At 32.6% G+C, this 851,761-nt stretch overlaps 7 protein-coding genes and 1 long non-coding RNA gene across 9 annotated transcripts; 5 read left to right on the top strand and 3 right to left on the bottom strand.

The window, feature by feature from the left end:
• Window positions 1-5,179: 5,179 nt before the first annotated feature.
• Window positions 5,180-11,947, bottom strand: LOC147079547 (pupal cuticle protein 20-like). The gene is made up of 3 exons (XM_085941333.1): window positions 11,872-11,947; window positions 9,300-9,532; window positions 5,180-6,137 (listed from the first exon to the last, which is right to left on the bottom strand). The coding sequence occupies exons 1-3, from the start codon at window positions 11,878-11,880 to the stop codon at window positions 5,813-5,815; spliced, it is 567 nt and encodes a 188-aa protein (XP_085797459.1). The 5' UTR covers window positions 11,881-11,947; the 3' UTR covers window positions 5,180-5,812.
• Window positions 11,948-117,985: 106,038 nt separating this feature from the next.
• LOC147079546 (protein CFDP2-like) lies at window positions 117,986-118,588 on the top strand. Its single transcript, XM_085960886.1, has one exon. It carries the CDS (start codon window positions 117,986-117,988, stop codon window positions 118,586-118,588), a length of 603 nt encoding a protein of 200 aa, XP_085817012.1.
• A 73-nt stretch (window positions 118,589-118,661) lies between these two features.
• LOC147079545 (uncharacterized) lies at window positions 118,662-123,830 on the top strand. Its single transcript, XM_085960875.1, has 2 exons — window positions 118,662-119,169; window positions 123,790-123,830. Exons 1-2 carry the CDS (start codon window positions 118,662-118,664, stop codon window positions 123,828-123,830), a joined length of 549 nt encoding a protein of 182 aa, XP_085817001.1.
• Window positions 123,831-201,160: 77,330 nt separating this feature from the next.
• Window positions 201,161-206,752, top strand: LOC147079544 (uncharacterized). Its single transcript, XM_085941818.1, has 4 exons — window positions 201,161-201,206; window positions 201,679-202,610; window positions 203,798-204,037; window positions 205,148-206,752. The coding sequence occupies exons 1-4, from the start codon at window positions 201,195-201,197 to the stop codon at window positions 205,857-205,859; spliced, it is 1,896 nt and encodes a 631-aa protein (XP_085797944.1). The 5' UTR covers window positions 201,161-201,194; the 3' UTR covers window positions 205,860-206,752.
• A 1,094-nt stretch (window positions 206,753-207,846) lies between these two features.
• LOC147079543 (uncharacterized) lies at window positions 207,847-222,502 on the top strand. The gene is made up of 4 exons (XM_085960865.1): window positions 207,847-207,860; window positions 219,610-220,332; window positions 220,726-220,965; window positions 222,331-222,502. The coding sequence occupies exons 1-4, from the start codon at window positions 207,847-207,849 to the stop codon at window positions 222,500-222,502; spliced, it is 1,149 nt and encodes a 382-aa protein (XP_085816991.1).
• A 15,353-nt stretch (window positions 222,503-237,855) lies between these two features.
• Window positions 237,856-768,047, bottom strand: LOC147079542 (Krueppel-like factor 6). Its single transcript, XM_085941869.1, has 3 exons — window positions 767,478-768,047; window positions 241,144-241,759; window positions 237,856-239,082 (listed from the first exon to the last, which is right to left on the bottom strand). Exons 1-3 carry the CDS (start codon window positions 767,577-767,579, stop codon window positions 238,907-238,909), a joined length of 894 nt encoding a protein of 297 aa, XP_085797995.1. The 5' UTR covers window positions 767,580-768,047; the 3' UTR covers window positions 237,856-238,906.
• Window positions 768,048-798,727: 30,680 nt separating this feature from the next.
• Window positions 798,728-822,470, bottom strand: LOC147079541 (uncharacterized). Of its 2 annotated transcripts, XM_085941847.1 has the most exons (14): window positions 822,351-822,464; window positions 821,525-821,651; window positions 818,747-818,899; window positions 816,957-817,108; window positions 815,304-815,653; window positions 813,761-813,930; window positions 812,187-812,323; window positions 811,597-811,747; window positions 809,708-809,874; window positions 804,153-804,289; window positions 803,320-803,551; window positions 802,287-802,473; window positions 800,844-800,956; window positions 799,261-799,470 (listed from the first exon to the last, which is right to left on the bottom strand). In XM_085941847.1, exons 3-14 carry the CDS (start codon window positions 818,874-818,876, stop codon window positions 799,393-799,395), a joined length of 2,004 nt encoding a protein of 667 aa, XP_085797973.1. In that variant the 5' UTR covers window positions 818,877-818,899; window positions 821,525-821,651; window positions 822,351-822,464; the 3' UTR covers window positions 799,261-799,392. The 2 variants fall into 2 exon arrangements, with proteins under 2 accessions (XP_085797964.1, XP_085797973.1); XM_085941838.1 differs by lacking the exon at window positions 821,525-821,651 and having other exon boundaries at window positions 798,728-799,470; window positions 822,351-822,470.
• Window positions 822,471-828,780: 6,310 nt separating this feature from the next.
• On the top strand, window positions 828,781-850,199 carry LOC147079540 (uncharacterized). The gene is made up of 3 exons (XR_015069644.1): window positions 828,781-828,902; window positions 843,483-843,670; window positions 846,834-850,199. It is a non-coding gene; the product is annotated as an uncharacterized LOC147079540 (long non-coding RNA).
• Window positions 850,200-851,761: the final 1,562 nt, after the last annotated feature.

Below are 851,761 nucleotides of genomic sequence, written 5' to 3'. Positions count from 1 at the left end.
AAAATTAATAATTATAATTACTGATACTTTCTTGTCATTAATATTATTAAATTTACCATAAATAGGTAGATATATTATTTTAATGTTATTTTTAAATAATATGATTAATATAGTAATCTAAAAAAATAAGTCATTTAAAGATTAAATTATATTAGTAAAACGATGAACATCACTTGTTTTTCTGCTTCAATATTAAATTCATTGAATAATTTTGCTGAATAAATTCTCCATTTAAAAATTGAGACAATACTATCTATATAAACACATATTATCAAATGAATTTATTTATTTACTTAAATAGTTCAAATTGTAATGTCTTATGAATAATTTAAAAAAAAGTATTTTTATTTTCATTTATGGATTTAAATACCAATGGTAAAAAAAATCTCCTTAAGCTATAATGTGATAATATGTGAATAAATTTTATTTTATAAGCACATTATAATTATATATTGTGCAAGTATGTCATTATTGTTATTACTTTATTTATTATTACCTAAACAGGGTTTAAAATTAAGTTTCTTTATTGAACATAAAGACTTACTAAATTAGGAATACTTTTTAATACAGTTAATTTATTTTTAAAATTCATAAGTGCTATGTTAAATAAATACTATTTATAAAAAACGAATTTGGATATTAAGACCCTATCGGGGTTATTAATATATTGTATTTAATATGTTACATTTAAAGTATTGTACATTAGGTACTAAAAATATGTGTTATAAAAATCATTTTGGTTTTCAGGATTAAAAAATAGAACAGTTTGTGACAGTTTTCAGTTTTCAATATCTTTTTATGTGCATAAACTATTAGATTCATTATTATTCAATGTTGACTGTTAAATTATTGTAGCAGTAGAAATCAGAATAATTACATATAATAAAAGCATTGGTGTGTCAAATTTATAAATGTTGTACGAGTATCTTGCATTTTTTTTATTTAATAAACAATTGCAATTGCAATGCTACTGTTATTATTAATTTTTCTGAAAATAAATATAAAATTGGATGTAAAAATATCAATGTTTTATGGGTGGTTCTATTATTGTCAGTCACAATCTTGTCTAATGTAATAATATAATCAATACTGGGTGTTTAAAACATAGAATACCTACAACTAAAACTGATCACTATAATGTCACTATAATATTATGCAATAGTTAAAGTATACATTACACATTGAAAATAGTTGCATAACATGTACGTATATAAATAGTGGTACAACAACCCTTTACTCACTCTAAAATGCTGCATATGGCCTACCACACACTGTGGATCTATGTATCTAAGTATGTACTGCAAAGGACTGTAAACAGTTTAATTACGAAATAAACTAATCAGATCAGTAGTGCTACTAAAATGAGTTCCAATTTTAACTGAATATAATATGTAAGTTGAAATATAATACGTATGTATTTCTCTATATATCACTACTCCTCTATTACAAAATACAAATTTATGACATATTCCCAATAACAGTGAGGGCATTTAATAAGACAGTGTATTTCTTAATATTGTCGAATTATATTTTCAATGTGAAATGGATCATACAAAAACTCAAATTCATGTTAATAATAGGTATTATGTAACATGTTGATTAAATAAAATATTCTATATGTTAATCATTGAATGTCTTTAGAAATAATAATTATAAAAACACCCTTCAAATTTTAAACCTTACCTTATTTACTTAATTATTCAGAAAATAATTTAATAAACCTATTGATAACGCGTATATTATTTTCATTAATATGAGTGTTAAAAATGTAATGTTATTTTAAAATACTTATATTGAATTGCAAAATTGCGTAATTAAATCTTTTTTTTATATATTTTAATAAATAGAATAGAAAAAGTGATGGACTATTATCATAGAAATTATTTTTCTATGAAGGACTGAAGGAATAAAAAAATGTCGTATTGAATTTATTTATATTAACAATAATTTATTCCTCAATTATTTTAATCAATCATATTATTATAATGATTCAACATTATTTTTATCACAAAAAAAACTATGAACACATAAGTGAATGTTATATATAGCTTAAATGTTTGATATATATTTATTCATATCAACAAAAAAATATTGAATGTTTTACTGTGTAATCACGTTATTCAATACATAACATACCATTAATAGATAATAATTCACTGTTTATTGTTACAATACCCAATAAAAAGAATGTAAACTTTGTGAAAATCCGACATAATATAATGCATTAAAAACTACCAAAAGACAATTTTTTTCATGAGTTGGCAATATGAAAAAAATGTGAAGAAATTATTTTGTTGGAATTTCACAAATTTCCTGCGTTAAGTGTCTATATAATAATATATTCTTGGTCTTATCAATTATTATATTTTTGCATTCCAATTCAATATTATCATAAATTATATAAATACCCATGTCTTCATTATTATTCATGGGTTTGTTATATTAAATTTGTATTCTAACCTGACGAACTATACTAAATATATTAATTACTTATTATAATAATATTGTGATAAAATCACATGTAAGATAAAACAATGACTATGCTCAATTATTATTACTTTTTTTTAATTCTCCTTGGTCAATATAAATATTTAATTCATTATAATATGTTATTTACAAAGTAAAATGTCCATTTGTATCAATATTCCAGATGGCATCGATTATATACATCATAATATCAAAAATATATACTCATTGTTTTTTTGATAAAAGAAAAATCTACATGGTAGACAAGATCTTTGTTTTTTGTTGATTTTAACATAAATTATTAATAATTGATAAGTCTCCAACGAATACTTACTCACTTTAATATTAATCTTTTATAATAAATAAACTGACTGTTTAGAGAATTAAAATAAAACAGACAAAAGACTTACATCCATTTTGATGTGAAAATTAAATGAGTATTACAAGACGTAATCAGTATTCTTGTTATTGCAGAAAATTTACACACATACATAATATAATCAAGATTTTTACCTACTTCATAATATTATATTCTACGATTTTTATAAGAATTCATTTAAAATATAAATTTATCTATAATATATCGTGGGGCTACTGCCAAAAGTTGGTAAGTTTCGAAACCATGTTATGGAGTAATTGCAATTTGAAGATTCACATGCCCTTTAAAATCAGGAAATTGACCTTGATTATTTTCTAGGATACATAATTATATATAAACCCACAATTCACTGTTTACTTTAAATAACTAAATTATCGACTTACCAACTTTAGGCAGCAACCCCACGATGTATATTATGTATTTTTTAAATGTTAAATAGTAAACTGAAATCATAATAATTTAACATTAACATTAACATTCATTTAATTAATAACTTAATAAATATTTATAAATTAGTAACCTAATAAAAGTTTCTTACTTTCTGTTATAACAAGAATACCAAATTATATAGTCATTATAATTATAATACGTTCATATACAACTGACTACCTATTTATTATTGAAATCATCCTATTCATTTACAATAATACGAATGAAATATTATCGAATACTGAACTAAATGCTTTTCACATTTTTGTAACAAGTTTATTGTTAATAAGTACTTACCTACTTCAATTTGATATCCGAAAACTACTGAAAAATAATCGACTGAGTAATTAATAATCGGGGTAAGTAATTTATATATAAATACATTTTATTTAATGACTACTTTCTGTTGGCTATTTATTACGCAGTGCCTACTAAGATTTTAATTTCTATTACTATTTCATCAATATAGAAAAGCATTGCCTAATTATTTTCCTTGTAACTGCCATAATTTTGTGTGTGTTTTTACGGATTTAAAATGTACCTACCTATATAGAGGTATTTGCGATTAATATAATATACTTACTGACCGTAATACTTAAATGATAATATTTAAAGACATATAATATAAATACTTTACGTACATATCCTAACTAATCACTACGTATGGATGATTTCAATATAAATAGTTAGTGTTCTGTGGATATATTAAAAATAATCATATTGATTCGAAAAGCAGAGTTAAGAAATGTTCAAAATCACATGGTTTCAATAGTATGAGGGAAAAGATGTAACTACGGATTATTTATTATTATTAAATAAAATTAATAATCTGTTTTGGAGAATGTGATATGTTTGTAGCCATTGTCTATATACAATGTAGTTGATGGCGAATGTAGGGATGAGAATGTTTTTTGAAAAAAAATGGGATCAATATGTCAAAAAAATTAATTTATCTAAACTATTTCAATTGTGTTAACTAATATAAATGTTTAACATAATATATTTAACCACTTAGTCTAGATAAATGTAAAATTAAATAAAATCGTAAGCAAAACACACTTTGTTTCAATTTAAGACTGTCTCTTGATTATTTTATAATTTATGAGTAGAAAAATGTAAGAGAATTTCAGAAATTCTAAAAAATGAGTAGTGCAACGTAGCATGGAAAGGTGCATGTTGGGCATAACGCGTAAAGATCATAAAAGGGCAATGGGTCGAACATATCGCTCGGCGAGTGGACAACGGCTGGACAAAAATAAATGTCGTCAAACAGTGGTACTCAATGGGCATTAAGCGCCCACAGGGATGCCCTAAAACCTCTTTAATAGACAAGCTCATAAAGTTCAGTGGATGTGCATGGCAGCAAATAACTAGAGACAGAAAAGACTGGAGAGAGCTAAGGGCGGCATTCATCCAGCAGTGGATCGATCCCGGTTGGTGATGTAGAAAAATGGTTGCGGTGTTTGATATATGCGGGAAATAATAGTGGGCGTCCGCTGAACAATTGCCGTCTTACAGTAGCACCCAAGGGGTAGTAAACGACCACAAGGCCGCCCTAAAACCCGCTGAATAGACGAATTCATAAATTTCAAATGAGAGTGGGGAGTTATGGGAGGCCTTCATCCAGCAGTGGTTCAACTCCGGCTGATGATGATGAATAGTGTGACTGTGAAGGTTGTTACAAATCAATCTGTAATCTGAACTATCTTTTCAAATGTATTCTAATGAATACATTCGAAAACACTTTACACGAAAAAAATTGTAAACACGTTAATACGTGTTTACAATTTTCTTAAGTATATTATACATATGAGGTACATATATATGGGAAGAATAGCTCTCTTCAAGGTTTTTGACCAAGCAGTAAATACCGAAGTTATCGAAGTAAAAGAAACACATATATATCCAATACTAATAATCAACTTTATTAAATAAATTGTAAGCGTACATTTTAAACACTAAACAGGTATCAGATCCTTAAATATAATGGAAAGTAAATCATACTTCAAAGTCTTATTGGCAACGAGAATTTGTATTTAAATATAATAAATATTTAAAAACAAAAAGTGCATTCATCCTAACAAAAATGATAAATGGAAAGAAATAATAATTAGAAGAGAAGAACATAAGGTGCATAAATGATATAATCGTGATTTGTTTTTTTTTTAAATTATAAGAACACATAAAACAATTTGCAAAAAAATCAGCAAACATAAATAAGTAAGCAGTGGATGATTTTAGAAGCACATAGTGCTAAACTACATTCGTGCAATGGAAAATATATAATATCACCATTATTTTAGAATTCAAACCTTATAACTAAACGATAAATTCACGCAATCAATTATAAATGAAGAAAATGATAGCTTTAGCGTTTACGTTAACGTAATAATAAATATTTTTGAATTAAACGATGCAATAACGTTGTAACTACCAAACTTGAAGTGTTGGTTAGATCGTCATGCAACTGAGTGATTCGTCCAATATACATCGTCTCGATAGTCAAATAGCATGCAAGCAGTCGTGTGGTTGGCGGTTTTAATAGTTATATCCGGTTTGAGCATTGAAAGATGGCTTGTTAGGTCCTCCTTGGTTGTACTGTTGTTGGTATCCACCGGAAGCTTCCTCTCTCTGGTTGGCTTCAATGGACTTGAGGATGGCTTCTGGGATTGGGGGAGGTGTGGGTAAATGGGCACCTTCGGCATGGAATCCATTTTCATCAGCGGTGTACTTGACTGTGTATGTGACACCATCGGGCCCGGTGTATGAGTATGATCCTTGGACAACTTGTGCTTCATTTTGGGAACCGGCGTCTTTCAGGTATCCATTTTCATAAGCTTGAATTCCGTTTGAGGTCTCGTATCTAAAAAAATATTATGTAATTAATACTCCTGAATTCTTTGGTAGCCAAGTATGTGATTACATTTATGATTTCAAGGGAACATTAATAATATGATATCAGAATATATTATAAGATTTTCTTTTTTAATAAAAGAAACTTGTATTTTTAACTATCTAAGACCACCATCGCTTAGATGAAGTAAAAAATTCTAATCAATTTTAGGCTATATCAAGAGGAAATTATATAAACATTAAAGATAAAGCAGATTTTTAAATGTTTTTAATATGGTTGAATTGATTACTATGGAAAAAATAATGTTCTTTGGCAGCATTACCTGTAACTAAAAAGGAAAACGTAGATAATGATAATTCATTGTCGAATTTCTCACCCAAAGTTGCCATTTAAATGTTATCTATTGACCATATTGGGAACGAAGAATGTAATAAGTACACATTATCACGAATTAGGTACCTTATCTGTATTTTAATTGAAATGATTTTTAATTATTAATGGCTACCCAATTTTAATTTTAAAATTACTTGTAGAAGATTTACAAAACATATTGTAATAAATAAAATAGATTTTCCGAAATTTGCATAAACGAATTCGACTGCAATAAAAAAAATATACAAAAGAAAAATATTATCACGTTATGCCAAATAATTTATGATACTCGTACCTTACAAAATATTTTAAATTTTTAAATCTTGACCATTTGTGATTAATCTAAGTAAGTACCTATTTCAAAAATATATATTAATAACATTGGCAGACACGGGATAATTCTTAAAGTCTAAAAAATTCTCAAGTTTCTTACAAATAATAAATTAATAAGTAATGCTTAATGATTTCGGGTTACTTAAATCATTAGCCCCATTAGCATTTTCAATACATAAAACTTCTATCTGTACCTATACTTGAAGGTATTTCTTTTAAGATTTGAAGCAAATTATGTATTCAAAATTACCCGTAAGGATTTGTGAATAAATTGGTAGGCAGATATGTATGTATATACACATATGAAATTTAATATAAAGAAACACTTCTATATAAAATATTTTTTTCCACATTTCGGTTTTTAAATTATATGGCGAAAGATACTACATTTAATACAATCAAGCTCTCTTTAAACTAAGCAGGATTTTAAATGATAAATAATACTAAAAAAACTTTACTTTATAACTACATAATGTCATCTCGTAGAGACACAGACTCACACTTCTTATAATAGGGTTTTTTTTTGTAATTTATTTAATACTTATAAATATAGATGCTTTAAATCAATATTATACTTAATGATATATAATATGTAAACGCGGCTACACATCAAGCTTTGTAATGTCGTGGGTCCCGAGTTCGAATCTCTGGTCTGGCAAAAATTCGCATGTTTTTTACAACGTGTGTTTGGACATAATATGTTGAGCAAGTGACTAACATCCATTTCTCGTAAAACTGCTAAGAAACGTTTTCGTGAGGTGGCCCAGATCCACATAGGATTGTAGAGAAAATAATACTAATAAAATATAAGTAGGTATATGCATGAAAAATTTTAAAGCTCTCTATAATTATTATATTATATATAAAAATCAGTGACGTCTAAATCATATGAAAATTGTGATTAACTTACAATTCCAGTATAAATTGAAAATTAGTCACATAAGTACTTAGGTGTCGTAATATGAACTTTGAACTAAGTATTTGGTATTAGCTAAAAATATGGGCGTTCCTATTTGATCTACTTAAAAGTCCAATGAACTGAGAGATATAAAGTCCGATAAAGGCTTTACTTGGTAGACGAGTAACATGCAGACCGTGGGATCGAGACTTTTTGCAACTAACATAGACCAGACCGTTTTTAATATTAATAAAAATACTTTTTTGAAACATTACCTAGTGCCAATAACCGCACACAAAAGAATTCATTATAATTTGAAACGCTTTTTTTTTATTCTTTTATGATAAACTTTATCAGTGCGTATTGAATGTTAGGTAAATGAAGCTTAATGTTAATCAAACTATATAAAAATTGACCGCCACGGACAATTATTATTTGACGTAGACATAGAAACTTTTCATTCCACTTACTTAATACAGTTATTATTCATTTATTGATAAAAAATTAAATCTACTCGCTTTACTAAAAATTAATTCGAATTATTTGAAATACTTTTTGGTGAAACAATGCAGGTACCTATTCACAACAACAATTTTTGCATAGTGATAATATCATAATGATAATTAATTTCATTCATTACATTAAGTAGGTTGCAAACCTATCAATTGTCCAGGTACAGTTTTAAGCTCAATGAAAAACTTCTTTATGCAGAGAACCCTGGTTATTTTCGTATTTTATCCAACATTAAACTATGTAAATAAAGCAAACAATATATTTAAATAAATAACCATATTATTCAATAATAATCAGAGCATATGCGCCTTCACAGAGTGAATATTGTATTAACAGATTTTTACGAAAAACCATTTGCCCAACCCATTGATCAAATACACATTGATAAAAAAAAAACGTAACTACAAATAAACGTTGATTTATTTAAGCAAATACAATTATTAGTTAGGTATTTAAATACTGGAGTTAAATGTACAAACATTATCTAATTATCAAATTAACAATATTTTACTACTTTAGTCGTAACGGCAAAAATGGTTAGATACGCTTATCCATTATTGTTTTACTCTCAGAATGCACTTAACAATACTAATCGGTAAAAGATTTATTACACGCTGTATCCACCCACACTGGCTACATATTTACAATAATTATGTTTATGATGGAATCTGCATATGTACTGAAAATTTTATTTCCGGGCATAAGAATTAATTATATTGTACATAAGCCACTTTTTACAACGAATCAACGTAATAATACTGTTAATATAAAGATTTAATTAAATCTCTAATTTTTTTTTACAACTGATTAATCAAACAAAAATTAAGTAGGTTTAGGTCTCATGATCTAAGAAATGAATACATTAACAATTTTTTACATTTACCATATTGTCATAATAAAAATATAAAATCTTATTTTATATTAATATTAATTTGGTGTAGAATAATCAAGAGTATATGTATACATATGTTAATCCTCTGTATTCGTAACTACATAGCAATGGCTTTGAATGATCCACTTACAGTGTTACAGCTTCGAACATAAAAATGACTTACTTATAGTTGTAGCTTCCATCACCATTGTTGTTATTCTCCAGGGTTAGGATCTGATCATTGTTGGAGCTGTGTCCTCCAGAATACTGGTTCTGACCGAATCCTCCGGACCCGTGTCCGCCTCCCTGGTTTCCAGAGTACTGGTTTTGGCTATATCCACCGCTCTGGGGGGGAAGGTATTGGGTATCGAGACGACCGCATGAAGCCAGTCCGAAGAGAGCTAGTGAGACTACGATCTAGAAAATAAAGGTATTGTGAATTAGTTGCGACATTTCTAGTTACGTCGTGTTGCCTTAGTTTAATGCAATAGTTTTATGGCGTGCTATGATTTTTTTAAGGTCTATCACTGTCCAAATTTCAGGACTTTAGGTTATCTCTCTCAATCAGTTATAAGGGAGGGTAGGGGTGCTGATCTCTCAGTATTCAGCAATTGTTATGTATTTTCGTATTTGAAATTATTAGATTATTTAGTTAGACACTTTACTGTTTTTATTTTTGATTTTAAAACATTAAAATTATTGATAACGTCGGCTCATTGAAAGTATTATAGTTCAAGCAAAAATTAAGAATTTAATTGAAAATGTAGTCAGAATGTCATTATCTGTTGTAAATATATTATATATTTTTTTACAATAATTAAGTGTACAATCATGAATACGCGTCAATAATATTATATTAAATAGACTCATCCATATGCAATAAGATTGTAATCATTCATATAGCAAACATGTTTTTAATATACTATGGTAATTATCTAAAAAAGGTATTAAATAATGTTTGTGTAAGTATACAAAAAAATACGCACGAGTTAGCAAAAACAGAATCATTAAACAAATTTAGTAATAATTATAATATATGCAAGAAGTAAAATTCTGTAGCTTGTTATATAAATATAATATGTACAAAAAAAAATATGTAGCCATCATAACGAAAGATAGGTAAGCAATATCTAGTAATTTTTATTATTTAATGGTTAAAATATAATATTTAATTCAATAAAATGTATGTAAAACATTATAAAAAAATACGTGCAAATAGCTCTTATTAATAAATATATTAAAATAATGAATGGAGACTATGTGAGAATATTGTCAAGACAAAATATAATCAAATAAAAACAATAATAATAAACAGTTACCACAGATTACATGAAACTAAGTTATCAATAAATTTAATAATAAAAATAGTATACATACAACCTACAACGAAAGATAAAAATTTGTTTTAGTGGTTTTTAATTATACCGGTGCCTGTCAAAATGTCTGACACCATCCATGTGCGTGAGAAAAAAGTTTTTTTACAAAAGATTTTTACATAAAAGTAAGTATGTAATATTAATAATATATAATGTGCAAGCGCTGTGATAATCTCAATTTCAAATTTCACAATGTTCACAGCAAACTGTGGCTAAATTAAAATTATGTTAGGTAAGCGTTATTGTATATAAAATTAATTTATTGAGAAAATATTTGTAATTTTTTCCTCTCAAAACATATTAAAATAAGCTATAAATTTAACAAAAACGGCGTTTTGCATCTTCAATAAAGCATGATTTATTTCAATTAAAAGTAATTAGGTATAGGAAATAGTAATATATTTTAATATTATATAATATATAATATGCATACCTATTATTTAGATAGGAATTAGTTACATTTAAAGATACTAGATACGCGATGATTAAATTTGTTGAAAATAAAAAGACAATATGATTTTCAAGAGAGTAATAAAGAAAAGTGTAATAGATAGATAGATACCATTATCTTATTATTAAATTTAAAGGGGTAGATTAACATAAACACTTTAGGTATATGGTAAAACTACTGAAAAATATATTTTATTTATTACTAGGAAACCATATAGTTAAATAAGGTCCAGTAAATACACAAAACAAAATGATTAATGTATCTACTGTTTTTTTTTCATAAACCATCGCGTCTCTATAAAATATTAATATTAAGTAAATAAATACTACCTAATAAGAAAAACATGATAACTGTTAAATTATTTATTTATAAATGGTACTTACATATAATTATTTTAATCGAATTTTAAATTTTAGTTAAAAATTAGTTTGAAAAAATTAAAAATATTGATATTTGAGTTTCAATATTACTATATAAGTACCTAATAATACTCAATAATTATTATTGAAGAAAGTCGATTCACTAAATTGAACTGTACGATATTGGGATAAGTCGAATGAAGGCGAATTTGTTAAATATGCAATACTTATAACAATGTTATGACTATAACAAATAATATTATTGGTTTATAAGACAAACAATTGAACGACAACATGCAAATAGATAACTTACTATGTAAGTACATAAAATAATATAAAACACCGCCATATTAAAATGCAAATAATAGAGTTATTTATAAAATAAATGTATTATTTTGGAATAACTTAATTGTTACAAATTTATTAATGGGAATGGTAGTATGACAAATAAATAATTGTATATCATTTTTATACTGGTAAGTATATACTTTAATAACAACAATGCATATTATTGTTACAAAGGATATATAAAATAGGGGATGTTATGTTAGGAAATGAACTGTAACTTACGAATTTCATTTTGTAGGTAAATAATGTAGTGGTGATAGGGATAAGATGATGTTGTTTGCTGAATGAACTGCAGTGAGATTATGCTAGATGAGTCCTTTAATGATAAATATATACTAAGTCCCCCTCTATTCAGACCACAGTGGGTGTGATCCCCCATCGAGAAAAGTGAGTGAAGACGATCTCGATATTTTTTGTGGCCATCACCGGTACTCTTATTTTCACTTGATAGATGACAGGTAAGAGATCGCGCAGCGGCCGGAATGGGAATTCTCACGAGGTGGACCGGAGCGGTAATTCTCACTAACAATTTTTTTTCGAATCTCTCTAACTCTTTTGAGTCTTTACATTGTATAACAAATTTAATTAGCTTTACGTTATTGTAAAATCAATTAATGCTTTTTAAATTATAGAGTTTTATAGATTCTGTCATTTAGTTGTAAAATTTAACCATTTTGTTTTCTAATAATTATATTCATTTATTTCACCATACTGAAATCTAACAAGACTTTTACAGTAGTCCAATTTGATTTAAAAAAATTATATTACATACAATGACCAATATAAATTATAAATGACTTATATATAAACTAATCTCAGATATTTTTATCACTATAATCAATAATTTAACAGCTTATTTTAAGTCTAAAATTAGCAGTCATCTCAAGACAATGGCCGCACTACTTTATGTCTGCTACAATCTCTCTCCCTACACTAATGAAATTAAAGAAGGTTTTGATTCTTAGAGGCCAACCATAGATTGAAACCGTATGCGGTTTAGAACCGTGTGCCATACTAAGCTTATGATATCTGATCATGTAAATATATTTTCACAAAGTTTGTAAGTGTTTGGTATAAACAGATACGATCAGATGCTTAAAATATAGTTTTTAGAATATATTTCTATGAACAGAAATCGTAAGTTTAGTATGGCACACGGTTCTAAAAAGTTATTTCGTATACAGTAGTTACAATAAACCGTTCCGAAGATAGGTTTATAGCCCGAAACATCTGTCAACGTAAATGGCTCGATTAAAGTTGAATTAAGAAAAATAAATTTGTTTCAAAACTACCATCATAATGGAGTTCTGCCATGTAAATGTTGGTTCAATTAATATTAATTAAGGATGATGTATCTGCATTTATCATAAGTAAATATAAAAAAATAAATGAATACATACACAGCGAGCAAGCAGAGAGCAAGAAAACGTAAGTTAGATGTGTGTGTTTGTTTGTTGCTTTTTAGCGAGACTATGAAAGATATTATTTTAATATCTAAGTATAAAGGTTTGAAACAATATCAAGAATGCTTTTGAAAATAATATTATGTATGTTATCGAAAAATGTACATTTAAATACTTATTTTAAATGCTTATTATAACTACTCATTAAAATCTACTCCTTGATGCTTGGTAGGTATCAATTCGCCATTCCGGTAGACCCCCGTACAGCCCGAGCCCTGGGAGCGCATCACATACCTACTTACCTGCAATAAGACTTGGCAAATGTCGGCGTTACGTCACGACAAACTAGTTCTGTTGCATATTATCTTCGAGACGTCCTATTACTAAGTTATGGCTTAACGCGTTTGGTGCGGCTACTGGGGTTATTGGGAACAAATTATTTTGCATATCATTTTAATGCTAACTAACGCATGTTTTTCGGCCCAATTCTATCATTCGTGACTTGTAGGGTCGTAAAATGAGCATTTCAATAATAATTTAAAACAGTAAAACAAATACGACTCTACTCTCATATTATCATTATGTACCATCATTTGATTACAATCATTAAAGGTTTTACAAGATTTAACTATAATCATAAACAATTTCCTAACACATGATTTGATTATTAATATATTAAACAATAATAATAGTCAATTTTAAATGACAAAGGAAACCAGCACGATATTTTAATATTGGCTCTAATTTTAAAAATATTTATTTTCTTAACCTACCGTAAAAAACATAATAATAATCTAGTCCAACAATAAGACGTTATGGCTTAGTTATCATTGAAGCTTCATTATCATGTTATATTTTGTATTGTAAAATAAACAAAGATTATCCTCTTTCTTTCCTCGACGCTATGGGCACATTACAGAGGATAGTGTCATTATCTCTTAAGAAAATGTTATATTTGTTTATATTAAATTAAAACAAGAGCGCGACAATTTAATGTAGCTCGTGGATTACGCCTTCTCATAATATTGTCACCATCCAAAGGGGCGACTTCTGACGTTGGTACCCAAAACATACACGGCAGTCATCAGTATACTATACTAATACTTTGCTGATACTTTAATAGTCGGCGATCTCTTATCCTACCTCTTTTCATCCCCATTGATCGACAAAATGACATTATTCTTTTGCCAGTCGATTGTCGTTCATACGGTGTACGTGACCTAGTCAGCGCGTTCTTCCAATATTTGTGGATTAAACTATAGTGGAATATAGTAATTTACAGTATTTTTTCGTATTCTCCTATTACTTGCTCTTAGAATTAGCTCATAGATTCAGCAACTAATTTATATTCGAATAAAAATTTAGCTTTTTAATTTTGCAACGTTAATGTCCGTATGTTCAAGACGTCGGTAAGCACAAACTTTACAGGTGTCTTCCATTACAAAGGTTAACACAATAAAAAAATTGTCTTTAATTCTACGTCATTTGAGCGATTTAAGTATATGTTTTCATGCTTTAAACCCACATTCAGAATATAGTTGGATCCGTCTGTAAAACTACCTGTATAAATAACTATATCGGTTGCTTTTAATAATTTACAATAACGTCTATATTGTAGAATTCCAGAATTCTAAAATATCTGTGTTACATAATATTTAAAAGTTACCTATCTTATCTCCATTCTGAAGATACAAATTGATAAATAAAATGTTTTTAAAACCATTCAGCCCATGACTCTAGAGAATAGTTATAATTATTAATATGCACGGTTAGAACCATAATTATTATGTAACTGTAACATTTACTTTTAATAAACAATAGGTAAACTCTAAATTATATTGTATATATCCTTACACAATTATTTATTTTTTTGAGTAATATGTTTAATTTTAAATATTCGGCGTCTACTAAACTTATTAACAGAGAACATAATTAAGACAGTATGTATTTTAACTAAAATTTATATATTGTTAAAAATAATGCCACAATGCTAAAAACTAGATTATTTCATACAATGCAGTTAAAGTGTTAAGGTGCACAATGGAATGTACAAAATCGAAGAGTCATCTTCTGATTTATTTAGAAAATAGTCCAGGGCCAATAATTTTTGTAGCCTGTTATTATACCACTTAATACTGTTTATATTAAAAAGTTGTTTTTAAACGGTGAGTAAATGCTCTTCAACGTATTAGCAATAATTGTAATGTATATATGTAGGTATATGCGAGCGAGAAAAACTAAATTAGACATCTTTATATTTTAATGATTCCATTTTACTTTCCTTATCGTGTTTTAATAATTATAATTAACTTTGGCATAAATCATTAGATAATAATTTTTGAATAACATTTAGAGGCCAACACAATATGCAATTACTTTAAAAAAAATATAATCGATGGTACCAATATCCAAAGAATAAACTAAATTATATTTTTAATAGTTTAAACCAAAGATGTTGCATTTATATGATGGATTCTTTTGGGGTTTTTCTACCAAAAATTTCTGAAGCCAGTTCCAGCTTATAATAATAATTGCCATTTTCCTATGCAACAATCAGTTTTTATTAATTTCTTTTATTCAACGAATAATTCACAAGATATTAGATTGTAACATTCTATAATATATTGAACATACATAACTTGAAAACACTTCACCTACTAGAAAAAATCACATTTAAAAAAAATACGACGCTCGATGCGATTTGTACTGGATTTCCACTGCTATCGTGCCAATATGCTTTAACCGATTAAGCTATGGGCCCCCTACTTATTTACGATAATTTTAAATAGTAAATCCCATCGGGCATCATATTTTTCTCTTCTTCAATCAAATGTGATTTTTTCTATTGAGGTGTTTTCAAGTTATGTATGTTTAACAATCATTCTCTGTTCAAAGTATGTATGAAAAGTAATAGAACATGGGTCTTTTTTGCTTTACTTTACTTCAATATCGAAATATTCTTTATTGAAAGTGGAAACAAAATGTAAAAGGTTTAATAGGACAAACATCAGCATCCCTACCATATTTTACCTTTACATATTTTTTAAGGTTTATTTATACCTATGTATCTATTTAAATATTTTTGCAATAAAATATTAACATTTTAAAGAGATTGTTATACTTATCTATATTTATTGGTAGATACTTCTATTTTTTCCATAATAATTATATTTACATATTAATATCGGTTTTCAATAGGAAATACCGAAATAATGGTAGTGGTATTTTCATTCGGGATTGCAATCCCCAGTACGTAGGTACCTACCTATATATTATTTTAATAATTTATGAATATTAAATTATAAGCAGCCATTGATTGTATCCGAGTTGGTAGAGTGGCCGTTTAAGGCACCGTGAGTCATAAGATATATCCCGTAACATAACACAAAAATTAATAATATTTTTTCAACAGGTATTTATCCAATACAAAGACCCAATGGGTTCGTCAAATACAACAACTCCTCGTAAACAAAAAACTGTTAATACAACCTAATCTCCACCCTATGAATATGATCGAAATAGTAATTTACTGAGTAAATGTCAGTTAATTGCTGTAATTTCTAATCGATCGATACTGCCTTGGCATTACTTATATATTATATAATCCACCCACCCTCTTAATGTACAAGGGTTCATCAAATTCATATAGAACATATTTTTGCAAAGTTTTTGGAAATGGTGAAATCTACTTAACTGCTCTAGAGGGCTCAGTGAACGGTAAAAGGACGAATATCTTGTATTGAATATGAAGGACCGGACTTCTTAAAAGATGTCTTCAGATTATTCTACAATTTTTTGACCATATAGTTATATGGACGACAACAAAGTTCTTCATTATTGGCGGAAACATTGAGGGTAGCTTAACTCTCGATATCTGCATTTCACCATTTGGCCGGAAAAATACAAATAATGCTGGTGAGTCGTGAAATATATAATATGACGAACTTTTGAATGGACTCATGATCCTAAACAATAAGGAATAGGACAGCAAATATGAAATGAAACTAAATTTAGCATTTGTATTTATTGAAGTTATGCTTCTTTAGGCGCGTTTGGGAAAACAGATCAGGGTGTATTTTTGGCATGGGACGAAGTTGCGCGCGCAAATGTAACGCATTAATTTGGCGTGGGACGGAAGTTTTTTCCCGCCGATGCAACATAATTTATTTTGCGCGGCGACGTTCGGGTGTTCTAAATGCTGGAGATTTGTAATTTGAGGTTGAGTTGGTAAATAATTCAAACAATGGTATGTTGTATATTTACAATATTTAGACACTTCATACACAAAAATACATATTTTTACAGCTTAGGATAATATTTGTCGTATATTCCATGTCAATTTATTTATTAGCGGTTTATAATAATTGAAGACAATAATAATTGTTATGTTTCATCACAAAAGCCAATATCACGTTGCAGTTAAACCATTAAATAGGACATAGGCTATGTTTTACTTTTGATTTGTAATAAATTATTATTGTTAACGAAAATAGTTGTACAATCATCAGTTTAAGTAAAAATGATCGAAATAGCGGTTTGCTATATTTTACAAACACAGGTTTTGAGATTTTTTTCTTACAAAGTAGGTACATTCTGCAATAATATTTTGTTTTGTTACGCCAAAGAAGTATAACTTCTAACGCGCGTACACACACCGATTTTTTATGTATTCTGTAGTTACTTAAATATTTTATTCAGTTTACCGTATAATGTCTTCCTTATTATCAAAATGTAATTATAGTCAACTTTACACACCTTTACTGGTGATTTTGTACGTTGAAATCCTTATAATATTTTGATACATTGATCCGGTATAAGTTATTGAAATAGATTATTTTCATTTTTTAAATTCGTTCTAGGTATTTAATTGCCCCGAGCTACCGATGATACATTTCTGAACTTTAGATGCTATAAATTAGTATGTTACAATTTTAAATAGTTCAAATTATTATTTTAGTTTATGGGCTACCTTGAGCATCCTACACAGTAATTAAATATGTACATTCGAACAACTGAACAGAAATGAATAACTGCTTTCATAGAATACCTAATTATTATTTTATTTTCTACTGGCTTTGAATACATATTATCAACCACATCATAACATTACCAAAAAAACCATCACAAGGTCCTAAAATCTGCATTAATTATTATTATGGACCAGTTGTATACTATAATTTTAGATTTTCCAAATTTTGACAACTAAAATGTAGGTACACGAGTAGTCTCCGTGGCTCCAATTTTTAAAACATTATTTTGAAGTTGATTCATTCGAAATCATTCGCTTTACGCACTGCAAATTATTAATCAAATTATAATATGTACATATTCCGTTGAGGTTCATGTTTCGTACTCAAACATAGAGAGAAACAATATTTGAAAGCAGTATTCAACCTCTACACGCATTTGTTTATGTTATATGCTGTGTTGAAATGTATTGAATAAAATCGATGGAGATGCAGCCAAAATATATGAAAATTAACCCAAAAATAACAAAGAGATTAGATACTTTTACGTATATTTTTTCAGCGCTCGAAATGGATCGGGATGCACCAGAGCGCAGCTTTTGTTCGTGAATTCCTCGAGTTTATCGCTCCGTCTCGTGGAAAAATGAAAAATTGCATCATTTACATATTTAAATATAATTTTTTAAGTTTATACGAAACTGAAAACTTAACTCAATTTTCATCTACCTTGCCGACAACGTTATGCCCAAATCTTGCATGCCACAAAACTGTCCCATCAAACAGTCTAATCTTGATAGGTATATAACAAAAAATCTACTAAGTACAAACACTCTTTTCATATAATCTTACATAAATATTTCAATATTTTCGGAAAATTATCGAGCGCTCCGGTTCGTAGAATTGCCCATTTCTAACACTGTAATTTTTTTCATATTACACTTACGTCAAACTGGAATTTGCTTTAGCGATTTTGATAAGGAAACCACCGAAGGCTCTATCTGAAAGAAGATTTAACATCTCCGTCTCTGTCACCATTCTGGTGCATTTAAATAATTAGTGTGTAGATATTATTTCATAGCAATATCTTTTTTGGGACTACAATTATTCTTGGCGAACCTTGGTCTCTAGTGCGGCCCATTCCAGGTGTAGGTACTTGTGATATTTCTAATATATACATAATTGTTTCATTGATAATTGATACTCTTAATTATTGTTTTAGATGATTTAATTCATTAATTATTGTATTGAAAAAATAATACGATGTAACTAATAGTATTTTCTTAATTATTTGTTTTATTATTGTTTGTTTTATTACTATTAGGTATGAGAGTAAGCTAAACACTCAATGTGGAATATAATATGAGACTATCAGCTGTTGTTCTTCGTTAGAACGCATGCATACTAACTGGACCGCATATGGAGCAAGCCATGATAACTTACAAAAACTCAGAGTAGATATGCTAAGCTTCCAGAAGAGATGCTTGTAAAAAATACTGGAAAGATTTCTTCAGAAACTAAAAAATAATAATGTGCACGATACAGCCTCTCACCACATCTTAGCTGAAGATATGATATTGGATCTGACTCAATTATATTCTAGGATGATCCAATATAATCTCAAATGGGCCTGTCGTATTTAAAGCCAGCTGGAGTATGGCATACTAGAAAGAAGCTAAATACCATACAGGGGGTATATAGTTATCCGATGAAACTGCGGAATGCTTTGATGACCTGTGAAGTCTGGCAAATGACATTATATTGTAGTCACCGTGTATACTCCATCTAATAAGCGGACATGGATAAAAAAGACTAAGACATACTATACCTACATAAAATAAATAATATAAATTAAATATCTTTTCTTGTGTTTTGTATACTTACGTATATGGAAACAATCCTAATGTTTAATTTATTGTAAGGGATGGATTAAGGGTAGGTTGACTCCAATGAATAGAAAGATTGTGCGTGATAAAGTAAGACCCAATTTATTTCCCTTAACCATAAATGATACAATTTTAATACCGACACGTACATATTTAAGTGATTTTTACAGTCAATAATTACGGAGATGCGACGTGAGAAAATTACTAATCGTTAGATCGTAGATTCGACTGGATGTTAGAATTACTAAGAAGAACGCTTTTTTACAACCCAACATAGGTTCTAAGATACTTAAACAAACTATGACGATAACTTAAATATACACTCTGCTTGAAGATCGGTGAAGTACCCACAAATTTGTAATGAATATTACCAATGTGATGTAAGTATGTATACATGAAAACCACTTTGCACAAATAAGCTATAAATATATTTATAGCTTTTAAATTTGATAATCCTTTCTAAAGCGAATTATTTCATTATTATTTAACGATGCGAGTATATATCAAAATTAACGATTTATGACATATGACACAAAATTATTTTTAAACGATACTAAACTTTGCTAAATTATAGTTGTTCAAATGTTATATTTATGACTTTATTACAAATAATATGCAGTGTAAGTAACTAATTGTTTTGCCGTACATGCAATAATGTCTTGTTTCAAATAAGAATTTGAAATAATATAATGTGACAAAGAATGAATGAAATTACAAAATTTGCATTGCACATTAAAAAAATTAAACCATTTTATCTTGATATGTCTGAGCATATTACCCAGTAAAAATGTGGGATTTTATTTGAATTCCTGAGCAAAAATCGTTCATTGTTATTGCAAATTTAGCTAATTTTGTTTGGAAAGCAGCATAATCGAGTGAACGGAATCTCAAAATATTTTGCCACACTAATGTTGAAAGTAAATAAATTGTCAGTATGAATGACTATGTGAGCCATTGGTAAGTAACTGTAGTAATTATTATTCTAAAACTAGGAAGACCACCTGGGATGTACACGTTAAATCATTTCGATTTGTACTCAAAATTACATCGATCGGTGTCATAGGCCAACATAAATTATTGTAAAAAACCAACATGGATAATATATTTGATCATAATATAAACACACTGCTTTCTTCGTACCAATAAAATATTGGTCAATTGACCAATAATGATTAATTAAGCGGTTGTATGTAACAGTTTTCATATTATAAGTATATACATTTTGGTGTTTCTCGCAGTTAAGTATCGTGGCTCATTTATAATGTCCTCATCGATCCTCTCCAGCAATCTCTGCATTCCGCGATTCGCTTAACAGAAGTACCTTACTGCAAGGTAGTACCCACTTTTCCGAATTAACTTACTCGAATTTTCCTCCAACTATAAATCTCTCCAAATTGTAATTTTCGGTTGTGTATATTATTTCTCATGGTGGCCGAGCGGCTTAAGTCGTCTTGTAATGTCGTGGGTCTCAGGTTCGAATCTTCTTCTTTCTTTTGCCATATCCGCCTCTTAACTGGAGCATATGGACATCACACGGCGCCACAAGAATCCCTGTCGCTCGCCAGTCTTCTTGCTTCGTTCCAGGTCAAACCAGCATCCCGTAGCTCCACCGTATACACTCTGTAGATTGTATTAACGGCCTTTCAGGACGCCGGAATCCGGTTGGCTTGAAGAACAGGCAAGCCAGGTTGAAGTTATCTTCTGGCATCCGCAGCACGTGGCCGAGCCAGGTCCAACGTCGCCTCTTCACTTTCAGCGTGATGAGAGGCTGCTTGGTGCGTTCTCTTATCTCCTCGTTGCTCCTAAAGTCATACCACCACCGCACACCCAGTATTCGTCGCAAACATCTGTTTTCGAAGCTCAGTATACGGTTGCTCTGAGCCTTCGTGAGGTGCCATGATTCGCTACCGTAAAGCAGCACCGTCAGAATGCAAGCGTCGAATAGGCGGCATTTGGTTTTGACCGAGTACAATCGTGAGGTCCCAGACATTCGGATAGCTAGCTTTTTGCAAAATGCCATCTCCGGTGATGCGTATCCCCAGGTACGCGAAGAAGTACGCGGATGGGTGCGAATCTTGGGTCTGCAAATACGCATATTATTGTTTTTGGAGTAGTATGGACCTAATAGGTTGAGCAAGAGGCATTATATATTATGGATATGAAAATTGTATCGTGTAAGTCGTAGTGATTCTAATTTTATATAAAACTCCTTTATTCTAAAATAGTTTATAATCAACACAAACCTAAATATTTTTTTTTATTTTTCTTTACTTATTATTCTCTTTTTCTGTTCTCTCTTAAATTTTTTTAAGTTTAAATTTCAACAATACAACACACCTTGATCAACGAAAAGGTAACACACAAATTTTACCTTTTCGTTGATAATAATTATTCAATATTATTTTTCTTCTCTAAATTATTTATTTTTTGTGTTATCGCTATATTGTCAGGTTAGGTTAGGTTAGGCTACAATTGGATTGAGATATACGTAAATGACCCAACTAACGTTTCTATGTATTTTGAGTTATCTTTGAGATATCTATGTTACATTCGGTGTAGTTCCCATTTTATTTACATTATTATATTTCTGTTTAACGGACAGATATTCTAAACGTATAAATTTACATTACGATAAACGAACCAACTGTAAAATATCAAAGTAACATAAGATGCAAGAGGTCAAGGTTTTTATTTTGATAAAAATGGAGTACCTACTCTATTTTAACCTTGTAATTTTGCTAGAGTTAGGTACATATTAATTTATACGAAGATTTATTTTCAATTGGATATTTTATGATATATAGGAAATAGTTGACAACTTTGCTATGAATATGGAATAATAAAAAAGGAACCACCCGTTGGTTCCATTATGTAAAATAGTTTCTAGTGATTGTTTGTATGGAAAATGTCATAAAGTGAAAACTTAGCAACTGTATTATTGATAATTTATTATCCTCAGATATATTATGACATTTTGTATTCTTTAACTGGTAATAGAGATAGTAGCAGTATTTAATATTTTTTATGTTCACATCATTTCCATAAAGTATCTAAAAATGTATTAACTTTGAAACTCAATACCTCCATTTAACAAATTTTTAGTTGGGTCCTTTATGTTTCTTCTTCTTCGACCATATCCGCCCCTTAATTGGAGCATATGGACACCACGCGGCACCTCCAAGAATCCCTGTCACTCACCAGTCTTTTTGCTTCATTCCGGGTCAAACCAGCATCCCGTAGCTCCGCCGTATACACTCTATATATAGTATTTAGCAGCCTTCCAGGACGCCGGAATCCGGTCGGCTTAAAGAACATGCAAGCCAGATTGAGGTTCTTTGCTGGTATCCGCAGCACGTGGCCGAGCCAGATCCAATGTCGCCTTTTCACTCCCAATATGATGAGAGGCTGCTTGGTGCGTTCTCTTATCTCCTCGTTGCTCCTAAAATCATATCACCGCACACCCAGTATCCGTCGCAAACATCTGTTTCCGAATCTCGGTATACAGTTGTTTTGAGCCTTCGTAAGGCGCCATGATTCGCTACCGTAAAGCAGCACCGTCAGAATGTAAGCATCGAATAGACGGCATTTGGTTTAGACCGAGTACAATCGTAAGTCTCAGACATTCGAATAGCGATCTCTTTCTGCAAAATGCCATCTCCCGTGATGCGTATCCTCAGGTACTTGAAGCTGTCAACGCTCTCGATGTTTTGTCCGTCGCTAATCAGAGGGAAATCTGGATCAGCACAGGTGCATAGAATAGAATAGAATAGGTGCACACAAAACGTTGGTTTTCTTCGCATTTATTTTCAAACCAACGTGAGATGAGTTGTTATGCAACCTTTCGATTGTCTTTTGAATGCCCTCGATTGGGTTGTCGAATAGGACAGCGTCATCGGCGTATTCCAGGTCGCATAGCTTCACCGTGGGGGAAACAGGTATGCCTTGGTCAGGTGGTATTGACTTCCGTAATTAGAAGTTAAAGAGAATGATGAAGAAAAACAGTGCAAGGATACGTGACAGTGTCACCAATTCTGACACAGCATTCGCTATTCTCGTGCAGGCATTTGATTATGGCAATGATCTTCCTTTATGTTTACTCAATCCAATTTATATATGGAAACTTTTCTGGTTAGAATATTTCCTCTCTGATATATTTTTTCATAAGTATATTTATAATCAGTATCACTGTTTGTTTTGCTTAATAAAAAAAATATATGGCCTATACCAATATTTTGGATGGTCGACTACGTACATCGTCTATTCTTCCTTTTTACACTTTATAAAATCGTTGTATTGCGTTTCGAGCATTACACATCACTGATAATAATATTTCATTGTAAGTTCTTTTTGCGTTATGGTCCAAGTCTCAAAACTATAGAGAAGAATGAAGAAGACAAAACACACACGGACCATTTTGACTTATTTCAATATGGCAATGCTTTTTCATACTAATAAATTCAAACGTGTAATAATTGTTCCCTTTGCGATGTCTATTCTGCGAGTTGTAACATTTTATCAAACTCCAGTGCTTGTATTGCAAGAACCAATATATCTATTAAGTATACCCAGCCACGTCAAGTAAAAAATACTAATTTATCATTGTCGATTAAGTTTAAGTTATATTGTCAGACCTTTTTTACTATAAACGGTTAATAGCCATTTTCCCAACCCAATTGGATTCTTGCACTAGCAAACACAAATTGAAAAAAAAAACATCCATATTTTCCCATCCGTGGGATCGAACTTTACAGCTTCATAAACGGCCGCTCTACAATCCGGCTACTGTGGATGCACAATGATAATTATTCTCTTTTTTAAATTATTTATTTTTACTTACGTAGGTAAGCTCATTATATTTGTTAAATTGAAACATAAAAACATAATATGCTATCGTTATATGTAGGTAATCTATGTTAAATAAAATTGATCTTATTGTATCCTATATTTTTGGGAGACCTACATACTACACTCATGAAAAATATTTTTGTTCAGGAATTTAGATCTATATTTATTTTAAATCGATTATAATATTTTCCACGTGTGGAGATTTATTATGATAAATACAAACTGTAACCATGACTGAATAATTTTATATTACATACCAACATTTTATATAAACAGTGTAAAAAACGTATTTACTGAAGAATATGTCTTCCTGTCTCTTGCATCTTTAAACATATTTGATACAATCTGTAATAATATAATCAGGTGCATTTAGGTGGAATTCAATAACATTTTAGTTTAAAAAACAAAAAAAAAATATTCACCTTCCATTCATTAGAAGTTAAAACACAAGACCTTCAAGCAAAGAGGCCACTATTCGCTCAAGCTAAAAACTTTTAATCTCATTAACATCATAAAATATACAGATTTATTGTAGTAAAAAAAACTTTTGATTGAAAATGGATCAAAAGCCAAGCTAAACTTGTACCACCTCATATTTTATAAGAAAAATCACCTTGATTTATTTAAATATCTTTAATTATCTATGTAAGTATTTAATTATCTCATCTTTTAATTATTTACCCGGCTCTACACGTGAATGGTTCATAAAATATATAACATGTTATTCTATGATGTCTTTTTAAAAATAACTAAGTAGGTATGTAATTTAAATTAGCGCTACAATGATTTAATCACACGTGGAAATGATAGACATATTTGTTAAAATATCCACAAATTTAATTCTTACTTTAAAAGTTCAACGATCTCACTCTTCCTGTAGGTAGAAGAGAATATTTAATTATTAACCAACCATGTGTAGGTAATGTGTACCTAATTAACAGTAAAGTATGATGACAATTATTACATAATAATATATGACATAATATTTATTATAAAATAAATAGATATATTCAAATTACATAATAATTGTTATTAGTTATACGATATTTCATTTTCTAAATTATTAATCAAAGCATACAATTAAGTACCTTCGATACATTCAGCATGTCAGTAAAGTAATTAAAATTAACACTATGTTGCATGAAAACCCTATAAGACTAGTGTGTAGGTATCTTAATATATTTATAGTGTACGAGGCTTAGATGTTAGCCATTCACCTAACCCCCATGTTTCTAAGTCCAGGATTGAAATAGAATAAAACAGTAGCACGCATATTAAATAATAAAAATAACATTCAAAACTGTGACCCATATATCAGGTTTACGGTGTTTCAATATTCAAAAAACCTTTTCATATAACATCCGTCTATTCCTTAGAATAATATCTAACTATTTTTTTTTTTGTTTTTAATGTTTTGATAATATAATATATATATTATCAAAACATATATTATAAGATAATAAAATAAAATATATATTATAAGATATAAAAATATATATTATAAGATAATAAATGTCAGTCAGACATTTTTTGGTAGAATTTGAAATTTTCTTTGAGGAAGAAATAAAAGCAGTAATCACATATTTTTAATATTCAGATTAGTTAACTAAATAGTTTTTTTTAGTTTAGTTGCAAATGAATTTGATAAAAAAAACAAAATTTCAATCTAACAGACGTCATTAAAAACAATATATATTATTAAAATAGTAATGCTGCGTCAACACTTTGAAAGCCTTAAACTTAGTTAGTAATAAGAGTAAAAACCTGCATTTGGCAGCCTAAATAAATGGAGTTAGTCGCAAAAATCTAATTTTTAAATTGATCTTGTTGTTTATAAATTGGAATATGGCCTCATTTCACCTCCTGACTATGCCACGCCACCAAAAGATCATTAGTTTCAAAATTTACCACTACCTATTTCCATATTTTTCATAATGCTCTGCATTGTGGCCAAAGACTATATCCCTTAGTATGGTGACATTAGCACCCACGTTGGCCTAGTCTGCTGTCTTTGTATAAATACAAAGCCGTGTATTACGGGTTCAAACTCTCGGTTGGCAAAAAACACATGCTGTTTTTTTAACGTGTATTTGATCCAGTACCCAATGACTAACAACATAACCTCCACCTTGCGGAGGCTCATATGCTCAAAATTAACTTATTTACGTTGTGGTCAGATTATGTCTCTTGGTATGGAGATGAACAACTTTATGTTTTTAGATAGATATTAACATTGTGACTATTATGCCGGGTCCACACTGGCTACATGTCGCGCGACAACCTCGTTAAGAAATTTTACGATAATTATCATACTTATCGTAAAATTTAACGAGGTTGTCGCGCGACATGTTGCCAGTGTGGACCCGGCATTAGATACAAATGCAACAAAGAACCTAGTAGTCTTTGACATTAGACATTAGACTTTGTTACTTTTGCTTCCAATAACCTAAATTATTCCCAAATCGCTGCCAGATTTCCAGGTTGTTCTATATCACTTCCAGTAAAATTCTCAGGAGATCAATTTGAAAGTTCACATTGAAATAATTGCACAACCAATATATATATATATTATTAAAAACTGTGTTCTGCATATAAAAGAATAATACCCCGTTTACACGTGAATGGATTTACTGTGCACGGTAAGAAAATGTATGGGGAAACATGTTTTATCCTGCAGTTGGTAAGATTGCGTACATGAATCAAACAAGTTTGGAAGCTTCTGAATTGTTCTGATGTTTTATGCGCAAGTAAGTTCTGCACCTGCGCAGTAGAACGATAATGGCGAACCTGCCGGTAATAAAACGAACTACTCATTTTGAGATTAACCGATTTTCAATACGTCCTGTCAAAATAGTACTATAAAATGACAACTTCGCGTCTCGCTTACTCTTGAATAATGAGATTGGAGAGACAGTCAGCACTTTTACCTGTGAACAGTTATTGTCGCGATATTTTAAAATAAGCACTATTGCCGACAGTAATTTCATGCACGTCTACAGGCACTATTACTTATTGTCGACATTATCGACAAATCCGTTCATATTTTTTGTATTCTGACTAATAGGTTAAACAGAGATTTGGAAATAGAACAAAATGGCATTAACAGGTCAGTTTGCTAATAAAATATGATACCTATAGACATGGCCCCCATATCCTGAAGTGGGCCCCCAGGCTAGGATCTTTGGCGGGCCCCCCTACCTATCGCTAAAGATAACGGTAGTGTGACGCTATACAGTAGCGTTTTCCAAATGGTGTACGCGGTAAAATTAATGTTTTATTGTATATTTCAATACATCCATTTAAATTACTTATGGAGTTCTCCAGTACAGATATACAATTAAAAATTGTATTGTACAACTCCATAAATTTAAATATGGACATTATACCAGGAAAATAGCGCCGCAGGCACGAGTAAAGCAAATTTGTGATGTGTGTTTATCTCACTTATTTGGTCGACTCGCCTCACCGGACCCCTCCTGAGACCGGGCCCCTTGGCTAGAACCTTGTCGGCCCCCCCTTGTGGGGGCCATGCTTATAGAACAACCTGGAAATCTGGCAGCGAAATCTTGACCCATATGTACCTATTATGTTTGGTGACTAAAATGCACGATCATAAAAACGACATGATTGCTTTTTCATGCACTGCATTACCATAAAATAACATCGACAGTACCTATTTGAAATTGATTTAATAATCCAGTAAGTTGCCCAAGAACACATCATAAGCCATTTATTATTTTAATAAAAGCATCTCAGCAAGATGAAGCGCGTAAATACCAATAACGGTGTTTCAATTACCTCATTAATGCTATCATTACGCTTCCATCAAAGTTAATTCCACATTAAACTCTGCTACCTTCAATGCCTTTTACATTTTATTAGAGGTCAGCAACCATTTAAATTACTTTTACACCAAACAATTATTAATAAGTAACGTTTCAATATATTGTGATAATATTATGATTACTGCCATCAATCGACATTTCCATGGAACTATTTAGAATACTGAATGAAGGGATTTAGTAGCTTTATACCCTCAGTTTTTACTTTTTCGATACCATATAATATATCTGTCGAAGTTAATCAATTTTTCGACTAGTCAGTATTTTTAAAGGTTTCTCATATCTTTGATCCCACTGGATGATCGTATTTAAAGAAAGCGATCATCCACTTGCACCAATTAATGTTCAATTTTAATCAAAGCATGTATCAGCCTATATAGAGTGGAATCTGTATTAAGTAATAAACAATAAACATTTGTGAATTAATGGTAATATAATACGTTACTATATTGTATGCCTGCTTCTATCCCTCATAGCATAGAATACCATGTATTGCACTATGTATTCTGTATACAGATTCCACTATCGTAGTATATAGTAGTGCCTGGCTCAAATGAAGTAAAAATAAATACAGAGGAAGGACAAAATGGATTTATCAAATGACTACCACTTCACATAAAGATATCGGTTAAAAAACTACAATTTCGATCACATATCGTCTGATTTGGAGCATAATTGACATCTACCTAAAATAAATAATAAAATATAGTACCTATATGTTGGCTATTTTTTTCAATTAATAGGTGCCTACAAATTTTCGTGGTAGAGAAGCATTCTGATTGCTGTCACAAAAATCAAACTTACTTAAGTACACATATACCTAGATATTATAATACATAACCAAATGTACCTACGTCATATACATATTATTTACTTTGATCGAAAATCTTAATATTTTCCATCGAACATATTAATAAAAAGAATTCAGATAGGCTATACCACAATACTCTACATTTTGAAGCAATTACGAAAATGAAATCCACATTATACATAGACGTACAATAGTGTGTATACATATTTCAACCTTCAAATACACCAATATAGAATAAGCGTCAATGCATATACCGAGAGTAGTTGTCAGAACGAAGTACAAGCTTAGAATGACGTATTCTTGATACGTGTTTGAGTTTATCCCATAATCTTACACACTCGAGATCGGTTGCGTGTTACTCCACACCCGTTAGTTATTTCGGTTCCCATTAATTCTGTGTTTCCTGTTATTTTATGTATTAATTAATTGCATGTACCATGTACATATTTCCTCTATTTGTAACATAAAATAATTTTATATTTGGCACGCGCACCATAGTCTCCACCTACCTGACACATGCGATGTTTTCGATTATATGCATACATAGACTTGGTTGTTTCAATTATTTGGATGTGTAATAATATTTAGCGTTCAATGTATTCAATCATAATAGTATTTAATATTTATTATATGAATATATTATAAACATATCATCAAACATCCCGATAATATTCAAGTCGATACCAATTTAGAATTATTAATATTATGATGATTCTGTTTAAATATTTTTTTTATTATATTTAGTATAAGTATATATTTTATTATAAATTATGAAAAACCAGAAAAATATAATAATGATAAGATTGATAAGTGAACTGCATAATGTAGATAGAGTTTCCCAATATGTGTACCGTGTGTCGAAAGCAATTAGGTAATGTGTCGCAAGATTTTATACCCTTTACTTTTTAAGTCATAAGGTATATTACTTAAAACATTTTCTTACATTTTTTTCTCAAACATATTCCGCGCATATACAAGTAAAATAAAAACAACTCGAATACGGCGGAATTTCATTTGGTGTCGTTAAAATGTGCCTGTGATGTTTTTCACGGTTATTGTTTATCGGAAATTTAGTCTTTTTGTCCGGTTAATTATTATGATAGATCGTTTGACAGTGTCATCTCGTGGCTTAAGCGTCGGTTTATAACGTCGTGGATCCAAGGTTCGAATTCTGGATCTAGCATTTATTACACATATTGTTTTTGAGTCATAGTATGGAGATAATAGTTAGAGCAAGTGGCTAACATCCATTTCTCGTAATAAAAACAAAACAAAAAAAACTGTTAATACAAAACCTCCACTCGATGGAGGCCTATATTATCTATTAGGATCGGACATGGTCAAAAAAATATATGTTTTTTACATTTATAATTCACTGTTTTTGTGGAACATTCTTCTATAAACATTATTAGGCAACTCTAGCTGTCATGCGACTGCCAAATTATATGCTACGTATTATTTTGGATAAACAATATATAAAAACACAGTGTGTTATACGTATTTTATAACATAACAATAACTTTAAAATTCTTCTTCTTCCACCCTGTCACGTCCCAACATTGGGGCATAGGGCAAGCACAAGTTGGAGCCACTTCCCTCGGTCCATCGCCAACTCCTGCGCCTCCCGCCATGTCAGACCTGCAGCACGTAGGTCGCTTTTGTAGCATCGCTGCAGGGTGAGGGAGGGCCGGCCACGGCGACGTAACCCTTGAGGCTGTGCCACAAGGGTACGAAGTGCCGCACTCTTTGGCGGCATCCGGAATACGTGTCCCAGCCACGTAAATCGTCTCTTCGTGATAACTTCAATCACCGAAGGCTGTTGTGTCTGCTCACGAGCTCGGGTGTTTGTAACGCGGTCGTACCAATGTACCCCTAAGATTCGGCGGAGACATCGATTCTCAAAGCTCAAAAGCCGAGACTCTTGAAGCTTAGTAAGATGCCATGTCTCACAGCCATACAGGAGCACAGTTAGCATGCACGCGTTAAACAAACGACATTTGTTCCTCACAGAATACAGCCTTGACCTCCATGCGACTCCAAGTTGGTTGAACGCAGAGCCCGCTATACCCATGCGGATTCCAAGCTCACTAGAAATACCACCATCATCGGCAACCGTGGCACCCAAGTATTTGAATATGGACACCAGCTCGACGGGCAGACCGGAAACCCGCAGAGGAGTGTCGGCGTCGATGCATGCAGCACTGCACATGGATTTGGTCTTAGCGGCATTCAGATGAAGACTTACACGCTTCAAGTGTCAGAACTTCAAAATTAGTCACGACAAATGATGATTATAAACAGAATCGCCGTCTTAAATTATGCCAACATACATATTATTATTCATTTCCATAGTATGCCTACTAATTTACCTATACTAAAAACATAACAGTATCGCCATCAAATTATATAAACAACAAAAAATCATTTAATACCTTTAAAAATAATCCTAACTTTTTAATGTAGCTATTTTGTCAACAAAAATGTGCAATATATACTTATTTGAGAGTCTGAAAATGGTAGTTAAGTAGGTAAGTAGGGTATAATTAACTGGGAAAAATACTAGCCGGTTAACGGTTTTTTTTATAAATAACCGGTTTTGGGGAAACTTATTAATGACCGCTACGGTAGACTAGTCTCGGTAATTAAGATTATCGGTTAATTGTAGGATGGTAAGCGAATTTAGTAGATTATTTTATTTTTTGTCATGCCGAACTGCGAAGTTGTTGAAGTGTCTTTTCACATAATTCTATTTTTTTTGTTCCTATAAATACCTATTAAGAATTCGGTCGGTTAACTGTATAAAATTTTCCGGTCTTCGGTTAGTTTAGAAACGCGTGGTTACCCGGCTAACCAGTTTCGGTTTAAACCTGTTTGGATGCTCTAGTAGTAGCTCTAGTATTCTTCAGTGTGGCAGATTTTTTATACTATTTTTTTTATTTATTTAGGTCAAGCAACAGGATCAATCACAGAGGATAAGTATAAATATAATAAATATAGAAAAAAATAATAAGTGATGGTCCCAATAACAGGTGGACACATAAAGCATAATAAATCAAATTAAATTAGATCAAATATTATGTACATCTGTAATGAATATAATTGGAGAGTTATTGAAAATCGTTAAAAAAATAAAAGTAGTAATCATAAGAAAAATAGAGGTAAAAAAACAGAAAAACATGAAAAAAAGTATATGCACATAGATAAGACAGGCAATATAAGAAAAAAAATACAATAAATAGATCATTGAAATAACAGTTAAAATACGATCTCCGTCAAAAAAACAGACATAATATTTCATTATGTAAGTAGGTATATTCTTATTATTTGCAAATAAAAATACTTATTGGTTCGAAAATTTCAAAAATGAAGGCTAAGCAAATTACTGATCAAACTGACCGCATTGTCCAATTTTTTTTATTATAATACACAAATCGTTTATTGTAGGCGTGATTTTCGAAATCGGCCAAATAGGGCGAAAACCAATACATTTTCGAAAAGAAAAAAAGCTGTCTTAACTTATTCGTTGTGATGACATATTACGCAAAATTAATACTTGCAAAAAAAACCGTAATGTGTCGATATGTAAATTTGCCGACGAAATATATGCAAAAAAAAATATATTTAAAAATAATTACCATCATTATTTTTGGACGCACACTATCTGTATGGGTGTGATGATTTTGGCTAATTTAAAATTACAAATGGTGTACTCAATCGAAATTCTACGCCAATTTGAACAAATTATGCCCTAGACTCAGACAGGAGAGTATTTTCCATATGATTAATTTTACACGTAAAACATTATTTCTATTTCGTCATCTTTAATGAATCCGATAGTTTGTATAATTAATTTAATGGATTCCAGTTAGTTAGTCACCTATGGTGTAAACACATAAATAATAATTTAATATTATTAAAATTTATTAATGCTTCTTGATAAACTTTTTTTAAAGTCAACTTCACATGCGATAATATATTATATTTTTACAAAAGTATAACATTAAAAAAAAGAAGTAGGAGTAAAGATCTTTGACTTTTACCAGAACTATATAATTACATTATTATGTGAACTAAAATAGTCATAAAAACTTTTTTGTATTCAATTCAATTCAGTTCAATTTATTTTTTAACTTATTGTGGACATTACAAATTATAAGTTTAAAACGTTCACAACATGGCATGAAACATTATTATAAAGAAGAAAAAAATAATAAAGCGATAAAAATGAAAACATAAAAAGAGAACATATTATAAACATACAAAAGCAGTGAAAATACAACCATATTAAACCATAGAAGTTTAAGAAGTTCACCGAGTTTGCAAACCAGGCCCTATTTTAAGAATTTATAAAATAGCGTCCACCTAAACTCATCCCACGCAAGTGGAATATATAAACACCAGAAGCAAAAAATATGTGCTATGTATGCCTTAGTACAAAGTTTTGTAATCTTTTAAAGAGCCAAATATATGTCGCACAAGGATTTTTAAGGCCCATAGATTTTAGGATACTCAGATTCCTTCATAAACTTTATGGAGAGCTCTAGATCCATCGCGTCTAACACCGTGACTTGCCCATTTAAGTCTTGGTAACGTCAATACGTCATTTACTATTTATTAAATTGGGCTTGAATGTATTGAAACGCAAAACCAGATGATAATAATAATAATACTGCTATTATTATCAGAAATTTACTAGGTACGACTTGATACTTAGGAACATCACCTACTTTTCAATCATTCAGAACTATATATAATCATAATATATAATAATATAATTGTATTCCTAATTTACTTACCCACCTAACTATTTTCTTTTATTTTCCCTTGTTTTCCGGTGGTTTCGATTACGTATTTTTAATGTTTTATTTGGGTGCGAATTTTATCATGAATACGGCCATCGGTTTCCGATTCAGCATTTCGCGGTGAACTGTGATACTGCCAACTGCATACGTACATTTTTTTCGGACACGGTCATAACCATCAAAAGTAAGAAATAAAAAAAAAATAACATTTTGTCATAAATAATATAAAGTTTTGGTCTTTCCTCAGTAGGCTGGCACTGTTATATTATTTTGATCGGCAGTCTTACCAATCCGGAATTATTCTATTTTGCCCTAAATACTAATATTATTCGTTCATGATTGTCTCAATTTTTAAAATTTCACGTCATTTTATGATAGAACTTAAGTGACTATAAATTATATGAAAATGTAACAGTTAAATATCGCATATTTTTTATTAGATGGATACATTTATGTAAGTACTTAAATTATAATAAGAAAAACTCATAATATATTTTTTTCGAATATTTTTACGCTATCAAAGAAAGGGTACATAGAGAAAAACTCACAAATTTAAATAAGTAAATAAGTAAGTAAACGGTGTGCATAACGTACGAAAACAAAACAGTTATTTTGTATTTGACAAAGTAGATAGTTTTTATAGTAAATATTATTATCTACAGTTATTGCAATATTATAAAGAATACTTAATAATAATGAATAAATAAAATCAAACTGTAATAAATTATTGTGTTATTATTGGCTATAAATGATTGAATGTGCTATCAAAATATTGAAGCCAATCACCTTTCTTTACGAGGAAAATGTACCTATTTACGAAACATAATTATTAGATATATAAATTTGTTAGTTTATTGTATAAATTTATATAGTTGGTATGCCTAGATTAAGCATAAAACAAAAATTCGGTTATGTAACTAATGCGCCAATATTAACACTAAAGGAGAACAATATAACACTCGTCTCGTGTATTTTTTGTTCCAGTAACCTTACGAGGCTGCGATGTTATACAGATGAGAGTTATTAAATTGTCCGAATCAGCTGCTTTCAAACATAGAACATTGTTCATTCATATAATATAATCATAATTTACTAATTATTATTCAAACACATAAGTTATAATAGTGTAGATAATGTACTTATAAAATAACAGAAATTATACATGTGTGAAATTATATCATATGTAGATTATGCTATACGTATATATTTTGTTATATTTTTATTTGTAAAGAAAAAAATACGTGGGTAGTCAACCCATAATACGATACACAGTTAATCTATTGTAGATTAACTGCGAATAGTAGATTCTACGACGTAACATTTTATTCACATAGTAAAAAATAAAACGTGTATTTGGAATTTAATATTAACAATTTAGATATATTGGACGTATAAAAATCGCAAATAAGTTACAATTATTACAGTCAACTACTACTTCTTCTTCTTTTCTTCAACCATGTCCGATCCTAATAAGATCATATGGGCCTCCACAGAGTGGAGGTTTGTATTAACAGATTTTGTTTTTACGAGAAATGGATGTCAGCTCATGGATGATGCTCAACCTACTAGGTCCATACTCTGACTCATACACAAATTGAAAAACAATATAATGTGTATTTGCCAGACCCAGTATACGAACATGGGACCCACGACGCAATAGGTCGACGCTTAAGTCGCGCTATTTCAAATTAAAAGGTTACTTGGGTACCTATTTATTATTATTATTATAAATGATATTTACATTCACATAGTTTTCGATGTCCATTAAGTTACATTAAAAAAATATTCATTTAGTCAACACTGTCTGACAATAAACGCGGCCATGTTTATAGAGTAGGGATAGTGAATCTTTTTATACTTAAGTGCAAAAACACTACATGTTATTATGCGTGACATGCACAGGGGAAATATTGGTTTTCATTCCCATTCAGAATAAAATCGAGAAAATTTTATCGATTGACAACAGTACAGTATATTATGTAACACACGATATTCTTTTTGATGATTACGTTTGTTGATTTTTTTAGCCGTGTTTACAAACAATCAATAAAAAAAATAATTCATATGTGTTTCCTTAAACTGTGTTGTTTCAAATACACCTAGAAAGTACGAAAGGAGAATCGGGTATATAGTATACCATATTGTATATAGTTTACCATAAGTATATTGTTTAAATATTAGAATTTTTAAATAACGCCACTTTTAATAATACATATCGTATTTAATAGAATAGTTCAATATTTTCCGGTCAACTCTACTCATTCCTCGTAACAAATGACTTCAAAATAGCTTTAAATATATTTTTTTTAATATTAGTATTTTAAAAATAAAAAATAATAATTATGTATCGCAACAACAAATATAATTAATTGTATTTGTAAATACGTAGAATATTATTGAAAACTTTGTGAGTCTCTGTATAGATGATTTTTTTCCCAAGCGGTCGATCTGAGAACTCTTGAATATTTCACGACCTGAACGCCGAGCCGACAGAACGGTGTGGTCACTCTTTCGTCTCATTTGCTTCACTTACTCTCGTCTTCTACTTACCTCTTATATATAACTTCTCAAACTATACAGCTAATTTTTGTGTTTGTAAATGTTAAATTTATAATAATTTTGTAGTTATTATTTAACTATAATGAAGTAACAACCTACGTTACCAAGATCCCTTGTCGTCTCACACGTAAAAGTAGGGAAACTCCATTGGGAAGACCATGTCTCAAGAGTGAGAGAAATCCATCCTGATATGACAAAACAGAACATGAAAAAACAGAACATGACAAAACAGAACCGTAACAAAGCAGAACAACGATAAATATAACTATGACCTTTCAGGAAAAATATAAAATTAATATTGAGATTGTCCCATCTCCATTATGTTCATAGATTTTTAATAGCACAGATTTTCAATACGCCATAATAAATCAAATTATATACCTAATTCTTAATCGCTAGAAAGCCTCAAATAAACGGGACTTAACTCGGTGTTGCCGGCAAGCTTAGGATATCTCATCTTATTCCATATAATATGTTCAAAATGATTGGGTGACTAGGTACAACGAAATAATGACCTAACCTAACCTAAATAGTTTCCATAAAAAATAATGTTTCATTTTTCCCCTGGTTGTTCTGTTTTGTCATGTTCTGTTTTTTGGTTAATTATTTGGGATTAATTGGGTTAATAAATGGCGTCAAACGAATAATTGTTTAATCATAGGAATTTTTTCGCTAGTTGATCTAAATTGTATCAATATTGCTCCTAAAAACAGGAGGTATGTACCTAACTGCGAGTTCCTCACGAAATCAGTTATCACTACCTATCATTTTATTTTTCTAATTCTTGGGAAATTGGCTAGGAATAATTCCCGTACGTGGAAAATCCTCAATAGTCATCATTCTAATAATACGTATTTATTATTTCAGATTTATCAAGTAATAATGCATCTCTTGATAAATGTCACATAGGTAATATTATTGCTTGTATATTAAGTAGTTACTTAACTAACTTTTTGCTATTAAAAAATAATCTTTAAAAATAGACTGCTCGTAACCCTGGATTCGTCAATAATATTATTTTTTGCCAAGAAGGCAGCAGAGATTTTAAAGTTGCAGAATAACTTTTTCTTCTGTATAATCGCGGTGATTTTAATTTCATATGGTACTAACGTAATTTTTAGACGTCAGAGAAAAAAAAATCTATTAAGTACTTGAAACTGAAATCCCTTATGGCGTTTTACATAGTTTTTTGATTTAGAAACACTTCTCACTACTAATTAGTATGAGATGCGCACGATGAAACAACCTCTTATTTATAACTATACAAAATGGCACACAATTTTAATGTCTTCAATTTAGCTAGATATTTTTTAGCATAGCTCATGCCTCAGTTTGTAATCATTTTATTCGTCTACAAAAATATTAGCTATGCATTAAATATGTTATTATCATATTAAATAAGTGCTTATATTATTTAGCATGGAAATAAATAATGTGAACATTGATCATAATGAGAAATGTACATAATGCAGAAAGGAAATGAGTTGAAACGACGCTAAGTAATCAATAAAATAATTATAGCAGATAATCGTATAGATTTCTATACAAATTTGTAATAAACTCAATCTTCTTTTGGCTATCCTGGAAAATAATTATCTGAGAGTTAATTATCTCCTTTTTTTCGCATAAAATATTATTCATGTGTGTATTTTTAAGATGTCAATTCCGATGCAAATTTATGTTCTACATATTTATAATTTTCAACATTATTATAAACGCGTATCTCCATAATTTTAATGTTGAATAAAGCTTCAATACGAAAGAACCATATCAAAGAAGAATAGCAGAAAGTAATTTAACGTGGCAAATTCTGTTATTAATGCTCTGAATATAATAATATACATTGGCTACATAGCTCTTTAAATTCGTTTAAGTACTGATGCTTTAACCCTTAATTTGGCAACTATGTCAAAAATGAAATTGTAATGTTATGACTGTTTTATTGGGTTTCAGGGTTGATAGGAATCCAGGAAAAATATAAGAAAAAATCTGCTTTTTTTCAGATTTTCAGAAAAATAATGTTTATTACAGTGAACATTGCCAAAGTTACGGAATATAGCATTTAATGCAAATGTTCACTACGGTGAATAACGCCAAATGTAGGAGATCAAATTACATATGAATGAAAAATCTTAAAGAATGAAAGTGTAAAAAACTATTTCTTTGTTTTATTCCTGTCACAAAACATAGTTTGATCTGTAGTATTTTTTAGGCAAAATTTACATCGACTCATACATTTGTAATTTTTTATTTAATAAATTTAATTTAATTTGTTATTTTTAATGTATTTTTTATATTAATAGTATTTTTTCTGAATGTCCATCACAGTGCACAAAATCAAACTAAGGGTTAATATTATTATGTATAAGATTCTATATAATGTTTCTGATTTTGGAGTAAGTAGGTATACACTATACACGAGTAACGAGGGGTGAAGGTAGGCTCTTAAGATTTGACATTAATAGTGCACACTAAACTTTGTCAATCATACTTATTTGTTTTCATTGAAAGAGAACTCACAGAGCTGCTACACCGGGTAGAAGGTTAAACCAAGTTAATGGTTGTCGATCGGGCTAATCTTCTACCAACAGCAAATACACTCCAAAACATAGAAGCAGAGGATGAGTTTGTATATCTGGGATCGGCCATCAGTTGAAAGGACGGATGTGAAGCGAAAATTGAACAGATTGCAAAAAATGCGATGACACGTCTTACCACTATATGGAAGGATCGGGGAATTTCGATTGCCACAAAAATGATGCTTGTGCAAACATTAGTGTTTCCTATATTTTTAAACGGAGTCGAGTCATGGACTCTGAAGGCAAGGGAGCGGAAGGCAATCGATGCCTTTGAGATGTGGTGTTGGCGCCGAATGCTTCGTATTTCTTGGACGGATCACAGGACAAACCAGTCAATCAGTCAATCGCCCAGAGACTGCAGATAAAGGAACGGCTCTCGACAATATGTCTGAGACGAATTCTGATGTTTTTGGACATATTGTCCGGCGCGGACCGGACAACCTGGAGAGACTGGTGGTTTTCGATGGCCTCTAGGGTAAGCGAAGCTGAGGAAGAGCGCCTGCGTGCTAGAGCGACCAAGGGAAAAAGCTGACTGGAGGAACCATTCATTCTGCCCTGAGAGGAGCGGAAGATCGAGAAGGATGGGAAGTCTTGGTCCCTTAAAGGATGGCAAAATTAAAAACTGGTCACGACGGTCAGCCATGAGTGTATGACCAAGAAGTAGAAGAGTTTTCATTGAACTAATAATATGGTTTGCAGATGGTGGATGGATTGTGTTGTGTGCAGTGGTTGGATTTTTCAAAAAGATTTCTTCTATTGGATATAATACATTTTTTCAGAAGTGTTTTCAAAATAATGTATGTTCAATACTTAGAATATTACATTCTTAAATCTTGTGAATTATTCGTTGAATAAAAAAATAGTTAATTAGTTTTATTATTGCTTACCATTTACTATTTTTCAGTAACGAAGGAAGTAGTCATAACAGTAACTGTATCATGGAACGCAATGTATGTTATTACTAGAAAGATGCTAACTAAGTCCATTTCTAGTATTAATACAGATCGATCACAAAGTTTGGTCCTAAAACTCGATAGTCTTATTTTGTACTTAATGTACCTAATTTTGATTCTATATTTTTTTCTGACGCAGAATTGTTGATTTGCATTTATGGCTGGCTTGATACTCAATAGCTTAGTCTTATCACCGGTACAACGTCTCCATATGAAGGAGAAGTACAGGATGAAAACCACACCTCATAATTTCCTCAAATATGTACAGAAAGTTAAGGGTTTCTCAAGTCGATCTCATCGGATCATCCGAACTGGTCGCCACAAAATCCAATTGTATTGCATTTAGAAAGTTTTCAGTGCTATACAGTAAACCTGAAGATCTATCAACTTAGATTTTTCGCCAACTTTATATTAGTTTTTTATTTATATTTTATTAATGTCTGTTCTCCGTATTCCCCTTTCCCATGATTATACTCATTTCAAAGTTTATTTAAACTCAGTTAGAGCACACTTGAATGTATAGCAACCGGCGCCTTAGCAACCAATAATAGTCTTTTACTTTTGACCGATTTATCTGAAATAACTTTCCATACAAAACAGAATTAACTGAAAATGAATTCAATTCTGCTTAAAGATGGTTAAAAGTATTAAAAAAATGCATTGGCATCGTGTTCTGATATATTCTAAAAGTTTCAAATGTCTAGCTAGTCGGGTCAAGTTAGTTATAAATCGATTGCAAGATTTGTACCGGACAAACAACCACCGGACAAATAAGAATACGAGCTAAGAAAAACGTTGCAAAATATTATAGAGAATTTAAATAATCCGACTCAATAGTAATATTGTGCATAGTTTACTCCAAATACATTTTGTGAAATAATTATCTTCAAATATTTTTACGGTAGTCTCAAAAATTGTGTTATATGAGTATTTTAATATAATACAAAAACATGGTTAAATTATTTTTTGGTAAATCAAAACCTTATACATTTGGCGACAACCTTTATGCACGTTACGCAACTTGGAAAGCTCTTCCATCAAATGCTATACGCCCGAACGGGAGCAGATAGTTAAGAAGAGGGCGTGTAGAAAATATGGGGCATTATATATTCCAAGTTACATTTCCAGTCACCAAACGACGATAAAACTGAATTTCCTGCAGCTCCAACATTTCTTGGCAGCATTGGCACCTAGTGTCCTTTTGAAATGATTTCAGCATTCACAGGAACCTAATATAATGAAAGCCCTACGTAGAAATACACTTAAATCCAATGAAATAATAATATTGTTGTGTTTTAATTTAATCTTAAAATCAAGCCAAATATAGTTTGTCAGTATTATATAAAAATAATACCATTTTAATTATTAATAAGAGTAGGAATATGTCCTCTTCTAGAGACATTTAAGTCACGGGTTCAACCTAGTGCTGAAAAAAATATTTTATTGTATTTTAATGTGTGTTTGGTTTCGACCTTCTGAGTTGATCAAAAAATGTGTATTATGAATTTCTAGAAAAAAATCTGCTAATAAACCTCCTCTCACGCAATCAAGATCCACATCTGATTAATAGAGATAATGTAAAAAACAACATTACATATCTACATGAATAAAATTCAATACATATACCTAATAAAAGTTTTCGATTAGAATTTGACAAGTTGACAAACAAAATAATATATAAACGAAAAAGTTGTGTAAAACACACGACAAACGGCTGAGAAGAGTGCTTACAATGAAAAGTTTCGCGAATCCTTGACTGACTTATGATATTTCAAATTCAAACAAAGCTTTTTCTTAATGGCATTAAACTATTAATAAATTATTTATCAGTAATATTTATTTTGACCTAGACTTAGAAAATGTCTGTCGAGCATTGTTTAAAAGTACCTACCTATATCACTTACAATCACGACAAGTTTTTTTTTTTACATATTATTTGTTTCGCAATCCAAAACCTTTCGTGGTAAATCATTATGTTTTTAAACATTGACATTGGCACTACATCATTATTCGATAATTTATATTATGTATTTTCTCCTTGTCAAAATGTCACTTTAAAATAATTATTGTAATGGTTGCATCGCTGGCATTATATTGTATTTCGAGGTCACTATGGTACTTAAAATCAATAAAAATGACAACCTAATTTTTAATTTCAATCTTAATTCCTAATTATGTAAAGGTCATATAACAAACATGAAATATTTCTTGTAAAAGAGTATATGATATTTCTGGAATTTTGGAAGCCATGCCTCTTAATAATTATTGTTAGATAGTAGGCTCTAGTGGAAAAAAACAATAAATTACAATACCATTAACAACACAATAAGTACATATTTCGTACAAATATCATCATACGCTTCCTATTGACAGATTAACACTATATAACATTATATACTTAAAGAAAAGTCATAATATCATAAACTATGTCTTTTATACAACGAATAATTATAAAGAAATAAATAAAGATTTTGAGAATGTAGCATTTATCATATTATTGAACATGCATAATTTGAAAACACCACAGATATCTTATAACAATTTTTTTTTAAATATCACGTCTGACGAAACTTGGCCTGAAATCACTGAATTCATAATATCTAATTACGACGAAATTAACTACGAGGTATTAAAAGGTTTTTTTTTATCAAATCGGTTTTTGTGTTTCAAATTAAGGTATCAATTAAGTGGCCTAATTGGTAACCACATTGGCGCGAATCCAGTGGTTTAAGGTTCAAGTCCCGTTCGGGCGGCGTAATTTTTCAAAAAATATTTTTTCTAGTAGGTTTTAAAATTATATAAGTATGTTCATAATATCACCTTTACCATGTAGCCACTCTAAAATTGAACGTCTACCAAGGTATTATTTAAAATATGTTTGTTCTATTATTTCGAAATTTAGATTGATAAGAGAAAATAACATGGATTTTTTACATACACCTTTGTAGTTGTTTGTTTACTCTGCATGTTATCATTCTTATATAATTATAAAGGAACAAGCTTTCAATCAATTCAATATTTTTTTAGTTGCACAATACGTTGTGTGTAATATTGTTCTATCTTTGATATTGCATAAATGTAATCCGGTCTTTAGCATCATTAAACTCCTTATGCCACAAGCTATATTTTCTTTATTTAAAATAAATTAAATTACAATACAACATAATATGTTTCTTATTTTAAAAATCAATTTTACTCGATAAAGGATTACTCTATTATAATCTTCCGATGTAAAAATGGCCCAAATAGACTCGTTTTAGACGGGACACCGGTGTTAGTGCAGGATCCCATAGACTTTTCGTATACATAATATGCGGAACGCATTCTGACAATTGGAATAGGTTTTAGGGATCACCGAGATATATAATGTTGACGATGCCAGGCGATATTAGTGGTCAATTTTTTTTAATGATGTTTTAATTTTTTTTCTTATAACCCACCAAAAATTGTTCTGAATTCTACAATAAAACCAAGACCGAATCAGGAATTGATTGAAAATGCAATAATTGTACCATGCCATCGGCATGGTCGTAGAACAGTTCGTCCCATTTGAAAAAATAAAAAAGCGGGTAGTGCAATGTGATAAAAATTATCGATTCTTAGGATCCTCCATGGCTTAAATTATTTTATTTAGTAGCATTTTTGTATAGAATCACCCAGATTGGTTTCTTTACTATATCTATGCATATGACATTAGTTTTAGTATTATGGTTAATCCAGAAACAGTGTAGGTGGCATATAGAGGTAGGTGAATAAATGAAATAACGATAACCACTAACCACACTAAGTACACATTTATTAAAAAAAAAGAAACAGCAGGTCAAGTGTTCAAACTGCTTTAAGTAAAGTATCATGATCACAGTTTTTACAAACACTACCTACACATTTGCACAATGATATACATGTCAAAGCCGATTTCTTATAACTACATGATAATGTACGGCAGTTAGAATTACATTTGCATGGTTTAACTAAATAATTTGTTAGAGGTCCATTCGTGATTAATTGTCTTGGATACAAATTATTTTCTCGTAACTCATAGCCAAGTTGTAGGAATAAATAGGCTCAAATAGTGGATCAGGTGAGCTTTTCCATAAATAAACTTGTGCTGAAGCCTTTAAACAGTGTAAATACAATGAATCATATCACTCTTGACAAATTTAAACTAAATCCAATATTTTGGGAAATAAATTTATATCGAAGTTCATCCGATGTTGTTTTTTGTTTACATAATAAGTAAGTGCAAACTTTTTCCAGGTCTTGAAACTGCTGTGGTCTCCAACAATACATTTCCTAATGCTGAAAGTGCATCCTGAACAAAACTCATTGACGAGATGGTTAAAGCTTGTTGTTTTGTACCTATGCGACGAATGGTGTCGCAGCCGGTTAAAGAATGTAATGCTGGCAAAATATTACAAATATTTTCGCCAAGAGATTCAGCTGCCAAATGGCATCCTAAAACACGGGATTTCTTCTGAGATCCCTCAAACCATAATCCACGGCAACCAATCGTTTCAAGTTTATTCCAGAAATAAATGCGTAAGATTAATACATCTGTATCGGGAATGTGATAATCTCCAAATTTTGCATTTTTACAGCATGAAATATATGGCAGAATATTCTAGAATCTAGAGTCTGCTTCTAAATTATTTTGATTTTAAATCAATGGCGTCAGTGAAAATTGATCCATGCAATTTAAACCATTGTGTGGGGTTGTCAAATCCACCACAAATGTACAGCTCACTTTCTTCGTTGATTTTTGCAAATGTGGAAGCATTTTTGCAAATAATTTCAACAAGCTGTAATTTATTTTGAGGGCTCACAAAACAATCTTTGCAATTAATCCACCACATCTATGGGACAATCTCCAAGGCTTACATAATATTAAGAATTTAAATATAAGTATTTACATTGTTTAAGGGCTTCAGCACAAGTTAATCTATGGAAAGCTCATCTGATCCACTGTTTGAGCCTGTTGTTTTCCAACAACTTGGCTATGAGTTACGAGAAAATAATTTTTATCCAAGACAAATGACGAATGAACCTCTACCAAATTATTTAGTTAAACCATGCGAATGTAATTCTAACTGCCGTACATTATCATATAGCTATAAGAAATCGGCTTTGACATCTATATCATTGTGCAAATCTGTAAGTAGTGTTTGTAAAAACTGTGATCATGATACTTATAGCAGTTTGATCACTTGACTTGTTTCTTTGCACTTAGTGTGGTTAGTGGTTATCGTTATTTCATTTATTCACCTACCTATATGTGCAACCTACACTGTTTCTGGACTGACCATTATACTAAAAGTAATGTCATATGCATAATATATATGGTAAAGAAACCAATCTGGGTGATTCTATACAAAAATATTACTAAATAAAATAATTTAAGCCAAGGAGAATCCTAAAAATCGATAATTTTGAACACATTGCACTATCAATCCCTGATTCGGTCTTGGTTTTATTGAAGAACTCAGAACAATTTTTGGTGGATTATAAGAAAAAAAATTAAAACATCATTAAAAAAAATTTACCACTAATATCACCTGGCAACATCGACATTATATATCTTTGTGACCTCAAAAACCTATTCCAATTGTCAGAATGCGTTCCGCATATTATGTATACGAAAAGTCTATGGGATCCTGCACTAAAATAGACTCGTTTTAGACGGGACACCGGTGTCGCACTCGATATAATATAGGAGGCCTTTGTATTCGTATAAAAGGGCCTTTGAATTATGTTTATGAACGCCCCAGAGCTAATGAGTCAACGCATAATTTCGCGTTATAAATTAGAACATAAAACTGGCTGCGGTAATAAAAACAAGTGTATCGGCGGCTTGGGAACGTAGTGGCCGATGAAAAAGTGTACCGGACACTCGTTGACTCATTAGCTCTGGGGTATTGACACGAACAAAAACGCCGACCTTCAGTTAGTGTTTATGGCAGAGTATGGTTTAACGACATAACTATACAAATCTAGCCTTGTAGTCAATTCTACTTCTCAATAGCCTTGCGACAACCTCACGACACGGTTCAGACAGGATATATAAGTCCCATGGTTCTAAATTATGGAAGAAGCAGAGAAGAAATGGTCGAAAGAGACCTTGAACAGGTAACCAGTAACGTAATCGTTTAGTATTAGGAAGTAAAATGTATGTTGTTAACCTTTTCTTTGTAAATGTAATAAAATTTTACGTAAAAAATTTCGCCTCCAAGAATCGAGACTGCTCAAGTGTAATTGGAACGCTGTGACCACAGGCCTCGAGATGACACGTCGCGTAGATTTGGGCGCGATCTAATTTGGAAATAATTTCCGGGAAATCTCCATTAAACTTAGAAAATAAGTTATGGGAGAGATTGTTTACGTAAAATTTAGCAAGTACATGCTTCAATAACTTTTATAGCAATAATGGAAGTGTATGAAAATTGGAAAAGAAAATTGAATATTTATAAATTTATATACTGTATAATTGTGAATAAAGAATTTTAATACTAATTTTATCAATACAAAATAGAAGCTAACTACCGTTATAAAAATACTGTAAACGCGTACCTATATTTATAGACGCGTAATTATAATTATAGATTTTGTTAATGCTATAACTTACTGACTATAATGAATATTGTAAAAGTAACAATTGAAAAAACTTAAGATTCTGGTATAGATGGGTTTCTACCCATAAACAATAATAAATCTTAATCGCATCTTGGGTAAATAAAAGAATTAAATACTGCAACTAAAAATACAAATTGACGTGTGACCTTGAACTTTAACTGAATTCTGTCCGACTAGAATTTACGGCCCAGCTGTGCTGGCTCGCGAGGTAAAAATAGATTCAAGGTTACATCCATATTACTATATAAAAGTCACTGTGCAAGATTAAATAAGTTAGTAACTGCTCGTGTATAACATCTTGTTAGGATTAAGCATTTATATATTTAAGTTGAAATGTTAAGTATAATATTATAGTATTTTCAAGTAATAATGTTCGTCCGAAAGGTAAATATCGAATGAGAAAGTTTCTGCGGCTCCAAACAGTTTTATTAAAACTTAGTAAAATTCTATTGGCCTAAAAAGGCCGAGAGTGGTGGAAAAGACCAGAACGTGGGTGTCAACCTTTCGTTTTGACATTTTAAATTTAAAGACTGCCATTCCCTTATTTAGTACCCGAATACCTATTCCGATACCTCGTTGGAAAGCTAGAAATTTTCCCCTTCGTTTGAACACGAAAAATCATATAAAATCAACTATTTTGCTTACGTCATCGCAACGGCGTATTTAAGGGACTTGTTCTAGAGGGTGCTTGAAACACCCCTATTGAAACTTTATTGTGTGAAAATAAGGTAGAGTAAATTTAACCCGATTTAATTAGAAGATATCTCTATTAGAAAGTTGCCAGGAACGGGAGATATACGTAAATTTATCCCGTGAGAGAAAGATATACATCTGCTATCCCTTACGGACTGTTTCCTGTTAAACCTCTATCCGAAGGGTATAAAAGGCGACCACTTTTCCCGTAAAATCATTAGTTTCTACACTCTTCACCAGCGATCTTCAGCAAGCAGCAGTCCTCACTGCAAAGTTGTGAGACATGGTTCTCAGTACATTCGCGATTCCTACGTACCAGTAAGTCCCCCTTCGGCGGGCAAAACGTAACGCGAATAACACGTATCTGTCGGTAGTGACGTCGGCCGCTAAAACGCAGCGCGAATAGCACGTATCTGCCGGTAGTGACGTACACGCGGAGTAATTTTATTTTTCATTACTCATCCTACGAGGTGACGTAATCGAGATAAATTACGCGATCGGATTTGTTTTATAAAAACAAATTAATAAACTCAGTCTGTAATAATAAATTTTACAAATCTTTTCGGGATTATAAAATAAATTTTTGAAACTTTATTAAGTAAACATAATCATAAAATAAATTTTAGTAAACAAATTCATAAACATAAAAACAAATTTTAGTAAATAAATTTGTAAACATTAAGCAAACCTTTTGTAAACAAGTCTGTAAACACAAATAAATATTTGTAAATACACTGTGAACATAAATAAACTTTATAAACAACAATAAAATAATTCTATTCTTTTATAAACCTAATACTGTGTGACCAAAGAATAATTTATATTTTCTTTCTTATGGGAAAATATTTCATGAATTAAAAATATCCAAAGAATATCTGCGTATACATTCTCTGAATTAGGTGTGACTTTTTGGGAATTTGTGAAAGATTTCACAGAGATCCTATAGTGAACAAATAAATAGTTTACTGATACTTTAATGAGATTTAATTACGGGAACAATGACAGTTAACCTTATTGTGTGACCGTGAACTCTGGTACCTGGATAAATTCGGCACCACACCAGCTGAGAGTTTTATTCGGGAATTCAAAAGTTGTGATACTACAAAGGAGATCCACCTCTCCTAGTTCATCACTAGTCTCCTCAGTGACGGCCCGGTAGCATTATTGAGCTAGCCGTGAGCCGGGTCATGTCAGTATTCATAAATATAATACAAAGCCCCTTTATTCGAATACAAAGTCCTGCTATATTATATCGAGCGCGATACAAGTGTCCTTCGACTTAGGGCATCCTTAATTAAACTCCTGCATTCTTTTCCGTTTCTTGCAGTCCCCAGTAGAGGTGGGAAAACTGGTCGATTTTGAAGACTAAGTATACTTACTACCAGTATAAAAAAATACTTGGTATCTAAACTTGTTCCAAAATACTTACTAGTATTTGAAATATCAGCTTTAATAGAATCGTTAAAAATACGTCGGCTTTTTGAAATGTCCCATTTTCGAGACAGGTACAGCTAGAACTGTGGCGCTAGTCACTCATGTTTCAGTAGTTATCCATTTATACAATCACGCATATAATTTGAATTCAGTTTATGTTTACAAATTACAATTATAACACTAAAAAATCGAGAAACTTGACGTGACGAAACCAGATAAACGCGTAGTCAGTTAACTTTATCAGAACTCCGTTATTCCGGCTTGCGACTGACGTCAATTCGATGTAAATGTCTTACTCAACTAAAACTAAAATTAAAACCCGTCGCATACTAAACATACGCGAGTCGCGACGCCGAAGCGATGATTTCATACGTGGCAAGACTACGAACTAGCTAGCGGTCGGCGAGATCTCATACCATGTGTCGAACTCCTGGACTCGATAAAGTTTCATACTCAACTAAAACCAAAAACCAAAAACTCTTAAACCTAAAACCCTAAGGCGAACTCAAAAGTATCCTATAAAACGAACACGTGACCATTTCTGTCCTTCACTATACCAAATTTACAACAGAGGAGAAAGGGAGAACAATGACAGTTGAGTATAATATCACGGCTAGACATACGTGTATCATGATATCTCGCTCGCGCGCATTTAATATCAATAGCGCTGAATAGCGAGTCACGGCGCATATATTATCGAATGCGTTCGAATTCGAACATCTAATACGTTTCAAGTTTCTTGAAACAAGTTTATTGGGCAACAAATACTTAGTATGGGTATTTTCATCCGAAACTTAAGTACACAAACTTGTGACAGTATTTCCAACTCACCTCTAGTCCCCAGTCATCCATGGAAGCCACCCAACTAAAGCATGCCCTCACTCTTGATTAATCCATCAGCTTGCGTTATAGAGATATTGTACAGACCTCCATCATGTCTTATCACCGAGGTTCCTCTAACCTACTTGGGTCCACAAAATTTCCTTGGAAGTTTCTTCGACTTTGCGTAACAACTATTCCTATACAATTTTTATTTCTTATGACTCTGGACACTCTTCGACTTAATCACGGATAATAATAAGTACTATGTTTAATTTGCTAATATTAAGCTTTAAAGTATTTCATAGAGCTTGCTGCTATTGGATCACAGGTAAGTATGTACATTGTACAGTATTATCTACCAATAGTATCCTATTACTCGGTGTCAGTCACAGAAGAGATAATAAATAGAATACCGATAGGCTATATTCAATACGTTGCATCTTGATGCAGGGTTTTGAATGTGTGAGTGTCCTACAAAAATGAAGCACGCATCTTGCATGTGCAATAGTATGTGTAATACACCAACATTAAATGATCGTAAATGCATAAACCGAGAGCAGTTTTCAGTATTCGACGTAAAACGTATTCTTGACACGTGCGTAAGTTTAACCCGGATTATTCCTTACTCGAGTCAGTTACCTGCCATCGCCTTACCCGTTATGTATTTCAGTTCCCATTATTTCTGAGTTCCCTGGTGTCAGTATTATTTAGAATTTTTGACTGATTTACACATATGGTCACATATCGGACTAGGGATCCCGAGCTATTTTCGATACCTATGAATCCTGGGATTGATAAACATAATCCCAAAACTTTCGGGATAGATTTTTTTTATCAATGTTTATGGAAAATAACATAAAAACGAAAAGATAACGGAAAAAATACTTTTAATAACAAATAACTACATTAGAAATAAACTGAGTTTGAATGAAGTTTGATTTATACCCATGTGTAAGTTGCCGATTCATTTTATTTTTTCACATAAATTAATAAAAATGAGAAAGATTGGAAAAAAAATGCTTCGCACTATTAACAAAGTAATTCCATCATGATCTCATACGTTTCACGGCAGTTTCATATTTGGCTGACTAAATTAGACTATGAAGCGGAAAGGCCATAAGTACACCATGATTTGCTTTACTATTTTAAATCTCGCTAACCCATCATTAAGTCTTTACTATCAGAAATAGCAATCTCATATTAAATTCACATTATTATTTATATTACAATATTATTAACTCCATTAAACTTATGTATTTCCAAGATTGAACGTATACAATATTAACAATAAAATGTCTTAAATAGTATAAATTATACTAGATTTATTTTTGACCGATTTTATCAATTTTATTTGTAAATATAAAAATTTTATATAAACAATGGAAAAAATACCAATCCCGGGACCAGTCCCGGGATCCCAAGATTGTCAAATTGTAATCCCAAAATCCCGGGATCAGAATTTTGGTTCGGGATTGGATTCCCTATACCGGACAACACTTTATATTTAGTCTAAAAACGTGTTAGACCTCAGAGTAATGATATATAGAGAGGGCCTATTTTTCGGTAAAATGAATCCGTGTTCCTAGCGTATAACGCACAGTAGAACAACGACTTTATTATTATAAATTTAACTAAGAAACGTCATACCATCGTGTTGCTTCCTAGTACTTATTAGTTCCTAGTACGTATTAAATTTAAACACAACATAGTTAACCATATTATGTTCTATTAAAATAACTAAAAATAATTACCACTAACTTTATATTTAACACAAAATCAAATAAACTTCAGCAACACGTGCTCGTAGTTTTTAAATGCATGTAATCAGTCAAATCAATTTTTTCCGGTGACGTTTTCAATTTTTTTAAATTCAGCCATAGAAAATCTATCTAACTCTAACGCATAGAGCGGAGATATAAGCGTGCCGAATGCTTACTCAATCGCACTTATGGGTTATTTTTGTTCAGGCCTAATCTTAGACGGTTTTAATAAACTTTCCTACAATATTGCATGCGAGCTAGCCTGGCAATCACATTTTCCCGAAACCTATATGAATTTTGTAGAACTTTTCTAATGTAATGTTTTCATTTTACTTTTTCAAATCGATACATATTTGTGAAAATATGTAATGCATAATTAAAAGTTAACCCAGTAAACCCGATATAAATCTAGCCTGATAGTCCCCACAATAGTTCCTGCATATTATGATCCTTTCAATCTCTGAGAATTGATAGACCTAGGTAATTATTGCACCGCTTTCCCTTCTCTCCAGTCACCCGTATTATGGAGTTATTTCTGGATCCCAAAATGTATAAAAACTTTATGTAGTTACGTATATAATATAGTATATATCGTCTCTGTTCTGGCAGAACATACTAACTGGAGAATACTAGTTTTGAGTAATTAGACTTTGAAGTTGTTAAAATGTTTAAAATAGTCTATCATGTGAGTTTATTAAGTAATCGTAAAATGGATGACTTTAAAATTAAGACTGTTTATTTATTAAAAAGGTTTCCAGACTGTAAAGTTTTAAATAAGGAACATTTTGGTATAACTAACTCAATATGTCATTTTTTCGAATTAGTGTCTTCTGCCAGAACAGTGACGATATTATATCTATACCAACATTATTGCCGAGCGGCTGACGCGTCAGTTTATAATGTTTTGTATTCCAGGTTCGTATCCTAAATAATAATATACATATTACTTTTCAATTTGTGTTTGGAATCAGACCTAATAGTTTGAGCAAGTGGCCAACATACATTTTTCGTAAAAGCAAACATATGTTAATATAAATTCATAATATGATCTTATTAGGATCGGACACAGCAAAAAAATAATAAAAGAATTGATTTAAATTTTCTGACACTTTTCATTTATTATATAATTTTCCTTCATCATTATTGCTATCGGAATTATAACGTGATTATATTAAGTTACGGGTATGAGTATGTACTTAGATCTTAGATGTATGTACTTAGATCAATCACGGATTAACTCATGTCTATATAATATATTAATTTAATTATAAAATAAAATATCAATAACAAAGGAAGTAGGATATTAAATAAATACTCGCTAGCAAAATGATATATGAACAATAGTAATGGACCATAAAGAGTTAAACGATAATCGTGATATATCCAAGATCAGTAATTTAGCTTTTAGAACACCAAAATTAATTTATTACATCAAAGCTAACTTTAGAGTATTTTTGTTTTATTATAAATGACTGTCAAACATTTGTATTTTTACCCCTCCAAAGATAACGTCATATTAATTTTGAAAACTAAATAAGTAGGTGTAATGAATAATAATTTCAAATTGAAGTGTGTGTTTCGAGCACAATTTTCACCATATTTATATAATATAATAATAAATCTTATTTGATACCCTAGTTATATAGGGTAAGAATTGAAAATTTCAAGGTTTTGAATTAATAATACCATTCGATGTAAAAATGTCAATTCAACAAAAAAATAGTGAAATATTTCTTCTACGGATCATAAAATCGAATAAAGTTTTCTGGGATTTATCATTAATTCAATTATACACGGGATTGTCTCCGTTGATTATTTTTTAAACTGTAAAATTTCATTGAGCATTGCTAAGTTCATTTAAACTAAATAAAAATAAACACATTTATTTCAAAAATCGAGGCTTTAACATTTAAATGAGAATATGTCTAAAATTTGTGTGATGTTATGTTGAACGTCAATATCGTTTGTAAAAATACAATTAATTAAAAAGCAATACTTATAGGGAACAATGTAAAATATTTACTTGGTTATTCACCAAATTTTTATAAATTTACATAACCAGAAAATATGACCAAGTGAACGCTTAATCGATTGAAACGATTTTCTATATTCAATTGTCATATCGTCTCTGTTCTGGCAGAACACACTAACTGGAGAATACTAGTTTTGAGTAATTAGACTTTGAAGTTGTTAAATGTTTGAAATGGTCTATCATCTGAGTTTATTAAGTAATCGTAAAAAGGATGACTTTAAAATAAAGACTGTTTATTTATTAAGAAGGTTTCCAGACGGTTAAGTTTGAAATAAGGAACATTTTGGTATAATTAACTCAATATGTCATTTTTTCGAATTAGTGTCTTCTGCCGGAACAGTGACGATATGCGATTGCGAATATAATTAATACACACGTAATATGCAATGCCAAAACTAGAGAGCGCACTCTCGGTCATTTTTACGATTGCTTTTCACAGTCCCGGCTACGGAATTTCGGGATTGGATTCAAAATAATAATAATATAAAAAATCATTCTTCACATTTAGAGAAAAACGCTCTAATTTCCCATCTATAATATATATGCTTTAGAGTGAAAACTAATAATATTTCGAGAAATTTTACATGAATTAAAAAATCTGTATTAACTAGAACGAGATATAGCATAACCATCTCGTAAAATCTTAATTATATATAACGAGATTGACATAATTTTAAAGTAGTTTTTTTTATTTATTTGAAAACTGTCATTTTCTCTAAGGTTTATATTTCTTCTGTTCACAAAAATATACGCTACATTAAAATAATAATGTGTTATCCTAGTCAAAGCTTCCTTCATCTATGTTTGAGAATCAATGCGGTACACGGATGCTGTGGTGAACCTTCGTAGAAACCAGCAGGTTATGACCTTACAACTTCCATGACTATGAGCACATATTACTTTTTGTTCCTATCAACACTTTTGTTTTACAAAAAAAAAACGAACATTTTTTATTGTAATAACTGGTACCTAATTGTTAATTTATAACGTGTGTTGTATGGCCGGTACCGCGTACGAGCCTCGGTAGTACGTTAATGATTAAATAATAATTCAGGAGATGTACATTGACTGGAATGCTGTTTTTGTTCCTATTTATTGTTCGCAGTTTTGTGAATATCCTCATCGGATGGCTTTAAGACAATACAAGGACTAAACATAATTTACAATATAAATATAACAATAAACTGCGACTCCCTACTCGAAATACATATAATTATATAATTAGTTGCATTTAGGGGCCCCAGTTGTTCCATTTATACGAATATCCAGTCAGATACTAACGCGAGAATCACCATGAGTGAGTCCACGTAGTTGAAAACAGACGGATGTAGGTGCGCGTTCCTTTGCCTGCATCTAGCCCCAACAAGCTACCGCTTTTTTTAGACCACTTAACGTTGCAAGTGCGTTATTATCGAAAAGTTGTATATTTAACCTTTTGAGATATAAGAATAAAACCAAACTAAATGTAGTCTATAGTAAGTCTAGTAGTTTTTGGAATATAATAGAACCACAGAACAGATAATAAATAGAATTCAGACATATTCCGATGGCTATACCTCAATACACTACATTTTGACGCAGGGTTTTGAATGTGTGAGTGTCCTACGAAAATGAACCACACATTATAGACGTGTAATTGTGTGTGTTGCAACCTTCAAAAACACCAATATTGAATGAGCGTCAGTCCATAAAACGAGAACAGTTGTCAGAATGAATATCAAGTGTATTCTTAACACGTGTTCAAGTTTATCCCATATTCTTCCATACACGAGATCGTTTCCCTGTTACTCCACACCTTAGATAGTTCAGTTTCCATTATTGAACAGAACGCACATGATATGTGTTTAGGTTTCATTCAATTAAACCAGTGCTTTGCAACCGGTGTGCCGCGAGACGATGCTAGGTGTGCCGCGGCGCATTGTGTCAAAAAATTCTAATAATTTTGTACCTATATTATACAATACTGACTTAATGGCCAAATTTGCGTGCATGGCTGGTAATATATTTGAGCACCTGAATAAAATTAAAAAAAAAAATGCAAGGTCAGAATGAAAATATTGATATGCTTTACTACCATAGGGATATTAAATAAATTCACTACCATTGAAAAGAAGCAATGAATTTTGGGTCCGGCCCAAAACCTTATAACTTTGCTACAAAAGAAATTTCATCATTACTTTCATACAATCAATACGACTGGATTCGAAACCCTTTTGTAACCAATGCCGGAAATTCTATAGAAGCACTATAATTATATTCATGAGGAATTTTGTTGAATTGAGGAACGACTTGACGCTAAAAATGAATTTCGCCGATATTCCATTGGGTATTTTCTGGATGTTGGTTAATAAAGAATATCCTCGAATTTCCGACAAGGCTACCGCAGTTCAGCTCCCATTTATACGACATATACCTATGTGAGCAACTTTTTTCTACTCAAGCTATAATTAAAAATGATAAGCAGTCATACTTGATGGGTGATAAGAACTTCGGGTTTCTCTTACGTCAGAGCTCTAGTCTGGGGGCCCAGGCTCAGAAGGGGCGTGAAGGGGGGAATAAACACAAATTACAAATTTTCTCTAATGGTTAAAAAAATATATTACTGCGCTAATACTAATATTTTTAAATATCCGATTGGGGAGTGTTTGTATTAATAAATACAAAAAATAGCTAAACATACCTACAATGAATACCATTAATTTTATTTCGAATACCATTTGAAAAACACTACCTACTTTAGAGTATCACACTGTCTTTAACCTTATCGATAGGTAGGGGGCCCGCTTCAGCATGTGGGGTCCATATTTTGATGTATAAATTATTTTACCTGTGGTGTGCCGCGGAATTCTGGGAATACCTTTGGTGTGCCATGGGTGAGAAAAGGTTGCGGAGCACTGAATTAAACAATAGTCAAAATGCTGATTAAGGCGAACGTCAACTCTGTCAAAGGTATATAGCGGTAAAACATGAAATTTGAAATCGAGACAATTTATTGACAATTCATTTACAAAAACATTGCTTTTAAAATCTTGATTCGTTAAAATCTATAATCGTATTATACATTATTATTGTATAGCTGTGTGTATTATTGATGATTATATAAAAAAAACTATTAAATATTCTTAAAACTAAGTATACTGAATAAATACATATTCAGGAATACAGAATACATTTTAACTGGGTATTTTATCGATATATCATTTTACAGTAAATTTAATAATGCAGTGTACTAAATATGAATAAGTATTAAATTGTATTACCTAATTTCATTGTCAATACATAAACGTTAAATTATAAAAAGATTTCTATTTTGTTATATTTAAAAACTTGAGTTATTTATTTTATTTTAATTATAGTTTTGCTGCCTAATTGGCAAAAGATGCTAATTTTATTAAATTATCAGTTATACTGAACACGGAACGCTCGTGCTTTTCAAATTAATGCATGCGTCACATTATGGTTTTAGCCGTAAGTATTATTTTTGTAATGTTTATGCTCCAATCATGTGAAGCGTATCTTTATGACCACATCCATTCCCAAAAACTGACGTTTCAGCTCACGAACTCAAGTGCTTGTAACGCGGTCGTACAAGTCTATCCTTCAAATTTGGCGGATAAGTAGATTCTCAAAACTACCCAACCCTGCAGCAGTGGCGAAGGGTGGAGGTAGGCTTACGTTTAAGTAGATAACATATTGATGAGTGAATTCAAAATAAAAATAGACGTATTAGATTAGAGTACCTATAATTTGTAATACCCACAATAATAATATATGTTAAAATAAATAAATGTAATTGTATTATTTCCACAAATTACTATTATCCCTACAGTGAGACTACGAATTCATATTATCGACAGTGTTATCAACTGTCATTGACAAAAGCATGCCAGACGGGGTACGAAAACAAGTTATTTGGCAGGAAAAAATGATAGATTTTGTGAAAATAAAATTTCAATACATATCTCTTTTTGCCTATTGAACAAAAATGCAAAAAAATCACACCACATTTTCCCAGAAACTCATTTCAAAATTGGCAAAAAAATATTAATCAACCTAATAACCTAAGATAAGTAATAATTAGGTAATACCAGAGAGTGTAATCCCCGATAATCGTCAATCCGATGCCACATGCACAAGCATACATTAAATTATAATATCTGATACAATTTATATCACTATAACGCCAAGAATGCTTCTATTGCTTCATTGTGTCGTTTTATTTCTCAAGTACCGACCTAACTTCATTAAATATCTGAATAAATAAACTAAATATCTAGCTTATTTTCAGCACATTTAAAGCTGTTGAAGGTATCAAATAATGCTAATAAAAACGCCATAAACTAGATACATGTTTGCAAGCTAATATGCCTATAGAAAAATGCTAGATCTGACAAGAAAAAATTCTAAGTTGGTAACGCTGATTAGGTACCGACTGTTATCGGTTAAGTTTTTATAACGTGCTCTCTAAAGCTCAAATTACATTGGCAGATTCTCAGGCCAATCGTCTAGCCCAACGTCTCTCACGATCGTTCCCGATTGTGAAAAGTCACTTTTGAGTCGTTCCCAGAAGTCGTGACTGAATTAGAAAAAATCCTATTTTTTGTAGACGATCGTGTCGAAGATTACCGAGAACGTACGAAAATATCCGAATTAATCTTAAGCTTTCAAGTGTGGTCGCACAAACGTGTCCTGTCTTGCGTTTGACATAATAACACAGATTTGATGGGTACATAATGAAGGCTGCCTGACTTTATTCATTATTTTAACATAATTACAATAATAATACAAAACAAAAATAACACCCTAGTAAATACAATCAAAAACTCATTATATGTCTAAATTCCACATGTTGCTTGACTTGCGCAACTGTGCGTATATTATAAACCATTCAAATCAAGCGCCAACACGATTGAATTGGTAGCTGAATCGTTCCGCGTAATTACTATTTTTAAAGTCAACGATTGCTCACCACGATCGTTGAATTTGGTTGGATCTGCGTGTCTGCTGGTGTAATTAGGCATTAAGAAAGCAGGACCATCAAACATTTTATCAAGTACCTAGTTCATATTAATATTTCAAAATAATATCGCTGGTTGCTCAGCACTGCTAACAAAATCATGTTTGATGATAATAATAATAATTATAGCATATTGGATCCGAAATTTATTGATTCGTAATATATATAAGGAATAATAATGAAGAACATTTTTTCACATACATAAGTATTACAATTCTTTCATAATACGAAGATCCACATAACTAATATGTTAAAGTTCACCATAGAATTATCGCTCGACGTCAGTACCCACTTGTAAATTATTTTCGCTAAATATTATAATATTAAACCAGTTAAAATTTTAGACAGACAATTACGCAATACTAATTTTATTCAGGTCATTAGTGCAGTGCGAAACTAAATTTTCCTTTACATTTTTGTAACCAAACTAATTTTTAATGTTTTCTATTCAAACTGTGAACTCAATTTTAATTATTTACCAGTGGATTATTTTAATTTTAAAATCTTTTTAAAACCAGCTTAACCATAATATGTATAATTAAGATTTTGTATTAATATTAATTATTATGATGAAATTTTTATTATTATCAGATTATCAAATACGAAAGTGCTCATGTCATAAGTGGCTATCAAGAAAGCGATCAATTAAGCAAAAGGTATTAATAGAATTGTTTTTAAAATACGTATAAAAAAACCTTGCCGCTTCTTTATATAGGTACCTATATATAGCGAAATTATAAACTTTACTGTTGAGTAACCTCGTCATGCAATCTGTCATTTACCTACTTATTTATATAATATGTAGGAAACGTAAGAAATAAAATGTGTTTTATTAGTAGTTCAATTTAATTCAAAATAATTTATTTACTAGTAAACTTTACAAATCATAAATTTAAGATGTTCACAACATGAAATTTAAAAACAACGTAGTATTATAAAAACGGTATAAAGAGTAAGGATATGGAATGATGGAAGTACACCGAATGAGCTAAGTAGAACCTATTTTAAGAATTTATAAACAACACCCACCTATACTCATTCTCACGCTGGTGGAATGTATTAACATCCGAAGCGATATGGTTGAACAGAGTTATTGCCCTCCCAATTGGCATCACCGATGGCAGGTTATTCCTGCATCTTGGGAGAACAAACAACTGATGCTCTCTATTTCTAAAATAATTACCATTGATACACATATCAATACTACCAAGATTGATAGAGTTCTCATTTACACCGCGTATGTACCTATAAGTTGGAAAAAATACGTAAAAATATAGATATCATCTAGTATTGAACCTACCAGTGGCGAAGGCTCCATACTAAGCGATTATTTAAAGCTTACCTTCTATTTTCAAGTATTTAATTTATATAAATAAATATCTTTATTGTAGGACATTGTAGGTTATAATAAAAATATTGATTGCCATCTATCGTCGTTATTTATAAGTAGAGCTTTTAATTTAGTCATGTTTCGAATCAAAAATAAATGACGGAACGTCCAACGTGAGTGCTATTTTTAGAATTATTTCAACGATAATCCAAGCCGAATTTTCTACCGAAATTCAGTTGCCAACTCCATGCATGTCTGGGTTTTTGTTCGAGACTCAGAAGCGTTAACAGACAAGCTTATTCGAAATGTTGATTTGTTTATTGTCTTTGCTTATCTTTAAAAGCAAATAATAAGGATGATTAAAAAAAATTATAACTATTGTGTTCGATCACATATAATTTATAAATTGTTATTAAAAATAAATATTGTATTAATTCGCGATTATTATTTAGGTTACTTCAGTCATAGACAAACATAACATGCTATTCACAGTTTATGTCATTTTGACATGTCAAAGCGGTGGTAAAGGTTTATTTTATAATACAAAATTCATTGTGTTACTGTGAATGTGGATAAATTATCTCATATTGTACCGAAATCATTCGCCAGTGCTTTAAATATATAAGTATTTATTAAATTGTGTAGTGTCCCGGTAGAAAATGTGCGAACGATTGCATTTAAAAATTATCAAAGCTTGACCTTCCAAGGGTTCATTTAGATTTGAATACAGCAAAAAAACTTATATTAGACATTTTCACAACAATTTATAAATGATAAATATTTGTTTTTAACTGGCAGTTATACATTAAACAAACTTTTTTGTTGGCGATGCGTATTGTTTGGTAAAGAAAGTATGCGTGGAATTCTACTGCCATAAGTGATTTAAATAATTTGACAAATTCAGCGGTGAAACCTATGACCAGTGTGTCGTTGTCATTAGTGTGCACCTATTCATCAGTAGTAATATCGTAAGTATTATCTTCTTATTTCCCGTAAGTTACCTGACAAGTGTGCTCTTTTTCTCTGATCTCCACAGCTTACCTCTTTCCAAAAGTCACCCTTCGCCACTGGAACCTACAGTATGTTATCATACCTGAGAAAGCCAGATGAACAAAGCCACGAATAGTGGTCATACAACAGCAAGTTGGAGTCTCAAAAACTTATTGTCTTTATAAAAACTTAGGAATTATTATAAAGGATAATACCGTAACATCCGAAAAGACCTGGGAAGTGCGTATTATGATTCAATTACTGATCTAGGTTAAATTTTATTATCGATTTGTAGTTTTTTTTTTTTAATAATTTATAACTTTTTAAATATTATCAACTAGTAAAATGTAATTTAAACTATATCCTACAAATTATGGAAAATGGTAGCGTCTTTGCTAACATCTGGAACACAAGATACTTGTAGCCAATGACGATCCGGCAGAAGCGATTTTTAAAAAAAAATATGTAAGTAGGTACATAATATTATTATGTATTTAAAGTTGACTTTTATTATAATGTTATTTTATTAATACTATCGACCGAAGGAACTTAATGGCATTTGAATTTAAATCCATTAGAATATTTTTATTTATTATTTTTATTTATTAAATATTATAACATTAAAACTTTTATAATTCTCTATTGAAACGAGTATCTATCTGGGACCAGCATGCGAAATTTCCCTTTTTGGTGTCATTCGTGTTGAAAACTTTACTGTGTTGTGCAGTCAGGAGAAATAGACTCCTCGTTTAAAGATCTTCATTCCATACAATCACAATATGATTCCATCTTCAATTTATATGATGAGAAAATCGTAAAATCACAATTGATATTAAAGTAATAGCTAATTTTATTTGTTTTAATGAAACGATGGAAGTGCAGGCATATAACAATGGCCACATTCGATTTGCCGTAAAGATCGTTGTCACACTATTCAATACTATAAAACCAATAAACGCTGATAGATTTTGAAAACCACGATTGTTATTGTGCAAAATATTACCGCAATAAAACATTTCAGATTAAACTTACAGTTGTCTTAATACCCACTCAATTTACTCAAGTAAAATCAGTTGTTTGACTGCACCATAATAATAATTGTTGATTAGAAAATATAAGTAGGTATGTACTGGAATAGATATAGTTAGTAACTTTTATAAAATCAGTTTATCATTTGGTATTCACTACATACATACACAAGACGTGATAAACCCATTTTATAAATTACATGAAATTCCAACTAGGTAAATACTGATTTTTTTTAAATGAAATAATGGTACATAGGTATTAGGAATTTATACAACACCGCCCACCTAGCTATTACCGTGTCCAGAAACTTGTACGTATGCAGTTCGCCGTAACACACTTCACCGTGAAATGTTGTATCGGAAATATATGGCCGTATATTAAAGACCGCCCAACCTCTTTGGGTCGTGTAGTACTGACATAAAATTCATGTCTTAATAAAACACGGTTCTTGGCGATTTACGTTTACACTTTACAGTTTACAGGATGCCAGCAGTGCCTACACAAATTTTGAAAATAGCCGATATACTGGATTATTTGTTAGGTTTTCATTCTTGAATTCATGAATTTTGCCAAAATCAGCTAGCTATGCAAATTGAATTTAATGTTAATATTAAATCTAATAACATTGGAGACCGTATAGTATTCGGTCATCTCTTTCCGATAAGAAAGTTCACGGCAAAGTGTGCCACGGTGAAATGTGTTACATACAATTTACATATAACCAGCTATTTATTACTCATGCTCACGTAAGTGATTATCAACATCACGAACGAATCGGGTTGAACAAAGTTATTACCCTCCCAATTGGCATCATCAATGGCAGATTCATTCTGCACTTTGATAGAACAAACAACTGATGCTCCAGATTTATAATAAAAGTAGAGTCTGTCTTCTATAAGCTAGCGTGCTGGTTTCCTACCCGCTTCAGCATCCATCTAGTTACCACCATTGAAAAGATGCAGCAGTTGAACGCGAAGGCACAATGCTTTGCGTGTGACGTGTACGCCAGTTTATAGAATACAGACTCTAGTTTAGAAACTTAGAATAGTACCTATATATGGAATACAGACTCTAGTTTAGAAACTTAGAATAGTACGAATAGTATATGAAATGAAAATTCTGCACATTACGAGTAAGGATAAAAAAATCGGTGTGTGTACTTATGTACGCGCGATAGAAGATTTATACTTCTTTGGCGTAACAAAACAAAAACAAAACTTGTGATAACCTAGATTGTTCGACTAGCTCTTAATTATCATGTTAAATTACACACTCAAGAAAAAGAACCGCTTATTGGAACGCCGTTGGTTTATTTCTATACACTTTAACTTATTTATACTTAATATAATTTAACTTAATATTTATTTATCGTTGTTTTTATTTTTATAGTAACAACTGCCACTATGACGTTTAATAGTTTGTTTACGTAAGGAATTACAAATGGCCGACAATAATAAATTCGCTGCCTAGACAACGGAAGAATTCTAAACTATAATGTTATACTGTATAATCGACACGATTGGAGTATCATACTGTGGCGTAATGGTAGAACGCTGATAACCGAACAATCGGTGGTTCGAATCCAATCGAGTGCGTTTATTTTTGTGTGAAAAAAATAAATTATGTGTTACATGTCCCACGCCAAAAATACACTCTGATCTGATTTTTCAAACGCGCCTTAAAAAGTATAACTTCAAAAATCTTTTTAATGTTTTCAGAAACATATTTATTAATTAAATTAATACAGTCGAAATTGTAAACATCAAAAAAAAAGTTTCAAATTGCAAGCTTCATATTTTTCCGCTAGGTGCTTCTGTTGGTATAAGGATACCCCTTAAATCCCTCTATTATCGATACACAGCAAGAATAATCTAATTTAATATTTCAATATTTAAATATTATTTCACAATAATCGCAAGAAAATTAAATAACTAACTATTCTCAGTCCGATAATTTTAAATTAATTCATCAAATAAATGATAATAATTGCAGCGGTATTGAACTTATTTCGACGCTATTGAAATGTACAGGAAAAAAAACACCAATTGAAATTTTCGATTTAATTTCCTCGCGCTTAATTTCATTTTAATTTTTTGTGCATCGCTCCACAGTCTGAAATCACCGCAGTCTATACCTATGTACTAGGGCATATTGTATTCTCGGTATACCGAATCCAAAAATCCCGCGATTGAAAATATTGGAATCGCGCGTGTGATATAGGGATTACGTGTATTATATATTATTTTATAAGAAAAATACAGGTTTTTATCAGAAATATAAATATGAAATCTTGAATAAATACCATACGTCCCCAATCTTTCATGATATTACGGTATCGGAAATTATATTATGCATATCTAATTATAAAGATTCAGAACATATTAATAAATAGAATTCCGATAGGCTATTCACTAATATACTACATTTTGACGACGGGTTTTGAATGTGTGAGTGTCCTACGAAAATTAACCACACATTATACACGTGCAGTAATTTGTGTTGCAACCTTCAAATACACCAATATTGAATGAGCGTCAGCACATAAACCGAAATCAGTTGTCAGAACGAAGCATATTAATTCTTTAGACGTGTTTAAGTTTACCCCATTGTCTTCCACAGTCGAGATCGGTTGCCTGTTAATCCACACCCGTTACGTATTTCAGTTCCCATTATTTCTGAGTTCCCTGGTTTTATATAAACAATATCATCAATTACAAAGGTGTTATTAAATATTTCATTTTTCGTAATAGTTTTGGTATGTGACACCGACACTACACTTTTTCACAAATTTTGGTTGATTTTGTTTTTTGTAAAATTACTATTTCCGTAATACCGGGATTTTAAGCCCTAATCCATACCTGCGTTACAAAAAACTTGAACATTTAGATTGCTCACAATATAAATAATTGTTGGTACATCTGTTCGGTATAATATATTTAATTCGACCATTAAAATAAAACAGATTTTAAACTTTATCGATAATTTTTGCATCGTAAATCTTTATGCTATCTAAAGATTTTTTATGTAAGATTTATAAAAGTGCATAGTGCATTCTCTCTTATATTAAATCGCAAAACAAATAACTAGTTGATTAATATAATATACACATCACTAAATTATGAAAAGTGCAAGATTTTAGCCGGGTTCACGCCATTTTTGGCGGTAACTCGACCTGTGACCCAAGTGTTAACGCACTGATAATAAAGAAATCAAATAGATTTTTTATTGGCTAATGCTTAGCTCACTGATTGAAAGTAGGTATCGTGTAATATAGATTACTAATAACCGTAACAGCTGTGTGATTTTAACACTTTAAGACTTGCATCAATTTTAATATTTTGTGGTATATAATAAAGATGTTTTTATCACATTACTATCATCTGATTATTGACACCGATTACTATAATATTTGGAAATAACTGATATTAATTTCTTAACCATGCAAATGCACATTTAAACTAATCAAAAAAATCACCCTTCTTTCTAAAAATATTTGATCCAAGATTATTGTATAGTATTATGTATTTATTTATTAAACAAAGCATTGTGTACATAACAAATCAAAATTCAGGACATTTACAACTAGAGATTTATTTACATTATAGTAGCACTCACCTACCCATTGCTCAAAGTTACATCTCAAAATAAAAATTTGATTAAATAAGTTATGACGGTATATTACATGTTATATATCATAATAACATTATTACAAAGTTTTAACGATAATAATATATGATCACTGATCCTTTTTAACACGTAATTATTGTGAGTGGTTATTGATACCCACATTTGAGAAATATATATATCAAATTTAATGATATACATTGAGATTTGACGTCTTTAGTAAGCCAAAAAATTACGGGATTTGTAAAGATAACAAAGATGATGGTATAAAAGAAATATAACATATTATAACTAGATATATATAAATTTGGTAAGTAATAACTACACAATGAAAATTTATTATTTATACCTAAAATGTACCATAACGATTAGTTAAAAATTTTCTTTTGTAGCTTCACGTAGCTATTTACATAATTTTTGGTTAAAATTTGTAATGATAATAATATAGTTACAGATAAGTACCTGAATTATCAAATTGTATATAAATAATAGGTATATCTATAGCTGTGTAAATTTGTATGATTTCCGAATTACGTCAATAAATACTATTATAGTATATTAATACTCATCATCTCATTGATTTGACATAAATAAAAATAGTTTTATGGTGCCCACATTTTTAATATCTCACAGAATTCGTTTTAGGTATATCCTACAATAATTATTATGCAACCAATAATTTCATTGTATTTTTATTTCCACATATAAAATTATATGTAGTTGGACAGTATTGGCAAATAGTGCTTGGGTACTGCCTAATGGTAATTCAATATTATTGAAAACCTATTTTACTAGTTAAGAGTTAAGCTATAAATTGTGAATATGATTAAGAATATGACCTTTTAATGAAATAGCACAATATTTATTGTTTTAGTCTATCATTATTAATAGGTAACCCAAAAATAAGTTATGTGATAAATTATTTATATTTATTACATATCTATTGAGAAAATGATATAATCATAAGATATTATTAATTTGGCATTTACTATATAAAATGTAGGTATATACTAATTATAATTTGTACACACACGATGGTCGCGTGGCTTAAGCGTCGGCCTATAGTGTCACGACACTATAGGCCGACCACGGATCCCAGGTTCGAATCCTGGGTCTGACAAGTACACATATTGTTTTTCATTTATATGTCAATATGTTAATACAAACCTCCACTCTGTGAAGGCCCATAATATGATCTTATTAGGATCGGACATGGTCGGATATACTAATTTATATAAATTAAAATGTATGTTATTTAGTAGGTACGTAACGTGTTTCGTTCTCACCATAATATTATCAAGTATAATTATCAATTGTAGTGAATATGGTAGGGTGTAGTAAAATACATATACTATAATGTTGGGCTGCTAAATTTTCAAATTTCGGTCGCAATTTTATATCAATAATATTTAATGCGTTTTTATTTTTAATTAATTTTTAGATGTTTAAAGCTATTCATTTTATACCTACTATTTTATGAGGTTATAATAATTACCTTCAATGAAAAAATAGAAATTAAAATAAAATGACTTGTTTATAATTTCTGTTATTTATTTATTATTTATTAAGTAAATTGAACGATATTTAATTACTTACCTACGTAAATAGATAACGTCTACCTATTCGATTAAACGTTTAATAAATTAATATAACTTGTTCCATTTTATGATTGTGTAGTAAATAAAAGTATCCTACCTAATGTTAAATAAATACTGCACTTTTTAGACATTCAATTAAACATGTACAATATAATATCTAGGTAGATTATACCCCTAACATATTTTATTATTTTTTTGTAAAATGCTTAACATGTATCATGCAAATAATACAATTGATTATGTACCTGTTGGGTACTAAGAAAACTAAATAAATAACAATATTTTTAAAGAATAATATACTCACCCATTTCTTATATTCTTTACTAATTATTAATAATTTATTTAAATATTATTTACTTTGTAGAATTCCATTATATAACAGTATAAAATTATCATCACCATGATCGATCCTAACAGAGTCATTATAGGACTCCACAGAGTGGAGGTTGTATTAACAGAGTTTTGTTTTTTACGAAATATGGATGTTAGCCACTTGCTCAATTTAATATAAGATCGATATTCTGGAGTCGAAACATATTATGAAAGTAAAGCAATAAAAAGACCCCCCCCCCCGGTCTACTCATTTTTATACAAACTTGGAAAAGATCGTGAAACAAATCGTACATCATCAATAAGGTTTATTCAACATCTTTGATTTAATTATTATTTGATTTGATTTATTATTTTATAAATTTGAACTTCACTTCAACAAACACTTCTGAGAAAATATATTATAACCAATAGAAAAAATCTTTTTGAAAAAAGTAAGACAGGATCTGCCGGGTATCGCGCCCACGCACATAGATCACTATGCTAAAGGAGTCATACTTAATTGCGACAAATTTTAACTAATGGCTTTTAATACTTACTGAAGCATAAACAATGTTTTGTAAACTAAAAATGTCTTTTCTTTCCGTTTTTTTTTATGAAATTATATACAGACCTACTTATTGTCTTAATTACATAATAACCGAGTAATAATTTAATATTTAATCTGATTTATCTACAAATTAGTTACGTGTAGCGTTATTTCAGGTTTTAGATGACTATGAAAGATGGTATTGAGCGAAATAATTTAACATAAAAGTATATCAATTTTTACAATGTAAGTATACCTTTTTAATTTTTTTAACATTTATATGCGTTTCTTTTCTATGGTAAAATAATATCTATCCAATGTGTGTTATTTGTACTCATAATAGATATTTTAAATAAATTGTCTATTACCAAATGTATTTCTATATAAATGATATTAAGTAATTTGCCAACATTTTGGTATTTAGAATCATTTCCTTTCCGATATACAAGACTCAATAGATCAGTAATCTTTTTGTTATCCTAATTTCCTAATAATAAAATAGTATGTTATTAGAACGTGTAGTTTCCTAACTTTTACTATAACTGCATTACTAATTGGTTTATAACTCGTAAATGGAGGTCCCTTTCAGTGGCGTGCAAAGCGTTCATACCTCGAGGTGTTAGTTCAAAGTGTTAATAGCAGGGTGTTTTGCAATAGGCAGACAGAGACTGACTGACACCTTACGTAATTTTAACGGCTATAAGCTATTATAACACTTCCCACGCCTCCCCAAAATGAGAAGAGAACTCATAGCGGATTGATTCTCAAACCTATGTGTGTTACGTACACTGCGACCCATAAAATACTGAACTAACTCGAAATGAATATATAAAACTACACGATATTAATTATTAAAGTATGTATACAAGGCAACACATGCAGTATAATAGTGCTACTACAGACAATAATACAGTGACGGAATTAAATTAAGTACTAATTTTTTATTCAATAAAAAATATACATAATTTTAGAATGTAGCATTCGTTATTTATAGAACATACTTCATTTTGAACACCTCAAAAACGACGTACGTATTATAAAAAAAAATAATCGTAAATACCTACCTACTGAGCGGGACTCAACCTCCATTCGTCGAATTCCAGCCAATATGCTTTATCGATTAAGCCACATTGTTAGTATCTTACATATTTACGCATAGTTGTTAGTAAAGCTCGGTGTGATTAGGTATGGCACCGGTGGCTTACTTGGTAAAGCACATTGGTTGAAATCCATTGGACGCGACGTGTTCGAGTTCTACTCAGTATCAATATGTTTTCTTATATGTATGTTTCTGGTGTGTTTGTTCCAAATTATATGTAGGTATATAGAATTAAGAAACATACAATTTAATTTAATATAAAAGTATCTTAATTAATTAAAACAAACAAAGTATTGATTATGCACATATTTGTATGGTATTTTTTTATCACTAGAATGCCTAATTTGATAAGTTGTCTCAAACGCATAGAAAATATTTTTGAAACCCCATAGACATAATGTCACGGTTTTTTTATGAATTTGTAAATACATATTATATTTTTATGTAACTAATTTCTATTTCAAGAGATTCAATGTTTATTGTTTGTTAATTGTGATAATAATTTATAAACACTTGAAAGCTAAATACTTACATTTTACTGTTTATTTATTTATATCGAAATGGACAGTATTGTGATTTGTGACCATATTGAAGCTGGATTCGATATGCATAAGTATATATCGCACCGCGAGTGTAAAACCAAGAATTGTGCAACAGACATATTTTGGAGATATTAGGGTTTGAAGTCTTCGTTTTGTTAGGAGAAATAGAGTTTCTAAGAAAAATCATAATATGTGTTGTGCATGTTCTTTCAGTTACTTCAATTTTACATTATCAAGTTCACGGCTTTTGTAGTTGCTTCCCTTTATATCTCGAAATTTAAAAATTTGCACATGCCTTGGTTTTACACTCACGGTGCGATTGGGATTTCAATTAAAACCTTTTTTAAATCTATATTTTTCAAAATAAGTACAATAAAAATGTGAATTATAAAAAAATCTCTTCTATGCGTTACATATTTTTAATGGTAAAAATAAACGTTAAAAGGGTTTAATCAAACGGCTGATTGTTTTTAAAAAATATTCGTTATTTTTATAAATCTTACTGAGATTAAGATTTTGTTGCCATTCGGTACTTTTTATAGAGAAATTCACAGGATTTACTTACTTAGCACCCAGCGATAATTTGATTGGTTCCAAAAAATCCATGAGTCATATTAAGTCATAACATAACATAATATATGATCATTATTCCTTAAGTTGTGCCATTAAATTAATAATAAATATATAAAAACGATCACCGTGAAATTTATAATTTTTTCCTACATTTATGGATATTGCAAACCACTGAGATTATTTAATTAAGAAACACTGTTTATTGTTTTCTTATTTTTTTAATCGCCGTGTATAACCAAACCACGAAAAGATTGTAACCAAACCTTTAGATTTATGGATTAAAAAAATACATGTATATTTTGATATGTAATTTTTAATAAACAGCTAAAACCTCGTAGCTATCTACTCTATATACATCACATTATCATGTCGTTAAGATCTACTTAGGAACACTAAATTTAGTAATAATTTTCCACATACATGGTCGATACTGGAATCAAATTTTCTCATCCAACTGTTTTTTCGCGTCGATCATATGAGTCGTAATTTGGAAAGCCTTACGACTGATCAATACACTCCATAGAGATAAGTGACGCGGTATTTTTTTTACAATTCATTTTATATATTCATTGGTTATTTTTATGCGTCTTACTGTGTAAAAAGTTGTGTGATACTTTATACATTCTCCTGTTTGTTGTAGTAGAAATATATAAATAAATAATTGAATACTAACGCATTTTTTCTTTTCTTACTAACTTTATTATTATTTTTGTTAGTTTTATTATTGATTGTGCATTTATATTTAATAAAATATATCAATTAAAAATAGTTATTGTTGTAAGGAATCTAAAAAAATGTACACACACCGAAAATGATCAAAGTGTGGATAAGCAAATCATGCACCACTAAGGAGTGGTACATCCAATGGGGTGGCAAATAAAAGAAATAAAGATAATAAAGAGTTTCAAGAACGGGTTTCATGGAAAGGAGTTTTATTCACCTGCGGCGCTGACCTGACATCCTATACCTGATCTGAAAATCAGTACACTTATTTTTTTTTATTATTAATAACCATGCCCTTGTTTTTTCGTACAAGGTGGTTGGGTGGGTTAGTTGCATTGATGTAGGGCTAATTAGGTTCCTCCATTTATATCTTTAATTTTCTTTATGGCCAGGATTAAATATTTTGTGTAGTGTTCTTGTGTTGTTCTATTGCTTAGTACTTCGTGAGGCTTTTGGAGGTTAATTTCATGATTATGCTGTCTACACCGAGTCCTAAGAGTCCATCGCTCCCTTTCTAGTATAGGGCAGTCGTTGATGATATGCCACACAGTTGGAGATATGTTGCCGTCACATGGACAACAGTCATCATCCCTCAATTTAAATCTTTTTAGATAAGCTCGCACCGCTCCGTGGCCTGTTATCCGCTCTAGCTCCGTGGCCGTGTTTTCTGTGTGAGTTCGTGTGATATTTTTATGTTCCTGGCAAGAGTGATGGCAGAGTTTATGTTTGGAATAAATTTCTGTGTTATTGATCTTGTGGCGGATGTTGTGTATCTGTGGTTCCATAGCTCTATTGTGTCTTCATTTAGTTTTTGTTTTGCGTAACTTAGAGGGAAGTATGTGTAGGTTGAAGGTCTTTTATCTGTTGTGGCTTGTTTAGCGTATTTATCAGCTTCCTCGTTTCCGGCTATCCCTGTGTGAATTCTTATCCAGAAGAATCTAGGGATTTCCTAGTTCCTACCATTCGAAGCTGTGTTGATAGTGTTAAAATGTCCCTTACTAGTAGGTGTGTGGATGGTGGGTTTTGGAGAGCTACCAGACTGGATTGGTTATCTGAGAATATGTTAACATAGTTGTACCTGTGGAACTATAATATTTTCAGTGTCCACTCGAGAGATTCTCTGATAGCCAATATTTCTGCTTGGAAAACAGTGCAGTAACTTTCGAGCTTAAATTTTCGGGGGGTTATTAGTGTTCCATTTTCGTAGGCTACAAAAGCTGCCCCAACTTTGTCATCGATTAGACTGCCATCTGTGTAGATCTCCAATCCTGTGATGTGGTATTTTATTTTAGTGTCTTCGTCAACTGTTCCTATGTGTTCTATATTTTCTAGATGTCTGATACCAGGGTGTGGAAGTTGTGTATTTTGTTTTCGTATGTTCTGTCTGTAGGTAAGCGTCGGGGAAGTATGTGGCTTGTTTTAACTTGGTATATTCCTGTAAGTTCTTGTATTTTTATATCTATTGGCACTATGCCTGCCAGGACTTGTGCTGACGTTAGTGATATTGTGCGATATCCCTTTTACAAATTGATATTGCAAAAGGTCTTTTCGCAGAATTCAGTCTTTTTTGGATAGATTTTATATGAGTTGCTTTATTCCAGACCGATGCCGCGTAAGTTAAGGTTGGCTAGTACACATATTAGGTACATATTATTATTTACGCAATGTCACATGTTTAAATATTTGTATTAAATAGTGAGTTCATTGAGAATATTTGACGAAAAATAGTGTAGTATATCAGTATGAAATCAAATTACACAGAATTTGTAACCAAACGGAAGTGGCAGTATTTTAATTCTGTGAAGTGTGACTTTGCCTAGTGACGTCACTTACTATTCAGCACTTTGGTGGGATACTGTTAAGCTGTAAAAATGTTTTTACTTTATTAAATGAATACATAAATACGTGTTTATTTTATTAGTATACTTAATATACTTACTTGATTACCTAAATGACATAAATAATGCTCCTAAATTCAGTCATCGTTCAGTTTGTAAATACATAATTATTATCGTCTAATACAGTGGTCCACAACAGGTGTGCCGCGAGACGATGCTAGGTGTGCCGCATTGCATTGCAAAAAACAAAAACATTTTTTTTTATTAATTATACAATATGTACTCAGGTACTTAATAGCCGATTTGCGTACATGGCTGGTAATATATTTGAACACTTGCATGAACTTAATAAAATAATGGAAGGTCAGAATGGAAATATATTGACGTGCTCTGATAAATTAAAAAGAGTTAAGACAAGGATCTCTACAAATGTACAAAAGGACCTACCATTACCACAAACATTTAATTTTGTATCCGTCTCAAAAACATTTAACTTTGCTGCAAAAGAAATGTCGTCATTACTTTTATACAATCAATACGACTGGATTCGAACCCCTTTTGCAATCAATGCCGAAAATTCAATAGAAGCGCTTTCCCCATAAATTCGAGAGGAATTGGTTGAATTGAGAAACGACGCGATGCTAAAACTGAACTTCGCCAATGTTCCATTGGCTATTTTCTGGATTTCGGTTAATAAAGAATATCCTCGGATCTCCGACAAGGCTATTGTAGTTCAGCTCCCATTTTCTATGGCATATCTAGATGAGAAAAGTTTTTCAACTCCAGTTACACCTAATATAAAATAATAAGCAGTCTTGTTTGAAGGAGAACTTCGTGTTGCTCTAACAAATATCACCTCAAAATATATAAAACATGTACGTTCATTGAATCGAATTCAATTGAATGAAATGATAATACAAATACATGGAAATATGTACATTTAGCTCTTCGTCGTGTATTATGTTGTTTGTATATTTAATTATTTATCAATAAAAAAAACATAAATGAATGTAATTTTGGTACATGGCCCCCACAAGAGGGGCTGACAGGGCTATAGCCTGGGGACCCAAGCTCAGGGGAGGGCCGGCGTAGTAGGTCAACCAAATAAACGAGATAAACACAAATTACAATTTTTCTAATAGTAAAAAAAGTCGCCTGCGACGCTGTTTTGGTGCGTTGATGTATTAATAAATACAAAAAATCGCTAAACATACAATCAATATCATTAATTTTACCTCGAACACCATTTAACGCTAGAGACTGACATTATAAGAGGCCCTCTTGCTAATATTTTTCCTAACGGTGTTACAAATATTATAGCAAACATTGCAGGATTTTTTACAATATATTTTATTGTTGCGTGCATTTATTGATATACCTATTTACAGTCAGATTGTGAAAAAGTTATATCTTCCTAAGATGTACATACTTTCTGATAAAGCATCCGTTTCGTGGAAACTCATCGTTGACTCCTATCGCCATGATGAAATAATGTCCAAGAACCCGTGTCATTTCAGTCTCGTATCTCGTAAAAAACCAATTCACTGTACCTATATCCTGTGTAAGCACCGTAAAAAACCGTATAAATGTATGAAAGAACCCAATCGTAGAAAAATCACATAATCCTTTCAATGATCCAGTGACGTCCCTAGACAAAATGCCGCCCCATTTTTATACAGTATTTTTTACCATCATTTCATGACTCCAATATCTAAGAAATGTATTGTATTGATACATTAGTAACAAAATATATACCTACTGCTAAATTTAATTTAAATGCCATCTCTACTTCAGTAGATAATATTGCGGGTCACGGTTTCAGATACATTTAAAAATACATCTTGACAACTTTCAAATCTCGCGAGTGACTGGCAAAAATAGTGGATAAATTTATTAGATTATTATGTACCTACCTATAATTAAAATATATTTCGCAAATCTGCACGTGTCATTGCTGGTCATTAAGGACGTAACGTCCAAGAATAACGGAAGTAAACTAGACATCGCAAACTCTACAAAAAAAATACATTCCTGTTAAACCTTTCATGTTAATTAATACATTTTGTTTCCAACCAGTGAGCTCATTTTTTTAATGAAAGGATATTCCCGTTATTACTAAGTTTAGGTACCTATTTCTATATATACCTAATGATTCTCATCGATTTGCCGCCCTTCGAGCAGCTGCCGCCCCCAAGCGACGGTCAATATGCCTACCCCCACGGGACGTCACTACAATGATCCAACTGGTTCTTTGATGTTTCGGAGTTATCAAGTTTCTCATTCACGAGGAAAACAAAAATCATTAGAATATTTTTATCTTTGTATGTACCAAATAAGTCGTATTAAGGATTCAATATTCAGACTATGATAATATATTATTTTCATTTAAATTTATAATACGTTTCTCCTTGGCATCAATCATTTATTATAGTTAATACACCGTGACAAAAAAATAATGACCATTGCAATAGAAAGAAATGGTCATATTATGTAGTACCTAGAAGTTGCATCGGTATTTATCAATCGAAGATTATTTGTACTTAGATATTGTATTATATATTTTGAGAACGGTAGGTCATTGGTCTTATCTCGTTGGGTGAGAAAAATGATCATAATTATTTGGATAAAGAGAATTAGTGTTTGCAATGGTGTTGTATTCCTCCTGAATAGACCTTGGACAAATTGATAAAAATAATCCCTCACAAAAAGAATTATTTTTACCCATATCTAAACTCATGGGCCCCATGTCCTAAAGCGGGTTCCTCTACCTATCGGTACGGGTATGGTCAAGGGTGGTGCAATGTTCTACATTAGTGTTCTCCAGATAGTATTTCGCGGAACTCCAGGGTTCAAAAGTAAACTTATGGGTATTCCGTGAATGTCTTTTCAGTGATTTTTTTGTATTTCTAAATAAATCCTCTTGAGTTATTAAGCTTATTAACACTCGGCATCATATTATGAAGTACTGATCGCGACCTCTTTTTGTGATAGTCATGCGACCCTTCGCCATATTGGATAAATGATCATTTTTATTAATCAAGAAACACACTATTACTATTAGAACAATTTTGTGGTGTAAGTTTATCTCACTTAACTGGTCAACCCGCCATGCCGGGCCTCCAGGCTAGAACCCTGATAGCCCCCCTCCCCTTATGGGGGCCATGTAAACTACGAGGGTGGGTCAATAATTCCTTAGAAAAAAGCATTAAAACAGTTTTTATTTTTGTATTTTTTTTTATTTCTCAACATTATCTCCTTGGAGCTCAATACACTTGGTTAGACGTTTCTCAATTTTTTTTAAACCGTCAGAAAAATAAGTTTTCGGAAGGTCCTCAAAATAAGCATTTGTCCTATCGATGACTTCTTCATTTGAAAAAAAACGTTGTCCACTTAGCCTTTTTTTTAAGTTTGGGAAAAGGAAAAAGTCACTGGGGGCTAAATCTGGCGAATACGGTGGGTGGTCGACCAATTCGAACTTCAATTCTTCAATTTTAGCCATTGATCGTAAACATGTGTGAACAGTGTGAACACGGGCACTGTCCTGATGAAAGAGGATTTTTTTCCTGTTTAAATGAGGCCGTTTTTCTTCAATTTTGTTTTTTAGCTGGTCCAATAAAGTTGCAAAATAATCCCCTGTTATTGTTTTTCCTTTTTCCAAATAGTCAACGAAAATAATTCCACGTGCATCCCAAAATACAGTAGCCATAACCTTACCAGCTGATTTTACGGTTTTCGCCTTCTTTGGACATGGTTCGCCTTTCGCAATCCACTGCTTTGACTGTTCTTTCGTCTCGGGAGTATAGTGGTGTATCCATGTTTCATCTACAGTCACAAAGCGACGAAAAAATTCATCCGGATTGCGTTGCATGAGCGACAACAGGGCTTTAGAGGCCACCACCCTATTGCGTTTATTGTCGACTGTGAGCAAACGCGGCACCCATCTTGCAGAAATTTTTTTCATGCCCAATTTGTCATGTAAAATAGAAATGACGCTACCTTTTGAGATCCCTGTAACCTCAATTATCTCACTCAACTTTAATCTTCGGTCACTTAACACCATATCGTGGATTTTATTGATCATTTCTGGTGTAGTCACCTCTACAGGACGTCCTGAGCGTGGTTCATCTTTTGTTGATGTACGACCACGTTTAAATTCATTTAACCAGTTATAAATAGTTGCAAGTGAAGGAGCAGATGTGCCGTGAACTAAATCCAACTCATTTTTTATTTCCTTTGCTGTTAACCCTTTTATATTAAAATGTTTAATAACAGCTCTAAACTCAATTTTCTCCAATTTTGTATACAAGCAATTTTTTTTTTAAATGTACGAGAAACACACAACAACCCGACCAATCTGATTGAAACTTCGCAGCATACTGAATCGGTAGTGCCGCTGCATGAAAACAAACCGCTTACAGTACTAGTCGCGCCACCTCGTCGCTGTAGGATTGGTTTCCCGAATAGACCAAATGTTCAGGAGACGCAAAACAAATTTCATAATCCTATAGTTAAATACATGGAGATATTTAAATTGTTATTTTTACAGCATATGAATGATGTATTCATTACCATTACAAAGTAATTTAAAGAAAGGGATGGTTCTCGTCCAATTAGATACAAAAAAACATTCTGCATTAAGAGGTCGATTTCGACAAAAATGGATATTCGGGAAACCAATCCTATAGCGACGACCTGTCGGCTTTTCTAAGGACTTATTGACCCACCCTCGTACTTTAATAATATTCGTAATAAGGGGACCACAGTGGTCTTAGAGATTTGGAGCCCCCTTATGATGAAATTAAATAAAATAAAAACCATCCCTAAATTCTACCTGGTAAAATTACCTACTAAAAATAGCTCTCTTCACTCGTGACAGGATGACACGATATGATAATATTAGTGTTTAATTTTGTGTGTAGGTACAATTACGTACGCATCTATTTGAGTGATCATGCTATTGGTTTGTCGTGAGTTACAGGGATTTATACGCATATTTTTTAAGAATTTTGTTTATTTTAATAACTGTGTGACTGGTTTGAACCGTTTCGAGACCCCTTTTTAAATCTTCTGACGAATTGATTGCGTCACCTGCGTCACATAAACGCGCCGCTGGGTGACCATAGGCCACACAACCACATGTTGTTCAAATCTAAAATTAGATGTTTATTGTACATAAGTACGAGTAATAATTTATATTTGCCTTCTATTAATTTGGGCTGGATGACTATATTTTTTTTTTTTATAAAAAAGACCCTTTCGCATACCCTTAGTGCTCGTACAGCGTAGGCGCGTTCGGCGGAGCGTTGAACGGTGCGCGCAACTCAAACGTATAACCGTGTGTGAAAATATTCGTAGACAATGTATGTTTTTTTTTTGGTTATACGTTTATCATAACGTGTAGCCGTTTGAGTTGCGCGCACCGCTCAACGCTCCGCCGAACGCGCCTTCGCTTGACGGGGCCTTATTGTTATACAAATAGAATTTAAAGGGTACGTGGTTGAACGTATTTTTTCGAAATGACATCCAGAATTATATACATTACGAATGTGGTGTAATAATACCTAATTTCCTCTCTGCGCAGCTATTTTTCTCTGAATTTTGTATACGCCCATAAAAACAATATCTGCTCATGTTTCAAAAATGGTAAACAATGATCTAGTAGAATTACATGTAGCTAAGTACTGCCATTTTATTAATCTAGTTAATGTGATGCAATTCGCATAAGTAAATGCCAGCACAATTAGCATCATAAACTTGTTGTTGATTATTGTTTCACCGGTAATAACTTGGTTACATTATTTAAATCGAGAGAAAACAATTTTATTTACGTTTAATTTGACTGACATGAGACGGCTTCCATTTTGTTTTGATGGGTCGAGATTAATGGCAATAATTAATCACAACAATCTAGGCGATAGATCATTATTCATCAGTACTTATCGTGGAAGTCAAACAAAACCTGATGTATAATATTTAATTTCAAAAGATGTAATTGCTTATAACAACTACAAAAAAACAAACTCTTTTGTAATAGACTTGAGAAAATATTAATATTGATTGGCGAAGAAATGTAATTCTTCACATGGGAATATTAAGTATTTCTCAATAATCGTTTAAAATTATTGTAATGTTGATTGTTCAATGAACATGAAGATATTAATATTATATTGAAATTTCAACAACCACAACATTCCATTTGTAATAAAATAACATTACATATTATAACATAATTCGTAGGGTTACTGTCAAAAGTAGGTAAATCGCGAAATCATATTATAGAGTAATTTTATTGCAATTTGAAAGTGTGACATGCACCCTAAAATCAAGCATAATGCTAATTTCTTTGTGCTTTATAATGCATGTTCTATGTATCGGATAATCATGATTTTTTTTCTAGCATACACATTTATACAAAGACACGTATTGTGCGAAGAACCTTCAATAATTAAATCAAATCACACAACATGTAACCATCTCTAAAGTTTTAAGTGATTTTGTTGTTTTCATCAGACCTGACACCCACGATGGCCCAGCGGCTTACGCATCGGCTTATAATCGTGGCTTATAATCCTGGATCTAACAAAACACGTCGAGTATAGAAAGGAAAAAGGACGTAACTCTCCGTTTTTTAAATAGGTTTTATTGCATAATAACGTTGTACCTACACGACTAAATACACATTCTACCAAAGAATGTAAGCTGCAAATGCCGATTTATTATCGAAATTTAGCTACCAATTAAAAGAAAAAGAAGGAAGTGACATAGAAAAAAACGACTTAACCATCATATTTTTTGGTTTTCGTAACTCGATAATGAATATCAGATTAGGGATATAAAAAAAACCAATTATTGATTATCATGCACTTTACGGTTATTTAACTGAAACCCATAACAAAAACGTCCGTGCCTCCTGTAAAATATGATTTGTGATTATGATTTGTTTAGGCCCATATGATCCTATTACTATCGGACATAAATATGTATTAAAAGTGCTATCGGACATAGTCAAAAGAAGAAGAAAGAAAAAAAAAGAATTATACGAAGGCATTTAAACGTTAAGAATTATGACTAAGAGGTAAAGAACCTCTGTAATTCTAAAATTTCTATATTTTATGTATGTTATAATAATGAATAGAAAATATGTAGTGGATATCTAAACGAACCAATTGCACTTTATATATTTATAATATACAAATTTTATTTATTTCTAAAGTATATTATGAAGACGATATTTATATATATGTAAAAATATTGTTTAACAGAACTTAATTTAAAATGAAGAAAACTTTGTTCAAGATCATTGTTCATTCATTAATCACTTGTGTAAGTAATCATTGGCCTATAAATTTTACATCTGCATACCTACTGTAATTTATATCAATTTATATGTGATATATTTTTTCAAGTATTTATTTAATTAAATAGGTCGCTTACAACAATTATTATACACCATATAAGTAAGATATGCATTAAGTATTATGTAATGTTTATTTGAACATTAAAATTCGCCGAGTTTGTGGCCGAGTTGAAATCGAAAGCAAGTCATTCATCAATAATAATTTGTCAGAAAACGCTCACACAAATTAGTGAAATATCTACATGTAGGTACATGTTTACAATTCATATAAAATTTACAATAGATATCACAAATACATAATATATATATATATACCTATTTTTCCCTAGTATAATTGTTTTTTTTAGGTCGGCCAACATGATCAATTACAGAGAATATGTATAATTATAATATAGAATTCACTAATATGCGATGGTCCCAATAACAGGCGGACACAGAAAGCATAATAAATACAATTAAATCAAGTCAAATATTAGGTAGTAGGGGACAACTGAAAAGAATATAATTGGAGAGTTATTGAAAATGGTTAAAAAAAATAATGAAAAACAGATTACTAGTAATCATAAGAAAAATAGAAAAAAATACAGGAAAAACATAAAAAAGGTACTTAGATCTCTTCGAAAACAGGCAATTATAATATGACGCGCCTAATTTCAAAAGCCCCTAAAACGGTTTTTGAAAATTTTTGAGTTAGATATGTATTTAGACGGATATTTTTATTACCTATATGATGGTCAAAGATTGAACTTTAAAAAACGCTAAAAACCGTCAATACGTATGATCAAAAATAACAGTAAATTTCAAAACCCGCTAAAATGCTTGTGTGTGCCTTTCAAATACCCCTAAAACGGAAAGCCAAAATACTCTTTGGAATGTAACGAATTAAAAAATAAATACATAAAGTTCACAGATTTAATAGATATGATTTTTTCTCATTTTTCTCAAAACGACCTAAAATCGTTTTTCTCATTTTCTCAGAACTACCTAAAATCGTTTTAGGGGCTTTTGAAACTAGGCGCTTCATATATAGATAGTATAGATACCGGGTATCGTATTCAAAGAAAAATATCAAGACTTTTTTCACATTCCAAGTTATACATAAATTAAATTTATCAAAAACAACAGATGTCGTATAGGTATAATATGAAAAAGTTTTTTTAAGCAAAGACAAGAAAAAACATACAAATAAGTACTTATAATAAAAGTCATTGTATACGTTTTTTCACCTATTTTGATCATTAGAATATCATATGGGCCGCCTCCACAGAGGATATGGATATGGATAACGGATTATTTTTGTTTTTTACGAGAAATGGTAGTTAGCCACATGTTCAACTTATTAGGTTCATACTCTGTGTAAAAACACACATTAAAAAAACATGTGTGTTTGCGGGATTTGAACCCGGGACCCACGATATTATAAGCCTAATGCGTAACCGCTCAGCCATCGTAGGCGTAAAAATATAATATATACTTAAGTATACCTACTGGGAAAATTAGTAGGTACCTACATAAATAAATAAGCAGCAATTCACTAAAAATACCAATAACCGATAGGCATAACACTAATAAAAACTTTGCGTGATTAAGTAGTAGGTATATTATAAAGAAATTATCACTCCATGACTTTGATTTACCAAACCAGTAAAATACATATTTTACTCTTCATTCAAACTGTGATTAATTATTACATTATCATTATTATGTAATATACTTAGTATGTATCAAACAGGTCTATTTTTTGTAGTCTTCATTATATATTGCCAAAACATCCCAGAGGATAAACGTGACTGCAGTTTAAATATCTGGCCCAATATGTCACGCCCACTTGCGATGATTCCAATAATCTACCTGAACTTTTGCGTTCACCTGTCATCAATGTATGTAATGAGTGTGGCGGAGTAAGAAAAAATGGTACATTATAAGAAACTATAAGTAGTAAGTATATATTTTTTTAATGAATTATGAAGACATTTTTTTAACACTTATTATTTATTTTAAAAGAGTAATAGACGACCCATTAGTAACCGCGGCCGCGCTGGGGTAGTGAAATATTTATAATATATTTGTGGTTCAAAAGGGATAAACAATTCGTATTGTTCAGCCTCTATCAGTCATTGACATTAATTAAAACATTTTCTCGAGTCTCTTCCTCATGGATTCTCTTCTGGAGTCCCCCTGATATTCAAGAGTTTTATAAATGACACCAATGGTCATAACATGTTTTTGTTGTTCGCTGATAACTAGAAACTATACTTGTAAGTTATCTGCTTGGACAATAATTGTCGTCAACTCTATTTGTCAACAAACTTCATAATATTAGATTGGGCAGATGTAACAATCTGGACTTAATAAGATCGACAAATAATGCAATATTTAGTCGTCTAAAGGGTATTTTTTTCAATATTCATTGAATGGCTACAAAGGATCTTGCCATTACGTTTGACAGTAAACTCACATTATATTATAGTGGCTATATGGTTACCATTTTTTGTTAAAAGGCAGTACAAATATTGTGCTTTGTCTTGTGCATATCTCAGATTATTTTGGATGTTATGTAAATTTAAAATTCTTTAATTTGCTACAGATTTGAAATTGGGTCTATTTTTTGAAACGCACATCTATATCTATACATAGGTACGGCCTTATGTTGGAGAGGGTTCAATAGATTTTGTAAGACTGATTTACTTGGGGCTGTATGGATAATCCCCGTGGCTTTGTTTGACTTTTTCTTACTTATATAGTTAAAAACTAAAAAATATTTATATTTGTATATTTGTATTTTTCGACATAGCATACGCGGTATAAAAATGAGACATCATTGGTAGTATTACACTATGTTTCTCTGATATCTTATAAATCGTGAGCATCAGTAAGTTGTAGATTAATACATAAGGGTTTACTACAAGTCCATGTTTTAATATACAATCGATAGATAGTCCTTAATGGCAATTTTTCATTGATTTACATAATGATCATATTATACTTTACCATATCACGCTCTATCCTCGGCGTCGTGGCATTTACCTCGGTATTCAAACATTTTATACATAATATTGTATTGGCAACACTACCATTTTTTATAGATTACGATTATAGCACTGTCACAAGGCAAAAACGTAAAGATGTAATTTTCTATCGATATGTATAGTTTGATCAAGACTGTATAAGTTTTCAATATCCTCCTGATTCTTTCTTTCTATTTTCATCCTATAATAAGTGTATATATATATATATATATATATTACGACATGTATCTTCTCGAAGAATTGATGGTGGTCTACCAACCTTTTCTTTAAATCCTGTTTCATCTACGAAAGTTCATAATCATCAAAGCGATTGAAACCGTTGACTGGAACAACGAGGTTATGCTCTTATAAACCCATATCAACAGTTTCTTTAACAATGGTAATATTAATCTTCTACAATGATATTTTCAATTGGAGCTCTGCACTATTTGATAAATTTTACGACGTGGAAGATATCGAGGGCTTAGTGTCAAACAACACTATCTACAAAAATGCAACTTTACAGGAGAGCCAAAAATCCTTATTTTAGATTCTTGTTACTCAACAAGGGAAATGTTTATTTAAAACCTAATATTAATATTTTATAATTTATTGTGTATTGTACATTTATCTTGCTTATGATGATGTTAAAATTTATAGGGATAGTTTTAAAAAAATATGAAAACAAGGGTTACTTATGTAGTTGGCGTTAAACTTTACTGACGATTTTATAAGAAATTAGAAAAAATTGACATAACGTTGTTTGACTATCATGTAGCGGTAAATGTAAAATAACGTTATCTCAAAAAAAAAAAAACGCTTTTTTGTAGATAACGTTGTCTGACTTTAAGCACTCGATATATTCTACCACACATCACGCTTCCTAAATACAGCAGTTTTCTGCGTTTTATGATGCGCAATAGTAATTATTATAGATCCTTCAATTTTATTACATAACTTAGGTCAGTGGTTTCCAAACTTTGGCGCCTCCCCTCCCCTTTATTTCATTAAATAAGAGAGACACCTTTTTAAATAGTCAATATTGTACTACTTAACACAATGCTTACGGGCCCTTTTAATTCATTTTGTAATTAACGTGTTAATTTGCATTTGAAAAGTAATTAGCAAAAACACAATTTTTTGTGGCCAGTAAGCTATGGGTTAATACAAAAATGAAAAAAAATATAAGTATATAAATAAACAAGGTTTTACTACTTATATTATATTGATTTTTAAATTAATTTGTTATCCAAATTCATCATCGTTCATTGAAAATTGGGTTCTATCATGGATCTCACATCCTGAAGCGGGCCCCCATACCAGGATCTTTGGCGGTCCCACCTACCTATCGCTCAGGTTAAGGGTAGTGTGATGCTCTAATGTAGTGTTTCCTAAATTATACACAGGAGTTATCATTTAAGTATACCTATCAATCATCATATGTATCACATCAAATTGCAACGCACAACCACATATTGAAAATATTTAATATCCCTGAAATAAAGTAGCGCCGCAAGCGACTTTTTTTACTATTAATTAAATAATGTGAAAAGTGCATTAGCAAACTAACCAAGAACTCAGGAAACAGATTTTTGTTTGCCTCTATATATCTGGCGCAGAAATCATTTAAAAGTGTTTCCACATGGAGAACTTATATTATGAGCTAACCCTTTTATTTCGTTTTTTCACAAGATAGCCAGCGCGCTTCACAATAGTATAGAAGTGAGGTATTATAAAATTAGTCTCCATATTTTCAGACAGGTTTATAAACAACCTTTTATAGGACTGTTTTTTAATGTAGTTTATAACTAGCGGCTGTTTTATAAATTATGCATTTGCAAACTGCAAACCTGTGGCTACATTAATTATTGTGTTAAACTGTTCGCGCCTCCCTTTGCAACACTCCGCGCCTCCCAGTTTGGAAATCGCTGACTTAGGTAGTTAAATTTTCATATTATTTATAAATCTATATTAATATATAAGAACATACATTTTATTCATAACAGCTCCGCCCATGTACAATGCACCGCAGGCAAGATAATCTATCACATCGCTCGTCAAATTCAATCGAGGTAATTTTTGTTATGGATCCATTATCTTTTTATACATACAGATACTTTAGTGAAACAGTATTTTTTTTATGGTTTTAGCATAAATAGCCAAAACATAAGAAGTATGTAGGTATTATAATTTGAATTAAGTTTTTCAATGTGTGTTCGGACCAAAAGTATGGAGTTAATATGTTAAGCAAGTGGCTAACATCATACCATTAACATCTTAGATTATAGAAAAATATAGATGGAGCTATTGCATATGTTTGTCCTTCAAATCATGACGAACTTTTTCATGCACTTGCCTCGCCCCCTTCACGCTTCCTCCGCGACCCTTTCCTGGGTCATTCGAAAATATGTGTGACAGTCTGCGTGTCGTAGTGTTGCCAGATATCGAATATTTATTCCAATGTTATAATTTTACAAGCGATGTTTTTATAAATTATATTATGGCAACACTGACGTGTTGGCTATGCACTTGGTAAAACATTAGTCACTAAAATCGACTCATGCGGAGGGCTTGATTAACATACATCTGTCAACTTACACCCTGCGGAAGCCCATATCTTTTTATGATCTAACTCTAACATGATAAAAAAATGAACTGACGTTTACGTGATAAAAAATACATTACATAATATGGTTTTTAAATCTACATATTAATATTTTAAAAGCTCTACAATTATTCAGTCATTTTGATATGATTTGTTTCAGGCTACAATACAAACCTGTATTCAAAAATATCAATAAAAACGATTTTACAACGTTTTTCTTAGGTCGTATTCTTATTTGTCCGGTGGTTGTTTGTCCAGTAAAAATCTTGCAATCGATTTTTAACTAACTTCCCGACTAGCTAGACATTTGAAACTTTTAGAATATATCAGAACACGATGCCAATGCATTTTTTTTATACTTTTAGCCATCTTTAAGTAGAATTGAATTCATTTTTAGTTAATTCTGTTTTGTATGAAAAGTTATTTCGATACCATTATTGGTTGCTAGGGGGTCTAGCAACTAAATTATTAAATTCTATATACGTGCGTTACTATAGAAATCAATATGAAATGACATTTTTTTTATTCAGTATTTCTATCAAGTACAAAACAGAAAATTTAAAAACGGTGTATATAAAAAGTTCTTTTTATCTTGTAATTATTTATTATTTATACTTAAATATTGACCTAAGTCAATGTTATTGTTATATTTGTAATAATTTATGAATATTTCTACATAAGTAGATCATTAAAATATAGTTAATAGTTCATTAACGTTTATGTAAGTAACCGGTCGCCGTAGAGCAGAAGCAAAGATTTTTGCCTCATCTCCCATAGTTAATATTCTGAGTTGAGTTCATATAAGTACATATAGCTTTTTTGAATCGCATAATCTAAAAAAAAACAACAATAAAAACTAAATATTGCACAATACAGGCCAAAGACTACCGCTTTGGTTTAGTTTAGTTCTGTAAGTGGTTTCAAAATTAAAAAAAAAAAACCCGTAAGTATATATTTTGTTTCACCCACAGCAGGTGGAGCAGAAGTTAGCACAGCTTTCCTGACCTGTGGAATCGCGGGTTCAAGTCCCGCGGTTAGGTCATATTCGAATGTTGTTTTATTTATTTTTACAATCAATATTTATGTATTTGAATCCAGTGCATGTATCCAAAAAGTTGAACGTATGTCTTCCTACTAATAAATACTTGTAAAAAACATTTGTAAAGCTACCTCTATACTATGAAAGTTCACATTCATCTAGGTGCTTTTAAAAATAAAAAAATTAAATTTTATTCTTTTCGATTATTGCTTTGATTTTTTGCAAATCAATACACCTATATTTTGTTTTCTTGATTTACCTATATCGATTATCATTTTCTTATCCAATATTAATTTCAACTCAACATACTACCTAGGGATTTCAATAAGTATTTAAAAGTATTTCAGTATTTCAAAACCGGTATCCCAATACTTTTCGTTACCGAAATACCGGTTTTAAAAATCAGACAGTACCGATATTTTCGGTATTTACAGTGAAAATAAAATGTATTAATAAACAATAATTGCTTAACAGTACCAGTGATGCCAACTGTACTATAATTATAGTACAATTCTATAATTTTAAAGGATTCAAGACGAAAAATGTTCCTGTACTATATATTTTTCAGAAATATTATAATTTTTACACTTTTGTACTATAATCAGCATAGAAAAAGATGGCAACACTGAACAGTACTATCATTTTTTATCGGATTACACAATGTCTGGTTTAATTCCGTGGCCCTTCATCGTCCTTAGTGACCAAATGACATGCTATAAAATATTAATAGTTTAAAGAGATTTTTACATACTATATTGTGTTTATTGGTACTTGCATTCTTCTTTTTCGAATTATTTTACGAATACCGGTATTCAATAGGAAATACCGAAATACCGGTATTGATAATTATTTTCATTCGGTATTGCAATCCCTAAAACTACCCCTTCATGGGTGGGTTGGTGTATGCATGTTGTGTTACGGCTTCCTTCACTCACTCATGTTATTCTCGTTTTATATAATATGTATTGGCAGAACCTTGCGAATCATCACTCTGTGATAGATATTGTACTGCATTTATTTGGTGACACCACATCGAATCGACAGTTGATCGAATGATATTATCCAGTGGTACCCAAGATAAATTAAAATATAAATATTGGTTAATCAAGATTATCAGAAGTATATAGGATCTAAAATAATGGAGACAATGGGGAGAGGCCTTCATCCAGCAATGTATCTAGCTTAACTCGGACGATGATGATAATGATAACAGTAGATACATATTATTATATAAGAACAGTTTTTCTTTTTTTTTTTGTATATAAATCATTACTTTTTACCTTCATTGTTTGCCTAACCTTTGAAGTTAATTGCCCATATCAATTATCCCAAAAAAAAAAATCTGTTCGGTTGCATGACTGTGTAGAATTATTCTTCCTTATGGTAAATCGAGTTGAAAACACTTTCATAATCAAATTATTATTCAAGTAATGATATCATGAAATCATTAGTGAATGCTGGGCACACACGCCAACCCGTCTTTACAGCATCATGTTACATCGGATATCTTTTTCAATGAACTACTTAGTTAAATCTATACATACAATCTATAAATCACTGCGCACTTTGTAAGTATAGGTTATGTTATATACAAGCCGAATCACCTTACATAATTGATAATAAATTAATACTCGTTAATTTTACATAGATAATACTGACAAGCTGATGACATGTCTATTTGCTATTTTTTGCTGCAACTTATCATCTTTTACTCCATAACCCAGCACAGATCGTATCCCTTTTAAACAGTGGTCTACAACATGGCCCCCACATCCTGCAGCGGGCCCACAGACTAGAATCATTGGCGAGCCCCCCTACCTATCGCTAAATTTAAACGCAGTGTGACTATCTACAGTTGTATATTCCAAATAGTGTTCGAGGTAAAAATTAGGGTGTTTTAATAATGTTTAATGCACCTACTTGAATTATGGAGTTATCGAATATTGACAAACAATAATCAAAAATTGCATCGCACAACCACATAATTAAAATTTTTAATTATTGTACAAGTGAAATAGCGCCGCAGGCGTCATTTTTTTACAATTAGTGCAATTTTGTGATGTGTTTTCTCACTTGGCTGATCAATTCGCCAGGTTGGGCCCCCAGGCTAGAGCCCTGTCAGCCCCCCCCCACCTTGTAGGGGCCATAGTCTACAATCTGGCGACCCTCCGCTGGCAAGGGTATCACAAATTCCAATGCTCCTCCTAATGCCTACGTAGGCATTCAATAGTCATTATTCGTCTACCTACACGGATTCTTAGACCTGGTGAACTATATTAATTTTAATCCTAGCAGTTATTTTGTGTATTTTTTAAACATTCATACAGTTTCCTTTAAATTCAGTCGCCATCGCAGCTTATTCTAGTGAAAAATTCTTAACTTCTTCGAGGATCTCATTAATATCTCGGGAAATGAGAATTCTCAAAAATTCAGAAAAATAATTTCTCTCGATTCGAGAATTATTGAGACGACATTATTATTCATGACCACAACCCCTATACCTACACACTCAACGCATCTTAGACAACGTATATTCATATATATTTTTTTTAATATACTTACTATCGACCTTTCTAGTTTCAGCTTTATTGTAAAAAAAAAATAGGAAAACACTGTTGATTCATTCTGCTTAAATTTGTATAATTATTAATAGTGGTGTGTACTTAGCCAATATTACGACTACTGCTCTTTACCTTAAAAGGGCAGAAAGTTGTTTTCGCATTTAATAAGCTATGTCAAAATGAATCCAAACTCTAATGAAAGAGTAAAATGTTCATGTTTTTTTTTTGCAAATATCAAAATCATCTTTCTCTTTTATTGATTGGGATGATGCAAATAGATAAATTATGACTGAATATCGACTGGTCAATGATACAGATTTCAAAGATCTTCAAATCCTTTGTATATCGTAAATGGCAACAACCGGTTCGTTGCGAGCTGTAATACTTGCAAACAATGAGCACAATACGAAATATTAATAATAATTATTGTAGACTACAAGGAAATAATATTATGAAGATGATCCATAAACTTTATGGGAAAGTTGGTACATAAAGCTAAGCATAAATGCTAATATATTATACACCGATTTACGTTTTATTATAAATGCATTTAATATTATCTCATTCACATCGCAGTATTTAATTCATTGTAATCCTAATATCATCATCACTCATCAGCCAGTATCAATTCAATACTGAATGAAGGCCTCTCAAAACTCATTATCATATTCCTTACAGTCCTGTATGTTGCGTCGTTACCATTTATTTTATACATAACATCTCAATAATAAAATGGACACGTTCTGCAAAATGGAACAAATCAGTGCCATCTTTAGATTAATAAAGCCTGAGCATATCTTTTTGCACAAGCAACAAGTGGTCCACTATTCAGCTGTCAAAATCAGATCCCAGATTGCTTGACATATTGATCCGCCCTTTTTCGTTTCAAATTGAATTATAAGAAAATTCTCAAATCAAATATATTAACTACCAGTGTTATTTATAAATAATTTACATTCCTGTTATTCATCAGCTGCAAAGTCAGACTATTCCTTATCACAAAAACCGGTGGTAATATCGATTTCCAAAAAATACGTAGCATTGATCTATGCATTAGGTACATTTGTAGAAGGTGTGTTAATGCTAGTTAATGCTATCTAATGTTAATGTTAATCTGAAAGAAATCTGGAACTAAGAATACTCCGACAAGTGAACACGACAGACGCGTCAGTGTGAGCACTCTATAGAACAATGACAGGTCATCCATAGGCGACGGAAGGGGCGGAAAAGGCAGGACCAGTCGTGAATGTTTCGGCTTTCTACTTGAGTCGGCAATGAACAAATCCTTTTGGCAAAAATCTGAAACGAACACTTTTATGGCACTGTAGATATAGTTAATGTTGAATGACATACCAAGAATTTTAGGAGTAGTATCTTTTAGTCGTAGCGAATGCCAGGTCGTTTCAACTGGAAAGCGGTACGGGGAAAATTACTTCAAAGCAGGTAGAAAAAAACAATATGACTCGCATACACTGCCACAAGAATCTGATACCATTCTACCTACCTATTATTTTTCACAAACTGTTTCCATGCAATAATACGCCAACAGTTGCTACGTATATTCACAGAACTAGGACGTTTTCTACCTCGTTACCACTGGGTAGCCAGTCATGACGTGTCCAACGATTGTCTCATCTTCGAGCGACGTGACCTGCCAATTTCCATTTTTTTTAAATACCAAATCAGATCATGTTAATTAACTATGTCTTTTATTCGACGAATAATTCACAAGATTTAATAATGTACCATTCTAATTATTGAACATACATAATTTTGTAAAACACATTTACACTCAAAAACCGATCGCCAACAGTACCTTGATTTGGAAGAACGTTAATGAGCAGGTATTAAAAGGCCAATAGTTAAAGATTGTCATCATTAGTATGTCACCTCGTAGCATAGTGGATAATGCGCGGATTGGGGCGTAAACCCTGGATATGCAGGTTCGATCCTGCCGGGTGTCTTACTTTTTTCAAAAAGATTTTTTCTATTGGTTATAATATATTTTCTCAGAAGTGTTTTTCAAAATTATGTATCTTCAGATCATATCACTTTGTTATTTACCTTATTAAAGTTTTTAATGATCATGAATGACTTTATAAATCGATGACCATTGACACCTCGTATCTGACATACTTACATATTTTCGATAGGGGAATTGAAATGTTATAAAAAAATCTTGTTATCAAATTAAATAGAAAAACAAAAATAAAGTTACCTTAAAAATAAACTAAATTATTTTTACACTAGGTTTATTTTTGTTTTTTATGTAGGTAATTTCATTTAATAGTATTTTTATAACATGTTAGCTCCCCCCTGTCAAAAATATTGAATGTCAAATAGGAGGTGTCAATGTTAGAACTTTTTACTTCTTCATGGGTTCATGATACCTCGTCGCAGAATAGATGTGATGTTTCATGATTTTATGGCACCATTAAGATTGATTTGCTTTGTGTTAATTATATCATGTTTTTGGACGTGTTAAATAGCTTAAATTTATAATTGTATTTATCATTTTACTCTAATATCTGTAGATATGTATATACTACATTATCTACTGACTTTTTATACTAGTTGTTATTTTGTAATTTATTAATGTATTAATTATGTATTATGGCGCATTGGCCAATCGCTGTAATGCCGTAATACTATTTTCTAAATAAATAAATCTATAAATACATAAATAAATAAACGATGCTCTCCTTATCACAGACTCTTCAACGAAGTCGGTGCACATCAATTAAATATTACCCAATTTTATTAATTCGATCGGTTGTATGATAAATTTTGGGTTAAAGCCTAAGAAGTAACCCTTCGAAAACATAAAGTACTAACATACTTACAACAGTAGTAATTCAATGTATGAAGAAATAAATGGTTATATTATAATAAACCGCCAATTTGGATAGGATTAATAGTATTTCTTATGTAATATTTATATTTATTTATCTCAGAATAATATTCTTACCCAGAATCAATATTTTTACTGAATTTTGCAGTAATTAATAGCTTTGTTTATTTTATTCATTTTTAACGACTTCGTAAAATGAATCCGTGCAAATTTTATTCTTTCTGTCATAATGTAACATAATCCATCAGAAAACCAGTGAACAATCGTAAATAAATTTATTATCGTTACCTCGGTAGCTTAAAATTTCGACATAATAATTAGACACTAATTGTAATTGGATTTTCATTATTTAATGCCATTTTTATGGTCACATTGCTTTTTATTGTCAATTCTAGTATTTTAGTAGGTAGGCATACAGCATGCAAAATACGCATCTGGAATATGACATTAAATTTAGTATCTTTCACATGACACAGAAAATAGCTAAAAGTTTCTTCATCAGCTATAACAGCTATAGCATTATAGTATGTAGATTTTTAAGTGTTGATATAATTTCGTATTCACATTACGTTTAAGTTGTGTGACTTACGTAGGTACATACATGCTTTTCCCTTCTCACTCATTATGCAGATATGATATAATATACGTAAAGTACACGTTTTATAAATTTGCACTTTTTAAAAACTCAAATTCAAATTCAATTCCATGAAGAGTTAAAAGTCATCAGCAGACAACAAAAACATAGCATTTTTAATTACCAATGCTATGTCATTTATAAAAATCGTGCACAGCAATGGCCCCAAGTTTGAGCCCTGAAGTACACCAGAAAATGTTTCAAATGTCTGTGACTGATAAAGGCCGTACGATACGTACTGTTGACGATTCTTAAAATAACTCCCGAATAACCTGAGATATCGATCAGAGAATCCAATTATTTGGATTTTTTCCATTAGAATATCGCGATCGACTCTGTCAAAAGCTTTCGAGCCCTCTTTGCCTGATTACCTCGCATAAAATTAGATCAAATGATATTCACTTGTATTAATATAATATATAGCAATAAATAAATAGATTATATTATAAGTAAAAAAATTACAGTATATTACATCATTTTCATCCTAGAACCGGAGTGCATTATATTATTATTCTTGTAAAAAGAATGTTTTTTTATATAATTATATTTAAAATATTTTATTACCTATTTTTAAAACGTTATTATTTATTTTTATTTGGATACAATCTAACATATTTTTGCCTGGCATATTTTTTTATATAAGTACATACTTACTCTATTATTTACATCACGTCCTCAAACTGGATTATGAAATGGTGCCTACAGCATGTATTTGCAAAGCGAGCGGGCGTCAAGGAAGCAACACAAATACCGAAACACCCCAAATACGTAGGCATAGCATTAATTCAATAATTACGTAATGTGAAATATTTACCGCCGTCAAAAGAGAATCTTTGCTACTGGAAAATCATGAGAATAAAATAGAAGTTTAGTGTTTGACCTAACATCGTATTATGTATAGAACAGGGAATTTATTATTTAAGAAAAACAATCAATTTCCTTTTTAAAATTTAAAGATAGGTAAAATAGTGTTCTTGTTGTTGCATAATATGCCAATATTATTTAAAATATGAGTAACATAGTTCAATAATTTACATAAGTCGCCCCGATTATTTCTAACAATTGAATTAACATTTCGATACAGATTCCATATAAAGATTTCAATACTTATTACCCGATATTTCATGAAACTATTTGCAACACAGTCTATAAAAGAACCAAAGTTTCATTCCATAAAGGTTGTAATGATCCAAAAACCATTAGATTATCCGAAGATATCAATTTCGCAACTAAGCAAAAAAAAAAAAATCAGAAGTTCAGCATTTTTTGCAAGAAGTGTTGCATTTATTGAACACGGTCGCACTCGTAGTGCATCGAACGTGTTTGAAGATGACGAAATTTCCCAACGAGAAGGCAACCGATGAGCATTAGTCTGAAGAAGCGTTTCTCAAAGGTGCGTTCCGGTATGCCCTTATTTGATCACGATTAAAATACGCATTCCATTTCACCACTTCTGCATAATTATCATTATGAAATTAACGGATAAATAACTTTGCTTACTTAATATTATGTTTATTTCATTGACAGGAAATTAAAAGTTGATAATAATTGATAATAATTCTTAAAAGAAAATTAGAGTAAAATTCAGAAAGTATTTAAAACTTGATGTTGACGACAACTACTGAGGATATACCTATATAATGGACAAGACACATAACAAATGCGTCAATACTAAAATAACTGAAGATAGAGAACGATGAAGAAAGTTGCATCTACATCTGACCCTAAAGTGGCACTCGGTGGTTGGAAAAAAGGTTTACAAAGGACAGAAAAAGATGATCAAAGCTAATTCATAATTAGACGGTAATACAGAGATTTGTTATACCATTTTGTTTCGATAGCTCCACATTTTTTCAAAACTATCGAGATTATTTTTTACACGTATAATTTAGATTTATATAACACCGGTATATCTACCGTGGTGTGCGGTCCATAGATGCTGTGGATGCTGAGCATGTCTAGAAATAATTGATAACATATCATACAATAATATTGTGTATTTACCTACTTAACACCGACACACTGGGTAAGCCAGTTCCTGACCGGCCATGGTGACTTCGCAGCCAAGCTGCACGGTTTTCGTTTGATAGGACATGGGCCGGAATGCACATCCGGGCACGACCATCAAGACGCTGGGCACGTTCTCTGGGACTGCCCGCTGATGGGATCCGACGGAGCGGAACTGTTTTCCAGGGTCCGTCTACACATGGGCCCGATTGTCCACGCCGACTTGATATCAACCAAGGCCAACTTTGAGGCATTTGAAAAATTAGTCGTCGTATGGAGGACGGAATAATTCCAATACCTCGTTTCGGAAGAGTTTCAGTACACGGGTACAGAGGACACTTCATGTCATTAAAGATAAATGACGGCAGAGCAAGTCAAGATTCTTTTTAAATAAAAAGGGCTTAAAGAAAGCGTTGTAGAAAATTCTACAACGCTTTCTTTAAGCCCTAAGGTGCATGGTTGCATCGTTTCGGGACAAGGAAGTGTGGCACTAAAAACTTTTCATTATGTCACGTTTATAGCGTCATGGAAGGTGACCGTGCACAAACCGCGGCTGCATATACATGACAGGTGGAGATAGAGTAACTTAAATCATGTACCTACAATCAGGTGGCATATTTTATGTAACTTTTTAGGTATTAACTTAGTAGATAGGTACCTATCTATTGTAAATGTTGATTATGTAACACTGTATAATGTTATGTTACAAACCTTCATATTGACGTTCTGTCTCCCAAATGACGTAAATGAATTTAACAAACAATACCCAAAAATTTCAGGTTTGCTAAAATTTGTACTAAATAATGTGCAGGTATATATGGAAGCAAATCTCACCGCACGCCACTGCAGTATAGATATTTTAGTTCATTTAAATCAATTTAATTAATCATTTAATTAGTATACTTACTTTCGCATTACGGGTAGGTTTATTGATATTCACAATCCGAGTTTTGACTTTCGGTATCATCGGGCCACGTATATATAAGGGGTTTCTACTCGAAGACCATTGTTTACAATCGGTATAATAATATTCTAGTTCTACCTAATGGCACGAAATATATAGCGAATTAATTAATTAATAGTTAAATTACTGCTAATCGAATTAATATTAATGTACTTAACAAAATGATTTAGGATACGAAGTAAATAATATAAAGCGTAAACCTGTTTTTTATAAGAAGCAAAAATATTACATGCCTCATTAGTGGATTTTTTATATACTGGTAGTCACACTAGGTTGGTCGATTGACGATATAGGACGTAGGTATAGTATTTTTTTACCATGTCTAATCCTAATAAGATCTTTCTAAGAATCTAATAAACCAAAGATCTAATAAGAAGTTTAATAACAGGTATATAAAATAATGATTTCATTATGATTTATTAGAATGGATACTTAATCAATTAGTTGTTTCCGACAGATCGACCACTGTCTTTATAAAATTTTTCGTGTCTTTTCTAATGTTCTCTGGAATAATAATATCATGTATGTATGTGGATCATAAACTCATATTGGTAATAAATAATAAAAAAAATCGCAAATACATATCGCACCCGGGGAATAATAGTGGCACAAGTCCTAATTTGTCATTTTGAGTTAACGCTGGCCGAGTGGCTTAAATGCCGGCCTATAGAGTCGAGGGTCCCAGGTTCGAATCCTGGGTCTGGCAAGTAAACATATTGTTTTTCAATTTGTGTATGAGTCAGAGTATGGACCTAATAGGTTGAGCAAGTGGCTGACATCCATTTCTCGTAAAAACAAAATTCTGTCAATACAAACCTCCACTCTGTGGAGGCCCATATGATCCTATTAGGATCGGACATGGTCGAAAGAAAAAGATGCAGAAATATTCCAAAATATCATTTCTATCCGCACAAACAGCGGCATAATTCTTAAAAATATAATCGTGGCCTTAAAAGCACTTTTGTCATTATCATATTATAACATTTTACTTGAATTTAAGCAGAAATAGTGGCACAATGATCAATGTGCCATTGTTATTGCGGATAGCATTCAAAATGAGATGACGAGTGTGCCAAATTCACGCTATTATAAAGTAAATTAACAAAAAACTGATTTAACACACCAAAATAAAATATTCAAACTGCTCTCCTGCAAAAACAAGATTTTCGAGTTGTGCCACTATTATTCCCCAGGTGCGATATAAGTATATAATTATATAGTTTTGCGAGGTAAATAAACTCGGCACATTATTGTACCGCGAATGAAACCTAACAAGGAAGTAATTATTTTTGTCTAAATTTCTCAATACAATATGTTTGTCGTTATTTAGTCTATGTATGCAAGATGCAATTTAAAATTTCTGTAAGTTTAAAAACATTGTGAGTGTATCCGCCCATCTTAGAAGGGGAGTAGCGGTTTCATTTATTTTGAGAAGGTTCCAAAGTCAAATAACGTTGGGAAACCCGCCGGCAGACGCGGCGTGATGTGACATTTGTGTCGGATCAAATCGTCCGATCTGGTTCGGTTCGGTGTGAGGGAAACACAACAATGCCGGTCGGGTTCAGGCGTGAACGGGTTGAACCTTTATGAGGCCGCTCGCGGGTCCGGTTACCTCTGCCACCGCCAGTGGCGTACTAATTATTAATGTTTCTACAATAATTAATAATGTTATAAAATAAAATATATTATACATTACCGATGATTGATGCATTTTGAATATCTGTAATCTAAGTAAATAATATATTATATAATAAGGTTAAATAATAAATTAATGCAAGTGCGAGAGAAATCTTTCATATTCTTAATGTATCCTTTTCATACACCTATTAACTTACAAGTGTACCTACCATTAATGGGCCCATCATCATCATCATCATCGGCCTGAATCTATCCGCTGCTGAATGACGGCCTCTCCAAACTGATTCCACTTTTCTCGGTCCTGTGTGTTGCATTGCCACGTACTTCTGCAGAACTTAACAATTTCATCGATCCAGCAGCCTCTAGGTCTACCTTGCGGACGTTTTGTACCTCTTGGGTACCACTAGATGACTATATTTGCCCAGCGATTGTCCCTTCTCCGAGCTAAGTATCCAACCAATTTCCATTTGAGGTTTTTAGCGAACTCTATTACACCGCAAACCTTTGTCTGTTTTACAATCATTCCACTTTTTGTCCTTTCGCGTTATTCCCAGCATGCACCTCTTCATACCTTGCTGTGTTACTCTACGTTTCTGGATCTCTCTCTAATGGGCACATATTACTTAGATTAAAATGTCAATAATTACCAAAAGACAAGCTTATTTTTAAGCCTACAAAACTGATAATCAATATTACAGTGGCTGGTTGAGATATCAGGTACAAAATGCATTTTAAAGTATAGCCATAAACGTCCCAGATACGGCAATATTAGGGATTGCAATACCGAATGAAAACGTCAGTACCGGTTTTTCAAACATTAAAAAAGACATAATTAGGTGCTTATCAATATAGCCATTAAAATCTCTTTAAAATATTATTTTATAGCAAAAACCTATATACCTACATTTATTATGTTACTAAAGCCCTCAAAAGTTTATCAAGTGCAAATAAGTCCGGATGCAGGAAAAGCTTCTTAAATTCAACGCCTGTACAGTCATCATTCATCAATAATTATAGAATAACTGAAGATTTTTGTCACGGATGTTTTCTATTTCGAAATCTCTATATATATAAAAATCTCGTGTCACGATGTTTGTGGTCGAACTCCTCCGAAATGGCTCGACCGATTTTTATGAATTTTTTTATGTATATTTGCTAGGTATGAGAATAAGTCAACAAGTATATTTCATACCGCTAGGTGATAAGGGTATCTCTATCCAGAAAAATTTTCTTTTATTTTTTTGACAATTTTTTTTTTGTATTTTTTTTATTATTTGGTATAAAAAAATACCTATAACCTCAAATTTTCACTTTCCTACCCCCATCCTCCCATTTTTTAATCGCGATTTTATTATTTTTGTATGAGCAAATTTAACCGTCGTTCGTATTTCAAACAGAACGAAATTATTTATGTGGTTGAATGACAGATGGCACTACGTCCGAGAAGAATTCAAGAGAAGCGTCGCGTCATTTTGTCATTTCATTCGGCAAATCACAACGCAGTGCGTGCAAAATTTTGTACGATTTATTTTAATTTATCTATTTTTATGTGCGTGTATTACAGTGCACAATGCCAGCAAGACGCAAAGGGGGCCATTTGGGCCGTCAAACGAATAAAGCAACAAACATGCAAAATAGTAGAGTAGAAAGAACAGACGAACAAATCCAATAAGATAACAAAAACGTGCGTGTAAGCATGTCGCAATTGCGTGCATCTCAATCACAAGAGGCACGAGCTGAACGAAATCAACAACGACAATTGGAACGGAGCCAAGCGCGCCGGTTCGTAGTTAACACACGCAGAGCAAATGACCGACAACGCCAACAAGTACATCGAACATTTACATCCGCTTCGTTCCTTCGTCTCGCATTCGAGTACGAGCCAGATATTGAATATTCCACTCATCCGAAAGTGCTGATTGGTGCTATGGACAAAGAATGTCCACATTGTCATGCGCTCAAATTCAAACATGAGTCAGCCGAGATGTGTTGCGCATCAGGAAAAGTGCAACTACCAGAAATTGAGATACCACCAGAACCATTGAACAGCTTGCTCATTGGCACGGTTCCAAATTCAAACCTGTTCCTGAAGTCCATTCGCACATTCAATTCATGCTTCCAAATGACTTCGTCCGGAGCAACAGAAATAGTTCACAATACTGCGGCAAATGGTCAACAATTCCATTCTACGTTCAAAATCAAAGGTCAAGTATACCACAAAGTAGGCTCATTGCTGCTAATGCCAAATGAACCACATACATTTTTACAAATCTACTTCATGGGCGCGGCGGTGAGGACATCAATCATGTGGATGCACGTTGCGGCTACAATAGCCTCAATTCGCCTAATGCCAGGCGCATCGTTGGCGAACTGGACGCCCTGTTGAATGAGCACAATGAATTATTGAAATTCTTCAAAGCACACATGCACGAATTGCAAAGTGACAATCACGCTATTGTCATCAATCCTGATAAAACACCAGCTGGAGAGCACGTACGTCGATTCAGTGCGACTGTTGTTGACGACATTGCTGGAATCATGGTTGGCGACCGCACATCGACGCGAGAAATCGTGATTCGAAGAAGAAACAATAATCTGGAGTTCATCGCTGACACACACCGTTCATACGACGCTCTCCAATATCCGCTAATTTTCTGGAAGGGACAAGACGGATATTGCATAAACATTAAACAACGAGATCCTGTCACAGGTAATTCATTCATTATGAACATCATTACTCATTTTGAATTGAGAAAATGAATGGTTGATGTTTTTTTGTTTTTATCGGCGGTCATCGTCTACAGTGCTCTATTCCTCTTTCTGTCATAGACTTACGATACATTCGTTACTTTTTATTTAACAACCAAAATATTCACTAGAAATAATTTATATGGCAGAACAACGTTTGCCTGGTCAGCTAGTAACTTATAATTCATTTTCCAACACGTAAACGAGTGTGCTTTCTTTACCGAAAATTCCAGTATTTTGGATTTTTAAAACCGATATTTTGGTATTGATAAATGCTGGAATACCGGTATTGCAATCCCTATACAATATAAATAGTCTTTTCGGCGATGTTGCTGAGGTCACCAGTTTGGATGTGAGTGAAGGTGGATGAGCGATTTGGGAGTTATGTGATGAACTGAAATCTGAGGATGATGTAGATTGCTTGTTTATTTACGAGTTTGACAGAAGTACAGTGATACGGGATACAGGAATACAACGATACAATATAATAGAGAGGTAGGTATTGTCTGAGGCACTAAGTTCTCTAGCAAGATACAATGTGGAGTGAGTAAGAGATCGAGTGAACTATTTCGAGGGAGAATTACGAGTTCTAGCCTTTTTATTTAATTTTAACCCAACACGTTTAAAATAAAAGCTTACACAAGTATTTTGTGTGAATTTTTAAAAAATATGATAAACATTAATAATAATACTGAGATGAAAAAGTACTTACTGGCAAGAAGTAATTTGACTGTGTAAATGCAAAGGAATATAATTATGTAGTAATTAACTTATATTAATCCTTTCTTGCCGACTCGGCTTTATTGAAAACTGCTGATGGCCTGTGAATCATTAAATAAATAAATGACAATTAAATAAATGATATTTATTTGGCAAACTCGATCAATGGATATTAATTAGTTAACCATTAATTAGACTTAGCATAATATTAATTGGTAATTATTATGGATTAGTCACTGAACTGTGTGAATCAGAATCTCAAACATATATGTTGTGAATTTATAATAAGATGATAATCTCAAGGTCTCTTGATTTTCAGTTGAGCCGATTTAGCAATGACATCCCGTAAGGGTAGGCAGATCATGCTTTGGGCGGTAATTCAGCATAGTTAGAACAGAAGTTACAAGTGGCATATGAAGGCACGAATAGTAATATCATTACAACTTTTGGAAGCAGTGGCAGTTTTCCATGAAGTAGACTACACAGTCGTTTCATTAGAAAGTAGGTAAGTACCATTTTTTTTGTTTTAAAACATCACAAGGCGAACTCCGTACTACGCCTTTATCTACTATCTAATTCGCAGGAGACTGTGACTTGTTCGTATGTAATTTTGTTCAAAATTTTTATTTCATTTATCTGTTTAGTAAGTTTAGTTCAAGATGATAACATAGTTTGCATAAAATTTGAGACTACGGCATTCTTAGTCTGCCTAAGTGCGGCACTACTTAGGGACGTCGCTGCAGTGAACAAACAATACTAATAATTGATATTTTGTGGCGTTATAAATGATGTTTTTTATTTACTAATACCTCAACTTTATTGTTGTAAATGTAAATAAAATCTGATACGTTTTAGTGTACGACATCCTAACTAAGGAATTGGAAAGTTTTCCCCCGTGATGCTCATAGTACAAAGTTGAAGAATAACAATCATTCGTTGCTCTACGTCTTACGCCATATATCTTCAAAATTTTGAAAATAGTGATGTTGGGTATGGTAGATGAAAAGACATCCTTTTTATTTAAAAATAGTAGTGATACTTAAAGTTTGAACTTAAAACTTAAATTACTTGAATGCATTCGAAATAAATAACAATTAATCTTGATATTTCAAAATGCTCGTTTGATATGGAAAAAATGTAAAACACAGATTAGTATAAAACTTACAACTATTTTAATAAATAAAACTAAATAGTTTTCCCAATTGATACATTTACACTATTAAAATAACGATAGTATGTAAGTATTTTATTGTTACTTTTATATAATATATTATTTTCAGTTTCTTTCGTCGGTTTACATGGAGAAATTACAGTTATAATATCCTTAAATAATGAAACATGTTAGTTTTTCACTTATAATTGACCGAAGTCCAGACATATATTTTTATTTGTTCGCCACTGTACGCGGAAAGGTACCGACATGCACGATTTATGGTCAATTGCATTGGCAAATCGTTTCTTAAGCAACTTGCATAACCATGTGCGTTAGCCTATCTCTTCAGACCAGTGATCTACAATATTATAAACCACCCTATAGGCAGGCCGTCAAAAAACCATCGGTCCTTTGAAGGATTGACACTTTTCCCCTAGTTGGAATATGTAAATGCTGATTGACGATTACCATGCATTAGAATATTTACAATATTTTCCTCCAATTTTCAACTTAAATATGAGGTAGGTATTAAGTGTTTTTGTGTAACATGATTTGTTCGTTGTTCGCCAATAAATAGGAATATAGCATATCGAAAATAATATAAAACCGATTAATAAATACCAGTGCTGGATGGTGACTTTTGAAACGAGGTAGGTTTTGGAGATCAGAGAAAAAGAACACACTTGTCAGGTATATTTACGGGAAATAATAAGATAATTTATGATATTACTACTGATGGATAGGTACACACTAATTCGATAATATTTCAGTATCTCACTGACTACATAAAATAGAGCAATGAGTTTAAATTATGTATTTTCCTAAACATTTATACACATCAAAAATCATTTGATTAATCAAAATTATTTTGTATTTTTAAAAACGATCTAAATATATTTATTTATATGTGATTGAATACCATAGATTTTTTAAATTAGCTAATTATTAATTATTTTAATAATATATTATAAGCAAAGATTTTAGGCATTCGAATTAGAGCCTATCGTTTTGTACAGACTGCTCCAGACAAACTGAGGTCACGTGACATAAAGTTCATACAAGAAGTAGTTTTATAAGTAGGTACGTCAATATGCAATTAAAAATTATTTTTCTTAATGTAGCTATGCTTTAAATAATCATCCAGTATGAAGTTTTTGCCACTGATAAATACATAGTTTTGTTACTTTTACTTTACTTTTGTTACATAGTTAATAATTTGACACAGTGTGATCGGCAACCGAAGTATATTTTAATGCATAACGAAATAAAATAGGTTATGTGGAATACGAAATGAGGTGAGATTAGACCAATGCGATTTTCAAAACTTTTTGTACTTAATTAATATTTTCAGCCTTAAATCTCCTTATATAAATAATATTATAATAGTAACATATACCATAACAATGAATATTTTAAAATTAATACTATCGACTTTAAATTCTGATTGATTTTTTTTTACTATGCCATTTCAGTCGTCTCTGTGATCCGGGTCTCGGCTTTCGGAATCTTCAGGCACTATGCATACTCACCAAATGTAAATTCATACTGACAACGAATACAGTTAATTATTCTCACTTATATAATAAATTAATACAATAAAATAATGTACAAACTGTATTTACTACCTAATAAAAGGATCAAATATAAAAACTAATTTTGAATATTTGAAGTTTTTGTAAAAACCAGTCGTAGATATAATAAATGCATTCAGTAAACGCAATAAATTGTCATTATTCCTAAACAATGGAACTAGGTAATGTGTTAGAAATTTAATAAAATTATCTTATGAGAATTGTCACTAATTAATATACCGGAGTGAGTGAGAGTAATTGATTTATATGATAGTAATATATCTGGTGAGTGCGCATAGTGCCTGAAGATGCTAAAAGGCGAAACCCTGGTCATAAAAAAACGACCCAAATCTAATAGTACAAAACATAAATCAATCAGAATAAATCTTGTCATAACATCAGTCGGAACCAGTAAATAATTGTCCATCAAAATTGTTCCATTTTATTTTATACAAGTACCAAACATTGGCAATAAACAATAAATTAATAACAACGTTATTATTTTTCTTATGTATAAGTAAATTTTTATCATCACACTTCCTCCCTGCGTAAACTTTGAAAAGCACTGTTGACTTGGTGCGGATATGGTTTTGAAATACTTAGTCAATTCGCAGAAACTTTTACAAGTAAGTAAAAAAATGTTTTATAAAAAGGTTTTTTTTATCACACACCTATTTATAGAACGAATATCAAATAACCTTTAAACTAAATAGGTAGGTACATAATTATTTGAAACACCTACCGAGCGACTATCGTATATTGTATCTTGAAGACTGATAATATGATGACGACATCTATCTTCGACAACCGGACACTAAAGAAATCTTAGGAATCAAATAGTACTAGAATTTCCACTTAAATATAAGGTATTTTAAAATAAGATTTATAAAGATTGGTTGATAATCATTTGCTCAACTCATTGGATGAATGCCTAGTCTAAATCCTGACGGTTTTATTAAAAAAAAAAAAAACAACAACATTTTGAGTGTGACCATCGAATTTAAGAAATTCCTTTCAGCATTCAAATTCCATTCGGTTTTTAACTCCGGTTGCGTAGTGAAAAATTCTCGATTTCTCGAGAAATGAGAATTCTAGAATTTTCAGAAAGTTTATTTCTAGAGATTCAAGATTGGCCTTTTGCTGATTATTTCTGGAGAATTCTCGAGACGAGTATTTTTGTTCACGACCACTCATTCTGACTAGCTGGAATAACCAAGTGAGAGCCTCCTTGTGGGTAGTCCAGTCGGCATTTAGTACCTCTATGATACCACAATAATATGGTATTATATTATGAATATAATGATTATAAGATAAAAAGAACTTTTTACTTTACTTTTACTTTATTTACAAATTTTTAAATTTTCTGTTGAATTATTATGCTGAATATGCTCAAACTTGTACTTCATATGAAGTAAATAAAAAACAAACAAATAATATAGAATACTGAAATGTCATTTTTACATTTCATTTTGATTTCCATAGTAACGTACGTATATATTAATAATTTAGTTGCTAGAACACCCCCTTAACAACCAATAATAGTATTTTACTTTTTACGGATTTTTCTGAAATAACTTTCCATACAAAACAGAATTAGCTGAAAATGAATTCAATTCTGCTTAGAGATGGCTAAAAGTATTAAAAGAACGCATTGGCATCGTGTTCTGATATATTCTAAAAGTTTCAAATGTCTAGCTAATCGGGAAGTTAGTTAAAAATCGATTGCAAGATTTGTACTGGACAAACGACCACCGGACAAACAAGAATACGAGCTAATAAAAACGTTGTAAAAATGAATCTGGTGATTAGCTCTACATCGATTTGCGAAAATTCTAAACACTAACAACTATTTGATTCATTGGATGAAATTGCTGCATCGTTACTTTAATATTATAGGTATATCAAACGTTTAAGATTGTCTGAAGCATTTTGTAATATCGCCGACATAGCATAGGTATCTATAAATTTATATTTTATTACTAACTTATGGCATTGTTAGGCTGGTGGGTAATAAAAAATGAGCCGTTGCAGGATCTAGAACCTATTAATAGAAGGTGATTTATGATTACAAAAAGAAAAACCGAAAAACTCGGTTTTTACTAAGAGTCAAATCTCGTAATAGCGCATTTCGACCACTTAAATTTTTATAAACAAACCCAAATTGCGAATGAATGAATATAAAATAAAAAAACACTTTTTTTAAAGGCACTTCGTGACTTCACTATTAGTTAATCAATATTTTACGGATACAGCAGCCTTCGTGAACATTCAATGTTGGTGGAAGATTTTTTCCACACGTATTGGTTTTGAGCTACTTGCTTTATTTAAATTTTAAACTAAGCCCAAGGAAAAAACTACTAAACGTAAGATAATTAATCATTTTAGCAATCTTTGAAATCGGGATCGCTCGTTTTTAAATCAAATTAGTAGCGTTAATTATTATTTATTATATGAAATGCTTTCCATCAAAAATGCAAATAGTATATACCTACAGCATTTATCCCAATTACACATAAAATATAGATGATGATTAATTGGACGTATGTATTTAGGCACTACCAAAAAATCAATAAGTAGCAAAAAAAATCAATATTACTAATACGATCGATATTGGGATTTTGCAACTTTTGAGTATTTCATTAGTTAGACATCTTTCGTAGTGATTATTTATGAACTATTTAAAAAAAATATATACAAAGCGTATACACACAGAAAAAAATGCCATTTGTCTAATAAAATTTATCATAATATACATTATTTTTTGAGTGGATTGTTAATGTGAATTACCATTTTCCAGTTGCCAACTTTGTGATTCTAACGAAATTAAATTCGACATATTAAAAAAAAATAGTTTTACATTAATATAATGTTTTTTAGGTATTCACGAAAATACTCTCAAACCGTCTCGAAACAGTTCTAGACGAGAACCAACCAAGAGAGCAAGCCGGATTCAGAAGAGGCTACAGTACTATGGATCATATACAGGTCGTCAGGGAAATCATAGAGCGCTACCAGGAATACAAACTGCCATTATATCTTGGTTTTATAGACTATGAAAAGGCGTTTGATTCCATCAAAAAATTCTCAATTATAGACGCCCTTAGCAACCAAGGAATTTCCAGACGCTACATAAACATATTGAACAGTATATACAGTGATGCCACAGCATGCGTGAAACTCCACAAACGGTCGTGTAAATTCCCCATTAACAAAGGTGTCCGGCAAGGTGATACCATTTCACCTAAACTATTCACCGCTACTCTTGAGGACTTATTTAGGAAACTTGATTGGGAGGAAAAAGGTGTTCCAATTAATGGAGAGCACCTCAGTCACCTGCGCTTTGCAGATGATATTGTTATACTCTCACAAGACCCGAAAGACCTCCAAGGCAGAATGCAAGAACTCGCGGATGTCAGTCAAACGGTCGGTCTAAAGATAAATGTCTCAAAGACAAAAGTAATGAGGAACTGTTTTTCGGACCCTGCGGTTATCTGTATTTCTGGAACCCAACTCGAGCAAGTCAGCAGCTACGTCTATCTCGGACAGCAGGTGTCCATAGACGGAAGCATGCACGATGAAATTGCTCGAAGAACAAAGCTGGGATGGAGTGCTTTCGGACGTCTGAATAGTATCTTCAAGAGTGACCTACCATTATGTCTTAAGCGTAGGGTGTTCAACCAATGTGTGCTACCCGTGCTCACGTATGGCTGCGAGACGTGGACCCTCTACATGAGAGATGTCCAAAGGCTAAGAGTTACACAGCGAGGCATGGAGAGGTGCATGTTGGGCATCACGCGAAAGGACCGTAAGAGAAACGAATAGGTTAGGAAGCAGACAAGAGTACGCGATGTAATAGACGTTGCCAAACAGCTGAAATGGAGATGGGCGGGGCACATTGCTCGCCGAAAGGACGGCCGCTGGACAAATGCCGTCATCCAATGGTACCCAAGGGGTACGAAACGGCCACAGGGTCGCCCTAAAAGTCGCTGGATTGACGAACTGGTAAAGTTCGGCGGAAATACGTGGCAGCGAACGACACAGGACCGAGAGAGTTGGAGAAAGCTTGGGGAGGCCTTCATCCAGCAGTGGATTGACCCCGGCTGATGATGATGATGATGATGATGATGATAATATTCAAAAACATTTTTCTTGGAGAGTATAAATATTAATTAACTAAAGTTTAATTATCGACATAGTTAATCATAATAATATAATATGAAATAATAAGATGAGATCCTATAACGAGCTCACATTTGTACCGTTTTTTATTTATTCATTTATCTTTGTCTGCTAATGTTTTTATATATTATTATGTTGATTAATTAAAACACTTAAAAAGTAAATTATCAACAAGTTGACTCAAATTGTAACATTCGTATTTCTCCATTCGGTGCTTTTCGTTGGCACGGAGAATACACCTTATTAGCCAAACCAAACTTCATCCTCGCATCATACCCGGTCTTAATAACGCATATCACGGGATACTAAGTTTGAATATAAACCGCCAGTAATTATAGAAACGGTTAAATATTCGACTATCGTCCACAAAAATAAAATATCGACCTTGTTTAGGAAAAAGGGCGTAACCCACACAGAACACATTTCACAGGATGGAAAAAAACGTTTTTTGAATGATTTTAGTTTAATATTTTTTTTTTAATTAGGCACAGACATAGGGTGCATGATGATTGATAATTTGGTGCAATATATTTTCGATCTAATAATAATTAAATAAGTTATTACAGAAAAATCATTAAAATTGAGGGTAAATGCTTTTTTCCTTAAATTAAAACTTAATTAATCTCAATTAAAACCTGGATTTAGATAATAATTCGGCATTTGCGGCTTACTTCCTTTTTATAGAACGTGCATTTAGTTGTATACATTGTTAATATCTAATAAAACCACTTTTCGAAAAATCGTGGGTTACGCCCTTTTTCCTAAACACAGTCGATATATTATCCACACTCTACATCATTCATCTGACCAGTTCTTTCATATGGTTCTAAGTACTAAACTATAATGCTGGAACACACCTTTGAAGAGACGATTCGCCGAGCCGCTCGGCGAGACTTTCCCTGATACTATTTAGTCCACAAAGGGGAGCGAGCACGCCTACTACACTCCCACGCTCGACCTTGACCGGGTAGTTTCAGTGTTGCCAATTATTGTCATTCATAAAAATATTCCGGCATATAAGGACGGCAGAAAACATACTAGATTTTCTTAAAATTCATAAAGTGCCTAGAAACCAGTATTTCATTGTAAACATTGTTTTTACAAGAACAAAGATTGAATAATAATTTCAACTAAAAAATAAGTTCTAATGGATTTAAGTTTTGTACTATTCCATTTGAGTAAACAAAACTTAAATCCATTAGAATTTAAATTCAAATTCCATCAAGTACCTTTGGTCGATAGTATTAATAATAATATGATTAAAAAAAAAGTCATAAAATTATTGCAGGTGAGAAAAATTAGTCATCATTTAGCATTTATTGTGCATTAATTAAATGCAAATAGCAGCATTTATTAAATGCCATACGCCAGGTGTAAATTTTACAGACTCGATTCATAATATTTAAAAATTGTAATGATGTATTTATATTATTAACTTACTTTTCCCTACATTGTCAGCCACGCCTCGACAACCGTTATGTAAGCGGATACCATGGCGTAACGAACGATAGACGCCCTTCAATGTCGTGCTGAGAAAGAAACTTCCCATGACCTTGATCGGTGTGTACTAAAAGTGATTAATATTTTGATATAACAATATATTACGGTCAATCCTTGATGAGAAAAGACCTTCTTGCTCGCCGTAAAATGCCGCAAACTTTTTGAAGGCTGAGAAATTTTCTCTCATAGATACCAAGTCGTAATGGCCGACTTGAGAAGCTCTTCCATTTCAACCGACACATGGTGATACTCCCAGATGATGTGATCGGCATACTGCAATTCGTCACATAAGCAAATTGGAAATTCTATTAGGCCAAACTGACAGAGTTTCGAGGCAAAACCACTATGTTTTGTAAAATTCCATGTACTCTAAAAACTCTATACTTGCAAAAATATAAAAAAGGACATTTGTTAAACATTTAATGTTCTTCTTATAATGTATAAAAGACGTAGTAATCACTGGATGAATAAAAATATTTAATCAGTACAAATACATATTATTGTTACCTAACCTTCGCATTATTTATATCATTAAACATTATAAAGATGTATTTTTTCCAAACGTTGACAACAAAAATCTTATATTAAATATTCACTAAAACCTTATAAACAGCTTATTTGAATATAAACAAATAATATTTATAATATCACTGCTCAATCTATAGAACAAGATAAAATCTTGACCATGTAAGATGTCATTAGTTTGATTGATTACATTTATTTCATATTTTAAATTAATATTTTCTATGCACATAACTAACTCTTTTTTTCGTATTTATGTATTTATCAATCCTTCTTTTTATTAATAGTTTATACGGCTATGTAGCATTACAAAATCACATACAATCATGTAGATTGCAGATAGATATTTAATATTTTAGTGTGATGTGTAAACGGAACATGAAAAACATTTATTAACAGACAACACTATCTACCGATCTATCTATACATAGACTTTTTTGGATGCGCAAGATTTCTTTAGTAAGGACAAATTGATTTATATAAATAATAGATGGTAGTCATTATATACTCGTGTTACAGTAAGAGCCCGAAATTCGGCTAATCATAAAAGTGTCCAACTGCATACGTAAAAATCAAAGGCTTCAATGAAAGATCAAGGTGCATTGGGAGACCTGGGAACAGGACATAATTGTCGGGAAACAGGAGTGGAGGAGGACAAGCCTACTCTTGAACATTCTGCCGTGGAGTTGCTTGAAAGGTAAGATAACATAGAACAGATAATAAATAGAATTCTGGTAGGCTATATACTAATACAGTAAATTTTGACGCAGGGTTTTGAATGTATGAGTGTCTTACGAAAATGAACCACGCATTATAGACGTGCAATAGTGTATGTAATACATCAATATTAAATGAGCGTCAATGCATAAACCGAGAGCTGTTGTCAGTATTCGCCGTATGACGTATTCTTGACACGTGTTTGAATCTTACTTGAGATCGGCTGCCGGCTTTTTCTTACCCGTTAGGTATTTCAGTTCCCATTATAAGGGTAAGAGTCAAAAATTCAACCAACTGCTTTATTGCTGCTTGCATCCTCTTGGTATAGCCATAGATTATTTTAAGGCTATACCTCAGTTGAGGCATGGTCTAAAAAGATCGTGGCTAGGCGATGCGCGGATTGCGGATCGCGGGTGCAAATAACGCATGCCGAACGAAATATAATTTGTCATATAAATCCAACATCCGTCCATTTAATGCTCTGTTTAACGCGCTAGCGAGAAGGGCGTGGTCTCTTGCCTCACACGAGATCACGCAACTCTACAAAGAATGCATGAGTAGTGGCATATTCCCCGACTGCTGGAAAAAGGGTCATCTCACGGTGATCCCCAAAGCCGGCAGTTGCCCTCCTTGTGACCCGAAAGCGTATAGACCGATTACGCTCCTTCCCGTCTTCGGGAAGATATTGGAAAGATTGATAAACAGCAGGATTGAGTCCCACCTGTCGGAAAACTGTCCAATCTCGCAAAGACAATTTGGGTTTAGACCCGGAAAGTCCACCGAGGATGCGATTCGCTTTGTGATCGATTCTGTGGAGAGCTCTGGCAAGGACCTCGTTGCCGGGATTTTTCTCGACATAGCGGGCGCGTTTGATACTGCGTGGTGGCCCTTGGTTCTGGCAAAGCTTAGGCTGAAACAGATCCCCGGGGACCTCTTTGCCTTAGTTCAAAGCTACTTCAGCAATAGGGAGATAACCTACGACTCCGGCCCCAGCCTGATTCACAGGAGGACCACCATGGGGTGTCCTCAGGGCTCCGTCCTGGGACCCCTTCCGTGGAACATTCTGTTTGACGACGTTCTGTCCCTGCCACTGCCTCCGGGCTGCACGCTCGTTGCGTACGCCGACGACTTGCTCCTGCTTGTTGGGGCGACCAGCCGACCGGCACTTGAGCGTGCAGCCACGGACGCCTTGGGCAGAATCCTTAATTGGGGGTTGCTGAACAAGCTGACCTTTGCCCCGAGCAAAACGGAAGCTGTCCTCCTCAGGGGTAGTTCTCGGGTCAACATAACTCGACGGCCGCCCACGGTTCGTTTTGGCCAGACCTCAGTGCGTTTCTCCGAAAGGGTTACGTATCTGGGAGTAATTCTTGATGACAAGCTGTCTTTCGTTCACCACGCCAAGACGGCCGTCTCTAAGGCCAATTCGGCCTATCAGAGAATGGCCCGAATGGCGGGCAGCAATTGGGGACTTAAGCCTAGAGCCCTTAAGGTTGCATACGGCGCAATTTTCATGGGAATTGCCGGTTACGCCTCCAGCATTTGGCATTCTCGAGTAAACTCCTTAACTCTCGTGAGACGCGCACTATTAAGCGGGCAGCGACTTGCGCTGATCTCGCTTACCAAAGCCTACCGCACAACTTCTACTGACGCGCTTGCCGTACTCGCGGGGGTGCTACCCCTCGATCTGCACGTCCAAGTCAGAGGATCGATCACCCTCCTCTTGAGGGGGATCAGCACAATACTCGCCGGTGTCCATCTGACACCACCGTAGAGATCCGAGGACGTTCCTTACAGGAAGACTGTAAGTGACATTGTGTACAAGACCGCATTTGCGGCATGGCAGGCGAGGTGGACCGCCTCCCCCAAGGGGCGGCACACTTACCGTTTTTTTCCAGACGTATTCTGCAGGCACCAAACTAGAAGACTCCAACCTTCGCACTGGATTAGCCAGTTCCTCACCGGCCATGGCAACTTCGCCGCCAGACTCCACGAGTTTGGCTTGATAGTAGATGGGCCGGGTTGTACCTGTGGGCATGACCACCAAGATGTTGAACACATCCTCTAGGATTGCCCGCTTATGGAATTCGAACGAGCGGAGCTGTTTGCCAGGGACTGTTCTCACAGATCTGGTAGCAACCGAGGCCAACTTTGCGGCATTTGAGAAATTTGCAGCGTCGTATGGGGAGCGGGATAGTCCCGACTCTTCTGTAGACTCATACATTTCAATTCGTGACACTCAGTGTGCGGGTACACAAGGCGCTTAACGTCAGCGGACAGCAGAGCCAGTCCAAAAAACAAAAATTTTCTTTCTTAACTTTCTTCTTTAAGCACTACGGTGCATGGTTGCAGCATCAGTCCCATGCGGCTCCGTCTCGGGACGGAATGAGCACTTAAAATCACTTCTTTCAGACACGTTTAAAGCGTCATAGAAAGCGGCCGTGCATATATGACGGGTGGTGGTGGGCACTTTTTTTTTTTTTTGTTCTATTAGTAACAATAATAATATATTCATTGACATGTTTTCTTTTTCAAGTAAATGGGTAACGTTTTTAGTCATCTTTACACGATTTAAGAATTAATACCCCCGTCGCCATCACGAAACAAGTTGACGTATTCACACCTGGACGTTCGCTCTCCGATTGCCAGCGAGTTCAAAATTTCGTCGCGCCTATAGTTGAAAATTATTTGCCGTTTCACTGAAGTATCGTCTTAATACACATGTGACATGAAAACTAAATTTCAACAAATATGACGTTATGCACGTTAACCGGCATCCAGCTTTAACCGTTTGGTAAGTATTAATTTTTAAATATAAATTTACCGGATTTGTATTTTAGAATATTTTCAATTAATAATTGTTATGTATTATCGTAAGTCTTGTTAGGTTATGGTATGGATGTTTGATATTTATGTTTTTTGGATTAAGACTATTTTAAGTTTTGTGTATGTTTTGTCAAGATGGCCGAGCTGTTACTGCGTTGGCTTATAATGTCGAGGGTCCCGGGTTCAAATCCCGTGTCTGGCAAAAATTTACATGTTGTTTTCCAATGTGTGTTTGGATCCAGCGTATGGACCTAATATATTGAACAACAAACATGCTATCAAATAAATCATGAATTACAAATCAAACAATGAAACAATCGTTAAAATTGCACTAATATATATTTTTACACTTACAATTTTTTATATACTTAATTTAACTTCTTTGGTTCATAAATTCTGTTATATTCGATTTCAGGACGAACAAATTGAGCCGATGACAAATGAACTAAGCACATATTTGAATAGAGACCACCTATAACTATAAGGACTATAAGGAGTCAAGGTTCTCCCAAAGAGCAGAACTAACCTGCCATTGGTGATGCCAATTGGGAGGGCAATAACTCTGTTCAACCAAATCGCTTCGGATGTTGATATATTCTACCTACATGAGGATGAGTATAGAATAGATGGACGTTGTTTTATAATTTTTTTAAATACGGTCTGCTTAGCTCATTTTGTGTCTAATTCCTTGTAGGTATCTAATTTTTTTTTTTTGTATTTACACTTTTATATTGTTTAATAACTTAATACTGATATTTTTTATATATAATAGTGTTTTAATAATATTTCTTTGTTTCTAAATGTCATGTTGTGAACGTCTTAAATTAATAATTTGTAATGTTCACTACTACATATATGTAAAAAAAAAAATAGACATGAATTTGAAAAAAGGTGGTTTTCTAGGATGATAATATGTTAACACATCACACATTCTTCGAAGACGTGGTCGTCATGGATGTCAACAACGCAGGACTGAAAGGAGTGGAGGAGACAGGTGGATTCATAAGTATTAATGTGAGCGAAACCTGAGATAAAATTACAATGATGGAATCGTAAGATCTACTTGCCAAGGCTTGGATTAACTGAATTAAGAGTATTTACGGCAACATAAAATATAGATGAAATTATTTACGAAATATTCCATACAATCACGATGAACGCGCCAATTTCGCGACCGTTGTAATCGATTCAATGCCTGCTTTCATAAACACTATAATTTATGGACAAAAGTTATTAACTCGTCGACATTGACGTTATTATTTGGGCCAAATTGTATCGAAAGATAAAAACTCAATTTTAAAGTGCTGACATTTCATACTGAATAGAAGTAAGTATACTTACTAGCTGCAAAGTCTGTTATCTCCATTAACTGTGATTCCGAGATATTTACAACAAAAAAACTGCCCATCATACAAAATACTGCAAATAATACATTATTGTTTACACGAGTATAATATTATGTGTTCATAAGAGTGAGAGTGTCATAAGTCAAATTTTGCCGAAAAATAATTAGATACAGATTTTGTTCCTAAATTATCATATCGTCATTGTTCTGGCAGAAAACACTAATTCGAAAAAATTACATATTGAGTTAGTACCAAAATGTTCCTTATTTCAAGCTTTACCGTGTGGAAACCTTAATAAAGAAAGTCTTTATTTTAAAGTCATCCTTTTTACGATCACTTAATAAACTCACATGATAGACCATTATTTCAATGTCAAATTACTCAAATAGACTTACTCCATTTCCCCTTTTCTAATGATGCCATATGGTGAAAATCTATCCACATACTTTGGCACATTTTCTTTATAGCCTCATTCCAGTCCAGGTTTTCTGGTATCCACTGATAGTATTTATTGTTTTAAAAATGTCTAGTTTCTATCACTCCCACGATGACATTCAATTTGTGTATGAGTCAGAGTATGGACCGAATAGTATTCTCCAGTTAGTGTGTTCTGCCAGAACAGAGACGATACATTATTATATGTCCCAATAATATAAATTCTCTCTAGACCGTGTCCGATTCTAATAAGACCATATGAGCCTCGACAGAGTAGAGGTTTGTATTAACAGATTTAGTTTGTCGAGAAATGGATGTCAGCCACTTGCTCAACATATTAGGTCCATACTCTGACTCATACACAAATTGAATGTCATCGTGGGAGTGATAGAAACTAGACATTTTTAAAACAATAAATACTATCAGTGGATACCAGAAAACCTGGACTGGAATGAGGCTATAAAGAAAATGTGCCAAAGTATGTGGATAGATTTTCACCATATGGCATCATTAGAAAAGGGGAAATGGAGTAAGTCTATTCTACCATCACCACGAGAGGTGCCCTGGTTTGTAGAGTCTTCTTTAATGAGGAATGAGCTAAAGTTAATACTGAGGTTAAGAACAGGGCACACCATGGGCAAAAGATTTGATGAATGTCAGATGAAGATGAAGATGAAGATGCGATGAATGTCATGTTTTAGAGGACATTGTACATTATAGCACTACAATGCCCTAAATATGAACTTCACAGAGTACAGCTGCGAATTGCGGATATCTATAAGAATATCGACGAATTGAAGGGTGTCCTGGCGGTGGGTAAGACGGAAGAGCTAGGCAAAATTGTAAAGTTATTTAACAGAATAGGAGTGAGGACCTGATCGACGGATTCCCTTCTAGATAGGCGATATGACAGCGAGTCGCAGTCAAAGCCTCGGTAAAATCACAAAAAAAATACGTAAGTACCTGCTTACATTAAAGGCCATGAAAAATCTTAAATTGTGTTTTCTTTTTTACTTCATGTATTATAGTATGTAGTACAATAAAAAAAATAGTTAAATTCGACAGTTAATGAAATAATGTAGTACCCACGATATAAAAGTATCTACTCAACTAACAACAACAAAATATAAGAAATCACCTCATGTATCATTTATTATTATTTATTATCTTGCGATTTCTGATAATTTGACAAATGTAACTCAATTTTCACCTTTCAATTTTCCTAACAATTAAATTTTTTGCTCTTTTTTTATTTATTTTTTATTTTAATCCGAGAGGCCTGCCTTAGTGATATCGTAACAAATTTGAAAAGAATATGCCCACGATGGCCTAATGGTTGTGGTTGATTTGTTAATACAACCTCCACTTTGTGGAGGCCTATATGATCTTCTTAGGATCGGACATAAAATAAAATTGATTATAAAAAATTGCGAGTATCACATTTTATAAGTATCTCCATTGAACGATTTCGATGGGCAGAGTAGGTACAGCACACGGATACAATGCAAATATCAAAGACTTAAATGGGCCTAAGTAGGTACTATAAGTCATTAGAGTACCGTCGAGATTAAAATGATATATCAACTACATTAATACTCCAGGACTCTCTCTGGGCTACAATTCCAAAGATGATGATGATGATGATGATGATTCTATTTACATGCCCCATCGTGCGTGTACCCCTAAGGTGCAAAAAATCAGCAACTCACAGGCAATAATAAATCACTGTACACTCATGTGGTAATTTTACAGTGATATTTCTTTAACAAATTGTTAGGATAAAATGAAGTCATTCGAAACATAATAATTTTTGGCGTTAAATTTAAATGAACCAATCAGCAAATTTCAAATCTAGCGTGCAGTGATATCTGAATGTGTACAGAGCAAGTTATAAGTATTATATTATAATAAATAATTAATCTCTGTCCGAATGCTCTCTCTAATGAAGGAAAATTATCATTAGTTATTTTTTTAAATTATGAAATTGTTACTATATCATCGATGCTGGAAGGAGCGGATGCTCGGACAATTGACCTTACAAGAAATCATATAAACTTGACTTGACTAGGTTAAACGATCAAAAAAAATTGTACTTGATAGAAATAATACTGAAATATCATTTTGACATGTCATATTGATTTCCATAGTAACGCACGTATATATCAATAATTTAGTTGCTAGGACCCCAGACCCCTAGCAACCAATAATGGTGTCGAAATAACTTAGCTCAACTATAACTCAGAATTAACTGAAAATGAATTCAATTCTACTTGTAGATGGCTAAATGTATTAAAAAATGCATTGGCATCGTGTTCTGTTATATTCTAAAAGTTTCAAATGTCTAGCTAGTCGGGAAGATAATTAAAAATCGATTGCAAGATTTGTACAGGACAAAGAACCACCGGACAAATAAGAATACGAGCTAAGAAAAACGTTGTAAAAATAGGTGTGTTAGATTTTTTTTGTTATATGATCTCTTAACTAAGACGTTCAAATTATTTTTACACGTGACGGAGCGAGAATTTTGGGGATATTATGAATCGGAGAATTATGAATTGGGGCCAAAAGTTGGTATGACTTCAGTGGGGTATGCCTTGATACAAGTTAGATGTTCTCGGGATCAGTGAGTGTCGACTCACTGGCATTGGCGAGAAGTTTATTCGTGGGTTTCGTCTACTGTACTCCGGACACGCCACATTGCGACGTAGTGGAGTCGGATTGCTGATGTCCAAGGAAGCTTGCAAGTGCCTCACCAGCTGGGAACCTATCTCCGAACGTCTACTCCGTGCTACTTTCAAGACCAAGTCGGGCTCCATCACTTTTCTGCAGTGCTATGCTCCCACAGAGGCTGCTAGCGATGCAGATAAGGATACATTCTACGAAAGTTTGGCGGAAGCCGCTGGAAATATCCCCAGCTGTGATCATGCAGTTATCCTTGGTGATCTAAATGCCAATGTAGGATCTGACCCCTCGCGTGGACCCTTTGTGCTGGGAAAACATGGCCTTGGCCAAATGAATGATAATGGTTCCCGTCTGGTAGATTTTGCCTCAATGAATGGTCTTGTGATTGGTGGTAGTCTTTTCCCACATAAGACCATCCACAAATATACATGGACATCGCCAGACGGTAATACAAGAAACCAGATCGACCACATTTTGGTCAAAGCGAGATACCGGCATGAACTGCTAGACGTGCGGACATATAGAGGTGCAGACATCCACAGTGACCACGAACTCTTGGTCGGGAAATCCCGTATAGACCTCAAACGAGTCCCAAAACCCGCACAGGCCGGACTGGATGTCACCTCATACATGGGAGATGATTGAGAAGAGGAAGCTCCTGAGAGAATTGCAAGACAATGGTACATACGACCTACAGCGCAGCGCGGAATACCAGACAATGGACCGCGTGGTAAAGCGTTCTGCCCGCTGCGATAAGCGCCGACGCCTGGATGACCTCATTCGAGATGCGGAATCTGCTGCCTGCAAGAATAATCCAAGTGCTCTCTTCCGCATCACCAGAGCAATTTGCGGTAGGAAACGTCCAGTGGTCACTGCATTACGCAACTCAGACGGAGTGACAGTCACTGAACCTGCAAAGGTCCAGGAGCTATGGCGCCAACATTTCAGTGATGTCCTGAATCGCCCACCTCCATTGCATCCCTTCGATATTCCGTCGGAGATCACCGCCCTCGGAATCACTACTGCATCGGGATTCTGCGAAGATCCTCCAACAACTGCTGAAGTTAAAGAGGCTGTCAAAAGACTGAAGCGCAGGAAAGCTCCTGGAGATGATGGCATCCATGCAGAATTTCTGCTCTGCGGACTGAGCGCTGTATTGCCGTCCTTGTGTGACCTTCTGCACGAGGTGTGGGAAAGGGAGCAGTGCCCCAAAGCCTGGAGGGATGGTACCGTTGTTACTCTGCACAAAAAGGGTAACCCACAAGATTGTAATAATTACAGAGGAATCACTCTCCTCAGCGTTCCTGGGAAGGTGTTGGCACAGATTCTCCTGTACAGGATTAGAAGTCCCATGCTGGACGTTTTGCGTGCGCAGCAGAGTGGATTTGTCCCGGGGAAGTCCTGCTCAGAGCATATTTCAACTCTCCGATGCCTCCTGCAACAGTACCAAGAGATGAATATACCTGTCGCCTGCTGCTTCGTGGACTATGAAAAGGCATTTGACAGTCCTCATCGTGAATCTATGTGGCAAATTCTGCTAGGCTATGGTGTCCCACGGAAACTGGTCGCCGTGATAAGTGCTCTCTACACCAATACAGAGTGTCGCGTGAGAGCAGCCGGAACATCCTCTGACCTTTTTGAAATCACGTCAGGAGTCAAGCAAGGGTGTGTACTTGCGCCCTTTCTTTTTATCATCATGATGGATTTCATAATGCGTAAGACGGTTTGCCCCGACAGTGGGATACGCCTACATCATGATGACACAAGCGATCTATGCGAAGAAAGACTGTGCGACTTGGAGTATGCAGACGACGCAGTCGTGTTTGACTCGACGATCGAAAGGTTGGAGGTGACCGTGAACAGGCTAGCCGCGAACCCGATGCGTGTGGGTCTTCATCTGAAGGCCGCTAAGACCAAATCCATGTGCAGTGCTGCTTGCATCGACGCTGACACTCCTCTGCGGGTTTCTGGTCTGCCCGTCGAGCTGGTGTCCAGATTCAAATACTTGGGTGCCACGGTTGCCGATGATGGTGGTATTTCTAGTGAGCTTGGAATCCGCATGGGTGTGGCGGGCTCTGCGTTCAACCAACTTGGAGTCGCATGGAGGTCAAGGCTGTATTCTGTGAGGACCAAATGTCGTTTGTTTAACGCGTGCGTGCTACCTGTGCTCCTGTATGGCTGTGAGACATGGCATCTTACTAAGCTTCAAGAGTCTCGGCTTTTGAGCTTTGAGAATCGATGTCTTCGCAGAATCTTAGGGGTACATTGGTACGACCGCGTTACAAACACCCGAGTTCGTGAGCAGACACAACAGCCTTCGGTGATTGAAGTTATCACGAAGAGACGATTCACGTGGCTGGGACATGTATTCCGGATGCCGCCAAAGAGTGCGGCACTTCGTACCCTTGTGGCACAGCCTCAAGGGTTCCGTCGCCGTGGCCGGCCCTCCCTCACCCTGCAGCGATGCTACAAAAGCGACCTACGTGCTGCAGGTCTGACATGGCGGGAGGCACAGGAGTTGGCGATGGACCGAGGGAAGTGGCGCCAACTTGTGTTTGCCCTATGCCCCAATGTTGGGACGTGACAGGGTGAAAGAAGAAAAAAAAGAAGATGAATCGGAACGACTCTCCGGTGCGTTCCGGTCCATTTAGAGCCCTGTAGTATAAAGTTAAATAGCAAATTATAATATAAATGTAGTCGACTTATAGCCTTTTGGCCATCTGTGTATAGATTACTTACCCACTAACGTTGAATTGATGGTAGGTACGTCTTCGATCCAGGAAACGCTTTCATTTGAGTATCTCATTTCATTTACTTTCGTGTAAAGTTGAATCATTTATTCATTTATTGCATTCTTTGAGCGGATGCTGCTAGATAAATGCCAAGAAATAGATTTAATTATACAATAGGTTCGTAAAATTATTGCGAAACATTTTATTCGCTTCTCATGTTCTTCGCTTTTATTTTTTCGCAACGTCTCCATCTGTATAAACTTTAAATGTGTATTTATTTCAATACGTATAATCAAATTTTAATCTGCATTACGCGTCTTCATTAATTTTCAATAACTTATTGGTAATCCACACCGCCACTTAACTTAATGGCAGTGATGCACGTTTAATTCGTCGATAATAACATATTTGTATCAGAATATTCAAGGTGACCACAATATTTCATAAAAATCATGTTCACATAATAAATGAACTGTTGGGATAAGCAAAATATTACTATAAACACTAAAAAGCCGAACAAAATACCTGCCAATATAATCAAAAACCAGGCTGTAAACTCGAATAGGTATTTTAAATCTCTAACGAAGAAACTAGTATCGTAGTATTGCTGCCAAAAGTTTGTAAGTCGATAAATTATGTGTCTATATATGCTACAGAAAAAAATATCAAGGTCATTCGATATGTAGAACATGCACATATAGCACCAAAAAATTTGCCAGGAAAGACAGAATTAATGGGAACTGAAATACCTAACGGGTGTGGAGTAACAGGCAACCGTTATCTAGTGTGGAAGAATATGGGATAAACTTAAACACGTGTGAAGAATACGTTTGTTCTTTGTTCTGACAATTGCTCTCGGTGTATGCGCTGACGCTCATTCAATATTGTTTTATTCGAATGTTCAAATTCATTTTTTACATAATTAAGGTGTACATTACATTGGATTACATTTAAAAACAAAGAAATAGTATTAAAACAGTGTAAGGAAGAAATAAATATGCAATATTGCAAAAAATAATATGAAAAGTAAAGGAAAAGGTACAAAAATTATAAAAATTATAAAACATGGCACACCTTAAATGATCCAAGTGGACCCTATTTAAGGAATTTATAAAACAACGCCCACCTATATACTCATCTCACGTAGGTGGAATATATCAACATCCGAAGCGATTTGATTGATCAGAGTGATTGCCCTCCCAATTTGCATCACCCAGGGGCGACTCTACCTTATGGGTTCATAGGGACTATCCCCACATCGTTATCATGTCGAAAATTCATAAAAAACGTCCGATATTTTTATCATTGTCATAATATACCTACTTAATTAAATGATTAAATGAATTATTCAATTTATTTCATCTATCTAAACCCGTCGCAATTTTAGAGAGATATTTATTATTATTATACAAATAAATATAGCAATAATTGTAAATTATGTGATAACATAATGATGATTACGCGGTATTCAAATAACTTATTAAATTAAATACGGCTTATTTCACGGTGACACCTATGTACAAATTAAGAAAGCTATGGCGTCTATTGTTCGCTGATCGGGGTCACTCAGTCCCATCCCGTCACTACGGTACAAATCTTTTTCTACAAAGTATGTGAATGCATTTGCGTTACTATACGCATACTAGGGACCGAATCAAATGACCCCACGCTCGTTGTATGTTGTTGTTCAAGACTGATAATAGTAAATCTATAATAATTATTATTATTAATTAAGTTAATATTTTTAAGCACGATTTTAGATGTGATTAAGTAACGACTCAGATAATCATATTATTTATTCTAAAAAAATACTCATTTCCTTATTAATAAAATCATATCATTACAAGTTAATGTATAATAACGTTGTTTCCACTGCAAAATTACCTAACTGACAATTTTCACTATTTGGACTAATGATACAATATTGTATGCAATAATAACCCCTATGTCCGTGCAAAATTATACAACAAACAAAAATATGGTTTCTCTAAATAAATTCAAATACAAAATTACCTAACTGAACGCTCCCTTTTTGTGACTGCAAAATTATCTATCTGCAATTTTGTCTTGTGAATGTCGACGTATTGTGTTGGTGCCGTATTCAAACTCCGAAATTATCATTATAAATACAATTTACAATTAAAAGTGAACTGTCACAGAGATTTACAGTATTTATAAAACTAATTTACACACAAAATACACTTAGAACTAGTCAGTTATGTTTAAATATAACAATTTCTTGGACTTTCTTAAAATACTTGAACGTCTCATTATTCATATTATTGCAAGGGGTGCTCTACTAAACTCTATGTAGAGCCGATATTTGAATCTGAATTGTCGCTTTATAGAGTTTATAATGAAAGAAGCATAGAATTGGGTGCATATCTGATGAAAAAATCATTCTTTTTCGGTGAAATAGATAAGCAAAACCAAAGAAGGAACAGTGCGATTTATGTTTTGCTTTTAAACAGTCAAACCTCTCCAATGAACTATACGCAGAACACATAAAAGTGAAAGAAGAAGCGAGACAATCAAAGGCTGCAGATTAAAAAGAAGCAATGGAATTAATTACCTGCAGAGATAGCCATGTTCACTATCAATATGCAAGCTGTAAAACTGGCCCCTTTTTTGAAATCGAGTGCACTTTATTATAAAACAAAACTTTGTGCACACAATTATATTATTGATAACACGGTAACAAAGGATTGATTTTGCTACCTATGGGATGAGTGCGAAGGGAGTTTGACTGCCAATATATTTTCTTTAATACTAATATCATACATAGCAGCAAACATCCAAACCAAAAAAATAGTTTTGTACACAGATGGTTGTGGTTACCAAAACAAAAACTCAATTCTTTCAAACGCGTTCCTAAGATTAACTTTATCCCATATAAATTTAGAAATAGTCCATAACTATTTAGAAAAGGGTCATACCCAAATGGAAGTAAATAGCTGTGATAGCCTAATTGAACGAAAACTTAAAAATAACGAAATCTACTTACCAACTGAATATGTGTACGTGTGCAGAGAAGCTATAAATTCTCAACCCTTTATAGTTCAGTATTTAAGTTGACTATTTTTTTTTTAATTATGATGATATTAATGTCTTCAGTTCAATTCGTCCAAGTTTCAGAAGAGGTGACCCAACAGTAGCAGATTTACGATGCTTACAATATTCAGGTGGTAGTCTTAACTTTAAACTTAATTATTATAGTGATTCATAGAAGCTATTGGTAAAGCCAATTGCAACCTTAAATGAAGACGCAACCAGCCCAGCTGTACAAGAGAAAGCTAAAAATGAAACCAGAAAAATTCAAACACCTTCAAGATTTGAAAAATGTTCTTCCGAAATTCAGCTGGGAGTTATATGATAAACTTAACTTTTCCATTAATTATTATTTTAAGTGTCAAAGAACATTGTTATTTTTATACTATTATTTGATCATTGATATTTGATGGACATCTAAAGTTGTGTTTAAGAATATTTTTTTTGTTCAATTATGGTTTATTTAGTTTATTTTATTTTCATCAAGTATTAGCAAATGGTTATTAACTATTCCGTAAATCATAATTAATAATTACTAGGTAATAACTTTCATGTGCAAAATTCCATAAGTGACAATTGTTTTCAAAGCAAAAATTCATAACTCACACTGCCACTATACTGTTAAAAATTTTGAAGATTTAAAAAATTAAATGATTGTTAAAAAAATATTCATGATTTACGTGTTTTATTAAAATTAAAAAAATTAAGTTGTTTTAAAATGGGAAGGTTTTTTCACTTTCCTGCAAAAGTACATTTTTGCAGTTAGGTAATTTTGCGGTGGAAACAACGATAATCCTATATTTGATAATAATTAATGGCTAAACCCCACCACCTAGAAGGTCGTCGAGCCGCCACTGGCATCACCAATGGTAAGTTAGTTCTACACCTTGGGAGAACAAACAACTGATGCTCCCGATTTCTAAGATAGTTATCAGGGACACCCGTCAATACGATTAAGAACGACAGAGTTCTCATTTACCTACACCACAAAAATATACGTGGCCAAATAAAGGTTGCAACACACACTATTGCATATCTATAATGTGTGGTTAATTTTCGTAGGACACTCCTAACCTTTCGGCTGCCGGTTGCCTTCTAATATATGACAAAATGCTATGAGCTATGATTTTATTGTGGGTTGGAGTGGTAAATAATAACGAATTATTATTAATATGTCGAAAGTTTAAGATCAAAATTAAATTATAAGTACTTAATTAAATTAAGTGTGTTGACATTTTCGATCCTAAAAGAAGCTGTATATTTTTTATGAGAAATAGTCGTTAGCCATTCGCCCAACCCAATGTGTCCTCGCACTGGATCAAATACACTTTGAAAAAACAAAATGTATTTGTTTTAACTAATGGCGACTTTATTTATTATATCATTTATTATTTATCTAAAAATGACCGCTCTATGCGCTATACTGCTAGACTAGACCAGCGTGGATGCGATTTCCTTACAAAATGTCAAAAACTATGTAGGAATGCGTAAAGCCTATATAATTTATCTAAAAGCCTATTGTATGTGGTAAATCAATGACGAAAGGTCAGCGAAGGCGAACCTTTTTAAGCGTACGTGCCCAACATCGAATAAAATATAGGTACGTAAAGTTAGATGGCGTGCCAACGTCTATTTATGGGGTAAAATAATAAATCTTGAACAGCATTTAATTTTTGTTTGTATTATTGATTGATTATTGTGAATTTACATAAATATATAATAATATGTACTTCATCAGTCTTCATAGAGTTAGTCCAATGATATGCTTACTAAAATTAAATATATATGGCCACCAATATTATTGTACATACCTTCTAATTCTAGATCAATCAAGAGGGTTGGCATCCGCTACTCGATCCGTTTTTTTTTTACTGAAAAATAAAATTTTCTTGAGATACCGTAGTTTTTTTTTTAATTCCGGCCGCGGTTGTCAACTTTGCCTATTGACAATATCACCATTTCTCGAGATTCTCATTGAAAATTGTCAAAATGCTCGAAAATTTATTTCTCGAGATTCTAAATATTGGCCTTATCTTTTTATTTCTCGAGAATTCTCGAGTTGACATTTTTCAACCACAACTTCTGCTGGCAATAAAGGTCTTTACTATAGATCTATTCATGTCTTCACAGCAGTATTATATATTACAAACGCAGGTGTATTGCACTCTTATAAGAGAGTCCGGGATTGATCTCTGGTGAGGTTATATTAAAATAATACCTCTATTTTTTAAAACTGGAAGTTTTTGTGGTGTGTTTTACTACTGTTATTTAGTGTCATGGCGTCGGCGTGTTATGTAAAAAAAAAACAACCTAGTCTAATAGATATTTCAGTATGTCAGAATTTTGATCAGTAACGAACTTCTTAATAACAATCTTCTTTGCAAGTAAATCTATACCATATAACATGTATGATATTAATTGCCTGTCTATTAAACCATTTGACAAATTATTTCGGCACCTAACAAAGTAATAGTCTTAAAATGTCAACGTTTATTTTTCTTAATATATGATAGATTTAATTGTATAACAAAAAAAACTATAAATAATATCACTGTCAATATTAATGTACTGAAACGGCATTTAAATTCATTCAATAACTCCACGAATATCTATACCTACTATTAATAATAAAATGAAATAGATTTTTGATTACAAATTAATCTCATTTATTTAATGACTGCAGCATTTGATCGGACTGTATTTTGTAGCGTTTTTATAAGCAAAAAAGATAGTATCAGTAATTCAAATAAATTATTATTATTTACTATTTAAAATTTTTCAATACAATGTTTATCGTTAATTTTAATATTGATAAATATCTGTATTGATGATAAACCTTCGAATAATATACCGTAATTGTAATACAGGAAATAATATGCATAAGAACTCTTTCCAGTTACCTTCAAGTAATGTAGTCAGGCACGTACCTACAAAAAATGCATTGAATTTTTATTCTGTCTCATTTTCTTCATCGTTGAGGATCTCTTTTTAAAAAGATTTTTGCGTAGCATATCTCCAACAACTTCTTCATTCCGCCATACTTGTGACTCAATTCTTCATTTGACTGTCGATTATTTCAAATCAATCGAAAACAGACAGACTTTCTTACCCTTATAATATTGTGACAGCCAAATGTTCAATAAGAAAAAATCGCATGAATCATATACGTTCGAAAGTTTAGAAATGCTAAAGCACTCACACGGAAAATGAAAGACGTGAGCTAGAATCCCACTCAGTCCAACTTTTTTTCTAGGTGTAGATATTACATAGCAAATTAACACGTTATAACTGCCAAAAACGTTACTCTCCGTCCTCAAAGGGGGCTCAGAAGGCTGGTCCGGCTGTAGGAAAACAGTAAAGTAGACAAAGGTTTAAATTGAATCGTAGAGCATTCGATGAAGATGGTAGATACAAGGATACAAAATGCAAACTCCTCAATTTCAGCTCATTAGTGTTAAATGCCTGTTTAAGTATCTACCTATGAATCCCGGGATTTGTAAACATAATCCTGAAACCATCGGGATTGATTTTTTTATCAATAACAATCAATTAATATGTGTACCAAATTATGTTAGTGAAGTGTATGTACCTGCACATGTCACAGGGGGAATCGCCAGATGCTCACGGATAATATTTTTTGTTGTAATACGCAATCGTAAGAACATCAGAAAAATAATAATAAATTCGTTAATTTAAACTTCCAGCTAGACGCCACTGACGTTCTGGCACGTTAACGGCGTCTAACAGCCAGTGCCACGGACGTGTAGGCAGGCACTTGTTTCTGAGCCGAATTTTATGAATGTTATCTTTTGTTAAATAAATTTAAAATAACTGTTTTACTTTCACATTATTATCTATATTACAATATTATTTTTTCCATTAAACCCATGTATTTCCAAGATTGAACTTACCTACACAATATTAACATTAAATGTCATAAATAGAAGATATAAATTATAGTAGACATTTTTGACCGATTTATCAATACTATTTGTATAAAAAAAATATTAAGTATCGAAGAAAACGCCAATCCCGAGACCAGTCCCAGGATGCCGGAATTGTCAAATTGTAAGTCCGAAATACCGGGATCAAAATTTTGGCTCGGGATTGATTACCTAATATACAGTGGATTACATGCAAATACGTCATTGCTATACACGTTACCTAGTTGATTTATTGACCCTTCTTATATACCTACCTAATCAAGATGATCTAAATAAAACGATAAATTTATATTACGATATTATTCAATTTCAAAAATTAATTGTTATTTTTAAGATTTACTGTTACTTTTCAAAATATAATGAATATAGAAGAAAGCATTACGAACATACAAGAAGGTCGATGGAGTATTTTCGAATATATTTTAGGCACCACGACAAATAGGTTCCAGACGCTAAAAGACGAAGTATACATAAATAGCATCTCTTCTGATATCGCAAAATGAGTCTAGACCAGTGGTTCTCACATGAAATTTAACTGTGGCCGCACAATTGACATTGACAGTTCTATAGAAACGTCTGGTGGCCGCACCAAATTTCACTTTGTTGTGATTGAAAAAATTAAAGCTAAATTTTATTTACTAAAAAACTTGGTCAATTTATTTGGACAGGTCCATTTAATAAAAGACATTCGAACATTACATACGAGGGTGGGTCAATAATTCCTTAGAAAAAAGCATTAAAACAGTTTTTATTTTTGTATTTTTTTTTATTTCTCAACATAATCTCCTTGGAGCTCAATACATTTGGTTAGACGTTTCTCAATTTTTTTTAAACCGTCAGAAAAATAAGTTTTCGGAAGGTCCTCAAAATAAGCATTTGTCCGATCGATGACTTCTTCATTTGAAAAAAAACGTTGTCCACTTAGCCATTTTTTTAAGTTTGGGAAAAGGAAAAAGTCACTGGGGGCTAAATCTGGCGAATACGGTGGGTGGTCGACCAATTCGAACTTCAATTCTTCAATTTTAGCCATTGATCGTAAACATGTGTGAACACGGGCATTGTCCTGATGAAAGAGGATTTTTTTCCTGTTTAAATGAGGCCGTTTTTCTTCAATTTCGTTTTTTAGCTGGTCCAATAAAAATGCATAATAATCCCCTGTTATTGTTTTTCCTTTTTCCAAATAGTCAACGAAAATAATTCCACGTGCATCCCAAAATACAGTAGCCATAACCTTACCAGCTAATTTTACGGTTTTCGCCTTCTTTGGACATGGTTCGCCTTTCGCAATCCACTGTTTTGACTGTTCTTTCATCTCGGGAGTATAGTGGTGTATCCATGTTTCATCTACAGTCACAAAGCGACGAAAAAATTCATCCGGATTGCGTTGCATGAGCGACAACGGGGCTTTAGAGGCCACCACCCTATTGCGTTTATTGTCGACTGTGAGCAAACGCGGCACCCATCTTGCAGAAATTTTTTTCATGCCCAATTTGTCATGTAAAATAGAAATGACGCTACCTTTTGAGATCCCTGTAACCTCAATTATCTCACTCAACTTTAATCTTTGGTCACTTAATACCATATCGTGGATTTTATTGATCATTTCTGGTGTAGTCACCTCTACAGGACGTCCTGGGCGTGGTTCATCCTTTGTTGATGTACGACCACGTTTAAATTTATTTAACCAGTTATAAATAGTTGCAAGTGAAGGAGCAGATATGCGGTGAACTAAATCCAACTCATTTTTTATTTCCTTTGCTGTTAACCCTTTTATATTAAAATGTTTAATAACAGCTCTAAACTCAATTTTCTCCATTTTTGTAAACAAGCAAATTTTTTTTTTAAATGTACGAAAATAAAAAACAAAAACCCGACCAATCTGATTGAAACTTCGCAGCATACTGAATCGGTAGTGCCGCTGCATGAAAACAAACCGCTTACAGTACTAGTCGCGCCACCTGTCGGCTTTTCTAAGGACTTATTGACCCACCTTCGTAATTAATATACATTACATAAAGATAGGTATTATCTATTCATTTAAAAATAATGCAGATGGAAATTTCTCAATACTCTTTTTTTTCCAATGCGAACCGCATGGCTGCTTCTAAGTTTACATCTGTCAACTGGCTTCGATATTTATTTTTTATGAAGTTTATTACACTGAATGATCTTTCACGGTATACAGTAGTAAGTAAAATCGACAATATTATTCAAGTAATTGTTGCCAATTCTTTGAATTGAGTTGATTCTTGGTCAACGTATAACTTTGGCCAAAATTTTTTAACAGTGGTACTATTAAAATGGTTTTGAAGTACTTGGTCATGACTCATTTCTAATAACGCATATTTAACGTTAGCCCAGTTAATTAAATTAAATACTGAAAATGGTGTTGGTAGCCGTAGCAAAATCCTCTAATGGCCGCACATGAAAACCACTGGTTTAGACTAACGTGACTAACTAGGTGCTATTATAATAGATATATGTATAATAAGTTACAACACGTGTTAGCGAATGTAGATCGGTTTTAATATACATTTTTGAATTATAACACGCAATTAGAGAAAAGTAATATTCTCCGCGTTGGCAGCATTGCTTGTAAATAAAAATGAAAGTGACAGAATATATTGACCATTTTTTTTTATTTACTTACGTACTGCGTTTTCCGTGATTTTTCATCTAAATAATTATATTTACATTAAAATTAATATTAAGAAATTTTATCTCAATGCAGTGTAGAATAAAAAAAATAATTTAGAGCAAAAGTGTGAACCGTGAGTAAAAACAATTCTGAAATACTAAAATACTTGTAGCTAATTTAATCGTTGATCTTAGAAAAGGACATCGCCTTCTCCCCATACCATTTTCAGCATGGGCGCCAGGATCTGGTCGATATTAAAAACCGAAAAAGGATAACTGTAAAATTCAAACACATTTTCCTTACGCAGTTAAAAACATTTCATACCTACTTAAATAACATTTTTAAGCAACAGTAGATACTTACAAAAATTTCATTTTTTTTAAATGAAACAAAAATCCGATTCGTGTATTCTAACTAATTACTTGTAAAACCTAGTAAATATATTATAAGTGCATGAATTTTACGGATATAAGTTTATTCCCACAGATTAAAAAAAAAACAGTGAAGGACAATCGTACGAAAATCGTGGTAGGCTGTAGATATTATAAATAATTGCTTTCGTTTATACTACAAGTATAAAATTATTATAGTACAAGCTTATTCTGACAAGCGATAATAATATATTGTCAAAAACGAGAGTGCAAAATGTGTTGGTATTGCATCTGAGCTGCGATGAGTATGAAAGCGATTTGCAATACATACGAAAAATGGACCTCGTTGCAAAAAAAAACGCATCTCAAAGGCCAGATAGCTAGCTGTTAATTTCGGCACATTTCATTAGTGCAATTGAAAATCTAATCCCAATTATATACAAGGCAATAATTCATTATACTCATTTACATTCACAATATAATTTCATATAAATACATAATAGGTATAATCCCATGAATAAATTATAACTAAATATTACTAAATTTAATGCACAAAACAAATCACAAGAAAACAAAGCAAAGGTTTCACAATTCAGTATAATATTTCAATCAACTTTTTATTATTCAGATAAAGGAAATGTGAGTTTCCGAGTTCGCCCCCCCCCCCCCCCCCCCAACTTCTCCCTCTTCCAAACACATAATATAAAGAAGTTGACAGAAATATGTCATAAACAACCCTTATAAAACTTTGTTCACTTACTTGACCAATGCGGAATCCATAATAATATTCTATTCTATTCTATTACATTGTAGCTAGATTCTTTCCAATAATATTTTTTCAATATTTTTTCATTGTTTAATTATTTTGATCTAGTTCTAGATAATCTGTAGACTTTGCAAGAAAAACGTATATGTCATTATGATATCTTGTCTTTTCTCATCTTAGAAATTAATATTCATAATTATTACCATAAAAAATATTGACGCAAACTAATACGTCATACCACTGTCATAAAATATATACATCAAGGCAATTACGGAACACTAAATGAATGGGGGTCTGTAATGGAGGGAATGTAGGGTCTGTAATACCCCATTAAATAATTTACGGAATAGGTAAATTTACTATAATCTGGTAAATTTAATGAAAATTATTATGCGATAATATTATGCGTGTGTTGACATAATAATAATTTGTAAATTCCTATAACCATGGACATCTAAAATGTACCAAATATGACGCGAAATATATTGAAGTGCATGTCGCGTACTATCACGTGACGTCACAGTAAGCTCTACGGGAAAAAAGTGTGTAATGTCGTTTTCTTGGTGTTTAAAATGTTATCAGACTGATGTTCCCATCTCTTAGCACATTTTGAACCCTTGAAGGAACATTGTCAGTTAGCAACATATGCAGAAATCACCAGAATAACAATGAGGTCACCTCACGTAATACTGCACTGCATTGACACCTACATGACTCAATGAACGTTTTTTTATCATTCTCTACATGCCTACACATTTTCGAATCATGTCAAAATCGCGTGTTTTTTGTTTTTAGCGGTCGGCACTATGTATTTTCTCTAATAATGTTGTCTATTATCTATGGTCTATAGGTTGGGTTCTGTTCAAAATATTATTGAATTTACAGAGACTCGTTACTAGGTTACTCCATGATTGAATTTACAGATATCGTGTTCGTTCAAAATATTCTGCAAAATGACGAAACTATAATTCCCGTTTACATGATTCACTTTTGACGATCATCGCGGAGGAATCATCTCCAGTGACCCGTATAAACACACAATCATCGAAAGTGATCATCTGGAATCAAAAGTGAACGAAGTTCAAGTTGCTATACTTTTGATCATTTTTTTTATCACTACGGATGATTCCGCGCATGCTCACTGCGCCCCTGAGTACTGTCGTCATATTCCTTATGATATTCTACCCCAGTCTGTACCAGCCTTCAATATCACGAACGTCGCCGCGCAAAATAAATTATGTTACATCGGCGGGCAAAACTTCCATCCCACGCCAAATTAATGCGTTACATTTGCGCGCGCAACTTCGGCCCATGCCAAAAATACACTCTGATCTGTTTTCCCAAACGCGCCCAAAGAAGTACCTACCTACAACTATAAAAAAATATTGATTCTTGATGTCTTTGATTTTAATATCTATATATGGATAAACATTCTGCTTTTACCTGTGTATCCATACCAAAATAAGATTCAATATACATAAAAAGGATTTCAGGATTTCAGGACATATTTTATTTGTTCAAAAGAATGATTTTTAAATTAAATATAAAATACATTAAACACGTAAAATATGTTATTTTTAATAAAAATATTTTAGCTGCATTATAAAGTAAATATTTGTCGTAAATATAAATATAATGATACATATAAATACTATGTAATAAAACTAATATCATTTTATAACTGATCTTTGACATTAATGTTTTTAGATAGATAGGTATGCATTGATTAATTATAATATTTTTATTGTAAATTATTAATAAACTGTCTCATGCTGGTAATCAGAGCATTCACCTTAAATCCGAACTGATACATATTAAGGATCAAAAAGAAAAACGTACATGTAGGTCGTTTGAAAAAAAAACACTTTTACTACTCTCCTTGCTTTTTGTTCGATAAATCACTTAAGTCTAATAAATGTAACATTTCAAATTAATAACGTTAGAGGAAGTGACCATGATAGATGTTGATTAAGGTGATGGTGTTTTAAAATTCATGGCAATCTGGAGAAATACTTTTACCATACATTATGTAATAACTTTATTTTTCATGCGATATGGTTATTGATCATCCACGTTCAATCCTGCAATCAGTGTGCTAACTTATAATATAATATATAAAGCGTATTTCTTCCCAGATCTACCTTGTTTGTCAAGACATTTATTTACTTTGCAAAACACTCATCTGGCGGATGACATTAAATCAAGTGTTTAAGCGATCGCCAAATTTTCTACCTTTATTTTATTATTTTAAGTTATATGACTAGATAATATGACACATAATAAATATTTTACTCAATCTTTTTTCATCATAATATAAGCAGTGGTCATAATAATTATTTATTAAAAAAAATGTTGCTTGACATATTTTTGTCAATAACAGTTAGTTGATAACACTACGCATGGAAAATTAAAATCTTCTCATTTACCGCTAATAACTAGATAAGCTAATGCATCATAATAATATTAAACTAGGTAGAAAGTCCATCCAAGGATGTACTACTAAAAATATCTTAATTCTTTTTAACTATTATAAAGTTTATATCTATGATTTAGTTACGGGTGATTATGATGTAAAATATCAGAATAAACTATAAGGTTGATACCAAGCTCCTTCATTATTTTTTACCACCGCCCAGGAGGCATGCATGTTATTTTTACAATAATTTATTAATAGATAATGAAGTACCTAATGAAATGAAATAATAGAAATAATGATATTTGTCGTAAATATATAGAAATATATAGGAAGTCATTCAAGTGGCCGGGATGTTTTTAAAACCTCCAAATAAATCTTTTTAATATTTTAATACAAAATATTTTTTATAAAACTACCACAAAATGCGTACTGTGAACGACAGTAACGCTATTTTCATTTGTTTTATCCATTGGTCATCGATTTTTTTTTAATTTGAACTGCGCAGAAGACTCAAGCAAATTTCAAGCTACATTATAACATTATAAGACATGAATTGAATTGTATTTAATACAGTTATTTATCCAATATGACTAATATAGTTTTGGACTTAGGTGAGCAACAAGATGGGTCGTTATCTGATATTTTATGATACCTCCAAATGCCTCGTGACGACATGATTATCTCACCAAGTATTGTATTACTTACCTTTCTAGCCTAAGTTGTTGAGACGTTATACTGTACATTGTAAGTAATGGATCTACAACATTACAATATTATTAAACGACTCACTGATACACATTATTATGGGAATTATTTCAATCTTGCATTACTTAATAAACGATATATTGTAAAGCTCGCCTATTTAATATTCATAAAACAGCAGATTAAAAACAGAATTCATATATACAGTACACAACATAATAACTTGAAAGGGTACTATTGAATACACGACCACGGACATTTTGATACATTAAATAATATAATATATTATGTGTCGCTACATATTAAAATCAGGCAAGTCCACATTTAGGTATTTTTGACTTTTTTGTGAATTTCTGAAGAACTACTGCTTTCTAACATTTCTGCATTATCAAAATGTGAATTTATTAATTTTAAATATTCTATACTCGAAATAATATAAACTTTCACCCTTGTGACTGTGTATTTGAGAAAAAAAAAGCTGTTTTTCTCATATTCATCTATTATGGACTTGGCTGATTTTGAAATCTAACGACACATATCGCACAGTGAGTGTAAAACCATGGCATCTGCAAAATTTTCAATTTCGAGATTAAATGCAAAACAACTGCAAAAGTCGTCAACTTGATAATGTAAAAGTGAAGTAACTGAAAGAACATGCAATATAATGTAGATATAAACCAAATATTATGGTTTTTTTTAGAAACTCTATTTCTCCTAAGAAAACGAAGACTTCAAACCCTAATACATCCAAAATATATCTTTTGCAGATGCCTTGGTTTTACACTCACGGTGCGATATGGTCTTAAGTTTAGTATGAAAAGGTTAAAATAACTTTTATGGTTTAATATTTTTTATGTGATCATATTGATAAATGTTAAAGAAAAGGGCATCGCAATGATATAAGTATAGTATACAATATATTATTATCTTTCTTACAAAGTCTACAGATTATTTAGGCTTAAATCCCATATTCTTAATTTTCTACCTCACCCAGCAAGTGCGCTGAATAGGTGACATTTCAATTACACAAGAGAAATTGGGTGAAACTACATTTTAATTTTAGATATGAAAACGGGGATAGATTATACACTATACAGTGACTTCGTAGCCAAGACTTATTGAGATATAAATTATTATAATTTACACATTTATCAAGGCTAAAAACAGAAAGTTTACATGGCGATAACTATGTTTCTTGTTCTTGGAATTCACCCTTCGACACAGGCACGAAACTTTACTGATGCCACCATTTTAATACCTACTGAAATTGTCCCTCCTAGTAGTAAACTGATTTCAAAAATATTATTTCAGATTTTAAAATGTTATACCTACCAATAATTTATATTTATATTATTTTACTAGTCGTGGTATATATGTATAAAGATTAAATTTGATGTAGGTACATGGCAATTAACTAATTATTACCATATTTCTTATTTTTCAATAATAAATGTAACACAATTATTATTATTATTAATAATAATAATAATAGTGCAGTATGAATCACCGTCATGGAAAATCGTTTATATACTGTTTATTGTGCAAGATTGTATCATAGCATGGCGAACCAATGGGGCTAATACATAATAAACAATAATAAAATTGGCTCATATTGGGTGATAGTGCCTGCCCAGGTAGGTACTTATTTGTTTTGGGCATCTGTTGATACTGTATATTATAGGTAGATAATTGAAAATGCCAGCAATGTCTCTCATTCCATTGTTGTCCATTATTATTATAAATGAAAAGGTTCAATAATATTTTTTGAGAAATCGAATTGCTACTACGCGTAGGTATGCACATATTTACGGAGAATTTTCAAAAAAGCTAAATGTTCAAATTCAATAGGAATAGAAGTACGTAAGTTATAAATGGATATTCTTGATTGTATATAAAATAATGTAGATATATATAGTATGTAAAGTATTTACGATCTATTAAATAGTTACATCACAATATTTATACCGTATGATATTGGTCCGACATTTCTAATTAGTCTTGGTTGGATGTTTTATTTTAAATCATAAAATCTAGGTCATTTTGACCTTTAAAATAAACCGATATTGACGAATAATTAAATGAGTTCATATTATATTAGTAATAATTTCGCTTTCACAGTTTACAGATTTGAATCAGCACTTTGAGAAATATCCATAGAATCTCAGGTGACGTTAAGTGGCTTCATAGCCCAGAATATTGCTTTATGCATAATATCTAATTAAACACGTAGCTTCAGGCGTCATAATGAATTCAAACGTATTATAGAGGTACATATTATTTGATTGTTATAGTTATAAAATAACGTACCTAATACCGAATATCTACTGGTGTATATAGATAATAACATAATCGAATACAACATTGCAATAAAGCTATACCATAATCTGAAGTAAATTTGCAGTAACTAGGGATTGCAATAGCAGAATCCCATTTGATTTAAGTATATTATATTCTAAAATTTTGAGATTTTTTTTAGCACAAATATATATATATCGTGAGCTGGTAGTATATTTTTTTTATAAAAAAAAAACTGGTCTAGTTTAGTCTTTTTCCTGTGATCTGGGATGGCAATCTGTAGTTTGTACAATAAACACAATTATACAATAAACAATACACACATTATAAAGCATTTTAATTAATGGGGAAAATATTCCAAAAGTATCTATCTACTATTTAGAATTGTACACCATATTCGTACCTACGTCTTACTTTCGCAATTATGTAGAGTTGGTAATGATTTTTAAATACACACCTATCTATTATTTTTTGGCCGTATTTTACGAATGCCGTAGTGTACGAATATTATTATAATATACGCAATTAAACACACATACTATACAATACATTGCCTTATGGTTCACCTATTTATTTTCCAGCATACAATGTGGCTATATTAAATAATTGCCAATCAATATATGAAGAGAATGATTATTAATTTGTCAGTTAAAATGGCCAATTAAAAAGCAATTTTGATAATCGAATTGCAAACATAGGTTGACAGATTCAGGAAAAGTAATAGCTGGTCGCATTTTTGATGTTTCGACATTTTTAAATATAAATGTATCATACAAAGTAAATATCAAGGTAAACTCTAAATTTCGTAATATTAAATTCAATTGAAAAAAGACTACTCATCCGATGATCCATTTGTGATTTACATAAAATTTATAGCTCAGTCACAGTTGAGGTCAATATTTTTTTTATACTTACCTAATTTATATTTTTAAACAACAAAATGAATAAATTCCAAATATCACTTACTGACATATTTCTACTTAGCATGCTCCAGTATGTACTATCACCACTTCCTTTACTCCTTTATTTGAGGTTATATGGATACTATCCGTGGGTTTATCCAATTGAATTTCGCTTAGGTATGTTTATATACTGTAGTTTAAATGCTAGATTATATCAATATATCGTATTTTTTTCGACTTATACGTGGTGTAAATGAGTACTCTGTCATTCTTGGTAGAATTGGCATGTGTCCCTATCTTAGATAACTATCTTAGAAATTGGGAGCATCACTTGTTTTTTCTCCCAAGGTACATAACTAAATTGCCATTGGTGATGCCAATTGGGAGGGCAATAACTTTGTTCAAGCAAATCGCTTCGGATGTTGATATATTATTCCACCTACATGAGGATGAGTGTAGGTGGGCGTTGTTTCACAAATTCTTAAAATAAGCTCGACTTACTCATTCGGTGTGCTTCCATGTTTTATGATTTTCATAATTTTTGTATATATTTACTTTTCATGCTGTTTTTGTGATACTGCGTATATTTCTTTATTCCTTATACTGTTTTAATATATACCTACTATTTCTTTGTTTTTAAATGTCATATTGTGAACGTCTTAAATTTGTAATTTGTAATGTTCACCATATGTTAAAATGTTATTCCCTCAGTGCATCACCACGTTTGGCGCCTCCTGCCATGTGAGACACCACGTAACTCGGTTTCATTGTATTGTATTATTTTATTTAAGTGGTGATATAGTTAGATCGCATTGGCAAGCTCTGAAAACGTCTAAATAGTTATATATACCTATATAGATACACATTCGTGATTATCGACCGCACTCTGTACAGATCAGTACTATGTATTACCTCAGTAAATTATGTATTATTGCAACATAAAGGCAAGATGATTTGGATTCGCTCTCGACCGGCAACCGTCAAACTCCTGACGTGCGAAGGCCACACGTCTTCAAAATGTCAGTCGGCTTGACGTACAAATCGTTATCTCAATGCAGAAAAAGCACGAGTGCAATATTTTTGGGAAATCACATTTAACTAAGATTCGTATTAATTTGAATAAATAAATTAGTCTAAGTGTTTCGACATCCTCGACAGGGCTAAATGATCGCAATTATAGATAACTGCATGCTTGTCAAAGTAAATGTATTAGTTGCATTCGTTAAAAAATATTATTATTTATAACCTTACATTGTTCAAAATGCACATACAGTATTGACTATATCCGTAAAAATCTATTTGACCTTCATATAGTTAACAAAATTACATAAACTGAACTAGATTTTAGTAATTTATATTAGTAATTTAAATTATTATAGCTAAAACATTTAGCTTAAGTTATCTGGTTAAGCCTTAAACGCTTAAACCAAGTTCTATAAAATGGTAGATACACACTTAAGATAATATCAAGCAGTGACGTCCCGTGGGGGTAGGCAGATTGAGCGCCGCTTGGGGGCGGCAGTTACTTGAAGGGTGGCAATCGAAGAGAATCATTTGGCAATTATATAGAAATAGGTACCTAAACTGAGTACTTTATACATTGGACGTTAAAGAAGCGCCTTGCGCGTAACGATTAGGTGGCCATTCGATATAATTAGCATGCTATTTAAATGTGGTAATTAAAAAGTAATTATGTAGTCAGCAGTTAATGTGACAATAACGAAGATATCTTTCCTTTAAAAAAAATTAGCTTACTGGTTGGAAACAAAATGTATTAATTAACATAAAAGGCTTAACAGGATTTTTTTTCAGGTTTGCGATGTCTAGTTTACTTCCGTTGCCCTTCGATGTCCTTGATGACCAGAGACGACACCAGCATGGATGATAAAAAATATTTTATAAAAATATGCCTTAGGCATACTTCTTGACATTGCTGGTGGACACAATAGTTAGTGTCTAGTGCTGTGTACGCCCATTGTCATAATATCACCATAATGGCATCAGCGATGCGAATTTAGCGTTTATCTAGCATTTTTTCTTAGGCATCTAGCTTTCAAAAACGCATCAGGCTTGTGGCGTTTTTACTAGCATTTTTTATGCCTCCAACAGCTTTAAATGTGCTGAAAATACGCTAGATATTTAGTTTATTTATTTTTATGCGCATCAAACTTCTGATTAGTAGGTCGGTATCTATTTTAGTAGTGTGAGAAGCAATAGAAGCATTCATGGCCTTATAGTGAAAAATTTAGTTATGTGATAGTTATTTGACGATCATCGGAATGAATGGAAACTTGAACGCCGTTGACACAATATAATATATAGGCAGTTGTAAATTTTGAAATATATTTCTGTTAAAATGTGCGGTTTTTACACGTATATATATTTTTTCGTTTTTGCACTTTTTTGACACGCTAAAGGAAAGGTATTGACTTCGTTTTTGGTAGAATAAGTAAATTTACTTGCAATCTTATTTTCACAAAATCTAGCATTTTTTCCTGCCAAATAACTTGTTTTCGTACCCCGTCTGGCATCAACGACAGTTGTCAATACTGAATAGGATGCTTATTGGCTCCGTCTTAGGTCCCCTCTTCATTTTAACGTATTATACCTATTTTCCTTTTCTGATTATTTATATTAAATTTGTATATATATATATAATATATAGGTTATTTTATTTAACTTCACAATGAAAATCTTCTTATTCTCTATGAACTAATATTAGCCTAAAGCTCAGTTTGTTGCATCCAATAAGATGATCAACGATATTTTAAACTGACGTGATCATGACAGTAGTGAAGACGAGAACCAAAACAGCTGATGCGCATTTTTTTAATAGATACATATAAAGAAGAACCCTTTAAACATAATATTAGTTAATGAATAATTATAGTTTTTGGACATGAAAGCTTTTAAAAAGTTGTACATATTACTGGAATTACCTTATGGCCAGTTCTATCTATCAGGTTGTATTCGATTTGAAGACAAAAAGAATGCACACTTTTTAGTTCATCTAACTTTGGAATAGATTATGTATCGAAAATAAAATAATTTGATAAAATTTGAATGAACAGTTTGACCCGTAAGCTGTACTATACCTATGTGTAGGTGTGATACCTAATGTATTACCACTACTTACCTAATAATATTATATCAATATTATTTGCACTTAAAAAATGAAATACCGATTTAGTTTTTTGCAACAGCGGATTAACACAAAATATCTAGTTGATTCATAATTAAGCAATTATCAATTATTACCTGGCGGTATCTATTTATTAATAGACATAAAGTAATTTTATTACAATTACGTAACTAGTATACTGCACATCAATTCCAGTGATATATTATATACATAGTAAGATAACTAATATTACTTTTCATGTTCTATAATCTACTTTAAATTGAAAAGGTTGTTATAAAGTGTGTTAAAAATAATTAGGGATACATATGTTTAAAAATGAAAGGATCAACAAACATAATATTTAACCACTGTTATGTTGAATCTGTGTTATTATGAGTTACCTAGGTATGACTAGCAAACCATTATGTATTTACTTTATTAGACCATCACGATGACTGATGAATCTTTAAACGATTTTTCTAAACAGACAGGTTACGAAATAGCTTCATGCTTAAACATCGAATAATATTCAATCTAGATAAAAACAAAAATCCGTTCAAAATTTACTTCATCATTTGGCCATACATTTAAGGATTTTTAGAAAAATAACTACACAAAATTGAAAATATATCTATTACCTAGCTATATTTGCATCACAGGCGAGTTATAGATCGCATCTAATAGTTACTAACTGTGGTTTCAGGGTCAAAGTGCTGGAGTCAGTTTGGTTCCAACTGAGATAATCGGTTTTGAAATAAATCACAGTTTTCAAAATACTCTACAACTTAATACAAGTTAATAAAATTGGTGTATCTTTTACATTTTTTATGTATAATTAAGTTTTTGATATTGTGTTATATTCAATGTTTTGAATAAGTAATTTTACTTAGAGTTAAATTTTCTCAGTTTAAGGTATTTCTCCAATTTTAAATATCTATTTATTTTGCTTACATGTGACACACAAAAAATAATACAATTCTTTACGCACATTGGCATTAAAATCTTAATTTCGTTAAACCGAAACTTAATAACTTTTACCCTGAAAACACAGAATACTTTTTTACTTCACCCTGTCACGCCCTTTTTTCCTCATATTTTTCATATGTCTACTGTACTATACAACATATTGCTATGTGTGTATTCCTGTGTCGAGTTGGACTTTATAAAGTACAGTGTTTAAAATGAATATACAATCATAACGTATGTTATAAAATAATTTTATTATAGGATGCATATTGCCTATTTACTTCAATTACGTATTTTTATTATTAAAATGCTAATTAACGATTTGTTAAAGAGTGTTACCTACGTATGTCTAAATATATCACAAATACTTTCACAAAAGTTAAGGCGATACATGGTTTCAAAAAGTCTCTTCATTCGAGGAATACTGAATTGCAGGTGAAGAGCTGCTCACACTGAGAATAATCTGGATAAATTATCCGCCTCGACTCATCCCAGTCCTTAAATTTCTACGGTACAGTATTTAGAGATGATGACCTTGACATAATATATTTCACCTAATTCACCCACCTAACGTAGCTACCAAGCCCCTAATACCTCAATAATAATAATCACTCTCTCGACATAATATTGTATTCTGGATAGGTACACTTAGTCCAAACAAGTATTATTTTACTAAATACTTCTGACTTATCTTATTTTAAGCCGTTAGAGACTGTCTATGGAATGAGAAGCTCTTTCTTACCTTGTTACCAGGTAAGAGGTAATTGCAGAGGGAGCGAGACAAGCAGATACAATATAAATTATTTCGATACTATATATACCATAGTATACAATATAAAAAAATTCACCACACGTACCTCTTTTACATAACAAAAAAAATGTATCTGCGCACCTTACTCCCACTATAGTTAATAATTTTATACCTCCTTAACCTGGAGATCACAGGTAACTTTGCTGCCTAATTAGCGACATATAATAATTGGTGATGATCACTATAGTACCTACCTTCAACTTTTTAGGTCACAAAGTCACTGTTCACTGACTCGTCGTTGAAACAAAGTGGCTAAAAATTCAGACATAAACTAGCAAGAACAATGTGATTTTTAATCAGAAATTTATCGGCAGATTAGATGTATTAAAAAATCCTCAACCCAATGGCAGATCAGTATCATAAATTATAATAGTAGATATTAAAATGTTGCTTCCGGTTTAAGAATGCGGATATACTAATAGTCGGATTAGATTATTTCTGTATCAAAAATTTTTACATGAAAAATAGAAGTACCCATATACACATAGCGTGACCTTCATCTTTGAAATAGATGGATTATTATGCATAAAAAATGAGCGATTACTGATGACACCTCGTAGAAGGTTGGGTTGGCAGAATTAACAGGAAATAAAATACCTCTATAATTTGTATACTTACACGTAAACAGTAATAATGGTTATTTCACTCATCAGATTAGGTCACAAATAACTGAGAACTGTCTACAAAATATTACGGATTACAGATAAGTATAACTATTAAATTGTAGGTTTGTAAATAGTACTTGCGTAAAATATTTTGATGATTCAATATTTTAGTGAGGAATGTTACTATATATTTTTAACTGAATTGGGTACATTTTATCATCAAATTTACGAATTCCTAACATTTTCGACTAGTAAAGTAATCAGCGATCACTTGCAATATAATATTATTATGAAAAAAATGCTTCTTAATATGGTGTATAAAATACATTACAAATTAGTTTTATACTGAAAATTTAATATTATCGTTTAATGAAGTTCACGAGTATTTCTGCATATCATTTTATGAAACATAATGTTATGAAAATTGCCTTCCTCTTTATTTTGCCCCGTCAAGCCCTAGCATTGGGGCATAGGGCAAGTACAAGTACGCGTCACTTCCCTCAGTCCATCGCCAACTATCGCGCATCCCGCCATGCCAGACCTGCGGCGCCTAGATCGCTTTTGTAGGACAGCTGCAGGGTGTGGGAGAACCAGCCATATTTACAATTAAATAAATGTAATTTAATGTGAAATTCCATTAAAAAAAAGTGTAGGTACATTCATCCATTTAATATTTTTTATATTTAATAACATAGTTAATATTTATTTCATAAGAGGTACCTTCTGTTCACAGGCGATCCTCTGGGGTGAGAACGTATGCTCTTATTAAATAATATTATTTAATAGTACGTATTAGTAGGTAAATACTAAATAATGCGTCAAAGTTTCCAGAAGCATGCAAAAAAACTGGAAATAAAGATGAAAATATAATTTTATGAATAAGGAAGCCAGTAAAAATTTCCACATCTAGTCAAATAGGTATAGTTACAATAACAATAATATATATAATAATGAATTGTATTTAACTCATTACATCCAATAATTCATATGTCCAGAATGAATGACCGATCTATTATTACCCGTTGCTATGCCTCACCCCTTAAAAATAACTGAATTATTGTTTTGGCAAATTTATTATAGTTGACGATGATAAGAGTATGTATAAATGATATAGTATAGGTATAACAGGAACAAAATTTGAGTGAATTAACGTAATATATAAATAAAAATATTTTAAGGCTATATCAGTGAGGTTATGTTGCTACTGGATATAATATCAGTATCACACTGTGAAATTTAAATAATCTTTATGTAAGCATTTGAAAACTAACTCGTGATCTCACCCTATTAATTCTTAAATTACTAATTGTAACATAATAATTGAAGGTCTAACAATTTGTCATGTTTTCAATTGGTCATGTCACTTTATTAATGTTATCGAATCATAATAGAATCGAGTTAGAATTATCTCATTTTGACATTAGCTATTTTTTTCAGTAAATGCAGCATGATAATATGACATCGATTAAGAAATTTTATGATACCTTCCTAACTTAGTACCTACATACATGATATTGTGTCATCATCGAATGTCAATAGTAGGAATTATTTATGTACATTTTATTTTATATTCATGTTTCATCGTTGCTAGTAGAATTTATGATCGAGAAATCTCTTAAGAATTTTTCGAGGAAGGTAAGAAAATGCAAAGCCCGAATCTCGAGAAATGAATTTTCAGATATTTCGCAAATTACCATTTCTTAAGGGCGAACGTGCTCAGCGTGGGTCAAAATGGAGATTTTTTTCTATTTTCAAAGCATGATCTTGGACATACCTTAAACGTTGTAGATAATCTATTGATATAATTTTGAAGCCTTATTATCCGTTATATTTATTTTAAACATTTGCTGACTGCATAAAGTATTTTATTACATAAAATAGTATTCTTTTAAACCTCTCGCTCTAATGTTTTAGAATATAGTCATATTTCAGTACATAAATGTACAGTGGTGTTAAGATGTTTTACATTTATTAATTTTTAAACGCATTTATAAAACCATCAGTATAATTTATATCGACATTATTATAGTGAAATATTTACGATAAAAAATTATATTGATAATCTCTGTGATCCCAAATTTGACAAGAATTAGGCATTTTATTATTCAAAAAATGGGCAAGATTAACACATTTGAAGATAATTCTAAAGATACTAATTATAAGCTAAGTTTTTGACCATTCAAGTGTGATAAACATCCTACGAATAATGATTGCTTTATAATAATTATTTACCTAAGAATAAGGTAGTGTTTTTTTGAAATACGCCATTTCTTTTGGCATTCCCCAGTGGTTATGCTACAACATACGGCCGTAGCCATAAATTGACAAACTATAATTGAAGTAGTGAGTAAAATGATGTTAACGCGCGTGTTTTAACATGTACCTTACCGAATTTTGGTTTTTTTTAAACGGTACATGTTCAAACATAATATGTATTATTTTTTTCGGGTTGATCTATTTTTCATTGTCAATTATTTATAATACCTAACAATTTTTCATTGCTGTAGAATTATTGTAGGTTATAAGCATAGATTTATTGTGTGTAGGTATATTTTGTATTAGGTATGTGTTAAGTATCTCTACTTGTTGTTATATGCATATTCTGTTTGTAATCTTCCCGTCTTGTGGAATCCAGTGTGTTTTCAGTTGTGTGCGCGAAATCCTAATTTCGGCCATTTTCTTTTTGAGTTGTTTACATTTGATATTCATAATACCAGTATATCTACCTAAACATGGTATTCTCGGTGTGGTTTTGGATGACAATACAGCTATGTATTAAATTTCTATAACTACATATTATTATTATTAATTTTCTTAAGATACGTCACATACCTACTATTAATTTTAATATTACTTTCAGATTTAACTTTTAACAGTTATTTATTATGATAAATAATAGGTTAAATTAATTTCTATCCATATCGAGGATTTGTAAATACATATGACCTATCAAATAAAAAAAACATTTCTAAAATGAATATTGTTATTCTTTTCAGCAGGTAAGTAAATCAAAATGTGAGTAACTGAATGAAATAATATAATGTATCTAAGGTTAAAATATAAATTATGTAGCAGATTAAGAGAAGTCATGTCATCGATTTATCAAAATATTATTATGAAAAAAAATGTATTTCGTTAAGAAACACATTATTCGAATTAGTCAATTCACATATCGATTGTCAGACAACAATATAGTAGATTAGTGTTGATAGCTGTCAATATTATTTTAATCGTTACCTAATTATATAATTATTAATATTTTTGACCTATGCACGAAAATGGGGTTAGTAATATGTTTTGTATTATTTAAATTACAAACTAATATTAAACGAACAAAGCAGATGCCCTGGTAAATATTCAATTACATAGTACGGTTTATGTAAAAGGATTTAATTATAAATTAAATTTTGCAACGCATGCCGAATATTAGAATATTATGACATTGTTCTCATTAGTAACATACATACTTAAGAAAATATGTTTATAGATAGGTACATAATATTACTTAATGCTACATCTTATGTGCATAGTTAGCCGGTAATTTATTTGCATTGGCATGTAAAACTATTTTAAATAATTTACTGTGTTTGCACTCGTAAACCGAATTATTAAATGAGATTTTTATAGCCCTAGGCATCCATCTGAAATAATAATTAACATTTTGTAACCGAAAACTGTAATGAATAGATTCTAATGTTTATTTGGTGAATAATTTCAATTACAAATAGAAAAGATTCTTTATTAATTTATAAGGATTTTTTATCGTTGATTAGTCATGCTTATTTAAAATTATATTTTCGTTTTTGTAGAAATGTATCTATATCTTACCTATACAAATAAATATTCTTGCATTTATTATCTAGGCCATTAAAAATCTATTAAATATCATCAGTAGTTAATTAGATTGCGTTATAAATACATAGGTTACGACGTGTAACGAAACTGAGATAGGTACATTAAAAAATGTTATTAAATTCAAAAGATGTTGAAGAAAGGCTTTTGCTATACATGTGAAACCTAAACATAATGAAAATGAAGCAAAACTATTTATTGTGATAAGTTTAATACATTTATGTACCTATGTTCTTATGTGCTCCTGTATGGCTGTGTGGCGGCTTTTAAGTTTTGAGAATTGATGTATCCACCGAATCTTAGGGGTAAATTGGAACGACCGCGTTACAAACACTCGAGTTCGTGAGCGGACGCGGCAGCCCTTGATGATTAAAGTAATCACGAAGAGATGCTTTCCGGGGCAGGGATGTGTATTTCGGATGCCATCAGAAAGTGCAACACTACGTACTCTTGTGGCACAACATTAAGGGTTCCGTCCCGTGACTGGTCGTTCCTCACCCTGCAGCGGTACACGCTGCGGGCTTGGCATGGCGGGGGACGCGGTGCAATTGTAGTCATTATAACCACTCGAGTCCAGTCCCTGGGTCCTATTCATCTCTCAATAACATCAATCGCATCATTACCTTCGTGCTCGCGATAGTAACGATCATACGCCACCTGTATCACTGCATTTATTATTGCTGTATCGATAAACTCTTCGAAACCTCCACGTAACTACGACTATTCTCTCTACACACTTCATAATCCCTTCGATCTCATAATTAAGTTGTAAACCAAAACTGACTTCAAAGTATTGGTATATCATATTCTATAAGGACTGGCTTTCGGATTTCTACTTTACCTTACACTTGCACAGCTTAAATAGTACATTGTTGATGTATATCTCGAAAGCCCATTATAGAACGTGACCAAGTAGCAACTGTGAAGTGATGAGTTACGGTGAGACAAGGGCGGTGTGTGCTTGAAAGGTGATTGAATAACGCATCGTTGTTGATATAGCAGAGGTGGATTCGTGAGGTGAGGTGTGTGTAGAAAACTTGCGCAAAGTTCCAACCTTTGTCTGTATATTAAATAGTTACATTACATTACATTCGAATCGGTATATTTCTTCATTTTGTATTCATTCTTTCATGTGTACTTATACATTTTACAAAGTCGCAGGCTATTACTAGTAGGTATGTAATATTATAACACATTAATATATAGGTACTTACGGAAACGATTTTTATATAAAAATATACACATCATTGGTGATGTTTTCAGATTTTTTTATATACCTACAATAAAATAAGATTTTTTTTTAAATATTCACTGTACGTAGGTACCCAATTAATACTGTCGACTAAGAATAAGTAGGTCTTAGATGTACATTTAAATTACAAATAAAAAATCATATTTCTTTTTATTGAACTTAATTTTAATTTTATTTTCAATAATAAAAATATTGTTTACAGATTTAAGATACTGAAAGGCAATTCTGTACCGCGGATACCGATATGTATGGAAGTAGGTATATAAATCTTAAGGCTTTACTTCAGCTGAAGCATGGTCTAAAAAGATCGTGACTAGGCGATGCGCGGATTGTGCAAATGATGCGAGCCGAACGAAATATAATTTGTCATAAAAATTCAATATTCGTCCATTGAATATTATGTTTATTGTTATATTAGTAATAATAATAGTATATTCATTGACACGTTTTCTTTTTAATGTACATGCGTAACGTTTTTTAGTCATCTCTACACGATTTAAGAATATATTCCTCCGACGCCATCACAAAACAAATTGACGTGCTCACACCTCGACTATCGGTCTCCGATTGGCGACGACTAGTGCGAAATTTCGTTCCACCTACTGTTTAAAATTATTTGCCGTTTCACTTATGTACTATGCTCTTAAGGGAAAATATTAGGTTTTAATTGTACCTACCGCAATATTATTTTTAATTTTATTTTTATTTTATTTAAAATTTCTTCTTATTCTTAAAATTCTTATAAAATAAAATAGTAAAAAATATATTAAACGAAATAAACATAGGATTTTAAAAATGATTCTAACATGAATATCACTTTATTGATAAATTATAAGTAAGGCGTGTGATACTTTTGTATTTAAAAAAAGTGCTCATAGGTAAATTGTCTCCTGTCATTTTTTTATATAAAATTAGAATGAGATGAGAATATTAGAGTTCATTTAGTAGCCTATAAAGGCTTTATTATCTATATTCGTGTGCAACATATCCATGGTAAATTCACATTGTCGCTCATTCATATGGGTGACAATAAATTATTGTTATTTACTTATTTATTTATTTAATAATAGAAAACATTGTGGACATAACAAATCTAAATTCAAGACGTTCACAACATGAGATTGAATACATTCGACCAATCCAGTTTTCACTCTAGGTTTAGGTCAAACACGTATTTATGATTTTTTCCATCCTCAGTATTCGAACCCGTCAATTATAACTAGCCACAGTGATTGCAAAAAGAAATATTTTATCATTAAAACCTTGCATTTGTTTAAGTGTCATCATGCACAATATTATTATACCTAAGTAAATGCATATAAGGTCTCAAATACATAATTCGTCTCCTAGTAGTAGATAACTCTGAATACAATGTTGGAAAAATGAAATTTAAACTTTACTTGATTAACATAAATCTAGGCTATAATTATTATTTAAAATAAAAATGGTAAATTGTACTTGTCTATTTGGGTCTAAATGTTCAATTGTATAAAAAAATATTGTAGATATATTATTTTATTTATTTAATGCATTTATGGTTCAAAGTTATCTAATATTTTCAAACACAATATTTATACAATTCCCATTAACTTCTGACTTATCTAGTTTTATCATATCGTAGGGAAGGAAATGTAGAATAATATTCAATATCTAACTCAAAAACAGTGAAAATCAAGTTATCTAGTTGTAGTATTGAGATGACGATATTATCACTATAGGAATAGATCCAACACCTACATAACATACATTATATTTTCATATGTAAGTACCTACATAGGGTAATATTTTATTATTTAATTAAAATAAAATAACTGTGCATACATACGTAGTAAGCCAACGTGGACAGTGACGTCTTGAATAAAATTGTCAACAAAATAATATATTATAAATTAAATAGGTAAAATGAATTATGTTTGCATGTAGTATTTATTCTCTACAATCTGACATAGATTTGTGTGAGAAAGATTCTTTATACAATAAACTCGAATACAATTTTGAAATAGCACCCAAATAGGTGCAAATTCCATTTTAATGCTATTTGAAAATGTAGAAATAGTTATGTGTACCACCTTCAACGGTCAATCTCCAATCCACGCCGTTACGTTTATACTGAGTACTTGCCAGTGTGTTATTTAAATTTAAAAATTAATGTATGTTTTAAAAAAAATGTACAATATTTACTTAAAATAATTAGACAGTTGAACTTTAGCAAATCACACCTGCTACATAGCTACAAATAATATAAGATAATATCATTGTCTGAAATGCGTGCGACTAAGAAGTATCTGGCAAAACAGCTCGGCCCAATCATTAGCATGCGTAATTTTAGGTTAATATTCTAGTGCCTGAAGCCGTTAGGTATATTACGATCAAGAAAATTATTCAGTTCTAGTTTACCAAAAAAAAAAAACATCATGCATGTATCATCACCTCTCTGTGAGAACTCGGTCTAAATTCGTACGACCTTAACATTTGTTATTAAGCCTTAAAATAATATCTCACCTCAAATTAAACTTCCTAATAATTGTTGGCAAAAACTATAACTTAGATACCGAAATCACTGTGTAATTAGTAGATATCATTTTTGTAATATAAACTTACATCTGTGCTAATGCAAAATGAAAAGTGTTTTTACACTTTCGATATTTGATAAACGATAGCTTTAATATTTAAAAAAAACCACTTCTTTGGTCTAGACAATAATGAAATATTCAAATTAACGTCAAAAAAAGCGTTATTTTATTTTACTCATAGGTATGTGATAGGTAATATAAAAAGTACGGATATTTATTCAGTAAATGAGAGCCAAAGGTCAGATTTTAATTAATTTTGTTATTTTTATTGGCTTATAATAGAAACAATTTAAGCATAATTAATTATCCATTACTGTATGTACCTACTTAGGCATTGAAATGAAACGTTATATAATATTCTGCGTATATGTAGGTACCAGATAGGTATTTACTATTTTGCTTGCCTATAATTTGACGCGCAGTTCGTCATACATGACTGTTTGAATAATAATCGCTACCGGATGCTGGCATGACCTGCAAAAAGCAAAAAGATTGGCCTGCAGCTGGAATTCTTGAAGACAGCGCTTATTTACGCCTGAAGGGGTCCTGAACTATTATATCGGTGGTTACTTATTTTACGAAACTGTGTCTAGCCACTTTTCTAGTTATTTTATTCTAAAAATCATATTTTTTTATCAGAATCTATTCAAATTGATAAACACTTTTATCTTCGACAATAAATTTATTTTTAATGCTCCTGATCCCAGCCTATTAGGCTTCTAAGCCTATGTGGCCCTTTAATAAATCCAAGCCTGCAAATCGATGGCCGAGTGGCTTAAATGCCGGCCTATAGAGTCGAGGGTCCCAGGTTCGAATCCTGGGTCTGGCTAGTACACATATTGTTTTTCAATTTGTGTATGAGTCAGAGTATGGACCTAATAGGTTGAGCAAGTGGCTGACATCCATTTCTCGTAAAAACAAAAATCTGTCAATACAAACCTCCACTCTGTGGAGGCCCATATGATCCTATTAGGATCGGGCATGGTCGAAAGAAGAAGAAGAAAACCTGAGAAAAATATTTAATGTAGGTATATGACGTGTACTTTTTATATATTTTTAAATACTTACAATAAAATTAAAAGCTAGGTAAATAACCACGATGAAAATTGGTAACGTATCGGCCTGCAATGTCGCGTGTCCCGTATTCTAATCCCAGTCTGCCAAAAAATCAAATATTGTTTTTGGACTTAATAGGGTGGGCAGTGACCAACATCAATTTCTTCGCAAAAACCAAAATCTGTTAAAACTACCTCCACTCTATCACACTTAATCTTCGTGGACCGAACATTGTAAAGAATATGCGTCCAAATATTTGTATTTATTATTTGGTTATTATATTATAATACATTTAAATTGGTTCTTATCTATAAAATGTAGATTGTCTAAGTAGCTTTTTGACGTATCTTTAACAAAGGCGAAACCCGGGTCGCAAAAAATTACTCAAATGGAATAGTACAAAACTTAAATCCATTAAAATTTTAATTCAAATTCCATCAAGTACCTTCGATCGATAGTTTTAATATTTAACATTTTTGTTAATTTTCAACAAACTTAGCTTGTAAAAATATGATTAGTCGATAAGTAGGTAACTACATTGCATTCTGCACTTTTAATTGTACGCTTTGTGTTAAAGTCGTGCCATAGTCACATCTTCTAATACTTAGGTATCCAAAATGTCGTTTCCATATAATACAGGTATTATTCAGAATTGCGTATCTACTCGTAAGTGTTAATAATATGTAATTATTTAGAGTTGGTATGTAAGTTTGTGTACCCATATACGACACTGACATATTATTAATAAGTAACACTATATTCATCTGAGAAGTTATCGTGTAATACATAGGTATTATAGGTATATACACGTTTTTTTCTCTACTGGGATCAAGTTGTCTAACGTCCGAATTGTAGATCACAACATAGTTGTAATTAATGAAAAATAGGCTAGGGCTTTTAAGGGTTTTTGAGCTGATGAAAACTAAGTGAAGTGCAGATGGGGAATTAAGAAGGTCAAGACTCGATATGAGCTGCAGCGCCATCAAATAAGAAGAATTTTAGGTTTTTCAATGAGGTAGAGAACACAGCATAGCCATTCTGCCAGAATATTCAAACCAAAAACTAACGTAGAGTTTTTAGGTAAGTATTGAACTTTAATTATCTACTTATAATAATTGGATCGTTTTGAAGAGATAGATGTATTGCCGGAAACACCTATCAATAACCCAAAAATTATAGAATTAATTATTATTACTTTCGTATCTTTGAATAATTTCATACCTGAATAATTACATATTAAAATTGTATAATGTTAGTTATTTATTTTAATACTAAATGGTTTCGAATATAGGTATCTTCGTCTAACGGGAAGTAATTTATTGTATAAGCCAAATGACCATACATAAAATAAGTAGCCTTCCTATGTAGGTATTTACTGTTCACCCATGAAAGATATTGTGCAAGGTTATGTCTTCAATGCAATTTTCGCTATGATGATTACATTACTAATAATATATTATGTAGTGTACTAATAAAATTTTACATATTTACCTACTTAGGTATTTGTAATATATTTATAAATTCAAATAGATTCTACATATAGATAACTATCACAAGTAATTAAGGTAAGAACATTATATTAACGATCAATGAGCATTGACTATTTTAAAGATAGTTAACAATGTATTGGAATAATATATTAATAATATTGTTGCACAGTATAATATGTAGGTACTGTAATTGAATCATGCCCGCACCTAATTTCTGCAGTCATCGTGAATAAAAAAAATCAACTTTGTTTTATTAATTACATCTTAGCAATGTATGAGTTTTTTTCTTCGTTGAGATGACATCTTTGTGAAGTAATCAAATTAATGGAGGATTACATTTTTAAAGATTTACAGATGCTGTTGCGCTACTGTATATATTATTGAAAATATTTATATAGCGTCCAGGGATTCCTTGTTTTCTGAGTGCGTCGAGTATTGAACATTTCTTTATCGAATCAAACGCCTTCTCATAGTCTATAAAACCCATGCATAGTGGCAGTTTGTATTCCTGGTACCGCTCTATGATTTCTCTGACGACTTGGATATGGTCCATAGTGCTGTATCCTCCTCTAAATCCGGCTTGCTCTCTCGGTTGGTTCTCGTCTAGTACATTTTGCAGACGGTTTGAGAGAATTTTTGTGAACGTCTTGTAGAGAATAGGGAGTAGACTTATTGGACGATAATTTGCTAGGTCTTCTCTGTCACTTTTTTTGTGAAGAATGACAATGCCGGCATTTTTCCATACCTCTGGGACATCCTCTTTGCATATGCAGGCTGTGAACAATTGTGCAAGTACTTCATTTGCATCCTTTCCTGCTTTTTTGAGGATATCTATCGTTAAACCGTCTTCCCCGGGGGCTTTCCCACTTTTCATGTAATTTAAAGCATGGGTTACTTCCCAGGATGTAATTTCGGGAGTATGGTCTTCCGAATTTCCATTTCTCTGAAGATCTAAGTCTACAGTCGTATTGTCAGTGTCATCACTGTAGAGATCGCTGTAGAACTCTTCAACTCGGCTTAACAAGTGTTCCCAATTTCTGACGATAGAACCATCTTTTGCTTTTAGTGCTGTGATTTGACGTTTTCCTATAGACAAGCATTGCTTGTTTTTGTTTAAACTTCTGCCTGCTTTCACAATTGCTTGTATGAGGTTTACATTGAATTTACGAAGGTCTTCTTTAATCTTCCTTCGGAGGGTTTTGCAAAGTGATGAAAACTCCATATCGTTTTGTGCCTGTCTATCGCTCTTGGATTTCCTTCTCTGCTCCATAAGATTCAATGTTGCCTTCGAAAGCTTGGTGGAAGGTGTAACTTCTGAGTTTTTTACGCCTGTTTTTTCTGCACATTGTAGAATAATATTCGTTATATCCTCCGCGTTGGATAGGGAAACGGTTTCATTCTCATCTAAGAAAGCCGATAGTGCATTTTTGAGTTCATTTTGGAATTCAGTATTGTTCTGCAGGTATACGCGAGCATTTGACTTCTTCTGCAGTTTGGATCTTTCTGATTTGACGTTCAATCTTATCTTACATCTCACCATCCGGTGATCACTGCCGGTGTTAAACTGATTGATCACCTTACAGTTTAAAAATGTATATTTTCTGTCAGTGAGGATGTAATCGATTTCGCTGGTCCTTCCTGTCGGGCTTCTCCACGTCCATTTACGTGTAGGTTTATGTTGAAAAAAGGAATTCATGATGTGAAGATTGTTGGTTTCAGCAAACTCCACAAGCATGTCCCCTCTACCATCCCTTGAGCCATGTCCGAAATGTCCGACCGCTACGTCATCTCTTTGGTATGATCCAATACGTGCATTGAAATCTCCCAATATGATGTTGAAGTGGCATTTACTTTTATTTTTCAAGGATGTTATTTCCTCGTAAAACTCTTCCACTTTTTCATCAGGATAGCTCTGTGTCGGAGCATATACTTGCAAAATCTGAATCCGGTACCTAGCATTGATTTTAAGTATCACGCTTGCGACCCTGTCAGAAATGCAGTTGAACTCGACTATGCGGTCCCTCCAGGCTTTGTTGACAACAAATCCAACACCGCTCGTGCGTCCTTCATCGGTTCCTTTGGAGTACAGCACATGTCAGCAAAGGAGTCCGACAAGGTGATACAATCTCACCTAAACTATTTACAGCTACCCTTGAAGACTTATTCAGGCAACTTGACTGGAATGACAAAGGGATCCCCATAAATGGAGAATACCTGAGTCATCTGCGCTTTGCCGATGACATAGTAATTTTCTCGCAAGACTCAGAAGACCTCCAAAGCAGAATGCAGGAACTCGCTGAAGTAAGCAACAAAGTAGGTTTGAAAATAAATGTAACAAAGACGAAAGTCATGTTCAACTGCTTTGCAGGCCAAAAAGAGATCCTCATCAATGGCACTCAGCTCGAACAGGTGAAAAGCTACATCTATCTGGGACAACAAGTATCTATAGATGGATGTATATTTGATGAAATTGTTCGCAGAGTAAAGCTAGGCTGGAGTGCTTTTGGCCGCCTGAATAATGTCTTCAAAAGTGACCTTCTACTGTGCCTAAAGCACAAAGTGTTCAACCAGTGTGTGCTTCCCGTGATGACATATGCGTGTGAAACATGGACCCTAAGTAAAAGAGAGATCCAGAAACTTAGAGTAGCACAACGTGGTATGGAGAGGTGCATGCTGGGCATAACGCGAAAGGACAAAAAGAGGAATGAGTGGATAAGGAAGCAGACAAGGGTTTGCGATGTAATAGAGTTTATTAAAAGCCTTAAATGGAGATGGGCTGGACACATAGCTCGAAGAAGAGACAATCGTTGGACAAATCTAGTCATCCAGTGGTATCCAAGAAGTACAAAACGTCCACAAGGTAGACCTAGAGGCCGCTGGATCGATGAAATGATAAAGTTCTGCGGAAGTACGTGGCAACGCAATGCACAGGACCGAGAGAAGTGGAAGCAACTTGAAGAGGCCTTCATCCAGCAGTGGATAGATTCAGGCTGATGATGATGATGATGACATTTTTAAAACCAGATAGCATTACCAACCTATTAATATGAGCATTGTTTTGTGAAAAGGGCCAACGTGTTATGTAAAAGTCAAAAATTAAGAATGTGGTCCATTCTATGGGGTCTATAATATGATCCTATTAGGATCGAACATGGTCAAAAGAAAAAGAAGAAAAAGAAAAGAGCATTATTGTAAACGCCATGCATTGAAATTTTAAATATAGCTATATTTTAATCCCTAGTGATAGTACGAAAAGGTTGAAAAATGTCAACCGTGGGTATAATTAATATTTTTTTCTGAATTCCTCCTCTATCATATTTGCGTATCTAAGCATAAATAAAATAAATCGGTGTGTGTACTTATGTACGCGCGTTAGAAGTTATACTTCTTTGGCGTAACAAAACTTGTGATAAACTAGATTCTTTGATTAGTTCTTAATTATCTTGTTAAATTACACTCTCAAGAAAAAGAACCGCTTATTGGAACGCCGTTGGTTTATTTCTATACATTTTAACTTATATTACTAAATTATATAATGGTTTCTCGTTGTTTTTATTTTTAAAGTACCAACTGTCACTCTGACGTTTGTTGAATTTCAAATGGCTGACAATAATAAATTCGGCGTAGGCAACGGAACAATTCTAAACTATAATATTATACTGTATAATCGTCACGATTGCAGTATCATGCTGTGGCGTAAAGGTAGTGCGATCGGCTGATAACCAAACAATTGGTGGTTCGAATCCAATCGAGTGCGTTTTTTTTCGTGTGAAAAAATAAATTATGTGTTACATGTCACACGCCAAAAATACACTCTGATCTGATTTCCTAAACGCGCCAAAAGAAGTATAACTTCAAAAAGTTCGCCAATAAAACTGGATACCTTGTAACACAGAACAGGGAAATTGGATAGTATAATAATAAAAATATGTCTAATAACTAAGTAATAACAGTCTATTTGATTTCAGAAATGCGATGGGTGACGAATGTCAAAAGTTAAAGGTCCAATATCCAAATTATTAGGGTTGCGAATCTAGGAAGTTTAAAAGAAGGAAATCTATTCAACTATAATAAATTTATCACTTTTTATTATCAACATGACAAGCCTGGAAGAAAATACCTAATATAAACAACACATTAAATTTTGACAGAGAGTAATGAACCATGTATTATTTATATCAAAACAGCTAATAGCCTGTTTGGAATACGTTATTCTATTACAATGTATCTTCTCACAATATGTACCTATATCTTATCCAATCAGCTAATTAAATTTCGTGATATTGTTTATGAATCAGATATTCATCAAAGTTTAACCTTGTATAAAATGATTACTTACAAGATCGCCATAATTCACCAGATTGAGTTAGTTATTGGCACCATTTTTGTTTGATCTCAAAACAGGGGTACTCAATATGAATAAGTATTAAAGATCATATATTATTGATCAAACTAATTTGTATTACCTAATATAATACACGACCAGAATAAAGTATAATTTTATCCAATTATATATAATAGAATAATATAACATTTTTTTAATTCAATAGAAACCGACCGTTTTCTCGGTACAGGATTTATATTTAAAAAAAAAACAGTTTACGCTGGAGTTGAAAACATTATAAATATGGCAACTCGGTCTGACTTGCCGATTAAATATCGGAAAAATTAATAAATATGAAGATTTTATTAGCGTAAAAATCCATTAAAATAAACGCTGAAAGGTTAATTATTAATATGATAAATGTTATATTAAATTTTTAACTTATCAATGTATACACAGCTTAACAATCCACCAATATATTACTATGTAACTACTACTGTCCTTGTAAGTAAGCGTCTTAATGCATTGCTATTGTAGATTTCATGAAACTTTCGAAGCAAATTTAATGAATGTAAGTAGGTATCAATGCAATTTTGAAGCAAATAATTATGAAAATATTAGGTAGGTAATGCAAATATAAAAGAAATACGAACATATTGATACATTAATGAAATAAAATGATATAAAAATATTGATGTAAATAAATTAAGAAGGAAATATTAAAATGATGAAATCCTGGATATAAAAACTTATTGGTATTCGTGACTAATTATTCTTGTATACCCAAAGAAAATTATAAACCTGTTGGACCATACACTATTCAGGGTTGATTTTCTAGCAGCTAGCTGAATGTTTCTTCCGGTAATCAGCAGTTATCTAACATTTTTTTTACATTTGTTAAAATTTTAAGATTTTTTTTTTAAATATGGCGGACCACGGATTAAAATTTAGCATGGCCTGCATAGAAATAATTTCCATCCGGGTATTAACGCATTGGAGTCGCATGCACATTGTGTGACGTCACCCAGACCTTGGAGATGGTAATCACTCTTGCTTGTACACTATTAATTTTATTCAAAAATTTAAGTTCATTTTTTTAATATTAATAATAATTGATATACACGAAAAGACGTTGTATCGAAGATGTCCTGTTGTAATGATTAGTTATACCTACCTAAAACTAGTCCCATATTTTTTTTATTTGGGGCTCACACAAAATACACAGGTGAGAGATTTACGATTTGAACTTCGATATATTCAGAATAAACCAAATATTATCTATGTTGTACATTATGCTATAAATAACGTAATAATATTTATAACTATCTAGGTATATAATTTCGCATGTTGATTGGTAAATATAATAACTTATCATTTTCACACCGATACAAAGGTTAAATACGTTTTTTTTTGAGATAAATTATTGTTAACCATTCGCTCAACCCATTGAAATTAAATTTGGATCCAAATACACATTGGAAAGATTACCACCTAAATGTTATCCATTAAAAATCACGACCCATAGATTTAGATGCAGGTCTTTAATCCAATACAATCTCTTCAGGTGCATTTGTGATATAGGTGTTTCGTTCTACAGGGACACTGTTGTACGCTAAAAACGATTTGCAGTTGTGTTGGTGTTCTTTGGTAGTATTGACACAGGGTGTGCATGAATAATTACGGTAAATAAGCATATTTTTATGACTTATTAATTTAATAAAATATAGAATAAAAATGCCTACATTAGAACATAGTTACCTATATATTATTTACTTATACCGATAGTTACAATTCAATGAAAACGTCGTGTATTATTATTTATTTAGTTGGGATTAGGAATATACAATGTTTTGGAATTTATGAATAAGCCTTAACAATATCATTATCATTATTTAACAGATTAGTTATAAATTTATAGAGAACTAAGCAATTAAAAACAATTATAATACCGTAAAGACATACTTTTGTTGGCAATGTCATTTAATTATATATACAATCATTAAGACTTCGGAGAACAATTACTACCCTTTTTTAGGACTCGAAAAGGTCCCTGTTTTTTGTTTTTTCTCTTAAAACACGTCAAACCATTCTTAAACCAACTCCTGATGCATTCGAAACTTCTGTTACAACACTACTTTCACTACACATTTCGTTTTTATTTTTTACGTATGTATATATATTATAATATATAACTTCCTTCGTTTGGGTTCGTTTTAATTAAACGGGACATTATAATTCAGTATGCGTATCGTTTCGATAACAATCACTATATGAACACACTGTAGACGATTGCAAAGAATGAGTTTATGGTATGTTTATTACCAGCGACTGTCAATAACAATAGAAACTCCGCCTTTTATGCCCCTACACTACACGGATAACCAATTGGTGATAAGGTAATAATTGCAGGCGGTTCTAAGTAGGGTTTTATTACAGGGCTTAATGCATACACACAAATAATACCAAAACAGATGCGAAGCAGTTTTAGCGTACAACAGTGACTCTGTAAAGTGTTTCACCTATACCCGATCGTATTCAGTCGACCGTTTAATATTTGTCTTCATATTTCAGGATTAGTCCTGGTCACTTAGTAGCTTGAACTTCTGCCACTCCCGTTCGCCAATCCTAGAAACCGTTATTTCAAACATGCAACCCTATGTTGTAACTTGTGACATGAAGTCACCCGACGACATGACGTAATTGTGACGTATGCTCAATACACGCATCGAGGTGAGCCGCCCAATGTACACGGCTCACCATAGATATTATTATGCTGAAACACCTATTTGTGTATGGGGACAATTAATAACGCCAGTATTAGAGTAGCGTTAATTTCTCGAAGACTATTGACTCACTCCGGTAGTACGTCACAATGATGTCATATGGGCATTTTCGCCAAAGTTTGTACATGTTTGAAATTTAAGTAATATTATTTTTTCACTCAAATTCTACCATTTTATATAGCTAGCAGATTCCTTGTTCTATTGCTGAATTGGTGATAACAATTTTTCAGCAAAATATTGATTGATACAATATTTATATCATTTTTATTATGAAATTGGGCATAATAAGTTTCCGTTCCGTGACTACGAAACTAAGCTTATAAAACATGAATGAGATACTTTTTATCACTTAAAAGAGCTATATTAGATTAAAAAAACCATACACTTAAAAACAAAACTACAAATAGTCAAAAAATATTATTCCATTTTAATTCTTGGGCACATTTCGTTCCACTCCGTTACCTTATGTCTATAATGGCAGAGCATTTTTCCTTTAGTATTTTAAAAAACCAATCAATGTTCGTTCTGCTATTTTTTTAAAGACAGTAATCACTTTTACTAAATTTTATTGGAAAAATACATAAGTTTCGTTATTTAATAATCAAATGAAAAATAGTTAACGTTCAACTTTTTTGGGGACATTTTCGGAATGGAACGAAATGGTAACGGAATGTAATTTGTAAAGCTAAAGTTACATGTTACCATAAAAACAATTTTTTTTTTTATGAAATTTATTTGAATTTTTTGATAGTCAGATATATATTCAACTTGCGTCACAATAACCAAACAAATCAAACTTAATCACTAAAATAGACATATTTTATAATAAACAATACTAGTAAAATAAGGTAGGTAATAATTTTGACACACTATACATTACCGTAACTTTTATTTGGCATTTATATTATTTGTAACTCAGATAAAAAATATTTTAAAGCAAATTAACAATATATGAAAAAAATTAAATCAGCAAGGGATTCGGACGCGAGTTCCTAGCGTGGCACGGAGTATATAACTTTTACGAAAATAATTACAGTCGAACTCGGTTATTACGATCTCGGACATAGCGAGATCTCGGATGCAATAAGGAAACATTTGTTGACATTTGGTTTATGATTTTCGCCATACATTTAATTTATTCACTGTTATAACGAGCAACTTATCGGATATACCGAGCTAAAATACTGTTAATGTGTCGATCGTTTTAAAACATTTCGACCCTAAACAATAAAATCCGATTGGATAGGATGCCGCCGGGGTCGGATTACGTTTATGACACTAGTAAAGTGTCTAAGTACCTACCTTATTGGTGTTTCGCCGACAATAATAAAAAAGTATCCACGCATATGATTGAAAAATCCAAGGTTTGTGAAGTCCGTAGGTACCTACCAGCGTTCATTACAATAAACAACTTCTTTTGTAGTTTATGAATGCCATGCTCGTTTCGGGGATTTTTACGATGGTTTCCAAATTTTTTATTTTCGACTTTTTGTGTAATGTGACATGCTCATTTAAAAATACCTATTCTCTGATATAACGAGTAACACTTATAACAAGCAAATTCAGTCGGTCCCATCTTCCTCGTAATAACCAAGTTCGACTGTATGTTGTCTTGAAATTTACTTGTATTCATCAACATAAAATGTAGCTATACAGGTTGATTGTAATCAAGGCGTACTTTTCTGACATTTCGCGAATACCTACAGTTCCAGGTATTAAATCTAATAGGGTACACATTTCTGTTAAACGTGACAAAAAAATACATTTTTATAAATTTCTATGCCTAAAATGTATGGAGAAGTTTTAAAATTTTGGTGGCGTATAACAGAAAGAGTATGACAGAGCCAGTGCCTGTCTCGCAATTATTTCAGTTTGGTGTTTTTTCTTTTCCTTCTGTTGTTTTTTTATCTCTCCGTCTGCGCTAGTTTTGCGTATTCAGACATATTATCACATACTTTTTTAATCTTTATTATATAGTCAGGTTATTTTCTATATTTTTTAATAAAAATATTTTTGTTTTTCATACGAACAGACAATATAAAACTTTTTATAATCCATGAAGAACTAAACACACAATGTAAACCCAACTTTATGCATTCCATTTCGTTACTTTTACATTCCACATATACGTTACCACCAATATAGTTTCGGAATGGAAGTAACGGATTCTGTTTCAAAAGTCGTTAAAGCCAAAATTTAGCTTAGTTTTATTGTTAAACCTGCGATATGTTTTATTATATATGTAGTATGAAAGATAAGCTCCATATGTATAGTATGTGAAATGGAAATATGTGATTTTTTACCTTACAAATCGTGGTAACAGTAGTGGAACTTCTTAAATGACCAACCCAGAAAGCAACCTGTTCCGATAGCGATACCGACACACACCAACAATTTAAATTGTAAATGGCGATCATTGTTATACAAAAGTGTTGCTACATTAAAAAAATACATATTTATAGTGGAAATTTTTCGCCTTCATGCTAAAATCGTGGTAACGGAGTGTGGAATTCCACTTTTTCAAATATCTGGGACACACTTTAAACGTGATTTTTTTTCAATATTGGTCCAAATTTACGGAAAAACTGTATATTTTCCAAAAATATATAATGTAAGCTGTTGAAGACACTTCGAATTTAATTTTACACACTCAAAATTAATGACGAAATCAGACTTTGTTAATTGAATTTAGGGGTGGGACATGGTAAAAACACACTACCTTTCGATCTAAATAATCAATTAAAAATATATACAGGTCAGACAGTTATATTTAACTGATCGAATAAAGTAAATTAATAAATTTTCATGTTAAAAATACATAACTTTTCAATATTCTATAACATAATAACTATGAAAAATTCAATCAAAGTCATGGGACATGCCAAAAACGCAATGTACAAACTTTGGCGAAAATGCCCATATGACGTCATGACGCCGGGTGACTTCATGTCACAAGTTACAACATAGGGCTGATGGTCGCTAAATTCTGCTATATGGATTAATACAGTTGTAATTGATTTGAACAACTAGGTGATTAGAAAACTCTTCCTTCAATGAATTACTTTAATTATAGGACCATTGCTATAATCTCTAGAATCTAGCTAGAGGATAATGAGATGTCATATAAGATGTCATCAATAATAATGAATCGAGACAGCAGAACGCAGGTCTGTTCGGATTTGTTTTATCTGATAAACCGTGCCTTTACATTTTCAATTCCTTTAATGGTGTGACTGTCAATTCTTTGTAGAAATGTCTGGAATAATAACAATATAGTAATAAAAAAATCGGTGTGTGTACTTATGTATGCGCGTTAGAAGTTATACTTCTTTGGCGTAACAAAACAAAATAGGCCGTTACCTGACTTTATTAATGTTACAGTGGATTAGGTTGATGAAAACGTACGAGATTCATCTGTGTCTCATATATCACACGATAATTGTAATTTAATTATTGTATTAGACCAAAACTCATCTTTGCCATACAGCGGTTATAATCGATAATATAAATTAAAAGTGTAGAATTTTAGTCTCCAGAAATTTGTTTATAAACATACATATTTATTATGAAACAATATTGGTATGTTTACAACACGTGGCCTTTACTTGATTGTATTGAACGACTAACTAAATGACACTATGCACATGCGCATGTACCCTTGAGACCGAAATGAATATAATCATAATAATAAATTATGTGTAGCATCGGTGCGCGCAACTTCTTCACACGCCAAAAATACACTCTGATCTGTTTTCCCAAACGCGCCAAAAGAAGTATAACTTCAAAAACCTACCTTGGTTTAATATACAAAAATAGCCAACATTAATGCAATTTGATTAATATGTCATGTGCCAATATACTACCAGTTAAATTCGTCGTAATTTAGTAGGATGCTCGTAGTTTGATTGGAAAAGCACATTAGCACGAATGCTTTGGTTACAAAAGTGTGTTACGCGTAGGTATAGGAAAATACATAATTTATATTCATTGCTCAATTCTATATCGTCAGTGAGCTATTGAAATTTCATCGATTTAGTGTGACGTTGACATCAGTGTGTACCTATTCATCAGTAGTAATATCGTATTATCGTCTTATTTCCAGTGGGTATACCAGACAGGTGTGCTCTTTTTCTTTGATCTCGACAGCCTGCCTCTTCCCAAAAGTCACCCTTCGCCACTGGTATCTATATACTTGTATGAGCTTATATTCATAAAAATTCGTAATAGCTACTATTATTATTTGCCCGTGTTCATTGCTTAGGTGGATGATATGGACACCACGGATGTTATTTAGCAGCTTTTCATTGCACTGGAATCCGGTTGGCTTTAAAAGTAAAGTATTACAATATGTACATGGTACATAATATATGCAGTTTTCCATATCACAGTTCATCGTGATCTGTTGTGCCTACCAGAAACAAAGCGCCATATAGCATATGGCGAACTGCATATTATAATATCGTCTCTGTTCTGGCAGAACACACTAACTGGAAAATACTAGTTTTGAGTAATTTGAAATGCTTTTAAAATGTTTGAAATGGTCTATCATGTGAGTTTATTAAGTAATCGTCAAAAGAATGACTTTAAAATAAAGACTGTTTATTTATTAAGAAGGTTTCCAGACGGTAAAGTTTGAAATAAGGAACATTTTGGTATAACTAACTCAATATGTCATTTTTTCAAATTAGTGTCTTCTGCCAGAACAGTGACGATATTATGTACAATTTTCCTTACACGAAAGTAAAGGCACCCCAGGTTGTGACTATTTTAGTGCAGTACCACTGCACAGCCAATATTGCATAGCAAGGTGCAATGACTCGCCATCGTAAAGCAGCACTGACAGAATACAAGCATTGAACAAACGACATTTAGTTTAAATTGAGTGAGTACAGCTGATGCCCAAACTTTCCGCTATTGTGAGTGTACCTAATGAGTTTTTACTTATTATACTCCTGACCGTATTCTAGTAGCAAATTTTCTTTAAGATAAATAGTGTCCCGCGATGAGGGTGTATCTCAATCTATCGGCATAATCATCAAATGTAAATCCAGGACTATATTACCTTTACACAAAGTTGACTTTGTTTACTTACGTTGTTTTTCATGTCTATATTCATGCCCCCCACAAGGGGGGGACTGACAGGGATCCAGCCTGGCGGCCCGGGCTTAGGAGGGACCCGGCTTGGCAAGTCAACCAGTTAAGCGACATAAACACACACCACAAATTTTCTCTAATAGAAAAAAAGTCGCATGCGGCGCTATTACACCAGTAGAATTTTGTTTTATAATTACTTTTAGAGTATTTCCTGATTAAAAAATTACTAATATAAATTTAATATAAATTTATAATTATTAAAAATTGACTACCTATTTATCCAACATGGCAAAGGGTCAGATGTTACTTGGCTATCACAAAAGTGGGTCGCGATCAGTGCTGCATAATATGAGTGCCGACAATTCATGCAGATTTATTTAAAAATAACAAAAATCGCTAAAAATACACGGAATACCCTTTATTTTACATAGAACCCTGGAGTTCCGCGGAATGTCATTTGGGAAAAACTACTGTAGAACATTACACTGCCCTTATTCTTTGCGATATGTTAGGGCGCCCGCCAAACATCGTGGCCTGAGGGCCCGCTTCAGGATGTGGGGGCCATGTCTATATTATTATACCAGTGGCAAAAGTATTGGCTAAGCTGTTAATATCTGACATAAATAGTCCACAATGCCAGTCATACGTATTTGTTTTCATTGTTCAATTCAAAAATTCAATTAAATACTGCGAAAACCAAGCCAAAATAGATAATAGTCAAAAAATAATCGTCTATCTATAAATTATCTAAAATTATGCCATAGAACCATACATAATTTTGGATATTTTATAAATAGAATAATATTTGTATCTACTATGATTTGGTTAGGCAGGGCATAATGAATTTAAAACAAACAACATATTGTGTAATATGTATTCTTAATTCAAAGAAAATAAATAAGTATGAATGAAAAAGTGTGTACTATTTTGGCGAATCGCCCATAAACTATTTTGGTTTGGTTTATGTAAGGTTTATTTTATCTTTAAAAACTAACCAGCACCATCTATAAATTGTAGATCGTTTTCAATAAAAACAAATACGAGTGACTGACAAAGTTTAATGTCCACTATTTATATCGAATCTTAACAGCCTACCTCTACCTTTCGCTACTGCATTATACTAGTGAGGCTAATTAATAAATTAATATATTTTGATCAGGTGGTATTAACCAGAGCGTTGGAGCGGAGCTCGGAGCAGGAGCACGGAGCACTGGAGCAATGGGATTTTACCCGGAGCAGGAGCGGAGCCGTAGCACCGAAAATTAGTAGTGCTCCACTGCTCCGGATGTTTTTTTATTATTAAATTTTCGTCCTAAAATCCAATGAAAATAGTATATTTTGACACTTTGCAACACTGGAATTATTTTAAATATGGCTACACTGTCGAGTGATAAATAACCTCACTTTTTTGACAGAAGAGGCAAATAATGAGAGACGATTTGCTGTCAGTTTTGTTTAATATAATTAATAATGAAAATGACGATTATTTTAAAACTTTTTTTTATTTTTTTAACATTTTTGTATACTTACATAATATAATACTTATTAAAACTTTTTACCCGGAGCGGAGCAGACCCTGGAGCGGAGCCAGAGCAAGTATTAGGTCCCGGAACGGAGCAACTCAAAAAAGGGTCTGCTCCAACGCTCTGGTATTAACTCCCGTAGCGTCGAATATCAATATGAAGGGAAATGTATCAACAACAAATTTCCACGAAACTCCATTCTTAAAAAAATGTTAAAATCACGAATTTTTGTCCTTAAATCTTATTATAAATAATATAGAAAATACATAATTTGAAAACATCTCATCTCAAAAATACGACAATCGCCGGGACATGAACCTGTAACCGCTGGAGTGTGTTTTCCAATTAAGTTACAGTTTATCCTACGTAATTAATTATTAATAAATTTTAATCATTAAGAAGAATTGAATATATTTTTAGTTAATTCTGTTTTGTATGAAAAGTTATTTCAATACCATTATTGGTTGCTAGGGGGTCCTAGAAACTAAATTATTAAATAATGTATACGTGCGTTACTATGTAAATCAATATGAAATGACATTTAATTATTCAGTATTTCTATCAAGTACATTTTTTTTGATCCTTTAAGCTAGTTAAGTCAAGTTTATATGATTCAACAGAAAATTTAAAAACGTTGTATATAAAAAGTTATTTTTATCTTGTAATTATTTATATCTAAAAGACGTAATGAAGATGACGACGTCACATTTTGCGGCTTAAGAATCGTCGTGATTGGTACGAGTGCAGCTCCATTGATCTGTTCCGGGTAGCAGATGATAAGGCTGAGATCACCTTGATGTTGTCCGACCTCCGCTAGGAGGTTGGAACGATAAGAAGAAGATAGATACGACTTAAATCCTTTAGTGTGGTTAACTGCCAATTCTTGATGGAAATTTAGTTCCGACCATGTCCGAACCTAATAGCAGTGATCCGCAACCGGTGTGCCGCGAGACGATGCTAGGTGTGCCGCGGAGCATTGCTTCCAAAAAAAACACAAATAATATTGTATATTATACAATACTTACTTAATAGCCAAATTTACGTACATGGCTGGTAATAAATACATTTGAGCACTTGCATGAACTTAATAAAACAATGCAAGGTCAGAATGAAAATATATTGACGTGATCTAATAAATTAGAAAGATTTAAGACAAGGATCTCTACAAATGTACTCAAGAACCTACCAGACCACCAATGAAAACAAGCAATTAATTTTGTATCCGTCTCAAAAATATTTAACTTTGCTTCAAAAGAAATTTCATCATTACTTTCATACAATCAATACGACTGGATTCGAAAACCTTTTGCAACCTCTTATGGTATTTTCTGGATTTTGGTTAATAAAGAATATCTTCGTATTTCTGACAAGGCTACCAAACTAACTAAGTAAGGCTAAAAACTTGTGCAATCATTGTTATTGATAATACCAATACATGGGAATAATAATGTACATTTGGTTCTTCGTCGTGTGTTATGTTTATTTAATTATTTATCAAATAAGTAGGTATGTAATGTAATTTTGGTGCCCTGGGGGCCCAAGCTCTGGTGGGGTGGCGTGGCAGGTCAAGCAGATAAGTGAGATAAACACAATTTATTATTATTGTGTTAATACTCGACAAATAATTATTGTTCACCCGACAAGTAACCGTAGTTCAAGTGGATGAATTAATAAATACAAAAAATCGCTTAACATAGAATCAATACGATTTATTTTACTTCGAACATCATCTGTAAAACGCTATTTTAAAGTATCACACTATCTTTAACCTTAGCGATAGGTAGGGGGCGCCGAAGATTCTGGCCTGGGGTCCATGTTTTGGTGTAAAAATTGTTTTACGTGTGGTGTGCCGCGGAATTTTGGGAAGACCTTTTGTGTGCCGTGGGTGAGAAAAGGTTGCGGAGCACTGTTAATAGGATCATATGGGTCTCCACAGAGTAGATTTTTGTATTAACAGATTTTGTTTTTTACGAGAAATGGATGTCAGACACTTGCTCAACCTATTAGGTCCATATTCTGACTCACACACAAATTGAAATGATGATCTTGATGGAAATACATTGTACCTAATAATTAAAATAAATGACAAATAATTTCACTTCAAAAAGACATTTTCAACTGGTCACTGCCAGTTGAAAATGTCCCGTGATAAAACCGGCCTGGTTTATTTAGTAATTAATACATACGGTGTTTTTTTTATTTTGTTTAAGATCCGCCTTAAAAAATATATGTTTTTCTGTTGCACTATATAAATACATAATATATGAAACACGCCGTGAATGACAACATGAAAAATTGTTTTTTCTTCTTCTTTTATGTTGTATAAAAATAGATATTACATTTTTAATAATGCCACGATTATTCTTCATGTGCTTTTGTAAAACTTTCGGCCCGAGGGGGACATATCAAATTAGGTACGTACCTACCTATAAGTAGGTATTTGCAATATTGAATGATGTTTTTGGCCTTGCTTATTTGGGAGTTTTTATTGTTTTTTTAAGTATTTCGCTATAAGTAGGTACATGAAACACACATGAGTATGAAACAGCCTTAGGGCATTTTCGGAGGTAGGTAGGCATCACACACCAACTTAACAATATTTTTATTTATTAAGTATAGTATAGTATATAAGTAACCAAATATACTTCATGACTGATTAAACAATATTAACGTCACTTTACTAGGATAAGTTTTTTGTGCACAAATTTCAGTAAAATTAAGAAACGTCAATCGTGGAAAATTTACAATTAAAATAAAATTCAAATTTTATTTATTTTTACGTCATAGTGATCATTACAAATTATTAATTTAAGACGTTCACAATATGACATTTAGAAACAAAGAAATATTAATATAACAGTACCTATCTATTATATAAAAAAAAAGAATTAGATCAGTATTAAGTTCTATAGGTACTAACAAGGAACCGAATGAGCTAAGCAGACCCTATTTTAAGAATTTATAAAACAACGTCCACCTATACTCATCTCACGTAGGTGGAATATATCAACATCTGAAGCGATTTGGTTGAACAGAGTTATTGCCCTCCCAATTGGCATCACCAATGGCAGGTTAGTTCCGCTTCTTGGGAGAACAAACAACTGATGCTCCCGATTTCTAGGTTAGTTATCAGGGACACACAAGTCAATTATTGCTACCAAGAATGACAGAGTTCTCATTTACGCCACGTATAAGTCGAAAAAAATACGTCGCCAAGTATTGATATCTTCTAGCATTTAAACTACAGTTGTATGTAAGCATACCAAATAGAAAGCCAGTTGCATAAAGCCATGGATAGTATCCATTTAACCTCATTATTGAACTATAAATTGTTCGTGTAGGTAATTATTTTTCAATCTGGAATATTTTATTTATCATTTATCGATATGTACTCGTACATTATTATGTAACTATTACCCTACATATATAATATATTATACATTTCGACGTGGTGTGAGTATTTTGCAAACTGTTGAAATAGTTTCATTTTATAATATTACAATAGGTATACTTACGTAAATGAGCCGGTTAAATTGGTATCTAGTACGGATATTGCAATAAAAATGCAAGTCATGGACTTGTCACCCGACCAATATGTCCAAAGGCTGAGAGCTAGATTATGCAAACCGAAACCACATCATCTGGGAATGTCCAAGATTGTACTCCGAAAGTCCAACTAACTGTTGGGACCATCGGGCAGTCCGACCTGGTAGCCAAAAAGACCGAGTTTATAGCATTTGAAAAAATGCAGCATCTTATTGCAGGCGTAAAGATCTCTTCACATAGTTTTATATGACCGTACTGTATAAGCTTTGTTTTTTTTTAATTATATGATAAATAATTAGAATCATTTGATTATTGCTATTTTCCTTTCTCCCATGAACACTTTTAATTAAATTATGTTTCTGTCAACTCAGTCAAAGCACACTTCATGAGACATTGCCAGGCATACATGACTACTGATGTTTTACATCCAAATAGAGGACCTCATGATACGCTCGATTAAGGCCGAGTGTGGTGCGGAGCAGGGTAGTTTGAAGGCTCCATGTTTGTGGTGCCTATTAACTATTTGTAAAACGAATTAGGAAACGATGATATAGTTATTTAATTACATTAAAAATAATCGTATTTAGTATTAAGATATAAGCCAAATATCAGTTGTTCCGCTCCTATTTCCCCGGGGGCCGGGGGGAGGCGTGTCAAGCCCACGATATTCTCATATGAAGCAATTGGAAAAGTCTATTAAATTTAAATAAAACGTAGTTTGAACCTTTTCAAATCCATTATGCAAAATGTTGTTAAAATTGATAATGAAAAGTCATATTAAAAAAACTTGAAAATGCTTCATTTCTATCTCAAAAAATCCAATAACATAATTATCGCCATAGTCACGTCCAAAACACTAAGCTTACCATAATTACAATTGCAGTAATTTGTAGATATAATATAAAAATTTGTTACTTTTACATAATACTCACATAAGTACGTAGGTACATATCATGTCTAAACAGGTGACAGTTTCAATAAACAATAAGAAATATACAAACCAAAAGCCATATTATAAACAAATATTCAAATAATCATTTTCAATGTGAAAACTTTTTCTCTTTTTTTAAATTTATATTGTGCAAGATAACACCTCCAATATTATGCATTTGGAATTATCCATTTGAATAATCAAAATATTATTTTCAATATTATAGATGTTTAGGTGGTCTCATTGTAAAGGGACGAGACCGCTTTAGGAGTGATAGGTGTAAAGATGAGAGTCGGATTGGAGGTTGCTCAAGTGTATGGAGGGGCGAGAGTGTATTGCTGCGTAACAGTATACATTTGGTACAGGAATAAATGATACAGGAGAGATGCTAGCGGTCCGAGGCTCAGTGGAAGTGATGCTGTTATCCTAGACGGGACGCTGTTATGCTGTTATGCTGTTATCCCACACGAGACGTGACGAGAGGGTGCGCTGGTCCGAGGCTCGGTGGGAGAGATGCTGATACCGAGACTGTAACTGAGATCTGACACTAATATTACTGAACTGACTGAGCTAACACATCAACTATGACATATATACATAATTATTCGGAATAAATTGCGATAGTCATTTTTTATGTAGTTTGCATTATTGCAACTTCGAAACGTTTCGATGACCAAGCCTGAGGTAGGCTAACTTCATCGAAGTATGTCACGCCTGTAGAATATGCTGACTGTAGGTGCGATGATTGTGCGATATTTTCGCTGATTCTTCTATTAATAATGCTGACAAAGCCTGAAATCGTTGCCCGCTACATATTATCTAAATGCCAGCCAATTTAAATGTATATAAATCTAAATAAGTATGGATTGATACATAAATTAAAATCCATATTTTACTGACTGTCTAATTTAATATTGTCCTTCCATATAGTTAAATAAATATCTACACAATATAAGAAATTAGTCATAGTATGAGCTTATATATTCGAATTTTAAAATGGAATATGTTTTACATACTGACGTCGTACCATATTTTCTAGCATTGATTAGTGTACATTATTTGCTAATAATAGTATAAAAAAAACAGTTTTATAACAATATTATATAGATACCTATAATATAGTATATTGTATATTAAATATACAATATACATCATACTGACCCAATAAACTTTTTTATTCATTAAGATTGAACTCGAACATCCGATTTTTTATGCATTACGGTCACTATGTCAGACACAATAGAATATAATAAGTACCTACTATAAATTAAATAGGTACACAATAGTAAATTATTGTTTTTGAATCATACCTATATGATATGCGAATCTTTGATTCGAACGAGTTCATGAAAGTAAACGTGTGCTACTTAGACAATTAAGTAATATATCTACGAATGGAGAGACTAAAGAACAATACTACACATAATAGAAATAACGATGATATAATTTAATATAAGAACAGTGTTAAATGGTACATAAGTATTTATGTATTTACCATTATTTAATGGGCCGCCGATTCGCTTTCATAGTGATTGACAATACCTGTACTTTGGAATAGAAAATTACGTGATTTTCAATAAAATTTAATACGTGCGATATTTGGTAATAAAATAACGCATATTTTTGCGATCAGATCTTTCAAAAGGTGATGGAAGAGGCAAACATCGCGTGAATTCTTTAACACGTTGTAAAAGTCAATGTTCTATTTTGAACTTAACGAGGCAAAACGACAATACATAATTGAAAGAGTTTGAAATATACCTAGAAGGAATGATATTATACTTTATATAACTGTTTGTATTCCAATATTATTTGTCCATGGCGATATTTGTGTTGTTGAATTAAGAAAAAAGATATTATATTCACAAAAATTGTATTCATCTAATTATATAATGAGGACAAATTTTATAGAAATACTTTTTTAAGCTTTTAACATAAAAGCTAATCGTAATTAGATAGGAGAATTAACATTTTAACATGAAAAGTAAAGCGTAATTATATAGGAGGCTCATAGCATAATTGGTTAATGCACAGTTGGCGCGATACCAGTGGTCATACGGGTTCAAATCCCGTCGAGCATGGTATTTTTTTTCAAATATGATTTTTTCTAGTGGGTATATATATCTGAGGTGTTTTCGAGTTATGTATGTTCAATATATGGAATGTTGCATTCTCAAAATCATGTGAATTATTCGTTAAGCTAATCGTATTTATCTCTCAGCCTGAGCATGAATCTTTCTATACCTACGCAATGTCACTAACAGCTAATTTAACAATCTTCCTCTTTCTGTGTCATATCCATTATCAGGCTACGCGGCTTGGTTTTATATTAAAAACCACTCTCAGAAATTCTGCAGCCAAGATTTTCTTTTTCTACTTGGGCTATACTTACCGGAAATCCTCCCTTTAATTATTTGATACAGAAATTTGTATATCTCAGGATGTCGCGAGATCTGTTCAAAATATGCCAAAATTCTAGTTTTCACTCTTCTGATTATTTCTTTGGTATTTTACATTCTCGACATGACCTGGACATTCGTAACTTTATGTTTCCTGATACCAACTGATAATTACATCTGTACATCCACATTTCGAATAAGTACGTCAAGTTGTCTATGTGAGTATCCACGCCACCATTTCAAGTTAGTTCCAGATATAGGTCGTGGTTACATAGTATTTTCTTCAATCGTATCAAATCAGCCCTGGCTTATTGGACACGGCATTTCGGTTCAACAATATCGTTCCAATTATCATCCAGATTACAATCTAAATATACAATGGAACGTCTCCTCTTCAACGGTACTGCATTCACTTTACAGGTTTTGTCATCTGTATGAAACTTTAATTATAAACTTTATAATCTATGTCAGTGTTACTTGCATACCTTTTATAAGGAACGTTGCTACTAACTTTATGTATCCATTGATCAACAATACATACTAATACTTAGGTACCTATTATTTATAAAATATTACAGTTGTGTATTAATATTTTAGAAATCACTGTCTTTTGAGTAGTTAGATGGGTACTTACATCATATGAATCAGTTATTTGAGAAAAATATACATGTTTGTTATGTACCTGTTACTTATATATCATTATATTGGGCTAACCGAATAAAACATGTATATATTTAAGAATTTCAATTAGGTACCTACCTAAAGCTTTGACTATTATAACCTTTAACTTTAAAAATAATACAAAAACATTTTAAAATATTTTTGTACACTCCACATTCTACAATATAGTAAATTACTGAAAATGCCTTTTTCACCAACACTATCAAAATTGTCTTCTTTTCAAATATTTAATTCTCACCTTACTCGACTAAACTAATCAAACTATTGATTTACTTAGTAACCACATAAACAATAATTTAAATCAATTAAATATTATTTGACAAGCTACCAATAAATTCATTAAGTATATAAGATATAATTTTTAAAAAAAATCGATGATTTATAAAAAGGAATACATCGGAGCTATGAAATTGAGTAAAATGTATTTTAAGCTATTTCACTTTACCAGCAAATAATACTTAATACAAGCACTTAGTCGAACGTTCAACTTACGAAATTTTACTTTTATCATTCTATTAAACATACCGACTTATTCTATCACGTTTGCTAGTAGGTAAGTGCCTATTTAAAAAAAAATGGTTCGCTAGTACAGGTTATAATAGCTGATGCTGGTTGCAAGCTGAATTCATCGCATGAAAATAATGATACACCTGGCCGTTTTTTGAAACTAGATACACTTCTCTAGGTTCATCACATCTGCAACGGCCTTAGAGAAAAATTGCAGCTAGCACGATTTATTTATAGGTCGTCTTTGTAAACCACCAAATTGTAAAGATTGCGGTCTAATTCGGAACATTTCTAAGATATAACATGACCAATGATGTCTTCGAATATTGTTTTATCGGTAAATCGTGGATGCTCACATATAATAACAATTACAAAATTAATAATGTGAATATATTTAATATTCGTATCTATGATAAAAATATAAATATATTACATTTACATAATACGGTCTGCGTTAGGTATCGTGTATTTTATAACAACGTTAGTTAGAATTAAGTTGACTTAATGGCTTCTAATGGAAAAGACAGTGAAAATTTGAATACGTTTTTGACTTTCCCCAATTCATTTCCATTCCAAAGATTTATTCAAAAAATCAAAAGGACGTCAAATCAAAAAAAAATATTGATACCTGAGTGCTAAGTACCTAGGTACAATAACCTACAATATTTTAAAACTACCTCGACTTAAATATGTATAATTTGACCACAATCACTCCATAAGTGAAATATAAAACCAACACAAATTGTAGTCTGTAGTACTTGCGTTTGTCAACGAAGTGCTCTTGACCCTTCATCGTGGATCTGAGGGAAGAAAGAAATAACGTGAAACCATATTACTAAGTAAAGAAGCAAGTACATATAAATATATTATGGAGCCAAAGGTGATGACGTTACTAAAACCTCAATTTTATTATTATTAACTTAACTATGAAACGCTAAACCATTATGTTGCTTCTCAGTACGGCTACCAAATTTGAACACAATTATTATGTAAAATCATGAGTAGCCTTAAGAGCGGAGGTACTCAGCATTTACCCACTAACTAATTTTTTTTTCAAAATTGATTTTTTTACCCAGTCTCTCAAAATATTACCGACCATTGATGTAGATAATGTTTATTACTTTTTAAAAGTAAATTAAATTAAAGTCAGATAATAATCAAAAATATTCATTTATTTGTTAAATATCTAAAATTATGCTATTAAATGATTAAACCATACACAATTTTAGATATTTTATAAATAGAATAATAGTTTTGACCGTCAATTTTATACTAGTATTCACGTCTTATTAACGTATATTTGTCTTACTAATGATAAAAATATAAATTAATAATTTAAGAAATACCTTTATATTAGTTATAAAATAAAATATAAAAATATTTGTCGGAAGTTGGATTCGAACCCACGCCAACAGAACTTCAATTCATTTTTTATACAATTACCGCAGCCTTAGACCGTTCGGCCTCCGTGCTCGTTGCGATCTTGTGAAAAATTGTAATAAAATGAGTATCACAGTAAAATTTTGCGTTACACTCAAATTTGGTGCACAGAATTTTATTTTAATGTCACGGCGAGCGGTAAAACATAATATATACATGTTAAAAAAATAATAAGGAAAAATAGGGGGTTTGGTTTCTCTGTCAACACTGCATACAGATAATTCGCGTTTATATAATAATATTTTCAATGTATATTTGCCACTGGTGAGTGCACATCACTGTGTGAAAAAAAACAAAACCCGGGTGGCAAAAAATTACCCAAACGGAACAGAAAAAAATTTATACCAAACAAAACTTCAATTCAAATTCCACCAAATACCCTCAATCGAAAGTATTATTATTTTTTAACTTAATATTGAAATAAGTACGTAGTTTAAAACTTACAATAAGTAATATGTTTAATATCATTTATTTATTTAAGAAAACAAAACATTGTGAACTTAACAAATCTAAATTCAAGACGTACACAACATGAGATTTACATAATAACAAATATTACCCTCACAAGAGAGAAGAAAAGAATATAGAAAATAATAACAAAAAATAAATAAAATCAAAACATACTTAAGTACAATTTTATACAGAAAAATAAAATTTCGAATGCAAAATACATAGCACGTCACCGAAAATATCTACGTCTTTGGGGAGCGCATTGACTAGTCTTGCACCACTCGCTAATGGTGCCTGATAGGCTTGATACGAGGAAACGGTTCCGATCCAGAATAAATCATGGTTGCGACCACGTAGGTAATTGACAGGCGAATGAAAATTCAAATTCATTAGGACACCAGGATTGGAAACCACCCCTCGCGATAACAGGCAAAAGTGTTTCAAGAGCATAAGAGACCTACGAGATTCTAGAGAGTGAAAAGTAAGCATGCCTTGTAGAAAGGGAGTCGGAAAATAATCATTTCACGAATTATCGAAAGGAAAATAGCTATAATACATATGTCTTAAAATAAATACATCGAAGAAATATCTTCTAAAAAATAAGATTATTGGAAACCTCATAAGGACACCAGATAATCGACCAATATTCAAGAATGACCACTTCAAGTAGAGTAGGTGTATACATTAGAATAAACTAATAATTCTCAATTTTTTCATAAGGTAACTACTTAGGTATTACTTACCTACTTTTTGCCATATCGGGAGCCAAAAGTTTATTCTGTGAGAATCAACTACTGCTTATTCAATGGTATGGCTCCCAAGACTCGAAGGTCTCAACTTTCGAACTATGAAAATCGATGTCTCTGCTGAATTTTAGAGGTACCTACATGGGTACGACCGTGTTACAAACACTCGATATCGTGAGCTGACATGTCAGTTCTTGGTGTCAGATGTAATGATGAAGAGGCATTTCACTTGGCTTGGGCAACTGTTCCGTATGCTGCCAAACAGTACGATATCACCGACTCTTTCTAAACCTGACGTGGTGCTGCAAAAGTGATCTACCCGCTGCAGGTCTACATTGCAGGATATAGCGATATACCGAGGGAAGTGGTTCGATTTGAATTTTCTTGTGTGATACAGTAGTAGTAAATTAATTATCCTTTATTTCCTCTTTAATAAACCCGGTAAATTCATGAACCGGTCCAATTTATGAATTGATTGAATTAAACAATAATATCAACAACCTTCACAGCAAAATCCTACGTAGATGGTTATGGTTGTGATCAAAATGCAGCTGTATTAACTTATTGAATATTAGTCTCTGAAATTCTATTTGCTAGCAAATTTTCTTGGATTGGGGTTGGAGCAGTACTGTTTGGATGGAAACTCATGACGATTGAGGAGTCCATTGCTCTATTTAAGCTTTAGCATCTTCAGAAGCTAATTAACTTTAGTCACAAACTAAGTTATTAAGTTGAGTTATATTAATGAATTATTATTTTAATTGCTATTTAATATCTACAATATAGAATTTCACAATATTTTATTATACCTACTTTTCTACTTGGATATTATTATCTACATAGATTGATAAATAATTGAAGTATATACGTATTCATACCAATCACTTGTGATGATATGCATAATAAATAATATAATATAAATCATTGTAATGTGAAAGCGAAAGCTCACGGGGGCTGTTATGGCAATGAAAATAATCATTTCAGAGAACGCAAGTCTAATAATAATACATAATGTATGCGCTTGCCATTTGCGGTTATGTCTTTAGAATAAAGTATGCCAATGTGTTCCAGTTATACTTACTTCATAATTTTCATATCGCAAAGATGCTCTAGGTCAGCGGTGGCGAACCTATGGCCTGTGCCACCTGTTGGTACCCGTAAGAATTGGAGAACCACCTCCAATACTGGCATGCACAATGTCGGATTTTCTTTGGCAAATGCAGTTGATTTTCACCCAGGATTTAGACTGACTATATTGTACCGTTATGCAGTGCAGGGAAAACAAAAAATAAACGTCCGAATTCTTAGCGGAATTTATTGGATTCCCTGAGGATATAAAGTTTTTGACGAAAGAATAAAAAAATCTCTCAACTGATTCTGAAGAAAAATTAATGTAAAAGTCTGCTGAAATTTTTGGTAATAAAAAAGGTCTATTATTAAAAATATATTTTTGGTTTTTTTTGCTACCTCAATATAAAAAGGTTCACCACCCCTGCTCTAGGTATTATTCACAGTAAGTGTTCACAAACTCAAGTAGGTATGTACCCACTTACCTTATTATATTATATATTCGCAACAATCTCAACTATTATTATACAATTTATTCAATTCTTTTTTAAAGGTTTCGATTATCATTTTGCCAATATTCCATAAAATGTTTGGCATTTATGCATCAAATTACGCTTTTCACTTCAAATTACGTAACTATCGATAATTTAGTAGGTAAACATCTATCGATATTGGGGAAATGTGTTATTTTAATGCACGCGAATTGTCGCTAGACATTAATTGTCATTAGTTACTGGATAAATACAATAATCTAGTATTAATCGATACCCAAGTGACAAGAAGATACAAAAGTTGAGTTCAAAAATGAATTGATTAAGTTCCGTTAAATGTATGACAGTAAAAACCTAAATAGATAACGAACTGAATTTATGTATGGGACAGGAATCATCAAATAACTTTGTTGCGCGGTTGACCCCAACTGATAATGATGGGGTCACCTCAAAAAGCCTTTTCAGATCCAGAAGTATTGTATCCACACTGAGACAACTGGACGCCGGGACAAATGGGCGCCGCGCTGCCCAGTTAATTACTAGTTAATTACCACATTTAATTATCATGCAAATAGTATATAATGGCAACGCGCCAGTCGCGTTGTCAGCGCTAAATGAGTTAATGAAATATAATATATATAAGTTCGTTACGATTTGACACAGAATGTAGACGAGGAAGTTCAATAAGTGTCTATCTACTACGTAGTACATTTAATTATTTTTTTTCTCTTAACGGCCCACATTCCCAACGTAAGTCAAAATGGAGATTTTATGGTATTTTAAAATCATTAGCGTGAACATTCCTTAAACGTTGTAGATAATCTATTTATTTAATTTTGAAGCCTTATTATCCTTTATATTTATTTTAAACATTTGATGACTGCATAAAGTATTTTTATTACATAAAATAGTATTCTTTTAAACCTCTCGATCTAATGTTTTAGAATATAGTCATATTTCAGTACATCCATGAGCAGTGGTGTTTTAGATTTTTTAGATTTATTGATTTTTAAATGCATTTATAAAACCATTAGTAAAATTAATGTGAAAATTATGTAGTGAAATATTTACAATAAAAAAAATATATATTTGATGACTGCATATTGTTTGCATTGTTAAAAAAAAAAAACGATTTTTTTCGGTTAGGTACATGTTCAAACACGCGCGTTAACATCATTTTACTCCCTACTTCAATTATAGTTTGTCAATTTATGGCTACGGCCGTATGTTGTAGCTAAACCACTGGGAAATGCCAATAGAAAAATACTACCTTATTCTTAGGTAAATAATTATTATAGTACAATCATTATTCGTAGGACGATTTATTACATTTGAATGATCAAAGACATAGCTAATAATCAGTATCTTTAGAATTATCTTCAAATATGTTAATCGTGCCCATTTTTTTAATAACAATATGCCTAATTCATGTCAAATTTGGGATCACAGATATTATAAATATTTTTTTTTATCGTAAATATTTCACTACATAATGTTCACATTAATTAACTAATGGTTTTATAGATGAGTTTAAAAATTAATAAATCTAAAAAATTTAAAACACCACTGCTCATGGATGTACTGAAATATGACTTTATTCTAAAACATTAGATCGAGAGGTTTAAAAGAATATTATTTTATGTAATAAAAATACTTTATGCAGTCATCAAATGTTTAAAATAAATATAAAGGATAATAAGGCTTCAAAATTATATAAATAGATTATCTACAAAGTTTAAGGAATGTCCAGGCTTATGCTGTGAAAATACCATAAAATCTCTATTCTGACCTACGTGGCGCACGTGGGCCGTTAACATAGTGCTTTTTTATTGCGGTTTGAGAATTATTATGCCTGACGCTTCATATAAAAATAAAATAACTGTCTTCTCGTTGTAACTTAAACATATTATGCACAATTAAATCATTATTTACATGTGCATATTTAAATTTTCACTATCTAAGTATTAAATAATATAATAATATATAAGTATTAAATATATATTTTGAAAGTACCTGTAATTCACGAACGTCTATTTATTTTCGAATTTCATTCGATTGCGTAGCGCCCAGTTGTCCCGGCGCCGAATCGTCATAGACCCGGTGGGTACTTACCTACGCGTAGGCCGATACGAGCACCCGATGTAACACATGGCTTCCTACCAAGCTGTTATAAATTAGTTTTGTAACAATGTAGGTATGTATGTATCTATTGTGTAGATACTTAGTTACCAACATACTATTATTCTATTTTTTCTTACATACGATATAATATTCTTGTATGAAGCCGTGCACTTGCGTGTGATATGTTTAATTGGGTAAGGTCAGAATGAACAGGTATCTTTCTTAAGTGTAATTAAATACATATACAAAAATGAATACGAACTATTTTATTATGAGGTATATCACGTCTGTAGGACGGAAATAAACTGTTTTGACCAAAGATGTTGAAATTCTCCTTCTATATAGATAGCGCCTAAATGTATAAAGATAACTTGCAGATAACTTTACACAACTGCTATGACATTTATTTGCCAATTTGCAGGACGTAAAAAAAGACAATCCGTTACGACGAGTAGATGATTAGCTAATAGTAATAACACTTTTATTGTTTAGTAGAAAAATCCGATGAAAATTGTTTAAAACCTTTTATAACTGCACTTGAGTAAGTAATGACAATGAACATAAATTATTGTCCCCCATATTGCACGAATAAAAAAATCGTAATGGCAATTGAGGGACCGGAAACCGTGGTTTCAAATCTTGAGAACCTGAACCAGATTTAGAGCACATCAAAATATCGTATATCCGTACGTTTTTCTTATCTCGTATACTTATTTGTCCGGTGGTTCTTTGTCCGGTACAAATCTTGCAATCGATTTTTAACTAACTTCCCGACTAGCTAGACATTTGAAACTTTTAGAATATATCAAAACACGATGCCAATGCATTCTTTTAACATTCGACACCATTATCGGTTGCTAGGGGTCTGGGGTCCTAGCAACTAAATTAATAATATATACGTGCGTTACTATGGAAATCAATATGACATGTCAAAATGACATTTCAGTATTATTTCTATCAAGTACAAATTTTTTTGATCGTTTAAGCTAGTCAAGTCAAGTTCATATGATTCAACAGAAAATTTGAAAACGTTATATATAAAAAGTTCTTTTTCTCTTGTTATTATTTATAATTCTCATCATTTCAGCCAAATATTTAAAAAAAAAAAAATGCAATGCCTTTATACTTAGTACCTACGTATACCATTAGTTTTTTGTACTAATACGAATAGGTACTAACAAATTGTGATATTATCCACGTGGTCATGATATATTAAAAAAATAAGCAGAATCAACATAATCTAACTGCAATTGATAACTATAAACGGAAAACATTAAACCAAAATGCGTGAAGACGATTTGTAAAAATCGTTACAGGAATGCGATATTTTCGAACATAGTTGCCAGTACCTAAAATCAATTCATTATTTTAATTGCACTCTAAAACATCACCTTTTTAAAAAAGTCAATTAAATTTGATGTGTGATACCGATACCAGGTAAGGATTGCGATACCGGTACTCCAGTATTTATCAATACCGGTTTTAAAAATCCAAAATACCGGGATTTTCGGTATTCAGAAAGTACCTACACTCGTTTACGTTTTTGAAAATGAATTATAAGTTATGTGCTGCTAAAATGCAAATATATTGAGTGAATCCAACAGAGGTGAAAAAAAATAAAACAAATATCATCAAATATATTTACATAAGTAATTGAATACGAACAGAAGAAGATATAATAGAAGAAGATAGTTGTACTAATTCATAAACCTTCGCGGGCGTGCGTACAAAACCTCACCAAAATTTCATAGCAATCGGATAAATGGTATAAGAACCATACGAATAAAAAAATATGAGTGAAGAAAAAGATTTTTGTACTAATTCAGAACCTTTGCGGGTATGCACACAACAACTCACCAAAGTTTCACCGCAATCGGATGAATGGTATAGGAATCATACGAATAAAAGAAGATAGAATGAAGAAGAAGATGGCTAATTCAGGAATCTCGGCGGGTGTGCACACAAAAATTCACAAAAGTTTCATCGTAATTGGATGAATGTTATAGGAACGCATACGGGACAGACAGACAGACAGACAAACAAACATTATTTTTTTATATATAGATGTATTTAGACTAAGTAGATATATTATAAAGCATGCATATTTATTAATTATATTATTTTAAATTTTAGAATACTAATTTCCCAAATTTGTTTTAAAATTTTGACTTCAACATTATAGCGATTGTACAGGTTAAATGAAAGTATAAATAATTATTGTTAAGTACTTTACTTATTAAATGGGTATTTATCTAGTTAGTATTGGTAATATCTCAAATGTCCCATTTTATATGATTTCCGATTCATGAAGGTTCTACCCTAAATTGCAAACGGTAAAATTAAACGTAAAAGGGTACATTTTATAATATTTAAGGGTACATAATATGTTATTTAAACATATTATCATCCACTAATTCGAATTGGTTTGTTGTAATGATGCTAGCATACACGTTTTCTCCAAAGCAGAAAAATACAGTGCAAATCGCCATCACAATTATTATGAATATATTTCATATACGTTTCCAAAAATCTTTTATCGCAAAAATCTTCTAGAACACATATCGTTACATACTAGACACAAAATAAAGTACTTACCGTCCACTAGTTATATAAAAAATAAAGTGATTAATAGGTATTTCTATAACCAGGGAACACAAAATTAATGGTTGCCTACGAGGTGCTACGGATCTCGAATGTGGGAAAATATTGGATAAACTTAAACGCCTATATTATTATTCAATAGTTGCCTCAGTATCATAATGCATTAAAGCTTATCACGTAAATGTATCGTACATTCAATATTTAAGGACTGTCGGCACGCTTTGTATTACTTGGATAATATGGCCTGACCATCATAAAGTAGCCTATTTCAAAACCTTAGTCCATGGCAATGGCTTTTGCATGTATATTTTATTAAACCGTTCTGTGGATAGAACAGTGAAAAACGTGAGCATCTCCCAACTAAAACGAAGCTTGCAATTTGACAATTTTTTTTTAATTGTAAGTTTATCTTTGACTTTAAATAAAACATTTTTTTGTTTTTAGTGTTTTTAAAATGTTTTTTTTGTTCAAAAAAAAATGTAGATTATTAAAAAAAATGTCTCAAGTTGCATGTTTCGTATTTTTCAAATAAAACAATTGTTTGTTTTTAAAATGTAGATTATTAAAAAAAAGTCTCATGTTGCAAGTTTCTTATTTCTGCCCTAGGTACTCCTGCGCATCTATTATATACACAAGACTGCTGTCGGCCTCTATCTGCGGCTATCGAGGGTAATTTTTCATATTGTTGTATTGAAATATTATAGTTTTACCACGTTTTTATTAGCTCGTATTCTTGTTTATCCAGTACATTTTTTTTCTTGTTTGTCCAAGTTTGTATTGGACGATTGAAGATTTTTAACTAACTTCCCGACTGGTTAGACATTTGAAACTTTTAGAATACATCAGAACACGACGACAATGCATTTTTTTAATACTTTTTGCCATCTTAAAGCAGAATTTAATTCATTTTCAGTTAATTCTGTTTTCTAAGGGGGTCCTTGCAATTAAATTATTAATATATACGTGCGTTACTATGGAAATCAATATGAAATTTCAAAATGACATTTCAGTATTCTATAATTATTCAGTATTTTTATCACGTACAAAAAAAGTATTTATTAATACATAGAATCGTCAAGTTTATGTGATTAAACAGAAAATTAAAAAACGTGGTAAGTATATAAAAAGTTCTTTTTCTTGTAATTATTTACGATAAGTTAGTTTTAATTACTAGGGAGCGGATTTATATGAAACAAAAAACATGATTACATGCATACACATATGCACTTAAAATCATTGAAATATGCACTAAATCCAAAGAAATATGCAGTTAAAAATTTACATTTTTATGGATAAATATTGGAAATACCCACTTCACCCAATATTACCGATAAAAAATTGAAAAACAAATTAATAATCTTAAGCAATATAATACAATAACAAAAAAACACAAATAATCAATATAAAGTTGATCAAATACAATTTTTAAAATAGTTTGTTTACAAGTAGGTAGGTACAAATAATTCAACAAGAAATGCAAAAAGTAAATGCAAACTATGGAAACTAAGCACAACTTAAAAAAACAAAAACAACACACTTAACTATTCCCAAATACTATTTGCTGTTTTTTTGTCCGAAAAAATAAGTTACAATATTTTTTTCAATATTCTCTGGCATTACATTTTCCGCATATCTGTCAGTATTTTGTTTATATGCGGAAAATGATCTCTCAACGTCCACAGGGGTGATAGCGCAAATTTTAAATAAAGGTGCCCGAGTTGACTTCACTTTTTCTGATAAATTAATGAAATGCTCGGGGATGCCATTACAAATGCAAATGCATCTACCTGATTTAGTTATGTTTCGATAAAATTATAAATTTAAAAGCCCTAAAATATGCATTTATTAATGAAACATGCACTAATATCGTAAATATGCTCTAACGTCTCAAATATGCATTTATATGCACAATAAAATATTATTTTTGGATTCTGCGTCTTTCGAAACGGATTTCTGTGCGACTCCCATAGCTGTGCATACACCCTAACAAAACATGCACTAGCATATAAATCCGGGCCCTAGTAATTACAATAAGTGCTATGTTTTCACAGCACCTCTCTTGGCTGTGCTACCTTTTAGAGCGAGATAGACAGTTGTGACTATTTAGCTTTAGACGGCTAACTTATTGTAACAATTATAATACTTAAATACAAAAATATGATAAACTACTCGCGATAACTACCGATAGCGGCCGATAGCTGTCTTGTTTATAGAATAGATGCGCTGTTGGGCAACGTACTCACCTTAATGAATGCACGATAAAGGATTTTACATAAATACGTCGTTGTTGTCATCAACTGGTTCGATCTAATACTGGATGAGTTACTTTCCCCACCCGCTCAGTTACTTCTACTCTTATTGGTCCTTAGCCCTTCGCCGTCACATAGATACTTTTGCCAAACTTGACTTTTTAAGACGGCATTATGATTGTGGCTCTATGCGATGTACAAACAACCCTTTTCAAAGGTTAAGCCGGCGTTCCATTGGCACGCAAGTCAGACGATTTACAGTTTTCGGACTTTTTTTTCGCGTGGAGCACCCCATACCTGCGGACTTTTTAATCCGCAGACCAGGCTCGTTGGATTTCAAACATGTTTGATATTTTTGCCAGACTTCGTCAGTCGATCACTATGCAAATTCGATTTGACATTAATACGCTATCATTCGGACCGAAAAAAAATCTGTAATTGTTTTAAACATTTTCATTGATTAATTTGTTAATTTGTACATTAGAAAATGAGAGATTTACCAATTATTTTTTTATTTGTGTTTATGAAATTCATAAAAGAAATCGTAAAACTTTTGTTGTTTTCACTGCTATATTATTTTATGCAAGTCTACATATAAATAACACAAACTTATAGCATTATCGGAAGACCTTTTTTATTCGTTCGTTGATCAGTAGCAGAGCATAGACAAATCGGATGATTTATTGTCCTCGGACTTTTGGCTCGCCAATGGAGCGCTGGCATTAGTATATCTTACAAAATTATCAAAGTTAATATGTCAATAATACATACGCGATAAGGATAAGATATACCTACGTAGGTAAATGAGAATTTCTAGGTAAGTATTTTTACAGCGCTCGAAATGGAAAATTTTACGAACCGGAGCGCTTGATTATTTTTACATAGTTATCTAAATATTATACTTAAGTATGTATATTTATAAAAATGATTGTGTTGGATTTTTTTGTAATATAGCCTAGGCCCTAGATATTTAGCTCAAACAGTCAACTTCTTTTCCACGACACAAAGCGATAATTGTGGGGATTTCATAAACCGGAACGACGCTCCGGTCCATTTCGAGCCCTGGTATTTTAGGCATGTAATAATATTATTCCGAAGTAGGTAACTTGTAACGGTTCGTTTATTGTTCGCTTCACAAGCTGCCGCCATGAAATAATAATATGGCTTCTACCTATTATTAGCTTACTGTATGTAATCTTTCGATGCCTCGAATAGGTAATATCTAAACAAATATAGGTACCTGCATACTGTATACCTACATCCTACATAAATATTTAAAAGCATTCTTATTTACTAATGTAGGCATATAACTTCAATAGTAAAATAATAAAATGACATCATTCATTTCAGTTGTAATAATAACATTGATTTGTTTTATAGCTCATGTATTATGCAGATTTTCTAAATAATTATCAGAGTGCAGCCTCACCTTCCCACATATATTTGGTTTATTTTAGTTTATTTTTTATACAATTTATCTACTATCATAAATAAGTAGTGGTAATTCGTATATCTATATAACTCTAGAGCAGTGATATTGAAATGTGATCGTCGTGATTTTTTGTTTGGTAAAGAGCCATTTTGAAATAATTGTTTGTAACTAAATATTATATAGGGCGAAAGAGGAAGATGCTATTACTGTCAATCATTCTAAAATGGACTAAATGATATTAAATTTTCATTGATATTGTCTGATTCTCGCATAATGGCTGGCTGATCATTAATAATATTTATTTTAAAATTTTATTGATTGAGATTTTTTTTAAATAAAATATAAAATAATTCTACTGACATGAAGATCTAAAATATATCGGTTGTACTTTAAAAAAATTAGAAGTTATACTTGTTTGGCGTAACAAAACAAAAACAAAACTTGTGATAAACTAGATTCTTTGACTAGCTCTTAATTATCTTGTTAAATTACACACTCAAGAAAAAGGACCACTTATTGGAACGCCGTTGGTTTATTTCTATACACTTTAACTTATATTACTAAATTATATAATTATTTATCGTTGTTTTTATTTTTAAAGTAACAACTGCCACTATGACGTTTAATAGTTTGTTTACGTAAGGCATTGCAAATGGCCGACAATAATAAATTCGCTGCCTAGGCAACGGAACAATTCTAAACTATAATATTATACTGTATAATCGTCACGATCGGAGTATCATACTGTGGCGTAATGGTAGTGCGTTCGGCTGATAACCGAACAATCGGTGGTTCGAATCCAATCGAGTGCGTTTATTTCTGTGTAAAAAAATAAATTATGTGTTACATGTCACGCCAAAAATACACTCTGATCTGATTTTCCAAACGCGGAAAATCACGCGATTGAAAAAAGAAGAAAAGAAGAATAAACAAGAAATAACATTTCTAATTAAAACGGCGCGTTATCCATTTTTACAAAAAAGGTGTTTTGGCACGTCACCATAGAAAGGTTCGCCGTCGCTGTATTATCATTTAGTCTATATGTATATGAAAGTCCAGCTTAAAGAGGTTACGATGGCAACTGTTCTTTTTGTATTTCAGAATATTTTCTCTTCTAATACATAGGTATATCTTTTCTTCCAGTTATCGAGCTTTACACGTATTTTTATAAATATGGTTACAAAATCGAAGAAACAGAAAAATAGTATACGATATCGGTAAAAAAATATTTCAAATGCATTATTAAATATGATATCTACATACAGCTTGGTTGAAATTCACACTTTAATTAATGTCAGATTCATACTTACCTACCTTATTCGTGTTTTTACAGTACCTACCTAAGTTGTGTTAAAATTTCAAGATTTAAAATAAATGCAAAAAATAACAATAAACCTGTAATTAAAAACTTGATATTGTAAATATTATTTTAAGTATGTATACTTAATGTTCATTTGCTAAATTTAACAGTAATTTTATTTAAAAACACATTCGTTACTTTGACCAAATATTATATTATCCACGTGCCTAAAAAACTACTAATTACTAAATTAGATAATAGTCAATATTGTTTGTAGTACTTACATATTTTATTATTATATACTCATTTAGATTCATCTATTTTTTACATACACATATATATAAGGATACCTAAGTTCATAATATTATCTATTGCAATAATTTGTTTTCGTCGAATCATATTTTAATGTATTGTAGGAACGGTTCTATAAATATTCTTAGTTAATTTCATTTATAATAAATTAATGTATTTTGTAATTAAACACTTTTTTGGGACTCATTTTTGTGGGTTGTTTGTATTTTTTAAATATTTTTTATCATGTTAAAAAATACTTACCTATCAGGAAACATTACAACTGCCGATGAGTCCCAATGAGAGTAGGGTAGTGCAACAATCACTAACACCTAGACTATGAGAAAATCACATATATATATATATATATATATTGTGACCTCACCGAGTCGAACCCGGAGCCCCCAAATGAAAGGTCAGCGCATTACACTACGCAGTGGACTACAAGAACCACAATGTAGATATTGATGTTTAGCCGATTATATTGTGACTTTTTATATGACTAGTTCTGTGGTTTTTTTTTTCGCTTTTCTACTTAACCATTTAACTCGACAGTGATTAATATATTTATTTATTTAAAAAAAATATTTATCAGATATTGCAAATTATTGATTGAAAGTGTTCACAACGTGACATTTAAAAAATGTAAAAATGAGTACATGACACGCTGGAAGAGACAAGACATAGATGAGTAATATTTTCTTCGCGAGGGTCAAATTAAATACCTAAATCTTTTTAGGTTATTCCCATTTAGGTATATACTTACCACTTTATTTTTCCTATTATTTATCCAAATCGACTATTTTACACAACAATAAAATCTTATTCCTAGTTGGACATAATAAAAAATGTTAAAAACAATATTTAAATTTAAAAAAACGCAATGAAGAGTTGATTCAAAAATCATAATTAAAAAAAAAAAAAAAAACGTACACGGATCTCTTAGTACACCGAATGAGCTATTACAGTGATTAAAGAATCCTTGCTGGGTTTCATAAAATCACCACTATTAAAAGCTGAAGGGAATAAAAGGTTTTCTTGATATTCATAAAATAAGAAAACATAAGTTTCACTCGGCATTTTCTGTTTTGTTCTTGTTGGACTTCCCAATATAATTTCTATAAGGAAATGAATCAAAGAAAGTTGTATTAGTTAAGATATTAATGTATTGTTCCGTAAAATTGTCGGTTTCGCGTACCTTACCTATGTAGTGCAGGTTGACAGCGCGTTTAAGGGAGACCGTAATGCCCTCTGCGGGTAAGTGAATTTATTATATTATATTGATATTTTTCATAATCAATAATCAACATGTATAAAAAATTACTTTCAAACTAAAAACAAACTATACTTAAGTATACTTTAAATGTTTTTTGGAAGTCGGATTTTTATTAATACCTATATCATATTGTATAAATAATAATACCTATGTAAAGGTAAATGGGTACTGTTCGGTTATCAGGAATACAGCGGAAAACACATTTTGAAAATAGCCGATAAACTGGATTATTTGTTAGGTTAACCTAACCTAACCTAACCCGACCTAACCTAACCTAAACTAACCCAAACTAACAAATAATCCAGTATATCGGGTATTTTCAAAATGTATTTTCCGCTGTATTCCTGATAACCGAACAGTACCGGTAAATGTAGGTAATAGGTGACAAAACGAATTTTGAAAAATTAGTAGTTTAACTTGAAATCCTTTTTATTTATGTCGATTCGAGGTTTGTAATTGTGACCGCAGCAAAGATCGACTAGGCAATGATAAAGACACTTTAATAATGATAAAAACAACTAGGTAAACATAAAAACTTACACATTTTTATTTTTTGTAAAAATTGATAATTTAAAAATTTAAAAAAGAATAAGTACAAGTACTTATGTTAAAACTATAGAATTTTCAAAAAACATTCAACGTTATAAACATAAATATCGTTCATCCAAAAAAACGTAGGTACATTTTGTATAGTTTTTTTCAATGTGTAAGTTTATTTAATATATATAATACCTACGCGTGTATTGATTATTTAAAAGTACCTACTCTCTACCTAACTCTACGACAGCGTACGCTTTTCCTAACCCACGGCGCTGCCATCTGAAGATACAGCACAGTAGTAATTAAACCTAAATGTTCGACTGTAAATCGAAATGTTAGTATTGTCGTGTTAAATAATAGGTACATAACGAACTACATAAACAGAAAGTATATATTTTCGTAAATCTGAGCCTGGGAATGTAGCTCAGTCGTAAAGAATTCGACTATAGATTGAAAGACTAGTGTGGTGGTTGAAGTCCATCCGGGCGATTGACGCATTTTCGTTACATACTAGTTGGATTCATGCGATTTATTATTTGCGAAACAATATATTTTTTTAAAACGTTTGTGTCTCTATTATTCTTTGGTAAACCTGACACGAAGATATCTTTTCAAGCCAGTGTTTCGCTTGCTTGAGCCCCCCACTTGGAACCAAGTCATTACAGACCCAAAGGAGAAGATGGTAGAAACTGCCCGCCTTCTGTATATTAAACAAAAAAATATAAAATTATTTGTTTAAACTCGGTGATGAGGCGATCACCTCATATACCTACCTTACGGAAAACTGTCACTATTAGTTAGACAATCGAATTAACTAACTGAGTAAATGCTAACGTGAAATGGAAAGGAAATTAGCCACAGATAGATAAATCAAAATATGACGGAGTGAATGTACAGTCTTTTATAATACAATGAAATTGAATGAAGCCGACTTTTGAAAATATCCACAGTTAGTTAACAACACAACAAAAATATCGTGGTTACCCTGTAACAAACCGTCCTCTCACTCCGGACGAATACGGTGTAGAATTTTGAGAGCGAAGGGATTGAATATTTTTGATGTGGGGACGGAGGATAATTTCAATATGAACGTCGTAAATCTAGCACAATAGAAATTACTAAGTTGGTTTAAAATTAAAATAAATGTAGCTCGTGGCGTAGAGCGTTGGAACAATCTGTCATTTTTCTTGCATTAAGTACCTATACAACGCGTGTACGGAATAGTAGGATCGATTAATAACGCGTTTTACTGAATCTAGAAAACACTGTTCAGATGAGAGGAGTGAACTTTATGGAATCATTCATGGTATGTGGTAGGCCCAAAATAATGGTGAATCGACTATACGGGCGACAGCGGGACTTGAAATGCGTACATATTTGTGCACTTGTAGATAGACAATATTACTATGACGTGTTCACTGTATAACTATGATTATGTTTAACAATAATAATTTCTTGAATGTTTAAAATTAGTCATATCCTACATGATATCTAATTCGGTATTGTGATGGCAAACGATTATAACTGCTGTTTACACAATTTTACGGGAGAGCAAAAACACAGTTTTGAAATCAGTCTGACAAGAATAATTAGTTTATAAGATATTTTGAAGTATTGTATATCAAAATAAGCGAAATTAGCATCCCAACACACACCTCATTCCTTTAAAAAAAAGTTTCATTTATCTTGCATTTTACGCAGATATATCTATTTGCCATATCAATCTTTTTCACATTTGTTCAAATGTAGATATCTTTTAACGTGACGTTGCTGATCTAATATTTTGCCGCATCCAAGAATGTACAATTTGAAACATATTATAGAAGAAAACTAAAAATGTGAAAAACAGCAGTTATATGTACTCTATACTATAATTTCGAAAATATATTTGTTTGTACCGTCGTGTCGGTTTTTCTTTATACAAATCCACACGCGCAATCTGATTTCGACAAAATGGGGGTCTCGAATTTCAAATTTAACCCGTTGCACCCCAGGGACAGTTTTACGGTTTTTGCGGAAAATGCCGCCGCGCACAGGGAAGGGCCTTAAAACGCGGAATTTAATGCTGCAACCTCCATTTTTTATTGAAACTGTCGCTAGAATGTGTACATTTTAAAAATATTGGCGTTTATTTCAGCTCGATCGGAGGTCAAATGGCAAAGTTAGATGCAAATAATTGTGTTATTAGAATCGCTAATCGGCAGGGAGCCAACAGAGCCATCACGGCGTGGGCGACGCAGTGCTGCTGTATTAGATCGGAATGCTACACTCACGGACAATTGTATGTAGCGGCATCAAGAGTGGGGAGTAGTAAAAATCTATATATTTTGGCACCAAATGGAAAAGCCACAAATATTGTATATCGAAAAGCCCTGGAATAATGGATTGAATATTTATATTATGGATGGATATTTATATTATATAGAAAAGCCTTAAAATATTAAATTGAATATGTAGGTACTAATTTTTAAGTTTTTAAATTTTTAAATGCAATACATGTACAAAAATATACTAATATTATGTTAAATAAAAATCTCTAATATTATATTTTTTTACTTTTTTAAATGCAATCCTTTGCACCCTACGTGTTAAATTTAGAGTTTTTATTTTCAAATATTAAGTCATTCCACTCCTGGGCAGCGCCGGATGATACTGCTAGTTGATAATATATTGTCAAAATGTTGTATCTATCTCTCTGATTTCAAATGGCACTTTTGTCGACTGGTGTATCTCCTATATGCAATATGTAATTTATTTGAAAGCAATAATTGCAACACAGCGCTGATCAAAAAGCTGCCCCCGTAATCCAGTGCGTAAGACGCAGGATTTTTTTCCGGAGTCTGGAGGCTCCGGGTTCGACTCGGTGATGAAGCAATTATTTATGTGATTTTATCAAAGCTTGAGTATTTGTGTTTGTTTGTCTTCTATTACTAAGTAAACTATTATTTCAGTATACTACTGTAATTGGGATTTTTATTATATTTTGTTTTTTATGAGCTATCGTGACAATCCTAAGCAAACTGGATAGATACTTTTTCAATGTTTTACAGAATTAACGAATATTTATTGTTAACTCTTCCCCCAATCCCTGTGCAGTATTAATCTTGATGAAATAAAGAACCTTGAAATATAAAGTAGAAGAGAGGTACAACCACGAACTGTGTAGATGTAATAATGCCGTCACATGTAGGTAACTACTTAAATAAACATAGAAAGTAAAATGACTCCTTTGGGCTGACAATGTCTCAAAGATGGAAAACACACAACCACTCGGGCCACCAGAGCGGAAAAGACTTTTAAGTGACTTAAAGCGAAGTGGTTGAGCTAAGTAGAAAGTAACACAGCATCTAGAGGGCTGATGGCCAATACCCTGAAGGAAGCTTTCCTCAAATGATGACTTTAAGTGGCGGCGACCAAGAGCCACGTTGCATCGTGGTGTCAATAACAAATTGTCTGAAGCAGGCAGGAATAGAGATGCACTTTTTGATTTAGACCTTGATGTAATAAAAGAATCAAAGTAATAAACGGTGACAAATATAAATAATTAATGTCTTACAGATCCAGGGGTTGCATTGATAAAATCTTCTTCGTCTTGACCTCCGGCGAAGTCAAACTGGTGAAGGCAAATCTAGGATGATCTGTCTTGAATCTGGAGTTCGATGATGATGATTATGGATTAGTCAGTACTTACACTTATCCTACCTTATATGTTTATATACGTATATTAAATTTACATTTTAATCTAGTTGTAACATATATCCAGACGTTCAGTAATTATGAGGCATTTCTTCCGTGGAAAACTACAAAGAAAATGGCCATAATTTACAATTTGGAAAAAATATTTCTCATTTTATACAAATCTACAAAATAAACATCAGAATCACCAGTCAAATAATTTCCCAGGGTTTTTGCAAGGCAGCCTCACAGGCCCTGGTCAAATTCAAATTTACAATGCCCGATGCGGGAAGATGAATAATTTCCAATACGGCATTTTCTCAACCGTCATATTCCTCTGAATTAGCATCAAGTAGAATAGTTTGTTTCTTGCCAAAGTCGTTCTTGTCTTGTCAAACCTCGATAGTAAACGTGGAGTATTAATTATAAAAGTATACCTACATGAAAAAATCAGCCATGTCCACATTTAGGTATTATTGATTTTTTTGTGAATTGCTGAAGAACTACTGCTTTCTAACATGTGCAGACAGATTATAAAATGTGGAGTTTATTAATTTTAAATATTCTTTACTCGAAATAATATAAACTTTCACCCTTGTGACTGTGTATTTGATAAAACAAAAAGCTGTTTTTCTCCTATTCATCTATTATGGATTTGGCTGATTTTGAAATCTAGCGACACAATTACTCTTATTATTAAACGATACTCTTCAAAATAAGTTTTTGTTATCAAATAAAAAGTTCCTATGCAAAAGATTCCTTATGTATATATTAAATAATATATAAATATATTAGGATAATTCTGGGATGAACCGTATGCATAGCATATATTATTATGTACCGCATTTATGATATTTTATTACTGGCACTCAGTTAAAAACAAAATTAAATAATTGGCAAAAGCATTTGTACCAGGTATTTAATCAATTATTAATGGTTTACGAAAACGTTGACTAGGTTGTAAGGGTTGATTTTCTTATTTTTAGTCACTGTTAATTTACTGCCCTGTTAACGTGATTACGTTAAATCGAGAGTCATCCGTATTTACTAACTTGTTTAATTAATATCGTATTTTTCTTATTGTTTCTTATGTATCATCTATACGTATTACATAATTTATAACGTCAAATAACTATATTTATTGCTACCGCCCGTTTTTAATAAATTTAATACTGTATTTTAAAATCCATCATGACTGTACGTAATAATAATTATTATAATATTGCATTTTATTAAAAAAAAAACCCAGCTTTAATGCACGAATAAAACAGTAAACAAAATACGCAAAATGAATTACACATCCGTACCTACCTCCTTGGAACGTTTACATTTTGATAAACTTGTATTATTTTATTTTAAAAGTTAGTTATAAAAGAAATAACATGAAATAATAATTTATGCAATATGTACCTACTTATTACATTCGGAAAAAATATACTTTATCCTTTTTTCATTACTTAATGTCTCTCAACACATCACGTATTTTCAATATTATATTGTAAACATGTATGTAGGTACATAATAGGATATATAATCACACAACTTCCGCGAGTAATAATTATTTCGATGAATACTTTAAGGGTTTTTCTGTATAATAAATACCACGAGTTTTAAAAATATAGTTTATTGGTACAATTAAATTTCGAATGATTTCACCAATTTCATATCCGCGTTACTTAGTTGCGAATATTTTAAGAAAATAAATTATTGTTATGCAAAATTTTTCTCACTTGATGGTAATTAATATTATTTAATTATAGCGAAAATATAATGTTGCCTAGTGAATTTGGCGATCAGCAATTAATCATAGCGATAACTTGATATTTTTTTATATTTATATCTGTCAATAACAGTGCATTAAATAATAATATTATTACAAATAATTTATTATTTCTTCAAAAGTGGAAGCCAGCAATCAAGACGAGTAAAACAATTTAAGAAGCCTTTTATGCTATTAACATAATCACAATAAATGTAGATATACATAGAACATGATACACATATTAAGGTTCAAATACATTATGGTCACGTTATGTCCTGTCATGTGCTGTCACAGTAAGCTGCCGCTTCAGGGTAAAAAATATATAATGCCGTTTTTCTTAATATTTAAAATGTTATCAGACTGATGCTCCCATCCCGCAGCACATTTTGAACCTTTAAACGAACATTGTCACTCATCGTTTCGCAAAATCTGCCGAAATCCTCAGAAAAACAATGAGGCCACCTCACACGTACCGCACTACATCGACACCCGCATGACTCAATTAACACTTTGTTTTGTGACATTATGAACGTTTTTTACCATTTCTACATGCTTATACATTTTCGACTCATGTCAAAATCGCGTGTTCTTCGTCTGTAGTTCTGTTAAAGTTTTTATCTTTTATCTGCAGGTAGGGTTCTGTTCAAAATATTATCTATGGATGCAATATCGCAATTAACTTTAACGTACGCACAGATAGAAAATGTTAAAATTAATTGAAATTACCGTGAATAATAATTCAAAATACTAACACATTAGGTTGGCGCTCTTCACCATTGAATTTATAGAGATAGTGACCATTCAAAATATTCTACGGAATGACGAAACCATAGACTAAATTTGTCGCCGTACCAGCACGTGACAATACGTGACGTGATCATAATATAATTGCAGTATCCACTAAGCACTAAAGTGAAACCTACATCGTACTTAGTTCGTTACACAAGAATGTACTAACGTAAGTCAATCGAGATGGTAGATTAGAATTCCGAGTAACAATGACTTCATTCGTAGATCAAAATAAAGCAGTTTCTACCGCAAAAGAACCAAACTATACAAATTTATTATGTGATAAGATAATAATATATTATGTCCCTACGACAAATTAAATATAGATAACAAATTTACGATACCAGGTAACATTCAACTACGCGTGAAACAATAATATATTTTTATCATACCTACTTCTAGACTAGACGAAGCGCATTTTTTTTTAAATGTGAGTTAGGTATATAATATTATATTTGGCACTTCTTTTTTTTTAAATTAATAATTGAGGGGTTGGATTGAACCCTAAACTAAACGTGCATTTCACTCTTCAAAAATGATGTCTCAATATGACCAATGTATTCTTCCTCTTCTGCTTTCTGTAACAAATTCGTTATCAGAATGATGTCGAAGATGATTTCAATTTTTTGAAGTTATACCTACTTCTTTTGGCGCGTTTGGTAGAGGGTGAAATTGAGAGTTACGAAACACCGTTACGAAAGTGCGACACCATAACAAAGGATTAAACGTCAGAGTGATAGTTGTACTTTAAAAATAAAAACAACGAGAAAGAATTATATAATTTAGTAATATAAGTCAAAGTGTATTGAAATAAACCAGCGGCGCTCTAAAAAGTGGCCCTTTTTCTGAGTGTGTAATTTAACAAGATAGTTAATTAAAATAGAAATAGTAAATAATATTAATACATACGGAATGAAGCAACAAGGTAATTTTAAACCAGCGGCACTCCAATAAGTGGCCCATTTTCTCGAGTGTTTAATTTAAAATTACTCATTTCCTCAATAAAAAAATCATATTATTATAAGTTGTTTGGTAGGTACATAATGTTTAATATGAGAAAATAGGTAGGTATGTATATTTAATGATTAATGGCTAAACCCTAACACCTAGAAAGTTGTCGAGCCGCCACTGCTCTGACTCATACACAAATTGAAAAACAATATGTGCACTTGTTAGACATAGGATTCGAATCTGGGACCTACGAAGGCTATAGGCCGACGTTTAAGCCGCGCGGCCATCGTTTACTATAGAATATTATATCGTCATACAGAATTCCATGATGATTTTAGTCCACTATTTCATGATCAGCGTCTCCCGGGCTCGAAACACTCTTAAATTAAGGCCTTCCCCAGCTACTTCCACTCTTCTCGGTCTCTAATCGTTTACTGCCACGTAGGTACATCCACCAAACTTTATGAGTTCGTCAATCGCAATCTGGCATTATTTTGGTCATTTAGTGCCTCTTGTGTACCACTGTTTGACATCGGTATTTGTCCAGTGATTGTCTACTCGCCAATCAACATACCCAGATCATTATCATATTTCCATCTATTTAGTGGCTTCTATAAAATCGCGAACTATTGTATGCATCCTGATCGATTGGAGTATACTGTGGTCTTTCCGCTTTATGCCCAACGTGTACCTATCCATGCCACGTCGCACTACTTGATATTTTTGGATTAATAAGTAGGTACCTAACTATATATTGGCGTTTATTCTATCAATCACATCAATATGAAACATCGCTTGCTAGCTCATCATCATCATCAGCCGGGGTCGATTCACTGCTGTATGAAGGCTTTCTCTAGCTCCCTCCACTCTTCTTGGTCCCTAGTTCTTTGTTGCCACGTAGGTACGTCCACCATACTTTACGAGTTCGTCTATCCAGCTTGTTTCAGGGCGCCCCTGTGTAGGTTAAGTGCACATTTGGTACCACTATATGACGATGTACCAGTGGCGAAGGGTGGATGTAGGCTGTTAAGATCCGAGATAAATAGTGCACACTGAGCATTGTCAGTCAAGCGTATTTGTTTTCATTGAACTAATACTACAATGTGTAGATGGTGTTTAGGTTTGTTAGTTTTTAAAATTCAATTTAACCCTGCCTAATCCAAGCCATATTGGACAAAATTCGATATAGATAGAAGAATATTTTTTATCGATTATGGTTTGGTTTATGCGGGGCTTAATGAATTTACTAACTAACCGACACCATCTGCAATAAGTATTCTTTTTTCAATGGAATCAAATAAGTATGAGTGAAAAACTGTGCATTATTTCTGTCGGATCGACCATACCTAAACTATTGTGGTTTGATTTAGGCAGGGTGTAATTGAGTTTTAAAAACTAACCAGCACTATCTGCAAATTGTATTATTAGTTCAATGAAAACAAATAAGTATGACTGACAAAGTTTAGTGTGCACTTTTTATGTCGAATCTTAACAGTCTACCTCCCCCCTTCGTCACTGCGATGTACATACAATGAATGATGTCTACCTTGAAAAGTGCTTAAATATCCAAAACTAAGATCTTTATTTTGAGCTTAAAAAATACGCAAATCGCATAAGACCTATTCTATATGACCTTAAATCTAGTGTTTTTCGACAATGCAAACAGCTTTAAAATTCTCAACAAAGCTGGAATATTACACCATATTTACTTAAAACGCAAAATCCTGGTGTAACTATAAGTAAAAAAGCAATAAAATAAATGTAACATACAGTATTTTCAATGATGTCGAAATTTATTATTATCTACCTATCTATATTCATTTTTAGTTGTACCTATGGATTATTTGTTAGTTACCTACGAAAATATAATTTCTTCAATATTTTTAGTATCGTGAAAATAATATCCATAATAATTATGAGTTTCTTTTTGAAATGCTAGTTTTTTGTCTTTATGTGAAAATCTAGCATTTTTTCTGCAAACTAGTTTATTTTCTTTCCCTATATGGCATATTTTGTATGAATGACAGCTTATCTACTTTACGGAACTAGTGAAATAATGATAAAGGCCTGCAACCAACAGTGATTTATTAAGAGTTTAGTAACATTATGATGTTTTAAATCGATAACTAGTACGATTTGACGGTCAAATTAAAGATTTATTACTCTATAAAGTTTAATCTCTGTCACAATAATTATATTTATGAAAATAATATACTATTCATTTAAGTGCAAAATGACGTGATATGTGTTATAAGTATAATAAAACGATGGTAAATAATTAAGATGAAACTATATGGGTAACCTACATCATATTATTACGATGACTAATGCATACTATGACAATACCAAGTACTGGAATTATGTTACGTATTTCGAAATGTATTTTTAATGTGTCCGATTTTTATTATAATGTATAGTAAATAAAAAAAAATGCATTCTTATGCATGTAACGGTGCATAATATGTATATGTAGAAAAACATGACACATGCAAGTAAATAATCTCTATTTGATTTCAATGTCGGACCTGTAAAACGTCTTCCCTTTCACTTGCACCGCTGGGCGAATCTTTTCTGGCATATCGTTCGGTTTGAATTAATTTTGCTTATTTTTTTGTCTAGACTCTACTCGATGTTCCGCGGTGGGGCTAAGTCCTTGCTCCTATAAATAGTTCCCATCGCCTCTTCGGATCATCATTGAGTTAGTGCTTTCAAGTAGATTCACATCTAGTAACAATAACAAGATGCGATTCCTAGTAAGTCAAATCGTAAAACCTTTTATCTAACATTGCGCAAACGTAACAAGCGTTGTAAAATTCCCACAGTAATAGTATTATAATTATTGTTAACATTGCAATAGCTGTGAGAATCGCTTGTACTCTCATTTCTCTCGCCGGTTTTATTATATATTTTAAGTACAAATTTAATAATGATAATAACAATGGCAATGAAAAGTTTAATTATTAATTATTTTTTTAAAATTTCAACTGTTATTCGTTTAACGTTAACGCTTTCCGGTGTATTCATTGGAGTCATATTATTAAACATTACATCTCACAATACAATTTTCATACGTTTGTAAAAAAATATATTGTTTTTTGCATATAATAATGCGACTTTTTTGCAGCTTAAAAGTACTTTAATATTTATCTTTCAGTTAGTTAGGCATACTAATTAATTAGTCTACGTTTTAATACTTTTATGTGACAATATTAAATTGTGTTTCAGTCTGTATTCGCATTGTGCGCCTTGGCCGCAGTTTGCGCCGCCGACAAATTGGATAACACATACCTCCCTCCAAGCAATGCTTTGACCGCTGGTGGAAATGGTGGCTTCTTAGCAGCACCTTCCTTTGGAAATAAGCAAGGTGGAGGATCAGGATTCGGTGGTGGATTCGGATCAGGAAAGGGTGCATCAGGTTTCGGTTCCGGTGGTTCCGGTTCAGGATTCTCTCAAGGCGGTCAAGGAGGATTCGGTAAATCCCAAGGATTCAACCAGGGAGGACACGGTGGACAGGGCGGACATGGTGGACAATCTGGATTCGGAGGAAAGCAAGGAGGATTTGGAGGATCAGGATCCGGTTCATTCGGTAAAACTCAGGGATACAACCAAGGAGGTCAGGGAGGATATGGAGGTCAAGGAGGAGGACAATCTGGATTCGGAGGAAAGCAAAGCGGATTCGGAGGATCAGGTTCTGGTTCAGGATCTTACGGCCAATCACAGGGATATAACCAAGGAGGGCAGGGAGGTCAAGGGGGACACGGTGGTCAATCTGGTTATGGTCAAGGAGGATCATCAGGATTCGGTCAATCCCAGAAATTCCAAACTGGATCAGGATTCGGTGGACAGGGAGGTCATTCTGGATCTGGTTCCGGTGGACATGGAGGTCATTCTGGATCCGGATTTGGACAGGGTGGAAACTCAGGATCGTCTGCAGGATACTCTGCCTCAAATGGATACAAACATGGTGGTGGCAATAGCGGTTATACCGGATCTCAGTCGTTCAACGGCGGATACCAATCAGGATTCTCAGGATCTCAAGGTGGACATGGAGGTGGATCGGGAGCTTACAGCCAAGGAGGACACAAGTCACAAGGACAGGAAATCCCAATCTTAGCCTACACCAATGAAAACAATGGCGATGGCAGCTACAGCTTCAAGTAAGTATTGTTTTTTATCATCACAATAGAGCCAACCAACGGTCGCATTATCCATATAAAGCACATATAAAATACATCCATAGTATTATTACATCGGAATTTGCGTACATCAATAATAGTACCTATATTAACCGAACGAAATTATTTTCATGTAAATAAAAATAAATTAAATACATAATATCTATGCTGGTATCGTAGAATTAGTAGGTATAAAAATAAAGTTCATAAAATCATTTTATAGATCATTTGCAAACCTCAATAATTTAAAAGAATAATAGAAATTTGGAATAATATAAATATATCTATATTATATATTTTTTTAAATATTAATAACCATGCCCTTGCTTTTTCGTACAAGGTTTTTGTTAGTAATTTTGAACAATCACAAACACCCAGACTTTGATAAAAACACATAAATATTGTATATTGACCAGGAATCGAGCCCAGAACTCTCGGGTGGAAGGCAAGCACCTACGCACTGCACCACGAAAGCCGCATATATATTATAGTTATGATCAGGGGTCAATCTTTAAATAAAAATTCAAAAATATTTCAAAATAATATTATCTCCTTCATAACGTGTCGGACAAAACTAAACAAATTCACATGACCTTATTTGTACTTATTCAATTTCTACATCAAAATTAGCGCCAAAACATAAATTAAGTATAGTTAAATAAAAACCGATTTGTTTTTTAATTAACAAAAAAATACTATTATTGTTTTCCTTCGCCATTTGTCAGATGGCATCTAACGATGCCATCTTATAATGGCCAGGCTTATAATGTTGTGGGTCCCGGGTTCAAATCCCGGATCTAGCAAATTCACATGTTTATTTGGACCCAAAGTCTGAACCTAATTTAGGTTGAGCAAGTGGCTCTCTCGTAAATACATACACTCTGTGGATGCCTATATTATGATCTTCTTATAATCAGTAATATGGTTAAAAATGTTTATTTAGCAATGAAAATTGGTGAGCACTTAGGTACGTAACTTATTTCGGCATTCCATGATATGCATTTTAATTGAAATCGCATGCGTTTTAGATTAGCTGATATTTTCATTTTTTTACTCTACTGAAAAAATGGGATATTCGATGAACCCACTTTACCTATCGGTATATTATAGATATAATGTTTACGAATTATAATATATTTAATTTATATAATATATTTAATTCATTTTAGTTATGCCACTGGAAACGGAATCAAAGCTGAAGAGACCGGTCACCAACAGGGAGATTCCCAAGTTGCCCAGGGAGGATTCTCCTTTGTTGCCCCTGATGGTGGAGACTACTCTGTCTCCTACACCGCCGATGAAAATGGATTCCACCCACAAGGAGCTCATCTTCCCACTCCACCCCCAATTCCAGAAGCCATCTTGAAGTCAATTGAGCAGAACGAAAGGGAAGCCGCTAACCCCAACAGGTAAATAATATATTACGTAATTAGAGAGTCATTGTTCATATGTTATTGTTATTTGTCTTTAAATAGTCTTGACTCCGGATATGGATATTTCTGAATGTGAACCGAATGGCTAGCAACCAAACTTTATAAAAGCTTGTTTAAATACCAACATCCATATTTAAGATTTATTAAAAAGATTACGGTTTCCTTACCTTGAAGAATAGATAATTATCCGGCATAATTTTATTATGATAGCATAATCATCGTATTCTTTTAATGCAATATTCGTGACTTGTCACATATCTACTTTTCTTTGAATAATTAAAATCGTTTTGTTTGTAATTAATTATTGCATTTGTTTTGAAGGTAGGTTTTAACTTATAATAAACAATGCAAACGATCACTTAGATAGATAACATGAATTTCACTGGAAAATGATTAATACCTATATATACCTGACGATACTTGATTAAGTAAAGGATACAACTAAAACTAAAGTCACTGTAATGTAATAACAATTCAGAACTACACTATTTATCGAATAACTTAGTTATCGTTTAACAAACTCAAAACCTTATAAATCGTAGATAGGTTCATTATTTTATTTATGTTTCGAAACAACTACCAATAAGCTTCTCCTAAATGTCTAATCTTCTTATAAAATACCCAATATGAATAAATAGATATAAAATATTATAATAGATCTACAAGTACATATTATTATAAATACGTTATTATTTCAATAAAGGTCAACAAACACAACATACCTACTATTTAAACTAGTTTCCTCGAACAGTCACGTTTTACCCAAGTACCCACATAGTTTACATTCATATATAATAGGCTCTACACTTTTTCTTGTAGATTTCTACTTTATTGGCTGGGGGTGATTGATAAAGAGAAAAAATAATTGCGTAGGTAGGTACCTAGTACAGGTACTAGGTACCTATCTAACTATCATCTGTGTAGGTCTACACAGATGATAGCTACTTTTCTAGTAGCTAAATAATATTATGTATGTTTTCAAAACATTGATAATAATATGTCTATTATCTGTAGAATGATTAATTGTTTTACATTACCTAGGTCCTAATAAAGTTATTAAGACGTTATATTTTCATTTTATTTCAGTCAACATTCCGGCGGTGATGACGGTTCATACAGAGGTGAACAACAAAGCTTGACTGGACATGGATCCGGTTCTTATGGGTCCGGTTCAGGTTCTCACGGATCTGGATCAGGTGGTTATGGATCCGGGTCAGGCTCTGGATCAGGTGGTTATGGATCAGGATCAGGCTCTGGATCAGGTGGTTATGGATCAGGATCAGGCTCTGGATCTGGTGGTTATGGATCCGGATCAGGCTCTGGATCTTTCGGATCTGGTTCTCACGGATCTGGATCAGGCTCATTCGGAGGATCTCGTCCCTCTGGATCCGGTTCATTCGGGTCTGGATCAGGTTCTCATGGTTCCGGTTCATTCGGATCTGGATCAGGTTCTCATGGTTCCGGTTCATTCGGATCTGGATCAGGTTCTCATGGTTCCGGTTCATTCGGATCTGGATCAGGTTCTCATGGATCCGGTTCATTCGGATCTGGATCAGGTTCTCACGGATCCGGTTCATTCGGATCTGGGTCAGGTTCTCATGGATCCGGTTCATTCGGATCTGGATCAGGTTCTCACGGTTCCAGTTCGTTCGGATCAGGAGCAGGTTCATATGGATCCGGATCTCGTCCTTCTGGATCCGGTTCGTTCGGATCCAGTTCTCAGGGATCCGGAAAGGGATCTTTCGGTGGCCGTCCCGGAGGATCAGGCTCATTCGATAGTACCGGATATCATTATTAAGACAAGAACGACCGTGAGATGCCATTAATAATAAGACTATGTGCCAGATAAATAAAAAATAACTTGCATGCAGATTTACAACAAATCAAACGGTGCAATATTTAAAAATAAATAATTTATTATTAACAATTAACAAAACACGTTTATTTAATTATAAATGTATTTTTGCAATCCCCCTACCACAATAATAAATAAAATATTTATTATTAATCTATTTTATTAACTTCTTATATTTTCTAAAGTAATTGGATGTTGGCTTTATCAATTATCCTATTGAATGCTTCTGTTCCGAGCACATACTATAGAGTTCGACAAAATATATTTCTTTTATATTATTTTATTATATTATTATTGAATATTTATTTTGCTACTATTTAAAATTAAAACTTGATTGCCAGTATTTTTATTTATAAAATGTATACATAATGTCTTATATGAAATATATATGTGTTTATGAATTTAAGTATTTGCTGTCTTATTTTAAATAACTGTATTTCCTTTTCGCGCCAGCTTTATACTTGAGCATTGTTTTGCAGGACATATTATTATTATGGTGATACCAAAATGATGTGGTGAGGAGTTTTCTTATGAATTCACTTTTAGGGTCATATTTTCGGAAGGTTTATTTGCATTAAAGATGTCACAAGATTGCTTGCGATTTCATTATGTTACAAGTTGCATAAGTTTACGATAAATCTAAATAACTAAATCATAATTTAAATAATAACCAAAAATCATAATTTTGTATACACATAAAATACCAACGTTAGTTAGGCATATAGATTGCTTTTATTAAACTTTTTAAATAATAATTGTTTCCTGTTTAAATGTTTATTCAAAATAACATAGAAATATAGAAATAATTACATTAATATTTATATACCACGTTTTTAAATTTTCTGTTGAATCTTATAAACTATGACAATTCTATGTATTAATAAATATATAATACTGATATGTCATTTTGATATTTCATATTGATTTCTATAGTAACGCACTTATATATTAATAATTTAGTTGCTAGGACCTCCTTAGCAACCAATAATAGTGAGTAGTAAATATTACTTTTAACGATTTTTTCCGAAACATACAAAACAGAATTAACTGAAAATTAATTCAATTCTTCTTAAAGATGGATTAAAAAAAAGCATTCCCATCGTGTTCTGATATATTCTAAAAATTTCAAATGTCTAGCTAGTCGGGAAGTTAGTTAAAAATCTTGGACAAACAAAAAAAATCTGTACGGAACAAACAAGAATACGAGCTAATAAAAACATGGCAAAATAGGTTACATTAGATTTTGTTTTCTAAATGAAACATAATGTACTTATATCTAAACAGGTATTTATTGGTTTGTTATTGTTATTATCTTGGCTTAGACATACACCCTTTATCCATACCATACCTACTTATACAAATAAAGGACGCCATTTATTAAATTATATATTTTTTTTTATTAAAAATCCTTATAAGATGGCAGTCAGAAACCTACACTTAGTGATAAAAAATTATGTGTATTGTCGTAAATTAAGAAATCGTTCTTTTGGAAATCACTAAGATATATTATATTAAGTTAAAAAGGGATTCAACAAACTAATTAAAAGTTTTAATGATTTTTGGATTGATACTGTGTGCTTTTTCTTCTCCTTTCTTTCTCTGTTTTTGGGAATGGTATAGATATAAAGTACGAAACGTCAATGAAGGAGAAAATAAAGCATACGGTATCTGTAATTGTAATACCACAAAGGGTAACATTAAACCGAACCATAGAACTCTCAAGCAATACTGTTATCATATATACGTAATATGCAGCGTTCGAAATGTGCAATTTTAGGAACCGGAGCGCTCGATATTTTTCCGAAAATATTAAAATATTTATGTAAGATTATATGAAAAGAGTGTGTGTACTTAGTAGATTTTTTGTATATACCTGCCAAGATTAGATGGTTTGCTGGGACAGTTTTGTGGCATGCAAGATTTGGGCATAATGTTGTCGGCAAGGTATATGAAAATTGAGTTAAGTTTTCAGTTTCGTATAAACGTTAAAAATTATTTTTAAATAATATGTAAATGATTAATTCATGAAAATAAATGACTAATGCAATTTTTCATTTTTCCACGAGATGCAGCGATAATCTTGAGGAATTCACGAACAGGAGCTGCGCTCCGGTGCATTCCGGTCCATTTCGAGCGCTGGTAATATGGATTGCAATTTAGGATGGAATTGTAAATCCAGAGATTTCGGGATTAGCATTCTCGATCACAATCCTGGAGTCGATTAAAGTATCATTTTTGTTTAGTTTTTGTGCCATTGTAGATACTAGGTACCAAAATATACATAATTTATTAGATTTGGAAACATATTTCCATTATGATTCGGAAGTAGGGAGGAAGATTATATCATAGTTTATTGTGGTTGGGGAGTAAGGGTGAAGATTTATAATAATGAATGCTGTGATCCGCAGAAAATAAATCTCGATTTAAAAAAAAAATCTACAATCTTTATTATAACGATAAAAACCATTATGTCAACTAAAATTGTCTTACATTCGAAGAAAAAAAAATCAATATGGGTATATATTATATACATACATTTAGTGAAATAATTTTGACATAGGTATAAAATTATATAGATTGAAATATGTATTTTCCATAGATTTCAATATAGTTTTTATTCAGAAAACGGCACTATCTTTGAGTTACGTATTTTTATGAATTTCATAAAAATACAATATTTTTTTATCGAAATAACATATAAAAACTAATCCTCGGATTCCGGGATTCCCAAAAATATCAAACCTAGCACATCTATGAAGAACCTTTTTATGCTTACGTGTCAATATACTAAAACAATATTTGTAATAATGAGAGATGTGCCTAAGTACCTAAGAGGAAACAAATATTAATTAAGAACAACATTATAATTGTTTTAGTTTTCATTTCCAATTATTCTCCGCACGAGTGATTTTTCTCCCAAAAATAATTTGCCGTCCAAAATCGATTTTTATTTTTAAGCTTTTCTTATTTAGCAAAAAGTTTACTATTTTGCCTGGTCCATCGTTTTGAACCCTCTTAAAATTCCAAACTATTTACGCCCCGATTGTGGCTCAACCAGGATCCGGGACATGGACTTGTTTTCCTAGAATCTAGATGATCTCACTTGTATATAATTCTCACGGGTGCCAGCAAGATTTTCTCGCATGCCAAAGGTTCTCCATACAGACATACGAGTACGTATGATCAGAAAATGAGATACACCAAAATTTGGTAAAATTTTGGTAATTTGGTACCTATTTAATAAAGTCTCATTTCTTGTGATCCATATTCCTCTTTGACACTTTGAGAAACATTTGTATGAATGGATCATAATAGAATTTTACTCGATGGTTGGATGTTACTACTTGAATTCGTGCCCTGAATCAAGGTTCTTATGTTTTTTAATACAGCAAAATGTGCGATTATCATTATGAATTATTTCACGCGTTACTATAGTACGTATTCTATAGTGCAAAAATGGTGAGCCTTGACCTTCACCAGACTTTAAAATTATGTCACCAGTGGCGGCGGATGGTTTTAAAGGAAAGTTGACAAGATCATAAAATATTTGAAATTATATTAATGACTCGAGTTACCATAAATTGATTTAAAACCGACTTTATGATGTTGTCAACTCCAGTGTGTACGGTAGTTTAGGATACAAAATATAAGTATAATGCCGGGTCCACACTAGCAACATGTCGCGCGACAACCTCGATAAATTTTACGATAATTATCATACTTATCGTAAAATTTAACGAGGCTGTCGCGCGACATGTTGCCAGTGTGGACCCCCGGCATAATGTCCACCACTTTTTAAGATAAGATCTATTTAGCGTTATTTATGTAATCATTTTTCGTAAATGTATTAACAACTGAGTCATATACAAAATACTATCATGATCCCACGACTACGCATGTGTTTTTGTTATGTTTCCTTTTTGTGTACCTACGTAGCGTTATTGATGTCATATCAATGTGTATTAATAAGACTAAATCATATACCTTTTGTGTGAGGTATTTAATTGCTTTAGCTATCTACCTACTCGTGTATGTACATAGCAGTGGCGAAGGGTGGAGGCAAGTTGTTAAGATCCGACATAAATAATTCACACCTAACTTTGTCAGTCAAACTTAATTGATTTCATTGAAGTAAGACTACAATGTGTCGATAGTGTTTGTTGTTTTTTAAATTTCAATTAAACCCTGCTTAATCCAAGCCATAGTAGATAATAGTCAAAAAACATTCGTTTATCTTTTATTATATTTTAGATATTTTATAGATGGAAGAATATTTTTTATCGATTATGGTTTGGTTTGGGCGGGGATTAATGAAATTTAAAAAACTAATCTACACTATCAGTGTAATATGACGTATGCTTAACTCAACAAAAATAAAGAAGTATGGCTGAAACAATGTGCAATTTTTTTTCAGATCGCCATAGCATTCCTAAACTAGTATGACTTGATTTAAGCAAGGTCTAATTATTGAATTTTCGAAACTAACCAACTCATTCTGCAAATTATTTTATTCTTAGTTCAATGCAAACAAATAAGTACGATTTACAAAGTGTCGTGTTCACTATTTATGTCGAATCTTAACAACCTACCTCCACCCCTCGCCTTTGGTATCTACTTAAATATAGGTATGTATATTTATTAAAATAAAAATGTCGATTTAAAAAATAGAGTTTGGAAAATAATACACAAATAACCGCGATGATTTTATAATAATATTATGTATGCCTAAATAGTTATTATAACAATAATTTTAACTGGCACCCACTTGCTCTTCGAATTATTCTGAAAAGTTATTCTGAAATCACCTTTCATAATAATAGTATAAGAAACCTGATAAATCACTCAATGATGTGATTTTTAACACAACACAAGAAAATTTTAAATGGGTGAGTTGGTTACTACATTGTATCTACGTATTATTGAAGTACGCTTAAAATATAATCATGTTTAAATCCAAAGGGATACAATTACCTTGTACCAACATATAAATACATCAATTAAATCAAGCTGATAGTGAGTATACAATATATATATAATTATATATATTTCAAATGGATAATATCATCCAGTATGGATCTACTAGAAATCGTTGTTATTCACTGCGTCCAATGCAACTGGTGCGTTGCCCATCAGGTGGCCATTAGATATAATTAGCGTGTTATTTAAATGTGGTAATTAAATAATAATTAAAAGGTCAGCAGCGAATTGGTACACGTTGAAAATCCGGATGTGAATTTGACAGGCGCTCTTTGCATCCATGGGGTTGCTGCCAAAAGTTGGTAAGTCGATAATTTAAGTATTTTAAGTTAACAACGGATTATATGTCTATATTTAAATATTTACGCTAGAAAAAAAGGTCATATTATATGTAAGAATAGATTATAGAACATGCACATAAATCACAAATAAATTAGCATTATTCCTGATTTTAGCTGGCATGTCAAACTTTCAAATTGCAATCCCTAACTTTTGGCATTGTCATTGGCCAAAAGTTGGTAGATGTCGAAATCATGTTATAGAGTAATTATTATAAATTGAAGTTTGACATCCCCTCATTAGACATCGGATGACCTCGATTTTTTCTTCTAGCATACATATTTCTATAATATAGACACATAATCCGTTGTTAACTCTAAATGCCTAAATTATCTACTTACCAACTTTTGGCAGCCACCCCACGATATGGAAGTGTAGTAACCAATTTTGTTTAACTTAATTTATCTAAAAAAACTAATAGAACGTAACTATGAGAATTATAATAACACAGGTACAAATCAAAATCTTTAAAAATGTATAGGTATTAAACTCAGAACAAGATTTCAGCGAAAAAAATTCACGTCCACGGAATCCACTAAGACGCAGTTCTGCAGGTCTGTAATATTGAAAGATGTCTATACAATAGATATACCTACCTACATTTAGAATATGGCATATGTTATTCTCAAATAAGTTAATCAATTAGTATCGTCCCATAGTGTTTTATATTTTAATGTTATACTATTTTATCGATAAATAAAATTATTGGTTAATAATGAATAGTTTGATAGAAAATGGAAATGAAAGAGAATTAATAAATGGTTCATTTTGGTTTACTATCGGAATCTGTGATACTTCGACAAAGCTTAATGCTTCAATGACTAGTCGATAGAGTACCAGTTCTAAACAGAAAATGAAAATAAATTATTATGTCATGTAGGTACATAAAATAATACTATTCAATAAAAGTAGGTATCTACATTGCAACAAAAATGTTTTTGTTTTAATTCTAATGTGATTAATTATTAACAAAATATTTCATTTATTTATTACAGATGTTGTTTATAATAGAATATTACTGTAATTAGGTACTATAATTATTTTATTGCCATCGATTATTATAAAAATGGTTTGAGTATCTACTAAATTCTAATTATTATTTAGATAAATTCGATAACATCTTTTCAGCAAAAAAAAGATCAGCAACATCGATCAAAGTAAGCAGGTGTGCAGTAATAATGTGTAATAAGAATACTAACAAACATAATAAATTACAGACAATTTTGACTATCCAAATAACTAACAATAGATTGCGATATTACTCAGCATTTCGGAGATATACTTAGGTAAGTAGGTACTTACACAACTAGATGTAATAGCATCTCTAAAAAATACATACCTACACATAAGTAAGTGCAATTGCATATTACCCATATAATTATATTCTATTCCATGGATTTCAATTTATTTGTCCACCTTTTCTCATTTCAAAGTAGATGGGAAGTGGTAGAAATAAGGAATAAAAGAATACCACAAACCATAACCATGGTTCAAATCATGTTAATTCCATTAATCTGATATATTATGTACCTCTCATTTTGTATTTCTTGCTACTAAAATACAAAAGTTGGAATTTAACACAATAATAATCATTGGAGTATTTTAAATAATCAATATCTATCGAAAAACATTACTATGATTTTTTATTCCAAGATGTATCGTATGTGAATCATTGAACACACTATTTTTTGTGATTATTCTTTTCATTGCAATTTCGTTTGATAAATCCTTTAGCTAGAAAATTTGTAATGAGATTTTTAATTTAAAAATATTGATTTTTACAAAAATAAAGATTTACTTATTTAATTTGAAAAGTTTTTTATTTACTTACCTATATTATATTATATCAAATCAAGCTTCGGTAAGGCCACACAGATTCAAAATAATAATAATAATGTCGAAATTTAATGTTATTTCTGTGGCAGTTGACAATATACTCCTTTTAGCGAAAAAAACCGTTATAAAATTTTGAATTAAATAGGTACTTACTAACGATGCCGTTATATAACGATTCAGTAACATCTTCTCAATAACTATGTTCTATAATCTGTACAAAGTACGACAATCGGAAAACCGTTATTTTTTCCGGAACGAAAACCGGAACCGAAACGATATACTTACCTATATTTTTTTTAGTTGAGCGGGAACGAAAAAAATAACGGTTCGAAGCCCTGCTTGCATGTTTTATGTCTAGCTTTGTTAAGTCGGTTTCCGAAAAAATCGCAAAATATCGGTATTGAATCGAAAGAAAGTGTGCAAAGAGAGTGCCGATGTCAAAATATTGAATTATCGGTCAACTAGTATCATATACAATATGTTGACACCCCAAGCGCATGTGTCCGCCCTTGCAATAAAATTGTCCATGGCGAGCAATTAATATTCCAGTAGGTATAGCCAAAAAATGTGAAGAATTGCCAAAGTATTAAAATCATTGCAATAAAATAATCAGTACGTACTTATACATTTTTAGTAGTTATATTAAACAAGTAGGTATATTGAATGACAAGATGCAATAACACACCCAATGAAAATCGTCAGTCATATTTTTGCAATAACTTTATATGCACCTAAATAAACGAATACAAGTAAGTAATTATTTGGTACATAAAATTAATGTGAATCGATGTCGATGCGAAACAGAGATAATCGAGAGTAATTTTTGTCTTTTCATAAGTAGCTAATCGGCAATGACGAAACGAAGTGGAAAGAGTTAAAAAAGCCCTTCAGACAGCAGTGAAGCAACTCAGTCTCATGATGATACTGTATGATTAGCAATGAATATTAAAAAAAAAAACAAATAATGGATACAGGAATATATAATACCTATACATATTTAGGTACCTACACCTACCTAATAACAGATGAACGATGTTGGAAAATACCCAGGGGTCGAAATGAATCGGAACGCACCGGAGCGCCGTTCCGTTTCCTGAAATCGGTAAAATTATCGCTCCGTCTCGTGGAAAAAATAATTTGACCGTGTGAGCTAGATAGGTCATATAATAAAAAATCTAACACATTTATTTTTGTAAAATACTCAAAAAAATTAAAAACAACGAGTACCTAGGTTAATATCTTCAGAAAATAGTTGAGCGCTCCGGTTCGTTAACTTTTCCATTTCGAGCGCTGAAAATACCTTATTATATTATTATAAAGATAAAGCCTAAATATGAAAGTGAATTTGAAGGAAAGGTTACTGAGAGCGATGATAAAATTCGCTACCAATAATTTTGCTTTGGTGATTCACCTGCAGCAAGTTATACACATATTGTGCTTAGGGATTTATTCACCTGGCTTTTCATGCAATGAATCGTCTTTAAGTTTGATGATCACATACATATGATCATTCGTAAAATAGTACATGCGTAGGTACCTACTTCACCAAAACGAAACGTCAAAATACGTCGCCATTTTTTTTACAAATAATACTGCCAAAATTGCCAGAACTCCAAAGTTTAAACATTATATTAATTCCTTAGAAGAAAAGTGTTTTTCCATATTACTAAATTAATACTGCTAAATACACAAACACCGTTTCTCAATATTGACCATGTTCACTTCCTCTAATGTTAATAGTACCTATGTATTAAACATAATTTATGATGTTAAAAATAAAATAAGCAAATTTCAAAATACGTAACGACTATATTTTTATATTTAGATATAATATAATCATTTGTGCCCCCCCCCCCCCAATTATGATTATGACTGTCTAAAACAGTGGTCTCCAAACTCAATAATGATGTGAGCTACTTTCAGAAATTGAAATTGTCTGGCGAGCTACTTATACATATTCCTCCTATATATTTTTTTATCATCGTTCTTTGTCATACCATACATAATATTATTATATTACTTAAAATTAATAAATAAGGACATCAAACTTCTAATAAAACATAAAATTCGTATACATTTTAATTATTTATTTATAAACTAAATAATAGTTGAAAAATATTTTGAAATACGTGTGAGTAAAAGTAAAAATAATTATTTGTGAAAAGAATGGCATTCAATTTCCTCCACAATTTTTTCAATATACCTTGTCACTCAAATCCGAATGCAATTATCAAGATGTACATATATGAGTATGTTTCTATATTTACTTTTAAAAACCTTCGTAGTGGAAAACGTTGATTCACATAAAGTAGGTAGAACAAAACAATGCCTTCATTTTAAGTGCAAATCGAACTAAAATTGGATAGGTACTTTTCTGTTGGGACGAGAGGCCATACAGATTCTACAGTTGAGGCAACACTTTTAAGCGACACATCTCATTGAAATTCTGTCAATTTCATTTCTGATGAAGGGCCATCTTCTTAAAAATTTTCGACGATACAGCTGGATAGTTTTTCATTTCGGAGTCCAATAATAAAATTTGAGAGGCAAATTTATAAACGATAAAATATCCTACGCGAACTACCGAAAATGCCGCCGCGAGCGACCGTTTGACGATCACTGGTCTAAAATATTGTTGCATTCAAATTGACAACATCCTAAACCCAACTACTCATAAAGGTATAGAAAATAAATTACATTCTGATAATCGGTCACCTTTTCTGTGTGTGCACGTCTTTAGAATACAAAAATGCTCATATGACTCCATCTACGTATTTTTCCAAAGTCTGCATATTATTAAATAATGGCGACTAGTATGATGATGGTCTTGATGATGCACTTTCAATTTCAACCTATTTCGGACCGATCTAATTAGTTGGGCGTGCATAACTAATGTGTGTGAAATACTCACGTTCATCTGAATGCAGGTCACGATTTCAGAAAAATGGCTCAAACAATATTCTAAAAAACGGCGTTTAGTTGGTATATAATCTTTTTTTGCTAAATACTTTAAAAATGAAAGTGTTACGTTCGAGCCAGTGTTTATTTACCAGAGGGTTAATGCGGGTTTAGACCAGGGCTGTCAAAGGGCGCGAAAAACAAAATCTACTCAGCTTTTGTCAAAATCAATAATTAACGTCACTTATTGCAATGTCACCAAATACCGAATCGGTAAATTACTTATTAAATAAAAAGCAACAATTTATTTAAAAAATTGTTTCAATAATATTGTAAATATATGATAATATTACAGTGAGTTGAAAAGAACTTTATACAGTACCATAGCACACTTTAATTTTTGTCGTGTGAACGCATACATAGAATCTGAGTACAAAACTCTCATCATTTTGGATTTAAAAACAATTTCAATCAAGTACTCTAAGTAGATACGTATTAAGGCGAAGAGTAACGTTTTTGGCAAAGCCTTAATGTCATACATTATACAGATAACTTTCATTTTGAATAATCAATATGCATCCGACAAAACCAAAATATGGATTTTATTTTTTCTAAGTTGAAAGTAAACAGACCAATTAAAAAAAACTATATAAAATGCGTGTGATTTTTAATTGTTTTTCTATTAATAGAAACATCGTATTCTATGAATATTTATATTATCATTAAAATGTAGTTTGATAAGTTCTTTAAAGTGTCACAAAACAATTTTGGAAAACCTTTTTACTACTTTACATGACGTAATAAAAATAGATTAAATAAATAAAAAAATTCAAATTCACTCGCAGAAGCGTAATGCGTATAACATTAATAGGACCCAATATTTAACAGCAAGTAGGTATCTATAATATCGTTACCATATTTTTAACGTAACGTAAGATGATTTATAACTTCCAAAAATCATACAAAAACTTAATGACTTGCAGAAACTGATAAATTAAAATGATACAACATATTTATTGCAATTAAACATTCCCCGGCTAATGCGAATATATTTATATTTTAAAAATACAATACGATGGAAAAAAAAACAAATAAGATTAAAACAAATCATTTACCATCGAAGTAGTTACTATAACGGAGTTAACCACAAATTAATATTTAATTGTCGACATAATGAGTTTATGAAAAAAGAGACCGCATAAATTTATTGAAAAACTTTAGGCAGGTACTATTTATTCATATACAAAAAAAATATATGATGGTTTTCAATAACATTTCATTCGGTTTTGTTTAATAATAATTATGCTAAATTATCACAATGTAACAGCGCAAGCAATGACAAAATAAATTACTTAAACAGTGCAAAATATTATCAGACATAGCAATAAATATTTAGGAAACTATCAAATTTTAAATGTATCAAAAGCTATTAATTTACTAACTAATTACAATATAAAACGGTTAGACTACATTTAACAATAATTCAATTATTTAAATTTAAATAAACTGAATTTAATTAATCTACGACAATTTATACTTTACATAAGTATCAATATTTGATATAATTTAAACAATAAACGCATTGTGAGGCACTTAATAAATATAATGTAATTCAGAAGAAAGCCATGTATAATCTTTTCTTTTTTTCAATTCAAAATAGTTAATTGAATGGTACAGGTATATAATATAATATATAATGCAAACAATAATGTCAGTGTATCAACAATTAAAATAATTAAATAAACGCAGATTGCAAAAAAAATGAATTAGGGTAGTTAGTATTCATTCAATAATGAATTAAGAATGACTGATGAAATGCATTTTCCCCGATGATGAACCGCAATGCGATCATTCCCTTTCACTGAGATCACTGCACTGAATTAAAATTTCGCGGCATACCTACGTATCTATCACAGGAGTTATTCCGATCAATAATGCTGCTATTTTGTTTACGATTTTTTTAAATTTGAAATACCGCAGTGGGAGAGAAATGCTGTCAGTATAAATACTCCTCACCGCATCATCAAGTCATCATTCAGTCAACAGTTACATATAGATTAACATTATCTAGTTAAAAATAACATAGAAAATGCGATCTCTAGTAAGTAACTAGTTTAAATTTAATACATTGCGTGCATGTATACTTATTTTACAGTTTCTCACAGTTAGACATATTGATATTGCACCACGATTCTCAAAGTTTAAAAAAAACATATAAATCGCAATATTACATAGATACAATATAGTGAAATGTAAAAGGTCATGTGTATATTATTTTGTAATCGTTCATTTGCTCCAATTTCAAGTGTTTTTTTTTCATTTAAATTAAAAGTGGCGTCGAACTAGGTACCTAATTACTTAAAAATTTAAATTAAAATATGCTCCCTAAATTTCAAAGTTGCCTAAAATTCAAAGAACGTTTTCAAGTTTTTTTTTACTTCATCTGTCAACACCGCCACCAAGTTACTTTGATATATTTATTTATTATTCAAATAATATTTTTTCAAATTAATTTTATTTACATAAAATTATATGTACCTAGTGAACATGACAAATTCAAATAAACATAATATAATTAAGTGTGTATGTATGTAGATTAAATAATAAATACGAGATACACAACAATAATAATCGTACATATGAAAATAATTTGACAATTTAAATTAAAACAGACAGCATTTAAATAATTAATAAAATAACGAAACTATAATTTATCCTTTATTTAAATTAAGAGTCATTATAAACTAAAACCATTTTTATTATCATTGTTTTTTCATTAATATTTTGGATATAAAACAATTAATTTTAATTATGTTAGTTGTTACATTTTTTTTTTACTATTTTCACAATTCTATTTTTTTAATATTTCATAATATTGTCTTCTTTTTTATGGGACCTCATGACTAAGAATCTCGAAATACGTGGTTTCTATCGCAGGAATAATACAAAAATAATAAAAAAAAAATTGATACAATTAACTAAATAAACTAAGTCGATAAATGTGCCACTGTCTATGTTCATTGAGAAATTACGAATGGTTATTACGTATTACGCTATTAAGAAAAAATTGATAATTCGTAACTATGTCATGAATCTCATGATTGAAATGTCTAGAAGGAAATTTCAGACATCACGTACATCGGTTAATTATTATTGAGCCAAACCTGTCATTATCTTTATGAAATAAATTGAATGAAAAAAATACTTACACAAATTTTAATATGCAAGAAAAAAAATATTACATTTAATTTTCATGTATAACTTAACCCTAACCCTAACCAGCTTTCTTTGATTATTATAAATTTTCAATAATTAAAACTGATAGCTGGTACAATTTGATGGGTAATCAATAATTTCGATAATTAATTTGAAAAGTTTTATTTAAATGAAAAAAATGATTTAATTGTAAAACACTATTTCCACAGAATCTTATATTATAATACTTATTATGGATAATAGGAATAAGTATTGATTACATATTTTTACCAGTCGTATCTTAAATTCTTAAATATTAAGTACAACATTTTTTTAGAAATATACCTACATAATTAATATTTTTCTTACAGACTTTTATTGCTTTGTGCACGGTGGTGGCAATTTGTGCCGGTGACAAACTGGAAAATACTTACCTTCCTCCCAACAGTGCTCAAACTGCCGGTGGTAATGGAGCATTCTTAGCAGCACCTTCCTTCGGGAACAAGCAAGGAGGAGGGTTCTCTGGAAACGGTCAGTCTGGCCAATACAACCAAGGAGGACACGGAGGACATGGAGGACAAGGAGGAAACGGTGGAAATCATGGAGGTTTCGGAGGACATGGGGGACATGGTGGACAATCTGGATTCGGTGGAAACCAAGGAGGATCTGGAGGCTCAGGATCCGGTTCATTCGGTAAATCTCAAGGATACAACCAAGGTGGCCAAGGAGGACATGGAGGTCAAGGAGGATATGGTGGAAACCAGGGAGGATCTGGAAAAGGATACAACCAAGGAGGTTTCGGAGGATCAGGCTCTGGATCAGGATCATTCGGTAAATCTCAAGGATACAACCAGGGTGGCCAGGGAGGACATGGAGGACAAGGAGGAAATGGTGGACAAACTGGATTCGGTGGAAATCAAGGTGGTCACTCTGGATCCGGTTTCGGACAGGGTGGAAACTCTGGATCTGGATATTCTGGATCAAATGGATACAACCATGGTGGAAACAGTGGTAATTCTGGACCCTCAGGATCTCAAGGCGCCTACAACCAAGGTGGACATGGAGGCGCTTCAGGAGCTTACAGCCAAGGAGGATTCAAGTCCCAGGGACAAGATATTCCAATTCTTACATACAACAATGAAAACAACGGAGATGGAAGCTACCACTTCAAGTAAGAATATTTCATTCAACAATACTTACCCACTCTTTTAATTATTTTTTTTCATCAACGTGTTTTTAAACTGAGTATTTTTCATTTACCTACTAATATAAGATACCCTATATTATGTACCTAATTAATTGATGAGAATGAGAGTCCTTTCTTCTGATATTTTTAAACAATTACAAACAGTTTAATAAGTGAGAAATTGTATATTCCAGAATAGATTATGTACATACGTTAATCACCATTTATTGACGACTACCCCCTCCCTCCGCCCTATACAATATTTAATGCGCCGTAAAATAACTTGACGCCACCTACAAAATCATTGCAAACACGCGCGAATTTATATTTACTCTTAAGAGTGCTAATTATTGGTCTGACTATTTTTTTGTATTTCAGCTATGAAACCGGAAATGGCATCAAGGCTGAAGAGAGCGGTCACCTCCAGGGAGATGCCCAAGTTGCCCAAGGCGGTTTCTCCTTTGTCGCACCCGATGGCGGAGAATACTCAATCACTTACACTGCTGATGAAAACGGATTCCACGCAGAAGGAGCCCATCTTCCCACACCACCCCCAATCCCAGAAGCTATTTTGAAGTCCATTGAGCAAAACGCAAGGGAAGCTGCTGACCCCAACAGGTCAGACCAATTATTTTTATTGCGCCATTTAATGTGTTTTGCGTAGTTTTAAAATGTGTCTTGATCCAGGATATTAACGTTTACTGTGTTGTCACTTCTCTCGTATAGATAATCTCCCACTGAACAAAGGTTGAACAATAGCATGCATAGCTTCTCAAACATTTTGTACTACAGTCGCACTCAGTTATTACGATCACGGATATAGCGAGATCTCGGATGTAACGGGGAAACATTCGTTGACATTTTAGTTTATGATATTCTCCATACATTTGTTCACTTTTATAACGAGCTACTTATTGGATGCACCGAGCTAAAATATGGTCAAATTTTTTCTTAATACTGTTAATGTGTCGATTTCGAAACATTTCGACCCTAAGCAATAAAATCCGACCGGACAGGATGCCGCCGGAATCGGATTATGTTTATGACACTAGTTAAGTGTCTAAGTACCTACCTAATTGGTGTTTTCACCGACAATTTTGAAAAAGTATACACGCATATGGTTGAAATTGCATGTAAACAATCCCAAGGTTTGTGAAGTCGCTAGATACCTACCAGCGTTCATTACAATAAACATCATCTTTTGTAGTTTATGAATGCCATGCTTGTTTCGGGGAAAAATTCTAATTGTGTATTTTTGTTTGAATTGCGACTTTTTGTGTTTGTGACCAGTCATTTAAAAATACCTATTCTCTGATATAACGAGTAACGCTTATTACGAGCAAATTCAGTCGGTCCCATCTTCGTTTTAATAACCACGTTCGACTGTATATAAAACAAATTATCGCGGCCCATCAACTTGAATGTGAATAGAGATAGTTATTTATTTTAGTATAATAAAATATACCCATGCATGGCATCAGTTCATCATGCAAGAGAAGATAGGAAGTAAAGGGACCGGAAAAAGCACATTTCTTGGCTGAAGAATATGAGGTTTTACTAAAGCTGTAGTGAATAGAATATAAATTATCAAGAACCATTTTATTATATTTTAAATATATTAAATAAGAATACTTAAGCCTAGGAAAAACTGAAACGAAACAATCATTCGATCCAAAAACGATTCAGAACCAATTATAATAATGATATATTGGTATTATTTTTTATACGATTGTTATAAGTATATTAAATGTTTATGGTATTAATATACATAATCTGATCTCAGTTACCATGTTCTTCAGTTACTGTCTAAAATAATATGCCTGGAATCACCATTTTTCATTAAATTTCTCTATTTCCACTCCCGAATACGGATGGGTTGAGCGAACGACTGACAACCAACTGTACTGTAAAAATATATTTAAATACGATATATAATAATATGCATAACGAAATATTGTATTATTTGTGTTTTAATTGTTTTAGACAACACTCAGCTGATGGCGATGATGGTTCATACAGGGAGGATTACACCTCATCCGGTCCATCAGGATCCGGCTCATTCGGATCCCACTCTGGATCAGGTCCCTCCGGATCCCACTCTGGATCAGGACCCTCCGGATCAGGATCATTCGATAACTCCGGATACCATTATTAAAGATTATCGAAAAAGTATGCCATTTATATTTAATGAATGTCCAATGTGCCAAACAAATGAATAACAAGCAAACCGAAACAAACGGAATTCAATTGTGCAATAAATTATAATATATGTATTTAATTATAATAAGTAAGTTAAAGTCATATTTTTATATCGAAATATCTTTATTATTTATGTATCTTTTTATTTTTTTATGACTGATGAATATTTATTTTTCTAATCCATAAAAAACAATCTGAAATATATTTTCTTATAATATACAGAATCCTAAATTTACACTAAAATAATATTTAGGTATATATTTTTACCTACCACTATTATCATACAATAGTCAACATAATATACATATTGTGAAATATGAATTATTTATTACCTACCTATTGTAATTCCTCACTGAATGTTTTTACCAGTTTTATTATTTTTGTTTAATTTATCTGACTTTATATTACTGTACCTATTTGTACCTATGTCTTATAGTATTTAAGATATAACTAAATTTATCAATAAATTATTTTTTTAGAATATTTCTGGCTTTATAATTTCTTCAAACTATACCTATAAAATAAAGAATATACTTTTATCTACCTAAGTCATGGCCCCCTTTGTGGGCTCTAGCCTAGGGAGCCGAGCTTAGGGAGGGCCCGGCGTGGTGGGTAGAACAGTTAAGTGAGATAAGCGTACGTCACAAATTTCCTCTAACTCTAAAAAAGTCTTTATAGACAACTTATTAAAACTTATTAAAAACTATTTATTAACAATTTAAAATATGTGACAACGATGAAATTTGGTGTGATACGATGATTGATATAATTAAATGGTAATTCACGTATAGAGTTTTATTTTATAATTCTTTTTAGTGTGTTTCCTGACTAATAAAAATGACTAATCATCCAATATGACGATGGCCTCATGTTACTTGGATACCATGAAAGGGGGTTGCGAATACAAATCATCGCTAAAAATACATGGAATACCCTTAATTTTACGTCGAGGAACCCTGGGGTTCCGCAGTATACCATTCGGGGAACACTGCTGTAGAATATCACACCGCCTTTAACCTTAGCGATAGGTAGGGGGGCCCGCCAACAATCCTGGCCTGGGGGGCCACTACAAGTTATGGGGGTCATGACCTAAATACATACCAAGAAAGTAGTTAAAATTTATTAACACTTACTATAAGATGTCTACCTAAGTATACATTGATAACAACAAACAACACATTGCTGGACATTTTAATCAAAGTATATGGCGATAGGAGAAAAATATTTATTTTATATGATGACGAAGCGTTGATAATAATAATCTAAATGGCATTGTCTCCATGTTGTATCTTCGTAAGATGAACAGCAAATATTATGAATATTATAAAGTATAAAATGTTTGGTTTTATTGTATGCAAAAAATAAGTATTAGAGACATCTAGTAAAAGGACCTCTCGTCCGAATGGAGTGAATTTTCATTGCACTTTTATTTAAAGAGAACTTCACCCGTCTTGTATTTCTTCTACAGCCCATATGAAAAGACAATATGTAATGATGATTAGATAAGCAACCAATAATAAACACTTCAGTATTATTATTTAGTTGAAGAATCCTCTAAAATCATTTATATCTCCACTCGTGTTAGTAATATCAAAAAGTGGCAACATTGCTCGAGTTAGAAAATCTAGAATGAAAACATATTGAAAAAAATGAAAACATTTTGAATTCATTCGTTCGGAAAATTAATTCAAAATTCATTGGTAAAAACTTTAGTCAAACAAAACTAGAGGAATTAATCAACATTAACGGCCCACGTTCACCACGTAGGTTAAAATGGAGATTTTATGGTATTTTCAGAGCATAAGTCTGGACATTCCTTAAACGTTGTAGATAATCTATTTATATAATTTTGAACCCTTGTTATCCTTTATATTTATTTTAAACATTTGATGACTGCATAAAGTATTTTTATTACATAAAATAGTATTCTTTTGAACCTCTCGATCGAATCTTTTAGAATATAGTCATATTTCAGTACATCCATGTACACTGTACTGTGCAGTGGTACTTAGATTCTTTAGATGTATTAATTTCTAAACGCATTTATAAAACCATTAGTAAAATTGTTGTTAACATTATATAGTGAAATATTTACGATAGAAAATTATATTCATAATCTCTGTGATCCAAAATTTTACAAGAATTATGCATTTTATTATTCAAAAAATGGGCAAAATTAACACATTTGAAGATAATTTTAAAGATACTGATTATAAACTATGTCTTTGACCATTCAAATGTGACAAAACATCCTACGAATAATGATTGTTTTATAATAATTATTGACCTAAGAATAAGGTAATGAATAAATGAAATCTTATTTAGGTTAGGTCTAGGGATCCCGAGCTATTTTTGATAGGTACCTATAAATCCCGGGATTGATTTTTTATCAATTTTTATGGAACATAAAATAAAAGCGAAAATATAACAGAAAAAATACTTTTAATAAAAAATAACTACATTAGAAATAAACTGAGTTTGATTGAAGTTTGATTTATACCCATATGTAAGTTGATTAATTTTATTTTTTCACATAAATTATTAAAAATGAGAAAGATTGGCAAAAAACAATGCTTCGCACTTTTAACAAAGTAATTCCACCATGATCTCATACGTTTTACGGCAATTTCATATTTGGCTGACTAATTAGATTTATGGAGCGGAAAGGCCATAAATACGCCATGATTATTTGCTTTACTATTTTAAATCTCGCTAATCCATTCATTAAGTCTTTACTCTATCTCTATCAGAAACAGCAATCTCGTATTAAATTCACGATATTATATATATATATATATTTAATATTATTTAGTCCATTAAACTTATGTATTTCCAAGATTTAACGTAGATATACAATATTAATAATAAATGTCTTAAATATTATAAATTATACTAGATTTATTTTTGACCGATTTTATCAATGTTATGTGTAAATATAAATTTTTTCATATTAACAATGAAAAAAAATGCCAATCCCGGGACCAGTCCCGGGATCCCGGGATCGTCAAATTGTAATCCCGAAACCCCGGGATCAGAATTTTGGCTCGGGATTGGATTCCCTAGTTAGGTCCCAATATTTAAGCTCGATTTGATATAAATAAAAAAGGATTTCAAGTTATACACATTTATATTTTCTATAAAAATCGACGTTTTTCAAAATAGATATAAAAAATATTAAAACTATGAATTAGTCAAAAATCTAAACGGTTAAAAATTGAAAACTTAATTAACTAAATTTTAATAATAAATAAAACCATAAAAATTAGGTAATAATAACGTAACCTATGTACCAAATATGTGACAAATTCTTTTTTTTTACAATTGTAAGTTTCTCTTCGACTTAAAAAAAAGATACATATTTATTAATTAATACAGTTGAAATTGTAAATTATCAAAAAGAATTCTCAAATAGCAAGCTTCGTATTTTTCCGCTAGGTTTTCTGTTGGCATATAGGATCCCCCTTTTTATTTTATACAGAAGACTGGAATGCCGTAAAGTAAAATAGCGGGACTGCGTGCTGTCGATATTTAAACCATACGTCTGAAACGATATTTTTTTTTCAAAATGCATCTTATTATATTTTTAAATACACAATCTCCTAATAGACACGCATATATGACAACGTTTTTATTAGCTCGTATTCTTATTTGTCCAGTGGTTGTTTGTCCGGTACAAATCTTGTAATCGATTTTAGCTTACTTCCCGACTAGCCGTATTTGAAACTTTTAGAATATATCAGAACACGATGCCAATGCATTCTTTTAATACTTTTAGCCATCTTTAAATCGAATTGAATTCATTTTCAGTTAATTCTGTTTTGTATGAAAAGTTATTTCGGAAATAATCCGTAATCCAATCCACTATCATTGGTTGCTAAGGAGGTGGTCCTAGCAACTAAATTATTAATATATACGTGCGTTGCTATGGAAATCAAAATGACACGTCAGTATTCTATATTTGTTTGTTTGTTTGTTTGTTTTGTATTTACTTCATATCAAGTACAAGTTTGAGCATATTGAGCATAATAATTAAAACAGAAAATTTAAAAACTTTGTAGGTATATAAAAAGTTCTTTTTATCTTGTAATTATTTATTTTTTTAAATTTTAAAATGGCTTTTTTCAAGTTATCATCATTTATATTTTTATAAAAATCGATATTTTTTAAAATAAATATAAAAAATATTAAAACTATGAATTCGTCAAAAATCTCTTAGGGTCAGCATATAAGACTAAATAAACTAAATTTTAATAATAAATATGACCATAAAATATAATGTAATAATATGATGTGGTCCTGTGACAAATTCACATTTTATAACATATTTTTACAATTGTAAGTTCATCTCTGACTTAAAATTAAAAAAAAATCTTTTTGACGTTTTCAGATACATTATGTATTAATTCATACAGTTGAAATTGTAAATTAACAAAAAAAATTGTCTCAAATTAGAAGCTTCGTATTTTTCCGCTAGGTGCCTCTAGTAGGTAAAGACATCGTCTTAATTTAATTTAATAAAGTCTGTCGGTTTTTTAAAGACATTTTCGAAATATTAACACGATATCTACCGATTTTATTAGTGTATATAAATAAATTTAAAAAAACATAGTTTTCGACAGTCAAGTGGCTACCCTATCCAGTCGCGCACCCGGGGGGGCAAGGGGCCCTGGCACCCCCCAAACATAAAAATTATCAGAAAGATTTTAAACATTGAAATTGAAAGGCAATAAACTATACCTTAGGCTTAGACAAATAAAAGCACGGCAAAAAAAATGATTTGTAATTTTCCAGCACCCATTTTAGAAAAATGTCTTAGATTTCAATTTCTAACACAAAATTTCGAAACACTAATGTCGGGTTTTTTTAGAAACTCAATCCCTAATGGAACTGTCAAAAAATTCTCGGTGTCCATCCGAATTCCGGAGTGGTGTAGGTCATGGCTGGGGAGGGCTAACAGGGCTCTAGCCTGGGGCCCCGGGCTGTTAGGGGCCCGGCGTTTGGGGTTCACCAGATAAGTGAGATAAACACACAAATTAGCTTTAATAGTAAAAAAAGTCGCCTGCGGCGCTATTATACTTCATGGCCATGAAAATTTTAAATTATTTAATTGTGCAATATATTTTCTGATTATTATGTGTCAATACTCGACAGCTCCATTATTAAAGTAGATGTATTAAAAATCGCCAATAATTCAGTGTATAAGTACCCTGAATTTGAACTAAACCACAATTTGAAAAACGTTAATGTAGTGTTTCACACTGCCTTTACTCTTGGCGGTAGGTAGGGGACCAGCCAAATATCCTAGCCTGAGGGCCCGTTTCAGGATGTGGGGGGCCATGGTGTAGGTACACCGAGTGCAATAGACAAAATACCGATAAACGAGAAATTAGGCTGTGTTGTGTTGAGTAGGTTTGTGTATAAGTTAAATGCAATAATACTTTTTTGTCCATTTTCAATTAATATTTTTGGAACCTCAATATTAAAAAACCAAAAATTTACGATAAACATTCGGCAAAAAGAACGACTACACCCACTACAGTCGGTGGTGATGTAATTCAAAATAACATTTTTTTAGTGGAATTCGGCATAAATATTGTAGCTCTCTAGACCAAGCGGGTAGCACAGCCGATAGTATTTGAGTAATGTTTTAGCATACTAGGCGCACATGTCCAGCATAGTCGCTGTTAGTCACTTCCAATCCGCCAGTCGCTGAGGACACGCTCAACAGTTACCGCCACTATGCTTCCAATTTAGTAAAAACTAGGAGAAACTCTACAAATTTGCAGCCGTGTATTGTGAAAATATGTAAAAAAAATAATTATATGAAGAAGAAAAATAGCCTATGGGACTAATTTACTTTCTCCTCTTTGCCCCCTCCTCCATATTAAATCCTGGGTGCGCCACTGACCCCATCCATTCTTTAGATAAGTTTGTAGGTCTGTAGTCTGTACTTTATTACTTTTTCAAAAAATGACGAATAACTTCATCTATCGATTATTATTTGAAGCTTTAAGTAGAGTTATGCACCATACTACAGAATCGGTTGATAACCAAGGTAATAATATACAAAAACATATTGTAGTGATGGTTACCTACGAAAGATGCTGCTATAAGCAAGGTGTTTTAATAATATCGTTTCCCAACTGAATTTGGAATTTAAATTACTATTTCATCCAAAAACTATAAATTAAGTTTAATGATTTAGAAAAATCAATGTTTACAAAAATAAATACAAATACATTAAACTAATAAACATTACCATAAAATAATATTATGTACTTACACACTTTTATATATTTTTTTAATTGTAAAAAAATCTTTCAAACATAATTTTTCTTTTTTTTTTGATATTTGTATTGATTAATTAAAACACAATAACATACAATGTACTGATAAAATATGATTTTTAATGCATATTTTATACTGTTTTTCTTTAAATTGTAAGCACTATGCCCCCCCTTAATTTTGCAAAAAAAAAATGTATTACTTACCTATGAATATTTCTGGATGAACTCTCACTTGGAGGCTCTGTTATGATGCTCACTTGAAGGCAACTTGTACAGATCGTAATAATATTATGTTAGTTATAATAGAGTTATTGACTTTAAACCTAATTAATACCTTCAATTATTGTCCACTCACCACGATATGTAGACTCTGTTATCATTTCATCAGTTTAGTGACATTGTTTACTCTTGTCTGCCTCCTTCCAGTGCATAATAAATTATTAATAAACTATTTCGTCTCTGTTCTGGCAGAACACACTAACTGGAGAATACTAGTTTTGAGTAATTTGACTTTGAAGTTGTTGAAATGTTTTAAATGGTCTATCATGTGAGTTTATTAAGTAATCGTGAAAAGGATGACTTTAAAATAAAGACTGTTTATTTATTAAGAAGGTTTCCAGACGGTAAAGTTTGAAATAAGGAACATTTTGGTATAACTAACTCAATATGTAATTTTTTCGAATTAGTGTCTTCTGCCAGAACAGTGACGATTTGTTAACTCATTCTTTACATTTATCCAATATATCATACTCTTAGGACTTGGACGCACAGGCACTGTAGTTGTAGCGCATCGACACAGGTCTTACCTGATTCCAAATGCATCCAATTAGAATCTCCAGTTGGATAAAAAAATCCAATTTGAAATCACTGTCATGTATTGTGGTGTTTATTTGTGTAAAAATAAAACATAGGTGCAATTTTTAAACAGGAACATACGTTTATTCGAAATGAGTAGAATACAAAATGGTTTGAAGTGATCACCAGGAGTGTTGTTCAACCAGCCTTGGCAGAAACACATACAAATAAATTACATTTGTGCCTCAGCAAAATTCACAATTTGCCAAAAATCACTCATCCCACCATGTTCCCGAGATGGGGTCCCACTCATTCCCACAATTATATATTACATACTATTTTAATATTATAATAATTAGCAACATCTATATTAATATTCTTAATGGATAATGCCAATTCCACAGTAGAATATGGAATATATATATATTAAGGAATGATAAATTTAATGAAAAAAAGTGTTTTTCGAACCCACTATCCTGTGAAATCGCGAAGGAAGGTAAGATTCAAAAATACACCTTTGAAACACAAAGCGAGAAAATATTAAACTAGATAATATAGAACAGTAATATATTAAGATCTAATTTACACATGAAAAGTAATTTTAGAGAATAAATTTAATGATGATTAATGTGAAATTAGACATGTCCATCATTGACCTCAGAATCGACTCAGTTTTACAATATAGAGCTATTTCCGTTGCTCCAGCACCCAGTGTCGTCCCGTGAGGATAGGCAGGTCATGCAATACATAGGGGAGGCATATTATAAATGGCTGCGAATGATTACGAATTATGAATAAAGACAGTAGACATGTAAGGGATTGTGCGTGGACTTTTACGGTGCGATTACTTGCACGGTCTTTACCTCGTGAAAGCCTGTGCGCTCCGGGATGTACGTAGAAATGCCTACATGTAAAGTCCGCTTACGTTAATTTAAAGATTTTTGTTGCATTTGTCTATTTATGTTAGCCAACAATTAAAAAAAAAATAGTTACCCAACGAATTTGCGGATAATTTGAAACCAAAAATGAAAGGGGATGACATTCTTAGTCTGCCTATAGGCAGCACTTTGCCTAGGGATGTCATTGCCACGGGTGATTTCACGATGAGAGTGAATAAAATCCAACTCTCAGGCATCATCCGATGATATGCCCAAGTAGGTAACTAACGACATCCAGTAGAGATATTACTTCTCAAAACAAAAACAAAAAATCAAGACTTTTGAGTTATTAACATTATAATATTTTAGGCAAAAAAAAGTTAATTTGTTCCAAGAATATTCCAGGAATGTCACAAGACCACTGACAAGTAAAGGATACTTAAATGAATCCAATAAGTGACCTGATTATTTCTATAAAAATTTAGTTGAATTTACATGTCCATATTTAATCACTCCCTCTGCATGGGGGTCTAGAACGATTTGGCACCGGGACAACTGGACGCCACGCAATTCGAAAATAAATAGACGTTAGGTACTTATAGGTACTTTTAAAAAAAATATTTAATATTATTATTTAATATTAAATTATTATATTATGATTTAATAATTGGTAAGAATTTAAATATGCACACGTCAATAATGATTTAATCGTGCATATGTTTAAGTTCCAATGAAAAAAGAGTTCTTTATTTTTATATAAAGCCTTAGGCATGGTAATTCTCAGTCCGCAATAAAAAAAACATTATGTTAAGCGTAAGATGAATTAAAACTACTAAGTAGTAGATATAAACTGATTAAAATTCCTCGTCTACGTTCTGTATACGTGTCTACGACAAAGCGGCGTCCAATTGTCCTGGCGTCCAGTTGTCCCATTCCCTGTATAGTGCTCAATAATGATTTAATACTTTATTATTTTTTTAGATGATTTTTTCGATTTGATCAAATTAATTTCTATAGATTTACAAATAATTTTTAAACAATTTTTTACCTTCGTATTATGGTTAACAACCATTCTTTTTGCCTATAATTCAAATAGTGGCTTCTACAATGACTAACATAATAACCATCATAAAATGAAGAAACTCAGATGCATCGCTGTTAAAAATGTCGGTGATCATACAAGAAACGAAGATTACTGAGAAATTTGCAAAGTCGAGAATGTATGTGGTCAGATGAGGAAGACAAACAAAAAAAATTTAGAGTACACACGTGTGTAAAGGATGGGAGTAAGATTCTATACATTGTGATGTTGCGGTAGGTCGGTAGATTCGTTGAAAATATGGAATGATTACTGGAAGTCAATTACCAGAAACCTGAATAGAAACAGACTCAGTAAGATAAAGATACTGCTTTTACGTGGATTCCTGACTATATTCTATTTTGACTGAATATTTATCTCGCTTTATCTTTCAAACGTAGGCAATTTAAAAAATTTAATGCAGCAAACATCAAAGAGCTTATAAACTTAACATTAAAATTATTTGTGTACATTGGACAGCTCTATGAAGGCCCAAACGGGAACATAATAAAGCGAATTTGACAACAAAATATTACATCTATAGAGCCTTACATACTAAAAAATTAAAATGCGCATCGTTCTATACAAAAATCTCAACTTGTTATTGTATGTAGTTATATATTTTTTTTTATAAGTTCTACTAATAAATAACACATTCAGAATATCAACACTTTTAATGATGAAATTCTTTTTATGAAGAACAAATATTTTCTATTCACAGTTAGATTTATATAAGAATTACGTAAAAATGTGAACTATGTTTGTATGTTTATGCTAGAATTCAATTAAATATTTTTTTTGCTTAAAGCAATTTTCATTTTGAATATCCAATAGTTGGTAATCCAATGGAGACTTTAAAAGCCTTGAAATAATTTTTCAATTTATGATCGTACAATAACCAAGAGAAATTGCATGGCCCTTCTAGTAGCTGAATAATTAATTATCATGTATTTACACTTTAATTTATAACATTTTGACTAAGCATGAAATTTGCGTACAACTCCACAGATGAGAACCAGTTCTATTTTAAAATCAGTGACGAGTAAGTAGAATATATTATATTTATTTATATATTATATTATGTAGAAAATATGAAGCCTATATTTCCAATCTCCGCTAAATCCACAATAGACTGAATCAAAAATATTTTACTTCGTTGTTTAATTTTTTTTTTTTGTATAATTAAAACTTAATATTTTTATCGTACTTTTAGTGTAATTTTTTTTATGAAATATTCAAAATTAATTGTTATAAAAGATATCTATTATGAATCTGTAGAAAATGTTGTATTGAACATATTTTATCTATATGGATTAGTGGAGTTTTTAAATCTAAGCTTCATATACATATTATGCATTGAAATCTTTGAGAATAAAATAATGTCTAGTATCATCATCCCATAGATCTGAAAATGTTCAATCTAAGGTCACTTTCTCAAAAATATACTATATCAGGGAATATTTAATTAAAAAATTTACATTTATATTGGGTTTACACTAGTATAGCCCCTAGCTGAGACCAGATGGCATATCTACCCTCGGTAATGCTCTCTAGAGCCAGTCTTAGTATAATACTTTGACACATTATGCATATTGTGAATAAATTTGGGATACTAAACAAAATTTGGTAATAAATGCTTTCAACATTGTAAATATCTGAACAATTCTCTTAACACCTAATATTAGATGAATCTAGCACGACTCGCGTCGGCCATAATGTCAATCACAGGGTCAGAACAGCACTCCGAGTGAATAATTCTCCAAGCGTATTCCAATGCCAGACAGAGCTAAGTAACAATTCAAGTCATCGAACAAAAAAGGATCATAATGACAATTGAACAAAAAAACAATAGAAAACAAAATGTATGTCCTACTCCAAATTCGGTAAGATATAATTTTTTTTTAATTGATTATAAACACATGATTTCAACATAACACCTCAGAAAAAAAAAATAAAAAAATATAATGCCAGACAGAACGCAAACCTGCATACTGTATACCAATTTAGACACCAGCATCCTACCTAATTACGATGCTGTTAACTGACGATTTTGGCTACCGGCTTTTATGGTTTGAATCAAACTACAAATAACAGGTACCAACGTCAGGATCTCTCCAAATTTTAGTCTTAACATACTTGCGCTTTTTGATAATTTAATAATGAATAAAAAAAGTGGTTAATTATTGGATTATGACTTTTTAAATTTTTAAAAATATTTAAATAAATAATTTAAACTTATCAAAAAAAATCTATGCTAAAACTACCTTTAACTGAGTAGGTACGTTTGACCAAACACATTATAACAATATAGTAAAACATCTAGAAAACATGGTTTTTTTAAGATAAAAGAAATATTAATTCATTTACATACATGCTACAAAAAATGACATTTAGATCCTTTTTCGTTGCAAGGCTTCAATTTTATACTATCCTCGCGTTTAGCTTACAAGAAGACATAGTTTTACTATTAATAAATTGTTCATTCACAATCACAGATCAATTTCAGTATGGATAGTACATTATTTTTGATATTCCATAGAGAAGATTCAAAAACTTACCCAATGTGAAAAAGACCTTCTAACTTAAATGGTAACACTAATACATGGGAACACATATAACTGTGGTTTTATTTATCATCCAGTTGAGTCGCTTTCCTGGATCATCTCATCGAATAACATCGCACTCAAAGAGTAACGAAATGGGGGGGTTGTTACGTGATAACTCCTCCAATCTGGCAGTAGAAATTTTCAGACCGCATGTTCCAAATAACTATAATATACAATAATAGTGGTTCTTACATTAAACAGACAGTGTGCATACTACTTTATAGTTTTACAGGAGTGTTGGCTACCATATTCAAATATTATCAAAGACTTACTTTAATATGCCATACAAAAATTTGGAAAGTGACATTGGCACATATTGTTTTTTTTTTTAATTATTTGTATCTATTTACTTTCCCTTAAAGGAACAATCATAAACTTAATGACTTGGAAGCATGTATCTCATCTAAGTTATAAATACAAACATCACATTTAAATATTTATGACATTAATATTACAATATGTATAACTATTTTATTGGTTCATTACACATTATTTACAATTTAAAAAACGGGTTTCCATTACTCCTATGCAACGTAGAAATCCATTCGACATACCAAAGTAACAGGAGAATTTAAGTAGGTATGCAATAACTCACAGTCATTTTTCACTATGTAGATACAATATTTAAAATTATTTTTTACAAAAGTACAAAAAATTTACCTAAATACAAGGATTAATCTGAAACTATGAAACAATAATTAGGATGACATAATAATTCTAAATCAACACTATCCAATATTAATTCAGAGTTTCACAAGTGTAAAATAATATATTATCTCATTCTCATAACAAAAACTCAATGTACACCCGATCCTCTTTTTGCACAGCTTTTTTTTTGCATGGTTTCGAAATAACATGGTTTAAAAAAAGTAGTGATTATTTTTTATTTACACTGATTTTTTTGCTTTAACACAGTTTAAAAAAACTAAAAAGAAAAAAAATATGTATGTATATACATATTTATCAAAAAATTGCATTGCAATGGACCACATGCCACTGGTGCATACATATGTTGTCACCTGATGCCGCCTAGATATGCATACGTACATACATGGCGCCACTAGTTGGTCACTTCAGGTTCGATACGAGAGATGCGACGCGTGCTTCGGCGTCAGCGTCATTAAATTATCAGAGAGTAAATTTTCGCGTTTATTGTCAAGTAGCGACACTGAATGAATATATTTCTCTCTCTGCTAAATTTAATTTAAATCGAAAACTATGTATTTTTATGTATAAATAATAGATAAATTCGATTTATTTTTAAGTTCAAGAATTTCGTATTTTGAGTTAGTAATGCAACCTATCTACCATTTTTGTATGGGCACCTTATCTTTTTTTACACGGTTTTGTTTTGCATGGTAGACTTTGGAATGTATCCCCCTTACAAAAAGAGGATCTTGTGTATATTCGAAAATATTATGAAAATTCATTATAATTATATTTATATGATATATACATGAATAAATAAATGTTTATAATAATATTCTATTAGTATATTTTACTTATTAACATATCAGTCAAGAACTAAAGTCTTCTTTGCAAAAGAACCTTAGCTGTGTACTTAAGAATGCAATTGAGAACAAGCTGTTATCAAGAATCTATTCAATAAATTTAATTATGATTCCCCCAAAACAAATTTAAAAAATATAATTATGCATTTAAATAAGTACGTAGATATATTTAAAATAGGCAGTATCTTTTACAATTCAGTTCTGCAATTTACAATAGTTTACTGTGGTATCACGGAGTGACTACAATACTTTTACTTTCAAATATATAAAACTGGGATATCTACCAAAATAGCTGTTTTTGAATTAGCAGTTATTGGGTAATTTATGAATTTATAATATAAAATATATTAAATCTTACAGATTGGTTTATTAGTTGACTGCTATTTCGTTTGTCACACCATTATCAACAAAACTACAGATAATCTTGATAATAATGAGGTAAAGAGAAATGAATATAAACTATTATATTAAACCATTATGTATATTTTAAATATCTAATATAATTTATATTATTATTTTGTTATGGAATCACTAAAGAATCACCTTGGTGTGAAATAAAAATAATATAATGATAGGCCAAGTGAATAAAAATTAATAGGTAAGTATTTAATTTTATTTGATAATTTCACTTATGTTAAGCAACCATAAGTATTTACTGAAAAAATAACAAAAAAAGTATGTAAATGCTTATACACACATAACCCAATTTGAAGAATGTATATAAAAAACATATATGCCAGTCACAAATTGTCTTAAAATTAAAAATTTGTTGCATATCTCTGATAAAATATATAGTTCATAAGATGAAATTTTATATAGATATATATTAATATATTTTTTTTATATAGAATTTGATTATCTACCTACCTAATAAATAAAATCTGTAAATCTGTGATATATCACACCTGTGAATATTATGCGATATTGGATAGTGTCGATTTAAAACGCAGGATGAGGGATGAAAATGATGTCTTAAAACATATAAGATGTAGCCAACACTCGCCAAATGAAGCTCTTATAAAATAACATGGCTTAACAACCCAAACAATATTAAGTCACATTGTTTTCGCTGTTTCGCAAACTAATCCTAAACACTGACAAGTATAACAATAAAATAAAGCACGAGAAAATGGCGATAAAATAACATATGGCATTTAATACATGTATTTCAGATTGTGACTAACCTTCACATGTCTTTGATTCCCCTGTCATAGGTTCACTGCCCACTACGACAGCCAAGCGCAACCACAAATCACAAGAAGTACCAGTATAGGTTAACAATTCCTGGGCAGTACAAGCATGAGAACATTTCCGCGATTAAAAGAACTGTAATATCGCTGTGTCTGAAACGTCCATAAAAATTGTCACCTTTACTATTTTATATACAGCGATTTGTGGTTGCGCCTAGTCATCGTTAGGGGCTAACCTTAAGGGCCGACAAGTTTCTCCATACAATCTATCATATTATAAGTAAGTTTAAAAACAAGTTTCGATAATAAAATTATTATTAATTTGACAAATAAATTAAGGACAGTGAAACGTATAAAAGACAATATTTTTATGCCATTTTTGAGTCCTTAAATAAAAAAAATCATGTGCAATTTGGTCAGATACTATCAAGAAACTTTCATTATTCAATTTACAAACAGTAAAACATAACCTTATTCGCTCGGAGATTGCCAGTATTTTAAATGGTAGAAGTACTCTCTCTGCGACAATAATTATATACAGGAATATCTATTATTCAAACAGATCGTAAAATTATAAGATAATAAAACAACTGAATACTGACCCTACATTTAGAATACTGAACATATATAATATACTAACTGACATAATAAAATAATACATACCTAGTTTTTAAATAAATAAGAGCTGTGAGAGGTTTGCAAACTATCAATTGTACAAATTACCATTGTTATTATCATTAAAGATTGCTTTTCGAAAAGTCAAACCCATGAATCATTATTACGAAATCTGATATACTTTCCCCACAATGTGACAATAATTATTACAAAACCACAAAAGTACAATTTTACAGGACGAAACACTACAAATATATCAATCTTTAATCAAATCAGCAGACATCTTTTTCAAAATATCTAACAGTAATAAATATATTTTGTCACTAAATAATATTTTTGTATATTTTTTGAAGATTCTAAAATATCCCTTACAACAAACTGTATAAATAATATTTAAATATTTGGCATTTTATTATTATTCATAAAAACAAACACTTCAATAATTAAAATAATAATATCTGACCAATTGAACATTTTTTAAAGCACGGAAATTATATAACATTGAATATCTTAAATTAAGCTTTTTTTAGAAGAAATGTAAAAATTTCGCACCTAGAGACACAAAACATTAAAAATTACCACAGTACAATAAAAAAATTTGGCACATGAAGTCACAATAATGAATTATTCATTCAATATTTAATCAAAACATCTTGAAGGTCAGGATATTAGTTGATTTGAAGTATATTTAATTAATTTTTTAAAAATGGATATAAATGCAAACAAAAATATTTTGAATGGAATAGAGCAGCGTACCCTCAATATCCATATTCGATTATTATACAATCTATTGTACATACCATAAATATTTATTTAATCTTGATAATATATTTAATTTACCATCAATAATTTATTTATTACATAAACCACCTTGAGACATAAAACTTTACCCTTCTTTACAGTTTTTTCCCAAATACTACTGACTCTTTGTTTTTCGATAAACTTAAAATTATTGGAAAATATTATTGATCACCGATATTTTGAGAATACAATGTTCTCCACATTCCAAAATTTTATCCATAATACATGGTATAATAGTTTTAATGTTTTGGTCTGTTAAAAGTGCGCTGTTTTGACAGGTACCAAAAATAGATGTCAGCATTATTCAAGTTTTTGTTTAACAATTATGTAAATTATTTTTACAAAATGCACATTTTACTCATAAACGTACAGTTGTAAATAACTTGATAAGCTACATCAGAATATATCGGTGACTGGTGGAAACAATTTAGCGCTTTGACTTCCCTTGATTAATTTCAAGGTTTTTTCTCGTCAGCAGTGCTTTTTTCTGGCGAAGTAGAGTCGAGGCCTTTTCCTTTTGTTTGGCGAATAGATATTTTGGTTGTGTCAAACACCGCTGGGGCACCGTTGATGACGGGCGAGCGGTGTTGTTGGATCTCTCAAACATGCCGTTTCATGTGGAGGGCCAGATGGTCGGAGCGGGAAAAGCACCGGTCGCAGTTGCGGCATTTGAACGGCTTGGCCCCCGTATGCTTGCGATAATGCCGGGTCAACTCGTCAGACCTGGCGAACCGCCACTCGCACCCGTCCCACGAGCACTTGTATGGCTTTTCCCCTGAAACATTTATTTAGAAAATTAATGCATTGAAAAACCGTATAAACTCAAAAAGGACCCAATGAATAAAACAGTCAAACATTCACTGATAAATATCAAGTATCACCAGAAACAATTCATTAACAATCATTTCGCATTGCGCAAAGATTAGGTAATTTAAATAAATTCAGATTCATTATTTCAACAGCAATACAAACATTTAGAGAACTCAAGAAATAAAAACACGGATACCTATTAGTTTACGTACGCTACATTATCTGTGTACCTACATACCCAAGATGAGATTGATATAAGAAAAATGTAGGTACTTTATTATTATTATATTAAGTCATACTTATCCATGACCTATGCCCTACAAAATGTTATTTTATTTTAATCAAATCCATTTACAATTCACATTCTTCCTCTTCCTTGATGCATAATTAAGGTGTTTTAAATTAAAAAAATAAATAAATACCTAATATCACTGTTTTTTTAAGTTGTAATTTTATTAAAACTTACTAAAAATAAAGAAAATAAATTCCAATTAAATAAATATAGTCACTTGTCGGCAAATACGTATCCACCTAATTACTTATAAGACGTATAGATAGGTACTTACTTATGATGAGAAATTGGAATTACTTTCATTATTAATAATCAAAATCCAAAACCTGGTAATTGATAATCGTAAGGGTTGATCTTGATCTCGAGAAATCCACGTTGTTGTGTATGTATTGGGCGAGTCGATAGAAAATAAAAAAAAACATTTTTATAACAATGTTTTACAATCTTCACCTAACCTTAGATAATTAGGATGTATTGGCATGTCCATTCTCACAAGCTATTTATCGAAAGGTTTGTGTATTGTAGGTAGTAAATTAATAGTTATAACTTATAACAACAATAGGCAGTAGGACTAGTAGGTACAGCAATCAACTTTCAATATGAAATAATATTGTGTCATCAACGATTTAATTTATTTTAATGACCGCCAAAGGCAGAGATCGTAAAATATCCCGAAAAGAAGGGAAGATAATGTTATTTACTTATCGCTTGCGAATGAAGCGAATGAAAATATTGTAAGCTTTTGCGTATATACCAGTGGCATAGATGCTGTGGATGCGGCGCATGTCTCAAAAATTCCAAAATATTCATATTACAATAGTATAAGTATCCACAAAACCAATAAATAAATTCAATGACATACTAAATGTCAGGTACCGCTCCCTATAAGAGCAAATTTAGTGTTATATGGGACTTGTTATTTGGCAGTATTTTCCCAGTTCCCCATTATTTTTTATTGTAGGGTTGTCAACGTATATTTTACATTAAGAATTAATGACAGCACTGATACATATTTTATTCTGAAAATCTGTCATTCAGTAGAAATAATGTAGGTAGGTATTTCAAAATTAGAACATAATAAATAAATTCTAGGTACTTATAGATACCTCAAAATGCCCATAATAATTTCAATATAGGCTTATGCTTTTTAAGAATATGCCCAATCTCAAAAGACACCGCACGCCAATGGTAGATACTTATGTATTTTTTTTAAGTAAATTTATCTTCTTCGTACTAAAATTATCAAATAGGTAGTTAAAGTCAAGCAAACATTTTTATTCATATTAAGTTAGATAGGTATATTTGCTATTAACGTTTCAATGGTAGGATTAGATATTTTGTTCCTTAATATGTAGAGCACTAAATTATGAAATACGTAAACGCTATATGAAATCTTATAGAAACTAAAAAGGTTAAATAATAATGTATCAATCATATTCGCGTGCATCATATTAGCAAAATGTAAAAAAATATTGTAATCGAAAAGTGTGATAAATAACAATAAATGAAAACTAATTTTAGCGAATCTTTTGACAGTATGTAAGTAAATTATGTATATAATTCGGTCGTTAGTATTGTTGGCTTATGATAGTATTTGTGACAAGGCAAATATTACACTTTCACAATACAATAGTAAATATTTAATGATGACGAATAAAAAAGTCGCATAAAAAATACAAGCCAACGAGTCAAAAACTGTATTCTTATTTACTGTAAATTATGTTTTTAACGTACCGGTATGCGTCCGTTGGTGCGCTTTGAGGTGGGAGCTTTTTGTGTAGACCTTTTTGCAGCCTGGAAACTGGCACTTGTGTATCCGCCTCTTGGAGTCCGGTGACTCCAGCCTCGCGTGATGGTTAGCGGTGGGCTGCGCGGGCAACGTGGGTGGTGCTGGCGCCGTATATCCCTGAGTGGTAGATATGATCCTCGTGATACCGGGAGCATTCCTCGCAGCCGTGCGGACAATAGGACCTCTCGGTGACTGCTGGCGAGCTGTAGGGAGCGTGTCGTAGTCCGGACTGGATGGTGGCGTGAGGGTCGGTGCTACCAGTCTAACAGACAACGATCCACGGTCTTCGTATGAGTCTGTATCCTCATCATCAGAAGGTTCTCGATTCAGTAATAAGTCGTAGCTCACTGGAAGATCCCATAAGTCGGCTGGGGAACTGGCCGAGCTTGTACTCAAATTATCTACTCCCTGAATCATCATTGGGTCTGGCTCCAGTTTCCAAGACACTGTCGGGACTGGTGCCGTAAACATGTTCCATGGGCTGTCCATCTCTTTAGGTAGCTTCTTCGTCGGGTGGATGCGGGGTTCTTCCTTCAAGTATCGCTCCATTTCGTAGCAGTTCTGAAACAACCACATCATATCGTATGAGATTTTGATTTTGCACGCACGGGTGCGCTCAGAATATTATTAAATAAGTACATATTCATAATTATATACAATACATCATATCAATTGATTGAATCATTCATTCTTATAACCTCAACATAATATCTATTATGTATTAAACATCGCATTATTTATCATCAATCATCGTCAAACTTATCACGCATGCGCGGTTAAAAATATAAAAAAATAGCTATAAAAGCTTGCATCTAGTCGTGAAACGATCTGTAATACGCCACTGAAACTAATCGCAGTTTATCATCGTTATTTTCGCGCTGGGACAAAATAATTTATTCAATTGGAATTCTTTAATTTTGAGTGCAAGCATAGAGTTTTTTTAAATCGTGTTTTGTAATGTTATGTATGATTTAATCAATGAAAAAATGAGCGAGAAACGACCTGACCATGAAATTCCCGAAGATACTTATTTCCATAAAACTCTAAATATGACTGCTAAACAAATTTACACTCTTTTATAGACAGTTGAATATTATATAATATGATGATATAGTTAATAGTAAGTGTACAAAGTAACAATGTACTTAGATTAAACGAAAATTTAAAAAAAAATCAAAAGTTTTTATTCACAGAAATATATTTAATTTTCGAAAGAATCATTTTTATGCTCTATTTATTGGGTGTTTTCTACACAAAAAATGTTCTCGAACTGCGGCATTATTTTTCATTACACCGCAGCAAAAGTGACCCTATTATAGATATCACATAATTTACTTGTAAAGTTTCGCAGCAAATAATAGCGACATAATATTATATTTAAAGGAATAAATAAGAAATCGCGCAACAAAGTAGGTACCTAAGATGGAAAACGTATTGGCAAAGCACATCCAGTGTTTGATAAGTAATAAGTATAATATATACATTAGGTATATAGAAAAATCATAACGTATTTTTAGCATGACTAATATGAGATGATAAAGTGTATCATTGTGCACACATATGCAAAAATAGAGAATATAAAATTCTTACTAGGTATAATTTATCATATAAAATGTTAGTCAGTGGTATATGCCAATAAACTTTCCTTGTTACTAGAACCTACATAAGTAGATAATAATATCGAATAGCTATGGAAATTATAATTAATGACATAACAGATAATATTATTTTATATTTATATACACAAATTAAAATGGAATTTAAAATAAGCCCAATTTATTTTATTCGAAAGTATTATTCTGAAAAAGTCATGTTTTATTAAAATTTTCGACATTGATATAAATCCAATATCAATAATATTGTGCGAGAAACGAAATAATAAAACACAAAATTAAAATTGTTAAATAATATTATTATCTAGGTATTATGTAGATATGTTTAGGTATTCAGTATTTTAAAATGCATTAAATTCGCAAAATACGTCGCATTCGCCATTAAACAAAAACAGTAAAAATAAACCCTAAGAATATAATTTAATCTCGTCATAACTTGTTGTCTTCCTATCGAATATTTCCCATATTAATGTGGTCCATTTTATTAGTAATGTGATGACAGTTCAGGGGTCAACGAAGCTCACCCTTGTTAATTCAATCTTGATCCGTTGACCCTTACGTCCCAAGAAAATAAGATTCGATTAACATCGCTATATTTGTCAAGTGAAACCAAGCCCACGACATCCTTTAAAAAATAACTGTCGTCGTAAGGTACTGATGTAAGATCATTTTCAATTAAAAAATATGTAGAGAACGGCTAAGTATGCTAAATTTGATTCGATACGCGCTGTAACTACATAATAAGCCTATATAATAGTCAAACTAATATGCATTGTTATAAATATAAATTGAATGCAATTTCTTCACAGATTCGTACATCCTTTCTGTTGACAAAAAATGACGTGTAAGTAAGTAAGTAAGTTTAGTAGCATAACGCTATAATTATCTAATATAGGTACACGAAATTTCAATCGTTTTATGTCATATTCTATTAAATCTTATGTGAACCTTAACTTAAAGAAACACGCAATTAATTAGTAATAAAAATAAGACTAGTGTGATACAATGTTTTTCAACTTATACGCGGTGTAAATGAGAATTCTGCCATTCTATATAAATCTACAATATCTTAGAAATCGAGAGCATCAGTTGTTTGTCCTCCCAAGGCGTGAAACTAACTTGCCATTGGTAATACCAATTGGGAAGGCAATAAAACCAAAAAATCGATTCGGTTTTTGATATAAATTCCACTTGCGTGAGATGAATTTAGGTGGATGTTGTTTAATAAATTCCTTTTAGATCATTTACTCTGTCTTATCTAAATCTAATATGTACTACATATGTTTCTGAAGTTTTAAAACAATGTTTAATTAAGTAGCTATAACATTTATTTTATTATGTCGACAATCAACACTTATTTTCAATGCAAACAAACTTTTACGCGTCACAGATGCAAATAAAAATAATATTAGTTACATTATAATCCAAGTTCGATAAATGCTGCATGTAATTAATATAACTGCGCTATAAACTCTGCTGAAATTAGGTAATGTAGGTACATAATATACGTATATTATGTACTTACTGGATAGGATTGAAAAACGTGACATAATGAGCATTTTTTTTACCTTAATTTACAATTAAGGTGCTCGGGAACGTCTGCCTTACTTGATAATGCGAGAAAACTTCTCGTGCCGCTTGTTTGAAGGATTTTTCCACCATTTTAGAGCTTGCCAGATTAAAGGTTTAATCGAATCCACAGAAGTCTCGGCACGAACCGAAGAGGGTACAAACTTTTCTCAGAGTACGAGGGAACAAAATCTCCTGGAAACCATCATAATAACTTTTTCTTTCGATCATTATAAACGTCGAGCTTCTTTTAATATTGCGGTAAGTATTGCGTTTTATTAATATCGTAGCAGTGAGGTAGAATACCTTCTGCGTTGGGGTATTCGACCATTCGACTGCTTCTCAATCTGTAAGTCGCGGGTGCCAATTCTTCCCTATAACAAATTTCCACTGTCTGTGCTTTGAGACAACCAAGCAATAGATGATTGGGAATATTAGGATATTTATTTAGCTAATAATTTATTAAATATAGTATAAAATTTAGTTTATTTAAAGTTGTAAGTATTATAGATCTTACTCGTGCTGTTGGTAAATAATGTATTTTTTATAACCTTGCCGTATCTATACGGGGACTAAAAATACATGAAGTTAAAATTTCTAAGAATCCAATACTTCGCTTATTGACTAATTGACTATTGGCTAATACTGACTGAATTTGAAGACCATGACAAAAAATTAAAAAATAAACCATAAATCACATACCTACTTTCTTAAAACCATTATTAGTACCTACTAATGCCTCTATTTGAGTGGTTATATCACGTTCCCCTTTGGTATTAGTTTTAGGGACTTGGTTATTTTTTGAGTAATATTATTTTATACTCCGTTTATGAAAAATACACATCTTTTATAGATTTCGATATATGTAATAATTTCATGTAGGCACCTATGGTAGTTTTGAGGCCCCCTTTTGATTCTTTTAACGAATCCATTACCTCATCTGCGTCAAATAAAATCGCCACTAAGTAGTTTAAATCAGAAATACTATCACATAATAAAGAATTTAAATAAATATTGAAATCCATTTTAAATGTTTAAAAAAAATATTAACACATTGTAAATACACCCTGTCATAGATGGGGCTGATTCATTGTCCATTATCGACTAAATATAGTACCTATATGATTAATAACGGCAGTTTTATTCAATTCTGAATAATGTCATGACTCATGTGTTAATTATAAATACCTAAATATTGATATAAGTCAGTTTATTTAAAGCTCACATATAATACCATCAAATAACAAGGATATTCTGTTAAATTCATTGAAAACTACGTAATGATTTAATAAAAAAAAACCCCTGGTGAAAGCTATGAACAAAATATTTAGATATAATATTATACCAATTTGTATTTTACGCAATTTAGTTTTTTTCAGGCACTTTAGGAAATAGCTTCTAAAAAAATGACTGTCGCATACAGTCATAAATGTCGTACCAATTGAAGATACGCAAGACGTTTTTACAAAAATACTTATATATAATATTTAGGTATCTACGCTCTTTCACGTTTACGACTGAAGATGTTGCATTATGGTGAGTCGAACAACAAACCTACATTTTTCTCATCTGACAAAGATGAGACGCGATCATTAAAATATAACAAATGGCAAAATAGGATTTCCGATGGTTGTAAAGCTATCTTACAATAGATATCTACTGGGCTTAGTGGTTATGGGTTATCTTAGTTAAGCACTCGAAATGGAAAATTTTACGAAGCGGAGCGTTCGATAAATTTACGAAAATATTAACATACTTAGTTATCTAATGTTATATGTATTTTATAAAAAATAAGAGTGTTAGATTTTTTAAGTTATAGTTCTTTTTTTGTTATATGGCCTATCTAGCTCAGACAGTCGAATTATTTTTTTCACAAGACGAAGCGAAAAGTTTGGTGATTTTATGAACTGGAATGGCGATCCGGTGCGCCCCGGTCCATTTCGAGCCCTTTCTTAGTATGATTTAACATATTACTATAAACTATATATAGAGAAAACAGCTATAGGAACATATTATGTGACTTTGTGGCTAAGGGTGGAGATCCGACATGTTTTTTTTTTAATTTCCAGATAGTGTTTGGTTAATGTTGGTTAGTTTTTAAAATTCAATTAAATCCTTCCTAAACCAAACCATAATAGTTTTAGTATGCTGTGGGTGATGCAACAAAAATAGTGCACACTTTTTAGTCATACTTATTTGTCTTTGTTGAATTAAGAAAACAAATTATTATATATTATTATGGTAGGTATTGCTAATTTTTTTTTTAAATTCATTAAGCCCTGTCTAACTAAATCATAAAAGATAAAAAATATTATTCTATTTATAAAATATCCAAAATTATGTATGATTTAATTGCGTAATTTTAGATATTTTTATAGATAAAAGAATATTTTTTGACTATTATCTATTATGGCTTGATTTACGCGGGGTTTAATTGAATTTTAAAAACTAACCAACACCAAATGCAAATTGTAGTTTTAGTTCAACGAAAACTAATATGTATGACTGACAAACTATAGTGTGCAATATTTATATTGGATCTTATCGGGTAGGCACCCTTCGCCAGTGATGTGACATAATAATATTATTTAAATGATTTTGGCAAAAGAATGGCGGCACATAAATAACTTACATACTTATTTACTTACTTATTATAATTTATTCAGAAGTCATAAAATAAAACAGCTATTCTCTAAGATTGATGTTTAACTTACTAAATGAAAAATCTATAAGTATTAAAATATATCGTCAACTCAATACTACAACTAGATAACTCTGATTTGGTCTTTGTTGGGAAAATTAAATTTAAACTTTACATGATTGACATAAATGTAGGATATAATTAGTATTTAAAATAGAAATGGAAAACTGCTTGTCTAATTGGGTTAATGTTCAATTTTATGAAAAATTATTGTAGATATATTATTATGGTTTTAAAGTTATCTTATATTTTTAAACAAAACTTAATACAGATCCCATTAACTTCTGACTTGCCTAGTTTGATCATTTTGTAGAGAAGAAAATGTGGAATAATATTCAATAACGACAGTAACTATCTCAAAAACAGTGAAAATCAAAAGCTGTTTCATATTAATAATTATTCTTATCCCTATGTAGGAAATATATTACGGAGGTTTATACGCACATTACTCCGTTTTAGCACTATGTAAAATTAATATTCGTTTTAATGTTTCGGGGAAAAACTACGTATGTTTAATTTTAATGCATATTGTTCAATATTTCACTAAGTTTATCACATACGTATCTCGTTAAACAATGAGCTATATTTTTGAATTACGGTTTTCTTAGAAAATATCTGTCGTTAACATGCAATTGGATGACAATGCACTAAAACGCAAGTAGGTTTAAACATTAAGTATTGTTCTCGTGAATTTATAGTACCTAATTTACGCATTGTATTTGGAAACAAAACGTGTATGTGTAATCAGTAAGTAGGTATAATGTGTATAATATGAAAAACAGGTTGGTAGTGTTGATACATCTACAGTAGGTACAGATCACAAAAACCAATTTTGAAATTTAGTACAAACTACCCCCAAGTCATACCTATACGGTGAGAAAATTCTGTTTCACATTATATTTCGTTCCTTCAATGTGCCCCAAAATTATACTTTTTCCTCAAGTTAAATATGTTCATAGATTCTGGTAAAATATTGTCGCATGAAAATAATAAATTGGTAAGTGTTTATTATTAAAAAAACAAATTGTCATAATAATATTATATTGGTAGATACTCTCATCTGTTCATAAAACTAAAAAATATCATATTATTTAATTCAAAGACTATCTTTCATTGTTTCTGTGATAAATTAGGAATGAGGATCAACATCAATTATCTCAATAATCCTACAGACCATTTATTATTTCATTTCAAAAAGGTACTGACAAGCCACCCCTTGGCTCCGAACGAATACGCCGGGAAGATGTGGAATGTTTTTATGTAAGAGGGGAGGGGGTTGTGTCAGGTTAACAGATATTTTTAAAATCTGACGTACCTGTCTGGTATAATATAATGGTTATAATTAAACAATGCCGTCATATAATAATGGTATTTATAAATGATTACAATAAGAGTAGCTAAAAATATATCCCGCAATGTTTGTCACTGAGGAAAAAATAAGCATTCAAATATCAACACGATCGTCACCCTCTTCTTAACAATGCATCGTCACTTGGCCAATTAAAATAAAATTGTCGGTGATTCAGTCAGATGGAATGATTCTTTTATATTATTATTATTGCATTAATAAAACCACGTTGTTGATGACGATGAGCCAACCATGTCAGAATTTCACCTCTGTGAACTTCATCATGTGCCTACATTTTTATTTTTACACTTAAGAGCACTAATATTTCCAAATGAAAATGAATAACACACGTTTTTATTAAAACGGAGTTGTAATCATAAAATAGATTGATACGATAGAAATATGAAAGCCATAGATAATGCATCTCTAATGAATCAATCGCGATCTCGAGAATCTCGAGAATTCGACATTACCTACTATGAAATTATCTAGATTATTCTTGTTTTAACTTTTTCAGTCATATTCTTTAAATTCTGGTTGTGCACTTTTTCACCCAACAATTTCTCGATTTCTCGACAATCACATTGACATATCTCGAAATTTCTGAAAATTAATTTCTTGATATTGAGATTGGCCTTTTCTGATTATTTCTCGAGAGTTCTCGAGGTGGGATTTCTCGACCACAACCTTTATTTGGAACGTAACACAGAAGACCACGAACCGTACGCATTGTGCAGTGACCCTCTGGCGTGTAAAACGTGAGAGAGACAACCAATGACCGAGGATGATTCTATTCAATATACAGGAATGGAAAACGACGACCGGGAGACCTAGACTTGGTTGATTTGATCATGTGAAAAGGGAGACAGCATCCCTGAAACTATAACAGGAGAGGAAGCTTGCAGCAGATAGGGAGGAGTGCAGACTTTACACAATTAGGTTTTTATATACTTGATTATCTTCGGTATCAAATAATTGAATACACTACCCAAACAATTTGTCAAATAATATTATATTGACTAATTATGGAAGTAAAGACGTCTCATAATATTCGTAATTATAATTATTATTTACCGCGTGATAATTGGATGTCATTGAGGGTGAATTATTTTAAGAAACACTGGGGTAGACGGAGTCCCAACAACAACAATTATAAAGCAAATGGATCTATTCTAATTGGTGAATTAATATTTTAATTGTCGAATCAAAAGTGAAAGTACAATTAATTTTCGAGGACTTTTTACAATTATGCAATAATGCTACTAAATTATTATTGAAGGACAGAATTTTCAATTTATCAACAAGCAATGTCACACAACAAAATATATGACCTTCACAGAAAATCTGTCATTGTTTTTCGTTCACCATTTAGGGATGAATTAGCGGTATGGACGTACGTAATGGGTACAGGTGACTCAGGTCCAAATAAAATTATTGTTAATGTTATCGAATACATTGAAAATATATATTTGAGATTTATAAAATTTGTATAATACAGTACCTACAAATCGATAGGTTCATCCGTCAACAGACAATTTAAATTAAAAGGAAGATAAATTTAACAAAAAATATTTAGGTACTTAGAGATTCTCTTAGCTCTTCATTCCTAAAAATAAATCAGTCAAATTCAATCCGGATTTCCGAATCTATTTTTTATTATCGTAAAAATTCTCAAATTCTAGAGGAATGATGATTTCTCGAGAAAGGATATTCTCAAAATTTCCGAAAGAATCTCTTCGTGGAACGAAAATCAACTTTTCTGATTATTTCTCAAGACGACAAATCTCGATCGCAATCTCTATTCTCTAAATATATCTCACTAGTAATTTCATCTAAAACATTTAGGTGAATACCTACTAATCTAGCAATTTTTTAATTAACCAAACATTATAATTATTTTTTAAATGTATAAAATATCAATAAATGTTGAAGACCTTCAGTGAACTATAACTACTTTCTACTTAAATATTCCACAAAAAGACAACCAACCACACAATATGACGATTGTTTCTAGAAAACTTTATTTAAAATCTCAGCACTATCCTAGTTTATTATAGCATCAAAACAAACCTCAATATCTAGAAATAAAAACCGTGTATAAAAGCAATATTATTCCAATATACCTAAAATAGGATACTGCCCTTTAGCATTTTTTAAAAGATTGACAATGTATTATTAATGTTTAGAATAATCTATTTACATAGGTACCTACTACTCTAATGATTATTAGTAAATTTGAATGTTAGAAAATTCCCATTTCTGTGCACACGGTTTGACAAAATGCTATAGCGTTCGCTAATTTTAACATTAATTTAAACCTTTGTTGTTCAATGTAGCAAATTCTGAGTGAAACTACCTTATACGAAATCGCCCATTCTAAAGCTTTATTAAGCAATTAATTGGTCAATTACGCTAATTAAACAATACATTCCTACCTATGTACTACATATCTCACGCAGGATGCGTATTCTTACGTGAGCGGCGCTTTGGTACACTAATTAGATATCGGTTGTATGCGACAAATATGTTACCATTTTAACACTTGGGATCGCATACGCTTGCTGAATTTAAACACTTCAGACTTTGGTGGGTGTCACAAATAGAATGAAGATAATTAAACAATTATTGTAGATAACCGCATTGTTTATGGAATATCCGTGTTATTTCGGAGCAATAAAAATAACGGAAACGTGTTACCGTGTTAATTATTTTGAATAACAAAAGCATTATTGGGGCTGTTAAATAAAATGGTATTCTGAGGTTTAAATATAATGGAGCGTTATTTACTTTGTTGGGACGGGGGAAAAAACGAGGCGTATAAATACAAAGAAAAGGCTCGGTCAATATAAAATAGTTATTTAATTGTTTGTATATTTTATTTAAAAAGTGTGTTAGACTTTTTGTTATATGGGCTATCTAGCTCAAATGGTCAAAATATTTTTTCCACGAGACGAAGCGATAATTTTGAAGATTTCATGCACCGGAACGGCGCTGTGATGCGTACTTGTTGATTTCGAGCCCTGGACACATAGGATTTGAAGATGTCCAGAAAAATATTTGAAAGGCGGCGGTAAACGGATTGCCAGAAGTTTATGAATGGGGACAAGACCTACCAAGAGTTATACGCGTTGCAAAGACAATACTGTCAGACTTACGAAAAACTGATAATACAATAGTGGATTAATAATAATTACCGTTTGAAATTTTGTGGTTTAGGAAATTCGCCTGTTCTTGTGTGTCTAGGTATCCAATAATATAATATTTGCAGTTATTGGTAACCGACAATGTTCAATAATATTTCGTGTGGGACTGTTCGAGGGACTCGTCGATAGTCAGAAGATATTATTGCGTCAACCGATGTGCGAGGGAAATAAACAAACGCTCAATATGTATGTAGATACTTCAAACTCTTCGCCTGAAGCTTTCGACAATCCACACACTATTAAATTTAATACAACTGGAATAGAGGCAAATCGTATCGCACGAAATATGTCGAAATTCTCCAACATGTATTTACACACCACCCCCACTCAACACATCATTAAATGAAGCCGACATTATATTATATTATTATGTATTAGGTGCTGTTTACCTGATACACCAAATAGTCTTATTTGGAAAAGCAATAGTTGAACGTAAAATTAATTTTGAATGAATCGAGTAATATTATATTGAATTCTACTACATATGGATAATAATAGTAATATAATGAATGGCCAACTTACAGAAAGCGGATTATAATCAACGATATTGGAGAAGGTATATTTTATATATTCGTAAAATTTATCATTTCCACCACTGATAGCGTTAACACAATTTATATTACCTTCAATTTATGTTATAATGTAATTTCTCTCATTGAATTTTTTTCATTTTTTCATAAATTTGATTCAATTCAACTCATTGATTTATCTGACGTTTACGTGATAGATCTCCATTGGTTTTGAAACAAAGTTATTTTAGTAACAAGAAAAACGTTGTTTCATAAACATTATTCTCATAATAACTTAGAAGAAGGACAGATTCTTTTCTCATTGCGACGACGACGAAATCACTTTGCAATGGTGTTAGTGTCATTTGAAAGTAAGGATGCCAACACCTAAATGAGTCGCCTCCACTGCCAGAAGAATCTGACACCATTCTACTAAACAACATCGCACTAAAACATGAGTAACTATTTAAGTTTTAAGTGAATTACATTTACACATCATTGCATGATTAATTACTCAATTTTCACTTTCACTTCGTGCATTAGTACTCGCTTAGATAATAAATATTGTTTTTTTAATCATTGAAATTTCAAAATATAAAAAAAAAATAAGCAACAGTCTATTTGTGATATTATCAGCTTAGGTACGGTTTGAGAAAACAATATACACCTACAAAATAAAATATCGTTACTGTAGAGCATTTTTTTTCTTCGGGCCAAATACATATATTTGTAAAGTAACGCGGGCCGCATGACGACTGGTGTGACGAAAAAAATCATGAAACCCCCCCTTTTTTACAAAACATTTTTGAGATTTTAAAAATTATGCAGTTTTTTTTCACTTCTTGAACATCTTGATACTTGAGGGTTACGACAATAATAATTGACCTGTACAGTGACGATATGCAGGTATTTATAATAGTAGGTACGTATTAGTAATACCCTATTATACTAATTATGATCATGTAAAATAGCTTTAAATTAATAAAAACAAATAACGAAAGACATTTTTTGAAATATTGAAAAATTAAGTACCTGGGTGTGGTAGGTTTTCAATTTGATATTGCAGAAATAAGTTACTTTCTTATATAATTATTTCAAAACCAAAATTCACTATTTACGCAATTTTGTTGTTGAAAAATATTGCTTAAATACTGATTGTTTACGAAAAAACTTCATTTCAACTTCTCCCGAGTTTATTAAAATTCGGCTGTCCAAAACAGATTTTCTTTTAATAATGGTTTGATGTTTTTTTTTCGATAAAGTTTCACGGTGAGTTGAAGTTTTTACATCAATGTCTAAATAAAATTAAGATTTACCTTCTACTCCAGACGTATATGTAGGTAGGTACTGAAGAACTATCCGTGAACTTTTCCACGTTGCTAAAAACGCGCAGTAAAGAAGCTCTAACGTAATATTTTTTCGGTTTGTAATTAAATTATTTACACAACCCATATATAAACATTATTATACTGATACATTTATTTTATTATTATTTTGTTAATCGCCCATGAAACTTTATCAACACAGTATATATACAACCTACTATATTATCTTCTTTGTTTACGTGTTTTTCGGTGTTGAAAAGATCGCCACTTCTTTTAAATGTCATAATTATGAGTCTCCGACAATCCCCGATGATTTCATTTTTCAAAATTATTGTTTATCGTAATGACTATATTACCAAAAAACTTCAGAACTCTCTAAAGATATATTTTATATAGCCGATATTTAGTCTAGGATGATTCGACGCCGGGACAACTGGGCGCCACGCAATGGCATAACATTCGAAAATAGATAGACGTTCCTGAATTATATGTACCTACTTTTAAAATATGTATTTAATACTTGGTGAAAATTTAAATATGCACACGTAAATAATGATTTAATTGTGTATATGTTAAAGTTCCAAAGCCTCAGGGATGCTAATTTTCAATCCGCAATAAAAGCATTATATTAGGAGCAAAATGAATTAAAACTACTAATTAGTAGATAGAAACTTATTAAAATTCCTCGTCTACTTTCTGTATACAATCGTAACGAACGTCTATTTATTTCATTCCGACAGTATGGCGCCCAATTATCCTGGCGCCCAGTTGTCCCATTCCCAATATTTGATGTGTCTTTCTTTCGGGACGGAAAAACTCGTCCTTTTTGATGTTCACGTAATTCCTTTTAGTTTTATTACGGAATTGTGATTACTTCATATATAAATTTTAATCTATAAAATCTGTTATGTTTTTATTACGTATGTTGAAGAAATAAAACAGAGAATAATATCCAATGCAAAAAGTCATACTTGTCCATAGATATTATAAATATGTCCACAGAAAATCAAAGATTCATCTTACGACTTATACGCACAGTGATAGCATATGGAGTCGTGATTCATGGACACTAACGGTGAAACCAGCTGAACTAATTGACAATTGAGGGGAAGATTATACGGCAAATTGTCCTGACACATGAGCGAGGGTGTAATTGCAACAGAAATTGAAAATGTCTACCTTCATAAAACTCATGTGGCCAACAGGGCAGGAATGGCACATGCATATTTAAAAAAAAATACCAGTAGGAGTTGTAAACCAAGAATGTAGGCACCTAGTAAGAAGAAGATCGCGCCGGTGTTAAGACGTCAAGGTTCGAGTTAAACCATAGGTCAATCGGAAGAAGTCTTTATTGATTATTTTAATTTTTAAATTTGTCATAAAGGGGTATGAATTATCTACTTTAGATATGTACGAGTACATAGAAACCGAATCAATAATTTATATTTAAATAATAAATGATTAAGTAACGTTTATTCGGTATGAAATCAGCAATACATAATACTGGCAAATCTGAATATTTTGTACCACTTCAATCAGTGAAAAAAAACTTGATTTTCAGCGATTATCTAAAGTTTACTTTAACTCGTAAAATAGTTTAAATACTAGAACTGTCTAAACCTAAACACAATATCAACATTTATTCATTATTTCATACGTCAATAATGAATATACAAGGTGAGAAATTAGTACAGCAATTAGATACTATTCGAGACGTGATAAAATTGAGTATTATTAGCACCGGACTTTTTGTAATTTACAATAGTTCAATGGGCAGTCTTTATAAGAATATTATTTTGAATAGGAATTCCATTGGCGTGCATTTTTAAAGCAAGTATTAATAGACAATATTGAAAAGTTTTTAAATAACAACTGTCAGAATTTTAAATGAATGGTAAGTATTTATTTCAAAGTATCGGTATAAGCCCGCCAGTTTTAATGTTGAATGTAAAATAATGGTACAGCAAGAAATAATATTCAAAAATCAGTAGTAAAAATAAATAATCATTATTTAAATGACATGGGCCAATAGATAAAATCAATATCCATTATTATTTTGATAGTATGAAAAGTAAAAAACATTCAATGGGGCGCACGGCATTTTAGGGTTACCATTATCGCATATAAAGTATATTAGTCTATGCATTCATGAATATCGGTAAGAACAAACTATTTATGATTATATTATTATTAAAAGAAGATCAAATAAGAAGTCGCAGAGGTGCAGAAAAAAGAGCTAGATGGACATTTCACAGAATAAATGCGAATAACCTCAAAGATTAAATTAATAATTGATCAAAAATATAGGTTCTCTAGGTAGGTACTACAAATATTACAGAAATCATTTTTTTAAACTAAGTACATTTTTATTACCTATTATTGTCTAATTTTATAAAAAAAAATGAATCTCAGTTTGGATACAACAATAATTAATAGTATGATATTAAATTTATCTCAATTAAAATTGTATGCTAAATTAATTAGTTAGGGTTCGTGGATTTTTTATATTTTACATGTTTTTTACTCATCACTACAAAAAAGGTTTTTTTCAACGTCTTTTAAAATTACTAATTTAAGTAAGTATCCTAAATATTTATATAATATGTATATTATTATTTTTACTATTAGTGTAAATGCCGAATCAGATAATAATTTAATATTGTTAATTTATTACAGCATGTAATGTAAACAAGACCGTGAAACGTATTGCCATTGGCGAGCCAAAAGTCCGAGGACAATAATTAATAAGTCGACTCGTCCGATTTGTCTATGCTCTGATACTGATCAACGAACGAACAAAAAAATCGAGCTGTCAAAAGTTGCGATTATCGGAATGTTTTCCGATAATCCTAAAATGTTGTGTTATTTATATGTAGACTTGCATAAAATAATATAACAGTAAAAACAACACATATTTTATGTTTTCTTTTATGAATTTCATAAACGTTTTTAGTAATAGGTTGTACGTAATTGAAGGAAAAGATTTTTATGTTATCGTTTGACTGGGTGTGTATTCTAGATTATCATTTTCAATCATTCACATTGATCGACATCGGTCGTCTTTAGTAATAGGTTGTATGTAGTTGATATATCATTGAAGAAAACGTCTTATTCTGTCATATGTTTGTTACAATTGATTATTATTGTGAATTTTTGAACACAAGAAATACATTTATTGTAAATAACTGAAGTCTGTCTTATTATTTAATTCTGGTACTGAAAATAATATGTAATAAGCACTATACAAGTCTGAAGTATGTCTTGTTATTATTGCAAAGTTGAAAATGTATATAATAGACACTACAATTTATTTAACTCCGCGATGAAGTAGAGATTAAGGGTTTGAATCTCATAAGGTAAGGTTACATATATCTTTGAAGTGCGCTTAGATCAAGAGTGTATGCCTAACAGCTACCTACAACTGGTGGTTCGGAAGGTGCAGTTAAGTTAAGTTACAGCTGATAGTTAAAATGAAATAGTATCTTAAAGGCACTAGAAGCTTGCTCAGGAGACTCGCATTGCATCATTGAGCCATTTTATAGATACACAAATGCTGCTACACTAAATGGGCGTAAGGGATGAAATAATAGGGAAATACCATTCTAATAGTACAATCTGTTCTGGAGAGCCAGATAGAAAGAACAATACTATCCTACTAAATTTAACATAATAAGGAAGCTACTAAATAAGTTATTTCTGTAAAAGAAAAAATCTGTCCAAAATAGATTTTATACTGACAAATTGATATTTATACTTACCATTAATTATTTAAATAATTCCCGGAAATTGTTTAAATAATTCCCTATCATAATTTAAATACTTCCATTGTTATATTATAATACTTACCAATAATCATTTTTTACTTGCTGTTCATATTAAATAGTTCCCACCTTTTTAATAAAATACTTGCTCGATTTTTTATTAAAATACTTGCTGTTAATGCATATATATACTTACCAAATAATTTGAAGCCAATTCCATTACCGCTATTCTGAAATCGGGGATCCCGGTATTAATCGATACCGAAATACCGGTTTTGAAAAATCCAAAACACCGATTTCAGTAGTAAAAAAAAATAAAGAAATTGAATAAAATCTAAATCTGAAATATTTGAATCATTCAACAAAAGTGTAATATTATTAAAAATTTCACTGTGTGTATATTCATTTTGGTTGGAAAACCTCTCAAATTTTTTTCATTCCATACGTAAAGTGAACGGGACTGAGAACAAAATATATGGTAGGTACCTACCGTGAAAGAATTTTTTTGATATTATATTATTTTCAACGAATTCTCTGTTGAATTATTAATCAATTCAATTCAATTCATTTATTTTACATATTGTGGACATTACAAATCATAAGTTTAAGACGTTCACAACATGACATTTAGAAACAACGAAATATTATTAAAACAATATTAGGTACATAACAAAAGAGATAGATCAGTATTAAGTTATTCAACAGTATAAATGTGTAAATACAAAAAATTATATAGGTACAAGGAAGTACACCGGATGAGTTAAGCAGACCCTATTTTAAGAATTTATAAAATAACGTCCACCTATACTCATCCTCACGCAGATGGAATATATCAACATCCGAAGCGATTTGGTTGAACAGAGTTATTGGCCTCCCCAATTGGCATCACCAATGGCAGGTCTGGCAATCTCGGTATTGGTACCGGTATTCAATATGAAATATCGAAATACCGACATTAATGTTTTTATTCAATATTCCTATCCCTAATTTTTAAGAATTCAATATGAAAAAGGTTATACATATTTATAAATACTATAATTTTATACGTTTATATCACTCTTGTAAATCTTAAATAATCGAAGACAAAAATAGTAAGTAGGTATGTTAATTTAATTTTATGAAATAATAATAGATAAGATTTTAACTCCTTATATAACTGATTACTTTATACTTCATAAAAAGTAGACATGAATTTCAAAAATATGTCTGGGAATTTTGAGCCTAGATTAATAATAATTATTCTATGTATATCTAACAGTACGAACCCCAAAATATTCACGAATGCATCAAGAAACATAACGCCACACGTCGTAATAGTTATTACTATATATATATAGGTACCTACAATACATATTTACATGAATTTTCTTTTTGTGTGGATTAAATAATAAGAACCGGCATATATTAAGTAGTACCTACATATTTTCGTTGCTTGGCGGAAAGAGGTGTGGTAAATATTTATGAGGTAGTCCATTAAAAAGCTTCCTAAATATACGAAACGGTGTGTCATTTACGGCGAGTGATGGTATTGTATACCGATAATGATTGTTTATTGTATATAAAAGACCGAAGAATTACGAGCTTATGGCAAACAATCCCAAAATATATCGATTTTAACATTATACGCTACCTATCTGATAATGGAAAGCTCGGAGGACTTCTCAAATTAAAGCATAATAAACACCACAGGTAAATAATAATTCATCAGGATAAACTTTAGCTTTATATTATATAATTTACTTATGATTAGCCTAGTATATAAAAATTACAATCTGTCACTTAAATTATACCTATCTACCACTCCAAAACTTCAAGACAATATATAAATATATTATATATATTGTTGTGGTAACATGATTTTTTACATTCAGCCATAATGGTAGAGTAGGTACATGTGCCATTTATGTTTTATTCATCAAATTTTATATATTAAGTATTTAATAAATGACAATGTACCTATAAATAATTTATATATTATTGTTCACATGTCAGTACATATTATAACTTACTAAGTATATTTACATAATTCATTTGTCACTCATAAAAATGTACCTAGCTATTAATTGAACTATCGGCGTTCACGTGCCAAAACTATATTATTTTTAAATAATATCCCTCATTTTTTAAGTTATCAGCACTAATAAGTGTCGAGCCACACCGGGCGACTCTGGTAACTTCGGGCGATTTACTCGGGCGACCAGGAGATGCAGCCAAAAATAATAATAATAATGAATGTAGGTACACGCAAGCATGCAAAAATACGTTCTATCCGCGGCGTGGCTGCCGGCGACTGGTCGCCCGACTTTATTGCTTGAGCGACTACTGGGCGACCAGGGGCCCGATTTCCTAACTATCGTACACGAGACGATAGTTAGGAAATCGGGCCCCAGGTGTGGCTCGGCTCTAACTGATCGAGTGTAGATTGTTCTGGGGTGGTTTCATAGACCGGAACGCTGTCACATCAATAACTCAAAAATTGTTGAATTAACTACTTACTTAAAACTTTGTGTTAAAATAAAGTTATGTAGGTACATATTAACTGAACAAGTGGACTACATTAGATTATTTAACAGAATGAAAATATTCATATTCTACTTATACATTATCAATTGGTAAATGTTAGGTACAGTAAGATTAACCTTCAATAGTTCACCGTTTCCGGTTTCCAATATACTTATAGTGTTAGTGTAGGTAGTTTTTTGGGGAACCTACAATCTTTTGAGCCTATTTCAATTAAGTAGACAACGATACGAATAAGTTCTCGAGACACCGTTGCCTAAATTAAAACTTCTAACCAAACTAAAATCCAAGAGAGAAAATAACATTATAAGACATCCAATGCAAAAAAAAACAAAAGCAAACCCACAAATACTTCACCAAATAATATACGCTACGAAGTAGACATTCAATAAAATCAGTCACTATTTTTGTATGAAAAAACGTACGCCACTGTTAATCTGATCAATTTGACCGTACCATCCTGGTAATATAATTAACAATGTTCCACATAGGTACATAGCGTTCCTAAGCGACCCCTCAAATCAAAAAAGGCAAATGTAGGAGCTTTAGTGGATTAGTGGTAGTTGATATTCTTTTTGTTTTTTGTCGATCGAACGCCGTGAAAATACTGTGCCCGGCCGGTAGTAGGGGAGTTAATTTCTGGGGAGTTCATTTTTTTTCAAACAATTCAAATTATTTTATGTAAATAAGTAACTTCAATGGTTTGAACCTGTTTCGTTTCACAACCCCCTTTGCTGTAAGATTGTTTCACGGCATCCTAAAAATGTACTATCTGAGGTAGACAGAAAATTCGGAGTGAGATTCGCTTCTTTTTGTTTTAACTTTTTCCAGCCCAAATCGAAAGTTACTTTATCAGGAAAAACAAGTAAGGAGGATAAAGTAAAGGTTGTTTGTTTACAAGTTGTATTCGACTAAACAAAATAATCACCAAAGTAAGTATGCAGATATATCGTTGTAATAGTTTACACGTCATTTACTTATTACTAAAATTATTAATTATCGTCTGCATTTTTTTATTGCGGCGCACATTTGGCTACAGCGAAAGTAACGCTCCTTTCACATTATCCGGTTTTGACCGTACGGCAAAAAATCTAACGGCGACATTCTTTAAGTGGCCATTTTCACATTACACGGCGACGGTTAAAAACTGAAACGGCGCCGTATAGCAGCCATCCATTTCCACTGTATTCATAGCGCCCGGACGGCTACTGATGACTCAGTTGGTGTACGTAACCTAATGCACGCTTTCACATTAGACGGTTTTAAATCGACAACACTCAACCACAAACTGAGCTTGTAACGGGAAAAAAACTGTGCATAAACCGTATAGTGTGAAAAGAGCGTGAACGTGTCGCCGATTTGGATTTTTACCCTTTGATTTATTCCGTACGGTTAAAACCGTATAGTGGTAAATAAGGGTAACACAATAATAATGTTATCAATGATTACTTGTCTTATATTGTCTCGACAGATATTAATAAAACGTAAGTATTTCGTATTACTAAAATATCTTAAATTCTGACTTACACGAATATCATATTATAAACAACATACTATCAAATATTAGATTTAACCTTCCTAATTAAACCGTCGATAAAATACGCAAACATTTACGACCGGGAAACTTCGTAGCATCGATACCAAAGACAAAACTTTCCCAAATAACTCTGTGACTTTTGTAGTGAAGTTTGGCACAGAATTTTTTGCACCTAGTTATACTTTATACGCTGATACCTATATCAAGTATGCATAGGTAAGAGACATCGAGAGTCCGGTAGACTCACTAACGTTAGAGCAATCTGCTCAATTTTTTATGAAGCGTAGGAGTAGGGGTTAGGGGAGGGAATGAGGGAGTAATTTCGGAAAGTAAACAATCTCATTCCATCTAAAAAAAAGTCCCCTCGGAGAGGAGGGTCGCTTCCGGTGACCAAATCGGGGTGTTTTTTTTTTAATGTCCGGTGATATTTTATAAATCGAATAGGCAGACGAATTGAGTTCAAAATGACTTTCCGATTATTGACGTTCGCATTTTTACCATTTTGATATAGGTATAATATGTCATACCTACGTTTATATTAATTTCTTTTTAAATTAGGTAGATATTACGTTCAATGCATTGCAATACCTACTTAGGCAATTATAACATGGTTACATATTAGATGAGGTAACAATACTTGGTAGAATTACATTTTTCAATAGTGTAATAATAATAATATTTGATGCCGAGGATTAAACTAATACAAGTGCACCGGTAACGAAGTTGGCTAAATCGATTTTTTTTAATGCGACTGTTTCACACTATAAATTTATTATTGTTATTTATGTATTTTAATAATATTTTTAGCGTTCAAAGTAAGAAAGGTCAAATTGTTCAAATGATGTACGATTGCAAGGAAAAATATTAACGACATTGTATACAACAACCGACATTTATATGACATCGTGTTTTCCTATATTCTATCATACAAAGAAGTTAGTTACATGTTTGAATCCTGTTTCATATTATGCACCTATTATATTGATTGTATATCATATCAGCTTACTATTTGCTTACTATTATTTACTTACTTAGGGGAGAGTGGGTATGGCACAATTTTATTAAAAGTAGAAAATAAATATGTCCTTAATAGAATTTATTCGAAATAATTACATGATTATTATACTAATACCTTACACAACTTAACTAAATAATTTTATTTAAGTTATCATGTGTATTAAAAGACATTTTGGTAGCATGTTGACATTGTCCCATTCCTCTCCATAATGGGGTGGTATGGGACAGCTATGTAGGAGGTATGGGACATACTATGAAATGTAAACTGATTTAATTAACTTCACCAAAACGATCAAATCTTATTTCAAACGCATATATTTCTTTCATTCTTTATGTACCACCATGTTTTTGAGGTGGTGCAACACAAAAACTGCATCACTCGGTGCTACCAAAGAATGATCTTCCTGAATTGGAAAACTAAAATCTTCGAAGCCAACCCTCTTTCTCAGAAAATTCACACTTCAAAATTCCTTGTGTCGTGATATTTCCTCAATCTGACCTACATAATGAATAATTTTCTTTTTGCCTTCAAATTTCTTGGTATGGGACATGTCCCAAACCTCCTGCATTGAATTGTCCCAAACCATCTGCATACAGATTAAATGACAAAAGTCACAGGTTTAAATAATCCGCTTATAGGTCATGTAAACACAATCTGTAAATATATGAGGCATCATCATAGTTTTCAATAAAATTTATAAAATAATTTTACCTTTACTCAGCAGTCTCCCAGATGGATAAATTATTCACGTCAAATTTTACTTTTTATGCACAAAAACAAAGAGTAATGTTTATTTCGGCAACACTTACAAAACGTCTACTACTCTACTATAACTGATTTTTACACCATGCGGACAACAGCGACATCGTTTGACAAACATAAGAAGTTATAAAAGGCACCAAATTCAAAGTTATAGGTACTGTCTCATTCCGCCTGCGTCCCATACCTCCCCACTCACCCCTACTTATTATGTTACTATGTTACGTCAATTATTATGCAAAATTCTGAATTTAATAAATGATTTTGTCGTTTCCAACTTTATCAAAATAATTATTCATCATTGAATATTTTTTTCTTACGGAATAGAGACTACAATCCCGGACAAAATATCCGATCCCGGGATAGCGGGATTAGCATATTTTCTTTTTAATCCGAACATTAAACATAAACTCTTCTAAGAGTATGTACGAGTATCTACGTAATATAAATAGAAAATTCCCATTCAATTAAAAACTTTAATCTTATGATCTAAAGCTAGTTTGTGAAAATACTTACTTTTTTATATTAATTATTGTCAATTCAGTAATTCCAATTAAATTAAGATATGTCTACTTATACATTTATAATATTTATGAAATCGTTTATATGAAGTTATTTTTGGCAAAAATATAAATTGTAATCCAGCAATTTCAGCATTTTTGATCTCAGTATTTCTAAATCATGAAATTGAGAGAAATTCCAGGATCGTAAACTCCATACCCTGTAAGTGATTTGATAATATTGATTGTTATAGAATTCATTTAAAATGACAAATGCAGATTGTTATCTACTGAATAAAAATAATATTATTATTAACTATTGTATAACATGGTTACCCTAATCAGGTTCCAGTAATAAATTCGCAATGTATGTACACAGAGAGCCGAGCCTCTAATCGATTGTAGAGGGTCACGAAAATATGAAAATATGGTAATATGGAAATTTTCCACTGTGTAGCGAAAGATTGCAGAAGGATAGAGTAATTTATCACAGCGCGAGAAAACTTTTGCGAGAAATAGCAGTCTGGTTGTGCGATTTTAATTTCGTCGCCATATTTAAGAAAACGGCGCGCGTGCTCGCCAATAATAATTAAGTACCTAAAGTGATACTCGGAGATATAATTATTATAAGAAAACGTGCTTATAACCACTCGTCGTCATTTACATGCCTTTATGTTTATAATATAACATTTAGTATATCACTGGGTCTATTCTAAAGTGATAAATATTATCAAACTTAGGGTAGGTTTGTATCAAAGTATTAGCACTTATTGTAACAATTAAAATAAGATGTTTGTAATTATTGCAATAAACGCTATATTTTAACAGCAGCAAGATAGGTGCTTAATTGTTACAATAAGTGCTAATACTTTGATACAAACCTACCCTAAGTTTGATAATATTTATCACTTTAGCGGTCGATAAGTATTGAATAGACCCACATGAATACTTTTTTCTGTATTTCATTATGTACTTAGTACATGATTAGTGTTACATGATATTATCATGTTTGATCCTAAGCGGTCATATGGGCATATATAACATGGAGATTATATTAATAAACTTCGAGGAATAACCGTTAGTTATTCACTTTACTCATTTGTTACCATGACTGGATCAAACACATTTTAAAAAATAACATAATTTTTTCGTGATCAGCCGCGGGGTTAAGTTAGCGAGCAACCATGGCTTCAGAGAACTGATAGCCACTCTAACAATCATGACACTGTGAATCTCCCATTACAATGTACTTAATTTAATATTAATACTATCGACCGAAGGTACTTAATGGAATTTGAATTTAAATTCAAACGGATTTAAGTTTTGTACTATTCCATTTGAGTCGTTTTTTCGACCCGGGTTTCGCCTTTCGGCATCTTCAGGCACTATGTGCACCGACGAAAAATATTGTGTATTTACCTTTTGGTTTACTAAATTTAAATTATTAAAGCTGTCTTAATGTTATCTTCAACATTAGGTAAGTACGTGAAATTCTTGTTAAAAAATTACCTACCTATACATAATATATTATTATATATACAGGTAGATACTTTCTGACAAATACTTTTACGTAATACATTTCCAAATCTTCAAAAGATCGTATAAGCATATCTCCCTACAGTACCATCCTGCAATATTATGAATATACTAAATACTCTGCTCATTTCCATGGCGATGTTATCACTCAAGGAAACCAAACGAGGTTCTCCATTGGAAACCTGAAAACCCAGACATATTATAACACTCCCAGGAATGCATAAACCCTTTCCGTTTTCCAACTGAATAACGTCACGATTTCGGGGTAATAAAATAATATTAAACACGTAGAAAATTAACCAGGACATGAAAAAAGCACTGAACTTTTTTTAACCCGGGTTTGGGGTAAAACAATATTATGTTAGTAGGGTGCCTGGTGTCAACCCTTACACGGGTGGTAATTGAAGTGATAGAGAAACTGGCTAAGTTCATTTGCAATTTACATAATATCTTAACGTACACAATGCGATACGATGAACGACTAGACCGCAAAAAAATAATATCGTGTACAGACAGGCCAAGTAGCGTAACCTTCCAATATCAGTATGTTCAGGAAGTTAAAAAAAATGTGGGCATTAGATTTACGTATTATTTTATATTTATAGTATTGTATTACAAATTGAGTGGCTTACTCTGTACCTACTTGCCCTGTAGCTTACGTTTATAGAGGGTCACAGCATTTGGCTGGAATATTTTTTGTCAAGTTAGAAATGGCTTAAAAAATAGTTTTGAATTATTTTAATACGAAATATTTTTTTTGGGATTTATGAAAATGGTCAGTTCGTGTAAGAGTATGCAATAAGTCTACTATTACCATCAGAATGTCACTTTGGTGAAAAATGAGGGAAACGCTACTTGACCTGTACAGTGACGATAATACATAACTACATAATATTGTGTAACATATTCTACAAAATAGAATCTAATACATTTAAAAGATTTATCCATTACCATTACACAGAAATGGAGACAATCATTTATAATAAAGCATTGATAAAATGAACGAAGTACCTACACGCAAAATTAATTAATAAGGTACCTACAATATTTTACAATAATTTGGCGTCCCTTATACCTACTATCTTAGGCGTAGTTTTAAGATAACAATTTCTTTTCGACCATGTCCGATCCTAATAAGATCATATGGGCCTCCACAGAGTGGAGGTTTGTATTAACAGATTTTGTTTTTACGAGAAATGGAAGTCACCCACTAGCTCAACCTATTAGGTCCATACTCTGACTGACACACAAATTGAAAAACAATATGCGTACTTGTCAGATCCAGGATTCGAACCTGGGACCCACGACACTATAGGTCAGCGCTTAAGCCTCGTGGCCATCATGGCTGTATCATAAGATCACATTACAAGGAGATTAAGAGCAAAAATACATTAAAACCATCTATGAATCAAATATAAATCTTAAAAGTCTGCAATCAAAAATGTATGTACCTAGCCAAGTGTTTATACCCCTTGACAACGAGTGAAAGATTATAAATAATATTAAGTTTTAACTGTTAAATCTATTTTTACAGGATCCTCCATAGATTATTTTAGTAGGTACTTTAAATTCAAGCAATAGAGTTAGTGGTGTTGATAGCTGTTTCGCCATAATATACAGACACTATATTTCAGAGGATCGTGTTGTAATCAACAGACTGCGAACTATGGTAGGACACACTCAAGATTTCCATTTAATGTTATTTTTATTGTTATATTAGTAAAAATAATAATATATTCATTGTCATGTTTTCCTTTCCGTTTTTTAGTCATATTTACACGATATAATAATATATTCCTCCGACGCCAACACAAAACAAATTGTCGTGCTCACATCTCGACTGCCGCTCTCCGATTGGCGACGAGTGCGAAATTTCGTCCCACCTATTAATTGTTGAAAATTATTTGCCGTTTCACTTATGTATGCTCTTAATAATGTGACAGTATTAAGTAGTTTTTATTACCTACCGTACAGATTATTTAATGATTTTAGTATAGTGATAGTGGTAATAAAAGTAACAATTTACAAGTATTTTAATCATGAGTGGTTTAAATTAAAGTGTCGAACGAAACTATCATCTACGGACCCTTACAAAATTATTCATTCCAGTAACTTGATCCATAGGTTATAGGCCAGTGGAACTATGGCCTGCGGCATGCATGCAACCCGCTATGTATTTTTAATGGTCCCAACCGCAAGCTACAAATGTCTAAATGAGTTGTATAGAGAATATAAACCAGAGCTATCCAGAATTCAATTTGTGTAACTGTCAATAATAAAAATATGTATATTCTACAATATAATAAAATATTCTTATGACGTATGATTTAAATGGAATTTATCTATTTGTTTTTAAATTTTACCTAAACGATTATAATAACCCACAGTGTAGGTATGTTTAATTATAAATACGTTTACAGAATGCAATTTAATAAATTAATTCAGTTTATTTTTTAGTAATACAATAACGAGAATGTGGGATTTATTTATAGGTATTTACAATTTATTCATAATATCGTTTTTAATAACACGCTGTACTGATTTGTTTGTATTAGTATTGAATATTGTTAAAATACGTATGTAAGTAAGTACTAACATTGTTTGCGTAGTAACGTGTAAGGGGGGACATGCTCGTCGAAGGTCAAAATTGAGTTTTTATTGTATTTTCAAACCATGATCCTGGACACTCCTTAAACGTTGTAGATAATCTATTTATATAATTTTGAAGCCTTATTATCCTTTATAGTTATTTTAAACATTTGATGACTGCATAAAGTATTTTTGTTACATAAAATAGTATTCTTTTAAACCTCTCGCTCTAATGTTTTAGAATATAGTCATATTTCGGTACATAACTGTGCAGTGGTGTTAAGATTTTTTACATTTATTAATTTTTAAACGCATTTATAAAACCATTAGTATAATTTATTACGAGATAATTTTTGTAAAATATTCACGATAAAAAATTATATTGATAATCACTGTGATCCCAAATTTGACAAGAATTAGGCATTTTATTATTCAAAAAATCGGCAAGATTAACACATTTGAAGATGATTCTAAAGATATTTATTATAAGCTATGTCTTTGAACATTCAAGTGTGATAAATATCATATGAATAATGATTGCCTTATAATAATTATTGACCTAAGAATAAGGTAGTGTTTTTTTGAAATACGCCATTTCTTTTGTCATTCCCCAGTGGTTAAGCTACAACATACGGCCGTAGCCATAAATTGACAAACTATAATTAAAGTAGGGAGTAAAATTATGTTAACGCGCGTGTTTGAACATGTACCTAACCGATTTTTTTTTTAATTTTTTTTTAAACGGTACATGTTCAAACACGCGCGTCAATATCATTTTACTCCCTACTTTAAGTATAGTTTGTCAATTTATGGCTACAGCCGTATGTTGTAGCTTAACCACTGGGGAATGACAAAAGAAATGGCGTATTTCAAAAAAACACTACCTTATTCTTAGGTCAATAATTATTATAAAGCAATCATTATTCATATGATATTTATCACACTTGAATGTTCAAAGACATAGCTTATAATAAATATCTTTAGAATCATCTTCAAATGTGTTAATCTTGCCGATTTTTTGAATAATAAAATGCCTAATTCTTGTCAAATTTGGGATCACAGTGATTATCAATATAATTTTTTATCGTGAATATTTTACAAAAATTATCTCGTAATAAATTATACTAATGGTTTTATAAATGCGTTTAAAAATTAATAAATGTAAAAAATCTTAACACCATTGCACAGTTATGTACCGAAATATGACTATATTCTGAAACATTAGAGCGAGAGGTTTAAAAGAATACTATTTTATGTAATAAAAATACTTCATGCAGTCATCAAATGTTTAAAATAACTATAAAGAATAATAAGGCTTCAAAATTATATAAATAGATTATCTACAACGTTTAAGAAGTGTCCAGAATCATGGTTTGAAAATACAATAAAAACTCAATTTCGACCTACGACGAGCACGTGGGCCGTTAACAAATAATTCTATATTTATTCGTGTATTCATCATTCCCAATTTAAATAATTTATATATTCAATTTATGTATTTTTTTAAATATAGTACCTACCTACCTAATGGTGCATTTTATGAAACTGTTGAATGTTGATGTTCCAATGAAAAGGGATCGGTTCAATAATTATAATAATTAGATTAGTAGTTAATCACTCAATTACACCAATAACCTCACAAAAAATAACTTACAATAACTTACTCAACACAATATTATATAGTAAAGTATATAGATAAGATATACCTAATACTTATGATTGTTTGTCTGATGTCCATTTATTTATTCAGCGATCTTAATTAAAAACTTTTCTAATACTTAGGTATACCTTATCAAAATAATTAACAAAGTAGATTTTAAGAATTATCGTGTTCAAAAATATATCGACCTGACTGATGATTATGCTGATAACAATTTTATATACCGTATGCACATTTTTCATTAAATTCAACTACGGCCAAACCAAGTATTATTAAATTGTAATTATTGTTATAAATATGATTTTTTTTGTTATAAAATCCACGATTTCGTGCGAATTGTAAAATTTCAGCGATCAAAACAAAGCGTGGCAATAATGACGCAATTAAAAAAAATATGGTTGGAGTATTCTTGCATAACTCATTAGTCAAGTATAATTAGTTTCTACTGGTATGTCGTTTGCCAAGGTCGCTGCATCTATTGTGCATTCGTCAATTGTTCCTCAAGCATCCATTGTTCAATGGTGACGTTTCTGTGGTGATAAGTTTTATTGTTAATGATGAAAAGAACAAGTTTATGCTGAAAGTAACCCACTCACAATTTAAAAATGTCTGTAGAATACGCACGGTGATGGTGAAACTTAAGAAACGGATGAAGCCAAATTTTAATTCATTGTGTACTTTATTTAAGAATTCACTTGTTGCAATAATGCAATATCTATTTTGAAGTATTCAATTGGCATTTTTTTTTTAAATAAAGTTATAACTAAAATACAAAAATTACGTAAATCATCGATTGCAATTATGTATTATTAACATCTAGCAAATACTCCATAAATCACAGTCTACGTCATTCAAACCGTACCGATGTGCGATTTATATGTTAGCCACTCTCTCGACTGACTGATACTGCAGTGTGATACGGATGGAGCGCAATTCACTGTTATACGCACGGTTAAAATGGTACCACGATATATTTGAAAAATCTGAAAACAAGGAAAAATTTATCGAAGAAGAATAAAAAATATGCATTCGCTACCAGAAACACGATGAAAAATATAATCTGAACAACTCAATTGTAATTTTTAAACCTTTTTAATAGATTTCTTAAAAACTACTTTTTCATTCTTTCTTCCGGAAAAACTGGTCGGCACGTCAGATAGTCAAAAAAATATTATTTGGGAAATTTTGGCACGCGTACGTAAAAATGTTCGCCAAACCTGATCTAGATGATCGTTCTTTATTTTATATTTACATTACTTTTTCTTTTCTTTCGACCATGTCCGATCCTAATAGGATCATATGGGCCTCCACAGAGTGGAGGTTTGTATTAACAGATTTTATTTTTACGAGAAATGGATGTCAGCCACTTTCTCAACCTATTAGGTCCATACTCTGACTCATACACAAATTGAAAAACAATATGTGTACTTGCCAAACCCAGGATTCGAACCTGGGACCCTCGACTCTATAGGCCGGAATTTAAGCCACGCGGCCATTGTGGGTGTATTATTACAGTACATTACAGTACACTCCATATATCAGGGGATGTTTTAGCAGATAAGTTTAACATAATTAAAATTATTAATTGAACTGGCGTTTACGTGGTAAAACTCCATTATATGGAACAAAATTATTACCTACTATGTCTACTACATTTAAGTAACATATTGTGGCAGTGATTTCGTTCTACAAACCCATCGTCAAAATGTTTGAATCATCTTATATGATTTATTCTGATAAGTTTATAATGCGAAAAAGTTGTCGACATAATTAAATTACTCAAATATCAAAGAATTGCCAACACCTCAAAATAATTGTAATTGATATTACCAGTTTCTTTGGGTAACCTTGTGTTATATTAGTTACAAATGTGAGCTAGATGCTTCCTGCTTGAATAGGATCAAATTGTTTATAATCCAATAAAAAGTTTGTTTTTCGCTTCTCAGAGGTAGGAATGTCATTATTGTTTTTACATAAATATAAACATCCTCTTAATTAAGTGAGTCTTTATTAAACAATGATAAACACAGTAACATACCCACCAACTTACATAAAAAGACGAATTGAAAAGCATACTTGATTCGATGAGATGTGAGTAAAATTCACCACCACAGTGCTATTTTGTTGTATAAAAAAAAATCTATTTTCTGCTGCGTTATTATAAATAATATTTATAAAAACTCCTCAAATCTCATATTTTACACGAAAATGATTTAACCTTTTGCTGTTTGAGTACAATAATATAACATATGTATTGAAAAAAAAATATTTTATTTAATACACAAAGAGTTTCCGCTTTCCGCAAATTTCTACGTCTTCCATAGTACCTATCTGAGTTATTTAAAAAGCACGGCAGTCAGAATATAATACTCGTATGAGAGTAAATAATAAATTGAAAATACGTTTTCTCAAAATGCAAAGGATTCCGTTGTGAAGTAAATATCTATACACCTAGCTATTTACTCGGTTTATGTTTCGTTCATTTAGCATTAAATATATCACCTAAATGCACTAGGACTAGAGAATATCATAGGAATGTTACCTTCCATAAAGATTTTTTTAAACGAAATAATATCATTTATAATGCCCTCGTGGTCCAGTGCGTAAGGCACAGGTCTTCCTACTCAAGATTGAGCCGGTATTTATAGTACACCCGATCCGCTTTTTGCACGGTTTCTAAATACTTAACACGGTTTAAAAAAAGTACTGATTATTTTTTATTTACACTGATTTTTTTGGTTTAACACGGTTTAAAAAAACTAAAAATAATAAAAATACGTATGTATGTAACTACTTACATAATATCGAGGGTATACTGACAGAAAGCATTAACTCATTAAAACAAGTTCCGAGATAATCGCAAAAAGGACTTTAATTTTTTTTTCAAAGCGTTCACATTTTTTTTATGATTTAAAAACATTTTTTCTACATTATAAAGACTAACCTTTATGGCAAACACAATATGCGACATGTTATAAGTCCTGTATTTTGTATACGCAGAACGCATTAGGTCAATATCATGCTTTCTATCAGAATAAAAAAATAACAATATGATTTAATAATGTTTCTATTTTCTCACCATTATATCCTATGCCTTTGTGCGTTTTACCAGAACGTACAGCGTAAAATTGTATACATTTTGGCATTTAAAACAAAAAAACAGCAAAAACTGAAATAATGCGTTCTGTCAGTATACCCTCGATATGTTGTCACCGGATGCCGCCCAGATATATATACGTACATACATGGCGCCACTAGTCAGTCACTTCGGGTTCGATACGAGAGATTTTTCGCCAGCGAAAAACAGCAGTAAACGGGCACGTTTATTGTCAAGTAGCCACACTTAATGGACATATTTTTCTATGCTAAATTTAATTTAAATCGAAAACTATGTATTTTTATGTGTAAGTAAATAATAAATAAATTCGATTTATTTTTGAGTTCAAGAATTTCGTATTTTGAGTCGATTTTAAATAATGGAACCTATCTATCATTTTTGTATGGGCACTTTATCTTTTTTTACACAATAGTCTTTGGTACGTATCCCCCTGCAAAAAGAGGATCGGGTGTTCTTACATAAACCAACGTGTCCAAGTTTAATTTAAGTTCTTTTTGCTGTACTTACATTTTTACGCGCGACAGAGAAAATCCCGCCGGTTTGTAACACAAAAGCTAGAACTCTAGAACAGCGAAACGGACGGAAAATCTCGTACCGAATAAGGGATTGCAATACCGGTTTTCCAATATATATATATATATGTATATTGAAATACCGGCATTAAAAATCAGACAATACCGATACTATCGGTATTAAAAGTTGAAACAAAATTTATTAATTGGTTAACATAAAAGGTTTAACAGGACTGTATTTTTTTTCGGTATACGCGATGTCTAGTTTACTTCCGTTGCCTTTGGGTGTAATGGGTGAACAGCAATGACACGTGCAGATTTTCGAAATACATTTTCATTATAGGTTGTTACTTCCTAATTTTTAAATTTATCCTAGTGCTGTCTTGGGTATTTTACCACGTTTTTTTAGCTCGTATTCTTGTTTGTCCGGTACAGATTTTTTATTGAACAGTACAATTTTTTTCTTTATCCAAGATTTTTAACTAACTTCCCAACTAGCTAGACATTTGAAACTTTTAGAATATATCAGAACACGACAATCCATTCTTTTAATACTTTTGGCCATCTTTAAGCAGAATTGAATTCATTTTCAGTTAATTCTGTTTTGTATGTTTCGGAAAAAAATCGTTAAAAGTATTATTTACTATTCACTATTATTGGTTGATAAGTGGGTCCTAGCAACTAAATTATTAATAAATATACATGCGTTACTATGGAAATCAATATAAAATGTCAAAATGACATTTCTGTATTCTGTAATATTTATTCAGTATTTCTATCAAGTACAATAAAAAGTTTTTATTAATACATGGAATTGACAAATTTATATGATTTAACAGAAAATTTTAAAACGTGGTATATAAAAAGATGTTTTTATCTTGTAATTATTTAGATGTAGGTAGGTATCTGAAATCGCGGTAAAATACTATTCGTTTGCATAATCATAAGTAACCTCAGCCCTAGTGGCGAATGTCGTATGTGCCTATTTTTTATGTTTATCTATTAAAGAGTAGTTTTTACAGTAATGGAAAAATATAATTTTGTTTAACAAAAAAGTGAGCAACATTGTGTATAGTTTAATCCTAACGGGATATAAGTAAAGGTATTGCTGTAAAAGGTGTAAAAAGGAATTACCAGCTGGCCACATACATATTATCGAAGAACACTTCTTCATAATATAAGTTGATTGAAAGATTATTCGAAGAAGAAAATGCCAATAGTTCAACTACTAGGTATCTGTAAACATCAGCAATATCATAACTTACATTACCTATTTTTGAAGTTTTATATGTATGTACCTCATGGCCCCCACAAAGGGGGGCTGACAGGGCTCTAGCCTGAGGGCCCGGGCTCAGGAAGGGCCCGGCGTGGCAAATCGACTTGATAAGTGATTTAAACACACATCAAAAATTCTCTCAAATAGTAAAAAAAGTCGCCTGCGGCGCTATTTATCTTAAATATTAGTATCATTTAAAATTGTGTGGTTGTACGATACAATGTTTGATTGTGTATCGGTACACGACAACTCCATAATTCAAATAGATGAATACAAAAAACACTAAATATAGGTACACATTAATTTTACCGCGTACACCATTTGGAAAACGCTACTGTAGAGCGTCACACTGCCTTTATCTTTAGCGATAGGTAGGGGCCCGCTTCAGGATGTGGGGGCCATTATGTACCTATTTAGATAGTCTTGCTATAAAATATTAATATTTTAAAGATATTTATTTATATTGGTAGATGTTGTTTTTTCCATATATTTTTCGAATACCGTTTTTAATACCGGTATTGGTATTTTCATTCGGTATTGCAATCCCTAGCCCGAATAATGTCGGAAGTTCACCACAAGTCTGCATGCAATGTACCTAATTCACGTTGCTGTCCAGTGAATTACGCATTCATACGCTAGAAAAACTACACTTCGCCATGTGAAATTTAATAATATTACGTAAGTATAATGTTGTGTTGCTTGAAATTAGCTACATCACTGTCAATATAGAATCGCGAAAGAAAACTTGTGAACTTCTTAAAACTAACGCAACTCATAAAAATGACCGAGATATACAAACCCAAAACTTTCATTTAAATTATGTTATAGAAAACTGATTACATAATACATACTAGGTATAATTTTTTAAAGTTTCCTTTTGAAACGGTTTTAATAAAATCAATAATATTTAACGTCCACAACGATTTCTATTTTCAATTAATCACTACTTCCGAATATAGGCCGAGCCAATACCCGCCCATGCGACATACCTAATATAAGAATATTCATATTGCTATATTTGGGCATTCGACCTATCACTGTGGATAATTTATTTGACCAGACTTGGGCTCATTCGTTTTGCAGGAATATAATATTTTGTTAGGTATGATGTGTGTATAATTTGCACAGTGGGATAACCTCTCTTCCTGGAAATCTGGTACAAAACAAAATAAATTATACATTTTCGTCTTGTTTAAATTGTTTATAAATTATTGAACCACCTTAATATTTTAAAATACCTACCTATAAAATGTTTGCCACTTTCACAGTTGTTTGTCTGTCAAGTCTGTCCTGCACTCAATTGGACCGGTCGGCCATTGTGACTTGATATATATGAGGGAAAATTTCTCAGTCTTTAAAAAAAATTCGGCATTTTACGGCGTGCGAGAAGGTTTTTTCTCATCGAGAATTGACCGTAATACATTGTATCGAAGTAGGATTCAAGCACACTAGTGCACGCCAACCATGGTCTTAGGAAGTTGCTGGGACACAAGAGCGCCTAACGTTCGTTACGATACAGTAGACGCCTGCATAACGTGTGTGTAGACGTGGCGGATGGTGGAGAGAAAAGCAAGTTTTTTTACCATATTTATAAATTTTTGAGTTTTCACCGCGTGTTCTTTCTTTCATCGACATTTCGGGCTCGTTTACATACTGCACTTCATCATAACACATCTCTTGCGAATGGCCTTCACAACGAGTTCGAAACGTCGAGGAAAGAAGGAATAAATATGTGCGGTGAAAATCTAAAAATCTACAAATATCTATTACATTATTATAGATTACTAAAAAAATCCTCACAATAAATATTTAAATTCTACAAAATTAGTCTTTTAAACTATATGTATTGCAGTTTTACCACCAGTACTGATATTATTATAATGATATTACTTACAACTTACTACAGATAGACTAAAAATATAAAATGCTCGGTGTTTAATAAATAGAATTCTTCATAAAAGAATCCAAAAATTGTTGTGATGAGAAATCTAGTGATGGAAAAACTTTTCTTTTCGACCGTGAAATTTAAAGATAAGTAACAACTTTCAAACATAACATTGCGAGGAAAGTACCGGTAACTATAAACACCCCCAAACATTTACGACCGACTTTTTATAATAATATTATTCCGAGACTTTGTATTTATAGGTGTTTAGCGAAAATGTCAACAAAACCAAAATAAAAATAGTTCCGCGGACTAAAATAAAAACAGTCCCTCTGTAGTTTCCCCGAAATAGAGCCCCTTCATCTCTGTGCGTTTGGATTTCCCGGGACATGGCCGCCTTGCGTAGAGGCGGCGACCGCAAGGCGAGCCCAAATCGATCTAGCGGGCCCACCACCCCAAACCACCCCTGCCAATCTCACGCGCCACCCAACCACCCTACACATATTACCGTCAGTGGCGTGTCTACTAAAAACTCGATTAGCCCTTTTAAACGGTGATTAGATTTAAATTAAAGCAGTGACAATTTTCTGGACATGTTCTAGATTCTAGAACATGTTGAACTTTTAAATTAAAATATGCCGGTTTTCCTTTGTTACCAAGATTTTTATATATGTTTGTATGCTGGGCTAGATTAACCGGCAGTAGAAGGGTTCTCACTAATAAATTGGTATAATAAAAATAATACTTGCGGCAAACGTCGCTTACAATTAAGTTAGCAATGTGGTTTACCTTAATTGATTATAGCCGATCGCATTTCGATGTGTGGAATTTGAAGTAAGTATCTCAGATAAAACGCACCTAATTAATAAAAATATTAATTCGTACGATTCATAGATTGATCAATAGATTTGTGGTGGTCATCACTGTGGGAGTCATGGTGTGGTGGATGAAGAAGTTGAGATTTGGTGGTTGCTCCAATGGATGGAGGAGCGAATTTTATTTGCAGCGTAAACGATTGGTAGGTACAAGAGTATAATACAGTTTAGTTATGTTACAATACTAAACTTATGATACTGTTCCGAGGTCCGAATCTAGGTGGAATGAGATGTTGTGCGGAGCGAGACTGAGATACTAACAGACCGGGTACTTCAATGAATTATAATCCACTATTTATTGACGTACCTACTCACAATCAAAATAATATCTTAAAAAGAATATTTAGGAAACAATTATTATAATTGAGTAGCCACTGTGTGAAAAATGGATATCGTGGAAATTATCATGGCAGTCAGCTATTTATTGAGTTTTCCATAATTGAACAGTACGGGAAATGGATATTTAATATCGCCGTTCAATATGCTGACACGGATTGAGTTGTTTATCCCCATAGATGAATATCTAGGGCACTCACCCGGATAGTGAAATATCGACTGCTTAACCTTCAAACCAGCTAAATGCACTTTTTACCAAAGATGAGATTTTGATGGCATTTTGTTATAACGCATGTTTTATATTCTCACACAAAATTTCAAACTCTTAAACCTAAAAATAAATGCGTTATCGTTCTTAGCACAAAACAGATAATTTTCCAATATCATAAATTGAACAACTGCACTCTTTATATAATTTTTCTATATAATATATAAAATGGGAAGCTAAAATAGTGTATTAATTCATAGTGTAGTTTATTTGTAAAAAAAGAATCCAAGGGTATTTTTGGATTTGTTAAAATTCCGCTCGATTGTTAAATTATCAAGTTTTTTCTCCTTCCTGAAAAATTTGCCCAAATGGAGTTAGCCGGTTTGCGGATTAAGCAGTCGAATGTGAGTTTGAGTCCCGATCGGTGTAACTTTTTTTCTAATAATCATGTGACTTTCTGAGATGTTTCAAATTATGTATTTTCTATACTTAATAAAGATTATAATATCATTCTTAAAATTGTGTTTAGGGCAAAATAATAAAAATACTCTGTTACAAACCGATCGTCATAATATTATAATGTAGTCATGCTATGGTATTACAACCGAAATAATTATCGACTTAAAAAAAACCATGCAGTAAATTCAATATAATTCATAATATTATCATTTAAAATACATGAAATTCTATCAAGTAAATGCTAACTCATTTAACAACTAAATATTTTTCAAAATAGGGACATACCTAAATATATGAATTTCCGAACAACATTTTCATGAAATACGACCAGTAAAATGACTTGGTATTATAGCCTATTATCCCGGATATTGATTATTCATGATCAAATATTTTAAGCGATTTGCATATTTTTTACATATCTGCAATTCACGGTCATTTTGTGTTCTATTTTTTTGTAACCAGGATATCAAAGTGGCAAATAGCACTCATTAGGTACTAATACGTTATTGAATTTACGTACCCAAATGTGGAAACTAGTGTTCTACATTTCGTTCTCTAGATTCCATATAATGTACTTATATATAATGGCCTTGTGCCAAACGAAGCTGGAATTAATTAATAGAAAACGCAAAATTCAAGAATGAAAGTGAAAATACACGTTCAAACGCTTTTTCTTTTTATAATTAATATTATTGATTTACGTTGCTTTAATGTATTAAATTTCGAAATAATTAGGGGTTGTGTACTGTAGTGATCCCCTACGTGCCACTGCCACGCTTTAGCACTCCTCTCATCTCCCTCCCGAAATCCTCGTCGGCGGCTTGAACGAAAGGGGGATGAAAGAAGCCTCAGCTTTCAGATGGGTAGGTACTACGTAGTATCAACCCCTGAGGCGCAATATCCCTTGCCCCCCTCAGGCTTCGAATTGCGGACGCACTCGCCTATCATCTCGCACCTTTGACTACAATATGATAGTAGTAATAATAACACTTCTCTATAGCAGTGATCCACAATAATTGGAGGAATTGAGACATAAAGATAATTAGTAGGTGTGTTAATTATCGTTTTCAGATTACGACTGTAATGAAGGTAATCACATGGGAGTTATGTTAATAAATTTTAAATATTCAAAACGAAAATGTGCACTTGTTCGTACTGTGCTCTCACACCCTCATTATAGTTTAGTTAGTATGTAGCTATATTATAATATAAGAAATAAGCTTTTCAGAGTGTTGCAATATTGACAGTTATTTCGACCTATTAATCCATTATCATAAATTCAGACACTACCCATAGTGTAGGTAGATACTTATATTTATTGAACGTCCTATAAAAAGATAATGTTTACATATTAATTTATAAGTAAATCAATTAAAATTAAATTTTAACAAGAGACTAAAGTACCTAGTGTAATTATGTCCTTTTTTAATTTAGATTTTTATTAACATTTTATAGTAGATGTGCCAACTCAAAATGTATGGTACTTCATAATATTATTTAATGAGACCGCTTAACCCGTTATATTAAAATTAAATTGTTTGCACCCTTATTCTCCAAAAACACATACATAAACATATTAATAAGCATTATCCTGGAAAATATGTCCGATTTATTAGTTATCATATCACCTGTACGCAGAAAAATATGAATGTTTAGAATGCGAATGTTTAACAAAAATTAACATATCAAATCTTAGATAACTTTAAGCTGATAATTGTATTTTAATATTATTATAATGAAATTACGTATAAATTGTGATGATCCCCGTACGACGCCGTAAATCTATTTATAATTAGTATAATCATTTTAATTTTAATTTATTTATACACGAATCTGGCACGAGTGGCACGCGTCCCGCGCAATGCCGATCACTATTACATAGATTACGTAATAGTACGGTTTATTAAATTGGTTGCTGCACGATCACTATTTCTCAAATTTTCCGCCGATTTCAGAAAATTCTTACAAATAACGCTATCCAAAGTACTTAAGCCTAGTTTAGCCAATATAAGAGCAGACACAATTTATTAGGTACCCATTTTTTTCCGGATTAGATGAAAAAAAACAAATATCAATTGAAATTCATACATAATAATCAGCGCACGTGGATAACGGAACTGCGAATTTTTCTGAGAATTTAATAATATCAGTAAATAAATATTGAAAGATGAAAGAAAGGCTCGTAAGGTGAGGACCGTGTCCGGAAATTTGTACGTATGCAGTTCACCGTATCACACTAACTTCACTGTGAATTAATGTGGTATCGGAAATATTATATGGTCATATATTAAAGACCGTCCAACCACTTTGGATCTGTATAGTACCTACTTACTGAGATAAAACTCATGTCTAAATAAACACGGTTCTTGTCAGCCAACACGTTCACTGCTGACCAGTTAATAAATAATTAATTAGCACATTTAATTGTCATGCTAATAGTATCTTATGGCTATCTAATGGCCACGCGCCTAGCACGTCTTTAGCGTCGAAAGCCTTTTTAACAAATTTAAAAAATAGCCGATATACTGGATTATTTGTTAGGTTAGGTTAAGTTAATATAGGTTATGTTTTCATTCTTGAATTCGTGAATTTTGCCAAAATCAGCTATGAAAATTGAATTAATGTTCATACATAATAAAATAAAATTGGAGAACGTATAGTATACGGTCATCTCTTTCCGATAGAAAGCTGACGGCAAACTGTGCTACGGTGAAATGTTATACGTACAATTTACATGTAACCATTGAGGACAGTGTTGCCAACCGTACTTGAAGTACCGAAGATTAAACGAATTACAAATGAAAAATAACTAAAAAAAAATATGAAAAGATATAAACATTTTTTTTCGATCATTAAATTTGTATAATAATGTGTAATATTTATTTAATGTTATGTCCTCAACCAATTTGGATTAAGTATAAAAAAATAGTTTTTTATTTTCTGGCCCTGTTTTAATTAAGGGCTTTAGATTTTTAGACTGTCTGCAACTGACCGTCGATTTCCTAGTATATGTCGAAAAAATGATCGATATAATATTATGTAGTACCTATGGACAAAAGAAAATCTGATTTACAAAAAATGCGCCACATGGCGTCACCAGCGTGTGAAAAGTATAGGTATTTTCGCCACATGTCGGCAGTCAAACGGTTTTATATCCGAGATTTGAAAGTTTTTACCTCTATATTCGACACTAGTGATTTTTTGTCCGATTCCTGTTATATGAAAAATATAATATTAAACGAAAACCTTCCGAATGGTATATATTCCACAGTATGTATGTCAGTGGCGAAGGGTGGAGGTAGGCTGTTAAGAACCGACATAAATAGTGTACACTAAACTTTGTCATATATATTTGTTTTCATTGAATTAATACTACAATGTGTAGTTTGTATTTTTGTAAGTTTTTGAAAGTCAATCAACCCCTACCTAATCCAAGCCATAGTAGAGGATTGTCAAAAAATATTCATTTATTTATAAAATATCTAGAATGATCCATTAAATTAAACAATAAGAATTTAAAAAAAACAACACCACCTTAATATAATATACCAAGTCTTAATTCGACGAAATCAAATAAGTATGAATAAAAAAGTGTGCATTATTTTTGTCACGGGATAGCCCATAGCATACCTTAACTATCGTGGTTTAGTTTATGCAGGGCTTATGGCTATGATTTTTTTTAAACTAATGTTCAATGAAAATAAATATGAGTGACAAAGTTTAGGTAGTGTGTACTACTTATGGCGAATCTTAACAGCCTACCTTCATCCCTCGCCACTGATGCATGTCATAATAATATATAGTATTCATTATCCAACGCTCTCCTATTGAACGAGAAAACAAATGGACGTTTAACAACCCGCTTAATTGAAAATCGCATCGAACCGGTTGTGTGCTTACCGGTATAAAAACAGCAATAGCAGACTTCTATAGAAAACCGAATAAAAAAAAACAGAAAACGCTAAATACCTAAGTACCAGACAAAAAGATATCACTGTGTGATTAACATAACGAACAGAAGTTGCATCCCCAATACATAATGTCAAACTTAAGAAAAGCATGCGGCATCTGTTAAAATATTCATGTCAGTACATATATCATAATAATATATAACATAACATAAGGAACTATTTCTAGTGTTAATGATTAAAGAGAACATTGATGTTCGTACCGTGGTTCTCAACTGTGAACACGCTGTTCATGTGAACTATATTGTAACCGATTGAATAAAATAAAACCAAGAACATTTTAACTTTTAAAGTGTCTTAATTCATATAAATACTTGAACCTGTCCCGACTCTCGACTACTAAATCGAACCAGTTTAATTTTAAGTTTGTACTATCAGGAGTTCTAAAATATTACCATCCGAGCTAGCCCAATAGAATTCAAGTCAATTTCTACGAAAGACAAAACTAAATAAGATAATATTAATAATATCGGCCGAGAGTACTTGTACGTGAAATTTTAATTTAAAATCTAATAGATTTAAATTTTGTACTGTTAAATTTGAGTAATTTTTTGCGACTCGAATTTCGCCTTTCGTTATCTTCAAGCAGGTATATGCGTACTCTGAGTGCGAACCTTAAATCCATCATAATTGAAATAATATAATATTCTTGAAGTCTGTGTACGATAATCAATTCTGCCACTATTTTGTGGTGTCACTAGTAAAGTAAACGGCCGATTTTCGCCACCCAATGTTAAGCGCCAGTAAATTATGAAAAAGCAACGTGGTTACAATCAGTTCGGGTAACAAACACATAATAACATCGTATCAGATGTAAAATACATTTAGTGCAATGTTAACTTATTTTTTACCTTCGAAGTCATAGGTAATTTAATTGATAGACATAAATTGAGTCGCAACAGCTGTAATTTTCTTTCAGTTCTTTATTGAAACAACAAAATATCAAAACCTTTTTAATAGATTCGTGGTACCTACCTAAGTATACTAAGTCTAATGCGCGATATTTAAATAGTTTTTTGTATACTTCGTAAGCATTAACAATAAGTAGAAAAACGCCAAATATGAGTTTCAGTCATATTTTCAAAACTAATATTATGAAAGAAGAAAGATCCTGAAAGAAGCTGAAAAACTCCTAATATAAAAAAGCGTGAACTCAAAGTTTATTAAAACAAAAATAGTGTAAAGTTACTAACCCATTTATAAAGCGTTGATTAACAAGCTAATTAAAGAAACACATAGCAGAGTAGGTATATAATATACCTCCACCTATGGCGAGGTGTGGAGGTAGGTTATTAAGATTCGAGATAAATAGTTCACACTAAACTTTGTCAGTCATACTTATTTGTTTTTCGTTGAATTAAGAATGTCATATTACTGATAGAGTTGGTAATTTTTTTTAAATTCATTAAACCTGCTTAAACCAAACCATCATCGATAAAAAATATTCGTTTAGTTATCTATAACATATCTAAAATTCTGTATGGTTTAACGGCATAGATTTAGATATTTTATAGATAAACGAATATTTTTAGACTATTATATACATACTATGACTGGATTAGGCAGGAGTTAATTGAAGTCTTGTCGTCTTAGTTCAATGAAAACAAATACGTTTGACTGACATAGTTTAGTGTGCACTATTAATGTCGCGTAAACAGCTTACTTTCAAACCTCGCCACTGGCATCCCCAGATCTGAAGTCATATTGTCGAGAAATGACTGTTGGCCATTTGACCAAAAAAACAACACAGCACGACCATGGAATCCGCACTAACGGTTTCAGCGACGCGGCCTTTACCAATTACTCCACAGTGGGCTTAACTATGTATAAATATAGAAAGTCTTAGTATTGTATTATAACTGACGGACGCTGTTCCCTATCAATCGCAGCGGATTGATACCGGATTTGGCCATCTCAACTGTATTCTCAGTACGTTTCGTAATGATGTTATTGTCAAACTTATTCCCTATTATAAAGGATTCGTTTTGTCGAAGAGGATTTTGAATTGTATTATATGCGCGTTGTGAGTAATATTATGTTGTGGCGAAAGAAATCTTTGAAGTGGTATTACACGAAGTAAAGGGGTTTTTATGGAGAATGTCGTCGGTGGAAAATTGAATAGAATAAAAGAGAGAAATTGCAAAAGGAAAGGAAATTTTCGAAGAAAGTATGAAATTCAAGCTCATGGCGTAACGAATTGAATATACAAATGTGTATATAGATTTATTTTTTATCGGATACTATGGGCTTTAATATTTCGCATCTCCGATGTCAAAATATAACAAGAAATAAACACGTCTTGGAATTTTTGTTGTATTTGCAAAATACAATAAGGAAATATAATTTAAAACTGCTGAGTTTCGTTTAAAAGCATAAAAGTGACACTAGAATGATTATAGAAAATCAACATATAACTGCTTTATATGAAAATATATAAGAACTTTATGTAGGTACAACATATGAGTATATCCCATGGATATGGTACATAGATTAATATCGTTATAATAATTTGAATATTTTAACATGATTTTACTTCGTTCAAACACTAAAACATTTAATAAACTTAATACTCAATATATTTCATGGGATATTAATAAATGATCATTAGAGAACAATACCACTTTCACAGAATGTATAATGATATTGATGTAAAATTTACAAATACATAATTATTTAACATAGTAATCGATTTACCCAATTTGGTCATCGGTTCACTCTAAAGTCAATATTCAGCACCTCAATAATAATTATACCAATGAGTTAGGATTGAAAACACGAGGGTTTAGGTGAATTTACTGTACATATTATGTACTGCAATTGCAGTACGATTTTAATATTATTAATGTATTGGTAACTATCTATAGAAAATGTAATAATGTGTCATCTTAAATAAATGAAAATGGCGGCCTACTGTTAATATTTTACTTTGACTACTTATTTAAGTACCTACATAATCTGTCGCGATTTTAATAATCTTATAATACCAATGGAAAGGGTTATTATCTCTGTGTGACCTTGAAAAATTTGGGAATAAATCTCTAAGTAAATACAATGTTTGTTGTAAATTAATCTCTAGTGCAAAATAATTTGTAATGCATTAAATTAAAAGCCTTAGTAGGTATCGAAACATTTCAGGATCCATCTTAATAGAATAACGTTATCTTCAACGTCTTTAAATTATACACAGTTTGTGTGGGTAATCTACATTAATTAGATATATAGGTACTAAAATATGAAATGTCACAAAAAATACTAAGGTCCATAATCAAAATATTAAACATACATTTTTGAATGACACAAAATTGCTGAGTACGAACGGTATCTATTACGTCAGAAAAGACCTATAATTATACTTAATATAGAAATGTACGTTTTGTAAAGATTTGCATGATTGTCAGAAAATACCGTAACAGCACTGCAACAGTATAATACTGGTGGTGCGATTTGTTTTATTTGTATACAAACTTATTTACATTATTAAGTATTCGGCTTATAGTATAGGCATGCCTCTTTCTGCCATCTTAGCATTGTAAGCTCCCCAAGGAAGCGAAACATTCCTGATGAGACTTGGCAGAATGTCGATGTTTGTTTATCTTGGGAATTATAGAGGATTTGATGGAGTACCTATAGGTATATACTAATATAATCCAAGACCCACTTTTAAATTAGTTGTTACAATAAAAGCATTGATTATCATTCTGTCAAGTCTTCTATCAACAATGTTGCCATCTTTTTTCTATACTTATTATTTTCTTTTATTTTGTTAACTGTCAATTCATGGTGGAACTGCATTGTATTGTTGTTTTTATTTAATAAAACGCAATTTTTTTTTTTGTAGTACTTATTCCATTTTTAATCAATAGATTAAGGCCGGTTTCGTCCGCCTTGTTGAAAGAGTTGAAAATGTCCCTCTAAGGCGGACGAAACCGGTCCTAATCTATTGATTAAAAGTGGAATAAGTACTACAAAAAAAATGCGTTTTATTAAATAAAAACAACAATATACTTACTATAGTAGGTACTAAGTATTGTTGTTTGATTTAATGAAACGCATTTTTTTTGTAGTACTTATTCCATTTTAATAAATAAATTTGTACCGGTTTCGTCCGCCTCAGATGGACAACTGTTGATCAAACAACCTACTACAAAACAAAATACGTTTTATTAAATCAAACAACAATACAATGCAGTTCCACCATGAATTGACAGTTAACAAAATAAAAGAAATAGTACTAAGAAAAAAACATAGTAAGTACCGATTTCTGAAACAAACTATGGTATAATAAAACTTTTTTATTGCCTATTCAATCCTTCCAAATTGTAGTATTTTAGTACATATATCTTAAAAATATACTAGGTATTTTTACTAGTGGTGACCAAATGTACTATAATTATAGTAGGTAAGTACGGTTGACAACGCTGATCAAACCTCCATGCATTATATTATTATATTGGCTGAATGCCGTCTAACACCAATAAAAATTATGTACGCGTCAAACCTACGTATGCGAATTTTGTTAAAACCCATCGATGATACGTACCCGCTGAAGACATATTTACAACACAATTTACAGTATTTTAAAATTAACGTCAATGTTACATATGCAGTTGATATTTTATAAATATGGATGCCCGATGCGCTGACAGGTTTAGAGACCTCCGTGCAAAAATGATATATACGCGAGAAATCTAAATTATTTTGTATTGAAAATACACTTAATGTATGTTGCCAGATTTTTTTTATTTATTATCAATTTTCTACAGTAAAAACCGTGCATATTGTTAGGATTTTGGTACGATCTGATGAAGCGACCGCCTCACCTGCTTCACGTTCACAATATGTAATTTATTATTAATTAAAACCGTTATATTACATAGTGTGTACATATCTTAATAAAAAATTAGGAAATACAACTATGGAAGAAATAATGGGAACTGAAATACCTAAAGGATGTAAAGAAACTGGTAACTGATCTCGAGTGTGGAAGAAGATGAGATAAACTTAAATAGGTGTAAAGAATACTCTTGTACTCAGTTTTGACAACTGCTCTCATTTTATGCACTGACGCTCATTCAATATTGCTGCAGTTGAAGGTTACAACACACACTATTGCACGTCTATAATGTGTGGTTCATTTTCATAGAACACTTACACATTCAAAATCCTGCGTCAAAATGTAGTGTATTGGGGAATAGCCTATTGGAATTATATTTATTAAGGCTATACCTACCTCAGTTGAGGCATGGTCTAAAAAGATCGTGGCTAGGAGATGCGCGGATTGCGGGTCGCGGGTGCAAATGAAGCATGCCGAACGAAATATAATCTGTCATATAAATCCAAAATGCCTCTATTCAATGTTCTGTTTATTGTTCTATTAGTAACAATAATAATATATTCATTGACATGTTTTCTTTTTAAAGTAAATGGGCAACGTTTTTAGTCGTCTTTACACGATTGAAGAATTAATACCTCCGTCGCCATCACGAAACAAATTGACGTATTCACACCTCGACGTTTGGTCTCCGACTGACAGCGAGTCCAAAATTTCGTCGTATTTTGAGTAAAGAGTGGAAAAAACCATATCCTTCAATTAAAAGGTTCTCTATAAAAGGGGAAGGTATATATAGAACAATATTATATGCGCACGTTTCTACACTTCTTTAGTTCTCACCTAGAGACTAACGCACCTATGAGGCTTCTTATTAAATGATTATTAGTAATAACTGTTGAATCTAAAAACTATTAAAATATTTATAAAAGTTCTTTTGAATAACTACAACCCTTATGGAAATGACTCTAAGATCATTACTATGCAGATTGTTATTTAAGAACCCCCTTTAGAATAAGGGTGACATCACAGAACATCTTTCGAGTCACAAAACAAAGCATTATTGGACATTGTGTTATTCAGCAATAATTAGAGTCTACGATATAGCATACCTGCACGGCGTAGACAGGCGTCTTAAATATTAAATTCGGCGTGGCTTATTATTTGTGTAGCTACAGTAAATTGGTTGGTATTAAAACATCAACTAGATAAATAGGGCAAAGATATGTAGATACTGTTTATTATATATATATATATTATATTATCTTCGTTGCATACAATGTGTTACAGAAAATAATTACAAGATAAAAAGAACTTTTTATATACCTCCCACGTTTTTAAATTTTCTGTTGAATCATATTATAAACTTGACAATTCTATGTATTAATAAAAACTTTTTATTGTACTTGATAGAAATACTGAATAAATATAGAATACAGAAATGTCATTTTGACATTTCGTATTGATTTCCATAATAACGCACGTATATATTAATAATTTAGTTGCTAGGACCCCCTTAGCAACCAACAATAATAACTTTCCATATAAAACAGAATTAACTGAAAATGAATTCAATTCTGCTTAAAATGGCTAAAAGTATTAAAAAAATGCATTGTCGTCGTGTTCTGATATTTATTCTAAAAGTTTCAAATGTCTAGCTAGTCGGGAAGTTAGTAAAATCTTCAATCGTCATATACAAATCTTGGACAAACAAGAAAAAATATGTACTGGACACACAAGAAAAAAATAGTACTGGACAAGCAAGAATACGAGCTAATAAAACGTCGTAAAATAGTCTGATATGGATTGGAGGTATTGAAAATATACACAATATACTAACTTCTTCCAAGAGACATTTATATACCTATACAAAAATAGATATGGTGCCTAAGCAATGTAGGTACACATAGGTTAGTAATATGTCGACAGATTTTTTTAGAGAGATTAAAGGACTTTGATCTCCAGATGCAAAACTGATTTTAGGTCCAATAGTAACCGAAATCAATTCAAATGTTTAGCTTGCCATTGTTTCCTTCTTTTTAGGTATATACGGCAAGACAAGGATTCCACTCATCATTTTGGTATCCATTCACCATGTCTTTAGTTCACGTTTAACATACATGAACGTTTAACATACATATTGTCAAACACGTAGAAACATAATGAGAATCTTGACATGCTATGTTTTTTCAGTCCTTTTTTGTGGACGAAGGAATAGGAAGCATGGATCCTCATATTAAGTGTAGGTACACAATTAAAAAAAATAGTTTTTAGACAAGTTATGCACATGTCGATTATAAAAAAGGCTAAAGAAATCAGGGATTCGAACCGGAAAAACCGTTATTTTTGTCGGAACGAAAACCGGGACCGAACCGAAAAAAAAATCGGTTTTATCGGTTTTGTGCCTAAATGTTCAAACACGCGCGCTAACATGATTTTAGTGTCTCACTCCCACTTCAGTTGTCGTAGGCGCAGTACGTCTTATGATAAAATATATTTTGTTACTTGAACCGGAAGGAAAACTTAAGGAAAAAAAATAATGGTTCGGACCCCTGAAAGAAATAACCAGAAAAAGCTAGCATACTTTGTGACCTAGAGATGCAACAAACATCCCGAGAACTATCAACCTATGCATCGTATTTTCCAATTTTAGATTTCCCGGTAAACAATGCCCCGTTAGATGAAAAACATATTATTATTATTTGAGTCACCTCGGCACTCTTTCCTTGCACACAGAAGTGAGTGAAATAATCCGCACAATTGGTATTTTCATTTCAGCGTATTAAAGAGAATTCGAAATACTCGATCATATAAACGTCCTCGGTATTGGTATAGTAGAGTAATTGAATGGTTTGCCCTGCATTTCTAAGAATTTATCGTTGGACTGAGTTTCAGAGTGAAGTAAATACGCCAGTTATGTCGAATAAAATTTCATTATTTCTATTGATATATCGGTCAGGAAAGAAAAGAAAACATAGGTACCTATCGAACAAAGCGAAATTTGTACTGCAGTTATGGTTCTATGCGATTATATTCAAGTCCATAAACGTAGTATGCATGCTTTAAAAGTTTAAAGCCTAATTATTTATCAAGTTTTTTTCATTTCCACTAGATTACGTTGATGATCATTTCACCTTGGTCCAAGAATTGAAAAAAATGCAATGATAAGTATGATGACGTGAGATTATAATCGTGAGGTAATGATATACTGATGATATCGATATGATCAAGAGATTACTTATATGAATCAACTGAGCGACTTGATTCGAGTGGAATAACGGATGTACTATGTCGAGTGAAGAACTCGTGACAATAGCAGTACCTACGTCTCGTGACGGACTCGATGAGTGGAGTGTTAGTACTTAGATTGTTCTATCATTTATATTAAATGCAGTGAATATAATATATTGCCGTAATTATCAATCAATACAGACACTACTGGTCTAGTTATGTTTGAGGAAACGCTTACAATGATTTGAGTTTCCCCATCTCCACCCGCAACACGGTGGAAGATAGAATCTCAAGAACTCAATTATATTTTTTGAACATTTTCCATAGACTTCTCGAAAAGCATTATTCTTCGGCACGTCAGACAGTCGAAAAATAATATTTTGGAATATTTGGCACGCACAAGTAAAAAGGTTCGCTAACCCTAATATAATCGGTCTCAGTATCCAACTACTAGGTACCTCCTATTTGTAATTATTACAAGTAAAATAGTGTAACATGACAACGTCTAAATTCCGTAACCAATGAGATAGGTAGGTACTACATAAATAAGTCTATACCAACTTCATCAATTTGCAAATCTAGGAAATTAAAAATATATATATATCGAGTAACTAAGAAGCATTAAATCGTGACAAACATTATATTAATTATTAAGAATCATGGCAATATTTTAAAGAAATACCTATCTAATTCCTACGTATTTTATATCAGTTATCTAGATGTAGGTACCTACATATAGGCATGTCGTATTTTCGTGTGTTAATTCGAGTGACAGTAATACATTTTGTAGATAACAGATAATAATAAATTGCTAGAATGAAATTCATTTTTTTTATAAAATCCCTAGAAATTTCAGAATATGATAAATTGACTAGTCGTAAGTTATATAAAAAAAAACTATTGAGTTTACTGAAAAATATATATTTTTTGTAATGCTTAGTAATAGAAACTTGATATTACATACCAAGTCATGTGAGTGAATAATATTAATATAAACGTAAGTATGTTTTTTTTATAAAGTACACAGACGATACGATATATTACGGGGCATTAAACTATTTTCGATAACAATACATGAAACACAATTCGGACGGATAAACGATTTTTGTATTTTTTTTTTTTTGATCATGTCCGATCCTGAGAAGATCATAATTTATAAGGTTGTTTTAACAAATTTTTATTTTTACGAGAAATAGATGTTAGCCACTTGCTCAACTTATTAGTATCATACGTACTCTGAATCCAAACACACATCGAAAAACAATATGTATGTGTGTGCAATTTGCCAGATGCAGGATTCAAACCTGGTACTCTCGATATTCATTGTGGGTAGGTATTCAATATACATAATAAATTAATTTTGCACTAAAATATTAGCATTGTTTTTTTTGTATTAGGTACTACTACTAGCTTACTTACCACTAGCTTCATAATATTGTATTTTACCCAAGAAAATAAAACTAGGTAGGTACTTATATGTAATTAAAAGACGGATACATAGAATAAATTAAATTATTTAGGTATCTACTCATATATCTACTTATACCTGGTTATTGATAATTGCGTTAAATTATTAGTAATTCTATGTTAATTGATAAGAATAAAAATTTATACATTCAAAAATATGAATTCTTTTGTATGGGGATATTTAATATTCGATTTACAAACATATAGATACTAAAATTGTATTCACAGCTTTATTTCAATATAATATATGACTTATATTAAGTTTCTTACTATCATCCGTGATTGGTGTTACTATAAATAATAAACATTTAATCGCCAGTAAGTGTAATAAAATTACATATCATTATGTAAGTTAATCCTATCACTTTTTCTCCAACTCAAGTATATATTGCAGACGATAGACGTTATTGTAAACAGTGGAAGCCGGAATAATCAATTATGTAAATTTCGTTTGGGTTTCCAACCGTATGGTGAAAGCTCGGAGGGCTGACTTCGACGAGATCTTCGCTTCAGGGTTTCCTTACCACCGCGAGTTGCCCGTCTGTACCTAGTATAGGTACACGCAAACAACAGAGGTTTCGAGCTCAAATAGGTACTTGGTATCAGCGAAGCCTGTGCTAATAACTTTAGCTGAAAATATTTGACTGCGTAAAGCCGTAAAAAGTTTTTTTTGTAAACTCACATTAAAACTACATAGTCTACATAGGTACTTATCCCAAAGAGATAGGTATATTAATATTAAAACACTTTAACCGATTAAAAAGTGCTATAATAATGTATTCCATGCTAATTTGATATATGTACTGTTAGAGCATTCTTATTTCTTCTTATTTGACTGACCGAAATTCCAGAAAAAATCACAATAAGATTAATGAATTTTAATTTGGGAAAAATGTGTAGGTAATTTTTACATAGACTAATTTGAACCAATTGAACGTAAGTGTCATACTAATACTACATATTGGAACAGATTCAGCAGCGAATGGATATCAACCATTATTCTTATATTATTAAAACCTTCACAGGAGACGACTAAAATTCATACTGAATTGTAAAAAAATGTAAGTACAGTGACATCGATGCCAAAAAGGACATTAAGTTACTATTTCGTTCATTTCACGGTGAATACTGGTAAATAGGTACATATATTATACCTAATGTATTTCAAATAACTGTGCGCCTGTTTTAAAAGATTGTTTTGATTGTTTACCCTACCAGAATGGGGGATTTTCTCATAAAGCTCCTAGAATCAACACAAAAAAGTTTTTACTGTGCAATAGATACACAGTTAATGAATTTTTTTAATATGCCTACATATAATTAATTCATATTTCGAAATGCAGATTAGATGATTTTAACAATATTAAAATAGTAATAAGTTTGGTTTCAAAGCCCAGGATTTGGAAACAAATTTATCAATCTGAATTATTGAAAATAATATGTACTTTTACTTTTCCGTAGTTAAACAAATTTATCAATCTGAATTATTACAAATAATACGTACTGTTACTTTTCCGTAGTTGGCGCCCATATTCTTTTATAATAGTTTTTGCTAACGGGACTGTGGGACTTTGTTGTATTTGTTTATAATAGTTTCGCCTATTAAGTCGCTTAGTCGAACATCCAAAATATTCCACGCAGGTAACTATGCCATTTCTGGAATATCGTGGTGTGCATAAGTGTGGAGAGACCATGGAAAGGACTTTCCCGTGATGGTGACGGTTTAGTGGTAAAGAGACGTTATGTTCATATCAAAATTATTCGAATAAGTTTCAGTGACTATGGCACATTCCAAATATTTCACGCAACTATGTTATCTCCAGAATAGTGCGGTAAGTACAAAATGCCTGGCATTCGAGCAGTGTGCCGACGTCTACATTGTGTGGTAAAATGCCGACCTTCATGGTTACAACGGCGCTACGCTCTCAAAATTGTTCCTAAAATCTGCCCCGAGCCTTGCTGAAGTTGGCAGATCGATTTTTACTGTGTATCCTTCTGCCGTTCGCTCTTACCAGAATGTGCGAAGCCAAAGGACTGTACCTACATACATATTATATTATAATACAATGTACCTACGCTTTTATCATAGTACGTTAAGGGTAGATATATAATATAGGCTGTAGAACGAAATGTCTATTTACACAAACAATTGGTGGATTTATGTACGTCGATAGATATCTTATTATCATAACCGTAATCTATTATTTTATAATTTATATAACTAGATACCTACTTACCATAATACTTCCATAATTAAAATTAAACGAGAATTCATACTATTTGGAAATTAAAATATGAGTAAAATAGCAATATTTGACCATTAGGTACATTTATAAATAAAGTAACAGTAAAATATTACTGTGTTAATAATAAAATAATTCACTATTATGCTATAAAAGGTTACACGTTATTTATTATACCATTTCTTACCATTAATGTGATGAGAACAAGAAAAACAGTAAGTATGTAAATCATTTTTGACTGTATGATATATTATCTACCTTCTGTAGAAGTCAGTTGCTAATATTTTACATGACAAACTGGCACACGTTATGTATATGATGTTTTGAAGAACGTAAAGCGAGTTTTATTTCTCGTAGCGCGTAGCTCGTCTACGAATACTGCTTATTTATAAGGAGGCTGGGACCTATGAAAAAAGTCAGACTCACAGCTAAGGGTGAAGACGTCCCCTTTTTTAAAACAGTGTTTATGTGTAAGTATACAATTCTTCGCCGGACGCGATTCCATTGCACTTAGGTACTGTTTGCCGCATGCCTATTGGGAAATGATTCTCTCTTACACACCCATTATTAAAAATTAACAATAATTAGGGTGGATATAAGCTGGCTATCTTAAATACATATTGCATTCACGTGGTTAAGTAAAAAAATGGGTACAGTTTTACGATGCAATGTTGCATTTTATATCCCGTTCACGTAGGTTAAGTACAAACAACTACTTGCTAATGTATAAAGATGAGAGGGTATAGTTATTTTTCATTACGAAGGCTCACCGAATGAACACTGTTTTCGGAAGAATACACTGTAGAACAAAACCTAGTGTACGCTGCGTTTGCGTTATGTATTTTGGTCAATATCACTACCACCGGAAAATACTACACTATCAGAAAAGTCTCCGAGAAGTAAATATAGTTACCTACTGTGTGTAGGTGGCTAACTACTTTTATTGTAATTAATTTTTTTGGTGTAGCATAAAAAAATTACCACAGAAGAAAAATTACCTTTAACAACAAATTCATAAAAGAAAGCATTACTTCAAATGTCAGTTTGTCCACTTAACTTTAACTGAGCATTAATTACGTAATAATAGTATTTATGTATTACCTCTCAAATCTAATAAAATCTAAAACGAAAATATTTGATAAAATGAGAAAAGGATAGCTTGGATATGGTTCATAATTATTTTTTTTAAAACTACTTTTACTGACTATTTTTAGTACCTACCTAAATACTTTAAAAATAGGTTTTTATACATACATACTTATTCTGAACATTTTAATAATAAACAATAATAAATGTAACTACATCGAATGATACACAATACAAGTTTTGGGCATTTATGTTTATATTTTTTTCTGTAAGTAGTGTAGGTAGGTACCTACTTAGGTACTTACATATGAGAACTGTAAGTACAACTGTTTTATATTTATTACTTATTTAGATACAAACGGTAAATCTACCCTTTACCTGTTATTTATAATTCATTTGGCCCAGTGGTAAGAATAAATCGGCATTTACTTTTTTAAAAAAAAAGTAAGAATAACCTCATATTTTTATTAACTATGTCTATTATCTGAGGCAGAACATTCAGTGGTGCGTTTTGGATTTTGGGGAGAAGGGTGAAGCTAGAAAGCACAGAAAAGAGAAACGAAGGGAATACCGAATCGAAATAACAAAATCGAATTTGAAAGTCCCAAAATTGCCGTCTCTGCCCACTTTGATGAAGCGGCGACTCAAATTCTATTATATAATATACCAACGACCTACCTACCTATATTAAGTGCCAAAGATTTTATTTATTACTTCGGCAAAACGGAATGTATAGCGTAACAATTTGTCGAAAAGAGCCGTCTGGCAGAAAACACCGACTTCAAGTTTTATTACAACTAATCCTATTGAAAATACTTATACCTACATCATCCTTGATAGGTACCTATATAATATACATCAGCTTAATTGTTTTTGTTTTAATTTTGGTATTATAAGTTCGAGTTATAACGGCTGAACTTATATTTTAATAGACTACATCACAAAACTTAAGAAAACTCTATTACCAGTAGGTACCTAATTCTAATAGATACTTAGGTAGGTACTAGATTGGTACTACGTTCCGGCTTTTTCGAAATAGTTTTTAAAAGCTACACTAATTAATGTCTTTTTAAACTTACTACACTTAGACAATTAATATCATCATTTTTTATATCACTTGGTATTTATTAAGTATAGAAAAGAATATTTAAGTAGACAATATTGAAAGTGGATATAGGTACCTACATATTCCATATAATTTAATAACGGTCAAGACCAGTTTCATCCGCTTAAAATATTTTCAAAACATGAAACCGGTTCTGATCGTAATTGAATTAGATAAGTATGTATAATGAGTAGATACCGCATAAGTTTATGTGAGAGTGTCTTTCCATTAAGGTGACGCATCAGTGAAACGGCAAATAATTTTCAACTGTAGGCGCGACGAAATTTTGGACTCGCTCGCATTCAGTGAGAGAACGTCGAGCTAGAAACACGTCATTTTGCTTCGTGATGGCAACGGGCCAATTAATTCTTAAATCGTGTAAATATGACTAAAAACGTTACCCATTTACTTTAAAAAGAAAACATGTCAATGAATATATTATTATTGTTACTAATAGAACAATAAACAGAACATAAAATGGACGTATGTTGGATTTATATGACAAATAATATTTCGTTTGACAGGCGTCATTTGCACCCGCGACCCGCAATCCGCGCATCGCCTAGCAACGATCTTTTTAGACCGTGCCTCAACTGATGTACGGCCTTAAGAATTAACAGTTAACGACGAGAAGCCAGGGTGGCTTTCAGGGTCCCTGAGTTAATACATAGATATTGGGAGCCCCAGAAAGAATAATCATTAAAAAAGCTTACTATTGATGAAAATATTGCAGTATGCTTTTGCACGTCTTCAAACTAAGAATATTTTGGCTGGTGCGTGATAATTAAATTTGAGGGTATTGGGCAAGATTCAACATAAATACTACCAGCACACTAAACTTTATCAGTCATATTTATTTGTTTTCGTTGAACCAAGAATACAATAATTTGCAGATGGTACTGGTTAGTTTCTAAAATTCAATTAAACCCTGCCTATACCAAACTATAATAGTTGAGGTATGATATGGGTGATCCGACAAAAATAGTGCACACTTCTTCAGTCATAGGTACTTATTTGTTTTCGTTGAATTAAGTAAGAATAAGAACCTATTAGAGATAGTATTATAGTTTTTTTTATTCAGCTGTCGCCCTGTCTAACTAAACCATAACCGATTAAAAATATTCTTCAGTTTATATAATATCTAAAATTTTCTATGGTTTAATGACATAACTCTAGATATTTTACAAATAAACGAATATTTTTTCACTATTATCTACTTTGCCAAAAGGTTAGGCAGGGTTTAATTGAATTTGAAAAACTAATAAACACTATCTACACATCGTAGTCTTTTGTTCAATGAAAACAAATACGTTTGACTGACAAAATTTAGTGTGCACTATTTATGTCAGATCTCAACAACCTACTTCCACGCTTCGACCAAGCAGAAATCATAATCATAATGACCTAGATATATTCAATAAGTAGGTATATAAAATTATATAAATCTCATGAGATTTATAATAGGTACCACCATGGCCCCCATAAAGGGGGGCTGACAGGGCTCTAGCCTGGGGGCCCGGCGTGGCGAATCGATCAGATAAGTGATTTAAACACACATCACAAATTCTCTCGAATAGTAAAAAAAAGTCGCCTGCGGTGGTATTTATCTTCAATATTATTATTATTTAAACGTATGTGGTTGTACGATACCATTTTTAATTGTCTATCGATACTCGACAACGCCATAATTCAAATAGATGAATTCAAATATACAAAACATACTAAATATACACATTAATTTTTATTTTTTATTAAATTTACCGCGTACACCATTTGGAAAACGCTACTGTAGACCGTCACACTGCCTTTATCTTTAGCGATAGGTAGGGGTCCCGTAAAATATCCTAGCCTGGGGGCCCGCTTCAGGATGTGGGGGCCATGGGTACCACACAAAAAGGGCATAATATTAATTTCCAGCAATATCACTAATATGATAGATTTATTGTGAATAATTAATATTAACTGATGCCACGCGAAGGGTTATTAGATATATATGTAATGAAGTCAAAATACATGTTAATAGCTCGGAGATGTTTATGTGATTATGAAATGTAATATCTCGTTGGAGTTTCCCGTAATATTATGTTCAACTGGAGTTGGGCGCAAAGTAGCAATTTATGCATAGGTACCTAAGTATATCGTTTTGCAGAGAATAATAAGACATATTAATAACTTCGAGAGAGCAACGACCGTTTAACTCTACTTATTTCTATGGTGTAATGCCATTATGGGTTACGTGTAAAATTGTACGTAAAAAATTTCTCCGTGGCATAGTTTGCCGTGAGCTTTCGAATCGGAAAGAAATGACCGTTAATTAACATTAATTCAACTTTCATAGCTGATTTTAGCAAAATTCCTGAATTCAAGAATGAAAACCTAACCTAACCCAACAAGTAATCCAGTCTATCTTCATTTTATGTCAGTACTATACGGCCCAAAGAGGTTAGACCGTCTTTAATATACGGTCATATATTTCCGATACAATATTTCGCGGTGAAGTGTGATATGGCGAACTGCATACGTACAAGTTTACGGACATAGCCATTAAGTACTACGTTCTACGATGAAGAAAACTCTATGCAGACAAAGCATTACGAGCTTTCTGAAAACGGATTACACTGCTACTATGTCAGATGATAATAACTCTTTCCTGATGTATCAGTAATTATATTTCATACTTAAAAACAACAAACATAATATTATATTGTTCATGTAAAAATTAATGATCTATTTTTAAATACTAAAATGTAATTCTACCGAGTAAATAAAGGCTATTATATTATGTAAAAAACGATTCTGCATATTATTATACACAATATAGAATTTAATGTTCTATTTTTAAATACTAAAATGGAATTATACCGAATAAAATAAAGTCTATTATAAATTTTATAAAAAAGATTCTGTGCAGTACGTATGTACTTAAATACTAACTGAATTAGGCCGTGTCAAGATATTCTGAGTTATCCCACATTGTGTCGTTTGTTGATAATAAATACAGCCGCAGAAGAGTGTCTGTGTCGTAGTTTGCACAGTCATACCCCAAACCGTTGTTACAATGACGATCTACGTGATACAGGTCTGAGATAGCAAAAGTGCGGTATGAACTGATTAAAACGGGGGCAACCTATGCTTTGCTGCTGGACTGTGACAGAAAGAAGTAACCAATTATCATTTTATTAACTAGATGGTAGAAAATAATAATTTGAATGGTAGTCAATCTTAAAAGCGACATGACAAAGATCACGCAATTCGCTCATAATACAAATTTAGCTATTGCTTGACTCGTGAAGTAAAGTGATGCATGTGAAAAACACAAATTTCTCAGTGGCAGCGAAAAACATAACCCTGACATATATTTCGTTCTTCGAATTTTGGACAGGTACACACTCATTGCTTCAATTTTATTATTGAAGCCTCCTTCCTCCTCAATAATTGTCTATGTTACATTTGGGCATTTCGATATGATCAAATAAAACTATTTTGTTGAGAAGAAATAATTATTTACAATAAACAGGCGTCTCCCGAATTCCTTATCACTTATTTTTATTCCTCTTACAATTTTCCATGTGAATTTTTCTCTGTGAAGTCTTTTCTCTGTCCTCCATTTTGCAGATGCATAGATCATTATTGTAGGTAGGTCAACATAACGGATCAAAAACAGGTGACTTAATGTAGCTAGATCAATAAAATAAATATGCCAAAACAGTGGCAATGTGATATAGATCATTGTTGCACATTTAGTTAAAAACTGCCAAAATGGAACATAATATATAATTATTGAGGGGAGGCTCAATCTGTTAATGAGTATGCTTTTGTAAAATAAGCGACTTTAAAATCAAAACTCTATACTTACGAGAATCAAAGGTAAGTAAGTTTTGGACAACTTTATTTGTGAATTGATTTCGTAAAATTTACGTAATAGTAAAAATGGTTTATCTTGGACATATTTTGCTGGCTAAAAATAACCATGTTCTATAGGGCATATAGACGTAGTAATAACCCAATGCTTACGGGCCCTTTTAATTAATTTTGTAATTAACGTGTTAATTTGCATTTGAAAAGTCATTAGCAAAAACACAATTTTGTGCGGCCCGTAAACATTGGGTTAATGTACGTGCGGTAAGCTGGTAGAAGATTTCACCCTGGATAATAATATTCGAGAGTAGACTAGAATTAAATGAATTGAAGAATTATTCAATATAAAACAGGACAGAGATGACATCGCCAACATGACATGCCACAAAAAGAATAAACCGTACCTACATTTTCATTACGAACACAAATATAACTTGTTGACGGAAACATAACAATTGCATTTTTCACTTACATCACCCCGTCTCCCGAGTCTAAATATTATTACATCTCAGACTCCGGTAAAACAATAACCAAGCAGGAGACAGTTAGTACGACAGATGCATTTGCATAGTGAATTTCCACAGAAATACTATTCCCGGAAACATGTTTCTCAATATAATAATTTCAAACTAATGAATGACTTTCATATTTCTAAGCCTCGCTGGAAGTAATCAATTACCTACTATATTAAATACAAGTTACAATTCCTGTATGTACCTACCTACTTACTTATATATTATTATAATATGCTCTGCGTATTATGTAGTTCGTCACTTATCGAGGGACCACTTTATACGCTAAGTAAAGTCCTTTTTTATATAATTTCCAATTACGACATCATTTAGATTATACTTATCTGTACTCAAAATTTTTCCATTGCTACTTCATTAGCAATAAATGTTAGTAAGTATGATTGAAATAGAATATCTCCTTCTATATCTATGAAAGTAGCAATAATAAATAATTATTACTGTTTCTTTGTATCATTTATCGAAAGAACATTAATGAATTTGTGGAATAAAACTCAATTAGTTCACATATTAATTTTAAATGAAATTCTACTGCGTATGTTACGTACTTACATAAATATCCTAAATGCTGGCTCCATCAACACTTTTTGATCGGCCTTAGGCATAAAGCCCACCAAGACAGACAAGCGGGCGCAGTCGGCGTGAGAAGCGTATATTCATAACCATAATCACACGCCTCTTGCCGCGCATTACCCTTCACCTATGTAATAAGCGGCCCAAGAAGCACAAAATAATTATTATTACAGCGTCCTCATAACAAAGCAATAAAAATATTATATTATTTCGGAGCTTGTAATTAATATTCACGACGACATTATTCTACCAGCGAAATATAGGACACGCAATAAAATTAAACAATGAGTTCTCTGTTATTAAATAATGGCTTCTCGCCCGTCGATCGACGACGCTTCCAGAGCTCAATGCTCATTGATCAATGAGCAAATTTGCTCGCCGCGTTCAATGAATGGACTATGTTGTATTTTCGTTCATTCATATCGCCGAGAAGCCAAAAAACGATGACTCATGGGGCGGGCGCGCATAATGCGTCGTCAAATCCAGTGTGCGCTGGCGTATTTGATTACGTTGTATTTTCGATGATTCACATAGAATATGCGCTTCTCACGCCGACTGCGCACGCTCGTCCGTATTGGTGGGCTTTATGCCTTAGTGTAAATTTAATATTTTTCAGAAATGGTCCATAATATGTTAATGTTATTAAATATGATCGTTGTATTTTCCTATAGCAACGGTGGAGAATATTTAATTTGACCCAGTTGACAAGAATTGAACCCATACTACCAGTATCATTAGAGCACAATTCTACCAACCAGGCGATAGCTTACGGGATTAAATGTATATATACCTACCAGTGGCGAAGGGTGACTTTTGGAAAGAGGTAGGCTTTTTTGGAGTAACCACGCTTGTCAGGTATATTTACGGGAAATAAGAAGATAACCCAATATACTGATGAATAGGTAACACTAAATCGATGAAATTTCAAAAGCTCAATTAGTTTGATATAATTAGTTTATAAATAAGCAATTAGTTTGAATTATGTATTTTCCTAAACATTTATAAACGTAACATACCTACGCTCAAAATATATTACCATCTTTGAAAATATCCGTTGTTGTGTATATTATGTTCCATAACAATTTATAATTTAACCCGTAAAACTAGACATTTTAAAATACTTCTATATTTAAAACACAGACTTTGGTATAAATAACTGATAAATAAAAATCGCGAGATAAATATTTTATATTTTTATTTATATGTGATTGAATCCCATAGAAATTATTTTTTAAATTATCTTATTAATAATTATTATGAATAAATGTGCCCTAGCGATGTAAGCGCAAACTAAACAACTTATGATTTCGGAATAAAAAGCCAGACAGTGATTGGCGCCATGAGACTGAAGTCATACAAAACAGACCTGGAAAAGGGGTCAAATTAATTCATAATATAGTTGAATCCAGGCGGCGCTAGTATGGGTATATGGTTATAAACCTTATTAAATAAAATAAAACTTCTAAATTATGACGATAGATATCTCTCAATTGGGTAGATTTTTCTGTGTCTTTATTGTATTTCTCAAATTAAATAAGTTACTTGAAGATCTATTTTTCTTAGAAGGTAGGCTTTAAATAATCGCCAACTATGGAGCCTTCGCCACTGATATATACTATAATATTATGTTATTTTTTAATATATATATTTTTTAATCACATGTATCTTTTATTGAATTGGTGCGTACCTACGTACTGCTTAACTAGAAGTGGAATCAGTACAGCTAGTTGTTTAATATTATAAAATGTACATATTATATTTAATATTTCCCCCCGTAGTCACCATGTGGCGCCAAAATAAGAATTTTCTATATGCCAATGGCGCCGCGTGTAGTCCATTCAAAAATTATTCTGTAAGCAATGGTAAAATTACCAGTGTGAAATAACAAAACAATATTCTTGGATACTTTCTATGATTATAATTATTATAACATCTTAATTATCGAGGTCGGGAGATTTCAAGATCTTTGGTTCAATTTTATTTTTTGAACTCACAATTTATGTTTTCTAAATAATATTTCAAAACGGACTAATAAACGGAATGTAATTTTTCCACGTTTTAATGGATCGATAAATAGTGTCGAAATTTAGTACTAACGTATGAATCATGTTTTTGTTTAAAACGCATTATGTTTACAATCGATACATTCCAAAATGCACTAAAAGTTAATACGTAAAGTTTCTAAAACACTATGGTACCTACAAAAAGCTATAAAAATTTTAAATCATACATACAGTACAAGTACGTATACCAAAATCACAACTGACAACAGTACGAGTACTTTTGCAATCTTCTCTCTTATTATTAATAATATTTCTCTTCCAGTGAAAACATTGTATAAGTCAGACAAAAAGGAGACGTTTCACGAAAGCGGCTAAAGCCTGTTATGGGCTGTACTGCAGAGGATGCTTGTGAATAACTATTAAATCTAACCAGTGTAATTCAAAACATTCAGTGAATTTTTGAATTCTTTTATCGAAAGAAATGCGGCTTTGAAGCGAACAATTCATAGTTTGACTATATTTATATCCCCAGAGACAATATAATATCGTATAGGTAATACACACACAATAAAGTTAATAAAGTTCCAGAGTGATTGTACGACATCTGTAGAGTATAATAAAATAAAGCCACGTAGATTGTCTACAACTGGCAACATTTTTTTTAGTAAACAAGCATTCAAAGTTACGTATAGGGCACTGAAGGGCCGTACTGGTGCACTGAATTATGCCTAAATAATTATTACTGAATTCAATAATAATTAATTAACATATTTTTAAAAATAACAGCCCTGGTAAATATTGTCGTAGACATCTGGCTCTACTCATGTTAATTAATTCATTCATTTGTAAAACAGGTGCCTTTTCGGTTACATAACACAGACATAATATTATATTGATGTTGTTTTGTATATTTTATGTCAGCATTCATTAATTAGACAATTCCGATCACCAATCATGCAAATTACCACAAGTCAAAGAGTCTGATTAATTGTTGAACCATAGTGTCATAAAATATTAATATTAGATAATTCAAAATTACTGAGTCAAATGAACGTAAATGACAATGTACATGTACAACTTTGAAGGAGAGAAATTTAAAATAGTACCTAATTTTATTGTTTCTGCAGATATTTTTTATTAACAACCCTACACAAAAATAAGTGTATCTTCGTTACGGAATATATCTTGCAGACTCACTTGTACGACTCTTAAGATAGCATACTAAATAACCCAACTGCATTATAACTCATTTTCGTCATGACGTCCCTTACGCGGTTCTTGGTTAATATGACAAAGTTTTTCCCGTAGTATAATCATTCAAGAAACGGTTAATATCAAATGCGGCAGAAAAAGAAGTAGAGTTAAACCATATCTATGATGAATATAATATCCTCTATTAATGCAACTGCTGCTGCAACCTGCAAGCTGAGGTCCAATAGAACATGTCAGAAGGCAAGAAGGATTAGATCACTAGTATCCAGACAATTTGGAACAGTTGGTTTCATTACTGCACTGGCTTCTCATCCTACGACTCCGAGTTCAATTCCCGGTGAAGTCACAGTACATCAATTAAATTATTATTACTGATACTACTACAACCTTAAGCGCTCACGTTTTACTATTTAGTATAGTGGCCGTACCTATCTGTATATATGTGAAAATTGTCGTTTATGTTTTCAATTGGCATTTGATCAATGGGTTAGGCAAAAAAACATGCTTGTATAACATATTATACTACGAGTATGTGGAGACTGGAGGCCCGTGTGCTGCAATTCGGAGTGATAGGAATTTATTTGTATAACATATAGTTGCAGTATAAAAGAAGAAAATATTGAAATCGTAGGCATAACAAATTTATAAAAAATCGTCAGCAGATAACTTCTGTTTGTATATTCTCTAATTAAATTATTGAAGTTATACTTCTTTTGGGGCGAGAGTGAAATTGGGAGCTGCGCGCGCACACCGTTTCGACAGTATGAAAATAGCTGCGAATCAGTCAGCTGTATACAAACGCAAGTTTGATACTAGAATTGTTCCGTTGCTAAGGCAACGAATTTATTATTGTCGGCCGTTTGCAATTCCTTACGTAAACAAACGATTAAACGTCAGTGACATTTGTTACTTTAAACGAGAAATAACATAATTAAGAGCTAGTCCAAGAATCTAGGTTATCACAAGTTTTTTTTGTTTTGTTACGCCAAAGAAGTATAACTTCTAACGCGCGTACATAAGTACAAGCACCGATTTTTATTATTTAAAAAATATCAGTGGTAGGTCATTAAAAATCTTTTAATTATTAATCAGCTACCGATAGGGATTGCGATACCAGTATTTCAAAACCGGTATTCAATTATTTATCGATACCGAAATACCGGTTTCAAAAATCCAAAATATCGGTATTTTCAGTATGAATAAAGCATACCTACACCTCCAAATATATTAACTGAAAACAACAAAAATTAAATAATTTTAAAACAAAAAACTCAAATATACTTAAAGAATTAACATATTATTTCGAAAAAGAAAACATTCATGGCAAATATTTTCAATTATACTCTAACTATTGATCCAACGTTGATAGTCGATACATCCAACAGACGTTGAATTTCAGAGACATTTGTCTGTACCCGGGCTTTTGAAAAAATTAGCAGTTAAACTTAACTAGTTCAGTTCAAACTAACTCAGTTCAACTAAAATATTATGATTTATACATGTTTACAAAGGTCAACATAATAAATGTAGGTTTCCTATAACTTTCCTATAACTTCAAGTTGATAAATAAAATGGGGTTTTAAATAAATTTTGATATTTTAAGTGTACTTCTTTGTTTTTATAATATATTTTGCCGAATACCGGTATTCAATAAGAAATACCGAAATACCGGTATTGATATATTCATTCGGTATTGCAATCCCTAGCTACCGGGTATTCACAAGCAATATCAATGGATACCGCCTAGAAGTAGAAAAAGTAGAAAAATGATCACAAATGGGAGTGTTTGCGACGGCATGGGCTGGCAGTTGGGAACTCAAGTTGAATTTGAAAATCTTTGAAGACGGTATTCTGTCTGGAGAACTTAATTAGTTCCTTTATTTAAATGCCAAATTATTCAACGTAGCGCCACGACGCCGATGCCGACGCTCAGTTCGTTCATTTGACGACGTAGCATGTTACTCGACACTTGAACAGTCATAATAAACCATTTCTAAGATAACTCTGGCATCTGAATTGAAATAATGTATACTTACCACTAGAGTTACCTAGTAAATACGGGTAAAATTATATAGATAGCGTAATATAGTATCACCCAGTGGCGAAGGGTGATTTTTGGAGGGTAGGCTGTGGAGATCAAAGAAAAATAGCACACAAGTCAAAAATAAGACGATACTACGATATTACTACTGATGAATATAGCGTAATATATATCACCCAGCGGCGAAGAGTGACTTTTGGAAAGAGGTAGGCTGTGGAGATCAAAGAAAAGAGCACACTTGTCAGGTATACCCACGGGAAATAAGACGATAATACGATATTACTACTGAGAAATAGGTACACACTAATGTCAACGTCACACTATATCGATGCAATTTAAATAGCACACTGACGATATAGAATTGAACAAATGAATATAAATTATGTATTTTCCTATACCAACAAGTATGATACGCCTAAAATATATATTATCGGTAAATATAGCGGTATCAACAGGTCAATATGACAAACAACTAAACAAATAAATCGGTGAGTGTACATGGGTGTATGTACGCGCGTTAGAAGTTATACTTCTTTGGCATAACAAAACAAAATAAGCCGTTACTTGAGTCTATTAATATTACAGTGGATTAAGTTGATGAAAACGTACGCAATTCATCTGTGTCTCATATAGCACATGATAATTGTAATTTAATTATTGTATTGGACTAAAACTCATCTTTGCCTTACAGCGGTTAATGCATATTATGTCTCCCATTTAAAATGTCAATTAAATCATATTATATTACAACGGTTTCCTATTGAGTATAGACCTATGGTAATATTGTGGCGTTGGAAATGGCTACTATAGAACAACCTTTCTTCAACGTCTTTGAGTTTAGCGAATATCAGTTATTGAAACTATTTTCGTTATTAGCAACAAAGGTCTACAACCAATGTCTAGATCAGTGGTTCTCATGTACGGCCCTGGTTTTTGCTGCGTCCACCAGCGCTTTACTTTAAATAGATATGTACTAAATGTTCAAATGTCTTTTATTAAATGGACTTGTATATAAATAAATTGATCCATTTTTTTAAATAAATAAAATTTAGCTTTATTTTTTTCAATCACAACAAAAGTCAAATTTGGTGCGGCCACCAGACGTTTCCATAGAACTGTCAATTTCAATTGTGCGGACACAGTTAAAATTTCATGTGAGAACCACTGGTCTAGATCGGTACTGATTTTCCCTACTACCCATCTAAGAAGATTGTGTAATTAAAATAAGGACAATCGTAAACTAGAAAGAAGCGTTTGGTATCCAAGATATAAGTAGAAAATCCATTTTCCTTGCCCCAGTGACACTGTCGTCTGCCACGGTTTGAAACATGTAACACTTCGATAATTTAATGGCCACGATTAAATAGGGATGTGTTTGCCTCTAAGCCTACTGAATGTTTGAAAAGGGGTGGTGTTTTGCATTGTGTATTTGATCAAGACCAGAGTAAATGCTCGATGGGTTGAGCGAATTGCAAACAATCCTGCCTTGTAAAAAAAAAAACAACGACCTCCTTTCTGTGACATAATTATATACTCTGCTATCATTAGGATCATACATTTAAAGATAATTTACCTTTTTAATTCGATAATTATCAGTGATTTAAATACTTATTATTGTAGTACGTACCTACTTCTAATTCAAAGTGAAATCCTAGTGCAAGACTGTCAACACTTGAACTGTAGGTGCTCTGTGATATTTTCGGACTCAATCAAAATGGTTAATCGGGCTGGTGAGTCTATGATTAGTTTTGTTAGGTTGTGTACACAGTAATATATACGAGATTTTGGAACCCGGGAATGTACAAGATGAATAAATTTAATAATGTTGAGCGTGACTTCCGGATACTGGGAATTCAAAACTACGTGAACGGTTACCAGGACTGGAGTTCTAGAGGAAGCCAAGATACGCATGGGGCTGTAGTGGCACAAAAAAAGGAATACTTAAACGTAGAATAATTTAATATTATAAAACTAACGTTGAAACTTAAAATTTTACTGAAAAGTGTAGCTTATAAAGGAAATTTGCGAGATAATAATTTTCTGAGTAATGTGCGGAATATAATGATTTTATATATACTTAAGAATATATATAAAGAAGAACACCTAATATTCTCCACATTTATCAATACTTACCCATCATTTATATGGCTCCCTTTTTTGATAATTTGATAATAATACTATCACGGTGGTGATGATTTAAGTAATGTTTTTGAATATAATTACATAATATAATGTCATGATGCAAAGTCAGTACAACCATTAGTATAATTATATATAATATGTATATATATATATTTATATACTAATTTTATAAAATTAGTATATAGAATATAACTATTAGTATAATTATCCAACAACACGTTAAATAGATGTATTGAAAATTTTATGCATATTATTCGACGTTTTCGTAAAACTGAGATATTTAGCATTAAATGTTTACAATTGCTATCAATCCGTGAACCAGAACCGGAATCTTTAAATCGGTTATATATATTGATTGTATATTTTTTAATTGAATTAATATAACATTTTACTGGTTGCTACCAACCATGATGGTTTATTTGTATATAATGTTTAAAGCGATCAGATGGTTTTATATTTAAGCCAGTTTATGTGTAAGTGATCAATTTAGGTGCAGTGTGTAATATAATTAGGTAGGTATAATAAGTCCTTAAAGTTGGGTTGGATACGTCGCGGACGAGTGCGATAATCCAGTGGTAGCCAAGGGATATAGGTAAGACAACAGATAGGCCGCTACGATGTGTAGGTACTGGATTGATAGAGTATTAAGCTTCGTCGGAAATACGTGGTAGCAAAGGGAATGGTACCGAGAAGAGTGGAGAAAGCTTGAGGAAGCCCTAATAGGTACTTGAATTAAATAGGTTAATAATGATTGTGTTGATTTAAGTCACTGGACGAATTGCATAAACAAATGAAATAATTTACTTACATAATTTGTAAGTAAAGACAAAATTAATAATACTTACTGTAATTGATAAGATAAATTCATATTTTACAAAATACTTTCCATTACCATTGTTGATTTGTAGTTATCATCTAAATATCAGCAAATTTGTATAAATACGTAGTTCATATTTAATAATATTATTGTCTAAAACTAAAACTTACTCATTTTGTCCAGGAGGTTTTTGACGTTGGCAGAAACTTCAAAAAAAGCTTTACCTTGTGTTTTATTTGAGAAAATTCCAATCACTCGTTGAAGCACAATTTCACTGGTTTATCAATTTGTATTTACTCACCACTGAATGAGACTAATAATTTGTACCTATGTATCACATATGCTATTATCACTTGCAAACTTCACAGAATTTGACCATGACATCATAGTGCCCTTAATCAACAATAAACAACTTCATAGTATATAAGTATGAAAGTGAAGTAAAACAAAACTGGGCTGAAATGACAAAAAAAACATTCCACGTGGCAAAAGTTACCACGCGTTTATTTATCTATTTGATTCGCGGAAATCACTTTTCGGTTGACACGAAATAGTATATAAACTCGTTTTTTGCACGACTTTGCACTTCACAAAACACTGAAACGTACATGACACATTGTTATATCAGTAAAAAAAATATTTGGCTAGCGAATAAAATTTGCGATATCAATTTCATTGTTGAGCAGGCAAACGCAATTAGGGTGTGGCCATCAATTTTATAAACCTATGTTGATGCAATGAAATGCAATGGAATCTACGCGCTATATGATGGCAATTTTATGATAAAGGTATAGGGTCGAAAATAATCTACTAATAATTTATTTACTGACAAAATTATCAATCAAAAACCGCCATTTTCTGCTGTGCAGTAAATATAATATTATAATAATTATGCTCATCGATCTATTTTTTCCAAATCCGCTTAAGACGAATTATTAATTTTAAGTAAATGAACCATCAATTACTGCAATCGACATTATTTATAGAGTAAATATTTATTTTTTGTTATTAATTCGCTTTAAGTAATGGAAAAGGGAACTTACATGCACATAATATGTATATATTAATTAAATTGTATAATTAGAAATAACATTTTATTTAAATGTTTATTATTTAATAATAATTTATTTATTATATAATTGACCTAGTCATCTAAGTTTCTAAAAAATTGACATGTAAAGTTTCGTCACTATCAATTGATAATATTTTCCATCAGGACTAAACCATTTTCAAAAATTGTTAATTATTTCTAATAACAACATGTCTTTCCATCAATAATTAACAATATAATGTTTAATAATGAAATTAAATTATGTCTTAGTCGAGAATGAATATTAATAATACACATGACTTAAAAATGTAACTTCTTCATAAAAATACATACCTAACTAAGAACAATGTTAAAAATATTCTACCAGGTTCACATAATATTATATCGTATGCTGGGCGATTACTTGGACAATAAAATTATAAGACAAGATTTGAGAATGCAACATTATATATATATATATATAAAACATACCATGCATATACACACTAGAAAAATCTTTTTTTTTTAAATACGACACCCGGCGGGACATGAACCTGTATCTTTTATTATCTACGGGCATCTTAGTTATTTACCTCAAGTTTACATGAAATGCTTATCGAATTGCGTTATAATGTTGGCTATCGGTTTTGGTATATTAAATTAAGGTAGGTATCAATTAATTCCTTAATTACCAACAATTACTAACAATATTATTAGTTTTTGTACTTAGACGTGCTAATAATTTAATAAACTATTTACTAAACTAAATCAATAAATTATTTAATAAATTATTCAACGAATAAGACACAAGATTTGAGAATGTAACATTCTATAATATATTGAATACTTATACATGATTTGAAAATATCTCATACCTACAAATTCACACTAGAAAAAATCATTATTAGCTACCCACTGTTTTAAGTAGTATTTCATAGGTTGATGTACCAGTTGTTCTAATTGAAATAGTAACTAGGTATGTACCTAACTTCCGAGAAAATGATTTGATTGAATTCGTTTTAATTTACGGAAACACTCAAAACCCCTCTCAAAAATCATTGTATTAAAGAATGCAACATTACTGTTTATGTATTACGTGGATAGTGCCACATTTTTATTATAGATTCCCTCCCAAGACCCAATCGGTTTTAAAAGGACCACTGAGTCTCAAGTTAGGCTGATATTATTTACTAATCTCAGATCTTTGAAGTACTTAACTGTAGAACGAATATTAGTTAACTCACATAATTATATTATCTACATACTAGGTAGGTACCTACCAATCACTTAGTCTCATTTAAACTGTGGATAATTCATTATATACAACCATAAAGAAAGAAGCAATATATTCATAATTATTAATAATCCAATTTCACGAAATCGATCAATGGATTTCTTCAAAATGAATTAACTAATAACGAAGCAAAGTTTCACTTGCTTTTTCGAATGTTTATTGAAATTGCAGAAACAAATCCGGCGCGCTGTTTCGCGCGCGGAAAATTATAACAATCAAATACAAGAATAATAAACCCATCTGGACGAACCGACGGGACGTCGTCGACATAGTGAAAAATGTTTTTTACCATGCACAGTTTCCTCTCTGGTGCTACACTTCATTAAAAATAATTGACAACAGTAATAGTTAATGGAAACACATTTTCAATTTCCCGATAAAGTCAGAGGTAACTAACTAGTGTTGAAAGTTTTGAATTTTTTAAATAACCGTGTATCATTTTTTCAATCGACGAGATATGTACCTATCTAGTATCCGAGTCACCTTTCACGCAATAAAAAAGTAATATTAATTAATTATTAAGACCACAGGATACTACACTACATAATACATATCTTACTAGTATAATATCAAGGAGCAACTACTCTATTGCGAGAATAATTATTTTAATAACACTGTTGTAAAATGGATAAAGAATTTCGTAAGCAACTATGCACATTTCTACCAGGACCATATTTACCATTGGGCGAAAATGGGCTGTAGTCCAAGGCCCCCCCAATAGGTAGGGAGGAAATCCTTAAAAAAAATTTGGGACAGAAAAAGCAGTTGCTTCCACGTCAAGATCGACAAAAATTGGTCGGTAGATAAATTAAAATACAATTAAGTATATTGAAATTAATTGCAGCACAATATATTATTAAAGGAACGGCTCTCGACGATATGTCTGAGAAGAATTCTGCAGTTTTATGGACATATTGTCAGGCGCGGACCGGACAACCTGGAGAGACTGGTAGTTTTGGGTAGCCTCCAGGGAAGGCGAAGCAGAGGAAGAGCGTCTGCGTAATGGAGCGACCAAGTGAAAGAGCGGCACCATCCATTCTGCCCTGAGAGAAGCGGAAGATCGAGAAGGATGGAAAGTCTTTGTCGCTCAAAGGATGGCGAAATTTAAATGTGGTCACGATCACGATATTATTCAAGAATATTCGTGTTGCATTCCAGTTGTTATTGTTGCATTTTGACCATGCGCAATAAAAATACTATTAGTTTAGCAGCATACATAGAATAATGGAACAATTCTGTCATTACATTGATAACAATTCCTACGTTACAATTAAATTTAAAACCTTAAATTTTAGGTTTTTTCGGCCCCCGATACGTATTACTGTATATACTGATTTACTGTTTTATTTTCTTATCTATTAATAACTACTGCAATTTTAAAGTACAATACAAAATAAAAATTTCAATAAATATTACATAAAATACTTAATATAATATTAAAAGTTAATATTTATATGCGACGTTTATATTTGCTAAAATACTTAGGTTGATAACGACATTCTGCTGTGCATTCTGCATTTTTACAATTCTCTTTCCACATCTATAGCTTCAAAAGGAAAAATCTTCGTTCATTTATTGTGCTTCGCGGAGTCAACCGCAATAAAAATTGCAGAAATGTGATAATACATATTTATTCAAGAGGAAGGGTGTCAAAAGATTTGAGTTCATACTATGCAGAAATGAAAAACGTTTTCAAATCAGTAACGCTTGGATGATTTCTGCCATTTTGTATTTTCTGCAATTGAATAAATATCTCGGATTTATCTGGATATAAATTCTGCCCATGCAATAAGATTATCCTGAATGTAGCGAAGCTTGGTGCATAGAATTCAATAAAAAATATTTGCTTTGAAAACACGGCTCCAATCCAATACACAAGAAAATAAATTCTACTTCTGTTTTCTTACTACAGAATCAGATTATCCTGAAATGAAAACTGTAACAAATATAATAATATAAGTAAGTATATTATTTATTGAATATACATAATTTTGAAAATACTTCTGAGAAAATATATCACATAGAATAGATAACAAATAGAAAAAAACTTTTTTTGAAAAAGTAAACCCCGCATTAATCGAACCTGCATCTCTCGGGTTTCGCGCCCACCATTATCCTGGAGTAGGGAATCCAACCAAAATCCAGGGATTAGAAAACATAATCCCGAAACCTTCGGGATTGATTTTTTATCAATCACAATCAATTAGTATATTGTGTAAAAAAATATGTTAGTGAAGTGTATGTACCTGCCATGTCACAGAGGGAATCGCCGGATGCTAGCGGATAATAAATAATCATTTTTTGTTGTCATACGCAATCGCAAGATCAGAAAAATATTAAATTCGTTCATTTAACCAGCTAGAACCACTGCCGTTCTGGCACGCGAACGGCGTCTAACCGCCAGTGCCAAAGACGTGCAGGCAGGCACTTGTTTCTACGCCGTTTTTAAGAATGGTATCTTTTTTTAAATAAATAAAAAAAAACTGTTTTACTTTCACATTAATATCTATATCAATACTATTTGTATAAATAATAAAAAATAATATTAGCTGTCGAAAAAAACGCCTGGATTCCCTATGCTGACGTCGGTTAGTAATCAAAGTAGGCACCTACTACTTTGATTTAAAATACAAAAGCCGATCACCAATAGTAGCTCAATTTAGAAAGCGCTCCAAAGAGTATTAAGAGTCATTAGTTAAAATTTGTCGCAATTAAGAATGGTGCCTTTAGCATAGTAGTATATGTGCGTGGGCGCCAAACACGAGATAATAATATGTAGGTTAGATTCCTGCGGGGTGTCTTACTTTTTCAAAAAAAGATTTTTTCCATTGGTTATAGTGTTTATGGGTATGGGTATAGTGTATATAAGTGTTTCGCAAAATTATGTATGTTCGATAATTAGAATGTTACATTCTTAAATCTTGTGAATTATTCCTTAAATAAAAAAATAGCTAATTAAAAATATATTATTTATATTGTGAAGATACAGACAAACAAAAAGTATTTATAGTAGGTGTATATTATACAGATAGGTACAATAAGATTCTACGTATTTCCTTTTTTATGCCTATATCGATATGAATTAGTTACTTGGTATTCTAATGTACTTAACACACAAAGTGTTAACAAACTCTCTTATAAAATAACAGTTATCACATATTGTCAAAATAACGCAAAAATATTAATAAAAACTCGGCGGCTACCGTTAAAGTGTTCCGAAGCATTTGAATTTTCCAGTGGCGTCCGTTTGTAAAAGCTCTTTGTTTTTTTAAAACCCTGGGGAAAACTCAAGTATACAAAAGGCGAAAGAGAGATGGAAAGGCAAAAAAGAATTTTCTAAATAAATCAAAAGCTAGCCCTTTTTTAAGCGACTGCTTGGACATTCCGAGTCGGGATAGGAAAAAAAATGACAGTAAATTGTGGGACCGACTCCACTACATTCCTATTAATATTGGCTATAAAAGGGAAAAGAACGAAATCTTTTTCTACATACGATATGCGGGGTAGTATGTCACTTGCATATTTACAACATTTGATATTTTCATTTATTGTATCATATTAATCACAATTACTTAAATCGGCAATTTTCTTAGTTAAATTAAAAAAAAACCTAATTACCTATTATCAAAAACTAATTGTAAATATTCATTGAAAATCACGTTCTTTGCATATTTATAAATATGCTCACAATGTAGTGACAATAATGTTTCTTTCTACTCATACTTAGGTACATAGTAAGTAATTACCTACATTGTAAGATTTTTTATATGTGGAGGTACCCACCTACGGCCATGTAATGCTACATTTTCTTAGCTAAAATACTAAAAATATAAATAAAGTAGATGTAGGTACCATGGCCCCCACAAAGGGGGGCTGACAGGGCTCTGGGGGGGGGGGGGGGCACATGGCGAGTCTACCTTATAAGTGAGATAAACACAAACACATCACAACTTTCGTGATCGAACTGTCGCTTGCGGCGCTATTTTACTTTAAGAATATTTGATAACATTATATGTGATTGTGTGATGCAAATTTTGATTATTGTATGTCGATGTTTGCAAACTTCACAACTCAAGTAGATTTATTGAAAAATACCTAAAATCGCTAAAAATACACTGAATACCCTTAATTTTAACTGGAACACCATTTGAAAAACGTTTCTGTAGAGCGTCACACTGCTTTTAACCGTAGCAATAGGTAGGGGGGGGGCGAGAGAGATCCTGACCTGGGGGTCCGCTTCAGGATGTGAGGGCCATGGTAGGTACATAATGTTAACACTATGAGTTTCAGGTAAATACTGAATCTATTCAACATCAATAGAATTCACATCTTCAGACCAATAGATAATTTGAAGTTCAGAGATTAGACTATTACCTAATACCTACTAGAGGGGAATTATGAATTTGTTATAGCATATGCGATGTAATGATAGTTTATTTAAATATTGTTAATAATGATGGTTTGGTGAATTTTGCTGCACATCTATGTAGGTAAGTATATAAAAATAAATGACAGTCAGTCCATTCACATACTTATAGAAAAAAATCACATTAAATGTACGCGAAAGGGATCACCAATAATTTACACAAATGAACGACTGTAATAAAATATAAGTAGGTACTTATTTATTTAATAAAACTCTGTTGAAATGTTTGAGGTTTTAGATAAAATTGTTCCCTACAAATGGATCCACGATGCGGAATTACTTGCAGCTAATTTAAACGTTATACGACTAGTCCGTCTTTTGTGCATCACTTTCATATATTCGGACTTCGTCTAGTAGAGATGATTTTCTATAATCCTTTTGTTCTGGATATATTTTAGTGTTTATTTGAGATGGAAAAATATTTGAAAATAATGCTTGTTTAATAATTTCTTACAGCCAATTTTAAAACAATGGCGTGGGGTGAAATATAATATTGAGTGGCAAGCTGTCGTTTTGCAATTTTGAAAGAAAATCAATTGAAAGGAGAATAATGAGTTAGGATTACATTGCCTATTGATAAATTATTTTGAGAAATCGAACGAATCGTTGAAAATAATCAATCTAAGATTTTGCAAATTAGTGTTCAGAATAATTTTGTGGACATATTTATAGCTTTAGTTATTTATCAAATTTTAATGTGACTACAATGCAGTACAAAACTGAGCCGACAATCTTAATCCAATGCGCCAACGCACGATCACAAATATTTTAATATATTTGTATGGATCGGGCTGTTGCGAATGCGTATATTTAGTGACATTTCTCATTAACAGTTGTATTAAATTCCCAACACATTACCAGTTCCATAGTTCACAAGTAATAACAATGTAATGCGCTTACTGAATGTATTAATTTACACATTATCCACACTACCTATCGACATGACATAATATCCTTCATACTGAGTATACAAAATAAACAGAATAATAAATGAATATAACTTATAAGATAATTTACCTATCCTCAATAACAACAAGCTTTCTGTGAAATATTACCATTTATCTACAGATCTATCAACACACGTTCGCGACGGTTATCTTAATGTTTGTCGCAATGAAGTATAATAATTATAAGTTATATATCGCCTGTTCAGACTTGTTTTGTGGCTTGTTTAGTATTTAGTGAGAGGAGGTGGGCGTCGCTACTCGGCCGAAATAATAGAATAAAATGGATCGACTGGACTGGCGATTTTACTAAACTACTCGACTAAATTTGTCTGTTCAGACACGGTTTTTTACCAAATCACTCGCTACTCGACTAAATCACTGGAACAGTCCGATCAGGCTTTTAGACTGAATATTTTTTTGTAAACGCCGCCGGTAAATATGGAGTTGACTGATTACATTCATTTAAATTAAAAACTGCGAGCACGTGTCGCTGAAATTTATTGTTTTGGTGTTAAATATAAAGTGAGTGGTAATAATAATTGTTAGTTATTTTAGTAGAACATATTATAAACTGTGTTGTGTTTAAATTTGGTAGCCGTACTGAGAAGCTACACGATGGTATAACGTTTCATATATAAGTTGATAATAATAAAAGCGAGGTTCTACTGTTTCTAATACGCAAGAAACACGGCTTCATTTTGCAGAAAAATAGGCTCACTCTATATATTATGCTCTCTGATTGTTTCTACCGTATTTTATTTTATTGCATTAATTTATTATATGTATAAGTAAGAATTCACTGTATTTGTGAGTGGTGAGTGCGCATATTAATTACCTGAAGATGCCGAAAATCGAAACACGTGTAGCAAAAAAACGTATCAAATTAAATACTACAAAACGTTAATCAACTAGAACTTTTCGATCTGTTCTTTATTCCGGAATCTGTAGTTACTTTATTTTCGTTGAAGTTTTTTTTAAAACGGAATAAAAAATCCTGCGTATCGAATGACAAGAAAGTAAACTTCTTACGTCAGATTCTGATACGGAGACTTTCAATTGGTAGCTCGCAAAAGCTTTAAAAAGTTCTCAAATCTGATTAGGAAGGAAAATTTCGGATGGAATTGGATGGTCAGGCCATACATTTCTAAGGCACGTGAGATGAAACCGTTTGAAAATCACAGCAATAAAATGGAATGTAATTCAGCATAATAATATTTTGTACAGTAAAATCAAATAGAGATATTTTTGTCAAAATATTATCTATACTTAAATAAAAATTTTAATGCTCGGTTAATTTTATCTGGAGTAAAGATTACTTCATTATTAGATTTAAAGTGAGTTATGTAGTATACGTAAACGTTTTATAACTTTGCACTTTTTCACTTTTTACGACATTGATACGCCTCTTTGCCTGATTACCTCGCATAAAATTAGATCGAACGATATTCGCTTGTATATATAGATATAGGTATATAGTAATAAATAAATACATAGATAATATATGAAAAAAAAACATTTTTAGAATATTATATCATTTTAATCCTAGACCCGGACTGCAAAGTTATGAAGCGTATACTCTACTACAAACTGAACGGTAGTGTAGACAGTCAATAAATGGCGTCGATTGATAAATTATTCTCAATGGATTTGACGTCAAATCAAAATAGTGGGTACCTAATGTATAACAATTGCATTATTACGATAGTATTGCTATGTTATAAATTACCTTAAAACACTGGAAACGCATCAATACATAATTTTAAACAACAAAATAAAGAAACGTCAGCAACATAATATTATGACTATTTTTAAAAAATCATAGAAAAATAATGAGATTTGGTGGAACTTGAACATTAAATTAATATTGCAAGTCAGATTTTTTTTTATTTGTTATGGAAGGTTGTCACGTTTTTTTCTAACGCCGAGTTCCATTGACAATAATTCATTCGTTTAATGTAAAATACATATGAGAAAATTAATACTATCCGTCCGAGGGTGACTACTTAATGGAATTTGAATTTAAGTGCCTGAAGATTCCGAAAGGCGAAACTCCTAGGGTAGCAAAAAAAATACTCAAATGGAATAGTACAAAACTAAATCGATTATTATAATACGTACATACCGAGTAGCAATTCGATAAAATGTTAAGCATGACTTCATTTCCGAATTAGTAATAAGAGAGGTTTTTTTTTTATTTAGTTTCAATATTAAAATCCTCTGCTTTCACTCGGATAATTAAAAACGAATTTACATAAAAATCTTTTGTTAAAAAATATTTAATACTTTTAATGTAGATAGATATAATTAAATTCGGACGCAGCAAGAAGATGATTCGCAAACGATAGCGACTTTTTGAGGTGCCGCATGGTGTCCATACGCTCTACTTTGGGAGTATACACTGACGTAGAGGGTGAAGAAAAAAGGCGGAAAACAAGGGAATAAAATACCACCGCAATAAAAAATTCTATTGTGATCATAATTCTCTACAGAGGTCTGACAATCCTCACCCCTAAGAGAAGGTTCCCAAAAAAGAAAAACACATTAAAAAGTGTGTGCAATATTGAGCTAGGAATGTACATTCTAAATTTATATTAAATAAATAAGATATGTATTATGTACCGACACAAATGTAAGTACTACCTAAGGTAACCTAAGGTATTTAAAGTTCATACATGCGTGATGTACCTAAAGATGACTGTACATACTAGTATATAATTTAAGCGATTGTTGAAATCCTGCACGTTCATTTAGTGCTATGTTACATACCAAAATAGAACGAATACGTGTTCATTTGTATGCGACTTTGATTCACGTTAAAGTTTATGGCATACAATTAAGTTTTTTCACTCATATGTTTTGAGCATATGATTTAACTAGATATGCTCAGTGGCGGGTTTACGGACGTGGAGGCCCGACGCACCGACTGATTTTGAGCCCCGCCAACCCACGACAGAAAAATAAAATCCATAAATCACATCCTTCAACAAAAGTAATCAAAACCAAGGCTGACTGTGATGAGTCTGATGATGACACATAAGTAATAGGACATATTATTAGTTGTTATTTTATTTTGTGTACAAGTAGTACCTACGTATCTGTTTGTGCGGTTGTATTATGGGCTCCTTTGATGCCATTTACATGGATTATGGTATGTTATACACAATTTGTAAAGTTTAAGATTTTAATTTAATTATTTATTTTAATGTATGTCAAGTTTGAACCGTTTCGAGGCCCCCATTTGTGTCTTCTGATGAATCGATTGCGTCATCTGCATCATGAATACCTTGTAGTTATAGTAGGTAGGTATGTGTAGCATAATATTCAACTCAACATTAAGCTGCTGTTATCGGTACGTCATATAGGTACATTTTCAAATTTTTCACGGGCCGCAGTGGGTAAAAATGTTGAAAAATAATAATGTAACATTATACGAGACGAGATATATATACGTGTTATTATTTTAAATGTAATAGTTACAAATCAGCTGCTACTCTAATCACTCTCCACTCTGCATTACGTACATGTAGGTATTTGCACGAGAGAACTTTTTATATAGGAAATTAGAATTTTGTCGTATTCAATGAAAATTTTCGTGATTAGGTACTTGTTATTGTGGGTCACAGCAAATGCCATTCTGCGCCGCGCTTTGTGCATCACTGGCATAAGCCTTCAGGCGTCGTTATAACAAATAAAAGTCAACCGATAATGATGAACTTATTTAGTATGTACCTACTACCTACACAACATTACTTTGGTACAACGCTATCATAACATAACAAATGATACTGACTTAGGTATAAAATCTAATTGAGAAGTTTATAAAATGGATGTAGTAGATACTATACTTAAACAGGCTAGCAAAGTGGTCGAAAATTTAGGAACGTTTCCGACTGGCAGCTGATTAAATTGGTTGATATTTTATTTGAATAGATGCAAAATCGCATTTTGGGGACATTCTTAAAATACTGTGCTCACTAAAATTGTTAACATCGTAAGACAGCAACTCAGCTCGACTTACACATAAAATCCAGGAATATAACAATGAAAATTAGCCGGTTGTTAGCGCGACAACCCATTTCTATAAATATTATTTTATGATGTTATCAACTCTTTCTCTGTATGTACCTACACTGTAGACGACTTAATCAAACATTTGCATCATAGTAAATACCTACCTACCTAGGTACCTACTCGAAAAGATTACAATATTTTTTTTAAGTAGGTAGTATTGAAATTTATAATTTATTAATAAATAACTCATAGAATTCTGTTATTCAGCATTGATGATAAATTATTGTGGCCAATAGACGACACACACATGATGCAATGTAAAAAGAATATAATATTATTATCTCTCTTTATATCGCAGCAGTGGCCAATCAAATGAGCAAAGGATCGGCTGACAGCCTTTGAGTGGACATTTTGTCTGACTAATAGCTGAAAGAGTCACTCGCATGAAGACTTAACATTTCACAGTCACAATGATAATATGGTACATTTCCGCTTAAATATCGCTCAATATAGAATCAATGCAGCTTCGAATTTCCAATTTATCTTATATTTGAAAACTTTTACGAAAATGTTACGTCAGTCCATAGAAAATAAGCCACCAATCAAAAGGAAATACATATTGAACAACATACATCAAATGTGTACAGTTACATATTTATTTACCAGTAGTTCCATTCACCGTAGAGGATGAATACGTGCAATAAAGTTGAGTGGAATAATTGTGAAAATATCCATAGTTTATAAACATTTACGATACGTAGAATGATGTCAGATTATTCTGGCAGTGTAGGCGACTCATTCAGGTGTTAATATCGTTACTTTCAAATGAGACTAACACCGTTCCAAAGTGATTTTGTCGTGGCCGCAATGCCACAAGAATGTGTCCCTCCCTTTACCTATATTATAATGATGAAATAAGTTGAACAAAAAATATTACAGAGGTAGGTACACCACACCTTAAACATCAGGAACGAATAAAATGTTTACATCTTGCCTCAGATAGAACCTTCAACCGTAAGTGTTCTACCGTTTGCCGTAAGTGCAACTTTGCCGTTTACCATACTTTCATATAAGCTATACTTCTAGAAGTCTGACCTTTCAATATATTCTAGCTAATCAATACAAACGGTATGTAGAAAACTTATTAACGCACTATGAAGGTAAATCACTCAAGACTATACATTAATCAACGTTTCACGTATATTGGCTATTAAGTCATTTGTTTTCTATTTTGAGAATATGTAGATATACCATGCGTCCAAATATATCTACATGTTGATTGAAACAGCAATATGTGTACTTCCAAATCACTAAAGACTATAAATTAATCGTCTTTTCGCATATTATATTGGCTAGCCATTTGCTTGCTATTTTAAGAGTAGATATATATGTATACCATGCGTCCAAATGTCTACATATTGATTGAAAAAGCGACATGTGTACTTCGGCCACCCAATGACATCCGAACCTTTACATTTTACACATTGCCTCGCCACCCATCGCGGAGTACAAATTCAAATAAATTTTCATGAAACAACCAAATTACATAAATTTATTTAACATATCTAAGAATAAATAATTATTAGGTAGGTACAAAACACACTTACTATGTATAGTATTTCAATGTGATAAACATTTATTGATTACTGCAAATGAATATATTTTTACATCCGGTACGTAGTTCTTGTGTCAAAGTTATTTTAGTTTTGATCAATTTGTTCTCATATTAATGTGATATTAATAAAACGGTATCGCATACAATGAAGTGTTACGATCGTTTGGCTGTGAAGAGAAATAAAACTACATACTCTCGATATAAAGCATTTCGGATTGATAGTTGGAAACTCAGGCTTGTACTCTCGCGTAGTTGGCAGCTATTGATTCTATACGCGTGCAGTGAATGGAAATATAAATACAAAAAAGCTCCTGGCATAAAGCCATGGGAAAATACAAGTTTTGAAAGTAATACGCTTCGAAGAGTAAACTCGATACCAACGGAGATTTCTGAAAAAATGTACTTTATTTAAGCTTTATCTAAGTCTTTAAAAAGGTAAAAAAGTCCGGAAAAATCTAAACCCAAGACGCAGGCACCAAAGCTGTTAAGAGAAAAGCTTGATATTTTAAGTAGGATCAAAAAAAAGGAGCTGTTTCCTTTAAAACGCATATTATGCCATTCTGTGTGCAAAACTAAGTATTAGAAATATATATATATATTTAATTAACAATAAGGAAAAAGAACGAGCATAACAAGGCAGATAATTGAGTAAATAGTATATGGACACAATATTATCAAAACTTCAATTAAAATTAACCGGATTCAATGTTATATATTTAATTCAACCATTTTGCATTCAAAAAAATTAATAATGTAGCATTGGTTATTGACCACACATAATTCGGAACATCTGATGAACTAGGACAAGCGTCCATCGAATTAAAGCACACTGACCAATACCCGATAGCTGCTGGTTAGAGTCCCTCTTGGCACCATTTTTTTGTAATAGTTTTTAATATGTTTCGAATTATATAGATAAGTTAAATATTTAGGTCAATACAAAGTCACATGTTGTCATTCAATGAAATTCTATGAAAACCTGGCTAATACTTCCTATTCGACCATATCTCAGTTAGAGCATAATAATATATTAATAACTGGTGTTACTGCATCTTCTCAGAGCATGCCAGCATCTTGTAGCTGCACCGTATATACTCTGTGAATGGTATTAATCATTTCTATGCCGCAATTAGTTAATTGATAGTAAATAACATAAGAATTGGTGTAATTAGGGCGTCCAAAGACGCTTTGGGCACTTAACCGGTTAACCGGTTAAGTGCTTAAGCAGCCTTTCAAAACAAGCAAGCTAGGTTGAAATTCACTTGAGGCATCCGCAACGAGTGGCCGAGGCAGGTCCAACGTCGCCTCTTCACCCTAACCGTTACCCCTAAAGTTATGCCACCGCACACCCAGTAAGTATACATCACATACATCTATTCTTGAAGCTCAGTAGGTATTCGCTTGTTGTTGAGGCTGACAAATAAAATAACCTCCCGTAAAATAAATGACAGAAATACTTTGCTTTGTGGATCCGATTAAAAATCTTGGTGATCAATATATTTTTAGGGGTGACTCATGCAATGTAGGTAAGATTGAGATCTAGAAAAAAATCAGCAGGTGCTTTTCCGTAAAAAAATAAGAATAATATATTTTTCTTGATGTTTTGGATTAACCAGGATATTGACTATCAGGGCCAGGGGAATAGGTTTTCTCATCCACCCTGGCTAATATAAAGTCAACTGTACTTATATATTATATAAGCGATAATAAAATAGCAATATAGATAATATGAAGAGATGAAATAAGAGTGGAAAAGCTCAGCCAAAAAAGTAGGATAAGCTTTGATTCTTCCGACTTAACACGACCGTACTGGATTTAATAAATTCAGGCGTTTGTGAATAGTACAACTAGAGAGAAAGGGACAAAAAATGTTTTATACTTCAGGAAACCATTAATGAAAAATAATTTAGGTAATATTTTTTCTTTCACATTATCCGCGATTAAAAAATACGAGGAAAAAGAGATAATAATAACACCTACCTACTGTATTCGCGCGTCATTAAATAAGTAAGGGTAAGTACATGCTTCCGGGTAGAGAGGGGTGTGATGTGAACCTAATCCATTATGTGAATCGACTCGACGAATTACTTCCCCGCATTTATCTTATAACAAGCGCAGTGACTAACAAACTTGTATAAAAAATCATTCAATTTGCAAGTTAACCGACGGAACTTTAGTTAAATTTAACTACTACAAGTTAGAATATATCTACCATCTACCTACCTACCAATATATTTATATGCGAGTTAAATATCTATAACAACTACTTAAATAATTACTTTAGAATGATTATTTTTATTTTTTGTTATGGACAAGAAATTGTGAGAGAAATCATGACTGTTATAATGACTTGACGATTAAATAATTCTCGAGAAGGCTAACATTTTTTCACAAGTAGATACATTTTACGAAAAGTGTGTAAAATTAATTGACTTAAAATTCAGTACTTATAACTGTGTTATATTTTACGTGGAACTAAAACTAGTCTGTACCTAAAGTAATACAATAATTATTATAGTACTACTGGGAATAATATGTTAGCTTTGTATCTGCTCTGAGAGAACGTTATATGATTACTTGGATTTATATGAAGCATTTTATTACTGTTTTTATTGAAATAATTAATTTAAATAAAAAATGTCGCGTTGTAAACACAAACTAAGGCCCGTTTCAGACCGGTGTCGCGCTCGTATATAAGGAGGTCTTTGTATTCGAATAAAGGGGCCATTGTATTATGTTTATGAAAGCCCCAGAGCTAATGAGTCAACGCGTGTCCGGTACACTTTTCCGTCGACCGCTACATTCTCAAGCCGCCGATACACTTGTTTTTATTACCGCAGCCAGTTTTATGTTCTAATTTATAACGCGAAATTATACGTTGACTCATTAGCTCTGGGAGGTTCATAAACATAATACAAAGGCCTTCTATATTATATCGAGCGCGACACCGGTGTCTCGTCTGAAACGGGCTTAAGAGTACCTAGTGTTTACAAAACTGCCATAATATATACCACAGAACAGATAATAAATAGAATACCGATAGGCAATCTTCAATACGCCGCATGGTGAAGCAGGCTTTTGAATGTGTGAGTGTCCTACGAAAATGAAGCACGCATTATGCAATAGTGTGTGTTATACGCCAACATTAAATGAGCGTAAATGGATAAACCGAGAGCAGTTTTTAGTATTCGACGTTAAACGTATTCTTAACACGTGTGTAAGTTTAACCCGAATTCTTCCTTACTCGAGTCGGTTACTTGCTATCGCCTTACCCGTTGTGTATTTCAGTTCCCATTTATCTGAGTTCCCTGATATATACATACAGTGATAAGAGTATGCAAGCGAGTAGTGGACACTTTCTGTAAAAATAGCTGGATCAATTTAAGAGCAAGATTCTGCAGCGGATAAACGGATCCGTGAGTGAGAATGTGGTGTGTGGTGTGAAGAATCGGGTATGGTAACGAGTTTTCTGTATGTACCAGGGTCTTACATTCATAAGTCTGAACTAGAAGGTGCATACCAGAGACACTGTCACCAAAAATGGTCTGAAAGGGAAGGATTTACACGTCATGTATATGTAGCCGCAGTAATATACAATTATTGCTTTCTATTATGCTATAAACGAGTCCGAATGAGAATATTTTAGTGCCACCACTCTTTTAGAATTAAGGCCATTTCATGTGCAGTTTCGTTTGTAATCATTTTCAGAAGCAGCAATGAAAATATGTTACAATCATGCACAACGGTAATCGCAGTAAGAGTGTAGGTATTTAGAAAATGAAAATAAATAATCTCACTGTCATTTATCTTTACTAACATTAAGAGACCTATGTATCCATGTGAAACTCTGCCAAAACAGAGAAATCAGTAGTTGAAATTAATGTATCTAAGAACTAGGGATTGCAATACCGAATGAAAATGTAAATACCGGTTTTTCGGTATTTCTTAATGAATACCGGTATTAATACCAGTATTTCTTAAACATTAAAAAAAACAGAAGTAGGTGCTTAACAATGAATATAGCTATTAAAATCTTTTTAACATATTATTTTATAGCAAAAACCTACATACCTACATTTATTATGTTGACATTTAAAAATATGTATTGAACATAATTGTAGAACTAGTGATATTTCTTGAGTCAGAGGTTGGACCTAATAGGTTGAGCAAGTGGCTGACATCCATTTCTCGTAAAAACAATTTGTCGATACAAACCTCCACTCTGTGGAGGCCCACATGATGTTATTTTATTAGGACCGGACATGATCGAAAGAAAGAAGTGATTTTTTTTACAAATAATTTGAATATATTGGTAATTTTAACTTAAAGCCCACAAAAGTTCATCAAGTGCAAATAACTCCGGCTGCAGGAAAAGCTTCTAAAATTCAAAGCTTGTACAGTCATCAATAGTTATAGAATAATTGAACATTTTTCTCACGGATGTTTTTATTTCGAAATAATATTATGATAATAAATTCATCGCGAGAATTACTTACTTATATAAATATATTTGATGAAATTTGTTTCATTATTTTTTCACCTCTGTTGGATTCACTTAAAATCTTTACATTTTAGCAGCACATTACTTATAATTCATTTTCAAAAACGTAAACGATTGTGATTTCTTAATACTGAAAATTCCGGTAATTTGGATTTTTAAAACCGGTATTTCGGTATTGATGAATACTGGAATACCGGTTTTGAAAAACCGGTATTGCAATCCCTACTAAGAACGAATCGTAATTATTCCATTTTCATACGATACAACAAACTTTTCAAACACTTCAAAGTTACCTGGGTTGAAATCAAGACCCACGCAAATAGCTCCGCTAATTCAGATCCCAGCGCGGCGTGTTCATGGGGAAAAGGTGATGAAGAGCAATACAAGAACCCTTGTCATCGTCTATGACTAGCGTTATCGGTAGAAGATGTTGAATAATAATAATATTACAAATTTCTTTTTTGTCGAAAACTATTGTTACTGATAATACAAAACAATGTAATTTTACATTGGTTTAATTATTTAACAGATATAATGAAGTGATCAAGGTGTCCTAAGTATTAGTTTAATTGATACCCGGTTAGTTAAACGCTCAGTGTAAATAGTAATTAAGAGTAAAGAATTCAATTTAATTATAATCCTTCGTCACGTACAAATTTAGTTCATTACCCGTATATTACAGTTCAAAAAATCGTTAAAACCAAAGCCTTTTAGGCACGAAGTTTAAAGTTGGCATTTTTTTATTTCCAGTAAATGAAACCCGGAGCTGGTGCAAAATATCTACTGCTTCCAACGACTCAAATGAATGAGCTAATGGGGTGGTAACGTTTTGTCTTTTTCGGATCAAATCCAACTAATCGGATTTTCTTCTATTGACAATGTCGAATCACTCCGAGGGTAAGTACATAATGCCTATACATACAATACGATTTAATTAGTTAAATAAGGAATACGCCTTTATTATTAATGAAGTTTGTCGTCGATGGAAGTCTACTGTAGCCAAATTAGTACTATTTGCAAATTTATTTCCATGATTTTGATTCGGTAGATACTATTTTGAATTCGTCAAGTCAAATAATGCTCGAAATTTAACTTTACTAATTTTTATTTGCTTCTCATTTAAAATTAAAAATATTTATGCATTCAAAAAATAATTATTTGAACCCTATAATTTTAAAATTCTTTTAACAAGTGCCTACCATCCAATAGTTTTTCAATACTGGTAGCGATTACAGCCTGTTAGAAGTAAAAAACGATGAACAGAAAATATCAGTAACTAATCAATGTGTTATATTAGATAACGTAACAATGATTTGTTCTGGCGTATAGCTAACATAAACTAAATTATCATTATGATATTATTTTCATTATATTATAATATTACCTACTTTTATTTAAACTTTCTAGTTACGATTACCTATATAGGTACCTACTAATAATTTTATATTAGGTAGGTAGGTACCTATTTAAAGATTTCAATACTTTCTCACGTTGTAATTTGAATGCTTGCGGATGGAGTAGGTATGTAGATACATGATTCATAAAATTGCACAGTTCCTATCAATTGCGTTGTATTAGATAAGCATATTCTAGTATTTAAACGTCAGTGTAAACGTTAGCATTCCATTCATACCTACTTAAATGCAACCTAAGTAGCCATATTTAAAAAAAAGTACCTAATGGCCGCACTATTGATAAAACAATTAAACTAAGTATGTATGTGGTAGGTTACACAGTTTTATTGAGAAAATATGATGAATGGTTTCACTGACAAAATATTGATTTTCAACTCATGAAAATGCCCCATGTAATAACCGAAACCATATACAAATATAACATATAGGGGTAGTTGGAAATTATTTGTTTTGTTGATGCATTATACTTAGGTACTGAATTACTTTCCAATAAGGATTGATAGCAGTGACAGATGATTAGGTACATAGTCACATGAGGCGCACATCACACGAGTTTCACAGGGGCATATGGTCCGCGAAAATATTTAATAGCTACGAAATAAAAAAAGACCAGAGGGACAATAAATGTCCTTGTATGTTTACGTCAGCATTCAAAATACTGTATGTACCTAATCATTTCATTTTGTCAACTTACAAATATTTTTCAGGAATATAATAGTTTTGAGTTACCTAATCGAGATTCGATATTTAATCCAAATACATATATGCTATGTTTATTCCAAAATAATAATAATATAGTTTCCAATGTAGGTACTAGGTATATTATTATTTCTAAATAACAAAATTCTTACGTCCGGGGGTCAAAATGTAGTATTTTACTACGCACATATTTTGTGATAATTTTTAGCAATTAAAAAAGTATTTTTTCCCTCACGTGAACTGTTTTTGTGTTAATAACGGAGTGATGAAATGTGTTACAGTATGGCTTTCTCAGTAAACTCAGTCAAACCATACTCGAGTGCGTGGTGACCTCAGTCTTAGACATCTGCTCCTGAGACATTCCCAGGCATAAACAACTGCTAATGCTTAATATCAAACGGATGGCCTCGTGATAGCTTGATTAAGAACGTGTGGTGCTTTTAAATTAGGCATTTTTACTACAGGACTTCATTATGTACGTATATACCTACTTTACGGCGAGGGTTTATAAGCCACTAAGTAGGTACCTATTTGACTAATTTAGCGTAGTAAGACATTACTCGTTTGTTGTCACCGAATACAGTTTAAAATTTATAATAAAAACATAGGAATATTACACCAAATTAACATTGCAACATTTTGTACATTATATACATACATTTGAGAAATGTTTCAAATTCACATTTTAGACATTTTTTTTTTTTGGTTGGAAGATTTTTTTTGAGTTACAAAACAATATTTTTTTCTTCAATCATTCATTATACTCGTGAAAAATACGGTATAATAGCGTAACATATTTTTCTAAATGCCGGTACATAGGTACTTACTTATAGTTTTTTTCTACCAATTACTTACTGCTCATTAGGTGAGTACCTAACTACATAGGTACTAGCGTTTTTTGACACCGAATACAGCTTTAAATTTTAATAAAAAGAACAATGCTAGAATATTACAACAGATTTAGTCGGAAATGAACATGCATTTAGGTAGGTAGATATATATTGTAGGAATTGTTAATTAAAATAATAAATTCTCCTCCAATCGATTGTTCTCGTGAATACAGTGTGGCTATTTTTATATTGTCAATAGATTTTTTGGTTCTATACGTTTGTCCTGGATACAGCGGAAAATACATTTTGAAAATAACCGATATACTGGATTATTTGTTAGTTTGGGTTAGGTTAGGTTATCCTAATAAATATTCCAGTATATCGACTATTTTCATAATGTGTTTGCCGCTGTATCCAGGATAAACGAATAGTACCGATTTTTCTGTTTACTTCGAATCCAGTCTGGCCTATTTCTGTAAACGGAATACAGCTGGCAACACTAGTGCCGGCACTTTCGTTGCAAAGTTGTAAAATACATTCTCCCGGTTTGGCAATAATAACAAAAAGGAGCAGAGAGCGCGTCGCACAGATCGATGCTTCTACGCACGGAGCAAGAGTAAGCATGCTTTGCTTCCATTTTCGCGAGAATAGGACCGGCGGAAAATGGCGAATCGTTCGAATCGCAGAGCCGAAAGCGCCGTAGCGGGTGGCTGGCCTATCTATCACCCTATACAGAACCGCTTCGCCGATAATTCATTGGATAACATTCATACCCATGTAAATATACATTAGGTAACGAATATCGGCGATGTACCTACCCAATGATACTAACAAAATTTCTAATAATTTTGAATTACATAATTCGGTAGATTGGGTAAATACTAGTCGTTTATCTCGGATACAGCGGTAAACACATTTTTAAAATACCTAGCCGATATACTGGATTATTTGTCAGGATAACCTAACCCAAACTAACCCAAACTAACAAATAATCCAGTATATCGGCTATTTTAAAAAATGTGTTTGACGCTGTATCCTGGATAACCGACTAGTACCTATAATTCATTGGAAAATACAAAAAATAGGGTGTCGAAGGCGGATCGATTTTTTTTAAAATTCAATGCGATGATTCACATACTTATACTAGGTAAAATAATTTCGTTTGCATCGGTGGCTAAACTACTATTGCCATGGTTAGAATATCTCGGAAAAACAAAAAAAGTCTTCTGAATTTAATCACAAGTGGAAAAATTTAATTGGCAGACCAAAAAAGTAAACATTAACGCAAATTGATAAGCATTTCATGTAAGAATTACTAGTTAAATTCGTCGTAATTAAGTAGGCCGCAAGGAGATTAATTAGTTAAAGCCATATAGGTATTAAATTGGCACGAATTCAGTGGTTGCAGGTCCCGTCGGGTGTGGTATTTTTTCTAATGGGTATATTATATATAATATATCTGAGGTATTTTCAAATAATGTATATTTTTAAAAAAAGTTGCAAATTTAAAATGTCTGCTAAGAAAACATCATTAATTTAGGGGTAGTGGAATAATATTTACACTAAGGGCGCCATGAAACGACGAGGTTTTAAAACTACTGACCTGCACGATAGTTCATATTAAATATCAAATTTTGATATCGCTATAAATAGGTAGGCATTAGGGACAAGACTATAACTAGATTGCTTTTTTTGCTTAAAATAATATAAAGTACCTAAATGTGAATATAACCAGTAATTGATAACCAGATTACTAATAAGTACCTACCTAATACGCTCGTATATCACTATATCTATCAATATGACCACGACCATAAATTGTCTGAAACGATTTTAATATCACATTCTTCTATACCTCTACACCGATGACACATTGAATAGTACACATACTTACATAATTCTATGAATTACTTAAAAGTATTATAATTCTAATATGTTTATACCTTAAGCACCCTATATTCCTCTGATAATAAATAATTTATTAATATCATTAAAAGGTTTACAGTAAATATAGGTCTACATATATATGCGTTCTTTGACATTGTGTAATTCTCTAAAAGATAATCGCAAATATTAATGAAAGTTATAGAATACATTGGACGCATAGTTCGAATCTAGTCGTGATTGGTAAACATTTCACCGGTTACTTAATTTGGATGCAGATTCGATATTTTTCGAAAAATGTTTTTTCGAATATGTACGAAAGAAGATACCTACCTACTTTGTTTCTAGGATATTCAAAATGATGTAGTTATTAATGCATGATGTAGGTAAGTATTAATGAGACTAATATCATTGCTGGAAGTAGATATCGACTCAAGAATTTATAAATAACAAGACTAAATTCATGAAAATAAACAAAGCTTCTTAGAATTCAGCTGATATGAAGTCTATACATATATACCTACTTATAAGTATATAGAAACGAAAATGCGGATATAATTGGTACAACAATTCATATTAAATCAATGTTAAATAAACAATGAAACATTTGTATATGAAACATAGGAAGTTTATATATGAAATAAATATATTTAGTAGGTATAATACTTACCTAATAAACATGAAAGTGTAAAATCATCAAGCATATATTAAAATGGATTTACAATAAACTGCTTGACCTAAATTCTTTAATAAATAAACACTTAAGTGCCTGTAATAAATCATCTTATAAATAATATTAGGGAATGCATCTCGGAGATTAATAATGACTGATGTCGTAGCTGCACAATTTATAATATAAATGGTTAGATAATGTGGATGCGAATATATATATATATATATATATATATATATATATACCGACGTGGTATGTATCAATGTAATCAGTAATCACGGCAATATAACCCATGTCATCATAGTCAAAAATATAAATATCGATTACCGGATTAACTAAATTGTGTGCATATGTTAGATTATGAATAATAACAGACAAAACCACACCAAATTATACAAAGATATTTATATATCTTTGGATATATTATGATGGAATAAGATACATCGTTATAATACGTATATGTTTTATGTTATCTTGAATTACATTTTTAATATGTCTGTATGCTAATAGATTGTGTGAATATAATGTATACACAAATCAAAAATAGAAAGCTATAATGTTATTATATATTGTAATGAATCTAAACTTTGACATGAGATTTTGGTAAAGATGTAATGGCGGATTTGGGCGCATGCGCTGTGACTCTGCGATAAACTTCTTGCCAAAAAGGTTTGCCATCTTTAGCAAAGCTTATTTGGGGGTATAGCCCATTTATTTGGGGATTGAAATAATTTTCTGCCATTTATAATGTAGAATGACAAATGTACAGCTTGAAAGCCAAGCCCCATTACCGAAAACGATATAAAATGCATTGCAGCACACATTACATAAATTTAAACATATTTTTGATTTACCACGTGGTCTTAATATGAAATATACCGTATAATGTTTAACGTAAATTTGACTTGACTTGTTATACCTATTATTTGAATTGAAGATATATTTATTAAGTTATTAATTATGTGCTGGAAAACTTTATTAGGAATTTTAAACTATATTTATTGGATAGGTACTTATTAAGGTTTATTGCTAATACTTTTTACTAACAGTGATTAATGTTTAATTATTCATATACCTAACTAATCTTCTGAACCATCAAGTTAAACTAGATATGTACCTACACAATTACCTAAGATGAAATGATTTCTCAAGAATTTCACAATCTAAATGACAGAAATATACCTAGTATCCGCCTAGATATTTTAATTGGCTTTAAAAAATCTCGGCATCAAAGCCAGGTATTAATTGTATAATTTTATTAAATAGTATTCTGGTACCTACTTAGTACTTATGTATATAAATATCTAAATGTTTTCCATTCCCTTATAACTATTTCCAAGCGATATTAATATTTATTCTCGTTGTACCATCATCCTCACATAAGTCGAATGATGTATTTTCAATTAGCCAATTAAAATGTTTCCACAATATGAAAACGTAAACATGCAAATCACAGAGCCACTTATTTCTTTGAAGTCGTATAATTAATAGATGCACTTCCTGTGAAACTCGAACGAAGTATGTAGCACTGATAAAACCTATTGTGTTTATAATTTTATATCATCGAGGACACATTTTTCCCGACAATCGGTTTGAATAGCGATGAGATTGTATATGTTGCATATAGGTATATGTTGTCACTGCAATAAAACTCGAGTTTTCTTTCTCAATAATAAATACTTAACGCTTTCGCTGCTGAAGAGATAATGAGATTTTAATTGCCCCCTTTAAAATGCACGTTAATTACATCGATCGGCCGCCTGGTCATTACGCGCCGTGTGCGTCTTCCGCGTCCAAAGTATTAATATTATTACTGGGCTTTTCATTGAAATTCGTCCAGCGGAACTAGAAATCGTATTTCGTAGAACTGATATAGTGAGAATGTACTTTACGTTAGCTCTTAAGTGTATAATCCGACAATCCGTGAAATATCGATTTAGTGTAGGTATGTATGTGTATATATTAACGTAAGGAGGTTTCACATGGAATAATTGGTTACGTAGATGGCTTTGATCTGCATATCATTATATTATATATTATATATAATATTATAAATATCTAGTACGTATAGCCAAGTGAATATGTACAAATAATGTCATTTATTTAATGCCAATTAGCTATCTAAGGTGCAGTATTTATACGAGTATATTGATTAACGTTATCATGTAAAAGGGCAGTAATGAAAAAAACTTCATTTAAAAAGAAAAATATTTACTTATACACAGTTAATTAATAAATTCGACTAAGGGCGATTGAAAGAAAATAATTTGAATTATGGTAAAAATATTTTGTACTATACCTACTTATTTATATATTATATGTGTATACTGTCATACTTATATAGATTCTTATTAACCTATTGGCCTTGTCAGGTATTATTAATTTATAAAAACATTAGAAGTCGATCATATAGGTACATCATAGGCCTTGTAGTTGAATGCGTACCGATAGCACGGGTTTCTAATCCGGGGATTCGGGTTCGATTTCCGACTAGGTCACAACACATAATGAAATATTCTCAAAGCATGTACGAGTACGAGCATGTCGTATGTTTTGTGATTGCTTCATTGCTACTACCACACTACCAACTGCCATTTGGTAGATATGTAGCCTGTTATATTTTTATTAAAAAATATTATCGTTTATTTTCCTGACAATGCCGAAAAGTGTAGATAGATTATACAAATGTACAATAATGTTAGATATAGATAGTCATTTGAAAACTTAATTTTAGTGTCAAGCCATCTACCTATTGAGAAATAAATTTAAAAAGCGGTAATTAAAAGGAAATTATTACCTACTTATTAACTGACAGATTGAAAATGGAGATTGGATTTAGACACTATTTCCTGAAAGTTTTGTACTTCTGAGAGACTAACTATATGAGTAGGAATTTAACCAATCTATTTGAATCGTGTTAATTTATTAATTCCTTTATAATACATAGTAGATAACAATAGTAGATGAGTACGTTGTGATCGACCAGAAATAGTCAGAAAAGGTGAATCTCAAGAAACAGATTTTCCGAAAATTCGTGAATTCCCATTTTTGGAGAAATCATCAACGTGAATCTTGAAAATTCGAGAAATTCACTGAAGGGAAAAAAAAGGACTAAACCGGAATAAAATTTCATATACACCGGAATGGCACGGCTTTCGCGACATTAAAGGTGAAAAAAATACTAGAGAAAAGCCTAAATAAGGTTCTTCAATTTGATCTCAAACGGATGTCACCAGCAAAAAAATTTGGGCCGGATGAGTTTAAAAAAAAACTAAATAAAGATAAGTAGATATATCTCGAGAATCAATAAACTAATCGCCAATTCTTGTAGACGAAAAAAGTCAAGAAGTCACAAGCTTTAATATTATTATGAATGAATTTAAAAAAAATGCATGATTACAATATAATATAATGAATGCGTTTGTATTGGGATATTTAAGCAAGATTACATTATTTTAATAATTAAATAAGTACCTACCTACAAACTTTTAACTGAGTAGCAATCTTGACTAAACTTATTCATTTTTGTTAATTTAACATGGAAGGTACCTAGTTATGTATTTAATAAAAAAAGTGACTATGAACTTTATCTGTACTGTGGTTTAGGACCAAAATATTCACACGTGCATATCGAAATAAACGATAAATGGTGGCCCAACCCCTTGTAAATTCCAAACAGTAATTGCATGCATCGGGCTTATTAAATATTAACTTGAGAAAATAGTATATAATGAAATGAAACGTTGTACTGAAAATAAACATCAGTCAATAAGTAAAGTTTATTAATAACTGAGCGGGTAGTCACTATGAGGCACTATTGTAACGTACCTACAAACGAATAAAAGCTGTTGATAAATTATATAGGTACTTACGGATTGTTTCAAAAACTATTCCTATTATAAAGGTACGTTACGATTATATACATATTATGTAGTAATATTACAAACAGATTGTTTTCCCAATTTAGTATGCACCTATACCTGATCAGGGACAAAATACACATTACTCTAACAATATTTAAGAAACAATGGTAATGGTGACTCCGGCATATAAAACAAACATCATTTACCAGCACGTACACGATAGGTGTGTTACATTCGCATTTACAGAAAAAGGGTTTGATGCATATTCAGTGAGTAGGTAGGTATATGCCGCGCTATTTATTCGCATATACCTCACCAAATATGTGTCGAGAGCCCTCACTGTAAATGCGCACATACTTATTGGATACACTTCGAAAATCTATTGTCAATCAAATTAATGTCGATAATGCGCTGCAAAATAATAAATACATAAATTAATATTACGAATGATAGCCATATGAAACAAATATAAAATATAATATAGTTATCTATAGCAATACAATAAGTTATAAATTTAATGTACTATTCTAAACGCAATTTTCAAAGACAATGTAGGAATGCGTCCTTCGCAAGCGCATTCGCGTATTTCTGCATATTTTACTTATATATATTATTATGTATTTAATATACTTACCTAGCGAATCTGACTACATATTTGCTTTGCAACAACCGAACATTTCTCGACATTCTTACCTGAAACATAAAAAAAACAAAAATAGTCAGATATTATGTTAGGTACGAGGGTGGGTCAATAATTCCTTAGAAAAAAGCATTAAAACAGTTTTTATTTTTGTATTTTTTTTTTATTTCTCAACATAATCTCCTTGGAGCTCAATACACCTGGTTAGACGTTTCTCAATATTTTTTAAACCGTCAGAAAAATAAGTTTTCGGAAGGTCCTCAAAATAAGCATTTGTCCGATCGATGACTTCTTCATTTGAAAAAAAACGTTGTCCACTTAGCCATTTTTTTAAGTTTGGGAAAAGGAAAAAGTCACTGGGGGCTAAATCTGGCGAATACGGTGGGTGGTCGACCAATTCGAACTTCAATTCTTCAATTTTAGCCATTGATCGTAAACATGTGTGAACACGGGCATTGTCCTGATGAAAGAAGATTTTTTTCCTGTTTAAATGAGGCCGTTTTTCTTCAATTTTGTTTTTTAGCTAGTCCAATAAAGATGCATAATAATCCCCTGTTATTGTTTTTCCTTTTTCCAAATAGTCAACGAAAATAATTTCACGTGCATCCCAAAATACAGTAGCCATAACCTTACCAGCTGATTTTACGGTTTTCGCCTTCTTTGGACATGGTTTGTCTTCGCAATCCACTGCTTTGACTGTTCTTTCGTCTCGGGAGTATAGTGGTGTATCTATGTTTCATCTACAGTCACAAAGCGACGAAAAAATTCATCCGGATTGCGTTGCATGAGCGACAACAGGGCTTTAGAGGCCACCACCCTATTGCGTTTATTGTCGACTGTGAGCAAACCCGGCACCCATCTTGCAGAAATATTTTTCATGCCCAATTTGTCATGTAAAATAAAAAAGACGCTACCTTTTGAGATCCCTGTAACCTCAATTATCTCACTCAACTTTAATCTTCGGTCACTTAACACCATATCGTGGATTTTATTGATCATTTCTGGTGTGGTCACCTCTACAGGACGTCCTGAGCGTGGTTCATCCTTTGTTGATGTACGACCACGTTTAAATTCATTTAACCAGTTATAAATAGTTGCAAGTGAAGGAGCAGATATGCCGTGAACTAAATCCAACTCATTTTTTATTTCCTTTGCTGTTAACCCTTTTATATTAAAATGTTTAATAACAGCTCTAAACTCAATTTTCTCCATTTTCCATTTTTCCATTTTCTAAAAGCAATTTTTTTTTAAATGTACGAGAAACACACAACAACCCGACCGATCTGATTGAAACTTCGCAGCATACTGAATCGGTAGTGCCGCTGCATGAAAACAAACCGCTTACAGTACAATTCGCGCCACCTGTCGGCTTTTCTAAGGACTTATTGACCCACCCTTGTACATTAAAGCTGAAAAATAAAATAATATTTCTCCACAAGAAAATACGTGTCAGAACTGAAGGATATTAGAAACCTATAGGTATATGAAACACCTATATATATATATATATTATATATTTTATAGGTATTAAGTATATACTTAGGCAATATCTGAACTAGGTACAAATTGCGAAGTAAAAGTTTTTATTAATTCTAAAAATTGTAAAATTAACAAAAACTTTATTTCAGAGTATTATTAAAGAGAGCTCTACCCATGGCTAGGGAATCCAATCCCGGGATCCCGAGCTATTTTCGATACCTATGAATCCCGGGATTGATAAACATAATCCCGGGATTTCGGGATTGATTTTTTTATCAATTTTTATGGAAAATATAACAGAAAAAATACTTTTAATACAAAATAACTGCATTAGAAATAAACTGAGTTTGAATGAAGTTTGATGTGTAGGTTGCCAATTCATTTTATTTTTTCACATAGATTATTAAAAATGAGAAAGATTGGTAAAAAAACAATGCTTCGCACTTTTAACAAAGTAATTCCACCATGATATTATACGTTTTACGGCAGTTTCATATTTGGCTGACTAATTAGATTTATGAAGCGGAAAGGCCATAAGTACGCCATGATTATTTGCTTTACTATTTTAAATCTCGCTGATCTATTCATTATGTCTTTACTATCAGAAATAGCAATCTCATATTAAATTCACATTATTTTTTATATTACAATATTATTTACTCCATTAAACTTGTGTATTTCCAAGATTTAACGTATATAATATTAACAATAAATGTCTTAAATAGTATAAATTATACTAGATTTATTTTTGACCGATTTTATCAATGTTATTTGTAAATATAAAAATTTTATATTAACAATGGAAAAAAATCCCAATCCCGGGACCAGTCCCGGGATCCCGGGATTGTCAAATTGTAATCCCGAAATCCCGGGATCAGAATTTTGGCTCGGGATTGGATTCCCTACCCATGGCCCCCACTCTTGAAGCGGACCCCCTAACTATCGCTTATGTTAAGGGCAGTGTGATGTTCTACAGTAGTCTTCCTTAAATGGTGTTACTCTGATCCCTGACGGTAAAATTAAGGCCATTCCGTGTATTTTCAACGATTTTTTTGTATTTCTAAATAAATCCACTTGTTTTATTGAGTTCTCGGCACCCGGCATCTTATTATGAAGCACTGATCACGACCCCTTTTTGTGGTAGCCAAGAAGCCAAGTACCATGTGACCCGTCGCCATATTTGATAAATAGTCATTTTTATTAGTCAGGAAACACAATTATCTTTTAATTATATCAATTATAATATCACATCGCACTGCATCACAAAACCACATACTTAATGATAAAATGTTTTAATGCCGTAGGCGACTTTTTACTACAAAAGCAAATTTCTGGTGTATTGTGCCGGACCCCCAGGCTAGAGCCCTGTGAGCCCCGGCCATGGCTCTACCATGTAACAACGCCAGTTAAATTAATTTACTTAGTAAGTATTATAGATTATTGTAGATACCTATATAAATGTTCGAAGGGTTTTAGATATCTAAAATTTAGTAATTACAATAAATATTAATGACCAAAAGTACATATCAGTATTTTGTATTACAATAATTAATGAGTAACGATCAGAGACACCTATATTAATACTTCAATTATGGTTATTAAACAGTAAAGTTGTCGCAATGGACCGCCTACACATAATATTATGTGCCGTACCAGAGTGTGGAAACCACAGATCTATACAGGCGATTTGTACCTAAGATATAAGGTACCACCTATCGGGAGTAGTATATCATAATTATCAAAGCTGATCAGCAAAATGTATAAACCGTCGGTTGAAAGTCATGCTTCAAATTACCTTTCAAAAAATATTTAAATAAAAAAAACTTTTTTGCACCATTAAATCACATACATACCTAACTATAACGTTAGGTTTTTAAAAATATTTTTTCATCTATTTTAGGTAGGGTTTAATTGAATTTTAAAAACGAACTACAACCATCTGCAATTTGTAAATGAAGTTCAATGAAAAGAAATAAGTATGACTGAAAAAGTGTGCACTATATTTTTAGATTCCACAGCCTACCTCCTTCTAAGAGTCACCCTTTGCCACTGCAATTCGTAGTACATCTAATTGTTCATTACATTTTTTCTTAATACAAATAATTATTTAACTTACTAGTTTAAACACGCAATAGCAGTGATACTCATGTATTTTTAATGTATTTATTCTCAAATTATTAATACAAATATTTGCAATATAAAAATATCAAATCAAAATTATACAAACAGTAGCTCAGTGTAAATTCGAATGGTAACAGTGTAAACGTATATATTGCAATATTGATGCATATTCACGTTTGCAATAGGTATATGAGTAGTCCAAGCCGATTGTAAATATGAAGTAGGTACCTATTTACTAACGACTAAATGAAAATCAAACCGAGCACATACAAACAAACATCCCGTTAAAACAAAACCGCTTTTAACACAAACGACTGCAATCGAATACCATTATCAAACGATCGACAAATGGTGAATAATTCACAGGAAGTTTGGAAAGCACGTTGGCCAAACAAAACTTTCACGGCTTGTCCGCTAGAATGCGTATTCTACAATCCAATCGAGCACTCCCACAGAAAGGCGATCTCCAGAATATATACCTAAGTATTTACCTAATTAATTGTAAAAGACGTTATACAAAACTTTTACCGAATGTATTTGTGCAAGCATAATACACAGTAGGTACTCTGAGATGTACCTACCTACTTGTTAGATAAAAACGTCTTAGGGCTAAAACACACGGCGCTCCAAAATTATGCGGATTGTACCAGATATGATTAGATTCGGCAATTGCAGTGCCACGTGTTTGTTTCCTTTCATGCTTATTAGAGTTATATTCATCTTGGTATCAGTGGCTCTTATGAAAGAAAATCACGTAAAATCACGTAAAATCACAAATTACAAAATACAGATGGTAGTATTTTTATTTTTTTATTTACAAATACTGCATTCAACGATACCAACGCACAAAAGGTTAATATATTTTTTAAATAACATTCTGTAATCTCTATCATATGTCAATAATATAAATAGTACCTACGTACTATCCCCGCTATTATAGTAATTGATTTATCATTGATTAGGTATAACTAAGAGTATATATAATATATATATACCTACCATAAGCCACCATATTGTCTACTCTACTAAATTATAATCTGCTACTTTGAAAACCTAATTGTCATCCAACGATATGAAAAATAAATTTAAAGATAAAGGAAATTCGAATACGGAATTTTATTTATATTAGTGAATTTTTAAAAGTACCTGTATACCTACTCTAACTGCATTAAAAGCAGTAGGTATACATTGAATAAATAATTGTGGGTACGTATAATTAATACAGCTAAAATAAAATACTGTCAATATGTAAAATCTAAGGTAGGTTCTTGACCGGATACAATGATCAAACTTTTCAAGTTGGCTAAGTTATACCTTTATCTGCATACATAGTTGTTAATAAAAATTAGGTACTATTTTCAAAATACGTACTTAGCTACATATTATTGGTATCATCCTTTTCTAGTGGATTACACTATAGTATCATATTGACTGCCGGACTGTTCTATGAATAATGCAACTTTATGTGAAACGTAGGTAGGTGTATTTATCACACCTCACATAGGTGTGTAATAAATCCAATGATTCGAAAATTTGTCAACAATAAATAATTTAATTGTTACTGTATTGCATTGTTTTAGTCATGTTACTTTGCAGCAGAATTATTTTTTCTAAGTCAAATGTTGCCACATTCACGGAATTTGAAATAACACCTTAATTATTGTTTTTATTTATATGAGATTTCGTGTTGCTACGTAACCCCTTTCAGACGGGACACCGATGTCTCGCTCGTATATAATAAGGAGGCCTTTGTATTATGTTTATGAACGCCCAGAGCTAATGAGTCAACGCATAATTTTGCGATATAAATTAGAATATAAAACTGGCTGCTGTCATAAAAACATGTGTATCGGCGGCTTGAGAATGTAGCGGCCGACGGAAAAGTGTATCGGACACGCTTTGACTCATTAGCTCGGGGCGTTCATAAACATAACACAAAGGCCCTTTTATTCGAATACAATGGCCTCCTTATTATATACGAGCGCGACACCGGTGTCCCGTCTGAAACGGGCCTTGTATCGCTCGGAATATGATGGGTATGGGTTATGTCCCATTCAACGTAAATATTGATTTTCATATATAAAGTATTTATAAAAAAATAAACAACTTTTGAAAATGATTAATTATAAATTTATTCGTACCTATTCCATAATACATATAATTAAGATCCAATACGGGTTCCGATCCAATAAGAATAAACAGTTAAAAGAACTAATTATATTATTATGTTTATAACATGTAAAACCAGTGGTTACGTTAAAATCTGGTATTGGCGAGCTAGGATAATAATATCTACTCTGTAGTACCTAAGTATATTTAGGTACCTATATCAAATGCATTTTTGTTACGTAACCTTATTTAAATCGGCAGTAGCCATCAGTAATTTTATCGATACACATAAAAATATTGGGAATGCGAATACCGAAGTATTTATCTATTTACTATTAATATCCACAAAAATATAAATCTAAAGTAGGTATAGAACAGTGTAGGTAGATAGATAGTGACGTAATAATATTCTATCTGTTTTTATTTTTTGGTATAGGTAGCTACCTTCTTATTTTTTGTATATAAAGTTCTCTATGTGACGCAATCAAAATAAACAGGTACTTAGGTAATAATGGAGCAAACCAAGCAGATATTCAAGCGCTCTAGCTGAAGTAGATAAAGCTATGTAGCAGGTCAGTGTGAGAAATTTTCTGCCGTAAAACTCACTTCCGGTCTTTCTTTGCTATACGCCTCAGTGGAAAAGCGAATACACAATGAACAGCCAAGTGTTGAATTAGGCAAGGTTGACCCTACTGAGACAAACCGCTGATTTTAGCGGTGAATAGTGTTTTTAGAACAGGCATAAAAATGCTGCTTTTCACTGGCAGTACGAATCGATTGCAAAATAGGTAAAAAAATATTATTTCAAGAGAATAAAGGCACCATAGTACCTAATCTAGTCTAGCGAATATAATTTATTGTTTGGTAATTCTATAGAAAATAATTAAAGGAAACTTTGCGTCTACAATCACTGTTAATTTTATTTATAAACATTTTTAAACATCATCGAACTAAATGTAAATAATTATTATATTTACATATTATTATCTACTGAACGGAGCAACACGAAAAAATATGGGTCTAAATCTATATAATAATCAATCGCTTTGTATGTGAAACCTGTATCCTAACGGAGAAACAAGCGAATGAAAAAAACAAAATTCTATGAAAGAATTATTTGGACTAAGTTATCGCATCTGCACGAATGCAAGGTTCTTCGAACAATATAATCCCATGGTACTTAGTGTCTTGGGGGCGCGAAGACTCAGTTGGGCTGGTCACGGTGTTAGATGCAATGGATCTAGAGCTCTCGTCCATTTGGCCGTCCAAAGAGATAGACGGAACACGTCAAGAAGAACGCGGAGATTGTGACATACTGAAGAGAGTCAGGGCTCGGGATAGAAAAACCTAGAAGACAGTTGTACGTGAATGGGCTATAGCGCTAACGTGACTAAGTAAGTAAACGGAGCATATTATTATGACGGCACTATATTTAGAACATCTATGCGGCACACATTCAAACATTACAATCACCCGGTTATAGTAACTACTATTCTAGTAGGTACTTGATTGATTGTTAATAATTTAATTTTTGTAAGCCGTTATGCTTTGAAATTAAATCATCATTGGTAACATCATCATTAACCGGGGTCAAACCACTGCTGGGTGAAGACCTCTGTCAACTCATTCCACTTTTCTCGGTCACTTGTTCTTCATCCACCGAACTTTATGGATTCGTCTATCCAGCGGGTTTAAATGGGTTCTTGTGGTCGTTTAGTGGTCCTTTCTTAAATACCACTATATGACGGCAATTATCCAGTGGTTATCCACTCGCTGAGAGACATGCAATTGCAATTGCATTTGCTTGGCGACCTCTACCGCATCGCGTACCCTTGTCTACCTCCTTAACCATTGGTTCCTATTGTGATCTTGTCCAACCTGCGTCCTTCCATGCCACGTTGCCATACTTGTAATTTTTGGATTTATCTTACATTACCGAGCCATGTTTCACAAGTATACGTGAGCACTGGTACAACACATTAATTATTGATACTGCACACATTGATATTACACGCTTAAAACACAATAGGAGGTTACTTTTAAAAACGTTCACCAATCAGACAACCAAATCCACTCCATGTCGGTTTCGTTCTACATAATAAATACTTAAAATATATTATTGTCACCAGTTATCATATTATGTTTGTAGCTTTGATCTGTCTTCAGTAGGCATCGCTATATTAATATGATCAATCACCCCAAGTCTTTCTTCGTCACCCAAGATATAATATAACATGGTTAGGTAGGTATACCAAATATTTAGATAATAGTCTTAAACATCTCGATCAACACAAAAACTAATAAAACGCAATGGATTTGAAACAAAGTTATTTCTGTTAATTTTACTTTAATTGAGTTATTTACATTGACAGCTGTTTCGGGCTATAAACCTAATTATAAACAAAAACCTTTACGCCAATGCAATCAATAATTAATCGCACCTTAGTAAGATATGGAGTTATAAATTAAAATGTTAGATAAACATAAAATGAAGTAGATACAATTAATTTACTGTGTGAGAATTCACGTTATTATTTAAAAAAAAAAAATCATATATATACTTATGTCAAAGTAACACGGAAACAGTTTTCGTAAGTCCTCTACTCTAGTTCTTTAATATCCGGAAACGGATTGTTACTTGAAATCTTATCAAATGAATCGTCCTGTAATTCCTATAATGATCCCTAGTCAAAAGTTAAATTATTATTCTAAATTATTTCAATGTCAAGTAGGACGTAAGAATCTCAAACAGAAGATAGCAGAGTTGAATCACTTTCCGCAGTTTTCAACAAGTTTTGTTTCGGAAGATAAAGTTTCTCGCAGTGCTATAACTAAAGGTTAAAACTTATCCGTTTAATTTATCCCCTTATTTCCCTTATAAGATATAAGTAATTTCTTAACTCAAAAGATTATTTTAGGTAGGTACTATCGCCCTTTACTGTAATTAACATAAGGATTCTACGATACGTAGGTACTATAGAAAGTAATTACGTGAGTACCTACTATCTTTTTTTTATTATTTTTTGCAAGAAATATTCTCTCTAATCCAGTCGTTAACATTATAATAATATTATCTAGGCCGAAGTGTTTCTCAAACTGTCCAACCGAAAGATTTGAAGTGGTACCCACCCATTTTTTTATATAAAACAATTACAAGATAATTTTTTTAACAACTTTTTTAAATTTTCTGTTGAATTATTTATTATGCTCAATATGCTCAATTTTTACTTGATATGAAGTAAATAAAAAACAAACAAACAATTAATATAGAATAGGTAGGTACTGAAATGTCATTTTGACATTTAATTTTGATTTCCATAGTAACGCACCTAAATATTAATAATTTAGTTGGCTAGGACCACCCCCTTAGCAACCAATATTAGTGGATCGGATTACGGATTTCTTCCGAAATAACTTTTCATACAAAACAGAATTAACTGAAAATGAATTCAATTCTAATTAAAGATGGCTAAAAGTATTAAAAGAATGCATTGGCATCGTGTTCTGATATATTCTAAAAGTTTCAAATGTCTAGCTAGTCGGGAAGTTAGTTAAAAATCGATTGCAAGATTTGTACTGGACAAACAAGAATACGAGCTAATAAAAACGTTGTAAAATATTATTTGTTTTATTGTATGCACGCCTGAACATCAAAACAATAAGAAACAAATTCAAGTATTAAATTAAAACCCCAATTAGTCTTAACATCACAAATATCGAACTAGTCATCGCTGCGGTAATATCTTCTTCTTCGTCTACTTATTGTGCCATCCCCAAGCGGAGGTCGGCCACCATCAGGGAGATCTTAACTTAGTCATCTGCTACCCAGAAAAGTTCAGTGGAGCTGCACTCGTACCAATCACAGAGGTTCTTAAAATTCGTTTACCGTTGATCTTTCCTCGGATGACAAGTTGGGAAATGCTGTACTGTTGTCCACTCTTATAATGTGACCGAGATAATGTAGATTTTCTGGTTTTGACACTAATAATTTGAGAAACCAGTGACAAATTTAAAATATTTTTTTAAGCTAATATCTATTGTTTACGACAGTTTTAACCACAATAAATTATACGTCATATTGTGTAACTCTGAAGAGGTACGAAATATCATAATCATTTTAATCAATACTAGATAAAACTTATGTCTCTAAAAAGGTACGAACATGTTGCACGTTTGAGAAACACTGATTTAAAAGGAATAGATGATAAAAACTGTGTAGTCTTTCGCTCGCATTTTAAATAATTATAAGTTCGTAAAGTTAAAGTTCACGAAGAAAAAATGCAGACATTGGATAGAAAGATTTTTATTTTGTTATGTTTTGAGATACTTTGCGAATTATTCATTAATTTATATTCGTATTTTTTTACCTTCTATAAATTTGGAATCGCTAAATTAATTTAGAAAATAATATTGGGAGGGGGAATCTCGTAAATGGATATTTAATCTCGAATCGTCGAACGAAGAAAATTCGCTTTTCCACGAAATCAGATCCAATTTTTAATATGTGATTGAAACTGAAAACATAATCATTTATCTTTCATAATATGTAATATATGTATATATGATAAGTAGGTAGTCGATAGCTACCTACGTGATATTTAAATTACACAATTTTCAAACAGATGTACAGAATCTAGAATCATTGATCATTAACAATAAAAAAATAATTTAAATATAAATAACGTCATACATAATTTGAAAACTGCTCATGCATATACATACGCACTACAAAAAATCCATTTTAGAAAAAATACGACATCCGACGGGATTTGAAACTGTAACCTGCGGATTCGCATCATTGTGCTTTTCAAATTAAGTTACGGGCATCATAAGTACTTGATTACGACAATTTTAACTATTATATCTTACATGAAAAATGCTTATTAAATTGCATTAATAGTGTTGGCTATCGGTTTTTGTAAATTAAATAAAGGTAGGTATCAATTAAATGCCTCAATCAATAACTGACGTCGCGCATCACGTATTTGGTTTTTATACCATAGGGTACGTAGATACTTGTGTAAATGCATGAGGTATTTTCAAATTATGTATGTTCAATATATGGAATATTACATTGTCAAATCTAATGAATTATTCGTTTAATAAAAGAAGTAGTTTGTTAAATATAAAGAAATAATAATTTATCTTTAATTAACATTTTATGGCCATGTATTATAATTATATTATTATTTTTATAATTCTAACTGAACTAACGTTTCCTCTGAAATATATGTGAAGTTTATTTTAAAGGAAACGATACATGATTGTTCTGACGGTAACCGGATAAAACAGAACACGATATAAAATAACAAAGAGTAAACAGATCATGAAGAAATAGAACGGTGACAAAACTGTCCATGAAAAAACAGAACAGTGAAATAGTTAAATTAAAAGTTATTCTGTTATATTTGTATCTGTAGAAGTAACAGTAAGTAGATAGTACCTGATTTGGCATCTTATTTCCGAAATAAAAAGTTACAGGTTAGGTGGGACAAAGTAAAGTACCATATTCGATTCTAATCGGAGTATATTTATAGGCCTCCATAAAGTAGAGTTTTATCAACAGTATTTTTAAGAAGTAGTTGTTAACCATTAGCCGTTAGTCATTCTGTTACTGTTTTCGTCGACTTATCATTTATTTAGGGATGAAAACATAAAAATTTCCTTATCGTCCCATAAGACATTATACATAATGGTATTATAATTAAATTGGTAGGTTTTCTGCACAATGATATCTTTTCGTGTGACATAGGTACCTACAATAAAACATTCTATAAAATGGAACATTCGAAATTCTGTAAAGTGGAATATTAAACAATCTATAAAATCTATATAAAAATAACTTGTTACGGAATAATATTACATAATATTCATTTCAATTAAAACTATCTTAGTTGTCTTCAAATTTTTGAATTAGATGACTAAAATAACCCAGTTTGCATCTCTATTCAGATACTTAATATATAATTATTTATCAATTTTTAAATCTGTGTAAACTTAGAGGCGAGGCACCTCTCATAATTTTAGCACAGTATCTTATAAGCAATATTGAGATACGAAGAGCTGAAATAATAAATTTTCTTAAAAAGACTACGCTACCACATCTTGAGTGGTAGTGTAGTTTTAAGCATCTAATTAACAAGCATTCAAAATGCTCGTTGGAAAAATTGCTAAAAGTATAGTGTTTTAATTATCAATAGGTATTACAACTGAACTGTGTAGATATTGTCCGAATGATTAGCAACTAAGTCCCCCTAACCCCTTTATCCTTAGCAATAGAATCTATTTGTTACGTACCTACTTAGGCAGAAATATTCCGGAAATGTTTTATATCTATCCCTATCCCCAGCACAGTGAGTAAATTTATGGAAATCCTTCGGTATAGAAACAGTTTACTTCGCAAGTTGGTATATCATACGACAAGAGAATTGGATTTTAAGTTAGCGTCTCTCTTTGAATAATATGACAAAATTCGTTTTTGTCTCCGAGGAATATTCTTCAAAGCCTGCCTAAAGTGAACCGAAGTCGGCCCCTTTTACACTAAGTAACTAAATTGCTGTAGGATTCGTATTATTTTTGTCTGTGATACTTCAAAAGTTTAATATAGCATCTTCATTTGAAACTTTGTTATTATTCATATCACCTTCAGAGCAATTGCATATACATATTACACACCTACACACGTATAGATCTACCATAATATATTATACACATTTAACGTTATTTATTTTGGGCTTCTTGAGTGTATAACGTAATTAAGAACATACATATGCCAAAACCTTTGAATGGTGATGGGCAGAAAAACATAATACCTCACAGGACAGGATACCCGCGAATGCGATATTCTATTGGTAATCAAGGGATATAAGACCGCCATAACGAATCCTGGAGGACGCCTTCATTTAGCAGTAGATTGAAACAGGCTTATAATGATAATTTTGAATCACGTTGATATAATATCTACGTATATATACGCCTACAGTATTTACAATATTTAGGTACATAATATAATATTACTGATATGATCATATTAAAACTAAGTTCTTACCTATATATAAACGCCACATACGTTTTAGTCACAATACGTATTTTCAGTGGCGGCTCGACGACTTTCTAGGTGGTGGGGTTTAGCCATTAATTATTAAATATACATGCCTACCTACTTTCTCATACTATACATTATGTACCAAGCTACTTATAATAATAAATGCTTTTATGAACGAAGAAATTAGTAATTTTCCAGAATAAAGAATATAGATTTGTACCGCGGCGAAGGGATGGGACTGAGGGACTGGGATCAGCGAAAAATAGACGCCATAACTTTCTTAATTTGTACATAGGTGTCACCGTGAAATAATGCGTATTTAATTTAATTAATTCTTTATTACCACGTAATCATCATTATGTTATTACATAATTTACAATCATTTGATTTACAATTATTTATTGTATGATAATAATAATAAATATCTCTATAAAATTGCGACGGATTTAGATGGATGAAATAAATTAAAAAGTTCATTTAATGATGCAATTAAGTAGGTATATTATGACAATGATAAAAATGTCAAACGTGTATTTTTGAGATAATAACGATGTGGGGACGGTCCCTACGAGCCCTTAAGGTAGGCCGCCCCTGCGTATTTTTACAAGAATAAAAGTAGAGTAGGTGACAGGAGCAAATCGGGCGCCATGACAACTATCAGATACAAGAGAACGTTGTCACTCTTGTCAAAATTGGTGAAAGGAGAGAAGTTATACGAAAGCGACATGAAAAAAACGAAATATTATATTGTTAGTATTCTTGTACTAAAACGCAATCCAGAGGTATAGTATTCACGATCTCGTGCCCCAAAATCCAATTATTGAGAAAAGGTGCTTGTTATTTTTTCCACAAGACAGCGGAACGGCGCTCCAGTGTGCTCCTGCCCATTTCGAGCCCTGGGTTGTACGTAGAATAATTATGGATTTTTCAATCCTACTTTCCTTTGCTCGGTTATGCCGGTAACAACACCCTACTCCAATCTCTCTCCTGACATTCAAGCGATAAAGAGAAAATGAACACGTAAGTCCTTCAAATATCGAGACAATAGGTATATATTTTGTATCTCGTGAGGGTACATCCCCCACCCATTGAACCACGTGTGCGGACTAATTAGAAATTATTTCTCCGGGTGCCGAAGAAAGGTCAACAATGAAATATTTGGTAGATATGTTAGAGATCTAAGCTTTTATATTATAGAAAAGATATGTATGTCATTCTGATTGTCTATCTTTTTAAATCATTATAATACGATAACATATAATGTTTCTGTGAGTAGTATTATTTCAAAGGTTTTTGTTCTAAAATAATGTCATATTTCGATTCATAAGATTGCCGTGGTTATAGCATTTTCCCAAAGTAATTCTTTAATCAACACGATCAGTACCTAGACATCTAATTTACCTGTTTTCTTAATGTTACAGAAATATATATAAAAATATCGGTACTTATCGTAAAACTTTGTATTGGTATTTGCAATTGTCTCGTAATTTGAGGATAATTGCAACATTCAGCAATTTGCATTTGTCATGATATAGGTATACTATAACTATAACATCTTCTTGGCTACGTATTAAAACTGTGAACTAACATGCTCCTCCCATTTTTAACCACACTTCCATTATAAACTGCCAAGCTCCTCCCATTTAGTCGGCAACAGCGCCTTCCTTCATGTAGCCAAGAAGATGTTGTCGTACAATACATACATAGAGATATTTATAAAGGTTTAATATAGTGTTATTTGAATGATGGTTCATTCAAATTCAATAAATGTGCCAATCATTCCGATGATTAGTAAATTGGTAACATTACCATCAATAGATGTAGAATTTTAACGATAGGTTGTTGACTTTGAGCGTGTTGTCAAATAATGTTTACAAAGGGTTAGTAATCAACGGAGGTTCCTCGGGGTAAGTCCCTCCCTACATATAATCCGGAGTGAAGAGTTTGGTAATTTTATTGTCACGTGTCACAGGGTGTGGAAGGGCTTATTTTGCTGTCCCCGCGTGTCTCGTTGACCCTCATTTTGTCCCTGCAGACTCACAAAACTCGCAGCGTACGGAAACCAGAATCATACCGCCATACTAGAAATGGGGATTGTTAAATTCACAGCTGTTCACGATCAAGCGTTGCCAACTTAGCGTTTTTCTTGCCAGCTTTACTATATTCACCACCTACCTAATCATTTAGCATACAAAAATCGCATCTGGCATGTGGCGTTAAATCCAACATTTTTCGATGTTGAAACTAGCATCAAAGTTTTCATAAAAACACGTTTAATATCTACTTTCGTTTATACGTAAAATTTGAAAGTAGGAGTATATATTTTTAATACTGCTACAAGGAATTGAATTGCATACTTAAACACTCATATTAATGTTTTAAGTAAGTATCACCTACTTCTATACATATACAAGAAAAAATGTATTTTTTTCGGACAGAATTAAAACAAAGATCACAGTTGTAAAATTTAAAAATTAACTTGGCGAGTTTTAACCGGTAGACCTAACAAAAGATATAAGTATATAGTTCTCAAAGATTTTCCAAGGAGGATAAATTTAATGATGGTTGAAATTTTTTCTTTTAAGAATTCTATCATTTATTCACCCGAATGGCTTCTTTTCCTTACCCCCCCCCCCCCCCCCCCACCCGTCTCTGGCATATTTTTATCAAAGAGAGTTGACAATACTGTTTGTCAATATTTAATTACAGAGTAAATGGATTTTGTTTTTACTTACGACCTTACGTTTTCTAAGTTATCCCTTATGTAATTCACATAAATATTACCAACATTATAAAAATTGTTTAGTTAATATATTGCTACATGAAAAAAAATAGTGAGATAAAGTGAATTAATCGATTTTTAGATAAATAACCCAACGATTGCTGAAAACTATACATACATAATAAATTGCTGAGATAAAATTGTGATACCCAATTTAAAAGAAAAATGCCAATGTAGCATTTATTTAAAAAATATCCTGTAATTTCAAATCAACAGTGGGATAACTGAAATAACCCATTGTTAATATTGTTATACAACAAATAATCCTACTATTACCTATCATCTTTTATAGACCGCTAAAAAAACAGAAGAAACATATTATATTTTACAGAACAGTTTAATAAAAATTAATATAAATGTAAAAACAATCGCTGTGGACCAAACTTCTTAAGCAGAGTAAGCCAGTTCACATTACTTTTGTGTTTCCTGATATATTTAAAGATTTGATTTAAATGAAAAAAAAATATCTCTAACTAACTAAATTATCTCTATCTCTGCTAAAAAATTAGCTAAATTATCTCGAAACTAGTAATTTTGACATGCTTTCAAGTAGCGATATGTATATTATTGATACAATAGTTAAAAGGATGTTTTGTTTTATTCGTTAGGAATTTGCTACGTGGATATATTGTGTCCTGCAATGCTACGATAGTTTGCATCTAGTTTACTGAAGTTACCGAATAAGGATAATGTCAGTAGTATTAAATCGAAATAAACAAATTCCGACTGGAGGAATTAATAATGTAGGTATAGTTTGAAGTGAGTTATTCGAGTATTGGATGTTCGTACATTAATAGCCTTATGGCGTGGCGTGCCCACACGACACAGGCTTAGCAATAAGTTTTCTTATTTGACAGTGGGCGCGAAAAAACAATGCCAACTCAACTCGAAAGCACAAAATGGCGACAGTGCAGGGATCGAAAACTAAATTTAGTCTGAATAATTTATAAGTATCGTAAGTTGAATATTTCGAGATAATAATATATAGTAATTGCAGTTTTTATCATAATATAGAATTAAATGTAAGCACATAAAAAAGTGCTAGGAGATGACCGGTTTAATTAATATTTAATTTTTAATATCAAAAGTTTTTTTTAACAATTCGGAATAATAATGCTAAAACTTTCGTTTATTCTCTTTATTTTGCAAATTAAATTATAGTGAACTATTTAATCTAATGTTTCGCTGCAAATACCACATGGAACCAAAAAGGTCCTAATTTTTTTTGAAAATAAATATTTCAACGAGATTTTATGTGCTTTTATTAAAACACATATCGTGGAGCACAATATCGTTAAAACGTTTTGATGGGAGTTGTTGCTCAAAATGTATGTAAAGTTAAAAAAATATCTCATCAAACAATTAAGTATGCAAAATATTTTAAATCTACAAAAAAAAAGCAATTTTATGAAAAATATATGAAAATGCATTGGTATATAATCGTTTACCACCGTCTAACACTAACAGATGGTATTCGCCACAGTTAGGTCGTATTAATACAGCTTCGATTGATAATCAGAAAAGTTTCGCTTCCCCTGATATGAGGAATATCCCGGGAATGTAATAAATGCCACATAAGTTGACAAAGGTGTCCTCGTCCAAAGACCTTAACGACCGGATAGAGCATCCAGCTAGCTCCCTTGCATAAGAAATACTTAATAGTAAAAAATAAAATATATTAAAAACCATTGTGAACTTTTCTGTTTCAGTGAATTACAATTTCTGCGTGGAAAATCAGTGCTCTTTGCTCCGGGATTTATATTTGTATGTTACTCGATTTACGCAAAGTATTTAATGTCTACTTATTTTGTTTCATTTATTTCATCATTTGTAGTACTTATTGGATTACACATAGTATGTACTTAACTGAATAAACAATATGAAAGAAAACTTTGTGTCTTTGGAAGGAAGCTAATGAAAACGATCTACGGTGCCGCTGCACGAGGAAGTAGCATCCAAGAACTAAATATTAATTAATACATGTTTTACAGCAACCCTCATGATGTATCTAACGTGACAATGGTACAACACCGTCGGGCAAGTTAAAACCAACGGATATAAGACAGCCAAAGACGCCATAAGCTTCTCTTCTATAGACCAGAAGAAAACAGAGTGTCTGGAAATATATAGGTAATACAGCAGTTTGACTATGTAGTATCAAGTTGGTCCGTTTTTTCATCGCTCAACCTTTACTTAGAAAAAGAACAAATACATATTTCTCATTTAAGATAAATCATTTATTAGGATTCACCAGGAGCAATAATTAATATTGTCGTAATTACCATATTGTTTTCCTAAGTAGCCTTCTGGCTTAGATACAATTTAATCAATATAGGTCGTCACTAGCCAACCGTATTAATTTGAGGTTAAAAGTCTGATTATATTAGAAGCTAGATACAAATTTATTAATTATTCCAGACGCTACGAATACATAATGTATACTTATATTATATAGAAATGATATAAACCAATGCCGACAGAAAATGTTAATATTTACCCCACTTAAGTCAGGATCATATTATATTATTAAAACAGTGTCTCGTATTATTTTGTTGAATTTAACAAGGTTTAACTTACTAAGAAGATCATTATTCTGTTTGAGCAAATAAGGCAGAAATATTTTCCAGGTCATTATTTTTTTCATGTAAAATATTACCCGTTCTATATATTTTTATCCATATTATGATGACAGAGTTCACTTACCCCACGTTAAGGGTAGTTAATGAACTTCGCTTGTTTCGAAGACCGTGATTTATAGTATCGTATAGTATCCTAGTTTGCTTTGATAAAAGTAAGTATATGTAGGTATATACCTAATAAAAAAACGTGACGTGTCATTTTTATCGATACGTGGTGATTATACTCGTTGATAATACTCGTAGATATTAACGCCTAATTAAGTTTATTGGAAACTTGACATTAAAAATCACATTTTAACACACTATTTTTCAATGCAAACATCTTATGGTTCAACATACAAAATATGGTTCTTTTGAAATATACCTACATAAGGAAATAAAAATAGTAAGTAAATATTGTTTCAAATTGGGTTCTAGGTGGAATTTGAATTTAAATTCTAATTCATTTAAGGTCACTCAACTGGAATAGCCAGTGAACTCAGAAATAATGGGAACTGAAATACCCAACGGGTAAGGAGAAGCAGGTAACCGATCGTGAGTAAGGAAGAATATGGGATAAATTTAATCATGTGTCAAGGATACGTCTTACGTCGAATACTGACAAATGGTCTCGATTTATTCATTGACGCTCATTTAATATTGGTGTATTACACACACTATTGCACATCTATAATGCGTGGTTCATTTTCGTAGGACACACAGATTCAAAACCCTGCGTCAAACTTTACTGTATTGGATACTTATAGCATATCGGAATTCTATTTATTATCTGTTCTGTGAGAATAGCACAAAACTTAAATCAATTAAAATATTGTCTCAAGTATGCATGTGTTTATATTATATTCAATTTTTACATGTGTCTTTATAAATTATGGAAATCGAAGTTTACGTCAAAATATCGCAAAATTTATAGCAATAATTCTCTCATTTTAAAGGTAAATACATACATGAAATTATAAAGTTAGATAGATAATATTTTGAGAATATTTACACCTGATGTTTAAATTGCACTACTTTTATCATTTTCGTCAGTGACGTCGGTGAATTAGAGACGCTAGACGTCAATATATACCCATTTTTTTTGTTCAAGCATTTTACTGCAAATTTAATAGTAAAATTACAAAACTTTATGCTTGCACTTGAAAAATAAATCAATCAAATGAATATTCGTTTACACTTTTACAGCACACGAAAAATTAAGATTTAAGTAACCATTATAATATTGTGTCGTGTATTTATTTCAACTGCTTAATGTTTTGGCCGTTGTTGGATCACTGCGGATCATTTCGCGACTAGTATTAATAGACTGAACACAACAATTTGAGATGAAGCGGAATCGATTTCAAAATAGTGTTTTTGTAAAAAAATTAAAAATTTTCTTATTCCGTTGTTTTTATTATGTGTAGGTAATCTTAATTAGAAATACTGACCAATAATTTCATACCATTCACAGGTACACATATATACCTACCAACTAGGGAATCCAATCCCGGGATCCCGAACAATTTTCGATACCTATCTATGAATCCCGGGATTAGTAAATATAATCCCGACAGTTTCGGGATTGATTTTTTATCATTCAAAATCAAATTGGTATGAGTACAAAATCATTATTTTAGTTTTGTGTATATACCTGCACATGTTTCAGGGGGAATTGGGGGATGCTCACGGATAATAAATAACCATTTTTTGCTGCCATACGCAATCGTAACTATCGTATCGTAAGTAAATCAGAAAATAATAAATCCGTTTATTATAGTTAGATGCCACCGACGTGCTGGCACGCGAACAGCGTCTGACCGCCAGTGACACGGACGTGCAGGCATGCACTTGTTTCTACGCCGAATTATATGAATGTATGTTTTAATTTTCTCATTGAATTTAACACAAAAACATCCAAGCAATTGTTATGCCGGGTCCACATTGGCAACATGTCACCGGCAACCTCGTTAAATTTTACGATAATTATCATACTTATCGTAAAATTTAACGAGGTTGCCGGCGACATGTTGCCAGTGTGGACCCGGCATTAGTATCTCGGAATGTTTGTGGATTTTATTATGTATTGTCTTCATTGTCAACACGATGTTATTTTTTTAATTTTAATTGAACTTGTATTTGTATTTGTTATCTGTTCATACATAAATAAAACTGATTATTGAACATTATATAATTTTAGAAAAACACTAACTGAGAGAGTATATCACAACCAATAGAAAAAACTTTTTTGAAAAAAGTAAGCCAACCGGTCGGGAATCGAACCCGGCATCTCCAACGGGTAAACGCCCTAAACTCGTCGCATTCAACCATTATGCTACGGAAGACATACTAATGACGACAATATTTAAGCTATTGGCTATTAAATACCTACCACTCAGCGCTCTTCGAAATCATGTTACTTCGGCAATCGATTTTTGTTTATTAAATCAAAGTAGGTAGCTATTTTACTATTACAAATGATTACTAACCGACGTCTAGGAATTTCTCCAATATTTTTTAAGCAACTTCTTGTACTTGCTAATAATTTTTAATTAACTATTTCTTTTATTCAAACGAATAATTCACAAGATTTAAGAATATATCATTCTGATTATTGAACATTATATAATTTTAGAAAAACACTAACTGAGAGAGTACCTATATCACAACCAATAGAAAAAACTTTTTTGAAAAAAAGTAAGCCAACCGGTCGGGAATCGAGCCCGGCATCTCCAACGGGTAAACGCCCCAAACTCGTCGCATTCAACCATTATGCTACGGAAGACATACTAATGACGACAATATTTAAGCTATTGGCTATTAAATACCTAACTAAAAGAAATAGTTAATTAAAAATAAATAAAACTGTTTTACTTTCACACTATTAGTTACATTACAATATTATTTACCCATTAAACCTATGTATTTCCAAGATTGAACGTACACAATGTTAACAATAAAATATGTCTTAAATAATATAAATAATACTAAATATTTTTGACCGATTTATCAATGCTATTTGTACATATATAACAATTTAATATTAACTATCGAAAAAAATGACAATCCCGGGATCGTCAAATTGTAATCCCGGGATCAAAAATTTTGCTCGGGATTGGATTCCCTAGTACCAACATAATATGGTACCTACTACGAGACAAAAATTAACAGCACTCTCAATAATTGTTTCAACGCTGGCAAACAATATTGCCGTACCCATTGTTCCACTGAAGAATGATTTTAGTTGACACTCGACTATCTTTCTTCAAACATTATTAAAAAAAGTCTTGTCGATTAAAAGTAGATTTTATTTGAGTATGTCCTAAATTCAAAAATTTTACTACATATTAATATAATATCAGTAGCACCCGGCGCTACCCGGGAGTGGAATGGTTTAATATTTTAAAATAAAAATTCTAAATTTAATTCATAGAGTGCAAAGGATTGAATTTAAAAAAAGTAAAAAAATAATAATATTAGAGATTTTTATTTTTAACATAATAAGTATACTAGTATATTTTTGTACATTTCTTGCATTTAAATATCTTATAAAAGTAGTTAGTACATATTCAATTTATTGTTGTAAAACTGTCCCTTGGTGCGACGGGTTATCAGAAATTCGAGACCCCGACCACGCACTCCGGCTCGTCGGCCTCCGTCTACTCTCCAAATTTTACAAAAAGCTTAGTTATAGCACGGAAACGCGATGGCAATGTTTACGTCAAATCATCAGATCATTTATTTATGCAATCTGTCAGAGCTGAAAATTGCACCTAGGGTGAGTCTCGCTGAGCCTCGCTCCGCGCCTGCGATTAGCGGTTCTAATAACACAATTATTTACATCTTACTTTGCCATTTGACCTTCGATCGAGCTGAAATAAATGCCAATATATTTTAAATGTACACATTCTAGCGACATTTTCAATAAAAATGGGGGTTGCAGCATTAACTTCCGCGTTTCAAGGCCCTGTACGCGGCGCCCTTTTTTCATAAAAACAGTAAAACTGTCCCCGGGGTGTAACGATATGAAGATTTTGAGATAATCCATCAACAATATTTATGAATGTCAATAAAAGAGGAAGAAATAATACTAGTATTGTCAACATATTTTTATTTTTTAATTGGAAAGCATACTGGTGCAAATCCAGCAGATACGGGTTCAAGTCCCGTTGGGTGTCGTATTTTTTCAACAAAATGATTTTTTTTAGTGTGTATATGCATGAGATGTCTTCAAATTATATATATATCCAATATACATTTACTCATTTATAATGTACCTATTATATCTCTTATTAGGATAACTAGTTATAAAACTTAATACGAATTAAAATTTCGTTTTAGATACGACGTACACAAAATCATTCGATTCTGACCTGTATATCGAACACAAAAACTGAGCATCCTGTTTCATATGAAACTAAAAATAAATCAATAAAAATGTATTTATAGCGATGTTTGTCGGGAACAAATCTCTTTTACTGACACTCGTAGTGGAAAAACATCGATCAATTCGCTTGAGAATTTTTATACAAACAATTTTACGGTACGATTCGCTTTACGAATAACAATTTAAGATATGAGTGTATATTACGATATGTTACCGTTTGATGTACAAAACGTTCAACGTTGGATTAAGGATTTAGTTTAATACACATAAGGACATAAGGCTACTTAAGGAATGCAAATAAACAGAGAAATTTCCATTAAAGGCATATCTAACGACCAACAAGTTAATATAATATAATCTCGAAATCATAACAGCCTGCTGCTTTTTATTGCTAATGGCAATATTCGATATCTTTTGTTCACTTTTTACAGATGTTTGATTTTTTTTGTGAAAATGAATAATATTCAGCAGTGCTCCATGATTACATATTTTTTTATCAAAGTCAAAAATTTCCCTTATAAACCACATACAATAATGTCAATAATAGTGTCGAATATACCCCACGGTGTACGGCGAGTGATTACTGACACAAAAAATACATTATATTTAATATAAATTCTGAGAAGAAAAAAACAACTCGTGGTATATTATATAAAATGTTTTTCTAAGGGTTTTATATAAACCGCGATCATTCATGCCAGCTTTAAGGGCTACATGTTAAGTTTATTACTTCGTATATGTAATGAGGTTTATTCGTCAACTGTCCGAAGAAACCGGATATCCACGTATATAAATGACTATACCATATTATGAAAAGACTGGAGAAGCAGGGCATAATAATATTATATTATGTTAGTTATGTTGACTTATTCGATTCTAGACTTCGCATTTTAAATTTCAGTAAATTAGAGTATCAGATAAACCGGTAGCAAATTGGTAAAGGAAAATCATGGACGAAGTAAGTACGAAAATCTATTTTTATTTCAATTGCATAGGAAGGTACACCAGATTTATAGAAGTAGATGAGAAAATGTATTCTCCGATAACCGATAATTCTCTGGTAACAGATATTATCAATGAAAATATTCCAAACTATTACATACTTACTTACTTATTATACTACTTACCTAAATATTCGTATGTAAGTTCAATACACCTATTATTTTATTTCATTGCAACTTGCAACGTTTACAGAACAATTTCGTAGTCAGAAAAAGAGTCACACGAAATATATGACAATAATAGTGGAGCACGCATCAACTTTCATTATTACAAACACCAAATTCAATAAGTCAAGTGGATAAAATTTATTTTCAACAATATACATAATATCTATCCCACTTAGATAACGCGATTTTAACAATTTTTCGAAGTGCAAAACGATAAATGAGATTAATATTTTCTTTTATTCTATTATTTCATTACGGTCAAAAGACGATGCGAAATCGAGAGTTAGCTGTATAATCATGACGTTTTTTTATAAAATAACTATTAATAACCATGTCATTGCCTTTTCGTTTCTACAAGGTGGTTGTTAGTAATTTTGAACAATCACAAACAACCAGGCTTCAAGAAAATCACATTAATATATTGTGTCCTCACAGAGCTCCCGGATGAAAGGCCAGCGCATTACGAACTGCACCACAAAAGCCGCTTAATCATGGCGTTAGACTATGAAGACGATTACAGCTATGCCCATTTTTTGTTTTCGTCCCGTATGTAGGTACCTACTAGGAACTTAAAAACGTTGTGGTGAAGAAAATGTGATTGGTAGATATCTATTATTTCATAATGTAACATGACGTAAAAAAAAACTATTTAAAATGACATAGTTTTACATAGTTTTTTTTCTCAGTGGTTAACTGCTAAAAGGGTCATAGTATAAAGATGTGTCAAATTGCTAGTAGTTATGGAAATATAACTGTTTGAAACTGGTGTGTTTATCTCCGATGCACACGTAGCTCTCTGTAAATCAGGTGAACAGTACGCAATTTTAACATTATGCGATTTGATATTTGTATGTGAATTCAAGAACCTAATATGCTGAAAATTATGGTGATACCCATTTACGATTTTTGTAATGAAGGTACGGTCACTGCATAAAGCTTCGATGGTTTCCTAAAAGCTGAATGTCTCACTGGATTCAATAGTGTTTATTTAGCTACCAGCGTTTATAACAAATTTCGGGAAAATGTGAATAGGTAATGCTAAGACAAGAATGGTTAGTTCGCACGATGGATAGTGTTATCCACAGAACAGATTTCATTGATGTAGAATGTAGATTGTAGAAGGTCAAGACGACCCCAGAAAAACATCGCGCTGATGTACGGTATCGAATGGTGGTACATTATGAAAACTAAAGAATATATTGGGTAATATGACTTTGTGGGTAAAGCGGAGATACGTCAGAGTATCGTGTAACCATTGATATACTACTAAATGAGCAGTTCCCATACAAGTGTCATTTTATAAATGTACCACAAAAGATATAACGAATATCGTCTTATAATATTTCCTTGTAGGTATAATGCGTTAAGACCGTTAACATGGATTCCCGAATTTCACCCGTATTGCCCTGGCTGTAAAACTAAATTTGCGTTCTTGGAATAGTGAACCTAAGGGTGGCTGCAACGCAAAACAGACAGAGCAAGTCGTCATGCGCTGACTATTAGTTAGAGTAAGATGCAAGCTAGACCGGGCTTACTCAGTAAGTTTTAACAAAGGCCGAGTCGCTGAAAATCGGGCGTCATTTTAAGAAGCATATGATTCATCCAGTAGTATATCAATGCGTGTAACCTCTAATCACATCGACGGAGAAGCAGCGACGTTGAACCAGGCTTGGTCGCGTGCTAGTGTTTTAACCTGTCTTGCCTGTCTTCCACCTAATCGGATTCCGGCGTTCTGGAAGGCCGCTAAATACCATCCGCATGGTGTATATGGGATGCTGGGATGACCTGGGAAGAAGTAAGGTGACTGTGAAGCTACAGGTACCTACTCTTGGAGGAGTCCATATGCTAAAACTAAGGAGCAGAAATTAATTAAGAAGAAGTAAACTATATACCTACTAACAGATAATTTCAGAGGGATGGAGCGGACCCTTTTTTTAGTTTCTCCACTCCAGCTCCGCTCCGGGTAAAAAGTTATAATAAGTATACCTACATACAAATGTTAAAATTTTAAAAAAATAAATAGTTTTAAAACTAAGTTCTACTAATTCTACTAAACAAAATATCTGCGAACTTATTAACGTGGTGTTTCCAAAGTATCAAAAAAGTGGAGTTATTTATCACTTGGCAATTTTGCTGTGACTTCAATAATTTCAGTGTTGCAAATTAGTGTCAAATATAATATTTTCATTGGATTTTAGGACGAAATTTCAATATTAATAAAATAAACATCCGGAGCAGTCGAGCACTACAAATTTTCGGTGCTCCGGCTCCGCTCCAATGCTCTGGATAATTTAACCAGTTAATAAATAAACAATAGGTCATATTGTGCTGTTCTTATATACCTCTCATAATTGCTTCTTACATACCAGTATCAAACAGCTGAATCTATCTCTATAAATAGGTATCGACAATTTTTTACACAGCTGATATGATAAATTGATATTTTTTACTATATTAATCCTGAAATACTTTGTTTTATTACGTAAGTAAAACATATTTTTAGACAGTGGCGTAAAATAATGCAATTTTTCTTCGTGCAGCCAACACAAAATCAACATGGCTATTATTCTGTAAAAAATCTTTATTTAGCATAATTACTGTTGCAATAATATATGTTGTGAAGGCTGCAGAAGCATAAATACCTACATTCATAAGTAAGTGTGCACGTAAATGGTCCCACCAAGATGTTATTCTAATAGCTCGCTGTCCAATAAAAATGACATGGCCTTGTATATAATATAAGTAGTTAGCACAACGGGCAAACTCATTTAGCACGAATTAATTTGTGAAAATTGCTCTCAAATTGAAGAAATCACATAAATCTTATTATATGACAACAATGTAGTATCTAATATAGTTTGAGACTTTATTATTTGCAACTTTATAAAACAACATCATTGTACTACAGTAAGAATAGAGAATAGATTTGGTTTTTTCAAAAACATTTTTTAATGTTTTAGCATTTTATGTGCTACATAATCTTAAAAAATGACGTGCTTTTTAATGAGGGGAGTGTTTTTCGGACAGGGCCGGCTGACTCCCGTGGGTTGAGTCTGAGTAGCTACTAGCTACATAAAATGTTTATAAGGGAAGTCTTTGAAAATCGATGGATGTTAGGAGAAAGAGGTTGACAAAGAAGACATTTTGGCTAGAGCCGAGGCATTCAGGCGAAGAAAGCGGAAAGATTACGCGTATATGGAACAAATACATAAGATGTATGTACTCACTTATAATATATCATAGGTCTTAGTGTTATATTAAGTATACCTACCCTCCTTCTATTGCCGTTAAAAACCCTTGTACAAACCGCTAGATATATTTACAATATTTTACTAAACGCTACTCAAGAATGAAAAGGTACTAGGTACGTACCATTTAAATTTACAGATAGGTATCAGATCTCGACTCACTAGTATCAGCGGTGGCAAACCGAAATAACTCAACTTAATTGTTAATTTTAAAGAAACAGACGATAATATGTAGCACTTGCCAAAACTCGGATTCTCAGACGTAAAAAATGGGACGAAAAGCTTAAATAAAAAAAGCATTTGACTTGCTTATAGGCAGAAATTTATTTGGGAAGAAAACTGTTGAAACAGATAAAAGTTATCTGCCAGGACCAGCCAAAAATATGTTAAAATGGAAAGCACTTGTGCAAACAAAATAGAAAAATCGTAATCATAAAAAGGTTCGCCGCCTCTGCACTAGGACAAATTTATAAGTACCTATCTTACAATTCAAAGCAAAGGGGGGTAATGAAAGCTGACATGATTAATTTGATCACGTACTTAAAACATTTATTTATAGAGTACCTACCTACTTAATCGAAATATACATCGTACCTACCTACCTAATACCTAATATTTTTTTGAATAAGTATTTTAATATGGCAAAAAAGACATACTTACCAATTATCTACAAACAAAACTGTCAAAAAGTATAACTTATTATTATCTAACAGCACCATAAGTATTATTGAAACAGCCTGTAGCTACTTACAAGCTATTAGGTAGCATTGATTTAAATTTATCTTCATTTGTTACATATACCTAAGATATTACGGTAGGTATATATACCTCCGTTTCCACCCCATAACACCTCTTTCAACACTTCTATTCCGGTCAATAGGACATTATTTATATTGCGGCACCCCCGGTTTGAAACCATTCAGTTAATAATATATTATATTAGGTACTTATGTATTATATCATGCCTAACACATTTAATATTGGTACTTACCTAGATATTATAAGTACCATACGCATTGATTTATAAGTAGGTATGTTAACATATTAGGTACCTACATATAATATTGGACTATCTCGTAAGTAATTTAACTAAAACGTTAATATGTGTAGGTACTACAAAAATGTACGTAAATAAACTCATTTAAATAAATAAAAGTAGGTAGGTACTTATTTTCCCGATAAATACCTACCGCATCTTATTCTGCTGTATTTACATTACCTTTGGGTCTATTCTATACTTTTCGACCGCTAAAGTGATAAAGTGATAGATATTATCAAACTTGGGGTAGGTTTGTATTAAAGTATTAGCACTTATTGTAACAATGACAATAAGTTGGTTGTAATACTTGTAATTGTTGCAATAACTGCTATATTTTAACAGCAGCAAGAGAGGTGCTGTTAAAATGTAGCGCTTATTGCAACAATTACAAGCGACGTATTGTAATTGTTGCAATAAGTGCTAATACTTTGATACAAACCTACCCTAAGTTTGAAAATATATATCACTTTATCACTTTAGCGGTCGATAAGTACAGAATAGACCCACTTATCATCTAATCAGGGCTCGAAATGGACCAGAGCGCACCGGAGCCCCGTTCCTGTCCGTGAAATCGGTAAAATTATCGCTCCGTCTCGTGGAAAAAATAATTTGAGCGTCTGAGCTAGATAGGCCATATGTTAGAAAATCTAATACACTTATTTTTATAAAGTAGGTACGCATTTCGAGCGCTGCCTATGTTTATTAGCTACATACCTTATGCTTATATTTTCAAAAAAATGTTATTATAACGACACAAAATTAATACAAGGTGGATAAAAAAATACACAATTAAATTATTTCTCACCATTTTTTCCCCAATCAATATATTAGTGCCGTTTAAGATAAGTAGGTATAAATAATATACAAGTAAGTTTACTTAGAGAATAAATGGTATATGTAGCATCATTATATCATTAGGGATTGTCCTTTATCCGTCAATATATAAGAGAGTTGGTATTATAGGTATTAGCGACAGAATGGGGATACCTATAAATAAACGGAACCAAACTTTGACGCGTGCCTACCATCGATCACGGAAAATGAATTGATCACATTATGACGAGTAAATACACTAAAGCGCTATACAATTTCTAAGCACAGAGCGATTGGTTTACAAACATTAATAAAAAGTAAATACGTAAGTATACGAGTATAATACAATATCTGCTATGTTCCCTACTACTACACACGGACATGAATTCTGGCAAAAGTAAGTAAATTGGTACATAACATTATATTGTTGCAATTAAAACAGATTTGATGGCGGCAATCGTCATTGCTGGTAATATTCGTAGTCCAATAATACGGGCGAAAATTTTAAATTATCTGCTTTCCAAAATCTAAATATAAACGTTAACGTAGGTATCTACCTACCTAAAGTTATACACAGCACATATTTATGCTGAAAGCCACAAAAAATACAATTGAGTAGGTACCTACATCAATATTTTATTACGTCGTTTTGTTTGTGTGTTTTGACATAATGTTTTCAGCAGTGATTCCCTTTCATTTATCATTAATAACCAGCTGTCATTCGAATTGACTATCATGATTCATGACAAAAAAAAATATTATAGAAACTATAAAAACAGTTTTCATGCAGGTGGGTACTTTGGTACCAGATCTATATTATTACTATCTGAAGTACCCGGCTTTGCCCAGGGTCGCTTCGTGGATACATTTATATTAAATCTCTCTATTATTAGAATATCTGTGTAATACAATATGACATTGTGAAAATAATTCTAATAGGAGTAAAGGTCAAACAAAAGAACACCAAATTAAAATCGAATCCAAAATATGCAAACGTTATAAATAGTAAGTATTAATATGAAGTAAAAAATTCAAAATTGGATGGAACAAACAAACATACTTTATATTTTATATAATAGTAATTCAGAAACCTTTGCCGGTGTGCACACAACAACTCACCAAAGTTTCATCGCAATCAGATGAATGGTATAGGAACCATACGAATAAAAGAAGATATAATGATGAAGAAGAATATATTTTTTCTAAATCAGAAACCTTTGCAGGTGTGCTCACAACAACTCACGAAAGTTACATCGCAATCGGATGAAAGGTATAGGAACCATGCGAATAAAAGAAGATAGAATGAAGAAGAAGAAGGTAGTTTTTCTAACAATTTTATTGAATAGATTACCTAATAGATTACCTCCCCTAGACATAAAATTTCATAACTTTAAACACTATCGCTATAATTAGGTACCTACATACATAAATATTCGACTATGTATATCTACCCAAGTACTATATAAATATACCTAAGTATTAGTGTATAGATAGATAAATCATTATACACCAAACGCACACTATAATCAGGCTGTGACACAAAACTGTAAACAACGATGGTAGTGTTAGTTATTGATCATACTTCGAATGCAATATTGTGAACTCTTCATTTACTGCAAACAGGGTACACCGCATTGCATTCAAAGATAACCAATAGCTAGCACTACCATCGTAATTCGCAATTCAGTGTCACAGCCTGAATATAATCGGCATTAGTGGAACACAGGTACAGCAAAAAACGGCTTGCAGTTGTACCTAGTTGTGTTGTTTGCTAGCATTGAAAAGGACATTGCAGCAAACAATTTCAACACATCCGCAAATCGCCTATGGTCCGGCTCAAAATGTACGGAAGTTAAATATATATATAATATATTGTATATAGTGTTTATAATTATATGTCAAAATACTATATTTTGGAATTACTTCCACGTATCTACTTAAGAAAACCATACGTATACCAGTTAAAATTAACGCTATAATAAAACAAAGATGTGGTTCATGAACCGTTTCTACTCGACTGCTATTCTATAATCATTTTCTAATTCTGCCACAAGTTTCCAAATAAAATATTTGATTAGATAGATAGGTTCTAATCCAACAATTCTTTCCACTTGGATAAATATAAGAATATATCTGGACGATATACCTACTCGTGAAATACACATGCGTAAATCTTCTTAGTGTAGGTATTCTATTTTATATCACAATTCAAGCCAATGTACACAATATGGTCGATGGGAAAACAAGTGGATACTTGTATAATTAAAGAAAGGTTTTGTATCGTATGCAAGCATATATACCTACGTACCGAAAATATCGTAAATATGTATGTGGGGTAACGGGATATGAATAATTATCGTGGGTAGATTGGATACATAACCCACGTGTATTCACTTAATATGTAAGTATAGTAGGTACCCACATATGATTTCGGCGCAAAGTAAACATTTTTATTCAAAAGAATAAAGTCCTAATAAATACAGTGCATTTTTAATCCGCCAAGCCACCAATCACTATATTGTATTTTATGTAAATAAGAAATATTATAATGTCTTATCCACACTGGCAATAAGTTGCTGGCAACTTCATTAAATTTTACGATATTTATCGTAAAATCTAATGAGGTTGCCAGCAACTTGTTGCCAGTGTGGACCCGGCATTAGATATTATTATGCAAGAAGGTAGGTAGAAAAACCTACTACTAATTGGTTAATTATTAAATTTAATCATCAAACAGAATCCATTTTTAAATTTGTTGTAGTAAAGGTATATTTTTTGCACTATTTTATTGTTTTCACAAAATATAGATTATTTTCAGTAGGTATTCTAAATAATAAGTAATAGGTACCTACCTAAAAACAAAATATTATTTAAAAAATAACTTATGTGTGTATACAGATGTCAAAGAGTGAAAAACTGGTTTCATCGCATTAAGTGATTTTTTAAAAATAATATTCGCCCTCTTAAAAGCCCGATTTAAATCCCACATTGTTATTTTATTACAAATGTGGAAAAATAGTATACGTAAAGTACACACTTATTGTACGACAACATCTTCTTGGCTACGTGAAGGAAGGTGCTGTTGCCGACTAAATGGGAGAAGCTTGTTAGTTTATAATGGAAGTGCGGTTACAAATGGGAGGAGCATGTTAGTTCACAGTTTTAACACGTAGCCAAGAAGGTGTTGTCATCACATTTTCATCACCATGTTGTCATCACCATCATATTTTAACAACTACAGAGAACTGCAAGTTTTTAAATAAAATTTCATCCACCCAAAAAAATATAAAGCATAATACAGTGTGTTACTGAAAGGCAACACAATGCAATAAAGGGTTAAGAATAAGTGAATTACATATCTCTAGTGTCAGAATATTAAAAAAAAAACTGCAGTAATAAGTACACTAACAAGAGACCTGAGAGGAGGCATATATTAGAAAAAGATTTTCATTTTTCATCCGTATATTTTTATCATCGCATACAAACTTTGACTATATATTATATCATTATGCGTGTACGTACCAGCATGTATTTATAGGTGGGTCCTACATACTTCCCTAAAAAAATACTCGTTTTGTTATATTATGGCTTTTGATATGATGCAACCATGCCACGGAAGCCTACGTTCCAACTTAACCAATGAATTACTATCCAACGCGACACATGTTCCAAAAGATATTTCATATTATACATAATTTATTCAGTCCCTCAGAGATCTGTTTACATACAACACAAAAAAACAACCATCACCATATATAGTTAGTATGTATATTGTGCCCAATACCTATACATGCATACGTGAGAATAATATGTGCCATACCTATACCACCTGAGTGACGTAACCCACCGGTATTCATTTGTTGGGTGGAATGAGAGTTGTATCATTTCTGTAAACATCAAACGACTTTTTTTTGTTTGATCAAAATGAAGGTACCTAGAGCTTATACAGAGTATGAACAAATTTATAATATACTTATGTAACGATGATCTAAAAATTCCCTGAGGATAGATATTTGGTTAACATGTGCATGCAAGCGGATAATGCTCGATTAAAATGTAAATGTACCTACCTACTATACCTACTTATACAACATATAAATTTTACATAACCACCAATGAACTGATCATTAATATTTATTAAGTACTTAATTATAAAAAAGTTTTTAATTAAGAATGCCTATTTACTAAATAAAATTTTAAATTGCATACCTAATATTGAAGTTATTTATACATACCTAAGTTTTCCAGTTGAGTAAAAAAAACTCCAATGGCAAACAAATTTTACTATGGTTTGAAAAGGGAAGAAGGAAAAAATAATGAAAAGATAGCTCGTGGCGAGGAAAACTACAACCATGAACTATAAAGCATGCAGTGTACAGTGATTCCATCTCTTATCAAAAGTGAAGGTGAGGTGCCACTTTTAGGCAGGACATAATATTATCTAAACGATGAAGGTACACAACCACCGAAGAGGTTACAACTCTTCAATATACTGGAAGGGAAAAGACGGCTTGGTAAAAGTAGAAAGAAACACAACATACCCGAGGCAGACATAGAGAAGTGAGAGATGTTTCTTTGAGGCAACCAAAATCCACATTGAGTTGCAGTGCCGGTGATAATACCTAATTGGTATAATGGGACATAATATCTTTAATAGTATATTATTATGGTGCATGTATATAAATATTCGCTTACCTACATTATTAAATTAAATGCGACAAAATGAAAAGTATGTCCTCACATGAGTCCATACAGTTTAAAAGTTGCTGACGTAATAATAATATGAAAAACTCTGTTGAACTGCGCGTACTATGAAATTCTTATGCGCGACGAAGAATTCCCAATCAAATCCATCGCTAATAATATTATGCACAGTTGAATCTCAATGATTTGTACGATAGCGCAGTGGCGTATTTTTTAAAAAATCACTAAGGGTAACAACCATCGGGCATTCGTCCTTTATTTGGGCATGTGTTCTATAGGTTTATTATATTTTAAAAAAAACCCAGGATTATCCTTAATTTTGAAAATCTTTTACTTTTAACGAAGCAAAAAAAAATCCTGCTCCTTATACCCTATAGAGATTGCCATCTTTTGAGTAAGGGGATTTTAGGTTAGTAAGGAAAATGCACCTATTATTTTTAAGGAAAATCTTTTTAGGTAAGAAAACAGGGTCGAGTCTGCATTACGACTGAATATAAAATATTTAAGTGAACGTTCTGTTGACGACTTGATGGATAATAATGTAATATCTGAAATAATAATAATACTTATCAATATTTAACAATGAAGATTTACATAAAATTTCTTTTTATGTGTTAACCGTTAATTCATCGTGGAAATGCATTATATTATCAATTTAAATAAAACCCAAATTGTATCGTAGGTACTGATTCCTTTTTTGTTAAATCACTAGACCGGAAATGTGAGTGCCATAATTACATAAATGTGTTTGTGAATGTTTTTGTCTCTTTGAATTTGTTTGTTATAAATGTCTGTTTTATTGTATGTTCTCTTAGTTGAAAATATCCCTCTAAGGTGGACGAAACCGGTTCAGTTATTTAATAAAAGTAGAATCAGTGTGTAGCGGTCAACAACCTCGGCCCTTGCCAGCTCAATTAAGACAACGCAGGAATCCGCGAGTCATTCAACTATCATACAATTGCCGCATCTATTATCAGCATATTCTACAGGTGACATACTTCGATTGAGAGTCGACCACCTCGGGCTTTGTCATCGAAACGACTCGAAGTTGCAATGAAGCGACGGTCAGAAAATTTCCCAACAATTGCAAACTACATCAACAATGACTCTCGCAATTTACCGATTATTTATATACATAAATAGCGAGTCATAAATGATAGGTTATCTCGGATCAGACTGAGATTCGGTCTCAGTATCACACCGCACAGTACTCATTTACTCAGCACTACTAATCAAGGCATCAGACCAGCGCATTCTCTCGATATACCTCGCCCGGAAGCATTCTCTCACCGTGCCTGGAACTCACGCATCCCTTCCACCGAGCCTCAGACCGCTCTGCATTATTTATTCTTATAGCACCTGTACCTATACTGTTTAAACTCTCGCTCCTCCATTCATCCGAGCAAGCTCCAACCGTCTCTTTTTTCATCTCAATACCTGTGACCCCGGAGTGGTTCTCGTCCCTTTACAACTAGAACCCTTTTGGGTGCATACGATAAAATTTTCGTTTAATTAAAATTAATATTAATATTACATAAAATTATTACCATTTCTTACAAAGATAAATAGTCAAATCCTACTTTAATTTAAAACTCACTTTCATGTGAGCTTTTTATCACGTGAATTAATTCGAAAGAAAAATAAAAATGTGATAATGGTACGTGGTACCTACCTACATGGCATTTGAAATGCTTTATTAAATACTAATGTCTGCGTTTATCGCGTTAATGCGAGCGTAAAAAATATTGTACAATTGTAAGTAAAAAGGGTATTTTTAATTCATATTTATAATGTGACACCTATTTTTGGACCAAATGAGGATTAAGAGGAAATAATAAAATAATCATTACATTTATTACTCTCCCTGTTTACATTTTGGAAAAATATCGTACGCCAGTGAATATTTTTTTGTTTATCCGAAGCCACGACTTCTGACAGTTAAAATGTTAATTTTATCATATGCCGACCAGGCTTTTTGTTTCTGTATTGAAATTTATAAAAGCGGCAACAAAATATTTTTTTTATGCCCGGTCATGATTTTTTCTGTTCGTTATTTATGCAAATAGGTGCGCATTTTTGAAGAAAGAAATTAAAAGTGTTTCCATTCTAGCAGCTGACGCGTTTTCGCGCAAAAATTATCATTGAGTCGCTGCATATCGATAAGGTTATCCAATATACGAAAAGTATGAATTTCCATAATATAACGACCAATCAAAATTCAATCAATTTATTTAATACTGGGTAATATATTAAAAAATATATATATATAACTACATTAGCTGCATTAACTACATCTATATATATATAACTTCACTAGCATTGTTAACTTTAACAATTATTCCTCTAAAATTAATTGTAGAGGTACTTACACATAATTTTAAGGATTTGTCATATTTTTACGTTTCGATAAAATACTACGCTGATTACTGTGGAATGAAAAAAATACATTAAAAAGAGTATATTATTTTGTATACTTAATTAATTGCAGTTTATCGTCATTTAATTTCAATGGAATAATCATTTAATAAGTAGTACTATCCATTACTTACATAATATTGATAAATACTTTGGCATAAAAATACTAAAATGAGTTAATGGCGAGACGTAACACTGACATAACTATTAACTACCCACATTAAAAATATACCTACATACAGTGAGATTGTATTATTATATACATGCATCTATGAATCTTTAGTTTACAAAAACTTATGAATGATTAATTTAATATGCCTCTGCATTCTTGAACGCCCACAATATCCACACATTCTTTTCGTATATAGCGATAATTACATGATTATGCGACTCTACAAGATGAAATTCACAGTAGGCCGTACCTACGTTAGGTACGTGGGTACGATAATTTGATAAACCAATACACTTTGACCAATATTTTGGTATCTATATTAATTATCCTATTCAAGTATTAGGTACACACTCCGTCTACGCGTGCATGGATTTACAGTGCGAATTATCGCGGCCATAAAAAACAATGCACGTGTAAACACAATATTATCGTGTAAATTGTAAGATTGCATGCATGAATCAAAATTTCAGACGCTTCTGAATGTTCACGCAACAATTGGACCGTACAATATCTCCGCGAGCGCAGTAAAACGATAGTAACGAATCTGCCGGTAAAAAATGAACTATCCGCGCAGACTCATTTTGAGGTTAACCGATTTTCACGACCTGTCAAATAGTATCTACCATAAAATGACTACATCGCGTCTCGTTTACTATTGATAATGATATTAGCAAGACAATCAGCACTTTTACGTGTAAACAGTTATTATCGCGATTGTTTAAAATACACACTATTGGTGCAAATAAATCGATGCACGTGTAGGTACAGACAGGTGCTATTAATTATTTCGTTGGCCACGATATTGATACCAAGTTATTAAATTCTGTACTCTTTCTTTCGGTCCATAGCAATACGCTAGTGTTCATTCGTTCGAACTATTAATGTGTTCACAGATTAGTATCCATAGTCAAAACAAAGTGTAGAACTTAATCATTGTTTTAAGAAAATTGCTTTCTTTGTTTCTCAACAATATTTGGAAGGCCGTTTGCTTATATACTTCATACTATATTATTACATATAGTGTATGACTGTTGGTATTTGGCTAAGCTAAGTAAATGATTTGAGAAGGTGCAAGCTGCAGCAATCTGATTACAGATAGGTAGGTATTCATGGATTCAAAACGTCGTGGTGCCCACGCACTCTACTGATGGAACGAATATTATCAAAGAAATACTCCTTTATAGGTACTTATCATGAATTAATAAAACCTTTCAAACAAAATTAATCAAATTTAACGTTCAACATGTACCTATAATTATATTTATTACTTATATTAAAATAATCCAAATCAAAGCCGTAGTCAAATATTCGATATATTATTTACCATGAACTTGAGATGAACGAAATAATTCAGTTATGTACCTTTTAACGTAATGACGAAATGTCGATAATTAATTAGAATCTGCACTATACGGGGACAATAATACAGTACTCTCTAAGTAATCCGCCACCCAAAAAACCAGACAAGTGTCCAATTAGTGAAAGCGAAATAATTTTCATTTTGAGAAATTTGTACCAGCAAATTACGGTTTTATTTATAATCAAAATCAAGTATTTGCTAAATTATACATATTTATAAACTAAGTTTATTAACTAAATATTAAACAGTAAATCACTTGACACAACCAGTTGTTCAATGAAGCAGATAATCTTGAATGGCTTTGGATTCCTGGCTTTCCCTATGACCAAAAGCTTCAGCTTTTGTGTCCCGGTTGCATTGGACCACGGCATAATTTTATTGTGATGCGGTCCTTGGGTACTGTCCTCCCTGGTACATTAACTTCTTCGCGATGAACGTACGTTTTACGAAGGAGAAGTTTCCAAAAAAAAACACGTCTCATCTCCGTTGCATACCTACTTGTACTCGGCGGACTACTGAATTTGACAATCGAATACCGGCGAATTGTAGAGCTTGATTTTGTGCTTTCAACTAGTAAAAATAACGGCGGATTATAGTAGTTGTCGGATAATCGAGCGGCGGATTACTTAGAGTGTACATATGAACTTCTACAGAGTAGAGGTTACGTAAACAAAAAATACAAGAAAACGTTGATAACCATTCGCCCAAATCGGATAAAGGATGCGAGGATTGAACCCGCTGACAAGGATCCAAAGACAGGCACTCTACCACTACTCCTCCACGATAATATAATATATTATACCTAAGTATACCTCAAACTTTATATTGATATAATCAATTTTAATGTTTACGTCAAAAATTATATATCCCAAGAAAACAATAATTATACGTACGGAATAAATATATACCTACACCTTAAGAAAGTCTATTTACAGATCAGAAAGAGTCTGAAAGCATTTTAATCAATCACATTGCGAAATTACATGTTATATTATTGGCATCTCGATCAATTAGAACTAAACATAAACATATTTTCGTATATTAAATTCGTTCTATTTTTGTTTTAGTGAGTATTGCGAAACATAGCTACGAGGAATATTTTTGTCTATTGAAACACGCTCACACGTTCCTTCATATTATTTTACGCCGAGCACATACCAATATTATAACAGTATCGTGCATTAAAAATACTTCGAATTTCGTAAGTATTTCTATAGATATAATGGATTAAGTATAATGTAATTAAAAAACTATAAATAGAAATTCGATTTGAAGAAAAAATGTAAATTGCAATATTTCGTAGCTTAATAAGAACATCCGTGATTGGTACGATTGCAGCTCCACCGAACTGTACCGGGTAGCAGACGATAGAACAAATGGCATGTCACGATAAGAAGAAGATAAATAATTAACCAATAATGACCATTTGTTAAAAAATCTATGTTGTTTAAAATGGGTTATAAATTTTACGAATTCTTATCACATCGTATCCCATTCAATTAAAACATTTTTTTTTATTCAACATAGTTCACAAGATTTAAGAATCGAACATTATTTTGTTGAACATACATAATTTGAAAACACTTCTGAGAAATATAAATATAGAAAAAACAATTTTGAAAAAGAATGTCCCATTTTTAAATCTTGTGAATTATTCGTTGAATAATAAGAAAATATTTAACTATTAGTACCAAATGAAATTACGTATACTTAACAAAAATTTTGATTGATCCCGACATTAATTACTTTAGGTTACTAATTAAGGTAAGTAATTCAATATTTTGATTTAAAACACAAACGCCGTTTGTCAATAAGTAGATACTAATGTAATTTAGAAAGCCCTTCAGTGAGTATTGTAAAAACACTAAAAACCATCAGTTAACTTTGTCGCAATTAAATAGGACACATATAGCATAATAGTCGGTGGCACATAGATGCAAATTCCGAGGGGCGCAGGTTGGAACCTGCTGGGTGTTGTATTTTTTTCAAAACGATTTGTTATATATTTTAGTAGAGTTTCAAATCAAGTAATATGTAATAAGTATATATTTAATTACTGAATATTCAAAGTATTGATAAAATATACGTATTATTTGAAATTTTTGAAAGTATTTAACTCCTTCACCTTTGGCACAGCACTGGTTAACAGAGCGCAGGCTTTAAAACACCTGTAACTGGCTCTAGTGATGATATCACAATCGACCAAGCGATTGTTGTGTCATACTTACATACACAGCATGGTGTTTGTTATTTACTACAAAATAATACTACGTTTAAAGTATAAACGCTCGTTAGCTCTTGCTAGCTATAGGTATATACTTATTACAGCATATCAAACATCGACAAAACAGCTGAATGACATAATGGCGCATATTTAATGTGTTTACTGCTAAGTAGTAAAATTATTATTTGGGATACACCTAGGTACCTACATCGCTATTTCAAAACATTTCGTCAAAACAAAACTAAGGTTAGCCATTTAATCTTGGAATACCTACCCTTTTATTATATTTAATAAAATATGAATACTTACAGACACACTATATCAAACATTAACTATCATATATTTCATATTTCAGGTAGGTAGGTACTATATTAAGTATCCTAGCGGCTACCCACGTATTTATAGTCAGACGCAGTTATTAATAGATATACCTACCTATGATTTATTTGAAGTGTGATGTAATGATAATAATCCACCGTGGGAATTTTTCAACATGGTGTGAAGTTATAAAGATATTTGACAATTTTGATTTATGTATCTAAAGAAAAATTTGCCATAATTTTGTATTATATAATTTATTTATAACATACTTAATATACTTTTAAGTATTTATCTATTTAGTATCTATTTACCAAAATTATAATAAAGCTCAGTACCTACATATTATTATATCTGTCTAAAAAACTTGACGTAAATTAGTCTTGTAAGGGCGTGAGAATTCTCGAATCTCGACAATCGAAAATAGAAAAATCACAAGTTTTACGAAATAACAAAGAAATATTTGTTAGTTATTGTTAGTACCTGAAATACATCTAGGTATCTATTATCAGCTATTATCTATTATTACTATTAGCAAATGCCCATATTTATTATTTGATTAAGCAGTGATTTTTTTGTTGCATACCCAAATACACTTTTTATTTTTTTTATAAATACCTAATCACTATGCCCTTCATCATTGGCATAATATTTTCTTTCGTTCTACTACAACCAGGAACATTCCATACAAGGAGTAATTAAGTAGCTATAGGTACCACGAAAGTTTAATAAAGTTTTACAGGATATATTATAGGTATATTTAAATACATTCAGTTTTTTTTAAATCAGAGGAAATTTTATTTGTCTTTAGCATAATAAATAAATAAATAAATAAATAGGTACCGAATGAAAGATTTTATTTTAAAGACTAATTTAATCAGAGGTATTATTGTTATGGGAAAACAATAGATAGCGGAGGTTTCAAATATCAGTCAAAGATATCTGAGACGACATTATTGTGCCTCAAGTTTATAAATATAATATTAATATATTTTAACAAACCAAGGATTTTATACATTAATTATGTTTCGCTGATATTTGATAATATGACACCACCATCCGGCAGAAGAGCGTATAGCATTATAAGTAGACACCGGATATCTGGAGTCCTTTTTTTTTTGGGACGGACTCGAATATTACAACATTTTTTAATTAAAAAATGCGTTAATAATTTATGGAACCTATGTTTTTCAGAAAAATAAGTTGTACGATGTAGTAGGTACAATGAAATATGAAATAAATGATATTGATAATATGTGCAAGAGACTTTATCGATACTTAATTATATAGAAACGCTGCTATTAGTAGGTAGATATACTATACTATTTAGAGAAATTAATGAAGCGCTTACGTATAGAGTGGAAAAATTAGTTGTTAATAGTAATATCTATAATATTTAATAATATTCCACTTTTTATATACATACCTATTATTGTAATCAAAGTTTAAAATTTCTACTAAACTACTTTTATTTTCACTATCAAATAACAAATCACACTTGCTCCCATAATGAGAAGGACCTGACAGCTAGTGTATTATTAAAATCGTACCAAATCTGAATGATTTCGTATATTATGTTGATACTACGAAAATATATAATATGAAAACATATTATTATATTATATGGATTTATGGATGGGTAAAATGGGGAATATCGGACCTATGTGGTTAATGAAACCCTTTAGAAAAAGTTTCGTACGAAAGATACTTCAAATCGTACTTTTGTGTTTCAAGCAAGTGGTTGGACATATTGAGATATTCAATTTTAATATATAGGTACCGATGTTGTAATGTTTTTTTTGACATTTTATAGGCCATTTTCAAAAACTTTATATTCATCATGCAAAATATGTAAGTACATGCGTTTTCTGTTAATTGCTACTCCCTAATACTATAAATTATATATCATAGTATTATTTCAATGAAATATATAAACCCGATATAATTATTTATTTCGGAAGTTATCAAAATGATACAATCATAATTAGTCGACATTGATACATTGTGTATATATAGTACCTAATACCATTGATAATAAATTATTTTATCAAGAAAATATTAGATATAAATAGGTATAACACAGTTGCAGTGCCTACCATTTGCCTTAACAAGTTGACCTTGGTTCTAATAGTTCATTGATTTATCCAATCTGGGAGTTCACACATGAAACTATAATTTGATGTTATAGTAATATGGTAGAAAAAACAAAAAAAACTTAACCTGCGCGTTTGTTAACTGATCTACGTATTTTCTTAAAATCCGAGATCACTTCAGTTTTAACGATTATGGATTATAGCTTAAAATTGTTTATTTGTTTTTATTTAGTGAGTAGGTATATTTTGTGATATTTCACATTAGCTGGTTCCATTGTTTACGGGAAATGACGATTTAACGGGCTTACCTATTGAATGTATTAATAGTATGTAATATATTCATTACGAGTTTTTCACAAACACTTCAGATAATCAAAATTTGTTTTTTACTTGATCCTTTACTAATAGGTAAGAAGGTTTTAACAATCTTTTATTATGTCAATGTGCATTTACGATCGGTGAGTGCGCATAGTGCACGAAGAAGCCAGAAGGCCATAAGCCAGAAGGCATAAGCCGGGACGTAAATAATGACTAATAGAATACCTAGTACAAAACATAAATCAATTAGAATTTATTGATTAATATTTTTGCCACTCGTACCCGTTAGATATAGGGACCATTATACCACTTTCCTCTAGAAGGTGTATAAGGTACTTTTAAACACTTTGTACATTTTGCATTTTTGTTTATTGTTATTAAATCTTAGTTGATATTATTCTTTTGACTTATTAACTTAAAAATAACAACAATGGATGAAATATAATATTCCTAAATATTATAATATGTCACATATATAATATTGTGTAAGTATATAATATATAATTATCAAGCCTCGATAGCGAAGGCTGCGTGACTAGCAAATGCACTTACGACCTATGTAAACCTGCCGCTTTGTAATTTTATTCTTGTAAATCCACGGTATTATAGATGGTTGCACTATTATATCTAAAATGTAAACATAAATTTATATGCAATATTGGTATATACTACAGCTGATGATGATACATACTATCGTATGGAAAATAATTCATTTTTAAGTTGTGGGTTTCTTGTACGTATCATGCGACAAAAGCAATAAAATCGTCTTCAAGTTTTTGTCATTGGTCGGGAACCTTTTTTGATACATACACCTACGGCAGGTGAATTTTAAACACAGCAAATTTTTCACAGTTTTGAAGTTACGCTATTTCTTAATGTATATAAACCAGTCATTTAATAAATAAGGACAAATATCACCAACAAGTTAGTTCAAGTAAACAATCGACTCCCACGTCCTCTATACTTAATTGACTTTTTATGCAATAATATGTACCTACCTATATTTTGTACTGTTATTCAATTGAAAATGTCCATTAGGATAAAATCGATTGAATATCAACATTATGGAATAAATGTGGAAAAAGTACGAAAGTACATATTATAAAGTGTTTTAATGAAATATGTATCTAGGTACCAGTCGTTTTATGTGATGAATAGTTCTTTACACTTTATAATATGTAAGTATTTAAATCAAATACATAATATAATCATATATCAGATAATTTCTTTTTAATAACAACATTTAAATATAATGCTAATTATGTCGAATGGTCACCTAATCGGCGCGCCTTTAGCGTACAATGTATTAAATGGGACGGCGGGACTTTTTTTAATGTTACACACCTACAAACTTACCTGTAGAATGGCCAAAAATGGAACTACGAATTACCATAGGACGCCATTTTGAAAATTTCATTCGAATGTCAGATTTTGTCCAGTTACTAGTCTTGATTGGGTAGTTTTCGACAATGGCTCCATTTTTTTTGTAGTACTTATTCCACTTTTAATCAATAAATTAGGACCGGTTTCATCCGCCTCAGAGGGACATTTTCAACTGAATCTTCCCTTGTTCGGTTGAAAATGTCCCTATGATGCGAACGAAACCGGTCCTAATTTATTGATTAAAAGTGGAATAAGTACTACAAAAAAATGCGTTTTTTTAATTAAACAACAATAAATATTAACGTAATACAATCACTAAGTGAAAATCTGAAGTATTACATGGGACGGCGGGACTTTTTTTTAACGTTACACACCTACAAACTTACCTGTAGAATGGCCAAAAATGGAACTACGAACTACCATAGGACGCCATTTTGAAAATTTCATTCGAATGTCAGATTTTGTCCAGTTACGAGTCTTGATTGGGTAGTTTTCGACAATGGCTCCATTTTTTTTGTAGTACTTATTCCACTTTTAATCTATAAATTAGGACCGGTTTCGTCCGCCTCAGAGGGACATTTTCAACTGAATCTTCCCTTGTTCAGTTGAAAATGTCCCTCTGATGCGAACGAAACTGGTCCTAATTTATTGATTAAAAGTGGAATAAGTACTACAAAAAAATGCGTTTTATTAAATTAAACAACAATAAATATTAACGTAATACAATGACTAAGTGAAAATCTGAAGCAATATTATATTGAAAAACCTTTAGAAGAATGCAATTACGGCTTACGCAATACATAATATTATAATAGTAGGTTCAAACGAATATTTTCAGGGATGTCTCGCATCTTCAGATGTACGCCACTGGTATTTTGAAGATGAAATTTCTTACGATCGATTTGATGAAATTCTTCAATGTCAATAGTTTATAATCAAATAGACCAGTTTGGGCAGAGCATCCTCAAAATACTTAAATATCTAAAGAAATAAACAAGTAGGTATGTGACTTTTTTATCGATATGTAGGTACGGTATTGTTGCTTGTAATACTAATAGGTATCAATATGATACATTTAGAACATAAAACGGGTCAGCGGACAAAATCTTCCAATATTTGTATTTATATTAGTGGTAGGTACGCAAAAGCTATTCGATATTTAATTATGAAAAAACATATTCTACACGCATTTTATAAAAATGGTTTACCATTACTTACCTGCAATAAAACAAACCATCAATTTTGTAATGCGATCTTTTTAATTGCATTTTGCGAATTTGAATTCGTTTGTCGTAGCCGCAAGTCGCGTTATAATATTGGCAAGACGATTATCTTAATTACAATAATTACCATCGCACCTGAGCTGCCAGAAAAAACAACTGACAAATTGTAGAAATCCATACTAAGAATCATTTGGGCAAAAGTCTCCTTAGGATATTGGATTCGTCCACCATTTTAATGTGTTTTTTTATGGGTTGACGGTTAAAAACTTGAAAGATCCGGCCTTTAATTATAAGTAAAGGCCGGATCTTTCAGGTTTTTAACCGTCAAGCCATAAAAAAACACATTAAAATGGTGGACGAATCCAATATTCTAAGGAGACTTTTGCCCAAATGATTTTTAGTATGGATTTCTACAATTAGTCAGTTGTTTTTTCTGGCAGCTCAGGTGCGATGGTAATTATTGTAATTAAAATAATCGTCTTGCCAATAGCTAACGCGACGTGCGGGCCACGCCAAACGAATTCAAATTCGCAAACTGTAATTAAAAAGGTCGCATTTCATAATTGATGGTTTGTTTTATTGCAGGTAAGTAATGGTAAACCATTTTTATAAAATGCGTGTAGAATATGTTTTTTCATAATTAAATATCGAATAGCTTTTGCGTACCTACCACTAATATAAGTACAAATATTGAAAGATTTTGTCCGCTAACCCGTTTTATGTTCTAAATGTATCATATTGATACCTATTAGTATTACCAAGCAACAATACCGTACCTACATATCGATAAAAAAATCACATACCTACTTGTTTATTTCTTTAGATATTTAAGTATTTTGAGGATGCTCTGCCCAAACTGGTCTATTTGATTATAAACTATTGACATTGAAGAATTTCATCAAATCGATCGTAAGAAATTTCATCTTCAAAATACCAGTGGCGTACATCTGTAGATGCGAGACATCCCTGAAAATATTAGTTTGAGCCTACTATTATAATATCATGTATTGCGTAAGCCGTAATTGCATTCTTCTAATGGTTTTGCAATATAATATTGCTTCAGATTTTCACTTAGTCATTGTATTACGTTAATATTTATTGTTGTTTAATTTGATAAAACGCATTTTTTTGTAGTACTTATTCCACTTTTAATCAATAAATTAGGACCGGTTTCGTTTGCATCAGAGGGACATTTTCAACTGAACAAGGGAAGATTCAGTTGAAAATGTCCCTCTGAGGCGGACGAAACCGGTCCTAATTTATTGATTAAAAGTGGAATAAGTACTACAAAAAAATGGAGCCATTGTCGAAAACTACCCAATCAAGACTCGTAACTGGACAAAATCTGACATTCGAATGAAATTTTCAAAATGGCGTCCTATGGTAGTTCGTAGTTCCATTTTTGTCTATTCTACAGGTAAGTTTGTAGGTGTGTAACGTTAAAAAAGTCCCGCCGTCCCATTTAATACATTGTACGCTAAAGGCGCGCCGATTAGGTGGCCATTCGACACAATTAGCATTATATTTAAATGTTGTTATTAAAAAGAAATTATCTGATATATGATTATATTATGTATTTGATTTAAATACTTACATATTATAAAGTGTAAAGAACTATTCATCACATAAAACGACTGGTACCTAGATACATATTTCATTAAAACACTTTATAATATGTACTTTCGTACTTTTTCCACATTTATTTCATAATTTTGATATTTAACCGATTTTATCCTAATGGACATTTTCAATTGAATAACATTACAAAAATAGGTAGGTACATATTGCATAAAAAGTCAATTAATTAAGTATAGATAACGTGGGAGTCGTTGTTTACTTGAACTAACTTGTTGGTGATATTTGTCCTTATTTATTAAATGACTGATTTATAATATAGATTATGAAATAGCGTAAATTCATCACTGAAAAATTTTCTGTGTTTAAAATTCACCTACCTCAGATATTAAAAAAGGTTCCCTACCAATGACAAATTTTGAATGTGGTTTTATTGTTTTCAATCGCATGATGAATACAAAAAGTCCACTACTTAAAAATGAATTATTTTCCATACGATAGTATGTATCATCATCAGCTGTAGTATATACCAATATTGTATATAAATTTATGTTTACCGTGGATTTACAAGAATAAAATTACAAAGCAAGGGATAATCTTAAAAAAATAACAATGCAATGTGCTTTTAAAAGAATATTATTAGCAGGTTTACATAGCATTTGATAGTCACGCAGCCTTCACTATCGAGGTTTGATAATTATATATTGTATGTGCCATATTATAATTTTTAGGAATATTATATTTCATCCATTATTGTTATTTTTAAGTTAATAAGTCAAAAGAATAATATCAACTAAGATTTAATAACAATAAACAAAAATGCAAAATGTACAATAACCATCGTAAGTTGTGATAGTTGTGTGACGTCTCAATATAAAGTGATTTTGTGGACAAAAAATCAGTTCAAAAGTGTTTAAAAGTACCTTATATACCTTCTAGAGGAAAACGTGGTATAATGGTCCCTATATCTAACGGGTACGAGTGGCAAAAACATTAATCAATAAATTCTAATTGATTTATGTTTTGTACTAGGTATTCTATTTAAGTCATTATTTACGACCCGGCGTATGCCTTCTTTGTGCACTATGCGCACTCACCGATCGTAAATGCACATTGACATTTAATATAATAGAAGAATGTGAAAACCTTCTTACCTATTAGTAAAGGATCAAGTAAAAAACAAATTTTGATTATCTGAAGTGTTTGTGAAAATCCGTAAGGAATATCTTACATACTATTAATACAGTCAATAAGTAAGCCAGTTAAATCGTCATTTCCCGTAAACAATGGAACCAGCTAATGTGAAATATCACGAAATATACCTACTCACTAAATAAAAAACAAATAAACAATTTTAAGCTATAATCTATAATCGTTAAAACTGAAGTGATGTCGGATTTTAAGAAAATACGTAGATCAGTTAACAAGCGCGCAGGTTAAGTTTTTTTTGTTTTTTCTACCATATTACTATAACATCAAATTATAGTTTCATGTGTGAACTCCCAGATTGGATAAAGCAATGAGCTATTAGGGAAGGTCAACTTGTTAAGAAATGGTAGGCACTGCAACTGTGTTATACCTATTTATATCTAATATTTCTTGATAAAATAATTTATTATCAATGGTATTATGTACTATATATAAACAATGTGTCAATGTCGACTAATTATGATTGTATCATTTAATAGTTCGATTTTAATAATACACTAGCTGTCCGGTCCTTCTCATCATGGGAGCAAGTTTGATTTGTTATTTGATAGTGAAAATAGAAGTAGTTTAGTGGAAATTTTAAACTTTGGTTTCAATAATAGGTATATAAAAAGTGGAATATTATTAAATATTATAGATATTACTATTAACAACTAATTCTTCCACTCTATACGTAAGCGCTTCATTAATTTCTCTAAATAGTATAGTATATCTACTAATAACAGCGTTTCTATATAATTAAGTATCGATAAAGTCTCTTGCACATATTATCAATATCATTTATTTCATATTTCATTGTACCTACTACATCGTACAACTTATTTTTCTGAAAAACATAGGTTCCATAAATTATTAACGCATTTTTTAATTAAAAAATGTTGTAATATTCGAGTCCGTCCCAAAAAAAAAAGGACTCCAGATATCCGGTGTCTAAATTTATAAGTAAAATACATAGATAAATAATTTAAATGTGTACCTACCTATCTATCTATAATCTACAACTCTACACCTACAGGTATCCATTGATTTACATTATTTAATATAAGCCAATTTCAAGTAGGGGTAGATACTTAAAATATACAAAGTAATTAATTCTTATACATAGAAAAGGCATTATTGTAGAATGTAGCAAAGTATGAAAGAGTTACGTACCTGCTTAAATAAAATATTCAAATAATTATAGGGAGGTTGCTCACCCAACAAGTAAAGTGATATTTTTTTACTAGTTTTGTCATATGCACATTTTTACCAACTACTCTATCAAAATTATATAACTATGATGTTGCACTTTGGCACGCTATAGGGCAGGGATTGCGAACCTTTTTACGTACACGTGTCACAATTTCCCAAATATTATTTTTTGACGTGTCTCTGACGTGACAGTTTTTCGAGTAGTACGAGCAGGAAAAACTTTACTATAATACCTACTTAGTTTGGTTCCTTACGCACAAATTGACGTCAATGAGGCATCCTCTCGCTACGGTGGTCTCAAGCATTGTAAAATGATTGTAAATCGATCAAAATCAAAGGTTCGCGACACGGCTTATCCCGCCACCTGGTGAGGTCAGTGCTATAATATTATGTGTGACGCATAAAACCTTAGAACCCATCTATGTATTTTAAACTAAGTATAATGCTTCTTCTTCAAGAGTATCAGCTGCCTGATTTTTTTATACAATGCGATCTGTCCATTTATGCATGAATTTCGTCGCTTCCGTTTGCGCATGGATTGATAAATATTATTGGTAAAAATATTATTTAAAACGAAGAAAATATGCATTTTTTATATTATATAGTACTTATATAATATTTAGGTATTTAAGCATTTATAAAACTTTTTGTAAAAAAAATATCTTTTAAATTATATATCTATTTTTTTTCTCTTCAACACAAAACATTCGCGTGCCATAGGTTCGCATCCTTGCTATAGGGAGATGAAATTATTAATAATCCAACACCATAAATGACTCATTTATATTGCAATTTTAAGTATTGCCATTCTAAACACATTGACATAAATATGATACCACTGACACACCTACTAAAGATTATCGCCTGTGTATTACAAGATGTGACAACCGCGTGTTTGAACATGTACCGTTAATTTTTTTTTTTAAATCGGTTAGGTACATGTTCAAACACGCGCGTTAACATCATTCTACTCCCTACTTTAATTATAGTTTGTCAATTTATGGCTACGGCCGTATGTTGTAGCTTAACCACTGGGGAATGCCAAAAGAAACGGCGTATTTAAAAAAAACACTACCTTATTCTTAGGTCAATAATTATTATAAAGCAATCATTATTCGTACGATATTTATCATCCTTCAATGGTCAAAAACATAGATTATAATTAGTATCTTTAGAATTATCTTCAAATGTGTTAATCTTGCCCATTTTTTGAATAATAAAATGCCTAATTCTTGTCAAATTTGGGATCACAGAGATTATCAATATAATTTTTTATCGTAAATATTTCACTATAATAATGTCAACATAAATTATACTGATGGTTTTATAAATGCGTTTAAAAATTAATAAATGTAAAAAATCTTAACACCACTGCACATTTATGTACTGAAATATGACTATATTCTAAAACATTGGAGCGAGAGGTTTAAAAGAATACTATTTTATGTAATAAAAATACTTTATGCAGTCATCAAATGTTTAAAATAAATATAAAGGATAATAAAGCTTCAAAATTATATACATAGATTATCTACAACGTTTAAGGAATGTCCAGAATCATGCTTTCAATATCGAAAAAAAGCTCCATTTTGACCCACGCTGAGCACGTCAATATTATAGTGCATTTCCACTATGAAATGACAGTTAACACAATAAAATAAATATTTTCTAAGTTTACGTCTACACTATATCCTGTCACCATAGAAGTGAATGAATAAGTTATTTCCCTGGTATAACTATAGCTATAAACATCACGTAGGTATTTAATTAAACCACTAAAGACCATACCTAACAATGTAGCCAATATTTGTGATTTCTAAAAGAAAACACAAGGGATTTAGAATCGAACATTAGATTAAAAGGGATACGATCGACATTGTACCCAATTACGCATTCCCCAGTTAAAACCATCAACTAAAGATGTAACAATAAGGAAACGCATGGCTAAGAATAGGATCTTTTTAGAAAATACCCGGATCGCATGGTGAATTTTAATTACCTATCGTATAATCCAATAATTGCCCAATGTTCAATGATTAATAATTAACATGGATATAGGAAAACATTATAAGTTACACGTCACAACTGTTTGCTTTAAATTAAACTGAACACAACACAATTATTGATTCACAGAATTGAAAATTATACGTCATCTGTATATTTCAATAGTGACACAATTATATTTTATAAACCTGTAATATTTACAGATTTCAAGCAATTTACATTTTTAATAGCAGTATTTTTTGGTATATAAGTAAATAATATAAGTATATATCTTTATATGTTATATCTATATTAAATAGATATTAATAATGCAGTGTTAAGATTTAGTTCCACTTGTTCATAAAGCACCGTGATGACGTGTACGCCATCTTATAGAAATCGGTCTCTAAGGTAAATGTACCAGTGGTCGACATCGTCTCAGTTATTGAAACTTTTGTCTTTGAAAGTTTATAATAATCGTCGTCATAGTCGTTATAAAAATAAGGATTATTTTAATAAAAAGAAGGAACAATTATATTTTTAGGTTTATAACATTTTACCAGTAGCGCCTATATATTGTTTAAAAAGAAAATACTGATGTGTAGCTGCGACAAATTGTAACGATTTGCAGAAAGAGAGCGATATCATAGCTTGGTTTAGTATTGTGAACACCAGGTGTAGCTTTACTTGTTTTTGGTGAATCGTAATAATATTTTAGTATCAAATTTAAGCATGTTGAATACTGGAACTAACATACATTTGAAAATCCAAGTGATCGACACTATTTCATCATTTTTCTTAATATCATTATTTTCTAACACACTTAATAAGTCAGTTTCATTTAACACACCCCCAAAAGCGTTAGAAGAACCGTCCAACAAACTAAAGAAAATATGAACATGACAATGTCAATGAAACTTACACAAAATATGTGTAATGTTAATTATTCTACATGGTAAGTACCTACCTACATCTCGTTATCTCAAAAGTTAAGATAAAACTTCTCTAAAATAGCGTAGGTACCTACTTGTATCAAAAATTCATCACGACTATGTAAAATGGTTAGATAGCATCGGCGTAATGGTGATGTGAAGTGCATTTAAAAGGGCGTGTGGTTGCATCTCACCATTGTCGATCGGTTCTGTCGGATAACCTAATAATAAAATGTAATTACGAATAGGTGAACTGGTCATATAACAGCGATGGAGTGCTGACTTGTGTGGTGAGCTGAAGTGCGGGGCAAGAGGCTAACGGCTCGCTCCAACCGTTGTCTATCGCGTTAAATATTAAAAAAAAATGTCATCTGGTATCTACGCAGGTATTATACCCTATATTAATTAAGAAGTCTTACTAAATTTGCGCCGGAAATGTCTACTATTTATAGTATGAATAAATATTTAAATAGTGCACCTACATAATTATATTATGTACGTTTATGAACGCGTTTATGTTGTTACTTATGTTTGCTAAGTAAACATTGATTTAATAATATTATTCATTCGGAAATATATATTATATTTCCAAAAATAAAAATTATATAAAGTAATACGTGCTACAGCACAATATACACACTAGCCTCATTTGACTTTTAAAATGGAGGCGCCTTATTAATTTTATTGTTTGTATAGTCCGCAGTTAATCACGTATGGCGAATGCTTTTATCCAAGGCCTTACTTCCATTAAATAAATACATACATTTTAATAAACTCTCCGTTTAGGTAGGTACCTACCTCCTATTATAAAACAGTGTTGGGTAGGTATTAATATGTACAGTATAATTATTATTTCTAGGTGTTATGAGATTATATTATGTAAGTATTATGATTATTGATTGATTACATACGAAATAATTATTGAATTTGTAATATAATCTATTTTAATTTTGTCACCTATCTATTTTCCTAAGATACTTAAAGTAAGTATTATAACTACCGATTATTTTTTAAATAATTTTAATCAAGAATCGTAGATAAAGATCTATATTCTATAGGAAAGATAAAAATCATTTTTTTGTCGATTACAATTATTACTAACCTATTCGTTAGTACTCACCTGAAAAATATATTATTCCTTTAAATTGTAGATAAATAATAAGTATTGTCGATGTGTTAAGTTAGATAATACCTAGTTGTATGTGAAATAGGTGCAAAAAGATACCTAAGTATACCAACTATAAAATTGTATATCTACTTAAACTGAGTGTGATATAAAATAGTTGGTGTTGCAGGGATTAGATACATACCTAAAGGCTGTAGGTACATAGTATCCTTCCAATATGTAATATAATACAACACAATTAGAGTAGAACCTCATTACATGCATTTTTTGATGGTCGAACAAAATAATTGATGATCGTAATGACGTTCGATTGAGTAAGCGTGTGTAATACATACTTATGTACCTACGTTTTTAGGTAGTCTGTAAAATTAGACACTATAGCAGCTGTACTGTAGCTCTATGTAGAATATGGGTACGACTAGGACGTGTATATGTTCATGATTGTTACGAAATATCTAGAATTGCATTCTAAACTAGACGGCTTGAGCAACGGTCAACATTCAATACATCCCAAGTATGGCAATGAGTATCGGTACCACAGTAAGTTGTTAGTGCTAAGTACCTACTAGAAAAAACACAATAATACTGGAAAGGTGGGGAGTAGCGCATTGTCGCTATTAACACCGCAAAGCAATATTACATTTATGTCCACAAGAAGCAACGCTACTCTAGGGTAAATTATTAAAAATCAGCAACTAGTGTAGTGCTATATGTATATTATCATCCATACATCATTAATTAATATATTTATTTAAATGATTAACATATCGTCGTTAAGCTGTTTACTTTCGATGCGATAATATTGAAATTTTACAAGAGAGACAAAATTCTGTTTTATTGGCAGAACAATTTAATTTATATAAAAAACAGGTAATCGGAAGCTACTCATCATCAGCATGTTAATACATAGCTCCGATGTGATGATGAGGTATCGCGGTGTTGTTTTTTCTATTCATTTGGGTCAACCGACAGGATCAATATCAGAAAATAATTACAATGAGAATATAGAATAAAATAATAGATATATAATAAATAGTCCCAATAAGAGGACACAAAAAGAATAATAAATGCAAATGAAATTAGATCAAATCGTCACTGTTCCGGCAGAAGACACTAATTCGAAAAAATGACATATTGAGTTAGTTATACCAAAATGTTCCTTATTTCAAACTTTACCGTCTGGAAACCTTCTTAATAAAAATAAACAGTCTTTATTTTAAAGTCATCCTTTTTACGATTACTTAATAAACTCACATGATAGACCATTTCAAACATTTTAACAACTTCAAAGTCAAATTAGTCAAAACTAGTATTCTCCAGATAGTGTGTTCTGCCAGAACGGAGACGAAATATTAAGTACAGTTATACAGAATATATTGGAGAGTTAATGAAAAAGGAAAATAAAAACACATAAGTAGTAATCATAATAAATATTGAAAAACTTCAATATAGAAGACAGGCAATATAAAAAAAATGTTAAACGTTGTTAAATCTTAGGTTTCTATAATTAATATTTTGTTAAATTTTAGTGGTAAGTATATCTACATATAGAACGAACATTGAAGATTTTACTATACATACTATAGGTATATTATTTTTTTAAATGAGAAAAATTGTCACATCGGAGGTTTTAACATCTCAGCGACGATATTATTATAATTTTACAGAAGTACATATTTTTTCAAAATACTTATAATTAATATGTTACCTACAATGTAAATGTAAATAAGTTTCTCAACTATAACATTAATATGATTCCAATATTAAATATTACTTCAGAATTATTACTAATTAACATTTAATAGGGTAAGAAGATTAAAATTCTCTATAAATTACCGCAAACATAACACAAATAGCGCAACAAAAATGTTGCACATAAAACTTCGCAATTGCATGTCAACTCCATTTCCAATTACAGGAAAAGTTTACAGAGTGTTCACTCAATACTTTTAATTTTGTTCTTACGTACACTTTTAAGTAGAAACATTCTCGAGACATATTCCCAATATGCAATACAAAATTTAACTGTCCATGTTTTGAAAATGGTAGGTACAGTTGCATATCGACATTAATTAATATTAATGTTGTAGACCTACCACAATATAAATTGTTTACTAAGGTCGGCGGCGATTTTCTTTGACGCAGATGACGCAATCGATTCATTAGAAAAATTAAAAAGGGGCTAAGAAACAACAAAAACCAGTCATACATTTATTAAAATATAACAAGATCTCAAAAAAACATGTATTTCTCACAACTTGAGTAGGTACCTACCTACCGATAAAATATTCCTGCCAATAACATTAAAATACTTGTAGCCTTGTAGGTACACAAAAAAATAAACTACTACAAATAAACATTAATATAAATATGTGTTATCACTTTCATCTTAGAATTTAGATAATAATTATTTTAAGTTACAGGGTGTGGTTCTAGAAACGGCGTACCTTCATTGATACTACTGCTAGATTGGTACGTTGCGGTTTGGAGTTTGTGGGTTTTGTTTTATTTTTTATCGTGGATGCCTCAAAACCAGTCAGTGCCTCGTTAAGCCCAGCACTGACTAAAGTTTACTTTATCAATGGGGTTTACTTTACAAAGTTTACTTTATCAATCTATAAGGGTCGAAAATTAATAATCCGGCGTATCTTTGAATATCTTTGAGAGCTAAGTCTGAATAATCTGTAGACTTTACCCCAGTCTCTTAGTCCCAGTACGGTAAAGGTAAAAAAATGACAATTTGAGGTGTTTTTGAAAGTTTAGCCCAGCAATATATAGACGTTGTAGGATAAATGTATATGTCATTATTATGCCCCATCGTTTCTCGTCATAAAAACTAATATTTCATTATCATCCAAAATATTTTAATAACATAGCTATAAAGAGGATTATTGAATATGTATAGATATATCTATTAATGAATGTATTGCATTATCATGAAATGTTTAATTTATATTATTATAAAATATGCGATATACGGTATACCTAATAATTACATACCTATACAGTCACTGTACAGTATACACTTTTCCTACAACGTCTAAAGATTGATCAGGCTAAGCTTCCAAAAATACATACTCTAAACTGACATTTTTACCTTTATAATAGGTACTGGCCTACGGGCCTGCAAGTGTTCAAATACAGTAGTAATAAAAACTATCGTGTTATTAATTTTATATATCGATAATTGGTATGTATTATAGATTATAACATAAAGTAAAGTAAACAATTACCAATTAGGTATTATAAGATTATTATCGATCTCAAAATAAACGAACCTCAAAATTCAACGCATGAGTAGGTACCTACCTACAGTAAAAATGCAAGAAATATTTAATACGTTTTGTTATTTTTGTCTGCAATCAATAATAGATTATTGATCGCGGCGATTTTCCGTGAGTTGTGCCCACACGAGAAGACGTTTTGTTAGTAAAATTACTAAGACTAAGTTTTATATTTCTCAACGAACAGCAAAGTAGCAAAGACATCTTCTAACCAGACAGTCACGTCTTCCCAGCACAATTTGCACTTTCATAATTACTGCATTAAGATTTGGATACTTTTAAATATTTAGATGAACGTGTCGTCACAGACATATATATATATATATATTTATATAATATACGTAGATGGAAGCAGAATATTTTAATTAACATAGCCGTAACATATTTATGTCACGTATATTCGGCCATGAAACAATTTCAGACAACAATCGCGAGAAGAACCTTATTAGGAAATACAACTCCGATGCAAAGATGATCACACTATTATGATTCAATAGCTTTTATTTTTTTTTATATGAAGCATTGACTTTTACTTTTATACATCGGTAGTTGTTTTAAAAGAATTCAAATTCGTCTATATCAGTGATTTATTAAATGGGTGCTACAAGACTCAATGTCGACGTTGGAAAGCAATTGGGAGATTTGGGGTGCTCGAAAGGGGCAAATAATACAAATCGACACAGTCAACTTTCATACATTGTAAACTTAAATCACCGTATGCGATTATTGTTAACAAACACTTCCAGTATGTGTAATTTTATGTTTTTTAAGTAGTAAAATATTGTGGTTTTTATGAACAAACGTCCCGTATAAACCACTGCTCACCAATGTGTGTAATTTTGTATAATTCGTTCTACTTTCTACTTTAATAAGAACTAATACTATCACATTTTAAAATAGTCAAATTTCATTTTTAACTGACTCGATGTATGGGGCGGGGTGCTTAATTATGAAATAATATACCTATGCTCCAAAGACAGCTAGAGAAGGTTTGGAAAACTTGACCCATTATAATTTATTAAACCTAAACACAGTCATATAGTTTTAGTTGTAATAATTATAATGATTTAACGTAACCCAATTACTTACAGGTCAACTTGGATTATTAAAATTCCCTATTGCAATTTATGTAAGCTTAGATTTAGATGGCACTGGGACGCCAGTACAAGTGGGCGCCGCACTGTCGAATGAAATAACATTCATTAATTAAATAAATAGACGTTCGTTACGACTTGATACAGAGCGTAGACGAGGAAGTTTAATAAATGTCTATCTACTACTTTATTTTACCGCTTTATATAAAAAGATAAAAAGAACTCACTTGTCGTTGGAACTTAAACATTATTTACATGTTCATATTTAAATTCTCACTAAGTACACATTAAATATATATTTTAAAAGCACTTATAATTCGCGAACGTCTATTTATTTTCGAATTTCATTCAATTACATAGCGCCCAGTTGTTCCGGCGCCGTATCGTGCTAGACCAGTCTTTCTCAAAGTGGGGGCCTGTGGGCGCTGGAGGTTTTCAGGGGGGCAGTAGAAGGCTCAGAGAAAACTAGGGGGCGTTAAGGAAATCTAGAGGGGTGATGGCAGACAAATTATATCTCTAAAAATCTGACGGAATCTAGACACGGCACCATTTGAGATGCGATTTCGAGTCCCAGTTAGATGAACTTATAGAACTGACAACAAACGAAGAATTAAAAATTAAATTCAAGAACGGCTACCAAGAATTTTGGCTGCAGAAGCGAATCTCTTAACTGTAACCCTGGGTTATGATTGGTTGTTGAACGATTTCTGATAGCATTCCCATCGCCAAACCTTCTTTTAATGTTAATAAAAATACTTGAATATGATTAAGTATGGGTTTTATTTCCTCTCACCGTAACAATCTTTGATCTCAGAAACATGATATGGGTCACACCATATCTATCGTATCCATATAATAATGCATGTTTAAAAATTATATTCGCAATAACTGTTTTTTAGATACGCAACAGATGGTAATGTAAAAGGGTAAGTTGAACAATATGGGGGCACTAGATTTTTTTTTAAATCTCAAAGTAGGCGGTGGTCGAAATAAGTTTGAGAGCCTGTGTGCTAGACCATCTATAGTCTAAGGCAGGGATGGCGAACCTATGACCAGCGGGTCAGACACTGACCCACGCAGGCTTTTTAAATGACACATGCGTTGATTTTTATAAACTTATTTTTTTATATCATAAAAGTAAGAACAGACAATCAAAAATATTAAAAACATAAAGTACATAATCTATCTGATGTAGAATTTATAAAAAAATATTTCCAGGTGGACATTGGCTAGCTAATTTTCTATCGTATCACTGCACCTTTGTATGAGGTCGTAAAACGTTGTGCTTCGTCCTTTTGTCGCGAAGCGTGTATGGGCTCATAACAGATAGTTAAAAACTTGACGCGCATATTATATTATATTCGTTGCATCGTAAAACAGGGAGAGATGTACCAGTGCTGAACTAAATGGCAGCCTTATCGTATCCGTCTAGAAGTGTTTAATAATTCAATATTATTAGGTATTATTTTTTATTATTAAAGTTTCTCATCTACCTACATATTAACATGTATGTATATCTAGTACATTAATAAGTAATTTCTTCTCAAATTATTGTGTTCTAAATATAAATATTTTTAGTTGTAGCCCTGTAGGTACTATGTCGGGCGTTAAAAAATAAAAACGAACGTTACAAGTTCCAGACCATATCAAACAGAATGGTTTGATAAATATGGTATGATATAAACAATTTTATCATAATTCAGGACCGAATTCGTCAGATTAAATGAACATTCTTAAATAAATCATTTTGTATCCAAGTGGATAGTAACCAAGTTAAGTAAAGCGACATTAAAGATAAACTTGCGTTTATTTATTTTATTCTACACAATTATTTTAAGCAATCGGTAAATGAAGTTTTGTACTTAAATAATACATTATTCCTATATCGACAAATACTATATATTTTTATAATATATTTTTTAGTATTCGGAGGGGTACAGATAGGGGCGCTGACAGGGCTCTAAGCCTAGAGGCCCGGCATGAACGGTCGACTAGTAAAGTGAGATAAACACACCACAAATCTTCTCTAATAATTTAACTATTTTCTGTTATGGATATATTTTAAAATATGTGACTTGGTGACCCACGAGCTAGTGCTAAAAAAAATAATGAACAAAATTAGACCCACTTCTCAAAAAGGTTCGCCATCCCTGGTCTAAGGCTAGACCAGGTCAGTTACCAATATTGGTTCATAATTTACTTTGCACCTGTGAGATAATAGTATTATGCATGAGGCCAAAATTATTAATGAAGTGTCAATCTACTGACCAGGTATTATAATATGAATTTCACTGTTTCACTTTAGCTAAACATACTATATAAATATACAATATAGTATGTTAAACACACTATTAATTAACTAGCTGTTACATACAATAGAGAGAATGCAATATTATAATTTATAATAATATATACTTCCATAACTTTTTAGTACATAATATAAACTAGAAACGTGATATAAATGAATATTGTGTACATTGCCATTTTGTTTTGGTTACCTTATGTCATGGCCCCCACAAGAGGGGGGCTGAAAGAGCCCTAGCCTGGAGGCACGATATTTAGGGGGGGGGGGGTGGCGTAACGGGTCGTCTTGATAAGTGAGATAAACATTCATCACAAATTTGCTCGAATGGGAGAAAAGTCGCCTGCGACGCTATTTTACTTGACGAGTATTAACATTTTTAAATATCTAGTTATGTGATACTCGTACAATTTTTGATTATTGTATGTTGATAATTATTGACAACTCCATAATTCAAGTGAATTTATTCAATACATAATTAATATTATTAATTGGCTCCACAATCCAGGGTGGATCTTGACAGTAACAATGTTACGATGAGGTTTGTAACATTATATTTTTACGAGAAATGGATGTTAACGATTTGCTCAACCTATTAGGTCCATGCTTTGGATTCAAACACACTATGAACAACAATAAGTACTTATGTGAATTTTACCAGACCCGGAATTTGGACCCAAGACCCTCGACTTACAAAGCGGATACATTACCACTCGGCCATCGCGGGCTAAAAATAATTTTACATGAAACACCATTATAAAAACGCTTATGTAGAGCGTCACAATGCCTTAAAGCTTAGCTATGGACAGGGGGCACGCCAAAAATCCTGGCCTGGGGACCCGCTTCAAGATGTGGGGGCCATGCCTTATGTACTTATAGTTTACCAGTTACCTATTGGTAAAGTTCCGTGATTTTCCATCGAAATAATGGTTGTGCATTTTATAAAAATAAACTTATTTTTGTAATTCTTTCGACCATGTCCGATCCTAACAGGATCATATGGGCCTCCACAGAGTGGAGGTTTGTATTGACAGATTTTGTTTTTACGAGAAATGGATGTCAGCCACTTGCTCAACCTATTAGGTCCATACTCTGACTCATACACAAATTGAAAAAAAATATGTGTACTTGTCAGACCCAGGATTCGAACCTGGGACCCACGACGCAATAGGCCAACGCTTAAGCCGCGCGGCTATTAATCCAATAACTTTTTATCCGGGCATTCGCAAATAAATCTCAGGTCACGCGTTGGAGGTTTGCTATAAATGAGTTCGCCGAGCGAAATGATTTGCATCCAAATTCATGATCAACTTTCTTGTGAAAAGCTACGTCTACATAAAAAAAATATAAAAGGGTGCTTTTATTGAAGAAGAAGATGTTGTATGTTGCTTTATTGTATAATAATGTACTTTTAATATAATGGATATGGTAAGTACATAGAATAGTTTAAATCGTGTTATGAATTACAGATAAATCAACAAATTAATTTTCTTTATGGTCAATCCTTTATGGAAAAACATGATTGTTTAAAGAAATACCAACACGATTATAAGGTATGTTTTATTAAGGTTTTATAATCGATTCGCAATTTTGGAGAAATTGCAACATGTTGCGGTTCCATTTTTTCCGTTTATACATGTATAATATATATATCTATTATTATCAGAGGTGTATATTGTATTTTTACTTTAGGTCAAAAAACGCTAAAATAATTAGAGAAAAGAATATTTTTCATTTCAAAATATTTTAATAAATCTTAATTACTAAGATGAGAAAAATCAAGGACATACACATTTTTCCAACAAAGTCTGCAAACTATCTTGGGCCTAGGCTAGGCAAAGATCGCAAATATTTATATACTTACACAAAATTCTTAATTAAACTCCAGAAGGCTATGGCCGCTTACATTTGGCGACAATATCAAAAATAATGATAAACTTCTTTTTTAGATGAAATGTTTAGGTAAATCAATTAATTTAACCTAAACCAAAGCCTCTCCAAGGTAACAATAAAAATTGTCACCAATAAATAGGTAACAGTTAAGAATATTACGGTAGATAAACTGTCGACAAATAAAAACCATTCGATCCATCATACTTCTGGACAGTTAAATTAAGCTTTCGATCTATTATTAATGCATAACGTCGTCCAATCGTTACATTGTGATTGAAACAGCTGGCTGTACTATGTTTATGTATTTTTTACACATAACACCTACTACCAATGCAAAATATAGACTTCACATACTTCATATAAAATGTAGTTAGGTACCTAAATATAATAGTATTTTAGGTGTAGGTACCTATTTATAGAAATTTGACTGCGTTCAAAATAAAATTGTTATAGGGACAATTTGAATACATTCGCGGCATCTTTGACGATATAAACAGGTAAATAACAATTTCATTTGTGTCATGTTTGTAATTTTTAAAACATCACGTAGGTAATTGTAGTAGACAATGGCTTAAAATGTTTAAAGAAAGTTTTTTTAGAACTCGTTGTCAATATCATTTGGACGTGACTTTTGAGGATCTTTACGATTAGAGTCAGGTAAATCCGACAATTCTCGTGACAATTATAGAGTAGGTAGCACAATGGTATCACACTAAATTTTGTCGTTGAATTTGTATCTACATATCTACAATAATTTAATGAATGATTTGTTTTCATAAAAACTTTTTTGACTGGTAGATAACTACTAAAAATTGAAATTGATATAAAATATGTTTGTATGTACCTACTACATAGATATTTAGGTACTACGAAAGTTTCCATGTCGGGTATGGCTATATTGCTATATATCAAGAAATTCTGACTTAATATAAAATTAAATGTATCTATCTATTAAAAATAAGTAGGTCATAGATACGTAGGTGCAAAAATACTTATGTTATTAAAATGTTTACCCAACAAACATAGAACGTACAAAATATATTAAGTTACTTACAGGTAGTAAAGTAATGCATAATAATTACATATGTTTAAGTATTGTACAACGATTTCCGACTGTAAATGTAATTTGTTAATATTTTTTAATGTATTACGAGGAAGTACATTGGAACATGTATAATATTTTTTACCCAGTCTCTCAAAAGGTTACCGACCACTGATGTAGATAGTGTTTGTTACTTTTTAAAATTCAATTAAATCCCAAATCCAGGTCATATTAGATAATAGTCGAAAAATATTCATTTATTTAATAAATAAGTATCTAAAATTATGCCATTAAACCATACACAATTTTAGATATTTTATAAATAGAAGAATACTTTTATTGTCAATTTGTTGAAGTGAATACTAGACTATAGTACTTATTCACGTACTAACGTATATTTGGTTAAAATATTAATTAATAATTTAAGAAATACATAGGTAGGTAATAAAATATAAAAATATTTGTCGGAAGTTGGATTCGAACCCTTAATAATTTAAGAAATACATATTTGTAATAAATATTGTCAATTTGTTTAGTCTAGTATTCACTTATTAACGTATATTTGTCTTACTAAGGTTAAAAATATAAATCAATAATTTAAGAAATACATAGATATTAGAAATAAAATAAAATATAAAAATATTTGTCGGAAGTTGGATTCGAACCCACGCCAACAGAACATCAATTCAAAATTAGACCGCTTGGCCACCGTGCTTGTCGCGATGATGTGAAAAATTGTACCTAATAAAATAGTAATGGTAACATTTTTGCGTTACACTCGAATTTGTGCACACAATTTTAACATCACGGCGAGCGGTAATACATACTACTTATACATGTTAATATATTACATATCAATACCACTTTATTAGGGATTCTTGAATGTTAGTAGTTAACCTAACATAACCATTTATAGGTAACGTTAAAATCAATTATGGTGAACCAGATTAAGACAACTTAATACAAGAATATTTTTGATTATTTTCTTCTTTTCTTGTTTTGACCATGTCCGATCCTAATAGGATCATAATATGGACCTCCACAGGGTGGAAGTTTGTATTAACAGATTTTTATTTTTATGAGAAATGGTTGCTACCTATTATGTCCATACTCTGACTGCAAACCCAAAATGAAAAACAATATGTAGTAGGTATATTTGCCAGACCCAGAATTCGAACCTGGGACCCACCACATTATAAGCCGAGGCATAAGCCGCTCGGCGATTATGGGCCCTTTAGATTAATATGTACTATGTAGGTATACAAAACATTTGATGGGAACCATATTTCATTCGGAACTGCATACAATATCATAGAATCAACAGATCTTAGAAATAAATATAAGGCTATTGAAATATATCAAATCAATGGTAAATCAATTTAAATTCTCAATATTCCATAATAGTCACGAACCTGGGTCATAAACCACGTGGAATCAACGGAGAAGAGATGAATATAATATGCCGTCTCGCATTTGCTTACCTGTAATATAAGAAAAATACAATTTAATATAAATTGTTAACAATATAAATAGTAGATAGGTAATATGTAGGTACTATGTACATATAACATTCAAATTATATTCAAGTACCTATAATATAAATATAAATAATGATAGCAATGATAGTAATTGCACGATAGAGAGATAATAAATAATAATATACTAACTATGCAAGCCAAAACATTTGGTTAGTTAAACTAGTTGAAACGCCTATCGGGTCAATTTATAATAGTTATCTACTTATTAAATCGGTGCATTAAAAGGAACAAGCACGGGTAGGAACATACAAAATACTTATGTATACCTTATCAAAAAGTCAGGATAGGCTTAGTTAGGTTCTAAACTCGTAGATTGTAGTACTTACATAAAATCCACTGATAAGTTTTTTTATTTATTTATTTGAAAAGGACACGTTGAGGACATAATAAATTATTAATTCAAGACATTCACATTCACAACATAACATTTAGAATATTAAATACAAGTAAATCAACTAGAGAAAAATCAAGTTGACTGAACTTATACATAAAATTATACTATGTCCTTCAAAGGTTGTTATTGCAAACGGAAATGCGCTCGCCGTTAGGTTGGCAACAAACAATGTTAAATAAGGCTATCTTTGGAATCGTCAATGCGACTTTTACAAAGTAATTTTGTACGTCGAAGTTTTATATAATTTATTAAATAATTTATTCCAAAAAATATTATTTATTCATTCAGCGATCACTAATCTATTCATTTCAATAAAATAAATAAGAAATTATTATCTTATTATTACAAATATAATAAACGAATATCTTATAGGTAGATATAGTAGGCTCCTAATTAGTTGATCTAAAAAAGCTTGAAATTATTTTGATTGTTTTTCAATACTACATCATTATGTAGGCATTAAGAACCTACATATTTGCACCCACGCTGGTCAACTGTGTAGAGAGTTCGTCTTTGTATAAATACGAAGCCGTGGCTAGACAAAAATACGCATTTTGTTTTTTTTTTTCAATATTGTCATAATCCAGTGCAAGGACTCAATAGGTTGGGCGAATGGCTAACGACTATTTTGGCAATACAACTTCTAATCTGTAGAGACCCACATATCCGGATAGGGTTGAACGTCATGGTAATTTGGTTAGGTACCTAATTATTAGTGTTACATGACAAAAGTTTTATAACTGTGATAGTACCATGTACCTACCCACCAATCAATACCTATCAATCTTATCTGTATGGTGTATATTTATATAAACTGCACATATATTTAATAACTTGTGTAAACAGTGTGTACCTATGTAGGTACTTACATCGTATAATAATTATTAATGTAATCACCTATGTATTAAGCAACATTGTGGGAAAAGGCAGAACATTGCTGTGAAATTAAAAAAAAAACACTCGTCAGGCAGTCGACCCTGACATAACTTAGGTACTGTAAACTTTATATAGTGACGTTATTTTACTTGTATTACAATGGGAGAGCGATGACCGCCTACTATCTTTAAATAATATGATAATTATTATATAATAATAACAAAATATTCAGCTAATTGCATATAAGTACATAAATACCTACTAAATAACTAGGTGAAGTGCTTATATACAGTATACACTATGCAGAATGTTTATGAAATAGTTGACCATGAAATTTTAGCTAATGACGTAATGAGTAATGAGCAGTGAGAGAGTCGCTGAGAACATCGGACACGTCACTACTATCAATGTCAGTCAATGTAATCGGCACAATTATTTTCAATTGATCTGCACAATTGATGATTCACGACTAAATTGTATGAAAGCTTAACTAGCAGGTAATTTTGTCGTTATGATTGTAGCTTGTAATAATTGAATTAATATAAGTACTATCCATATTACCAATGCTGATAGGTAAATATTAATATAAACAACCCACGTAAATTGTATTGTATCTCGAACAGAAGGTGTTTACGGTTGGGCGAGAAAAAAGGCGCGAATAACGATGATGTCGAAACAGACAAAAAATAATTCGAAATTCAAATTCTCGATCCCTGACCTAAGCAGATTCCGCCACATGGCTAAACCGGCATCTAAATTTAGCTCTCTTGTAATTGTCGATCTCCTTTCTCTTTTCCATTCAATAATGCTTAATTAGCCCCGTCCCGCTTTATTTGATAGCACTGCCGCCACGGCAATGGCATCCGAGCTATGTGCACATTTTGTTAAGAATATTAATTTATCTCGAGCGAGTGGCAGATAAGCGAGATTTGTCACATAGGCGATTTGTTAAGATTATGAATGGCAGACGGGAAAGATTAAGCTCTGACAAATTCTCCCTTTTAATCTATTAACAAAAATACATCCCCCACATACTTTTTCATGATAATTTATTACCAATAAAAGTAAAAATAAAATAGGTACCTACCTACAACATACCGAGGTGTTAAAAAAAACTACAAGCAACAAATAATGGCGATATTTAGTTATAAGTATTATATTGAACGTGATTGTTTGGATTAAAATGTCATTCATATTCAGCGGCCCAAAAGTGAATCAGCAAGATTCAATAAGTGATGAAGTTTAAATATTATTTGGTAATGTAAATAGATTGTAAAAAACCAATAAATTCTTATTTTAAAAAGTTCTCATATAAAGTAGCAATTTGTCGCACTATTCGGAGTCTGATTTACTATTGACTAAAGACTTTGAAAGTTTATGAATATCATCGGTAGAATAATATGAAATAATTAAATTGATATTTCGAATATTATGTGTCGTTTTTGCGTTACGTTAAACAGAAGGTAGGCAAGTGTGCCGCCTTGTCTAAGACCATTAGAAGATAGTACAATTTGAATTCGCACGCTTGGTTAAGGGAAAAGGGGTTTGGGTCGAAATCCCGAAGGCCGGAATCCCGAAGGCCGAAATCCCGAATGCTGAAATCCCGAATGGCCGAAATCCCGAAAGCCGAAATCCCGAATACCAAAATCCCGAACGCTGAAATCCCGAATGGCCGGAATCCTGAAGGCCGAAAACCCGAAAAATAAAAAATACAAACATCAATAATTGCGCAATCTTGAATTGCGCCATTTTTACAAGAAAGACAAAAGCCATTTTTTTCTGGAAATATAAAAAAAAATATAAACCAATTTTTTGCAGGAGAGACAATTTTGTAGAACAAATGGATTTTGTCTCTTTATATTTAAAAAAAGGGGTTTTGTCTATCTTGTAAAAATTGCGCAATCCGAGATTGCGCAATTATTGGTGTTTGTATTTTTTTATTTTTTCGGGATTCCGGCCATTCGGGATTTCAGCGTTTGGGATTTTGGTATTCGGGATTTCGGCTTTCGGGATTTCGGCCTTCGGGATTTCGTCCGGCACCCCCTTAAAAGTAGCGGGCGTTAAAAGTGTTGGCGGAAGGAGATTCTCTTGGTTATGGAATCTCCGCAAGTGGCTCAATGTTCATGGCGTTGATGATCTGATACAAATTCTCCCTCGATATGGATATGTTCTGAAAATGATAGTCAAACTTCGATTTAAAGGCTCCGTGAGAAGAATAGTGGAATACAGCCTTGGTAAATAGGAGAACTGGCAAAGCGTTGAAAAATATAAAAAATCATTTTACTATTTTCGAAAAACATTATGATTTCTATTTTGCTAACACGAAAATTGGTTTGAAACATTTTTCCATCGCTTTCCTTAAATATTGAGGCAATTTTACCGGTAGGGAGTCTCGTTTATAACGAAAAATAAACATTATTATGTGCGCGATAGTAAACAAAATAGGGACCCGTAAACATTTATTATATATTTACAAATAAATGGAAGTGTTTTTTAAATGTCAATTATTGATACAATTAAATATTTATGATAATTATTATTGCAAATATTTAGAAATAAGTACTAAATAATAGATTAATTGAAATTTATTAGATAAACATATAGGCTTACTATTCGAGATACTCGTACTAAACATATCAATCAGTCGTTAAATGTTTAAGATTCAATTAGGATATAGGTACCTTACCTACGTATGACATATTATGTAATATTGTAATAGGTACTGTAATACCGTAGAACGTAGGTAGTTCCTACGTTTTGTTTATGTGTGAGTGCGACCCAGTGTAGTTTATATTATTCATCAGTACCAATTCGATACATCTTCAAAATAAATAATATTCTACTACATTCTCAAAAAACTTTAAAATACACCATTTGGTGGGTCACGAGGTACATATTTATAAAATGTTCACGAAAATATATTAGGTAGATGTAGGTACTGTACTTTACATAACAATTATGTGGGTTGGTACCAATTTTATGGTTCAATTGCAAATTATTATCAAAAATACATTATATCTAATAAAATAAAATTTATATTTAGGTAGGCATGCCATACTTTGTTAATTCACATAATTGAATAACAAGCATTATCCGTAGTTTTCATTAGAATGGTTTTCAATTAAATATTATTATACAGGTATCCCATACGAAAGATCAAATAAGTAGATAGTAGGTATACAATATTTCGATAGAATATTTTATTTTATTTTTGCCATGTGTCTCAATTATTATGGTTGCTACATCATTCAAGAACAATCCAGGGGTGTAGGAATGTACCTACTAATTGGTTTAATTTTGCGTAAACTTGAATTATTTGATTTTATAGAGACGCCCAAAAACAACCATTAAATGGACGTAATTAAACATTATAAAACAGGAAATACACAAAAATATTTCAACTTTCTGTGGTGATTAATAATTTTCTTCAATAGCATAGTGAGTACCTACATTGTAGGAAAGTAAATAATTTAATTTCATAAGTTTTTGAATCTATCCGCATGTACTCTCCAGCAAGAAGATTTAGGCAAAAGCCGGAAGGCGCTGTTGTCGACTAAATGGAAGGAGCTTGTTAGTTCACAGTTTTAACACGTAGCCAAGAAGATGTTGTTCGAGTATACTTAGGTAAGTTATTTTATTACTATAAGTTTGAATCACGATGACTTTAATGTGACCATATTGTTTTCGCAAAATGGTATATTGTGGAATTAATTAAGCATTAATTTAAGCATTTGGGTATAACAGATTGCCAATATAGTATGTACCTACCTACGAGTATTATAAATAAACGCGTATACATTATTAGAACATCGAATAGCGGTCATATTGACGAGATATTTACAGAGGCTATAAGAACAAGTATAAACATTAACTTTAATTCTTTATTTATAAAATGCATACCGGCTCGCCCTCAAATAGGGAAATATTATTAGACAGGTGTGGTAGGTACCAGATAAGGAGTTATTTATGTAAAGCTGTAATAGTTATGTCAAGTAAAGATAAATATTTTTATTCACTTGGCCAGGCAAACTTAATGTCATGTATGCTGTGGTCCACTTATACAGTATTAAAATTAGTAGTGATCTACCCATGGCCCCTATATATTAAAGGGGTCCCCAGGCCAGGATTTTTGACCGCCCCCCCTGCTGATCGCTAAGGTTATAAAGGCAGTGAATGCGACGCTCAACAGTAGCGTGTATGAGGTAAAACCATATATTACCATACTATATACCATATATTTGGCTGAGAGAACTGGTGCGTTATAAATTAACCAAGATATATTTCACTATAACAAATAAATACTCAGATTTTCATTCAACATGAAAATTATAAGTTTTGGTCTTCTCATTGACACTGATTGCAAAGTGTAAGGTAGGCTTAGTAGGGTAGCAGCGTTTTGCAGAGTGGTGCGTGCAGCGTACATGTTAAACAAGTGCACACAATATGCACGCTCCGCATCGCAAACCGGTGCAACTGTGGCATTACACTTAGGGTTGAGACACACGACAACGCAGGCGGCGTCAACTTCAAAACTAGGTTATTCCGAATGTATCCTATTATAATCAATGCATCCAATTGGAACGGTAATACCCGATTCCAATTGTATACATTAGGTATCAAATAATACTTAAGTTGCTATGTTTTCGCCAAGTAGCGCAGGGAGGGATTCACATCTTCTCTACCTTTCACGCCTGCGGCAGGCCGTGTTATGCATTACGATCAAGTGATACAAGAAATTCACAGGGGCTTCTTTTTAGTTATTTTAAAAACGTCTTTCATTTAAACTCGTTAATAAAATAAACATACAAATGATTACATAATGCTTTTCTTTCAAAATTTTAATGAAATTAAATTATTATTGGAACTTGATGTTTACTCTTTTTGGTTTTTGATGCAATCTACTCGTTTGGCATAATATCTCATGTAGACAATACTTCTTAAATTGATTAAAAATATATAGGTACATACGTGAAATTAATTACAATTATATTTTTTAATTAAGGAATTACGCAAAAAAATGAAATAGTTATCAACTATTCACATTATTCATAATAGCTATAAATATCAGTAGCGAAGGTTGGAGATAGGCTATTAAGATCCGCCATAAATAGTGCACATTAAACTTTGTTAGTCATACGTAATTGTTTTTATTAAACTAAGACTACAATTTACAGATGGTGTTGGTTAGTTTTTAAAAATCAATTATTCCCTGCCTAAACCAAAACATAATAGTTTTGGTATATTTTGGGCGATACGACAAAATTGTGGACACTTTTTCATTCATACTTATCTGTTTTTGTTGGTATCTACCTATCTACATATTACAAATATTGTTGGTTCATTTTCTTAAATTCATTAAGCCCTGCGTAAACCAAACTATAATAGATAAAATATATTATTCTATCTATAAAATATCCAAAGTTATGTATGATTTAATTGCATAATTTATATATATATAGGTATTATAGATAAACGAGTATTTTTTGACTATTATCTATTATGGCATGGTTTTAGCAGGGTTTAATTGAATTTTAAAAACTAACCAACACCATCATTCTGTAAATGGTATTCTTATTTCAACGAAAACAAATACGTATGACTGATAAAGTTTAATGTGCACTATTTATGGCGGATCTTCATAGCCTACCTCCACCCTTCGCCCTTGATAAATATTAGATGGGATAAATAAAATTCATGTTAGGTACTAATGAAGCGCCTAGGTTCAAATCCCCCTAAAACGGTTTTTGAAAATTTTTGAGTTAGATATAATTATACCTATTTAGATTGATATTCTTGTAACCTATATGATGTCCAAAGATTGAACTTTAAAAAACGCCAACAGCCGTCAATACGTATGATCAAAAATTAGGGTAAATTTCAAAACCCGCTAAAATGGTTAGGTGTGCTTTTAAAATAGGTACCCCTAAAATGAAAAGCGAAAATACTCTTTAGAAAATGTAATGACACACATTTAATAAATACGAGTTTTTCTCATTTCTCTCAAAACTACCTAAAATCGTTTTTCTTATTTTTCTCAGAACTACCTAAAATTGTTTTAGGGGCTTTTGAAACTAGGAGCTTCAAATACTAGATTTGATAAAAAGATATCAGTTGTTCTCGCTACAATATTTTATACAACAGATGTTTTCTTTTTGAATTAAAAACCACAAATACCTGAGCTAAAAATGAGAACAGATTAAAGCGATTGCATAAAATGTTTATAACTCCAATAAATAACAGCAAACATCATAAACTGTAATACCAAGCGTATTATTTATTAACTGGTGTATCAATCGACCAGTTTTTGTTCGTTCAGAGACAACAAACTGCGTAATATTTAACGTACCAAAGATACCTATTTAGGACAAACTTCTTTTGTAAAGACGGAGCCGAAATACCTACATGAAAGTGAAATTGTAAAAGGGGTTTTTAAAGGTATTATTAGCTGCAATTAATGTCGCATTGCAGATTCTTTTGTAACAAGTTTCACATATAAGCCCGCGCAATGTTAAACCTGTTAGTTTTACACAGTAACAGGTCATGCGTTGCATAGGGGCAGTACATTATAAAGGGCGGCGAATGAAGGAACGAATACAAATATTACAACTTATGAGAGGAGTGGCGGTTTTCCACAAAGCGGACAAGGCGGTCGCTTCATTACAAAGTAGTTTACAAAATAATCGAAAATTGAAAAATCCTGACAACATAACTACTATTCTTGTACCTATTGTAATTAGGGGTTGGAGCGGACCTTTTTTTGAGTTGCTCCGGTCCAGGATCTGCTCCGCTCCGGGTAAAAAGTTTTAATAGGTAAGTAGGTATTACTTATATTATGTATCTATACAAATGTTAAAAAATTAACCTACCTACCTATCCATTCCAAAAATCATAAAACTTAGAAATTCAAATAATTGGGTACACGTTGTGCCAAATTGCTCCGAATATTGATAAATTCCATTTACGTGAGTGACTATAGATATCAAATATTTTTAGGCAAAAACGTCATGTGTACAAAACAGAGAGGTAAGAAGGTGCGGTTGGCATTTATGGTTCTGCGCCTAATTATATTTTATGTATATTATAAATTATAAGCCAAATATGTCAAAAATACCATAATTTTGACTGACTTACTTTTTCTTACAATAGAAAATCGCTTAGCCACTTCTTTGATTTGTGTGAAAAATATATCGTATAAGAACTTGACTGCATTTTTCGTACATCATCATGTTGTACGGTCAAGTGCGCTACCTACCCGCAATACCCCCAAGAATTCATGTCACTATAGCCCCACCCTTCTACCATCAACTATTTAGGTACCAGAGAACACAGACATAATGGTAAGTGAAATATCTAACGGGTGTGTAACAGGCAACCGATCTCTAGAGTGGAATAATATGGGATAAACTTAAACACGTGTCAAATATACGTCATCCTAAGCTTCTCCTTCGTTCTGACAACTGCTCTCTGTTTATGCACTGACGCTCATTCAATATTGGTGTAGGTATTTGAATGTTGCAATACACACTATTGCACGTCTATACCTAATGTGTGTTTCATTTTCGTAAGACACTCACGCATTCAAAGCCCTGCTTTAAAACGTAGTGTATTGGGGTATAGCCTATCTGAATTCAACTTATTAAGAGCATAGTTCAGTGAAACGGCAAATAATTTTCAACTCTATAGTTGACGCACCTATGTGCGACGAAATTTTGGACACGCTGGCAATCGGAGAGCGGAAGTCGAGTTGTGAACACGTCAATTTGTTTCGTGATGGCGACGGGGGTATTTATTCTTAAATCGTGTAAAGATGACTAAAAAACGTTACGCATGTACTTGAAAAAGAAAAGATGTCAATGAATATATTATTATTGTTACAAATAGAACAATAAACAGAACATTAAATGGACGCATGTTGAATTTTTATGAAAAATTATGTTTTGTTCTGCATGCGTCGTTTGCACAATTTTCGCGTCGCGTAGTCACGATCGTTTTAGACCGTGCCCCAGCTGAAGTATAGCCTTAATCTGTTTTTTGTTATTTATCTACAGTCATTGTCATAATAAAATCATATTATTATTACGATAACTAAAAACGATATTAGCAACTAATAATGTCAATGAAAGACAAAAGATCATTTTATTATTATAACACGACTTATTATGAAAGTTGTGCAATCGCATAATAATGGACATAAATGGCACTTGATTTCCTGAACATAAAGGAGCAAATGATGAGACCGGAAAACAGCAAATTGCAAACGGAAATGGAAATGCTATGACTGCAGTTTTCCGCTTTGTCCTTTTTATTCCTTTGTCTGATAGAAATAAATATACATTGTTTCCTAATAATTGTTTTAAAATAATCTCAGTAGTGATTTTAGATAATATGTGGTTTCCCGACGAGCAGATGGGTTTGAAGCAACCGTAGCGAAAATTTACCAAATCCGATAAGGCACCATTGAGTGGTTAACTTAACATAATATTATATTATATACAAGGATTTTGTATGCTTTGATTGATTTTTAACACCATGGTTGTGAAAGATACGTATCATAAGGCCATACTTATCTGATTTTTGGCTCATGAAAAACGGCAACTGTAGAATATAATTTAACATCTGCGCCAGTATTACCTAACTACGTACAGAGTATGTTATCATTATCAAAAACCCAGAGTTTTAAATTCCAGCTGGAGAAATTTCAAATAGTATTGTGTGTGTGCATGTAAAACCCGCGATTTTCATATTTTATATGGGTAAATGGAAAAGGGAAAATCATGGGTAGTACCTAAAGTTTTGTTGGTTATATGATGGAGTTTCTCATATACCTATTCAATAACTGGTTTTCATTCATTAGACCCATTCTCTGGACCCATCAACGTAATTTGGTAGAAATGTTTTGGCTTCAGAAATTCATTCCGCATTCATTGCGTTGGTAGTCCAAATACCATTATTTACCTGCCAACATAGTTGCATTTAAACTGCTACTTACTGATTATGTAATGCTCACTTTGTCCTACTCCTTTTCCCACTCCCTAAAATTCGGTTGAGGGATTGGTCTGTCAATTATCCTACCTAATATTATAACTTATACCAATAAAGATAACAATTTCAACACGTCATAATAATATTTACATGGATCTATTTTACATCAATTTTTTTATTTTTATTTATTATTTTTATTTATTATTTTTATTTATATTTTTATTTATTATTATAGTTATTTATTTTATGTTTACATTAATGTAGGTAGGTATTTATATAATATGTCCGCAAAATAAAAGTTGCCGGTGGAAGATAATATAATAAAAGTAAGATCGGAGACGACTGGGAACTGCTGGGTTGGCCGAAAGATCTAAAAAATGGAAAAATATCGGAACTTCGTAATATCGATTTCTCGAGAATTCTCAAGAAATCCATAAAAAAATCTCGAATTTTCGAGAAAACTGATACATATTGATTTCGATAATAATAGTCGAAACTAAAGAAATGAAGTCTAGAAATCAAATGCTCTACTTATAATAATATAAGTATTATATTAAATTCTCTATTTATTCTTAGCCATAATTTCTTAAATTTGGCAACACCTCCCCCTTGGGCTCTCGAGGGATATTAGATAAATTTCGTTGAAGTTAGTGGTGATGAGCAAGTGTGAAACAAAATATTTTATCTTTGTCATTTAATTTTACTAATTTGGTTATTAACAATGTCGTTTATGGGTAATTTTATTTGTGTTATTTATTTATTTATTTTAATTAGTTGAGACCTAAACCTCTTTGGTTGAGACGGAATTTTACTGGGGTAAGCTTAAAATTTTATCTTTGAATAAGAGGCGGTGAGTCAAAAAAAGATTGGGAAACTATCATCAATCAATCTAAACTAATAAATTACTTATACATAATATATTAATAATATATAAATATAACTGGGGTGATGACGACTGACGATATATGAAAGCATCTGTACCAAAGTAAGATATCTAAATATTTAGGGCAGTAAAAGTAAAAGTAGGGCATAGGTAAGACACACTTTATGACTTTATGAGACATGTTATTAAATTTCACTAACAATAAATTTATTTTAGTATTTCAGTCAGACGGAGTCAGTTTGTTTGTAGATAAATAAAATTATTGTGTTATTAAATTATTAACTTCTTTATTACGCAACTTTGTTCTGTTTCAAATGTGTTATTTTTACTTTTATAGCCTATTTATTAGATGTATATCTCGAAAGATTCATCCGGGAATGTAAAATTGCAATCATAATGTTCAACCGCCGGATTTCATAACCATGAAAACCTGATTTTAGTACCTAAATAAAGCACCGTGCCAAAAAAGAAATAAAACTGAAATATAGAACCAATTATATAGGATAAGTCAAAAAATACGAGTAGCTCAACGTGGCATGGAAAGGTGGACATAACACGAAAAGATCACAATATAATCCGATGGATAAGGAAGCATACAAGAGTACGCGATGTGATCGATGTCGCTAAGCAAATGGAATGGTAATTTACTGGACGTATTGCATGGCGAGTGGACAACCACTGGACAAATGCCAGTCATACAGAGGTACCCAAGAGGCACTAAACGCCCACAGGGACGCCCTAAAAACCGCTGGATAATCTTGTAAAGTTCGTTGGATGTACGGGGCAACGAATAACTATTGACTAAGAGTGGAGGAAGCTATGGGGAGGCATTGGACAGATCCCGTTTGATAACTATGATAGAGCTTTAAATGAATAAACATTTAAAATATTTAAAAACAATCATCTTCATCTAGGTATATTAGATTTCTTGCAAACGACCACAATATGTAATTCTATGTATTTTTATACAAAATATGATTGCCGAGCTGTCCGGCACGTAGAGCCTTTCGTATCAAAATATACATTGGCAGTAGATTGCATATGTTAATTATTTCTCTTGTGCCGGTATTACTATATAAAATTCCTTTAACAAATACATTTTATGAAGAATATTTTATAAAATCTTAAACACGGTAATAGTCTATTTTTTATAAAAAAATTCACGATATTAGGTTTTGAAAAAGATCAATGTATTTGTTTTCGTTAGTTGTTAGAATTTCTCAATGTAACATGATGTAAATTTAAAAAAATTGTCAAAATCAACGATTTTACTTGATGAAAAATATATAAGTGGCCTTCAAAGCGTGATATTGTTATAATCTCACAAGTATTATAAAAAAAAACACGTACATAAGCGACATTTAATCCAATATAAAATATCAGTGTATCTACTAAAATTTCAGTAAACATGGCTACACTAGGTCACTCTTTTGACAATCAAAATGTAAAACGGGAACTAAATTATTGACTGTAGAATGTAGGTAGATGCTATATAAAACTCGCCAGATTACATAAATATAAAAAAAGACACTGAAAATATGTAAACGTTAACTAGATAAATTCCAGTGGTGAAGAGTCGGGGTCAAAAATGAGAAAATATTGAATAAGTTAAATTAATGTGATTCGATTTACAGAAATCTATTTAACTAATTAAAAAAGTTTACGCAATACATTAATATGTGATTAACTAACTGTGGTGTATATATTTAAATACCTAACTTCATACAGTGTCTGCAGAAAATATTAATATATCCATAAAATATGTAATAAAATTGATCTATAAAAAATATAGACGCTATTAAACGTATCTTCGTATAGATTGCCAAGTCTATTTTGAAGAATCGTGACGTCACGCCACGGATTGGCAACTTTTTATCGGATAAAAAAAGAATTAAATATACTTTGAGCAACAACACAAATACACGAAAAAAAGAGTTTACTAAAATAGTACGAATAGTATCGTTTTTTTATTTATATTATATTTATTTATCAAGATTTTTCTTTTTGACATATAAGAGCGCGATGCTCAATCGTCTGTCATAATTACAACAAAATTACAACAAAACACTATCCAGAAAGCCTTTCATAGTTATGATCGAGTTGTCTATGGTCCACCAGATCTGCAATAGCTTCGTTCTGTTTTTCTATTGAAAATATTACCATATATAAAAATTCTCTTTTTCATAATTTAGGTAAATTATTTTGTAATTGTTAAACGATGACAAAAATATGAAAAATATACAAAATAAATTCAATAACTATAAATACACAATTAATATTTAATTAAAATGATTAAATGTCTCCGCAATTAGTGAATAATATAAGTTATTTTTTGACCCATGTTTTTCCCAATACGGTAACACTTGCCGTTGAAATGTCAGATTTTGTCATTTACAATTAATACAAATATGCCATGATGTGAATAATTATATAGAGTGATTAAAACTAATATTACCATGTTGGTGTGTAGGTAACTAAGTACTTATATATTTCAACTACCTATCTATTGGTTTAATATTACATAAATATCTAAATCTGAATAAGAAAAGTTAATTCATAATTCATTGACACTGACATTTCAATTCGATAATCGGTTTTACTAAATTAAGACATGTACAGAATCAAGAAAGTAAAGGAAAATATGTCGTATTAAATGTCACGGATATTTAATAGTTGTTCAATACCCATATTGAGATCAATTGTTAAATGAATTTGAGTGTATTGGCCGTTTTAAAGACACGTAAATGTATTTTGACAGCAGCTGTCAGTGGTAAATGGAAATACAGAAGGGGGGCAAGGGGGCGAGTTCATAACAAAAGTAGTCTATGGTTAAGGATTCCTTATCTCTATAATCTATAGTTAACAGATGGATTTCGGCTATTTACCAATTTTACTGTAAGTTTGTGGTAAGTACGAATTGAGCATTACGCCCTAAGTGTGCATTGGTATTACAAGCGAAAAATAAGTCTGTTATGCTATGAACCATCATTATTTTTATGAACTATCACATAAAATTACAAACATGATTAACAGTATCGTAGTAGATTTTTGGGTTTCTACCGAGTGTCCTTCTTCCTTCTTTACTCGACGTTACAGCAACGTTTACATTCACATACCTACTGACATGACCCGGCTCACGGCTAGCTCAATAATGCTACCGGGCCGTCACTGAGGAGACTAGTGATGAACTAGGAGAGGTGGATCTCCTTTGTAGTATCACAACTTTTGAATTCCCGAATAAAACTCTCAGCTGGTGTGGTGCCGAATTTATTCAGGTACTAGAGTTCACGGTCACACAATAAGGTTAACTGTCATTGTTCCCGTAATTAAATCTCATTAAAGTATCAGCAAACTATTTATTTGTTCACTATAGGATCTCTGTGAAATCTTTCACAAGTTCCCAAAAAGTCACACCTAATTCAGAGAATGTATACGCAGATATTCTTTGGATATTTTTAATTCATGAAATATTTTCCCATAAGAAAGAAAATATAAATTATTCTTTGGTCACACAGTATTAGGTTTATAAAAGAATAGAATTATTTTATTGTTGTTTATAAAGTTTATTTATGTTCACAGTGTATTTACAAATATTTATTTGTGTTTACAGACTTGTTTACAAAAGGTTTGCTTAATGTTTACAAATTTATTTACTAAAATTTGTTTTTATGTTTATGAATTTGTTTACTAAAATTTATTTTATGATTATGTTTACTTAATAAAGTTTCAAAAATTTATTTTATAATCCCGAAAAGATTTGTAAAATTTATTATTACAGACTGAGTTTATTAATTTGTTTTTATAAAACAAATCCGATCGCGTAATTTATCCCGATTACGTCACCTCGTAGGATGAGTAATGAAAAATAAAATTACTCCGCGTGTACGTCACTACCGGCAGATACGTGCTATTCGCGCTGCGTTTTAGCGGCCGACGTCACTACCGACAGATACGTGTTATTCGCGTTACGTTTTGCCCGCCGAAGGGGGACTTACTGGTACGTAGGAATCGCGAATGTACTGAGAACCATGTCTCACAACTTTGCAGTGAGGACTGCTGCTTGCTGAAGATCGCTGGTGAAGAGTGTAGAAACTAATGATTTTACGGGAAAAGTGGTCGCCTTTTATACCCTTCGGATAGAGGTTTAACAGGAAACAGTCCGTAAGGGATAGCAGATGTATATCTTTCTCTCACGGGATAAATTTACGTATATCTCCCGTTCCTGGCAACTTTCTAATAGAGATATCTTCTAATTTAGTCGGGTTAAATTTACTCTACTTTATTTTCGCAAAATTAAGACTTAATAGGGGTGTTTCAAGCACCCTCTAGAACATGTCCCTTAAATGCGCAGTTAGGATGACGTAAGCAAAATAGTTGATTTTATATGATTTTTCGTGTTCAAACGAAGGGGAAAGTTTCTAGCTTTCCAACGAGGTATCGGAATAAGTATTCGGGTACTAAATAAGGGAATGGCAGTCTTTAAATTTAAAATGTCAAAATGAAAGGTTGACACCCACGTACTAGTCCTTTCCACCACTCTTGGCCTTTTTAGGCCAATAGAATTTTACTAAGTTTTAATAAAACTGTTTGGAGCCGCAGAAACTTTCTCATTCGATATTTACTTTTCGGACGAATATTATTACGAGAAAATACTATAATATTATACTTAACATTTCAACTTAAATATATAAATGCTTAATCCTAACAAGATGTTATACACGAGCATTTACTAACTTATTCAATCTTGCATAGTGACTTTTATATAGTAATATGGATGTAACCTTGAATCTATTTTTACCTCGCGAGCCAGCACAGCTGGGCCGTAAATTCTAGTCGGACAGAATTCAGTTAAAGTTCAAGGTCACACGTAAATTTGTATTTTTAGTTGCAGTATTTAATTCTTTTATTTACCCAAGATGCGATTAAGATTTATTATTATTTATGGGTAGAAACCCATCTATGCCAGAATCTTAAGTTTTTCCAATTGTTACTTTTACAATATTCGTTATAGTCAGTAAGTTATAGCATTAACAAAATCTATAATTATAATTACGCGTCTATAAATATAGGTACGCGTTTACAGTATTTTTATAACGGTAGTTAGCTTCTATCTTGTATTGATAAAATTAGTATTAAAATTCTTTATTCACAATTATACAGTATATAAATTTATAAATATTCAATTTTCTTTTTCAATTTTCATACATTTCCATTATTGCTATAAAAGTTATTGAAGCATGTACTTGCTAAATTTTACGTAAACAATCTCTTCCATAACTTATTTTCTAAGTTTAATGGAGATTTCCCGGAAATTTATATTAAAAAATACATCGCGCTGATATTTCACGACGTGACATTTCGAGGTCTGTGGTCACAGCGTTCCAATTACACTGGAGCACTCTTGATTTTCGGAGGCGAAAATTTTTTACGTAAAATTTTATTACATTTACAAAGAAAAGGTTAACAACATACATTTTACTTCCTAATACTAAACGATTACGCTAGTGGTTACCTGTTCATGGTCTTTTTGACCATTTCATTCTTGATTCTTCCATAGTTTAGAACCATGGGACTTATATATCCTGTCTGAACCGCGTCGTGAGGTTGTCGCAAGGCTATTGAGAAGTAGAATTGACTACAAGGCTAGATTTGTATAGTTATGTCGTTAAACCATACTCTGCCACAAACACTAACTGAAGGTCGGCGTTTCTGCTCGTGTCACTACACTACATTTTCATCATAAAACATCTCATATCTTGATAACAGCCTCTGCAACGAGCCCGAAACGTCGAGTAAAGAAGGGCACACGGTGGAAACCCAAAAATCTACTACGATAACAAAAACAACCGTGAAAGCCTCAAATATGATTAACAGTACTTAAATCTTTTCATGAAAACCGAAATAGCTATGGATAACTTATCCACGTACCTACCTGTTTAAACGGTACCTTAAAATTAGTATAAAACCTTTTTCTAAAATGCCTTTTTGGAGCTGTTTCAAAAACAGTAAATAAATACTATTTTTTAATTATCTATTTCTTTTATTCAACGAATAATTCACAAGATTTAAGAGTGTAATTTTGAAAAACACTTCTGAGAAAATATATTATAACCAATAGAAAAAATCTTTTTGAAAAAAGTAAGACAGCCGACAGGAATTTGCTACGAATAATAATTAATGTTGAATAATATATGACAATAGTGGTTAATTTTGTTAGTTAGGTTTTTTTCGTAATTTATTAATTATCGTCATCGGTCATCGCTCAACATTCATAAAACATATCTTCTCAACGGACGGATGAATGCCTTTTTGTAGTACCTAGTGACCAGTTTTTCCATTGATAATCAAAAGTAACAAAGTTTACATCAGTTTTATACGAAGTTAGGGACAGTTGGACGTTAATTTAATTTATATCCTACGTGACGATAATGCAGTGATTCTCAACCTTTTTTTTTTATTTGACGGCACCTTTGACACGTTTTGTAAGACCTAGGGGGCTTCCGAGGGTCTAGAAAGGGCTACATTAGGAATTTAAAATGAACGGCGGGCCGCAAGTAAAATACTATTTAAAGACATCCTACATTATTTATTATCATATTAAAAGAAATTCAATATAAAAAAATAAATGATTTTCTAATAGCCAACAATTTGAGAACATTTTTTTTGTATTTCAGGTGATAATTTTGCAGTAGATATTACTTGTCAATGTTCATCGGTGATACTTGATCTGTTGTTTTTTGATATTCACACTTGAAATTAATGTATGTTGACATATTATGTAGTTTAATCCAAAAATAATCAACATTTTTCGAGCAGAATCTTGAAGTTGTTCGAATGTGTCTGAATTAAGAGTGTTGTAAAATATGCAGATATTTTCTCGGCGATGCAATTCGTATTTATTCAAATTATATTTTTGAAAGGGCGTTAAAGTGTAGAAAACAGTAGTTTTTTTCAAAAATTCTTACGCAAATCTATGATACGATACGCAAAGCGTCCGGATCACCTCCCCCAGGAACAAAATTGTACAAATTATTAAGGGAAATATAGAATCTATTAATTATTCTTCTTCGTCAAAACCTCATGACTGAGGATCGCGACCAGGTTGATTTGGCTATCGTATAACCTTCTCTACGTGTTCCTCGTACTCATCTAGGCGTTCTACTACACGCGAGACCTGTGTCAGTGAAACTCTTGAATTAATGAAATCAACTAAGGCATCAAATTTTTGCTTTAATATTCTGAAACGACATGTCAAAAATACAAGACAGCGCGGACGACACAAATGAACACTAATGATCCTAAAAACTATGACCGTTAGGCCACGTGCATTCGATAACCACTTATGGATGCGAAAGGTCGCAATATAACCCGTAGTTACAGCTGCAGGCCTGGAGCTTATCACTAAACTCAAAAATCTGAGGCTGAGGTTGATGTGATGACAGTGATACTTGCTAAATTTTGTTAATGCAGCCCCCTCCCAGCTGTCTTAAAAATGGAGAATAAATAATTGTAATAGATATTTTCGAAATGGACCCCGCCCCCATAAACCATATTTCTGTGTGAGATCCTGTTTACGACACCTGTTTCGCTCGCATAGTGAAGTAAATAATATGTGCAGGCGATTAATTCATTAGCTTTACTTTGTTTCAGCTTATATGCTATTTATACTCTATCTGACCGGACGATAGAAGGTTTTCCCTATATACCTACCTATATATAATATATATTCATATATATAGGCACTAAAACTAAATGTTCGTAAACTTGGCAATCAATATCGCATCGAAGAAACGTTTGTGCGCTATAACCCCGTTTAATAATAAGCTTAGGAGTGGTGGACTTTCACAGAGGACTTTTATTATCGTTTTGTTGGCTTATAGTTCGACTTGTAAATAAATTATTGTGATTCTGATTTAGTACTATTTATTCTTTTAATGTGAGCCAACAAAGTATATAGATAAGAAATAATGCATTCTGAAAATTTAATAGTGCTCTGAAGCTCAGATTTATATTATTTAACCCAGACAAAATATACAAATGAATCAGATCGATATTCGATATAACATTTTTACACATACATATATGTAAATCTACTCTATTTTAAGTTTCGCTTTCCTTATAATAGGTACGTATATAATTATTATAATCTACTCTAGCTTCAGCGGAAATTTATAACCATACTTCATCAATCACTATTATCTTAGCCTCTTTCGTTCAACTGCTAGATGAAAATAATCTCTTATTTTTTTCTCCACACTTCTCAGTTTATAGTATTTCATAATAATTCTGGTGCCAAATTAACATTTTCGCAAAGGCCGGACCAAATAATTAAATTAAATAAATTAATATTAAATGAATTAAAACAAGTTGCTATTTCTTATTTCATTATACTCATAATTGACACCATAACATTAATATTTACTGAGAAGCAGTGGCGAAGGGTAGAGATAGGCGGTTAAGATCCGGCATAAATAGTACCTACACTAAACTCTGTCAGTCAAATGTATTTGTTTTCATTGAACTAATACTACAATTTGCAAATAGTGTTGGTTAGTTTTTCAAAATCAATTAAGCCCTGCCTAAGCCGAACTATAATAGATTTGGTATGCTATAGGCAATCCGATAAAAATATTGCACACTTTTTCAGTCATAGATACTTATTTGCAGCATTTTTTCGAAATGGAAAAAATTACGAACCGGAGCGCTTCACAGTTTTATGAAGATTTTTACATGGTAAAGTTATCAAAGTTTATGTGTTTTTTTTCATAAAAATAAGTGTGTTAGATTTTCTATTATATGGCCTATCCAGCTCAGCACGAGACGGAGCGATAATTTTACCGATTTCACGAACAGGAACGGCACTCCGGTGCGTTCCGGTCCATTTCGAGCCCTGCTTATTTGTCTTCGTTGAATTAAGAATACGTCATATTATTGATTAAAATTCATTAAGCCTGATTAAACCAAGCCACCATAAGAGCTCAAAAAATTTTCATATATACTCAGGATGTAGGTTGTTATCTTTATAGATAGACAACTATTTTTTGACTATTATCTATTAGTGTGCACTATTTATGTCGGATCTCAACAGCCTACCTCCACCCTTCGCCAGTGGTATTTCATTGTTATTTACTTTTACTAAACTTGATTACCTTCCTCGTAGATTCAGGCGTCGTCTTTTAGGTATTAATATCTTTCAAGTACCTACAACTCACTACTGGGTAATGAGATTTTCCCAGTAATGTAATTCAATCCTACTGCGAAGTATTTACGCCTGTTTATGTCAAACATTTCCCTATCCATTTAGATCAGTGGTGCACAAACGCGGCCCGAAATGGTATTTGTTGCGGTCCAAAATAATAAGTACTTCATCACCAAATTTTCAATTTAATATGATAAAAATCTGTGTTCGATATGTGAACAAATTATGCAGTAGCAACGGTATATAATCTGAATCGTCACTGATAAAAAACCTAATGCTATTTTTTATTATTTAATATGATTATATTTTCACGGGTAGGTCTAGATTTCGATAGATTTTAGAGTCACACCATCTGTGGTGCAGTCTACTTTTAGATAATTTTTTTCAAAACACGCATTTTACTGTTAGTTCTCCAGGAATTTTGTCAGTGCACGACGTTTGTGAATCGATATTAAAAAATCATCGTAAATAATAATAAAAAAACTATTGAAATCGTGTTCTTACTAATTTATCGATTGTCTTAACAGAAAAAATACAGTTCGATTATGAAACATTTGTTTATGTATATAGTGCGTGTATAAAGTTCTTTATGTAGTTTTATTATTTTCTAACAAATTAATCGTGTCTGAACTAATTCTCTACCCATTTATTTATAATGGCAGTAAACATTAAAAAACGAAGAAGAATCGAGAGAAGGACGGACAAGTACTGTTTCATTGAATATAAAAAATCGTATGTTTGATGTATATCTCATCTAGTATAATATATCATTATTTTTTCAGGCCTTTGCGGCCCGTGAATAATTAGAAAATGGATAAATTGGCCCTTCTTTCAAAAAGCTTGTGCACCACTGATTTACCTACACCAATTTCTATCCCAGTTCTTTATGTACAACACAAACTTCTATATTATATTATCATTTCATTCTCATTTAGTGCTAACACCGCGAATGGCGCGTTCGGAGTCGTTGGCCATTAAACATAATTAACGTGTTATTTAAACGTCGTAATTAAAAGGTTAGCAGTGATTGTGTTACGTAATGTATATTACCTTAATTTAATATAAGTACCTACTAAACACGATAGCCGACAATATAACGCAATTCGTTTAACATTTCATGTATCAACAACTAGTTAAAATCGTCGTAATTTAAAAAGATGTCCGTAACTTAATTGTATAAGCATACTGGCGCAAATACAGCTTCATGTCCTGTCGGGTATTGTATTTTTTCTACAAAATGATTTTTTCTAGTGTGTATATGCATGAGATGTTTAAAAAATTATCGTATCTCTCGTATACTTAATAATAGTATGTAGTATAATATACTTGATATACATACTTATAGAAATCTTATGCCACACAATGACGGTAAGAAAATAAAAGATATACTTATTTCTTTTTTGGCGTATTAAAACAGTGGATGAAAAAAATATTAAGTATATCCATTTGCTTATTGTTACACGCGCAACCAAGTGAAGTCGTAAGAAACGCGATGCAAGAAGTGAGTAGATCCATCGGAAATAGAAAAAGTGTCAGGTCCTAGTACGTGCCGGTGGTAACAATATTATTTATTATCTTCATTGTAAGCCTGCGCCAAGGAATCTTTATTTTCAGAGGGCATTTTAATATTTGTTATGCATAACGAGCCCTTGCTGAGAATACCAACATAGCTTACCCGCCCCGCACACGAACTGTATGTATTGTTAGATTTTTAAAACGTATTAGTAAATAAATATAAAATAATTTTATTCGATATTAAATTCTAATATACGAATACTACATTGTAGAGGTGTATTGACTGGATTGTTTGTTGACCATTCATTTAAACCTGGCATGGGTAACCTTTCATAATTCTGGGACCAAATAATTAAATTAAATAAATTAATATAAAATGAATTAAGACAGGTTGCTATTTCATATGTACTTATATAATTAAATAGATTAAAATTAGGTACTACTCGATACATGGCAGTCGAAGTGGTCGGCATCCACCAAAGGACAACAAACGTACCTGTTCAAGATGTGCGCTTCAGATGAGACGACCAAGACCAATACACTGGGTAAGCCAGTTTCTGACCGGCCATGGTGCTTCGCAGCCAAGTTACGCGGTTTTCGTTTGATAGGACATGGGCACGACCATTAAGACGCTGAACATGTCCCCTGGGACTGCCCGCTGATAGGATGCGACCGATCGGACCTGTTTGCCAGGATCTTTTCACAGACGGGCCCGATTGGCTACGTGGTCCATTAAGTGTGGTCTTTTGAATGAATCTAAATTTTAAAAAAAGATGATCTTTTATTTTAATATGTTTTAGTTCGTCCTTTATTTTTTGTAGTTTAACCTTAAAATAAAGCAAGGTATTCAAATTATTTCTTCGTCCGAACAGAGTCATTAAAAGAATACTTTTTATACCTACGTTAAATTACGAAAATAAATTAGCCGAAAGCTATAAAAATAATTTGTGTAGGACTATTTATTGGTCCTAAAACCAACTATGTATATCACAATTTTTCCCCATCTGTTTCTAGACCAGTTAGCACATATCTACACAGTAACTACCTAGTTGGATTATTAAAAAATAATGTACCTAGAAACATAAGTATATCTTTAAGTGCATCTAATTGAAGTTGCTCACATGCGATCTCATTCGGTTATAGATAACTTATTAAATGAACTGGCGTTTATGTGGTAGAACAAGGGTTTTGTAACAAAGTTTTTTGTTAATTCTACGTATACTGAGCATCACCGAAGGGTGGAGGTAGGCTCTTAAAATCCGACATAAATTTGTCAGACAAACGTCCTGGTTATCATTGAACTATTTCATTCATTGAACATTGAACTAAGACTTTTTTTAATGTGTCATTTACGATGGCAGCTCTTTTGGGTTAAAAATCCATCATAGGAACGGTTGACTATAATTTATTGAAGTTGAAGATTCGGACAACCTGTTTCCAATCTCGGACGGTTGTGATAGAGCGAGAGGATATATGTCAGTATCTGTTTCTCTTCTCACTCACAACAGCGGGGTAGTCCTCGTTCATCTTATTTATCCAAGTTTTTTTATGTTTCATTAAAATTAGTTTTTTGGACATATTGTCAGGCGCGGACCGGACAACCTGGAGAGACTGGTAGTTTTGGGTAGCCTCCAGGGAAGGCGAAGCAGAGGAAGAGCGTCTGCGCGATGGAGCGACCAAGTGAAAGGGCTGACTGGGGGCACCATCCATTCTGCCCTGAGAGAAGCGGAAGATCGAGAAGGATGGAAAGTCTTGGTCGCTCAAAGGATGGCGAAATTTAAATGTGGTCACGATCCTCAGCCATGAGTACACGACCAAGAAGAAGAGAAAATTGGATACTGAAATATAGTGGAAATTAAGTCAGCCGCCGCGTGATCGAGGTATACCAATATAACAGTCATTGTCGGCCATTTGCAATACTTCACGTCAAAAAAAATTTGAAATAAATTATTAGTGGTGAAATGTCAGTGAAATGTTAGTGACAATGGTCAATAAATAATAATTTTCACTGTTCAATGGGGATTATTAATTTTCTTTAAATTATCAGTTATTAGGTAACAGTACTTTTAATATGCTTGAGAATGCGCATTATAGCATATTACTACCATATTATGATACCCTGCCACTAAAATACTTGATTTAGTTATGTAGTGCAGATCTTTTATGATAGTTTTATGTCAGGTAACTGAATGCAAGAACTGCGATGGTAAATGACAGTTAAGTCATAAAACGTAAACGTAGATGGATAGAAAGAGTGAGCGCTATCTGCTGAATACAATAAAACATCACTCAATAAAATTATTCCACGATTTGTGGTAGGTTCAACAATGAATATTAAAACTCAATTTGTGGTTTCCGAAGAACCTAAACGATGATAATATGAACAATCAAAAATCATCGACGCATGTGTTTGATGAATAAAACGTGCCTAATAAACCATTTCGTATTGTAACTAAAAGAAGATTGTGCGTAAAGGTTCAAATACATTATGATCACGCTATGTGCTATCACGTGCTGTCACAGTAAGCTGCCGCTACGAGAGAAAGTGTGTAGTGTCGTTTTTCCTGGTATTTAAAATGTTATCAGACTGATGCTCCCATTCCGTAGCACATTTTGAACCTTTAAACAGTTTAAACTTTAAACGAACATTAGTTAGCAAACTCTGCCGAAATCCCAGAACAGGAATGAGGTCACCTCACGCGTACCTCATTGCATCGACACCCGCATGACTTTTTTGATTTGAACGTTTTTTTGTCATTTTCTACGTGCCTACACATTTTCAACTCATGTCAAAATCGCGTGTTCTTTGTTTTTAGTGGTTTTCTATGGATTTCTATTAAATAATTATCTATTATTTATGGTCTGCAGGTTGGGTTCTGTTCAAAATATTATCTATGGATGCAATATCGCAAGTAATGTCAACGTACACACATGTAGAAACTGTTAAAATTAATTGAAATTAGCATCAATAATGAATAATAATTCAAAATAGTAATACTTGAGTTGGCACTCTTCATCATTCAATTTATAGAGATAGTTATCATTCAAAATATTCTGCGGAATGACAAAACCATAGACCAATTTTTTTGCCGTACCAGCATGTGACAGTACCTACGTGATGTGATCATAATGTTTTTGAACCCTTAAGCGTTTAAGGGAACACAATAAGTGAACTATGGTATTCAATTAAAAAAAACAATTCTTGGTTGATTCAGAAGTAGTTAATGCTTTTTTGAATTAAAATATGGCATATATTATCTTTTTTGGATCGTACTAGAATAAGTTTAAGATACCTAGCAGTACCTAAGTATTGATTGTTGGTCTGGTTCTTTACTTTCGAAGGTTTGAGGCAATTTTGAACACCCCAATCGTGGTAACATTCTTAAACTTCCTGATCCCAAATGATTCCTTTCACCGCAACTGAAATTACGATTTAACCACCTTTTCCATTGTCCATCTGTTTAGTCTTGCAGTCAGCCTATCTGCAAGCCTAGAGAGTGTTCGATAAAAAAATGTCAATGAAATGTCATACCGTAATTGAATATAGTAAATATATCCGCGAATGCAATATTATTAAATTATTTTCTTATCTGTGCGGTCACAGATTTAAAAGCTAGTGTGCTGGCCACTACTGCACTCCTTCAGTGTATGCGGTTTTTTAAAGTTACATTCCTATTGCACCATAAACTCAATTTACACACATTGAGTTCATTGATAGAGTATTGGTATAAATACGCAAATCAAAAATACCTAGTTCAGCAAAATACAGAGTAATAATAATAATTACCAGTGACGTCCCACGCGAGTAGGCAGGTCATGCGTTGCTTAGGGGCGGAAAATTATAAAGGGCGGCAAATGAAAGAACAAATACGATGATTACAACTATCAAGCAGTGGCAATGTATAAGCAGTGGTAGACGATGCGGTCGTTTCGTAAGAAAGTACCAACATCTTAGTTTTTTTTTTTAAATCACATAGCGGCCTGCAAATTTGAAACGCCGCAGATATGTACTTGCAACCAGAGCGTTGGAGCGGAGCACTGAGCAGTGGAGCAATTGGGTTTTACCCCGAGCAGGAGCGGAGCCGGAGCACGGAAAAATTGTAGTGCTCCACTGCTCCGGATGTTTTCTAAAATCCATTGAAAATATTAAGTATATTTGAAAAATTGCAACACTGGAAATATCTGCCGAGTGATAAATAACTTCCCATTTTGACAGACGAGGTAGCTGGTAGACAATGAAAGCCGATTTGCTGTCGGTTTTGTTTAATAGAATTAATAATGAAAAGGACGAATAATCCTATACCTTATTACAAAACTACTTATTTTTTTATTGTTTTACATTTGTATACAAATAAAAGTTTTTACCGGGTGAGGAGCAGACCCTGGAGCGGAGCTGGAGCAAATATCATGCCCCGGAGCGGAGCAACTCAAAAAAGGGTTACCTCCAACCTCTGCTTGAAACCACTGTTTGCCAGTGAAAATTCATAGAAATGCTCTAATCCTCAGTAGATATGTATGTACCTATATAGTTTTTTTCCAAGATTTCTGATGCATTTATCTCTTTACGATTATAAAATAGGTAGGTACGTATATACCGAACAACTTTGTATACAATTTGAGATTAAAAATGAAAGGGAACGGTCTGCCCAAGGACGGCACTTTGGCTAGGGACGTCACTGATAATTATTATGCCTAAGTAGCCAAAAATATTTTCAACTACGTAATATTGTAACATACTAATATGTGAGTGTTGGAATGTGATGGAATGACACGTCTCTAGTACCTACATATAATTTTACCACGACAATGACGAGGTAAAATTCCATAAAGTAATATGCACTTATTACATTATTATTACGTAAGTATTTCACAAAGGTTAATTAGCAGTGTAAGTTGAAATTCTACCTACATACATTTTATCGAGTACCTTTATTTGTAGATGTTCTCAAAATTAATGTTGAAATTTCAACATTCTCAGTGTGAAAAATGTGTTTGCTAACGGGGATGAAGTCGACTCCGATCTTGATTAAAAATTATGCGTAATAAGCATTATATAATATTCTACTGTGTTTTACTTATTTATGTTGTATTATAGCCCGTTTACACGTGTATGGATTTACTGCTGACAGTACATATTATCGCGGCCATAACAAGAAAATGCAAGTGTAAACACGTATTATCGTGCAAGTTGCAAGATTGCGTGCATGGAAAAAAAGTCTGTACTGCGGTTCAGGCGTAAAAAATACAAACTACACAGCGCAGAGCATTTTGACGTTTACCAATTTTCACATCAAATAGCACTATACAATTATAACAATGCTTGAAGAATGAGAATGACGAGATAGGCAGCACTTTTGCGTGTAAACAGTTAGTATTGGCGCCAGTAAATCCATGCAAATTTACAGGCGCTATTAGTTTTGAAAGTCGTATTATTTCACTTATCATATCGGTTTCCCTAAATAATAAACAAATAAAGGTTAACACTTATTTATATGTTCACTGCCCGAACCCGTGGCAACCCTGTCATCGCTGTACATGCAATATGGCGAAGACAAGTGTATGTGAAATATTGGCCATAGATTTTAGCCAAGAGCGGGGAAAGCGTCGGCCTTTCCGGTCAACGAACGCTGCATTTTTTTTATATTATCAGAACGTCAACGCAGAGCTGATTCGCCTATTAAAGACATTGTGAAACGTGGGTACATAACAGTTTTCACCGCCGAGGCATTCCTCATTGGATCGTGCATCAAAAATAAAATAACCTTTCATAGGACATAATATGATAATATGCATAATGTGCCGCGGAGGTATTTAACAATGGCGACTAACAGCTTACTTAAACTTAAATAGGTATAATTAAATTTTAAAATAAAATCGTTATTAACATTTTCAAAAAAAAATACAACTGTGGTTACTATGTCATCTGTATTAAGTCATAAACATTGTGAGAGTTGTATAATTATTGATGTTCTGCTGATTAAACCAGTGCTCGAAATCGAAAATTTTATGAACCGGACGATCGATATTTTTGAAATTATACTTCTTTTGGCGCATTTAGAAAAACAGATCAGAGTGTATTTTTGGCGTGTGACGCCGATGTAACGCATTTGGCGTGTGACGGAAGTTGCGCACGCCGATGCAAAATATTTCAATTTTTGCTATATACAGTACCTAATACCCCACCCCCAACGTATACGAACTCTTAGTCACGTGGTTATTTATCCAACACTTCATACCCAGTTCCACCAGAAAAGCACATGACAATTTTATTGCAAGCTTGAAAGAAGGTCTCGGCTCAATTGAATGGTACAAACAAAATATGTTATGTATGTAGGTACTATGGAAAAAAGCATCTGATAGCATGGAGGATCCATGAAATATATATAATCCAATGTTGGAATAGTTATATTTAATCTATGGTTCTTTTTTTACGCAAAAAATGAATGAAATATACTACAGATTTTTTGTGCTTCATTCAATTAGGTATATCATTTCAACTGATCCTACATTCGAATAAGTATTATGTTTCATTGTGTATTAGTGTAAGTATTATTTAATTAAAAAAATAAGAGACGAAAGGTCGAATACTTTAAAATACGTGCGTACATTGAATTTTATGTCGATGTAATGTTAAATAAGTATTTTCGTACACTTTGATATAAACCAGGGGAGGGGGCAAACTTTTTGGATGGAGGGCCAAATTCAATAATTCAACATGAGTGAAATAAGTAAAATACCATTTTTAGATATACACTACTTATTATCACGAAAAATAAACATTACAAAAAAATAATGGGAAGTATGAAACTGTTGTACATTTTTGAACATTTTTTTTAAATTCAGGTGTTAATTTTGTAGTTGATATTCTCAAAACTGCTTCTAAATGGGCATCGGAGATATTTGATCGTAAAGAATTTTTATTAATTCATGATCGAAAATGTTTGTTCACATATACAGGTTGATCTAAAAATAACGAATTTCTTGCATAATCTTTAAGTTGGTCAAATTTGTTTGAATTAAGGGCATTGTAAAATTTGGAGATTTCTTCACGACGATGCAATTCTTTTAAATCAGTGTCACACTGCATATCAATAATCTCAAGTTGTAGCTCTGTCGGTACACTATCAATATCTATTGATCTACATACAATATCTACATCCAGAGCAAGAATACAATCCGAAATTTCTTTCCATTCATTTCCAATCGATGTTCAACGTAGAAAATAGTGGTTACATAGTGTGAGACGAGACGCAAGGAAGACGTACTGAGATAATACATTTACGAAACAACAAATTCTTCAAATTTTAATCTATTGTTAATATTTTTAAAAAAAATATATAAAAAAAGTTATTCGTAATCAGAAGTACAATAATGAATAATGGCGGGCCGCAAAAAAATTCCCGGCGGGCCGCAGTTTGCCCCCCCCTTATATAAACTGTAAAGCCATAAACAGTGATTCTCTGCCGTTTTAGCATCCCTATTCTCTTCCCACTTTGAGAAAAATCAATTTCGTGTCGCGCCTCTAATGATACTTTCACTGTCTTAATGACTAACCTCCTCTACAACTATCGTATAAAATATCTACAGATGATGTTTATGATAAAATGTGTGAACATACTTTATAGTTTAGATAGAGTTAAAAGATTAAAATGGAGCATTCTGTATCGTATACGACAATCGCTAGACGTTGCGACAACTCGGAGTAAACTGGAGATCAGGCTACCAGGTTTTCATTCCAGGGTCGGTTTGGCTTGAGGATATAATAAGAGGATATTATACGAGACAGTTCAGTGGAAAATGGTCGTACCATATTACGATGTAAATTGTAAAGCAAACTATACGGCACTAATAAATATAGGTAGGTGCACGAATAAAACAGGTAAATGAAAACTTCCTTAATTGTCAAAATTCAATAAAATACTAATTTTAAAGATGTATTTTAAAAAAGATTTTGTTACTTAAATAATTTGTCAAAAAATAGATAGGTACCTACGTCATAATATGATCCTGTGAGTGTAATTAATGTTTAAAAGATATCTTATCAATTGTCACGAAATATACGCGTTACTTAATAAATAGATTATAAGTTTAATTTTATATCATATCAGTTACATCAATAGGTAAACATCTCGTATCCGATATAATTAATTGTATGTAAACTGAAACTAAATACGAACCTGTTAAACAGTATCTGTCCAAGCTAATCTTACTATTTACATTACACATATTCGTTAAAAGTATATAATTAAGGAGTGTGCTATATTCTAGTTATATGTACAATTATTGTACGCATATGTACCTAGGTACTAGTGTCAGTGGCCAAGGGTGAAGGTAGGCTGTTATAATCCGACATAAATAGTGCACACTAAACTTTTTCAGTCATATGTATTTATTTTCATTGAAATAAGACTAAAATTTACAGATGGTATTGGTTAGTTAACCTAACCAATACCACTATCTGTAAATTGTAGTTTTAGTTCAATAAAAACAAATGCGTATGACTAACAAAGTTCAATGTGCACTATTTATGGCGGATCTGAACAGCCTACCTCCACCCTTCGCTACTGACTAGTGTTGTAGACCTACATAGATCTTGCCTCAAACGAAGTATAAGTACAATACTAATTTATTTTTTGAAAACTTTTTCCACCTACACAAATGCCCATGCACAACAATTTGTCTGAACGTTCTGTCAGGTAGCAGAAAGTTGCAGACAAGGTGTCCATTACAGGGACGATTTGACATGAGGATATTAGGCTGGGAGATGATGGGGTGGGGTGGGGTGGCACGACTATTCTACATTTTACAATACATTGCAGGTGAACGAACAATCAAAAGTATCAATGGATTCCATTATTACAAGATGTGTCGCTAAGTGCTCAAAGGGGTAATACCTACCATGCCCTAGACCAGTGTCTGCCAAACTTTTTTATTTCACGGCACACTGGTGAATGGGATTTGTTCCGCGGCACACCAAATAATAATGCCTTAAAAAGGGAAATGTACTGTATTAATATGAATAAAGGAAATATCATAGTGTAGGTAACAATTTTTTTTAATATTGTATCAACATTGGTGTGTAACAACATATTATGTACATAATATTTTTATTAGTAAGAAGGATGCAATTGATTTCTAGAATAAATTTTGATAAAACGCGGATCTAAATTAGATAAACAAACACGTAACTCCTCATCTACCATATGTAACCGCTCTCGTTTGTTTGATTTAATTTCCAAGAGCGTTGAAAACCCACATTCGCAAAGATGCGACGATCTAAACGGCAACGGAGATTTAATTGCTGCTGTAATCGAGGATATTGACTCCAAAGCGATATCCAAAATGCTAACAACTCCAAATAAGAAAATGAGGCTTTTTCTTCCTCTGTTTGTGTCAGGTGTGTACTGTCGAACCTTGCGAATGGATTGATGACCCACTGGTACATTTGATAATCAAGTGATGGAAAATACTTGGAAAATGACGCAGAAAGGAGTTCTAATGTCCTCTGCACTTCTGGAAAAATATTAAATGTGTTTGAGGATTCGTCTACACCTGGGAAGCAATCAATCTAAGTTTTTAACTCACACTCACTACCAGGGAACTCAGAAATAATCTTTTCTGTGCTCACTACGCAGCATATATACCAGCGCCACTGTATTCCTGTGTCGCGTCGACCACTATGTACGAACGTGACAAATATTTATTTGAATATTATCAAGATGTTGAACTTATTTCAAATTGAAGAAAATTTAAATGAATAGGCATTATTTAAAATGTTTAAACAGTTTTGAGGCTTCGTCCTTCGCGGCACACCAGAGACTTCTTGCGGCACATAGTTTGGCAGACGCTGCCCTAGAGCCAACAAGGTGATTGCCAAGTCAATCTGAATCATGAGATCTAGAAGAACCTATGGTTTAAAAGTAAAGTTATATAATAAAGTAAAGTTATAAAAGTAAGTTTATATGTGGCGCCTCTGGGAAAAGTGTAAAGTGCAATAAAAGGGCGAATATTTCAATTTTTAGTTTCGTATTATAGTACCTATTAATTCTTTCCTTTTTCGTTTCGGTTATCTTAAATGGAAAATAAAATTTAAAAAATCTGACATGCATACTGATGTTTAATGCCAAAGGAGAAATGAATTCTCCTTTCCACAATACTTACTAAAAAACTGTATTCAGATATCACACAAATTAATAATGCCGAGGAACTTATTATCTTCATTTATTTACCATGCCAAAACAGTAAATACCTACCTACATTACCTGGCATCCCCCAACTGAAGTTAATAATTATACTTGGGTGTAATTAAGAATTTAATTTACGACAGAGTATGACCTTAATCATTTATAATAATTACAAATCAAAGATGTTGACAGAATTCTCATATTAGGTATATACATATTATATTTTTCCTAAAATGAGTTGTTCGTATGTTTACAGTACATTGGTAGTGCTTTTATTTTAGATAAATAAGTAACAAAATATAAATGTCAGTACCTATCAATGTATTAATGTATATTGTGTAGAATGTAGATATTACGTTTAAGTTATAAACTTAGTTGACTCCAAAAAGGCTATTCGATAAAACAACTCGAGGCAATGTGCCAAAAGCGATATTACCCCTTATAATACAATCTCCAATTTATGTGAGTCAACCTGCAAAGGCTGACGAATAATGTGACTTTTAAAAAAGGGTTAACATAATATACATACATACATACACAATGATAAATAAATGGGGGAGTATCTACCTACCTCTTAAAAATACGTGGAATAGTCGATACAATTTTTCCCCTTATACTATGTGTTTTTCCAGTGAGTAGGTAGGAACCTATGTACAATGTAGATAATAATTCGTATACATTTTTGATATGACTGTTTATTTTTATGAAAATGTAAAAACTGTATCCAACGAAAAACATTTTCCAATGAGTGACACCGGGAATTATTATTACGGCAATGTCGTAAAAATGTAAATAAGGAGCATTGTCTGAAAAATCGAAACAAGTAGATACTTTTTTACCATACAGGATAATATATATCTATATATATATAATATATTATAATATAGTCATTTATATTTACAAAGGGGTTGTGACAGAATTGTATTGTAAAACGCTAGGTCGTGAAACAGCTATTAGGTTCCAACCATGGGCATTATGTACTTCAAAGTAATATATTATTTATATATTCATTATATTTATATAAACTATATTTTGAGAATTAATAATATCGACAGACGGTATTTCACTTTTTCTTTACTATTATATATAAATCTGTTTTAGCGACACGTTATGTTTGTCATTTATGGTCATTCTGACTTTACAAAAAGTATGTAAATGTATACAACAATATAACAGACAAACATAAAAGTTTGTTATTGTTACCGAAATTATATTAAATGAGCTCATTTAAATATATTAAAAATAACACTAATTATAAGCATAAAAAAATTGTCTATGTTTGAAAAATTATAAATATTGATTGACTATTTATTGACAATAATTTAATTAAATTGGCATAGGTATATACAATTATTATATGGCATATTAAGGTTACGTTTATTTTATTATGTACGACTGAAAATTACATTTTCATCGAAGATTGTATAGGTACGTTATATAATATATTTGTAACGGATGAGAGAAAACATATTATGTAAATGTGTAGGAGAGAGCAAGAAAAGGAAAAGACGTATTGATGTAAACGCAAAATCTAATTTTGAAAAATAAATTGACATGAAAATAAAGGAATCTTTTATTTTAAACGGGTCGTGAAAGAAAACAAGGATACTCTCATAATAGTTTCATAAATACAATACTAGAATATTGTGTAAGTATATGAAAAGTAAACGACATTACAATTTAAATTGTGACAGATTGACGGAAAGGTAAGGCAGTAAGTAATAAAGTTTAAATATAAATTGGTTTATATTGCAGAACTTAGCCACAAACAACGACATCCCGTGGGTATAGGCAGGCCATGCGTTGCTTAAAGGCGGCATATTTTAAAGGGCGGCAAATGAAGGAACGGACACGAATATTACAACTTTTGAGAGCAGTGGCGGTTTTCCATGAAGAAGACGATGCGCTAGATTCGTTAAACACCTTCGTTTAAAAAATAATAGAAGCATTAAAAATCCTGATAAGAGATAGGTAACTTATCCTATTATTTCTATACCCAACCGTGGTGTATAACTACACAACAAATTTGCATACAATTTAAGACTAAAAAGGAAGAGAATGGCCTGGGAACACAAAAAATATGGGATAAATTTAAACACGTGTTAAGGGGGGACATGCTCGTCGAAGGTCAAAATTGAGTTTTTATTGTATTTTCAAACCATGATCCTGGACACTCCTTAAACGTTGTAGATAATCTATTTATATAATTTTGAAGCCTTATTATCCTTTATAGTTATTTTAAACATTTGATGACTGCATGAAGTATTTTTGTTACATAAAATAGTATTCTTTTAAACCTCTCGCTCTAATGTTTTAGAATATAGTCATATTTCAGTACATAACTGTGCAGTGGTGTTAAGATTTTTTACATTTATTAATTTTTAAACGCATTTATAAAACCATTAGCATAATTTATTACGAGATAATTTTTGTAAAATATTCACGATAAAAAATTATTTTGATAATCTCTGTGATCCCAAATTTGACAAGAATTAGGCATTTTATTATTCAAAAAATCGGCAAGATTAACACATTTGAAGATAATTCTAAAGATACTTATTATAAGCTATGTCTTTGACCATTCAAGTGTGATAAACATCTTATGCATAATGATTGCTTTATAATAATTATTGACCTAAGAATAAGGTAGTGTTTTTTTGAAATACGCCATTTATTTTGTCATTCCCCAGTGGTTAAGCTACAACATACGGCAGTAGCCATAAATTGACAAACTATAATTGAAGTAGGGAGTAAAATGATATTGACGCGCGTGTTTGAACATGTACCGTTTAAAAAAAAATAAAAAATAAATCGGTTAGGTACATGTTCAAACACGCGCGTTAACATAATTTTACTTCCTACTTTAATTATAGTTTGTCATTTTATGGCTACGGCCGTATGTTGTAGCTTAACCACTGGGGAATGACAAAAGAAATGGCGTATTTCAAAAAAACACTACCTTATTCTTAGGTCAATAATTATTATAAAGCAATCATTATTCATATGATGTTTATCACACTTGAATGGTCAAAGACATAGCTTATAATAAATATCTTTAGAATCATCTTCAAATGTGTTAATCTTGCCGATTTTTTGAATAATAAAATGCCTAATTCTTGTCAAATTTGGGATCACAGAGATTAGCAATATAATTTTTTATCGTGAATATTTTACAAAAATTATCTCGTAATAAATTATGCTAATGGTTTATTAAATGCGTTTAAAAATTAATAAATGTAAAAAATCTTAACACCACTGCACAGTTATGTACCGAAATATGACTATATTCTAAAATATTAGAGCGAGAGGTTTAAAAGAATACTATTTTATGTAACAAAAATACTTCATGCAGTCATCAAATGTTTAAAATAACTATAAAGGATAATAAGGCTTCAAAATTCTATAAATAGATCATCTACAACGTTTAAGGAGTGTCCAGGATCATGGTTTGAAAATACAATAAAAACTCAATTTTGACCTTCGACGAGCATGTACCCCCTTAAAGTATATACTATTTTCAATAGTTAATAATATGTAGTTTATTTTGTCGCGTTAATGTTAAGTGATTTCAATCTTTGGGAACAGTCGACGCCAGAGCTCTATGTGGACTGGAACACCGTTTCGGTTCAAAAATCCTCAAAATTATCACTCGTGGAAAAATTAATTTAACCGTCTGGGCTATGTAACAAATCTAGCACTTATTTTCATAAAATACACACAATTAAATAACATTACTATGTTAATATTTTCGTAAAATTATCGAGCGCTCCGGTTTGTATTTTTTTTTCATTTCGGGCCCTAGTCGACGTGGTTTTTTTCACTTTGGTTTTATTGCGGTCAGGCAGTTACCCTGCTTCAGAACTTTGGTCCATGGCGATGGTTTTTACATTTCTATTTAGAAATCTGTTCTGTGGGGATGACATTCTAAGTCTGCCTAGGGGGGGGACTTCGTCTATGGACAGCACTCGCTACATCCAATGTTGACAGGTGGCACTGAACGAATGACGCGGCATTCATTGCTTTGAAGATAATTGACGATAAAGACCAGTAGCGAAGGGTGGAGGTAGGCTGTTCTGATCCGCCATAAATAGTGCACATTGAACTTTGTTAGTTATACGCATTTGTTTTTATTGAACTAAAACTACAATTTACAGGTGGTGTTGGTTAGTTTTAAAAAAATCAATTTAATCCTACCTAAACCAAACCATAATAATTTTTGTATACAACGAAATTGTACACACTTTTTCATTCATACTTATTTGTTTTCGTTGAATTACGAATACATATTACACATATTGTTGGTTATTTTTTTTTAATTCATTAGGCCCTGCCTAAACCAAACTTTTTTTTTTTTTTTTTTAAAACCAAACTACAATAGATAAAAAAATATTATTCTTATAAGATATCCAAAGTTATGTATGATTTAATTGCATAATTTTAGATATTTTATAGATATACGAGTATTTTTTTACTATTATCTATTATGGCTTGGTTTCGCAGCGTTTAATTAAATTTTAAGAACTAACCAATAATACCATCTGTAAATTGTACTCTTATTTCAATGAAAATAAATACGTATTGACAAAGTTTAGTGTATACTATTTATGTCGTATTGTAAGAGCCTAACTCCACCCTTCGACGCTGATAAAGACAATAGGTGTTAAATAGAGGAAGAATCGCAGCCATGAACCTATTTTTACGACGGTAATAGGTCGGCAATACAAATGTCCGAAACTCTTAAATTCTTTAATATATTAATTACTTTAATAATTTAAACATCAAGAACACTAAAAACATCTTTTAACGATATCACTTACGTTCTTTTCAGACAGAATTAATGGCTCGAATTTTTATGAAATAATCGAGATAGCGCTCTAATAGTCGATTCACTTGAGACACTTCAGTTTACTTGAAATGTGTTTGTGATGTTGTGGTAATTTCAAGAACAATGGAGTCGTTAATTGGTATAGTTTTTTTGAACATTCCACGTCTTCAAATCACATAAGAAGTATCTTAATTGACGGTGTAAAACTGTAAAATATATAGTGCGAAAAGTTTACGGTGATGGACAGTGGCTTGGAGAACTAGATCCCCTCCTCTCGCGTTTCAGTATTCATTCCCCTCACCTTGAACGCATTTGACGTTTGTTATAAGTGCGCGGTATCAGCCATTTAGACGTGTTAATAGTGGCAAAAGTTATGAAAAGTGACAGCACGAAGTTTATAAGTCATCTTATCTCCTACCTACTGTGAAGAAGAAAAACGACAAAATAACCTCATTCGGCTCTTCAACAACGTTATCGAAAGAGTTGCCGCGATGACAGCCACAAAACACACTTAAAATTTAATGTTGCCATATAAAATATTTTATCCTAAGTTATTCGGAAACAATGTACTTATAGCATTATTTGAAATTTGTGAAAATATATACCTATTTAAGGAAGTGGGAAATAATATCTTCCAACCCTGGCAATACTCACAATACTTCTAAATCGAAAATTATTTTTAGATGTTTTTATTTGTGTTTCTGCCATTTTAATGAATGAAATAAATGTAAATTTAAAAAAATTATACTTACGTATGGATGATAGAGAATGATCTGAGAGTGTAAGAGTCCAAGGGCCAAGACCCAAGACGTAAGATGTATTGCGCCTATGACAACTGAACAAAAATGACAGTGAAACCGAAACCAAAAAAACTGATATTTTTTCCGGTTTTCGGTTGAGTTCTGGTACGAAGCCGTTGGTACAGAGTGTGTAAAACAATGGTTTTAGAGCAACAATTCACGTCGATAGCTAGTTCAGTTTGTACACTAATTATAAAAACATAATTAATATAATAAGACAAATTGTTTATCGTTAGTACTTCTTAACAATGTGATATTATATTTAAAGTACTTACTATTAATATTAGTTAATTGGCATTAAGATCGAAATAACTATGATATATACCTCACGTACTTATGATCTGACCCTCAAATTTTAATAATAATAACACTCAATTGAAAACATTTGGCAACATCAAATATCCACCATACAACAAAGCCTTCATCCAACAGTGTAGGTACCTATATACTATACATATAATATACTATAGAGAATGAGTGACGTATTAAACAAAATAAACGTGCTGCTCTTGTTTAAGAAGTTCAAAATCTATTCAAAATTTTAATTGTTTTCTTCCGGCTTCCATGCAATGAAGTTTCCACGAGCTGTTCCCACAAAAGGTACAGCTTAATTGAGACGCCTTAAGCAAAACCAAAGTAACTAGTTTTGGTTTCGGCTTGGCTGCTGCATCGACAACAGTAACCCCACGTTGAAATGCCATAGTCGCGGATAACTGTACCAACAGTGTTTCAAACAAGTATTTTTTATAGAATATTATTAATGTTTTTTTCTTTTAAATCAAATATTTGCTTTAAATTTATTTCCAATTTTAAACTAATCTCCAAAAAAACATGATACAAAGCTGATCCAGTGCTAGATAATACAGAGGTCAAAAATGTACAAAATGCACCAAGCGCAGACCTACCTGAAAACCACTAGATAGTTATATCCCGCGTACGTGGCGACATATACGACCGAGATCAATTAAATGAACTTGGAAAAGCTTTTCTTCAGCAGTGGATTGAACTATGCTGATGAAAATAAATAGAAATCTTCACGCAGAATTGATGATAATTATGATAACAAAAGTAAATATTTTTAATTAACTATTTCTTTCATTCGACGAATAATTCACAAGATTTAAGAATGTACCATTCCAATTATTGAACATACATTTTGAAAAACATTTTCTGAGAAAATATATTTATAATAACTAGGGAATCCAATCCCGAGCCAAAATTCTGATCCCGGGATTTCGGGATTACAATTTGACAATCCCGGGATCCCGGGACTGGTCCCGGGATTGGCATTTTTTCCATTGTTTATATAAAATTTTTATATTTACAAATAACATTGATCAAATCGGTCAAAAATAAATCTATAATTTATACTATTTAAGACATTTATTGTTAATAATGTATACGTTCAATCTTGGAAATACACAAGTTTAACGGAGTAAATAATATTGTAATATAAATAATAATGTGAATGTAATAGGAGATTGCTGTTTCTGATAGTAAAAACTTAATGAATGGATTAGCGAGATTTAAAATAGTATAGCAAATAATCATGGCGTACTTATGGCCTTTCCGCTTCATAAATCTAATTAGTCAGCCAAATCTGAAACTGCCGTAAAACGTATGGATATCATGGTGGAATAACTTTGTTAATAGTGCGAAGCATTGTTTTTTTTCCAATCTTTCAATTTTTAATAATTTATAAATATGTTAAGTATAAATAAATTTATAAAGTGTATAAATCACACTTCATTCAAACTAAGTTTATTTCTACTATAGTTATTTTTTATTGAAAGTATTTTTTCTGTTATATTTTCGTTTTTATTTTATTTTCCATAAAAAACCGATTGCCAAAGTAGCTTGATTTAGAAGAGCGCTGATGAGTGGGTATTAAAAGTGGCCAATAGTTAAAATTTGTCGCAATTAGTATGTCACTGCTGCGTAGCATAGAGGTAATGCGCGGATGGGACGTAAACCCGGGGTTCGATTCCCTGCCGGGGTGGCTTACTTTTTTCAAAAAAGATTTTTTCTATTGGTTTTAATATATTTTCTCAGAAAGTGTTTTTCAAAATTATCTATGTTCAAATATTTTTAATATTTCATAAAATCATCTAAGTCAAACGCCATTACCATGCATAATATAAAAGTTAACTCTGGTTGCATCTCTGTACAATTGAAGTTTTTTTAATACGAAATAAAAATTTAATACTTGTTCTACATAATTTTGTTAATAAAATTCATAAAATATGTACTTACTGTAAGTATAATAACAAAAGATTTACCCAGAAGTAAAAAAAAAAGTAACAAATACTAACAAGTTTTACTCTACTACCGTGGTATATAAAAACGCACTCGCTTTTATGCCATAATTAATATACTTAGTATTTTTCTTTTGAAATCATCCTGTCTGATACATAAAACTTACGATGAAACTATTAAAACAGTTTCAAGCGCAGCTGTATTAGGGGTGGTAGGTACCTATCTACTTTAGATTTTCAGTCGTAAAGTTAAGATTTCAGAAAGTTTTATTTTTATTGCCCTGAAGACTATTTGATTACAGTCAAAGGCATTTGCTTTGGTTTATTTACATAAAATTAAACGCCAGATCAAGCCACTTTGACCAAAGAAACTAAATGAAACAATATAGGTCAAATGAAAATATTTTACTATTCATTATGAAGCAGAGAATTACACTGCTAAATTAAGTTGAGTATACGCTTCATAATTTTGTACTCCAGCTCTAGGATGAAAATTTGAAAATAATGTACTTAATTTTATATTCTAAAAATATTTTTTTTACATATATTATGTCCATATCATTGCTAATTTTATGCGTGGTAATCAGGCAAAGAGGCGTATCAGTATAGTAAAGAGTGCAAAAAGGTGCAAAGTTATAAAACGTATACTCTACTCTTCCAGCTGTTTTCACTCTTCTCGGTCCTAGTTTTCGCTACCACGTAAATCCGCCAAACTTGATGAGTTCGTCTATTTTTTACAGACTAAACTGTATGTACCCATAGTCCTGATTGAAATGCCGAACCTATTGATATTTCATCAGCTGGGTGACCGTTACGTACGCTTTCTTGTCCGCGTCTGTTTAGTACATCCGGATAATATTTCCAGGTTATGCATTTTTTATTTGTACACTGACCACCGTCATTGAAAAAGATTTTTTTTATACATTAATCTTGATTGATGGTTGCTTCTCGTGCAAAAAAAAAATCAAGAAAGAGTCCCTATGTTGGTTCGTATTTTTTCACTCACTTGTATGGCACCATAATATTGTAATGAGAACATAAAAATACACAGAGAAACAATTCCTCAGTCACAAAATATAACTCAATCCATATTCCATGCAGGCCCGTTTATATCAACTAAGCGGGTGGCAGAGAGTTTCCCGGGAATGACAAACAGTAGGTACCTGAAGATTTCAACGATATTATTAGTGGTTTGGATTTCTCCGCAGTCACAAAAATTAAGAGGTAGGTATAAGATGTTATGGACAGTATAGGCACGCATGCTATGTACTCGTAATATTAGGTAATCTATTGGGTAACAATATGTAAATTGTAAATTGTCCGTAAAATATTTCACCGCGGCACAGTTCGCCGTGAGCTTTCTTATCGGAAAGAGATGACCGTATACTACTATACGATCTCCAATTTTATTAGATTCAATATGATCACTAGTAATTCAATCTTCATAGCTGATTTTGGCAAAATTCATGAATTCAAGAATGAAAACCTAACCTAACGTAAAAAATAATCCAGTACACCGGCTATTTTCAAAATTTGATTGCTGCTGCTGGCTTCCTGTAAAGTAAACCGACAAGAACCGTGTTTTATTTAAACGTGAATTTTATGTCAGTACCTACTTACTATATGACGCAAAGAGGTTGGACGGTCCTTAATATACGGCCATATATTTCCGATACAACATTTCACGGTAAAGTGTGATACGGCGAATTGCATACGTACAAGTTTCCGGACTGGAATCTATTATACTAAAAAAGGTAAACAGTAAAATATTGTTTTTTTTTTAATAAATTAGAAAGAAATCTGGATATGCGTTTCTAGCTCGAAACCACTGTCAAAATAAATAACTGAAATATCGTAGGAATTCACAACATTGTTTTTAAAACAATTATTGTAATCCATTAAATAATAATTTATAAATAATTGTTGTTGTACCAAAAATATTGGAAAGACTCCTCTGAAACTTGTATAGACATTGACTTCATAATAAGTAACCTAACAATGTAAAAACAAATACTTAATTTTTATTCAATGCGCCTGTAATATTATAATCATATTAGGATACTATTTTATTATCTAATTATATATTTTCATTGGTGGTACCTATCTACAGTTTAAAAACACAGTTATAAGTTGTACATAATAAAATGTTTTAGATAATATGCTTAAAATTGGTAAACGACGGTTATAATGCGTAACGATTTTAGGACTCATTTTCTTGCTCGTTGTAGTATACTCGCCATTTTGGGAAAAGCGATTTGGGAGGACAGTGGAGGGCCAGGGGGGAGGAGGTCGGAAAAACTTGGGATCGTGCTCCGCCAGAGGGTTGTTTAACTCATTTAGGCCCAGTAATACCTTGCGATATCATTGAGTTTGCGAGTGGTTATGACGTACTAAGTGCTTTTTGTCGTGGTTGTAAACCTTGATACATTTCCGATCGGCGATATACAACAATAATTGAGACAGGAACTATCCTGTAAAATGTCAAACGTCGCTTTGTTATCATTGATTTTTTTTTCAGAAGTACTGAAGGATACCCACTCATATATCATCGGTTTTCCCTAAAAAACTACTAATTTCAAAAATCGAATAAAATTGAGTAACATGGTGGCATTACATGTTTTTCTTAAACTATAAATAGATTTCTTTAATATTGCTATGTCAAACAATGCCAAAAAAACTTTGGGCAGAAGAATATTACCAAGATTGTCACAGAGATACGCCTATTTTGGTAGGGTCGTTACGTTAGTAAAACATACAATATGACAAAACCAATCAAATTCTTTTTTTCAAATTGCCTTCCTCGTTTGGTATATTCGCATATTAACAAATTTAGATAACTTGATGATTAGGCTTTTCTATACGTAAGTTAAAGACAGTGTTCAAGTTAGTATTAATAATATTAATACTAATGACTGAAGGTACTTGATGGACTTTGAATTTAAATTTTAATGGATTTCAAGCTCTGTACTATTCCATTTAAGTACTTAAATGGAATAGTACAAAGCTTGATTCCATTAGAATTTAGTGTTAATAATTGTTAAGTTCAAATAATCGTATTATTTTTTTTTAATTATGCTATCTAACTTCTTATGAACGAATGCTACATTATGTACTTAAATTATATGAGCTAGGAAACATGTTGTGTTGGATGGCCTCATTGAATTACCAGGACCTAATACAGTTGCGTTCAAGAAAGTTCAATTAAGTTTTACCGTACAAGCAGTTTTCCATTAAAAATATTTTCCCGCCCAGTATTAAATTGAAAAGTTTATTTTGTCATTACGTTTCATTTCCAAAAGAAGACATACATTTTAAGTAGTCAACCTATGTGACCAACTACAATATAAAAAAGAGTTTTGGAATATGAGTTTGAAATGAGTTTTATTGCTGATGATTAACTATTAATTTTGACGAAAGAAAAATATATTCGCTTGTAACGAACCACCAAGAAACCGGCAAAAATAGTTTGGTATTTATTCATTAAAAAAAACACATTGAAGACATAACAAATTATTAATTCAAGACGTTAACAACATGACATTTAGAATAAAAATCAAATTAGTGGAGACAAAACAAACCAAAGAATTATTTTATAGCAAAGGAAATAAAATATAATTATATCGTTAATATAAGTTCGTTATAAGTGATCAGTAAAAAAGTTTATAGTCGATTTTTTTTTGTTTCACTTTTAATAAAGAAATAAACAAAAAAACAGAAAATAAAAATATATGTGGTAGGTATTTACCTAATATCAACAGAAGAGCGAATATACCTAAGCGTTATTATAGACGGGCGGTACATAATTTATGATGATTGAATTATTCCCCTATCTCCGATATAACAATATAGGTAGGTACCTACTGCAACTGTTCGAATATATTCATATATTATGAAGGATTGTACTAAATTTGTCAAGACTTGAGGGCGGTCCGGACTCCAGTTGACTGTGTACGGGCCTGATTGGTAAACAGTACAATTATCATTACTCTCACGCATGCAAAAGTGCACTGTCTAATACCTACCTACCCTGATTATTACGCACAGTATTAACTCTACTTCAACGTCTATTCTCGTACCTCCAAGCAGGAGATAAAAATACATCGGCACTGAAAGGGCTGGCGGGAGATGGGAGAAGGGAGGTGACTGTGGGTCGGATAGGCATGGACCCAAAAGTGGGAAAAGGAAGAAGATACTTTTCGTCGAGTCAACGCACGAGGGCAGGATTGTAGGGTGGGTGTGGAAGGGAGCAATCGTGCAGCGCGTGCGCACTACTATTGTTTTTTTTCAGCTACACATTTCTCACCCTTGAAGAATGTTCAGGGAATCGTTCGCTCTAAGAGTCTGCGGATGGTGGATTATTTTTTACACTTCTTCGTATCGGATTCTCAATTCACACGCCAGCTTCTGTGGTCTGATCGAGAATGCTGTAGGATTATATTTCGTCTTAAGAGTATATTGCACGCGTATAGTAAAAAAAACAGCTAATTGGGTACCTAATTCAATTTCAATGAAACGATATCTTTACAGAATGGTAAATATACATAATAAAACGTAGGGACAAATGAAATTAATTATTAAACATTCTTAAAAAAAATCATAATGAGAACACGGTTAGAATGTTTTAAAATGTTCTGAGATAATCTACCTAGAAGCAGTGGAAAATTACAATGAAATGAAGAAGAGACTCTTTATTTGAGCGAGCTGCTGAAACTATTATTTTCAAAATACACAGTTATTTGCCAATGCGTCATATTATATAATAAAATACAATGCAAAATTATAAACAGTATAAAATTATAATAAGAGTTTTAATATAATAAAAAATTATAATAAGAGATTTTGATACAAGTCGGTTATGGGGAAGCCAGGCGGGAACCGCGCAAATAGTCATAGCCGATTTTGGGGAAAAAATCATGAATTTAAGAATGAAAACCTAACCTAACCTAACATCCCCATAACCGACTTGTACCTACCGAGATTCATATATATATAGGTACCTATATACTATATATCTATATGTAGACACTGTTTTCTTCCCATATATTTCACGAATACCGGTATTCAATAGGAAATACCGAAATACTGGAATTGGTATTTTCATTCGTTATTACAATCCCTACTGATGGTGCGATATGTAAATAAAAGTCTGTTTCCTCCAATGCCATTAAAATTTGTCTCTGTTGTCAGTGATATTACAAGTTACTGCTATTTAAGTAACATGACATTACAACATTATTGCAGTACTTAATAACTTTTATCAATTTGCACGTAAGTATTGTAGTTTATTTCTAGAATACAAAATCAGTAGTGTGAAGGTATATAATTTCGTACCCAAAACGAAATTCCGCGAAAACCATTGTGCTGATTTCGATGAATGATGGTTTAAAATTTTAAATGAAAACCTGGATCCCAAAATGAGTCCAAAAATACATTAAAAATACAATAAACTTGGATTGGATAATATAGTGTCCCAACAAATCACTTTTACAATTTTTTCATGGTAAAATGTCTACAAGAGTATCGGCCCCTTTACAGAATCCCGTGGGCCTAATACTGCATCTATACGTGTGTAAAAAAAATATACAGTTTGTAATGATTACCGAGTAATAAAAACTTACCCTTTACTATTTGAATGTTGCTTCAATGTCACTTATCGATTTACAGGTATAAGTATAGAGCTCCATTTGTTGACACATACCTGGAAAGATAAATAAAACCATACGTTATTTATTATAAATAATAATTTAAAATGTTTATGAAAAATAAATACACTTTGGTAAACCTATTTGCCTTATCAAGTTATCAAGTCATGTTACTATTTATTCAATATGATTTGAATGGACAAAATAAGTTCTTATAAAAGATAACATTTAATATTTGCCTTCAATAGGCCTAGATTTGTACGTATGCAGTTCGCCGTAACACAGTTCATCGTGAGATGTTCTATCGGAAATAGATGACCGTATAAAATATTGAAATCAATTCCTCACCTAAATAAACCACTTACAAATACATTATAAAAACCACCGGAATACAAGGAAAACACAGAAAAAATAGATACGTAAGTAAATTAGAAAATCAATCATAATATCGTATATTTATATAAAATTCTGGTAGCTTCTCGTATCAAGTCGTAACTATCAAATGTTTGTTTATAATGACAGTGTTATTATCAAACATTTGATGCCAATCAATATCAAATTAAAGTTCTTATTTAATCTAATAAAACTGGAACAGCACTGTAAGCAATGTTCCACGACCAACGGATTTTTTTTATCACAATGGTATACAGGAATTTCTTTCCGGTAAGATAGCTCATGGTAAACTGTGCTACGGCGAAATGCAATACGTATAATGTAGATGTAACCTAGTTATATCATAATCGTTATTATATTTCAAAAATATTCAATACACCTATTTTGACCTTATGCTTATTCCTATTTCAGAATTTCGGTTGCTTTCAAATAAAAAGAAAACGGAAGCAATAAAATTACAGAAGAAAATAAAAACATTGAAACTCTACACTTATCGTACACACAGGAAACATTTGGTTTATTTAATATTGCCCAAAACTAATTTTTCGCATTCAGTCGCCTCTGTTCAAGAATCACCGATTATGGACAGAGATGTGTCCCGATTTTTATAAGAACCAATTCAAGACAGTCCTGAATAAATAGAAAACATCAGAGAAGAATTAAATTACACGACATACCTATAACTTCATCAACGCAGACTAATCAATAAGCACATCAGTTACCCCGAATTATGTTTTACAGCGCGAGTCTACTACAACGTCTGGCCGTCGGGACTTGACCCCTTTATACTAAATGTAAAATACAATAGGCGCGGTATGCCTGCGCGGGGCTTAGAGGGACACAAGTATAGATACATAAAAATGCAACCTTTTATAAGTAACGGATTAAGCATTCCAAACAGGCGTATTGATTTATTAAACTTTAGTGAGAGTTAATTATGTGAATATTATTATATTAATAATTCTTAATATAGGTGAAATTTAACTTGCTTACTGTAACGTCAGTATATTATTATAATGCCACGTATTTTTAAGTAGGTACATATGGATAGATTTTAATAATAAAATTATCACCTTTTTTTCTTATCATGTTGTGAACAACTTATAGTTGTTATCATTAATTTAATAATATTCGGTGATGATAATAAATAATAATGAATTTTAAACTTTCAGTACAATCCACCGAATTTAAAAAAAATAAATAATCGTGGGAAGATTGTTCCACGCCACTTGGCGAGACTACCTATAGAATTTTACAATAATACAATTAGAAGGCAACATTAAACATACTTATATTTTTAATAACAAACAAAATAATGGGTAACTATATATTATAAAGTATCTACATATATTATTGGTTAAATGGCGCTCGAAATGAAAAATGTATATTATACCGGAGCGCTCGATATTCATATTATTAAACTCTAAGAAAAAATATGTAATGTACCTAATTAAATTTAATTGACGAAGCAAAACCAATTTATAATTTTCCACCAACTAAACAGTTCCCGAGAATTTCACGAACCGGAGATGCGTTTGGGTCTCTTTCAATGCATTTAAAACAACCTTTCGACTGCAGCCAACATGTAAGGGCTCAGACACACAACACTACAGTTGTATCGCGTATACATAGGTCTTAATGAATTCTAATTTCATCCGATTAGAATATCCATTTGGGTAAAAAAAAATAGTCGATATCTATTTTGGTTGCAACACAAACAATGATAACTAATAAAGTAATAACCTACTAAACCCATCGCAGTCACACAACAATTGAAACAACATACAATTTTGATGAGCCACGGAGCCACGGAGCCACTCGTGAGGACTACACACATAGGACGACGTTTATATTTTAGTCGACACGTCAGAACGCTGTATGCAGTCGTAAGAACTAGTGGAGGGTTTAGTTCCCCAGAGCCACTAGCACCACTAGGTCGACGTTTCAGACAAATTTAAAGTATGTTATTCAATCTATTAATCCCATGCTTTGGGTCCAAAAAGTCGTTTCAAAACAACATACGAAATTGAATAAAATATTTAATATATTCCGGACCAAATCCGATTAAAAACGTGGTAACTTTTAGCATACCATGGGCACAGTTCGTGTCTTTTTATAAAGAATAAAAATAATAAGTAGCAAAATGATGTGTCGATTCTTTGTATTAATTACCTATCAGTGTTAATGTATAGCAGGCGCGTACACATATTTTTTTATAGAGGGGTCCATTTCAAAAAAATACCATTCCATAATAAGTAATTATTGATTTTTCAAAGACGGCAGGAGGAATTGGGGTAACAAAATCTAACAGGCGGCACTCACATCCACACTTATACCGCCTTCTGTTTATAGCTTCTCGTCACTTAATCTGTAAACCCACGTTCATACAACCCATCCGGATACATTCCCCATACTCAGACACTCCGCATGCTCAGCCTAGTGACACTTGGTCGGCAGCTTTAACTATATGTTCACTTACGAGTTATTGCGACGGTCGCATCAATTATTCGCGGTCAATTATTAGGATAGTCAGTGTCCGTTTGTGTCGTACACGCTATCTGGTCTCTTAGATATACGCCATCAGAGTACTCAGATAGTTGAATCAATTCATTAGTTTCACTGACACTGGATTTGCGTGTCGTCGTATACCGAAAAGCCCTAGGGGGTAGTCCGTTATGAAGGTTGTGTGTTCAGTCAAATAATCTAAATAATCCGGGTCACCATCCTCAGGCATGAGACGAAAGAAGAAGTAATACTGTGTAAGAAATGTGTATGCCTGATGTCATGGCCACCACAAAGGGAGGCTGACAGGGCTCTAGCCTGGGGGCCCGGGCTTAGGAGGGGCCCGGCTTAGCAGGTCAACCAGTTAAGTGAGATAAACACATCGTAAATTTATAAGCTTTAATAGTAAAAAAACCGCCTGCGGCGCTATAAGACGGGTAGAATTTTATTTTATAATTAATGTTAGTGTGTTTCCTAACTAATATAAATGATTATTTATCCAATATGGCGAAGGGTCACAATATGTAACTTGGCTATCACAAAAAAGGGTCGCGTTCAGTGTTTCATAATATGATGCTGAGTGCTGACTTATTCAAGCAAATTTATTTAAAATACCAAAAATCGCTAAAAAAAATACACGGAATACCCTTTATTTTCATTTTCAAATTAAAAAATACACGGAATATCATTTGGGAAACACTACTATATAACATTACACTTCCCTTAACCTTAGCGATAGGTTGGGGGGGGGGGCGTCAAATATCGTAGCCTGGGGGCCCGCTTCAGGGTGTGGGGGCCATGCCTGATGTATAGAAACACTACAATGTTTATTTCTGTATCTATGTACCGATATTCCAACCAAAATCTTTAATTCCTATAGTACCTACCTACTATAACAATGGGAAAGGAATTTAGACAAAATTAATTGTATATTTTAAATCAAATAGAACGAGCGCGAAACAAAATAAATACAGTCTACGCGTGATAAGTTCCAATTATTGAGATTATCAATATGTATTGTTTATTATTAATTGGACAAACGAATAGTTGAAATGGTTTCTCGGTCTGTTTTCATTAGGAAGTTTACGCAGTTGTATAGAAATGTTATTTCCGGACGGTAAATATAATTGCAATCCAATTCCACGAAAAGGAATTCATCTGGCCGGGAGAATGTTTAGTAAAGAAATATCACGTTTATCTGCAATAAAAATGAACGGACGGACGGAAGTGGTTCGGAAAACTTCATAAACCAAGACTAGATGTACATAAGTACTTATTTAATTTTCATTGGTATTTCATTATAAACATAAAACCATTGCAATTGCAGATGCATATTGCTTTTCATTTGCCGAGTTATCAAATGCAATTCAAAAAATACTTTTTCATCTCGGTTGCAGACTAGACAGAGAGAAAAAAACTCACTTTCTCGTTACACTATAAATAAGATACATAACTTACAAATTCCCTATGTATACTCATCTACACATTATAGATAATATAATACCTAGGATATTTCCTACTTATATTTGCCTAAGAATTAAAAATATATTATGTAGGTCCAATTTTCCAAATAATATTTTTCGACTGTCTGACGTGCCATGCAGTTCATTGCGAAATTTTTTTTTTTAAGTTTTCTAAGAAAAAGGTTTTAAAGAATTATCTGTTCCATTGAAAAAAATTACAATTGAGTATTTTTCCTCGTTTCCAAAATTCTGAAAGAGATCGTAGAAGCATTTAAACCACTCTTCTTTCATATTATATTCTCCATCACTAAACGGTTTTTCATTTTTACAGATTATGTTTGAGGCAAAATAACAATCAATTATTATATTTGAATTACTGAGGATAATTATTTTCATAAGGTTTGCTGATTGAATATTTTTATTTTTAATTGCCCGATCCTAAAGACCGACCTATGTAATTGTATATTTACCTATATTAAACGTAATGATTATTATTGAAAAGGATTTGCCTGATATTTTTTATACAATGTAACCTGTCTGATGCGTGAAATTCGTCGTTTCCGTTTGCGCATCGATTAGTAAACATAATACGAAAAACCCAAGAAAATACCCATATCCATGTAGTCATTATTATAGTATTATATATATATATAAGTAAGTACTCACTTATATATTTATTTGTAAAACTTTTTATAAAAAATCATTTTTTCAATATATATAAAATAATAATTTCCTTTCTCTTCAAAATGAAACATTCGCGTGCCATGCAAAATCATCTCGCGAGCCACCAGTGGCACGCGTGCCATAGGTTCGCCATTCCTGATGTAGGTAGTAGGTACCGATTCTGCCCCTTTACACTTTGAAACCACAGGTCTTGTGTAAAAACAGATAATTTTAGTGGGTACTTACTAGGATATGTTACATTACTTTATTACTTACAACGTAATTCCTTTTATATAATATGGTTAGCTATTTATGTAAATGAATTAGTAGACGGAAATTTATCTACACCGTGTATTCCGTGATGTTTCTTCTATGCACATGTACCTAACCTATTTGGGGGTGGGTCAAAGTACAAAGGCCACGTATTATCTACATAATATGTTACTACCGTTAGTACATATAAGTAATGAATGTATGTGTATCATTATATGATAGCTTTATTAAATTAAAAATGCACGCCCGGTCGCGTAAATATATTTTAATTGCTCAGTATCTAAGTCTACAATCTATAGTTACCCCTTCGCAATGTACATTAATAGGGGAAGAAATCAATGACTATAAAGGTACTGAAGCTAAGTAACTACACACACAATATAATATATACTCGGCATATGAACGAATAAGTACAATTTGAAACTACGTTCCCTACTAATAAACAGATAAAAATATGATTTAATGAATACGATTTACTATGCTGACAGCACATCATTAAAACAAATATATAGATAGTTTTGTTACAATAATGTATTAAGTAACAAGCGCCGCCTATTCGTTGCTTGCATTCTTGCTGCTTGTGTTAGGGAGTCATGGCGACTTATAAAGGCTTAAAGCGATAGTATACTGAACTTCAAGAACAATTAGTGTTTCCGCCGGATATTGGCGGTGGTATAATTTTCGGCGTAACGAGGAGATAAGGGAGCGAACCAATCAGCCTCTCATCACGCTGGGAGTAAAGAGGCGACGTTGGACACTTTCCAGCCATTTGCTGCATACAGCTCAAGAGAATTTCAACCTGATTGGATGCGGTGGAGTTTATATGGCGGAGCTATACAAGACTGACGAGCGACAGGGATTCTTGGGGACACCGTGTGGCATCCACATACTTCAACTAAGGACTGGACATGATCGAAGAAGAAGAATCAATCTACTCGGTTGTTTAAAACTACCATGTTCTATTGCACAGTGCAATTCAAAATCCAGGATATCTTACTGATTATCGCAACAGATGAGATAAGACAACAAAACAAATCAACCAATTGACAAGGAGGCAGACAAGACTTCGAGAAGAGGTTGCGAAGCTGTTAAAATGCCAATGGGCGCAATAACAAACAGCTGCACAAATGCAGTCACACAGTGGTACACATGTTACGTTTATAATTCAATATAAAAGTTCTACTGATAAATAAATTTTAACTGTGATTTTAACTAAGTATAAAATAAAATTAAAAAACAAAAACAAATTTAATATAAGTACTTTTAGTTAGCGATAATAATATATTAAATTGCTTTTGCGTAACGTAGCAAACTGGCCAATATTGACAGAGAACTATAAAGACTAGATACTGAAAAAATGTTTGGAGTAAAACGCTGTAAAATTAATTAATTTTGCTTTTAGTCAAATGCCTTATTTCTGATGCGAGTCGTGTGATATAAAATCTTCTATAAATATATGATTTTCTTCCCATATTTAATAAATTTCTCTCTCATTCTTTGTCTATATCAGCGATTTCCAAACTGGGAGGCACGGAGTGTTGCAAAGGGAGGCGCGAAAAGTTGAACACAAACGTAGCCGCAGGTTTGCAATTTGCATTTAGTTTATAAAGTGCCTGGGGGCCCGGGCATCACACACATCACAATTTACTCTAATAGTTTTAAAAAAAGTCGCCTGCGGCGCTACTATGTTTCAGGACTATTAAATACTTTAAATAAGTGGTTATGTGTTGCAATTTGATGTAATACCTATATTTTGATTGCAATACTTAAAATGATAACTCCCGTGTATAATTTAGGAAACACTATTTCAAAGCACCACACCACCCTTAACTACAGCGATAGGTATCCATTTGTCAATGAACGATGATGAGTTTGGATTGACTACTATTGAAAAGGAAAAAAATGATAGAATTATCATGCGATTAATTAATTGAAACAAAAACCCTAGTTCAATTTTGGTTGAACCGAAGTGAAGAATGATACAATACTTTGTGAATAAAAGTAATAGGTAGGTACAAGTTGTAAGTAAAGTACTGCTACCATTGATTCGTAATATCATATTTATCCGAAACGGGATTTTCTGCATTAGCTGCAATGAAATCCAAATATCGATCCCGTTTAGTAGAAAAAGATCACTTTGTGCTGATAAACAAGCACATCCATCGCATGAAAAATAAATTAATTTAAAAATGAATATAATACCTATAAGTAGTAAAATCTTGTTTACTTTTATAATTAAGTTTTTTTTCAGTCTTGTATTACTTTGTACATTTTGGGCTATTTAAAAAGGTGTCTGTCTTATTTAATGAAATAAAGGAGGGGGAGGCACCAAGATTAGATTTTTTTAAAGGGAGGCGTAGTACCATAAAGTTTGGAAACCACTGATCTATATCATATTACTACGTTATGAATTTATGTAACAATGCATTTTGATCTTTCTAAAGCCACAATAATAATTAAGCCAAGTAATTATGGTAAATAATATTAAATATACCTCCTGTCAAGCTATGTACGTTTTATGTTTAATAATTAAATATGTCAAAATTTGACATGGCGTGTTAATTAAAACAATCTCTTACGTGGCAAATAAAGAATGATTTTAAAATTTTCATGAATTACCACCGAAAACATGCTAATCGCATTGAAAGAATACTAGGTATTCATATTATTACCATCACAAAAACCGCAAAAATATACAGAATTTAATAATTTGTCAAAATGTTACATATTTAATTTATTGTCATTTTATTCACAACTATGTTCGTTTTTCGTTAGCGGAATGACAACACAACCACCGACCAACAAACACACTTACATGTACTACCTATATTCATACCGGTCGCGCGCGGCCACTTTTAAAATAGCATTAGCAAAAAAACTTACTCAATAAATTCAATTCTGTAAAGAGATCAGGTGTTCTGAGTGGAGAAAATAAATGGAAAAATGAATAGGTGATATTAAGACAAATTGGAAGAGTATTCTTTTGTAATAAAATATTGATCCAAAAGCACTGCTGTGTAGGTAGGTACATACTTTCAATGCACACCTGTTTCCGTTTTTAACACGTAGGATATTTAAAAATAAAACCAATCATCAGCATTATGGCACATACAATAAATTACTAAAAATATTTTTAAAAAATTGCGACCATTTTTGATGACCACAATAATTTGGGGGTGCTCGGGGAAAAATGTGTCAGAGAAGTTAAGACGGCGAAAATAAATTGGTAACAGGGTTAAATTATTTACAATGTCATCTTCAGCGTCACATTTATGTGTCAACAAGAATTATTGAATGACGAAGTTTATATTATGACAACGTTTTAAAATAATGTTTAACGAAAAGTGATAATTTCAGGATTGTTTCTTTCCGGAATGCAGTGTGGGTGGAATAATTAAGCGTGGTAGAGTTGAACGTTGTTTTTTAAAGATCAAGACAATTATCTATTATCGGATCCCACCATAGGGTAGCATGGCCTGGTACATGCAGTCTGCTTCCCGGAACTACCTAATCTAGGCAGTTAGTTTACTAGGAACAATTCTTATAGCTAATTTGTAAACAAGATAAATACAGTTTAATATTCGTAGTAGATTTTTGGGTGTCCACCGTGTGTCCTTCTTCCTTCATTACTCGACGTTTCGGGCTCGTTGCAGAAGCCATTATCAAGAGATGATATGTTTTATGATGAAAATGTAGTGTAGGTATGTGAATGTAAACGTTGCTCCAAGAATGCCAAAAGGAATCCGATTAGCTAAGAGCAAACGTTGCTCAGAGTAATCTGTCAATCGTTACGACCAGGGATAATGGCTTGAATATTGGATTTTGCTGATAGTGCCGGAAGCCATGACGTTTTTAACCTCTGATAATGGCCTCTGCAACGAGCCCGAAACGTCGAGTAAAGAAGGAAGAAGGACACACGGTGGACACCCAAAAATCTACTACGATAAAAAACAACCGTGAAAGCCTCAAATTATTATATACAGTTTAATTTTGTCTTCGGTTACCTGCATATAATATTTAGATACATTTTTTTATTTCTTTCTTCGATATTTCAGTTATTTATGCTGACAGCTATTGCCGACTGATGAGGTGACAGCCCATTTATGGCGGATCTTAAAGGCGTACTTCCTCCCTTCGCCACTGAAAAAACTATATATCGGACGTACAAGTGACAATCATTTCAAAGAATGGACATTTAATATATATATATACCTTTAGCTGCTGTGAGGCTTTTAAAATTTCCAAGGAAAATATTATCATTTATAATAAGAATAATTTATTGTTGATAAAAAAATATATTATTTATAATCTTTTAATTGATTATGCAACATCAGAATATTATTTTCACACATTGAATAACAACAACACAGTAATAAAAAATACAACCAATTTTAAGTATTTCAGCCCAAGCTTGGTAACAATAATGACTCACTCCACGCGCGTAATTATTTTTATCGTTTTTACTAACAATTGGATGTTTTATAGCGAGGTAGGTATCTGCTTAGATTTACCCATCTATTTAAGTGTAATTTCCGATAAATAAATTATCAAACCTGCAAAAAAGTGTTATTAAATGTGCAAAACAATCAAAATAAAAACCATCTCGATAATGTCGCGTAGGAAGTTCTCAAAATAATTTACCAATTCAAGAATTGTGACGGCAACAAAAATCGTTGTTGGATTTCTCTCGCTGTTGTTATATAACAAGGATATATTATGGTTGTTTAGCATTCAATTAATAATATGAACACTTCTAAACGATTAGTTGGATAAGATTTTTGATGTAATCCGGAGCTTTCATCAAAGTTTCATAAGACGACGCTTAGTAGAAAAGTAAAGATACTTTTTTTTAATAATACTTACTTAGCTTTTTTTAATTTATTTTTTTGTTAAAATGTGCAACCGGATAAATATTCCGGAATTTTGACATACGGGATTCAAACCTTAATCTTTAATCACAATGCTATAATTAAGTAGGTAAGCATGATGAAATATTACCCGTGAAATAAAATTGCAAATAGGTATTATTTTATATACAGATGGATGAAAACATAGAAAGTAACTATGTACCTATGTCATGAGTCACCATCATTATCATCTCACCCATTATTTTCCATCCATTGCTGGACGAAAGAAAGCCTCTCCTACTCTTTTGTCGCCTCGTATTTCCGGTAAACTTGATTATGTCAACGATCCAGCGAACTTTTGGTCACCCATTAAATCTTTCAATATCTCTTGGTGTAATTGCAGGGCTCGAAATGAACCGGTGCGTACCGAAGCACCGTTCCGGTTCATGAAATCGGTAAAATTATTGCTCTAGTCACCGGTGGAAAAAATAATTTGACCGTCCGAGGTAAATAGGCCACATAACAAAGAAAAAAACATTTTTATAAAATATACTTACATGAAATTAGATAACTACTCTCCAAGAAGATTTAGGCAAAAGCCGGAAGACGCTGTTGTCGACTAAATGGGAGGAGCTAGTTAGTTCACAGTTTTAGCACGTAGCCAAGAAGATGTTGTTCGAGTATGGATATGATTCGAGCGCTGTAGAGTAACTGTTCTTCGAGAGATGTGACCTGCCAATATCTACTTAGAGGTTTTGACGCATTATATTATGTCTGCCAATTTTATTTTTTCCCTTACTTACCCATTTTTTATTTTTTTAAATTTATATTTTTTTTTTAACTTTAGGTCATATGTTAACACATTGGTTAAACGCTTTATGCTTCAGGGATAGTGTGAGTGAATTTGGAATAATATGTCAAGTACTTGGGTAGTTATTTTTACCCTTACTTACCCATTTTTTATTTTTTTAAATTTATATTTTTTTAAACTTTAGGTCATATGTTAACACATTGGTTAAACGCTTTATGCTTCAGGGATAGTGTGAGTGAATTTGGAATAATATGTCAAGTACTTGGGTAGTTACATACCATGATATTATTTTATTCACCGGTAATATTAAATTAAAATATTACAAAATATAGAACGAAATAAATGCAGCAAGAGCAAATTATGCAGTAATTCGCATTGGTACATACTAAGTACATATACTTACCTAATTGCGTCAGCGCTCGAAATGGAAAATTTCACGAACCGGATCGTTAAAAATATTCAGAAAATTTTAACACATTTATCTAATTATATATATATATATTTATTATAAAAATAGGTATGTTATATTTTTTTCTATTTGGCCTATCTAGCTCAGATGATCAAAATATTTTTTCCTCGAGACGGAGCGATTATTTTGGGGATTTCATGTACCGGAACGGTGCTCCAGTACGGTCCGGTCAATTTCGAGCCCTGTTGTTTATACAGAAATGCTGAAATTTTGCTTCGTCATCAACTCGAAATTATTAAAATTGTAACTTATAGAATCACTTTTTGATTTTACCATTTACGTTTGTCGAAAATAAATGAACATACTTTATCTAATAAGACGTATTTATTTGAGTTACACGTACCTTTTTGTATTGCCTTTTCCCGGCACTTTCGCCCGATGTTATCAAAAAGATTGATTCAACAATAGAATATTGATTATCTCCGTTCTATTGGTCGCCTTTCTGTTCCAAACTAACACCATTTATCTTACTCCGATTCATCCCCACTTCACCCTTTTCGATCACCAAACAAAATAATAAATAATAATATATAGACATACACCAAACACTGAATGCTCGGATAAATAAAGTTTTTTTTAACGAATCGCCGGAGCATTTTCATAATGTAAACATGTGTAACTATTTATATCTAATTTAGTTACGTTTTAGTGTAGTGTTTTTTTTTTGTCAAAAACGCCGTAATAAAGTTGGAATTATAATTATAATAAAATCTACAATCTCCCCTGGTTGAATACAGTCGGTATGAATTCTAAAAAAATGTATAACATAATAATATACAGATACCGAGAGTATAAAAGTGCATCATTCATGAAACGTGTCTGAATCAACCTTTAGAAAATATTAAACGTTTCCATGCTGCTGTATTTTATGCACTTGCACGGTTTGATAGGAAAATTGATAATTTCAACTACTGGAAAATACGAACGATTCCAATATTCCATCTTTAAAGCTAAAATGCGAAGTAATGGTACCCTATACATATCGTCACATCAATTTATTACAACTAGATAACTTGATTTTAATTGTTTTTGAGATAGTTATTGAATATGATTCTACATTTCCTTCTCTACAAAATGATAAAATTGGAACTGTATTATCATAGTAGATTTTTGGGTTTCCACCGTGTGTCCTTCTTCCTTCTTTACTCGACGTTTCGGGGTCGTTGCAGGGGCCATTATCAAGAGATGATATGTTTTATGATGAAAATATAGTGTAGGTATGTGAATGTAAACGTTGCTCTATGAATGTCAAAAGGAATCCGATTAGCTAAGAGCAAACATTGCTCAGAGTAATCTGTCAATCGTTACGACCAGGGATACCGGCTCGAATATTGGATTTTGCTAATAGTGCCGGAAGCCATGCAGTTTTTAACCGTAATCCTCCCTTATAAATATTTTCAGGGTTTTTATGGATTTGAAATCCATAGAAACCTCTAAAAAAATAAAACTATTAATAATACTGCTGTATCCAATCATTTAAAAATTAATTAAATAATTTATATGTATTGGTTGCTTTCCAATCACGTAAATAAACTGAGTACTCATTTGCTGATTGATCCCTAGAAAATCGTGGTAAATAAATGGTTTTATAACATTATTAATACCAACTGGGTGGTGGGTGGGTATTTCGAACAAAAATGTATTTGTTTTATATGAGGAAATATGCACCTATCAAATAATAAATATCTATCCAATCACTGGAATTTATTTATTCAAACGAAAAATGCTAAGGATCAACAATAGAAAACATTCATTATTATGAATTATTGTTATTTTTACATTTCAAATGAAATAAAAACGTTATTCGAATAATTGAATTCTGCAGATATTTTAAAAATAAAATCCATCATAACGATGGAATTTAACGAACAGAAAAAATGCAGGCAAGTGCTTAAAAGTTTTTCCATTGAAATAAATTCCACATCGAAAAATAATATCCTTTCACAATAACGATGTTTTGATTTTTTTAATAATAGAGTACATACTCTATTCGTCGGGCAATTATTTTATGCAAACGTAAACAATAAAAGGCAGCAGGAACGTTTATATTTATATGCACATAATATAAAAATGGAGTGCATGCTATCTTACTACTTTCGTCATCACCATCTACTATTTGGTATTATCATTCTTTCTTCATAATCATCCGAAGATGATTCAGCGCTATATAAAGACTCCTTCCACTCTTCTGCGTCTCTAGCTCTCCCTACAAATCAAACGGCATTCGTCGGGTTTTAGGATGGTCGTGCATTTTACTTGCATTTGGCCAGCTGTTATTTAATCAACAAACGACATTGAAGTTAATGACCCCACCAAGCCACACCCGGTCTTAATCGGGCGTATCACGGAACCATACGTTTGGTTGAGAAGCATCATTTTTTTATGACTGGGCATGTCTCAAGAACAGTTACCCAAGACAGATCGCTATTCACGCAAATGTGATTTGACTGAATTTACGTGACTTTAGGTTAAGAGTACCTACCCATGGGAGAAATGAGTACCTACGTATAAACAATATTAAAAATTGTAGTAAGTAACAAAAGCTAATACAAAACTGCCGAACATTCTAAATGAAGAGATCTTCACGTCGGCAGTATGACGCCGCATATTTTCTAAATGCAACAAAATTGGCCTTTGTAGCGTCAACAAACGACATGCCGATCTATTACGAACTCCATTGTCTGCTCTATTGCGGTCTTTCCGCGTTATGCCTAACACGAACCATTCGATCAGAGGTTGCGCTATTCTTACATGTTGGATTTCTTTTACATTAAACCCAGCCGCACATAAAAAATCGACTCGACTGGGGTGGGGTATGGTCATAAATTAAAACTGGGAGCAACGTTGCAACTCTCGTTCGCGCGCACATACAAGGCCATACTGGGTCAGTGACGTCGCGCGGCTATCCTAAACGAATTAAAAAGTAACTTCTGCACACGCGTCACATTTGCTATTCTACCCGCGCCCTATGTCGGGTGATATTTGTTACACGCGACAAGCAATGTCTTTCTCTACAAAAAAAAATGGGGCAGTACATTAGGCTACATGTGTATTGTGAATGACAACAAATTCAACATGTTGCAGTCGGACGACATTCTATGTGCCACGGGTTTAGTTTCCGTGTTTCACATTCGTAAATTCTTATTTTGGTTTATGTGATCTATATCTACGCATCTTTTCTAAATTTTCATAATCTCTTAAGCGACCGTCTCGTCTGCTGCGTACGTTAGCACTCGTAGCACAAATTGGTTTTATTCGTTTCATCACAGATTCACTGATAAACAAGTTTATTCTCGTAGTGGGGTATCAGAATTCTTATACATACATACATTCCTATAAAGTATAAAAATAATATACGTAGGTACTACAATTTAGTATGCATTCCATAAAATAAACAGTCTATAGAAGTTATTTTTTCTCTCAAGTAAAGTGTGCACTTATTGGCCTTTTTGAGTTGTAGCCACCCTCCCGCCGTACCGATTGTTATTCATCGGAAAATCTTTTCCGATTTTCCAATTTCAATAAATGTTTCCATTTTCAATAGTCTTTGTTCACAAAGCATTGAATAAATATCTACTCTGTACGGATGTTCAGTTCATTAGCGCAGGAAAGAAAAACTAAGCTAAACGAGCGCACAGCATTTAATCAGTGACCTATCCTACGGCGAAGGCCAATGGCGTACCTACCAAACACATAGTCAATTAATTAATTTATATACCCTGCCTGGTAGTCACCATTGTAGGTATTATTTTGAAAATGTCCAGAGGTTGCGATCGATCTTGAATCTTGTCTCAAGAATTCTCGATAAATTACTTTTTCCAAATTTCGAGAGTTCTCTTTTGTCGAGAAATCATCAACGAGGTTCTCGAGTAATGGAGAAATTGTCACCAGGCTAAGCTTCCGACCGCAACGGGAATTTAAAAAACCGAAGCGAATTTTTCACGAAAGAACACCTTATTTTCCAAAAAAAAATCCCCAAAAAACCTAAATATTTGGCAAAAATATCGTTTTCTTGACAATCTTGAAAAATCTCGAGATATCAAAAAACCAATCTCGCATTCTCGAGAAATCAAATATTCTTAATTTAGAGAATTCTCGAATCTCGAGAAATCAGAAGCTTTAAATTATGTCTAATCCATATGTACACATAATTGAACTGCGGTATAAATCAACAGGTGCAACAAAATATTACGAAAAAAATTTAAGCCAAGAATGTTAACTGCTAGTAAAACATTATATTACGAAAAATGGAAAAATAATACATTTCGTCTTTTCTGTGACCCTGCAACAATATGTAGCCCATGGCTCCTACACCCTCTTCCATCTATGTATATCTAAAGCTGCTGTCTATACTATAGTGTTAGAGTTAGACTATCAAGATCTTCAAAATCTACTCGACACTATTATTCCACTTTGTATGAGGTACACAATAGGTCTAAATCCACATAAATTCATTCTTTCTCTCGTATAGAGGCAGAATACAGCGACAATGGTAATAATAAATGAGCAAGCTTGCGGCAACATTCAGCAACATTGTAGTGCTTGTGTCGAAGATACAGACCATAGTGAATGTGTAGCTCTTCGAACGACATTATTTTATCGTGGGATGATGAATATTGGAGTGGTTGCAGTGATACCTACACCTACCAAATATGATACTTACATTGGAGATGGATAAGTCATTTATTGCCGATAAAAGACATTAGGTACTATATTTAAATTAACACAATAATTAATACCTACCATATACCCACTTAATACTAATATACGTAATAATATTATTTATTTGTCGTTAAACTGTTGGTCTAATATTTATGTGAGGTCGGGTAAATTAATATAATTAATCAGTTGCAAATAATTCAAGCCGTTAATGAAATATTATACCTACATCAAACTAGATGCATATTGCAGAAGTAGAAGACGATTCTCATCTGACGCTTGCGAGCATAGAATTATTGTTATTCTATGTTGCTTTGAGCATACGTAACTATTGTTTGGAATACCTTGGCACGCCATGGCCGGAGCAGAGGGGCAAGAACCAACCCCTAACAGTATAATACTCGTGCAGTGTTATTGTGTGAATCAGCGTTTCCCAAACAGGTATCAATGGAAAATTGTGTTGAGTTTCATGTAAGGAAGTGTTGCATAAAACGTATTAATTAATAATGGTTTAATAATAAATCAGTTAATATAAAGTGTCGTAGGATTAACTATTATAATGGAGTTGTCCTATATAAACGCCAGCTCAATTAATAAGTAAGTAGGTAAGAATCAATTAAAACTAAATAACATTAGTCCCAGTGTTATTCGCCACTGTATCAAAATAGTAATGTATGTATAAATATATTATATATATAGGTACCTAAATATATGAATTATCTTTATCGCGAATCACGCTTCTTTATTACGATAACATTATTATACATAAAAATAAATAAAAGTACCGTAAAGTAGCATGGCAAGGTACATGTCAAGGAAAGATCATTAAATTACCCGATGCATAAGGAAGCAGACAAGAAGAAGCAATGTGTTAGAAAAAGCCAAGCTGAGCAATGGAAAGGGGCGGTACATGTCCGTCGGCGAGTGGATAATCATTGGACAAATGTAATCTAATCATACTCGGTGGATACCAAACATCGTCAGGATCGCCTTAAAGTCGCTGGATCGATTAACAAACACACGAGGAGAACTTTAGCCAGCAGTAGATCGTCCCAGGAAGATATTAATAATAATAGAAAACTACGCGTGGATACGAATGACAGTGTACAACGACTCGTAGCTCATCATTCCGTCAGTAGTTAGGCCCGTTTCAGACAGTCTCCCGGTTTCGGTGCCCCTTCTGAAACGGGCCTTATAGCCAAGCTTAACTATTAATTACTATATTCTCAATTAAAAATAACCACATTAGCGTGTATAATTCGGCTTATGTATGACAATTCAGACAATTAGTGGAGAATCAGACAGAGCTAGAACGATCTGCACTAAAATTGAATCCAGTCTAAATCATGAAACTTTAAATACGCTAAAGGCTTATTTCAATTCCTCTTCCGAAAAATAGTTTTGTAAATAAATGGTTACGATAGTGTAATATTCTTTATATCATTTAAATCAATTTTTGTACCAAGAGTTTTACATTATGTATTAATTATCGGTAAACGGTTTAATATTATTACCGATAATCGGTAATGCTATATCGCTTACGCAATAACATCAATATCATCATGAGTAGTTTTACAGAGGTTTCTCAGCGTATATATATGGGGAAATGGTTGTTAAACATTTGCTACATATACATATATCAGCCGAATCCACACCGACAAAACAACGCATGCTTAAAAGCACCCGTCTGAGTTTATTTCAACAGATTAACCATAACGATTTGTAATAATATATTGTGAGATATAAAAAGTTTGGGAGACGCTGAACTGTATCAATACCGATCGCTGAAGAGTTGGTCATGTCTCGCACAGACTATTGTGAGATTTTTTTTGCTTTGTTTAAAAACAGGAGTTTTTGATGCAAACCGATGAATGTTTTATAAAAAACAAAACAACGGACGATTAGACAAAAGGACGTGGAAACCAAAACAAAACGTTGTGCCATTCTGATTGCTTTCAGAATGATATTATTTTGGATTTGGAAAATAATAAACAAAGTATCCAATGCAGACACAGAGAAGTAAACCGTTATGTACGTACTTACTACACACTACTGAGGGCAAAGTGTAAAAAATCATTTATATGACCTGCGCTAGTATATATTGGTTACGTGTCGTTTTTACTGATTCTTATTTTATTGCTTCAAAAACCATTTATGTAATAATTAGTTACTATTTCACCATAATTAAATAATTTATAATAATCACACAATTGATACCTATTAGATCATATGAACAAATGGACCAATGGTGTTCAAAACAAAACGTTGTGCCATTCTGATTGCTTTCAGAATGATATTATTTTGGATTTGGAAAATAATAAACAAAGTATCCAATGCAGACACAGAGAAGTAAACCGTTATGTACGTACTTACTACACACTACTGAGGGCAAAGTGTAAAAAATCATTTATATGACCTGCGCTAGTATATATTGGTTACGTGTCGTTTTTACTGATTCTTATTTTATTGCTTCAAAAACCATTTATGTAATAATTAGTTACTATTTCACCATAATTAAATAATTTATAATAATCACACAATTGATACCTATTAGATCATATGAACAAATGGACCAATGGTGTTGCGTAAATAACTTTGCATGATATGAAAACCGCAAAAAGACCTTTCGTTTGCCATTCTTATAGTTCATAATATAGGTACCTAATGCATGTCCTTTGATCGATCGCACCATAGGAATTTAATTGTAAAACTGTAAAAAACGTGTACATTCAGTTATAATATAATTTTCATTACGATTGTTGTCAAGGCGAAAAACTAACCATTTTTATTTGTTTAACAGCAGGAGTAAGGGAAAGAGACGATGTGAATCCCATCGGCTCAAACTGAAGCATAGTTTCCTATAATCATCACGCAGTTGGCTCTTTGAGCGGTAGTAGAATATTTATGGCGATCTCTATACAACGTTTCGGAGTATGTTACTGCCACTACTTCGGGTGAAACTTACATGCCTATTTAAAATTAAAATAAATGAATTCTATAACGATTAAAGTACCATAAAAAGACCTTATTTATCTTAAACAATAATAATATAAACTATATAGGTACTTCCATATTCTTATGGAGGATAATTCTAGTTATATTTATTACGTTATATAATAATAATTACTATGCCTAAATACATATGCTATCAACTAAGGTTTAGTAGTAACCGTAATTGAAAGCCGATAAAAACAACATAGAAGTGACTACAACTTTATTTTCATCCCTGATCAACGATAACCCTTCTCAAAAAACGTCACTTAATAAAAAAAAATTACATTCCAATTACATACTTATATTTATAAAAGTCTCGTTGCGGGATGCTAATAATTATAAGTGTTGAAAACTAAGTTTCAAATAAATATAATTCTAAAATCAAAACATAACTTTGTGAGCACATTGACAATCTTCTCTATATTAATTGCACAAAGTTTGTAACAATAATTATTTTAAATATCGTGCTTCACGGAAAATCTCCATACCGTCCGCCAGCAATTTGGGGACGCTGATATGTTGTAGGAAAATTTTCCTCTACATTCTAGACTGGTGGAAAAGTGACAACGGATGGGGGGGGGAGAGAGGGAGGGTCGTTTGACGCGGACCCTACCTACAAACGCCACTAGAATGCCTTTGAACGCTGAATTGTTGGGACGGTTCGTACGTACAAGTACGGTATGTTTTTTTAAAAAAGCTCGTGTAATAAATATTATAACGAAGGCAAATCCTAACGCAAATTACTGGAAATAGCAACACATTTACTCTATTATTCCATAAAGCTTGTGTGTACACATTAATGTTAGTGTACATATTTTCAATATAAATGGCGGAGAATTTTTTTAACTTCAGATTTTTAACAGGTATATATATATTTAATAACGTTTGGGGAAGGATGTACTTTTAAAATTGATCTTTCATAACCATTAATCGACTTTCTTTGACAGATAAGTGAAGTAATAATATTTTTTTTCATTTTCTTTAAAATGGATACTTATATTAATTTAAATAAAATGCAAATTTCATCGTAATGATTCCATTTTTATTAAATATATCTGGACTGATTTCGTCCTCCTTAGACGGACATTTTCAACTGATACTAATGTCCCTCTGCGACGGAAGAAACCGGTTTAGTTACATTTAATAAAATTAGAATCAATACGATATCATTTGCGTTTTATTTAAATTAATAATACAAAATGCAGTTCCACCATGAATAAACAGTCAACACAACAAAAGTTTCTTTAGAGTCTTTTAGAATTTTCCCTGGCCATTATAAGAATTATTAACAATTATTATTACCTACTTATAAAAGGCTTGGATAACTTTGGACGAAAATTGTTTTAAATACGACGGGTAGTTTCGGATTTAATAGCAGCTACCACATTGTTAAAGGTTGTTAAAATCATGATAAAATCAGACATGTAATAAATATAAACAAAGTGACAATATGATATTTTCAGTTTGGCTTTAGTGTTGCTGTTACTTCGTCATCGTAGTTGACAAGCTGCAGCCATATGAATATACAATAATGTACATAATCGTAATCAAATCATATTATGTTTACTGTTGTTTCAGACAAGATAGGTACTTGTGAACGACTTGCAAAAAATAAGCACGAAATCAGTCGTGTAACACCGAATATATTTATATATTTAGTACGTATTAATAATATCTTGCAATTATTATACAATGGTAGATAGTCAATTGTGCTAAGTATTATTACGTATGTGCCTTATGGGCAGCGTACACCTAGTTTACATAAATCATTCGAAGGATGCTTCAAAATGTAGGTACTCACTATTTAAGCCGGCTCTCACATCAAAACTCGTCTCGCTCGCAACGTGTCTAATACGTCGATGTGACGTCATCGTTATTCACAAAACACTTTGCCAAATGGAGCTCCGCAGATTGGTTGAAAGCGACTTTTTAATTTGAAAAAACATTTGGAGGCACATGCAACTATTTTCACCCGACATGCAGCGCAGGTATAAGCCCAAAATGTCGCAATTCGTCATTCATTTTTGCTTGGCGAGTGACGTCATTCTCCTCGCAAGGCCTTGCTATACGCACATAAGAAAGTTGCATGTTGCGCTCAGTTTTGATTTATGACTATTATCCTGGACGTGACGATTTTCAATGTGCGATTGGACAGACGTTATAGAAAAGCCTATAAATAATTAAAATAATAAATTAAAGAAAGTACATAAGTACTATACCTATGTATCTAACAGCAGTGTATTTTCAGTACAAAAAGAACACTTTTCTCAAAACACATTGTAATATATTTTAGTAGTTAAATGTTAATGGAAAAAAAGAAACCATAATGATAAGGGAATAGGCAAGAGTACGCGATGTTATAGAGATCGCTATGCAGATGAAATGGCAAGGGGGGTGGACAACTGCTGGACAAATGCCGCCATACGATGGTATCCAGGGGACACAAGGTACAGTGGATGTACGTGACAGCGAAGAACTAGGGACCGAGATGAGGCCTTCATTCATCGATGGATCGACCGCGGCTGTTATATGCACATATTATTATATTTGTAGGACTTTAGTTGCCGGGTATCAATAAACTATTTTTGTTAAGAGTAAAGCATTCGCGAAATCGCGAAGCGAAAAGTCACTTGTACCTATAACTCTATTGCATTATTATTAATAAAAAAGATATTTATTAAGTTACAATAACGCAACCTGAAAGCAACAATGGAATAAGTCAAAAATACTAGTTTTTAGATAATTAAACATTAATGTTTGTTTCACGCATAGTTAACTATAAGTAAATTTTGTTTTTTTCTGCGGTTTATAATAGATGATAATGGTAAGTTTTTTTATACAACATTATTAGCAATGGGTTATATTCTCACTTATTCCAATGTTGCTTTGAAGTTACAAGACATTTTTAACAAATGCGAAATTGACAGTTTTCTTTTAAATGGGGTAAGTTTTACATTTTTTTTTAATTTCAGTGTTTCATTGTGCAATTGATTGTCACACTAATCTCAAAATCGACTAATGAATGTAATGAATATAAACATAAATATGTCGATAACTTTGAGATACTTTTTATTACAATATTAATAGTATGTAGGTATATACATCTTGTCCTGCCCAAACAGATTTTATGGAATCTGGGTCGAAGCAGTCAGACTGACTTACTTAAAGTATGGTATTTAAGTAGTTTAAGGAGCGCTGTTCTACACTGATGCATTTAACATTATCCAATTAAACTGAGAAACTGCTATCAACGTCGAGATGGAGAGCCGCAGACTCTTGTATTACGCTGCATATTCATATTATTCAGACCTTTCTGCACATGAATTATAATAAATTATAACATTTTAGATAGGAAACGGAAGTTTCGCCACCCCGTTCGTGTTCACATTTTTATTAAACCAAAACAGTATTATGACAGTCACATTAGGATACAGATTCATGCATACAAATGCAATAAATAATACCAATATTCATATTATTTATACCTAATAACTTCTAATAATGTCTTATACTGATAGGGAGACGGAAGCTCCGGGTTATAATAAAATATTATATAGTAATATTCCAATTGGATGGGGAAAAGATATTCTCGTAAAAATAAAAATTCTGTCAAGATATATAATAGGTATATCCGTATTATTATTATGAGGTCCATATTGAGTTCTGCTTCGAGCGGAAATGATGAAAATATACATTTGACTTTCACATTGGTATCTATTTACAGTACTCTCCTATCCAGAAAAACATTCTTTTACAGCGATATTAGGAATATATATCATCATCGTAAGCCCAGAGTCGATTCACTGCTGGACGAAGACTCCCCTATCTCCCTGCACTCTTCTTGGTCGCTAGTTCTTCAGCCATAGAACGTGTTAAGTTTGTATATCCAGCGGGTTTTAGGACATCCCTATGGGCGTACAGTGCCCCTATATGATGGCATGCAACCACTCAAATGGTTGTCCCGTCGCCGAGCAACATGCCCGGTGCATTGTCACTTCTTGGCGACCTATATGTACCTATCTCTCGTCACGTAGTCTTGTCTGTTGCCCTTATTCATTAGTTTCTTTTGTTAATTGTCCTTGTTATGCGCGTAATTTTTGGATTTCTCTTAGATTAAGAGTCCATGTTTCGCACAACATACGTGAACGTTGGTAGAACACTTTACGGTTAGAACAGAGTGGGAGGTCACTTTTGAAGATACTATCCAAGCGCCCAAATGCACTCCAAGCCAATTTGGTTCTGCAAGCAATCTCGTCATACATACAACTATCAATTGAGATTTGTTGTCCAAGATAGACGTAGTTGTTGTCTCGGTTGATTTGAATGCCATTGATACGCATTGCTATTGTTCAGCAAAGCAGTTTATGAAAGCAGAATAATAAAACAAGCAGGCATAAATAATAAAAAATATATTTATTTTCTCAACAATGATATAACAAAGGTTATATTATATAATTATTGACGTAGATTTAGATACATATGTATATAAATAGTAAAAGTTAAATACCTTTCTCTTGCCTAAACGAAGAACGAAAGCCTCCAGAGATTAGAGGTTATAATATAAACCAAGATATTTTCACGAGAACTGCACATTCGCCTCAACCAATAGGTTCTTGCTCTGAATCAAAGAAACATTAAAAAACAGCTTGCCATTATCGCCAGATACGAACACTACGGTTTCAGATAAGGCACTCCAGCATGGAATTAAATATTGTTTCCTTCATCACCCCTGGGTGAATAATATGTTGGTCCACTACAGAACGAAGTTCTATGTTCTCCACTTCCTATGGGCCAGCGGAACTCAAATACTACCCAATGATAATTTAAATTATTTGAATAATATTAGATACTAGTGAAAAATGCGCCGCTTTAAAAAGCATTGAATGTAGCAAGATAGATACACTGCATTTGATTAGATCTTGAGAAAGCATGTGAGTCGATGGGACACCTCCGAGCACCACACACAATATAGATAGGTACATACATTTGGAAGAGTGGCGGGGATACTCACAAGTACCTACTTACGTATATATTATTTATTTAATTTTATTAATTCAAACACAAATAATTACCTATCAAGAGTACTAAATTTGTATTGATATGTTTTCATAAATTGTCTATCACAAGGTGCGTAAGTATAATATGTTACGTAAAAAAACGAATAGAGCTATAGAACAACAGATATATAGCAAAATACATATATTATAATCTCTACCAGATCAGACTCTTGCCAGGAACATAAAAGCATCATACGAGGTCACACATATACCAACTGGCCACGGGGTACTGAGAACTTATCTAAAAAAAATGAGGGACGATGACTGCTATCCATGTGACCGCTACTCATTTTAAAATGTCTGGCATGTCATCAGCGACTTCCCAATAGGTACTAGAAAAACAGCATTGGGCTCTCGGAGCTGTGTAGACAATATAATCAGAAAATTGATTTCCAAACGCATCACGAAATACTAAACAACACAAGAGCCACTACACATATTGAATTATGGCCGAAAGATAATTAGCTGCACAATTAACCAAACATTGTAATCGAGTACATTTTTCAATATTTACCATAAATGGAAATATATAAATAACTCTCTTAACCACTTTGTACGAAAAAGCAATGGCATGGTTTTTTTTTTTAAAAACGTGTAAGTATATGAATACTGACTAATAACTATAGGTAATAATAATAAATATTAGTCGTCGGAACTGTATGCTATGAAGATAGCACGTAGCCAGGAAGGTATAACCATTAGCATCGTACAGTAATACATTTATATTATCATCTCATACGTGAAAATAGTATAATAACTCTTTAGACAGGCCATGTATCTAAGATTGAAAACACAGATCAACCAAGAGGCTTATTGTCAATAAACAGGTAGAAAAATAAATGGTTGAAATATCAAGACTAAGGTACCTACTTGAACTTGGCAAAAAACGATACAGCATCCACGAGGATAAACAAGTGAAGGAATTTTGTAGCTTAAAGTGGAGGCGATAGAAGAATGATTTTTAAAATTTATTTTTACTGTTGTTTTTCTAAAAAATAAAATTTTGTTACCCATGGTATGTGCGGTTTTATACATTTGATGATTTCATGCTAAATATTTTATAAACTTAATTAACAACTGGTTATAATACTTATGTATATTTTATTGCATATCATTATCACAAGACACGTGTTTAAATCTACTACGCTACTATAAAGTTTATTATGGTAGGTACTTATCAACTAAGTTTGGCGCGTTTAGAAATAATGCCATTCATTTCATTTGTAGAAACATATATAAATATAATATTGGATTCTTACAAGAACAAAAAATTAGTTTGCTGAAAACACCAAGTTCACGGTGAGTGGTGAGTATCCCCCTAAACCTCTAAGGAATATTTCTGTTTTGGAGAAGAACATGGAATAGCGTCGGTTGGCGTCGGGTCCCGATCAATATTTCCCAACGTACGCTGCCCGAACGAACGAACTCGACTCATTCTTACTCCTGCTAAACACACATTCCGAGCTTTAGTAGAAACCTTGTACAAACCTATTATTCACAGAGAAATACGCTACTATTATATACTATGAAAGCTCTCTCATTTTACAATTTACGCAAAGAAATGAAGCAGAGTAATGTTCCGTTATTGGTTGGCAAATAATAACACAATTCTACACTATGAGTGCAATGAATGAGACTGATTTCATATACGTTAATGTTGACATTCATAATCAATGTACATATAATAAAAATAATTGCATACTACGAAAGCTCATTCACTTTACCGTTTGCGTATGGAAATGGAGTGGACTAATTTTAATGTCTTCGCTATAAAACAATATTAAAATAATATTATCTCGTCTGCAGTGTTAATGCAATGACTGATTTGTATACATTGGTGATTCACAAACTATTCGTACTTGTATAACGAAAGTTCGTTCGTTTTATATGTAATTATGTAAATATACGTAAAGGCGAATACCTAGATATCTTCCTACGTACATCTAAAAATAAGCACTACCTATATCTATATTATACCGTTATTATTATTATGTAGAAACGTGGCGATATTGGTTAGAAAATAATAACAGACTCGTGGGCGTTTTAATATTAATTTTATATGAATGGGTAGACAAGTAATGTCACACATGTTGAAATTATATTGTCAAATATGTACAAAAATATGTTTTTTTCTCTTAATAATTATATATTAAATACATACGATGTAAAAATAAGATTGATTGAAGTGTTTTCTACAACATATACTAACATATGATTGACTAAACAAATTATTTAACTTCATAGTATTATAAGACAAATAAATGTCTCACTCGTTTTTTTCTCTCCATCTATGTAAATAGGTATGTACTGATTTTCTAAAAAGATATTGTCAGAATGTCATAGAATCTATTTATACACATATTATTATAAAAGAATACATAATATTTATATGTATGATTACGTATATCCAAAATAATTTATTAAATGGATATATATGGATTAGCACATTATTCCGTTCATTAGTGTAGCAGTCGCGTAGACGTTCGTAGCACTTATTTAATTATAAAATTGTCTTACAATTGTATAATTTTGTGTAACACAGAATTATGAAAAACGCTTCAATACAAAACATTATGATGTGTCTAAATATAAATCGTTGACTGCTTTGCTTATATGTGTCATGATTTAAAACATAAAGATGAATTTATGAAATCATAATAAATCTACGTATACCTAATGATTGTATATATTAAACTGTAGATATACTCATAGTTTCAACTACGTGACCCTCTAAGAGTAAATATTTTATTAAGGCCCTAAAAACAACTTTCGGCATATACTTATTCAAATACAAAGTTATTTTAGTAGGTATCTTGAAATTTAATAACTAATTATAACAACAGACACACCATACAGGTACATATACATACGAGGCAAGCATATTTTTATTTCCCATTTTAAAAATAGACATTTAAAAATTTTATAAAATATATATTAAAATGTATTCACGTACATAATATCTCTATATATATAAAAATCTCGTGTCACGATGTTTGTGGTCGAACTCCTCCGAAATGGCTCGACCGATTTTTATGAATTTTTTTATGTATATTTGTTAGGTATGAGAATAGGTCAACAAGTATATTTCATACCGCTAGGTGATTAGGGTATCTCTATCCAGAAAAATTTTCTTTTATTTTTTTGACAATTTTTTATTTGTATTTTTTTTATTATTTGGCATAGAAAAATACCTATAACCCCAAATTTTAACTCTCCTACCCCACCCTCCCATTTTTAATCGCGATTTTATTATTTTTGTATGTACAAATTTAACCGTCGTTCGTATTTCAAACAGAACGAAATCATTTATGTTGTTGAATGACAGATGGCGCTACGTCCGAGAAGAATTTAAGAGAAGCGTCGCGTCATTTTGACATTTTATTCGGCATATCACAACGCAGTGCGTGCAAAATTTTGTACGATTTATATTAATTTATCTATTTTTATGTGCGTGTATTACAGTGCACAATGCCAGCAAGACGCAAGAGGGGCCATTTGAGCCGTCGAACGAATAAAGCAACAAACATGCGAAATAGTAGAGCAGAAAGAACAGACGAAAAAATCCAACAAGAGAACAAAAACGTGCGTGTAAGCATGTCGCAATTGCGTGCATCTCGATCATAAGAGGCACGAGCTGAACGAAATCAACAAAGACAATTGGAACGGAGCCAAGCGCACCGGTTCGTAGTTAACACACGCAGAGCAAATGACCGACAACGCCAACAAGTACATCGAGCATTTACATCCGCTTCGTTCCTTCGTCTCGCATTCGAGTACGAGCCAGATATTGAATATTCCGCTCATCCAAAAGTGCTGATTGGTGCTATGGACAAAGAATGTCCCCATTGTCATGCGCTCAAATTCAAACATGAGTCAGCCAGGATGTGTTGCGCATCAGGAAAAGTGCAACTACCATAAATTGAGATACCACCAGAACCATTGAACGGCTTGCTCATCGGCACGGTTCCAGATTCAAACCTGTTCCTGAAGTCCATCCGCACATTCAATTCATGCTTCCAAATGACTTCGTTCGGAGCAATAGAAATAGTTCACAATACTGCGGCAAATGGTCAACAATTCCATTCTACGTTCAAAATCAAAGGCCAAGTATACCACAAAGTAGGCTCATTGCTGCCAATGCCAAACGAACCACATATTTTTTTACAAATCTACTTCATGGGCGTTGAGGACATCAATCATGTGGATGCACGTTGCGGCTACAATGGCCTCAATTCGCCTATTTCCAGGCGCATCGTCGGCGAACTGGACGCCCTGTTGAATGAGCACAATGAATTATTGAAATTCTTCAAAGCACACATGCACAAATTGCAAAGTGACAATCACGCTATTGTCATTAATCCTGATAAAAACACCAGCTGGAGAGCACGTGCGTCGATTCAATGCACCTGTTGTTGACGACATTGCGGGAATCATGGTTGGCGACCGCACATCGACGCGAGAAATCGTGATTCGAAGAAGAAACAATAATCTGGAGTTCATCGCTGACACACACCGTTCATACGACGCTCTCCAATATCCGCTAATTTTCTGGAAGGGACAAGGCGGATATTGCATAAACATTAAACAACGAGATCCTGTCACAGGTAATTCATTCATTATGAACATCATTAGTCATTTTGAATTGAGAAAATGAATGGTTGATGTTTTTTTGTTTTTATCGGCGGTCATCGTCTACAGCGCTCTATTCATCTTTCTGTCATAGATCCCATCCCCACACACTTACGATACATTCGTTATTTTTTATTTAACAACCAAAATATTCACTAGAAATAATTTATATGGCAGAACAACGTTTGCCGAGTCAGCTAGTAAGTATAATAATAACTATTTGCGTATTCTCAGTCAATTAATAATAAATTAATGTATAATAATATTATTAGAATACAGTTTTGCCGGGTGGTTTTGAATTAGAGATTCTGTGATATATAAGTATACAGCTTCTTTACATTAGAATAATGAAATAATATTTTGGGTATGCATCTCTCTGGATTCTGGGTAGATATGTAAATTTCTCGCAGAGCCAAACTTGTATGAAGCGCATTTGAACGTCGGAATAATATCTTCAAAAGAGACCTCCGATTGTGTCTTAAGCGATAAGTGTTCAACCAACGTGTGATACCAGTGCTCACGTATCTACATATCGTCGTCCCAAAAGAAAAAGGGCACTTGTGCATAAATTGAGTTTTGAGAAAAACGCATTGTAAGTGTTTTTGGAGTGAAAAAAAATCGTGGAGAGGTTATTACTTAATATTTTGAAATGAATTTTGGAACCCATATGACCTAATTACTCAAGATTGAAATGCAATTTTTATTTTTTAAGTCACATGTTACCTTTTTCCTATATGCATTTATGAATAGCTTTATCTTCATTTTATGATTTGCGAGCGTCCACTTTACGCTTATTGTGATCTTCCAAAATATTTATTTCGGCCTCTTTGTCCGCTCCCAACATGTTTTTAAATTTTTTACAAATTTCACAAGTGCCCTTTTTCTGCAACGAAATTATATTTTTTTGTACAAAGGCCCTTACTCACTTTTAAATAATTACACTTGTTACCTTTTTCCTATATTGCTTTTGTATACATTGCACATAGTTACTAAAATCGTGTAGCTACATGTTACCTTTTTCATATACATTAAATGAAGATCAGTTTACAAATACACAAGTAACCTTTATTTTCTTTGCTCAATTGTGAATTCATGGGGTTTGCTTCACAAATGCCGTTTTGCCCATAATGTAGAGAAAAAAATTACGAAGAAAACTGCATTCATAACTCAAAACCGTTAAAATTGCACTGTGCCCTTTTGCTTTTAGGGCGACGATATGTCAACCATGGAGCCATAATGTAAGAAAAATCGTGAAAAAAAAATTACGAGTTGCGCAACGTGGCATGGAAATGTGCATGTCGGGCATAACGCAGAAAGACCACAAAAGAAACCAATGGATAAGGAAACGGACAAGAGTACATAATGTGTACTAAAATGTAAACATAGCTCAACGATTAATCAATCGCTGAACAAATGCCGGCATACAGTGGTACCCAAGTGGCACTAAACGTCCACAAGAACGTACTTAAACCCGGTGGAGAGATGAACTCATTAAGTTTGGTGGATGTCCGTGGCAGCGAAAAATTAGTAACATCTAATGGAGGCCTACATCCAGCAGTGGCTCTACTCCGCTTATGATAATTATAATGAAAATCAAATATTTAATATAGATAAAAGGTGTTTTGAAATATTAAAATACATAATTTGAAATACTATTATCGTCGATTAGATTTATATATATTCAGGTGTTTTATTTGGATATAAAAACCGAAAAGTTATTATTTTATTCTCAATGTCATTAATACTTTTGTGAAAATGATCCCTATTCATTCATCCGTTAAATACGGATTCAAAAAGTATCTTTTAATACAAAAAAAAATATATAAAAAAGCGACAAACTCGTTATAATAGGAAAGTAAATCACCGGTGTAACTGATATTGGATTTTCGGAATATCTTTATTCTTCTTCAAGGTGGGTTTCACTTTGACACGTTGACGCCTACAAGTCTATTTAATGTACATTCATAGAAATATATTTATTAACCTCTTGGTATAAGTAGATACTTTGTATACACTTGGTATTCATTTATATATTAAAGAAATAACAACAGAAACTGGTGGATAATTACGGAAAAGTATTTTTGTTTAATTAGACGGAACCAGGACAATCTGTGGTTAGAGACTGTAACAGGGAATTCGTGGGAATTGAAATACCTAACGGGTGTGGAGAACCAGGCAACCAAAAATCCAAAAATGGAATAAACTTAAACACGTATCAAGAATACGCATGTATTTCGTTCTGACAACTGCTCTCGTTTTATGCACCGATGCTCATTCAATATTGCTGTATAACACACTATTACACGTCTATAATGTATGGTTAATTTTCGTAGAACACTCACACATTCAAAAACCGGCGTCAAAATATAGTGTATTGGAATATAGCCTATCGAAATTCCATATATTAATCTGTTCTGTGGACTGTATTCATAATTCATTAAATTTATATATATGAAATTAAGAATGTTACATTCTTAAATATTTTGAAAACTCGGCCTTGAATAAAAAATATTAGTAAATGCCACGTTAAAACCACAAATTTCAGGGTTTTTTTTATATATATACATATAGGTATATTTCTAACTTCTGTGATCGTTTCAAATTACGCACATATGTGCCTAAATTTTTTATATAACTTGTTATAAAAATACGTTCCAAAATAATTCCTATAAGTTGGTAGGTAAATATTTACTTAGTCATGGTGAATCAGACCCAACATAGCTACTGATTCATTATATGTATTATAACTAAAAAAACATTTTTATAATCCATTTCACCGTTCCAATAATAATTTTAATACAAATGAAATTTATGTGAAGCAATTTTGTAATCGAAATGAGAAAAATAGTATTTCGTATATATAGGTACTGTGCAAGGTGGTAAACGCGTGTAGACACCTTTGGATTGATTGATTCGTATAATATTTTACAAACTGTATAAAAAAAATTGTAAACTTATTGTAGATTTGTGGTGGTTAAATGTATGTGGAAACTTGGCTTGGAGGCCACATGAGAAGAATTTACTTATGCGATAAACTTCCAAAGTTAAGTGCAGCAATAATTCTAATGGATTTAAGTTTTGTACTATTCCATTTGAGTCGTTTTTTGAGACTCGGGTTTCGCCTCTCGGCATCTTCAGGCACTATGCGCACTCACCAATGGTAAATATACACTGACAGTGTGTATAGTACAACACTTAAATCAATTAGAATTTAAATTAGAATTCCATCAAGTACATACCCCTCGGACGATAGTATTAATATTACAGCAATAATGTTGTCAGATTTTTTACACTAAAATAGTTAGGATCTTTATACTTTCTGGTGAAGCGATCGCTGACACCGGTATAGCAAACTGTATTCAAATTCAACTATTCATACAATTTTAATTATATCTAATAAATTATACCTACGACATACAACTGATTGTACAATTTAATTTAATTATCTACCGACAGATTTGGCTGTAGATAAAAAAAATTAAAACATATAAACCGAATTGTTACGCATCCACCGGTAGCGCGATAATCCGGGTGTGTGTTCTTTATAAAAATAAAAAGTTTTTTTATCAAAAAAAGATTGTTTAAAAAAAAATCAGAAATCGTTATGACTCCTTCTAAAGAACTTATCAAACTACATTTTTAATGATACATAAATATTCATAAAATACCGTGTACTATACTACTATAAAAGCGCACAATTTAATATAGTTATAACTAAATTATACTAAAAATATACTATATTATAACTATACTATAACTAATATACTATAACTAAAAAAAAAATCTCTAATGTTTATTTAAAATAACAATTATCAAATCGCAGAGGCATTACCATCACCCGTAAGCAGACGAAAACAGAGATGATTGTTTTTAATTATGTGGAATAATAATTATTATTCTCGATATTCATATAAACAGGAACAATTATTTTATTCTTGTTTATGTTAAGCTTATACTTCATATATCTAAGTAATTAAAAACAGGAAGTACATTCATTTGCAGTAATTGTGAAATAAATTATAGAATGGGGTGAGTAATCTGAAAGGATACCGAGGTTATCTCTTTCTTTATGACCAAAAGTAGGTATATCACAAGTATAGAGTATGTACATACTTTGTATATGTATTTATTTATTTAAAATATAAACATTAACCACATAACACATCATTAATTCAAGACGTTCACAACATAGCATTTAGGATAAGTACAGGTAAATCAAAGCAGTAGAGAAAAATACAAATTAAACAATAAAATAAAATTTTAAAAACAAAATACATGTGTCGCTACATTTCAAAATCAGCCAAGTCCACCTTTAGGTATTTTTTACTTTTTTGTGAATTGCTGAAGAACTGCTGCTTTCTAACATTTCTGCATTATCAAAATTTGGAATTTATTAATTTTAAATATTCTATACTCGAAATAATATAAACTTTTACCCTTGTGACTGTGTATTTGAGAAAACAAAAAACTGTTTTTCTCCTATTTATCTATTATGGACTTGGCTGATTTTGATTTTGAATCTAGCGACACACATAATATTGCATCGCTAAAAGTGTCTACAACTCTAGAGAGTGCATTTGCCAGCCCGCACAGCCCTCGCTATTGGTGCCTGGTGAGTTTATAACTAGGGACGGCAACTCATATGAAAGTATGGTGAGGCAGGCTGGTAATCAAGTTATGGTAGCACTTCAACGTGCGTCACATTGACGTTCAGTTTGCATTGGTAAATCAACGTGGAAGTTTCACCTGAGCTAGGTAATATTCAGTAAAAATGGTTGTGTGTAGTGTGTTAAATTGTAAAAACGACAGTAATGAAAAGAATAAACGCTTAGGAGCCGTGACGTATCACAAATGAGTATATTTAATTAATTTTATACATGTTAAAATAATAATCTAAAATAATCTCGGCTGCATAACGCATGCTTAAATTCGTTCCGAATTACTCTGTTTACATACCATTACACAGCAGTCGTTTTTGTATTGCTCAGGACCACATTTAAGTGAACGCATTGATTATTAATATTATAATTGAATATAAGTAACACATTTTGATTGTATCGTATATTTGAGCATTGTTATATCATTGTATGCGTTGATACTTTGATATTATTCACTGTTAATTCTTCGTGGAATACCAGTACACAAGATTTTTAAAAATTGTAAATAACGTGATATATATTTATTTATTTATTTATTTTGTTTACAATATTAATTGATTATGAGACGTGTTTGTGTTCAGATATTTATAATCCATATACCTACCTATAGAAATGTACGTACTATATATTATATAAGTTAGGAAAGGAAAGTTGTTTATATATTATATATATTGTAGGTATATATATATTATATTGTAGTATAACTTAATTAAACCCCAACTAATTACAAATGTGTAAGTTAAACTTAATTAAGGCTGAATTAATTACAGTGATGGGATATTTGCAAGAATTTAATAATGTTTTTTCTATATCTTTATGTAAACTTTATTTTTGATTAATATAATATGACATAATATATATTATAACCTTTTATAATTTTATTTTATTTAATTACTTTATTGCTATTATTATAATTACTTTATTACTTGTATTACTTTTGAAAGACATATAGAGTAAGTACCTAAATAACCTACCTATCTTTTCATAAATTCCCAACATTCAAATATAATTATACTAAAATCCTAACAGTGTTGTTATTTTAAACCTTCCTTCGCTGAACATTATTATATTATATGAGTACGTAGTAACTACGTAAGGTACTACGGTCAAAGGGCCAACGTAAATCCTCAGTGATGCCCTGCATTTTTTTATCGCGTCGCTTTTTCTCGTAAGTTGTCAGCTGTCGTCGACATGCTTCATTTGGTTGCATGAGTAACCCGCTTCGTTGCCTATCTCTATATTTAGAACATCTATGGTTTATAATCATTAATAAAGATATAGTCGATAACGGTATAAACCCCAAACTAATTCAATGTTTAACAGGAATCTCTAGACGAAACTGTGTCTACTATCCAAGTTTACCCGGGCCGCGCAATGTAAAATTTCCAATATTATTTGGCTTTGATGGAATTCAAAAAACGGATAAAATCCTATTATTTATTTGGACTGACGCTACCGGTTAACCCGTGTGACAGCTAATACGTAGCAGGTGATTGATGCCGCAGGGGATGTGATCGGAACTCGCCTCACACGATGGATTAGCGTAGGAAAAACCCTCCCCTAAAAAATCAAACATGACGCACGACAAGTTTTTTGTACTATTATCATCATTGTTTTATGATTACAGCGACGGCGAAACAAAATATCACTGTCAAATTAAACCGCACCCCTAAGTCAATCATTGTAATAAAAATCTTAGGTATTTTCACTGAATTTGATAAATATTTATACCAGTCCCAAACATAGAACACATTTATATATTGTACAACATAACGAAACACACGTTCATCTAATTTATTTTGTTAATTATTTGATCCAAAGTTCCATCTAACGAGGCAGTAGAAATATTATAACTTTCGCATATTTTTAGGTAGATGCTAAGGTCCGTTTCAGACGGGACACCGGTGTCGCGCTTTTATATAATAAGGAGGCCTGACATTAGCTCTGGGGCATTCATAAACATAATACAAAGGCCTCCTATATTACATACGAACGCGACACCGGTGTCCCGTCTGAAACGGCTGAAAGTGTACGTGTAAGTGACTCATTAGCTCTGGGGCGTTCATAAAAATAATACAAAGGCCTCCTATATTATATCAAACGTGACACCGGTGTCCCGTCTGAAACGGGCCTTAGAGTGCGATTGTTTTCGTACTTACAAACATTTTTCATTTAATTTTATTGGTAAGATATGAAATTTTGTATACTTACATAATATTAAATAATATTAAAGAACATGAAAAGTTTGTTGATAAGGTTATTCGAAATTTATGATCCAGGAAATATGCCAATAATTTGGTTTTATTAATAATTCATGTCACAGTTTAAACATTCTAATGAGAGCTTTTCTCGTAATTGACTTTTGAGTACAAATTGTGTGGTGTGGAACTCCTATTTTCTCATATAATTTTAAATTACAGTGACTGTGCATACCTCCTAATGGTCGACTTTTATTAAAATTAATAATCCGGACCGCTTCTTTTAGCACAGTTTTAAGTATGATTGAAATATTTTTAGTCTCTTCACTTCCTTTGTCAAAATCATATTATTATCTTAAAACACTACCAACACTCATATTGCCTTGCGGAGCGTGTTTTGAAAATGCTAGTTTAAACGTCAGAAAATATATAATATTATGACGAGCGAAAACACATCGAGATGTAGGTACAAATTGTGTCGTACAAATCAATTCATTGAACCGATAATAAAATTAATAATAAACCATTTCTTTTAATTAGGAAAAATTCACAAGATTTGAGATTGTAACATTCCATATCGTCACTGTACATGCCCACTGCCGTAACCCTCGCTTTTCACCAAAGTTACATTTTGATGGTAATGGCCTTTGGCCCTGTCATAAATCCTAAAAAAAATATTTTAAGCCATATTTGTAACTTGACAAAGAATATTCTAGCCAAATGCTGTAACCCTGTCTAAACGTAAGCCACAGGGTAGGTACAGAGTAAGCCACTCAATCTGTAATAAAATAATAAATAAATATTATACAAAATAATAAGTAAATCCAATGCCCACAGTTTTTTCACTTCCTGAACATATTTGAGGGTTACCTATAACAGTGACGATATAATATTGAACATATATAAGTTATTATGGCAATTAATATACCTTGATTTAAAACACAAAAACCGATAGTCCAAAATATCTCATAATTCATGCAGGTTCTACTAGTTTAAATTATCGTAATTAAGTAGGAGGCATGTCGCTTAATTGGTTAGAGCATATTGGCGTGATACCAGTGGATTTACGGGGTAAAATCCCGTCATGCGTCGTATTTTTTCAAATGTGATTTTTTCTAGTAGGTACCTATATATCTAAGGTGTTTTCAAGTTATGTATGTTCAATATATGGAAAATTAATAAATTTATTTATTTCGTATGTTCTAAATTTAAAATGTGTCTTCATATTTTTCAAGTGCAATGAATCGAATACTTCTTTACAAATTCAAGTTAATTTTATATACTTAATTTAATGAACATGACAAATTATCAATTCAAAGCGTTCACGACATGGCGTAAAGTAAGTGTTGACAATTTTCATATGAAAATACAGAGTAATGTGAGTAAATAATAAAATAAGAAAAATAAAATTACATAGAAGCATGCAGGGTGAATTAGGTTGCTAGACCATATCTTGTTAAAACTTATAAAACAACGTCCATCTAAATTCACTCTCACGTAAGTGGAACATATGAATACCCGAAGCAATTTGATTAAACATAGTTATTGGCATTTCTATGATGCCCCCAATTTCTAAGATAATAATTATATTATCAGAGACACACAAGCCAATAAATACTACCAAGAATGGTATAGTTTCCATTTACGCCGCGTATAAGTCGGAAAAAATATGTAGCAAAATAATGATCCCTTCTAAACTTATACACAATGTGCTGCCCTTGTACTTTGTTATAAATCATTATACATTTTGGTCTCACATTATTTTCTTTCAGGTGGTTTTACAATCTTCGGCCATATCCCACCCCTTAGTTGGAGCATATGGACACCACGCGGCGCCTCCTCCTGCCGACCGCAGCTAAATAAATTTTACTTCAAAATTATATTACGAAGCGCACAATGATTTAAGGTTTAAAATTACATCGAAGTCATATTGAATATTAGCTTTGCATGTTTAATTAATTATTCTAAATAATTATTATTAATCGATTAAACGTCAGCGGCAAACAGAGCGGCTAGCCTAGTCCCGTCACAATGCCCACATCGTAATTTGAAAGAATTGAAAACACACACTGTTTTATTTTGCATCCGGTCAATCCGGAAGGCATTGATATTAATATGACTTATCGTTTCAATTCTTTTTATTCTCTTAAACTCTTTCTTTAAGCACTAAGGTGCATGGTTGCTACATCAGTCCCGTGCAGCATCGCTTCGGGACAAGGAAGTGTGGCACTAAAATCTTTTCATTCTGATACGTTTATAGCGTCATGGAAGGCGGCCGTGCACAAACCGCGGCTGCATATACATGGCGGGTGGAAATGGGGAAACTCAAATCATCATTATCGTTTCAATGTGAAGTCAATTGTGTGCTTAAATTTATTTTTAAAATGCCGAAAAATAATAATTATTATTTGACTATTTAATTTGTTATGGTCGATTTTATATATTCACTCCCTTAATAAATTATAATTAGCTACCTACAGACCTGCAAACTTATCTGAAGAATGGGATGGGGGAGCCACTGTCGAACTACCCAATCAAGACTCGTAATTGGACAAAATCTGACATTCGAATGAAATTTTCAAAATGGCGTCTTTTGGTAGATAAAACTATGTATGATTCAATAGCATAACTTTAAATATTTTATAGATATAACAATAGTTTTTATCTAATATCTGTTATGATTTGCTTTAGGCAGGCTTCAATTCAATAAAAACTAGCCAATACTATCTGCAATTTACATTCTTTTTTTTTTCGACCATGTCCGATCCTAATATGATCATATGGGCCTCAACAGAGCAGAGGTTTGTATTAACAGATTTTGTTTTTTACGAGAAATGGATGTCAGCCACTTGCTCAGCCTATTAGGTCCATACCCTGACTCAACACAAATTGAAAAAACAATATGTGTACTTGCCATACACAGGATTCGAACCTGAAAACCACGGCGTGATAGTCCAACGCTTAAGCCGCACGGCCACCGTGGGTTTAAATGAAAATAAATAAGTGTTGCTGACAAAGTTTAATGTGCACTATTTATGTCGGATCATCATAGCCTACTTCCACCCTTCGCCACCGAATTATTGTCACACTATGAATCTTGTTAATGGTATGATCACAAAAATATCTATCGAATACAAAAAACTAACGTTTATTTTAATGAGATGCTGTCCTAAAATAACTACCTAACATGTAAAACCATTAGAATCTTGAATGATATATTTTCAATAAAGAGAGCTGCAAACTTAAGTCTTTGGTATATTCTGATTGTAAATTATTAATTGGTACAATTGGGAAATGGAATTCGATTAAGCAAATGCTATCTCAATCAAAAAGTTAAAAATGTGGCAGAAAATTTTCGAAAATTGCCGTTCGTCGTCCGAAAACTGACATGTGCAGATAATCGTTTTGTTCATGCTGTGTGCAAAACAATCTTCGTGTAGGTACTTACTTTTTAGGCTCGACGAACACGTCTGGGAGCCGGAGTGACGTCATCGCCGAATATATTATTTCCTATTTCATTTCGATGGCCCGCCACCAATACAGTCTCGTCGCGAGCTGATGTCAAAAAAAAGTATTGATACTTTGATAGCTATCGGTACTTTCATTTTGGTGGGGTGTCAATATTTTTGTTCCCAATACAGATCGCAGACAAATTCTTTACATTCATTTTAATACGTATCATAATTATTATTATATCTCTAGATTCTAGACCCACGACTAATACCTCGTTTAAACGTGCACAGATTTACGCTGACAGTACGTATTATCGCGGCCATAACAAGAAAATACACGTGTAAACACGTATATTCGTGCAAGTTACAAGATTGCATGCATGCATCCAAAAAGTTCAGAAGATTAGGAATTTTCACGCGACAATTGGACCGTGCAATATCTGCGCCTGTGCAGTATACCCATAGTAGCGAACATGCCGGTAAAAAAATGAGCTACATTTTGAGGTTAACCGATTTACACGACCTATCAAATAGTACCATAAATTTACAACATCGCTTTTTGCTAACTTTTGAAGAATGAGATTGGCGAGACAGTCAGTACTTTTACTTGTAAACAGTTAAAATCGCGATAGTTTAAAACACACATTACTGGTGCAAGTAAATCCATGCACGTGTAAAGCCGCTATTATCAAGCAAATTGCAAGATTGCATGCATGTATCAAAAAGATTCAGAACCTTCTAAACTTTCACGCAATAATTGGTACTTGCATGGCGGTGCGCATGCGCATAGAACGATAGTGGCGAACCTGCCGGAAGAAATACGAACTACACAGCACAGAATATTTTGACGTCTACCGATTATGTACGAACTTGTCCGAACTCGTCAGAGCCTGTCTGAATCTGACAAATAGCAACATACGATGACAACCATCTCGCTTACACTAGAAGAATGAAGAATTGAAGGACGAATAAACAGTTATTATCGTGATAATTTAAAATACACACTATTGGTGCAACTAAATCCATGCATGTGCGCATGTGCTATTAGATTAGATACAACTATACATACATTTACTACATTCGAAAATAATATTATTATGCGATAGATACTTGATAATATTACCAAGACTTTTCTTTCAGTGCGATAGACACTTTTCCTTTCGTTAAGACACCCCTAGCCGTAGGTACTGGCCACAGCACAGGCGGAGTTGCGCGCGAAAACTAACAAGGTCACGTGACATTCGACGCCTGATTTTTACAGCCAACGCACGTTTTTTACGACACCCCAACAAAAGCGACAATCCCAAAAATAGACCCATAACAAGATATCCGTGTTTGATACTGCACACGTCCCGTATCCTGCCGCATATACTTTATAATTTATATTTATCACAATATTATGCCTGCCATGCGTGTGTACGAAATGCTTTCGAGAGTAAATACAATTATTTATTAGGATGTTATGTGATAATAATAACATTGCCGACAAAGCAAATTTCAATATCAGTAAGGGGCACAAGTGAATTTGGGCAATTGCCAATTAGGCATATTGTGTTCAATAAATAAAATGGCCCATTTTCACAGGTATGTAGGTACCATTTTCCTCAATTTCTTTCCGTGAATATAATTAAAACATACATGTTGTACATAATAATATAATATAACAATAATAATTAAAGTATCTATTAATTGTGTTGCAAACATATATGTAGGTACTTACTTCATAGATTTCCACCGTTTTAATAAGATTAAAACTTACATTTTTTTGTTAGTTTAGTAATTAAATACCAACCTTATAAAAATTAATTTTATTAAATCGTCGATATTAATCTGAATGATTTCGAATTCTCAAATGTAAACATTATCTCAATTAATTAGCAGTTTTTATAACAATGTGGCTCTTAAATGGGTGTCGAGCAGTGGCGAAGGGTGGAGGTAGGCTGTTAATATCCGCCATAAATAGTGCACACTAAACTTTGTCGGTCATACGTATTTGTTTTCATTGAAATAAGACTACAATTTACAGATGGCGTTGGTCAGTTTTTAAAAATCAATGAAACCTTGCCAAAAACCAAGTTGTAATAAATGATAAGTCAAAAAATACTCGTCTATCTATAAAATATCTAAAATTATGCAATTAAATCATACATAACTTTGGATATTTTATAGATAGATTAATATTTTTTATCTATTATAGTTTGGTTTAGGCAGTTTTTAATGAATTTAAAAAACGAAAACCGCCGACGATGTGTGTAATTTGTATTCTTAATCCAACGAAAACAAATAAGTAGGAATGAAAAATTGCACACAATTTTATCGTATCGTCTAAAGTATACCAAAAGTATTATGGTTTGGTGTTTGGTGAGGCACGGTTTAATCGATTTTTAAAAACTATCCAACATCATCTGTAAATTGCAGTCTTAGTTCAATAAAAACAAATACGTATGACTAACATAGTTTAACGTGCACTATTTATGGCGGATCTTAACAGCCTACCTCCATCATTCGCTACTGGTGTCGAGTTAATAAGAAATGTTGTGAAAATCAGTGTGTTAAACTTTAAACAATGCGTTACATCTGAAACGAATACAACGCAAGTGTTAAATCGAATTAACCTTAATAATTTCAACGTCATATTCGGTATTTATACAAAATATTAGTAAAACGGTCTTTAGTTTGTGACAGGATTTGTTTATAAATAAATGCACAGATTGGCGCATCGCTACACCGAGTTTATCACTTTATACACTATAAAGTTCTTTTTCATGCATGTGCATTTAATTCAAATGCAAATAGTATAATTAGTAGATGTCCTACGAAATATTTTTGAATAAAAATACTGCATATTCATAAAATGTCATGTTTAAATATTTGCTTTATAAAAAAATATTAACAAGGAAAGCTTTGACAGAGAATGGGCAACGTTTGAAATGCAAATAAATCTCGCTGAACATAAAATGGTATTTGAAAAGAATTCGCAAGAATTTAATAAAACACACTTGCTAGAATGTTAATATAAATTTATTTAGCCGTAAAGGACTAATCGCATTATCACGACGTGGACGGCGAGATAAGTAATTCCTTCCGTATATTAGATAAATGGAAAGCGAGCGGTGGAAGAATGGTAGAATATCCGCCTGTAAATCCGCATTCGGAAAATACGTAAGTAGTTTTTAAAACAAGTGTTAATCCAAATATCCTGATGCACTAAACTTTGGTGTTTAACTTTAACCAAGGGCGAAGATCACACGCTTGATGTATTCGAGAGATATGATATTATGGCCACATTCTAGAATAAGGCGAATGATGTACCTATACGACAACTTTGAGCTCAAAAACCTCTTTCATGAATATCTTTACATTCGCTAAATTCGATACGACTCCAATGGACGGGCCATGTATAAAGAATGGACAATTGCAAACAATCCAGAAGTATCCAGGATAATGGGTTAGACGGTCGCAGATCGACTGGCAAAGCTTAAACTTTGGTGATTGGACTGTGTCAACAAGGATGCTAAAGCAGCTTAGGAGGAGATAGATGAGGCTAGGACCCGCTCTGGCTTGTTAAGCCACTGATGATAATGATATCAATGTGATACTTAAATGGCCAACAGCCATAATTCTTAAAACCTGTTAGGTTATGTTATTTGAAAACGTGTCACTCAATGGACGAGTTACATAATGTATGCTTCTTAGGTAACAAGTAAGATTTCCGCGGACGAAATCTAGCGAGACAGCTGTGGCGCATATTATTGTTTTTCGATGTTTGAATCGTCTATAACGGTTTTTTGTTTCATTATCCTGATTCTGCTGCTTAAAATGGCTATACAATGCGTAAAACCCTTAATTTCGAAAATAAATAAAATAGTGATTTATACCTATAGATACCTTTATATTTTGCATTTCTATATGAAATTGGTAATCAAACGATCTGAATTTTGTAAAAGGAGAAAAACCTCTGATATAAAAAAGCATCGTAAATCCTGAAACATCTATGAACACAACAAAAAATCTAACTACTACATGCTCAACCTTAACTTTCCATTGAAACTTAGGGCGCAAGATTACTTAGACTGCTTTTAGCATCAATTGTTCCGTGGCGTGTCAGGAATTATCTAGCGATTATTTCCACGTAAGAAAGGAAATCGTTTTATCACGAGGTGTTGTGAAACGTCTGGAAAACACCACCCTTGAATGAAGCGTCCCACCTATCCTGTCATACTTTAAGGAAGCGCTGTTTCTCGCACTACCGAGAAAACAATAAGACAGGGGATTTAATAAACCAAGAGTATATGAACATAATATTTACTTGCAATTCTCTTTGGCGTTTAATTAAATTAACACGATGAATTTATAAGAAACTTACCAAGCGAGTAATAATTATTTGATTATTATTGTAGATGGGACGATTCGAAACGGTACATACCTGAAAAAGAAAAAATAAACACTTGGTTATTTTATTTTAAAAGAATAATAAGTACATTGAATATAATATAATGACTGCAGTAGTGATAGGGTCGTATATTAATAAGTCGATGATAATACTTTATTTACGTAGAAGTTAGTTCTTTCAGTTTCTTCAGTTCAGCAACTGCATTATTGTATTTATATGCAGATATATTCACTGTTTTATGAACGCCACTTATGGCCCCCACAAGGGGAGGGCGGCTAACAGGGCTCTAGCCTAGGAGCCCGGACTCATGGGGGGCCCGGCGTGGCGAGTCGACCAGATAAGTGAGATAAACACACATCACAAATTTGCTCTTATAGTAAAAAAAAAAGTTGCCTGCAGCGCTATTTTCCTTCAATAACGTTATTATTTTAAATTATGTGGTTTTATACGATATGGTTTTTAATTGTGTATCGGTACTCGACAACTCCACAATTCAAATGAATGTATTAGTATACAACAAACACTAAATAAACACATTAATTTAACCTCGTACACCAGTGTTTCCCAAAGTGGGGTACGGGTAGATTTTGGTGGGGGTACGCGCTGCACCGGGCTTTGGCTGCACCTGGTGCAACAATCATTAATACGACATCAATACAACATTCACACTAGAAGGTTTATCGCATGCGGAATAAGAGCAATTGTTGGAATTAGCTTTAGACGGATTCTTGAAAAATAAATACATAGGTATAAGGAGTGTACTTTAACATCATTCTGGTTGCAAATGCAACATGTGTATCCAGTTTTAATAGAGAAAATCCTGAAATACATCTTGCCTTTTCAAACTTCATATCTATGTGAAGTTGCTTTTTCAGCATTTGTAGGCATTAAGTCAAAAAAGGGAACAGGCTTTTGGATGTGGAACCGCAACTCAGATTAAAATTAACAACCAGGTAACCAAAGTATCGACGGCCCCAGGAAAAACCGGTGTAAGTCTAAAATCACAAATGTTCAGGAGAGCGAAAAAACTAAAATATTTACGCTATTAAATTCATCATATAAAATGAGTGAGTTTTTTCTAATCTTATTTAAGTAAATCAGATAGACCATTTTATGGTCTATATTTCTATCAAAATTTAATGGTGATTAATTGATTAACAGCTAAGATAATGACCAAAAATCGTTTTTATTTGGAATAATATTACGCGCTTGATGTTTTGACTCGGTTCAACATGCTTTTGCGCGGACAAAATAGATCACTGACTCCGCACAGCAGACTTATATTCTGGCATAGAACGGTTTTTTACGTCGCGTTTTTCTTACTCTATACGATTTTATTAAACACAACCATAGTTATCGTGCTCTTGTACGGAACAACCATTATAGCGCATTATTTAGCTCGAAATAGGACAGCGTGAATACAAAATAATGACAAAGAGTAAGGAGACATATTGACATACAGTTTTTTTGTACGAAGTTTTTATTACAGAAAAGTATCTAAGTATGATAATTTTTAAAAAATCAAAAAAAAAATGTAAATTATTTTAGTTATTTATATAAATATTGTTAATATGTACAATAAGTAATATAAATTATTCAGGAAAATGGTAATTATGGAAGGATAAGAAATTAAAATATAACGCAAGTAACTACGAGAGAGAAAAAATGTTTATTTTTATACATAATAACACAATTTACATTAAAAATATGGAAAGAACAATCATAATTTTAATAAATATTTTATGTTAATACAAATAAATCACATTTTATTCATTTTATTGGATTATTGATAACACAATTTATATTAAAAATATGGAAAGAACAATCATAATGTCAATAATTATTTTATGCTAATACAAATAAATCACATTTTATTGGATTATTGATAACACAATTTACATTAAAAATATGGAAAGAACAATCGTAATGTTAATAATTATTTTATATTAATACAAATAAATCACATTTTATACATTTTATTGGATTATTGATAACACAATTTATATTAAAAATATGGAAAGAACAATCATATTGTTCATAATTATTTTATGTTAATACAAATAAATCACATTTAATTAATTTTATTGGATTATAATTGATAACACAATTTAAATTAAAAATATGGAAAGAACAATCATAATGTTATTAATTATTTTATGCTAATACAAATATCTCACATTTTATTACTTTTATTGGATAGTTTATACACCAATCGACTATTTTTCCTGCCTTCGAAATATATGTGGAGCCAGTATTGATTGATGTTTTCAAAATATTTTTTTTCCAATTAATTTCTTGTCGTCTTCTCTCTGCACCTTTAGATGGAGAATACGTTGATCGTACATCATTTTCATCATGTGTAGTCGAATTGGGATTATTTGATTTTTCATTTGTCAAGGTATCATTGTCCATTATGATTTATGGAATGGCGATTATGTCATTACAATGCACTGAAGTGGACGGAATCGCAATATCTTGATAATCATTGCGGTATGTTTGTATTGAATCACTTTGCGGTTTCGATATTTCATCCATTAAGTAATCCAAAACTTCAGGAGATGCGCATTTAAAATATTCGTCAATATCTGGAGCACTTGATGTAAACGAAATTATACTGGGACAGTATTCTGAATAGCTAGAATTGTAATCCTTACCTGTCGTATCGTTAGAATCTGTAAAAACAAAATATAAAATTAAAATTTAATACTCCAATGTATATACCCTATGATTAAAAAAGTAGATAACAGAGTGATACCAGTAAAAAACATTCCTAAAGATGAGTTTACAGTACCTAAACTTATAGAATTGCTTATTTTTCAGAAATATTAAAACTTAAATGTTTTCTAACATCTCAATATTTCGTGGTATTCAGAAAATACATAGATCGTCTGCTACATATATAACAAAAAAATAGGTTTTATCAATATAAAACGCAATATAATTCAAATACTTATTCCCCATAATTTACTACCTATGAGGGTTTGTTTCTTCTACTTTGATTGGATAGTGTTATAAAACTTATAAACCAACACAAAATCTTTAAAAAAATAAAATTTTCTATTGAAGCATAAAAAAACGGTTTGTTGTGAAATTATGTCAAATAATATTAAATAAATTGTATTATATTTTAATAAGTGGTTAATATACACACAGTCTCTTCACCAAGAATCGAATAATATTTTAATAGTCTTACGTTGTTATAGTGGTTATATCATATTATGCTTACCTATGACTTCATCGTTGTCAAGGGATTCTTCATTCACCATGTTTTTCACATTGCAGAATACGCCACTTGCTTCATCCAATATACAAGTATAATCTTTAAATCAATACACAAGCACATTAGATACCATGATTTGGTAGATATTCATAAAATATCTCATTTAAATAGTAAAGTAGTTAAATATATAAAAATACAGATAAGTATGAATTACAATGAAGAAATGTACAAAATAAAATTATTTTAGAGGGTTGGCGCAAACCAGCAATCATTGCGTTATGCATTAAATTTATAAATTAATCAACTTAATATTAACATAAGCTAATTGGTTATCAAATAGTATTTTCTTTAAATAGTGGATTTCATTATCTAAGCGTTTCATTATGAACTTTCAAAGAAACAGGGTTTAATATCAATTTTCATTCATATCTAATTCTTTTTTATTTAGGTAATTATACAAAATGTAAACTCTGTCCAATTTTACTAGGATTAAATAGCTAATAACTTTCATAATAATAAAACAATCATAATCAATAAGTAAAAAGTATGTAAATGTATGTACTTACCACTCTCACCACTACTAGATTTTTCAAAATTAATTGATAATTTATTTTGAAGTCCACCCGATGCTAAATGCAATATATGTTTTGCGCGATCAGATATGGTATAAGTACTAATTAAATTTTAAAGAAAATAACGATAATTATAAACCGTTGATCATAACATCATATAAATAATACCAATTAGGTCACTAGTCATAAACACAAAGATTGCATAGGTAGGTACTTAATACTTATTTGTAATTAATGATAAAAATTCTCAGTCGCTAATCAATGGGAAAGTTAAACGAAGAAATTATTCTGTGAACATTTCACCATCTACACGACGTTTTATTTGTTTCATCTTTTCCTAAATTTCTATTATAATAATATATAGGTATAATATAAGGCACCAAGCTCAAAAATTTAAAATTAAAAGAAATTCTTCAATATTTATGTAGAAACGAATAAATGCTTCTTTGACTGCATTTTGTATATTTTTGTTAATGTTTTATTGCGGCCAATAAATGCGTCTCTGTGAAAGCCCGCCTAATCCTTTTAGGACATCCCGCCAAATAAAATTATTTTCCCAGGATACTTAGAAGTGAGTAAATTTAATGATTTTGTCTACGAGACATATTTAAAGTGATAATATAATAACAATACTGGCTACATTGTCATATTTGCAAAAATATTATGTACATGTGCTGTACTTAGGCCCACATTCAATAATTTAATGTTTGAATTTATTTTGATCTTAGCCGAAGTCATAATATTATTATAAAAAGGTAATATTCCCACAAAATTTTATCGATCTTTTGTAAAAACTCACTATTTTGAAGTGTCATAAAAAGGATTACCTATTTAACTTGTTTGTGTCATAAATATCAGTCCAAAATTACTATGTATTCCATTACACAAATAATAAAATTAAGTATCTTCACTAGGTATTTGTTTTCTATTAAATAATGAAAATTGTCAAAATTAGAAATAACATTACCGACTATTTTTGTAGGAATTTGTAATAATTTCAAGAGCAATTTGTTTTATTAGTGTATATTATGTTTTCCTACTAGGATACATGGTGGTATAATACGTATCGAAATTATCGGCAGAGTGCATAAAACGTTTGAACTGAACCTTGTGTTGAGTTTAAATAGCAGGGTGTTTAGTCAACGTGTGTTTCAGTCTCCAATGTAAGCATTCAAATTTTTATGTCTTGTTAATTAATAGAAAATCCGAAAAATTAAGATTCTTACAATCTGTAGCAATAATGACGTATATGTTGACGAACACACACAAATACAGAAAAAGGATCGAATGAATAAATGAGCAATCAAGAGTCTGCGGCGTATTTAGGTATGTCCAACCCTTAAATTGAGATGGGCCGGACATAATATATTGCAGATGAAACGACCGCTGAATGAATGCAATAATCCAGTAGTTTTAGAGGAACGTAAGATAATTAGAATTATAATAATAATGCTATATTGACAAGATATTTAAGTTCGATGAAATCACGTGCCCGTGAAAAATAATTAACCAAAAAGAATGGAGAAAGCGTGAGGAGGCCTTTACCACAGTGAATAGAAACAGGTGATGAAATAATATAGTTTCACAAATTTTAATGCAAATTAATTTGTTTTCTACGAGGAATTTATTTTATATTAAGTAATATAATATTTTCACATTCGGATATAATACTACTGACCAGTTTTTAATTATTAATGCGTATAAATTCTGAAAATATCAATCTTTTTCGAAGATATACAAAAACAAATTACGAGTCTTATGTGATACATCAATATAAAACATGGTGTCTATTCAGATATCCGTGAAAGAGCGTAATAGCAAGTATTATGAGCCTCTTATTCGAAAGAAAGAGCGCACGACACGTTGCTTATTTAGATATGACTATACTTTTCGGAAATTTCTGTGAACACAAATTTAGTCGACGCAATATGTTGATATATTGCACAATCGTCGAAAACCTAGCTAACCCGAATGCTAGAGACCTGAAATTTTTACAGGACATGCACAAAAAATATGATATTATAAAAAGCTAATAAAACTTAATACGCTATTTTCAGACTTATAATGGTTTTTCTAGGGCACGTCGGTATGATGAACTATCGTCACAACATAAACAATTTCATCCTTCTCATTGATTATAATAAATGTTATTTATAATACATATGTATAACTTTTATTTATTTTATTTATATTTCATTAAGAATGAATTTTATTTTTCGTTTATTATTATTTTGTTTATGTAGTGAAAAAAATATAAATTTTAATTGTTATTAAAGTATATACATTTTTTGACGAGGTGTACTCAGTGTTACGAAAATTATAGAAGGGGTACACAGTCGAACATTTGGGAAACACTGGCGTACACAATTTGGAAACGCTACTGTGGAGCATCACAGTGCCTTTATCCTTAGCGATAGGTAGGAGGGGCGCCACAGATCCTAGCCTGGGGGACCGCTTCAGGATGTGGGGGCCATAACGTCACTTACTGGTATTGTTGGCCTAACAACGATTAAACTTTATAAGCCAAGTATCCAATACTAAAACAAAACTGTTATACAATAAGATAAAATACTTACAATACATATGTAGGTACACTACTGATATGATACTATTATGTATAATGGTTATTATATAGAGTTATTGAAATTTTATTATACGACACTGATCTTGTTTTAAAATAAATGTGTGAATAACAGATTAAACAAAAGACGTTTTTTAAGGTGCCGTCAACATATGACGTCACGACATAATCTGATGATTTGTGACGAAGGGGGAGGGGTCAGAGTTAATGTGACGTCATAAAGTAAACAGAAAATAAATAAGGTGTTGTTATGCAGCTTTAAGCCTATCTTTACTTATCAAGTATTAATAAGCATACATAATGAATGGCTGGGAGCAATAGCGGCTGGTCCATTAGGTCAATTGGTCAATGACCCTCCAAAAATAAACATCTTACAATCTATGTAGGTTATAATCTAAGATGTAGGTACAATGTATTATAATAATTATCGGCTAACACGTCAAGGCGAGACGCACACGGACGAACGAACTGTGTGTATAAAATTCAAACAAAATGAATCCGCTCGGTCGCTATAATTTGGGCATTTGGAAATATGCCGGAATAAAATATTTCTACCTATTTCTCTTTCTCTCTCATTTTCCATATGTGAAATGGAGAAAACACACATTTCGCCAGTCTTTTTTTTAATTTGTTTTTACGATGCATAGGCAAGATTTTCGTCATTGTCCCAGAAAGAGATAACAATACATTTTTCAGTGTGTTAAAGGAAACAGGTATAAAACGTTGTTCTGTTATTAATTATTATTGCCTCGCGATTTCATCGAGCATGTATTATATTACCTACTAAGCATGAGCATGTATTATATTACCTACCAAACATGGTTTCAACCGTATTATTTTTTATATTTTTATTATTTCAAACTTCCTATTGTTGTCTGAAAGTTTCATATTATGCAATGTCATTGTTTGTTTTGTAATATTATAGTACTCAACCAAAAATAGCTTTTTAGTTTAGTTTAAATACAACCTTTGACTAAAACGCATCGACTGCATTCATTGTATTAAACAGTTAAACCATTGTATAAAAGTTACCCTTTAAAATGTAATCTGCTATATTAATCGTAAAAGTTACCTTCTAATAAAATCAGTGGAAATATAAAAAGTGTTTATATATACATGATCCCGCCATTTCATAACAGTACACAACACTTTTTCTGATAGTGATAGTTTAATGAAAAAGCTACGGAGTTTTTATTAAATATTTTTGATTGTTTGATGTGAAAATAGACATTTTTTTTAAGGTTAAGTAGGTATCTATCTTTTTAATCTAACTATCTAACAATTTATATCACTTCTTTTATAATGTATAAAAAGCCAATTTGCTATACGTATTTTAAGTGTACAACGAAAAGGCAAATTAAAATAATATAAAACTGACCTACCAAATCATCGAGCATAGAGCCGCCAATGGCTGGGAGTGCATTTGATAAAGATTTTCTTTATCACACCATTGTTCTTATCAATCACTTAAGATTGTCGCGCCCCTTATGATGATGATGATGGTATTATCTATCAAATCGACTGGAATACAATGCATCTTTATCGCTCAAAATATAATAAAAATAGCTTTTAAATTCAGTTCAAATTCAACCATAAAAAAAGGAAGCATTGACTGAATTCAATCACTGTATCAAATCAGGCTGTTAACAAGTTATTGTTTAAAAATGTGACGTAATATAGACAGGGTGTAAACGTTTATGGGACGAAATGTGACAATGAGGGGAGGTTTAAAAAATAGCCAAAATCGTGTGACGTCATATGTGGGCGGCCCGGCCCCTAAACGGGAAAGAAAACAAAAAGCTCGATACGACAATGAACTTAACTTTAATGAAACCTAATACTCAATGAATCTCTTTTTTTTAAATTTCCTTCTCTTTATTAATAATATTATTATTGTCACTTTTTCGCAAGATACGAATCGAATGAAAAATGCCTCATTATATTATGTATTATACTGATACAAAAAGCCCACGCATTATTTACAAATTTTAATACAATTCATTTAAATTAGCACCTTTGTACCTAATTACATGTCTCTGGATACACGGCAGGTGGTCTACAAGTTGTTTACGATGTGTAGAAAGTAAAACAAGTTAACAAGGCGAGTCAAAACGTATTAGTATTTAATTACTGTGGGATTAACATAGAGTAGGTACTAACAATAATTATTAACGAAATTAATTATGCAAAAGCGTGAAAATGTATTATATATACGTAAATAGGATATTATATTATATCTATTCATATTATATTCTAGTTACTTGTACTTATATGTGCCTACTTCATGTTTTACAATATGTGGTGAGTGCGAGTGTGAAACTTGATTGTACTGTAATATAACATGACCGCTGGCACTTCATTGGTGACTGCAGACACTAGACAGTGAGATAAAACGAGTGAATGAATGAATGAATGAATTTATTTCAGCGATTGCCAATCAATACTCATGTGGCTATGAGACCAGGTTAAACATACATGACATTTAGCGTTTTTCTGAGAAAACTTATTATTTTACAACGTTTTTATTAGGTCGTATTCTTATTTGTCCGGTGGTTGTTTGTCCGGTACAAATCTTGCAATCGATTTTTAACCAACTTCCTGACTAGCTAGACATTTGAAACTTTTAGAATATATCAGAACACGATGCCAATGCATTTTTTTAATACTTTAAGTAGAATTGAATTCATTTTTAGTTAATTCTGTTTTGTATGAAAAGTTATTTCGATACCATTATTGGTTGTTAGGGTGTCCATGCAACTAAATTATTAAATAATATATACGTGCGTTACTATGAAAATCAATATGGAATGACATTTCATTATTCAGTATTTCTATCACGTACAATTTTTTTTGATCGTTTAAGCTAGTCAAGTCAAGTTTATATGATTCAACAGAAAATTTAAAAACGTTGTAAGTATATAAAAAGTTATTTTTATCTTGTAATTATTTAAATTATAAAATAGATATTTAATAAATTTAGGTATGGATTATCGATCGGATTAAGCGATAGTAGATACACTAAGAAAGGTGTATTTTTTATTTCGCATGAACCTACACAGTCATATCAAATTATTATTCGTGATCTTATTAAAGTGTATTGTTGTAATATCAGTTATCTCTCCCTTTTATATAAGTACTTGCAAAAAGAGCAGTTACCCAAGACTGAGGTCGCCATGTACTCAAATCTCCTTTGACTGAATTTACATGACTTTAAGTTAAGAGTACCTATGGGAGAGATGAGCACATAGAGGTTATATTAAAAATTGTAGTAAGTAACAAAAGCTAATACAAAACCGCCATCACAAAGCAAATTGACGTGTTCACAGCTCGATTTTCGTTCTCCGATTGGCAGCGAGTCGAGCGAAATTTCGTCGCACCTATTTATTATTTATTATTATTTATTTTATATACCCGAAAATTATTTGCCGTTTCACTGAAGTATGCTCTTAAAAAAAACACTAAAAATCAATTAAAATTTGTATTACTTCGGTAACTACGTGTGTGCAGAATAAAAATTAAAGAGATTGACACAGGCATTATTCGTATCGCAACTAACTTAACAACTAACTAAGTTTTCATATAAATGTAACACTTTTTTGATAAATAAATTTAGCGGCCTTTCACTTTTATGTAAATTTAGAAAGTACCATTTTTTGTCCGTAAAAAAGTTTCTAACTTCGATCGATCGTAATAGGAACTTTTGAAATACACCCTATAAAAAAAATCAGCGACGATTTTTGTCGGGCTTTTAATAGAAACTCTTACTTTTCATAAGAGGAACATTTTTAATTCCACTAGCTGTCTTAAAAAATGTTTTTTTTCGACGAAGCTAAATGACAATAATAAATTTACATATTAATAACTAAGCCATCGCTGTCTCGCGAGTCGAAAGTTTGTAACCACTGCCTTGTTGGCGATTTAAATTATTTGGCCTATTGTGCAGATAGTGCTCAATCTTCCAAGCAAATTCCGTTTAGAAGACATGACCATCCTACCTTGTAATTCACTTGGCGATCTTCCAAAGTATCATTCAGAGGCGTCATATTGTATCTAATCTACCAACTCAGTTTGTGAGACGTCAGGTTAAACTGACTAGGACTATTATACTCGACAAGCGAAAGCAAAAATTAAATTGAGAAGAAAATTGGAAAAGAAAACACAATTTTTTTTAACCTCTTACCTATGGTGTTATAAATTAAGTATTGAAATAGGGTATGAATGAGCCAGTTTGGCATCTTTTTATTTAAACGGAGCGCTCTCCAGAACACTTTCCAACATTTTTCATACATCTTTTACAGATTAAAATATAGGTACTGTATTACAGAAAATAGTGTAGTTATATAATACTTTAAATTAAAAAAAAAAAAAAAATAACATACACATAATTTCTAGATTTACCTAGATGTAAGGCCTTATGCACATTCAAATAAATACAAAAGAAGCAAGTACAATGTTCAATAATCAGGATTTAATTGTACTTACATGTTTAATCATTTTCTTTTAAATCTAATCGTGCACAAGGCCGTGAAACGAACTTCGAAACTTCGATGATAGTAAGTGCTAGTTATTGCTCATACTTCGAATGAAACATGAGTAACTGCGTGTAGAAAATATGTAGGACCTATTGAAATATATCAAAATAAATGGTAATAATTTGAACGAAATGTTCAATCGACAATATTCATTTATTGCGAACAGGTTTCCGCGTTGCATTTGAAGATAATCAATAACTAGTAATTGGCAATTCTGCGATACGGCCTGAACATAGTCGGCTATGGTTGTGATAAACGAGGAAAGTTGAGGAAATTTAATAAAATAATAAACAGTGCCCATGCACTTTTTAATTAAACACAAGTAACACTACACCACTTCATAAAAAATCTCATTCATAAACACGACAAGAGGTGTAGCTCACACCGGTATTTTTAATATGAAAAGCAACATGAGACAAGTCCGCATTAAGTTACGTAAATTGATAGATCCGTACACCATACAGAAATAAAGAAATAGTATGTACCTATATACTTTTGAAGGGAAATTAATTTTTTTCCGAGGTGATACGATACGCGAATTATTAAAATAACTACTGTTTGGAATGCATGCAAAAATAAATTCTGAACCATCCAAGTAAGGTCGGTCGCTAACATTAATTTCCACACCAACTTCATAATCAACAAGTGAATTTGAATCCATGACATGAGTTTGAGGGATTGATTGAGCCGAAACCGAATGGTGAACAACCATTATTCTTAAAATGACTGTTTTAAAGTATTTCCTTACTGCGGAATTGCATTATATGATATTCTGGCTATGTGGTAACAGTACCTACTGAGTACCTAATAAAAATAATATTTTATAGGTACTCTGAACATTTTTTTGTGGATAAAGGTTTTCAGGTTACCGTCATGTATACCGTCATAATATTCTTATTGCCAAGAATATATGAATACTCTAGGTAGAGTTTTCCCGAGACCCCAAGGTCGTGTACATAGTAGATAATATTATACGAGACCAGGTATCGGATAGCAATATAATTCCGTCGCGCTGTCACTTGATATTGTTAGGGAATTATCGTCTTTAAAGAAAATGTTATTTACTTAAAGTAATAATAATAAACTAGAAGAATATATTTTTAGCCCGGCTCGTGCCCATTGTACCTAATGAAATAACGCTAATTAAATCGCACCCTCGCAAGTAAACTTCCACAAGTCCAAACGTACGTGAATTGAATTGAGAGCTGCATTTCATTGTAAGTATATCTGTCATTCATAATTTGAAAACAACTCAGAGAAATAAATAACCACTAGAAAACATATTTTTGAAAAAAAATATACCGTAAGTACCTAGCGGAATTTGAACCCGCCCCCCTGTGATTCGCGCCCATGTGCCTAATCAGTAACTATGTGCGTCCTATCTAATTGTGACAAAATTACCTAGTAGTTTACAATTCTCTCTGAAGCGCTTTCTAAATTGCATTGGTAGAGCACATGTGCGCGAATCACAGCGGCGCGGCGCGGGTTTGAATACCGTTGGCCGTCGCATTTTTTTTTCAAAAAGATTGTTTTTATTGGTTATTTAATTCTCTGATGTGTTTTCAAATTATGTAAGTTTTATTATTATGTATTTTGCGAAGCTTTTTTTTTAGCAGGCAATGTAATTTTAAGGTAATGTGTAAGTTATATCTGTAAATAATAAAAATATGAAAATATGTAAGTACTTACCTACATAGTAATTATGTAACTACAATGTATTAATTCATTATAGATAATGAGAAAATTCATTAATAATTAATCATAAGAAAACAATCAATCATATCAAATAATAACATAAAAGACTACTATTTTTGAAGTTATACTTCGTTAGGCGCGTTTGGAAAATCAGATCGGAGTGTATTTTTGGCGTGTTACATGTCACACAAAAATAAACGCACTCGATTGGATTCGAACCACCGATTGTTCGGTTATCAGCCGAACGCACTACCATTAAGTACGCCACATTATGATACTCCAATCGTGACGATTATACAGTATAATATTATAGTTTAGAATTGTTCCGTTGCCTAGGCAGCGAATTTATTATTGTCGGCCATTTGCAATTCCTTGCGTAAACAAACTATTAAACGTCATTGTGGCAGTTGTTACTTTAAAAATAAAAACAACGATAAATAATTATATAATTTAGTAATATAAGTTAAAGTGTATAGAAATAAACCAACGGCGTTCTAATAAGCGGTCATTTTTCTTGAGTGTGTAATTTAACAAGATAATTAAGAGCTAGTCGAAGAATCTAGGTTATCACAAGTTTTGTTTTTGTTTTGTTACGCCAAAGAAGTGTAACTTCTAACGCGCGTACATAAGTACCTACACACATCGATCTTTTTTTCATAGCATGATGTACCTTCCTAATTATTTAATATTCTGCTATCATTACAAGCTTTAACATGTTATACATAGTAATTATATGTGATAGATGATAGGTAACTGCTTATAGTGGTACCAGTCTAAGTTTAATGTCAAACTATAAATAATATTCTGAGGCCAATGACTCCAAATTGAAACTAAACTTAACTATCACGTTGATCCAGCGGCCCCCGGGTCTACTACCTACATTTTCTATCTTAGTTTACGCCGTTTACGGGTACCATTGAATGAATAGATATGTCGAGTGATTATCTTTACTTCAAGCTGTGTCCCGTTTCCATTTGTTAAATACATAATTTTATTACATAGTAATAATATAATAATATGCTTGTTTCTTCACTTATATCCGAAGTATACAAAAGTATATTATATTATATTATTATTTTTAAAAATAGGCACTTTCGTACCGTACCATTCATTACATATGCAGGCAAAAATCGAAATAATATTTACCTACTTACTATTATTACACTGCTACGTGTTATTTACACATCTACAATCTTTGATATAATATCTGTGACTTTGGTTAATTTAATGACGATATTTTTTTATTCCTGTGGCAAGCGGTTACATGTAAATTGTACGTATTGCATTTCACCGTCGGACAGTTTGACGTGAGCTTTCTTATCGGAAAGTGATGATACGGTCATCTCCATAGCATCGAGATGAAAAAATTACACGTTGTTCGTGGAGCATTGCAGACAATAATGTTCCAATTTTATTAGATCCTACCCTAACCTAAACCAACCTAACTTAACCTAACCTAACCTAACAAATAATCCAGTATATTTTGAAAATTTGTTTGCCGCTGGCTTCTTGTAAGCCTACAAGAACCGTGTTTTATGTAGACATGAATTTTATCTCAGTACTATACGACCCAAAGAGGTTGGACGGTCTTTAATATATGACCATATAATTCCTATACAACATTTCACGGTGAAGTGTGATACGGCGAACTGCATACATACGTACAAATTTCCGGATACGGTGCCAAGATATCATTACTCTGAGGTAGCAAGCAAATGTGTGCGTAGCTATATTTTTTAAGCGTAGGTTCTATTCATTCACTCAGCGACTGATTATTATGAGCCAAGAACGAGAGTGATTGGCATAATATAAAATACAAATTATGGAATAGTGTCAAATTATTTGGGTCAGAAATTTTAATTAAATCGATAATATGTTGTAAAATTCGCTTCATTTTCCTCTGTATTATTTTTAAATTGTAAATGTTGACGGCTCAACCGTCGAAAGTTCAACATGTTTTTGATACGTCATGTTGACATGTAATTTTCCTGAATTACAATTGCGTGGAATAATAATACGGTCTATGAAATTATTTGCGTAAATTAAATAAAATTAACGATTACAGTCATATGTCATTATGTAGGTACATATTGGCGTAAATGTTTTTATGTATTTTGACGCTGTTAGTTACTGTTGACATATTAAGTAAAATGTAGGTATCTAGGTACACTCCCCACCGCAGATTATATTTATTTATACACACATAAAATTTATGGTTGATTGGCATTTTAGCGAACGATTAATTTTGAAACAAACACAAATACTGAATTGTAGTTCGTGGCAACAAAAATGAATTTTATCACACCGTATTAGCCGATATATATTAGTAAGTAATGCAATTTCGAAATCCAGAAACCCAGGACACCCTCTGTTTGTTAATATGTAATATTTTTAGTCTCTTAAAAATCTTAACTATAGTAAAGAGTAAATGTTAGGGATTTCAATACCGAATGAAAATATCAGTACCGAGTGTTGCGGTATTCGTAAAAAATGGAAAAAACTGAAGTATGGGTACTAACACCGACAGAACTGTCTGCCTTCAGCAAACGGCCCCTCTAGGGTACGAAAAGACCGGATCATCGCCCTCCAGTATATTAGTCAGCTGGTCTTCAATAAGTAAGTAACCCTCCTCCTAGCTACCATTCAAACATAATGAAAATATTAACTATGTAATTTTAATAATATTAAGTAACCTTAAAGGGTTAAAGACGTGGCGTGTCATGCAGGTCGATCCGTATTGGATGAGAGACCTCGTACGATGTGTTCGGTCAGCCTATCGGTCCTTCAAGGTCGAAATCGACAGGAAGCAAACAGGAGAAATAAAATCAAAAAATAGGCAGTAGGGAAATGTAAAACCAAGGCATCTGTAAATTTTTCAATTTCGAGATTAAATGCATAACAACTGCAAAAGTCGTGAACTTGATAAACCAAATATTATGGTTTTTTTAGAAACTCTATTTCTCCTAACAAAACGAAGACTTCAAACCCTAATATATCCAAAATATGTCTTTTGCAGATGCCTTGGTTACTCACGGTGCGAAATGTTACAAGATAAAGCCATTATATTTAAATTAAGTTATTGTAAATGAATTTTATTTTATTAAAAGGAAATTTTACGATAATTATATTATCATACTTATCGTAAAATGTAACGAGGTTGCCGGTGACATGTTGCCAGTGTGGACCCGGCATAAGAGACTTAGTGAATAATATATCAGTTAACTTACGCTATGAGCTATTTATTATGAACCCTTTCCTACTCCCGGTCGAGTTAAGAAGTGAAAAAGTATTAAATAAATGTGATGAAATGTACGGAGGATGAATGTACCAATAAATAGGTATATATAATAAGTATATTATGTAATTTTTTTAAATATTAATATTTTATAGCATGTGCCATTGCTGGTCACCAAGGACGATGGAGAGCCACGGAAGTAAACCAGGCATCGCGTAACCCGACAAACAAAATACAGTCCTGTTCAGCCTTTTATGCTAATTAATACATTTTGTTTCCACTTTCAATACTATTGATACTGATATTGTCTGATTTTTAAAACCGGTATTTTGGTATCGACGAGTACCTACTGCGATACCGGTTTCGAAATACCGGTATTACAATCCCTAGCGGATGTTACTACTTACTAATCTCAAAATAGAAAGTTCTGGTCGTAATTGCAATCCATTACTAGGTACTTATGGTTGACAATATTTTGTATAATATATTATTTATATGCATTGCGGTCATCGCGATGAACAGCTGCCGTGTAGTGTCAAGGTAACATTATTAAGTCATCGTCAGAAACAATGGAAATCGTGCCTGGGGAATAATGCAAGTTTTTTGAGATTTATCAGAACGATAAGACTACAGAAAAGAGAACAGACAATGGTAATTCCAAATGACACATTAAGTAGTTACCTACTCTGAAGAGATGCAAAAATATATTAATATGCCACTTCAACACGGGGGCCCACTACAGAATTTTAAATAGGGGCGGTCCGAACTTTTGTTTGTCAGATGAGAAAGTGGTTAGTTCTGAAAATTGCTTAAATTTATTTGCATCGACTATATTAATGATTTTACATTAGCAAACGTCGTAATATTGTCTCGCCACAAACTCAGTGGTTAGAGTTAGAGTGAAGTCGATATGTTTGCTTCATTGGGCATAAAGTCCACTAAAGCAGGCTTGCGGGGCGCTCGCGCATTTTCTATGTGAATCATCGAAAATACAACGTAATCAAATACGCCAGCGCACACTGGATTTGACGACGCCTTGTGCCCGCCTGCCCTATGAGTCACCGTTTTTCGATTCTCAGCGATACGAATTAACGAAAATACAACGTAGTCCATTCATTGAACACGGCAAGCAAAATCACGCTCCTCGAAGCGTCGTCGATAGACGAGCGAGAAGCCATTATATAAGAACAGTGAACTCTTTGTTTAGTTATTGCGTGTCCGATATTAATTACAAGCCCCGAGAAATTAAATAATATTTTTATTGCTTTGTTATGAGAGACGCTGATAATAATAATTATTTTGTGCTCCTTGAGCCCCTTATTACATTGGTGAAGGGTAATGCGCGGGTGGGAGGGGGCCTACTCAGTAGTGAGCGCACCGAACGCTTTTTTGGTGGGCTTTATGCCTTGGATATACAACATAAACGTCGGCGCGCTGATAGGATCGTTGATGGCGACCGAAATGGTGTACCAGTTTATAATGGTCGCCCGAATGATAGTTCACTGTGCCCGGAGTAGTCACTATGCGTTGGCATCCGTGCATATCATGACATTTCATCCGGAGGATACCATCGAGCCTTTGGACCATGTACTCTTTTGTGCATGGCAATGAGCAGTATAAGGAATTAACTACGTCCTCCGGGGAGGCGATTTCAGTACAAGCGACTAATAGCAGAGTTGACATATCAAGTGAGAACCAGGAGACCTCATTTGTCTTGGAAACCAGTCGAGACGTTCATGCACACAGGAATATGCCGTTGTCCATGTTCAACTACAATCTACATGAAGGAAAACATCACGTAAACATCACATAGTCTGTCATTGATCTCTTGCGCAGCTCGGAATGTTGCCTAACTGGGTGGATGGCAGTGGGGAAGTCTCCATACTTGGCGATTCTTTAAAGCCTACCTTTGTCAGAAAAATATTTTTAATTGCATATTAACATAATATTTATGTGAATGTGAATTGTGATTTTTTTTCGAATGGACTTTACGTCACGTAACCTCAGTTAGTCTATTGAATTGTATGAAATAAGGTAGGCTCCTGTCGCAGATCCTAAAACTTTCGCACATAATAATATTATGTGGCTTTTAACGGGAAGTGACTTTACCAACAATTGCTTGTGTAAAATTTGCATTAAAGTACTTACCGATAAAATAAATTGCTATTTTTGACAAACTGAAATAAAAATTGCACCTACTGAGTTAATCCAGACGAAGACTTGATACCCAAAAATCTCACTGTACACTTAACTCATTTTTCTCAATTTTGTCACCCACCAACTTCTGCCAGTACGGTGATGATATTGTCGTCATGACCGCAGTTTATCAAAAATAATTAATATTTAAATAATTAAAAAAAAAACCAATTTCTATAGCGTTTAATCGCAAATTAATAAATAAAAAAGAAAGTTTATCTAATATTTTTTGTCTTGAAAAATACGTTATTTAAACTCATTGCCTAATTTTATGTCGTCAGTGAGTTTTTGAAGTTTCATTGAATTAGTGTGTCGTCATAAGTGTGTACCTACCTATTTATTTGTAGTAATATCGTATTATCTTCTTATTTCTCGTAAGTACCTATACCTGACAAGCTTTTTTCTCAGATCTCCACAGCCTACCTCTTTCCAAAAGTCACCCTTCGCCACTGGTGGATGGATCGGATTAATTGTTGGCTGCCTGTGCTTCAAATAGGCTACGCAATCTGAAAGAATCTCCGTGTTTTCAAGTTTTAAAGTTTTCAATCGACCAGACTCGATGTTTCAAAAATCCCATAGGAACACTACTACGATGCGTCATGAACACAGAACAGATAATATTTTATTATTTCTGAGTTCCCTGGTCATGCACTCTTAAATAAGTTACGTCGATCATTGGTGAGGAATGTAAACATTACATTTTGCTTTAAGTGGTTTATCCGCTACGGATACCATCCGAGAGACTCCGTCATCGCAGACAACCCTCACTTACCCTGTAGTAGTGGTGGCACAAACTAGGCGCTCGATGTGCTTACCCTATGCTCTGAACATGACAGGGCGAGGTAAAATACCAGATACCTACAATGGGATATAGTATTATATACTTTGTAGTCCTGCTGCTTTGTAGGCAGAATTCGAAATTCATCTAATGAAAATATGAATAGGCACTGTCTCGCGGCATACAGTTTAATCAAAACGTTATATGGTCATACATACATTAGAATATTAGATAATAAATTGGTTAAATAAATAATTCAATATTGTATGTTCCTGTCCATATTATACCTAGTAGGTATTTCCGTAAAATATGATTCTAATATAAGTCTGTATTTAACCATAACTCATGCGGGAGGGGCCATAGACTTTTAATCCTCTATCACTCAATACATAATAAATTGATTAGCTTATCTGTTTGATATTATAAATATAGTAAATTTTAGTTTGTTGAAATATGAAGAATTTAAATAAAGATTTATTAAAAATGTAATCTGTTCGATAAATATTTTTATCTATATACGACTATGTCACCAATCACACAACAATCACAATAGGTACGTTGTTAATAAATAATACCTACTTTCATAATTAAAAGTAAATACAAAAATATGTTGATAAAATTATCTATTCTTTAGGTGAAAGAGGATTACATAATTCTAAAAACCAGAGAAATGAGTTTAATAATATGTTAAATATGAAAAGGGAATAATTCGAATAAACGTATTAAATTATCATTAAATTTCATATAGGTAGATAAACTTTTCCAAAGTCAATATTCTGTTGGGTCTCTTGAAGAGCTTATGTAAATCAATCGACAGTGGCTCCCATCTCCCATTTCCTTTCGCACACAGTATTATTGTAGAAAATAAGTTCGCAATTTTAATCACAGAAAATATCTACATAATATTATTATAAAGATTATTCTGCGAGAATCGATTGTGAACCATGTCATTCAAATAACCCAAGTTCAAGAATGCAAGCATAAGATAAATGAAGGGATGGAAAGATACAGGCAATATGTACAAATAAATAGCGAGGACTGCAAGACCAATCAATGTGCCCCCAACAGACATAGATATTTTTAGTGAGGATTGTCTATTTTTTTTTCTAAGAATAATGTTTACTTTGTGTTTATATCTTTTATTTAAATATGTTTTGACCGTATTAAATTAATAATTTATAATAATTGCAAATAAGTGAACATGATAAGTAGAGTAGGTCTAACAAAACGTCAAAAATATACCGCTCCGCAGTTTAAACCATGGAATGTTTTTATGGCTACCAATTCAACAACTTTATGGACTCGCAATCGCATTTAGCACCGCGCATTTATTTTTAAGTAAACTTCACTGAGATATTGCCAACATCCAAAGGTCACAACGTCAACAAGCAGGAGTATTTAATAAAATTATAAATTTTCTCAATCATTCAAAAATAACGTACAAAATATTAACAAGATAAACCCTGAAACTGTTTTTTTATGAATGTGAATCATTATAGTTCAAATGAACATTCACAAATATGTCGACCATGTCCGCCCATTATCTGGAGCATAATATGGACGCTACGCGGTGCCTCCAAGAATCTATGTAGTCTTTTTACGTCATCCCAGGCATGGGACATACGATAGCGTACACTCCGTAGATAGTATTTACCGGCCTTTAGGACCCCGGAATCAAGTTGTTCTGAAAAACAGGAAAGCCAGGTTGAAGTTCTCATCAAATATCCGCAGCACATGGTCGAGCCAGGTCCAATGTCTCCTCTTTACTCCCAGCGTAATGAGAGGCTGTTTGATTCGCTCTCTTATCTCCTCATTCCTCCTAAAGTCATATCCAGTATCCGTCACAAACATCAGCTGTTCTTAAACCTCAGTATACGGATGCTTTTAGACTTCGTCAGGTGTAATGATTCGCTACCGTAAGGTGGCATTTAGTTTTAACACAATTAACATCATATACGTAAAAATGTTGAAACATGTCAGCAACTCGGTGCCCCACCGAACAGAATAATATATATATTTTTATATTACTACCAATTTAACCACACTAACTGTGTTATACTTATAACACTGAGTGTATATAATATGCCTCTCTCTAGATCTAGGTATAGTCGAAACTATTGGTTTCATAATTATTAATGCACTTAATATTTTGAACATATCTAGAATGCTTCAGGTGAGTGATAGGTAGGCCGTATCACACTGTTGCAGGCGGCGAAGTACTATTTCGCACTTAGTTTGTGGCGGTGAAAGTCCTATAAGCCCCCTAAAAGCCTTTGAGACCTCTTCAGGGAGTTACGGTTGAGTAGTCACTCCACCATAATGTACCTATAAGTACATATATTTCAAATTGTAAGTAGGTACACTTTACTTATGAACTAAGGGTTCCAAATTTACGGGCTCTCGCTGTATGTAATACTTATTTAATTAATTCTTTATGTAGAAATAAATGTATAACAACCACGAGGACCGAAAAGAGAGAAACATACACATGCAAATATTGGATACAGTTGTACAATTTTAAAATATAAAACCTTATTAAAACCTAAAAGCCTAAAATCATGATAAATTAGCCTATCACACCCAGCGCTCCAAGGTACGAGTATGTTTGTAGACCATTATGTACCCGAAGCCGTAGTGTTTTTCATTTGTGACCGTTAAACGTGAGGTTTCTCCATATCCACACGTGATGTAGCTGGCCCATTACAGACGTAGATCCGTTATAAATCAGACGACATTTCCTCATCAAACCCTAAATCAAACTAAACATGAGTAGCCGTATGATGAGTACCTACCTCCGCTACACGGAAGTACATTGGAACATGTATATGCCTGAGAGCGATTGAAGACACACATCCACATTCCAATGAACTTCCATGTAGCGGAGGTAATCAGCATTTACCCTCTAACCAAATATTCTTTTCATAATTGATTTTTTTAACCCATCTCTCAAAAGGTAACCGACCCCACTGATGTAGACAGTGTTTGTTACTTTTAATAATTAAATTAAGTCCTAAATCTAAGTCATATTAGATAAAAGTCAAAAAATATTCATTTATTTATTAAATATCCTAAAATTATGCCATTTAACCATACACAATATTAGATATTTTATAAAAATAAAAGAATATTTTTCATCGTCAATTTGTTTTGTCTAATATTCACTTATTAACGTATATTTGTCTTACTAAGGTTAAAAATATAAATTAATAATTTAAGAAATACATATTAGTAAAAAAATAAAATATAAAAATATTTGTCGGAAGTTGGATTCGAGCCCACGCTAACAGAACTTCAATTCAATTTTTATACAATTACTACAGCCTTAGACCGCTCGGGCACCGTGCTTGTCGCGATATTGTGAAAAATTGTAATAAAATGAGTATCACCGTAACATTTTCCGTTACACTTGAATTTGGTGCACAGAATTTTATTTTTATGTCACGGCGAGCGGTAAGACATATAGGTACATGTTAAAACAAAATCGATATAGAAGAGAAGATTAGATGTTAAATATATAAATATTCATCAGTATCATTCTATATAAGTGTTTGAATAAGTGTCAAAGTTGGGTGTATCGGTGTAGGTCGTGGAAAATTTCCGTTGTTCGCAAGTCTGAGTTCCGAAGATTCAGATCCTTCCTCACCACACGGTAACTACAAGAACAATCTACAAATTTGTCAACAGTTATAGTGGAAAATTTTAACCTTGAACATAATAAGATGCAATTTCTTTTAGTGTGCATGAATTAAGCAGGGTGAATAATATAATTGTAACAGTTGCTATTCTAAACTGCATTTACACCAAGCATATTGCATCGCTTTCTCTCACTCGGTACCGCTCCGAATGTCTTGTTTTCTGCCAAAACAATCCGACTCCATGCTAATATGGTATATTTATAACTTAGTAAATAGTGTTGATTGTGAAAAATAGTTTTAACTTTCAAATAATTTATAGAGTTGCTTTCGCCTAAAATTACCCGATATGCGTTACATTTGTTTTGCTCTTCAATCCGGTGTGGATCTTGGCCGCCTCACGAAGAGGTTTCGTAATATTACACTGTAAAACAATATGTGAATTTTGCCAAACCTGGGATTTGAACCCAAGACGACTTACCGAGCGGATACGTTACAAGTCGGCCGTTGCGGATGACGTGGGCGGGTAATGAATATAGTTTAAACATACTAATGCATTATATGATAATGGCTAATTAATAATATGTTCTTCATACAAAAAGTTGAGAAATATATTATTTTTCAGATAATTGAAAGATGCACTCAATATTTCCGCTTATCTAATTTGGCAAAATCATCACCTCATTGAATGATGACACATTTTTGCAATGACGTTTGAGTCAGTTCAATTGTTATACATTAGAGTCAATACCAATGTTTTGCATATATATCACACCTGTGAACAATTCGCACCTGTGTGCGAGATAGGATACGTGATTACGTCGAATTTTAGATTTAGTTGAGTGTAAATTCTCCATGTGAGTGGCCGTCAAGTTTCAACTGTACTCCACAGTGCAACACACTCGTGCATTAAAAATCAAAATATGTTTGTTACGCAAGGTATGACCATCTATGTCAGCGCACCTGTTTTTAACATTTCGAAGCGGTCATCGATCGGCAAGGGTCAGGTGTAGGCAAACATGAGATTAACAAAGATTCGAATTTGTCTATGTGGGTATTTTCGTTTTATCACATTATTTATTTAATTGAATGAATTCTTTATTGTACAAAAAAAAGACTTACTAAATGTCCTGTGATCACTTTAATGGTAACTGTTACTTCTTCACTAAGAGAAAACAAAGGATATAACACTTAATCTATACAACTTAATTACCACCGGCTTCATCCGATTAAAGTCATCTTTTGATAGTATCCCCATAAACTAGTGTCGGCCAATATTTTTTAACTGACAGCACACTGAGGAATTAAATTTTTTCGTTGCACACCAAATAAAAAATCTCCCAAAAAACATATTAATAAGTACTTAAAAATAAATAAAAATCAAATCTTAGTACATATAAGTAACAATAAAATAATATTGACTTATCAACATACACAATAAAGGGTGTCCACGCTTCACGCAAGAAGTAGGTAATTTTGATATAAAACACAACGGTCATGGAAATTTTAGACAAAAGAGTGCGTATGTGCCAGCAAAGCCGTGGAGGCCATTTACCCAATATGCTATTGCATACATAACCCCAGGGATTTTTGTCATATTGCGTTCAGGCACCTTTTTTCACAGTATTTTTAATGTTTTAAAAGCAATTAGACGAAACAATGTTCGCGCTTACATAGTACAAGTTAATTTTCCTGAATCATCTCATATAAAAAGACAAAGGTATCTGAAAAACTATCGCGTTTGATATATCGTCTCTGTTCTGGCAGAACACACTAACTGGAGAATACTAGTTTTGAGTAATTTGACTTTGAAGTTGTTAAAATGTTAATGGTCTATCATGTGAGTTTATTAAGTAATCGTAAAAAGGATGACTTTAAAATAAAGACTGTTTATTTATTAAAAAGGTTTCCAGACGGTAAAGTTTGAAATAAGGAACATTTTGGTATAACTAACTCAATATGTCATTTTTTCGAATTAGTGTCTTCTGCCAGAACAGTAATGTAATGCATATCGCATTGAATTCTATTACCATTTCTTCAAGTTATTGTGAACGCGAATTTTCGCAAATGAATCTAATTATTAACTCAATAGGAGCTTCGTTGACGACCAAAAAAGTTTCGGCACTTTTGTTCAACAAACTCGTCGAATCACCTTAGACACTTTTCAATCCTTCCAAGTACATTGATCGGTGGTTACTCAGTGGAAGACATTCGGCCATAGACTCCAATGCTAAGAAAAGGAATCGAGACAATTTGCCCGACGAAAATTCGACTGAACTAACACGACTGGGCTAACAGGGCTCTAGCCTGGGGGATCGGCCAGATAGTGAGATAAACGCACATCACAAATTTGCTCTAATCGTTAAAAAAAATCGCCTGCGGCTGTAATTTCCTTCAGACATATTAACATTTTAAAATATGTGGTGGTGTAATTCGATTTTTTGGTCAATGTTAGAAATAATGCAGAGAGGTTTCCTTCCGTCTTTTGCACTTCTGACAAAATTACAGATTCACAGACTTCTTCCTTTACACTAGGAATCTCTTACATAATTCAGTAAGTACGAATCCGCATCATTTGTATTATTGGGACAAACCTTTCAAAAACAACTCTAAGTACCTACATATTATTATTTTACTAGTCTTATAGATATAGGTATTACAAATAAAATATATATTTTCCGTACTGTCAAATTATAGCAAGCTCGAAGAGAAGCTGACCGCAATAATAAATTCCGCATATCTTTTTTTGCACTTAGTCAGTCATCCATTGACGCAAACCCCAGATAATAGCTCACTCGATTATTTCAATAAAAAGAATATTATTTTAATTGTATAAATAGCGAATAATATTTCATCGGAAATGTCACTCGACTTACGTCTCACATCGACATCTTACGTCATCTCAATCTCCGTATCGTCCCGCATATCACCTCATTGTACCGAGATGCGGACCTCGGATCCGTATCATAAGTTTAGTATAGTGATATACTATTGTAACATACTATTGTACCGACCGCTACGCCGCAAATAAAACTCTCTCCCGCATCCATATTCGACTTCTTCATCATCATCCTCAACACCATAACCTACAACACGTCGACGACTCCCATAGTGGTAACTCAAATCGAACCCCACAGACTCTTGAAGATGCAACTAATCCATAACCTTCCCTCTACGTCCTTGCGCATTATGCCTTCCCTCGAACATTCACGTCTCCGCGCAATTTATTGGAGCGTATAGGTACCTTGAGAGTGTTACAGAAGCGACCTCCCAAAACCTTGTTTCGCACTTCTTACAACGTGTTACGTGCGTGGTTACAGTCTTTTATTTATATATTAACTACCATGAAACACCCACATCTTAATCCGTGGGTCGTGGGTTTGGATACAGAGGCTAGATGAAATTTACATTTTTTCCCCAACTATTTATTTATTAAAAAAAAAACACATTAAGCACATAACAAATTATTAATTCAGGACGTTCACAACATGAAATTTAGAATAAAAAGTACAAGTAAATCAATTAGAGAAAAAACAAGGTAGAGGAAAATAAGCAAAAAAATATTTTATAGAAGAGAAATAAAATAAAAAAACAACAGTAATTCAAAAAAAATGCAAATTCAACTATAAAATAGAATACATAATGCATCGCTAATCTCTAGGGAGTGCATTGACCAGCCGCACAGCCCTCGCTATTGGTGCCTGGTGAACCTGACATGAGGAAACAGCTTTCGCCCAAAATAGATATGGCTGCGACCACGTATCTAATTGACGGGTACATAAAAATTCAAATTATCTAGAATATCGGGATTGGAAAGTATACCACGTGAGAGCAGGGAAAAATACTTTAAGAGCAGAAGTGACCTGCGGACTGAGTGTGATGTGTGAGCAGATGTGAGTATGGATCTAAGGTTATTATTGACGATAATCCTAGTAAAATAATTCCCCACTCTGATGGTTTATTTATAATATCCTCCACCTTGCAGCGGAAACGATGGTTAATATAATACATAAATTATTTACTTAAGTATTCATGTAGGTACCTAAAAGTGTATGCTATTACTGAATAAATTATGTAATACCTACATCATTTTGCACAACATTAGTTATGTTAAAATTCAGCCCGTTGTGGCGTAATTGATAAAAGACCCTGTTTCTTAAATCGTAAGAGAGGGTCCAATCCAGTGTCTTACTAAAAAACCAGGGAAATGTGTTGAACTATATTAGCCATCTATCGTAAAAATAACTGTAAATATAGCATCTACAATCTACATGGATGACATAGTAAAAAAAATATATAGGTATATATTGTTACAGAATCATTAATAACAAACAAAAATTGCAATGTCAGAATAATCAACGCAGTCAATAATTAATTCTATTAAGTAATCAGAGACTTTGTTCGGATGATTATAGTATAAAACGAAAGCCGATTTGATCTTTAATTACAAAATTGAAAGCATTAATCCATTTAATTATCTGCGGACTTTTATGAAATCTACATTAAGCAGTGGCAGATCATCCTGGAGGCGAAATAAGACTGCGTCGCAGGCAGGGTTATTTACCATTTGGCTGCGTAGGCTATAGATAGGCCAAAGCCTCCAAATTAGGAGGGGCCCTGGGGACCAAAAAGGAAATAGAAGAAAAAACAATGAAAAAACCTTAAGGCAGCGGAAGCGACCGCCTTCGCGCCAATGAATTTGAGGGGTCCGAGAGCTCGAGAAAAAAAAATACGCAAGTACTAAATCAGAAGAAATATTTTATACTTGATATATTCAGCGCTCGAAATGGACTGGAACGCACCAGTGCGCAGCTCCTGTTCTTGAAATTCTCGAGATTATCGCTCCGTCTCGTGGAAAAATTAAATCTTGTATTACGATTCGTAAATTAATAAAAAGTGATAAAATAATTTACTTTAAATATATAATTAAAGTTTATACGAAACTTATCGGAATCATATTAAAAACAATATTTATGACGTGCTGTATGTACACTTCAATTTTCAGCTGCAGCGCCGACAACATTTTGCCCTAATCTTGAATTCCACAAAATTGTTATCTTATTTGACCATCTTATATTGGTAGGTATGAGTAGAACGGAAAATCTAATATACTTATTTTTATATATTACACGAAAACATTACCTTCTTAAACATGTTCATATTTTCGGAAAATTATCGAGCGATTCGGTTCATAAAATTGTACATTTCGAACGCTAGATGTATTATAATGTAGAATAAGCTGCCCCTGTTTTCCCACAATATTTACCTACCATATTACACACTGAGATGATAATAAATGCAAAAATAACAAGTGTTTTTCAAACATTGCAGCAAGAATTATTTTATAAATTAAGTTTTTAAGTTTTTTTTCGTTGGTGTCTAATATGTCGGTATTACCAACCGTAAACCTGGCTCTAGCCCCACTATGTCGCATTCAAAGTGGCCTTAATCATAGTTTATACCAGCGCCCGGCAAGCTATGCCACGCGTGCCACGTAGTGGCACGCGAAACGATTTTTGGTGGCACGCCTCGAAAATGACTTATTAAAATTTTCGGTAGGTACTTTAAAATATGTACCCTAATATTATGTGATGATATACTTTGTAATAATATGGTAAGGACTTACAAAAACATTCACCCATATTTAAATATATTTTGCAGCCTGACATTTAAATATATATACAGTTACAAAAATGATAAAGATTATTTTGAATTTTTGAACATTGAGTATGTTAATGTTATTTAGAGTTAATCGAATTTAACAATTCTGAAATTTAACCTCAAAACTGCCAGAGATGAAATTATGAAAAACGAAAACAATTATGATGATATTAATGAACTCCCAGAGAGATTTTATTGTATGAAAAAAGTCGCAATCGTTATTTTAAGTGTTTTCGGTACAACGTAGGACTACTGTGAGCAAACATTCTCATTTAAGAAATATATTATAAAGCTGTATCGAAATCGTTTAACCGAACAAAATTCGGAAATGTGCATAAAATTTAAAACATCAAACTATGAACCAAATATTGAGGTGTTAGCTTCTAAAATTGAACCTAATGGGAGTCACTAATGTTTAAATATTGTAATTTTTATGATGTTTTTATGTAGCGTGTATTATTTATAGTCAAATAAAAGTGTCTAGTTTACTTACTAGTTACTAGTTTTATTTCAGTGGCACGCGGAGTGTCCAGTACTTTGAATTACCTGTTTTGTGGCACGCCAATGCATTTGGGTTGCCGACCGCTGGTCTATACTATAGAATATGTTAAATTAGAACTTATATGTCACAAAATGAGCCCCAAAATTAAATTGGCGGATGATCAAATTTGCAAATACGCGATTTCACTGCATGCAGCTGCTTAATGTTAACATTATATAGTGAAATATTTACGATAAAAAAATATATTTTATAATCTCTGTGATGCCAAATTTGACAAGAATTAGGCATTTTATTATTCAAAAAAATAGGCACGATTAACACATTTGAAGATAGTTCTAAAGATACTGAATATAAGCTATTTCTTTTATCATTTAAATGTGATAAACATCCTACGAATGAGTCGTATAGTATCAAAAGTAGAACTGTCGCAAATATATCGAAATTTAACTAAGTATGCCAAATTATTCTTCTGACCATAATGTACGACTAGCAATATAATATTCGAATCAAAATCATATCTGTGTGGTATAAAATTGTGATGGTAAATAGGGCTTGGTATCAGAATTAGAACTGTTCCATACTTTGGAAACAAAAGTAGAACTGTTGAATTGAATTTCTAATTTCTAAATGTATAAACATATTTCATGCTATTATAACACTAAAAACCCAATAAAACATTTTTCATTTTCTCAAAATGATGAATAACGCACATATCTACTTTTGATACTACACGACTCGAATAATGATTGTTTTATAATCATTATTGACCTAAGAATAAGGTAGTATTTTCTTGAAATACGCCATTTCTATTGGCATTTCCCAGTGGTTAAGTTACAACATACGGTCGTAGCCATTAATTGACAAACGATAAATGAAGTAGGGAGTAAGATGATGTAAACTCGCGCGTTTAAAAATGTACTTAACCGAAAAAAAACATTAAAAAAAAAACGGTACCTACATGTTCAAACACGCGCGATAATTAACATGAACTTAATCCATAAGGAGGAGAAAAAAAATATTTCCTGAAAAGTATATTTTAACAAAATTTAGAATGCTTTACTCTCAAATAAATAAACGTTTATATAGGCAATATAAATAAAGAGGTAACTGCTTAGAAATAACTAGAAATGGCTGGGGAAATTTCTCGAAACATAGTAAATTTTATAACAATATTACACCGAATTAATAAGGGATGGCGGAAGGGAATGAATAAGTATAGAACGAGAGGGGGGTAGTGAAAATGTTTGTTTCGGTCGTTTTCTTTCTTGAATGTATCCTGCTAAAAACTCGAGCATTGTTTTCCGAAAAACAATTAAAATAAAGCATTAATTAAAACTTGACGTTACAGTCATTTATATTAACCGCCTTGATAAAAAAGAAATAATTTGGATAAACATAAATACAATTCTAAATTAATTACGCTCCCACTGCAATAGTCATTATAATAATTTAAACAAAAATGTAATAAAATTGATATAGATGAAAATTTTAAACTACAACATTAATAGGTTGAATTTCATAATGGCAAATTATATTTAATAATAAGTAAGCCACATGCATATCCAGAGTGAAACATAAAAAATTACTTTCCTTTATGCCTCTTTCCAGGTAGCAAAGTATGTTAACTATAAATATTGAACAAAATATTATTCGTAACTATTGTACGACAGCATCTTCTTGGCTACGCTTCTAGCCGCTGCTGTCTACTAAATGAGAGGAGCTTGTTAGTTTATAATGGAATTCCGCGTAAAAATGGGCGGAGCATGTTAGTTCACAGTTTTAACACGTAGCCAAAAAGATGTTGTCGTACAATACCACAGAACAGATTAATAAATATAATTTCGATAGGCTATACCCAATACATTACATATTCACCCAGGGTTTTGAATGTATGAGTGTCATATGAAAATGAGCCACACATTATAGACGTGCAATATAGTGTGGGTTGCAGTCTACAACTATATTGCATTAGTGCCAGTCAGTGCATAAACCGAGAGCAGTTATCAGAACGAAGAACAAGCGTGTTTAAGTTTATCCCATATTCTTGCATCATACTCGAGATCGGTTGCCTGTTACTCCACATCCGTTAGTTATTTCAGTTCATATTATTTCTGAGTTCCCTGGTAACTTACCTATGTTAGTTTAAAATAAATTACAGAAAAATTGCAGTAAATATACATCGTCCTTCAGGAATTGGCTATAGGATAGGTATATGTATATCTACATATACAATAGTGGGCCTTTGCCCCCTGGACATCTCCGGATCCCGCCGCCGCCAGAACCCACCCTTCGTCACACGTACACAAAGGACAATATATACTAAAAGATTCTATAAGTTCTATCATCTCGAAATGTATATCGACGACATCCATGTTTTTATTTTATATTTATATCTGGAAAACGTTCATGATTTAAACCTACCTACCTATGCGAAACAGCATTTTCATCCTTACTGGTAATAAAAAATAAACCCAGGTCGTGTCTTTCAACAGAGACTTTGCAGCAAACCCTGCGAATTAGCATTGAAAAACATTGTACCGGATATTTATTTATTATGTAAAATTATGCAATCACCCCCCTCTCATTAAATTGTTTTTGTAGGATGAAGCCATAATTAATGTGAAGTTAATTTTCTTTTTAATTTTTGCTTTACAAAGAAGTAAATGAAATGTTGTATTATTAATAATAAAACTGTACCTATAATAATAATTAATGTTAAATAAAGTACTGTTGGTCAGTAAAGACTAAAATATTTGGGGAGGGGAGCCTTGGATTTATTTTTTCTGATTTAGGGGGCCGTGGTATGAAAAAGATTGAGAAGGACTGACTTACGATACATTGCACAAATATAGACAGCACATTGTAGAGCCAATCCAAAAATAAACGAAGCACGTGGAGTAGGTATATTGTTGAAACAATTCATTACCACGTGTAAGTGAGACTATTAATGTATTATTATAAGCTATACTCATTTAATCTAATCGACATGAAAATGGCAGAGCTGTCGTGCAGAGTAGATGTAGATAGTACATAATATACAGACTGTATACAAATACTAATACAACAAAACGTATGATCGTAATCGTGGATAGAGCATGTCTACTGCAAGAAAGTAGCATGTTAAAACTTCAAAAAAATACATAACAGATATAGGTGCCTAATGTATTACAGCTAGTTCGAGAAATAAGTGAAATGTAAAGCGACAATAAACAAATCTGGTATTATAATATCTCAAGAAATAAAAATATATGTCTGGTGCAATCCTTGGTGTTTTCTTTTTTCGTTACAGGGTGGTTTGCACATTACGATCCAAAGGTAAAGAAAACGCCTGACGTTTTTGTGATGCGGTGCTGGCAATGACTGATGAGGTTTTCTGGACGGAATACAGATTCAATACCTCAGTACTGCAGCGAGAGACTATCATATTATGTATGATTATTTGGACATACTGTTCGCCATGGCCCAGAAAGCATCGACAGATTTTGGCTAAAGTATCTGGAAAAGGGGGCAGAATACTAACACCGTTTCATTGCAAAACCGATCAAATCCATGACTATGTTCGATAAGGTAAATGGATAAAGCTGATCCCGCAGTACCTGTTCCGAATTGATCACGTTCCTCAGTCATAGAGGTTACGACGAAGAATAGATTATAAAAAATTTCTCTTTGATAAATCTCAGTTAGTTAAAATGTGTTAGGTACATACATAGGTACATTTTAATGTAATACGTTAACTACTAATTAAATACATTACTATGTTGCAAATAGGTCCACAGAAATTAATGTCTGTTAGTGACTTCAGTGGAATCCTTTTTAATAGCGATTGTGCAACGTGTGCAGAAAATTAACACAGACGTCAAACAATTTGAAAAGTTTTACGCTACATAAAACGACTCCATTATTTTATTATCTCGACGCATCACAAACACAAGGGATATGCGAGCTTAATATAATTAATGTTGGGAAACAGTTCAACGCGTGGAAGCGAAATTTACAGGTGCATTATTTCTGAAAGGTTTATAAATTGCATTAGCATTTCTAACGCTCTTGATAATTCCCCTATATGCACTTGTGAAAACTTTTTTCGGACCAATATTGTTTAACGTGTGTAGTTAGCATTTTAAATGTTTTTACTTAAAAATCGTAACGAAAATTTCTGTTTGCAACATATAATTAATTATCAGTAGTTGTTCCATAAATACGGTAAATACAAAAACGAGAGGTAGATAAATTTCAATATAAATGAAAGGAATAATTATAAAAATCGTAGATAACTTATTGTTTGCTGCCCACTCACCCACGATAACCGCGTGGCTTAAGCGCCGGTCTATAGTGTCGAGGGTCCCAGGTTCGAATCCTGGGTCTGGCAAGTACACATATTGTTTTTCAATTTGTGTATGAGTCAGAGTATGGACCTAATAGGTTGAGCAAGTGGCTGACATCCATTTCTCGTGTAAAATAAAATCTGTTAATATAAACCTTCACTCTGTGGGGGCCCATATGATCCTATTAGGATCGGACATGGTCGAAAGAGAGGAAGAATATTTTAAAATTTAAATCTGTGGTACTGTTCAGTTATCAGGAATACAGCGGAAAACACATTTTGAAAATAGCCGATGAACTTGGATTATTTGTTAGGTTAACCCAGTGGTCGGCAAACCGCGGCTCGTGAGCCACATGCGGCTCTTTGACCCCTTGAGTGCGGCTCTGCCACAAATGCCCTCTGCCATATTTGACATTGCTACAAAGAGGCAAAGAAAATGGAAAACGAAAATTGTGAATTTAAAGTTGAACGGACTGAGACATTGTGTTTATTCAAAATTTAAATGGCTTACCGACCTGTATTATTTGTCGGGATAAATTGGCGCATTCAAATTTAGAGAGACACTTTACAACTAAACAAGCGTCGTTTCGCACTAAATATCCTGTCGGTGATGCAAGGAAGAAAGCAGTTGAGGAGAAGAGTCCAGAAAAATCAAGTTCCGTATTTAATTAGGTACCTACCAATTACAATCTTTCAACAATGTTAATATTGCAAGTTTTGTGATGTGAGGTAAGAGATTTCTAAGAGAGGAAATCAAGAGTAAATTGAGAAGTCGATTTATTGATGAGAACCTGGAATCGTGCTTAAAATTAAAACAACATACAAACCTGACTTACCCAAACTTTCCAAGGGGATGCAAGGCCATTATTCACATGGTGAGTGTTTGTCAGTCATTGTCATGATTCAATTGTATGGATACCTAACTTACAATTTAATTTTTATCAATAAATAAGATCATTATTACGTATGATACCTATTCAGTTTTATTTAGTGTACCTATAGTTTAATTAAGACTTAAAAGTTTAACTAAAGTTTATTGAGTTAATAAAAAGTCTACCTACATAATAAATATTTTAAATTTAGGAATTTGGCTCTCCAAAGATATCTTAATCGTTGTACCTACTGTTGATATTTGGCTCTATTGACTAATGAGTTTGCCGACCACTGGGTTAATCTAACCTAACCAAACCTAACCTAAACTAACCCAAACTAACAAATAATCCAGTATATCGGGTATTTTCAAAATGTGTTTTCCGCTGTATTCCTGATAACCGAACAGTACAGTTGTTTGTTAAAAATAACACAAACATATACCTACCAAACCAACCCTCTCCGTACCACACTCGGTCTTATTACGAGGCCATACGTTTGATGTGAAGTGCATTTTTTTAATGTATAAGGAATGTCTCAGGAGTTGTACCCTAATGCCGAGTACCTACTCATTAGCGAGCCGTAACTGTGATCGTTTCAGATACAGTAACTAGTATGGACACAACAAATTGGTTCGTTAGGCTAATAAATAATTATTTCGCATATAGAGCAGTGGCGCTCCCTGACGATTTTGCTGCGGCCACCAGCGCTTTACAGAATATTATTATTTCAAAAATTTATTTATTAACATGATTATGACTTGATTATTGAACGATATTATGACTTGTAAATTTCTTTCCACGCTCAAATGATCCATAATGTGTTCTTGTGATTATATATTATATCATGTGTGAAATACTCCGTTTCTGACTACGAAATTTTTGCCGGTAAGTATTCAATATCACGCATTTATTTAAATGTCTTTGGCGGCTCGCATTGGAAAAAAGAAGTATTGAGGAATTTCCATTTGCATTATTTTTAAATAAATAGATATGTACTAAAATATTCAAATGTCTTTTATTAAACGGACTTGTCAAAAATAAATTGATCCATTTTTTAGTAAATAAAATTTAGCTTTAATATTTCACAACAAAAGAGAAATTTGGGGCGGCCACCAGACGTTCCCATAGAACTGTCAATGTCAATTGTGCGGCCACAGTTAAATTTCACGTGATAACAACTGATCTAGAGTTGGCTACAGTTACGGCTCGCTAATGAGTAGGACCCAGCTTGATGTCGCCAATAACTCAAGAGTGCTTTGATTGAGTTTAAATCGGCTTCTTTATTAAAATGTCAATGGAGCATGGAGAACTAAGAGACCAATAAACATATAAAAATTGGTTACTGACTGACGAGCAAGAAGGATTCTTGTGGTCTGAAGATCCATATGATCTACTTAAGGAACGTACATGAATAAAGAAAAATAAGAATTTTATAAAAAAAAGAAAAAGAAGAAAATATTAGGAAAAATGAATTTAATGTTGTATAAAATCAGTCGGCTGTCAAAACTTTAAATGCTAACAGAAACATTAGTGGAAAGAAAATGGTGACTGGGGGGAATTTATTGAATTATTTTTCTCGGCAGAAATTTTAACGACTCAAAGTGAAAAGTTTTCAACGGGAAAACAATAGATGCAGAAAATTTTTCGCAGAACTAATAAGATAGGGGTGAATAAATAAATTCTCCGACGAGAAAAAAACAAGAAAGTGTTCGCGTTGACAATAGTTCTGTCAACAATGTCGCAGTAAAATAATAAAATGCGAAATGTTTACAACACAAATACATTATGTAACTATGGCAACATGGAAACTTTTCCGAGGAATAGCTCCGTTGAATGAACACCTAGATTTCAATTACCTGTATACATTGACAGGACACAGTACGCAACCTTCCATGAAAAAATATCAAGCTGGTGTTCAAAAACACCGCTATGTACAGGTTTACAATATGTACTATAGTTTTAAATCTTTTAAAGATGCTGTATTTACTTATGTAAATATGCCTCAAAACATTGAGCAACTAAAAGATTAAATTCCGATTGAAGTGGCGAACAATTGCATTGCGGCCGTCGGCCCGCATTTAGCCGAAGTAATTGTCAAGAATTGAATGTTAAAAAAATATGAATATAATATTAATATTATATAAGTATATTAGATATAATTTGAAAACACTTCATATACATACCAACTAGAAAAAATCACATTTGAAGAAAATACGATGCTCAATAGGATTTGAACCCGCATATCCACTGGTATTGTGCCAATGGGCATTTTCGCCAAAGTTTGTACATGTTTGAAATTTGGGTAATATTATTTTTTCACTCAAATTAACCATTTTTATATAGCTAGCAGATTCCTTGTTCTATTGCTGAATTGGTGATAGCAATTTTTCAGCAAAATATTGATTAATACAATATTTATATCATTTTTTTTATGACATTGGGCATAATAAGTTTCCGTTCCGTGACTACGAAACTAAGCTTATAAAACATGAATGAGACACTTTTTATCACTTAAAAGAGCTTTATTAGATTAAAAAAACCATACACTTAAAAATAAAAGTACAAATAGTCAAAAAATATTATTGAATTTTAATTCATGGGCACATTTCGATCCACTCCGTTATCCTATGTCTATAATGGCAGAGCATTTTTCCTTTAGTATTTGAAAAAAACAATCAATGTTCATTCTGCTATTTTTTTAAAGACAGTTATCACTTTTACTAAATTTTATTGGAAAAATATATATGTTTCGTTATTTAATAATCAAATGAAAAATAGTTAACGTTCAACTTTTTTGGGGACATTTTCGGAATGGAACGAAATGGTAACGGAGTGTAATTTGTAAAGCTAAAGTTACATGTTACCATAAAAACAAATTTTTGTTTTATGAAATTTATTTGAATTTTTTGATAGTCAGATATATATTCAACGTGCGTCACAATAACAAAACGAATCAAACTTAATCACTAAAATAGACATATTTTATAATAAATTTCACAATACTAGTAAAATAAGGTAGGTAATAATTTTGACACACTATACATTGCCATAACTTTTATTTGGCATTTATATTATTTGCAACTCAGATAAAAAATATTTTAAAGCAAATTAACAATATATGAAAAAAATTAAATCAGCAAGGGATTCGGACGCGAGTTTCTAGCGCGGCACGGAGTATATAACTTTTACGAAAATAATTACAGTCGAACTCGGTTATTACGATCTTGGACATAGCGAGATCTCGGATGTAATAAGGAAACATTTGTTGACATTTGGTTTATGATTTTCGCCATACATTTAATTTATTCACTGTTATAACGAGCAACTTATCGGATATACCGAGCTAAAATACTGTTAATGTGTCGATCGTTTTAAAACATTTCGACCCTAAGCAATAAAATCCGATTGGACAGGATGCCGCCGGGGTCGGATTACGTTTATGACACTAGTAAAGTGTCTAAGTACCTACCTTATTGGTGTTTCGCCGACAATAATAAAAAAGTATCCACGCATATGGTTGAAAAATCCAAGGTTTGTGAAGTTCGTAGATACCTACCAGAGTTCGTTACAATAAACAACTTCTTTTGTAGTTTATGAATGCCATGCTCGTTTCGGGGATTTTTACGATGGTTTCCAATTTTTTTATTTTCGACTTTTTGTGTAATGTGACATGCTCATTTAAAAATACCTATTCTCTGATATAACGAGTAACGCTTATAACAAGAAAATTCAGTCGGTCCCATCTTCCTCGTAATAACCAAGTTCGACTGTATGTTGTCTTGAAATTTACTTGTATTCATCAACATAAAATGTAGCTATATAGGTTGATTGTAATCAGGTCGTACTTTTCTGACATTTCGCGAATACCTACATTTCCAGGTATTAAATCTAATAGGGTACACATTTCTGTTAAACGTGACAAAAAAATAATTTTTCATACATTTTTATAAATTTCTATGCCTAAAATGTATGGAGAAGTTTTAAAATTTTGGTGGCGTATAACAGAAAGAGTATGACAGAGCCAGTGCTTGTCTCGCAATTATTTCAGTCTGGTGTTTTTTCTTTTCCTTCTGTTGTTTTTGTATCTCTCCATACTTTTATCTGCGCTAGTTTTGCGTATTCAGACATATCACATACTTTTTTAATCTTTATTATATAGTCAGGTTATTTTCTATATTTTTTAATGAAAATATTTTTGTTTTTCATACGAACAGACAATATAAAACTTTTTATAATCTATGAAGCACTAAACACACAATGTAAACCCAACTTTATGCATTCTATTTCGTTACTTTTACATTCCACATATACGTTACCACCAATATAGTTTCGGAGTGGAAGTAACGGATTCTGTTTTAGAAGTGGTTGAAGCCAAAATTTAGCTTAGTTTTATTGTTAAACCTGCGATATGTTATATATATCTGTAGTATGAAAGATAAGCTCCATATGTATAGTATGTGAAATAGAAATATGTGATTTCTTACCTTACAAATCGTGGTAACAGTAGTGGAACTTCTTAAATGACCAACCCAGAAAGCAACCTGTTCCGATATCGATACCGACACACACCAACATATTAAATTGTAAATGGCGGTCAGTGTTATACAAAAGTGTTGCTACATTAAAAAAATACATATTTATAGTGGAAATTTTTCGCCTTCATGCTAAAATCATGGTAACGGAATGTGGAATTCTACTTTTTCAAATATCCTGGGACACACTTTAAACGTGATTTTTTTTCAATATTGCTCAAAATTTACGGAAAAACTGTATATTTTCCAAAAATATATAATGTAATCTGTTGAAGACACTACGAATTTAATTTTACACACTCAGAATTAATGACGAAATCAGACTTTGCTTATTTGAATTTAGGAGTGGGACACGGTAAAAACACACTACCTTTCGATCTAAATAATCAATTAAAAATATATACAGGTCAGACAGTTGTATTTAACTGATCGAATAAAGTAAATTAATAAATTTTCATGTTAAAAATACATAACTTTCCAATATTCTATAATATAATAACTATGAAAAAATCAATCAAAGTCATGGGACATGCCAAAAATGCAATGTACAAACTTTGGCGAAAATGCCCCAATATGCTTTAACCAATTAAGCTATGAGCCTCATACCTAATTACGATAATTTAAACTAGTAGGTACTACATGAAATGTTTATCAAATTGCGTTATTATTGACTATCGTTTTTTGTGTTTTAAATCAATCACGGGGTTCAATAAGCGTTATAATACACTAATAATAAGTGTTTTCAAGTTATGTATGTTCAATACCTATATGGAATGTTACGTTCGATGAATAAAAAAAATGGTTTTTATATTATATACTTTGTCTATTTTATTTCTACACAAACTCTTTAGACATAGAAATGGTATTGTAGGTCTTTTGCTCTACCGAAGTAACAATATGATTCCAACTGCAATTTATATGTTGAGAAAATCGTAAAATCACAATTAATATTTAAAGTAGGTAATAGCTTATTTTATTTGTTTTAGTGAAACTATGGAGGTGCAGGCATATAACAATGGCCACATTCGATTTGCCGTAAAGTTCGTTGACACGGTATGCAATACTATAAAACCAATAAACGCTGATAGAATTTGAAAACCACGATTGTTATTGTGCAAAATATTAGCGCAATAAAACATTTTAGATTAAACTTACAGTTGTCTTAATACCCACTCAATTTACTCGAGTGAAATCAGTCACTTGAATGCACCATAAGAATTGTTGATTAGAAAATAGAAGTATGTACTGGAATAGAAATAGTTAGTAACTTTTATAAAATGAGTTTATCATTTGGTATTCACTACATACACATACACAAGTCGTGATAAACCCATTTTATAAATTATCATGAAATTCCAACTAGGTAAATACTGATTTTTTTAAATGAAATAACGGCACATGGGTATTAGGAATTTATACAACACCGCCCACCTAGCTATTACCGTGTCCAGAAACTTGTACGTATGCAGTTCGCCGTAACACATTTCACCGTGAAATGTTGTATCGGAAATATATGGCCGTATAAAAGACCGTCCAACCTCTTTGGGTCGTGTAGTACTGACATAAAATTCATGTCTAAATAAAAAACGGTTCTTGTCGGTTTACGTTTACACTTTTAACTACACAAATTTTGAAAATAGCCGATATACTGGATTATTTGTTAGGTTTTCTTTCTTGAATTCATGAATTTTGCCAAAATCAGCTAGCTATGCAAATTGAATTTAATGTTCATCTCTTTCCGATAAGAAAGCTCACGGCGAACTGTGCCACGGTGAAATGTGTTACGTACAATTTGCATGTAACTAGCACGTAAGTGATTATCAACATCACGAACGAATTGGGTTGAACAAAGTTATTACCCTCCCAATTGGCATCATCAATGGCATTCGTTCTGCACCTTGATAGAACAAACAACTGATGCTCCAGATTTATAATAAAAGTAGAATCTGTCTTCTATAAGCTGGCGTGCCGGTCCCCCCCCCCCCCCCTTCAGCATCCATCTCATTCCCACCCATTGAAAATATGCAACAGTTGAACGCGGTGGCACAATGCTTTCCGTGTGACGTGTACGCCAGTTTATAGAATACAGACTCTAATTTAGAAACTTAGAATAGTATGTATGAAATGAAAATTCTGCACATAACGAGTAGGGATAAAAAACGGTGTGTGTACTTATGTACGCGCGTTAGAATTTATATTTCTTTGGCGTAACAAAAAAACAAAACTTGTGATATTCTAGATTCTTCGACTAGCTCTTAAATATCTTGTTAAATTACACACTCAAGAAAAAGAACCGCTTATTGGAACGCCGTTGGTTTATTTCTATACACTTTAACTTATATTACTAAATTATATAATTATTTATCGTTATTTTTATTTTTAAAGTAACAACCGCCACTATGACGTTTAATAGTTAGTTTACGTAAGGAATCGCAAATGGCCGACAATAATAAATTCGCTGCCTAGGCAACGGAACAATTCTAAACTATAATATTATACTGTGTAATCGTCACGATTGGAGTATCATATTGTGGAGTATCATATTGTGGCGTAATGGTAGCGCGTTCGAATCCAATCGAGTGCGTTTATTTTCCAAACGCGCCTAAAGAAGTATATCTTGAAAAAACAATTGGATAAGGAAAAACTTTTTATAGTCAGTTATCAATGAATATTCTATACATATAATATATTATATATAATAATTATATAACATAAATAAAAACTTAGAACTGAGCTGAGCCATCGACTAATCTTATAATGATGTTTCGTCCCTCTTCAACGTAAATGTAAAGATGTGTAATTTTAAATCAATTTAGGTACCTATTCAATAAATACATGACGATTTATATGTGGAGTCTACAAATTTTAATGTTGACGTACATGGAACTTACTAATTATTTTTAACTAAATTATTTTCATGTAATATTTGAGAATATAACATTCTTCATTGAGCATGGATATAGGTATTATTAAGAAGATAGAATGATGTCACTAGGGAATCCAATCCCGAGCCAAAATTCTGATCCCGGGATTTCGGGATTACAATTTGACAATTCCGGGATCCCGGGACTGGTCCCGGGATTGGCATTTTTTTCCATTGTTAATATAAAAATTTTATATTTACAAATAACATTGATAAAATCGGTCAAAAATAAATCTAGTATAATTTATACTATTTAAGACATTTATTGTTAATATTGTATACGTTCAATCTTGGAAATACATAAGTTTAATGGAGTAAATAATATTGTAATAAAAATAATAATGTGAATTTAATATGAGATTGCCGTTTCTGATAGTAAAGACTTAATGAATGGGTTAGCTAGATTTAAAATAGTAAAGCAAATCATGGTGTACTTATGGCCTTTCCGCTTCATAAATCTAATTAGTCAGCCAAATATGAAACTGCCGTAAAACGTATTAGATCATGGTGGAATTGCTTTGTTAATAGTGCGAAGCATTGTTTTTTTCCAATCTTTCTCATTTTTATTAATTTATGTGAAAAAATAAAATGAATCGGCAACTTACACACGGGTATAAATCAAACTTCATTCAAACTCAGTTTATTTCTAATGTAGTTATTTGTTATTAAAAGTATTTTTTTCTGTTATATTTTCGTTTTTATTTTATTTTCCATAAACATTGATTAAAAAAATCAATCCCGAAAGTTTCGGGATTATGTTTATCAATCCCTGGATTCATAGGTATCGAAAATAGCTCGGGATCCCGGGATCCCGGGATTGGAATCCCTAGATGTCACAATAAATTTGAATCAAATGTGAATTTAAATTTGATACACAAAATGGTAGAAGGCAGCATACTAAGTCTGCTTATGGACACCGCTATGCCAGATGGAGTTTAACGTCAGCATCAAACAGTGGAGAAATAAGGTTTCCACTCAGACCATGGCTTCTACAATAACCATTTAAACGCAAACTATGTTAGGTATTATGTTCGATTATCAATTTATATAGTAGATAGAATCAACTTACTTAGAATTGAATGCTTTCAGCTTGATTAAACTATTCAAACGATTCGTGGAATACCTACCAATTACAACCGATAAACGGAATAATTATTAATACGGCTATTCTCTCACTTCTAGGGATGTTGTATTTTATTGTGTATTGTTCCAGAGTTTTTGGAAAGAAATTCCTGCTACCTAATATTTCCTTCCAAACCCACCCGCCCCACACCACACGTTTTATCAGGCGTATCACGAGGCCCTACGTTTGGTGTGAAGCATCAGCAGTTGTTTACGCCTGGGAATGTCTGTCAGACTGAATTTACTGAGATATAATTTAATCAAAGTGCCCGCAGGAAAAGGGAGCGCGGAGAATTAACCAAAATAAATGGTTGTAGGTAATAAATTTATATATACTATGTAAAAACAAAGGAAAAATAATAGATATACATACATATTTCAAGAGATCTTCACGTCCGCAATAAGACGCCGCAATTTTTTAAAGAATTAGGTACCTATAGTTGGCCTTTGTGGCGACGAGGTTGGACAAAAATGGGCCCAACAACTATGTAGTTGGACTGACATGAGTATTTCTTACCTTTCTGAATACATTGTCTGGAATTCCTGCTAGCAAATCCGTTGTTTTTCAATCATATACATACTATATCAAGCCCAAAAATTGCTATTAATTTCACAATAATTCATACATAGAACGCCGAAGGAGCTATCTACCGTCAAGGTGTGCTATATACAATGTACATTTCCCCCGACAACAAGCGAACTACGCCACGAAGTTTTGACAATTAGTTACGGCAACTGATAGTCCAGGATGGAGAAAGTCAACGCCATGATGATAATGGCCCAGTTTGCGATATATGATTAATGTGTACTGAACATTATCAATTCAAAAGTTCTATAATTTAAAACAAACCAACCAAACAACAAACCAAACAAACAAATGGTTTCAAATCCATTATCATGAAGTTCTATCACGGAAAGGACAGTTATGTTTATAAAAAGATTATGTTTTCCGCTCGAATAATTTATTGATGAAAGCATCAAAACGTGAATATATCGTAGAATAACCGCTGTACAAATTTACTTCGCTAACTAGTTCTGAATATGCTAACCAATGGCACGTTACATCGTTATAGAGCATGCTCGTACTTGGTTTAAGTACTTCAGCGGTCGCTCAACTTTTTAAATCGTTCACTCCTATTTCCGAGGAGACAAAGAGTATGCATTTCCGATACTCACAATCCAATTTATAAAAAAATACAACCCCTAAATCAAGTAAGAAGTTTAAAATTTAACAGACTACGTAAAATTAAAAAAAAAAACCTATAAACAGGTACTATTCAATGAATAGGAAGGGTTTCATCAGATTAAAATTAAATTGCTATTAAATAAATATTATTAATATTCACGATTTGTAATATACTTAAGTACATTTTTTTTAAATATGTAGATTCTTATTCGTTATTCATGTTTAACATAGTTCAAATAAGAAATCTTAATTATCTTATTGAACATACATAAGGTGAAAACACCTCTGATAAATATATAACCACTAGAAAAAACACCCAGCAGGATTCGAACCTGAGCCCCCCGGTAATCGTGCCCATGTGCGATGACCACTAAGCTATACGTGTCATATCTAATTGATTAATGATTATGTATGTTCAATACATTCTTAATTCTTGTAAATTATTCGTTGAATAAAAAAAATAGTTTGTTAATTCTCTTACTTTATTAAGTAATTACTTTAAGTACTAAAATAACAAATTCATTATTGTTAGTCGATAGCTATTCCAGTTGTCACAGTTTCTGTTGAATCATATAAACTTGACTAGCTTAAACGATCAAAAAAAATTGTACTTGATAGAAATATTGAAATGTCATTTCATATTGATTTCCATAGTAACGCACGTATATAGTATTTAATAATTTAGTTGCTAGGACCCCCTAGCAACCAATAATGGTATCGAAATAACTTTTCATACAAAACAGAATTAACTAAAAATTCAATTCTACTTAAAGATGGCTAAAAGTATTTTAAAAAAATGCATTGGCATCGTGTTCTGTTATATTCTAAAAGTTTCAAATGTCTAGCTAGTCGGAAAGTTAGTTAAAAATCGATTGCAAGATTTGTACCGGACAAATAAGAATACGACCTAAGAAAAACGTTGTAATAAAATGGTGTCACACTAATATACTTTTTAATATAAAAATAGCATTATTAATTATTGATATTTCCCATATTTCGTATTTTTCAATTTAAGAGTAACACCTGGCAGATTTTTTGACAGCTATCGAATTATGGATCTGAAATAAAAATTTCGATTTTCATTTTATGTATGTATCATTTTGGTTTTAATATTTTGCATTTATGTACAACGTTAATCTGGCTTCGCGTACCATAGTTAGGGTATCACTGACATTTGTTACGAAATTAATGCAACTATGTACGTAGATTGAGTAGCAATTCCTATTAATAATTGGATAGTAGGATGTTTAGTTACCGCCACGTAGGTATTGCCAACGTGAACTCTAGCATAATTAAAACAGCTGCAGTAGTATCGTCAGTATGAAAACTTTATATTATCGAAAAACACACATTAAACTCGAACCCAGCTTACGTGCAATTCATAATCTCAAACATAAACAAAACTCAACATATACGTAGGTATATGCATATTTAGCTACGTAGTTTTAAATGTTTTGATCATATAACCAATATTATTAGGAAGTAGTTGAGATTTAAAAACATTTAAAATAATCACTCGTCAGCGATGACACTGCGGCATACATCATTTGCATACAGCTCAGAAATAAATACGCTTGACAAAATAAGAACCAGCATCCATCCATCGTATACGGGTTAAGGCTCGGAATGGCACGAAAAATAATTTGACCATCTGAAAATAGGCTATATAACTTATAATTAAAATATACATAATGCTTATATACAATTATGTTAATATTTTCGGAAAATTATTTAGCGCTCCTTTTCGTAAATATTTTTATTTCGAGCGCTGGATAAGGGCCAATATGCTATATCAATTTAAACACCTGCACCCTACCTAATTACGGCCAGATTAACTAAAATTTCGATAATATTAGCTAGCGGCTTCTGTGAGTTGAATCAAGGTACCTATAAACACATCACATAAGCGTGAAGTTCGATAGTTTTGATAGAAAATATGACGGAGTTGAAACTACGCCGAGCAAGAGAATCAAAGGCTTCATGTAAAAGTATGAAGAAATAGTATCAGTGACAATAATTAAAATCGCGCATGTAAATTCGTGCGTACTAGTAGTTGTTCCACTAAAATAATAGGTGGGATAATAGATCTTAGGTATTCGATTGTTCGAAAAAAATGTATGATTCTACTGTACCTACACACTTTTAAATGAATAATTCTCCATTCATTCAAACATTGATAATAAACTACTTACTACGTATTTGTTTGAATTTAGGATACCAAAGATCTGTATGTAACACACCATAATATTATGACGAAAATATGCGCATTAATAACTGTATTTCGATCAGATGTAGGGATTGCAATACCGGTATTTCAAAACCGCTATTCAATTATTTATTGATACCGAAATAATAGTTTCGAAAATTCAAAATATCGGTATTTTCGGTATTAAGAAATCGTACACGTTTATGTTTTCCGAAAATGAATTTACTTAATGTTATTTTTTCATTACATACAAAGTAGGTACTATATTGTACTTATATTAAATTAATATAAGTTTTATGATGCCAGAACGCAAATATATTGACTGAAACCAATGACATTAATATGGACGAAGCATGTAGACAAAAAAATGACACTCACTTTTTTGTCGGGTCTGACGAATGGTTCGGTTCGAACGGGTTCGCTCAAATGAACATTGACACTAGAAATACTGTTCTAACGCCATTACAATAAAGATGATATTGCTATAAATTCCCGATGCGTGATATCGCATAATGCAAATTGCGTGACGTCTACCTATACATGTGCGAATGTCGCTACGCTATATTTACTTGCTAGCTACTGTACTGAGTGCGTTGTCCATTAATAATGTCATTGACTGAAACCAACAAAAGTAAAATATTAATAAAAATAAAATCCCTCAAATATAGGTAGGAACCTGACAAAACATGCGTGGCAAATATGTCCAATTAGTCGATATAACTATTGATCCACGTTGATAGTACATCCAACAAGCATTGACGGAAGAAATTTTCCTACACTCAGTAATAAATGTATGTGGGTACTAGGTTGTTATAAAATAATATTTTAATAGCTTTATTTATTGATAAGTACTTCTTTTTTTCGATATGTTTTAACGAATAGCTTTAGTAGGAAATACTATTCAATAAGTAATACCGAATTACCCGTATTGATATATTTATTCGGTATTGCAATTCCTAATCAGATGGTTAACAACCAGTTTTTGGAACAGAAAAATGTGTTTAAACTTCGGACATAATTTTCTCCATCTTGGAGGGAATGATCATTCACTTTTAATAATGGACGTATAAAAAGATATATATATATATTATTATACTGTGTATTAATTTTTATCATTATTCTTTTAATCTTCACAAAGCCGGGTATTATTAAAGCAAGCATATTATTTACAATCTGGGGTAAGCGACGGGTAGAGGGGTTCGGCTATTCGTAAATTATTTTTATCCGTTTTTCGCGCAAATCTGTTTGCCCGCGAAAAGTTTATCCTGTAAATGCATTAATCTTGCTCATCCGACGCGTGTCACAATAATAAATGAAGCGCCATTTTGTTCAGGGATTGTTCTTTTTACAAAAAATGTAATTTCCTACGAAATGTTTTCAATTAGTCCGACATCTTCGTATTGATTCGGACCAAAGTTGAGATGTAATTATAATGTATGACAGACAGATACTATAATGTAAACTATAATGTAGGTAATGACAAGAAATAACTATCGTATTGAAAAAAAAATTGAACTTAATAATATTATATAAAATGATATTTAGCACAGAAATACGAGGGTGGGTCAATAAGTCCTTAGAAAAGCCGACAGGTGGCGCGACTAGTACTGTAAGCGGTTTGTTTTCATGCAGCGGCACTACCGATTCAGTATGCTGCGAAGTTTCAATCAGATTGGTCGGGTTGTTGTTTTTTATTTTCGTACATTTAAAAAAAAATTTGCTTGTTTACAAAAATGGAGAAAATTGAGTTTAGAGCTGTTATTAAACATTTTAATATAAAAGGGTTAACAGCAAAGGAAATAAAAAATGAGTTGGATTTAGTTCACGGCATATCTGCTCCTTCACTTGCAACTATTTATAACTGGTTAAATGAATTTAAACGTGATCGTACATCAACAAAGGATGAACCACGCTCAGGACGTCCTGTAGAGGTGACTACACCAGAAATGATCAATAAAATCCACGATATGGTGTTAAGTGACCGAAGATTAAAGTTGAGTGAGATAATTGAGGTTACAGGGATCTCAAAAGGTAGCGTCATTTCTATTTTACATGACAAATTGGGCATGAAAAAAGTTTCTGCAAGATGTGTGCCGCGTTTGCTCACAGTCGACAATAAACGCAATAGGGTGGTGGCATCTAAAGCCCTGTTGTCGCTCATGCAACGCAATCCGGATGAATTTTTTCGTCGCTTTGTGACTGTAGATGAAACATGGATACACCACTATACTCCCGAGACGAAAGAACAGTCAAAGCAGTGGATTGCGAAAGGCGAACCATGTCCAAAGAAGGCGAAAACCGTAAAATCAGCTGGTAAGGTTATGGCTACTGTATTTTGGGATGCACGTGGAATTATTTTCGTTGACTATTTGGAAAAAGGAAAAACAATAACAGGGGATTATTATGCATTTTTATTGGACCAGCTAAAACACGAAATTGAAGAAAAACGGCCTCATTTAAACAGGAAAAAAAATCCTCTTTCATCAGGACAATGCCCGTGTTCACACATGTTTACGACCAATGGCTAAAATTGAAGAATTGAAGTTCGAATTGGTCGACCACCCACCGTATTCGCCAGATTTAGCCCCCAGTGACTTTTTCCTTTTCCCAAACTTAAAAAAATGGCTAAGTGGACAACGTTTTTTTTCAAATGAAGAAGTCATCGATCGGACAAATACTTATTTTGAGGACCTTCCGAAAACTTATTTTTCTGACGGTTTAAAAAAAATTGAGAAACGTCTAACCAAGTGTATTGAGCTCCAAGGAGATTATGTTGAGAAATAAAAAAAAAATACAAAAATAAAAACTGTTTTAATGCTTTTTTCTAAGGAATTATTGACCCACCCTCGTATTATAACCATAATATAAGTTAATGTATAATGTTATAATACACTAGTGGCGAAGGGCGTAAGTAGGCTGTTAACACGTTAATCGCCATGGGGGTCACCGGTGACCGGCAAAGAAGACCTGCCTTAGAGTTGTTCTACAGCGCCGGCGGGCACGCTCGCAGTGCATTTTTCGATACGCGGTGACCGGCATGGCCCTTCTGTATATTACTGCCACTTGGCCTGAAAATATGTCTTCCCAGTCACAAAATATAGGCTCACTAATGTAAAGAATGTACATAATGAAAAAAAAAGTTTTCCTTTTAAATTTTAAATGTGTTTTTATTGATATAAAAATAAAAATTAAATAGATTATAAAAATGTAAGTTATAAAAAATATGTAAATAATAAAAAAATAGAATAACAAAAATGATTATAAGGTATGTATACGTATATTTCCAGTTTATGTGTATCCAGGTATGATACTACCCAATTTGAAAACTTTTATTCCGTATTTGTGCCTTTTCTGTTTATTATACTATCTAAATCTAAATATAATTCGACCGCGAAATGGCACCATGCTCTCGTCAACACATATGGACAGGTGACCGGCGAAATGGCCGGCACGGCGCAATAGAATAAATTAACTTGTTGGCGCCGCGACGGACACATGTGGCCGGCACATCATAAAAACCAATATTTACATAGAAAAATCATCAAAATGAAAAAAAAACATTATATTCTTTCATAACCTATCAAATAATACCTTAAAAACAAATAATCATTTTTTAACTATTTTATGTAAAACTAGTTGGCGATCAATGTGTTAAGATTCGATAAAAATAATGAATACGTAACGTTGTCAGTCAAACGTATTTGTTTTCATTGACATTAGACTACAATGTGTAGATAGTGCTTGTTAGTTTTAAAAATGCAATTAAACCCTACCACTAAACTAGTAAAACATTATCGACTGATTTTATCAGTGAAGCTTTAAAATTGAATAAATGTCTGATGATTGACCTTACCGACAATCGAACTCGGAGCTCCCGGATGAGAAACCAGTGTATTGGATATGTAAAAGTAGTAATTTTAAACATGGAGTTAAATTCTAAAATCTACCCAATTTAAGCTTTCATTATTATTAAATTTGTAAAATACAATAATGTACCTGTAATTAATTATTTGGTTCATAAAAAGTGATATAATAATTTAAAATAACTATGTGTGCGATTGAAATAAAAAAAGTTACTGGAAACAGTCCGCAGATCGGTTAATCAAAACGACAAAGTATTCAGCCAACAGCCAAAGCAAGGATGGACGTCGAATGTAACTGCACACAAAAACTCGAACGTGAAAACCTCGATTCCAAAAAGAACTGAAAATGCGAAGAGGGTGGTGTGATTGTACGTGGAGCGAGGAAACCTCGTTTAAAATGTCACGTGTAGTCACTGCGAGAGCAAAAGAAAGGGATGATATTCGAATAACTGAGTTTTCCACGTCTATCTACTTAGGTATATACTTACCTAGGTGTTTCCCTTTTATCCGTTTTTTACGAATAAATGGGAAGCGGCGATCTTATATAAACCATTATATTTTGTCATTTTTACGTTAAAAAAAACTCTCACTCATGACAGCTGTATTTTGATTGTGGGATTAATATTTAAAATATCTACTTATATAGTATTCAACTATCTAATGAACGTCAATAATTATAAACCGTTGAAAAAATTTATTTGAACATGCAAATACATAATATCTAACATAACTATTGTATAAAAATAGCTGCATTAATTGAACGGCGCATGCATTCTTTCAAAACACTCAAAATTAGATATGTTTACCTCTTTAGCGATTTCTTATTGTAAGTTGAATTATTATGTTCCCAGCAGCTGGCATTTATTATGTCGCTTGATCTGTTCATATATAACACGATACAAATGGGTGATAGGGTGAGGTTCAAGTCCCGTCGGTCGTCGTTTTTTTTTCTAAAAAAAACGATATTTTTCTAGTGTGTGCTTATATACATGAGATGTTTTCAAATTATATATATTCAGTATATAGAATGTTACATTCTGAAATATTGTGTCTTATTCGTTGAATAAAAAAAATAGTTTATTAAAATTATTAGCAAGTATAAGTACGTTATAAAAATTAAATAACGGAGTACCTACCTAATTCCGCGATGTCGGTTAGTAATTAAGGAATTAATCAATATCTACCTTAATTTAATATACCAAAACCGATAGCCAACTTTATAACGCAATTCCAAACCCATTTCATGTAACAACTACTAGTTAAAATCGTCGTAATTATCTAAGGCAGCTGTAGTTTAATGGTAAAACATACTGGCGCGAATCCAGCAGATACAGGTTCACGTCCCGTCGGTCGTCGTATTTTTCTCTACAAAAATGATTTTTTCTAGTGTGTATATGCATGAGATGTTTTAAAATTATGTATATTCAGTATATAGAATGTTACATTCTGAAATCTTGTGTCTAACTCTAGGGTATTCGTTGAATAAAAAAAATAGTTTAATAAAATATAATACATAGATAGGTACATACCCTACAGCGCGTAGAAAATTGGAACCAAGCAGACCAACTTATATTACACAAAATCACAGGAATATGCTGAAGAATTTACCTGAAAGAAAATAAAACATAATTTGTCAGTTAAGTTTTTTTACATTTTTGTGATTCATTTCTGATAGTGATTTTGTAATGAAGTATATCATGATAATAATATATTATGCATCGTATAATATTACAACATATATTATTTAAGTGGCGAACATTATGTGACCAATCGAAAAAAATAGGTAGGTACATAATAAGCTGTATATAATATTCATAAATCCATTTTCCGAGTTAATCCTTTTTAAATAAAAACTACAATATTTTATGAAAGCACATGGTTACGGATCGAACAAAGTCTGGTTTTCAAATAAATTATATTTTAAATTGTAATGGCAAAATTAACCATATTTTCAAAATGGCATTGTTCCTGCCAATTCAATAACATGGACTTACTATTAGGCTTTATGAGAGCTAATTATTTAAATGGATTTTGGTTAAATTTAATTGGAAATTGTATTTATTTATTAAATATTTATAGAAATATTGTGCCGATTGATATTGTGATATTTATAAATTCATTAATTATGATCAAATAATAACCTATTCATAATCACATTTAAAATAAAGTTTTTAGTATTTCATCAATGCTTTGTGTTAATTAATTACAAATTAACGTATTTGAAATAATTAGTAATCGGGAAAACAAAGTGAAGTATATTAATACTATCGGGAATTTGAATTTAAATTCTAATTGATTTAAAGAGAAGTTTATTCATTTCTAGCTGTTGGAATTGTTGTGTAAACCGCTCAGGGCGGGTTTGAATCATATATCTATCATAATATCCATAAAAAAAACAGTAGACAAGATGATAAATTAACGTGTAAGAAAAAAAGAAAAAATCACAAAATTTAGTTAAAATTATTTTGTTCTTAGAAAATGGCATTTTAATATTTTTTGATTTAGAAAATTAATTTGGATTGGCAAACAAGGGAGGATTTCGGGTTCCCGTAATCGAAGATTCCGGTATTGTAGCCCCTAAAAGTTGTAAAATATCCACAATAAATTCTCAGCATATAATTAAATTATGGTAGAGTTACGGATTACCTATATAGATTGTGAGTATGTACAATGTACATAGATATCAAAAACTACTAAAAGAAAAAGCTTTTATATTATTAAGCCATTTTATAGTGAAGTATGTACCTGACCTGGCAAGTGCAAAGCAAATACGTCGTTGTTGAAGACTCCTGAGAAATTCCCAGCATAAAGATGATAAAACGTTCTATAGTTAGGTACCCAACGGGTACGCCATGTAATAAAAATGTTATCCGTAGCAAGAAGGTGGGTGGTTACGTCGTTAAACAACATTGGGTTTTTAAAAAGTGTTGATATTTTCAGTCTGTATCCCCGGTATACAGTGGTTTAAAATCGATTTTTTTTATTATCTACCTATGGGTAGTTTTTTGTTTTTATTATATACCTAACTTGATGAGATTTTTGACCACATTTCAAACACTTTCAGCACGATCCTGCATCTGGTTCTTAAGGCCCAGAATTCCACACCATCAAGGAACTAATATAATATAATAAGCTATACATTTCGAGAATGCTAACCTAAAAGGCTTAAAAAGGCATCCGAAAAGTGCCGTAATCAAGAATTATTCCGTGACGAAGTGACAAATATTTTTTAATATTGCGCACTTTCCCATGTGCGAAACTAGAGCTTATGATTTCTCGACCATTTTTTATGATTCTCGAGAATTCGAGATAAGTTTATAGGTTTCTTGAAATCTCTATAATTCCCGAGAAAATGACGTAACCAAAGAATTTTTTTTCGAGTCAAGAGCTTATTATGTGTTCTCCTCGAAAAATTATCCGCACTTACATGAAACACAAATTATACAAGACGTTTTGCTTTCTGTTGGATACTCAGCTTCCGAATTTCACATTTTGTTGATGATTTATCGAGAAATGAAAATCTCCAAATTTCTGGAAAAACTCTGGAGAAAGATATGAGTATTAACACTATTAACTTTACTGTTCTCATTATTTTTAAATCTTGATTTAATTTAATTTTGCTGTTCTGTAAACTTGCAAATTGTCCAATAAGATGTTATTTTGGGTTTCCAACTTCCATTATGTATAGTTATTATTATGTACATTATTCCTATTTCTACGAATAATATTGAACTTTATAAATTAACACGCATTACATTAACTGTCTTCTTCTAAATAGGTAGGTACTTCGTGTTCTTCATAAGCAGTTAGTACTCCGTACAACACGTCGGGCAGGTCATTGCCGATATCAGTGGCGCTCCTCCCTTGAGAGCGCTGGAGCGGTGCACACCCACCCACTCAATTTATGCGAAAAGACTTTTTTTAAATGAGTATTTAATTTATATTTGATTAATTAAAAGTGTTCTGATCTATTACCGTAGTCATTAATTCATATACAAAAACAAATTCTAATATGTGTTTTTAACCGGCTATTTTAAATAATAATATTATATGTTGATGTGAGCGATATTCGCCATCGCTCGACCAAAGCGCCCAGTAATCTAATTTCGATTTCTTTGCAATGAGAAAGAGCGTCGTCTGTCGCGTGGGATAGCAATACGTAAATATTTTTTCTACGTGCTCGGGAGCGACAGTTTCAGTCGCTCTCGGCCCGAACGCAGATTCATCGGTTTTAAAACAATACAGCCCGTATTACACGTACAATTATTGTTTGACAATTTTTATTCAATATTATTATAAAAATAAATTCTTTTCACAGTACGCATTTAAATTTTCGCACATGTTGACAACATTTCTCAAATTTAGGCGAAGTACAATTTAAAAATAAACTTCAAGTTTTTTTTCAGTTTGATAACTAAATTCACAATGTTTATCAATTATGATATCTCTCCAAACTAGCTCTGTAATACGTCTGACTTTTTAGATAAAAATAAACTCAAAAATGAATTGTCTGTTATTTACAGCTTGGATAATTTTTATAATGCTGACACATTTACGGAAACGGTTTTACTATTAAATTTAATTTTTACTATTCCGATGACATCAGTGGAAAGCGAAAGATGTTTTTTCACACTCAAACGGATCAAGTGTTTTAGTAGAAACGCCATCGCGCAATCAAGATTGAACGCATTATGTACGCTCAGTATCGAAAAAAGAATGATACAAGAGATTCCTGACTTCAACAAACGCGTAATTGAAAAATTTGTGTCGATGAAAAACAGAAGAATGGATTTCTCATACAAATGAACAATAAATCCCGTTCACTGCCAGATACGAGATATTTCGGTAGTACTAATAATTCGGTCAAAACAAAATAGTTCGTGTCAACCAGTTTGTGTTAAAGTTTAAAATCCATTTTTTTCAAGAAAAACTGTTTTTAGAGGTACAACAAATAATAAATAGTGAGTTATTTATGATTTCTTTTAAATGTACTAAATTAAAAAAACCAGTAGTTTTTTTTTTGATTTTTCGGTGAAGTTTTGATGAAGGCAAATGCCTTTTTACGGCAGTCAAAAGGTGAAAAAAGTGAACTCCCAGTAAAATAACTCACCGGTCGCCACTGGCCGATATTATACCAATATACTTAGATACTTTCTTTCTCACATACGCCCTAGTCCAGGGATGGCGGACCTTTTTACGTACACGTGCCAAAATTTCCCAAAAAAAAATTTTTTACTGTCTGACGTGCCGAGCAGTTTGTCGAGTAGTTCGAGAAGGGAAAAAAATGTCAAAAAATAGTTATATATAAAAATTCTATTAAAAAAGTTCAAAATTATAAGCGATTGAGTTCTTGAGTATTATTACTAAAATACCTACTTAGTTTGGTTGTTTACGCACAAATTGACGCCAAAATTTCTCGGATCAGATGAGGCTCGCTACAGTGGTCACAATCATTGTAAAATGATTTTAAATCGATCAAAATCAGAGGTTCGCGACTCGGCTTACCCCGCCGCCTGATGAGGTCAGTGCTATAATATTATTATTTGTGTCGCATAGCAGCTAAGGACCCATTTATGCAATTTAAATTTTTTACAATGCTTATTCTTCAAGAGTATTAGCTGCCTGTTATTTTTTATACAATGCGATCTGTCATTTATGCATGAATTTCGTCGTTTCCGTTTGCGCTTGATTGATAAATATTATTAAAAACCGAAGAAAATACTTACGCATTTTAAATATTATAGATATAAGTTGTAAAACTTTTTGTAAAAAAATATCTTTTAAATTACTTATATACTTATCTATTTTTTTTCGCGTGCCATGCAAAATCATCTCGCGTGCCATAGGTTCGCCATCCCTGCCCTAGTCTAACCCAAATAATTTAATACATTATATATATTATCTCGTGGAGTCTACAAACGTTACATACTAACATAATAAAATCAATATTCACGTACTTAGTTATCTAAAAGAAGAATATCTTATTACAGATATATTATTATATATTTATAGTCTGTAGGCACATGACATTATTACGCATTCGGAAGTTCTTGTTTCAACAATTCCAAAAATGTTTGCCGTGTTACACGCAAACTTCTACCTACCTACTTCAAACTTTTATAATACCTACCTATTACCGAATTTCCGCGCAAAACAAAGAAGAAATCCCTCTTTTCATTGTTTTACCTGATTTATTATTACGGTCATTGTTTAAACAGGTTAATCTCGTTATATTATTCATAACTTGAATAAGTTCCCAACCGAATTTGCATTGTAGGTAATATTCCTGCCAGTTGTATTTTATAACATAATTAGTATGAAAGAATTTATGCAAAAATAAACCAACATTTTGACAAATAATATCATTTGTGGTAAATTATAAATCTGTACATAAGTATTATAGTGGTATTTATCATGTTTATTCATCTACTTATAGTTAACTCAACATAATATGCAGAACTCAATAATATGACAGTAGAAAAATAAACTACAATATATACTCATACTTACTTAAGAACATATTTTAATAATATTTTTTTAAAACAATTTATATTTAACATACCTACGTGAAAATTTTGATTTTGGGTATTTCAATTGCTTGGAGTGGATGTATTCTCAATAATGAATATATGAAACGATTGGATGCTTGGGTGATACCAGGGAATACAGAATCAATGGGAACTAAAATACCTAACGGATGTATAACAGTGTGGAAGAATATGGGATAAACCTAAACACGTGTCAATAATATGTCATTTATGGTTGTCCTTCGTCCTGACAACTGCTTTCAGTTTATGCACTGACGCTCATTCAATATTGGTGTATTTGAACTACATATTTGAAGGTCTATAATGTGTGTTTCATTTTCGTAGGACACTCACACATTCAAAACCCTGCATCAAAATATAGCGTATAGGGGTATAGCCTGTCTGAATAATTATATTTATATATACATAGCGGCGGCAAAGTGCAATTAAGAAATTTCCACAAATCAAATGCAATTTTAGTGCAAGATACTTTCTCGTAACATATATATATATATATCGACACTGCAATTATTATTTGTTGTAAGCAAGATATTTAAGTTAATCGTGTTTTAAGATTATATCCAAATATAACCATAGGTACTTAAGTATGTAAACGCCCACGGTAGCCGAGCCACTAACGAGCCGGCTTATAATGTCGTGGGTTCCAGGTTCCAATCCTGGGTCTGGCAAATACACATATTGTTTTTCAATGTGTGTTTGGAGTCAGAGTGTGGACCTAATACCTAGATTGAGCAAGTAAAAATAAAAATCTGTAATAGGTATATATACAATTCATTTTCACACTATGGAGGCCCATATGATTTTCTTGACAAAAAGATGTAGGAATATAATATTATGTTGATAGTGTTATATAAAGCAGAGTAGAATTTTGAGCAGCCAAGACTTGATATGATAAGTAAAATATGGCAACACTTCCTGAAGAGAAACCAAAGCTACACACATTTATAATAACTGACAATTAAAATAATAAAATGCTTTAGTTACAAAAAGTTATAAACAGGCAAACGTGAATAGCATAGCGTTTGTGAGAAAATGTACCATCTAAGGCGATATTTTTAAAATCATCGACAAAATCTTCTTAAAAACATGTACCTACTTAGAGTTGGGTATTTCCCGAGAAAATCTCAATCTCGAGATTCGGGATTTCAAGAAAAGAATTCTCGAGATATCGGGAAAATTTAAAACTAAAATCAGTGTAAAAACAGACAAATACGAGTACCAAAAATATATGATTTTTTTTATTTAAGCAAGAAGACAAACAAATATAAGTCCACCACGGTCCACGACCATGTCCGATCCTAATAGGATCATAATATGGGCCTCCACGGAGTAGAGGTTTGTATTAACAGATTTTGTTTTTTACGAGAAATGGATGTCAGCCACTTGCTCAACCTAATTAGGTCCATACCCTGACTCATACACAAATTGAAAAACAATATGTGTACCTACAGGATTCGAACCTGAGACCCACGGCATGATAGTCCAACGCTTAAGCCGCGCGGCCACCGTGGGTGGGGGTAGGAAAACAAAAATAATTCAAAACACTACCTACTTATTAAAATAGAATTTCAAAAAACACAGACTGTCAATGACAATGAATTTTGAGTCTACGTTTTCTGTTTTCTGTCCACTTTTTTCATACACAATTAGTTCGTTAGTCGCATGTTGTGCAATGTTTGCGTTTGGTTTTGAGTATTGCTGGACATATTTTTCAAGTTGTTTCGCCATATCTTCTTCTTAATATCTTCTTATAAGAAAAGACGTAATCGTATATCTATTTAAGGAACTAAAATCACACGATCGCACACACTCGAACTCAAATTTTGTTAATTTATTTTAATTAAAAAAAATCGTTTTTCAATTGATATTTGATAATAAAGAAATCCCGATAAAAGATTCTCGAGATCCGCGATTTCCCGAAATGTTAAACATTTAATTCTCGAGATTCGGGATGGAAAATCTCGAAAATTTCCCGAGTATTCCCGTCGGGAAAATCCCGAAACCCAACTCTAAAAGTACTTAATGAAATAAATATGTGAAAATAATATGGTACTTTTCTATTCTTTAAAAAAATATTTAGTACTTATATGCCCACATATATTTAAAAGTTGGGTTTGTCCGAATGAACTTTTAAGTTTTTAATATAAAATATTAGTAATAACATGTTCACTCCAAAGCGATTCATATGAGCGCATCCATAGAATTTAAATCAACACGTTTTTTTAATGTTGCATGGTTATCTAATTGTTCCACACATTGGATCCGTGCACTGGATCAAACACAAATTGCACAACAAAACAATACATACGATTTTTTACCCCAACCGCGGGATCGAATACGCCCCCGAAGGCTTCAGAGACGGTCACTCTACCAGGCCATTGGGGGCGCTATATAAGTTTTGTTTTAAGATCTTTTAAATTAAATTATTATTCAATTTCTTAAGTCAAAATATAGTGGGTACATTAATAAACCATAACAATATATATATAGGTATACATATTGTGTTGATATAAGGAAATATTTAATCTACGTGATTTAATTATTATTATGTTCATAACAGTATTTATTATACAGCTTGCTTCAAGAAATCGAAGTAAATAAACAAACACTTTCCATTGCAATAATAATCGATTTTCCGAGGGTAATGTGCTTTGTGAAAAGCGTCGGAAAATATACTCCGGTGCATCGTAAATGGCTTTACCGGAAAGTTCAAATGAAAACATAACGCCCGCTCGCTTTACAAAACAAATAAAACGCTTCACTCTTTCGATCGGCGGTTCTCTAACTGCATCACGTAATTAAAAAATAATCGAATAAAAAAAGTAGTCCGAGGAGTCTGTGATTTTGTTATTAGTTAAAAGAGGAAAAGAAGCATCAGTATTTTGACAAACCGGTTTTGACCACGCGGTGCGACATCCTGAAAAATACCAAACGTCTACAATAATTGCCTAATTATCAACCTACATTTAATACCGGCTGTAATACCACTATTAATACTAGAACATTACTAAGTATGAATATGAATCTCAATATCGAATGGTGTTCCAGCCATAATAATTATCAAATAAAAAAAATTATCGGTGTCATTTAATATTGTTAATATCATACTATTTATAACGAAATTCAAAAAAGTATATAGTTTTTTTAATTTATTCATCCTGTAAAAAATCGGAGAGATCGCAACGAGAATTTAAATGTTTGAAACGATTTTTATAAAACGTAATTCTAATAAAAGTTTATTAGGATGTATAATAAAAGCAGCGGCTCGATAATTAGTATTTATATTGAAAAACGATCCAATGCTCTGTAATTCCAATTATAAAACGGATTATTTAAACATGTATTTGAAGTGAAGCGAAAATTCCCTGTATTTAATATTTTCTGTGTCATGATCGTCCAGATTATAACAAGAATATTGCATTCAGAAACTATCTACACGGGGTTTCAGCGGAAAATTCCTGGAAAGTTCATTCAAGAGTTTTGTTTTCCTAGACAAGCTATAAACAATCGTGAAACAAAATGCCAGGAAGGCACTCAGGATGAGGTTTGCTTACAACTTATGTTCTACGAGCAAAATAAATAATGTTTACACGTGAATTGGAGTGTTTTAAGCCGAGTACTTATCTACTTCCTGTTGCATTTTTGGAATAATACGATTTATGCGATATACATTTCTCGCCTCTGTCAATTCCTTTATATAAACTATGATCAATGGCTGAAGAAATCTAAACCTAACATACTATTTTATGTATTTATACAAAAAAAAATATGAAACATATTTTTTCCCCAACCCTTTGTATTGGGGTTATGAAAAGAACCCCGGCATTCTTGATTTAGTCCGTCCATTTGGAGGAAGCTTTTGCTCGTCCTCTCCGACCTTGAAATCCTGACGAAATATAGACAGTTTTCCAGGTTGACATTCTCCCTACAGGCCATATGACCAAAATAAGGATAGTCCATAGGAGGCAAACCGAGGAGATTATGGAGTTCATTGATTATGGAATAGTTTTCAATGAACTATACACAGGATTAAAAAAATGTAGTATTCGTTATTAAACATAGGTTTAATAACGAATACATTTGGATTATGTCAAAAATTAATATACAAAATATGTATGTAGGTCAGAATTTTAACCCACAAGCATCGATCGTATTCCAAACAATATCATTTACGTCTTACGACATTTACGTAATACTAAAATCACATACATACAATATGTCCGAGGTTTAAAATACATGTTACTGTCACCAATATTTAATTCGATGGGTACCTACTTGAGTTTAGTATTTGGGAATAAGAAGGGTGTAAGTGGCAACTATCAACGAAAAAATGTACTTACACCTTTTAGTGTTTTTAATCCACATAAATTTTAACCACAGCGGTACTTGTAGTCATCTGACCTATCCCTCTCTACCCACATGTCAATTTTAGTAAATAAACGTCAATAATAATGAAGTAGATGACGTATTTAGTATTTCGATATAGGTACCTAAGTAGGTAGATATATTACAATAATTATGTATCGTTTGTCATTTCGGATTTAACACAATATCCAAAACACTCTTAACATGATTACAATTATGTATATGACTAATTAACTAGGAAATGATTAATGCAATCATACTTAATTATCGTTACCCAACGTAGAACGTTAGATTATAGTATTACGTGCATACTGCATAGATACTTACGTTTACTATGCAATGTTATGAGATATGTGCATACGTACATAAAATCGCGTGTAATTCAAACGATAAACTCGTATACTTATATTCAAGTCAATATCAATTCCCAGAGAACCCTTGAAATAAGCATGTTATTCCTAGCGTTCAAAGTAGAGGAAAAAGCATTTACAACTGCACTTCAATAGTGTATAGTATGAAGCTACCTACACGACCACATATGTATTACGCTTTAATGTATATGTACGTACATCATACATGTCCCGTAATTCGCACGGGACCGTAATAAAGCTTTATTAGGATTTATCCCGACACAAGCTAAAAGGTAGTGTTTCTGTTAAAGAGTTAAAGTATAAACAGAAATTTAATGTTTTCCAAGGCTTTAATTATACGCCGACACACTACATAATTCACAAAAAACTATGTACATAGGTACGTACAATGTATGTTAATCATAATGCTAGTGATCATACCAATTATCAGAATATACTTAATATAATATCAGCGGCGAAGAGTCAATAGCCAAATTTTTGATCCCGGGATTTTGGGATTACAATTTGACGATCCCGAGACCGGCATTTTTTCGATAGTTAATATTAAATTTTTAAAAAATCAATTTCAAATAAAATAAAAAAAATAACATTGTGTTGACAATGAATACTATACCTATAAAAATAATAAAGATTTAAGTAATTAAAACATAGACTATAGATACATACAAAACATTATTCTGAATAATATGCCCGAAGTAATACCAAAGCATGAAGTGTTAGTTTTTTTAATTTTTTTCTGATGTTGTTACGTTTGCGTAAGGCAGCAGAAATGGTTATTTATCATCCGGTGATTCCCCCTGTGACCAATGGGTCTCCAGAATAGCATTTTCTGGTAGAAACGTCTAACTAAATGTTTATTGATTTATTTATTCTATTTCTCAAATTCATATCACGGATGTTACCAGAATCGTACATATTATGTGGAATTTTTAATTTATGTTACATTATTTACAAATCTAAACGATTTTCATTTATAAAATTTCGTAGAATCAATATTGTGTTAAGTGTTTACATTTATTATACGAGGTGCTGTTTCTAATAGTAAAGATTTAATGAATGGGTTAGCGAGATTAAAAATAGTAAAGTAAATCATGGTTTATGGCATTTCCGCTTCATAAATCTAATTAGTCAGCCAAATAAGAAACTGTCGTAAAAAGTATGAGATCTTGGTAGAATCACTTTGTTAAAAGTGCGAAGCATTGTTTTTTCCAATCTTTCTCATTTTTATAAATATATGTGAAAAAATAAAATGAATTGGCAACACATGGGTAATAAATCAAACTTCATTCAAACTCAGTTTATTTCTAATGTACCTACTTATAAGTTATTAAAATTATTTTTTCTATTATATTTTCGTTTTTATTTTATTTTCCATAAAAATTGATAAAAAAATCAATCCCGAAAGTTTCGGGATTATGTTTACCAATCCCGGGATTCATAGGTATCAGAAAATAGCGATTGGAATCCCTACTTCGGATACCTATTGATATATTACACCTACGTAAGGATGAGTATAGGTAGACGTTGTTTTGTAAGTTCTTAAAATAGGGTGTAGGTAGGTACTTAGCTCGTTTGGCGTATTATTAAGTATTCATGTATGTACGTAGGTAGGTACTTACTAATTTTCGTATTTACTCTGAACTATATAATATATTATACTGGTTTTCTAATACTGCTTCCAATTCTTTGTTTTTTCATGCCATTTTTAGAGCGTCTTGAATTTATAATAATTATTCACTATATGTGAATAAATAAATTTTAATATTTACATTAATTAAGCTGATGAATTTAAGTGAATTTAAAATAATCTCTAAGGACGATCAGTGAATACTAATATGTTCTATTGGATGACATATCCATTACCAGGCGTTAGCAATGACTACGGCGTGGAACTCCTTATCGGTTGCTGCCATGAACAGGAACGGAGGGCTGACGTCAGACCAGCCTCTGAAATTAACGTTCTTCTACCAAGAAATCGTTCGTTAAAATTCAAATTTGAAATGAAGTACAAAATTTTTAATTAGTTTACAGAGCTAGGTAATAAATTAATTTTGTGTCTATTTAATAATAAGCTACCAAGAGATACCTACATAGTTTTTTTATTGTGAAGGCACTCTTTGGTGAAAACTGTGAATAGGGTAGGTAATAAGTTTCTTTGATATAAGTAAATTGTATTAATCGGTCACTTAGTAAAACTATTACTGTTTTGAAAGAATGTTTTGAAATAATTTAAAAATATATTTGAAAAATTACATAATATACAACAGCCAGTACAATATTAATTATACTTAATTAAACACATATGAAGTTTTAACACGATAGCTATTTCGATTGTCACACCATTATCAAGAATGTTGTGGATAATCAGATGCATTTACGCGATTCTCGAAAGGGTTTCCACTTTCACAAAACTTCTGAGGCATAACTGGGAAGGCTGTGTCCAGTGCATTGATCATCGCTGGAAACCAAGGAGGAAGTATGCCATTCGGAAGGCCTCGGGTACGCAGCTGGGAAGAAGGGATGAAGAGTAATGCAAAAGTCCTCCTCTCAACGACAGACAACACACGAAGGAGAACCGAAAAGTATCACACTAAATATATATATATTTCAAATAATAAATTAAATGTACTTACGAATTAAAAATTATAGAATTAACAAAAAGCTTAAAGTCCATTAAAACGTAACATCGTGATACACTTATCATGTGTGACAAAAATACATATTATAAATAACAAACCAACATGTGAATAATTCTCGAACCTCCACAAGATTAAAACAAGTACATAGGTACCTATTAAACTGTTCGGTCAGTATGCACTGCGGTTGTCTTCAAGTCAGGATTTTCAAACTATACGTGACCTCACTGTTCAGCAATAAATAAATACAACACCGTTTCCTCTCCAGCCGGAGTACTTTAATGATAATTTTAAGACTTGCTCCTTCCTTTATTTGCGGCACTGGCATTTGGCGTTAACATTTAGAAAAAATGACATACATAATGCAGTTTTGATAATTAAAAGCTATATATTCGCTTACGATGGACGAGTGGCAGATTGTCTGGTTGTGATTAGCTTCGTTCTTTAATTTAATAAACAAGTAGGTTCATTTTCTTTTTAGTAATTTCCATGTGCTTTTCTCTCCCTGGCACTTTGCACTAGAGTAAACTCAGTAAACTCAGTCACAGCTCACTTTGAGCGTAGCAATCTAAGTCTTGGGCATCTTCTCCCAGGACACTCCCAGGCCAATTCTTAGATGCTTCACATCACCAATTGATGGGTCCCGTGATACTCTCGATTAAGACCGAGGGTGGTACGGGGCGGGTTTGGTGGAGGGACTTTAACTTCAATGTCTGGTTGTGAAGTCATTCTGTCTCGGGTTCGAATACCGGGTATGACAAATTCACCATGTTTTTTTCAATGTGTTTGAATCCAAAGGATAAGATAAGATAATACCAGGATAAGATGATTTTACTAACGAAATATCATAAAAATTATAGTAAATGAATCCTTTGAATTAAAATAGTCAAAAAACCTACATCCGGTGCTATTCAGAGATTGACAATAAGGATTGCAATCGCAGACAATACTTTCATTCCCGATATTTTAGGATTAGGATTTCCGATACTGATCTCGGGTTTGGCGTAAATATAATATAACATGTTTAAAAACAGTGTTGCTAATGTCTAGTCTAGATCCATCACATAATCTACAGAATATGTTCTTGATCTGAGCTAGTCCTAATAGGAAAAATGACCTATATTAAACAGTTGTTAAACCATTATGTGTCTAAATAATATATATTTATTAAAATAAATAATCAATATTTATACATAATTACTTTAATGTTAATATATAACTAATTATAATAATAAGTTAAATAACAAGAAAAGTAGATTTTTCATGTTTCATTAGATAATTAGAAAATGGTAGATACATATAATAGTATGTAATTGTCTTAACACATTTACCAACAGTGGAAAAGCGATAGATCGTAGAGTATAGACCAGTGATTCCCAACGTGGGGCGTACGCCCCACCAGGGGGCAATTTGAATGTTTTGGGGGGCAAAAGGGTCATCTTGAAAATCATTTAAAGACGAAGCATAGTACAAGGATCGCACCATTTTTTTACCGAGTTTGTACATGTAACGTAATAAACATATTTACTTACGAAAGTTGAATTAAAAATAGTATGCTTATGTGCATTTTTTATTTGAAACAATTCATTTTCTTTCAGAACTAGTTAGGTAACAATAAAATTTGGGGGTCATGGAGGTTTCTGAAAAGTTGGAGTGGGGCTTGGCAGAAATAAGGTTGGGAAATACTGTAGACTGAGGGTAGGTATAAGTCACGGGTTAGAATCCTGAGTTCGGCACAAATCAAGTGTCTTATAAAAGTGCTACTGTAACCACCATTTTGTGGAGGCTCTATGCGGTGTGATTATAACCAAAGATATAAATTTACTTTTTTGTATTGAGAAATAAGTCATTTAAAAAATCGTTACCAATTTTATTTTAAAATCCTTTAATTGCGTGATTTTAACATTTTGAATTACGGGAACAACGGACAGAGCGACTTCCAGTATTGTAAATGTTACATTGCTCCCATGAATTTAAGTCGAAGTTGTTATCAATAATTTAGTAATAGTAGTACGTAAAATTTTGGTCATTTATTATTTGATTATACTTGTATCAAAACGTCACCAGATCTCTAATTGCATATAAATTCAAATATATGTATGGGAAAGAGCACCTACAAATTAATATCAAAAATATTTTACATAACAGTGGCGGTTAATGTTTTGAGAAACGCTGTGTTTTCTGTTATATCCATCGAACAAGAGTTTGATTGTGGGCGGCCTAATGTGGTGTAGTAGGAAAAAAGCAAAAAGAGAGACGAAACGATGCCAACGCAAGCGGATATGTTCACGAAGGGTTGATTAACTTTTTTTTTTTTTTTTTGTTTTATGAACGTTGGAAGGGTTAACTACCAGAAGACTTATAAATTATTTTATTGTAATCTTATTTACGTAGGGACTGGTTCGTTTCACAAACAAAAATGGAGTTTATTTAAGTATATTTAAGCGATTCGAAATATAGAAAATGATAAAAATAATAATCTGCATTAAAAAAAAAAAAAAAATTTTATCCGAAAAGAAAAGTCTAAAATGACTTTTTTTATGAGAACCAAAAGAGGTTTGAGTTATACACAATTTCGTTGGTATATGAATTTATATGTATGCATTTATTACGGTTAATTTGACATATTCCCATTATTCCTTACCATATAAACAAAAATATTATTGATAATTTGTTTTGGAATAATTCATAGGGATGTATTTTAGCGATCCTATTTTCACTTCATGGGGATTGACATCAGTTGCCTCTAAGATAATTTAATATTGTCTTCAAACAACTGATAAAGCTTAGAATACTGTTTTGTTTGTAACACTTACTAAATTATCCAAATAAGATAAAGTTTAATTACAGATGAATTACAATTATAAATATTATATTTCGTGGTATTGAGGCCGGATTTATCATAGGGCCAAAGAGGCCATAATACCCCAGGATACCCGAATTTGTAGGAGCCCCTCCCCCGTACACTGAAGAATAAACTGAAAAAAAATTATAAAAATCCAAGGCAAGGTACTTGTATATGCTGCCTCCGCGCCAATTTCGACAAAAGAAGAAAGGTAATTTTATTAAAATAGAGTATAACAAAAATCGATCGCAGCTAAAATAAAAGAAAATAAATATTTACAATACATTAAATATATTAGACGCCGCCCCTGTTGATATGTCACAAAAATAAAAGAAAATACAGGTACAATATTTGAGTGAATCAAATAATTGAGGAAGACTCGTTGCTCGTGCTGCATTTTATTTGTTATTTTTGCAACTTGGGCATGCATACAACTACTATTAACTATAATAGTTTGGTGGTGGCATGCAACAATGGAATAATTACATTAGACCGATAAAAAGGCGCATGTTTTTTGGGCTCCTCAATTCGTACGGTTACATATAAATTGTACGTAAAACATTTCACCATGGCACAGTTCGCCGTGAGCTTTCTCATCGGAAAGAGATGACCGTATATTATACGGTCTCCAATTTTAATAAATTCAATATAAACATTAATTCGTGTCAAAAATCGTGAATTCAACAATGAAAACCTTACCTAACAGATAATATAGTATTCGGCTATTTTCAAAAAAAAAATGCTGCTGGCTTCCTTTAAAGTGTAAACCGACAAGAACCGTGTTTTATTTAGATACGAATTTTATGTCAGTACTAAACGATCCAAAGAGGTTGGGCGGTCTTTAATGTTCGGCTATATATTTCCACACCCACTTACACCCTTATACACCCACGATGACCGCGTGACTTAAGCGTTGGACTTCCTGGTTCGAATCCTGGGTCTGGCAAATACACATACTGTTTTTCAATTTGTGTGTGAGTCAGGGTATGGACCTAATAGGTTGAGCAAGTGGCTGACATCCATTTCATAAAAAACAAAATCTGTTAATACAAACCCCCTACTCTGTGGAGGCCCGTATGATCCTGTTAGGATCGGACATGGTCGGAATATATATTTCCGACATTTTTGACACCCACGATGGCCGCGCGGCTTAAGCGTTGGCCTATTGCGTCGTCGGTCCCAGGTTCGAATCCCGGGTCTGGCAAGTACACAATTATATTGTTTTTCAATTAGTGTATGAGTCAGAGTATCGACCTAATAGGTTGAGCAAGTGGCTGACATCCATTTCTCGTAAAAAAAAAACTATGTTACTCCACGCTGTGGTAATCCATATCCATATGATCCTATTAGGATCGGACATGGTTGAAAAAAAATATATACTTATATATATATATTGTATATGGGCATTTTCGCCAAAGTTTGTACATTGCGTTTTTGGCATGTCCCATGACTTTGATTGATTTTTTCATAGTTATTATATTATAAAATGTTGGAAAGTTATGTACTTTTAACATGCAAATTTATTAATTTACTCTATTCAATCAGTTAAATACAACTATCTGACCTGTATATATTTTTAATTGATTATTTAGATCGAAAGGTAGTGCGTTTTTACCATGTCCCACCCATAAATTCAAATAAACAAAGTCTGATTTCGTCATTAATTTTGAGTGTGTAAAATTAAATTCGTAGTGTTTTCAACAGCTTACATTATATATTTTTGGAAAATATATAGTTTTTTCGTAAATTTGTACCAATATTGAAAAAAAATCACGTTTAAAGTGTGTCCCAGGATATTTGAAAAAGTGGAACTCCACATTCCGTTACCACGATTTTAGCATGAAGGCGAAAAATTTTCACTATAAATATGTTTTTTTTTAATGTAGCAACATTTTTGTATAACACTGATCGCCATGTACACTTTAAATTGTTGGTGTGTGTCGGTATCGCTATCGGAACAGGTTGCTTTCTGGGTTGGTCATTTAAGAAGTTCCACTACTGTTACCACGATTTATAAGGTAAGAAAACACATATTTCTATTTCACATACTACACATATGGAGCTTATCTTTCATACTACAGATATAATAAAACATATCGCAGGTTTAACAATAAAACTAAGCTAAATTTTGGCTTCAAACACTTCTGAAACAGAATCCGTTACTTCCACTCCGAAACTATATTGGTGGTAACGTATATGTGGAATGTAAAAGTAACGAAATGGCATGCATAAAGTTGGGTTTACAGTGTGTGTTTAGTTCTTCATAGATTATAAAAAAAATTATTTTGTCTGTTCGTATGAAAAACAAAAATATTTTCATTAAAAAATATAAAAAATAACCTGACTATAATATAATAATATAATAAAGATTAAAAAAGTATGTGATATGTCTGAATACGCAAAAATAGCGCACATAAAAGTATGGAGATAAAAAAAAACAACAGAAGGAAAAGAAAAAACACCAGACTGAAATAATTGCGAGACAGGCACTGGCTCTGTCATACTCTTTCTGTTATACGCCACCAAAATTTTAAAACTTCTCCATACATTTTAGGCATAGAAATTTATAAAAATGTATGAAAAAGTATTTTTTTGTCACGTTTAACAGAAATGTGTACTCTCGATTAGATTTAATACCTAGAACTGTAGGTATTCACGAAATGTCAGAAAAGTACGTCTTGATTACAATCAACCTGTATAGCTACATTTTATGTTGATGAATACAATTAAATTTCAAGACAACATAAAGTCGAACTTGGTTATTACGAGGAAGATGGGACCGACTGAATTTGCTTGTTATAAGCGTTACTCGTTATATCAGAGAATAGGTATTTTTAAATGAGCATGTCACATTACACAAAAAGCCGAAAATAAAAAATTTGGAAACCATCGTAAAAATCCCCGAAACGAGCATGGCATTCATAAACTACAAAAGAAGTTGTTTATTGTAATTAACGCTGGTAGGTACCTACGGACTTCACAAACCTTGGATTTTTCAACCATATGCGTGGATACTTTTTTATTATTGTCGGTGAAACACCAATAAGGTAGGTACTTAGACACTTTACTAGTGTCATAAACGTAATCCGACCCCGGCGGCATCCTGTCCAATCGGATTTTATTGCTTAGGGTCGAAATGTTTTAAAACGGTCGACACATTAACAGTATTTTAGCTCGGTATATCCGATAAGTTGCTCGTTATAACAGTGAAAGAATTAAATGTATGGCGAAAATCATAAACCAATTGTCAACAAATGTTTCGTTATTACATCCGAGATCTCGCTATGTCAGAGATCGTAATAACCGAGTTTGACTATAATTATTTTCGTAAAAGTTATATACTCCGTGCCGCGCTAGGAACTCGCGTCTGAATCCCTTGCTGATTTTTTTTTTCATATATTGTTAATTTGCTTAAAAATATTTTTTATCTGAGTTACAAATAATATAAATGCCAAATAAAGTTATGGTAATGTATAGTGTGTCAAAATTATTACCTACCTTATTTTACAAGTATTGTGAAATTTATTATAAAATATGTCTATTTTAGTGATTAAGTTTGATTTGTTTTGTTATTTTGACGCACGTTGAATATTTATCTGTCTATCAAAAAATTCAAATAAATTTCATAAAACAAAAATTTGTTTTTATGGTAACATGTAACTTAAGCTTTACAAATTACACTCCGTTACCATTTCGTTCCATTCCGAAAATGTCCCCAAAAAAGTTGAACGTTAACTATTTTTCATTTGATTATTAAATAACGAAACTTATTTATTTTTCCAATAAAATTTAGTAAAAGTGATTATTGTCTTTAAAAAAATAGCAGAACGAACATTGATTGGTTTTTTCAAATACTAAAGGAAAAATGCTCTGCCATTATAGACATAGGGTAACGGAGGGGAACGAAATGTGCCCAAGAATTAAAATTCAATAATATTTTTTGACTATTTGTAGTTTTATTTTGAAGTGTATGGTTTTTTTAATCTAATAGAGCTCTTTTAAGTGATAAAAAGTGTTTCATTCATGTTTTAAAAGCTAAGTTTCGTAGTCACGGAACGGAAACTTATTATGCCCAATTTCATAATAAAAATGATATAAATATTGTATTAATCAATATTTTGCTGAAAAATTGCTATCACCAATTCAGCAATAGAACAAGGAATCTGCTAGCTATATAAAAATGGTTAATTTGAGTGAAAAAATAATATTACCCAAATTTCAAACATGTACAAACTTTGGCGAAAATGCCCATATATATTTTCCCATACAACATTTCACGGTGAACTGCATACATAGGTACAAGATTCCGGATTCGAATCCGTATGAGCCTAAGGCCTCTTTAAGAGTAAATGAGGTAGGTACTACATAAAAGTGTAAACCAAACATTGAACGACAAAATATAAGTAAGACGTGGGTAGGTAACTACTAAAATATACCTGCCAAAAATCAATTTTGTATAAATAAAATATCGTTGTACCTCAGACTATGTCTACCTATTAGCATATAGATGGGTTTATTACATCAAATCTTATTAATTGAATTTCCCTCAATTCCCTCTAATTCAACTTGTTCTTTTGCATTTCTGCCAATAAAATGAAGTGTGCTTCTTACTAAGCATTAAATTTTATTGCAGGGTATTAAATTTAAATCAACGTCAGTTGAAGCACGCTATCTAATAAGAAAAGAATACGAATGTCGATAGCAGTAGGAGTGAGAATCGCTCGAAGAATACGAATGTCGATAGCAGTAGGAGTGAGAATCGCTCGACAGAGAAGAAATATCTGATTTAAAATTCGGTCTCGGGCCCTGTGGAAAATCCAATCTCTCATCCAATATGCACGCGAAATGCACTTCTGTCGTCGTCTCGTGGTAAGTGCCTATTTGTCGACAGCAGGATGATCCTGCCAGAAACATGCTATGTAACTTGATTTTATCCATTAGGATTAGAGTATCCTATTGTACAAACACATTATACTTCATATTCTAAGAATAATCTTATTTTAATAACGAAAATCGTATCTATAACATGGTTAATAATATGATGATGATGTTTGCAAATACATAGATAGATGAATCCCACATTTAAATCAGTTTTATTTCGCCTCATAGGATCATTCAGATATATTTGATTTTTAAATGTACCTACATAATTATTATCTGATGTTATATCGATATTGTAATCGAGAAATCTGGTTCTCGAGAATTCTCGATAATTAGAAAAGGTGAATCTCAAATCTCAAGAAATAAATTTTCATTAATGAGAATTTGCTTCTAAAAAAAATAAGGGAATTTGAAACGGAATAAGAAAGCTGCCGACTTTGATCGAAAATAAATTATAATTCGCCATTGATTTTTTTGTAATAAAAGCCTTAAAAGGGGTATTGAGTTAAATCTCAAACTGCATCGTATGGCAGACATTTTTGGCAGAATTAACTCGAGAAATTAACAAAACAATCTCGAATTCTCTAGAAAAATCAGAATTCGAAATTCTCGAAAAACGAAAAATCGAGGAATGAAAAATATCGAGAAATCACAAGCTCTAATTTATCCATACTTTCAACATTTCCATACTTGAGAGAAATGCGACATAAAACACTTAGGGATGCACGTAAATATTTCCACATACCTACTTGAAAATTGAAATGAAAATGAAAGAATGAAAATTGTAGATCCAGGCTAGAGATTTGAACCTAATACCTTCCGGGAGGTACGTTGTTGCCTTGTTGGTCATACTATAATTCACTTCTAACACAGCAAAGTAGACAAAATGATTGGTATCTTATCAGACATGTAAAAAGATTGAACGTTTAGTATTCTGCTTGCCAAGTAACTTTTAATTTAGTTTCAAAAGCTCAAAACAGCTTTTGTTACTTTTACATGACATATTAAGCCTGCGCGCCCATTAACACCGCCTGTGGTTGCGTTTTATGTATGTATTCCATTCTATACCCCGCGCAGGCATACCGCGCCGACTGTCTTCTACATTTACAGGTTAGAACTACTGCAATCGACGACTTTCCTTGCTGTCGGAATATCACACGATCAAATATATAGATCAGACGGTCCGGGTCTAACAACGATTTAATTAAAATTTATGCAAAATTTATATTGTACAAAAATTATAATACGTCTTGCAACCTTGAAGTTATTTCGTGCACTTTTAATTTAAAACAATAAAAATGACTCTTATTAAAAGTCATTGTGGAATTATTACCTATGTACCCGGCACTTTTGAATAGGAACTTAAGACCAGCAAATAATTCGAGAAAACTGATATCTAGTTATATCAATAATGCAAATCAGCTTGTAGGAAAACACACAATAAGACGTAAATATAATGAACATGCCCACATAAGTTGAGAGCTGACAGGGCTCTAGCCTGGAAGCCCGGCGTGGCGGGTCGACCAGTTAAGTGAGGTAAACTCACACCACAAAATGTGCTCTAATAGTAAAGAAAAGTCGTCTGCAGTGTTATTTTACTCGAAGAATGGTAACATTAAAAATATGTGGATGTACGATGCAATTAGATGCAATGAAATGCGATATGGTGACTGATACAACTAAATGATAATTCACGTGTAGGATTTTTTAGTGGTTTCCTGACTGATAAAAATGGCTATTTATCCAAAATTTATATTATGGCAAAGGGCGCGTGTTACTTGGCTACCAAAGGGGGTTGCGATCAGTGCTTCATAATTTGATACCGATTGCTGACAACTGAATTCAAATGGATTTATTTATAACACAAAAAGTCGCTACAAATACACGGAATACCCTTAATTTTACCTCGCAGTACTCTGGGGATTGACGGAATACCAGATAAGGAACACTACTGTAGAACACTACACTACCCTTAACATTAGCGATAGGTAAGGGGGCCGCCAAACATCCTGGTCTGGGGGCCCACAGGTTGTGGGGCCAATGAGAATGAGGTTATATTCATGTTTCGCTCAACATCTAGGATGCTAGAAATTTATACAACTGGTACTAGCAATAGGTACTTGATAAAATACTGACACCAAAATAGAAACATTAATATCAGTAGAAGGTCCAATTTCTATTGTTGACCGAAGTAACTGTAAAATCATATCAGTATGCTGGTAACTAATTCTATTATTACATGAAATAAATAACAGGTATATAGGCAGCAGTTAGGTAATAATTTACAGATAAATTAACGGAAAACCCATTGATTTAAACCATTATGAAATTTAAATGATCATTTACAGTGTAACAATATCACTATATACCTATTAACAAATATAACACATCGACTGCATAATTTGCACCCAGCTAACTGCACATTTGAACAAAAATGGCATTTTGTTATAAACAATATTTTCTATACCCACACAAAATTTCAAATTCCTAACCCTATAAATAAATGCGTTATCGTTCTTCAAACAAAACAGCCAACTGCAGGTCCCAAATTTCCAATATCATAAATGGAACAACTCCGCTCTTCATATAAATTGTCTTTATATATAAAAGGGAAGTTAAATAGCGTATGATTTCACAGTGCAGCATATTTGTAGAAAAAAATCCAAGTGTATTTTTGGAATTATTAAATTCCGCTCGATAGTTAAATTATTAAGTTTTTATCTCCTTTCTGAACAAATTGCCCAAATGGAAGTTAGCCGGTTTGCAGATTAAACAGTCCACATGTCGAAAGCATATTAATTATATTAGGAACTTATGAAGGTCCATTGATAATATCCACCTAACGAATTGTTTGAAAGGAGGTAGGTAAAAACCAATTTGATTTCTAAAATTGAGATCATAAAATATCGATACAAATGAACACAAGAGAAGTAGAAGAAGAAGAAGTAAAATAAGAAGAAGCGAACTAGAAAATTAATTACATGTGTAACTGAGGACAACATAAAATGTATATAATATTTTAAACAACCGGACGGTGATATGATTTTGTAGATTAACTACATTTCCAAAAAAATGACTTAGTACCTACCAACTATCAATAAACAATTAAATTGAATATCACAGATAGACACACTACGTAAGTAGGTACGCAATGTGATAAGAGGTCGGCAAACTGACGCTCGGCGAGCGGACAATCACTGATTGTTTTAATATTTTTTAATATATATATTTTATCAATACCCCATTTCAATTAAGGAAACTCAAAATTTTAGGATTTTGCGTTAATAATGCCATTCGATGTAGAAACGTCTTCTCTTTACAATTCAGTAAAAAAAAGTAAACAATTTGGCAATAAACAGTGTGTCATAAAATCGAAAAACCCTTTCTGAGGTTAATCATTAATTCAGTTATTTCCTGAAATTTCTAGGTTGTAAAATTTCCATTAAACTAAACATACATATAAAAAACATATATTTTCCTCAAAATCAAGACTTTAAAATTAAAATGAGAATTTCTGCAAAAAAATCAAACGCCATTAACTCGGAACAAGGTTTTTTGAGTTGTTTCCCTATTGAACTGTGGTATCGATATATATTTTTTAACACTGCAACAAGTCTAGAAGAGCAATGACAATAATGTAGTTTAACAGTAGTTTATTTAGCAATAGAAGTGAAAAAAAAATACAAACACCCAAGCTTTGAAAAAATCACATAAATATATTGTGTCCTCCACGGGGATCTAACCCGGAGCTCCCGGCTGAAAGGCCAGCGCCGTATGCGCTGTACCTACTACGAAAGCCGCTATATAGTTCTACAGTGGTAAGCAAGAGGCATTAACATTAAACGACCACCGGGTTGCCCTAAAACCGGCTGGATCGACAAACTCATAAAATTCTGCAGATATATGTGGCAGTAAAGAACCAAGGAGGCCTTCTTCCAACAGCGAATCTGACTGACCCTGACTGATGATGAGACATTATAAAATAGGGAAAAAATAATCCATGATTGTTTTAAAGAAGTGCGATAGTAGCGATTGCATTTTTATTCAGTCCAATAATTATTATATCAGTTTAACAAAAACGTTTGTACGAAGCCGTTCAGACGGATAATAATATTATTACAAAAAATAGCTCCGCAAACAATTCCGCAAAGCATTTAAAAAAGTTGTAAGAGATTTGCAGATTATTTTTCATTTAGTTGTGTACGGTAATATTTCCTCACGAGAAATAAATTATTAGTTGTAGATATAGTTTCATACATTCAATTTACAATTATCACAAAATATATTAAGGAATATTATATATTATATTTATTTTAACGACTTTTGTGTTATTATATTATACCTATATTAATTAATTATGGTAAATAAAATGTTTATTTTTCTATTTACGTCGTTACTGGCTAACTCCGCATATTACTATGAAAATAATTTATTGTAAACCAACTAACATCTAAATTTGACAATAAAACTAAAATGAGAATGTTTTCTATATCCATATCATTTAATATAAATATAATATGTTTATCAAGTTGTTATACATTACTAAGTTAGTAAGTTTATAATACCTATTCTATTATATTTATATAAATTGCTTAATATCTATTTTCAATGTTTGTTGCGTCAGAACCAGCGTTCGAGTCAGGGTTGGTGGAAAACCGCTGGAAACCGAGAAGTATGAAGGACTAGATTAAATTTAAGAGTCTGAAAAAGGGTGTTACCACTCGATAACCGGTAGGCAAATGCCATCATATATATGGTATTGAAGAGGCCAATTAAGTCGCTAGATCGACGAATTTATTACATACAGCAAAAATACGCAACAACAAAAAAAAATACACCTTCATTCAGCAGGTTGATGATGATAGTAATAATATAGATACCAAATATAATGCTCTTATCTTAATCTCACCTACACCACAGTGCACGAAATGGAAAATTTTACAAACCGGAGCGCTCAATATTTTCTGTTCAATAAGTCATATTATGTATCATACGGATGTCCGAAATAAACCCGGTTGCCAATATTGCCATAGAGCGTCTAGAACAGTGGTTTTCAAACTGGTCCGCGGTCCCTTAGGGGGCCGCGAAGCGGTTTCGGTAGGACCGCGAAAAACGAACGCATATTATTTATGCTATTTATATTTTTATAATTATGGCCCCGAAGATATAACAGGTGAGTCACATTTATCCCAAATATATTTTTATAGCTTTGCATTATTTAGTCAAATGAATAAAGATCTTTATTGGACATTCATTCTGGGTATAAGATAATATAAGGTTTAGTTTTATCGGGAGCCTTATCATTTTTTTTCAGATTTATAATGCCCCCAAAAAAGATTATGAGATTATAAAGTTTTATATTTGAAATATGGTTTTACTGTAACAAATTCGAACGGGGAAGAGAAACCATAGTGTGTTTTGTGTTCTGATGTGCTGGCATCCACTTCTCTTAAGCCCAGCAAGTTAAAGAGACACGTCAAAGCGAAGCATCCCAGCTCAATAACCAAAGATGTAGACTTCTTTAAACGCCAAGCCGAACGACTGCACAACTCCAGGATTGATGATACAAGAATCTGGTCGCAGAGCATTAAGCCTCCTATGAGGTTTCAAGGAAAATAGCTGCAGCCAAAAAAATCCTACAATATCGCAAAGTATTTGGCGCCCCCGATTTATTTAAAATAATATAGATTTTCTTCTTTAATTAAAGGGGTCCGCGAGCCATCGAACAATTTTTAAAGGGACCGTCACGCAGGAAATTTTAAAAAGTTTGATAACCGCTGGCTAGAAGAAAAACAGTGTTACCGTATGTTTATTACTAGTCAGTCTCATATTGCCGTGGCTATTCCGCTATGACGGAATATTAAATAGCCGTGACTTGCATACACGAACGATACTCACAACCAAGCGCGCACTGCATTTCAGCTAGATCTTGGGTGTGATCACTTTTTCACTGAACTAAATAATATAATTAAAATTTAACCGATTCAGCCGACTATGAAACATAATATAATATACTAATTGAAAAATTAGGTATATTATAAATCAACTTAGACATCGATCTTATTTATGTGACGCAACATTTAAGCGCAGTGACGTCCCTAGGCAAAGTACCGCCCTTAAGCAAATTTAAAATGCTGTCCCCTTACATTTTTAGTTACAAATTGTCTGTAAATTTTTTTTCAAAATTTTCTTACATCAGACAAATACATACTTATACGAAAAATCACACACACCATATAATGAGAATTAGAGAATTTCCACGAAACCTACTCTCAAACAGTGGTGGTTTTTGGTGCGTGGAGGTCTGTGGCGCTGACAGGTTTGGAGGCACCCTTGTGAATAATAATATGTGTGCAATGGTTATTACAATCTGAGGGTTGGAGCGGACCCTTATTTGAGTTGCTCTGCTCCGGGACGTAATACTTTCTCCAGCTCCGCTGCAGGGTCTGCTCAGCTCCGGGTAAAACATATTAATATTAAATAAGTATACAAATATTAAAAAATTTAAATAAATAATTAGTCTTTAAATAAGGTTTATTATTCGTCCTTTTCATTATTAATTATATTTAACTTCAATTTCCATTTTTAATTTCCAACAGTAAACCGTCTCTCATTATATTATGCCTCTTCTGTCAAAAATGTGAGTTTATTTATCACTCGGCAGTGTTGCCGTATTTGAAATTTAATAATTCCAGTGTTCCGAAGTGTCAAATATGATATTTTCTTTGAATTTTAGGACGAAAATTTAATACCTAATCAAAAAAAACATCCGGAGCAGTGGAGCACTACAAATTGTTGGTGCTCCGGCTCCACTCCTGCTCCGGGTAAAACTCCATTGCTCCACTGCTCCGTGCTCCTGCTTCGGGCTCCGCTTCAATGCTCTGATTACAATACATACAACAATGAAAAAAAAAATTATGCTTCGATTTTTTCAAACTAAGATATCGTTACATTCTAATGAAACGATCGCATCCTTAGCTTCATTGAAAACCGCCAATGCCCTCAAAAATTGTAATATTTGTGATCGTTCGTTCATCCGGCGCCCTTTAAAATATGCCGCTCCTATGCAACGCATGACCTCCGTACCCCCACGGTATGACACCGCTCAAACATACAATGATAAGCTCTACCACCTGTACAAAGATTGTTGTGCAATGCAATCAGTTAAGGTTGGGAATCTGCGATGACAAATCATGTGCACCGTATAAATAACAAGCATTGTGTTGTGACTGCCTGGGTATGAATATACAGAAAGTGGATTAACGCGGAGGGTACCATGTCGGAAGTCGTCAAGTATGGGTATTCTATATCTATCCATCAGCGGTTGCGACGTGTTTCAGTTGCTGCCCGTCGTAGTGGGTGCGAGCTCTAAGTGGGGAGAATTGTTAATGGAAGCCAGAACGCACTCCAAATTATAGGACTTCTATCGATGATACCGAACGTTAAGAAGATTTAATCACTATCACTTCAATAATAAGACACCTAATGCCGGGTCCACACTGGCAACATGTCGCGCGACAACCTCGTTAAATTTTACGATAATTATCATACTTATCGTAAAATTTAACGAGGTTGTCGCGCGACATATTGCCAGTGTGGACCCGGCATAACGTTCATCGATTTTGGCTATACTAAAGTAAAAATCCTTCTGGGTTGTACAAGTAAAATCAATAATGCATAATAATATATTGGATTTTCCGATAATATGTACAAAATAGGCTTATCTGTACACTGCCCTTCCAAAGAAGAAGGCTCTCACGCACTTTCGAGATAAATGACATACTTAATATGTTTTTTCAAATTTTAGTTACTGTGAATTAATAAAAAAACGGTGATATTTTTATTAGTACGAGGGTGGGTCAATAATTCCTTGGAAAAAAGCATTAAAAAAGTTTTTATTTTTGTATTTTTTTTTTATTTCTCAACATAATCTCCTTGGAGCTCAATACACTTGGTTAGACGTTTCTCAATATTTTTTAAACCGTCAGAAAAATAAGTTTTCGGAAGGTCCTCAAAATAAGCATTTGTCCGATCTTTGGACATGGTTTGCCTTCGCAATCCACTGCTTTGACTGTTCTTTCGTCTCGGGAGTATAGTGGTGTATCCATGTTTCATCTACAGTCACAAAGCGACGAAAAAATTCATCCGGATTGCGTTGCATGAGCGACAACAGGGCTTTAGAGGCCACCACCCTATTGCGTTTATTGTCGACTGTGAGCAAACGCGGCACCCATCTTGCAGAAATATTTTTCATGCCCAATTTGTCATGTAAAATAGAAATGACGCTACCTTTTGAGATCCCTGTAACCTCAATTATCTCACTCAACTTTAATCTTCGGTCACTTAACACCATATCGTGGATTTTATTGATCATTTCTGGTGTAGTCACCTCTACAGGACGTCCTGAGCGTGGTTCACCCTTTGTTGATGTACGACCACGTTTAAATTCATTTAACCAGTTATAAATAGTTGCAAGTGAAGGAGCAGATATGCCGTGAACTAAATCCAACTCATTTTTTATTTCCTTTGCTGTTAACCCTTTTATATTAAAATGTTTAATAACAGCTCTAAACTCAATTTTCTCCATTTTCCACAAGCAATTTTTTTTAAATGTACGAGAAACACACAACAACCCGACCAATCTGATTGAAACTACGCAGCATACTGAATCGGTAGTGCCGCTGCATGAAAACAAACCGCTTACAGTACTAGTCGCGCCACCTGTCGGCTTTTCTAAGGACTTATTGACCCACCCTCGTAAGATGTTAAAATACAAACAAAGTAATAATAAAAAAGCAGTAATAGTAAGTAAGTAAGCAGTATAAATAGGTGCAATGGCTGCCTTTTTGCTAAGAAATGTGTATCATTTTAGCAGAGGTCCATTTTTTCACTAAGGATTTTAACGGTATTTTAGTGATAATACTGATTTTAAAGTGAACAGAATATATAGCTTTCAAATTACCTAACGGATGGCATTCATAACTCAATTTCACAAACTTCTTCCATGGAAGGGCAGTATAAATATGGGTATATTATCCACGTCGCACATCTAAACTCGTCCGACTGCAACACGTCGAATTTTATGTCGGTTTGTTTGTATTCACAGAACACATTGTACTCTACTGAACCTGCGCGAACTCAGCTCGAATACGACATTTTGGTTTGAAATAAAACAGCTGGTGTCGCAAACAACAGATGTCCCTCGGCACGGAGCCACATTATCACTTATTTAGGCTAGCTGCGTGACGTCACTGTTCCAACACGGATTCACCTATGCCCACGGAATAAAGTTGCAACACTGCGTCCAGTTTTGATTTATGACAATATCCCAGTCGATACGGTTTTTAATGTGAGACCTGGCTTAGTTTAAAGTTTAGTTGGTGCAATGAGTAGGTACATACCCAACCTGGTGGAAAAAAGCGCAGCTGACACAAAAGGGTGGCACCGACACCCTAGTCATTTAAATAATTCAACGTCTTCGGCAAAGTTCTAAGCACAACAGCGGTGGTATTATTATGCAAACCAAGTTATCATATTGACTCTCTCATTAAGGCACTACGAGCTTAGCTTTTGCTGCACGTCATTCGCGCTCGGGTTGATTTCAAACCCGGCAAAATGTACGCGGATATCAGAGACGTGCATCTGATACCGATTTTGTACTGAAAACCCAATTAAAAAAAAAAACAATCCGACACTTGGCACTGTAAATTTTCAGCTAACTTATTATAGTCAGGTACATAATTAGAATTACCTGCCCTTAAGCAATTATCCAAGTGAGGGTCTGCGAGTCTTGATAGATATTTCGATTTTAAGTATTTCATGTTCACAAATAGAGACTCGCAAGAATATTTCGTAGCACAGTATCAAGATATATTTAATGCACATTGTCCTAAATTAGAATAACTATCCTCTTGGGCTAAATTACAAAACATTTTATCATTATAATTGTGCTTTTAGTGTAGTATCATTTTGTATATTTATTATTTCCAATTCTAGGTCATTAGAATTATTTATTTCAAAATATGTTGAAATCATACAGGGTATATCATTTTCAGTAATAATAAATGGATTTATGAAAAAAATCTCACTACTGGTTCTAATAACATAAATACTTCAAAGCTAGAAGAAAACTCTTTTATGAGAGTATCCGTAATCTTTGTAATGTACAAAAAGGGTTTTCTTCCCCAAATTCTCAGTACATAATATGTTTAAGATTTAGAAAATGTGATATTGATTTTTTTATTAGATCATCTTGAGGGCGCATCAATTATTCTCCGAGGGCGCACTGGCGGCCGCGGGCGCCGCGTTGCCGATGCCTGCCCTGATTTACGCAGATTAATTAGTTAAGAAATTAATTGAATTTAAAAATATTAACCACTATCTACAATTATCTGTATAATTAGTTCAATGAAAACAAATAAGTTAGTCTGACAAAGTTTAGTGTGCACTATTTATGGAGGATCTTAAAACAGACTACATCCACCCTTCGCCACTGGGTCATGATGCATAGGTAGGTATATAGGTAGATGCTGGATAGTAAAATTATGTTATTACTATTGATAAATAAGTACACAATAATGTAAATAATGTATAATAGTAAAATGACCGTAGTATAGATAAAATTAATAAAATAGATTGTGTTAGTTATGTTATTATAGTTATGTTAATAGTGTCCATGATGAAATAATAAAAAATCAAATTTTAATATATTTTTTGAATTATTTACCAACTCAACATTCACAAAATTTATTTATTTATTGATATATAGTGTTACAATACTTACATAAATATAGCCTCAAATCTGGATACACAATCTTTAAAATGAAAAATTCATATACACTCCAATATAAATAAAGTTTTATGAATATAAATTAACAGTGTAGAATGTTAGTCTCCAGAAATTTGTTTATAAACATATATAGTTATTATGACAATTATGACACAATATTGGTTATGTTTAGAACACGTGCTCTTTACTTGGTTGTATTGAACGACTGACTAAATGACACTATACGCATGCGCATGTACCCTTGAGACCGAAATGAATATAAGTATAATAATAAATTATATATTACATCGGCGGGCGCATCTTCGTCATACGCCAAAATACACTCTGATCTGTTTTCCCAAACGCGCCAAAAGTATAACTTCAAAAACATTTTTTTTGAAATGATCTAATTTTAAATGATATGCAGGCTCGTAATGAAAAGCCTTCAACTGTTATGCAATTTTCCGATATGTTACGATAATTTGCTGGTAGATGTCACGATAGTCTATACAAAAACATGATACATTTACATTTACGCACGAATTATTACAGTGTTTGAATGCACACGGGTGTGTTAAATATAAGACGCAGTTCATCTGTATGTAGGTATATATATATATTACGACAATATTGCATTAGATTACGGTGGCGTGGACACTCACAGAAGAAAAAACGCTCGGAAAACTTGAAGATTTCTAAGTGTGGGTGTATTGGCGGATGTTCCGTATCAGCTGGAAAAACAAAGCTACGAATATCAACAATGAAAAATATCAAATAATTAATAAATAATGGAAGAAATAAACACCAGAAAGTTGGCATAGTTTGACCACACCTGGGCATCCCGAAAAATATCAAATTCTTCATCAATCATGCAAGGGAAGATCTCCAGTCAGTGAGGACATGGATGAATCAAAACGTTCTGGCTATAGATATAAAATATTATAGTAAGTACACACGCACGTTTTTGCTCGATGGTTTTAGGCTGATTCCAACATGTTTCAACGTGTGTACCATCTGGCTCGATGGTTTTTTGTTCGATATCGAACAAATTGCGCTATCCGAAAAAGATTTAAGGTCCGTAATTCTTGCGCGATGTAATTTGACTGAGGGAGTGAGGACGCACCGGCAAGGCTAGTGTGGCCTCGCTCTGACTCGTAGTCGAAGTCGTGGCGGTGCGACGGTGGCCTCACAGCGTCTTGTGTCGAGTTGCTCCACTGTGTGGACGCAACGACGAGCATGCTTCCAAATCAACATGCTCGATCGAGCAAGAACGTACGTGGGTACTAGGCTTTAGAGGCTGGTTTGAGTTCAATATTATTAAGAGTAGCGACAGACGGGAAAGGCGAAATTATCGCCGACGTTTGATAACGAATATGGCGCAGAAAGAAGAAGAGTACTTATGTATACAATCGTGACATAATTAAGTATATACGTAATAATAAATGATGATATTTTCTACCATCATTGGCGTTGTTATTTTTACTCGTAACTCGATGAAACTTATCTTCATTCGCAAAAAAGTGTTAAAACAGAACACCAATTATTTTTGAAAGTACAAAATTAACAAAAACGTTAGTCAATAATGTAGGTACGTTGAAGGTTTTTTTTTTAGAAAACGTTGGGTTTCAGGGTTACTTAATTAACATTAACCCCCTTTGATCGTAAGGCTGAACTTTATTAACGAGAGAAAATTGAATAACGGGGCAATATTTAAATTGGAAATAATTAAGCGATGGTAAATTATAGTCTGCTTACAGAATAAAATGTTGAGAATGTCATGTTTTTACAGACAGGCAAGGTCGAACAAAGTTGATAAAATGAAATAATAGAGTTTTATAAAATAGCATCCAACGGTCTCTGATCCAGATGAATGGGTCGGTGCGCTGATCTGCGGATTGTATATAACGTTACCTATATATAACTGCACTAATAGCGGGCATTCCATTGAGGTGAGAATCGCTGGTATAGAGATTTATAAAGTAAATAAATACTCACAGGCAAACAAAACGTTTCAATCGGTGTTTCTCAAAATAGTTAGAAATATATAAACATTATAGAAAATATTGGCCCGTTATAATTATTTTTATATTATATTATACTTGTTTCCTATTCGGGTATTAAATTCGGTAATCTGTGTACGGAGTCGGTTATCAAGTGTTTAAAAACTAATAAATAGACGAATTATTATACGTTAGGTTAAACATCAAGAAACGGGGAGGCACTGTCCAGCAGTGGATTGATACTGCTTGCTAATTAGTAGTATAACAATTATATTAGATAAATTATAATTATTATTGATAATAGGGAATGCGTAATTTGGAATGACGTCAACAACATATTACAAAACATCCTAGTTACACCGAATGGTATATGTGCATATATAAAAATCGGAAGCCAATACGAAAAACAATAAAAGTGACATTGGCAAATTCCATTTACGTTTGGGTTAATTTAGAATTTACATTAAAGCTTTATTACAATTTATAAAATATGGTGTGTTCAATAAACTTGGTAGACTGAATCTACATAAAATTATTTACACGCCTTATGCAAACCTGCGCTATCTAAAAACTTGGACATTGTCAATGATGCATTATGTATTTTGATTTTAAGCTTTTCTTTTATTTTTCATTTTTGACTTACCTGTTCGGTTTCCCAAACTATGTTCCACGGAACGTGAATAGGTATTTCGTGAAAATATCAGGAGATTGCCTCATTTTGTCAAAACTTTTATTTGTTTTAAAACCTCCGTTTACTTAAGTTTACTAGGACATATTAATGTGAATGTTTCTTATTAGGTATGCTGCAACGAAGTCTAAGCCCATGAAAAGGCTCACGCAACACCAGATATATTATATAAGCTATATATAATTCAACTGAATAATATAGTAATATCAAGAAGATTTATAATTATGCAAGGACCCAAAATCAGCCAAAGCCAAAGTCATTAAGAACTTCATTTTCTTATATGTGTTATGTTTTAAAATGAATTACTAAATACGTAGATACTTCAGTACATAATTATGGTTTTTTTCTCATTTTTTCAAATTTATTGATTATGTATTATTTACCAACAATTCAAAATAAACTAGGTGTTCCGGTAAAATTTGAGGATTTGCGAAGTATTCCATCGCAGAAAAGGTTTGGAAAACCCGGCGTAGAGTATCACACTGCCTTTTTGGCAATATATAGGGGGGACCGTTTCAGGGTATGTGCTTGATGAGTATTTTATACAACGTAGTACGTATATCAGCTTCCGTTAAAATAATGCTTAATTGAACTAACAATATTACAATTAATATAAGTGTACTTACTCACCAGAGAATAAACAACATGATGCTCAGCGTCATTTTATAGGTAGTTCTACAGGTATACAAAAACAAGGTCATCTGATTCACCTTTTAAATTCATTGCTTACCTGTAAAAAAAAGAAAAATTTTCATTACAATATGATAAGTACGTAATACCTACTTACATAATTATACAATAAATAATAATTACAATAAAAGTACAAAATTGGCTAGCAGTGCACTTTGGAATTTAATAAAATAGCAATTAATAGGTATTAATAAGTATTAACCGGCTTGCGAAAAAAACAGTGAGTAGGTATTACCTGTAATCATTTATGAAACAGTGATATTTACTGCATTGTTGGGATAATAAATACAATTTTTATTATTTATACCTGCTTATTTTATTATTCCGCTTTCATAAACTGCTTTGTTGAGCAATCGTCGCTGTAGGATTGGTTTGTCGAATAGACCACATGTATAATGTTCAGGAGATGAAAAAAAAATTACATTATCGATGTATCTTTAGTCTATGACATTATCCTATATTTAAATACATGGAGGTATTTAAATTTCTGTTTTTACAGCATATGAATGCAGTTTTTATTACAAAGCAATTTAAAGAAAAGGATGATTCTGGTCCATTTAGATACAAAAAATCATTCTGCATTAAAAGGTCGATTTCGACAAAAACGGATATTCGACAAACCAATACTATAGCGACTCAATAGCAATGCTTATCAATGGCATTCAAATTAAACGAGACAACAACTACGTCTATGTCGTCCATGTTGGACAAGTGTCAATTTTATTATTGACGGTGTTATGTATGACGAGATTGCTAGCAGAATCAAATAGGCAAGGAGTACATTTGGACGCCTGAAAAGTATGTTCAAAACTGACCACCCACTGTGTCCTAAGCGTTAATTGTTCAACCAATGTGTAATATCTGTGCTTACGCATGCATTTGAAAGCTGAACTCTCAGTGTAAGAGAAATCCAACAATTATGAATAGCGCAACGTGGTATGGAACGGTGCATATTGGGGCTAATGCAGAAAGACCACAAAAGAAAAGGATAAGGAAGCAGACAAGAGTACGCGATATGAAAGAGGTCGCTAAGCAGATGAAATGGCAATGAGCTGGAATGTTGCTCGGCGAATGGACAACTGCTGGATAAATGCCGTCATACGGTGGTACCCTAGGCCTGGGACACTAAACGACCACAAGGACATCCCAAAACCAGCTGCATAGTCGAATTCATAAAGTTTGGCGAATTTCCGTGGCAGCGAAAGACTAGAGACCGATAAAAGTGGAGTAAACTACGGAAGGCCTTCATCGACCTGATGATGATAACTTATTTTAAAATTTTAATTAGGTACCTACATAAATAATTCAGTTATATAATATAAGTTAATATAATATGCAATTCAGTGTTTATTGCAAATGGGTCAGTGAAAAATATGTTAATTATTGGTTTAGCTTTACCCATTGTTTGCAGTAAATAATGTGTACGTCAATAAAATAATCGTAAATACACTGTACTAACTCACCTCTCGGTTTCCTTTGTTCGCCATCTAGGATCTAGAACCTTAAATAATGACAATTTAAGTGGAATACTCGTAAACGTAAAGGAGGTAACTTAAAACACACGTAACTCCAACGTTAAAATATCGTTATGGCCGAAAGAAGTGATAGATACGGCACGTAACAAACTAAATAATGTATAGTAGATACGTGTGAAATAACTAGGTACTTGAGGGGCGCAATATGTTAAGATACGTTTGCTTACACAAGTAATACTAACGCCTACAATATATGCCTAAATAAATAATCTTACATGACACGATTTGTACATACCCATTATTATAGTGTGGCAAGGCGAAAGCATTTTGTAAAATTAATACTTACCAACATAGAAATAAAAAGAAATTTCATCATTGCCAGCAAATTTAATTACCTACAAAAGTCTTTGTTTTTACAGAGGTGTGTTATTTTATTACACATCTATAAAATAATGTGTAGGTATATGTTGTGATTAAATTCCACCCTCACATTATGTTAGGACGTTAGCAGCGTGCTCATGAATTTTTCATGACACATTCCACCAAATTGTTTCAAAACATGAATCCGTCGTTCAAAGCAATCACGGACTACACAGGTATTGGATTAGTGTACTATGTATAATTATATAAAGGTAATTAGGAAGGGGTGAGCTTTACCAGAAATAATGAATTCTACTTCTGACAATAAATTACCGTCATTATAAAAATATATTCGTCATATCTATATGTACAGGTAAAGCAATTATTTTATGTAAATCAAAAAAGGAAGATAAAATGAAATTCAATGAAATATAATTGTATTCAAGCCTTACGCATCCATTAAAAAACATATAGATTCTCGTTAACAAAAATGACAGAAAATGTTATTCAATAAGATCTAAAAAATATACATTTTTTATGTACTTATAGGTAACTTAATCTGAGCCTATGAATTGTTCGACAGATTTTGACGAAAATCAAAAAAATATTCTCTGACTATAGTATTCTTTCATTAATTTATTCAGTGTGAGCTGTAGACATAATTTAATTTAATTTTAAGTGGGTACAAGATAATTGTCTAATCTAATAATATATTATACTAATCGGCATAGGTATAATATATGTTTTGCAATAGCCATGTCATCATATGTAACAGAGACAAATAAATAGATTTTAGTACGACCTTATCATTTATGTTTGATATACTACGTATTTACACCCCTACCCTTATGTCCAGCTGTCCAGCACACATTAAGCCCACAATTCACCAATAAACGTATAATATAATAATATATTTTAACGGTGAATTAAAAAAAAATCGTGTGTAATAAAGTAATACAAAATACAATTGGTATTAGTCTAAACACCCTAAACTATACGATTGAAACGCTTACCTAATCTAATTGTATATGATTTTGATAACTCAGTCGTCATTAGTAGTAGGTACAGTAATGATAATAATTGTAAATTTGCTCGGTAACCTACAATGTGTTAGGTATAATTATAAGATGTAGAGGGTTACTTTAGGAACTTTGAATTTCTTTCACTTCTCCGAAATGCGACAGTAGTTCAGTGCTCGAAATGGAAAATGTCACGAACAGGAACGCTCTATAATTTTCCGAAAAAACGGTAAGTATGCTTAATTTTTTTCTTTACATACGTACGTACGTTGGATGTATAAATGCAACAATAAACTTTGAACTTCTTACGTGAATGTATATTGAGCAAGTGGGCAAGGATTGTCAGCGCCGCAGGCGAAAGAACCTCATCTCAACAAAGTATACAGTCAAGAATTATATTATTCTTTACTCTTACTTTATCTACCACCCATAATCAGCAGGCATGTTACTTCTACCACCACTCGTCACTGCTTATTACTTATATTACTGTCTCATTTGGGATATTTCAGTTTGTTAATTAATTAAACTTAAAAAACAACATATCCATATACCTACCATAAAGATTCAAATTAAAAATTAATTTACATATAACAAATTTTACAGATTAGGTATAGATTCAAGACGAGCACAGAATATTTTTTAAAAAATCAAAGAAATAGTATTAAAATAGTGTTTAAAAAATAAAGAAATAGATGCAGCAACTATTAGAAAAAATAGTAAGTACCTATACAGAGACGAGTAAATACAAAATTTATATAGTACATATCTGTACACCGATAGAGCTAACTACGCCATTTAATTATTTAAGAAGTTATAAAACAAAGAATTTATAAATCGTTCACATAAACTCGTTCTCACGCAGGAGGAATATACCAATATCCGAAGCGATTTGGTTGAACACAGTGTGTAAGCGTTCTTAAGATAAATCAATCGGATAAAGCCATGGATGGCATCCACACAGCTTCAAACAAAGGATCCTCAAAGATTTCTTTTGAACCTTCTCCACCATAAGGGCCATTAGGCCATACTTACTTCTAAGAAAAGCTTCAAGCCATCATCACCAAACTACGTAATTGTAGCATTTTAAATTACCAATGGTGTATCATTAATTATCGGCTTTTGAGCTTTGAGAATCGATGTCTCTGCCGAATCTTAGGGGTACATTGGTACGACCGCGTTACAAATACCCGAGTTCGTGAGCACAGCAGCCTTCGGTGATTGAAGTTATCACGAAGAGACGATTTACGTGGCTGGGACACGTATTCCGGATGCCGCCAAAGAGTGCGGCACTTCGTACCATTCTGGCACAGCCTCAAGGGTTCCATCGCCGTGGCCGCCTCTCCCTCACCCTGCAGCGGTGCTACAAAAGCGACCTATTTGCTGCAGGTCTGACATGGCGGGAGGCGCATGGCGATGGACCGAGGGAAGTGGCGCCAATGCTTGCCCTATGCCCCAATATTAGGACATGACAGGGTAGAAGAAGAAGTATCATTAATTATATAAGATAAAACATGACGGAAGGTGCAACTCGAGTTGCTAAACACGTTTCCTATAGAATAATATAAAATTGTCATTAATCAGTAGGTACCTACCTATATTCAACATTATAATGACTAATATTGTAGTGTATGTATATACCTATACCATAGGCCACACATCGTGAAGCTGGCCCCCAGGCTATGATCTTTGGTGGGGCCCCCTTCTTATCGCTAAGAATAAAGGCAGTATGTACGGGGTAACAATAATATGTATATTTAGTGTTTTATTGTATATTTTAAAACATCCATACGAATTATGGAGATGTCGAGTATTGATAAACAATTAAGAATTGTTTCGTATAACCACATAACTATAAATAATAGTATTGTAAGAAAATTCTTTTTTTTACTATTAAAGCAAATTTGTGATGTGTGTTTATCTCACTTATCTGGTCGATTCGCCTCGCCGGGCTCCTCATGAGCACGGGCTCCCAGGCTAGAGCCCTCTCAGCCCCTCGTTGTGGAGTCCATGACCTATATGTTACAATGATGATGCTTTGGTTACCATTATTGTAATATACGTACACTTACCACCTCAGATTAAAGAACTTACCACCGTATTTATTTAATCTATGACTACCATCTAAAATTATTTGTTGTCCGCGCTGAACACGTACCTACCTAATTTGTGAGTGTATTTTAAACTAAACGATTCAATTTGTGATGTTTGTCCTTACCTAGTCTCATTAGTCATTATTATTGCCACGGTGATGAATAATGATAATACAGAACAATAATTCATTATTATGATAGTAATAAAATTTTATTGGAGGATATTCCTTTTTTTTTTTAAACAAATTTACAAACAAAAATTAACTAAAAGTTCTCTACATAGTAGGTATCTATTATTTCTATTAATTTTAAAGTAGCAAGTTACAACGTATGTAATTATAACACAATAGAAACGTCCCTTAAAAATAAACTAATTACGGTAGGCTATTCAATAGTTTCATACCAAAAACATGTTTGTAGGAAAATGGCATAATGGTGCATTCATTTATTATTCATTGTAAAAATAAGGGTTTACGACACGTCATAAATATTTTTTAACACGTCGAGTCAATTGTCGAAATGACATTGAATCAGAAAACCCTGTTTCAACTGTATTGTCGATCTTAAATGCTTATCGGAGTGAATTCTTAATGTTTTAGAAGATTTACACGAAGTACCTACTACTTAATTAAACCTTCATAAAATTTATAAATATTCACTCATATTTATCATTTTCAAAACGAAAAAATTCTGCTTGTGGCCACTGGTCAACAGCATTATATGTTAAATCAGTTTGGATACTAACGACAAAAAATATACTTATATGTAATATATAGAAAGGTATCGCCTGCTGAGATGTTTAACCAAAATTTAAGAGAACAAATATAAATAATACAAAATGTTTTAAAAAACAAGCGATTATCACTAATAAGTATATTTTAGCGGAATTGTACGATTTAAATTACCAAACTTTATCATATTAATTTTACCACCGAAAATTTTGCCCGCAAAAATAGACGTGGGTATAAAATTAACACGGCGATTAGATGGCGATGAAAATAAATAAGTTTTATCACTCACAATAAAATATAAGTAATAAATTAGTAGGTAAGTAAATTCGCAATGCATACCAGTCAAAGGTAAAAGCGAGACTGTACTGAGATGTTTCATACTTTAGAAATTATTATACAAATATGTAGGTGCCAACTTTATTTTTCATTGAATTTAAGTTATTTAAGTACAAAAGGTTTTCAAACAATGTCAGCAAAGGCACAATTCTTTTGTAGCTTGCAGCTGTAGTTACTTTTTTTTATGTTAGTATGCAATTATTTGGAGTGTTTAGACAATGCATTTAGACACGAATGTATCGACACAAAAAAGAAAATTGAAAGAAATTTAGGGATGTCATAAATTTTATTTTTAACCCTTGCACGCCCGGCATGACATAACTTCGTTAATTTTTAATTTTGAGAAAAACTTTAAAAGATACATTCACACATAAATATCTCAACCTAACGAACCGCAACGCAATTTTAAATGAATCCACGAGCCGGAACGGTATATTTTGGAATTCCACGAACCACAACGGCGCTCCGGTGAGTTCCTGTCCATTTCGAGCGCTGATTTTATTGAAATATAACTTACTATACGAGTTACGATTGCGAACCAATAATTCTACATTATTTAAATATTATATCGCTAGTTTTTAACGCTCTGATGTAAATGCTTCCGAGCTTACATATGAAATAATAGATCAATTTACAATAAATATTTGTAAAAATGACATTGTATTTGGTTAAACAACAAAAGTATACGTTTAGAGTCGAGTGTACGCCATTGATTCACATTGTATTTTGTTGGCTATATAATTAACATTCAATATTTCGTAGGAAATTCGGTCCAACATAAAGCTCAAATAATGAATTTGTTATCTTGGTTTGATACTAGGTTTAACGAAAAAGGGAATGGTCAATTAAAAAAAATAGAACCAGTACATATCTAAAAATATTAGCAAATTATCAATAATTGTTGCGTACGTAGATTACCATAATATGTTTAAACCAGTGTTTCCAAACGTGGGGCGTACGCCCCACCGGGGGGCAATTTGAATGTTTTGTGGGGCAATGTCCAAATCATTAATATTTAGAAATTGCTTTCCCACCTTATATAACTCAAACGTTGTTGCTAGATATAACTGATGTGACAATGCAGCATTAAGAAGATCTCTTAGAATTGCAAGATGATGAATCTTTTAAAACACTATTAATAAACATAAAAAATATAATGGCGCTGTTTTGTGTCCAGACAGAAACAAAATACCCAATTATGACAAATTTAGCAAGAAAATTACTGTTGCCCTTCACATCATAATAAAAATAACCATTCAAATTTAATAGAAGGGGCATAGAGATTTTTGAAGCGTTGAAGGGATGGCACAAATAAGGTTGGGAACCACTAGTTTAAACCTAACCTGAGCATATGGGTGAAAATATTGTGAGCAAAGAAAATGTGTATATGGAAATTAAAAAGGTTAGCTTAGCAATAGATATTTGTTGAGAAAGTGCTCATACGGTTAAAGCACGGTAAATTAAATAGCAGACTGTTAAATCGCGCCGTCACGTAGAAGATCAACAATAAAATAATTAACTATACCTATATAACTACATAACTACGTAAATATAAATTAATTGCAGTAGCAATATAAGAGTTATTAATTATAAATATGCTGTAAGTAAGTATATGAATAATATAGACGCCAAGTGTTACATATCTTTAAAATGTGTACACAATTGAATAATGCAGATGTTAAATAAAACACGCCTTGTGATTCAGGTGAGATGACAATTATTTATTACAAGATTCAATACAAGTATTGCAAAATGATTATATAAATCTAATTAAAAATGAAGGGAAATGGTATTTTTAACAATTGAGACTTGTGATGAAGAAACTGAAAGGATGCCGTCCAAAGGCAACCGTCGAGTTAAACTAATTAGCGAAGAAGCTGTGAAGTCAAGATAAAGTGGTCAATCAATGAGGCGGTACATTTTAGACTTTTAGAGTGAATTAGAAAATCAACCGTGTCTTTTTTCTTTTATATCAACCCTATACCTAGTTTTGATGTACATTTATGTAACGTGACAATATGCAAACGACGAAAGCGGTCTTGTTTCTTTTAAGTAAGTATGAAAAAAATTTGTGTTTATTATTAAATTAATATCGTCACCCGTAATGCAGAAAAACCGCTATGGATTTTTTTTTCCGGAAATAAAACATCAAAGTATCTAATAGGTGTTTATTAAAGTAGTGATACTCTATTAAAATTATGTTTCATTTTTAAATTCCGAATAGTAAAACATTGAGGCGTAGGTATATAAGTTTATTATTCAAAATAAAAACTATTTTATTTACTGAAAAATATTTACAATGGAATGAAACAGCATTCAGACGGTAAACGTGTAAAAGTGTACATCTTACTGCTGGAGTTACGAGGTATGTAATCCGCTTGAATCGTAACATTAATCACTTACGACCTACTTAAATCATATTTACCCTTTTTATTAATTCAATAAATGAAAGTACCTATGTAATGAATGTAATGATCCTAAATACTTTTCCATGAAAAATACTTATGTTTTAGTAAAATGTGTTACTTACGAGGTCGATTTATTCGGGTGACAATGTGGCAGTACGACACTATGTGCGATTTGCAACATGTTTATGTACCTACGTAGTTCCATGTGACGCCGCTATCCGCTCTGAATAATTGCATGACGAGGACACAATGATCAAAGGATATATGATGGCGTTTGAACAAGCGTCAACATGAGTGTGAAAGGCCAAAATCCCGAATTCACTTCTGTGCGCAATGGACCAATCCGACAGTTCTCTCCGTACAAAGCCACTATTATCTGTTTGACCATTTAATTCATATTATAATTTACAGAAGTCAAGCTCAACGCGTATTGGCTACCTCGGGAGCACGAGAATTATAGCGACAGACTGGCAATTGAACCAATTCGACTATACTAAATTACAGTAAAAGTTAAATGATAAATTAAAGGTTAAGAGTTTATTTTGGCAACATATTATGCAGGTAAACTTATTCTAAGATGCTTATGGCATAATAAAGATATTTTGGGGACACAGAATACATCACATTTTCTTAAAATCGGTAAATTTTGTGAAATTGTTTAGAATTTCTTCTTCGGTATCACAATAAATATAATTACTGAAATGATTTAAATTAGTAGCTACTATTATTACTGACATTAATATTTTACTTGTAACGTAAATGGATTTGTAACCAGTTTTTTGTGTATAAAAAAATTGATAAACGAGGCCGACAATGTTTCGTGAAGCGCTGGTGTCAGAATTAGTTGTGGGTAAAAATAGAATGTTACGCAGGATGAGCATAAGTGATGAAAGTGAAGTGGCAGAATTGGTAACAATAATTAGAGTGCAAAGGGTAAATTGTTTAATTAGTGCCGGACTGTAAAATGGTTACGTTTATGTACAAAAATTTGTTATTTTTAATGTTTCCATCACATTATTTTTTTTTTTACAAAAGTGATGTAAAGTCTTAATTATTATCTATTAGATAGAAACTGTGGGATCAAAATGTTAATTACCAAGGGATTTTAGTGTTTTTATAAGTAATTTAAAACTGTTTTGGTGTCAGAATACGCTAGATTTAACTCTTTCCATTTTGCAGGCCAGACAGTCTGACCCGAAAGATTCCAATAGGACCTAGTTTATTTAGCTAATATGATAGTAACGTTCTACAAACGTTTTTGTTTTTTTAGTATTAAATATTATAAAAAAATAAAGATTATTTTGAAAGTCATTTATTAAACCCAAATCTATCGACGTTTTTCACTCAATGAACCGGCAATTAATTATCGTTTTATAAATACGTCACCAATATTATACTATTTACAATTTTGTTCCAGAAACCTAATAGGTTACAGAATAGATCACAGTGTAAAATAATGATTCCTATAGGTACGCCATATTATATCAATTTAGGTCAGTAATTCCCAACCGGGTTCCACGAGAATTCGCAAAAGTATGACTGAAAACATTTTGGTAATTATAAGTATATAAAGTATAAAAAGGTTTTCAATTTTCACGTAAAAGTAGGTACATATACGTTATTTTGTCGTTTAATCATTTAGAACTTAATGCGTGTCAAACAAATAAGGCTTCCTAGAGATTTTGCAAAGTGTTTCAAGACCCATCACTGATCTAGGTTGGCGAATGCCATAAAATGCAAGATTTGGCAAAACTAATAAGTTAGAATCACTGACAGTCATATGTGGGACCCAGCTGGTGAGACGAGTTATATACCGTATGTCTTCCAAGATAGTGATGTTTAAATTTATTTTCCCACAAATTGTGATCCAAATTTAAAAACCGACAGTTTTCACTTAATAATAAGATATCAACTAACATTTCCATATAGAACACAAATAATGATTAATTCCAAAAATGGTTAAGTATTCAATTTTCAATTTAATGACACATTCAAGGATTTTTTAAACTGAATTATAAAGAAAGAAAAAATCATTAACATAACAAACCTTGAAGACCCAGGAATTGGTTACCAAGCACTCTATGATACATTTCCATTTGAGTACAAATACATACATAATAGTACAAAACTTAAATACATTAGAATTTAAATTCAAATTCCATCAAGTACCTTCGGTCGATAGTATGAATATAGTATAGGTATTTCAAGGGTTGCCCAAACCAAAAAAAAAGGTTATTATTCACTATAGTAGGTATTTATTATTAATATGAGTACCCACCTAATAGCCATCGTATGCGGATACCTATAGTACCTCTCTACTCCCAGTTTTGTTATGCTTGACACGAGATCCTCGCTCGCCTATTTGTTTGCATGTGACCTGCTCGACGCATCAAAAGGGTTAATTAGCACTGTGAACATTGTGGTAAGACCGCCAACGCGAATAAAGGACGAGATGCAGAGATATGACGTCACAGACGACCAGAAATTTGTGGGCGCGTCGAATCGAATATACGACTATTGGTATAAAATAATTTCGTACCTAATATTAACTCTCTCACCTAAATAATTTTCAACCAAAGTATGTACTAAAATCATTAATTATAATTTAGGTATTCCAAATAATTAGGGATAAATAAATAATTGTAAGAAACATTAAATAAATAGATCATGTACCATTGGCGAAGGGTGGAGGAGGTAAGCTGTGGAGATTCGACATAAATAGACCACACAACACTTCCGACATTTTGTTTCATTGAATTAAGAAGAAAAATTACAGATAGTTTTTAAAATTCAATTAAAACCTGCCTAGACCAAACAAACCATAGATCTCCACAGCCTAACTTCAACCTTCGCCACTAACAGGTATCTACCATAACAACTATATAAAAACGCTTATAAACTAGCACTAAGAAAAAAACTATCGAAAAACCAAAGCTCGAAACAGAAAAGGATTTCAAGTTAGGTACCAATACACTATTTTTTGATAGGTAGAAATGTGATTGTTTCACTTCTAATTGCAATACACTAAAGTCATTCGTCCTGTTGACCTGTCACTACACTGTATGTAAATATTTTTTTTTTAATTTTCAAAATAAGTCGTGTCATCAAAGTGGAGTCGTTCGATAATTAGAGAATATCTTGGATGTATTCACAAGCTTATTATATTCTTTTTTGATAATATGATATTCTGAAGTCATGACGTTAGAGTACCTACATAAGTGGCGTACGATAATACAGTATGCTTAAGGATCAACTTATAAATCCATTAATTTCAATTCAGCACAAGCTGCCAGTTCCTATACCAACGCACTCTCAAGCCCGTCACATAAGAGGGTGGATTGATATTAAATTGGTAACTACATACGATCACTATTATTACTTTATGTTTACATACGCTAATAGTAAAGCTTTCGTCTGTATAAAACAGTTTGCAATGCGACAAAGTGGAATGTAAATGAGCAAGTTAGGTAAACATACAGACGCCATTTTTTGTACCTATTCGGTACCAATAATATATTATCACTGTAGCGACAGACTGATTAGTGACATTTCGAGATTCGAGATTCGAGTTTAGGTTTTAGAATATTTTATTTTAATTTGGATTTTTTTTTGGATTATATATTGTTGTTTTTTATTTTATTGCTTTTGTATAAAACTATATTTTGCTTTGTTTTTTTTCTCTACCTTATTATTTTATTCTCTAACTGATTACTTGTACTTTATATTCTAAATGTCATGTTGTGAATGTCCTGAATTAATAATTTGTTATGCACTCAACGTGTCTTTTTTAAATTAATAAATAAATAATGTTGACAATCCGACAACATTCCGATTTTGACAATTCCGACAACATTGAAAAGTTTAGTTTGTTGAGAATTTACAAACATTTTACTGACATTTAAAAACATAATATAATCTGATTTACCACAGAAAGCCAAACGTACAAACAGATAGATGCCCTCAGAATTGATGTTTTTAGACTTATCACATAATAATTGGTATTATTTTCATAGCTACTGGGCTCTAAATTGACCGGAGCGCACCGGAACGCCGTTCCGGTTCGTATCGGTATAGTTATCGCTCCGTCTCGTGAAAAAAATAATTTGATCGTCTGAGCTTGATATGCCATGTAACAAAAAATCTAACATACTTATTTTTATAAAATACATATAAAATTTAAAAACTATGTTAATACCTTCAGAAAAATGTCGAGCGCTCCGGTTCGTAAACTTTTCGATTTCGAGCGCTGTCATAGCAGTAGGTGGCACACTTTAACGCAAGTGGGTAGTAAGTTATTCGTGAATAGTTAGTTTTGATTCCAAAAAATCTATGTAATAAACACATAATGTTTAAATATTATTGTTTATCTAACGTCTAATGAAAAGGTTTAGTCAATTTAGTGTGATGTAATGCGATGCAATGCAATGCAATATAACATACATAATTAGACACTTATATTTACTATACCTACCACTTATATAGTCAACTAAATTTACTACTTATAGTAAATTTTTAGCGATTTTTGCATTATTAAAATCCACTTAAATTATTAAGTTATCGGCACTGATCGTGGCCCCAGCCAAGTAACATGCAACCCTTCGTCATATTGAAAACAAATTGGTCAGAAAATACAATAAAAATATAATTAAATTATACCTACACGTTAATTATCATTTAATTATATCAATCATCATTATTGCAAAAAAAATCGCACAACCACACATTTCAAAAATTTTATTTACCATTGAATTAAAATAGTGCCTTTTTTACAAACAGAGAAAATTTGCAACGTGTGTTTATCTCACTTTACTGGTCGATCCACCACGCCGGGCATCACCTAACTCCGAACCCCCAGGTTAGAGCCCTGTCAGCCTTCGCTTGTGGGGGTCATGTATTTGTGACTTCTAATTACCTCATACCTGCTACCAGACAACTGGTGCATCTTTAGAATAGAATAATATAAATGTAATATAGGTACTTACCTACTAAAGGACTCAGGTGTACAATTGCTCAAAATTAATAGTAGGTTGGTGTTGACTTTTAAATTCTTTAATATCGTCACATTCGTCACTATTACTGCAATTTCGTAATTTCAATTAATTGACAGCTACATTATTTTCACAAGGACTTTAAATATTTAATTTATTTTGATACCGACAAAAAGGCTGTGTAATCTAAAATTCATTGAAAAATCCATATGCGCACTGTCGTGGCGGCGATCAGGTCATATTGATTATTCTTGAATCAAATATAAGTACAATGTATAATATCAAATTGCTTTTAAAAAAATAGGTATGTACATTCTTATATGGAGGTTAAATTGTATGTACCTACAATCAACGTTGCCAGACATCCCGATTTTAGCGGGACGTCCCGCTTTTTAAGCAAAAATAAATTGTCCTGCGTGGGACATCTAAATTCACGATTATTCAACAAGTAAGACGTTTAGGTTAAGACAAAAGAACGCGATGGATGCGTTATGCACAAAATATTTTAAGCTAATTTAATTTATTTTAGTCATACCAAAATCTAATTTCTATACCGAACGGATATTTTCTCAGATGAATTTAAAATGGTCAGGTGCAAGAAACAGATGTTATATTGAGTAAAATCGGAATAACTTGTTTAATTTAACGTGACATACTAATATCCTGAATTTTACCAATACAAGAAGCAGAAAGAAACTCTTCAGGAAGTAAAATCTTCAGCCATGTTTAATATTATTATTTTGATAGAGTGTCGTAGATTTTGATGTGTCATTTATGATTGATACTACACAATATAGAAATACACATTAGAAATAATGTCCCGCGTTTTGCACCCAAATCCCGATTTTTTTTTTCATATATGGTAAAAATCCAGATTTGGTAAAAATAATTATCTGGCCACGCTGACTTGCGCCGGCTGGACGGCAGCGACTTGCCTGCGCGGTATAGTTTGTGCAAAAAATACGGAACACATTTAACAGAGCTTTTCGGTTTGCGCAAACTACAGTTTTCCCGTCCGTACACACGGGCTTCCCGATACAAATCGGTTTGCGCAGGTGTGCTTGTGGCAAAGCATGAGCGTCTAGCCGGCGCTAATATCTGGTTGGGCTGATAATTATAGGTAGGTACCTACCTAAATGTAAAACAACAATAAAACATATTTAAAGGGTAGATTAAGACACACGGCACAGCAGTCTACGAAGATGGCGGTGCATCAACACAAATCTTACTTGATACCATATTACGCATTTTAGAATCTCCTACCCTCACACTTCGCCACTACCCAACGGTCATAATTATTAGGATCGTTAACGTCCGTTTGTGTCATCTGCGCAGTCTCGTCTTTTGACAAGCTACGTCAGATTATAAAAAGCAAACATTGGGTGCTCCAGATGGTCGCACCAAATTATCAGTACCACGGGTATCGGTTACATGCAAATTGTACGTATTACATTTCGCCGCATCACAATTCACCGTGAGCTATCGTACCGGAAAGAGATGGCCGTATAGCATTGAGATTTAAAAAAACAATGTGCCAATTTTATTAGATTCAATGAAAACATTTATTTAATATTGATTGCTATCAAATATTTGATAATAACGCTCTCATTATTATCATTAATTTATATAAATACTTTTCTACCTTAATTTACTTATCAACCTATTTTCTTATGCAATTCTTTTTTATTCCGGTTTTTTATACAGTGCCTACGTATTTTGTAAGTGTTTTATTTAGAAATGTGGGGGGGACAACTCGTAATAACTCGTATCTGAACACCCTTAATTATACCTGCATGCCAGGTGTTAATCTCTAACATACCTAGAGTGCGGAGTGTCTGGGTATAAGTAATGTACATATCAAAGTATGGTTTTCTGCGGTTGAAGCGACGTGAACCTATAAGTAGTAAAGTACAGTAGAAGTGGTACTTGCTAGATTTTGTTAACCCCACCTCCTTTAGTCGCCTTAAAAATCAATAAAAAAATTTAGATTAAAAGATTGTTTTTCAAAATTGACCTTTGATGTTTGACCTCCAAACCATTTTTCCGTGTGCGAGCCTGCAACATTTTAATGAAATCGAAAGGTGTAATTTGGGTTTTAGAGTTTGATCATTTTATATATCTTTTTAACATGGGTGTGTAGGTATTTTGTTATAAGTATTTCAATTACCATTTATTAGTTAGGTAGGTACACTTGAAAATAAATACGTATATTATTAAAAAGCATTTTCTGAGCTTTTATTCCGATGATCATACTTTGTTTGACAGCTAGCAGGGTCTTGTATAATAAAACTACAAATTGCCAAATTAAACAAAACACACATCAGAGATGGTGATGTCAACCAATGGTGGTCATCGTTCGCGTGTGTGGGTGTGCACAATCAAATGGCACACGTGCATGTGTGAGTAGGCATTTTTTAAGTTAACTTTCGCTTCGTAGTGTGAGTGGCGCGGCACACGTTCGCTGTGATGATGTCATATGGCAAGAATGGGCATTATCATTCATTTTATCATACGTTCATTATTTTCTATGGCAAATGAAAAATAGACTCTATGTAGATACCGACTTGGTTGCCATCTAACTAAATAGTTGAAGCAAAAGCGCCTAAATGAAATCAAAAGTTAGCACCCACCTGCAAATAAAGAGAGCCAAAACATATAGGTACATATCATCACAAGATTGTACATCACTTAGTAATTAGGTAGGTATAAATTTAATTACGTGATATATCAGTGTTTCTCAACCGGTGGTCCACATAAAGTTTCTGGTGTTCCGCGTATCTTTGGCGTTCAAATGCCAGTCCTTAAAATTCCAACAAAAACTTAAAAACCGGTGCACCCAGCGCTCGGAATGGAGCGGAACGCCCCGGAGCGCCGTTCCGGTTCGTGAATACCTCGAAAATTCCGTTCCGTCTCGTGGAATCCTCGAATCTACCGTTCCTTCTCGTGGAATCCTGATAGCGAGATGTCTCGTAAAATTTTCGAGCCTCATCAGACTATTTGATATGGCGTTCCGGTTCAGAATGTGTTGAAATTGAGGAATATAAATTAGTATAATATATTTTTTTTTAAATCTTTCTATTAAACAATGATTTTACTTGTTGACTACCCCTGTTAATACTTCGTACATGTCGATAGAAATTGGTGCCACAGGAAGCCAAATTTCTTCTTAGAAATGCATCTAGGTATATTTTTTTCCTAACAATGCATTTCTAGACAACCCATGTGTCTGATAATAAAAAATACAGTTTTTATTGAAGAAAGAACCCTTACATTTATTGCTCTCTTCCGTTTTCTTTAAGACAATATGAGATAATAGTACCTACTTATAGGTATTATTCTATTCTATAGTAATATTTAACAAGTTGTTTTTTGCTTGAAGACAAAATCACAGAATACATCATTTATTTAGGGTACCTACTACTAATAACGATAATAACGTAAAATTATTACGTACCTAATAATTGTAATACACACTGGTAGGTACGGTTTGATTTTCAATTAAAACACATAAAATATCTACATAACATTATTGTGAAAAATATTTAATTTGTTAATTAAAGTTTTATGAATAATTAAATTACCTCAGTGTAGGTATCTACTAAGGCTTGGATTTTCGACCCTTTGGTATCAAACGCGGAGCTTAGCTGACTTGGATAAGACTGGTAAGAGTGTAAATCGCGGGTTCCCAAACAGTTTTTATTTTGAGTACATTTGTAATCAATATGGGAGTGGAAGTCACAATGTTTTATGGAGTGAAATGAATGGGAGAAACAAAATCATAACTGTCCGATTGACGATTGCGCAAAATATAGGATATAGTATAGCTAACTTTACATAGGTAGGTTTGACGCATTAATAGTTTTGACAATACATCACAAGACAATCGAGGCCGTTCATTAGTCGACCTGTTGATGTTGGTGTTCAGCAACTATGCCCTTTTTATGGATTTTAGGGTCTCTCATATTGTCCGAATTATTGCGTCAGTAAAACAAAAGCACCGGACGCGCGCTGACCGCCCGTCATCCAGGCAAACAATAGTGATTTATTGCAGACAGCTTGCATTTATTTTACTTGCATTGTTTGTAAAGTTTTTGTTTAAACTGTTTTGTAAAAATTTTGAAAAAATAAAGCACTTATTTGGTCATTTTTAAAGGATGACATATGTCCCAAAGTTAGTACCTATGGTTAGTACGTATCTTCTTTCTCTCTGAACTGGTCGCATTATTTCCTTGTAATTTAATATTTCCTATAATAAATCTCAATACAAAATATTTTTAACGTAGATATATAACATAAGTGACAATAAAATATCATCCAAATGTTTTTGATGATAAAATTAATATTAATATTGATACGTTTGAAAATTAAAAGCGTATACCTATTTCTCGTTGATATATATTCGTGTTTTTTGCTTGACTTTTTAATTATTATTTTATATATCAACTTACCTACAAATCCGTTTATTAAGAAATATCTGTTATCTTAGTGTAAATTATTATTGATTGTACGGTACTTAGTGTAGTGAAATATTAGTGTCGTGTCATATAATTACTAAGTATCTATAATATACCGACCACAAGAGAAATTAAGTGCTTCAATAGTGGAACTAAAATGATTTTTTTTTATAATATTTTTATTTTATAGCGGTTTAGTTTTGTGTTACCTACCCAGTAAAAATCTCAAAATTACTATGCCTGTGGTGAGTTTCGTATTTTATTTTGTAAATAGTTCATAAAAATGGTTCTCTTTATCGCTCCAAATAAAAAGTAGACATATTAACATACATATTATAAAAATAACGGTACTTATATTAAAACTTATCGAATTACCTTCAGGTTCTTAATATTTCACTAGGTAGTTTTTTTGTTGATAATGCTACTGAAACCACCATTCGTATTTTGTATTCTTGATTATATATTAATTGATCCTGGTCCAATTATTAAGTATCGTTATAGCCATATATGAAAAGATTTGTGCTTAATTAGGAATCCCAATGAGCCAAGGAAAACCAATGCCAATCGAATCGAGTAGAGATAATAACTAGATCTGTGCATATCAGTCAAAATGAAAATATGCACTAGGAAAACAATTTATAACACGAATTATAGAGGATAGAAGAATAATGGAGAGTAAAAATTAACACAAACCAATTAATGGTGAGGCGGAAATACATAATATTATGTCATATGGAGACGTTAAATTTTCCTCATATTACTAGTAGGTATATTAAAACAAAATAGTAGAAGTGCGACATCTTTTTAATACAATCCAATGAAACCGAGTTATCATAAAAATTGGGATGGCCATTAACTCTGGCTAGGGGCGATATTTTCTTTAGTGATACCATAGAGCAGTCACGTCTTGAAGGGTAGATAGGTAATGCACTGTTTATGTGTTCCATACGTTAAGGAGCGGCAAACAGACAATGAATAAAAAGAGGATAATATAATTTTTCGAAGAACTATTTCGTGGGAAAAAAAATTCGCCTGCGATATATTTATATTATTGATTATTTGATTTGTCCTACAAAGGCCTATAATATAGTATAGGCTGTTCGGACTTCAGATCTGCCCCAAATTTGCAATTGTTTACCTTTACAAGCAGGGCTGAATTCACCAAAGGGCTACAGGTCCGGGACCCTAATTTAGTAGGTCTCTGGAACCAGAAAAATAATTTGAAATCACAAAAGAACCTTGCAGCAAAAAAATACGCAAATGTACGAGCTTCTAGAATTTTGAAGATAAGAGCTCAATTATAAGAACATTGATGACAAATAAGTGATTTTGCAAAAATTGAGTAGGTATTTAAAAAAAAACTACATTTAATATATGGTATTGAGGGGGGGGGGTAATGTGTATTAGCGCTGGGCCCCTTCAAGCGTAAATGAAACCCTGATTACTAGGCATATCGCCCTTATGATATCCGAAAAATATCTAACCCAATTTGATATTTTTTGATTATTCAGCGCTCCGGCTCGTAAGATTTTCTATTTCGAGCACTGGGTGCACCTACAACTTGTGGGCTACAAGTATTTGTCTATTATGATGTTGTTATTACAATATATATTAATGGTTTCAAAAACCGTTTTTGGCCGGCATTTTACCAAGATGGCGATTGCCCAAGGATACAGAGCCGGCAGATTCGTAAGTAGCAGAAAAAACTGAGTCAAAATCGGTCAAAAAAACCTTTGTCCTTCGACAATCCCGGTCATGGTACGTTTCTAGCTTTGCTGGCGACCAGACTTTATTATAAAAACCAATCATGAATATTTGCACCGAAACACGTTTCCAGCTATTTCGTAGCTATCAAATCCTTTTAATTTTAATTGAAAATCAATTGTTAAACCAGAGTTTGTATTTATTGAATCGTAATATTACATAAAGCACACATTTTTAGATGTCGTGTTGTAAACGTCTTGAATTAGTAATTTGTAAAGTTCACTATATTAGGTACGTAAAATAAATACCTACATACAATTTGATTTGATTTGAAATTAAAAATAAAGTTTTTAATGATAATTGATGCTCAAATTGTAGGTAGGTATTTGAATTTTAATTAGCTTGACTATTTAAATTCTTCACATAGGCATATAGTAATATTTGTTTTTATTTTTGTTAAATAAATAACTATGTAGGTATCTATATTTTAAAACATTTGGTAAGAAAAATATGTAAAAGTAATTAATAAATAAATAATGTCTTACGATTAATTAAATGATTATAATTAGTCAACTGTATTTTTTTACGTTTTTCTGTCTGAGAAATTATAATTAGACGTGGCATTTGACATTGGGAACAATTTTTCAGCAGACATAAATTAAGACTATTTTGAATCATTTCTAAATATCACCGACGCCCTTTTGGACGAAAAATAATGTAATCAATGCGCGAAGCGGTTATGTCATTTAAGCACTTAGTGCTTCAAATAACTTAACTTGACCAATAGGAACACCTTAAAGATGACATTTGACGTCTTAGCCGTTGTGAAATAAAAATACAAACCTAGAGCGGAATGCAGAAACATTTGTCATAACTAAAATTTCCTTAGCAGAAAACACTATGCAGAAACATTGTCATTAGTTAAGATCATTTCTATTGAAAATAATACCATATTTAAAAATTCTCGTTAGGTAAATTAGGTAAATTATTTTATAATTGTTAAGCGATGACAAAAATATGACAACTGCATTTTATAAATGCAATAACTATAAATACATATTAATATTTAATTATAATACTCTTATGTTTCCGTTATAAGTCATTATACGTGATTCCACAGGCACCACAAGATTTTTTTTTAACATGGTAACACTAGCGTCAATTGTCATTCTTCATCTGGTATTTTGTATTTCTGCGGGCTGGCGTATAAAAATAAAATAATATTCAGCAAGTACATGCCAAACGAATTAACGCTATCAATATCCATATTGAGATACATTGTTAAATGAATTTGAGTGTATGGACTGTGTTATAGACATGCGAATTTATTTTGACAGCAGCTGTCAGTGGTAAATGGTAATACAGAAGGGGGCGTGTTCATAACAAAAGTAGTCTATGGTTAAGGATTCCTTAACTCTATACTCAGGATTGTCTATAGTTAAGTCATGCTTTTCGGCGACTTATCCTTAGGAACGAAATCTTAGATTGTGCATTCCGCTCCTAGGTATTATTTATTTTGTTGATTTCTGACTTCACCTACCTACTTATTTACTAGAGACGTAAAGAGGACAACAGAAATGTCTTTATTTTTCATTTTTTTATATTACTTGTCACTTTTTATGTAATATTGTGTACTCAACTGGATTTTTAATACAGTTCAAATAAACAATAATATTATGAAGTACCTACATGTACCTACTTAAAGATTAATATAATACTTAGTGAGTGCCTACAAAAATTAATTTTGTAAATGGCTAAAACTCGGAAACACGTCCGTATGGTGTGTATTAATATTTCTTCCAACATAGACATAGGGAGAACGCCCATTAGTCCAGTCATTCGGTAGTTTCACCAAGAAAGTTGAGCTATAGTTTTCTATACTTTGTTAAGGCTATACCTCAGTTGAGGCATGGTCTAAAAAATCATGGCTAGGCGACGCGCGGATTGCGGGTCGCGGGTGCAAATGACGCATGCCGAACGAAATATAATCAGTCATATAAATCCAACATGCGTCCATTTAATGTTCTGTGTATTGTTCTATTCGTAACAATAATAACATATTCATTGACATTGTTTCTTTTGCAAGTAAATGGGTAACGTTTTTAGTCATCTATACACGATTAAAGAATTAATACCCCCGTCGCCATCACGAAACAAATTGACGTGTTCCCAACTCGACGTTCGCTCTCCGAATGCCAGCGAGTCCAAAATTTCGTCGCGCCTATAGTTGAAAATTATATTCCGTTTCACTGATGTATCGTCTTAAATACAGTGCGCAATGAGAAGTCGGCATGATTTACATTAGCTCACAATGCAGAGAAAGGTTGAAAGCAGCAGAAGCAGATTATAAAGAAGAAGCAAAAGAAGAAGATTGTATTATTTATTAACAATTGATTTCATCCTGAAGGTACGGTATTTAAGTATTTGTTTTTTTTCTATTACTGTTTGCCCGTATGTCTACATTAAAAACCGTATTCTCTAATAGTCACAGTGAAGTCGAAAGTTTGTTGTGTGCTCCTGCGCCTGAACCACTTACAAAAATATGTTAGCATATAAGTTACAGGAATGTTGTCTAGTTTATTTAACTACCTACATAACCATTTTTATCACAAATTAGATACACCAAAAAAAGTTATAATCAGAATACTTTTTAAAAAGTATTTATTTCCCAACTTTTCAGCCAACAACGGCGCGAGTGAAAAAAATCCGACGTGGCAAAGTGAAAATTCAAAAAATACATAAAAATTCGCAATAATACATAAAAATTAAAAAAATATATATATAAAATCTTCTGTGAAACTTTCTAGGTAAATTTCCTTTATGACACGTAATGACTGGACTATTATAATGAACAGTATAATTAATTATTGTAAGTCCCTGATACGTTAGGTAGAATTTCCACTTCATAATTTTGATAATATCGATGGATCAGTTCCATAGTACAAGTAAAAAATTTCAAGTTTTGAGTTATGTTAGCCATTATATTTGTATATAGGTTCTTCTTCAGTTCCATAAAATTACCAACTGTTGATTATATACAATCCTTAATACAAGCCAATCCTTAATACAAGCTTACAATAACATTGATTCAGTTTTTACATAGAATCCGTATTGTTTTAACCGCCATATGGTTCTTATCGTATGCAATGACAGCATGGGTGAAGAAAACTCTAAATTCCCTAAAAACAGAGACAATGTTTCAACATGATGTTTATTTGTAAACATTAACATGCAATGCCGATAATGTTATATTATAACGAATCCATTGTGTATTGTTAGTTAGTTGTAAGTAAGAAAAATATTACTATTTCAACAAACATTTTCAAAGATTTTTTTATTATTTTAGTAAAGGTGCTACAACGAGTTGAGTATGCATAATATTATGGAAGCAGTTTCTTTTCTGATTCGTTCACTTAAGACGATACTATAGGTACATATACAAAAAGTCATGGTGTCAGCCCTGGACGTGGTCGTGACTGCAACTCATCATCTCTGTACATTTGTACCTACTTCAAGGACACTGCGTGCAAGCCTCGATTTCAAATGGATAATATGAGAGACGCGGTTTCTTTTGTGATTCGTCTGCCTGAGACGACACTACATACGAAAAGTGAAAGCTATTAATATTCAAGAATATTTAGAAGGGATTAAAATAGGGCTACGTTAAAAGGTTGAAGTAAAAAAACATGTCAAGTTTTCTTAACAAAAATTAAATTATTTAAATAACAACGCAAGTTCTTTGTATACCTATACAGTTTACTCAACATTGAATTGAAGTGGGTTACCTTCTGACTGAGGCTGTAAGTATGTATAATTCTTGTGGAGGAATATAGAATAAGTTAAAGCATGTGTTGAAGAATATGTTATTTCTGTAATAGTTATGTTAAGTTTGTCACTAGTAATAAACCAATACTGGCTTCAAAGGCAAAAACTTGTTATCTGCCCTATGACGTCTGGCTTTCATATTTGCTTCTTATTAGACTGTTCTATGGCCAAAACCGTTAATAAAATTAAGGTAAGAACGTATAAAAAATAGAACTAGACGAGTTAAATGTTGACGCCAAATAAATAAATATACTATATAATTAAATTTATTTCAAATTGTACGTTATGACATGTTAAATTAATTATATTCATATTACCTCTATTTCACTTCGAAAGGTTTGCTGTGAAGTGAACATTGATTGAGATAATTAATAGGCTCCAATGTTTTTTTCTATTTCGCTAAAACTTTAATTTCTGAGTTGAAATCAAGCAGTAGAAAATCGACCAATTTCCACTACGATTTCAATTTACGTAGAAACGTTTCTATCCAAAAATGAATTACATTTAGTTCGAAATTCGTAAAATGATGTAAACAAGAGTGCTTCATTTAAACTTTCAAGAAAGCTAATTAGAAGGTGAATCATTATTAATTATAGTTTTAATTAAAATAAATACGTATGTATCAGTACCGAAAGGTGGAGGTAGGCTGTGGAGATTCGACATAAATAGAGCAAACGAAACTTTGTCAGTCATACGTATGTGTTATCATTGAACTATGCATACAAATTATTTATTTATTTAGAAAAAGAGTATTACGACACTACAGCGATTGGCCAATGCGCCATAATACATAATAAATACAAAATTATAAAAATATCTTAATTACAAATAACAACTAATAGGTATAACAAGAAAGTTGAAAATACAGCATGTGTAGGTAGGGATTCCAATCCCGAGATATTTTCGATACCTATGAATCCCGGGATTGGTAAACATAATCCCGGGATTTCGGGATAGACTTTTTATCAATTTTTATGGAAAATAAAATAAAAACTAAAATATAACAGAAAAAATACTTTTAATAACAAATAACTAAATTAGAAATAAACTGAGTTTGAATGAAGTTTGATTTATACCCATATGTAAGTTGCCGATTCATTTTATTTTTTCACATAAATCAATAAAAATGAGAAAGATTGGAAAAAAACAATTCTTCGCACTTTTAACAAAGTAATTCCACCATGATCTTATAAGTTTTACGGCAGTTTCATATTTGGCTGATTAATTAGATTTATGAAGCGAAAAGGCCATACACCACGATTTGCATTACTATTTTAAATCTAGCTAACCCATTAATTAAGTCTTTACTACCAGAAACAGCAATCTCATATTAAATTCACATTATTATTTATATTACATTACTCCATTAAACTTATGTATCTTCAAGATTGAACAATTAACATAATTAACAATAATAATTTCAAAATAAAAAGAACTTTTATATACAACGTTTTTAAATTTTCTGTTGAATTATTATAATAAATATGCTCAAACTTGTACTTGATATGAATTAAATAAAAAATCAAACAAATGTAAAATACTGAAATGTCATTTTGATTTCCATAGTAACGCACGTATTTTTTTTTTAGTTAACTTTAACTTTTAACTTTTTACGGATTTTTCTGAAATAACTTTCTATACAAAACAGAATTAATTGAAAATGAATTCGATTCTGCTTAAAGATGGCTAAAAGTATTAAAAGAATGCATTGGCATCGTGTTCTGATATATTTAAAATGTGTAGCTAGCCGGGAAGTTAGTTAAAAATCGATTGCAAGATATGTACCGGACAAACAACTACCGGACAAATAAGAATACGAGCTAATGAAAACGTTGCATAAAAATGTCTTAAATAGTATAAATTATACTAGATTTATTTTTGCCCGATTTTATCAATGTTATTTGTAAATATTTAAAAAAATGTATTAAGTATGGAAAAATGCCAATCCCGGGATCCCGGGATTATCAAATTGTAATCCCGAAATCCCGGGATCAGAATTTTGGCTCGGGATTGGATTCCCTATGTGTAGGTATATGTAAATATTAAAGAAACATGATAATATTTACAATTATAAATTGATATATATATATATAGATGGAATTGGTTAGTTTTTTTAAATCCAATTAAACCCTGCCTAACACGAACCATAAGACATTAGACAAAAAATATTCTTCCATCCTAAAATATCTAAAATAATGTCATTAAATCATACATCATTTTATAGATGCTACCGACTGATCGACTCGAGCTGCTAAACTACCTATATTATTTAAATTAATTAAAAAATATAATAAAAAAACGAGAATCTGTCAGACAATAAGTAAGATTTAGGTATACATAATATTTTTTTACGAACGGTACAAATATGTAAACAAAAATATATAAGTACAAAATAAATACAAAAGTATAAACAAAATGCAAACATTATACTCGTATGTAAAATAAATAAATAAATTTGATTTGATTTGAAAGTATCGAATTATTAACACTTATTGAAACAATTACAATAATTTAGTTATAATTAATACAATAAGTACTATGTTTTAACAGCAACTCTCTTGGCTGTGATAAATTTTAGACCGAAATAGACAGTCTTGACAGTTCAGACGGTTAACTTATTGTAATTGTTACAATACGTGTTAATAATTGGATACGTTAATACCCTATTTAGCTGCCGTAGCGGACCGAAAGCAGGCTTGTGTATCATTGATATATTACATCAATGTTGTGTATAGAATAGACCCGCTGGAAAGGTTTAAGAAACCTTTAGAAAGTTTAGGAAACAACTAAAGCTATATTTACAGTCGACGATAACCGAATGAATTTTGATAATCGATACTATATACAAATGCACTAGTGTGTGCACTGGCCGCACACTACAAACTTTTTACGAGGAATGTTTGTTGCTGACCACCATTGAGTACTTACTACCCTATAAAGATGTCATTTTTGTTAACTTCTGTATGGAACCGGCGCCAACGGCTACAGGGTAGGGCGCACACTACGCCACTGTGAGGTTCAAAGACAAGAAATGTACCTTAAGTGAAGAAAATTACTTCGGCTTGAGGAACACATATCTGAACAATGCTGCAGTAATCATTTATTTTGATTGTGCTCGGTACTACTCGGCAAGCAGTGGTGGATGCTGTGGAAACAGAAAGTGAGTCGCCGCAGATGACCTAAGAAGTAGGTAAATACCTACGGATTGAGTCGATCTAGCGGTTGGTTCGCTATTAGCAGAGGTCGATTGCGTCGGCTAGTTGTTATGTAGAGACCGTGCCGGCGAAGCGCAGTCGGCCGCTTCCATAGCGGTTGTGTGTGCACAACGGTTGCCGGTGTTGCCAAGTGGCGTATAGTATAATAACAAACTTGACCAGGTAACCACTGATATTTACATGCTACAAGCATAGATAACGATAACATAATAGACAAAGTACGGCGTTTATAGTACAATGACTCGATCCTGACTGAAAAAAACGTAAGCGCAGCTCAGGTTCAATATGATATCCATCTATAGTCTATGGATATCCCCAATATTATCGCTCAAAAATAATATGACCTTCTAAGCTAGAATCTAGCTAGCTAGGATCTAGCTAGGAAGCTAGCCTTATAACAAAAATCGAACATATTTATTTGGTTCTTGTCAGTTTAAGGCAGAGGTCAGCAAACCGCGGCTTTTGGGGGGTATTTGCGGGCGGCTCTTTTTTTGCCAAATTCCCAATTCACAATATTTACAAAAACTTTTGCAAAATTCACAATTTCAATTTTTACTCATTGCTATGTAGGTACCTACACTTGTCTTATTATATTATATAATGACATTATCGCGAGCCTAATTATTCCTCTGTGATGCTGGATGCAAAATGGGAAGATTGATAGTTTACTTTATGTCTCGTTTTTTGGAACGCAAAAAGGTCACGTACAACACATACAGTGCAAAATTTTCCTAAATAATATAATATTTTTCGCTAAGATTTTTATAAACATATAAAAAAATATATAAACAGTAGATAATAATAATTCAATCCCTGATTATTTTAGGATAGCAATATTCATATATATATACATTAGCTAATATAATATTATGCGAAGATTCCAAGTATAATGTAATGCAATGCAATGCAATGTAATGTAATATATAGTAGATACAATATAATATAATATGTTATGTTTTATTTTAATACCGTACATATTTATTGCATAAAACACGCATTTTTCCCCTACGTTTGTGTCTTTAAATAATACAAGGAGTGTATAACAATTATTATTTTTGTCAAAAATATGGCAGTCGCCAAATAAAAGGCAAAGAGATGCTAATCCTGCGCGCCCATTACGCCGAAAAATCGTCGTAATGATACAGGCCCTTCGTAATAGACGGCGGCTCTAAATTGCATCACTTGCTGTACTATGAGGAAGCCCACGTGACTTGATCGTATGAATTGATTGGTGTTACTAACTCACTCACTGGAATCCCCGTGTTTTAAACTGAGGCGTAGTCCGCTTACCGTCGCGTAGAGGACTCTTTGCATAGTATGATAACTTGATAACACTTTGACGATGAGTAAAATGAGTGCCTAAAAGAAGACTAAAACTTTTTACTACGATTGGTATTTCTTTATGACGGTACAATAATTGTTATTTAATTTGGAACACCTCAGTGTCTTCAAACAAAGATAATGCGTTTGTGTAAGTTAAAAAAAATCAATGGGAGATTGCGGTAGAACACTGCCAGTTTTGAATGGCTACACTAGGAAATAGAATTATATGTCATAGGCAACAAAAAATATTCTAATACTAAATAATATTTTTTACTCGTAGCAATAACGAAAACTAATAGGCACATGTTGGCAACATTCGCGATACTCGCGGTGACATAATAATAAACGTCGAAACTACAAACCGGTTCCGCAACGTTGTCCGACGTAAAGTGAACACTCGCGGCGGAAATGTGCCACAGTTCACCAGACACGAGTGATGGCTCAATGTATTATTCACCAAAAAACAAAGAAAATATAGCCGCGAATAATTGAACAACGTGGACAATAATTGACTGCAGCAAGACATTTACCGTAACAAATGCGTGACATAAACGGAAAATAAGGTTATATTATTTGAATCCTAAGACCTTATTACCATTGTTTACGTTACCTATTATTACATGCAATATGCAAACAAAATTATTAAATGCACTTAAGTGAAATTCTTGCATTGAGCACAATACCGATGCCAGAATCACATACGAATTACCACAGAACAGATTGATAAATACCTCTGATTCAGATAGACTATACCCCAAATACACTAAATTTTCAAGCAGGGTTTTGAATGCGAGTGTCCTACAAAAATAAAATTATAGACGTGCAATAGTGTGCATGGCAACCTTCAAATAGATCAATATTGAATGAGCATTGAGCATCAGTGCATAAACCGAGAGCAGTTGTCAGAACGAAGGACAATTTTAGAATTACGTATTCTTGACATGTCTTCTAATTTATCCCATATTCTTCGACACTCGAGATTGGTTACCTGTTACTCCACATCCGTTAGGTATTTCAGTTCCCATTCATTCTATGTTCCCTGCGATTTACATACGGCGTGCTAAACAAAGCACATGACCAAGATTCCGTTGCAATACGAAGCATATCGCGTTATATATGACATGATATGCAAACATTATGTTACTATCTATAGGTACTTAATAATATTGGTAACAAGCAAATAACTTACCCCTAGAAAGAGATGGTGATAAAGTGGTCAATAAGGGTTAAATTAGTTGCAAGTAATTAATTTTCATTGCAGATTGAATTGTAGTAAAACTCACTTATGGTTACTGGTTTATGTGCCATATCCGCAGTGAGATAAACACGCAATATATTCATGTTGCAAGTATAAAAAAATCATTGTAGCGAACCATAATTATTCAAATGAATAAACACACAAAATACGCCAATAATAATTTATTATATTTACAAACAATGTATGTAATGCCGGGTCCACACTGGCAACAAACCTCTACTTTAGGGAAATTATTTGCATACGAATGGACCAATATGCGCAATAGCATCAGAAATTTGCACCATGGAAATTTTATATTATATAGATAATAATTGTCAAGACACCGAATAAATATAACCAAAATATTATGAATGTAGAGATGACGTAAATCTTGGTAACCGTGTGGTCGCCCATAATAAAGTAAATGATTTAGATTATCGCTCTTCTATCACAAATTATCTTTCACCAGATGATTCAAACAGAAAAACTCAAATCATCGAAACATTTTAAGACGTGCAATCATCGATATTTTGATAGCAATGCACGCCGTTTTGTTTTGCAACTACAAAGTAACCGAGGAAGAGTATTGAGTATTAAATATTTTCGAATAACAAACAAACACACCGGTAAAATAATGTTTTGCTATTGTAGTACCGAATGATTTCATTCTAATTGTCCAACACTAATCGTAACATAAATAATGTATATTTTGTAGTTGAGGTAGTGTGACGTATGGATAGGTACTGTTTATACTAGATACCTAGGTACTATTTTGGTGCCAGATGATTGACATTAACACGATCTGAAACACGCACTCGGATCAAGGTAACGAGTTGATGACTTAATGACCATATAAACGATGACAATATATTGTAACCTGAACGAAAACACTTGTATGAATACAACAATTGGCTGCAGCCACGAGGAAGATTTAAAAAAGGCATAAAAGCACTCGGACAGAATGGAGATTTCATCGGTCAACTCTTTGATGAAGTGGTAGTTTGTACGAATTATTTGAGAGACATGATCTCAATGATATTTCACTTCGATTAAATTCGGAAAGTCAACAATAATAATTAGAAACGATACGAATGTTTAACAATCTTTATAATTAGTGCCTACTTACTTAGATACCGTTACAATTTTATTAATGATGAATGTTTCTGACAATTTGAAATGATTTTCTTAATGCATGTAAAATGTACACAAATCTATAAGTACGGTGTGGTCTGTCCAAACTACATTTAATTTGATAGCAATATTTTGAGGATCGAATGTATATTGTTTCAAAGAAATGTTTATCCTCATGATTTTATGTAGCAGCGACAGTTTATAAACAAATATGTCGTATATACCAACGCCAATAGATAATTAGGTATTATTTCAACATTTTAAAAATATAAGAAACATGTCGACAATATGTAGCACCGTTAAATCGTCCAGGCGACGTTAGTAATGGACTTCGAAATTTAAAATTGTAATAATATTATGTCAAATATCAAAAACACTTAATGCCCTCAAATGGGGAGTATAAAATTCCTGAATAGGCTTTCTCATCTACCTCGTACTGCACAGATGTTGTATTGAAAAACAAAATTTGTGAAAACAGCTCTGTAAATAAATTCTAAATGCTTTGTAAATTAAAGCTTTTGATGAAAATTTTATATGGAAATTACTTTGGTCTTATGAAAACAAATATTTTTGTACAGACAGTTTAAAGTGCCCACCACCACCCGTCATATATGCACAACCGTGGATATGCACGGCCGCTTTCTATGACGCTTTAAACGTGTCTGAAAGAAGTGATTTTAAGTGCTCATTCCGTCCCGAGACGGAGCCGCACGGGACTGATGCTGCAACCATGCACCGTAGTGCTTAAAGAAGAAAGTTAAGAAAGAAAATTTTTTGTTTTTTGGACTGGCTCTGCTGTCCGCTGACGTTAAGCGCTTTGTGTACCCGCATACTGAGTGTCACGAATTGAAATGGATGAGTCTACAGAAGAGTCGGGACTATCCCGCTCCCCATACGACACTGCAAATTTCTCAAATGCCGCAAAGTTGGCCTCGGTTGCTACCAGATCTCCATGACCAATTGGGCCCGTGTGAGGACGGACCCTGGCAAACAGCTCCGCTCGTTCGAATTCCATAAGCGGGCAATCCCAGAGGATGTGTTCAACATCTTGGTGGTCATGCCCGCAGGTACAACCCGGCCCATCTACTATCAAGCCAAACTCGTGGAGTCTGGCGGCGAAGTTGCCATGGCCGGTGAGGAACTGGCTAATCCAGTGCGAAGGTTGGAGTCTTCTAGTTTGGTGCCTGCAGAATACGTCTGGAAAAAAATGGTAAGTGTGCCGCCCCTTGGGGGAGGCGGTCTACCTCGCCTGCCATGCCGCAAATGCGGTCTTGTACACAATGTCACTTACAGTCTTCCTGTAAGGAAAGTCCTCGGATCTCTGCGGTGGTGTCAGATGGACACCGGCGAGTGTTGTGCTGATCCCCCTCAAGAGGAGGGTGATCGATCCTCTGACTTGGACGTGCAGATCGAGGGGTAGCACCCCCGCGAGTACGGCAAGCGCGTCAGTAGAAGTTGTGCGGTAGGCTTTGGTAAGCGAGATCAGCGCAAGTCGCTGCCCGCTTAGTAGTGCGCGTCTCACGAGAGTTAAGGAGTTTACTCGGGAATGCCAAATGCTGGAGGCGTAACCGGCAATTCCCATGAAAATTGCGCCGTATGCAACCTTAAGGGCTCTAGGCTTAAGTCCCCAATTGCTGCCTGCCATTCGGGCCATTCTCTGATAGGCCGAATTGGCCTTAGAGACGGCCGTCTTGGCATGGTGAACGAAAGACAGCTTGTCATCAAGAATTACTCCCAGATACGTAACCCTTTCGGAGAAACGCACTGAGGTCTGGCCAAAACGAACCGTGGGTGGCCGTCGAGTTATGTTGACCCGAGAACTACCCCTGAGGAGGACAGCTTCCGTCTTGCTCGGGGCAAAGGTCAGCTTGTTCAGCAACCCCCAATTAAGGATTCTGCCCAAGGCGTCCGTGGCTGCACGCTCAAGTGCCGGTCGGCTCGTCGCCCCAACAAGCAGGAGCAAGTCGTCGGCGTACGCAACGAGCGTGCAGCCCGGAGGCAGTGGCAGGGACAGAACGTCGTCAAACAGTATGTTCCACAAAAGGGGACCCAGGACGGAGCTCTGGGGACACCCCATGGTGGTCCTCCTGTGAATCAGGTTGGGGCCGGAGTCGTAGGTTATCTCCCTATTGCTGAAGTAGCTTTGAACCAAGGCAAAGAGGTCCCCGAGGATCTGTTTCAGCCGAAGCTTTGCCAGAACCAAGGGCCACCACGCAGTATCAAACGCGCCCGCGATGTCGAGAAAAATCCCGGCAACGAGGTCCTTGCCAGAGCTCTCCACAGAGTCGATCACAAAGCGAATCGCATCCTCTGACCGAACCGAATCATTGAATCGAATAATCCGTTCGGTTCCGCTCCTGTGTCATTGCGTACTTGCGCGCTGGGCAATCAGGGTCGATCGCAGCATGTTGGTGCGGCTTCTTGTGCCTGGCGCAGGCCGGGCACTTTCCGGGGGCCTTAATGTTAGGGCATTCAGCCCTATCGTGTCCTTCCTCGGTGCAATGACCGCATGTAGCGCTTCTCGCCGAACAATTCTTTGCCATGTGGCCGTATAAGTGACACCTTGTGCACTTGACGACGCCACAAAAGTCTTTGGTTGGGAAGGATTCCCATCCCATATATATGCGCCCGTCATTGATGAGCGCTTCCCTCACCTTTGCCGGGACCGATATCACCATGTGACATTTCCCGATTCTGGGGCCTGCCCTGTGGCTCAGTTTAACATGGCGGTATGCTTCCGAGGGGAGACCCGTGACCTCTTGAGTGTTGGCCTTAATGGCTTCCTTAAGGTCGTCCTCTGTCGTCTTGACCGGCACGTTGAATACAATAATCCGCGGCAGCCTTTTTCCTGCGATTTCAGCCCGGAGACCGGCCTCCTTTAGACCGGGAGCGGCGGCCAGTCGACAGACAAACTGAAATTGCAGGATTTTGTAGGTATTGGGGGCAATGATATCAAATCAATTATTCAAATGTTGGTAGGTACCAGCGACCTATCGCAGAATTTCTGAGTATTATATTCCTACGTATATCGTGTTATGCTTATATACCTACAGTATGGTGCGAACATTAAGAATGTACTATGAATTTAACATCAATTTCCAAAATGTTAACAGAATCTATTATGTACCTACCTTGATATCGGCCATGATTACAAGTGTTTTCGTGTATTTTAGGATCGTGTAAGCAGTTCTTTCGAAAGGTACGAAAAACGTAAATAACATACTATTTTTACCGCGAAACTGAATATAACAACATTATATAATACAATATCAATATAATACGGTGGCGAAGGGTGCCTGTTGAAGGTAGGTATGCCGTGGAAGATAACTCAAAACAAGTAGGTACCTCCTACTTGAATTTAAATTGTGTCCAATATTTTACTGAACAAAAATATTATATTTTAACAAAAAGACAACAAGCACTAATATATATTTTTAAAAAATAATCCCCAATCGCCTCAACCGAAATGTGACCTCGAGCTAGAAAATTGTGCCATCACGAGAGTCGGATGCTCAGACCACGACACCACGGGACGAATCCAGTACCTACGCCGAACCTGTACCAGTACCTTTATGATGAAGTGACACAGTCATCTGCTGTGTAGAAAACCGTCACTCTTAGAAAGCATGGGTTAAGCGACCACTACACTGCAAGCCACTCCACCGATAATATTAATAAAGATGTGAAAATGATACTTTAATTAGAAGATATCCTATAGGTACGTACCTACCTAGCATAAAGCCCGTAAAGCCATAAAGATGTATGAAGATCTACTTAAAACATTTGGTATTGGAGGAAATTTCCTTCCTTCAGGTTCAATAATTTTTCATCATTTCCTAATCCATTTTAGTACCTATTACTTAGCACTTATGGAACTCAGAATTAATAGGAACTGAAATACCCAACGGGTGTGGTGTAACACGCAACCGATCTCGTGAATACTGACAACTGCTTTCGGTTTATGCAATGACACTCATTCAATATCGGTGTATTTGAAGGTTACAACGCACACTGTTGCACGTCTATAATGCGTGATTCATTTTCGTAGGACACTCACACAGTCAAAACCCTGCTTCAAAATGTAGTGTATTGGGTATATACCTATACCCAATATATATCTATAGCCTATCGGAATTTTATTTATTAATCTGTACTGTGTTAGCACCTCTTTTTCTTAAATCTAGTAGGACCTATAGGTACCTGCGAGTACATTACAAATGTATAATGCACACATTTACACAATTTACAGTAGGTATGCATTAATCTGGAGGAAGAGGTTTTTATCTAGTGATACAAAGATAACAGAACGATTAGTTATCCTTGATATTGTATGTTAAATAATATCATAGTTAGGTTGCCATTTTAGCAGAGTAAATTTATTCTAGGTCAGGGATGGCGAACAATTTTCCAGGTGCCATTTTTTTTTTTTTTAAATCATGGCAATAATGAAAAGCACGCTGGCAAAGCGATTTTGAAGCGAAATGTAAGCGAAAAGATTTGTCCCGTTCCATCAGCGTTTTCACATACTTAAAAAGATATCGATCTAAAATCCTAATCGATTTCTCACGTTTTCAAGTCTAAAAAATCTTTCGCGTGCCATAGGTTAGCCACAACTGATCTAGGTACATAACTGAATATCCACATACTCACGCACTGGGTCGAAAGGATGTGGTATTTTTTAGAATTTAGGTGATTCAAATGACTGATGTAGGTATGAAGTTATATTTAAGTATAATTATAATAAATTATGTATCGTCAATTAGGTAAGTATATTATTTTTGTTCTTTATCTACCAATGAGAAACCATTTTAGTTTTAAGGACGTAGTAAGATTAAGATTACTATTTCTGAGCTTAAGCACTGTGTTCCATCGTAGAAAAGTATAATAATATTATTTAAGTATGTACCCGCTTACCTTATACATAATATAAGTAATATCCTTATTTGACAGTAATTATATCGCGTGTACGGACATTTTACGTATGCAGTTGGACGAATTACAGCTCATCTTGGGATAATATTGTATAAGAAATAGATGACTGTACAGTATTGAGATACAATTCATATTTAAATAAAACACTTAAGAGCATACTTCAGTGAAACGGCAAATAACTTCCAACTATAGGTGCGACGAAATTTCGGACTAGATGCAAATCGGAGAGCGAAAGTCGAGCTGTGAACACGTAAGTTTGTTTTGTGATGGCGTTGGGAGAATTAATTCTTAAATCGTGTAAAGATGACTAAAAAACGTTACCCATTTACTTGAAAAAGGAAACTTGTCAATAAATATATTATAGACCAATAAAAAAAACCATTAAATGGACGAATGTTGAATTTTTATGACAAATTATTTTTGTTCTGCACGTGTCGTTTGCACAATCTTGGCGTCGCGTAGTCACGATCGTTTTGAGACCGTGCCCCAGCTGAAATATAGCCTTAAGAGTGAGGGAAACGTAACCACGAATTGAGCCGTAGCAAATTAGATATACCTATATTATATAAGCAATCTCTTCTGAAACTTAATTACTGTTTCTATTTCAAAATCAACAAACATTTGCACGTTTAGATAGGACCTATACGTAGGGTTGCCACCGTGATTACTTGTCTCGAGCAATAATGAGAGAATTTGATTCCATTTGTTCGATATTTTTTTCCGAAACTTCGAGATTTTTTTAAAACTGAATACGTATACGTATAAGTTAAAAAAATAAATAAAATATCTTGACTTTGATTCTGGACTGAACAAGATTTTTTTTCTAATGTTTTTCTAATGTAGGCTTTCATTTCCAACAGAATATTTTGTTAATTCGAACGGGATTTTAAGAAAAGAAAAGAAAAGAGATCGTGGTAGAAAATTCACGAAAATTTTCTTACATAATAAATAATCTTATATAAAAAAAATCTCAAGATATCCTTAAAAACCAAGCTAAAATTTTTGATAAATATTATTGAATTCAAGATTCCCGAACCTCCAAAGACAAAAAAGTCCGCAAATCACAATCTATACAATATGTTATGAAATAATTGATAGGTACCTACTTAACACGAAATATTATAACTGTATATACCTAGGTAATGGCGGGGAAATTTTAAACGCCTCAATATATTGTGTTTAAAATAAAGACATGACTCTTTAAAACAATCAGCGGAAAGGCATAACCACAAAAAAATGCGGTAGATAATATCCATTATCTGATTAGCACATGAAATTCTTCGTTTGGTATTTGAATTAATAATTAATTAATAAATACTGACGTATATATCCTTACATCTTATAACATTACAGTATAAATAACCACCTAAGTAAAATTGGCAATAGGTACATTGCTACTATAGAATAACATGATGATAGATTGGGAATAATAATAATTGGTTGTAGCTGTGAAGCTATTCGACAGTACAGAGTGTGGTAATTACAAGTAGCGTCTACTTATCTCAATATTATATTATATTATTGCTATCAGACGTATATTGGAAAATAACTATACATACCTACATGTTTAAAGCAACCGAAGGCATGTTACAATACATTCGCATGTAGGTATAACACCGCATATTGGTTTTTGTCAATTGTTTATTTGTAATGTTTACTATTGATATACCTATATCGTTGGTTTCAACTCACAATTCTTGCCAAAAAATCAATAAGTTAAAATAACAAATCGATTATTACAAATAATTATTACAATGCTTTTTTGAAATGTTTAAATAATAGTATAACCTAGGGGCGGCAGGTTGTATGAAAGTATGGTGAAGCCGGCTATTGTGGCGAAAAAGTATGATGGGGCGAACTGGTAATCAATTTGTGGCAAAATTTGAACGTTGACATTATATTATATGGGTACGTTATAATGACCAAAGTAAATCCTCTGTGATGCACTGCTTTTTTTTTATCGCGTCGCTATTTTTCGTAAGTTATCGGCTATTGTTGGCCTGCTTCATTCAGCTGTATGAGAAAGCCGATTCTTTGCCCCTCTTTAAGTTAATACCTCTATGAGTATAACTGTGCCTAGCTACTTTTATTAACTGAGAAGGCAGATAGTGAAAGATGATTTGCTGTCGAAAATTTTAAACAGGATTAATAATTAAAATGACGAATAATGCTTTAAAACTATTTTTTTTTAATTTATTAACATATACATAATAATAATATGTACCTATTAAAACTTTTTACCCGGAGCGGAGCAACTCAAGAAAGGGTCCGCTCAAACCTCTTGTTTATTGGCTTCGTTGTCATTTATACCTACATACCATTAGGCACATGGGCCCAAAGCGTATTAGTATTTTGGTTGTGAATCAATTTTTTTTTTGTAAATTCTACGATAAATACCTAGTATTATTTTTATCTGGGCTAAGAGAGCCCGTTACGTAGGTTACGTTTGCTGTTTTCGCTTTTTTAATAGGTATGCTTATCAAATACATATTATAAAGGTAAAGTAGGTAGCTAGCTATGTATTGTTAATGCCTACGCGCAGTAACATTTTAATCGGCAAACAAAAACAATGGCCTATGTACAATCGCGAGACCGCAAGCTGCCAGAACAATGGTTAAAAAAATTGTATTCACGTAACGGAAAGAAACTACCGCGAAATTAATGTACCTAAGTCCCCTATTATAATATTACCTGCATTCATATAAAATAAGCGTTTATGTCGTAATATTATAGGTCACTATAACAAAAATAAATATTTTTGCTATGCTGCCTAATTTTGTGTTTTTTTTATTGTTATGAAAACAAAAACTTATTTAACATAGGTAAAAAATTTTTAAAAACACTTCTGAGAAAATATATTAAAACCAATAGAAAAAATCTTTTTGAAAACAAAAGTAAAACACCCCACCCCGTAGGAATCCATTACGGAAAAAGTAAGTAATTAATTAAAACTTATTTGTTTGCTAATCAGAAAAATGATAGGTACCTACCTATACGCAATTTATTTCCGACGCAGACAATTTAACGCAGAAGAAGTACCTACTAAGTTATTTTTTAATTCCAAGATTCCTTTTATCATTAATTTATTTGTTTAATTTATCGTTGCTGCTTTATTTATGAATGGATAAAAAGAAAAGACTACTAACCTAATCAAAATAAAGGCTCAAAGCAGCCGATTTCTGAGCATCGTGAACAGATGTTTGCAGTGGAAACTGGAAGTAACGTGACGATAAGCAAGTGGTCCATGCAGCCTCCCATCACACTGAGAATGAATAAGCTACGTTGGACCTGGCTTGCCTGTTCTTCAAGTCAATCTGATCTAGAAGGCCACAGTGTGTAGTTGTACGGTGGAGCTACTGAATTCTGACATGCCCCGGAAAGATGCAAGAAGACTAATGAGCAACAGGGATTCTTGGACGCACCGTGTATGTGGTGTTCATACCCTCTGACTGAGGATCGAATATAGCGAAAGAAAGAAGAAGAAATAACACCAGATGATTCACAGTTCCAAAGTAGACACTCCAATTCTTAAACGTTATTTGTGATTAGACAATTTAGTGGTCAATGCACAAGCACATACCCTTTATTTTTTGGTGACAAAGTCATTATTAATAATTTCATAGTGTAAAATAAATAGTAACGATTTTTTTAAATAAGCATAATGAACCTGTCCGCGCTGTCAATTATTCGGATACGGTCAGTATTACCAACTGGCATTGACAAAAATATGCCAGATAGTTTATATATGTAGTAAGAAAATAAACTAGTTGGCAGGAAAAACACTATGGCTAGACTTTCTTATAATTAAAATAATGTCTAGAGCAGTGGTTCTTAACCTTGTTGGAGGTACTGACCGCCACCAGTTTCATATGCGCATTCACCGAACCCTTCTTAATTGGAAAAATAAAATATGATTTTTTTCAAATTCAAAACATATGTAAGTATATTTTTTACTGGTGCACAAAATGAACCGTGCATCAACATCACTGTTCAAGGAACAAAACCATTAAAACATGATTTTCACACAAAAACAAAAACATAATAATGAATATTTACTGCAAATCAGTGTGACTTCTGCTGTTTTTTGCAGCCTTTTAGAGACCAGTTCAGAAATGCGCGGCTTCACCTTGGCAAGGGCCACTCTCATGTCATTTTCGCAACAAAGTCTGCTCCTTTTCTTCGTTTTTATGTCCAGCATCCTTGAAAAGGATTGCTCGCAAAGATATGTTGTAACAAACGGTATGAAAATCTCCAGAGCTTTCTTAGCAATAACAGGGTACGTTACCGTTTGTTAACACCAAAACGTTGAGAGCGTTGTTGTTCTGAATAGTTACTGTTGAACCTTGCTCTGCTGAATTTCAATGATTTCATCGAGGTATTCAGCACAGATAGGCCAAGCGATGTTGCGTGATCACCTGCAGCCAATGATGGCCAAGCGGGGCGTGTTATCACGAATCATATGAGTCGGGTGTGTCTTGACCTCCGCCGAACCCCTGAGACTGACTCACCGAACCATGTTAAGAACCACTGGTCTAGAGACTACCACTAACGCTAACTGTTTTGTGAGAATACAATAATATTGAATAAGAATTAATTATTGGCATACAATCAAAAAATAATCAGGTGCGATTTTTTGTCACTTATATTTATATATGTATGTTATGCCAGGTCCACACTGGCAACATGTCGCCGGCAACCTCGTTAAATTTTACGATAATTATCATAATAGCTTACGAAATTTTACGATAATTATCATACTTATCGTAAAATTTGGCGAGGTTGCCGGCGACATGTTGCCAGTGTGGACCCGGCATTAGATTTAATACCTATATTGGTAAAATATTATGAGGCATGTATATTCTTGCTTTTTTAATAAGCTGATGATGTTGTCGAAAAACGCTAGATTTAACGCCATTTGCCTATTGAACCATAAACTGAAACGAACAACATTCGATTTAAATTTGAATCGTAAAAATTGTAGAATTGATGGATAATAAGATTTATTATTAACTAATGCAGTCCAAAACATTAAAAAAAATGCTAATTTGCTCCATTAATTTATTATTTTACAACTTCACAGACCCTCTGTTAAGCCCAGAGCTTCGAACCGTTATTCGGTTCAGGTTAAAAAAATATATTGGTCGCAAGCAGTGTTGCCAACCGTACTATAATTATAGTACAATACTTTAATTTTGATTCTGCAAAATACTATAATTTTACGCCGAATATGCCAAAATACTATAATTTTAAAGGATTCGAGCCGAAAAATGTTCCTGTACTATATTTTTTACAGAAATACTATAATTTTTAGGCCTTTGTACAATAATCAGCATAGAAAAATATGGCAACACTGGTCGCAAGCAACAAATTTCATCTGAGTTGCTTTGTCAATGATTTCGGCTAACCATGTGATGGAAGAGATTTGCAACATTGCGCCCTATTTTGATTAATGACTATATCCCAGTCGAGACGATATTCAATGTGCGACTGTGCTTACATAATATCGGCGATCGCGGTATCAGACTTTCACGCTACCTATACTTAAACTAGATAAATGAACGATATATCACTTGAAAGGTAAAGAATATTCTTACACGATAAAAAAAGAATAACTGAAGAATATTGGAAACCGCAGATGACATCGATACTGAAAACGGCAAAAGGAAACAGGGAGGGTTCACAGAGGCAAAAAAAGATTACCAACATTTAACTTTTCGGCGTGACGTTTTACGTATTATTTGCGGTTCAGTCATAACTCGACCTAGAGCAATTGATATACTACTAGATGTGGAGTTCCCATATACAAGTGTCATTTTAAGAATGTACCACAAAAGAAGATATTACGAATATCGTCTTATAATATTTCCTTGTAGGTATAATGCGTTAAGACCGTTAACATGGATTCCCGAATTTCACCCGTATTGCCCTGGCTGTAAAACTAAATTTGCGTTCTTGGAATAGTGACCCTAATGGTGCTGCAACCCAAAGCTTGCAAGCTAATAAAAATTCATGTCTGAGCGGACAGAGCAAGTCGTCATGCGCTGACTATTAGTTAGAGTAAGATGCAAGCTAGATCGGGCTTACTCATAATTATTGCCAGGTCGTTTTCGAGACAAATATTAAGTGAGCTTATATCGAGTAAAGTCCGCTGATATTAAAACAGTAAGTTTTAACACTGGCCGAGTCGCTGAAAATCGGGCGTCATTTTAAGAAGCATATGATTCATCCAGTAGTATATCAATGCCTGGAGCGATATTTTACATAACTTGATTCTCTGGAACTAATCGATACATGCACAATAATTAGATATAATAATTACTTGCATGGGTAACAAGGAAACTAATGTATTATTCCTCCATGCTTAAGTAGCTTTTTACATCTACAAAAACAAAACTTAAATGGTGCGATTCACAGATTTATAGATATGTACTCCTAGTAGGTGCGTATCTTCACAAATCATATATAAGTAGATATTAGATACCCAATATAATATCGGTGATATATTTGCTATTAAGCCGTGTCTTGTATATGTATGCATAATAATATGCTATTCGAAATGCGATACCAACCTTGAATATGAATATACTTTTGACATAGTACTGGGCTTGAATATAAAAAAACACGAATATTTAAACTTGATAGGAGTTATAATAATATATAATATGCCCAAACATAGGCGGCTAAGAACAATATTTCCAAATTACGTACAAGGTACCTAGTTATATAGAGGAATAACATTAATAGCAACTCTTTTAACGATAAAAAATGGAAATAGAAAGCTTAGTGCGACATGAAACAGGTGAACCGGCAAAATCCGAACAAAGTAGAGCCAATTTAAACGCAGGGAAATAAATTACCGAGTTTCATAACTTTTGACAGCTCGCTGGTACCCTAAAATCTCCGCTTTTCTTTCGCCAACTTTAAGTTTTATGCTCAAATAATGTGACAGCCAGATATTACAGGCGGAGCTTATTTTATTTTTTTAATATCCATCAAGCATTCTCACGCAGCAGTAATATTGAAAGAAAACATGAACCTACGGGTATTAAATTACTTAAAAATTCTTCACAACTACAAAGCACAAAATTCACCAATCAGGCATAAAATATTTTACTGCTCAGTTGATTCACCGTTTACATGATTGGTAGGTACATAATTCATAATAATAATATAATATTTATATATATACATATATATAAATTAACACTGTTAAATTAAACTTTAAAAACATTGTACCTACAAACGCCACTGATATATACTATCATATACTATCAGATATATGAACATCCAAATATATTCTTCAAATTATTTGAAGAATATATTTGGATGTTCATATGTTTGTGCCGTCCTTCGGTTTTTCTTTATCCAAATCCACACGCGCAGTCGGATTTTGACAAAATTTGGAGAGTAGACGGAGGCCGACGAGCCGGAGTGCGTCTCGAATTTAACCCGTTGCACCCCGGGGACAGTTTTACGGTATTTTCGGAAAAAGGCGCCGCGTACAGGGCCTTGAAACGCGGAAGTTAATGCTGTATCCCCCATTTTTTATTGAAAATGTCGCTAGAAAATATTGACGTTTATTTCACGATCGGAGGTCAAATGGCAAAGTTAGATGCAAATACTTGTGTTATTAGAATCGCTAATCGGCAGGTTGGTACGGGCGACGCGTTACGCGTGCTGCCATATTAGATCGAAATGCTTCACTCACAGACAATTGTATATAGCGGCATCAAGAGTGGGGAGTAGTAAAAAAAAACTACAATAAAGTAGGTAAAAACTCCATTACCTACTTTATCAAGTCAAAGGTCACAAAAAATACAATAAACAAATTATGAATAGTTGAAGTGTCAGTAAAAAACCTATCTTATTAATAACAATACACTCGATAGCATATTATAATAAATCGTCAAACCTAATAATAGATCATTATTCTTTATAAACAATAAAAATAGTACACTCAAGAGGTGTAAATCGTTTAATAATCGTTGTAATCGTTTAGAATTTAAATTCAAATTCTATCAAGTACCTACCTTCAGTCGATGGTATTAATAATAACAATCTATGTATTTTGGTACCAAATGGAAAAGACACAAATATGGTATATCGAAAAGCCCTAGTATGATGGATTGGATATTTATATTATGGGTGGATATTTATATTATTATATAGAAAAGCCTTAAAATAATAAATTGAATATGTACTTCTTTTTAAGATATTTAAATACAATAAAACGTACAAAAATATACTAACCATATTATATTAAAAATAAAAATCTCTAATATTATATTTTTTTACTTTTTTAAATTCAATCCTTTGCACTCTACGTGTTATTTAGAATTTTTATTTTCAAATATTAAACCATTCCACTCCCGGGCAGCACCGGGTGATGCTGCTGGTTATCAATGCATACATAATATTATCATACTCGGTCAATTAAGGCAGAATTTTTATATTATTAATAATTAGATAAGCATATTAAATAAATCGACTGGACTGTAATAAAAAACAATCCAGTGTGAATCAGAAGATGTGTTCTAAGAAACTTTTGCTTGAATAATGAATGAATGGTTTGAATAATCGGCGAGTCAACAAGTCGGTCGACCGCAGAGATTGTGATTCTGATTCATCAAGACTGCACTTCGTAAAAGTGCGCGTTTGTAAATTGCGCCACACCACGTAGACCCGTGAACTCGCAAACTGTGGGCCATAAACTGTAGTTATACTCAGGGCATCTCATCTCATCAGTAAAATCTCACTAATCCGGGACTAAAATAAAACATGGTGTTTTACCTATATACCGGATCACTGGAAAATAAACATAAAAAACATGAAAATGTTTTCTACCTATATACCTACAAGTGGATTTATTTAAAATTTATTTACGGAAAACCAAAATATTTGTAGTTTTCATTTTCACCATTTTTTTTTTGCTCAAGTAATGTAGGTCGTAGGAGTTAAGCTTGATAAAGCAAACTTTTTATTATAATGGAAACCTCTCAGTTTATATTTTGCTATTGCCCCAAGTCGCCTGTGTACAGAAATACGTTTTCAATGACCATGATTAATGACTTTTTGCCTATGCAATATTGAGAAACTCTGGCGCAAATGCATTCATTACCTACCTATATAATATTACCACTGACGCAATATGGGACAACGTCACAGTATGGCAGGTAAGTACTTGGTTACTGTATCAAATGGAATTTTAAAGACGATAAATTGCTCCTGAGACAATCGACAGAAGTGGAGTTAAAGATGTATGCTATCATGACTAATGTTACATACATGGATCTACTCACGTTTACAACAGAGTACACGGTAACTAACGTAGGCGAAAAAAAGCAACTTTTTGGTGGGGGGGGAGAAAAAAACACAATAATATATTTAAAGTAGATGCACTGTTATTTAAAATATAGTTTACCTATATCTTTTCAGTGGTGGTTTTAGATACGGACCGACAGAATTTTTAACCAGTAATGATTTTGTTCCCTATATAATAAATCTCTATTGAGCGTTAAAAATAGATAAATGTTTATAAGATTTTTTCTTTGTACCTAGTTTCTGAAAATTCATTAATTTCTTCATGGATCGCCACTATACCTACATACGTCGTAGTATCTACAAGGGAAATTGAATTGGCGTTTCGTAGATAACTAAAATTTTATAAATAAGACGTTCTACTTGTTTGTTATTAATCTTGGCGTAGCGTATAGGCAACTGATTGATCTACTACTGATCAATCTTGTCACAACATCATATTATGTAGGTTCTTATATGAAAAGGTGTGGATGTGTAATGAATTAAATAATATTTATCTTATTTGTTCAATTTTAGTGTTGGGCGCGATGCACCATATAGCGTTTTGTTAATTTCTACTAGACTAAACAAGAAAGTATAAACATAACAGTATACGTACATACGTAAACTTTTATTTTTCGACATTAAAATAAGCTATATTATCATATAAATGAACTTTAACTAAATAAATGAGTAGGTGTATTATAGAAAATAAGTTTAATTATGATGCCCATAAAAATGGTGGAAATTAGCTAGACATTTTGGCTAGACATATTACTCGTCGTGCATTATTATTGTGTTACAGAAGTATAAGTAGTGCATTATGTTTGAGCGTGTGTAATCGCTGGAAAAATCCAGTCGTAGATAATAAATAAATAATGAAGAGATTGAAAACAGTTCTTCGAAATTCTCTTTGCTACTAGATTAGTTAAATAATTAAGTCGTGCGTAAAATATTCGTGTAAAACGAGAGAAAATTAGACGTCCTCGAGAAAAAAATGATCAAGAGTAAAAAAAAAAACGATTACATAATACATTATAATTGAATGACAAATTCTACATATATATTTGAGAGATTGATTATCAGCGCTTATATTGTCCATTAGGTAGATATTGTAATCACTGCTGTAAGGTGAAGTTTCCTTTGCCACAAAATAAACTGACATAACTTGCCAAATCAAACGTGACAAGTAGTAAGTTATTCCTTTTTCAGCTAGTCATAAGAAAAATATAATAATATCTAATATCTATGATAAATACGAATATATATATAATAATAGAATAATAATGTGCCAACGTTATTTACAAAGGACTAAATGCTATTTTGGATTATATGGATTATGTTGAAATTGACAGGTCTGAAAAAAGACAAACTAAAATGGGTTAGAAAAAAGGATAAAAATTAAGCACGGTTATAAAATTCATAAATAATTATTGTTTTAATGCATTTACATGATACATAGATATGTTATAGTCATTGTTATGATTGATATGTATTTCTATATTCATCACATTATGTTTACACAAAATAATTATTCCTCACCGATAAATAATTTATAAACTGTTATGTTGCGAAAAATATAGTTAATTAATAACAATTAACCTAGTTGGTAAATTCCAATTCAAAAAAATATTATCTGCTGTACAAAAAATAATAAATTTATTTATATGTAATTAAAACTAATGAAAAATATGCGAATATGCTTAACTATTAAATTAACATGTTCCGTCAGAGTGAAGGGTGTATTAAAACAGATTTTTGTTTTTATGAGAAATGGATGTTAGACACTTGCTCAAAGATCAAAGGTCCTTATAACTTAAATTGAAAAATGATAGATACATGTGATTCGAACCTAGGGTTTAACCTTAGAAAAATATTACTTTACTAATAATATAATAAAATATAATATTATGTATCACTGATATAAAATCTTTAGAATAAGTATCCGTACAATTTCACAATAAATACCTACATAAGATTATTTATTACATAGTATGTCCTTTTCAGATTATTTAGATTTTAGGATAAGCTCCGTATCTACATCATCTATGGACCGCATTACACTGGTAGTAGGTACCTACCTACTCAAATATTCTATCGTGTATAACTATATAAAATTATATTATGTTGGTGGGTATGTACGAAATTACAGTTTACATAAAAGACTGTAGGTAAAATTATGTACGGTGGGGTACAGATTAAAAGTAGAAACAACTACGTTAACATTTATTATATAAATTAAGATTCTTGTACATAAACTTCCAAGTTTATTTTTACCAATAGAGGCTACTGCAGTAGGTATATGACATAATGACGTTATATCTAAGAAAATTCTAAAGTAGACTTCGGTTAAGTGAGTCTTTCTTGCAAGATGGAAAGTTGAAAGCAGAAAATTGTATTAAATCGCCAAAGTAGACTCGATTCAAGATTGGATATAAAATCTAATCAAGTCTGAATAGAAATATTCCCACCGACCTTTCAATACTAAAGCTCAAATAACACCGGCAGACTCTCAAGCTGATCTCTGCCCTGACTACCCCCGCCCGATCGTCTGCGCCGACTTACCCCGATCGCGAATCGTTCGCTAGAATAGATTCACATCTAACGCGCATAACTGAATCGACGTTGGGTCGATGATTACCGTACCGACCCAACTATCGACGATCGTTGATTGAGTTATGCTCGAAAAATATGAATTAAATATTCTAATATGGCCACGACTCAAGTGAACAATCCAAAGTGACATTTTATTATCGGGGACGATCGGCGCAGACAACCGGCGTGAGAATTTTCCAGTGTAATTTTGTCCTTTATAATATATTAAAATTGATTTTTCTCAGATAAGTCGGTACTACCTATAAGTATGTAGGCATTATCCTACATCTTAAATTAATTGATAGTAAGTACAGCAAATTAAACCTATCTACTATTGGCTAACTATCTAACGACATATCGATTATTAATTAGATATGTACCTACGTACTGTATCTTTAGATATTTAAATTATTGGAGAAATAAAGTTTACGGAGGGAGTTAGGCAGACATCCATAATTATATCGACCCTAAGCAATGAGATATTATATAATATGCGGTTTACGTATTGCTAATTCAAAGTCGAACAATAGTTATATTCCTCTTACCAGTTTACGATGGCGTGGTTCCCAGGTTCGAATCTTAGGTCTGGCAATAATACACCTATTGTTCTTCAACGTGTGTTTTGAGTCAGAGTATGGACCTAATATGTTGAGAAAGTGGTTAATATCAATTTCTCGTAAAAACAAAAATTTGATAGTAAAAACCTCCACTCTGTGGAGCCTCATGTGATCTTCTAATGTTATGGTAAAAAAAACATTAAGTAGGTAGGTAGGTACCCACGATGGCCGCGCGGCTTAAGCGTCGTGGGTCCCATGTTCGAATCCTGGGGCTGGCAAATACACATATTGTTTTTCAATTTGTGTTTGAGTCAGGGTAGGGACCTAATAGGTTGAGCAAGTGGCTGACATCCATTTCTCGTAAAAATAATAACTGTTAGGTAATACAAACCTCCACTTTGTGGAGGCCCATATGATCTTATTAGGATCGGACATGGTCAAATAAAAAATAAAAGGTACGTTTGTCACATAGATACATTTTGAAATTGCTCTGCAAAGAAAAAAGAAAAAATGGCCAACCTACAACATAATATGAAATATCGTTACCCTTATACAATAATCATTATGTATTAGAAGGATAATCTAGATACCTAATGTTCGTAGTAAGTAGGTATCTAGGTATTATTTTTATTTTTAGGATTCATAGGCTGACTTAGTTTTGTGTATTCCTATTTATAAATTAATAATCTTCACGAATATTCTATAATATACGTACAATACCTTATATAAAATAAAGTACACAAATACAACATAAATTGAGAAAGCATGTAGATAAATAAGGTCCGTCGACTGTTGCGAAGGTAACAACCTTTTTTATTTTTACTGCCAGTATAAAAAGGGGTAAATCGCCACTACAAGGTGTGGGCGTAAAATATTTTTCTGATCCCCAATCAATAAATTTATTTGACGCACGTCTACATACCTACATAATAAACAGTAGTACCGACTTAAGAATTAGGTACCTAAGCATAATTCGCAAAATATTCATCAAGAAATCGACTACAGTCGTTATTATACCGGGTGAAGTGGTTAGGTATTTTATTGATAAAGAAATAATTTTATGGAATATTACAAGATAATTGTTGTTATTATTTATGACTCTAAAATTATATATAAATATACTTACTCTTATAAAAAATAATATATTTTTTAATAAGGTAACATCAAATTTGTTTCATAAACCATTTTAATGAAGTTCTAACGCATAAACATCAATTAAATTAATAGAATTAATGAAAGGTGTGCAAATGCATCAATCATAAATAATAGTAAGTAGGTACCTTCATGGTCTAGTCATGGTGAGAAATGAGTCACATAAATTTAAACATAAGTCTTGGCAATCTTGGAATCAATTAATTACATGTCATGCCTCATTCTTACTGATTCGGTCATTCGAATCGCGAATGACAAAAATTCTCATCAAACGCATTCACGAAGAATAATCGGGACTTGCTTCTGTCTTCAGAGCGTTCAATTGTATCGTCCGAGTCATTCCGTTTACACAAACGTACACTTACTCATGGCAATAAAAATATTGTCTCAACCATAACAATAAAATGCAGACGTTTACACTTTTATTATCGTGTAAGTTGCAACACCGCGTGCATGGATCAAAAAAGTTTAGCGGATTCTGAATGCTATACGAACTACACCACGCAGCACACAAAATGTGCGCGCAAAACAACATCGCTGACACTCGAAAAATGATATCGGTGCGACAATCAGCATTTCTGTGTGTAAACAGTTATTTTTGCGATCTTTTATTCTACACGCTTTTGCTGGCAGTAAATCTCTGCACGTGTACAGGCACTATTAAATAAGTAACTAAAATATAATGACTATTAAATTGTTAGTAGCTGATACACACTCACATATTTTCGAGCAATAAAAGTGAAGTAAGTCAAGTTATAAAATACCTACCTATAAAGTTATTATTAATTTGTTTCTCGGTAACTGTCAACATTATTACTCATAGATATGTTCTTGGAGTTTTAACATTGATGGAATCATAGACTCGTCATTAGGCAAGCAATAGTCTAATCACAGAAAGGAGTATTCTGATAAATAATTAATATGCTATCTCACCACTCTTATCTCATCTTATCTTATCACTATCAGTGATAAGTTATCGGTTAACACTATAACTAATATTATCATTCGCGTTATCACACCTAGACATTACCAATACAATGCCGATTGAAAGATTCCCATTTTTTAGTCCTAATAATATTATATATCATTAGTCTTAAATGATACAGAAGATAGGTTACCCACCTAAATGCATAATGCATTCTGAATAATTAATTACTTTATTAAAATAATGTGCCTCGTTAATAAGGAAGCTTTTTTTTAAATATTTTTGTTGTAGTGATGGCGCTTTTCGGCTTTACTACAAGTTCCAGTCTAAAAAAAATCGGTGTGTGTAAACGTATGTACGCGCGTTAGAAGTTATACTTCTTTGGCGTAACAAAACAAAAACAAAACTTGTGTTAACATAGATTCTTCGACTAGCTCTTAATTATCTTGTTAAATTACACACTCAAGAAAAAGGACCGCTTATTGGAACGCCGTTGGTTTATTTATATACACTTTAACTTATATTACTAAATTATATAATGGTTTCTCGTTGTTTTTATTTTTAAAGTACCAACTGTCACTCTGATGTTTAATCGTTTGTTTACGTAAGGAATTGCTAATGGCTGACAATATTAAATTCGCTGCCAAGGCAACGGAACAATTATAAACTATAATATTATACTGTATAATCGACACGATTGCAGTATCATAGTGTGGCGTAAAGGTAGTGCGTTCGGCTGATAACCGAACAATCGGTGGTTCGAATCTAATCGAGTGCGTTTTTTTTCGTGTGAAAAAATAAATTACGCCAAAACTACACTCTCAATCTGATTTCCCAAACGCGCCAAAATAAGTAGGTATAACTTCAAAAAATATATGGAGGTGTGAAGCAAGAGCAGGCACAAACATGAACGTTTGCTCGAAAGTAAATAGTCATCTTAAAGAACTTTCTCTGAAAGTTGGCACGCGTCCTGGAGAATGTCTGGAAAATTAGTGATAATGGTGAAAATGACCAGCCGGAACACTCACTATGAGCGTTGCGATCCTCAGTCGTGATTAGTGATGTGATATTAAAGAAAAATAACAATTCCTACATGGTATTGTATCGAGAGAAATATATATGTCACTATAGTATCTATCGGGGCTAAGTCGGTGGTGTCATGCACGGTTTACTGATGGCACATTCTAACTAAAAGATAATATGTATGCATAGAACAGATTAATAATATAGAAATGTAAAAGCCAGTCGCCATGGACAAATTCTTTCAAGACAGATACGGTTTATTACTTTGTGACGCCCAGGCCATAATACACAAAGAAAACATATAAAGCGCGCCGAGTGGTGTCTAATATTACCAATATTGAATGCGCGTGTCGTTTAAGTGGCAAGCTTCTATGCATATTACGATACAATATGTGACGTTAAAAAACAAACGTGGCCATCTCCAGTCACTGACTTTTGTGAGATTTTTGGTTGGTATGACTGCTTGTGTTGTTTTATATAATAATATTCACTTCAGACATGTATATCTCCTTATTTTCTGCTTAAAAAATCAAACTTACGGGTTCAAATTAACCACAAAAACAAAAAAGTTGATTTACTCAGTTTCACTTGTGATGGAGATGGCCACGTTTGTTTTTTAGCGTCACATATAGATAGATGTAGGTAATTATAGAAAAATAACATATTATTCATACGTGTTCAAGTTTATCTTATATTTCTCCACACCCTAGAATTAAATCTTGTTACACCATCACTACGAAGGCAACCCTTTTTCCATTATTGTTGCCTTATCTGTATATATGTGTACTTATTTCAGAACTTTTGAGATTGCTATTAGATACATCAGTGGCGAAGGGTGACTTTTGGAAAGAGGTAAGCTGTGGAGATCAGAGAAAAAGAGCACACTTGTCAGGTAACTTACGGGAAATAAGAAGATAATACTTACGATATTACTACTGATGAATAGGTGCACACTAATGACAACGACACACTGGTCATAGGTTTCACCGCCGAATTTGTCAAATTATTTAAATCACTTATGGCAGTAGAATTCCACGCATACTTTCTTTACCAAACAATACGCATCGCCAACAAAAAAGTTTGTTTAATGTATAACTGCCAGTTAAAAACAAATATTTATCATTTATAAATTGTTGTGAAAATGTCTAATATAAGTTTTTTTGCTGTATTCAAATCTAAATAAACCCTTGGAAGGTCAAGCTTTGATAATTTTTAAATGCAATCGTTCGCACATTTTCTACCGGGACACTACACAATTTAATAAATACTTATATATTTAAAGCACTGGCGAATGATTTCGGTACAATATGAGACAATTTATCCACATTCACAGTAACACAATGAATTTTGTATTGTAAAATAAACCTTTACCACCGCTTTGAAATGTCAAAATGACATAAACTGTGAATAGCATGTTATGTCTGTCTATGACTGAAGTAACCTAAATAATAATCGCGAATTAATACAATATTTATTTTTAATAACAATTTATAAATTATATGTGATCGAACACAATAGTTATTATTATTTTTAATCATCCTTATTATTTATTATTTGCTTTTAAAGATAAGCAAAGACAATAAACAAATCAACATTTCGAATAAGCTTGTCTGAGACATGCATGAAGTTGGCAACTGAATTTCGGTAGAAAATTCGGCTTGGATTATCGTTGAAATAATTCTAAAAATAGCACTCACGTTGGACGTTCCGTCATTTATTTTTGATTCGAAACATGACTAAATTAAAAGCTCTACTTATAAATAACGACGATAGATGGCAATCAATATTTTTATTATAAACTACAATGTCCTACAATATAGATATTTATTTATATAAATTAAATACTTGAAAATAGAAGGTAAGCTTTAAATAATCGCTTAGTATGGAGCCTTCGCCACTGAGATACATACTGTAGGAGTTTATGATAAACGAGAATATAATAGGTTATGAATTTACAGAAAAATTGGAAAAAAATAAGGAGGCGGCATTTTTTCTCTGGACGTCACTGGGGAATGTACCGACATAGTTTGCAAGAATATTATCGGAAGAATTAAAATTGTCCGCGATATTTTATTGGTTCTCTAGAACAGATAGCTAAGTATTATGTGTATAAGTATAACAAATTAATGCATATGTTTACCTAGACAATAAGTACTTACATCATATTATTACGCTTACATTTTAATGAAAAAATATTAACCTACTATTAATGTATACTTAATTATTGTGGGGTATGTTTATCGTCGTTCCATTAGAAACGTGTGGTAAGGGGAAAAATTTCATTACTCATCACACGTGTGTGTCATTGGCGTCATCGCCATATTTTATCAATCGGTGTAACTAGAGTTGGGTTTCGGGAATTTCCCGACGGGAATTCTCGAGAAATTTTCGAGATTTTCAATCCCGAATCTCGAGAATTGAAATTTTTAACATTTCGGGAAATCCCGGATCTCGAGAATCATTTCTCGGGATTCGGGATTTCTTTATTATCAAATATTAATTGAAAAACCGATTTTCTATATGAAAAAAGTGGACATAAAACACAAAACATTAAAAGACACAAAAAAGATTTAGCACTTAAGCCAACGTCGACTCAAAATGTGCGCAATTTTTGCAACATCGGGGAATTTTGTGTCTTAAAAGCGTACGCGATTGTCACACAGCGGTTGACATTCGGTGTTTTTTTTAAATTACATTTTAAGGAGTTATGTTTTGAATTATTTTTGTTTTCCTACTTCTATTTTGTTTGTCTTCTTAAATAAATAAATAAAATCGTATTTTTTGGAATTTGTCTGTTTTTACACTGATTTTAGGATTTTTACAGGTTTTTTTCTTAAATTTCCCGATATCTCGAGAATTCTTTTCTGGAAATCCCGAATCTCGAGAATTCAAAATTTTATCATTTCGGGAAATCCCGAATCTCGAGATTGAGATTTTCTCGGGAAATGCCCAACTCTAGGTGTAACTATATACTACCCAGAATTCTAATTTACTGTACCTATAAGTAACCAACAATGCATATTATTTAGATTCTATCTGAAAACTCGATTAACTCAAAACTAATAAATCGCACTTAGGTACACCAAGTTAGGACTGGGGAGACGGACGGCGTTATGTATATACCTACGTCAGTGGCGAAGTTCCAAACTAGGCGATTATTTAAAGACTACCTTCTTAAGAAAAATACTTTTTATTTTATATTGACATATTAAATAACATAATCACATAATAATATATTCAATATGCCCAACGACATCTATCGTATAATTGTCCTAATAATTTTACGATCTTTTCCACTATTTCAATAAGCACCATGTATGGCATCTCTCGAAGATTTAAAAAAATAAGCGACATCTCGTTTCGCTTCACATATTGTATGGATTACGTTCGCGGAAATCGAAAACTTTTTTTTATATGAAGTTTGATTCTCATAATTTCAAGACGTCTGCGGCGGCCCATATAAATTGGTAAGCTATTTAAGGAGCGCTTACATTTTACGTAAGTGCACATTTATTCAGAATAATTTATAAGATAATTTTAAGAAATAATTTATCTCGTGATTTTTATTTGTCAGTTAGTTTATTCCTAGACTAAGCCAATTATGTAAGTTGAAATCTGATATTGTATCTATGTATGCGTTTTAAATATATAAGTATTTTAAAATGTCTAGTTTACGGGTTAAATTATAAATTGTTATGGAACAGATTCACAGCAACAGATATTTTCAATATATTTTGAGCGTATCTTGCGTTTATATTTAAGAAAATACATAATTCAAATTAATTGCTTAATTTTATACCATCAGTGAGCTTTTGAAATTTTATCGGTTTTTGTGTACCTATCTATTCATCAGTAGTTATGTCAGATTATCTTCTTATTTCCCGTAAATACATCTAACAAGTGTGCTTTCTCCACAGCCTACCTGTTTCCAAAAGTCACCTTTCGCCACTGATATACGTATATCTGAAGTGTGAAATCAATGCAAGCACAATACATTGATTAAATAATATAAAAATCATAATATATAAAATAATAATGTATAATGCAAATAAAATATAAAGATAACAATTATATACCCAAGTATATAAGATCAGTAAATACTTATCGCTGATGTGATTCAAGATTATATAATTATAATAAACTATTGTTTTTTTTCAAATAGCTACACGTTTCGTATAATATCTATCGATATTAATATGTAGGTAACTACTTACCTAAATTCATCGTCGAAGTAATACAAAATGCACGTTATGAAATTGATTTTACAAACTAGAAACGTGAGACGAATGACCTCAGAAAATTCATTAATTCATTAAATCATTTCATTACAGTAGAGATATGAGTCATTTGTGAGGAATTAGAAAAAAATAATATGCATCAATTACCATAAATAAATAATAATTATTTTTGAAATGCCTACTTCAAATACAATAAAGATTGATATAAAATGTACCTACAGTATTGAACCTCGATTATCGCGGTTTCAATACGATTGTTTCTAATGATTCGTGATTCAAAAAAAAGTTAATGCTATTAATAAAAACTTTGAATTATTGCTATATATTTTTTTGGCTTAGGAAGTAAATAAAGTTGTGATTATATTGAGATGCACGTCGCGTACTATCACGTGACGTCACAGTAAGCTACCGTTACGGGAAAAAAGTGTGTAGGTAATGTTGTTTTTCTTGGTGTTAAAAATGATGCACCCTTCCCGTATGACATTTTGCACCTTTAAACGAACATTGTCAGTTAGCAAAATCTGCCGAAATCACCAGAAGAACAATGAGGTCACCTCACGTTGTAGATACTGTATCTACTGTACATGCCTACACATTTTCGATTCATGTCAAAATCGCGTATTTTTTGTTTTTAGTGGTTGGGAGGGACTATGTATTTTCTATAAGAATATTGTCTATTATCTATGATCTGCAGGTTGGGTTCTGTTCAAAATATTATCTATGGATATTATATCGCAAATAATTTTAAACGTACGCACACGTAGAAACTGTTGAAATTAATTGTGATTAGCATGAATGTTGAATAATAATGCAAATGACGAAACCATAGACTAAATTTGTCGCCGTAACAGCGTGCCAGTACGCGTCGTGCGTCTCAATATAAGTACAGCTCAATAGTTGTTTTCCTATTATCCGGATTCATCGATAACCGGAAAATCATCGTCCCAAATTAAGCAATAATTAGGGTAATCATGATTCTAAACCTATATGTATAATATTAAGTACCTATATGATCTATGAATTGGACGCTGTTTTACCAAATGATAATTATAATTATTTCTTACCTCTAAATAAACACGTGCACCTGTTGTATATATCTGATTGGGTAAAAAGTGGGAGTAGCTCACCTGAAAACAAAATAAAAATAGCAATTAGAACAAAGCGTCATAAGTCAATAACAGAATATGTCAAAAACGCAATATTTTAGATTCACTCAATCAGTCAATTCCATGCTTAAATTATTAAATGCGCACACCTATATTGCTAAAATAATCCCAGAACCATTAATGATTTAATATATTTTATCACCTAATTAATAATCTGCTCTGATTCTAGTACCTAGGTATGTAAATTAAATACATAATAGCATCAAAACAGTTTTGTCAACTTTAAAAACTCCACCTTATAAAAAAAATATTTGTCTAAGGACACTAATTCAACCACATTAAAAACGATGTGGAATCCCCATGAAGTGATTGGTTGCAATACATACAGCTCATAATATTATGAATTCCGCCAGTTAGGTATACCTACAGGTAATCTAAACTCAGCAATATTCAATTATGTCATTATTAAATAATTATTTAGTAATATAATAGTAGGTAATAGTATTGTAGATACGAGTACCTACTTGCCTATTTAAAAATTACATAATGGGTATGGTATACCGCTTTTGCTAAACCGATAGAAATATGTATGTATTTATAAGAATTGGGCCGGTATATTATAATATTTGTTTGGTATTATATTATTATCTATAAATTTAACATTTTAGTCAGCAAACGATTTAGAAATAGGAGTAACTGGTGATCTGGTTTCACTATCATCGGCGTTTAAAATGTATTTTGTGATATTTTTTTAATATAAGAATGACGATAAATAAACAAAATCTAAGTATTATAAATTATCCTCTACTTATTCTAATAAAATATTGTATTATATATTTTTTTTTCTTCTAATCTTCTAATCTTCCATATAATACTTATAGGTATATATATATTTTTTTGTTTTTATATATTTTTTCTATTGTTCTTATTACTAGATTAAGATTTAGATACACATGTGTTTTTCTTTTTTAATCATTTTCAATAACCCTCCAATATATTCTTTATAACTGTACTGTAATCTAATTTAATTTGATTTACTTTTTGTTTCCGCCTGTTATTGGGTCCAGCACATATTCTCAGTATACCTATTCTTTGTAATTGATCCTGTTGGTTGACCTAACTAAGTAATAAAAATAAATAATAAATTGCCAACTCAACATTCACAAAATTTATTTATTTATTGATAGGTATATAATTTTACTCATAAATAATACTTACATAAATATAGCCTCAAATCTTGATACACAATCTTGACAATTAAACATAAATATACACTCCAATATAAATAAAGTTTTATGAATATAAATTAACAGTGTAGATTGTTAGTCTCCAGAAATTTGTTTATAAACATATATATTTATTATGACACAATATTGGTTATGTTTACAACACGTGCTGTTTACTTGGTTGGAATAAACGACAAACTAAATGACACCATACGCATGTACCCCTGAGACTGAAATGAATATAATCCTAATAATAAATTATGTGCTGCACCGGCGCGCGCAACTTCCGTCACACGCCAAACGTGTTACAACGGCGCGCGCAATTCGTCACACGCCAAAAATACACTCTGATCTGTTTTCCCAAACGCGCCAAAAGAAGTATAACTTCAAAAAAATATTAAAAATAAATCGTATTTTTTTAATACTACAGTGGAATAACAATATGTCAAATAAATGCACAGTAACGTCATAACATAGCGGTGATGCAATCGCGAGAAACAATAATATTGAAGATACGTCACACGTATTGTGATGGCACAATTCACCCAAAGAGATGATTTCATTTTGTTTAATTTTCGATATGATTTTTGTTGACCGCAAAAAAAAATTAATTAGGTAGTTGATTATTTGTATCATACATCCCGTGGCCTAACCTAACCTAAACAATCGACGACGAAAATCTTTGTAATCGATAGTTTGCTGACGACTGAACTGTAATACCTCAAAACAGCCTAGAAAATTTACATCATCAAACATCACTTTGGCAAATGGCCTTGCACGAAAGTAAATTAATTGTTTTAAATTTTAAACGAATACGGTTTCCAAGTAAGTTTTCATTAATCTTGAATAGTCACAGATTGTGAGAGAGAGATCATTTCGACTCATTTGTTTTATAGTAAGCTTAGATAAATCGTTTATTATATTTGTATCTAGTCTTGATAATGCTGTTATGACCGAAATACAAATTTAATTAAAAAAAACATTTCAACTGGTCGGCCCCTAGACTGGAGCCCTATCAGCCCGCTCTTTGTGGGAGCCATGGTCGACACAATACCGATACTTACCAAAATATCTATACTTTTTCTTTCGATATGACATCCCTAGGCACACTTCGTTCATTCATATTGTAACTTGAGATGCCGATGTCAGTCGCATGTAATTTGCTACTGGAAATGATAAGATAATGAAGTAAGTAGTAACAATAATTTTTAGTTAGAATCAAATGACATACAATTTATTTTAAAATTGCATGTTTATTTATTTAATATTCATTGATATGAATGAAATCTGGCTTTAAAGCCAGATGTTAAATACACGCAAATTTCATTAGTCACTTAAATAATTTTAATTTGAATACGTAGAAAATAAAAATAGTAAGGTAAATGATATTTTATTCCTACTAATATTGCCGAACGACCGTTTATTTTTAATAATTATATTATTTTAGACGTTTAAGGAACTATTTTTTGCGTTATTATAAATTATAAATATTATATTTTTCCGCTCGTTAAATCGCCACGCGACGCAAATCACAATATAATTGTATCGTTAATAGATACTTATCTTATAATATTTATAATTAAATATAATCATACTTATATAAAATTATATATAAACTGTATTTATGGATCAAGCGACTTTCTCATGATACTGCTATAAACAGCTTAGCTTTATTAGAATAAGAAGGTACCTAAGTATGTCTTTTGCATACGCTATTTAATTTATTTTGTACAACGTTTTTATTAGCTCGTATTCTTGTTCGTCCGGTGGTTGTTTATCCAGTACAAATCTTGCAATCGATTTTTAACTAACTTCCCGACTAGCTAGACATTTGAAACTTTTAGAATATATCAGAACACGATGCCAATGCATTCTTTTAATACTTTTAGCCATCTTTAAGCAGAATTGAATTCATTTTCAGTTAATTCTATTTTGTATGGAAAGTTATTTCAGAAAAATCCGTAAAAACTAAAAGACTATTATTGGTTGCTAAGAGGGTGGTCCTAGCAACTAAAATATTAATATATACGTGCGTTACTATGGAAATCAAAATGAAATGTCAAAATGACATTTCAGTATTCTATATTTGTGTATAGGTATTTAGGTACTTCATATCAAGTACAAGTTTGAGCATATTGAGCATAATAATTCAACATAAAATTATAAAACGTTGTATATAAAAAGTCTTCACTAGTTTTTACTACCTAGCAATTTTATTGTTGACTCATTGGATAAACTTGTCGCACGATCTGTAAACTCATATCGCGGTCAAATAAATAGCAAACAATAAAGACCGGGTGAATTTTAATGACATTGAAGAATAACGGTATTTAAGTACCTACCTACCTACCTAGATACATTTCTCGATGTTAAAGTTAAATCCACAAACCATTTCATTATGGTGAGTATTGATATTACCTAAGCACTACCCCTTTTTATGGCGGCACCAATCTGGACGCTTCCCGTTTGCGCAAGGTATTCTGGTAAGTCCTATACATTAAAAAAAATGAATGTCACTTTTAATGTCACCTGCATACTATTCACCAGTGGCGAAGGGTAGAGGTAGGCTGTTAAGATTCGACATAAATATTGCACACTAAACTTTGTTACCTAGTCATACTAATTTGTTTTCATTGAACCAAGAAGACAATTTGTAGATGCTCGATATGTTTTAGAGTTCAATTAAACCCTGCCTAAACCAAACGATAATAGTTTAGTTATGCTATGGGTGTCCGACAAAATAGTGTACACTTTTTTCAGTCATACCTACTTTGTTTTCGTTGAATAATTAAGAATGGATACGTCCTATTACAGATGGTGGTGGTGAATCTTATAAAATTAATTAAACCCTGCCAAGCCAAACCATAACCGATATGAAATATGCTTCTTCCTATAAAATATCTAAAATTATAACTGGTTTATGGCATAGTTTAAAATATTTTATAGATAAACGAATATTTGAGCTATTATCGACTAGTATGCCTTAGATTAGGTAATTTTTATTGAATTTTAAACACAAACATTATCTACACATCTTCAATGCAAAAAATTACATTTGACTGACAAAGTTTAGTGTTAGTGTGCACTATTTACTATATATTTACTACATGTACTATTTATTACGCCACTGCTATCCACTCATCGTATTCATACAAGATTAAAAAAAAAAAAAAAACAACGATCATCTACTGTCACTTGCATACATTCTACGATTATATGACAATTTATTAACTAATATCAGAAAGTGTTATTTTTAAGACGTATTTTAATTTAATGATTGTTGCGATTTTTAAAACCTATTTTTGATGTATTTGATACTTCAATACTTTGATATATAATACCGACAACAGGTATGATATTTTTTTTCTTTTTATACGACGGCTCTAGCCTAGCCACAAACACATCTTCATATCGCTCTATCACAAGCATTTTTCGATTTAGTTTGCGATATATCATTCATCATATTGACAGTTTTATAACCAGAAACAGCTTTCCATCACCCAATCGAAAAGGTGTGGAGTTTTAGCAAAACTCTTGTTTCGAATCCATTTCCTAAATAAGTACTAACTAGAGGTGAGTTGGAAATACGGTCACCAGTTTGTGTACTCAAGTTTCGGATGAAACTACCCATACTCAGTATGAGTGGCCCAATAAACTTATTCCAAAAAACTTGTGATGATATCATCGCGAGTCGCTGTTCTGTACACTCGCCAGTTGGTAGACTTTCAACACCATTGATATTAAATGCGCGCGAACGAGATATAACTTGAATATATGAATAATAGGTCATAAATTTTGTGTCGCAGCACAGTGGTAAGATGACGCACAGGCTTATGCTTGTTATATGACTGCTCAAAACATGTTTAATTTTTTTTAAATCACTGTTATTCTTTTTGTTAACAAGAATATTGTAACCTAATAAAAAAACAACTCATAAATTTAAAATGTGTTTAAAATTTTATAATAAATGGGACTCGACAAGCAGAGCTCAGCGTATTTTTAGCGATTCTATTGAAGCCGATACACAGTCAGAGTTCCCTGAGCCGATACGTATTTCAAATGCTAATATGGAGTTGGTTTTAGTTTCAGTTGAGTATGAAACTTTTGTCGCATACGCACGCCAAACGTTCAATACAGTATTCCAAATACTAGTAAGTATTTTGGAACAAATTTCTATACTAAGTATTTTTTTATACTGGTAGTAAGTATACTTAGTCTTCAAAATCGACCAGTTTTCCCATCTCTAGTACTAACGTATACCTATATGAGCTAGCTCTACTTATTAATAATAATAGTAGGTATATTCGTTCTGGTAATTAGGAATTAATTTCCCAACACCTAACTAAACCGCCTTCGCGGATACATATTGATAACTTGTGTTACTTGTAAATTAATTTTCTCAGTTCGCTCGAGATCACCGTTTTGAAATCAATTCAGAGGCGAACTGTCCGTTCATTTACACAAAAGTTTTCTATTAATAAATATACTTATATTTTATAGAATCCACCAAGTATTTGATCACAATAAAATATTTAACAAAAATTTAAAAAAATCATTCATTTGAATAAAGGGCCATATACCTACCTATTAATTATTACCCTGATCTTAGATTCGTAATTACATACCTAAGTATATCTATTAATTGATCTAGGAAGCATAACGTGATCAAATTGCGACTATGTATAATGGATAAATTATGATAAATATTAGGCTCTTAATTAAGTTAAAAATACTAGTTTTGAGATAATCGAGTTTGAAAGTTTGCGTGGTCTTAACTTTTTTATATATATAAAAGGTCATGTAGTTATGGATTTCAAATTATAGATCCTTTTATTGGCTACAAATTTCTTAATGTGTCACTAAAAATAACCGCAGGTATGCTACTTTTAGGAAAAAATATGAAGGTATTGAAATATAAGTATCCACATTATTTCGCTGGCGTTCGTTCGCTCGCTAGAATTTCATTTTACAAAATGATAATAATAAAATTTATATTAAATTCTTCAGGTAGGTTAATTAGCCGATAGTTAGTTTGCTTGTTAGAATGTAATATAATATACCGTATACTGATGTTATTAATTTTTGAGCATTTCCTTGCTTATAAAATAATACCTATTATTAGCTACATAGTTACCAATTGTATGGTTATTTTTATGAATATTATGCTCCTCTCGTGCAACAAAGATCGAGTGAGTGTTGCCATGTTCAATGCTTATAGTGTTATAGTGAATATGAATGTCTTAAATGAATAGCATTTTGAAAAAAAAACTGTAGGTACGAGGAATATTTAACTTTTGAACCCGAAATAATAAGTAGGTATACTATTTGGGCATATTTGGCGTCATGTGGAACTAATTACATAGGTATTACGCATGCCCTCGACAAGGGGGAAGGGCTGACAGGGCTCTAGCCTGGGGGGCTGGACTCAGGGGGGGGGGCGGCGTAGCGAGTCGACCAGATAAGTGAGATAAACACATATCACAAACTTCCTTTAATAGCAAGAAAACTCGCCTGCGGTGCTATTTAACTACAACATTTTAAAATATGTGGTTGTGAGATGAATGTTTGTAATTATTGTTTGTTGATATTTGACAACTCCATAATTCAAGTAGGTGTATTAAAAATACAAAAAATCACTAAAAAATACACTGAATACCCTTAATTTTACCTCAATCACCATTTGGAAAATGCTACTCTGGACTCTAGACTCTAGAGCGTCACTCACACTGACTTTAAGCTTAGCGACAGGTAGGGGGGGGCACCAAAGATCCTAGCCTGGTGGCCCGCTTCAGGATGTGGGGGCCATGGTATTACGATTCATCATATTAATCACCAACTACACGGATGCGTCAAAAATATATCAATTTATATCAATGCTAGGTAACAAATCCCTTATTAGTTTTTTCAATATATTGGCTTTTTATGAATTCCGGAATGCGGCTCTGTGAATGAAGTGGAGCATTCCCGGCATCAATGATTCCCTCTTTCAGTAGGGTATTTCCCGTTTTGTTTATGAATCCCGTAACAGCTCCACGTACTGGAAATATCGGAGAATGTATGCTTCATTAGCCAGCACGAGGTTTGATTTCGCAAAGCGATATTGAAATGTAATAATTTTCTGATTTATAGTTAAAAATAAGTCAAACGAAACGAATGGAACATTAAATACATTTTCTGAGCACGGCTTTAATGAATTGTATGTAATGCAAATTGCTTGAATGAATATGCGAATACCGTCACTTAGTACGTTATTACGATCAACAGATTATAATATTTCAAGTATTTCATTAGCTATTATTTTCATTATATTTCCATGCTGCCAATAATATTAGACAAAACTCATCGCCTATCGTGTACCTGTACACGTAGGTAGGAGGAGATACATTATTTATATTGTTCCCACTAGCGCCATACGAGTGAATGAGTCAAAAACATCTATATTTTGACGAGGTGTGAACACAAAGAGAACAATTACCCACAATCCTGTTCACTGTGTGTAAATTAAAATTATAATAAATATTAAGTAGGTATCTAGTATCTACATAGGTATATTGCATACAAAGTATATGTTAAAGAGGGATAGTATGTATACAAGAGACGATTATTATTAACCCAGAACATATTAATAAAATAGAATTCGATTAGACACCCAATACAATACATTTTGATGTAGGGTTTTGAATGTGAGTGTCCTACGACAATAAACCACAAATTATAGACGTGCAATAGTGTGTGTTGCAAGCTTCAAATACACCAATATTGAATGAGCGTCAGTGAATATACCGAACGAACGACAAGCGTGTTCTTGACACGTGTTTAAGTGTATTCCATATTCTTCCACACTCGAAATCGGTTGCATGTTACTCTGCACCCATTAGTTATTTCAGTTCCCATCATTTCTGAGTTTCCTGATTATAAGCCATGTTCTCCAATATATTGTAGATACCAATAAATTTCCATCAAACATAATATAATATGTAACGTTATTATTAATATAATGTAAATTGAACCGTGTTTAAAAGTTAATGTTCATGATGCTCTAAGTTAAGCCAAAATGGTAGGACAGGGCCAATAACCCCATAGTAAGCAGCATGCCCATATACAACATATTCCTATTGATGTACCTACGGACATAATATGGACGTGAGTGGATGTTTGCATTGTATGATAATAATTAAATATTCGCTGCTATCCTAGACGAAACCGGTAACAATGCAATTGTAGCGCCGTATTGTCGGAATATGCAGTCCGTGATTGGATCTGATGATAGGTAGATACGATGACAATCATTATGTACATTCATATTAGAAACATTGCATTCGATTCGACACCACCTTTCCGAACCACCTTTAGGCGATCAATACCTGTCGTATCACGATGCATTTATCAGATATAGGTACATCTAGTAGTTTTTTTATTCAGTTTAGTTTAAGACTTCAGTATAGGTACATTTTAAAAATAATAAGTTATATAATTAATAATAACGAATGCATGCGTACGGATATTAGGTACCTAACACTGACATAGGTGTGTTGCAATGTTCATCATATATGTTCAACCCCTAAATGGCCTACACGCCCTCGGTGACAGTGATAGGTAATATAAAATATGTATAACTTGTTAAAAGATCCACATTACATTTAGTCTGAAGCGTAAATGGTGATTTAGTGTTTTTGCAGTTAGTATAATCATTCCCCCCACCACAAGGGTGTGGGGCTGACAAGGCTCTAGCCTGGGGGCCTGGCATGGCGGGTCAACCAAATAAGTGAGATAAACACAGATCACACATTTGCTCTAATAGTAATATGTGGTTGTGCGATGTAATTTTTAATTGCGTCATTACTTGATAACTCCATAATTCAAGTGGATGTAAGTATTCTTAATTTTACCGTGAACGCCGTAAAACGTCACACTGCCTTTAACGTTGGCGATAGGTAGGGAGGCCCGACAAAGAGTCTAGCCAGAGGGCCCGCTTTAGGATGTGGGGGCCATGCCTTGAATACTGCCAAGTTATACAGATATTTTGTGTTTCATGACCTACGTCCTACGCTCATCCATTAGGAATTAGTCCAAATACAAGTTCTATGGAAATATTGAAGATATCTCTGAAGACTCGCCGCAATATAGCAGTTATGGAAGGCAAGGCCCATAAACGCACATTCGGATACCTTCCGGCGGCCATGCCAGCTTAGGCCGGAAACCAGTCAACATATTGGTGCATCGGCTGGACTCCGTGAGGCGCATAATGATGTCCGCTGCGGACACGGTCACAGTATTACACCCGAAGTATCGTAATTCACTAGACATCATATTTTTGTTTATTCAATGTACACACGTAGAGATATTAGATAACTATTGTAAATACCTATGATAACATTATCCAAACTCACCTAGGAAACGAATTTAACTACAAAATGAATAATATATTAAATATCATCATAATATGAAGTTTGATTGTTATTATTTACAGGAAGCGATGTTAATCACTCTCATTATTTAGTTTTAGTTATAGCTACTGGACCCAATAAATAAACTGGGCATTCAAGTTAATGGCCCCACCAAACTACACCCAGTCTTAATCAGGCGTATCATGGAACCTACGTTTGGTGTGAAACATTATTTTTTTATGACTGGGAATGTCTCACGAGCAGTTACCCAAGACTAAGGTCGCCATGCATTCAAATGTGTTTTGACCGCATTTACATAACTTTAAGTTAAGAGTACCCATGGGAGAGAAGCGTATGTAGAAGTAAAATTAAAAATTGTAGTAAAAGCGAATAAATTTTCCCATTGGTATTATGACGCCGTAAATTTTCTAAATGCAACAAATTGACCTTTGTGGCGACCAGGTCGGACAGTTCGATGGGCCCAACAGCTGTTTGAACCGACTTGAGCAGGTCTTTCTTCTCCGTACACATTTTAGGACATTCCCAGAGGATGTGAATAAGCTGGGCAATTCGAAAATCTTAACCACAGAATAATTAATAAATTTTAACTTTTTCGATCGACAAAAAACGAAACTACCTATCGCATTTTAAATGTATGAAACGTAAATATGTTCTGTTTTTTTTACCTTATTGAAATAAATACGTTTTTATTACAATCGTCCATAGGTACCTATATCAAGAATGCAGGTAATGTTATTATATTTGAAATAAAGTAAAATTAATGACATACCATATCTATAAAATTTAATAATGATTAGGATTAGATCAATGATACTCAACCTTTTTTTTCTTCGGGCCAAATACATATATTTGTAAAGTAACGCGGGCCGCATCACTACTGGTGTGACGAAAAAAATCATGAAACCCCCCCTTTTTTACAAAACATTTTTGAGATTTTAAAAATTAATCGTGTGCAATAGCAACAGTCTATACCAGATCTGATGTGGACCATAATGACAATCCTCTTCGGATGTCACTATCTGTGCGTCAAAGTCGAAACGAATCTCAAGATATACGAAATTCCTGATAATAAATGTGTTTCGGGCCGCACATGAAAGCTTAAAGGGCCGCAGGTTGAGTATCGCTGGATTAGATAGTAATGATTCCTAAATGTATTATTATTATTTTTATAAACCTTTTTAAAGTGTTTAGTTACTAAGTATATTTAATATACACTACCATCTTAGAAATGTCTCCATTTTGACAAAACAAGTAGGTAAGTTTAATTATTTATATAAGACGTTCTATCATGCAGTGTATTGATTGGTCCAGACTGATGATGACCGATAATTATGCATATAATTTGCATAATATGTGAAAATAAGAACGTCCCTATTTAAAGTTGAAGCAAAAATGTAAATAGGTACCTAGCTACTTACACAATCTGTTTGTATAATTAGGTATGCTTGAAAGATTAAAATATGGGATGTGTTGAGGCAGGGGTTGATATTCAAAATTTAAGGTAATTTGAAGTAAAAGTAGGTTTAAAAATAATAATAAAAAAAACATTTATAGATACAGTAGTTGTTGTAAAATAGTTGGCAGCATTTGGATACAATAAAAAAATATACGTAGGTAAAAATATTATTCTCCGGGAAATATTGAGAAAAATATTTATATTATGTATTGTATATTTTTATACAGATTCGAGACATGGACCCTGAAGGCAAGAGGGCGGAAGGTAATTGATTCCTTCGAGATATGGTGTTGGCGCCGAATGCTTCGAATTTATTGGACAGAACACAGGACGAACCAGTTAATCATCCAGACACTGCAGATAAAGGAACGGTTCTCGAGAATATGTCTGAGACGTATTCTGCAGTTTTTTGAAGATTTTGTCCGGGGCGGACCGGTCGACTTGGAGAGACTGGTGGTTTTGAGTGGCCTCCAGGGAAGGCGAAGCATAGGAAGAGCGTCGGCGCATTGATCGTACTAGGGCTAGCCTTCACTCTGCCCTGAGAGAAGATGAAGATCGAGAGGGATGGAAAGTCTTGGTCGCTCAAAGGATGGCAAAATTCAAAGGTAGCCACGATCCTCAGCCATGAGGGTACGACCAAGAAGAGAGATTGTAGATATAATCTGATGTATAATGTCATTTAGATAATTCATTTACTAAAGGTAGGTATTTGAGGAGTCAAATAACAATAACCTATAACCCCACTATTCATTATTAATGGGAAATTAGGTTTTTGTACGTCAGGCGTAAATAGTTGGTTTTAACATTAATTTCTTTTTTTATCGTATTTTATTTTCGAACTATATTAATTATGCATATTTTCTATGGGTTGATTAATCCTCTTTTTCCAATATATCAATGAAAGATAAAAACGTATGATCATCTAAATATTCTAAATAATCTGTTTCTCTAAATCATTAGGTTTCAAACATATTGTATTCGTGTGATTTTAGGGCAATATATCTACCAATTACTTATAGTGTAAAATTGGGTATTCAATGACCGTATTTTTTGTTGGATATTGAGCATAATATGTGGACATATCAGCTGTTGTTATTAGACGCCTAATTTTTCAAATAACATGGCAATGATCTTAGGTTTGATGAAAATGTTTTCGAGCAATGAATGAACATTTTGCTGTACAGTGGCGCAAATGGATAAACAGTACAGCTTTGTTTTCTTACTGCCTGTATTTTGCGGTGGCAATATTGCATGTGGATATGATTATGTATCTGAGTAAATAGATATAAGTATAGTATACCTACATACAAAGAATCCTTTCAAAAGACAGCGGCAAGCCTCTCGGTATAGTTATTTCTGTTATTATTTAGGTATATTATATAATATGGTATAGGACTATAGGTACAGCAGTAGCGGGTATGGCAATCATGGACTATTATCGTAAATACAGTAGTATATAGTTGTCATTAATCATTCATTATACCAGGTAAAACATTACATTATTCACAATTCACAATCTTTATATCGAAATAATACCTTTTTAATTTAAAAAAAAATTATCAGCAAGAAGTATCTATGTGACCTTGGCAATTTTTAATTATTATTGAATTATGCCCTACACGAGAAGCGATTGTGACATCTGATATAGATCATATCGTCACTGTTCTGGCAGAAGACACTAATTCGAAAAAATGACATATTGAGTTAGTTATACCAAAATGTTCCTTATTTCAAACTTTACCGTCTGGAAAAACACACTAATTTTTATAAAATATACATTTACCTAAAAACAGTTTTCTGCAAACGCACTAAATGAAAAATTACGAAATGTTGCCTGGAAATAACAACTAATTGAGTTAGTGTTTTCTGCCAGGACCATTTTTGCTTTTCACCTTATACTGGCAAGCGACTTAGTGTCTATATTCTCTACAATTCTACAACAATATTATGATCTGAGAGATTGACAGAGCCTGATTAGCAATTATAAATATTGCTTTTAATCATCATAGTCCTTTTATTTATACATTTATTATTTTATAATCAAAATCGACAACAAGCCACTGATGTATAAAATACATTAAAAAGATTATTTACATGTAGTCCAGGTGCGTTACCTAACAAACCGTATACATAATCATAGAGACATACTTTTGTGATTTGTCTACTCGAAATGATAGTATACACGAAAGGTTATGGTACCAGGTTGGGAAGTGGTCGTGACTCCCAATCCTCACCTCCCTAACTTGGTACTTGATGAGAATCCCGCGCGTACATCGGATTCTTCGGAATCATATAAAGTTTGTTTTGCAATTTGTCTACCTGAGACGATAGTACATATACACGAAAAGATATAGCACCATGCCAAGGAGTCGACGTGGCTCTCACTCCTCACATTCTCGATGGGCACCGCGAACGCACCTCTGATTCACCTGCACAATATGATATACCTACACGGTCTATTTTGTAATTCGTCTACCTAAGACGATAGCAAGTAATACACGAAAAGTCACGGTAGCAGCATCGGAAGTAGTCGTGAATCCAACTCCTCACCACTTAACTTGGAACTACAATTACACAGTGTGAGCATCTTAGTTTCGTATGTATATGAGAGATGCAGTATGACTTTGTATATTATTTAACGCTGGCCATTGTCAAGAATATAGGCATGGTGCCATTGTATCCAGCCAGTGTATTGGTTACTTTGGTGTTAGCATCATTCTTCTTCTTCATAGTAGGAACCTCATGGCCGAAGGTCTTGACTCATATGGGCTCCACCCCTCTGTACACCCAACTTCGTGTTCAAATTAACTACGAATTTAATATGTGCTTCTACTAACAAAGCTCACGTGACTCTTCTAACATGAAAGACGCAATTGTTTCATTTGTGATATATCTACCCGAGGCAATAGGAAACCAGGAAAGTCATGTTTCCAGTCGTAGAAGTGGTCATGCCTTTCACGAATCACCACGTAACTTGACTACATGCACAAGGTTGATTTTCTATTAAGCCACTGCTGAAACACTTTTTCGTAATAATTATGAGAGATGCAATTTATTTTATGATTCGTCTGCAAGAGCCATATGCACAGTGACTTCTCGTAGGGGTAGGCAGATTGAGCGTCGCTTGGGGGCGGCAGTTACCCGAAGAGCGGACAATCGAGGAGAATCATTAGGTATATATAGAAATAGCTACCTAAACTTAGTTATAACGGAAATATCTTTCCCTAAAAAAAATCAGCTCACTGGTTGGAAACAAAGTGTAATCATAATTACTAAAAAGGTTTAATAGGACTGTAATTTTTTGCCGGGTTCGCGATGTCTCGCGATGCCTAGTTTACTTCCGTTGTCCTTGGACGTCACGTCCTTGCGCACATGCGCAGATTAGCGAATTGCATTTGAATTATAGGTAGGTACCTACATACTTACATACCCTAATTTAAAAAAAAAAACAAATATTTTTGCCAGTCATTCGCTAGCTTTGGAAGTTGTTACGTGTATTTTAAAATGTATCTGAAACCGTGGACTCACAATATTTTTTGTCTATTGAAGTAGACATGTATTTAGTGGTATAGGTATTGTTAGTAATGTATCCATACAACACATTTCTTAGATATTGGTGTCAGGAAAGGATGATAAAAAATACGGTAGGTATAAAAAAAATGAGGCGGCATTTCGGCACTGCTTAGGGGCGGCATTTTGTCTTGGAACGTCACTGCATATGCAGTAACTCAATTGATATTTTCTGGGACAACAAGGTCTCTGTAGGTGGATGTATTTTCGATGAAATTGTTCGCCAAGTGAAGCTGGGCTGAAAAACTTTTGATCGTCTGAATAATGTCTTCAAAAATGACCCGTGCCCTAAGCGCAAAATGTTAAACCAGTGTTTGCTTCCCGTAGTTACAAGTGCGTGTGAAACATGGACCCTAAGTAAAGGAAAGACCCAGACACTTATAGTAGCACAGCGTGGTATAGAGAGGTGCATGCTGGGCATAACGCGAAATGACCAAAAAGCGGAATGATTGTATAAGAGAACAGACAAGGGTTTGCGATGTAATAGTGTTCTCTAAAAACCACAAATGGAAATGGGATGGATACATAGCTCGAAAAAGGGACAACCGATGGACAAATGTAGTCATCCAGAGGTTAAGAGGTACAAAACGTCTGCAAAATAGACCTAGAGGCCGCTGGATCGATGAAATGGTTAATTACTGCGGAAGTACGTGGCAACGCAACGCACAGGGCAGAGAGAAGTGGAATCAGCTTGGAGAGGGCTTCATCCAGCAGTGTATTGATTCAGACTGATGATGATGACTCTAACGATGCTATTTTTCCACCAATGATAGTAAATCCCTTAATTAATATGTCTTCTGCAAGTCACTATTTACACATGTACCTACTTATAATCTCTACGCTCTATAAGAATATACTATTGCAGTATGTATTTATCTCATTTTTTTTATAAAAATACCTAGATAATTTTACGTACTAAAATTTTTCCCTAAAACTATGACAATAGCTTGAGAATATTCTGCATTTTTCTCCTGGCAGAAAACACTAAATAACACTTAGTGTAATCAGTACCGCTTAAAAAGACAAAATGTGTTCTGGCAAAAAACACTAATTCGTTTTTTTCTAAACAAATAAGAAAATAAACATAAAAAAAGAAAATTTTACTTTTTTTTAAACTTTAACATTCTTAATAAATAAACAGTTTTTATTTTAAAGTCATCATTTTTACGATTACTTAATAAACTCACATGATAGACCATTTCAAACATTTTAAAAACTTCAAAGTCAAATTACTCGAAACTAGTATTCTCGAATTAGTATTTTCTGCCAGAACAGAGACGATATTATGTTATAATATAAATTTCGTCGTAGCATAGTAAAAATATACTTTGATTATATTAAGACATCACAGGAAATTTCAAAAAAATCATTGCCAACCGTTATATCAGAATAACTTGACGACGATACATTAAATTGGCTAGGTATGAACTCATTGATAATAGATATCATGATTTGTGACTACCTATGTGTGTTGATGTTCCTGGTCATAATATCGTATATATTTGTATTTTTCTTATGATCTCTGGCGTCAAAATTGAATAGCAGGTAGGCAAAAATCCTTCGATTGTAGGTATATTATGTAAACGAAATTGTTAACATTGTAGTAGGTACTTATAATATAAAATGACTCACGATGATCTCCAGTAAACGAAGTGTTTACTGGATACTAATAATATGCTTTAATGGAAACCAGTCGAGCGAGTAAAATGATATCAATGTTTTCCGATGTTTTCTTTTTGATATACCTACTTAATACTTATAGTGACGCAGTTCTCAGTTAGTTGTTTAGAAATATTTTTGTCATGACTCATGAATCACAGCTCAATTATCGTGAAGTATTGCATAGTGAGTATGCACTTGTGTTCAAACGGAAATGGTAGTGAGATAAAAGAATATTCCACAAAAAGCTATAAAACACGATAACCCATTAGTTTGAAAGTGACCGTTGATTATTTTAATATATTATTATAAAAGCATTTTATTTAATATCCGGTATTTTTGGATGTTCCAATAGATAGTAGGTAAAGTAAACGCGTGCAAATATTTGAAAATTTGCGAACAATTAATTTAGAAACAGAAACTGCTTTATTAACGACAAATTTATATTATATTCAATTTATTTTGTTCATATAGTAAGTAAGTTGATATTATGCCATATAAACAGCAGCCAAATAATAAATAAGTAGGTGTGTAGGTACCTAATATTATTAAATGTACCAAACAGATAGTTTAAAAATTTACCGTGATATTATATTTCGGTTAACTATCGGTAGAATTCGGCGGGTTAAAAGTATCATAAAAATGGTTATTTTTGATATTTTTGTAATGTTGACGCTCCAAGACTAGACCCATCATAATAATTATCTTGATTACGATATTGTGTATGCAGTGTTAACAGCGTTGCCGGCTTGGCGTTTTTCATGTCATATACAGTATTTCTTGATTGACATCTTTCTAGCTTGCAAAATACGCATTTGGCATACGGCGTTAAATTTAACGTTTTTCGACACCGCAGACAGCTTAAAATCGTCAACAAAAAAGCTAGAATATAACACAAATTTGCTTGAAACTCAACATTATTGAACCTTATAATATCTTACTAATAATTTTAATGTAATGTACGATAGGTAGGTATTTAAGTTATGAATGATGACTGATGATCAAAAGTGTCGTAGCTGATTATTTTTGGTTGTGAGACTTAATGAATTTATTATTTGCATAACAATTAATTCTACTTCAATATAGGTATTCTGTTGTCGCAAAACAATGTTTAAAATTATGACTTACTGTTTTGATATCTTTGAAATCTAGCGTTTTTTTCTGCCACCTAATTCATTTTCTGATCGTGTCTGCCATATGTTTTTGAATGACAGTTGGCAACACTGAGTATTACGGGTTAATAACGGGGGTCGGGGGCGCATATTTACACCTGAAAGTGCAGGGGGTCCGTATTTTCTCTGATCACCATTATGACGTCTGTAACCAAGATAAAATAATTGTAAATCTATAAGTAATAGTAGCTATTTATCATACAGGCGCGAGAGGCGCCTGCTTCAAAATATGTCCATATTGAGGGCGCCTGATATTTTCAACAGACAGAATTTCAGTTTCAGGTTAGAGATTACACAAAACAGACACAAACTTGTTAGGTAGTCGTTTTGTCACAGTAGAAATGCCTCAAAATCAATTTGTGATTGAACCTTCAGTTTCCACGGGATTTTCGACAGGTTTAACATATCCACGTGATTACCAATGTTTTTGTTGGAAACTAGAATACGTGGGTAGTTTACACACTCGAATACTAAAAAGTGTAAGGATAAAATAACATTTAAATAAATTCTTTTGTAATAATCTGTATGAATTATTTATATTTAAGATGAAACTGATTAGGGGCAATTTGACAACTTTCCATTAAGGTATAAAATGAAGGACATATTATTGGCATACATTATTTTACATTATATACACATACACCATAATAAACAAATTAAGACTCGCAGATGATACTACGCAAATCGTGGCTGATGAAAGGGAACCAAGAGAGTTGCTACACCAGGTAGAGGAAGAGAGTCGCAAATATGGCCTCCTCATTAATATAAATAAGACCTAATAAATGGTTACTGGTCAGGCAACCCTTCTACCAGCAGCAAGTACCTACTCTATAACCTAAAAACAGTGGACGAGTTTGTGTATCTGTGATCGACCATTAGTGGACAAGGTGGATTTGAAGCAGAGATAAGAAGGCGCACACAGATTGCAAAAAATGTGATGACACGTCTTACCACTATATGGAAGGATAGAGGAATTTCAATTAGGTACTACAAAAATGATGCTTGTGAAAAGATCTGTGTTCTCCATATAGGTACAGTGTTGACTCATGGACCCTGAGGGCAAGGGATCGGAAGATAATATTGATACCTTCGAAATGTGCTATTGGCACCGAATGCTCGGTGCGAACACATAGCAAACCAGTTAATCATCCAGATTCCAGAGACTTAAAGATAAAGGAACGGCTCTGGACAATATGTTTGAGACTAGGGAATCCAATCCCGGGATCCCGAGCTATTTTCGATACCTATGAATCCCGGGATTGATAAACATAATCCCGGGATTTCGGGATTGATTTTTTTATCAATTTTTATGGAAAATATAACAGAAAAAATACTTTTAATATAAAATAACTACATTAGAAATAAACTGAGTTTGAATGAAGTTTGATGTGTAGGTTGCCGATTCATTTTATTTTTTCACATAGATTATTAAAAATGAGAAAGATTGGTAAAAAAACAATGCTTCGCACTTTTAACAAAGTAATTCCACCATGATATCATACGTTTTACGGCAGTTTCATATTTGGCTGACTAATTAGATTTATGAAGCGGAAAGGCCATAAGTACGCCATGATTATTTGCTTTACTATTTTAAATCTCGCTGATCTATTCATTATGTCTTTACTATCAGAAATAGCAATCTCATATTAAATTCACATTATTATTTATATTACAATATTATTTACTCCATTAAACTTGTGTATTTCCAAGATTTAACGTATACAATATTAACAATAAATGTCTTAAATAGTATAAATTATACTAGATTTATTTTTGACCGATTTTATCAATGTTATTTGTAAATATAAAAATTTTATATTAACAATGGAAAAAAATCCCAATCCCGGGACCAGGGGATTGTCAAATTGTAATCCCGAAATCCCGGGATCAGAATTTTGGCTCGGGATTGGATTCCCTATTTGAGACAGATTCTATAGTATTTTGGACATATTATTATTCGATGCGGACCGGATAACCTGGAGAAACTGGTGCTTTTGGGTGTGAAGGAGCATACTGGGGGCAGCCTTCACTCTGCCCTAAGAGCAGCAGAGGAACGCGAAGGGTGGAAATTCGCTCAAAAGATTATGAAATTTCACGGAAGTCACGAGGGAACATGACCAAGATGAGAGACATCATGAAACAATGCAGTATGGAATAACTACGAGTAATAATAAATTTGACAGGGTTTAATGAGGATGGGCAGCGAGGCGGGTCAGTCGACTGAATAAGATTAAGTAACAGAAGACAAAAAACTTTATTTATAAAATATTGACCTTTGTATTGGTAGTCTAACTATCATTTCATTTATTGCATTATAAGCAACACGTGCCTGTTTTGATATTTTTAAAAAGAAAATCACCAACTTTTTAATTAAAATTTTTTGGATCGAAAATGAATTCGTTAAGCAAATTAATTTTATAGAAATTATTGAAAATCTAAAAAATATACCCAGATGCCTACCTAGTATAGTATATTTTTTTCTGCGAACCAAAGATCACATGTCTCAATAATTATTAAAAATAACATGAATCTTCTTTTTGCATTGATTTTAATTAGACTTAGGTATATAGCTTTCATCTCGTAATAAATGTTTGTCAACTTACCGATATTACAGTGTTTTCTTTAACATCTGCATTACCCATTTCATTATGTACCTATAGATTTAAAAGATAACACTTGGCTCCCATACTGCCCTGCTAAGTAAAAAGACAATGTTTTTAGTTTTAATGAAATGAGAACCCAAATTTTAAACTACCCTTTATCATATACCTAATATGTAAAATTATTAGATTGTTTTGACAGAACTTTTAAAATGTACTCTTGTCTATTTGTATATTTAGAGATTATGTCAAAACAATCTAATAATTATTTTACATAACTACTATAAAAGAAAATATAGAAAATTTGGGTTCTCATTTCACTACAATAAAAAAAAACACTGTCTTTTTACTTATCAGGACAACATATGTATTATTCATATATGTACTTAGGTACAATACATTCATATTTAATAACCTTTGTTGTGTAAGTGTCAAATATGATTTCCTTTCATATTTCACTGTTAGTCAAATTTACGTGACAGCTCGATTTCACGGCTTGATTTATGAAGAATCAATTAATTTAATCGTTGCTTTACCGTAAGAGCATGTTTCTAACTTATAATATGTATTGCAAACTTTTCTATTTCTATTTTATATACATTTCTCTGTTTACAATAAGCATATTTTAAAAAAACTAGCTGTATCCAGTAAGACTATATTTATGTGCGATACATTAAACAAACACAGACAGTAAGTGAAATTTTAGTTTCATTCTGCTACCAAAAATCAAGAAAGCATTCCTCTTTTTGTTATCAATAAGTAAAACAATGCGCCTGACAGGATAATAGGAAGAGTAGTGAAAGAATGTCAACCATGTCAACGATATAAGCACTTAAGCCGGGGCTAATGGTCAAAATAATCTAACTTATTTTAAGTCAGGATACCTATAAACGAAACGTACAAAACAAATTTCCAGATTTCTTTAATGATAACATCTTTATTTATTTTTTGAATGACAGCATATTAAATTATTTGTCAACATTTAGCACAATCGCTTAAAACAGGCACGTACAACGATTACGTGTTAGATATATTTGTCGGTCTTAATAATATAGTCTCATATAAATTTAATAGGCGAAGGCATTTAGTAATAATATACCTACATAAATATGATTTCAATTAGATTTTGAAGGGAACAAATTAACCATTCTTATGTTTCATAGTTCATTGATCATTTTCTTCCTTTCTTAACTTTCTTCTTTAATAAGCACAGTGGTGCATGGTTGTAGCATCAGTCCCGTGCGGCTCCGTTTCGGGACAGAATGACCACTTAAAATCACTTCTTTTAGACACGTTAATAGCGTGATGGAAGGCGGCCGTGCATATACACGGCTGTACATACATGACGGGTGGTGGTGGGAAAACAAAGTAGTTATTGATCAGCTGACTTGAAACCTCATTACATCACTTGATTCGTACTGCATCAAATAGAGTCTCCCGCAGGAGTTAGAGAAAGAGAATATATAAATATCCACGCTTTAAACAATGGCGTGGTTTCTCTTGCCGTCGCGCATTAGGTATTTTTCTTCAGTATAATAATAGTTTGAATATGAGTGTCCAAAATACACATACTTACAAATAATTTTCACAACGAATGGGAAATTCAGTATCTTGAGTACCTAATGGTGAACGACAAATAGGTATTGTTATTCATATAGCGCCTGAGTGTCATCAGCTAAATACTATAATACATTTGTTGAAGTTGAAAAATGGTAGTGTGTCTTTGTAGATAACAGCCTACTTCAATTTGGACATGCCTGGCAAAGAATATACAAGCTAAGTACTTATTGTGAGATTAAAAAAAAAATATCGATACAAATCGGAAACGCTGTAATAGCAAAAACATTCGATGATTGATCAGTTTCCGTTGCATACACATATGTCCGAAAATTTGTACGTATGCAGTTAGCCGTATGACAGTTCATCTTTCGATGTTGTATCGGAAATAGATTTCCGTATTATATTGAGCTCAAATTCATTCAAAGATAGAAGAAAATAGGTAGATATGCAAGTAAATTATAAATACAATCATATCGCATATTTTTTTTTTTTTTTTTGTGATTTTACCGAGGCTTTGACTGCGACTCGCTGTCATATCGCCTCTTCTCTTCTAGAAGGGGATCCTTCGATCAGGTCCTCACTCCTATTCTGTTAAATGGCTTTATAATTATTTTGTCTAGCTCTTCCGTCTTTCTTTCTTTCTTCTTTAGACGCCAGTGTTTTATGCACCAGAATCGCTCTCCTCCGTATCCATCCCTTCTGTATTTTCGATACATCGTGTAATCATTGAATTTCAGATAGTCTAATTCAGACCTCAGCCAAGTCTCTGAGATTAATGCTATTGAAATTTTTTGTCTTATTAAGTAGAGTTCTATATCATCCTTTTTTTGCTTCATACTTCTGGCATTCCATTGTAAAATCCTAATTTGTTTTTTATTATCCATTTTGCTCCAGAACCTCCCCTAGAATTTCCTTTAAGTGTCCTTCTTTGAATTGTTTGCATACCCAGTCCACTGCTTTAATTATTAGTTGTTTAATGATCTGCTGCCAGTCTCCCCCTTTCAGCAAGACTTTCATAATTTCTCCCATCGCGTTAACCTCTGTCTTCCCCTTTGAATTTTTCTTATTTTTTGTAGGCTTTACGCTACTACCTGTATATATTATTGTTGAGCCTGAAGCTTCTACCACCGCTTCTTCTTTCTTTTTGTTTTCCTTAGTTTTTTGAATTGTTTCGCTTTCATCTCTTTCTACGATTTTTTTTTGTTTTAATATGTCAGCATAGCTATTATTTAACATATTTTTTTTTGCTTCCTTGAAAGGTATGTTCATTTTTTTCATTGCTTCTTTGCAATTCTTTTCCTCTTGCCACTTTGGGCATTTTTGGCTGTTTGCCGCGTGGTTACCTTTGCAATTGATGCACGTAATTTCCTCATTTTTTTCGCAGGTTTTGTGGTTTTCACCACACTTAGGGCACGTTTCTACTGTACGTCCGCAATTGTTCGCGATATGCCCATATCGCCAGCATTTGTAGCATTGCATAACCCTGAATACATACGGTTCTACAGCAAAAGAGACTCCATATATGTAAATTGTTCTCGGCAATATTTTCTCCCCAAATTTAATACTGACTGACGAGGTCTTTGTCAGCTCTCCTGTATCACCTTTTCTTGTCAACCTCTTAAGGTTGATTACTTTTGCATCACTTTTGATTTCCATTTGCAGTTCTTGGAGGTCCATATCAATATCGACTTTTCTTATTACTCCATAAGAGCAGGAGTCATTCTCTTTGGTCACAAAACCGAGATCTTTGAGTTCTCCAGCTTGTTTCACTTTATCTGCTTCTTTTTCGTCTTCTACTTGGATGTACGTCTTTAAATTTTTATTGTAAATTTTCTGTACTTTTACTCCTGCCTTATGCAGCATCTGCGCTATTTTCAATTTTAATGGAATTTTACTTCCCGTCGCTATCATGACGATGTTTTGGTTTCCCTTTGGAGTGACCCCAGAGTCTCTTCTGGGTTTTTTTCCAGAGGTCACCGTCTGCCATTCTTCTTCTTTTTCTCCAACCACTTCCTCTTCATCATCGTTTCTTTTCTTCTTCGTTTTTTTGGTTTCATTCACTTCCATCGTGGTGTTTTCCATTTTATTGCTTTTGCCGTTCACGCGGTCTTGGAATTCGCGCAACAGTGTGAACAAAAAACAGTGTGGACAACCCCTCGCTTCACAGCGTTTGACGCACTCCCCGCACAAAGTGCACTATCCGTGCAACAATAAATATTTTTCACTTTTTCTCAAGCACTGGCACTGATTGTCAAAATCACATGGGACCACACATGTTGAGTTTATTGTCAAATTCATTTACAAACAATATTATTTTTGTTGTATCCCGTATTTATAACCGTTCGCGAGTAACCAGGCGAATAGCGTCCCGAATCCGCAAGCGAAGTTGTACAACCTCACTCCACCGCTGTTGGCTTCCGACTCCTTCGCATATTATATTAATATACATGTGCTCGAGAGCATCAAGTCATGCCTATCAAATAACAAATTAATGTTTTTATTGAATCTGATAAAATTGGAACAATATATAAAGACAACTTTAACTTTAATCACGGTGACATGTGCTACGGCGAAATGTAATATTATGTAACTACATACAATTTATTTGATTACTCAACGAAAAAGTTGTGTTATCTTTCCAGTCGCCGATTTAATAAGTAGTTCACGATGACTAATAAATAAAAATTATTACAATAAATAAAATAAACTCTGAACTCGAGAGGTGAGATGAGTCGACTAAATTTTTTTTTTTATACCAATTTACATTATACCTAACAAAATTATCTACCAGTTGATTGGCGAACGAAAATAATACCATCGTTAAATTTTGTCTTTTATTATTTACTTAACTATGTTAAATATCATCACACTATTTTGCAATTGGTTTTCACTATCTAAAACTAAAACTATAGGAATAATTACCAAGCCTATCTGGACTTTCTCGTAATAATGTCGGTGTTTTAATGTCTCCCACACGTGGTTATTTATAGTACCTACCTATGTATTCTTGGTGCGGTTGTGTTCTAATTACCATGTACGGAAACCAGTCGAAGATTGAGTAAGAAATGTATTAAAGTTTGCTAAAGGTCCTAAGAATAGGTAGTTATTCTTTCAACATAACAGTTTGTAGGTACCCGGCCTAACCAAGAATATTAAAATCATATACGTAGATACCTACTAAAAGTATTTATTTCCCATAAACAGAATCAATTTATACATATCCACCGAACTTTTAAGATGATTGTAGACAGTCGCAAACCACAATCAACGGTGGTTATAATGCCGTGTCCACACTGAAACAAGTTGCTGGCAACCTCATTAAACTTTACGATAATTATCATTATAAAATAAAAATTATCGTAAAATCTAACGAGGTTGCCAGCAACTTGTTGCCAGTGTGGACACGGAATTACGCACTGAGGACTGCATTTCACATTCGTACACTACGTAGCGTGCAACGGACTACTACGAAAATCGACAGGTCGTTCCCCACTTACTACATGACCGCGCCTCATCTCTATCACAGCAAACCATTAATTTATTTATTTAAATATACAGTATAGATTGTTTCATGACTTCATAAATAATACAGATAACTTTATTGTGTTTTGAGTTATTGGTGTTAATAACTGTTTCAGACTATAGACCTACCATAAGATCGATCCATATATTATAACTAGTAGTAAATACACAGCCAGAAATATGTAGCAAAACAAATAATCAATATTAGTAAGCCAAAAAGAATTAAAAAAAACTTTATTCCTAAACCGATGTTCTTACCTACTTACTTATTAATAACTTAATAATATCGTCTCTGTTCTGGCAGAACACACTAACTGGAGAATACTAGTTTCTAGTAATTTGACTTTGAAGTTGTTAAAATGTTTGAAATGGTCTATCATGTCAGTGAGTTTATTAAGTAATCGTAAAAAGGATGACTTTAAAATAAAGACTGTTTATTTATTAAGAAGGTTTCCAGACGGTAAAGTTTGAAATAAGGAACATTTTGGTATAACTAACTCAATATGTCATTTTTTAGAATAAGTGTCTTCTGCCAGAACAGTGACGATATATTCTACTAAATTAACTAAAAATAATTACCACTAACTTTATATATGAAACAAAAACAATAAATTTGAGCAACACGTGCTCGCAATTTTTAAATGACCATAGTCATCCAAATCACTATTTACCGGCAACGTGTACCAGAAATATTTAATTAAGGCGTAGAAATTATATTTTACTCTAACGCATATTGCGGAGATATAAGCGTGACGAATGCTCTCTCACTCGTATTATGGTTCGTTTTTGTTAAGGCCTTGACAAGAACCGATTTTTTGTATACCATTAATGTGAACGTTCCTACTGCTTTATTGTTTTAAGAATATCGGTGTTATGTTATAAATATACTCAAAACTCAAAGAAAAAGATTAAGTATCTTTTTCTTTGAGTTTTGAGTATTATGACAAACAATGTCATATTATGACAATTCGTACAAAATCTGTATTTAGCTTATTTTTGAAAACAATTGGGCCTAAGACATGGTTGATTTGGTGTTCAATAAGAATTTTTGGTCTCAGGACATTGTTAACTGATACGAAATGGCATTTTTAAATATATCACAAACAACAAAAACGAAATTATTACGTACCTCGTTGCTATTTTTTTTTTATTAACCTTCATTTTAGATCACAATAAAAATTATTATCTATCATGGCAAGTAACCAACAAAACTAAACAAATAAAACATGTCAAATATATTTTTCAATGAACTTCGAACACAATTAATATCCTAAGGGTACATTCTATGTGGCTTAAACGATTTAATTTTAACAATTGAATCACATACAAATTTGTATTGTGTTGTGTTAAAATTGTTTCACATCAAAATTCTCATTTTAGACATACCTACATACATATTATTTTAATATCGTTTGTATTCATAATGGCAACTATTTTATAAACCCGAGTCATACCTATTTGTTTAAGTACATAATAGTATTTAGTATTACAAACCATGTTAGAATAATATAAAGCATCTACCTATATTTCTTTGGTTAAATTATTTTGATTCATTTCAGGTAAATAAATTACATAGTAGGTACCTATTACATACAAGGAAAATCACATGTTATAAGTTGGTAGCTAAACACCACTTAGGTACTTTTACAACTGTTACAATGTGTATTTTTATACACATATTTATTTACTAACATTAAAACCTACTAAAAATGTTTTGACTAACTAAACAGTTTTATTGATGAATTATAGCTATTCCATGATATACATATCTATCTGTGTGTACCTAATAAATCCTACTTAATTATGTACAACAAAAAATTGCAATATTTTAAGTATTACATACGAAAACACGTGTACCTATACTTATTAGGAAAATTGAATAGTTTCATATACTTAAATAAAAATAAAAAAATTTCGTCTCGAGAATTCTCGAGAAATAACCAGGAAAGGTCAGTCTCCAGCCTCAGGAAATGAATTTTACGAAATTTCGATAATTCTCATTTCTGATGTTGAATCTTGACAAGTGCTATCCATTTTACGATATACGATTAGTAAAAGTTAAAAATATCTAGGTAAGTACCCACTTAATTGTGGGTATTTTTAGTTTATTGATATTTCCAGCATCGCACGGGTCTAGCATAAAAATTCTCCTAACATGACATGAACTGTTTTGTCAATAGATCATGTTGACGTGTCCACTAACCAGTTAGGAGTGGGCTTTCTCGCAGTAACTTTACATTTGCTGTCGCTAATGGCAAAACAAGCAAAGTTAAAAGAATTCATAATGTTTTGAATACGAGAATTTCCACCAGTGACATGAAAAAAAATGAACCGCATTGAAAATAAACGAGTTAACCATAGTTCAACTAATAAAATGAGACATAGGTACCTCTCTCCTCGTAAGAGTTGCGCTTTTCAAAACTGGCTACGCTCGTAATGCAATAATATGAGACAAATAAAGTACTATACTTATTATTGAAAATTACATACCTACATTTGGTAAAAACTATTATAACTAGTGCTGATGGTGTATTTAAGTAAAAAAAATAGAATTGACAATGACATGTGGTAGTTATCTTATTAATGAATATTTGAAAGTAGATATAAAGTCAGACAACTACAATTCTACCAAAAGTATGTAATTATGAAAAAATATAATAATGTGTAGGTACTTAAATAAATTGTGAAAAAGTATTTATAATATTCTATGAATTTCAGGTGTCTAGTAAGCGCCAGTCTATAGTGTCGAGGGTCCCAGGTTCGAATCCTGGGTCTGGCAAGTACACAGTCATATTGTTTTTCAATCTGTATATGAGTCAGAGTATGGACCTAATAGGTTGAGCAAGTGGCCGACATCCATTTCTCGTAAAAATAAAATCTGTTAATACAAAACCTCCACTCTGTGGAGGCCCATATGATCGGACATGCTCGAAAGAAAAATAAGTAATAAAGCAGCACCGTCAGCACGTGCTGCTTTACGGTAGCGAATCATGGCCCCTTACGAAGGCTCAGAGCAACTGTATACTGAGCTTCGAAAACAGATGTTTCCGACGGATAATGGGTGAGCGGGTGGTATGACTTTAGGAGCAACAAGGAGATAAGAGAACGCACCAAGCAGCCTCTCATCACGCTGAGAGTAAAGAGGCGACGTTGGACCTGGCTCGGCCACGTGCTGCGGATGCCAAAAGAGAACCTCAACCTGGCTTGACTGTTCTTTCGACCGGATTCCGGCGTCCTAGAAGGCCGCTAAATACTATCTATAGAGTATATACGACGGAGCTACGTGATGCTGGTTTGACCTGGAACGAAGCAAGAAGAGTGGGATTCTTGGAGGCGCCGCGTGGTGTCCATATTCTCCAACTAAGGGGCAGATATGGCCGAGGAAGAAATAAGAATTAATAAAAATATGGAAGTTCTAAAAATTCTTACATCGAATAGTTCTGTAAAATTGTGTTTTTGTAAATGTCCGAGTTTAACGTAGGGACCGTCGACTGATAATTTTTTTGCTGTCGTTTTAACTGTATGTTTATAAATGATACTTATTATATTTAGAGGCATGTAGATATCTAGATAATATGTTAATGGTGGTGTTTGACATACATAAATACAATGTATTTATTAATAGGATTACCTATATTAAACTTATCGTTATTCGTATTGTATGCAACAAACGAAATAGACATTTTGAGATAGAATTTTGGTCACATACCCCGCAAGACAATCTGGATATGCTAACTCCAGTTGAACGGGCTAAATCAAGAGTGCCACGGGGTTTTCATTAGACACTATTGACTGTGGAAATGGTGGAACCAGGCCAAATGGGACGTTCGTTAACTTCTGGTTGTGGTAGTTAACAATGTTTAATTCTCGAGTGGGAGAAACATGAAATAAACGTAAAGACGTATTAAAGAATGTTATTTAAAATACTTAAGTTTGTACACCTATGCATTAAAAGTTTGTCATGTCACCAAAACGCACATTCAATATTGGTGATATTTGAACATATGAGGTATTTCAAGCATTTTATGGCCTCATTGGCTTCAATATTTGGATTTATATCTTATTAATTTGTTATGTGGGTGGAATCAAGGTGTGGAGGGAAATATCCGATATCCAAATCACACTAACCACGATTCCTCAGTCGTGACGTCCCACAAAGGAAAATTATATACAGTCACATTTTACCATGAAATAAACGATTATACTTATAAATTATTTTTTAGTAAATAAAAAAATAGCTTAGTTAAATATTTTTCAATGAGCTTCGCATAGACAGTTTTCTAAATACGTAACTGTGTGAAAGGTTCACTCACATTATTCTATGTTGCGTTAAAGATGTGTGTGAAAAAGTTTCTAAACAAACAGTTAGCAAGTATTTGACACCATTTTCTTTCAAACACAATAATTATAACTATTCCATACTAACTTACTTGCTTGCCATCTAAAATTATTAGGTATGTTCTAAAATTTCATCGCATTTGATGAGAACAAAATTGACTGCAGTTGTCAACACAACTGTTTTTATTTGTTTATCAATTTGCTACTGCGGACCAATAGATTGTGTAAATCTCATAACTTGATGTATATATCTATATTTAGTACTTACTTTAGTATTTGAAGTAACTAATAAGCAGATTCACCTAACAATAATATTTACCTACACACCTACAAAATATTAAGCACTTTGCCTAGTAAGATGCAATTAGTGTGAGCTAAAAAGGGTAAGTATGTTATTAAAGTAAATTATTAAATAAATATGTAGGTACCTACTCAAATATACATTTTCACATTGGTAAGTAGATACATATTATACACATTCGTATTTTACTTCCTATACTTCCAATGATTTAATTGAGCTCGTTCTCTCTCTTTATATATTATTTCTCTCAAGAAATAATTAAGACATCGTGGGATTAAGCATAATAACATAAATATAATTACTTAACTGGATATGTAGGTAAATGTGTAAATACATCAAATAACATAAGATATGTTGAGTAAGTATTAGCGTAAATATTGAGTACCTACATGGTTTATAGTGAGAACTGGAAATATAGGTAACATGAAATCTGACACTTGTGGCAAATACATAGGTAAGTTTCATTTGTGGAAAGTGTTTTCAATTAGGTACTTAATAATAATTAAAATCATTGGAGGCGCGGTATAGAAGGGGGTGACAGTATATTACAGCATTGAGTGAAATTATTATCTTAGCCGCAGTTTGAATTCTCTGTAATAAAACAATATATCGTCGTAAGACTTTATTTTATGTAAAGAGCGTAATAAATATCAGGTAAATATTATTACAAGAAGTACTGATATTTAATTTAATATACTTTACACATTACCTAGCTAAGTTAGCTAGAATCGGTTTTATATTACAAACAGTACGAGAACATGCACATATCACATATAAGTAAGTACCTCCTAGCCAAATTACAAAATAATTAATTAAGTGTTTCCTCATCAAGTACCTAATAAGTATTAAAATATGTAGGTATATGAAGCAATATAATAATATATAAATGAATGAGTAAAAACGACGTACGTATGCGTGACATCTATCACATAGAAAATAAGCACTGCAGTCCAATCAATATGCTATCAAAAGTCTAATTGGATACTTATTATACCTTACTTAATCCATTTTCACTCTACTAGAAGTGATTAAATTTATGTTTGAATGGTCCATTTCATACTGTAACAAACACATCGTAATATCAATTAAAATTTCAATACTTATCTAAATTCTAAGCCCTTTTAAAAGCCTGGTCACAGTAATTAATAATGATTATTAAAACACATTTTAATAAAATGCCTCTGAAACACATCAGCTGTTGACAACGGTCGTTCAACTCAATTAGTACTAAGTCAACTTTAAAATTATTACATGAACAAAATGAAATGTCAAAAGAATCGTACACATAGATACATTACAGTTTAGGTATATTATAATTATTTTCTTTTTACTTCATCGTGGGTTCATTTACAATCCGTCTATACTGGCAAATATTAATTTTCTTGTTCCCACCAATATTACTCGTAACTCTGCAGTATTCATGATACCCCGTCGCAGGACGGATGTGATGTTTCATGATGCTGTGTATCGTGCGATTAACCTATTTGATTGTTTTTTTTTATAACTAGGTACCTATATCATTAATCATAATTGTGGACATGTTTAATAAGTTAAATTTATAATTGTATTATTTATCATTTCATTTTAATATATACATACGTAAGCATATACTCTCCCTTCTACTTTATTGTAATATTGGTTGTTATTTGTACCTAATTAAGTAATTTTTATAATTTGTCTTTATTATGTGTGTTATGGGAACGGCGGGATCATTTTCGTCTAAAAACCTTCTATATTTATTTAAACTGAGTTTATTAAAAGCTAAATAATATATGTAATAAGTATATAATATAGGTATATAGCAGATTATATTATTTTAGAGAATAACTTTTTGCAATCTGATTTGATACACTGAATGCAGTCGATGCGTCTTTCCCTAAGGTTGAATTTAAATTGAATTGAAAAGGTATTTTGATTCTAAATAGGTAAAACCAAATATGACGCATGGCATTATTATACATTTACTTTGATGAGGAAAGTGGATACATATAAAACAATATCCGTTAGGAAGAAGTTTGAAATAATGAGCGGTAAAAATGCATTGCATTCCGGAAGTTTTCGATTGATAGATCAATGGTGCGATAAATGAAATCTTTATCAAACACATTTCCAGATATTCATTATGCTGCTTATTAATACTTGATAAGAATAATATAAAGATATGCTTAAATTGCGGGGCTATAACATGTATTATAGCGTATTGACCGATCGTTGTAATGCCATAATACTCTTTTTTCTAAATAAATAATTTTAGTACGTACGTATCAATTCCGTGAATTTTATAGATATCCCTAGTTCAGACCAAGAACATCTGTACGTGAACAATGTTTTCCATCCACGATGGAGTAGAAAACAACACGGACACTTGTATCAGAACATTTTAAATGGTCTCCAATTGTTTTATACAACCTTAGAACAGTTTTTATATAATATTCATTATTTGTTCATGCATATAATATGTAGGTACTTATTAATATTCATTTGTACTTGGCATTACGAAGGTAGTTTCACATTTCTAGATAACTATGTCTAAATACCAGTGCGAGTATTTAGTAAGATTGAGTACGTACCTACAAGTAAATACTTAACTAAACATAGGTCTTTCGTGGGTAGTGAACATTTATCAATGACATCAGTTACATCGTTCCAAACTACATAATAATATGTACCTATCTACTGTAGATTATGACGTGTTCAAATTTGAATTTGATATACCAACCTAGGTACAAAATACTTTTTTCAAAATGTCGTCTGGTCAGCAATAATATTAGTGGGTACTCTTACATCAACACAAAAAATCTCCTAAAATATTCCCTATTCCATAAAATAAAGACAATTTAAAAAGGAATCATGATGATATTGTAGGTAGGTAGGTACTTACCAATTTACAAATGTAGTCGTAGGCCTTTATAAGTATTATTACATAGTATAAAAATAACATAATAAATCTTTCAATTTATCGATTTTATTTAAGCTTTTCTCGAATAAACTATGTACGGCAATCAGCTTCTCATATACACTCCTCCCTGAAGCATGTGTGCGTGCGCAAAAATATTATTGAAAGAAAGTTTAGTCCATAAAATCTGTGCATGATGCATTCATTTACATGCCATTAGCAGAAGAGAGAGAGAGAGAGAGACTAAATATAATCATTCGACAATGTTCTGGATTATGTTATAAAGATTCAAGATGTATTTTATTCCAAGAAATTCTCAGTTCAATAGCCGTGGGAAAACACTATCAACGAAATGAAACAAAATATCAATCTATGAGCCAATGTTGTGTTAGAGACTTATGAGTATAATCTTTAATCTTTTATTAAATAAAACTAGTTACCTAGAAAAGTATATAGGCAGACGCCGTATACGGTAGTTCTATTAAAATCTAAATTGTTTTACTTTTAATTTACATTTACAGAAACCCTATAATGTGGCGTATTACCAACGCATGTTTATATACGCATACCAAAATGTTTTCGTCTACTTATGTAATAAATTGGCATTATTTTACGTGGTTTCTTTGTTAGCTTGGTACCTACGTAATCAAATCAAACCCTGCTCAAAGCGACAGAGCAAATGGTGATTGAACCAAGAATACAACTTGTACATGGCGTTGGTTAGTTTTTAAACTTCAATTATTAAACCCTGCCCCAACTAAAACATCATCTGCAATGTGTATTCTCATTTAAATGAAAACAAATAAGTAAGTCTGCAAAGTTTAGTATGCACCGGTAGGGAGGGGTGCAGGTAGGCTGTAGAGCACTTTATTATGTGCCGTTCCAATGCAACGCACGCCCTATCTACTCCCACGGGACGTCACTGCATCCAAAATACATTACAGTATATATCTAGGAAGTTTAGTATTGACGATATAAAACCATAATTAGATACATGCATACATGTATACTCTGCATAGTACTTTAGGAGGCCTTCACCGGACAGAAGAATAATGATTGTGAGATTCTGATTTACGCATTACGTACATTCGTATTCTATTACAACACAACAGAAATGTCCTGCATTCTTAAATTACACGTTAGATACTTGTTTTCCCACTCGGCGAGTTAAGCAGAACTTGTTTAGCAAGGTAGGTATGTAGGTAATAGGTGTGTATTATATATATAATATGTACATATGTGCATCCCACGCTTTGAGATGCACTCATCTCGCACAACAGTCTACTCAGCGTCGACTCAAAACTCAGACTCACACGAGTCAAAAGTAGCTTGTAACAATTTAACCAAGATTTCTCTAGGCACTAATGTCAACAGTTTGCGTTTTAAAAGCTTTCGAATTAACATACCCATATAGACACACATATTTCATTATATGATTATCAGTACCAAAATAATATATTTACATAGCTAAATGCTACAAGTATAACGATTACAATAATCGTGTAGTGCAGATATACATACTATTAGTTAATACGGTTTACATTACGTGGTTTAAAATGTGGTTAACTATTCGTCACAATTCTACCGATTAGGTACCCAGCAACGTTAACTATATAATATACTAGGTACATTACATTGTAAAACACTGTGCAATCTTATGGAAAGTTATATTAGATTAGATTAGAATATCAGCTATCATTACTAGATGGCATAACATTGTGGGTAACATAATTTATAATAGTGCTCAGTGCACATAGTTATACGATGATATAGGTGAGTGATGTAATTTACCAGCAATATATAAGAATATACAGGTAAACATATGCTTTTGAGGCTAAAACCACACAATCAAATACATTAATTATAGATGAACGTCAATAAAATTGATTTAACGGGAACTTGTGCAGTCAAATATGATTTCAAATTAAAACTTGGTAGGTCCCTACTATTACAAATTTCATTATAAACATGAATTATTCATGATTACTCAAGATGTTTATAAGTCTGTAAGTCGCATAGACTGCGGTGGGGGGGGGGGGTGGTTATATTGAAAGAATGCCAGACGACAAGACACCAAACATAATAGCCAGGTGGATACCACATTGGAAATGTCGTATGGGTAAACCACGAATAAGTTGGATTGACTGTGGATGAGAACTGGAACAGGATGGAAAAGTCTGGAAGATGAAAACAGGAGAAGATTATAACAAGACAGCACAAACATGACGTTTTTGAAGTTCGGGTGGGTTCGAAAGTTTTCAGTCTAACAATATTTTATCATGCTTGTCTTTGTAAAGGTTTTTTGTAAAACCCGATAGAGATGGGGTATTCATTTTAAAACTGTAAATATACTATTGTATCGTGTAAAACAGACTTTTCATACACAGCGACGCAGCGATTGGTGTTCTATATGCGCACGAAAGTAAGTTGCTTCTGCGCAGGTCAGTGCTGCGTTGTTTAGCTATTAGCAGGCGAATCTAGCCGAGGACTATGGGCCGAAAAGGTTTTTTTTAAGTTGTAACATGCTGGATATTGGGTCTGTCATTTTGAAAAAACAGTAGATTTTGGGATTTTTTATTTTAGAATTCTGTTATTCTATGCGTATTTATATGCATTTAAATAGCATGGATGAAAATACATTAATATCAGGAATATAATAATAATCTGTATTGTATATTGTTTCTAATATTTTTAGGCAATTATTTTATTATGAGACAGTACTTATTTATTGTTTTTTCACTGACACCAGTTAAAAATGTGAAGACTATCATACCATGAAATAATAAATATATTTGATTATTATCTGTCATAGTTCGGTTTTCGCAGCGTTTAAATAAATTTTAAAAACTGACTACTACCATCTGTAAATTGTAGTCTTAGTTCAATGAAAACAAATATCTATGTATGACTGACAAAGTTTAGTATGCACTATTTATGGTAGATTTTAACAGCCTACCTCCACCCTTCGCCACTGCTACCTATATAGACCATATTGAATAACAATATGTTCAGATACTTAGGTTCTTCAAAATAAATACATAGGTATAGCTGATAACAGGTGATAGGCCGAATCTACCAAAATATACTCAGGTTAATAGAGCTGATAACGACAGTATGATTAAACATATCATCCAAAATTAGCAAATACTTGAAATTTTATGATATTTATTTATTCATTTTTTAAACGCACCTATGTGAAGCGTTATCTTGATCCAATGACAATCTTGGGCACCGAACTACTTGTGGTCGTATCTATGTCACCGTTTTTTATTAAAATGGTATCTAATAATATATTTAATATAAATATATGCAATATCCCATATATTTACTTAGGCCCTACTTATATAGGTATATATATATATTGCTGATGTTTGATTAACAAATAGCTACCGCTAACTTGACAGGATATGCGTAGAAAATAATGTATGGAATCATATAAAGGTCTGTTAAAATATTTCAGTTTTACATAGAAACATTTTTGAACGCCTAATTTTGAAAATATTTAGTATAGTGAAAGAATAGGTACTAGTGAGCTACCTACTAAACAGAATTGTGCCATACTAACAATGAACAAATTGGTATGAAATTATCTTTTTATCAAAAGTAGACGATGAAACGGAAATACTTTTTTTCTTTTGACCATGTCCGATCCTAAGAAGATCGTATGGGCCTCTACACTGTGGAGGAGATTTGTATTAACATATTTTTTTATGAGAAATGGATGTTAGCCACTTGCTCCACCTAAGGTCCATACTCCAAACATAAATTGAAAAACAATATGTATATTTGTCAGACCCAGGATTCGAACCTAGGACCCATCACGTCATTATTAACCGACGCGTAAGCAGATCGGCCATCGTGTAATAATAACAATATCCGTTTTTTCAAGTTAGTTCTGGGTGGTTGCATAGTAGAATATTACATAGGTATTTTTCATAACTTCGCGAAATCATTGATGAGGTTTGGTATTTAAGGGTTAAAATCGCTTGATTATTATCACACGATAATATCATTTTATCGATTCGCTATTATTAGTAGCGACCAGGTTGTCAGTGCCCATTGGCAATATTGTGTATACAAAAGTAACGGACAGGACTCAGGAGGCTTACAAGAGTTAGAATGTTATGTGTAAGTATGAATAAATATGTAAATCGGCGAATGGAATATGTTTGAGCACGTGTCCCATGGGAAATAACCCCCGGCAAAAATTTTGCATGGGAACCACCATAAAATATTAATATTCACATGTACCTATGTATTATTTAATATAATATAGGTACAAGAGAATGTGATGTTACTAAGGGGTACTAATATAAGAATACGATTTAAGCGAAAATAGCCGCTTTTCATTAACCTATATACCACATTTATTTTGAAATGTCGTTATTTTAATTTATTTAACTACAAAACAATCAACCTATTTTAAATATTTATTTATGTTGATAGCGTATTATAATATCATCTTTAAAGCTTCACAAGACGTGTATCTGCGATAGTTAGGTATTCCGTGGCGAGTCTAGGACGATTCGGCGTCTGGACAACTGGGCGCCACGCAATCGAATGAAATTCAAAAACCACATTCGTGAAATATGGGTATTTTTAGAATATATATATATATATTATTTAATACTTGGAGTGAATTTAAATATGAACACGTAAATAAGGATTTAGTTGTGCATATGTTAGAAGTTCCAACGAGAAGAGACTTCTTTTATTTCTATATAAAGCCTCAGGCATGATAATTGTCAATCCGCAATAAAAAACATAAAGTAATATGAATTAAAACTACTAATTAGTACCTAGACAAAAATCGATTACAATTCCTCGTCTAATTTCTATATAATAATCGTAACGAATTGTCCTGGCATCCAGTTGTCCTATTCCCCTACATATAGATAATTTGGCAAATCTTCGTCAATAATCAATAAACGTTTGTTGTCCAAGAATCTTGTAAAATCCAAAGTAGACGTAGTTGCTGATTTTCTCGATTGAAGTTACGACTATTGTGGTAGGTAGTAAGAAACATAAGTATTATGCAGAAAACAATAAAAAATATAGTATTTTAAATATACTGGTTCAGCAAACTCGATACGTACTATATTTAATTATAATAAATAGATACGATGAAACTTATTCGATAAACTCTGCCACCATAGTTATATTAATGAACTTAGACACTTTGGCTATTCAATTATTAGGGACCATTTACGCTAGGATCAAGACTTATCTCTACTATCGTATCGCAACGTACTTAAGTAGGTATATTCTGATAATAGCGACCGAAAGATTGTCATATCAACAAACGTTGATAAAATAGATATATCTGTAACAGAGGCCACCAACCTTTTATAATATTGATCTGTCGTTAAAAATGTCTTTAAAAATTGAAAATATTTTGAAATTAATTGTGTCAATATTATTATAACATCTGTAGCTATGTTATCATATTATAAACGCAAACATTAAATATTTAGATACCTATATATTATATAAAGTCTAAACATGGGTGCATATGAGAATCGTATACTATACCTAAGTTTTGTAAGTTAGTAGAGGTGCATTTTTATAGTTTTCACTCCTGAAACATTTTGTCCATTCGACAATCACGTCAGAATATGTATTTTTCTTTTTAAAAAAAATATTTAATTGCACTAGGTACCTACTACATTTTTTCCCTGTATAGCGCATATCATTTCGCGTATTTTCACAAAAAATTACAAAAGTATGGTATTTCCAAGGAATATTATAAGTATCTACAGTACGGAAATAGTATTTTTAACGTAGGTACCGATTGTATATATAATTTTTTATAATGTACATCAGTGGTGAAGGGTAGGGGTAGGTTGTTAAGATCGGACATAAATAGTGAACATTAAACTTTAATAGTACTACGTATCTATTTTCGTTGAAATAAGAATATAATTTGCAAATAGTGCTGGTTAGTTTTTTTTTAATTCATAGCCCTAGCCAAACCATAATCGATAAAAAATATTCTTCCATCTGTAAAATATTTAAAAATATTTAATGGGATAATTTTAGATTTTTATAGATAAACGTATATTTTTTTACTATGATTTACTATTACTTAGAGGTACTATGCAGGGTTTTAAAAACTAACAAACACTATTTACGTATTTCATTCTTAGTTCAATGAAAGCAAATTCGTTTGAATGACATAGTTTAGTGTGCACAATTCAACTGACCTTCACCCTTCGCCACTGTTGTACATGGTAACACGGACTAAAGGTACCTACATACAATACATTAAAAATGTATACCTATAATTAATACGACTATTATTATATTAGGACAATAAAAAACATTTCCTTGTTTTACATTACATTGTTGTGAAGACCTATTTGTAAATAAAATTTAATATATACATTAAATTATTATATTCGTCTGATCAAGATAAGACAACTTGCATTACATTAAAATATATTTACCCTTTTACTGTTTTATATATAGAAAGATACATACGACTTAAACTAGATGTAAATGTCCGACATACCGAATTGTTTATTGTAAATCTAAACCATTACTTATTGAATCTTTTGTTTCTATCTTTTTATTATGACCATATCCGATCCTAATAAGATAATATATTATATGGGCCTCGACAGAGTGGAGATTTGTATTTATATTTTTTTTTTGTTTTTACGAGAAATGAATGTTAGCTACTTGCTCAACTATTAGATCGATACTCTGACACCAAACAAAAATTGAAAAACAATATGTACTTATACTTATTTGCCAGACCCATGATTTGAACCTAGGACCCACGACATTAAAAAAGCATAAGCTGACGCGAAAGCCGCTCGGCCAACGTGGGCGTTGTTTAGTGCTTTTCATATTTTGGTATTGTTTAGGTAGTTTTTAGTGCTACGAAATAATATTATAGAGTGGGTTTAACGATAAAATGCGACAGGTAACTAACTACTCGTAAATATAAGTGAGTAAAGATGATTTAAGTAATATTCCAATCCCCGCTCACCCCCTGACACAACCTCGTAAACGCCTGTATGTAGGTACTAAATGTAGCTACTTTTAATAGATTAAATAGTAGGTACAATAATTAAACACTCTGATCTGGGCAGGTCTCTAAATTTACAGAGAGTTTTGTAGTCACATATCTAAAAGAGAAAACGACAATTTGCATAAGCTCGTTGTGGAAGATGTTCCGACTAAGTTAAACAAGCCATGGGCTTTTCAATCTAAGCGGACGGCGAAATAGTGAGAACACTAGAAAGATAAATGTGTAACGGAAACATTTAAAAGGTAGATATTACGATCGCAAAACGAAGGAAAAAATAAATCTTCCACGATGGAATTATAGGGATTTTTTTATTATTAATATTTCAATGGTTGTGAATTACTGAAAGTCGCATGCATAAATATACCTATACATGCAAGCGCACTACTACATTAATAAGACGCATGTGTGTTCCTTGCGTAACCTGTTCAATTTAAAATGTTTTTGGTTTTCAGGCAAGAGCAAATAATACATACACTCATATGCTTAGAAACTTCAATATCGATGCCGACTGTTTATTTGCTAACTTATCTTTAGACAGATATTTTCTTTCAAAGTGATATGTGGTGTGGAAATACCTAACGATATTCTATTTTATATCAACACACCCCTGTAAATATTTGGATAGTATGAAATATACTGGCAATAAATTTTGTTTATAATCATGAAAAATAACAAAACTAAGTAGGTATAATCTGACTATAAACAAAACTATATCTAGGTATGTAGGTATATTATTTATTTTGCTATAGGTAGTGTATACTTATCCAATTCGAAGTGTGTTTAATCTAATGGGAGTACATACAACATCTAATTCTAAATATTAAAAAGGAGATAATCCGCAGTATATGCATCGCAAGGTTAGCAACGACAGTGAAGGTGTCATAAATTATACACATCCATTCAAGTCTCTGATCTGTTCCATATTTTTGCGATGTGGTGTTAAAGGGGGATGCTAAGGGTTCCATGGACGGATAAAAATTGTATAATCTTGATTAAATCAAACTGAAGAATAGACTCTCTAAATATATGATGATATTTCTGCAGTGCTTTGGAAAAGCTCTTTCTTTAATAGTGATGTTACTCGATGGTTTGAACAAGGGCGCTACATGATACCCAATGCAGGACGAGTCCTACCCTCGGGCGAATGCGGGAGAAATAAGAAAAACAAGGAAAAATATTTGTGTATGGCTTCAGCTCTATTTTACTCTGAAAAACCCTTGTCATCTATATTTAAAATCGTTATTTATGATAGCCAAATCCTAGGAAACATCTAGCATCATTGGAAAATAATGATTTTATGGGAGCAAAGGAGAATATGGCAAAACAGGGAGTACGAGAAATTTTTGGGATAGTTTTAAGTTAAAAAAACCCTCGACTTGGATTCTTGACGGAAAAGCTGATCGTACTGAATAAATTACTTTTGGGAGAACCTAAAAAACTCTAGAGCCTGACGACTTGTAGAAGAAATTTATTATGTTGTTTGAAAAACTGAATAGATGATTTTTTTTGTTGATAGGAGAGCTGAATAAAGAAGCCCTCGGATATATTATGTGCTGCGTAAGGAAATTCGTCTAAGTAGCATATCGAAGATAAGGTTAGACAATATCGACAGCTATACAGATGGCGGAATGCAGGGATTGTCGGAGAGATATAACTTGGTCATTTAAAAGGAGTCACGATATTAAAAAATCTCGAAAACGAAGGACGCCTATTAAGTTTTCAGTTAGCTCTGTGGATGATAAAAGTACCTACATAAATTTTAAATTTAGCTAGGTAGATAATCAAAATAGCTACATTTATTATATAAGTACATACTTCATACCACATAGTATTCTACTAAACATAAGGCGAATGTGTAATATTTCTACAATTTAGTCAGCGCTAATCTCATATTTTACCGAAGACACTTTCGGATTAAGATTTTTCTAGAGATACCTCATAAATCATAATATTAGACTTTTTACACATCATGCGAACAGGTACATATTTACTTAAGTAGGATGGAACCCTACATTTTTACCTCCAGCATCCTTTTAGGGTACCTGTATAATGTACCTGTACACAGTGTTTTAAATCAGTAGTTCTCAAGTTAAACTTTTCATGCACTATAGTGCTTATATGATAATATGTACCTAGATATTAACTCTCAACTATAAAATTTTGTACGTAGGGACCTACCTAGTTTTGGATACAGTATACAAATTAATAGCAAGAGTACCAAGGTAGAGGAAGGACAAATTCTTTTTGTATTGCAGCCACGACAACATTACTTTGGAAAGGTGTTGGTGTCGTTTTAAATTTTAAAGTTTAAAGTAACGATATTAACACCAAAATGAGTCGACAACACTGCCAGAAAAATCAGACACCCTTCTACCTACCTACATTAACAGTTTTAAAACAATAAGAATAATAATATGAACCCAACGGCGTGGATATAAGTAGGTATACTTGATCAAATTTTATAGTAGATAGGTCTTTCACATTCCCTTAATGCATTTAATATTATAAATACATTTTTCTAAATGTGTTGTTAAGTACTTATAATTAATTGGTAAATGTTATTGTTGTTATACAGAAAAAATCGCTTGTAAATATTTTGTGTTGTGCAGTAGTGTGTTTTATCCAGGGCTCGAAATGGACCGGAACTGTCCGGTTCGTGAAATCGGTAAAATAATCGCTCCGTTTCGTGGAAAAAATATGTTGATGTCTGAGCTAGAAAAGACATAGGTATAACAAGAAAATCTAACACACTTATTTTTATAAAATTCACACAAACTTTGATAGCTAGGTACCTATGTAAATATCTTCAGAAAATTGCCAAGCTCTAGTTTCATCGCGGAGTTTTTTATTATTTATCTCTCACAAACTGCCATCGTATTAAATAAATCATTTATTATAATAAAATGTCATGATAGATTAAGTAAAATTATAGGAAGTGCTAAAACATAAAGGCGTGTGTGTGTAAGGGCGTCAAAAAGTATCAATACTTAGAGCCCTATGCACAATCGTCTGTCATAATTACAACAAAATTACAACAAAACACTATCCAGAAAGCCTTTCATAGTTATGATCGAGTTGTCTATGGTCCACCAAATCTGCAATAGCTTCGTTCTATTTTTCTATTGAAAATATTACCATATATAAAAATTCTCTTTTTCATAATTTAGGTAAATTATTTTGTAATTGTTAAACGATGACAAAAATATGAAAAATATACAAAATAAATTCAATAAATATAAATACACAATTAATATTTAATAAAAATGATTAAATGTCTCCGCAATTAGTGAATAATATAAGTTATTTTTTGACCATGTTTTTCCCGATACGGTAACACTTGCCGTTGAAATGTCAGATTTTGTCATTTACAATTATTACAAATATATACCATGATGTGAATAATTATATAGAGTGATTAAAACTAATATTACCATGTTGGTGTGTAGGTAACTAAGTACTTATATATTTCAACTACCTATCTATTGGTTTAATATTACATAAATATCTAAATCTGAATAAGAAAAGTTAATTCATAATTCATTGACACTGACATTTCAATTCGATAATCGGTTTTACTAAATTAAGACATGTACAGAATCAAGAAAGTAAAGGAAAATATGTCGTATTAAATGTCACGGATATTTAATAGTTGTTCAATACCCATATTGAGATCAATTGTTAAATGAATTTGAGTGTATTGGCCGTTTTAAAGACACGTCAATTTATTTTGACAGCAGCTGTCAGTGGTAAATGGCAATACGGAAGGGGGGCAAGGGAGCGAGTTCATAACAAAAGTAGTCTATGGTTAAAGATTCCTTATCTCTATAATCTATAGTTAACAGATGGATTTCGGCTACTTACAATTTTTACTGTTATTTTATGGTAAGTACGATTTGAGCATCGCGCGCTTAGATAGGATAGTTTTCTTTAGATGGAATACCGATACCGGGTATTGATAATTTTTATTCCTGTATGACGTCGTCTCCAGGCATAGCTGACTATACATAACCTCTCAGGAGAGCAATTTGAAATAATAATCGTGTATGTTCAATAACACCTTATCATAAAATAGTTGTAGTTAAAGTAAACTCTAAACAGTCTAAACAATCCAATATTTAACCCATAAATATTTAACTACCTTTCACCAAGTTGTCCTTTTGGCTTAGCAACCTCGATAAAGTTAATACAGTATTTTTATAATAAAATCTACTGAAGAAATTTCCCGTGTTTTATTATTTTATTTCGTACCAAATGGTTAGCACACATTTTTTCTGACATTCTGACTATGTTTGGGGAGCGCTATTATAATAAAGGACCACTTCCATTGTAAACGCGCCCATGGAGATTAATCCAAGGATGCTGTCCATTTTTTATTCAGGTATAAGACGGCTTTCGTGTTATATTACACAATAAAAGATATTATTTGGGCAGGGAGACTTATAAATCCTTACGTAATACCTACCCCCCTACGGTAAAACCAGATCAGGTATTTTGTCATCGAGCGGCTGTTTGATATTCTATTATTAGATACCTAGTGACTTATTTACTACAGATAGTCAATGACACATTAAATAAATATTCATAACATAAGCAAATAATATTTATAATATTTTCTCAATTGCTAGCTGTACCTAGAAAAAAATGATAGGTACTTCTGTTTTGTCAAATAACGTTGAGATAGGTTATAGTCAAAACGACCGTAAAAATATTTATAAAATATAATTTAGAATGTAATATAGAATACCGTAAAAATATTAAAAAAAAAAAAAACAATGTATAATGCTTAGAGAAGTGATTCCCAACCGGGGCTCCACGAAGCGTGTTAGGGGATCCGCGAGAATACAAACCATCTACAACTTGATACATTTTAGTAATAGAATAATAAAAAAAAGGTTTAACGCTTAAACTATAGATACCTACTCGTTTAACGTGATCTATTTTTAATCAATTAATAATTTTTAAAGTTTAAAGTAAAATCGAGGATTCAAGTTGTCAGTAATGAGGATCACCGCCTACTGCTTTACGTCTACCAACCTATAATTTATAATTTCTTGAGTTTCTATAAAATGTCCGAGGGTTCTGCGAAACAAAAAAAGCTTGGAATCACTGGCTTAGAGAGTATTAATTAATCTGCTGTATTATTTCTACTTTTTTACTACATCTTCAGCCTTGATGAGAACACCAGCAACTAATTCCATTTCTCTTGATTGTATATGTGTTGCGTTGCTGCGCCCGTCCACAATATCTCGTCGATATAACGACGTCTATGTCTACCTAGCGTGTTTAATAACGTAGCATCCCAACACACAGACTGATGTTGAGGTCACCTACGATAAAAAAATAACTATGAAACATAAAAAAAAATACAAAATTGATATTGGAGGGATTACTTATTTTTTAAGTAATAATTTAAACCGAATTTGTTGGAAATAAGCATTTTTTTAGATTGTAGTATAAGTCATTAACTTTATGAACAATATAGAACGCCCTTTGAAATTTTCTGACGAATCGGTTACGTCATTTGGGTCGAAGTACCGTGAAGTACCTACCTACCACTGAATGAATAGATTTATCCAGCAACTGTATTTTCTTCGCGTTATGTGTCTAGCCCTTATCCATCCATGTAGGGTTTTTATCAATCACAATTGCATCGCATTCGCATACCCTTGTTTGGTCCCTCTATTACAAATATGTATTGAATGCTTTTCGGAACCTCCCTTTTAATAAAAGTATATTTTTAACAAAATAAAACATAAACACGTGCCTACTTCCTATGAAACATTTCGTGTGTATTTACATTTTTTAAATGATACCTACACCATAATTTCAAAATTTTTGCTTTTGTACTTTTACTTTTAAAACACATAATAAATTGTTATGAACTGATATTACATAAACAAGATAAACACAACAATTTTATTGCAATTTATTTGGAAGCCCTAAAATAACGGAAATTATTATTTAAGCAGGTAGAACTTGCTACCACAAAATCAGTCAAAAATTAAATCAAACAAAGCCGCCCCGTGGCTCACGTTTGCGTGTTCTGTGGTTTATATCGCTTGCTGGATAAATTTCACATATTATTTTTTCAATCAACCCATTCATTATTATCCGGATGGATGACATAGATTTTCGTTATGTATTTCTCATCCCCACTTTTCTTACGCCCTGAATAGTGAATAGTAATAGTAGGTAGCGGAGGTTGATACGTAGGTATCTATAAATTAATTATTCCAATTGAGATTTCTATATGTACCTATTTATTCCATATGAATTAGTTTTAGCTCTTCCGGTTTCGCCTTTCGACATATCCATATCGATATGCTCTACCAATGTGATGTTAATCGACACAGCGACGCGTTTGTTTGGCGCAAATGACGCATTCGATTTGACAGTTAAAGGGGGGTCTCATTAAATAAAATTTCATTTTAAAAAAATACGCAATTCGCACGAACTGAGTGTAAAATTTGACCCAAAGCTTAACAAAATTTCATCATTTATTATATTGACAATTTTAAAAACATTGTCATCCCACTGAATAGACATCTGTGGGTCTATTCTACACACAAGGTGGCTATCGGCGGCTATTGACGATAATTTATCATATTAATGTATTTAGGTATTATAATAATTGAGTCGTATAGTATCAAAGTAGAACTGTCGCAAATATATCAAAATTTAACTAAGTATGCCAAATTATTCTTATGACCATAATGTACGACTAGCAATATAATATTCGAATCAAAATCATATCTGTGTAGTATAAAATTGTGAAAATAGGGCTTGGTATCAGAATTAGAACTGTTCAATACTTATGAAACAAAAGTAGAACTGTTGAATTTCAATTGAATTTCTAATTTCTAAATGTAGAAACATATTTCATGCTAGTATAACACTAAAAAACCCAACAAAACGTTTTTCGTCATTTTCTCAAAATGATGAATAACGCACAAATCTACTTTTGATACTATACGACTCAATTGTTACAATATGTTTGCCGTATAAACTGCCAAAACTGTTGTCAAATTGTCTATAAACTGTATCTCACAGCCAAGAGAGGGGTTGTTAAAACATATCACTTTTTGACAGTTTAGAGTCTAGGACCTTTAAACGGTTATATTATTGTAACAATTAACCGTCTCAATATACATATGATAAACTACCGTCGATAGACGCCGATAACCGCCTAGGCCCTAGTCCTAGTGTATAGAATAGACGCACTGATATAGATTAAGATTAAAATGTTATATTAAGTATAATTTATTATACTATAGTATACAGTATACATAATAAGTACATACATTTTATGTGACATTATTATTAAGTACCTGCAGGTAGGGATGTCCAAAAAGTATAGATACTTTCTTTCGATAGGTAGTGACACTGATTTTGCGAATTTTTCGGAAATTCTATTACTTATATACTTATAGTATAGGTATAATTAATATGAGGCACCAATACCAAACGGCCTTTTATCGTAGTACTCGTGTTTGTAGGTATATCTATTAACGATAAGCTCATGACCCTTCGTCATGGGTCTGCAATAAGAAAAAAATAACAAGGAAAATAGGTTATACCTCCAGTGATTTTTCCTTTAAATTGACGGAGTCACTGCAAAATATATTTTTTATATATGTATACTTACAGATAGAGAGAGAATCAAATTGGCCACTACTTTATCTCTTATTATAGGGAGGAAAATAATATACACTAAGGAGGCTTTACGAGCAATATTGCTCGTGGTCTCGAAAATTCGGTGGGGATGGCTGGGTCGTAATAATTGTTAATAAAATCTTTGATCGACTGGTTTGGCAAGTCTGCCATCATTATGGAGCTGTAGAACTTTTAGACAGTTTTAAAACGTGGTCTTAGATTGTTACCACGTTCTAGTATTTATTGAGGAATAAATCACTCGTGGACAAGTATCATTTGATACAGATACTTGCGAGTATTGATACTTTACTTCCAGGAATCACGAGTGATTGGGATCCCAGAAAAGAAGAGGATAGACTAGAATGGGACGGATGACTTGAACTTACCCCAGACTGTTGCGGTATGAATGGCGATGTCAACGTTAGTAATACCCCGTTTACATGTGCATGAATTTACTGCTGACAGTACGTATTATCGCGGCCATATCAAAAAAAGGACATGTAAACACATATAATCGAGCAAATTGCAAGATTGCATGCATGGATCAAAAAAGTTCAGAAGCTTCTGAATTTTCACGCAACAATTGGACTGTGCGATATCTGTGCCTGCCGGTAAAAAAATGAACTACACCGCGCAGAGACTCACTTTGAGGTTAACCGATTTTCACGACCTGTCAAATAGAACCATACAATGACAACATCACGTCTCATTCACTCTCGAAGAATGAGACTGGCAACACATTCAGCACTTTGTAAACAATTAGTATCGTGATAGGTTAAAATACACGCTATTGGTGCAAGTAAATCGATACACGTGTGACACTGTAAAGCTCAGTGGCGAATAATGGAAACTAACGGGGTATTATGATGTAGTGCGAAAGCTTCTGAGGCTAATGAGTACAGTGAACAGTGGGTAACAGATTACTAAGTATTATGCACGTGGAGGTAAGTATGCATTGATTACTTAACGTTCAACAGTATGGTAAAGTAAAACCGCAGTAACTAACGAGACCCGCAGGCGGCGTGTAGCAGTCGTCAACCAAGTGCAGGGTGCAGAAACTTTGCATAAAAATTATATTTAAGAAATGTTTGATTACATCACTCAACGTACATACATAATAATATATAAGCACATAATAATATAAATAATATAAACATGATGCGATTGTATTAATTAGTAGATATGCCCACTTACCCATTAGTTTGGACACACTAAATACACTATACAGGCTTTATTTAATTGATTGGCAAAAGATAGATGCGAAACTGGGTGCAAAAAATTTTTTTTTACTATTATCTACTATGGCTTGGATAAGGCAGTGTTTAATTAAATTTAAAAAAAAACTAACAAACACTATATGCACATTTCAGTCTTAGTACAATGAAACCAAATACGTCTGACTAACGAAGTTTAGTGTGCACTATTAATGTCGGATCTTAACAGCATGGCCCCCACAAGGGTTGACAGGACTCTAGCCTGTGGGGTCCTGCGTGGTGAGTCTACCAGATAAGTGAGATAAACACACAAGTCACAAATTTCCTTTAATAATAAACGGCCCGTTTTCCCTTCAAAACGCTACTCTAGGGCATCATACTGTCTTTAACCTTGACGATAGGTATGGGGGGGCCGCCAAAAATCCTAGAACGGGGGCCTGCTTCAGGATGTGGGGGCCATGCTTAACAGCCTACCTCCACCCTTGGCCACTACTACATAACATATAGGTACAAAATGCGATTACATTAATAATTAGTGTGCCCAATAAATAGTTATGTTTTTGGACTCAGGCTTTATATAATTAAATGGAAAAATATAGGTTTGACCATGTTCAAATCCGTGCGAAACTAGGTACAAAAGTTACATGTACAAATCGCGTTATTATGATCAAACATTAGATGGCATAATGCATACTACATCGGCCAACAGCAGTTTGCGAAACTGAGATACCTACTTAATTGATTTGAAGTCTTGCCTTTCTTTAAAAAAAATATTTATGGTGACATAATAATATATTATCGCAAAACAGATAATAAATAGAATTCCGATAGGCTATATACCAATACAGTAAATTTTGACGCAGGGTTTCGAATGTGTGAGTGTCTTACGAAAATGAACCACGCATTCATTATAGACGTGCAATAGTGTATGTAATACACCAATATTAAATGAGCGTCAATACGTCATAAACCGGGAGCAGTTGTCAGTATTCGACGTATGATTCTTGACATGTGTTTAAATGTATCCCGTATTCTTCCTTACTCGAGATCGCTTGCCTGCTTCTCCTTGCACGTTAGGTATTTCAGTGACCATTATTTCTGAGTTCCCTGTATATTATATCACTTTATGATAGTCGACGATCCCTGCTTATTGCAGCCAGCCACCATTCCTGCAATCTAACGAATGACAACGCACAGGTACATAAGTAGAGATATGTATATATAAGTATATTATTATTATTAAACTGGCGCTAGGGGCCGTTCAGGTCCATGGCCGACTGCACAACGTTTTTCCAGGCATCTCTGTCCAGCGCTCTCTCTTCCCAGTTGACTATCCCCAGCCTTTCCGCATCCCTTTGAATGTTGTCCGCCCATCTCCGTCGAGGGCGGCCAAGAGGTCGAGTGCCAGCTGGTGTGCCTTTGTAAATCCTATAGAGAGTTCTAGATCGTTCAGATCGTACAACGTGGCCCGCCCATCTGAGCCTTCTTGACCTCAGAATATTAGTGATTCTAGGTTGGTATCGGTCGAAGAGCTCAGCGTTTGTGCGGATGCGCCACCGGTGGTTCTCATTGACGGGTCCAAGTATTCTCCGGAGGATTCTGTTTTCAAACACTTGGAGCGCCTTTTCTTGTTTTTCTGTTAAACCCCACGTTTCACATCCATACATGACGATTGGCTTGATGACCACGTTATACACCCGGAATTTCGTTTTGATGGACAGCATTTTGGACCTGAACAGACGACTCAGCGCGAAGTACGCTGCATTTCCACTTCTCAGTCGGTCAGAGAGCTCTAGGGACATTTCATTTTTAGAGGTAATGTTGGAGCCCAAGTACTTGAAGAGAGAGGTTCTCTCGAACGAGGAGTTTCTTATTCCAATGTTTCCAGAGGGTTCAATGCCTCTTGTCATTTTCAAATACTTGGTCTTTCCCACATTTACTCGTAGATTCAACCTTTTCGCTGTGTCCTCCAGAGGAGTGAAAATATCTCTGACTTCTTCTTCAGATTCTCCGAGCACCACCAAATCATCTGCGTAGCCCAATATTTTATGGGACCCATTCAGGGTAACTCCACCTTCTGCTTTCAGAGCTTCTCTAACGGCTTTCTATATATATTGTAAATATAAACCTACGATTCAAGCATGCAGCATGCCCCACGCTAGTAATCTATGACACGCTAATATGTATGTATATTATGATAATACTTTCAGTTTCCATAGATTCAAGCGACTGTCAACCCACGAGCTACGGGCTTTACAAAATCATCTGTAGGTTATATACAATTAACAATAGATGTTTTCTTAACGTCCACTATCAGAGAGAACATCTGCTTACCACTGATAAGCAAAAAATATTATTTATATATTATTTACTAGGTTGCTGTTAGATTCGCAAAATATTGAAAAAACTGGGAATATGATATCAACATAGTTAGCATAAAATCCGTACAATCTTTTATAATGCAGTGTTAGTACCCATAAGCCAGTGGCGAGGGGTGGGGATAGGCTGTTAAAATACGATATAAATAGTGCACACTAAACATTGTTAGCCATGGGTACCTACAGACCTACAAACGTATCTGGAGAATGGCCAAAAATGGAACTACGAACTACCATAGGACGCCATATTGAAAAACGTCATTTTGAATGTCAGATTTTGCCAGTTACTCGTGATTTAGTTTTCGACAGTGGCTCCCCCATTTCATTCTCCAGATAAGAGCTGTATATATATTTTAAGATTCTAATTAAGCCCTGCCTGAGCCAAACCATATTAGTTTAGGTATGCTATGGGCGATCCGACAAAAATATTGCACATTTTTTCAGTCATACTCATTTGTTTCCATTGAATTAAGCCATGCCTACTAATACCAAATCATAATCGATAAAAAATATTTTATAGATAAATGAATATCTTTTGGCTTATTATCTACTATGACTTGGGTTAGGCGGGGTTGAAATTTAAAAACTAACAAACGCTACTCATGGTTCAATGAAAACAAATACTTTTGACTGACAAAGTTTAATGTGCACAATTTATGTCGGACCTGAACAGCCTACCTCCACAGTTCGCCACCGCAATAAGCATACCCTAAATGGCCTAAATAAATATACAGTTTTACAAGTAACCGTTGTTAGCCATTACGTTTAGGTATAACTATTATGTTTTACAACCTGACCTTTCCAGCAGGTTAACATAGATGTAAAATTAATGATTCACCTTCATAGAATAAGGTGTTATTTAGTATCTTTGGACCTATTATATATTGGTTAGGTAATTTACAACGGCCTTCCATCGATAATTGAGAGCAAACAACATGAATTTCGAGAATAATATAATTAACTATTGCGGTAGGTAATAGGTACGTAGGTAGATATGTGAAAATCTGCTTACACAATAATGCAGTCGTAACAATAATAACCAAAAAAATAATAACAACAAAATTTGTCAACATGACAAAAATAATTATATACCTAGATAAGTGTTATTTACCGCTGACGAAATGGTGCAAGCCATAATGCAGTTCTCGCGTGTGTAGGCAAGCTACCGCGTACATTTTTTTTCAAAATGTCAAATAAATATGCTTTAATTACACCCTATAGAGTATAGACAGTCACAGTCCATTCTCAATGCGCCTTTCAATGAAAATCCCTCCCAAAGCATCCTTGTAAAATACTTACGCCAAATTACAACACGCAAGGCGTAACCATGCACCGAACGATTTAATTAATGTAATACCCAATACTGAAACTGGTGCATAGTATAATATTATTATTTTGTCATCGAGTTCTGCGTTACATATACCAAGATAACTAGACCTCATATTATAATAATATTATATGCTTGCAAAAAAGATGGTTTGTGGTCGCCGTGTATTCAATTATTTCAATAATTGAATATGTACACAAAATGTACAGTACTGTAATCGTAGATATACAGTATTTTTTATGTTTTCAGTTTTTTTGAAACCTTCGTAATATAAGTAGGTATTATTTTTGACAACATTAATATGTGATTAATTAGGTACTTCATGACGACAATAATTACCTATCTGGCTATAGAATAAAATGTATAAATGGGAACATACGTTATAATATGTCTCTTTACAGGTTTTCCTGCACGTACCTTATACCATCAATGTTCTTTTGTGCTTTTCTTACAAGATACTTATAACTATGTAATAATATGATCTTCACAACATTGTATTTAGTGATCTGAGTGAGCTATTTTGTTGAACAGTAATTTAATTTATTTGCATGATTTAAAAGTCGCTGAAATCATCGCAACAGTTTTACCCTGTGCACCCTCGCTTACCAAAATGTTTTTTTGTAGCTGAGTAAATGTTAAGTATGTGGTGAATATCGAATTATAAACATATTTTAAAAATTATCATGAATTAGGTATCGACCTACCACATTTTCACTCTGGTGGATGAGCCAAACTAAAAATTGAGAAAATTGAGAAAACCATGTACTTATTTAAGAGAGTCACCCAAGAAACATTTTGGTGAGTAACTTGACCATGGCCCCACATCCTGAAATGGGCCACCCATGTCAAGGTTAAGGAAAATGTGTTTCCCAATTTCTACCTTAGAAATTATCATTTAAGTATATCAATCATCATATTATCACATCAAATTTCAATGCACAACCATATATTTAAAATAATTAATAACCCTGAAGTAAAGAAGACTTTTTTTTTTAAACTATTAGAGTAAATTTGTGATTTGTGTTAATCTCACTTAGCTGGTCAACCCGCCACATCGGGTCTCCATGCTTAACCGCTGCCAGCCCCAATTCCCCATGTGGGGGCTATGAACTTGACATTCGAAAGCATCGCTGTTTTTAAGTGCTTGGGAACCAACATCTCTCAAAAGAACGAGATGAACATCGAACTTGCCAACTCCAAGCTATTGTCGAAAAGGACAAAAATCCGAAAAAACGTGATCGTGAAACCAATCGCTGTATATGGGGTGTGGAACATGGAGCCTAAGTAATAAACAAGACAAGGCTATCCAAATAAATAATCATGAGTAGGTACATGTTAAATAGCAGAGGTGACAATATACACCCCTGAGTTACACCGCGACGAATTTTCACCTCTCCACTGATTTCGTTTTAGATCTTAATATTTGTTGTTTGATTCCAATATAAGTAAGCTATCAGTTGAATGTCTCTTGCATCGATGCATTTCTCCTGTCTGAGCTCGAGAAGTTTAGGATGCAGTATCGAATGCTTTCTCGTAATCGATGAAACACATATAAACATTAACATCTATGCATCTTTGCACTAGAATCTATAGATCTCCATAAAGTGAAGGAACCCCGATAGGCAGACGGCCCCTGAGGAGATGGGCGGATAACGTCAAGAGGGAGTGTGACTGACTGAGGAGAGAGATTGAAGGAGAGAGCTCGGGATAGAGATTCTAGAAGACAGTTCTGCAGTCGGACATAGACCTGAATGGTCTGTAGCGCCAGCTCAAGTAAGTTTAGAGTCCCGTCTTGTATTTTTTTTAAACTAAGATGTCGGTAGGTAGGTACTTTCTAACAAAATGACCGCATTGCATTGCCTACTTCATGGCCAATCACCACTGCTTTCAAAAATTGTAATGATCGTATTCGTTCCTTCATTTGCTGCTTACCACAATATTATTTACTATGTGGGTAATGTTTACGTCGTTATGACGTACCTAATCGGTAATCACTGATAACTTAAGTTATTGTCGCAATTCTCTCAGGTAAGAATATCATCTCTTCGTCCCCTAACTCTCAACGCAATCGATATAAGATAATACCAAACGATTTGCCAGTCGGTAGGTTTAAGTCTGTACCCACGTCCTGCAATAAAATAACGTATCGATGTTAAAGCATAAGTTCCCAAGCCGACAATCCGTTTATGTGTACAATAATAAAGTATATCTACAACATTATAACACGATAAAAGACAAAACTGAAGAAAAGACAACCTCAACAACTAGGAAAAAGAAAAGGATTGATTTTTTATTAGTTAAAATATTTATTATGTTACCGACATTTGATTGATCAATCATTAAGACAAGGATTTAAACCTACTACATATTAACATCATCGTAAGTTGGTTAGTATTTCCGCTCGAAGTTATAAAACTAATATATACTTATATTAAAATGCTTAAAGTAAGGCAGGCATCCACTTACTACATTTCTTCGAACTACAGTATAAAGAATGTATCAATACACTTAAAATTTTTGATAATTACTTAATAACAAAGTACTAATGTATACGTGTATAGTTATGTAGGTATCGTACCAAATTCTACAAATACGAAATTGAAAGTAAAAAACTGAATTTTATATTATGTTCAAATATAATATCATCAAAACATTTTGAGAATCACTGTATTGTGGTAATTTACATACGAAATCCATTTAAATGGAATTTTAAGCATTACTATTAATTGTCAGACGTTGCTGTAGCGATTACATCATCCTAGGTAGAATGAATAACCACGGTGAGTTTATCTGGTCGAGATAGATTGTTACTCTTTCGACATAAATATAAATAAATATACTTAATTATGTTATTGCTGAACACAGGTTCAATTAATGTTCCTATAGATAGCTAAGCGCATTTGATTTAGTTCAATTAAAACATACCTAAATATATGCAAATATATAGGTGCAAGACTGCAAATATATTTAATTTTTATCTGGTATAACTATATTCATATTGACGTAAGGGTCAGAATGCTGGGCATTTTCAAAAAAAATATGAGAGGAAACTAGACATATTCGAAAGGCATTTTGGCATTTTACGGTAATTAGACAAGCCATGTCTCAAAGATGGAAAACACCAAATCACCAAAACGGCTCCTCTTCAACATACTAGAAGGAAAGGGAGTATCGGGCGACCTAGACTGCAATTAATAGTGGTCTTTATAGAAAGAAACAAACATCATTGAGGCGAAGGTGGTGGAGGGAGTTTGCGGCAGACAAAATTGAGTAGAGACCTTTTCCATCAATTTATTACCAATGAACTGGTGGTGTACATTGTATAAAACTTTGGTGCGAATGTCGGTACTTATTATTTCTTTTTATATTTACTAATTAGTAATGAAAGGTTATCATATCACTTATCAGACTATAATTATAAGTTGGTAATTATTACGACTTTCTTATCGTTGTGTACAAAGCAATTGCTCACGCTACATACATAATATGTGTACATTTGACATATCTACCTTACTTCCTTTTACCTGACGACGGAATCTTAAATGATAAGTACATTAATCAGAAACGGGGTACGGGTGAGAATAGAGGAAATAGACGTCTTTTGAGATTTACATAATATGTATTTACTATTAATAAACAATAGTGTGACATATTATAACGTAGTTACTCTAGGTTAACGCATTACATAGTTACTTCAACTAGTCAAAAACAAAAAATCTCTTGGCTGCTGCACTAGAATTTAATAATAATTCCTACCTACCTATGTCTAAACTTAACTAGGTACTTATCTAAACTTCCCGTGGTTTTTTTTCTTTTGATTTTATCAGGGGCTATCAATAATGACCTGGGGACATATTGATGTGACTGGTAAAAAGGGGTATACATTATGCCAGATAGCTGATAGTTGCACTGAGATACTAAAAAACGGCCTGCTTTAAAGTTACAATCCTATAAATAAGACTTATTTTTAAGATGCTAGTAGCAGTAACAGTGGTAACCAAATCAAACTATATCAAACTATTGCAATGTTGCAATACAGTTAGGTATAGGTATTTTCCTATATAAACTTTCATCATACGAATAATAAATCTTCACGAATCCCTTTAAATATTGTAATAATGACCCCCACATAATGAAACAGACCCCGGCTAGGAGGATCTTTGTCGCCCCCCCACATATCGCTAAGGTTAAAGGCAGTATGTTGAACTATAGTAGCGCTTTCCAAATGGTATTCACGATAAAACTATGTGTTTTTAGTGTATTTTAGTACTTAAATCCACTTGAACCATGGAGTTGTCGAGTACCGACACACAAATAAAAATTACATCGCATCACCACATATTTTAAAACATTAACATTACATTACATAAGCAAATAAGTGCCGCAGGCGACTTTTTTACCATTAGAGCAAAATTTGTGATGTGTGTTTATCTCACTTATCTGGTCGACTCACCACGCCGGGCCCCCAGGCTAGAGCCCTGTCAGCCTCCCTCCTTGTGGAGGCCATGATTGTAATACATAATGTTCGTATTATTATTCTCTCCAATATAATTGTCCAACCTCTTTGAAGCCTATCTATTTATTCTCTCAGCACATTACGTTCTTACTAGGTAGCACAGTAATTCGATAAAGTGCTAATACTAATAATATAATATGCTTCGCGTTATACCTATGTTCGACTGCCAGTTTTCAATGTCAGTATATAGGTACTTAAGGAACTGGTATGTACCGTCATATTTGACAACATCACTGATTTTAGCATGTAAATGTTAATTCAAGAAGAGTGAAAAGTAGGTACTCACACATTTATTTAATAATAGATATAATACAGTGATAGTCTATTGAGCAAATAACTACCTAACCATAATATTATTTCACTAGATCGTTTATAGTATATTTATAGTCAATTAATAGAGAGCTTACTGTTGTATAAAGTTTCGATTTCATTCGCTCGTGTGGCGTGGCGTAAGGGTGTAGAATACAATTTAAGAATCAACCTACATATTATTACATTACATACAAAATTACATTGTCTATATTGTCTGATATTTGTCCGAAAAAAATCGCAAAATATCGGTGTCGGCATCGAAAGAAAGTATCGTTAGTTTCTTGACGGCTCTAATTAGTCATAAATTATAAACCAGCGATTTCCAAACTGGGAGGCGCGAAAATTTAAACACAAATGTAGCCACAGGTTCGCAGTTTGCTAATGGATAGTTTATAAAGAGCCTGGGGGCCCGGGCATAACAGAACATCACAAATTTACTCTAATAGTTAAAAAAAAAAGTCGCCTGTGGCGGTACTTTGTTTCAAGTCTATTAAATACTTTAAATATGTGGTTGTGCGTTGTAATTTGATGTGATACCTATATGATGATTGCTATATTATGTATCTACTTAAATGATAGCTCCCGTGTATAATTTAGGAAACACTACTTTAGAGCACCACATTGCTCTTAAACCTCAGCGATAGGATGTGGGGCCCATGATAGAATCCATTTGACAATTAACGATGATGAATTTGGATCGACTACTATATTGAAAAGGAAAAAAAGATAGAATTATCATGCGATAATTCATTGAAAGTAACGTAAAGTACTGCTACAGTTCGTAACATCATATTTATGCGAAACGGGATTTTCTGCATTAGCTGTAATGAAATCCAAATATCGACCCCGTTCAGTACAAAAAGAGCAATTTGTGCTAATAAACAAGCACATCCATTGCATGAAAAACAAATTAATTAAAAAATGATTATAATAAAAGTAGTAAAATCTTGTTTATTTTTACAATTAATTTTTTTCATTGTTGTAATTAGTACATTTTTGGCTATTTAAAAGGGTGTTTATATTATTTAATGAAATAAAGGGGGGGAGGCGCCAAGATTTTTTTATATGGAGGCGTAGTAAAGTTAGGAAACCACTGGTCTAAGCACTCTAAACTCTAAGCTTAACCGAAATGGCCAATGACAAAATACAACATTTTTGTGGAAATTAAGACTTAAACATTATTAATAATAATAACACTATACTATTTATTGTACAGTGGAATTATTCTATTAAGTTTAATTAAATTTTATCACGTATTAATTAATTGTTAGTATCTATGTACATTACGTGAATATTATTTTTCTGTGCCTAATTGTACAATATAGATATGATGCTGTGCTGTTATTTTGAATCGCTGTAAATTATTGTAAATTAAACACCAAAAATTATAAAATAAATTGACTAAAACCAGTTTCGCGGCATGTGAATAATAACTAGGAAGGACAACAATATTATTCGCGAATTTGGTAACGCCTGCTTTTGACCTTGAAATTCACAAAAATGAGATAATGCGAGTGTTGTATGCACATAAATTTTGCAACCGACCGGAATGTTAGAATATTATTAGATTCTAAACGTGTTTAAACAATACCTAAAAAATCCATTGTGCGTTTTATATAATGTTTGCGGCTATTGTTTCTGAACATTGTTCACGTAGGTATTCTCTCACACAGGTAAAGGCGCGCCAAAAATAATTTTAATGGCCAATCTTCAGTCATCACAACACATAGGTAGGTACCTAACTAAGTGTTAAAATAGTAATAGGTTTTGCAAATTTTCAACCCACACAAATAAAAAAAACTAACCAGTAAAGCAACCTAGCGTTCAGGAGGTAAGAGTCAAAATTCATACTTATTATGGCAAGACTTTTAATAATTATAGTACGAGTACCTACGTAATTTTAGATCGAAGCCTAGTACCTACCATGATAATTATAATTTTAATAAGTATATAATATGTTACACCGAATGCGTAAAATCGTGTATTACATGAAATCGGCAAAATCTTGCCTAATTCATGAAAAATGCAAGCCCGTTGCCTTGTTCATGAATTAGGCAAATTATATGCCGAGTGCGTGAATTCGGTAGGGTATGGAATTCTTAAACTGTCAAAATGACAGTAGAAAAAGTAAATTTAATACGGGTGGTTTTATTAGTTATAATTGGACATCATATAATTATAACATAATATAAGGTTAGGTTAGGTTTTGTAATACTGAATTCAACTGAATGTCCGTTTTGAGGTTAGCTAACAACTGTCAACAAACTATCAAATCATACTATCACAAACAAACAATCGACCATTGCAAGATTGATACCCAAGCACGAATCAAATCGCGAAAATACCTTTTAATAAAATTCTTCGGTTATCATATTATTATAGTGCTAGATTTTGAATGACATTTGACACATTTGGTTAGTTTGATTAGTTTCAAAAAACACCACCGGAGCGCGCCACTATATATGTTGACCAATGCATGAGCATTTGATACATTTGGTTTAGTTGCAAAAAACACCACAAGAGCGGCACTATCTAATTTGCCCAATGCATGAACATAATATACATATACAATATATGCTGGATAGGCCCTGTGTGTTTCTGCTTCTATATTATGATGATGTAAGTAGGTACATAATAATATTATGTATACCTAAAGTCTAAGCCTTTCAACTACTCTTAATGTTATTAATTCTGAAACGGTCATATAAGTATACAGTATACCTATAATCATACTGCATTACTGCAATCAATATATTCTGTGTCAGTGCGTCAGTTCGACAGGTACTTATATTTGCCATCGGTGAATGTGCATAATGTCTGAAGAAACCGAAAGACGAAACCCTGGTAGCTAAAAACTATTAGAAACTATTATAAGCTAATATATTGCTGAATTTGTTTTGTGATTTTGAATTAATAAGCGTAGGAATTAACAATTAATAGGTAGGTATATTACCTTGGTTCTGGGACGGCGTTAGTAACTCTCAATAATTTAATTTTAACGTAATTAAAAATATTTTTTAATCAAACTATGCATTTTTAATAATATCTATGTGCCGACTCCCGTGGTGCAGTACGTAAGGCGCTTGCCTTCCACCCGAGAGTTCTGGTTTCGATTCCCGGTCAGGACACAATATTTATGTGTTTTTCTCAAAGCCTGTGTGTTTGTGATTGTTCAAAATTACTAACAACCACATTGTACGAAAAAGCAAGAACATGGTTATTAATAATTCTAAAAAAAATATCTATGTAAGCTTTCACTCTCCAACAAGAAGATATTTAGGCAAAAGCCGGAAGGCGCTGTTGTCGACTAAATGAGAGGAGCTTGTTAGTTCACAGTTTTAACACGTAGCCAAGAAGATGTTCAAGTATAGAATGTAACATCCGTAAACATGTAAGAATAGCAAAAATATAGTTTAGTAAATCTAATTACAAAATAATAAGTAGGTGCAAAAGTAATGCAATCAACAAACATCCGATATCGTATAAGTACCAACCCAAGTGAAGATATCAATGTACAACGGATAGAATTGCAGACGTTTGTCGAATCTTGCCGTACTGAATTTTGTGGGTAACACAAGTACCTACACTTAATCAAAGAGTCTCACATCCATTCTATCGAGTTGTATAGTCATTATTTATTGTACGAATAGAAGTCAACATGTTGTTATTATTTATATTTTACTGTCCCAAAGACGCAAGATCATATTTATATATCTACTAACAGACGTAGCAACTTCATAATAAAGGGGCTTTCGTTATCTACCCTTTACTTAGACTCCTGTTTGCTCATACATTTTTTACAGTTTATTGTCCGATTCTAAAAAAAATCATTGTAGGTATATTAGACTATTAGGTACTTAACGGCCCACATGCTCAGCGTACGTCAAAATGGAGCTTTTATGCTATTTTCAAAGCATGATCCTGGACATTCCTTAAACGTTGTAGATAATCTATTTACATAATTTTGAAGCCTTATTATCCTTTATATTTATTTTAAACATTTGATGACTGCATAAAGTATTTTTATTACATAAAATAGTATTCTTTTAAACCTCTCGCTCTAATGTTTTAGAATATAGTTATATTTCAGTACGTCCATGTGAATTTGATTGTGATTTTTTATATTTATTAATTTTTAAAAGCATTTATAAAAACATTAGTAAAATTTATGTCGACATTATTATAGTGAAATATTTACAATAAAAAATTATATTGATAATCTCTGTGATCCCAAATTTGACAAGAATTAGGCATTTTATTATTCAAAAAATGGGCCAGATTTACACATTTAAAGATAATTTTAAAGATACTGATTATAAGCTATGTCTTTGGCCATTCAAATGTATTAAACATTCTACGAATAATGTTTGCTTTATAACAATTATTGACCTAAGAATAAGGTAGTATTTTTTTTGAAATACGCCATTTCTATTGACATTTCCCTGTGGCTAAGATACAACATACGGCCATAGCCATAAATTGACAAACGATAAATGAAGTAGGGAGTAAGATCATGTTAACGCGCGTGTTTGAACATGTACAGTTTTAAAAAAAATCAGTTAGGAAGGTCAGGAGGTTAAAAACTATTGAGATTTTTCATTCGTCGTACATATTATTGGTACCTACTTAGGTACGCAATAAGAAAACCAAATGCCATTAATCTGATTGTTGCGGCAAATAACTGCATCAAAAGCTAAACCAATGTCAACTTACTGCTCGCTTTGATTACATCACGTACCTACTAATGAAACTTTTGATTCCAGTGTACCTAATATAAATAACAATAATTAATATTATTTACCTAGATGGCAGCACGCACACGGCTCGTTAGTAAAGCACGCGACAACGAAAGGAAAACAATGTCGTGTTTGGATTATATAAAAAATAAATGACAATAAAAAATTACATCGACGACCTTTTTACATGATCACGAAAACTTTTCAGAAGCCCAACTGAAATCATAACATTATTTACTATTATTATGTGCAGTACCTATGCAAACTTCCTAGACACCAATTAGTAGTAAGCAGGTAACCTAACGTGAAATATGCATTTTCAGTGGAGATAAATATGGCGGAAAATGTATAGGTACCTATTACTTATTATACGTCACAAAATATTGTCCTACTGTTTCACGTACTTCCTTCACGGTCTTTTCAGTTGTCATTGTATTACAAAGTCTTTATTTCATAAATTAGAAGCCAACTTGAGAGTGGGTCGATTGCTTGGGTCCCGCATCAGTTGAATAGCGACGTTATAGTGAAGCGAGTTCAAAAGAAATTTGTAAGACTCATTTACTTGAGCGTGTATATATACTTATATTATGGCTTTAGATTAGGTATACATACTGTAGTCTAAACGCTAACTAGAAGATATTATATATTTGGTGATGTATTTTTTCCGACTAATGAGCGGTGTAAATGAGAACTCTGCCATTATTGGTAGTCTTGACCGGCGTTTGCCTGATAGAGAGGTAGGGAGAAATGAAATAGGAACCACCAGTTGCTTGTTCTCCCAAGTTGCAGAACTAACCAGCTATTGGTGATGCCAATTAAGAGGGCCATAACTCTATTCAACCAAATCGCTTCAAATATTGTTGATATATTACATCTAAGTGAGCGTTGTTTAATAAATTCTTAAAATAGTGTACCTACTTCCATCTCCATGTATCTCGCTACTTTTGAATTTACTCTTTATAATGCGTATGTATATTTCTTTGTTTTTAATTGTCATGTTGTAAACGTATTGAATTTGTAAAGTTCACTATGTAAATAAATAAATTTTAATTTTAATTATAATCTAGAAACTAAATGTTCGCATGCACCAACACAGCTTACCGTACGAAGTTAATTAATGCAAGATGCTAATGCGCTACATACATAATTTCATAATATTCTTTTTTAATTCGGTTTATTTTAATTCGGTTATTGAAGTTTATGTTACCGATAATTTTACTGAGCAATAAGCTTCTCAGTACGGATCTGTCATTTGAGTTAGAAAAAGATACATTTTTTATGAGGTAGCAAATTAAAAAAGATTCCATTCTGATTAGTGATTCTGATTATATAGAAATTGGTCAAATAAATGGTAGGTACTTATGCATCGTATCGTGTCGCCTCGATTTACCTACCTACCTAACTGTAGCGTGGTTAATTTATTTAATGTGTTTGATTTTAATTCCGTGATGTTGAATCGACTCCCAGTCCTACAGTGTCGTACCCACGCGGTAAAAATCGAAAGTAACAAAAACATCAGCTGTGGAATAAATTAATCATTTATAACAGATTTTATTGTTCCGTCTTTTTGTGTGGCAATTACTGGCAATGCAATGGTTGATTTTGTCATATAATTATTATAATGGGGGTATACAATACAAATAACTATCTAAGTTTGGTAATTATGGTGCTGTCGCTTAGCTGCAGAGTAGATAACTACAAGTAGATGTACATATTATTCTTAGTAGTTGTAAAATCTATTAGTGATTGGCTATTTAAAATATTTTGACTTGGTAACTAACTATACAGATGTCTGAAAGTATGCCGCCCTTAGGCAGACTTTAGAATGCAGTCCCCTTTCATTTTTAGTCTAAAATTTTATGCAAGATTGTTAGATGCATACCTACCAATATTGTCATCTCAAACTAAATGGAAATCTACTGGGGATTAGAGCATTTCCACGAAACCTACTCCCAAACAGCGGTGGTTTTAGGTACGTGAAAGTCTGAGACAAGTATGGAGGCCCTTTGTGATGTTTTAAAATTAATATGTCGGTACTTTCCAACGAAGCGACCGCATCGTCTGCTGCTTTCAAAAGTTGTAATGATCGTAATAGTAGTATTAAGCAATGTATAACCTGCATACCCTCCACGAGACGTTACAAGGATACACGCTCACATAACTACTGAAAACATATTTCCATGAACAGAAATCATAGATTTAATATGGCACAATAGTAAATAGTAAAATCACATTCGGTTTCAGTCTACGGGAGGCCTCTAATCCGCAAATAGCCGCCTCAGAATTGATACTTCATATCAATGGATGAACGCCTATTTTATGCATACTTACATAAAATTTTTGAAAAGCTTATAAATATTCAGTCAATTACCTACCACTATTACTAACGAATAGCGAGCGATCCACGAAAAACTTTGCACATTCACCGTGTAGCAGTCAGTGGTTTCCAAACTTTATGTTACAACGCCTCCCTTTAAAAAAAATCTAATCTTGGCGCCTACCCCCCTTTATTTCATTAAATAATACAGACACCTATTCAAATAGTCAACAATGTAGTACTAATACAAAAATTAATAAAAAAATATATAAAAATAAACAAGGTTTTACTACTTATATTATGTTCAAATATATATTAATTTGTGCTTCATGCGATGAATGTGATTTTTATTAGCACAATCAATTTCAATAGTAGTCAATCCAAATTCATCATCGTTAATTGACAAATGGATTCCATCGTGGGCCCCACATCCTGAAGCGGGCCCTCAGGCCAGGATCTTTGGCGGACCCACCTACCTATCGCTGAGGTTAAGGGCAGTGTGGTGCTCTAATGTAGTGTTTCCTATATTATAAACGGGAGTTATGCTTTATAAATATCAATAATCAAATATGATGATATAGGTATCACGTCAAATTGCAACGCACTTTTTTTCAAGCGACTTTTTTTACTATTAATAAAATAATGTGAAAAGTGCATTAGCAAACCAACCAAGAAATTAGTAAATAGATTTTTGTTTGCTTCAATAAATTATCTGTCGCAGAAATCATTTGAAAGTGGAAACAAGGCGAACCTATTTTTTTGTAATTTTGATTTCCAAAGCTCCAATTTTTTATGAATGCCTTCACTTTGTCTCTTTTAATCAGTGAATGCGTTAGTGGTCCTTGCATTGATATATTCACTCATTTTTTTTTAATTTCAACCAAATAGACAAGTTTAACAACAAAATTATCGTTCCTAAACAAATTTGCCTCAAATTTCAAGATTACGATTCGACCCTTTTATTTTATTTTTTCATAAGATAGCTAGCGCGCTTCACAATTGTATTGAAGTGAGGTATTATAAAATTAGTCTCCATATTTTCAGACAGGTTTGCGAACAACCTTTTATAGGACTGTTTTTTTTATGTAGTTTATAACTAGCGGCCGTTTTATAAACTATGCATTTACAAACTGCAAACCTGTGGCTACATTAATTAATTAATTGCCTCTCAGTTTGGAAATCGCTGGTGTACTCGTAGCTAATAATACAGTTGACTTGTTTACTTTTGGTAATACCAATTACTTCTCGATTCAGTCAATACAAAAATAGCTTAAAGCAGGAATTCTCAATCAGTACTTTATTAGGCGCCTCAACTAAAAAAAGTAGTACCTACATAAATAAGTTGTTTGTCGTTTAATACTTTCACAGTTGTTTGTTATCGTACAAGGATTTTGGTTGTTACCGCGTGTTCTTCCTCTTCACATAATGAGGAACAACACACGATATCATGGCGGCAAGTACAGAAAGCACTAGTTTCCCATCTGGGGGCTCGATTCGATATTCAGGATTCGCCCGGGATTCGATACCCGGAGAGGTCACACTATTTATAAATATAGGTACGTGTGTGATTTTCTTAAGGCATGGTTATTTATGTAATCCTTACGTTGGAAATGGGCCTAATGCCGGGTCCACACCGAAAACAAGTCGCGCGACAACTCGTTAAATTTTACGATAAGCATGATAATTATCGTAAAATTTCTTAAGCAATTATGATAATTATCGTAAAATTTAACGAGTTGTCGCGCGACTTGTTGCCGGTGTGGCCGCACTTTAATGGTCTAAATAATAATTACTAATGAATAGACTGTAATAATGAATTATTATTGAATTACTTATTAATTTTATTATTTATAATACCGTCCAACTCTTTTGCCATACCCTGTACTTTTCCACCTGTTTTCTGCCTTTGACCGTATCAGTTGAAAATGTTTATTTTACTGATGAAAATGGTCCGGTTAAAAATTATATTTTGTATGTACCTATGTATGTAGGTTGTACAAAATATATATACCTATACTCAATAATTTATGATAGTTCAATGAATAAACAATTTAATAATGTTTTTTTAAACCCAAACATGTTGAGAACCATTTCTAAAACACTTTCAAACTGGTATTTAATTCAACACTATAAATCTAAGAATGTCGTTATCTACTTCAAAACTTGTTTAAATATGATTTTTTCCAGTGTTTATTTATATATTTTATTGCCGGTATATCTTTAGATATATCTGATATCCGATTGATATCCTATTGGAGGTAGAAAACAGCAACACGCTCATTGTAATACATATTGTAAATTGATATACTTACTGTAAGTAACTTACTTAAACAAGTATTTAGCCCTGTGTTCTTATGAAGAAAGTATATTTTTTTTAATAACGTCCTATTTTCTTTATAGTTCATACGTGCTGTTAATTGAATAGGTACGTATAAAACAAAAGCAATGAAAAATTGTGTCATTATTATGTCATTCTTGTGATTCTCAAACGTACGAACAAAGTGTACGGCAGCGATTTCCAAACTGGGAGGCGCGGAGTGTTGCAAAGGGAGGCGCGAAAAGTTCAACACAAGTAATGTAGCTACATGTAGCCATTTCTGCGCCAGATATATTGAAGTCAAACAAAAATATATTTACTGAGTTCTTGGTTAGTATGTTAACGCACTTTTCACATAATTTTATTAATAGTAAAAAAAAGTGCTGCTTTGTTTCGGGGCTGTTCAATATTTCCAATATGTGGTTGTGCGTTGCAATTTGATATGATACCTATATGATGATTGATATACTTAAATAACTCCCGTGTATAATTAAGGAAACACTACATTAGAGCACTACACTGCCCTTAACCTCAGCGATAGGTAGGTGGGCCCGCTTCAGGATGTGGGGCCCATGATAGAATCCATTTGTCAATGAACGATGATGAATTTTGCTTGACTAGTATTGAAATTGATTGTGCTAATAAAAAATCACATTCATCGCATGAAAAACAAAATAATTTATAAATTAATATAAGTAGTAAAACCTTGTTTATTTTTATAATTATTTTTTTTAATTCTTGCATTAGTACATTGTTGACTATTTGAAAAGGTGTCTGTATTATTTAATGAAATAAAGGGTAGGAGGCGCCAAGATTAGTTTTTTTTAAAAAGGAGGCGTAGTAAACATAAAGTTTGGAAACCACTGGTGTACGGAATTAACGACAACATAATATCCACTGTTGTACGAGTCCGTGACAGGAATGTGATTGTATTGTGGAGTTTTGATGAGTCAAATCCACCGAACGAAGAAGAATGACTCCTCGCAATCCTCGCCCATGCAATGTTGGGTCGGCTTTATAATGTCAGATTACTCTCACCGAACCAACCCACATGGCCGTCGAGATGAAGTGGTGTGTGTTATGCCCTATAACCAACTACTTAATCTTACTAATACCTACTGCCTGCGATATTATAGATTTCTATTGCCTACTTATATTAATATAATAATCATAGATATGTACCTACCTACATACATATCTACTTACACTTCATATTCATCAAGTTAGTGACATAATAACAGAGCCGTATTTCCAAAAAAAAATACTGAGCAAGTGGAAACATCCGTTTAATTTTAATCTTTAATCAGATGACATATTATTATAAATTTAATAGTCAAAAAGTCTGAAAAATGAAAGCGCACTCAAGTTGCCAAGTTAGTTTTTAATATTAAAAAAAACAAGCCATGAATCAATGAGATTTACGTATAATATCAGAAGAATTAAATTAGAAATTAAAATCTGCCATCTGGCAGTACTATGGTTGACTAGTCAAAAAAGATTTTTTATGCGATTGTGTGAATGTTTTTGTATGTTATAATTTGTATAAAATAAGTACTAGTATGTAGGTAGGTATACTGGAAGCCAGGTGGGAACAACGGAAATTTTCTTTCCCGATTTCGGCAAAATTCATGAATTCAAGAATGATAACCTAACCTAACCTAACAAATAATCCAGCAAATCGGCTGTTTGTTTTCTAAATTCGGCAAGAGCCGAAAAATATTGTATTTAAAGCCATTTAAAATTTTGGTAGTGTATGTAGTTAGTAGTGCATAGTGTACATAGCCTATCTATATACCATATACATAGGCAGTTTAAGATGATGAATATGATCTGGATTACCTTATGGGTGTGACTGGAAGAGGGTACAATTCTCGAGTGTGGAGGTAAATATTGGATAAACAACACGTGTTTAAGAATATGATATTTTCAATACTAACGTCATTACCATCACTATCATATGATGCATTAAAGTTTGTCACGTAAACGAAACGCGTATTCAATATTGGTAAAAAATAAGGTCATTTCGGAAGCGTATTGCATTTTATTGTCTGGCCGTCATTAAGTCAAAAACTAATTCTGGCTTCAAAGTATTAGTCTATGGCGACTGGCTTTACATTAAATGTTATATCCTTATAATCTATGATATGATAAAAATAGTTTTATTTTGATTTTTATAATTATTATCGTAATTACTGAGATATCACGGAATGTTTTTCGGAAATATACTCTAGTTCTGCAAGTCAAATATTATTATGTACGGATTGAAAGCTATCTTTTTTCACGTGTCCTCGTTTTTGCCTCTTGGACTTTCTTATTGCTGGATAGAATTTAAAATATTTAGTAAGGGGTTCCCGCAATGCACGTTGAATTGGCGAAATATTAAGCTTCGGCGGATAAAATAACAAGTAACCGAGAAGCTTGAGGGAGCTTGAGAATGCATTGATCAAGCATATAATTGAAACAGGCTGATGATGATAATGATTCATAAAATTATTAGGTACATATATAGGAAGTGTTACCCCAGATACCTAACGACGATTGGTGAACGAATATACCTAAATATATATATATATATATATATATATATATATATATATATATTCATTCCTTTGTTGATATCAGCTGCAGCTAATGAGATTATGCAGATGACATTTTTATGATTTCTCCAGTGATGCGACTCTGGAGATTTTAATCTGTGGGCAACGAGCGCGTGGGAACTTACATTGGCTGCAGTTATTTATTTTATTGCACCAACACCAACCAAATGAATCTGATGACGGTTGATAACTTGACGATCGAGCTAGATATAATGTCAATAAAAAATTTAAACATTTTGTAACTCATGTGGTAGGTATTTAAAAAAATATATATAGACATTTAACTATGTACCTACTTAATGTATGAACGGTACTGTATCTTGCATGTTATTTTACTATTCGATTAGGCTTCGGCCACATATGCAGGTGCCTTGCTTGGTGGCTACGTGCTAGGTGACATATCCTAGTGAACGAACGCACACTATTCTATCGCAATGGCCACACTGCACGCCTCGCGCTTCGCTACGTGATTATGAGTCACCTCGTGAGTCTCCCGGCGAACAAACGTGTTGGTTATTTTTATTGTGTCACCTAGTGATTTTTCCATTGTCTATGGATTTTGCTAGATGGTGGATGTTTCTTCAGTATGACATACATCAAACACCGTATAATTTGAGGTTATGAATAATGACGCATGGGATGAATTGACAGAACGTATCCAACAAGTTCGAATTTGCGACTTTCGAAATTTTAAACTTAAATTCTCTGTAAGAAGTAGTTTTCTGGGTAGTTTTGAGAGTGACATATCGTTGTTGACTAGTTGACTCGAGCGCTCGCAAATGTCAAATGAATTTGTACCTAAGCACGTAGCCTGCAATGTGGCATTAATGTTTTTAGTAGACAAGCATAGAATCTAGCTCAGGACTAGCGAAACACCTGCGTACGTAGCCGAAGCCTTATTCTTTATAAGTTTATGGAACTCCCTACTACTCTTATTATGTACTCGTAGCAAGTTGCTTTGAAATATTTTTATAACAAACAGTTTCATATTCACTTATCTTATAATATGTTGAGTAAACATATTATAAGTGAATATGAAAGGAAGGCTGGAGTGCTTTTGGCCGCCTAAATGTCTTCAAAAGTGACCTTCCACTGTGCCTAAAGCGCAAAGTGTTCAACCAGTGTGTGCTTCCCGTGATCACATATGCGTGTGAAACATGGACCTTAAGCAAAAGAGAGATCCAGAAACTTTGAGTAGCACAACGTGGTATGGAGAGGTACATGCTGGGCATAACGCGAAAGGACAAAAAGAGGAATGAGTGGATAAAGAAGCAGACAAGGGTTTGCGATGTAATAGAGTTTATTAAAAGCCTTAAATGGAGATGGGCTGGACACATCGCTCGAAGAAGAGACAATCGTTGGACAAATCTAGTCATCCAGTGGTATCCAAGAAGTAAAAAACGTCCGCAAGGTAGACCTAGAGGCCGCTGGATCGATGAAATGATAAAGTTCTGCGGAAGTATGTGGCAACGCAATGCACAGGACCGAAAGAAGTGGAAGCAACTTGAAGAGGCCTTCATCCAGCAGTGGATAGATTCAGGCTGATGATGATGATGAAAGGAAATTTTTGACATTACGACGTTCCTTGATAAGAATTTTAGAACATTTTTACTGTGGTTGACCTATGTAGGTACCTTATACATAAGCATATAAATCAACCGAATAGCGTATGCACAGTGTTGCTAACTATATTTGACAAAAACATACCAAACAGGGTACAAAAACAAGCTATTTGGCAGGAAAAAACGCTTAAATTTGTAAAAATTTAATTGCCAGTATTTTTTTTATCAAAAACGATTTTTTTTTCGCCTATCGAAAAAAAATGCAAAATTCTATAAATAATTGACTATACCTATACCTACGGGAAAAGTTCATACTACATTTTCTGAGAAACTTATTTAAAATTTGACAAAAATATCTCGTCCTAACCTATTATTTGTAGGTATACATTCAATATGTACAACACTATAAAAATATATACGAATTTCAACTAGACACTTGACAATTGACTTATATTTTATAAACGCTAATTCAAAATAATACCTAAAATATATATAAACTAAACAATACTTATCTAGCGTATTCTCAAAATATTTAGAGCTGTTTGGGGCATCAAAAAAGGATAGTAAAAACGCCACAAGCTAGATGTGTTTTTTGCAAGCTGTGGAAAAATGCTATATCTGGCAAGAAAAACGCCAAGTTGGCAATGCTGCGTATGCGTTCGCAGCATTATATTTTAATATCATCGTACCTACCCTATTTTGATGCTTTAAGTACTTAGTACATATTAGGTAGGTTGGTCGGTATAAATGCATGTTTTTATCACTGATCTTATAATTAATAAATATTCTAAAAAATAATCATGATGCTAAAAATTGTTTTATGACTGTTACATGTTACATGTAAGCGTACCCCAGGAACACAAACCCCATGACATGAACGTGTGACTTTAATCATTAGCCTTAGTTAACTTTCCTTCTTCAACATCTTTCGATAACGCATTCAGAGTAACTTCTTTGAATTGAAGCCAACCACTATCAACTTTAAATAATTATTCATTAATTAAGATTTTCTCTATAATCAATCATATTTTTAGGTAAGTAGTTATCAATAAATCGATCAACACTGCCACCAGTACAAAGAATATGAACCTACTTGTAGGTCCCGAGAAATTATAAAAAAAAGTTTTTAAATATGTACCTACTGCCCCAACCATAATATCTAACCAGAACCTGCCCAGGATTTCTTTAGATTACCCCAGTTATCTTTACATTTTCCGAATAACCAATACATTTATATGCAAATACAAGTTTCCTCATGTTTATTAACACAACACTTCTTAAATATTGTTTAATAAATTGTACCTAAATACCTATAAATAACGTTTTCATTAGTGGAATATAAAAATATACAATCTACATTAATTACTGAAAAAGGTAGCGCAAAGCACTCTAGAAACTTAACCACCCACAAATGTGTGATATAATAAAAATATATAGGTAGATATAAAACTGTAAAAGCTCTCCGGATACAAATATTCCGGTCCGAAAATTTAATTGAAGTGATCATACGCCTGCCTATCAATTTAAAAAAGCTTTTTCGTGTGTTTTCATAACAGTTGGATTGAGCGTTTAATTTTGTTAATGCTTTTAGCAATCGATTCGGAATATCGATAGTCTAACATTGACACTTCGTAGCTGGCATTCAATATTTTTGGCAGGGAAGAGTGAAAATTCTATACAAAAACTATTAAATAAAAACAAAAATACTCTTAGTCCAAAAATAGTTTGGTTAATTTTGTTTAGGTAACTGTATTTTTGTTTTTACCTAATTTAATTAAGTACCTGATTTTATATAACATTTTAAATCTCCCCTATCAATATTATTCGTTATTATTAAACATCGATATTCAGTTTTCTTTTACTATACTATCGTAGCTTGGAATCACTCCAAACCTAAAGCAATCAATAACGTCGAGAATGAGCCATTAATGTCGGTAACTATATAACTGATATACTAATAATAATACATATAATATAAAATAAAGATCATGTGTGTCGTCTATTGGCTACGTACTTCTATCCCCTTTCGCTATGTAGATATTCATAATTATAGGTAATATAATACATATTATATACATAGCTAATAAAATTATAGATAATATAATATCTACTTAACCAAATACGTAGAAAATTAATTTCACTGTTGTGTTACACTAGTATACAATATAGTATCATTAAATTTGTAGGTATACATAGGGAGAACTTGTACATTGTTTGATGTGGGAAGAATTAAGTCCAGAAGCTGAGCAGATATTCTATTTTGGTAAATAATGTTCACAAAGCAAAAAAGCACTGTAGTCATTCAAAGGAATTAGAAAAATGTTAATTCTTATCCAATACCAAGCAATGATACTTAACCTAACGAACATATTATTGGCTACGCATAACTTTCATAGCTTACTTATAATATACCTATTACCTATCACCGCCCTACCCTACAAAGTTACGCAGATGTGTTTTGCATTTTAAGAACAAGGGAGTCATGGATATTTTGTAGTGTGAAAGAGTTCTGTAACAATGTTTATTATTTTCATTTGATTTTTTCCAAGAAATACAACGTTTACTTTAAGTAAATTCATAATTTATAAAAAAAATATTTGGCATTCAGCACATTCAATGATTATTTTACGACACGTATTTTACTCACGTGGTGAGCATTATCAAATATTAGCACCGAATTTTCCGTAATGTTATACCTATGTAATTATTATCAATACTGTTTAGTGGTGATAGAAAAGAACATATTATACAAGTGGGAAAGGAATAGATAGTTGTGAAAATAATTGAGGAGAGGGAGGTAGAAATTTTAAATGGAAAAATCGTAAGGAATGCGGAGCAATTAGGTTTTAAAATATTCTTAATTAATATGTTATTGCTGTTTGGAATTTGGTTGACTGCTTGGATACTATATACTATATATTGACATTCGCATTGATGAAGCGATATAGCCTTCTAAATAATGACTTCAGTAACATTTACATTTTACACCCATAGATAGAGTGGGTGCAGATTGAAAAATATTATGCATGACAAAAGAAAATAATTTATAAAATAATATAAAATATAACTTAGATACCTACTTAAATTATTATTATATGGCACAATTTATGATGTGGTTTAATTACCCATATAATGTAAATGATCTAGCAAGCTAGAGGTATATTTACCACATCTTATGACATTCTTACAATTTATTTATATAATAATACAGGGAAATTGAAATATCGGAAGCAGTAAGAGACTATATTGCGAATTTTTTTTTTAACTTGTAGCATTTTAAAAGTATATTATATTATTATAACATAACGTACGTACCTATGTGGTAATTCTCTAATGAATAGGTCCATAAAACTTCGACGTTCTTCGATTAGAGTTTTCTTAGAGATTCTTTAGAGTATCCGCGTAGACTTGTAAGGAGAGAGATACGTGACATGATTTCAACAGATTACATCGATCACCGTTTGTTCCGTGAAATATCTCGTACGAATCAATAAATTGCTAGCATTTACTGGTATATCAATCCAGAATATCTAACAATAATGTAATTATTAGTTATTACTATATGATAGTAGTAACCCTGAAGCATGCCTAGAACCAGAAGGTATGCGCGCCGGCATGTGTACCCTGTATTTCTCACTCCACGGCGCTAAAAATAGTCCGATTCTGCCACATACTTCAAACGTTCAAACATTCGAGAAAAAATAATATTATTATATCGACGCTATGCTATCCCGGGCGGAATATTAAATGCTAGCGATGATCTAAGATAGTGATGGACTAACTTTTATCCCAAATTCATTAAAAATAATCTTCAGAACCTAAATATCCATTCAACAGTAAATGTATATATGTATTTCTACGTGCATCGCACGAAGGCAGCCATAAAGATTTTCGTTTCTGTTTCCATTTTATATGAAAATATTCAAAGTGAGTAATAATCACCGTCGACGATGATATCTTCCAAGCAAAACAGAAATTACGATAAAATTGTATAGAAACTACATACTTCACCAAACGTAAAGCATTTGCTTTAGCAGGCGCTAATATAATAAACATAAGACATACCTACATTAATACTAGACTGTTTTCACTAAGCGTCGACAACATTGACAAAAATTGAAAGTCATATCGGAAATGGATGGTATTCACAAATAATGAGAGACAACTGTCAAAATATTGTATGTCAGATTGTTGAATCGATGGAAAATACATAATATCACTCTTCTTAACGGTTAAATTAATTATAACAATATTTTAAGAAGAGCATAATAGTAGAGTACTTACATATTATCATATTCGGATATATTATATATTATAATATATTATATTAGTGCAGTAGTAGGTATATGTACCTAAATCCTAATTAAACATATATATGTTTCTCTTATATTAGATTTTATTGATATGGGGATACTAAAACGAATATAATATTCCTTAAACGATTACAATTAAATTTAAGGATTTTAGATGGGTAGGTATATTTATTATTTACTAAGATGAACATATTGCATGTGTTTATTTTAGTTTGCAATTTCGTGGGACAACCCTGGGTATGTACGTAGATACCTTTACGTAAATTAATGGAATGCAATAAAATCTAATTTTAATATAAAATAATAATGATTTGTTTAATTTCTATCGTCGGGTGCTCAACATCAAATTAGCGGCCAATGCATCTGTGTACCACCGCTACAGAGCACAGGTATGTAGTATCTAAATAACGGCTATTCCCAAGCATTCAATTAATAATAATAATAATATCTACTAATTGGCTTGTCTCCTGAAATGAGTCTATCATAAGCCTGCCTCGATGGACATACACGGCCTAGTTTCGACAGCCCAGTTCAATATCAAAGGAAAATTGAATAGGTACATCGAATAAGCCAGTAGGACGATGATTCAGTTGTGACTGAAATTTGATTTACCTCATGGTTACATTGAGTGCACTATATATGAAATCTAAGGCATTGTGCACAAGACATGTAACAACACTGTTTCCAGCATAACAACTATTGTTACAGTGCCGACTAATTTATATATCGAAAAAAAGTAAGTAATCACTCCTAAAGTTGACACCAGCCAATAAAATATAAAACTATATAGGTACCAACTAGTAAATAAAACGGTTTACTCTACGGCGGTTTACAGAACCACTTGATCAAGGCTCCGCTTCAATAAAACTAAGTCATGTCCCTATGGAAGACATCCAAGTACAGAGGACTACCTCCGATATACTAGAAAGGGGAAACGACGTGTAAGGATTGTGAAGAAAACATAGCATCCTTGAGTATAGTGTAAGGAGCTTGCGGTAGACAAAATCAATTAGAAACGTTTCTCATACTGGCGAGTGGCGACTATGGGTATGTTACAAATACGGCAAACACATTATTTTATTATTGACAAAATCATTATAAACATTTTAATAATGCATAATAATATGATAATTAAAATTGAAGTTGACAGTGTAGGTAGGTATATAATATTATAATCCATCGATCTACGTTTCCTACCGAGATATTATGAATGTTTTTATAAAAAAAAACAGTGTGTGTTAGAAGTTATACTTCTTTGTCGTAACCAAACAAAATAAGCCGTTACCTGAGTATAATATTACAGTGGATTAGGTTGATGAACACGTACGCGATTCTTCTGTGTCTCATATAGCCCATGATAATTTTTATTTAATTTTTGGACCTAAACTCATCTTTGCCATACAGCGGTTATAATCGATTTAGAAGTGCCCATGACTAATTAATAAAAAATCAAATTTTTATACATTTTTTGAATTATCTACAAACTCAACACTCACAAAATTTATTTATTTATTGATATATAATTTTACTCATAAATAATACTTACATAAATATAGCCTCAAATCTTGATACATGATCTTTACAATGAAAACTGAATATACACTCCAATATAAATAAAGTTTTATGAATATAAATTAACAGTGTAGAATGTTAGTCTCCAGAAAACTGTTTATAAACATATACCTATATTTATGATGACACAATATTGGTAATGTTTACAACACGTGCTGTTTATTTGGTTGTATTGAACGACTAACTAAATGACACTATGCGCATGCGCATGTACCCTCGAGACGGAAATGAATATAGTAATCATAATAAATTCTGTTGCATCCGCGCGCAACTTCATCACACGCCGAAAATACACTCTGATCTGTTTTCCCAAACCCGCCAAAAGAAGTATAACTTCAAAAATCATTACATAGCTAAGCAGTTTGTTTTCTATGGACTACGAGAAAAAACACACAAGTCATGTAGGTATCACTTAAATTAAATAGTACGATCATACCTTTATGCAGAATATAATTTGACATGTAGGTACATTACAACGTATTAAACTTGACGTCGTTCCTGTAGTAGAACTGTAGTTTCTTACCTGAAAGAAAAAGAAAAATATTTAATTAAATATTATTATTTATAAAAAATACAACATTGTAAATAGGGTAAATTAAACAACAAATTTGATCTATATTAAAATTATTGTCATTCTTGGACGATGTGTGGGGAGATTTCAAATACACGATGATGACAGGCGATAATAAATATTTACACATATCCATCACCAGTGGAATTTCCAGTTTCAACCTTAACAATGCACCCAAGCACTCAAAGAGGATAATATCCGGTCAAAATCAATGGGGAGGAAAAATACATAATAAATGTACTTTTTAATTATTTTTTTGTCTAGGAAATATTTGCATATTGTACCTACACAAAATATTGTCTTGATATGGGAAAAACCACATTGATTCATAATGTCACAAAGTGTCGCTAACGCCAATCACTAATCTTATAGTAGTAGGTATATAATACGTTAATTTTAAGTTTGTTCACTTCATCAAGATTGATTTCGCATCAGTAGGTATATTGTAAATTTGATTGTAACTAATTGAATACGAGTGTTGTGATTTTTTTCATTTTAAGAGACAGCTCTTAAATCGCATGAAAAATAACGACACCGGAAACATATAATTTTCCCAGTCACAAAAATATCGATAGATCGTCGCTTTAGGATTGGTTTGTCGAATATCTGTTTTTGTCGAAATCGACCTTTTAAAACAGAATGATTTTATGTATCTAAATCAGGAGGGGGCAAACTTTTTGGATGGAGGGCCAAATTTAATAATTCAAAATGAGCGGCGGGCCGCAAGTAAAATATTCGGGTGTTAATTTTGTAGTTGATATTCTCAAAACTCGTAAAGATCGTAAAGAATTTTTATTGAGGTTCATGATCGAAAATGTTTGTTCCCATATAGAGGTTGATCCAAAAATAACGAACATTTTTCTTGCATAATCTTTAAGTTGGTCGAATTTTTCTGAATTAGGAGCATTGTAAAATTTGGAGATTTCTTTACGATGCAATTCTCTTAAATCAGTGTCACACTGCAGATCAATAATCTCAAGTTGTAGCTCTGTCGGTACACTATCAATATCTATTGAAAATGGATCGCGTACTATTGCTAAACTTGTCTCAATTTTTCGGAAGCCACCAAATCTTTGTGAAAAATCGTCATTCAGAGCTTTAATAATTTTACCATATTCTTCAAGTTTATATTCTGGTATATTCAGCAACTTCAAAGTTGGAAAGTGGTCCACGTTGTTATTCGATATTTGTCGAAGGAATAAAAGTTTTAATTGAAATCCATTCAAACTTTTTACCATATCATGGGCATATATTTTTTTTCCTTGCAACGCGGAATTAAAAGTATTTAAATGTGTGACGATGTTCAACGTAGAAAATAGTGGTTACATAGTGTGAGACGAGACGCAAGGAAGACGTACTGAGATAATACATTTACGAAACAACAAATTCTTAAAATTTTAATCTATTGTCAATATTTTTAAAAAAATTATAAAAAAGTTATCCGTAATCAGAAGTACAATTAATGATGGCGGGCCGCAAAAAAATACCCGGCGGGCCGCAGTTTGCCCCCCCCCCCCCTGATCTAAATAGACCAGAACCATCTTTTTCTTTAAATTGCTTTGTAATGAATACAGGATTCATATGATGTAAAAACAACAATTTAATAAATACCTCCATGTATTTAATTATAGGATAATGAAATTTGTTTTTCGTCTCCTGAACATTTGACATTTGGTCTATTCGACAAACCAATCCTACAGCGACGAGATGTCAACAATAATAAGTGACGAAAACGCGGCATTATTAAAACTATTTTGAAAAATGATTTTGGCAATGTTATCAAAAAATCCCAGTTCAAAATCACTGCAAATTCACGAAGAAACCGCATCTATAAACACTGGCAATTTAACTCGGAAGCTCGGAAGAAATTACTATCTAATTCTAATACCATTTCGTAAATGTAAATCGTTTCTAGTCTACTTTGATCCGATATTCGCATGTATCCATATAATACTGTACTGTACATATTAATATTAATTATAAGTAGATACCTTGTTAAACACCATAAGTAAGACATACGGACAGTATGAATGGATAATATGCAAAAAAAACTCCGTTTTTTAAGTTTGTCATAATAATATGATAGGGAGGTATACTGCAAGTTGGTCGCCAACCTTCGATAGAAAACGACACCAAACGAAGAAGTTAAAACTAGTAATAACTGTCGTCCACGATGGCCGAACGGCTAACGAGTCTGCTTATAATGTCCTTTTCCCAAGTTCGAATACTGGGTCTGGCGAATACACATATTGTTTTTCAATGTGTATTTGGAGTCAAGAGTATGGACATGATAGATTGAGCAATTGGCCAATATACCTACAGTTTTCTCGAAAAAAATCAGTTCTGTGGATGCCCATTTATGACCGGACATTGTCAAAAAACAAATTAGATACTTAATATAAAAAATAATCTTTGAAGTAATGCTAAAAATGGCACCTATTTAGCACCGAAGCAGCCAGACATTTTTTTAATAAAGTTAACTTTAATTTACACCAGTTAATTAATATCATAAACTGTTTTACATTTTCAACATTTTTTTAATTTCAGGTGTTAATTTTGTGGTTGAAATTCTTAAAACTGGTTGTAAATGTTCATCGGTGATGCTTGATCGTAAATAGTTTATATTGATATTCATAATTATTGAAAATGTTTATTAAGTACCTTAGGTAGGTTGATCGAAAAACAGCCAACATTTTTCGAGCAGAATCTTTAAAGTTTTCGAATATACCACCATTTTTACATTATGTAGTTAGTAGACGAATATGATGCTAAAAGGTAACAAAAGTCCATTAAATTTTGCCTATACTCCGAATAGCCAATTTTTTTAAATATCACGAAAACGTAATTTTCAATTACTTAGTGAGACATCAAAACACCTGTTAGACAAAAATGAGAAATACAAAATGATGGCAGAACAAGTAGGTAGGTACATCACCTTAAATAATACTAGATCTAATTCGTATTCTAGCTGCCTACTGTGGCTATGCTTTGAATCACTCCTTCGCTAGTTTCATCCTTTTGTTTTAATAAAAAGCCGCCTAATTTAAAAAAAAATGAATTAAAAGAAATGTTTGAATAGCGCAAACCTGTATTTAGTTTGCATCGCGGCGGTGAGCCATCCAGAAAGATGCTTTGTTCGAAACACAAAGACTTCGCGCCCTTTTTATTTTTAATTCACGAAAAGCATACGTTTCCAAAACGTTTGTTATCATCAACAATAATAATGGTGACGTCACGTACGATTATGTATCTACAGCCTTAACGCAGGGGTAACGCAATAAAAAGCACAAACAGGTGTAGGTAAATACTTTGTTAAAAATGTCGGTACCTAGATATTTCTTTTAGGGGTGTATAATAAATATTCGCACAATAAAATATACTGTTGAATAATGAGAAGAATGGAATTCACATCGGAAATGGATGGTTTTCACAAATGATCGATAACCACTGTCAAATGATAGATTTTCACTATGGAAAGAAATATTTCTCACTTTTCAATAGATTATTGTAACACTCAAAAAAGAATAGATGTATCGACGGAAAATACATGTCGCTCTTCTTTGCGGTTAAATTAATTTAAAAAAAAAACTCGGGTTTCGCCTTTCGGCATCTTCAGGCACTGTGCGCACTCACCAAAAGGTAAACACACACTGACAATGAATACAACTAATCCTAACTTATTTTTTTTTACCTATGAAGTCAAGGATCACAATAAAAAATATAACAAACAAATCATGAATAGTTCGAGTATTTGTAAAAAACCGATATAACTAATAATACAATCAATAGGCGTATGCATCGTGAAAACCCTAATAATAAATCATTAAATAGAAAGGCGAATCCCGGGTCGCAAAAAATGACTAAAATGGAATAGTAGTACAAAACTTAAATCCATTAGATTTTAAATTGTAATTCCTACAAGTACCCTCGGTCGATAGTATTAATAATATGTTAACATGTTGAGTATACCTAGTACTTAATACTATTAAGTTAATAGTATGGTAGGTACCTACATGTCATTTTCAGATAATATAATAGTATAGGTATATAAGTATTTAAGTCTACGAATAAACGCATTCAAATAAAAATGTTCAATTTAATGAATGGTTACAATTTTATTATTATATGCATAGAGCAGATATAAATGGTATTTTATTTGTCTTCAAAATATTATAAATATTCTCATTTTAAGGTTAATTAGCTAAAAACCATTATTATCTTTAAAATTACAATCAATCCAATAAGATACTCACTATCTGACACATTGTTGGAAAATAAAACATGGATTGCATTGTTTATTATTACATATCTCATTTTTACATATAAATAATGTCAAATGTTAAAATAAAATAGGTACAATAATTATTATCAATTCATATTATATTCCTATATTTTAACGACAATTTCTACAGTAATATCATTCTTTATTTGACAGATCTAAAATAGGTACTTATGTCGTGACCTTAGCGGACCATATCCACATAGAATTATTTTGCTTGGTGAAAAATATTGTCAAAACAAAACTAAGTTTACTCATATTTTTTTTAAATTTGATCTATTACTTTTGTTTGCTATTTATTAATTAGTTTATGTGAAAACTATATTCCAAATGTTTCAAATTTTTTTTGTTAATGTGAATTTTGACTAACGCGATGTGCGATTAATTCCAACCCTTTATTTTATGTAGTCATATATTAGATGTATATGTCATCGGCAAAGCGCAGATGACTCAGGTATTCTCCATTTATGGGGATCCCTTTGTCATTCCAGTCAAGTTGCCTGAATAAGTCTTCAAGGGTAGCTGTAAATAGTTTAGGTGAGATTGTATCACCTTGTCGGACTCCTTTGCTGATAGGAAATCTGCGCGATGGTTTATGGAGATTTACAGATGCTGTTGCGCTACTGTATATATTATTGAAAATATTTATATAGCGTCCAGGGATTCCTTGTTTTCTGAGTGCGTCGAGTATTGAACATTTCTTTATCGAATCAAACGCCTTCTCATAGTCTATAAAACCCATGCATAGTGGCAGTTTGTATTCCTGGTACCGCTCTATGATTTCTCTGACGACTTGGATATGGTCCATAGTGCTGTATCCTCCTCTAAATCCGGCTTGTTCTCTCGGTTGGTTCTCGTCTAGTACATTTTGCAGACGGTTTGAGAGAATTTTTGTAAACGTCTTGTAGAGAATAGGGAGTAGACTTATTGGGCGATAATTTGCTAGGTCTTCTCTGTCACCTTTTTTGTGAAGAATGACAATGCTGGCATTTTTCCATACGTCTGGGACATCCTCTTTGCATATGCAGGCTGTGAATAATTGTGCAAGTACTTCATTTGCATCCTTTCCTGCTTTTTTGAGGATATCTATCGTTAAACCGTCTTCCCCGGGGGCTTTCCCACTTTTCACGTAATTTAAAGCATGGGTTACTTCCCAGGATGTAATTTCGGGAGTATGGTCTTCCGAATTTCCATTTCTCTGAAGATCTAAGTCTATAGTCGTATTGTCAGTGTCATCACTGTAGAGATCGCTGTAGAACTCTTCAACTCGGCTTAACAAGTGTTCCCAATTTCTGACGATAGAACCATCTTTTGCTTTTAGTGCTGTGATTTGACGTTTTCCTATCGACAAGCATTGCTTGTTTTTGTTTAAACTTCTGCCTGCTTTCACAATTGCTTGTATGAGGTTTACATTGAATTTACGAAGGTCTTCTCTAATCTTCCTTCGGAGGGTTTAGCAAAGGGATGAAAACTCCATATCGTTTTGTGCCTGTCTATCGCTCTTGGTTTTCCTTCTCTGCTCCATAAGATTCAATGTTGCCTTCGAAAGCTTGGTGGAAGGTGTAACTTCTGAGCTTTTTACGCCTGTTTTTTCTGCACATTGTAGAATAATATTCGTTATATCCTCCGCGTTGGATAGGGAAACGGTTTCGTTCTCATCTAAGAAAGCCGATAGTGCATTTTTGAGTTCATTTTGGAATTCAGTATTGTTCTGCAGGTATACGCGAGCATTTGACTTCTTTTGCAGTTTACGTTCAATCTTATCTTACATCTCACCATCCGGTGATCACTGCCGGTGTTAAACTGATTGATCACCTTACAGTTTAAAAATGTATATTTTCTGTCAGTGAGGATGTAATCGATTTCGCTGGTCCTTCCTGTCGGGCTTCTCCACGTCCATTTACGTGTAGGTTTATGTTGAAAAAAGGAATTCATGATGTGAAGATTGTTGGTTTCAGCAAACTCCACAAGCATGTCCCATCTACCATCCCTTGAGCCGTGTCCGAAATGTCCGACCGCTACGTCATCTCTTTGGTATGATCCAATACGTGCATTGAAATCTCCCATTATGATGTTGAAGTGGCATTTACTTTTAATTTTCTCGCAAGACTCAGAAGACCTCCAAAGCAGAATGCAGGAACTCGCTGAAGTAAGCAACAAAGTAGGTTTGAAAATAAATGTAACAAAGACGAAAGTCATGTTCAACTGCTTTGCAGGCCAAAAAGAGATCCTCATCAATGGCACTCAGCTCGAACAGGTGAAAAGCTATATCTATCTGGGACAACAAGTATCTATAGATGGATGTATATTTGATGAAATTGTTCGCAGAGTAAAGCTAGGCTGGAGTGCTTTTGGCCGCCTGAATAATGTCTTCAAAAGTGACCTTCCACTGTGCCTAAAGCGCAAAGTGTTCAACCAGTGTGTGCTTCCCGTGATGACATATGCGTGTGAAACATGGACCCTAAGTAAAAGAGAGATCCAGAAACTTAGAGTAGCACAACGTGGTATGGAGAGGTGCATGCTGGGCATAACGCGAAAGGACAAAAAGAGGAATGAGTGGATAAGGAAGCAGACAAGGGTTTGCGATGTAATAGAGTTTATTAAAAGCCTTAAATGGAGATGGGCTGGACACATAGCTCGAAGAAGAGACAATCGTTGGACAAATCTAGTCATCCAGTGGTATCCAAGAAGTACAAAACGTCCACAAGGTAGACCTAGAGGCCGCTGGATCGATGAAATGATAAAGTTCTGCGGAAGTACGTGGCAACGCAATGCACAGGACCGAGAGAAGTGGAAGCAACTTGAAGAGGCCTTCATCCAGCAGTGGATAGATTCAGGCTGATGATGATGATGATATTAGATGTATAATATATCGACTACCTAGTTTTGTAAAACTAATGTTTTGTACATAATGAAATTAATGTTGTGTATTTATTAAGAAAACTCAGGCAATTGGCTTTAAACGCGAATCATTTATAGCGGCACGAAATAATCCGTAATTTATCGTAAAGGTCGTCTCGACAGCCAATCCATAATTGCCAATGTCATAGTAAAATCTAATTTTCTTCAATATATTAGTGACTACTAACTTATCTACTTAACTACATTATAATATAGGTATATTATTTTGAATAAGTTACTGAATCTTTCCGCGCGTTCAGATATCCGGGTAAAACTTTTCTCTTGTGGTTTAAGTAGGTACTCTGGTACCTATATCTTGGAGATTTTTTTAAAATGTGTAGCTAAGTATACAAAAAGTTTAGGAATTCAAACACTTGGTAGTAGGTGAAGTAAGTACATATACTTATAAATAAATATAATACCTAAATGACTACCGCCTTAACCATCTTATATAATTCTCTGTCAACATAGAAATATTAATAACGCCATAATGAATGCATCGACATTCCTTGCATTATTACCATCACCATCTTTGTCTCCACGACCTAGAGGGGTGTTAAAGTAGGTATCAAATTCCAATCTCGATGGTTACTGACAGCAGTTCATTGAAGCCTCGCTTGCATGGATCGTCATCATTCATGGAACATCCCACCGACCGAAGTCGACCAATCGAGAAATGGCATGAAAGTGATGAAATCACAGAACAGTTATTTCTGAGTTCCCTGGATGAAATACTCTACATCTTGTATATTGTATACAATTCATGGTTATACCTACCTACTAATTGTCCACAAGCAAAATAAGAACGGTTATGATTTCATAGCGCTGGATGTAGTGCAGCGGGTGTCGGGATCGTAAATATGTCGTATGCAAAAAACGGGGGACGTGTTGTTCTGCAGATGCTGCTAATTCTTAAGTCAGAATATAATGGTATAACGTCACACTTCATCGACCAGAGTTGGGTTTCTACCATAGATGTTATAAGTTTTTACCAAGTCGTTTCAAAAAAGAAGAATGATTATTGGTTGAAAAATGGGTCTTGGGTCTGATAAGTACACATCTTGTTTTTCAATTTATGTATGAGTCACGTTATGGACCTAATAGGTTGAGCAAGTGGCTGATATTCATTTCTCATAAAAACAAAATCTGTCAACACAAACCTCCACTCCGTGGAGGCCCTTATGATCTTATTAGGATCGGACATGGGAATTTTTTTTAAATGTTTAATTTGAAATATAATAAAGGCAATAAAAACATATCCTACAGTTTTGTGCGGTTTTATACACAATTTTTTTCATGACTGCAAGTTCTTCTCCTTTCATTTATGAAGCAATGGAATTGATTATACATCCATTCTTGAGCACTTCCTTTGTTGAACAAATTGTCATTTAAATCTCAAAAATAAAAAAAATGCGATGAGCCTGTTTCTGCTGTGTATTTATCCTTCATATTATTTCATTCATCAATTAACGTAGGTATTACCATTTTTTCAATATGAAACAATCATCATTTTCTACCAAACAGTTTACATATTATTGTTGTTTTAATTTAATAAAACGGATTTTTTTGTAGTACCTACTTATTCCACTTTTAATCAATAAATGAGGACTGGTTTTGTCCGCCTCAGAGGGACATTTTCAACTGAATACATTTTTTTATAAAACAATATTTATCAAACAAAATCTAAAGCGACAGAAATAATATAACAATAGGTACATAAATTATCCGTCCAATTTCAAATACTTCAAAAAATAAATAAGCAATAACTGAGCTATGATCGAAATTCACACCTTCATGCCGGGTGTTTGTTTACCTAACTGTTTCGCATGACTTTTCTCTCGAAAACAGCCAGCGAATTCTCAATCGCCATAGTTGTTGCCCAGCGCTTTGAGTCGAATGAAAGACCTAACCGAGTGAGTGTTTTGTAAATCGGTTCTATTGTTTATCTGGATTCTGGACCGTAGGCGGGATTTTACCCGGTTTAGGCGGAGAATTTAAGTCATTAGTAAAAATAATTACAAAATGCAGAAAGTGAACGTTATTTAATCTAAAGAAAGCTCCATTGATGGCTGCAATGTAATGTATGCAGGGATAAAATAAATTTACAAAAAGGGAAAAGAACCGGAAAGACATTCAACTCTATAAATAGAGCGACACACATGGCGCACGAATTACTAACCCCCCCAGCACAAGATTTTAAACATTATTCCAGCTTCAGTTTTCTCCAGTCTAGCGACCGTACCAATGATCGCAGGATTGCCACAAAATATTAATGTTTTATTATTCTTAATTTATCGAATTAAGTATTGCCCAACTAGGTGTAAAATTATACGGGTAGCTACTCACTGAGAAATTACATTAAATTTATAATCATTATCACTTTTTTTCAAAAAAAGATTTTTTCCATTGGTTACAATATATCTTCTCAGTTTTCAAAATTATTTATGTTAAATCATTACTACATCACAAAATATTATTTTAGCATTGTTTGTTTCAACAAAAATAATAATGTTTAATAAATACATAGTATAAATATTTTTTACCATGTTCGATCCTACGAAGATCATTATGGCCCTCCATAGAGTAGATTTTTGTTTTTACGAGAAATGGATGTTAGCCACTTTTACTCAACCAATTAGATCCATCCAAACATTGACGCGTAAGCGCTCGGCCACCGTGGGTGTTTAATAAATTATGGACAAATAACTTTGGATAACCCTAGTTGTAAGGTTGTACTACCTGTATGAGTTACACTACTTAGTGAATTTTTTATTACATCATCTGTTCTTGAATAAACAAACATAAAGTAAACAAAAAAACCTGCAATTATAATGTAGGTATACCTACACTCAATTATTACTTGCTGCGATTAATTTTCCATGTAACAACTTAGGCATAAAGCCCACCAAAAAAAGCGTTCGTTGCGCTCACTACTGAGTAGGCCCCCTCCCACCCGCGCATTACCCTTCACCTATGTAATAAGGGGCTCAAGGAGCACAAAATAAATATTATTATCAGCGTCTCTCATAACAAAGCAATAAAAATATTATTAAATTTCTCGGGGCTTGTAATTAATATCGGACACGCAATAACTAAACAAAGAGTTCACTGTTCTTAAATAATGGCTTCTCGCCCGTCTATTGACGACGCTTCGAGGAGCGTGATTTTGCTTGCCGTGTTCAATAAATGGACTACGTTGTATTTTCGTTAATTCGTATCGCTGAGAAGCGAAAAACGGTGACTCATGAAACAGGCGGGCACAATGCGTCGTCAAATCCAGTGTGCGCTGGCGTATTTGATTATGTTGTATTTTCGATGATTCACATAGAAAATGCGCGAGCGCCCCGCAAGCCTGCTTTAGTGGACTTTATGCCTTAAGATTAACTTTACCCTGCATTTAGTTTTCACTAATTCATATCCCTACAATTCTAGAAATATATATATGTAGAAGATATACATAGGTACATTCCATGAAACGCAGTTACTTGCTTCAGTCCTTTCTCATGAATAAATAGGTACATAGTATTATGTGGTGATGTGAAAATTGTTTTTATTATTTTTTTTACTTACACATAACCTCCCTCATGATAAAAACAATACCTCATATACCAGACAACACGTATTTCACTTTGTATTTCACTAAGAAATATAATATGTTCAATATTAACAATTGAATACACAATTTGATGCATTAATAGTGAATATAGTAAAATTCGTGTTATCAATAGGTAGGTACATAATATCAATGATCGTTCAATAAAAAAATACTAAACATTGTTAGTTATAATAATTAATCAGTAATATACTTGACTAAACAATGGGTGTGTACCTAAATAGAAAGTAACAAAGTATTTTACATGTCCGTAATGTGGAAAGGGTAACAAGCACTACTAATAAATGGGCGAATAGAAATAAATATTCTCTTTCAATTAAGCATCCACAAAGCTAATTACTTCACCATGTACAATGGTTGGGGTCAAAACAAAAATATATAATTCTATTAAGCTATAAGCGGTATGTATGTTCATTAGAAATAACAGAATAAACTCGACATGAATGTAGATTAATGAGAATATGTGAAAATGGTGTTCTTCACGATGAAAAGAAAACGTAAAATGAGTTTGTTTTTGTATGCGGGGGATTAAAGTAAAATGTAAATTTAATTACAGAACGTAAAAATTACAATGTGAAATGTAATCCTGCAGCCCTGGTTAACGCAATTACGGGGGCCGCACAAAACGGAGTAAAACAGATTCCGGGCACAATAATAAGTACACATGGCAGTAGGCTGGAACACTTCTCGGTGTATAAGCACGGAACATTCATTGCATCGCATCGTTCGGATCGCTCGACAAATCTCAACCGGAAGGTCGGCGGGTCGGTTGTGCATCACTGCCGATGAATATTACAACTCGTGTTAAAAACAAAGAACAATACGTTTTACATACTATATTATAATATAATATGCTTGCCATGAGATAATAATTTGTTTATATATGAAGAGGGAATTGGGCCAACCACTGTACCATATAAGTATAGAGATATGACTAGAAAGAAAGCCATTTCTCAACTAACCAATCGTCGGGATAGTCAGTAAAATACTACACAAATATGTAGGTAAAATGCACACTTATCATACAGTGGTGTAACAAACGAGAAGCGGCCATCAAACTTATGCTGGAACTGTCCCAGAAAGAAGTTCCCAAAACCCTGGTCGTGAATAGCTTTCACTGCAGTAGGCAAGACAATGTATTTTGAGTTCAAAGAAAAGTACAGGGAACTGACAATTTTAACGAAAGTTCATATGTAGATGTGGAAAAGTAAATACTGATTATAGCAATATGTAGTATAACATCGTCATTTTTATGGTTTAATTAGTCAAAAACTTTGTTCATGGCCGAGCGGTAACGTATCGACCTATAATATCGTGGGTTCAAATCCTGAGTCTGGCAAAAAAATATATCTCGTTTATTTCTAATGTGTACCTATTTGGACCCAAAGTATGGACTAATTGAATAAGTTGAACAATAATCTGTTTTTCATAAAAACAAAAACAACATGTTAATACAACCCATATGAACTTCTTAAGATCGAACTAGGTTAAAAGAAAACTAATACCTACAATAATAATTAAATTCACATTTCAATAGAGGTCTATCTTAACATTATCGTCTTATTTAGGACTTTTACCCCATATTTTATTTTACGCATGAAGGAACCACGGACGTCTTCTTCCCATGACCCTCAGGTCGCAAGCCTAGTGATAAATAAAGGCTTCAAATTATATGGTAAGTATATATATGCATTAACAGCAAGTATTTTAATAAAAAATCGAGCAAGTATTTTATTAAAAAGGTGGGAACTATTTAATATGAACAGCAAGTAAAAAATGATTATTGTAAGTATTATAATATAAAAATGAAAGTATTTTAATTATGATAGGGAATTATTTAAATAATTTTTAGTAAGTATAAATATCAATTTGTCAGTATAAAATCTATTTTGGACAGATTTTTTCTTTTACAGAAATAACTTATTTAGTAGCTTCCTTATTATGTTAAATTTAGTAGGATAGTATTGTTCTTTCTATCTGGCTCTCCAGAACAGATTCTACTATTAGAATGGTATTTCTCTATTATTTCATCCCTTACGCCCATTTAGTGTAGCAGCATTTGTGTATCTATAAAAAGGCTCAATGATGCAATGCGAGTCTCCTGAGCAAGCTTCTAGTGCTTTTAAGATACTATTTCATTTTAACTATCAGCTGTAACTTAACTTAACTGCACCTTCCAAACCATCAGTTGTAGGTGGCTCTTAAGCATACACTCTTGATCTAAGCGCACTTCAAAAATATATGTAACCTTACCTTATGATATTAATACTTTCGACCGAAGGTACTTGATGGAATTTGAATTTAAATTCTAATGGATTCAAGCTCTGTACTATTCCATTTAAGTCGTTTTTTGCGACCCGGGTTTCGCCTTTCGGCATCTTCAGGCGTCGTGTACAGTCACCAAAGGCAAACACACACTGACAACGAACACCCTTAACTCTACCTTATATAGTAAAACAATACAATAAAGTAGGTAAAAACTCCATTACCTACCTATTTAGTCAGAAATTACAACAAAAAGTACAATAAACAAATTATGAATAGCTGAAGTGTCAGTAAAAAACCCAATTAGTAAAAACCCTATCTTATTAATAACAATACACTGGACAGCATATTATTATAATAAATCGTCAAACCTAATAATAGGTCAAAATTCTTTATAACAATAAAAAATACTACACTCAAGAGGTGTAAATCGTCAATTCTAAGAAAAATAATTAATCGAGTTAACTAATGAGATGTCTATAATAATACTACTTACAAGGTACCTACTTTTATTTTTATAACATTATTTTTTAACAAAAACAAAATTATACATATAAACTCGCTTAATATAATATAATATATAACTCACCTAACAAACCCTTAATCTCTACTTCATTGCGGAGTTAAATAAATTGTAGTGTCTATTATATACATTTTCAACTTTGCAATAATAACAAGACATACTTCTTGTATAGTGCTTATTACATATTATTTTCAGTATCAGAATTAAATAATAAGACAGACTTCAGTTGTTTACAATGTATTTCTTGTGTTCAAAAATTCACAATAATAATCAATGGTAACAGACATAATATGCAGAATAAGACGTTTAATAAGAATAAAGGAATGTAGTACACGGTTACAAGGACGGATAGCTCACTAATACTAACATTATCATAAAATGTGCTCAACCCCTGATCAACGTATTCAAACCAAAGAGAATTTAAAGTAGGTAGGTCTAGGTGCCCACTAATACTGCGAGATTGTATTACGCTGCGCTCGCGTGCCACGCGTCATGAAGGCCTCCCCATCCTCTTGTCGACTGGATGTGTTTACATTGCGTTGCCGATCGCTTAAGAATGATCGCGTTGAGATGTCTTTACAACTCTCTGGTAAACTTTGTCGTCCATGGTATAGTATTAAGTACTTATATTATTTAATGTTAGGCCGACGATTGAATAACTTTTTCAGATATGTTATGTTACTTTACAGACCGACCCCAAAGCGATGGGATATAGCTCAGAGTTGGAGTGGCAAGAAGCAATGTTGCAATTACAAGAAATATCTTTTCCGCAGTGTAGATAAGGATCAGGGAACTCATAAATAATGGGAAGCAGGCAACCTATCTCGAGTGCGGAAGAATACGGGATATACTTTAACACGTGTCACGAATACGTCGTACGTCGAATACTGACAACTGCTCTCGGTTTATATATTGACGCTAATTTAATATTGGTGTATTATACACGCTTTGCATGTCCATTATGCGTGGTTCATTTTCGTAGGACACTCACACATTCAAAACCCTGCGCCAAATTTTTGTGTAGTGAATTAATACAGCCCATCGGAATTATATTTATAAATCTGTTCCGTTATAAGGATCTAGGAACCCGATATAGGACGACCAGATGCTACATTGTATTCGTATTGGTCTACATACTCGGTACAATGGATGGACCATCAGAAGAGAGAAAGCTTTTGAGATATGTCTGTATCGTCGTATGATGAGGGTTTCCAAGATCACCACAGAGCAACGCAAACGAGGACCATCCCGTACCACACGCGGTCTTAATCAAGCGTATCACGAAGCGGTACGCTTGGTCGTGAAGCATCAGCAGTTGTTTACGCCTGGGAATGTCTCAGGAGAAGATACCCAAGACTACGATCGCCAAGCTCTCAAGTGAGCTTTGACCGAGTTTACTGAAAGACGTAATTTAATAAAAAGTGCCATGGGAGAGAAAGGCACAGAGAGGACCGACTTAGATACCTCTTCCCTCTCGGACCACATTGTCGGACATCCACCACCATGCCACCACAGAAGAGATTAATAAGAATATAAATGCGAAAGTCAGTCGCTATAGATAGCAGTGGCGAAGACTCCATAATAGGCGATTATTTGAAGCCTACCTTCTTAAGAAAAATATTGTTTAATTGCATATTGACTTATTTATATAATCACTTGATTATATATTCTATAAAATAATTTATTTTGCCAACAAGAGATGCCGTATGTGTAGGAATGTATTACACAGATAATTACAAAACGATCTGCAAAGGTTTTAAAAAATATACCACAGCGCGCCATCTGTCTTGACGTAAATAAAGATAGGATTATGTTTCAAATAATTCTCAATTTTTTTCATATGGACTTTAGGTCACGTAGGAAGAGCCCCGCCCAGTCTGTCGAATTGTATGAACTAAGGTAAGCTCCGATCGCAGAGCCTAAAACTAAATAATTAATAATTTGATAATTTAAAAACAATCTATGGCGTTTAATGGAATATTAATAAATATAGACTGTTTTTTAAAATAAAAAGAACTTTTATCTAATGATTTTTGATGTGTAGGTATAAATGTTTTGAAAAAATACATAAGTTACTTAATTTAAACTGATCGCTTAATTTTATGTTGTCAGTGAGTTTTTGAAGTTTCATTAAATTGGTGTGTCGTTGTCATTAGTGTGTACATATTCATTAGTAGTAATATCGTATTATCTTCTTATTTCTAGTAAGTATACCTGACAAGTGTGTTCTTTTTATCAGATATCCACAGCCTACCTCTTTCCAAAAGTCACCCTTCGCCACTGATAGATAGACGAAGGCTTTAACGGTAATTTTTAGTTTACGAATTAATGATGGGCAAACCACTTTATCTTTAATAATTAACGAACTTATCAAGTTTGCTGAATTTACGTAGCAACTAAATAAGGAAAGAAAAGAGTGGAAGGTGATAGGGTTCGCATTTATCCAGCAATGGATCAACCCTGATGATGATAATTTAAAAACGTACTTACTACACATAATCAAAGTCGCGGATATATTTCTTGTAGGTTTATAATGATATTGAAACTACATAATTATATGTACTTGCTATACTTAAAATGTTATGTTAAGTTTTAGTGAAATAATTACAAGATAAAAAGAACTTTTTATACACCACGTTTTTAACTTCCATCGAATCATATAAACTTGACAATTCTATGTATTAATAAATACTTTTTTTTGTACTTGATAGAAATACTGAATAAAAATATAGAATACCGAAATGTCATTTTGACATTTCATATTGATTTCCATAGTAACGCACGTATATATTAATAATTTAGTTGCCAGGACTCCCTTAGCAACCAATAATAGTGTTTTACTTTTTACAATTTTTTTCTGAAATAACTTTCCGTACAAGACAGAATTAACTGAAAATGAATTTAATTCTGCTTAAAGATGGCTAAAAGTATTAAAAGAATGCGTTGTCGTCGTGTTCTGATATATTCTAAAAGTTTCAAATGTCTAGCTAGTCGGGAAGTTAGTTAAAAATCTTCAATCATCCAATACAAATCTTGGGCACACAAGAAAAAATTTGTACTGGACAAACAAGAATACGAGCTAATTAAAAAAGTGGTAAAGTATCGTTGCTTTGTTGTAACCCATAAATCCAACACAAAAACTTTCTTTTGAAACTGCGTAGAACCATATGTTTACAAAAACGTTCACCTGTCTTGTAGTGATGATGAACAGGTATAAAAATTATATATGTATACACAACATTTTTTAATAAATCGTCATTCCGGTCAATAGGATACCTACCTTGCAATATAACGCCACATGTTTCCCCCTTTTTATAGTACCTAAGTATAAAAAATATGACAACATTTTAACAGTTCAAAATAGGGCTGCGCCATCGATACGGGTTTAATTGATATTTTACAGTCGATAGATATCGGTAGCGAATAACATTGGTTGCTAAAAATATAATATCTCAAAATAAAATGTAATTCATTTTTCAAATTGATCTCCTACAAAGTTGCAAATTGTCACCGACAAATTTTTGGATGAATACCTATTTATTATTTCGATACGATATACCTACTTCGGTGGGTACAGTTTTTTATTTAAACTATATTAGGTACAATATTAATACTTCTAATGTATTAAATTAAATTTGATAGAACCCTAATCATTCCATCCTACCGACATACATTATGCTGATGTCATGTGTATGTTTAAATGCATTAAGGTTCAAAATACACTATAATGACAATCGGGGACATATATTCTAAGAGCGATTTAGTGTCTATGATTATATATATGCCATTCCGATATATTATACATACATATTGTATGACAGCTATGACGTCGTATTTATACTCTGTGACACCCTGTGACACAGGACGCCAATATAAAAAACGGGTTTTTCGGCATTTATATGACCAATCGTCATAGAGTCTATTTGAGCCTTAAGTCAGGGAACACAGAATTAATGGGAACTAAAATACCTAACGGGTTTGGAGTAACTGGCAACCGATCTCAGTCTGGAAGAATATGGGATAAACTGAAACACGTGTCGAGAATACGTCATTCAAGCTTGTCCTTCGCTGACGCTTATTCAATATTGGAGTACTTGAAGGTTGCAACACACACTATTATACGTCTATAATGTGTGTTTCATTTTCGTAGGACAAGGACACATACGTTCAAAACCCTGCTTCAAAATGTAGTATATTGGGGTATACCTACATTGACTATCTGAATTCTATTTATTACTTTGTTTTCTGGCAAATCCATCTGATAAACCCGATACATACTCAAGTACAGCTAGTTAATTCAAATATATTATATCGAACCGTCACGATTGATACTGAACTGGAATTTGGACACAACCCTATTTCCAGCTTAACAACCCTTGATATAAGCCACATGGCATTACAAAAATATACATATTTAAGTAGTTAGACAGGAACAAAAATATAATAGGTATCGTATATGTACAGTTATACGAGTATTGTGATACCTATGATTATTGAAACAAAACAACCAATGAGGAAACAACATAATATTACGGCTCATGATTTTTTAGGGTGAACTGTTTGATAGTAGGTAGGGTAGATTGTATTTAAAGATTTATTCGAGGTTTAGAACTAGTCTAATAGTTAAATACCAATATATAATAATAGTTAATGATAGACGATATGTTATGGATAATTTAGTTGGATATCCAAATAGTTTACCTTAGTATCTACATTAAAATTAAAATATAGTAATCTTCGCTTGCATAGAGGGTGGCCGCTAGAGCTAGACGAATGTGATAATCCGGTGAGAACAAGGAACCATGACCCTGGGGAATCCTCAATTCAGCAACTGATTGATACAAGATAATTGATTATGATATTCATCAACAAGATTTTTTTTACACCTTTCAACACAAATAGGTACATTAGTATTATTATAATTTATTTAAGTATCGCAAACACGATTTAAAAATATACGGGTTTACAGAAAATTGACGCAATTGGGCGCAAACGAAAAACTAAGATTTATTTTAAATCCAGTATTTTTTACCATTTTTTTTTTTGTTTTGATGACATGTCATAGGTACATGCTGGAAGGGATTCGTTCGGAATTATTCTGGAATGGATACCTAAAAGAATTTAAATAAAATGTTGATTAGATTTTTTGAATGTACTTAATTTAATCAAATTACCTGTTACGTGCATGCCTCCGTGAAACGGTTCCATGTAAATTGTACGTAAAAAATTTCACCGTGGCACAGTTCACCATGAACTTTCTTATCGAAACAAGATAAAATAACATTCATTATAATAAATGATAAGAGTGAAATTGTTTATGTTGAGACAGATCATCATAATTTGGTTCCCTGGTTGTTAATTTTAATCTGAGATGCGGTTCCACATCCAAAACCCTTTTCCTTTTTTTTTTTTACTTAATCGTCTCTATTTATCAATGCATTTTTATATTATTATTTTAACCTCGTTGATACGTCCCGTGGTTCACAGGTTGGACACTTCTGGTCTACAATAATGCTGAAAAAAGCAACTTCACATAGATAAGGACTTGGAAAAGGCAAGATGTATTTCAGGACTTTTTCTGTTAAAATTGGAAACACATGTTGCATTTGCAACCAGAATGATATTAAAGTACACTCTCTATATTTATTTTTCAAGAATCCGTCTGAAGCTAATTCCAATAATTGCTCTTCTAGCATGGATGTAATGCTTGTTGCACCGGGCGCAGCCAAAGCCCGGTGCAGCGTGTACCCCCATCAAACTCTTCCCGTACCCCAGAGGGTACACGTAGTACACTTTGGGAAACACTGCATAGGCCATAAGGTCTCCAATTTTATTAGATTCAATATGAACATTAATTCAATTTGCATAGCTGATTTTGGCAAAATTCATGAATAATTCTAGAATGAAAACCTAACCTAACAAATATTCCCGTATATCGGTTATTTTAAAAATTTGTTTGCTACTGGCTTCCTGTAATGTGTAAATCGACAAGAACCGTGTTTTATTTAGACATGAATTTTATGTCAGTAGATAGGTCCTACTATACGACCCAAAGAGGTTGGACGGTCTTTAATATACGGCCATATATTTCCGATACAACAATTCACGGTGAAGTGTGACACAGCAGAATTGCATACGTACAGTTTCCGGACACGCAGTGAAACAGAAAATAATCGCATTACACATAATAAAATTGTACATGAAGTAAATGAAGTCAATGTTCTAATTCTACTAAATACAATAAACAATTATGATTTGGAAAAGGTGAAATTTAATATTCTCTTCCGTAGTAAATATTTTTTTTTTAATTTTAATTTAGTCATAAGAGTTTTCAAAGGTTTCGCCTTAGATTATGGTTTCGCAAAATCAACATTTTGTACATTCAAATGGTCTTTTTCAAAAAAATAAAAGCGGTTGTGATGATATAATATTTTCTCTCGAATCATTCAAAATTCTAAAGCTGCTATTATATATTGGTGAATTTACAATTCGACCGATAAATAAAGACGATCAAAGACCAAATGAGGATTGAGGAAATATTAAGATTCGGCGGAATTAAAACTTATAATGTACTTAGGATAGTATACTTAGTTAGTTCAGAATAACGTTCAATATTATTTAACCCCTCCGAGCACGACGATGACAACGTAATTAAGTATTAAAATCCTTAAGGCCATGCATTAGTTGAGGCACGGTCTAAAAAGATCGTTGCCAGGCGATGTGCGGATTGCGGGTCGCGGGTGCAAAAGACGCCTGTCAAACGAAATATTATTTCTCATATAAATCCAACATACGTCCATTTTATGTTCTGTTTATTATTCTATTAGTAACAATAATAATAAATTCATTGACATGTTTTCTTTTTAAAGTAAATGGGTAACGTTTTTAGTCATCTTTACACGATTTTAGAATTAATTGGCCCGTCGCTATTCACGCAGCAAAGTGACAAATGTCTGACTCGACGTTCCCTCCATGAATGCGAAGCGAGTACAAAATTTCGTAGCGCGTACAGTTGGAAATTATTTGGCGTTTCACTGATGCGTCACCTTAACAAGTTGAATACGTAGTAAACCCCTTGAAGATTTTCACTGATGACATCAATATAGGTAACTATTTTCTGACGCTAATAATTATGCAGTGCATGGAAAGACGTAAGTAGTTTAATAATTAATCATAATTTTAATCTTTCCTGCCGAAGACAGCAATGTCTTTATTAACAGACGAGATTTTTTTTCAATAAAACTAAATTCATACCGCGATAATGATAATTTGGTTAGGTTTAAAACCAAAATTTACACCTTATAAATCCTTGAGTGAATTTTAATTAAGTGGAAATCTTATCTATTATAATAGTCATAATATTATTATAAGAATATCAATTGGAAATTATCACAATGTCTATTTTGTTAAATTATACATACTTTCATTCAAAATCTCAACTAAGCATTTCGTTAATTGAAAAAGACCCGAATCAACTGTCACCGGGATTGTCAAATTTAATGTTCATAGCAAAATGGTTTAACCCAGTGGTATTTAAAGTGTGCGCCGTTGGCTGTCCAACCTTTTTAATATGTTCCTAATCCTTGACAATTATAATTCAATGCGTATATGAGCGGTTACAAAGTATATCAAATTAGATATAGGTAGAGTTGGGTTTCGGGAATCTTTTCTCGGGATTCGGGATTTCTTTATTATCAAATATTAATTTAAAAAAAAAAACGATTTTCTATATGAAAAAAGTGGACAAAAATACAAAACGTTCAAAGACTGATCGGGGCATTAAACACAATTAAGCCAACGTTGGCTCAAAATGAGGGCAATTTTTGCAACATCGGGGAGTTTTGTGTCACAAAAACGTACGCGATTGTCTGACGTCTGAGAGTCTGTGTTTTTTGAAATTCCATTTTAATAGGTAATGTTTTGAATTATTTTTGTTTTCCTACTTCTATTTGTTTGTCTTATTTTATAGTCATATTATAAAAAAAAATCATATTTTTTTGAAATTTGTCTACACTGATTTTAGGATTTTTACAGTTTTTTTTTAAATTTCCCGATATCTCGAGAATTCTTTTCTGGACATCCCGAATCTCGAGAATTCAAAATTTCAGCATTTCGGGAAATACCGAATCTCGAAATTGATATTTTCTCGGGAAATACCCAACTTTAGAATCTAGATATAGGTATACATTTCGCGATATCTCGAGAATTCTCGAGAATTCAAAATTTCAGCATTTCGGGAATTACCGAATCTCGAAATTGATATTTTATCGGGAAATACCCAACTTTAGAATCTAGATATAGGTATACTTACATATAGATTTATAGACATATATTTTTTAACACTACAATAGCCTTGACAGTAGTGTAGTAGGTAATAGAAGTGAAACAATCACAACAACTGTCTCCATCTATAACTGAACTAAATAAGTTAATATGGAAAAATTCATGTGGATTCCAGATCTAAGAGAAATTAGGGTAGCGTGACATCACGTGTGGGTAAGCAGGTTGTTCGTTGTTTGGGGATGGCAACTTAAGGAAGGAATGTTAATATATTTTGAGAGTAGACTCTATGGTATTGACAAAACACACTGTTTGCTTTTAAACCAAAAATCTTGTAAAGTAGTAAGAGGTGACGTTTCTTTCTACTTAAATGGCTACTTTGCCTCTTTATATCACTAATTACTGCTTCACGTCTATATTTTATAACATTCCATTGGGACCTTAATATGTGTCGGCCAGGTCCTCAAATTTCTACGAAATTTTCATAAGGTTCCACAAAAAAAGGTTGAGAATCTTGATTGATCATTGATTAAAGGCTGTAAATTTATGAAAATGTTTATAATAAATTTATAATATTTATCAGTACCTACTGACAAATTCAACATTTTCGTGAGACTTTCGAGGGCCTCGTGAATAAGAGGCCCTGAGATGAGCGACTTAGATAAACAACAACACTGTACCTGCCTAATACTTTAATACCATTGTTTGATGTACCTTAATGAGGCGCGTTAATGGTTCTCATTGTAGTCTCTGGAACATCTTCCTACAAGTACCTACGGCTTAAAGTGCTTAGACAACATACATACATATTATTATATACTTGTGCGGTATTAATAATATAATGTGCCTACTCTGAACGATTGCACGAAAGTCATTGTTGATAATATTGCGGAGGAATAATCTTTTTCAATGCCTAACAACTATCCAAATATTAGTTGTTGTTAATATAATATTCTTGGAATGATCAATTTTAATGTGAAAATAGCATTTTAATGGTGGGCGTAGGTACCTACTATATACCTAATATTGTAACCCTACGTATACTTACGAGTATATAACATGATAATATGTAGGGATTTATACTTTTGTGCTTTTCGGTTTTTTTTTATATTTTTCTTACGATTACTACTTACTAATGTGTTTTTCTTTTTTAACCATTTTTAATAACTCTCTATAGTCTATCTATGTTATCATTATACTTATTCTGTGTGATTGTTCCTGTTGGTTGACCTAAATAATACATAAATCAAGGGATTGCTGCTAAAAGTTGGTAAGTCGATAATTTAGGTATTTAGAGTTAGTTAAAAACGGATTAATCAAGATCATTCAATATATTTCACACAAAGCACAAATAAATTAGCATGATTCCATGGTAGATAGTTAACTAGGTTGTTGCCAAAGGCAGTAACCCCACTATATAATATATTATATATAAGACGTAGGTGTAATGTGGACATTAATACTAATTTGTACATGTTTAAGATGACATAAACCTCATCGAATAAACCACGGGTTCCCAACCAATAGGTTGCGACTCACCGGCTGAAACAATTAACATAATAATATTGATTTTTAACCAAATCGCACCCCTTACTAGTGTGACAAGGTCCAGGGGCGGCTCTACTTTAAGGGTTCGTAGGGACCATCCCCACATAGTTATCATGTCAAAAATAAACGTCCGATATTTTTATAATTATAATAATTAAATTACATCATTTACAAGTACATCATTAAATCAACTATTTAATTTATTTTATCCATATAAACCCGTTGTAATATATAGAGATAGATTAAGTAACGACTCAGATAATGACATTATTTATTCTGAAAAATTACTCATTTCTTCATTAATAAAATCATATTATTATAAGTAGCTTGGTATATAATGTATAATATGAGAAAGTAGGTAGGTGTCTATATTTAATAATTTATGGCTAAACCCCACCATCTAGAAAGTCGTTGAGCCGCCACTGACAAGGTCCAACTGACAAGGTCCAACCAACAAAATTGACATTTTGAGTTAGTGTTGGTTTCTCTTATCCACAATTACGTCATATTTTATTTTAACTAGGTAATATTTTAAGATTTAAAAAAAATTTGAATCGTTTCTGATGTGATATGTATCAGTCATATCCAAATAAGCTTGCTTCAACTTATCTATGCGAAAGTGGATTTTCAATGCTTCTTCATTTGTAAACCGAAACAAGAAACAAATTAAATGTTGAGAATGACATAAGGTTGGCATTAACGAAAACTCAACAGCGAATTTTGAAGCTGGTTAACGAGTTTCAATTTCAACCATTGCATTAAATATGTCGTTAGTTAAACTTATATTTAATTACATTATACTGAAAAATCTATTTTCAGTGCATTCATTATTATCTTTACCCTATTGATGAAGCTTTTTTTAATACAAATTTATCTAATACAATTGGCTACTATAAAATGGGGTCACGATCCGAAAAAAGTTGGGAATGTGTGGTATAAGCGATGCCTTATTAGCAACCCCCTAGATAGGTTGCATTTGATGAAAAAGAATTCCTGTAAAGTTTCAACTCGACCGAATGGGGGGAAATCTGGCTCGGCAAGACATGTAAATAAAATATGAATCTGTAATTTATGATTTGACATATTCTTAGATAAATCAATATTTTTAAAAGATGTTCATTTAAATGGCTAAGGGCACTGGGGCACCATTTCTCTTCATCCGATCGAGCTGAAACTTTACGGAAACCAATGGGCCCGTGGGTGCCGCGAAATAAAATTAATACCAAATAAAGGCCACATTAAAAACATATTACATAACTACTATTATTATTGAGTATGTAATATGTTTTTACTGTAGTACGACGGGTAGTTTCTAACTGTACCCACAATACATGGTGTCTGGTACTGATCAGTTAATGTAGGCATGGGCCCCACATCGTGAAGCGGGCCCCCAGGCTAGGATCTTTGGCGGCCCCCCTACCTATCGCTAAGGATAAAGGCAATGTGACGCTCTACAGTAGCGTTTTCCAAATGGTGTAAGCGGTAAAATTATGGGTATGTTTAGTGTTTTATTGTATATTTTAATACACCCATTTGAATTATGGAGATGTCGAGTATTAATACACAATTAAAAATTGTATCGTACAACCACATAACTTTGAAAAATAATAATGTTGAATCAAAATAGCCGCAGGCGACTTTTTTACTATTCAAGCAAATTTTTGATGTGTGTTTATCTCATTTACCTGATCTCGCCTCGTTGGGCCCCTCCTGAGCCCGGCCCCCAGGCTAGAGCCCTGTCAGCCCCCCCCCCCCCCCTTGTGGGGGCCATGAACGTAGGTATAATATAATAACATAATACATGCAATTAGTTTCAATTGACAATATTGTGGGTTTTTATTCAACCGGTATATTGTTAGAACTACAGTATTGTTTAGGTAAAAATAAATAAGCCGAATATACCAACTTCCAATGAGAGTATCTAGTTTTCCGAAATAAACAAATTTTAAATATTCCTTTAGGGGCAATTAAATCCAAATAAACACATTCATATCTACATGAAAAACTACTCCTAATTAATATATTGAAATTGATATATGCAAGCTCTATTTTATTTGTGCTTTCACGTCAATTTCAGCAGGTTAAAATTTACATGACTCTTATTTACGGATGCCTCAAGAATTCTATCAAGACAGTTTCAACCTCAACCAAGTCCGCACTTTTCAAGCCAACCGGATTCTGGAGTCCTGGAATGATGCTAAATTCCATTCGCAGTGTGTATACGGTGGAGGTACAGAATGCCAACATGGTATTATGGTAAAACGCTAAAAGATTATTGAGCGACAAGGATTCCTATTCTTGCTCTTAGCGAGTACCCGGCATGCGTTATGCCGGGTCCACACTGGTAACATGTCGCGCGACAACCTCGTTAAATTTTACGATAATTATCATAATTGCTTAAGAAATTTTACGATAATTATCATACTTATCGTAAAATTTAACGAGGTTGTCGCGCGACATGTTGCCAGTTTGGACCCGGCATTACAATGCCACTAAAAGAAAGAAAGTGTTTGTGTTTTAATTCTGTTTATTGAAGTGCTTTTGAATACACAATATTTTATGTTTTTTCGTTCGAGTACGCACTGCTCAAGCCCGTTCGCCTGAAACAGATTATCAACGGGAAGCAAGACTGGAAACTGCTTGTTTTTTCTTTTTTTTTTTAATTGTATTAATTTAAAACTTAAAAAGTATTAATATTTTTAGAAACCTTCGCGGGTGTGCGCACAACTCATGAAAGTTTCATCGCAATCGGACGAATGGTATAGGAACGCATACGGGACGGACAGACGAACAAACAAACATTCATTTTTATGTATACCTATACTATAGATACAGATAAAATAACTTCAAATTTAATGTAGACCTAAAAACGGTATCAAATGGTTTTTAAATCAAATTTTCAAACCTAAAATAGACTAACAACATAGATAATCGTGGGGTTGCTGCCAAAAGTCGATAATTGATGTATTTAGAGTTAACAACGGATTATCTGTCGGTATACAAGCGGCCCTCGACTTTCGCACGTAATTGATTTCTAAAAATGAGTTTGAAAGTTGAACGTTCGAAAGTAGAGAGATGTCAAAAAAAATCCTCAAAAAGTATCTATCGATGGTTATACTAGCGGCGTATTAGCAATCAGGTGTTTTGTTTATAAACTTGTCAAGAGATCGTTGAATATCACCCTTTTACGTATTTGATAAGGTGACGAGGAGCGGAGGAAAGGATAACGACTGCAACAATTTTTGTATTATCAACAAAAATTTAAATTATAAGAAATGTACGAAATAATGAATTGTGTGAAAGTGGAATGTTCTAAAGTCAAGGGCCGCAAGGTCATTCGATATAATATATAATGCCGGGTCCACACCGAAAACAAGTCGCGCGACAACTCGTTAAATTTTACGATAAGCATGATAATTATCGTAAAATTTAACGAGTTGTCGCGCGACTTGTTGCCGGTGTGGACCAGGCATAATATAGAACATGCACATAAAGCACAAATAAAGTAGAATTATACCTGATTTTAGAGGGCATGTCAAACTACAAATTGCAATTAGGTAGGTACACCATAAAATGATTTCGAGACTTACCAACATTTGGCAGTAACATTTAGTTAACTTAGTATAACAATATTGCATTGACCTTACCACAATGTTTAAGTATTATTAAATCGAAATAATACTTATCTAGTTGATTATTTGTTTGTAAATAATTGGTTACAATTTATATTTGTAAAGTTTATTCATATCATGACAATCATAACATTCATAACAAATGAGCGCAATTTATTTTGGTCGGCTTTGTTACAAATTCGATGTCGATGTGCTGAAGAAGGGGGTGCGTTCCATTATTTTTAATTAAATTCTATTTAATTTACACACATTTTATGTGTCTACTTGCGGATGCGTGCTTCTTTTATTGGAATTGAAACACATACACACGAACCCGCATGACGGGATAATACCAACCTACATAAATTTCAAACGACACTCACAACATTTATTTAGTAGAATATTTACATTAAACGTTGTCTTTTATAAAAAGGAATCCTCTAAATCTGTATTGTTTCTTTCTGGCTATCGTCAATATATAAATATTCATTGCAGAAAGGGAACTCAGAAAATAATGGGAACTAAAATACTTAACGGGTGTGGAGTAACAGTCAACCAATCTCGAGTGTGGAAGAATATGAGATAAACTTAAACACGTGCCAATAATACGTTATTCTAAGCTTGTCCTAAGATAATAATAGTTTATAATACAGTGCACTAATGATTTTACATTTTATAAATTGTGATTATACATAATAGTGAAAGATTTCAACAACCTTGAGTAATAAAGCATGCCTAGTAAAATTATACATTTTTAAAATACATAATAATTGTATAAATGTGTATTCATCATACAACCTCTATAAATATATATTATACGTAAATATATATAAATCAGGGAACTCAGAAATAATGGGAACTGAAATACCTAACGGGCGTGGAGTAACAGGCAACCGATCTCGAATGTGGAAGAATAAGGGATAAACTTTAACACGTGTAAAAATACGCTTGTCCGTCATTTTGACAACTGCTCTCGGTGTATGCGCTGACGCTCATTCAATATTGGTGTATTTGAAGGTTGCAACACACACTATTACATGTCTATAGTGTCTGGTTCATTTTCGTAGGACCTTCACACATTCAAAACCCTGCGCCAAAATATAGTGTATTGGGGAATAGCCTATCGGAATTCCATTTATTATTCTGTTCTGTGATTGCAGCTCTGGAAGAAGATTTTTCGCATTATTCCTGGATTAATTTCTCCCTTTATCTTCCCTGTATGATTAACTGTAACAGTGTTCTTGTCTCCCATTTCTTTCACATGGTGTGGCATCAATTTACAAAGTTGGAATAGGTACTTACACAAAACATAATTTAAGCCCATGGGCTATCTATCTAGCCAGCCAGCTCGTGCTGAACAAATCCGGGTAAATAGGTACGTTGTAACATTACATTATAATAGGTACACAACGTGTTAAGTGAACCGAGCTATCTAAACATCAAGCTTTTGACTGGTGGGTACAGGTGCTTATTTTCACATAAACATTGAACACACCATTCACGAACTCGAAACAGAATTTATGGTTGAATATTACAAATAAACTATAAAAATCAACGATGCACACCCACACAGAATGCATACGGTGCCAGACGCGCACACAAGGGGGGTTTTCGGGTCCGGTCCCCCAGTAGGTCTATTCTTAACAGTTATCACTTTAGCACGTTTCCGTTATTATCATTGGTCAAAAATAGCACGTTAGGAATTTTATTCTTTACACTAAACGTGATTAAACGGTTAGCGGCGGCTATCTTTAAGGTGATTCATCAGTGAAACGGCAAATAATTTTCAACCATAGGCGCGACGATATTTTGCACTCGCTCCCATTCGGAGAGAGAATGTAGAGCTGGAAACACATCATTTTGCTTCGCGATGGCGACGGCCGTAATAATTCTTAAATCGTGTAAAGATGACTTAAAACGTTACCCTTTTACTTTAAAAAGAAAACATGTCAATGAATATATTATTATTGTTACTGATAAAACAATAAACAGAACATTAAATGGACACATGTTGGATTTATAAGACAAATTATATTTGGTTTGACATGCCTCATTTGCACCCGCGACCCGCAATCCGCGCATCGCCTAGCGACGATCTTTTTAGACCGTGTCTCGACTGAGGTATGGCCTTAATAATTGGTAGACATGTCGGTCAAATTCGGATATGTTCGTGCGGCTGAACGCGAGCGGATAAAGCCGCTAATCGGTAATGCGTCGAACCACCGCCATTTTTAGATTAATAATTTTGTATTGACACGTCCGACATATCAACATAACCTACAATTTTATTGGTCATGTCATGGTTTTGGTTCCCAAACGTCGAAATGCGTGACATTTTTTCAATAAACATTAAACCTGAAACAGTTAACATAACCTACAATTTTGCAAGTCATGTCAGCCGGACACGGAGATGTTGACGTACCTAATTATTTTTCGAAACATCTTGCATCTCAATTCTCAATATGTAAAATTGACGCACTTACTCTGTCTCATTCTCACGTTAGCACGCCCAACACAAGCGCAGTTAAAAGATATCAACTTTTGACAGTTCAGACGGTTAACTTGTTTACATAATTATCCGCCAGAATATGTAAAGTGATAAATGTGATAAATATTAATCACAATTAGCTCTTTTTCGATTTTAAGTGATATGTTAGAATAAGCTTGCAGAAACACTAATTTCAACCATCTTTGATCAAATACTAAATAAGTTTTACCATATTTATTATAATATTCAACCACATGTGTTTATATTATGTAGCTAAGTAGATACATATATCTTATTATATTGGATTTTTCTTTTTAAAGTATCATTGATCTCTGTGGTTTTAAAACGTTTTTGTTTCCACGGCCTCTAAAAATACGAATTGCATCTCACCAAGGTGAACCTGTTGTTTACACTTTACCGTACAGTTTCATAAATCCAATATCGAATCGAAGCATATCTATCGATTTAAGATTCTCTGCACTATAATTCAGAATGTTATATTATTTAATAATATGTTAAATAATGTTATATTTTTGTAATACATTTTTATGATAATAAAAGAATTGTTTCAACATTTTTTTAACTTCTTTCAGATTTCCAGTAAAAAATATTTATTTTATTTAGGGAGGCGGGAATCTTGGGGTGGCACCCTAACAACAGTCATTTTTGGGGCGTTTTTGATGATCGCAATAGATCATATTCAATTTTTTTTATTGATAACTAAAACCAACTATTTCCATTATTCAATCGATACTTACTTAGTTATACTGCACGTGTTAATAAAGATCCGTTAATTTAATGAAGTCCCTCGCTCAGAAGTATATAGGTACCTCAGAGCGTGTAATGAGATAATGCCTGACGATGCGAAAGGGTGCGGTCGGTTTCTACTTACCCACCGCAAGGGAATGTTCAATTCACGTGACTCAACATATAGGGGTGTGATGGGATCACATAACTACAATAATATTATTGACGTACGAAATTTGCGTGGCGTACATATTATAATAATTAATAATCTAACTGATAGCTTACCCACCCATGACCCAATAGTGGAGGAGCCGAGCATCAGCGAGAGACTGACCTCGTGTGTGACTGCGATTCTTCGGATTCGGACACACTGTTCGCGGACCAGAAAGCTTCGAAAGGTTTCTTGTTTTGGCCAGTATGCCAGGTATACGGGACAGAGGGCAAACGCCAATGAGGTTAAGTGACTAGATTAATGAATTCACTGGTAAACCAAGAGACAGGTTTAATCATTCAGGGACCTTACAGTACATTCTTCTCAATACACCTTTACTCAAAAGCTGCTTTCATTTTTCGACAATAATTTTATTCTACAGGCATGCTACATGGCCATTATTTCTTGATTCCGTAAAATCTACAAATTCTAAGGTGGAAAGATCGTCGAACATGCGGATGCCATACGACGAGGAAGAAGTATATCCAAATGACACATTGGTGATTTCACTTAGGCAGCTTAGCTTGTGCACTCTTGTGTATTTTGTAAAAACTATATTGTATAATAATATTATAGATATATCTATTCCTTAAACCGTCAACGACACCAGTAAAAAAGATCTCTTTTGTTATTTTACATACTATTTTTACCACTAGGTTATACCTACTTGTCATTCGCTTACATTTAACAAGATCTAAAGTAGTAAAACATGTAAAACAACTGTTTTACCACATCCTGTGACAAAAAAAAGATATTTTAAACACGATTTATTATTATAATACGATTGCATTAAATGTCGTAAAATAGGGACAATAGGCGTAATAATATGTTGGATTCCTACGTTGGCAATAATTTTCAGCCTCTATTATTTTCCTTAGCGAAACTCTAAAATAACTATGACATTGGAAATTCGTTACTATGGAATGGTAATAAATATTAGAAGATAGTATCATTATAACATAACGCTTCACACAAAAAGTAGGTATTTAATATTACTGATGAATTAAACTTTTAAAGAATAAAAACTACAGATCTGATAAATAATATTACACAAGTAGGTGTCAGGTGTAAGTACCCACTTACAATAAAATTATTTATACATACTCGTACATTGAAATTGTAGTTTATAATTATTATATAAGATTGTACATATTCTTAGTAGATACCTAATACTTACTAACTGAAAATTCAACGTTTGCTTTGCTTTAAAGACAAGTAGGTACCTACCTATAAATTTGTACAAAATGAATAATGAGCGCTCCAAGTTTCATCGTCTTTAATGCTTGAAGTGGCTAGTGAGTAAGTAGGTAGTCCCTGGAATTTCTCAACAAGTTCACCATAATTTACTTAAACCTACTATTAAAACGAAAACTACTGGAAAGCAACTAGTCAGTATAATAAATAGCTGGTAAGAGTTTGAAAACAGTCAAACACTATTATTATTCTCGAATGCAAGTTGGTTTCGTATTTACGTGATAAAAGCTCTATTGGTAAGTTTGCGCAGGCGGTGGGTGGGGAAAAGCTTTAAAGGGGGTAAGTGGGGGAGGGTGGTGTAGGCTATTGGGAGGGCGAGTGAGGGGCATTCACACGCGAGTCTACTTTGCGGCGCGATTACAATGCCGAGGTGCTTGTCCGAGTCATTGCTGTGTAGTGTCGTGTAAGTGACTCGGCTAAGCCCGTTTCAGACGGGACACCGGTGTCGCGCTCGATATAATATAGGAGGCCTTTGTATTTGAATAAAGTCATTTGAATACGTGTATTAATTAAGGCTCTAAGTACCAAAAAGTAGTATTGCCTGTAGATACAAAATACCGAGTCATTGCAGTAAAATTTCATGAAGCAGACCTTTTGAAAAATGTGGTTTTACAGTGTGAAGCAATCACGGCAGCTTCTATAATTTTAGGTATTAGGAAGTCGCAAGTGTCAACACATCATCGTCAGCCATTTTATATTGAATGAAGTTGACCACTGTAGTGCTATTTACACCATTATACATAAAACAGGCCAATGGACTTACAACGTCAACAGGTTTAAATATTTTGCTGTATTTTTTTGACTTGCTTGAGGCACTTAGACCATAGCTGAAGTTATTGGCGTTAGTATGTAGAACACTCTTCTATAAAAATGTCAGTTTTTTTGTTTTTGGTACTTAGAGCCTTAATTAATACACGTATTCATTTGTATTATGTTTATGAACGCCCCAGAGCTAACGAGTCAACTCATAATTTCGCGTTATAAATTAGAACATAAAACTGGCTGCGGTAATAAAGGCATGAGAATGTAGCGGCCGACGGAAAAGTGTACCGGACATGCGTTGACTCATTAGCTCTGGGGCATTCATAAACATAATACAAAGGCCCTTTTATTCGAATACAAAGGCCTCCTATATTATATCGAGCGCGACACCGGTGACCCGTCTGAAACGGGCCTAAGTTGCGATGCGTCGACTGCTCTCTGCCCACAGAGTGTCCGCAATCAAAGGTGACAACTCAACTGCATTGTGTCGCGTCGCGATTGAAAATACCTGAACACTCACCTTTTCAAGAGATTCAACGCTCACTCGATCGTATTTCACAAAACATCTTATAAAACAAATCTGTCATAATCACAAAAGAAAAGATAAGTAGGAGTAATAAGTATGAAATTTCAGAAATTAATTGATGAAAAGCGTTCGTTAGTAAAATATTATATTTTACTTTTTTATAAACATTATTTTACCAAAAAAAGACAACACTTAATAGATATTTTACAAAAAAAGTGAATGCATACCTATTTTTATATCACAAAATCTAATTTTCCAAGGTTTGTAAACTTTCAATTGCAGTTTTCTCAATATTATGATTTATGGAGATACAATATTTTAACTCTAAGTCATCGATATTGTGTTAGTAGCAGATTCCCTTTATACCTTTAAATTGTCTATATGTTATTTAAATGAAAATAATCAGCTAGTATGGAGTCTTCATCACTGGGTTATATATTATGAAATTATGAACATGGAAAGACTAGTCAAATTGGCAGCGTAAACGGTTGAAAAGCCTCAATGAATCATATTAATAAAATTAACAATAAATTATACTTAGGTATATAATTTACACAATATGTATTTATATTTGTTTGATTCATTCTGTATCGCTTACTCGGCCAATCGACTGGTAAAAATAATATAGAATCGTAATAATATTATGTATTGTCTACGTTGGCATTTTAAGTTTGATAGGGGTCTAATCACGTTGTAGCTTTGAAGTAAAGTGATTGATTGTTGAATCGATTTAATATTCCTTCTGCCTTTGTGTGAAGGATCTGTGACCCGTACATATGTCGGGGTCACTCTTCAATAATGCACGCACTCCAAACACTGTTGCATTTATTCAATAACCAACCATCAATGAATCCGGGATGAATTATTGAAATTTGAAATATATTCTTTGCATAAGTAGGTATCTTATGTATCTAAAGAGCTGTACATGGGTTGCTATTGCTATTTTCTTTGAAAATTTTATACGATCGCCTCCCATACTACCTTGGGTCAAATTCATATAAACAGAGACGTCTCGTGGGGGTAGGCAGGTCGTGCGTTGCATAAGGGAGGCACATAATAAAGGACGGTGAAAAAAATAAGGAATACAAAAAGTACCTACTACATCTTTTTAAAGCAGTGACGACGTGGTTACTTCATTAGAAAGTATCGACATATTAGCAGAAAATAATCGGAGCATAAAAATCGTAACAACACATCTATTGTTGTATTGTAAAATCCATTGTAATACATATTGTTATGACGGTTTATCGCATAGCCAAAATTTCACACAAAGGTGCCGCCGAACCAGTCAGTGCAACAGACATCCATGCACCTAAAACCACCACCGTTTAAGAGTAGGTTTCGTGGAAATGCTCTAATTTTCAGTAGGTACAGTGTTTGTCAATTTAAATCCTCTTGATGTATTTATTTGTCTGTTTAAGTTAATAACCGAAAATAATAAATAAAATATGTACCTAAGTATGTACCTAACGACAACATTTGCAACTAAACATGAAAGGGGACGACATTCCAAGTCTGCTTAAGGGCTGCACTTTTCCTAGGGACGTCACTGCATGTAAGTACCTACGTCTTATTGTGTATTTCGATCCGCTGCATGAACATTACAACTGACAATTTGAACGAATGGATTACAGCGAATCATTGTAAAAACGTATGATAGGATACATCCACAACGTGGACACTGACAAACTTAGAGCACCACTCGTTTACATACACCCAAAGGTAAAAGGTACACTGTACTACATTATCTCTTGAGAACTGACTCTACAACGAGCCCGAAATGTCGAAGGAAAAAGATTACTAACGCACCGGTGACAGATCAAAAATCAAAGTGTCAAGCAAAGTCATTTACCTTCATTACACGGATCTGTGACACTCGTCGGGCTTAATGCATAATGCAGAAACAAGGTCGCGCAAATCAGAGACAGTAATGATAGGTTGACTTTATTAGGTATATCGATCATAGAAAAATTAGACTCGCATAGTACGTACAATACTTACCTAAGTAGTGACTAAAATGACGTTTTATTTGTTCTTTTTAAATACTTTTCATAAACCATTCGATTAAATAATATATTTTAGATTAATAGGAAATATGTATTTGGGCATTATGATTCTCTATCTTTAATGATCTTAAAAATTTACATTTAATGATTTTATTAAATATTAATATATAAGAGTATCTATTAGTAAACGTTGTCGTGTTAAAGTTGTGAATAAAGCCCTATTAAATTTGGTACAACAGATGTCCGTGGGTGAAGCATTTTTTCAAAATAATAGGTTTTTATTACCGAATATATTAATTTGACTATTATCGGTTTGAAGATATTATACAGAACCCAAATTGTTGCAGTTCTTCAAACTTACGAGTCAATTACAAACTCTAATATAAAGTTAGTAGGAATATATTTTTTTACTATAAATATAATTTATTCAAAAATTATAATTGAAGTTGATAAAATAATACTTTGAAAAAATTCTAAGTACGTATATGTCCGTGGACATCTTATGTACGACAGCGTTTACAATAATATGTACTATGTTACGGTATTAATATATTTCATACAATCGTGATTGAATGTTGAATTTCTATGATAAGAAAATAAGTTACTATGTACAGGCATAAGCCGTGACGTCCCGGGGAGAACTACCCAACGTAGTGAATGTGTACCTACCTCAGTGATGCCAACCGTACTATAATTATAGTACAATACTATAATTTTAATTCCGTGGAAAATGTAAAATACTATAATTTTACGCAAAATATAATAAAATACTATAATTTTAAAGGATGCAACACGAAAAATGTTCCTGTACTATATATTTTTCAGAAATACTATAATTTTTACGACTTTGTACTATAATCAGCATAGAAAAATATGGCAACACTGACCTACCTACTAGAATTTTGTGATAGATTTTGATGTCCACTACTACTACTTTAGTTATTCTCTCTCTCCGTATGACTCCACAAATTTACTGTCATTCGTGGAAACCGGATCGACCCAACTGAATGTCCTTAAGCTTTATTTGTTTGACACATTAGTGTTGTAAGCTGTTGTTTATTTTGTATTCGCCAGACGTGATTAAAAATTGGTGAATTTGTCACAACATTTTGATTGTACGCGCGCGAGACGAGAGAGCGATGGAGCGATGTCAGTGTCCAAGGCGGTCGAAAAATTGCATCCAATGTCAATAAAAATAAAAGCGAACGGAGGGGAAATTGTGGCGGCGAGCCAAAACAAATTCTGTGAGCTGCTGAATGAATCACCTGCGCTGCGGAAGCGAGGATCCGTCAACAGAATAACGGTGCGCCGCCACTGGCGAAATAAACTGCTGCAATTAAAATTACTACGCCACTGTCTACTCGCTACTATTAAATTGACACAACGAATGTCTAACTAAGTAGACACATTTTTTAAAACTATTTAAAAGCCTTTTAAGTAAATCTCACATGTTGTGATAGTATATTACAGCGATTAGTAGTAGGGCACATTGTGAAACGTCGTAAATAGGTCTGGAAAAGAAATATTTAAAACATATTTTTAGCATAATAATGACAATCATATAGTACGTGCATACATTATAACTTTTATCTGTTTCAAAAATAAATCTATTACACTGCACTATTATATATTTAGTGTTTCACATATTTTAATATATCTATATTATTAGGGGTGTCTGTGTGTGGTTATTTAAGTACATAGAGTCCGATTTCTATAAGCTGGCCGACACGTCATAACGGTTCTTTTATGAACTAGTGGAACTAAATTCCTAAGTTCCCCCCGCTTCAGCACCTTAACACTGCATTAAAAAACTGTTTAAAAAAACCGATTTTTTCGGTTAGGTACATGTTCAAACACGCGCGTTAACATGATCTTACTCCCTACTTCATTTATCGTTTGTCAATTTATGGCTACGGCCGTATGTTGTAGCTTAATCACTGGGGAATGCCAATAGAAATGGCGTATTTCAAAAAAATACTACCTTAATCTTAGGTCAATAATTATTATAACACAATCATTATTCATAGGATGTTTATTACATTTGAATGGTCAAAGACATAGCTTATAATCAGTATCTTTAGAATTATCTTCAAATTTGTTAATCGTGCCCATTTTTTGAATAATAAAATGACTAAGTAATTTGTCAAATTTGGGATCAGAGATTATAAAAAATATTTTTTTATCGTAAATATTTCGCTATAAGTATAATGTTAACATAAATTCTACTAATGGTTTTGTAAATGCGTTTACAAATTAATAAATCTAAAAAATCTTAACACCTTTGCACATGGATGTACTGAAATATAGTTATATTCTAAAACATTAGATCGAGAGGTTTAAAGAATACTATTTTATATAATAAAAATATTTCATGCTGTCATCAAATGTTTAAAATAAATATAAAGGATAAAGGCTTCAAAAACAGCTGGAGTCAGATGCAACTATTTTCAGCCGACATGCAGCGCATGTATAATCCTGAAATGTCGCACTTCGTCATTTATTTTGGCTTGCCAAGTGACGTCACTGTCCTCACAAGGCCTTGCCTATACGCACATAAAAAGTTGCATATTGCGATCAGTTTTGATTTATGACTATTAGCCCAGTCGAAACGATTTTCAATGTGCGACTGGGTTAATAGTTTATGACGTTTAGGTATACTATGGGTGATCGGACAAAAATAGTGCACACTTTTTCAGCCAGACTTATTTGTTTTCGTTGAGTGCAGAATAATGCATATTACGGATGGTGTTGGTTAGTTTTTTTAAATTTATTAAGCCCTGCCTAAGCCAAACTACAATCGATGAAAATATTCTTCTATCTTCTTTCTATCTATAAAATATCTAAAATTATGCTATTAAGCCACACATAGGTATTAAACGAATATGTTTTACTATTATCTAATGTGCCTTGAATTAGGCAGGGTTTAATTCAATTTAAAAAAAAACTGACAAACACTATCAACACTACACATTGTAGTCTTACTGGCGTATGCATATAACAGCAAACTGCATTCAAGCTATTTACTGCAAATTTGCATGCATAAACCTAATTTGAATCTGTCGAATAGTGACGTCACGTCACTGACGTAATACGTGTCATGCCGTGGCGAATTTTACCAACTTTTAAATTTAAATTTCCCGATAATTAATTTAAATTTTTGAAATTGTGAATAGGTGTAAAAATGTGCAAACGGTACCATATAAATTTATTAATTATAAATGAATAATTATCATGAACTTTAAATAATTTATTTGTTATAAAACCATATTTATTTTATACTTCTTAATGCACAAAATGATAAAGTATATACCCATTAAATATTTCCATAATATGGCAATACAGCTTCGCGGGCTCATTGTCAATATTACATACATCTCCATCGATCCACGATCTGTATACATTTTTACAAGCATTTAGCATCATCATGAATCCGATTATAGCACAATGACGACGGGCAGTTTCTTCTCCTTTCTGTTTCACACACATTTTTACAATAATCTATAAAACCTACGAAGGTTCCAAGTCTCCTACTAAACGCTTGTTGTGATGAACTCATTTTAGACGTATATTAAAGTGACACTGACAGCTCTCGCAGATCGCCGTCATTTTAAGTTTGGTGCGCATTCCTGTACGCATCTTCGTGACGTATGCATTTTTTATAGTTTTCTTATTCGGCCGATAAGCCGCTTACTGCGTTGAATGCGGTTCAAAAGTGTATGAATGCGGCAGTTAGTTCAATGAAAACAAATACGTTTGACTGACAAAGTTTAGTGTGTACTATTTATGTGAGATCTTAATAACCTACTCCCGCCCTTCGCCACTGCAAGTACCAATAATAGAAATTATTGTTTAATTTAATAAAACGCAATTTTTTGTTGTAGTACTTATTCCACTTTTTATCAATAAATTAGGACCAGTTTCGTCCGCCTCAGAGGGACATTTTCAACTGAATACATTTTTTTAAAACAATATTTATCAAACAAAATCCAAAGCGACAGAAATAATATAACAATAGGTACATAAATTATCCGTCCAATAATACCTTCCCAATGGCGGCTCTTGTGGTGCAGTGCGCAAGGCGCTTGCCTTCCACCCGAGAGTTCCTGGGTTCGATCCCGGTCAGGACACAATATTTATGTGTTTTTCTCAAAACCTGGATGTTTGTGATTGTTCAAAATTACTAACAACCACCTTGTACGAAAAAGCAAAGATATGGTTATTAATTATTCTAAAAAACAAAATACCTTCCCATTAACGAATCAATTTAAAATTAATGAGGTTGGACCACAGAGATATTAACTAAAAAGAGGGGCAAAGAATCGGCTTTCTCATACAACTGAATGAAGCAGGCCAACAATAGTCGACAACTTACGAGAAATAGCGACGCGATAAAAAAAAATCAGGGCATCACGGAGGATTTACTTTGGTCATTATAACCTACCCATATAATATTATGTTAACGTGGTAATTTTGCCGCAACTTGATTATCAGCACGCTTCACCATACTTTTTCACCATTCTTGGTGCATTTCACGCTTCGCAATACTTTCATATAACATGCCGCCCCTAGGGTTGGACATTAATATTTCATACTACACCAGGGGCACTAACTAAACAAATTATTTTAAAACTTAAAATTTACAATGCAGTTCCACCACGAATTGACAGTTAACAAAATAAAATAAAATAATAGAAATCTTTAAAAGACCTATATAAAGTTATTTATACCTACTAAAGGGACTAATTTTATAAGCTATATTATATTTCTAAGCTATACGAGATTGAAAGAATATTGCGTAGGTATCTAGTACCTCCTACAGTTTAGATTAAATTTACATTTGTAGGTAGTTAAACTAATTTTCAAACTGAAAGCGTACTACAGCTATCTCCGTAAACATGGGACTACTCAAAGGCCACGCATCAAAGTTGGAAGATACCGAACCACCGAAGAGGCTTCTCTGCAATATTCTCAAATGACGGGAAGGCTTACAATGAGGTGGTTCAATTGTGTAGAAAGAGGCTCATAAATTTTGCGTCTAGAAAATCAGTCTTAGGAGGGAGCTTGTGGCAGACAGAGGGAGTAGACTTTTCCTGAAGGAGGCCAATACCCACATGTAGTAATCATACATACAAAAATAAAATGTTCAATTTATAATATAGTGGTCTTCAATGAAGGTGTCTTTATTATATTATTCGATACATATATGTATATAAACCGCAATTGCCCACCCTCGGGAAAATCGTAACTGCCCCTATTGAGTAATTTGATCAATTCCATTATCTCGTCATTCGAAACATTATATAATACACGAAGTAATACTATTATTAAAATAATATGTGTCTACATACTACATAGGTACAATGTGCAATAACGAATAAAAAAATACTTGTAGATATATCAATCTGGTGCTTAGTGAAATTATTCATTATAACGTAGATGACTAGGTACTAGGTGCTTACTTTTTCAATAGAAAAAGAAAAGAATAATATAGGTCGAGATTCTTCTGGCATTGCGGCCACGACGAAATCGCTTTGGAACGATGTAGTGTAATTTGAAAGTAACGATACCAACACCTAAATGAGTCGCCTACACTGCCAGAAGAATCTGACACTATTCCACCTACATAGATAATGATACCAATTATTTTACACAGTTTTAGGAGGCCGTACATTTTTTAAATACTTCTATTTGTTATTTAATCCGTATAATTTAATTCTGTTACTGATGGATTCTATTAATGATTAATGACTGGACACTACAAGTTTTGTATTGCGTAAGGGGCGCATTTTTCGTTATTATACTCTGATAAATTATTTTTTGTTTTTACCATAGATTAAAAAAGTAGTTTTTACCATTTCCGATCCTAATACGATCATAATGATCACGGAGTGGAGGTTTGTATTAAGATTTTTGTTTTTACGAGAAATTAATGTCAGCCACTTGCTCAACCATTAAGGTCCATACTAAGACTCCAAACACAAATTGAAAAACAATACTTATGTGTAGTTGCCAGACCCAGGATTCGAACCTGGAAATCATCGTGGATCATAATTGTGTAAAATATTTTATTGAACAATAACCATGCCGCCACATGGTTGAAGTATTAACATGGGTTCTGAGTTTTTTGTGAGTACAGAGGGGCGAAAATTTATTTTCCAAGCACAGCTCGCGTCCGCAACAAAAATAGATTTTTGTTTATAACGGAATGCATAAATACGTTGCTGAGCATGCATGCCAAAGGTTGTCCAACATCAATTAGAAGCATTGTGTTTAAAACTTTTAGCAATAATACATTATTAATTAACTATTTTTTTTTATTCAACGAATAATTCACAAGATTTAAGAATGTAACATTCTAATTATTGAACATACATCATTTTGAAACCACGTTTGAGAAAATATGTTATAACCAATAGCAAAAATCTTTTTAAAAAAAGTAAACCCTGCAGGAATCGAATCTTTGATTTAAAATTCAAAAGCCGATCGCCAATATAGTAGCTCGATTGTTGTTTTTATTTAATAAAACGCAATTTTTTTGTAGTATTTATTCCACTTTTAGTCAATAGATTAGGACCGGTTTCGTCCGCCTCAGAGGGAAATTTTCGAAACCGGTCCTAATCTATTGATTAAAAGTGGAATAAGTACTACAAAAAAATTGCGTTTTATTAAATAAAAACAACAATACAATGCAGTTCCACCATGAATTGACAGTTAACAAAATAATAAATAAAAAAAAAAAAAATAGTAGCTCCATTTAGAAAGCGCTTCAGTGAGTATTAAAAAGGCCAATAGTTAAAGTTTGTCTCGATTAAGTATGACTCCTTTAGCATAGTGGACTATGTGCGTGGGCGCGATACCCGAGAGATGCAGGTTCGATTCCTGCGGGGATTTTTTCTATTGGTTATAATATATTTTCTCAGACGTATTTTCAAAATTATTATGTATGTTCAATAATACATAAATTTTCATACGTCACTAAATGAAGGCCTTCACAATCTTGCTATCAGAAAATTGCGGTATCGAAGCATTCAGATCATACAATACTACAAAATGGTTAGGTATTCCGAGCAAAAATCAGCAAAATCGAAGTATGTACTTTGAATAATAATATGTACATACAGCAAATGACGCAGTATTTGATGACTAAAAGACCTCTCGGAAGCGAGCCTGATCATAGACACCTGTGAGTTTATTCTGTACTTATCGACCGCTAAAGTGATAAAGTGATAAATATTATCAAACTTAGGGTAGGTTTGTATCAAAGTATTAGCACTTATTGTAACAATTACAATACGTTGGTTGCAGTGCTCGAAATGGAAAATTTCACGAACAGGAACGCTCGACAATTTTCCAAAAATGTGTGATATTAGATATAATAATATCTGTAACATAAAAATATCTTTTAGTTTTACATGATGTACTTTTTTAATCATCATCTTCGCCCAATACGCTATCGGCTATAACAATTAGTGGTAACATACAAATATAGAGTCATTTTAGTTTACGAAATCGTTTTCTAAAAAATACATTAATAATAATTATACAAATATAAATTACTAAACGTATATGAATCTAATTGGAGTGGGAAACATTATTAAAATACATGAAATAATAGACAAACTAATCGCAATTTCCCATTGGTTTCGTTAGCAGTTTGAATAAAAATATTCAATGAAGAGTGGATAGAAATATGAGAGAAGATACTTCGGTTTAAACAAAATACATGCCGCTTTAGCTCTGATTTTTCGTAAATTCGAAATATTTTGATTATGGTAAACTATTTTTTAATCAAATTAAAATCCATCGTATACGAAAAAGCAAGGGCATGATTTTTAATAAATTAATTTAAAAAATATGTAATACGCAAGATTTACAAATGTACTCTTAGCATTCTTTATTAAATATGAATCATTTTAAACAACCTCAGAAGTATAGGTACATATTATTAGAAAAAAAATATTTACATCATGTGGACATGTAGGATAATTTATTCTAATAGATTTCCAATGTTATAGAAATTGTTATATACAGGGAAATTTTTCATATATTTATCCGATTGGATTCTGATTGATTTATTTTAATATTTTTATTTCGTATTGTACCTTAAACAATACAAAATTTTTTAACATGCATACGATGTTCACGAATATGTATCTATATTAATTATGGAATTATTTGATTTAAGTTATTAAATCTATTATTATATTAGTTTAACCATAAGAAACACAGTTCATTCAACCCGAAAAATATCCATATAAAATTAAAACAATAAAAATATATGAGGAAATGATTTTTTTTTGTCACTCAATGTAAAATATTATAATAGATTAGGATAAATAATTATTATCTGGCGATTCCGTAACGTTGAGTAGGTAGGTAAAACAGCAAATACGTATTTTCTGGTCACAGGGAAAAGCATGACCATATTTACTATTTAATATTAAATATTTGACCCCCTTAGAAATTATTAAACAACAATTTAAGCTATTAAGTACCTACAAAGAGTTTTTAAACGATGTCAGAGCACAAGTTTTTCGGAAATTTAAAAATTTAGCAAAGCAGCTGCAATAGTTAGGTTTTTTCATGTATGCAATAATAATTATTTAGAACCCAACCCATCAACCTTGGTCGATCCAGTGCTGGATGAAGGCCTCCCTTAGTTTATTCCATCTCTCTCGGTACCTACTTAGTTTTTCACTGCAAAGTATTTCCGCCGAACTTCATCAATTCATCAATAATGTAAGAAATATAAAAAAATAAATTAGTGTAGAGCAGCAAAGCATGGGGGTTAGGTAATGGGAAACCAAAAAAACATAACTTAAAATGATTAAATTTGGAAAAATAAGGAGTCTAATTTTGTCGCTTCCTCTGATGAAAACGCTTATCATTGGCTGCATACAACTTAATATTGATAAACGACCAATAAACGACCCCGATTGCATTATGAAATACAAAAACTATGAACGCGTCAAACCCATGTAAATTTTGCTAACATAATAATATGATAAATGGACAATTCGGTCAATTATGGTTGTCTCGATACAAAATTTAAAGTTTCATTACAAAAAACAATTGCCTATCACTGCCGTAATGATCATAAACGTAATCAAGAATTTTAACCCTCGGTAGGACAGATATAGTATACCTATCTCGGTAGATACTATATTCACACTATTTTTACTATGTTATTTTTGTGCAATATTTAACAAATTAATTAAGTCATTTATACAGTAAAGATAATATATTTATTTAATGTGTTTCATTTAAAAGTTTAAAAGTTCCAGTGTGCATTATAACTATTACGTTATTAACTCACTATATTTAGGCATGTACCTTAACCTTAACTGTGTTAAAATAGTATGTATGAACTTGCAAAAAAATAAGTGTCTCGTTTTATAAATTAATACTACAGTAAATCTATAATATTCCAATGTAAAATAGCTTCCAACGTTTCCTTACAATCATAAAAACCTTTTTTTCAAAATACATTATTGTCCCATACCGTGCGACAATGCAATAAATCTTACTAATAGCCCCAGTGCATTTCTTTGTATACAATTTTATTGTTTTATCACCATTGACGCAAAAGGGTCTGTCTATTTGTGCATTCAAGGCTAAATTCGTTGAAACAGGTTAGTTCTCAAATACGTTGTCTTACACTTACTCTATCACTATTTCAAAAAAACTTAAGTACATTATGTACGGGTCATAGAAAATTCAGTGGTTCTAAACCAGTAAAATTATTAAAAAAAAAAAAATATGTTTTTGTACCTATCAATTCATTTTCGTAAATTTTAAATCTAACCCGGAACGTAATAATATTAAGTATGACGCTTGTGGATTTTACTAGACGACTCGCTGTCCGTCGGATATTTTACGAACCGGTACGCCATTTTCGAGGTTTTAACGAACAGGAACGCCATCCTTGGAAATCCCACGAACAGGAACGGCGCTCCGGGGCGTTCCGCTCCATTTCGAGCGCTGGTTGGTTGTAACTGTTGCAAAAAACGCTACATTTTAACAGGGCCTCTCTTGCTGCTGTTAAAATCTAGCATTTATTGCAACAATACAACCGACGTATTGTAATTGTTACAATAAGTGCTAATACTTTGATACAAACCTACCCTAAGTTTGATAATATTTACACTTTATCACTTTAGCGGTCGATTAGTATAGAATAGACTCACTGGGCATGCTAATATAAATTTAATTCTTTCGTAAAGATAAACCCCACTGTGAATCATATTGCAAATCAAGGCGGCCGCTTAAATATCCACATATGCATAAAATGCATTTGGATGTATGAAAAAGTTTTAAAAGGTCTACTTACAATAAAGTTGAATAATGCATATTCACGTTAATGTCATTGAAATATTCTGCAGACGTGTTTACTTTAATAATGGTATTTCATATATAAGCATATGTTCCGACATATATATTTTGATCATGTTCCATCATAAGAAAATTATATATGGGCTTCCATTGAGTGAAGGTTTTTTTACGCGAAATGTAATTTGGACACGTGCTCAATTTATTAGGTCTATAATCTGACGCAAATACACACATTTTAAAAAAAACATAATTATGACGTGTATTTGCCAGACCCAGGATTCAAACCTGGGACCCCTGACATTATAAGTCAACGCGTTAGCCGCTCGGTCGTTATGGGCGTATATTATAATATTATGTGAATGTATAAAGTACATTTTAAATATTGATATATTCATTATAGGTAAGTATTTTTCCCAATTTCGATCACTCATTCTCTGGTCGGCGCGATAGCTGTCGACTAAAAGGTGATGGACCTTCTTTCAAGGAAAAAAAGACAGAAGAATGTATCTTATAATGAAATAAAAACACATGTAATGTTTAATTTTAATAAATTTGATGTTAATAGTAAAATATAATCCAAATAAACATTTATTTTTATTTTTTATCAACCGCAGCACCCCCGGATATAATATCCACGAGCCGCCACTGCATATACATAAACTATATAGGTATATATATATATCATTTGGTATATAGAAATAGCGACCTAAACTTAGTAATAACGAAAATATCCTTCCATTAAAAAATTTAGTTCACCGATTGGAATCAAAATATATTAACTTAACATAAAAGGTTTAACAGGACTGTAGATTTTTTTGTCGGTTCGCGATGTCTAGTTTACTTCAGTTGCCCTTCGATGTCCTTGGTGACCAAAAACGTCACGTGCACGGATGATAAAAAATACTGTATGAAAAATGGGGCGGCATTTTGTCTAATGCGCCTGTAAAATATGAACTAATCTAGTTATTATAATTGAAATAACAATCATTTAGTATCCAGGATAATCTCAGATTAAGAGACGGAATTTTTGCTATCGCATCATACAATTGCATGCGTAAGTGTGACAGCTTAGATGTGATCATAGAGCAACCTTATCGATACGATTTTTGCCAGGGATTATGTGCTGGCAACGTCCGTTTAATTTTATCACTTAAAAGTTTGACTTCAGAATTGACAATAATTTTGCCAGGTTAATTTACCGAAGTAAGGAACTTACTGTACCTAACTGCCAGTGGATAGTATTCAAAGCTTAAAAGGAATACTGACTAAAATATATACATAACTATGTAGGTAGGTATAACAAATACTTTATAAGTTATCTGTAACTCTGTGAATAAATAAGACACTTTAAGAAAGGATGGTTACTAACTTATCTTAAAAGATTTATTACAAAATAAACAATAAAGTTGTTCGAACTGAAAGCAGCGCAATCTTCTTTTATATGAAGCCGGATATATCTCATCCTATATGTAAGGATATAAGAGAGATATTTTCACAAGATAATAGATAGTACATACGTACGTAAGTAAATAGGTATATAATATGTTGGTTATTTCTGAATCATAATTATTGAGATTTATTTTTATGCCTCCTTTTGCAATAGTGTAGGTATGTGATGAATATTTGAATAAAAATTAGTTGTTTTGCGTTATTTAGGTAAAATACCAATTAAAAAACTGTAATTTAGAAGTGTCTATCTATTTAGTTAGCAGTGATAGTTTTTCAGGAAACTGAAAGTCAGTCGCTTTGTTGGAAAGAAGATGAACATTTTTCGCAGTATGAAAAATCAACTTTAAAATAAAAATATTATATATTAACTTGTTAATTAATATTTGCTAACTATTCACTCAATAAAATTTAATAAGCAAAAGGTTATATCTTTTTAATTTAATGTGTTTAGTTATTTAAATGGATAGTTACGTGAAAGCGATGCTTTCGTTATTAAATTGAGTATTAAAATAATATTGATAAATTCTTTGATAGTCTTAAAAAATCTAGGCGTTTCGACGGCAGCGTTCCCAACTTTGCGTTTTTCTTGCCAGATCTCACATTTTTTTGAATAGGCATCTATCTAGCTTGAAAAAAATCTGGCGTATGGCGTTAAATCTAGAGTTTTTTGACACCGCAAACAGCTTAAAACTTCTCATAATAAAGCGGGAATATTACACCAGATTTGCTGGAAAATCTTACATATTTTAGGCATAATAATATATTATTATGAAGAAATATCAGATGGCAGTGCTATCTGTCAACGTTATTGTCGATACGCTCAATGCGTTCAGTGTATTCAATGCGCGCGCGCCTGTATGCTTGCGCTGCGTTGCAGACAACTATAATACTATAAGTAAATCCTATAATTATTAATACAAATACACTAAATGTTACATACAAAAATGTGACAAAATTTTTTACCCTTCATTAATGCTAAATTATATGACGTATTCTATTAGTTGTAAAATACTAAATCCTTTTTCAATCTTTGTGTTTGTAAAAACGATGTTTCTGCATAGGTAATTGTGACACATTAAAAAAAGACTTTTTCACATTTGATTCTGCCATCTATCTTATTTTCTAATTATTTTTGTGAATGACAGTAGTTGGCAACGCTGCTCGACAGTGCATATATATTTTAATACAGTAGAGTTCCGATTATCTGACCTAAAAGTTTACAGTTTGCGTCAATTTTCAGCGCAGTGTGGTTTGGCTCTAAACAGGGTTCCGTCAAGGTCGGATATTTGAGACTCTGCTACACAAGTGAATTTATATATATTTCTAGTTAGCCATTCACTGAAAAATCACATATGTTTCACTCGGTCCTGACCCAATCACATATATTTATTGCAAAAATATGACCCATAATCCGATCTGATTCAATATAAGCCGCTTAGTGTAAGGTTAATCCCGCATACTATCTCGCCGAACTAAAAGCTTTAAACTTACACTTGTAAAGCCAGTGCTCACCTACGCATCGGAAACGTGGACATTAACTCTGCGAAATGAACGAGTCCTGAACATCTTTGAAAGAAAAATTCTCCGCCGTATATATGGACCGATCAGGGACGGCACCAATTGGAGGAGAATATAATATAACGCTGAGCTCTACGGGCTGTACGAAGATTGCAGCGCAGTTCAATCAATTAAGATTGGGAGACTGCGATGGCTAGGTCATGTGCACCGTATGAATGACAATGAACCGGCAAAGAGAGTGATGTCCAGCAATCCAATAGGACGTAGAAGAAGAGGGAGGCCAAAGATTCGCTGGTTGGATGGAGCTGCCAGTGACTGCCGTATTCTGGGGGTACCAAATTGGAAAGCGGCCACACTGGATATGGACAGGTGGAGGGAGCTGTTGGAGGCGTCCAGGACCCACACCGGGTTGTCGCGCCCCCGATGATGATGATGAGTGTAAGGTTAATCATAGATATATCTATCTATAGATACATCGTCAAAATATCATGATATTATTGATTAGGTAAAAAGACAACCAATTCATAATTTATTATTCTTAGTTGCTCCCTAGATTGATATGATAAAGGGGTTCTATAGGGTAAGAACATAATATATTAGAAAATACCTCACCCGCTCTCTCGAAATATATCGTCATCGTCCGATATAGTAGATAGATATATACCTCCGTTGTAATCCCGTAATGAAACAGCGCACCTCAAACATTATTAGGTACCTAAATCTATAAGTATTGGTGCGTGGTGGCATGTTGCAATACCATTTACTCGATTAAAGTACAATGAGAATCAAATCAAAAAAAGAAAAATATTTTCTGCCGAATAATTAAATATATTTTGTATCGAGCGCTCGTCGTAAAATATTTTCTGCTCTTAGAGCAAAGAACCCTCTGGCTTTCACGCAGATGGTAGAATAGACTAGCCATCGGGTGTCCGATAGAACAGGGGAGTACCTACAGTAAATTACAATATATAATAATCTATTGAAGGGACTGGAAAAGGTATGTGCGATATTTATGTAAATTTTAATTTATAAGAATTAAACTTTACTGTAAGATTTGTATTTACTTTCCTAAAATTCTCAATTCTTACTAAGCATAAATACTTTCTACCTAAGTTGTATGACAATATCACGCGATAGTAGAGCACCTGTTTTTGAAGCTGCGGGTGTATGTTCGAACGCGTGTTTGATTCTGAGCAAAAACCTAAAAAATCTGATAATACTCGTATCACGTATTCACGTTTCACTTGTGAAAAAGAATGTTAACCAACTTACTTTAGACATTTACTGATGGTTAATTCAGTAAATGCATTGTAGGTAGGTACCTACATATACCTACCTATATATAGGAGTTGAATTGAAATCGAAAAATCACCACAGTCTGAGAAGCGTTCGTTTAATATTGTGATAACAATTTCCCGCGTGCGAATTTTCACTAACACTGCGTAAATGTGTGCAAACATATAGAAAATACCACAATACCTACATGTCTATTAATTTTTCTCCGCATTGGTGTTAGTAAAAGTAAAGTAACATCAATACACACAAGATAGATTATGGCGCCAAGAACCGGAAAATGACGAAACATCGTGAGAAAGCATTATTTTTTTTGTTATGTACTTACTTAAAAGTATGTAGGTAACTCTTCATCGTTTTTTAAACAGTTGTCACATTGATATAATCATAGGCCAAGTTTAGTCATACTAACCTAACCTAACCTAATACTATTGGACCAATTGTATAGGCCCATGCGATGAGTTAAATGTGTACCAAACAATTACCTATTAATAATTAATGTACTTCTACGAATTGGAACCTAATTAGTTGACACTCACTTAGTGATTAATAACGTCATGATTTAATTGTTTTTATCATTGGTACCTAGTTATAATGTTTAACATGTCGTCGAATTCATTAGGTAACTTAAAATTCGAGAGGCTCTTCTCGATTTACCTGCGATGACAACCTGTAAAAAGTGATTATTTGGTCAGGTCGAATGACGGAAAGGATTAGAAACAGCTCCCTTCAGATGTACAGACCAAATCATCAGTGCCACTGGGTTTCCAATGACATCTGAGAAAACCTGCAAAGAAGTCTAAACTTCAGTCATGAGGTCATAGCGAGGAAAAAGAGCAAGTAGTTTAGGTTTGTAATAATCGCTATTATGTATGCAATCATACTCACTACTAATAATTTTTAATACATAGTATTTTTAACCTAATCGCAAATACCATTGGTTATACTTTGGTGTACATATTATAATAATGATAGATTACATTATTTATTATGTATTACAGTTACATGGTTCACTTATTAGTTATTACATTAATTGGGCATAATAAAATTGTGTCATTTAGGCAGTAAGTGAGATAACCTATGTATTTTAGAGGCATTTATCGTCTGACCCTGTATTTTAAATAAATAATAACAAAACTGCCATTATCCCAGAAAACTGCATTTTAAACAAAATATTTAGGTATGTATGTAAGTATTTGTTATTATAAGTATTAGGTATTAAGGTCAACCAACAGGATAAATTACATAAGTATATGATAATGATCACTAATTGATCAGTAGGTATCTAAGTAGAAAGTATAAGATATTTAAAAAAATAAAATAAGAGATAGTCCCAGTACAGGCGGACAGGTGAATCATAATTAAATCAAACTAATAATGTATTTGTTAAATAGGTACTATTCACAGTGTAGTTGGCAACATAATAAAAGTGACAACTGAGCTCGACTTGCCCATTAAATTTCCCACTAATAAAGCAATGAAATGGAGCTCTTGCTAGAGCAACAATCCATTTAATTGAATAATTTCTTGTAATAATTATTATTACTCTAGGTACTCAATAGGTACATTTTGTATCAGGTTGTCATGTCTCTCCGCATGTATATAATATAGACACAGCTTTAGAGTTGTCCACTTCATTTGTGCAAATCAAACTATGTTACTCGTATTTATCCAAGTACCTATATCTATAACTAGTGAATTTCATTGTTCAGCAATACAACAAATTTATTATTCTAAGTTAGTCTTATCTTTGAATAACAAAAATTGAGAGGTGTACTAATGCTAAGGTGCGTATCCATTAGTGGCGAGGGGTGGAGGTAGGCTGTTAAGATTCGACATCAATAGTGGACACTAAACTTTGTCAGTCATGTTTATTTGTTATCATTGAACTACTATAAGAAGACCGTTTGAAGATGGTGCTGGTTACTTTTTAAAACTCAATTAAACCCCGCCTAAGCCAAAACATAATAGTTCAGGTATTCCATGGGCGATCCGACAAAATAGTGCCAACTTTCAGTCCTATTTATTTGTTTTCGTTGAATTAAGAATACATATTACAGATGGTGTCTATTAGTTTTTTTTAAATTCATGAAAAATATCCTTATCTTATCTTTAAAATATCAAAATTTATGTATGGTTTAATGTCATAATTTTAGATATTTTATAAATAAACGAATATTTTTTGACTATTTAAGTACTATGGCTTGGATTAGGCAGGGTTCAATTGAATTTAAAAAACTAACAAATACTATCTACAGCTACACATTGTAGTCTTAGTTTAATTAAAAAACAAATACGTTTGACTGACAAATTTTAGTGTGTACTATTTATATCGGCTCTTGACAGCCTACCTCCACCCTTCGCCACTGGTATCTATTATGGCAGCAGAGCAGATATGGTGTAATAATAGTATTTACATTGTGAGGAAAGTACTAAATTATTATGCATATAATATTATATTACGTATTATTGCGATTCCTACCAATATTATACGTTATTAATATACCTAATCAACGTTTATATAGGTAGAAGAATACTTTACAGATTTATAAATAAACATTTTTTTCGCATTAGCATCCCAATATGAGTATCTATAATTAATTATGTATTCATATATGTCTACTGTCTTACATTGTTTTCTTTTTTGTAAAGATACTTACCTGTTCAGATGCAATTCAAAAACAATGACTGAAAATGGGACAGGTAAAAAAACTCACATACATAATGGTTATAGTTTGTTGGTAACTTTCACCATTGAATATTATAAGCACACGACTACTAGGGTTTTCAATACCGGGATCCCGTTTGATTTATTCTCGTCCCGGTATTAAAACTGATGCGAATCTAGCTGGGAGTGGCTAATTTCTAAATAAGTAGTACAAAAACGTATATATACGTAATATGTACCTACCTACTTCACACGTAAAAACTTATTTTGGCACTGTTCGGTTATACGGAATACAGCGGAAAACGCATTTTGAAAATAGCCGATAAACTGGATTATTTGTTAGATTAACCTAACCAAACCAAACCTAACCAAACCTAACCTAACCCAAACTAACAAATAATCCAGTTTATCGGCTATTTTCAAAATGCGTTTTCCGCTGTATTCCGTATAACCGAACAGTACCCTTATTTTTTTATAGTATAATAATTAATAAGTATAGTATAAGCGACCTACTTGCTGCAGGTCTGACATGCGGGAGGCGCGAGAGTTGGCGATGGGCCTAGGGAAGTGGCGCGAACTTGTGCTTGCCCTATGCTCCAATGCTGGGTCGTGACAGGGTGGAAGAAGATAGTATAAAGACATTCACTTATATAATAATATTTCAAGAGATTAAAAATCGTTAGTAGGTACCTAGTTCGGTAGATACCTACTATAAAGTGTATAAAGTGGGTACATAATATTAGGTATGTCCATATGTTTCGTTATATAGGATCTCGTAAACGTTTCTATCATAATAATACAGTGAAGATTGTTTTTAGATTGTTCGTTAAAAATAAAACAGATTCATTCGCACACATGGGGAAATTTTTATGAGAAGACAACTACTTGAGAATTGGGATAATTGCGTCGCTGTTGAAGGTAAAAATCTCTCCAATTTGAAATGGCCGAATGACAAACTGTTCATTGAAAAATCACCTGAAAAGATGGCCACCTTGTTCTAACGGTCGATGGGACTAGATTTAATGATACGATACCCAATAATCATAGGTACCCAATACGTAACTGCTGGTCATAGATCATAATAACATGCCAAAATGCCTAAAACCCAGTATGTTGCTGAAAGACAGCGGTATTTAAAGAATTTGTTTATCTCGGGTCGACCATCTCTGATAAAGGTGAATGCAAGACTAATCATCGTTCCTGAAGGATGGACCACATCAATAATTCCGCGAGGTTTTTACTAATACATTTCCAATGTGAGGTCAAATATCGAGAAGGATGGAGCCATATAGAAGGATGTGATGGCCAAATTATCTGGATCACGTTCATCAGCCATGAGGCTGTAACAAAGAAGAAGAATCTCATCGAGAATAAGTCTTCAATTAAAAAAAACCTGTGTTGGTATTTACCTAACCCATAATTTTCTTATTACTATGGGTCGGCAAAAAATACTTACTTGCATCTAAAATTGTATGAAATACAATTTTACAAATATCTTTTTATTACCAAGTACCTACTGAAAAATTACATTGTGTTTCTCCGATTGAATTCTCTGGATTGAATATGTCCGGGATTACAATCACGAACGCCTACCCACACCCACTAATATGACTAATATATACGTCGATTTGTTTCGTTAGAGACCGAAGTGCAAAAATACAATAAATTTATAATGAGAATAAGTTATAACATTTTAAGAGACTTTAATATCATATTTAATACCAGTTGACATTGTTTTACTACGGTTTTTACTCGAATACCAACCTCAATATTATGTAGTTATGTAGGTATATCTAGTAGATATTATTATCTACTAACTTGAATTTTGAACCTGGTTAACATCATTATAATCATTAATTCATTACATTACATCATTAAAGATTATCAGATACACATCTGATAATCTTTGATGATTATGTCTCTGAAAGAAGTCATTCGTCACTAAACAATAGCAGCCAAGGATGTCAACGACAGGTGGCTAGATCAGAACCAGTCCTAAGAGACCTATATATCATACTGGAATAAGCTGCCAAGATAATAGTTCACCATGTAAGTAAATAACACAAAGAATAGATACCTATATACTTGCGAAAGAAGCTTATTTGAGCTCATCATCACTAACGATCAATCATTGGTTAAGCATAGAACAAAATGGATGAAGTCATATATTTGGGATCACATTACTCCATAAAATAACTCTAGTCAAAAGGTTCGTCGAAGAATTCCACTCAAGAACAGACGCTAGTTCTGTTTACAAAAACACTTCAGATCAAAACTACTCAAAAGTAAAACTTAAATAAAACTCTCAAGATGCCTACCTGACCTATGAAATGATTCGCTGGGAGTTATCAAAAGTATGTACCTATATGAGATGAACATTTTTGATAGAATATTGTAATTATTATTAAAGCCTCAATTACATTGAGCTTCTTTACGAGCTGTTTGTTGGCGAATTTATAATCTGCCTGTAAAGTCGCCCAGTGTAATCATCGAACATGTTAGCTTGTTCGATGATTACACTGGGCGACTTTACAGGCAGATTATAAATTCGCCAACACACAGCTCGTAAAGAAGCTCAATGTAATTGAGGCTTAAGGAGGTGTTCGGAGATGCTTGTATCAAGAAAAATACAACCACGAAATAGGTGTTTTCTAGTGTCTTTTTATCTCACATTATGCTACGAAAGTAGGATGAATTCGCTTGGCAGAATTTCAAGGATAAAATAATACAACTAAACACAAAAGAGACTTATCTCGAATTATTTGGGGAATAGGGGTCGAGAAAACTAAACCGAGCTAGAATGACATTGTACCTACTGTGTAAAAAGAGACAGCGTCCAGTAGACTATTGAGGTACAGAAAATGGAAGGAGCTTTCCTCGAAGCGACCAAGGAGTGGATTTGGCTAAAATACCGAAAATTATGAACAGGCTATGTATTTTATTTATTTTTATCGTTAAACAGTATTTTGTTGTCCTCAAACTTGATTTTTTATAAAAATGAGTAGGTAACATAAAATATAATAGTATCCACTTTAGAAACGTAGGTACTTCATCTAATTGAAATTTTGTTGGTACGAATGGGTACCTACCCAACACAAAACATATGTTCCAAGTAGTATAATAGTTTTTAATATTATGTACTTACCTACGTACATTATTAAAAAAATATCCATGTTAAGCAACAATGTTGCAAATTCACAATATTTTTTCTCTTTTTTTTTAATATTGGTAAAAATTTTGTTTTAAACCAAATAAAAGTTACATAAAAAGGAACGTTTTAAAAGGCCACGAATAAGCCATTGTCCACATGGGTTCCATGCTCATCCGATTTCTTTTTTTCAAGATGTTTAAATTATTACATCTTTAAAATTAAGCCCTGTGCGCCGTATAATAATAATAGCGAGCAAGATAAAAATTTACATACAAACGCGTTGCAATAATGTATGTCGGATGTTAGTAGGTGTCTCCTTCAAAAATAACCGTTGAAAAATGTATTCGTCTCAGTTAAAGTGAAGTAGGTATGCAGATGGTCCTACATTCAGCTTTTTATGTTTGATTTTACATATTATAAACTACACACTCGATCAAATAACTTATTAATTATACGAAAATTAGGAACAATATTTTACAGGTAGGTACTCACGTTTAACAAATGTACCGATATAATATCGGGATCAAAATAAAATGAATGCTTTATCAAGTGCCAATAAATTCACTTAATTGATAGGTAGATAAATAATGTAATGTAATCTTGTAAATAGATTGTCAACAAAGTAGATATGTATCTACTTTATTAAATATATTAGTTGCAAGGCGCCGTCTATAAACAGTCCATAATCAGATTGGCAGACTATATCTACCAATCAGAAATAATAACAATTTACCGAATCATTACCTATGTGTACGCAAGGTAAATGAGTCTGAAAATTGTATGTAGGCATGTCAAATTTACGATAATGCATATTATTATGGTAACGTTCGTAAAGGAGACATGTGTCGAATCAACTGCGGTGAATTAGTAAAAACAAAAAAAAGTTGCCTGTTTTGAAAAGCACTGTGTGAAAAAAATAAATTAATCCCTGTAACGGAAGAAGATGGGTTATCTCAGGCATGTTTTGTCAGTGGAAAATAAACATCTTCCACGGGTTATACTGAAAGGGGGAAATGAGGCAATGATGACCTGGTAAAGGGTGAACATCCAAACCGGGGAATATCTGTTACTAGACTGTCAGAGGAATCGGCCAAAATATTCTACATAGTGAAAAACAAGACGCCTTCGCCAAAGGAAGAAGAAGTAATATAGGTAGATACACCTATCAACCCACCCTTTCTAAAATTGGGTTACAGTGGTTATACAATACGACGTGGATCTTGTCTGCCTCTCGAGGGAGGTTTTAACGAGATTTTTTGCTTGTTATATATTCGCTAACATAATTATAACCCAAACTGAAAAAAAACAACATGTAAAATTGCCAGACGCGGTATTCGAAGTCGCGACCCACGTGCATTAGAAGCGGTTATTCTGCCATCCACTGCGGCCTCTACTCCGCCGTCCACGAACATTCAAAGTTTAATTAATTACAAATATTTTCAGTAATTACATCTACCCACTGTTAGAACTTAATTATATATAAATAATGTGATGTATTTTACAATGTACCTGCCTAAAAATATAATTACAAATCAGGCTGCTTTTCTGCCACAAGCGAATCGAGGCAGAAGAAAATGATAATTATTGTCAGAATGCGGTGCGACTGGTAGTACGAGAACGGTCGATATTCGCGCGCGCTGGTGTTGTGTTTTATTTTGGAGGGGAGAGAATTCCGTTTGACTCACTATTTGACCAATTTGTAATCAGCTGTTATTCATTCATCTGTTACATTGTATATGTAAGTATATGGATTGGAAACTAATTGAATATTTTTTGTTACGGTGACTAATCTAAAACGACATCTCTGGACCTAATGAATTGTGGTGGTGCGGCGCGTTCATTTCATGAGATATGGACGAATAAATAGATAACAACTTTAAGATGCCACTTAGCTGTATCAGTTCGCTAATTACTAAACGCCTACCACAAACGCAGATAGGCACACGTAGATAGCAATTATTTTATTTGTCAGTACAACGAGTACATACTAAGCTCAAAATAGATTTTTTTAAATACTTCGATCAAACATGATGTCTAATAATCCAAAGTAAAAACATAATTTACCTATTCCGTCAATGAGCGGTGTCTTCTGGGGATAGGTAGATTGTCGTTATATTAACATTTTTTTTTCAAAGCTAGCTAGTTTTGTTTGCCAGACGCAGAATTCACCACGCGGCTTCAGAAACGGTCTATTAAATTACTCACAATAGGTACCTACCTACTAATTATAATTATACTTTAATTATTAATAATAAGTATTCCAGGGTTCTCTTTTATCCGTCAGAATGATAGATAGCAAATACCTACATGTTGTGTACCATTTATCAACTGGTAAATTATTCTTTAGATATCTGAAGAAATCAAAAAAAATACTTACCACTACAGATTTAATTTATTAGTAAGTAACTACGCATTGCTAAATTTACCAATCACGGAAAAAATGTGCAGTAAGTAAATAAAAAATGCTGTCTGTTTAAAAATTGCGAAATGCTCATATGAAACTTGTTAGAATCCAATTTGAGAAAAAATACGCACATCAGCTAGAATATAAATTGTTGAACGAATTAAACTAAAAAAAAGTATCACAAAATAAATAAAATATCCTAATTAAGTACAAATATCTACACAAAAATATCTACTTATTTGGAGAAATCATTAAGTTTTTACACAACCGGCATTTTGTAATGAAAATCAACTTGAATAATAATTATTACATACAAAACTAACTTACACTAGATAGGTACTCGGTTAATTATTTTAAAGAGAGTCATCTGAATTAATTGATTTAAGTATAAAATTGTTTTTATTTAAGAACAAAATATCAAATAAGTATCAAAGTATATTTTATTGAAAAATTGTAAACCTGGGTTTTGAAATAGGTACCAAATAAAAATACTTGATATAAAAAAGACACATCGGGAATCATTTAAATTAACTGTATTTCCAATTTTCGCATAGCTTGTGACAATATATTAAATGCGAAATATACAACTTTCTATTTCTGAGTTGTTTGAATGCACCGCAAAATTAATGATGTTAACAATATACAAGTTATTGATATATTAAGTCGATTACAACGACTCTCGGCCAATCAAGTTGAGTAATTGATTATGAATAAAATTGATAAGAGCCAAGTGATTATTTATCAGTCACCTGGTCAGGTATAAAGTAAAAACATGAAAAACAAGTGCGCGAATATGTTGATAAAATGTGATGGTTTAAATACCTGCTGCCAATGATCCTCCAGTGAAGTCGTGGATGAGAAGTATCCGGTGTCGTGCACATCCTGGAGCTCCCGAAAGATGTTTCCACTCGGCAGGATATCCATCTTAGTGAGGATATGGATCTTCCACGAACAAAAATAATTGGCACAAAAACAGTAATCGTTTATTAACAAACGAACCTTATAAACTATAAACACTTTTATGTATGTAAAAAATATTATGTACTTAACACAGTTAGATTGTTTGTTTACACCACGTAAGACTGTTATATTTATTGTACATAGGCTCACGCAAGTTTAAATTAAGTTCGAATGAACACCAACGGAATATCGTATTTATTATTATAATATAAGTCTTGTATTTTGACGATGTTAAACTTTTAAAAGTTGCTTTAACTCGGAACACACTTTATGCATCACATAATTGAACGGGATATAATTGTAAATTGAGTTATTGTATTATGCGGTCACTTCTGTTTCCTGCAAAAGTATTTTGTTAGTGTTGTGTTTAAGGCCCACACCGGCCGGGATTCGGCGTCGACGTGCACAACGACAGCTTTCCTACTTGAAACTGGTTGAATTGCGCGCGCTCGGCTCATGATGACCTCACAGAAACCAGTCGCCAGTGATGGGGCAAATTCAGATTTTTACTCGTGACTCGATAGCCTTTTCGAATGTGGATACATATTAAAGTGAGCAATACTATATAACGGCAGAGTACACACACACTCTAAAAATGCTGAAATTTACAATTTATTACAAACTGTTTCTATTACAAGCAGTAGTGCCATCTTTTTGTTACAGGGCCAATACATTTTAGTACTTATTTTGGGAAAAAAAATATAATACTTATGTATTATTTCGGTTGAAAATGTATAGGTTTTGTGTTTTTCACAATAAATAAATAAATAACGGAGGATTTGCGAAATTCCTTTTCAAATCAAATTCGAGGACTGTTTACTTACCCTATCTGAATATTTTACAACTTTTCTTAGCTCGTATTCTTATTTGTCCGGTGGTTCTTTGTCCAGTACAAATCTTGCAATCGATTTTTAACCAACTTCCCGACTAGCTAGACATTTGAAACTTTTAGATTATATCAGAACACGATGCCAATGCATTCTTTTAACATTCGACAACATTATTGGTTGCTAGGGGTCTGGGGTCCTAGCAACTAAAATATTAATATATACGTGCGTTACTATGGAAATAAATATGACATTTCAGTATTATTTCTATCAAGTACAAATTTTTTTGATCGTTTAAGCTAGTCAAGTCAAGTTTATATGATTCAACAGAAAAATTTAAAACGTTGTAATTAAAAAAATATTTTTATCTTGTAATTATTTCATTAAAACTTAACATAACATTTTAAGCATAGGAAGTACATACAATTATGTAGTTTCAATATCCTTATAAACGTACAAGAAATATATCCGCGACTTTGATTATGTGGAGTACGTTTTTTAAATTATCATCATCATCAGGCGGGGATGATCCATTGCTGGATAAATACGCACCCTAGCGCCTTCGACTCCTTTCTTTCCTTAGTTCTTTGCTACGTAAATTGGCAAACTTGATAAGTTCGTTAATTATTAAAGATAAAGTGGTTTGCCCATCATTAATTTGTAAACTAAAACTTACTGTTAAAGTCTTTGTCTATCTATCAGTGGTGAAGGGTGACTTTTGGAAAGAGGTAGGCTGTGGATATCTGACAAAAAGAACACACTTCTCAGGTATACTTACGAGGGTACTGTTTGGTTATACGGATTACAGCGGAGAACGCATTTTGAAAATGGCCGATAAACTGGATTATTTGTTAGGTTAACCTAACCAAACCTAACCTAACCTAACCTAAATTAACCCAAACTAACTAATAATCCAGTTTATCGGCTATTTTCAAAATGCGTTTTCCGCTGTATTCCGTATAACCGAACAGTACCCTTACGAGAAATAAGAAGATAATACGATATTACTACTAATGAATATGTACACACTAATGACAACGACACACTAATTTAACTAAATTTCAAAAACTCACTGACGACATAAAATAAAATTAAGCGATCAGTATAATCAGTTACTGTGGTCCGGTTCATTTCAAGCCCCGTAAGTAAGTGAGAATTGCAACCCATTCGGTCATATGAAAATGATATTCTCTCATTTAAAACGTACCTATTCACCATTTCACATTCTATCGAGATCAAGAAGAGCGCCAAGATGAAATACCTCTACCACTACCCTAAACCAATTATGTATCTATTATCAACCACGTGTTACTTGACATATAACATCGCGAAATATAATATATGACTCCATATAATATTATAAAAACATATAGAAGCATTAGCAGCATTTAGTAATGGAGTACCAAAACAAGTAATTTAATAAAATATATGAAAATTCACATCCAATAGTATTTCAATTCAGTTATGAAAAAATATTGTTAAACATAAGAGAAAACTTAATAAACTAAATGTTAATGATAAACATAACAATAACATAATAAGATTGGATCCTTTAAGGCTATACCTCAGTTGAGGCATGGTCTAAAAAGATCGTGGCTAGGCGATGCGTGGATGCCGAACGAAATATAATTTGTCATATAAATCCAACATGCGTCCATTTAATGTTCTGTTTATTGTTCTATTAGTAATATTTTATATTTTCTTTCTTAACTTTCTTCTTTAAGCACTACGGTGCATGGTTGCAGCATCAGTCCCGTGCGGCTCCGTCTTGGGACGGAATGAGCACTTAAAATCACTTCTTTCAGACACGTTTAAAGCGTCATAGAAAGCAGCCGTGCATATCCACGGTTGAGCATATATGACGGGTGGTGGTGGGTACTTTAACGCATGTTCTATTAGTAACCATAATAATATATTCATTGACATGTTTTCTTGTTCAAGTAAATGGGTATCGTTTTTAGTCATCTTTACACGATTTAAGAATTAATACCCCCGTCGCCATCACGTAACAAATTGACGAATCTACACCTCGACGTTCGCTCTCCGAATGCCAGCGAGTCCAAAATTTCGTCGCGCCTATAGTTGACAATTATTTGCCGTTAAACTGATGTATCGTCTTAACAATTCCATAATTCGTCAAATATATTGTTATAAACATAAATTATTGGTTTAGTATGAAACTCGGAAAAAAACGTAGAAAATATCAATTAAAAAAAATCATGCATTAAAAAGTTGGACCGTTGGGACTCCATCTCACATCTTTCATTATCCATGTGAGTGTTTTCGCCTCTTCTGAGTTATTTTTTTACTTAAAAAAAATAATTATATTTTAAATGTTTTTAGATATTTATTGATTAATCAAAACGTTTTAAAATGTAAATTATCAATTAATTATGTAAGTATTGCTTTGATACTTTTTCTTCATTTTGCGATTTGCAAAACGATGATGACATTGCCGTCAATCTTCCCGCTTTCGAATTGACAGTTTAACTTAAAATATCTGAATAAGTATCGATAGATAGTAATTTGGAAGTACCGGTGGTGTAAGCCCATCACTATTATTTCGAAGTATACATTTTGATTGCAAGTTACAATCGCCCGCGGAAAGTTGAGTGATACGATATCACGATTTACGCGGTAAACGGCTTTTTAAAAGCATAACGTCCAACTTTAATGACAAAATAATGGAGTACCTAATACTTAGTTATTGTGTTAGTTCTGTCACCCCAGCCTACGACTACTTTTAAGTGGTAAATATAACCACGAAGTATTTATTTTACATAGTTTACAGGAAAGTTCTTAGCAGATATTTGGTCACGTAACTAGAAGGGAAAACGATACTTTGGAAAGCCTCATCGTTATCGAAGGTGGACGCCAAAGAGGAGGGTCGACTAATTAATGATCCAACCGAGTAAAGGACGGTACATGCATATCAATCAAAACATTCACCTACTCCAGGGGCGCATGCAGTAAAATGGTATGGGGGGTTCCATATACAATAATTTATATTTGACTGCGGTGGGAGGGGGACCGGTTACCAAAATCTAGCCGTCTTCATAGACTTTCGAGTATATTCCCCATACATAGATACTCCTAGCTATGGCTACGCCATTAAAGAATGCGGAAAATAGTCTAGAGGGTGGCCATTCAATTTGAAAGTGTAATTAACCAAAAATGTGATTGTAAATAAAATGTCAATCTACATATTCTACACTCTACGCCTGGCAGGGTTTCCCAAACTTTTACTGAGATGGCACACTTCGCAAATCATGAATTTTTAACGGAACAACTTGTTTATTTTATAGGGTAAGTTAATAGGTACATAATCAATAAAAAAAAAAATGAGAAAAAACAATTATTTATTTAGCAATTATTTTTAAAACGTAACACATAAAAATATACTTATGTGAATTAAGTTCTCAATGACTTCGATGAATATGGGTCCATGAATAATTACAAATCTACAAATCAAGTAGGTACAATATTAGAAAGCTGAATTCCTGAATTATTTTATGCCTCCAGGAAAACTAAAAACTCACAACGAAGTTTATAAAGTCTCAATAATGCTTTTCCTCTAAATAGCTTTCTCACTTCAGTATGTCATAAATGTGCGTTATGTTCACTACCCATTTCATCACAGAAATAAAATCGAAATTTTACGCGGAACACATATTCTCGTTCCGCGGAACATAGTTTGGGAAACCCTGCGGTACGATATAATGTTCCATTCCATCCATATTAGTCACCTAAAATATTAAATATAGGTTCATAAAAGTTTAGTTAACGTTATAAGAGAAACGAATGAAAATACGACCCTCTACTTCTACTAGATTGCAAGAGTAAATAATATAAAATTCTAATATGTTGTCATTAGGGACGTATGGGCATGGCCCCATAAGCGGGGGGGGGGGGTTGACAAGGCTCTAGCCTGGGGGCCCGGCGTTCAAGTCGACCAGATAAGTGATATAAACACACATCACAAATTTGCTTCAATAGGAAAAAAAATTGCCAGCGTCGCTATTATTTTAGTTCAATAATGTTGCTATTTTAAAACATGTGATTATGCAATGGAATTTTAATTGTGTCGATACTCGACAACTCCATAATTCAAAAGGATTTAGTCGGATGAGTCGACCAGATGAGAGTTAGATAAATGCACATAAAAAATCGCCTGCATTTTACTTAAAAATACTAATATTTTAGAATATATTGTGGTCATGCGAGACAATTTTTCAATTTTTTAATTTTTTTCAATCAATTTTTGATTATTGTGTGTCAATACTCGACAACTCCATAATTCAAGTAGGTAGGTGTTTTCAAAAATACAAAAATCGCTAAACAATTTTACTTCGAACACCATTTAGAAAATGCTTGTATAGTGTCACATTGCCTTTAACCTTAGCGATAGGTAGGGGGCCCGCCAGAAATTGTAGCCTGGGGGGCCGTTTCAGGATGTGGGGGTCATGGTGTACAAACAGTGTAGGTACACCATTTGGAAAACGCTACGGCGTGGTGGCGGCGTGGCAAGTGGACCTAATTTACAAAAAATTATACTACCTACTACTTTTTCGGGCCTAAGGCCGCCAATGATAGGTACCCAAATATTTTATCTCAGCTAGTAGCTACCCTACTCAATAGTATACAAGATAATGACGTGTATGGCATGAGAACAATAAGGAAGGCCTTGAACGACTGAATATTCAATGAATATTCCTCAGATCTACAACTAATATATTACGGATGAAGCGATGAAGGCCTCCCTCACAGGGGACTGTTACATAGTGTGATGATCCGTGCGGGTAGGCAGGGTATGCGTTGCTCAGGGCGTCACATTACAAAGGGCGGCAAATGATGGAACAAATATAAATATTACAACTTTTGAGAGCAGTGGCGTTGTTCCATGAAGCAGGTCATGCTGTCACTTAATTAGAAAGTATGGACATCTTAGATAAAAAATCATGCAAACATATTTATTTATTTATTTATAATGCATCGCTAAAAATATCAAAATCTCTAGGGAGTGCATTGATCAGCCACACATCCCTCGCTATCTCCCTGGGTGATGGGTGATGGGTGGTGAGCCTGACATGAGGAAACACCTTTCACCCAAAATGGGTCATGGCTGCGACCACGCATGTAATTTACGGGTGCGTAAAAATTCAAATTTTCTAGAATATCGGGATTGAAAATGATACCACGTGAGAGCAGGGAAAAATGCTTTAAGAGCAGAAGTGACCTACGAGCTTCAAGAGAATGAAAGGCGAGCATGCCTTGAAGAAAGTAAGTCGGAAAACACTCGTTTGAGAAGGTGTCAAAAGGAAAATAATTATTAACTTTAAAATAGAGATGACGAAGAAATTTTTTCTGAACACGCAATAAAACAATCTTATAGGAAACCTCATAAGGACTCCAGATAATGTTTCTCAATTTGAATGCTTTTGTTGTATTAATTGTCTGTTTACGTTAGCGGCCGACAATAATTAATAAAATATGTAAGTAGGTAGGTTCCTAACGAATTTGCATACAATTTGAAACGAAAATTGAAAGAGGGCGGCATTCTGTCTGCTTAAAGACGACACTTTGCCTTGAGACGTCACTTCTTACATAATATTGTGTTACCTAATTGTTTCCACTTGTATTTTTTTTAAATGGTCCGAAGTCGTCTGTAGGTATCATTGAATTCTTAGTTAGGTTACACGACTGTCTTATGGACAGTATTCGAGATCATCTATATAGCTACCTATACCTGCTCTAGAATATTGTAAATTCGCAATTCGACTAAACATACTTAACATGATAATAATTCTAAAACCATTAAATGAATGAGAATTCAATATAATATTGCAAGAAGAACATTATAGTGTTTTTTAAACTTTAATTGAAAGGGAGGGGTTGTCATCGCGGAGCCCAACTTCTGCGCGCTCTCAGTTTCTACCTACCAATAAATCCGCCCTTCAACTGGATCGTCTAAATCAGGGGTAGTCAACCTTTTTATACCTACCGCCCACTTTGTATTTGTTAGGTTAGTAGTAAAATTTTCTAACCGCCCACTGGTTCCACAGTAATGGCGATTTATAAAGTAGGAAAGTAACTTTACTTCATAAAATTTATAAAGCAGAGTTACAGGAAGACAAGTTAAGGCATATAATAATAATTACTTACCAATTACTTCATGTCAGACATTCGCTAAGTTTGGCAGAATAAATCTTTATAGTTCAATGTACTGTGGTTAATCTATCTTTTTATTTATACTTTGCATTCATAGAAGCATGAAGTCTGATGAAATTACATTTAATTAATTAAATTATTAATGTATGTATATTTTGAAACCCATACCACCCACCATGAAAGCTGGAACGCCCACTAGTGAGCGGTAGGGACCAGGTTGACTACCCCTGATCTAAATAAATAAGTCTAAATAAAAATCTAAAAGTTCTGCAAAATTATGTCGCAGCGCAACGCACAGGACCAGTAGGAATGGAATCGGCTTGGAAAGCCTCCAGCGGTAGGATTGATCTAGGACAGGGATCAGCAAACCGCGGCTCGCGAGCCACATGCGGCTCTTTGGGTATTGGCGTGCGGCTCTTTGCCAAATTCCCAATTCATATTTTTTACAAAAAAAGGTATGATTGTTGTCGTTTTAAATCCTCCCACTGCAATAGTCGACAAATTAAATTTTTCTCCATTTCATATTGACACGAGCACTTTTGAAATATATTTTTTTTGGTGGATTTAACAAGCAAAGAATTATGAAGCTCCAAATTTGTAGGTCTTGCCACCAAAATTGAGGATTTGGAGAGAGAAAAATGCAATTTAATTTCACAACACAGCTAAAGCACTAACAACAAACACTAAAAGATCTACATAATAAGGTAGATACTACGATGAACAATATAAATAGCATTTAGAGAAGCCAAATAACCGATGAAAATTTGGAGTCACGCCTAAAATTGAAAACTACAAGTTACATACCAAACATACACACTCTCCAAAGAAATTCAAGGAAGATCGTTCACATTAGTTTTAAGGAATGCGTGAAAATTGTATGTAATTCATTTTCTGTAAAAATTATATTAATAATGTCAACAATAAAAAAACTTATATTTGCTTTAGGTTTATTCGCAAAATCTTCTTCACTTGATAATAAATAAACAATAACATTCACTGAAATAAATCATATTTACAAAAATATATGTATGGCTCTCGAAAATTTTTTTAACCGTTGTCATACTCATATTTGGCTCTTTTGGTCCAAGAGTTTGCCGACCCCTGATCTAGGATGATGATGATGAAAAACTCGCAAAAATAAAACACTAACTAGGCAAAACGTTACGCGACTTTTATGAAGATAGTCTTGGCTATAGTATTTTAAAGTAAATGTATGGTATTTATGCTAAAGTGTATGATGTGAGAATGAAAACTACATGGTTATTCTAAATAGCAAAGTTAACACGCTATGTATCACGCTTACATTATTTTTATAGCTCGAAACAGCACGGATATCACTCGGAGCAATTACATAAACAAGGCGCTTATCTACAATAATTGTTAATGGGTACAAATTTGACTTTTTTTTATTCAATCTGAGATTCTAATTTGGTGCGCATGGAATCAAGTTATGATGTGTTAAAATATTTTACATTTGACAGCTCGCTGTTAACGCGCCCATGACTGGCCGTGTTAAAAACACACGCCTGACAGTTCCCGGGATAATTAACTGCCCGAATACGACATTTTTATCACAATATTAACTTGTTTTGTTGATTTTAGAGTCGGTTAAGCGATGTGTTAGAATGACATATGCAAACAATACTCGTGTAGTAGCTATAAGAAGTTATTGTAAAATATATCTACTTATCACATTCCACTATAATTTTTGCGAAGTACTTTAATCGTGTCAACTGTCCGCGACCAGTGACGTCCCCTTTCATTTTTAGTTTCAAATTGTCTGCAAATTCGTTAGGTATTGCTTACTTATCTTATTATTTAATTTCGGTTATATTAGACAAGTACCTAAACCATACATCTTTAAATTGTCATACACACCATCTATTGAAAATTGGAGCATTTACATGAAACCTACTCTGAAACAGTGATTATTTTAACAATGTGGAGGTCACTGGTGCTGACTGGTTTGAAGACACCCTTATGAAAATGTTGCCCGTGCGATAAACCGCCATTACAATATGTATTACCATGGGCACTACAGTAGTACTACAATAGTTGTGTAGTCAGGATCTTTAATGCTTCGATCATTTTTTTTAAACTAAGATGTCGATACTTTCTAATAAAGCGGCGGCATCGTCTGTTTTATAGAAAACGACCACTGCTCTCAAAAGTTATAATATGTTGTATTCGTTCCTTCATTGCCCGCCCTTTATAATGTGCCGCCCCTATGCAACGCATGACCTGGCTGCCCTCACGGGACGTCACTGCCGCGACTAACCTATTAACGTTCCATGAAAAAATAATACCTATGACGTAGGTAACAATTACTAATTTTGCGTCCTTACGTTTTATATAAATTTTACATATGGATCTGCCCCTATCCAACATAACCATACAAAAACTCTTGTATAATATTGTATTCTATCTATATTCTATACAATAATATAACATTCATTGTAAAGAATAACTTGTTGAAAGATTTTTAAACAGGTAAACCCGAATTCATAAAGGTTTACCGTAAACCTTTATGAATTCGTCAAAAATAATAGGCTCTCGAGACAGTGGGTCTTTATTAAACCAACATTTAAAAAGGTATGTTCCTATTTGTCGATATAATATCGATTCGGTCCTAGAAAATGCCAAAGGAAGAATTTATGCGAGGCCCCTCCTCTAGGTACGGAGAGCAAATAACGAGCGGTTGGGGAGGGGAGGTTTCTTAGCAGCGCGAATATTTATTTAAAAAAGCTATTTTCTTGAAAATCTTATTTTTGTATAGTACCTATATGACTATTAAAAACTACTTATATAGTCAGGATATTATTTATAGTGCCTTTTATCGAAAACAAATCATTCATTCTGACGCAAATTCGCTATTTTTCGTATTATGTTTTCCTGAATATCTTTAGTAGCCGCATCTGAAAGATGTGATCAATTTTTTCCGCGATTTATATAATTCTACTTAGAACTTGTTTCGACACATCTCGAGAAACTAATGAGAGAAGTTGATTCTCGTTCATCGGTTTTTTTTTCAGAAATTTTGAGACTCCTCATGGCTCCAGAAATCATCAATGATAATCTCGGGAATTCTCACCAAGAGTATAAACATAAAATGTGAGATTCGGAAGCAGTGTTGCCAACAAAAATAAAAAAGTCTTGTTCAACTTACTTACCTTTCCCAGTAGGGCGGTTTGTTTTTCGGGGACACCTAAATAAGCCGGTGACTAATAATTCTAAACGGAATTTGATAAAAACGTGGAAGATTTTTTTCACCGGAAGGCGGGAAAACCAATCATCAAATAATGTCGACGGATTTTTTTGAGGTGATTTAAAAAAAATTGCTCTTTCACTTTTTTAGAGAATTCTCTAAATATCGTGAAATCAATAATTTTATCTCGAATTCTTGAGGATCAAAACATATTCTTGGATTCCAGAATCTTGAGAATCGATTATAGTCGAAAAATCATAAACTGAAGTGCCCTGCGTTTTGAATGTTGACTCTCTTTTCGGTCGTTTACTCATGACTGAGGATCGTGACCACCCTGAATTGTAGCCGAATTTTGAATGAAGACATGAACATATTATTATCATCACGTCTCGTAGCATGTCAGTTCATATGCAAGAACCATCAGAATATTCAATATTAAAAACTAAAACAACCTTAAAAACATTGTGTCAATCACCTTCCAAACCACTAAAATAAAGATCATGCCAGTCAAAGATGGTTACTTACATTTACAGAAAATAAAAAGTGTTCTATACTGCGTGAAGTTGGTGGTGTGGCATAATACGCGGGCGGTGACTTCAGTATGGTTCTGATATAAAATTCAAAATTACACACATTTTTCTGGTGACGCGAGCTTACCATGAGCACACGTAACGTGATAATAATATGATTCTAGGGGAGTCCCCACCCCTCACGGTCCGCTGCTTCTCACAGGGCATAGTGAAGGCTATCGGGACTGACCCCCAGTCACGAAGACTCCATACTAGGTGATTATTTAAAGCCTACGCTTTTAAGAAAAATATTTTTAAATTTCATATTGACGTTTTTAAAAATAGTATATAAAAAATAATTTATTTAATATGCCAACGACATCTATCGCGTTATTATGTAGGAATTTCTCACCAATTTCAATAAGCACCGTCTATAGCAGCGATACTCAACCTGCGGGCCTTTAAGCTTTTATGTGCGACCTGAAACACATTTATTATCAGGAACTTCGTATATCTTGAGATTCGTTTCGACTTTGACGCACAGATAGTGACACCCGAAGAGGATTGTCATTACGGTCCACATCAGATCTGGTATAAGAGTGTTGCTATTGCACACGATTAATTTAAAAAACACGAATAATTTTTAAAATCTCAAAAATGTTTTGTAAGAAAGGGGGGGGGGGGTTTCATGATTTTTTCGTCACACCAGTAGTGATGCGGCCCACGTTACTTTACAGATATATGTATTTGGCCCGAAGAAAAAAAAGGTTGAGTATCATTGGTCTATAGCGTCTGTTGAAAGTTTAACAAAATACGCCACATCGCGTCTCTCTTCAACATTGTATTGTATCGATTATTTGCTGGTAAATCCGGGCGTTTTTTGTATTGAGTTTTTTGTCATGTGATCTCAAGTGTCAAATACATAGGTACATATCTACATACAAATCGGTAGGCTGTCGAAGCAGCGACTAATACATCTGCCCATAATATTATTATCTATGGCTGCACATTTGTTCAAAATATTTAATAATAAGATTGGTAATTTAAAAAAAAATCTATGGGATTCAATCACATATAAATATTGATTGTTGTTAAAAATAAAAAATAATTTATCTCGTGATGTTTATTTAAGTATCGGTTAGTTAAGTCATAGACTAAGATTTTTTTTTCAGTCAGTTATGTCAGTTGAGATCTGATACTCATTCGTCAGTGTTTTAAAAATAGGCGTTAAGTATTTTAAAATGTATAGTTTTACGGGTAAAATTATAAATTGTTATGAAACAGATACACAACTAACAACGGATTTTTTCAAAGATGACAATATATTTTGAGCGTATGTTATTTAAGTTCATAAATATTTAGGAAGATACATAATTCAAATTCATTGCTTAATTTGGTACTGTTCGTTTATACGGAATACAGCGGAAAACGCATTTTGAAAATAGCCGATAAACTGGATTATTTGTTAGGTTAACCTAACCAAACCTAACCTAAACTAACCCAAACTAACAAATAATCCGGTTTATCGGCTATTTTCAAAATGCGTTTTCCGCTGTATTACGTATAACCGAACAGTACATACCCTTAATTTTATATCGTCAGTGAGCTTTTGAAATTTCATCGATTTAGTATGTCGTTGTTATTAGTGTGTACCTATTCATCGGTAGTAATATCGGATTATCTTCTTATTTCCCGTAAGTATACCTGACAAGTGTGCTTTCTCCACAGCCTACCTCTTTCCAAAAGTCACCCTTCGCCACTACTGAGTGTCACTGAGAGTGATTGAAAGAATGGAATCATTTTTTCAATACTTTTCAAATGAAGGTTCCAGTCACCAGTTCGTTCGGCCTGAATAAAGTGTTTGAATGAGCGTTGTCATTCGAAAATACTGTAACCATCAGTTACGTCCCTAGACAAAATGCCACCCCTACGCAGTGCCAAAATGCCGCCACTTTTTTTATACAGTACTTTTTATCATTATTTCATCACTCAAATATCTAAGCAATATATTGTATGGACACATTACTATCAAGATAATATATCTCTGCGTCAATAGACAATATTGCCAGTCTACGATTTCAGATAGGTACAGTTAAAAATACTGGCAAATAGGTATATTTGGATAAATTTTAAATTAGGCATGCACGTGTCATTGCTATTCACCAAAAACGTGACGTCCAAGGACAACGGAAGTAAACTAGACATCGCGAACACGACAAAAAAATAAAGTCCTGTTAAAACTTTTATAGTCCTTCTTAATTAATACATCTTGTTTCCAACCAGTGAGCTGATGTTTTTAATGGACGGGACGTCACTGGTAACTATAGCTTTGCAGTGGGACCATTATTTTCTAGCAAATACATAGCTTTTTCAAATTTATTTATGAGCATTTTGAAGACAGTATCATTGAAATGAGCGTTTGATAACTCCGTTCGATCAATACTACTAGTACGGTGCTGTAGTGCACCTATTTCTTCTTCTTCTTCGGTAAGTTCAATTGTATCTCAAATCAAACAGCCCAAAACAAGGTGAACTAAGAGATGTGCACGCACAGCTCTAGCATACGCGACGTGTCTCTACATTATTTTGTCGACGCTGTTCTCAGCATAAATTATTATTTTAACATTCAAACCACTTCCATCGACTATCTCATGCCTATTGTTCCCATGAATGACATTAGAGTGTGGAAACCTCCTAGTCTAACTACAATATTATCAAGTTCAGGGTGATGCTCCACAATATCTCTTGCTTTATAATATAAATCAGCGATACTCAACCTGCGGCCCTTTAAGCTTTTATGTGCGGCCCGAAACACATTTATTATCAGGAATTTCGTATATCTTGAGATTCGTTTCGACTTTTTCGACACTCGAAGAGAATAGTCATTATGGTCCACATCAGATCTGGTATAAGAGTGTTGCACACGATTAATTTAAAAAACAAGCATAACTTTTAAAATCTCAAAAATGTTTTGTAAAAAAGGGGGGGGGGGGTTCATGATTTTTTTCGTCACACCAGTAGTGATGCGGCCCGCGTTACTTTACAAATATATTATATGACCACAATGTCTAGTTTGTATCCCCAAACTGTTTATTTGTAAGATCTTAAATTCAATGTTACTTAATCTTAAATTAAATTTAATTTTAATTTAATTTAAAACCTTATCTTAAAATGGTATTTCTTCTCATTAGAGTTTGATTTTTACTAAAACGCGTGTTTTCGAATACATATACTGTTTTCAACAGCAAATACCTATCTCATAAACGGTTAGAGATAGAAAAAAACGTATTATTTAAACATTTTAGGAAATCTAATAAGCTTTAATTCTGTATATAACAATATTTTTTCTACGATTAACCGTTTTTTGAGATATAAACGAAAAACCAAAAAAAAAATCCCAAAATTATGCGGTTTTTTACCCGCCAAAAGATGTGCCGAAGTCATCCGAATTGGCAAACTCGTTTTTTGCTCACTCATTACCATAAAAAATATCTTCTACCCCACCTTTTGCAACCATAAAGTACAGATTGACTGGACTATAGTGGCAGTTCTTACTTTAAAAATAAAAACAACGATAAATAATTATATAATTTAGTAATATAAGTTAAAGTGTATAGAAATAAACCAACGGCGAGTATGTAATTCAACAAGATAATTAAGAGCTAGCCGAAGAATCTAGTTTATCACAAGTTTTGTTTTTGTTTTGTTACGCGCGTACATAAATACACACACCGATTTTTTTTGTTTTTCTCACTTAACTGGTTGACCCGCCACGCCGGCCCCCCAGGCTAGAGCCCTGTCACCCCCCCCTTGTGGGGACCATGGTCGTAGCTCAATACCTATGTCTTGTTTGTTTGTTTGTTTTCTCTGTGATTGTTTAAAATTACTAACAACCACCTTGTACGAAAAAGCAAGGACATGGTTATTAATAATTCTAAAAAAAAAAAAAAATACATGTCTTAAATTAGGATAACTATTCACTTCGACTAAATTCCAAAACATTTTATCATTATAATGTCCTTTTAATATGGTTTTTTACAACAGTTTTTTCACAATTTTTGTTTTTGTTTTGTTACGCCAAAGAAGTATAACTACCAACGCGCGTACATAAGTACACACACCGATTTTTTTTTTACATATACGAACCAAAAATTTTGCTGAATCTATGAGTAATTGGGAATTGCTTAACTAGAACTAAAATTGTTTGATTTGGAATTGCGAATCTAAGAACAAATCTAATATGATGTGAATAAAATTCAAAAACACTCAAAAAGGTGTAAAGGGAACATTAAAATCGTTTTTTTTAAATACTGAACAATTTGCATTTCTGGATAGTGGTGGTTATGCTTTTATGCCCCTGAAATGGCGGTGGGCCGAGCATATCGCACGGCGAGCGGACAACCGCTGGACGAATACAGTCATTCAGTGGTACCCGAGGGGCACTAAGCGGCCACGGGGTGCCCCGAAACCCGCTGGATTGACGAACTTGTCAGGTTTGGTGGAAGTAGGTGAGAGAAAAGCAAGGAACCGATAAGAGTGGAGGGAGCTGGGGTGGCCTTCATCCAGCAGTGGATCGACACCGGCTGAAAAAATATATGCTTATATATAATATTATTATATTATAATAATGGGTATCACCTGTCTTGCAGGTTTAAAAAAAATACTAAAATGGCTATCATCTATTCTTTACAGTTTATAATCATACTAATGATTTTCAATCGGTAGGTTGCGGAAACTTGGTAGCCCGCGAAACTATTGAAAGTAGCCATTGATGAATATTCAATAATTACAATTCGACTGCTTAATCCGCAAACCAGCCAACTGCACTTTTGACCAAAAATGAGATTTTGATAGCATTTTGTTATAAAGCATGTTTTCTATGCTCACACAAAATATCAAACTCCTAAATGACCTAAACCTATAAATAAATTCGATATCGTTCTTCAAACAAAACAGCCAACTGCAGGTGTCAAATTTCCAATATCGTAAATGGAACAACTCCGCTCTTTATATAAATATCTTTATAAATAAAAGGGAAGCTAAAAATAGTGTATTAATTAATTGATAGTGCAGCTCATGGCCCCCACCCTGGGGGGCTAACAGGGGGCCCGGGCTCAGGAGGAACCCGGCGTGGTGACTCGACCAGATAAGTGAGATAAACACACATCACAAATTTACTCTTATAGTAAAAAAAGGTATTTTCCTTCAATAACATTATTATTTAAAATTATGTGCTTGCACGATACAATTTTTAATTGTGTATCGATACTCGACAGCTCCACAATTCAAATGGATGTATTAAACTATACAAAAAAACACTGAATATACACATTAATTTTACTGCGTACACCATTTGGAAAACGGCTACTGTAGAGCATCACAGTGCCTTTATCCTTAGCGATAGGTAGGGGGGCCCGCTAAAGATCCTAGTCTGGGGGCCCGCTTCAGGATGAGGGGGCCATGGTGCAGCTTATTTGTAACAAAAAATCTTAAGTGGATTTTTGGAATTGTTAAATTCCGCTCGATAGTCAAATTATTGTATTTTCTCCTTCCTGTGAACAATTTGAATTTTTGTTCACTTTCATTTTTTAACACAATAATTACGTACCTATTCATTCATTATCAGTCGGGGTCGATCTACTGCTGGATGAATGCCTCCCTCTTCTCGGTTCCTAGTTCTTCGCTGCCACGTACATCCACCGAACTTTATGAGTTCGTCTATCCTGCGGGTTTTAGGGCGTCCCAATTTGTCCATTTACCGAACGACATTCCAGCCCATTCCCATTTCATCTGCTTAGCGATCTCTATCACTACATTATAATCTTTCATTTTTGGAATGAATGAGATTTTGGGGTTTTATGTAACTCCCTCACCAAAATGGTTTGACAACTTTTTACAATATCATACAGTAGGTAAGTATAGATAATAAAAAATAAAATCTATTTTCGGCGATGTCTTTTTCTATTTTCAAATTGAATGGCCACACCCCTTGATCATTTTCTAAATACTGGTGTGAATGTGTACATTATTTTCAGTTTATTTAAGTTTTTGCACCTTGTTTCAATGAAGCAAAAGTATCTAAGGAACATCCTAATACCTACAGCAGCGTCACAAACGTGATTGTTGCGTTATTTCGTGGCGATTTTTGTCATTCAACTATTTATGTTGAATGACAGATAAGTCAATTGTTAAGTGGGAACCATATTTTAACTAAGTTGGGGTCCTGTCTAATTTTAGTAAATTCAGCAGTGAATTATCACCCTAGTTCAGTGGTCGCAAACCGCGGCTCGCGAGCCATATGTGGCTCTTTGGCCCCTTGAGTGTGGCTCTGCCACAAATGACCACGTATGGGCTAAAACAGCGAAAGGTAGAACAGTTAAAATGTCTTCGAATGTAACCAACCAGCAAATCCAAGATCTTAAATTGGTTTCAGCTTTATCAAAAGTCTTGCGACTTAAACTTGTGACACGTTTTGTACGATTTATTTCATCTACAGGTCCTAAAGAAGAACTTGTATCAAACACATGGAGAGGATATTGCAAATGCTAAAACATCATATACCACTCGATAAAATTTTGTCAATTTCAACAGACAGGGGCGTAACAAAAGGGGTTGTTGCTATTTTGAAAGAAAAAAAATCACTAGATACTTGCTTACCATTGCATCATCCGTCAAGAAGAGCTTTGTGCGCAGACATTTGCAAAGTTATGGAATTGGTTATTAAGATTATCAACTCTATTATAGATAAAGCTTATTGGATAAAGAATTATGGAGCTCTAAATTTGAACATCTCCATGCTGATATGGATATATTGGAGAAAAACAAATGTGAAAATGTTTCACAGCACAAATTTAGTAGTCTGCTTTGAAAGACCTGGAGAAGGAAGACATGATGATTTTTAATACCTGGAATAGTATTCCTCATATGATCTCGCATGACTCATATGATCAGTTGAAAAAACTAGCGTTTGCTGTTCTTTCCCTTTCCGGTTCTATATATTCATGCGAACAATCTTTTTCAAGCATGAACCTTATCAAGAGTAAATTGAGAAGTCGTTTTATTGATGAGAACCTGGAATCGTGCCTAAAATTAAAAACAACATACAAACCTGACTTAACCAAACTTTTCAAGGAGATGCAAGGCCATTGTTCATATTAAGTGTTTGTCAGTCATTGTCATGATTTAATTTTGTGGATACTTTACCTACAATTTAATTTTTATCAATAAATAAGATCGTTATGTATAAAGAATGATATCACGTTAACAGTTTACCTACAGATATAGAAAGCTTAAGAAATTTGGCTCTCAAAAAAAATCTCAATCGTTGTACTGTTGATATTTGGCTCTCTTGACTAATGAGATTGCCGACCACTGCCCTAGTTAACTATAATAGGTGATACAGCAAACACAGTGATAACAACTAGCACCGGGACGTGCGTGGATCGCCAGACGTGCATGGATTTAGTGGCAACAATAGTGTGTAAATTAAACTTCTGTGGCAATAACTGTTACACACAAATATGCTGACTGTCTTGTCAATCTCATTCTTCAAGCGTAAGCGAACACGTTTGTTGTTATTGTGTGGTGCTATTTAACAGGTTCGGGTAAGTCGTGAAAATCGGTAAACATCAAAATGTTCTGCGCGGTGTAGATCATATTTTTTCCGGATATTTTGGTGATACCTGCCAGAAAAATATGTGAAGTACACCGCGCAGAGCATTTTGTCGTTAATCGATATTCGAAACCTGTCAAATAGCACGACACAACAAACATGTTCATTTACGCTTAAAGAATGAGATTAGCGAGACAGTCAGCACTTTTGTGACTAGTTATTGTCGCGATATTTAATTTACACGCTATTGTTGACAGTACATTCATGCATATATACAGGCTCTATTATATACCCACTTTCTTTCAATGTATGTTTCTGAGGTTTTTTTTAAGTTATCTTAAGTTTAATAGAAATTAGCAATGCTCAATGAAAGATCAATTAGATAAGGTATCAACCCAGTAATTGAGGGTTATTCGATTTTATGTATCAAGAAATTTTTGTTTTATTTTTTTAATGAATTATAAAGAATAGATCTTTTTACATCGAATGACATGAAGTTTTGTTGTTGTTGCTGTATAATTTCTTAAAAAAATCTTTAGGTAGGTACTCGTATATTGAAAAAGGACTGTTTAGGGAGAAATTAATGGTAAAATAAAATTCAATCATGGTAAAACCATGAATAAATAAATATTTAGTCTTTTTATTATAACTAGTCGAAAGGATAATAACATATTTCATCAGATGTTATTCGGCGCACAAGAATTAAAAAACCACTGGTAGCAATATTACATTCAAATGATAGATTGAAGTTTCGCATTTCAAGTAAAATTAATCACTTTCTTCATAATCATGTACCTACATTCTACAGATCTCAAATCCATTTTACATTTTTTTGTTCAGAGCAATGAGCCAACTGTAGATAGACCTTAAAATTTATTATTAAAACAATTAATTCAGTGCTTACGGACTCTTTTCATTAATTCTGCAATTAATGTGTTATTTGCATTTGAAAATCAATTAGCAAAAACACGATTTTTTGCGCCTCGTAAACATTGAATTAATTGCACAGATGAGACATAAGGATTATTACAATGATTTTGTGGAAATAAAAATATAAATCTATTTTATAGAGTAAGTGTACTCTAAAATAATTCATAGTAGGTACCTATAAATATATCTTAATAATTATTGTGGTAATTAACGTGGACTGTTTTTATTACTTTTTGACATTATATTTTTTGTTTATACCTATCTCGTTAATTTGGAATAATAAATAAAGTTACACATAAATAAAATAAGTTTCAGTAAGTCTACAAATTATATGGGAATTATGCAATATCGGTGAATTAAACTACTTTTACAATATTGCAATGGCTGTGTTGTGATCTTTGTCTTACCTTGCCAGTAACTGAACATTTAATATTATATATCATGATAATTAAATGAATTGTACTGTAAGAATGTTACGGAGAGTTGAAGCTTTCAAGATGTGGCTGTATAGATTCATCCTAAAAATTCCTTGGACTGAACGGGTGACAAATGTTGACGTTCTCAATCGGATGGGAAAGAACCGAGTAGTTATGTGTTGTATTAAACCAGAAAACTACAGAACCTCAGTAACATTATGAGAGGACAAATGTACAGCATTACCCAATCTGTCATCTAATCAATGGTGAATGTAGCAGAGGACGACGCCGCATTTCATGACATAAGAACCTCCTTGATTGGTACATGTGCAGCTCCACCAAACTGTTTCGGGTAGCAGATAAAGCAATCTCCGTTAGGGGATGGCACAATAAGAAGATTGAGTATTGTTAAGAAAAATGTTATTGGCATTACTACCTGATAAGGTCAAATATATACAAAAAATAAATTTAATCACTTGATAACTACACAAAATTATGGGAAAAAAATTATACAATGGGTACATAATAACAATGCACGCGTCTTTTCTTGCTATTTGTAAATGAGAATAAATCAAAAAAAATTTATCACTCGATAACCTATGCAAAATTATGGGAAAAACATTACACAGTAGATACGTTAATACGATAATAACAATGAATGCATCTTTTCATGCAGTTTGTAAAAGAGAATAAGTCACGCAAGTTGATAAATAAGGTCAGATATATACAAAAAAAACTTATCGATAACCTACGCAAAATTATGGGTAAAAAAATTACACAGTAGGTACATTAAAACAATGAATGCGTCTTTTCTTAACACAGTTGGTAATGAAAATTAATAAATGAATTGCGAGCAAAAGCTGAATCTTTTAACAGGGTAAAAAATAAATCAAAATAATATGTTAACATTCACAAATCATGTAAAAATTTGATTTAATCACTCTATTACATAAACAAAAATTATGGGGAAAAAATTTACACAGCAGGAACATAATAACAATGAATTTATCTTTTCTTATACGAAGTAAAAAATAAATCTAAATATTGCATCTATGTGACTTAATAATATATTATGTGTGAACAGACAAAAACCAATTCAGGTGGTTTGGTGGTGTTTAAAAACTCAATCAGATCAAAGATCACTGATCTTGATATTCGTTTAAATTTAACTAAAACATATTTTATTCAATGGTTTCTATTTCCATTGATTTGAATGTACAAGTGAAAAAATAATTGACACTTTAATTAATATAAAATTTAATCATTATAACATCGCGAAGTTATCATTCAGTATACTAACTAAAAATAAAAACTGAATCAATTCAGAAAAAAATATTTAAAAAAAGCACGTGACTCTCATCATTAAAAGAATATTGGTATATAAAAAATGTTGAGGGTGCCTAAATTTAATATGCTCCCTACAATATGGTTTTTAAGTAGCTTAAGCCGGCTCTGCAAGTTTTATTAAAAAAACATTTCCATAGAATAAAAATTGCAGTATAATAATTTAACATTATACTTATTCCTACTGTAAGTCAGGGTTTCCCGAACCTGAATAGGTGTTCGGCGACAATTTGGAAAGGTTTTATACACTTTTGCAATATTTTCTGACATCTAGTAAGGACGATTCCTGGGTTCGGAATCCATTTTCCGTGACAGCTAAACCAGTAGGCTTAAGCGCAAGCGACTATGAAAATCTTATTGATTAATTAGTGACTCTGATTTGAAGATCAGCCTTTAAATGTTTTTCGTGGGCGAGTTTGTCAGAAGCTATTATTGTTTTCATGGCCTCCACAAGGGGGGGGGGGGGGCTGACAGGGCTTTAGCCTGGGAGCTCGGGCTCTGGGTGGGCCCGGCGTGGCGGGTTGATCAGATAAGTATGATAAGCACACATCACAAATTTGCTTTAATATTTAAAAAGTGTCTCCGGCGCTATTATACTTCATGACTATTAACATTTGTTAATTTTAAATTATATAATTATTGAATGATGTAATTTTTGATTATTGCGTATTGATACTCGACAACTCCATGATGAAAGTAGATGTATTAAAAATAGAAAAATGATAATGTGATGTGTCACACTGCCTTTAACATTAGAGGTAGGTAGGGGGCCCGCTTCAGGATGATGAGGGCCATGATTGTTTTACTTCCGTTTTCTACTACCTATTTATCCGAAGCAGGATATTCTATTTATGCTGCAACGAAGTCAGCAGGAACAGGCTCGACGCCACACCAGATATTAGAGTGCAACTTACCAATATTGTGCCTGATAGCAAGAAGATATGGAATTAAAGGACTCAAAATTATCAGTCATTATTTTTTTTTAAATTTTAACTAGTAGAAATCAATCTAAAAAATAAGCCGTGTTCCGTTAAAATTTCCGGGTTTGCGAAGTGTTCCATTGCAGAAAAAGTTTGGGAAACCCTGCTGTAAATAATATCTGAATTTAAAAATTACAATCACTAATTATTAATATGTTTATTATTTAACAAAATTTGCATGGTGATGAAAAATAAAATAAAATTCAGTATGTGCTTGTTATGCCCAAACTCCGAAAACGCTCAGTAAGCAAAAACAGCAGCTAGAATGCGTTGTGGCCAATTTAGAATAAACCGATATTTTTAATTTATTAAAAAAAATATTAGTAATATTCTAAAATATCTATTATTTAATAATACGAGATACAAAACAAAAAAAGCAAATAAATTAAATTGCGATAATCGCAGTGATTAACCTGTGCACGGTTATCACCAAATCATGACTTAAATTATTAGAATTAATTCTAATGAGTCCATAGCTTAAAGGATAAGAGCACTGATCCGAACAATGAAGGAATACAATCAAAATATTTTTTTGTATCCCATATTATTCAATAATAAATGTCAGTCGGATATTAGGAACATTTTCAAACTAGCAAAAGTAAGATCAATATTTGTGACATGTGGTCGCATTGTGGCACGACCATACATCGAAAAAATATTTGATTATTAAGCCGTTTTGATGTTTGTAACTTAATATGTCATATTATAATTCATAAAATACTGTTCTCTGACATTATGCGTTAGAGATAACAGAAATGCATTATATGACAATAAATTGCCATATTTAAAAAAAGTTCATCATATTTTGAAATTTATATCCAATCTCAAAAAAATCAATAAAAGTGTTGATGCAATTTCTGATAGACTGAAATAATATTTTTATTGGCTATTGGCTATTATATGGCGTTATAGTTGGGCATACATATAGTAAAATAAATAAGCGATCCACAAATTAAGACAAAATATTTGCAGATATGAATTAAAAATAATTGCAAGAATCAGATGTATTGCATATAAAATATTTCTAATAACATATATAATATAGCAGGGGTCAGCACCCTTTCGTTGTAAAGGGAATATTTAAAAAAAAAAAAAAAAACCGGGAATATTATACTATCGATAGTCCCGTAAAATAGAATTAAAATTATAATAAAGTTTACTCCCTCTCGAATTATTACCGTTTAACATTAACGGCCCACATGCTCGTCGTAGGTCAAAATTGAGTTTTTATTGTATTTTCAAACCATGATCCTGGACAAACCTTAAACGTTGTAGATAATCTATTTATATAATTTTGAAGCCTTATTATCCTTTATAGTTATTTTAAACATTTAATGACTGCATAAAGTATTTTTGTTACATAAAATAGTATTCTTTTAAACCTCTCGCTCTAATGTTTTAGAATATAGTCATATTTCGGTACATAACTGTGCAGTGGTGTTAAGATTTTTTACATTTATTAATTTTTAAACGCATTTATTAAACCATTAGTATAATTTATTACGAGATAATTTTTGTAAAATATTCACGATAAAAAATTATATTGATAATCTCTGTGATCCCAAATTTGACAAGTATTAGGCATTTTATTATTCAAAAAATCGGCAAGATTAACACATTTGAAGATGATTCTAAAGATACTTATTATAAGCTATGTCTTTGACCATTCAAGTGTGATAAACATCATATGAATAATGATTGCTTTATAATAATTATTGACCTAAGAATAAGGTAGTGTTTTTTTGAAATACGCCATTTCTTTTGTCATTCCCCAGTGGTTAAGCTACAACATACGGCCGTAGCCATAAATTGACAAACTATAATTGAAGTAGGGAGTAAAATGATATTGACGCGCGTGTTTGAACATGTACCGTTTAAAAAAAAAATCGGTTAGGTACATGTTCAAACACGCGCGCTAACATAATAGCTTATAATAAGTATCTTTAGAATCATCTTCAAATGTGTTAATCTTGTCGATTTTTTGAATAATAAAATGCCTAATTCTTGTCAAATTTGGGATCACAGAGATTATCAATATAATTTTTTATCGTGAATATTTTACAAAAATTATCTCGTAATAAATTATACTAATGGTTTCATAACTGCGTTTAAAAATTAATAAATGTAAAAAATCTTAACACCACTGCACAGTTATGTACCGAAATATGACTATATTCTAAAACATTAGAGCGAGAGGTTTAAAAGAATACTATTTTATGTAACAAAAATACTTTATGCAGTCATCAAATGTTTAAAATAACTATAAAGGATAATAAGGCTTCAAAATTATATAAATAGATTATCTACAACGTTTAAGGTTTGTCCAGGATCATGGTTTGAAAATACAATAAAAACTCAATTTTGACCTTCGACGAGCATGTCCCCCCTTAAGTTAACTACAAAATTGATAGTGTTGTCTTCTATATTATGAGCTGTATGCATTATGCTTTTAATATTTTATCAATGATATTATTGTGAGTTTCTTGTTTAGATGATTCCAAATTCATTTTTTTTTTTATTATATAAATAAATTATTTAAAACTAACCATAATAATATAATATTATATAAACTCAGTGCCTTGAGTAATATTAATTAAAATAAATATGAAAATTAAATTATAAGACATTTGAATTTTTTTTTCTTCTTCTGAGCAAGTGACAGTAAACAATGACATTGTAGTTAAAGGTTGTAATCGAGAAACCATGAGAAATTAATTTTCCGAAATTTTGAGAATTCTTATTTCCCGAGAAATAGTTACTGGTAAAAAAAATGGAATTCCTTAAATTTCTAGAGATTTTTTTTTTGGCAGGTGAGCTAATAAAAAACTGTAGTAAATCCAGTGGAAAAACTACAGTGCGTAAAGAGAATATTATGAAAAATGTTTAAAATAAATCACGATGTTGCAACGATCTACTATCTGTATTTATAAGTTGAAAGTTAAAACATAAGAAAAAGTGTTTTACTCTAGAACGAAAAGACATCATGTAGTTCATTTGAATAAATCCTCACTACTTTTAAAGTATTTTGAACATTTAGTGTATAATTTTGTCTCCTTCTCAACCTTAAAGTTAACATTTATAATTTTATGCACTTACGTTGGAATATTAATATTACTTGCTTATAAATCGAAAGTAACCTCCGAATATATATGTACACAAATTTATATGCTTCTACTCCAAAGAGTGCAACAGTAATTCACAATACTCTACTTAAAACTTATAAAAATTAAACAATAATACAATATGTGACTTCGATCAATACAACTATAATGAGTACAAAATAACTAGGGGCAATGAAAATTAATTAAGAGGGCGTACCTACCGTCAAGTCTTTGTTATTCTTAAAGTTAGAGTAAATAATATATTTTTTATTTATTTTTAGTTAGTTTACTACGTCTTGCTTGTTTGCAATGTTTTAAAAATAATATTTGTAAATGACAAAATAGATAATCTGAATACATTCAATTCATTTGAAAACTTGATGGCAGTTTGATACAAATAGATATAATCAAGGATTTTATATCACGATATTATATATATCAATTGCTAGTGACAGATACTATTCATTTTCTATAATGATATAATAAGTTGTCAGAGTGTAAGACAGTTTTCAGTGTGACAAAAACTATTAGCGAGTACATATGCGCATCTATTCTATGCACAAGACTACTATCGGCGGCTATCGAGGGTAGTTTTTCATATGTTTGTATCGAAGTATTATAATTGTTACAATAAGTTAGCTGTCTAAACAGTCTATCTCACTCTAAAATTTAGCACACCCGAGAGGTGAAGAGAGTAACATTTATTCTAACAATTACAACTAACTTATTGCAATTGTTACAATAAGTGTTAATACTTCAATACGAAACTACCCTCAATGGCTGCCGATAGCGGCTGACAACAGTCTTGCGTATAGAATAGATGCGGTGAAATAGATTTAAGTTAGCTCGTTGACACCTTCATCATACAGTACTGAAATAAGGTACAATAAACACTATTTCAAATCACAGAAAATATGTATGTGGAATTAATGCAGGATGATATAATTAAAATTGATTGTAAATAATATAAATATTAAAGAAACTCAAGAGGACTGTGCGAGGTCTCGTCGGCTCAAAAGATAACTGTATTTCAGAACGGTCAGGTTCCTCAACCATCAAGAAAAAAGTAACAAGAAACTATATAGATGGTATCATGTGATAATTGGTATAAGTAAATAATTATAAACCATTTAGTAGGTAGTATTAATTAAATTTAAGGAACTACAAAGTAATATAACTTATTGTCTTGCCAAGTAAAGTAGGATTAAATTGATAAACTGTATATAAATAAAACAATAAAATTAATAATTACCGTGTGATTGACTTGATACCAGCTATTTTTTTGTACTCTTAAAAGCGTAATGAAAATTTAGGGACTTATTGAGAACATGATTATATAAATTGATTTATTCATTATATACCAAGCAGTGTTGCCAACCGCACTATAATTATAGTATTTGTACTATATTTTTGATCCGCGTACTATGAACTATATTAACCGGATAACTGCCGCCAGCGTGCTAGCATGCTTTTCTATTCCGAGAACAGAGGGCCAGCCAGGCAAAATGCGCGTGCAAAAACGCTCCACTTGAAACGCAATATATCGGCCGAGGTCAATGTTTTGAATAATTCAATAACATTGCCCACACAGCGACATCTCTTGGGATCATGGTGTAATACTTACAATTGTCATTTTCTATATTATCATCAACGAAACGTCAATTTTAAACAAACCTTTCTATAGTTACCGAAACGCGTCGCTAGTAGGGTTGTGCCACGGATCCGATATTTATCAAATCACACGCCGCGATTCCCGTTTACTTATAGTAGATGCAATCGAAATTATGATTCGCTTATGCATACAAGAAACGGGGAATACTATGATTCCTGAATATAAACAACTACTCAATAGGAGTGACACATCTTGGAATATATACCAGTTGAATATTCGTAGTCGTATTTGACGTATCTAATTCGGTTTCGCGGCTGAAATATTTTCACTTTATAATTCATTTCTTTTATAATAATTACTTTTAGACTTTTGGCATTTTTATTCGTAATTTACGGGTACGATTTCGTAATTTTTAAACCTTCGTAATCTGTTTTGTGTTTATTTTATTTTTTATTTAAGATATTAGTGTCGGGATTTTATTCGCACAGTGCTTATTTGAATTTTTGTATTATATCTTTTTATAATAAGTCAAGTTTCTGGGATAGTTGAACTTTTTTACTTATAAACCTTTTGATCTTCTTCCTAATCAAAATGGAAGGAACACAAAGTATATCAGAAAATGCCGAACAGGTCGAAGATTTGATGTACAGGTTGGCCTAAATGTTGAATCGGATGACAGTGATTTTGATGAAGATGAACAAAATGTTTTCATTCCCAGTGCATATGAAGCTGCACAAATTGATGAATCTGTACCGGCTGATGAATCTGTTCCAGTTTTCGAATGGGAAACCGATGATTTTGTCCCCAAAATAAATTCATTTGATAGCTCGAGGTCAGGAGCGGATGTAAACAATGTTGATAGCAGAGAATCGGGGTTTTTCAAGCTGTTCATAACCAGCACGCTCATGGATTTCATTGCCATTGAAACCAATAAACAATACCAATACGTCAAAAATCACTGTAATGAGTTGAGTTGGAGATTGAAACAATGGGTAGACGTAACAGTAGGAGAATTGTATCTCTTTTTGGCAATATGTCTTTTGATGGCCTGTAATTCGAGAAATAAAATACAAGACCACTGGTCTACAGATATTTTACTATTTTCTCCGATTTACTCAGATACGATGTCCCGCAATAGATTTCAAATCATTCTTCGCATGCTCCACTTTTGTGACAATACGCAGCAAATAAGTGGGGACAAGATTTTCAAAATTAGATTCCTTGTGGACTATTTCAAAAAAAAGTTTGCGGATTGCATATATCCTTACATGAATGTGTGCATCGATGAAAGTTTGCTACTTTTCAAAGGCAATTTGTCATTTCGCCAGTATATCCCATCAAAAGCAAGCCGTGTTGGCATTAAATTTTTTGTGATATGTGACTGTGCCACCGGAAAAACCACCGAATATGTAACACACATGCACATGGGTATTTTAGGAAGTGTAGTCTTGACTCTCATGGAACCATATTTGGGCAGGGAACATACCCTGTATGTCGACAATTGGTATACTAGCCCAATTTTGTTCCAAAAACTACATGACCGGAAAACGAATGCTTGCGGTACTGTAAGGAGAAATCGAAAGGGAATGCCAAAGCATACGGAGAAAATGAAAAAAGGAGAAATAAAAGCGTACCACACAGACCCTATTTCGGCACAAATCTGGAAAGATAAAAGGGAAGTGTCCATGCTGACGACTCTTCATCCTGCCCAGCTCATCGACACAGGCAAAAGAACGTATCGGAACGAACCGATAATAAAACCGGAATGTGACCAAGATTACAATAAAAATATGGGTGCAGTTGACAAATCAGACATGATTCTGTCAAGTGTACACTCGACGCGCAAAACAATGAGGTGGTACAAAGAAATGTTCTTCCATCTAATCAACCTCTCACTGTTGAACAGACACACACTGTTTTGCCAAAAAACTGGAAAACGTGTACCGTTAGCACAATTTCAATTAGAGGTCATTCGACAATTAATTAATGAATACAAATGTGTTGTGCCTTCCAAATGTTCAGTTAGGAAAGGACATTCAGAATTGCCATCGCGTCGTAACACTTACACAGTAAAGATGAGAAAGTGATAATGTATGAGAAGTAATTCTACAATATGCTACTTTAATCTTAAAACCATATAAAAATATAACGAATTAAAAAAAAAATTAATAGTCTTCTACCGTGTGGTACGTCTCAAAACAAGATTCAACGCAGAGAGCCACTTTGCAGTGTTTGCACTCATACCTTGATTCTCTTCGAAGTTTCGTGGATAAACACACCACACATCTTACCATTGTTTTGACTTTTTTTGCACTTGGAGGTGATTTTGCCATAAAATGCCTCTCTGTGAGACGCGAAATGTATTTTTATCCTAAAGATTTACTTTTAACATTACAAGATACGCCAAAAGTACTAAAATTTTGATATTTCCGGACAATAAAAACGTCCAAAGAGGTAAAAAAAAAGCCGTCGACTGATCTAAAATGAAATTTCTTGAATTAGCCAGTAAATCTAGTCGAAGGCCGCTAAGCATTTTGGTCGGAAGATGTACCTACATACCTAATAAAAATAGCCTCGGAATATGATAAATTCTTTCGTTTTCTTTTCGTGAGAAACCAAAAACCTATACATTATTAACAAACAACAACGCATACTGCTCTACCCGAAATACTACTAAATACTATAATTTCTTGGACCGCGTACTATAATTCGATGACATAAGAATGGCAACACTGATACCAAAGCATTCCCGGTTATTAAAATGTCGATAAATCAGTGAGGGGGGGGTGGTCAAATTATAAAAATTTTGGTGTTTTGTCCTGCACTAATTACCACAAACAACTACCCAAACATAACTCAGAATGCCTTCGGTCACTAAGACTAGGCGGTGCAACACATCAATAACTAATCCCCGCGTGCACCACACGCGCAGACAGCATACGAGTGAAGCTCTAAATCAAAATTAAACGGTTGCCACCATATATTGTGCCTCACTGAAATCAGTCTACAAAATCACATAGTCATCAAAAGTTATAAAATTATGAAGGTAGTATTATGATAGGGAAATAATACTATAATAGATATAATCAAAGGAAATTTTAAAGTATAATTATACTGGCTTTTTTTACTATGGTGCTGCTTTACACTTACTATACATTAATATAATAATAAGCATATCGTCGCTTAAGAAATACCGCTCCGCGGAAGTCAATTAATTAAAATTTTCAGGGGCAAACAAAAACTGTCTTTGAGACGGTTTTTGTTTGCCCCTGAAAATTTTAATTAATTGACTTCCGCGGTGTTGTTTCTTAAGCGACGATATGTAGTTATTCTGAATTATCATTATCACATCATACTGTCAGTGGAAAACAAGCCCATATAATTCATATATTTTCTTTCCTATGGTAAGTTATTCATTAAGTCTCTATAATATGTCCCTAAATAAAAGGAGATAATGTCAAATAAGTATTGACATATTAACAGATAAATTAAACGAACAATACTAGAATAATTATGCAATAATAATTAATCTGGAATAGTGATCTGAATTGATTTAAATGATCTATTATGCAATTATTAGTAAAATGTGTTCATTGTAAAAGTGAACTCCTAAACTGAGAATAAGTAGCGTAATATATTTTTGGGTTGTCATCATTTTCTCGACGTTTCAGTTTCGTTGCAGAGGCCATTATCAAGAAATGAAGTAAAGGAGCAAGAATCTGCTTTGATAGTGCAAAAATATATTACGATAACAAATAATCGTGAGTGTCTCAAACATTGAGCTAAAGTACGTTTTTGTAGGTTAATTTTTTGTTAATGAATATTATATTAGGCCATCATATATCAGTTTGATTGGTCAGAATATCCAAGGGACGCGACGAATTTATGAGTACCGTCTGCATATTATCACACAACACTTTGGCTATCCATCTAATGCTGGCTCTATTAAAAATTGTTGGTATAATCAGTGGCGGCCGGTGGTCTTCAGAATAGCATTTTCTGGCAATGGTTTACCTTCTACACTCTACACTTTGTTAAAAGTGCAAAGCGGTATGTTTATTTTTTAAATCTTTCACATTTTGATTAATTTACGTGAAATTTATATTATATATCAATCTTCATTGAAACTCAGTTTTTTTCTGATGTATTTATGTCATTAAAAGTATGTTTCTCTTATATTATCTTTCTTATTTACTCGTGTAGTACTGTTGTGTTCTTTTATTATAATGAATGTATTTGAGTGGTTTAGAAATAAATGCGCCAGTTTGTATTTTCATAAAATGTTGGTGATTCATTAAAAATGTCTCATATCTTTCTTATAGGTACAATTTCTGAAAAATGTATTTATAAATATTGTTTATATTATACATACTAATAATATAAGAGATTTTATAATATATTTTTTATTAACTCGCCAACATTGTTATAAAACACAAACTGGCATTTTTGTTTCTAGAGTCCTAATTTCGTGCGCCGATCTAAAGTGTGTAAAAAATGCTAAACAAAACGCCACTACAGGAACATAAGACCACCCACCATTTATATAGTATACAATGACCCCACTGTAATCCTGTGCAAACCGAAAATGTGTTTGGATCGCAATCACAGCGCGCATGAAAGGAGTATTGTTCATAATACTGCTACATGTGCTACTTCGCAAAGTGAGTGATACACATATGAATAACAATGAAAAGTTGAGCCATGTCTTAAAAAATGCAGGTAGTGCGTAGCACTTACATGGTATTAGAGGTGCTGCCGCTGGGTATAATTTATTCATACAAATACATTAAGGACGTTTTGGTGACATTTCACAATATTATTGCATAACCATTCTAAACGTAACATTTAATAAACCAAGGACAAATATATACATAAAAGAATTGACAGAGTAAAACATGTTTTTAGTTGTCAGAAGAGTGTTACAATGTCGCTAGTGTTTCAAGTGTTACTGTAAAATTCAATAAAACTATATTTGGTAATTATTCCCCAGTCAATGCCATTCTTGAGGAATCTACATTTCATAAAAATATACTTTAAAATTAATAAAACCTAATATTATAAAAAAAACTATTTTTAGTCAATTGGGATGAGTTTTAAGGATTCCAGATGGTCCTCATCCTCCGAATCTTCTTCCTCATCTGCTTCCTCATCCTGAAATTGTAAGGAAATTAAATATTAAATTAAATAAAAACATCTCTATACAAAATTGATACTATTGACCAAGGGTAATTTATAGAATTTGAATTAAAATCCTAATTGATGAAAGTATTCCTTAGAAATCAGTTTCAGTGTCTGGATTTTGCCTTTTGGAATCTTTAGGTTGTACGCTATGGTATAGATCCAGTAAAGATAAACTACGAGCACATTACAAGATTGTAAAAATTATAATATTTATAAGCAGCCCTCAAATTTCTCTATTTCTTCAGCGATTCCCAACCAAGTCCGCGAGAATTCACAAAAGTCTTGGGAAAGGGGTAAAACCGTCCTTGTAATACAGCAAAAATAATATGACCAATTTTTAAACAATGAAGCGTTTTGAAAATAATATTGTGTCATAAATATTATTGTAGTAGTGAGAATTTTACGTGGGAGGGAAATTTTCATAGCAGAAAATAATGAAGAAATTTAGTTTTCAGTAATGAATGTTACCGCCTACTATGCAATGTTTACCTCATTTCTGTCAAAGTTTTCAGAGCTTGAATGCTTACATTACAGTACGGTAAAGCATTAATTGTGTGTTAATTGATATTGTATTGATGTGTGTTATATTCAAACAAAACAAAGATAACTCAGATAAACTATACATAACTATAGGTGACAATAACTTCAAAGATTATCTTTGGATGTGTCCATTAAATTTCTAAGTAAATATAGTAAGTGACAGGGTGTTTAAGGTTGGTACTTTATGCATTTTCACAAGAAATGTGACTTCTTTAGCTGCAATAATTACCGAGGCATTACACTACTCAGTGTTCTGGGAAAGATTTTAGCAGAAATTTTCTTGATGAAAATAAGGGACCCGATAATGCGTGGGCTAAGAAAAAATGAGGCTGAATTTCTATCTTCATCATCCTCTTTGACTTAATATTAAGAAAGTCAATACCACCTGACTGAGGCATGCACGTCACCCTTACGGTGAAGCTGTGCAACCTAGAATAGACCGATGATGGGTGTCCTATTCGATAACTCAATTGATAACATTCAAGGGACAATCGATAGACTACATGACAATAATTAGTCTCTTGAAGAAGAAAACTAACGTTTTGTGCTGAACCAGATTTACCCCTGATTAGCGACAGGCAAAACATCGAGACTGTCGTCAGTTTCAAATACCTTGGGTTAGTAATAAATGAGTCATACAACTAAAAAATAATGCATGTAACATTTATATTACGTTGGAAAGGTAAATAAAAGACCAGATACAAATTTGAAAGCTAATTCAAAAATGCTGGCTCTGACAAGAAAAATACAAGTTGGCGACGGTATACCAGTTATTTTTTTATACATATAATAATTACCCTTACATCAAAACCAAAGCAGTTTTCCATGTCCTTCTCTGATGTAATATGTTTTATTTGAGCCATGTCTGACTTCTTTAAGCGTAGTGAGGATTCATTGCTTGATTCATCCAAGTCACCTAATAAAAAACAAAATGTACAATGTACTAAGAACAATGGAAAAATTATCTGTATTGCGCGACACAACTTTCTTGCTTACATTATGCCATTCTCTCTTTTTAATTCACACTTTAAATACCACTCCCGCCACTGTGGCGTTCTGTTGTAGGCAAACACAAAGCATCTGGGATGCCAATGCGGTGTCTATGGACATGTGCAATTTCGTGATTCAAAAGAAATTCAATATGTCCCATCAAACCCTGCTAGCATGGGGATCGTCGTCATCGGGCATAATGTTCATACAGTAAGAAATAATATTTTTTTAATATGGTCATAAACAATGGCAAGTAAAATGGATGTTAAATCGTATACTGAAACTGTCATTCTTTCCATGAATAGACTTGTTTTGAAATCTTTGATTTATATCTTCGATTTAATAGTTCAATGACAATACATATTTCAAATTTCATTGAAATTAATCGGGTGGTTCAAGTTGTGTAATTTTTAATTTTGCGATGACAATTTGCTGATCTTTATCAAAACACTACCAGTATATTATGCAATTTTCGCGGTAGGTAATGTATGTAAATATTTTGCATCTATAAATATAATTTGATACCGCTATGAAAAGAACAAAGCAAATGACATCAATATTAAGTGGCAAGATTACGATGCAAAATTGGAATATATAAATAAATAGCTTAAAATAATGCTCTACACACTTTTCATTCTGTGGCACAGTTTGAGATACCTACTTAGAATTAATGCAAAATATGCTACCTACTCTATAATGTGTTAACAGTTAAGCACTCGGTCCAACACTAATGCGGAATTTATCATATTACGTTTACACTTATCAGGTGCCTGAGTGTTAAGAATGTGACATCAAAAGAAAAAAGTAACGCTCGAGTGCCAATGCTAGCTTGACAATATTATTTTAAGTTAACGGCGCATGCAATTTTTTTAATATAAAGTACTCTTTGCAAAAAAAATATTGAATATCGAGAGTTCTAAGCTAAAAGGTGTTGAAATAAGAATTTTAATGGTTTTGTCATATATTTTTCAATACCCTACCAAAAAAATTGTTCTAACTTCATCACAAAATAACTCTTGTCGGTACAGTTTTGGGATGCTGAAGATGACATTTTAAACAATCTAACGCAATAACTTACTTTCACCAAATCCTCCCCTATGCCCTTTGTCTTAGGACCCTCGATATATAGAAACATACGCTTAAATTTTTACAAAATCAGTACAAAATTATAACAAAAGTTAATGAAAAGATAAATTACCTATGGCAAATCAACTTAGATATTCTCTCATTAAAATGTTTACGACAGATTAACTAACCATGGATGAAATTTTCTTCGCCATAATTATCGGAGACCACTGCCATCTGCTCTTCCCCGCCTTCTCCCGTAAGTTCAATAACCTCCAGCACGACATACTGCTGCATGTCACTTGATGACATACCTGTACCACTGTCGGGATCCATCTCTTCTTCTTCAGATTCCAACCCGCTCTGCATCACTTCAACCTACAAACATAATCACAAGTTATGCTGATACTTCATATTGGTGATTTTATGGGTCATGTGACATAATATGCACTCCACGACTGAAATATTGAAGTTTCATGAAATTCTGGAGCTCGAAATTTGAGAAACAAAATTTAGGAGGGAATTAAGAAACGTGGGTTGTCTCTGTGCGCTTTAGACATGTATAATTTTTTACACCTTTAAATTCCTTGTATTTAATAGAGGAATATTAACAGCTCGTTAGTTTTGTTAAGTGAAACTTATTTACGTGCAATACAGCAATTCTACGAGTAGAGCGAATCCGGCTGATGCGGAACAAAAATCAATCACAAATTAAAAATCGAAAAATAAAAAATGTTCATGGTTTGCCTCAAACTAACAACCTTTCATTGCACACAAGAGTGTGGATAGAGCGACAATATAAAAAAAAATACATAAAACTACTTTACAAGGTAGAATGGTTTAATATTGCTATATAATATGTACATCAGGCAAATAGCAGTCTGTTGCACATATTTCTGCGATAGCTTGAACGTTTAGAAATACTGTGTTTGTCTGCCATTAGGTAATACATATCCATATTATGGGTAGATATCGAACCATAATTTTTTCACCACTTAATTTAAAGCTGTTTCACTTCTATCATGCATGCCTTGCACACACGACATACACATCATCATCAGAAAGACAATCTAATTCACATCCATCTTCCAATGGTACCTATTTGTTAATGTCATCAAGTTTTATTATTTATACATAAAGTTTGCTGTGATTTCTTGAACTAGTTTTTTTTCACGGAAGCGATGAGACAGCTTAATAGAATTGGGATAATCAACGAATACACACCGATTGTCCATCAATGATGTGAATCTTCTTCTGACGCCCAAGCTTAAGGGCGAGACTCTTCTCGTGTATGGCAGACTCAGGGTCATGCACCGCTAAGTGCCGGATCAGGTTACCCTTGTGCCGGAACTGCCTCCTGCACTCCACACATTCATGGCTCTTTTCTTTTGGACTAGGCGGGATGTACTCGGGGTTGTGGTAGAGGTTCTGATGACGCTTCAATAACTGCTTTTGTCTAAAGAAAACATTAATATTATTAGAATTAAATCAGATACATAGAAGTCTTACTAAATAACATACAATAACACAATATTTTATATCGAATCTGTAAAAATACCAATTTATTAATCTGCCTCATCACAAATAAAATAGCAATAAAAGTCAAAATTTACTTTTAATAGAGAAACTAAGATATAGAAAGATCACATACTGAAAATTATATAAAAATATTTAAAATACAGTACCATTTTTATTATCTATTTTTAAAATCCAATACACTTGTACTGGTTGGTAAGTATCCCTGCTATTTAATAAATTAACTCTGTGGGGCATTTCTTTCGAAACACATTTAATACCAGAAATTTTCAATAGATGCCCTAATACAGTGTAAAACTAACACGAGAATTTCTTTACGTTACGGTTACTGTACGAAAACTTCTTCTTGGCTACGTATTAATACTGTGAACTAACATGCTCCGCCCATTTTTAACCGCATCTCCATTAAAGCTCTTCCCATTTAGTAAACAACAGAGCCTGGAAGTGTAGCCAACATGTTTTCATATAGTACGTCACATAGTGGCTGAAAAGGGACATGAAAAAGTCCAAGTAATTGTTACCTGAATGTTTGATCGCACTGTTCACATGCAAATGGTTTCTCATCAGTGTGGATGAGCATGTGCGAGTTGAGGTGGCGCATTGATACCGATGCGTAAGGACACATTTCGCACTTGAAGCACTTCTCCCCCTCGTGAGTCTGCCGACAAACAAGAATAACATTTTGTGAGTTATGGTAAATAATGTAGAAGAAATATGTAACAGTAATATCACAATGTCTTTCTAATACCACCACAAACTGAACATTTTTGAGCAAGACCCTTTTAAATGGAAAATATGAATCACTGGTCAGTTTTGTCAATTCCAGGTTAGATACTGATACAGTGAAAGTCTCTAGAGCCGGGGTGGGGTCATGGAATAACATTAAATTACCCAAAATAAGGTACACATGTTTTTATTATTCCTATTTGTGTTTACAGAGTGTGTGATTTTTAATTCTTGACCTTGAGATGTTTATTCTTTACATTAAGGCTCAGCTGCATTACAATGGTGTTTTTCCCTGCCGAATAGGTTCTATATCCATGTATTATGGCAGAAGGGTCGACAGGCGAACTCGGGTAAATCACTACACTACACTCAAAGATTCATGTCAGCGGAGACTCTCAGAACAATTACCTATTTTTGGACATTTTATTTATTAACTTTTATTAACAGTAGCTAACTCAAAAACAACAAAAACTGAATGGCAGTTTTGCTTGTAATTAAAATAGCGCCTGTACACGTTCATGGATTTACTTGCGGCAATAGTGTGTATTTTAAACTTTCACAAAAATAACTGTTCACACGTAAAAGTGCCGACTTTCTCACCAATCTCATTCTTCAAGAGTAAGCGAGATGCGATGTCATTTTATAGTACTATTTGACAGGTGGTGAAAATCGATTAACCTCAAAATGAGTCTCTGCGCGGTTTAGTTTGCTTTTTTAACGGCAGGTTCACCACTATCGTTCTACTGCGCAGGTGCAAAAAAGGCGCAACTATCGAACAAATCCTAAACTATCGCGTGGAAACTCAGAAGCTTCCGAACTTTTTTGATTCATACATGCAATCTTGCAACTTGCATGATAATACGTGTTTACACATGCATTTTCTTGTTATGGCCGCGATAATGCGTATTGTCAGCAGTAAATCCATGCACGTGTAAACGGGGTATAATGCCTTCATATACATTGCAGTAAAATTGATTTGTATTCAGATACACTGTTGAAATAGAAGGGAATGAAAAAAACACTATTATATATAAATGATTACCCACTAGAACAGAATCAGACCAGGCATAGAATTTGATAGCACGTACGCATAGCCAATAGTATTAGTCTTATCGGCAGCCCATACGAACGTAGCATGATATGGTATTGTCAGAGGCCAAATGTTTTTTGACTGATTCTAACACAGTTTTTTTTTTGCCGATTACCCTTGGTCAAACGACCCTATCTTGATAAAATGGTGGCCAATAACGGTTTATGGGTAATATTTCATTAACCGTTATCCTCACAGAATTTTTATTCCGAGATGAACGAAAGTTTGTTAAATTCTACACAAAAAAAGATTTTTATATAAATTAAATAAATTTTATATAAGTTCCCAACTGTTTTATCACAATTTTTTGAAATCAACATTTACTTATCTTCTCACTTTATTGAACTGCAATAATAATTATTTTTTATAATGGGTGGCCTCAAAATAATTCAGTGCAAAGGGCTTCCACACCCCTAAACTGATACAAATAATTCCATGATGACATAATACCCAAGAATTATTTTTCCTATAAAAAGTTATAGGTTAAAGGTAGTTAAATAAATTTCATGACGGTAATAGCCACTACCCGCAATAGCATGTAATTTAAACTATTATGATAACTGTTTACACACGAAAATGCAAATTGTCGCGCCAATCTCGTTTTCCAAGTGTCAGTGAGACACGTTGGTTGTTACGTGCATGTTTTCTGTGCTGCACCGCAGATTTTGTTTGGGCAGGTTTGCCATTATTGTTCTACTGCGCTTGCGCAAATATCGCTATCATGTGAAAATTCAAAACGGCTAATCTTTTTTGATCCATGCATCTTGCAACTTGCATGATAATACATATTATTTACAATTGCATTTTATTGTTTTTTATTTATTGGTTGTAATAATACGTACTGCCAGCAGAAAATACATGCCCCTCCCCAGTAAGCAGGCTATAATGACACACTGCACTGCATACTTGCATAGAAAAGAAATTCCCAGAAATAAAACAAGACAAGTCAAGACCAATGACAGGATACTTCCGATTGATCTATCTTGATAAATCAAAATAGGTTACAGCGAACAAAGTATTTTTCAAACAAAAATATTTTATTCGCAAAATATTCTAAATAGGTAACTTATTCTGTAACTTCATTCGGTTTAAATTCTAATGGATTTAAATTTTGTACTATTCCATTAGAATTTAAATTCAAATTCCATCAAGTCGCCTCCCTCGGTCGATAGTATTAATTTCATTGCATTGCAGAGCCCACTAAGTGACAGGATTCGCTCAGTTTTCACTGCTAGAGGCTTGGTTAAGCGGCGACACCATCCGTTACACTCGTCTATCTTTGATATTAGTGGTCTTGTTTATCCGAAATTATGATACAAATGTATGGATCGAAATGGGATATGATGATAATGAAAATAATATCAATTTAGCAATATATTCCAATTACATTTATAGGAAATAATATAATAAATCATATTTAAGTCATGTTTCGCAAGCAATAAATCTGACAGTTAATGCAATAGTATAACAAATAAAACCTTCAATTGTTTCTTGTCAATTACGCAACGCATTATGCAAAATTCTAATAACCAAGAGATATTACAACATCGCCACTGATAAGCGGGTATTAAATCTGCAACCTTCCCCACGGTGATGGTGCCAGAGTTCCAGCCACTGAAACCATAGGTGAAAGAGTTTGAATTCTTTATCTGACAAAAATATGTTTGATCCAGAACATTGACTTATACCAAAACACAGTAAATGTGCCAACAAAGTAAACAAAAAAATATAAAAGGATCTGAAAAGACAATATTGGGATTAGGGATTTAAGGGTGAACATAAAAAAAACATTTTTTCTATTTTTTAACGTTTAGAAAGGGAGGGAGTTAAAAAAATAGACAAAATCGTGTGAAGTCATATGTGGACGGCCTCTTAGCGGAATTGGTCAATATATTTATTTGCTTTTTCATATTTGTATATTGAGGTTACATTGCTGTAAAAATGTGAATATAGATTTGCAATACGATTGTCATTTGTAGTTAATTTGTCAACCACATTTATCTGCTTAGGAAAAAATTAAATTTTCATTAGCAGACCAAGATATCTACGAGCAGGCTCGTTTATGCATTATTTGCACGCTACATTCACAAGTCAATGCAGAGCAATGGTAAAGCGAGGTTAATAACTGTTACTCACAGAAAAGTTAGTTAATCTGGTCGTCTCACTGTGGAGGCCCATATGTTCTGTTTAGGAGTGAAATGGTAATTTACACTTTTTTCTTGCGCAATATTTAATAGAAATTTCCAAAAAGTTTCAGTGTCTGTCTTCAAATTTTCATAGAAAACATTAGCATCTTTTAAGAGTTCATTACATATAACACAGTGAAAACTTATTTTTGGTTTTAAGATAAGATTTAATTGAATGTGGAGCAAAAATTTGTTGAAGAAATGTTGAGTAGAGCAAAACTGACTACTATAAATGTATTAATCATGTCAAACTATGTTTTTGTATAATATACACAATAAAAAGAGGCATATATTTAATATAATTATTTTAAATATGCCTCCTATTTTTTTACGTGCAAACATATTATTCATATAAACATGAAAATATTACTTACTCAATTAAGCTGGCGTTACACACCGTTTACTTCCATGGCTGACTGCACAACCTTCATCCAGGAAACTCTATCCTGAGCACTCTCTCGCCAGTCGGTCACACTCAGCCCCTGCGCCCCTCTCGACGTTATCCGCCAATCTCCTCCGGAGGCGGCCCAGGAGCCGAGTGCCTACAGGGGTTCCTTCATAAACTTTATGGAGAGCCCTAGATCCATCAAATCTAACAATGTGACTGGTTCACCTGATTCTTCGCACCCTCAAGACATTTGTTTATATTGGCTTTAATTGTTTCCGGAGCTTAACATTCGTACAAATGCGCTACCTTCGGTTTTCTTTAACCAGTCTAAGTACTCTTCGGAGAATTTTTGTTTTCTCATGTTTCTCCGTTAGGCTCCAGGTTTCACACTCATACAAAACGATTGGTTTCACTGTCATGTTGCATACCCAGAATTTTGTCATTTTTTTTAGGTCAACCAATAGAATCAATCACAGAAGGATACACATAATAAGAGATATAAAATAAAAGAATGAGTGATGGTCCCAATAACAGGCAGAGACAGAAATAACATGCAGGCATTGGACACTTTTGATAGATGTTGGTAACAAAGTAGTTACAAAACAACGGCGCTTTTGAATAAACCAAACGTTTCCTGGGTCTCTATTTTTCCTTGACACTCTTAATTACATGGTCTTCTCAGTGTTAATTTTTAGATTTATTCATTTTACCGCATTAAATAGGAGAAAAAATATCCCGTATACATGTTTCTTTTTTCCCTGAGCACCACTAGATCATCGGCATAGCCTAATAATTTATGGGATCTGTTTAGGATGGCTCTATCTCTTTTTGGATTTGGAATTCTTTCAATATGCTCCAAAGAGTTTCTCTATGCAGTCACATGCAGTTTTGAAATCCACAAAGAGACAGTGAACATCATAGTTGTATGACCACTTCTTTTCCAGTATCCATCGTAGTATGAAAATCTGATCGATAGTGCCGTGGTTTCTCCTGAATTCTCACTAATAATCCCCAAAACTATTTTTCGCATAAGGCAATAACCGCTCTAAAATAATGTTTGAGAGAATATTGCTACAGTATGATTTTTCTATCGCAATTAGTGTGTAGCCAGTGAAATAACATGATTTTTAAATTCCCTCGTCTAAAAGCAAACGCACTCCTATTTCACCCTATAACATCACATTACAAATTAAAAAAAAACATTACTGCTGTTGCCAATACGCCAATCGCATGCCAATAACCAAAAATATTATTCAAAATAAACTGAAAAACATAAATTAATGCCCAAATGAAATAAATGTTGCTGCAATAGAATTGCCCTTATTGACTATAATTCTTAGAATCATTTTCTTGGGTCTTGACCGCCTAATCAGAAAGTTTCTTAACAGATTTTTTAATACGATAAATGGTTGTTAGCCATTCCATCAACCTATTAGGATGATCTGGTTCCAAAGACAAATTAAAAAAACAATTTGACATTTGCACAGACACTGGATTCAAACGGCAAACAAAAATTCATGACTGCAGAAGCGGATATTCTGTACATAATCCATTGCGGGATACATCCTATTATTAGATAACGTAATTGAAAAAATTGCTCTTCAGATCGGATAGAAACAAAAATATTTTCTAACCTTCAGAAACGTTCTGGCTCCGCACTAATAAATACGATTTGTATATAAATACCTTATTATGCAGTTTATAACTGTATCTGTCTGGGAACGATTTCCCACATCGTTTGCATTTGAGGGGTTTCTCCGATGTGTGCAGCTTTTGTACATGTATTCTCAAATCAGTCTTCCGACCACAGGTCGTTGGGCACAGTTCACACGGGAATATCGGCTTCTCGCCAACTGCAATACAATAAAAAAGTTAGTGTCAATTCGGGTAGACAACTATGGTGACTCCTTATCCGTTATATTCTTTTTAATTTTGCTCTAAATGAGGTTGTAAGAGAAGCTCTCAAAACAGAAATAATAGCTAAATCTAAATGCTAACATTGAGAAGACCGCGTACTTAAGCTTCAAGGAAGAATAGAATAAAATATTTTGGTGGTTAACTCGACATTCGAAAACACCGCTGTTTTTAAGTACTTAAGAACCAACATCACCCAAAAGAACGAGATGAACCTTGAACTTGCCAGCAGACTGAAGAGTGGAAATGCAGCATTCTTCGCACTAAAGAGTTCATTCTGTTTCAAACAAGAGGTGTATCTTCCATACAGCTATCATGATCCCTTATGTTCAGTCACCCACATAGATGGCACTACGGTAATACACAAAGTCGCAATGACACGGCCAGTTCAATAACCAATCAGAGCGCAGTGCGTATTAAACACAAATCTTGTCACTGTGTACAATTGCAAAGTTACGTGGCGGATACTATACTTAAAATTATTGTTTCAGAATTTACATGTAACATCGACCATCATGGGTTTTGTGCTGCGCAGAATAACAGCAAACGATGAAAATTTACAATGAAATCTTCAGCCTTCATATAAGAAATTAATGAATTCATCAATTTGACAAGAAGTGCAAATAATTACCACTAATGGTCGGAGTATGTTACGATTATTATTATGCCATATATCGAGTGCTTAAAGTCAGACAACGTTATCTACAAAAAAGTGTTTTTTTTTTTTTTTGAGATAACCTTATTTTACATTTACGGCTACATGATAGTCAAACAACGTTATGTCAATCTCTTCTAATTTCTTATTAAATCGTCAGTAAAGTTTAACACTAACTACATAAGTTACCTTGTTTTCATATTTTTTTTAAACTATCCCTATAAATTTTAACATCATCATAAGCAAGATAAATGTACAATACACAATAAATTATAAAACATTAACATTAGGTTTTAAATAAACATTTCCCTTGTTAAGTTACAAGAATCTAAAATAACGAATTTTGGCTCTCCTGTAAAGTTGCACTTTTGTAGATAGTGTTGTTTGACACTAAGCCCTCGATATGTATCCCCATAAACTTATGTTGTTAATGTCAATACTGTTGCAATAAACTGAATAAACTGTATCTAACATGAAATAATATTCTTTTATTTATCTTTGCCACAATTTCGATTTTATATTTATGAATACGTTTTTGAGCTCCGGGGCTCACATAGTCAAAATGCAGTCATACCAAGAGATGGGAGCACTTGTGGCGGGCATCCTCTTGTATGGAACTTACGAACGTAGTATATATACGTCCAAACTACTGTCCACAGAAACAAAATTCCAAGTATATAAAGTAACAGTGAAACCTGGAGCCAAACAGAGAAACAAGAGAAGGCTATCCAAGTATTGAAAACAAAATTCTCCGAAGAATACTTTGATCGGTTAAAGAAAACCAAAGGTGGCATATCCGTATGAAAGCTGTGCTCAGTGAACAATTTAAGCCCAATATAGTCAATGACTTGCGGGCGCACGTTGTTAGATGCAATGGATCTAGAGCTCTCCATAAAGTTTATATAGGAACATCTGTAAGTAGTTGGCCCGTGGAGGAGATGGGCGGATTATATGAATGGTGTGTAGCGTCAGCTTAAGTAAGTAAGATGAAAGAATTTATGCATACCATTATGGGTAAGTTTGTGCGCCTTTAGGGAGTTTGACTGGGTGAAACACATGTGACAAGCATCACATTCATAGGGTTTTTCTCCGGTGTGCGTTCTCAGATGACGTTTCAATTTGAAAGTATCGGGTGACGCATATGTGCAATGTTGACACTGTAATAATATAAAAAGATATGTTATAACATGTGCACAATAAGAATGTATGTAATACGGTCTGATTCATCATTCAAATTTACATCTTCAGATAATTGAATGATTTGCAGACCACAATTTAATCCATCTGTTAGTAACAGACACTCCCTACTTCTACATAAACAAAGAAATTCCAATTTATCCTGTGTATCAGACACAATTTATTTTATTATTTGGTCGAGGATTCATTACTTTTCTTTATATTCCTCAGTAATGCCATCCATATCACTCACCATTTCCTTAATGCACAAACGGACAGTGGGTCACGATGACTCAAATACTTATTCATTATGGATGTTGACGAGAGCCCTATAGATGGCATTGTTGGGTTCCTAAGAACAAATTTATTGTAGATTAAGCTTCTGAGAGTTAAATAAAAAATCTAGTCCTAAAGATTTACCTGGTAAGGCCGTTCACCGGTGTGGCAGCGTACGTGGCGTTTAAGCTTGGATAGTTCCACCGAAGCGTAGTCACACTCGTGGCATTTGTGTGGTCTTTCATGGGTGTGACGGTACCGTACATGTCTCACAAGTTCTCCTGTTAACCAGCAAACAAACAGTTCGATAATCATTCATAATAAAAATACATGTTGGCTATAGATGTAACAATATAAATTGAATGACACAGTTTCGGTGCAGAGCCGTTACTTATTGTCAATGTATATTTTCCTCATTAAAGAATTAAACGCAGCACTAAAAACCTATAAAAATACCTCATGGAGTATGTTGTGTGAATGTGAATGAGTTTTTACAGTGAGAACTTCGAATTCATGTTGAGAAAGTCAAAACCACCATGAGGCATAGCTTGTACCCATGGTAAAGCAGAGACCTGGAGTACGATGATAACACTGTCCCATTTGACAACTCAACAGACGGCTTTCAAGAGACAATCATCTGTCTGCTCAACAGTTCGTCCCATGTCAGTTTGAAAATCAATGCACAGAATACCAACTTTTTGTGAAATAGCATCTGTTGCGATCTAGATTCCCCCGGATTAGCAACGGTCTTACATGCCTGTAATTGAATAACGTAGGAGATAGCACTTCGCAAAGAAAGCTCACTATTCAAACTAGAATGGTTGGTGCAACATCAAACTCAATGCGTAATATCTAGGACGCATGGCTGTACTAGCTTAAAATTCAATGTCGCCTTTTCGAATCTTTATAGCGCCTGTACACGTGCATGGAATTACTGTCGGCAATAGTGCTTATTTTAAACTATTAAGACAATAACTGTTTACAAGTAAAAGTGCTGACTGTATCTCCTACTCATTCTTCAAGAGTAAGCGAGACGTGATGTTGTCATTTTATACTACTATATGACGGGACGTATTGATAATCGGTTAACCTCAAATGAGTAGTTCGTTCCAAACTTGTTTGATTCATGCACGCAATCTTGCCAACTGCAGGATAATACATGTTTCCCCATACATTTTCTTACTGCGCACAGTACATCCATGCACGTGTAAACGGGGTATTACATTCCAACGATGCTGCTTTACAGTAATGAGTCATGACACCTTACAGAGGTTCAGAGCAGACGGATACTCAGCTTCGGGAACAGATATAGATGCTTGGGGTGAATCGATAGATACTGGGTTGTGCGATATGACTTTAAGAGTAATGAGGATCATAACTGTCTGGATTACCTTCATCCCCAATAAGTCTGGATAATCAAGGTTCTACTGTATATATTTCACTTTCAATTATCAATACATATGTTGAACGCTTGTTCACATACGTACCCTAGAATAATTCTATAGCCAAGAGGTGAAGACAGCAGTGGTGAAAGATGGAAGTAGGCTGTGGAAATTCGACAAAAATAGTGCACACTACACTTTGTCAATTAAACTTATTTGTTTTCATTGAACTAAGAATACAAATTGCAGGACAGTAAAATGAAGCTATTACCTCTTCAATAAAGAAATATTGAATAGTGATGGACGTACCTATGATAGAAACAAATAATTATTTACCTGATGTTGTGAAGGCGCTTTCGCAAGACCTGCACTTGTGGGGTTTGGTCCCAGTGTGAGTATTCACATGGTTTTGTAGGGACGCCATCGTTTTGAACCCCCTCTCGCAAACTGAACATTTGTGTGGCCTTTCTTCTGAGTGGGACTTCATGTGTCTAGATAACAGGTACCTGCGGGAAAGAATGTGAACTTAGTTTGCAGGCGAAAAGAAAGAAACGAAAGTGACTAAGCGTATTGGGATACAGGAAACATGAACAATGCAGAAATTGAAATGATTGTTACATATCTACCAGCATTCTAAAATAGCAATGATCTCTCTTTCTTCATACCCTTCGCTTCATTACTGAGGATGATGATCAGTGAATTTAAAAATGTTACCAAGTTGTCATGTTCATACGACGACACCAGAGATCAACCTTCGTTCCAGGCTGTTTGGATTGCCTCCTACCACGATAATTATCATCGTATCATTCGTGACATTTGCAGCTTTTCTTTTTTAAAAATCCATTTTAAAACACATTTAAAAAAAAAAAAAAAAAAAATAGATTATACTGTTTCATTTTTTTATTCAATTTTATAGAATAAATTTCGGATTATAGAATGTCAAATTCTTATTATTCAAAATACGCAGTTTGAAAAACTTCAAAAAACAGAAAAAAACAAGAAAAAAAATTGTTTAGACTTGATTTGTCAATTGTCTACTGTCAATTAACTACTTGTCATAGCTTTGACATATACAATAATGCACGCGTGCGTGAGCACAAACTGCAACGATGAATCTGCCTTCCATAAGCCGGCAGCTGCCATTTTTATATAACAATCTCATAATTTTAAATCGAATTAAACATCAAATGTTGTATCAACATATTTTTATTTTTATGATAAATGGATCTTAGCCACTTGCTCAACCTATTAGGTACATACTCTAAACACACATTGAAAAACAACATGTAAATCTGCCTTGTATTTAAACTCGGGAACCACAAAGTTATAAACTGGCTCGGCCATCATAGGCATACATAGTGAATTCAAATCACACTCAGTCCAACTTTATTTCTAGGATTTTTTTTCACTAACATGTATTTTCAACAAAAAGAATCTTACATTCTTAATCTTACGTATATTCAGTATTGGATAAAAAAATCATTAAATTACTATTATTACTATATTTCGAAGAACTGCTCAATTACTGTCAGTATGGCGGTAAATGTAAATGCACATCATACAGTGAACTTGGGTAAGGATATTATAATTTGGGTAATTTTGAATATTATAGAACTTGGATTAACCATGAAATTGATATTATATTTACCCATCTACCATGGTAAATCAAGAGTTAATTTTAGATTCAATGTTGTAAAGCAGTTGTCTGCCAAATTTTTTGATTGCATACCCCTAAACGAGAAAAAATAAATTACATGCACCACAGTGTAATATTATGTATATGCGATTTAATTGAGTAGAAATCCACTTTAGCGTATGCCCATGGATCAACTCATGCACCCCACTTTGGAGACCACTATTCTGAAGAAAAAATACCAACCTTTTGGGACTGGTGTAATTGCAATAATTGCACATGTGCTGCGTCGCAACTGTTTGGGCTTTTTTCATAGGTATTCTAATAATTTTGGATTTATCATCCTCTGCGCCAGAATCCAACTCCTGTGGTTCCTCCATCTCCTCATTCTCATCGAAATCATACACTGTCATGTTTGCATCTCCGTCAGGAAGAACCTTTTCTTCATGACCCTGTTCCTTGCCGTCTGGCTGCTGCACAATCAAGACATAACAGACTTCCCCATTCAAGGTTTCTGATGGCATTATGGTTACCGTTTGAAAAGATTCACCGTTATTAGCGATAATTTGCCCACTACCATCCTCCGGTAGAGTGATCTGAAAACAATTCAAAGATATAAAGATATTATTGTATACAGCCGAAATAACTATTATTAACATATTTTCTATTCAATGAATAATACACAAGATTTAACCTGATCACTGCCAAATACGAGATATCTCGTCAAATGATCCAAGTTCGCTACGCCAGATACGAGATATCTCGATAGTACTAATAATTCGGTCAAAACAAATAATTTCAAAATAGGACACATACTGACATCTATCAGAATGTTCCTAAAACATTTTATCATATTAGTTAATGATTTTACTATCGATTTACCTTGAATTTTGTCAAGTGTTACAATGAGATTTTAGAGATGTCATAGTTTTTAGATTTTTTCGCAAATTATATTTGGCCTGTTAGGTACTGCCAAGGCCTTTTTTTACGGCAACTAGTAGGGAGTTTATGACAGCTAATAGGGAGCTAACGGGAGTTAATAGCATGGCGGAACCCGGCGGGCGAATTTCTATGAAAAAAAACCATATAAACATATCTTTTTTGGAAATATATTAAAAGTATACCATAAAGACCATGATTCTAAGAGATGGTAGTGTGTGTACAATAAATTAAATTATTTAAAACAATCGACGGGGCTAGTATGAGTGTCAAGTACAGAGTGTATAAACGCTCATTCTCTATGGCCGGCCTTGTGGCATACATCTGATTAAATATATTATTATCTACCTACTTTCTCATATTATACATTATGTATCAAGCTAGACTGCAGCAAGTTTAACGTGAAGCGTAGCCTCTTCGAAGATTACAATACTGACAATCCTTTCATAATATATCACAGCGCCACAACGGCGGCCATGACACTTCAACTTATAATTTTCGCACTCTACTTATATCATGATTTTTATATATGGTTAGAGGGCAATTTAATATGTTAAATACGCTTTTCAGAATAAATAAAATCGTTATTTTTTATACATATTGCTATCTACTTCCCTCTGGAATTGATTATTTCCCAACAAACCAACAAAAGGATAATTTTTTTTCAATTTTCGGTCTTGTAGAATTCGTATTAATGAGGTTTTGCTGTATGTGTTGCGTTTACATGACAAACTTTAATGCATATTATAATATAAGTATATTAAGAAAAATAACATATTCTTTAATACGTGTTTAAGTTAATCTTATATTACTCCACACAAGAACCATAACTTCTTACAATCACACCCAGAAGGTACTGTACTACCCATTATTTGTGTTCCTTGTAACTACCTCAGATCACGAAACAGTAAGCTCACATTCTTACTGTAAGTGATTATTAGTCGTAATAAATTAAAATACCTCATTGTCTTGGATTACCGCCTCGCTAACTGTAGTCATGACGGGCTGGGAATCGGCAGATGCCTGGAAGTAATAGTGGCCTTGTTGGTCTACAAAATAGGTTCCTTCGGTACCTTCGTCGTCACCCATCTCCTCTTCCACTTGCTCCATTTCTGTAACACGGAATCATATTTAAAAAAAATGACTTGAGACAGTTACATAGGTATATATTAATTAGAATCTTAACAGTAGTTTCAAGACCGTAGTTAAGACTGGTTTTTTTGATCTTTTCTCGTGTTGAGACTTGGACCATAAAAGAATAACATAGTCCCTTGATTGACGCCGTGTAAGTGAAGAATACTACGTATCTTTCAATACCTTTAGCTGTGCAGGCAGCAGAATATGGGGATTGCTGTAGAAACATAACTAGTGCATTTAAAAGAAGACACGATCCTCAAAAGTAAAGGACATGAGATCGAAGGTGCAATATCTACGCTATCATGTAACAAGAAAAGCTAAACTTTTTCAGTCAGGATTTGTGTGTTTTGTGTTACGTCACATTTTTATGTTCAACTTTTGTCTACATCTGTATACCATAGACTTCAAATTCGGTACACAGGTGCCAATATGGTGATAATATTATAATCTATTAAAATTTGCGGGTGGTACTATATTCCAAACACTCACGGCATTCTTAAAAAAATTTATTTTTTGTTAGTAAATCTATACCATAAAAATGCCCGAATTCCCCATTGGAAACCTAAAAATAATCAGAACCAGTTTAAAAATATCTATAATACATGGGGGTCACAGAGGAGAGAGGGAGGGCTCAATGAGAGGGGCTGAATTTAAGGTTTGTGTGATTATGTAGCCTGACAAATATCATGTGAGCTGCTGGTTGACACCTTACCCAACGATGTACTTGTGTTCTTCTCTTACGAGGCACATTTTCACCTTAGTGGCTGTGTTAACAAACAGAATATGCGGATCAGGAGTGAAACAAATTTCAGTGTGCTTTATGAGAAACCCTTTCATTTGGATCGTGTCACGATATGGTGTGCAATTTCAAGAGTAGGGATCATCCGCCCTTACTTTTTTCAAGAAAACGGTTGTGCTGTAACCTTGAATTCAGACCGTTATTTGACAATAATCCAAGAGTTTTTTTACCTGGTCTCGAAGAAATGGAACTGGACAATGTGTGGTTTCAGCAAGATGGGGCCACAACCCACACCGCCACGGTTTCACTCATTTTTTTGAGACAAGCCTTCCCTGGGCGGCTGATCTCAGAGAGGCGACATAAACTGGCCTATGCGCTCGCTTGATTTAGCCCGCTGCGATTATTTTTTAAGGGGTGATCTCAAATTCTTGGTTATATAATGACCATCCACGGACCTTGGAAGCCCTACAGAACAACATCCGAGCTGAAATTGCCAATGTACCGGTCGGCATGCTTGATAGAGTGAACCAAAACTGACGAATTCGACTGAATCAGTGTATTGTGAGTGGAGGGCGATATTTACAAGATATAATTTTTAAAACTGTGTCATGTGACAGGCGAAAATTGGGAATAAAAACATTTGAAATGTAAAAAAGTTTTTTTTTTCATTTTCTCCCCATCCTGTACAAAATAAGAAATTATTCTGATGAAAAATGTTCACACACATAGTTTGCTACGTTAAAAACAATAGGTAGTCATTGAGTGTTGGGACACGGGACAAGCTAAAAGCTCTTAGCCAAAGTAGTTAGATGCAAACTATGACAGCCACTGGTTGTGCGTCTGCGATTGGCGATAATAATATAATTTCACTCACCGGCCATTTGAACAGTCACGTCGTTCCCTTCAATTTCTTTGTTGAAGGTATCCAAGTAGCTCTGAATGAGAGTATTACCTTCAACACACTCCAGCTTCATCTTATCGTCGATTATAATAGGCACCGACATTATTATATTTTGTATGTCGAACCCTGCAAAATTTTAAAGAAAAAATATTTTTTTTGTCTATCATATGCATTCCAGGCCTCTTGAGATTTCTTATCATTAAGTGCTTGTTAGCCAACAAAATACGAGGCTGTAGGTGGGGGAGCTTACCACTGAGTATCAATGGCTACAAATTTACAAAAGTCTTTATTAGTATATCTCTGGGATTCACACATTACTCCTCAAAAGAACATCAACCAAACTGTAGAATAATGACTATCAACAAATCCTACTACATTTTAGTTACTGAAACCATTTAAATCAAAAACTTGTCACAAAGAAAATACTATAATAAAGATACAACCCGCATTCAGCACATTATCATAAAAAGTTCAGAGAAAGCCGGATATCTTTGAAATGAGGTGTCATCGGAGCAACATGAGGAAGGTGCAACCACAAACTACACGCAATGTACAAAGATCTACCCATCACCTCAAATGTGAAAATGTTGGTGTCTTCGTTGGGTAAGCCATGCCACGACAATCGAAGACACCCACCCAACCACCCAAGAGGCTCCTCTTCAATTGATTAAAAGGAAAATGACGGTTGCAAGACTGTGTAGAAAGAGTGATGGAGGAGTCGAGTTGCGGAGGGAGCTTGCAGCAGACAAGAAGAGTGGGGACGTCTAATGGAAATTGGTTGTGGTGCTGATGATTATTTGTTAGCCATTGACCTCCTACCCACGGAGTAAATGAATGAAGAGAAAACAGCCATACTCTCATTTAGAGTAAGTCATGTTAATTTCACAATAACAGTTTGTAATTTACAAATCAACAAAATTTGAACCCACAACCGGCAGTGGCCTTTGTTAATTCAACACTAGTAGGCATGCACAGCAACAGATATGAGCACATAAAAAGGTTTCATTTTTTCAAATATGTAATATAGCTCGGAACGGTTGACAATGATAGATTGAAATTAGAATAGCAATGCTTTACCAGCTGTTGAATAATACATCATGTTTGATATAAATACAAAGCTCATGGAAATCTTTGAATGGCTTTGTAAATTGAGAATTTGCAATTTGAATTGAGCAGGGTGACATTGAATTTTATTTAATGTCACAAGAACATTTAATGCTCGGTAAAGGTAACGTTTAATAGAGTAGCTATGGTGAGAGGTTGTGTCAGCGCCAGTCAGCAAGGCATGGAAAAAATTACTCAAAGGTAGATTTAAAAAAAATGTGATTTAAGTAATTTCCCTGATACCATCTTGTGAATGCCATGACTAACTGTAGTTATTCTACTACGAGCTAAATGTTAGTAGCAGTCTGTGATTAATTTTTATGTTAGTTTTTTGTATTTGCAATCAAACTTTTATAAGATCTGTTATAATGTAAGATTTAAAAATAAATAAAGAAATTACTATAAAAATAATTGTTTTTCTTTCTGCATTACCAGTATGCGAAATGTCTACTTTTTGTCACTGGTCTGCAGATGTGAAAAGGTTGGGTTAACACGGAGAAAGATTGCTAAAAAACTTAAATGGAAAAGGACAGACACAGCTTGAAATAGACACAATCGCTGGAATTATTTGGTGGTTCCAAGAAGTAAAAAAACTTCTGAAAGGTAAACCTACGTGCCAACACACAGGACCTAGAGGCCTTCACCCAGCAATGATGACAAAATAATATTTACCACTATACTATACTGTTGTCCATTTCCCATGCATGATGAAGAATAAGCACCATCATCATGTCATTGTGAAAAAGATTTTCTGGTAAGTAGTACTTATATGAATAAATATGCTTGCGGTGGATACTGGGTGTGCGAAGTTAATGACTCCAAAAGTAATGAGGAGATAATACAGACATAAAAGTAAAGCAAATAAATTACCATGTTCACTCTTAAGCGGAGTACATCATGGACTTCCACAGAGCGGAAGTTATATACTAACAGACTTTTATTACAATGAATTGTCAGTTATTCGCCTGACCCATTGGGTCCTTGCACTGGATCAAACACGAAAAGCAACAAGTATTTTTCGTACCCAGCACCCCCATTAGACCAATGACCCACGGCTTCAGAGATGGCCACTCTACCAGCCAGGTCATGTGGATGCGTAATCATATGGCGTAAATCATCAAATAATAATTTTTGGTGTATTAAATTCTGGTCCACCACAGAACATACTATAAGGCGACGTATATAAAGGGATAGATAATTTCTATATCCAAGATCTATCCTGAACGTTGAAAACAAAACAGCAGAATTAAATATCCACAGAATAGGAAGAAGCTAATGCGTGATACACCAGTGAGAAACTTCTGCTGTTTTCCTCTAGCCTACCATGAATTCACAGACCGAGATAGAATAATTCACACTAGATGAAGTCACTGAAGCGCAATATTTTCGGAAATGTTTGCTCGCATGCATGAATTGTATTGCAGGCCACCAACTTGCGGTAGGTTGAAATATGATCACTTGCTTTTTCCCTCCACCACCCACCACGTCTCTATACCTGTTATGCATGCATATAATACAGTGACATAATGAATGTTAGGCGCCCTTCAAAGTTGTACTGAAAGTGTCCCATTTCCCAAGACCCTGGTTGTTTATTGAAAGAAAAATATTTCATAAAATCTTTTAACCCAGATTAGAAAATATGATTACAGAATAAAGGTGAATCATAACAGGATAACCAAGCTGAACGGTGACTGAAACCATTGGTAGATTTTTGAGTCCCAGAATGACCGGACACCAAATATCCTGGCCATGCAGATAACCCAGTGAAAACGATCTAGAGGTAGACAAAAGGAATATATTGACAATGTAGAATAGGATTAAAAGAGAATCCTGTCATGTTTCAAATAAACAATGTCAAATAGTGACATTTTTGTATTCTTGTTTTGATTGGACTGGCCATAATCCAGAGGATGGAGAAATCATTCAAATGTCTGCAGTCTTAAAAACAATGTTGGGAATTAGTAGAATGATTTACAGGAAGTATTGCATATCATAAATGATTATGCACAAATGCAACAGAGCAAAATATAGTCTTGTGTATAGAAAGAAATACAATATTACAATATAAATAATGATCTATTGTGTATGTTAATCTTATCAATGTAACGATTGAGCCGGCGATTGTGACAGCGTCATTTTACAAAACAACAAAACGAAACAAACTAGAACTGCCGTTGCATTCACGAGCGACAAAATAAAACAACGTATTGGGTGGTCCGCCATTTTTTGAAACTAATAAAAAAAAGCAATTCGTGCACAATGTTTTCAAAACAAAAATATAACGGACGCATGATTACAGGAATACGATACAGATGGCATTTACGCAAAAAAATGCACAGCTCAGCGCATTCAGCGCTGCAAGTCTTTAAATCAGCGGAACTTAAAAGAATAAGTCGTCACTTCAACGATATGATACTACGTCGATTGTTTCCGAAAACGCCATATACTTAAGCAATTGAAATGAATAACTCACTCTTTAAATACAATCACTTTTAAATTCCATTATCGTACTTCCAATAGTTCAGAATGAGGGCATCATACCTCATCCTTCAATCTTACAGTGCCAAGATGGCGAGAGATGGCGACTGGCAATGCAGGTATGCTACGCTTTGGGCTGCCAGTACCAGAAATTTATTGTAAAATGACATGATAAAATTTAATGATCGAACCTCTTTGGATTTATTAGTATTTTGAGGGTTATTCTTCCTTCCGTGAGTCAGATGATGTTCCTGTTCCCAAATCATGATTTATTATGAAACCCACAATATTATGACTCATAAAAAGCGTGGTATGTATTTTATTAGCAAATTTTCATACGAAAATCTCAAAAATCTAAAATTTTGCGAATATCCATAATTCACTACAAAAATAAATTGTAATTTTACCAGCTAATGGGATCCGAACCCGTGAACCATTGATCGTAAGTTTAAGCGCTCCAATGCAATATTTATGCCTATATTAAATATATAATTCACGAAAATATATATAAATTGAGAGCATTAAACATTATATTATTATTATTACACTGAAAATTTTTGTTTCATCGAAATCATTGAAATATGATAATACATTAACTGAGTTAGCATTGTTTGCATTCCTAAAAAAATTGAGTCCTTTACACGTATTCAGTGTTCAGTGTTGCCATATTTTTGTCACGGACTATAGTACGCAGTCGCGTCCAAGAAATTATAAAAATACAGTAGGTACCTACCTACTGGGTTGAAAATGTGTGGTTTTTTTGTTTATCATAAATAAAAAAAATGATTAAATAACGAATAAACAACGATTTGAACAATTGAGGACCTTGTAAGAAGAACCACTTAACCCTCAAAAGCTTATTCTGAGATATTCAGTGTTATACATTTCGAAATATTTTCTTTCTATTATAGGATAGGTATTATGTTTATATATGCATGCTTTTAATAAAATATTTTGACATTATTCAGCTACTTAAGTAATAAAAAAAAACGGTGTGTATACTTATGTACGCTCGTTAGAAGTTATACTTCTTTGGCGTAACAAAACAAAAACAAAACTTGTGATAAACTAGATTCTTTGACTAGCTCTTAATTATCTTGTTAAATTAAACACTCAAGAAAAGGGACCGCTTATTGGAACGTCGTTGGTTTATGTCTATACACTTTCACTTATATTACTAAATTATACAATTATTCATCGTAGTTTCTATTTTAAAAGTAACAACTGCCACTATGACGATTAATAGTTTGTTTACGTAAGGAATTGCAAATGGCAGACAATAATAAATTCACTGCCTAGGCAACGGAACAATTCTAAACTATAATATTATACTGTATAATCGTCACGATTGCAGTATCACACTGTGGCGTAAAGGTAGTGCGTTCGGCTGATAACCGAACGATCGGTGGTTCGAATATAATCGGAAGCGTTTTTTTCGTTTGAAAAAAAAATATGTGTTACATGTCACACGCCACTCACTATGATCTGATTTTTCAAACGCGCCTAAAGAAGTATAACTTCAAATTTTTTTTTATCTTAGTAAAGAAAATATAGCCTTGTAAATGACCCAAGGTCTTAAGTTAGTTGTTATTCCACACAGCAGGTCCAAATGATAGAAATGAAGTTTTTTTTTAAATAAATAGCGGAACAAAATGGTAAATTATGTATAGGAAATGGTAATAAATTTAATTAAAAAGTGTTTTAAAGAATTATATTTAACCAGACTAAAAAAAAAACATAAGTTACACATTAAAAAGTTGTGTACATAGGAATGTTGTCTATTTTTCCCAGATTTTGTAGTATTACATTTCTTTATTATTTCTATTGTATCAAGTCCCAAAAAGCAGTATCTTGGGCATTTTTATTACCAATGCTTCAAAAATGATCAAAAAACTCTATTTGAAATACATATCCAATTTTATCTGAGCGTTGTTTTGGACAGCACTTTTGGACACAAACAAAAGATTTTCCATTAAGTAACTTTTTTCCCAGTACTTGCTGTATATTATGTTACACCAGAAATTTCTTTTTTTTCTTGGCTACTTCCTTCTTCCAATTTTCTTTACACTTTTTACGTTCCCTCCAAGACTTTTGAGACGATATTGTCACTATCAGGTGCATACGAGATTGTTTCATTTTGTGTACGATTGTCACTCTCTGAATCATCATTATGTAAATAATCAATCATAATTACACGTATTGCTATCTTCTACTACTTCTTAATATTATATGATGTATGTTTATGGTTAAAAAACGAAAATATATGTTAAAAGAACAAAAGTATCTGACAGATAAAAGTGAGTTTATGATACCACTTAAATGGCCGCAAAATCTTAGGTGGAAGAACAACTTGTGAGGTGTCCCAACATAAATCAATATAACGACCTTCATTAATTGACCAAATACAGAAATATTTTTTTGAGAGCTAATAGTCAGGTTATAAACCTTGCTAAATACAACAAGAACCGAAAAACTACTTAAGGTGATTTAGGTGGTTCTTCTACCAAGGCCCTCAATAATTCAAGGTCATCGTTTTTACTGACGAAAGTGTCAGCGCACTTAGTGTTGCCGACCGTACTATAATTATAGTACAATAATAGGTACTATATTTTTGATTCTTTGAATGATGTAAAATACTTTAATCGTTCGCCGAACATGCCAAAATTACTATGATTTGATTTTAAAAGATTCAAGACAAAAATATTAATATCGAAATTTAGAAAGCGCCTAAATGAGAATTTAAAATCCCACTAGTTAACTTCATCCCAATTAGATATGACACACATAGCTAAGTGGTCAAAGTACGTGGACGCGAATCCTAAGGGGCACAGGTTTGAATCCTGCTGGGTGCCGTATTTTTTTAAATAGATTGTTTCTAGTTCTTATATATTTTACTTAGGTTTTCAAACTAGAGATTTTATGGTATTTTCAGAGCAAAAGCCTGGACATTCCTTAAACGTTGTAGAAAATCTATTTAAATAATTTTGAAGCCTTATTATTTCTTTATATTTATGTTAAACATTTGATGACAGCATAAAGTATTTTTATTACTTACATAAACTAGTATTGTTTAAAACCTCTCGACATATTGGTTTAGAATATAGTCATATTTCAGTACTTACATCCATGTGCATTGTGCAGTGGTTATATATATATTTTTTTAATTACCTATTATTTTTTCAACGGATTCATAAAACCATTAGTAAATTTGTTGTTAACATCATTTATAGTAAAATATTTACGATATAAAATTATATTTATAATCTCTGTGAACCCAAATCACACACAGATCCGACAAGAATTATTCAACATTTTGTTATTAAAAAAATGAGGATGATAAATTCATTTTCAGATAATATTCTAAATACCTATACTGATTATAAGCTATTTCCTTTAGCATTCAAATGTGAGAAAATATCATACTATATAATATGATTTAATTAGAATAATAATTAATTATCAAACTTAGAACGAGGTACCTAAGTAGTATTTTTTTGAAATACACCATATTCTTCGCTACATTTCATTGTCATAGGTACCACTCATACCCAGCGCTCAATTCGCTCGAAACAGACGTGAAAATAGTGCTTTTTTATCAAAAAATAGCATGAATTCGTTGAATAAAAAAATAGTTCAGAATTAAAACGTTGAAGTGAATTGGAAGATAAAGTGATCAACAATGTAGACATCGTTTTTTTACCCCAGGTATTTGAAGCTGACGACAATTTTAATGTTTTGCCTGTCGCTAATCAGGGATAAATCTAGTTCAGCACAAAATGTTAGTTTTATTCTTCTTTATGGGTTAGACAGGTTAGTGAGTTGAGGTCTTATGGATTACTTGAAATCTGAGACTAAACATGGTATGGGGTAGCATTTTTAGTTGTATGCGGACCTTGCTTATAGACCTAGGGACCGGATTCCAAATTGTGTATACAGTGGAATTACGGGATGCTGGCACAACTTTTAAAGATTCAAAAATATGGCATGTGGAAAAGATTAACAGAGGCGATGATTTCCACATCCCTATTCCATTTAATTACTTAATCTAGTTTAACTTATTTTGATATCTTATTCGATGTAATGAGCAAAATGTATTATCAAGTTAAAAATTATTAACTTGATTTGTTAATCGTCATATAAAAATATTAGTTTTTAAAAACTTGTTTTTACTTAATTTTTTGTCAAAGTAATTCAAGGCAACACACGACAGAAAACAAAATATCGTGCACTACCTAGGTAGGTATATATTTTTGGAAATATTATAAGGTACTTACTTATACATTTTTTAGTTTTACTTAGTAAATAAAAAACAATGTACCCTTGCAGTATAGCGTAACGGGATAGTATCGGAAATTGTACCTAGGTCCTATAGTTTTGGTTCTGTGTAACTACAATTTATGAAAGATTAAAATTGATATAATTTTGCACCAAAATAAATGCGCGCTAAAGTGTTTATTATACATCTTTCTTGTATACCATACTCGATTACTATGTTACACCGAATGTGCGAAATTGACTATTACATGAAATGGGCAAAATTTTGGCTAATTCACGTAATAGTCAAGCCTGTTGCCTTATTCATGAATTAGGTAATTTTTCTGCTGAGTACATGAATTCGCCACGGTATGGAATTCTTGAACTGTCAACATGACAGAAGAAAAAGTAAATTTAATACGGATGGTTTTATTAGTTATAATTGTACATAATATAATATAATTATTATTAGGTTAGGTTAGGTTAGGTTTTGTAATTCTGAATTAAATTATTCAACTGAATGTCCATGTTGAGGTTAGCTATCAAGTGTCAACAAACTATCACAAACATTCAATCGACCATTGCACAATTGATACCCAAGCATGAATCAATTAATCGCGAAGATACTTCTCAATAAAATTCTTCCGTTATCATATTATTGTTTGGTATATTTTTATATTATAATCAATCTCATTTGACACATTTGTTTAGTTGCAAAAAACACCACGGAGCGCGATCATCTATTTCGACCATAGATAATATAAATGTACATTTTGACCAATACATGAGAATTGATACATTTAGTTTAGTTGCAAAAAATACCACCGTAGCGCTACTATCTAATTTGTCCAAGACATGAAGTAGGCAGAAAAATTACTGCCGATTTCACGCAGTCTCCAGATATTTTGTCTAATTCATGAATAAGGCAACGGGCTTGCATTTTTCATGATTTAGGCAAAATTTTGCCCATTTCATGTAATATTCAATTTCGCACATTCGGCGTAACAACTACATTAAATTTAACATAAAAATACGGCAGTACCGTGTTATCAACGTACTATAATGGTATGCTAAAATGAACTATAATTTTGGTTCCGCGTAAAATGTAAAATAGTAAGTTAAACTGTAGTCTATCTTTAAAAATGTCAAGAACACTATTTTCTTTTGAGAAGCATTGTAATTTTTATTTCAGAAATATATTCCATCATTTTTGCACGATTTTGTACTATAGTTAACGCAACAAATGACAGCACTGCTGTTGTGTCCTTTGTTGCTAACCATACTTTAATTATTAGGCATAAAGCCCACCAAAAAAGCGTTCGGTGCGCTCACTACTGAGTAGGCCCCCTCCCACCCGCGCATTACCCTTCACCTATGTAATAAGGGGCTCAAGGAGCACAACATAATTATTATTATCAGCGTCTCTCATAACAAAGCAATAAAAATATTACCTATTAAATTTCTCGGGACTTGTAATTAATATCGGACACGCAATAACTAAACAAAGAGTTCACTGTTCTTAAATAATGGCTTCTCGCCCGTCTATCGACGACGCTTAATTCGCTCGTTAATTCGTATCGCTGAGAAGCCAAAAAACGGTGACTCATGGGGCAGGCGGGCACAATGCGTCGTCAAATCCAGTGTGCGCTGGCGTATTTGATTACGTTGTATTTTCGATGATTCATATAGAAAATGCGCAAGCGCCCCGCAAGCCGCTTTAGTGGACTTTATGCCTTAGAGTATAATAAATTTGGATTCTTGGAAAATGTAAAATTATATAAAATTGTCTTACTCAAATTACTATTACCTATTCAAATATAAGACATATTAACTTAAAATCAATTAAAATTTAAATTCAAAACCCATAAGTACCCTCCCCTCGGTCGATAGTTATAATTTTTAAAAATGCAAAATACTACAATTTTACTGTAAATATGCCAAAAAGACTATTACCTACCTATTTTGAAAGATTCAAGACGACAAATTTAATGTTCCTGTAGGTACTTTATTTTTTCAGATGTACTATAATCATTATACCTGTACTATCATTAACGTAGAAAAAGATGACAACACTGGTCGCTCTCGTTGCGGGAACAAACCTGCAGTTTTCTTTTATTTTTCTGATTTGATAACACGCTGCCGCGGCTTGCCGGCTTTCGCCAGTCGTGCATTTGTTGTTGGGCGGTGTGGTCGCGTTAAATTTTATTGCAGCTGATGCAATTGTTTGAAATATTGTGTAGTTTTTCGTGACAGTTTGTGAATTCTTCAATTAGTTGCTAACTAATTACTTCAGGTACGTAAAGTTATAGTTTATAATGTATTATTATTAAATATGAATAAGGTAGGTTAGGTCTGTCAACAATCCCCATGTTCTGGTTGCTTCAACCATGATTCTCAAATTAGTCGCTTTCTTACTTTCTGGCGCTTGGTTTTGTGACCTAATGCCATATTTGATTACCCCCCCACTCACTAGACCAGGGTTTCCCAAACTATGTTCCGCCGAACCTGAATAGGTGTTCCGCGACCATTAGGAAAGGTTTTATACACTGCAACACATTTTAAAATCTTCTACTATGTAGAAGTAAAATAAGTAAAATTAAAATAATTAAAGAATCTACTTCATATTGAAAGGCGAGTGATGATCAATCTCCACTGATGTTTATGACAAGTATCTAGATGGTTCATGGCTCGCACAAGAGGGGGATGACAGCACCGCGATTTCCTAACTCTCGTCTCGTGTGGCACCAGACGAGATGACGTAATTTTGTCGTCACGCTCGAGGCATGCCGACCGCGCACAGAATAACCATAGAAAATATTATTACGATACACCTATATGTGTATGGTGACAATGAATAGCGCCGCTGTCGGAGTAGCGTAATATTCTCGAGTGCTATTATCACTCCGGTAGTACGTCATAATGATGTCATATGACGTCATCTCGACCGGGAAGCTTGCACTCGCAAGTTCTAACATAGAGCCCCAGGCCTCTAGCCTGGGGGCCTGGGCTTACGGGGGGGGGGGGGGTGAGAGATCGACCAGCCAAGTGAGATAAACACACATCACAAACATGCACTAATATTAAAAATGTCGCCTGCTGCGCTGTTTCACTTCACGAATAGTAACATTTAATAATATATGGTTTTGCCATACTTACAATTTTTGCTTATTGTCGATATTTGACATGTCCATAATTGTGCATATCAACATAAAAGTGGGTGTATTAAAAATACAAAAAAATCGCTAAAAATACCATTAATTTTACCTCGGAACACCATTTGGAATATGCAACTGTAGACAGTCACATTGCCTTTAACCTTAGCGATAAATAGGGGGTCCGCCAAAGATCCTAGCCTGGGGGCCGTTTCGGGATGTGGGGGTCATGATCTAGGTTCATGCGGAGGAACATCTTTTCTCACACCGTGCGCATGAAAAAGATGGGGTACCTATATTGTTTTTAACTGACCGGCTGACAAGTTTTGTCGACAGTTGCCAAAATTGGCAGAACGGTTAGCTGCGCTAATAAATAACCTACAAAATAAACTAAGAGTTCCGTTAAAATTTCCGGGTTTGCGAAGTGTTCCATTGCAGAAAAAGTTTGGGAAGCCCTGTTCTAGACTGACTGGCTTGATAATATGTTGCGGGAATGTGGCCGAAGATAATAATAATTATTGAAGAACACGTCTCGTGGATGTAGAGTGAAAGTGGGGCGTACGGAATTTGTTTTGGGGGGCAAAAAGATCTTGAAAAAAAAAAGTCTTGACCTCATTTGAAGACAAAGCATAGCACAAGGATCGCATTAATTTTCTTCGGAGTTAGTATACAATATTATAATATGTAACATAATAGGTAGGTAGGTACCTATACATATTTACGTACGAAAGTTAAATTACAAATTGCCTATAACCTATGTGCATTTTTTATTTGAAGCAATTCGTGTTTTTTTTCAGAATTTGTTAACTAGGTATGTAGGTATAAGGTTTTGAATTGTTGAAGCAGGGCTTGGCACAAATAATGTTGGGCCAATATCTTCATTCACGCGCATGAAAGCGTAAATAATTCTCTTCCGATCGGATTCTCGGAACGCATGCAGGTCTCTACACTATAGCAGTAATTTCAAACCTTTTTTTGGTTGGCGGAATCTTTGTTGGTTGTCTGTCTTCTTTGGTTGGAGAGGAATATTATATAAAATCTCGGGGACCCTCTGATGGTTAACACATACATATAAGATCTTCCTAGCGCTACAAACCAGTGGCGAAGGGTGGAGGTAGGCCATTAAGATCCGACATAAATAGTGCACACTAAACTTTGTCAGTCAAACGAATTTGCTTTCATTGAACGAATGCGCAGACACACGGCATTTCAGTGCTTCGCTTAAGGCTATACCTCAGTAGAGGCATGGTCTAAAAAGATCGTGGCTAGGCGATGCGCGGATAGTGGGTCGCGGGTGCAAATGACTCATTGCGACCGAAATAAAATTTGTCATATAAATCCAACATGAGTCCATTTAATGTTCTATTAGTAACAATAATAATATATTCATTGACATGTTTTCTTTTTAAAGTAAATGGGTAACGTTTTTAGTCATCTTTACACGATTTAAGAATTAATACCCCCGTCGCCATCACGAAACAAAATGACGTATTGACACTTCGACGTTCGTTCTCAGACTGCCAGCGAGTCCAAAAAAACCTAGTGAACCCTACATCCCGAAATGGATCATAATTTGTTATTCTGTTCGTCACGCGAAAATTATGTTTTTTTTACTTACCTACCTCCTCAATAATGATAGCCGTGTCTAGTTTTTCGGAAACGTTTGCCTAATCACGCGAATGCTGGTTGGTAATCACTGCCGCATAATAAGATCGGCTCGGTGACAACCTGATGTCTTGACAGTGGCGAAACAAAATGACTTTATGGTATATTTTTATTATGGAAAAAATCACCACATCGCCTATAAAAGAGAAGCTTCCTACGGTGTACGAATACGAAGTAGGTACGTGCCTACGTTTTTAACTTTGTTTTGTTAACTGAGAAAGTAGGTAGGTAGGTAGGTATAGTATGGTATGACCAACCGTATAGTAAACATAACATTCATTTTTAGTGGATAAAAATATTATTTAAATACCTATTCATCACTTTTTCTCAACTGAACTGTCAGAACGTGATTTATAAATCAGTAATTATTAACTATATACTATATCATGGATGGCGAACCTATGGAGTGGCACGCGAATGTTTTGTGTTGAAGAGAAAAAAAATAGATATAGGTATAATTCAAAAGATATTTTTTTCACAAAAAGTTTTACAAATAACTAAATACATATTATATAATATTAAAAATGCGTATTTTATTCGGTTCTTAATAATATTTTTAATATAAGTACCTACCTATATCGATCGATGCGCAAACGGAACGACGAAAATCATGCATTCACAAGTCCACAAAAAGGAGCCGTCTGTGAAAAAACGAGCCCAAACGACCGGCTGCGGCCCACCCCGGAACTGCCGTCTAAAAAAACGAGTCGCCTGTGAAAAAACAACCCGACTGCGGGCGGAACTTTTGTTTGAAAAACTGCTCAGCACGTCACAGTCAAAAAATAGTATTTGGAAAATTTTGGCACGTACACGTAAAAAGGTTCGCGATCCCTGGACTATATTATTATCCATAACAATGTTATGCATGCACGTAGGTACCAATCACAAAAGTAATTTGATTCCCTGAGATTCATATCTATAAGTAAATTATATTATGATAACAATGAATGGAGTGAAAAAATATTATTTTTATCCTAGCTTGAGTAAAGTTATGCTTGCAGCGATAATGGTACGTTTTTTGTACCTACTTACCTATATAATTATAATTTACTGACATTTACTGTCCTTAGTGGGTAACACATAGGTACTTGAACAAACCTGATAAAGCTTTTTCGTTACAGAACCAGACTAATAGGTAGGTAGACCTAAAAAAATGGGGTTTGAATTAACTACGTATATATGTACATCTTTTATCAATCCTTTATTCAATAGTAATACAATTTGATAAAAAAAACATTATGATATTATATAGGTCATGGCCCCCACATCCGGAAGCGGACTCCCACACCAGGATATTTGGTGTGCCCCCCTGGCTATCGCTAAGGTGAAGGGCAGTGTGATTTTTTTACATTAGTGTTCCCCAATTGGTATTCCGCGAAACCCCAGAGTTCTTTGACATCAAATTAAGAGTGTTTTGTGTATTCTTAGCGATTTCTGTATTTTTAAATAAAGATTTATTGAGTTGTTGGCACTCAGCATCAAGTAACATGCGACCCTTCGACATATTGGATAACTAGCCATTTTCATAGTCAGGAAACACAGTAAAAATAATCATAAAATAAAATTCTACACATGAATTACCTATCACTTTACTATATCAATCTTCATATCACATCAAATTTCATCGCACATCTTGTAAAAATGCTCTTTACTATTAAAGCAAATTTGTGGTGTATGTATATTTCACTTAACCGGTCACGCCGAGCCCCCAGGCTAGAGCCCTGTCAGCCCTCCCCTTGTGGGGCCCATGATATAGGTATATATATATAGCTACTTATATTCTTTTTAACATTGCAACAGACCATAAGGCTGATTGACAGTAGTGTAGTGAAACAGTAGTCTAATTAGTAATATAAGTGAAACAATCACAAACACCCAGGGTTTGAGAAAATGACATATATTGTGACCTCACTGGGAATCGAACCATAAAAATAGAATCTTATTTCACACACTGGTGTAGACAAATACAATCGTCTTCTCTTTTTTTGCCCATCTCCGATTCTAATAAGATCATATTGTGGGCCTTAACAGATTGGAGGTTTGTATTAACAGATTTTTGTTTTTACGAGAAATGTATGTTAGCCACTTGCTCAACCTGTTAGGTTACCATACTCTGACTCCAAACACAAATTGAAAAATAATATGTGTATTTGTCAGACCCAGGGTTCGAACCTGGGACCCATGACGTTATAAACCGATGCTTAAACCGCTCGGCCATTATACTTTTTGCTACATCTACACAACTCTTTCAGACGCAAAGATGTTGCTTAGTTCTGTCAGTGTAGTTTCTGGGCTCTTTGCATTTGCTTTAGGAAATTATATCCATGTCTATACCAAACTCTTTTCATTGTTTTATGGCTTGGTTTAGTGAAGTTAAAACTTTGACTCCGATTGCCTATGCCCTATATCAAAATTATGTTATTTCATATACTACTACAGTCTGCTTCCAGGGCGGTGATATTTTAAACTAAATCAGGAATAGGTCCTGTATTGTAATGGCTTAACAAGGGGTGGTCAACAGGTCAGCTGCCACCGGCGCAGAAATGGAGATTTGTTAAACGTGCGAATATAATAATTGATAATCATTATAATATCGTCGGTCCCTATTAAAAAAGTCAGATCTGAAATTTTGTCATTTTCGGATTATTACGTAAAAGTTATTTAAACACTTTAAACATTTATACCAACAATCACAGTTTTTTTTTGTTTGTTTGAAAAATTTCGAGATACTCAAGTTAAAAATGACAGATCTACCGAGAGTGTCCGAATAACAATGTCGAGAGTGTCCGAATAACAATGTCGGTTCTTATTTATACCAACCGACATTGTTGGCTGGGCGTGGGTGAGCAAGATGCGTCGGATCTGACAGTTGCTGCTATGTTCACCGGACAGACGGATGTTTTTATAAACATTTAGAAAAGTTTCTATAACCCGTATTTTTATTCATTATGGCAAGCAATAGGTCACAAAGGATATTTGATGAAACATCTTTGATTGCTCGTACTGAAAAATAGCATTTTGCAGATCCGACTTTTTTAATAGGGACCGACGATATGCAGTAGTAAATTTAGGGACTTAGGAAAGGCCTGAGGCACCATAATAAAAAAATTCGAAATCGTAAATTCCAACCACCGATGTAGGTAGGTGCCTAGTAAAAATATCAATACGTCTCTTTTCCAACTATACACGTATTCTCAAAGATTTTCTATAATTAAAAATAATTATTAGGTAGGTATTTATTGAAGACTAGCAGAGCCAGTTGCCTCGCTAGACCCTGCAGGTCGCTTGGTGTCCTAATCTAATAGAAATAAGTCTAGATGAAATGATAAAAAAATTTAGTCACCATGATACCCATTGATTTGGTACGCTAATTACTTTATGTACTGTGCTAATTACTTTATGTACTGTCCGACAAGAAGGTCTAGGCCAGGGGTACCCAACCCAAATCGTTTGGTGGGCCAAAAAAATATTACTGAGCCTTAGGTGGGCCACACATAAAAAAATAAAACAAAGAACTTATTCAAAATATTTTATTACCCTGTAATTAATGTGACTCTTGCTTTTGTATATTGTTTGATATCTTTTTCATATTGATTGGTAATTTAGCCGACGCGCGCATCCCAGTTGATTGGTCATGTTATCATCGAGCAACCTGCTGCGACACTTCGTTTTTACTACATTTAAAAAAAAATTCGCAGCGATATATATAGTCCCAAATGCTGCTGTAATGCACATTGCCAGTCGTTTTAATTTTGGAAATTTATCTTTGAGGATATATTTCTGATAAAACTTGAACTTATTCCCTTCGAACATGCACTTTAACTCTATGCTTGATTGCAGTTCTATTAGCTCCATTTGTAAATTTGGAGGCGCTGATTCCACCTCCACGTTAAATTTTAGTTAAGAATATTTTGAACATTACTTCATACTGTTGCATAAATGTGAATCTGGTGTCGAATTCTTTAATTCAATTTGTGACTTCATTAGAATATTTAAAAAAATCTTAACAGTCACTATTAAAGTCATTTAATAATGGGAAATGAATTGAATTATTTTGACCATAATTGATTTTCATAAAGTTTGAGTTTTGTTACGAAAAATTTTATATCTATTTTATATGAATACCAAAATGCAAAATATAGAAAACTGAAAACATAAAATGGCCCTTGGGCCGCAAAAAGTCTCCATTTGGGCCGCAGGTTGCCCATGTCTGATCTAGGCAATAACCGGAAGTCGCTGGAGTCGGAAGTGCAATTAACTACTGTCCAACAAGATCTTGGCTACGTGCTAAAACTGTGAACCAACAAGCTCCTCCCATTTTTAACCGCACTTCAATTGAAGCGCCTTCCGGTTAGCGACGAGTTGTCCACGTGTTAAAACTGTGAACTAATAAGCTCCTCCTGCTTTTAACCGCACTAGCGACTTCCGGTTATTGCCTAGATCTTCTTGTCAGACAGTAAATAGGAGGTGCTTGTTAGTTACATATTGCAATAAATGTCTATATTGATTATGTATGCTAATAGAAATGTCACATCGTTGTTCGATTTTCTCGGATTTCTGCAAGCTTTAAATTTGAAAATATTCTGACACATCAAATAAACAAAACAACTGACAATCCTATTTTAGTTTGACAGAACTCAGTGAATGCATTTATTTCTTGTTAAAATTCATAGTCCACCAATGTGGTGATGTTGGATTTAAATAGTTTTGCATATCCACAAAAGTGTAAGGATTAGATCTGACACCCCGGAAGTCCGGGTAGGGAGGCGAGTCAGGGCCGCACAGCCCGATCCGACCTCCGCGCTCAACTCTCCGGTCGGCCTGACGTTAATGACGCCCTTGGTAGCGCGCCGTCGGTCGATACGTGTGAGTCACACGACCAGCTTCCAGCTTACAGCTCAGTGATGTAAATCGTTCAGGGCGGTCAATCGAAGCTGGGTTTGGTTTGGTAGAGCACTTCAGTGTAAGGTTAGTCTTGACAGTTGGGTTAACCCTTTATAGGTCATAAGCGAAAAACGGATAGTTTTGAGACCGGCAACATTAAGGTCTATATTTCTATAATTTTACAAGTTATAAACACCTTTATGGGTTTTAATCATTCTCAGATAATGCACAGAGGTCTTGAATCTGACCAATCGCCCTGAAGTTCGCACATATTGAGTATATTACGAAAAATGTGTCCCGGTCAGTTATCTGACCGGTGTCCATTTAGCGACATGATAGCTGCCAGTTTTTCAACAACAGTGTTTTTATGTTCTTGTTTTTTGAAAATTGTGACTTGTTTACTGAAAACAAAGTATGCACATTTATACTATACATACAAATATATAGTTTTTTGTATTTCACCTATAAATTGTATGTGTTATAGTAAAATAATATCAAATTATTGAGTGGCATGTCGAAAATCTAACCTCAAATTGTATAATTTGGATCCTTTTTGATTTACATAATATAAACACTAAAAATAATTTCTAAACCACAATACATCTAATTTCATATAACAATATAGTGAACTTTTACAATTACTAGTTAGTTTTTGTGGATAATTAGTCGCTATCGAGTTATTTGATGATATGTGTCATTCTTTGAAAAAATGTTTTCCATAAAAATCGCGGGTAAAAATAATTGTTTTTGTTTTCATTCAAACTGTAATAATTTTTTAAAATACATATCTCAGAATGAAATAAAATAGTTATGGAATGTTATATGTATAAGTAGAAGCCTATATTGCAGAACAAAATTTTGTTTTTATTGTCCGAGGATGGAAAATGGGAGAAGCGGAGGTTTTAGTGCGAAAGACCTTGAAGACATGGGTAAAGACGCATCCCTGAGATTATTTGAAGGAATAACAGAATACCAATGTGTGTTGAATAATGAAAAAAAAAACCTATTAAACATCTTCGCTTTAGAAACAAGTTGGCTTATCAGCTGATAGGATCTTTTACTTCACGAAAAAGGGTTGGTCGACCTCCATTTCCTGACGATATCAATTCAAATCATTATCCAGAAAAATGTACACTTCGTAGATGTGGTTATTGCAGCACTATGCTGAAAGTGATACGAAGCTCAGTAACAAATTGCAAAGTATCCCTTTGCATACCGTGTTTTATGCCGTATCAATTATCTGAACAAAAGAAAAAGCCAACAAGGCCTTAGAAATGTTTATTATTTTGAGAAATTTCTATAAAATTGATAAAGTAATTATTATTGTTACAGAAATAAATGAAATTATAATTTTTTCCTAAAAAAAATTATTAAAAAAAAATTTTGTGAACAAATATTTTTTTTACCTAAATGGACACCGGTCAGAAAACTGACCGCTGGGAAATCGATAATTACGAAAAAACTATATACATTTCAAAAAAAAAATTTTTTTTTCTGTTAATCAAAATGAATATAGAATACATAAAAAAAATAATTAAGCACATATCTTTAAAAAAAAAAGTTGTCCTATAAAGGGTTAAGATGTAGGATTGACAGTTGATGATGGTGGATATTCAAAATGAAACACACGTTGTTCGTAGCACAAATCTCAAAAGAAAGTTTATTTTAACAATTTAGGTTCACAAAAAAAGGTTACTCGCTATACACACATGGGTACAGGTCAATATCAATACACATAAATAATTTGCAACAGCCCTAAATTTGTTAATGATGGGCGCCGTGGGCTGTGGCAACTATAGTTTAAGAATCTATGAATGACTTGATTCGTAACACTAGCGAATTCTACACTACAACGTACGTAGCACACGAACTCTGAAATTATTTGACAATTCAGCGAAAATTATAAAACGCGTGGCGCACGTTGGACACCGTGTCCAGTCCAACCTCTTTGACTAACTGCCTGCTAGATTGGACACCTACCGTGTGCCGCCTTCACCAAGGTATTTCCCAGAGAGGGTTTGTCCGCAAGTTAACCCGATGTCACGCACTGATTTTTCCGCCCCTGTGGGGGGCGCTCCCATATGGAGTAGTACTCCCCAGCCGCTCGGTCTGACCCTGGTAGTCAATGTGCCACCGATGTAATGATGACGACCCCCGGCAAGGCCGAACGAAAACATGCGATATATACCCTATGTGTAAGTCCCGCAGTTGCTCTGACAGGTCCCACGACTTCTCAGGGTGAACTGCGGATGAACGAGTCGTGTAAATATAGGTAATAGGTAATAATGTGTAGGATTAAATTTGAATTAAATATATGTTTAGATAAGGGGATAATTAAATTAAATAGGATGTAAATTATGATTTGAATTATAAGTTTAATATGTAATGTAAATTGTAATATAATGTATAAATTAATGTAAAAATGCAAGGGTTAACGAGAATAATAAAGGGGGACATATAGATGGGCGTTAATAGCATATAATAATTAAAAGTAATTAAGTTGTATCGTAATATTAAGGGTATATGGATCGATGTCGCCACGCATCGCGCGTACACGGCACAATAATTGTTAACATATGCTCATAGGCCTGTTGCGAAAACTTCCATTTGTACATATGTGCAATCACAAAGTATAGCAACACGTAGGGCAATCATCGATCCGATTTTAATCACGATCCCGCGTAATTAATTTTCATACTAAATTCGATTTCAAATAGCCACGGCTGTTCCGCGCGCGGCGTTTCCGAATCGGTATTCCGGCAGCTTTCCTGCTCTGACGTACGACGGCGTCTCTGTCGTATGTGTGGAAACCGATTTCGCGATACGAATTTGCCCGCTTTGCAGTGACAGAGCCCCTCTCGCTCGCGTGTATGACGGCGTCACGCTCACGCGCGACGGGAGAATCGGATCAATGATTTTGGTCGATCAAGGAGACCACGTACTGGAATAAGGCGCGGGAAATCTTTGATCGGCGAAGTATGAGTATGTACTAAGCAATTATTACTGCCTATATGTTTGGTTGACGGAATAACATCCGTCAACTAGTCGTAAGTATGTGCCTGTGGCGACACCGAGCTGTATTAGATGTTAAGGTAAGAAAGATTGCGCGACAGGCACGCAGACATATTCAATTTAAGTAACGTTCCCTCTAGATATCATTTAATATTAAACTATCATGTTGTAAATAAATTAATGACCTACCGATTTCATATTCTGAGACCAACGTCGAGGAGGTATTCAGGCCGTCGGAGTGCCTCAAAGATTGGCCCTCCAACGGTAGTTGGCCGAAGGATTGGTATGCGCTATCGTAGGCCTGGTGCCACGAATATACCAATTTAACCACTGGGATATGAAGCCTTACCATCCAGGCTAACTCGGGAGTACCCTTGTTTCTGAGTGAGAGGCACCGTCACGCCGCTAGAGCCCACGGGGCCGGCCGCCTCTGAGACGGCCCTCCCTCAGCCATGAGGAATGTCACCACGCGGGGGGTGTGCTGTATCTGAACCGGTTTTCACGTGGATGTTGCGGATAATCAATCACGGTACGATTTCCGCCAATCTTCATAGTGAAACCGTTAACAGATTTTCGCACCCCCTAAACGTTGGACAAGGGGATGAAATCGGTCAGATTTGTATAAAAACCCGTGATTTTTGAATTCGAGATCAGTCTTTTTCCACCCTTGCGACCCCGAACCTGCGACGGTCGGTGGCGTGATTTCTCCCGCAATTTTCTATACAAGTTTGTCAGAACTTGTGAGGAGGTACTCACCGTGGTTCGAAAATACCTACCGGTTGATACCTACCCGAAAAATACCTACTGTCAGACTGACAGCGCGAGACGCGAAGTGTCAAACAGCGACTTAGCCGTTTTCACTCGAATTTTAATTTTTTTTATTGGACCGGGTTCCCAACTTTTTCAACACCGTGCCCCGTGCTCACGCAATCTCGGCTACCAATAATAATAACTAATTAATTCTCAAACAATTAAATACTAAGTGTGTCGGTTATATAATTAATTAACATATAATAAATTAGGCCTTACAATATTGTTTTGTTTGGTTCTTTCGTTTTGTGTTTCGAACTTTCATGATTTGACTTTATAACTGTTAGTGATTGTGGAACTTAATAAATTGACGATTAATATAGTGAATATTGTTTTACTTCGACTATATTAGAGTGCCTATCCGTTCTTCCGATTTCGAATGTACCTCCACTCCAGGCCCGGAGCTAGCCGAGGATTCGGAGGCCTACACCGACCAAATGCCCTATGCCCTGCAGCGATCGACTTTGCATTCAGCAGGGGTATAAAATGCTGTGCTGGCCTTAGTCTTTCACGAGATTTTACATACAGCGGATCACAAACAAAAAATAAAATTATATCTATAACATTTAAAATATTTATCAGAAGAACACTTGCGCAAGGAAATTCCGCGATACATAATTCGAGATACTTGCCAACCTTAAGCATCATAGATACACAAATTTAATTATACGAGGGTGGGTCAATAATTCCTTAGAAAAAAGCATTAAAACTGTTTTTATTTTTGTATTTCATTTTTTTATTTCTCAACATAATCTCCTTGGAGCTCAATACACTTGGTTAGACGTTTCTCAATTTTTTTTAAACCGTCAGAAAAATAAGTTTTCGGAAGGTCCTCAAAATAAGCATTTGTCCGATCGATGACTTCTTCATTTGAAAAAAAACGTTGTCCACTTAGCCATTTTTTTAAGTTTGGGAAAAGGAAAAAGTCACTGGGGGCTAAATCTGGCGAATACGGTGGGTGGTCGACCAATTCGAACTTCAATTCTTCAATTTTAGCCATTGATCGTAAACATGTGTGAACACGGGCATTGTCCTGATGAAAGAGGATTTTTTTCCTGTTTAAATGAGGCCGTTTTTCTTCAATTTTGTTTTTTAGCTGGTCCAATAAAGATGCATAATAATCCCCTGTTATTGTTTTTCCTTTTTCCAAATAGTCAACGAAAATAATTCCACGTGCATCCCAAAATACAGTAGCCATAACCTTACCAGCTGATTTTACGGTTTTTGCCTTCTTTGGACATGGTTCGCCTTTCGCAATCCACTGCTTTGACTGTTCTTTCGTCTCGGGAGTATAGTGGTGTATCCATGTTTCATCTACAGTCACAAAGCGACGAAAAAATTCATCCAGATTGCGTTGCATGAGCGACAACAGGGCTTTAGAGGCCACCACCCTATTGCGTTTATTGTCGACTGTGAGCAAACGCGGCACCCATCTGGCAGAAATTTTTTTCATGCCCAATTTGTCATGTAAAATAGAAATGACGCTACCTTTTGAGATCCCTGTAACCTCAATTATCTCACTCAACTTTAATCTTCGGTCACTTAACACCATATCGTGGATTTTATTGATCATTTCTGGTGTAGTCACCTCTACAGGACGTCCTGAGCGTGGTTCATCCTTTGTTGATGTACGACCACGTTTAAATTCATTTAACCAGTTATAAATAGTTGCAAGTGAAGGAGCAGATATGCCGTGAACTAAATCCAACTCATTTTTTATTTCCTTTGCTGTTAACCCTTTTATATTAAAATGTTTAATAACAGCTCTAAACTCAATTTTCTCCATTTTCCATTTTTTCATTTTCCACAAGCAAATTTTTTTTTTAAATGTACGAGAAACACACAACAACCCGACCAATCTGATTGAAACTTCGCAGCATACTGAATCGGTAGTGCCGCTGCATGAAAACAAACCGCTTACAGTACTAGTCGCGCCACCTGTCAGCTTTTCTAAGGACTTATTGACCCACCCTCGTATTTTCACATGGCAATATTGCGTAACACGGTTGGAAAGGAAAAATACTATCCGCTATGGAATCCGCCACAGATATTATTCCACGGCGAACAACAAGTCGCCAGAATCTGTGATTGGGAATATACTTAATTCCCGACGGTCATCGTGTTCAATTTCACTTTTCACCAACAGTGTTACTAATTTTGAAATATCTACAATAATAGTTATCATTGCTATAATTGATACAGAAGGGCCGTCGGCTTCAATTGGAAGTTATTAAAATTAACATCGTTTATCAACAACGAAATTCACGGAAAGAATGTAATCTATAATAATCATTAAATTATTAGTTAGTTGCAAAATATATCAAAATCAAATGTAAATAAAAACAATACCTCCCACGGGGGCAACTTAATAAAACAATTCACTTGTAAAGTTTTGCATCCCTTGGTTACACCTGGCGTTTTATTTACCTGCGCTTCTTAATGCAATGGAAACATGGACTTTGATCTAACCGCGCTACCCCAGGTATTCTTCCAAAATTAACCTGCTTTCTCTTGCCTTAATAACGACCCAAGGTTTACTAAGTACTGTTCAAAATTTTGTAAAAAATAAAGATTACATTTCCGCGCCGTCGAAATGTTATACCTACCTAACTTACCCTTTCGCGTTACGGTATTGTTTTAAAAACAAAAATTATTTCTCTAGGTATCCTTTGGATACGTACTTCTTATGTTTCGTTTTGTTAATCAATAAAAGTACAGAGCACTTTATTTGATCGAGCGGCGATAGACGGACATTTGGCTTGGCGAACTATAAGAAACATGAATGTGGCATCCATAGCTTCGCTCGTACTTTACCCTAAAGGGGTCCTCCATATACGTAGAAACGTGGAGGTATCAGATCTATTCTCTTCGGTGGGCAGCGCAGTATGCTGTTGTTTTTTTTACCAAGGCCTACTGTTCAACATCAACGGGCACGCTCTCTGTCCTGGCTGGGATCCTCTCCCTTTGATCTGAATTTATGAGAAAAGTGGATGAAAATATTACTTTATTGTTAATTTATAAGGTGAAAAGGATGAAATCTAAATATAATCATTGAAATTAAATATCATTATTTTTCTCCCAAATCCTTCCCTGGATTCAATGTTACCAATACGGCATTTTTCTTGCCAGATCTAGCATTTTTCAATGCACATCTATCATCCATCTGCAAGCGTGCGCACAGAAAAAGTGGTGGATCAATACGCCGGATAATTTTTCTTTCAAAAACATTTAAGGCTCGTTCATTTCGCAGAGTTACTGTCCAGGTTTCCAAGGCGTAATCAGTGTGTATTAACTTAATTATTACATTTTTGTATCACCTACTAATGACTTGTTTTTTTTTTGGATTTAAGATGGAGCCTGCTATGCAGATAATGAAGAAAATCTCAACAGACGTTGAAGCACTGATAAAAAGTTTGGATGCCATGGAGAATTTCAATTTGCCATATCAAATTTCTGAAGAAAGCAAAAAAGAAATAGATGATTATCATGAAAATCTATCTTCGAGAATACGTGATCAGTTGGAAAAGAAATTAACACTGTAAGTGAAACGCTTTGAGAGACAAAAATATTCATTCATATAGTTCGTGGGTGAAGAATTTTTGTTTTGGAAAATTAAATTTTGTATTTACCAGTACCGAAGAATGCCTGTTGGAGGCCATTTTTTATACTATCATCATCAGCCTGAATCTATCCACTGCTGGATGAATAGGTCGTAGACTTATTGGACGATAATTTGCTAGGTCTTCTCTGTCACCTCTTTTGTGAAGAATGACAATGCTGGCATTTTTCCATGCCTCTGGGACATTCTCTGCGTATGCAGGGATTTTTTGCATACTTTTTTTATATACTGATTATAATAATACAAAGATGTAAAAATTATAGTATTATAAAAAAAACTATATAGTATACAGAACATCTTTCGTTTTGAAACCTTCAAAATTTTAGTATTTTTGGCTTATTTGGCGTAAAATGATAGTGTATTAATTTACTATTATTCTTTTTTTATGGAATCATTCAGTCGGTAACACATTGTAATATTGAACAAAAAGCCAATTCTGGTGAAACCATGTGCGCTAGCATCTTCATCACGAAAAACGGTCATCTTGAAACTGGCATGGTTTGAGGCAGGCATGCACACAGTACGCATGTTCTACAATGCATTCCTCTAGCGAACAAAGAAATTCACAAATGTAGACCTAGCAATATACACTGTGCTAGAAGACGGTTAATCTGACAGTTAACACATTGATCGCCAACTAGTTTTACATAAAATAGTTAAAAAATGATTATTTGTTTTTAAGGTATTATTTGATAGGTTATGAAAGAATATAATGTTTTTTTTTCATTTTGATGATTTTTCTACGTAAATTTTGGTTTTTATGATGTGCCGGCCACATGTGTCCGTCGCGGCGCCAACAAGTTAATTTATTCTATTGCGCCGTGCCGGCCATTTCGCCGGTCACCTGTCCATATGTGTTGACGAGAGCATGGTGCCATTTCGCGGTCGAATTATATTTAGATTTAGATAGTATAATAAACAGAAAAGGCACAAATACGGAATAAAAGTTTTCAAATTGGGTAGTATAATACCTGGATACACATAAACTGGAAATATACGTATACATACCTTATAATCATTTTTGTTATTCTATTTTTTTATTATTTACATATTTTTTATAACTTACATTTTTATAATCTATTTAATTTTTATTTTTATATCAATAAAAACACATTTACAATTTAAAAGGAAAACTTTTTTTTTCATTATGTACATTCTTTACATTAGTGAGCCTATATTTTGTGACTGGGAAGACATATTTTCAGGCCAAGTGGCAGTAATATACAGAAGGGCCATGCCGGTCACCGCGTATCGAAAAATGCACTGCGAGCGTGCCCGCCGGCGCTGTAGAACAACTCTAAGGCAGGTCTTCTTTGCCGGTCACCGGTGACCCCCATGGCCCCCTGAACGTAATCCAATGCCGGTCACCGGTGACCCCCATGGCGATCAACGTGTTAATTAGCAGTGCAGTACATTCAGATTATATGTTCATTATAATTAGTGGCGAAATGCATGGTTTTTAAAGGGAAAACGTCTTATTGAATGCTACTGTGGTATTCATATTATGTATCATAGGGTCTTATAGCGCCTGTACACGTGCATGGAATTACTGTCGGCAATAGTGCTTATTTTAAGCTATCATGGCAATAACTGTTTTACACATAAAAGTTCTGACTGACTCTCCAATCTCATTCTTCAAGAGTAAGCAAGGCGCGATGTTGTCATTTTATAGTACTATCTGACAAGTTGTATTGAAAATCGGTAAAGCTCAAAATGAGTAGTTCGTCTTTTTACCGGCAGGTTCGCCACTATCGCTCTACTGCGCGCGCGCAGACACGGGTCGAAAATAATCATACTTGCGCGTTAACCTTCCAAACTTGTTTGATTCATGCATGCAATCTTGCCAACAGTAGGATAATACATGTTTCCCCATACATTTTCTTACTGTGCACAGTAAGTCTATGCACATGTAAACGGCGTAATATGCATACGTGTATTAATTAAGGCTCTAAGTACCAAAAAGTTGTATTGCCTGTAGTTACAAAATACCGAGTCATCGCAGTAAAATTTCATGAAGCAGACCTTTTGAAAAATGTGGTTTTACAGTGTGAAGAAATCACGGCAGCTTCTATAATTTTAGGTATTAATAACTCGCAAGTGTCAACACACCATCGTCAGCCTTTTTATATTGAATGAGGTTGACCACTATAGTGCTATTTACACCATTATAAATAAAACAGGCCAACGGACTTACAACGTCGACAGGTTTAAATATTTTGCTGTATTTTTTTGACTTGCTTGAGGCACTTAGACCATAGTTGAAGTCATTGGCAGTTGGAACATTGGAAGTTAGTATGTAGAACACTTTTCTATAAAAATGTCAGTTTTTTTGTTTTTGGTACTTAGCGCCTTAATTAATACACGTATTCATATGTCACCGAAATATAATTTTGATGCGCTGCATAAAATGTCACGGAATCTATTGAGTTTCATTGAAGAGTCAATTTTTAACATTGGATGTCTTATAAAATAGGTACCCAATTTCTTGATAATAAGCTCGATTCAACCTGTAGATATCACGAATGTGTACACAGGAAGTAAAAGTTAAATAATTAAGTACAAGATAAAAAGAACTTTTTATATACAACGTTTTTAAATTTTCTGTTGAATCATATGAACTTGACTAGCTTAAACGATCAAAAAAAATTGTACTTGATAGAAATAATAATAAAATGTCATTTTGACAATTCATATTGATTTCCATAGTAACGCACATATATATTAATAATTTAGTTGCTAGGACCCCAGGCCCCCTAGCAATCAATAATAGTGGATTGGATTACGGATTTCTCCCGAAATAACTTTTCATACAAAACAGAATTAACTGAAAATGAATTCAATTCTACTTAAAGATGGCTAAAAGTATTAAAAGAATGCATTGGCATCGTGTTCTGATATATTCTAAAAGTTTCAAATGTCGAGCCAGTTGGGAAGTTAGTTAAAAATTGATTGCAAGATTTGTACTGGATAAACAACCACCGGACAAATAAGAATACGACCTAATGAAAACATTGTAAAATAATGAACAATAGTGACATGCATTACACGGAATTATACAAAAATTCAATTGTTCTTTTTTCAGATGCTTGCAGAAAAATATGAGTTCATTCATTGATGAAACAACTGACAAAAATTCAATCTCAAAATCCGACACCGACCTAATACGAGAACAGCGTCTTAAAATGGAAAAGAAAGCGGCAAAACTAGCAATATTAAATGAATTTCGTAATAGCACAGAGCCGATCAATTTTGAAGATATTGCAGCCAAATTAAGGGAACTGAATGTGTCCTCTACTGTGTCCACAAAAACAGACAACAAAGAAGTTACCAAAAAGAATGTTCCACAGGAAGGTCCATTAAGTGTAGCATATGCCAGATATTTACAACTCCAGCAGCAGAAATATGTTGTAAAACATGACAAATTTAAATAAAATACTTGGGGGTGAAGTATGAAGTATTCAGTTCTGTTGTATCTTTGTTCATTTTATTAAGGACCCACATGCCCAACGAAGGTCAAAATGGAGTATTTATGGTATTTTTAAAGCATTAGCCTGAACATTCCTTAAACGTTGTAGATAATCTATTTATATAATTTTGAAGCCTTAGTATCCTTTATATTTATTTTAAACATTTGATGATTGCATAAAGTATTTTTATTACATAAAATAGAATTCTTTTAAACCTCTCGATCTAATGTTTTAGAATATGGTCATATTTCAGTACATCCATGTGCAGTGGCGTTAAGATTTTTTAGATGTATTCATTTTTAAACGCATTTATAAAACCATTAGTAAAATTTATGTTGACATTATTATAGTGAAATATTTACGATTAAAAAAATATATTTATAATCTCTGTGAACCCAAATTTGACAAGAATTACACATTTTATTATTCAAAAAATGGGCAAGATTACCACATTTGAAGATAATTCTAAAGAAACTGATTATAAGCTATGTCTTTGACAATTCAAATGTGATAAAACACCCATGAATAATTATTGACCTAAGAATAAGGTAGTATTTTCTTGAAATACGCCATTTCTATTGGCATTTCCCAGTGGTTAAGCTACAACATACGGCCGTAGCCATAAGTTGATAAACGATAACTGAAGTAGGGAGTAAGATCATGTTAGCGCGTGTGTTTGAACATGTACCTAACCGAAAAAACGATTTTTTTTACTAATGGTTTTATAAATGCGTTTAAAAATTAATACATCTAAAAAATCTTAACACCACTAATGTACTGAAATATGACTATTCTAAACCATTAGATCGAGAGGTTTAAAAGAATACTATATTATGTAATAAAAATACTTTATGCAGTCATCAAATGTTTAAAATAAATATAAACGATCATAAGGCTTCAAAATTATATAAATAGATTGATTACCTACAGCGTTTAAGGAACGTTCAGGCTAATGCTTTGAAAATACCAGAAAATCTCCATTTTGACCTACGTTGGGCATTTTTTTAATTAATTAATTTCTGTGAAATGTTAAAGATGTTATTCTGATTGTAATAATTGATGTTTTGCAAATTAGATTGTCAAAAATTATCCTATATTATATATTGTGCATTATTAATTATAAAGATCCAAACAACTGTTGATAATTCACGTCACTGTTATGGCAGAAAACACTAATTCGAAATAATGACATATTGAGTTAGTTATACCAAAATGTTCCTTATTTCAAACTTTACCGTCTGGAAACCTTCTTAATAAATAAACAGTCTTTATTTTAAAGTCATCCTTTTTATGATTACTTAATAAACTCACATGATAGACCATTTCAAACATTCAAAGTCAAATTACTCAAAACTAGTATTCTCCAGTTAATGTGTTCTGCCAGAACAGACAATATTATGTCAATTTTTATTTTGCTTATAACTTGCATCTTTAAAAAACAGGAGTATTGTTGTAATTTGAAAATACAACGTAAATGTGAAACAAACGTTATAACCAGATGCAAAAAAAACATGAAAACATGAACATATAATATGTCAATGAATGTTTTCTCATTACATCTTGAGATCTCGCTATGTCCGAGATCATAATAACTGAGTTCGCCTGTAGTTACTTTACAATTTTCAAAATTGTTTTTTTACAAGTGCAAATAATTGAATAAGAAATACAGTAAATACTAAGCGCAACTTTCAAAAACAAATAAGACACATTGAACTATTTCTAAATACTTATTCACTGTTTTTTTTTTGTCCAAAAGAATAAGTTTAAATATTTTTTCAATGTGTTTTGGCATAAAAATAAGTATAGTGAAATATATTCGGTAAACTTTCCATTGGACTTTGCAATTGAGTCGTAATTATGGAGAAAGTGTAACATTTTGTATTTGCTGATGTTATAATAAGATTTGTATGTCATTAATGTTAGTTCAATTATTATTATTACATAAAATTCGCCATGACCTATAAAAAGTAAGCTGTCTTCTTTCTGGGTTATCAATTTTTACATTTACTTGCAATTGTTATGAATCTTAAGGCAAATACACCACTTTCCAGAGGCACCTAGGGGAAAAATATGAAGCTTACAATATAAGATTTTTTTTATGACTCATATTTTAAAGTGTTTAAATTAGTTAATACGTATCCAAAAACATTATATTATAATGAAAAATGTTTTTATATTTATAGATAAAAACGCCTTTAAACTACGGATTTATCAAAAATCTTTTCTGTACGTTCTGTAATGCCGGGTGGTATTTGCATGGCGGTACCCAGTGGGCCGCGAATTAAACTTTATAAACATTACCTGTCTTTTTGTTTGAAATATATTAAAAGTTGATATATCATAAAAAGGTTGTCTTGTAATTCGGTTAAGTATTTCACCATGATTCTAAGAGATGGCAATCTGTGTACAATATAATTTATTAAAAACAATTGATAGAGGTTAGTATGAGTGTAAAGTACAGTGTGTATACATGCTCATTTTCTACAGCCAGCCTTGCGCGTACGCAATTGGACATGCGCTTCTGACATACATCCAGTTATACTAAATCTTAATAATGCACATGACCAATATGTGATAATAAAATGGGACCCTTTAACGAATTTGCATTTTATAATGGCTTTTTAAATTGCAAGTTAGTCTTTGACATTCAATAAATAATATTTTTCTTTTTATGGATTTACTATTATTAATTAAAACACTTTAATATGTAAATTCCTAAAAAAAGTCTAAAATTATAAACTTTGTATTTTTCCTCTAGGTGCCTCTGGTAGGTGGAATATTCACCTTAAATTTAAAATGTCCATTTTGCTAATGAAACCACAAAGAATGTACAAGTTTACCGAAATGTGAATTACTATGACAATAGGATTAAGGTAAATAATTGATAAATTATAATATTGATCTATAAATGGAAATCTGTTTTCTTTCTGGATTATTCATTTATATATTTTGTTGCAATTGTTATGAATGATTACTATATTGTGAACAGTTAAATACTTTATTATAATATATAAATACTAATATTCAGTGTTTTCATTTACTCTTCAAATCCAAATAAATTCTCTTCTTGGTTGTGCACTCATGGCTGAGGATCGTGACAAATAAATTACACCTGCAATTGGACAATTATGTACGTCAGTGACAATCTTCACTCACTTTCAATGAATGGAATGCCTGCATAGTTTCGCTTGTAATGTATTTAGATACATTTGAACTATGTGAATAAATTTTCAAGCCATTAGAGCCAGTCATTAGTAAGCTATTAGGAAAGTAACACGAATGTGTGTGTGCACTTTGGCATAAAAATGGGAGACAAATGTACTGAATCACAAATAAATCTACTGAACTGTTGAAATTAAAATATCGTACAGATTCTCTGAAAGAGTTGAGTGTGTTCGAGTGGCATATGAGATTCAAACATGGGTGAGACAATATTACTGATGCTAATGTTAACAAAATGTGTGAGATGCTATACGGTCCGGCAAACGAAGTTGGCAGGTATGTGTGATCGATAGCTGGAGAATTAGAAATTAATCGAGAAACAATTTTACAAGCTCTAAATGAAGATTAGGTATGAGAAAGATATCTGTGAAGTTGGAAATAATGTGCTAAGTCACAGTGTGGGTTTCTGGCCAAAAAAGCGATAACCTAATTAAATCATCCTGCCTAAATTCCTGTGTTCATTCAAGTTCATGACTTTTTTTATAATAAGTCGTTTTATCCACTAATGCAAAATGGTGTCCAACATTGACACCTTGTATCATCACTTTTGACTAGTGACATGCGTCATCATGTACGATTTACTTGAAACATGCTAGTCAGAGACTGTCTGTAAATCAGTCGTGCACCATTTCCTCTACCCATGCAACGTCATTCGTGAACTCTCTAAAGACAGAAACAAGTCGGAGCGTTCTTTGTGAATGCGTTTAATGAGAAATTTTGAAAACTAATAACCTAATCAATCAGAACGAAACGTGGAATATAATTGATATGAAAACCTACGTTCACATTTAAGTGACTCCCATGACTATATATTTTTTACTGCAACTTGAGAGTGTCAGTGCTCGATCGTGCGGGATGGAGGAAGTTTTTGAAGGAGTAATTTTAATTTGAAAGTTTGATTGTGTTCTTTAAGGGCGGACGTGCTCAGCGTGGGTCAAAATGGAGCTTTTTTTCTATTTTCAAAGCATGATCCTGGACATACCTTAAACATTGTAGATAATCTATTTATATAATTTTGAAGCCATATTATCCTTTATATTTATTTTAGACATTTGATGACTGCATAAAGTATTTTTATTACATAAAATAGTATTCTTTTAAACCTCTCGCTCTAATGTTTTAGAATATAGTCATATTTCAGTACATAAATGTGCAGTGGTGTTAAGATTTTTTACATTTATTAATTTTTAAACGCATTTATAAAACCATCAGTATAATTTATATCGAAATTATTATAGTGAAATATTTACGATAAAAAATTATATTGTAATCTCTGTGATCCCAAATTTGACAAGAATTAGGCATTTTATTATTCAAAAAA

This window comes from Rhyacophila brunnea, unplaced genomic scaffold, assembly GCF_057557595.1.
Source record: "Rhyacophila brunnea isolate RB1 unplaced genomic scaffold, BYU_Rbru_1.0 scaffold_1, whole genome shotgun sequence".
Lineage (NCBI taxonomy): Eukaryota > Metazoa > Arthropoda > Insecta > Trichoptera > Rhyacophilidae > Rhyacophila > Rhyacophila brunnea.
The sequence above is the reverse complement of the archived record's forward strand: the minus strand, read 5'-3'. Positions and strand labels throughout refer to the sequence as shown.

What these genes read in the sequence shown, in the direction of transcription:
- LOC147079547 (XM_085941333.1), bottom strand. An exon ending in GATGGAAGCTACAACTATAA is followed by an intron (nt 6,138 to 9,299) that starts GTAAGTCATTTT and finishes ATATTTTTTTAG; the next exon opens with ATACGAGACCTCAAACGGAA.
- LOC147079546 (XM_085960886.1), top strand. Translation starts at nt 117,986, where the DNA reads ATGTCCAAGGAAGCTTGCAAGTGCCTCACCAGCTGGGAACCTATCTCC.
- LOC147079545 (XM_085960875.1), top strand. Translation starts at nt 118,662, where the DNA reads ATGGACCGCGTGGTAAAGCGTTCTGCCCGCTGCGATAAGCGCCGACGC. An exon ending in CCCCAAAGCCTGGAGGGATG is followed by an intron (nt 119,170 to 123,789) that starts GTACCGTTGTTA and finishes TAATGTCTTCAG; the next exon opens with TTCAATTCGTCCAAGTTTCA.
- LOC147079544 (XM_085941818.1), top strand. An exon ending in GATGGCAGCTACAGCTTCAA is followed by an intron (nt 202,611 to 203,797) that starts GTAAGTATTGTT and finishes AATTCATTTTAG; the next exon opens with TTATGCCACTGGAAACGGAA. An exon ending in GAAGCCGCTAACCCCAACAG is followed by an intron (nt 204,038 to 205,147) that starts GTAAATAATATA and finishes ATTTTATTTCAG; the next exon opens with TCAACATTCCGGCGGTGATG.
- LOC147079543 (XM_085960865.1), top strand. An exon ending in GATGGAAGCTACCACTTCAA is followed by an intron (nt 220,333 to 220,725) that starts GTAAGAATATTT and finishes TTTGTATTTCAG; the next exon opens with CTATGAAACCGGAAATGGCA. An exon ending in GAAGCTGCTGACCCCAACAG is followed by an intron (nt 220,966 to 222,330) that starts GTCAGACCAATT and finishes TAATTGTTTTAG; the next exon opens with ACAACACTCAGCTGATGGCG.
- LOC147079542 (XM_085941869.1), bottom strand. Translation starts at nt 767,579, where the DNA reads ATGGATATCCTGCCGAGTGGAAACATCTTTCGGGAGCTCCAGGATGTG. An exon ending in TGGAGGATCATTGGCAGCAG is followed by an intron (nt 241,760 to 767,477) that starts GTATTTAAACCA and finishes TGGTTGTTTCAG; the next exon opens with AACTGCTACGAAATGGAGCG. An exon ending in GCACCAACGGACGCATACCG is followed by an intron (nt 239,083 to 241,143) that starts GTACGTTAAAAA and finishes TAAATGTTTCAG; the next exon opens with GGGAAAAGCCATACAAGTGC.
- LOC147079541 (XM_085941838.1), bottom strand. Translation starts at nt 818,876, where the DNA reads ATGTCGGTGCCTATTATAATCGACGATAAGATGAAGCTGGAGTGTGTT. An exon ending in GTTATAAACTGCATAATAAG is followed by an intron (nt 804,290 to 809,707) that starts GTATTTATATAC and finishes GTTTGTCGGCAG; the next exon opens with ACTCACGAGGGGGAGAAGTG. An exon ending in AAAACTGCTTTGGTTTTGAT is followed by an intron (nt 799,471 to 800,843) that starts GTAAGGGTAATT and finishes TTACAATTTCAG; the next exon opens with GATGAGGAAGCAGATGAGGA.